General features: G+C 36.7%; 1 protein-coding gene, 1 long non-coding RNA gene and 1 other non-coding gene across 3 annotated transcripts; all 3 read left to right on the top strand.

Moving 5' to 3' along the window:
• Nucleotides 1-266,501: 266,501 nt before the first annotated feature.
• Nucleotides 266,502-266,573, top strand: TRNAR-CCG (transfer RNA arginine (anticodon CCG)). The gene has a single exon. It is a non-coding gene; the product is annotated as a tRNA-Arg (tRNA).
• Nucleotides 266,574-312,907: 46,334 nt separating this feature from the next.
• Nucleotides 312,908-894,893, top strand: LOC145689862 (discoidin domain-containing receptor 2-like). The gene is made up of 18 exons (XM_081764130.1): nucleotides 312,908-313,510; nucleotides 461,629-461,890; nucleotides 570,029-570,131; nucleotides 592,350-592,581; nucleotides 703,831-703,978; nucleotides 726,301-726,480; nucleotides 730,981-731,114; nucleotides 734,326-734,533; nucleotides 743,093-743,191; nucleotides 806,757-806,932; nucleotides 822,477-822,699; nucleotides 834,400-834,611; nucleotides 837,790-837,927; nucleotides 839,177-839,457; nucleotides 845,832-845,924; nucleotides 864,569-864,710; nucleotides 875,191-875,340; nucleotides 890,431-894,893. The coding sequence occupies exons 2-18, from the start codon at nucleotides 461,761-461,763 to the stop codon at nucleotides 890,575-890,577; spliced, it is 2,796 nt and encodes a 931-aa protein (XP_081620256.1). The 5' UTR covers nucleotides 312,908-313,510; nucleotides 461,629-461,760; the 3' UTR covers nucleotides 890,578-894,893.
• A 31,017-nt stretch (nucleotides 894,894-925,910) lies between these two features.
• On the top strand, nucleotides 925,911-926,722 carry LOC145689107 (uncharacterized). Its single transcript, XR_014132098.1, has 2 exons — nucleotides 925,911-926,183; nucleotides 926,530-926,722. It is a non-coding gene; the product is annotated as an uncharacterized LOC145689107 (long non-coding RNA).
• The last annotated feature ends 226,711 nt before the right edge of the window (nucleotides 926,723-1,153,433 follow it).

The raw sequence follows: 1,153,433 nt of genomic DNA, 5'->3' as shown, positions 1-1,153,433 counted from the left end.
TTCTTCAAAAAGCCGCAAAAGCCCGGCTGCTGATCCTGAAGATGTGTTGACAATTCCGTCAGTCTTCATCTTTTCCAATGTAGAGAGAATTTCTTCATAATCCACTCCCTTTATTAGACTAAGTCTACAAATTCACCTAGTGGGACACAAGGATTTAATGTTTACAATGTTTAAGACGAGACCAAAAGCATTAGGCTCGATTAAAGCAGAAAAGTGTGACCTCACTGAAAGTGACTGCGAAAACAGTAGGCCTACTCATAGTTCGTGCACCCACTGCAAAGAGTTTCTCACTATTTCTGACGCACTAGGCACCCTTAATCAGGAGATTAGTACTGTGAGTTACACAATGTATATACAAGGCAAGAAGTTGCTGTTTACATATAATAGATGGAACACTAATTCCAGAGCCATCACTCTTATTTCCAGAGGCATCTTAAACTTGTCCACTGAGTTGAGCAATGGAAAGCTTGAGTCTCACCATCTCATCCAGAATAACTGAAGCTATAAACTCACCACTAGTTTTTTGATATACTGTAGAACACAAGAAAACTTTCATAAATACAGAGATCTGCATCAACTCACCTGGCACAAATACTTAATTGTTCGCCATTCACATCACGAGAACCGTCAGACACGATAGAGAACAGAAGATGGTTTTGAGATTTGATTATGTTACATATATGAAAAGCAATTTCTTGGCCCATGGTTTCGAGATTTCATTCTGGATTTTAACATCCATGAAATTACATCTCTTCATGTTTCCCTTTATTCGGTTCTTCAATTGTGGAAAATCTTCAAAGCAAAGGCTCATTAACTGAAATGAATTCCTGAACCGGGAGTCATGTCCTCTAAATGCGAGTCCTTGTCTTGTAACATAACGTATACTTGAGGTCACATTTTTCCCAGGAATTTCCTAGCTTTCAGTTGTTCATCTAAAAACTTGTCTGTTAGTTGGTTTTCTATTGGATATTTTCTCTGCGTGTAGCGCAGTACATCCAGTTTATGGCATTCTGAAGTTTCGTATATACTTAATTTCTCTTTAGCCTTCTTCCAGTTGCAAAATCCTACAGTAGAGAAAGTTTTAGTAAATTCATGGTTTTAGTAAGAACTTTTTTTTAAAACAAAAAATGTTTTTCAAGATGTCAATACAGTAAAAACAGAAAATGACGTTAATTTTGTTTGGATCGACGTGCAGCCACTGAAGGAACGAAGTTGGCATAAATTTCAATGTTCGACCTTTCAGACTTTTGTGGAAAATTTGTAGGTAACACTAAAGTCTAATTGGGCTTTGAAAGGTTCGAAGATTGTGCAAAATCTGAACCACTTGCTAGACGTGGAGATTGAGAGGTTTCCTTTATAGACACTGATGGTGATGGTGACCGATACAAGATTTGCATTTCCATTGACAGTTTCAGGTTGTAATCCATCAGGTGAACTATGATTTAAATTCATTTTTCTCTTATTTTCTTCAACAATGGCACTGCTTTGGCCCACGTGTTGTCTCCTGTTCTTTTTCTTATGACAAATTGATCCATTTCAAACAACAAAACAACACTAAACAGAAACAATTCATATCAACGTTACATTCACACTAACACACATAAACACAACTGTCTAAATAACGTTACTGTTGGAGAAAACACGCTGCAAAACATGTCTTTTCAAAAACAGTGGCGCATTTGCGCACAGCCCAGTTGACGAATTTCAACAATACATAAGAAAAAACACGCATACCCGCACACGAAGAAAATGGTCTTTTTAGACAGGTTTTGAGTTACATTTCCAAATGCTAAACAGTGTTGTAAGTCTTCCATCGATTGTCCAGGTTGGCATAATAATGGTGGTATTTTTACACGAAGCCGATACAGCAAGAATCGGTATATTAAATTTAAAAAAAAAAAAAATATTCCACGTTTTCTCTTTTCTCTTTGTAATGCTATAAGTGCAGAGGGAAAGAACATTTTTTTCTTGCAGCTATCGCTTTCTTGGAAGACTAAAGATAAAATCTGCAGAAATATTTGAAACTAAGCATGAAACTTTTGATAAGTACTAAGTCAAATTCGAAATATTTTTGCTTTGGAACCAAGTTGTAAATCTTTCACAAAGCGAAGGGAGCGCGGTAGCTCAGCAGTAGAACGTTCACCTCTGGTGTTTTGGGCCCCTGGTTCGATCCCAGTCCGCGCTGTGTGAACTTTGTGGTGGACAAACACCGTGCTCGTGGGTTTTCTCGGAGTTCTCCCGTTTCCTCCCACTTTCATCTTTCCACCATTTCACTCATCTCTCATCATCGCCGTCTCCTTTAGCCCAACCGGCATAAACGTGGGACGTAAAACTTAGAGATTTCATTTTTTTCTTTCACAAAGCGGTAGCTGTTCAAAATCAAAAGACACATTAAGAATTGCGTACTTTCAATTAAAATCTACTATTTTTATAAAGATACTAGCTCACACACACAATTAACTATAATGTCAGTGGTAGGCTATATGGTGTTCATTGGGCCAAACACCCCAAACAATAAAGATTCATCTTACACTGGAGAAATAGTTATGCTTCGTTTTTCATTATCATTTGACCATGAAACAAATGCCGGAGAAATACTTTATACTAACCTCGTATACAAATGTGCGGTTTTAGAATGTATACCTCGTTGAGATATGATGCTTTACTCTTTAAATTTTCAATACTTCCGCGTACTCCTAAAAAATGTAATAAAGAAATAACATCCGTTTAAAAAATATTCAATTATATCTCAACAATCTTAACAAAATTTGCAATCGATCAGTGAAAACAGGATCTTTCCAAAGATTGTAGTTTCCAAGATATCATTGTTAAAAGAATTTGCCACAAACATATAAACTTTTCTTTACCACAAAGATATAAACGTAGCATTTTAATATATAGACATTTCAAAATTTTCTTTTTCTGCAAATGAATATCTGCACGCTTTATGGTAGTTTTCGACGTAGCTAATACAGTGTCGCTTCTTTGTTTCCTTTATTTATATACCCTGGTAATTGTTACAGAATTTTCTTCAAACAAACTGTAATTCCTTTCAATTTCAGGAATTATTAATTGACAATCGACGTTCCCATTCCAGTATTTCATCATTTTTGCCGAGATATTTTGGGAAGAATTCCTGCTATACAATTTTCTGGGGGGACAGTCACCTCCTAGAACATTTCTGGGAGGACGCGTTCCCCTCATCCCTCCGGCTGGCACGCCCATGACTAGACCAATATGTGTATTAAATATCACGTGACATGAACAAATTAAGTAAAATCATTATTTCACACTAGTACGCAAAAGCACAAATAACAAAGGAGATCTCACAGAAGAAATTTACAAGACCTGGATAGAGCTCAAAGAAATTTAATTAATATACAGGGTAAATTTAATTGATATACGAAATGAAACATACATTAGAAATTTGCGCCCTGAAATAAGAGCAGAGTCCTAGAAAAGTCTTCAAGGCCTTCTAGAGGTTGGTTTCTTAAAATTTCGTATTTTATTCGCAATTTTGGGTGAAATTTTGATATCATTGCCCAACTGTAAATCCCAAAACATCCAATTCCGAATATAATAGATGGGTCTTATGACCTGGCGGGTCTGGTAACCTTTCGAGTAGTAAATACGTCAGCTGATTTATGCTGCTTTATTGTATGCATAGCGCTAGCAGATAATTTTTCTTGAGTGTCTACTTCAATTGGATACGGCGGAGGCCGTGGTTTCTTATATACCAATAACATATTATTTTGTAAATCAATTCTGGCCTGTAAACGATTTTGAATATCTTCACCAAATAACGGCAAAAAATCTCCATGCTCTAAAGTTCGAAAATAATGAGAAAACCTTGTTGAGCCAATCCTGAACTTAATCAAAGCTATATAACGTAAGTTTACATCAGAATTCTCAATTCCTAGTAGATTAGTGCTAAAAGGAATCAATTTTGTGTTTGGAGGAAGCCAATTTTTGGGCTATAAACTCAATGAGCTGCCTCTATCAATGATAACAGGATACTTTTCCATGTTAATTGTTACATTAATTAATAATTTATGTTCCTGGTTTAGCATTTTAATGTTCTCCCTTCTATCTGATAACGGAGCCACCGTATAAAGTGAGGTACTTGCAAGTTTCGTTTTTGTTGTTCATTAAGTTCCTGACTTTCGGCCCTCAGAATATGTTGTTGAGAGTGTTTGTCCTGGGGCCCCTCTAGGTGTTCCCTGTTGGTTGTTCTTATATACTGGAAGAATTACCTTTTTTATAGCATGTGCCGCATACTGTAATTGTTTCCGGGCTAGGATTACTATTATTATTTTTATTATTATGTTTAGAATTGTTTTTCTTTCCGTTTTTCTGCTGTTTTTGATTACCATTATTTGTATTTTTCGATCTGTAATTGTTACGGCCACCTCTCCTAAATTGCGAGTTCTTTATAGCATTTTGGGCTACTAGAAGAGATAGTTCAGCCATTTGATTTGCTAATTTATTGAAGTCTAATGAATTGTTTGCACTAGAAGTACTAGATGTGCTAGGCACGGGAGGATCGGAAGGGGGATTTGGATTAGTAGCTTCGGAGGGGGATTAGGAGGTAACTGATTTTGTGATGCACCCTGTAGCTGTGGTGCTAAAGGTGTAGGAAAGACTGGGGCAGGTTGTTGGTAGTGATTCCAATTAGGTGTTGGATTACATAATGGATAAGTCAGCTGTTGATGATGTGTAGGGAAGGAGGCCCCGCTACAGCCGATGAGTTCAAATTGCTGACTGGTGAATTCTGATCGCAGAGCGAATAAATTACCTGTTGTAACTATACGTAATTACGCTTCTTCATTAGGTAATTTGTTTTCTCCAGATTTTGTAAATGTGTTTGCAAGGCCTGAACAGTTGTAAATGTTTCTAACGCAATCTTTTGTAAAACGTTTTTATTTAGCCCTAGTGATAAATAATTTATTTTCTATTCTTCAAAACTTGCCGAATAACTCTCAGTTTCCTAAGAAAATACGCATGTATTGGCTCATTTTCGCCCTGTTGGACCGGAAAAAAATCAAGTTCCGCCTGGTATGCTGGTAATTTTGGTCTACTCAAGTCAACTAATTTATCCTTTAACTGTTCGTAATTAAGTGCATCGAATTGGTTCTGGGTCTTTAATTGTAGCACTAAATCGAGTGCCATGTCTTGTAAATACATTGGTAACAGTTCTTTCTTTTTTCTCAGCATTCCAAGAATGCAATAACGCAAGATGATCGAAAAGCTTAAAAAATTTATCGGGGTCCTCCGTAACATGCCCCGAATATTTAGTGAGGTATGGTATATTGAAAGAAGGGCGCGAACTCTCATCCATATTTGCACCGTCCTTCGGAAAAGTGTTATTTTCTGATCTAGTATGAGGCATGCACTAAGTAAAGTCAAGTACGAGCTACTAATTTCACTAATTCTACACTGAAGAAAATCACATACCTTAAAAAAGAATTCACTTTCAAGTTAATAAAAATGCTGTCCTGTAGGGGAGTATTCAGATCAATGCTTCGCCGGTCAAAGCCTCTACTACGTAAAGTTTTTGTTCCATATAGATATAAGCAGAAGGTTAATAAAAGAGTGTCCGAAATCGATCTCCCACTACCAATTTTATTATAAAACTTCTCCAGTATAAAAGTATTTTTACAAAATACTACACTAATAATTTCACTAATATACAGGGCTAGTTATAGGTTGTCTTTGACCTAAGGTCGCAGACAGGATCTCTACAGAGCCCCGTAGCAGGCTAAGCCAGGAGATAGGATAGGCGTAGTCCCGTAGCAGACTAGAGGCCTGAGGTTAGGATACTCCAAAAGTCCCGTAGCAGACTAAAGCAGGGTCACCAGAAAACTGATACTGAATTGCCTTTGTCAATCCAATTTATAGGGTTCCTTGGGTGGCAGTGGCGCTGCTGCTCCGATGTTGTCCTCTGCTCCGTAGGAGGGGCTAAAACCCGTCGTCTGCAAGTGATTGTAGATCCATCTGGTATGAAGTCTTCTTGCCGAACCACGTGGTGGTGTTTGTAAACACTGACATGTGGAATTGTTTGTTTACAACATCACATGGGATATAACAATATGCTCCAACTGCACACCTTTCTTGGTCTGGCAGTGAGCAATTCCATGACAAAACACAATACTGCATTTCTGATGACTTCCAGTTCTATAAGTGCAACTTCATCGGTAATCCTTTGACGAAGATTATCCAAAGTGATTGGCAATGTTTGATATACTCGGAAGTTTAGATGAACCTAAAAAAGTAGTCTAGTGGCGATAAATCAGGGGAACAGAGAACGAGCGGACCACCCAATCTCACCTCTTCTGCCAATCAGTTATTTAGGAAATTTCGTGTTAAGAAATTGTCGCATATTTGCACGGTTGATCGCTCCTGTACATCATGTTGAAACCATCTGTGGGCACAATTGTGTTCTGCAGTGTCTCTCATAGCTGGGACTACTGATTTCGAAGCATCTCCTCTCATAGTTCAGAAGTCAAAATGTTAATAATAAAAAAGGACCCAATTATTATATATTTAACTTTTGCCGCCCAGTTATTCAATTTTTCAGGATGTGTAAGTAGCTTGTTAAATAAAAGTAAAGCAAGGTCATAATTATGTATTCATAACACGTAGCAAGCTGCTTTACTTTTCTGCATGTTAAAATCAAACTTGACATTGATGAATAGCTTTGAATTACATATTCCGTGGAGATGTTGTACATAATAATTGTTTTTACGGGCGGTCTTTTTTATAGTATGACAGTTTGAAGAATGGATACACCTTTTTTCCGGCGAAAAGAAATGTTAATTGGACAAGCAGAATACAGAAAAAACCTTTCGGAAATAAAATATGCAGATCACACACGTAGAACAAGGTAATTCATTAATATGCAGCACATGTAACGCGACAGCTGCTGGAGAATATTCTAGAAATTTGGATCGTTGAAATGAGTGAAAGAAAGTACTAGAAACTTCCAGATCTTTTTTTAAGCTTATTATTGTTGGAATAGGGGAAAGAACACACTCGAAACTTCTGGAAAGATTGAAGGGTATAAAAAATACTGATGCATTTGCATGATGTGTATATTTAGAAAGAATACAGCAGGAACATCAAGTGTTAACTTTGCGAAGAAGATATTTTACTACTAGGAGAGATTGGAAGATTGGTAAGTAATAACGTTGTAGTTTTTTTTGTATTATACTTGTTTACTTTTATATGGGAAAGAGACATATTGTAATTGTTTGGAGTATAAGGGGGACGGAACTGTTTGGTTTTATCGGGAATTGATTGCGGATTTTCCGGCATTGAAAATGATATGACTCGGTGTACTTTTATGGAATTATAACGTGACTAAGATATAGTATAATGTAATATGGAGGGTAGAGGGAATCATCATTAATGATTGCACCGGGAATCGAACCAGGACTCTTCCACGTGAAAAGCCGTACGACAAAACATTATGCTTAGCAGATGTTGTTACTTATATGTAGCTATGAATTGTGTAATACATAACAGGTATATATAAATTATATTGTACAGAAAGTCAACAGAAAGCGCCCCGGGAATCGAGCCAGGACTCTTCCACGTGAAAAGCCGTACGACAAACATTATGCTTAGCAGACGTTGTTACTTATATGTAGCTATGAATTGTGTAATACATAACAGGTATATATAAATTATATTGTACAGAAAGTCAACAGAATGCGCCCCGGGAATCGAGCCAGGACTCTTCCACGTGAAAAGCCGTACGACAAACATTATGCTTAGCAGATGTTGTTACTTATATGTAGCTATGAATTGTGTAATACATAACAGGTATATATAAATTATATTGTACAGAAAGTCAACAGAATGCGCCCCGGGAATCGAACCAGGACTCTTCCACGTGAAAAGCCGTACGACAAACATTTTGCTTAGCAGATGTTGTTACTTATATGTAGCTACGAATTGTGTAAGACATAACAGGTATATATAAATTATATTGTACAGAAAGTTAGCAGAATGCACCCCCGGGAATCGAGCCAGGACTCTTCCACGTGAAAAGCCGTACGACAAACATTTTGCTTAGCAGATGTTGTTACTTATATGTAGCTATGAATTGTGTAAGATATAATAGTTATATATAAATTATATTGTACAGAAAGTTAGCAGAATGCGCCCCCGGGAATCGAACCAGGGCTATCCTACGTGGAGAACCGCACGCTTGCTTGCACTGTAGACTTTTTTCAGTTATAAATGGTATATTTTTACTGTGTATGAACAAACTTACATTGGATAGGTAGTTAACAAAATCTGCATCGCGAATCGAACCATTGCTCTCTTACATGCAAAGCCAATATGGTTGGGAACGTTATTGTTACGTTGAATATCATATTTTGTAATTTGAAAAGTCGTAATACGGTAACTAATTGCATTTTTTCTTTTCTGTTTTAGGTGCTGAAGCAAATAATAAAGTGATAGGAGCGAGAAAAAGCAGAGAGCACGAAAGGCGTGGATTGTAATTGGATCATCACTTAAACAGAGATAAACTAATATTCTGTAAGTATTATTATTATTATTATTATTACTATTATTGTTATTATTATTATTATTATTATTATTATTATTATTATTATTATTATTATTATTATTATTATTATTATTATTATTATTATTGTAAACTTTTGTGTTTTATTTCATAAACGCTAGTGTAACAATGAGGATATATGGCGACAGAACGTTTAACGTTACCGCAGATTGAACTTAAGAGTTTTTCATGTTGAAAGCTAATGCAATAAAAAGAGACCCGAGATTGTTTGAACATATTACCCAGGACGAAATGTAGTAGTGAAGTTGAAAGGGAACTTATATTTTGTAATTGGAAGTCGTAATACATCAAATAACTAATTCTTAATTTCTTTTATTGTTTTAGGTGGTGAAGGAAATAAAAAATCTTAATAGAAATACTGGAGAACAAACCTTATTTTTCTGAATTGTTTGCTGTTGAAATATAGAGGTGCTTTTAGTGAAAAGGAGTTATAGATTGGTTTTTAAAGCATGGATTCAATGAAACCGTTGGATCTTAGTACAAGAGGTGAAAGTGATCTCGCAGAATCATTATCTTTGCCGGGGACAGAGGTTTTATCCCAACCGCTGGTGATCCCGCACTTTCCGCCATTGGAAACAGAAGTTACCCCGGCCAACTTGGATGTATTACCGGGAACAGAGTTTTCATCCCATCCGGTGGTGAGCCCGCAATCTCCGCCACTGGAAACAGAAGTTACCCCGGCCAACTTGGATGTATTGACGTTTTTATCGGGGACATCCCAACCGGTGGTGAGCCCACAATCTCCGCCACTGGAAACAGAAGTTTTTCCGTTACTTGATGTTGAAAACGAAATAGAAGAATATCCCCCTACACCTTCACCAACAGTGAGTAATTCCCCGGTGCAGAATTGGGAGTTGGAAGAATTTTTGAAGTTACCATGTGAGTGTACTGTACAGCGATACTATAATTAATCTGTACCCATTTTATCAACATTGATCAGAGGCGCAATAATTAAACAGATAACTTAGATATAATTAAAAGAAAGAACGTTGTTATTGACTCGTTGTCATGAGTAAGATTATTGTTTTATGATGGATAGGACATGTTGGTATTATCAAGATCATTACTTGCTATGATTGCTGCTGATATTTTATGTACGTATACTACAGAGGAATAAATCGAAGATTTCTGGATGCAATTCATGTTTATGGTCAGTAAATTAGTAGTTGATATGTTTACTATAATAACGTAATAATTTAAAAGATACGTAAAGCGAATCAGGGCTAAAACGAAGTGATATCGTTTTATCTGGTGCCGAAGACACGGGACTATACTATTTAGTTCCGAAGAATAGTAAGAACTGAGTTTATGTGCATAAGTACATATACCTTTTTATGAGTTTCACTATTTTAAGAAGCGGGAAGAGAATACAAAGAATTGTTAATATGCAGGATTCTGAGATTGAAGAAGTACCCAGTGTTTCAAACGAAACCATATCTGGAAATGCAACAGCTTTGTCTGAACATTCCTATTCTAACCTTATTGATATGTTTAGTCGACTACTTGATGAAAAGCTAGAACAGAAATTTGATCAACAAGATGAAAAACTAGAACAGAAATTTGATCAACAAGATAAAAAGCTAGAACAGAAATTTGATCAACAAGATGAAAAGCTAGAACAGAAATTTGATCAACAAGATGAAAAGCTAGAACAGAAATTTGATCAACAAGATGAAAAGCTAGAACAGAAATTTGATCAACAACAAAAATTGTACGATGAAAAGTTAGAACAGATACTAGCGCAGCATAAATCTCTTGCAGATAAAGTACAAGGTGTGCAAGAAAATTTTGATCGCTTGCAATACAGTTTGAAAGAAAATTTGCAAGTATTAGCTAATGAAGTTACCGTCAAAATTACAAATGATATGACGCGAGAACTTGATACTAGGTTTCAACAATTTAGTAACAAATGGCAAGATAGACAGGATCAACTAGCTCTAGAAACAGAGTCGATAAAGAAAGCCGTTGAAGCGGTGGAATCGACGACAGCCCAACAAAACAATCAGATAGTGAATATTACTGCCCAGGTTAATTCACATAGCATACTGATATCCAACTTACAAGAGGGAATCAGATCGTTACAAGAGAGGGAATGTGGCTACAATGATCTTATGTATAAGGAGGCTTTGGGTACTCCCTATCAACAGGAAATATTGCATCATCAACAGGAAGCATTGCATCACCGCCCGAGAACTCCATTAATAGAAACTGACGGGATATTTTCTTCTAAGAGTTCTGTTGATGATGGTTTAGTTGTGGAAGATCACAGTAGGCGATTCCAAAGTCCAGATCGCAAAAGAAGAAGGCAGATGAATGAGAGCGAAAGGGTTCCAGACCATTATCAACGCCAACAAAATCATAATCATAGTAAAATAAACGTTAAGGTCAGTGAAATTAAGGCCATGACTAAATTCAGCGGTAAGTGTGACGAAACCGCAAGCTCGTTCTTAGAGAAGTTTGAAGCAGAGTGTGAAATTATGGGTGTGGATCAATCTAAATTTATGAAGTTGTTACCACATCTGTTACTTCCCCCTTGCTCCTTGTGGTTTAAAGCTATTCGCGATCATGTCAAATCCTACGAAGAATTTAAACGGGCCCTGTTGGCTAATTACGAAAATGATTTCTTGTTAGCTAACCGTGATGCGATGGTGCGAACCCGACACTATTCACCTCGGGTCGATAAATCTCTTACAGATTTTACGATTAATGCCTATAATGAACTTAAACTTGTCAATCCGTTTCAGCCCGAATCCAGAATAATCGCTTCCGTACGCATTTTATTGCCATATAAATTACAACAGATACTGTTGTCTGCTCAATGCGTAAACTTCAATCATCTGATAATTTTAGTTCAGAACTTCGAGAATCAATTCCCGAACCCTAGCGGAAGTAATCGTAATCCACCCAATCCAATTCCTGTCAGAAACCTGAATATAACTAGTGAAAATATCGAAAACCTTCGCAGCGATGAGAGGTCACGTGATAATACTGGCATTGGAATTAGTGAAAGATCTGTTATACGTACTGGAACTGGAGCTAATGGAAGATTCAATTCTAACGGCAGAAATGGAACGAATTATGGTAATCCGAGGAACAGTTGGACGAACGGAAGAAACTTTCGTGGAAGACGTAATTACAGTAACAATGTCATGCATACCAGTGTGACTCAAAACAGATTCAATTGGAGATCTCGAGATGACAGGAACTGTCGGAATAGGACCGAAGTAATAAATGAAACGGGAAATGGATCAAGAGAGAATAACCAAGATTGTGGTGTTCAATGTACTTTAATTGACTCATTTGTTAATCATAATTTAAACTAAAACCCGCTGATATGGTTGGGGTTAATCCCATATCAGCTGAAGGTTCTCACGATTATTCATCTCAATGTTCATCTAATAGTTTACTTGAGAACGACGGTAATTTATTTAAGGATAACTATGATGATAAATATAAATTTGATGTAGTAAATAGACGTTGTGTATATCAGTATTTACCCATTGCAAATTGTTACTGGGAAACCGATGATGACATTGATGATTCATATAATTATGACAATGATTTTGTATTTTTGAAGTCGTTCTGTACGGCAAGAATTCCTGTGAAAGTTAATGGAATTTCTCTAAATGCTTTACTTGATACGGGAGCTAACGCGTCGTTGTTGTCTTTTTCATTTTGGAGTAAGATTGCTAAAGAATATTCAAATCCCAGATTGGAAAAGTTTGAAAATTTGATACTAGTTGATTATACAGGGAAACATAAAAAGCGAGTTATGGGCAGAACTCATATTGTCTTGTCTGTGCAAGAACGGGATATTAATCTTCCTATTCTAGTAATAAATGAGTTAAATGAAAACCTTTTGATTGGACTCGACTTCATAACACAATTTCGTGTAATTTTAAACTTTGAGAACCAAACATTTACCTTACCTGGGTTAACTGACAGAATAACACAAAAATTAATTTCTCATATGGAAGAAAGCTCACTTCAATGCAATATGGTAAATAATTTAGTTGATGAAGGTGAGGAGACGTATCCGTTCGATCTTTATGTCCAAAAAATTTCACATGATTTGGAAATTAAAGACCCAGATATAACTTCACAATTTGTACAGATTTTGCATAAACACCGAAAGGTATTTTCTAACCGCCCAGGCTGTTGTAAAGATTTCCTATATTCACTTGAGGTACATAACAAAAACCCAATTGTTACTAAACCCTATATAATTCCCTACAGGTTCAGGGAAAATGTAAGGAAACAAATCTCAGAAATGTTGCGTGACGGGATAATTAGTCCGTCCCAAAGTGTTCACTTAAACCCCATTCATGTTGTACCGAAAAAGGATGGACGCCTGAGAATTGTTTTAGATATGCGTAAATTGAACTCGTGTATAAAATTACAACAAGTCAGATACCCACCTGTAGAAGAAATTTTAAGTACATTACAAGGGAACGTTATTTTTGGGAATCTCGATTTGGTCATGGCGTATAACCAAATCCTGCTAGATAAGGAATCACGACCCTACACGGCCTTTTCCTTCGAAGGACATCTATACGAATATAATCGAGTAGTTTTTGGTCTGATCAATGGAAGTGCAGCGTTAGCATCATGCTTAAATCGAGTTCTGGGTCAAGATCTGAGGAGTAATGTAATAGTGTATGCTGACGACATATTAATTATGGGAAAAGATTATCAAAATTATTTGAAATATCTGGATATTGTGTTAAAACGTTTAGAAGTGTCTGGGTTTACTTTAAACCTGGAAAAATCAAAGTTTTTCAAAACGTCAATAGAATTTCTTGGTTATCAGATCGATTCAGAGGGTTTGTGTTTCAGCGAGTCCAAAGTTCAGGCTATTAACGATCTGCCTCCGCCAACCAATGTAAAACAAACTCGTCAAATTCTAGGATTGTTCAATTGGTTTCGAAAATCGATTCCCCGTTTTGCTGAAATTGCACAACCTTTATTCACTATTACCAAAAAGGGAATACCATGGCAGTGGGGTGTGTTGCAGGAACGAAGTTTCAACCAACTGAAGGACTGTGTAATGCGAAATATTCGTTTAAATCATCCGAATTATGATATGCCTTTTTTTGTGCAGTGTGATGGTTCTCTAGCGGGAGTATCTGGAATTCTTTGGCAACCTAATCCTTCAATGGAAAGTCCCGCTGTCATACATTGTGTGAGTCGGACACTCAAGAAAGCAGAAAAGGGGTATACTACTACTGAAATCGAACTGTTAGCAATACGTTTTTCGGTCCAAAAGTTTGCTCCATATATTAGTGGGTGCCATTTTACGATAATCACCGATCACAGTTCGTTACGATATCTTCGCAGTATACGAGGGTACAACAATAGATTATTAAGATGGTCGCTAGAACTCCAGTCCTTCGATTTCGAAGTACAGCATATAAAAGGGATAAATAATGGTCCCGTGGATGCATTGTCAAGAATATTCCCTGGTGAAGAACAGCACATCCTAAGTATCAACGTCTTTAAGATTCTTCAGGATGAAATTGTTCATGTAGATTTAGAAGACTTGATAAAGAATCAAAGAGATCACGAGGATTATATGAAAATTATAAACCATCTGTCGTCATGTGCCCCAGGTTGTAATTGCCCTAAAGGGTGGAATACCACGTTCGTGCTTTCGAATGATGTGTTGTTGATTAAAGACTTTAAATTTAAAAATCGCAAGAAAATCTGCGTTCCTCCTGCATTAATTCCTAAGATACTGAAGGCGTATCACGACGATTTTGGGCATTTTGGTTATCGAAAGGTTTTTGACCTAATCAATAAATCCTTTTATTGGAAATCTCTCAGACGTACTATTAAAACATATATTAGTGATTGTGAAGAGTGTATGCGTATTAAACATAATAACCGTGCTGTCAATAAGCCGATGCTTTCAATACTACCTGATAGACCTCACTACTTCCTGTCGATAGATTTATATGGTCCTTTACCAAGGGCATCTTCTGGAGAATCTTACTTGCTTACAGTGATGGATATATTTTCCCGTTATGTTGTGGCTTATCCTTTGAGAAAAGCGACGTCTTCAGCCATTATATACCGTATATTGAACGTATACATACCTCATTGTGGAACAGTAGAACATATTTTATGCGACAATGGTCCTCAGTTTCGTAGCGACTCGTTTATAAGATCAATGGCTAATGCGGGTATCAAAGTCCATTTTGTTACCCCATACCATCCGAGCAGTTCCGTGGTGGAGAATATCCATCGCCATTTTGGCACACTTTTCAGACACTTGTGTAAAGACAAACATTCGGATTGGGTAAAATATGTTACTCAAATTACTTATTTCTTAAATTATTCTATCTCTGATTCGCTCGGAGTGGCACCGGCAAATATACATAACGGAACAGATATAATATACTCCATTGAACATCATTTTGATATAAAGTTAAGAGATTCGGAGGATTTGGAACCCTCACATTTGATAAGTATGGTACAAACTCGTCGATCTCGAAAATTCCAACGACGCAATGAAAAAGTAAAGGAAGAACAGGAGAATAAGTACCAGATCAGAACTGGCGACATGGTGTTTCTGAAGCTCCATCCGCAAAGCAATGCTAGTTTAAAGCGAATTTATAAGTTTTGTGATGTCTATGCTGGTCCTTACCTATGTGTTAAGGAAATCAATCCTAAAGTGTTTGAATTAGTTGATGCTAAAACAGGCAAATCTATAGGGTTGCGCAATATTGACGAACTAAAGGTATGGCAACCTTCGAAAATCACGAAAAACAAATGGTTGAAACTAGTTGAAGCTTTAGTTAAACCTGATATGTTAACTAAATTAAACTTAGATAACAATTCTTAATTTATTATCTCAGATATTACGAGTTGTGTTGTGAATACTTCATTTAAACTTTATGTTTGTGCGACATGTTATCATGTGATTAATTTATCTTATCTATCTTTGTGTTAATTCTGAATGTTATGTTTCTTTATTTTATTTTGCATGTTCAAAAGAGATTCGATTGTATTAACTTGAAATCCATGACAGTGAATTTAAATTGAAGCTTTTAAACGTAATTATTGCCTTCTGATCTTGTTGTTGTTTTGATAAGATGACAATCTTAATTATAAATAATATTGTTTGTAAATGGATGTTATTGCTCAATGTAAAAGAGGAACAGTTAAGTAGTAACTCTGCGTAAGTCATCAATTACCTATAATTTTGGATAGACCCATAAATGATATTTGTAATGAATCGACGTTTATGATATGTAATTAGTAATAAAAGAAAAATATTGTTATAAATGAATTGATATATATATATGGAGAAAGAAGAGAAAAGAAAAATATTTATATTGATGTAATAATAATAATTAATACGAGGATTGATGTAATAATGATTAGTACGAGGGCTATTCAAAAAGTAAGTGTTTTGAAAATATCCAGGGTTCTTTCCTTCTCTGTGAATACTGTTACGGAATTCCCGTTCTGGGCGACATTTACAGCGATACTATAATTAATCTGTACCCATTTTATCAACATTGATCAGAGGCGCAATAATTAAACAGATAACTTAGATATAATTAAAAGAAAGAACGTTGTTATTGACTCGTTGTCATGAGTAAGATTATTGTTTTATGATGGATAGGACATGTTGGTATTATCAAGATCATTACTTGCTATGATTGCTGCTGATATTTTATGTACGTATACTACAGAGGAATAAATCGAAGATTTCTGGATGCAATTCATGTTTATGGTCAGTAAATTAGTAGTTGATATGTTTACTATAATAACGTAATAATTTAAAAGATACGTAAAGCGAATCAGGGCTAAAACGAAGTGATATCGTTTTAACTGTGAAACGTACATCATTGGATTGTATAAAAGAGTGTATAATATATTGGAAACCAGACGATATTTGTATTTGTATTGCATGCGATTTTTTGGAAGGTGGACAGTTAAAGCATGATTGTTTGATGTTGGATACGGAATGTCTTGAACGGAAAGCTATAGAAACCATAACAAAAGTTGAGGTTCGTAAAGAATTATTATCAACTTACAGAAAAAAGCATGGACATTTGCTTTTGATTACATGGAACTTTATTGAACGTTTCCGAGATCTTGTGTGTGACTTTGAATACAGGCCCACTCTATTAAAAATTTTACTAGAAAAAGATTTTGGGAAATATAGTGACATGGTGTAAAAATGTACAAGAAGAATGTACGAAAGTACGTTAAAAGTAAGCTTAGTGTGAGTAAAAGATTTTTATATTGAAGCAGAGTGTAGAATATATTGCCAATAACAATAAGACAAATATATATTTTGCATTTATGTATTTTATTATAATGGAATATAAGTTTATGGAGTATATTTGGAAAATAATAGAACACACATCATGATGTTATATTAACGAATTGTTTCTTGGAAAAGATTTATTTTATATTGCCTTGAAACATATTATTAAACAGAGAATTCGAATAAAATATTATTTGATTGTAATATAAGACACAGAATGCATAGAACACTTTACTAAATGTAAGGAAAAAAATGTGTTTTACACATGCGCAGAAGTTTTTATTGTAGGTATATAAATAGATGTATCACACTTGAAAAAAGTATTTATGTGTTTTGTTTTTGCTGAAGAGCAGAAAAAAAGAGTAACATGGAGACTGTTTATGTTTTACCTAGAGAAAAAGAAATTCAGCGTGAAAACGAAAAACCTATACTGTTAATTCACTCGTCTGACCCCGATTTGCCAGATGAATTACGTGATAAAGTGAGAATCATATATCCATCACAAGAAATAGAAGAAGTGTATTATTTTAGACGCTATAATAGATATAATGATGAAATACTCCCGGAAAGTGATGATGACAGTGTTTTAAATATTAACTGTTTTGAACTGGAAGCTAATGACTGCGAGTGTACTAGTGAAACTATTAGTGATACATGTGTTATACAATTATTTAATGAGTACACACCAAATTCAGTATTATTATGTGAAGCATGTGTTGAACATAATGAAAATGAAAAAGATCAAAACTGTTTGCTGCAGTATGATTACGAATTATTACAAAAGGTGTGGACGATCTTAATTAAACGTGAAATGAGAGAGAAAATTTATAAACTTTATTTAAAGAAGCATTTTAAAGGTTATAATATTAAGAATACTTATACTTTGGAGAAAAAATTTAATCTGGTATATGAATACATTACAGAGTGTGATTGTTATATCAAAGAAATAGTAGAAATGTTTTTAGAGAAAGATAAACAATTATTTAATTTTGTAAATGAACACTGAGACACTGTAGCATATGCATTTGATTGTGTATGAATAGAAGAACATATTTAACCTCATATATATATATATATATATATATATATATATATATATATATATATATATATATATATATATATATATTAGGGCTAAATACTTTGATGTAAGTTGAGAAATTACAAATTGTTACAGAGAATTGAACTGTTATCTATATTATTTTATAAATGGATCAATTTGTAGTATTGTAATATTAAGAATGTAATAGATTACAAACATTGGACTAACACATGTAAATAATAGTTAGAGCTAAAATACTGAATTACTGGCAACTGAATTGTCAGTGAGAGTAATGTATTTTCTAATATCAGAGAAATAAACTGATATTAGAAAAAATAATCTTAGTTGTTTGTATGCTATATGAAGAAACTAGTGTTTAAGAAGAATATGGTAGGAAACTGAAACTATTTAATACTTTATTTTAGATTTTTAGAGACATTATTAACGTAAGTAAATGACGAACTATTGTCGATTGAACGGGAATCACTGAGGTTGATACCTTGTGCTTAGTTTATGATATGAAGACTTTAACATTCTTGTTTACACAGTTACTTTTAAATGAATACTACATATAATCTTGTATGCAGAATGGATTGAATTAAGGGCATACTTACGCGAGGGATTCATTGGATGCGGACCACATTTAAAACTTTATAACCCAACAAACATTTCAACACTTTCTTAAGAGAATTATGGTTGCAGTAGGAGAGAAATGTGTGATATACTGTAGAAAACTTGATGTTACAGTATTCTTGTACTCTTTATGTCTTATAAAGAGAAGTTAGTGTACTCTTTTGCTGAGAATATAGATGACAATATTGTAAAATTACGTGTCGTTTTATTGCAACTAGAATAATGATACTTCAATAATGCTTAAACGCAGTTACTGTTAGTGCAGAATACACCCTCCAACAATTTTCAGGATGTGCAGACCCTTACTTGGTATATGATTTTAAAAAGAATAAACATTGTACGGTAACCTCTTGAAACTTGTAGACCCACAGTGAAGTATAGTCGGATATGGAGGAGGGCACGGTGACTCAGTGGTAGAAGAGATTTTGATGTTTGTGATTTAAAAACCGAGCAAGTGAACTTTGTGGTGGACAACATCTCTTTTCTCCTGGTACTTCCATTTCCTACATTTATTTATTGGCTTAAATAGCTTATCCGATCTTTCTCTTTTGTAATAGAATCATTGCAAGGCTATGATCATACCTTATAATTATTATTAAATAATCCTTATTGAAGGTTTAATTTACCTCATGATTTCTTTGAAACAATAAAAATTTTTTGCTTGAGATGGATTGTTTTCTCAGGGAGGAAATGTTAGAATCATGAGAACTTGCTTACATGCTGTGTGCCAAACATAATAAGCCCTTGGCGGGCTAAGATCGAACCATGGACCCATCACGCGCCAGAGGTGAACGATTTGAAGGCGATGAAGAATATTTTATAATCCCACAGTAGTATTAATAATTGTTTGAGATTCTTAGTATACTATGTGATACACAGGTTACACGAATTTTATTTTGTTCTTTTTGAACTAATGTTTAAGAGGACCAGAAGGATAGATTTCAAGAACCACCTATGGTTCAAGGATTACAGTTTTAAATTTTACAGCTTTATACACATGCATTCAAAATTATATGGCCATTAGATGGTTGTATAAGATTCTTGTTGGACTTGATTTGATTTGAGTTTAACGTTTCTTTTCATCAGCGAAGCTATATGAGACGTGGACCTACTGATTAACGTGGAATCCGAACCACATGAGCTCCCGCCGGGAATCGAACCTGGGTAGACTTTTGTTGGAATAAATGTTTTCGCTGGAACCTTTTTTAAAATTTAATGTAAAACTTTAAACATAATGAAGAAAATAAGAACATACTGAGGTGAAATAAACTTGAAAACTCCCACCGTGCAAAAGAATTAAGGAAAACACCCTCTGTTTTCAAGCTGAGACTATCCATGGTTGAGATTGACCACCAAATATAACGATTATTTTTCTCAGATGATGAGTTTGTATGCTTATGCCAGTAGCTAAAACTGGAAAAGTGAACCAGGTAGTGTTTGCAAAATGTATCTCCTCACGTCCAAGTCTATCAATTCGCTGACGACACAGCATTTCTAACAACGGCTCGTACTATCCAACGTATCAACAGACTAATGCAGCCAGCCATCAACACATTTGTCCACTGGTGTGACTTAATCTCAGAACATGTGCAATTGTGATGGACAAAAATTCCATGGGTAGTGGGGCTGGTGGACAACAACAACTTCACGAAACATCTGTTGGTATTAAAATTAACGATACATGAACTTTCAAAAGACGAAATGTTTCTTTATCTGGACTGTTAATACTTTTTTGAAATTTCATCGGAACAAGCATTCAACTTAAACTATAATAAACGAACGAACTATCTAGTTGCATTATAGGAGGGCAATACAGGTGTAGATGAAAAGTTTATGTATTGATTTTTGAATACGAGTTGTGTGCGAGTAATTCAATTTTATTTAACTTTTAATATTAGAGATTATTTTATACGACCATTTAATATTTTATTATTTCTTATACATATTCGCTTTCATCATTTGTCCATTGTGATGTTAGTAGAAAAATGTTTTATTTAACAACATGAGCACGAAAACCTACAAGAAAATTATTAGACAACATTCATAATTATCACTGTACGGAATACTTCTTTAAATGGAAACAGTTTGATCCATTGGTAGAGTGCACCCATCTGACACGAAGATCCCTAGTTCAATCCCAAGACCGTGACAATTTGTGATGGACAACACTCTGTGGATATTCTCGGGGTTCTCCATTTCCTACCACTTTCTTCATATTCAACATTTTTACAATCATTAACCATTCAACGTTGCCTACTTGTAAAATATCTCGAGTAGATGAGTATATAAGACTCATGCCAGAACAAAATGTTTTCTCTTTGCTCTCAAGCCAGAAAAAAAGCAGAAACTCATATCTACTTGCCAGAATAAGTGTTTTCGCTTTGCTCTCAAGCCAGAAAAGAAGAAACTCGTATCCACGAAACTTGTGAAATTTGGCGAGTAGCAACTCGAGAAATTTCAACATCTCCACGGAATATGTAATTCATCCGTGGTATCATCGAGAGCGTTAGAACTACTTTGAGAGCTCTAATATAAACCAGTTGAAATATAGTTAAAATACAAGTTTAGTGTTCAGAGGTTCTTGCTACCAATATCTAATGGCTTCTATTTTGCTGGACTGTAATTTACAACCAACGATAAATATTTACAGAACATGACATAGGGGTGGCACATATATGTCTTCTGGTCAAATTTATTTGATCCACTAAATTTATAAGAGCACATTTGCTCTTTTAGATCTACCGATCAACTTTACGTGTTCATACTCACTTTCACTTAGATGGAATTATACGCAGTTACAAATCACTTCATAAATATGCACATCTACATAACCTTAACAATAAACTGGTGATATCCATTTAAACTTTAATAGATCCACCGATCAACCTTAAGTGTTCACTTTCAATTTTACCTCTCAGGTAAAATCACATGGCCTATACTCAAATTAAGGATTTTAGGATTTAGATTTCTGGGCTTTCGGCATCTAAGGCCATTTAGCCCTTCACGTTTCTGAGGGATGACGTCCCTCGGCGAGCACACAATCCGGGGAAAGGGAAGGAAGAAAGGATGGGGGAAGGAAGGAAGCGTCCTGGGACCTATAAATTAGGTACCACCCCGGCATTCGCCTGGTGTGAATGAGGAAAACCCAGCAAAAAACTCATTCAGGGTGGCTGGCCTGAAAAAACGTTTTTACACTTTTTCGACCGAGTGCCCCCACCGGGAATCGAGCCCGGGATATATTCAAATCAAATCGCCACTATACGTATCTACATAAACATAACAAAAATTAATAACTTATTTCTCTTTTGACACTATGTCCGATTATTAATTCAAACTTAATGTCCCAACGGAGAGCTAATCAACTTTAATAGTGTCCACAAGATCACAGAAAAAAATCTCAGTTCTTAAAGAATATTATTATTACAAAACTAACTAACTAACTAACTCTATGGCCTATGGAACCCGGAGGTTCAGTGCCGCGTTCACAAAAGCCCTCCACTGACTTCTATCCTTAGCTAATTGGATCCAGTTTCTACTTTGTATTCCTATCTCTGCGAGATCCATCTTAATATTGTCCTCCCATCTGCGCCTAGGTCTTCCTAATGGTCGTTTTCCTATGGGTCTACCAGTCAAGACTTTGAAAGCGTTTCTACTTTCTTCCATTCTAGCTACATGACCTGCCCACCTAAGCCTCCTAGACTTGACGACCCTAACAATGTTGGGTAAACCGTATAAACTATGTAGTTCCTCGTTATGAAGTTTCCGCCATTCCCCATTCTCGTTCCTTTTGGGTCCGAATATTCTTCTCAGGATCCTGTTCTCAAATACTTTCAGTCTATGTTCTTCCCTCAGAGTAAGCGACCATGTTTCACAACCATACAGAACAACAGGCATGATTATCGTTTTATATATTTTAAGCTTCAAATTCTTCGACAGAATTCGCGACGACAAGAGATTTTGAACCGAATAGTAACACGAATTCCCTGCTTTTAGTCGACATTTAATTTCTTCGTGAATATGATTTTCGTCTGTTAATATTGATCCTAAATATTTGAAAGTATCCACTTTATCAAAAGTATTATTTAATATATTAAGGCCTCCACAATTTGCCGTATTACGGTCCCGACGCACTTCCATGTATTTAGTTTTCTCTGCATTTACTTCTAAACCCATGTCCCTGCAAGCATTTAATAAGATCTCTGCATTTATTTCTACTGTTCTCCTATCATCCCCTATTAAATTTACATCAGCATATGCCATAACCTGGTCAATACCGTTCAACTCTAGGCCCTGGTTGCTATCTTTGATTTTCCTTATGGTGTATTCCAGCACTAAGTTAAATAATAATGGCGACAACGCATCTCCTTGTTTCAGGCCATTTTCGACGTGAAAGCTCGTGGACAAAAATTTTCCTACCCGGACTTTACTTTGGGATTCACTTAGACATATCTTAATTAACCTAATTAGTTTTCTCGGTATTCCAAGTTCTGTAAGAACGTTGTATAATGTTTCTCTCCTAACCGAGTCGTAAGCCTTTCTAAAATCAATAAATAGTTGGTGTACCGGGGTATTGTATTCCCACTTTTTTTCGAGTATTTGGCGAATGGTAAATATTTGGTCGATAGTTGATCGATTTCGTCTAAATCCGCACTGATAATCTCCAATAATTTCGTCTGCGTATGGGGTCAATCTTGCTAATAGAATATTTGAAAGGATTTTATAGGATGTTGACAGAAGAGAAATGCCTCTATAATTATTACAGTCAGTTTTGTCTCCTTTCTTGTGAATTGGAACAATGATTGATTCTTTCCACTCTTGTGGCAATTCTTCCTTGTTCCAGATAAGGAGAATGAGTTTGTGTATCTTGTTCCACAATTTTTCACCTCCAGCTAAAATTAACTCAGCCGGAATTTCATCCACACCCGGAGATTTGTGTTCCTTTAATTTCCTTATAGCAGCTTCTACTTCTATTCGATTGGGTTCTGGAATATACGGTTCTGCGGTGTGTATCTCCTTTTCTCCACGCACATTAGTTTTTGGCTGCGTGTTCAGCAAGTCGTCAAAGAAATCTTTCCATCTATTTAAGAGGCTATAAGTATCAGTGAGAACTGTTCCGTCAGCTTTCTTTAATATATAAGCACGAGGTTGAATTATTATTACAAACGTGTTCTAACTTTATTTGTTTGCAAGTCTTAGTTAGCTCCATCACACAGCATGTCCAGTTCTTGAACCAGGTTCAATGATATTATTATTAACCTCAGGTACAATGATATTATTATTATCGCGAATTAAGGGTTATGTAGGAGGACAACGAAAAAATATTTAAAATAAAGTTGCGTATTTTCGGTCGCTGTATCCAAATCTGCATTAATGTAGAGGATTTCTATTTGGAAATTTAGGAATATAAAGGCAACTTCATTTTATGTTAGTTGAATACATATTGTAAAATGATTGGACAAGTACTTAAATTGCAAATGTATTTCTCGAGGTATTTAGTTTATCATCAGCCTTAGGTGACGCACATGCGTACGATGATGTTATTTATTTATTTATTGCTATTACAGGTCCATCTAGTAGAATAACGAAAATGTGTTTCAAGTAAAAGTTGTTCATTTTCGATCTCAGAATCAGAATTTGCAATAAAAAATAGGAGGTTTTCGTTTGAAATTTTCAAGTTGGAACCTCGGGTCCTATGATATTACCCCTGGGGCACTTGTTTACAGAATTTTATAGACCCTTGACATGTATACCTTCTTATGTAAATAGATTTGTCACATTTTTTGTTATTTCGGAAATATTTGAGGTCGCAAAGTTAGGGGACGTACGTACGATGATATTTATTTTTTTGCAATTACAGCGCCATCTATTAGAATAACGAAAAAGTGCTTTAAGTAAAAGATACTTAGTTTTGATCTCAGAATCGGAATATGCAATAAAAATATGAGGTTTTCATTTGAAATTTCCAGTTGGCCCCTGGGTTGGAACCTGGCACATACACTCAAGTTATTTATTTGCTGAAAGCTGATTCATCATTTCAGGGCTCGGACCGGGGCAATTTTACCCCGAGTATTAAATATATTTATTAATCCATTGACTACTAAGTACTAACAAAAAACGTACAATATTTATGTAGATGGGGTGCTTTCTTCCCAAGCTAAATACCAAAAGACACTACTGGCTGATTGTATTTCTTTTCTCTCATCACCATAATTCATTGTTCCGAGTTTGTTTTAAGCCAACAAGGGTGTTCATTGCCAAATAAAGTGACAAATATCAACAGTTTCATTTCGGCCCAAAATTGGGATTGGGACGCTACAGGGCATCAAATGGGCCTCAGTGAGTTTGAGGCTTTTCAGGTGTGATTTCTCACTCATTCACATAGCAAATATGCAAAAGCTACATCAATAAAGCAGAAAATGAGGGAGAGGAAGATGTGGAAACAGGTTGATACAGAAGAGGGCAAAAAGATGTACAGAAAGTTAAATAATGAATTACGAACAGAAACAGACAGAACGAGGGAAGAGTTTTACAAAAGAAAATGCGAGGACAATAGAAAAATTAGAAAGAGTTGGGAAATATGAGGAAATGTACAAGGAGGTGAAATCTATGGAATTTCGGAGGAAACAAGAGGGTATTATGATGGCAGTAGAAAATAAGAATGGAGAGGTAGTCAGCGAGAGAAATGAGGTCATAGGAAGGTGGAAAGAATACGTTGAAGACTTATATGAGAGTAGGGATAGACCGTGTAGCCTAAATGTTGAAGTAGAAAAGGAAGTAGGCGAGGATGATAAAGGTTTTAGTATTCTTAGGGATGAGTTTGAAAAGGCTATATCCGAGATTAGGAATGGAAAGGCAATCGGAATAGATAACATACCAATCGAATTCATTAAAAATATAGGAGACAAGAGAAAGAAAGAATTGTTCCAACTATGCAATGAAATACATGAAACAGGAGAATAGCCAAAAGACTTTCTGAAAATGATCATGATACCGATGGCTAAGGAATCGAACCCAAAGAGATATGAGGATTATAGAACTATTAGTCTCATATCTCATGTAGCTAAAATGCTGCTCCGAATACTGAACAGAAAGTTATATGAAAGAACAAATAAAGAAGTTGAGGAGGAGCAGTTCGGGTTCAGAAGAGGCAAGGGCACAAGAGATGCAATTGGATTATTAAGGGCGATCGGTGAAAGATTTATAGAAAAAGGGAAAGAGGTGTATGTTATATTTATTGATTTAGAAAAGGCTTTTGACCGCGTGAATTGTGAATTGTTGTTGGGAGTTCTAACGAAGATAGGGTTGGAATGGAAAGATAGGAGACTCCTAAGAAACTTATACATGAACCAACAAGTAAGTGTTAGGATAGGGGAAGAACTGACGGAAGAGAGTGCAATTGGAAACGGAGTTCGACAAGGATGCTGCCTCTCGACAACACTATTTAACGTCTATTTAGAAGAGATAGTGAAAAAGAGCCTACATGGTGATGATGGCATTTCGGTAGGAGGTAGAATGATTAGATGCATAAGATTTGCAGACGATATGGCGCTTGTTGCAGAATCTGAAAAGAAAATCAATAAAATGTTAGAAAAAATGAGAAAGGGCTTTGAAGAATATGGGATGAAAATAAATGGTAGAAAGACAAAAGCCATAGTGATTGGAACGAAACGGTCTCTGTCAAATATAAAAGTAGGAGGGGAAAAATAGAACAAGTGAGTAGTTTTCGATATCTGGGTAGTAATAACATGAAGTGCGAACGTGAAATAAAAGCAAGCAAGGATAGGAATGGCGAAAGAAGCCTTTAGGAGGAAGAAAAGTCTGTTTTGTGGGACCTTGAATAGAGAGTTGAGAAAAGACTCATAAAATGCTTCGTGTGGAGTGTTGTACTGTATGGGGCGGAAACGTGGACATTGCGTAAAGGTGATGAAAATCGACTGGAAGCCTTCGAAATGTGGGTGTGGAGAAGAATGGAAAGAATTAGTTGGGTCGAGCGGAAAACGAATGAGAGAGTATTAGAAATGGTGGGTGAGAAAAGAACATTTTTAGATATTATTAGGATGAGGAAGAGAATCTGGTTGGGACATTGCCTAAGAAGAAATTGTATCATGAGGGACGTCCTAGGGAATATGGTGGCGGGAAAGAGAGGGAGGGGGCGAAGGAGACTACAATTAATGGATGATATAAAAACAGAAAGATCATACGCGAAGACGAAGAAGTTAGCGGAGGACCGTGAAGCATGGAAGCTTCTCAGCTGCTTCAAGTGACCTGCAAGTAAGGGCAGAATACCTATGATGATGATGTCAATAGCTGTTATTTTTGCAATTTCCCCTTTGAGGTTTGGTATGGTTGGTTTTGGACAATTTTGACCATAGCGTATCCATGATACAATTTTGGGGGAAAAAATGTTATTTTATGGTTAAAGCGACATCTAAAACATTTTGTTTTTCATATTTGTGCTTGCAGACCATTATAGGTAAAGAAAAGGAGCTCAAAATATTGAATCAAATTTTTAGAGTTGAAATGGTGAGCGGATTGTTATTTATTTTCGAAGAAGCTCTTGTATACATCTATCCACACAGCCAACTCTGAACAAAATCGATCGAGACATTCTTGAGAAATAAGTTAATGCCACTTTTCTGATTATGCGCCATTCCTCATGAACCAATCAGATTTGAAACGTGAGGGATTAATGAATGTATCTTGAAGGTACCTACATACCACTCACTTGTCCCAAGATTCATCTGAGGCCATTTCATTATACATATCCACCTACACCCTTTCTCACAAAATAGAGTTATTAAAACGGTCTGGTCTTAGGTGTGTTTGCTGCACTACAATTAAAATAATAATAAAAAAAAACACGTCAAAGATGTTTACCAAGTGGCTTCACCAAGATGGCAACATGCTATGTAATGATATATTAAACGTGTCCTACGTATAATTTGTATTCAGGAAGTGACAACGCAAGTATACGTTTGTAACATCCCACAATACATAAGGAACATGTCCGATCAGTGGCAAATTTAAATATTATAAAACAAAGGAGAAATTTAATAATAATAATAATAATAATAATAATAATCATCATCATCATCATCATAAATGTAAGTATTCCATGAATATGAAAATGAAATATTCTTGACCAAGCACATAAGAAATTAAATCTTGCATTTTTACCATTTAGCACTATTTTGACGCTCACAATTATTCATATTCATATAGTGAATATTTTATAACTCTTATAATTTAAAATCAATTGCCAGAGCTCTGGTTCCTTTCTTAAGAAATAAATCTTTGGTTTTGTCGACCCTACGCAGTGCCGATGATCGTGCGTCGTTTCGGTCGTATACTGTTTCGGTTCTATGCCTTTTCAATCTTACGCATTGTACGCATATAAACCGCACAGGCATAGGATCGATAAGGAGATTACAATTTATAGCAGCAAAAATTAAACAAATAATAAAAATATTACTTTTTAGGCGCATGATTAAAACAGACCAGCGGCGTAGGAGCAAAACGGCACAGGACTGAAACAGGTTTTTAAATTGAAAAAGTAAATGAAATGAAATCTTTGAGTTTTACGTCCCACGGTTATGCCGGTTAGGCTAAAGGAGACGGTGATGATGAGTAATGAATGAAATGGTGGAATGAAGAAAGTGGGAGGAAACGGGAGAACCCCGAGAAAACCCACGGTTATGCCGGTTAGGCTAAAGGAGACGGTGATGATGAGTAATGAATGAAATGGTGGAATGAAGAAAGTGGGAGGAAACGGGAGAACCCCGAGAAAACCCACGCACACGGTGTTTGTCCACCACAAAGTTCACTTGGCGGGGGCTGGGATCGAACCCGGGACCCCAAGCACCAGAGGTGAACGCTCTACCACTGAGCCACCGCGGCCCGGTTTTTAAATTGAATTTTCGGTCCTGTGCCCCATCCCCCTCTCTTGGAGGTAGGTACAAGCAGTGGCGGTTCTACCCAGGGCTGGGGCCACTGTGTTTTGAGTAACAAAATATAATTGAAGCTATTTGGTATATTTTTTCAAAGTTTATAGTAAGCTCGTGATGTGTCTCTCATAGTCTCGGTCCTGACTGGCCCCCCAGATTTACCTTCTATATCCACCATTGAATACTAGAAATAGATTACGATATATATTATAAGAGATTACGATATATATCGCAAACAGTGGCGTATATACAATTTTGTTTCAGAGGGGACTTTGCTAACTTTCGGGGGGCTTTGCTTGGGAGGCTTAGCCCGGAATTCCCCCTTAAATACGCCACTGTGTATATATTAACTTAAGTTTCTAAGAACATATTTCAACTCTGTCCTTATCATTATCACTTCTGCATTCAATATTAGATTGTTGGATAGTCAGTTGTATCTTGAAAATGGAAATGAAACTCACTTGTAATTTATTTATTTATTTATTTATTTTTTTTTTTGATTGAGTGCACCTTTTAGCAGCGAGACTACATATGACTTGGATCTACATTTGAACATGGGATCTGAATGCCATGAGCTACCGCCGAGAATCGTACTTGAGTATTCCGATTTCAACAGCTAGGCCCTATACGCTATGCGTATACCGTGCTTACGAAATAGCTCTATATTTCAATTGATGTATATGCACATTTAATGCTTATAGCTACCTATTAGCAGTAACGGTTTATTCAACAACCACTAATGCCAATAAACATTTTCAATACTTCAACATCAGTAAGTTCTTCTGCGCAATTGAAGACAGAACTTTTGGGAAACTGATTAACTTCCTACAGTATGGCGCTAAATTCGTTGTACAAAAGCAGAGGACTGATTCCTGAGAGTAAAACAAGCAAAAAAGTTCCAATAAACATAGGGCGGCGAAAACCCCATCGTTTACGTGTTATGGGCTGCCGAAATCATGAAAAAATAAATTTTAAAGGTTCATAGCTCCAAAGCTATGGGACCTAACTTGGTCGGGTCAAGACTTCACTTAGGAACTAGTATGTGCCCTATCCAAAAATGCGTGTTTCAGAATCCTGAGGTGCTTCCACAACAATTTTTATATAGGGAGTTTGACTACGGGCCTATGATATAAAGTACTCTCCAACTACCTCCATAAAAATTGTTGCAAGAGTACCTTACGATTGTAAAACATGTATTTTTGGATATAGCACATACTAGTTCCTAAGTGAAGTCTTGACCCGACTACAGTAGGTCCCATAGTTTTGGAGCTATGGACCTTTAGAATTCATTTTTTCATTTTTTTCGGCAGCCTATAACACATAAATGATGGGGTTTTCGCCCTATGTTTATAGGAACTTTTTTGTTTGTTTTACTCTCAGGAATCACTCCTCTGCTCTTGTACAACGAATTTAGCGCCATACTGTATATTGCTGTTCTTCATCATAACTTTACTACTTTCAATGCAACGACTATTCTTAATGAGCATCGAATTTAACTTAATATAGTTCATTGAAAGTCTCAGAGATGGCTGCAGTAGTTACGAAAGCCTCTCCTGCCATCTGTAGACGGAAAGTAGAATTTACTGTCCGAATACCTTTGTTTCTTAGGTTGCACCAGATGGCTTAAACCCAACACTACGTCTCTGTTTTATCTTGAAGTGGTTGGACAAACAGCGTGCTAATTTTGTAAAGTAGATCTTATGGTTACAGCTTAAATAGATCTAAATTTATTAACACACAAAAGAGAAATCTTATGCTGTTAAATATGTTGTCAATAAAGTCATTAATATGCTCAGGGGTAAAAGTGGATCTGAAAAGGTAGGGGAACGCGTGACGTCACGCCGTCCCCCGTGCCTATCTTTGCCCATTGTAATTTTTTTTTTTTAGAAATTGGGGGGACGCCACAGATATTTTCTGGAAGTGGGGAGACGACGTTCCCCCGCATTCTCCCTCACTCTTACCCCTGAATATGCTCAGGGATTATGCTAAGAAAATTCATATTTCCTATTCGTCATTTTTGTAAACTTAAAACTTAATTCTTAATTTATATCGATATCTATCTATCTATACATATATACAGCGTGTCTCTAAAGTAAGTACCACTTTAAACGCATTGCAACCAGAAAACTATTGCATTGCATTTCATGGAGTAAGATGCATATAATAAACTAGGTATTATTTCATGTCATTTCAGGTTTGTGTAGTTACCAATTTGGCCATTAGAGACGCTGGTCGTCAAAGCTTGATAAATGCATTTGTTGGTGCGAAGTCATTCTGCTTGTTGAACTTTGAAACACGCCAGCAGTAACGTAGCATGACGTTTTGAAATGGTTAGGCTGAAATTAGATTCGTAACTAGAGGGTGCTAGGAGGGGCCCAATCTCCTGAAACTTGCAATTTTTGTTGTATGTATATATGAGTGTAAAGTGAATTTAAGTTACCCTCCCCCCCCCAAAAAAAAACATCCCGCCCTTATTTATACGATCAGGTCTTAGTGTTCTGACTACGCTGTAATGCTTGGTAGAAAAATGCTAATTCATGCAATATATTTTTCATACAATGCAAGAAAAAGTTTAAGAGTGGTTCTGCTTCATATTTCCCTTACACATACGGTTTCCTTACACATGCGATACTCGCATATCACACATACACTGTATTACTGTTTCGAAGAAACAAATAAAAACGGATAGCTATAGGACGATCTTATGTGTAACTTCCCCAAATCATAGACAAATTTAAGCTCTTCACCCACAACAACACATATCAGCATGCTAATGGAAAGCAGTGGAGCAGTAGCTCACATTCAATTGATGATTTTTACAGAAAAAGCTATTTTTAAATGGAAATTATGAAAAAAAAAACTATACTTCATCTGTCTCCTCCTTCAGTATCGATCTTCGAAAAACTTGCGGATAGCAACGCAGCGCAAAAATTTACAAGAATTATAACTGCTATGACAATTATCGAAAACTAAAATGTAAATTTTACGCTACGCAAACATGTACGCAATAAGGTCCCTGATGTATTAATACTATTCATAATAACATAACATTTTTATTCTCTCTGTCTCTCTTTTTTCTTGGTCAAAATCGTTACAGAATGTGAGCTTCTAAATTTTTCATAGTCTCTGTTCTATACTTTCTTCCAAGACCGCATCGTGTCGCTCTTGTTTCGCCAAACACCTAAAAGGCTAGCCTTTCGTCAACATTCGTTCACTTTCGTTGCATCATGTTGAATTTGTTAGCTCAAGAAGTTTTCGTCTGCAGAGGATGGCGGGAAAGTGATTCTCACCGCCCCGTTCTCCTAATTCCATAAGAGAAGCGGAAGGCTAGCCGCCGATAGCCTTCAATGCGTTTTTGCAGAAGCTTCGCTTCAACTCGCTTGATGTTTAAACAGCGTATTATAAAATAAATTCATTTTAATAAAATTAATTATCAATATCCAAAAGCAACATTTGAGGCTGATGTATAAATAAATGGATAGGCTAAGCCTTATAGCCTTAATGGACACTACGTCCCTGCACGCCAGTGTTCTGGGCAAGTGCAACGTTAGTTTACGTAAAAGACCGTCTTTACATGCCTCTTCTTCTACAGAACCCATGTGATCTACGTAGTCAAGAAACAATTACATTGGTCACACCAGACATGCTAACCAAACAAAGCCTAGCATTAGTTAGATTGCCGTATAGATGTTTGTGGCGTTACACACGGCGCCCACATTGAATTCATAATGTCTTTATTGCTGTAATGACCTCTTTCCGCATAGGAAAAATAGGTGTATGAAAGGACCTATTTCATCATTTCATTTTGACAAAACCGCGTAGGCGACTAAAGGAGGTTTATTTGTTTACTTATTTTTAGAAAGAAAATAACGATAGCACTGTTTGATACGAATTTCTCAATATACTTAGGAATTGGGTGGGGTTGTGTGTTAATTATTTCATTATGATGAATACATATCCTAAACAGTTAAAGGAGCCTCAGATATATCTATTTGAAATATACAGGGTATTTCAAAACAACACTGACAACGTTTGGGAAGTGATTCCTCACACCAAGATAAGACAAAAAGTATAGACCAACCTGGATGCACAAATGCTTCCTTTCAGAGTTATAGGCTGCCGAAAACAGGAAAAAATGAACTTTAAAGGTCCATTACTATAGGACCTACCATAGTCGGGTAAATACTTCACTTAGGAACTAATATGTGCCCTATCCAAATATCTATCTTTCGGAATCCTATGGAAATTCATAAGATGTGTTATGTCCCGAAAACGAAATTCCTTTGAGATAACTGTGGGACATTTCTGGACTATTTCTAGAACAGCCATAGGGCAACTTTTGGACATATTGGTAATATCACTCCTTGACAGGTACGTTGCTTTGAAATCTAAGGTAAATCGCGTAGATATTCCCATCATTCTCGAAGTTTGCGTTTCCAACCTGAATGTCTCGAAACGTTAAGAGAACAGTGAGATGTTCAAAGAATATATTACGATTTTTAAGAATGCATTATACATGCATATACAGGATCTTCCAAAAGTCCATCATGTTCAACGGTGCAAACATCATTTCACAAAACTCACTTCTTATGTCACAGTCTTCTTCCGTCAATTCCTGTACAAGTTTCAATTTGTAAGGCTTTGCCTTTATTTTCTTACGAACGATATTGTGTCGCGTTGTCATTGGCACTCGCAGCTCCAAGGATCTGCGTTTCAACGATTTCTCTGGACTTCGCAACACGCTTTCCTGCACGGACTGAATCACATCAACACTGGTTGTTGGCCTTCCGCTACGAGGGAAACCCTAAGACACTTCCGGTAGCTCGGAACTTATCGTGCCATCTCTTGATACTTGAACCTGCAGGTGGTTATTTCTGATATTTTTGTCGGAATTTTCGTCTCACCAAAACACGATTTTAACTCACAAAACCACACCACACACTGCGCTTTCTCTTGAGTAGACGCCATATTTGTCACGTGGTTTGCGGTTATGACGTCAACGTTTACATCCGCTCATTGTTGCCAACAAAAATTTTAACATTTCCACTAAACATTACAAATAAAATACAAAATTATAAGTAGTACTTTCAAAGTTGCAGCTTTTTACCTTTTTGCAGGACTTTTGGAAGACTCTGTATAACATTTAGGAAGCATTTGCATACGTTTCCCTAAAGTAAACTGTACCAAGTGGACGTAATATAAATTTCACAATGTAAGAGGCAATGGAAGAGAAACTATATAAAAATGCATTTGAGATAATTATAATTTCTCATGGAGGTCCAAACAGTTGAGAACATGGCAACATAAATAATAATAATAATAATAATAATAATAATAATAATAATAATAATAATAATAATAATAATAATAATAGTTTAGAAAATACAGAATATCCTGTTCTAAAAATTTAACCGAGATAAATAGAGGCTAAGGGAAAGAGTGACAAACTAAAAGGCAGAGAGAGAAAGAGAGATTGAGAAAGAGAAAGAGCAAACGAAACGAGAAAGAAAATGAACCCAATTCTCGTACCAAGTTTGACTCTAGTCAGAGTGACGTCACTGTATACTTTCCCTGTCATTTGTCATTTTGGATAGGAAACGGAAAACGCAACCTCACGTGTTTCACTAAAGAAAAGGTGTGGGGAGTTTGGAGAAGGCAAAGAGAAAGATAGACAAAGAAGAGAATACCAGAGAGAAAATTAGAAAAGGTAGACGAAGAGAGAGAGAGGTGGGGAGAGGTATAACCATGGTATGAGGTTCAAGCAACCTGTACACTGATGTAATTAAAACGGGCAAACGGCTGGCTCACATTTCAATGTAAAACATAGCACATGTCACAGTAATTGTCCGTTTCTTGCAACGAGAGGAAATGTTACCCATTTATCCCAACTTCGCTCTCAAATGGGGTAGAGGTGGGAGAAGGATGTTTTGAGCTACCGGAAGACTGGTCATCAGCCTCTCTAAATATGCGCTTATTTGTTCCCTGTCGTAGGATGTACTTAAGCTTGACGTTGGCACAATTGCACTCAAGCTGGTTGCATGGATATTCATCGTAGTTTATCTAGCTTACTTCACATATGCTTGGGGATCCGCCTCACAAAAAAATGCCTCTTTAATTGATAAGACAGTATAAGAACTATGTTAAATATTGTAACGACTAATTTATAGATGTATATATATGCTTTGAGTTTTGGTTCCTTTAAATTATTAAGTGTGCTAGGGTTGACAGGTTGCCTAATAAACTTCGATTGTTGGGGTCGTAGTGGCTCAGTGATACAACGCTAATTTCAGGTATTTAGGGTCCCTCGGTCGATCCACCTCTCACGAAGCGGACTTGGTGGTGGACAATTACCGTGTGCATAGGTTTTCTCAGGGTTTTTCACTTCATTCCCACTTTCTTCATTACATAATATTATTCATAATCAAATTATCATCATCACTGTTTTCCTTAGATTCCGTGTTTAGTTTCTAGTGGCAAGAATGATAGTCTAGGAGTGTCTCTAGCTCAGTAAAGCACTCAACTATAATGGGAAGGATCCATACTTTTATCCCAGGCCAAGTGAAATTGTGGTGGACGATATCGTGCCCGTGGGTTTCTCGGTGTTCTCCAGTTATCGTTCCACTTTCTTATTTCGCCAAATTCTTTCATGCCATATCTGTTGGTCTAGTGGATAGCGCATGCGCCTTCGGTATACGCAGTCCCAAATTTGACTCTCAGTGGGAGAGTAATGAAATTTCAATACTTAGAAATGTTCGAATTCCACCTGAAACTGTAAATCCACATCTCATATATCCTCGCCACTGAAAAGAAAAACTAAACTCAAAGAACAGAGCTCAGTTATAATATTTTACTTTGATACAGATAGTCAAGAGCTCGGTCTCAATCCAGACATGATCACACCTGATTTGCAATTCTGAACTTAGTTCAGTTCTAGAACATGATTTCATGCTCCGTTCCCTTAAGAGATTAACAGGTTAGTATAACAATATGTTGATGCTAATTCCAACTGAATGACCTGTGAAGTTATTGTTTATATTTCCCATTTTAAGAAAACAAGACGAACATACATTCATAGCAAAGTGAGCAACCTATTGTTTACATTTCCCATTAAAAACTAAGAGGAACATACATTAATAGCAAAGCGAGCAACCTATTGTTTACATTTCCCATTAAAAAAAACAAAAAAAAACGAATATACATTAATAGCAAAGTGAGCAATCTATTGTTTACATTTCCCATTTTAAGAAAACAAGACGAATATGCATTAATAGCAAAGCGAGCAACCTATTGTTAACATTTCCTATTTTAAGAAAACAAGACGAACGTGCATTAATAGCAAAGCGAGCAACCTGATAGTAGTAGCAGGAAATAAAAGATGTCGATAACATACCTCGTCAAAGATAACAGGACACTGCCAACTCTGCACCTTTCTTCCAACTTGCTTTGAAATCTGTTTTGGTAGATACTTCACGAGAAGGCTATATTAAAAATCTCCTTAATGTAGATCACCACCCGGAAGTCAGTGCATATTTTAGCTCATTCCCTTAACTACTGCGCAATGAAACGTTACATATTATAAATATTGTACTATAAGATAGAGTTATGTTTCAGCTACAACACAAGACACGGATTCATTTGGTTTTGTCTCTTGATATCGAAAAATGTAACAAATAAAAGAAAATATTTGACTCGTTTTACAACGGGCACACAAGGTGGCACTTCCTGTTAGATCTTATTAGAACTGCTCAGTTTTATGAAATGTTTATTTGTGTGTGTAAAGTATTTTAAAGTAACAATCTTATCATGAAATAGATATATTGTTTGACCGTTTTTCGTGTTATGTTTCACATTTTATTCAAATATTAATTTACATTTAAGGAAATAGATTTTGAGACGAAACCTGTGCAGAATGCCATAATGTGTCGTTGCCAAATTTGTACATTTACTGTAGTAGTCAGAATAAGAAAATTCCTGGATTCTAGCGTTGCAGTTCGAGAAGAGGAATCGCGGTAAGGGTCGAAAAGTAATTTCTCCAGTAAGTATCTAAGCAGAATTCCATAATTACTCCCTTTATTATCTGGCATCAGTAAACACTCGTCACTTTCTGGCAACGCCGTACTATTCAAGAAGCGTTTAACATAGCACCGAAAACACCTAGTGATCCACCTTAAAAAGAAAACACTATCCATCACCTTAATGCTCAAATTTCGTAGATAATTTCAGTATATCTTTCTCTAGATAACTTTGGTATACGTTCCTCTTAAGGTAACTTCACAGGAAAACAAAAAACACCGTGAGGGGTGAACAGAACTTGGATACCATGACATGTTACGTATTTGCAAAATTACTCGGTGGCTAAACAATTTTTGCAGAACAGCAATGTACTTGCTAGCAGGGCCTGCCTTATTGACTCTTCGAGCCATTCCGTGGAAACTGCTTTATTTCTCGCTCAGGAAGCGCTTAGATACCATACCAACAAAATTGTAAACTTAAAGTTTTCATATGATTCTCCATATAATATTTAGAAGCTTCTTCTTATCTTCCCAAAATAAGGGTGCACAGTGTGGCAGTCTCAAATCGGGGCTGTAGCTATAGAAGAAAGGAGAATGAAGGTTTCTTATGTTGAATCATTCAAAGTACAATCCTCCTGCATTGCACCCTGACCGTCAGTGTACAGTAGAATTCAGGGACGTACGCAGGGGGGGAGACCTGGGGGTCCGGACCCCCCCCCCGAAATTTCGACTTTTTCAAAACTTTAGCCTAATTTTAGGGGCAATTTTAGGAATTTTAATATAAAATACCTTCATATTTAGTTTGGACCCACCCGAAATAAATTCCTGGGTACGCTACTGGTAGAATTGCTGGAAGTCTTTTCGTGGAATACTGTTGAAAACCCTCATTGTAGACAATGACTGATCTAGTCCAGGGCCGGGGGTCTAGGATCCTCAGTTTATTGAGCAGCAAAAATAATTTAAGCTATTATTTATACATTTTTCAATGTTTAGAATAAACTCATGATATACCTATCATAGTCTGAGTTCTGACTGCTCCTCTCCTAATTTTTACTTTCTAGACCCACCTCTAGTTGTAGACCTCATAATGGATGTTACCTCATTAAATTAGAATTCTTTGAGTGCAGACTTGAGTTCAGGAAATAAAAAATAATCGCATGGAGCCAGATCTGATGAATAAGAAGGGTGGGACAGCACACCGTGTCTCTTTTTGTGACAAAAAGTATTGCACAATCGCAGCCCTGTGACTTGGAACATTATAATGGAGCAGATGCCACAGAACATCGACCCGATGTTCTAGCCTCATACGTCTGATACATTTAAGTAACCGCTTCAATACCTGAAGGTAAAATGAGACATTAATTGTTAGTCCTGCAGACACAATTCCTTATCCACAGTGCCCTTACTATCGTATAAAAACAATGAGAAAAAGCATGGTTTTGGATATTGACTACCGCAATTCTTTGGCTCGTGGAGAATTAGCAAATTTCTATTGTGCACTCTGACATTTTGTCGACGAGTCATATTGAAAAACCCAGTAACGATATTCAGGAGGATGTTAGAGTAAATATGGGCACTAGCAATAAGTTCTTTGCAGTAATCAACCATGTACCTTTTTTTTTTTTTTTTTTTTTTTTTTTTTTTTGTCATTTGTTAAGGAATGAGGTACGAAACGGGCGCAGATCTTTGTCTTGTTGAGATTGTGGGTTATTGGTTGGCACACCATTTTTTTCATTCTCGTGCAACTTCTCTGCAAACATCATCAGTGTCGCATTTCGGTCTTTCGTAATCAGTGTCCTCACTTTCTTCTCCAATAACTGTGTTCTTACTATACTTCCTTCACCAGGATGTTCATAGTCTATAATTGACTCTCGTCTCTCCCTCATGAAAATATAAGCGCACAAGACAATCAAGTGGCCCCATACACTTGTTGCAACATTTGATAAGTTTCTATGGTAGTTTTAACCAGGCGTACATAAAGCTTGATGTTAGCTCTTTGTTCTATGTTGAACTCACGACGCAGCTTAGCAACACCAGTCTATACTCACCACGCCCACACCCGTAACTGTCAATCAAAATAAATGCACTTAATATCGGTTACTCATAACACATTCCTCTTTTGTTCGGCCCACAACGCACTTGCATAGTTGAGCCACATGCCAGTCTCGATTTCAAAATATCGCACTGTGCAGTTTATTGAAGAATGAGTTCTTTAAAAAAAAATTGTGAATTTCTCGTAAACGTCTCTATCAAATTTCTCCCTATTCCATAAATCAATATTTATTTAACTACCCTATAAAATAAGCAATGATGCTTGCCCAAAGTTCCAGTAAACGCAAAATCAAAATATTAGTGTGAGAATGAAGTCAAATGAGCGGAATAATGTTAGTGAATGTAGGTGAGTGTTATATAAGACTGGTAATGTGAGTGTGAGGTTGAGTGATAGTGACGTCGAAATCGTTTTGTGATCGAGATTTCGACTGCGCATAATGTCACACTGGTGATGTAGATGTGAGGTCGAGTGAGTGTAGTGTGGAAATGATATTGAACGTATAATATTGAAATGATGTGAGCGTGATGTCCAAATGATATTGAGCGCGTAATATTGAAATGATGTGAGCGTGATGCACAAATGATATTGAGAGCTTAATATAGAAATGATGTGAAGGTGATGTATAAATGATATTGAGACCGTAATATTGAAATGATGTAAGCGTGATGCACAAATAATATTGAGAGCGTAATATTGAAATGATGTGAGCGTGATGCAGAAATGATATTGAGAGCGTAATATTGAAATGATGTGAGCGTGATGCACAAATAATATTGAGAGCGTAATATTGAAATGATGTGAGCGTGATGCACAAATAATATTGAGAGCGTAATATTGAAATGATGGCACAAATGATATTGAGAGCGTAATACTGAAATGATGTGAATGTGGTGCCCAAATAATATTGAGCGCGTAATATTTAAATGATGTGAGCGTGATGCACAAATGATATTGAGAGATTAATATAGAAATGATGTGAGGGTGATGCACAAATGATATTGAGAGCGTAATATTGAAATGATGTGAGCGTGATGCACAAATGATATTGCGTCCATAATATTGAAATGATATGAGTATGATGTGGAAATGATATTTCTTAGTTGGAGTGAGTGCGATATGAAACAGACGGTATGGATGTCAGTCCAAGTGAGCGTGATGTCAAAATGATGTGAGGGTGTGGTAGTATGAGCGTCATGTCGAAATGTGATCGTGGGTTGAGTGATTGTGATGTCGAAATGTTGTTAGGTTGAGTCAGCATTATTTCAGAATTGTCCCCTAAATGTAGGATCTATTGAGAGTGAGTCGGATTGCTGGGGTAAGCGTAAAATTGAGTGAGGTCATGTCAATGTGGACAACCATGTATATCATTGACACTGTTTTTGTGGTCAGTGACGCATTACTTTCAGATTTTCAACACTTACATTTTACGTTTAACATCCCGCCCATTACCATTAACCAACCATGGCGGTATTAATCTTTCTCGGCTTCAATGCATTTTCTTGTTTTCACGGAACACAAGTAAACGGAGTTATACAACTCAATTTTACGTTTCATGACAAAGTACAATAACACATATTATTAATGTCAACTTTTCTTTCTCTTGGAAGCAAGCCACGAAAAAATGTAATAAGTTCCTTTCTTTTATTGTTTTTTTTTCTTTCTTTGCAGATGAAAAATTGCTGATTCAAACAAGGACAGACAATTCTTTAAACTGCAGGCGGCAATTTTTCTTCCTTTTTCCGCTAATTTAATTTCATGGCCCAACACCACCTCCTACAGCTTTGGAAAGATGAGTCGCCTTGCTTAGAAAGAGAAAAAGGGGGCACAATCGATAACCAATCGGCGTTGTATACAAGTCACGAATTCAACCAACCAAGCATTCTCTTAAGTTGGTTAACCCGTCCTTACTGCTAGTACAAATTAATGCTCAAACATAACATTTATATGAGAAAAAAAATAGTTAATGAAAAGCGCTTGTTTTGTAAAATGTTTCAGTGGCGTAAGTAGAGATATTCTTGGAGGGGAATAATACTTCATTTTTAAGGAGTTCCATTCGTCCGTTCCGGAGACAAAGAAATCTCAAGTACTACCTGTCCATCATCATAGGTATTCTGCCACTGTTGGCAGATCACTTGCTGTAACTGAGAAGCTTTCATAGTTTACGGCCTTCCACTAACCTCTTCGTTTTCTCGTACGATTTCTTTGTTTTGATATCGTCCATTAATTGTAGTCTCCTTTGTCCCCTCCCTATCTTCCCTGCCACCATACCCTCTAGCACGTTCTTCATGAAACAGTTTCTTCTTAGCCACTGTCCCAACTGGTTTCTCTTCTTCTTAATAATATCAAAAATCTTTCTTTTCCCCCACCATTTCTATTTGTAATACCCTCTTGTTCGTTTTCGGCTCGACCTACCTAATTTTCTTTATTTTTCTCCCCAAACCGATTTTGAAAGCTCTCAGACGTTTTCCATCATTTTTACGATATGTCCATGTTTCTGACCCATTCAGAACAATACTCCACACAAAGCATTTATAAGTCCTTTCCTCAAGTTTTTATTCAAGGTCCCACAAACTAGTATTTTCTTCCTCGTAAAGGCATCTTTCGCCATTCCTATCCTTGCATTTTATTTCATGTTCACATTTCATATAAACACTAATAATATTACTCAGGTATCGGAAAGTGATCCCTCGTGGCGTAGTCGCTGACGCTCTCGACTTTGGTGCGAGTGGTCCCAGGTTTGGTTCCCGGTGAGGCCATTCGCTCGAAAAAAAAATGTAACAGCTTTTTTGCAGACCAGCCATGTTGAGAGAAGTTTTTTCCTGGGTTTCCGTCACTGAGACCAGGAAAATGCCTGGATGGTACCAAACTATTTCCGTCCTTCCCTTTCATCGGATAGTGTGCTCGCCGAGGGACGTCATTCCTCATAAACGTGACCGTTTAAATGGCCTTAGATGCCGACAGCCCAGAAATCTTAATTCCTAATCCTAACCCTAAGGTATCGGAAACTAGTTACGTGTTCTATTTTCTCCCCTTTGACACCGATCCCTTTGAGTCAATCACCATGGTTTTGTCTTTCTAACATTTATTTTCATCCCACGTTCTTCACAGTCCTTCCTCAAGTTTTCTATCATCTTATTGACTTTCTTTTGGGATTACACAACAAGCAGCATATCGTCTGGAAACTGTATACGGTAAACAATGGTTGTGTTACTTCAACTCAATTTTAACGCAGGGCAGTGGTTTCAGCGTGACTACCACTATGCGGTGTTAATTCAACACATGCCCCGCGGTGTTGGCGTTTAACACAGGGGGTGTCTTTAACCCACAACCGGTGTTGAGACGTGCCGTAACCCTTAATGAACCACAAAATTACTCCCTCAAAATATGCTAAATCGCCTATATGCGTAACGTGTTTACATTATGCTGAGTCTTAAAAAAATACTTTAAACAACAAAAAAAAAAATACTATAGTGGCGGGGGAAGGGCACGAATCACCAACCTTTCGATTATTAGCCGTGTGCTCTTCCGACTTGAATACGGAGGCGATGAAGATAACGTCGCTTGTAGAGAGAGAAATTGTTGAGGTCTTTTGAATTTAGCTAATCAGAGTGCTCCTTTAAGCCGCGTATATTCGACGATAAGCGATCGGGAAAAGATAAAATCTGCTCGCCATGTAATTTTATAACAAAATGATGACTGTCTATTTATTTTATTTTATAGTTCTTCCGTATTCAATTTCAAATGATCGGCGACAGTTGCCATCTAATAAAGTTGATGCGTTTGTTGCTTCTAGTACACAATCGCTTAGAAAAAGAAGCAATAAATGCATCAAATGTGGGAGATGAAATTTTGCGTATACCTGGATTTGTTTAAGTATTTCTTTCTACTGTGTTTGTCTGTAACTTCAATTCATAAGCCTTTATAATTAGATGCCCAACATATTTGGCAATCACGCAGAAAACAACACCTAAGATTCTACACTTGTGTTAACACACAGGTTCTGTGTCATTTCAACTACCGGCATTTGACACAAAACTCCAAATGGAGAGTGAGTTGTTCTCGCCACTTGTTTGTGTTATATTTTAACACAATCGTGTTAACACATAGGCATGTCGTGAAATAACACAATGATTTTTTACAGTGTATACACCTAATTCTACCTCCTACGGAAATGCCGTCTTCCTTAAGTAGACTCTTTTTCACTATCTCTTTTAGATAGATATTAAATCATGTGGGCGAGAGGCAGCATCCTTGTAGAACTCTCCTTCCAATGCACTCCCTTCTGTCATTTCCTGTCCTATTCTGACAGTTATTTGTTGGTTCATAACGTACATACGTAGAGTGTCAACAGTTAGGAATTACGTTCCCTTTTGTGAAGTAATGCTCAAGTAATACTCAAACCACTCAAACCATACGCTGTAAAAATAACCATTTTTGGTTTAACTCTCAATCGCTATAAAGCAACAGCAGGCTCTAGGGCGAAATAAAAAAAAAATAATAAACTTTATGAATTAATCGCAATTTTAGGCGGCGAATAAAACTACTGTTATGTCGTCTTGCTTGTACTCCAGTGACTAGCCCAATAAAAGTATAGTCAATATCAGATCCAACTAAGGTAACGTGATTAGCATATAATCAAAATGTAAGGCATGTTTATTTTTCATGTTCTTAATATTTATGTATGGGAACTTACAGGTATTCAACTACAGCGATAATTTTAGATTTTCTCCAAGAGAGATTGAATAAACGGCCATGAACATAGTACTGCTAAAATACTAGTAACTCAAGTTAAACCCAAACGGAAAAGAGCCGAGGAATTTCGTAACTCTTGGTGTATTTTTCTCCAGAACCAATTCCTGAAACAATCCATACAGTATCTCCATCCCGTGAGAAATTTCCCAATTTTGTGGGATTGTTAGAGATTAGTTTCTCGAATAAAGATAAATGAATTTTCGTAGAAATTGGCAGCATCAGGCCCGAAACCAGCCACAATGGTTTAGGGGGCCATGAATATGTTAGGGGGTGCCAGGCCCCCTAGTCTCCCTCTGGTTGCGGGCCTGGGCAGCACATATGGATTTTTTTTTCGTATATTTACTTCATCAATGACAACAAAATTCTTTCTGGGCAGGAAACAAACTAGTGATTCTTCAGTTAACATGAAATCAGTGCTAATTGTCAAATTTTGTTGGTGGGAAGAATTTTAGGATTTTAGAATTCTGGGCTTTCGGCATCTATGACCATGTTAGACTTGGCGATCACACTATCTGGGGAAAGGGAGGGAAGAAAGAATTGGAAAAGGAAGAAAGCGGAATGGGGGCTATATGTGAGGTACCATGCCGGCATCTGCCTGGTGATAATGAGGAAAACTCAGTAAACCTCACTCAAGATGTCTGACCTATAAAAAAATCTTTTACACTTTTTCGACCGATTGTCCCCACCAGGAATCGAACCCAGGACAACTCTTGTTTGTGGAAAATGCATGCTAATGTATACCATAACTTGTAAATCTAAAAGAAAATAACAAATAACTTCTAAAACGTTCCACTTGAAATAAATGGAAGCTGAAGCTTGTTTAGTTTCCTTATGTTCACTAGAAGATTACAGCGCAAAACTATGATTAAAAAAAAAAAAAAAAAACAATTCTTACGTTAAAATGTACTTTCTTCGCCAATATTTTCAATTATCTCTTTGAAATAAGGTATATAGGCCTACTTTTTTTTTTTATAAACTGCTTGATAAGCGTAGAAGATCTTAATTTACGAATAATTTACTCATACATTGAAGAAGTAAGGCTAAGTGACATAACTTAGAAGTTTTGGTAATTAATATAGCTTGGGAAATTCAAGAATAAAATGGAAAATTCTGCCTCTCGAGATGGAATTTTATAAAGTTTCAGGTTGGCGTCACTGCACCCATGCCATTTTGTTCAGTTCGATTAGATGTATCGGTTGGTGAATGTCGTCTGTGAATGTCTTTTTTTTTTTTTTCTCAAATGGTAATAATATTGTAACATTTTTAACTATTACATGCTTTGAACCAGCCTCCTCTCTTAATTTTTTTTTTCTGCCCCTCCTAAAATTTTCACGGTAGGCTTGCAAATGAACTACGTATAATATGGTCGGGTCGCCCCCTCTAACTTCCGTCCGAACCATCCTACATTTTTGGACTACAGTCGACGAGAACTATCTTGGCAGTGACGTCAACGCTTTCAGTTGCAAGGCTACCAACTTACGATATTCACAAATAGTGCTTAGATGGCACACTGAACGCTTCGCACGTCACGTTCGTAACTACAGTTTAAAATAATGCTGGTAGCGAACTAGAGAGAATTTAGATAACAATGTATTTGAATAATACTAGCATATATATGTGCATTGTTACGACAAAGAAAGAAAAAATAAGATTTGACCCTATATTTATGTCGTCAAAAGACAATATATTTCCTTTCAAAAAGCAGTTTTCTATTTCCAATAGATTTTTTTTTAAACTAAATCCCAACTTGTGCAGTATATGTTATAATGCCCAGTCAGAACCTTTGAAGTCAATGCTTTTTTTAAAGTTCGCACAATAATTTATTTAAGGTGGCGACAATGCCTTCAGCATAGAGATTGTGAATTGTTCTACGAACTACTACTTCATCGAAAGAATCTAAATTTATTTGACTTTTCTGTGTATTTGCCCTTGCTTTACAGGGTGTTACGACGGGTTGTCCAGACTTTACTCCTTCTCTTTCACAATTCGCCACACGGATCTCTCACTGACACGTGTTGCTCGGGGTTTCTTTAAAATGAATTTTGGACTTCCCTTCCCATTTCGTCCACTGCATATTTGTGTCTATCTTCAATAGAACGAAAGTTTGTAGCATGTTGAAATCTGAATGTTGTTAGAACAGAATAAACATAAATGGCTATCATTTAAAATTATTTTCCACATCTTTATAATATAAAATTCAAATATAAAATAACCATATTCTTCATGGAAGTTATATAAATATAACAGCAAAAAAATGTAGCATTTATGTCTCCTCGAACTCCAGTTATCGTTATACAAAGAGGACAAGTAGCCTATATTTATCCAAAACGAATCTCCCATTTCAGTTCATTTCCTTTCGCTTTCCTGTTGTAGAGAACGGAGCGTGCTTTTAAGTTGGTATTTATGTTCGCGCATTTTCTCTTTCCTGGGATTGGACAATGAATTGAACGAGGCGTCTGCTATAACCAGTGGGATGGCATTTGAGCAAGAGCGAACTCTACGTCACTGCCAGGATAATTCTCGGGCACTGTAGCAACGAGCCTGCCACGAACGGATCTACGTGATTTTTATTGCACCCTGTATATTAAACAAATATTGTTGAGATATACATCTATAATACTTGATTTTGAGGACAAATATTCCTGCCGCCAATTTGCTCTTTGTGTCCTCATAGAAGTGGAATATTCAAATCGAACGGTAAGGTCTTTTATGTTCCTTTTTCTTCTTCTTCTTCTTTCTATAGACAGTTCCTTTTGTTCCTTCTTCCGAAGCACGTTTTGCAGGTCACCAGGCATCCAACTGAAAGGGGTGTGAGAACAAAGGAAAAGAGCGCGAACTCCACAAGAATAAGGAAAGTGGCATTTGCACAGTCGTTCAATCAGGAGAAATTGACCTTTCGAGTCCCATCTGCTGACTGTAAGGAGAAGCGGTTACAAAGCGTAAAAAAAGAATGTTTGCTGTTCTTTCCTTGGTTTATTTTTTCTTTCTTCTTGAAGAATAAAAATGTTTACTTTCGCCAACGTTACATTTCTTTTTGTACCTTTTAAAGGTCGTATTGAATGTTCTTTTTTCTTAATATTATATATTTTATACGAGTTATTGGAAGCAAATTAGAGATAGAAACAGGTGAGTTTTGCATGGCATTGTGAAATTACAGTAGACCCCCGAAATACGCGAATACTGAAACGTAAAGTTTTAGATCCACAATTTCTGGTCGCTAGAGAAGGATATGGTTTGTAATGGAACCTGCTCTTCGGACAATAAGTTCATAGGAAAAAATATTAATGTTACATGATGAGAGATATGATCCCTGAAGTCCGCCGTTCGATTCTTGTGGATGTCACTTACATTTATTTTTTTTCCTTCCAAGAAGATTTGAACTTATGTAGTCTCAAGCTGCTTTGAAGCAATTTGTAATACTTTTTTTGGTTCATTAAACTAGATACAATGGCAGAAGTCCTTTACCTTGCACATGTCTACACCTTATTCCTTGTCCTGTCCTTTTTCCCCTTACTTGCTACTTTTTCACACTTCACATCGTGTCATATGTCAGCTATATTTTGTTTTGTCACTTTGTTGAGTCAATATTATCAAATTGACTAACATGCCAGGTAATGCTCTTTTTACTGACTGAAGGTAGGGGTGCCCACAAGGGGGGGCTATGACGCAAACTGCGTCATTGAAATATTTGGGGGGTTAAAAATCTATATAAATATGTTTGAGGGGGTGTAAAAATTAATCGAAAAGTTTTTTTTTCATGGAAGAATACCTACGGATAGACAATTGAGGGGGGTGCGTCATGGGCATGAGGGGGGGCACCACTGTTGAAGGGATTTATATCCACAAACACAAACATTATTTTATTGTGGAAATACTTATTTTCTATGTTATCAGCTATATTGGTGAGTTCACGTTGGACGATGTCACCTCCTGTGAGGTTGATTGAGGGTAATGTTTGTGGTACTGAACTTTGGAGGTTTTTGTCCTAAACCTTCTGGAGCTTTCGATTTTACGTCAAGAGAACGTGATTGTGGGTGTTCCCGAACATTTGAAGTTTTGTTACCTTTTATGGACAGAAGAAGAAAAAATGTTGGGTTTTGTAAAACCAGCCTTTGAATAAAACCACGTACACCGAGTTTGTCGAGAAAGTGTGAATAAGATTTTGACGGAGAAAACATCGTTAAACGACAGGTCATGGAGCTACTTCGATACTTGAAAGTATTGTAATCAGCTGACATATTGAAGGAACTTTACATTTCAAACCATTGCAATTCTACAGACCTAACATTCTAGTTTACCTACCCAAATTCTGCTGCATCTTTTGAAATATGTATTTTGTGTATTTCATTTATTATTACAATATTAATCCTGTTAAAGCTACATCCCGAATTTAGTGTCTTTTGCATTACATGAAAGAATTACACAATTTAATTATTCATGTTTCCAGGTTTTCATAAAAGCTGGTGGTGGAGACAACATCCCCAATCTGTTGGACAACGATTTTCTTACTATATTATGTTGCCTTCAGTGCAATGCGGACTCTATGTACGGTAATGCAACATGGTGGAATTGATGCTGTGTTTTTTTTCTTTCTCTGTAGTACCTTGCAGCTCTACGTAATTGAATTTTAGCAGAAATTGGTCTGGTGGTTTGGTGTAAAGTAATTTTAATATGCTATATTTAATTTGTGCTTATAATTAGTATATTTTTTATGTTGCGTCATTTTGCAGAAGGCTATAACATTAGTAATGAATTAGATATAACTGAATTTTTTGAACCTATTGTATCCTCTTCTCCTGGACGTGTTCATTTTACAAGAAAGTGTTTAGATAAACTTAAAGAAAATTTACGGTTTTCCCACTCGCTATCTAGTATAGAAGATCCCTCTGTTTCGGTTTTTCAAAATAGTGACAGTTTGTTTCAATCAGACATGGCTGAAGGTGGACAGACGGATAACATAGGAGTTTTGTCACATATTCTCAGGCCAGAACTATTTTATGGACGGATAGGCGATGACGTAGAGAGATATGTTAATCATTTTGAAATATTAAGTAGTTGCAGACAAACTATTCTACGGGTACCGTTATGTACTATAATTAATATAGAAAGTCATGGGCTGTGTTGGCAGCCTGTTGTGTTAGGTCATTAGGGTTTGATGACATGGTTACGTGTGTTTGGAAAGTTGTTATATTTCTTTTTTTAGTTGTGCTGACATGGAAAGGTGATGTGGTCTTTTTCAAGTTTGTATGCGTGTCTGTAGAGACTTTATACTGTCTATTTTTAAAAATAATAATGGAAATTTGAATTGGTTTGATTTGAATTAAATCTGTTGATACGTCATTTTGTATCACGTACTTCCGTAGTAGTGATTAAATTAATATTTATATTCTTCTTATAAATTAGTCGGAACAAATAAGATGATCGAACAATATGTGAGAGAATAAAAAAGATATTCTCCTAATATATTTAACGGTTCGGTTTTTATTAATTTAACCTCTCGTAATAAATTTACTAGAGCAATATGTGGAGAGAGAATAAAAGATGTGTAAAAGTTTATGCGATACGCACTGGGATCGAACCCGGGACCCTTAACACTATTGGTGAACGTTGCATTGTACGGGGGACTGAACTTGGGATTTCCAAGCACAAGAGGTGAATGCTGTATTGTACGGGGATTGAATATGGGACCCTTAGCACCGGTGGTGTATACTGTATTGTACTGTGAATAAACCCGAGACCCTTAGCACAAGAGGTGAATGCTGTATTGTACGGGGATTGAATATGGGACCCTTAGCACCGGTGGTGTATACTGTATTGCTGTGAATAAACCCGGGACCCTTAGCACAAGAGGTGAATGCTGTATTGTACGGGGATTGAATATGGGACCCTTAGCACCGGTGGTGTATACTGTATTGTACTGTGAATAAACCCGGGATCCTTAGCACCAGAGATGAATGATGCATTGTACGGGGATTGAATATGGGACTTTTAGCACAAGAGGTGAATGCTGTATTGTACGGGGATTGAATATGGGACCCTTAGTACCAGAGATGAATGATGTATTGTACTGAAAATGAGCCTGGTACGGGGATTGAATATGGGACCCCCAAGCACTAGAGGTGAACGTTGTATTGTACGGAGACTGAACTTGGGACCCCCAAGCACTAGAGGTGAACGTTGTATTGTACGGAGACTGAACTTGGGACCCCCAAGCACTACAGGTGAACGCTGTATTGTGCTGAGAATTATTGCAATCCTTACATGTAAATTGGCGAGAAAAAAAACATATGGGAAATACGAAATGTGTGTGGTGTGTGTGTGTGTGTGTGTGTGTGTGTATGATTTGAATGGATTATTTATTTATCGTTTTATTGATTTGTTTATTCATTATAGTTAACTTCGTGTTTACAGCCAAGTTTGAAATACGGAGCGACTGAATGTTGTTTCGTCTCTGAGAGAAGACTAGCTTAGAATGAACAGAGGTTTATTTTTGTAAATGCCATTACTTCCGGGTTGTTGCCTTACACGCTTTCCCCTTGCTTACGTTAGAACTATGAGTTGTGACACGCATGTATAGAGTGTCAATGCACTTTCTACTTTTATTTCCGCTTGTACTGGAATAACCTTAGACACTTTCTCCCTTGGCCATGAGAAAACTGTCTGGCAACATACTGAAATATTTTTCCATTAACTATGATTGTCACTGCGATACTTATCGGCAGTGATGAAGAAGACAGATAGAAATTTTATGTTTCTTCCCTCTTTAGAAGATGTATTTTTGTGGCAATATCTGATTTTGGCAGAATATCTAATATCTGATGAAAGTTTAACATGTAAGCATTTTCCTTAATTAGATAAGAACCGTACATAGCTGCAAGCCACAAATGTTGATACCCTGTCTGAATGAGATTTCTCCAACGGTTGACGAACTTGTAAATAAGAAATTTTTAGATGTCTTGCCGTAACACTGAATAAACGATGTTAGCGGACATGATGACTTTATTTATTTATAATTAATGAAATCGGGTTGAAAACCCGCTGAAAACATGATGCTTGGGGAGGGACATAATGAAATCCTTATATATATATATAGTATTGAAATAAAGTTTGTTATTATTGTTTTTACACAGTTCCATAGTGTGTGTGTGTTGATCTTTTGTGTGTTGAACTTCTTTTTCGTCAGTGATTTTAACAGAGCGAACTCTGATTTTTTAAGGTGAGAACTTTTTAAATGCCATGTATTATTCACTTAATTATAATGAAAGTTTTTTTTTGAATAATTATTGGAAAACTACACGATTTGCTTCTGAGAAACATTATCGGGGGGGAATAAACCTACGACCATTTGTAATCATGCAAGAGGGACATTATTATTATTATTATTATTATTATTATTATTATTATTATTATTATTATTATTATTATTATTATTAGAAGCTCATACTTATTTGCATTTTTCATGCTTGGTACACAAGCTAATAGCAGCTACGCTGCGAACTATTAAAATATTTTATTCGTTTGTGTTATTTTATTTTATTGTTTCGATTTCTATTTTTATTGCTTTGTTTGCTAAGCAAACTCAGAACACTTGTAGTGTAAACCTACAAATAATTTCGAAAATACTAACTAAGCTCGTTTTTAAAATAAGAAGCTCAGAACACTTGCAGTGTGAACCTACAAATAAAAGGTCTAAAGACGGGCCATTTACTTGTAGAGTTTTATTTGCTTAATTATAGGATGCTTAATTACAATATGCTTGATTCATTTGTTACGATTTTTTAACTGTTATACCGATCACTTTAAAATCAGTTATACCTAATATATATATATATATATATATATATATATATATGTACGTTGTACAGATGGGACTTGAACTGTTTAAGTAAGCTCATTTGCCAATAGATGGCATAAAAGTACGCTTTGGCAACACAACTGATAAACTTTTAGGAAGGCAAATGTTTGAACTAAGACTAGTATTTGCAGAAAGAAATGTTTTGATCTTGGGGGAGCGCTTTTTTCCCAACATTATCGTGTTTTAATAGTAAATATTACTGAATGTTAGTTATTTGCGTTGGTGGTAGTCACATAACACATACATTAGCTTTAATGTTAAGAAAGAAAATTTTACGGAACCCCTAAATACATTAGTTATTGAACACTGTCTTTTGATTTGAAAACTTGTTGTGTATCCTCGAAGCAAAATGAAATTATATAGTCCTATTTGTACTATATTCCTCCAACTAACTGGCTTTTGCATCTTAGACAGATTGCCTAGATTTTAGCAATATTATAGCAAAAGAGAATTACGTACGAGTATTATAGCAAAAAGAGAATTACGTACGACTATTGTAACACATAGCTATAACTGGCGGGTCCCTTCCCCATTAGTCACAGGCTTACTTAGAAAAAAAACATATGGGAAATGAAATTTTTGAGTTTTACGTCCCACGGTTATGCCAGTTAGGCTAAAGGAGACGGTGAAGATGTGAGATGAATAAAATGGTGGAATGAAGAAAGTGGGAGAAAACGGAAGAACCCCGAGAAAACCCACGCACACGGTGTTTGTTCACCACAATTTATAAAAAAATAAATCCAAACAATGTTTGTCATGAAAATGTTGAAATATTTGGTGCGAGCTGGTATTGAACCCGAAACCCCCCTAGCACCAGAGGTGAACGCTCTACCACCGAGCCACCGCGGCCCCCAGGTTTACTTAGATTTTAACAGTATTATATTACAGCAAAAGGAAAATCACGTACGACTATTGTAGCACCTAGGTATAACTGGCGGGGCCCATTAGTTACAGGTGACCCGAGATTTTAGCAGTATTATATTATAGCAAAAAGAGAATTATGTGGGGGCTGTTTTTTACCGGTTGAGGGCATTAGTTAATTCCCCATTAGTTAATTCCTACAATTGTGGGTTTTTCTGAATAGGTAATAACATGATGATGATAATTATGTTCAACTGAAGGTCCATATGTGTTGGTGGGTCCCCCTTAGGGATTTGTAATATAATGAACGTTTGGTGGTTTACTGATAGAAGAATTAACTATGCCCTCACAAATTATGTTTTATTAATAGAACACAACTGCGAGAAGGGTTTTTGGTACTTATTTAATGCTATCCGTAGTATTTAATGGATAAAAAGAAATATATAATACTTTACCTTTAAAATATAAATATATATTCAGGACTAATAATAAATACGTCAACACAGCACACGGTAGTAAACTAAACTAAAGTTAATTTAAAAGTTCTCCGACAGATGTCACTGTTAGTGGTGGGAGGGGGAGAACACTTGACAGAACATGATATAACATGTATTTGATGTGTACGCTTATCATTTTTCTCACGTCGGCGTGCGTTAAAGATCACAGAGAAAGCTTTCCTGATTATTAAACCTATTTTAATAGTATTAAATAAAGTATACAGAATTATCACTATATTTATTGAAGCCTGTTTTATTACAGACATTGAAGCTGTGCTAAGCGTTGTGGTGCTAGCAATTATATATATTAAAAGTACCGACTATCCCAGTTGAGATTTCTTCTTTTTCTTTTTGTGGATTGTGAACGGAGAACTAAGCCTTGAAAGGTATGTATTTCTTATGGTTATTATGATTTTTTTTAAAAAAAGAAAGAAATTATATAGTTTTTAATTGTACTTGACTTGTATTTAACCAATATTAATGAACAAAGAGAGACTCTCTCTCTTTCTCTCTCTCTCTCTCTGTGTGTGTGTGTGTGTGGATATTTTTAATAGAATAGTTTATAATTCAATATAAGTGAATATATTTACTGATTTTTCATAAAGTAACTTGATTGATTTCTATTTACATATGAATAATTAACTAAAGGTGATTATTTTTTCTTTTATATGATATTATTATGTGAGCGTTGCTTAAAAGAAGTATTTATTTGATCTTTTTTTATTAAAGTGGTGTTGATTACTCAAAATAGTTTTTTTTGTTTTATTTTTTAGATGGATTTCTTCTGCCCGACTGAAGAAATAAACCTTATTGATGAAATCTACCTGCAAGAGGTCTTGCGTGGTCTCAACGAGTACCCTAGGGTTTTTAGTACGTGGAAAGCCATTATGGAATTAAGCAGACTTGGCCATAGGGGAGCGGTGAGATGCGAAGCCATATTGCGGACCCTTCGTGTCTTTGAAGGTAATGATACACTACTTCTCCAGCACTGTGTAAGCAGTGCTGACGTACTGGATTTGTTTGTGTACGGTTTTTTCCGTAGTAAAGAATCATATGAATTGGCTTTAGATAAAGTTATGTATTTATTAGCTTGTGGGAAAGGTCAGGTAGATAGGATAAATGATACAGAGTTATCTGAGTTTTTTGATTTTGGCTCGCGATTTGTTTTGGAACCATGCTTAATCCCATCTGAAAATAATAATGCCATAGTCATGACCCCTCAAGAAACTCGTAACTTGAGTCCTAATAATTTATATTTGTTATCAAATGAAGATTTAGCTTTCCTAAATGATAAGGCAGATGGGATTGGCAATCTAAATTCCCTTGAATTACCAATTGAAGAAGAAATGAGGAGATTGGTTGAAAATGCGGACAATGCTGTGGTTATACCCACGCAACAGGTCCAGGGAGAAAATCCTGTATACAACCCAGCTCAATATTGTGTACAGGATAATCATGACTGTGGGAACCAATTGATTTTTTCTTCTCAGCCTGGACCGTCATCTGCTAGTGTCCCACCAATGGTAGGACATGGCAACATAAATAAGAATAGTACAAGTAGTACTACTGGTAGTCATAATAGTGGTAGTACAAGTGGTAGTAGTAGTGATAATAGTCATGGCGGGGATAATCAAAGAAATAGTAATTTCGAAGTTGTAAGACAAAGCAGACAAAGGTTTCGTAAGTTTCATCTTACGGGCCATGAAATTGTCGTCAGACCTGTGGGTGATGAAAGGAATATTAATAACCCAGAGGCCTATATCGAAAGTTTAATCGATTTTGCGTTGGAACATGTGATTTCCAATGCACGCCCCATGGACTACATTGGTTTATACGTTGAAAGTAATAATAGTACTAATAACAAACCAGTGTATGTGCCGTTTAGAAGAAAGGACAATTTCACTGCTAGAACAGTCCTCACTTCAATCGAACGAGTACTAAATTCGAATGAAGTGTTCCTTTTAGGGGAAGAAGTATTGTTTCGATTCCATATAGCAGAGAATTTGCACGGACAAGGAAGACCTAATGCAATGAGTGCTGTCCAAAAATACTGCAAATACCAAGATTACTTGGAAAAGCGATTAATTTGCATTGAAAATAAGAATATGTACTGCCTCCCCATGGCCATAATATATGGAATAACAAAACATACCGCAAGTAGTAAAGTTTTGTATAATTTAAAAACAAGAGATTATAATAAGTGGCTTTTTAAAGCAGAAGTTCTCTGCGAAATGGCAGGAGTTAACGTTCAAAGTAAGCAAGGTTGTGACATCTCTGATTTGGACCTCTTTCAAGCATATTTGAAAGGGGAATATCAAATCGTTGTTTATGAGGAGGTTGGAAAGAATAATCGGGAATATATAGTACTTTACCCGGGAGAACACGCAGAAAATAAGATTTTTATCCTATATCAAAGAGGTAACACTATTGGTCATTTCGAACCCATTCGTAATATTACAAGTTTTCTCAAGGCACGGAAGTATTGTTATTATTGTTTGGAAGCTTATGATGAAAGATATCATGCACACAAGTGTAAAACTCGTTGTACTTTTTGCGAACATACTCACGAACGGGACTATACTGCAAACAGAATTAAATGTAATGCATGCAATAGAGAGTTTGCTGAGGGTATTTGTTTTGACAGCCATCTGACACATAATAAAGCGGCTAAATCCGTATGTGATAATGTAAAGCTCTGCATCGATTGTGGTATCATCTTTGATAAGAGGGGGCGAAAATCTGAACACATGTGTGGTGAACATTTTTGTTCAACATGCCGCACGTATGTTGATACAAATCATACATGTTTTGTTCAGAGACAGTAGCCTGTTCATACGAAAAGGTTTATGTACATCACCTATGATGTAGAGACGATGTTGAAGGCGCCGAATGAGCGCGGTGAAAGGGAACATGAAGTTGTACTGGTGTGTTGTCATCATGTATGTCACGTCTATATAAGGAAAGGTATCGATGAGCCTTGTAAAACGTGCGGTGACAATATTGGAAATCGTTCGTTTTCTTTTAAGACAATGACGGATTTTATTAACCACGTGTTAGTAGAACGTCCTGTCTTTCAGAAGATCCTGGTGATCGCTCATAATGCATCCAGATACGATGGTCTCTTCTGTCTTAGAACTCTAATAGAAGACCAGCATATTGTACCTAGTGTTCTTATTCAGGGTCAAAAGGTTTTTAATATTAACATAGGTAACCGTATCTTTTTTCGCGACTTTTTCCTCTATATTGGTGCTAAATTATCCAAATTACCGAAAACGTTAGGCCTTAATCAAAATTTAAAGAAGGGAGATTTCCCATATTTGTTTAATACTGAAGAGAATCAAAATTATGTCGGTCCCTACCCTCCGCTTAAGTACTATGACCCTGAGGGACGAAGCACAGAAGAAAGAAAACAACTGGAGGCCTGGCACCAAGAACGTGCGGAAAGTGGCGAGGAGTTTAACCTGCAGAAGGATATGGTGGCTTATTGTAAAAATGATGTTAGAATTCTAACAGAAGCGGTCATCAAATTTAGCGATATTATTGAAGAGAAAACGGAGGGTTTGCAATGTTTCATAACATCATCAACCATTGCAAGTCTTGCAATGCGTACATATCGTACCTTGCACTTACCGGAAAATACTATTCCTATCATTCCCGCGTTGGGATTTCATCATAAGACCAAGTATAGTACAAAAGCTATGCAATGGCTTATGTATATGGAAGACCAATTAGGGATAGAAATCCAGCATGCTAGGAGAGGTGGGGAAAAGTATATTGGTAGGTACAAGGTCGATGGATGGCACGAAGGACTCAACGCTGCCTTCGAGTATTACGGATGTTTTTTCCATGCCTGCCGCCATTGTTTTCCCTTTAATCGTGACGCGGTTTTGCACGATGCACAAGACTCGTACAATACGATGGAAAAACGATATGAGCAAACCATGCGCCGCCGTAAGTACCTGAAAAGTATAGGTGTAAACCTATATGAAATATGGGAATGTTCTTGGGATAATAAGGTAAAGACGGACAAGGAAGTGCAAAAGTTTGTTCAAGAACGTTGTACTAATCTACCTGATTTTCTTATTCCTAAGAACTGTTACAACGGTGGTCGCACGGAGGTCTTTCGTTCTTACGTCAATTGTACGAGTGATGAGCGTATTTATTATGCCGATGTAACTAGCCTTTACCCATGGGTAATGGCGCGTAAACCTATGCCGGTTAAATCACCTAAGATTCACACGGGACCGGACTTTCCAGATGTGGAAAGTATTCACGGTGTAGTCAAATGCACAATTGTCCCTGCAAAGGACCTCTATTTTCCGATCTTACCATACGTTGCGGGAGGTCGATTACTTTTCGGCCTTTGCCGGACATGTATGGAAGAAGAAAACACTAATGAATGTACTCATAGTGATGCTGAGTGTGCTCTCACAGGTACATTTTGTACTCCAGAGTTACACCTTGCTCTTAAAAAAGGTTACAAAATAATCGATATACATGAGATATGGGAATTTGAACTCTTAGATCCTGAAGAGGGGAATTCAGGTGGACTGTTCGGGAGCTATGTGAATTCCTTCCTTCAGATGAAGCAGGAAGCCTCTGGCTTTCCTGCTTACTGTACCACTGAAGAAGACAAACATAAATATATCGAAGAATATTATGCCCATGAAGGCATACGATTAAATTATGATAATATTAGGACGAACCCTGGATTGAGACAATGTGCGAAACTATACCTCAATTCATTGTATGGAAAGTGGGGGCAACGCACAGATATGTCACAGAGTATAATCGTTAGTGATGAGGTCACATTTCTTAGGTATTTAACTACGGCAAGGTATGAAATTCAAAGTGTGATACCAATTGACGATGACCATCTCATTGTCACATACAGAGACATTGAAAACGAAAACGTTCCGTTAGCGTTTTCTAATGTGATACTAGCCGCATTTATTACTTCGTGGGCTAGACTTAGACTTTACGAACTACTGACGACTGTAGGACCTGACAGAGCAATTTACTGTGACACTGACAGTATCATGTATCTACAGAAAAAAGATGAGGAACCCTTGTTACCGCTCGGAAACTATTTGGGTGATCTTACAAATGAAATTCCTGAAGGTTGGGAGTTTACAACCTTTATTGGTCTTGGCTGTAAAAATTACGCAATGCGGCTAACAAATGGCCAAGGGGATGTTCGCGATATATTCAAAATTAGGGGGATAACACTAAACGATAGAACCTCTCAAAAAATTAACTTTGAGAGTTTCTACAAATTAGTGTCTGGACAATTAGAGTCCACAGTAATAGAAAACCCAAACAGTATCGTTCGTAGACCGGGGTTCCGTATCTTTAGCTATAGAGAGACAAAGACACACCGTGAGGTCAACAAAAAACGAAAACGTATTGACGAACCTGATGTAACTGACGATGAACCAGTACAAAAACGTGCAAGTGTACCTTACGGTTATAGACCCACGAATGAATGAATGTGAGTTGTATGAATGTCTCTTTTTTTAAAAAAAAACCAGCTCGTATGCACATCATACCCGTTCTTAAAATATTTATTTTTAATTTATTCCTAATTTATTTTAATTTATTCATAATTTATTTTATATTTTTTTCATTTCAAGCTTTAATTTCATATACCAGTGATTTTTTTATTTTTTCGTATGCCAGAGCAGCTACGCTGTAAACTTGTAAATAATTCGTTTGCTGTGCAATTTTAGTTGGTACGCTTCTTGTAGAAGCTCATTTTATTTAAATTTTCGTTTCGAAATTCAAGCTTTAATTTTATCTTTTTTATTTCCTCACATGTTCGAAAATATGTGAATGTATGAGTGTGAGTGTGTATATAAAGCAGAGTCTCTATTGTATGCATTCATTTGATTACAAGATGTTAAAGTTTCAACATCCCTCTACTATTTTAATTGCTGGTCCTTCAAGGGCTGGTAAAACTTGTTTTGTAAATCGTTTACTTAATGAATGTGATCAAATGTTTAGTATAAAATTTAATGATATTGTTTGGTGTTATGGTGCAGTAATACCAAAATTAGATGCAAATGCAAAAATACGTTTTGTAGAGGGAATACCTGACATGAATAATTTTGAAATTAAAGAAAATTCATTATTAATACTTGATGATTTAATGTCGGAAACTAATGGCGATGTTGCTAATTTATTTACAAAGTATGCACATCATAAAAAGTTAACTGTAATATTTATTATTCAAAATTTATTTCCAAAAGGAAAACATGCACGTGATATTAGTTTAAATGCACATTATATTATAGTATTTAAAAATCCACGTGATAAATTACAAATACAATATTTAGCAAGGCAAATTATGCCTCGGTATAGTAAAGAAGTCGTGAGTGTGTTCGAAGAAGTAACACGGGAGCCTCACTTATTTATTATTTGACTTGACACAAAAAACAAACGATGCATTGCGAATACGTACAAATATTTTTCCGAATGAAATCATGCATGTGTACGCTAACGTAAAAGACATGCATACAGAAATTTTTGTTTAGTCAGCATCAAGATGTTGAAGGTGAAACAACACTACAGCACGCTCCGTGCTCTGTGCAAATGCAAAAATGCAAAACGAAAACAAATTTTACAAAATGCTTCAGGGGATTTAATAAGAACAATATCTCAAGTAGCTAAAAACACAATAAAAGGAAACATTCCTTTAAATTCTCGTCAGAAGCAACGTTTACGTAGACATAAAAAGATCTTACGTGCTCTATCTCAGCATTGAATAAAAAGAAGAAGTTGTTACTACAAAAAGGTGGTGCGCTTTTACCGTTAATCTTGGGACCACTTCTTGCAGCAGTAGGAAGTAGTATTTTCAGTCTTTAAATATGTCAGAGTTACGTAAAATGATTTTAGTTCCTGAAAATGCTGTACATGAAATTCAATCAAATCTTAAATCCATAGATTCACATCAGTCACGTTTAGATGAAGAAATGAATAATATCTTAAAACGCCGTGATCTTAGTGTACAACAAAAGTGGAAATTATATCAACAAGCTTTGCATCGTTATTTACAGTATACATCTTCTTCTTCACATAAGCCTATTACTTTACCTATCATTCAAGAAGAAGAAAAAGAAGAAAAATTATCAAGTTCCAAACAAGATAGCAATACTTCTATTTTACCATTTGTATCAGACATTTTACAATCAGTACCGAAAACACTTCTATTATTAAGGAAAACAGGAAAACAGATCTATTATTAAAACAGCTGACAAGTTCTGATAAAATTCAGTGGGATAAGTCTGGCATTGTACGTATTCAAGGAAAAACAATACCAGGTTCAAATATTATAGATTTAGTAAATGATGTTGTTCGTACAAGAAAATATTCAAGAAATCCTTTAGGTATTCATGAATTTAAAAATTTATTAGAAGATCTTAATGTTCCTAAAGAATTTATTGGTACACCTATTAGCACACCAGCATCAAAAGTGAATAGTAGTAGTAGTAGTAGTAGTATTAGTAGTAGTAGACAACGTATTCGTAAAGTAAGAAAATCTACTAGTCCTGCAGTAGTTGCTAATTTATTTAAACAGTGGAAAGAATATAGTATGTAAAAATGACAAAATTATCAAAAATATATTATGATTATTCAAATCCTGATTCTTTATCAAGTATAAAAACATTACAACGCAAAACAGTTATCTAAAAAGAAAATTAAAAATTGGTTAGCTTCTCAAGATGCTTATACATTACATGCACCAGCTCGTAAAGTTTTTGAACGTAAAAAGTATTATGTTAGTGCACCAAATGAAACATTACAAATGGATTTAGCAGATATGCAAAATATTGCAAAGTATAATAATAATTATAAATATATATTATGTTGTATTGATATTTTTTCACGTTACGCATATTGTGTTCCGTTAAAAACAAAGAAAGGTCCTGAAATGGTAAAAGCAATAACAAAAATTTTTAAAAATTTTCAAGTTACCCGTGTTTAACGTACAAACAGATTTAGGCGGTGAATTTTATAATCGTTATGTAAAACAATTGTTTAAAGAATATGAAATTAATCATTATAGTGTTCATTCTGAAATTAAATGCGCGTTAGCAGAACGTTTTATACGTACATTAAAAGAAAGATTGTATCGTTATTTTACTGCAAAGAATACTTATCGTTATATTAATGTATTAGATCAAATTGTAAAAAATTATAATCATTCATACCATTCAAGTATTAAAATGGCACCTGCACAAGTAAATGATTCCAATGTAAATCAAGTGTGGGAAACATTATACGGAAATAAAAATAATAAAAAGAATATAACATGTAAATTTAATGAGGGTGATTATGTACGTGTTAGTAAGTATAAACATGTATTAGAAAAAGGATATTTACCTAAATGGTCACAAGAAATATTTATTGTTGACAAATGTATTAAGTCAGATCCTGTCACTTACAAATTAAAAGATTGGAACGGTGAAGAAATTAAAGGAATATTTTATGCACAAGAATTACAAAAAGTAATTATAAATTCAAAGAAAACATATCTCATTGAAAAAGTATTAAAACGTAAAAAAGGGTGGATGTATGTAAAATGGTTAGGATATCCATCAAGTATGAATTCGTGGATTAGATCAGATTCTATTCAGTCTGCAAAATGAATTCGAACTTTACACACGACGTTTACGTTACTCTTCCTTCAAATGCAAGTAGCAATCTTTTTGATAATAATACCACATCATCATTTCGAGTTAAATTGGCACAACCTATTGATTTAAGTGATGGGGAATGGGGTGTTGCATTAACACAAATTAATATTCCGTGGAGTTTTTACAATGTTGGTGAAAATGAAGAAATTATAATTACTAGTGTTATCGATGATAAAGTTGAACGCTACCATGTTCGAATAACACCTGGATATTATTCATCATTTGAATCAATTCTACAATTAATTCCTGAAAATGTTCGTATGTTACACTATTTACAAAATAAAAATCAAGTTGTTATAAACATTCTTTAAAATTAGAAGATCAATGTATGATTGGTGTTACACCAGGTTTACAACAGATTTTTGGATTTATTAATGAAAATACGCTTGATGTTAAAAATGTTATATACACAAAAGTTAAAAATGTTGATTTAATATTAGCACGTGGAAAATTTCCATGTGATTTAGATTATAGTATTCCCAATACAATTAATGTTTGCATTGATATTGTAAAACAACAACAAAATATAGGTCCATTAGTTCGAAAACTTAGTGTATATAATGTACAACACGGTCATGTAAAATCTTTTGTATTTCACACACCACATTATGTTAAAGTTGAAAAGAAATATTTTGATACAATAGAAGTAAACTTAAAAGATGAACACGGGTTAAAATTACCATTTCGTAATTTGGAACTTCAAACCTAACACTTCACTTTAAACGAAAATGATTTCTGAAAGTATTGATGATAGTTTTTACATTACATTAGTTTCAAATGCTTGTGCTGATGTATATCCTACAAATACTCCAACACATTTTATTAATCAATTAAAAAATAATATTCGTTTATCAAAATCCGATTGGTATGTAGGATTAAGTGAAGTACATATTCCATTAACATGTTATAATGTTACCGCGGGTGAAAACGTTATATGGTACAAATTTAAAAATGCAGAACCTATGAAAAGTAAAATTCTTGTTGGATATTATCCATCCATTCATCATTTACTAGAAGAATTAAACGCAATATCGAGTTTTATAAGATTTAGTTTTTCAAATGTTGTACATGTTGAATGTGATGAACATGTAGAATCAGTTACATTGTCGCCTACATTAGCTTTACAATTAGGTTTTTCTGAAAAATCAGATCTTGTAAAAGAATCTCATGGATTCAAACAACTATACATAGACATCGGATATCCACATCAAATTTTTATTTATACAGATATTATACAATATCAATTTTTAGGTGATACAAAAGCACCATTATTACGTATAGCAACAATCTCTGATATTAAATATGGAAAAGTTCAAACAATTACATTTGAAGATATTCATTATATGCCACTTGCAAAATTTTGTTTTAATACAATTGAAATACTATTAAAAGATCATGCAGGGCGAAATTTGCCATTTCGTTCTGGGACACTGACCGTAACACTACATTTTAAACGCTCTCCGGCATCTTCTAAATAATAATAATAATAATAATAATAATAATAATAATAATAATGAGAGCAAGACGTGTTACTTATCATCGTGGGCGCGGAATTCCATATTTTTCAGGACCTGTATATCAAAGGGGACATGGTATAGGTAGTTTCTTTAAAGGATTATTTCGTTTTACTTTACCATTTCTTAAACAAGGTGCAAAAAACTGTAGGACGTCAAGCATTACAAACCGGTATGCAAGTTGCGGGTGATGTATTAGAAAATCGACCATTTAAAGAATCGGTTCGTGCACGTGTAAAAGAAGCTGGTAATAGTTTAAAGACAAAAGCAATTAATAAAGTTGGGCAGTTGCTAACTGGTAACGGCAAGAGACGGTCACGCAAGAGGAAAGCTCCTGCAATTGTAAAGTTTGGACCACCAACAAAACGTAAACATATACAGGACATCTTTTCATAATGGCGTTCCTAAATTCAAATAGTTTTGAATGTTGTACCAATGAATTTGATTTCTTTTCTATACCAATGACACAAACAGCTATTGAAGCAACTACAAATGCTGAATATCGTCCTATTTCCACATTAACCTCAGAAGGACCTATTGAATTTGTTATTCCAGGAGAAACAGGTGAATTTATTCATCCAGCATATCTATATCTTTATGTACGTTGTAAAATTACTAAAGCTGATGGTACAATTTTAGCTGACGATGATGATGTCGCACCCGTAAATAATTTCTTACATTCTTTATTTAGTCAAATTGATATTTCGTTAAATGATAAATTAATTAGTTCTTCATCAGGATCTTATCCTTATCGTGCATACATTGAAACATTATTAAATTATTCTCATGATGCTTCTCAAACACATTTAGCATGTGCCATGTGGCATAAAGATACTGCAAAAAATTTTAATAAATTAGATAATATAAATGCTGGTTTCCAAAAACGTGCTAATATGGTGAAAAATAGTAAATCTTTTGAAATGTATGGACGTCTTCATACGGATATTGTAAGTTTAGATCGTATGCTTCCTAACAAAGTAAGTTTGCGTGTAAAACTACATCGTAGTAAAGATAATTTTTGCTTAATGTCTGCTGAAAATACAAGTTATAAAGTTGCACTTGAGGAAATTATTCTTCATGTACGTCGTATTGATGTAGCTGCAGATTTAGCTATGCAATTAAATACACGAATGGGTTCGGAAACAGCCAAGTTACCTCTGACGAGAGTGGAAACAAGATCTTATACTATACCTGCACAAGTAAAGTCTTACAGCCTTGATAATCTTTTCCTGGGTAATGTTCCTAAAGGCCTGATTATTGGTTTCATCTCCAACACAGCCTTCAATGGGAAATCACATCTTAATCCTTTTGAATTTCGAAACTTTAACGTTAACAAACTGCAATTACAAGTCGGTTCAAAATCATTTCCTCCCAACCCCCTCACTCCTGATTTTAATAATAATTTATACCTTCTAAGTTACTATACTTTGATTTCAGGTACTGGTATATATTATCAAAATTATTCACATACTGTTACTCTTGATGAGTATCCAAATGGATATGCTCTGTATGCATTTATTCTATCTCCAACAGGAACTTTAGATGATAATACGTGGGATGTAGTACGCGATTCCCCTGTAAATTTAAAAGTATCATTTTCAGAAACTTTAACTGAACCTGTTACATGCATTGTGTACGCACAATTCGATTCTTTAGCACAAATAGGCAAAGATAGAAATATTTATACTGATAACACCTTCTAATTTATTTAGTTGAGTACAATGCGGGTTGTTGTTCACTTCTCGGCGTATCATGATAACGAAGATGAGTTTATTATAAAAGAGCTAGCCATTGTAAATCCTGACGTTCCCTTTTTTCAAAATTGGGTTTTTAAACCACCATTTCCTTTAAATAACTTATCTGAGCCAATCATAAGCACAAACAAATATCTAGGTGAAAATGTGTATGGCATTACCTAGCACGAAGGGGATGTAGAATATTCACATCTTAAGGAAATACTTCAATCATATTGTTCAAATACTACAACCATATACACATACGGAATAAATAGAAAGTGTTTTCTTCAAGAAATTCTTCAAAGAGAAGTTACAAATTTGGAAGAAATAAACTGTCCAAAGTATACTGCATTAAGTTTTCACGTTCATCGGTGTGCACATAATAAGCATCGTTTCGGACAATATAGATGTACTGTTCATGAAGCATTACTGTATAGTGAATATGTGAAAGTGTATGATTATGTGTTACATGTGAATAACTGTGATAATTACATACCTACTACAATTAAAAAAAATAATCTTCATCATGTATAGTGATGAATTATTAAAAGTGTTAGTAACTGATAAAGTGACTGGTGCAAGTGTTACTGGAATTTACCCTATTGACAAACTTCCTGTAACGGTAAAACCTCCTGCAGCACTTGTGATTAATCTTGATACATCTGATTCTGCTGGTTCCCACTGGGTTGCAGTGTACATCAATAAGAAAAAACATGGGTACTACTTTGATAGTCTTGCTATGGACATTCCCAAGGAAATAAAAAACTTTTTGTCGAAAAATACTAAAATGTACTTTACAAATATTCAACAATATCAACATGATAATTCTGTGTTATGTGGTTATTTTGTCCTATATTTTCTGCATCATATTATTCGCACTCAATCATTTGAAAAGTGTTTAAAATTGTTTAACAAGAAAATTTTGAAAAAGAATGATGCCATTGTTTATAAACATGTAAACAAATTTTTAAAAAGAAAACACAAATAATTTTTTTTAATTTTTTTTATTTTTTTTAAATTTACATTTTTAATTTACAATATTTTTTTTAAACTTACACCCATGCATTTTATTTACAATTCCTCATTACAATCTTGATAATGCATTAGTTAATGCTGTTGATCTTTCATATTTCCACCAATAATTCAACTGTTGTGCATTACGATATGCACATCCTGATTTCTTTACAATACTTGTGTGAAAAGAACAATATTCATTAAATGTATTTCCACATAATTCATTTAATGAAGGACAATGTTTTGTTTCTAAATCAATGACATTATCTAATGCAAATATTCTTTTAATCCAAAGAGATTTCTCTAAACCTTTACAATAAAAGGTTGAATTCTTTGCGCATAATTGATATACAAGGTTTCGTATGCATGATACAGTATATCCAGTTTTGCTATTCCATTTCAATCCATGCAAATTTAATGTTAACCAGTCAATTTGTTTTTGACATCCTAGTGATAATAAATTATATACAACTGGTGATTTTACCAAGCAATGGAAATTTACTGTATCATCGCATGCAGTTACACAAAACTCACGAATAATAAATTCGTTATCAGACATTTTAAAACCTTGAATATCAATAATATACTGATTTACACATGGTGAAATTTCATTCGTATGAAAAATAAAAAACGGAATTATCTGTCCAACAAATTCTGTATTTCGTAAAAGATCACAAGTTTTATGCATAAAGCATCGAAATGAGATTTCACTATGTTCTTGTTCAAACACTTCAAAGAGTTCACTAAGAGTTTTGTCAAGAGATAAATAGTTCACTGCAAATGATCCAGTATTATGAAAATGTCTACATTCATGAGGAAGATGTAACTTGCATTCCACGCATTCCATTGGATTATTGTTGTGTAAGTATACTTTTATAGTTTTTAATACACAGTTCACATTAATGTTTTCACCATTACATAACACACATGAAACACTAGAACTATTCGAATACATTTTTTCAATCTGAAATATTCGCTTTCCGTTTGTCTTTTCTTATGAAGATCTCTAGTAATTCCGGTAAATAGTCTGTATCACTTAATAATTCCACATAGGCGTCATAAAATTTTTCTCTTGTTAATAGTCCGATAATATGCGTGTTTGCGTACAAATAAAACACATCATCTTCAACACTAGGACTTGCTATAATACTCCAAGCGCGGGTTTCCAATAATTCTGGACGCGTCGTCATACAGTCATGATCAAAATCATGATTAGATCCTGTCGTACATCCCTCACATATTAGTGTTTCATTAAAATTCCATTTTTCAATAGCCTTCTTTATACATTCGCGATCCACTTTTTCACTATTACAACAACAATCTAAAGCCCAAAATCGTGATGTTCTTGATAATACAATTGGAGATGATGGCGGTGTTGGTGAAACTGTTAGCACTGGTGAATCTATTGCATCAAAATCAAATTCTTCATCTGACGATGATTCGTATATTTCTGTTTCAGCATCAGATATTGCTTCAATATTGCTATTGCAAAGATCCTTCTTCTCATACGACTGCATGATGTATCTTTATATATTTTGTCTCTTATAACCTGTATTTAAAGTATTTTCATAACCGCAAGGTAATCACGTGTTCGGCATTCCCAACATTAAAGTTATTTTTATTAGTTTGTCCCCCAATTTGTGATGCTTATCTCCCACGACCGCAATCTTCCTTTTGTTCACCTACCGCGGCGCCAAAGTTATTTCTATCAGTCTGGCGGAATTATGTAATGTTTACCAAACGTGTCAACGGTCTTCCTTTGTATTTAAATTCAAGTTTTAGCAACGCCCTGCAAGCACACATCATCACTCCTACCCAACCGGTTTTCCAAAAGCGCGCGAAAAGTTCAGTTCATGTCTTAAGTTCATCAGCAACAAACATACGAAAACCACGCTCTGTATATGTACAGGCATTACATATCATACCAAAGTATACATATTTTATACACGACGTCTTTCACATGGAGAATCCACAATGTGTCCCGCATGAATAAATATTTCCCTCCCATCATACAGTGTTCACCAATAGTGTTAAGGGTCCCGGGTTCAATCCCAGTACGTATCACACACATTATAAGTGTTTTGAGCTTCTTATTTTTAACAAATAAAATAATCACCATCTCCTTTAGCCTAACAGGTGGGACTCAAATATTTCATTTTTCCAAGTTATATATATTTCTCAATGTAAGATTCTATTAGTCAAATCCATTTGTATAATATATTTTTTTATTCTATCACATATCGCTCGAGTAAATTTATTACGAGAGGTTAAATTAATAAAAACCGAACCGTTAAATATATTAGGAGAATATCTTTTTTATTCTCTCACATATTGTTCGATCATCTTATTTGTTCCGACTAATTTATTAGAAGAATATAAATATTAATTTAATCACTACTACGGAAGTACGTGATACAAAATGACGTATCAACAGATTTAATTCAAATCAAACCAATTCAAATTTCCATTATTATTTTTAAAAATAGACAGTATAAAGTCTCTACAGACACGCATACAAACTCGAAAAAGACCACATCACCTTTCCATGTCAGCACAACTAAAAAAAGAAATATAACAACTTTCCAAACACACGTAACCATGTCATCAAACCCTAATGACCTAACACAACAGGCTGCCAACACAGCCCATGACTTTCTATATTAATTATAGTACATAACGGTACCCGTAGAATAGTTTGTCTGCAACTACTATATTAGCCCAGGTGAATGATTGGTCGGATTTAAAGAAGAAATGGATTTTAGGTTCCTTGATGAAAGGTCCTGCGGGTTATTGGTTTGACACACTTTCGAAACAGTCAGACTTTCCCGATATGACATACGCGCAATTTAAACAGAGGTTTCTTGATGCGTTTAAGAATTCTTTGTTACCTCAGTTAACGGAACAGGAAATGAGGGCACGTGAGCAGAATGAGACTGAATCTGTAGTTTCGTACGTATATGCTAAGAGAACCTTATACTTCGTAATGACAAAGATGCTCCGGTTACGAAACAAATTCAGCTTATTATAGACGGACTTCCGGGACCATATCTCTCATCATGTAACACCAGTCTTCACAGTCATTACAGCTTTTCTCACATAAGAGGCTAATGTCCAAACCAGAAATAATACCAGGCCCACAAAGCATATATCACTTCGTGCCAGGGCCGGCCTCAGACCGTAATTTTTTAAATAGACAACCATATTTCTCGGGCCTTTTTGGGCCTAACTTATAAACAGTAAATATACTGTACAAGGATATCTGTTGGACCGTTCTTTCTGGAGAAATTTTAAAGCACAACTGCAAAATTAAACTTCTAATCGCTGTAAATAGAAATAAAATTTTGCATTAATTATTAAGTTTATGTAATTCGTGCTTATTTCAGGCTCATTTGATTATCACAAAAGCTCGAGCCAGGTTCGAGCCTAAATGCTAAATATATATTTCGGATTCGAGTCGGGCCTCACATTATAAATTGACGGGCCGGCCAGAGCCGGACTAAAGATTCCGGTCCGTGCAGACCTCTAGTGTGTGATAAAGCCATATGTTCAGTTAGTTGACAAAAATGTTACACATTTGTTATTTTTAAATAAACGTCACTGTGCTCGACAATTTGTATTTTTAGTTTAAGTTATTTTAGATAGCAAAGCTAGTATGTAGGGATGCGTACGAGATGAGTCGAGACAGAATTTTCCTGACAAAATTCGAATCGGGACACAGCTCTTCCAATAGAGAAGAATACAGTTTTCGAGTCGAGATATCACTTGTACAGCACATTTTCGAGACGAGACAGCCTCAAATCTTGTCTCGTGCGCATCCCTACTAGTATGAACTAGACCTGCACGGGTCGGGCTTGACCCAAGGCTGGGCTTGGGCGGGCCGACACTGATTGAAATTCTTTAATAATTATTGACTTTCGTTAAACGATAATTAGAACAAAAGCAAACGTTGAAGAAGTGTGCCCGTGAACAATTTTACAAAATGGAACTTTTAAAATTTATCGGGCACGGGCCGGGTTTGGACTGAGAATTCTAAAAAAACTTATCGGGCCGGGCTCGGGTCGAAAATCTCCAAAACTTTTCGGACCCAGGCTGGGCCGGGCCTAGGTACATTCGAGCTGGATTGGGCTCGGGCCGAAAAATTGGGCCCATGCAGGTCTTTAATATGAACCAGTTTGTCAGGCCCGTATCCAGGGGGGTCTAGGGGGCCGGACCCTCCTAAATTTTTGCTGGCCCCTAAAAGTTTTACAGTAGGCTTGCAAAAGAACTATAATATGGTGATGAACTATCATTTGGTTGGATCGCCCCATCGCTAACTTCAGCCCCCCCCCTAAGTTTTTGGGCTGGCCACGGGCCTACAGTTAGTACTAAATGTATACCACTTACTGTTTAACTGTAGTGATATGAATGAAGATGGAGCCTATTCTTGAGATATATATATATATAGAATCAATTAGGGAAAACAATATTTTGCTATATATATATATTACTACTTTCTTTCACTATGGCGATCAATCATCTGATCGAAATTCGTTAGTTGCTACCAATTCCGGTTTTAATAACGGAGGAAATAGAACATAATAATATCGCTAAATCGATTCTAAGAAATCGGTTATCGCTATCTCTTATCACTTCACTTTAAAGATCTTAATATTCCAACCGGAAATGAGAGTCGATTTCTACTACAGACAGTTTGATTAGAGGGATAAATATACTCCATACATAAAATGAAATACTATATGATGTCAGGTTTGAATAAAGGCTTTTAATAAATAGAAGTATAAGCGATTTCAAGAGATCCTTACAAAAGCACAAAATAATTTTTAAAGCACTCAAACGTTATTGTTATGAACAAAAACTTATTTCAACCTCCGCCAAGTCAAATATATTATTGATGGATAGTTTATAAGTTAATGGAAATTTACTAGGCATTAATTTGCTTCACTTCCGACATATTTTACATTTTTTTATGATACTAACGTTTTAGTGCTTTTAAAAATTTTCTTTTTAAGCTCTGTTTTAATTTTCGCTGCTTGTTTCTCACCAGGTAGCCGACGTACTGCCGGAAGAGGGTTACACCCTCTGTAAAGGAAAAAATGTTAGAATATTAAGCTATTCAGGAAGCAGTGGTTGAGATATGGGTAGATACAGAAAACTTCATTGTTCAAACTCTCTTTTTTAAATTATTTATCTCCTTTTAGTGATTTCTTCAACTGCTGCTGATTGAATTTAACGCACCGTTCAGCAGCGAGGCTATATGAGATGACCTACTTATTAACGTGCAATCCGAACCACACGAGCTCCCGCCAAGAATTGAACCCGGGTCTCCCACTCCAAAGGCACATACGCTAAACACTTAGAAGTCGGAATATAAACAAACTTTTACTCTCTCGCTTAAGAGTTTAAACTTTTCCTCACTTTCTTTTATTTTTCCACTTTTTGTTACGCTAGTAGTTTAGTTATATAGCTACCCACGCTAAATTTAGGATACTGGTTTCCTTTAAAACGGGTTGCTCTACGAAATAGGAGTGAAGGGGGTACGGTGGCTTACTGGTAGATTGCTTCCTTCTGGTACGTAGGGTTCCTGGTTGAATTCCCGGCCAAGCAAGTTTTGGGTGAATGGCATCGTGTCCGTGGGTTTTCTTGGGGCATTCTCTTTTCCTCCCACATTTCCATTCGAGCAATTCTTCCAACATCACTCTCATCCTTTAATCGCCCGTTTGTGTTACCCTAAAGGTCAAAATCATGCGACGTTAAGAGGCTTCATCCCGGCGAAATTAAAATACCGCTAATTTTAAAGTAATTATGTGATATCTTCAAATAGATAAAAGATAATTGAAATGTGGAACAAGAGCGCCCTAGACAATATTATTTTGCGTGAAGTACCGTTATCACAAGCCACCTAGTGGCTTTCCGTTTTCAGCCGTTTCGAAACGCGAAAATAAATGCCGATTTTCAAAATGGCTCGAAATTTAAAGCAGATAAGTGAGTCAAACCGTGATAACATTTGTAGTAATTTTCTTGTGGCACGTTTAAAATAAATCTGAACTTAAAGTATATCATAAAGAAATCAAGAAGAATTTTCATATGACATTTAGGCATTTTCGTATGGTAATACTTCTCCTAAATGCTTTTTTTTTCTAATTCTGTGAGTGAGAGAGCATGTAGTTTGAAATTTGTTCGTTGTCAATAGCTCCAGGGTTGAAAGCTGGATTATATGCATATAAAAAAATATATATGCAATTTTTCGATGGAAAAGAAGATTTTGATTATCTATCTGCTCTGGGCTTCAACGATATTTCCTTCTCTCCATATACACGCGCATTTCAACACAGTCATTTGTGTTCAGAAAACATATATCTCTATGTTGTTATTTTTGTGTTGAGTTTCAGCACAAATGTTGGAAAGAGTATGCAAAAGAAAAGCGGGAAATTAAAGATAGAACGATAAGATGGATGGCGGTAGATGTTACTAAATTACGGAAGAAAATGACGATTTGAACTCGAGTCAAGTACGGTTAAAAAAATGAAAATAAAGAGTAAATACTTGGAATACAAAGTAATAAAAGTGTTAGTAAGCAGGAAATAAAAGGAGAATTAAATGTTTATTTGGTTTAAAAATGGAACGTGTTGTGTACTAAGAAGCAACGATCAGAAAATAAGTTTTAAGGCTTGTGTTGTGAAGACTGAAGTACAGAATTTAGTAGCAAATAAAGTGATGCGGTATAAGCATTACTAAAGATTAAAAAAGTGTTCACTTAGTAACTAAATTATGTCCTGATTTTAAATATTCCTGTATTCAAATGAGCAATGAAGTATTTTCATAGATCTTTCTAAGGATATGATCATTGTAAGCTATATCAGTAGTTTCTTCCCTTCAAGTACATTAATATTGAAATGACATGTTCGAGTCCCATGATTATGCCTATTTGGACCCCTTGAAAAAATGGTTTGGTCTTTCCTGCAAAATTTGAAAATACGCCCCATCCTTCCATCTTTTCCTTACTCCTTGTGGGCCCCTAGGAGCCTGTGGGCCCTTCCGCACGTGTCTGGGCCTGTTCCATACATAACAACTTGTTGTTACTGAGACCCATATTAAATAAATAAAATGTATTTTGTGGCCCACTTACTTTTATTCAAATACACGTTGACATTCTACGTAATGGTGGTGTATTTCAAAGCAATTAAATTTCTAAATCATTAAACTTCTTGCGACCCACCAAAAATGAAGCCCGCTACCCAACAATGGGTCCCGACCCACACACTGAGAAAAATCCATTATCCGGACAGCGGTATATTGTACAAATACAATGATTCGTTATGTTTACTAAGGAAATCTGTACGGAGCGTACTTTATCCATATGCTACACAGGTATTGCCTTTTACCCGCTTAGATATTACATCATGTCGCTGCAGGATGTCTGATATCTAACAATCTTCTGTATTTTACATACGTATACGTATGTTAAATACTTCAGCTATATGTTATATACGTCCATCTGTGTGTGAGGTCCTGCCCGCCTATAGACACCTCTTTCTTGCACCATAGATGACGTCATGAAAGAACAGTCGTTTGCTTGCGAGTTGGTTTATAAACGAGGTTGTTTACAAACGGAAAAGAAGAGCGGAAGGAAACAAAAGCCTGGGTAAGTGCAATAGTAAACTATCACTTTAGTTAAATATTCCATTAATTATATATTCCTTTAGTATAACTTGCTTTAATATAGTACTAAAAAAGTAATGTGATTTATGACTACAATTCTTACTATTGTAACTCGTTAATGGTTGAGGAGAAAGGAATGGGTTAATCTGAATTTTGAGAAATGTTTGAATATTAATGTTTTGTAACTTTTTACATTTCAATGTACGCAAAATGAATGTTATGTGTATATTCATTCCTTTTTATATGTGACGGTTTATTACTTGATGAAGATTTACTACAGGACTGCTTAACATAATTGCTAAGAAACCGTTTTCAGCGCGAACATTTTCTTGTGTAGTGAAGATTTAGGATTTAGATTTCTGGGCTTTCGGCATCAATGACCTTGTTAGCCCGTCACATGTGAGTTATGAGGTCCCTCGGTGAGCACACTATCCGGGGAAAGGGAAGGAAGCAAACGGCCTCGGACCTATATGTTGGGTAACACCCGGCATTTGCCTGGTGTGAAATGAAGAAAACCCAAGAAAGCCTCATTCAGGATGGCTGGACTTAAAAGCTTTTGATACTTTTTCGACCGAGTGCCCCTACCGGAATCGAACCTGGGTCCGCTCGTACCGAAGGCGAGAGCGTTAGCAACTACGCTACGCGGAGCCACTTATGTCTAGAAAAGCTATTTTTACTAGGATATTTGCAACAAAATTTATTTCATTTCTTTCTTTATTTTTCTTCTTCTTTTTGTTTTTTAACAATAAAACAAAACATATTTGATAGCCTCACTGAAATTTAAAAACAGCAGTCAGGGAGAGCTCACCTTTAAGGTTCTTTTTGTTTTGTTTTGTTTTGTTTTGCTTGTTATGTTCTCTAGTTAACTAATGTTTGAGTTACTGAGAATTAAAACATTATTATTGTTTCATAATTTTGGAACCAAAAATAAGATGTTTTTCTTTTTTTTCCTTGTGTTGACGTCATTGTGGCAAGTTGGGGTGTTTGTATCGTACCTTGGCATTAATTTGGTTATTAGCACTTAGTTTCAAGGTCATAAGTTGCTGGCCGCTTGAAACAGCTACAGCTTGAAGAGTTAGGAGTGTCAGTTTGACTTGCAGCTATCGTTACAGCGTCTAAATTGCAGTATTGGATTGCGTCCAGCTTCTATCGCTGGTAAAAAAGTTATATCGCTTTCGTAATATGGTAAGAAATACAATGTAACAGTTAGGTATAGTATATATGACTAGTTTAATCAGTCGGAAATTACTCTGTTTCCTTGTCTTATTCTTTCGATTATCTTTAAGTACTGTGACTTCATAGTATTGTTTCACTATTTCTAGAAGGAATTAAGTATTAACGAAGTAAAGCATAAGAAGAAGCCCACTTTGATTGACGTTTACTATTTCTCATACTTCATTGAGAATGTTTTGATCCCCAATTGCGCAAACTTCTAGTATATGTATGTATGTATGTATGTATGTATGTATATATGTATGTATGTATGTATGTATATATGTATGTATGTATGTATGTGTGTGTGTGTTTCTTTTTGTTATTGTTGTTGTTGCTTACACTGCTTTAGAGATGAGCTCCTTCATGTCTAAGCGGTTAGCGTACGCGCCTTTGGTGTGGGAGACCCGCGTTCGATTCCCGGCGGGAGTGGTTCGGAGTCCATGTTAATCAGTAAGTCCACGTCTCATACAGCCTCGTTGAGGATATTAAAATCAACTCAGCGCTGCTTTACAGATGGAGTTGTTTGATTCAGGGTTCGAATGAAGCTTTTTACGGGAAGCAGGCACGTAGCCAAGGGGTGGGTCCAGACCCCCCTTCGGATCCAGAAATGAAAAATATTAAGGAAAGATGAAACAGATGAATCAGCCTCAAAAATATAAAGCTATAATAAGCGTTTGGTTACTCTTTCTTACGAGGAGCTTTGTGTGAAGGAAACGGGGGGGGGGGGGGATCAAGTTGAAATTGGATATTATTGTAACGGAACATTCCGAATTCCATCTAGCTCCATGTTAACCCTATGCAGCGGCGCAAATCTGTCTCCAACATTGGGAGGGACGCGTAAGACAGTTCTCATAATTTTTTTAAGGATGTTCAAAATATTTATGAAGTTGAAAAACAATGCTGCGGAGGATCAGGGGAGCAGAGTTGTCTTCAAAATTGTGAGGCGGGCAGATTGAAGGCTTATTCTGGGGTGGGGACATCATTTCATCTTACTTTCCTTTGTCGCAATCGGACACAAATCATCACATTTCTCCCCAAAAAACGCATTTCAAATCGGATTATTGAGGGGAAAGTCCCCCCCCCCCAGTTCTAAGATTGGAGGGGACATGTCCTCATCCCCCCGGGATTTGCGCCAGTAACCCTACGAACTAAAATGACGATCGATAAACCGGTTCTTTCAGATAGCCTGTCAGTTAGAACTTAAGCAATGCCCAGAATTACCAATAATATGAACCATTTTGAATTTCGCGGCAACACTAATCCATTTTATAGGATGTCTTTACTCCCGAAAGAGATCTCGTTGCTATCCTTGACGGCATTAAACTAAGATAAGAGAAATAGAAAGAAGACGAGAAGAACCGAGTTCGAATGACCTCGGAAGACTGTCTTTGTTAATACTTTTTTCTATTCTTTTACGCAAGATTTCTTCATAATTCTTTAATTAAAATACTTACTAACATATCCTCATTTTATTGTCCTAACAAATCAATATGGTTATGTTGTCAGTAAAATAGTTTAGATTGATCGATCCCTTGGTGTTGTAACCACAGTATTTCAAGTCACGCACCCCCCTTCCATTACGAAATCCTGCCTAAACGAACGAATATATGCTACCAGTAAAATAGTTTAGAATGATCGAACCCAAACGAAGCAGGTAATTAACACTAGTACTAGGTATGTGTAGACTAAATGAGGTGATTTGCTTCGAACAATGTACGAAGCGGATGCAAGCAGTTAGTACATGGAGTTAGCTTACCTAAATTTAGATTTCGCTTTCCGAAATCTTAATGGATGTATTAAGTGATTTCGTTACTTACATTCTCAATCTCTAAATACAAGGATTCAAAACACATTTTCGATTCCAAACTATGACTCTGCTAGACAAAGAAAGCATAGGCCAGTGTATGTTTTACTTCATTTTCATATACGTGCTTGTAGGTTTTCTCGGGGACTTGGTTTCCTCCCACTTTCTCATTCCACCAAATATTCCATAATCATTAACTTGCTTTAATCACCGTCTCCCTTAGCCTAACAGCATAATCGTGGGACATTAAACTCAAAGACTTTATTTTTATTTTCAAGTAATTACTTTTCTCTCTCTTATTTATTTTTAATTTAATTTCTCTTTCAATTTCCCTCTTTTAGGAACATTAACATAATTTGCAATTCTTTCTCATTATAATAACACTATTAAAAGTCCCATATGCAGCTCACCACGTTGTAACCCAGCGGAAACAGATGAACAACGAATATTGTCGAAAATATGTATCGCTTACAGCGGCGTAGCGAGCATTACAAGATTGGGAGGGGGATGAAACTTGAAATTGCCAAGTCTTGATTTTTTTTAAAAAAAATGTCAAGTCTTGATAAAAAAAAAATTGCCAAGTGTTTCGAAAATCTTACAAACCCTGTGGAAAACTATTACAGCAACCTTATTTTCATATTCGTTCCATTCCATGCCCCGTCTGAGACACTAATAAGATCAGCCCTTGTTCCGCTCTCGAGTCCAATTTAACATCTAACCTCAGGATCATTATCATCACCTACGATGTACAACTGTTAATTTGATAACTCATGGCTATGTTAGGTAACCTCCGCCAGCTAATCTTCACGAGAACCTTTAAAGTTACAATCAGTTGTAGAAATGTATTTAAAAACGTAGGGTAGGTTATGTTTACTGTTTGTGATGTAGGAGTGCATAATTTACATATTAAACATTCAATTGAGGGGTTCAGTGAGAGACCAGGCTAACCTACATCCAGGTCAAGATTGAGATTTTGACGGAACAGCATACGAATGTCATTAATTGACCTTTGCCTCAACCACTTGTCGGTGTGGCTTGTCCTGAGTCAGGGGCGGATCCAGGGAGGGTCTATCGCCCCCAAGAAGAGGAAACTTTGTGTAACTTTGTGTAAACTCTGTGAGCTATATAAGTAAAATGCAATGCGCGCGCATATGTAAACTTGGTGCCAGCTTTGATTCTCGCTGAGAGAGTATACATATAATGTTGGTTCGAATTCCATCAAAACCATAGGCTCATTTTTGTGTAACCTTGGTACTGAATAAGACAGTAGACTTCAACAAATATTCCTGTCGGGCCTCGATCGCTCAGTGGTAGAGCGTTCACCTCTGGTGTTTGGGGTCTTTGGTTTGATCCCAGCTCGCGCCAAGTAAACTTTGTGGTGGACAAACACCGTGTGAGTGAGTTTTCTCGGGGTTCTCCCGTTTCCTCCCACTTTCTTCATTCCACCATTTCATTCATTATATCATCATCAGCGTCTCCTTTAGCCTAGCCGGTATACCCGTCGCACGTAAAACTCAGATTTCAACAAATATTCCCTTTTCAGCAAGATATTAGGTTAAATTGGAAACAACGAACTAGATCACATATTTCCAACTTCATTATTGATACAACTATTATATACAGGGTGCATAAGAAGTCCCTTGTCATCCTTTCTGAAAACTACAGGGATGTAGTTTCATTGAATGCGAGATAAGAGATACACATTAGGCCCAGAGGGATACTTTCGGATTACATCACGCGGACGGTCGCCATTTTAGATTCGAAATTGTAATACGGATGATAAGTGGGTAGTGTGATACATGGCCATGCACTAAAATGTTCTGAGGATGTCAAATATGCAATCAGTATCATGTAACTTATTCTGGTGAAATGTTATTGGCAGTGAACCAAGTGAGACTATATGTAGTGGTATGTCATACCCTTCTGTTGTTTTTTTTTCAGTGATAGAGACATACCGTTTCTGGTTTTTTAGTGATCAAGGTATACCTTCACGGAAGAATAAATGCTAAATGCCTTTAATAAATCCATTTTTATACGTATTGACAAAGATTTTATTTCTTACGTAGAAGTAACTTCTAAGTTGACAATACTGACATTTTTTACCTTTTTCTACCTTTTGTTTGTAAAATGAGGTGTTTTCAAAGAAGTTCATTAGTTTATATTTTGATGTGCCATATTGAATTGTTTCTTTCGTATGTTGGTATGTGTCGTCTTGTCTGAAGTCTTATAAGTGTCGTGTTTTGAGCATGGGCGGATTTAGGGGATTGCAGTGGGGGCGGATCTTATGGGAGTTTGAAATACCCCTCATTCGAGTGTGTGGTCCAGGAGTTTTCCCTCTGGAAATTGTTAATATTAAAAGTCGGCTTTTGAGCACTTTTGTGTATAATTCTCTGATACAAGGTAAGGGGCTATTTTTATTTATTTTTTTTTCAGAAAGTTGTTCACGATAAATGGATCAGTCTCTCCATTTTTTCTTCGTAACTAAAGAAGCTTTCCAGTGGTTTTTCAGACATTATGTAAATAGAAATGCAATCTTGTAGGCTTCACACTTCACTGCATTTGAACATTTAGATAGCCGATATGTCGAGTCAAAATCGTAATAAAACGCACCGCCTCTGATTGTTCCCACTTCGAACACATTTCCCTGTTATAGTCAGGGGTAAAAGCGAGGGGGAACGCGGGGGACGCAGTTCCTCACTTCGAAAAACATGTACGGCGTCTCCCAGATCCTAAAATGGTACAATGGGCAAAGATAGGCAGGAGGAACGGCGTGGAGTGATGCCGCTACCTACCGTCCCCCCACCTTTTCAGGTCCACTTTTACCCCTGGTTGTAGTATGTTCCACATGTTCCTACTGAGCAATAAACATTTGCAGAAGCTTCTTCCAATTAATGTGGACACAAAGTAGGATATAGGGTCAAATTCGTGCACAGACGATGACGATACTTTGTTCTAGATGATAAAAATTATGAATATTTACTGCACAAACCATAGGCTTAACATGTCCACAAAGCTAGAAATTGAACAGCGTTAGGTCCGGTGATCGGGCAGCCATTCAACTGCCTCTCGTCGATCAACCCATGTTTTAGGGAATTGTTCAAGTAGTGACGCACCACGAATCCATAATGAAGAAAGCGCCATGGTGTTGAAAAAACTGCGAGAATGTACCATCCTCGGACATCGCAGCTCGCAATATCTATCCCTGTACGAGCGTGAGGTATTATTCCGCAGTTAATTTTATGGAATGAAAAAGTGACTGATTAGACGTATTCCTCATTTGTCTACCAACACCATAATTAATTTCCTTTGCGCTGGTCATGTTGGAGGGGTCTTGCACGCGGGATTGTCAGGTGACCAATTGTGCATGTTCTGCCTATTAACCTTCCCATTTACGTAGAGGTCAGCTTCATCTGAAAAGAGTATTTGCATAAAAATGTTAGAGTTTAACCATAATTACTCGATAACTCGGTCACAAAACTGCACTTGGCGATCAAGATCGTTCTCGTGGAGATGTTGCTTCATTTGCACCTTGTACGGATGCACTTATACACGCGCAGACCCTATGACTCAACCCACATTGCATTAATAAATGACGTGTGCTCCTTTGGGGCCACATCGAGAAGGAAGTCAGCACTGCCGTAGGCGTTGCTTCACCTGTAGCTGTCTACGATCGTCCGCTACGACGTATGTCCACGAATGTGCCCGTCTCCTCAAATTTAGTTAATTACTGTGACACTGCAACATGTAACACAGTCACATTGTGGATGATTCTGTTTGCAATCGGTAACCACTGCACAGGCACTCCTCCCGCCCCACAGTTTGAATATTTCGATACATTCCTCACGTGCTAACGGTATGGCTCTACATCTAGAAGAAAGAGGTAAATACAACGTTCAATTGGCAATAACTTTTCACCAAATTAAGCTCCATGGAATCTGATTGCATATTTGACATACTGAGAAAATTCTAGCCCGTGGCCATATATATATATCACATTACCCACCAATTTATAACAAACAAATTTAATCCAAAATGGCGGCCATCTGTGTGAATATTCCCAAACGGCCTAATGTATCATCCATCTCACATTCAATTAAACTACACCCGTGTAGAATTTAAAAAGGAACTTCGTATGATGTATACAGGGTGTTTCGAAAGTCCCCTGACACAGGGTAACTCTGTTATCAGAGTTACAACAAAATGTAAGAGGAAAAACCATTTCTAAATATGTTGTTTTCAATCTAAAGTGAACACTTTTTAAATCGGAGGAGCCGTTTGAGCTGTACTCTTTATGCGCCCAATGTGGAATGAAAATGCAATGTTACCATTTACCTGGACCCACAACATATGTGAATGAAGTTACTGTTTGAAATGGGCCATCGACATGTTAGCGTAAAAGACAGTAACTTCATTCACTTATGTTGTGGGTCCAGGTAAATGGCAACGTTGCATTTTCATTTAACATTGGACGCATAAAGAGTGTACAGCCAAACGACTCATCCGATTTCGAAAATTCCTTCAACTTACATTGGAAACATCATATTTGAAGACGGTTTCCCAATTACATTTTGTTGTAACTCTGATAATAACCGAGTTACTTTATGTCAGGGGACTTTTGAGACACCCTATATATCTTATGGAATATATGTTTGATGTCCCTATAACTGTAGTATAATTTTGTTTAAATTTACAAGTTATTACAAGTAAATTCTGACTTACATGCGTAAGAGTTTGTATGTAACTAACTAATGAATTCTATTTCATGAAATTTACAGTGAAATATTTAACACAAAATCTTTTATATTCATGCTTAGTGACTTGGCTTTGGACTGCAACTGATTATTGTACCCCATTATTGCTTGAGAAGAAAACCAATGTCCGAATCTTCATTTGGAGAAACCAAAGTTCTATTGGAATGCTGAGGATTGCAATTATTAATTTCTAGACTTCAAGGTGCGTAAATTATATCTAGATATATTCTGTGTTTATTGTTATAATTACTATTACTATTATTGGGTTTAGAATCAATCAAGTACTTCATGATATTTTAGAGGGATCAAGATGGCTGCCAGATAGATAAATATTTGAGCGTCAGGCCCTTATTTCTTTTCAATTTTATATTTAATCAATGTCTATTTTTCCCCCTCATTATTCCACCAAATCGTATTCCAAGATCATCAATTTTCAATACTCATTTGTGACTGTCAGCATACATAGCATAACCGTAGGACGTAAAACAAAGATTTATTTTTATTTTTCGTTTTCATGTCTTTTCTCCATAGCTGTAAAAAATAACGCCTTCAACATCATAAATTTGTATGCTACTTGCCTGCATTCGAGCACAGTAATCAACTATTTGGACATTACGAAGCAAAGCAGGTCTACTTTGCAGTTAGCATAGTTTTGAAAGGATGTGACATAATGATATTGGTGTTGCGATGTTCAGCACCGTAGATAATTAAACAGTGCTAGTAAATAAATCTGTAACAATTGTATTGGTGTTTAGCTTACATGACCTCCAGACGGGCCATTTTTTTTTACAACATATTGTTACTTGTACTCTATTTGAGGGGCCGCGGTGGCTCAGTGGTAGAGCGTTTACCTCTGGTGCTTGGGGTCCCGGGTTCGATCCCAGTCCCCGCCAAGTGAACTTTGTGGTGGACAAACACCGTGTGCGTGGGTTTTCTCGAGGTTGTCCCGTTTCCTCCCACTTTCTTCATTCCACCATTTCATTCATTACTCATCATCACGGTCTCCTTTAGCATACCCGGCAAAAGCGTGGGACGTAAAACTCAAAGATTTCATTTCATATAAACTTTGGTGCAAAGTAACCCCATAGATGAAGATATTTTGCACCACATACAAAAAAGTAGGTTCAACATACTAACATAATGTTTGTCTGCAATGTTTTCTCTCCTGTATTTATACATTTCACTTTTTACACAAAACTGCATGCAGTCTACAAATATTGACGTTGGAATTATGGTACCGGTATCAGTACTTAGTATGAATTATCGATATTTGTAAAGAAAATTATGTATTTTTTGGTACCGAAATAGGAGGCACATTCTGATAGTTTAGCATGACCCACAAAAATGGCAACTGAAAAACAGAAAAAATCTCCGTGAACTGATTTGCCTTGGTTACTCTTTATATCCAAGAATATCATCTCAACCGTAATCAGTGGAAGATTTACGGGATTTGGGGCTTTCAGGCTGAAGCCCACCCAAATTGCAGGATTTCTTTTTTAAAAAATCTAATTTAGTCATGCGTATACCCGTCAAGCCCTTCAAAAAGTCTAGTGATTTCTAAATAAACGAAGTATTTCTGTGTGAAGTCCCTCTCAAACTATTCTTCTGAATCCGCCGCTGTTCGTAATTTATTTTCCAACAAGAAATCCATTCCGACATCTACCTAAAGAGGAAATTTTCCTAAAGTTAGACGGCAGGAGGTGCCAGTAGTAAGAATTTCCCATTTAAGGGGTTATGTTGACCCGGTGCAAAGTAACCACGATTTGAGGCTCAAAACAGCCTTCTCCCAGTGTTATTTTTTCTATGACTTGTTTCACTCTTCAGTTTCAACTATTGCTTGGAAGTCCCATCATACACAGTAGAATTCTACGAAACCGACTTAACTTTGACGGAAATTCTTGTAGGTGATATCTTCCAAATTTTGTCTGCATTTACAGTGAGTGCTTTCCATACCCTTACAGCAACAAACCCTTCAGGTAATTAGAACTGATGTTAACCGCCAACATTATAGCCAAAATCCAGTTAGATGTTCTATCTTACGGTGGCAGTTGAAACTTTCTCTTTACATTTCATGGGTTTACCGACGGAAGACTGTGTAACTTTTTTCGTATTTTGTGCGAAGTTAACCCTGAAGTGCAAAGTAACCCCGTCTTAAGGTACTTACAGATTACCTAGGTAGTTAGCAATTTTCACATTCTTTTTTAAGGTGGTAACAGTTGGAGCCAAGGGATGTGCGATATTTCGATCGAACGATTAATATTTTCAAATATCAAACTATCGATATCGAAATTTTTGACCGATATATCGATGTTTTTGATCTTTATCATATTTCTATATTTTCGATTTTTGATATTGCTTATATTTTGATATTGCTGTATTTTTTTGATATTTCGAACAAGTTTCAATAGTATGTTAATATCGATTATCTATTTCAAAATTTGAATATCACAAAGCCCTATCGAAACCCCTCCGAAATGAAGTTTTTGTCTATGGCCTGATTAGGGTTGCGCACGGCACGAGACAAGACAGAATTTTTGTTACGAAATTCGAGACGAGACATAGCTCTTCCAATAGAAACAGATACAGTTTTCGAGAGGAGACAACTTTCGCGACATCTTTGCGAGAGGTGACAGTCTCAAATCATTTCTCGTGCGCACCCCTAGGCCATATCGTGCGTTATCAAAAAGCATGTTAATGAGAAATAACAACATGTAAGTACAATATAGGTAGTTAAAAACATTTTTGTTTTCATTCTTCAGTAATGCATTATTATTAACCTCAGTATTTTATAGTCCATTCTTAATCTTAAGGTGATGTATAATTAAGTTTTGAATTCGGTTAACTTATTTTGTTTCTCAAATTGTTTTAAAAATGTATGTACAAACATGTTTATTTTCATTCTTGAGTGCTTAAAGTCACTATAGTTATTAAACATAGTATTTAATATTGTACTCTTAACGTTAAACTACCGTAATATACAGTTAACTTTTGAATTCAGTTAACATTTTTATTACTGAAATTGCTTTAAAAAGTATGTAAAAACGTTTTTATTTTCTTTCTTGAGTGCCAAAAGTGATGCACAGTTATTAAGATTAGTACTTTATACTCTATTCTTAATTTTAAACTGATAAACAGTGCGTTTCTGAATAAATTATGTCAAGTTATTTGAGTGACGAACAGTGGTAGAAAATTCTGACTACTACTGGAACATTTTGATTTTAAGGTGACGACTACTGTTGCAAGGATTTTAAAATATTGTTTTTCCTTCAACGGCTGCTCCTTTTTGAATTCTGACTACATGGTCATTATAGGAAGGATGAGTGAGTCTTTCCAACTATGGTACAGCTCCGACAGATTCACGATGCTGAGAGAAGAGACAAAATAGTATGTTTTCAACCTTAAAGTGAGAACCACTGGCGTTTTTACCCTGTTATGCAAAACTAAGTGGGTACTCCAATGGGGTTCCAATGCGGTACCTAATTTCTGCATTTTAGATATATGGAAATGCATGTGTCTAAAATGTAAAGAACTGATATTTGTTTACTGAAAACTGCAACTCGGTAAGCCTTACGGATACCGAGATATGGGAAAATAAAGAGCGACACGATATGTATGTGGGGCCTGCCAGGCCCGTATCCAGGGGGGTCTAGGGGGGCCCGGCCCCCCTAAATTTTTGCTGGCCCCCTAAAAGTTTTAGAGTAGGCTTGCAAAAGAACTATAATATGGTGATGAACTATCATATGGTTGGATCCCCCCCCTAACTTCAGCCGGGCCCCCCGTACATTTTTGGGCTGGCTATGGGCCTGGGGCTTGCATACTTGAAGGTACAATTTGGAAAATGAATTAAAATATGACTAACGGCTATCAAGATATTGTCAAATAAAGGGAGGACCACTACAGGTATGGGATTTTCGTGTTAGATGAGAAAATTTCCGGAACCGGTCATGGAAAGTTAATAAGCACCAGTAGCAATTCCATCTTCAAGTAATTAGATATTTCCATGGGGTGTTAGAAAATCTTACAGTCTACTAAGATTAAATTTTAAAAGCTTTTGAAAATATAACTTGACATTTGTAAAGAGTATTAGAAATATGTAAGTATAAATATGTTTACCTAAAACTTCCAGCCAGTACATCTAACATATAGAGAAACACCGTGAAATAAAAGAGTATGAAATGTTGAAACTTCGGAAAAATTATTGGTCCCAACAAAATTAAATAAGATGGTATTTCTATGGGTTAAGTGAGTACCTCATTACAATTTCGATGGAAAGATTAGTTCTAGGTTTTCTTCAGGCAGTTCCAAAGGTTCATCGAGCTGTCTAAAAGAGTGAAAATTCCCTGTGAATATCTAATATAGTAACCAAAATATAACGAGTCATATGTTTTATGACGTAAAAATAGAGATCTTGAAGGATTTGTACTTCTGGGTCTTTGCTATAAGAAAGAAATTCAAAACCTACTGTATATACCTTAATAGACAATTAAATCAGTGAGGACACAGTAACTTCGTGGTGGGGTGTTTACCTAGTATATTTTGCAGAAACTACACTGGAGTATTCTCTTAATCCACAGAGATATGATCACACTTAACTGCCCATTTAATTTTGAAATGAAATTAAGGCAAATGAATGTTGATGATAGAATTGATGAAGTGCAAAGGTGGGAGGAAACGGGAGTACCCCGAGAATACCCACGAATACGATGTCGACTACAAACTGACTTGGCCGCGGATCAAACCAGGGATCCAATACACCAAAGGTACGCACTCTACCACTAAGCCACTGTGCCTGCACCATTTAATTGTCTATTAAGGTATATACGGTAGTTTTCTGAAATTTCTTCTTCTTACAGCAAAGATTCAACAGTACAAATCCATGTGGGTCTCCATTTTTACGACGTCATAAATACATAATTACTTATATCTCGGTTGCTATATTAGATATTGACAAAGAATTTTCATTCTTTTTGTACGCTAGGAATTATCACGCTTGGATTTACCCGAAAAAAAATTCGAGCTGAATTAATCTTTCGATCGGAATTGCCCTGACGAGTGTGAGGTACTGACTTCACCCATATAAGTACCATCTTATTTAACTTTTATTAAGATCAAAAGTTGTTTTATGAAATTTCAAGATCTAATACTCTTTTATTTCACGGTGTCTCTCTAGCTGTAAGATGTACTGGCTGGAAGTTTTGGGTAACTCTATTCTCTTTTCTAATACTCTTTACAAATGTCAAATTATATTTTCCAAAGCTTTTAAAACTTAATCTTTTTAGACCCATGATGTTCTAAAACCCCACGGAAATACCCAGTTACTTTAGGATGAAATTGCTACTGGTGCTTATTCAGATTTCATGACCGGTTTCGGAAATTTTACCACCTAACACCAAAACCCCATAACTGTGTGGGTCCTCCCTTTATTTGACAATATCTTGATAGCCATTAGTCATATTTTCATTAATTTTCTAAACTGTACTGTCAAGTATGGAAGCCCCACATACCTATGGTGTTCCTATTTATTTCACCATATTTCGGTAACTGTTAAACGTACCGACTTGCGGTTTCGGTAAACACACACCTGTAACGTTCTTTATGAGTTTATTGAGATATATTTTAGAATGTTTAGAAATGGGAGGTCTGTGAATGCCATAGTACCCGAAAAACCCCATAAGAACGTGTGTGTGGTGTATTGAATTGAAACAACTTTTGAGGTTGTTGTTAGCCCTCAGTAATTACGTTTTCGAAACTGCACAATCTAGTACGCAAACCTCACACTTCTATGGTGTTGTTCTTTATTTTCCCATACCTCGGTATCCATAAGGCTTACCGAGTTGCGGTTTTCTGTACTAAACAGATATCAGTTCTTTACATTTTAGAGACATATATTTCCACATATCTAAAAATGCAGACATTAGGTACCCCATGGTACCTCGAACGCCATTGGGTACCCACTTACTTTTGCATAGTAATACATTTCGAGTTGTTCAGCATCAATAAACACTTTTATTTTTAATTAATCGTTTTTCTACCAGAAACCCAAAAGTCCATACCTGACCGAACAGATTTTGTCCATTTAATTTAAAAAATGTTAAATATTTTAAAATATAGCATTTTAAATATATTTTGGATTTTTGTTTCAGGTATTTCATGCATCAAAACAAAACCAGGATTCTGCATGAAAGACAGCGAAAAGAAGCAGTGTAATTTGTGGCTAAAAGCACGTCCTTTCTGAAGACAGACCCGATTGTATTTACATTCTTTTGTACGAATATGTAACCTTAATAAATATACTGCTCCACAAATTATTTCTTTCTTCCATAAATTAGAATAAATGTATGTCTGTTTAAAGAAAATGTTTGTTAGCATTAAGTCCTCTCAACTCTTTTTCTCTGTAAATAAGAACATTATACCTTGCAACATTTTTTTTTATCATTGTGCAATTCCGATTGGATAAAGTAAATCTGCACGAAGCATTATTATTTCAGACATACATTAATAACTAATGTATTGTTCTGTGAATAAGGCAATGGTATAGTGAACATGTTTTAACATAAAATCTGTAACTCAGCTTTTCAGTAGTCAACTTTATTGAGAATCCGAAGAAAGAAAGAAAAAATGTTGGACTTAATAACGAATTTCAAAATTATTTTTGTTCGAATTCTGGACTAATCCAAATTATCCAGAGAAATCATTTATGTTGCTCTCTACAGATGTATCCTTTATCCAAATCGTATGATAAGGAGACTTCATACATCGCTATATTTTGTATGAACTATGTTTCGTATTTATTTAATCACTTTGTACCTTTCTCTAGTGTTGACAAGGCCGCAAGTGTCAATCGAATAATTTAGTGTTTCACTCATGTAACCTTGTGACTAACGTACGTCCTGTCGGTATGTATATGTTACTGGGTTCGATTAGCGACAAACAATTTTTAGCGTTAAACAAATACAAAAATCTACACGCAATGAGATGCGATTATCTTTGCCTCATAGACAATACCAAGCAACTAACGGTACTGAGTGTGGTTGAGTTTACTAGTGGTATTATCTGGCTATAATCAGTGTTCCGAGAGCTATACTTCTTTTTGTGCTCTGAATTGCAAACTTTGATATAACCGTTTTAAATTATTGTATATCTATCTATCTATATATCTATATCTATATCATATAAAATTGTAAACTAGAAACTTCCGAGTAATTCTGAGAATCATCGCTCTTTCTTTAAATAATGTATGAGACTATTACACTGCTCGTTACTTAAAATGTTGAACTAAGAAGGATACATCCAGGAAAGTCCAAATTTGCAGAATGTATAGAGCAGGGAAGGATAAATATGTTTGGTCGATGGCTGCACAGCTTCTCATACCTGTGAACTCCGCCAGCTACAGTTGATGAGCTGTGGCATTGGATCGTAAGACGCATGGCTTACCATACCAGAAGAGAACATCCTCTCGATGTCTCGCTGTGTTACAGTCGTTCTGGTTGTCAGTGTTGGGTCAGTTCTGCTCCTTTGTCACCACGTTGTCACACAGCGAATACAGCGGTAAGTTTAACCTTTAACGTACCAAGTCTAAGTCGTCAAAGTTGTTTACCAAGCTGGAGTCTTCTGGAGACCCCAAGTATTATTTTAATTTCTCAACATAGTATTGCAGAGGATTATTCCAACTATTATTTTTTGGATATCTAGAAGCATACTTAAGTTAAATGAACATTGTTGACATCAAATATTATGTATATTTGAGCACTATTCAGTTCTTCATACAATTTTATACTTTTGTGTTCGTAAATCTGAAACACAGGTTTAACAATGGAGTTTTTACATTTTCAAGTGTGTTTTTATTTTTTGCATTTTTTAAAGGAACGTTGATCTAATCATGTAATTAATATCTCAAAGGGTTGCAGGATACATATAAAAATTGAGAATAAATTGATTCTTATAATTGCGGCAGTATCACTAAATATCACTCTCTGAGGTCCCTAGAGTATCCCGCTTGGTATGTTAAGGGTTAAGCATATTCGACACTTACTATTAGATATCGGCTTGGGAACTTTGGCGTAGCTACCCTGTCTCCTTGAAGTTGCATTTTTAATGGCGAGTAGTGTGTAGGAATCTTGTGAGGGAATACGTTTTCAGCTGACACCATGTTTTTAATTATAGCGTAATTTAAAAAATAACTTATCTGTTAATTAAAATGTGCAGAGAAGTTATTTCTGGAAAATCCTATTCACGCCTCTTGTGGTAATAACTTCTGCATTTTAGAAGAGGATATTATTAAGGGAAAGAATGAGGTAAAGTCGTCTTTATATAGTACACACGGAAAAGAAAGTATTTGACAGTTGACAAATTTTCTTTTGCCAATAGCTCGGGAACAAATGAATTAATTTGGATCTTTTTGTTGTTATTCTTCGAATAGTTATAACTTGACAACCTGCCAAAGTCGATACTCTAATAGGTTAATTTATTGTTGAGTTTTTAGGAAAACAAATTTTGTCAACTGAAGAATATTTAATTTCGTGACTGTACAAGCAATGGATGATAACGGCTTAATAAATGACTGTACGTAAGTCTTGTTTGAGTTTGAACATAGGATTGTACATGGCTGTGTATTTTGCATTATTATTGAAGTGCTGCAACTAAGTTATTGCAAAAGGTATGATAAATTCTTACAGTAATATTGTCACATATTGATTTACTCTGTATGAAAACTAAAATAGTTTAACATATGGTTAACCTCCTTTGTGCCAATAATTTTAAAATTAACGCTTGTGCCACTTTTCAACCTTGGCTTTGCAGTAGCTTTCCAACGAATTAGCAGGAAGCCCAAACTTATAGGACACCCTGCAGGTAAATACATTTCTCTGGACAGTTTCACTGCTCCAAACTAAGATTGAAAAGTGTAGTATTTTTAATTTTATTATTATTGGCACAAAGGAGATCAACCATATTTTAAGCTATTTTTGTTTCCATACAGAGAAAAACAATATGTGATAACATTACAGTAAGAATGTATCATGCATTTCTCAGTATGTTGCAGCACTTCAATAATGGTGCACTATACGTACAATCTAGATCCTGAATATGTCCAATCCATATATTACAACAAGGTAATACGTATGCGATACAGGTAAAATCCGTATATTTCATATGGACAATCTATAAGCTACATACATCCAATTCATACATTACATATGGCCAGCCTGTACGCGACATACGTATAATCTATATGCTGCATATGTGCACTCTGTATGGTGCATACGGATATTCTGTATGCTGTATCGGGACAAGCTGTGTGCGACATAAGGAAAATCTGTATAATACATACGTACATGACGCATACTGTATCTAGTCGTACGTACGGGGCACAAGTACAATATAGATGCTGTCTCGGGGTTGAACGCAAGAAACACACGTACAGAACGTATATTGCATACTTCTTGAAATTATGCTCCGTTCTGATAGTCAGTGAGTGTCGTCATTATTAACCCACATGCTACATACAATCCTGACGTCACAAAGCTAGATATTACCTCCGTATATACTTGTTACTGCAGATGACGTCACACGAATGACGTCATTGCACTTATGCAGACAGTACGTATAATACATACTTTTTCAGCTATACGTTTGCTGCAGGATGTTATATACGGTTGTACGTTAAGTCCGGAAACTACAGGAATTACGAATGTAACCTACGTTTTTAAGGATGTCACCTACATTTTTTTTTCTCAGTGCACTTTGAGAAGCACTGCAGTATATTGTTATTCATGTCATCTCACTAAGAATCAGGCCGGTAGCGAGCCCAAAAATGTAGGGGGGAGGCTGCCGAAGTTAGAGGACTCCGATGCAACCATATTATAGTTCATTTGCAAGCCTACTGTGAAAATTTAGGGGGAGCAGCAAAAATTTAGGGGGCCGCCCCCCTAGACACCCCTGGAATAGGGACCTGCTAAGAACGTTCTACATCCCACAGCGTAAGCACTGGCGCTGTACGTGGATTGGTAGATATGTGAGTAGCACTCATAATCAAATGTCAATTTGTCTGCTGCACACGATAGCTTCCCCTTTATTATCTTAACTCGTTACGATTAGACACCAAGTTAAGGGATGAAGATGATGAGATGGGGAAAGTGGCAGAAGGACGAAAGTGGGAGGAAACTGCAGAACTCCGAGAAAATACACATCCACGGTGTTTGTCTACAAACAAATTCCAATTGCCTGGAGTTTTAGGTTGAACTAGGGACTCCACACATTAGAAGTGAGTGCTCTTTCATTCAGATTAAAATTCGTATTAGTTCGAATATTCAGCTTTTTTTTTCTTCTTGTTTAAGAAATACTACTCACTAAATTTTTCTTAATATTCTACAAGTCATATTTTAAAATTAAGAGACCTAAGCACTGCGAAATTAAAATACTGCAAATTTTACAGTAATTATGTGATATCTTCAAATGGATAAAAGATAATCGAAATGTGGAATAAGAGCGCACTACACAATATTATTTTGCATGGGGTATCGTTTTTACGAGTTGCCTAGTAGATTTAAGTTTGCAGCCATTTTTAGAAACGCGAAAATAAATCCTCATTTTACTAAATGGCTAGAAATCGAAACCAGATAAATAAGTCCTGATAACAGTATCTCATGTAAAATAATATTGTCTAGCGCGCTCTTGTTTCATATTTCGATTATCTTTTATCCATTTGAAGATATCACATAATAACTGTAAAATTAGCGGTATTTTAATTTGGCCGTGGTTAAGTCTCTTAAGTATCATCAATTCGGGTCTTGATTTAAAATGATCTAATTCGAGTTTGTAGTTTTTGTTCACCATTTAGTTAAGAAAAGATTTCTTTCCTTGCAGGAGTCCTTATAGTCAAGATGACAAATAATAATAATAATAAAGAGAACGGAAAGTTTTCAGACAGAGAAATTAAGAAAAGCGTGAATGAGAGAAAATTTCCCCATGAATGGTGAATTAAACACAAGTAAAATCCCCTCTTTCCACCCCCCCATCCCTGGACGATTCCGGATGTCAAGATGCATAGCAGAAAAAGAAACTTGATGCACCTGAGAAAACTGGCGTGATTTATTACCAGTTGAGAAGGAGACAGCAGGCCTTATAAAGATAAAAGAAACGACTGGATCTGCGGGATTTTCTTTTTTTTACCACAAAAGAAAGAAGCGAGATATTTAAATAAGAAAAGAGGTGTGTCTTTTTCCATCCATTACGGTTGATCGTTTTCCTCTTTACAATCTTATTTTACTGTCATATCTTTGCATTTGCGTTTTCTTTTATTCTTTCGTTTCTAGAATCTTCCTGGCGTGTATGCTTTCTTTTCTGATCCTTGGGTGAGTGCATCAGGTCTTTACTTACTTGTATGCGGGAACTGGGGAATTTTCAGACTGAGACTGTAAAATATTCTAAATCTTAAAAAATAAAGAAATAAAGAAAGAAAGAAATTTATGTATGACACCTCTGCATGTTCTCAAGAAGAGATTTACTGAAAATGCAATATAAAAACACACTGTAATAATAATTTGATTTATTAGAAATTTTAATGCTAGAACAGCCTAAATCTTATTGTACCAGTCTGTAGTTCAGAGTATACACTGCGATATGCGGCAAATCATATACAGTGAAACCTCTGAATAACGGACACCATTGGCACATGAATTTTTCTCCGTTACAGACAGGTTACAGAAATTTCTCACAACAGTAATTATATGCAGCAATATACAGTAAATACGTTATATATGAGAGTAAATATATACGTAAAATGCAATATGAAAATACTCTATTTAGTACGTATTTGAATTACTGGGAGGGATGAAGGAGAAATTCATTTCTGTTAGATAATACGTACAACACGTCACTCTCTTTTGCACTGTATCAACTGATTAAGAATAATATGCAAAAAATGTTTGAAAAAATGAAAACTTACGTCCCACGATTATGTCGGTTAGGCTAAAGGAGACGGTGATGATGAGTAATGAATGCAATGGTGGAATGAAGAAAGTGGGAGGAAACGGGAGAATCCCGGGAAAACCCACAAGCACGGTGTTTGTCCACCACAAAGTAAACAGACGCGAGCTGGGATCGAACCCAGGATCCCAACCAACGGAGGTGAACGCTCTACCACTTAGCCACTCCGCCCCTCAAAAGATGTTTGAATATTTTCCTAGGCTACATGGGAGGGGAAAGCGGGAGGAAAAGCGTTTTTCATTTATTTTAAACTTTCAGAATCTTCTCAAAAGATGCTTTAGAAACCAACTATTCGGCTAAACTCTTTTGTTTAGTGAAAAAGGCTTGCTTTTTCCTCTGCAAGGGTAATAGATCTCATTAGTAAGTGTCCTCTGAGAATTCTCAGTACGACTGGGGAAGAAATATGTGTGTGTGTGTGAAGTGGCGAGGCTTCTTCGTTGGCGGAATGGATAAAAACAAGGCAAGTTATTGGGAGTGCGTATGTTTATTGCTCCAATCACAAAGAAGATCTTCTTCGACAAAGTGAAAAAGGAAGCCGGGTAAACTCCAACCCAGACTTGTTCCAGTATCATAAGTAAAATAAAATGATTTTCCAAAATAAATAAATAAATAAATAATTAAATAAATAAAACTAAATAAAATAAAAATAAAATAAAATAAAAATGAGAGAAAATAATGCTCGTTCAAAATGTTGTTGTAAAACAATGTTTGTTTTGTTATCTATGAAATTCTCGTTAAAGATGCAAGGCCCAGGAAAAAGACAACTAAATTTGTTAGGGAAGGGAAGATCTTTCGCATAGAATTCTTGGCCTTATGACTGACATTGCATGAGAGTTATTGCTTATTGAAGATTTTCTAGAATTTCCACCAGAAAGCAGTTTATTGTGGGCAGATAAAAAGAAGAATTTAAAGTCCAGTTAAAGCTGTTGTGTTTGATGGTTTACCAGATCTAGATTCATGATAGATACACTTGTGGGAGGAAAGAAACTTTTCTGTCTACTGTAATAGATCTAAATCGCAGAACCGAGAATAATTCCTGTCCGCTATGAAGTGGTTATTGATACCTTTGGGGGGTAAGAAGGACTGTCCGCATCCGTATCTTATAGTGTCCGTAAAAGGGAAGGTTTTTGTTCCATAAAAGAACATATATTTTCGCGGGAACAAAAAAGCTGTCCTATTATAGACGTGTCCGTTAAGGGAGGTTTCACTTTAGTGTTTTTTGTTTTTTTTTAAATTTATAATCATTTTTTAAATATTTATTCAATTGGGTCTTCACTCCGGTGTAAAAATGACTACATCATTTTGTTTTCTATCATATTCTTAGTTGCGGTAGAGTATTGTAATATCCCCTACATGATTCTATTTGTAAACATGTGCTCATATTTACAAACAATACCACGTGTACTTATTATAAGCCTCTATGGGAAGCAGACGACAGAACATCAGAGCCACCACTCGCCACGTGATGGAGGAGAAACATCAGTGCCACCGTCACACTAGAGCAGTGGCCAAATCCTCTCTCTTAGGTGCTGTGGAGCTTTGATAGATTCATTACCACGAAATTACCCAGTGTGCAGCGGGGCTTCATGGTTCCGCTTTTAGTGCTTAGTTTACTCTGGAACTCTGTAGAGCTCTAACCTCCCTTTGCTTGCAGCGCAGCACTGAGAATCCTACTCTACCTCACTCAGCTTGTAGCGGTGTTTTGTGAAGAATCCTTCCCTTGGGACTCCTACTTATTCTAATTAATAGATTTGATGCGTGGTGGCTCAGTGGTAGAGCGTTCACCTCCGGTGCTTGGGGTCCCTGGTTCGATTACAGCTCGCACCGTGCAGACTTTCTGGTGGACAAACACCGTGCTCGTGAGTTTTCCCGGGGTTCTCCCGTTTCCTCCCACTTTCTTCATTCCACCATTTCATTCATCTCTCATTATCACCGTCTCCTTTAGCCTAACTAACATAAGCGTGGGGCTTAAAACTTCAAGATTTCATTTCATTTCTAATCAATAGAGAACTTAGTGAAATTGTACCATACTGTATTATACCTGGTAGTTTTGTAATAAAATTAGTGGTGGCAGAAAACGAATTCCGTGTGTAATTGCAATAATTGCTATCAGAACAAAATAATTTTACAATAGAGATCATGCGAAAAAAAAAATCTATAATGTCTGACTTCTCTGCGATCACAAAAGTGAGGGCGAGGGGGAAGGAGAAAAAGAAAGAAAAATAAAAGAAAAAAGACTTCAGCTTTGTTTCTGTCCAAGTTCCTGTTATTTTTGATCAGTGAATATCAGCACACAATCTGTGCCGACCAATTAACTCTTTAAAACACATTGGTACTAATATTATACCACCTTTTATATACCACCGTCCTTCAAAGAGTTAACTGTTTAACTTCGTTAAACTGTGATATTCGTATTTCCATCCCACTCCTTACCACAATTTTCTTAATTCCTTCTGGCATATCTGGCACAACTGTCTCTATTCCTTCTTACAGTGAATTGGTTTCTTCTGTGTACCTATACCTATTTATGTTATTAATGGAGTAATTTATGTATCTAATTAGTACAGTCAAGAAAATAGCATTATATGTTTTAATATTGAATAGCAGTAAAGTAGCGTTGATACTTTAATGGGTTTATAATACAAGTTAATGCGTTTTACATTGTGCATTTCTAGAAACACCTTCTCTTTTATAATATATGTATTTGTTCCGCCCACCAAAGGACCAAAAATTCCATTTGTTCCGAACGTCTTTTCTTAGTATTCGCCCGCTTCCCTGGACCAAGGACATCAAACGTCTTGTCGCTTCAACTTCGATCATGTGCATTTCGTTTACGCTAACCTTTGTCAACCCTTAACTGTGGTCATTAAATCGAAACACTACGCGGAAACACTCCTCAAAGACATTATTTTCTACTGCGGTAGACATTACTTTCTGCTAATGCCACCCAATCCATAAGCAACACGTGCCACCCAATCCATAAGTTGATTTTGTTTTGTTCGCTAATCCATTTCTATTTTAAAGACATATTTGGCAATTATATTCCCAAGCAAGGTCGCGGAAGGATTGTTGGTAGAGGAATAAAGACTCTGTTATAATTATATTTTGTGCATATGGTAGGATTGTAGAAAGAGTGTCGCTGTCTTTAGTCGTATTACCGTATGGTAGTGCTCAATATAACATGTATTGAAAAGTTAAATTTCCCCACATTTTATTTCATGTTCGTAAAATCTCCCTTTTACCCTCTTTAAAAATATTTCCTTAATTCCTCGCGCCCTGGGAAATTTTCCTAAAACTAACATCACTTGTGAGTGCGACATTGACGCCAATCGATGTACGAGTCTGTTTCAATTGTAAAAGGGTGTTAACAGCCAACCACACAAAAATCCAACTTTATTGTCCTTTTGATGTATTTTATTTGCATCTCAGTCTGTACAAAAATTTATTTGAAGCTATTTGAGAAATTTTTTGATCATAACATTTTCTCTAATAAATATTAACATTTGAAACGAAAAAAATATTTTTCAGTTTGGCCCCTCCTGCGAACGCGTATTTGGCAGTATTATAGATCCAGCGCTCTGCATTTGACGTCAGCGCAAAACCGGATAGCGCAACGAAAGATACTTTCCCCATTCGTAAATATTTGGTGCAATTAGTCAGGCAATAAATACTTACTCTAGTTATTGCTGCAATGTTTCTTGGTTTAATATTTTTTGTTAATTACTGTTGACAGATAATCATATAAGTACACGTCCACACATTTTTATCGTAGTGAAATGAAATGAAATCTTTGTTTTACGTCCCAGGGTTATGCCGGTTAGGCTAAAGGAGACGGTGATGATGAATAATGAATGAAATGGTGGAATGAAGAAAGTGGGAGGAAACGGGAGAACTCCGAGAAAACCCACGCACACGGTGTTTGTCCACCACAAAGTTCACTTTGCGGGGGCTGGGATCAAACCCGGGACCCCTAGCACCAGAGGTGAACGCTCTACCACTGAACCACCGCGGCCCACTTTCCTTATCCTAGTGACATGGTGTAGCGAGGGGCTGGTAAATTAAGCCGTCACCAGTTATCAATATTTAATATTGGGGCTCTCTTCCAGGGATATTTCCTTTGGTTTTTACGTCGTAAATTCCATATAGTTGTCGCTTAGGCAACTTAAAGTATGTATATATAAAAAAAATCAATCCAAGATGTAAAAGTCAAACTAAAGTGCCCACGTAGCAGAAATCCTGTTGATGACATACGGAGCGAATTGTATTTCATTTTGAAAAGCAGATCAAGGGAGCATTTCTCTCTCTCTCTCTCTCTCTCTCTCTCTAAGTCCTTCGTTGGCACTCATCGTTGTAGCCTGGAAGCTTCCTATTCACAGAGGCAGTAGAAGGAAAGAAGAAAAGAATGCCTTTGAGCGTTTGAATGGAACAATGGAGATCTCAAATCGATAAAACACATTAAGACTTAATAATGGCGAATACGAAAAAGTACCAAAAGAAAAGAAAGAGAAGAAAAAAGTTCGAAGAAGGCGGAATTAAAAGTATTGGGAGGAATAGCGACGAATAAGAATGCATTAAAAAAAAGCGTGATACAGGGCTTGTTAGTGGAGATATAAAAAAAAAAAGAAAAAAGTGCGTTGAAATTGTACTCCATTGTTATTGAGTCGGATAGTTCCTTCGGGTCATATACCCTTAATGGAGAATGTGGTGGTAATACTTAGACATTGCTTTTTTATACAGTAAGTGCTCATGTTACATTCAGAGAAAAATCCATATGTATACCTATTCTAAGAAACTCATACAGCTTTGTTAGAAACTCAAAAAGCAATGAATTTTAAAATTTAAAAACTTCTTTTCGCTTTGAGTATCAAGTAGTATTTTATATGTAAAGTAAGGTTGATTTAGATAAAAGATCTAATTTACATACCACTTCTGCTACTAGGTACAAATATGCACTGTAACTGTAAACCCTATAATAATAATAATAATAATAATAATAATAATAATAATAATAATAATAATAATAATAATAATAATAATAATAATAATAATAATAATAATAATAATTCAGCCACACACAAAAATTCTGTGCAACGGCCTCAGGATATGAAAACTATGTATTCTGTTACACAAAATACAAATTTCTAAACCCCGCGACGATCGATCTGTCATTTTTGTGTTATGGGCAGTAGCGAGGCTTGAGGGGAGGCAGGATTACTAACTTAAAATTTTGTAATTTAAAGATTCTGAACTAAAAATTTCCTATAATTTATTCTGAGTTTTTTTTTTCTTATGCTTCCATATGAAAGACAGAAAACAAAGCGTCTCGCGAAACCTTGAACATTATTCCTCTGCTGCATCCATTTAACTTGCATCAACCTATAGAAGCGTAGAAGAAACAGCCACATGAGAAGTTAAAGTCCAAAGACTCATGATGTGTAGTTAGTACTTGCGAAAAGACATTTGCTGTCCTGTCTACGTTTACAGGACTGCCAATCTTATGTTGGAGCTGGATTTGTAAGTGACAGAAGCAGACCGCTATTTCTTCTTATTTGTTTTCATTTTAAACCATCTTTTTAAGCTCCCTCTATAAAATATTAAATTGTTATAACGTACCCTTGAAGAACATTACTATTTAGATATTTTGTCCCTATGTGTCTCCAACATCAGAATAATAAAAATAGACCTCTGTAGTTGAGATATACTGGCAATTTTATCACTTTTATGTTTTCCGCGAGAGTGACAAGTACTTTTACATGTCTCGGTAAACTTCCTTCCCCTGAGCCCCCCCCCCCTGGTTCGAATTTTTAAAAAAAAGCGCTTCTTCTTGATCTGGGGCCTAGACCAAGGTACCCATGACCAAATTTTGGTAACTCGGTCCACTCATCTGATTCCCAGGCCGTACACAGGCACAAAGACAGACAAACACACAAACATACTCTTTTTTATTTATATTAGATTCTTTGCTCAATAATTGTGCAGATGAAAGATTTGAAAAATACAAAAATCTGGTTATTGTAGAACTAGTAAATTATAGAAAATTTAGTATGTATCAACGAATTCTTTCATACGACAAACTGAATGATTTGATATTCACCTTTCCTAATACTTTTTGCTCAGATCAGCTTAAGAATGAACTTATGAACATATGTTCCGATAGAACAAACACATTTCTCTTCCCGAATACTTTAAATATATTCCCAGTAATGAATTTCAAAGTGTATATCAGGAAACAACAAAGCTGCTAAATATGGTATTGAGCATTCCATTAACTTCAGTTCTTCGAAAACATTTAATGAGTGTCCTGAAAAGAGTTAAAACTTACTTAACGAACAGATGACAAATTACGGACACTTCCTGAATTACAAACATCCTTTTTGAATAAGGGACACTTACAATAAAGAACTTGGTTTGGAGGCTTTCTAGGATACTTGAATCCAAAGAAAGAGCTATTAATATTTTCGCCGAAATGAAGAACAGGGTATAGAGCTCATTTACAGACTGTAAGGTATTTGGTATTAGGTATTAGGTTAGGTGTTGTAAGGTGTTTTACTTCTATCGTTTTTTTTTTTACTTTTCAGCTCATTTTTAAGGAATTTAGACATGACTATCCGTAAAGAGGGTATGGAGAAGTAATACCCCCATTTCTAGTGCATGTGGTACAATTCAGAAATCTACACGTTAGGAAAAAAATACTATACACCAAATTTCATTAATTATAGAATTTATACTTAAAGGGACAAAGTAAACTCGATGCATTACGGCCACTGAACAGGTTTCAGTTGATCGTCCCTTATATATATATATATATATATATATATATATATATATATATATATATATATATATACAGGGGTGGGACAAAAAAAATCTGAAACGTTTGCAAAAGTGTGAAAATCATACCTAGTATGGTGTGGGGCTTTCTTTTGCGTCCAAACCAGCTTGGATCCGACGTGGAATGGACGTATACAGCTCCTGAATCTTGGTGTGTGGAATTTTATACCATTGTTCCTCCAAAACATGCTCCATTTCCTTAAGGGATGCTAGTGGAGGGTAAAGAGGCCGAACACGCCTTTCTAACTCAGACCACAATGGCTCAATCATGTCCAGATCTGGTGATTGTGTGACCAATGGAAGGTGTGATAGCTCGTGGTCATGCTCCTTAAACCATGATTTCACCGTTTTTGCAGCGTGACAGGGTGCCAAATGATCTTAGTAGATGCCATCACCATCAGGGAACAATATTTGGGCCGTGGGTAGGACCTGGTTCCCCAAAATGGCCTCACACGCGTTAGCGTTCATCATTTCATGCAGAGCTATGGGACCTGCAGAAAACCACGATATCACTGCCCATACTCTAACAAAACCATCCCCATGCTTTACAGTTGGGAGCATACAGTCTGTATCATAGGCCCGCGACGGTGTTCTCCATACGTAAACACGACCGGTTGTTCGAAACAAGGTGAAGGTCGATTCATCGGACCACATTACGTGTTTCCACTGCTTATGAATCCACGCCTTGTGATCCTTGCACCACTGGATACGCCTCTTCGCATTTACTGCTGTGACCAGGGGTTTGGCGATAGCGGCCCTGCCATGAAGTTTCTTTTTATGAAGTTCCCGTCGCACTGTTTTCGATGAAACCGGGTTCTGTAGGCCGGAATTGAGTTCAGACGTAACTTTCATTGCAGTGGTCTTCTTTTTAGCTGCTACAATCCGTTTTAATGCCCTCCGGTCCCTATCTGACAGGATTGCCTATCGCCCACTGTTGTGCTTTGCAGACGTCGTTTGCCCATGAATTGTGTATGCCCTCGTGACATTGGACACAGTGCCTTTCGATACCCTCACAATGTTCGCCACTGTTGCCACTGAAGCTCCAACCAGACGGGCACCAACGATCATGCCTCTTTGAAAGTCTGTCAGGTCGCCCATTTTACCACACCACGACACTCACCGATGAACCGATTACTGCTAATGGAAGAGGAAGGTGCACATGACACATTGAAAACATAGAAACAATCGGCAACCGCAACACGTGTTGTACAGTGGAGGGCCAAACTTACGTGTCCTGTATTAAGTGTTTTTAGATTTTTGTCTTCTCCCTGTATATATATATATATATATATATATATATATATATATATATATATATGTGTGTGTGTGTGTGTGTGTGTCTGTCTGTCTGTCTGTCTACCCAGGTGTTTACAGCACGCTTCGCCACTGGTTATGGGCGGAAAACGTGAGCGATTTTGTTTAGGGAAGATACACATAAGACAGCTGTACAAAAAAAGCAAAAGTTCTGTGTAGCGGACCCCAGAGGTATGGATTTCATGTATTTGGTTACACAGCATACAAATTTGGAAACTCTATGACGATTGACTGTGTCACTTTTGTTTTAAGGGCGAAAAACGTTTGTCCTCCCTGTTTTGTGCCCATAAAAGAAAAACTGATACGCTCAATCGTCCTGAAGTTTCGAAATTTGGATTCTGTGTAATAAAATTCATGGAATCCATATCCTTGGATGCGCGTGCACAGAACTCTTAGCTTTTTTTGTGTGTGTTTGTGTAATCTAATTCAATTAATACAACACAAAACAGCATTACCCAAGTATAGCGCTATAATATACAAGATTATAAAATACATTTCTACCCAATACCAGTATAAAGTATGAAATTGAAGGTTAACCTTTCACAAGGCGCGCTTGAAAGGTCCCACACGATCTTTAGAACGATGTTGCTAAAACTAAAGTTAAATCAAAATATTTTATTGAAAGGATAACTATTCATATTGTTTTAATATTAGCTTTCAACATATTTCAAGTTTATTCAATGCTTTACTTTACTTCCATACAAAAAAAAAAAAAAATAATACGTTATTTACTTCGCAAATATACCTGATAAGAACCGTCAGCATTTAACCCACAAAAACCCAAACATAGTTCAAGTAAGAATTTTTTAACAAAACTTTCATGGTTCACTAAGTGAAGGCCTTAGATGACAGAAATGTCGAAAAAAAATGTTTTCGAATAAATTGGAAACCGAGTGTGACACCTGTAACTCAGCGAGAAACAAACGTAGTTTATACCCTTAATTTATTACATGAACAATTACTATTTTACGAGAGTAATTGCTGATCCTTCAAGATACAGGAGAAATAAATTATTAGGCATTTAAAAAATTACTTATCATAAGAATAAATAAAATATATCCGGAAGCTGAAAGGCGCTCGAGAACTCCACGAGCCACATGCACCTACTGACAAGAAAGTTGAATAAAATTGCTAAAACCTGAAGAAAAGGAGCGAAACAAAGCCTGCTACAAAGGTTTATGTGTGACTTGTAAAGTGCAATGGGCATTTGTGTAAAACGTTTGAAACTAACTTTATAAATTCAACGGGAAATCAATGTAACACCTGTGATACACTGGGGATTTCTGGGTTAAAGTATGGAGTACAGAAATGAAATCCAGTACTTACGAAACGATCGTATGCAAATATTGGATGATTTTGTATTAGCTTGTTGAACACTTGCCCAACGTTATCATTAATAAGAATGCACTTTAAAATGCACGCACTTAAATTTGTTCAAGTTACTTGAAAGTAAGTGAATGGTGTAACGGTTGATTGTTACTATTGTTTCATTAAGCAATCAACAATTATAAGGAAATGATACGTGGCAGTGGCTTAGTGGTTGAGTACTTATTTCTGGTACGTAGGACCTCTGCTTCAATCCCAGCCTTTGTCAAATGGGCTTTGTAGTGGACAAACACTGTGCGAATGAGTTTTCTCAGGGTTCTCCCATTCCCTCCTACCTTCATAATTCTCATCATCACCGTCTCCCGTCTTCGGGGACAGGCTTAGGAGGCTGTAGTCACAAGCCTCTAGCTGGACAGGGGCCTCTACTCTGATCAAAATCTCAACTGGCTATCTAAAAAGAATCATCAAGATACGATCATCATCATAATATAAAATATGACCAAAAATATGAAACATATTCCCTTAACTTTTCGACTGTCCCTTCAGAAAAAAGTATTAGAGTAATCAGTAGGGCCCACATATTTTTCTAGTACCGGGAATCCAGATGGGTTAATCCGGCCCTGGGGATGCGTAATCGTAAAACGTTAAACTCAGAAGAATAAATAAATAAATAAATAAATAAATAATAGAAGATGATGCATGTACCGAAAACGGTTAATAGTACTTTGACTAGTAGTAACAACACTACATTTTGATCAGAACTTAACACGTTGTATTTGGTTTTTATTTCACTAGTCAGTTTCAATTTCAGAATCATGATTAGCAAACCTTATACACGTTTGAATAATGAATCCAGATTGTGTACCGGCCATAAAATCCTCCAGACCTACGAAATTCGCCCGGGATATTTCTCACATCGGACTCAACGTGACACTTTCGCAGTGCTACTTTTACCCCCGGTTTATTCAAAGTCTACGCCGAGCGAAATTTTTTTGAAATCAAACTGCATAGGAGGTTATGTGCTCTCTACAGGTAAAGTAGTTACGCTCATGAAACATTGTCTTCGAGTTTCCGTTTTTCTTTTACTCAGAGTGGTAATACCTTTCGGAAGAATTTCTGTTATTGGTGGGTGCAAGGGCGCCGATTTTTCTGTAATTTTTTTGGGGGGGGGGCATTCAGATGCAGAAGGCATATATATGAGGATTTTTATGACAAATTGAACTCAAATTATACCTAATATTGTATATTCATAAATACAATGCGGGGGCTCACATGAGATCGGCGCCCTTGGGTGGGTGGTGGAGCAGTGTTAATTTCTAAACTTCCTGTTATTTTCGTATAGCTTGTTTTTACATTCAGAGGAAATAGTCTCTTTCAGAAGACATCCTTTCAAATATTCGCAAGTTTCTTTTTAAGTCTTTTAAAGTCCCTCGTGGCTAAGCGGTTAATGTACGTGCCTTTGGCGTGGGAGACCCGGGTTCAATTCATGGCGGGTGCTCATGTAGTTTGAATCCTACGTGTTAAACTGTAGGCTTCGCTGCTGAAATCTACGCGAAACCCAAATAAAATAAAATCAAGTTAAATCTTTTCAGAAACTGTTTATATTCCGTTCACTATACTATGGTACAACAATTAAGCTATTCAGTCTGACAGTGTTTAGTAGACGAAAAAAAAAAATAGTTATTGAGCATATATTGGATGTCGTATTTACTGAATAACGTCCTTTGATCTCTTTATAATGCCTATTGTCCTATTGATAGAATTATGAAATATAAACACACAAAGTTTTCTACGTTCTCCTGATTGTGGGTAGATGTCATCCATACATAACAGCAATACTATTTTAGAAATCATTTGATTAGAGTAAATGTAGACACATGTAGAGAGACACATGTAGTAAATGTAGAGAGGCACATGTCAAAATTTAAACTATACTTCATTTTTCGTTAAACATTACGTAAATTCAAGGTGTGCTTGTAATAAGCATGTACTAAATGGGTAGCAGCAAGGGAGTTCAAATATACCTGTCATACATTTCTCATAGACATATTCATCCCGTGTAAGGCACGAGTATTTCAGCTTAGTGAACAGATAAAAATAAATTGTGATGCGTTCCATGTTGACTTTATATATTTTACGATCTTATATCTGTAAATGTAGAGCCCTATTGCTTCTTATGTGTGTATATATAGGCTATATATATGGAGCTGCAGTTCTTTCTCTTCCTCCAAACCAATACCATAGCCGAGTTCGAACCTTCTTTATCTCATTGATCCCTCGACGCCCCATTTATCTTAATACCTCAGACTTTGGATGGCGAGGAAAGAAGAATTGGGCTGAAACAAACAAACGAAACAAAAAGTCGAAAGGGAAGTGGAAACATATATAAAGATGGAAGACAGAAGAAGAAAATGAAAAACAAACGGTTCAAAAGAAAAGAGAACTTTTCGACAAGTTGTGGTATTTTATCAGCCATTTACCTTCTCTTGTATTTACTCGTTTATTATATTTTGTACGTTCTCTTTCATTACCTCTATTTCACAAAATAGTAATTTAAATAGAGCAAAGTAACAGCTTTCAATCAATATAAAGTAAAAGCTGAAAATTGTTTGCTTCTGCTTAACACAATGAGGTGATTTGTGGTTTAGTCCCTTTAAAAGCTAAAACAGTTGATTTTACTATTCATAGGCATATTGACGGACAGGAATCTTCAGTACAACGGCGTATGGTCAACACATCATCACTTGTTTTGTAGATCGAAGTTCATTACCACGTAATTGAAACTTCTATGTATCATACAAACATACCAAATTCCTTAGGTAACGTATTGAGACGTATGAATCATCCACTTATACCTAACATTCATTTATGTAGGGTACCTTGTCATAGAAATATGGGGTAAACTATACAATACACGCTCCAGCTGCGAATCGACAAGTAGGGCCACTTTAAAAGAGTATAATAGAGTAAGAGAGTAAGGTAAGATAAAGTAGAAACGGGTTAGCTTAAGGTTAGGGAAATTTTAAGCCATTTTCATAAAATTATTAGAGTATAATTTCACGTTTTTGAATGAGTATACCAGGTGGACTGGGCATTGTCAAGTTAAGTCGAAATATGAATAGACTTTTCTTGCGCTAAGTAAAAGCTACCGAATCTACAAATTGGACTAAGTGAAACATTAAAATATATATTTCTTTCTATCGTATCATACTTTCTGATTAAAAAGAATACAAACTTCTGTCCATAGAATAGGCATAAAATATTGTCATTAATTGATTAATACCTTTAAGATGAACTGTCTGCCATCTAGTGGCGACTTACTTAGCATGAACACATGTTACATCCTCAACATTTGTACGAAATGTTGAAAGAAAGTGATGGAAGTTACCGTGTTTCGGTTTTTAGCACTGAAGATGAAACTGATTGATTTTAAACAGTGGCGTAACCAGAGAGAGAGAGACAGGGAAGCTGAAAACATTCAACAGCGCATCTGTTTTATATATTATTGAAAAATCATTATGATAATATACAGTATGTTCCGTTTGTGATAGGTTCACCGTATGTACCAAAGTAATCGGGAGTGTCCCATTTTAAGAACATAAAATATTATCTGGGCTGAATCTCCACTGGACTCGGAGTAATAATAATAATAATAATAATAATAATAATAATAATAATAATAATAATAATAATAATAATAATAAATACGAAAGAACATTCTAGAGCGTTGGCTTCACATTTGGGAGGTCGTGGGTTCGAATCCCGCTGTCGACCATCCTGACTGTTGTTTTCCAGGGTTTCCCTCAGTTCTACCAGGCAAATGCCGGGATGGAACCTACTAAAACAGGCCCTGGCCGATACCTTCCCAAATCCTTTCCATTGCTGTTGTTGTTGTTGTTGTTGGATATCCAGTGTAAAATGGCCTCTGAGCTGTATCTGGTGATTGTGAACGGAACAGTGAACCATTTAACTCCCACTTTAAAGCCCCGTTTAACTCACCTCGAGTGATGCACAAGACGAGAAATAGGTGCAGAAAACTTTAAAAAAAAAGGCACTAAACGATGCGAAAGTAACGATCTAGAAATTCGATAGTGTCGGAACAGTGGGTCATTTTCGTCACACCTTGGAGGCTCATCTTGACACACTTCTGGTGACGAACAAAACGTGGAAATAGGGGCACAAAACGTAACAAAACAGGCACTAGTCAATGCGAAAGGAAGAATCTCGAAATTCGGTAGTGGCGGAGGAGTGAGTCATTTTCGTCACACTTTGGAGGCCCATTTTGGCACACTTCTGGTGATGCACAAAACGTACAAAACAGGCACTAAACGATGCGAAAGAACCGACCCCGAAATTCGATAGTGGCGGAACAGTGAGCCATTTAACTCCCACTTTAAAGCCCCGTTTAACTCACTTCCGGTGACGCACAAGACGAGGAAGTAGGTACAGAAAACTTTTTTAAAAAATAGGCACTAAACGATGCGAAAGAAACGACCTAGAAATTCGATAGTGTCGGAACAATGGGTCATTTTGGTCACACTTTGGAGGCCCATTTTGACACACTTCTGGTGACGCGCAAAACGTGGAAATAAGTGCACGAAACGGCACGAAACATTCACTAGTCGATGCGAAAGGAAGGACCACGAAATTTGGTAGTGGCGGAGCAGTGGGTCATTTTCGTCCCACTTTCGAGGCTCATTTTGACCGTCTTCCAGTGACGCACAAAACGTCGAAATACGCGCACAAAAGGGTACGCGATGTGAAATTAACGACCTCGAAATTCGATAGTGGCGGAACATTGGGTCATTTTCGTCCCATCTTGGAAGCCCATTTTGACCCACTTCCGGTGACGCACAAAACGTGGAAATAAGGGCACGAAACGGCACGAAACATTCACTAGTCGATGCGAAAGGAATGACCACGAAATTCGGTAGTGACGGAGAAGTGGGTCATTTTGGTCACACTTTGGAAGCCCATTTTGACACACTTCTGGTGATGCACAAAACGTACAAAACAGGCACTAAACGATGCGAAAGAACCGACCCCGAAATTCGATAGTGGCGGAACAGTGAGCCATTTAACTCCCACTTTAAAGCCCCGTTTAACTCACTTCCGGTGACGCACAAGACGAGGAAGTAGGTACAGAAAACTTTTTTAAAAAATAGGCACTAAACGATGCGAAAGAAACGACCTAGAAATTCGATAGTGTCGGAACAGTGGGTCATTTTGGTCACACTTTGGAGGCCCATTTTGACACACTTCTGGTGACGCGCAAAACGTGGAAATAAGTGCACGAAACGGCACGAAACATTCACTAGTCGATGCGAAAGGAAGGACCACGAAATTTGGTAATGGCGGAGCAGTGGGTCATTTTCGTCCCACTTTCGAGGCTCATTTTGACCGTCTTCCAGTGACGCACAAAACGTCGAAATACGCGCACAAAAGGGTACGCGATGTGAAATTAACGACCTCGAAATTCGATAGTGGCGGAACATTGGGTCATTTTCGTCCCATCTTGGAAGCCCATTTTGACCCACTTCCGGTGACGCACAAAACGTGGAAATAAGGGCACGAAACGGCACGAAACATTCACTAGTCGATGCGAAAGGAAGAACCTCAAAATTCGGTAGTGGCGGAGCAGTGGGTCAATTTCGTCCCACATTTGAGACCCATTTTGACCGTCTTCCAGTGACGCACAAAACGTCGAAATAGACGCGCAAAAGGGTACGCGATGTGAAATTAACGACCTCGAGTTTCAATAATGGCGGAACTCTTGGTCATTTTCGTTCCACCTTGGGGACTCATTTTAACCCACTTCCCATGACGCACAAAACGGAAGTAGACGCACAAAACGGTACAAAACAATGTGAAGAAAACGACCTCGAAATTCATTGGTGGCGGAAGAGCAATAATTTGTTCCGCCATATTTGTAGGCCCATTTTGACCCACTTCCAGTGATGCACAAAATGTGGGAATAGGCGCACAAAGCGACACAAAACACACACAAAAGATGCAAAACAAAGTACCTTGAAATTCGTTGGTGGTGGAACAAGTTAATGACGCCGTGAGCACCAATATACTGTAGTTCTTACCAGGGGGCGCGGTGGGCCAATGGTAGAGCGTTCACCTCCGGTGCTTGAGGTCCCTGGTTCGATCCCAGCTCGCGCAGTTTGGACTTTGTGGTGGACAAACACCGTGCTCGTGGATTTTCTCGGGGTTCTCCCGTTTCCTCCCACTTTCTTTATTTCATTCATTTCCCATCATCATCGTCTCCTTTAGCCTAACCGGCATAAGCGTGGGACGTAAAACTAAAGATTTCATATCATATTTGTAGTTTTTACTATCAAGGCTGAGAACTGCACGGTCCAATTTTTTAGCCAAAGTAGAAGCCCAACCGGAATAGTGATGTCAACCGGCCCGCTCGGTTCAACTGAGCGTACAGCTTGAGCTGGCTTGGTTGGGATTACCCATCGACTGGACTCAATTGAACCAATGGCTTGAACCGGCTTGGTAAAGACGAGTTATCGACTCGGCTCGATTGGAGCTAATGGCTCGAACCAGCTCCGTTGAAACGAGTCCATAGGCTGGGTTCGAGTCAGCTTAACTGAGCCAATGGCTCGAACCGGCTCGGTTGGGGTAAGCAATCAGCTCGGTTAGATGAGCTGTTGGTTCGGCTCACTTCTCGGCTCGGCTCGATAAGTGAATGAGCTGTGAGCGAGCCGCTTGAGTTGTCGACAACCCTAAACCCGGGTCGAGCAGTTTTAAACATGTTTGGCTGGAGTCCCATAACTTCTAACAATTTTTGGCTCGAGCCCGAATATTTGCTCCTCCTGAACTCAAACCAAGAACCTCGTGACCGATGTCCTTGCCTCCTGAAGATTTCTTGACTACCGAGATCGACAGTCAACTAATTTTTAGTATTCCGATACAAACCGCCTATATTCCATGCTTATACGGTACACGGTGTTATAATAGTAATTAGTTATAGCAGTAGTAGTAGTATCATTGATAATTATATTGTCTATGTAGGATACTTGAAGGTAGTAGTACTTAGAACTACACAAAGGATTTAGCTCGAATTGGCTTGACTCGACTGGAAACTCGATCCGAATTCGAGTCGAGTTGGGGGAAATTTTTCGAGCCGAGATCTCGAGTCGAACTCAAAACGTCTGCTTCGAGTCGAGTCGAGTTTTAAAGAAAACTCGCTCGAACTCGCTCGTGCTCATTCCTATTGTATGTATGACGGGCGTATAGAGTTCTTTCGAGGGGGATAGAACCATAAACATAATATATTTAAAAAAATACTTAGTTTCACGGCTTTCTTCCCAGAGGGGAAAGGGATGGTAGGTATCCAGCATTTCTTATAAGTACCTTATTTGAAATATGTAAAACAGTAACAAGTGGACAATACAATATACACACATCTTCTTATCTTCAGTTTTAATTGCTAATTTCAATTGCAATTAACAATTACAATTAACAATTACAAGTTTCAATTGTCAATTGCAATTAACAATTGAATGTTTTAATTGCACCCTTTGCAATTGACAATTAACAATTAAAAGTTTCAATTGCCTTTTGACCAATTAACAATTAACAATTGACGAAAATTTAATTGCAAATTTTATGATTGAATTTAATTGCAATTGAAATTAATTGTCAATTACAAATTGAAATCAATTGCAATTGATTTTCAGAGCAATTACTTTCAATTGATTGATCAATTGCAATTGATTTTAATTGATTTTGCCCAACACTGGCAGATTGGAAATGAAATTACAGGGACCGCTCTGGCTCAGTGGTACAGCGTTCACTTCTGGTGCATGAGGTCCTTGCTTTGAACCTATTTCGCGCCAAGTGAGCTTTGTGGTGAACAAACACCATGTGGGTGGGTTTTCTCGAGGTTCTCCCGTTTCTTCCCATTTTCTTCATTTCTCCATTTCATACATTTCTTATCATTACCGTTTCCTTTAGCCGAGCCTGCTTAATCGTGGGACGTAAAACTTAAAAGATTTCGTTTCTTTTGGAAATGAAAATGCATTAAAATGTAAACCAAAGCTTTGAAACAAAAGCTTGGAAATTATAATTTTATTATTTTTTAAGTTTCTATTTTATTAAAATTTTATATGTCGAAATGATGGGTGACAGATATCTTTGATCTAGGGGCAGCAAAACATTAAATCCGAATCTAAATATTGTCCCGGTTTTATTTTTAAGAAAATTAAGAAGACGTTATGTTTTTCTGATTTGAATCATCATTATACTGTTATTATACAGGAGAACGCCTTATTAAGTTTAATTAAACGTGCATATACAGTAAATTGCTACAACGAAATTAAAGAAAAATCTCCAGGTCTAGCAGAAATTCCTCCTGCTTATGTTTTAGCATGAGAGGGGAAAACTAAAAAAAAAAAAAAAACAATATGCAGAAACTCATTCTCCCAATCTGGAACAAGGAGGAATTATCACGAAAGCGGACAGAAATAACCGTTGTTCCAATTTACAAAAGCAAAGCGATTAAATTGATTGCAACAATTATCGAGACATTTTTCTTAGGTCAATATCCTATTAAATTCTCTAACATACACTGTTAGCAAGATGTGTATATTACGTCTTTGTTCGCGCAAAGTTCAAGAGAGTTCTACTGATTTTAGTGAATGTTTTTTGCAAGAGCATTCTTTTCTGATGGTACCATATAAACCTCCAAAGGATTTAATGATATTCTTCGGAGCTAGATCATATAACTTTTCAATGGTTGAAACTGTTTATAGCACAATTCAAGGCTCGCTGTAGATAACAATGTAAGTGCCACCATGAAATTGTTCACTTATTTTATTTTTTCAAATGCCTTAGATTTTCATACTTCGTCGTATGGTAGATTGTATTTCTAAGCAACAGTATTTTCTATTTTGACACTTTGGCACAATTTACTGTCTTTTTTCTCTACTGTTACAGTAACTTTTGTGTTTGACACTTACATTGGTTTCTATAGCGAGTCTTCAATTGTGTATTTGATAACGCTTAATTCGACAAAGTTGCTCGGAATATAACGTTTCGTCTTTTGTTTGAAAGACCATACAATCATGAAAGTTTCGCACAAATTTAATTAAAATTTCATAATAGTCGTTGGACCTAGATCATGAAAATTTTCAACGATTTACAATGTTAATATCATAATTCGCCCCTTCCGTTCCAGGTGCCATTTTCCTATGTGTGTGCTGTAATACTAGGTTTTCATAAAAGCCTGTCTAGACCGTTATATACGACATAGTTATTGTGCCGCGTTAGGAGAACATTCATATTAATGATAAAAAAAAAGTTACATTGTAGGACATTGGACTGAGGAAGGGAAATCTTGATGTTCTGAAGGGATTTTATGCTGCTTCAGGTTGGCAACACTGACCGAAGATCGAAGACAAAGGTTTTTTTCGGTCTCGAAATACGATCTCAAAGTTGCTAATTGTTTATCGTCAAAACAAAGACATGTGTGTTGTAATTGAATGCTCCCTTAGGCCTGCCCTCTACTGAGACAAAGCTGCTGTCACCTAAGGAGAAATAGTAGAACTAAGTCTTGTGTTCCACTTACTAACAAATTTCATCATCTCCAGGATTAATACAACACTGAATAAAGGATATATTTTCATGACATCCCCGTGGAGTATTTTATGAAACCTACATAGATGTCACTGGTATTTTGCAACGGAATATTTTATGAGACCTACATGGCTGTTACTGGTATTTTTCAACGGAGTATTTTATGACATACTCATGAATGTCACTGGTATTTTTCAACGGAATATTTTATGACACTACATGGAAGTCACTGGTATGTTGCAACGGAACACTTTATGACACCTACATGCATGTCACTGGTATTTTGCAACGGAGTATTTTATGACACCTACATAGATGTCACTGGTATTTTGCAACGGAGTATTTTATGACATTCCCATGGATGTCACTGGTACTTTTCAACGGAATATTTTGTGACACCTACATGGAAGTCACTGGTATTTTGCAACGGAATATTTTATGACACCTACATGAAAGTCACTGGTATTTTGCAACGGAGTATTTTGTGACACCTACATGTGTGTCACTGGTATTTTGAAACGGAGTATTTTATGACATCTACATGGATGTCACTGGTATTTTGCAACGGAACACTTTATGATACCTACATGTATGTCACTGGTATTTTGCAACGGAGTATTTTATGACACGTACATAGATGTCACTGGTATTTTTCAACGGAATATTTTATGACACCTACATGGATGTTACTGGTATTTTTCAACGGAGTATTTTAAGACATCCTCATGAATGTCACTGGCATTTTTCAACGGAATATTTTATGACACTACATGGGAGTCACTGGTATTTTGCAACGGAACACTTTATGACACCTACATGTATGTCGCTGGTATTTTGCAACGGAGTATTTTATGACATGTACATAGATGTCACTGGTATTTTTCAAGGGAATATTTTATGACACCTACATGGATGTTACTGGTATTTTTCAACGGAGTTTTTTAAGACATCCTCATGAATGTCACTGGCATTTTTCAACGGAATATTTTATGACACTACATGGGAGTCACTGGTATTTTGCAACGGAACACTTTATGACACCTACATGTATGTCGCTGGTATTTTGCAACGGAGTATTTTATGACACCTACATAGATGTCACTGGTATTCTGCAACGGAATATTTTATGACACCTACATGAATGTTACTGGTATTTTACAACGGAGTATTTTATGACATCCTCATGAATGTCACTGGTATTTTTCAACGGAATATTTTATGACACTACATGGAAGTTACTAGTATTTTGCAACGGAACACTTTATGACACCTACATGTATGTCACTGGTATTTTGCAACGGAGTATTTTATGACACCTACATATATGTCACTGGTATTTTGCAACGGAGTATTTTATGACATCCCCATGGATGTCACTGGTATTTTTCAACGGATTATTTTATGACACCTACATGGAAGTCACTGGTATTTTGCAACGGAGTATTTCATGGCACCTACATGTGTGTCACTGGTATTTTGAAACGGAGTATTTTATGACATCTACATGGATGTCACTGGTATTTTGCAACGGAACACTTTATGACACCTACATTAATGTCACTGGTATTTTGCAATGGAGTATTTTATGACACCTACATGGATGTTACTGATATTTTGCAACGGAGTATTTTATGACATCCTCATGAATGTCACTGGTATTTTTCAACGGAATATTTTATGACACTACATGGAAGTCACTAGTATTTTGCAACGGAACACTTTATGACACCTACATGTATGTCACTGGTATTTTGCAACGGAGTATTTCATGACACCTACATGGATGTCACTGGTATTTTTCAACGGAATATTTTATGACGTCCACATGGGTGTCACTGGAACTCAAGGTGTTAACTCACTTCATCGTGTGTATCCTCACTCTTAACTCCAACATACACTGAAAAAACAACTAATTTCAGATTTAAGGAAAAAACGAGGATAATATGCTTTCTGTTGGGAACATCATGACAAGACGATGGTTTCAATCGTAATACCGAGTGAAACACCCTTATTTCCTGTGGCATTGTATGCAGTGGTCGAAGTGAGACGGTATGCGGTGATATGTCATACCACCTCTGGTTTCTCACTGATGAAGGCATACATCCTCTGTTTTTTTAATGATCAAGACATACTGTCACGGGAGAGTAGATGCTAAATACCTTCAATAAATTCATTTTTATACACAATAATTGACGAATAACTTTACACGTAAAAAGATTTTATGTCTTACGTAGAAATAATTTCTAAATTGACAACACCGACATTTTTGTTATCTTTTTCCTCTTTTTTTCTTTGTTTTCAAAATGAGGTGTCTTCAAAGAAGTTCATTGAGTTCATATTTTTATGTGTCATATTGATTTTTTTTCGTATATGTGTGTAAGTATGTCTTCTTGTCTTAGTTAATATAAATGTCGTGTTTTGATCATGAGCAGATTTAGGGGTTCTCTGCTCTATGGGACGGATCTTCCGGAGATTTGGTATACTTCGGGGTTCGGAAATCGAGTGGGAGTTCGGAAGTTTTCCCGCAGGAAAGTGTTAATCGGTTTTTGAGAATTTTCGTGTATAACTCTCTATAATACAATATAAAGGGGAATTTTATATATTTTTTCAGAAAGTTGGCGAGGGATCAAAATCTCTCCATATCCTCTTCCCCCAGTTATTACAGAGAATCTCTCCAGTGGTTTTCAATCATTATATGAATAGAAAAGCATTCTTTTAGGCAATACACCCTCACTGTATTTCAATATTTAGATAGCCGGTATGTCGAGTCACAATCGTAATAAAACATACCGTCTCGGCTTTTCTTTTCCACTTCCAACACTCGACGTACATCAGTAAGTGAAAGCATCAATTACTCCTGTGAAAATAGTAGGCACCACTCACACTCACTGACGTATGTCGTCACACGAAATAAAGGCGTTTTACCCAGTATTACGATTGACACCACCGTCTTGTCATGGTGTTCACAACAGAAAGCATATTATCCTGGTTTTTCTCCCTAAATCTGGACTTTGTTTTTGTCAGTGTAGAGGTACCGATTTTGTTTATTCTCTTTTACATACAAAGAGTTACTTTGCTCGCGGATTCTGTACAAATGGTATCAAGTTCTAATGAAAGTCTTTGAGATTAGACAGTGAAATTCAACAATATATGTTAGTGTTAATACCGTGCATATCTTTACGTATAATTTTGTAAAGCGTAGATTGATTTATACTTGGTCATCCATGTTGCGTAAGCCGACGCATTTTATAGAAAGTTAGTCTTACCTTTATTTTATGTATCTGAGGTGACAAAAAACTGGAAAAATTAAATATGCAACAGTTGAGTGCCATGAGCATCATATGTGGTGTTCACCTGATTTTTCTGTGAGGCCATGAGCACCATATATGATGCTCATGCTTGATATCACAAATTACTAACCTATCCAGATTCTTGAGCATCATATATTGTGCTCATTGTTACAGATTACTGTGAGACCATGAGCATGACATATGGTGCTCGGCTCCCATTTTCAAAAGAGAAAATATCGCGACAAAAATGTGATATAACTATCCATAATCGAGCCAAAGGTAGGAAGAAATTTATGGCCTCCTGGGACCAGTACCCTCAAATCACCTTGGCAGTCGACCTGTTAACCGAATTCAAGAATACACTGAAAAACAGAAAATTAAAAATAACAACTTAAAAAGCATTAACCAATCTCAACAAAAGCACTAAAGTCTAGAAAATATTAAAAATGCTGAAACGCATAAAATAATAAAGCATTTAAATGCTCAAAACAATTTATTCCCATTATCTATTTAGAAGTCCGTGCCAAGCAAACAATTTAACGCCCCATAAAATTACCGCCCAAACCAATTTTATATTAGGTATTAATTTGTATGTGTTTGCAAAGCAGAGATGGCGTAATTCAATGAAATCTTGACCCACCACGTAATTTTGACTGACAGCTGCATATGTAATATAAATACAGTACTCTTGAATATTGTTCACAAGGGAAGTTCGAGAGAAAGCACTCGTCTGAAGAGAAACTAAACATGCCACTTGAAAGACCAATTCATGCTGACTACAACAAGCTAATAAAATTCCTGTACAGTTGATAACTGTTCGAGAGATTCAATTTGGAAGTTCATGTGAAAAATTGAGTAGACCTACATACACATTTAAACGCGTTAAGTACAATATTAACAAAGAATATTGATATACGAATTGAAATCTATCTGAGGTAACAGAAAAAAACTGTTTTGCAATAACTAAGGGGTTTGTTAGTTAAAATTAGTCATTATACTGTTCACAATAATGATAGGTTAGAGATGAAAATTGATCCCTGTTGTTCTTCTGTTCTATGAGAAAATGACGCAGGCAAAAGACTGCCTTGCACCATGAACATTTTACTTGTGCAATTGCGTTGCATCCGTCAAAGGAACAGTTTGCATAACAAAAGCGAAAAGCGAATTCGACGAGTGATTCAAAAGGTATAGAATATAAGTAATTTGTTCGGTAACCTGCCTTGTGAAAAACAGAAACAATCTAATGTATCTCGGTAATTGGAACTGATTCATTAGAATGGACAGGAAATTTGATTGTTCCTTTGGTACGTCATAACGTCCGGAACAACAAGTAATTCATACTATGTAGAAATCTCCTGCCATAATCTTTGATTGGACGGAATCCAAATACACCAAATGGTTGTACAAATTGTGCATTTAACGTTGAATGTCTCGGAAAGTTCTCAATCGTTAAGGAATGTTATTAGCTTGTTATAATGAGTATGAATTAGTCTTTCAAACGGCATGCTCTCTGTAGACGAGTGCTTTCTTTCGAATTTCCCTTGTAAAAGCACGCCACGTTACGATATATAGTTAATATGTATTATATTTTACACATAATATGATATTTGAATGTAGGATACGTGATACTGTCCCAATTATCATTACTGTTAAAACCAACGGCAATGAAATCAAAATGGCTCTTTTGCTAGTTTCTTTACTTTCCATCGATGAGAGAAATGAAAGTAAACATCACAGGAGTACTCCAGTTAGTAAAATGTACTTTCAGTAAAGTGTCGAGTTTCTAGCAGCATAAATATGGTCGGTTTTCATCTTAAGTATAAGCAATAGTAATAAACATTCAATAATTAAACTGTTTGATCAGAAAGTACCGCCCTATTGCGATAAATTTTCCAATGTACATGATTGTTAAAAAAAAAAACTGAAGAGCTTAAAGAAATATTTTGAATTATTGAACTTTCTAACATAACTCTACGGAACTTTCAGCGACAACCCACACATGATATTCCATTCCGGTCCGCCGAATCCCATGTTTGTAATTCTCAACTATGCATTTAAAAGAGCTTTTCCCACACACACACGATTTTGCTTATGTCACTCTCTTTTTCCCCTCTTCAAGTTCCCCTTTACGTGTGTGTGTGTGTGTGTGTGTGTGTTTGTGGGGTAAAACGTACGAACTGTCAAGTTGAGATAAAAGCTGTCCTCGTAGTTGACAGGGTATTTTACTCTCCACCATTTAGAAATGTGATGCTGTAGCATAGTAACACAATTGGTCTAAAGCGAGTAGGAGGTACAATGAGGTTTTAGTAACAGAGGAGTCACACCAAGTGAGCATTTTAAAAAAATAAACGTTCTATCCGCTACATGAACAGGAAATTGATAATCCTTTGAATAAATAAAAGAAAATGCCACTAAAAATAGTTTACTTTGGGGAAAGGGCAGTATTTTGACGAAAGAGGAAGTTTTGGTGTGATAATCAATTAAAGATCCACCCACTAAGCGTTCGTCATTTGTTTAAAAGTTAAATAATTGCATAAGAGAACTATTTTCCTTCAGCAATCGAAATTTGTCAATATTGAACTAAAATTATTTGCAATTAAAGATAATTTATCATTTATTGAAAAGTGTGTAAATAAAATCTGATATGCTACAATATTACAGAATATATAAGTATTTACCCTAGTAGCAGACACAACTTGCAAATCACTTGCTGGAAGCTTGAATTGGAAGTCCATCAAGTCTGCATTCAGCTTGACTGGAAAACGTGCAAGCATGCCGCAAGCTGGATTCCAGTAACGAAGTTACAGTACATGGGGGCAACCTTATATTTAGTGTTGCATTCAAGCTTGACGCAAGCGTGTAACAAGTCAAGTCAAGTCAAGAGCCAATGAACGACCAGTGATGCTATGACGCTCTGCGAGTGGTCTAAAGCATCGCTTGCAAGTACAACGAATGGCAGATTGTATGAAAGCATGCGTTTCAAGTGCAAGCGTAAAATGCCAAAAGCCAAGCAAACGCCGACTGGTCGAAAGCTTTTGTGCTACTAGGGTATTCTTTCTGAGTTTACTGATCCACGATTTCGCTTCCAGGTTAAGAAGAATGGCCATTATTATTATTATTATTATTATTATTATTATTATTATTATTATTATTATTATTATTATTATTATTATTATTATTATTATTATTATTATTATGTAATCCGCTAGCCTATTTTCAATCTACAGTTTCATGTCTTAATCCACACGACTTTTCTACCTATTATATAGATCTTGATTGATAATATTGTGACCTTTTATAAATTCGGGCTGTTTCCATTAAGGTTCTTCGCTTACGAACCAACATTCCACTATGTAATTATTCTGACTGTCCGTATGTCTGTTTTGCACGACACAAAACGATATCTGTCCATTCGTCCAGGACACAAAATACGTCAAGAATTAACTTTGGCCAAGACATAAACGTTCACAAGTTGGGAATCAATTTTTTTTGTTGGACGTGATTCTTCCACAGGAAGAGGTAAAACTATTCCTGGATTTAACGTTGATCATTATAGAACAAAAATGGTAATAGATAGTGAGAAGCAATTTCCTACAGTCGCTAAAGTGACCTAAGAAAACATTACAACTCCGTTCTTAACTCTCTTCTACAACCGGAAGTGATGGAATTTCATTACAGCTTCCGGTTCTAGTATTCATTTACATAGAATAAAGTAACAATATTTTAGAATCAGGTAATTGTCCTAGCGATAGGCACCATATTCTACTTTAACTATTTATTAAAGTCAGAAATTGGACCGCGGATGGCTCAGTGGTAGAACGTTCACCTCTGGTGCATGGGGTCCAGCTTCAAACCCTGCTTCGCCAAGTGAACTTGTGGGGGACAAATATCGTGTGCGTGGGTTTCCTCGGGGTTCTTCCGTTTCCTTCCACTTCCTTCATTCCACCACTTCATTCATTTCTAATCATCACCGTCTCCTTTAGCCTAGCCGGCATAACCGCAAAACTCAAATAGTTCATTTGATTTTTTTCAAGTCAGAAGTAGCAGAACGCAACCATTTTCGGTTTTAATGCTGATTGCTGTAAAGTAGAAACTGTCATAAACAGTGAGAAAGTGTTTTCTGCAATCAATTAGATGCCCGAAGAATATATTTCAGCTATTTCTTTCACTGTATACTGGAGCCGGAAAAAAATAGAAAATCACAACAACTTTTGCTTTGAGTATTGATCTACGTAGAAGAACAACTCTAAGAGATAGCGATTTCTTTACAATCGATTTAGTGTTCTAGTAATAGCCACCTTATTCTCGTAATACTTCATTCAAAACTAAAAATGTCAGGAATTAACTAATTTCTCTTTTAACGTTGTATCGAGAATTTTTTGTTTCTAGATTAATTAAACATACCTAAACTTTTCTCTATCTATACTCTAATATCTCTACTGAAACGCAAAGTGGTAAAACCGCCTTTTATATCACTAGTGAAAATATCACGATGTACAAACAAAATTATTTCTTATTTAAAATTTCGTAGAGTAATTTATTCAAATTTTCCGAGTCGAGCTAGAGACACGAGACGTGAATGTTTAAAGTTAAGTTATTGAAGAAAATCCTTGAATGATATTTGAAATTCTACAACGTTAGCATCTATAATGTAAAATCATCTGAGTCATGGTAACTCAATTTATGAAAACGAAATGAAATATTGAAATTTAACATCCGAAGATTATCACTTTTTGGCTAAAGGAGACAATGATTACGACAAGTGAATGATGATGGAAGATTTGGTGGAATGAGAAAGTGGGAACAAACAGGAGTACCTCCGAGAACATTCGCAGGCAGGGTGTTGTCCACCAAAAATTTACTTTGTCGAGGATCGAACTAGGGACCCCACAGACGAAAGGTTAGCACTCTAACATTGAGACATTGTGACCCCTTAAAACACAATGTATGCAATATAGGCCAACCTAAAATTTGTGTTACTTCCAATCAGTTTGTCAACTATCGTCATTCTTGGCAATATTGAACATAACATGAAAGTGCATTTAAAAAAAAAAAGTGTGCAATCCAGTCGTTGGTGATCAATCAGAACAGAAAGGAAAACAGTAGTTTGACAGAAACATATAACCAAACGTTATAGTTGGATTATCACGACGAAAGTCATCTCAGTAGATTCCAAGTCTGAGTCAGAAATTTCCATTCAAATTTATATTCAAAATACATTCAAGTTTAATATCTCAGCTAAGTGAGTGATCAATTTAGGATTTTACTAACACCAGAGTTTAGAATGAACTATTAATCGGTATGTTCTTCTTTAGACTTTGTATTATTATATCTTACCAGTACCAACCGATTGCAATCCTAATAAATTATTTGTGAATTTCAAAAATGAATGTGAGCTCCATCGTGGCTAAGCGGTTAGCGTACGCGCCTTTGGTGTGGGAAACCCGGGTTCGATTTCTGGCGAGAGTTTATGTGGTTCGAATTCCACGTTCATCAGTAGGTCCCGTCTCATATAGTCTCGCTGCTGAAAGGGACGTTAAACTCCAAATCAACTCAGAAATCAGTCTGAGTTAATTGAATTTACATTTAGATATCTCTAACAGTAAACTTTTTTACCTTTCTAAAATATATGTAAATTTTATATGGTTTACTATGTTTTTACAGTATATAAGAAAATAATACAGGATTTTAGAAACATCTATATATATAAAGTGAAAAAGAAACGTATTTTTGGACCGTATTTTGAGGTTAAAAAGTCTCTAGTTTTCCCCCAATCTTACTTATTCTGTTACTGGAGATTTGGAAGTATGATAAGACGTGAGGGAAACTAAAACCCTAGGGAGAGAGATTTTTATATATATACATACAATCGCATCCATGATGCAGAAGGAAGAAGGGAGATGTTGTAAACGGTCAGGGAAGGTAATGTTTGGGGACTAATTTCTATTCCGAAGCACGGACGCTTTCCTATCATCCCGTGTCCACGCGCACCAGAGATCCGATCTTACACTAAATATTAACACAGCAGTTTTTTGTTCCCTCTTTTTCTTTTTTTTATGTTACATATTTTTTTATCCACTTCCCGAAAATTCCACCCACGTTTCGATGTTTTTCTTTCTTTTTTGTGTGCGTGTGTGTGTATGTTTTTTCTCATCACTTTGTGTGTGTGTGTTAGATTGATGTGGTCGCCGTATTTTTACGTGCGTTCTCAGTATTCTCATGATAGTAATATTTGATGTCAATAAAGGTAGCCATTAGGTTGGAAAATTCCAACATGATTTACCAATTACGACTTTTTCCTTTAAGGGTGGTTATATTGAGGCCTTCCACAATGTGTTTCTCCTTGTATTTATTTTTTTTCCTTTTTTTATGGATTAGCCTATCTAAAATTCAATCTACCCTTTTACATTTTGATACCTTCACCGGCACGTTTCCATACTTAAAAGGAAAGAATCGTAAAGCTAGGGAGACATTTGATCTAACTCGTGATTGGGAATCTCATAATCTGCTAACTTTGTTGCCTGATAAAATCAACTTCAAACATATTTTATTAATTAGTGACAGAAAATGTTGGCACTCATGATAAAAAAAAAAAGCACAAAAAGATTTCCAAGTTGAGAGAGAAAAGAAAACGCACAAATTAAAATACAACAGTATTTCATCAAGGGGAGCAAATGGGTGTATGACTAAAGAAATTGCTTCGTAGTCACAATTCCTGGATTCCTATGTACGGTTTGTCATTCATTTTTCTTGTTCAGAACTGGTGATTGAAATAAAATACTCATTTTTAACTCAGGTGCTTGGGGTCCCAGGTTCAATCCCAGCTCCCGCCAAGTGACCTTTGTGGTGGACAAATACCGTGTGCGTGGGTTTCCTCGGGGTTCTCCCGTTTCCTCTCACTTTCTTCATTCCACCGTTTCATTCATTTCTCATCATCACCGTCTCCTTTAGTCTACCCGACATAACCGTGGGACGTAAAACTCAAAGATTTCATTTCATTTTTCATTTTAACTCATAATAGCATTCCAGACTTTACACAATTGTTACCCAATTTTACAAACTTTTATTTATTTATTTACTCTTATTTTGCATTGCGAAGTCTGTAGACCTGTCATAAGGTGACATTATAAGATTGCAATATTTCCAAGGTTGTTGTTGTAGTAGTTCCAACACTTACTAATTCTTCGGTTGCAAGCTTGCATGTGACCAGGTAATAAAAGGTTAGCCCTCACATTGTTTTAAATTGACACATCTGTCATAAACGTCCATTTAAAGACTAACTAAGTATACACTTACTATTTATTAAGATAACGCTGTTGGCACTTGATAATATTGCAATGTTGATCCGTCTGTCCGTTACTCAACACTATAAATGTGAAAGAAAATCGAATTTCTGAATTCTGTTTCTTGCAATAGGCAGAAAGAGCAATTATCTTGGTTGAGATCGTTAATGGAGTTAATATCTTAATATTTTTACTGGTAACTGTGATTATCCTATATCCTATATCTCTTATTCGCTTTCAACACAACTTCAACAATAAATTAAAAACCAAGAGAAACACGTAATATCAAATGAAGTCATATAGTCGTACACAAACTACCGTCAACCTAAATGGACACTTGAATTTTCAAACGATGGGCGTGGAAGTCATGATAGGACCTAGAATTTCAAATAGATGCCTACACATCTTTTATACATTTTAAATACTTACATCTTATTTAAACGTATAGTGCTTTCGTACTATCTCGAATCATAGCATCTGCATTTGACAAATCTATACACAAAGGGAATTCTAACGTTGAGTCTATTAATGCAACATTAAGGCAAAGAAATGAAGTCTTTAAATTTACGTCCCACGGCTATGCCTGTTAGGCTAAAGGAGACGGTGATGGTGAGAAATTAAGGAAATGGTGGATTAAAAACTGGGAAGAACCCGAGAAAATCCACGCAAACGGTGTTTGTCCACCACAAAGTTTACTTGACGCGAGCTGGAATCGAACCGAGAACCCCATGCACCAGAAGTAAACGCTCTACCACTGAGCCACTGCGGCCCCTAACATTAAGGCAAATTAGAGTTACCGTACATATATATGTTTGCATACAGGAACGTTACAAAGTTGTTAATATCTTCAGACCAAAGGATCTGAATATTTAATTTAAAGCTAAGAATTGTTGAAGAATTAGTGGAATAAAAACTGGTGAGAAACGAGAAAACGCCGACAAAACCGACAGACACGACTTCTCCATCACAAACCGCATTGCCTGCCACTAAACAAGGACATATCCCACAAAGATAAGCACTCTGTCACTCACCCATTGTGCACTCATTCAGAAGTTAACCTATTTCTATAGCACTAAGAATGTAAGACAGCTTCACGTGATAATAAGATATAATTTTTCCCCATAAGAATTAAAACTTGACTTTCTCCTAAAAATGGTGGTACGTACAACTAAGGCCGGATCTACTACTAAGCTCATTAGACCTTGGGCCTAGCAGTGCACATTGGACGAAAATGTAATAAAATGAAATATTTTTACAAAAGTTGAATAATAATAGTAATAATTGTAATCCCAAAACGAGACTCGGAAGGAAGTGAAGTTGTCTGTAATAAGAAAATAACCTCAGGTGGTATTGAAGCTGAATTAGGAGTCTGTAATCCAAACAATAAGCACAGACAGATGGCAGTGAAAATGATGCAGTTGTTTATAATCCCTAGAAAGAGGACATTTCCTCTTTTTTGCTGAACAATCTACTGGGATCACTTTTAAGGGCTGGAAAAGAGGACATCTCCGTGTTAAAGAGAATTAATGATAATCGCACCGAAAATGAGAGGTGGATTATTATCAAGTTATAATAGTACTCTAATATGAAAGTTTAGTTCACATGAGGATACAGCAGTCATAAACCTTGAAACATGCTTTCTCCTAGTAATTGAAAGGAATGTGAATGATGATTGTCAGAAGCTACTTGTCTTTTTTTCAACCAATTATAACAGAAATGAAGTAGATTTTAGTTGCCACCTGTCATCAAATTCGTCGGACCGTTTCAGAAATTACTACCGAAAGAAAAAGTGACAAATCAGGGCCGTAACTTGGGGGCAGGGAGGCAACTGCCCCCAGGAAAGCTCCCCGCCGTTCCAGGGGGCCCAATTTAACACAAAATTTTCTTACTCCATATACGATTCGAACATGAGGTTATAAATGAAGCATCAAACAGGTTCAGGTTTACTACATTACATAAACAAAGCAACACAAAATGTAAATAAAACAAGAATGAGTCGTGGGCCCATTTCAGCAAAAATATCTACTATTATGGGCCCTAGTAATAATATTTATTCGTATGGCTTTGAGATTTGTCAATATTATCTCCTTAATTCATTTGTCATGTATGGAACGGGCCCAGAAGCGTAACTAAGGGTCCCGCAGACCTTATCTTCCGGGAGGGCCCATAAAGAGTAAGAGAAAGATGGTAAAAGGGGGCCCAAAACTTAGAAAAACTTTCTCTAGGGGGGATCAAAAGCGCGTATAATGCTTGCCCCCCTCCAGAAAAAAATCTAAGTTACAACGCTGTGACAAATATTGCAAAAATGAAATACTTAACTAATCTTTCACCAGAATATGAAATCGTGAGGATATTCATACGCATAAAGGTGTATTGTAATTATAATAATATAACAATTAAAATGCACTTCCACATTTCCTGCCCCGTACTATATGTCAGGAATCATTGCACATCATTTCAAATTTTGCTTGATCAACAAAACAAGAAAAGATATTCAATTTGTAAGGAGTGTAAAGATATCGGGAGTTGAGTATGCGGAATTCTACTATAAGGAGAAAAATAAATCACTAAGGGTGAGACTTACACAAATCGATTATATTAGTGAGTTTTCGAGAAAGCCCAGAAGACAGCACTTTCTTTGTAAACTTAAATATTTAAATTGTACGATAAGCGCACCATCTATCTGTCAAAATTAAAATGGAATAGCACAACACTAGAAATATACAGTAGTATAGCGCAGTGGTCGGCAAACTTTTGAAGTTTCTGAGCTACCGTACCGTTTTTAAATCCTACTGTGAGCTACCAACCTAAAGAACTAGGCCTATCAACTTTGTTTTTGAAAATCTTACATTTGTTTATTCCCTACAGACGTACATTTCTAGTAAATATGAAATCAAGCTATTCAATCTCAAGTTAGCAAATGTCTAATATACACACGTAAAACATAGCAAATGTCTAATATACACACGAAAAACATAGCAAATGTCTAATATACACAAGAAAAACATAGCAAATGTCTAGTATACACACGTAAAACATAGCAAATGTCTAATATACACACGAAAAATATAGCAAATGTCTAATATACACAAGAAAAACATAACAAATGTCTAATATACACACGAAAAACATAATATGTACAACCCCATGCCTATATAATCAACTACGAGGTGAGGCTGACAAGGCCAGTTGCGCGAAAGAAACAAGCATTTGTTGTCGTCAGCGGTCCCTTTCGTTAGCATCAACTAAGTGGAACAATCAAGCTTACGTTAGCCAACTGGAAAGTTAACGTGATCTACCGATAATGTCTCCGGGAGCAACTATTAGGCCTAGCTCGCGATCGACGGTTTGCGATCACTGGTATACAGTATGATTAATGACATTATAGCACGAAATGATGATTCGACCTGAGTGTTAAACTGCAACTTTTGTTTGACAATAATATTATCCGAAGGTAAAACATATGCTTAACTCTTTCGCTGGCACCTTGATTTCAGAACCCCAACCCAATGTGCCACCTGCGCTTTCGCAACATTTTGCCTTTTGCAACTAACTAACTGCATCTAGTGGAAACCAAGCAGACTACAGAAAATGATTAGGCCAACACCTGTGTGCTAGCAGAGTATAAAAGCTCTATAACTGCGTGCCACTTTATATAGAATGTCTACAATGAGAAATAGGCCTACCTTTTGATGCCAAATGGCGTCAATAGTACACAGCAATATAACGCTATACATCGTCAAATGGCAGCGAACGAGTTAAGAGTCAGTAAGTTACAAGATGCAGAGCATATATATATATATATATATATATATATATATATATATATATATATATATATATATATATATATATATATATATATATATATGCTTTCTAAAATTACTGGAGAGGTTTGAGAAAAGCCTTCGGGTCTCATCCTAGGTGAAGGGAAAATCCCAACCTACACCTCCTCGCGGGAGTAAGCGGGCAACGTCTTTGGCGGCTAACGTAGGTGGGGACCGACCGACTCCCGGGATAAGGAGTCAGCTTCTATCAAGTGCCAACGACCCTCTCAGATTGCGGATGAGCGGATGGAGATCAGGGCACCTTCGTATCCTTAGGAGAGGGAACTGTCCTAAAAGGCGGATGAACCACTAGATGGTCAACGGTATGGAGATGTGGAAACGAAATGGGAATACTACCACATTATCTTTTTACCAGAAGGGACGAAGGAGGAGAATAAATAAATATGATGATTCTTCCTGAGGTAAAAAAAAAAAAAACTCCGGAGGTAAAATAGTCCTCCGTTCGGATCTCCGGGTGGGGACTGTTCCGGGAAGAATCATCAGAGGAGAAAATAATAATAACTTTAATTTCAGCATAGGAACCTGGAACGTACGGACTCTACGACGTGAGGGAAAACTTGAAAATTTAAAAGTGGAAATGGACAAATGTAAAGTGGACATAGTGGGCTTGTGTGAAGTGTGATGGCCAGGGAAAGATGAGATAATATCGGGGAATTACAGAATGTAGTATTTGGGTGGAGATAAGGCCGAGAATTGTGTCGCGAATAGCAATGAAGAACGAAGTAACAAGAAGTGTAACCAAAGTGGAATGCTGCAGTGATCGCTTGATGTTTGTAAAACTACATGCAAAACCAGTGGATATTGTGATAATACAAGTATATATGCCAACAACCGGCCATGATGATAATGAAGTAGAAGTAATGTATGATCAGATTAGTGAGATATTGCATCAGAAAGGAAGAGGTAAGGTCAACGCCGTAGTAATGGGAAACTTCAACAGGGTAATAGGAGAAGGAGCTGAGAATAAGGTAGTGGAACCACATGGACTAACTAACTAACTAACTCTATGGCCTATGAAACCCGGAGGTTCACTACCACATGGACTAGGTAGAAAAAACGAACGAGGTCAAATACTTATCGATTTCTGTAGGTACCATGATCTGGTTGTCATGAACACGTGGTTTAAGAAAAGAAAAACCAAGCTGTACACGTGGAATAGTCCAGGAGATACGAAGCGCTACCAAATCGATTACATTATTGTGAAGCAACGTTTCAGGAACAGTGTACGAGACGTGAAGATACTGCCAGGAGCGGACATTGAATCGGATCACAATATCCTGGTGGCGGAAGTGCAAACCTGGTTAAAGTCGATAAAGAAAAATGGGAAGAGAAATCGAAAATTGAACTTGGAGCGACTAAGAAATATCGACCATGATGTGAAAGAAGAAATTGAAGAAAAAAATCTGTGCATTGGGCGATGTGGTTGACAATATAGTGAATAGTTGGGGAAAAGTTAGACAGATTCTACTTGACACACTCCACAATAACATTGGCAGAATGGAAAGAGCCCCGAGAAAACCATGGATAACTGAAGCAATGCTTAAGAAGATGGAAGAACGCAGAAGGGCAGAAAACAAGGACATCAAGGAATACAGAAGGCTGAATAATGAATTGAGAAGAGAGACAGACAAAGACAAAGAAAAGTACATGGAACAGATATGTGAAGAAATAATGGAACTTCAACGGCGCGTCAGATATGATCTGATGTACCAGAAAGCACAAGAATTAGGAGGGAAAGCTAACAAAAGTATACGAACGTTCGGCATCGAAGATCAAGAAGGTAGTGTAACCACTGACCATCAAAGAATCTTTAGAATTTTTGGAGGAATACATAAAAGATCTGTATGATTAGAAGAACCACCCCAAAGATGTTGCGATCGAAGAAGAGGAAGAGGTGGATGATGATGAAAAAGGACCCAGTATACTGAAAAGTGAAGTAGTACAAGCAACCAAAGACATGCGAATGAGAAAGGCCACTGGAGAAGACGACATACCAGTAGATTTGCTCAAGGGATAAGGACTCAACGTAATGAAAGTACTGTCTTCACTTATTAAAAAGATCTATCTGAGTGGAGAATGGCCAAAGGATTTTCTTGATGTGGCAATGATTGCATTGCTCAAGATAAACCAAGCAAAGAAGTGCAACAATCACAGAATCATTAGTCTGATTTCCCATACTGGAAAGATCATTGCACGCATACTGAACAGGCGGCTGGTAAGTAAGTTAGATGATAGGTTAGGAGATCAATTTGAATTTCGGAAACGAAAAGGCACCAGAGATGCTATTGGAGTTATGAGAATTATATCAGAAAGAATTCTTGATGTAAGGGAAGAATTGTGTTTGTACTTCATCGACTGGCAAAAAGCTTTCGACCGAGTCAATTGGATGAAACTTCTGAAAATACTTAAAGAAATCGGAGTCAACTGGAGAGATCGACGACTCATTCAAAACCTGTACATAGGACAACGAGTAAAACTGAGCTTGAATGAAGGAGAAACCAATAGTGTGGAGATTGGAAGAGGAGTCAGACAAGGATGTAGTTTGTCGTCACAATTATTCAACGTTTACAGTGAATGTTTAATGAAGGAAGCATTAATGGGAATTGGAGATTTCAAGATTGGAGGGCAGATCATTAACAAGATCAGGTATGCAGATGATACGATTATAATAGCTAAAACCGAAGGAGGACTAGAGGAGATGATTGACAAAATAGTTGACACTGGAAAATTGTATGGAATGGAAATTAACATCGAAAAGTCGAAAGTCATTAGAAAATCCCGTGGAAACACGCCCTTATGGATCAGAGTAGAACAAAGAGAACTTAAAGAGGTCGATAATTGCAAGTATCTGGGAAGTATTTTGACGAGAGACGGTTGGTGCAACAAAGAGATCAGGTCAAGGATTGTCATAACTAAAGAAGCATTCAACAAGAAAAGATCACTTTTAACTAGCAGGCTCAATATTGGACTTAAAAAGAAGTTGATCAAGTGCTATATATGGAGCATTGGACTGTATGGTACAGAGACTTGGACATTACGGAAGTTAGAGAAGAAATATTTGGAGAAATGTTGTGTTGGAAAAAGATGGAGAAGATAAAATGGACAGAGAGAGCAAGAAACGAAGATGTTTTAAAACGGATAGGAGAGAAGAGGACACTTCAAGCCACCATCCTTCGTAGAAAGGCCAATTGGACTGGATACATTTTGCGAAGAAATTGTCTTCTTCACACCACCATAGAAAAAAAGGTGGAAGGGAAGCGAGGAATAGGAAGAAGAAGAACTCAACTGATCGATGATTTGAAAGATAGGAGAAAATATTGGGAGTTCAAAGAGGAAGCTGAAGATCGACAAAAGTGGAAGAAACATTTCCAGGCCAAAATCTAAAATTGAAAAAAAAATCTCTTTAGTCCTAGGATCTGCCGAAAGGCAGAATAATAATAATAATAATAATAATAATAATAATATACTGTATATGAAGCACGAGTTGTAACGCGAAAACTGAGAAAAATGAAGTTTTTATATCTCTAAGACATATCTCATTCGTTGATAATAATTTATAGTTTTTTTATCCTGTTAGGACCAGGGGCGTATCCACGCTGGAAGTCTAACGGGTCTGGACTCCGCCCCCCCAAATTCGTAATTCGTTATACATTTTTGTACACTTTATTAATGAAAAATAATACTTGTTTAGCAGAGAAACAGTTATTGATATCAGTAGCGTAGCCAGGATGTGTGTTTGGGGGGGGGCAATTGCTGTTATAGGTACACATAGAAAAATTACAAACAAAAAAATATATAAACTTAAAACTATATAAAAAATTACAAACATCAAAGTACCAAAGTGCATTGTCGGACCTCTTTGGGGGGGACGGCCCCTCTGGGCCCCCCTTCCCTACGCCACTGATTGATATAGCCTGAAGATTTCATCTCTACCGTTCCTTTTCTTATGAAAGGAATCTAGTTGTGATTATAAGTGACAGTACTTAACAATTTACTTATCGTATGTTTGGTTGAGAGAATAACACCGGTTCAATACTACATATACCTAGCCTCATGTAATATTGGACCTCCTTCCCGAATAACTTCCGACCCCTCCCAACAAAATAATCTTAGTGCGCGCCTATCTAGGGCAGGTTGTTTATTTATCGTTTCAAACCATACACTTGTATCTACTCCAGGCCCACACCTATATTTTTGAGAAAGTCCAAGACTGGGGGGGGGAAGGGGGTTGTAATAGTTCCAGACACTATGTTTATGTAGTATAGAACAGATGTTATTGTATAGCCGAAAAATAAACAGATAAGTAATTTTCAAGCAATATTCTTAGGAAAAATGATAAAATTAGATTCCTTTCATCAAAAGATAAAGGTCAAATGTTTTGTGTAGTCAAGTATTTCTTTGCAAAACAAATATGTCGAGTATCGAAGCATTTGGAGGAAAGGGTTCGGTTGCACCCTTATCTATTCTCATGTATTTTCTAACACAAACCCATCAACTATCAATAACCAACGAAATTTAGTCAAACATGATGCCTTAAGTTTGTCACTATATGGTAAATATTTATGATAGTGTATATATTAAATTGCAGAAGAAAGAGGAACTAGAATGTGGGTTTTGCAGGAAGTTTCTTTTAGAACCCTGATTCAATATGCAAAAGAAGCATTCAACAAAGACCCATACATCTTAAGGATATTCCGGACTTACGTTGTAACTGATTTTATCTAGCTGTGACATCTAGCTTTGTTTTCTAGCATGAGCTTTCTCGTGTCTAAGCGTTTAGAGTGCGCATCTTGTTTTTTTTATGGGAGCACTGGCGCAAATCCCGGGGAACGAGAGGAACATGTGTCCCCAATCTTGGAACTGGGTAGACTGTCGCTCCCCCAATAATCCGATTTGAAATGTGTGTTTATTCTGTTTCCTACTTGTAAATAATTCAGTCTCTGCTGTCTCTAAAACTTCTAACGCTATCGTAAAGCATAGATCTAAATAAATAATCCTTCCGATATTTTTATTATTCACTAAAACGGACTTTACGGTATGTACCCACCATTTGTATACTGACTATAAAATTTGTGCTAAGAGCCAGAATGAAAATGTTGAGTAAAAAGCTCGGATTTTACTTCAGAAATGGTGGCACATAGGCCCACTTGTATTCTTCTGACAATTATTTGAACTACTTCCGCAATGAATACTAGATAGCCCGATTTTAACTGAGCAGTATTAGGTACACTCATGTCCAAAATTATTGTCGCATATCTATAAACATGTTGTTGTAGAAATATAATTTGATAACGAATTCGCTCGGTATTTCTTATAACGTTAGTATGTGTATAATCAGCAAAGCCATGTATGTGGCAAATTTCATGTCAAAAGAGCAGTAAATAAGAACAATAAAACGAAAATAAAACTTTCTTGTCCATTTAGCAACATTTTGTTTTACTCATTCTAATTTTCGTATTTATAATGCTTTTCCTATGAAATTTACCACAAATATACATTTCCGGATTATACACATAGTACCCGTGTTAAAAGTACCCTGCAAAATCATCATCAAATTATATTCTTACAAGAAGACAGTTATAGATATGCGACAATCATTTTGGACATGAGTGTACATAGCCCACATTTGACATTGAACCGAACTTTTCCATTTTTGCACCTTGGCACGGATTTCATTTTCAGTCTTCATTACTTTAAGTTGGATGAAAGATTATTAATTAATAAAAATAAAGAAATAGAAAGAGAATCAGTCAGTTCGCATAAACTGCTTTTGCATGAAGCTTTTCAGTACTGTCGACTGCTACAACAGTTTTAACCAGCGCCTGACAACATTGTTGCCGACTCCTATAGAGGACTATTACTAACATGACTACATTGCTGCCATCTGCTGTTAGTACTTCTTAAAACAAAGCGATTGCATTGCTCCCGTTAATTATAGCAGTTATATAACTAATACGTGACTTCCCTGCTGGAAATGGCTTTATTAGTTGTCACAAACATTGCTGCCGACTGATATAACAATTCCCATAAGTACTTGGCTGCGGTGTTACCAAGTACAATATAGTAGAAATTCTCAAAACACGAGACTGCGTTGCTAGGTAGTAATAGCAGTTCTCTCAAATATGTAAATGCACTGCTACCAATAATAGTATTATATCAGACCCCATATGAATTACTATTTCTTAAAATAATGTATGACTATTTTCATTTTTTGTTTGTTTCAGAGGCTACATGGATTAGGCTGTCATTTGCTGCCTTTTTCTTATTTGTAAATGTTGTCTTTTAATGTTGTTTTGACCAGCGGCGCAAATCTGTCTTATATATATATGCGATGCCCAAAATATTTATGAAGTTGAAAAACGAAGTTGTGGAGGATCAGAGTTGTCTTCAACGTTGGGAGGCGGGCAGATTTGAGGTTTATTCTGGGGGACATCAACTTCATCTCACGTTCCTTGGTCGCAATCGGACAAAAATCATCAAATGTCTTCTCAAAAACACATTTCAAATCGGATTTTTAGGGAAGACAGTCCCCCTCAGTTGCAAGATTGGAGGGGACATGTCTCCCTCATCTCCCCGGGATTTGCGCCAGTGGTTTTGACACTAAGCGATAGCCGTATCAGTACAGATTCTGAAGAGAGAAAAAAATTATAAATAAATAAAATAAAAATAATCAGATGAAACCAGTTGAGAACGTTCCAAGAGCTTTCCCAGAACGAACTTAAAAAAAAAAAAAAAAAAAAATTGAAAGATGAAGTAGGAAGAATAACTGTGATAGTTACTACATGTAAAAGTAAATAATTTTATCCGCGAAAAATTCGCAAAATATCATCTCTCTACGACTTATGGTTCCCGGGATATGGCTCTTTAACTCCGGAAATAGGCCATTTTTGGCCTAATATGTCGGGAAGTGTAAGTCATAGACAGATTATGTTGGTATTGATCAATACCTAAGAGGATGATAAACATTTTGGTACCGATATTAACTAGTGGTCACTGGCTACCGGTTACTATTAGGTACCAAGATATTCTCTGTCCTCTTAGGTATTGATCAACACTAATATCATCTCTCTATAGCGTATGGTTCCCGAGATATGGTTCCTTAAATTTTCGGAAATCGACCTTTCTTTCCGCATAATCTCGGGAACGGTAAAAGTGATGCAAAAATTTTCATCTCTTTCTCAGATAGGTTTTGATCTTCTATCGAATGTAGGGGCTGAAAATTGAATAACAGACAGACACACAGACATGGAAAATTCAATAACGAACTTTTAAAGTTCTTTGAAAATAGTTAAGTTGCTACCATTTTAAGATGATACTACTGATAATAGTTAAGATGATACCTGACATTGTTTTAACAAATGCTAATGCACTTGTATAACAAATTCTAATATACAACATTCAACTCCTCTCGCATTGAAATTGCGACCAGTTTTATGTTATCCTGTAATAGTATCCTAAAATTGACAAACACAATAAGCGCTATCTTACACCAACTTGTGCTAACGTCCATATGAATCTCGTAGTCCCGGGTTTACGTTCCGTCAGCCAAAGAATATTCATTAGAAACCTAGTATCATGGAGGCAAACAGTGAGTATTTCAATTAAGAAAAACGTCGAGAACGCGAAATATAAGAGTGATAGTAACCAGTGAATTGAACTCGTATCATACAGCCAGCAGGGCATCTTTTGTTATAAAGTCGTAACTCAGACCACATAGCCAACAGGCACCTTCTTAGTAGTGTAGTAACGCCAAGGACTATATATAGACTGACACTCATAGCTCACTCTTTTCCTATACATCTCCCTACACAGTATATTGATGTAGATAAAAGCCTTTCCAACGTATTTCCTTTCTGAAATTCGAATGTATATGTAAGACAAAAACGGATATTGGATAGCTTATAGGATACACTGCCTTAAGACTAAATGCAAATTTGAAATACAAACAAGGGAGCTTGGTCGGTGAAGCCATATATCCAAACGAAACTAGAACTGATATCAGAATGTTGTAGTCTGATTGGATCAAGGCGATCGTATATCTTTGTTCCTTTCAGGGGGAAAGAGGAAGACAGGGATATTTATTTGTTTTTTCTGGATGTTTGTGGCTCCCAGGTTGTAAATTTCTCAACCCCTCGTGTTGCTTCCTCCCGTATTTCTTCTTAAATCTTCTCTCCATATATTTTGTTTCAGTGCTCTTCTTTACCACACGTACTTCAAATGCATAAAAACATTTTCTTGTGTAAATAAATTAGAAATTAAAGTACATTTAGAAAAAGAAAACATCTTTTCAAAATAAGACACAAACAAATTTCAAAATACTCTAAGTAGTATTATTACTTCTGTATTTCCTTTATTCCGTCATATCTTCTTTATTGATATCCAACTCTTGAAATAGAGCAACAGTCACTGATACAGAACATTGCTTGTCTCTTGAGTTGGATTACAAAGCTCATTATTCACAGACAATTAATTTGTTTCAATAAATGACAATTACTTCTTTTCCCAATTTCGTTAGGTTTGATGACACTTGTTATTTCATCAACATTTCAAACTCAAAATGTCTTTTGGTTAATGGCATAGCTGCATACCTTTTCAGATGTTTGACCAACATAGTGCACATAGGAACAACAGATTGCAGGACATCTGCATATGTTAGTGTTGTCAGAAAATTCCTACACTGAAAAAAACTCGTGAAGAATTACAGAAAATAATATACGTTTCTCATTGCTTGGTATAAATACTAAATATATCGGGTAAAACTTTACTCATAGCAAAAAAATTACAACTAATAAAAGTCTGACTCTCAGTTAGTAGATAGTTCTGATAACCTAGGAAGACTATGGCTGTAGTGGTGAAATAACATACTAACAGTGGTAAGCAACATGAGTGGTGTTAGCACCATCATTTTCTGTTGTATACAGTAGATATGTTATTACCTTGTGACCAAACCGCCAGCCATAAGAGAACACCACTACTACCATGGTATCTTGAGTTTCATACGTTGAAACCAAACGTTCTGGACAGAAGACATTGTCAGCGTGGATAATGAAGTTAAGTCTGAGACGTGGAAATAATTTCCTGAATCTCACCAGTGGCATCCACCGACCAACCTCGAGCCCACTACCGTTACTTGAGACGTGGAGATAATTTCCTGAATCTCACCAGTGGCATCCGCCGACCAACCTCGAGCTTACTACCGTTACTTAAAGCAAACTCCTGCCGCTTAAAGCAGACGCCGGCAGTCGCTAACACCCAAATCACAAGTGGATTAATGAGATATACTCATTGCTCGATACCAAGATCTATCACCCAGTTATGTCATCTGATGGAGGAAACTTCTCTAGTGAGTAGGGCTCTACCGTAATCACGGGATTGGCACCAGAACACGAAAACAAGCTCACATCCACCTTTCCGTATCAGGAAGCGTTCCACCATCGTACTGCTCCGAAATCCACGCTATGACCACACGCATTTAAAGGATCTCCTGGAATTCCAGAGGATCCTAATCCCAGTTCTGTCTACCGGACCCAACATTTTGTAGAGGCCGCCGATTTGGGAATGTCTCCACCTCCAGCAGAGTAAGATATACTTCCTGTGTGCTTCGCTTAGTCTATTTTGGAATTGGGAAGGGACATGGCGCCTCAGTGATAGAACGCTTACCTCTGGTGCGTGGGACCCCTGAATTGATCCTCCGCCAAATAAGTTTGTGGTGGACAACATCGTGTATGGTACTCCCGTTTCCTCCAACATTCTCATTCCGTCAATTTTCCAATCATCACTCACTTACCTTAATCATTCGTATTTCTTAGCTTAAAGTGCATAATCGTGGCTAGTCCAACTGAAATATTTAATTTCACTTTCATTTTATTTTGGCGAGGAAGGTCTGCTCTATTCCGCTTATAACTTTTTTTTCCGTCAAAGGATGGAACCACAACCGACAGTAGAGAGACACGTTCGGACAACATTGTTTCCTAATTCTTCATAATTATCAGTTTAAACGAGAGCTAAAAATATGTACAGTTTTCTTTTATCTGATACCTGTGATGCCAACCTTAGTTGTTCTAATCTCCGAACGTATGATTGCACTTCACTTTTACAGCAGTTGCAGCAAGACAATCACCTACCTACTTGTAAAAACTGCTATAGCAGTCAGCAGCAGAGCAATCACCTACTATTGAGGACTGCTATAACATTAGGTAGCAGTGTGGTCACCTACTTCCTAGAACTGCTATAATTTTAGAAAGCAGCACACCCATACACTTCTGAGAACTACTATAGCAACCGCAACAGTGCAGTCACTTCTGAGAACTGGTAGATCAGACAGCAGCAGTGCAATCACGTGCTTGTGACAGCTCCTGTAACAGTGAACACTCGTCTGTGACAGGCAATCGTGACGCCACACACTTTATCTTCATTCTTATCAAAGTAATGCTGGAATGATACAAAATATTAAAACTGTAAACATTTCCTTTCTCTCTGACCGTCTGAAATACAGACAACTTGTGAATTCTAATTCGTTGGTTGATTTGGAGATAGCGTTTGGCTCAATAGTGAGGCTGTATGATACGTTACTGAATTATAAAGACCTTTACAAAAGTTCTTTTGAAATGAAAAAAATGGAAAAAATAAAATTTAACCTTTAAAATGTTACGTTAGGTTCTCACGTTAGATTGTAATAAGTTTTACAGTCACTTAAAGAGTATTACCCCCAGTTTTAAAATAGTATAGAAAAGAATAAAAAATATTTCGCAGTTAGCATCTAAGTGAATAAATTAAATCCTCTAAAAAAGCAAAAAACATTGTTTGCCCGTAATAAACACAAATGTTGCCCCACACGAAATCCCGAGCGCCTAAGTATTACACTTCTGGACACACGTCTTCCGCTCCACGATACTCTCAAATATCTTGGTGTCACATTTGATAAACATGGAACGCCCATCTTCGTCTCTTGGACGCCAACATCCGCCATCGCCTCAATCTCCTACGACACCTAAAGGGCACAACGTGGGGACTTAACGCCAAACTGTTACTATACACATATAAAGTGTTTGTCCGCCCTGCGCTCACCCATGGTCATCTCCCCTGGCTATCAGCGACATCCAAATTTTACGACCGCATCAAACTCCTTGAACGGCGAGCATTACGAATTGCGTATTCTCTCCCTCAACAGACGCCAACAAGGGAGGTATACCGCCGAACCACCATGCCCACTATCCTCCCACATCTTCGCCGCTTACGCACCCGCTATATCTTTACTCGTATTGCCCATGCACATCCTATTATTGACGAACTGCTGCAACAAACGCCTGTGGTACCCAAATATGCCTATCCACCAATAGACCATCTGTTAGCCATATATGAACAGGACCATTCACCTGCGCAATACAACCCGCATCGTCGTATCTACACCCAAAATGTACATATCCATCGTCCGTGATCACCACCTGGCCTCCTACATCGCTTAATATCTCACTCCTTACTGATCAATAGCTGACTTTCAACTTCAACTCATATTTAGATGACCCTTTCTATTTCACACCATTTCACAACAGCCTGCAACTTTCTAACTTTCTCACCATCAACAGTCGTTATATATCTCTGGCCATAGAGAAGGCATAACCTTCTGCGGCCCGCCCATCCCCGGATGGGAATGAAAGACATGTGAAGGAAGAAAGAGTAGCATCTAAGTGAAGTATTTTGTTAGAGTTAGCATTCTGAGAACGCAGCATAAACTGAATTACAAAATATAGAAACCTAGCGAGGAAGAACTTGGATGAAATTCGAAATACTCTTGCGAGAGTGAACTTTCTCTAAGTAGTTTCCGGAGAAACAAGGTTCTGGGCAACAAGACATTCGTTTCTCCGAAGACAGCCTACTGTCTATGTATGTGATAATAGGATAGTCTCAGCCATTTGGCGTAACATTGATAGATTACACTGGTCTACATCAATTTTGCTGACTGGAAGCTACCAGCTGTTCTTTAATAATTCGAGTGTGCTAAATCCAAAAATGAAATCCATTTTTCTCTATCACGTCAGGTATTTTCACAAAATGAAATTTTATCTAATATTTCATGTATGCTTTAGAACCATTAATCGTAACGTAGTTCTACAAGATGTCACAAAATGGCAGCACATACTCTGTTACGTTTAATTTTATATTTACGAGTTATTACGTAAGAATTAAATAATATATTAAATAAAGTATAGGTAATTCAAAATCATTTTGAATTAAAATTGAATTTTTATGCAGGGTGACAAATCACGCTGCACTCTTTGTTTATGGAAAACACGGCGTTATCAGATTGCGAAAGAAGCAGGATTTTGTGGAAGTTTTGCAAACATTTACTGATCTGGTTATTTCTAGTATTGGTGCACTGTATTGGTGTAGTGATATCTACAGGATTACAACTACTATAGTGTAGATTACACACATTCTGATCAAGTTGGTAGCTGTACCAAGTTTAAATAACTTGACATGTATTCGTAGAAAGTGCAAGAACGATCCAGATATATTTTGCTATATTTGTGGTTCTTTCACAACCCCGAAACAACGAACAAATATTTCGGAATTTATACGAAAAGTGTATCATGCATATTAAATTGGGCGACCAAGATAAACCATGGGCACCACATAATGTATGCAGGACCTGTGTACAATATCTCAGACAATGGAGCAAGGGTCAAAGAACAAGCCTTTGTTTTGGAATCCCAATGGTGTGGCGAGAGCAGCAAGATCATGTAAATGACTGCTATTTCTGTATGGTAAATATATCTGGTATGAGCAGGAAATCTAAACATACTATTCAGTATCCTGATCTTTACTCTGCTAGAAGACCTGTTCCTCACAGTAATGAAATTCCTATCCCTACATGCAGCACGTTTGCAAGTTTCAATGATGATGACGATTGCTCTATCAACACAAATACAGAAAGTAGTGACGAGGATTTTGTGGTGTCCGATGAATGCAATTCATGCAAATCCTTCACTCAATCAGAATTAAATGATTTAATTCGCGACTTTGTTCTACCAAAAGCATCAGCAGAATTGCTGGGTTCAAGACTGAAAGAAAGGAATATGTTGACACCAGGAACAACTACCGTGTATCGGGACAGAGAGAAACATCTATTACAATATTTTCAAAAAGATGAAGAACTTGTGTATTGTTCAGATGAAAAAAGACTAATTGAAGCTATGGGATGTGATTATGATGCGAATGAATGGAGGCTCTTTATTGACTCTTCGAAGAGGAGTTGAAAGTATGTATTGCTGCATAATGACAAGAAGTTGGCATCCATTCCTGTTGGTCACTCCACACATTTGAAGGAAAGCTACCAAACACTGAAAATGCTCCTTGAGAAGATAAATTATGAAACTGATAGATGGCTTGTGTGTGGCGACCTCAAGGTAATTCCAATGTTACTGGGCCAACAAGCAGGTTTTACGAAATATCCTTGCTTTATTTGTTTATGGAACAGCCGTGCAAGGAATGAACACTGGGTATGAAGATTGTGGCCTGCCAGAGTAGATTTTGAAGTGAGAGTGAAAAACGTCCAGAACGAACCGCTTGTTGATCCTAAGAAAGTGTACTCCCTCCACTACACATAAAGCTGGGATTAATGAAACAGTATATAAAAGCTTTGAATCAGAATGTGCTTGATTCAAATACATTTGCTCGAAATTTCCTACATTGACACAGGAGAAAGTGAAAGCTGGTATTTTTGACGGCCCCCAGAAAATGTTGCTAATGAAAGATAGAGTTCTTACAAACCATGAACCGCACAGAAAGAGATGCATGGGATGCTTTGTGTGCCGTTTTTTCAAACTTAATTGGAAGTTTAAAGCGGGCGACTATGAGGAACTTGTTGACAATTTGTTGGCCACATTTCAGAAGTTAGGAGTAAATAGGAGTGTGAAGCTTCACTTCCTACACAGCTATCTAGACTATTTTCCTTCCAATCTTGGTGCCCTTAGTGAAGAACAGGATGAACGATTTCACCAGGATATCAAAACCATGGGGAATCGGCACCACAGAAGGTGGAACGAAAACATGATGGCGGACTATCGCTGGTGCTTGCAGCGTGACGTTCCGGAGGCCACTTACTCCAGAAAATCAAAGAAACGAAGATTTTTGCCTAAATAGGTAGGCAGGTTGTGTTATTTTGTTGTGTGCATTTATCAGCTTGAGGTCATAAATGAAATTAAAAGATGTATTGGATTTGCTTAACTTTCTATCAAGTCTAAATTCATTATGACAAATAGGTTCGTAAAACTATCCGTCTTAGAGAGGTTTCAATATCTTCTTACGTAAATTAGTAAAAGGTATTGTGCAATTAGAAAAATATTTTTGCATGAATCATGTATTTACGAATATTACCAAAATGTTACTGTACCTGCATTATCTTGTGCCATCCAATACTCTATGTTCGAGACACAACATGGAAATAAGTCTCTGCACTTTACACTTATTGCTACTTACTACGTTTTCGGTGTATTGCTTTAATTTGTGAGTTAATTACAGTCCAGTAATGACTTTTGAGACAATATGCGTACCTGCGGGCAAAAAATACCAAACTTGTCGTTTGCTTAGATAGAGATTCCAGCGAACAGTAGAATGACTTATCATCCCAAACGGCGGGCAACTGTCAATCACTTTTGTGTCTAGAACAGGTTGGGTGAGGGTAGAATGCAAGCAAAGAACATGAGGATGTTGTTAAACGGACACCTTTCCTCTTGAGCAGACAGTTGAAGAGGCAAAATGTCACACCCCATGTGCTTCCTTGCTGACACACGTATGAATCACAAAAAATGTATTATTTTTTACTGTAGTTTTCAACTTGTTTCTAGAGGAAGTGTCCGTAATACGGAGGTAAATAATACCTATAAAGACAGGAAAGACTGTCCGTGTCCGTACTAGAGAGTGTCCGCTTTAGAGAGGTTTGCCAATATGTTTTTTCCTATTACAGTGTTTGGGGATTACAAAATATGTCCGTTATGGGAGGTGTCCGCTTTATAGAGGTGTCCGTTAGTAGAGGTTTCACTGTATATATATATATATAGTATAATATGTGTAGGTGGGTGTCAGTAACTGTATCGTAAATTGTTCCGTATTTATATTAATACTAAGGCAATAGTACAATATTTAATGTAAGTTTCTTACTAAGATATATAGAACAAATAAGAAATTCTGTCAGTGTAAGTATGATTAGATTGTGTAAAGTTCTGACGTGATAGGCAAAAACTAACTACACCACTGGAATCAGTGACCTCGATTTATTAAAAAACAAGTCAAATATCTCAGTCAGCAGAAAGAAAGTTTTCATATGTAGACTAGTGTTATCCTTAAAGACCAAAAAGGTTAGAAATGGGGAGAATTTTTATATGAATTCAGCAACATATAAATGGATCTTACATTCACCCTTATTTCTCAATTAAAGTCGGATATGAGGAAGATTTACATTTCCTGTTTTAGTATTGGTTGGGGGCCACAGTGGCTCAGTGGTAGAGAGTTCACCTCTGGTACTTGGGGTTCTGGATTCGATCCAAGCCCACGCCAAGTGAACTTTGTAGTGCGTGGGTTTTCTCTGGATTATCTCGTTTCCTCCCACTTGTTTTATTCCCCCATTACATTCATTCTTCATAATCCTCGTGTCCTTTAGCCTAGCCGGCATAAGCGTGGGACGTAAAACATAAAGATTTCATTTTTTTTCAATATTGGTTATCAATAGAGATAGCAATAAATAGATTGGGTGTGTCTTCAATGTACCAAAAGCAGATTTCATCTCGATTCTTGTCCCTATTCTGAAACCGGAAGTGGTTTCTTAAAATATAGTTTTTGGTTGAAATATTGAATTGCTTCAGAGTGAAAACAGTACGGAATAGCGACTTTTTTTTTTAACTGGTATGAACTCAGTCTCAGAAGGATTCTTCTCTTATCTCTCTTTTCATACTGAAAGAAGTAAAACTCTGACTTCAGTTTTTAATATTGAGTCATTATGGTTTTGAAAGTCTACTGTCGATTCACAAAATGAAACGAAACTCACACTTGTTATAATTTTGCAATACTTTGTCTTTAGTATCAAATATAAGAGGTTACATCATGGCCACTGGAAAAGTCTATTTGAGATGTGTGATGAAGAAATTAGTGCTAATCACCCAATTATACATTGAACGCTCAGAACGCAAGGAAATTAAGTCTAATCACCGAAGTTGTTAGAAAGAGATAGAAAGTGCACGCTTAAGTATATGGAAAAATTAAGCTGAAGTACATGAAAAAATACGCTTATATCCATGGAAACGTTACGCTTAAGTATATGGGAAAGTTACGCTGAAGTATATGGAAAAATTAAGCTGAAGTACATGGAAAAATACGCTTATATCCATAGAAACGTTACGCTTAAGTATATGAAAAAGTTACACTGAAGTATACGGAAAATTTACGCTGAAGTATATCGAAAAATTAAGCTGAAGTACATGGAAAAATACTCTTATACACATGGAAACATTACGCTTAGGTAGACAGAAAAGTTACGTTTTGGGCTAGGATTAGTCTCATATTGATTGGTTATTAATTATGAAAATGTCCGATCTTATAATGCTGGAATCTTAACAGCACTTTCTAATCGAATTGGGGATGTAGTAATTTTATTAGCTATTGTCTGAACGTTGAATTGTGGTAGTTCAAATTATGTTTTTTATTTGTATACAGTTTTAAGTAATAATCAAATGGTAATTATTTCCTGTTTAATTATTTTAGGTGTTATGAGAAAGAGTGCTCAATTTCCTTTTCGTGCATGGTTGCCAGCAGCCATAGCTTCACCAACTCCAGTGTATGCCCATGGAATAAGTTACGCTTAAGTACATGGGAGTGTTAGCACTATTTTTTTTTTTGTTTTTTTTTTTTAAACATTAAACGCAGTTGTTGACAATATCGCTATATACATCTTTTAAGCTGTGAAAGGAACTTCATAAGCAGATTTTACTGACCAAATTTACTAATAATAACCGAAAGTGGACTTGATTACATTGTACATTGAACGCGCCATATTAGAAAGCAATGAGCTTACTGGCAGAATCAGTGAGGAGTCTGGTGCGACGGTACCTGGCTCAATTACAGGCAATCATTTTTAGATGAACATCATCATATTCCTGGGGCTTTCTCTTCTGTTTCCTCCTACATCATCATTCCACCACCTCATTAACATCATTGACCACTCATCATTCTTCTTTAACCTACGAGCAATGTATTTTTGTATAGTACATTTAGAAAAGTTTCAGTGACTAAACTTTGGGGTGTGATTCCTATTACAAAATGAAGTTGTAATAAATATGGATAACACCGCCTTTTTTCAGTTATAAACCACCGACAATACGAAACATAGCATTTAACACCACCCTAGCTTGAACATTATGAACCCATCTCAAACAGTTTCAGGAATTACCTAAGAACTTTTATTCTCCCAACCTAAATGTTAATTTTCAGAATCCTCTCGTTCCGGCGAAACGAATGTCTAATTAGAAACTCCTCGTGCCCCAACTTCCCTTATACAATTCTTTTCTCCTGTATCGGACGATAGTTGAGTTGATTTTATTTTAGCGTCCCTTTCAGTAGCGAGGCTATATGAGACGTGGACCTACTGCTTAATGTGGAATCCGAACCACATGAGCTCCCGCCGGGAATTGAACCCGGGTCTCCGACGCCAAAGGCGCGTACGCTAACCGCTTAGCCATGAGGGAGCTCAGTATCGGAGGATAGTACGACATGCATATTTAGATAGACTGCGTAAGTAGATCCGTGTAATTCGTTGAACTCGCTTGAAATACGATCCATAATTTCCAAATCTTCCAGTTTAATGATCCGTGATTATGCCTGCTAAGCTAAGGGAGACAATCATTAAGGCAAATGAATGATGATGGATGAATTGGTGGTGTGAGAACGTGGGAGGAAACGGGAGTACCCCAAGAAAAGCCACGGACTCAATGTCGTGCACCACAACCTTACTCGGATGCGGATTGAACCAGGGACCCCATGTACCTGAAGTAAGTGCTCTACCTCTGTCACCGAGTTGCACTAATTTTCAAATCAAGGACCTTTTAAAACGTGGTATTTTACTTTTTCGGCGGTTTATAAACTCTAAAGTGGACGTTTTTTGACCAATAATTATTAGAGTTCTGCTCTTTTATATGATAGGGCTTATAAGGAATCACCGTCCTGAGTTTGGTCAACAAATTTCTAAACATATTATGTAAATATGTACAATCCGCAGAAAAAACCTGCAACATGAGCATGTAAGTTTATTGTGAAACTACGCCCAATAGCCCGGAGAATCAACATAACATCTAAGTGGCATGAATCACGTCAAGAGAAACTTCGACGAGCAAAAGACTTCGTCGTTTGACAATAAACTTATTGTACTCATGTTGCAGGTCTTTTGCTGCGGAGTGTACCATGTTCAGTGTTCAGTTTTCACATTCTATAGCTATAATCTCTTCAGCTAAATCCTATCCACCCACCCTCCCCTGAGAGAATTATGCGTATAAATGAACGACCTTACGCAACGTATGTCGAGCACGTAACTTTCACATATAAAACAAATGTCACCACTTATTGACAACTTTTTTATGTGATTTGTTTCTCTTATATTGTCGAAATAACAAACATTGAAGCTGTGTACAATATAATAGATACGTAGATACGTGATGTTACTATAGACGTGAGTGTGTGTAAATTATAAGCGTCATAATAGGTTCATTTGCAACCACGAGGTGACCGCAATACTTAATGAGAAATATTGATGTTATTCTCATAAACTCATTTTTCTTCGGTGGTTAACCACATAAATCACACATGAGAGTCTCAATAACATGTTCGTTGATGGTTAATTTACGCTGTAATCTGAGAGACATTAACGATTGGCGTTTTGAACATTATATTTCCTATATCACAGGCCAAATCAGCATCACTCTGGTGGGTATTTGCAAAAGTGAAAAAGAGCGAGAAAATTTAAAGATGATTTATGGTGAGAAAATTCATGTTACTATTTTAGAAAAACTTACGAGATATGATAAAAAAATACGGTAAACAATTTTACTAGGAAAAAGACGTAATAAGCTTACATAGAATTTAATCTAGCTTCCTCAGAGTATTGTCCTTGAGTAGAAATGCACATATGCCAACGTTGAATGCATGACTGGAATCATTTCTGGAAGGCTTCTTTTAGGAGGGCGTTCAGCTGATCTGTCGTGGCCCTCTCAATGTTAGGAATTGTGTCAAAACTTTTTCCTTTACACATGGTTTTAATTTTGGGGAAGGACTAGAAGTACCTCGTGCTATATCCGGAGAGTACGGTGGATGTGCACAGACAGGGATATTTTGTCGGCTAAAAACTCGCGGAACAAAAGAAGCTGGTTCTCATTTGCAAAATATCAGTTAAAACCCTTTTCACGGACCCGTATGAGATGCTAAGTTTTTCGGTAAGCTCTCGAATTGTTAATTATGTGTTTCAACTAACAATTGTTTGCCACTTTCTATGTGTTTTCTTCTGTTTCTGAGATAAATGGAAGTCCCGAACGTTGCTCGTCTTCTACCGACTCATTTACGCTCTTAAATCGCTCATACCACTTGTAAACAGTGTTCAGCGTTACATCATTATAATCATACACTAATTTCAACATTTCAAGAGTTTCTTTGGCACTTTTTTGCAACTGGAAACAGAACTTAATGTTTATGCGTTGTTGATGCGCGAAAAACACTTTTAGCTAGAGGTCAGCAAGGGGTGGGATTTTTATCCCGAGACCGGCCCGGCCTGTAAATTTATAATTTGAAGCCGGATCCGAGTTCGAAATATGTTTCAGCCTTTAAGCCCTAGTGACAATCAAATGAGCCCGAAAAGAGCGTGAATTACAGAAATTAACATATTAATAATAACGCATAGTTACAGTTTTATTTACAGTAATTAGTAGTTTAATTTTGCAGCTATGCTTTAAAAGTTCTCCAGAAAAAACGGTCTGATAAATATCGTAGTACAATATATTCGCAAAGTTAGGCCCGAAAAGGCCCGAGGTTGTACATTTAAAAATTTACAATCATTGCCCTGAACGAGCCTCCAGTACTATATACTTTGTAGGCCTGAGTTCGGCCCACGGGCTCGGTCCAAGCCTGTGCAGACCCCTACGATAAACAGAACCACACTTTAGCGGCTCTGGCTGGATGCTGACTGACAAGTGAAAACGTGTGGTGCCAATTTAGCCTGTTTTTGGCTAAATCTAGCCTATTTGGAGAGGCATTTAGCCATACAAATTTATGAAATGATTATAGCCTTAAATATAGCTTATTTTGTGAAACTCTTTTGCCATGTTTGGCTTTTTATTAGCCATTAAATTAATTCTAAAAATACTTTTTCTTTGAAAATAAAGTATTTTTTTTAAAAAAAAGCCTATTTGTCGTTATAGGCCTATATTATTGTATTAACTAAGTTCTCTAGAAGAGAGGCTTGTTTATTACGCAACAAACACTTGTTTTGCATTCTTCTTCTCTCTCCCCACCCACAGATTTACAACTACTTAAAAATACTTACCGAGTCAGAAATAATTTTAATGTTGCTCTCGTAACGACCTCGTTTGCTACTATTTAATTATTTTAATTTCCGCATTTCATTGCAAGAGTGAAAGTTTTCTAATACAAATTTACTAAACTGATGGGTTCTTCAAGCCACAGAGGTTGTTTTTGTTTATTAAAGGAAGCAAACATGATATCTAATTAGCTTGAAAACTCTCAATGCAATCATGATAATTCATGTGGATGTACGGAGAAATAAGAAGTGTTTGTAAGGACTACCGGAAGAAGTATTACTAAAACTGAAAATTTTGACAATGGCAGTGTACACAAACACAACCAATCCACAATCCAACGATGGTGCATCCAGTTCCAGCGCCTCGGCTAGCTGCGAGGTCATCGATTATGACTTATTTCAATTTAACTGATAATAATAGTTAAATTGTTGGTGGATTAGTTGTTGGTGGATTTTATTGTAAAGTCATGTGGGCTATGTTGCTTGTTTATCTTCAGCAGTGACGCCATATCTAGAATCTTGGTGCTAGATCTAGCATAATTCACATGCATTTAGCATCTAGCATCTTGACTTTAGCATCTTGGCCAAACCTAGCATAATTTCATTCTTCCCTCTCGTGAACAGAAAAAGAACGAAAATATAGATGGTTCAAGGACCGTCTGGAATTATTCTTCTTTGTTAGTTGAAGCGATGGTTGAAACAATGAAACCAGTCAGTATTTCCGCGGTTGTAATTTGAATTCAGAGAAATGTTCAAAAATAGCAAAACGTGACTCTACAAAACATATTTACTTACCCATAGTTTTATTACTGTCAACTGAAACCTGAATGTCTGGCTATATGGGATGTTTCTGTCCCACTCAATTTCATCAGGGCTGTGTCGGAAGCGGCATGTTGTGAATATGTTTCTTAAACTGCGAACCATTCATAAAAAATAAATTCGATCTTCCTCCCTTATAATGTGCCATTTACCAAATTATTTCATTATCATTCCTCACAGCGTCATATTAGCTTTGTACATGAATACAGTTGAAACACGTCATTAGGAAAGATAATTTAAAAATCTGGCATAATTTTCAAAAATCTAGCATAATTCAGACCCGTGTTTGGCATCATCGCGAGTCTCGAGTGTGGCAACCCTGATCTTCAGCGAATAAAATTCAACATTTCAATTTTTACTGTAACTCACTTATAATCCTACATACAAAAAAAGGGCTTTAAAATCTACAATGTGGGTTATAGGTGAGCAATTCAAAATGTAGCCAATGTTTGCGTTAAAAAAAAAAAAAAAAGTTTATTTCTGAAGGCCATCTAGCCTATTTTGTTCAGAGGTTGTTGGCAACACTGGTTCCAACTTGACCTTGCTTGTCATAACGGATTAGGCTATTGGACAAATTACACAAAGTGGTTGTAGTGTCTGCAGTTACTGTTAAGAAAAAGTTTATTCATCATATTTTCCGACCATATCTTTTATATTGTCTTCATCGTCATCTTTAAAATATGTACTCTATACTAACAATATCAGAGGTATAAACAATAATAGTAAAGTAGTGTTTAAATGCATATTATTATGCGTGTAACTTATCTATCTACACTTCTCTTTCTTCCTTTCTGCGTAGGACTGTTCTTCTTTCTTAATAATCGCACGGATAAGATACAGTAGGCAAGGGCGCCGATTTCTCTGTAAATTTGGGGGGCCCATTCAGATGCGGAAAGGATATATGAGGATTTTAAGACAAATTGCATTCAAATTATGCCAAATATTGTAAATTTTTAAATACAATTAAGGGGCTCACATGAGTTTTGGGGGGCCCGGGCCCCAGGATCAGCGCCCTTGACACTGGGTAATTAAAACATCTGACTCAATTTTAACTAAATTTATCTTTTTTTTTAGATCTTAACAACGTTAGAACTCATACGAGGATATATCAAAAAGCTATCGGCTTGACACTAAAACATCGCGCTATTGAAAAAGTCGCTCATGACATATAGTGCCATCTATGAAGAAAATAATGTATCACTTTCAATGTCTAGCTGTGTCTGTTCGTTGAAAGCAGTCATTTCAATGAGTCGCTGTGCAACGTGCACCATCCTCCACGGTAGTGCTCCAGTCTATACGGCAAGGCTAAGGGGTAAATCTGACCTATAAGGTGGATGCTAAATCTCTTTGAAGCCATACAGTTTTCCGTAAGTCTTGCCCACAGTAGCCGTGTGAAGTGAAGAATTGCCATGTAGTATGTGTGCTTAACGCACAGTAACTAGTCAATATTGAGAAGCGCTTTTTTTTTTTTTTTTTTTTTTTTGCAATCTACGTTATTCAGCTTCTCAGGAATAAATTCCATCTCTCCCTTAAGGCTCTATTTAAATAGCAAGTGATTCAAATTATCGTATTTCCAGTTTCAACATTTATTGTATTAGAGCAAATACTAATGAGCGAGTAGGTCTAACGACATTTCAATATGGATTCAGTGTCCGAGAAAGAGGTTCTATCATTGATCTTATTATTGCAGCCAATAGTTATAGATGTGCCTAGTTACTATTGAATTCGTATACCTTACAAGTCTATCGTAGTTCAAACTTTGAAACGAAACTCACTTGTCTATCGTTAGGAACGTTATTCGGTTTCACCATTTAAAATTATAGACACTAAAATAAGAGTGCCTTACTCTTTTAAATACGCTGAACAAACACAGCTTATTTTCTGGATACAACTCCCACGTACCAGTACATTTACTTAACATTGTATATCCTCTTACATGCATTACAGGTTCTACCACTACGAGTCAGAGGCTTTGAGCATTTGGAGCAAGGGAGTCTCACTCTGTGGGATATCGCTTCCTATAATATATTGTATTCCTAGAAACGGCTTCTCGATATCTCTTACTTTTTTTTTTTTTTTTTTTTTTTGTAATCTGGTTGAGAGACAGAGACGGGGTCGTAAACGTTCTTTGAGGGTGATTCAAAATGTAATGCCTCGAAGGTGATACCTTTATTTCTGTTTGACAGAAAGCTCATATACAGGGGCGAGAGGAAAATTTGCAGTGCCAGTTACAAATGGTGCATCATTTTTCAACATAGTCCCCATTACAGGCAACACACTTGCACCAACGCAGAACAAGGTTTTGTCCGTGCCGTCGGGGACGAATAATGGTGACGACTGGTGACACCATGACCGAACTGCTGCTTCCACCTCCGTGTCACAACTCTAGCGTTTGTTCTTAAGGTGATCCTTAAGTTCGGGGAAGAGCCAAAATTCGCAGGACGCCAGATCCGGACTATAGGATGGATGAGGCAGAATGTCAAGAAAATTTTCCAACAGATGGGAAAACTTTGAATTTTTGGGAGGGGAGGAGAGGACTGTGGCGGAACTCCATCGACTGACTCTTCGTTTCTGGGTTGTAATGGTGTATTCACGACTCGTCGCTGGCGATGAATGTTCCTGGACGCACAACCTTCCGCACTCAATAATTCATTCCAAAGCTTGAGCATCAGTCCATTAATGATAAAAAGTTCAGTATGTTTGCAATACTATTGGTCAAGTAGTGGGTGTGGGGACATCAGTTTGTGACTCACCCTTATGTAAGATTCCTGATACTTATGCATACCACAATTTCGAAGTCTAAATTAAAACATTTACATAACTGTGCACCATAACATGTGCACCCTGTACACCCGGTTTATACAGAATGCGTTGAAAGTTTCCCAAATATTTTATTTAACTCAATATAAATAGATCAGAGTAATATATTGTTTCTGTCCAGAATCGTACTCTTCCGATCTTGGGTGTCGAAACAACCAACTGTCTGATCCGTGGCCCAGAATCCATCGTGTAAAATGTGACCTGCTTATTTATCAACAAACGCCTTACAACGTTTTCTGTAGTACACACAAGAAAATATCGACAGATGAGAAGAGAAAAAAAAGTAAGAAAATACAACATATAAGAGAAGGGAAGGGAAGATCGGTTGTAAGTTAAAAAAAAAAAGTTTTAGAAAAAGTAGAAGACAGTGGAGCAGGAACGTTACAATAGTTTTGTAATAGTCAAGTCACGTAGAAGTTTCCGTTCATTTCTTACTTCGCTTATCCGTCCTTCTCATTCCTCCCCACGTTACAACGTTTCCGCTACAATTTTGTTTTGTTTCCTTCGATCTCTTTTCATTGTTTCTTCTTTCTTTCCCTTTTTTCTGTAATGTCCAAAGAGAATTCCTTTCTACGCCTGTCGCTCTGCAACCCTATTCAATTCTTGTACTACAGTTCCGTGTTTTGTGCATTTTTTTTTTTTTTTTTTTACATGAGAAGCTAAATAACAAAATGTCTACTTCCTCATACTTTTAAAGTTAATTTTCACCCCATTTGTTTCTCTTTTTTCCCCTCTCTCTTACACGAAGGGAGATACATCTTCTCTTCATTCAGCAAGAGAACAAACATATGTGACAGGAGGGGGAAATAGTACTTTTCCTTCAGAGTTACTATTACTAGTTGTTTCCTTTCCTTCTGTTAATTGATTAGATTTTAGGTAATATAAATATATTGTAGAGTTTCCCCAACTATGGTAGTTATTACTTATATGAAGAATAAGAAAGTTGTAACACCAGATATATATATACAGTAGTAAGTCCCTATTTTCGTCGTTCATTGATTTCTACTGAAAAATCTATTACACTATACATCGTACACTACGAGTTCAACCGAAATCAAGGATCAAGCTTGGTACAGTGCTATGTACAGTATTGAAAATTTCTTGAAACTACTATGAAGCTAACCAAACACATGCACTACACTTGCTCAATTGTAAAAACATACCCTTGTCAGCAGTAGTGCGAACCAGGCCCGCATCTAGAGGGGGGGCTGGGGGGCCTGGCACCTCCTAAATTTTTCGTGGCCCCTCCAGACCTCAACACAAAAAACACAATTTAGATATGTGCAAGAGAATTTTTAATGACTTGCCTCACACCTAACACATCCATGCCCCCCCCAAACCTCTGTGCTTGGTTGCAGGCCTGGTGCGAACTCATAGATTACAACACCACTTTATATGGTGAAGGGATGAAAATAGTACTGAGAAGATATTGGTAACACACGTTGTGCGTGGTCGGAGATATGCACCGAGGGTTGTTTCTATTAATGTTTTTCTCGTATAAGCTCTTCCAGAAGCCAAGCGCAAAAAACACGTACATCAAAGACGAGCTTGCTTATTAGCTGAAAGGTAGCAAATGTACTGAGATAAATACACACAAATAGAATATGAGAAATAAGAACAATATGAGAAATTTAGAAGACGCATTTATCTATAAAAAACATAGCAAACTTGTGTGTACCTGAATGCCTCTTGTATATCATCTCAACCGAATGTCATGTCGAGAAACTGTCCTTGTCGACCAACAGTACTATAAACCAATTGTCCTTGACGGCTATAGTCATTCGACCAACTATTTTATCAAGCAATTTACTGTCGACCAGCAGTCCTTGTCTCATTCTATGATCTTTTCAGTTATTCAAGATGAACACCAATCATGAAAGTTAATAATCGTAACAATACCCGTTATTGGACAGACAGTGATTCAGAGTAAAGGTTGAGTATATGTAAAACTAACCGTCAGTTACAGTCTTCTGCGGGTTGAGTTGAGTTGAATGATTTTGAGTTTAACGTCCCGTTCAGCAGCGAGGCTATATGAGACGTGGACCTACTGATTAACGTGGAATCCGAACCACATGAGCTCCCGCCGGGAATCGAACCCGGGCCTCCCACGCCAAAGGCGCGTACGCTAACCGCTTAGCCACGGAGGAGCTCCTTCTGCGGGTTAAGTATTCCGTTTTGTTTGTCCCTATATTTGTTCAGAAACACACTGAACATCCTTGGAAATATTAGCCTACAATTTCCGAATACGATCAGCCACCTGAACTGCTGTTCATGTAATATATTTGTCCCCATAATTTAACCTTATGTATTAGGATCTTGCTGAATGAGCACTTTTCAGAACGTTGGTTAGGCTTGCGGGTTGCCTACAGATTGTCCAGTAAGAAATCCAGACCTGATCTCCTGGAATTTCTTTTTGTGAAGGTGGGGGAAAGGGAGAAGCATATTGCAATGAATCTGAGACTCCTAGCGAATGTGGAAGTACGATCCGTCATATCATAAGCCCTCCCCTCTGCTCAAAATAGGTAGAGTATCTTTGTTGCACATGGTCCAGAGTTCGATTCCCGGCTTGCAGAACGCTAAAATTCGACCACAATACGATGGCTTGAACTTCATCTTAAGCTAGCTCCAAGTTACATTATTTTGTGCTCTACTTGAACAAACAAACTTTAGGTCATAATCGACTGAATTGTTAGCGAAGGTTAAAGAACACATCTTTCCATTTAAGAAAAAGTGTTCCAAACGCTGGAACATGCCTTGAGTTGTGTATTTTACAGCTGACAATTTACCAAAGAAATATGTTTGAAAATGTAAGTTTATCTATTATCAGATTACAAACTATAAATACATCTGACAGGGTGTTAAGCTAACCCATTTAATACACCACACACGCCTAATATTACGTATTTGGCTTATATAATAATACAACATTACTACGATTACTGATTGCGAAAACCAACATAAGATTTGTTACTGAAATTTCTATTTATTTGTACTTCACTTCTTCCTTTCTTTTTTTAAACTACTTTAATATTAATGATTATGATAGTCTTGCTTACTAGATATCTATAATTCTGTTGTTTTCCATAAACAAGAAAAATTGCACAGTCTAATGTCACATTCTCGAAATTACACGATATTAAATTTAAAAATACTGGTCAGGTTTGCAAACTATATGATAATTTACTGTGATGTACGATAATTTAAGCATTAATGGTATATACGATAATATTCTTGCGATAATATGTAAATAATATAGGAAAATTTTACAACACATTTTTCTGGTTTTTGAATGTGGAAATCAGTGGCGTCTCGTGCCATAATTTTTCGGTAGACCACAGCCCTTAGATAAATAAAAAGACTTCAACATAAGTTGAAATGAAATTTTGTTCTGCTTTAACGTAAGTGTCTCTGGGGAAAATTCTGTACGACCTCAGAAAGTCATTTCTTTTTTCTTTTTTTTTTTTTGGTTGCATTAGTTTATTTTCATTATAAGAAATTGAGACAAAAAGAAATACATGTAACTGATTGACAGAATGAGTTCTATACTAGCATTTTCTTTATTTTACTACAGTACAACCCCTCAAATCCGAACCCCGGAAATCCGAACCCTGGAAATCCGAAAACCCGGCAAATCCGAACACGTTCTCGGTGTAGGAGAAAAAAAAAACTACAGCTGGAAAATAAAAAAAAAATAGATTTAATCACACAAATTTAGTTTTTTTTAAGGTTTTAACATTTTTTAGACTTAATGCTTATTCTAAATCATTATCTAATTATATTCTTACAAGAAGACAGCTATAGATATGTGACAATCATTTTGGACATGAGTGTACACCCGCCAGTCAAGGTCATTGCCCTTTCAACCACTGGGCCACCCTGTCTAACCTCAGTCGTTGTTTTACCGCCAATTCAGTGACGAAATAAGCACGTAATATTATTTCCCGAGTAATCCGAACCCCCCCGAAATCCGAACAGGCTTCAGCCCCAATTAGTTCGAATTTGAGGGGTTGTACTGTACTATTAAACACGTTGGCCGCCATGTGCATAATTCTGATGCACAAATAGTGGGGTCCAAAATACCCCCAAAATTTGGCTTGGCGGCTAACGTGTTAATTCTTGATTCTGTTTAAAGCGTAATAATAATTCATCTAAATTAGTCAACAACAGGCAGGCAACACTGCAGATTCAAATCCTGGTTTGAACTTCGGGAGACCGCAGTTCCTCGGCTTCGCTTCACCTCTTACCCTTCTTTACAGCACACAGAGAAGTTTGTCACGCTCGCAGTGCTGCTGTGAATGTGGTGTAATGCTGGAATGCATATATGCAAAGGGGGAAAGCAAGATGTGATTGCAAAGTTACAGAAAAGAAGAAAAAAAAAATGAAACGACACGATAAGATAATATTCTTAATATTATTAAACATATTACACTGAGAAAACAGTATGTGGCGTGCGTAAAAATGTAGATTACATGCGTAAATCCTGTAGGTTTTTGGACGTACAACAAACGTATAACTGAAAAAGTATATCTTATACGTACATTCCGTGTAGGTGTTCCGAATAAACATACCTTAGGTTCGAACGAAAGAACTGTACATAGGTGTCCAGGGTCTCACATAGAGACAGACGTAACATATAGCTGACGTACGTAACATACGTATACGTATGTATTATACGGACGACTGTTAGATGTCATACATCCTGCAACGGCATGATGTAACATCTAAGAGCAGAGCGTATGTAGCATATAGATAATGTATGCTCCGTAATGATTTCTGTAATAAACAGAAGGATTCCATATACTTGTATATACAATATACCGATGTCCGGATAACGGATTTTTCTCATTGTAAGGAACAATGATCAACGCATAATGTTAGGCGGTTCATATGCTTATGTGAACTGCATAAGGGGAAGCCACTGGTAGAAATAAATAGATGTGCATTAAATAATTATAAAATACATACGTATACAGGGTGGTCGTGCATCAATGACGGAAAATTCGGGAGATAGATCTACAGGTAAAAACAAGCAAAAAATGCCATATGAACATTGGGTGAATGCGGCTTCGTTTGGACGCTAGAGGCGTCTGAAATGTCACCTTCCGAGGCGGCAATTTGCAATATCGCAAGAACGGTGAGAAATACGAATGTCGGGTCAAAAGATATCAAAGGAAACCCCATCCGAAAAATCCAATTATGCATAAGTGATGGCGAAACAGTGGTGGCGCTAGAGAGGGGCACAAAGAAAGTGAATGAAACATGGAGAAAAGTGTACAATTTACACTGAAAAGTTGTAGGAGGGAATGTTACTTGGGACATGCAGCAACAAATGTTAATGAACAAAGGCAACAATGGCTACGCTGTAGGGACACTATGGGAGGCGGAATGTAGGAATGAAATATCTTTGTAACGGAGAGAAATAGGTATGTGGGGTCAAAAGATATCAAAGGAAACCTCATCCGAAGAATCCAATTATGCGCACGTACTGCGGAACAGTGGCGGCGCATGGAAGCTACAAAGAAACTGTTAAACACTCTTAGTGATGATACGTGCAAATCGTACAAAACACGTACGGAAGATGAGGCCAAGTGTACTATAAAAACAAGAGGTATTGTACTTACCGTGGTGAACATAATGCTGTCTTAAAGAAAGTGTTCAATATGTCCTCCTTGTTCTTGGAGACAGACAGTTACACGATGGCGTAAGGATTCTCTGACTTCTGGCAATAACGCTGGAACTTGCCGTAGTGTGGCAAATGCAGCTCATACACGCTAGCGAAGATCTTCAATGCCATGCACGGGCCGTGTATACAAGAGGCTCTTCACGTAACCCCACAGGAAAAAGTCTAGGGTATTCAGATCGGGTGAACATGGGGGCCATACTTCTTTGCTTCCACGACCTATCTACCTGCGTGGAATTTTTGTTCAGATATGCACGAATAGTGGGACATGAATGGGAATAGACGACATCATGCATAAACCACAAGCACTGTCGTGTCCTCAGTGGCACGTCTTTAAGTAGAATAGGTAGGCCCTAGGTCAGAAACTGGATGCCGGTTAGACTAAAGGAGAAATGAATGAAATGGTGGAATGAAGAAAGTGGGAGGAAACGGGAGAACCCCCAGAAAACCCACGAGCACGATGTTTGTCTACCACAAAGTCCACACGACGCCAGCTGGGATCGAACCAGGGCCCCCAAGCACCGGAGATGAACGCTCTACCACTGAGCCACCGCACTCCTTGCATCAAGGCAGTGGAGTCTTAACAGCATATGGGCTCGTGGGTAAACCAGTGAGTGCTATGACAAATTTATTCACTCAATATATTTCTAATACTGCTCGTTATGTCCCATATGGTTGTGAGACTCCCAACGAAAGTGAGTATCGCGGCGATGCATTAAGATGGCTCTGCATCAATGTGTATGTAGACCTATTTGTGACTGCGCTTGAGGGGGTTAAGGTTCACCGAAAAGTAAAAATTCTTTCGTCAAGTCGTACCACAGCAGTGCCGTGCCGTGGAAGGGAGACGAGGCCCCGGGCACAGAAGTAAGAGAGTGCAAAATGCGGGAGAAGAAAGATATATATAATGGAAGGATAAAGTAATAAAAAGTGTTGAAAACCAAGGAAAAGCAGGGTTTCTTTTGAAAATTTTCTTACGTTTGCAACAAACATGATAGTGCTTTGCTGATAGTCTGTCGACTTCACTAATATATACGGGGGCGCCTTCGTATCCTCTCGCCCCAGATCCAAGAAGCTCATGTTGAATGATTGAACATCTTCGTTTTCACTCATTGTTAGCTGAAGGTACTTTGAAATCTGATTTATCAGTAGGTGGAGCGTCGTGGTCATTGACCCTAGCATGTTACAACGAAAGCTTGAATTTCTTAGAATTAACAGCCGTTGTGCGAACCAAGAATGTTATAAAATAGAGGATCTGCCCTTACATCAAAATCTTAAAGCCATACGTCACAGTTTTGCCAGCCCTACTCTGCCCAGTCCGCCTAAGAAGATCGCAATGTTTTGAGCCAACAATTATGGCGGAAATGAAAGGAATCAATCAGACGATGGTGGAAACGAGAGTAGCCAATCAGACCTGTCAATGCTCGGTTGTTTTTTGGCTTCATTGATTTAATAGGATGAAGATACATATGGACAGATCCTCTATTTTATAACATTCTTGGTGCGAATGGAATACCTTGATCTATTTGAACATTTTTTAAATCATCATCTTTTAAAGTAAGATTAGTAAGATTAGTAAATATACCATAACAAGAGTTTTAGGAAGACACAAAAATGTATCAGAAGATTGCAATCTTTGGCAATAATTAGATTTTGAATCAGAGGCCACAAAATTTTTGAACGGCCCCTAAATCGAGTTTTCGTATTTTTTTAAAAAAATGGAATAAGCACATCATAGTGAGTTAAGTGATAGTTTGAGTTTGACTACACTATATGTAGTTCTCCAGATATAAGGCCTACAAGAAAAATTTTCATTGAAATATTTGATTTTTTTATGCATTTTTGGATCATGGGCCACAAAATTTTTAAACGGCCCCTAAATCGAGCTTCCTATTTTTTGCGGAATAAGCACATTATAGTGATAGTTTGGGTTTCCTACACTATATGTAGTTCTTCAGATATAAGACGTACAAGAAAGTTTTTGACTAAAATATAATGGATCTTTTGCGAATATTTTTCAAATTTCGGTAAATTTTAGAGCACATGCGCAACCAGAAGATGCACACCGATTTTATTTTTTTAATACTCAATTTTAGTCTCCTCAATTCGCATTTTTTCCGTGGTATTATACCTTTAAAAAATTGACTTATTTTCGATCCACCCTAATATGAGCGTCCTTCGGTGTACGTATTGCACACTGGATAAACGCGCTTATATAACTATGAATGATATTTTTGGTAACTAAACGAAGAGGTATTTTACCGCAAACAATGCAGTAGATGCGTACCCTAGTCACTGAGCAATGTACAGTGTAAATGAATGTCTTACGTGAGGTGAAGGATAAACTGTTAATATACTAATGAAACTATTGAATATGCTACGAATAAGAACTAAATTTTGGCATATATAAACGTATATACGTGTTTCAATTTAAATGTTAATATAATGGGAAACCATTAATCTTATAAATATTAATGTGGTACGACGACATTTCATGTTACCATGTATTAAAGTTCGTAAAGTGTTCGTTCCAGTGTTATAATTTAATGTATTCAATTTCCATTAAGTATGTAGCTGCTCCCTCTGTTGTGATTTGTATATAAATATTGTTTTGCTTGATATTATAGCTACGTCTTTCATATCTAATTATTGTGAATGTTTATTGTGTCTTTGTAATGCATATCTCTCACGCGCCTACGTTATTCAGAAATGGAGACATTGCTTGACATTATAAACAATTATTATAAAAAATGAAATGAAATGAAATCTTTTGGGTTTTATGTTCTACGATTATGCCGTCTAGGCTAATGGAGACGATAATGATAAGAAATGAATGAAATGATGGAATGAGTTGAGTTGAGTTGATTTTGACTTTCTAACGTCCCGTTCAGCAGTGAGGCTACATGAGACGTGGACCTACTGATTAACGTGGAATCCGAACTACTTGAGCTCCCGCTGGGAATCGAACCCGGGTATCCCACGCCTAACGCTAACCGCTTAGCTACGAAGGAGCACGAAAATGATCGAATGGAGGAAGTGCGAAGAAATGGGAAAACCCCGAGAAAACCCCCACACACAGTGTTGGCCCACCACAAAGTTTATTTGGCGTACGCTGGGATAAAACCAGGAACCTCATGCACCAGAGGTGAATACTCTACCACTGAGCCACCGCAACCCAAAAATTGTTAGAAATTAACATTAAACACGAGTCATGTAACTAAAGTGCTTGCTTTTAGGATTAGGATTTAGATTTCTGGGCTTTCGGCGTCTAAGGCCATTCAGCTCATCACGTATATCAGCTATGACGTCCCTCGGCGAGCACACTATCCGATGAAAGCGAAAGATGAAAGGATGGGTGAAGGAAGGAAACGCCCTACGACTATTATGTTAGGTACCATCCCGACATTTGACTGGTATGAATGAAGAAAACCCAGGAAAAACCTTACTAAAGATGGCTGGCCTGAAAAAGCTGTTAAACTTTTGCGACCAAGTGTCCCCACCGGGAATCGAACTGACATGTTATTGAATGTACATTGACAATCATTTCAATATAATTTTCAACATCATCCTACATTGTTACATATGGTAGTATATCCGTGATAGTCGTGCTATGTGAAATTGCTTTTAATGAACTTGATAATGGAACCGCCTGCACTACGGCATGTGCAAAGACTGGATATCTGAAAACCGGGTACCTCGGACGGCTACTTTCTTTCATGGAAACAGAAAAAACGGCAAAGGCACAAGTAGATACTGTGCCGTAGATGATCAGATACTGTGTCTGTTAAGTGACAATGAACGTCAGAATATGGCACATAATTTGATGGCTAGCCCTAAATTCAGGGAATACCTCCCGACAGTCCAGTAACGGTCATTTTGAAGTTAACCTCGCACTAACTGATGACACCTATCGGCTTGCACGAAACGCCTTCAACCAGTGGGCGCATTAGGTTAATAATAGACATCATTCAGAATCCTAAGGTACTCATGTAACAATTTTTATATAGGGAGTTTGGATACGGTCATATAATTTGAAGTACTCACCAACTTCCTCTATAAAAATTGTTGCGAAAGTACCGCAGGATTCTGTAACTTGGATATTTGGATAGGGCAGATAAAGTGAAGCCTTGACCCGACCATGGTACGTCTCGTCTCATAGTATTGGAGCTATGGACCTTTAAATTTCATTTTTTCATGTTTTCCGCAGCCTATAACTCCGAAAATGAGCATCTATGCTCCCAGGTTGGTCTATACATTTTGTTTTATCTTGGTATCAAGAATAACCTCTCAAACGTTGTCGGTGTTGTTTTGAAACATATATATATATATAAAGTATCATGCAGGATTTTACATTAAAAGTATTTCTATATTGGATATATATTCCTATTGCTATAGTGGTTATATAAACTCTGATTGCTTTATTATACTGTTCATCTTTTTAGATATTTCCACTCGGCTTTAACCACTAAAATTACAAGATCGGGGGAAACTCTCGAACATCTCCGTGTTTTGATTATTCTTCCCCTATCGCCGTCTGTTAAAAGCGCATAAAACTCTCAATCATGTAAGGAACTCAAGCGATCAGTCGCCCTTTCTCCGCTTCGCGACTGCTACCTTGGGGATATGAACTCAAATTAAAACTCCCTCTCCCATCCTTGATCCTTCCTATAACAACCTCTCTTCTTAGATCCTCGAATACATCCACCTTATTCCTCACATCCTCCGTGTTATTAATGGCCCTATCCGTGTTATAGGTTATAAATAACACAAGGGAAGACGAACGCCAAACGCAATTGATTTCGTGTTGTAACATTCCAGATTACGGTCTCGTATAGTACTCATATGGCGGTGTTTCAAAGCGTTCGGAAGATGGCAGAGAAGGGCATTTTGTGATAAAATTTAAAAGAAATAATCTCTTACATGGTTAGAGAGAGGAGAATGTTATCCCTCATTTGAAGAGGAGATAAATGCATACAAGTCAGGCTATTTAATTATATATACGAATGTGTCACTCCATGACCAATACTTACTATATTTCACATTTTATACGCTGGCGAGCAATAACATTATGACCACCAGCCTAACATATGGTATGTCCAGCTTTGGCTCGCAGGATAGCACCAACATAGTTTGGCACGGAAGTAATGAATGCTGAAGGCATGTTGCACTACATCTGTACAAAATTTATTTAATTCCTGGAAGTTCCATAATGAGGTCGAGTTTCATTTTCAAAGACACCTCAAAGTGTTCAATTGGGTTAAGGTCGGGTGAGCTTAGAGAACATTGTATGAATTGAAATTCACCGCCGTGCCACGGACGGGAACAACAGCAGTACAACGTTCTCTTGTGACAACGAGCGTTGTATTGTTGAAAGATATCATTGTTAGCTGCACACATGGACAACATGAATAGATGTACATCAGCAATGAATTTCCGATAGCTGTGGTAGTCACCGTACCACCCACACGAGATACTGGGCTCGTGGATGAGCATATGAAGTTTCCCCAAATGAAAATTGAGCCACCAACGGCTTGTCATTCTCCTACTGTGCACGTTTCGAGCATCTGTTCAATGGAAGATGACGGATTCTGATCCTGCTAACGATGGAATGAAGGCAATACCGCGATTCATCGGATCATGCCACGTTGTGCCATTGCAGCGTTTAACGACAATGGCCACGTGCTCATTCCAACCGTATTCGTCCATGCTGGAAGGTTAACATTGCTTAACACGTAGGACGTCGGATGGGGAGTTGCAAATCTCACTGTACTCTTTCACACTCCTGCTTTGTCCACTGTCAAACTCTGCTGTGAAGTATAGCAAAGTTTGCCTCCTATCCTAGTGCAACTTTTCTTACGTTCATGGGCTGCAGTATAATAGGGGTGGCAGTTTGAAATACTTTGCGAACTCTTATCTTTTAGTTCACTTTTTACGTATCGTAGAACAGTAATAATAATATTAATAATAATTACAATAATTATAAATACTAATATGAAACATGAAAAATAACAAAAGCATAATATTAAAAACAATAATAAGGAGAATAGTTACTTGTCATGCTTTACTATTCTTTTTCCAGGTATAGAAAACAGTAGATGTAAACAAACCCAACTGACTACCAGTCGGTCGATGACCAGTGACTGGTTGTTGGTCTCACTGCACTAGTATCCTACCGCAATATAATCCCTACTAAAATAATAATTTCAAATAAAAATATCTGAATTTATCCTACATTTTGTGATAAGAAACTCAATATATATAATATTTAACAAGAGATGTAGATTTATTTCAACCATACCCGTACTTGGACATTTAGTATTTACTGCGCATGCGTATATGTTCCCGCGCCGACCCTGCTCATTTGAAATTATAGAATGCAGAGTTGCATGGCGACGATGAGTCTCGTGTTATAAAACACTAAAGAGGACAACAGGAACAGAGACAATTTCGTAACGATTTGAGAAGCCACATATTTTCAGCATAGCAGTAGTTAGTGTCCGTGCGTTAATTATTTACCAACCCACTTACACTTTGTAAATTATGCGATGATAGTAAGCCAGCAGACGATCTTCCTGTTCACGTCTCTCGCTGCCGAAGCACGTGTAAGCCGCGGAGTAATACATTTCGCTTTGTTTACGTCTACTTTGTTCTAAGGGTGGAAAGACTTTAAGTAAAGAGACTTTGCCCCAGCTGCAGACGTCCAGATGGTTTTAAAATGCTACCACATGTGGCACTGTGGCGATAAAGTAAGGACTACGTAAGTAGATGGCCGCGATATGGGCTATGTTTAATAGATTCTATAGGTGGCAAGAGTGCAGAGTCCATTAAGACTACAGTACTAACACGATCCAAATTATTTATACATCAAACTTGAAATAATTCTCCTGATCATTAATATACTGTATATTATTAATATATGATTTATTTTAGAATTGTACGTATAATCATAACGAAGGAATATTGGCTTTTCAAGTTCAACCTCCAAGAACACTGTGAAGGCTATTCTTTATCGCATGAGATTGGGCAGAAACACTATCACTTTGCCATCGTCCCAGCAGAAGAAACTGCTGGAGTTCATTTGAAGAGAAGGGACAAAAACAGCAAATCTGACTCTGACTAGCCTTTCGTTAACCTTACGTGACTATTTGTGTCAAAGCATATCTATACTATTATATAAAAGAGTAGAAATGGGCACTAATCAACGCTCAGGTTGTACCACTCTGCACAAAAACGAGAAGTTGGATCAGACAACTCATTTTGTCTAGAAAGCAAATAATAAGAAGGAATTCTTTGAAATACGTATCCTAAGAGAGAGAGTTAAAATAGTTTTGGCAAGAATAGGTTATTCTCACGAAGTCTTGCCGTTAGGGCTTTAAACCTTGGTATATCAGTGAAATTCAATGAAAACAAGTTAATATCTTTTTCAGCTTTCTCGAAATTCCTCATAAATTTCTATTTTTTTCCAAATTTACGATTCTTTGTTCAGAAAATGTCCAATGATAGGAAGAACCAGGTTCAATTCTCTGTTAAAGCATATATGCTTCAGATTCCATGTTAAGCTACTGGTCCATGTCTCATATAGTCTCTGTGCTGAACTGGACGCTAAATTTCAAATAACCCAACCAAGCAAAAGTTGATGATTAGTTGATTGTTTAGTTTAACGTCCCGTTCAGAAGTTATGGGACGTGGACCTACTGATTAACGTGCAATCCGAACCACATAAGCTTCCGCCAACTAAGCAAAAGTGTCTCATGAAAACAATAATTTTTTGTATATAATTGTACAGCCTTATTAAGAACAAAAAAGGCTCATTGTAATGCTGTCCAAATAATTTCTCTACGACGCGTCTCATGGATGCAGTCTCCGTCTGAGATATTTTGGGAATCTAATTTCCTCAAACGTAGAAGACGTTAGAAAAATGAAAAGAAATGTATTTCTTAAGAGAATTCAGACTCATTATTTCGCTGAATAATATTATACAATTATAACATTGAATTATTTGATTTCTCGATTAGAATTAGATTTGAATAGTATTCCTAGTGACTGAATACCGCAATTTTGTTTAGTCTTTTGTCGGCGGTTTTGATGATAGCGCTAAGGCACACCATCCACTTGGTGTTTGTCTGTCTTATTTATTAATCATTTTTTTTCTGAAGTTTCACACTCTGAAATAATTAGGGTACATTCGGGAGCGTATAGCTGTGATGCTTGATAGTGGTGCAGTGTAGTGTTGCCAGAGCTACTGAGTTTGCAGGAGATCTCCTGCTTTATTCATGTTCTACTGATCTACTGTGAACGGAAATGAAAAGTTTACCAACTCCTGCTCTTTTCCTTATAGAAGTTAAATAAATATATTATTATTAATATTGAATGTTCATTTTTTCCTTTCAAAAAAGATGAAATTTCTCTATATGCATACACAAAGATCTGTAGAGGATATAGTTATAAAGCTTTGCTGTATATAATATGAATACAAGGATACAACTGTACGTCATCTTCTGTATGGATGATGGTTGGTGATCTTTATGATTTACTGTAAAATTTACGAGTACATGTTCTTTAGAGTGGGACTTGGGTTGGGAAAGTAGCTTAGATCATCTCTCCACGATCGTTAGCGAAAAATCCCTTACGTCATGATCACGTGTGACTGACCAACACCAGTCTGCGAGCGCCACTTGTATACTTCGATTAACCAAACATTGTTTGGGTTTTGTGTGTTTCCACCGCTCCCCACAAGATGATGCTGGCACTATAGTATGTTGGTATTACGAGGTATTGTGCTGCCAAAATGTCTTGAGCCGTGGCAAAAATGCGAACTAAAGCTCACACCCTCACCCACCCACGCGTTGAGCCAATAAGGGTTCAGCTGTTACTAAGCGAAAGAAAGTGAGTGGAATTCCTTCAGGCGATAGCAGCGCTTGCAACGGAAGACTAGGGATCAAGTCAATGTGGTATATCTTTACCTAGGTCTTAGTACTTGGGACTTATTAGTAGAGGTATTAGTTTGACCATCAGGCTAAAAAGTTTGGAGGTCACTGGACTACGGCATCTATGTTGTTGACTCGCCATCACTGTCTCTTACCAACCACAACTTTCCCATCTCCTCTCCGTATGATTTCCAGACAATGGGAACAGCAAGGCGTTACGTCACAGTACAGAGAATTCAGTTGGAACATGAAACTTACAGTTACATTTCAAACTTCAGTTTCCTGTCTTGGAGTTTGTAATGGAAAAGTTCTAAAATATAATTATATCATAATTCGCTGCTTTAATTCGGACAGAAATGTCATAGTCCCAAACCTATTCTGCCATTGAAAGCCTTTTTTAGAACAAATAAAACAATGGGTAAACGTTTTATTGAACTAAAAGGGGTTAACAATAAGAATCAACAATTACTAAGGATTTCGTTGAAACTAAGTAAATAAAATTTTGTAGCAAATCCCATCATGATAAAAAAATGAAAATAATATGAACGGAAATAATGTGTTATATATTACTTTTGTAAATCCTTCAATCTTAATCTGAGCGACAACATGGGAACTGCTTGTGAAGATGTGGATTTTGCGTCACTCTTGAAAATAGATCGCAAACATGGACACAATCGATCGAAGGACTTGGTTTGTGGAATATGTCTTGAAGTCGTATATCAGAAACCAAAGAAAAGGGAACGTAGATTTGGTATCCTGGAAAACTGTAACCACTGTTACTGTGCTACATGTATTCGGAAATGGAGAAGGGTTTCAAGATCGGCTTCTGGTGTTAAATATTCGATCAAGTGTCCTCAGTGTCGTGTAAAATCCGAGTTAATGTGTGTCAGTAAGTACTGGATTGATGACGAATACCAGAAATGTATTTTACTGCTCAGATACGAGCAGTCTTTGGCGAAAAAATTGTGCAAATATGAAAGGTCCAAAGGAGTGTGTCCTCTTGGTTCTTTATGTTTCTGTAAGCATGAACGACCTCAACAAGATGTGTTGGAAGAACGTGAAGAAGAGGAGGCAGATGTAAACATGCGTAATTTCAATATATTTGTGTCATCAACACCTGGAGTTCAAATATCTGTGATTCCGCCTATACCTCAGATCGAAATACCTCGAATTCCACCTATTGAAATACCTCCGATACCTCCTATCGAAATACCTCCGATTCCGCCTATACCTCGAATCGAAATACCTCCAATTCCACCTATCGAAATACCTCCGATACCTCCTATCGAAATACCTCCGATTCCGCGTATACCTCGAATCGAAATACCTCCAATTCCACCTATCGAAATACCTCCGATACCTCCTATCGAAATACCTCCGATTCCGCCTATACCTCGAATCGAAATACCTCCAATTCCACCTATCGAAATACCTCCGATACCTCCTATCGAAATACCTCCGATTCCGCCTATACCTCGAATCGAAATACCTCCAATTCCACCTATCGAAATACCTCGGATTCCACCTATCGAAATACCTCCGATTCCACCTATACCTCCAATAGAAATACCTCAAATCGAAATTCAAATACCTGATTTCAATTTTGAAATATCTGGATTCGTTTCCGAAATAGTTGAAGCGGCACTAGAAAACTTAATACCTGATGAAACGGATTGACGTTAAATGCCTCGTCCGCAGAGGAGAGGAATTCAATACTCTTCTTATCGTCAAATGTTCTTCTAATTCCCGAAAACAAAAAGAAGTTTCCACTTGTGAACTGTTAACATTCAAGAAGGTTTAAATCAAAATTCCAAAGGTATGCGTAGTTTTATCAGAAACTCTTGACATTTTCGAAGATTCATTTTTCTTCTTTTTACAAATACTGCATCAGCTTTCACAATATCAAGTACTATCAGCAAAATGTACGATTTTAGTGTTCTCAGAATAATCATACTTTTAAAAATGTTTAAATATTTTGGCTTAAACTGATGTGTATGTAACGTAAAATAAAAATCGTTCAGGACAAATGCAAATCGTTTTTTATATATGTTTGAGGTGTGGAAAGTTGATGAGATAGGATGCAAGCATATTGGCTAGATTCAATCCCTGGTGGAAGTGGATATATTATCTCGTTCCGGCTTAGTTCTAGTGCGATTCCAAAAAATTTCTCAGCCTCTATGAAGTGGGTAAATGAAGAAACGGAGAGGTTAAGTGCGCTTGGCAGGAGATTCTGAACACATCACCAGTTCGAAGTGCCCATGGCATGGAATTACGATTTATCTCCACATTGGACATGGGACATATATATCTCCCTGCCCCGAAACGAGGACGTATCTGACCTGTTTCTTTGATAAAAATTCCAGATTTACCCTATAGTCATTAAACATGAATATTAATTACATTATGAAAGGACAATGAAGATGTCACAGTACCTACATTTAAAAATACTAGCCTTATATCTACTTCTGGAACTGATTAAAAACCCTGGGAAAGCTACAGTCAGTGTTTTCAGTCAATTTCCGATTGCGAGGAAGAACCTTAACTACCAGATCTGTTTTAGTTTTAGCTGTACAATTAAGCATAGAAAACTTATCAGTTCACTTTACGGCTAATTGCTGTGTGCGGCAACCAACTAGATGCTTGACATTGGTTGCTGCTCTAATGCTCACCAATAAACTTACAGCGACGTTACCAATGTTGTGATATGAAAGTCTGATTCGGCTGATATGTTGTATGTTCTTGGTAAGATGATGACGTTATGAACACCGTTGCATTTGTATTAAGCAACTGAAAAGCAAATTTCTCACCTGGTAATACCCTGTAGCAAGCTCATTTTTTCTCACCAAACGTCAATACGGGTACCGCAAAGCATAAATATTTTGCAAATTGCTTTACTCATTACACTAATTACTTGTTCTCTCTAGTCATTGACTCGTTTATTTGGAATTAATAAACATTCCAAATAGGTATATATATATGCAACCCAGAACTCCTAAATGTTTTGCATTTTGCATAACATTGTAGGCATTAGAGCGACAGACATTGTTAAGTTTCTGCGTTATAGATACATTAACATCTACAATGACATCTCAAGCTAAATAATTACTTTAATATTCGTTTAAAAGATACTGAAGACTATAAGAAAACGTGTAATACATAAATGCAAATAAATAGTTATAAGATTTGATGGAACGAAAATAAAATAAAATATTTAACGTCCCACGATTTCTCCCTTTAGGCTAAGAGAGACGGAAATAAAATATGATGGAATAAAAATGTGGGAGGAAACGGGAGTATCCCGAGAAAAACCCACGACACGACGTTCTTCACCACAAACTTACTTGATCGAGAATCGAACCAGGCACCTCACGAACCTGAGGCAAGCGCTTTACCACTGAGCCACAGTGCCCCCTATTTGGTAGAATGAAAGGAAGCAAATCGATCGTCTGTTTGACATAAATGCGGTTCAAAGATTTGATCAGCCTTTACCAAGTGCTCACCTGAAGAAACCTGCGCTGGTTGTAAATATTGACAAGTTATCTCTTCATCTCGCGTCAAAACATATCTGTTTTACACAACTTTCTTCCACTTTACTCTGGAGAAGTTTTTGATTTAGTACCTTGACGGTCTTTTCTAGGGCTCCTCTTGATACTTAGTATCCAGTCAAGAATTGCTTTTGTCACTCGGTCATTGTTTCTTCTGGCTATATCCCCAGTCCACGCCACTTCAATATTTCATTTTCATGATAATACGTGTATACCTTATTTCCGCCATCTTTCAATCTCCTGTCATTCCTTTCTATTTTTACGGATGATTCCTAGCATCTTGCATTTACATCCTTCGTTGTGTAGTACTTGTAGGGGATAAATATCTGAATTTATTAGTGTCCACGTCTATATGTAAAAACAACTAAAAATACGTTCATTGAAAATTTTACGCTTTAAACAAATTCACATTTTTTTTTCAATATGAAGCTATCTCTTCCGAAGGTTAATACTTCGAAGATTATATGTTTTCTTTGATGGTGCTGTCCATTAATAGCTTATGTCCAGTAGCGTATTTAGGATTTTGTTTTGGGGGGCTATGCACAACACGAGGCAGCAGGGGGCAACTGCTCACCTGAGTTTAAGAATTAAATATATTTCAATTTATGCATCTTAAATTGAAGCTTTAATGGCAATAATTGCAGACTAGTGAATCTTGTGTGATATGATACACACAAAAATTTAGTAGCGAATCTAACCTCTTATTCTATCCATAGAAGAGAAAGGAATCATCCTCTTGGTTTACCTAATATCCTTGGCTACTTATTCCCCCCCCCCTCTCTTGATTTTGTTTAACTCAAACATTTACCTTTTTTTGTAACTAAACGATGTAAATATTCCTTTGCTATAAAAAACTAAAGTCTTGTAACGTTGATGTCCGTGCAAGTTGGTGAGGACCACAGTTTCACTTACTAGCTCCTCTTAGGTTTGGTGTTACTGACGACGGCCGACTTGAATCAGAATTAACAACGGTCCAATGTATGTCAAGAGAAACGAAAGGAAGTAACAACTAAGAAAAAGGAACAGAAGAGTAGAATGAACGAAAGAAAGGAAAAACAGAACAAAGTTGACAAACACAGTATTATTTCTGAACAAAGAGCATAAGAAAATGGAAAGTCAATGAAATTCTTAGAAATGGTAAAAAGGTTTATTGTTATACCTGGAATGCAAAAAACTAACAAATTTATTTCGGGTGGGGGCTTGAGCCCGATAGCCCGCCTAAATATGCTACTGATTCTGTCCTATACTCATAAAAGTATTCACTTATACACAGGCTGCGAAAAAGTAACACCAACAAATTCCGGAAAATTTGAAAGAGAAAGAATCTAATAAATATGTGCGGAAAACACCTCCTTTCAACTATAAACAGCCAAAAATGCGACAAATCACCTTTCGAACGCTTATAAGCTATGAACTCTGCAAGCAGTTCAATACGTAATATTAATAGATGCTATAGTATGCACTTTAAAAATCCATGTTTCAGAATTCATCGATACTAGCGCAACGAATTGTATAGTGAAAATTATGGTACGAGATACTATTTGAAAATTCGCTTCGCCGGTATCGGAAGAAAGTAAAATATGAACATTTAGATACAGCGTATACTACGTTCTTCGCTAATTCCTTGGCCAGCTTGCGATAGGTCCCATATGATAATAGATCCAAATCGTTTTTAAAAAAAAAAATGTCGCATTTTCGTCTGTTTATAACACTTTCGGTTTATTATTCAACTTTGTTATGGAATAAGCTGTAAGGAAATCAGGGCCTAGAGCTGAATGATATTCCCCAGGTTAGGTTAGGTTAGGCTATGAGGTTAATAAAGTAGGGGATGATAGGAAAACAAGAGAAAGAAATGCAGAGGCCTTATTAAATGCTTGCAGGGACATGGGTTTAGAAGTAAATGCACAGAAAACTAAATACATGCAAGTTCTTCGGGATCATAATACTAGAAGTTATGGATCCACCAAAACATCAAATCATATTGGCAACAAAGTGTTTACTTTCACATATCTAGGATCAATATTAACAGACCAGAGTCATATCTACGAAGAAATTAAATGTGGAGCAAAAGCCGGAAATTCGTGTTTATTATTCAGTTCAGAATATCTTGTCGTCGCGAATTCTATTGAGGAATTTGAAGTATAAAATATATAAAATAATAATCATGCCTGTTGTTGTGTATGGTTGTAAAACATGGTTACTTACTCTGAGGGAAAAATGCAGGCTGAAAGTTTTTGAGAATAAAATCCTGAAACAAATATTCGGACTGAAGTGGAAGGGGAATGGGGAATGGTGGAAACTCCATAACGAGGAACTGCATAATTCATACCGTTTAAAAATTCTGCATACTGCATAATTCATACTGTTGTTGGTGTTATTTACCCTAGGAACACCAGCGGGGGGAGGGGGTGCTCTGAGGCCCACACCCATTGTTTTTAATGTAATCCGAAATATCTTGGTGTTCTAGGGTTAAGTCTAGGATGATCTGGTTGGCAGGTTATGTAGTCAGAAGGGAAGAAAATAGGAACACTTTCAAAGTCTTAACTGGGAAACCAATCAGAAAATGTTCATTAGGATGAACTCTTCGCAGATGGGAGGACAATATTAAGATGGATCTGGCAGAAATAGGAATACAAAGTAGAAACTGGATCCAGTTGGTTAAGGATAGAAATCAATGGAAAGCTTTTCGTGAACGCGGCATTTAAGCTGCGGCTTCCATAAGCCATAGAGTTAGTTAGTTATAACTCTGAAAGAAGATGTTTCTCGATCAATGTTTATAAAAAATCATCTCCCAGAGTTTGTCGGTGTTATTATTCCCCAGGATGTATATATCAGGAGTGTAGCGTTCATGGTGGCTATGAGAGTGACACTTTGCTTGAGAAAACATAATAATTCGCTAAAAACAAATCACCTTAATGCAATACTGGTTTAAGAATAATGCATCGTGTTAACAATAATATATTTAAAATAACAGCGTTCCCAGAGGCAACTCGTTAGGAAGTACTACTGGTAAAACGTAGAAGTTTTCTCTTCGCTTCAAACTTCCCTTTCCTCTATATGATTTTACAACGGCCGGTTGAAAAGTAACGAACTTTCGACTGAAGTTTGATCATGACAAGTTAATAAAATGAAATTTTGTAGGTCGAAGCATTGGTTCTTGGGAAATGTCACTCAATATATGATCCACTTTCTTTACTACACAGCAGCGATCTTTCTTTCCGTTACACGAGTTGAGGTTGTTCCTTATACCACTTTTTCACACAACAATGAGCTCGTCATCTCGACACTCATCGATTGTTTTTGCTCTGAGGCTCGAAATGCGCTTCCTTACATATACTTTGAGCACCGCCCAGAGGAAGGATTTATTTCGACATCACTTGGCCGGAATTATTAACGGTTGTTACCCTTGCGGTGGACATCGTGCCTACCAAGAGGACATTATACAGGGTGTTTTAAAACAACACCGACAACGTTTGTTGGGTGATTCCTGACACCAAGATAAGACAAAACGTATAGACCAACCTGGGTGCACAAATGCTTCCTTTCGGAGTTATAGGCTGCCGAAAACATGGAAAAATGAAGTTTAAAGATTCATAACTCCAATACCTTGGGACCTGTCGTAGTCGGGTCAAGACTTTATTTAGGAGCTAGTATCCAAATACCCATGTTACAGAATCCTGCGGTGGTTGGTAAGGTAGTTGGTGAGTACTTCAAATTATATCTCCATATCCAAAGCGCCTCTATAATAGTTGTTGCGTAAGTACCTTAGGATTCTGAAGCATGTATTTTTGGATAGGACACATATTTGTTCCTAAGTAAAGTCTTGACCCGACTATGGTAAGTCTCATAGCTTTGAAGTTATGGAATTTTAAAGTTCATTTTTCCATGTTTTCGGCAGCCTATAACTCCGAAAGGAAGCATTTGTACACCCAGGTTCACTATACTTTTTGTCTTATCTTGGTGTCAGGATTCACCTCCGAAACGTTGTCGGTGTTGTTTTGAAATACCCTGTATATTATTTCAACGTAATTAGCAAAATATCATTCATCATAAAATAATTATTGTAGTTTCAAGCATCAGATGATGCACGATTGTAAAATTAAAAATAAACCGTGAGCGTGAGCGTTCACCTTCTCCCTTACCAATCACACTTTACCTTCTTATACTTGTTAGCCACTTTTCTGTTTATATCTCGTCATGATTTCTTCGTTTTTGTTTCCCGCTAAATGCTCGTATATTCCTGTATGTCAACAGCTTCATTACTTGTGGTTTTCGGTGACGATGTCACAAGACTAAGGACGGCCGTCCTGCTAGTCGATGACCTCCACTGTAGCAGCAATCGTTAGTGGACTTCCAGTACGTCTAATATTGTTCTGCCACCGAGCTGTTTGGATTTCAACAAACACGGCGTCAGAAGACATCCACAATCATACTATTGGATGTTGAAACAATGAATACGAGAAGAGAGTAATTGCCAGTTGCATTCAAAACGAGTCAAATGAAATATAAATTTCGGATTTTCGTTACGTTGGGAGAGTGTCGCAGCACACATTGAACGTGTTTCTGTCATGAGAATAAGACCAATCTTGGTTATAGTGAGCGTTATGCAGAGTCGTTCTGAAGCGTAATTAGTACCATATTAAAGAGTTCGACTAACATATGACGCTAATCATACGTCAAAACGACTCTGCATAAGGCAGAGTATATTTTATCTTTTCTATTACCTAAAACCCTGATCAACCATCATCTCATGATAATCTAATACGCTCTTACCTTTTATATATTTGAAATGGTAAGTTTTAATTTCAGTAACCCCAGCTAATTAAGATAACCATGGTATATAAAATATTGTCAGTAAGCCTGAGTTAAGGTGCATTAACGACATTCAGCCTGTACTTGGTTGTCTTTATTTCAGCCTATTTACTGCTTTCTATATCTTTACATGGTGAAGTATATTTTTGTTAAGATACTCTGTGCTGGTGCCTCTTGTACATTTATGTTAATTTAACGTATGGGAGGCTCCTCCCACGTATATTTCCCCCTACCCACCTATATTTTACTGTTCGTGCACTGTACCTGACAGAAGTCTTAAGAGCAAAATTATATTACAGGTAATCTTCAACATAAAATGAAATAAACAATACCTTCGTAACGTGTATCAATTTGATTTCCCAAGCGAGAAATGAATACGTAGAGCAACACATGAATTTTAATAACTCAATTTGATTCAAAGGTTATTTTGTATATAACTTACTTACATAATTTATGAAGTTTTAATTATGACATATAATTAAGTTGTAAAATAATTAGCATGGTTTAAAACAACCACAATATAACTTGGTTATAGTAGGCCTAACATTGGTCTCTGCGACACCTTGTCTACTGCATCTAATATTCAGTGGGACCAACTAATTCCTAATAATACAAGTGGTTTATGTCATGCTAAGTACAACGTTCTCAAATGCATCAAACTCGTGTATTACTAGGGTTGCCATAATTTTTTGATTCATGGACAAGCCAGAAAATGACAACTCATCAAAAATACAGTGCACAAACACAGAATAAATATTTTTCAAATTTCTTACCTAAAATCACCTTTTTAGGTTATCACACAATTCTTTACTGTAATACTTAAAATACTATTGAAAACCAACTTGTTTTAGAATTTTTTCATTAACACACATATAATAAATTATGCCATTAGATTACGTATATCAAAGCCAACCAAACAAACCCTGGAATGTAAAAATGAGACATTAAAAAAAACATAAAATACTTTATTAATAGTAACTAAAATATAAATTATATGATGAAAACACAGGTCTTTTCGCCCGAGAGTTTAGCGATTCCCGACCTGGAAATTTTCGTTCATCTCCAAAAACTGTCAAATACGAAAATTTCCTATTTCATGCTCTGTACGATACGGACATACACACGGACTCAAAAATACAAACAAACCGTACAAAATACGAACGTATGGCAACCCTATGTATAACGTTATTGTCACAGTGGTTGTTGATGACTTTCCGCAGTAGTGAGTTTTCATGCGCGTTAACAGACTAGCAAATGCGAAGTTAGCAAAAGTTTGCAAAGAGGAATACGATCGTTTTCGAGCTGCTTTCCTTCCAATATGGCTGTTCTCAAATTTCGAACTCTGTGTTTTATATTGAACTCGTTGCTCTTCGAAGTCCGTTACTGGTCCGGTCCGATTTTGCCCAAATGGTCCCACTTTTTTTTATCCCTAATTGGACCTTAAAGCGGTCGGTTCCAGAAATCAAAAGTGGTGCCATTGAACACTGCTCATCGAAATCTACATTTCAAACCCCAAAAAAGGTTTAAAAAATAAGGGGCCACAGTAACTGCCTTTTAACCGAAAGGCACAACCTTGCTATGAACTTTGTTATGCATTAGCAGCTTGTACAACTAAAAATGCCTAGTAGATGGCCCTTACGAGCTTCTACAAGTAGAGGGCATCTTTTGATTATTTCTTATTATTATTTCTTTTCTCCTTACTTGAAAGAATTTAAAACATTGCCTCGCATTCGTTCTGAATTTCTGAAAGTTACTCTCTGTGTATTAACTGATTTACCTCTCGTAAGAGTAGAAATAATCTCGTATGAAAAAGTTGTAGATCGATTGTAAAAGTTGAAGAATAATGTCACGTAGGTATAGAAAGTAAGTGGGTAAAAATACTTTAGAGATACTACATCCTGGCTTTTATCGACGATCTCATTTGCAACATTTTCCTTAGTTTGAAACTTACCAAAGAATTCCAAGAACATTGAGTTGAGTTGATTTTGAGTTTAACGTCCATTCAGCAACAAGGCTATATGAGACGTGGACCTACTGATTAACGTGGAATCCGAACCACATGAGATCCCACCGGGAGTCGAACCCGGGTCTCCCACGCCAAAGGCGCGTGCGCTAAACGCTTAGCCACGGAGGAGCTAATCCCAAGAATGCATTTACCAAATGTGTATCCAATCTAAGCTAGCATGGGAAAATAGCTACCCTTGTCACTTCCGCCAAATTCAAGCAGTCCAAACTGTAGTGGCAAATGTCATTACTGGCTACCTTATGTATACAAGAACTCAACAAATATACATGGTGTCTAAAAAGTCCCCTGATATAGAGAAACGCTTTTATTATCACAGTTGCAACAATATGAAGAGGGGAAGTTGTCTCCAAATATGATATTTTCAATTTAGAGTGAAGGGATTTTTTAAAAATCAGACGAGCCGTTTTTGCTGTACATTCTTTATTCCACCAATGTTGCCATTTACTTGGACCCACAACATAAATGAATGAAGTTATTGTCGTTTACACTAACGTATGGATTTCAAACATGACACCATTCACGGTACTATTACAAAATTTATCCACCTCCCGGTAAATGGCAACGTAGCATTTTCATTTAACATTGAGCGCCTAAAAAGTATACAGCCCAAACGCCTGGTCCGATTTAAAAAAAAATCCTTTACTCTAGATTGAAAACATCATATTTGGAGACAGTTTCCCCTGTTCCATTTTATTGTAGCTCTTATAATAATAGAGTTATCATGTATAAAGGGACTTCTGAGGCATCCTGTATAAACATCTGGACATCTCGCTACTCCGAGAACTTCAGCAACACCGTGATATTAGATTTTAGCGCAACATCCGACCTTCCAGTAGTCCAATAACAGCAGCCATCGAAGCACTGGAAGAGCGGCCCAATGCTTTAAAAGAATTGATCACGCAAAGAAGTACTGTGGCAGTTGCAATCGTTTTAAACCAAATACGCCGAACACCACTGCAAGACGGCCCAATGCTTTAAAAGAATTGATCGCGCGAAGAAGTACTGCGACAGTTGCAATCGTTTTAAACCAAATACGCCGAACACCACTGCAAGACGGCCCAATGCTTTAAAAGAATTGATCGCGCGAAGAAGTACTGCGACAGTTGCAATCGTTTTAAACCAAATACGCCGAACACCACTGCAAGACGGCCCAATGCTTTAAAAGAATTGATCGCGCGAAGAAGTACTGCGACAGTTGCAATCGTTTTAAACCAAATACGCCGAACACCACTGCAAGACGGCCCAATGCTTTAAAAGAATTGATCGCGCGAAGAAGTACTGCGACAGTTGCAATCGTTTTAAACCAAATACGCCGAACACCACTGCAAGACGGCCCAATGCTTTAAAAGAATTGATCGCGCGAAGAAGTACTGCGACAGTTGCAATCGTTTTAAACCAAATACGCCGAACACCACTGCAAGACGGCCCAATGCTTTAAAAGAATTGATCGCGCGAAGAAGTACTGCGACAGTTGCAATCGTTTTAAACCAAATACGCCGAACACCACTGCAAGACGGCCCAATGCTTTAAAAGAATTGATCGCGCGAAGAAGTACTGCGACAGTTGCAATCGTTTTAAACCAAATACGCCGAACACCACTGCAAGACGGCCCAATGCTTTAAAAGAATTGATCGCGCGAAGAAGTACTGAGACAGTTGCAATCGTTTTAAACCAAATACGCCGAACACCACTGCAAGACGGCCCAATGCTTTAAAAGAATTGATCGCGCGAAGAAGTACTGCGACAGTTGCAATCGTTTTAAACCAAATACGCCGAACACCACTGCAAGACGGCCCAATGCTTTAAAAGAATTGATCGCGCGAAGAAGTACTGCGACAGTTGCAATCGTTTTAAACCAAATACGCCGAACACCACTGCAAGACGGCCCAATGCTTTAAAAGAATTGATCGCGCGAAGAAGTACTGCGACAGTTGCAATCGTTTTAAACCAAATACGCCGAACACCACTGCAAGACGGCCCAATGCTTTAAAAGAATTGATCGCGCGAAGAAGTACTGCGACAGTTGCAATCGTTTTAAACCAAATACGCCGAACACCACTGCAAGACGGCCCAATGCTTTAAAAGAATTGATCGCGCGAAGAAGTACTGCGACAGTTGCAATCGTTTTAAACCAAATACGCCGAACACCACTGCAAGACGGCCCAATGCTTTAAAAGAATTGATCGCGCGAAGAAGTACTGCGACAGTTGCAATCGTTTTAAACCAAATACGCCGAACACCACTGCAAGACGGCCCAATGCTTTAAAAGAATTGATTGCGCGAAGAAGTACTGCGACAGTTGCAATCGTTTTAAACCAAATACGCCGAACACCACTGCAAGAAAAAATATTGACATGGAAATATGTCTAAATAGATAAATGTATATAAATGTAGGAAATGCAATGAGGCTTTAAGCTGTATTGTTGTAACTGACTATAAAACTAGGAAATGCCTCCACGAGTTACTGCGAACACTATTTTTCGATTTTCGCTCTGTATCTTTCCTACAGAACTTTCTAAATTCGAAATCACTTTCTAAACTCGAAGACATTCGAGCGCCTCTGATGCGCATCGTAGTGAAGTACAACCATACATTTTTCCACTGCAGTTAAAACATCTAAAAACATAGAAACATTTATTTCATTATTTTAAACTAGCAGAATATCTTTTCTTCCCACGGGCTGAGCTTGGATTTAAACTGCATTGGAAGCATCAGTGTTCGTCCCAGCGACTCCGAAAACTATGGATTCAACACTAATATAGGTCATTTTTAATCCGAGGGGGATCAAAAAGTAATGCCTCCTGTGTCACAAAAAATGTATTAATGAACATAGAACAAGACAAGCTACTGCAGAGTATACCCTGAACAGAATCCTACCTTTCAACATAGTCTCCAGGAATTTGAACACATTTACGCCATCTTTGAACCCAGGCGTCGAAATCTTTCTGGAAAAATTCAGGAGGTTGCTTTTTGACCCATGATTTTACAGCTCCACTGATTATCAACAGTCAATTGCTTAGGTACCCACTTAGCACACACTTTGTGATATCCCAAATCAGCAATTATTCCTTGGGCAGAGCCATACGAGATGTTCAATGCATCAGCAACACTCTGAACTGTAATGCGCCTGTCTCCTCGAATCAATACCTCAGCACGTTCTCGATTTGCATCTATGATCGATGTTGTCGGCCGGCCGCTTCTTGGTTTATCAGCGATTTCTGTTTCTCCGTTGTTAAACTTCTTCCATCAACGCCATACATTGCTAATGTCCATTACCGCATCTCCATAAACATTTTTCAAGCGCATATTGATTTCCTTAGGTGGACAACCTTCTTTCGCCAAAAATTCGATGACGACTCTTTCTTTTGGCTTCAGATCCATGGTTCTAATAACTCAATCTGAAAAAGAAAAGACTGCATTAGTGGAGGAAGACTACCTCTATAACGTCGTGCATAGATAAGTCAGTAGCTGTAATAGAGAAAAAATATAATGAGGGAGGCAACACTTTTTGATCCTTCCTCGTATATAAATCTCCCCTCCCCTTTCTTCAAGTCCTCAATGCCACCCACCCTTTTCCTCCCCCACTTATATTTCAGTTTGAGAAGCTACACTGCCTTACCTGTTCTTACCTGTTGAAAAACGCATAAAAAGTTGACGATCATTCTCATTTACTACCAGTGTTGTACTACCTAACGCTACTCCTAAAATTTATTGGGGTTAAAAACCACTACGTATTATATATTACTCACAGGGATTTAATTTAGTGCCATCAATTCTTTCAGACAAGTTTACTTCCATCTGGTAGCAGCTAGTGCTTTCTGGCAGTTGCATTGCAATTACAACATATTAGTGTAACTTAAGATAGTTAATTACGTCCTATATAATGGGCTCTTATGGAGACTTACGACATTTTACATAGAAGTGTGCCCATCTATTGAACTGCAATAAGGTTCAGTACCTTTTTAATGGTCTGGTCTTCTTTAATGAATCGTTCCCAACCTTGGGTACGTGAAGAGCGAGCAAGGGGTTGCAAGCTACTGTAAGAAATAAACTACATTCGTAATCTAACACATAACAATGAAATTGTTTTTTGTTTGTAACCTAATCATCAGAAGCAGACCAAAACGATTAAAATGATTTCTTGAATATAGTCATTAACAAGCTTTAGCTGGGTTATTATCATGATACTTTAATCTCTGTCGTGGCTAAGCGGTTAGTGTATACGCCTCTGGCATGGGAGACTTGGGTTCGATTTCCGGCGGGAGTTCATGTGACTCGTATCCCACAAGACTGTAGGCTCACGTCTCATACATCCTCGCTGCTGAAACGTAACGTTAAACTGAAAATCAACTGAAATCAAATCAAATCAACATGGTACCTTGATTAAAATGCACATCTTGAGGGGATAGATAGATCATAATTCATGGGAGAAATTGAATATCCCACGAGCAAGTCAACCTAGGAAGATCAAACTCAGTATGTAAACTCTGCATTAAAAGCAAACAAACATGTGTCTCAGCCATTTTGAAGATTCTGGTCTTAAGGAGGCAGACTACCGGTACTAAATATTTTTCAAAAGGTAACAATTTTTCTTTTGCCAGTTTTTCGTAAATGAAAAGAGATGATGAAATGTAACTCACCTCAGTAATAGATAATGTTATTCTACACCCGAAAATGCGAATCGGAAGAATTTTCAGTGTTGCCATTCGTAGAAATTACAGTGTGAACAGAATTTGAATTACCCAAAAATCTAGGTTAAGGCAGTGACTAGAAAAATGTATTCAACGGTAATGGATGACTTATCATGTTGCCTGTGCTTCTTGTTGTAGCACGGCCAACAAGAGATGGTCTCTGACGTTTCTTACCATATGCGGTGGGACATTGCAGCCCCTACTTTGATACCAGTGTTACCAACCACGATCACTCTGTCTTATACCATTAATTAAATTACCATTACAGTTGCACCGAAAAAGACCTTGACACGCGAGTAGTGGCAATGTCACTGCGAGCTGTCAGAGACGTTATCTTACTGGACGCACTTTAACTACTTTTTAAGTAATACTTGTATTTGTTTTATAATAACTTATGTATTTTGTAAGTTACTACAAAATAAATACAAATATTGATGATAGATTATTGTACCGATAGAAACATAACATATAAAGCACCACAGAAAAATATAACTACATACAGCACAAAAGGATACTCACAAGGATCCATATCTGGCCCTACATTGTGGGATATTGTAATAGATCCATGTCTGAAATGTCTTAATCGACTTGAAGAAACAGAAGGAGTAGTTGGTTATGCTGATGATATAGCGATAGTGTTGAAATATGATCATTTAAATGTATATGTTACTAATGTAATCATTTAGCTTTGAACTTGACAATCCTTCATACCGCGAGGACGTAGGTTGTGGCCTCGCACCAAGTCCAAAAGATAAAAAGAGGACTTATAGTGTTAATCATTACACACAGATACCTCGAACACGACCGACCACGTTGCGTATCAACTCTCACTCAAATCATCCCAAGTTTGAGTGACAGTTGGCAAAGCATGTTATGTATCTCGGAGGAGGAAGATGATTGGGAGACTTATAATGCATATTGGTTATTGATTACAAGGATAAATAGAAGCGACCTTCCACACCAGCGATAACAATTTGACGATCATTCTCATCTACTACCAGTGTTGTACTACCTAACGGTATTCCTAAAATTTATTGGGGTTAAAACCCACTACGTATTATATGTGACTCAAAGGGATTTAATTGAGTAGTGCCATCAATTCTTTCAGACAAGTTTACTTCCATCTGGTAGCAGCTAGTGCTTTCTGGCAGTTGCATTGCAATTACAACATATTAATGTAACTTAAGCTAGTTAATTGCGTCATATTTAATGTGGTCTTATGGAGAATTAAGTGTACGACATTTTACATAGAAGTGTGCCCATCTATTGAACTGCAATAAGGTTCATTACCTTTGTAATGGTCTGGTCTTTAATGAATCGTTCTCAACCTTGGGTACGTGAAGAGCGAGCAAGGAGTTGCAAGCTACTGTAATAAACTACATTCGTAATCTAACACATAACAATGAAACTGGTTTTTGTTTGTAACCTAATCATCAGAAGCTGGCTAAACCGATTAAAATGATTTCTTGAATATAGTTATCAACAAGCTTGAACTGTGTTTTCATGATGATACTTTAATCTCTGTCGTGGCTAAGCGGTTAGTGTATGCGCCTCTGGCATGGGAGACTTGGGTTCGATTTAGGCAGGAGTTCATGTGGCTCGTATTCCGCAAGAGCTGTAGGCTCACGTCTCATATATTCTCGCTTCTGAAACGTGACGTTAAACTGAAAACCAACTGGAATCAAATCAAATCAACATAGTACCTTGATTAAAATGCACATCTTGAGGGGATAAATAGATCATAATTTATGGGAAAAATTGAATATCCCACGAGCAAGTCAACCTAGGAAGATCAAATTCAGTATGTAAACCCTGCATTAAAAGCAAACGAACATGTGCCTCAGCCATTTTGAAGATTCTGGTCTTAAGGGGGCAAACTACTAAATATTTTTCAAAAGCTAACAATTTTTCTTTTGCCAGTTTTTCGTAAGTGAAAAGAGATAATGAGATGTAAAATACCTCAGTAATAGATAATAATAGATAATATTATTCTACACCCGAAAATACGGATCGGAATAATTTTCAGTGTTGCCATCCGTAGAAATTACAATGTAACAGAATTTAAATTACCCAAAAATCTAGGTTAAGGCAGCGACTAGAAAAATGTATTCAACGGTAATTGATGACTTATCATGTTGTCTGTGTTCCTTGTTAACTCCTTTTTAAATAATATTTGTATTTATTTTGTAGTAACTTATATACTTTATTACAAAATAAATAAGTTGTTATAGTTTTTCTAGTCGCTGCCTTAATCTAGATTTTTGGGCAATTCAAATTCTGGTCACACTGTAATTTCTACGGATGGGAACACTAAAAATTCTTCCGATTCGTATTTTCGGGTGAAGAATAACATTATCTATTACTGAGGTAAGTTACATTTCATTATCTCTTTTCACTTACGAAAAACTGGTAAAAGAAAGATTGTTAGCGCTTGAAAAATATTTAGTCTGCCCCGAGACATCTGTTGTTTGTGATCTTATATTGCAACAAAAAAGAAAAGAAAGAAAAAAGAGAAAAGAAAGAAAGAAACCGACTGAATATTTTGAAATGAATTCTATATCATATTAGTATTTAGTACCTACCTCGAACTAGGTTCTTATAATATTACTTTGTCTCAAGGGCGTATTCTAAGAGGGATGCAGGATCAAAATTTCAGCCACAAATAGAGTATCTCACCAGTCCTTCTAGTCAGAAGAGACAATATCATACATGAAAATGCTGAAAAGCAAGAAAACCGCAACATCGGACATTATAAAGTCAGAAATATACAAGGATCGAATGGAAAAATGGCCACCATACTTGTCGAGACTGTGCAATTTGTGTCCAAAACAGAGAATGGTACCTAAAAACTAGAAGAAAGCCAATTTAGTCATAATCAAAAAGAATGACGACAAAATGAACGACGATCCAAAAGCGTACAGACCAATATGTCTCCTAAATACAATTGGCAAACTCTTCGAAAGAGTTATCGTACAAAGATTAAACAAATACAGAAATATAGAAAATGATAGACTATAATGTGATTTTCGGAAAGGAAGAAATACTGAGACTGCAATAAGTAGACTTTTGGAACTAATTGAAAAGGGTAAGACGGAGAAATATCAGGCAGTAATATACGTAAATATAAGTGGTGCCTTCGAAAACGTATGGTGGCCATCACTATTTAAGCAATTTAAAGAAATGGGGATACCAAAGTCCCTGTATGTATTGATGATAGGTTATTGTACCGATAGGGGCATAACATATATATAGCAGCAAATAAAAATATAACTACATACAGTACAAATGGATGCCCAGCAGAATCCACATCTAGCCCCACATTCTGGGATATTGTAATACATCCATGTCGGAAATGTCTCCACCGACTTGAAGAAACAGAAGTAATGGTTGGTTATGCTGATGATATAGCGATAGTATTGTCGGCATCTTCAAGACACGAAATAGAAAGAAAGAGAAATATAATACTAGAAAAGCTACCAAAATGGTGTTGAACAAATAATTTAACTCTTTCTGGAACAAAAACGAAGTATACAATTTTTGGACAGAAAATTCAAGGGGGTCCTATTCTAAAGATATCCAACAAAAAGATAGACAGAGTTAAAGAGTTTAAGTACCTGGGAGTATGGATAGATAAAAAATTAAATTATGGAAAACATATAGAGGAGATTACGAATAAGAGCAAAAAAGTAGCACACATATTACTAACAATAGCAAGAAGAGACTACCAAATCCCTAAGAGGGTATTGCAAATTTACAACAAAACAGCGATCATGCCAGTACTTAGCTATTGTGCCTGAGTTTGGTGCCACAGAATTTTTATGTATATAAAACTAAAACAATAGATCGGGCACAAAGAGGGGTACTTATAAGAACCCTAGACGTAATAAAAACCATGTCAAGGGAGGCCCTACAGGTACTGTCTCAGGAAGAACCAATACATTTCCAAGTACTAAGACAGGCTTATAAAATGTGGTCGAAAAATAACGAAATTACAAAAATTTTAGAAATACTAGGACAAATTCCAAACAACGAGACAGAGTTAGATAAAATTATTGAAAGGAAATGGCAACAGGAATGGGAAAGCTCAAGTAAAGAACAGAAGCTAAAAGAATACATACCAACAATACAAGTAAGGAATGAGGTGCTAAGCCTAAATAAGAAGACCATGGAGGCACTTTCTGGCCATGGTCCTTTTAAGTCACATTTAAATAGAATCACAATAGAAGAAAATCAAACATGTATCTGCGGAATGGCCCAGAAATCCGAACATGTAACATAGACTTCTGTGCGCTTCACATCTAGAGAGATAGACGAACTAAAAAAAATGATACATGGGAAAATATCGTACAGGATAAAATAAAGCTACAGAAGTTCTAAGAATTGACAAAACATATAGTGGAAAACATGTGGAATAGAAGAGTTGAAAACAAAAGAAGGAGAGAACAGAACACAAACTAAATTTAGAGAAAAAAAATAAGATACAAAATTCTGTTCACAAATACTAAATAAAATAAAATTCCTGGAATGCAAACCAGAATAGAAAGACGCCACTTTTAGTTTGTGTTTCATGTCAGTGCTAGTGACATGTTGTTATTTGTGTGTCTTAAATGTGAATGTTTGGTGCGATCTCAACAGGTAAACAAAATAATAATAGCATAAAAAGAAATAATAAAAGACAGGAAAACTCAGAAGGAACTTATACTAAACCAATATTTGTTTCGCACTGTCTCTCTTGTCGCTATATAGTTATTAATATATAGTCTTTTGAGTTTACTTTCAGATTTCAGGTAGCGGTAGAGGAAGCAGCCCAAAATAGTGCAATGAAAATTTTAATGAATGACAATTAAAAAATAATTATCTTATGTATATTTGTACCATTCTTTCACAGGGTTGTCCATTTTAGTAAAAAGAAAATAAAAAATTAAAATATAATAAAATAAAAAAACTAAAAGGTACCGGTACATAAAAGAATATAGTTTAAAGTATTAGATGCCCTGCTGGAAAAATATGCTTCACTTCAACCTGCTGAGGAATCATAGCCGAATAGAAGAGAGAGATAAACGAAAATAAAAGTAAAAGAGAGAAAATAAATACAGAGGCAAAGTTGCGACTGTCCTCTAAGAAGTCCGAAAGTAATTGGCAACGGCAGGGGAATGTGGAGGCCTTAAATGTAAAAAATAATAATGATAATAATAATAAACCCTCGTAGTCAGGACGATGAAACTTGGTGAATGAATTCTTCATTAAAACTAACCGGACACATTTTTCACAACATTTAGAAATGTTGGTGTTAACAGGAAAAGAGGGGGAAAATTTCTATAATTAATCTTGTCACATCGAAAACCGAGTGACAAAGATGAAATTTGGTTTATAATCTTCTCATTGAAACTAACCAGACTCGTGCCCGACAATGTTTCCCTAGTTCCGGTTTTAAGTGGGAGAAGGGGCAAATTTCTATAATTGTTTTCGCCATATTGAAATGAACGTAAGTCTATAATTTGTGAACGCATCACGAGAAAACTCCTTAACCGTTTGAAAAAAAAAAAACGAACTTTTAAACATTGTTATGTTAGTATCGTCATGTCTTTTTGACAGACCATGTCATTTGAGAGTTTCTTAAAATTCTCTAAAATTGACTACATGTTATGCAACACACATTACAACAGAAAATATTTGGTTGCCTAAAGGGCCAGGCAGATGAAAACTCTTTTCATTACGTTTTTCATTTTTTTTTTTTTTTTTTTTTTTATTGACACGGTCGCTCAGTGGTAGAACCCTTACCTCTGGGCCCTGGTTTTTGGGGGTCCTTGGTTCGATTCCTCCCAAGTAAGCTTGTGGTGTACAATATCGTGTCCGTAGGTTTTCTCGGATGCCTTCGTTTCCTCCCATATTTTCATTCTACCAATTATTCCATAATCATTGACTTACGTTAATCATCGTCTCCCTTAGCATAAAGGACATAATAGTGAGCGCAAATTTCTTTCCTTCCATTCAATACTTTTTTTTAAAAGTTTTTGGCAGGCTGACTATAATTTAAAATTCTACTTAACGCCTATAAACGTTTAAGTTTTTTAATCTTAGGTAATGCCAGTTACGTTGTAATTTTTTTAATTATTATAATGAAAGATTATCAACGGAACTGCAAACACCTGACTACGAAATAAGGAACAATATTTCTTGTTTATTGTTTTGAAAGATGTAGACAAATAGATCTTTATGTAAAGGGTACATATATTCCGCAAAGTTCTAACTTTCTCTCGGTACATTAGTGACTTCTTCCCGGTACAGTGTTACACGAAACTTCAATCCAGAATTTAAAACATACAAATATCAGCAGAGTATTTCAACAGATTAATACTGTGTATTTTTTTTTAATAAAAAATATAAATTAATGTAAGTTTTACGTATAACATAATCAACTAAATTGTCGGCGCAGCAGTTATTAAGGGTTTGTAGCCGGTTTGTAGCACTAATATTCATGTGTGATGCGAGGTAAACACATATTCTCTCCTCGACGTTAACACTGGCTTTTTAGACCGCAATTCGCTACTTTTTTCTTCAACGTTGCTCCCCAATTGTCCTCATGGCACTGGGTGGATGCTGCAATGACAACACTATTTGATGAGTTCAAACGGTGACCCATCTTTCCTCGGACCAATCCCAACACTGCTTGATTTCGCTGGCCTGAGCAGAAGAAATATTCCAGTTTGATTAGGGCGTTTGATCACTAAAAATGATACAAAAGTTAATCATCTTTCTTTTGTCAATATTTCGTAAGTGAAAAGAGATTATGAAATGTAATTTACAAGAATAATAGATAATGCTATTCTACATCTGAAAATACGAATCGGAAGAACTTTCAGTGTTGCCATCCATAGAAATTACAGTATGACCAGCATGAATTACCCAAAAATCTAGGTTAAGGCAACGACTAGAAAAATTAACTCAATGATAATTGATGACTTATCATGTTATCTTGGTTCCTTGTTAACTACTTTTTAAATAATATTTGTATTTATTTTGTAATAAACAGAAAATATAATTTTAATATCTTCATAACATTAAATTATTTTTGCTATCTCTCTATATTAAATTATTATTGTCATATACTCTGGTCAGAATAGTATTAATTATATACTAGTTTCAGAGTCGAGATGCATGGAGTTACATGTAGCATTTTCCTGTTGCTGAACATTTATCTCTTCATGGTGTTACATTATTTCCTTATTGAGAACATCTAGCATGCATAGTCATCTTTCAGTTTAACGTCCCGCGTTTATGCCCTTTAGACCAAGGAAGACGATAGTAAGGCAAGTGAATGATATTCGAACAATTGGTGGAATAAGAAAGTGGAAGGAAAATGGATACTCGTAGAAAATTCTGTGGCCACGATGTTGTCCACGACAAACGTACTTGGACGATTTTGTCTCGAACCAGGAACCCGACACACCAGCTCCATGGGAGGTAAGCGCTGTTATAGGGGAAAGTCGCATAAAACCGGGTAGGTGGAAAAAACCGGGACTTTTTTTTTTTTTTTTGCTATATTAGTGCCACTATTTGTCGGCCAACGCATGGAGTTAGTTGCAAATAGCCGCCATGTCATTCTTAGATTAAGAGAAAGCTGAGTAAATAGCTCCTTTGTCGTTGGCGATGTGTTGAAGAATTTGTGTAGAAAAGTTTTGATTCGTCTCCCATCAGTAATATACTGCTGTTCATAACCACTGGAAGATTGACTTATGTAAGTATACAACTTATAATAACACCTCTTTCTGCTATTATTTCATACCTTGAATCAGGATTTTTGTGCTCTTTAAGAGATGCTAGGCCTGTAGTTCTGAATAATGACGTAGTAGGATAAAACCGGGACATCAACAGTCGGACAGAACGAGTAGTACAGTATAAATCTGAGAAGGTTAGATACAGTGTCTTAACTGTAAAGGATGGCCCCACGAAGCTTGTAGCAATGTGGGCGAATATGATGAAACTTTTATTTGTGATTTTTGTTCTTAGATTTAACAAAATCGTGACTTAAAGTTATTTTTCTGTTATTGGTCTAATATAGTCTAGCTCTCTATATTTTCCGTACTTTTTAAGCTCACATATTTTTTTTCAGTTGTATTTATTTTTATTGTACTAGTTCTTGGAGTAATTACATATTTTTCTTCTAAAAGAAAAGTTTTTTTAATAATTATTTTATATGTACCCTGTTTTGTCCGACCTGGTCGGACAAAACCAGGTTTTTGCATACCCTTTAAAAAATGTTTTTGCTCTCAAAATTTACCAGCTATTTCCACTGAAGTAAATATTTTTAGGTCAATAACAAATCTATTTAGCATTTGAAAACTAATTCAAGCTATACTATCCCTATAGATGCTGAAGAACAAGCAAAAGCATTTTGGGTTCCGGTTTAGTCCGACTTTCCCCTACTGATCGCCGTGCTACCTATCGAACACCTATACTAATGTTCACTAAAACATAACCCTAAATTAGCTACATTTTTCATTTTATATTCCTAAAAATCTTTCGAGCTAGTTTATAATAGTAATACGTCTAGTGTTGTGAAGCTGGAATATACTACCAAACCAAGCCCCCCCCCCCAAGGAGGAAACTTTCTTACTTTATATATATTAAAACCCAGCTCAGAATTTGCAGCTCTTAAAAGTTGCTCTAAGTAGCATTATTACAACCCACCGCCTACCAAGCCCGTATCTAGGGGGGGCTGGGGGCCGGTCCCCCCTAAATTTTTGCGGGCGTCCCTAAACTTTTCACGGTAGGCTTGCAAATGAACTATAATATGGTGATGAACTATAATATTTTTGGATCGCCCTCCTCCCCTTACTTCAGCCGGGTCCCCCTACATTTTTGGACTGGCTACCGGCCTGCCGCCTGCCCCAGAAGTCCGTCCCGGATCCGCTCCTGTACCAAACTAAAGGTATTCATTATGAAATACAACAACTTACACTTCTGATTTCAAGAGAGATCAGTGTAGAAATGGAACTGAGTGATGAAGGGTGATGAATCTACATGAAAAGCATTTCTCCTCTATCTATGGCCGTTTCAGCTCTAATGTCTTTCAATGACAGAAGAGCATAGTCTTTTGACAACAGTTCGCATACTTGAACATAGAAACTGCTATAAGTGAGTTTCGTCTCAAACTGTGATAGACCATCGGGCCATACAAACACAGCTGAAATCAGTAGAAGCAGACTTAAAACCTATGGTTCCAATATAGGAATAATAATTGAGTTTCACAAACGTAAACTACAATATACTTTCAAAATACGCAAAATCAATATTGAAACTGGACGTATTAGTTTTTTTTTTTTAATTCCAGTTGTAATACAAGGACGAGATCACAGATGGGTCTTACTCTTTAGATGTTGAAATCATATATACACCATTTCTTGTTATACATTATTGCAATAGCTATACGATAATTATTTAACACATTTTTCGTATGCTTTATCAAATGCAAAAATCTGCCTACCGGTATCTCCTACCATTTTTGTTCGATGAAAATCCATAATAAAAATAGGAATATTAATAACTATTTTTATGATTTTTGCTTTTAGTAGATAAATGATCATTATTCTGTTATCCACAGATTTTGTTAAAAATTTAAGAAAAAAATGCTTGTCGCTTTGTATTACCGTTTTTGGTTTAACTCAATCAAAGTTAAAATCGGAAATTGTTAATTTCTAAAACTTTCTATTTGTATAAGAGAATTACGAATGAGATGAAATAAGGCCGGTAGCCAGCCCAAACATGTAGGAGGGAGGGGGGCGATCCAACCATATTATAATATATCACCATATTATAGTTCATTTGCAAGCTTACCGTGAAAATCTTAGGGGGGCTGGGCTCCCTATACCCACCGTGGATACGGGTCTGGATGAAACCTACTCTTTGATACAGAACCGCTTCGAAAATAAACACCTTTCCTGCTATATAGTACCATTTATGCAATATGGAAGGCGATATTGAAATCCTAAATAGTAATAAGTTTCTACCACTTCCTGTTTCAGAAAAATAGATATGTGTGAAAATTATCTTTTCTTCAGGTGCAGAATCAGTTTCAGAAATCCTCTTTGTAGCTTTCACCGTATTTGTTCTACGGTGTTGGACGTTGTAACTGGAAATGATTGATCTCTTCCTTTTCCGGTTTGATTGATTTGAATTTGAATAAAACATTAACGAATGAGATTGTGTCTGTCCTGGAAAATGTGACTCAATTTAAAAAAAAAATTGTTTATTGTTATCTGTAAACAGATTTTTCTCTGAGACATGTAACCTGATAATGAACGGACAGACGTGTTAAATCCTTTCATGTTGTTTTCATAGGACTTGCAATACTTGAACATACTGTATTTTGGAAGTGTTGAATTGAGTTGATTTGAGTTAACGTGTCACTCTGCAGCGAGGCTGTATGAGTCGTGGACCTACTGATTAACGATGAATCCGAACTATATAAGTTCCTACCGGGAATCGAACCTGCATTAACCACACCAAAGGCGCGTACGCTGTTTAACCACGAAGGAGCTCTCGAAAGAGTAATAATAATAATAATAATAATAATAATAATAATAATAATAATAATAATAATAATAATAATAATAATAATAATAATAATAATAATCCCTTCAATCCTTGGAGTAGGTTGGGTTAGGGCCCGAAAAGTTGCTTACGCAGTAATTCTGTACCGAAAAAACAAAAGTCATTGTCTCCTCTATTCATTCTCAGCTCTTGGAATGAAAAGAATTAAAAAAAAAAAATACAACATGCGTACCAAAAGAAATCCATGGATCTAAAGAACTGCAAATGGAAACGTATAAAAGCGTGGGCTATTACCAACAGCAAATACTAGTTAACAATGGTCTCTGAAAGAACTGACAGCATAAAAAAGGCTAAAGCGGGCAGAGACAATGGGGGAAAAATAAAGCTTATGTAGGAGGTGATTTCCTTCTCTGCCTCTACGCATGTCTCAAGTAAGCACAGCATTCCTCCCCTATCAACTTGCTTACTCTATCTTGATGTGCGTGACAAGAGACCTGGCAGTCGAATGGGAGTGTGCTTGTTCACGTAGTCTAAGTGGGTAAGTAAAAGCGGATGATGTCATATCCTTGTCTGATCAACTTTTTTTTTTTTTTTTGAAAAACTCATTTTCCCTTCCATCCCTGAGGGAAGTAAAATTGAATATATTTTCATTTCCCTCCTTAGTCTTATTCCTGTGCCTTCTTTGTTTCCAATATTCTGGCAGTCTTAGTTAAAATGCAAAACAAATCCCTTCAAAAATCCATCTGTATTCTGAGAGTTGTACAGGAGAGACGAGAAGAAAAATGAAGTTTGGGAGATAGAAAAGTACAAGTAAACAGATTGAACAATCTATATAAAATTGATTTTTGTGGATGAATGGGATTAAAGAAAGTGGGAATTACACAGAACCAATTAGAAATATGAGGACAGATATAGACATTTAGACCTCATTCAATTATATACATCGTCATTTTTTGTCCAACTTCATTCAAAACATGCGGGGCATGGTGGCTCAGTGGTAGAGCATTCAAATCTGGTGCGTGAGGTCCCTGGTTCAATCCCAGCTCGCGTCAAGTAGGTTTTGTGGTGGATAAACACCTTCTTCGTGGTTTTCTCAGGGTTATCCTGTTTCCTCCCACTTTCTTCATTCCACCATTCCATTCATTTCTCATCATCACGTCTCCTTTATCCTGACTGGCATAACCGTGGGACGTAAAACTTAAAGATTTCATTTTTTCATTCAACACATTGAACTGAAGTAATTGTAGCTGTAAGTTTAGTTTGTTTCACTGGTAAATCGAAGAGTACGAAAACATATTTAGAATAACTCCAAGTGTTGTTCTAATTTCAAGTGAACTAAACGTATGAAAGTATACTTAAATTAACTCGAAACAGAGTTCTAAACTCCGCTGAGTTGAAAGTACTAAGTATGTTTAGATTAACTCTACGACAAGGGTAAAAATGAGGCTGGTACACTGGAGTATGCCGTCCCCCCACTTCCAGTAAATATCTGTGGTATCCCCCGCTTTCTACTAAAGAAATTACAATGGGTAAAGATAAGCAAGGGGACAGCATGACGTCATGCGTCCCTCTACCTTTTCAGATCCATTTCTACCCGTTCACGAGTAGTTCTTAACCCTGGTGAATTAAGATATAGAGCTTATTTATAGTAGCTGATAGTGTAATTCTTTCAAACACCGGCAAATCTAAAAGTACGAAGTAATGTTTAAAATAACTTCGATCATGGTAATAATAAGACCTAATCAAAATGATCTGTATTAGAATTGAATCCATAGTTTTCGAGATCTTTGAGAGTTAAACTTCTGACGGCGTTTAAGTCGACGTTTAGCCCCATTTAGCGCCCATAGGGCTGGAGAGAGGATGAAATGTAAATATAATCGATAACGAACGATATTATTGCCGAATCAATACTTTTCAGGGTCTCTGAGATAAATCATCCAAAATGACCGAGATTAGTGTCGAATCGATAGTTTTAGTGGTACTGAAAATAGCTGACCATTTTGAAATTAGGAGGCCGCGGTGGCTCAGTGGTAGAGCGTTCACCTCTGGTGCGTGGGGTCCCGGGTTCGATCCCAGTTCCTGCCAAGTGAACTTTGTGGTGGACAAACACCGTGTGCATGGGTTTTCTCGTGGTTCTCCCGTTTCCTCCCACTTTCTTCATTCCACCATTTCATTCATTTCTCACTGTCTTCTTTAGCCTAACCGGCATAATCGTGGGATGTAAAACTTTAAGATTTCATTTCATTTCATTTTGAAATTACTTATGAAACTTAGTTAGTACCCGCCTCAAGCTGTGTTCTTTAAGCATGTCAGTTTGAGTAAAGAGCATATTCTACGGGTATAGGGTGTTTCAAAATTTATGCCAAAAATTGAATATTTCCCATTAACTTATTCTTCCCGTCCCAAGAACAGGCATTTGAGCTAGCAAATAAACACGTAAATGCGATTTACAAGGGAACCGAATAACTTGCCCTTGCTGGATAGTGGGTAAAAAGACAGCATGTTTCGTCCTTACAGCGGCAGAAATTGAAGTATTTTATAAAAAATATATTAACAAAACTAAAGTTATGCTGGGTGGGAAAGTCGTCTGAAAAACTTGTTTTTATTCTTCCTGTGGTAGACCAAATTATTGATATGAACTGATATAATATAATTTAATGAACAACAATTCTTCCTTATAATATTCATTAATCTCCATTAATCGAATCTTAATTCATTATTCAGTTAACAGTAGATGAAAAATAAACACGCGTTTTGCTGAGTCTTGTGTCAAACATACGAAAAATCATGCTTTCTGAATAACGTAATTTCTTCACAAATGGTTTAGTACGGACTAACATTAATAATTTAAACTTAAGGCAGTGTAAACATGCGCATGTTCAATTGGCTTCATAGATGCACCGGTCCTGATATCTGTGGTAGAAGAAGAAATTAGATACTTCTTGCCTCTACACAACCTTCACTAGATAACAGCACGTGTGACTTGATGCTGTTGCTTCCTCAAATTGAACATACTAACACAGGTCGGTAGCCAGCCCAAAAATGTAGGGAGGGCCCGGCTAAATTTAGGGAGGGCCCGATCCAACCATATTATAGTTCAATTCCATATAATACATTATTTGCAAGCCTACCGTGAACTTTTTAGGAGGGGCAAGAAAAATTTAGGGAGGGCCCGGCCCCCTAGACCCCGCTGGATATGGGTCATTACTAACATGAATCTCCTTATCTATTTTCAAACTATTTCTGTATGTATTCCAGTTCAGGACAGATAGAAGTTGGGATATCCGTAGAAAGAGGTAAGATATGTTATCGAGAGTTGGTATTCTCCCAAAAGGAAAGCAAATTCAAAAATCACATGTGTTCTGTAGTCAGTAAGGGCTAGATTTGTGCTTCAACTTCACATGTTATACAGATATCTATAAATTTAAAAAAAAAGATTTATTTTTACCTCAACAGATGACTCACTTGTTTAACAGCCTACATGAGTCAATAGTCACTTCTCTTCCTATGTGAACTAATATATATTATTTGTATTTTTATATATATAAAAAGGGACCCACAATTTTAATCTGCAAGGTTAGTATAAAACATTTGAATTAAAAATAACTTTATAATTTTCTTTTATCATTTACAAAAGTAGTCCTGGAGCAGGATAAAGGTATTTTGATAAGATAAACATTAATCATTCATTTTATAAAACGGGAAAAACTTATTAGAAAAATTATATAGTAAACAGATATCCGTATTTGCTTTATGTTTTAATTACATCCCACATTATAAAAGTACTGTAACATATAAATGTCAAAAAGTGTAAATAAAGTCGTATACGTTCCATGAATTTTGTTCAAGTTATTAATTAAAACAATAGGTTCTTAATTTCGCTTAATGCAGATACAATTCTTTTGTAAAAAAAAATGTTGCCGCAAATAACTGTCAAACATTTTCAATAACGATTAATTTACGCATGGAAATACAAATAAATTTGAATTTAATATTGTGTTAAAACATATATAGTCAAACATAAATTGTAAATCTTATATCTTAGTTCAAAATGTTTTGTTATTTTTCATACAATATTTCCTTTGTGTAAGCTTTAAATTAGGCCGAAATTCATTTTGCGTGGCGTTTACTATTTTGCTTAAGGTACGTATTAAATTGTTGTAGTATTAACAAATCATCCAAACTGTATACCATACACTTAAAAAAAATAAATAGAAAACCAGGCAATATTTTAAAATAATAAAGAGAGATTGGATGGAATTTATCCTCCTTTCAGAAAAAAAAATTAACATCCTCAGTTATATATATTTACAGAAGCAAAACCCTTTTTTTTAAATAGTTGCTTCATTCAACGCCTAAAACTGGCTTATCAGAGACTGCTGCAAATTATTTTCGGTGAACAGATGATACTCGCTCGTTCATTCAGTATTATTTCCCCCACAGTCACTGAGCCCTAGGAATGGTTGCACAAATGATAATAGCCATCAAATGAAAAATTATTAGCGGGAGGGGAAAAAAAAGAGAATCTTCGTTTTGTTTATAGTGCGCATATAAAAAACACGATATGTTGATACAGATATCTCATGACAGGTTTCATAAATTGTCCCACAAGTAAACATGTAAAATAATAAGGGAAAAAGTGGAGGGAAAAAAATCCTAAATGATACGGTGAATTGTTATGGCATATCATTGGCTAGTTTTCACCGTTAAAGTAACCAACCCATTCTTTTGTTACTTTTTGTTAGGTTTAAGTGTTGCCAAATGCAATTGTTTCTTCGAAAAATGTTAATTGTATTATTATTTGAGCCATTTGAAGAAACTAGGCTAGTGACAGCAGTAACGCTTACACAGATCGCACGGTGATGAGAAGGGTGTCTTCTAGGATCCCCCCTCAAGAAGTTGGTTTCATATTACGCTCACTGGGAAATCTTTGTCTATCCTTAATTATTGGATCGAAGGATCCAATAAGTTTCAATAAAAATTTTCTTGTGGGCCTTATATCTGGAGAACTACATACAGTGTAACCAAACCCAAACTATCACTTAACTCAATATGATGTGCTTATTCTGTAGAAAATACGAAAACTCGATTTACGGGCTGTTCAAACATTTTGTGGCCCCTGATCCAAAAAATAATTATTGGTCAAAATCACAATCTTTTGATACATTGTTATCATTCCTAAAATTCTTGGCGAAGATCGCAATCTTTTAAAACATATTTTTTATTATTCCTAAAATTCCTGTTTTAAAAAATATAGTTAGGATTTCAAACTTTCAATGAAATATTATTTAACATTTTATATTCGATACAAAAATACTGTTCATGATGTTCTTGCTGGAAATGAGAAAGAAACAAATATACTTAATAACGAAACACATTGCAACCAGTTGTACAATTAGATTTAATCATCTTAGATATGCATAACGTCATATGTCAAACGATACTTAAAGCATTTTATTTCAAGATTTCCCTTTTTGATTTCATTAAACTAATCTCTGTGTAATTTATACGTTACGCGTGGTAAAAGGGAGTGAATTCGAGCCATCGTTTATGAGTTGAGATGCAATGAAAAATATGTATTGCATCTGTCACAAACCCATTTTTTTCATTCTATAAAAAAGGAAACTAATCTAACAAGAAGTTTCATAGTAATTAATAGAAGCCAGACTGCGCCCATGAGATTTTTTTAGGGGGAAAGGAAAATATTTTTTCATTTAAAATTTCACAATCGAAATTTAGATATGCCACAATGATGCGTTTAAGACCAGCAAGAATTTCCAAAATTGGATAAATCGAAGTATGTTGGTTTTGTCACAAATAGATCTGATCTGCTCTGGTACTTTTTGGGGCGGTGGAGTGGGTAGATATCATTAATGAACTACCAAATTCCGAAGTAATTCTGTAGACTTGATATTCCAGCTGTTTCCGGGTCATTGGGTCACAAGCTCAGAACGGATCTTAGAAGCGGCACCCAGATGTGTTACATTGTATGTAGATCAAGTAATACAAAACTATCATTTCCGATATGTAAGAAATACAGTTTCCTCCTCAAAAATGTATCTTGTCGTCCGTTTGCCACTATATCCACTATACTACTGGTACTTCAAAAGTTAAACCTGCTACCGTCACTGGCGTAAATCATAATACAAAAGCATCCCTCAGAGTATAGACAATTCTACATGACGCTCTGTAGCTTCCAAGAGAGCTGGATTCACAAAACGACGTCAGTGAGCCCACCGAACAAGTCAGTAAATTCAAAGAATATATTTTCCAAGGAATAAATTTTAAGAAAAGAAAGAAAGAAACCAGAAATATCTTCAAACACAGGTTAAAAGTATTTCAGTCAAGAACATAAAACAAGGGAATTGCATTCCACACTTATCAAGGATTTACTAATAAAACCGAAGTGGTGAGACTTTCACATGCCTTTACAAGAAACGAGGAAAGTTAAATACGGAACCAATTCGTGAGTCGCTCAATCCGTATAAAAAATTTAATTTCTTGCTATCTATAATCGTTTTCGCTCTACTGTCATCGGAATTGAGGTTGGAATTTGGAATTTGTGCGGATTTCTATAACTTTCGATTTTTCTCAAAACATGACTGAAATCAGAACGTCTCTGTTATTTCTTCCAGTTCATTATACCAAATATTAAAATCCCAAAATTATTGGAAATATTTACACTTTTCTACATTTATAAAATAATTCAAGACTGACTGAAGTACAAACTTACTGTCTGAATCGAATGAATTAATCGTTTCCAGAATCTAATCCGATTTAGTGAAACAATCCCGAGACATTTTATACTACCTCACATACATGTTGATCTTGCAGAAAAGAAAATATAAAACGCATGCCGATTGCATTCCGCTCTTTTATATAAAAAAGACCATCTATATTTAATTAACACACTTCAAATCTACTCTTAGCTCTAGACATGCCATTTCTGTATAAGTTACGTTAAGTCAAAAAAGAGGCGGAGCCTTCGACTACTACAAGGAATACGTTGCAGGGGCGGATTCAGGACGGACTTCTGGGGGGTAGCTGTGGGTTATAATACTGCTACTTGAGCTACTTTTAAGAGCCCCAAACTCTGAGAGGGTTTTATTTATATACAAAATAAGAAAGTTTCTTCTTCTCTTGGGTGGGGGCGGGGCGATTGCCATCCTGGGTCCGCCCCTGACACCATGTAAGTGCCTTTTAATGTTAACCTTTTATTTCAAATTTCATGCTTCGTATCGCAACCACAGCCTTTATACACATTATAAGAACGAGTAATGAAATTAAAACCTCTTTACCACTCAATTATAATTTCCCTATTCTCTTCAATCTATGTTTCTCTCTATCTCTCGCAAAAATTCTGTGAGAAATCAAGCTAAAATTTAGATAAACCGAGAACCTACAATCAAGGGTTCGATTCTCAGTTGACACTCCAGTATTTAGTATTCCTCACAGAATAACTAATGGTGTTTCGTTTTCCACAAGGAACAACAGTGTTATCAGGTTATTTCGTTTTTGATTTTTTTTCTTACCCTTCGTCATACAAACGCGAACTAGTACAAAATGGGCATTTCTACAGCATTATTATATTATCACTTAACGAAACATATATCCAAACGTGAGACATATTCCATTCCATAGGTCTTACAAAGGGCGATTATAAGTCCTCATGCGTAGTTTTTGACAAAACCAAGAAAAATGTTTTTTGTATTTAAAGGCTGATGCTATACTATAACCACATCACCTATTGAGATTAAACAGATACTATAGTTCATTGGTTCTCAACCTTTTCGAAAATAGCGCCTTGACTAAGAATGTCCTAAGCTCTCCCCGTCAGTTAGCCCAATCTAAAGAATTAATAAACAGTTCTGACCAGGCTATATACACTTGTTTATTAAAAACTAAATTACAGTGTAACTGTGTGTCTGATGAAGACAACGTTAAGTTGTCGAAACCGTTACACTGTAATTTAGTTTTTAATAAACAAGTGTATATACTCTGGTCAGAAGTGTTTATTATTTCTGCAGTGAGTTCCAGGGTCGTGATGGATAGAGTAGCCCAATCTACTCATGCACAAGTGTGAACGTAAGACTTCGGCGAAGTGGTCTAAGAACCAGACAAAAATGAAATGATTTCTTTTTTTTTACTTTAACGTCCTATTATTTTGTCCTTTAGGCTAAGGGAGACTATGATTAATACAAGAGAATGATAATGGAGGAATTGGTGGAACGCGAATGCAGGAGCAAATGGGAGTACCCTCAGACACGATGTTGTCCACTACAATCTTACTTAACCGGGCCTCGAACCATATACCCCATGCACAGAGGGAACGCTCTACCACTGAGCCACCGCGGCCGCAAAGAGTACATTAAATCTATTGTTATTTGATTTCTTTTAACAATAATACACAAACACGGACACAATGCTCCAAACAGTGACACCCCATATAACTTGTAATGGAGTGTTTCTCCCTTACATACTAGAAGTTTCAGTTTGTTTTAATTACCGTAAGTTGGTAACAGTGGCAGTGACAATATGACACTAAGGGATTCTCCCATTGTAAATTATACGATTAAATAGTTGCATACTCACGCGCTTCCTTTTCATACGACCATCAAAACATCAAAAGATAATGGTTCCGTGTATGTTTTTAGTATTACATTTTCCTCTCTTTTCAAGTTTAAGGGGGGTGGAAGGGTGGATGATGAAACCGCTGAACAGTAAATTGACTCACGAACGTATCTCTTGTGTTTGAGAAATATTGACATTGCAAAAAGGCAAAATGCCATTATCACAGAGTAGAATCCATTCAGTCATTCAATAATCACGATGTTATCGTTTCATCGATGGACATTTCTATTGATTTTTGATATTATATGATTTGGCTTTCATAAAAGGAAAGAACAAAAAAAAAAAAAAGTAGGGATTTAAATGATGTGGAAAAATAACGTACAGAAGAGGTTTCATTTTATGCGATGTGCAAGAATAAAGCAGAATGAAAAAATATGGTTTGGGAAATGAAACAAAATATGTGGTTCAGCTTTCACCGTTTTGTTTCATTTGGCGGCCAAACGAAGAAAATGGAATCAGAGTTACGACAGCGAAACATAGTTCCTTTATACCGGGACTACCGTTTGACCTATAAAAAGTAAACACAAAATATACGCTGGCGTTTGACAGACCCTGTAGTACTTGAATGATCTTACAAGACTTTAAAAAGGGGAGCAGGGTGGCTCAATGGTAAACCACTTACTTCTAGTGTGTGGGGTCCGTCGTTCGATTCCCACCGAAGTACGTTTTGAGGTGGACAACATTTTGTCCATGGTTTTCTCAGGATACTTCCGTTTCCTCCCACTTTCATATTCCACCAATTCTTCCATTACTTTTAACTTTCTTTAATCATTGTCTCCCTTAGCCTAAAGGGCATAACTGTAGGACGTAAGCTCAAATGTTTCATTTATTCTAAGACTTTCAAAATAACTAATTCTGCAATATCATTCTCACTTCACGACAAAAAAAAAAAAAAAAAAAAAAAAGTCCAAAAATGAAACACCAACTAAGTCGTAGATCTTGTTCAGCTCAACAAAGTTATATGCAAAAGTGTAAATCCTTAAGTGCGTTTTTCGGTAAAATGGAGGCAAGCATTATTTTATAAAGCTAGTAATTAATGGTGCACGGTAATTATTAATGATGCAATCTATTAGGGCGGCTGCATATTGACCAGAAATAGGCCACTCAATCCGAGCTAGACGGAAGCAGAGAGCAGAGAGGAGAAAAGAGAGACGGAGGTTTGCCTCAGCACAACGCTGGAAAGGTCTTTGCCTATAGCAGGGGTACAAATAACCACTCACCCATTCGCCCGGGGCCAGTGGTTCATCGGTGGGGGCGAGTTTTTAATATCACTATTATTTATTTGAAAGCTGGGTTGATTTTAGTTTAGCGGCCCTCTCAGCAGCGAGGCTATATGAGACGTGGACCTACTGATTAACGTGAAATCCGAATCACATGAACTCCCGCCGGGAATCGAACCCGGGTCTCCCACACCAAAGGCGCGTACGCTAATCGCTTATCCACAAGGGGGCTCTATTTATTTGAAAGGTAAGTAAATGATTTCTATTGTGAGATGTGAGCTAGTAGCTTTTTTCTTGGGCTAGTAAAATTGTGTTGCTTATTTGCATCCCTGGTCTACAGTGGTCGCAACGACTCGTGAAGTCTAGTCTCTACACCAATCAGGACTGCTTTGCTTCACGTGTGATGCATCGGAAGGATTCGACACGAATAGGGATGCGCACGAGACAAGATTTGTGGCTGTCTCGTCTCAAAAATGTGCTGTTAAATTGATATCTCGACTCGAAAAATGTATATTTTTCTATTGGAAGAGCTGTGTCTCGACTCGAATTTTGTCAGAAAAATCCTGTCTCGACTCGTCTCGTGCGCATCCCTAGACACGAATGGTGCTCATAAACTGATTATTTACATTAACTATGCTAAACATTGACTCGTTCTGACATTTCTGTAGTACAGTTTTTACTCTCTATTGTTTACAATTGAAATCGTTCAAGACAAAGAAGAATAATGAAATAATTTCTTCACAATTTGGACATTTCCTCAATATGCTTATTATAATAAGAAAATAATTTACCAATGAAACTTTTGGCAAAAAATATTTTATTTTGTTGCAATAATATGTATATTTTCTCGGTGGCAGAAATTAGTGACAAACGGGATAAGGATGCTTGATCAAAATATTAAAATCAATCACTTACAATTATCGAAAGATTATTTTTTTTAAAAAAAAAAAAGAAAAAATAATTTCATTTTATACCTTCTCTAGACTTCCAAACTAGCATAAATGCAAAGCGGAATGTTGTTCGTACGCTGGTCAAAGCCGGAATAAGTATTGTATAATCCAACACCCTACTTCTTCCGGTTTCAATGGAACAGGAGAAGCATGTATTCCTTACCAATTTAACTCTTTAAAGATGAATATTGTAATATCCTCTACATATGACAACTATCGACGTGCTTAACCACATTAAACAATAATACCGAGCAGACAACGAATGTCATCATTCAACTTGCAACTGAAGAGAACTAACATCATCACCACCAACAAGGATCAACGAAGATTCACGGGGATACGATATAAAAGACGCCGCAGCACCTTCCGAGGCACCAGTCTCAGGAAATTAATTATTCTTGATGTTCTATTGGCTGCAGCTGGGCCTTGACAACTGTCTTATCTTCTTTTGACTGCGTCTGAGCCTTGATAATTACCTTACGTTTTCTTGGCTATGTCTGGGCCTTGAAAATTACCTTACCTTCCCTTGATTGGGTCTGGGCCTTGAAAATAAATTACCTTCTCTTGGCTGCCTCTGAGCCTTGAAAATTACCTTACCTTCTCCTGGCTGCGGCTGAGCCTTGAAAATTATCTTACATTCCTTTGGCTGCCTCTGAATCTTGGAAATTACCTTACTTTCTCTTGGCTGCGCCTGGGGCTTGAAAAGTACCTTACCTTATCTTGCCTGACACTGGACCTTGAAACCTACCTTGTCTCCTCTTGGCTGAGACTGGGACCTGGGACAACCCTAATCAAGTATCACCAAATTAAGGAACTTCATTGGTATTCGGAGCACCTTTAGAGTTCTGTATTATAACAAAGTTTTATAATAAAATGGTTGTAGGGGAAAGTCAAATCCCATAGGTATTATTTGACTCTACCAATCTGCTTTCAGCAGAAGGATACAATATTAAAAGCGAAAATGATAGAAATATATATATCATTTTCTTCTGCGATAAATAAATAAGGGACATGACAAAAAAATTAATATGGAAAGCGCTATGCAACTGAACAAAGATTAACACATTCTTCAACTGTAGTTTAAATTGTCATATCACAATTCAATAATCGATTCGACTTAGTCGAGTAATTTGATCTATACATGCAAACACGCTATTTAGTGTTTTTCTTTGTAAGGATCAATCTAGTAGGACTCAGAAGGTTTTGATGTTATTACTTGGCCTTACTCCACACGGTAACTTGTGAACGAAAGCGATTCTTTGAAATTTGTTTTTTTGTGATAGATAGCTAGAGTGACTTATTGCTCCCGAGTTAATTAATCTAGTTAATCTGTTAACATCTATAGGGGCAGTAGTTCCTTTAATTGTGGCTACCTCTCTCCTATCTCAAAATTTCATGGAAATGTGTGCATTTCCTTGAATCATTACTACAATTTAAATTATTGTTTTTTTTTGTTTTTTTTTTTTTTTTTTTTTTAACAGATAGTTACAGCAGTCTTCCTCGGCCGTGTGCGTTAATGGAGTTAACTTGTTAGTATCTTTCCGGGTACCGATGGCCATCCACATCCCATACATCAAAATAAATACATTTCTTGTAATTTTCTTTACTGTATTTACGGTTTTTTTTTTTTTTGATTATATTTCAAAATATTCCTAAATCAACTGGACGTGGCGTAATCGTGATGTAATCGTATGTTACATTTGTAAATCCTAGTTTTTGGACTTAACGTACAGCAAACGTATTACACAAAACGCATGTTGTATAATACTTTTTGTATAAGTGTTCCATCTATACGTACTTTCGGTATGAAACAATATAGGCGGTCAGTATTTCACATACAAATGGACGTATAGGCCTATAACGTATAGCTGTAATAGCCTATAGGGAAGACGGTTAGATATCTGACATCCTGAAACGGCATGATGCAACATCTAAGAGCAGTGGCTATGTGGCATACAGATAACGTATGCTTGGTACTGATTTCTGTAGTGAGCAAGAGGATTCCGTATATTTGTACAATATACCGGAGAACAGATTTTTCTCAGTGTAGTTAATAATGTATAACTATAATTATGTGATAATAACAAAGAACGCGTTTGAGCAAAACACATCTGATACAAAACTGCATTTTCCAACGTATTCCTGTATACAAAGATCGTTCAATAAGTCCTTCGAGAAAGGTTGAAAGAACATTTGGTAAGATTTTTTTTAAAATTATTTTTCCACATAATCTCCTTTTTGCTCGATATATTTTCCTCAGTGTTTCTCCCACGTCGCTGTGAATCGTTTTTCGCCTACCAGTTTTTAAGTTTGGAAATAGAACAGTCATTGGGGGTCAAATCCGGTGAGTACAGTGGATATTGTAATAATTTGAAGTTTAATTCCAGATTTTTTGCCATCGAAACGTCTTGATAAAAGAGATTTTTTCTTTGCCAAATGAGGACGTTTTGTCTTGATTTCGTCTTTCAACCGATGCATAATACTCTTCAATTATCGTTTGTCGTTTTTTCAAGTAATGGATGTATATGATTCCGCATGCATCCCAAACAACTGTGAACCATCATCTTATCGGCCGATTTCAGCGTCTTCGCCTTCTTCGGAGCTGGATCACTTTTACAAACCAACTGTTTTGACTTTTCCTTTGTTTCTGGACTGTACTAGTGTATCAATATCTCGTCCACGGTTATGTATCCATGCAGAAACTCGTCGGGATTACGGCGAAAAAGCGTCAAACCAGCATCCAAATCGATCACACAATTGTATTTATTCTCCTCTGAGATCTGATCCATCTTGTCGAGATCTTTCTCAAACCCCACTTTTCATGCAAAATTGAAAATACTGTTCGCTGTGATATACTGCTACCTTAGCTATTTCGCGGACTGTGATTTGTCGATGACTCAAAACCATATCGCGTATTTTGTAAATGATTTTGGAGGAAATCACTTCAATTGAACGTCCGTACGATGTTCATCATTCGTGGATGTACGGTCACGTTTAAACTCATTTATCCAATTGTACGGTCACGTTTAAACTCATTTATCCAATTGTACGGTCACATTTAAACACATTTATTCAATTGTACGGTCACGTTTAAACTCATTTATCCAATTGTAGGTCACGTTTAAACTCATTTATCCAATTGTACGGTCACGTTTAAACTCATTTATCCAATTGTACGGTCACATTTAAACACATTTATTCAATTGTACGGTCACGTTTAAACTCATTTATCAAATTGTATGTCACGTTTAAACTCATTTATCCAATTGTACGGTCACGTTTAAACTCATTTATCCAATTGTACGGTCACGTTTAAACTCATTTATCCAATTGTACGGTCACATTTAAACACATTTATTCAATTGTACGGTCACGTTTAAACTCATTTATCCAATTGTAGGTCACGTTTAAACTCATTTATCCAATTGTACGGTCACGTTTAAACTCATTTATCCAATTGTATAAAGTCCCAAACACAAGAACAGATGTGCTGTGAACTTCATCCAATTCGGTTTTGATCTTCGGTGTTTAACCTATTAAATAAAAACGCTTAATAACCGCACGAAACTAATTTCTATCCATATTTCTAGATAAGCAAAAGTTTGTTTTTTCAATCGACTGTGAGAATGAAACCACGTCACCGATATAGCTGAAACTAGAGGGATGAGGTTTACTAAAAGCAAACTTCATTCGATATTACGAGTGACATCTTTCGGATTTTCTAAAGACTTATTGAATGACCCTCGCACATTGAAGTGTAGTATAGTTTAAAAGTCTAAAAATATCATGAAGATCATTCTATTGTTCAATCATTTTGTTATGAAAGTCTTCCTTTACTTACCTTTCGTAAACTGAAGAAAATATTTTTTTTTTTTTTATGAAAGTCAAAGAGAAAGTTGATGGAAAGTATTTCAAGAATGTGTGCTTGGAACGTGACGGTAACTTCAAACGTAAAAGAGAAACTTTCCTTTTTTTGAAACTGAGAGAATAAAGTGTATGAGTTCAAAGGACAATTTTTCCGGTGCTGTAATAAATCCTTCTATTTTTTCATCGTTTTTTCTTATGACATTACGTACTTCAACGGTCAGAAGTCCTGTCTACAACGCCTTTAATGAACCCAAGACTTTGAAGGACATCGGAAATATTAAAAAAAACTTAAAATCAAAAGCAAACTTATTGATTTCTTACAATGAAATAAAAAACAAAAGAAAGAAAGCAAATAGTTATTCCTGGAAATGACTGATTACCTACTAAAAGTGATCATAACCTTTAGTTTAGAGGAATGGTTACGCTTTACTTTTTTTCCTCTATAAAATAATAAATTGTCTTTGAAATGATGAAGAAAAGTCACGAATAGAAACAGTCAGGAGCGGAGGAAATGGAATATAGTAATGCAGAAAGTATCAGAGACACAGTGGCGTATTTACGATTTTGTTTCGGGAGGGGCATTGCTAACTTTCGGGGGGGGGGCTTTGCAAGATATTTCATATATTTTACTATAGTAAGTAAGATTTCGGGGGGGGCTTAAGCCCGGAAGCCCCCCTAAATACGCCACTACAGAGACATGAGGGGGAAGGGGGTTCTCAAACCTAGTGAACCAGTAGAATTTTTAGTACATGTAAGGAACATAATATTGTTCATAGAAACTTTACAAAGAAGAAATTACAGTAGTACATCGATAATCCAAACGTCAAAATTCCGAAACGTCAAAAATTCGAACACGATCCCTAGAAGCTTTTTACATTTTGTATTAGCGCTAGCGATAAACAATCAATAGGGTTGTCCGTCGGCGTTGTGTGAAGTCAGTGTTTTTGAAAAAATCTCATTCATACGCGTATGTAATTCTTTGTCATACATATTATTAGTTTTATTTTCCCTTAGGCCTATACAGTGTAATTTAGTATACGAGCAGGTTCTTCAGAAACATTAAATGTAAGTAGCCTTACGTACGGTATCGTAATTACTATGTGCACTGTATAACCACTGTATTGATAGAAGAGCACACCGTACAGTATGTTTAAGCCTAAATTGCATTTTCTTGGTCATTTTCGAAAATTCGAACTACCTGTGGTCCTAATTAGTTCGGATTTTCGACTTCCTATTGTATTGGAAGAAGTCCCCACAAGCCAATAAACTGATCAACTCCCAGGCCAAACTGCTTAAGATATAGACAAGAAAAAAAAATCCGATAGTACATAACATTTCTGACATAAGGTTCCTCTAAGAAAGGATTTGTGGAAATTCGACGAGGGAGGGGGGAATAGGTAGTATAGTAAAACACAAGGTTCATTCAATACATAACCGAAAAATGCTGTATAAAAAATACAAAACATCGTCAAACTTTATGTTCTTTGTTATTTTCCTAGAACTATTATCAGATGAGCCTGGCACGCCTGCCTCACGAAAGAGAATGCTGGGAACAGTGAAGCCATATCTAGCATCTTGGTGCTAGATCTGGCATGATCCACATGCATTTAGCATCTAGCATCTTGACTTTAGCATCCTGGCCAAATCTAGCATAATTTCATTCTTCCCTCTGTTTAACAGTAAAAGAACGACAATTTAGACGGTTCAAGGACCGTCGGGGATTATTCTTTTTAGTTGAAGCGATGGTTGGAGCAATGAAACCAGTCAGTATTTCTGCGGTTGCAATTTTTTGTTGAATTCAGAGCAAACGCAAATATTTAAAAAAGCAAACGTGACTGTGCAAAACATATTTACTTACCCATAGTTTTATTACTGTCAACTGACACCTGAATGTGTGGTTATCTGCGATGTTTCTATCCCTTTCAATTTAAACTTGAGAGGGGAGAGATTTGAGCGTCAGGAAACAGCTAGTAATACACTAAAAGAAATGCTTCAGTGCTGTGTCGGAAGCGGCATGTTGTGTATATATTTCTTAAAATGTTATCCATTCATAAAACATAAATTCGACCTTCCTCCCCTATAATGTGCAATTTACCAATTTATTTCATTATCATTCCTGACAGCGTCATATTAGCTTTGTACATGAATACAGCTAGAACACTTCATTAAAATAATGAAGATAAGCAGGGGTGGGTCTTTAAAATTAGTTAGGAAAGATAATTTGAAAATCTGGCAAAATTTACGAAAATCTAGCATAATTCACACCCGTGTTTGGCATCATCGCGAGTCTCGAGTGTGGCAACCCTGGCTGGGAATCAGTGAAACAAGATGGCGGCAGACTTGCATGCTTGCATCAACGTGTCATTAGATTTCTGTTAGTTTAAGGGTCGAAACCCACCGAAATCCATTGTTTTCAGTCAAAAACAAGTGTACGAATTGGCAGGTAAGTTGAAATGTGGTGTAACTTGTGTTGATGATTCGCCACGGAGAACTTTTAAGGGAGTTACTGCATCCACTATATACAAGAAATGGATTTTATTGTTACAGAAGTAGATGAATATCGAGAGATCTACGCAATAGGTGGATTAAAAATCCCTCCAAAGCTTACTACAAAGCGAAAGTCACAAGGGGACGCTGGCAAGAGGATATGATCAAATGGGGGTTGTGATAGGAATTAGGTAGAGACCCACTGCCTTATTCAAATCAAGTGACGATATGCCACAGAGTTTGCAGATATTTCGCTTTCAGCAAAAGAAAAGAGGCAATGTCTAATTTTCATCCCGGATACAGTATAATGACGACTTTGAGGTTATCGGTATCGTCATCAAAGGAAAACGAGTAAACCTTTTGAAATGAATTTTTGAACTCAGTTTACACTTAGGCCGAAATATTAAAAAAAAAGAAATCCTTTCACATTCTTATGCTTGAAACGTTTATTCTAAGGGAGAAAAGGGTTTAAATTTTTCGCAAATAACAATGCCACCAACGTATTCTTGCTATGCGAGAAACGGAAGCAAAAACTGAAATATGAGGTGCCGTTCCGTAGGCAGAGTAAATGCGGAATCTGGAGGGCGAAGTCCCAAGCGAGCTAGTTTAACATGTGCATACAACAATATGTTTATGAATGAAAAAATCTGTAAATAATAATTGTCATTCCATAATTTTTTGCTCTCCGAATCGGTATGAAAATTTGTAAATTTACAGATAAATCTTTATTTTTATTATTTTTTAGCGTGTAAAGTTACAAAAAAAACATAAATTGTTAATGATATTTTCATAAATAACATTTTAGCATTACAGTTATAAAGATATACATGGTTTGTTTTAAACAAATGTCACCAATTTCTCTAACGTCTCCAAGCATTGAGTTTGTTGATTTGATTTCAATGTATCTTTTCAGCTCGGAAACTCTATTGAGAGAGAGGGCCGCGGTGGCTCAGTGGGTTTTCTCGGGGTTCTTCCGTTTCTTCCCACTTTCTTCATTCCACCATTTCATTCATTACTCATCATCACCGTCTCCTTTAGCCTAACCGGCATAATCGTGGGACGTAAAACTCAAAGATTTCATTTTTCTATTGAGAGTATTTGTTGCTTAAGCTTCAGAAGTCCAGCTAACTCGAAGTTACTACCATGTAACTTCATTTGAAGCCAAAGTTACTGTATATAGTAATTATTGGTTTAAATATTAGCCGTTTGGTAACACTCGTGTATACATTCTTGTTATAAAACCTACCGCCTGCACCAGTTTGCTGGTCGGGATTTATAAAGATAAAAACATGTAGGATGCCATTTTGTGGCATAAACTTTGAACCCTCTACCACTTTGGATACGTCCTTTAATCAACGTCGAGGGTTTGGTGGCTCAATGATAGATCGCTTACCTCCAGTACGTGGGGTCCATGGTTCGATCCCCGACCAAGTAATTTTGTGGTGAACAACATCGTCTCCATGGGATTTCTCGAAATAATTCCATTTCCACCCACATTACACAAATTCTTGCCTTAACCCTTTTAAATTCCGTCTTTTTAAAGGTAAATTATATAGACTTTCAGTTAAGCGATTACAGCATCATCCCCATTTATCGTAGGATCATGGGTCATACCTCGTTGTTTTCACAATAGAGCAACCTCTTAAATGGTACCATTCACGTTTTCCTATAATGTTCTAGATGTGGGAAAGTTTGGGAGAAATAGGAATTTTTCTCTGATTTTTTTTTTCAAATTTTGAGCCCCTCTGGATCCCCTCCTGTTTTAACGCAGAGATATGAAAATTAGCTGAAAAATACTAAGAGGTGCAATAAATATGTGTACAAAATGTTAAGCTTCTATCTTGAATAGTAAGGCCGAGAAAAATATTTATGAATAATCTCCACAATGCTCCAGATTACGGGGAAAAAATCCTGATCTTAGTTAAAAAATTTCCTGAGATATCCTTATTTATCCTAGGGTCATGTTTTGTACCTCATTCTCTTCAGAATTGAACAGCCTTTCAAACGTTACGATTCACTTGTCTTCATCATGTACCTGAGGTGTTAAAAGTCACGAAGAAAGGGATGTTTTGGTTAAAATATCCCTTTTCTTGACATTTTTGCCTCACAATACCGCAGATTATCGTAAAAAACAAGATCTTAGATATCCTGAGATATCCGTATTTATCCTAGGATCATGGCCTACCCTTCAGAATAGAACTGCCTTTCAAACAGCTCCACTCACATATCTCCATCATGTATCGAGGCGTAAAAATCGTGATAAATGGGATTGTTTGATAAAAAAAATCTATGTTTTATTTTTTTCCCCTCTGGAACCCCCGTGTTTTAACGTAGCAATCCGAAAAAAAATCTGATAAACACAACCCGATAGCCTAAATGTTTGTGCAAAATTTCAATCTTCTAGGTGCAAAAGTAAGCCCGCCAAAAAAATAATAAAAATAGGCCTAACAAAAATATTTTTTAAGTTATGGGGCGTTTACACTTAGTCGATTTGCGTTCGATTCAGTTGAATTGACGTCACTTTCAACTTAATCGACCGTGTAAACCGGACTTCAACTTAATCGCTTGTTGATCGAAGGCGACTAATCGACTGACAACTGAATTGAAAGACGTTCTATTTTCTGTGGTCGATTCGATCACATTGCCTAGCAAATACGACTAGATTGCCTAATGTAAACACCTGGTTCCAAAACATTTTCAGGGGAAAGGAAAACTGTCCGGCATGCGGTTATGCTTATTTTACATTAAATTACTTTTATAGTTATATGAGAAAAATGAATGTTTATGGAATACAAAATATACTCTTTAGAGAAATATTGCTACTAGAGGAACAGCACTAGATTTATTCATCAAAAGAATTTAAAAATCACAACTGCTGATCTACGTAATAAAATTAAAAATATTAAAATGGTTCGAAAAGATCAGGTGCAGGTGTGGAAGATATACCTCAACAAAAGTTAGCTTGGCTCATGAAGCCGATCGCATTTTACGCTAGATTATATAAACTCCATTAGAACGTACAGGTCTACTTTTGCCGCACCACTAGAAAAAATTGTTGAAAAATTATAAATTTTTTACTAATATCCTCCTTATTATAACCTAAAAAGTTTCCACTGGGCACCATGAAAATACTTCACTTGGCATAGATAAAATCCAAAGGAGCCACAAGAAGAAATTGCTGAAAAATTACAATTCTTTTACGATTTGCGTATAAATACGGCTTCCGGGTGCGTAGAATAAAACCCACAGTTAAACGCAAACCAACCTTTGCTAGCTGGCCATTGAAAGAAAAATACTATTTAACGGAGTCAGACAGGACGAAGCTAGTGGGTCCGCGTAGTAGCGCGGGAGAGGGAAGTCCGAAGATACCAGGAGCGCAAGCGATGGTAGGTGTGCGCGCAATCGAAGGTAGTGGAAAAAAGTTGATTTTGGCAATGATACGAGTTTCAATAGCACTTGTTATGGTTTCATACTAGTAAGGCTGCACTTGTAAACATAAAATAAAGGTCCTGTACACTGTGCAGAAATATGCCACAGGTGGAAAATAGCATCTAATAGAGCCATCTTTCATACGCACTCACTTATTTTATCCATCGTAAACCACTTGTAATTATTTTACACTAGTAACCTTACACTTGTAAACCTAAAATATAGGTGTATTACTTTGTATTTAATTCTGATGCCTGCAGAAATTCGCTCCTTATAAACATTTTTTTTTCATGCAAGGTATTGAATTTTGTCTGTAAATCTTCCAAAATAGAATGCACCAAAACAAAACCTGCACCCGTTAGTAAAGTGGTAAGTGTTATGATTTGACCTGTTAAAAATAATATATTATTTTGTGCTAAGCAAAGGTTTTGCTGCTCCTAGTCTGTGCGCTTTAAATACCATTCTTGCTTTACCTTCAATGTGAACGGTCTCGGGTTCGATTCCCGGTGGGGACACTCGATCGAAAAACTACAAAAAGCTTTTTACTGTGAACCATCCTGAATGAGGTTTCGTTATTCACACTAGGCTAACGCCGGGGTGGTACCTAACATAGATCCTAGGCCTCTTCCTTCCTTCCTCAATTCTTTCTTTCTACCCTTTCAGTGCGCTCGCCGAGGGACGTCATCCCTCAAAACGTGAAGGGCTAACATGCCCTTTGATGCCGAAAGCCCAGAAATCTATATCCTAAATCTTAAATCTAAATTCTCGCTTTTAGTAGCTACTTAAAACAAGTTGGTTAGTGCTTTTTGTAGCTATTTGCTGTCAGCTTTTATGACACTTCTCTATACTTGCACCGATAACAGCAAAGCCTTTTTAAAGTCAATCTGCATCCAGTAATGAAAGTCCGCCCTTCTGCAAGAGTAAAACTGCCATTGAAAGACATGGATATATTACTAATAAGACTCCAACAGTATATATTTTTTAAAATTATATATTTGTGTTATAGTTTCGGCTATGTAACATAGCCTTCCTCATTATAATGGATACTTAGATAATATAGGTAATGGTTACATTATGATTCTAAGTATGTGTACCTAAACTGGGACTGCACGGTTTCCACTTACTAATGACTATCCTACTAAAGAACTTGTCAATTTTACGTTAAGTAAAAAATCATATCATTTTTTCATTATTTAATGATTTTTAATACATTGTATAGTGCAAGTTTATAATAGACCGTCATAAAAATGGCAATTTTATGGTAAAAAAGAGTTGGCTATAGATGAAAGTAGATTAATATGATATTGATTTCCACTGGTGGAACATTTTTTCTAAATGAAGGTAAGCAGTATTATATGTTAACAAGTGGTATACTGCGGTTATGATGAGTGACTCCATATGAAAGACAACTGTGTAATATATTAATTTCACCAACGGAGTCTTTCTCTATAATATAGGAAAGTAGGCCTATATTTATGTTTACAAGTTTAGAGTTATTACTGTGGAACCATGACAAGTGTTTAAACCTATACAAAGATTCTCTAGTGAAAATTCTTTCATCAAAGTACACGTATACTATGCTACTTAATACTGTTTTCTTAATACATGTATAAATTCCCTTATCCAACACCATTTTCTTTTCTTTTTCCTTGTCACTGCTATTTAATTTCGTCCCTTAATTCTTCTGCTATAACACCGCAAATTGTACCAATTACTTTTTGCTTGGACATCTTTAAAATTGCTAGTCGATTTCGAATCGACCAGAGAAGAACGAGTCGACAAGCAGCATTCAATTTCGGTTGAAACAATTGAACACATCCATCGATCTGATTCGGCCTAGTTGCTTCGATTTAGTCGCAAATGCAGCGAGTCGATTTAGCCGTGCGACTAAATCGACCAAGTGTAAACGCCCCATTGTGACGTAATCACCTCCTATGTTTCGACGCAGAAGTGCGTGAAACCATACGTAACGTCTTCTACAATGCCTCTAGACTTGTAAAGAAACGAAGTAAAAAGCTTTATTGTTTTCTTTTTTAATCTAATATTAAAGACACTATTTTAGTGCCTAAAAATATGTAGTAGAACTCCAAATCCGTCTCCGTTAGCCTAAAGGGTGTAATCGTCGGACATTAAATCGAAAAAAATATTTCCATTTTAATGAAAGCAACACGATAAAATCCTACCTTCAGGAACGTAGGCCTATTGTTTCAAGATTCACCTAAAACTGTTAAAGCCATTTTCCGTACTGCGATCAAAAATAAGTCAAAATCACTTTCAATGTGGAGCAAAAATATGGAAATGCCCTCTCTCTCTGATCTTGAAATGAAGAAAGAGGAAGGAAACGGGAGAACCCCGAGATGAGCCCCACGCACGGTGTTGTCCACCACAAAATTCACTTGGTGTGAGCGGGGATCCAACCAGGGACCCCGCACACTAGAACTGAACCCTCAACCACTGACCCAGATTTCGCATGATGTGATCCTACACAAGATCTTTTCCATCGTATATACTCTATTAGATGGAAGCTATTGAAAAATATCGAATTTTTTTTTTTAAATATCAAAATTTTGAAATATCGATCAGAAAACTTTTCCGATATTTGAAAATATCGATATCTCGAAATATCACACAACCCTTTGCGAGACCCAAGGCACGCACTCTGGTCACTACTTTACGGAAGATTGTTCTAAAAAAATTTTATTATTATTATTATTATTATTATTATTATTATTATTATTATTATTATTATTATTATTATTATTATTATTATTATTATTATTATTATTATTATTATTATTATTTAAAGATCAATCTCAATTCTGTATTAAATTAGAACGCTGACAATTAAAATTAAATGTAGTGCAAACGTTTCCAAAACAAAGAAGGGAAGCCAATGAAGAATGTAAGTTGTCTTAATTACAATATATTTCTGAAACAACACCTACAGGTAAACAACCGAAGATTATCACGGACCGCATATGTCTGTAAAAACAGACTACGACAAAACATATTAGACGTCAATAACAGAGCACAAAGAAAGGAACACCTTTTACACGTTCAATGGGATAAAAATATCAGACTTGTAAGAGTACAAAAGTGTTATACATAACATGTAAATTGTATAGAAAATAAGTAATTTACTTCCTCGATAAAATTAGGGCGGGAGTGGGTGGGGTTTGCATGTCATGACAAGTGAGTGTTCGAATGGATCTAAGTGGGAAGGGGGGAGAAAGAAAAATATAGGGCAAAATCTACTCAGTAAGTCCTTGTATGTATAGCATATACATTTAGTAACAATTTTTTTTATTTATATACCGTACATATAATTCCTATGTTGTATGCATAGCACCGCAGTATAGTTGCGTAGCGTTTTTCGACCAGTTTATTCGTGCTGCATGGAACAGTAGAAAACAACACGCTTAGAAAAAGAACGATTCCGTGCTAGGAGATTGACTGTTGTGATATATATATATATATATATATATATATATATATATATATATATATATATATATATATATATATGTATGTATGTATGTATTCTACTCATATACAGAAAGACACACCACGAACATGGGATCACGACACAAAATGACACGATATTTGGTGACCCGCTGCTGCAGAGGTTGTATGAACACTGCGGGTGACCTCGCCTGAGTTCGATTACCGCTCGTGGTAGAAATGTCACGATACATTTTATAGAAACTTACTTCCTTCTTGTAGAGGTAATATTCAACTTCGTATTTAGTCGTCTGTTTTGACTAAAAAACACAAAAGCGTTTCCCGCAGGGATAAAATACTAGCGCGCGCTTCTTAGGGTATATTGTCTCGGGTTTGACTCCTGGTGGGAGAGCCCTGAAATTTGAATACATTGTCATGGCTTGGATTCCATCTTAGACTGTAGGTCTACTTTACATACAATCTCGGTTCTGAAAAGTGACGCTAAAATTCATGAAATGAAAAAAAAACTGATTATCTGGGGTCATAGTGGCTCAATTGTAGAGTTCTCACCTTTGGTGCTAGGAAACTCTGGTTCGATCCCAAAACAAATGAGTTTTTGGTGGAAAGCATCGTGTCTATGGGTTTTCCTCGGGTTTTGTCTGTTTCCTTCCAAGTTCTCATTTCACCAATATTTTCATAATCAGTATTTGTCCTAAAGGGCATATAATCGTAGGGCGTAAAATTGGAAATATTACTTTCATTTCGAAAATGGTTATCGAATCTTCAAATGCCTAAATATTTCGTTTCTTTATTTACGTCATTAGACTGATCGGTTACTATGTTCGAATTTAACATCGCTTCACGCCAAAACTGTATAAGACATGGATATACTTGTATACGTGGCTTAAGGTGGAAATCCCGAACCATATGAGCTCTTATGAGAAATCGAACCCGCTCTCACGCTCCCAGGGTGCATATTGTCAGCATCTGCAGAAAAAAGTAATCCTGTGGCTTATATTTTATTTGCCACGGGAGTGCAAGGATCCACGTATTTCTACACCATCTGCTTGCTGTAAACACTCTTCAGACGACAACCACAAAAAAATATGTAGTCCACCATCGCCAACGATCGACAAGTGAGAAAATTCACGGAGTCAGCAACATATCTGCATAAAAGGAAACAGGACACCACAGAAGACATTAATCTCGCCCGGTTGATCACAACACCAAGTCTTTAACACGCTGTCATTAAAAAGCGCCTTAACCTCTTCTCTAACAAGTGAAGCATCCAAATGGATAAAATGAATTGTGGGATGAGACATAGTCTGCCTTATACAGCATGTGAAAATATGTGTATGTGAAAAGTTATAGCGGCTGAGCGTCATAAGAAACGGAGGGAGAGGGGATCAAAGTTGGTGGGAGAAGGGCTATACTATCTTATAGAATAATATCAATTAACCTGTTGAATCGAAAAAAGTAGTGAAAGATAGACAATGCAAACAGTGGTAGTTTCACATATTGGCAAAGAACAATGCGCAAATTAAATTTTTGAGTTTTACGTCCCACGGTTATGCCGGTTAGGCTAAAGGAGACGGTGATGATGAGTGATGAATGAAATGGTGGAATGAAGAAAGTGGGAGGAAACGGGAGAACCCCGAGAAAACCCACGCACACGGTGTAACAATGGGCAAAGTAGATCATGAAACTCCGCCGCCATTTTGAAATATGATATTTTTTGTAATGTCATGTGATGTATCTATTAATGCCAGCATGTTCTCAAACAGTCAATTATGAACTTTAGTTACCGTTATCTGTACTTATTTGGAAGATTTGGGATCATCTTTATAGTTATTTACGAAAATCTAGAAGACTGATACTCGTATGTTGAAAGTTAGGATTATTGCGAAAACACATATCTACAAGCCAATAAAACTAACAGTGAAATTTGATATTCAACTTCTATATTATTACATTATTATTTATGACTACTTCCAATTTGCTTCATATAATGCCGCAGAGAACTGTTCCGGTCTGGAACAACCGATTCCGCATGCTTTTTAAATTTTTTTGCGCTTTTGGTCGAAACCAATGTGGAGTTTATATAGCTACCTTTTGTTAAATGACACTAATATAGACCATAATACAATAAAATCTGTGAATTGAAATGCAGTTATTACGTACTGCATGTAGACTGTTTTTTTCTAACTTGCTATATTTTTCTCTCAACTTTCTTTGTCTATCTTCGTAAGCAAGAGCAACATGAGACGAGCGTAGCATGTGATATCTGGATGGAAAGTGGACTACTGCAGCAGTCGAGCACAGCAATAAATTTGTAGCGGAAAATAAGTTATCAGGTGAGGTGGCTTTCTAGAGTGTCTATCTTGTCGCATTATGTTTGATCGGTTTGAAGTATGAAGCCTTCGATTATTGTGGCCATGTTGGTTCGCGAGTTCGGAATTGCAATGATGATCCATCAATGGAGGAGTACAATGTGTTTGGAAGAATTTAAAAAGTTGTTGGAAGAAAATGAAAGTGTAGTACAAACATTGGTGATCGATGACGACGTGAAACCGGATGAAGACGGCGATGATGTTGATAGTACGCATAACGATTTCGAAGAGCAAGAAGATGCTTCTAAATTAGAATCACCCTTTTACCAATATGTGAAACTACCACCGTTTGCATTGTCTATCTTTCACTACTTTTACGATTCAACAGGTTAATTGATATACTTCTATAAGATAGCATAACCCTTTTCCCACCAACTTTGATCCCCTCTCCCTCCGTTTCTTATGGCGCTCAGCCGCTATAACTTTTCACATACACATATTTTCACATGCTGTATAAGGCAGACTTTGTCTCATCCTGCAACTCAATTTATCCATTTGGAATCTTTACTTGTGAGACGACTGATTATTAAAAAGCACCTTTCTTACACTCTGTAAAACGCCTGGTCATTAAGATTTCTTTAGTACCCTTTCTGAGACTCATGGTCATTGAGAGGCACCTAACCACCATCTCATTAAGACGCTCTGTTACTGAGAGTTCTTTATTCTCCTAAGGTTATTGGGGTCCTATAATTTCACCCACAAACCTCAAAATATATATATTCTTTAAAAAAAAACTTACTGTTATTTTTAATACTTATTGTATACAACAGGAAACTCTTATAATAAAAGACGATGAGAAAGTCCAAAATCCCGTGTACCATCTGTTAGCTCTACCCTAAAAGTCAAAATTCTTTACAATATGCTTCCATAGGGAAACGAAATAGTTCCTTTTATTATGTGAAATAATGATCCAAAAGATATAGGTTCTGTCTGTTCTCTAATTTGTGAATTTGATATTAGTCGCTTCTAAATTTCGATATTGGCTGTACACATATAGAACAACACCATAATGCTTGTTTATTTATTTCTATTAATTTATATATATTTCTGGGCATTATCGTTATCCCTGGCCTTAAGGCTGTCGTGTAAGAAGCATGATGTTCCTCGGCGAGCACACTACCAGGAGAAAAGACAAGCAGGGAAGGAATGAGAAAAAAGAGATTGGTCTGGGATCTGTATGCTAGGTTTTATCTAAGTATTTGACTGGTGTGAATGAAGAAAACTAAGAAAAAATGTCCACACCACAATTTCTAAGAGATGTTCCTCAAGGTTCATTGTTAAAGTAACCAGTCACTGAAGTAATAATGCTTTAGGGAACAACATACTGTGTTAAAATACTTTCTTAAGTCTGAGAAACTGTTATCTGTGCACCGAGAAAAATCTTTTCTTAGATACTAAGAATTTTAAACTCTTATTAGTGAGAAAAGAAGTAAAGCGAAACGAGAAAATGTACTCTGTTACTTTCCTTATGAATGAGAATTGCCAAATCTGTTTTCTAAGAAAATGTTGTCTCGATGCACAGACAATCATCAAAGGAGCTCGCACCAATGGGAAGAACTCATTTATCACAAATTTGATGAAGATCATATACATTTTAATTTTACTTATCTAGGATTTCCCTAATGATAACCTAATACAACGAGGACCAAATCAATACCTTGGAGGCTCGCGCTATTTTAATATGTTCAAAATGAAATGAAATGAAATCTTTGAGTTTTACGTCCTACGGTTATACCGGCTAGACTAAAGGAGACGGTGATGATGAGTAATGGATGAAATGGTGGAATGAAGAAAGTGGGAGGTACCGGGAGAGCCCCGAGGAAACCCACGAGCACGGTGTTTGTCCACCACAAAGTTCACTTGGTGGGGGCTGGGATCGAAACCGGGACCCCAAGCACCAGAGGTGATCGTTGTACCACTGAGCCACCGCGGCCCCCTTAATAATGTTAAAATAATAATATGATCATTGATTGTAAGTTCTAAGTAATCCTATTGGTAGATGTGAAGATGTCATTCAAAACGAAATTTTAAAAAAATCATTCTTTTCCTCCCCAAGCTTTCCCACAACCTCAAATGTTGTTGATTAATAGGCTTCGAGCATGTGGTTGTTTAGATTTCAACCGGGAATATTTTCATGGTTGTGAGTGAAAATCGCCCACCATTATTATAGGAATTCTTTATTTACCTGAGTCCATTTTTAGATAATTGTCTAAAAATCTTACCCTTTTGGATACCCCCTCAAAAAGTGACTTGTAACGTATCAAAAGTTGTTAATAGTATATTGGTATGAAATATAGACATAACTGTTAGAGCTGTTGTAGGGAAAATGGCAAATTTTGATTTTCACCCTCCGGTAAACTATCCATAATTTGGGGTATGAATGAAATTTGAAAAATGCCTCTATAATATCTTAAAAAAAAAAAACCTTAAGTTTAAAATTCAGTTTGATTACGTTAGAAATGGATGGCTTCTAGACCAGCTTTTCCCAAACTCTGAGTCGCGACATTTTATGATATTTCTATTGGTAATATTTTTCTCATATTACTGCTTAAGAAGCGTAACTTTCTTTTGTGTTAATATGCAGGCCCGCAACCAGCCACAGAGGTTTTTTTTCGGGGGGGGGGGGCATGAATAAGATAGGCGGTCAAGTCATTAAAATTTTTCTTACAAATATCTAAATTGTAATTTTTGTATTAATAATAGCATTTTGTATTGATGTCTGGATGAGGGATGAAAAGTTTAGGGGGGCAGGCCCTCCTAGCCCCCTCTAGTTGCGGGCCTGTTAATATGTTTGTATTCAAGAGCCTTACGTAATTTGCTTGTGAGATTTTTATCTCATAGTTGTTCCGCAATAAAACAAAAAAGTATGTATTTTGATGTTTGCTTTCTTGTATCTAGAAAGAAAATTACATGCAGGGGTGACGCGAAAGTTTGATACGTACTTTGGTGTGCCCCAAAGGCAAAAAGGTTTAGAAACATTGTATATTGATCGTGAAGAACTAACGGAAGGATAACCATTGAAACATTCCTTTTTCTGCATGTAGGAGGCCATCCGTTGATATCTCGAACTCATTTCACGATCTACACAGAAATAAAATATGGCGTGGGAGTACCGGATTTGATTCTCGGCGTGAGCTCAGGTGATTAGGATTCTACATTAAGCTGTAGCTCCACGTCTCATTATATCCTTGCTGGTCAAAGTGACACTAAGCTGAAATAAACTCAAAACTCAACTGAACACAAATAAAATAACATAAGAAAAAAAAAACAGAATTGGACGAAACTCCACTGATGTTGATTTACAGGTCCGAAACCAGCGACAGAGGTTTGGGGGGGGGGGGGGCATGAATATAGTATGGGGGCCAAGTCATTAAAAATTCTCTTACAAATATCTAAATTGTGTTTTTTATATTAATAATAGCATTTTGTATTGAGGTCTGGAGGGGTTACGAAGAAGAGTTTAGGGGTGCTAGGCCCCCTAGACCCCTCTAGTTGTGGGCCTGTTGATTTATAAAAAGTAGATGGAGCATAGTATTGTATGACCGCTCTGAAGTTATAAATTTTTAGTCATATCATCCTCCAGAACTTCAATGTCGTAGCACTCTTTACTAATGAAGTAAGACATTTACAAATTTCTCTGGATTTTGGATTGTCTGAATTTTAACAATATTGTCTGGATTTGGCAATTGCACCAACTTAGAAATAGCAATTTTCCTATCCACTAACGATAAATAAATAAATGGAAATGAAAACAGGAACTTTTTTTTTTTTTACATCCTTGTTTCTTTTAGTTGCCAATTTCATTCTGTCATTCTAGCTCCTAGATGTCTTCTCAAACACACGCAAAAAGTCCCAACTTCATTTAGAATTTGTGGGTTTCGAAATTTAATACACATCATACTTAACGTTGACCTTTCTTAAGCTTTTGTATATTTCACGCATTCTGCTTACTACAATTACTGTCATTCTACTTGCTACACTTTATCCAAGCAATCACAGAGGAATTAACAGTAAATTTGTATAAAAGAACTCTTGCTCAAATAGTTATCAATATTGTTATTAATGTTACTACAATTTGCTGTCACCAGCATTTTTTTAAGCAATTTTGTATTATCATAAAGAGATTACAAGGCATTACAAATAAATGATATCTCAAAAGTATCTAAATGGTATTTTTTATAAGTACAGTACATACACGCATTCGTGTCGAAGGGGCACGGAAAATTTAAGGGGGCTAGTTCCATAGCAACCTCTTAATTGAAGCCCTGGTCTCAAATTCAAACCGTAACTTCCATCACCAATAACTCACGAACGAGAAACTCCTCTTGATTCGTCTAGTAGCAAACGTGAGTGCCTTTGTTGTGCATAGTCCGTGATTCGATTTACATAAGAAGATCATTATATATATATATATATATATATATATATATATATATATATATATATATATATATATATATAATGAACGCGTTATGATGGTTAAGATTCTACCTTCAACTGTAGGTTTACGTCCCATATTGAAAAGGAAAGCTAAATTTCTACAAACAAATAGTGTCTAAACTCGGAAACAAAAAGTTTTAACAGGTAGACTATATGTTTCCAGTGAAAATGAAATGAAATGAAATCTTTGAGTTTTACGTCCCACGGTTATGCCGGTGAGGCTAAAGAAGACGGTGATGATGAGTAATGAATGAAATGATGGAATGAAGAAAGTGGGAGGAAACGGGAGAACCTCGAGAAAACCCAGGCACAGGGTGTTTGTCCACCACAAAGTTCACTTGGCGGGGCTCGGATCGAACTCGGGACCCCAAGCACCAGAGGTGAACGCTCTACCACTGAGCCACCGCGGCCCCTTTTTCCAAGTGAACATGAAACATCTAAAAGTCTACTGTCATGACAAATTCGTTGAAGAGATAAGGTAACTTCTGTATATCACATTTCGATGTCCCAAACTCAAGAACAGTGTTCGCAGTTTGAGGGAAATTTCCGTAATCTAGGGCAATTTCGTAGGCAAATCTAGCACAAAGGAAAGAAGGGATTTTTTTCGATAAAATGTACAAATATAGGGACAATCTCCCGCTGACTGATTTACCAATGTAAATGCTTAATTTTTACCTTGTTCTTCAGAAATAAACTAACACAATAGCAATATTGTGTATGTGTTTGCTTAAAGTAGCATCATTTGTACCTATTTTTGGCTGGATGTATTTGTTTTTTTTTTTTTTTTTTTGTAGAAAAAAAGATTAAGGCAAAAGTAATAAACAAATGTGGTTGACACTCCCTTTAACATATCACATAATATCAGTCATAGGAATCGGATAATCAACAAACTAAGGACATTTTGATAAGCAAAGGGAAAAATTTTATGTCAGTCGAGGGAAATTTTCTTAAGGAAATCTACAAACACTATTCGAGAGCCAAAGACCTGCAAACAAAAATGATCACATGCGTACTAAGCAATTCAAGATTCATCTCCATGCCTAGTTTAGTTAAGATTGGATAAGCTTAGTGGTAGAGCGTTCACCTCTGGGACATGGGATCCCTGGTTCGATGCCAGCTCGAGCCGAGTGAACTTTAAGTAGGAAAAACACAGCGCGCGTGGGTTTTCTCGGGGTGCTCCCGTTTCCTCCCACTTTTTTATTCCACTGTCATTCATTTCTCATCATCACCGTATTAATTTCAGTATAGAAAAGAGTGTCCGGAAAAGCATCGTTTTGGAGATAGGGGCCGCCGTCAATTTGTCGCAACGGTACAAAAATGGCATAACTCGAAAAGGAAATGTCAGATTAAGGTCCGGTCAAAGGCAGCGTGCATTATTTTTACCTCCAGATTTCATTAATGTTGGACTGGATTGAAAGCAGGAGCGGCGCAAGGGTAGTTCCCAAAGAAATATACGATATTTCGAACATCTGCACCAAACATGCGACGAGAAATTCGTAACTGTGTTCAGTACGGATGTTTCGGATAGTCATGATGTCCCTACCATAATTATGAGCTGACCATGCTGTGAAAAAAAGAGGTACGTACGTGATGGCGACTGTGCAAATGGGAAAGATGGAGAAGAGGGTGACCAATCACAAAACAAGGAATCCGAGGTGAGGAACTACTACTAGCACATGCGACAGTACAATAATTACACGGTAGGAGTGTGGAAGAAAGCCGTAGCAGCACGGCAGTAAATGTACCAAGCAGAGATGAAGTGGGTCAACAAAAACTTGACCCACGACCCACTGACCCACTACACACAATGACCCATGATCCACTCTGACCCACCATACCATATAAATCGATTCACCCAGTCACCCACGAATTTATAGGTAATGTTCTACGAGTGGGTCAGTTGTCCTGGTTGTCATGGGTCATTGTGGGTTGCGTCATTTCTCTGGATAGTGTTTGTCCGTTGTGATTCGTGGGTCATAGAAGAACTTAGGTTCTCGTGGGTCATCAAAATGACTCACAATCCACCGATCTACGCTCAAACATGTCTTACGTGACCCACTCCAGCTCTCCGCGTAGACGAACACAAATGATTCAAGTTAGCTGCATGTTGGTCTACTTGAAATTATGTTAATGTATCACAAAAGTTACAGACGACGTTTATCGCGTGTATCGACAAAAGTAAGGGATGCGGTTAATTTCTTACACGTAATAGCTGTGAACACATTTTCTGTTTGAAACAAGACAAACACAGGGAGAGTAAGTGAAGGGCCTGCCAATCGACACCAACGATAGCACGAATGTAAGTACGTCCTCTCTACTGCCGTTCGAAAGATTCTCGTGTCTACCGCAGCAGCTTTCAGTTGCCTGTAAGATGTTGTATCAAAAGCGGTTGATAAAGCGTGTTTTGAGTTAGTTAGCGTTGAAAGACTGGTGTGGTGTTTGTCCGGTTGTAGTTTGTGTAAATTATCTTTTCAGTGCAATGGAGTTTGTGTTTGACGATCTCGCAGATATGGTTTTTACGTATGGAATGGTGAATGGAAACAACCCTGAAGCGGAGAGGTTATATCGTACACGATTTCCGCAAAGAAGACATCCCACGTGTTCCATGTTCTCTTGCATTTTCCAGCGTTTGCGGGAAATGGAACAGTTGCGACTACTATTTCACGACGGCGGGCGACACAGAAATATCAGGACGCCTGCCTTCGAAGAAGAGGTGCTTGCGTGTGTGGAGGGGCAACCTTCAACAAGCACTCGGGCCATAGCACATGACATGGGTGTGGCACATAGTACTGTGTGGAAGGTACTACATGAACAGGAATTGCATTCCTACCATGCACAAAACGTACAAACACTGAGTGCAGTTGATTTGTGAATGGCTTGTTCAGCGTTGTGTAGCCGATCCTCAGTTTTATGCTTCAGTATTGTCCGATGAAAACTGTTTTACCAAAGACGGTGTGTTTAACAGGCGTAAGAGTCCCGTGTAAGCCGCCAAAAACACTCACGCAAAAATTTCACTTAGCCATGAAGAGAAATTTACAGTGAACATGCTTATCTTGATCAAACGTTCCCAAATCGTTGCATTCGTCGCGGCAAACTGTTGACATGGCCTCCTCGATCTCCAGATCTCACACCCTGTGACTTTTGGTTATGGAGTATGATAAAGGAGCACGAGTATAGTACGAAAGTGCGAGAAATCGAAGAACTCAAGGACAGAATGAAAGGCGTGATATCCAACATTCCCCCCGAAATGTGTGTTCGAGCAGTAAGCTATACTGTTGATCGTTGGTTTATGTACATTAATCGTGCTGGTGGGTAGGTTGAGAGTCTTTATACCTAAATATATATATATATATAGTTAGCATATTTCCTTTTACACCTGCCCAATATCACTTAAGCTTTGTCTTTTCTTTAACTTCTGTATCACCTACTGTTTTGATCCTATTAGCGAATATTGAATTATTTTCCATCATAAATTAATGATGCTTTATAAAGATCATTGTTAAATAAATCCTTCCCTAACTCACGGCTTGGGCTTTTATGACGATGCTTACATCAGCACTTTTTTTAAGAGCGGGGAAAGTCTCTATCCATTTACGTAACGGGGAGTTTATATAGTTTTTATAGCATAGAGAAACGATAAGATAAAAAAAATAATTGGTACGCATATTCCATTAAGCAATGAATATTTTATAGGTAATCTTTCAAAAATTGTGTATATATATATTTGCTGTCATAATGTTTTAAGAGACACACATTAGGGAGAAAATGTTGTATAGTTTTCCTCTCTGTGTGAGGAAATAAATAATCAGATTAGGATGATACGGGAAAAAATCTTCGTTTTCCTTCAGCTATAAAATTTTAGCAATTTTATGCACGAGGTTTATTCCACAAGTCAGCTGTCAGAATTAGTATAGATGAGCGCCTTTGAACTTTATATACCAAAATCGAGGCACGTGGTTTCTTTGTAGTGCCATCTTCTCTACTGTACAGGGCTACTATTTCAATACCGCGCGTATTGGTTGTAGTTTCTTAATTGATGGTATGGGTAATATTTGGATTAATGAATAGTACAATAAATTTGAAGAAATGAAGATCCTGGTTACCACTATATTTGATTTAAATTTTTAAGTTTTTAAATGCCTTTAGGCATCTGTGGTGTGAATGAGGAATTTTACTTTGTTCAGTGAATTCTTTTTCTTCAACCTTTAAATGCCTTTAGGCATCTGTGGTGTGAATGAGGAATTTTACTTTGTTCAGTGAATTCTTTTTCTTCAACCTTTAAATGCCTTTAGGCATCTGTGGTGTGAATGAAGAATATTACTTTGTTCAGTGAATCCTTTTCCTTCAACCTTTAAATGCCTTTACGCATCTGTGGTGTGAATGAGGAATATTACTTTGTTCAGTGAATTCTTTTTCTTCAACCTTTAAATGCCTTTAGGCATCTGTGGTGTGAATGAGAAATATTACTTTGTTCAGTGAATTCTTTTTCTTCAACCTTTAAATGCCTTTAGGCATCTGTGGTGTGAATGAGGAATTTTACTTTGTTCAGTGAATCCTTTTCCTTCAACCTTTAAATGCCTTTACGCATCTGTGGTGTGAATGAGGAATATTACTTTGTTCAGTGAATTCTTTTTCTTCAACCTTTAAATGCCTTTAGGCATCTGTGGTGTGAATGAGGAATATTACTTTGTTCAGTGAATCCTTTAAATGCCTTTAGGCATCTGTGGTGTGAATGAGGAATTTTACTTTGTTCAGTGAATTCTTTTTCTTCAACCTTTAAATGCCTTTAGGCATCTGTGGTGTGAATGAGGAATATTACTTTGTTCAGTGAATCCTTTTCCTTCAACCTTTAAATGCCTTTACGCATCTGTGGTGTGAATGAGGAATATTACTTTGTTCAGTGAATTCATTTTCTTCAACCTTTAAATGCCTTTAGGCATCTGTGGTGTGAATGAGGAATATTACTTTGTTCAGTGAATTCTTTTTCTTCAACCTTTAAATGCCTTTAGGCATCTGTGGTGTGAATGAGGAATATTACTTTGTTCAGTGAATCCTTTTCCTTCAACCTTTAAATGCCTTTACGCATCTGTGGTGTGAATGAGGAATATTACTTTGTTCAGTGAATTCTTTTTCTTCAACCTTTAAATGCCTTTAGGCATCTGTGGTGTGAATGAGGAATTTTACTTTGTTCAGTGAATTCTTTTTCTTCAACCTTTAAATGCCTTTAGGCATCTGTGGTGTGAATGAGGAATTTTACTTTGTTCAGTGAATTCTTTTTCTTCAACCTTTAAATGCCTTTAGGCATCTGTGGTGTGAATGAGGAATATTACTTTGTTCAGTGAATCCTTTTCCTTCAACCTTTAAATGCCTTTACGCATCTGTGGTGTGAATGAGGAATATTACTTTGTTCAGTGAATTCTTTTTCTTCAACCTTTAAATGCCTTTAGGCATCTGTGGTGTGAATGAGGAATATTACTTTGTTCAGTGAATCCTTTAAATGCCTTTAGGCATCTGTGGTGTGAATGAGGAATTTTACTTTGTTCAGTGAATTCTTTTTCTTCAACCTTTAAATGCCTTTAGGCATCTGTGGTGTGAATGAGGAATATTACTTTGTTCAGTGAATCCTTTTCCTTCAACCTTTAAATGCCTTTACGCATCTGTGGTGTGAATGAGGAATATTACTTTGTTCAGTGAATTCTTTTTCTTCAACCTTTAAATGCCTTTAGGCATCTGTGGTGTGAATGAGGAATATTACTTTGTTCAGTGAATCCTTTAAATGCCTTTAGGCATCTGTGGTGTGAATGAGGAATTTTACTTTGTTCAGTGAATTCTTTTTCTTCAACCTTTAAATGCCTTTAGGCATCTGTGGTGTGAATGAGGAATTTTACTTTGTTCAGTGAATTCTTTTCCTTCAACCTTTAAATGCCTTTAGGCATCTGTGGTGTGAATGAGGAATTTTACTTTGTTCAGTGAATCCTTTAAATGCCTTTAGGCATCTGTGGTGTGAATGAGGAATTTTACTTTGTTCAGTGAATTCTTTTTCTTCAACCTTTAAATGCCTTTAGGCATCTGTGGTGTGAATGAGGAATATTACTTTGTTCAGTGAATCCTTTTCCTTGAAGCTTTAAATGCCTTTACGCATCTGTGGTGTGAATGAGGAATATTACTTTGTTCAGTGAATCCTTTTCCTTGAAGCTTTAAATGCCTTTACGCATCTGTGGTGTGAATGAGGAATATTACTTTGTTCAGTGAATTCTTTTTCTTCAACCTTTAAATGCCTTTAGGCATCTGTGGTGTGAATGAGGAATATTACTTTGTTCAGTGAATCTTTTAAATGCCTTTAGGCATCTGTGGTGTGAATGAGGAATTTTACTTTGTTCAGTGAATTCTTTTTCTTCAACCTTTAAATGCCTTTAGGCATCTGTGGTGTGAATGAGGAATATTACTTTGTTCAGTGAATCCTTTAAATGCCTTTAGGCATCTGTGGTGTGAATGAGGAATTTTACTTTGTTCAGTGAATTCTTTTTCTTCAACCTTTAAATGCCTTTAGGCATCTGTGGTGTGAATGAGGAATTTTACTTTGTTCAGTGAATTCTTTTTCTTCAACCTTTAAATGCCTTTAGGCATCTGTGGTGTGAATGAGGAATATTACTTTGTTCAGTGAATCCTTTTCCTTCAACCTTTAAATGCCTTTACGCATCTGTGGTGTGAATGAGGAATATTACTTTGTTCAGTGAATTCTTTTTCTTCAACCTTTAAATGCCTTTAGGCATCTGTGGTGTGAATGAGGAATATTACTTTGTTCAGTGAATCCTTTAAATGCCTTTAGGCATCTGTGGTGTGAATGAGGAATTTTACTTTGTTCAGTGAATTCTTTTTCTTCAACCTTTAAATGCCTTTAGGCATCTGTGGTGTGAATGAGGAATATTACTTTGTTCAGTGAATCCTTTTCCTTCAACCTTTAAATGCCTTTACGCATCTGTGGTGTGAATGAGGAATATTACTTTGTTCAGTGAATTCTTTTTCTTCAACCTTTAAATGCCTTTAGGCATCTGTGGTGTGAATGAGGAATATTACTTTGTTCAGTGAATCCTTTAAATGCCTTTAGGCATCTGTGGTGTGAATGAGGAATTTTACTTTGTTCAGTGAATTCTTTTTCTTCAACCTTTAAATGCCTTTAGGCATCTGTGGTGTGAATGAGGAATATTACTTTGTTCAGTGAATCCTTTAAATGCCTTTAGGCATCTGTGGTGTGAATGAGGAATTTTACTTTGTTCAGTGAATTCTTTTTCTTCAACCTTTAAATGCCTTTAGGCATCTGTGGTGTGAATGAGGAATTTTACTTTGTTCAGTGAATTCTTTTTCTTCAACCTTTAAATGCCTTTAGGCATCTGTGGTGTGAATGAGGAATTTTACTTTGTTCAGTGAATTCTTTTTCTTCAACCTTTAAATGCCTTTAGGCATCTGTGGTGTGAATGAGGAATTTTACTTTGTTCAGTGAATCCTTTTCCTTCAACCTTTAAATGCCTTTACGCATCTGTGGTGTGAATGAGGAATATTACTTTGTTCAGTGAATTCTTTTTCTTCAACCTTTAAATGCCTTTAGGCATCTGTGGTGTGAATGAGGAATATTACTTTGTTCAGTGAATCCTTTAAATGCCTTTAGGCATCTGTGGTGTGAATGAGGAATTTTACTTTGTTCAGTGAATTCTTTTTCTTCAACCTTTAAATGCCTTTAGGCATCTGTGGTGTGAATGAGGAATATTACTTTGTTCAGTGAATCCTTTTCCTTGAAGCTTTAAATGCCTTTACGCATCTGTGGTGTGAATGAGGAATATTAGTTTGTTCAGTGAATTCTTTTCCTTCAACCTTTAAATGCCTTTAGGCATCTGTGGTGTGAATGAGGAATTTTACTTTGTTCAGTGAATCCTTTAAATGCCTTTAGGCATCTGTGGTGTGAATGAGGAATTTTACTTTGTTCAGTGAATTCTTTTTCTTCAACCTTTAAATGCCTTTAGGCATCTGTGGTGTGAATGAGGAATATTACTTTGTTCAGTGAATCCTTTTCCTTGAAGCTTTAAATGCCTTTACGCATCTGTGGTGTGAATGAGGAATATTACTTTGTTCAGTGAATTCTTTTTCTTCAACCTTTAAATGCCTTTAGGCATCTGTGGTGTGAATGAGGAATATTACTTTGTTCAGTGAATCCTTTAAATGCCTTTAGGCATCTGTGGTGTGAATGAGGAATTTTACTTTGTTCAGTGAATTCTTTTTCTTCAACCTTTAAATGCCTTTAGGCATCTGTGGTGTGAATGAGGAATATTACTTTGTTCAGTGAATCCTTTAAATGCCTTTAGGCATCTGTGGTGTGAATGAGGAATTTTACTTTGTTCAGTGAATTCTTTTTCTTCAACCTTTAAATGCCTTTAGGCATCTGTGGTGTGAATGAGGAATTTTACTTTGTTCAGTGAATTCTTTTTCTTCAACCTTTAAATGCCTTTAGGCATCTGTGGTGTGAATGAGGAATTTTACTTTGTTCAGTGAATCCTTTTCCTTCAACCTTTAAATGCCTTTACGCATCTGTGGTGTGAATGAGGAATATTACTTTGTTCAGTGAATTCTTTTTCTTCAACCTTTAAATGCCTTTAGGCATCTGTGGTGTGAATGAGGAATATTACTTTGTTCAGTGAATCCTTTAAATGCCTTTAGGCATCTGTGGTGTGAATGAGGAATTTTACTTTGTTCAGTGAATTCTTTTTCTTCAACCTTTAAATGCCTTTAGGCATCTGTGGTGTGAATGAGGAATATTACTTTGTTCAGTGAATCCTTTTCCTTGAAGCTTTAAATGCCTTTACGCATCTGTGGTGTGAATGAGGAATATTACTTTGTTCAGTGAATTCTTTTTCTTCAACCTTCAGAAAATCGACTTAAACTAAATTGCTTTTGCAAAACTAAGCATTCTTTTAAGCCTCAAACGGACACATGACAGCAAAAAGTTTCGGAAAATGTTGCTTTTTCACTGCTATGTTCTCATTCTAGATAGTGTATATTTACAGTGAAGGGAGGTGCATGTGCTCCGGGACACCCCGCTAAATCCGGCCCTGGGCGTATTTATACCTTAATGTTTACATAAATTCCTCAGAACTCATGGTATTAATCTCCAGATACCCACAATGAATTTCACATATACGGCCAGAAAGTTAGGTATATGGTGACCTGTTTCAGCAGAAAGATAATAAAATCTCTCGTTCTGTTCATAGCGATATATGGAAGAACCATTTAACCTACTTTACAATGAATTGAGTTATGAAGAGCTGCAGTATGCTTACTTTCAACAAAATGGGACAACTGCTCACACTATCCAAATCTAAATGCAAGGAATCGCCAAATTCATTGCTGAGAATTCGTGAGTGTTGATTGGCTCGATCTTCGTATACAAGACTGTCCGGAATGTAATGTCACCAAGTCTACAATGAAAACATTTATGTACATAATAATAATAATAATAATAATAATAATAATAATAATAATAATAATAATAATAATAATAATAATAATAATAATAATAATAATGCAGTAAAGTTCTCCAAAATATTGTCCTCCAGCGTTGATACATCTTTGCTACGGGGATTTTCAATCTGTGAAGTACTGTTCAGGAAATGTGCTTAAATCCATTTCACAAGCTACCGGTATTTTCATGTCGTCAATTATTCGGTAACGATATCCTTTCAGTGGAGATTTCAAACGGGGAAGCAAAAAGAAATCTGTGGGAGCTAAGTTGGAGCTGTAGGGTGGCTGGTGTAGAGTTACCACGTTAAATTTGGCCAAATAGCTGAATCGAGCCTTGAGTAAGGGAGGAAAGAGAGGTTTACGAAATCGCCCGTCCTTCACCTCCGGGAGCTCGGAGACAATTCAGCAAGCGCTCACTCGGTAGTTGACTTACACAACAACCGATCCCGGTAGATAGAGCGCGGTTTAACCTACAGTCGCTGCAGAATAAAATGTATGACATTACCTTCTGGATAGAGTTTGTATGTGACGTTTTTTTTTATAGTGTGTCTTAAAAGGAAAATGTGTGAGAAGAAACCTGAACACAGCTCCCACACGTCACACGGCTATTGTAGGGTTCACGCACAATCAACTGTGTTCAATATATGCCGTTCTCGTTAGCAGGGCAGAAAAGTGTGAGTATGCAGGTAGCCACTTCCATCACTTGTTACACACAAACTGCTTGTCATCAAATGTGAATAACATTAATGATAATATGTTATAACTTTATAATATTTCTTTGTTTATAATATTTCTGAGCTTTCAATCTCTGGACAACATTTATTTGGACCACCCTGTATGTAGCTAGAATTCAAGGGGATAATTATTTCCTTACCCTTACATAATGACTCTCGTGGAAATCACACATTGAAGTGATTCCACTTGATCGAAAACTAAACTAGGTTGTCCTTTGTTACGAAGCTATTAGCTATTTACTTTTCAAGACAAAATTGTGTATATCTTTCAGTGTGAAAGCTTTAGTTAGACTTGCCTTTATATATAAAAAAATACGTATCAAATACGTTACTAAATTATCATATTACGTCAATAATATTAACGGAATGTACAGTATACACATATAGATACAAGTGATTGACAGCGCTAAGACATTTTTGTACATTATGCTTTCCGTGACACAATCATAATGTACGTAAATTCATAATCTTTACCAATTTTCGTATCCTTTGTTTCCTTTCCTCTGAGCGTAATGTAATAAATCACGAAGCTTTAAATGATCATTTTTCACTCGAATTACACGGCAATAAACCATTAACTACCTTTTTTTAATGTCCTAAATAGGCCATTATATTTTGATATATGGATATCAGTCTCATTATCTACTCATCTGTCATTGATGTCCGGCGTATTATTACAATGACAGTTTCAAATATTTATGCTTCTGCGATATATGTGGCTTTTCCTCTTTTTTTTACATTTATTATTCGGTTTCTTTTCACTAATGATTCTTTTTGTTGCGTAGATTGCTATAACTTTTTTTTTCATTTATTGATTTCCATGTAAGTAAACTTAAACTTTTTATAAATTAACTTTCTGTTCACTAGATGTACGTACCAAAATTATTTCTAAATGCTTCAGACTGTAATCCAGTCATAAGATCTGCAAAAATTTAGTTATATGCCGATATGTTGATTCACATTACAAAATTTACTAACATTATACACGTAAGTATAATCATAAGTTGTTTATAAATAACATTTCCGTATATAAAATATATCGTAGAGAATGCTTACGTCTTTACCTTATAAATACACTTGCAGGCTGGTTAGTAATCGTAAAGACATCACTCTGGCCAAAGAGAAGGCATCACCTTCTACGGCCCGCCCATCGCATGATGGAAATGAAAGACCAGTAATTATGCAAATGGCTATAATTTCAGTAACTTTTAATTGTGATACAAGGAAGAATACGGTACACGTTGTGATTAATTATATACATTTTTAAAAGTGTGATTGAGTCTTGAAATTTAACGTATTTTTCTAAGTATAAGACACTTTTTCCTTCTCTATCTGGCAACATTAGATTCAACTGGCAGCAACAGTGCACCGATGTGACGAACATGAGTTCCGGGGATTCACATGCTTGCTAAAACTGTCTTTCTCCCGCCCCGCGATCGCAAACCCAGAACCACAGACTAGAATATACAGACTGTAAAATGGAATGAAATGAAATGAAATTTTTGAGTATTACGTCCCATGGTTATGCTGGCTAGGCTAAAGGAGACAGTGATGATGAGAAATGAATGAAATTGTGGAATGAAGAAAGTGGGAGGAAACGGGAGAACCCCGAGAGAAAACACGCACATGGTGTTTGTCCACAACAAAACTCACTTATTTATTTATTTAACAATCATCAGATACGGCTCAGAGGCCATTTTACACTGGATATCTAACAACAACAATAACAATGGAAAGGATTTGTGAAGGTAACGGCCAGGGCCTGTTTAGTAGGTACCATCCCGGCATTTGCCTGGAAGGACTGAGGAAAACCCTGGAAAACCCCAGTCAGGATGGTAGGCAGCGGGAATCAAACCCTCGACCCCCCGAAAAGGGAAGCCAACGCTCTAGCACTTGAGCAACTTAGTGCGAGTTGGGATCGAATCAAGGATCCTATGCACCAGAGGTGAACGCTCTACCACTGGGGCACCGTGGCCCCAATGACATAATTTGTTCACTGAGTTGCGCATAGGAAGGTTAAAAGAAAGTGGACTTTTTCACACAAAGCATCCTGAAATACCTTCCACGGACAACTGCCAATTCCTATAAGAGTTTGACAACTGCACCTCAAATTTTGATTGCAGTATCCAATCTATCTCATCATGTAAATGGTTCTTCATTAAAATAAAGCAGATGAACTACGAAATACAAACTTGTCTGTACCTTCAATTAAGCATAAAACAGCATGAACTGTGGATTTTGATGATGCAATTGAAACTTTCGTAGCTATTAAAACATTAAATGTTTCATTCTAAATGCTAACGCAAAAAAGGCTAGTGAGTTGGAAATATTATATCATTCAATATTATATACTGAATAGTAATTTTTGCAGATCTTACTGCATATAAGTAAGCCACATAAAAATTCAGAGCGATTAAGCAATAAGAGTAATAATTGTAATTCAAAAAATAAAAATAATACATAACATTAAATGTCTGTCAAAATCATATTTTTAACATGCACGTGGTCGGAGCCGTAGCTAGAGATTTCGGCGCCCGGGGCGAAATAGAATCCGGCGCCCCCTACATTTACCACATAAAACTTTTGGCGCCTGCTTTTTATGCTGAAGTTTTATCAAGCTGCTTCGGTAGACCATTGCAACATCCAAAAACGACCATTATGTATTCTTTTACAAATAAGAACTGTTTTCAAGAGGCTGTTTTGGAATAAAACTTCACAAAATTACCTTTGGTTGTATACAAATCCACTTGGAGAACAGTTATTAAAATTTACAGCTATTTACAACGTTTCATACTATCGATAAGAAATGAACTGTCTATACATTAGACACTATGTGCTTTTAAAATGTCCGAAATAGGCGACAGCATTAATTTCTAAACCCTGTTCGGCCTAACCTCTAAACTGTGATAAACAAAGCCACGTGAAATAAATCTCGCTGATTTGCTGTTGGCCTACCGACGCTTGTGCTTCTCCACAAAATAGTTCATATGATTTGATTATTACTTTTACTATGAAGCTCCATATAAAACTGCTACATTATTATAAATGACAAAAATATAATACGAATTATCTAATAATACTGCAATCGACTGTGGCTAATGAAACAATAGAAATAAACACTAAGCATGCGCAGTAATTATGGCTCCAATTCAACTGTGAAGGCTTGTTATGCTTTTAAGTCTGAAAGATGGCTGTCATGAATCCCGGTTCAACGAGTTTTGTGGTGAAACACCAAGGTAAACCTTTACTCAGTAAGCAACAATTGTATACCAGCGAAATTCAAATATTATCTTTTAATCTTTCGAGTTTTTTTTCCTTCTTTTCCGCTGCTGCTGTAAGTATCTGGACAACACGAGACAGTATTGTCAAAATTCACTTGTATAATTTGCTCCTCCCCTGGGGAGTGGGAGTGATACATCACTAGCCAATCGTACTTGTGATAAGCGGAAGGATACAAATATTTTGTTTATCGGAGTTTAGAGCTTACGCTGAACAGAAAATAGTAATAATTGTAAATGTTTGTAATTTTATTCTGTATATGACCACACAAATAGCATTTAATTTAGATTCGTTTAATACCAGCAATTAAACGGGTTGAATTTCTTAATAATAGACTTTCTTTTATTACACTTAAGGCTCGGTGGTGTAATATTATTGTTTTAAATGTGCAAGCCGCAACAGAAGATAAGGATGACGATATAAAGGACAGTGTTTACAAAGAAGTAATAGAACGGGTATTTGTCCAACCCCGTGATGTCATATGAAAATTCTATTAGGAGATTTCAATGCGATAGGGGAAGAAAGTCTGCGTAACGAAAGTAGTAACAACGGCGTTAAAATCGTGACCTTAGCAAGATCAAAAACCTTATCGTACAAAATTCCCACATCGCGATGTCCATAAATACACATGAATCTCGCCAGATGAAGAACACACAATCAAATTGATCACGTTTTAGTAGATAGAAAAAGACAGTCTAACATAATTGATGTTTGGTCGTTCAGGGGACCTGACTGCGACACTGATCACTAACTCGTAACAGCGATAATAAAGGAGAGATTATTGTTAAATAAAGGAAATATTCAACATATAGAAACGAAGAGATTTAGCTTAAAGAAATTAGAGGAGGACCAGGCTAGAGAGGAACACCAGATTGAAAAGTGTCGAATAGATAGTGTTCGAAGTGGGGAAAAAGTAGAAACAGTACGTTTTATTACGATTTTCATTCGACATACCACCTACCTAATGTTGAAATCTGTGAGTTTTACGTCCCACGGTTATGCCGGTTAGGCTAAAGGAGATGGTGATTATGAGAAATGAATGAAATGGTGGAATGAAGAAAGTGGGAGGAAACGGGAGAACCCCGAGAAAACCCACGCACACGGTGTTTGTCCACCACAAAGTTCACTTGGCGGGAGCAGGGTTTGAACCCACGACCCCATGCACCAGAGGTGAAAGCTCTACCACTGAGCCACCGCGGCCCCTACCTAATGTTGAAATACAGTGAGGGTATGTTGTCTAAAAGATTGCATTTCTATTTAGATAAAGACTGAAAACCATTGGAGATCTTCTCTTTAGTTATAGGGGGAGGGGAAGGAAGCACAGAGGGACTTTGATCCCCCGCCAACAACTTTCTTAAAAAAAAAAAATTAAAATATCCCTTATGTTGTACTATAGAAAATTATACACGAAAATGCTCAAAAATGGAGTTTTTATATAACCATTTCCTGCGGGAAAACTCCCGGACACCCCGCTCGACTGAGGAGTATTCTAAACCCCTAGAAGATCCGTCCCCCACAGTAGACAACTTCTAAATCTGCCCATGCTTAAAACACGATATTTATATGCATTAAGGGAAGAAGACACACACACACATATAAGAAAGAAACAATTCAATATCGCGCATCAAAATATAAACTAGATTAACAAACTTTGAAGACACCTCATTCGGAAAACAGATGGTAGGGAAAAAATAACAAAAATGTCGTTGTTGTGAACTTGGAAATTATTTCTACACAAAAAATAAAATATTTTTACTTGCATAGCTATTCGTCTTATACTGTGTATAAAAATGGATTTATTATAGCATCCACTCACCCATGACGGTATGTCTTGATTACTCAAAAACCAGAGGTAGTATGCCTTCATCACTGAAAAACCAGAGGTAGTATGCCTTCATCACTGAAAAACCAGAGGTAGTATGCCTTCATCACTGAAAAACCAGAGGTAGTATGCCTTCATCACTGAAAGACCAGAGGTGGTATGCCTTCATCACTGAAAGACCAGAGGTGGTATGCCTTCATCAGTGAAAAACCAGAGGTAGTATGCCTTCATCACTGAAAAACCAGAGGTAGTATGCCTTCATCAGTGAAAAACCAGAGGTAGTATGCCTTCATCACTGAAAAACCAGAGGTAGTATGCCTTCATCACTGAAAAACCAGAGGTAGTATGCCTTCATCACTGAAAAACCAGAGGTAGTATGCCTTCATCACTGAAAGACCAGAGGTGGTATGCCTTCATCACTGAAAGACCAGAGGTGGTATGCCTTCATCAGTGAAAAACCAGAGGTGGCATGCCTTCATCACTGAAAAACCAGAGGTAGTATGCCTTCATCACTGAAAAACCAGAGGTAGTATGCCTTCATCACTGAAAGACCAGAGGTGGTATGCCTTCATCACTGAAAAACCAGAGGTAGTATGCCTTCATCACTGAAAAACCAGAGGTAGTATGCCTTCATCACTGAAAAACCAGAGGTAGTATGCCTTCATCACTGAAAAACCAGAGGCGGTGAGGCACACCACTGCATACCGTCTCACTTCGACCATCTCAGATACTTGGTTTTAGAAGGTTTTGAGAGCACTAGTGTTGAGGATACTTGAGTTCAAATTAGTAAAATTTCAGCAAGAGAAAAAAATGGGGCACTTGCATACTTAGTTAAAAGTACACTAACATACACAGCATACATACAATTACATTGTGTGTATGTAGATAGATAAAACAAAACACAACTGGGGAATAGCCCCTTCCCCTCCAGCCCCATACTAGATCCGCTTCTGCACAAAATTTTGAATTACCAAAACTTGAACTGTCGGACAAACTGTCAACGAAACGGGTTGACACTTCAAAACCATTTGTTCGATTTGAAGTGGTTATGAAACCCGCAAATCATTTGTAATATACGATATATTAACCTTATATTACTACATTATACCTTATACCGTATACCTTATATTATTACTACTATATTACCTTGGAAACATATAATGCAATTCATTAGTAGAATGAGATTACTTTCTCCACTCATCTTGTGATTTGAAGTGAAAAAATAAAAATAAATATCACATTTCATAAGCGATGAAGTTTTATTTTCAAAAAAAATATGGAGAGAGAAATGGAGATTATAATTCAGCTGAAAAATAAACATTGATACTTTACTTTTCTCGTTAGGATAAAATGAAAAAAAAAAAGTACATTTACGTTAGCAACTACGGAAATTGAGAATACGATGTGTAAACATTCCCTTTCTCTTGTTATCACATTATCCCAACAACGCTCATTCCATGGTTGGAGATCCACTCTCTGCGAGGCGCTTTACAACCCGGTTAGAATAAAGATTAATAAAGGAAAAAAATAATGTGTACTTTGTATCCTGCACGAAGAAATTGAAGTAGCGTGCTGCTATGAACACGAACGTTTATTCTTTCTACTGGGAACATATTAAAGTATTTGTTTCTGCGTTTCAAATTATATTAAAGATAAATTTTAATACAAGACATAAGAATGCTTCGTAACTTAAAAATCAGAGGCGGGTCTAGTACGGGGACTTGGGTTCTAGCCCCTTCACCCCAGTTTTTCGAGTGACAAAAGTAATTGAAGTTATTACCACTGGCACAAATCCCGAGGAGATGAGGGGGACATGTCCTCTCCAATCTTGGAACTCCCCCCAATAATCCGATTTCAAATGTGCTTTTTAGGGGAGAGACATGTGATGATTTGTGTTCGACTGCCACAAAAGAAAGTGAGATGAAATTGGTTTCCCCCAGAATAAGCCCCAAATCTGCCCGCCTCCCAATGTTGAAGACAACTCTGCTCCCCTGATCCTCCACAGCATTGTTTTTCAGCTTCATAAATCTTTTGAGCATCGCTGAAACATGTATATATATATATATATATATATATATATATATATATATATATATATATATATATATATATATATATATATATATGTGTGTGTGTGTGTGTGTGTGTGTGTGTGTAAACGGTTTTTACCGATTCCCCCACCCCAATGTTGAAGACAGATTTGCGCTATTGGTTATTACTTATAGACCCATATTTTTCAAATTTTATATTAACCTCAAATGTCTGGGTTCTAGTTGTCCCCCCAGATTTTGTCTTCTACAACCGCCTCTGTTAAAAACCAAGTTAGTTTCGTTATACATTGGAAAATTACGGAGGACTTACGCAACATAATAGTCCAAAATTTAAATTACAACTATAAGTTTCGATTTCAGTTAGCGGATAAACAAAGAGATGAGCCTACTTGTTTGTTCGTTGTTACATAGCTTCCTTTTACACCACCGAGGCTATATAGGACATTGACTTACATGTTAGAGTGGAATATACAGGGTGTTTCAGAACAACACTCACAACGCTCGGGAGGTGATTTCTGACACCAAGATAAGACAAAAAAGTGTAGACCAGCCTGGGTGCATAAATGCTTCCTTTCGGAGTTACAGGCTGTTGAAAACATGAAAAAATGAACTTCAAAGGCCCATAACTTTCAAACTATGGGATCTACCGTTGTCGTATCAAGACTTCACTTAAGAACTAGTATGTCGTCTATCCAGAAATCCATGTTTCAGAATCCTAAGGTACTTACGGAACAATTTTTACAGAGGGAGTTTTGCTACGGGCATATAATTTGAAGTACTCATCAACTACATCTATAGAAATTGTTGCGGAAGTACCGCAGGATTCTGAAACATGAATATTTGGATAGGGCATATACTAGTTCCTAAGTGAAGTCTTAACCCGACTACAGTAGGTCCCATAGTTTTGGAGCTACGGATCTTTACATTTTTTCATGTTTTCGGCAGCCTATATCTTCTTCAGATTTATGAATTCAACAGATGAAGATAACATCTGAAGAAGATCCGAAAACCCAAGCAGGAAGAAGAAACCACATTGTAGCAGATGACATAACTGGAACAGTATCTTGGTCCCGAAAGACGAAAAAAACACAACAGTGACGAAGCAGCACAGTCAGATACACAACACAGTGAACAATAGCACAGAAAGAAGAAACTTATTTCATAATCGGAGGGAGCGGCACTCCCACGCAACAAAAGCCACCTGACTTACACCTGCGTCATCAAAGGAGTGAACACACAAATAAGCTTAAACTACATACGCACTGACCTAAGAGCATAAACATTGATCACACGAATGTAACGCGCATACAATCCAACGAAGGGCCGCTTCCTCTGATTCGATTCTTATCCAAGGACACCGACACTATCAGTGACCTTATCAAACGAGATGTATACATCCAAGAAAAAAAGACATCGGGTTGAAGCTTCCCGCAACAGTCTCCGACCTCAAACCTACTGGAACTACTACTCCTACGGACACACTAAATTCCAATGCACCGCACGCAGGATATGGTACAGATGTGCAGGAAGCCACACAAACAACTGCAACAAGCTCATGGATTGTTCCACTCTGTGCTACATACAGGCTGCAGGAACATTGTACTGAAAGTAGGCCTAGTAGCTGTCACAAAGACCAAGGAAGCAAACCAAGAAGAAAATGCCAAACATCATAGTTCAGAGAACAACCACCAATCCTGGAAACTCCGGCCCTTTAAAGAGCCAAATCTCCGACCCCTCACCCCTAAACACCGTAGAAAAACACCAAACTTCCAAAACAAGTGATATTATAGACAGCAAAATAAACTCAACAAGTCACAACATCATGATCTGGGTCACCACCATTCACACCGTAATGACAGAGCCGAAACACCAGAAGATCCTTTCGAAAACCATTGAGAAAGTATTCAAAACCGTATTGAAATCCCACCCCAGAGCCATCGTAACCACAACATGAGATACATATCTCTATCATAGACCATGAGAAAGAATAAAAACACAAAACAACCTTCAAACACATAAACATTCAATCGATGAAAAAAAAAAACACGAAAAGCAAATACACACAAATCAATCAGAAAACGCATAACAACAGTTTTTCTATTAAATTCTGCGTGTGCACTATTCATGAATGATAACGCATCTCCGCAAGGAGTCGAGTTCAGTTTATTTTGATTTTAATGACTCTTCCAGCAGCGAAGCTATATGAGACGACGTGGACATACTAATTAACATGGAATCCGAACGACATGAGCTCCCTTAACATGAATCCAAACGGAATCGAACACGCATTTTCGCAAAAGAAGAAGAACTTCAATATTATATGTAAAAAACGATGGACGACACAATCTCTACCGCAGAAAGCAGAGCCACAAGACTTGGCCAACACATTACTTCGGCATCGCACACAGACAGCAAAACTTCACAACTACGCCAATTTCTTTCCAACACGTAATGCACCGAACTATGTTTTCCCCATGGACAAAATAGCACTATATGCTAGACCACTCTCTCTGCATATAAGAATAGTAAATCTTTTGTTTGTTGTTGTTTGTTCTTGTTGTTGTTGTTGTTCTCTCATACTTTACCCTCAAGACGAGATTAATGTTGTCGGTTCTTGAAACGTAGAACAACGTAGAACTCATCTGGCGGATTGCCCTAGAACAACCATATTCGATTAGTATTGTTTCTATAACAATTTTTCCACTGAGAGCCTAATCAGTCTTGTAGAATTGCAGGTTTATTATCATCAAAAGCGACTGCGCTTAAGAATAGCGAGTCTTAATTAAGGTTACTCACACTCGGACCCGCATTTGCTAGAGCTTGTATGCGCTATCTTCAGTGAGACTCACACTACCTCTGTTTCTTTCTAATTAACCTAATTGGACTTACGCTCACCAAGGGCTCGGGCATGCTATCTATAATAGGGCTTGCACACTGGCTTGCTACTCAATTATAAGGGCTGAGTTTATTTATTGAATAGAAGTCAATTAGGCTATAAAACTTAATTCGTGAATTTGAAGGGGCCGCGGAGGCTCAGTGGTAGAGCGTTCACATCTGGTGAACCCTGCTCCCACCAAGTGAACTTTGTGGTGGACAAACACCGTGTGCGTGGGTTTTCTCGGGGTTCTCCCGTTTCCTCCCACTTTCTTCATTCCACCATTTCATTCATCTCTCATCATCACCGTCTCCTTTAGCCTACCCGGCATAACCGTGGGACGTAAAACTCAAAAATTTCATTTCATTTCATTCGTGAATTTGAACATTTTTACTATCTATCTGGAGTCCGTACCAACATTTTTGTGTATATGGTTACAAAAACACAAAAATACGTCATTTTCTCAAATCCACTGGCTGAAAATACATCTCAATCAAGAAAAATTTGAATTTCAGAATAAGAACATATTTCATATGTTCTTTTTTTTTATCGCAATCCTTCGGATAAAAATGAAAAATAAGTTTCCAACCCTGCATGATTGGTTATGGGGATAAAAAGGTGACAGAAAGGAACAAATGATGGTTGTAAAAAAGAAGACGAAAACCAACATGAAGAATAAAAGACTAAAGTAAAGAAAGAGACGAAAAATAAAATAAGAAAGAGAAACGGGAATTTTTATCTGTTTCCTTTTCTCTTTGCGCCATCTGCATTGGAATTCAGTGACCACGAAATTGCCTGTTCGCCGTTGGTTCGATCCGATCCTCTCCTGTCCGTGACAAATCCTTTTTCATTTCCAAAAAGGAACCAAAAGTCTTTTTGAGTGTCAAATGCAATAGATCGGTGGGAAAAGAGCGCGACGATTTATTCGTAGTACTACCACTACCATTACTATTGCTTCTAGTGTCTCGATGGTGGCCTACTTTTACGGTAGAACAACTACAAAGGCTAGACATGACAAAGTTTTTTTTTTCTTGCTTAAAAAAATTCTTTTCTGGAAGGGATGAAAAAGTGCTGGCATGTATTGCCATACGTGTGTGTATGTTTGAAATAAATCACCAAACGCGTAAATAGACACGGTGAAAGATGTTAAATTTGTAGCAACTATTATATATATATATATATATATATATATATATATATATATATATATATACGAGGAGTGATCAGAAAGTGAGGTTAGAAAGCCTACAGTCAATCGTGTGTAGAATATTTCATTCAACCAATACAGCCGACACTAAAGCCTGTGACAAACATCTTGGCATTTCAGCTAAACGAATAAAACGCAAGCTCTGGCGCGGCGTTGCCAAGAGGTAAAGGGGTGTGTCTATAGCTAAGAAGACAAACTACAGCGCGATCAAGTGACAGGGAATAGACGTGGATGTGTTCAAAATAAGCGTGACAACATCGCTGGCCGCTTATTTGCTAACAGCATTTAAAGGGAACTTGGAGCGCTGCCTTCAAATGCCAAAATGTTTGTCACGCTGTTTAATACATACATTATGTTATTTTTCGACACAGTCTCCATATCAACTGAGGCTGGTAAAAATCCTGTCCTTGTTGTTCAGCTACGAACGCATCAGGAACAAATTTCCCAGTACTGAAGAACATCGCTCACAATGTGACGAACGCTTCCGAACGACATTCCCAATTCTGCCTCCTTTGTTTTGTCGTGAATCAGCTCCTTCGCGCGAGCTGAGTTTAAATCTGTTGATGTGTTGGGTCAGCCACTGGTCGTGGGTCACGTTTTCTCTAACAGCCGCAAATTTTCGTCACCATTCTGCGTCATGCTGGCGAGACATAGTAGTCTCTCCGTAAACCTAGAATTTCAGCCGCGGTTACATGTTTTGTTCATAGATATTGAAGAGCTGAGCGAGGTTCTTCGTTAGACCGGTTTTCCAAACGAGTCGCCATTTTGTGTTTACATACAACTAGCGCCGTAGGTGGCAGGCGACTGAAACTCTGCACAGTTGCCAACTCCAAGCAGTAAAATTACCGCACATTCCTCATTGTTCAATAACAGATGAAACTCCAAAAATATCTACCTTGTAACCTCAGTTTCTGATCCTTTCTCGTATATACAGAAAAAAAAATGAAATTATATTAAGTGATTCATCATTGTATCGTCGAATTTGCTTGATCAAGTCAGATAAAATTTTGTATGATTCTTGTTAAAATCCCTCATGTGTCCCCTTAAGAAAGCATGTTAATAACATATCTGAAAACACACCGGATGTTTTCAGATAAAATTGATCTGTTTCTGTATCACAAACGGCCAAACGCAATAATAATGCAGCAAACACTGAAAATATCAGGCAGCGAATCGTATGAAGTATTCTGCTTGCCTTACAGGGTCAATGAAAAACTTGAAATGGTAAGTGAGGTATGTCATCTAATCATGGAAAAAGCTTTTGCAGAAAAATGTTTACTTCTTGTGGAGTACTACATATTTATAGTATTGTTTCAATCAGCGGCGCAAATCTGTCCTCAACATGGAAGGGGGGGTGGGCGGGTAAGACCGTAGCCATAATATTTTTTTACTGATGATAAAAATATTTACGTAGTTGAAAAGCAACGCTATGATTAAGGGATCAGAGTTGTTTTCAATATTGGAATCAGGTTACTTGAGGCTTATTAGGGGGGACATCAATTTCATCTCACTTTCCTTTCGGGCAATCGGGCCCAAATCATCACATTTCTTTAAAAGACATTTCAAATCGGATTATTGGGAGAGATAGATCCCCCAGTTTCAAGATTGGAGGGGACTTGCCCCTTTCAACCCCGGGATTTGCACCAGTCCCAGTGGTTACAATTTTACTGTGTTACTATGCCAATGTAGACTACTATCTCCAGGATCTGTGTATGTTGACCCACGGCAACAACTGTCCCTACAAAAGTCTTCGTTTTCAAGATAAAATACTCCTTGGGACGTCAACGGACACCATGATACGTTATTCTGTTAACAAGTAGAACACTCCACTCGATGTATTTTTCCTTTCTCATTTTAGTTTCATCATATTATCTACAGGTGTTTGTGATTAATAAGAATTGGACATTTTACCTTAAATATATAGAGGCATATTTAGAGACGATTTTACGTGTGATTAGCATCGTACTAAGTGTTTGACTAACACGAGATTATAATTTTCGTATTGAAGAACACTGATTATGGTATGCATGATTTATATTGAAACAAACATGCAACGACTTTTCCATAGGGTTGTCCAAACACAATACGGGAAATGAAAAGACAATGGTAAACACCATTTTAGAACTTTCTTAATGTATTTGGACATCTTCGGAAAAGTTGTAAATAATACAGCGAATGTGCTTCTAGGTACGTAAGTTTGAATCATGTATTGTTCAAAAACTTATCACTTAGTGTGACGCTAACCAACCTTATAAGCGTCTCTGAATAAGGTTAATCATGAATCTAAGAAAGCGTTCAAGTTGAATTTGCTTCCTTGAACAACTACGAGTTCCCCCCCCACCCAAAAAGATAATAATAAACAACGCGGAAAAATAATATTTAAAACGTAATATTGCATAAACTATTGCAATATATCTCAACTCGCATGTTCTTGTCATAAGCTTCTAAATTTATGTATCCAAAAATCCACATTTCAGAATCATAACAACCCTTTAGGGGAAGTCAGTTTAATATGAGCAATCCGAAAATATGAGCAGCACGAAGCTTAAACTCACACAGCATACATATACCTTGCGTAAGAGTAAAATAACGAAGTTCATAGCATTGTTTGGAGTTTCATGAATTTGCAGAGGGTACCCAAGTTCGTTCGCTGCAGTTGTTGTGAAATAATAGACAAGTTTACACGTACGGAGAATAAAAAAGTGTAGCTTTTTAGATCAGGGTAATGGATAATAAGCTAAAACTTGGTTTCCATGCGTTGTATATAATTTGTGACTGAATTTATAGTCAGTTCTGTCCAGGAACATAACGCCAGACTTTTGTTCACTTCTTTCCTATAAACAGGGTTGTCAACCACAACACATTAAAATATCATTAACAGTCGGTGAAATATGAGCTTTTGAATTCAGTTTAATATGGGCATACATTTTTTTGAAAGTAATGAGAGAAATGGACGTGAGGAGCTTTTGCAGATATTAACTAATGTAGACATTCCGTAATAACATAATTTATAATATCATGGATTATATAAATTCTACAATCTTCAAGTCCATAATCAGCTTGGATACATTTCGTCGATTTCCAGTCTATCACCCAAGCCCTGTGTGGGATGGGTGTTGTCACAGTCTATATGTGCGGAGAAGGTGAACAAGCAGACATCTATAAATAAATCTAAAGCTGGCAAATACCCATAAATAAATCTAAAGCTCGCAGACATCCATAAATAAATCTAAAACTCAAGTGGATTATAATAATTTCATTGAAGAAAACGTCAGAAATGCTGCGCCTAGAAAGAGCACAGCCACATTCACATAATGTGAGAATAATGAAAATCTTTGCCATATTTGTGAATTGAATTTTACTAGAGACTCCAAAAGGTAAGAATGGATCAAGTGTGATATGCGCCAAGACTGGTATCATGTTTTTTGTGTGAACGTTCAGTGCCCTGAATCCTTTGTTTGTGATTATTGCAGCAGATTTAATGCCTAGATATTTACGTCAAACCAGTAGACAGGACTCTTGAAATGAACTGTGTTTTACGTGTACGTGCAACTATCTTTTGCTCGTTATTAAAATCATTTACGTTTTATTTCTTCTTTGGTACATTTTTTTTGGTATCTGCTTTGCACTTTATGTGAAAATATTAAAAAAGAAATGCTGCTCATATTTGTCCTACGAAGTGCTCATATTACCCTTGTACTACGGAAAATATGAGCACTGCACACCTACCTTACTAACCTGTTTATTATTCACGAACAAAAGTATGTATAACCTTGTACTTTTCAGCGTTTGTAGACAAAAGATCGATCAGGCCTTCTTTTGGTGAGACTTTTTTTCTTTCTGTAATACATCATTTTTAGAGATATATTGGTATTTTCATTAACTATGCTTATATTCAACTGACTTCCCCTATAGATTATTTTGCCCAACACCTTTTGCTATGTAGTAACTCACAGCATATTTTACTCTGCTTCACGGGTTATGTGTATAGTTTGGACTAATTAGCAAGCGCTCACGAATAATATCCTTCTTTGCCACTCCATATTTCACATCAGAAGAGCGTCTGACACAAGTCTTAAAATGGCCGTTAATGGATACAAATGAGGGGAAGGTTTGTTGTCTACATTTGCGTATGGTCGCTATGTTCCTCTTAACTACTAATATTTCCAAAGATGTTGAAAGTCCATATTCTGACAGGAGGAAAACTTATGGGACACCTTAGTAAAAGCCAAAGTATAATAATACAAACTTACGAAAGAGAGAAGGATACGTCAATATTTCAGTGGTAGATAGCTTATGTCTTGTGTGTAAGCCTACGGATAGATTAAGCTAGATCGTGCCACGTGAATGTTATGGTAAACAAATGATTCCGTGCCAGATGCAGACTTTCCAATTGCGGATGTTAATATCCCACACGTTGTCTACCTTTGTAAACACCAATACGTATTTCTTGTTTGTAAACAAAACCAGGTACTCTCTTATGACAATTCTACAAGCAAGCAGACGACAAGCATCCTCATCATCATCGGGTCATGTGAGAGGAGGAACACTAGAGCCACTGCTGTCCAGAAGAAGTCATAAAACATCATGCAAGGTCTTAATCGACATCAGTTTCGACTGGCTGCTCTCTTAGCTTGACTGGAGATCTGAGAGGTCTTTGCAGTAACCACCTAGCTTGTCTGAAGCTCTGTGGTTTCCCCGTCCGCTAAGTTTGATTATAACTCTGCGCGACATTAACCATTCTTTGTTTGCCTGGAGCACTGGGAATTCCTGAATCACTTACGTTTTCTTTTTTTGCCTGGAGTTCTGTGGTATCTTTTCTTGGCTGCCTCAGCTTTGAAACACCTATTTACTTAAACTACAGAGATAACTTTGTATTGGTCTTTCGGCCAAACTTAGTGACTTTGTGTGTTATATTTGTATATCACAGGAATCTAATGTAATATAAATAAAATAAAAGTTTGTTGGTGTGTTTATCTGTCTGTGTGTGGCCTGGGGACCTGACGAGTGGACCCAGAAATTTTGGTCATGGATACCTTGGTCCAGGCCCGAGACCAAGACGAAGAGTTTTTTTTTTTTTTTTTAATTCGATCTAGGGGATTCTCAGAGAAGGCGTTTATCGGGATATGTAAAAGTAGTAGAAAATGACCAATATTAGAGTCAAATTCATAGTTCTCGCAGTCGCTGAGATCAATAGTGAAACTCCGATCGCATTAACTTCCAAATTAAGCCCATTCGGCTACGGGCTGGGGGTCAGCTGGAAGGGGTATTCCGAGACATGTAAAAATAATCCAAAATGACGGATATTAGTGTCAAATCCTAGTTTTCATTCCAGAGTAATGGAGAAATCCATGCAATCGAGTAGTGACGTCCGGTTGGAACAAGTGCGATCATTGGATTTCTTACTGTGTTCTCAAGGGAAGATGGCGCTCCCAGAAACATTAATTGCCGGTGAAGAGTTGTGGATACACTATTACGACCCGGAAACGAAGCGTCAGTCGATGGAGTACCGCCACATGTCCTCTCCTCTGCGAAAAATATCAAAGTTGTTCCCTCTCCTGGCAAATTGTTGTTGACACTCTGTCTCATCCTGCCTATAGTCCGGATCTTGCGCCTGGCGACTTTTGGCTCTTCCCCAAACCTGCGGAAGTGGAAGTAGTTATCAGCAGTCACCACAATTCTTTGCCGGAGAGTATGAAAAACCTGGTTTCGAGTTCGCTGAAGTGTGTTGCCGGTAATGGAGAGTGTGTTGAAAAATGATGGCACCATTTGTAGATGACACTGCAAGATTAGGGCACCCATCCGGGGAGGCAAGGTGGGGTGCTTACCCCCCCTAGAGGAAATTGTACTTCAGAATATCGAAAATCCAATAGAATTTTTACCTTAGTTACAGCAAAATTTGAAACTATATTTAAAACGTCGCTTATATTTGCCCCCCTTGGAAACCACATGGGCGCCCTTGGTCAGTATGTGCGTTGAAGAGACAAAACTATCTCAAGATTTACTTGATGGATGTCAACCAAATATCCACTCCACACGCTGACAGATAACGTTCACCGGGCATTCGCCATACTCACAGCCTGCCATCGGATCGCCACATTGTGTACCGTGATTTGTCACTCCAGACAACGTTTTTCCACTGTTCAATCGTCCAATGTTTACGCTCCTTACACCAAGCAAGGCATCGTTTGGCATTTGCCTGCGTGATGTGTGGCGTATGAGCAGCTGCTCGACCATGAGATCCAAGTTTTCTCACCTCACGCCTAACTGTCATAGTACTTGGAGTGGATCCTGATGCAGTTTGGAATTCCTGTGTGATGGTGTGGATAGATGTCTGCCTATTACACTTTACGACAATCTTCAACTGTCGGCGGTCTCTGTCAGTCAACAGACGAGGTCAGCCTGTACGCTTTTGTGCTGTACGTGTACCTTCACGTTTTCACTTCATTATCACATCAGAGACAGTGGACCTAGGGATGTTTAGGAGTGTGGAAACCTCGCGTACAGACTTCTGACACAAGTGACACTCAATCACCTGACCACGTTCGAAGTTCGTGAGTTCCGCAGAGTGCCCCATTCTGCTTTCTCACGATGTCTAATGACTTCTGAGGTAGCTGATAATGAATACCTATCAACAGGTGGCAGCACAATGCACCTAATATGAAAAACGTATGTTTTTGGGGTATCCGGATAGTTTTGATCACATAGTGTGTAATGCGCCGCTATTCTTAACCTTTGCCGTCGCATTACATATTTCGAAGTGTGGTGATAAGCTTTCTGGTCTGTAACATATGATCTAAATTTAAAGAATGAAAACTTTTTCGAAGCGAAATATAAATAAATGAAAAAAGATAGTTTGTTGATTTTAAAAATGTCGATTTGATGTTGAAAGTTTTCTAATTCCAGCAGAATATAAGCTACTATATGTTTATTTAAAGATAACCGTAACAGGTAATATGCATATACTATTTAATTGCTACAGGCATTACCTTCACACACCCTAGGACTGCACCTTCCAAACGAAAGTTTTCTTATTGCAGTTGCACTTCGCCTAGGAGTAGACATCTGTGAATCACACAACTGCTCTAAATGTGGTGCATCAGTCAAGCAGAATGGTCTACACGGTCTGTCTTGTATAAGTAGCTCCGGAAGACATGTGAGGCATTCGAACGTGAATGACATTATCTGGAGAGCACTATTATCGGCGGAAGTTCCATCTGTTCGTGAACCTGTGGGGTGTGACAGATCTGATGGCAAAAGACCAGATGGCATGGCGCTGGTACCATGGAAGAGGGGAAATATTCTTCTCTGGGATTTCACCTGCTCTGACACTTTCGCGTCATCTAATCTCACTCTTTCTTCATCTCGAGAAGGAGCTATTGCAGCCCGCAGAGAATGCGAGAAAAGAAGAAAATAAAAAGATCTGCTCGATAGATACATGTTCGTGCCTGTAGCCATTGAATCGAGCGGCATTTGGGGTCTCGAAGGGCTCAATTTTATCAAAGAAGTAGGCCAACGTATAGCACACCTTACTGGTGACAATCGGGCTACTACTTTTCTGATACAACGTATCAGCATAGCAATTCAGCGAGGAAATGTGGCTTCCATTTTAGGTACATTACCTCCTGGAAAATTATTAGAATAAGTTTTTCTTTTATAACTAACTGTTCAGAATTTGCTGTTTATCAGTCTGTGAAAAAAATGTCAAATATGTTCCAATTTATAGTTTAAAAAATATTCTATTTAAATTGTTAATGTTCTAAGAAAAAAAAATAAATCTATATGTTTAAATAAAAAAAATTAATTGTTATTTTGTGGAAGAAATGTGGCAATACACTATGAAATACTAACTGAAAAGTTAGGTCGGGAGACACTTTCTTCCTCTCCCAATATTCTCTGCCACCATAAATATGGAATTTGAAATATAAAATATACAGATATAATTAAACTGTTCAAAATTTCGTGTGTGTGTATCAAACTCTTCAATTTTGGATCATAGAAATGATAAATATACATTATAACGACAATAAATTTACGGAAAATTAAAGTGGACGTTACAATCGGGAAATTACAGTCGGAAGTTTTGCTATATAAGTTATCAATTCAGTAACAAATTGAAGTAATCCATTTAATAATTTTGTAAAAAAAAAAAAAATAAAAATAAAAAAAATACGTAATACCATGATCTTCTAAACTAATTAATATACATATAAGGTTCATTATCCACGTACGTTGTTTTGTTTCTGGAGATGCTCATTTACCAAATATAGTGGGAGTCGACTGACCTGGAAAATAATATAAATAAAATATTAGTTAATGTAAATGGGTGAAATATATATAGATTAAATGATATATACATATATATAAAGAGTGAAAATAGAGTAATGTGAATATAAATGAGAAATATAAAATGTGGTTATAATTGATGAAAGTACAGGAAGTCGTGTACTTACCACGTATGTAACGACATCTTCAAAGGACACGTCGTGCGAAATCTAGGCTGAACCTGAAAGAAAGAAGAAATAATGGATTTGTTAATAAATGAAGATATGTTAGAATTGATACTTACCGTAAACTGTAAATTATACATTTCCTTCATATGTTACCTCACAACACATGAAGAATCGTGTTTCTTCTGATTGATTTATATTTCCTACTTTATAGAAATAGTGGGTGGCGACTCCGATGCGCAGGGCCAAAGCATTAACTAACATCTCAATTAGAATAATATTGTTTAAGAGGACTACCCTTTTTCTTTTCTATCGACAGTTTCAACTATAAATACTTTTAAGAATTTTCTGTGTATAAACAGGTAGAAAATAATAATCATACCATAAACTTTGAAGAGAAGACTAACTGTAAATAATAATTAGAACAATAATAAATTAGTACTGAAGACTATGTGGATTATCTTATGCTACTACAAGTATATGCTACGTAAAATATTGTACTGTATTATTAGGCGATATTCTGATAATGAACAATGAGTAAACGGAAAGTACTAAGTATAAATGTATTTATTTCTTAATTAAAGTTGTTTAATATAATATTTTTCTTCATTGCACCATACATCTAATGTTTTGCTTGTAATATACTATTGTTATTCCTACAAGTAATTGAAAAAAACATTAAATGCATTATTTATGCCCACCTCAGCCATCTAGTAAGTAAAAGTCATGTCAACCGTTAACCGTAGTGATAACTAGAGAATGTTACATGTAGTATACAGTATAATTGTTAGGCGTATATGTATCATCAATACAAGGCAAATTATAATAAATTTTTGTAATCATGCAAGAGCGACGATCCTGGGGGGGCCGGGCCCCCCAAACGCTCATGTGGGCCCCCTTATTGTATTTATGAACATACAATATTTGGCATAATTTGAATGCAATTTGTCTTAAAATCTTCATATATATATACCTTATTCATCTGAATGCCCCCTTCCAAATTTACAGAGAAATCGGCGCCCTTGTAATCATGTAATTTATTTTTTAACGTATGAACGTTTTTACACGCGGAGTGCTAAAACAAATTAAGAATCTATTCCAGCCAGTAACAGCATATACTTTAAGTTCCAAATCTTTGGGAAAAAATTAAATCTTTGAGTTTTATGCCGGCTAAGCTAAAGTAGAGAGTGATGGTGAGAAATAAATGAAATAGCGGGATGAAGGAAATTAGAGGAAACGGGAAAATCCAGAGAAAACCCACGCACACGGTGTTTGTCCACCACAAATCTCTTTTGGCGTAAGCTGGTATCGAATCAAGAACCCCATGCACCATAGGTGTACGCTCTACAACTGAGCCACCGCGGCCCCAATTCCCTGAGGGAGACGAACTGGAAACTGAGATAAAATTTTTGAGGGGTCACCTATTTTTCGAATACCAGAAATAATAGTTTTATATTGGGTGACGTACTTTACAAGACACACCATGCTCGCCAGGAAAGTGCCCGCCCCATAACCTTCTTTAGCGTCGTCACTGGCTCCACTATTATAAATCATTATTGGAAACGAATGATATATCTTATAGAGACATCCAAAGTATTTTCTCGCAACTTTCTCAATAACTATGCATCAGAATTCGTGTTCAGTTTGATGTTATCCATCCGTTGTTGCATGCCTCATTTTTACGCAATATTATAGTTAATTGAAGCTTAAGAATTTATCATAATTTTATAACATTAACCATACCATTTCCTGTTTTAAGTTAGTGACTATAGACAGGGCCGGATTTAGCATTTTGGCGCCCCTATGCCCAATAATTTTTTCCGCCCCCTAGTCTGGTTAAAGTTACTTTCCTAAAAACCTTTATTAACATGTTGACTGCCATGTGTATGAAATTTCATACATACGGCTCTTCCGTGCAGCGCCGCGTGTTTGATTTTCCATTCACAAACAAATATTGTACTTTAGTCGTGATTATTTTATAGTTGTATATGCAATTACAAACATACGACATACAAATCAAAATGTAATGTCCACGCCGCGTATATGCAAAACCATGCACAAAGAAAATAATACATTTATGCGACTAAACAAAAGCGAAAACAAAATATTACTGGCGAACTGATGCCAGTGGCGCACAGGTAATAACGATCAATAGATATGGTGGCAGTCAATGTGTTAAAAAATTACAGCCAGTTCTCCCGTCTTTGAGATCAATGTTGTAACGAAGTTGATGCATAATGTTGAAAAATAGTTAAACTTTACCAATTATTTGTTCCAATGAACTTCAAAATCAAAATGCTTTATTAGCCTGATTTTTTTAATCAATTCAAAAAATATGTTAAGTTATGGATATTTATTTTTATTTCTAGATATTTTTTATTTTTTTTCTCTCGGCCGTGCGCCCCCTGGGAGCTTGCGCCCATAGGCCCGGGCCTACCGGGCCTATTGGGAAATCCGGCCCTGACTATAGATAGTGAGAAGCACTTTAGTGCTGTCTATTAAGCGTCCCAAAAATACATTTCTACGTCCATCCTTAACTCTCAACCAGTTGTAGCCTATAGACGTAACACAGCTCCTGGCATGGATTCTATTATATATTGTGGAAGAACTCGATTTTCGAGAATAGTAATTTGTATATTTTAGATTTATTGTTATGTTTATGTCTCGAAATCGTTAAGTAAGGTTATGGGAATTTAATGTTGAATATGTAAAGTTAATGCAAGCTGCACAATCTCGCTAATAGTTGTGTCAGCAATTCATTGTAAACAGTTGTGTATAAGAATGTCATCGTAACGTGTCTGGCAATGTAGGAAGGAAATGTTGACAATGTGTCTTTCCTCACATTAGCCAGATTCTAGAAATTGTACAAAACGTGAATTTGTGGGATTTTATGAATTTCATGAGATTACGGATGTACGGAGGATTGCTTAGAATCGGGAAGTCAGAACGTGTCGAGGGTTGCAGTTTTGAGTTTTGACACATGGAAGGAATTTGTCTCTCCATGTGAAAACGGTGTCGCACGTGCCACAGCAGACGGAAAAGCAGACGATGGTAGTTGGACCCGGCCAAACAAAACCACAGGACGAGAAGGTTTTTGGAAGGAGTTCCGGAGATTTCCTAGAGAGTTCGAGAGGATCAGTTCCTGAGTTCTTGATGATTAGTTCTGAGAGTTCCAAGATTGTTCATCGACTTTGAAGATACTTGGGATCGAGTCTGGAGAACCAAGTCACATTTAATTATCCACCAGATGATAGGAGAAAACAGTACGTTGTACTTCAACATATTCTAACGACGCAGAACTTCGAGGGAGATTTACATTGAGAGGCCCATTCCTCAATGCCCACTTTCATCGTCCAACAACAAGGAGTGTCAGCTTAAGGAGCAGAGTTCAACACCAGAACGACGTGGGACAGCAACAGATTTATCCAGGTATGTGTGACTCCGAGTCAGAATTCAAAGCTCAATACTTGATCGTACTATACCTTACTGGCAAATGACTCCGAATATCCGTTATAGCAAACATTCAGAAATCTCACAGTTCATTCATCAGATTACAGAAATACAGTGTTTTATGTTAAATGAAGTGGACGTATATTTATTTGTTTAATCCCCATATGAAAACCTCTTGCAAGTTAAGTTATAATTTACCCACTCATTCTAGATGGTGAGTGGAAGGCGCCTAGTAGCACTCATCTTTGCATCCCCAAGTAGGCACTGAGTGGCTAGGTTGTCAATATAGACAGATTAAAGAAAGTCCATACGTGGTCTTATATTTGCTTTGCTTGATCTTTATTTTATTTTTCGTACTGTCTTTGTTCCTGCTTACTAGAAGAATTCTAAATTTTTTGTTTCTCAAGCCACACAAACCTATTGTTTCTGTTAGTTCATACCGTCCTATTAGACTAACGTCAACATTTAGCAAAATATTGGAACGCATAATTGTTAAATGCTTTCATTCCTATCTGGCGCTTCACATCATCCCAGTCGATAAGCTGCTTTGCGACTTTCCTTCAAAATTAATGACCAACTGCTTCTCCTTCCTAATTTCATGTTCCATCCTGCTTGGTCCTGTTTGACTTCGAAGAGGCATCCGATTCTCATGTATAAACTCAACTGTTCCACTTGCCTATTGTGTATCTTAGATTCATTTTTAATTTCCTCACTTGTCGACTGGCTTAGGTCTGTATGAACTCCAGTTTTTCATTTCCCATTTTCCTTTATTATGGTGTTCCCCAAGGATCGGCATTGTCGCTCTTACTATATAGTCTCTTCGTTTCCGACTTCCCTCTGGTTCTAGCCATTGTTAAACTCTTTCAGTATGCCAATGATATTGCACTTTTTGCGACGGGTAAAATCATTCATATAATCAATCTGTCTCTACAGAATGATATGAATGCCTATGTAGGATGTTTCCTTGGAGACTAAACCCAGCAGAAGGTCAATTGGTTATATTTCTTGCTTTAAAGCATCGTTTCCGTGTGCAACGCAACTCAACATTCTTGATCCTAAGAGTGCAAGACGTGTTATTAAAACCTATTCGTATCGTCAAATACCTTGGCGTAACTTTCGATCACCATCTAACTTGGACTGTATATCTGAAAGACATCTTCAGGAAGGTCTGCTCTCATCACAATCTGTTGAAAACTCTTGCTGGAATCATTTGGAGACTCAATGCTAATACAATTCTAAACGAATACTAGGTTGTTCTCCACCCTATCCTCAAATACGGTTTTATATCTACTATGAGAAATTAAGTATGGTGGAATGTCATGCTTTACTCATAGCTTTTAGTATCGAATTACTTAAGTCTGACTCACGATCTCTATAATCGACTTACATTTCTGCACACTTTATATCATTTAGAAACACTCCGTGCAAAGTATATTAATCAGTTACTACAAACCAACCACCACTTCTCCAGCAAATTTCTGAAGATCGCAAATTTCTGAAGTACCTCCCCTTCTACTCCTGTTTTTTTCCGGTGTCTTTACTGGTTATTCTATATCGTTACATGCTATCTCCAGACAACCCTGGCACCGTCGAGTACGAATCATAGTCTACAGACACTCATCTGCTCTACGTGTGGTCATCAGATAAACACTAACACTTATTGTTCTAACAGATCAATGTTCTGTGAGAATCAATATAGCGATGAGTTTTGTTGTGCGTGTTGCATAACTACAAAATGAAATGATTATAGTTGATAAGACAAAAATTAAATAAAATCTCGAAAAATTAAATGAAATTAAATCTTCCATTTTTACATCCCACAGTTATGCCGTATGGGCTAAAGGAGACGGTGATGATGAGAAGTGAGTGAAAATGGTGGAATGAAGAAAGCGTGAGGAAACGGAAAAACCCTGAGAAAATCCACGAACATTGTGATTGCCCATCACAAAGCCCACTTGGCCCGAGCTGGGATCGAACCAGGAACCCTACGAACCAGATGTGAACGCTCTACCACTGAGTTAACCCGGCCCCGACAAAGCTGTTAGTATAACAAAAAGTTGGAAAGGGTGTGTTAAGGAGGTGAAGAAGACCTTGACAAGCGTTTGTAAATGAACTTTCCAGAAGCCAAATAGCAAGGATGTCAATAGTGAAAAATTGCACTGACGAGTGACTTAAAAATCATTTAAACACGTAATATGTTTAAATCAATAAACAAGAAGCACAAATTTGAGCATATGCACATATCTGCATGAATAAAGTGATATTTCGTTTGAAGTTCTGATAATGGCTACTATATATGTTTAAAGCAATCTTGATTGCATTCTTTGACAAAGAAAATTCTGTGTACTCAGGCAATAATTTTCGTAAAGTTATTCATCTTGCCTACCTTTGCAGGATATACTTTTTATGTTGGATATTTTATGAAGTGATAAGCGAATAACTTTGAATTGAGTATGATACATACACGCGAGAGCGTAATATACTTCAGCTGATTCAGAGAGGGCATATCAGGAATGTAGGTCAACACTTTTGGCTATAAATTTCTTTTTAGAAAAGTAGTGGTGGAAGGAGAAGAATAGTCAGAAAGAGAGAGAGAGAGAGAGAGAGAGATAGAAATGAGAGAGAGAGAGAGAGAGAGAAACAGAGCAACGCGAAAAGGTAGAGAAGGAGCTTGTTATATTTATTTCTTTTCTATTCTTGTTTACTTGAATGCAATATTAAGAGATATGTCTCCATATAACTTAGTCTCTCCTCTAAACACCTCGGGATAGAATTGTATTGACTTTCGTTCATTGCAGAAACCTTTCATGTGCATTTTTTTAAAAGTGAGAATCTATTTTATAAGCCGCTATTTAGGCAATATACCGTATATTTCCGAATCGAAGACGAGAGCCTTTTGTCGCAATTTTGTGCCGAAAAGTATATGGGGTCGATTTGCTTTCGTCACATATCATTAGAGGGTTTCTTTACTGAACGGAATCATGACTTCTATTCAGCTCTAGTTACAACCTCGCAGGGCACAAGATCCGGAAAACAGGCAAGATGAGGCAAAATGTGAACAACACTTTGCCAGCAGATGAGACAACTTTAATTTTTTGGAGATTACGTGTGGAGTTAATCCATCGATTAAAGCTTCGTTTCCCGATCGTAATGGTGTATCTAGAACTCGTTGCCGGTGTTCCGAAGTATGAGCATCTTATAAAGATTGAAATTCCCATTTCACCCCTTTTCATGTGGGCAGATGCGAGTTGTAATTCTAATAGCTTAGATATTGACTTACAACTTATTCATAAATTATTACATATTCCTTAAACAGACGGAGGTAAATAGGGATTAGAGTTAACAACTGACACGTAACTATTATTATAAAAGATCATGTTTTAAAGCATAAATAAAACTAAACAATTTGAAATCATAAAATAGTGATTAGATTGAGTGGAAGGTAAAAAAGGGACAAAAGGGGCGGATTTAACTATTAAGATAGGAAATGAGCACTTGATTTAATAATCCTTCATTTTAAATGACGACATTGCTGTTGGAATTTATGAAATTGCTCTCTGATATTACTGCAAAGCTTCCTGGCTTCTGGACGATGAAACAAAATTGTGTTAACGATTGGATCTCTATATTCCGTCAAATCTGCCAGGGTGGTTCAGTGGTAGAGCGTTACACTCTGGTGCATGGGGTCTCGGGTTCAGTCCCAGCTTTCGTGAACTTTGTAGCGGATAAACATCGTGTGCGTGGGTTTTCTCAGGGTTCTCCTGTTTGCTCCCACTTTCTTCATTCCACCATTTCATTCATTTTTCATCACCAGCTTCTACTTTAGTCTAGCCGGCGTATCCGTGGGACGTAAAGCTTAAAGATTTCATTTTCATTTTCATCTTCTACACCACAAAATGTTTAGGCACTTCCAGCAGGGCTAAAATGATGAAATTTGGCATGATTATAGCCTTCCGGGACTAACCTACAGAAAAATTGCCAAAAGTGAATATTTTCAGTTTTTAGGGTCTAAAGGTAAAATGAATAATCTCAATGTTATTTTAAAAAGGATGTTTTCTTGGGATACAAAATCTTATCTTTTAGGTAGTTGAAATACGGAACGAAACTTGAAATTCGGTAGAATTGTGGAATTAAGAGGTGGGAGGCTTTAGACCGTGCAAGCGGTTGAATCTGGGGGCGCAGCCCCCAGCTAGGCAAAGGCTAATCGTCATATAAAACAACACATTGGAAATGACTGACTATAAATGGTCACATTAAGTTGGGAGCATCATTTAATTTTTCTCCAATATAGCACCAACATTAAATAAAATGAATTTGAAATTCATTGAGGCAAACCTTACAGTACATTATCTATATATGACAAAAGCAATGGAGACTAATATTGCATTTATTGTTTAAAAAAAGACTTAAAAAAGACTTCAGAAAGAGAATATACTGTATATTTCATGAAAGCTGTTTCTTTCTAGAGTATTTTAAAGCACAATGTAATTGCAAATATCTTGAGTTGAAGCTTTTACACTTGTGTGCACTAAACACTGTAAGTATAATGTAAGTTAGGGAGTAATTTTATACGTTATTGTGGAAAAGTTTATTAAAGACGAACATTTTTCTCGTCAAGCTGAGTCTTATGATGAAGTGAAAAACCGTTTGTCAACTGCAACATGAAAGGACATCTAATGTGACCGAAATAGAATTATCCTGTAACTATTTCAAGAGCTTTAATGATCTGAGTACAAGCACAGGTGGCGATGAAAATAAAAAACAAGTCAAACGATTCTCAAACGCACGCGTCCTCTTACTAGAGACCTGCACGGGCCGGGCTCGGCCCGAAGCCCGGCCCGCAGGCCAGGCTTAGGCGGGTCGACTCTGTTATTTCTTTGGGCCGGGCCGGGTTTAGGCGGGCCGACATTGATTTCTCTTCAGGTCGGGCCGGGCTGGGGCCGATTAATGGCAATTCTTTAATAATTATTGACTTTCGTTAAACGATAATTGGAATAAAGCCAAACATTGAAGAAGTGTGCCCTTGAAAAATGTTACAAAATTAAACTTTTAAAATTTATCGGGCCCGGGTCGGGCTTGGGCTAAGAATTTTTTAAAAAAACTTATCGGGCCGGGCTAGGCTCGGGCCGAAAAACTCCAAAACTTTTCGGGCCCGGGTTGGACCGGGCCTAGGTACATTCGGGCTGGATTGGGCTCGGGACGAATTATTCGGCCCTTTCAGGTCTCTCCCTCCTAGAACTGAAGTGATTTGGGTGAAGGGCTTCGAAATCAATCTTAATTAAGCAACCACTCCAGTGCTACATTTGAAAAGAGAAAAATGTTCTTTCCAGAAGAACTGGTTCTTGCAGATACGAGGGTTGAAAAAAAATGAAATGAAATCTTTCAGTTTAACGTCCCACGATTATGCCCTTTAGGCTAAGGGAAAGAGATGATTAAGGCAAGTGATTAATGATGGAAGAATTGGTGGACTAAGAATGTGGGAGAAAACCGAGAAAACCCAGGGATTCGATGTTCCCACTACAAACTTATCAAACCAAGAAGCCCACGCACCAGATGTAAGCACTCTACCACTGAGCTACCCTGATTCCACGGTGATTCAAATAAAGCCTTAAAGCAATATCCTTTTTTGTTTTATATTCCGAAAGTTTGGGACAAATACTTCGTACACAGTACCCAAATTTGGGAAGACCGGATTGATAAATGGAAGAAAGCTTGTAAAAAATTTCAAGAGTATGGGTAATTTCAGTACCGCTTAAGGTATATGAAGATCTGGGTGAATTCTAAAGTAAGTAGAACATGCTTTCGCAACGTTATTATGTTATCTGGTTTATTGTCTGCCCGCAGGAAAAGCATGTTACTTTTCATCTAGCCAATATTTATACTTTGTCATTTTTGCGTGTGAACCACAAAATAAACCGCCATATAAGTAATTTCCAGAAATTGAAAAATGAAATGAAATCTTTGAGTTTTACGTTCCACGATTATGCCGGTTAGGCTAAAGGAGACGGTGATAATGAGAGATGAGTGAAATGGTGGAATGAAGAAACTAGAAACAAACGGGTAAACCCAAGAAAACCCACACTGTATTTGTCCACAAAGAAACCTCATATGGCGCAAGCTAGGATGGAACTAGGGACCTCATTTACCACAGGTAAACGCTTTACTATTGAGCCGGTACATGTGCAAGAGTCTTGGTCTTGGTCTTAGTCTTTCACCGGGATTCCTGGTCTTGATCTTGCATGCAAGACTATTGCACAAACTGCAATACAAGATTATTGCGCTCATCACTAATTGCACATGTTTCGTAACATTCAATCAGGGATTTTGCCAAGATTTGAAAATTAGGTTGGCGCAGCAATTGTATTGACTGAATCTAGGAGAAGAGCAAGGCCATTTTTCGTGTTATTCCTTGTTTCCTATAGTGCGTCCAGTAACAGAACGTCTCTGACAGCTCGCAGTAACATTGCCACTACTCGCCTGTCAAGGTTTTTTTTTTTCGGTGCAACTGTAGTGGCAGTTTAATTAACGGTATAAGACAGAGTGATCGTGGTTGGTAACACTGGTATCAAAGTAGGGGCAGCAATGTCCCACCTCATGTGGGAAGAAACGTCAGAGACCATCTCTTGTTGGCCGGGCTATAACATATTGGGTTCTTCATCAAAGGGAATGTGGATAAAACTCTGGAGGTGTGCAAACGGGAGTGTACAGTTGGATGTGGAATGCTAGCAAAATCTCTGGATTCATATTTCGTTAGCAACAATTGGAAACTTGTTTGAGGAGAAGACAGATAAACTTGTTCATAGTATTTGTATTGACTCACTTAAATATTTTTCGAAGAAGGTACACTTGATCAATTTTGGGTGGCGCGTTTATTGAGTAGAAGATAATAGGCAAAAAGGAATTGAAATACCCAGTTCCATTCTGTACCCCATCAGGAAGTCGCGGTCGGAAAGAGGCATTGCCGCCGTCGACGGTGGCGGGCCGCCGGAGGAAGCTGGCACGACGATCTACTTGTTCAAAGTTGCCGACCGTTTGCCAAGGCGGCAAGCGGTCGAAAATCGTAAAATAAAATTGCCCTTTGCCGATTCTTTGCTGACTGTTGCCAACCGTCAGAGTCGGCAAAACAGTCGGAAAGGCCTCTTTCCGACCCTGTGCCGATTCCTTATGCCGGCTTCTTTTCGACGGCGGCGCCGGCGCATTCAATGCTCATTTCCGGCTGTTTGCCGACTGCTTGACAAGGCAACTATTCGTCGCGGTCGCAAATCGCGCGGAAAGGCGCCGGCAATCCGACCGCGGCATCTGCTGGGCCTGGACAAATTCTCCGACTGTTGGCGGCAGGATCCTGATGGATTAGCACATACATTTGTGGACAAACATTTTCAATTATTTGTGTCTTGAAAATTGAACAAACAAGTCTTCGCGATCCTCATTCTGACGTACGGCTAAATATATAGATGTATTAGATTGCATAAAAAAGTATACGGTGTATACTCACCTAATAATTTTTAGCCCAGCATCTACCTACCTTAAACTCACGAACAAACAAGCTCATATGAGGTTGCGTATGCGCTATTTTAATAAAAACTAGCTGAACCAGCGCTCTCTACATAGCGCATTATTCACATATGAGCATGAATCTCCTTGTCATTCCTCACATCTGTACATGTCCTTTTACAAGTGAAGGACGTCTTGATAAAAATCGGCAAGGGGTAGCATAAAGTGGAGATCTTTTTCGATATCTCGCATCGTTTGCAAGATTTGAGCCTACTTCCGGTTGGAGTTTCTCATTCATCTTTGATAAGTGTTTTCTTTCTTCTTGCATACTGTATGTAATAATCAAATACATTGCATACACAATTAATTATAATGTCACTGACATATGATGTTCATTGGACAAAACACTCCAAACAATAAAGATTCATATTAGAGGCTGTCCACATATTACGTAACGCTATTTTTGACCAATTGTTACCCCCTCCTTCCCCATTGTCACACTTTGTAACGCAAGGCTGAATCCCTCCTCCCTTTGTTACGTAACAGTTTTTGATTTTTTTAAACCAATTTTGCTTATTTTGGGGGTTATTACAATAAAAAACTGTTTTAATAGTAGACATTTTTATTGCAAAATGTGTGTATTCAGATACATTTCTAGTCTATTTTCGCCAATAAATCTAAGTATTTAAAAAATGGTAGTATGGTAAAAATATTTTAACATCTATAAGATTGTTTAATTAACCAGTCTTAAATAATCGAAATTGCACACTGTCGTTTTCTTAAGGAGATCGATCCATCTTTTGACTTAAACTCGAAATACCAATCATTCAGCAAAGTAACGTTTGTTTTTATTTTAAAATAATAACTGTGTTACAGTTTTGCCAACTAACTGAATGTTTTGCCTTCATATTGTCTGATGAATCAATATGTTCAGTTAATTGGCGGAACTGTATACAGTCATTATTTTAAAATAAACATTGCTCAGTGTTTTGTATTTTAATTATTGAAGATAGCAAAGCCAATATGAATCAGTTAATTATGGATTCCATCAGTTTAGGTCATGGATGATTTGCATCGAAGAAATATTATCGGAAGATGCAGATGAAACAGCATCTAAAACTGGCATAGCCTCCTGAGACCCTGAGTATTGCATACAATACGTTTTTCGAACGCCCATCATGGAGTCGTGTACATATAAATATATTTTAGCTCTTTTTCCCGTATTCACGATGCTTCGTGTATTTGAAGTTCGCCAGTGTCGACGATGCAAAGTTCTCTTTCTCGTCGACAGCAGATTCGAAGTGGTTGCACACAAGGGCGTTAATTTCTCTGTAAATTTGGGGGGAGCACATTCAGATGCAGAAGGCATATATGAAGATTTTAAGACAAATTGCACACAAATTCTGCCAAATATTGTATATTCATAAATAAAATGCAGGGGCCCACATGAGTTTTTTGGGGGGGCCTGGCTCAATGGGCCCCCCAGGATTGGCGCCCTTGGCTGCACAAGCAAAGGAGCAGGGACATCTCGTTTGTGAACAAGCCTTCTAGCATCTTCCTTGGACTTCAGTTTACCTCTTTACAAACTCTTCTTGTCCTAACCCAGCACCAGAATGCGAATAAACTAGATTTCTCCAGAAATATTCGAATCCAATTTTTAAAAAAATCAGTACGAGATGAATATCCGACGAATTAGCTTTCAAATATCTTATTTTGCTCTGCGGATTGTGAATTGTTCCGTAGCGGAAAATGTTATTTTACGGAAAAGAGTTTCTTCTGTTTCACATAGAAACCCCTTAGATGACTAGAATGGGCAATGGTTTATATCAAAAGTTTTAAATAATATTCTCAGAAATAGCGATACGAGTGGAAACGCCAGGGCATTTTCAAGCGGTGGTTACGTTCACTAACAACTAACTCCAGAAAAGCATGTGCGGTAAATGCAATGCTACGGTAGCCAAAAAAGAACGAAGTTTTACTATATTGTATATCACTATATTTTACTATATTGCATACAGGATTCGTCATCAGTTATACTGCCATCTAGTAGCGTCTTCGAATCTCTTCTGCATGAGGGACCTCATGTGGTTTGGATTCCACGTTAATCAGCAGGTCCACGTCTCATATAGCCTCGCTGCTGAACGGGACGTTAAAGTCAAAATCAACTCAACTCTTCTGCATGATTCAATTTATATAGGATATATGTTTGCAATCTCGCAAAACAGTAGAAATATATATTGACTTTTATAAAAAAAAAGAGCAGAACTTATTTTATTTTTTAAAATTATTTGTTTAAAAGATTGCATATAAATCCGAGAATAGAAATAAAAATTATAGCAAGATTATACATGCGTTACGTAACGAAAACGTAAAAACTCTCCTCCCCCCTTGTCACATATCATAACGCAAGGTTTAATCCCCTCCCCCTTTGCCACGTTACGTAATATGTGGACGACCCCTTAGCCTGGAAAAAATGTTTGTACTTCGTTTTTCATTATCATTTGGTCATGAAACAAACGCCTGAGAGATATACAGCCCTTATATACAACTATGATGTTGGAATGTATAACTCGTAGGATATGATGCTTTACTTTTTTTTAAATGGCAACACTTCCAGTGTAGTCCTAAAAAAATGCAATAAAGAAATAACGGCCATGCGTTTTAAATATTCAATTAGAACTGCGCAATCTACATAAGATTTGGAATCGACCAGCGAAAACGGCACGTTTCTAGCACTTGTGGTTTTCGAGATCTCATTGTCGAAAAAAATTGGAGACAAACATATACATTTTTGTGTGGGCGGAAAGAATTGCCGGAAACATAAAGATGTATGATTTTTCCCGTAACATCTGGTATACATTGTAGGTCATATCTTGTAACATAAATATAGATTGATGATAATTGGGTAGTTTATACTGTTGTGTACCTCTTAATTACCTACTTTCTTAATACTGATTCAGCGCAGATACCAATATTTATATGTTTGGAGTTCGTAGCATGTCTTAGAAAGTAGGTAAGAAGCCCAACATACTAAAGTATTTAGAAACCACTATTATAGACTAAAAAGACATGTGATTAATGTATATTAATGATTACGAAAGGATTTCACGGAATGAGAATAAGCAGGAAAAGAGGAAAACCCAGAGAAAACGCACAGATACTATGCTATCTACCACAAAGTTACATAGCGTGGAATTAAAGCACAGACCCTGCTCATCAGGAGCGAGTTCTCTACCTTTTTTTTCCTATAAAGAAAAGTATTTTGTTCCTTCTTACATTATTGAACTTCTACCAGATTCGATACGGATACGAACATGGAACGATCGATTCCCATGCCCTTCAAAAGGACTGTGCTAGAGTAAGGGAAAAGTATAGTCAGTGACAAAAATTCTTTCCGTTTGGTAAAATTTATTTTGGAAATATCGATGGTATGGCTGGAACCCCGTACAGAAAATTGCATTCTTTTTTAATTGACTAAAAACTGTACTCAAATTTTCCTTCCATTCTGAAGTTAGTTACGAAACTAATTTCAAACTTTTGTCCCTGAACTTTTGTTCCTGACTGTATATTCAGTAGTCATTAGTCTAATGAAGAGGGACAGTGCAGAATATAATACAACTATGAGAATGTGGTGCTATGTTGGCTTAGTGGTAGAATTCTCACCTATTGCGTGCGAAGTCCTTGTATCGATTCCAGCTCTAGCCAAGTAGACTTTATGGTTGACAAACACGGGTAGATTATGTGTGTTTTTTCGGGGTTTTCTCGTTTCCGCCTACTTTCGTCATTCCTCCATTATCATTCATCTCATTATCACCGTCTCCTTTAGTCTTGGTGAATAAGGGTGTTAAAATACAATTTATAAAAAAACATACACACACACAGTTGAGAATGCTCGAAAAACATTGCGAGAACGAACTTAAAAACAATTATTTTTTTCGAAACTTGGGGGGCGCGGTGGCTCAGTGGTAGAGCGTTAACCTCCGGTGCTTGGGGTCCCTGGTTCGAACCCAGCTCGCGCCGTGTGGACTTTGTGGCGGACAAACACCGTGCTCGTGGGTTTTCTCGGGGTTCTCCCACTTTCTTCATTCCACCATTTCATTCATTTCTCATCATCACCGTCTCCTTTAGCCTAACCGGCATAAGCGTGGGACGTAAAACTCAAAGATTTCATTTCATTTTTTTTCGAAACTTCGATATGGCTCCTTAAACCTCCCAGAATCGGAACTTTTTGGGCCAATATCTCGGAAACGGTAAGAGTGACATGAAAAATTCCATCGTTTTTTTTTTCAGATAGTTTTTGATACTCCATCGAATGAAGGGCTCAAAATTGATAAATTTACAAATAACAGATAGATGCGTCCACACATTGACATAGAGAATTCATGACGAATTTTTTAAAGTTCGCTGAAAGAAATTGCAGTAGTGAATTTTTGTAACTATTTTCTTGAGCAGTAGAATAAGTACACTTTAATTGATGATTTGTAGATTTATCTTGATTTGCTGATTCGATATTTATATACATCTCTTCAAGGAATACCGTGGGGCTTTTCTGTTTACTTGTAGCTATCCAATTATGCCGCATTACGTTAGCATCATGTTTACAAAGTCTCTCGACAAATATTTATTAATTCAATACTGCAGCAGCTCATAATGAAACATTGTGGTAACTGAGACTCTATTCTATCCAGATTGTGTGCTTTCCCTGGTTTCTATTTGCTAATAAATCTATATGCATGGTCTTTTGCTATAACTGTTTCTGACGAAGCTTTTTGCTAAGGAAACGCAGTACTAAGCATTGTAATTTACTCAATTGAATGATCCTAATTCAAATTAGTTTGGGTTGATAATACCAATAATAATAATAATAATAATAATAGAAGCATGCAACAGCTAGATGTTCTGTGGGAAAGGGGAAAGACGTTTGCACGAGATAGACAGAAGGAGGGTGCAGAAACCACGATACAAAAATGCTAGCTGGGACAATCGATCGTCTTTTTTTTCTTAGTGGTTTCGCATGCCAATGGTTTTATCGAGCGTGACAGGACGGTGTATGATATAGGTTGTAGAACAGGGAGAGGAAAAAATGGTTTGGTCGCTATGACAAAGGACAAAACTCCTGAACATGTAAGATATGGCTCTCGTGATTGGTAACTTCCCTCTAACCACTTCACACAGCGAACTGTTGATTCGCTTGTCGACATTATTAGTGAGGATTATATTTCTGTTTATAACACTAATATACAAGGTTTTGTTGTTTTGAAGTAAAGAGATGTAACGGAATGGATTTTGCCCGCAGAAATGATATTCAAAATATTGTTTTACGTCGGATTTCTTCACAAATCACGAAAATGTGAAAATTGAAAAATGTGTAGCCCTATTTTTTAAATGATTTTGATTTGTGGCAACGTTTGTTACATGTTCAATAATATTCTAGATGGATGGAATAGTTGTGTAAGGGCATAAATACATATTTCAAAGTATACATACCTAACATTCACCCCTGGTCTCCACCTGAAACTTCCTCTTTTTGCATTTTCTTCGGTGATCTTCCGTATTACAGTCTTTTTTAAACACCAAACAATAGTCGGTCATCATATGGATAGTCCATCTTCCCTGGTATCTCTTTTCCATCACTTTAATGTCCTAATGGAAACGCTCGCCGTGTTCTTCCGTAAAATCACAAAGATCGTCAGGAAAGGATTTGTGGGCCTGTAAAAATGCTACCTTTGGTTGTTTTCAGACGTGATTGATGAAAGCTTAATGATAGAACGTAGAACGTCCTTCCGACAGGACGTAAAGTCATAAAAGTCCTACCATGTTTATCTACAAATTAGAGTACTTTGAGTACTTCAGCAGGACAGAAAGTTTTCCTGGTGGAAAGAGCACGAACTCTAGTTTTAGCGCAAGCAAAATCATGTCGGTACGACTGGCAGAACGGCGGCTGTGTACAAAATTCCTTCCGAAAAAGCCTTCCCGAAGAACGGAGGCTTACACTTTCTATCAATAATAGAAAGCATTCACTGTCTCTGCTTAAAGATGTCACTAATTGCTCCATTAAACCTAGCTTTATGTGTAACGGTGACAGAGAGATCAACAAGTGAAACTGAAACATTATTATTTTCTCCAGATATAAAGGTACGTCTCACTGGCCACTTTTTCCGAACACAATGTTCAGTTCTAACTCTGGAGTTCCATTCACACAGAAAGCAAGGGCATTTTGTGTACCCTGCTTGTTCGCTGAGCAGTATTCCAATCACCTTGAAATCCCCAGACCAGTCGTAATGTTTGTACTCCACCTTCACCAGCAGAAATTTAAGATTTTCGTACATCTGTTTCATGGTCACGGAATTTCAACACAACCAATAATCTCTTCATACAGAGCATATTAACACGCTATAAATGTCATATATATTAATGCCATTAAAATGCGTGTTTAATTTTCACATTGTCGTGATTTGTGAAAAAAACCTGACGTTATACATGACTTTGAAGCTTATGTATGATTACACTATGTATATCAGTGTAATCAGGATTAGTGGCGTATGCAGCATTTTATCAGGCTGAGGGAGTTCAGACACTCAATTTCATATGCTTCCAATCTTACTATATATATATATATATATATATATATATATATATATATATATATATATATATATATATATATATATATATATATATATATATATATATATATATAATATATATATATATAATTTACTAGCGAAAGGTATGCATTAAATATCGAATTTCCTTTAGTATCTTCCTTAATTAGGAGGTTGAAACTGCGAAATCCTCTTGCGTATGCTACAGATGAGGATTCTGTAAATACTTCAAATTTATACGATACATATAAAATGGAGAGACATATTATGTGAGTGTTATATTCAAGAGTTTATCCACCAGAAGTATATCTGTAATTAACGCGTTAGTTTCATTGTTTATTCCATGTTCGGAGAGCAAGTTAAATTCTAACTAACTCCATGGTCTATGGAACTTGGAGTTTGAATGCTGTGTTCACAAAAGCTCTCCATTGACTTCTATCCGTAGCCAACTGTATCCAGTTTTTACTTTGGATTCCTATTTCTTCGAGATCCATCTTAATATCCTCCCATCTGTACCTAGGTCTTCCTAATGACCGTTTTCCGATTGGGCTTCCAGTCAAAACTTTGAAAGAGTTCCTACTTTCTTTCATTCTGGCTACATGATCTGCTCACCTGAGTCTCCTAGACCTGATGGCCCTAACATATTTGGTAAAGGTTTAAATTATGCAGTTCTTCGTTATGAAGTATTCGTCAATTCCAAATCAAGTTCCTCTTCGGTTCGAATATTCGTTTCAGAACTTTATTCCCAAATATTTTTAATCTACGTTCTTCTCTCAGAATAAACGCCCATGTATCGCAATCATACAGCACAGCAGGCGTGAATATCGTTTTATATATTTTAAGCTTCAAATTCCTCGACAGAATTCACGACGACAAGAGGTTTTGAACTGAATAATAACACGATTTTTTTGCTATTAGTCGACATTTAATTTCTTCCTGAATATGGATTTCGCCTGTTAATATTGATCCTAGATATTTGAAAGTATCCACTTTATCTAAAGCATTATTTGATATTTTAACTCATCCATAATTTGCCGTATTACAATCCCGACGAACTTCCATGTACTTATTTTTTTCTGCATTTACTTATAAACCCATGTCCTTGCAAGCGTTTAATAAAGCATCTGCATTTGTTTCTGTTGTTCCTTTATCATATTTATATCATAACATACGCCCTAACCTGTTGAATACGATTCAGCACTAAGCTCTAGTTGCTACTTTTTCTCTATCTCCTAATGTAACAAATAATAGCCGACAGCTTCTATTCTTTCGGAGAAGGTTGTGAATTTGTTGTTTACTGTATTTACTTATATAAAAATTGCAGTGAAAGTTTGAGATTCTAACTGTTATAATCCTGTCGAAATGATGGCACAGTACCCCTAACAGTTTAACAGTAATGCACATAGCATTTTTTTTAAAACTATGGCACACTGCACTAATTTTTCTTGCTCCTATTTCTCAAATGAAATAATGTCATGCTCCAGTTATTACAGGAATATTAACCAAGAGTATGTGTGTAGAGACTCTGTCACTGATAGAAAAGTACGAAAAAATTATATACTAATTTAATCCTTTAACTGGCTCAGTTTTCTGGAAATATATACTCTCAGATGAATGCCATGTCCTTGCAAGCGTTTAATAAAGCATCTGCATTTGTTTCTGTTGTTCCTTTATCATATTTATATCATAACATACGCCCTAACCTGTTGAATACGATTCAGCACTAAGCTCTAGTTGCTACTTTTTCTCTATCTCCTAATGTAACAAATAATAGCCGACAGCTTCTATTCTTTCGGAGAAGGTTGTGAATTTGTTGTTTACTGTATTTACTTATATAAAAATTGCAGTGAAAGTTTGAGATTCTAACTGTTATAATCCTGTCGAAATGATGGCACAGTACCCCTAACAGTTTAACAGTAATGCACATAGCATTTTTTTTAAAACTATGGCACACTGCACTAATTTTTCTTGCTCCTATTTCTCAAATGAAATAATGTCATGCTCCAGTTATTACAGGAATATTAACCAAGAGTATGTGTGTAGAGACTCTGTCACTGATAGAAAAGTACGAAAAAATTATATACTAATTTAATCCTTTAACTGGCTCAGTTTTCTGGAAATATATACTCTCAGATGAATGCCATGTCGTAGTACCACGTCATAACCAGTTAAATGGTTAAAGCATATTTTGTTACATACAAACTACACAAATTAATAGAATATATGTCCAGCAAAGTAAAAGGAACGAACAGTTACTATTGGTAATAGACGGCATAATTTTTAGCATCGCAAAAGTTCGTTCTTTTTGATTTTCTCGAGAACTGCACATGAGAATTGACCCGCATCTTGTTCAGCTACCTGTGCAGTGCAAATTTACCTATTGACTGATGTATGCCTTGTATATTCAGACATGGTTTTAATTATATACAAATTAAATTTTAGGGGTTATTGACAACTATTATATATATTGACAATTATTATATATATTAACCATATTATGTACTGTCGTCTTCTTAGTATTATAATACACTAGATGAATGCAACACATAAATGCTACAGATGAATGTTGTAGGTGAATACTACACGTGAATGCTGAAGATGAATGCTACAGATGAATACTGCAGATGAATTGTACTCGTACAGGTGAATGCTATAGATGAATGCTGCAGATGAATTTTACAAATGAATGCTACAGCTGAATCCTGCTTTCTTTTCAATGTTAAATTAGATACATTTTCAACAACATAATAGCTGTTTCGAACAAAGGTAAATATTTAAGTTGTCCACAAATGTAAATGCTACAGATGAATGCTGCAAATGAATGTTGCAGGTGAATACTACACGTGAATGCTGAAGATGAATGCTACAGATGAATACTGCAGATGAATTGTACTCGTACAGGTGAATGCTGCAGATGAATTTTACAAATGAATGCTACAGCTGAATCCTGCTTTCTTTTCAATGTTAAATTAGATACATTTTCAACAACATAATAGCTGTTTCGAACAAAGGTAAATATTTAAGTTGTCCACAAATGTAAATGCTACAGATGAATGCTGCAAATGAATGTTGCAGGTGAATACTACACGTGAATGCTGAAGATGAATGCTACAGATGAATACTGCAGATGAATTGTACTCGTACAGGTGAATGCTATAGATGAATGCTGCAGATGAATTTTAGAAATGAATCCTGCAGCTGAATCCTGCTTTCTTTTCAATGTTAAATTAGATACATTTTCAACAACATAATATTTGTTTCGAACAAAGGTGAATATTTAAGTTGTCCACAAATGTAAATTTCTGAATAAAGCTTCTTCTTACCTATGATTCTTACTACTCCTTCGTATTGTTATTATGACGGCTTACTTCTCCTTTATTTACTTTTTTTGTAACGTTGTCCAAAATAAGGATAACTTTGACTTACTATACTCCGAACGAAATTGCCGATATGCTACTTATTTTGGGGCGTATGTAGCAAATAAAGTGTCATCAAGCTCGATATCGAGATCGACAGCCACCGAGTCATACAGTTATTCGAAATATTGAATTAAGAGTTAGTAAGGATCGTTTGACATATGAACTACGGCGATAATATACGACTGATAATTGTAGCAACCATTCACACCGATCTACATTAATAGTAGAAAGATTAAGAGGGAAATAGGAATACGTAGAACAACTCCTCTTAAGCTCTTCAAAGGAATAGAAAAATATTGTGCCTATCATATAACTTTAGTTGAAATCCCCACTGTAAACATGTTAAGACATTTAAAGTTTTGTCCATGGACATAAAAATGTTTCCAAATACTTTTTTTTTTCTTAGATTTTTTTTCTTGGCGAAGATACATTTTGAAATACTGGCGAACTTAATAGGATGATAGCTACTACTGGTCACATGTTAGTCCTCTAGTGATGCGCACGGGAGAAGATTTGAGGCTGTCTCGTTTCGAAAATGTGCTGTAAAAGTGATGTCTCGACTCGAAAAATGTATATTTTTCTATTGGAAGAGCTGTGTCTCGACTCGAATTTTCTCAGGAAAATTCTGTCTCGACTCGACTCATGCGCATCCCTACAATCCTCGCTGGAATGCTCAACATCCTTGGAGTGTTAGTGTGTGCTGTGGCGTTTTCAATGGTTATCTAATTTGTTCACACTTTTTCGATGCAAATGTGACTAGGATTTTTTTTTCTGAAATTCTTCAGACGTCAATTCCTACTTCTACTTGATGAGATGATTGATAAAATAGTTGACACTGGGAAAGTATATGGAATGGAAATCTATATCTATATCTATCTATATCTATATCTATATCTATATCTATATCTATATCTATATCTATATCTATATCTATATCTATATCTATATCTATATCCATATCTATATCTATATCTATATCTATATCTATATCTAAATCTATATCTATATCTATATCTATCTATATCTATATCTATATCTATATCTATATCTATATCTATATCTATATCTATAAAACCGAAAGTCATAAGAATATCCTGAGGAAACGATCCTTACGGCTCAGAATAGAAGGAAGAAAACTTGAAGAGGTTGATCATTTCAAATATCTGGGAAATATTTTGACGAGAAACACTTACTACAACAAAGAGAGAACTGGCATAGACAAAGAAGCATTCAACAAGAAAAGGTCACCCTTAACTAGCAGGCTCAATATTGGTCTAAGAAAGAATTTGGTCAAGTCCTATGTATGGAGTTGTGCTGTATGGTTAAGAAACCTGGACATTACGAAAGATACCTAGAGAGCTTCGAAATGTGGTGTTGGAGGCAGGGCTGTAAGTTGTGGGGGAAGGGGACAAGTGCCCCTCAGGGAAGCTCCCCGCCGTTCGACTATGGCCCATTTTAAGACAAAATTTTCTTACTCCATATATGATACGAACATGAAACTATAAATGAAGCATCAAAAAGGTTCATTATATTGCATTAAAAAACAGCACTTAATATAAATAAAACAAAAATGAGTCGTAGGTCCATTTCAGTAAAAAATGTCTACTATTAGGGGCCCTAGAAATAATATTTATTGGTATATTAGTTTTGAGATATGTCAATAGTGTCCCCTTAATTAATTTGTGCTGTATGGAACGGGCCCAGAAGCGTAATTAACGGCCTCACGGATCTGGTAGTTCGGGAGGGCCCACAGACTCCGGCGGCCATAAACAGTAAGAAAAAGATGGAAATAGCGGACCCAAGAATTAGAAAACCAATTTTTTCTAGGGGGCCCAAATACGCGTATTAATGCTTGCCCCCTAGAAAAATATCTAAATTACGGCACTGGTTGGAGGAAGATGTTGAACATAAAATGGACGGAGAGAGTAACAAACCAAGATGTTTTAAAACAGATAGGAGAGAAGAAGACACTTTTAGCTATCATCCTTCGTAGGAAGGCCAATTGGATTATGCACATCTTGCGAATAAATTGGCTTTTTCATACCACCATTGAAGGAACGACGAAACGGAAGAGAGGAGTAGGAAGAAGACAAATGATCGAGGATTTGAGAAATATAAGAAAATATTGGAAATTAAAAGAAAGAAGCAGAAAATCAAGAAACACGGAAGAAACATTTTCAGGCCAAAACTAAAATTGAAAAAAAGAAAAAGAAAGAAACCTCATTAGTCCTAGGATCTGCCAAAATACAGAATATTTAATAACAATAGTATTTGAGAATGTTGACTTATAGACAAGACAAATGAAGTGGATTCAGTTAGATGGAGTGGAACCTCATTAAGAACGAATACTGTCGCAGTAATCGAAGCATTTCAATTAAAAATGAATTGGAAAAAAATTTACCCATACTATGGTCTGCACAATTCCCAAACTTCACCTCATGATATTTGCATCTGTGGGAATATTTGAAACAAATATTTTACGTATGAATGCGAATTAACAACCAAAAAATATATATTGGAGAAAACTCGTTTGGCTTGTGCACAAATCTCACGGAACGTCTTGTTGAAAACTGTATCACATTTTCGCGGAAAGTTTAATTTATGCCTTCAGACAAGTGAAAATGATGTTGATCAAAATGTATGTACAATAAATTTGGTTCATTTTGCTGGTGCGCAAGAGGTAAGGGAACTCACGAAGGAAAAGCATAATGGTGTAACCTAATAGGCGAAGTGACACACGAGATAAAAGCGGTTAATAATATCAGAGGCGAAACTTACGAAGAAAACGCATCAAAAGTGTTTGATGTTTATAGGAACACCATCGCTCGTAAACTTTCTTCGCATGAAAGTATGTTTTCAAAAGATATCCTTATTCTCAGATACAGAACTCCATTATGTAATATATTGTCTCATTTTCTGATATTGAATCACACTCTGCTATAAACATATGTGTTACTATTTAAAATAACTTTCCTTTACTTTTACTAATTACAGCGCTGTCTGTCAGTTGTAGATCAAAATGTTTAAGGCAAATCATGCACATTTTTTGGCGTTGAAACGACATCTGCACCAAAAGTTGAAGTTTTCATCTGAAATGTGAAAGTTATTCCTCGCTCTACCCATTTTAGTGGAGCCTCGGAAGAGAAAGCTTAACGAAATTAGATTTGAAATATGAAAGATTTCCTTCATATATATTCACTATGCTGTGTCATTCTCGAGATATTTGGGTGGGAAAATTAAAATGGGTCATCTCTATAGATAGATAGACAGATAGATAGATAGAATAGATCGTACACCTACATCAGCCGTCACTACAGAAAATAAAGAATACATCTTTTGTACCTAACAACATTTAGCACTTCGGTTGTTAAACGTATGTTTCTATATTACGGTAAAATACCTTTGCAGGTGCTAAAACTTCATTCTATAGGTACATCCACAAAGAACAGTAAGAGAAATTTTACATTAACTCTGAATGGCAACTCCGTAGATGTGGCAAATTTCACAACTTAGGGCTGTGGTTTCTTTGAGGGCAACAATTTGATTCTAGGCATTCAGTTGAACTTTCTTCTGGGTGAGATGAACTAGTTCGCAATATTGTATTCATTACTAATAAGCTCGCACACCTTATGATACGAGTGTGTCAAACGTGTAGGAACATAGGTTTTAGGTTTTAGTTGCTTAAGTATATACACCATGTACGAAGTGGCTGGCTCGTAGTTATCAAGACACTTTTAAAAGGATAACTTTGTATTACAAGATTCATTAATATTGAAATGAAGGCCACCTTACACAACATAAGCTTCATTTTGTCACCCGCAAGAGGGAAACATCAAAACACTCGTAACGTATCTGTCTAATTGTGTCTGTGGTTGCATCTAGCGTGATTCCTAAATTTTTCGCAAGGTTTCGTGGCTCAATACAGTGTTTCTTTAAACTAATTGTATTGATACTAACATTTGTGTGCTTTTTAAAGAGATTACTTGAAATTACGCTGGGCGGTTAGCGGACATACAAATCGGTATTACATTCTTATAAATTTCATCCTCAAAAATGATTATTAAAGACAATTCATAATAGAGGTTATAGGATTCTTTTCTTGAAATGTTTACAATGTAGAGGGTAAAGAGAGAAAAAAGGGGGAATAGGGGGGGAGATTAAAGAGAAATTGTTCAAAATGGATGAAGAGAATAAAGGATCCAAAAAGGAAGAAAAGGTGTTAAACAATTATCCTTATTCTCACCCAAAGGCAAATTTGATACAATAGGCTTTATAAGAATGCATTTTTGCTTCAAAAGAAAAGAGTGCAAACCTAAATATCCAAACTCTGATGAGGACACTAGCAAGAGGACAGGACACAGTATGGTTAGTAAGATATATATCTTAACTTTATCATTAACTTTTAAATATTAATTTTCTGTTTAATTTAAATATTGTGAAAATATAAGAATATGTAGCTTATCACTCGACAGATCACATTGAACTCAACAATATAACATACTTGAATTCTCATGTGTACTTTTCGAGAAAATCAAAAAAAAAATAAATAAATAAATAAATAAATAAACTTTTATGGACTCTGAAAGGCATGTTATTTATTCCCACTAATAATTGCCAGTTTTTATTTTGCTGCAACCCATTGTACTGTATGTTTTTGCAAAACACACTCTTGACTATCGGGTTCCAACTGTATGTTTCTCTTTTTCTACCAGTGGCCTACATTCCTTCTTTACGCACATACTATGTGTGCAGTTGCATACCCAGAAATTTTTATTGGGTGGAGTCCATTACTTCAGGTCACTACATATATGTAGTATTGAACAAATATTATTTTGCGCCCAAAAAGACTATATATAATTGTAAAACCCTTCCACTTATACAGTAAAACCACGATTATCCGCTACTGCAGCGAAAAAGAATAAATAACCCTGCTGCAGTTGCGTTCAATAATTTTTCATAAGTAGTCGCTGCGGACTGATACTTCGTATGTAAATAAGCAGGGACGTACGCAGGGGGTGGGTCCTGGGGGTCCGGACCCCCCGAAATTTCGACTTTTTTGTAAATTTAGCCTAGTTTAGGGGTAATTTTAGAAATTCTAATATAAAATACCGTTATATAATATTGAGTTTGGACCCCTCCCGAAATAAATTCCTGCGTACGCTACTGCAAATAAGTACTGTATATTCTAAAACAAGTTTTAAAACATCCAAGCCAACAAGCAGGAAAATACAATAGGCCCTAAAATATGAAGGTCGAAAATTACTGAAAGGTTTATTGTTTATCATAATCCTATAGGTCTCGGAATTTGTAGATGAGTGGCAGGCTTTTGCTTTTTTGTTTTGGTCATGGCTTTCACATTCTCTGATCACTGGCCTTGACGACCGGAGCAATACGAACAATAATTTTCATGCTGAAATACTGTAATTTTTTGTGTTTTTACCTTATTTTTTAGTTTTTTCTGGGTTATCCGTGATTTTCGCTGTACGCGGTGCCCTTGTTACACAATTCCGCAGATAAACGCAGCTTTACTGTATTTTCAGAAAAGAGCGAAAGAACTAAATATTGTTGCCACGAGACGAGACGAGACGAGACTTCAGGCTGTCTCGTCTCGTCTTGTGAAAAGCGTGTCTCGTGTCTCGTCTCGAAAAAATGTGCTCGTCCCGTCTCGTGTCTCGTCTCGAGAGGTTCTGTCCCGTCTCGTCTCGTCTCGTTTGTCTCGTCTTGTCTCGTAAAAATATAGCAGCATACCATGGGAACGAAAGTAAAATGTAGCAGGCTGCACCATGCTAATCAAGATACAACTAACAAGGGAAGAGAGGGAGATTATATATCGAAGTGGAAGATGGTTTATACACCAATCGAAAGCACTAATGAAGCCTATTACAAAACTGTAATAAAAATTTTCCGAATGCATATACTATGCGAGTTATATGAATATACAGGGTGTCCTGAAAATCCATTTTCACCCCTTGAAATCGCAAACGATGAGACAGATGCCAAAACTGGAAAACACGTTTTTGATCATTATAAAAGTACAATGTATCAAAGCAAAAATTGTTGTCCCAGGGCCACCCGCAGAGTCCCAGGCGGGATCCAACTCAAAAATTACAAAAGGTAAGGGGGTCAAGTAGTATATCGTTCGAAACTTCTTGGGAAATGAAAGAAGACGAACAAGTCCCAACTCTCTAAAATTACCCTGTGCAAAATGGCGGCCGGTCAAACTGTCACCAAAAACGTCATTGTAGAGTCTATGGCCACCCTCCAAAGAAAGAAAAAAAAACTGAAACGGTAAGACAGATGTCAAAAAAGAAAAGGATGTGTGTCATCTTTTCAAAAGTACAATGATTGAAAGTAAAAATGTTTGTCCCAGGGTCCTCCACAAGGTTCCAGATGGGGTCCTACTCAAAATTTTCAAATGGCAAATATGGTCAAATAAGGCTGTTGAGAAATAAAAAAAAACACGGAACAAGTCTCGATCCTCTAAAATTACCCTGTGTAAAATGGCGGCCGGTCAAAATGTACATCTTCATTTCGATTTTCTTAGCACGTTCACTTTCCATTTTGCAATCGGCACTTGTTTTCATTCTGAGACATTTGTACGTATTTACTCTTCCTGGTGCAAGGAATTCTTTCGTTTGAATCATTTTAAAATTGATAAACCAGATAACGAGCATAAGTACCACTGTTGTGCAGTCATAAACATAAATAAGTAGAGGTAAGAGTCTTTACTTCTGATGGCTCCAACCTCTACTTATTTATGTTCGTGGAAGTACATTATATGTTAACTAGTCAGTTCTATACTCAAAGATGTCAAATGTTGTCGTTTCTTTTCTTTATGTCTTAATTTGCTTTTATTTTATTATTTTTTCTTTATTTAGATATTATTGGGCTCAAAGAGCAGAATCTCACAGTAGGGGCAGTTCTTATCTTTCCGTTGAGTACAAAAATTAAAGTGAAAATAAACTAAAACCCGGTTACAGAAAGAACAGCTAAAATGCAAGATGTTTCCACAGTATTATCGTATAGCGTCCATACTTGTTCTTTCTGCTTTCATTTAATAACAGCTTTAAACGATGTGCTACTTGACCTCCCTTGCAATTTGAACAATTTGAACATAACCCCCCCCTGGGACATTATGGAGGACCCTGAGACAAATATTTTTACTTCCAATCATTGTACTTTTGAAATGATGACACACATGTTTTCCTGTTTTGACATCTGCCTCACCGTTTCAGGATTTTTTTGGGGGTGGCCATCGACTTTACAATGACGTTTTTGATGACAGTTTGACCGGCCACCATTTTGCACAAGGTAATTTTAGAGTATTGAGACTTGTTCCGTCTTCTTTCATTTCCCAAGAAGTTTCGAACGATATGCTACTTGACCCCCTTACCTTTTGTAATTTTTGAGTTGGACCCCGCCCAGTACACTGCGGGTGGCCTTGTGACAAGAATTTTTGCTTTGATACGTTGTACTTTTAAAATGATCAAACACATGTTTTCGAGTTTTGGCATCTGTCTTATCGTTTGCGATTTCAAGGGGTGGTAACGGATTATCTGGACACTCTATATATCCATATAACTCGCATAGTATATGCATTCGGAAAATTTTTATTACAGTTTTGTGATAGGTGTCATTAGTGCTTTCGATTGGTATATAAACCATCTTCCACTTCGATATATAATCTCCCTCTCTTCCCTTGTAAGTTACAAGTATTACCCAGAACACACAAGACAAGAAATGTCACGGTAGCTACACCGTGAAGCCTTCACCTCTGGTGTATGTGGTAGTCGGTTCGATCTCGGTTAGTGCCATGTGAGCTTTGTGGTGGACAAACATTGAATGTGTGTGGGGGCCGCGGTGGCTCAGTGGTAGAGCGTTCACCTCTGGTGCATGGGGTCTCGGGTTCGATCCCAGCCCCGCTAAGTGAACTTTCTGGTGGACAAACACCGTGTGCGTGGGTTTTCTCGGGGTTCTCCCGTTTCCTCCCCCTTTCTTCATTCCACCATTTCATTCATTACTCATCATCACTGTCTCCTTTAGCCTAACCGGCATAACCGTGGGACGTAAAACTCAAAGATTTCATTTCATTTCGTTTCATTTTTCGAATGTGTGTGTTTTCTCGAAGTTGTCTAATATCCTACCACTTTATTCATTCCATTAATTTTTCCATCATCATCCATTCGGCCAAAGTTGCCTAAAGGTCTTAAAAATAAATTCAAATAAGCTCACAAGGCAAGGACAAATAGTTTACAAGATAATATATCTCTGCTGTTAGTTGTCTGAGGCTTCTCGACCCTGACTTTTTTTTTTTTTTTTTTTATTCTAAAACATTGAAATTTGTTTCACCAGTTTCAATACACGAATATACAGTAAATTGCTCATAGGTACGTCGAAGATGAAGACACTAATGTTAAATAATGTTTACACGACAAGCAAAGTTCGATGTAAAGGTGTCATCATCCCCGACACTATCGTATACTATCAGCCCACTTGCTTTATAGTGTCTGTATATATATATATATATATATATATATATATATATATATATATATATATATATATATATATATATATATACAGAGAGAGAGAGAGAGATGGAAAGATATATAGATAAATAGAGAGATAGATATGTATGTACACTTTGATTTCATATATTCCAGCCTTTAGGTTTCACAGTGTTAACCCATAATAATCCAAAAACTACTTTCCATTTTAGCATATATAGATTTGTTGCAATTATTATTATTTTTTTAAAAGCTCGGAACCAAATAATTTTATTGAGTAATGGAAAGTATTTGATTGAAATTTTATATGTTACTGCACACTAAGCTCTACTTAAAGTGCCATAGTAATGGGAGCTGAACGACACATCGGACGAAAGAATGCTTGGGGTCAGTCTTCACCTCCATGGTTCAAATCTGTTCCCATAACCGCGGGGTGTGTGCTACTACGTGGTGCTTGCCCCGTTTGTGTAACAAACTCATGACAGTACACCCAGATTAGCTAATGGCTAAAAAAAAAAAAAAAAAAAAAGTTGATTTTTGGGTGGCCATTTTGGATTAAAGTTCCTTATATTGTCGGGATCTATTCGCAATCATACAACGTACATCTTCATACCAAGCCGAGCGGTCTGCGGCGATAAACCATCGGCTTGAAGGTCCCGGGTTGAGTCCCGGAAGGGTCATGTGTATTTATTTTAACAACATTTGTTTTTTCGTACTGTGTCAGGGGGGGAAATCGTACGGGATAAAAGGATTTCAGTCTGAAAAAAATTGAGAGAATATCCTCCCCAGGATACTTTCATGGGAGTAAGGAATTAGTAAAAATATAGGATATACATTTTATAGCAAGTTTAAAAAAATGATTTGGGTATCCTATTTCTTTTCTGTTAATTATATTCTTCAATGTTCGAATTTTGATCATTCTCATGATATTTTCTGCTTTCAACGGAGTTCCATGAATATTATACCAAATGTTCTTTACACTTATCAAGCTCGAGAGGTTTAGTGCGCCTGTAAGAAGCAATTTCTGAAGATAATTCAGGTCCTAATGAATATTATTCACTAGGAAAGGGAAGTATTCCCCTCCTCTCGAAGCAGAGGGCAATTTCGCACTCCTGTCAGATCAAACATTTCCGCGTAACAAAACGAAGGTCCCCCTGTAAAACCTCTTCACCTAAAGTGTTATTGTTAGTATCATAAATTTGCTGAAAGCAAACAATTTGAAGGGTTCGTCGATAATATCTTTGCTTCTTTTGTCGTCCGCCCGCCTTCCAAACGAAGAGGTGAATTTTACAACATGACTGCGACAATAAGCGAGCGATTGGTAAAATGGTAAAAATGTGTTTTTATGTGAGTGTGTATGTGTGTGTGTGAGAGAGAGAGAAAGGGGGAGAGAGAGAGAGAGAAAGAAGACAAAATTTTAGTTGCAAGATGACATACTTCAATTGCCGTTTTCGGTTCATATAGCAAAAAGAATACCGCCACCAGAGAATAAAGACAAGTGTAGGTCTTACCCAGTTTTCAAATTGAATAGATGGTGGTGGTAGTTCGGTTTCTTGACCTTGTAAAAATCTTCCCTGTCTTTGATTGTGTTTGTCATCATTCCAGCCAGAAATAAAAAAAAATGAGAATTCCTCAGTTTACAGCAAGGGGAATTGGGGACAGGACATTAAGGATGATATTCCTGGAAGCTCATGTATCACGATTGTTTCATTCAATAGACAGACGACACTTTTCTATGAAGGCTTTTCAACATGTTTTCTCACAAAGGGGATTTTCCTTTTGCAATCTATATGACCACTGGCAATTTCAATCTTGGCCATTCCCGCCAGCGTTTTCATTTTCGAGACGGGACAAGTAGTCTGTCTCGTCTCGTGTCTCGTCTAAGAGGGTTCTGTTCCGTCTCGTGTCTCGTCTCGTTTACGAGACGAGACGAGACGAGACACGAGAAATGTCTCGTCTCGTGGCAACACTAGAACTAAACTGCTTTTATAAGAGAAAGAGTACACATGAAGTAGTGTACGATCAAATTTTCATACTACATCAATCATTTCCCTGTTAGACAAATATAGTTGTGCATAAATGCATGATGAGTTAAAAAGTTCTATTTTTTTAAAGGGTGAGTCCGGATCCGGAGGACTTAAGTGAGTGCACCCCTGTATGCATAAGATTAGTGTTGTTTTCGAAACAATCACAAGCTTCAAATTTTCCCTCCACCTACCACTATTTTAGAGCGTAAGAATGAACATTTAAAGACAAAAAAATGCTTTAAAAAACCTAAAGTTTAAAATTTGGCCGGTGCAACGACATTGCGCAAATTTTTCTAAAGATTAGATCGTTGATAATCTAAGTAATTTATGTCTTATTAACGAGGAGCAGAAAGTGCTGAAATTGCGCAAATTTCCGCCGCGACGTTGCCAACAACAGGATTTAAGGAATTGTGTGAAATTTTGCATCGAAATGAAATGTATAAAGCTATTCCTTTATGAGATATATTTTATTGCATTCTAATATTTACAAAGCAACATACTTATTTACAGAAAATTTCATTTTACAGTTTGAATGCTTGAAATTTAAATCCTACAGCTTTTAAAAATGTCATACGTGCCTTCTCATAGTTTCTCTGCGAATTCCTGAACTCAGCATACTTCCTCATGACAAACTCGCTCCTTTTGACTTCTGCTGGTCTTTGGGCCTTTGAAATTCCTTTTAATATGGACGTTATTTTCATGGCAGTTTCCGTTTGGATCTCTAACAAAGCAGAAATCACCGTATGAATATCAGGAGCAGGGAAGTAAAATTGACTATTATAATGTCTGTGAAAAGCTTCTGGTCCATTTGTCGTCCGACGCATCGTGGATGGTATAGACGCCCACATGACAGGTGGATACCTAAAATTAATAAAATAAAAAGATCCTTAGTTCATGCACACAATTATTGACAATTTATATAAAACACTAAAACATTTATAACACTAGATTCAAGAAATATTTATAGTCTTGGTCCGTAATTTGTTTACAACTATCAAAACCTGCATTTTAATCTACGTCTTACATGAAGACAGAAGAAAATTTCACTATAATTAAGTTGCATTGAGAGAAAATACCATATCAGCACAACCATTAATGTTGTGTTCAAACTAGGACAACAGTTTTTGCAGTATTAAGAGTTATTGAAGCATGTGCTACTATAGATGAAATTCAAAAGGAAGCTACTTACTTGCAACCGTCTTCTATGTAGTTTTCTAGGACGTAATCGGAAAATTTATGCCCTGTATCATCCGGCGTCATTGATATTAGTTGAGTAAAGGCATCTGATACTTCTGTTGGATGTAAATATGGCAACCCAAAAAATGCCTTTATCCATGAACCTGTAAGAAAAGCAATAATAATAATAATAATAATAATAATAATAATAATAATAATAATAATAATAATAATAATAATAATAATAATAATAATAATAATAATTTGTTAGAATAAGCAAGCATTGGGAAAGTAGTGAAATTGATGGATCTTACTGTTGGCTTTATAATTTCTTCATTTCGTACATTATTAGAACAGCAGTTTATTTGCTTTTAAGAATGGTGACTGAATTAAGATTCTTCAGTCAAACAGAATAAGATTCTATTTTCAACTGTATTCTGTATTAATATATAACAAAACAAAGTCCACATGGTATTATTAAATTAATAATAAAGAATAATAGACCATAATAATATCAATAATACCTAGTTCAGATTTTGGATCCATATATGCTTGTCGCAGATCATTGTCGGCTTGAATCCTCCGCCACCATGTTTGTCCCAAATGGAATCTGCAGCCACGAATGTCACAATTTGGAAACACATTCTTGATGGCTTCGTGAGCAGCTGTTTCAAAATCAACGTAAATGATTTTCAAGTCGAATCTACTGTCTAAGTTTCTTATCATCTTCCACATGGCCACATACGTATTCTTGTCTTTCTTCGGCAAAAATGCAAAACATAGAGGTAGATAATATCCATTTTTATATGCATGTATTGTATATAACTGTGTGAAATGCTTAGGAGCATAAGTGAAAGTTCCATCTGCAAATACTTCTAACCCGCTGAACTCACACAGAAAACTGAAAAGAAAATAAGATTAGTGTCAGAAAAGAAAATAGTAAACAAGACTGTAGTGTCATATCGTTAGGTGAAATGCTATGTTACGATATATTTTGTGAGAATCAAAAAAAAAAAAAAAAAACTATTTTACTATAATTTGGAAATAAGACGGAAAAAGGAACTTTTCTGTTCAAGCAACTACTTCCTATTCTACTTCTTGATGCTGTAAATGAAACTCATTTCAAAGTTAATGGTTATAAATGAAATTATACTTACTCGATATTTTTCTTACACGTGAAAAGAATTATATTAGCTTCATCATCAACAAAGATGAATCTTTCTCCGTCAATTGCTATATCATCCTGCTTCTGAACCATTTGCTGTATAGCCTCTACGGTGTTTCTGGGTAGACGAGGAGTCACCTTTCTTCGATTTTTATAAATAACGTCTCGGCATCTTTTAATTTCTTTATGATCAAGTGTGTCATGATGTTCCAATTTTGAAACTTCCTGCCTTATAATTTTATTTGGCTTCTCGTTCAATTGTTCAGTGGCTCGTCGCTTACATGCCGTTGAACACCATCTTCATCTTCACAATGATTATGAATATCTTTCCTTTCTAAAACTTCACTTGTATTTTCATCCATTGTTATACTAGCATTACAGCTTTTCTTAGTACATCTGAAAGAAAGGAAATAATAATTAAATCGTATCACGTGTTCTAAACTTACTATTTAAAGAAAAATGTATTCACTATTTCACTGGCAAAAATGTTATATCTTCCATCACCTTTTAACAAAGTATAGGTCCAATTGACTGACATAAATACTAATGCAGGCTTACTTATTCACTTACGAAAGTATAGGACAAATTGCCTGGCATAAATATTAAAATAGGGACTAGACACATATTTTAACAAAATATAGACCCAACTGACTGACATGGATATTAATGTAACTTTCCATTACTTAACAAAGTATAGAAGCAACTGAATGGCATAAATATTAATATAGGTTACATCACTTAACAAAATATAGGTCCAACTTCCCGACATTAATACTAATAGTGTGTTACATCTTTTAACAAAGTATATATGGATCCTATTGACTAGCATAAATACTAATATAGGCTTACAGAACTTACTAAAATATAGGTCAAGCTGACTACTGAAAATACTAATGTAGGCTTTGCATAACTTAGCAAGCTATAGGCTTATATACATGCAAAAATTATGTACTACATTAACTTACCTCCAATTTGAGCCTTTTTTTCCTTGGCGAAAGAAACGATACTTAAAGCCTCCCATTAATACACAAGGTACACCTTTTTCTGTTTTCGTCAATGTAAACTCCATTCTGAAAGTTTCACTTATGTTTCTCCAGTTTATTGCTTCCTGTTTATATTACCCTCCTCACTAAAACTTGCGATTAATTCTCGATCCTGATTGGCTCGTTGTGATTCTCGTTCCTCATTGGCTTGTTCTATTATTGGTTTATTATATCCGCAATTCGTTCGGGGTTTTAACAGAACCTGAGGAGGTCTGACATACAGTTGCTGGTGACATTTGGGAGAGTGCACAACGGAGAAGAATAAGCTTTGCAGAGAAGAATTGCTGAGATGCATTGCTTTCCTGAAGAAGGTGTTCCAACCACAACCAACATAGATAACATCAGAGATGCATTAAAACAGCAAAACGTACAGTTCACGAACCTCATTCGTGTCCAAACAAAGGAGGGACCAGCACCCATCTTGAGAATGTTTTCAACATTTGCTCTGGCCATATACGTTGAACACGCTTTGCCGACAGTCGGCTAACGGAAACGCTTTGTTATCTCTCTGGGAGTGAAGCAAATACACAGTAATTAAAGAACTGAGGCCCTTTTCAGGCCCACAAACCAATTTCAGGTCCAAAACCTTTTGGCCAATATCATGGGAACGGTAATTCATAGAGAGACGATATTGGTCTTAATCAATACCTAAGAGGATGGTAAACACTTTGGTAGCAATATTAATTGGTGGCCATTGGCCAAACCAGAACTCTTTAAGTTCGTTGAAAACCGCGGCGAGACACAACATTCGACATGCTGCTTTAGAATTCTAACTGCATGTAGGAGGTACACGTAGATATAAGTTGCTGCATCACTCAAGGGGGCGAGCTTTCTTGCCAAGGGGCCCTATTTATCTCTAATACACTGACCACTCATTCTTGTAACAATTTATACGATAATACCTAGGTAATATATAACAAATGTTTCTCACAGCACCTAAGAACAACTAAGACGCAAATGCAAATCTAAGTATCATTTATAGAAAGGTGAAAGGATAGTTATTAAGATATGTGGTAGACACACCTGAAATATGTATACAAGTGCTTGTTTCTGATTGGCCAAAACTGGAAGATATAGACAAATCTTTATTTCTGATTGGTCGAACGTCTGTTCACGATATTTCAAGAGAACTTCTAGAAATATTTATATATATTGTTTATTTTATATATGTTTGTTTTCCTTACAGTATTTCAAAACTATTTGCTTTCAATAACTATATTCTTACAGTTTTAATCTTACAGTTAGATATGATACGGAAAATGAATGACTGGGACACATTCCCCAGTCACCCTCTCTAACGACGCCATTGCACACATATAATATAGATGACTGAAAATGCTATTGTTATCCATTACTTTGTATTTTTTTTTTTTTGTTAAAACGACTTGCATTTTGGTGACTGTTTTTATTAGTCGATATACTTATGGTAATGATGGCAACGTTGCACAAGATTTTTTTCGCAATTTCCAATTTTGTTGCCTGCTCATTAAGGCTTTATCTGTGTCAACAGATAAGCGTGGGAAAATTTGCGCAATGTCGGTGCACCCAATTTGGCGTGATTACGTTGGATTTTGTAGCTTCTAGGCGTGTGTACATGTATCGGGATAGACAGATAGACATACATCTAAAACTTGGGCATTTATTCCGAAGTTGGGAGTCCGCTTTCGCCACGTTTTTTGCTCTTATATCCTTTCCAAATTTTCTGCAATTTGTTATTAGGTTCATTAATCTATGCTCTTCACAAACTTTTAAAAGAATTTGCTAGTTATCAACGTATTACGGTACTTCACAAATGTTAAAACTGTTAGATCATTGCCTTTGTACATTCACCATGTTGATAACATAAATGCTCGTTACTTTCCCACAATGCAACTGTTTGGTTACCTTGCGCCAAGTAGTTCCCTCCGCTCGGCGTATAGTCCCATGTTCATAACCGCTTATATATAACAAATAAACAGATTTTTCGAGACCCTTATATATTATCAAGCACACAAACGATCAAATTATCCATATCTTCCTGTAACTTTTAAAAATTTTGCAGGAAACGGACGCTCAACTTTGGAACTTAACCCAAAACTTGGTTTGTAAGGACTATGAATTGTGTAAATCCATTGAATTCTCGAGTTAAAATTATTTCTCTTCTATTGTCGTCCAAAGACTAGAAATATAATACCTCAAACATCAATAGATTGTCCCATTGTATTCTAAACGTGTAGCCACTTAAAACACAACTGAAAACAAAATGTTGTGTGCTTTAGTGTATCAACAAATTGATAATTAAAACAAGCGTTTGAAATAAAGTTTATTTTGGGTCTCTTCAAATTATCGTGGATTCTTCTTCAACATTAACCTTCTTAAAATGAAAGGATTTTGATGAATATTTAGCCTTTTATTTAGAAAACTACTGATGGACTCTAAATGCTTTAAGTATCAATATGGATGCTGTCTGGTCACGGTACATAATTCATAATGTTCAATCAGTGAGAAAACCAGTAACATCGGAGGAACTAGGACAGAACATCGTTTCCCACGCACAAAGAAAAAAAGCTGCATTCTCACTTAACCCTCCCGAGAAATTAAGTCTGGTGTCGTGGTTAGTTCAAATGATGCAAGAGATATATTTCCCAGATGTAAAATTGAGGCATTTTCCGGGAAATTTTAAGAAAATGAAAATCCAGTAACCTTTCTGGACACCCCTGGCGGAACCCAGACTGCAATAATTACTACAAATTTTTCAAATACGAGTTATCGGTATGGGGAAAAATTGAAATAAAAAAAATGTGCAAAATTCATACAAAACAAAAGTAACAAATATTTTTCAGAAGACTATTTCTAGAATCCTAATTACATCAGGTCCGCACGTTATTGCCTTTAAAATGAATAAGTTTTTTGAATGATATCACGTCAAAGATTTTATCATTTTAATTAACATTTACTCTTTAATAAACGACAAAACTAGTTTAGATCAATATGGATCATTTATCTGTAAGATATGCATCTTCTTTAGCCTAAAAGTAATAAGCGTGAGTAATAATAATAATAATAATAATAATAATAATAATAATAATAATAATAATAATAATAATAATAATAATAATAATAATAATAATAATAATAATAATAAAAATTATTTTAAAGAAAATAAATATTTTTCTTACTCTTTACCTATTTAAATATTCTTGAACCTTCAAACGCCTACTGACGCAACTTCTGCGTCCAGGCTTTAATCCTCAACAGTTCAATCCCTAGTTAAGCTAGAAAGATCATTTTGGTATCAGTGTGTTCTCCAAGAATGAAGGTTTCCCCTTATGCATTTTATGTGTCTGGGTGTACCATAGCGGAGGGGTAAGGTAAAGTTCGTGTTTTCTTGTTTTTTTGCATCAGGTTTCTGAGCGACATTCCCTCCTTGTGGGTACACTCACAAAAAGTGGTATGTGAAGCAATAAGTAGTCTATTACATGGAGGAGGGGGAGCAAAGTTGGCCAAATTTTCGAGTCTCAGTTTTTCGACGTAAATTACATTTATTTTCAGGGTGGTTCCATATAAGACTTCAACGAATAGGGCGGGAATTGCACATATTAACCTCGTTGGAATCTATGTTCTATAAGCTTTCCAACGAAGTATCAATCACGACTGTATTATATTTACGGGGGGCTATCAGCGCTGCCAACGCAAGGGTCTGCAACAGTCTTCGAAAATGATATACAGGGCGTTTTATAGGAATTTCGTTCTGAATTTTTATCTCCCTTTCCATTGTAGCAATGACTACCATATTTTTTATATTATTGCCACAAGTGTGTTGTTTACCCATTAGCATAATTTTGTCAGCTTGGATTTTCTCCTACGAATAGGGTGTGAATCGCACTAATGTTATCTCGGTAAAATCTGTGCTTCATAAGCTTTTCAACGATGTATCAATCATGACTCTGTGTAATTAGGGGAGTCACCAGGGCTCCCGACGTGAGAGTCTATGATCTCGTTCAAATCCCATGGCGGGCGATTAAAGATTAATATATGAAAATCACTATACCCAGACCAGAAATGATATATTTATACAGTGGCGGATCTAGGATATGATCAAGGGAGGGTCTAAAGCATAGTTCGCAGCTTCATCCAGTGTAAAACAGGACTGAAGCCCATTTTGTCCAGTGTATACCTGAGCGTCAAGGGGGAGCTATAGCCCCTATAGCCCCACTTGGATCCGGCCCTCTATGTATATATATGTAAGATGGGGCAGTTACATTGTACCAGACATTTAACCATGCTTCTATTGCACATAAATCCTTGAGCCAAGAGCACGACACATCAAGCTAGAGTTGCCAATGGTCTTGATTTTAGATAAAATGTCCCGCATCCCGATGGGCCATGTCGGGTCTTAAAACGTCCCGACTTTCATATTTATTGATGAAGTTGAAAACTATTATTATTATTATTAATATTAATATTATTATTATTATTATTATTAATATTATTATTATTATTATTATTATTATTATTATTATTATTATTATTATTATTATTATTATTATTATTATTATTATTATTATTATTGAACTTGGTTTAGATGTGATTACGCAGAGCTTTTATAATAAGAGGAAACCTTAAAACACAGGCACAGACGTAGCAATATGCCTAGAAACAGAAAATCTAAGTTCACTTTGTAAGTGGTGCAAATCGACCTCTTAAAGTGGCACCAAAGTAAAATAATAATAATAATAATAATAATAATAATAAATAAACATGTAAATCTAAACAGTACTACTAGACAGGGAGTGGCAGTATCTTAAGCGATAAAACTAAACGTTACAGTTCCTACGACAAAACAATATAGTGTGTTAAAAAAAAAACTCGCGGATTTCTTTTGCGTCTAGAATTTCTGACTGAAATCCGATTTTAATGCGTTCTGTAGCAAATGATCAAGGAAGGATTGGAGATTTATGGGACTATGTTTACTGGTTTAAATTCATCCGGGGTAATATCATCCAAGCCTCAAGAAAAGCAGTTTATGGTAAATGATCAAGGAAGGATTGGAGATTTATGGGACTATGTTTACTGGTTTAAATTCATCCGCGGTAATATCATCCAAGCCTCAAGAAAAGCAGTTTATGGTAAATGATCAAGGAAGGATTGGAGATTTATGGGACTATGTTTACTGGTTTAAATTCATCCGCGGTAATATCATCCAAGCCTCAAGAAAAGCAGTTTATGGTAAATGATCAAGGAAGGATTGGAGATTTATGGGACTATGTTTACTGATTTAAATTCATCCGCGGTAATATCATCCAAGCCTCAAGAAAAGCAGTTTATGATAAATGATCAAGGAAGGATTGGAGATTTATGGGACTATGTTTACTGGTTTAAATTCATCCGCGGTAATATAATCCAAGCCTCAAGAAAAGCAGTTTATGGTAAATGATCAAGGAAGGATTGGAGATTTATGGGACTATGTTTACTGGTTTAAATTCATCCGCGGTAATATCATCCAAGCCTCAAGAAAAGCAGTTTATGGTAAATGATCAAGGAAGGATTGGAGATTTATGGGACTATGTTTACTGGTTTAAATTCATCCGCGGTAATATCATCCAAGCCTCAAGAAAAGCAGTTTATGATAAATGATCAAGGAAGGATTGGAGATTTATGGGACTATGTTTACTGGTTTAAATTCATCCGCGGTAATATAATCCAAGCCTCAAGAAAAGCAGTTTATGGTAAATGATCAAGGAAGGATTGGAGATTTATGGGACTATGTTTACTGGTTTAAATTCATCCGGGGTAATATCATCCACGCCTCTAGAAAAACGGCAAATATTCGCCAGTGTACCTTACAATTGGAATGAGGAGCTACTACGTGGCTAAGCGGTTAGAGTACGCGCCTTTGGCGTGGGAGGCCCGGGTTCGATTCCCGGCGGGAGCTCATGTGGTTCGGCTTCCACGCTAATCAGTAGGTCCATGTCTCATATTGCCTCGCTGCTGAACGGGACGTTAAACTCAAAATCAACTCAATTGGAATAAGATGCGATGCGGTGTGAAGATTTGAGTTGTCTGCGTTAGATGGCAACCTAACAAAGGTCAAAAAGAAACAGTAAACTGGGCCGTTGTATTGCGAATTGTGGTGTACAGTTCTGTGCTACTGTGCCACTATGATCAGGACACAGTGAGAATAGTGTTTTCTTTGGAGCAACATAAGTTTATCGTTAAAGGTTTTTGGAGAACGTAATCTGTTGTTGCTACACAAACGATATTTGGGAACATACTTGTCTTACATTTTGCCCTAGATAGAAACATAATATGGTCGCTGGTGAATAAATTGGAAGAAACAGGATTGCTTCTGAGTGAGACACGGAAACATCGGACCCCGCAGGTAGGTATTGTGGAAGATGTAAGATATCGTCTTGTTAGGTTGCCCAAGAAATCTCTCCGTCGTTTCTAACAGAACCGACTATAGGTAATCAACATGTGATTTATAGGTGTTACCACTAACACTTAATTTGTATTCTCACTAAAACTTAATTTGTATTCTGCAATTTCGCTTCACAAATCCAAAATGTCATTCCAATTGTAAGGTACACTGGTGAATATTTGTCGTTTTTCTCGAGGCATGGCTGATATTACCTCGGATGAATTTAAATCAGTAAACATAGTCCTATAAATCTCCCATTCTTCCTTGATCGTTACGATAAACTGCATGAAAATCGGACTTCAGTTAGAAATTCTAGACCCAAATGAAATCCGCGAGTCTTAAGAAAGTCACTCTAAAAGTATTGGGATAGTTAACTATTTCGTTGCGGGGGAAGAAAAAAGGGCCCGCGAGATTTTAACTGATTCTTGTAGTACTCGACGAGAGAAATCGATTAGTGAAGGAATTTTCAAAATCGGCGCAGGCAAACATGAAGAAAATCGCATTTTCATGTACCGGTTCAAAATGGGGAAGGAAAAAGGGCCCGCGAGTTTTTTTTTCTCCATTTTGAACCGGTACATGAAAATGCGATTTTCTCCATGTTTGCCTGCGCCGATTTTGAAAATTCCTTTACTAATCGATTTCTCTTGCCGAGTACTACAAGAATCAGTTAAAATCTCGCGGGCCCTTTTTTCTTCCCCCCAACCAATTATGTCTAATTCTTGCTTTACATATATTCATATCTCGTATATAACATATAGTCCTATACATAGACTACATACTATTCAACTTGGTTATATTTTTATTGTTCATTTCATACAGCCTATATGATTTAAACTACATGATACTTCGTTCATTAATTAGATAAATACGATTCCTTCTTCACTAGAAAGACTTCTGTTACATTACTGCACTGCAGACATGTAGTATTGTATAATAGTAAAACTATTCTTTTCGGCATACAAAAAAATATAGTTTGTGCCCAAACTTTCTTTGCCCCTCAGCTTGCACCCTGAAGAAATTATAGCCAGTGTCATCAGTGCTATGAATTAGTAGACTTGTATTAGCAATTTCCATCATAATGAGTGACTCTACTCTTTTTAACTGTAATACAGAAATTTTGTCAGATCCTGTCCCTTAACGAAAAAATTCATTTAACTGAGACTTTTTAAGAACTGTTTTGCGAAAAGCTAATGAAGTCGTCAATTTAAATGGGATGCTGTTGTAAATTTCTCCTTTGTGATACTAGATGAATCTGACTAGATTTTTGAGCATTGCAACTGCAATTTAGAAGTGTGTTTTTGGAAAATCAATAAGATTTATAAAATTAATCAAAACTATGTATTTTAAATGAGGTCCCTGTTTTCCAGCCCCGCTTGTAACGGGGCCACTGTTTCAGAGCCCCACTTGTAATGGGGGCCCTGTTTTCAAGTTCCGCTTATAATGAGGACTCGTTTCCCAATCCTGCTCATAATGGAGCCCCGCTTCCCAGTCCAGCATGTAATAGGGCATATGTTTCCAAGCTCTGCATGTAATGGGCCCCTATTTCCCATCCCCACTTATAATGGGACTCATGTTTCAGAGCACCGTTTGTAATGGGTACCCTGTTTTGAAGCCATTACATTTAGCTACTTTAATAAAATTCCACAGTATAAGTGTTACGCAACCTTGTACTTGTATGCTGATAGAACTCGAGTGCTACTATTTCACGTATTTTTTGAAATACGACAAGAAATCGGGGCTGGCAAGATTGTATTCATTAAGAAGAAGAAGAAGAAGACATGAAACGACAATCTGGCGAAATAACAAGAAATTACAGCCCTAAGCAGCAATAGACTACTTTTTATATCGCGAAATTATTGATATTTCGCTGTACGTATTTGAAGTAGTGTCATGAAGTATTTTCATAATATTCAGATTTACTATCCTTGTCACTCATTTTCATAGTAGTCTATAGAGTGTCAACAATGATTCGCTAAAGAAAGAAGAAGAGCATGAATCATTCGTTTTAGGCATCTGAGTCGTACGTTTCTATATTAACAGCGCACTGTATTTTTTTTAAATGTATTGCTGTGTTCAGAACTGCATAAGTGAATTTATCTTGTGTAAATTAATATGCAGCAATCGGAATGCGTTGGACGTACCAGCACTAATTACTACACTGCATGGTAAAGTACTTAAATCTTTTCTTGTTGTAAAAAGAAGCAACATATAGTATTTATATCTTATAATCATTTTAGTCTCACAGTGACGTTTTTCAACGATATTTTGATGAGTTTCAGCGATTTTACGTCGTACTACACCTTGTGTAATCTCCGAGAGTTGCATTCCATTTTGGCCTGAGTTATTCTAGTAAATTGACCTGAAAAAACTCACGTGATTGGTGGTTGAAAGTGGAGTTGAGCTTCAGGCAATACTTACTAACTCTAGGTGATATCTCAGACTGCATTTATCTATATTGGATCTCTGGAAACATTTGAAACTTTACCAAAAAAACCTGAATAGAAATAACTTGAAATTAGAAATGTCACCTCCGTGTACAAAAGCATAGAGTAGAGCATTGATCATAATCGGAGCTAAAGGAAGCAGAGATCTACAAGAGGTTTAATTGGAACGAAATTAAACTGCAGCTAATTTTACAGTTTTTCTCTGTAATATCTTTAAAATAGACAAAAGTAATCGAAAAGTGAGAACGCAGTTTGCTAACAGTATTATTTTACATGAGATACTGCTACTATGACATACCAATCTGCTTTTGCTTTGCAACTGTTTATAGATGCGATATTTATTAGCGGTTCTATGAAAGTCTGCTGTCCCAATAATAGTGTGCACTACTATGATTATGTTGATATTATATAAATACATTATATTAAACACAATTGTATTGAGTGTAGATTATAGCATAATGTCATATTAATAATGCCATAAAGGTAACCAAGGAAGGTCACTGCTTTTTGTGGAGGTCTGTGTTCCAAAGGCCCTCACATCGTGAGTTGAATGTGAATGGAAATAAGGCGAAGGTTAATTGTTAGTATGGGTGTATCCAAAATACTACCATCTTCTGGCAGTTCAGTTACACCGTGAACTTGCGTAAGGACAGAGTGAAGATGGAACCTCCACAGAGCGTCATAAATTCGTGTATGCTGCACAAGTTCAAACTGTGATCAAACAACACTGCAGCGTGGCGAAAGATATGCCAGGCCTTTGGTGAGGGTGTCGTGACTACGCGGACAGTGCAGTGGTGGTTTGACAAGTTTAAGGACAGTAACGAAACACTCGAAGACGTGCCATCTACCGGAAGACCAACACATGTACAAAATGAAGATCTTCAAGCAGCAATTGAGGCGAACAGTGAACAGACATGTGAGAAACTGGGACTACAACTCAGTGCGAGTGCAGAAACCATTCGGCAGCACCTCCAACTTGGGAAGCACTACAAGTTGGGTCGATGGGTCCCACATGACTTGACTCTGAGCCAGAAGGCAACGAGAGCAGACACCTGTGTTTCTTTGCTGTCTCGTGTGAGGAAGAAGTCATTTCTGGACAGGTGTTGACATGTGATGAGAAGCGAAACCTGAACTAAGCTCCACGACGCCGTCATCAAATGTTAGCATCCAATTAACCGGTTCCAAAACAACCGAAATCAGCACTGCACCAGAAGAAGGTCCTCCTGTGTGTTTGATGGACTGCTCTCGGGATCGGAACTGCTAGCAGCTGGTCAGAGCATCAATACAAATGTGTATTGTTAGCAGTTGAGCCGTGTTCAAGAAAAACTCAAAACTCTAGAGTCAGCACTTCTGAATCGCAAAGGGGCACTCCTGTTACAGAACAACACTAACTCCCACGTGGCTAGGATGACCCGGGACACCATTCTACGCCTTGGATGGAAAACACTATTGCATCCGCCATACTCTTCAGATATTGCACCGTCCGATTATCTCCTGTTCCAGTCCTTGGACTATCACTTTAGACCACGTCATTTCAAATCCATAGTGTAGGGGCAAAATGCACTTGATACCTTTATCGCGTCACACCTCACCAAGCTCTACCGCGATGGAATCCATTGCCTTCCAGAACGTTGGTAGAAGGTAGTCGATGCTGATGGGGAGTATTTTCGATCTTTGACGTACGTTTCAGGTGACGTATCCATGTTGGATGATGGTGGATGAAAAAGAGACACAACTTTCTTGATTACCTTTATATATACTAGGAAAGTCAATATCATGGACCTGATTTCAGAATTTATTGGATGAAATCTAACAAACGGGTCTAGGTCAAAACCCCCACAGCCAAAACCCCCACACTCAAGAAATGTCAAAACGCCCACACGATCGGTCATAACCCCCACACAAATGGACAAATCCCCCAAACGCACGAATGGTCAAAACCCCCACAGCCAAAACCCCCACACTCAAGAAATGTCAAAACGCCCACACGATCGGTCATAACCCCCACATAAATGGACAAATCCCCCAAACGCACGAACGGTCAAAACCCCCACAGCCAAAACCCCCACACTGAAGAAATGTCAAAACGCCCACACGATCGGTCAAAACCCCCACACAAATGGACAAAACTCCCACACATAGCAACGGTCACAATCTCCACATAAATGGACAAAACCCCCACACAAATGGACAAAACCCCCACACAATCGGACAAATCCCCCACACTCTGAAAATACCGTGATTGCACGTCTTTGTTGCGGCTCTTTACGACGCCCACCTTAGTGTTTCTGTCATTACAAAACAGTGCAAAAAGAATAGTTGCAACATCGGTTTAAGTGGAATAAAAAATGTTATTAAAAAGTACAAGGGCAAGTCATACAACCAGGATCATTTCAGAGTGTGGGAGATTTGACCGATTGTGTGGGAGTTTTGTCCATTTGTGTGGGGGTTTTGTCCATTTATGTGGGGATTGTGACCGTTGCTATGTGTGGCTGTTTTGTCCATTTGTGTGGGGGTTTTGACCGATCGTGTGGGCGTTTTGACATTTCTTGAGTGTGGGGGTTTTGGCTGTGGGGGTTTTGACCGTTCGTGCGTTTGGGGGATTTGTCCATTTGTGTGGGGGTTATGACCGATCGTGTGGGCGTTTTGACATTTCTTGAGTGTGGGGGTTTTGGCTGTGGGGGTTTTGACCGTTCGTGCGTTTGGGGAATTTGTCCATTTGTGTGGGGGTTATGACCGATCGTGTGGGCGTTTTGACATTTCTTGAGTGTGGGGGTTTTGGCTGTGGGGGTTTTGACCGGTTCCCTAACAAACAAGTGTTATTATGAAACATGTGCTAAGGAAGGCAAACTGTCGAAGTTTTCTTGAAATATATTCACAATTGCTCCATGTGAGCACCTCGCGTTACACGGCACACATCAAGCCTATGATCTATCTCCTGCCAAACCTTTACCGGCATGTAGCGGTCGATATCAGCTATGACTGCTGTGATGCTGGCACTCAGATCAATAAATATTGTTACAGGTAGGGTACGTAAACATGATCCTTTATAAAACTCCACATGAAGAAATCACATTTAGTCAAGTCATGTGTACACTAACCTAAGACTTATTTACATGATATTGAAGAACAGAGAAAAATTACTGCCGTCCATTCGACGCCATTTTCCTTAAACTGCTCGCTGCTGACTCCTAGAGGCAGAAAGTGGAAAGATTGTGTGAAAACTAAACTTGGCAAGTTAAACTTTCGGATCGCATGTCTCTCAATAATATATGTTTATCAGATTTCACAGAATGAATTTCTGTCATTTTGAGTCGGGTCTATCATTTTGACTTGCCCTGTATAATTTAGTAGTTTGCGTAATATATTTATATCTCTTATTATTTCACGTTATAGCAAGCCTTCAGATGAGTCTGTAAGTTGTGTTTCTAATGAATTTTGCAATGTGTTGTAAATATTGTAAGATTATAAAATGTTGTAAATTGATCAATATTTACGTTAATAAAATACATATTTTATATGTAAACCTACGTATTTAGATATCTATTAGGTCAATAAATTACTATATAGTATATATTCAAACCAAAAAAGCGGCGACATTTTGTTGCTCAAAAAGAAAGCTAGACATAAAAAGGGCCCCATTATTTTCAATAGCTTAGGACCCCATCAAACCTAAGTTCAGCACTGCATAGGTTTGATACTTGGGCATCTTCCTGTCACTGATTTGCTCCCAGTGGCTACCCCAGTAGTAATCTGCATGGTAACCAAGAACCCATGGTGTTGAGTATCAGTCAATGTAATTCTGGATTATTTACTTACTACATACTACAGCTGAGTACTTACGTATCCGAACTATCCAGTAGATCTGTGTGATGAATCGTGCTGTAAACACAGCACACGTCTCCTTACTTCCACCTGTCTCTGAAAGGGGCAATTCGCCCTATCAAGCAAGATTGCTTGACGAAATGGATCCTTGGCAAATATATATATATAAAAGCGCAGTCGTTAGCTATATTATTGCTTGTCCTGTGTGTAGTCCTTCGTCCAGCCAGACGCATGCCACTAAATTCAGTCGTAAGCCATGTCGTTACTTGCTGTGCATGTAGCCCTCCCTTCAGCCAGACATATGCCATTAAACCCAGTCCTTACCTTTATTATTGCTTACCCCGTGTTTAGTCGTTCGTGCGAGCACACAACTGCAACTAACCGTTCTTCAACTGTGTAACTGCTACTACTCACTTCAGCCATGGCTTAACAACTGAATAATTACACGTGACCTTGAACTCAGGGATACCAGACAATACCTTAAAGCAGGGACACTGGCCAGGGCTGTCTGTGACTATGAAAGCAGTGTTATCAATACCACAACAAATTACGCTTTCCTTATTCTCTGTGTGATGCTCGCACCTAGTGGTAGGGGACAGAAACTCTGTACGTAATTAAGATATCAACGACATGTGCGCTATCCAAAAATACATTTTTCAGAATCCTAAGGTACCCACGCAAATATTTTCATAGAGGAAGCTGAGCCACGGGCATGAAATTTGAAGTACTCACCAACTACCTCTATAAATATTGTTGCATGGGTACTACAGGATTCTGAAACATGGATTTTGGGACAGGGCACATAGTAGTTCTTCAGTGAAGTCTTGACCCGACTACGGTAGGTCCCATGGTATTGGAGGTATGGCCTTTTAAATTTCATTTGTTCATGTTTTCGGCAGCCTATAATTCCCAAATGACAGATTTCTGTACCCAAGTTGGTCTATACTCTTTATCTTATCTTGGTATCAGGAATAAAACCTCACATGTTATCGCTGTTGTTATGAAACACCCTGTATATGTGTATGTATGTGTATATCATTTTGTGAGTCTTTTTAAACTTTAACCAAAATAGACATTTCCTCTTCCTCAATTATCTTCTTTCGCCATTGCTATTCTTACTTTTGTTTCTGCTAACGAGAAATTTATCCCGGGACTAAGGGTGCCAAATATGTATATACTATTCACGCAAGAAAGCATTTTATTTATTTTTTCTAAAAACACCAGCTTAAATCGCTAGTGTTCACACAATGAGAAGTTTTACGATACGAAAAATATTTGAACCCCCATGAGAATTCGCATCTTAATAAAAGTTTAACGATAAAAACCCAGGTCAATCCAACCACTGACTATTACGAAGCTATTTTAAGATGTCCAAATGTTTCTCTTTTCTTTCTCTTTCTTTCTTTGCACTTAATATATACAAAATTGAAAAATAAAATACAAGAATTGACCCTCTTTTTTCCACTCCCCTTAGAAACGAAATTTTCGAAAACACTAAGACAAGTTTCTTATTTACTTTTTTTAAATAAGAAGTTTATATACCAAGTTTTATCTCGTTAACTTAAGAGACCTAATCATTGAGAAATTAAAATACCTCTAATTTTATAGTAATTATGCGATATCTTCAAATAGAAAAAAAGATAATAATCTAAATGTGGAACAAGTGCGCCTAGGCAATATTATTTTGCATGAGGTTCCGTTATCACGAGTCACCTAGTAGCTTTCCATTTGCAAGCATTTATAAACGTGAAAATAAATGCCGATTTTCTAAATGGCTGGAAATCGAAAGCAGATAAGTGAGTCGTGATAACGGTATTTCATGTAAAATAATATTATCTAGTGCGCTCTTGTTCCACTTTTCGATTATCTTTTATCTATTTGAAGATATCAGATAGTTACTGTAAAATAAGTGGTATGTTAATTTTGCTGTGGCGGAGTCACTTAAAGAGTCCTGGGATATTCTACTATTGGCATACATTTTTCAACCCTTCTCTTTCTTTAGAGTAGCTACTCAGGTTTAGAAATCTCTCCTATTTCTATCCGTGTGAGATGCGGGTTCGATTCCCGGCTAAAGCTCATGTAGTTCGGATTTTACGTTAATGAGTAGGTCCACGTCTCATATATCCTCGCTACTGAACGGGACGGTAAACTCAAATCCAACCAAATAACTCTTTCCTATACCTTCCTCGAAGTAAGCCTCCCCACTAGTGTAGGTTTGTATATGGGACAAAGAAACATTCAGCTCTACACGTATGATTACCTAAATGCAGGTGTGAAAGGAGAGGATCTAGAAAGAGAGCAAACGAAAGATTGAAGAAAGGAAAGAAGAAGAAAGTACGTGTAGTTACGCACGAAAAAGTCGTGCCTACCTTCAGAAAGCAATAAATTACTTATAGGCATTGGTGTAACTAAGGTTGCCAGACGTTCCGGTTTTCCGGGACAGTCCCGGTTCTCAATGAAAGAAGTAACTGTTCCGAAATAGGCTTTCGGAACGTCTGTTTGTCCCGGCTTTCGTTCTTCAGATTGAAAGAAAAACAACCTGAAAGAACTAATGTCTTATCCAACGGCGCCGACTTTCCAAAATCTATGTGGGTGCAAATGAATGGCCGGACGTATTAGCCTATCTGTTTTCAGGGAAGTCTCAATACATTGATAGATTTGTTTTTAGTTAAAATCTTTTATGAACACTGTTAAAAAAGGGCTGTGCTGTGATAAAGTAAAATATGCCGCTACCATAAGGATAAGTTGGAGCTTCCCTAGCTGAGTCTGTAACACGGCTGACTTAAACGCAAGAGAAACGTGTTCAAACCAGGGTCCAAACTAAGAATCTCGTGGGTCCGCCGCACCCACAAGATTATGTGTGTGGGTGCCGGAGCCCCGGAGCACCCACGTGGTCGGCGCGCATGGTCTAAAGTAAAAACAGAAAGTTTTTGGAAGATTTGTGTAGTTAATTAATTTTACTAAACAAACAAGGAGTTTGAAAATCGAATCCATTCTTTCGTCCTATGAGTTCTTTAACTTTCTACGGGGGCCAAGGGGAAAATTTAAAAAATATTCAAGAGGTTGCATATGTTATGGCAAAATTTCGTGAATATCACTTTCAATGGAAAACATTTATTTTCTTTCTGATGACGTGCTTTAACTACTTCTGAGTTCACACTTCAATCGGCAGCGCAGAACTGCTTTATTGTCGAAATTTTAATCACCAATGATAGTACTGCTCTCAGTCACTGCATATCCGCATTTAAACTGTCTATTTCGTCTTGTTTGTGGTCTCCTGACGAAAAATTTTCCAATCAAGCGTTTAACCAGTCCAGTGTCTGTAGAGTAGAGACCTGCACGTGCCCAATCCAGCCCAAATGTAGCTAGGCCCGGCCCAGCCCGGGACCGAAAAGTTTTGGAGATTTTCAGCCCGACCCGAGCGAGATAAATTTTAAAAGTTTCATTTTGTAACATTTTTCACGGGCACACTTCTTCAATGTCTGCCTTTATTCTAATTATCGTTTAACGGAAGTCAGTAATTATTAAAGAATTGCAATTAATCGGCTCCATCCCAGCCCAATCTAAAGAGAAATCAGTGTCGGCTCGCCCAAGCCCTGCCCGTGCAGGCAGTGGCGGCGATTGGACGTTAAAAGTGGGGGAGCAAGACATGGTCTGAATATTTGTATATCAATGTTAATATACGAATTTCCCTGGTTGAAACTATATACATTAATAGGCCATTTCAGAAAAGTGGGGGGGGGCAACTGCCCCCCTTTGCCCCCCCTAATCGCCGCCCATGCGTGCAGGTCTCTAATGTAGAGTAAAGTCAAATTTTCACGTTAAACTTCCGTAACAACTTAGTCTGGCACAAGAAGTGGCAGTTAAACACCTAAAGGTATATCTCTTGTTTAATTTTTGATGTGTACACACAGAACTGCAAGTGCATCATAGGAAATCTGAAACATTTACGTGCATCAAATGGCGCGTTAATATGTATAAATTTCGTTTTTGTCACTGATGCGCAGCATTTTCAACCCGAGAGAACGATCGAAAACAAAAAACGGCTCATTTGAAACATTTAAATGCATTCTGGTTTAAGATTACTCGATTTATGCAGATATTTGCATCTGGTCTGATGCATTTCTTCTTGATGACAGCGTCACCTGTCGTGTTTTGTTTGAAGCTAGTCCCTAGCACTTGCTGCGCATGCTCGGCTGGCTTTCGTGTTGTTATGGAGCGGATTCTGACTTGTTATTGTGTGTGTTCGTTTGTTTAGTGCTAAATTCCAAGTAAAACGGAGGTAAGTGTATATTAAAATACGATATTACTGTGTTAGGTTATGTAGTTATTAAGAAAAGTACCGTTAGCAAAACAAAAATAGCAACAAGAAAACAGACAAAGCCATAAGGGATTATCAGAAGGAACCCGTTTCCTGCACAAATCCACAAAGGAGTGAACAAATATTTAGGTTAACTACAGTACATACTGTATGTTCGGAAACTCACTTGCTTGTGATTCATTTCCAATAAGCGAAAAAAAAAATCACTTGACGAAAATCATCGTATAAACACACCTGTAATTCGTGACGGGTGCATGCAAGTGACTCTTGCTACCAATTTACATAAAAGTACGTATGCTTTCGAAAATAATTTGAGATTTAAAACAAAAATGGTGCTGGCTCCTAAGTTCTCATTAAAAATATCCAATGCATGCGTGAACTCCAAAGCGCTATTATTATTATTAATAATAATAATAATAATAATAATAATAATAATAATAATAATAATAATAATAATAATAATAATAATAATAATAATAATAATACTTAATATTCTTATTAGGTGAAGGTTAGTTATTTAGAAAAAACTTCATTTAGCTCGCATAAGTTGGTAGTCCTGCACCAGGGGCGCCAATCCTGGGGGTTTAGTGGCCTGGGACTCCCAAAGTTGAAATAGTCCTCTAATGAGGGGGCCCAAATTGCTAAGATAAAGCAGGTTCTCCTATTTCTATAGTACATGGTCATTCGTTTTTCCCTTCTACTAGTGCATATCTTTCATAGAACCCCCAAAGTTACACAGAAAACGGCCCCCTTGTCCTACACGTACCAATAGTAGAGTAATAAGGTCACACATGGTCACGTAATTGTGATGTTTTGGTTAGAGTATCGGACCAAAAGCCCCGATTTCGTGATATTTAAGTAAATATTGACAAAACACGGGTATGCCTACTATTGAGCAGGAAACAAATTGAAGGTTAAAACAGTAGCACGGCATTAACCCTTATATATATCGTATTTGTTTATACATTACGATAGTGTTTTTAATATTCGATTCAAAAAGTACTAATAAAGCTCTTTTTTTTTTTTTTTTTTTTCCTAGCGTGGAAGCATTGTAGAACACGTTATGTATGGTTTCACGCCTTTCTGGGTCGAGACATAGGGTGTGATGGCGTCATAACTTAAAACAAAAGAAATTTTTGTTTGGCCTATTTTTACTATTTTTTTTGGGTGACTTACTTTTGCACCTATTAAGATTGAAAATTTGCACACATTCAGTGCACCCCTAATTTTTTTCAGATCTCCACATTAATACAGGGGCAGTTCAGAGGTGAAAGAATGTAATAATAATAATAATAATAATAATAATAATAATAATAATAATAATAATAATAATAATAATAATTATTATTATTATTATTATTATTATTATTATTATTATTATTATTATTATTATTATTATTATTATTATTATTATTATTATAACAAAAATTCCCTTTTTTTCGATTTTCCCGCTCAGATTCTTGATTCCTGCTCAGAGACATGCGAATTGTACCGTTTCAAAGGTTGTTTTATTCTGAAGAGAATGAGGTACGAACCATAATCCTAGTATAAATAAGGATGTCTCAGGAAATTTTTACCTGATATCTTGTTTTAAACGGGAATTTATGGTACTGTGGGTATATTATTTTTTGGCGGGCTTACTTTTGCACCTAGAAGATTGATAATTTGCACATACATTCAGTGTACTCCTTAGTATTTTGCAGATATATTCGAGATCTCTGCTTTTCCACAAGTTGTGCAAAAAGGTTTTAAAAAAGGGATATTTTAATAAATCCCTTTTTCGAGATTTTCCCGCTTCAGATATATGATGAAGACATGTGAATGGTAACGTTAGAAAATACTTTCCATTCTGAAGAGAATGAGGTACGGACCATGATCCTAGAGTAAATAGGGATGTCTTAGAAAATTTCCCGTTTTATGCGGGAATTTGGGGTATTGTGGGGATATTCTTAGCACATATGTTAATATTTTTTTTACCTTACTTTTCTAAATACAAGCTTAAAATTTTGTAGACATATTCACTATGGCCTTAACATTTTTCAGTTGATTTTGAGATCTGAGATAAGAATAAAAGGGATTTTTTAACAAAAAATCCCATTTTTTGCGATTTTTCCAGCCTCATACATGACGGAAACATATGAATGGTACCGTTTGAAAGACTGTTCTATTCTGAAGAGAATGAAGTATAAAACATGCCATAGGATGTCTCAGAAAATTTTTATATTAAATCCGAATCTTTTTGAGTCATCTGAGCCACTGTGGGGATGTTCTTAGCTGATTGGTAATTTTTTCTCCCATCCTTACTATTCAAGATAGAAGCTTGAAATTTTGTACACACGTTTCGTACACCATTTAGTATTTTTCAGTTGATTTTGAGATCTGTGTGTTAACACAGAGTGTTCCAGAGGGTCCCAAAATAGTAAAAAGGGATTTTTTCTACCAAAAACCTTATTTTTCTTCAAACTTTGCGGTTCAGGGATACGATAGGGAAATGTGAATGGTACCGTTTGAACACAGCGTATAATAAGAAAAGGAAATTTCAAATATAATTTCTGGCAACACTATCAGGTTAACTTTTCTTAGATTAACATGATTTTCCACCAGTGTTATGTTCTTCCAATGAATTAAATTTGATTATGAGATTTAAACTGACTGTTACTTCTTTTTAATTAAAATTCAGAGTTTCATGGATGGGGAATGAAAGAAACATGACTTAGCATGTCAGAAGGCTACTGATGGTGTGTCAGTAGAGACAAGAAACACACCCACTACAGAACATGCTACAGGCTAAACCAGTAACGTCTTAGTACTGTTCCATTCTGTTTTTTTTTTTTTTTTTTTCTTTCTTCAGAACATGCGTCGTGTACTTACCTAACATCCTATATTACTGAGAAAGTAACCCTGATAGCGAAATTCTGATTTCAGATTTGAATTTAACATGGTAAATTACTATAGACCTACACACTTTTATCCCAGAAATATAACTTTTTTTTTTTTTTTTTTTTTTTTTTTAGAACATTGTAATTATACATCACAAAAACAGTTTTCATATTTTTGTACCTAATTCGAAAGGTCTATATATTTGTCCGTTTGCAAAATATATCTTTAATAATTAAACACAGGAAAATGTAAGTGAACAATTCTTTCAGATGATTTTAACTCTTATCCGGGCAACCGGGGCCTCCCAGGCCCAGTAGCTTCATTTTTCTAAAATTTCTCAATAACCATACATATTTCGAAGACATAAAATGCTGAATTCTTCTATCTTTCGTCGAAGTTAAAATCATGAACATATCGAGTTGGTAAAGCTTTTTTTTTTTTTTTTTTTAAATTTGAAAATCTTTTCCTGACGTAACCGGGCAACCGGGGCCTAGGAGGCCCCGTATAACTTTAGTGAAATTCCTGTCAAATATTAGATCAAATTGTCAGATAATTATATATTGAACACGTGACTATTGTAACCTTTAGTCGGAACAGTATGCGGCAACAGACATTGAATTTTGTGTGTTCTGCACTTAAAATATATACTGGGCCTGACAGGCCCCGGTTGCCCGTTTACGTTACAAAAATGTCTGGACCGGATTTGCTATTCTGCTTGGTCAGCTTACAAAAGCGTGACATGAAGTTTCGCTACTTGACAAAAATATATACCGGTACATTTTAGACTAGTCTGAACAGTAAGTGACAATAGGCATTGATTTTGTGTATTGTGCACTTAAAATAAATACTGGGCCTCACAGGCCCCGGTTGCCCGTTTACGTTACAAAAATGCCTTGCCCGGATAATGATACTTTGGGTGTCTTCCCGTTTGGCCTTTTCCCGTTTCACCTTGTGCTTGTTTTCATTACTTCAGGCTATGATGGTAAGATAGTATATGCTAATTTGATTGTAAGGCGAAACAGGAATTCCTGTTTGCCCTTTCCATTTCGCCTTACACCAACGAAAGGAATTTTCAAATTATTATAGGGAAATTTAGTGTCATTTTGGAAAACATTTGGAAGGCTAGTAGTATTTACGTTTGAACGGAGAGAACCTTTATTTGTACCTCACACATGAAGACGAGAGCGGCGGAAGAACGAATATCAACAATTACTAAGACATATAGGTAAGTATATATAATAGTTGTAATAAGTTATAAGTAATTTTGACACTGAATCTTCTCTGCATGTTTCTAATATTTATTCTTGCAACTTCTCCAAAAGTTATTTTAGAACCTTAGATATGGAACTTTTCTTAAATGGCATTCTAGCTAGTACACAAATACATAGTCCATTTTTTTTTAAATTTATAGTGTAACACAATTAACCGGTCGTAGTTAAGCAATATTCCGTCTGTCTTTACTTTCTCGAGGGAAAGTATGACATTTTTTTTTCTGTTGATGTTTAAAATTAATTTATTTTCTTCTCTCCAGGAAGGAGATTGCTAAGGGACATTACTGTAGTGAAACTGCATCTATTGTCCCTATTTTTGGTGCCGTCAAACACTCTCTATATAACGTACGAGCATGAACCGGGCACCACTATCGCAAAGATTGAGTAAATTGAATGTGGCAGATCGTTGAGTGAAACGCACGATGGCAAAACATTTTATTGGTGGATGAAGGCGTTGACACCAGTAGAATTCTTGTGAGTTATATTTTAGTAATCAAGAAAGTAGTTTATCGTTTCCTACTTTCTTCTTGCGTTTTTTTTTTTTTTTTAATCGTGAAAATCTGATATGACAATAGTAATAGAAGTAAGAATATCAATATTAAAGCATTTTCTTTAGAATGTATGTGTTATTTCTATCTTCAATAGGGTTTCGGCACTGTTGGAACTTTGGAGATTCTTTGTCAGTGCGACAGGATTGTAATGGATGGGGCACTTAAGACTGTACCTCGCCTTTTCTCCCAAATGTACACCCTGCACGGAAAATATTTCGGCCAGGTATTTGTTCTCCTCTTCTGTATATTTCCCAGTAAAAAGCAAGACACATGCAAGATTACAGGAGGTAATCAGGGAAGAAGCTAAGAAATTTGGACTGCGTTTCAAATTGAAAGAAGTTTCTATTGATCCTGAGAAAGTAGCAATCAATGCTGTAAATAAAGTATTTCCTGGTTAAAATCAGAGGATGTTCCTTCCACTTCTCTCAGTCTGTTGGAGGAAGGTTCAGCCGTTAGGACTTTCTCAATTGTACAAAGAAAGCACTGAAGTGAAAAGATGGATTTGACATGCAGCAGCACTACCTCTGGTACCAACTTCCCATTTAGATGTAGTGTTTTTACGTTTGCAAGAACATGCGCCTGACGTTCTATGTAAGAAGGAGTTCCATGATTATCTGGTAGACCATTGGCTGGATGATGGTGATACGTTATTTTCTCTGTAAGTATGTTTTCTTTTCTACATAAATAGATGGCGTTTAGTGCAAGTTTTTTCTTTTTTTTAAACATTAAATCATTAATTAAGCTATTCCGAGCACTCTACAGTATAGCATTTTCCCCATTAACACCTCATGTAAAGTGTAATATAGATTTTCTTGTGACGTGCATGTATTGAAGATTCTGCATACACTGATTTGTAAATTATCAAAAGAACACATTCTTTTGATTTACAAAAGAAATAAATTAGGTTCACCCAAAATTTTGCTTCGACTTTCTAACGTAGATTCTTTTGCAATCCTTTGAATTTTTAATGTGCTAATGATGTATTTTTACCTATTTGTAGTGACTTGAGGAATCACTTGGAAAACGATCGAGAACGAACGACTAACAATGCAGGACAGTGGCACGTCAAATTAAGAAGAAAGGCATCAAGGGCTCGCTTAGATATACATTCTTTCATTGAATTAATGAAGGACAAGCAACGTGAAAATGAAAGATTGCGAGTACTTCTTCAAGTGGGTTAACAGGAAACACTTCAGAAAGCTAAAGTACAGACGGTTTGACGACAGGATTCACCGCCTAAAAGATAGACTTAAGAACAGTGAAATTGATGTAATTTCAAATACTGATGCTGTTTCATATTATATCCACATAGACACTTGATATGCTATTTCGGGTGTGATAATAAAATTTATATTCTTCTAAGATATTTGAGTTTAATTTGTCTCGAATAGAAGAGACGTTGCAGTTGAGAATAAGATAAATCCCTCTTTGTTACAGAAACAGAGTGAAAATTCCCTTCTATGTTATAAGATCAAGCAGGAAAAGGCCAAACGGGAATTCTCTTTCCGCCTTAAGATAACATCCTTATCGGTTATATGGCAAAATGTTTTGAGGGCATAAGGCGAAACGGAAAAAAGCCTAAACGGGCATAAATTAGTATACTAAAATATATTATAAAAAACGATAGAAAGATTCAGAGAACATAGATAGGGATGCGCACGAGACGAGTCGAGACAGGATTTTCCTGACAAAATTCGAGTCGAGACACGGCTCTTCCAATAGAAAAATATATATTTTTCGAGTCGAGACATCACTTTTACAGTACACTTTAGAGTCGAGACAGCCACAAATCTTGTCTCGTGCGCATTCCTAAACATAGACATACAAAGTTTGATTTATAATCTGAGTTGGTAGTTTCCACTCTTTTTTTTTTTTTTTTTTTTTTTTTTTAACTCTGTAAAGTTTCGTGTTTCCCATCGCTAGATTTGCTATCGGTACGATTTTTCTAACATTGACTCATGTTCTTTTATTTTACCAAAGATAATTTGGGGTTTTAGCTTTAGTGAAAATGGCAAAACTGCTCTTGTAGAGCAACCTGTAAAAAAAAAAAAAAAAAAAAAAAAAAAAAAAAAAAAAAAAAAAGCTATGTACCTAGGTATAATTAATTGAGTTCTTTTCCTTTTTTGACTTGTAAGATATACTATTTCAAGGCCTTATGTTTGTAACTATTTTCTCATAATGGTTGTGACATAGTTTAGATGGGTCTCATAAATTGAGTGGCCTAAATTGTATATTGCACATCTGATATACAGGGTTGTCAAGGGTGTGAAAACGATGGAATAAATTTAGAACACTACCAAAACTATGAAATCGAGGTTTATTGGTGTGATGCATGACAGAGTGAAAATATTCCACTTTACATGAGAGCCTCTGCGACCATTTTGGAAGGTATCATACTGGATTTTAATTAATTCAGTGAAATGGGTACTATACGTTCCGATACTATTGTTGAAATAAGGTGTGATTTCGTAACGATAGTATAGTAATTTCCTCTCTGCTTGTTTGCACCCTGAACAAAATTATGATCATAAATTTACAAGGACAAGTTTTTGTATATGTTCTAGACCTATGTGATCAGAATTTCGTTAACAAAGAATATAGAAAACAATTTTGTTAATGTCTTTAAAAATCACACTTTATTTCAAAAATAGTAGTGTATCGAAAAGTCTATATTTCACTAATTAACTCAAATCCAGTATGACTACTTCCAAAATGGCCGTAGAGGCTCTCATGTAATATGGAATATTTGCATTCTGTCCTGCATCACCCAAAAAGCCTCGATTACATATTTTTAGTAGTGTTCTAAATTTATTTAATCGTTTCCACACCCTTGGAAATCCTGTATATTTAGGGAATATGCAACCAGCGATACAAACCACTGTTTCAATTAATGCATGTAAATACTTCAGTAGGAAACAAAAAAATGCATAACATTTTGTGATTTCAGCAAAACGTTTACCTGCATAATGAATTTTATGCACACAAGTGCATCAATTAACATAGTTTTCATTATGCATTTAGTTGCATCCTTAAAAATTATGCATCTAAACGTTTTGCTGGAGTCACAAAAGTTATGCATTTTTTTGTGTCAACTAACGCGTCTGTGGTTCTGTGTGTACTGGATTTCTTTCCTGTCAAACTTTTGTAGAGTCCGCATAAGTCTTTAAAGAGATTTACTTTTTATTTATTTTTTTTTATCGTACTGAATTTATCGTAAATATATTTTATCTTGCTAAATTTGTATTTCTTTTAGGATAGTGTTTCTGACTCAGGTGATGACGCAACAAAGAAAAAAGTATCTGTTAAATCATAAGTGGGAGAGTGTCGTAATTCGCGAAATATTTAGGACCCGTTAAACAGAACAAATTGCAGTTCGGAATAAGGACTCCAGGTAGCTCTTTCTACGTTACCTTCTCACATTCTTTACACAACACTTATGAGCAGTGGCGTATTTAGGGTGTGCCTTCCGGGCTTAAGCCCCCCCCCCGAAATCTTACTTAGTATAGTAAAGTAAATGAAATATCTTGCAGAATTTTCACATTTCCAGGCAAAGCCCTCCCCGAAAGTTAGCAAAGCCCCTCCCGAAACAAAATCGTAAATACGCCACTGCTTATGAGTTACATTTGAGTTAACTGTGTGTACAGTGAACTGGAAAACTGTGATTGGTAACCTGTGAAACATAGGTACCGTGATTGATTCTGACCAAAAAGTAGGAACCCTGACCTTATGTATAGCTTGAGATTAATGTCTTGGTTTTCCATTTACTAAATCTGGCAACCAGTGGCGGATCCAGGATATAATCAAGGGAGGGGCTAAACCATAGTTTGCCGTTTTATCCAGTGTAAAACAGGATTGAAGCCCATTTTATCCAGTGTAAACCTGAGCGTCCCCCTTGGATCCGCCCCTGCTGGAAACCATACACGGTGTAACAAAGATATTTGGCTAGGGAGACCTGACGCTTAGTTACGCTTATGCTTATAGACCAAATTCAGACACAAAATATGACATTTTAAGGCCAGGTATAATATTTTCATTCCAAGTTGGAATGCTAATTACTTGTATGCATTATTGTAAGCAGGGGCGGATCCAGGACTGACTTCCTGGGGGGGGTTGTCATACTGCTACTTAGAGCTACTTTTAATAGCTTCAAACTCTGGGATGGGTTTTATTTATATATAGACTATAAAATAAGAAAGTTTCCACTTCGTGGGGTTGGGGGGTGGAATTGCCCCGATCGCCCTCTGGATCCGCCACAGGTTGTAAGAGTTTGATGACAGGTGATTCCAGAAGTTCTTTCGAACAATCTTGTTCAGGAAAACTTGATCACCTAAATTTCCTTGAAAGGCCATACACTGTTATCTATAGTTGGAATTAAAGGAAACAACTATATTTTTTTTGGGGGGGGGGAGATCGACTGAAACAATTACTTTGAGCCAAAGTATTGGAATTTCTTACGCATGATTACCAGAATATATCCCCCGTTTAAAGCAATAGTCGGTGATCAACAGTATTTTCGAACCAGACTGTACATACTGAGACCAGTGACCGTAGCACACTTAACAATTGTGGAATCAGGAAAGAGGAGCGAACATGGCCCGTGTACGCAGAAGCAGAAAAGGACGTTTCGTTTGGTCGTCGTCGAAGTGCGAGCGGAGCGGGAAGAAAATTCGATAGGTTTGGAAAGCATGTAATTCTCCATTCCGCTAGTAGTCGCGTCGCGGTGGTGGGTGCGAGAACCCAAGTTTCGCGGAGTTTTCAACGCTGTATTTCGAGAGCAGTACTTCGTTTGTCGTGTGAAACGATAATTAAACATTGTGTTGTATCAGCCAACATTTCGAGTTTATGAACAGTAATAAAGTTACCACTCATTTCTTTCAGTGCCAGAATATGTACTTTAGAGTTGCTTTAAAAATTACTTATTAAATACACTCAAAAACTTATAACGCCACTTTCTGCAATTAACTTACGTCAGCATTGTCACAAAGAACACAACTAACTGCGCATCAATAAAATTCAAGTGTTAAATCTATAAAATAATTTTGTCTGACATCTAGTGTCATAAAAGTAAAAATTACTAGAATCACGGATATACTGTAATATAAATATACTGTATATGGGATCTTAATAGGTACATACCAAAATAACTAAATATAGAATATTAGTAGTGATTTTTTTTTAAGTGTTGCCTCTCAATGTTGTGACAATAATGTGCTAGATCTGTTTAGTATATACTGGAAAAGTGAGTGTGCAACATATAAAATTACATTTATATTTACTTAACCATCCACAACTTTGGTGTAAAGAAGATATTTATTGAAAGCAGGTAGGCGTTCTTAACTTCATATCGCTCTAACTTCATATATTTTCTTACTAAATCGACTAGCATGTTACTTTATATATCCAATTAAGAGCACTGTGTTATTTTTTATTCTATTGTAATTTTTTAGATTCGATGTTTTACATTAAGTTTAAACAAAACGTAAAATCGTAGTTTAACTGACATCTAATGTTAAATAAATAAATGAATAAAAAACTCGCAGGGAATAAAGCTTTGATCATCTGACACTACCCCGAAAGAAGAACCAAGGTAAACAGAAATCCTAACTTTTCTACTTCTGTAGATTATGCTCACAGGCGAAGAAAATACGTAAACCAAGCTGAGGGGAGGGGGCCCAATACACATACAAACATATTAAACATTGGCGTGGGAGACCCGAGTTCGATTTCCGTAATGTTTTTATTCCACGTTAATCAGTAGATCCCGTCTCATATAGCCTCGCTGCTGAAAGGGACGTTAAACTCAAAATCTACTCAAACACACACACACACACACACACAGAGTTCGTCTCCGCTTTTTATGTAGACTGATTGCTACAGGCTCGTATCCAAGAGAGGACCGCCTCTCCCTCTAAATTTTTACTGACCTCTAAAATTTTCACGGTAGGTTTGCAAATGGATTATAGTATGGTTGGATCGGGCTCCCCTATATTTTGGGGCTGGCTACGGGCGTGGTTCACTACCTGACACATCCTAGAACAATGACTAGAATCCAGTACCTCTTAATTCAACAACATACAGGGTGTCTCGAAGGTCCCCTGACAGGGTAACTCTTGTTATTATGAGAAAATGAAATGAAATCTGTGAGTTTTACGTGCTACGCTTATGCCGCTTAGGCTAAAGGAGACGATGATGATGAGTAATGAATGAAATGGTGAAATGAAGAAAGTGAGAGGAAACGGGAGAACTCCGAGAAAACGCACGCACACGGTGTTTGTCCACCACAAAGTTCACTTGGCAGGAGCTGGGATCGAACCCGGGACCCCCAGCAGCAGAGGTGAACGTTCTACCATTGAGCCACAGCGGCCCCTATTGTTATTATGAGAGTTACAACAAAATGTAAGAGGAGAAACCGTCTCCAAGTGTGGTATTTTCAATCCAAACTGAAGGAAGTATTTTAAATCGGACGAACCCTTTGGCCTGTACTCTCTTTATGCGCCCAATGTTAAATGAAAATGCAACGTTGCCATTTACCTGGACCCACAGCGTAAAGTGAATGTGGACATGTTTGAAATGGGGGCTGACCATAAACACATTGGCATAAAAGACAGTAACTTCATTCACTTACCTTGTGTTGTGTTGCGTCACAGTACTTTTAGAGACAATTGCTGTAGCTGAAATAATAATTGGTCTTACTGTATATCATTATTATTAAGTATTCTTCCTTTTGGCAGGTCCTGAGATTAGTGAAGTTTTTTCTTGTTTCTTTTCTTTCTAATTTTCAGTTTGGACCCGGAAAAGTTTCTTCCATGTAACTTTCTGACATTTTCGTAACTCTTTGATTTCTTCTGCCAGGTCTTTATACAGTATTTGCTTATTTTCGTACTGAATTTTGTACGTATGTTATGAGTTAATAGTTCTGCTACATCTATGAGGGTTACTTCTTGGTCGATTCTATTGATAACAGTGATATCGACATCTGTTCTGATTTCTCGATCTGAGTAGAGTTTATATTTATTATTTTCAAGTGTTGCTATTATTAAATTCACTGTGGAACGTCAGTTTCCGCTTTCGTTATTAGACAGAGACTTATAAAACAGAATAATTAGAACAAGTGAAGAAACGAAATAACTAAAAATAGGGATTTTGTTTTATCCAGGGGTAAAATTAGGGGGAACGCGGGGGACGCCGTCACCTCACCTCGAAAAAATATGTGCGGTGTCCCCTCAGTTCCTAAAAGATTACAATGGGCAAAGATAGGCAGGGGGCAAGGCGTGACGTCATGTCAGTACCTGCCGTCCCCCTACGTTTATCTATTTAACTATTTACACCATTAATATATGCTAGAAATTCTTGTTTCATTCGAATACTGTCAACATTATCAAGTTACATACGAAATAAAAGATCATCGAACTTAGGTTATATAATTTTGTAATTTTTATACAGATAAAGTGTTCTATACAACTATAGTATTTACTTGGATGAAATATGAACCTTATCATTTTCAGATATAACACGTTAAGTAGCTAATATAATTAACAATTTTTAATACAAGTTTCATAGCTAATCAGGACTAATATTGAATGTTGGTTAGAATATTATGTAGGCTACGTTTGTTTATACCTATTTTACTGTTTCACATATCAACATATTTTATTATTTCTTAGACTGGCGTTGAACCATAATGGGTTTTAGGAATGTGATTCCGTACTTTAGTAATAATAGAAAAAGCGATAGGCATTTATTGTACCAAAATGCGTGCATTTTGGGGAACAAAGCCGTACAAATTATTACTATGCATCAGGAAGCACTGTCCCTCACACCGTCTGTATCTTTAACTATGATTCAGTAGTGGATCTAGTAGGTAAAACTGGGGGACAGTCAGAACCGAGACTATGATACGTATGTCGTGAGTTTAAGCAAATCATTTTAACCCTTAACGCACCAAGCCTAAATCGTCAACGTTGTTTACCAAACTGGGGTCTTCTAGGGACCCCAACCCCAAGTATTATTTTAATTTCTTATCGTATGTAATTTTTTTTTGTATCTTTTAACGAAAGTATCGTTGATCTAATTATGTAACACATGCCCGAAAAGGATGCTGGGCACACACAAAAAAAAAAAAAAAAAAAAAAAAAATCGAGAATAATTTGTTCTTATAGTTGCAGCAGTATCACCAAATATCACCCTCTGTGATCCCTACAGGATCTCGCTTGGTGTGTTATGGGTTAATTTGGAATCCGTTTACGCACTTCGTTAACAGGAGCTAGGAATATCTTATGTTTCGAAAATTTTCCAATAAAGAATAAAACGCAAATCTTATTATAAACTTTCAAAAATATATAAACAATATTTGAATTATTTTTTGTCACAAAAAAGTGGGAGGACTTCTAGCACCCCGTCTTTGCGCTACATCCACGACTGCTTTGACTATGCCAAGCAATTGTTTAATAGCTGAATGACGATGGTGTGCTTTCATGCTCTCTTTTCGCAACTTCAGGTCGATCACTAGGTGTTCTCGGTGCTATGCTAAACGCTGCTTGAAAACTGAGGCATTGCCAGAAGTGTCGAGTGTTTACTTGTGCCAGATAATAAAGGAAGTAATCATGGAATTCTGCTTGGATACTCACTGGGGAAATTAGTTTTCGACCCTTACCGCAATTCACAGCTAACTTTCGCGTCTTGAGCTGCAACGCTAGAATCCACGAATTTTCTTATTGTAACTAACACAGTAAACGTTCAAATTTGGTAACAACGCATTATGGCGTTCTGCGCAAGTTTCTTCTCAAAATCTATTTCCTTAAATGTAAATTAATATGTAATGTCAAACATAACACGAAAAACGGCCAAACAATATATCTATTTCGTAATAAGATCGTCACTTTAAAATACTTTACACATACAAAAAAAAATTCATAAAACTGAGCACTTCCAGTAAGATCTAACAGCAAGTGTCATCTTATGTGCACATTGTAAAACATATAAAATATTTTCTTTTATTTCTTACCTTTTACGATATCAGAAGACACAATCAACTGAATTAGTATATTGTGTTGTAGCTGAAACATAACTCTATCTTATTGTACAGCGGGGGACACTTCTAAATGGCACAGCCATATGGAGATTTACGGCTAAGGTGTACCATTTAGAAGTGTCCCCCGCTGTACAATATTTATAATGTGTAGAGTTTCATCGTACAGTAATTAAGAGAATGAGCTAAAATACGTACTGACTTCCGTGGTGATCAGGCCCGTATCCAGGGGGTTCTAGGGGGGCGGGACCTCCCTAAATGTTTGCTGGAAGTTTTACAGTAGGCTCGCAAAAGAACTATAATATGGTGATGAACTATCATATGGTTGGATCGGGCCCCCCTAACTTCAGAACCCCCCCCCCCCTAAGTTTTTGGGCTGGCTACGGGCCTGGTTGTGATCCATCTTAAAGTTTCCTTTTCAGCCTCCTAGGTGAAGTGACATTATATATAAAAATATGTGGCATGCAGTGGCGTATTTACGATTTTGCTTCGGAAGGGGGGGCTTTGCAACTTTATTTCTGAAAACTCTGCAATATATTTCATTTACTTTTATATAGTAAATAAAATTTCGGGCAGGGGAATTAAGCCAGATACGTCACTGGTGCCATGTTAAGTTATGTCATGTGTTCTTTGATCGGTGATATGGCAGTCCTCTTTTTAAAACTGATAATCTCCTGGAGACTTAAGAATTATTTCTTGAGACAGTTTGCGTTAAGTATTCTAAGAATTGTAATTAACTTCATTCATAAGAGTTGCGAGTTTGAAAATTTGTGTTTAATAATTCAATGCTATAATTGGGTTTATTGATAAAACAGACAATCAAATTGCTGAAAACTTCCTTGGGATATCAAATTAATAAAAAAAAAAAAAACCTGTTTCCACTTTACCACTATTTGACCTTGCAAGTTTGTTACTGAAGAGTCTGGTTTACCAATCAAAGGTTCTTTATATATTTACCCTCATTGTTTATATGTTCGTCTGTCCAGGAGACCAGTCGTTATTTCAGAAAAAGTGTTCCGGGGCGCACACGTAGTATTCCAGGGAAGGCACTGCTTTTACTATTTTATTTATTATTATATTTTAGATGTATTATATTGGTCTCGTCCGGGAGGCACTCTCAGAGCTCCAGGGGGCAGTGCTTCCCCAAAAACATGTCTGAAAGAAACACTGCAGGAGACGAAAAATAACTGTCCGTGTGTACATCGGTTTGGCAGGCCAAATATCACAAGAACTACTTGATTGATTGTCATTTTTGTCCATGATGTAAAAGGTCAAAATACGGTCAAGGGAAGGTACGGTCAAAATACGGTAGAAGGTCAAAGTACGATGGTAAGGGTAATCTATACACCGGATGTGGAAGAAAGCAACCATTTCCGGTTTCAACAAAAACTGAAATACATAGTAAGAAGCGATTTCTTGTAATCGATTAAGTGTCCCATGATTACTTTTATTTTCATCCATAAACCCGGATGAAAATTAAAACCGGAAATAATAACGGGAGGTCCATAATAACTTCCGGTTTCAATATTGACTTCCGGGGAGCAAAAGCGATCTAGGAAGAAGTTTTTTTTTTTTTTTTTTTTTTTTTTTTTTTTTTTTGAGGGGATCGATTTAGCCTCTAAGAATAGATCCAATGTTCTCTCTTAACCGTCTGTTAAGAGAAATCAACCACTTTCGGTTCTAACGTTGATGCCTAATTAAAAGAGTAAAAATGGAAACAGACAGAGAGAAGCTGTTTTCTGCATTGAATTAAGCGCTCCAATTGCTTCTCCACTCTAATCTCTCTATTAAAAACAGGAAGGGGTAAAAATCTACCACCACTTCTGCTTGAGAAAAAATTATGCCATACAAACCAAACTCCACGTGTTGTACACATGGCATTGATTTTTTTTTTTTTTTTTTTTTTTTTGCATGAACTTAATATCATAGTGAACAAGGTACAAAAACTTGAATTAAATATTATACACTTTATCTTTTCGACATAATAGCACCATCTTCTTCGGACACCCCACATACTACTCCGACATCCTTTTCACGTCTAAGTGACGTCTGTCCGGTGATTAAATTTTCCCAATTATGTTCCGTAAGCGGAACATCCTGTAGGACACTTCTGGGCTCTATCCAGAATTATCTTATGAACAACTTTTAAACATCAAAATATTATCCTGTTTAGGTTTGCTTATCAAACAAAAGCTCAGTCTGTCTCGTCTCGAAAAGGTGTGAAAATTACGATTCATCTTTATTGTTGCCCGTTCGTCTCGTCTCGTTCTAAACACAAGAAAGACGAGACGAAAAGTATATTTTTAAATACAAAAAGAGAGGGGAATGATGATTTTGATTTGATTTGCTTTTGGCTTTACAGTCCTTTTTACCAGTAATGCTATTTTAAAACGTGGATCTAGAGCTTAATGTGGAATCCGAACAACACGAGGTATCACCGGGAATCGAACTCGCATCTCCCTTGACAAATGTACGTACGCTAACCGCTTAGCCACGAAAGACCTCGACGAGAAATTTCGTGGACAACAGTTTGCTCAAGTCTTAAATGTCAAGCATTGTTTTTTAGTGTTACATGTGTAGTGTTACATGTGTTAAGAGTAGAAAAAAACTATAAATTGAAGAAGTTATTGTACGAACACAATGAAAGGAATTTATCAAAATTGAAAGATGTGCAAATAATTACATAATATACCGGTACTTCAATATACATTCCAAATTGTCAAATCACTCCGTATAGGGGAATTGAGACGAGAAATTCTTATTTTGTAGATGTCTCGTCTCGATTCTCAAAGAATTTTTTCTTGTCTCGTCTCATTTTGCACATTTATGCACTTTACCTTTGGAAATGGTCTTGGTAGAACTTTGCACGTGGTAATAGAAGATCCAAATACTACATAGGAATGATTTTTGAATAATTAGCATTCATTTAAAAAGTACTTTTTACCCACGTTCTTTAATCAATGTTCAAACCCAAACAGATATAAGGCATCACCAGGGCCGGATTTAGCATTTTGGCGCCCCTAGGCCCAATAATTTTTTCCGCCCCCTAGTCTGATTAAAGTTACTTTCCTAAAAACCTTTATTAAAAAATTATATCAGGCCTATATGTTAATTGCTTAAACAAGACTCCACGATGCAATTTTATCTTTATCTTTACCAACAATTATTTGTTCCAATGAACTTCAAAATCAGAATGCTTTATTACCCTGATTTTTTAAAATCAATTCAAAAAGTATGTTAAGTTATGGCTATTTATTTTTATTTCTAGATTTTTTTATTTTTTTCTCTCTCGGCCTTGCGCCCCTGGGAGCTTGCGCCCATAGGCCCGGGCCTACCGGGCCTATTGGGAAATCCGGCCCTGGGCATCAGTAAAAGTCAGCAGCAAGCGTGACTAAAATAAATCACATAATTTTTTTATAAAGTATAAAGAAAAACGAACAGATAAATGGTCGTAAGGAAAGACATACTCACGCACGAATCCTTCACAAGTACATACGATTATGCTCAGTGGCGTATTTAGAATTTTTTTTCGGGGGATATGCACAACATGTGAATAAACACTTTCGTGCCGTGTGGACTACGGACTTTGTGGTGGACAAACATCGTGCTCGTAGGTTTTCTCGGGGTTCTCCCGTTTCCTTCCACTTTCTTCATTCCACCATTTCACTCATCTCTCATCATCACCGTCTCCTTTAGCCTAACCGGTATAACCGTGGGACGTAAAACTTAAAGATTTCATTTCATTTTCAAAGATTTCCTTTGGGTACCGACAAATTTTAATGAAGTTGTGCATATAACAAATTCATTTCGGGCAGGGCTTGAGCCCGATAGCCACCTCCCTAAATACGCCACTGATTATAGTACATCATATGATGAACCATTGATTGTTGTGAGTTGCATAAGGTAAGTATGTTGAAACTGGGCAATACATGTTTCTTTCTTAGGTTGAGCAAATTCACTTTTTGTTTCCAATTTGAACCAGTAGCAATAATTCTGCTTGTGATAACTCTATTTCTTTGTCAAGTAAGTTTAGTAACAACATGTAGAGTTTCCGAAAGTTGGTTTAAGATTTTCGATACCGATAACTACACAGAGTTTCCCTTTTCTTATCATGTGAAATTTTATTAAAATCCTGTCATTGTTAAATACAAATCTAGAAACTGAATCTGTACAATAAACACGGATCAATTAACTTTTTTTTACCAAGTTAAATTAACATATGTTTCACGAACATTTCCACAGAAGTTTTCTAGAAGACATGTATCTTACGATGACTTACTCACATGTTTCCTAGAAGACAATTTGTTTCAAAATAACTTAAACAAAAGTTTCCTAGAAGAGATATATATCTCACGATAACTTACAGAAACGTTTTCTAAAAGAAACTTCTTTTTATAATAACTTTTGTAAAAGTTTTCTAAAAGAAATATGTTTGGACAATAACTTCTGAGAAAAAAGAAAGTATTTTAGAAGAAAGTTTGTTTCATGGTAACTTCCAGAAAACTTCGATGCTTGCTTGGTTAGAGCTTAGTGTCGCTTTCAGCAGCGAGACTATATGAGATGTAGACCTATTGCTTAATGTGGGGCTCCAAACCGCATGAATGTTCTTTAAAAAAGAAAAAAAATGTTCTACAAAATATGTACTTCACGTTATTGTTTAGACAAGTTTTTTTTTACGAAGCATGGCTTTTTTTTTCTTTGGTTGATAAGAATCCGTGGTATACCTTAGAGTTAAAGCTATTCAATGTCAAGAAACTGAATCCTCACTTTAATTAAAACAAAATATTCTTTTGTTTGCTTTTGCTGTATTTAATGAATGTAAATGTGAAGGGTGTTTCCATATGCGAGAAGTCCAAATCTCAGGAGTACATGTGATAGATTCTGGGATGAACCTTTGAACAGAGCTTTACAACGAATGTAGAACGGAAAAGAAATTTTTTCCTAGCCGGGATTGAACTCGGACAGCCCGATTCTATGTAGACACCTCATCGATTAAAACCAACGCAACTTCTCAACTACTGCTGCTGCTGTAAAGGTCATCTTGGTTTCGGGACAGGGAATGAAGACTTAATACCGGTGTATGTTGGTACAGGCATCAGACTTTCTTGGCTTCGACACTCATGGAGGTATTGCAGTCAGTATCATGTTACAGCCTGATCTAATTACTCAGGGTGCCCCGGGTACTAATTTTAAAAAAGACAGATGCACCTTAGAGTGGTTGGAACGATGGTAGAAAAAGAAAAAATCATCATTCTCATCGAATATCGAACCCGGACCGCCCTGATGGCAAGTACATGCTTTACGACTACACTATGTAACCTAGAGATACAAAATAACCACTAGCATTACAATTAATAATAATATCATTGTTATTATCATGACTAATCATTGTTAGGTCATTAAGTCTAGCAGGCTCAGGTAGGCAGGTCATGTAGCCAGAATGGAAGAAAGTAGGAACGCTTTCAAAGTCTTGCCAAGAAAATCAATCAGAAAACGACCATTAGGAAGACCTGGGCGCAGATGGGAGGGCAATCTTAAGACGGATCTCTCAGAAAGAGGAACACAAAGTAGAAACTGGACCTAGTTGCCTAAGGATAGAAATCAGTGGACAGCTTTTGTGAACGCGGTATTGAACCTCCGGGTTCCATAGGCGATAAAGTTAGTTAGTTAGTTAGTTAATTTAGTTAGTCATTAATATTGGGAATACGATACGAATTACTACATTGTATTAAAGTTTAGGCTATCATTGTATCTTTCTCACTTGGAATTATCCTTACAAACAATGCCTTGTATCCTAAAACGGAAATTCACTTTCCCTTTTAAGTCTCTAATCCCGTTGTTTACTTGATATCACTGAACAGACATTTACATAACCATTACCTCTCTGTAAAATGTTCAAAAGACTAATATGATTATAGGTCTGCGTATATACGTATATGCAGACACAACAATACACGGTTATATTAGTTACTGAAACTGAGTGTAGGAAATAGCTTCGTTGCTTGTTTTATTTTTTTTGGGGGGGGGGAGGAGGGTTTGAAAAAAAGACCGTATATCGTTACCATTATTGAATTATATTGCTAATTCAGTAGGTGAATGGAACTTCGCTGGTTGAGTTTGGTGTTGTTCCGTCCGTGTTTAACCTGACTGTAATTTATTTCCGGAACAAGTTGGCATGCGTTATGACTGTAACACGAGTCCGTAACGTTCAACCAAGTTCAGTGAGTGAATGAGTGAATGAAGGAGACAGGAGAAAGAGTTATATGCCCTGGAGAATTATATAGACTGGTTCAAATATTTGCTCGTGCATATATACAATGTATGTATATAGGCCTGTGTATGTGTGTACTCTGGAACAACTCATAAACAGCAATATGAATTTGGAATACGTGAAGCAGCAGTGGAACATGTAATACACAGTGGACATTGGGACGAAAAAAAAAACCCATGAGAGAGAAAGAGAGAGGGTAGGGAATGTGATGTGATTGATTGTGTAAATTCACTCGTATACACATGCATTTTATGTGTTTCATATATAAAACTGTCTTAACTTTACCACATTTTCTGTATTGCCAAAAGAGTAGGCCAATACACAACCATTGTGTACAGCTTAACATTTTTTTTTCAATTAAATCAAACAAAATTATTGATCAACTTCAGTTATGCAACTAAACAAACTTTCTATTTTACTACAAATAAAGTTTTCTATATCCAATTTCACTAATATTGTTATATGTTGTTGAGATTTTACAGATTGCAATTATATTTACTTTGCTGTCTGTCAAACTGATGCTTTCATACAATCCCTGTTCTACATTACAGATTGTACAGATTGTTTTTTTCTATTCATTCTTAAGAATCTTCATCCCGGCGAAATTAAAATACCGCTAATTTTACAGTAATTATGTGATATCTTCAAATATATAAAAGATAATCGAAATGTGGATCAAGAGCGCCCTAGACAATATTATTTTACATGACAAACCGTTATCACGACTCACTTATCTGCTTTCGATTTCGAGCCATTTTGAAAATCGGCATTTATTTTCGCGTTTCTAAACAGCTTAAAACGGATAGCCACTAGGTGACTTGTGATAACGGTACCTCACGCAAAATAATATTGTCTAGGGCGCTCTTGTTTCATATTTCCATTATCTTTTATCTATTTGAAGACAATCACATAATTACTGTAAAATTAGCGGTATTTTAATTTCGCCGAGATGAAGACTCTTAAACGTTTCTTCATATAATCTTCGGTTACACAATTTTGACACAAAGAAACAATTGGGTATGATGGAATGGTACTGATATTTTGTTTCCTCCAATTCGATGTCAAAAGCAGTGTTCCTAGGTTTCTTTAAGAAAATTTCCCTTGACGGACACAAAATTTTCCCTTTTCTTATCAAATTTCAGCTGTGTTCGCTGAGTGTCCAATTCTTATCCGATAAGTTATGTGATAAGATTGTTTAGGTACATTAAGGGGGCAGACTACTAAATATTTTTCAAAAGCTAACACTTTTTCTTTTGCCAGTTTTTCGTAAGTGAAAAAGAGATAATGAAATGTAACTTACCTCAGTAATAGATAATGTTATTCTACACCCGAAAATACGAATCGGAAAAATTTTCAGTGTTGCCATCCATACAAATTACAGTGTGATCAGAATTTGAATTGCCCAAAAATCTAGGTTATGGCTGCGACTAGAAAAATTAACTCAACGGCAATTGATGATTTATCATGCTGTCTGTGTTCCTTGTTAATTACTTTTTAAATAATATTTGTATTTTAATTCTACTGATAATTAAAAATTATTTATTTTGTACTCATTATTACAAAATAAATACAAATATTATTTAAAAAGTAGTTAACAAGGAACGCAGACAGCATGGTAAGGCATCAATTGCGGTTGAGTTAATTTTTCTAGTCGCAGTTATACCTAGATTTTTTAGGTAATTCAAATTCTGGTCACAACGTAATTTATATATAGATAGCGACGCTGAAAATTCTTCCGATTCATATTTTCGGGTGTAGAATAACATTATCTATTACTGAGGTAAGTTACATTTCATTATCTCTTTTCACTTATGAAAAACTAGCAAAAGAAAACTTGTTAACTTTTGAAAAAATATGTAGTAATCTGCCCCCTTAAAGGAAGCGCCATTTATTATATTTATTTGGGTTTTGCTATCTCCTTCACTTATTTTTAACAAGAGGCCGCGGTGGCTTGGTGGTAGAGCGTTCACTTCTGGTGCGTGAGGTCCCCTGGTTCCATCCCATCTTCCGCCAAGTGAACTTTGTGGTGGACAAACACCGTGTGCGTGGGTTTTCTCGGGATTCTCTCATTTCCTCCCACTTTTTTTTTCATTCCACCATTGCATTAATTTCTCATCATCACCGTCTCGTGCATAAGCATGAGCATGGAACGTAAAACAAAGATTTTTATTTTTAACAAATACACCCAGCCAACAATTTGTACGAATTATGCTACTTTGAACACACACAAACTTACACAAACTATTGCTGTTCCATTGGTTTATTTCTGAAGAACAAAGAAAAATTTAAGCATTTACTGTATATTGATAAATCAGTCAACACCAGAATTTCCCTGGATTTTTCACGTTTTATCGAAAAGATCCCTTTTTTCTCTTTTTGCTAAATTTACCTACGAAATTTCCCTAGATTAGAGATATTTCCCTTAAACTATAAACACTGGTCAATAGTGAATTCGCACACATTTGGAGATGGAGCAGAACGAAAATAGCTAATTCCGGATTTCCACATCACATCATGCCTACCTGAAATATATTTGGGTAAATAAATGAAATTATTTTACAATTTTGTACTTTTTTTTTCTAGAACTTCCCAGATATTCTTGTGATTAAGAAACAACAGAAACGAATTCGAGATTTCAAAGAATTTACATGTTTCATGGCCTCTATATATAGGAGTTATTTTCGGGTTCCGATTGCCTATGCTAGTCGATGAATATGCACATGCCTTGAGGCAGGCACGTAGACAGGATTTCTCAATAAGGGGGTTCCGTGACGAAATACTGTGGTTATCACACCAGGGACTCGATCATTCTAAAATGTTCCATTGGCAACATATATTGGTCTGTTTAGCTAGGATTTCGTAATGGAGGAGAGGCGTGACATGAAATACTGTGGTTACACAGCAGGGACTCGGTCAATCTAAACTCATCTACTGGCAACATGTCCATATTGGTTTTTAAGGACAATAAAATGAGGATATGTTAGTAAGTATTTTAGTAACAAATTATGAAGAAATCTCGAGTAAAAGAATATAAAAAAAAGTATTGAAAAAAATATAGTCTTCCGAGATCATTCGAACTCGATTCTTCTTGTCTTCTTTCTTCTTATTTCTCTTATCTTCGTTTAAGGTCATCAAGGATAGCAACGAGATCTCTTTCGGGACTAAAGACATCCTATAAAATGGATTAATGTTGCCGCAATTAACAATTCTAATTGGAATGTTATGTCGCCAGGTTCATATTATTGGTGATCGTGGGTATTTCTTAAGTTGTACCTGAGAATCTATCTGATCAAACCGGTTTATCTATCGTCATTTGTGGTCCATAGAATTAGCATGGAGCTAGATTGAATTCGGGATGCTCCGTTACAATAATATCCATTTTAAACTTGCCCCCCCCCCCATATTTCATCCACACACACACACACAAAAAAAACTCCTCAGAAGAAAGAGTAACCAAACGCATTCTGTAGCTTTATATTTTTAACGCTGATTCTTCTATATCTCGTTTCTTTTTGATTTATCCTTCCTTAATTTTTAATTTCTGGTTTCTAATGGGGGGTCCGGACCCTCTGAATTCACTTCTTGGCTACGTACCTGCTGCAGGGAATATTTTTTAACGTGTTCAAATAAAATCTTAAACCCGATGTTTATATAAAATTATCCGAGGATGGGGATCGAATTATTTCATACCTAAAAATATAGTTTATTGAAGTATAAGTATTGAAAATTGTTTGTCAAAACCAGCCCAATTTTTTTTTTCAGTTCCGTAAATCAATATTTCTATAACAACAATTCTTATGACATAAGAAACTTCTGTTGGAAAAATCGTGAAGGAGTTGTTTACTCTTGGGTGTGAGTTTTTCGATACTATGTTCTGAAAATTAATTCAGGTGATTTTGTTCATATATCATTAATGACCCTATAGCATGGTATAAGCTCTCTTTATTTTTTTTAAACTCACGAAACAGTTTACTTTCGGTGATAATATTATTTGGGTGATTTTCGCAAAACAAAATGTGCTCAAACAAATTTGTCAATAGTAAGAAAGTATATAATTAAAAAGAGTAGAGTATTGCATAAGCCTTAGTACTTTTAGGATCAACAGATCCAATATAATTCAGACAAAAATTTTCTTGTATGCCTTACATCTGCAGAACTACATACAGTGTATCCGAACCTAAACTATCACTTAACTCAGTATCATGTGCTTATTCCATAAAAAATACCAAAATTCGATTTAGAGCACGTTCAAAAGTATGAAATGAAATGAAATCTTTCAGTTTTACGTCCCACGGTTATGCCGGTTAGGCTAAAGGAGACGGTGATGATGAGTAATAAATGAAATGGTGGAATGAAGAAAGTGGGAGGAAACGGAAGAACCCCGAGAAAACCCACGAAGACGGTGTTTGTCCACTACAGAGTTCACTTGGTGAGGGCGGGGATCGAACCCGGGACCCCAAGCACCAGAAGTGAACGCTCTACCACTGAGCTACCGCGGCCCAACGTTTAAAAGTGTTGTGGCCCCTGATCCAATATATTTCAACACAGATTTTGTAGTAGGCCTTATATCTGGCGAGTGTAGCTATACCCAAACTATCAGTTAACTCAGTATGATTTGCCTATTCCGTACAACATAGAAAATTCGATTTATGGGTTGTTAAAAAATATTGTTGCCCCTGATCCGAAAACTAATTATTGACCAAGATCGCAATCTTTTGATGCATTTTTAGTTTCCTAAAGTTCTTGTTTAAAAGCGAATCAAAACGGACGTTTATTGTTGATTATTAGTTTCTTTGGAGAAAAGTTTCTGAAAACACATTTCCATTATAATCTTGTTCACAATTTACTAAACAATATTTCTGTAGTAAATAAGTCATGACGATTTATTTTAAATGGAACCAACAAAGATGATTGAAAAACCCCAACTTTACAACAGGATTAAAAATAATTTGTCGTACGTGTTTAAAAATAATATGTATATACGTGGGTCAGTCAGAAAGTTAGTTGCACTCCGTAAATATTTTCGGTCAAAGGCAATTTTGATTAAACTGTGTGGCAACACTGCAGACATGCAGTTGTATTGTATGACTCAGCGGCTTTGACGAGGCACGTGTAGGTGTTCTGATAATCAATCGTAAACATGCCTCGACAAGTACAAGTGACGTCCAAATTGGAAATGCGTGCAGTGATTCGCTTTTTGTGGGCGAAAAAGTGGAACTGCACTGAAATTTATCGGCAGTTGCATGAAGTATATGGTGAAAATGGAATATCACGTCAAGTTATCGCGAAGTGTTGCAACATGTTTGAGAACGTATGTAGAGGTATTGATGATGTTGAGCGTGCGGGAAGACTATCAGCCTCCTTATAGCCCAGATCTTTCACCGTGTGTTTGGTTCCATGAAAGACGAACTTTCAAAGTAACGATACTACTCGGATGGCGAGATGAAAGTTTGCAGCCAAAGAATAGTTATCGGTTATTGGGCCGGATTTCTTTGCAGATGGCATAGAAAAAAACGTGTACCATCCCTCGATAGATGCTCAACTAGCTTAGGTAATTACGTTGAAAAGTAGATTGTGAATAGAACTTTGCAATACAAATAAACGTATTGTAAAATTGCTACCCTGTTTTATTTTCTTAAGCAGTGCAAGTAACTTCTTGATTGATCCTCAAAAGAAAAGCTAACTCTATTAAATAGGGTTATCATAGGCTGAGATAAAGTATCATAGTTTGTTCAACGTGACTTCTACGACGAATAGCCTTCAGGATTCCTAAAACTTTACACTAGTTACTTAAAGACAGAGGACAGAAAAGAACAAGAGGTGGAAAAAAGAAAGTAATTAATGAAATCTAACAGAATGGAGACATTTTGTTATAAAAGTTTGAAAACGATTTGAAACGAAAAGTTCACAAAAGCGCCATTCCGCGCTGAGACTAGAACTTTGAATAAATTGTTGATTCCGCATACAACTTGAAAAAGAAAAGGACAGTTATTGTCTAAGCTTAAAACAAATAGACGAGACAGAGCGAGCACAGGAAATCGGAAGAAGATGAAAAAAAAGAGAAGTTAGTAGGTAGTTGTGTGCCATCTTTGTACGAAAGTAAAGAGTTACCGTTTCCTTTTTACTCGCCGAGTCCTTTAACATTCGATTTTATTTTCTACAATATAACACGGTGCATTTTTTTTAAGTGATAAAAAGGTAGGAATAGTTTGTAGGTTTGTGAGTGTGTTCCTGTGCCGTATCGAAAATCGAAACTATAACAGCTTCCGGATTAGAGCTTATGCGGAAACAAAAGAGGGAAAGAAAAAGAGAAATAGCGAGAGAGAGAGAGAAAAAGAGAGATTCTGTGGCAGGAAGTCAAAGCGGGAAACAGAGGATGAATCACATTGGAGGAGCTGATAGTTGCAGGTATCTACTTTTGCACTCGCTATTGCTTTTTTTCTTTTTCTATATAAAAAAAAATATGTATCATTCTCTGCAGCCTAAAGAACTTATCGAAATTTTCCATTATTTCTGTGTTTAAATTTTAAATGTTTCTTCCTCTTTCGTGATCCACCTACATTAACTATTACATTCATATTCAAAACTTCAAACTATAAGTAAAAATCACGTCTTATATCCACGGTACAAAAATCCATAAATTCCCACCTACCTTCAGTGTTTTTAAAATTACATTGATAACATTTTTCTTATAAGGGATCTTTCTGATTTGATGAATTCAATTGCCGAAAAAGATTGCTAGCAGTGCACTCAGCACCAAAAGAAACAGACAAAAAGAGGGTGTTTAGTGGCAGACCGTATAAACAGGGGTGCCCACAAGGGGGGGCTATGACGCAAGGTGCGTCATTGAAATATTAGGGGGGGTAAAAATCTGTATAAATAAGTTTGAGGGGGTGTAAAAATGGCATTTATTCCGAAGTTGGGCGTCCGCTTTCGTCAAGTTTTTTCGCTGTTATCTCCTTTCCACACTTTCTGCAATTTGTTACTAGGTTCATTAATCCGTGCCCTCCACAAACTTTTAAAAGATTCTGCTCGTTATCAACGTATTGCTTCACAAATGTTAAAACTGTTAGTTCATTGCCCTTGTACATTCGCCATGTTGATAACATAAATGCTCGTTTCTCCCACAATGCAACTGTTCGGTTACCTTGCGCCAAGTAGTTCCCTCCGCTTGCCGTATAGTCCCATGTTTATAACCGCTTATATATAACAAATAAACAGATTTTTCGAGACTCTTATATATTATCAAGCACACAAACGATCAAATTATCCATATCTTTCCTGTAAATTTTAAAAATTTCACTGGAAACGGACGCCCAACTTTGGAATTTAACCCGTGAAAATTAATCAAAAAGATGATTTTTTTCATGGAAGAACACCTACGGGTAGACAATTGGGGGGGTGCGTCATGGACATAAGGGGGGGGGGTGAACACCACTGGTATAAAGGGTGGAAGATAAATGAGGACAAAGTGCGATGATAGAATGTAGAAAATGTCTAGAAATGCCATGTTCATTTTGAAACGAATAGAGGAATTGAGGTCAAATGTTGGATATAAAGAGTGCACATAAAACTTTACTAAATACGAGTAATGCGAACAGTATTTTAACTGTCAGTTGTATGTAATTGATTGTGAGAGGAGTCAACACCGGCGCGATTTGTTGGAGGGGTCATTCATATATCAGAACGCTAAACGAGAAGATGTCTTTGTGCAAGGTACTACGCCAGCATTCATCTAGTGGAACTACTTCTCATCCCGTTACACAATACAAACTTCTTGATGTTCCAGGATTCGATTCTATCTCTTTCTACCCCTCGTGCATACATCGTGCTCATAGACCGTACTAGAAAGGCCCTAGTTTCTCATTCACATCACCTTTAAGATAGTATTCATACATTGCCATAACGTGGAACGCCTCTTGTTACAGAGATCTCAAGCTTGATTGGACACTATTGATTTCAATAAACGATGCGCGTCAAGAGCCATATGCGACATGAACTCTTTCCTGTATATTCTTCTTGCGCTAAGTCCAAGATGGCGGCTTTTCAAATGTCCCCCATGATTCACACTAGCTTATTGAGTGATGCTCTACATGCATTCCTCATATCCAACGTTCGACCTCATTCTTTTTAGTTGTTTTAAAATTAATATGCCATTTCAATACATTTTCTACTATCTATCCTCACACTTTGCCGTCATTTATCTCCTATCCTGTACATGGTGTGCAATTAAACACCATCTTTTTCTTTGTTAGTTTTGGTGCTAAATTCAGAGCTAGCAATTATTTTCAGCAATTGAATTCACCAAATCGGAATGGTCCCTTGTTAGCTTTGTCATCTGAATGCAAACGTTCCTCTTTATTCCCCATCGATATCATTTGTCAACTATATTTTCTTAATTGTACTTAGCACAACATATATTATCCCACGATTTGAAATAAGTGATGGCTTGTTTTCAATTGCAGATACGTACAGTCAGCAACAAAAGTTATTTCCATTTTGTAAAATTGATTTTGGGAATAACGGTGGTATAGCTGGAATGTATAGAAAATTCTGTTCTTTTTAATTTACTGAAAACTGTACCCAAATTGTCCTTCCATTCTGAAGTTATTTTTTTGAAAGCTAATTTCATCAAACGAAAATAACTCTTGTCTCTGACTATACAATACGTTTGTTTCTTAAATACTAGAATGAAACCACCGTAAAGCTAAATATGATCTGACAAAATATATGTAAAACCATAATTCTTTACACAATATTCAGTTAGAACGAACTTAGTAATACACTGCAGCACATTAGTAAGACAACCTAACGAGTTTGCGTAGCATCAAGTTCTTTTTTTTTTTAAGTAATTTGGTATGTAGCAAGCTAACTTAACTTGGTTTGTAAAAAATTAAGCATTCTTTGGTCTAATATTTGACTTTTAACAAACACACACAAAAAAAACCTAGCATTCAAGTACTCTTCTTAAAATCCACTAATTACACCACAGATGTAGGATGCGCCGTGTCTCAGTGGTAGAGCGTTCACCTCAGGTGCTTGGGGTCCCTAGTTCGATCCCAGCTCGCGCCGTGTGGACTTTGTGGTGGACAAACACCGTGCTCCTGGGTTTTCTCGGGGTTCTCCCGTTTCCTCCCACTTTCTTCATTCCACCATTTCACTCATCTCTCATCATCACTGTCGCCTTTAGCCTAACCGGCATAACTGTGAGACGTAAAACTTAAAGATTGCATTTCATTTACCACAGATGCAAGTTCTGAAGATGATGAGAATAGTGTCTTGAAACAAATCGCTCAGGTTTTCAAAGCAAAAATAGCCTGGAACAATGAGATGCGTTGTGACCATTATTATTCAACTTTGTTCTAAAAGCAGGAAAGTCGTTCACAGTATAGTTCGTTCAGTTCAGTTCAAAATATTGTGTTGTAGCAAATTCTATCGACCAATTTGAGCCTTTAAACATATAAAACGATAATCATGCCTGTTATACTGTGTGGTTGCGAAACATGGTCGCTTAATCTGAGGGAAGAACATAGACTGAAAGTATTTGAGAATAACATCTTGAGACAAATATTCAGACTCAAGAAGAAGTGGAATGAGGAATGGCGGAAACTTCATAAAGAGGAACTGGCATAGTTTATACTGTTTACCAAACATTGTTTGGGTCATGTAGGAACGCAAGTCAATAGGAATGCTTGCAAAGTTTTAACAGGAAATGTAATCGGAAAACGACTATTAGGAAGACCTAGGCTCAGATGGGAATGCCATAATATAAAATTAAACATAAGTATAGCATGATATACTTGGAAATCATATAGAGAAGCATGTTTATATGATTATAGTTAGCTATGACCAGGCAATAGTGTTAACAAAATGTAAGTAATGAAGGCAGATTGGTAGGAGCTGGAATGATTAGGAGTATACGGTTTTGCAGGTGTTCTGATGTTTGTTGTTGCGGAACCTGAAAAGAATATCAACAAGATGTTAGAAGACAAATGGAAGGAACGTGAGGAATAGGGGATGAAAATAAATGTTAGAAAAACAAAACCCATGGTGGTTGGAACGAAGCGTAGGATTCGGAGAGAAGAAAATAGAACGAGTGTCTAGTTTTCGATACGTGGGTAGTATTATTAGTGGTTACATCAGGGGCGGATCCAGGACCAACTTCTGGGGGGAGGCGGTGGGTTGTCATACTGCCTCTTTTAAGGACTCCAAACTTTGCGATGGGTTTTATTTATATATATAAAAAAAGAAAGTTCCCTCTTCGGGGGGGAAATCGCCCCCTGGATCCGCACCTGGGTTACATGAAGTGTGAACATGAAGTAAATGCAAGGATAGGAATGGCGAAAGAAGCCATTATGAGGAAGAAAATACTATTTGTGGAATTTTGAATAAAGAGTTGATAAAAAAGACTCATAAAATGCTTCGTATGCAATATTGTACTGTATGGAGCAGAAACATGAACAATATGTCAAAAATCATGAAAAACGACTTGAAGGATTCGGAATGTGGGTGTGGAGAATAATTGAGAGAATTAGCTTGGTCGAGCGGAAAACGATTGAGATATTAACAGAAATGGTGGAGGTAAAGATAACATTTTAGATATTATTAAATTGGCTAAGAAGAAACTGTATCATGAATGATGTGCTAGAGGGTATAATAACATGAAAGAGAATGAGGCTATGATAGCACAAAACTATGATAACTAACTAAATGAAACAGGTGTTCGCTACTGTTCGAGAATTGAGTTCTAGTATTTGACAACAACCAAGCAATTCATGCTGGGATTTGTTTGACCATTTGCTTTAGCACTGTCTCTGTGACGTTAAACTAATGCGACCTAAACATGATTTATGAATGCAGCATTCAAACAGAAGGACAGCTTAGTAAATTTAACTATTATCATAAAATCTATTTCCAACAAGAAATATTTATTTTAAACGATATGGCTATGATAAATTTTGAAATGAAAAAATGAAATGAAATCTTTGAGTTTTACGTCCCACGGTTATGCCGGTTAGGCTAAAGGAGACGGTGATTATAAGAAATGAATGAAATGAAGAAAGTGGGAGGAAACGAGAGAGCCCCGAGAAAACCCACGCACACGGTGTTTGTCCACCACAAAGTTCACTTGGCGGGGCTGGGATCGAACGCGGGACCCCAAGCACAAGAGGTGAACGCTCTACCACTGAACCAGCGCGGCCCTTTAGGCTTTGTCGCCCCTCGAAACTTGCATCCCCGTGCAAACGCACGTGCTGCACATATGGTAGAGCCTGTCCAAATGCGCAATACAAATCTACTGTAGAGACCACAGTACTACAGGGATCATCTCTCGTGAGGGGAATCACTGGTTCGACCTTATGCAATCTTAAGTTTGTGTTAGGTAACATCATTTTACGTTGAATTTGAAGGGGTTCCCTCATTTTCACTCCACCAACTATTTCATAAGCATTTACTTCATAAATCATTATTTTCCCGTGGGAATTAAGTCTTCATCCCGGCGAAATTAAAATACCGCTAATTTTACAGTACTTATGTCATATCTTCAAATAGATAAAAGAAAATCGAAATATGGAACAAGAACACCCAAGATAGTATCATTTTACATGAGAAACATTTTACATCACGACTCACTTATCTGCTTTCGATTTCGAGCCATTTTGAAAATCGGCATTTATTTTCGCGTTTCTAAACAGCTGAAGACGGAAAGCCACTAGGTGACTTGTGATAACGGTACCTCACGCAAAATAATATTGTCTAGGGCGCTCTTGTTCCATATTTCAATTATCTTTTATCTACTTGTAGATATCACATAATTACTGTAAAATTAGTGGTATTTTAATTTTGCCGGGATGAAGACTCTTAATCATCTATCGTATTTAGTCTAAAAAACATGGTCATAAGACGATAAAACCAAGGGTTTAACTCAAACTCACTGTATATCATATTCACTTGTATAAAAAAGTATTCCATATATGCATTACAAGCAGTATAAGATGGACTATTGTATAAAATAAATTCTCCGTGTGCGTATTGTAAATACCGATACCAGGAAACTTTTTCCTTTTTTCGTTTGAAAATGGTGCATATTAAAATTTGCGGTATATGATATCCGAGTAAATACGATACATATTCAAATAATTGCATAAATATATTTTGTTTGCAATATTAGCTACTTAAATTCAGAATGAATACGTGATACTACTGTCAAAATGCATTAGATCATATGACAATGTCCATTTCCTCCAATTTTGTTTTAATAATTCACGTGCAACCTCAGTCAAATCAATATATCCTGACAGCTTATGCATCCCAAATACACACATCCTATCGTTCTTGGATATATTCTGGACAGGTTTTGCGAAAATAGCCTCAGCGATGAAGTGGGGAGGGGGAAGGGGGAAATATAACCACCGTTGAAACCTGATTGACGACAATCCGCTTTAAGCCACGTGATTGATGAAGAGTAAACTGGGCACACTGTTTCACAGTAACTTGTGTAAGAGGACGTTACGTGAATCCACAAGTGAACGAATCTGCGAGTGAGGGAACAGTTTAGTGACAATTTATGAACCGAATCACGAATAACCTTTCAGCAATAATTGCTACGGTTTTCGATCTTTTTTTTTTTCTCCATAGAACTATCTAAAATTTGAGCTCATTCAGTAAATGTAGCTACATATAGGAAGCAGAGAGCGGACAGATGTTGAATATAAATATTTATAAAGTTCTTATAGAATTTTAAACGGCCTTATTACAACAAAACCTTTCCTTGGCCTGTATTATTCAAACATTCCTTCAAGGCTATATGAGATGTGCACCCAGTGGCGTGTTTGCGATTTTGTTTCGGGGGGCTTTGCTAATTTTAGTTCTGGAAATGTGAAAATTCTGCAAGTTATTTCATTTACTTTAATATAGTAAATAAAATTTCGAGGAAGCTTAAGTCCCTTAAATACGCCACTGTGTGCACCTACTGTTTAACGTGTGATTCGAACTATATGAGAGAGAGCTCCTTCGTGGCTAAGCGATTAGCGTACGCGTCTTTGGCGTAGGTGACCAAGATTTGATTCGCGGCAGGAGCTCATGTTGTTTGGATTCCATGTTAATCAGTAAGTCCTTTCTTACCTAGCCTCCCTGCTGAAAGGGACGTTAAATTCAAAATCAACTTAACTCGAACCATATGAGTTTCATAACGACAATCAGTTCCTCCTCGAAGAGGAATGGTTAATATTTGTGTTTTCTTAGCGCATGGTCCGGGGTTCTAACCAATTGAGTTGAGTTGATTTTAGTTTAGCGTCCCTTTCAGCAACGAGGCTATATGAGACGTGGACCTACTGATTAACGTGGAATCCGAACCACATGAGCTCCCGCCGGGAATCGAACCGCTTAGCCACGGAGGAGCTCTCTAACCAATTGAAATTTGTATCGAATACGAACCAAAGTAGTGGTTTCGTCTCAAAGAATATTGGTGTTATATAAAAGGACTTTAATTCTAAACAATCGTAATACGACTGCGAGTCGAACCAATATTTCCCGAGCAAAAATAACACAGACATACACAAAAATTAGAAGTTATGTTCAGTGGACCCATGGGTATGATTCGACGTATTTTCTTATACAAAATCGAAATTTCGAAACCCCAGGACGACTGATCACCTCAGTTTTTTATGGGCGAAAAAATGAGAGTTTTTGGATAGGGAAGACACATGTTTTTCGGTCATAAATCAAAACTGACACGGTCAACCGTTCCGGGGTTTAAAAATTTGGATTCTGTGTACGAAAATTCATTGAATCTTTATCCCGGGATCCACTACACAGAACTATTTTATATGACTGTGTTAGGTGTATCCTTTATATCCGAAATCTCTCATATCTTTCGCCCATTAAGAAACTGACAAGGTTAATCGTCCTGAGGTTTCGAAATTTGGATTTGTGTATCAAAAAGTCATCGAATCCATACCTTGAGGTCCACCGTATGGAACAATTATTTTTAGTGTGTGGTTGTGTAATGTTTATTTTCTATGAGTTTATATTGCTTGAAAGAAAAATAAATACATTTCAATTACCTGTCGTTTAGTGCTATAACTAGGTCAGCGTTTCCCAACCGGTGTGCCGCCAGGAAATCGAAACAAATTATTAATTCTATAGGAACCAAATTGCGAGACATAGGGAAAATGTATATTTGTATTTTACATTACTATGAACCTCTACTATAAATCTACAATTTTAAGTTTCATACTGTGTTACTTTTTTGTACATTTTTAATGTTGAAAAACGTATTTATCATTGTCTTGACCATTATTGCTCCTTTATTGTTGCAGACTATTTCGTAACTTGAAATTTTAACATATCATCCAATAAATTCAACAAAACAAACATGCATATGGGTGTGCCGCGAGAATTCGAGTTACACCTCTAGTGTGCCGCAAGTGGAAAAAGATTGGGAAACGCTGGACTAGGTGAACAAAAACGGACTATCCAATTTGAAACATTCTATCAGAAAAGAACACGAATGAAAGATCCTCGGAGCATCCCAAAATCTTGGACTTAAAATCTTAAATTTCTCGAATGACATGTCACCGACCAGAAGTAAGCATGAACCCAGATAGGACTAAAGAGTACGAGCCCAATTAAAAGAATTGAGCTCGAACGTGAGTGGGCAGGAGTCAAATTAATAATAATGAGCACGAGAGTGTGTGAATTACAAACTAATATACAGGGTGGCCCAAAAGTAGGTATACACCGCTGCATTGATCAAGTATAACATTCTATCATATAGGTTTATTTGCTTCGGCTGGTCAGGGCTTAACATATAAGTAAACAAACAATAAAGAATCAAAGTGTCTACTTGATGGATAACAATATCAAATAATATAAAAATCATTGAGTTGATCAGTACGGAACTTTTGGGCCACCCTGTTGCGGTATCTCCGCCGTTTGCTTCGTTTGATTTTCGTTTTTGGGTCAGAGTAGGGTAAACGATGAATGAAAAAAATATCAAAACTTAAGATTTCTTTAACAGGTAGATTATTTTTCTATTTGTTTACGAGGGGCAGTCAGCCAGAAAGCTCTTGGAACTCGGTCTTAGCTCTTTATTACCACAATATAAGTACATATTTACTTAATTGCCTACAAAGTTAGCATCTTCGAAACACACACACACATTTTTTACCGCTCCTGCGATTGGCGGAAGCACCGACGAAAGGCCTCTTTAGGTATCTTAGGAAGTCCAGCCGTCGCATTGCTTTTGGTCTCTTCTACGTTGGCGAAACGGAAAAGGTCCATTTTTAGCTTTGGACACATACAAACATCCAATGGTGCTGAACTGTTTTTAAGGCTATCAAACTCTCTAAATCAGATTTTCTCCAATTTGCACATGAACTTGGTGCTTGCACCTTGCTCGCTCTGTGAAATTGCACCGACTAGTCACTCCCTCGTTAACCTACACTACTCGTACACTGCCCGTTATGACCTGTTCACACTTGTCAAATTTACAGTTAGGCAACATAAGGACTGTACTGCACAAAATTAAATATAATTGTATTGCAAATGCCAAAATTACAACAGCATTCCGGGAACTTTTTCAGTGCCCCCCGTATAATCAATAATTGAATATACTCGAATATTTAAAGGTCAAGATTATAGTGTACTAATTTGCAAGATTATATAACAGCGATGGATATATTCGTCATTTGGTTGATTCTTCATCTCAGCCTCTATTTCTATTTGCCGATTTCTAAGCCAATATTGCCGAACCGATCAGGTGAATATATTCTAAGGTACTGACCGGTCACTGTAACATTATTAATAAAATTTGGATATTCAATTTCACAGTCTCTTTGTCGCTGTTATGAAGATACCCCTTTGACGTAATGGAAAGCTTTTCCTGGCCTCAATAATCGTGTGGCGTGAAATTTCTGCGTTTCCAAGAAATGTGTTCAATTCCAAGGATTCTAACCGAAGATTGCCGTAGATACAAGATTGCCGATTACGAACCGATTTCTTAAACCGAAGATTGCCGTAGAACCGATTTCTTGAACCGAAGATTGCCGTAGACCATGTTATAAGTTAGACTTATATACCCAAATATCCCAGTAACTAAATAGGATTTCTACGGCAATCTTCGGTTCATAGTCTAAGATTCAAGAAATCACTTAATTCATTACATCACACACACACGCGCACCAACGTGGATGGATATTCTACATTGTGTTCGTATAATTACTTTATCAACTTACAGTTTTTACACTATGAATCATATAACATTTAAATTATGTTTAAGATGTAATAGATGAATAGATGTTATATACAGTCCTGGAGCTAGTAACACTTCTGTATGCAAGCCATTGCAGGGAGGAAATTATTGTTGGATTCGTTAACTGGATGCATAAGAATGATTAAAATCTTGGGTGGACATTCCTCATCCTCCACACTTTTTCAGGAATGACGCCATTCAAAATGTCTACCTGAGAATCCTCATATGCCTTGAAGTATCCAAATGGAACGTCCTAGAGACCTCAAAGTGAAGTAAATCTACCAGAACTCTTATGTATCCTAGTCCCATGAACAAAGATTATTAATGTTGAAGGGACATTAGAATCAAAAATCACCGCTATTTTGGAAAATGGCATGCAGAATGACACACCTTGCGTCTCGAGTATGAGGAGACTATAGTAACAATATTGATGTCTAAAGAGTATGTTTTTCATTTCGATAAATTTAATAAACATAACATAAGAATATAATTTGCTCCGTGCCATGACTTGCATGCCGAAGTGTTATTTGCCAATTAGATATAAGTAAACGTAAATGGCAGTATTTTTTTTTTTTTTTAGCTATAATATTTTTCAAAAAGAAGATACATTTCTATTATTCACTCATCATAGGGATTTCTGCAGTGTTTTTTTTTTTTTTTTTTTTTTTTTTTTGAGTATACACTTTGACATTTGCAGTACATACCTAGGTACAACACGAAATTTCAGATTTTACACTCAAATACCCAAACGTGGCGCAATTTTAAACACATACATTCACTAGCAAATTCGTTTGGAAATGGAGCCATGTATTGGGATGGCATAAGAACACTATCAGCTCCTGAATCGTGGTGTGTGGAATTTTGTACCATTGTTCCTCCAAAACATGCTCCAGTTCCTTAAGGGATGCTGATGGAGGGTAATGAGACCGAACACGTCTTTCTAACTCAGACCACAATGGCTCAATGCTGTTCAGATCTGGTGATTGTGGGACCCAGGGGAGGTGTGATAGTTCCTGGTCATGCTTCTCAAACCATAATTTTACTGTTTTTGCAGCGTGACAGGGTATCAAACCATCTTGGTAGATGCCATCACCATCAGGGAACAATATTTGGGCCATGGGTAGAGCCTGGTCTCCCAAAATGGCCTCATACGCCTTAGCATTCATCATTTCAAGCAAGGTTATGATGGGACCTGCAGAAAACCACGATATTATTGCCCATACTGTAACAGAACCACCCCCATGCTTTACAATTGGGAGCAGACAGTCTGTATCATAAGCCTGCGACGGTGTTCTCCATACGTAAACACGACCGGTTGTTGGAAACAAGGTGAAGGTCGATTCATCGGACTACATTACGTGTTTCCACTGCTCATGAGTCCACGTCTTGTGGTCCTTTACCACTAGATACGCCTCTTCGCATTTACTGATGTGACCAGGGGTTTGGCGATAGAGGCCCTGCCATGAATTTTCATTTTATGAAGTTCCCGTCGCACTGTTTTCGATGAAACCGATTTCTGTAGGCCGGAATTGAGTTCAGATGTAATTTTCATTGCAGTGATCTTCTATTTTAGCTGCTACAATCCGTTTTAATGCTTTCCGGTCTCTATCTGACAGGATTGTCTTTCGACCACTATTGTGCTTTACAGACGTCGTTTGTCCATGAATCGTGTATGCCCTCGTGACATCGGACACAGTGCCTTTCGATACCCTCACAATGTTCGCCACTGTTGGCAGTGAGGCTCCAACCAGACGGGCACAAACGATCATGCCTCTTTGGAAGTCTGTCAGGTCGCCCATTTTACCGCACCACTTTCACATCCCGACACTCACAGGTGAACTGGTTACTGCTGACGGAAGAGGAAGGCCCACATGACACATTGAAAACAAAAGAGCGATCGGCAAACGCAATACGTGTTGTACAGTGGAGGCCAAACCTACGTGTCCTGTATGAAGTGTTTTTAGATTTTTTGTCTACTTCCTGTATATATATATATATATATATATATATATATATATATATATATATATATATATATATATATATATATATATATATATATATATATATATATATATTGTTGCTTTCCTGTGACCGGTCAAAAGTGCACCGTGATTTTATGGACACACTGTATTAATCTATATATACTATACTAATTTACATATGTACATGAATCCCAAGTCATGGCAGGGAGCAAATTCTGTTAAATAGGTCCCTAAGACGTTCCATTTGGATATTTTAAGCCATAGCAGGGTTATCAGGTAACCATTCTGAATGATGTCATTCCTGAAAAAGTTTCGGGGGTGAGGAGTGTCCAATCAAGATTTATATCCTTCGTATGCATCCAATTAACCAATTCAACAATAATTTCCTACCTGTGCTCATTTGCATACAAAAGTATTAATGGCAGCTGAACTAAGATAATACGAAAAACTAACAAAACAATAAAATTGAACTCGAAATTATCCAAAGGTGATTGGGAGAATTGTGATACCTTTATATTTTGTATTTCGGTTTGATTTTTAAATTTTTCAGTTTATTCTGTCTTCGTTTATTCTTTATTTATGTAATTGCTCTTTTTGTTACTAGTGCGCTAGTGCCTTTAGAAAATTTACTTTGAGAGGCAAGATGACTAAAATGAAAGAGCGCCATGTAGTATGTAATATGTAAATTGCCAACTTTATTATTTTATTGGAAATCTTAAGATGGGATATGATTTCGATATCTATGTATACAAATTTTATCAAATCAACTCTCGTTACCCCTCTGAGCATTTGAGATTAAGAAATAAATGCTTATATTTTGTTCTGAAAGATCTTATGTTTAACCCTGTAGATGTGTGAATTTCTAAAAAAACAAAGATAGTTAAACTAAAATTTAATGTTGCTGGGTATAAGTGGGTGAAATTTACTGTTCTGTGTGGGTATAACGAACGGTTCTGTAAACTCCAAATATTTTAAAACTCGGTTCTAGTGAACCGGTGCGAACCGGCTGAATAACACCATAGTACATAGGCGTACTAGTTTGTAGTATTGGACGGGACCCCTCCCAAACCTTCGACCTAACAAAATATTCTGAGTGAGGAACGGAATTCCATTATCCGTCAGTCTCTGTTAACCTAAAGAACATCAGTTAGAGTGTTAAATCAAAGAGGTTCTTTTCATTTTCCAAACAAGCTAGTGCATTTAGGCTATTATTTAAGGCCTATGTTTAGCAGAAAGGGTCCAGCTCTTTTCTCTAAAAAAAATGTTACAATTTTGTTAATTTCTGTTCACATTCGGTTAGTTTAGTTTAGTTTAGGTTAAATTAGTGTAGGGGTCCCGCATACTTTTCCAAAAAATGATAGAATTTCACTTATTTCTACTAATATTAGGTTAGTTTACATTAGTTAAGTTTAGCTTAGGTTAGTTTATGTTAGGTTAGGTTAGATTTGGTTCCGTTATGTTAGGTCTAAGTACTTGCATCATTCATTTCTCCTCTAAATTTTGTGTCTTTTACGTGCTTCTGGACTCCTTGTACTAAACATACTCTTTATTTAAGCCTTTTCAGCTAAGGAATTTTAAGGAATCTTCGTAGTCTTAAAAATCAATATATGGGCGAGGAGGAGGCTAATCTTTGAATAGGCTAGTTTATTGAATATTCGTAGTACTGTAATAAGCACAGTAAGCACATTGAAATTGCAGTTATCTTTTCTGTGTAAAGTACAGTTATTCTTATCTTCTAACAATTTTCATGCTACCAAACTCTTTTACTTTTTTTTGTATTTATTATTATTTGCTTGTGGAGAATGCACAGTAGCGTGCAAGTGATTTTTTTTTATTTCTTTATTGTCTTCCGACTCCATGTGAATGTGGCGTGTACATATGTATATATGAATGCGTATGACCTCTGTTGCATGTCGTTCTCGACCCAAGGTCAATGTTTTCGTGAGCTGATTTTCCATGTCTTTTTTGTTTAATATCGTTCTGCTGTCAGAGCGTTTGGCTCGTAAATTTTTGCAATAAAATATTGTATTTCATGGCTAAACAGAATACCAAAAAAGGTGTGACGTGTAGCGTATTTTTCGATTGAGCTATAGCACCCATTGTATAATAAAGTACAATCCCTGGCGATAAGACAGTATTTATAAAAGAGAAAATTGCGCCGTAGACACTTATAATAGTACTAAATAGTAACTCTAGATAGCGCTAGACTACGACTCTTCAAATATAATTAAGATTTACCAAAATACACAAATTTATACTGCATCGTTGAACATACAGTCACACTCGAAATAGCTGTCCATTTGTCTTTAAAAAGGCATGTGTTGTTATTGAGAAGCGAAATTTTAAAAAAAAGTATAAATAAAATTCCTCTTTAGTAACTGGGATATTTGGGTATATAAGTCTAACTTGTAAGATGGTTTTAAATCTTGACAGCATCTTGCACAATCCAAAGCCTATTACAAGTTTACCCAAGTAAAAAAACTGCTACGTATCACGGTTGCTAACCATACGATAATTTATCGTCATATACAATAATTTAAGCCTTAGTACAATATGTGATAACACCCTTGCGATAATAACCGAATATACGATAATTTTACAACGTACACTTTTTTTTTTTTTTTTTTTTTTTGCAATTTTTGAATGTGTAAATAAATTGAAGGTTTGTATTAAAGAATTATAAAGCACACAGACTGAGATTTTTAAATCAATTAAATAAGTGAATAAGATGAAAAAAACTATAGAAAAACCCAAAATAACATATTTCTAAAATAACATAAAAAACAATATAATTTTGATAATACTGTTTTGCGAAGTTTGCTAACACCTGAAGCAGCATTATGAAAAAGTGCTGCAAGGTAACCAACATTTTTTCCACAAACGAGAGCTGTACAGAGAGATACCCCGAAAAACAATCATGGTATACAAGTGATAGATGATCAGTGAAGAACACTAACTTTCTGCAGTGCTTTCGAAAGATCTGTCATCTAAGGAAGTGGTCGAATTTTTGACTTCTGTCAAAAATTATAAAGACTCCTTTGGAAATCACGAATTTTTAAATTGCGAAGGGTTGAATTAGATACATTAGGTTTGCCACATATTAGTGCTGGTTTGTGAGCGTGTATTTTCAAAAATAAACTTAATAAAAACATCGTTAAGAAACAAATTAAAGTCAAGTTACTGTTACTGATATAATGCTCGCTACCCAGTGTGTGGGGGACTGTGTCGAGTTTGAACCCAATGAATTCAGGATCGGGTCAGTGAATAAGTCAAACATATAAAGTGGTACAAATATGGGTAAAAAAGATAAGGATAATGACACTGATTTGGGGTTACTGAAGATTACTAAGTAAATTTATTATATTTTGTTCCTATTATTTATAGTATTATATTTGTTTCTAATATTATCATGCTCATAAAGAATGTACGATAATTTTTAAAGACGAGAATCGATAATTTTGTTCTTGGGGGCTGGCAACACTGCTACATATCTTGCTATAATAAGCTAATACATGATAACAAACTACTGTCCGGCTCAAAACTCTTGACGTTTGGAGAAAACCAATGATGCGTAAGAGCGACGTTGTCAAATTTCATTTCCTTTTGTGAACAAGTATAACGTAAAATACAGATGGGAGAACAAAGCAAATGCTTCGAACCGAGAACGTGAAAGAATAAAGACTAGTTTAGATCGAGCTGTATATAAAAAAACAATCTTACAATGAAATAATGAACCAACGTACATACAATCATGATTTTCACCCGTAATTATTTAGAAACGATTTTAATTATTTTTTTCATAAACATACAATAACATTCTACTAACAAAGGCATTTTTGAGTGTAAATAATATTTCTCATAAGCATCGGATACTAGACAAACTCGCGTAACTTTCATTGAGTATTTCAAACACGAGAGCACGCCTTGAACGTCAAGAGATTTAAGGCAGACTATAGATCTAAAATAACGTATACGGATTTAAAGGTTTACAATACATAGAATCATTGAATTGGTAACGCAAATTATAAATAATCCAAACACAATTTAAGAATTAAATGTTGAGAAAAATGAATGTGCAAAATTGGTATACTAGTGAACTCGAAAGTGGACAAATTTCTAATTTTCCTTTTTTTTTCCATGACGCAATGGATGGAAGTATTTAATGATAGTTCTATTGAAATCAATATCATCAAATTAGTAAAAAAATCGCAATTTAAAATTGTTACAAGCGTAGACACCTTTTTGGTAGCAGAACAATCGTTTAGTTCCTTGACTTGCTGTTATTACGAGGGTCGTTCAAGTTAATCCGGGACTTATTTAAGAAACAAATAGAAGAACAAATTTCAAAGTGTGGAAAGTGGATTTATTTTTCCAGATAACCTCCAGCTACAGTTATACACTTATGCCAGTGTTTAACTAATGCCTGGAATGATCCACGCGATGAATGTTCTCAGGAATGACTACCATGGGCTGTGATCTACAACGACCGTGATAGAGATACTGAGATAGATCGTCATTAATAGAGATACGGCCATCTTTGAAGCGCTTACACCATTCAAATGTCTTACTGCGACTGAGTGTGTCATCACCGTACTGAGTCTGAAGTCTTCTGTACATTTCAGCAGGTTTTTATGCCCTCGTTCACAGAATACTTCATCACAATACGCTCTTCACTTAGACGCTCACACTGTTGTCTGCCATCTTCAATAACGGTCTATCCAAAAGCGCGGGAAATGAGCGCGGTCTACCAATAACAGGACACAGCTGACAGTTTCTACTGTATACAAAACCTCCAACCTAGTCGTCCATTTAAAATTGGAAAGAAAAAAGTCCTGGATTGAGTTGAACGACCCTAGTAAAACCAGAAACGAGTATTCGGAACGAAGAGGAACTTGAATGGGAATTGACGAAAAACTTCATAATGAGCAACTATACCTTAACCGAACATTGTTAGGGAAATCAGGTCTAGGAGGCTGAAGTAGGCAGGTCATGTAGCCAGAATGGAAAAATGTAGGACGCTTTCAAAGCTTTAACTGGAAACGCAATCGGAAAACTACCATTAGGAATACCTAGGTGCAGATGGGAGGACAATATTAACCGATTTAAGTCCCCTAGGTCGAAAACGAACCACTTATGTATCTTGTTATTGGTAAAGTATATGTATTTGCCCTTCCCCCGGGTTGTTTTCGACCCAGTATCATAATTAGCCGATGGAAGATCAACAAAAAAGAAATGACACTAAATTCACCAAGTATATGTCAAACACTATGACACTAAATTCACCAAGAATAGGTCGAAAACTATCTACTTTACAAAGTAAATCAGAAAAGATAAGGCCATATATGAGTTAAGATGGATCTCGTAGAAATAGGAATACAAAGTAGAAACTGAATCCAGTTGGCTAAGGATAGAAGTCAATGGAGAGCTTTTGTGAACGCGGCATTGAACCTCCGGATTCCTTAGGTCATAGACATAGTTAGTTTTTACTGTTCACCGCTCTCCACAAACGACAAAAGACAGCTTCAAACGACAGAAAGATTTTGGCTCAAAATTACAAGCGTCAGCAAAAACATTACAAAACAAAACAAAAAACTATACAGAAGAAACAAACACTCTGTAATACTTCATTGGGGCATGGAATCATAAGCTTAAACACATGATCCACCAGATCCCACTTTCTATTTAGATCAGTGGTGGATTAGCGTTTCTAGAAATGGGCTTAAGAAGAAAGGAAAGAACTTAGGTAAATAAATATCATTTATTAAAAACATAATTCTACATTTTACAAATTTTGTACAATACTAAGCTCCATTTACGACTGAAAATACATGAATAATGTAATGAAGGAAATTGTAAAAACATATTTTATTTTGGTTTGAACTGGGATGCATTGATTTTTGGAAGTAAACTTAAAAACCCATAAATATAGCTGTTTCAAAGTTTCATTGTAGTAAAGACCTCTTAATACACATAGGTTGAAGCAAACACAGTAGTAATTTTCTGTGAATGGAATGTCAGATTTGGGAAACTGGATTTCGACAAGAACTATTAAAAAAAACAATTTTGAGACATTGGGAAATAGTTGAATATCAAAATTTTGTAATATGTAACATAAATAATCCAGCAGGCAGTGTCACACTCTCAAATGATAACATAGTGTTGAAACGTTGTGGATAAATAAGTAAATCAACCTGTGATCATTAAGCTAAATATAAAGATAACCAAGAAAGTTCTGTCGCATTTTGTGGAGGCTTATGTTCAATTGGCCCTCACACCGTGAGTTGAATGCGAATAGAGATAAGGCGAAGGTCAGTTATTGGTGTGGGTATATTCAATATATTGCCTGGTTATGGCAGTTCAATTAAACCGTAAACTTGCGTAAGGCTAGAGTGAACATGGGACCTCCACAGAGCGTCAGAAGGGCGTGTACGCTGCAGGAGTTCAAACTGGGGTTCTGAAGAAGACCCTCCAGTGTGTTTGGTGCACTGCTCACAGCATCGTGCATCGGGAACTACTATCAGCTGGTCAGAGCATCAATGCAACTGTGTACTGTCAGCAGTTCAGCAGTGTTCAAGAAAAACTCAAAATTCTGGAGCCAGCACTTCTGCATATCAAAGGGGTCCTCCTGTTACAGGACAATGATAACCCCCACGTGACTAGGATGACCCGGGACACCGTTCTACGCCTTGGGTGGGAAACAGTATTGCATCCACCATACTCCCTTGACATTGCACCATCAGATTATCACCTTTTCCATTCTTTGGACAATCACTTTAGAGGACGCCAGTTCAAATCTCTAGTAGAGGTGCGAAATGCACCTGATACCGTCTTCGCTTCACGGCCCACCAAGTTCTACCCCGATGGAATCTATGCCCTTTTAGAACGTTGGCAGAAGGTCGTAGATGCTGATGGGGACTAATTTTGATCTTCCAGGTACGTCTTAGATGACATATCGATGTTTGAAGATGGTGGGTGAAAAAGCGACAGAACTTTCTTAGTTACCTTTATATAAGAGTGGAAGGGAGAGAAGAAAATTTTATGTATTATTTTTTTCTAAATTCTTCTTTCGTTCATCAGATTAGGATTCAAGTCATTCGGCAGATAGAAATTTTGAGTGTGCTCGCAGCCTGTAGTTTGCCCATCACTAATTTGGATTATCAAGTCTACGTTATGGATAGACTAAATACCATCATGCAGGCTTTAACAAGCCTAGTTAGAGAACCTACACTAAAAGACTCTAACGAATTATTTATTATTATTATTATTATTATTATTATTATTATTATTATTATTATTATTATTATTATTATTATTATTATTATTATTATTATTATTATTATTATACGTCCCAGGATAGCAGTGTCTGTGTTCTCCATGTGTAAATGGCCAAGGGAAATGCACAAACAAAATCGAGTGAATAAATTGGAAATAAAGATCTGCTGAAAAAATGTTCATATCTTCTTTCATAGGTCTTTAAAAATATTCAATTCTAAAACATATCTAAGTGTTATAATTTATATCCTACCACAGCATACCATTTGGATCATTCATATTCAAATAGCTATAGATAATATAGACACTCTGGAAAAAGTAACCAAGATCTGCTAAACGTTCTTTCCTCTTTTAGAAAGCATCGAATTGTTAATCATTAATTAATTAATTCATTCATTTATTTATTTTTGCTTAAAGTAGTAACTCTACCTATCTATCCATTTCCTAAATAGATAAGGACATATATGCATTCTCCTGTCCTTAAATGTCTCCAGGTATGTAGGGGTCTACCTAGTTACTTTTAGGTGATCCTAAGGCAGTTAGGTCCGTACATACCTAGACCCCTTTCTATATCTCTCTAGATAGGTAAAGGTCTATCTATCGCTATTCTTAAGTATAGCTAGGCGCGTAGGGATCTGCCTACTTATTCCAGACTTGTATTCAGTTCATATTCCATCTTGAAGTGTACATGAACGTCTCATATGGACTGGGCTTGCCTACGTGTTACAGTCCTTACTGTGGTTCGTTTTCCATCTTGAACTATACATCCAGGTCTCATATGGACTGGGCTCGGTGTCGGCTCAACAACAAACAAATTTTACCGCCGTTAATTGTCTCTGGTAGGAAAAGGTCTTAGGGTAGGAATAGGTAGGTAGGAACATTAACCTACTGTCCTACTACAATGAACAAAATGCAACATGTCCTAAAACGTCATTGGTGATACAGGACGAAATCAGTGACGTACGAGAGGGTGGCTGGGCTTTTAACACTCCTTAAGCAAGACGATGTACAAAAATAAACATTTATCATATAATATATAATCTACATTAAATATAAATGTTTGAAACTATTATATGAACTTGAAAGCTGAACCCCCCTTGATGAACCTCCACGTACGCCACTGTATTTAATCATTTGATTATTTTAAAACAACACTTTTATTGTGTGGACTAACATGCAGCTACCTACACTGAGGAATATCTGTTATCTGGACAACGGTATATTGTACAGATATACGGAATCCATATCTTTACTACGGAAATCTGTAGGGAACATATATTATCCACATGTTACATACGTAGTGTCTCTTTCCCGCTAGATATTACATCATGCATCTGCAAGATGTTACATATAGTAGTACCTTAAGTCCAAAAACTATAGGATTTACGCATGTAACCTACGTTTTTACGTAAGCCAGAGACGTTTTTTTTCTCTGTGTATAAACGCATTTTACTAACTTTTAGAAACTTGATTGAAGTTTCTCTTCAAGAGAACAGAACACTCCATATACGTTTTACTCAATGTGTGTGTATGTATGTGACGGAGACAGAGAGAATAGTTATAAATATTTATATGCAAATATGACAAAAAATAACGAGGAAACTGATATTTTTACTTTAAGCAAAAATATTCCTTTAATAAAATAATATTAGAATACAGTTGTCCGGGAAACTTAGTACAAATTGGAGTTGGAAACTCAATAGCTTCAAAAACAAGAATGTTATTCCCCCTCTTTTCTCCCCCTGAAGCCATTATTTAACCCTTTTTCCTTGGAAATTTGCTTCTTTTCTTCTTCTTCTTCTTCTTCTTCTTCTTCCTTTCCATAAGCAAGAAGAAATACCCGAATCATTTCATTCCTAAGGATATAAAAACAAAATGGCAGCAGTTTCGTAACTTGGGAAACAAAGGAAATATATACCCTTTTTTTCGTAAACGACCCTTTCTCTGAATGGGATTTTTTTTTTTTTTTGTATATTATTGCTCTGTTTTAAGGAAGGATTATTTACGACTTCATTAGGACTTCTAATAAAGTAAAAAAAATGTATGTAAAGAAAATAATACAGAAATAATGCTTTTCAGTTTGCTGCATAGAAATTATATTAATAGGAAAAAAAAAAAGAAAATGTGTTCCAGATCCTTAAAATTCAAGAACATACTTTCTTCCCTTCCGGTCTCTCCCCTTAAAATTTGAGTGCGTTTGTTATATATATATATATATATATATATATATATATATATATATATATATATATATATATATATATATATATATATGTTCGTGTGTATGTGTTTGGGAAAGGTCTAAAGCGGGTTGAGAGTACCCCTTGTGATTACTGAAGTTTCCACCGAGGATTAAGTTATCGACTGTAACCCTCAAAGCTCCACCCCTTCATCCCTCAACATAATTTCTTTTTCCGCTATCGAGCTTTACGTAAATCCCACAACTGTGCTTGATCAATTAGTGAACGTTCGTAAAAGGAGGTGGGGTGAAGATTGGAGGTGGAAGGCTCGATGTAAACTCGCTCGCCTGCAAGCGGAAATGAGAATAGAAGCTACTGCTGAAACGTTCTTTTACTTGTTTTTTTTTCTTTCTGCAGGTAAATTAACAAACCTTACCTTACATCCTGCGCTTCCTACTGTCTCCCAGATTTATATTCCCGATACATGTAGAATAGTGCATGGTTGGTAATAGAAGAGATAAGATGCTAGGCGTGTAACATTGGGTTTCACAATACGTGCACATTGTAAAAAAAAAAAAAAATAAAAAATAAAAAATAAAAAAGGAGGGGGTACTTTTGATTAAAATCTGCTATTTTAGTACATCTGACAGCGGAAGCAAAAAAGACTAATTTTGAGTTGTTTACTTAAGACCAATAACTTTGTACAAGGGGCGTAGGTATTAACCCTTATCCGGGCAACCGGGGCCTCCCAGGCCCAGTAGCTTCATTTTTCTAAAATTTCTCAATAACCATACATATTTTGAAGACATAAAATACTGAATTCTTCTATCTTTCGTCGAAGTTAAAATCATGAACATATCGAGTTGTTAAAGCTAATGTTTTTTTTTTTTTTTAAATTTGAAAATCTTTTCCTGACGTAACCGGGCAACCGGGACCTAGGAGGCCCCGTATAACTTTAGTGAAATTCCTGTCAAATATTAGATCAAATTGTCACATAATTATATATTGAACACGTGACTATTGTAACCTTTAGTCGGAACAGTATGCGGTAATAGACATTGAATTTTGAGTGTTCTGCACTTAAAATATATACTGGGCCTCACAGGCCCCGGTTGCCCGTTTACGTTAGAAAAATGTCTTGCCCGGATAAGGGTTAATAAAACATCATTTTCATATGATACGAATTAGGAATTAGGAACTAGATTTGTGGATTTTCGGCATGTATGGCCATGTTAGGTCGGCATGTACGACGGATGAGGTTCGCCGGTGAACACGCTATCCGAGGAAAGGATTGGGGAAGGAAGAAACCGGGCTGAACTCTATATGTTAGGAACCATCCCGGCATTCGCCTAGTGTATATGAGGAAAACCGAGGAAAACTTTACTTTGGATATGCTCTTACACTTTTTTTCGATCGAGTATCCCACCCACCAGGAATTGAACCCTGGACCATTCGCACCGTATGAGACGAGTAACTACTTGGTTTCCGTCTTTCAAGAACTACAGAGCGTTCAAAAAGTCTCTATACACCTGAATTGTCACATATTCAAAGCAAGGAAGAAAATTATTTTACTCAAAATTTATTATATTTTATGGCATAAAAGCACTATGTACAGGGCGTAGCATATACACACACATTTTCACAGCAAATGTTGGAAATGTCCCCCATGAGCCTCCAAACATGCTTGCACACGTTTCTTCTTGTTCTCAAATACTCTCACAAGTTGTTCATGTGGAATGCTATGAGCAAAATCTCGAATAGCTGTTTCAAGTTCTTGTAGCATGTGGGGGTTCCCTTTATAAACAGAATTCTTTGCATAACCCCAGAAGGAAAAATTCGGAGGAGACAAGTCAGGAGACCGAGGTGGCCACAATCCCTTTGAAATTATTCGATCTCCAAAAACCTCTTGCAGTAATCTCATGGATTGGCGAGCTGTATGTGCTGTAGCGCTATCTTGTTGTATCCAAGCATTATGAATTTCGTCTTCCGTTAGTTCTCCCATGAACCGGTGAATAATTTCACAATAACGAGTTGAATCTATTGTTTGTCTGAAAAATATGGGTCCGACTATTCTTCTTCTGGATATTGCAATCCACACCCCTACCTTCTAATCATGCAGAGGAACTTCACGTATGACATGTGGGTTCTCTGCACACCATAAATGTGAGTTCTGGGCATCGACGTAACCTGATAAATGGAACCAGACCTCATCAGTAAGAAAAGAAAAAAAAAACATTATCCAAAACATCGTCACACTTGTCCATAACAAACAGTGTAAACCATTCACAATACTGCACTCGTTTTACACTGTCGGGAGAAAGTAACTGCTGCACCGCTCTCACCTTATACGGGATAAGACGCAGTTTCTTACGAACCGCCTTTTGTGCCGCACCAACACTTATTGCTTCTTTCTGGGCAAGTTTTCGAAGTGATTTATGGGGGCTACGTTGCATTGCGTCCAATATATGTAGCATTTTTTCTTCATCGAGCACTGACGGTCTACCACTTCGATCATAGTCCATTACCGTTCCAATGTCTCTAGATTTATTGATCAGTGCCCTTACAGTGTGACGATTCGGAACAGGTGTATCCGGAAACCTAGCTGCAAACTTATCTGACTGTTTGTTTGTACTCACCTTGTTCTCGGAACACATGTTCAACCAGGAATATTCGTTGTTCCAAAGTTAACACCATTGTTTCAGAGACCGCTAACTAGATGCAACAATCACTTCAACGTCACTTTGCCGACTGAAATCTAAGAAAGGAACTTCACGCAAGGCAATAATATAGCAGTTTTGCAAACCTTCGCATAAAATTTTATTTCATGTGACTTTGAATGCGACGTTGACTTGCCACGATTCAGGTGTATAGAGAATTTTTGAACGCTCTGTATATTTCCTTGCTCGCGTTTCGAAGTCTTAACAAAATAATCTTGCATTTTTTCTCTTCCAGTCGACAATAGTAGAGACGAAGGTATTGTGATTATAAAGGCAAATGGTAAATTCGAGAATTCAAAGGATTTACACAGTTTATGGTTCCTACATACTGGAAGACAGCCTTTTAGATGCCTAACCCTTTATTGAAACCAAAAATGAAAGAAATGAACCGTTTCCCATTCAACGTTAGCGACAAACTTTTTTAAAACCGATTCAGCGTGGTATATACCATCTCAATCTGTATCAGTACTGCAATGATGGTAGAAATTTACTGCAATTTTCGATTTAAATATTGACCTCGATAGAGTGAAACCGAGGTAAGAGATATCAAAAAGCGGCCATCAATTGAGGACGATGATGATATCAATTGAATGTCACAAGGAAAGTAAAAAATATTTCTATCTTTACCCCTGTATACAAACTAAAAGTGCTGCAAGTATACACAGTAAAAATGGTTGTGTTAATCCTACTCAAACTTAACACAGGGCAGTGATTCCAGTGTGACTACCACTATGCAGTGTTATTCAACAGAGAGCCCGCGGTGTTAGCGTTTAACACAGGCGGTGTGTTACGTTCTTAATACACAACTGGTGTTGAACGGTGTTAAATTCGGATCTGTGTTAGTATTTTCGGTGTTGATTCGACATCATGTCAGGGTCGGCAATGTAGGGAAAAGTGTTGAGTGTTACTTGAGGCGATGTTGCACCAACACGAAGAAAGTAACACAGTGTTAATTATTTTGTATTAATATTACACCATGTCAAGCATTAATATAACATAGTCCCTGTGTTATTTCAACATTATTTTCTTATTTATTCAACACACAATCTGTGTCATAATTGAAAGTCAAAGCCGTGTAAGTAGCACCGTTTTGGTGTTAGTTCAACATTCGCTGTGTTAAAATTCAAGGTCAGACCACAAGATTAACACCGTTTTTGGTGTTATTTCGACTCCAATTCTGTGTTACTACGACATCTATTTCGGTGTTGCAATAACTTCGTGTGCGGTGTTGATGGAACCATTTTTCTGTGTTGGAAAACCATGTGGTGTGCATGCTTAAACTTACCGAAGATTCTAATTTTAAAATAAGAATAGTAAATTACAGAACACTTTATTTAGAAAATCTTCATAAAAATTTTTGTCGTCCTCCCCAACACTTATTGAGAAATATTTCTTGATGGTTCGAAACACAACCTTCACCAACAACTTGTTCAAAAATGTTAGGAAACTCTTACCTATATCCTTATAATATATTTGCCTCTTAATCGTGTTTCTACTGGTTTTCCGCCATTTTTGAAACAGTCCTCAGCGTTGACTGGTGAGCTCTAGTGCAGTGTAGAAGTCACATAGTAATACGGTGTTGTTTCTCGCTGTTGACATATTTCTTCAGAAACATTATATAAAACAATTGAGAACACATCGCACGATTTGCACATTGTAATTTTGCTAATACGTGGATTTGTTTAAGTATTTCATTCTACTGTATTTGTCTGTAGCTTCAGTACATAAGCCTTTATAATTAGATATGCAACATATTTGGCAATCACGCAGAAAACAACACCGAAGATTCTACACTTGTGTTAATTTAACATACAGGCTGTGTATAATTTCAACTACCGGCATTTGACACAAAACTTCAAATGGAGAGTGATTGTTCTAACCACCTGTTTGTGTTCTTTTAACACAATTGTGTTAACACATAGGCATGTCATTGAAATAACACAACGATTTTTTTTACAGTGTACGCACCTTTTTCCCGTTTCAGCACTGATCACAATAGTGCAAAATGGTGATAGATATCGAAACTCAAATATATTGTTTAATAAACGGAGGCAGAGGGAGACAAGGAGAAAATAAGATGAAAGAACCCCTGTCCCAACCACACCATGCTTGAGAAGCAGTTTTCTACGCTGTAAAAAAAAAAAAAAAAAAAAAAAAAAAAAAAAAAAAAAAACGTTGTGTTATTTCAACGACATGCCTATGTGTTATTTCAACAGAGCTAGGACCACTGCCCTGTGTTAAAATTGAGTTGAATTAACACAACAATATTTTACTGTATACTACGTGCTCGAGTAAATATTCAGTACGAGGGTATGTTGCATTCTTCACTCGTACTGTACTCTGGGGTAAAAGTGAGGAGGAACACGGGAACGTCGTACTCCCACTTCCAAACAATGGCGTCCCCGCACTTCCTAAAAAGTTACAATCTGCAAAGATAGGCATGAGGGAGGAACAGCGTGATGCCATGCGTCCTTCTACCTTTTCAAATCAGCTTTTACCCTTGACTGTACCTCGGCACGGCTATCCTAAAGTTAATGTGCGGCCGTCCTTAGGAATACCAACTCTTTTTCTCCGATCATATTTTTGAGATTATTGAGCTACAGAGCTGTTGTCTCTTGCTCCCACTGTAGTTTCAAAACGTCAAACGAAACTCATTTCTTCGTTATTTGAACGTTTATTCGAATAACGCGTTTTATTTGAGTATTAGAACAAGGGATATAAAAATAATCCATCATTCGAGCAATGAATTCCTTGAACTTTAGCAGCGCAAGATACAGTCTAAACTAGCTGTTTGAAAGGAGTAAGAAACTCTACGGTTAAGTACACATTGTTTTCTCAGGAAGTGTATAAAGATTATTGGTATTTTAAAAGGAATCTTTTTTTAATGAAGCATGACTTTATTTTTTAAATAGGATTTCTAATATTTTTGAGGTTGAGTTCAAATAAGAATAAGGAAGGTAATTTACCCCATGTTTTTCAAATAATTTTTGGAGTGAGTTCAGAAAAAAATAGTAGAGCGCTTACCTCCGGCGCATGGAGTCCGTGGTTCGATCCCAACTCGAGCCAAGTGAGCTTTCTGGTGGACAAATACCGTGTGCGTGGGTTTTATCGGGGTTGCCCCGTTTCCTCTCACTTTCTTCATTCCACCATTTTCATTCATTTCTCCTCATCAGCGTCTCCTTTAGCCTAACCGGAAAAAGCATCGCAGATAAAACATAAAAGATTTTATTTCATTTTTTCCAACTTTAACAGTGCTATAGTGCGTCCAGTAAGAGAACGTCTCTGACAGCTCGCAGTGACATTGTCACTACCCGCGTGTCAAGGTTTTTTTCGGTGCAACTGTAGTGGCAATTTAATTAATGGTTTAAGACAGAGTGATCGTGGTTGGTAACACTGGTATGAAAGTAGGGGCTGCAATGTCCCACCGCATGTGGTAAGAAACGTCAGAGACCATCTCTTGTTGGCCGTGCTATAGATACAGCCGAGACTGTACTATGAAACTAGCTGTTTGAAAGGAATAAGAAATTCTACTGGTAAATATACACCGTTTTTTTTTTCAGAAAGTGTATAAAGGATACTAGTATTTTAAAAGAAATATATTTTTTTAATGAGGAATGACGTAATTTTCTTATAAGGTTTCCAGTATTTTTGGAGTTCAGACAAGAAAAAGGGAGGTAATTTACCCCATATATTTTTAAAAAGTTTTTGGAGTCACTTCAGAAATTAAGTAGTTTCTCTGAAGAAAAAAAAAATCTTTCTTTTGGGCCATTAAATCTACCATTTTTCGGATTGAAACTAGTCTGCGGAAATGATAATTTGCTACCACCAAAGGAAATTAATATCTACTGTTTTTTTTTTTTTTTTTTTCTATTGTACTAAGAGTTTCACATCAAAATGTTTGACTACGACGTACTAAGAAAGTAACGTCAACTTGCTCCAACCCAGGGAAATGGAAAAGGGCGTCTTGCCTGCAGGCTATTTTACCCACAGAAGCAACAGTAAAAGGATAATGCGAGAATAATACGGAAGAGCATGGCCATGTGGGTGTTCTCCTGTTCTGCCTAATGACCCTTCAGCACTTTATACAATAAATTTTTAATATTATTTTATCTTTAGGCAAAAGAGTAAGTCCTTGTTCTGTCAAATTTCCTCAAAAATGAATATTAAGATTTAAGACAAATGTTATAGTAATTATTTTCGCATCAAAGGCAGTTGCTTTTAGGATCTTTAATTTCAGTCTATCCGTTCAGCGTCCCTAAAATTAAATTAGCAATTATAGACCATCATTAGCTTAGTACGAGTACAATTATGTGATGTCTATTGACCCAATACAACTTCACCGATGTTTTTTTTTTTCGCTATATAAAAAAGCTTCAATGATTGTGCTTGATAGTAGGTTCCTGTATAAAAACAATCTAGGAATAAATGTGATGGATTTATGAAAATAAACGATAAATAATTGTAAGGTTATGTATATGAAAAAAGTGCGTTAGATATAACAATATAGTTTATTTATTAACTTTAACGCACTCCATACTAAAGGGTATCCCATAAGGAAGGCAACTTTTGAAATATCCGCCATTGCAGTTGTAGTAAGTTGGTAGCACTGAACGATTTTGATCTGTTGTCTTTCGGAATTCGTTGCATGCTGGTTTAGGAAATATTCAATTGTTGTGAACGTCGGCGAATAGATTTCATTCACAGAACTTACAGCAACATTATCACTGACGATGTTTTCCGCAGAACGACTAACATGAGGACGTCTAAAGGCTTTAATGTCCGCAACCAAACCGGTTTCTTCAACTTTAGGAATCAGTCTCATCATAGTCGACTTCTTCGTATATTGAGTTGATCAAACATTCCTAGGAATTTGCGAAAGTTTCTGCACAATATTTGCCATATTTGTAATACATTTATACTACGACAACACTCTGTTCCATCATGAAGCGCTCCGCTTCTACCCGCGATGGCTCAGTGGTGGAGCGTTCACCTTCGGTGCTTGGGGTACCTGGTTCGATCCCAGTTCGCGCCGTATGGCTTTGTGGTGGACAAACGTAGTGCTCGTGGGTTTCCTCGGGGTTCTCCCGTTTCCTCCCACTTTCTTCATTCCACCATTTCATTCATTTCTCATAATCACCATCTCCTTTAGCCTAACCGGCATAAGCGTGGGGCGTAAAACTCAAATATTTAATTTCATTTCATTTTCATGTTGAATTTGGACCAACCGAAAAGCTTTTGACAACCACCACAGAAATAGATTCGTTCGTACGTGCCTGATTATTACAATAAGATTTATGATTCACAAATTCCTTGCCTCCGTAGCTTATTGCACTCCTTCATTAAAAACGATGAGCTTTCATAAATTATGTATTTTTAAAGTTATATACCTAAGTATGTATATATTATAACTGCGTTACTTGTCACACTTTTCAGGGCCCGCAGTAAATGGACACGCACCGTTTTGTCTCGTTTCTGTAAATTTGATTTCCAGCAGGAACACCATACGTGTTAATTTATTTTGTATTTACATCCTCCATAAAATTGAAACGGAAGGTGAAGCACTGTGTTCCGTTTCATGTTCTCCCACCGAGAGTCGTGTAGGGAAATTATGGTAAGTGCAACAGAAAATCCTACATGCATATTAAGAAGAAAAACAAGAAGAAGAATTCAATGTTTTGTATAATATAAGTTGAGGTTTTGCTTCATGTCTTGATATTAGTCGCGGGTAACTTGGAAACATGGGCTGATGCTAGTCGATACATTATTAATACTATTATTATATAGCATAATAACAGCGAGTAACATTGCATAAAGCCGAACAGATTAAAAATTTAGGTATAGTGCTTGACAGAAGCATGAAATTTACCTATCATATAAATGATATAATCCAAGCAACTAGAAGAATACGTAATAGGGTTTATTTTCAAACAATGGCCTGAGTTTGGAAATGCCAGTTCGTATGTATATTTATACAAGATGCTAGCAAGATCAAAATTAGAGTTCGGTGTAGTTATTTGGAATAGTATAGGTATAACATTGGGAAACAAAATTGAATCTGTACAAAAATGTTTTATTAGGTTACTCTGCTATAAAATGAATAGAGATTACTACTCACGTAGTTATGAATACTGGTGTCAGGATTGCAGGCATTGAGCGACAGGAGAAAAGTTATTGAAAGAGATTTTATTAAGAAACTACTAGACAATAGCTATCATAGTGAATATTGCTTGCATAATATAGGTATAGGGGTACCAATGTATAATACAAGAAATATATGAACATTAGTTCCGTTGAATCCGAAATCTGTAATTTTAAGAAGATTGACCAATTCTTTTAATTTAGTTTAATTTATTTTTATCAGTATAAAAGCAGGAATTTTAGAGCTTGACAAATATTATTTTTAGTATTTATGACGACTATTTGAGACTAAAAAAAATGTTGTTAATTTGACAAGGAATTATTAATCCGATATTATTTTACTTTATTTTATCATTATGTTTTATTGTTTCAGTATATAGCTTACATTGTATGTAATATGTGTTTATATTGTCTGATAAAATGCTGTATTTTTGCCGTTAGGCTGTTCATGGCACACAAATAAATATTATTATTATTATTATTATTATTATTATTATTATTATTATTATTATTATTATTATTATTATTATTATTATTATATTGCAATAAATCGGTAAATAAGCGAAAGATTTAGATATTTAAGTACATATTTGAATACCAGGAGTTGGTAATAAAGGGAACAGAAAACCAAATATGCTAATAAGCGTTGTTACTACTGTTCAAATGTAACTGATATGTAATTGAACAAGCCCGACCTATTCTCTGATTAAATATTTACAATTAGGCAACAATTGATACAGTCTTTTGGTCCAGCGGTGTCATTTCAGATTTTGCTTGGGGAAGGACCCCTTTGGAGCCCCAAATGACGCCACTGTTTTGGTGAATAGTAAATTTTGCTATAAATACAGTACAAAAATGAAAATAAAAAATATTTCTATTACCAAAAAAAAAAAAAAAAAAACGTAAATTGTTATTTTATTAGCGCAGTTTCATTCTCATCAATAGATGGGCGGCTACAGAAGGTAAGTCCTTCTCTTGGGCCAGTGACGTCAATTTTAGAGTAGTAAAAAGGTATTAGGAATACGTATCAGGATCTATTTATTTATTTCCATAATACATAAGAACGCGGTGAGAGATGAGGTGATGGTAGCAATGAAGTGTTCTTCACATATCATATGGACATATGATGTTATCTGAGACAAGGATGTGAACCTTCTGTTCTGGGGACACTAAGAGCGGGTTGACACAATGGGTTACCCTGTTACTGAGAGCAATGGAGTGCAAGATGAAATTATGCGCAATAGATATGTGGAGGGTGATAGTAAATGGGACGATATTCGTTGTAGAGAGGAGTGGATTCATCACGTTCATGGAGTGCCAGTGCCGTGCCTTGAGGGGGGCGAGCGGGGTGACGGCCCCGGGCGTCGATGTGAGGGGGCGCAAAGTTCGGAAGGAAAAAACACAAGAATGAGAAAAAAGAGAGTAAAAATTACTTGGAAAATTTTAGATCAATAACAGTACTTTTCAGTCTAATACGTAAGTTACAACGACTTACTAAGAGTAGTCGTTAACCTGGTTCGGCTAAGTAAGATATACAAATCCTAAGTGGTAGTGTTTCTTTGCATGTAAAAATTAGCTTCAATAATTATATACGATTATTCTCACCTTTACTATTAGAATCATAAAGTCGGTGAACGGTGTTAAGAATGGTTTATTAGTTGATATACTTTATAATATATTTTCCTTTAAACTGTCAAGCACACAAACTTGCTGACTAGGTATCCATAAACATGTACATAGCAACAACTATCCCATAATAATACTTTACATATCTTAAAAACATTCTTCTTCTGTTATTATTAAATTAACATTCTATGAAGTATAGTGCACATGTATGAGCACTTTCTGCCCAAGGTACAGGTAATTATTAACCTAACCAAAGTATTTCGTTATATAAAAATGTCGCCCGACAAATGGACTGAATATAAAAGTCATGAGTAAGCTTGGCTTTTATCTTCAAGAACCACTGGTCCGTTTACAATAGTGTTCTTACATTGCATATGTCCATCACATTTTGATCGCACCTCGTATATCTCTTCATTACATTTCATATATATATATATATTTTTAACAAATCTTACACTTCATCAATACTTATCTTTTATTACATTAATTATATTTATTTTATTATTATTCATTACATTATTATTATATTTTCTTATTAAAAATATCGTCGCTCATTTATTTAATCGTTGAAGGTTGCGAATTCAAAAATCGTAAAGGACAAACATGAGTTACAAATAGTCAGGGCGCATTATATAATAAATAAGTTAGATGTTGCATTTTAATTTATACATCGTAGCACTAAGATGTCATAATAAAGAAGAATCTCATTCAAGATAGTCGTCGAATAATTAGTTTTATAGAATGGATCTTATTCTTAACATAATCTTTGACAGTTAAGTTTTCAACACAAATCAATCTAATATAAATAATCTTTGCTTTTAATCATTTATGAATTAAATTATAATTCTTACATATATTAAAAACATTTGAGAATTATCATTGATTAATGAGAATTAAAGAAAATTAAATTGAATAAAAATAAAATAAATGTTCATGAAAATCTATAGCTGATATGGGTTTAATCAAATTTCAAAATCTGGTTACATTCGTACTTGCATACGATTCTAATAAAGTACATTGTACTGCGCAATCATGATTAGGTTCTACAATATGTTGTACATGTATTTCATCGTGATTCTGATTTTGATATGAAATGCCATCTCTTGTTCTCCAATTACGTCTATCTACGTAGTTCGTTGTATTCCTGTAATTTCGCTCAGTACTTCGATTGTTTTTATATCTACTGCTGTTGGGTGATCTGACATCATGATTACCATGATTAGTTAGGTTAGGCGGATTCCCTACATAACTTTGTCTATTTTGCTCATTTTGATTGCTAGAATATACTCGGCTTAGGTTAGGTTTCGTATTATTCACACTTCGGATATTTAAATTCCGAACTGGCACAAAATGATCTGAATTATTCTTATTTTTACTCATTCCTGCTTGTTGATTCATAGCATGGTATTGAGTTTCATAGCATTGGACAAGCATTAATAAATGGTTGAAACTCATACACTGGGTGGAAAATAAGATCTGTTGTAACTTAAATGGAAGCAAATTTCGAATCGATGCTATTATTCTCGATTCCGATTGCAATGGATTAACGACCTTTAATTCGTTGTATGTATTTACAACAAACTCTACAACAGATTTATGCAATCGAGGATTGAAGTGTTGATTTCTAATGGTGGCATCTCTATTTGCAAGCAAAAAGTCATTTTCATAATTCGCGATCAATGCCGCTTTGAATTCCTCGTATGTATTGATGTGATCACGTACTGCTTTAAACCATAATGAACAAGGTGGGAGTAATACATGAGGGATTAATTTCATATATTGTGATTTATCTATACACATAATATTGCACTCGTCCTGGAATTTTTCTAAGAAAGAAGTAGCATTCTCGTTACACTTACCACTGAATTTACTCATAGCTCGTATTTCACTCATCTTAACACTTAATTTTACCTTCCTTTTATCATTTCGTGTACTTGTTGGGTGATAGTTCCTATCCATGACGTGATGTGTCGTTACACCATCTATGTTTCGCCCATCTGTACCCTTCGGATAACTTTCTTCCAATATAATATCCTCATCAGACCCCGGCGAAGGTGAGTTCATCACTGGTGAGTGGGGAAACTCCAAGCGATCACTACCCAAGTTATTACGGTATGTGCTGTCCTTAACCTGTAGCGTTCTAATCTCTTCCTGTATAGTAGCTAACAATTGCGTATTTACACGTATGTTGTTAGAATTGTTGATGACCTGGATCTTTTGCTGTTGAACGGAAGATTCTATTACTTCTAAATCTTTTTTTACAGCACTGATTTCTTGGTTTTGGTGATTGTGCTTATCCTGACAATCCTCGGATATTCTTTTTAACTTTTCCTCGAACTGTGAGGAGATGTCATTCACCACCTGGACAATTGTCTGTCTCGTTTCATCTGACTTCTGTTCTATCCGTCTACTTAATTCTTCATATTGCTTGTTAGATTCGTCAAACTTCTGTTCCATTCGTCTACTTAACTCTTCATATTGTTTGTTAGATTCATCAGACTTCTGTTCTATTCGTCTACTTAATTCTTCAGAGTTATGTTCTATCGTCTGCTTTAATTCTTCGTATTGCTTATTGGATTTTTCGGAGTTCTGTTCTATGGTCTGTTTTATCTCGGTAGACATCTGAATCAATTGTCGCTGTAAAGCTAACAAGATTCGGTCTTCCGATGTCAATCCTGGTGTTACACTAGTTTCACCGTTGTCACTATTATTTGATTCATGCTCCATTGTTTCATTGTCCATTTTTCTTACAATTATTCTACCACTTCTCAGTATGGTCAAATTTGTATTCATTAACTTAATTATAAAAGTAAATTCACCCTTACTTTTGCTTCGGGACGTGAATTTACAGTATTTCCCGGGTGAGGTAAACCAAAATTTTTACAACGACTTACTAAGAGTAGTCGTTAACCTGGTTTGGCTAAGTAAGATATACAAATCCTAAGTGGTAGTGTTTCTTTGCATGTAAAAATTAGCTTCAATAATTATATACGATTATTCTCACCTTTACTATTAGAATCATAAAGTCGGTGAACGGTGTTAAGAATGGTTTATTAGCTGATATACTTTATAATATATTTTCCTTCAAATTGTCAAGCACACAAACTTGCTGACTAGGTATCCATAAACATGTACATAGCAACAACTATCCCATAATAATACTTTACATATCTTAAAAACATTCTTCTTCTGTTATTATTAAATTAACATTCTATGAAGTATAGTGCACATGTATGAGCACTTTCTGCCCAAGGTACAGGTAATTATTAACCTAACCAAAGTATTTCGTTATAAAGTTGACCAGGGTCAGATTTATACTTTATGGGTTCCTAGACAAATGCTAAAAGAGCCCAACCTGTATATAAAATGGAAGGGAAAAAGTAATAAAAAGTGCTCAAAATCAAGGAAAAGTAGGATTTATTTCTGAAAATTTTCTTACGCTTCTAGCGAACCATTGCGGCGCTTCGCTGCTGGTCTGTCGACCTCACTCATTTGTACGGGGGCGTCGTCATATACTCTCGCCCCGCGCTGATTTTCCACTGTAGAGTGCAAGAAGATGATCGAGAGTCTGATGAAGTATCGGGTGAACAGCGTTGTTTCCGTGTTAAATGTAGTAGATCCCTTTTACAACCAGTCAAATTCAATTAAAAAAAAAGTCTCGAAAACTACATACGAGAACTTATCCATATGCATGTTATTGTGTTCAGTTAATTGTGTTCGATTCACTGATATATGTCTTATAATTGAACAATATTTTATTTCAACATAAACTAAGATTTTAAGACTTAGTGGTAACTTTGCGCTATATCTTATTAACCCCTTCCGTATTATCATGACTGTGCCATAATGATCTTTTAAAATCTATTTTAAAATTCGGTTTCAACTCAATAGGTGACAGGGGTGTAATACTACATATTTTTTTTTAAGATTTACAAATTAGTTTTTTTCTCGATTTTGCCGTAAGCTGCCCTTGAAATTTCGAAATTATGCATGTCATTTAATTTCCATAACCTAATCATTGATTTTGGAATATTTTATCTTACCTTTGGACATATTTCTGATACACGCTACTAAAATTGTATAGTTATTAATAAACAAAATCTTGTCACTCACAACACCATAACAATCATGATGTGATTATTGATGACGAGTGACGTGATTTGGTTTATTACGCACAATCAAAGGTCAAGGTGCATTACACACATGCTTCTGTGTTCAAATAATGCCATACACTCTCTTGTTCATAAATATCACCACATGGATTTAGTATATACCACGTGAGATTACTACGAGTGGCGAACTACGAACCTCCAGCAACTACGAATCATATGATGACACGACAATAGCAGTGTCACAACCTCTCTGGACGCCTATACATTGGAGAGCAACCAGCGGACAAGTACTAGTTCTCTGGTGTCCCTCCTACTGCTTGCTTTGGAGCATTAGGATATCTAACCCCAAAGCCTGTAGTCTGCTTCGGGACTCTTAGCTATTCTTTTCCTGCTGGCTTAGCCTGCTTCGGGTCTCTGTGACTTTTACAACCCTCACTGCTTGCTTCGGAGCATTGGGGTTTCCTACGCTACTCTGCTTATCCTGTTCCAGGGATCTGTGGAGATCCTGTCCTCGGCCACACGTACAAGGACTACATAATTTCAACCTGATATATCAGAGGAAAAGCATTTTTGTAGTATTCTCTGTAAATATTGTTATTATAGAGAACTTTATAAAATGAACTTATAGTGGGAATTGATTTCGGACTTTGATTTTATTAACCCAGCTCTACCTACCAAGAATTTTTACAATATAGAAGCCATGGAAATACCAAGCCAAGATACTTGTTACATTAAATATTAAAATATATATATACTCGTCAAGAAATGTCTATCTGTCCATATCATTCACGCGTATTGCTATTACTGATGCAAACCCGTGGGAAGAATCCCATTTCACAGGATCTTTGAGCTTTTATTTTAAAGAATGGGATAAAGAGAATTTCTTTTAAATGAAATTGGCTACATATGGGATTTTTCCTTCACCCACAACACATTGCTTAAGTCATGGAAACATAAATGCAATTGCTCCTTGTATTGTCCTGTTTTTTCATAGCAGCATTGACTACCTGTTGCAACCACACGCTGTCGCAATTCGCCGGCATGAGAACATCCACAGGTAATAATGCATTTGTTCCATAGCAAAATACACAGTTAACTGATTAGGAATGAAAGATCAAGGGAGGTAATATTACGTTCATGTGCGTCAGATAAAAAAGTGCACTTTCACCTAGGAGAGCGCATCCACGAACTCTTGACAGCTGAATTTATGTTTAATCTGTTACTACTACAGAAGAATTGGAATTTTTTTGAACACTTAGGCTTACATTGAAAAAGGTAAGTGTTATATTTTGGGCTCTTAAATGCCAATTTCGTGATTAGTGCAACACGGGAATTTTCGGTATAGAATGGGAATTTTTGCCTCACGATATGGAATTTTGTAACATTTCAGGTTGCCATCACTGATTGCAATTAATATGAATGGATATTTATCGTATACTCTGTTATGATCATTAATTTCTTTAATTACATTTTTCTGTAGGATTATTTTTCCTTATCTTTGTGTTTATAACTCTATCTAATGTTAAGGATTAACGTCCTTTAAATCTTCATAATCATATGAAATTATTTATGTACACTCATGTCCAAAATTGTTGTCGCATATCTATAACAGTCTTCTTGTAAGAATATAATTTGATAATGATTTTGAAGGATACTTTTAATATTGATACTATGTGTATAATCTGGAAATGAATATTTGTGGTACATTTCATAGAAAAAGAATTATAAATACGAAAATTAGAAAGCGTGAAAAAAAATGTTGCTAAATGGACAAGAAAGTTTTATTTTCGTTTTATTGTTCTTATTTACTGCTCTTTAGGCATAAAATTTGCCACATACATGTCTTTGCCGATTATACACATACTAATATTATAAGAAATACCGGGCAAATTCGTTATCAAATAATATTTCTAGAACAACATATTTATAGACATGCGACAATAATTTTGGACGTGAGTGTACATGTATATTGTTGCTAATAAAATTTAAGACATTTAGCCCACCTACCATAACCTTTCCTTAAGCATCTGCCAAATCTCGTTCCTAAAAGAGGGCGTAACCCTCTTAAAGCTGGATAGCTTCTTTAGCTAGCTTCTAAAATAATACTGTTAATTTAACTTAATAGCATATTTAAAGTGCTAAAAACAGCGTTAGACAAGTATAACACTCTACAAGGTAATTGAATATTTTGTGCGTAATACAATTGAAGGCTTAAAATTCAATGTTAGTACCATATAAGAGTACTATTGTAATATTTCATAGTTTAAAACTGAGTCATATAATGTGAAAATATAACAAAGTAAAACATTCTAACCTCAGTCTTAATGGTTAGATTGTCTAATAATAAAATATAGCTATTTATAAAGGAAATTCATGTGTGAAATATTATAACAGGATAAAACGTTATAAAAGTACGAAAATCCTAACACAACCCTAATTTCTAAGAGTCCAGTCTTCTGTTATTAAACATAGTAAGTAAGGTACGTAATACAGAGTTTTTTTGTATCGTTCTTAGACAATAAATTTGCTTTCCTTACTCTGTGGTTTGGTACTCCGTATGAGATATTATTTACAAGATACGGACTGTATAATTTATTTTCTAGAATGGACTCTTAAAACTCATAACACTTGTTGTGTCTTCTTTATAATAAAAGGTCTAGATTAAAAACCTCTAATAATCTCCCGTAGTCACAATAGTATTGGTATAAATGTAAATGGAAATATTTTATACATATTTTATAAACCGTTTTTGGACCCTTTGTATTTTACCATTATTTGTTTTGCTAATGCTTGACCAAATTGCACTTGCGAATTCAAGTTTAAGTCTCATAAGAGTTTTATATAGTCTTATATATGTGAGTGTGGTTCTTGAAATTCAACCAGATTCTAATTTAAGTTACATACCTGTTGCGATACTTGCATATTTGATAATATCATTCATGTGAAGGTTGAATGTATCAGAAATTACTCCAAGGTATTTGAAAGATTCTACCATTTTTTTTATAGTTTCATCATTTATACTATATTTTGTTACCAAGTACTGAAATTTCTTTGTGTACGTACAATAATAATAATAATAATAATAATAATAATAATAATAATAATAATAATAATAATAATAATAATAATAATAATAATAATTATTATTATTATTATTATTATTATTATTATTATTATTATTATTATTATTATCAGTGGCGTATTTACGATTTTGTTTCGGGAGGGGCTTTGCTAACTTTCGGGGGGGGGGGGAGCTTTGCCTGAAAATGTGAAAATTCTGCAAGATATGCTATATACTTTACTATAGTAAGTAAGATTTCGGGGGGGGGCTTAAGCCCGGAAGCCCCCCCTAAATACGCCACTAATTATTATTATTATTATAAGTAAGAGAATTCAAAAATCAATGTAGTGTGAAAAATAGTTTAATTCATTTTTAGAAATAGAACAAATTGCAGTTCTAACAAATCTCGTGCACCGAATACATGCGCATTTACTATACCCAAAGTTTAGTTCCGTGGTTAAGTTATATAACTGTGTCTTATATAGCTTTATTGTCACGGGATTTTCAAGTACAAGTTCAAGGTACAGTCCGCAGCAAAAAAAAAAAAAAAAAAAAAAAACTGCAACGTGAGCATGTATGCAGGGAATCAACATAATGTCTAAGTGGCATGAATCATGCCAGGAGAAACCTCGGTGTTCTCCCCTGCACATTTACGTATTTTGGAACAAGAGACTTTGTCATTTCACAATAAACTTAAACAGACAATAAACTTAAACTCATGTTGCAGGTTTTTTTTGCTGCGGACTGTACAAGTTGAAATGCAGTTCTCCGCATGGAAAGAATAAGTGTATGGAAAATATTTGAAACCTGTTCCTCCTTAAAATACGCCTTTCTATGATACTGTACTGTTAATAATCCATAAGATACTCTACTTTTAATATACATTTTAAAACACTCTACCACCATAGAATACAAACTGTAATCGATCTGACATGATAAGAAAAAACACACTTTGAGGTAGATACTATGTTGCGAAAGTTATTTCAAACGGGTCAGTCTTTTTCCTGACCCCGAAAACTATGGATGCGACGCTATTCTCGGCCATTTTGAATATTTTATCTGTTTCCCTTTTTAACCTACCATGGCGATGGGGACTAAATCTGGACTTTAATGGTACTAGGATGTGATTATTCATCCCAGTGACCCGGTAAACTATCATCCACTAGCCATCGAACTTATAAAGCTTTTGAGCTACCGTCTCTTTTTTTTAAAAAATTACCACCTTCTTTTAACCCGTCACAACACACGCCAGAATTTTTGACATAACAACACAAGCCCGTCTGTAAGACTCCCTTCGGAATTTATAGTCGTTATTTACCGATGTTTGTATTGAACAATGAAAATTGTGCATTTTTATTATCTGTCAATGTTTACTTAACAAAACAAATGCAAATAGCCGTTACAAAATTCGTTACATGATAACAATTACAAATACAAAAAAAAAAAAAAAAAAAAAAAAACATTGACGAAAACTTTTGCCTATTTTGATAGTACTGTATTACTATTGAAAAAACACTTTTACTATAGTCCGCAGAAACAATATGATCCACTTGAAACAAATTCAAAGGATCCTTTTTATAAAAAATACACAAACTTGTAAAAAGGCAAACATTTTAAGTAAAAATACAGGGTGTCTATAAAGTCGTGGTTTTAAATGGAAAATTAAATTCTGTTATGAATTTCTATATTTGAGTTATTATCTTTTCCATTTCCATTGTGATTAGTTAATGTTCTTAAAACAAAAACACCAGGTTGTTTCGCTTGTTTTTACTTTTTACTTTGTACAATGGCGGCGTATCTTAACAGAACACTCATGGTCTGATTCATGGTACGACCATAGTATTTGCATCATAGTCCGATTCTAAATTAAAGTTTCCATCAACTGTCAAATCTTCATCACTTCCTTCTTCTTTCTCAAACCACTGCGTAACAACATTCCGAAAAGATGGACCGTTTAAGCTCACAGCAAGCGAAGGACCAGGGACAACATGCAATACGTTACAACACACGCTCGTCTCTCAGACGGCAAGCGGGAATCATGTGACCCCTATAAGAGCTAAAAACACACTACAGACGGAGGTTGTGACGGCAGCAGCATAAGGAATGATCAGGTGGTAGCGCCATCTAATTTTACAACAAGAGAAAAGAAAAAAACTAGTGATTGGTACCTTGAGCAGTCTCACAGACGGACGTGTGTTGTTACGGGTTAAAAAAATCTTACATTTCTTTATTATCTATAAACTTACATTTCTAGTAAATATGAAATCAAACTATCCAAGCTAGCAAATGTCTAATAAGCACCCAAAAAACATAGCAAATGTCTAATATACACACGAAAAACATAGCAAATGTCTAATATACACTCGAAAAACATAGCAAATGTCTAATATACACATGAAAAACATAGCAAATGTCTAATATACACACGAAAAACATAGCAAATGTCTAATATGCTCACGAAAAACATAACGTGCACAACCTCACGCGTATACAATCAACTGTGAGATGAGGCTGGCAATAGAGGTTGTGCGGGAGAAACAAGCATTGTTGTCGTCAGCGTATCCCTGTTGTTAGCGTCAGCTCAGTGGGGGAATCAAGGTTAGCCAACCGGAGAGTTAACGCGATCTACCGAGAATATCCCCGCGAGTTACTAGTAGCTCGCGATCGACGGTTTGGCTACCACTGAATTAGACAGTAATATAAGTTGCTTTGGATTATTTTTTTACATTTAACTTCTTTCCACACTTCTAGGAGCACTAATGGGGGCTGAAACTGGATTTAAGCAGCATCAGAATTATTACCACTCATCCTAGCGATCCCAAAATCCGTGGATTCTAACATACACCATTCAGTGGACACAAACATACACCGTGTTTAAGATATTTTTACACTTTTCCCATTCCAAAAACCCGTTAGGAACGCTAGAAGGGCTTACCCTTAACTAGGAGCTGAATTTGGATTTGCATGGTATCGGGACTCCCAGCAATTAACTTAGTGACCTCGAAAATTGTTGATTCGACACTAATATTGGTCGGTTTTGATTATTTTATATGTTACCCTTTCCGTAGGGACACTCATACGAGCTAAACTTGAACTAAATGGCATCAGGATTGTCATGATTCGTTTCACTGATCCTGAAATTTATGGATTCGATACTAATATCTGTCATTTTTCGATCATTTTTATACGTCACCCTCTTCCCTTTCAAGTAGGTGTGTCTTACCCCCCAGTATTTTTTCTCACTTTTAAATAATGTCAACCAAGTTTAGTTGAAATTGCTGCAGACGTTTCAAAGTTATGCTGGGACATACACTTATACACACATTCATTTTTATATATTAAGGACTTTGGAAGAAAGCATGGTAAGTGACCAATTCAAGTTTAATGGTAATGAATGTTTCTCTCTCTCTCTCTCTCTCTCTCTGTGTGTGTGTATGTGTGTGTAAGAAAAACTCATATTAGGCCTAATTTTTAATAGCAAATATAATTAATCTAAGTGCTTACTATTATAATAAAACTTCATTCTACACGATGTATCTTTCTCTGGCAATGCGGCAAAGTATCTAATTCAAAAATAGCACAATTATCAGTTGCCATATTTTCCTCCCGATTCCTACACACATGCGTAGCAGTTATAGCGCATGGGTCCTAAATCTGAAGTATGCAACAGCTGCTTATACGGTATGAAAAGGTATGATAAAAGGTATGATAAAAGCTAGATGTTAAAGCACACTGTACTTACATCATTGCTGAATGTTTAACCTCTTACGCGAGGAATTTTCAATCGTAGGTTTATCACGTGTTGTGTACTTTTGTTTTATAAAATCAAGTAAGTAATGTTTCACTTATATTATAATTGGTACAAGTATTATTCACAGGTAATTCCACAAGAGAATTATATGTAACAAAGTTGGGTACATATTATGTAAAAAGATACATATATCATTATTATTATTATTATGATCATCATTATTATGAATGTATACCTTCTATCCTAATCGTCCTTTCCAAAGAAGTAGACTTTCATCCACACGGATATTCCTTTCTGGTGTGTAAGTTGATTTCCAGCAGTGGCGTAGGGAAGGAGGGGCCAGAGGGGTCGCCCCCCAAAGAGGTCCGACAATGTAGTTTGGTACTTTGACGTTTGTATTTTTTAATATATTTTTATGTTTATATATTTCTTTGTTTGTAATGTTTATATATGTACCTATAACAGCACTTGCCCCCCCCCCCCCAACACACATCCTGGCTACGCTACTGATTTCCACTTTGACACAATATCATCGAGAACAGGTCTGATCTTATAAAGCTTAAGATTTGGCTCCCCTGTCTGGATTATATTCGTGGTTGCTATTGAAGTGCAAGTACTTAAGCAGAAAATGGAATCACTGCTAAGTTATTACGTCACAGAAGAAATGAGTGTTTATTATCTTCTTACTTTAAAAAAATGGCTGAAGATGGCTTCAGTACAATACCTTGCAATATTAGAAGACCAACCAGTAGCTTTATTTCACAAGGATTTATTTTCAAGGGCACCGATCCTTGGGAAACCGAGAGGGACCGGCCCCCCAAAGCTCATGTGGGCGCCCTTATTGTATTTAAGAATATACAATATTAGGCATAATTTGAATTCAAATTGTCTTAAATTCCTCACATATGCCTTCTACATCTGAATGCCCCCTTCCCCCAATTTACAGAGAAATCGACGCCCTTGCTTATCTCAAGTCCTCTTTATTCATCCAAAGTCTATCCACAGAATTGGTAACGGAGCTTCACTAACAGTACAATTATCATTAAACTCATTATCACTATAATTTTCACTGGACTATTATTCTTCAGAATTATCAAAATTTTCACTTATTTACAGTCAAATTGCTCAACTAATTTACAATATCCTCCTTAAGGACACGTTTCTTTGGAATAGCACACGTAGCAGAACTTGTGATGGCAGTAATTTTCTAACAAATGGGAAATACAATACACGATACAATATAGTGTGCAAAAAGGAACCCCCATCATATGGTAAACAACTATTAATGTTACCAGTAGGTGGCTGAAAGGAAAATGAGCTTCAAAATCGCTTAAAAGCGGTTTACTCTGTTAACGTTATATCTGCCGTGACGCTTATAAGCGGTTAATATTATGTTTACAAAAATCTGGTCCAAACTGCAAGACGCAAATGAATTACTTATATAAGATACAGACAACACAAAACCATCAAGTTAAAAGACAGCTTATAATAATTACTTACTTCTGTTTTCGATTTTTGTTCATAAAAATACATTGTCCAATTTCATGTAATTGTTCTTATTTACTGTTAGGCTAAAATGCAAATCTTTCTTTTTGTGCAAAATCATTTACTACCACCGTCAGATTCTTTAAGCTGATAAGATTAAGGTATCAGATACGTTTAAGAAATTAACATAATCAGAATAATTGTAAAACTGGTTTTAATTCGCTTTGTGCGCCATTTAGTGGCAATTTTTGTATTGGAATCATAGTTAGAAAAATTCTAACATAAGAAAAAAAAATGCTAAATAAAAAATGAAATTTTCCATCAACGTAAATATATATTACTTGTATATCATATGTGTAACACACTAGTTTTATAATATATTCGCAGTTTTAATTTAATTTTCGTCTGAGGAAATACAGAGGCTAAGTGGCAGAAGGCATATTCTCCTGCGTTGAATTTCCGGTTCGATCCCCGAACAAGTAAGTTTATGGTAGATAGTATCGTGTCCATTAGACTTTTCGGGGTACTCCTGTTCCCTCCTGCATTCTCATTCCACCAGATTTTCAGTCATCATTCAAGGGCGCAGATCTTCCTGTAACTTTGGGGAGGCCGATTCATGAAAAAAATACATGTAACAATACTTATAACAATAAAAATTACCTAGGAATATATAAATATTATATTCATAAAAATACATGGGGACCCACATGAACTTTGGAGGGGCCCGGTCGCCCCTCGGCCCCCCAGGATCGGCGCCCTTGTCATCATTCATTTATCTTAATCATCTCTCTTAGCTATAAACGTGGGACGTTAAACTGAAGAATTTCATTTCATTTTCGTCAAATGTAAAAATACTGGTTTTTATGGGTATTTTACCTCACTAGTCAGAATTTTGACATGTTGCAAAGAAAATTAGAAGCAAAGGTTCGAATCCGTAACGCCATATTTAAAATTTATACACAGACGTGTTTGATCACTTCGAAATAATACGTATCCTTTTTATTTTGTGTTTTTTTTTACGCAGAGTCTCGTGTTACATGTGTTTTTAGAGGAAAGAAACTGTGATTCACTTTCATCATATTCTGCCCTTATTTTGCCAGTACCATCTCTGCCAACATAGATATCAACGGTCCTATTTGTTCAGATACAGTGGTCCAGATTAATGTTAACCACGAGATTTAAAAAAAAAAAAAAAAAATCTCGTCTTGATTCATGAAGAATTGTTTCTCGTCTTGTCTCTAGTGTGTTTCGTCTCTTTTTTTCCAAATTTGTGCACAAATATATGCCTGATTTTTTTTAAAAAAAAATTAACCCTGCAGTGCATAGTGAGACAGATATGGGTCATAGCGGTAAATAATCTGTGCTTTCTTACATAACGGTATCTGGTTGCTAATGCATGTTGAACTAGCTTGGGAACTTTCGAAGCTAGTTGTAATTCCACAGTTTCTGCATAGATGGCACTATTAAGCATACCGGTACTTCCATTGCTCCTTTTTGTTTTCTCGCATAAAACCATTTTTTCACAGATTTTTTTTTTTTTTATAAAATCATGCATTGTAAGGTTAACTTCATGCAGAAGAGATGCAAATCCTTTCGAGTCACGAGAGGTTCTCAAAAGGTGTGATATGACCAAGGGCGCCGATCCTGGGAGGGCGGAGGCCCGGGCTCCCCAAAGCTCATGTCGGCTCCCCTATTGTATTTATGAATATCCAATATTTGGCATAATTTGAATGAAATTTGTCTTAAAATCCTCATATATGTATACCTTCTGCATCTGATTTGTCCCCCCCCCAAATTTACAGAGAAATCGGCGCCCTTGGATATGACATACATTTCAAACACATTTATTATTAAAGTATATTCTGAAGTGTCTTGCGCATCCTTAAACATTAATAAATTTTCTTCACTGTGTTCGTAGAATCATTTTATCAATCTATACTGTTATACAGTAATATTATGTTTGAGGTAGTCAGTGATTGGCTGAACTAGTCAGTGGCGCCCAGGATTGATCGATTTATTCACACCTGCCCTGTGCTCCACGCATGTCACATTAACATTAATTCCATTTGATCGTATTATTCCTGTAGTATTGAACATTTCCATTCACTTTCCCATAGTAAGCCATTGGAGGGACTCGACATTTGAAGAAGCTGTATCTCGAAAACGAAGCGGCATCGGACCCATGAATGCCGGTGGGGCTAAAAGAGTCGGTGAAGATGAAAAATGAAAGAAATGGTGGAATGAAGAAAGTGGAAGGAAACAGAAGAACCCCCAGAAAACCCATGAGCACGGTGTTTGTCCACCACAAAGTCCACATGGCTCGAGCTGGGATCGAACCAGGGACGCCAAGCACCGGACTAACAGTATACGCGCTGATTGCCATGAATCATTATGCAAAACTTTCACTAGGTAGCAAGCTAGACAGACATTGCAGTGAGGATTGTCCGGGTATATCCCAGTGGGGATTAGAAAGGTGGCGGGGGACTCTCGCTCCCCTCCCTGAAGAGTATAATATATAAAGTTGTCAATAATGAAGCGCTTGTTCAAAGGCTGTGGAAAAAGAAGTTTTAAAATTTCTCTCTCAAAAAAAAAAAAATCTGAATGCGTTCTCCATTCATTGCAGGTAATGTATGGGTTTCCAGTAGTGATGTGAGGTGGAGAATTTTCCGCGGAAAATTTTCCAGTTAGGAAAATTTTTCGTTATATTTTTCCGGAAAATTTTCCGTTCTAAAAAATATCAGTAATCAAGTAACAATTCCTCAGCAATCATAAAATTGGTTGAATTCATGTACAGAAATGTACAAATTGAAAGATCGTTTAAAGAAGCTGAAAATTTTGATGGCTCACACAATTTTCAGTAGTATGTAGGAACAAGTTAAACAATTTTTCATGAATCGAAATATTTTCTCTTACATGGAAAAATTGAAGAACTTTTTATGAGTCGGAAAATTTTCATCATTTTGAAGCAAAAAGTAAAACAACTTTTTATGAATCAGAAAGTTTTATTGCTCTGTAGAAACAAGTGAAAGGAATTTTCGTGGAATTTTCATCACGATGTAGAAACAAGTGGAAAAAACTTTTCATAAGCCGGACAATTTTGGATATTATGTATAGTGGTGTTAGGTGGAAAATTTTCCACTATATTTATCTCACATTCAGCTACAAAATTGAATTTCTGTAGAGGAAAAAGTTAGTCAGCAACAAATTATAATTTTCCAATTAGATTTTGGGAACCGGAAAATTTTCTAATATTTCAAGCTGGGAAGTAAAATTTTACACAGTGTTTCTCTCTCTCTTGATCAGTGAGCTCCTCCGTTGCTAAGCGGTTAGCAAGTTAATTCTTAGCTTATATTGATAATGAAGGCTTCTTCTACAGTAATTTGTGAATCAAATATTAATAAGTCTGTATGTAGAATCGCTCCCCTCCTCCCCTCTGTGGATAGTATTTTAGTATAAACATATTTCTTTTATAAGATAAGTATATTTTGTACTCTTGATAATTTCCACATAAAACTGTATGATGGGGAACGCCACATTGAATTTGGGACTAGTTAGCAATGCTCAGGGGCGTATCCACGACGGGGGTCCACCGGGTCCGGACCTCCCAAAAATTTCGAAACTTGACTAACATTTGTAGACTTTCTTAACGAACTATACTTGTTTAACAGAGAAACGATTGATGCAGGCTAAATATTTTATTTTACGCCTCATCATGTACTCTTTCTTTTCTTATAGAAATAATCGTTCTATCATATTTTTTAGAAAAAACATAGGTGACAGTAAGTAAGAATTACTTATCGTCTTTTCGGGTGCAGAATAAGACAAGTTCCATATTATGTAGGCGTATTGGGCCTCTCTCAAATACTTTGGACACCTCCCAGTTAACATTTCTGGGTGTAGAACTGGCAGTGCTGTTTGTTTTGATGTTCTTTGATTTTTTTGGCTTCTGTTACATGCTGATCCTTCATCTGGCGGGATTCGAGGTTAGGGATGCGCACGAGACGAGTCGAGACAGGATTTTCCTGACAAAATTCGAGTCGAGACACGGCTCTTCCAATAGAGAAATATACATTTTTCGAGTCGAGACATCACTTTAAGAGCACATTTTCGAGACGAGACAGCCACAAATCTTGCCTCGTGCGCATCTCTATTCGAGGTTTCCTTTCCAGAACATATCACTTTGGTAAGCATTGTTTCGCCTCATGTGGAAGTATATTGTGTTCATCGTGCATTGCGTAACAACCAAGACGAATGATTTGGAATGTAGTTTTTTTTCTTTTACGCACATGTGTGTGTGTTGATGTATGAATATATGATATTCGGAATTCATATACCAGTACCTATTTTGTATCAGATGGTTTGGTTTTTAATTATTAGGTTTAATTTTATTGTGTGTGCTTTAATGCTGTAAATAACCTACAAATTCTGAATGAATTGTATACCATGACTTCTGTAAATAACTTACGAAAAAACATTGACCAGCTTTCAACTGAGGAAAAATTTGCAATTAAGCCTTAGACAAAACAAACAAAGGGCAATTCAGGAGAGTGTTCGAAAAAAAAATCCAGTTTAAATTTACAGGGTATCTTATGCAGTAGTGTTGTTTGCACCAGATTCATTTCCTCAATTTATTTTAAATTTTCCTGGATAAACTGTGAATAAAGTGTGTTCAATGTACATTTTTTATAACACTAATCTCTGCTACGAACTCTCTTCAGTCAACGCTGAAGAGGAATTCGGATCACTGTCAGGGACTGAGTTTTCTAGAATGAATCGTTCGCAATAATCTAGAAAAAATATTTAGTAAATCTACAAAACTTTGAAATTAATATTAACAGTATCTATGGCGTCAACAAAAGACGAAAAGTTTTTTCCACATGAGAAAGAATTGACACTTTCAAGGAATTGAATGTCCCAAGAAAGGTTATTACCATTGGTTATGCTTTCCATCGAAAAAGACCTGACAATAAGAATACCAAAGTTCAACCAGCATGTATTAAACAGATTTGCTCCAATCAAAGAGAGGAGAATGAACTCACTAATTAATTAAGGTGATTAATTGGATAAAATGTTCTGCATTTTTTATTTTTTAAAAACAGAATTTTATTTAATTTAACATGTCACATAGCATTTGCATCTAAAGTTATGTTGATTAGTCAATGAGTCAACTTTATATCTTCTGTCTCTTATCGTTCGTACTGCAACACCTGAAACCACAATCCACCGGCCGCCACTGGACTACAGATGAAGTGAGAGATCAAATTTCGATACTACATCAATCATTTTTATGTTAAACAAGTGTAATTTTATTGAGAAAATGAGGGACCCGGACCCAGTGGACCCTCGTCAGCCCCCCTCCCCCCGTGTAGATAATATATTCAGGGAGCTCTTAAGTTTAAACGATTTTTAGAACAGAAATCCTGGGATGGCGTTCAATCGTTATCCTGATATTGTGATATTTCATTTTTGCATGAATTTTTGTAATGTTTGAACCGGTACTATATCGGAGGCAATCAAACCAGTTTTTGTCTTATTTAATACAAATATGATACAATTTGATTTACAAATCATATATTACATATAAGCATGCATGTTCTTATAGGGCATAACAACTTTACAGAGATCATATTTAATAATACCAATCCTGATTATTATAAATTATTATGTTGCATACCCATTAAGATAAATAATTGTAAGGAATTGGTATCTGTTTCTTGTAAAATTTCACCCAAAAACTACAGCTATTTAATATCTACAAAAACAATATCAATCAAAGAACTTTGTAAGGAATTGATTGAACAAGGTGTTTCTCTTCACATAATAAAATCAGTTTGAACCTCAATATACGCGAAAGTTTTCATTTATAATCAGACTGAAAAGTTATTTCGTATTCTTGTGTAACATGTTGTAGACACTTCGTTTACTTGTTGGAACGAAGAAAATAAGGAAACCAGAAGCAACTATTAAATATTCCTACTTAGCATCGTTTTACAAATAATATCAATGCCCCATGCGCGCTACGTACCGGACATAGTTGATATTAAGTTCAAACTTTTATGGATTTTTTTCTTTCAGAAATACAGGGTGATTTTTTTTTTAAACTCGCGAATTTCATTTGGGTCTAGAATTTCTAACTGAAGTCCGATTTTCATGCGGTTTGTGTCAAATGATGAAGGAAGAATGGGAGATATTTATGAATCTATGTTTACTGGTTAAAATTCATCCGGGGTAATATCGGCCATTCCTCGATTAAAAACAGCAAATATTCGTCAGTATAACTTACAATTGGAATGAGGTACGGTGCGGTGTGGAGATTTGAGATTTTTCCGTTAGATGGCGACCTCGTCAAGGTTAACAAGAAACAGGAAACTGGACCGTTGTATTGGGAATTGTGCTGTACAGTTCTATGCGCTATGAGCAATGTAGATACATAGCTGTGTGAGCATAATCAGGACACAGTGAGAATAGTGTAGGCCTATTCTTTGGAGCAACATGAATTTATTGTTAAAAGTTTTTGGAGAACGTACTACACAAACGGCATTTAGAAACAAATTCGCCTCACTTTTTGTCCCAGAGTAGAACACAATAAGGTCGCCAGTGAATAAATTGGAAGAAACAGGATCGCTTCTGAGTGAGAAACGGAAGCATTGGAACCCGAAGGCGGTCGACTCCTTAGGTCACCCAAGAAATTTGTCCATCGTTTGTCGCAAGAAACTGGATATTGCTTTTCAGCATGTAATTTATGGTTGTTACAACTAATACTTAATTTATATTCTCACGAACACTTAATTTGTATTCTGCAATTTCGCTTCAAAAATCCAAAACCTGATTCCAATTGTAAGGTACACAGACGAATATTTGCTATTTTTTAAGACGTGATTGAAATTATCGGTACACAGACGAATTTAAACGGATAATCATAATCCCATAAATCTCCCATCCTTCCTTGATCATTTGTCACAAACGGCATGAGCTCGGACTTGAGCTAGAAATTCTAGACCCAAATGAAATCCGTTAAGTTTTAAAAAAATCACTCTGTCTGTACATACGAAATTTGTTTTTGTCCGGTGAGTGGACTTTGGATCCCTACAGTTGGAGGGTTCCTCATTATTACTCCCGGTCAATTTTCAATGATCCAGCCGTAGCAAACCTTTATATTAAGTAAGTGAACGAAACCGGACGTAACTTAAATTAAATTAACCTAACCCAATCTAACGTAAACGAGCCTAATTTAACGTAACCTGATATATTAATAAGTTACTATTGTCATGTGCAAAAAAGCTGACAGCGGATAACGCAATAAATGCCGTTATTTGTGCTGCTATCATTTCATTTTCGTTCATGACATGTTGAAAACACAGATAGCCTAAATAAGATAAACTTCTGATAAAGACAGTGGAAGGGATCACACGAAATATAAGTATTGATTATGGATAGTCAGCATTACTGGTTAAGATGTCTACGAATTGACTCATTAACTAACTCGATCGAAATACTTGTTCTAGCTATCTGTAGCAAAGAACAGAATTAAAAAATTTGCTATCACGTATGTTATGTGGGATATGTAGCCGTCGTTAAAATGGCCGTTATCCATTAAGTTGTTAACGGATTCACTCCGTTATGGAACCCGGTGTAGGTAAATTACCTTAGGTATGAATCGCATTTAGCATTATTGTGCCAACCACAAATTAGTAGAAATTTATACTCACCTTTATGACAAATTATCTGCTATAAAACATTGTATTCTTTAGCTTTTGTTTTTGATATAAATGTTGAAATTATGCAGTGTTGCCAACAACCTCTGAAGAAAATAGGCTAGATGGCCTTCAGAAATTGCTTTTTTAAGCAAAATATGGTTAGATTTTGAACTGCTAACCTATAACTCACATTGTAGATATTAAACCCCTTTTTTGTGTGTAGGATTATAAGTGAGTTATAGTAAAATTTGAAATGTTGAATTTTATTCGCTGAAGATTAACAACCAACATGACTTTAAATTTCAATAAAATCCATCAACAACTCCTCTGATTTGTGAAAGTCAACAGCCATATTATTAATTGAATTCAAAGACGTAAGTCATCATCGATGACGTCGCAGCTAGCCGAGGCACTGGAACTGAATGCACCATCGTTGGATCCTGGATTGGTTGTGTTTGTATAAACTGCCATTATTTCAATTTTCTGTAATACTTCTTTCGGTAGGTCATAGTCCTTACAAATATTTCTTATTTCTGCGTACACCAACATGAATCATCATGATTGCATTGAGAGTTTTCAAGCTAATTAAATATCCTATTTGTTTCCTTTAAGAAACAGAAACTATCTCTGTGGCTTGAATAACCGAACATTTACTAAATTTGTATTACAAAACTCATTCTTGTAATGAAATGAGAATATTAAAATAATTAAAAAGTAGCAAACGGGGCCGTTACGAGAACGACATTAAAATTCTGAGTCGATACGTATTGTTAAGTATTTTAAACCTGTGGGTGGAGAGAGAGAAGAAAAATGAAAAACAAGTGTTTGTTACGTAATAAAACACCCTCTGTCTACAGAAATCAATTAATACGATAATATATAATAACAAATAGGGTAGGTTTTAAAAATTACACAGTACTTTTCAAAGAGAAAGCATTATTAGAATTAATTTAACAGCTAATATAAAAGTCAAAAATGGCAAAAGAGTTCCATAAAATAATCTATATTTAAGGCTATAAGCATTTCGTAGATTTTATATGGCTAAATACCTCTCCAAATAGGCTAAGAGTATATTTAGCCAAAAACAGGCTAAACTGGTATCACTGAATTTATGCCTCTTAAGTAAAGCAATGTGGCCTGATTCAAGTTCCTTCTTGTAATCAATTTCATTCAGGTAAGTCCAATTTAAGTTTCGCCATCTTGGTTATAATGTGCTGTAACTACTGGAATGGTTTCTGTATTTTGATACCATTGAATTTTATATAATTTAAAAACATTTGACTGTCAACATACATTCGCTCTTTGTACGTGTTTTGTACAATGGAACAAAAGTACCTAATTATTAATAGCTCTACCACCCTAGCATTTTTTAAGTACTTCGGAAATATGGAGGCTTATGCAAAATTAAAGATTTTATACTTTCTAACATGTTAAAATGGACGTGAAACGTGTAATTAGAGGAAAACAGTACCACTAATTTTTACCCATAAAATATCAGATAAGCACTGCTTTTATTAAGATGGGTTATACATGAATGGAACACTATACATATTGACTACACTGTAGACATTGCCCTCTATGAAAAATTATGCCAAATCTAATAAAATAATGAGTTAGAACCTGGCATTAACTGATCAGTATAGCAGCGCTGATTTTGGCTGAAGGCGCTCGAATTGTGTTTACTACTATACACAGTGGCGTATTTAGGGGGGCTAACTGGAGATTTAAGCCCCCCCGAAATCTTATTTACTATAGTCAAGTACATGAAATATCTTGCAGAATTTTCACATTTTCAGGCAAAGCCCCTCCCGAAACAATATCGTAAATACGCCACTGACAATACAGTGGGTGAGCGCGGAAGGACAGGGAAGCAGAGAATTTCAGTGTTGCAGTACATCCAATGATTAAGTTCCGGTTTAGATGTTATCCTGATCTGTTTGCACTTAACGAAGAACGCCATAAATCGTATAGTGGTTATTGAATGTAGGAATGCTTCTCCCAGGGGTGTAGTTAGCAGGTTTAGGTAGAAGGGGCCGTCGTTTTTGAAGCGGGGGTGGGGGCAGCTACAATGTAGGAATACAAGACCAAAAAAAAGTTGGAGCTAGCGATTTTGAGACCTGAAAAACCGGAAAATTTTTGTTCCCTTCCGAAAAACTAATAACACTGTTTTTAGCTTATCTTCTTCTTCTTATTATTATTATTATTAGGCCTATTATTTATTTTTATTTATGTTTTTTTGCCTTTTCTCCATACATTTTTTTCCAGGTAGTTTTTATTATGTTTAACCAAGAGCTACTGCCCCGAACCAAAAATTATACCTATGTGCATAACTATTTCAATTTAAGCCCTTGTACACAGAACCTATCTATTGAAATATCCCACGTGGCATTGTGTATAAACAATACTTTACGCTTGTATTTACAAACACCACTATATGCCTTTACGCCAGGATACTACGGACTACGTGGCTTCACTATAACCAGCAGACGACGGACTCCTGACTCTTCCTACGAAGCAGACCACGACATCGGAGCATCAGCGCGACCGACGCCTGGAGACCTATAAATTTGGCAGCCACCAGAGGACCAGTAGCATTCCTCTGGTGTCCTCCTACTGCTTGCTACGGAACATTAGGAGTAACCTAATCCCAAGCCTCTAGTCTGCTACGGGAGTCTTGACTTTTCCTTTCTCCTGGCTTAGCCTGCTACGGGGCTCTGTCGGGAATCCTACCCCCAGTTGCTCAGTCCGCTACGGGGATCTGTGACTACTAACCTCGTCACTGCTTGCCACGGAGCTTTGGAAACTCCTTTCGCCACTGTTAGCGTACGCGCCTTTGCCGTGGAAGACCCGGGTTCGATTCCCGGCGGGAGCTCATGTGGTTCGAACTCCACGTTAATCAGTAGGTCCACGTCTCATGTAGCCTCGTTGCTGAAAGGGATGCTAAACTAAAATCAACTCAACTCAACTCCTTTCGCCACTGTGCTTAGTCTGCCTCGGGGCTCTGTGGAGATCCTGTCCGCGACCTCACAGTCAAGGACTATATATTTCTAACCTAACAAATCTAGATAAGAATAACTTTGTAGTATGTCTGTAAATACTGATATTTAGTGAATTTTATATATATAAAAAAAAGCCGGTAGCGGGAATCAATTCCTGACACTCATTTTATTACCATGCTCTACCTATAACTTCCTTCCGTAGTTGCCACATTTATTTTTTCACCAATGCATTGGGGTTGTGTAAGTTAATCATACCCAAATCAACGTTTTAGTTGTACTCAAAGTAGACTCTGAATACCAAAAAAGTGCAAGTTCTTTAGTAAAAATCTAGTATGTCATTAACTAGTCCGAGACTAACCCACGATTAACTCATTCTCTCTGAATACCGCCCAAAGAGTTTATATATAAGACTATCATATCTTATCACTCTTTTGAAGTTACAAAAAGCATAGACTAGCCCCAAATTAGCAAGCAGTAATACAAAGTCTGTACAAATGTGGGAACTCTTTGCATCGTCTCTAGGGTTGCAATTAATTTCATAACAAAACCAGTTACGTTTATGTCGTATTTGCAAAATTTACAACTAAACAAATTTACGGAAATGAACCTGCTTTTAGAATATGTTGCGAAATTTCCCTCCTATCGAATGTTCTGAGGGATCTGGGGATAAAACAATCTTGGAGTTTAACTCCTGACGTTTGAGAACCACATGACTTTCAAGCATTGTTTTGAACTTCCCTGGTGGCCGCTGTTGTTCTGCGAAACATTCCAACAAAATCTTCGGAGATTATAAACGGCAGATTATCTCCATTCTTTCCTGAAGGTCAGATATGTAGCGTCCACAATATTGGGCAAAAAGGGCACAGAGCTATTACTTCAAAATCAGTTTTAGTTTATCAGATAATTTTATAAGCGAGAATGGTACATATATATATATATCTTTGTCCGTTTTCTACTATTCAACTCAAATAAGAAATTCGTTAATGGAAGAAACTATATTTGTCAATATATACTGTAAGACCATTTTCAGGTAATTTACATAAGACCAACTTCAAAGTCCTTTTGTGGCTAGCAATGTCGGGACTGCCTATTACCAAATCGTCGATATACCTACTGACACCTTAATCTTTTATTAGATATAAGATATCAGTGATCAATCTGCTCAAGAGAAGAAACACAAACACTGTTCCAAATGGTAACTAATGAAAGTCTAAAAGTCCTCGATAGATTAAAAAGGCTGTAAAGCGATAATTGTCTTTGCCAAGGGCGCCGATCCTGGGGGGTCGAGGGGACCCGGCCCCCACCCCAAACTTCATGTAAGCCCCCTCATATTCATGAATATACGATATTTGGTATAATTTTAATGCAATTTGTCTTAAAATCCTCATATATCACTTCTGCATCTGGATGCCCTTCCCCCTCCCAAATTTAGAGAGAAATCGGCGCCCTTGGTCTTTGTTAACTTTTATTGAATGACAAACCTTCATCAAAGTAAGATGAGTAAAAACTCTGCGGGGGTGTCTTCGATTCTCGGAGTAAATTTGGAATTAACAGTATGTTGTCAGTTCAGATCAATGCAATTTACGACTATTCGCCTGTATCCCTCTCTATTCCCTACAAGGAAGCAAGAAAATGAGTATTCACTTGAACTCAACTAAATAATGTGCTGTTAAAGCAAAAAGTCGAATACTTTGTCCAACTTGTGTTATGACATAGAAAGTCCGTTTCAACATGTTCTTTGATATTAGAAATTGCCCTTTTGTATCATGTCATTATCATTACATTTCCGTTTAAACGTAGTGCCTGTCTGAGTTTTTCTTCCAAACATGGAGACCCATTCCTTTGATGTATAAGCTCACTCAGTGCTCTAATTCGGAATTATACACCTAATTAGCATCGATCTAGAGGCACGCTGCCATAACTATTCTATCTTTTTCGTAAAATACTTTTTTATAAAGAATTTTTCTGCCAATAAACGCTATACCTTGGTTATATCTCTGATGATGAAATTGGTACGTGATCTGCAAATAATATCAGTAAATGCATAGTTTCTTTGGTTGATTAGGTATTTCACGTTTCTTATTAATACGAAGGGTATATGGAGTCTTAAAGACCTCAACCTAACGTGAAAATCGAGCTAGCTATGTTCCTCTGGGAACCAAATAGGATTACTCGTGTCGAAGAAACTTATAATAAAAATGTCGACAGAAGGATACTCATTTTATGTATTCTTAACACTGGTATATTAAACGTTCGAAATCATAAGGGAAACTCTGTTACCAGTAAAGAGTCGAAGAAATCGAAAGAAAGGAAAGTGTTTGAAAATAGGTGAAATTTTTCCAGTGACACCAGTTATTTGGGCACTACACTGGTAAGGCACCTATGATAAATGACACAGAAAGATTTCCGGTTCAGCAAGTAATTCAAACGGAATGTCAGAGCACGCAAAGTAAAACGAGAAGATGCTTATCTTTTGAGTGAACCTACACCTATAGTCCTTTTTCGAACAGTACTGTATTATCAATTTACTACGGGCCCAACTAAACCCGCTGATGAACCCACGGGCCGGAATCCGGCCTACAAAGCATTTATCACTTCGGGCCCGGGCCGGTCTTGGGACGTAAACTTTTAAATGTGCAACAATATTTCTCGGGCCTAACTTCATAAATACTGTACAATGTTATTTATTAGATTGTTCTTTCTGGATAATTTTTAAAGCACAACCGCAAAATTAAACGTCTAGTTGCTGTAAATAAAAATACAATTTTGCGATAGTTATTAACTTTCGGTAATTCGGGCTTATTTGATTATCACGCAAGCTCGGGTCGAGCCAGGCTAAAAATTCCGGCCCGTACAGACTTCTACCAGGGTAAAGCCTAAGCGGATAGTACAATTGGAAATATTCCACCATTTTAGATTGGAAACAACTCAATTCCATCAAATTTCCTCTCTTGTTATCTTTCCGTATCTTTACCCTTACAGACTTAGTCTCTAGCCCCAGACTTTTGAAACATCCAGTAGAAATAGATGCTTCGTAAATGTCACAACAATCTCACTTAGCTCTTACCTTGGGCACAGTTTTCCTAGGTTTCCTTAAGAAAATTTCCCTCGACTGGCATTTCTTAACAAATTTTCCCTAGTTTGTTGAGTGCCCAATTCCTTTGACAGGGTTATGTGATAAGATTAATTTCGCTATATTAAAGGAACCACATTTGTTTTATTCATTCGATTTTTCTTCTATTTTCTTTTTCACTGTCTCGTTCACTTAAGGTAGATCACTACCCTGAAGTCAGTACATGTTTCAGCTCGTTCCCTTAACTACTGCGCAATGAAACGTTACATATTTTAAGTAGTGAGCTATAGGATAAAGTTATATTTCAGCTACAACACAAGTCACTGATTCATTTGGTTGTGTCTTCTGATATCGAAAAAGATCACAAATAAAAGAAAAATATTTGATTCGTTTAACAATGAGCACACAAGATGGCACTTGATGTTAGATCTTACATAAAAGTGCTCAACTTTATGAAAATATTTATTTGAATGTGTAAAGTACTTTAAAGTAACGATCTTATTACAAAATAGATATATTATTTGACCGTTTTTCATGTTATGTTTCACATTTTATTTAAATATTAATTTACATTTAAGGAAATAAATTTTGAGAAGAATCTTGCACAGAACACCATAATGCGTTGTTGCCAAATTTGTACGTTTACTGTAGTAGTAACAATAAGAAAATTCCTGGATTCTGACGTTGCAGCTCGAAAAGCGAGATTGCGATAAGGGTCGAAAACTAATTTCTCTAGTAAGTATCCAAGCACAATTCCATGATTACTCCCTTTATTATCTGACACCAGTAAACACTCGACACTACCGCGCTATTCAAGCCGTTTTTATCATAGCACCGAGAACACCTAGTGATCCACCTTTAAAAAAATCGAGCACAAATGCACCTACCCAACAATGGATGCAAATCATCGGCGCAAACCTGTCTTCAACATTGGGGCTACGGATAAGACCGTTCCTACATTTTTTATTTTATTTATTTATTTTTTAGCGATGTTATGAGGTTGGAAAACAATGCTGTGGAGGATCTGTAGACCAGAGTTGTCTTCAACATAGGGAGTCGAGCAGATTTGAGGGTTATTCTGGGAGGAGGGAGGGAGATGAGACTCATATTGCGGCAGATGAATCTGATTTCTGAGGTGAACCTGTTTATATTATATATATCGGGTGATGTAGATAATGCTACATAGCAGTATTACAAATCAATGCCGTGAACATATTCTGAAATCTGAATACATGGATATTTCTAATTGGTATGTTTCTACTTAGGTGAAAACACATTTCAAATCGGATTATTGGGGGAACAGTCTTCCCAGTTTCAAGATTACGAGGACATGTCTCCCTCATTCCCCGGGATTTGCGCCAATGGTGCAAATTATGATACTTTGAACACATTCACACACTTACCTACTGTCTATCTATTGCTATTGTGTTGGCTCATTTCTGAAGAACAAAGAAAAATGTAAGCATTTATATTGATCAATCATTCAGAGTGAAAAACTCCCTTTATTACTTTTCAAACTACGAGCACTGTTTGGGGAACTACACGTTAAAAGTTCTTCATTCTCTAACTGAACAAAAAATAACTTCTTTAATAGTGATGGTTGCATACGTTCCTTGAGATATTTGATTACCGCACTTATGTATATACGATTGTTCACAATTAAAACTAAGCTGGAAATTTATTGTACGCGTTTGGATATAATATTCCTACAATCGCTTCACTTTATTGGAGGCTTTATAAAATCTGATATCACACTAAACCATTAAATAACCTTATTTATTATAACTCTGTAATGCATTTTAGTACAGTATACAGCGGCATATAACGGGAATAATTTATATTAAACTTAAACTTAGTTTTTCAGTTTCTTTTTATATAATAATATATTCTAAATAAAATACTTTTTTTTTCAAATCTAGCACAAAATATATTTTTATCAAATGGCTAAATTAGGCTTCTGTACTTAACATCTTTTTATTGTTTTTATATTTCTTTTTTTTCAATTTCATCAAAATTAATAAATAATATGAACGTTTTGCATTAAAAGTCCTTCTTCTCTTGGCCAATCGCTTTCTTTTCATTGTTGTTTTCTTCTTTCGTTATTGCTAGGAGAATTACTTTACTCATTAGGGGCCGTTCACATATTAAGTAACGCTATTTTCACTAGGTTTTACCCCCTCCCTCCCCATTGTCAAACTTCATAATGCCAGGTCGAACTTCTGCCCCCTTTGTTACGTAACACGTTTCATTTTTGTTTTCTCATGTATTTTATTCTTATTTTATGTTTATTTTTATGGTTATTACAATAAAAAAATATTTTTAAAGGTAGGATTTTTTAGTTACAAACTGCTTGTATTCTGAATATATTTGTAATGTTTTTCGCCAACAAATCATATTAGAAATTGGTAGTACTGTAATAAAGTCCGGGTAGGGAAATTGTTGTCCACGAGCTTTCACGTCGAAAATGGCCTGAAAAATGGAGATGCGTTGTCGCCATTATTATTTAACTTTGTGCTTTAATACGTCATAAGGAAAATCAAAGATAGCAACCAGGGCCCAGAGGTGAACGGTATTCACCAGGCTGATGTAAATTTAATAGGGGATGATAGGAGAACAATAGAAAGAAATGCAGAGATCGTATTAAACGCTTGCAGGGACATGGGTTTAGAAGTAAATGCAGAGAAAACTAATTACATGGAAGTAAGTCGGGTTCGTAATACGGCAAATTCTGGATGCGTTAAAATATTAAATAATACTTTAGATAAAGTGGATATTTTCAAATATTTAGTATCAATTAACAGACGAAAATCATATTCACGAAGAAATTAAATGTCGAAAAAAGCAGGGAATTCCTGTTACTATTCGGTTCAAAATCTCTTGTTGCCGCGAATACTGTCGAGGAATTTGAAGCTTAAAATATATAAAACGATAATCATGCCTGTTGTTCTATATGGTTGCGAAACATGATCGTTTACTCTGAGGGAAGAACATAGAGTGAAAGTATTTGAGAGCAAGATCCTGAGAAGAATATTCGAACTCAAGAGGAAGGGGAATGGGGAATAGCGGAAACTTCATAACGAGGAACTACACAATTTATACGGTTTACCCAACATTGTTAGGGTCGTCAAGTCTAGAAGGCTTAGGTGGGCAGTTCATGTAGCTAGAATGAAAGAAAGTAGAAACGATTTCAAAGTCTTGACTAAAAGACCAATCGAAAAACGACCATTAGGAAGACCTAGACACAGATGGAAGGACAATATTAAGATGGATCTCGCAGAGATAGGAATACAAAGTAGAAACTGGATCCAATTAGCTAAGGATAGAAGTCAGTGGAGAGCTTTTGTGAACGGGGTTCCATAGGCCATAGAATTAGTTAGTTAGTTAGTACTGTAATAATATTTTAACCCCTTCATGTTGTTTAATTAACCAATTTTAAGTCTTGAAATTGCATACTGTCGTTTTCTCAAGGAGATCGCAGCAATTCTTTTAGGTCACCGATGATCGACAAGAAGAAAATACTCCAGGTGAAACAGGATCTGAAGAACTGACATCGATCTCTTTCGGAATCAGGATGTTTTGTGTATTTGAAGGTCGCCAGAATGCAAACAAGTTCTTTTCCTCGCCGACCACAGATTCGAAGTGGCTGCTACACGTGAACGAGCATGGACACAGACTAAGAACCCCGAATATGAAACCCTAAAAGTTAGGATGCTATATACTGGTTAATTATAACATAAACAAACACTATTATTACTTTAATATATTCTGTGGAATGTCTAATTTATGATACAGGCTATTGGAAGAAAAATAATAAAAAAAATATATTGAAAATTGTGACCAAAGTTGGTACACTTCCATTTTCATGAGGGGTACCTAATAAGAGACCCCGGTTGTTTGTGTAATCTTAAAAGAGTTATTTTGTTAATTAAGCATTCAACACTGTCTTTAAGCCAAATCACGTGATGGCACAAAAATATGAAACGATACACTTTCAATTTGCACGTCCAAAACAAAAACGTTACACGTCCAAACCGGTCGTTAAATGCGTCTAGGTCACTCCGTCTTCAACGGTCTCCCGTCCATTCTTGAAGTCACTGAACCACCTGAAAACCTTCTCATGGCGTTGGTTTTGTAAGCCTCCTCGACGGAGGATGCACCAGTAACTACCAGTACACTTGAATTATTTAGAAAAAAAATACCTTTAGGCATCTGTGATGTTAATGAGGAATTGCCCTGGGAAATGCTCAGTGTCTGGCCTCGGGAATGGAACCCATGACATTCCGAATGCAAAGCCAACGCTTTACTAAGTGAGTCACGGCTGCTTTGTATCGGTATAATTTTTAGTATATAATTAGGTTGCTACTTTATATCAGGAATTTTTTAAATCATACACCATTGAAATATGATGGATACTTGCTTCGTACAGAATCCTTATGAAGATCTTTCTGCTTCGAACTCTAGCTGCTCATTTTAGATAGTGTACATTTACAACGAAGGGGATGTGAGTAGATGCGCACCTGTGCACCCCCTAAATCCGGCCCTCTTTCCATTCCTAATCTAGAATATAGGCTTTTCAAACTTATCCCGAAGAATATTAAGCTCTTTATCATCCTCGCGTACTTCATTTTCCACTTCAACATCTGGGCCACAGGTCTAGCAATATTCTGATAAAAGTCCTAAACATATTCTTTCCACTTTGCTAAGATTTTATTTCTCTCGCTGACTACTGCTGTTGTAATATCCCATTGCTTCCTCCAGAGTTCTATACATTTGACCTTCTTGTACATTTTCTCATATTCTCCAATTCTTTCTAATTCTTCTATGTTATTACATTTTCCTTTGTAAAACTCCTTCCTTGCTCTGTTTCTTTGCCTTCTTAACTAGTAGTTTAACTTCATGTAATCCCAGTGTCCCCTTCTGTACCAACCAGTTTCCATGTGATGAGCTAACATGGACATAGATGCCGAAAACCCCGGAAATTTAAATCCTAAATCTTAAATCACAACAGGTTTATAAGGCATTAATGGTTTCTGTTTGCACAGGTTTTGTAGTTTCTGTTGACTTCGTTACACTGTGTTCTGATGTATTTAGACATTAAATTTTTTTTCAAGTTGAACGAAATTTCCACTAAAATCCACCGAATACTCAAAGCTTCGGTTAGCAAAGCTTTAACATTTGCCTGATTCAAGTGTTTCGAACTTGGTCGGGAGTCAGCGGAGGATGACAAATATGCGGTTCAACTATTATGCACAACACTAGAAACAATCGCGAATATGCGTGAAATGATTCTTTTGTCAAGATGATATTGATCCATGTTTGTAATGGAGTTGGAAAGCCATAAGAGATACTTCAACGTATTCTAGCGACGAACTAAACACGAGAGACAAGACAATCAGTTTCAGGAACAAAAACATGATCACTATCCTCTATCCACCCTACTCGTCAGACCTAGCTTATTGTGATCAATACCTTTTCCAGAAAATTATATTGCAGGTAAAAGGACAGGGTTTTAACTTCATCGAAGAGATTGAAGCACTATAATTCCTAAATACACTTGAGGCAGAGACTGTCTTTATACAGCTGGTAAAATTGCTGGAATAGTTCTGTGCAAATCTAAAGTATAAAGGTAACCAAGAAAGTTCTGTCCCTCTCTGTGGACGTTTGCGTTCAACTGGCCCTCACACCGTGAGTATAATGCGAATGGAGATAAGGCGAAGGTCAGTTGTTGGTGTCGATACATTCAACATACTACCTGGTTGTAGTAGTTCAGTTACACCGTGAACTTGCGTAAGCACAGAGTGAACATGGGATCTCCATAGAGCGTCATAAAGGCGGTATGCTCTACAAAATCAAACTGGGGGTTAAACGCCACTGAAGCTGGGCGGAAGATATGCCAGGCCTTTGGTCAGGGTGTCGGCACTACGCAGACAGTGCAATGCAGTGGTTTAATAAATTTAAGGACGGTGATGACATACCCGAAGACGTACCACGTGCCGAAAGATCAACACATGTACAAAATAAAAATTTTCAGGCCGCAATTGAGGCGAACAGTGACCAGGCATGTGAGGAACTGGGACTACAATTCAGTGTGGGTGGAGAAACCATTTGGCAGCATCTCCATCAACTTGGGAAGAACTACAATTTGGGTCGCTGAGCCCCACATGATTTGACTCCGGGTCAGAAGGCAACGCGAGCTATTACCTGAGTTTCTTTGCTGTCTCGTCTGACAATGGAGCCATTTCTGGACAGAGTGTTGACATGTGATGAGAAGTAGGTTCTATACAAAACTCCACGGCGCCGTCGTCATTGGTTACCATCTCATGAACCGGTTCCAAAACAGCCGAAACCAGCACTGCATCAGAATGTCCTCTTGTGTATTTGGTGTACTTCTCGCTGCATCACCGTGCATCGGGAACTGCTACCAGCTGGTTAGAGCATCAATGCCGCTGTGTACTGTCAGCAGTTGAACCGTATTCAAGAAAAACTAAAAACTCTGGAGCCAGCAGTTCTGAATCGCGAAGGGGTCCTCCTGTTACAGGACAACGCGTCACGTGGATAGGGTGACCCGGTAGACCAATCTATTGCTTGGATGGGATAACCTGTTCCATTTCTTGGACAATTACCTTAGAGGATGCCAGTTCAAATCACCAGTAAAGGTACACTTAATACCTTCTTCACTTCACGGCCCACCAAGTTCTACCGCGATAGGATCCATGGCCTTGTAGAACGTTGACAGAAGGTATTCGTTGCTGAGGGTGACTATTTTTTTTATCTTCCAGGTACGTCTTTGGGGACATATCGATGTTCGAAGGTTGTGGATGAGAAAGCGACAGAACTTTCTTCGTTACTTTTATAGCTTGAATGGTTGCCTTTCTGCTATTACGACTATCCAACGTTAAACGCACAAATCGTGTTTCACTCCAAGTTTTTTTTACAATTAAATTATATTTCATAAATACAAGAAAATAATAATGAAATGTGCAAAATTATTTATATTTTTAGCAACACACATATGAAAATAACGTAAAGAAATATTGTACATATAAAGTGTAATTTTATGTAATTTTGGCCTGTAAGATATTTAACATGTTGCATTTGTTGACAATATTAAACTCATAGCGTAATATCGTTTTTGATGGAAATTGCCCTCTATGATAAAATTAAGGTGAACAAAAAGTGATACAGAAGAAGGAACCACATTAAAGTAAGACATATTTCATACAATACAAGAATAAAGTAAGAATTCAAATTAAAGAAAGAAAGGCAGGTAACTGAGTGATAATATTGGAAAGAGGCAAGTGATCCCCTGGTGTCCAATCGATTTCCTTCTGACACATATCGTATTGCAATGTAGGTCAAGTAATATTAATTTATTCTTTTCGATTCACAATATATAGGCCTATACCTGATCTCCACAAGTTTCTTTATCTCTCTATCTGAATCCTAAAATACAAAGCAATTTAAGCTAGCGTCGTCACTAATGCCAGTACTCCGAATAGTTTTCTGAGCAATACTAATTTAGAAGCATTAGTAACAATACATGCTTAAATTTATAATTCTGCCTATGGTAGAATACAAATGTTAACGCTTGACAATATACTCGAAGAGAACAATTGTAAAATGTTTGGGATCCAAAGTTTACCATAAGTGTTGGCAAGACACATCAAACCAAAAACGCCAAATAATTTACAGATAAAAAAGAAGACAAGAAAAGAAACATTTCATGTGCTATATGTTTAAATTGTCAATATAAAATATTAATAGCACAATTGTACATACAAATAATCACAGTGTTGTACTATTACGGAATTCAACTAGGTAAACGATAAACATCTTTTCAAAATTAACGAAAATGTTTGTGTTATTCGATATCGCTAATTGACAAATATATTTAACATATTGCATTTGTTCACGTATTTATAGGCAGGGAAATACAACTTTACAATTGCATATTATAATCGTAAAATTTAATGATATGATTATCAGGGTACTTTTGGTAAGCCCAAAGACTTAGTAGAATACTCATTTATGATGAAGCTGACATAATTATTACCAATATGCATGAAATAAATCAAATCCAAGATATAATACAGACCTTCGAGCAGAATATAATTGCTACAATAAGGGAACTCCGAGATATAATGCAAATTTTCAAAGAGCATAACATAACTGATCGAACCAAAGATCTTGGACTCATATTAGAAGTATTCAAGGAGGACCATTTTATTGACCGTGTAGAGGAATTTACTGATATATTTCAAGATTGTGAGGCGTGTGACGTTAGGGATGTATTAGAAGAACTTACTTGTAAATCTGAGGACTGCGACGCGGATGACACTATTGAACGAATAGAGGGACTCACTTGTAAGCTTCAAGATTATAAGGAGAACGACTTTATTGACCGTGTAGAGGAATGTACTGATATATTTAAAGATTGTGAGACGTGTTACGTTAGTAATCTATTAGAACTTACTTGTAAATCTGAAGACTGCGACGCGGATGACACTATTGAACGAATAGAGGGACTCACTTGTAAGCTTCAAGATTCCAAGGAGAACGACTTTATTGACCGTGTAGAGGAATGTACTGATATATTTCAAGATTGTGAGGCGTGTGACAGTGATCTATTAGATGAACTTACTTGTAATTCTGAAGATTTCGACGCGGATAAGATTACTGATCGATTAAAGAGGCTCACTTATAATCTTCAAAAATCCAATGAGGACGACGATTTTATTGGCCGTGTTGAGGAATTTACTGAAATATTTCAAGATTGTGATGGGTACGACATTAGAAATCAGGTAGAGGAATTTACTGATATGTTTCAGGATTGCGAGAAGAATGACCCTATGGATCGTGTAGAGGAACTCGCTTGTAAATTTCGAAATTGTGAAGAAGATTCCGTTACTAATCGAGTAGAGGAATTTACTGATATATTTCAAGATTGTGAGGCGTGTGACGTTAGGGATGTATTAGAAGAACTTACTTGTAAATCTGAGGACTGCGACGCGGATGACACTATTGAACGAATAGAGGGACTCACTTGTAAGCTTCAAGATTATAAGGAGAACGACTTTATTGACCGTGTAGAGGAATGTACTGATATATTTAAAGATTGTGAGACGTGTTACGTTAGTAATCTATTAGAACTTACTTGTAAATCTGAAGACTGCGACGCGGATGACACTATTGAACGAATAGAGGGACTCACTTGTAAGCTTCAAGATTCCAAGGAGAACGACTTTATTGACCGTGTAGAGGAATGTACTGATATATTTCAAGATTGTGAGGCGTGTGACAGTGATCTATTAGATGAACTTACTTGTAATTCTGAAGATTTCGACGCGGATAAGATTACTGATCGATTAAAGAGGCTCACTTATAATCTTCAAAAATCCAATGAGGACGACGATTTTATTGGCCGTGTTGAGGAATTTACTGAAATATTTCATGATTGTGATGGGTACGACATTAGAAATCAGGTAGAGGAATTTACTGATATGTTTCAGGATTGCGAGAAGAATGACCCTATGGATCGTGTAGAGGAACTCGCTTGTAAATTTCGAAATTGTGAAGAAGATTCCGTTACTAATCGAGTAGAGGAATTTACTGATATATTTCAAGATTGTGAGGCGTGTGACGTTAGGGATGTATTAGAAGAACTTACTTGTAAATCTGAGGACTGCGACGCGGATGACACTATTGAACGAATAGAGGGACTCACTTGTAAGCTTCAAGATTATAAGGAGAACGACTTTATTGACCGTGTAGAGGAATGTACTGATATATTTAAAGATTGTGAGACGTGTTACGTTAGTAATCTATTAGAACTTATTTGTAAATCTGAAGAGTGCGACGCGGATGACACTACCGGTACTGAACGAATAGAGGGACTCACTTGTAAGCTTCAAGATTCCAAGGAGGACGACTTTATTGGCCGTGTAGAGGAATGTACTGATATATTTCAAGATTGTGAGGTGTGTGACAGTGATCTATTAGATGAACTTACTTGTAATTCTGAAGATTTCGACACGGATGAGATTACTAATCGATTAAAGGGGCTCACTTACAATCTTCAAAAATCCAATGAGGACGACGATTTTAATGGCCGTGTTGAGGAATTTACTGAAATATTTCAAGATTGTGAGGGGTACGACATTAGAAATCAGGTACAGGAATTTACTGATATGTTTCAGGATTGCGAGAAGAATGACCCTATGGATCATGTAGAGGAACTCGCTTGTAAATTTCGAAATTGTGAAGAAGATTCCGTTACTAATCGAGTAGAGGAATTTACTGATATATTTCAAGATTGTGAGGCGTGTGACGTTAGGGATGTATTAGAAGAACTTACTTGTAAATCTAAGGACTGCGACGCGGATGCCACTACTGATCGAATAGAGGGACTCACTTGTAAGCTTCAAGATTCCAAGGACGTCCACTTTATTAACCGTGTAAAAGAATTTATCTTACACTGGCTACTTTACTTTCACGGGCTACTTAACGTTCACTGGCTACTTATTGACCGTGTAGAGGAATTTACTGATATATGTCAAGATTGTGAGGCGTGTGACGTTAGTGATCTATTAGAGGAACTTACTTGTACATCTGAGGACTGCGACGCGGATGCCACTACTGATCGAATAGAGGGACTCACTTGTAAGCTTCAAGATTCCAAGGACGTCCACTTTATTAACCGTGTAAAAGAATTTATCTTACACTGGCTACTTTACTTTCACGGGCTACTTAACGTTCACTGGCTACTTATTGACCGTGTAGAGGAATTTACTGATATATGTCAAGATTGTGAGGCGTGTGACGTTAGTGATCTATTAGAGGAACTTACTTGTACATCTGAGGACTGCAACGCGGATGCCACTACTGATCGAATAGAGGGACTCACTTGTAAGCTTCAAGATTCCAAGGACGTCCACTTTATTAACCGTGTAAAAGAATTTATCTTACACTGGCTACTTTACTTTCACGGGCTACTTAACGTTCACTGGCTACTTATTGACCGTGTAGAGGAATTTACTGATATATGTCAAGATTGTGAGGCGTGTGACGTTAGTGATCTATTAGAGGAACTTACTTGTACATCTGAGGACTGCGACGCGGATGCCACTACTGATCGAATAGAGGGACTCACTTGTAAGCTTCAAGATTCCAAGGACGTCCACTTTATTAACCGTGTAAAAGAATTTATCTTACACTGGCTACTTTACTTTCACGGGCTACTTAACGTTCACTGGCTACTTATTGACCGTGTAGAGGAATTTACTGATATATGTCAAGATTGTGAGGCGTGTGACGTTAGTGATCTATTAGAGGAACTTACTTGTACATCTGAGGACTGCGACGCGGATGCCACTACTGATCGAATAGAGGGACTCACTTGTAAGCTTCAAGATTCCAAGGACGTCCACTTTATTAACCGTGTAGAAGAATTATTCTTACACGGGCTACTTTACTTTCAGGGGCTACATAACGTTCACGGGCTACGTATTGACCGTGTAGAGGAATTTACTGATATATTTCAAGATTGGGAGGAGAATTAAGTTACTGATAGTGTAGAAGAATTTACTGATAAATTTCAAGATTGCGAGGGGTAGTACGTTAGTGACCAAGTAGAGAGACTAACTGATAAATTTGAAGATTTCAAGGATGGTGACTGGGTACAGGAAATAAATTGTAAATTTCATAATTCCGATAATCCTGATGTTACTAATCGATTAGAGGAATTTAGTAATGCAATTCAACATTGCGAGCAGAATGACGTTGTATATCGAATAGAGGAATCCACTTACAAATTTCGAGGTTACGAAGAGTGTAAATTTACTGATGAATTAGAGAACTTTTCTAATGATAAATTTCAATATTTTGAGTGGGAGGACGTTACTGATCGATTAGATGAGCTTACTTGTAAATTGGAAAACTGTGAGTGGGATGAGGTTACTGATCGAGTTGAGAAACGTACTTCAAAATTTCAAGAATGTGTGAATGATGATGTTACTCACTTAGTAGAGGAACTCATTTGTAAATTTGAAGGTTTCGAGAAAGATGATGTTACTGGGTGAGTAGGGGAATTTATTGGTAAACTACAAAGTTCCGAGAAGGAAAATACTGTTGATCGACTAATGGAAGTAGCCAATGCATTTGGGGAGTTTTATGAGGTTGAGTAATTAGACTTTCTGTCAATTTTGAAGCTTTTGGGAAAAATGTTACAGATTGAGGGAAGCAACTTGATGATAAGTTTCACGATTTCCAGAAATTGTGGTTACCGATCGAGTATCAGAATTTATTGACCAATTTCCAAATTCTGGAGTATGGCGTGACTGAATTAATGAAGGAAGTTACTGATACATTACAGCTTATCGAGGGGGTTATGTTAATGCTTACGGAAAATAACTTGAAAAGTTTGTAATATTTGATTAATTTTATGCTAATTTCTTTTGTTACATTCGTTATACTTGCTTGTAGTCAGATATAAAGTCTTTGTCTTTGCATTTCATATATCAAGGTTAGATGGCTCACATTTTTAAAAAATGAGTGTTTAAGTTCCATGATACCCTTACACTTATTTGTTAGACAGGGGTAAAAGTGGATCTAAAAAGGTAGGGGGACGGATGACGTCACGAAGTTCCCCGTGCCTATCTTTGCCTGTTGTATTCTTTTAGGAAGTGGGGCGACGCCATAGATATTTTCTGGAAGTGCGATAACGAAGACCTTCTGCGTTCTCCCTCACTTTTACCCTTGCCCTTACAATAAAAACACCTGATTAATGTGGCAAATACGTAATAGCGTCTAATACGTGTGCTACGGGTGACATGACGCACTTATAAGGGTGATATGCCACATGTGGAAGAAAACGTACTATAATAATAATTCTCTAGGTAGCCTATGGTCCAAGCGATTTTATTATATACGACTTCGCAATTATAAAATTGGGAGGAAGTGAAGCTATGTAAACTGTATTTGTTATGTATTTTTATTAATCTAATGCAGAAAATCTACAACGGAAAAAAAAGAGAAATGGTCAGCTACTAATTAAATTGAAAAATATGTTATTAGCCTAAGTTTAGGACAGTTTCATTCAAGGGCGTCCATCATGGGGGCAAAGTGGGGCGATCTCCTCCCCTAGAGGAAATTTACTTCGGAATATCGAAAACCCAATAGGATTTTTAAAATAGTTACAGCAAAATTTGAAAGTATATTTGAAATATCGCTTTTTCTTGTCCCCCCTTGGAAACCACAACATGGGCGCCCTTGGTTTCATTGGAATTAAAGAAGTACAGAACGGAAACAAAGCAAGTCAATGAACTTAGGCTGCTCATTTAAAAACTGGTGAAATTTTACAAGTAGCAAAGTATAATCATGGCCTATATAGGCCTACAAAGCGCTATGCCCTACGGTAAAAACCTAAATACAAAACTTATTTTCCCTGTATTTAGGACCAGAATCGATAAACAAATGCATCAAAAATTGTGTAAACATCATGTAGCCATAATCACTATAAAGCACCTAATAACCAATCACATGTTTTCTAGATTTCCTAGTATATGTTGTCACTTAGGTGCAGCTTCTTTGTCACCTTCACTCTTCGTGATTTTACAGGAATTCTTTTTCAACTTGAGCTTGGTCAATCATTGTGGCTATGAGAAATAAATTCATCTTCAATATAAGATAGACCTATAGAATTGACTTTATGACTGATTTTACGAACTAAATGTTATCCAACCCGGAATGTAGTGGACAAACACCGTGTGAGTGGGTTTTCTTAGGTTCTCCCGTTTCCTCCTAGTTTCTTCATTGCACCATTTCATTTACTTCTCATCACCGTCTCCTTTAGCCTAGCCGGCATAACCGTGGGACGTGAAACTTAAAGATTTCATTTTTCTCCTGAGCCGAAGATATGTACGCATATCATACAGCTACGACGTTAATCTCTGCTCTAGAGAATCTGACAGAAATCCTAAATTTGAAATGTAGTAATTAATTATTGATTGGATTTTGTTGAGCTGAGCGAAGCGAAGCTCTTATACTCGGGTTAGCCGTTTGGTTGTCCGCGAACTCCTCCTAGACCGTTTGGCCGATCTCAACCAAACTTAGCACGCTGATAGAGTATGTCGTGCTGAGTGACAACATAGGTCGAAATCAAAAATCCGATGTACCATCGAGGAATAATCACCGAAAAACGCTTCCTCCTAGACCGTTTGGCCGATCTCAACCAAACTTAGCACGCTGATAGAGTATGTCGTGCTGAGTGACAACATAGGTCGAAATCAAAAATCCGATGTACCATCGAGGAATAATCACCGAAAAACGCTTCCTCCTAGACCGTTTGGCCGATCTCAACCAAACTTAGCACGATGATAGAGTATGTCGTGCTGAGTGACAACATAAGTCGAAATCAAAACTCCGATGTACCATCGAGGAATAATCACCGAAAAACGCTTACTCCTAGACCGTTTGGCCGATCTCAACCAAACTTAGCACGCTAATAGAGTATGTCGTGCTGAGTGACAACATAGGTCGAAATCAAAACTCCGATGTACCATCGAGGAATAATCACCGAAAAACGCTTCCTGATTACGTAGTTTAAGCTCGCTCAGCTCATTTCATTGCAATCGGGTATATACATTGCATTCCTAGTTATAAGTTATCATGAAGAACAGATTTTGAAACACGTGATATTTTTAGATTACTTCGTCAAAACAGACTATACATCACCATTTGATTTCGTCTTCATTTATAAAGTATATAATAATGTCTATGATAGAGCTTTCACATTCCTGCACATTGAACAAACGAATATTGAAAAATATATTATTCTTTCTTTTGGTCTTTGACATGCAGTGGTCGGTCTGTTTTGTAGTTGTTGAAATTTCAGTGTACTACCTCTTCAGGCCCGTATCCACGTGGGGTCTAGGTGGGCAACCCCCTCTAAATTTTTGCTGCCCCCCTAAAAGTTTCACGGTAGGCTTGTAAATGAGCTATAATATCGTGATGAACTATAATATGTTAGGATCGCTCTCCCCCTAACTTCTACCGGGCCCGCTCTACATTTTTGGGCTGGCTACCGGCCTGTCCCTCTTCAGCGCCGAGGAAGTACAGGATGTAGATCAATAGTTTAATGTGGAATCCGGACTATGAAAATGCGTTTAATCTTCTCTTACCGGAAATTGAACGATAATTCACCTTCACCAAAGTCTGTACGCTATCCTCTAGACTATGTAGATCTTAAAATATAGCTCGGTTGAAATTCCAAGTTCGATTTTTTCACGCTTACAAGGATTTTCTCCATTCTGTCATAGCTTGAATAATAATAATAATAATAATAATAATAATAATAATAATAATAATAATAATAATAATAATAATAATAATAATAATAATAATAATAATAATAATAATAGGTTAATATGGAGCTTAGCATTGCTTGTAGCAACGATGCTAACGTGGGGCCTACATCTTAACTTGGGATCCGAACCACATGAACTCCCATCGTGAACCGAATCCGGGTGGAAGACGGAGAAGATGCATACGCTAAGCATTAAGCCATGATAGAGATCAAATGAAATGTAATCTTTCAGTTTTACGTCCCACACGTATGCTGGCTAGGCTAAAGGAAACGATAATAGTGGGAAATGAATACAATTATGCAATAAATAAAATGGAAGAAACAGACGAACCCCAAGAAAACCCACGAACACGGTGTTTGTTGTCCACAAAGCCCAATTTTCGCTAGCTGGGATTGAGCCAAAGACCCCAAGCATCAGAGGTGAACGCTGTACTACTGAGCCCCCGCGGCCCCATAAGTCACGATGGAGTTTTATGATTATTAATAATGCTGTGGAAGACCGGAATTCGATCCCCGTTGGGTGTTCATGTGGTTTGGATCCCATGTCAAAGTGTAGATCATGGACTCATATAGCCTCGCTGCAGAAAGAAACGCTAGTCTCCAATGCCAGCAACCATCCAATAATAATAATAATAATAAATCTATTTTGATTTAGTGTGACCTTCCCGATAGGTAATGTGTATGATGAGATAGACTATTTTCATAACCCTACGCTTTAAAATTCGTAATTGATTCTGTAAGGAAATATGCACGGATGAAAAATATATATATCTCAGCGCTGAAGGTACTTGGTTTATCTGAAGAATGAAATAGAAGTATTGGTAACAAGTATTATAACAGAATTACAGCGGACTCATTGATCTGATGTGGAAGATTGAATTTTAATCTTCAGGCAAAACAATCTCATGTGAAAAGAAAGAAAATAAGCCTCTATCTATAAAATAATACTTTTTAAAAAAATTTTTTCTCAACAATTTCGTGAGATTACATTTTCTTTTATTTATCTCACTGTATTCCAATAAATGATTTTCTTCCAAAGTCCAGTGTTGAAAATCCACATTCTTCATTAGTTTCTTTTAAAAGACATATAATATTGTTCACGTTAAATGGGAGAGGAGGAGTCCAAAGAAGAGACATATTTCAAAAGAATTTCAAGTTCGACAATATTATATGTATGGATGTACCTTCTTTTGCGTAAGGTTTGAGAAAAAAAAATATTTGTTTCGTATACCTGAAAGTTGATGCTATAGTACAAGCACATCGTCTATTAACTTCGCACTGATACTAAAGTATAGGCCTACATTAAGGTGGATCACCACCCTGAAGTCAGTACATATTTCAGCTCGTTTCCTTAACTAGTGCACAAGGAAACGTTACATATTTTAAATATTGTACTATAAGATAAAGTTATGTTTCAGCTACAACACAAGTCACTGATTCATTTGCTTGTGTCTTCTGATATCGAAAAAGATAACAAATAAAAGAAAAATATTTGATTCGTTTTACAATGAGTACACAAGATGGCACTTGTTGTTAGATCTTACTAGAAGTGTCCAATGTTATGAAATGTTTATTTAAATGTGTAAAGTACTTTAAAGTAACGATCTTATTACAAAATAGATATATTGTTTGACCGTTTCTCGTGTTATGTTTCACATTTTATTTAAATATTAAGGTGGATCACTAGGCGTTCTCGGTGCTATGCTAAACGCTGCTTGAATAGTGCTGCGTTGCCAGGCAGTGTCGAGTGCTTACTGGTGCCAGATAATGAAAGAAGTAATCATGGAATTCTGCTTGGATACTTACTGGAGAAAATAGTTTTTGATCCTTACAGCAATTCACAGCTAAGTTCTGCTTCTGGAACTGCAACGCTAGAATCCAGGGATTAAACGTACAAACTTGGCAACAACGCATTATGGGTTCTGCGCAAGTTTCTTCTCAAAATCTATTTCCTTAAATGTAAATTAATATTCAAATACCATGTGAAACATAACACGAAAAACGGTCAAACAATATATCTATTTCGTAATAAGAACATTACTTTAAAATACTTTACACATACAACTAAACATTTCATAAAATTGAGCACTTCTAGTAAGATCTAACAGCAAGTGCCATCTTGCGTGCTCATTTTAAAACGAATAAAATATTTTCTTTTAATTGTTCCCTTTTTCGATATCACAAGACACAACGAAATGAATCAGTGTCTTGTATTGTACCTGAAACATGACTTTATCTTATAGTACAATATTTATATGTAACGTTTCATTGCCCAGTAATTTAGTGAATGTGCTAAAATATGTACTGACTTCCGGGTGGTGATCCACCTTAATTTACATTTAAGGAAATACATTTTCAGATGAAACTTGAGCAGAACACCATAATGCGTTGTTGCCAAATTTGTATGTTTACTGTAGTATTCACAATAAGAAAATTCCTGGATTCTAGCGTTGCAGTTCGCGAAGCGAGCTTGCGGTAAGGGACGAAAACTAATTTCTCTAGTAAGTATCCAAGCAGAATTCCATGATTACTCCCTTTATTATCTGGCATCAGTAATCACTCGACACTACCTGGCAACGCCGCACTATTCAAGCAATTTTTATCATAGCACCGAGAACACCTAGTGATCCACCTTATGTTGGTGTTCCCTCGTGGCTAAGCAATTAGAGCACGCGTCTTTCGCGTAGGAGACTCGGGTTCCATTCCCGGCGGGAGCTCATGTAGTTGGGATTCCACGTTAAGCTATAGGTCCACGTCTCATATTGCCTCACTGCTGAAAAGAACACTAAACTGAAATGACTTGAGTTAATTAAACTTTCCATTATACCACTACCAAGTCTTCCATATTCATACAATTTAGTTAATCAGATCAAGCCCAAATCTATGATTAAGGCTTAAATGTTAATTATTTTTAATTACGTACGGTATTTACAAAAGATACAATATACAATGGTGGCTCATAGAAAACAGAACTTTTGATATGCCCGCCATTTCTGTTGTAGTAAATTGGTAGCACTGAACATTACACGATTTTCGTCTGTTGTGGTTAGTAGCAGTGTTGGGCAAATTTCAATTGAATTAATCTGTAAATTTAATTGTTAATTGCAATTAACAATTGAAGTAAGTAATGGTTAATTGTTAATTGCAGTTGACCATTAATAATGGAGAATCGATTGCAATTAACCAATCGATTGAAAGTAATTGTAGTGGAAAGTATTTGCAATTGAATTCAGTCGTTCAATTGCAATTGAAATTAATTGGCAATTTAATTCAATTGCAATTGATTTCCACAGCAATTACTTTCAATTGATTGATCAATTGCAATTGATTTCAATTGATTTTGCCCAACGCTGGTTAGTAGTCATGTAACAGCGTGTTTTCACAGTGAAAACTTAGTACAAATTTAGCGAATGTTGTGCAGGGACTAGTCACAAACTCAGATTAATTGTTCGAGATTAGCGTGCCCGGCTTGCACGTGATACAGTGAATGCGTGCACGTGAATCAGAAACTGTTGGAAAATGATTATTTGTCGCAACTATCAGAAGTTGCAGTGAAATAGTTAAGCTTCCCAACTAAATATCGTACCCGTAAGATCACCTATTAAAATGACATTAATCCTGAAGTATATTGTTAACAAAGTTTGTTTTTAATGTGACATTATTAAGACAATTGACCTTAAAACTTTGTTGTTTTTTATTTATCTGTAAACTGTTCAACGTTAACAGTGATACATTATAGTCAACTGAAGACGATGCAATTATTCATTTTCAATTTGTATCCATACTCTTCTAGAAAACCGTTAAATACGAAGTTTGAAGGTGCTAAAGAAATGTGTTGTTCATTACGAATATATTTTTACTTATATAAATAGCACTAATCAAAATAATGCCTTCCAGGCATCAGAGTTCAGCTGAATTGGATATTCTTTCTATATAGACACAGTGGCTCAAATCTGTCTTCAACATTGAGAGGGGAGACGGGTAAGACCATTACCATATTTTTTAAAGCAATATTCGAAATATTTATGGAGTTCAAAAACGATGCTGTGGAGGAACACAGGAGCAGAGTTGTCTTCAACATTTGGAAGCGGGCAGATCTGAAGCTTATGTTTTGAAGTGGATAAGCCTCATAATACGGTTAATGAATCTGATTTCTAAGGTGAGCCTGTTATATGTTATATATATATCAGACAATGTAGATGAAGTGGCAGTCAGACTCAAGTAATCATATTTCTCCCCGAAAGACACATTTCAAATCGGCTTATTGGGGGAAGGATATATAGTCCATCCAGTTCTAAGATTAGGGGACATGTCCCCATCATCCCCGTGGGATTTGCTCCAGTGTATTGATGAACTCAAAGGCATCCCTTGGCGTCAAGTAAGCAATGCAACTAGCGACTTTCAGTAACCTGCCTGTGAACTAGAGACCTGCACGGGGCGAATGTTTCGGCCCGAGTCCAATCCAGCCCGAATGTACATAGGCCCGGCCCGATAAGTTTTTTTTTTTTTTAATTCTTGGTTCAAGCTCGGCCCCGGCCCAATAAATTTTAAATGTTTCATTTTGTAACATTTTTCACAGGCACACTTCTTCAACGTTTGGCTTTATTCCAATTATCGTTTAACGAAAGTCAATAATTATTAAAGAATTGTAATTAATCGGCCGCAGCCCGGCCCGACCTGAAGAGAAATCAGTGTCGGCCTGCCCAAGCCCAGCCCGGCCTAAAGAAATAACAGAGTTGGCCCGTGCAGATCACCACTGTGAACTATTAGAAGCGTGACTGGTAGACTTGAAGTGTGTTGTTTTTATACTACGATCAGGGGTAAAGTCTGTGTTGCCAAAATGTTGACACAAAAGGTCGCTAAACGAGAGGTGAAATGAGTCCAATTCTGGGTTTTAAAAAAAATCGTTTAAAAAATTTATTCGTAAAATCCATTGTCTATAAGCATTGTTTTAAAGTTTTAGATATAAAATATACATGTTCTACTGACATCTTTGTCAACAGAGCACAACCAATCCTTGAATTCAGGGATCTTTCACATTGTTTCGGATACTTATGTTCATATTTTGGAGTCAAAGCAGTTCCGAAATAATTAACAATTATACAGTTCTTACGTTATGCAATTTTGTAAAAAGAAAAAGTGCAGAATAAATAAAAGATCCCAAAGGACAAAATAACAAACACCCATTTCGTCTTTATTCATGCATCTATAGCTAATCTTGTTGCTATCGGTAATGTATTACGTGTGCAGGCCGGTAGCCAGCTCAAAAAAGTAGGGGGGGCCCGGCCGAAGTTAGGGGGGCCCGATATAACTATATTATAGTTCATCACCATATTATAGTTCATTTGCAAGCCTAACGTAAAAATTTTAGGGGGAGGCAACGAAAATTTAGGGAGGGCCCAGACCCCTAGACCCCCCTGGATACGGGCCTGTACATGTGTCTCTTAACGGAAGCTCTGCGAAATAAAGGACATCAAGTTTGTAATTGTTCTTCGTTAGAGGGCAAGGATAACAGATAATGCAGGATTGTGGGGGAGTGGGTACGCTGTATTCCCAAACTCTTCATCACTTACACTGATTAAAAGAAGCAAAAAGAAAAAAGACAACATAAAAACTGTTTTGAACTAATAATGCTTCTCTACAGATTAACAGGTTGTTTGCAGCAAAAGGTCGCTAAATTTGTACGTAAGTAGCTCAATCGTTATTTATAAATCACCAAAAAAGTTGCCAATCGGAAAAAAAAAAAATACTTTTTGTCGCTATCGTGGAGGTCGAACCCCCAATTTAGTGACTTTTGACCCAAATTAGCAACACTGGGTAAAGTTGGATTTGGAAAAGTAGGCGAGGGGTGACGTCACGCCATTCCCCGTGTAATTTTTTTTAGAAAGTAGAGGGATGCCGTATTTTTTTTAGCAAGTGGAGGAATGGCGTCTTCCCACGTTCCCCCTCACTTTTACCCCTGCTACGGATTGTTCAACATACAGGTGATAGAGGATAGAACTTAATCCACAGTCGCAGCTTAGACCCAGTACAGTTTCGGGAGCACATTTACTGACGAAGAAATTTATATATGACCAAATAAGTAAATGTTACAATAGGAGAGGAAATTACACAGGAGAGTTCGACAGGGATACTATCTCTTGCCTATATTATTTTAATATCGATCTAGAAGAGATAATGAACAAGAATTTTAGGAATTAATTTTTAAAAAAAACTATCAAAAGATTGCAATCTTGGCCAAGAATTTTAGGACTGATAATAAAAGCATTAAAAGTTTGCGATTTTGGCCGGTAATTAGGTTTTGGATCAGGTCTCACAAAATTTTTGAACAGCCCCTAAATTGAGTTTTCGTATTTTTTACGGAATAAGCACATCATGTTAAATTTAAGTGATGGTTTGGGTTTGGCTACACTAGTTATATCTAATTCTCCAGATAAAAGGTGTATAAGAAATTTTTTGATTATATGAAATATATTGGATTTTTTGGATCACGGGCCAGAAAATTTTTGAACGGACCCTAAATCGAGTTTTCGTATTTTTTACGGAATAAGCTCATCATACTGAGTTAATTGATACCGTAGTTTGGGTTTGGCTACAATACATGTAGTTCTCCAGATATAAGGCCTACAAGATTTTTGCCTAAAATATATTGGATCTCTTGATCCAAAAAGAGCCTACGTTATGAAGACGGCATTTCACTAGGAGGTGAAATAATTAGGTATATACGGTTTGCCGATGATATGGAGCTAGTTGTGGAATCTAAAGAGAAAATCAACAAGATGTTAGAAGACATAAGGAAGAACCGTGAGGAATAGGGGATGAAAATAAATGTTAGAAACACAAAAGCCATGGTGACTGAAACGAAGGTGGTCGGTGTTAAATATAGAAGTAGGAGGGAAGAAAATAGAATAGCTGACTAGTTTTCGATAACTGGGTAGAATTATTAACGATAGTGTGAAGTGTGAACGTGAAATAAAAGCAAGAACAGGAATGGGGAAATAAACTTTAAGAAGGAAGAAAATACTATTTTGTGGAACCTTGAATAAAGAGCTGAGAGAAACACTTATATAATGCTTCGTGTGAAGTATTGTTCTGTATGGGTTGGAAACGTGGATATTACACAAAAATGATTTAAAAAGCGACTAGAAGCTTTCTACATGTGAGTGTGGAGAAGATTGAAGAGAATAAGCTGGGTCGAGCGGAAAAACGAATAAGAGGGTCTTAGAAATGGGGGGGGGGGAGAAAAGAACAATTTTAGATATTATTAAGAAGAGGAAGAAAAACTGGTTGGGAGATTGGCTAAGAAGGAACTGTAACATTAAGGATTTGCTGGTGGTTATGGTGGCAGTAAACAGGGAGAGGGCGAAGGTGACTACAATTAATGAACGGTATGTGGAAACGAAGAGATTAGCGGAAGACCATGGAGCATGGAAATTTCATAGTTGCGGCAAGTGACCTCACTATAATGACAGAATACCTATGATGAGGAAATATTCACGCAGTTGCAAATCTTACCCGGAGCTGGGGGGTCCTAGGCCACCAGCTTTTGAGGTAACAAAAATTATTGAAAGTATTATTTATACATTTTCAAAAGTTTATAGTAAATTCATGATATAACTATCTCAGCCTGAGTTTAGCTGCCCCCAGCTTTTACTTTCTAAATCCGCCACTATATTCACGCAAGACAAATGCTCACAATGTACATTTCAAAATGATTGTCGCATATCTAGAACTGTCTTCTTGTAAGAAAATATTTTGATAATGATTTTGCAGGGTACTTTTAATACTGATAATCGGGTAATATATATTTGGACTAAATTTCATAGGAAAAGAATTATAAATACGAAAACTAGAATGAGTAAAACAAAATGTTGCTAAATAGACAAGAAAGATTTATTCTCGGTTTATTGTTTTATTTACTGCTCTTTTGTTATGAAATTTACCACAGACATGTCTTTGCCGATTATACACATACTAACATTATAAGAAATACCGGGGGAATTCGTTAACAAATTTTATTCCTACAACAACCTATTTATAGACATGCGACAGTAATTTTGGACATGAGTATACATCATTTCCTACGTAGCCTCGAAGAGAAATTGATCACTTGACCTGGAGATTGTAAGTTTGTCGTTTTGAGGGTCATAAACCTACAAGATTTTTACGCTGTAAAATTAAGTAGCTATATTATTAATTACAGGCAAAAGATCAATAATGTGAGGGGTATAAAATAGAAAATGTCAAGGCCATTTGAACTAGAATATGTGATAACTAACTGTTTTGTTGATTAGCTTGTAAAATAAGCTGGTTTATACATACCATCATTACTATAATGGGTGTTAATTTAATTATAATTTCTGTCAAATTAACACCTATTCGAAACCTTATTTTCAGACATGCATTATTTGCTACGTCAATTTCCCCCTCAGAGTCGAGCGAAACATCCATAATCGAGTTGATCTAATTATCGGAATGACATGTCACCGTCCCACTTGCCAATTAACTGCCTTATGCATTTCAGAGTGTCAAAGCCAATTTTGGGAATTATTAACGACTTCAATCAACAAGAGACCCAAAGACCGCACAAACATATACACAATTATTAAAAGGATGGATCCAACTTCATTACCAGCGGAAATGATGTTTGTTTCTAGTAATATTTCAGAATTGTATTTGCTGGTTGCTTTACCCGTAATAAGTATGGAATAACACAAATTCGTTTCAGGAGACAAAAACGAAAATTCAGACTTTTAATTGGAAATAATTTTTAAATGAAAGACACGGGCTACGTCATGAAAAGTTGTCGCTCACATTTTAAAATATAATTTTGACGTTATGACGTAACTAAAACATATTTGTATATGATGAACAGATAGGTGATTTCGACGAACAGATAGGCGAATAGGCGTTTTCGGAAAGCTGCATCCTTTAAAGATCACTGTTAAGAGTAAATTTTACCTATTGCGGCTTTTTTGTTATAAGAAATAACGTATATTGTAGGTCTATTGCATGTTTGCTAATGATATTTTGCTTGTCAAATATGAATACATCTCCTTAGTCGTTCTTGAGAAAATAGTTACCAAAGAGCCAATCGCCAATAACCAGCGACACAACTAGGCTAGTTGTCGCCTGGGGCAAGAACTCTCCTTAGCGCCCCCCCTCCCCACGAGCAACCAAACCAAAACGCTCCCCGACTACACCTCATATTGGCATCACAAAGTAATACTCCTATTCCATTTTTTTTTCTTCAAATGGTAAAGCTTGATTTCAAAATTGCAGTACATAATTTAATTTTTAGTACAAGATACAACACCAAACTAATTAGTATTTAATTGCCAAATAATCTGAGAGTAGTGTGCTTGACATATTCTTATAGTCTTATCATAATAGCTGCAAATAACAATGTTTTTGTAATTATATCGGTATGTGCATATGTATAGAATGAATCAACAGTCTGTTGCTTTAAATTGAATATTTAATTATAACAAACAGTCAAGTTGTTGTCTCGAGTATTATACTCGGACATTTTTCAAATCTCTTAAATCAATGTAAGTTAAATGAAAACACAAAAAACTGGAACTAAAATTTGTTTGTGGGCTTTTTTTTTTTTTTTTTTTTTTTTTTTTTGGCTACAAAGGTTTTTTACAATGTCTTCGAAACATAGCTTTGAAGCTAAGTTATGCTCTATGGATCTGATCCTAAGGTTGGTGAGTCGTTGTTGTCCTGTTAAGTTTCTGAGGTAATTTTCTATGATCTTTGGTTTGCTAAAACTCATTTTCTTGCCTTATACTCAACATAAATATTTACCCAGTCTTGCGCTCCCCCAATCCGGTGCCAGGAGCACAAGCCCCGTTTGCCTCCCCTTTAGTTACGTCACTGCCAATAACTAACGATTAAACTACCTCTTGTGTATTCTTACATAACTATGTAATGGACCAATTTGGTCTTGTTCCATTTCTGACAAGGTTGCCAACCATACGATAACTTATCGTGATATACTATAATTTAAACCTTAACCCTTTAATTGGCAAGCATTAATACCATTAGCATTAAAATATTTAGCATGCTCTTATGCTTGAACCATTCTTCCTGATCACAATTTCGTTATTTTTAAGGTAATTTTGTACTTTGGTTACAAAATACAGGGTGTTTATTTCAAAGCAACATTGTCATAAAATATGTTTTATAGCCTATGTAGTTACTGAGCAGCATTGCGATATTATGGTAAAATATCATAAGAATGCTCTCAGTAATTACCAACAGTTTCGTTGAAATATTTTCCTACAGAGCAGAGAAACCACAAATAAAAAGAGAACTTTCGCGGAACGTAGGAGATAAAGCTTCTGCAATACTAAATTTGACTGTTCCCTGTTGACGAAGATTAGAAGTATCTAAAGAAGCGACCCGTAAATCATGTATATGAATATTGTATGAAAGCAATAATGCCAATTAAATGATCACTAAAGTTATAATTCATGTGGATAACGTAATAGAATGCGATGTTGCTTGGGAGCAACACTCCCCAATGAAGGGTTAATGTTCTATTCAATAATGCCCTTGCAATAATAGGTGAAAAAAAAAAACGACAATTTTCGTACGCACAGTTTTTGCAGTTTTTGAATGTGCCAATAAATTGTAGATGTGCATTACATAATTACAAAATACGCAAACTGAGGATTTTAACAGTCATTCCCGCTACAGTAAATCAATAACGATTTGAGAATTGGCAAATGGCAACCCTGCATTCATTATTTAAATTCAGTTAAGTTTTCAACGCTTTGGGAATATTGTTTTTATTCAGAGTTCTGATAGTAAGAATTAAAAAAAAAAAAAAAAATGATGATGGCAGTGATACCAACTTCGAGCTCAAAACTAAAGATCACTTGATAAGTTTATTATATATTACTAGCAGCGTTCACCCCGCTTCGCTGCGGTCACCCCGGAACGCAATAAACTTTGTTACTTAGATAATTTTTACTTTTTCGCTTTCAAGTGATATGATAAAAACCATAGAAGATTGCAGTAAATGTTAACATTATATCGCCTGTCATTTATGTTAACCCGCCCCGCTTCGCTGCGGTCACCCCGGAACGCAATAAACTTTGTTACTTAGATAATTTTTACTTTTTCGCTTTCAAGTGATATGATAAAAACCATAGTAGATTGCAGTAAATGTTAACATTATATCGCCTGTCATTTATGTTAACCCGCCGAGTGACACGGTCATGCGGGTTGCATATAAATACGTTTATTTTTATACCTATGATGAACTAACAAAGGATTTGTACGTTATGGACACTTGAATGGTCAATTATCTCAAGACACTGGTAATTAAAAATTAAAGTGATATGATAAAAACCATCTAGGGTCCAAATCCTAATAACCCCCCAAAAATAAAAGAAATTGGTTCAGCCGTATTAGCGTGATGAGGGAACAAAGGATTTGTGCGTTCTCTTTTATATAATAGACTAGCAGTGTTCACCCCGCTTCGCTGCGGTCACCCCGGAACGCAATAAACGTTGTTACTTAGATAATTTTTACTTTTTCGCTTTCAAGTGATATGATAAAAACCATAGAAGATTGCATTAAATGTTAACATTATATCGCCTGTCATTTATGTTAACCCGCCCCGCTTCGCTGCGGTCACCCCGGAACGCAATAAACTTTGTTACTTAGATAATTTTTACTTTTTCGCTTTCAAGTGATTGCAGTAAATGTTAACATTATAGCGCCTGTCATTTATGTTAACCCGCCGAGTGACACGGTCATGCGGGTTGCATATAAATACGTTTATTTTTACCTATGATGATCTAACAAAGGATTTGTACGTTATGGACACTTGAATGGTCAATTATCTCAAGACACTGGTAATTAAAAATTAAAGTGATATGATAAAAACCATCTAGGGTCCAAATCCTAATAACCCCCCAAAAATAAAAGAAATTGGTTCAGCCGTATTAGCGTGATGAGGGAACAAAGGATTTTGTACGTTCTCTTTTATATATAAGATTGCTATTATTATTGCTATTATAGTAGTATTATACTTATTTCTACACTTGTGATGTGTATAATTAATATACAATAAACTCTGACATCTCTTTTAGTAGCTGAAAGAAACACTGGTTGTTAAGAGCTGTCAGAGGTTATTTTGTACTAAGAAAAAACATAAGATGGGATCATGGGGGCAGACTACTAAATATTTTTCAAAAGCTAACAATTTTTCTTTTGACCATTTTTCGTAAGTGAAAAGAGATAATGAAATGTAACTTACTACAATAATAGATAATGTTATTCAACACCCGAAAATACCAATCCGAAGAATATTTAGTATTGCCATCCATAGGAATCACAGTATGACCAGAATTTGAATTACTATGCGTTTTTCCGAGTACGAGACACTGTGCTGTTGACGATCCTTAACACTTCCAACAATGCGCCAAATAATTCCGTGTTCACTGCTATCAAAACTTGTCATTTGCCTGCTTTGGACCAATCATAAAAGCAGAGCATTTCTCAAAATTCGGTTGATGACATGTCTGGGAATTTCAACCTACAGGGAACATTCTATATACCCATTGAACATTAATGAAATATGCATTTTTGGATTGCGTGTGCGTAATTTACTTTACGCTCATAAGGACCACCAACCACAGTTTCTCGAACTCGAAGTAGGGCCTCTTGAAATGTGTTTTTTTTTTCGCGATTTTGGACAGCCCTAGCTCCGAAACTTTGCACTTTTCCCCACGGGTCGATATGAACTTTTTTCTCTTTGATATAAGGAATCACATCTTACAGTTTGTCGGTATAGTTCATTAACATCTATATATAATACAGTATATCCTCATCTTCGCTGATGCGGCTGCTTCCTACAAGCAATAGGGTTTCCTGCTGCGCTCCTGCCCTGACTCGGTTAGAAAGCATTCATGCTTTTTAATGGTTATTTAGTACACGTTGTTTAATGTCTTTAGCACAATAATTCTTGTGTACATACACTGAAACCCCTATAAAGCACATCTATACGAAGGAATATAAATCCATACCCCAAAAATGATTGTTTCAGATACAAAAGTTGATTTACTGGAAAAGAAGTATATACGCACTGAATTTATACGTGGATCCGTACAATAAATCTGCAGCGATTATTGTACTTGAATATGTGTAATGCATTGAATGCTTTAGTATTCCCCTAGTTGAGAGTTGGCGTGGGTCAATGAAAACTTGACCCACGACCCACTGACCCACAACCCACCGTGACCCACTTTGACCCACCATCCACCATGAACCATTCTCATTTACTGTGACCCACTCTGACTCACCAAAATTCATTGTCATCAACTCTGAACACGATCCACGGCTTCTTCTGTACTGACTAAGGAGTTTACACTTGTAATAAAACAAGACTGTGAAATTGTCACTAATCGGACTTTGAATTTCTAGTCGATCGCTCAAGCACCACTTTGTTACAATAACGGTGGATCTCACGTTTACAATATCAAATGGTAAAGTGTTTGTGAGTGAGGAAATTGAAACTGTCCGAGGTAGGGGGAAATTAGTGTGTGCCTAAAATATACTTGTACTAAGAGAGTATTCTTGCAAGTTTAATTTCTCAACGCATTCCAAAAGAAACTTCTATTCATAGGAGAATACCCCTGTACAATAAGGAAAAGGTTATGGTTTCTCAGTTCACAGTATTTTACTCACAAAAGACTTAAAAAATCAGTTTTTCATAGTGTATAAAGGTGCTCGGGTATCCTCTGTGAGAACATCTCCATAAAGCATGCTCATAATTGTAATTTGTGTAATCACTAAAACACCATGTTAAATTTAAGTTACAAATATGCATAATTGCAATTATTATGAATATTTATTCAAAGTAGTTTACTTAAAGGAAAGAAGAGACTTATTAAAAATTAGGTACAAAGTTGAATAATAAAAATAAGCCATTAGTAATACAAGTATACATTTTCCATAACTCGTAGTTTGCTACCTTAAAACAAATCTGAAATCGGGTTTATTTCCTGTTGGCCTCCGGAACTTTTTCGTGGTAAATCATCCGCAGCGGAATGGTATCCATCCTTCAGCCAAGAAATAACTAGCTCGTCTACTTTGAGCTTGTCTAGTGGTGGGCCATTAACATTGATGAACAACAAGTTAGACAATGTTTGAGCACTTAGTCTATTTCTAATATCAGTCATCTGTAAATTCATAAGGGGAAATCCCCGTTCGCACTCTGTTGTAGAAATTGATAATACTTCTACCCGATTCTGCAACTTCTCATCGACAATCTACTTGTTAGACTTAAGTCTGATAACGATTTTTCTCGGTCAGTTTTGAAATACTCAGCAAGAAGTATCATCTCTCTATCACCATACATCTTACCCATATCGACCATGTCAGTTGGCAATGCCGACTCATGGAGAACGGAAGCTTCATCTACCACACCTTCGATAGGGAATCTTGTGTATAAATTATCAATTAAAGCCTGATAAACTGATTATTTCTTTTTTATTTATCAATTTAATTTTTGTAATTACACATGAAGGTTTGATGCCATTACAAGTTTCCTCCCCCCTCTAGAAAGCGAAAGGAAATGAGGTTCCTGGAGAGTGTTCAGAGGTTAATGGGAATTTCCCTCCTTCTTCTCCTTCAATTACCACACTGGTGCTTGCCATGGGCCAAATTACGACGAATTTCAATTAAATTATCATAGTATAATTTTTTTCTTGATGAATTATCGATAATTTTCAGTGGAAAAAAGGATGAAATTTGAAAGTCCCAAATCAAGATAAGTAGACCAACGTAAAGGAAAAAAAGAGTAAAATTTTCCATAAAATTATGCGTAGGTACAGTCCGCGGCATAAAATTTGTTACAAAAATTCTAAGTCCAAATGAATAACAAACTCTTGCCCAGTTTTCTTATGCATTCCCGCAATACATGTATCAATCGATTAGGTGTTTCTAGTATTTATTCCAACTCCTCCCCGTCCTCCACCTCTCCTTGTCTAAAGCAGTGTGTGTGACGTAGTACACTCTTTCCATTCAGCTGAAAAAGAAACAGGAATCAAGTTTACAACGTTATAGCTTTAAAGCGTCTTTTTCATTCTTTGTTCTGAAATATTTTTAAGAGCCTAAATTAAAGGAAAGTCACACAATCTTCCCAGAGCTTCATAAATATCTTTAGTTTCATTCTTTTCTTTCTTTAAAGAGTGCAAGTCAGTAAGATGCTCCCTAAGAAATCTATGGAAATTGCCAAGAGCTCTAAAATATCTACGGACAGAAACGAGATTTGTTCAATGATTCATTGAATTTCTTTTCAGTAAGTGCAAGCAAATGTTTCAGGGTCATCATTTGGGCAGGACAGGAGGGTGTAATTCCCCCTCTCATGAGCTTCATAAATACGTATTTTTTGATCAAATGTATAGTAATACACTAATAAAAAGTGAAAATCTTATGTCGCCGGAGAATCTCTTCCTCCCCCCCCCCCTTCGGACAAAGTCAAAAAGACACTGGTTTTAACAACAAACCTATAGAGTTACGATAGCACATTGCTAAAGAGCTTACATTTGGTTTCAAGAGTCGATATGACTTCCTGGGTGACATTGAGAGAGAGAGAGGGAGAGAGAGAGAGAGAGAGAGGGATTCAAGTATGGAGACAGAGTGATGATTTCTATACACAGATTTAGAATTGGGGAAAAAATGATCGGACAGCATTCGTATTATGACGAAAATTCTGATTTTGTGAAAGATAAGAAGGGAAGTTTTCGAACTGCGAGGATCACATTAGGCAGTTGTCGAATTAATGTGGAGAACTCTTTTTAGAGCATCAGATGATTACGAAAGGAGAGAAAGATCTTCAGAACTGAAGAATTAAGATTTTAAAAAATCTGGTTTCGGCGACGGGTTCCGAACCATGAATCTTGTGGTTATCGAACCATGACTTTATCCATTCTGCTACGGAGAATTGTATTACTGGTTAACATACGTTTCCCTTAGCTGCGTTGAAAGCTATCTTAACGGGATATTCCAAAAGTTGACTCGGTGGATGCGCCGTTCAGATAGGACGTAAACCTCATGTAACTTAGTTACAATGTGCAAAATGAACTTCCTCTTCTTCAGAACACTTTTTAAAGCTTTAAAATTTGTTACTATTGTTTTAATTAAGTTACATTTGATAGAACCATCTGATAAAGTAGTGCCAAGCCCTGTGCGTCATTGTCTGTTAAGTGAATGGTTAATGAAAGTTACTTTTACGTGCATGGTCCGAGCTTCCAATCAAGACCATCCTTATTGATTATTTGATTTGAGCTACGCTCATACTGTATATTCCACAAGTTCAAGTTTGAAGTAATGTAGTCACAGCTAGTTTAATTCGAAATAATTTTCCAATATTATATTTGTTACTAAATTTACATGGCACTCCTCACTTGTTTGTAGCCCTGCATAAATGCAAAATTGTTTTAAAAGTACATTTTACTTTCAAGTATTATTGATTTTTTTTAAAAATTGTCCTTCAAATTTATTTTATAATTATTTTCTATTTCTTAATTATAACATATTTTCTATTTATATTGTATTCTATGTTACACGTTTATTATTTACATTTTATGTCACCTTTGAAGAGGAGCTTTTGCCAATTCAGAGCAGCAGGGACATACACAGGATGCAGGCCTTGGCAATCCACAGCTTTTGCCCCCACGAAATCACTACTTATTTGTTTGTATATATATAATTTTATAGATGATGATAGCAGGGGCGGATCCAGGGGAGTGTGTTTGGGGTGATCGCATCCCCCAGAATAGGGAACTTTTTATACTTTTTATTTTAAAAATAAAACATATCCTAAGTATTTTTCATCAATGTATTATAAACGTAAATTAAAACCTAAAGTAGATAGGCCTTACTTTCTTAAGAAAGTTAATTCTACAGAAGAGCTCTTTCTCATTTTCTATTTTTTCTTTTCTTTCCTTTCTTTTCTTTCTTTCTTTCTCTTTTCTTTTCTTTTTTTGCAATCCGCTCTACCTTGATTTGACTTCGAACGACCGCCCCTCCCAAACAATCATCCTGGATCCGCCCCTGGATGATAGACATTTTAGTAAAATATGCCCTCAATCGCTGAAATAAACTCCTGTCAAGCTTTCGATCGCTGAAATAAATTTCTGTCTACGGCCCTGCAAAACAGTGACGATTTTAGGGAGTGATCAGTTAGTAATGCCTCCCTGGAGCAACGACATTTCCCCAGAAGTCATATCTCCGATAATTCAGAATGTGATTTGTGCATTATCACTTTTCACTCTCAGTGTCTTGAAACGCACCAAAAGGGAACTGTTCTAAAGTATTTACTGGTTCTCCCTATGACCCCATTTCAATATGGCCAACCTTGGACATATACACATCTGAAATATAACCTTTTATGTCAGTGATCCCGAAAACTATCCATTCGACACAAATATAGGATATTTTCGATTCTTTATTCCTGTCACCCTCCCATTGTCAACTCGAAGCCAACCAAGGCTTATTTTGGACTTACGCAGCATCCACAGTGTCACTTTTCATCTTTGCACATGAATTCGACACTAATTTCGTTCGTATTTGACCACTTTCACATGTCACCTTCACCTCTTGGTAGGGAGTTTTTCAGTATCTCGCCCCCACAACTATGGAGAAATTTAAACCAACTAAGTATAATTATAAATTATCATCTGAAACACAACAGTACGGGTGATCTTTTTCGCAGAGGAATTCGTTAACTACTGTTTCAATATCAGTGTATTGGCTTTTTTTGCTGTCCATGCTGAAGATTGCCAAAGGGCTAAACTTCATCTGCACTATTGTGCAATGAATATAGGTTTTAGTGGTTTAATTTATTGAATACTCGCTTAGATGTTGCTCTCGTCACAGGAAAAGTGATATACAGTTATAAAAGAAAAATGAAATGAAATATCTAATTTTTACGTCCCACGATTATGCCGACTATGCTAATGGAGAGAGTAATGGTGGGAAATAAATGAAATTGTTTAATGAAGAAAGTGGTAGGAAACGGAAGAAACCCTAGGACACTCATGCACACGGTGTTTGTCCATAATAAAATTCATTCGGCGTGAGCTGGGATCGAACCAAGGACCCCATGCACCATAGGTAAAGTTATAAAAGAATAGACGTATAAACAAATACGGAACACTACTATCAATGAGAGTTATATAAGATTAGATTTTTAGTTATTTCATTCTAAGATAAATTTCAATCAATCTTGTTCTTCATTACTGTTCGAAAACTTAAAGTTGTTGCTCCAAGGACGTGATAAATCTTTTCAGTAGACTTCGCAGTCCCCTCCACAGATTCTTTTTCATGTAAGGCTAAAGTAGTCTTATTTTAGACATAGAGGAAAAATAGTGGAATTACGAATTTTCAATGGGCCCCGTTTTACTCTGGGCTCCCTCAACGCACTGCCGTTAGTTACGTCACTGTTCAGGATGCATGATGCTGCTTCTGGTTTTAGGAATACTTTCTAAGGAAGTACGAGTTTTTTTTTGTTAACTGCTGTGTGAATTAAGTTGTATTTGCTATAAGTGTCGGTTAAAGGAAACTAAAGATCCTACACTCAAACACAAATAATCTCTTTCGAAACTCTAATGGAAAACGAAACAAATCGTCCTAAACATGTTACGCTTTTGAAGAGAAAAAGAGCAAAGCAGTAGTTGCACATACGCTTAATGGTGTTTCTTGGATACAAATTTATAACTTACAAAAGTCATGTTCACGTCATGGTTTGATAGATGAAGGGTTAATTAAAATAATTCTTACGCTGGTGGTCGTGGGTTCGAATCTCTGCTCTTCTTGTTACTTTTTCCTCTTAGCTACACTTAGTTTGTGCATTCCAAACCTCGAAGTTTGGTTTGGATTATTTATGAAAGCAGGTAGAGAATTAATTGTAGTCGAAATTAGTTTCAAATATGAGATTATAATTACATATTTTGTCCTTAACTTATTACGTATCATTTTTATATCAAATTTTAAAGTCTTTATTTAATTCATCTTCCGATGTAATACAATGAACATTTGCAGAGCGACGTCAGTCGGACGAAAGTACGATATTCCATTGTTACTCTAATATACCTAGGTATTTGTTCATATATTTATAAATTGTTTACTAAGTAAAAACTTATGGCGGTCCACATTATGTGTCATATAATAGACCGTATGAAGGCGGACATAGCAGAAGGTGTATTGCAAATATCCCTGGTGATAAAAAGTAGGGGTCTTCTTCACTAGATTCGAACCACTGTTACAGGCGGTTTTGGTTTACATAGCAAGCATAATACCACTCGGCCACCAAGTCTCGCATGTTAGCCTCTTTGTTAATGCAGAACATACTGAGACACTTACATTCATGGTGTCGCGTAATGTATTTCATAAAATTTTGTTAATAAGTGGGTCGAATTAGGTAGCCCTCGAGAGGGCTGATGGTGTTGTGGGCGAGCATTTATTAATAGTGTGTATAGTCCCCTTGGTACTCGATTACAGCTGCCATACGCCGTGGCATTGAATCCACCAGGCGAGAGATATAGCGTTGGGTGCAACAGATCGACCACGCATCTTCAACACGCTCCCAAAGATCATTAAATGTTCGTGGAAGATTGTTCGACCAGGTTTCCCGCAATGTTCTTGCAACAGAGGCCCACATATTTTCAATAGGGTTCAGATCTGCTCCATGAGGAACCCAGTCAACTATTTCGACATCAGGTTGCCTCTGCAACCATGTCTGAACCACATTTGAATTATGTATCGAGCTATTGTCCTGTTGCAAATATAATATGCCGTCACCTACATGAGCTTTTATTTCCGGAAGCGTTTCATCCAGATGTTCCACATACTTGTGGGCGTTTAGGCGACCAGGAATCCTGTAGATTCTTCCGAAATTTGCAGTCTTGCATATCCATGCCCAACAGTGGACAGTTACATGTCCCATTCGACTAGAACGGGAAACGTATTCAGAGGCATACCTTTTTCCAGGGGGGCGGTAAACACGCTTCGGCCCGAAGTTTGCACTGGAAAATATTTTTCAGTCTGTGAAAATGACCTCGTCCCACACACGTGAAATATTTAACTGTGCAAACGCCAGACGGTCAACCATGTGGTCTTCTGTTAGTCGCTCCTTAACAGCTGCCCTGTATGATCTCAAACCAAAGGATTTGAGTCTACGACGGACAGTCGTAACATCGCCTGGGAAATTGGTTTCCTCTCGTAACTGTCGGGCAGACATGAAAGGGTGCTCACCGCATTGGGCAATTACACTCTGGTCTTCTTCGGCAGAGGAAACTCTTTGTCGCCCACTTCCTCTTTTACGTCTTACATCTCCTGTTTCCTCATATCTCCTCCACCACCTCCGTGCTGTAGCACGGTTAACACCATATCTCGCGCCTGCCTCGCTATAGTTCATGCACGCATGCTCAATTAAAGCAATCACGTTGCTTTTAACAGAAGCTTCGTAGTGAGCCATTTTCACACCAGAAGCAAAATGATAGCTTTGCTTAGGTGTTTGAACGGAACGTGCTTCATGTGACGTCACGTAACAAGGCGGAGTTTCCTCTCATTGCTGTAGACGATATCGTACGCCCTCTGCTGGGTGTTTCGTGACGGAAAAATTGCTTTTAAGCAGTTCATGGCAACCGCTTTGAAATCAAATGTAAAGTATGAGAATTAAATTTGTCATATCTGTAGTTTGGTGTAGAGACAAAACAAAATTGGAAACCAAAGGTTTAAGAACAACTCAGATTATTAATATAAAACAAGTCAAAGACTATTAACTTGTATTATCATACAAGAAATGCGAGAATTTTGAAACAAAGAAAAATAACTTAGAAATTTGAAACTGAAGACAAAAAAAGCTAACTTAAACACACTAAAGGGTATGAGTAGGGGGATTAATGGGGACGTCAGCAATGAGGCTATATGTCCCCGTCTCGATTAACGCGAGGGATGGATTTTACCATTTCACTTTGACGGAATAAGGTAGAGGATGGAGAGGAGGGGGAAGATATATAACAGCTATAAATATAAAAATAAAAGTGACAATGTTCGTTGGTGAATAACTCTTGAACTACCCGATCGTTCTCAATCACATTTTGGACATAGATGAAATTCGAACCTGGGAAGCTTTCTGTTATTTCATTTTGATATTAGAACTTGCGGAAGAGGAGGAGAGGGTAAATATATGAAAATGAATAAAACTTAATAACTCTTGAACAATCCGACTGATCCCAATTAATCAAACATTTAATATAGATAAAGTTCGGACCTGGGATGTTTTCATTTTTTGCCTTGACGGCACAATGTAGGGGAGGGGAAGTGGGGACTATGTAAAAAAAATTAAAATAAAAATGCTGTCTTGGTGACTTCATCACGCTTAAACCACCGAACTGATCTTAATCAAATTGTCAACATAGATGAGGTTCGGACCTGTGGTGGTTTTTATCATATCCCTTAGATGGTAGAACGTAGGGTAGGAGGAGGGGAGGGGAGATATCTATAAAAATGAATAAAACTTAACAACTCTTGAACCACCTGACCGATCTTGATTAAATTTTCAACATAGACGACGTTCAGGCCTAGAAACTTTTGTTTTAATATTTTCACTTTGACGGTAGAACATAGGAGAGGATAAGAGAAGGGGAGATTAATATATAGTGATAAATAGAACAACTCTTGAACCATCCAACAGATTTCGATCAAATTTTCAACGTACATGACATTCGGGCCTGGGATAATTTTTGTCATACCGTGCCCGCAACATGGAGAGGGGAGAGGAATACATAAAATCATCGAAAATGACCAATATCAAAGAGTGCTTTAGTAATAGTCAAACCATAACATATTACTATTTTTCTTTAATTTAGCCCAGCGAAATCGGGGTGCGACTTAGATTCGAGGACGTCTTAAGTTCGAGTAGTTATCGAGAAATAATTAAAGATATTAACGTGTTATTGAATTACTTTGCTAATAATAATAATAATAATAATAATAATAATAATAATAATAATAATAATAATAATAATAATAACTATTGTTATTATTATTATTAGTATTAGTATTAGTATTGAAGATTTGATCATTCAAATATTGAAAGATCAAAATATTCAAATACCTTAAGACAATTAAACGTGTGTCATCGCCGACTAATGATCACCAAAAATTCTAAATTTAAACAAAATATTCACACATAGTTCCGACTTAAGAACCTCCAGATTATTAGCTAGCGCCTTGAGCACAGATCCACGCTCTATATGCGCTAAATGGTATGTTTTAGTATGTTTAAATTAGATTTCCTTGCCTCCAGTTACAAAATTCTAAGTTAGTATTATTCGTTCTTTCAAAATTTCTTTCGATTTTTTTAATCATATAAGTCAATAATCTTTGGCATAGTTTATATTAATAACGTGGTTGTTCTTAAACCTTTCGTTCGCTATTTCGCTCCACACCAAACTACAGATATGATATGTTTAATTCTCATACTTGTCATTTGGTTTCAAAGCAGTCACCATTATCTGGTAAAGCAATTTTGTTCGCCACGATTCATGAGTTTTGCAACAAAACACGTCAAGAAATGAGTTAAATGAAGGCTGCAAGAGCTTATATCAAAGTTGAGGATTGTGAGCTAGTGACAAGCATGTAATAACGTCTCGTATTTGAAAATAATGTTAGCTACTTTTAATTCACTAACTGGTATTAGATTTAATTCAAGCTTAAAGAATTGGAATGAACAAACTCAGTGTAGCTTAAAGAAACAAAACGTGAGAAGAACGGACGAGGTTCGAACCCTGGACCACCAGTACAAAAATCCTGTTCACTAAGCCCTCACCTAACAAGCCATCAACTTCTACAAGTTTTAAATTTGCAAGCAAATAATACCATTATACGTTAGTGCAATCAATGTTTTGCTGTTTTCCTCTTCAAGAACGTAACATGTTTACGACGATTCGTTTCGTTTTCCATTAGAGCTTCTAGAGAGATGATTTGTGTTTGAGTATAGGATCGTTTCTTTCCTTTAACCGACAGTTCTAGCAAATACAACTCAATTGAAACAGCTGTAAAAAAAAAAAAAAAAAAAAAAAAAAAAAAAAAAAAAAAAAACTGGAAAGTATTCCTAAAAGGGAGAAACTCCATCGTGCACCCTGAACAGTGACGGGAGTGCGTTGAGCGAGGCCAACAGGAAAATGGGGTCCATTGAAGATTCGTAACTCCACTTTGAAGGGTTTTAATTAATTTCACACTTTTTCCTCAATGTCTCAAATGTAACTACTTAGCCTTAGATGAAAAGGAAGTTGTGAAGGAGCTATAAACTGTGAAGTCTACCGAAAAGATTTATCACGTCCTTGCAGCAACTATTTGCATCAACTATTTCCAGCAAAAGCGAATAAGTACATCAGACCTAAGTTTTCAGAAACGCTAAAAAACCTTCCCGAGGCGTATTTGTATTTGTTTCAACACGTGTATAACTGATTAATTGTAGCAAAAGAACTAACAAACTCTAAGACAAGAGGAAGAATCTTGTATTGTAGCACTGCAATTGGTGAGAAAAGCTTAAAAGTGGAAAAAAATATTTTCTTCCCTTTTTCCACTATATGTACTTATTCCCTTTTTCCAATCAGTGGTTCAATTATGAGCCTATATTTTTGAGGTGTTAAAAATAATAATAAGAAGAAGAAAACTTATTAACTGGTAGGTTACGCTGTACTCTTAATTGTGTATATGGAAAAATGGAACGTGGGGTTATACAGAGGATTTTGGATTTCTGTTGGCGATCAATTAATCTTTACATTAGTAGGGAATACTGGTTGGTACGGATTTCGAACAGTAATGAAGATCAAGATTGATTGAAATTTCAACTTAGAATGAAATAAATACAAATCTAATCTTATACAACTCTCATTGATAGTAGTGTTCCGTATTTGTTTAGACGCCTATTCTTTTATAACTTTACCTATGGTGCATGGAGTTGTTGGTTAGATCCCAGCTCGCGCTGAATGAACTTTATTATGGACAAACACCGTGTGCATGAGTTTTCTCGGGTTTCTCCAGTTTCCTCCAACTTTCTTCATTAAAAGATTTCATTCGTTTCTCACCATCACTGTCTCCATTAGCGTAGTCGGTATAACGTGGGACGTAAAACTTAAATATTTCGTTTCGTTTTTCTTTTATAACTGTATATCACTTTTCCTGTGACGAGAGCATCATCTCAGTGAGTATTCAGTGAATTAAACCACTATATTCATAGCACAATAGTACAGAATGATGTTTAGCTCTTTGGCAATGTCCAGCATGCAGAGCGAAAAAAAGCCAATACATTGATATTGAAACAGTAGTTAACGAATTCCTCTGCGAAAAAGATCACCCGTACTGTTGTGTTTCAGATGATAATTTATAATTATACTTAGTTGGTTGAAATTTCTCCATAGTTGTGAGGGCGAGATACTGAAAAAATCCCTACCAAGGGGTGAAGGTGACATGTAAAAGTAGTCAAATACGAACGAAATTAGTGTCGAATTCATATGCAAAGATGAAAAGTGACACTGCGGATGCTGCGTAAGTCCAAAATAAGCCTTGGTTGGCTTCGAGTTGACAATGGGAGGGTGACAGGAATAAAGAATCGAAAATATCCTATATTTGTGTCGAATGGATAGTTTTCGGGATCACTGACATAAAAGGTTATATTTCAGATGTGTATATGTCCAAGGTTGGCCATATTGAAATGGGGTCATAGGGAGAACCAGTAAATACTTTAGAACAGTTCCTTTTTGGTGCGTTTCAAGACACTGAGAGTGAAAAGTGATAATGCACAAATCACATTCTGAATTATCGGAGATATGACTTCTGGGGAAATGTCGTTGCTCCAGGGAGGCATTACTAACTGATCACTCCCTAAAATCGTCACTGTTTTGCAGGGCCGTAGACAGAAATTTATTTCAGCGATCGAAAACTTGACAGGAGTTTATTTCAGCGATTGAGGGCATATTTTACTAAAATGTCTATCATCCAGGGGCGGATCCAGGATGATTGTTTGGGAGGGGCGGTCGTTCGAAGTCAAATCAAGGTAGAGCGGATTGCAAAAAAAGAAAAGAAAAGAGAAAGAAAGAAAGAAAAGAAAAGAAAGAAAAGAAAAAATAGAAAATGAGAAAGAGCTCTTCTGTAGAATTAACTTTCTTAAGAAAGTAAGGCCTATCTACTTTAGGTTTTAATTTACGTTTCTAATACATTGATGAAAAATACTTAGGATATGTTTTATTTTTAAAATAAAAAGTATAAAAAGTTCCCTATTCTGGGGGATGCGATCACCCCAAACACACTCCCCTGGATCCGCCCCTGCTATCATCATCTATAAAATTATATATATACAAACAAATAAGTAGTGATTTCGTGGGAGCAAAAGCTGTGGATTGCCAAGGCCTGCATCCTGTGTATGTCCCTGCTGCTCTGAATTGGCAAAAGCTCCTCTTCAAAGGTAAGACATAAAATGTAAATAATAAACGTGTAACATAGAATACAATATAAATAGAAAATATGTTATAATTAAGAAATAGAAAATAATTATAAAATAAATTTGAAGGACAATTTTTTTAAAAAAATCAATAATACTTGAAAGTAAAATGTACTTTTAAAACAATTTTGCATTTATGCAGGGCTACAAACAAGTGAGGAGTGCCATGTAAATTTAGTAACAAATATAATATTGGAAAATTATTTCGAATTAAACTAGCTGTGACTACATTACTTCAAACTTGAACTTGTGGAATATACAGTATGAGCGTAGCTCAAATCAAATAATCAATAAGGATGGTCTGGATTGGAAGCTCGGACCATCCACGTAAAAGTAACTTACATTAACCATTCACTTAACAGACAATGACGCACAGGGCTTGGCACTACTTTATCAGATGGTTCTATCAAATGTAACTTAATTAAAACAATAGTAACAAATTTTGAAGCTTTAAAAAGTGTTCTGAAGAAGAGGAGGTTCATTTTGCACATTGTAACTAAGTTACAAGAGGTTTACGTCCTATCTGAACGGCGCATCCACCGAGTCAACTTTTGGAATATCCCCTTAAGGTAGCTTTCAACGCAGCTAAGGGAAACGTATGTTAACCAGTAATACAATTCTCCGTAGCAGAATGGATAAAGTCATGGTTCGATAACCACAAGATTCGTGGTTCGAAACCCGTCGCCGAAATCAGATTTTTTCAAATCTTAATTCCTCAGTTCTGAAGATCTTTCTCTCCTTTCGTAATCATCTGATGCTCTAAAAAGAGTTCTCCACATTAATTCGACAACTGCCTAATGTGATCCTCGCAGTTCGAAAACTTCCCTTCTTATCTTTCACAAAATCAGAATTTTCGTCATAATACGAATGCTGTCCGATCATTTTTTCCCCAATTCTAAATCTGTGTATACAAATCATCCCTCTCTGGGGGGGAAGGAAGAGATTCTCCGGCGACATAAGATTTTCACTTTTTATAAGTGTATTACTATACATTTGATCAAAAAATACGTATTTATAAAGCTGAAGAGAGGGGGAATTACACCCTCCTGTTCTGCCCAAATGACGCCCCTGAAACATTTGCTTGCACTTACTGAAAAGAAATTCAATGAATCATTGAATAAAACTCGTTTCTGTCCGTAGATATTTTAGAGCTCTTGGCAATTTCCATAGATTTCTTAGGAAGCATCTTACTGACTTGCACTCTTTAAAGAAAGAAAAGAATGAAACGAAAGATATTTATGAAGCTCTGGGAAGATTGTGTGACTTTCCTTTAATTTAGGCTCTTAAAAATATTTCAGAACAAACGAATGGAAAAGACTGTTTTAAAGCTATAACGTTATAAACTTGATTCCTGTTTCTTTTTCAGCTGAATGGAAAGAGTGTACTACGTCACACACACTGCTTTAGGCAAGGAGAGGTGGAGGACGGGGAGGAGTTGGAATAAATACTAGGAGCAACTAATCGATTGATACATGTATTGCGGGAATGCATAAGAAAACTGGGCAAGAGTTTGTTATTCATTTGGACTTAGAATTTTTGTAACAAATTTTATGCCGCGGACTGTACAATCGAAACTGAAAATTTCCGTGTAATTAAGCTTAAAGTACAAATTTTATGCCTATTTTTCTCACAACTTTATGAGTTGATTGTCCTGTGCTGTAAGCGCTCCATATAATAAACATAAGCTTCAGCAATTATTATAGTAGAAAGCAATGGATATATGAAGCAAAGCACTGTATTTTTTGTTTCTGATTTTTTTCTTAACTAATATTGATCATTTTCGATCATTTTTACAAATCAATTAACTATCAATTCTCCATATATAGAAAGTGCCCCCCTATATAAAGGAGAATTTAAAAAAAATGCTAGGACACATTCTGTTTATTTTCAATAGAGTTAATACACTGAATTTCAGCTCCCTAAGTTTAACGGCTTGCGAGATTCTCATTTGTTTTTTGCAAAAATTCGGATCCTCACTACCTCCTTAGGATATTATGTATTATAATGAAAGCAATATAACATTCCAGTTTGGATTAAGGCCTAACTATATACCAAAAGTAATTTCTTTTGACTTTGCAATTTGACCGTGATGATCAGGCACACACGGTTACATTCAACTTTTTATATAATAATTTATATATTACAGCGATTCAAAAATGTATTTTTTCCAGTAGTTAGCTCCTCTAAAAACTCACAGGTCTCGAAAGCCAAGTAGTAGTATAAGCCCTATTGCTATTATTACAATTACGAATATCAATATTCAAAAGTGCGTGAAGTTATTTTTTTCACTTGGTTAGATATACTCATCTCAGGTAATTAGACAAAAATACGTGGAAAAGGAAGGAAAATAAAGATCTTGAAAGTAAAATGAAGACAAATTTACCAGTTTCCATTGTTACTGTCTACAATGCAGTGAGCAGAGTGGGTTGGTAGATCAGACTGAGTCGGTGGGTCGCAGTGGGTCACGGTAGGTGGTGGGTTGCAGTGGATCATGGTGGGTGGTGGGTCGCAATGAGTCACATGCTGTCGACCCACGACCCACTGACCCACTCAGAAAACTTGACCCACTTGACCCACTGACCCACTCTGTTAGGTAGTCAAAAAAAAAAGAATTGTGCCTATGAAGTTTTGTGTTGTGTTAGACATAACAAGCACTACTTAATTAACTATGTAAAATTATCTTAAATATAATGTTGAAGCAGTATATAATATATATAAAACATTACGTATACTTGTCACAATATATTTCTCGTATTTTAAAAGTTAAAATCATATACAAATAAACGAATACATAGAAATTATACAAAAGCTCATTGTAGCCCAAGATGTAGCCACAGCGTCCTTTTTTTTTACTTCTTCCAATCTTAACAATCATAGACATAGTCCTTATTTATGAAACATTTCTGATTAACCAACTACTTATATTTTTCATCCTAACACACTCCATCTCTGCATAATACATTTTATAAAAAAAAATGGGATTTAATAAGTATAGAAAAAGAAGAAAAGTGTTAAAAGTTACAATCAAATACATGGAAGAAAATGTATAAGTAAACGTAAACTCTGTGTAAACGATTCACCGTATGATATTATCAAAAGTGTGTTCTAGCTATTTTCTGTATTTAAAAGTTGATATCGTTAGAGAATATGGTATATAGTCTAATTTACGGGTTGCAGAAGATAGTAATTAATATTTTTTATATCTATTAAGAGTAGCACTTTGCTATAAGCTCTGAAATATTTTGCACGATGACAAGCATGTACGAACAAGTCGTTAAGGATCCCTCAGCTACTGAAAACTCATCATAACTTGTCCATTATCCTCTGAGTTGAGAAATTTGTTGGACACAAAATCTATGGGAGTGTTAATTTCACTCCCCTAAATATCTATGCTTGATGACGTCATTGGATCTTAATTCATTAACTGTATTTATCAATCCTGAAGAGTAGGGTGTCTGATATTCCTCGGGTCGATGCAGTTTTGGTATTGCTTACAAAGCAACAGGAGATCCACGCTGATATTGTTGCTCCTTTAGGTGATAGTGCCCCTTCGTATGTCACAATGAAGAATGTGCAGCTGAATTTAAGAGACCATTGAAAATGACACTCGATCAAGAACGACCGTAGAAGCACTAACTAAAGATAACATTGACGAAGTACATGAAATCATTATGAATGATCGGTGAATGATCATTATAAGATTGCTGAGACAGTCGACTTATCGATTGCAAGCGTGAACTGAATTATCACTCAGCATCTGGGAATGAGCAAGTTTTCAGCGAGATGGGTGCCAAACTTTTGAAACTGATCAAAAGCACACTAGACGCAATATTTCAAGGGACAATCTTCATCTCTTCCGTACAAATCCAAATTCCTTTCGCGCTCTATTCATAACAGTAGATGAGACCTAGGTTCACTTATACCAACAAAGTTCCAAACAGTGAAAACACCTCTCATCTTCTTACCAAAGAAGGGTAAGTCAGTGCCCTCAGCTGGAAAAATGATGCTTACAGTTTTCTGGGATTCGTAAGAGATACTGATGGTTGATTATCTTCCAAAGGGGCGAACAGTGACTGAGGAGTACTATCCAGGTATTTTACGACAGCTGCGTGATAATGTTCGGCAGAAGCATCATGGGAAACTGACAGCAGTTATGCTTCTCCATAAAGGCAATGCCCCTAGTCATAAGTCAGCCATTCCAATGGCAGCAATTCACGATTGCGGATACGCATTGGGCTCCCACTCACCTTACTCGCCTGATTTGCCCCTTCTCATTTTCATCTCTTTTCAGAGCTCACAAAGAAGTTGGAAGGTACTCATGTTGGCCTGATGATGACGTCATGCATGCCGTAGATGAAATTTTACACGACTTAGACAAATCATTATTTACCAGCTACATTAACGCACTTCGATGGGCAAACCGTATTGACTTATCCGGGCACTATGTTGGAAAGTAACAGCAAGCATCTATAAGCTCTAAACTGCTCCGTTCATAGGTAAACTTAGAACTTTTATAACAACCCTTAGTTAATAATGTTAGGTAAACATCATAAATTACGCAGTTCATCATTAATATATTTGTCCTATTCTTCATTCCCGTCCATCTTGAGTACAAATATTCTCCTCAGAATTTTATGTTCAAATAAGCACCTATATATATATATATATATATATATATATATATATATATATATAGGGTGTTTCAAAACAACACCGACAACGTTTGGGAGATGATTCCTGACACCAAAATAAGACGAAAAGTATAGACCAACCTGGGTGCACAAATGCTTCCTTTCGGAGTTGCACAGAACATGAAAAAATAAACTTCAAAGGTCAACAGCTCCAAAACTGTGGGATCTATCATAGTCGGGTCAAGACTTCACTTAAGAACTTATATGTGCCCTATACAAAAATTCATGTTTCTGAATCCTAAGGTACTCACGCAACGATCTTTGTAGAGGGTGTTTGGCTACGGGGATATAATTTGAAGTACTCACCAACTACCTCTATAAAAATTGTTATGAAACTCCCGCAGGTTTCTGAAACTTGTATTTTTGGATAGAGCAGACACTAGTTCTTAAGTGAAGTCCTCACCCAACTACGATAGGTCCTATAGTTTTGGAGTTATGGAAATTTAAACTTTATTTTTTCATATTTTCGGCGGCCTATAACTCCGAAAGGAAGCATTTGTGCATCCAGGTTGGTCTATACTTTTTATCTTATCTTGGTATCTCCCAAACGTTGTCGGTGTTGTTTTGAAACACCCTATATATATATATATATATATATATATATATATATATATATATATATATATATATATATATATATATATATACTATAGTGTTCCGTCAGCAAATCTAATATGATAATTGGCATGTATTTCGATGTACTGAACTTCCTTCGAAAAGCCAATAGTGGGCAATTTACTCACGTTCCCCTTCTTCCATCGTTTTACTTTGTGTTGGGCCATGATTACCCACTGTACAAAAGGTAACAGAATTTAAAACAAAGAAATCAAAAGCTAAACATCCACAAACATATAACCGTTTACATTTTGTGATAGAAAGAATCTCTGTGGTTCAAAACATCACTAATTTATCGAAACACGATCCAATGTCGGAAATAAATGAAACTACGTGATGCGTGTAGTCGGATGGTAGCTAGTTTATCATCATCCGAATGTAAACGCCTTCATTATACCATTGGAAGTGATACTTTAATTAGTGTATTTTATAGGTTATTAACCTCTGCTGAACAAGAAGAAAAAGAGAAATTGAAAAGAGAGAGAGAGAGAGATGAAAAAGAGAGACTAACAAACTGAAACAAGGACATCAAAAACAAGCGGATTTTGTAGATACGTGTAAAATGAAAAAAAAAAAAAAATCAGGAGAAAAGCTTGTACCTACAAAGTAATCAAAGGTTTTTGAGGCAAAACGCCTATCACGTGACCAGTAAATCGATAGAATTAATGGGTTTGTGGTTTGAAAACTGGCCACGAAACGATCCAATTAATGGACGTTGTTGGAAGCGTCCCTTCGTCCGTAATTGCTGGTGGCTTTAGTTTTTTTTTTCCAATAATAGAAAAAAAGATAGAAGGATTCAGCTTCCTCACATATACATTTTTTTCTTTTGTGAGTTTATTTTTTCCGTTAGAATGTTACACAAGCAATACGTGGCAAAGAACGTAATGGACGTATCATGTGTACAAATAGAAAATAGATATAGATAGAGGAAATGGCTGTAGTATGCGTTTTAACCGATCTAAAAAAAATGGGAGAAATTTTCCATCCCACTCTTTCGCCGCTACTTCTAAGTGAGACTAGGGCCGGCCCTAGGCAATTTGACGCCCCGTGCAATGGTATCATTTACCCTACCCCCCGCTATTTGCCCATAAAGAACAAATCTTAAATGCTACGATTTTAAATGTGCTAATCCATCATGAATAACGAAGGAAAGGGAAAGAGTACTCACACTCAGAAAGGCCGAAACACTACAAATATAATCTGTTTGCGTGTGTTTTTTCTTTAAATAATAATCTATTATGTTAGTGACATATAAAGCAAACACACCTACAGAGGAAAGATGGTAATCCTTTTAATAGAATTAAATAACGACCTTGAATCCCAATATATCAGTTTGCAATTCCAGAGCAACTAGTTCCTTTATCTTTATTTCTTGATTGTCCTTCTACATCTATTAATAAAATTTAAAAAAAAAACTTGCTTTGGCCTACAATGATAAAAAACTTGTTTGTGACAAAGAAAAGACTAGTTTTCATATCAAAACTGTGATGACTAACTAAATGGAACAGGTGTTTGTTACTGTTCAAGAATTGAGTTCTTGTATTTGACAACCATCAAGCAATTCATACTGGAATTTGACCATTGGCTTTAGCGTTGTCTATATTACCGTAAGCTAATGCGACCTAAACATAATTTGAGTATAGTATTCAAATAGGTCAGCTTAGTAAAGTTAACCACTATCATCGTGAAGTCTGTTTGCAACAAGAAATATTTATTTTAAATAAATATGACAGATTTTGCCCTCGTAACTTGCCACCATGTGCAAACGCACGTGTTGCACATATGGTAGAGCCTTACCTGAGTAATACCAAACTAAACAATGAAGCTGCCAAATTGGTTTCTTGCGTGTGGTAATTTGTTGTTTGATATATTTCTCACCTAGCATTCTCATTTGAATCTTTCTCGGTGGGAGCTCATGTAGTTCGGATTCCACGTTAATCAGTAGGTCCCGCCTTATATAGCCTCTCTGCTGAAACGGACGTTAAACTCTAACTCAACACAACTTATTTGAAGCTTAACTTTCGATTGATCATAGGAGAGTACAAAGTGTGGTTATCGATTGGAAAAAAAAAATCGAATTTGGGATTTGAATAAATTTACACATTTCATGGCTCCTACATGCGGAGAAAGGTATTTTTGGTTGTCTGTCTATTCATCCGGCAGTTTATTCGGAAATAAGTAGCTATTTTTAATTAGAGTCCATATCAATATCAAATGTTAAATTTAAAAATTACATAAGGTTCTGTTTCTTTTTCAAAATTCTGCCTACCCTAGCAAAAATAAGGGTAGTTTACTAGAGGGTAAAATAATCAAGATATTTGCGGTTTTCACAAAAATTGTTCAATTAGTTTTGTTCGTGTTTCAGTAACAAACATTTTGGTAAAACTCTATATATGGTGTAAGCTATTACTCTGAAAGAACACACAAGCAATAAATCACTTTTAGGGTAATTTTTGGTGTGGTGGTTTTACCATAAGTTGCCTTATAGACCTGCATGCTATTCCCATATTATTTCGTTCCGTTATCAACCCATTTTACGTGATGTAAGAAGTTTTTTTTTTTTTTTTTTTTTTGCAATATATTCAAAAATTAATTTATTTTTCTTGATGATCAGTTTTCTCAGGTGGTTTTCTGAAAAACTGTCCAGACAATTTTGTACATGTGACGTAAATCGTTTTCTTCTACAGATATCCACAAGAAGTAGTTATTTTCGAGATGGGACAGCAGGTCCGGATTACGGAAGGGGCTTAAGAAGGTTATAGCCTCGGGCCTTCAGAAGGACAGGGGGCTCCACTCTGACCAAAATCCCAACTGGTTATCTAAAAAGAACCATGAAGATACAATCATCATCATAAAATAAAATATGACCAAAAATATGAAACATATTTCATTAACTTTTCTACTGTAATTTTACAGAAATGTATTAGGTGAAGTCAGCATGGGCCACATAGTTTTTTTTTCTAGCCCCGGGTTTCCAAATGGGTTAATCCAGTTCTGTTGGGGAGAGTGGCTCAGTGGTAAAGTGCTCACTTCTAGTGGTCCATGGTTCAATCCCCCGCGAAGTAAGCGTGTGGTGCACAACATCGTATCCGTAGGGTATTTTCGTTCCACATATTCTTGCTTGAATCATCGTCTCCCTTAGTCTAACGCGCACTTTCAACTGAATAATTTCATTTGAATTTCCGAAATTTCAGATTTATAAAACCATTTGTTTCTTTCAAACAAAAATGAGTCAATTTCGTTCATATTTTATAAATACACATTTCAATAGCAATCTTACTATATGGCAATGCTGTTTCAAATGTTGAAATTCATATGAAATAGTTAACTCTGAAGTACGCTGTCTTCGAAGTTCTAGGAAAATGCCTATTATACAATAATTTTACTCATATTTCAGAAATAACTGTAGCTATATTTAATTTATTTTGATAAATGACAAGCAGGAAGTTTAGTGCAGTGGTACTTACTTTCTATTTTCTTAGTTGTAGCGGAGGCCTGGGTCCATTGGCGACTGAACGTAATTTCAAGTATCGCATCTTGACCGTGCAGCTCTTTTGTGACAGCCAGAGGTGGCTCATGGATGAATCACACTGGAATTTTACACACTGGAAATAGAATAAAATTTTACCTATTGAAACCCCCCCCCCAAAAAAAAACAGAGTAACGTTATCGATTGCATATTACGAGGGTTGATGAGAAAGTAAAGTTACAAAGCCTGCAATGAAACGTGTATACAGGGTGTTTCAAAAAAACACTGACAATATTTGGGAGGTGATTCCTGACACTAAGATAAGACAAAAAGTATAGACTAACCTGGGTGCACAAATGCTTCCATTCGGAGTTATAGGCTGCCGAAAACAGGAAGGTTAATAGTTCCAATACTATGGGACCTACCGTAGTCAGGTCAAGATTTCACTTAGGAAATATTATATGGTCTACCTAAAGATCTATGTTTCAGAATCCTAAGTTATTTCCGCAACAATTTTTATAGAGGTAATTAGTGAGTACTTCAAGTTATATTCCTAGAGCTAAACTGCCTCTACAAAAACTGCAGCGTGAGTACCTTAGGATTCTGAAACGTGGATTTTTGGATATAGTACATATTGGTTCCTAAGTGAAGTATTGACCCGACTACGGTAGAACCCATAGTTTTGGAGCTATGGACCTCTAAAATTTATTTTTTCATGTTTTCGGCAGCCTATAACGCCGAAAGGAAGCATTTGTGCACCCAGGTTAGTCTATACCTTTTGTCATATCATGGTGTCAGGAATCATCTCCCAAACGTTGTCGGTAGGGGCCGCGGTGGCTCAGTGGTTAGAAGGTTCGCCTCTGGGGTTTGGGTTCGATCACAGCCCCCGCCAAGTGAACTTTGTGCTGGACAAACACCGTGTGCGTGGGTTTTCTCGGGGTTCTCCCGTTTCCTCCCACTTTCTTCATTCCGCCGTTTCATTCATTACTCATCATCACCGTCTCCTTTAGTCTAACCGGCATAACCGTGGGACGTAAAACTCAAAAAATTCGTTTCATTTATCCAAACGTTGTCGGTGTTGTTTTGAAACACCTTGTATATTATTTCATACAACCAATACAGCCAACAGTTAGTACATACATTAGGTTATTTTTCGACAAGGTCTCCATATCGGTTCAGGCATTTGTCACATCGTGGAATGAGTTTGAAAATTCCCTTCGGGTAAAAATCCTGTTCTTGCGTGTTCAGACACGTTCTCACAAAGTCTTTCATCTCCTCGTTTGAAGCGAAGCGACAGTCTCCTATGTGATCCTTCAAGTGCGGGAACAGGTGAAAGTCGCTTGGAACGAGGACTTTGCTGTAAGGAGGGTGGTCGATGATGTCCCGCAGCAGGCCCGTTGCGTGAGGGGGCGACCAGGTGAACGCCGGGACGACAAATCAACAAAATTCATGAAATTCTGATTATGTTGGTAAATGATTTTTTTTTTAAATTAATGTTAATTCAGATATTTTAATAATGATCAAGCTACGGCTAATCAGTGATGTAAAAGAACATCTAGGATTATTCAACTGTCACTCTCTCCAGCCCTCTGTGAGAAGAGTTTTTATCTTGGAAAACTGACCGAGATCTGCTAATACTTACTTTTTATCCGTCTGGCAGTTTGGTACAAACTGAAGAAACTTCAGTAGAATTCAATAATATTTTTTAATTATTATTCCGTCCAAGTAGGAGTGGATCCAGGGGGCGATCGCTCCCCCTAGAAGAGGTAACCTTCTTCTTTTTTATATATAAATAAAACCCAGGCCAGAGTTTGGATCTTTTAAAAGTAGCTCTAAGTAGCAGTATTACAAGCCACCCACAACCTCAGAAGTCCGTCCTGGATTCGCCCCTGAGTCCAAGAAATGCTCAAGTAATACCACAATAACTGCAATATTACAATTATCTGCTTATTTTGATACCAATTGATAATAACCACATCACAAATACAACTAAGCACGTACTTTCCAATCAATAACAGAATAAATCTTTTCAGTCATTTAATTCTGTACTAACCTTGATGGCGTGATGGCTCAGTGGTAGAGCGTTCACCTCCGGTACTTGGGGTCCCTGGTTAGATCCCATCTCGCGACGTGTTGACTATGTGGTGGACAAAAACTGTGCTCATGGGTTTTCTCGGGGTTCTCCCGTTTCCTCTCACTTTCTTTATTCCGCCATGTCATTTATTTCTCATAATCACCGTCTCCTTTAGCCTAACCGGCATATCCGTGAGACGTAAAACTTAAAGATTTCATTTTCATTTTTTTCTTTACTAACCTCATACAACAACTGTGTTTATTGACTATCAGAGACGTCGTAGTTATGGAGGCGGCTCAAGGGTCCCCCCGACTAAAATGGAAAAAGAAATATAATAACATTCAAATTTAGGCTATTCTATATTGATTTAAACTGAAAACAGTTATTAAAAAGGGATTATAGTGCAATTTTAAAGCTTAAGTTTTACAAAAAAAGTTTCGAAGAGTACTGTCGGACCTCGTGTACTCGGGAGGCGTGGAGTATTCCCACACACCCATTCCCGGTGTCCCCGAATCGAAATCCTGGCTGGGTCCTTGTCAACTATTACAATGTCAACAACACAAATCGTTGTCGTGTACAACAAACATATACTTTTTTAAAAAAAATAATTTTCTATTTTTTTATATTTATGTAAGAATGATTGTCCCACTGACAATTTAGCAAGTTAAAGCTGATAAAGACGTATTTAGGCTCAACAATGGTCCAAGAAAACTTAATTCATTGGCCATAGTAGCTATTGAAAATGATGAAGCCAGAAAGTTAGTTTTCAGATATTGTCCAAATTTGCTCACAGTAAAATCAGGAGAATGTCATTTAGTGTTTGAATAAAGTATGTATACCCTATATGTCATTATGCAGTTAATTTTGATTATCTATTTTAATATTATTAGTATTTTTATGTTATCATTATAGCCTATGATCTTTACGCTACATGTTTTGCAACAACGTATTGCTAACATCGTCTTGCAGAACAAACACAAACCGTTCCTTTAGGTTTTAAAAAATTATAACTGTAGGATTCAATTGAAGCAGTGGCGGATCCAGAGGGGTGATTGGGGCGTTTAGTTCCCCAGAAGAGGATATTTTTTAAAATTTTATCCATAAATAAAATCCATTCCCGAGTTTGGAGCTCTTAAAAGTAGCTCTAAGTATAAGTATTACAACCCACCGTCCCCGCCCAGAAGTCCGTCCTGGATCCGCCTCTGAATTGAAGCAAAACACAAATAATTACAGACGTGGCCTGAAAAAGTTACTTTAGTATTCCAACGCTGTGATGAATTTAGTGAACAAATTGTGTTAATCGCAAGGAAAGAAAGTTTTTTTTTTTTTTTTTTTTTTTTTGCAAAAGTCAGAAAACAACAAAGTGTTTGTTATCATTTACACATTGGGCTTTTTAACATTTGTATTATTATTTCTATATTCTATGCTATTACTATGTTGATGTATGTGTATTAAGCTCAAAATCCGATTTCAAAAATTCAAAACCATGTTTTCATTACCTTTTATGTTTCAACTACAAAGGCCATTCACTTTTAAAAATTGACATAATAGCAATTTCTTTTATTTGCAGTATGACCTTATATTCCATATTTAAATCTAGGAGTACAGAATAAACTCTAATTGTTTTTCGGGCCGCGGTAGCTCAGTGGTAGAGCGTTCACCTCTGGTGCTTCGGGTCCCGGGTTCAAACCCTGCTCCCGTCAAGTGAACTTTGTGGTGGACAAACACCGTGTGCGTGGGTTTCCTCGGGGTCCTCCCGTTTCCTCCCACTTTCTTCATTCCACCATTTCATTCATTTCTCATGATCACTGTCTCCTTTAGCCTAACCGGCATAACCGTGGGACGTAAAACTCAAAAAATTCATTTCATTCTAATTGTTTTTCATAACACGTTGAGAATGGGAATCCTCGCCCCGTGCATTTATAATCCACGCGACGGCCCTGTCCCGCAGTAGTAAAATCGGTTGATGCCGTGCTGTGTTGGCCACAGCGTTCTTTGTCGGTGACGTTTTCTCTACCAGTACCATTTTCCAGGCCCATATTTATATATTTTGCGCCCCTGTGCAGCACCCCTACATAAACTTATGTCTCAAACAAGGAAACAAGCCATGATTTTGCAAACATATCACCTTTTGTAGGTATTACAAGTTACAACGTAATTTTAAATGGCCTAATTCTGACAGTAATGATTATGATGTGGTGTTCTGTCTGAAGATAGGTGTTTGATCCGAAGGTCCCTGGACAACGTGAACCAATGGTAGTTTCCCATTACCTTCCATGGGGTGATGATGACGTACTAATGACGGGACCTACAGCTTAATTGAACCCGGGAATCGAACCCGGGACCCCATGATTACAAGGCAATAAACGTAACCACTCACCCATTGAGGACACATTCTTTCAATACTGGTATGTAATTTATTAATACGTTTTAATATACTGACCGTAGAAAATGCATTCTATTAACTCTTTATCAACCGTTAAATCATTTTTATATTTCATAATTTCACTTGAATTATGATTGAATTTCTTAAATATTTACTCTTATCATTGTATACTGAGAAAAATGCGTTCTCCGGACAGCGGTATATTGTACAAATATACGGAACTCTCTTGCCTACTGCAGAAATCAGTATGAACCATACGTTATCCATATACTACAGACGCACTGCCCTTAGATGTTACATCATACTGTTGCAAGATGTCTGACATCTAACAGTTTTCCGTATATCACGTGCATTTACTTATCTTACATTCCTCAGCTACATGTTATATACGTCCATTTCTATATTAGATCCTGACTGCCTATATTGTTTCATACGGAAAGTACGTACAAATGGAACACTTATACAGAAAGTATTATAAAACATGCGTTTTCAGTTATACGTTTGCTGTAAATTAAGTCCGAAACTACATGATTTACAAATGTAACATACGATTTTACGTACGCCAGACAATTTTTTCTCCGTGTAGTAGAAAAATATGGAATTAAAAACTAGGCAGTGTTTTTGACATTGTTCATTTTGAGCATGTAACATAATTAAAGATCATAGCGAGTTTATCATGAGTAATGGTTTAATAGCATCTAAACATATATTAATAATACAATAAGCTCTCATTTTCTGTCTGTCTGTAGCGCTTTTCAACTCGAGAACCATAATAGGTAGAAACACGAAATTTAATATGCTTAAAGCTCTCAGAGAAATGATCAAAAGGCCACGCCTGAACTGAGATATGGGGGGTGCGAAGTCTCGATAAGAATAATATGGGGGCATTTTAAAAATAATTAAAACTGATCAATATAAGAATCGAATTAATAGTTATTGGTGTCGCTGAGATGAATAGTGACAGTTTTAATGCAATTCAACTTCAAGGTCGTACTCCACTCGTCAGATTTTAAAAGTAATCGAAACCGACAGATATTAGTGTTGAATTGAAAGTTTTCGAGGTCGTTGAGTTTAACGGTATCAGTTTTCATTATGTTCAAGTTCATCCTCACCCCTTGGAGTGGGGGTAGGAGATGATCAAGGATCTTATAAAATAGAGGATGTGCCCTTACAACAAAATTTTGAAGCCATACGTCACAGTTTCGCTACCCCTACTCTGCCCATTTCTCCCAATTGGATCGCAATGTTTTGAGCCAACAATCATGGCGGAAACGAAAGTAGCTAATCGACGATGGTAGAAATAAGAGTAGCCAATCAGACGTGCCGATGCTCGGTTGCTTTTTGGCTTCACCGATTTAATAGGATGAAGATATATATGGGCAGATCCTCTATTTATAACATCCTTAGAGATGATGACTTTTTGAAAATATTCAGATAAACTAGCTGATTAGTAACTACTGTAATTAGAGCGAATTAAACACATGAACATATTTTATTGAGCTTGTACGGGACTCTGCGGGTTGCTAGTTTTATTGTGAATCTTAAAAAAAATCCAAAATTTTGCCGCTCCCTAAATTCTGCCGCCATCGTACTCGAGCACAGAATAGCACTTACGTAAATACGGGCCTGCCATTTTGCAACATTCTGAAGAAGCGTTATTGTATCTCTGTAAACCTCTACCGGCTGCCGGTGAAATTCAGCCACAGTTACATTTTTCGCCCACAGAAATTGAGCAACTGACCGGACTTCTTCGTGAGACCAGTTTTACAAATGAGTCGCCATTTGTGTTTACCTACAACTATTACCGCAGGTGGCGGGTGGTTGAAATTCTGCACAGTTGCCAACTCCACGTATTAAAATTTCTCCTTCCCCTCTAACAGAGGAAACTCCCGAAATATCTGTCTTGTTATCTTAGTTACTGATACTCTCTCGTAATTATTTTATTTTATTTTAGTTTCAGCTGGGAAAACTAACTGTTTTACAGGTGGGGCTTCCTTCATGAGCTTCCTCGGATAACAGTCGATCAGAATCGTTCTACAGGGTGGCCCAAAAATAGGGATACAGTACCGTACTGATCAGCTCATTGCATTTTATATCATTTCTTATTGTTATCCATCAGGTAGAATTAGTTTCTTTATTATTTGTTCTTGATGTGTTTTTACTTATATCTTAAGCTCGGAAGAGCCGAAGCAAATAAACCCACAAACTAGAATGTTATACTTGATCAATGCAGGGGTCCTACTTTTGGGATACCCTATATAACTCTCTCTCCGTCGCGTATATGTGGCAGGTATTTTCATATTCTGCGTGAAACATCCTACGTCAATTCACAGTGAAAACTTCTATGGTTCGGGTCCTATGGTTAAGCTGTAAGTGCATGTATTAATTATGTAGCCTCGTTACTCAAAACGAGAAGCAAAAAAAAAAAAAAAAAAAAAAGAAAAAGAAAAAGAAAAAGAAAAAAAAGAAAAAGAAAGAAAAAAACTAAAATCAAACTAACATTGACATTCATATTCATATACAATTAAATGAAACCAAATCAAAAGTACTACGGTAATTAAATTACTTGTATTCGAAACAGCCCGAAGCCAACAGGAATCGACGTTACTTCGTCAAAAGCAGTTACAGAGTGTGGACTTCTCGCTTCTGGCGCATCTTAAAAATGAATATGGAAGCGATAATTGTGCGCATGTTTGTATGCGTTAGATGGAAATGGGGGCGGGGGACGAGAAGAGGGACAATGAAAATATAGCATGGAACTCTACCTCAAAAGAGATGCAAAATTAAAAATATATAAATAAAGAGAGAAAGGGAGACAGAAGCTGGACAGAGAATTAGCAGTAAGCCACGGAATTCATGAAGACATACAGAAAACACAGAAAAAAATGCCTACAGAAGCAGAAATGGATGTCAAAAGTTATAGTTCAAGCTGAATACCTTTTCTAGCATTGCTACTGTGGTTTTAGCCCTCCATTTGTGAAATGAGAACACATCTAAATTAGTAAAACAGTCTTTTGTGCATAATTCATACCCACACAGGCACATTACCAATGTCCACAATAAGGACGTACAGAAAGTTCAAAACTGTCCAGCCAATGAGATTAACCTTTTGCCTTTTCTGAGGGCCAAAGCAGGCCAGGAGAGGTCACGGTGTCCTTGAGGGACTATTATGTTCTATTTCCTTTCTTGTTATTGCTCAAGGAAGAAAAGGCGAACGTAAAAGCGACTTTCAGAATCAATAAAGATAATTACTTCCATATGATTAGGAAGTTGAACACCTGTATTCTTCAGGTGGCCGTTTTGATAAATTTGTTGACATCTTCTTGAAGATGTTTTACAGAAGTGGTAACCTCATTTACCTAACCTCTTCCCCAGAACCAATTTTACCAATAAACAAATAAATAAATTTATATGCACAGTATTAAAATGCTAGGTTTATACTGTATGTTTGTCCGCAATCCTTTCGAGAGATCTCGAGATCCACAAGTGCTAGAAACGTACCGTTTTCACTGGTCAATTCCAAATTTTGTATAGATTGTCCAGTTCTCATTCAAATTTTTCAAAAACCGTGTCGTTATTGTTCTATTCAACATTTTAGGGGCCGTTTTGAGCCAATAAGATTAACATTGTTGCATGATGAAACTACAGTGTTAGGCAACCAGTAGATAAGTTACGTATGGCGTGTTGACGGACATTGCAGGCGCTTTGCTTAAATCTAAATGGCAAAACCTATTGCATGCTGGCAACTTCAAAGGTCTAAAGCAGCGTTTCCTAACCTTTTTCAACTTGCGGCACACTACAGGTGTAACTTGAATTCTCGCGGCACACTAATATAGATATTATTATTATTATTTGTAAATATAGAATATAGTGGTACTTTTTTCTTTGATTTCTGATCTCCTTCTCACAGAGAAGAAAGCTCGATCAGTGATTTCCCCCCGTGGTAAATCATTATGCTTATTTTTTCATTCTAATTTAAAAATAGAAAACAACTTCAATAAGATATGGAACAAAGCAAGGGCGCCCATGTTGTGGTTTCCAAGGGGGGCAAGTGTAAGCGATGTTTCAAGAATAGTTTCAAATTTTGCTGTAACTAATGTAAAAATTCTATTGGATTTTCGATATTCTGAAGTACAATTTCCTCTAGGGGGCAAGCACCCCATCTCCCCCCTGATGGGCGCCCTTGGGGCCCAGGCTTTTAAAAATACACTTTTTCTTGAAAACTGTATCCAACCTTTCACTAAGAAGGAAGATCACTAAATAACGAATGAACAAACAAATCTCTTTTACTTTTAAAACACAAATGTAGGTAATTTGTATGCATGTTTGTTTTGTCGAAAGGACTGAATGTATTTTAAAATTTCAAGTTACGAAATAGTCTGCAACAATAAAGAAGCAATAATGGTCATAACAATGATAACATATACTATTTTCAACATTAAAAATGTACAGAAAAGTAACAGTGTGAAACTCAAAATTGTAGATTCATAGTAGAGGTTCATGTTAATGTTAAATACAAATATACATTTTTTCCTATGCCTTGCTATTTGATTGCCATAGAATTAATAATTTAGTTTCGATTTCCTCGCGGCACACCGGTTGAGAAACGCTGGTCTAAAGAGACGCAATGAAGCGTACTCGGACGATATGGATTTATTAGAAGAAAATTCCACGTGATATCGTGCTACTTCTACAAATTTGTTAGTAACTTTCTCCAACATCTATACATAGCAATTCACTTTCTTTGTGAGTATCCTATGCTTTACTTGTGTAAGTAAGGAGATATACATAGAGGGAAGGAGATTCATGGTCATAACAGAACGATGCGCTGAGTAGACAGTGTAGGTTCAGCTAGTAAAATAAAAAAATAAAAAAAAAAGCATTTGTCATTAAACTCGTTAGTCTTGTTGGAGATGAAATCTTTGAAATGGAGGTGATTTTTAACCCACAAACGCTCCTTGTGCCACCAGTGACTCACTTTATGTTTCACTACGTTACATGGGCTATATCATTCATTTAGTCAAAACCCCGTTGTTCCCATTCAGGCACACTACCCGTTCTCTTGTTCTAAGAGTTTCGTTCAGTTTTCTTCTCAGGTTTTCGATGTAACACGGTATTGTTCAGGCAGTTGCTAGTGAAATGAAATGAAATGAAATCTTTAAGTTTTACGTCCCACAGTTATGTCGGTTAGGCTAAAGGAGACGGTGATGATGAGAGATGAGTGAAATGGTGGAATGAAGAAAGTGGGAGGAAACGGGAGAACCCCGAGAAAACCCACGAGCACGGTGTTTGTCCACCACGAAGTCCACACGGCGCGAGCTGGGATCGAACCAGGGACCTCAAGCACCGGAGGTGAACGCTCTACCGCTGAGCCACCGCGCCCCCAAAGGCAGTTGCTAGTGTATGCAAATTTTTGTGACCTAACTGGTCTTGGGCGTTTGTGGGTTAACTGAGGGAAACAAAGTTCCGCTTTCGTACTTTATTGATTTTTACCGCACAAATGAACAGAGTATGAATTGAATCAAAGTAATGCAATCTGGATTAAATTTGTCATGGTGGTAAACAGGGGCGGATCCAAGGGGGGCGGATCCAGAAGAGGAAACTTTCTTATTTTATATATATAAATAAAACCCATCCCAAAGTTTGGAGCCCTTAAAAGTAGCAGTATCCACCGCCCCCCACAGAAGCCGGTCCTGGATCCGCCCCTGGTGGTAGAACTTGACATGCCGTACAAGCTTGTGAAATAATTGACACTGGCAGATTCAAGGGTTAGTGCGGCAGAGGCAACACTCCGCTCCCCCTAAAAGTTTACCTTTTTTATAGGCATAGGCACACACGGTCTAAAAAATTGAGTACTTCATCCTGCTTTGGTGTAAAACTCATTAATTTAAGCCTACGTTAAAAATAGTGTATAGGAGGCGATTCTTCGCCCTCGAAATGACCCTTCTGGATCGACTATTGTGTGCACGCTTTTAATTCCGTTCGAAATAAATAAATGAAAATCAATCGTACTCATCCGGTGTGAATCAAATTTGACACCGTATTAGATGATATACTGCTGTAAACCAGCACATTTGTAATAAGTTTACACTACGACAACACGCTGTCCCGTCCTAAAGCCGTACAGAAAACTGAAGACGAGCATGCGCTTTTCTGGTGCTCCATCCACAAAGACAACAGATGAAAATCATGTGACGTTTAATACCGCTAACTTAGTAAAACAAAAATGACGGGCACCCTTTATAACGAAGTATTTAAATAATTGTATAAAACGTATAGTATAGAGTTTGGAGCGCTTGGATGGCAAACTGATAACAAAGAATGTTAAAAGTAAGCAATTAGGCCTACCGCTCACTGGCGACAAAACAGTTGCGCAACTATCTCGTCGCTGTCGCCTGCAGTCAGCAACTTCACGGAGACAAAACAGTTTTGTTGCCATACCCTCGCTCACTGGCGAGGGCAACAGAAAAGTTGCCGAGCATTTCATATCACAATTTACATAATCGGCAATCGGAACAGTTCACATAATCGCTGGTTTCGGACATTAAAAAAACTACCGCCCATTCCAATGGTTAAATAAATAAATTTAAATAAACTTTCGAAGGTAGCGTCAACAGGGACGTTATTTCAGACTTCACTTGAGGGGGGCAAGAGCACCACCGACATAAGACTTTCACGTTTTGTACTAGTATATTAGTAGACAATTGATTAAAGTATATGTATTCCTCAAACTCTTGTGGAGCAATTGCACCTCCTGCCCCCCCCCCTAAATGACGTCCCTGAACGTCAATGAGTGACAAAAATAACAGCATTATGTAAGCTAATACGAACGGGAACAATTATTCGAATCAAAAGATAACAAGAATAACGAAAATATAAAATGACTGGACATAACTAACAGAACGAAACTAACAAAAGCGGCAATCCGACAACACTGTACCGTAACTGTACTGTCAATGTTCTACGTATAGCCATAAAACAAAAATTAGCCTTCTTCGTTCTTCCCGCGTATTCTTCACGTTTTAAAATCGGCTATTTTTATACAGTACAGTTTTTTTTTTTTATTTTTTATATTTGAAAATGATAATTTTATCTGTATTTTTTTCTAGTTGTGGGAAATTAATGAAAGTAGTAGTGTGTAGTATGACAGCGATATGTCATTATCGAAAGATGTAGCTACCTGTGTTGTTTTTTCTTGGCTGGAAAGCTCATTCTAGTTTCTTATAACAGCGAAACACTCTTCCTTCCATAATTTCTTCTTTATATATATATATTTCTTCTTTAACGCTGAGCGTTTCTTTATATCCTCAATTAAGTTTTCATAGTCTTTATCACTAAAGACATGCTAGTCACTAATCAAAGAATGTATTAGTTTCCATTGCGAACACTTCTTTACACGCGCTACACGCGGAACGAACTGTTACGTGAAAAAAACTTGTAGAAAACATTTATTTTTTACCTTTCTATTTGGAGGTACCTCGGCAACTTTTCTGTCGCCGTCGCCTCAGTGAGCGGACTCCCATAAGACTCAATGCATTTTTAAATGTTGCGCAACTGTTCCGTCGCCGAGCTGTTGCCCTGCTGTCGCCCTGCTTGGCGACACCTCGGCAACTTTTCTGTCGCTGTCGCCTCAGTGAGCGGACTCCCATAAGACTCAATGCATTTAGCCAGAGCAACAAGATAGTTGCCCGACAAAATGTTGCCAGTGAGCGGTAGGCCTTAGAGCTTTCATTAAACTTTTTTTCATCTTACAGTGTATAGCGAGTTGATGGTTTGTTGGAAACCACTACCAGTACTACTACTCTACTAATATAATAATAATAATAATAATAATAATAATAATAATAATAATAATAATAATAATAATAATAATAATAATAATAATAATAATAATATGATGATGATGATGATGGTGGTGGTGGTCTTACCACATGAGGGGATCTGACTGACCTAACAGTACACCTGCCAGTTCATGACACATGATAAAAAAGAACAAAAACAGGTTTCAACGTCGTTATATCTACCTTCCTTGGCTCCCACGTCGCTACTTCTCATTTCAAGTACCTCCACATCCACTTCACGAAGCTGGGTATATTATAAATCTAACAGAACTAAAGAAAAAAAAACTTATATCCTTTATTCAAATTTGTCATGCTTGGTAGAAGAAGGAATATTATGTTTGTGTGTGTGTCTCTCTTACGTATTTTACCTTCAGGGCTAGGTCCTTCTTTTGCGTACCTAAAAAGAAGGACCACTCATAGAGAAAGAAAGCAAAGCAAGCAAGAAAGAAAGAAGAAAGAAAGAAAGAAAAAAACTTTGTAATGGTTCACCAAGCAAATGTTTTTCCCGTAGATTTATTTGCCTTTCTTTGTACGGTGCGCAGTAAAATATAAATCACGTACGCAGTCACCACTTGCCGAATCAGGTTCCAGAAATCGGAAAGAGCGAATAAAGAGGAGAAAAATGAAAGTGAAAGGAAAATGAAAGAGAAAGAGAGAGAGAGAGAGAGAGAGAGAGAAAAAGAAACAGAAGTAAGGCATGTAGGTCAACTGTAAAGCTGAATACGGTACTCAAACTTGGTAGCATAACTTTTATCAAACATTTTATGCAGAAGTACAACGGAGAAGAATGTAGTAATCATTTATTTTGTTCTTTCTAAGTTAATGTAATGAATAAAGACATGTAATAAATATAGGAATATAAGGGGTGAGGCTGAAACCTTATCGTGTAACTCATTTATGACACCTTCTTTCTACTTTTCATAGTATCACAGGTACTCTCATGTCCAAAATTATTGTCGCATATCTATACATTTGTTGTAGGAATATAATTTGATGATGAATTCGCCAGGTATTTCTTATAATGTTAGATTGTGTATAATCGCAAAGACATGTATGTAGCAAATTTCAGGTCAAAGGAGCAGTAAATAAGAACAATAAAACGAAAATAAAACTTTCTTGTCCATTTAGCAACATTTTCTTTTATTCTTTCTAACTTTTGTATTTATAATTCTTTTCCTATGTAATTTACCACAAATATGTATTTCCCGATTATATACATAGTATCAGTATTAAAAGTACCTGCAAAATCATTATCAAATTATATTCTTACAAGAAGACAGTTATAGATATGCGACAATCATTTTGGACGTGAGTGTACATACATTTTTTCCCTCATTTTTGTAGTTTAATATTACATGATTATTCATCGCGGCTAAAGAATGAAGAAAGTCAGAGTAAACGGAAAAATAAAATGAAATCTTTATGTTTTGCATTCCACGGTTATGCCGACTAGGCTAAAGGAGACGGTGATGATGAGAAATGAATGAAATGGTGGAATGGAGAAAGTGGGAGGAAACGGAACTATCCCGAGAAAAAGCACGCTGCGGTGTTTGTCTACCTCAAAGCTCATTTGGCGGAAGCTGGGATCGAACCAAAGACCCCATGTACCAGGGGTGAACGCTCTACCACTGAGCCACCGTGGCCCCAAGAGAGTAAAGGGAAAACCCCCAGAATCTCAAGCACCCAGTATGTACTAAACCACACAGTCCATTTGGCGACAGTTCGAATTGAACCAGCTACACCAGCACATCGGAGGTGAGTACCCAAATACTAACCTTTATGCCTCATCTTTCCTTCCATATGTAATATGTCCAATGTTGAAAAAATGGATCTGAGTTAGACTGGAAGATGTGATCAAATATCAACAGATTTAACATCAGAAGTTTAGAACCAGTTTCTCAATTGACAATTCAAATTTGTATATACCTTTAGTCTTTTATTTGTTCTCTGCTTCTTGAACCAGGAACAAGAGCTACATGGTTTTAAAAAATGTCTGGTGGATTCCCAGGAATGTAATGTTCTTTTCAGTCTTCTTCGTTCTACCTGCTTCATGTGCTTATGAGTTCGATTTCTGTCATAATTAGAACCGACATGAAGTAAGGTTTTTCATAGAATATGAACAAGAACTTCTACCGTCTGGGAAAGATATTGATTTTGTTGAAAGTACGAACAAAGAAACTTTAGTTTCCACTTGACTAATAATTTACGGAAGCTCAATAAGAATTTCATAGGAGCTGATTATTTTACAATAAAGATTTCCTTTTCAGATTATGCATCACGAGGGTCATTTAAAAATGTTCTTTGAGATGGAAATATGAAAAAGATTTTCTGTATTAATTAGATTTTCGTGATGGGATCAGGGTGGTTCAGTGAAATATCGTTAAATTTGGTGCATTCGATCTCAGCTCGCGCCATAAACACTGTGTGTGTAGGATTTTCTCGGGGTTCTGCAGTTTCCTTCCACTTTATTCATTTTACTACTATGTCTGATGTAATCATGAAGCATTATTTAAAAATCTGCCTAGTCACTCATGCGGATCGCGACGATCCATCCATCTCTCTGTCAAGTACGTATTCGGCCCTTTAGGGAATATATGCATTGAGAAAAAAATGTAGGTGGCATACTTAAAGAGATAGGTTACATGCGTAATTCCTGTAGTTTTTGGCCTTAACGTACAGCAGACGTATAACTGAAAATGCATGTTTTATAATACTTTCTGTATAAGTGTTCCATCTATACGTACTTTCCGTATGAAACAATATAGGCGGTCAGGATCTCACATGCAAATGGACGTATATAACATATAGCTGACGAAGGTAACATAAGTATATGCATGTGATATACGGAAAACTGTTAGATGTCAGACATCCTGCAACGGCATGATGTAACATCTAAGGGCAGTGTGTACATAGCATATGGATAACGTATGATCCTTACTGATTTCTATAGTAAGCAAGAGGATACCGTATATTTGTACAATATACCGCTGTCCGGAGAACGGATTTTTCTCTGTGTGTCCAGCCAAACATCCTGACCTAAGATTCTGCGACTTTTGTTTCTTTGGAATTTGATCAAGGACGAGTCTGCTGTACAAAACCAAAGACTTTAGAAGAATTTGAAGGGTGGATAGGGAACCTTCGTTTCACAAGAGACCCTGCTGAAATCAATTGTTGCGGTTCTCGAGCAGCTTCAGAAGTTTGTGACGAGTGCTGGTCTCATACGAAACTCTATGCTTCACAGTGTTGCCACAGTCCTAGCTCCGGAGTGGGCTGAAAAATAGTACCAAATTGAAGCAAAAACGGCTGAATTCATTATCTTATACCAGTGTAGTACATGGCTCTATAACACGAAACTAAAAGAGGTAAAGTTCTAGAACACTCGCCCCCCTTTTCCAAGAGTTCAAATAAAAGAAAGTGTTCTTTTCAAAAAATATCCAAGATAATCCCGAAGAACTGTGGAAGTAGATGAAACTTTTCCCGCACGTAGGAAAGTATAACAGAGACCGCAATTTAAAGGAGGAAACAATTATCAACTTCGGTATGTATTGTAAGGAAACCAAACGCACCTCTATTTTAAAGTGATCAATACACCAAAATCGTGTTATGGCCATATATGAAAAAATACATAAAAGTAGGAACAAATCAATCATCTCCGAGTTCGTGTGTAAACAGTACATTATAATAAAATATTAAAATATAAATTATTGCACCTTATTCTCGCTTATTTCACAACCGAAGGAGGATAATAGAATGTAAGAAGAATAGAAGGTAAGTAAACTGACATTTGTAAAAAAATGTAAAACCGGTCCAGGGTCTTAGAACCTTCCCTGAAGGACATCACAAGAAAGAGATACAAAAAGAGTCTTACTGACATTTTTGAAAGTGTGACAAGTATTTGTTAAATGGTGCAGAACGGGGTAGAATTGTACCAACTTTTTCACAAAAGGGGATGAAAATGCCAGCATGGTACCAACGGGCCGTTGAATGACAAAAACGACTGAATTTGGTACACTCATATCAGGTGTCTTTAAAATGATACTTCAGTTTCGTATTAATTTTTTGCAAACATTTTAGTTAAGAAATAAATTGTAATAAATTTAAGGTGGCAATTACTTTTCAATCGCACTGTATACACGATTATGGAAAATGGTTGTCCAGATTTCATAAATTCACTGTAGTTTTAGTATTGCACATACTGTCACAAAACTGTGCAGACGTATTAAATAACTGAAGTAAAATATCTGGTGACACATTACAAGTGCTCTGTATGTGCCACCTAGCAATCTTCCCGCTCTCGGTGCAGCATGTTTCTATCAATCCGTTCGAAAGCAATGTTGATTCGAGTTTTCAGTTCTGTTAGGTTTATTGGTAGAGAAGGCGAAAACAGTGTACCTTTCACATAACCTCACACAAAAAAATTGCGTGGAGTTAGCTCCGGAAAGTGTGGAGGCCATGACAGGAATTGCTGATCATAATCCTCACTACGACCGTGTTTTCAGTCAATGTAGCCAGACCAGTGGTGTATTTAGGATTTTGTTTCGGGGGAGGGGGATATGCACAACACGTGAATAAGCACTTATATTTTTCCTTTTGGCTGCCGATCAGTGGCGTATTTATGATTTTGTTTCGGGAGGGGCTTTGCTAACTTTCGGAGGGGGGGCTTTACCTGAAAATGTGAAAATTCTGCAAGATATTTAATATACTTTACTATAGTAAGATTTGAAGGGGGCTTAAGCCCGGAAGCCCCCCTAAATACGCCACTGCTGCGGATAAATTTTAATGAAGTTGTGCATATAACAAATTTATTTTGGGGGGGGGGGTTTAAGGCCGATAACCATCCCTAAATACGCTACTGAACCAGAGCACTTGATTTCCCCTTACAGATTCATCCTGAAGCTGTAAACTGTGCATACCATCGCCTAATAGACTTGGCAGTTGGTGGATCTGTCTTGAACTTCGTTCGGAAGTGTCGTTGCACTGTTAGAACAGATTGATATGAATGAAACTCGAGTATAACGGAAGTCTTCTTTGGGCCTGTCGCCATCTTGAATAAATGCTGTATGCAGCGTTCTCGATGGCAGAAATCAGAAAGGAACATGGAACACAAAAAATCTATTTGAGTTTTTCAATATGTCTGCAAAGTTTTGTAACAATATAAATCCCTTAATAAAGCTAGAGTGCGTTTATGAATTCGGATCAATAATTTATAATAACCCGTTATAAAATTGATGTACATTTATACAGGCTGTTACAAAGTGTTTCACAATATTTTAGAAACAGTTTCCTCAAATCGAAATAAGAAAAAAAAAAGTTCATATCAACTTGTCCTCAGAAATGAATAGTTTCCGAGTTATAGAGTACCGAAAACGTGAAAAAAGTTAACTTTAAAGGTCCATAGCTCCACTACTATGGAACCTATCACAGCCTCGAGTCAAGACATCACTGAGGAACTGCTATGTAAACTATTCAAATATCCATGTTTAGGAATGCTCAAGTGCTTGCACACCAATTTTTAGAGAGGTAGGTGAAGATTGATCAAGTACTCCCAAATAGCCTCTCTAAAAATGATTGTGCAAGCACAATCCGCGGCAAAATACCTGCAACATGAGCATATAAGTTTATTGTGAAATGACGAAGTCTTTTGCTCCAAAATAAATGTGCACGGGAGGAGGCCGAGGTTTGTCCTGGCGTGATTCATTCCACTTAGAGGTTATGTTCATTCCCTGTTATAAGGACATATGCTTATAAACATAATACGACAAGTCAATACGTATGGATAACTAGTAATCAGAAGAATAATTATACTAGCAGATTAACACAATCCTTTTCGAGGATAACTAGATTTTTACCTTTTTTATTTCCAAAAGAAGTCTCACCACATTACATTTCAATAATCGTTACTTCATACATATCTATTTATTATTTCTACCTAGCAACCTCAAGACATTTCTTTTTTTTATCTTCCTATTCGCATAGCTGCTCAACTATGACGCCTCTGATCCTATACATAAAACAGGTACAGATTGACAATGACAGGGGCGTACAGACAACGACAGTACAACGATAAACCGTTGTACTGTGCTGTTAGGCGTAATTTCACAATAAACTTACATCCTTATGTTGCAGGTTTTTTTTTTGCCGCGGATTGTATCAGAGACTCTGAAAGATGAATATTTGGATATTTCACAAACTAGTTCATCAGTGATGTGTTTACCCGACTACAATCGGTCCTATAGTAGCGGAACTATGGACATTTAAAGTTCATTTTCACGCTTTCGGCACCTTATAACTACGAAGCTATGCATTTCCGACCACAGGTCCACATGAACTTTTTTTTTCCTTATTTTGATATGACGAACCTATTCCCAAAATAATGTGAGAAACTTTTGTAACACCCTGTATACTCGTTCCAAAATTTGACTGAAGAAGGAAAAATTTACCGTGTAAACAAATGCTACATCATGAGGTAGCCAATTGAAGTAGGGAGGAACATGTGAAGCAAATCAAGGACAGATGAAGGAGAGAAATATGTAAAGAAAACTTGTCAGTATGTAAGTACTCATGGATACACGAGTGGCTCCGCGTAGCGTAGCCGCTAATGCTCTCGACTTCGGTGCGAGCAGCCCCGGGTTCGATTTCCGCCCGATTACACTCGGTCGAAAAAGTGTTAAAAAAAACATTTAGAGGCCAGCCCTTCTGAATGACGTTTTCCTGTGTTTTCCTCATTCATACCAAGCAAATACTGGCATGGTACCTAACTTATAGATCCCACGCCGCATCCTTCCTTCTCCGATCCTTGCTTTGTTCCCTTTCCCTGGATACTGTGATCGCCAGGAGATGTCATCCCTCATACGTGACGGGATAATATGGTCTTAGAAGCTGAAAGCCCAGAAATCTAAATCCTAAATCCTAAATCATGGATCCGCGAGTGGTGAATGCAAATTAGCATTTAAGGGACTTGTGGGGTTACAGAAAATACTCTATTCGAAGTAGTCGTTGATTGTATTTCGATTTGAAGCTTTTTCTTATCCTGTTATTTCAGTCTGTTTCTGATTGATGTAAAGACGTTTTATCTCAAACACTCTGTATATGAATATTGTTTATAAACACAACTATTTTTCCTTAGAGTTTCTGGTTTTTTCTTCTATCTACAAATTAATACATATTTCAATTTTATGTGGAAGCATGTGTCAGGTACACACTGACACATAATTCGCTTTTTCTTCTCCTCCCCTTAGCCCTTTCAACTCTCTCACTCATCCTGTCATTCCCTCAAAGAAAAGAAAATATATTGTGTTCAAAGAGAAAAATCTATCTTCTTGTATAGTAGACAAAGATATAAAAGAACGTAGTGTCTTCAAAAGGACAGGTCACAATAAAAGCAATCCAGCAAGGAACTGATAGATACAGGAAAGAAACATTTACAAAAAGTTCTTGAATTGAAAAACAGAAAGATGTTTCTGACTATATTTCTTTAGTATTAGATTCTATGTCGTAAACAAACTCAAAAATGAATTGTAAGATGAAAGTCATAACTGAAGAAGGAAAAGTAGTCTACAAATGTGTATGCTAGGCTCAGTTAAAGATTATTCTATTGTTTGTTTAACAACATGGCCGTATATAAAGAGGGGTTTCTAGAAAGAAACATTATACCATGGACACGTTTTGGGTAGAGTAACCTGTGGAATATTGCTTTAGTGATAGACTTCCAACTGGAAAAATCTCAGTTCAATTTCTTACCAAATAGTGTCGTTTTCACATAAAATGATGGCTGCAAACAGTCATTGGCGGTTGGAGAATTTACAAGGCATCACTGGCGAGAATCAGAGTTAACAGTGTGCGCGTTCTTTATGATACAGTGTATTTATATTCGTCTCTGTCTGTATGCCTGTCTGTCTGTCTTTCTTGACATTTCCTTATCATGTTTCTGCATTTTTCTCTTTTTCTTCTTCTTCTTCTTCTTCTTCTTCTTACCGTGTGCGTGGGTATCCCTGGGGTTCTCCCGTTTCCTCCCACTTTCTTCATTCCACCATTTCATTCATTTGTCATCATCACCGTCTCCTTTAGCCTAAGCGTCATAACTATGGGACGTAAAACTCAAAGATTTCATTTTTCTTCTTCTTCTCTCTCGTCATCTTTATCTTCGTGCCTTACTTATTGCTTTACTGTCTCTCTCTCTCTCTCTCTCTCTCTCTCTCTCTCAAACATACACACACAGAGAGAGAAAAATGAAATGAAATGAAAAGTTTAAGTTTTACGTTCCACGGTTATGTCGGTTAGGCTAAAGGAGACGGTGATGATGAGAGATGACTGAAATGGTGGAATGAAGAAAGTGGGAGGAAACGGGAGAACTCCGAGAAAACCCGGGAGCACGGTGTTTGTCCACCACAAAGTACACACGGCGCCAGCTGAGATCGAACCAGGGACCACAAACACAGGAGGTGAACGCTCTACCACTGAGCCACCGCGTCCCCCCCCCCACACACAGAGTTAAACCGACCCACTTTTGATGGCCTGGTAACTAGTTCTAACACAAACAGCAGCGTTCCAGGCCAAAACTTGCCTCTCTCGAATTACCCGATAGACTTGGTCTGGAAAATCTAATTAAATGGGAATTTCGGCGTTGTACTTTTTCGTGCTTTGGGGTAATAACTCGAGTCCTCGTCACCTCTGACTGAAATACTGCTTAAATGCAAGGAATTAAGTAAAAAATCTTGTTTGTCTTCCGGATTACCGAGTTTCCATCGAATCACCGGGTCAGTACGGGTTCGAAGCCTTACCCAGTGGCAGTCTATAATCTAACACACATCAAACGTCTGACCCGATATCCCCTTTCAGCTCTGGCGTGTTCATTCTATCTGTGCAAACTAGAACCTAATATTCGAAATGAGTGAAATCGAGAGTGAATGTTCAGAACAGATAAATCTTAGGACATAACTAAAAAATAGACCCTTATTTGGTTACTTCAAGAAAGATTTTATTTACATTAGTTTGACATACACTTCGTTTCCATCCTACATTTTTATCTCAACATCCTATAATTCAATGTGTTTTATTCGGGTGTAAAATGTGATACATGCAAGGCCCTCCACTTCTTTAAGAAACATCAAATTTTGCTTTTGAACACTTGTAACTTTTAATTTTGATACAGTATGCACATCTAATATTGGGTTTTTCCGATAGGAATTTAGTGTAAAAATACTACTGATTCATTTTATTTGTTAAATTTGCATTAATAGTCTGGAATGGAAGACATGACGTACACTGTATTTTTGACGTTCAACGAACTCCACTGAATTTACAACCAAGCCAAGCGCAAACAAAAGCATGTATGTTCAAATTTTTACACTGTGTGTCTCAGAAGTCTACAGTTCCATTCAAATTATGAGAGGTTAATCTGACGGCCAACATACATGCCGTCAATTCATTTTGAAAGTGACTTAATGACTTTTCAAGAAACTTTTCAGCTCTATATATTCGAATAGACCTGAAAAAATATATAATCAAAATATCATGTCTATATTGCTGTTAGCTTTCTTAAAGAAAAACTTTATAATGTTAGGTTCTTTATTTCACCACGTTTAAATTCCATATTTTTCTTTGTGCTCCTGTTTCTTCTTTTTCTTCTACTCCCCTCTTCTCTCTCTCTCTCTCCCTCTCTCTCTCTCTCTCTGTCGCACTTCTGAACCTCTCTGTAATAGACATCCATTGGTTTCAATTTTTCATTGTATGCGTTTAAATTTCCCCCTCCATCAACTTTTGAATCTTGTTCCATCTCGCTTTTATTCTTTCATTTTATCGATACTAATACATGTTTGTTAGAAATTAAAATTGTCCTCATGTTGTTTGTTGATTTTAGTATAGAAAATAGGAAGGGAAGGGAGGTAGGTGATATCTTTACCAGACATAGATATGAGATAAAAGGTGTAGCCTAGCTTCAAGGCATTTACTGTTTTTTTTAAATACGAAGTGTACACAGATATTCCACGGGAAATATCATTTCTTGGATATAATCGAACATCTGATTTCCACACGATATCGACGGGATATTCATTGAAAAAGTAGAACATCCCGATTTGCCCGGGACAAGTGTTCCTTGGACGTCCAAGATACATCTTTGTGGAGTTATGCCTGATAAATTGACAATTTCTGTATGTTGGCCTTTTTCCTGTAGGAAATGCATTACTTGTTACTCTATCTTGGAACTTGCCCGCTTCGAACTAACTTTACTCATATGCTTATATTATTCTATTTACGTTTGTATGTTGGACACCCAGCTAGTCTTTATTTTCTAAAATCCTTTTCAGAACACATTTTACTCTTGTATGATCCAAGAGGTAAGTAAATCGAAGGCAGAAAAGGCAAAATCTTTCCAATTGAAGGCAACTTCTTCGATAGTACAGTAAGCGGTGGTAATCTTTTATTGATTCAATGACTATTGTCGGTAAGTGTATCAATAGATTAGCACCGGTTAGCCTTCCGATTCGAATTCTTTACTGCAAGACCATTTCGTAGTTCAGTTGAGATGGATTCAGATGTGTTTTCGATTTTATGAAGTCTTCGAATGAACTATGGGAAGCGTACAGGAAAGTTCGAACAAATGAAGATTAAATACATGTTGCAAAGTGCTAAAAGAACCAAGTAATAAAAAAGATGCATAAGATAATAGTCTTTCTCTTTGTTGTTAGTTGGTCAACAGCTCTTTTCCTAATGCACGAGCCGGTCACTTTTGGTATTTTACTGCTGAGAGAAGTGAGCAAAAGTCTGGATGTTTTGAGTACTTCCTAAAACTGACATTTTACCTGATCTATCGTTGTAGGTGATGAAGAGAAAACAAAATTGAGATAGATACTTATTTCATATAATATTTTCATATAGCACAAATAATATTTACAATATATTATTAATAATATGCAAACTAATGCTGAAATAAAATTCATTATTATTATTTTCTCCTCTGATGATTCTTCCCGGAGCAGTCCCTACCCGGAGATCCGAACGGAGGACTATTTTACCTCTGCAATGTTTTGCCTCAGGAAGAACCGTCATTATATTTATTCTCCTCCTTCGACACTCCTGGGAAAAAATATAATGAGATAGTATTCCCATTTCCTTTCCACCCTCCATTCCGTTGACAACCTTGGTTCATTTGTCTTTTAGAACAGTTTCCCCTCCTAAGGACAAGTAGATGGCCTGACCTCCACCCGCCCTCCGAGAAAGCCGTTAGCTCTTGGTAGAGGCTGACTCCTTATCTCGGGACTCAGCTTTTCCCCATTATGAACAATGAGCTCTCTCATGGCTAAGCGGTTAGCATGCGCGCCTTTGGCGTGGGAGACCTGGGTTCGATTCCCGGCGGGAACTAATGTGGTTCGGATTCCACGTTAACCAGTAGGTCCACGTCTCATATAGCCTCGCTGCTGAACGGGTCGTTAAACTCAAAACCAATTCAACCCATTATTTACAGATAATAATTAAGAAGTGTATTAGAAGTGCTTGTTACAACAAATGTTAATTTTTGTTTCAGAAATTGCTTATTTTCTGTAAGTTGGCAACCTGTATAAGTTGGCCACTTTCCATTGAAACCGATAGTACCAACATTAACATATATTGACCGTATAAACGCAAGCAAGCAACGATATTGACGAACTGATACGTATGAAGCATGCACTTCTGATCAAAGATGTACTAAACGTTTAATATAAACCATATATTAAAGACTTTACTTTCATTTTAATAAATTTGGTAAAACTGTTTTGTACTTACTATTCGCAGTGTTTATGCAATTTATTTCTTCTTATTTTTCGTTTATATCTTTCTTTACAGATTTTCTTTGTGATGTACAGATGAAGCTGAACCGTCAAAGGAAACAGTCTCTGATGATTCACCGACGGGATCGTATATCTTCTTAGCTGAATCTCGACTCTCCCGGTTGATTTACATAAACGTATAGCAACTATGTTTTATAAATGGAGAATATATTCCTTTCTGAGCCTCACAGAGGTACTCCATCTTCTTTTCTTGGTACTTGTGATGGAATCTGCGATTCCTAGACTGTCAACAACCACCGTCCAAGGGCTGGATATTCGTAAGTACACTTTGAATTATGTTGTATACCAATACGGTTATTAGTTTTTAATTGCTTCAGGGAAGATGGAAGATATTAACTTTAATATATTTTTTCTAATGTATATACTTTTTCATTTGATACTACTTTTCTGTGGAAAATCTGCATGTCTCCTCTAGACTATATAAATGATCATGGATTTCAGTATCTAAAGAGGGAATAAAACATAATGACTTTCTTTGGTCCAGAGAGAAAAACTCCTATTAATCCATCTCCTTAAGAAATTTCTAATAACTTTTTGCATTAAAATATGGTGTATTACACACTGAAAAATTATCTTGATATTGTAATAGGTACAACAATTTATCACACAGGGTCGCTTTTCTCCCAAGCCCTTTTATTATAAAAGTATTGTTATATACAAATATAAGATCCCTCTAAATGTGAACGAGGGACCAATACAATATTCTCCGTGTGGTTTGGGTAAATATCTGTCCCAAGACCGAGGCAGCAAAGGGAAGGATACTATAGAGCTCCAGGCAAGCTATTTGCCAAATGGTTTAGGAATGGTCAGAGCTCCTGACGAGCTAAGAGAGGGAGAGGGGTGTGACCAGCCGAAACTGACGTCGACGAAAGCCTTTTGAGTGTTTTAGACCTTCTTGTAGACAGCGATGGCACAAGTGTTCCTCTCCAGTCACTTGACTCTATGATGTTGACTGTGCCTGTGGTTTGCTTGCTTGTAGTAGTTGCAGTAAGAGGGCATGCGGTTTTGTTTACAAATAAGAAGCACGAGCTGTTGTTTTCAAATATAGACCTGGTGTAGGATATTACACTATTATATATAATTACATATTAATATGTAGAACCATTGGTGTCTTCCTGGATCTGATAACTTAAATATACATAATTTTTTTGAAACATTTAACTGTTCTATTGGTCAGAAGCATTTAGGATGATTGAAATATCTAGACCAAACTCGTAACAAACTTAGAACGTATTATGTATGAAGAATTTGTGTGTTTGAATTGCCTTGTTAGCAAGGTCACGTATAACCCAGTACCAGTGAAAGATAAGGATTGCTTATAGAATTCAATATGGAATAAAAAGAATTTACAACTGAACTGAAATACTACAATGAATAAACAATAATAAGTGATTGTTTTGTTTTTCTGACATGTTACAATATGGATACTTCGCATTTTATTGCGCAACTCAAATTGATGATAGAATTTCGGAGCAGCAGTGACTAAATAATCCCCCGAGTAAATATTTATTGAGAATTATTTCTTACTAAATCTTGGAACTATATTCCAGAAAGTGTTTCGAGAAGGAATATATTGCCATTACTAAATTATATCCTGGTTACTTTTTTTTTCGGGAGAAATGAGTTGCGGGGTATAACATGATAGTCAAATAGACCCTATTTGATTATGAATTATAAACAAAACCCATAAAAAATCTGACCCTAGTACTGAAATTACCTTCTCTGGACTTTTTCCCTTAAGAAATGATTAAGATGTGGTATACAATTGTAAGTTTAAATGAAACATATTGAGGAAATTTCATCTTACTAGTAATCAGCCTGTTCTAGGTCTTTTGGAAAGCAATGGTTACGAACTGTTCCAAGACTTACTAACAAAACCCTGGTTATGACGTACCAACAAAACTGTTCGATAGGTACTAAGCCCACTAGTAAACTTTGTTTTTTAGGTTTTTCCGAAAGAAGTAACTGCCTTCACATTGCAAAGTTGTTACTGCAATATTTGTTGTGAAAGGGGAACAAAATCGTTAGAGTACCCTTTCCAAGAAAAACATCCGACAAAATGCACCTCACAAATAATTTACCCTTTGTATCAATTCTACCAAGATAAAATAAATCTTGTTGTGGAAATATTTGTTTGGAAATATAAACCAGATCTGTAGAACAGTTTCTTCAGAAAGGTACTATCATACATTGTTTTACACATATTGGAGGATAACACAAAGTCCTCTAATAAAAGCACAAAATTCTCGACTTTTTACATGATGGATATCGTAGGAGAAACATTTTTTCTGCGATTAGGACTCACTTAAATTGGAACTTCATTTGAAAAATGGAATTCGATTGTTTCTACACTACAAGTATTTCTTTCTGAACGTTTACTGTTCTACCTCAGGGATGCAAATAACCACTTGTCCGAGGAGAGTTTTTAATATCATTAGTAAAATATCCAAGGTAAGTAAATTGTTTCTATTGTGGTATGTCGACTAGGAGCTTTTTTTTTAGGAAGAGTAGTAAAATTTTGTATCTTAAATGCATCCCTGTCTTACTGTATCATAGTATACAATTCCAAGTGATTATACAACCCAAGAAACAAGGGGTTTGTGAGGGTTGCATAGTCACAAGGCGTTTAACATAAGGATAGATAGCTCTGAAGTGGAAAAAAAAAAAATCCGGGCTACTTTAGAATCATCGAACAACATTCTCAGATGCGTGCTATGTGGTCCATGGACTAGAAGACGAATATCCATCTAAATGCTCTATAACGTTCCATTCAGAATAAACTGTACACAAAGAACAAGGAGCAATCATCAAAGCCTGTAGAGTTTAGAACTGAAGTGGAGACAAATAAACAAATCGTAGTCGATGCATTTACAAACACTATTGTTGGTTTCACGATTTATTCGTACACCTAGACTTCCAAACTATGTTATGCATAAGTATCGGATGTCTTATATTACGGATATGTCCTTTCTATGTCTGTTTGTCTCTGCCAACAGATGTCAGAGTGAAAACGGTATATCAAGAAGCGATTTTCTGGAATCGACTCAGCATGGAAAGAACAGATCCATTAGCCGACTATGCAAAAGGGAGTTAAGGAAATAAACCATATTAAGTTTCAATGTTGCTCGCCGTAAAATGAAAACTAAGAAATATCCACAATCCTTTATTTCTTCGATTCGATTCAGCGTACCAAGTAAAGATACCTTCTTAATAAAAACGGAAGTAGTAAACTTTATTAGTACTTCCGGTTTCAATCCGCATAGTTTGAGAGTCTACCGTAGTTTCATATTGTGAAACAAAACCAGCTTTTTTATATTTCATTACTCTACCTCAATCCTTCCTCCCCTTAGCGCCACTTACTTCCCACAATCCTTTCTCCAATTGTGGTACCCTCATACATCCTATAAACGAAAATGACTACTAGAGCGAGACTATATAGCAGAGAATCATCTTCAAGGTGCTATAATTATAAGAGTCGTGTTCTTTCCATATCTTCAGTTCCGGGAAATTGTCGAAATACATATAAGGCTTTGCATTCTTCGAATACTAGAAATGATTCTAGTTTAAGATTTTTTAAAAAGGAAATGCTAGGAAATATTCTCATTACTGCATAATTTACAAGTGGTACGTTCAACACTAATAGGATTGCGTGTGTCACGGTTACAGTTATTTGCGTACGTTAGGGGTATGTGTATTGCTTTCAGAGGCATACATGTCACTGTTAGAGGTATGTGTGTCACTCTTAATGGTATATGTGTCCTGTTAGAAACACGTGTGTCACTACTAGGGGTATGTGTGTCACTTTTAGAAGTATGTGCATCTGTTACAAGCATGTGTTTCACTGTTAAGATGGTGTGTGTCACTGTTAGAGGTTTATGTGTCACTATTAGAGGTATATGTGTCACTTTCAGGGGTATGTGTGTCGCGGTTAAAGGTGTGTGTGTCACTGTTAAATGCATGTGTCACTGTTAGAAGTATGTGTGTCACTCTTAGTGCTATATATGTTACTATTAGAGCACGTGTGTAACTTTTAGGGGTATGTGCGTCACTGTTAGAAGCATGTGTGTCACTGTTAGGGTGTGTTACTGTTAGAAGCAAGTGTGTCATATTACAGGTATGTGTACCACTGTTAGGGATTTATGTGTCGCTGTTAGCGTGTCAATGTGTGTCTTTTAAAATTAAATTTCGAGCGATCGTTTTTTGCTCTCAATGTTTATTAGGCATCAATGCTTAACCGATAGGAACGGTTATTCTTTATCATTGCATGTTGGCCTAATATTTAACGAACTCTAGGGTGCTGCTTTACATTTGACATACCACATTTTGGGAGATTTACAGGTAAAATCCAATATTGCGACTGAAAAGACGTATTTATAAAGAACAATTTTCTACAGGCGACAGAATGAAATACAAAGAAATACACCTGTATTTTAAGTTTACAAGTGCAGGGTTACAAGTATAAAATCATTACAAGTGATTTATGATGGACAAACTAACTTAGCTCTTATAAAAGATAACTTATTACATACTATTTTCCACCGGCGGTGTATTTCTACACAGTCTACAGAAACTCTATTTTCTGTTTACAAGTGCAGCGCTACTAGTATGAAACCATGACAAGTGCTATTGAAACTCGTATCATTGCCAAAATCCACTTGTTTTCTCCATTCTCACTTACATGTATACTCTCATACGCACTGTCGTTGACGTGTATACGCGCCCAGAGCTCAGCCCTGTCTTTACTCGGTTACATAGCATTCATGTTCTTAATGGCCACCTAGCACAGGTTAGTTTAAGCTTTTTGCACTGTAGCTTTTACACCATATAAATGGACGCCATATATATGCGCAAATCGTAAAAGAATTGTAATTTTTCAATAATTACTTCTCATGACCCCTTTGAATTTTATCTGTGCCAAGTGAGATATTTTCATGTTACCCAGTGGAAATCATTTACGAGACAAGAAGGAAATTAATGAAAGAATTATAATTTTTCAACAATTATTTCGAATTTTGTATGAAAAGTAAACCTGCACGAATTCTAGTATTTCATAAAAAAGTAAGTGCAGAGATATGGTTATGGTCTACATTTTCATTGGATGCCCGTTTTTTTAATCTGAAAATTTGAGTCCTCTACCCCTGAATTTTTGATAAACTGAAAGTTTCAGTATTGTTATGTGGCTCACTCGAGCTGCTCTTTGAGGACGCATCTCCTCGCTTCGGGTTGGGTCATCCTGCTGCGTTCCTGCTCTAACGCTGTTAGATAGCATTCGTACTTTCTAGTGGCCACCTAGCACAAGTTGGTTTGTTTTATGCATTGTAGCTTTTATGCCATACATCCATACTGTACTTACACTGGACCCTCCTGAAGTCAATCTGTTAGTAGTAATGGAGCTCCTCATTTAGTATATGCTCTGCTAAAAGAAATACTAAACTCTAACGTAAGCTGAACATTTAAGAAATGTGTCAAAATATAGTAGAGCCATCCGCTCGAGTAATGCCTTATTATGATCCTAAATGCACAAAATCTGGTAGAAGAATATAATACTGTACTCTCTTTAAATTTGAGTTAAATAAAATTACCAAGTATGGAAAAGTTTGAACGATATACATATAAAAACTGAGGTAAAACAGTCTTCCCATTACTGAAGTAGTTGTATGGAATTCCTAGATGGCAGAAAAAGACAAAATATAACGATTCGAGTCATTTTTGAACAGTCTTATTTGCAGAAGTAACAATAAAATAGAAAATATATGCAAAAAAATATTAGTAATAGACACAGGGACTAGTACGTATAAAGTCATCTTTTCTCATAAATAAATGGGAAATAATATAAAACCAATTATGCTTGTTTTATCTAAAATGCTAGTTTAATTACAGTCAGTGTTTTGCATAAACAAATCTTGTAGCTATTTCTCATCTTGCATAATGGTTGGTTTCTAGTAGCTATGGATTCTGTATTATAACTAAAATTTTCTTCAATTCCGTTTATTAGGAAATCGGGTGTCATTTTGTATTAGTTATTTAAATCTTCTCTAATCCGAGAAGATTTAGTCAATGTATTTTTAGGTATTCGTGCTTAAAAGGTTATGGACTGATGTTATACAGGCTGGTCCATAATTTTCTTGACTTATCTTTAAATGCATTTAAAGGATAATTTGTATCAAGAAACGATATAAAAACGTAAAACATCTCAAGGAACGTATCACCAACGACGTTACAAGAATAATAAAGCTGTGCTTAATCAATATCTTTAGCAGTGCAGCACACGCTTTCAAATATGTTTTCAAAACAATAGTAGCCATATAGAACATATTACATAAGTAAATCTGGTTTCCTTTTTATAAAAAAAGTTTACTTTTATTATATGTTGAAATTTGGGAGCCACCTTGTATGCTACAAGATAACTAAAAAGTTCATGCCTTTCTAGAGTAGCGATAAGAAAAAGAGTAATACAGTGAACGGCATGTACCTTTAGGTTTCGAAATAATCTCCCTCGGCATGTAACACCTTTGGCCAATATTCCTGCAACTGCACAATACCTTGCTGATATAACTGGGCGGTCGTGGATGCAAACAAGTCCGTGAGTTCATTCCGCAATTTTCCCACGCGACGGCCCTGGTTCCAAACTTCCCTGCCCGTTGCAGCTGGTTCTAGAGGAACTTCTTACCCGATGCAGCACAAACGTAAGGTAATATCTCCTGTTCCCATTAGCTGAGGATACCAGAGGTAATGTAAGAGAAGTCTCTCTCGCCCAATGCAGCTTGGAGAGATAAGTAGGATATGATCAGTTGATAACTATTGTCTTCCGCCTCTAGGAGTCTCTTTTCATAGCCACTCATTGGAGGCGGAGCCTTTAGAGGAATTGAAGGGGTCCTCTTCGTATCTCTTCGTGTTCCTTCGGAGACGGTGTCCGTCGACTGCTTGGTGTTGCTTGTGCAAAAGCATGTGATGTTCTTTTTAAATATGAGGGAATAGTGTAATATTCTATCTACACTCTAATCTTTCTACTAAAAGCGGAAATGGTAGAAATCTTTCGTTTTTAATATTAATTGAGAAATATATCACATCAAAGAAACCAAATTCTTTCACGTAGTGTACACGTGACACAGCTTCTTGTTTTATAAGTTTTCATTTAATTTTAATGGTCTTATTTGATATCCTAAATTTTGTGCTTTTCACATTTTTTAAAAAAAAATTCTAAATGTTTCATGCTACTTACTTTCTAAGTGCAAAGTGATGGTATTTGCTTACTATACAAGCATAAATAAATTGAAAATAAAAATGTGAATAATGCACTAAAAACAATACTAAGTAATTAAGTTACGTCATGATTTGATGATAGTGCAAGATTTATTTTTTTAACAAATTAATTCTTTTGAACTTGAGATGTGACGTGACTTACTGTAGCAGACAAGTACTAGGCCATGCAAACGACACGTATCTTACAAAACAAGAAAACTGTGCGGTTTCTTGTCTCAAAAAACCTCTGAGGAAGTTTTCTCTTGCTTTTAAAGTGTTAGTTTCTGTGTGCGCGCCTGGATATGGGGCGGGGTTAGGGTGGGGACGGACAGATTTCTTGTAGCACAGATCTCTGTGGTTTTGAAAACAAAGACATCAGTTGCTCTGAGACTAACGAACCCGAAAGCTGAACTGAACGAAAAAAAGTAAGAGAAAAACAAGATTAGAGTGAAAAAACAAACAAAAACAAAAACAAGGAAAAAGTACTTTAATGAAGGAAGGCAGCTGAACGAAGACAACAAAGTAAGTGGGAAAAAACGCTCGACAAGAATTTGTTTGTGGTTTATTTGGGAAATCCAGCATTAGTGGCTCTACAAACAGATGGGGACATGGACAAAAGGCAGGCATTATTTAGAGAAATTGCACCACGCGAAAACACCAAAACCGATATAAAGCATTCTTTGTTTGTTGTAACTAATGAATGAAAGTGATCTTAAAGCAGCAGCGTTAATTAAAGTTTTGGTGAGAGTTAGGGGAAGAGAAATGCAAGATTGTTCACCCATATGAGTAAAAATTTATCTTTTTTAACTTGTATATTAAATAGAATTCTACTGATTTATACAGTACATACAGAATGATGAAGGAACATTTGAAACGTCTGAAATTTAAATGCAATAAAAATAAGCTGTAATTTGGCGATTAGCGATACACAAACACGATCTAAAGTTTTTGCAAACACTATTGGCCAGCCTATTGCTAGACGTGGTGAAGTAAATGTGTCCTTTCCTGCCGTTATCTGGCAGTCAGTGACAAGCCATAGCTGATCAAGGTTGTTTGTTTGCAGTACAGCACCCTAATTTTCCATGAAACTAGAAATAAGTATACGTATTCAACGGAAATTTTGAGCTTATTTTAAAACTCTGTGTGTGTTCCAGTAAGAAACACTATACATAGGTTCGTACCACACTTTTGTGGTTTCCAATCGAATCTGATCTGAAGCAATGTATGTTTCGTTTGGTTACCTTTAAGCCCACAATTAAATCCATGCGACTTTTTTCTCCAAGGTCATTTAAAGGAAAAAAACTTTTTTCCCGTTGAAATCGAGAAATGTTATGGAAAAGCGAGGTAGTACGGTTTATTTATGTGGTGTCGCACAATATTTCATGTGCTGCAAGAAAATAAAACATGTTGTTCGGCCAAGTGGGGTAATATTAAATAGGTGATACGCTAAGAAAACTTTCCGTAGGTAAAATAATAAGAGAATTTATCCACACTCATTTTTATCACCAAAAGGAGAAACCCGTGATTCTCCAGTGTTGCTCAGTTCTCAGCCTTTGTTGGTCGATCGGTCCACTATCGAGTAGGGCCCACGATCATATGCGGTAATGGCACCCGAGCGTTATAAGGCAAGCTCAGTGGTAGAGCTTAGCTTCTAGGAAAAATAACCCCAAGTTACCGAATCCCACGTTACCGAGCGTTATAACGCAAGCTCAGTGGCAGAGCTCAGCTTGTAGGGAAAATAGCCCCAAGTTACCGAATCTCACGTTACCGAGCGTTATAAGACAAGCTCAGTGGCAGAGCTCAGCTTCTAGGGATACATAGTCCCATGTTACCGAATCCCACGTTACCGAGCTTTGTAAGGCAAGCTCAGTGGCAGAGCTCAAATTCTAGGAAAACATAGTCCCAAATTACCGAATTCCACACTATGATAACAGTCCAGTAGAGTTCAGCCCAAACCAAGAACGACAGGATTCGCAGGATTAATCGTACATAATTAATTTTCAAGTACTAGGTGTGTTGAATAAGACTATCAACATTATGCATGAACGGACAACGCTGTTGCTTCCAAATTTCTCGGCAGTTAAGTGCACTCTTGCCGTTGACCTAGCACAAGTTTGAACCTTCTCCAGGACCTTCTCCAGTTGTTGGTGATTTACGAAAAGGGCGGCAAAAGTTAGAAACAACGTTTCCCATCACATTTTGTGTAAAGCTTGGCCGAATCCCCTACTGTGTTTTAAGAAAACTTATTGATACAGAGGGCTTTTGGTTAAGAGGATTTGTTCCCTATACAAGGGACAAATCCTTTTTAAAAAGGTTGAATAAGAATGGAAGGCTAACCTCATATGGAAAGCACGTTCAAACCCAAAAACAGATAAAAGTGTAGAAAGAGTGAAGTCCCTTGTGAGCTTACATCGTTAAGTGACGGTCAGAATAGCCGGTAGTAAGTTAAATGTGAACGTGTTTACCGTCTTCAAATTTAAACATGGAATATATATGTGAGAAAAGTGTGTGCGAAGATGGTTCCAAACAATCTTACAGCTGAGCAGAAGGTCAGTGGGAAGGGTGTTTGTTTTGGTCTTCTGAATCTTCTTGAAGGAAACAGAGAGACACAATTCATTAGTCGCGTTATCACAGGTGACGAATCGTATAATTTTGGGTACGATTCCGAGACAAAACGTCAAAAATCAGGAGTGGCAAACTGCAACCTCTCCCCGTGTAAGTAAGCAAGAATGATCCCATCAAAAATCAAATTGATGTTCAATTGTTTCTTGACATTCGGATTACCGTACTCAAAATTCACGATATAAGGTATTTTTTCCACTAGGGAAAACTATCAATCAAACCTTTTTTTATGGGGTAGTCCTTGAAACACTCAGGAAAAGGGTTGCAGATGTGAGACCAGACATTGCACGCACCTGGATGATGCACCAGGACGACATACTATGTCATACGCCAGGCCCCGACAATGATTTTTGTTTTGGGGAGAGAAGGCACGGTGGCTGATTGCTCGGGTTCGATTCCCGATGGGAGAGCCTTTGGAATTTTAACTGTCCTCTATGTTTCTGTGTTCGTACCCCTATTGTTATAGGTTACTGGAAAAACGGGAAAAGGTAAGTTAAAAGCTAGTAATAAGTATTTAAGAAAGTTTATGAGGCACGTTCGGTGAATCCGTTAATTAAAAAAAAAGGTAGAGGGCTTTTGCTTTTTGTATGAGGTCCCTGTTTCGATCCCTGGCTAAGTACGTTTATGGTGGACATGTGGTACGTTTATTGTATTATTGGGTTTCTTCGGGGTACTCCCGTTTCCTCCCACGTTTTTATTCCACTAATTATTTATAATCATTGACTTCCGTTAATCATCCATCTGTGTTTGTCTAACGGACAGAAACACGTGTTACGTTAAGGTTGGTTTAAAGGGACAAGTTTTGCCGATAGATGACATTACAGTCTTCGTATCTCCCCCATGTATTTTTTATCTTTCACGAAAATTCACGATTTCTCTTACAAATTTCAACCTACAGACTTCAAATTTTTAGAAAAGGAACTTCATAATTTATCGAAAGCAATAATCCTTGCCAATATTTTATTTAGAATATTCTTCATTGTTGAAATGCCTTGATTGTTGAAATGGATATCTAAACCTTTAACAATCGAACTATTTCAACAATGAACAAAATTCTAAATAAAAAATCGGCACGGATTGTTCTCTTTAATAGGTTATGAAGTTCCTTCTATAAAAATTTGAAGTCTGTAGGTTGAAATTTATAAAAGAAATTGTAAATTTTCGTGAACGGTAAAAAATACATGGGAGAGATACGAAGACTGTAGTGACATCTATCGGTAAAACTTGTCCCTTTACACTAACCTTAAACTGAAAAATTCTATTTCAATGAATTTTTGCCAGGAAAAACATTCCTGTATTGCTTCATCCAACCTATTTGTCGGATCTCATCCCCTGTAACTATCTTTTATTCCTCTTGCTGAAAAGTCATTTGAAATGGCGCTATTTTGGTACTTTGGATAATATCCAGAAGAGCGTAAGTGACGAATTGAAAGGCATTCCAGTAGAAGCCTTCCAGCACTGCTATGAAGACTGGAGACAACACGTCCATTACTGTGTAGCTACCCAAAAGGATTAATTTTAAGGGAATAACCTTGACTTAAATGAACAAAATTCATCGTCAATAGAAAATGAGTCTTGTTACTTTTCTAATGCATCCCGTTTATGTTGTTTGATACCCGGCATGGCTAATTACCTCGATTTGAATTTTTGGTTACTTTTTATACTTTAAAAAATGTTTCGTTTATCGGCAACACTCAGGCGATGATGAAGTGAACAGCATTTAACGTAATTCCAAATCACAACTACTGCATTATCTCTCTGCATAATTTATTATGAATAACCATTTGTTAGTATTCTTTTTTCCATCTTGTCAACTCAGCAAAGTTGACCTAAGAATCGACAATACCACACCAAACTATATTGATATACAATGTAACATAAAGTACGCTACCAAACAGATTGCGTGTGGAAACAGAAATACTGTACATTCTTTTTGTAAAACATTCAGCTCGACCAAGTATTGACCTAAAACGAAAATCAAACACCGTATATGGCCTATATTTAACAGTATACACAAATGCATAAAACATAGCAAATACTCTATCACATTAAATGAAACAGCCCCAAAATCATGACATTTCTACATTGATTAAATGCCTTTCGTTCTTTCTCTCACCCATCCCATCCAGCATACAATCCCGACCACAGTTCCTACAGGGGTTTTTGCATTTTTTGTTTTTGTTATCACCACCGAGGGGGGATTTTCAAAGCACCTTTCGGTTTTCTGGTCTAAATCTGTACAAGCTATGGATTATATGGAAGATTTACGACGTGCTCGCGAGAAATTCCTTCGACACGATGGGTTTAAGCTATGCCATAAATCTATACAAACACCTTGTAACGTAGGATGGGCGTTGACTTTGGAACAAAGAGCTTAAAGTTCAGGAAATTCACTACTTTTGTACAAAAATCACTTTTTTAAAAAAATACTATTATTCACATGCACTATGTGTGGCATTATTATTACGTGCATATGTATTAAGAGCATGCATATGAATATTTGGAGTATGTATGTCACTGTTCGAAGGTGTATGCCAAAAAAAAAAAAAATAAAATGAAACAACATTTTATGTATGCCAAGGTAATACAAAATCCAATTTAGCAAATTTCTAAACCTTCAAAAAATTATGTGAAGTTTCAACTTTAGGCAAGAAATAACGTTAATCACCAATTCTTACCAATTCTTAACCTTTTTAAATCTAACACTACTTTTCTTTTCGCCATTTCGATCCAAGACAAACGGGCATAACTAAAATCTCTTTTTTTTTTTTTTTTTTTTTTTTTTTTTTTTTTTGGCTAATGCTATCAAATAAGTTCAACCCATCAATAGAGCTTGAAACAGCTAGGAAGAAAGAGGACACAAAACGGGACATCGAGCTCCTTCGTGGCTAAGTGGTTAGCATACGCACTTTTAGCGTGGGAGACACGGGTTCGATTCCCTTCGGAAGGTTATGTGGTTCGGATTCCACGTTAATCAGTAGGTGCACGTCTCGTACAGCCTTGTTGCTGAAAGGGACACTAAACCTAAAGCCAAAAAGAAACAAAAAATAGAAAATGAATATAAAAAAATCCAATTCCTTTCCTAGTAATCAAGCGTAAGTTCTTGCATCTAAAATTACATTTAAGTTATTGTCATGAAATGGCTGAGGATCAAGAGGACATGATGTCTTTATTGCCCAGTCTCCAGTAATATGCTGTGAGCTCATAGTATATTGATCTGTTTCTGGAAACCAAACAGTCACATAAGGATCTGTGTTCAAAGAGTATGAATGTCATCATTACGAGAAAACAGACATTTCCATAATCTGCTAGTTCACCGTGCACTTTTATGTACCAAAAGGACAAAAACTGCAAAGTATTATTAGTACACACGACATACATTTTTTGGCTATAATAATTTGTTTTTATCAATTTTCTTGAGAATTACACTCTGAAGCTTTTTTATTTTGTTCATCTTGATTTGATCGTATAAAAAAGTAAATTCTGGTAGACGGTGAAAGGGATCACGTGGTAGAATTTTCAATTCCATCCAGTTCAGTTATTATGAGTTTCAATCCATGTTGAACTTTGTGAAATCACGATACTTGACCAACCAGCAGAAGGCTGGAACAACAGTGAATAAGCTCGTTTTCTCTCCGGATAAGGCATGGTATCGACGTCTGGCAGAAAGATAGCTGCAGACAGCCCAACGCGATGACCTTTATTTTGAATGTTAATATGCTTTTATTGTATTGTAAAAGCTACAGGTATATGCTTTTATTGTATTGTAAAAGCTACAGGTATATGCTTTTATTGTATTGTAAAAGCTACAGATATATGCTTTTATTGTATTGTAAAAGCTACAGGTATATGCTTTTATTGTATTGTAAAAGCTACAGATATATGCTTTTATTGTATTGTAAAAGCTACAGATATATGCTTTTATTGTATTGTAAAAGCTACAGGTATATGCTTTTATTGTATTGTAAAACCTACAGGTATATGCTTTTATTGTATTGTAAAAGCTACAGGTATATGCTTTTAATGTATTGTAAAAGCTACAGGTATATATGCTTTTATTGTATTGTAAAAGCTACAGGTATATATGCTTTTATTGTATTGTAAAAGCTACAGATATATGCTTTTATTGTATTGTAAAAGCTACAGGTATATGCTTTTATTGTATTGTAAAAGCTACAGGTATATGCTTTTATTGTAATGTAAAAGCTACAGGTATATGCTTTTATTGTATTGTAAAAGCTACAGGTATATTCTTTTAATGTATTGTAAAAGCTACAGGTATATTCTTCTATTGTATTGTAAAAGCTACAGATATATGCTTTTATTGTATTGTAAAAGCTACAGGTATATGCTTTTATTGTATTGTAAAAGCTACAGGTATATGTAGTGTACCAGAATTTTGTAACACTTACGACTAAGCCTTGTAAAAATGTTTTTGTTGCATTTTCATCAAAATTCAGAAGTGTTGTAATTGACATGTATTTGTTATTTCAAAATATATACAGGGTGGTAGGTAACTCCACCGATAAACATTGGGAGGCGATTTCTTATACGAATTGAAAGAAAAAAAGTTCTAATAAACATGGGCCGAAAAATGCCTCCTTTCAGAGTTATGTCTATTGAAAATTCGAAAAATCATTTTCCAAACTCCCTAACTTAGAAACTATAGGACCTATCCCAAGCGGTTTAAGGAATTACACAGGAACTAGTATATTTTCTATCTAAATATCCATGTTTTACCATCTTCCGTTATCGGTGAAAGGAACTGTGAAAAGGAAGTTGAAGTATAGGGATACTCCTTTAAGTACTAATGGTGCGTTCGTTTCGCAGGTACCAGTGAATTCTGAAACATGGATATTTAGATAGAACGTAAACCAATCCCTAGCAGTTTCTAAGTTAGGGAGTTTTGAAAAATGATTTTTCGAATTTTCAATGATCATAACTCTGAAAGGAGGCATTTTTCGGCCCATGTTTATTAAAACTTTTTTCTTTCATTTAGTATAAGGAATCGACTCCCAAAGTTTGTCGGTGGAGTTGCCTACCATCCTGTATATATATATATATTTCAACATATCGTATTTTCCTAAATGAAAACTTTTCATTGGTGCTACTTCTTATGAAGCACAATGAACAGGTAGATGGTGAATAATCAAGACGCTAACATATGCTTGTTTGTTTGTTTTTTCTAACGGGATAATTTGTAGTTTTCTAGATCGTATTTAGCTGTATTTAATTCAGTCGTTTGGTTGGTTGGATTAGAGTTTAATTTTCTTCCAACACCGAGGCTATATGAAACGTTGACCTATACCTTAACGTGTGATTCACATCACATGAACTCCTACCGGGAATTCAACCCAGGATACCCATCATAAAGGTCCGTACGCTAACCATATATTAACAAATTAGGTCTTGATCTTAATTCAGTTAGTTCTTGCAATGTCCTTACGATGTAACGTTATCATCTGAGGTTCAGCATCCTTAGAAACCATTATCACGCTATCACATTATTCATTTCTACTTAGAAAAAGAAATGATTCTATAATATATGAACATACACGAAGTTTTTGTGACCTTACAATGTGTTTTAGTTTTCTCTATCAAATATAATCTTTCTTTAACATTTCACAATCTTACACTTATAGGTAGAAAGGGACTTGTGAAAGGTTAAAACTAGGAAATAAAGTTAAAAGAACTATGAAAAAAGAAATCTTTAAGTTTTACGTCCCATAGTTATGCCGGTTACGCTAAAGGAGACGGTGATGATGAGAAATGTAAGAAATGGTGGAATGAAGAAAGTGGGAGGAAACGGGAGAACCCGGAGAAAACCCACGCACATGGTCTTTGTCCATCACAAAGTTCACTTGGCGCGAGCTGGGATCGATTAGGACCCTATGCACCAGAGGTGAACACTCTATCACTGAGCTACCTCGACCCAGAAAAGAACTATCGGAATCAGGAAAGTGCACTATGAACGGGAATATCTTACAGATTCTACGGGTATATTGTATGCCCCAAAATTCAGCTGACTTGCCATCAAAACTAAAGTTTTTTTGTGTCATACATGTTTTGTTGTTTGCGTAACATCTTGGTATATAAAATGAATATGGAGCTGATACATAGAAATAGCGGCCATTCATGCTTTTTAGGATAAAGCAGACGGTTGATTAATAAAAATGAATGAATGTATGGTATGATAGTCCCTCAGAATATACACGAGAACTCGCTGAAGGCCCACTGATACGACAAACTTTGAATTTATTATGATAAAATTTTAACTTACATGCACCCGGCAACACTGATATTCATTTCAATGGGGCTATTTAAATCAAGAGGTATACAAGAACAACTCTCGTACTATTCTAGACCTGGAAACGAACATTCGCACTGCCATTGAGAACATAAACACGTCTAATCTTCGTAAAGTTGTTGCCAACCTGGTGAAACGTGTGAACCACTGTTTGAATGAAACTCCACTCCCAGCATCCGCTATAGAGCTAGTAACTCATTTCTGATAGTAGCAGCGTTGCCGGGTGCATGTAAGTAAACGTTTTATCATGAGAATTTCAAAGTTTGTTTTTCATTGTTCTCAGGAATTGCATAATGTAGACAGATCCTTAACACACCTATTGATTCACTGAAACATCAGCAAAGTTGCCAATTCAGAGTGTTAATTTATGAAAACTACGATTTCCTTAGTTCCCCCTTACAGAGGCTTCATCCGATTAGTTATCGGTGGAAATGAAATTTTTTTTTCCATTGCATAGTTTCCAAGCTACTCCAATTACACAAACTGAAAATTAACGACAGACAGAACACCCATACGTATGAGTTATGAGTCGATTTACATGTTTTGCAAAAATATTGATTTACACCTTCGGTTACATCTGATAACACTGTGTGGTTCCTAGTGTACCTCAATCGTTGCTTCCTAGTTTAAAAATATATATGCATGAACAAGGCTTCACTTTGGTATAACCATTATTTGTGTATCACTTAAGGTTCAAAAGTTCTACTATCCCAAACTCCGGGTTGCGTTGTATATTGGATACCCTGTACAAACTCAAATGGATGGTATCAAATATCAGTAACCTGTAAAATATGAAGTGGAAGATATTTCACTACTTCTTTTATCTCAGCGAGACTGAAGTAGAGTTTATACTCTACGAGTCGTCTCTCTTGGTTTTTTAACAATAGTTGTCTGGAAACTATATTTTGGCATCCGACATTTCTTTTGAAATGGAACGGAACGAGAGTTGGTTCTACGCAATGGTATTTTAAGTTTAGATTGACCATCACTTTCGAAGGGTGGAGGACCTCATAATGGTTCATATCTGGTGCAAGATTTCCTTAGTTTGAAACCAGAAAATGGGAGTTAGTGATTGACATCATAATGTTTGCAGGTTTTCTTCAGGTCTTCTGGTTTTCTCCTACATTCTTATTCCATCAATTTGTTTAATCGTGACTCATTTTAATTACTGAACTTTCCCCTTTACTCTACAGGGTTCAACTATTGGACGTAAAAGTGAAACAAGTCACTTTTTATTTAGACTTCGGTGTCAAACCAATTTTCTCTGTTATGAAAGTTTTGATCCATGATTTCGGAATGATCATTAGCAAGGTTTTTTTTTTTTTTTTTTTTTTTTTTAGCTCTTCTTGACTGTTCCTCCTGTTTCAAATTAAATAAATATTCTCTTCCGCGTGTGTTTGGCTCACGTATCTTGTTTCAACTATTTAGTTGCATGCAATAGTACGAAGTTCTAGTCCTTCCGTGAATTGATTCAGCGGTAGAGATAAAAGCTTCTTAATGTAAAAACAGGAATAAGGAAGAACGTGTATAAGCATAAATGAAGAAAGTCGAAAATGTAAAAAATGAAAGTCTGGACCTTTTTCTTTTTTTTTTTTTTACATTTAAACATTCCAATTGCATTCATCATCAAACTTTTTCTCACACACGAGAAGATTCACTAAAAGTGGCAAATTCTATGAGATGTTTATTACATAGGCAAACGCATTAAATTGATGAATGTTAAAGGTTGATAACCACAAATTGAAGCTTGTCTTCACTATACACAAGAGGGCTAAATAAATAATTATGCTTTTATATATGTAGTAAGATAAAACAATGGAGATTGCTCAAGTGTATGAAATCATGCAACTATTATTATTATTATTATTATTATTATTATTATTATTATTATTATTATTATTATTATTATTATTATTATTATTATTAAAGTATTCTACCTTTGGCAGGTCCTGGGACTAATGAGGTTTTTCTTTTATCTTTTGTTCTTAATAGTCAGTTTGTGCTTATATAAACGTTTCTTCCATGTTTCTCGAGTTTTAGCTTCCTCTTTTATCCCCCAATATTTTCTTCTATTTATAAAATCATCGATCACTTAGGTTCTTCTTCTTCCTATTCCTCGCTTTCCTTCCATCTTTCCATCTATGACGGAATGAAGAAGACAATTTCTTCGCAAGATGTGTCTAATCCAATTGGCCTTCCTACGAAGGATACTGACTAGAAGCGTCCTCCTCTCTCCTATCCATTTTAAAACATATTCATTTGTTACTCTCTCTGTCCATTTTATCTTATCAATTTTCCTCGAAGAAGCTCTCTAAATATTTCTTCTCTAACTTCCGAAATGTCCAAGTCACTGAACCATAAAGTCCAATACTTCATATATAGCACTTGACCAATTTCTTCTTTAGTCCAATATAAAGCCTGCTAGTTAAGAGTAACATTTTTTTGTTGAATGCTTCTTTGGTATGGAAATTCTTGACCTGATCTCTCTAGTGCAGTACGCTTCTTTCGTCAAAATACTTCCCAGATATTTGAAATGATCAACCTCTTCAAGTTCTCTTTGTTCTACTCTGACCCGTAAGGGCACATTTGCACGGGATATTCTCATAACTTTCGATTTTTCGATGTTGATTTCCATTTGGTATATTTTTCCAGTCCCAACTATTGTGTCACTCATCTTCTGTAGTCTTTCGTCGTTTCTACCTATAATAACCAATCATAATATGTTGCTAAAAGCTTTAGAGGTACTTACAAGAGATGTATGCGAACCATGACAGCTAGATATTTATGAAACTTGGTACCCTGAGTAATTGTGAATCGCTAATCATTGTGGCGATAGTCATTCGGTGCGGAAATGCCTTGTTTACGCGCTATGTACAATACCTATACCAAGCAGTGATGGGGTGAGGCCGTGCCGAGTTATACCCCCAAAACGCCAGGAAAACGCAGAAAATGAAAAATGGGTACAGGTAACCTGATACTAAGTAGTGTTGCCATCCCAATACAAACTTACAGTTTTTTCAAATAGAATGTATACCATTTTATGACATTAAAGTAATTTGCATTAAACGTGAGGTGTGCTATCAGTGTTGCCAAATAAGGTAGATATTAGGCTGTAAAGTTGAGAAATCATGGGGTCCGTACAATGAAAAGAACAAATGTACACCCTCCATTCCGAAAGAAACCGAACTTTTGAAAACAAATAGTACCACTAGTGCCATCTGTTGTAATATTTTACCGGTAGATGGCGTAGTCCCTCATTGACAACTGGTATACATGTCATGACAATTGGATGCACGGCAACAAAGTTATTGCGTTTCAACTGTCAGTGTGTTGTGTACATCGGTCGGAAAATGAGTTTCAAACAACGAGCTGCAATTGAGTTTTGTGTTAAACTGGGTAAAACTTTTAGTGAAACGCACCAAATGCTACAAAATGTATATGGTGATGAGTGTCTATCCCGTACGCAAGTTTACGAGTGGTTCAGGCGATTCAAATCGGGTAGAGAGACGCTGGATGATGACGAAAGATCAGGCCGTCCCAGAACCGGATTATCGGAAGAAAACATCGAAAAAGTGCGTGAATTCATCAAACATAACAAAAAATCGTCGGTGAAAGTTATTGAAATGGAATTAGGCATTCCTCAAACAACCGCATACCGCATTTTGACCGAAGTTTTGGGCCTTAAGAAGGTTAATTCGCGGTTTGTACCACACAAACTCACCGAAGACCAAAAAGTTGATCGAATTGCGCATTGCAAAGACATCGTTAAAAGTGCTCGGCAAGATCAAAACTTCTTGAAATCGATTGTAACTGGTGACGAGACGTGGTGTTTTGAATATGAGCCCGAAACAAAGCGGCAAAGTGCTGAATGGAGAGCGCCGGATGAAGGAACACCCAAAAAAAGTCGCTTGGTGAAGTCAAAAGTTAAGGTGATGCTGATTAGTTTTTACGATTCAAAAGGAATTATCTACAAAGAATTTGTTCCGCCCGGCCAGACAGTCACTGGAGAGTTTTACTTGGGCGTCATGAAGCGTTTGCTTGCAAGAATTCGTCGTATTCGGCCCGAATATCGCGAAATCGGCAGTTGGACTCTTTTGGACGATAATGCACCATCACATCGTTCGCGACTTGTAACTGAATTTTTGGTCAAAAATCACATTATTCGGTTGCATCATCCACCCTATTCACCAGATCTCGCTCCGTGCGATTTCTATCTGTTCCCGAAACTGCATTTGGCGATGAAAGGAAAGTGGCACGCATCGATTGATGCCATTGAGAAGGCGACGACCGCCGTCCTAAAGACCATTCCAATAAAGGACATGGATAAGTCGTTTGACAACTTGTTGGAGAGTGCAAATGTGTGTATCGATGCAGAAGGGGAATACATTGATTAATAAAAATGATTTGTTCCAAAATGTACATTGTTTTTTGTTTTTTTAAAACGTTCGGTTTCTTTTGGAATGGAGGGTGTACAACAAAGACTGCAGAAGGAACAAATGAATAGCAACGAGTAAACCACACCATGCACAGCATGCAGTGACTAGCGGGCTTGATGCATCAATATGCCATATCGAATGTGCGGCTTGGGCGAGGAATCTATGTATTTTGCCATACTATCTATTTGCGTTTCTGTTGTATGTATTGGTGTATTATGTTAAAATATTTTGCGTATATATATTACTAGTATTCTGAATGCAGTGTATTATGTATTCATCGTTGTCTCACTAATGTTTCCTATACTCTTGACTGACACCTATCACAGGTCGTTAATCTTTGCGAATCGATTCTGACGTAGTTTCTTTTCACATATTTGTTGCCTTTCGTGCACAGCTTTTCCGTATTCTTTTCAGGCGCTACGCCGTCATTTCTGTGGTATGGAAGGTATGAAGGATTTTATGCAGTTTTGCATCCCCATGACAGTTCGTTTTTTAGCTCTCTAAAACAGTTCGAGTTATCGATTTCACACAAACTCCATTGGAATTGGTGTGCCACAAGAAGACTTGCTGTTTACATTTCCCCATTGTGTCACATGGGACTTTTTCCTTGTATGGCTAATCTAACAACAGTTATGCCCCTTTTTGGAGGGGAGTGAATCCTATATCAAACCCATTAGTCACCGAATGCTGTGTATGCTGTAGTTTAGTCCGTACTGTACATTTATTCCTTCGCGAGTCTTGTTGTTATTATACATTCGTTCATTTCTCTGTACGGACTCCATAATTTTTCAACTTTACAACCTCATATTTCCCTTATCTGGCAACACTGATATACTTCCTTTTGCTTGTTTTCTTTCACATTTCATGCCAATTGTTTTAACGTTATAAAATGGTATACATTCTACTTGAAAAATTATAAGTTTGTATACGGACATATGTTACCTTCGACAGATATATGTTATATACATCCATTTGTATGTGAGATCTTGATAGCCTATATTGTTTCATATGGAAAGTACGTATAGTTGGAACACTTATACGGAAATATTATAAAATATTGGTTTTCAGTTATACGTCTGCTGTACGTTAAGTCCAAAAACTACAAGAATTACGCATGTAACCTATCTTTTTAAGTACGCCACCTACATTTTTTTCTCAGTCTGTCCTTAGTTCTTAAGAGAATATTTTGTCGTGCTTGTTCAGGGGGCTATATCCCCCCGAAAAAATATAACCGCTACCAGGTTATAGAAGATTTTTTTGTGGACACTCTGTATATTTCGTAAAGACAGTGACTATTGTTTCGATTTATACTTTATTCTCCGACGCAAGTTCTTTCTTTGGTGGGAATTGCTTCTTTCCTACACAATTGGACAAAGAAGTCTTTCATCGTTTTCTCATATATATATATTTAAAACATTGCTTTTAGTGAGAACATTTCAGTTAGTGACGAACCATTTCAGTGTTTCTCCCTGACTCATTATATGCACAGTATATATTCTATAGTTATTTGGAACTGAATTAAGTGTTTTCTTTAATCGCTTATGGAAATATTGCAGTAGTTTAGAGAAATACGGGCTGACCAGATGTTCCAGTGATCAAAGTGGCACCAACTGCGTTGTTTCGTAGCTCGTTATCTGTACTTTCTCACTCCAGAGTTATCGCCGTGTCTAGTGCATTGCAGGCAGTTGACTAAAATTAACATTTTTTTTTTCGATATTCTGTTTGTATGTGCATACAGGTGAGTTAACTGATTGATTTTTGAAATGAACTGCCAACCTTCTTTAATTGATCACTGCAGCCCGTACCTTGAGCTTTGGTGCTCAGGGAGTTTGACTCCGATGTTGTACGCAGCCACCACGCACGTTGCGTCGGGAACCAAGTACGATTGTGTGTTAAGGGGTACAAGCTATTAGCCGGCGAAGGACGTTTTCTTATGGCTAGCCCCCAACTAGTGAAGTCTCAGGTCCGCAGACCTTGTGCGTTTAAAAAGTTATATACTCGCCCTCCAACATTAGCAATCTACTTTTTTTTAAATTTTGCTGAAGACTCATCTTTTCGCTTTAGGATTGTTCGGCGCCGCAACTGGGTTCATCGTGGGACGATGCAGACAACTTTTCCCCAGTGCTAATCCCCCAAGTGCGTCAATGGTGTGAGGGAAGCATTTGTCGTGAAATCTGAATTATAATCTCATATATATATAAAGGGCTATATTGCCTTAAAAGGGCAAAGTGTGATTTCAGTGACGAAAATTATTATACATATTCAGTGTTCAGTGTTGTGTTCATTCCTCTTCGCTATTTTTTATATATATAATAGTGTTCTAATAAATAAGTATAGTGTTATTTAATCCAGTGTGTCTTCGTTGTTTGTATGAGTGATATTTGTGTGCGTTATGGTCTGGATGACCATCTGATCGTCCGTGAGGTTTTCGAGACAAGACGCCCGAACCTCTCGGCGCCTAATGCTCATCTCATCATTGAGATCGACGAGCGATTTGGGAACAGTTTGTAACTCTTCTTGGAGAGGTCCTTCATCGTCCTGTCCAGGTAAGTTCAAGTATCAGGAGAATACTTATTTGTAGGACCACGAACCACGAATAGCGACCAGATTACCCGGAGTGGTTACAAATAAATGTTCACCCAAATAGAAATATCGAATTCAATTGGTTACAAATAAATGCCAGCCCGAACAGCGACCCGAATCAATCGGTTACAAAAAATATTTCGAACTACGTGAAGGGGGAGCTGTTTTATAGCTCATCGTATCCCTTGTCCACGAATACTGAAACCGCTAGTGATAACTAAATTAATTTGTCAATAGTTCTTTATCAAGAAATTGCAAATCTCACCCATCTCAATGCGAGATGAAAAAAAAATGTGCTAATGATTACTGTCTGTGTTCTTCTCATAAATTTTGTTACATAATATATACCCTGATTCTATATTATGATATTTATGGTATAATGTTAGGTATGGCTACGAAAGAAATGTGTGCTTTATCTAAGATAATAGTGTGATTTTATTGTAGAAAAACACTGGGCAATTGGAATAGTGATGGTTGTGGGGATTGAGAATTCGGAGCCAACACATTTAAGCCGCCGGGGCCAACTAGTAGCCAGTCCGGCCCTGACTGAAAGGGTTCATTTCACATAAAATTGAGAGATTCGGAGTTGGAATTTAATAACTTTGGTTATTTTGAAGCATTTATTAGAGTTACTCCATTTTTGGTTGATTCGGCACATGTAATTTTTGGTGTAGTCTACCATCAATAATATATCGTATTTAAAACAGAAAAAGCCAATATAATTGGCAATATAATTACGGCATGCACAAAATATACTTGAAAAATAAGTCCTGTATTATAGGGAGCTAGTTTGTTTACCAGCGGGGGCTGAGGCAGAGGGAGAAAAATTTAGACATTTTTTCTGCTTCACTCTTGCGACACTCCCTTACCCTCCTTCTATATGTCAGCATTGCCAGGGGTAGAAAATTGTCACGTGAATGTCATTCTGAAGAGTTGAGTTGATTTTGAGTTTAACGTCCCTTTTCAGCAGCGAGGCTATATGAGACGTGGACTTACTGATTAACGTGGAATCCGTACCACATGAGCTCCCGCCGGGAATCGAACCCGGGTCTCCCACGCCAAAGGCGTCATTCTGAAGAGTTAGTGTGAGTTGGTTATTTGTTGAGTGCTGTTGTGGTTGCGGTTTTGTTGCTTATTATTCATTTGGGAATGGCTTCACAGTATAAGAGAGTGGAAATTATACACAGCGAAGCTAGAAAAGTAATGCTAGACCGCTCCGCCACGCGTGTGGTTATAAAATATAGAAGGTGAGTACTATGGAAAATGTACCCAAATACGGTAACTGCTTATGGAAATTTGTAAATGACGAGTTTTTTTTTTTTTTTTTAAAAAAAAAGATCTTTCGATAGGGATTGCATAATTTGCATAAACTCTTTGAATTATGTGAGTATTAGGTGAGTGTTTTGACAACACATTGGCAACCCTGCCCAGAACCGTCGAGTGACCGTTTCTTGGTGACGGGGGTGGGGCACCTGTCAATCAAATCTAAATTTCTCAGCCTCGCATTAAAGCCAGCTCCCTATAATAGTATCTCTGGGGCTGGTAATGTCTCATAATGCCTCATACCTTTACTGGCTCTGGGTGCATTATTTAATTGGAAGATGTAGCTGAGGATGAAGCACTGCTAACTGTGCTCTTGAACATCAACTTTTGTTGAAGTTAGCAGTTTTGATAAGTTCAGTAAATTTTCCTGTCTTCAACTCTTCAGCAAATTCCGTGCACGACAGGTCGATATCGAAGCGAATTCTGCTTTAACCATGTTCATCGACAAACGATTAATTTCGTCACTCCAAAATAATCTGAATAGAACAGAGAAAAGGAGAAGTAAAAGGAACGCCGAACAAGGAGGTCAAAACCTGAACTGTCCCTTAAAATACCGGACGGTTGGCAACTCTACTCTCCACTAGTGCTTACAGAAGTACAATTAAAATAATAGTGATGACTGTAACTCTGATATAATTGGTAACCTTTGATTGGGGTCTGATCTTGTTTTCGAGGTTGTATACGTAAGAGTATTAGATCGAAAAAATTGAACTTCAAATTGCCATTGTTCGATGAAATAATTAGAAAAGAAATGGATTCTTCTTCCTCCGAAAATCTTAATTTTGCTACAAAGCTTAGGACGTTGTAGGGACCAATATTTTGTTACAACATTCCTGCTATAAAGAGCATAAATTACAGCATTGACTAAGTTAGGAAAAATACAAGTTTAACTGTTTGACACAATCTTAAAGTATAGTCTATGAATTTTGAAATTGCTTGCCATCTTCTGTACACTATGGAGAGCGTAGCTTTGTGAGTAAGAATTCCTTAGCACGAAGTGTATACAATTTTACGTATTAAGGTTTCGGAACGAAAAGAAAACGAATAAACGGTTGTTTATTTTTTTAATTATTATCGTGTTAATGGCTTTCTAATACGAAGAAAGTTTTGATGACCGATGACCGACCGCTCCCCCCCACAGAAGAGGCAACTTCCTTATTTTATATATAAATAAAACCCATCACAGAGTTTGGAGTTCTTAAAAATAGCTCTAAGTAGCTGTATTACAACCCAGCGCCTCCCCCAGAAGTCCGTACTGGATCCGCCCCTGGCACACTTACGTAATAGGTCATCAGACCTGGTTTATAGCTATACTGTATGTTTAGCCTGGTATATGTTTCTGATACATTATACCCAGCTTTTCAATTCTGGACATGAGTTCACGTGATTTTAATTCCATGTTTTACATTCAACATAGCGTCGCTGATGGAAGGGTCCTCGACGGTTGGTCTAGTTGGTAGCGCGCACGCCTTTGGTGGTGCACGGAGTCCTGGGTTAAAGAAAATTGAAGTTTAAACGTATTACGATGATTCAAATTCCGAATTCCATAGATTTCAAGGGGGCAGGGTGATTCAGTAGTAGGGTTCACTAGTTCGATCTGAGAGCAAGTAAGTTTATGGTGGACAAGAACGTGTCCGTAGGTTTCCTCGGGGTATTCCCATTTCCTTCCATTTTCTCATTCCACCAATTCTTCCATCATCGTTCAGTTGTCTTAATCATTGCCTCCCTTAGCTAAAGGGCATAATCGTGTGACGTTAAACGGAAGTATTTTATTTTATTTTTCCCATGGATTTCAGGTTACTTGAGTCTCGAATTTTATCCGGGTCATTCGTGTCTGGCTATTCCTTCTTGGACTCGACCTGAGCCGGTGATTCACACAGATCTGGTAACCCAGATAGGGATGCGCACGAGACAAGATTTGTGGCTGTCTCGTCTCGAAAATGTGCTGTAAAAGTGACGTCTCGACTCGAAAAATGTATATTTCTCTATTGGAAGAGCAGTATCTCGACTCGAATTTTGTCAGGAAACACCTGTCTCGACTCGTCTCGTGCGCATCCCTAAATCCAGACAAACCCGGAATCAACCCATACATACTTTTCATTATGTGATGATGTTTCGTTATCTCCGGGGCACAAAGGGTCATAGTTCTGTCCGGAACTAACAGGATCATGAACCATAAAGTTTGTGATCTACTCTACTACTGGTAGGTCCACGTCTGACATAGATTTAACGCTGTAAAAGTACGCTAAATTTCAGTCTTTCGGTAATGAAAGGAATATTAAGTTCCAACTTAGTTAACTAATAAGTGAGTTGAATTACCAAGTGAATACCAAACATTTATACAGTTCTGAAATTGTAACCGTTTCGGTATAGACATGTAAGGAATCTTTTATAAATTTGATCCTCTGTAGCGTATAGTGTAGTTTGAAATGAGCTAAATTGGAAAACTTGTAGGTAATGGAGTGTACTGTCTGGCTCAAACCTCTTGATGTTTAAGGCGTGGCCTTTTTTTACAATATCCAATGAAATTTACGCGAGGTTGTCTAATAGTCGATGCTTAAGATAAACATTATTTGCACTCAAAAACGTCTTTGTTCATATAATGTTAGTGTATGTTTAGGAAAAAAGAAAATCATTTCTAAATAATTAGGGGAGAAAAGCATGATTCTATGCACAGTGGTTCGTTATTTTATTATAAGATTGTTTCTCCGTACACAAATCAATCTATATCAGTGTTTGTTCTTTCACCTTCTCGGTCTGAAGGTTTACTTCGTTCTCCCATCAGTGTTTCACGAAAGAAACGTTTCACATCATTCTTGTATACGAAAAGAAATGAAATATGACAACGTTGCTCTTAGGCGCCATTGGCTTTAGCCAAACGTCAAGAGATTTGAGCCGGACGGTAGTAATATATTTAAATCCTCTGAAAGGAATATCGGAGAGAAATTTCGTTTTCCAAAACTTCTGACCATATAAAGTAATTGAGAATATGGAAAGTTATTATTATTTTCAAAACTAGGTGATACAACTCTTTTCAACATTGAGAATCTAATTCACAACTAATCTTTAATGCATGGTTTCCGAACGACATTAAAACGTTATAATGATTTGATTTATTGTTAACTAGAAGAATATCCGTTCTTCGCACGGGAAGAATACGTTTCATTTTGGACATCAGCACTACTATCAGTCATTTTCGATCATTTATATATACAGGGTGTTATTGAACTATACCAACAAACTGTAAGAGGTGATTCCTCATATCAAAATAAGTCAAAAAGTTCCTTTGGACCTATGGAGAAACGTGCACAGTTTCACAGCTAGGCCTGTCCAAAATCGCGAAAAAGCAAAATTTCAATAGGCTCTATTTCGAATTCCAGAAATAATCTCTGTATGCTTTTTTTTTTTACTGCACACTGTCGTTCTAATGTTCCTCAGTAAAACTTCCTATTACGTGCACTAACACTCCACTATTAACAGTCTGTGGTTCTGCCTGACCGTTCCCTACTAAGACGTCTGACTTGTATCTCACACTAGGTATTTCTAATATTTTGATATTCGTCTGTATATTATGTAATACTTCTTCTAATAAAGAGATAGAGAATGAGATGGACACTGGTCTTATTTTTAGGACAGTGAAAGCAGATCGGATGCCTCTCTCTAATTGTACTGATACCTAGCTAAGATTAGCAATTAGATTTCTGGGCTATCGGCATCTATGGCCATGTTAGCCCTTCACGTCTGAGGGATGACGTCCATCGGCTATCACACTATCCAAAGAAAAGGAAGGTAGAAAGAACTGGGGAAGAGAGGAAGCGGCCTGAGTCCTGTGTGTTAGGTACCGTCCCGACATTTGATCTGTGTGAAGGAGGAAAAAATCACGAAAACCTAACTCAGGATTGCTGGTCTTAAAAAGATTTTACACTTTTTTTGACAGACTTTCCCCACCTGAAATCAAACACAGGACCGCTCGCACCAAAGACGACAGCGTTAACGACTACGCTATACGTTGCTACTTCTGATACCTGGTGACGGATCCAGGTATTTTATAAATCCGTACTTATGTATAGAAAATTTGAAGGTTAAAATAATAATATGGATAAACCATAAGCCCATATTTATACAGGCCGCGGCTTTCGGACCTATATCCTCAAATTTTCAGACGCAGCATATTAAAAATTAAGATTTATGGATGGTAGGTGTAAGTAGGAAAAAACAAAAGATGCTGCCCACGAGAAAGAAATGTAAAGCAAGATCTATATTGAGAACAAATACCAAAGGATCATTGCGACGTCATAACGCTAACGATGCTACAAGGAGCTCAGGTTATTTCTTATTAATTGTTAGCTAATACGAGGAAATTAGGGAGAGGGGCGAATAATTTTCATGGTACCAAGAAAGTTAAATCAGTGTTTTTTCCAGACATATTAGTGCAAAAGCTCTGTATGTTAACGAAACATGGCCATTTACTCTGATCAAGAACGTAGACTGAAAGTATTTGTGATCAAGATTCTTAGACAAATATTCGGACCCACAAGGAATGGGGGATGACGGAAACTTTATAACAAGGAACTGTAAAATGTATACCGTTTACTAAACATTGTTAGAGTCATCAAATCTAGGAGGCTCAGGTGGGTAATTCGTGTAGCCAGTATGGAAGAAAGTAGGAACGCTTTCAAAGTTTTAACTGGAAGTCCAACCGAAAAACGTCCATTAGGAAAACCTAGACGCGGATAGGAGGACAATATTAAGATGGATCTCGCAGAAATAGGAATACAAAGCAGAAACTTGATCTAGTTTGCTAAGGATAGAAGTCAGTGAAGAGCTTTTGGCATTGAACCTCCGGATTCCACAAGCAATACAGTTAGTTAGTTAGGTATTATTGCAAAATCCCCTCCAAATTCTAGAATCCCTTCCTAAATTTTTAAATGTAAAATGAATGAAATCTCAGTTTTAGGTTCCACGTTATGTTGGCTAGGTTAAATGGTAATGGTGAGAAATGAATAGGACGGTGGAATGAACAAAGTGAGAAAACTTTAGAAAACCCGTGCATACAGTGTTTGTTAACCACAAAGCCTACTTAGGGAGAGCTGGAATTGAACCAGAGACTTCGCACGCCATAGGTGAACATTCGGCGTCTTCCTCCCTCAATTACTGAAAATCTAAATGTAGCACCTAGATTATAAATATCATGTCTTCCCTATAGGGGTTTAAAGGGTGTGGGTGGATAAGTATAGTAAAATGGTCCCAGATGAGTCTTGGGACGACAAGTGGGTGATGTGTAGGTAACCCCAAGATACATTAATCCCTCACGTTTCAAACCTCAACTCCCATTGGTTCATGAGAAATGGCGCAAAATCGGAAAACTGGAATTACGGTAATTTATTTCTCAAGAATGGCTCGATCGATTTTGTTCAAACTTGGATGTATGTATAGGTGTATACAAGGGCTTTGTCTGAAAAAATTAACAGCTCCCCCTGACTATTTTGCCCCCCTCCCTCAAAAATTCAATTGAATACTTTGAGCCCTTTTTGACCTATGATGGTCTGCGAGCACAATTATGAAAAAATTAATTTTAAATGTCGCTTTAACCCTACAATCACATATATTTTTTTCGAAAATTGTATCACGGATACGCCATGGACAAAATTGGCCAAAACCAACCATACAACACGTATAAAGGGGCAATTGGAAAACGAACATCTATTGATGTAGCTTTAGCATATTTGCTTCGTGAATGAATGAGAAATCACACTTGAAAAGCGCCAAATTCACTGAGGCCCCATTTGATGGGCTGTGGCGTCCCCATCCCCATTTTGAGCCGATGTGAAACTATTGATATTGGCGTTTATTTCATATTAATCAATCAGCCTGAACAAGGATATGAGGTCAAAATTGCCATTACAACCCCGTTAGTTTCCCATTTGAGGATGCCTGAAGCTTCAGTGTGAGTGTCCATATAAAACATGAATGTTACTCATACCTACAGTGTCCAAAGTAAAATAATCTCAGCTGGAAAGAGAATAACCATCAACACCTATAATGTAATGCAGTGTTTGTTGTAGTGTCTCCTATAGGTCCTGAGTGGGGAGGGGGGTTGCGGATAAGAAGTAGAGTGGTGGAAAACTGCAACATTTGAATAAATAAAAGGTACACTCATGCCCAAAATTATTGTCACATATCTATAACTGTCTTCTTGTAAGAATATAATTTACTAGTGACTTTGCAGGGCACTTTTAATACTGATACTATGTGTATAATCGGGAAATGTATATTTGTGGTAAATTTCATAGGAAAAGAATTATAAATACGAAAATTATAATGAGTAAAATAAAATGTTGCTAAATGGAGAAGAAAGTTTTATTTTCTATTTATTGTTCTTATTTACTGCTCTTTTGACATGAAATTTGCCACATACATATCTTTGCCGATTATAAACACTAACATTATAAGAAATACCAGGCGAATTTGTTACTAAATTACATTCTTAGAACAAAATATTTATAGACATGCGACAATAATATTGGACATGAGTGTACATTCCATCCAAAAATAGAAGAAAATATAATGCAAACAGAAAGTAAGTTACATGTCAGAAGTGCAAGTGCTTCAATTTGTGAAACAAATAAGGATGAAAGGAACATTGTAGTACGTACTTCAGTCCTTGTCACTGTTTTCATTTATGACCACAGAAATGTTGTGGTGATCGAATATTTTCCCCAATATTTGTGCTGGTTTTGGGATCCTCTACAAATATCTTCCTTAACTTAGGTAATAAATAATGGCTGCAACATGGGAGCAGAGCCAAATGTTCCCAATCCATTTGCACAGTCGCAACAATAGCTAATAACACTTTTATAACCTTCTGTATTTGGTTTTAGATTAAGCATTTCTATGTCTTGCTTTGCGTATGTGTTGAATGCACTGTCGTTTTCAGTATATTGTTGTTGTCTTTAACATACTGTATATTAATATTACCTATTTCATCCAAAATTTCAGTGAAATAACATATTGCCTGTTTATATTGAAAGGATCCACTAAGCAATCGTATCAAATATTTTCCGGTCATTGGAGGAAAATCCTCATGATCTTGTCAAGATATATATGTAAACGAAAGTTCTCTTGTTCGCAATTTCTTCTGCTCAACAAAGGTGTTTTTGTTTCCTAAAGTTTTCGCAGATTTCATGATTGCGGTGATTGCGGAGTAGTTTGCATCTGGTTTCACACGAATGAAATATTTATTGGGTAGAGAACTAGCAATTTAATACTTCGGGCCGATAATAGTTATCATTTTATTGTCAAATATTTCATCAAACAAGCGATACTTTTCTTTCAGTATTTCATGTGTAGCTTCAACTACGCAACGAAATCTTATAACAAACCTGTGTCATTTGCTTCTTCAGTGGACAATTGTGAATTGCAGAAACAGAACTCCATAACCTTTGTCCTCAATATAAGATTAACAGGGTCTATATTTTAATCCATTGACTACTAATTTACTAATATAAAACGTACAATTCTTATGTAGATGGGAGGGGGTATTACCCCTCCAAAGAAAATCGCAACAGGCGCTTCTGGCTGTCAGTATTCCTTTTTTTCGCGACAAATTCACACAATCACAAAGATTCATTGTTTCGTGTTTGTTTTAAAGTGATAAGCGTGTTCAATCCCAAATAAACTGTTAAATATCAACAGTTTTACTATCTTCCAAATTAAGAATGGGAACGTCACAAGCCATCAGATTGGGCCTCAGTGATTTTGCTGCTTTTCAGGTGTGATTTCTCACTCATTGACGTAGCAAATGTGCTAAAGCTACATCAATAGATGTTCGTTTTTCAATTGCCCCCTTATACGTGTAGTGTGGTTGGTTTTAGCTAATTTTGACCATAGCATACCCGTCATAAAATTTTGAAAAAAAAAATATATATGTGATTGTAGGGTTAAAACGACATTTAAAATTATTTTTTTCATAATTGTGCTCGTAGACCATCATAGGTCAAAAGGGACTCAAAATATTGAATCGAATTTTTTGAGGGGCAAAATGGTCGGGGGAAGCTGTTAAATTTTAAAAGACAAAGCCTTTTTATACAGCTATACATAGTCCAGGTTTGAACAAAATCGACCGAGCCATTCTTGAGAAATAAATTAATTCCACTTTTCCGATTTTGCGTCATTTCTAATGAACCAATGGGAGTTGAGATTTGAAGCGTGAGGGATTAATGTATATTGGGGGTATATACATACCACCCACTTGTCGTCTCAAGATTCATCTGGGGCCTTTTCACTATACTTATCCACCCATGGTCTTTCCCCTCGAAATCGATATGATTGGATAAAGCGTTGAGTAAGAATAGGTAAGTCCTTTTCTGATCAATACATATTTACAATTCAAAGAATGATGATGTATTAATCCGATATTTGTAGCATAAAAACTATTATATGAATCAACAACTAATATACTGTACAGTATTATGGTCTGTGTGTATTAAAACACAGGTTTAAAACTACATTCTTTGACAGAGAAGAATTTCATATTTGTTGGAAACTCACAAAATATATAAAAAACAGAATAGCATTTAGGTACTTAAACCTTTATGTATGATCACATAAGCGTAAAACATAATCTCATAGCTTTTATTCAAAGAGACCGCATTAACATTTATTATTTTTTGCTGTAATTAAGCTAAGCAAGAAATTTGGATCCTATTATATATATATATATATATATATATATAATCTCTCTGTGTGTATGTGCACGTATTCATTGATGTCAGATCACAGTAGAGCATGATGCAGAACGAAATATATTTCAACCCAGTGGAAAAATGTTCCGGAACGGAAGCATTCCTACAAAATGTATATAGAGGACAGTCGTTATTACGTCAGCGGGTTATCAATTTGTCATCTTTAATTTAAAAGCAAACGGTTCACTGAAGCTTATTCGTATTCATATTTGATTTTTACAAACTTTTTTTAGTTTTTTTCCTTTTTTCTTCTTCCATTCCCCATCTCCCTTCCTCTCTCCAGCGGAATTTAAAAGTGGTTTAGGATTCGTTATTTTCGTAAAAACAAATATCAACATTATTCTCGATTTTGCATTTTGTTTTTACAATACAAATATATGTTACTCTTCTCTTTATGTTTTGGATACGCAATTGATTCTCTCACTACATTATTTCTTTTCCTTTCCAATATTGTCCAGCAGTAGCCATCCATCATTTTTATGGCGCAGTACACTTTTTAACGTTCTAAAATTAACGAGAATGGTACCTATTTTTGCGCAATGAACTGGTACAACATGCAAATGATTCTCTGTTGGATTGAATAATTCATTAATATTTGCTTTTAGAGTAGAAATTGTGTGATATTCAATACTTGCCAATTCACGTTTCACTACTGGATTCTTTGCAACTTTTCCCCACAACCAATTATCACAAGCATTTCTTGTCTATGTGACTTCACAGTGCTTTTTTCATTTCGTCACCTTGTGTGTGAACGGACATTTACTTAAGTTTTTGTAGTGTTGCTGTTGTCCATCAATTATTTTGTCTTACGACTGTCTACTCGCCTTTGGCGCAGGAGACCCGGATTCGATTCCCGGCGAGAGCTCATGTGGTTTAGTTTCCATGTTAATCAGTAGGTCCACGTCGCATGTAACCAAGCTGCTGAACGGAACGTTAAACTCAAACTCCACTCAACTCTTACGACTGTCCGATTCACTGCATTTCACTTACACTATCTCCTTGCTAATATCCTTTAACATAATATCTTTTCGATCCACGTGATGTTTTGGTATAATTGAAAGTAAATCCTAGCATACATTGCTCAATGTTTCTTGTGTAGTTTACAAATGGTGTAGGTCTTGTTGTATTAGTGTCCAATCTTCCGATCCATATGTCAAGACTTGTAGAGTAGATTCATAAAAAAAAAAAATAAGTTTTAGAAAAATTGGCACTATATACGTAGGTCATTCAATAAGCTGGCATGTGTCACGCAGCCACCAGAAAACTACGTCAACGGGAATCTACGTATATGCGTTTGAAGGCTACAAGAAGGTATATTTCAATGCAATAGATATATGCCGTTTGTATGCAGGAGGAAACCGCTTTAATCAACGGACAGATACATGCGGACGAATTTATTGCTCAATCAGGTTTCAATGCAAAGTAACACGAAGTCCGAGAAAGAGCACGGTACGCACTAGGAGAGAGCAAACACACTTCAAATAATTCACATTTCTTTGCGAAGGTAGGGATGACATTGACAAGTTGACAAGTGGTGCAGATTTACGATTCAAAAACAGTCTTCAGTATTCAACGTCTTCGCTGTCCTGAAACAATATCGAGGTGAAAGATATATATCAAATAAGCTCTTATGTTAAATTACAAGGAAGGGGAGACAAGAGGCATGAAAGAGTAAAATTAAAGCAATCAGGTGAGGATGTCGGTAGGAACCTGAAGAAGATGCAATGACAAAGAAAAATGCAGAACCAAAGAAAAGAAAATGCGGATAAAAGTTTATCTTAAACAGCAGAGCTGAATACTACTGAGCTGATATCTGAGGGTTTAGCGTCCCTTTTCACCAGCGATGTTATATCAGACGCTGACCTACAGCTTAACGTGGAATATGAATTATATGAGTTCCCACTGGAAATCGAACCCAGATCTCTTCCCCCGAAGATGCATACGCTAACCACATAGCATCGAGGAAACTTTCTTGTGAAGAGAGACTATGAATATGATTTGAAGATTGAGTGTGAGAAACGCAAAATGCCAAGAGAACCTATGAAATGTTTGTTAGTATATAATACAGTAAATTATTTCCCTTTAAAAAAATACTCATAAAAAAATCTTTTGTTTGAAGAATTGTAGTACTTGATACAGGATAATGGACGTTTGAAATGATACGAGGCTTTCGAAATATGGATGTGGAGAAGAATAGTAATGTAGAGCGCAAAACAAACGAGAAAGTGTTAGAATAATTAGAAAGAAAATATCAATATTGCATATAATTTAAAAAAGGTGAAGTGAAGTTGTTTGGTTTATTGGCTAAGTAGGAACTCAACTTAAGAGACAATATATAATGTCCGATGGAAGGAAAAAGAGGGAAGATTGAAAGAGATTACACTTCACTTATTGTTTCAGAACAGAAAATTATTACGTAATCATGAGTAAGTTCTCTGAGAACAGTAACTATAAAACACGTATTTTGGTTATGATTATTATGATATAATAAAATTGAATTTGTAACATCTATTTTGTCCTAATTTCTTTATATTATAATTTCTGGAACTAATTAAAATATAGTTTACTCACTAAATGTTCAATTATAATACTCAAGATAGAATATAAACTCGTGTATTTCCCGAAGATTTTCTGCATTTATTTTTTTTTTAATTTTTCACAAAATTCCTTCTTTATAATTGAAAATACATCCGCTATTAATAGCTTCTTTCGTATTATATCGGAAGTGTCTAGAAAAACATGTTTATACACGTCTGGCCACAAACCTTAACAACCTAAATGTGCAGCTCTGGCCATAAAGAAAAATTATATCGGACTCTTGTCCATATGAACATATACATATTTATAAATGTTACCGTTATATAAATTGCGGGAATTGGAAAAGCTATTAGATTATTAAATAACGGAACTTCTCTAGCCATGTATCCTTTGTCAAAATAATCAATCTGAGTTTCCAAAGTGCTGCTGCATTGAAATGAAATGAGTCGTCTAAATGTTTCACACAACCCGTTTAAAACAACGACACTGAATTAATAACTTTACACACAAAGCTCTTGGTTCATATCGCCATTCTGAGCAAAACTTCATCGGAAGCAAGAAAGCCTATGGAACAACTTGAGTTTCAGTTTCATGTTTTATTTATAGGTTTCCGTGCGAGAGAGGATGATAAATAACTCACACGAAAAAGGTCCCACGAGACCTGATCCTGTTTATGGCTCAAACGAACGAAATCTCTTTTTACCCAATGATAGAAACAATTTCTTTTCTTCATTTTTTAATGACGTTTATGTACAAATTGTGACTTGTTTTGCCTGACCATAATTTATGTTTAATAACTTAAGAGTTCATACAGTGAGAGATTAAAAAACGAAACTCATATTAGTAATTTAATTACCCTTCTATGGATACAGATTATAGTTCTAATTGCATTAATAGGGTGATTTGTTATCTTAATTACATTTAAATCCTTATTTTGTTTACATTAAACACAGTGTTCGAAGTGAAAAAAAGCACAGGCGGTATGTTTTATTACCATTTTGACTCGACATACCGTCCATCTAAATGTTGAAAGACAATGAGGGTATGTTGTCCACAAGATTGCATTTCTATTTACACATTAACTCAAAACCATGAAAAAGTTTCTTCGTAGTTACGGGTGGGGCATGAAGAGGCTTTACCCCCGCCCCAGCTTTCTGAGAAAAATAAAAATAAAATATCTCCTTATGTTGTAATATGGAGAATTATACATGAAAATGAACAAAAACCGAGTTTTTATATCAATATTCTTAAAATTATTTCCCACGAGAGAACTCGCGGACCGTTCACTACACTGAGGGGTATTTCAGACTCCCCGGACACAAAAAGAATCCCCGAGAACTTACAACAGTACTTTCAGATTTCAGTTTAAACGAGTCGCATTTTCAATGCACTGCTTTTTGTTTGAGTTGGGCTCATGACACATAATGTAGCTGTTATGTAGCCCTTATCTGCAACCAACACAACCAACAAGATTTCTTGCATAGGAGCAAGGAGTGAACTTTTTTTTGCAGATACCTTACTTTGAAAGGCGAGAGATAGGAAAAGACAACAAAAATGTCGGTGTTGCCAACTTAAAATCTTTGACGTGCAAAGCTATTCGTCAATAACACTGTATAAAAATGGCCTTAAAGGCACATTAGCACCCATTTTCCAGTAACAGTATGTCTTGATCACCAAAAACTAGAGGCAATATATCTTCATCATTGAAAAACCAGAGGCGGTATGGCATACCACCGCATACCGTCTCACTTCGACCACTGATTAAACATGAAAAGAAAAATCTAATACATTATCCTAACTATTCCAGGACAATTCTCCATTCATTTTTTCTTCAATTCTAGAGCGTGAACAAGAAATTGGTAGACTGGAAAGCCGTATGTACACACTGAAACAGGCATGCCATTTGACCAAACTATAAACACGAGTAGATGCTAGGGATGGCCACAAAGTTCCGGTTCCGTCGGAACTGGTTCCTCCTCGGAGATCCGGTTTTCAGAACCAGTTCTGCAACCGGTTCCGGACCTGCATCCGAAAACTCGGTTCCAGAACCGAATCTTAGGAACCGGTTCCAGACCTGGATCAGAAAACCCGGTTCCATAACCGGATCTAAGGAACCGGTTCCAGATCTAGATCTGAAACCCCGGTTCCAGAACCGGATCTTGGGAACCGGTTCCACATCAGGATCTGAAAACCCGGTTCCAGAACCGGATCTTAGGAACCGGTTCCAGACGTTGATCCGAAAGCCCCCAAAGACCCGTAAAGGAGGCACAGAGTTCACCTTCAAAACACTGCAAAGAGAACGATGCGCTTGTGCCCTCCCCGCCCAGACCCGCTTGTGCCCCCACCAAAAAAATTTGGTCCACCAGTGGGTGTTTAGTCAAATGAGTTGGCCAGTTTGCCTGTTTAGCCAATGAGTTTGCCAGCTACCCAGTTTATTTAGGCAAATAAAACAAACGTCCGCCGCCTGGGCGCCTGCCTGTCGAAAAAAAAAATGAAATGAAATCTTTGTGTTTTACGTACGACGATTATGCCGGTTAGGCTAAAGAAGACGGTGATGATGAGTAATGAATGAAATGGTGCAATGAAGAAAGTAGGAGGAAACGGGAGAACCCCAAGGAAACCACGCACACGGTGTTTGTCCACCACAAAGTTCCCTGCCTGTCGATTCCACCATTTCATCTAGCACACTGTTCACAGCCTGCCAGCAGCTCGGGTTTAGAGTAGGGATGGGTTCCAGCGGAACCGGTTCTTGAAGATCCGATTTTCAGAACCGGTTCCAGACCTGGATCCGAAAACCCGGTTTCAGAACCGGATCTTGGGGACCGGTTCCAGACCTAGATCCGAAGAACCGGTTCCAGGCCTGGATCCGAAAAACCAGTTCCGGAACCGGATCTTCTAAAACCGGATCCGTTCAGACCCGAAAACCGGTTCCACTAGGAACCGGTTCTGGCCATCCCTAGTAGATGCTCGGTGTTTCTGACTACCTCTAGGAAATAATTGTACGTTTGAAACTTCAGTATTCATGATGTCACGAAAGGAGAAAGAAGTGGTGGCAAAACGCATCATTTCACACTACGAAAATGAAGCAGGTAAAAGTAAGTTCAAAACACTGCTTCATTTTCGTGACGAATGTGTTCCAAAAAGTACGATATATCGAGTGATCTCCAGGTACGAGGCTACCCAGTGGAGAAGTTACCGCAAACAAACTGGCCGTCCAGCAGTGAAATCAGGACAGAAGATGATGACGAAAGTACAGAAGTTGTTTCAAAGGGATCCGTCGATGTCGACTCGCCGTGCTGCACACAAGTTGAAGCTGAGGTAGTCAACTCTGCAGTTTATAAAGGAAAATAAGGGATTTAGGGCTTAGGTAAAGAAAACTGCACCCAAGTCTACTAACGATCAGGAGGAGCGTGCGAAGTCAGGATGTCTTTACGTTTAAAAAAATCCCTAGGCAAAGTCCTCGTAGTGAACGACGAGACCTATGTGCCTTGGGAGACAGATGAAGTTCCAAGAAAGAGGTATTTCAATGCCTCGGATCCAGTTGCGCTACGATAGGCGAAAAAAAGAAGAGGCGGAGCAAGTTCCTCAAGAAAATACTGATGTGGCAAGCACTAGAGGGGATAGTTTCGGAGCCTTTTGTTCTGAAGGCACCATTAACGCCAACATGTACCTCTCGGAATGTTTGAAAATGAGATTGATTCCTTTCTTATCCGGACGTCGAAGAGACAACGTTTTGTTTTGGGCGGACCTTGCTACGCCGCACTAAGCCAAGATTGTCGAGTTTCTTCGTAGTGAAGGCATCCCCTTCGTTGATAAAACAAAGAAACCGAATAATGTACCCCAAGCGTAGGCCATAGAGGCATTTGGGCCTTATGTAAACATAAGTATGCTGAACGTCCCCACAGAGCCAAAAATCTTCGTGGCTTTACACAGATTTAGAAATCTCTCAGCCAAGAAGCTGTACGAACTACAGAACTCGACCTGATGCTGAGAAGAATACATAATCTGGGGAAAATTGGGTACAATGGCATCCAGAACGTCATTTCTAAGGATTCTCATGTATTATCCCAGTTCCGAGATAAATTTCAAAAATACATCTCAATTCTTACAGTTTTTCTAGTCTACCAATTGTTTGCTCACACTTTAACGTCTCTACTTCGTTAATATTTGAACTTCTCTGTGACAATGACATGTGACAATAATTTTGGACATGAATGTACATTTCCGATATTAAACTACCCACATACTCTTCTGTGGTTCGATCTTAAGCCATTCTAACTAAATTTCATAGGAAGTGGTGCTTATCATTATGCTGTACCAAGCCGTTAATATAATGTACTGTCAGTGACAAAAGTTCTTTACGTTTGAGGAAATTAGTTTCGTAAATAACCTCAGAATAGAAGGATAATTTGAGTACAGTTTTCACTTTAAAAAATTGTAATTTTCTGTACATTCCAGCTATACCAACATTGAACATTTCAGCCATAGCTCCATTATTCTCAAAATAAATTTTACCAAACGGAGAGAACTTTTGTCCCTGACTGTACACGTAGTACAGTAGGTAAAGAATTCCCTGATAAGGTAAAATGTAGTTGCATTTCTAGGTCATTAATAGACGTGGAAATTTGTAAACCGTGACCTGGTAAATCTGGTAAAAATCAGTGAATTCTTGCTCGGCAAATAAGTGAGAACCCTGACTCTAATAATCTGTGCGGTATATTTTTTTTATCTTCGTATAATTTTCTTATGGACATAGCATAAAAGATTATATCTGATTGCACATTTGAAAATGATATCTTGCTAAACGTAGAGCTTATTCTCCCTCCAATAGTTATTACCTGACAGCATGTGTTGTATCTCATTCCATCATGTGGTTAACCAAAACAGAACGTATAATTTAGTTAACGGTCTTTCGTCAGTTAGTTAACCATGTTAACGGCTTTGTTTGTGGCAATGTTTCTGTCAGTTCTCTATTACGAAATGCGTGTATTCACTGGCATGATAATCACATTCGTTGCTGCAACTTACCACATACTCACATATGTTCGTTTATATGTACGATTGTGTCAGTACATAGGGTCTCTTTTTCATAAAAGATGTGTGTAACCACCAATTTCTCATCAAGAACGGGGCAATGTTTCATTTCGGTTGTAACAATTCTGGGGTTGTCTGTGTTAGTATTCACAGGTGGATCACATAGAAACTGTAGTACACTTATTGCTAATCCATACTGTATATGTGCAAATATTTGCTTTAACTCAAATCGTATACAGCAAAAACTGTTAACTTTTACAGTAACTTTTCCATTTCTCTTACTTGCTGTCATTTTTGAAATTTTCCCATTTTCATTTGTATTAAACACAAGTATGACTATGAATAGTCTGTAGCATTATTAGGAAAAGAAAAACTTCCTAATAGTGTCCACTATTTACTAATTTATTTGGTTACGTACACAATACTGCAATATTCTGTAGAATAACAGTACACCGGTCGTTTTTCTCACCTTTTTATTATAAAAGATGTTTATACTGTTTATATAAAATATTACAAGTACAAAAGATTGTATCTAAAAGTTCTTTCCTTCAACTTAAGTACAATTGGACGTTCTGCTCGTTGCATCAGGAATGTTTTTGAGGTTTCCTCGTTGATAATGACCCTGCCTCTCTTGGTCTAATGCAAAAGTTTGCTCATTGGAACACAGAGGTAGGATTAATACCTGCCTGTTGCAGCTCGGAGATAAGTGAGGATATCTCTTGCCCCTTGCAGCTTAAAGGTAGGATGAAGATCTTCTGCCCGTTGCAGCTCTTAAATTGATGAGGATATCTCATGTCCGTTGCAGCTCAGAGATAGGGTTAATACCTTCTGCCCGTTGCAGCTCTGAAATTGATGAGGATATCTCTTGCCCATTGCAACTCAAAGGTAGCGTTAATAACTTCTGCCCATTGCAGCCCAGAAACTGATGAGGATATCTCTTGCCCGTTCCAGCACAGAGGTATTGTTAAGATCTGCCCATTGCAGCTAAGAAATTGATGAGGATATCTCTTGCCCATTGCAACTCAAAGGTAGCGTTAATAACTTCTGCCCGTTGCAGCTCAGAAATTGATGAGGATATCTCTTGCCCGTTCCAGCACAGAGGTATTGTTAAGATCTTCTGCCCATTGCAGCTAAGAAATTGATGAGGATATCTCTTGCCCCTTGCAGATTAAAGGTAGGGTTAATATCTTCTGCCCGTTGTAGCTCTTAAATTGACGAGGATATCTCTTGCCCGTTGTAGCTCAGATGTAGGATTAGAGGAGTTTCTCCCGCCCGTTCGAGCTTGGAGGGAAGAGAGGGTTTCTTGCCCATTGCAGTTAGAGATAGATGGAGGATGGCCAGTTAACAAACAGAATGACCTCTACTTCGAGGTGTCCCTATATGTAGAGGATCTTCGAAGGCGCAGCCTCTCTCGTATCCTTTTCATGTTCTATCGGTGGTGATGGCATCAGTCATCTAGTTACTAGTGCTTGCGCCGAAGCAAATGTCTTTTTTAAAATCATTATTATAGGATGCTTCCAATGTAAGGATAAATTGCAATGCTTATATGAATAACAATTTCTTCCACCAAAATAAAACAAAAATGTCAATTAATATTGGCCATGAACGATACACGTTTTAGCTCCACAAATTTTCGAAAACTATACCTGAGAGCCTACCAATTGATATATTGTGATGAATCTTCGTTACCATTACGTGTATAACAAGAACAATATGAAACAATTATTAATTTTTTTTATTAAAAAGTTCAAAAACAGCGAAAATATCGTTTGGTAAATACAGTTTATTTTTGTGTGTGTATACCAAATAGGAAGAGAAACTAGGATTCAGCATTCTCTTTCAGATTTCAGTAGCTAAATTTGAAATAGAAATCCGTTTGCTGGAAAGGTCATTTCCGCAAACAGCTAAGCTAAGAGACTTGTCTTAAAAGGCCGAATATCACCCATTCAGTCTGTAAGTGTGGATAGTCAGTGCCGTGCCATGGTGAATTAGCGCCCGGGGCGAGAGTTCACGACGGCGCCCCGTACATATATTCCTAGTAATTTTTCCTCTCTTTGTTCCTTTTTTCTCTCCCGAATTTTGCACTCCCCTTACTTCGGCACTCGGGGCCGTCGCTCCGCTCTCTCCTCTCACGGCTCGGTACTGTGGATGCTGTGCGACAATGCTTCGATTTATAATAGTTCTTTAGAGTTAGACACTGTTTAACTAACTAGCCACAACTTATTATTTGCAAACAAATGTGTCAGTCAGGACTTAAACCACTCAAAGATTGTCGTATACACTAAGTCTAGTGAACTACAGAAATAACTTTATTCTGAGAGGTTAGACGAGGAAACCGATTCAAGTGTGGCACGAAATTGTGAACAAGTTTATGTACACGAACTGTTTTTGTGTACAATTGAACCCATTAGATGGAGAAACGCTCGATCTCAACCATTCCGGAGATATAGAGGTATAAGGAGAAGGCTGGTGCTCCGATATTTTGCGAACTTTTGAATATTTAGCGATAGTACAAGTAAAAGAGATTTAAAAATGAAGAATCCCTTCATCCACGAAACTTTAGTAATACGTCGATTTAGACATGTGGTTTACAAAACTGAAGAGTCCATAAAAATTCTAGGGAAAGATTGTTTTGGAGGGTGAAGGCGAAAATAAGGGAGTTTCATTGTTGCCTGAAATAGGCGTAGGTTTCTTGGTACGCTGACATCAAATAAAAGCATCGTCACGTCAAATAGGATGAAAAATGTAAAGAAAAAAATGGTGGCTGTCCAAACTTTCGAAACATTTATAACTTCTACAATTATTAATCGATCGGAACGAAAAGTGGCCCAAAAGTACGTTTTACTATGTAATAGTCGAGGGTGAAAATCGGAACGATCCATGGAAAAAAAGTGAAGTTTGCAACGATATGTGTTTATGTTTCATATTATTTGATTTGCTTTTCTATAGACTTTTTGCACGGAATATTTTGTATTTTTTGTTCACATAATGATGTCTCTGTTCCTTTGGCAATATAATTAATCCATTTTCATATATTCTTTTTTGGTTTTATACAAAGTAAAGACAACATATATTTGAATACAATTTTGTTCTTCGTGTCAATGGCGTTTGCTTTACTCACAGCATCTATTTTTTTTTTTTTTTCAGGAGCCGGGTAAAAGTACGCCACTCACCCCAACATTCAACACCATTTTTATTCGCTCTGGTGCATCTTTCGTAACGTTTAAATGTAATTTTTAAACATATTCTCTCAGAACATAGCCGAAAATAAAAAAAATATATCAGAGCACCAGCTTTTCTTTTACCCCTCTATATCTCCGGAAGGGTTGAGAACAAGAGTTTTCCTCTCTAATGGAATTCATTATTCACAAAACAATTTCAATTGCGAATAAACTCGTCCATAATTTCGTGTCACACTTGAATCGGTTTTCTTGTGAGTTCATTTACGAACTTCAGCCACTTAACCACTCGCAGTTTCGAACGGCAAAGGAACGAGAAAATAATAGTATTTAGTACAGATAATAGAGAAGGAATCTTCGCTTTAATGCAGAATAATGGAATCAATCGAATAGTCTATGAAAAACAATTATGGTCAAAATCACTAAAAGGAATAGTTGACATTAATTTAGCACAAAATAACTTATTGTGAATTCAGTGCGTGAATATAATTTTTTCGTACGCGTGTGCTGAAAGAAGCTGGAACTAAATTAGGTAGTCTGCCGTCTATGTAAGTACTCTTAGCAATACAGTTTTTTGAATTCATAAAGGATACTATCTGAAAGAAGTTTTTCTCAAAAATTACCGGTTGATGGCCTGTGTATTTTGTTTCATCATCATTAATTCAGATCAGAAAGGTGTCATTTATTGTATAAATTCTAAGGATTGTGATATAAAATATATTGAAGAGATGAAGAAATTATTGAAAGAAAGAATTAAACAACATAAAAGTGATGTGAAATATGGCAGAGAAACTAATACAATCTTTAAACACGTAAAAGAAACAGGGCATGATGTGAACTGGGAAGAAGTTATTGTGCTGGAAAGGGAAAAAAGATTGTGGCCGAGAAAGTGGAAAGAGGTTTGGTGGATAGAAAAGGAAGGGGATGTAAATTTAATGAATTGGACCAAAGGTATCAGCATTAATAAAGAATGGAGAATTATTATTGATAAATACAGAAAAATGTATGTGAATTAATGTATTCAATGGTTGTTTGCTCCTTGTTGTTTAGGGATGGTATCGAGACGAGACTTTGTACAGTCTCGGTCTCGTCTCGGTTTAAAAATAGCTGTCTCGGTCTCGGTCTAGTCTCGAGTCAAAAATCGCCGTCTCGGTCTCGGTCTCGTCTCGGTCAACAAATGCTTGTCTCGATCTCGGTCTCGGTCTCGAGGGCCAAATCTCGGTCTCGTCTCGAAAGTCTCGAAATAAATAGGTGAAATTAAAATTGTAAAAGTATTATTATTGTAAAGTCTGTCGTTTCTGCTTCTTATTTTTGGCCTTATTCTTGACTTAGAATTATAGTATGGTGTACTTCTTCAGAGCTAATTTGCTAGCGCTGATGCCTTCCATGCGTGTGTTCCAGTTTCAATCATCAGTGGGTATATCATATCTGGGATAAAATTCTAATAGTAACCCTTATTTCACTTTCAGCAAAAGACTTTCTGATATGGCCTCAGTACTGCCTATACAATTTAACTCTATTAAATTAACTTCAGTACTATACAGTAGTTTATTTTCTTCTTAGAATAAGAATTGTTCAATACATTCTAACGGATAACGCAACACATAGCAGCATGAATGTATTTAATCGTACCGAAATTGAAATTTTACAATTTCTCATTTATTATCCAATACATTCTGTTTTGACTGTCATTTTAAAAACATAATATAACGTTCATTATCTGAACAATTAGGGTAAATTATTACTACAATATATTTTGTTTAAAATTTATCAAATGCTTTAATACCGTTTCACACACGAAATTCCTGAATTTTGTGATGGGAGCTACGACACTCATCTTTGCCATGTGTGGCCTCGGGTTGCATCACGCAACAAGTTAGAGTCAAAGTCAGATGTTTCGCATAGTTCGCGTCTAAATTTAAGTACATTCTGTTTCTTATACAAGTTCCTAAAGTTGTAATGCATCACATACGCATACGTATATCCACTGCTGTAACATAGATTAAGCTTATTCCTGAGCTCTTAGCGGTGCATGTGATCTTTATTCGAGAAAACCAATCGTGCGTTCATTACGTTGAAATTTTATATTGATTAAAAATTACTTGCGAAACATGAACATACATATTATATAAGTATATAGGTAATTCGAGCTAGCTGTATCTATTTTCTCTCTCTCGCCAAAACAAGTGATTCTTAACTTTCTAGTTTTCTTTTGTATTAATTTCCGTAGTTTTGCAGCAACATGAAGTATTAAATAGTCAAAAATATATTTATTTTTCGCTGTATGACTTTCGTTAAATTTTGGATCCAATTTTACCCCACCTTACCTAGTAAATTTATACAGTATATATATATATATATATATATATATATATATATATATATATATATATATATATATATATATATATATATATAAGTATTCTAATTCAATTTGACCAAAAAGTGACTTAACATAGTCTACCACTAATGTTCATATATATATATATATATATATATATGTATACTGTGTTCTTTCTAGTGGTGTAATAATGTAAGTCTAAAGCCATCTTACTACGTTGTAACTACTTAGTATAGTTTGAAAAACAGTATTATAGATCTTAGTTAAGGAGCCGGTTTTTCGCTTCTTCTGTAAAATTACGAAATTATGACTTGGTTTAGTTTACCTCTGAGGTCTCGATATAAAATCATCACCATCATCATAATCAAGCATTACCAATCCACTGCTGGATGAAGTCTTCCCAAGTTTTCTCTATAAGTATATATCTTAGGTAATTCTTTTCCAGGTTACTCCTCAGTGGTTCCTGATTTTGTGACAATTTCTTGTATGCGGACATTTCCTAGGCTGTTTTTGTCACGTGGTATCCAATCTAAAATTGTTTTCGTCTTTCAATATGTCCATCACATTTTCCGGTCTATTTTAAACATTATTTCATTAGTACCAATCATTAGTTGCCAAATAATTCATTTCTATATATTTGGGCTACAAATAGTTCATATCCTCTACTTTTGGAGCACAGACACGCTACTTTTTTATCTTCGGATCTGGCAACACTGACTCAATTATTTAAATCAACACAATGTAAGAGCCCCCATTTGCTGTAATGGCTAGTACGCTTGATTTTGGTTCGCATGGTCCCGAATCGATTCCCGGTGGCGGTAATGTTCAACGACCGAAGTTTTTCGGATTTCACTATGATCAGTAACTCCACGTATCCTTTAGCCGCCCTAGCATAATCGTGAGACGTTAAACTAAAACAAAACAAACCATTACTAACTGTAAGTCTTTGAATAATTGCATATAGCTATATGGTATGGATCGAGTTTGAGGTGGTCGGTGGTCAAACTATAACAAATGAAATGCAGTTAGGGTGTAATTAAAATTTTAATAAAGCAGTGTTTTAATCTAAAAAATACACCAGACCTAAGGCTTAGGGAGAACAACTAGTGCTACTGAAAAGTTGTCAGTTACGTTTAATTTCAGTTACAATTTGCTTTTACATGTATTGCTGGAACGAAAAATTTGACATTAACATTATAAGTAGCCCAAAGACTATGAAAAACATCGTGTTTTGAAAACATTCTTGCACTATAAAACAAATTACGAGTAATTTTAAAATATTTTGCACTTTAGCTACGTTATTTGCACTATATTTATAATAATATTTAGCAATTTATTTAAGTTCGCAACACTGCTTAAAATAATGTAACTGCGACTTGTTGTAATTAAAACTACTGAACACTAATGTTATAATGTTCCTGCCATTTGAGTTATTAGATATATCCAAAATGTTGATGTTAGTGATATGTATTGTCCTTTGTTACACTGAATAGTATATGTGCTTTTGTGGTTTAATTTAATATCTAAATTAGAAGTATGTAGAGCTCTTTCGTGGCTAAGCAGTTAGCCTATGGCGTGAGAGACCCGGGTTAGATTCCCGGCGGGAGCTCATATGGTTTAGATTCAACGTAAATCAGTAGGTTCAGTCTCATGTAACCTCGCTGCTGAAAGAGGCGTTAAACTCAATTAAAAAATGAAATGAAATTTTTGAGTTTTACGTCCCACGATTACGGCGGTTAGGCTAAAACAGACTGTGATGATGAGAAATGAATGAAATGGTGGAATGAAGAAAGTGGGAGGAAACGGGAGAACCCCGAGAAAACCCACACACTAAACTAAATTAACTGAACAGAAATATGTAATATCAAACGTAGTGCAATTTGAGAAATTACAACTTCATGTTGCGTTGGCAACATTGCTTGTTTATCTAGTGGTATTGCAGAGTATCTAGAAGAATTTCCCCTTCCATATTTCACACAGCATGTTAAAAAAATTCAGCATTTTTAATATATTGACTATTATATATAACTAGATGAAATACCCATTTTTCGCATGGGACCAGTATTTGGAAGTCAAGGCCTGTGGGAGTATCACTATCTCAGCAACCGCGAAAACTATGTATTTGACACTAATATCGGTCATTTTGTATTATTTTTACATGTCTCGGTACCCCCTCCCCAGCAGGTCAACCCCAACCCGCATGCACTGGTAGCTGAATTTGAAAGTCATCGCTAATGGAAGTGACACCACTGATCTCAACGACCGCAAAAACTATACATTTGACACTAATATCGGCCATTTTGTTTACTTTTACATGTCTCGGTATCCCTCCTGTGAACTCTGGCCCGCAGCTGAATGGGGTGAATTTGGAGGTTAATGCGATCGGAGTTTCACCATTGATCTCAGAAAACGCGAAAACTATTTGACACTAATATCAGTCATTTTGTATTATTTTTACGTCTCGGTACTCCCCTCCCCCGCAAGTGAACCACAGCCTGCATGCACTGGTAGCTGACTTTGAAAGCCATCGCTAATGGAAGTATCATCATTGATCTCAGCGACTGCGAACACTATGTATTCGACACTAATATCGGTCATTTTCTACTACTTTTACATGTCCCGGTAAACGCCCCTCGTGATTCAAACTTTAAAAAAAAAAAAAAAAAACGCTTCTTCTTGGTCTGAGGCCTGGGACATGATAGTTGTCACCCAAATTGCATAATTCTTGAACTCTCGTCTGGTCCCCAGGCCGCACACAGGCAATCAGAAAGACAGACACACAGACACACAAACTCTTACTTATATTCGATATGATATAGAGGAGGGTTACCAAAGAGTACGCACGCCCTAAGAGCGCGCAGTGCCAATTACGCTGAAGTGGTAACACATAGAATTGTTGTTGCTACGCTGTTTGATGCGTCTTTGTGTGAGAGTTGATACGAAGTAAAGGGAAGTTAACGGATCACTGCAAACAGAAAATACAGCTAAAAATAACTTTTTTGAATTCTTGATGTAATATTTTAATACTCTTAGTTAAGAAATCATTCTGATATAGCAGCTAACTACAGTGCTCTTGTTGCATGGTAGGAAACATGAATGCAGATAGAATTGTTTACCATGGCTTTGTTTCGGGGGTCTTGCATATGCAGCCACATGGATGAATTTTACTCGAGTTGACTGCTGTTTCCCAAAGAGTGCGCGTTAGTGAGTTACCAAAGAACGCGCACGTACTCTTTGGGAAAATTTCTTTGATAGCGTGTGTGGGTAGCGGCATTCATATTACAGACTATGGTTATTCTCATCAGTTACTCTCGGAGTGTAATATGATGTTTGAATGGATTGTAGAATTATTTGCAATTGTTTGTCTTCGATTCAAGCACCAACTGTAAATCACATATAAGAAGTATTTTAAATTCACAAAATTTCTTAAATTACAATGATGATGTGGTGTTCTGCCCGAAGGTAGGCCTTTGGTCCATGGTAGTTTGCCATTGCCTTTCATGGTATGATGATGTCGTCCTAAGTAGTGAGGAAATGATCAAAATAAAGATTCTGGAAGTGTTCTGGAGGAAGATGCTGAGTGAAATATGGATTCGATTACGATTGTAATGAAACCACAAACTAAGAATTGAAAAAGACATACACTAAAGGTGTTGTTCAGGATTTTTTTCCAGTTGGTGGAATAATGTAATGAAACCACGAACTAAGAATTTAAAAAATCATCATTAATTTTACTCATAAAAATCATAATTTGTGGGTGAAACTAAACGAAGATTTTCTCTAATGTTTTAAATTTCTTGTACGTTCATAATAAATTCTTTAAAACCACATGGACGTGTAATGAAGGAATTGTTGGAAGCAAAATAGTTTAGAATTGCCTGTATACGAACAATTGGAAGCAAACCTTAGGGTAAATTAAAGTTTACGAAGGGGTTTAGGTTTCAAGTATGATAGGTGTTGAGTGCGCCCTCTTAGGGACCGCAAAACGCACTCTTTGGAACACTGGTCCTTAAGAGTACGCATTTGAGTTTTTTAACTTTTTAACGTATATCTCCATTTCTACATCTAGTAGTAAACTTTTCTATTTCTTACAATGTAGCCTAAACTTCAATTAAAATTTTGTATAATTTTATATAATTTTTGCTTCATTACTTTCGGAGCTATTTGAAAATGAATATTAAGTGCGTGCTCTTTGGTAACCTTCCTCTACAGGCGAGGATCCAAGGGGAGTGTTAAAGGGGTTATACCTCCCCTTGACGCTCAGCTACACTGTATAAAATGGGCTTCAATCCTACTTCTTTCTTTACACTGGATAAAATGTCAAACTATGGTTTAGCCCCTCCCTCGATCATATCCTGGATCCGCTGGTGTATATATATATATATATATATATATATATATATATATATATATATATGTTGAGAGAGGGAGAGAGAGAGACAGAGATGACTATACACATCAGCAGTGGATTTTGTTTCGGGAGAGGCTTGAGAACGAGTAAGAAATATTTGTGCTGTACAGTACGTGCAATGCGAAAAAATGATCACAAATCTATTTCGGGAGGGGCTTCAGTCCGATAGCCATCCCCTAAATACGCCACTGAACATTAGTCAACCGTTCCCATATTACCTAATGCAGCAACGAAAGAAATTTTGAGTAAAGGTCAATCTTAGTAGTTGTCTATATCAATATTCGAGACTAGACCGAGACTTTCGAGACTGACCTAAGTCTCGTCTCGGTCTCGTCTCGATTTATAGAGCTCCGTCTCGGTCTCGGTCTCGTCTCGGTAGATAAAAGGCCGTCTCGGTCTCGGTCTCGTCTCGGTATATAAAAGGCTGTCTCGGTCTCGGTCTCGTCTCGATAATTCGGGACGATACCGAGACGAGACCGAGACTAGTCTCGGTCTCGGTACCATCCCTATTGTTGTTTCTTTTTGGTAGAATGTTGTTTTCCCATTGGTCAGTTCAGATAGATTTCCACGCTTCTGATTGGCTGTTTGAACGGGCAATGAGAAAGCAGATAGTGGGATGGATTGTGCATATATTCCTGAGTAGTTTTTTTTGTATCATTCACATCTTTTTCGATGGCTGCTGAGAGAGTTTTCTTCTGTTTGGGTTCTACAGTGATGGTCAGAATGGAGGCCACCCGAGTCATGATTTCCTGTGTAGCTGCTTCCATTGCTGTGTTTATTTTTTCATCTATTAAGTTATTTCTAATGGGATCCTGTTCCACATTTTTTTCTTCTTCTGTTGGAGTTATGAAAAAATAAACACAGCAATGGAAGCAGCTACACAGGAAATCATGAATCGGGTTGCCTCCATTCTGACCATCACTGTAGAACCCAAACAGAAGAAAACTCTCTCAGCAGCCATCGAAAAAGATTCAAGAACTATTTTTCAATCTCACCTCAGAGCCATAACAACAACACAGGCGACATTTATATCCACCACCAGCAAACTTCATCGAAGAACTCTGCACGCAAGAATAATCTCCAGTTCGAGAAACCAAAATAATTGAAGAACATCATCCACCGAGTGTTTTTGGACTGAATACCACAACTTCTTGAATTAACTGCAATTTTCCACGAATGCAAGTACAACTCCGAAGAAGACCTCACCACCCAGCCATATACAGGACCACTTCCCATGCAAGAGCTATATATTATCGGCAACACACAACATCGGGACCACACCAAGAACATCAACCAGAACCAGACCTGCGACAATGGCTTGTTTCATCACCTCATCTTGCCAAAACTTTATACCACTGCACTGGGCAAAATAGCATGAATTGCTAGAAGCTCGTCTCTGCCAGTTAGGCTGAGAAAAGTTATTATTATTGATTGATTGATTGATTGTATCATTCAGTGTACGTCTGATGAGGATCTTGGCTAGAAGATCGAAACGTCCCGTGTAAATGTGGATTTTATATTAAATAAGTACAGTGTTGTTCAGCAGTATGTTTATTTTTCTGATTTATTTGCAAGACGTATGACTATAATTGAGTGTCACTTCATTAATTATTTAACTATATTTCTAAACAAAACGTAACACCTTTTGTATAACTTTGGCATAAAGATACTACAATACTCTTTGCGAGAACGTAATATAAGGAAATCAACAAGCCTAGTTTACCAACTTATGTCCATAAACATTCATTATCACAAAATTATTTTGGATATCGGGTGTTACTTAAGACAATCACCTAAATGTTGAAGGAAGGTAGAAGTCAATCAGTAATGTACAATTACGAAAGAGCTTTCATTCTTAGAACATTATTTCCTTTGTTATGTGTGCTTTGTCGGTGACCAATAGCTCAGTCACCTTGAAAGAAGGATTCATATACAAGTTTACTCAGCATTGCAGGTTACATATCATAAAGGAGTTGATCCGAACAGGCTAGTTAAATATTTTACCCGGGTTTCTTCAAGAGTACTGCTTTCAGTAGTACCAAATTGAAATAGAAAAATTTCAATTTGTCTTGTACTTAGATATATTTTTCTTAAACAGAAAATAACATTTAAAGCTTAATCACATTTTTAGATCATATCTTATTAACCATCCTAAGTAATTATTGTCATCTTATTTCAGGAGCGGATCCAGGACGGACTTCTGAAGGGGGGACTGTGGGTTGTAATACTGCTACTTAGAGCAACTTTAAGAGCTCCAAACTCTGGGATGGGTTTTAAGAAAGTTTCCTCTTCTGGTTGACTAATCGCTCCCCCCCCCCTGAATCCGCCTCTGTCTTATTAACGACTTAATGAAGAAGTTAATGAGGATTTCTTTCAGTATGAGATTCCCTTTACTAAGTAACATAGATCTTGCCAGGGTCACATCCGCATGGGGTCCTACCAGACCCTGAATCCCTTAAAAAAAATTCCTAACTCAACATAACATCCCTAACTCAAAACTTTCTAAACTAGCCTATTTGTTTAACAGGAAAATGATTGGTGTAGCTTACAAAAAATTATCTTACCCTTCATCTGTACTCTTTCTCCTATATAATAAAAAAAACAATCTACTTCTATTATTAACCACAAAATATAGGCGGAAACAGTGGCGTATTTACGATTTGTTTCGGGAGGGGCTTTGCTAACTTTCGGGGGGGGGGGGGGGCTTTGCCTGAAAATGTGAAAATTTTACAAGGTATTTCATATATTTGAGTAGTAAGTAAGATTTCGGGGGAGGCTTAAGCCCGGAAGCCCCCTAAATACGTCACTGGGCGGAAGTATTTTACTATTATTTATAATCTTTTCGGGTGCAGAATAATATCCGTTCAATATTACATAGATGCGGGGCGGATCCAGGACCGACTTCTGGGGGAAGGGGGCGTGGGTTGTCATACTGCTACTTTTAAGGACTCCAAACTCTGGGATGGGTTTTATTTATATATAAATAATAAGAAAGTTTCCTCTTCTGGGGGGGGGCGATTGCAGCGATCGCCCCCTCTGGATCCGCCCCTGCATAGATGTAGTGGTTTGTAGTATTGAACCTCTCTCTCAAGGCTTTAACACTTCCCAACAAATATTTCTGGTCCCCGCCTGCACCATGTTCAATCTAATCTTTAAAGTTTTCAAATTAATTAGTTTTTTTTTTTTTACATTTTTTCGAAAACGACGCATGAATTTTTACACTATATCATATCGTTTGGCCAAATAAGATTGGAATAAATATATATCTCCTCTTAGGACACGATTCTTCCTTAAAGTTAATAACATTGTAGAGTAGAAATAATAATATTAAATAGCGACGCTGCTCAAAGTAGAATTATGAGAAGATTTCTTTGTTGCAAATTATTATTGTCTTACATGCTCCATAGAAATAGACGAATGTTTACAATGTTTTTGGAGCGTATTATTGAAGGGAACAAGATGGCGACGGACATCTTTACACCTGGAGTGTCATGCTCTTACAATTGTGCAATTCTGAATTTATTGATAATTTTAAATTTTGACAAAATTTAATTTATTTACAATTTTTATATATTATTACATGTTTTTTATATGTCCTGAGCCTTTAACCCCGAAGTAATTTTACAAATAGTGTAAAGACAAATCTACTTAGAACAGGCGAATTCGTCCACGTTGGAACTCTACATTTTATACAAATCTATGTTTTCAAAAGAAATTAAAACAAATTTAGTGAAGCAGTCCACTGGTCTATAAGGCCGGGACTTTCTTTATAAATCTCCCGAAAGGGAAATGAGCGTATTATTATTGGGAGAGGATTAAATTCATTCTCTTATTATCGACTAATCTCAACATCAAGCTGCAGGGATTGTGAGAAAATCGAAAGTCAAAACTACAGAACTTAAAATGTGGCACGGTGGGCCAGCGGTATAACGCTTACCTCTGGTGCGTGGGATTTGCACAATATTTGTGTCCGTGGATTTTCTCGTGATAACCCATATTTTCCTCTCACATTTTCATTCCACTATATTATTTCATCATTCATTCATTTGACTTAATGAGCCGTCTCCCTTAGCTTAAAGGATATTAACGTCGAATGTTAAACTGAAACATTTCAATCTCACACAACTTAAAATAATCACTTCAAGGAAAACACTCCTCGAAAAAAAGGTATAAATTAAGCTTCGTGTTTAATGTCTATAGTATTGTTGAAAGGAAAACTGGAATAAACTCAGGAATTCAATTGAAGTGTATTGAAACTACTACGGGAGATCCTTCGTAGCTAAGCGGTTAGCGTACCAGCCTTTGGCGTGAGAGACCCAGGTTCGATTCCCGGCGGGATCTCATGTGGTTTGGATTTTACGTTAATCAGTAGCTCCACGTCTCATATAGCCTCGCTGCTGAAAGAGACTTTAAATTCAAACTCAACTCAAGTCAAACTACTACCAAAAATTGCAGGAAATGAATTTAAGACTAGTTACATTTGAGTTCACTTAGACTGTCTTTATTAGAATTGCTGTCCTGGCTTCCAATCTTCGTATTGCTTTAATGCATGTAACTCATTGAACAAAATATTCAACTTAATTCTTAGTTTATATCTGGTTTCCTAAATGCTATTTTGAATAACGATCTAACAAAAAGTATACAGCAACATTACAAGTGAACAATGTACAATGTTCTTTATACGGTACTTTGAGAGTTCTCTTTCTGTGGATGAATTGACAGTTGTAGATTCTGAAGGCCTGACCGTAGAGCTACTGACCCTTGAATGCTTAGGTGGGTGATCTGTCAATTGGTAATTCTGAATGTTTAAACATTTCGCCTTTCTACCATCTGGATATTTCTGCTGTTGGTGGCTCTGACCGTTTTGGTCAATCTGGGAGAATCCCACCAAAGGTGGGAGAAATCTACCACACAACTTTCAGTTTCTATATTGATCCAATAGAGCAAAAAGCGACAAAAAAAACTGTGAGATACACTTTCTTTTAACACGGAATCACACATCTAAAAACAGGTTGTATCTTCGCTATCTTTATCCTTCTATTGCAGCGTTGAAAACTTTCTAGGTTTCAGGGTTATTTTTTTAATGTTAGAAATCTCTGGCAGCCCACTTATGGTACGTTCTCTAGAAAATAACTGAATAATAAAACAATAACAGTGATCGACAGTAGTTCATCGCGGGTTACCTTCGCAATTTGCCTGTCAAATAGTACAGCTTAACTATCTCTGCTCTATTGAGATCAGGGGGCGCGGTGGATAAGTGGTAGAGTGTTCACCTCTGGTGCATAGGGTCCCGGGTTCAAACCCTGCTTCCGCCAAGTAAACTTTGTGGTAGAGGAACACCGTGTGCGTGGCTTTTCTCGGGGTTCTCCCGTTTCCTCCTACTTTCTTCATTCCACCACTTTATTCATTTCTCATAATTACCGTCTCCTTTAGACTAACAGGCATAACCGTGGGACGTAAAACTCAAAGATTTCATTTCTTCTTCTATTGAGATCAGAAATAGAAGAAATATACCACTATTGTTTTCTATATGGATCGCACATATCGACAGTGTAGAGACAGCGAGAACGGGGAAACATCTCGTCCTTTTTCAGGCTCTATTGAAACGTAAAGAGAGAGAGAAATCCGCTACAACTCCTAGCTTAATACGTACACGGTACATTGATCCCAGAAAGCAAAAACAATAACCAGCAGTGAAGAAATACTTCTATATGGATTCACATAGCCAAACATAGCTTTTATCTACGTTTTATGCCTCTATTGACACCTAAAGTGGAACAAATTTATTACTATAACTTTCAATATTATACTGCATATAATGGAAACGTACGGGATAGTAAGAACAAGAGTTGAAAAAAATCTCTCTTCTTTCTTCTTTATCTATTGAAACAAGATGTGCAAGTAATACACTGCAAACTCCCAATTTCTATAGAGCAAAGAAGATAAGAAAGTCCATAAAATGTTTCTTTAAATGGATTTTGAGAGTATATATTATTTTTGTCCTTATTCACATTATAAAACCAGAACTTCTAGAGTGTTGGATCCACATGGAGCACAGAATACAAGGAATACTTGTAATTTCTTATGCACCAATTCAATGAAAAAAATTTGAAGTTGTAAATAGTTCAAACGTCTGGGAAGACAATAATCAAGTGGAGAGCAGCGCCGAGCTGCTGGTGGTGGTGTCTCAGGACAAAACTTTGTACTGCATGAGGAGCAATATAAAATCAAGTGCAATGAACTAAAGAGACGCCCATAGAATAAAATGAGTACCCTCTCTGATTTGCAAAGAGGAAGAGTTGTTCAAGCAAGGTTATGTGGTGGGAAAGTGGCTGGACCGTGCCGAAAGTGGCATGTGTGTATTGTTGCGTCGCAAAGGAAAAGTCTTAAATGTGATGAGATAGGAAACTTAACTCAAAACCACATCGTTTAAGAGGAACAGTGGACAGAAAAGGACCTTCTGTGACAGGTCCTGGAGAACATTAAAGTGAGTAGTCACTCAGAACTGCCGTGTGACTCGAGAAGTTCAGGCGGAGCTCAAGAAGTACCTCTTACAGTCTGTGTCGACAAACAGTCCGCCTCGAGTTACATGATATGGGCATAGGGATTGAATTGCATGGGCGAAACCACTGATACGCGAACATGTCACATGGACCACTGTCTGTCTGATGTCTGGAAGTTGGGATGGGATAGAACCATTATTCATCGTTCAACTTATTACATACCACGGGATGTGTTTGTGTGTGGTGTACGCCGAAAGAGGCATATGATTCGCAAGTATTCCCCCAACCGTGAAACATGGCAGCGGTCTGTAATGTTGCGCGGCACAATATCCTCGTTTTGAGTGGGTCATGTGCTGGAGCTTATCGAAAATGTCATTTCCAGTAATTTTGTAGCCATTCTAGGAGACTATGTAAATCCTAGGTCCACATGATGTTTCCGGGCTATGACGCTACGACCCACAATGATAATGAGCCGATTCATTCAGATCCAGATGCTGGAGCATGGTTTGAGAAACATTGCAATGAAATTCAACACCTTCTCTGGCCCGTTCAGTTCCCGGATATGAACATAATTGCATATGTGTAACTCTATTTTTCGCAGACACGAATCCGGCTCAGATTCGACTGTATATTGTATATTCTCTCACTCCGAAGTGAATGACGCACAGCACGCATAATGGTGTAATATTCTCCTTGCTACCATTCACGACCTGTGTCACATCAAAGCTTTTTGCAGAGAGAAACTTGGTCCAACTACACATCAATCTGATAAGTTGCATTTTTATGGATGTTTCACTTAAATTGACAAGTATCTACACTTTTGGTTTTCATTTAACATTCCAGCAATTGATTCCATTCTTTGCTCCATATTCCTCTACCGAAAATGAAAATAGGAGATGCAATATTCTCGATCCTTGGTTTGATCTTCGGCAAAGTAAATTCGTGGTGGACAACATTGTCATTAGTCATTAGTCATTTTTATCACTAATTATTATTTAGGGTTTATTTTCGAAATAACTTCATATTGTGCCATTAATGGATGTCAGAGTTGATATGGTTTACATGTGCAATCAAATGTTTGTTTATTCAAAAGGTAACAAAATTAAGCTCAGTGAAACAAATAGTATTGTTTATTTAGCAATATTTTGAATAAATTATAAATGTGTTGAGATGTTTATTATTGTGAGTGTGCGGAAGGATTTGCTGTAAATAAATAAATATCAATTTGGTAAATTGTGATTCTTTCCCAATGTTCCAAACAACTGCGTTTGCATTTTACGTTTTATTTATATTTATTTTTGTGTGCGTTTCAAAATCATTTTACAAAAAAAATTGCCTGACGAAATATCCATTCAGTGTTACTCTCAAATTCATTTACATATGGTTAATTAATGTGTTTCCATTTATTTGCGACCGTAAGAAAATAACATGAAATTAAATGTAGGCGTGCTATATGTATCATATATTGTTGTCGTGGTTATTGTTGGTATCAAGCTGACAGTAGCAAGTTCATCTACTATTACCTCACCAGCGAACGAGTGCGGGCGGCCGGTTTTGGAACTAAAATGCAAGCAGCAGTGTTTCTAACCGGATTACTTGTAATTAATCTATCACAGTTCTTAAGTTAAGTAACAAGCCCCCCCCAAAAAAAAAAAACATACATCCTCCATATTAACTTGCGAATAAACTAACCTATGTATTGTACAAAGGATCAGATACTCTCTGTGGCAAAGAAAACGATTTCTTACACTAAAATTTTCAATAGTCAAAGAAAACGAGTTAAAATTGGTCGATTCGACTCGTTCCGAAGTTTTTGACGAGAGGATATGTAGGATGTGTACTCATTATTTTCTGGTGACTGTCTCTAGTATTTTTAACTCTATAAAATATGCGTAGGAACAAATTCAAGGGAAGCTCGGGGCAAAAAATCATCGGATGAAACAAATTGTAGAGTACTCACAAGAAACACTAGAACTTTCGATAGACATACGATCTCAGGTTTTCAAAAATATAGGGTATGCTTATACACGGTAGAAGCTCACTGAATTGTCAATTGTGCTATGTTGTTCTTAAATTTGTAATTTCCATTCTTATATCACTATTCATAATATATTTGCATTACTGCAGCAATGGTTCACTACAACTATATAACTTATGGCTTTCTTTATTAAGCGTAAACAGATTAGTCTATATATAACATCTAAACTGCAGCTTTTAAAAACTGTTGGATACACTGCAGGGTGAAACACTCCCCTCTCCTGTCCCACCGCGCTTGCTCTGGAACTGATGTAAACACAACAGCAGCGCCATCCCTCCTAAACCGCACTGCTATCCTGGTCAGGTATTACCAGTTAAATACTTTCTGTAAAATACTGTTTCCAGATAAGCAGTTCATCTTTTTTTTTTTAATATTGTAACTGGAATATTGAAATTCAGAGATGTCAGCATCCAATTATGTGAAATTGAATGATACGAAATGAAATCTTTCAGTTTAACGTACCACAATTATACCCTTTAAAGGATACGGGAGACAATGATTAAGGCAAGTGAATGATGATGGAAGAATTGGTGGAATGAGAAGTGGGAAGATACGGGAGTACCCTGATAAAACATACTGACACGATGCTGTGGGCATCGAACCAGGGACGCCACGCATCAGAAATAAGCGCTCTGCCAATGGGCCACCGTAGCCCTTTAAGAGGTTACAGAAAACCATAACGTAATCTACACCAACGTGTAAATTATTGTACTTTTTATTTTTTATTTTTATTTATATTTTACAAAAGTTACAAAGGAATTTCGAGATAAATGCTCCCTCTTCTATAAATTTAAGATGATTTCATTAAATGGGATTTATTAAATATTAAAACTAAGCAGACAGCTTTTATTTCCAATTTCCATTAAGCTACTACACGAGATAGCGAAATATGCAAATAAGTCAAATCTGTTCATTAGTGGTCGCACATACTCCATACCGAAAAAAACAGATTCTGCTGTGCGATCATCGCCGACTATCAGTGTGAAATCGTATCAAACGCAACGGAAGCATCCGCTAAGTGTGAACTACATGATGTAATCCAATTTCTTCAGGCGTCTGAAATTTCAAGATTAGATCGTTCAGAAACCATATTTTACTTCTTTCACGGACGACAAGGCGTTCATCAAGGTCGTCTTTTACCACATATATCCACTTTGGCTTCTCTATTGGTGTTTGACGGTAAGTCTTTCTTTGAACTCTGTGTAGCACTTGTGCACACAGCAGTCACTTATCAAATTCCGGTCAAATCTTTAATCCTTCTACAATGAATGGCGACTGTATTATTCCCTTTTCGTCTGGGAAATCCCAATACATCATGTACTTCACACTTGGCGCGTGCTTCCATTGCGCCGCGTTACGATTTCACCCTCACTAGTCCACAATGATTGAACACCAGATTCTGCCTTTTGATATGGAGGGTGTAGGATTTACAATAAACGACACTTGTATATATAACGAAATTTGAAGCAACAAACGTACACATAAATATTCTTGAACAAATAAGTAAAATCAAATAATTGAAATTGGAGTTTATTTTAAAGAAAACGGAATTATATATAATATTCCATATAAATGATTGGGCTAAAAACAAACATGACATATTCAACATTGTTAATACGGTCAGTTTGGTTTCTAGGACTTGGGATTATAGATTTCTGGGCTTTCGGCATCTATGGCCATGTTAGAGCGTCACGTATGAGGGATACCTCGGCAATCACATTATTCGAGAAAAGGGAAGGAATGAAGCGGCCTGTATATTAGGTATCATCCCGGCATTTGCCTGGTGGGAATGAAGAAAACCTCATTCAGGATGGCTGGCGTAAAAAAGCTTTTTTACAATTTTTCGACTGAGTACCTCCACCGGGAATCGAACCCGGGACCGCTCGCACCGAAGGCGAGAAAGTTCGTGAGTACGCTACGCGCCAGGGACGTACGCAGAGGGGGACCTGGGGGTCCGGACCCCCCCCCCCCCGAAATTTCGACTTTTTAAAAATTTAGACTAATTTTAGGGGCAATTTTAGGAATTTTAATATAAAATACATTCATATTTAGTTTGGACCCCCCCCCCCCGAAATAAATTCCTGGGTACGCTACTGCTACGAAGGGTCACTGTTTCTGTCTAGGTGCGTAATAATGTGTAAGTTGCTATAATATTTATTTTCTTTAAAGAATCTTTTCAATCCCAGAAGAAAATTAAAGAAAATCTTTAGAAAATATATGTTTCCCATATACAATCACAAGTCAGCCACCCTTTTAAGCGTGACTACCACGTTTTCTTCCAGTTCTTGAATACGCTTCGTATCGACGAAGTGCAGCCCAAAGTATGCATTACCATTGCAGTAGAAACAAGAAATTTCCCTGACAAACGTAATCTATCCTATCTGAGTTCGTTATTAAAGGAGATGATCCATTAACAGAAAGTGATAGAAATAAACCACTCCCGGCTTTAATGTCGATCACTATAGAACAAAAACGGTAATAAAATGTAAGAAGGGGCTTTTTACAATTGATTAAGCACCCCAAGAACACATTTAATCTTCACCATTAACTCTTTATTAAAACCGAAATTAACCTTTCGGTTTCATTGTTGATCTACATAGAGTAATATGATCGATTTAGTGGTGTAAGAATAAGTAACATCTTTTGTCTTATTTCTCTTTTTAAACTGGAATTGCAAACAGTACTATTTCCAGTTTCAACATTAGATTGTTATAGAAAAGACGGTTATAGATAGCGAGAAGTAGGGGCAAATCCAGGGAGGGCGATCGTCCCCCAGAAGAGGAAACTTCCTTATTTTATATATAAATAAAACCCATCCTAGAGTTTGGAGCTCTTAAAAGTAGCTCTAAGTAGCAGTATTACAACCCACCGCCTCCCTCACAAGAAGTCCGTCCTGGATCCGCCCCTGGCGCGAAGTAAGCGTACCGATAATATAATCTTCCTTCACTCTAATCTCTCAACTAAAACCGAAAATGGAAGAAATCTGCTGCTGCTTTTGACTTCAATATTAGTTAAAAATAATATCTCGCCATACAAACCAAAATTCTGCACGAGGTATACATGTGGCAATGCAATTTGTTAATTGATACATCTTTATTCTTTTCTCCACATTACTCATTTCATCGTTATTTGACTTTATTCTACTTGCTTGTTCATAACTAATTCTCTTCATGTGAGGAATACACCTAGATACGTGGTTAGATGCTATTATTACACGAAATCATGCTTGATCCGATTATATAGTTAACATGTCAGCTTCAAAAGTGATTATTATAGATAGCTATTCCGACCTCAGAGGAAATGCGGACAGTTCTGAAACACAAGCATTATTTAAGAAGAGTAAGATCATAAATAAATTTTATGTATTATAATGAAAGACATTAAATATAAGACATAAACAAAAACTTCTGGATTAAAGTAATTTATAAAATTGTTAAAAAATATAATCAAATAATAAATTAAAGGAGAACACGTACATCTTTTGTGAAAGAGTCGAATTAAGCAAATTACTTCCCTTTCTTAGTGTAACAACTTGTGTATCGCGTTAAGACCAAATATCACACGAGTGTGTACTTAGCAGGATCACTTTTGAAAATTATAAATATTTGCACACCATACTTTTGTACTGCGTTTGTACCGGTTTGTACCGGTTTGTACCGTAAAAATTTTCGATTGTACCGGTCTCAAATTCGAAAAAATCGAAAAATAAAGTGGTCCTGCTAACGAGGAAACGGTCTTAAGTGTAAACAACCGATTTGGCGGGTCCGGATATGTGTTACGGGAGACCAAAGTAAGAGACACGTATTTTGTCATTTGGGCCCATACGCGGAAATTTCCGAAATACGGGGCCCCAAAGTGGCCCTACATGCTATAACTAGGAAGCGAATGACGTTACTTGCACACAACCGATTTGGCTGGGGTCCGGATATGTGTTACAGGAGACCAAAGTAGGAGACACGTATTTTGTCGTTTGGCCCCATACGCAGAAATTTCCGAAATACGGGGCAAGCTCTTTTTGCACTGCCGCTCTGACTTTATCTTCTAATGTTCTGGCCTGTCTGCGTTGTAGACGATTTTTGTTTAGTTCAATTTGAGTGAGAACCTCCAAAAGCTCGTCTGGGTCGTCGAAGGCATGAAAACCAATCCTGTCCAAATAGTAAGGCGAAAGGCCGTTTTAATGAATGAACATTGTTCTTCATTAGACAAATTATCGCATTTATCCAAAAGAATCATTTTCTCGTAAACATAGTTGCGGACTGATTCGGTTTCACTTTGTACTCTGTCATGTAGTTGTTCAAAGATTGAAAGTTTGTCCTTAGCGCGTTTGAAAGCTTCTATGACAGCATCCTTGAATTCAGTATAGGTAGCGTTTCCCAAGTTATTGCGCTTAAGGAGAACGCGAAGTTGACGTCTACCTTTACCTGTAAAACATGACACTACTACATGTTTCGCCTGGTTAGGGGGAATGTTATTGAGTAAAATAAAATCGTCCATTTCTTTAAAAAAATCCTGAATATCATCTTTATCCGCATCAAAAGTCGGATAGCGAAAAGCTGCATTGTGAACATGTACGACCGGTGGGGGTGGGATTGAAGCTGGGTTTGGTGGGGTTTGTTTATTACTTGGGGGAACCACATTCTGGTTCAATACGTTCCCAGTATTTACACCATTATTTTGGTCTGCCATGTCGGATGACGATGAGGAAGAAAAAGGCTGCCTACAAATTGTTCTAGTGCGCAAACGAAGAGCAAATGCCTCTCTAAGCTCCTTGGCGGTTTTCTTTAGTTGCTTACGATTTCTTATCGCTAGCAAGTAGATATCATCCAGTAAACCACCGAGGGATTGCCTGGAGTCTGCTGACATGCGGACAATGACCCATCAAGAGACTAGCATACGATGCTTATCTTCGGAGTAAGTAAGCCGATTACAGTGTATGAGGTGAGTAGGTCAGTAAGATCTCTTTCAGTAATCACAATGTGATTACAAAACACATCTACAATGAGCTAAACATTAAGCGACAACATGAAGAGATAATATTAGGTTGAGTACACTACCAAAAGGAGTAAGGGTACCGCGTGATAAAATCTTAGAACGTCAACAGAGTGTGTATTCATGGACACCATCACAAATACTGCGCCTAAGGGTCCGTGTTCGATTCCTGTCGAAAGAATCGGGTTGTAACATCAAGTGTGGAGGGCCACTGGTACGAGTCGGTACGACGTTTTCGACATCACGTGATATATGGTCCTGGGGAGGGGGGTTCGGTATCACGTTATGTGTCCTCAGGATCACTAGGGTGAGTGCGGGGTTCGACACCACGTTGTGTGTCCTCAGGACCACTAGGGTAAGAGCGGGTTTCGGCACCACGTTGTGTGTCCTCAGGACCACTAGGGTGAGAGCGGGTTTCGGCACCACGTTGTGTGTCTATGCTACTGAGGCTTACCTGGGCTCAGAGGCACAGCGCACACTAAACGCTCTTTTCCAGATGAGATTTCCATACCTACAAATCTAGAACGTATCCTCATGTTTATTTTACGACGGAGATTATTAGAGTAAATGAAAGATACACAAATTTCGTGGAGGAAATTGTGAGCAAAAGGAAACATTCATTAATAGCAAAGGTAGTGTGTGAGGCTCAATGCGAGTACCTTTGTTCTCTAAAATGAATCTAATTTGGAATTTAGTTTCTACGAAAATTTTGATTAGTGTCGGACTGAAAACAACACTTAGCCTAAAAAACAGACATTCAGACGGGAGAGCAGAGTTATAGGCATTTGTAAACAAACTACAATAGATTCAGATTTATGTCAATGAATGCTCACTACTTACGGACTAAAAGTTTTCCATTCCAGTTCATCGTAATTGGCACCAACACTCACACAAACACTTCACTACTGCACAGTGTGTAGAAGTTGTTCGGTGGCACTTGTTTAGTCCATAAAGATGAATGGAAAGTCCTCTAATTCATTGGACATCAAAATTGCTAGAAGTTCAATCCCGTGCGGTGACCAATGAGGAGTCGGGGTCCCAGCTTCATAGGTGGCTAGCAATCGTCTTTTCCCTTCTCTTCTATGAGGGCGATGTTTTCGGGTGACTTCCCTCTTTTTGGGCAGATGTCGAGGGTATCTTCTAAATACTCTGAAGTATCCAAAGAATTGTAAAACAGTCTTTTTACGTATTGGATGTCTTCTTCCTCATATTAAATTTGATTTTCGGTGCTGTAGTTAAGAAAATAAGATGAGCTCTCACACGGAGATCTTGCGCGATTGAGTTTTGGAGGCTGAAGTCATCATGTTACAAATCGTTGGTCTTATTTGTAGCTTCGTATGGCGTTGTTCGAGAGATGAAGGGTCCATATCTCAACAAATTGATTTCCTGGCGATGGGAACGGTCTCTTCAATGCATTCTTATCTTATGTTTGCAGTTTCGTTGATTTTTTTCAATCTTATGTTTTGTCTGGATGTCTGTTTCCCGGCTAATATTGAAGGCCGATTTAATGAAGTAAGAAAAGTAATCCTTTCTATCCAATGAAACTTAATTTGGAATAGCTGAGTTTTTCTCCGATTATTTCCTTTTACTCGTTCTTATTTATTTTTGCTTTCTTTCTATAAATTACAAATTAGATGAGTTTTACGATATGATTGAAACTTGATTTTTTTAAATTAGTGATCAGTAGAGCTAGGAAGTTGAAGACGTAAAAATTGCCAGAAAAGGACCTATAGAACACCTAAGAATATCTTTTAAAAGACCTAAAAACTGGAAAAAAAGGACGGAAAAATAAGACCCAATTTAATTAGAATTACGTATTTAATGAATATAATCCTCAAGAAATACAAGCTTGTGGTAGGTTAACAGTATCTCTTCTTCCACAAACTGAAGTGCAACTTGCTGGCAGTGGCGGATTTAGGTCAGGGCCGGGGAAGCCTAGCCCCCACCACCCAGTTTTTTAGTGACAAAATAATTTAAGCTATTATTTACATTTTTTGAAAGTTTATATATATATCTTTATCATAGTCTGAGTACTGGCTGCCCCCCCAGTTTCTACTTACTAGATCCGCCACTGCCTGTTGGAGCACATTGTTACGCCTCGTTATCTGACTTGTGATTGTTTCAGCTCTGGTCTTATCAGTCCAGTCATTGAAGACTGTCCTCTCTTTTGAATTTTCTTTACTAAAGAGTAGTTGTTTAAGAGGTGGTGATGATTCGACTTAATGACCAGTGAATTTATTGTCGAAAGATTAAGTGCAAAAAAGGACGTTAAGATCTAGGAAAAGCTTTAGAAAAAAGACCAATAAACAAAAAAAAAAAAAAAAAAAAACACCGAAAAAGGCAGAAAAAGAACAAACAAAATCCACCATTTTCTGGCCTACAATAACCCAAAATGAATTATCTATTATGTTAAGCCTTGTTTTAAGGCACTTGTGAAAAAGAGGATTTTTTCCTCAATTTCCGGGCCCTAGTGATCAGATATTCGGAGCAATGGTGTACAACGCTAGAATATCCGATACATTTTAAAACATACAGTTAAGAATATTTGATCTCAAAAACTCTGTTCGTGGAAATAGTTTCCTAATTTATTCTTCATTCTTTTTTTTAGCAGGTGTTCATTCCCAGCTTGGCATTGGTAAAGTTGAAAGACGTCACTCTAATGTCCTAATGTTATCTGAATTATTTTTAGTTTGCGTCTGCCAGGAACGGTGTACGGATTTGTAACATGCCAGCATACACATGTATTAAAACTCATAAGGAAAACACGTACCAACTTAGGCTGGGTGGTCACTTCACGTAACACTACATCTATGATTATTTAGGGCAGCTTAAAACTCAAGCGACCGTAAGGTTGCATCTGTAGAGAGCAGGCGGATCAGTGAAGTTGGGTATGCGTGTAAAGAAAGACAGGTACGAAGAGCATACACCAAAATGGGCTAGTAATCACTATAAGTGGATTTGCATTTCAATTTCTTACTAACCATTACACTTTTTTAAACACTGTTTCTGTGTTCTTCTACATAAATAATTTTCTTGCATAGAACTATTTTCGTAGATTAGACGTAAATTTTCGAAAAATGATCCTGTATTTTTTATGCGCACTTAGCGTAGACCGATAGAACGGAACAATTATAGTTTTTTTTTTGTCAAACGAAATGAGACAAATTAACAAGTCCGGTTTAAAGTTTACTACATTGCCTTCACTATACACTTACTAACGTTCATATGCGGTAAAGGTATGATTAGCTTTAGCTTGTACTTACTTAAATGTGGTTGTCTTCCATATATATGCAACGCCAGTTTACCAATTTTAAAATTCATTGGCTGCAAATCTCAATTGTTTCAAGCGTGATACTCTCAAGAGTTTAAAATTTTTACATATATACTTTACCACAAGGGTAAAATTGTTATCGAACTTGCGCTGATGAGGCTCGGAAAGAGCGGAGGCAGGAGAGTATCACACTCCATGCTGGGGCTGGCACTTTTCGAAGCTTATAGTACGTCTTTAAACGTATGATTTAGTTATCAGTTTCCTAAGAAACGATATCACAATGTTCTGAGTATTAATATATATTAAACAGTAAGCGACATTAGGCTATCCTAAAAATGTCACAAACAAACAAACAAACGAAAAAGAGAAAACAAGAGTGCTTTTGGTAAAATTATGTGTATTTTGATTTCTTTCTGGCAGAATATGCAAGGAGAGAAAGTGTCCTTCAAACATATTGAGATATATTTGTTCGCCCAACAAATCATGATACCGCTTGTTGTACAGTGTGGTTTTGTTATTGTTTCTCTTACTATATTATATAGTACAATATTTCTAATTTCATTCTTGGGTAAGCGAAAAAAATATATATCTCGTGAACTGTTATGGTTATATTCGAAAGCGAAACAAATCATTTTTAGAGGCGAGTACCACGTAAACTTATTTATATAACCAGCTCAAAGCTGGTTTGTTTGTAACCAGCTAGCTAAACAGTAAGCGGAAATTACGTTTCCTTCACCAGCGTATAAGAGCGGATATGTGGAATGCTGAATCGATTTTTTTCTTTGAAAAAAAAAACGCTTCTTGGCAGGGACGTACACAGGAACTAATTCGGAAGGTTTACAAGGATAATTTATATTAAAATTTGTAAAATAACCCTAAACAGACTAAATTTGCAGAATTGTCGGGATATTGGGGGTTAGAACTCCCGGAACTACCCCTTATATACGTCCCTGCCGTTGCTACCTTTTACAATTTTTGCTCTACTTGTCTATAAATATGGCACCTGTTGCAGAATCTGAAAAGAAAGTCAATAAGGTATTAGAAAACTTGAGAAAGGTCTGTGAAGAATATGGGTTGAAAGTATAAAAGTAACCAAGAAAGTTCTATGGTTTTTTCGCCCACCACCTTCGAACAGCGATATGTCACCTAAGACGTATCTGGAACATCAAAATTAATCCCCATCAGCATCGACGACCTCCTGCCAACTTTCTGGAAGGCCATGGATTCCATCGCAGTAGAACGTGGTGGGTCGTGAAGTGAAGAAGATATTAAGTGCATTTTGCATCTCTACCAGGGATTTGAACTGATGTCCTCTAAGGTTATTTGTTAAGTAATAGTACAGCTGATAAACGGACGGTGCAGTATCCGGGGAGTATGGCGAATGCAATACTGTTTCGCATCCAAGGCGTAGAATGGTGTCCCGGGTCATCCTAGGCATGTGAGGCTTAAAGTTGTCCTGTAACAGGAGAACCCCTTTGAGAATCAGGAATGCAGAGTTTTTCTTGAACACGGCTCAACTGCTGACAGTACACAGTTCCATTGATACTCTGACCAGCTAGTAGCAGTTTCTGATGCACGATATCCCAAGCAGTCTATCAAACACACAGAAGTACCTTCTTTTGGTGCAGGGCTGGTTTCGGCTGTTTTGGAATCTGTTGATGGAATGTTAACCACTGATGACGGCACCGTGGAACTTCGTACAAGACCCACTTCTCATCACCTGTTAACAACCTGTCCAGAAATGGATCCTTCCTCGGACAAGACAGCAAAGAAATACAGGCATCTGCTCGGGTTGCCTTCTGGTCCAGAGTCAAATCATGTGGGACACCATCGACCCAAGTTGTAGTGATTCCCAAGTTGACGTAGCTGCTTCCGAATGGTTTCTCCACTCACACTGAATTGTAGTCCCAGTTTCCTCACATGGCTTGCCACTGTTCGCTTCAATTGCTGCCTGAAGATCTTCATTTTGTACATGTGTTGGTCTTCCGGCACGTGGTGCGTCTTCAAGTGTTTCGTCACCATCCTTAAACTTGTTAAACCACCGCTGCACTGTCCGCGTAGTCACGATACTCTCACCAAAGGCCTGGCATATCTTTCGCTCCGCTGCAGCGGTGTTTGACCCCAGTTTGAACTCGTACAGCATATACGCCTTTTGGACGTTCTGTGGAGTTTCCACGTTCACTCTGTTTTACGCAAGTTTACGGTGTAATTGAACTGCTACAACTCGTAACTGAACTGGTATATGATATACCCACACCACCGACAACTGACATTCGCTTTATCTCCATTCGCATTCAACTCACAGTTTGAGGGCCAATGAAACACAGACCTCCACAAAAAACAACAAAACTTGCTTGGTTACATTAATAATGTTAGAAAGACAAAAGCAATGGTGATGGGAACGAAGGGGTCTGTGTCAAATATAAAAGTAGGAGGGAAGAAATGGAACAAGTGACTTTTTTCGATACCCGGGTTAGCGATGATATGAAGTGTGAACATGAAATAGAAGCAAGGATAAGAATGGCGGAAGAAACCTTTAGGTTGACTAAAATACTTTTTTTGCGGGACCTTGAATAAGGAATTAAGGAAATTTCATTCCTAGCAAGTAGCCTGCTGCGACGGCAGAATTTTTCATTAACGTTAGTTGGCAACTATGTCTTATTAATTCTCTCTGTATACACATACAGACACCATATCTCTTCTTTCTCTGACACTTTTTCTCTTAATCCCTCTTTCCTACTTCCGTTTCCTTCTCTGCCCATGTAACCATCTGGTTTGTCCCCTTATATAATCAGTTCTATGTTAGTTCGCTCTTTCGTGTCTAAAGACCCTCCCTAAATGTGTAAGTACTTCCCGTGGGGATAGGGAGAGGTTGCATGGCGTTGCAGTAAAAAAAAAAAAAAAAAGCTTTTACTGTGACTGAGATACCACAAGGGTGACAATACTAAAGAAAGAATAAATAGAAGAAACATGAAGTATTTGTATGGATGACAGCGTAGTACAGGGATTTTCTCCCCATTATAGCCATTAATTTCTGTTTTATACCTGTTAACGACACGTAAACATTTCAGTAACAAAACCATACGGAATACTATTGTTAACGCGATCTAAGAGGTATTCGATTCTTTAATATATATACATATAGATCCGGCGGGAGGTCATGTGGTTCGGATTCCACGTTAATCACTAGGTCCCGTCTCATATAGGCTCGCTGCTGAAAGGGACGTTAAACTCAAAATCAACTCAAGTCAGCTCTCCTAGCTGTTAAAGACGTACATAAAATCTCTTTCACAGTTGGTGAATAAAACTTAGCCTTATTTAATGAAGTATTATTTTGATTGATTGATTGATTTCTACGTCCCGTTCAGCAGCGAGTCTATATGAGACGTGGACCTACTGATTAACGTGGAATCCGAACCACATGAGCTCCCGCCGGGAATCGAACCCGGGTCTCCTGTGCCAAAGGCGCGTTCGCTAACCACTTAGTCACGGAGGAGCTCAATATTATTTTGAGCGTAATATTAATGTTGATATTCATTTTCCTCAGTCACTTGGACAGACTCAAACTATAAGGATTCAGTACTGCAGTTGGAAAATGAAATGAAATGTCTTAGTTTAGCGTTCAACGATTATGCCTTTTGTGCTAAGGGAGATGATGATTAAGGAAGCAAGTGAATGATGATGGAAGAATTGGTGGAATGAGAATGTGGAAGGAAACGGGAGTACCCCGAGAAAACCTATGGATAGCTTGTTGTCCACTACAAACTTAATTTACCGGGGATCGAACCAGGGTCCCTACGTACCAGAGATAAACGATATATCACTGAACCATCCTGCCCCCTTACTGTGATAAGAAACTTATTCTCGGAAACGCTAAATCCATATTAAAAGAAGAAGTTTTTACGTGTACACCACGTCTTGAAGTTTGGTTTTCTAAGGCGTGATATTTTCTGAATTATTATTGATAGTGGCGTATTTAAGATTTTGTTTCGGGGGGGCTTTGCCTGAAAATGTGAAAATTCTGCAAGATATTTCATCTACTTTAATATAGTAAGAAAGATTTTTGGGGGGCTTAAGCCCGGAAGCCCCCTAAATACGCCACTGATTATTGAGACCGGAAATGGTAGTAGGTTTGTAACATTTCCGATTTTGTTAGAGGCTTTAAAACAGAAGTTTTTTCTTCCTGTACTTAATTGATTCCAGAAAAGACTATATGTTGCCGTTTATACTCTATAGCGATCAATGTTAAAACCGGATGCGGTTGATTTCTGTCACTTCTGGTTTGAATTAAGAGTTACGAGAGAAGATACCGGTACTATGTAATCTTTGAACCCAAAATCGATTCCAGCAACGTCTTCCAGCTATCTCTTATGTTTTCTGTTGTGTGTAGATCATTTCAAACCAGGCCGGTAGCCAGCCCAAAAATTTATTGAGGGCCCGGCTGAAGTTAGGGGGGGGGCTGATCCAACAATATTATAGTTCATCACCATATTATATTTCATTTGCAAGCCTACCGTGAAAATTTTAGAGGGGGCCAGCAAAAATTTAGAGGGGGCCCGGCCCCCTAGATCCCTCCTGGATAGAGCCTGTTTCAAACCAGAAGTTGTCGTGTTTTTCTATGAGTTTCGGCTTTAGTAGAAAGTTAAGAATATAGATTTCTCCGCAATGAGCATCTATACTTTATAGGCATGTTAGCCCGTCACATATGAGGGATAACGTCGCTTGGCGATCACACTCTCCGAAGCAAGGGAGGAAGAAAGGATTGGGACCTGTATGTTATGTACCACCCCAGCATTTGCCTGGTATATATGTAGAAAACCCAGAGGACCTCACTCAAAATGGCTGGCCTGAAAATGGTTTTACACTTTTTCGACCGAGTCTCTCCATCGGGAATCGTACCTGGGACCGCTCGTAGCAAAGACGAGAACGTTAGCTACTACGCTAAGCGTGGCCATTTAGTATAGAATTAAATTTTGAGATGAAACGTATTGTTTGGATCACTTAATTTGATTTCAGAAAACAGCTATCCTCTATCTGTTACTGTTTTTGCTCTTTAGAAATAAATGTTGAAACCGGAAATTGTTTACTTCTACCACTTCCGGTGTGCACATCAATCTCATCCACATACACTGTTCCTAATTTGTGATTCTGTTCAACTTTTCCAAAACTCATCCTGATCTATAGAACGGTTCTGGAAATTGTTGTCTCCCGGACGAAAAGACGGACTTATATGGCAGAGTATATATCTTCGTATAAATAAGTTTAGGTAACCCAAACTCATTAAAAAATATATTTGCGTTCTCTATAACTCTTTTCGGCTCTATTAAGGATCTCAATAATTGAAACCTGAAATTACAATTGATTTCAACCATTTCTGCTTTTAGTGGCGTAGGACGAAGATGCGATGTATTCTTCAGCCACTGATTCCCCTAAGCCAGGCGCGCAACCAGACTTTAGGGGATCCAATACTGTAAGTCGGGGCGCGGTGGCTCAGTGCTAGAGCGTTCACCTCCGGTGCTTGGGGTCCATGGTTCGATCCCAGCTTGCGCCGTGTGGACTTTGTGGTGGACAAACACCGTGCTCGTGGGTTTTCTCGGGGTTCTCCCGTTTCATCCTACTTTCTTCATTTCACTCATCTCTCATCATTACCGTCCCCTTTAGCCTAACCGGCATAACCGTGGGACGTAAAACTTAAAGATTTCGTTTATTTTTTCATTTCCAATAATATAAGTCATTACATAGTATTGAACGGGTATTCAGTGGTGTACTTCTACTATATATTCAGAAAAAAAAATATAGACGTAGTTTGTTTTTCTCAGAGAAAGAGTACAGATAAAATGTTAAAATAATTGTATGTGCTGCGTCAATGATTTCCCTGTTAAACAAGTGTGGTTTAATTAAGAGAATATGCAAATGTATTTTGAGTTATGAACAGGGCCATAACTTGTGGGGAGCAGGAGGCAACTACCCTCCAGGGAAGCTTCCCGCCGTTCGAGGAGGGCCCATTTTAAGACAAAATTTTCTTACTCCATATACGATAGAACGTGAAATTATAAATGAAGCATCAAACAGTTTCACTACATTACATAAACAAAACAGCTCACAGAAGGTAAATAAAACAAAAATGAGTCGTGCACTCATTTCCCTACAAAAAAAAAAAAAAAAAAAAAAAAAAAAAAAAAAAAAGAAAGTCAACTATTAGGAGCCCTAGAAATAATACTTATTGGTATGTCTGAAATTTGTCAATATTGTCCCCTTGATTAATTTGTCACGTGCGGAACGGACACAGGGGCGTAACTAACGGCCCAGCAGACCTTGCTGAGTTGGAGAGTCCAAAGGGTCCGGGAGCCCGTAAAGAGTAAGAGAAAGATTGAAAGAGGGAGGCCAAAAATTAGAAAAACAACTTTTTCTAGGGGGCCTAAATACATGTATTAATGCTTGCCCCCCACAAAAAATCTGTTACGGCGCTAGTTATGAAGCTTTTTTTAGTCCGAACTCTGTGGGCTGCCCGTCAGTGGGCCTCTGCTCTACAAACATCAAAATGAAATGAATAAATCTAAATTATCATGCTTAATTTTTGAGAAAATCTTCCTTAATGATATTTTTCTATACTAAAAATAAAACTACGATAATCCCGCCATCTATTAACATAAAAGTGAAGTACTAGCTCCTGAAGCTTTTTCTTAATACATTGGGATGTTGACAGTAGCCCAAAACTATAATTAAATCTTAATGGTCAATTGTTGTGTCAATTATAATATTATTCAACTATGACATACTTAGGATCAGTCATTTGACTGTGTCGAGTTGAAAAACACGAGATCTTTGAAAATGAATTCTCATGCACGGATTTTGAGGAAAATAGAGAAAAATCACAGTTTTATGGCCCTAAAATATATTACCAATAATAAATAGGTATAGGTCTACCTTTTTTCTAAAAATAAAAATCGAAAAACGATATTTCTGTTTTCTCCAAAACCGGTTCAATTTTCCACTGTAATTGTTTTCTGATTTTTGAAAAAAAAAAAAGAACCGTTTAGAAAAAAAAATCTCGAAAGTTTTCAAATCCGATTTCGTTATTTTTGTACAAACTAAAAATAAAACAAACAAAAATAACACAATTCTTGTCCCCATCTCTATTAACAAATTATTTTTGTACTGGAGCAGATTGCTTATTTATTTATGCATTATATAAAGGTAACCAAGAAAGTTCTGTCAGCACCCTGTTCAGAAATGTCTCTTTCTTGAGACGAGACAGAAAAGAAACACAGGTGTCTGCTCGCGGATTCCATGTCAGAAGGGCCCGGACAAAAGGGCGAGGACAGAAAGGCCCGAGTCAAAACGGCCCCGCGTCAAAAGGGCCCCGGTCAAAAGGGCCCTGCGTCAAAAGGGCCCCGGTCAAAACGGCCCCACGTCAAAAGGGCCCGAGTCAAAAGGGCCCCGCGTCAAAAGGGCCCGGGTCAAAAGGGCCCCGCGTCAAAAGGGCCCGAGTCAAAAGGGCCCAGCGTCAAAAGGGCCCGGGTCAAAAGGGCCCCACGTCAAAAGGGCCCCGGTCAAAAGGGCCCCGCGTCAAAAGGGCCCGAGTCAAAAGGGCCCGGGTCAAAAGGGCCCCGGTCAAAAGGGCCCCGCGTCACAAGGGCCCGGGTCAAAAGGGCCCCGCGTCAAAAGGGCCCCGCGACAAAAGGGCCCCGCGACAAAAGGGCCCGGGTCAAAAGGGCATGAGTCTAAAGGGCCTGAGTCTAAAAGGCCCTGCTTCAAAACGGCCCCGCGAGAAAAGGGCCCGAGTCAAAAGAGCCTCACATCAAAAGGGCCCCGCGAGAAAGAGCTTGAGTCGAAAGAGCCCCGGTAGAAATAGTCCCACGGCCAGAAAGCCTGAAATCAAAACAGAAGTGGAAATCAAAGATGCACGAGGGGATAGTGCCACCTTAATAAGAAGAAGTGATTGTCCAATAGAAGGAAGAATATCAGTTTTTATTACAGACAAAAAGGAAACTTGAATGGTGTTCTTAATTTTGTTTGGTTGCTGTTTGTTCTGCAACAATCCCTATTACTTAAGTCGGTTCTCGATGAAAGTTTGCTTTCAACCGCGTCTCTCTGAGTTTGTAGACGTGGAAGACCCGTGTTCGATTCCCGGCGGGATCTCATGTGGTTCGAATTCCACGTAATCAGTAGGTCCACATCTCATAAGCCTCGCTGCTGAAAGGGATGCTAAAGTGAAAATCATATCATATCATATTTCTGAGTTTGTATTCTCGAGACCTAGCCTAATCCGACTATCTATTAATGACTGTTTCCTTAGTTCTAAAATTAAATTTCTGCCCCTGAATCAAAGTAGAAAAATACGTATTATATGAATAATATTATCTTGAAAACGTTTCTTTAATTTTGGTGTAAGAACATACATGTGGATCTCCATACAGGGTTAGTCAAAAGTATTGGGACAGAACAATAATAACGACACGCGTGGACGGAGGAAAATCAAATGTTGCAATTGGTGTTATTGCAAAAATTGCATTGGCTTGGAGTGTGGTTACCGTGGAAGCCATTTTGAATTACACTATATTGCGGATCGTACATTTTTTAATGGAAAAGGATATGATCTTACACTTCAGTTTAGGCTTATATTTCCACAAATGCGAATGTGAACTCATTTTTGACACATTACCATTTGTTTATGAGACAGGGTGTTTGACATATGTATCTAATAGAGAAAAGTATCATGACAGGGCAGTAACAAAGAGACAAATGGACAAAGGAAAAGCAAATGTTTATAACAAAATACTTTGGTTTGTGTAATATTTACCTGTACCTTGGGCAGAAAGTACTCATACATATGCACTATACTTAGTAGAATGTTCATTTCATATTAACAAAAGAAGAATGTTTTTAATATATGTAAGTGATTATTATGGGATAGTTGTTGATATGGACATGTTTTATGGTTACCTAGTCAGTGAGTTTGTGTACTTAACAGTTTAAAGAAAAGGATATTTAAGTTATATCAAATAATAAACCAGTTTAACACCATTTATAGACGTTGTCATATTTATTAAAAAAGGTGAGATTAATGGTATTTACATATCGAAGCTAATTTTTACATGAGGAAGAAATACTACCACTTCGAATTTTTATCTCAGCAAACGAACCAGGTTTACGACTATCTTTTTGATAAGTCGTTGTAAAAATTTTGGTTTACCTCACCCGGGACTTTGTAAATTCAGTTCCCGAAGAAGAAGAGTAAGGTTGAATTTACTTTTATGAATACGAACTTAACCATATTGCGAAGTGGTAAAGTAATCATTAGAAAAATGGACAACGAAACAATGCAGCAGGAATCAAATACTAGTGACAGTGATGAGACTAGTGTAACACCAGGATTGACATCGGAAGATATCTTGTTAGCTTTACAGCGACAATTAATGCAGATGTCTACCGAGATAAAGAAGCAAAATGAAGAATTAAAGCAGACCATGGAACAGAAGATAGAACTGAAGTTTGACGAAGCTAACAAGCAAAATGAAGAATTAAGCAGACGATTGGAACAGAAGTTTGACGAAATGGAACAGAAGTTTGACCAAGCTAACAAGCAGAATGAAGAATTAAGTAGACGAATGGACCAGAAGTTCGACGAATCTAATAAGCAATATGAAGAATTAAGTAGACGGATAGAACAGAAATCAGATGAAACGAAACAAACAATTGTCCAGGTGGTGAACGACATATCCTCACAGTTCGAGGAAAAGTTAAAAAAGATATCCGATGATTGTCAAGAAAGGCACAATCACCAAAACCAAGAACTTAGTGCAGTAAAAAAAGATTTAGAAGTAATAGAATCTTCCATTAAACAGCAAAAGATCCAGGTTAGCAACAATTCTAATAACTTACGTGTAAATACACAGTTGTTAGCTACTATTCAGGAAGAGATTAGAACGTTACAGGCTAAAGACAACATTTACCGTAATAACTTGGGTAGTGATCGCTTTGAGTTTCCCAACTCACCAGAGATGAACTCGCCTTCGCCGGGGTCTGATGAAGATATTATACTAGAAGAAAGTTGTCCGAAGAGTACTGATGAGCGAAACATAGATGGTTTGACGACACAGCATGTCACGGATAGGAACTATCACTCAACAAGAACAAGGAATGAGAAAAAGAAGGTAAAATTAAGTGTTAAGATGAGTGAAATCCGAGCTATGAGCAAATTCAGTGGTAAGTGTAATGAGAATGCTACTTCTTTCTTAGAGAAATTCCAAGACGAATGCAATATAATGGGTATCGATCGATCACAATATATGAAATTAATACCCCATGTATTACTCCCACCTTGTTCCTTATGGTTTAAAGCAATACGTGATCACATTAGTTCATATGAGGAATTCAAAGCGGCATTGATCGCAAATTATGAAAATGACTTTTTGCTGGCAAATAGAGATGCCACCCTTAGAAATCAACACTTCAATCCTCGATTGCACAAATCTGTTGTAGAATTTGTTGTAAATGTCTACAACGAATTAAAGGTCGTTAATCCTTTGCAATCGGAATCGAGAATAATAGCATCGATTCGAAATTTGCTTCCATTTAAATTGCAACAGATTTTATTTTCCACACAGTGTATGAGTTTCTTATTGATGCTTGTCCAATGCTACGAAACTCAATACCATGCTATGAATCCACAATCCATGAATCCACGATCAGGAATAGGTAAAAATAAGAATAATTCAGATCATTTGGTGCCTGTTCGGAATTTAGATATTCGAAGTGTGAATAATACGAAACCTAACCTAACCCGAGTATACTCTAGCAATCCAAATGAACAAAATAGACAAGGTTATGTAGGGAATCCGCCTAACCTAGCTAATCATGGTAATTATGATGTCAGATCACTCAACAGCAGTAGATATAAAAATAATCGAAGTACTGAGCGAAATTCCAGAAATGCAGCGAACTACGTGGATAGACGTAATTGGAGATCAAGAGATGGGACTTCATACCAAAGTCAGAATCACGATGAAAGACATGTACAAAACAATGTAGAACCTAATCATGATAGCGCAGTACAGTGTACATTATTAGAACCGTATGCAAGTTCGAATGTAACCTGATTACCGTTACTGAAATTAGGTTAAATTCATGTTAGTTGTAGATTCTTGTAAATTTTCATTTTCAAGTTTATGTGTTAATATCAATAATGAAAACGATTCTTAAAAATACTTGAAATGCTTAAATAGAGTTTTAAGTAGACTGGAAAATTGATTTTCAAATGATTTTTATTCAATTTAATTCTCTTTAATTCTCATTAATCAATGATAATTTTCAAATGTTTTTAATATATGAGGAATTATAATTCGATTTATAATTAATTAAAAGCAAAGATTATTTATATTAGATTGATTTGTGTTGAAAATTTAATTGTCAAAGATTATGTTAAAAAGAAGCTCTATTCTATAAAACTAATTATTCAACGACTAACTTGAACAAGATTCTTCTTTATTATAACATCTTAGTGCTACTATGTATACCTTTAAATGCAACATCTGACTTGTTTGTTATTTAATGCGCCCGTAAAGATTAATATTATTTGTAACCCACGTTTGTCCTTTACATTTTTTGAAATCGCACTCTTCGACGACTAATTAAATAAGCGACGATATTTTTAATAAGAAAATGTAATAATAATATAATGAAATAAATATAATTAATGTAATTAAAGATAAATATTGATGAAATGAAAGAATTGTTATGAATGTATTTATTTATATATGTAATTGTAAAATGTAATGAATTGATATACAAGGCGCGATTAAAATATGATGGACATAAGCAATGTAAAGAACACTAATGTAAACGGACCAGTGGTTCTTGAAGATAAAAGCCAAGCCTACTCATGACTTTTATATTCAGTCCCTTTGTCGAGCGACATTTTATATAACAAAATACTTTGGTTTGTGTAATATTTACCTGTACCTTGGGCAGAAAGTACTCATACATATGCACTATACTTAGTAGAATGTTCATTTCATATTAACAAAAGAAGAATGTTTTTAATATATGTAAGTGATTATTATGGGATAGTTGTTGATATGGACATGTTTTATGGTTACCTAGTCAGTGAGTTTGTGTACTTAACAGTTTAAAGAAAAGGATATTTAAGTTATATCAAATAATAAACCAGTTTAACACCATTTATAGACGTTGTCATATTTATTAAAAAAGGTGAGATTAATGGTATTTACATATCGAAGCTAATTTTTACATGAGGAAGAAATACTACCACTTCGAATTTTTATCTCAGCAAACGAACCAGGTTTACGACTATCTTTTTGATAAGTCGTTGTATGTTACAGGTTGGTGTTGGTGTTAAAATTGCGTTAAATGATCATGGCACCCAACTTGAATTCCGCATATTATATACCATAAAATATTTTCAAATAGACAGGGGTACTTACGTCACATAAATTTAGGCTAGAATCTTGCTACAAACGATAATCTGAATTAGGGATGCGCACGAAACAAGATTTGAGGCTGTCTCGTCTCAAAAATGTACTGTAAATGTGATGTCTCGACTCGAAAAATGTGCATTTTTCTATTGGAAGAGCTGTGTCTCGACTCGAGTATTATCAAGAAAGTTCTGTCTCGACTCGTCTCGTGCGCATCCCTTACTGAGTCGACTTTTGACCGATCTCTATTCATTTACGCGATAATGTGTGCTAAGTTTGACATTTGTTTCTAGTAGAAGAAAGTATTTAGACAGGTAACTAATAAATAGTACTTCATTGTGTTCTTAACGTTTCTGTTCGTTTGCTTGCGTTTTTAAAATATTCAAAAGTTACCACATATGTATAACATATTTTAATAGTAAGTATATTTGTGATTAATTGTTACTTTACGACTATAAAGCAATAGAATGCTTTTAATGTGCAGTTTCGAATATTTGGCAGAGCTCAACAACGTCGTTCAAATAGTAGTGGATGATAACGATGTTTCTTCTGGTCAGTGTATTGTACCATGTAGAGTTAATACGGGAAGGATATAATGGTAGAATTGCTAGAAAGAAACCATGTATTACCCCAATTAAGAAATATAAGATACTTAAATTTTCTAGAGATTTTGAAAATAAACCCAAAAACTGGTGGGAATGTTTTTTATCGACGAATTTAAGTTAAAGCTGCATGAATATGATGGTAGAATAATAGTGTTTCGACAAGTAAATACAGAAATAAATGTCAGGAACTTCCAGCCTACTTTAAAATACAGAAGAAATATATCTTAACGTTCTTAGAAGGATTTCTAATTTTATCAAGATATTGATCCCAAACAAAGTATATGTTGTAAAGAAAAGATTGCTTTAAAACTGTCCAAAATTGCGCTAAACTCCACCACACAGTACCGGCTTTAATCCCATTGAGAATCTTTGGAAAGAATTGCAACGTAAGGTCAATATATACGAGTTATGGTGAAAGAAGGTTTGAGAAAAGCATTACGTACAGATTGGAACAATATTTCCCCACACTACACCAGGAAAATTGTAACAACGATGCCGAAATGCTTAAAGAAAGTTATAAATCGTTGTGTGTTTGCTATTAAATACTAACTGTATTAACTTGGAGGGATAAAATAATTTTGGAGGACATTTTATAGTAGTTTGTTTAATAATATCTGAATATTTATGTGATCAACAGTGCCCACATTCCCATTCAATGTAGTTTTTGCAACAACACACACTTGCAACATTTGCTTTTCCTCCGCCACATTATTATTTTATTGTCCTGATACTTTTGTGTACTACACACTAATGTCAAACATACCCCATTTTCCTCGTAAAAGGATGAGGATTGGTAAAGAATGAATCATATTCTCGTTTGTAGGTAAATTCAATCCTAAATTGATGTGCTAAACATACTCCTTTCCATTTAAAAATATTATGCAATATCCAATATGGCGGAATCTAGGATGGCTGTCATTATGTCCACGCCCTCACTCAGTGCAGTTTTCGCATCAACACATCTGCAACCTTTTACTTTTCTACGTCTACGTGTCTCTTTGCCTGCCCAGATACTTTGGTCTACTAGATACAAATGTCAAACGTAGCACCCTATCTCGCAAACGAATGAAGATAGATTTTTTTTAAAAAAATGAGTTCTTCTTCTCATCTGTGGGAACATTCTAGCCTAAATTGATGTGTCAAACCAACTTCTTTCAATTCAAAACATATTGTGTGATATCAAGTATCGCAGAATCCACCATCTGCAATATTTACTTTACCTCCGTCTAAGCGTATCGTTATTACTGCTCTGTCGTAACATTTTTACTAACTCTATATTTTTCCACATGTATGTTCTTTCAACACAAATAAACACGTATGTCCACGTAATATTTTTCATCTAATAAGTATTTTTATACTTCTGAAGTTTTGCAGGCTATATCTCAGATTTCTTGACGTGGGGCCTTTTTGTCAGGGGGCCCTTTTGATCGGGGCCCTTCTGACCACGGTCCTTTTGACTCAGGCCCTTATGACTGGGGCCCTATTGACTAAGGCCTTTCTGTCCTCGCCCTTTTGTTCGGGCCCTTCTGACGTGACACCGGTTATAGGATAAAAAGAGATCATATACAGAGGTACAACAGTTATTTAATGCTACATTATCCGAACGTAACCCAATTTCGAAGTAAACTGCCTAAGAGACCATTGAATGGTTTGCAGAAAGGTACCGCATGCGATCACGAAGGCCGAAACAATGTAGCAATTTGGCAGTTTCTTTGAATTTACAATCTTTTGTGGAAATTCCGCATTCATTGATAACCAGTTGCTAACAAGCTAGGTGTTTCCCAGAGTTCAGCGCAATAAATTTTTGTACGCTATGCTCTTTATGTAAAGTCATTCTGAAGTATGATTAATACCATACTAAAGAGTTCGATTAACATATGTTAATTGCAGTAGTGAAACCTTTATTCACTAATTGTACGTCAATTATACGCTAATCTTACGTCAAAACGACTCTGCATAAGGCGGTATAAGTTTAAACCCTATGAGAATGCGTTTAGTGCATGAAATAACGGAAGACGACTTTGATCACCGCATTGAGTTTTGCGAAGTAATGATATGAAATATCGATGACAGCAATATTGTCGTAAATGACATGGTATTCTCTAGTAACTTTCAGACTGTCAGTTTAACGTCCCACATTATGCCCTTTAGGATGACGATGATTAAAGCAAGTGAATGATTATGAAAGAACGGGTGAAATCAAAAGGAAACGAGGGTACCCCGGGAAAACTCACGTATACAATATTGTCCACCACAACCTTACTTGGCCGGGAATCGAACCAGTAGTCCTACACACCAGAGCTAAGCGTTCTACCACTGAATCACCGTGCCCCTCTCTCTGGTATTCTTTGATGAAGTGATATTTACCTTATATGATCTGGTGAACCGAAAACATTATCACTATTGGAGTGATGAAAACCCACATTGATGGGATGTTATTTCCAAGAACAAAAGTGCAGAAGCTACTGACAGAAATAAACTACATTCTTAATTGGAAATATTACAAATGATATAAGAGAGATGTTAAATTAAAAGTAGGAATGCAAAATATTTTTTGAATACGAACTGTGGTTTAATTAGGAATACAGCTGGTAAATAATAATATTGGACTACAAAGAAAGGTATTCAGAAGTCTTGCTAGAGGAAATATAAATATATTGAGATTATTATTATTATTATTATAATTATAATTATTATTATTATTATCGAATTGAAAATTCAATGGTGCATCTGAAATCAGGTAAAAGATCAGAAAAAAGTACGTGTAGCCAACAAGCGGTAAGAAATGTGTGAAGTATTAAGGGCTTGCATTGAGGGTGCCAGGTAAACATGATTGGGAGCCACTGATATACGATATTGCATTGAGGACAACCCCTTCGGTACACGTCGTTCTTTGTCCAGGCCTTACTGGCATGGAATCAAATAAAAAATAATGAAACAAGAAGTATATTATAAACAAAAAATTTTTACTAAAAACTATTATATATATTTTCTCCACTAAATCTCATCAAATTATATATATATATATATATATATATATATATATATATATATATATATATATATATATATAATATTAACAACTTGACTTCGGTGAACATTACATTATTCTTATTATATATTAACGGTGCTAACCTAACACGAAGCCTTATAATAAGGATTTAAAACGGTTGAAAGACAAATGACAAACATTACAAACAAATAGCATTTGTTTGTATTTTCTGTTGCATCTGATCAGATTTTATACGTATATATTTATTTTACATTACAGTATATTTTTTGAACAACTTGACATTGGTTAACATTACATTATGATCATTATATTTTAGAAGTACCAATGTTGCATAAAGTCTTAATAAGATAAAAAGAGTGAAAGAAAAAGACATTACTAACAAAAAGTATTTTTGAGACAAACATATTACATTTATTATATTTGAAAAGTACTTACTTAACATGAATCCTTACAAACAAAGAAAAATCTTCATATCTTGTCGATTAAATTATATATATAATATGTGATTCGGGTGTAAAAGGGAGAGTGTCACTTTTTGGCGAAAAATGAGATGTTCGTCAAATTTTAACGCCTATAAATGGATATTTTCTTTTGCAAGAAAAGCAAATGATAATATGAATAGTATATATACTCCAAACTACTTCGTGTTGACATTAGACCTTTTAGTCCCAAGTCGCAGATATATAAAGTATGTGAACTTACATTGAAAAATTCTGGCTACTTTAATCTGTTTTGAAATTCTTCCAACTTATATTGGAATAAGTTTATTATCATTTTTCCTTAACTTTACAAATGCCAAATACGATTGACATTTGTCTCAAACTGCTTACGTGGATTGCAAATTAAAATTGTGAGCCAAGCCACGAAGATACAGATGGTGATCAGAAAAATGGAAACAACTGAACGAAATTGCAACTTACCAGATTAATATGGTGTCGGGCCACATTTCGCCTTCAGAACAGCCTTGATGCGACGTGGGATGGAGGCATAGAGGTCGTGAATGGTAGCAAGTGGAATTTTACATCATTCCTCGTGCAGGGCATCGGCCAGTTCTGTGAGAGAGGATGGAGGTGGAAATCGTCGCCGGAGTCGGGTTTCCAAGACGGACCACAGATGTTCAATTGTGTTGAGATCTGGGGATTGGGAGGGCCAAGGGAGGTGTTGAACTTCATCCCGATGTTCCTCAAACCACACTGCAACAACGCCAGCTGTATGAATGGGTGTTTTATCATCCTGGAAGATGGTGTCATTGTCCGGGAACAACATCCGGACCATAGGATGCAAGTGGTCTCCTAAATTGCGACAAAAACCGTTGGCAGTGATTCGTCCGCTAAGTGTGACCACAGGACCCAATGAAAACCATGATATTGCGGCCCACAGCATCACCGAGCCGCCGCCATGTTTCACAGTTGGGCGGAGACACTGCAGATCATAAGCTTCTTTGGGCGTTCTCCACACATAAACACGGTCCGTGGTTGGGAATAGGGTGAAGGATGACTCACGACCATATCACACGTTTCCAGTCCTCAACGGTCCAAATTGCATGGTCGCGGCACCATTTGCGGCATGCGAAAGCGTTATGGTCCCTGATGACCGTTTTGGCCCCTGCAACACGACCCCGTAAGTTCATGTTATGTAACTCGCGGCGGACTGTGATTGTCGAAAAAGGATGGGGGAGGTGCTGATTGAGCTCCTCCGTCACTTACTCCGCAGTGGCACGATGGTTCTGCGTGCCAATGCGCTTTAATACCCGGCGTGACCTGTCACTCATGATTTTCTTCCGCCCACTGTTCCGCTTCCCCGATGTGGTTTTCCCGTGTGTTGTGTAGGCCGTTATCACCTTCAACCTATCACCTCACACTGTCCCACGCGACACACTTAACACTGTAGCCACTGCCGTCACACTCACTCTACATAACTGCGCACCAACAATTTGCCCTCTTTGAAAATCTGAGGGGTCTCCATTTTACACTACCTCCGTCTGCTGCAGCCACTGGACATTGCTATTCCACTGCGCCTGACGTAGTATGGAGACCGACCTAACACACCACTACCAGCGGTCCGGCTCTGCGGGCGCCACGACACCACTGCCAACCCATAGAACTGACGTGTTGCCAACTACAGGTGTTTCCATTTTTCTGATCACCATCTGTAGTTCTCTAAAGGTCTTTGAGCATATTCCTGTACAATAGTACGTACTCGACTTCCAGTTACTCTGTATTTTTTTCTGCCGGTGGCCAATACTTGTCTAGCAACTTCTATTAATTTGATCAACAGAGTGCTCGTTTAACCGTGTATATTCGACGATAACCGTTTGCGATAAGATAAAATTCGTTGCGCCATATAATTTTATGATAAAATTGCGCGCATCTCTTTACTTTATTTCATAGTTCTACCATATTCACTTTTTAATATTCGGCGATAGTTGCCATCGAAATTCATACAGTTATACGCATAATAATAATAATAATAATAATAATAATAATAATAATAATAATAATAATAATAATAATAATAATAATAATAATAATAATAATAATAATAATATCAATTACGTGAACAATACCTTCGAATAAAGAAAAAAAAACTGTCACGCTGGGATTCGAACCCGGGTCACTGAAATGGCAGTTCTCTGCTTTCACTTGATACAAAGATAAGAAAATAAACTAGTAGTTATGTTACATAAACATAGCACACACTATTTTTACACGTGTTGATGCAATTCAAAGAATGCGAAAATAATCTCTGCCGGCTTTTCTTCTTTAGAAATTAGAAGTTACGGTCAGGAAGAATTGCAGTAATATAAATCGGGACCAGTTAAAAACAATGAGGTAGCCTCATTTTCCTCATTGACGAAGGTCTATATCACTTGTTTTTGAGTTAAAGAAGGAAACCTCGAGTAAGTCATTGTGATACTTATAAGGAACGTCTCCTTATACGAGTTTTAGTACGAGTATTTTGTGTATAGTCTTACATGCAATGCTTTTAACTAGCTAATAGTTTAGGCGGAAGATGAAGTGACGAGGTGGGTAAGTGTTTAGCGCATTGAACTTATATTCGGCAGACCCGCGTTCAAATCACGGTCAGGTTCTAACTTTTTCAAATGTTTCAATTTCAATTTCAATACATACCCCCTTGGGGATCCTGGCTTTTTGGGCTATTTTTTAGACTTTCAGTCAAGCAGCTACTGCATCGTCACTGTTTATCCTAGGATCATGGTTCATATCTCATTCTCTTCAGAATAGAGATGGCTTTCAAATGGTATCACTTGCATGCTTATACCATATACCAGAAGACGGAAAAGTGATGTCAAAAGGAAAATTTCAGGGGGGAATTTTTTCAAATTTTGGGCCTCTCTGGAGCGGCCCTGTGTGAACATAGAGATCTCAAAAAAAATCTGATAAATAGTACTAGATAGACTAAATGTGTGTACCAAATTTCAAGTTTCTATCTTGAATAGTAAGGGCCGGAGAAATTTTATCAAGAATCCCCACAATGCCCCAAATTACCGCAAAACACCATGATCTCAGGGAAAAATTTTCCTGAGACATCCCTAATTACCCAAGGGTAATAATTCGACCGTCATTCTCTTCAGAATAGAACTGCCTTTCGGACGGTATGACTCACGTGTCTCCATCATGTATCTAAGGCGGGAAAATCACGAATTACGGAATTTTTTGGGTCTAAATTTCCCTTTTTTAAATTCTCCCCCCCTGAACCCCCCGTTTTAACGCAGAAATCGGGGGGAAAATCTGGTAAATACTACTCGGTGGAGTGAATATTTGTGCAAAATGTCAATCTTCTACGTGCAAAAATAAGCCCGCAAAAAATATACCGACAATACCCCATATTCCCCTATACAGAAGTATATTTTGATAAAAATTCCCTGAGACATCCCTAATTACCCTAGGATAATAATCCGACCGTCATTCTCTTCAAAATGGAACTGCCTTTCAGACGGTATGACTCGCTTGTCTCCATCATGTATGTGAGGCGGGAAAATCACGAATGACGGGAATTTTTTGGTCTAAATATCCCTTTTTTCAAGTTTTCCCCTCTGGACCCCCCTGTTTTAACGTAGAGATCTGAAAAAAAATCTGATAAATACTACTATGTAGGCTGAATGTTTGTGCACAATTTTAATCTTCTAGGAACAAAAGTAAGCCCGCCAAAAATATATATACCGACAATGTACCATATTCCCGTATACAGAGGGATATTTTGTAAAAATTCCCTGAGACATCCCTAATTATCCTAGGATCATGGTTTGCACATCATTTTCTTCAGAATAGAACAGCCTTTCAGACGTTATGACTCACCTGTCTCGATCATTATCTAAGGCGGGAAAATGACGAAAAACGGGATTTTGGGAGTAAAAATATCCTTTTTTCAACACTTTGCCCCTCTGGATCCCCCCTGTTTTAACGCAGAAATCTGAGAAAAATCTGGTAAATACTACTTGGTGGATTGAATGTTTGTGCAAAATTTCAATCTTCTACGCTCAAAAATAAGCCCGCTAAAAAATAATGAACATAGGCTTCATAAGAGAAAATATATATTTCAAAATTGTGACGTCATCACCTCCTACATCTGGACGCAGGACGGTCTGAAACCGTACGTAATGTCTTCTACAATGCCTCTGTACTTGATAAACAACAAAACGGACGAAAAAGCTCAAATAGATGAGAAATAACGCAATGTACCATGAAACACCCGTATGGTACAAATTATACTATAAGGAGCCCAAAGGGATACTCAGTGTGACAAGCAAGATTTTCTCTCCTCCAGAAAGAAAAAATGTTGGAATGAGGAGAATTGGAGAAGGTCTCTCAATGAAGGCAATCATTTACTAACTTATTTCCAGCAGTTGTTCTAGATTTGATATTTTCGTCTACTTTCAAGCATTTTCTGATTCATGTGTGATCAGTGTTTTTATTTCTTTGAATATACGGTATATAGTGAAATAATACATTACATACACAACAATATTGAGATGTTCATTGGAAAACACGCTCTGAACCAGAGAGGTTCATCTCAGAATGGAGAAATGTTTCTTGCATCATCTACTCACAATTTCACTTGCAAAAAGACTGGATTCAGTGCTACCAACTGTTGTCAGTGCCGAGAAAAGTTACGTGTAAATTGGGTTGCATCTGTCCAGGCGTTCTCACAACTGCAAATTACCTGGACCCCAAGATATGGAATTAGAGTACTTAGGGGGGAGAGACTTTTGTGGTTGGGTGTACATAGATTTTCCTAACACGAGTAACACTATCTGCTGTTGATCTAAAATATTCCAAGTAATTTTTCCTCTTTCTTTTTCTTTCCTTCTTTCCTTTTATTTCATACTCCCGAATTTTGCGCCACCTTACTTCGGCAGCCAGGGCCGTTGCCCCACTCACCCGCACCATGACACGGCACTGATCAATACCTACCTGCAACACTTTTCTCTGTTCACATGAATCGTAACTGGGCTGTCGTAATAACTTTGATTAACACTGTATACAGATATACATGTACGTTCTTTCAACACAAATCAGGTGGTGTCCACTGAATACTTTTAATCTAATAAGCATTTTTATATTTCTCATGCTTTTCAGGCTATATCTCAGGCTTTCTTGACGTGAGGCCCTTTCATCGCGGGGTCCTTTTGACTCGGGCCCCTTTTGGCGCAGGGCCTTTTTGAGTCACGCCCTTTTGCCGAGGGCCCTTTTGACTCGGCATCTTTTGACGCGGGGCCCATTTGACTCGGGCCCTTATGACCGGGGCCCTTTTGACGTGGGGCCCTTTTGATTCGGGCTTTTTGTCGCGGGGCCCTTTTGACGCGGGGCCCTTTTGACGCGGGCCTTTTTGTCGCAGGGCCCTTTTGACCCGGGCCCTTTTGACGCGGGGCCCTTTTGACGTGGGGCCCTTATGACCGGGGCCCTTTTGACGCGGGGCCCTTTTGACTCGGGCCTTTTTGTCGCGGGGCCCTTTTGACCCGGGCCCTTTTGACGCGGGGCCCTTTTGACGCGGGGCCCTTTTGACTCGGGCCCTTATGACCGGGGCCCTTTTGACGCGGGGCCCTTTTGACTCGGGCCTTTTTGTCGCAGGGCCCTTTTGACCCGGGCCCTTTTGACGCGGGGCCCTTTTGACGTGAGGCCCTTTTGACTCGGGCCCTTATGACCGGGGCCCTTTTGACGCGGGGCCGTTTTGACTCGGGCCTTTTTGTCCTCGCCCTTTTGTCCGGGCCCTTCTGACGTGACACCCTGCTCGCGTTGCCTTCTGATCCGGAGTGAAATCATGTGGGGACCCATCGACCTAACTTGTACTGTTTCCAAAGTTGATGGAGGTGCTGCCGAATGGTTTCTCCAGAATGTTTCGGTAACTGATATTAATTTCTTGCGATCAAAAATTAAATCTGACGATGCACTAACTGGCTGCCAGTAAATCTCCTTTACTTGCGGCAAGTACTTATCCCATACTTGCGGGAAAGTTAGGGAGTGGCCAGTACTTGCAGCCAGTTCTGGTTGCCACTACTTGCCCCGTTTATAAAGTACTTTAATCTACAATTGGCAGGTTACATGCTGCAAATGACAAGCTTCCATACTCCACCAGCTTTAGCTAACCTCTTTGTCTTCACGTACGATCCTTCTGTTTTGATACCATCCATCAATTGTAGCCTACTTAGTTCCCTTCCTCTTTTTCCTGCTACCACACTCTCTAGCTACTCTCTAGTCCTTCATAATACACTTTCTTCTCAGCCTATGTCTAAAGCAGCTTTTCTTCCTGTTCTAAATTATATCTAAACTTGTTCTAATCTCCCGTATCATTTCTAATACTGCAAGGTATATTGGTAATAATTAAAACTTCTCCCTTACTTCAACGGAAAGAGTCTTTACAGCTAATGCTTTGAAGTACTATTTGCTAAGGGGTTGTTTTCCTAGTTTTATTGTAATATTTATATACTAGTAACTTTAAGTGGTATTTTAAGTCATCCTTGACAAGCAGCATGATACAATAAAAGTCAGATGTCCTCAGAACCCCTTCGTTTCTCATTCTCACGAACAAAAAAGAAAAGAATTGCTTAGAGAAAACAGGGTTGCAAGTAAACGCCAAAGAAGAGAGAAAACTCACTGTTTACACAAGTCTGTAATAAACTACGTCCTCCGCAATTTTGGTGCAAAACCCAGAAGTATTTCGTTCCGTTTAAACAGAGAAGACCCGCCCTTTTTCCTTTAACTTAGTAATGTGTGTTTGTGAAGGGAGAGAAACAGGAAGGAAATACCACGTTGAATTTCATGCTTGCAAGAAGTATAAGCAACTCTGTCATGTAATTTTTGCTTCCGGGCTCTCTTATATGAACAGATGCTTTAGGGCGCGATGGAAAGGGCTCAAAGAGGAGAGAGAGAGAGAAGAGATGTGTTAGTGACATACTGAACATCGAAATGTAGTTTGCGAACTACTAAGTTAAAGAGAAGAGGAGACGTAAGGAGAGTTTGCAGAGAACAAGTGGGCAGCATTTGAATTCCGTCTCCCTCCAGTCATTTCAACTGCAATACTATGTTTTGTCGCTCCTAAATTGTGAAGTGTTTTTCGTCTTCCAAGAGTTTTATGTTTTTTGTCCAAGAGTAGGGTCTTGCAACATAAAAGCGTTCTTGCTTTTTTTACATATCACATCGTATTTTATTACTATAAACAATGTAAGTTGGATGTATAATAAATAGAAGCGCTAAACAAATGAGTATCGTTTCACATTGAAAAACCATGGTAGATTTCCATACAATGCAAGCTCAATACTCAATCAGAAATAATAGATTAATAAGATTCAATTCAGTTGATGGATAAAAGAGAGTTAATCCTACTCTTGAGATTTTGAATTATAAATACAGTGTGTTAGAAAGAGGATTATTTAAAAGTAATCCCTTATACGAGTGCTATTCAGAAAGTGCCAGATGTTTTGGGCTATCGCTGCAGTGGGTGGGGCTAGAGTCGTCATCTTGGAGTCAGAACGTTCAGGTGTGGTAGCATGAGAATTGTGACGCTCTTACTGTGCTTTCTGTAACGTGTTACAATGTGCGCTGCGATAGGAAATCCCACCTCTTGCGAGGCACGTTCTGTGATTAGGTTTTTGTTGGCTAAAAAGAATCACAAGCTAAAATTGAAATCCATCGCCAATTGTGTGAAGTGTACGGACATGGAATGATGAGCGGAGGCCGAGTGTGGGTGTGACAACGCAGGTGCACACACGATCAAGCGTACCCGAGAGTTATTGGATGATTTTGGATGGGAGGTGTTCGATCACTCACCTTACAGCCCGGATTTGGCACTGAGCAACTACCACCTCTTCCGAGAGATGAAGACATGGATCGCTACACAATACGTTGATACTGACGCCGAACTTCATGCCGGTGTAAGCCAGTGTTTGAAATCACAGACTCAGATTTCTACAACGACAGTATTGAAAAACTTGTGCCACGGTATGACAAGTGCCTTAATTTGCATGACGGTTATGTGAAAAAATAGCTTAAGAGTGTACCTTTCAGATATATATAATACAATTTCGTTTCTTCATTCTATTACTTTCTGGACAGCTCTCCCTTCTAGTTACAGGAAAAATCCATAAAGCATACGAGGGTCATACAAAGCATGAGAGCGTCTGCTTGCATGCAATAAGAATAATTGTCACTCTAAGGGCCAAACAGTACGTTGGTTTCTACACCAACAGCGAGTGCCCTCATCATATGACTAGTGGCTAGCGCTGATGCACGAGGTTCCATGTTTCCTGACGGAAGAGCATCGAACACGCTACAATAATTCAGATCCCAACAAAAGGTCGGTGGTTCGAATCCAACTTAAAAACGTAATTGTATCTGGTGTGATGAGTTCAGATGTGCAGAGATTAGGCTGATGATCGTGAGGCAAATCTCATAGTGGCTCGAATATCACTGAAGAGTATCAACTTTCTAAACTACCATTGATGTTTCTACGTTTTTCTCTCTTTTGAGTCTGGTAAAGAAAAATACAAAGGTAGAAACCTTCCCGCTGGTCTAGTAGCTAGCGCATGTTACTTTTGCTCGACTTCGATTTCCAGTGGGAGAAGTTTGAATATGAGACGCATGACGGTGATTCGGAATCCGTGTGAAGTTCTAGGTTCATGTTTCATATAGCCCCCGTGTTGAAAGAGGCGCTAAACTCCAATACAACGAATCAGAGCACAAGAAAGAAACAAATAGAAAAGTTAAGTATTTTCGATTAAATAAAGAAATGAGGCTAATAGCTTTCCGTTGGTACGCGGTATTCTTGGTGCAATCGCAGGCCATACGAGTTTGTAGTAGGCAACATTGTGCTTGTGTTTTTTCTCGGAGTTCTTTCGTTTCCTCCCATCCTATATTTTCACTCATTTTTGTAATATTTTATCAATTCTGGAGGAAGAAAAGTCTGTTTTGTAGGACCTTGAATAAAGAATTGAGAAAAAGACTCATAAAATGCTTCGTGTGGAGTGTTGTACTGTATGGCGTGGAAACATGGACATTACGTAAAGGTGACGAAAATCGACTGGAAACCTTCGAAATGTGGGCGTGGAGAAGAATGGAAAGAATTAGTTGGGTCGAGCGGAAAACGAATGAGAGAGTGTTAGAAATGGTGGCTGAGAAAAGAACACTTTTAGATAGTATTAGGAAGAGGAAGAGAAACTGGTTGGGACATTGCCTAAGAAGAGATTTTATCATGAGGGACGTCCTAGAGGGTATGGTGGCGGGAAAGAGAGGGAGGGGGCGAAGGAAACTATTACAATTAATGGATGGTATTAAAACAGAAAGAACATACGTGAAGACGAAGAGGTTAGCGGAGAACCGTGGAGCATGTAAGCTTCTTAGCTGCGGCAAGTGACCTGCCAATAAAGGCAGAATACCTATGATGATGATCATCATCAATTCCATAAATCATTTGTTTCGTTTACGAAACACATACTCATGAGAAATTCAATTAAATATTTCATTTCGTTTCATTTTATTTCAGTAAACTGCAGTCCTTGATCTATATAGTTTTACAGCCGACTAGTGGTATCCAGAAGAATAGACGAGGCCATAAATAAAGTCTTTCATATAGTCTCGTATTGATTCTAGAAGAACTTCTTTCGTCTCGAATTTCGCCTCGAATCATTTTGTAAGTTTAAGTACAAATTTTATTCCGTTTTTCTCTTAATTTCGTCTAGCAGTTATAACAAATTATCCGCGTCATCACAGGTACGTCAAGGGTGTGATATTACAACACTTAAATCATCTTTATCATTAAAATATATTGAATAGTGACTGCATATCTTTACGTTGATAACTACTCTTTACTGTGTTTGTAGAATCACTATATCAATTTAGACTGTGTATACTACGAATCATACCACTAGAACAATATCAGAGATCTAAGGCTTGGGTGAACCAGTGTTGACCAGGAGACTCAAGAAATTCCTCATCTTAGCTCGATGCTCTTATCGATAACAACAGGAGACTTGCCATTTCTACTTCTTTGCTCGATTTTCTTCTCGTGAACGACACGAGACTTACCATATTTTCACCTTGGCTCGATTCTATTCTCGTGAACGACACAAGACTTAACATTTTTTCATCTTGGCTAGATTTTATTCTTGTGAATGACACGAGATATACTATTTTCTCATCTTGGTTAGATTCTCTTCTCGATAACGAGATGAGACTTACCATATTTTTATCTTGGCTCGATTCTATTCTCGTGAACGACACGAGACTTAACATTTTCTCATCTTGGCTTGATTGTATTCTTGTGAACGACACGGGACTTACTATTTTCTCATCTTGGCTAGATTCTCTTCTCGATAACGAGATGAGACTTACCATATTTTTATCTTGGCTCGATTCTATTCTCGTGAACGACAGCAGACTTAACATTTTCTCATCTTGGCTTGATTGTATTCTTGTGAACGACACGAGACTTACCATTTTCTCATCTTGGCTCGATTCTCTTTTCGATAACGAGATGAGACTTACCATATTTTTATCTTGGCTCGATTCTATTCTCGTGAACAACAGGAGACTTAACATTTTCTCATCTTGGCTCGATTCTATTCTCGTGAACGACAGGAGACTTAACATTTTCTCATCTTGGCTCAATTCTCTTCTCGTGAACGACAAAGGACTTACTATTTTCTCATCTTGGCTCGATTCTCTTCTCGTGAACGACAGAAGACAACATTTTCTCATCTTGGCTCGATTCTCTTCTCGTGAACGACAGGAGACTTAACATTTTCTCATCTTGGCTTGATTGTATTCTTGTGAACGACAGGAGACTTAACATTTTCTCATCTTGGCTTGATTGTATTCTTGTGAACGACAGGAGACTTAACATTTTCTCATCTTGGCTTGATTGTATTCTTGTGAACGACACGCAACTTACCATTTTCTCATCTTGACTCGATTCTCTTTTCGTGAACCACCATGTTTCTCGTCTCGTCTCTGGTTTTAAAATCTAGTTCTCGTCTCGTTTCCTAGAAAAAAACTGAGACGACAGGAGACATTTTTTGATTCTTCGACAACACTATTGCTGACGAAGTCTACAAACGCAAATAAATCATTGAAGGTAAGAACAAATAAATACCACGTTCTTCCTCCTTGGTTGGTTTTTTTCGTCGCCGACATTTTTTACGATACTGTAATGCCCCAAATTGTGCTGTCATCTGTCGGTCATTCTTCAAATTATGCAGATAAGTGTTGCAATCTTCGAGGATAATTATTAGCATTTTTCTAAAGATTGTTGTTCTATTTGCCTTTGCCACGTGTTATAATAGCTGTAAATCAAGTTCTTAACTGGGAAGAAAGTATAATTAATAAAAAAATGTTTAAAACACATATAAAACCTGTTTCTAGTTAAAAAAAAATGTCTAATGCTACTTACAAACCATTTATCTTAATGTTTGCGGCAGCGGTTGTTCAACCGTCGCCTTTTCTCCCATTCAGAGATGGTCATTTTTCCTAATCCTCCCTCACCCTCACCCTCAATTGACGCCCCTCACCCTCACCTCCCGTACACTCACCCTCAACTGACACACTCACACTCACCCTCCATTGACGCCATCAAACTCACCCTCCCTCACACTTATCCTCAATTACTTTATCGCCCTCACCCTGCAACGCCCACACCCTCAACTACTAAAATGAGGGTGAGGTGAGGGTGAGGGCGACCTTCATGATGGCAAAATGAGGGAGGATGACCATCTCTGCTCCCATTACATTGATTCCGCAAGATACAAACAGCTGTGTATAACAGGTCCTATGCCTAACAATATTCTACTCGATATAGGCTTTTACATTCAGCGACAAAAGTAGTTAAATATCTGACGGCTATAACTTTATTAAGTCGGGTCCGATACTCTTCCTTCTATCACAAACACTTGGGTGGATACGAAGAACTTTCTAAGCAGTAGCTAAGCGTGTACAGCACTGAAGCAGACTTTTGCTATCCAATTGATGAACAAAAAAAAATCCTCATTAACATTGATCTCTATTGTTTGGAACTTTTTGTCCAATGAGTGTCATATATCGAAGACCTTATAACTCGTTGTGTATATAGCAAATTATTTCATGAGAGCCGTAGCTAGGAGACGGACGGGACGGTCGCCAAGGGAGCGGATAGCAAAACGTCGCCGAACGAGCAAGAAGGAAGAAAAATTGTTGGAAATGAGTAAATGACGCGTCGCCCCGAAAATGTATTGGCGACCTATTAAATCAATGTTGTCGGTTTGCAAAAACGTTTCTTCCAAGATCTGCTCTCAACACAAACGTTTCAATAACAGTCAGAACAAGTTTTCAGTTATTACCTTAAAAAAGTTATTGCATACGAATTATTAATGACGCAGGGATATCATCTCAGACTTTACTTGAGGGGGGCAAGATCACCACCGATGTAAGACTTACACGTTCTGTGCTAGTATATTAATAGAAAATCGATTAAGGTATGTGTATTCCTCAAACTCTTAGGGGGGCAATCGCCCTCTCCTGCCCCCTAAATGACGCCCCTGTAATGACGATGTAATATACAAGGTACAGAATAATGACTTATAGTCTACGCAGGAGAATTTTTAAAATTAGAAACGGTCAAAGTCTTAAATATGTGTTCGGAGTTTCGATAGTGATGACTTTGCTTATATATAATCACTCTTCTCTACCCAATCGGATTAATCATGGCGGTGTGAATGAAGGCTTTGAGAAATTCGCAAAGAATTTTCTGCTAAATTTCCGTTACATTTTGCAAAATACTTTTAACATAAAAGAATAGAAATTTAAATGCTATTTGTGTGGTCACGTACAGAATAAAATTACAGATATCCTAACTATATATAAAACTACATGAGCTGACATAAATTATTGAGCACTTCCTGTAGGGCTACAATGAATAAATTTGGCATGATTGTAGCTTTCCGGAACTAACCCACAGGAAAATTGTCAAAAGTGAATATTTTTAATTTTTAGGGGGTCTAAAGAGGGGATGAAAAATTTCCCCATGTTATTTAAATGGACCTTTTTCTGGACTTATAATCTCATGTTTTAGGTACTTAGAATTGGAATAGAAACTTGAAATTCGGTATGCTTACACATTTTTGTTAGCACTACCTAAGTAAATCAGTACAAGTAAAAAATTCCGACCTTAGAGTGGTTTTATAGGGAACTGAAAAATCTTTTCCATGTTATTTATATGGGACACCTTTTACACCCTCAAATTATTGAGCACTTCCTGCAGGGCTACAATGATTAAATTTGACATGATTATAGCTTTTCGGGACAAACCCACAGGAAAATTGCCAAATGTGAATATTTTTAATTTTTAGTGGGTCTAAAGAGGGGATGAAGAATTTCCCCATGTTATTTAAATGAGACTTTTCTGGACCTATAATCTCACATTTTAGGTACTTAGAATTGGAATAAAAACTTCAAATTCGGTATGCTTGTACGTTTTCGTTAGCTTTACCTAAGTGAATCATCAGAAATGAAAATTTCTAACCGTAAAGTGGTTTTATGGAGAACTGAAAAATCTTTATATGGGACGTCTTCTATACCCCAAAATGTTTAGGCACTTCCGGCAAGATTAGAATGATGAAATTTGGCATGATTGTAGCCTTCCAGGACTAACCGACAGAAAAATTACCATAAGTAAAAAATTCCAACTTTAGAGTGGTTTTATAGGGAACTGAAAAATCTTTCCAATGTTATTTATATGGGACGTCTTCTATACCCCAAAATTTTTAGGCACTTCCGGCAAGATTAGAATGATGAAATTTGGCATGATTGTAGCCTTCCAGGACTAACCGACAGAAAAATTGCCAAAAGTAAAAAATTCCAACTTTAGAGTGGTTTTATAGGAAAATGAAAAATCTTTTCCATGTTATTTATATGAGACATCCTTTACACCCTCAAATTATTGAGCACTTCCTGTAGGGCTACAATGATTAAATTTGATATGATTGTGGCTTTTCGGAACAAACCCACAGAAAAATGCCAGAAGTGAATATTTTTAATATTTAGGGATTCTAAGGAGGGAATGAAGAATTTCCCCATGTTATTTAAATGGACTTTTTTTTGACGTATAATATCATGTTTTAGGTACTTTGAATTGGAATAAAAGCTTGAAATTCGGTATGCTTGTACGTTTTCGTTAGCTTTACCTAAGTGAATCATCAGAAATGAAAATTTGCAACCGTAGATTGATTTTATGGAGAACTGAAAAAATCTTTCGCGTGTTATTTATGTGGGACGTCTTCTACACCCTAAAATGTTTAGGCACTTCCGGTATGATTAGAATGATGAAATTTGGCATGATTGTAGCCTTTGAGAACTAACCGTGAAAAAATTGCCAAAAGTGATTTTTTATAAAAATTTTTGAGGGGTCGAAAGGGGATGAAGAAATTCCTATGCTATTTAAATGTGCGTTTTCTTGGGATACAAAATCTCGAGTATCGTCTGAACGTGTGTCGTGTCAACTAAGGGGCACATATTGAACATTTGTGAAGGGTGTATAAACTTGGTGAGTTCGTGGTTCTTTCATGTGTGTATGTGTAATCAGAGGTAAAAGTGAGGGCGAACACGGGGAACAACATTCCCCCACTTCCCAAAAATATCAATGGCGTCCTTCCACTTCCTAAAAAAATACAATGGCAAAGATAGGCACGAGGGACAGCGTCACGTCATGGGCCCCCTTGCCTTTTCAGATCCACTTTTAACCCTGCTTGTAATACTTTTGAAAATATAGCCTTTTCAAAATGAATGAATAATTTATGCCAACCCTGTACAAAAAAATCCTATTTATGATATAATGATAAAAGATTTATTATATTAGCAGCACGTTTCATGATCACAGATGGCAACAATGAGTTTATGCGCACTCTCAATAAAATTATATACAGTCTACTCCTGAATACTACGCCTATTCTATGTTTCTTATTTATCTTATTACTTTATTTTAAAATCTAATTATATTATGACGAATGCTGGAACAAAATTATCTTTTAGATTTAAGATATTGTTAACATTCATCGTAATTTGCATCTTCAGTTGGATGAGAAAAACTTTCGCTTATTACTGCATGATAGCAATTTATACCAGTATATAGTAACTTTTGAGCTTCATGTTCATCATTTCTGCATTTAATCTATTTGATACAATCTTGTAATCAATATACAGTAGAGCGTCGATTATCCGACCGTCGGTCAACCGAACGACCGCTTAACCGAACTGTGTACTCGCTCGCATCTGTTACTCTCCCACCCTACCGTCCATCATACCCCTCACTCCCAAACCAAGTTTCCCACAGTAGTCGCCGCACTGAGCCACCGCTGGCGGAACATTGCTTCTAATGGGGCCTTCATAAGGCGCTGCTGACCGGCCAAGCCGCCAGTCGCTGTTTCAACAATCAGCACACTTCTGTCGGTTTGGCACCGGCTGTAGAAGTAGCGGCAGTGTCAAAGCTGTTCACAGCAATAGCTGCGCCAGCTTAGGGTTGAGTCGTGCCGCTCCGCGCATGGCAAAAAAACATGTACAGTTCGATTATCCGAACAAACCAGTTTTCCGAACACCCATGTCCCCTAATTACTTCGGATAATCGACGGTCTACTGTAAATACTTTAAACTCTATGCCGCAGTAGGGGCGTAACCTAAGGGCTGCTAGTAGGTATCCCCCATTGTTTCACATCAAAAATAAAGTGACGAATAAAGATTTTAAAAGTTCATCCTATATTCGTACCCCCTCCCCAAAAGAAAAAACGCTCTGCACACATCTGGATAAAACCCATCCTTTCTATTGTACAGTCGAAGATGAAGTATAGCACACGTACTTCCCAGAACGGTACAAATATGCACTTTTGATGATTGGCGAAAGGATTTACGCCTTTTGGAAGACGTTTCTTTCCTGGTCTATATTTTTGGTAGACAGACGAAAGATTCTACCTTTCTGAAGTCACGGATAACAACCAATGAATCGTAGACAGGATTTCACATCTTCCGCTAAGGGGAAACATCAAAAGTTATCATCAACTTTCATGGAACCACTAAGAGAATCTCAACGAGAAACAAGCCCTCCGATTCTTCTAAAAAATCTGACGCTTCTCCTTCTCGAGATTAACGCCTTGAGTTCCAGGTATCATTTCCCTATGTGCGTGCTGTAATATCGGTTTCATTTACTGTTAAAAGATAGTCTAGACCGTTATACAGAGCAATATTTTGTGTGCGCGTAAGGAGAACACTCACATTACACAAAACTAACAATTTTCTGCATTGTGGAACATTTGGACTGGAAAAGGGAAATTCTCATGTTATGAAGGGATTTTATGCTGCTTCGGGTTGTCAACACTGACCAGAGATCAAACACAAAAGTTTTCCTTTTTCGATCTAGAAGTTGATCTCTGAAGTTGTTAATTGTTTATTGCCAAAACAAACACCTGTATGTTGTAATAGAATGCTCCCTTAGGCCTGTCATCTACTGAAACAACACATTTTTTGTCTTTTCTGTTAGTAAGGTGCTGTCACCTAAGGAGAAATAGTAGAACTAAGTCTTGCCTTGCATCCACTAACAAATTTCATCACCTCCAGGATAAATACGACCCTTGATAAAGGATACATTTTCGTGACAACTACATGGATGTCACTTATACGCAAAGGATTATGATCGTTCACGGTCATCTGCTCGTCCATCTTATACAATAGCTCTAAAACAAAACTCCATCTAGAGCAACAGTCCGCACCATTTGAGTGAATAGTATATCTTCATCAGCTCTCCTGTGGACATTTCATCATCTTTCAACTCTGGTATCATTTTCATCTTGCTCACTCAATTTGATCTTTCATTACATAACGTGATATCGTTTCACTTAAAGCTCATGAGATATTGTACTCGATTAAATTTTACACAAATCAGTAAAAATGCAAAACGGCATCATTCTCAAATCAACTAATTCAAATCTCTACCAGCATATTACATAATGTCAGTCCAGCAATATTCGATTGCACAAATGTCAAAGTTCGATTGTTGAAGTCTCCTGGTCAGTAAACACCACCACTCCCTAAGTGTGCACCATCACTGTCAGCTTACAGCAATTGATATTATTTGTCCTTTCTAACAGCTCGCTGCGTACACGTAGTGCTCAATGCTGTGTCACCAGTTTTTGTGTGCGGTATTGAAACATGAAATTATTCACTGTAAATAAATCTCAGTTTTATAAAATTAAATCACACAAACGAGAACCAAAAAGAATGCTCTCAATAACAAGCAGGCCTGCTACTCAAGTTGACATTCGACAAAAACGATCTGCATTTGTTTACACTCAAATTGGCAACGTGTGGAAGGAGTAGAATGTTTACCATTGCAGAGCGAGAAAAATGAGGCATTATAATTGGCTGAACGTGCTGTTGCCATATTCTTGTCTGATTATCATAACTATGTGCAGGAAGGAAAAACAGAGGAAAACAACTGTCAGAAGGGACAAGTTGTGTCAAATAGAGTTTAGTGATCCGTGGCGTTGATCCTACAATTACGGTAGAAGAAATATTAGATGATTTTAAGCTGATAGTATACATGCTAATCATGTTCTTCGGATTAGAAAATGCGATTGTCCCTACCTACACAGTTAGATTGCTTACTGATGATAAAACTCTGATCATTGTCTTCTTTCAAAATGGAGTATATATCTATCGCTGTGTTCTTTACTTTGAGGAATGAGCTCTTTGTTATCATTGTGTTTAGTTTACTTGTGATGACCTGTGAGTTATTTTTAAAGCCTAAAAAAGCTATAAAAATAAGCGATGCGCGAAACAGTAATTGAGGGATTGTAATCTTTACATTTTACATGTAATTTCAGCATATTACAACTTAGCGTTTTCTACCTGCATTTATTTTGAAAATAAATGATCAAGGAAGAAAATCATACCTAAATATTCTCCTATTTCCCTTAGTATTTCAATGTGTAGGTCATACTTTCCTACTTATCTAGTACTTATAGCATATGTATGGAAATATATAAGATGGTCGAAAATTGAGGAAATAAACGAACGAAATTTGTAACGGTATATGAAATAAAAGTCTGTGGGAGTTATATCATATAAGAAGCACGCCTGACAGTGCACGTGGGAACTTTAATACCATATTAGAAGTCGACATGTTGAATTTCGCTTTTTTTTTCAGAACCATAGAATGATGATACTATTTTGTATCAATGCAGCGACAATAATAAACCTTTGCTTTGTCACAATGGCACAATATGCTACAATTTTTGTCATAAGCATCATGGAATATTACAAATGGCTGATGACAAATTTATATGTTGTATCATGACTGACATACAGGCTTTGATTCCATATTTTTCATACCATTCCAACTTCATTTCGTTGTCTTCAAATTGCTTTATTAAAAAAAAAACACTAACAAAACTTGACTAACCACAGTCCCTCACAAAATCACTAACCACAAACGAAACAATTATAATTATTTGGTAATGAATAATCATTGAATAAAAATAAGACAGTAAAAAGTATCACCTTTAGGAGCTTAGGTAACAGAACGTATCACATTTAAAAGCTTAGACAATAAAGAGTATAACGTTTGGAAGCTTAGGTAAACAAATTTATGTCTAGGGCATTTATTCCGAAGTTGGGCGTCCGGTTTCGCCACGTCTTTTCGCTGTTATCTCCTTTCCACATTTTCTGCAATTTGTTATTAGGCTCATTAATCCGTACTCTTCACAAACTTTTTAAAAGATTTTTCTTGTTATCAACGTATTGCTTCACAAATGTTAAAATTTTTACTTCATTGCCCTTGTACATTCGCCATGTTGATAACATAATGCTCGTTACTTTCCCACAATGCAACTGTTGGTTACCTTGCGCCAAGTAGTTACCTCCGCTCGCCGTATAGTCCCATGTTTATAACCGCTTATATATAACAAATAAACAGATTTTTCGAGACCCTTATATATTATCAAGCACACAAATGATCAAATTATCCATATCTTTCCTGTAAATTTTTAAAATTTTCATGGAAACGGACGCCCAACTTTGGAACTTAACCCTATGTCTAGAAGCTCAGAGATATAGAGTATCACGTTTGGAAGCTTCAATATCATTCACTAGTGTCAACCGTTCGAAGTTGCTTCCTGCCATCTCACAGCGCGATATATAACAATTACACTAGATAAAATTTTAACCTTTTTCATGCTTCGGAAATGAAAAATACATTTTCATATGCAAATAAGAATGCTGAATACGAAAATGAAAATAAAAATGCTGAAATGGTTCGAGTTTAATCGATTGAAATATGTGTTATGTAGTGTTGACACTTAGATTCATGCATTTTCTATTTGGAACTTCACTTAACTAGCTATTGCTTCAAGATAAAATTGGAAATTTCCCGTCCAAAAATCCCCTTTTTTAAAATATAGCACCCCTGGTATAATACCCCTAAAGGTACCCGAATATAATATACCTTTAAAACTAATGTAGTTTTTACATAATACATGTGCCAAGTTTCATTGTAATATCTACAATAGTTGTGAGGGAAAAATATTTCTCAGTTCTGCTCGACAATACCAAATTTCATATAGGGAAAAGTAAGATATAAAATAAAAAGAATCCAAACAGTACTATTTATTTGAGTATCATTAGGGCCTACTTATACGTAATTCTCTTCAGAGTAAAACAGGCTTTCAAATGGTATCATGAGAATGTGTGTGTGTGATATACGAGAAAAGGAGAAGTTTGGGTAAAATTGGGAATTTTCCTTCCAAAAAATCTTTTTTTTTTTTATTTAGTGCCCCCTGGTGCGGCCCCAGCTACAGGTACCAAATTACAATCACCTTGAAACTGCTGTGGTTCATAAGCAATGTATGTGCCAAGTTATATTGCAATATCTACCTAGGTACAATAATTATGAGGGAAAAAGTATTTCTGAATCATGTTTGACAATACCAAATTTTATAAAGGGAAAAATGATATGCCATATAAAAATATATAAAGTGATGCTTGTACGTAAAGAGAGGAAAATGCGTTTTGTTATAACGTTAGACCCTCTACACATGAGACAAAAAATCACTTGGCATATAGGTTATAGGGTATGATAATTAATTATGTATGTGCTTGGCACAACGTTCGTTTCAAAGAATATAAAAATGTCAATAAGAAGTTAAAACTATATAAAATGTAAGTGATTAAACATAACTTACATGGATGTTACAAATGGCCGCCTCTTTGCCTGTCTCTTGTATTGTGGTTCTGGAACATCTCTAGCGATTGTCCAGCAACAATTGACAAGCGCAGATTTGCTCCAGTGGTCCTGCTATCGTTTCTCTTTCCATGCTTATCAATGACTGCTTCCTCAATTTTCTGAAAAGAAATTTATTTGGGAGTGCAACATATGCATTTTAGTGACATTTTACACCCCATTGTTTGGTAAAAGATATTAGGTGCTCCATTACTTCCTTATAGTTCTGAGACTGCTCGTTTCTCAAAACATTCATTACCACTTTTCGGAAAGAATCTCATGCAATCGTCTCCTTATTTTCTAACACTGCATCAAATTCAGGATCATTAAGAAATTAGCGAATTTGAGAGCCAATAAGGATTCCCTATCTGATTTTAGTTTCAGAAATCTGTGGAAGCTTACCCAGAATATATTTGAAGAATAGTTTTGATGCATCTATGAATACCCGCCATTCATCAGGATTATCTTCTGTTACGTTGACTCGCAAGACCAGTTACATTGTAACAACATACTACTTCACTTTCTACTGAAACTACTGTTCTAGTGGATTTTGACATGTTCAAAACACGGACACTTTTGGATCTTTAGAATAAGCTCCCTACTTCTTGAGTCTTTATGCCACTGCGCCACTTTCTGATAACCCCAGGTAATTTAATTCAGGTTGAGTATCATGTGGCGAATAGATAATGATATGTTGATCTTGTGAAGTCAAGATCGGTGGAAGATGATGAATCTGCAACAGAATTTAGCAACCTGGGTCGACTTTGTCCGCCCTTTGCTCTTCATCGGGTGAAACACTAGAGTAAGGTATGGGAGGATGTGGAACCTTTAGTTCTTCAGAATGTGGCACAGTGACGAACATTTCAAGGAATATTTGAATAAGTAGCAGTCCACTTTTTTCTTTTTTTGGATAGACCTTTAATAGGAGGAACTATGCAAATATAGCAGTTTGAAGTATGATCTGTTGTTTCTATCCATATCATTGGAACTGAAAATGGCATGCATGGCCTATTTCCATGTAGCCAATCACGCAGATTTGTAGAACAACTATTACAAGAAATATGTGATGCCCACCTCTTGTCCATATCTCCCACTTTACAGCCAAAGTATAAGTGATAGGAGTGATATTCTCGCTTCGTTAAAAAGAACAATTCGTCTGCACTATAATAATAATAATAATAATAATAATAATAATAATAATAATAATAATAATAATATTCTTCAATCTTCACACAAGATTAGTTGTCTCCGGGCCACCCGCAGGGTCCCAGGAGGGGTCCAACTCAAAAATTGCCAAATGTAAGGAAGTCAAGTAGGATATCGTTGGAAACTTGTTGGGAAATGAAAGAAGACGGAACAAGACTCGACTCACTAAAATAACCCTGTGCAAAATGGCCTCCGTTCAAAATGTCGGCGAAAACATTGTAAAGTCTTTGGCCACCCACAAAAAATCTGAAACGTTGAGATAAATGTCAAAACAAGAGAACATGTGTGTCATCATTTCAAAAGCACAATAGTAGAAAACAAACATATTTGTCCCAAGGTCCTCCACAGGGTTCCAGATGCGGTCCTGGGACAATATGTTTTTGCTTTGATACGTTGTACTTTTAAAATGATCAAACACGTATTTTCCTGTTTTGGCATCTGTCTCATTGTTTGTGATTTCTAGGGGTGGGAACGGGGTTTCTTGACACCCTGTATATTCATGTAACTCGCACAGTATATGTATTCGGAAAATTTTTATTACAGTTTCGTAATATGCGTCATTAGTGCTTTTGATTGGTATATAAACCATCTTCCACTTCGATATATAATCTCCCTCTCTTCCCTTGTGAGTTGTATGAACCTGTCACGATGCTAAATATTTACGTCACTTCCTGTTATTGCTGCATCAGTGATGGAACGAACAAAGGCTTTGTATAGACAGAAGAAGTGAACATCCAGAGGCTGAATTACCCCACTAGATCCACCAAGTATCAGTCGTTTGATTTATGCAAAGCCTTCTGGCACACACTGTGACAAAAGACTGTCGTCTTTGTTTGCAGACTATGAATCAAATGACACAATGCGATTGTCCCTACCTGGAATGCTTGTCCACATAACCACCGAATAGAAAGTCTTAAGATCCTGCTTGTTCATTTTGTTGTTTTAACAGCAATTGAGATTATTATTTGGTTTTACTGCAGGATCGGCTGGTTTTACTGCAGGGAACCTACCGTTTGGTTCACCACCAGAACATACATGGGACGCACAATTTCTCCGTCCATGGGTACAACCGGCATTATCATACAGGAATGAGATGTTGAACTTATATATCCCACTGTTGTTCTGATCTTCAGTGATCCTTTCTCCCTCAACGTCCGGTACAAATGCAATTTCTTCTCGGAGATACTTTGATCCGAATTAAAGACACTGGCAACTGGAATGTCATCAGTGATCAAAAGATCACGTACTGAAATAAACTATAACGTGTACCTCGCTGCAAGGGCGCCCATTAGGGGGGCAAGCTGGGGCGCTTGACCCATCCCCAGGAGGAATTCGTACTTCGGAATATTGAAAACCCAATAGAATTTTTACATTAGTCGCATCAAAATTTGAAAGTATACTTGAAATATCGCTTATATCTGCCCCCCCCTTGGAAACCACAACATGGGCGCCCTTGCCTCCATTTGACCTTCTAGTGGCTGTATCTCCTAAACCCTTTGAGATTTGCACCTGAAACTTCCCTGACATATTGAGCACAATTAGTACTAATCTATCACATATGTCTCGGGCAGCTACTCGATTCACCCAAACGTGACGTTTACTTGTCAGTCAAGATAATTGATCTAGCCATATATTAAAAAAGCAAGAAAGCGCAACGGAGGTACTATAATTAGAATATAGTAACTTCTATTTGCATGCTCCTAATAAATACGTAGAGTGACGTCTCTTTGAGAGCATGCGCTACCAGAAAATAGCCTCAAATCTTATTATTTCCATTTAGAAAGCTTGACCCAAAACCAACTTACCAGCCTTCAAGATGGCCATCGAGATTTTATTTTGTTCTACTCATATTTATCTTATTTCCTGTCTTCGGCTGATACTGTTTCGATTTTCATGTTTCTGTTAGGAAAAAAATGAAATGAAATCTTTGAGTTTTACGTCCCACGGTTATGCCGGTTAGGCTAAAGGAGACGGTGATGATGAGTAATGAATGAAATGGTGGAATGAAGAAAGTGGGAGGAAAGGGGAGAACCCAGAGAAAACCCACGCACACAGTGTTTGTTCACCACAAAGTTCACTTGGCGAGGGCTGGGATCGAAATGCTTCTGTTAGGATATTTGTATATGTATAGTTATTTGTTATAATAAAACGATACATGCTCGAAAGGAGACTTTATATCAATTTCCTGGTTCGAGCAATACCTTACTACCGAAACTGATTAATCTAACCACAAGTTCTCTAGTGCTGTGTGTACCTACGAGAGACCCTGTTACAATACCCAAGTACAATACGAATTTTATTTGGATGTTTCCACATAATTGGACCCAGGGGCACACCCACGCGGGGGAATCCACCAAGTTCGGACCCAACCAAAAAATTTTGTAACACCACATACATTTGTACAATTTCTTAATAAAACTATACCTGGTTATCAAAGATATGATTGATGTGGGGTGGACTAAAAATTTTGATCTTGCAGTTCATTTGAACTGCTTCTTTTCTTGTGAAAACAATGTGGTTCTATTACTTTTCCTGAGAATACAGATGGCAGCACTTTACAATTACTTATTGTCTTTTAGGCTGTAGAATAATACCAGTTCAATACTGTATTGACGTAGTGTATTATACTATTGGATACCAAGGACATTGAACCTCTCCAAACTAAAGCTGGTTGCGCATCTGATTGGACCACCCTTTATTGTATACAATAAATAATCCAAAACAGGTATTTACGAAATATATTCATTAAAAAATTTTAGTTTACCGATTAATTTATTAAAACTACATTCCTTCATTTCATTTAAACAAATTCTATCTTCTTTTCCTAGGTTACTGTGACGCTGCATTAGGTATGCAGTCTGGAGCGATACCAGATTCTGCCATAACAGCCAGTTCTTCGTATGTTCCTAATGTTGGACCTCAAAATGGCAGGTAAGGAATTAAAATGTTTGAAAATATTTAGCTTTTGTAAGTTTCAGGACACGTATGATTAGTGAATGTGAATTGAAGACTATAGGGGGAAAAGGAGGTAAGTCAGGTTTTTATAATTTTATACAATTGGCTTGTTTTCCACAGACTTACTTCTTCTGCTGTATTCAAACTCTTTAGCATTAAATTTCTCAGTGATCAACTTTCTTCTTACTGTGGGATTTAGTCCTTGCATACTACACCTTTCAGGCTACCTTATGCTGCTATTAACTCATTTTCGAGCATTTATTAACTTATCTCCTTTTTCTACTGTGGTCTTCAATTATGATGAACCTATTCGTGGAATGAGAATGTGGGATAGAGTAGAAAAATCCCGTTGGAACAAACACATAGAAAATGGTGTTATCCACCAGGCTGTTCATAGCCAAATTGCATATGCGTGCTTCCTTTGTGCATAGTAACGGTATTAACTTAGGATACAAATGACATGTTCAGAACACAAGGGAACCAAGTTTACTTCTGGTTATTTAGACAAGTTTCATCTTTAAGAACTCTATCAGAAGCTCCTATCAGAGCTTAATATAGTTATCTCCAGATATTGTTAATAATTCTTACGTATAATTAATGTCGTCATTTGGGACACGAGATGAAATTTCTCCTCTTGAGTTTAAGAAGTCCTTACATTTTAATATATTGTGTATTAATGTAGTAATAAAACAACTTGAAAATCTTAAATCCTGAGAAAATCTTAAATGACGCATTTACTTATAATGAAAAAGAATCAGTGGTAAGTTTTTTATGTTCATAAACGTACTGTACAAACATTTGTCTCTATTTGGGCCACGGTGGATCAGTGGTAGAGCGTTAACACCTTACGTGTGGGGTCCCTGGTACGATCCCAGCTTGCACTATGTGGACTTTTGTTGTGGACAACCACCAAGTACGTGGATTTCCTCGGAGTTCTCCCTTTTCCTCTCACTTTCTTCACTAGACCAATTTATTCATTTTTCACCATTACCAACTGCTTTAGCCCACACGATATAACCGTGGGACATAAAACTCAAAGATTTCAATTCATTTTATTTCTATTTTTCATAACTTTGGTACTTAGGATGCATTCGCTCCCATTGTGAGCATCTCAAATCTGAATGTTGGTCGTGATACAACATTAAACAATAAGTGAAAGTCAAGAAGGAAAGCCCCTCCTTTCTGACCAACCACTCCATTCAGGATCAGGCCATAACTTCGACATTCATAGAGGTGATATAGTTATCATCTTTCCTCGTCTCCTTTACTTAACCTCAAAGGACAAAAACCTTCATGCTATTTACAGAAATATTATTGGACAGGGTCATTTAACTCAAAGTGGCAACATAGTAGTGAAATGGAATGTAGTGAATCACTCACCTTAAGAAACTTACAGTCCTTAGATGTAGTCTCCGCCAGCCTGTTGAACCCTTCGCCAGATGTCTGGTAACCTTTGAATACCTGTCAAGGCCCCACTTTGTAGAGGGTGTTGACAGTGCGCCATTAGGCACAAACAATGCTGGAACTGTCTCTGAAACGTTTTTCCCTCGGAGGTTCTTTCATTTTTGGAAAAATTTCAAGATAACAGAGGTTCATATTCGGGGAGTATGGCGGGCGATCCAGTACCTCCCAACCCCATCGACGTAACAGAGTCTGTACTGGATTGGCTCTATGGCATCTGGCATTGTCGTGTAGGAGAAGTGGTCCAGACTCCAGGAGGTGTGGACGTTTGCGCCGCAATGCTGGTCACAAATGGTGATTGAGGTATGAAACATAGTATGCAGCATTGACGATAACGCCCAGTGGAATTTGATGTGACAGGATAATGCCTTCGTGGTTGTATGACATTATCATAATCACCTTCACGTTTTCTGGCTCTTGCCTAAGCTTTTTCGATCCTGGAGATTCTGGGTAGCACGATTCACTCGACTGACGTTTCAATTCAGGCTCGTAGGATTTTCCCCACGTTTCGTCACTTGCAATAGTGCGGTGCAAGAAGTCATCAACTTCTTCATTGTAACGTTTAAAGTATAGGCCCACACATTCACACCTATGCACTTTTGAACCTCGGTCAAAGCATGGGGTACTCATCTGGCTGCAATTTTCCTTATGCCAAGATCTTGTGTTAGCATGCGGAATATTGATCCGGAAGAAATTTACAGCTCCTGCTCCAATTCGCTACAAATCTAGTGCCGATCACCGTCAAGCAGTGTCCGTAGTCTTGCAAGATGAATTTCGTCCGTAACCGTTATGCTCTCCATCGTGCATTTTGTCTGTTGACTGTCGTCTCGCCTGAAATCCTGCAACCCATCTTGTCATTGTCCGATACGGTGGCACAGCTTCACCACAGACCTCTACTAATCCTCAGTGAATCGTCCTAGCATTTCGCTCTTGTGTCACCTGGAATTTTATAAACATAGGCTGTTCTGCACGCGTGAACATTGCGTTAGGGCGGTATTTCACACAACAATTACTTTAACAAGCAACACATGCACAAAATGACCACCCTGCGCACAAAAAAAGCTAACTATTCTTCCAGATCGGAATAGCTTTCTTCCACAGTATATGAAGTAAATTGGAAGTAATGTCATCAATAATAATATAATAATATACAAATTAGATATCAAATTTTACTCTTAATTTTGTTGGCCTGTAGTTATATTTAACTTAGGTCTACATGCGTTCCCGTAATAATCCAAACTTTCAACATACGAGAACACGTTTCGTAAATAACTTTAAAGATGATCATACATCTTCAAAATAAGTACAGATAACGATTACTAAAGTACATAATTGACTTTTTGAGAACATTTTGTCCCTAATTGATATATCACATGACTACCTTTCTATTTCAAAAAAAAATATATATATATATATATCACAAATGTAAAAATGGCGGATTTCAAGATGGCGGCGGATGTTCGTGGTCTACTCTGCCCATTCTCCTTTTGCCAATATATGAAACTACAACCGCATTATCTAACTTTCACTATTTTTACGATTTAACAGTTTATTTGATGTATTTCTATAACAGTATAGCCCTTCTTCCACCAACTTTGACATTCTCTCCCTCCGTTTCTTATAGTGCTCAGCCGCTATAACCTTGCACATATACATATTTTCACATCCTCTATCAGGTGCACTAAGTCTCGTTCCGCAACTCGATTCATCCATTTGGACCCTTTACTTATGATGGTTAATGTCACACCACCAATATACCCTGATAATAATAATAACTATTAAAAAGAGTTTAGGTGAGTAACAAAAGTGTTTTTTTTTTAATTTATGTCATTTTAACACAAATTCATGAAGTAAAAACTATACAGATCTCCACGTAAAATTGGTATAGAGAAAAATCAGCAAGGGTTAAAGAGCAGATTCGTTAAAATGAAAATTTAAAAATAATAGAGGAGTTGTAACTCTAGACAAGAGAAACATAAGTTTAGACATATATCTAATTCTTCCATGTTATTGGAGAATTTTCAGTTACGTCACGAGTTATAGCGAAAGCACACTGTATATTGTTCATAGGAAAATTTGTAGCTTGTGAAATGTAATAGTGTTGTCTGTCAACGGCTCGAGAGATGACTGGCAAATGATTGACAGAAATAGGAATTGTGTCATCCAACAGAGGCAGAGTTAAATGAACATTTCAGAAATGAGATATTGTTATTTTCCATCATTTCGCAAACTAGATACCGTTTTCACGTCACTGTTCACTTTTTCAACTGACTGTCACTTGAGAAGAAAAAATCATTGAAAAAAGAAAATCACACGAACGTTTACCTTTATTTAAGGTTTTATTTTCATTTCTTTGTTTTCAGAGAACGTAACAATTAATTCGAATCCTGAAATTTAATTTCGTTTTTACAATGTATTTTGCAAAATCAAAACTGATGAGTATGTGTGTGTGTGTGTGTGTGTGTATGCGTGCGTGTGTGTGTGTATGGTGTTAATGAACGATACCAACAAAGTGTAAGAGGTGATTCCTCACATGAAAATAAAAGAAAAAGTTCATATGGACCTATGGCGAAAAGTGCACAGTTTCAGAGCTTGGGCAGTCCAAAATCGCGTTAAAGCTAAATTTCAACAGGCTAAATTTCGAATTCCAGAAACTGTGGAAGCTGGTCCTTATCATAAAGGAAGCCAGGCATAGACAATCCAAAAGTGCATATTTCATTAATTTTAAATAGGTGTGCAGGGTATTCCCTACACAATGTAATTCTCAGATATGCTCTCTATAGAATTTTCAGATATACCCTGATTTCATGGAGAGTCCAAAGTAGGCAGGAGGTAAGCAGTCACAACTATGGACATCTAATGCTTCAGAAGGAAGTCGGAAGTGTTAGGAACAGGCAGCTCGATGTTTTTTGTGTTCGGAATAACGTGTGATGCGATGTATTTCGTCATGGTATATTTCACGTTTTCTTCACTTATAAGCGTGAAAGAAAGCATCGCAGCATGCGATTTCCTGAGTACAAGAGACCGCACTGCTGACGATCCTAAACACTTCCGACATTGCGCCAAATGATTCCATGTTCACTGCTATCAAGGCTTATCGTTTGCCTACTTTGAGCCAATCATAAAATCAGAGCATATCTCAAAATTCTGTTGATGGCATTTCTGGAAATTTGAACCCTACAGGTAATACTCTGTATACCAATTGAACATTAATGAAATATGCATTTTGGATTGCGTATGCGTGACTTCCTCTACGCTGATAAGAACCACCACCCACAGTCTCTCAAATTCGAAATAGGACCTCTCGAAATGTGGCTTTTTTCTCTATTTTGGACAGCCCTAGCTCTGAAACTATGCACTTTTTCCCACAGGTCCATATGAACTTTTTCTCTTATTTTGATGTAAGGAGTCATCTCTTAGAGTTTGTGGGTATAGTTCACTAACACCTTTATATATCGACTGGAAGCCTTCGAAATGTGGGTGTGGAGAATAATGGAAAGAATTAGTTGGGTCGAGCGGAAAACGAATGAGAGAGTGTTAGAAATGGTGGGTGAGAAAAGAACACTTTTACATAGTATTAGGAAGAGGAAAAGAAACTGGTTGGGACATTGCCTAAGAAAAGATTGTATCATGAGGGACGTTCTAGAGGGTATGGCGGCGAGAAAGAGAGGGAGGGGGCGAAGAAGACTACAATTAATGGATGATATTAAAACAGAAAGATTATACGTGAAGACGAAGAGGTTAGCGGGGGACCGTGGAGCATGGAAGCTTCTCAGCTGCGGCAAGTGACCTGCCAATAAAGGCAGAATACTTATGATGATGATGATGATTATATATATATATATATATATATATATATATATATATATATATATATATATATATATATATATATATATATATAGAGAGAGAGAGAGAGAGAGAGAGAGAGAGAGAGAGAGAGAGATAGATAGATAGATAGATATAAAGTTATCATGCAAGAATACATCTATCTATCTATCTAGATACATAGATGGTAGATGAAGTCTTGAAAGATCCCTTTATTTCTAAATAAATTATATAGAGAGGATAATGTTTTTTCATGTGTATTCAGTACACCAGCAATGTTTGTTGGAAGAAGTCTAATACTACCAGCCACTTGGTATATGTAGTATTGAACGAGCATAATTTTTAACCGGAAAGGACGATGCTTATTGTAAAATGCTTCCATCTATATTTTCAGAAAAAAAAGCGATAGAACTAGATTGCTTTTACAAGAGAAAGAGTACAGATGAAATGTAAGATCAAATGTTCATGCTGCATCAAACATTTTCCTGTCAAACTAGTATAGTTTTATTGAAGAAGTGTACAAATGGATGTTGCGTTACGAAGTTTCCCGGGGGGGGGGGGGGAGGGAGTCCGGATCCGGCGGGATAATATTTATTACTTTTATGTGTACAAGTTATGTGTGCGATTTTCAGTTCCATATATACATCATAAATGAAGATTATGTAACGTTTTTTGTGTATTTTCAATATTCCTACATCTGTGGTTAGCAAATCCAAAAGATCGCATTTAGTTTATGGTACCCAATTTGGTATGCATACCATTAAAAGAAACGCCACTAGCTGCTGTGCTCTATGTGCAAATTCTGACTATTAGAAACTGCCCTACATCTCTATTTCTGCTAGAGGAACGACCCGCTCGGGAGAGTAATACTCCCGGAAGTATGTTTTTTTTTAAGCGCTACGCTAACCAGCTGTTTTAAGTTGCTCACAAAATTTATATCATGGGGGTCAAGGTGCAACAAAACAAGCCATGTGGGGCTTCTACTACTACTGCTTATCTGCACAAAAGTAAGTAAATTACATTTTTGAGTATTATTTTCATCCTATTTAATGAAAAAGTGTTATGAAAATTAAAAAAAAATATATTTGGGCTGGGTTTGAACCCACACCGAAAGCGAGTTCTCTTATTACCACGTAGCGCTAGCATGCACTGCCACGAGGGCCGCCACCCTGCCCTGTTTATTTTCTGCTTTACGCATGCTAAGTGGCAAGACAGGGATAACGCCAAGAAATCAGAGCCGTGTACTTAGTTCCTACCACAGGGAGTATTACTCTCCCGAGCTATAGTACTCGCGCCGAGTCGTAAAGCTTGGGCTCTAAACCAATCATTACTTTAGCTCTGATACATCGGAAAACTTCGGTACAATTCGTGGAGCCGCTTTCCGAGCGCACACTTCGGGAAACGTCAAACAGCTGAAATTCGCCAACAATGTTGCCAAATTTTGAAGACAGTATAAAAGAGTATTTTAAAAAAAATAAAGATTACCAATAATAACGCTGCACATCAATAACCACAGTGACAATTATTCTAAAACGGTAACAAAAACACGAATAGTAACAATGAGAATATAATGCAACAAAAAACAATTAACAAAACGGGACTTGACGCCAAATCGACAACACTGCACTCTCGGGAGAGGTTTTTCGTGTAGCGCGAGAGACGCCACTGACAAAATGTGATGGGTGGGGGTTGACGACCCGAACACCCCTCGCGTTCTATTGGGTGGTGAAATCGGTAGATCTAGGTCAAGCATCACGACTCGCCGCGAATACTATAGTCCTCTAGAGGAGACTGTGTTGACCAAGGGCCTCATTCCGTAGGTGCTGGCGTCTACGAAACGCAAATTTTGTGTTTTAGATTGTGATAGTTGACATAATAGCTCTACGTACTAACTGCAGCTCTAGTTTAATCATTTATAAATTTAGGTTGTGTAGTAAGAAACTTTACGTACGATTTGCTGTCAATATATGCGAAGTAATATGGTATCTTGAGTTACTTGGGAGTGGAACATTATATACGTTTAAACATTGCAGTTTTTGTAATATACATGTTTTCCTGAAGAATAAAGCTCTTATAAGCCTCTTTATAGCCCACTAATCTCGGTTAACATATGCATGGAACGGTATGCAGACACAAACGTATACATTTATTTCGAAAGGGGTTCTAAGCTTTCGTTGGTTGTAAATTTAATAGAATAACATACATAAGGGTGTTTCTTTCAGAGGCGGAGAACTTTTAACTGGCAACGCTGTTTTCTATGACAGCTGATATTACAGCTCTCGATTGTTTAGAGATTAGGTTTGTTTGGCCACTCAAGCCGGAGCAAAGTTCGGAAATTCTGAAAATTTATTTTGAAAATCATGGTTCAATTCGTCAAACTCATCTGGCATTACTCAAACGCATCAAACTGGCCATTTCGTTTGTTCAATTCAGCGCCATCAGATTATTTTCTCTGGGAATATGTAAAGTCGCATATCTACGCCGAGAATCCAGAAACAATTGAACACTTTGAAGTCAACATTTGACGCGTTATGCCGAAATATAACCTGATTTCCTACGAAAAGTATGTGAAAATTGGACCACCAGATTACGCCATGTACGCGCCAGCAACATGCCCGCACGGTTCACATGCCCGTAATCAAATCATATTCAAACACCAATGCGATAAAGTGATTTGGCAAATAAAGCCAATATCATATATATTAAAAACATTTTTTATATTTTATTTCAACATAAAGTTCTCCACCTCTAAAAGCATTTTTTATATAACTCCTAAAATTATACTAAATTTGTAACGTATATAGGAACCACCGTTTAAAATGAAGCAATTATAACCTATTATTTTTCACGTTACATTCGAGCCCACAATTCGTATAATTTTTAGATACGTCAACACGGTCAAAATACAAAAAATAAGACACGTCACCTTGTGTGAATATTGCCTTTTTATTCCTTTTCATTTAACTTTATTAATTATACTTTTCTTTTTCGATTGTCATAGCAACCTTTAGATAAACAACTATGTGCTGTTATAGTAACTAAGAGTAACGATTATATACATAAAATCAACATAGATCTTTAGCTACTACGATTAACTCTTATTTCTTTATATTTAGAATCCACAACATATTATCTCTTTTCTTCTTCTTCTTCTACTCAATAGATTGTGAACTTTTACGCACCGTTGCCCAAAATCAAGATACGAAAATGGAAGTAATTTATCGCATAGATATACAATATCGTTGTAAATTTATAAAAAAGTCAGGATATTGTGGTGGGAAGTCTGGATCACCAGGACCTACTCTTTTCGTACGGGGTTTCTGATGATATAATATATCTTTGCACTTTCATTGATATCAAGCTGGTTTCAGTTAAAATGCCTTTTCAGTATAGTGAGAATTTGGCTAATAATATCATTAGTATAAGTTCTAAAACTAGGAATGCAATGTATATACCCGATTGCAATGAAATGAGCTGAGCGAGCTTAAACTAAGTAATCAGGAAGCGTTTTTCGGTGATTATTCCTCGATGGTACATCGGATTTTTGATTTCGACCTATGTTCTCACTCAGCACGACATACTCTATCAGCGTGCTAAGTTTGGTTCAGATCGGCCAAACGGTCTAGGAGGAAGCGTTTTTCGGTGATTATTCCTCGATGGTACATCGGATTTTTGATTTCGACCTATGTTGTCACTCAGCACGACATACTCTATCAGCGTGCTAAGTTTGGTTGAGATCGGCCAAACGGTCTAGGAGGAAGCGTTTTTCGGTGATTATTCCTCCATGGTACATCGGATTTTTGATTTCGACCTATGTTGTCACTCAGCACGACATACTCTATCAGCGTGCTAAGTTTGGTTGAGATCGCCCAAACGGTCTAGGAGAAGTTCGCGGACAACCAAACGGCTAACCCGAGTATAAGAGCTTCGCTTCGCTCAGCTCAATAATAGAAGAAACTTTAATATTTAGAGGCCGTATTGCAATCGAACTGCCAAGAACATAGTGATTTCCTAAATCGTAAAATTCTAAAAAAAAAAAAAAAAAAAAAAAAAAGTATCCTAGTCGTTAAAAGATGCTAGTTAAAAGACTCCAGTGGTAAAAGACAAAACATAAAAGTTCTTTAAAATACGCAGTGGCCCTAAATTGCATGAGTACGAAACTGGCCTATCTGCACACCTTTAAATAATCAAGAAAGAAAGAAAAAAACACACAGAAGCTCTAGTCTGCAATATTAAATTCATATTACTGCTCAAGTAATAAAAGACGAGATGCCGAGTTTTGAAAATATGTACAAGTTCTAAACTACAGAAAAAAGTAAAATAACCTAGGCGCTCTAGTTCTCAAGTGCAAATACTAAAAAAACAGAAGTTCAATCCAGAAAAACATGCAGAAATCTAAACATCTTTTAGCTACAGACGCTCAATTCCTAAGTGTATTAAGAAACTCCAATTTGTACAAGCTCTACAATCGCCTAGCCCCAAGTCCTAAACAATAAACAAAGCGATTCTTAAGAACATGTGGAATTCCAAAACTGCAGAAATACTAAAAATAATCTGATTAGACAAGTTAAATAGTCAAAAACGAGGAATTCCTAAATAGTACTTAAAATAATGTACATCTTTACAAGTAGTGAAGTACACAAGTCTGAAAAGACAAGCAGCCAGTTCCTATCAACATACAGAAATCTCACACTACAGGGATCCTGAAAATTTTCTAGCTGCTAAATTTCTACAAGAAAAGCACCCTTTTTCTAAGAGTCTACAAAAATCCTAAACAGCAGAAATAATCTTGTTTCTCAATTCCTAAAACAGGAAACTAGTTCTTGAGACTGTCTGTAAGTTCTGAATTACACAAGCATTAAAAATAATCCAGTGGCACAAGTATTAAGTATTAAATTCTGAAAGATATGAAGTCAATTCTTAAGAACACGGGAAATTTCTTGAACATCTTGGCTCCATCGAATCATTGAGGAATGACAGTGGCTTATTTAGGATTTTGTTTCGGAGGGTGCTATGGAAAACACGGAAGCTGAGGGGGACAATTTCGCACCTGAGTTTGAGAATTAAATATATTTTAATTTACGCATAAATTGAAATTTTACTGACCAGAATTGCAGACTAGTGAATTTATGACATATGATACATACAAAAATTTAGCAGTGAATCGAACCTTTTATTCTATTCATAGAAGAAACCATCCTCTTGGTCTACCTAATTTCCCGGGCTACTTATTCTCCCCTCTTGATTGTCTTTAATTCAAACATCTACCTTTGTTTATAACTAAACGGTGTAAATATTCCTTTGTTATAATAACTAAAGTCCAGTTATATTGGTATCCGTGCAACTTGGTTTGGAACACCAGTTTCGCATACAGCTCCTCTTAGTTTTTTAGTTCCTGACAACGTCCAACTTGAATCACAACTAAAAACGGTCGAAAGAATGATAGGAGAAACGAAAGAAAGTAACAACAAAGAAAAAGAAACAGAAGAGTAGAATGGACAAAAGAAAGGGAAAAAAAGGACGTAGTTCTTACATGGAATAAAATTTGACAAATACAATATTATTTCTGAAGAAAGAACATAAGAAAATGGAAAGTCAATGACATTCTTAGAAATGGTAAGAAGGATTATTGTTGTACGTGGAATGCGAAAAAGCAACAAATTCATTTCGGGAGGGCAGCTTAAGCCCGATATTTCCTGGATATACGACACTGGACCCCGAACACCATACTTGAGTTTACGACATTTCCCTCTCCTCGAACCTGAATTAACTGTCATCACGAATTTCGAAACTGTTAAGGAGAAAAAAAATGGTAATTTTAGAAAATTTTGTTAGATTCTGTTATATTACAAAATTAAACATTGATTACATTTCCGTACAATTTCCGTTTTATATTCAAGCTTCATATTCTGACAAAAAAAAAAAAATAAAAAGTTTTTGTAACACATACGTATATACTGTATATAAATGTTATTTCAACATTCAAATTAACGCTAAACTATTTGACATGAGTCGCTAACAGGATTAAAACATCAAAAATGTTAGTAAGAGATAACAGGTGTCACTTCTGCACTAATCCAACAGGGATCATCCCGTTATTATATTTCTGTTGGAATTTTTAAAAAAAAGAGAAAATTGCAGAAGATATGCATACAAATTGGATTGTGTCTGCAGTTTTCCGGGAAATAAAAGAGCTGTGAAGGGATTAATTTTAAAACGTGTTTTGGTTCTTTTTGTTTCTTTTTTTTTTTTAATCTCGTGTTCCAATTACATGTTGATCGTATCACTATACATATGTAATTGAGATGAACAAATGTAAATTTCTGGTCGTTCTATTTGGAAAGATTTTGTCAGGGTTATTTAGGATAATTAACCAATATGCGCTGTCATATACTTTTTTTCGGAAGCAAATCCTATGGAGAAATTTGAGTTCCATTCTATTTAATTTGATGTTAATTAAAGGTGTTCATACATTGTTCTGAAACCGAATTTGTATCCTACTTACGAGGGCTATTCGGAAAGTAACAGACGTTTTGAAGCAAAAAAAGTAACAGAATGAAAAAAACAAATTGCATTACATAATTTGAAAGGTATATTCTTAAGCTATTTTTCCAAACAACCAGCATGAAAATTAACCCGGGAACGGTCGAGTGTTGATTTGTGGCGCGAGCGGTCGACAGGTGAGCGCGGCGCTCACTTACAATATAATCATTGCTATAGCTGCTTATGACTTTATATGGGACTAGCAGCGTTCACCCCGCTTCGCTGGGGTCACCCCGGAACGCAATAAACTTTGTTACTTAGATAATTTTTACTTTTTCGCTTTCAAGTGATATGATAAAAACCATAGAAGATTGCAGTAAATGTTAACATTATATCGCCTGTCATTTATGTTAACCCGCCGAGTGACACGGTCATGTGGGTTGCATATAAATACGGTTAGATTTAGCTATGATGAGCTAACAAAGGATTTCTACGTTATGGACACTTGAATGGTCAGTTATCTCAAGACACTGGTAATTGAAAATTAAAGTGATATGATAAAAACCATCTAGGGTCCAAATCTTAATAACCCCCCAAAAATGAAAGAAATTGGTTCAGCCGTATTAGCGTGATGAGCTAACAAAGGATTTGTACGTTCTCTTTTGTATATATAGATTTATATGGGATTTATTTTGCACACATTTCTATATGTTGACATTTTGTGATTTATTATTATTATTATTATTATTATTATTATTATTATTATTATTATTATTATTATTATTATTATTATTATTATTAAAATAAAATAAAAAATAAAATTATTATGGGTTTGTATAAAACCATTTCTTATTATAAGTTATATCTATTTTTATTTTTAATTTTTTTTTTATGAAATCAATTTCTGTTATCTCATAAACTATACAATTACTTGATTATCATTGTCTCATAAAATTACATCTTTATTATCATTATCACATGGTCGATCGGCTCCAAATCCAAGCTGAATGGTGGGTGATCGAACACCTCCCACCCATAACCATCCAAGAGCTCTTGGGTACGGTTGGCGGTGTGTGGGCGTGCGTTGTCACACCTACACTCGGTCTTCACTCATTATTAAATGTCCGTACACTTCACACAGTTGGTGATGGATTTCAACTGGCTTGTTTTGTTTGTTTTTTTATATTTGCCAACGAAAACCTAATCACAGAACGTACCTCACAAGAGGCAGGATTTGTTATTGCAGCGCACACTTAACACGTCACAGAAAGTATAGTAGGAGCGTTACAGTCCTCACACTACCACAGCTGAATGCAGCAACGTAGCAAATGTTCTGACACCAAGATGGCAACTCTATCCCCGCCCACTGCCGCAATTAGGGATGCACACGAGTCGAGTCGAGACACAGCTCTTCCAATAGAAAAATATACGTTTTTCGAGTCGAGACATCAGTTTTACTGCACATTTTCGAGACGAGACAGCCTCAAATCTTGTCTCGTGCGCATCCCTAGCCGCGATAGGCCAAGGCGTCTGGCACTTTCCGGACGGTTTTTGTAATAACAGTGAATTCCATATAGATGAATGATGAAAGTGACCCTGACCGGAAGACCCTGAAGCAGTTAGATCAGTAACCCACCAGATTGTGAACCGGACAGCCCCCTGAACCCCAGTACACCCGAGGTGACTAAGACAACGAAACATCGCAGTGAATATTAAAGGTATGTGTGATGCTGGTAATGTGATTAGAACACTTAGTTCTGTATTGTATCTTTTCCCACTAAATACTCCTAATTCATATTTACTATTAGGTAAGACCGATAGGTTGAAGATCATCTTCGAATTAAGAGTCGAAGTTCATCTCATCTCATTTAAGGAATAAGTTGAGCTTGTTTAAGATTCATTTCGAATATCGAGACTATAAAACTGGAACATATTGTGTAAAGTAGGAACCAAACCACTAGTGCGGTTTGTACCCGAATCAAGTGCCCTTTACGAGAATTGAACCCAAGGTCTCAAAGACATAAATCACGCATGTTAACTATCTGACTACCAAGGAGAACTTAAAGATAAGTTTTACAGTACCTAAGCTTTCAGTATATACAGGATTTCCCAAAAAAGTAACTAGTTTTAAGAAAACATTAGTACAACTGAGCAATTTGTATATCATTTCAAAATATTTAATGAACTATTGAAATTACAAACACAACTATTATTGGTAGTGGACATTTAGTAGTGTTATATGTAATCAGTTATCTACTCTTCAGCATGTGCTCCAGGCCCGTATCCAGGGGGGCTCTAGAGGGCCGGACACCACCTAAATTTTCCCTGGCCCCCTAAAATTTTCACGGTAAGCTTGCAAATGAACTATAATACGATGATAAACTATAGTATGGTTGGATCGGCCCCCCTAACTTCAGACGTCCCCCCCCCTTCTATAATTTGGGCTGCCTACCGGCCTGATGTGCTCTATCAATCTGCAAAATTCCTTCTATCCACGCTTGCAGTGAATGTATGGAGGATTAATGACAGTACATCTCCACAAAGTATCGTTACATCTCCACTTATTTCAAGTTCCATTATCATGTGGAACTGTGCTGCTTGCAATTCCGAGTTCTGCATAACGCTTTCTGGCTGACTTACAGGGTGAACACATCACTGACGCACTTAACGTTTGCAAGGGGTCGCGATGGCACAGTAGAGAGCGCTTACCTCTGGTGTGGAGTGTTTGGTTCAATACCAGCTTGCGCCAAGTCAACTTCGTGGCGGGCAAACGCCATACCTGGAGGTTTTCTTGGGGTTCTCCCGTTTCTTCCATCAATTACCTGCGACATATTTTCATTCTTGTGCTTCCGTTTATGGATCCACACACTTGCCACTAAGCGGTCCAGCAAAGTGAAGTTACTGCTATCCGCCATTGCCTAACTCGGAAATGTGATACAATGAACTCGTCAACGCACAGACTCATTTTCGTTCCTCCGAGGGCAGTCACACGGCAGTTAAGCAACAATCACGTGAGAAGCATTGTTGCCATATCAATGATCAGGATGGGAGATTCGAAACGTAAATATCTTATATGGTAATCTTATATAGTTACACGCATTTAGTACCGGGGTAAAGGAACTTTCTGGCTATCTTGTGCATGTCGAAAATGAAACTTTGAGTTGTTCATGTCATCAATATAAGATATATTGTAGACAAGATGTTTTTCTTAACAAATCGTTCACCTCCCCATCCATACACACAGAGATATAGTGATAGAGTCTATTGTGTTACGATGGTCTATTGCCTATGATCTATTAGAAACATGTAACGTAAATGGTTATTTTTTCATTAAGAAATAACTCAAATATCGCCATAAGATGAACCTCCTTTAATTTATCTTTTGTCGATAAAGAAGGATTTTATTTTATTGTATTTATTCGAGATACGAAACGTGATGTTAAGTACTACAAGCCGAATCTTAGATGATAACTTTCAAGGAATGATATATCTTCTGTTCAATTTATTTCTGTAAACAGTTTTGGATACTTTTTCAAATATCAACGAATTACTATCAGTTCAAATCAGTGATTCCTAACCTTGCTTAGCTGACATTCGTTCGTGAACCTTCATACTTTACGCTCCAAACCCCAACGCTCGTTGATTTGACTCCTAGTGTGACTCAAGTGAGCACATATTTATGAGAACATGAGCATATGTTTATATTGGAGAAATCTTGCCCTCCTTCCCACTCACCCCAATCAGCTCCAGCAAATAATGTTATGACGCTACTGCTTCAACAATAATTATTATTATGTTAATTTCCAGGAAAACATCTTCATAACATTATGTTGCAATATTATTTTTTGTGTGCTCTTATTTTAATAGAACCACAGTTATTATTCGATAGATATTATGTTTGTACTAGATATTTAATTTAATGCTTCTGTATTAGAACACTCGTAATATTTGTATGTATGGAGTGTATTTCTGTCACTACCTTGAAGCCCGAAGTTGGAAACCATTGGTTTAAGTTGTTATCCATAAGTAGGAAGCATAAAGGTCCCCGACGTTTCCTTAGAGCACGCCCGATGATATCAGAGTATAAGCAGTTTTACACAAGATACTGATTTACGTATAGGGAGACTTAAGAAACCTATAAAGAGCAAAACACATCAGGTGTAAGTTTTTCTGATATTAACTCAAAGAATCTTGAACCTTGTCCTGACCGTTTTTGTGTTATTCTTAGCAGTATCGGGCTAAAAATCCCTTGTCTTCCATGCTTTGGCGTGAAGGTTATATACTTAAGTATTGTTTCGGGGTCGGCTCTGTATTCCATGATTTTTTAAACATTTGGTTATATCTTTTTTTTTATTTTTGGTTCTCACGGGAGAAGAGGCATGCTGTATAACCTGCGTCTAGGGTTTAACTTTGCTGTGGCTGTTATTGATGGGTTTTGGGAGTGATTGATTTTCCCTCATAAATTAGTTGCTCTTTTCCTTTACACTTCTTCCAAGATGAGAAGATTCAGGTTTTAGCGAATTTCTGCTATTCGCATGTAACTGGAGTAGCTCGTGATGGCCCTGTCTGCCTTGTTCTGGTTTACTGGCAGAGGTCACGGGTGGTTTTTGCTTGTGCGCTGTCACGCGTTGTGAGCATACGGTAATATCGGTTTTAAACATATTGTATAGATGTATATCTTTGTTTTCAAAGGACAATGAAGCAGCGAGGAGCATGAGAAACAGCGCTGAGAAGCGCCGAAATGCCTTCTTTGTTGTGTTTTGCACGTGAGTTACGAACGTTTGTCTAGTTGGATTCCTAGGTACTTCGCCATGGCGGTGGTTGCAAGTACCGCTCCTCCCGGGGTGAGATTGATCTCCCTTCTCTTGTCGTTTTCTGAATTTGACACTTGCTGCTTTCAAGGCATTGCTCTTGATACGTCAATTGGCGGCCTATTTTTCTAGGAGACGGATGTGGCATTAGAGGTCCACAGTCGCATAGCGGAGGTTCGAGTGGTTGGCAAAAGCTGCTGTGTTGGCGGCAAACTTTGTAGTGGTGGTGTTGGGTGTAGTGGTTGTGTCTGCAGTATATAGTGCGTACAGAAGTAGGGAGATGCAGGAGTATTGTGAAACTCCAAGACACCATGTCCTTAGAACTGTGGTGCATTCTTTGTGTGAGACTGAATGTTCGTTCTTCCAGATAGAATTTTATTAGTCTCATAGTGTAGGAAGATATGGAGCAGAAAGTTATGGACGAGCTGTTTGCGTGAAACCTTGTCAAATACCTTTTTAGTGTCCACGAATAGTCTAATGTGTGGCCCCAGCCGTTGAATATGGCGCTGATAATCTCGGCTACTCTGATGAGCTGATGTTCCACACTGTTGCGCTCCGTGAACCCTAAACGGTTGTCCGGGATCAATTGGTGTGCGTGTGGGTGGAGGCGTCGCTGAAGTATTCTTTTGAATGTTTTGCTAATATTCGACAGAAGACTAGATGGGTAGTAGCTGGTTGGGATAGTATTGATGGTTCCGAGCTTCGGTAATGTTACTATCTTTGCATCCTTCCTAGTTTTAGGAAAGTGCCCTGTATGCATTATAGTGTTGTATAAGCGGCAAAGTATTACCAGTGTTTTGCGTAGATTACTTTGCATGCACAGCGCTATTGGTGAAATGCGGGCTAGTCCAGGCGCCTTGTCAGGATGGATCATCTTAAGAACGGCTTTTATGTCAGGTGGGGCTGTGAATGCCTCCGGTGATAACGGTTCACCAAATGGTTTAAAGACGTGCTTCGTTGAACAGCTTGGAGAATGTGGCCTTCTGACAGCGTGTTGTTCTTCTGTAGTGTTGCTTGCAGCAGTCAATGAAAGACTATGGTTTTGTGAAGATTCACTTCCATCCTACAACCCAGATTTAGCATCATATTCCATAGACGGCGCGATACGTTATGAAGGGATCCAGAGGTTTAAATCCACGTAGATCCACAAGTAGCGATGCAAGTTATTTTCAAAAAAGTTTCCGGTTTGACTACTATAACTACAAGTATGCTGACAATACTTGTGTATTTCTTTTCCTTACATCAGTTCCTTCTCTTTAATTGATCAAACCATTCTCTGTGGTTTCATTGGTTGATTTTAGAAGCATGCTTGTGCGTCATACATAAATAGAAATGACTAATCTGGACCTTCTCAATGTTGATGACGTGGCAGATAACGTCAACTGGCCAAAGCACACCGAGACGCAGTGCTGAGAGAGTAACAATAGCATTCGAAGGAAGAATCAATGGCAGGATTATGTATCTAAAAAAAACTATGAAATCTTTTAGTTTAACATCCCATGATTATGCCTTTTAGGCTAAGAGAGACTATGATTAAATCAAGTGAATGATGATGGAAAAATTGGTGAGATGAGAAAGTAGAAGGAAACGAGAGTACCTGGAGAAAATCCCTACGCACCAGAAGTACATGCTCTACCACTGATCCTCCGTGACTCCGCATCGTACGTTGAAAAAAATATACTTCAGACCAGGCCCGTAGCCAGGGGGGTCTAGGGAGGGCCGCCCCCCTAAATTTTTGCTGGCCCCCTAAAATTTTAATGGTAGGCTTACAAATAAACTATAATATGGTTGGATCGGCCCCCTAACTTCAGTCGTCCCTTTACATTTTTGGGCTAGCTACGGGCCTGCTTCAGACCACTCTCCCTTTTCCAAATCTACTCATAATTAACAGTTTGAATTTCATTCCATGCACAAAATTATTCATAAAGCAGGTGTCTTAAAGAAAAGAGAAAGAAGCGTAGAGTAACCAATTCAGATATTGAATTGGACTTGAATTATTATAACAACAGTTTTCTAGAACGTTAATAAGAGAATGGTATGTGATTGAAAATAGACACTTTCTTGCAATTTGAAATGCAATCGTTCCACCAGTATGCCTCTTTGGTTAAGGTTTGTGTAAAGGGACAAGTTTTGCTGATAGATGTCGTTACAGTATTCGAATCTCTTTTATGTATGTTTTAACTTTCACGAAAATTCACGATTTCTCTTACAAATTTCAATGAAGAGACTTCAAATTTTTAGAGAAGTAACTTCACAACCTATCGAAGGCAACAATCCGTGTCGACTTTTAATTTAGAATTTTCTTGATTGTTGAAATGGCTTGATTGTAGAAATGGATATGCAAACCTTTAACAATATAACTGTTTCAACAATGAAGAAAATTCTGAATAAAAAACTCGGCACAGATTGTTGCCTTCGATAGGTTATGAAGTTTCTTCTCTAAAAAATTGAAGTCTCTACGTTGAAATTTGTAAGAGAAATCGTGAATTTTCGTGAAAGCTAAAAAATACATAAGAGAGATACGAAGACTGTAGTGACATCTATCGGCAAACCTTGTCCCTTTACACCAACCTTAAAGGAGACGGATGGTTAATGACGATGAAAGAGTTAGTGGAATGAGAATGGGAGAAAACGCAACAACTCCGAGAAAACTCTCGGACACGATTTTGTTCACCACAAACTCAGAAGCCTTCATCAATACAAGGTTCCCTCGTACAAGAAATGATCGCTTTACCGAGACTTCCCGTGTCCAAACAGTTGATGTTTACACCTCTGCCGTGGGATACCTGGATTCAATTCCCGGTGGAAACTCATCTTGTTCAGATCCTACATTAAACTGTAGGTCCACATTTCATATAGCCTCGCTGCTGAAAGCTACGCTAAATTGAAATAAAAAAAATCATTCAAATGATCCTCCTATCTAGTCACACCTAATCATTTCCTGCTATTTGTAATAATGTAGGGAGATGGTAAAGATGAATAATTAGAATCACATATTTAATTACTTTTCATGAAACAGTTTTATTAAAATTTTAAGCTAATATTTTTCTCATTTCTAAATTAAATCGAAATAAAGCGACAAGGTATTTATCCAATATTCCTAAACTCATTGCGTGTGCGTAACGTATCTTTCGGGCACAGTAGATTAGCAATTTGATGTGGCTGGCTCCCAGACATTCTTCCCTCTATCAGAAGATCGGTAGGGCTATGCCTGGACGGATGTCCTTCCGTTGTACTTTCTACAAACAAGGCGGGAATGAATGGGAGTCAACTGCCAGGGGTGTCTATAGATAGTAGCACATTTGGTAAGAGTGAAGATAGGTTCTTCTCCACACCACATCTAAGCTTGCTTCTGTGGCGAACAACTTCCTTGATGTCTAACATACAAGAGTGAAGACCCATCTGTCTAGTCTATAGATTAAATCCTCTGGTCGATTTGCTTGGCTCCCCGGACCACCTCACTTCACACCATTCTGTCTAATATCCCTCAAGAACCATCTTCCTTCTTGTTTTTGTTCCCGTTCCCAGGTAAATGTCTTGCCGTTCATTTATACTTGTTGACATTCGATATTGAACAAGAATGATACGTCACACACGTATATAAGTTCTGGAATGTCTAAAATAGATAAATAACCTGCAGATTCATTCCCATTCAATTTATAAATGATAAAGAGAGTGATTTTACATTTTAATAAAATTCCTTCATTTCTCGTTGTACGATTACTGGATGTAATACAAGTAACGAAATTCAAATTGTTCAACTATACCATATCTTCTCAATGATAACCTCCGCCTAGGTAATTTTATTGCCAGATCAGCACCTACTAACTAGGTTCAGATAACCAGCATTACAACCAGACCTGCCTCTTGTGTATATTAAATTATTTTACAATAGGGTTTCCATGCGTTTCATTTAACCGGGATTTATCAAAAACTAGAGTAACTTATTTCTAGCATTTGAATGAAACAAGAATCAAGAATTTTAGGAATGGCCCAAGAAATGGATCAAAAGATTCCAATCTTGGCCAAAAAGTTTAGGAATGATCAAAAAATGCATAAAAATATTGTGATCTTGCCCAAAAATTACTCTTTGGAACAGGAGCTACAAAATTTTTGAACTGCCCCTAAATCGTTTTTTTTTTTTTTTTTTTTTTTTTTTTTTTTTTTTACGGAATAAGCACATCATACTGAGTAGGTAATATTTTGAATTTCGGTACAGGATAATATTAATTTCTTCAGATATAAAGCATACTATTTTTTTATTCATATATATGTAACGTTATATTTATATTTTGACTTGTTACATTTATTGTCCCACAGTTGGAATCACAAAAATTGGTAAATACGATTAAACACCTTAATAGTTACCTGTATTTGCAATATTTATTAAATGTCTTGAAAATCAAACACATTAAATGTTCAACACAACTGACTTTTATTCCTCTTATTTCATGAATGAATTATTCTGTTGCCATAGTAAAAACGAAGGGGTCTGTGTCAAATATAAAAGTAGGAGGGGGAGAAAATAGAACAAGTGAATAGTTTTCGATACCTGGGTAGTATTCTTAGTAATGACATGAAATGCAAAAGTGAAATAAAAGCAAGTATAGGAATGGCGAAAGAAGCCTTTAAAAGAAAGAAAAGTCTGTTTTGTGGGACCTTGAATAAAGAGTTGAGGAAAAGACTCATAAAATGCTTCGTGTGGAGTGTTGTACTGTATGGGGCGGAAACATGGACCTTACGTAAAGGTGACGAAAATTGACTGGAAGCCTTCGAAATGTGGGTGTGGAGAAGAATGGAAAGAATTAGTTGGGTCGAGCGTAAAACGAATGAAAGAGTGTAAGAAATGGTGGGTGAGAAAAGAACACATTTAGATATTATTAGGAAGAGGAAGAGAAACTGGTTGGGACATTGCCTAAGAAGAGATTGTATCATGAGGGACGTCCTAGAGGGTATGGTGGCGGGAAAGAGAGAGAGGGGGCGAAGGAGACTACAATTAATGGATGATATTAAAAGAGAAAGATCATACGCGAAGACGAAAAGGTTAGCGGAGGACCGTGGAGCATGGAAGCTTCTCAGCTGCGACAAGTGACCTGCCAATAAAGGCAGAATACCTATGATGATGATGATAGCAAAAACACACAAATACCTATATTCTTTTTAACAGCTGACATTACAGGATTATCTATATAAAATTAACATATATTCTACATGTCTTCTTCTTCTTCTTCTTATCCACAAATTGTGCACTTTTAAGCGTCGTTGCCCAAAATAACTACAAGAAAATGGAAATAATTTTTGATTAGATATATACAATCTCTTGTATATATTGAGTCTTTCGATGCATTTTTGAATCAGGGACCACAAAATTTTTGAACGGTCCCTAAATGGAATTTTCTTTCTTTCTTATTTTTTTTCCGGAATATGCACATCAAACTGAGTTAAGTGATAGTTTTGGTTTGGCCTACAAGACCTATAAGAAAAATTTTGCCTGAAATATATTCTATCTTTTGATCCAAAAAAGAGCTAAAGCATAAACCTACGGTTATCATTTTATGTAATATACAACACGATGGATATAACAGAAGGTCTATATTTATGTTTTTTATAGATTGAAGACAGAAAGAAATGGAGGCGGTTGGTGCCCTAAGCATCCAATAGAACGTGGCATCCGAGAGTTTCTTCAGGTAGATTTTGGTGAGGTCCATGTCGTTACCGGGATTCAAACCCAAGGTCGCTATGACAATGGAAGAGGACAAGAATATACTGAAGAATATTTACTGGAATACTCCCGGCCTGGAATTTCTGGATGGCAAGTCTACAGCCGATGGGATGGAGCTCAGGTAAGTAATGTGTCACGTAAAAGTAGTTATTAATTTCATGTGAGTTTTTATTTCACAGGAAAAAGTAGATGGCAAAATTCTAATATTTCAAAGTTCGTTATTGAAGATTTCAGTTTAATGCGGTAGTTCTCAATCTAATTCCTATCACGAGCCCCATTTTATCATATCTTCTTGCCAGCGACCCCGTTATAATTTCTGGTTTGCAGTAAGCTTCTGTGGGATTTTTAATATACCTATTACGGACATCTCAAGATACCCATCCATTTCTATAATAGTAGAATCCATTTATTGTATATATAGTGGATACAGTAACAGTAATATATTCCCTACGATGAAAGTGCTGGTTCAAGATGGATATTAAACCCTTTTATTGAAGAGGCCATCAAAGTAGATCTAAGCGCACAACTTCTTGTTCAACTAGTAGAATTATCGTGCGCCAAGTCCTTGCAACTGGTTTTCTGTAACGAAGACTTGGACAAGGTATGGCTGAAGAGGAGAGAAGAATATCTTGGTCTGGTATCTGCTGCTTGAAAAGTAATAATTTCATTTACTACATTGTACTTGTGCAAAAGTGTTTTTTCTTCCATGGTAAGCATTAAAACAAAGACTAGAAATCGCTTATCAGTTGAAAATGACTTGATAATGTGTGCCACGAAGATTGAACCGGACATTACCGCACTAGTGAAATCACACCATACTCATTTATCTCATTAGGTTTCCATTTTAATTGTATTTCAATATGGAGGTTTTGTTGCATTTGTATTTTTCTCTTATTTCAATATGCAGTTCTCATTAGTTTCATATCGTAGCTCTTTCGTTTAAATTGATTTTTAAACAACTCTGCACCTGTTGATAATGTTTAGTACACCTACTTTCTGTTATTCTTAACAGTATGTATAAAAATGAAAATATGCCTATTAGAACAAAATTCAAGATAATATTTTAAAATTTTCGGTATTAGATTTTAATTATATTTATCTATTCCGCTTATCTTCGCAACCCCCATGATATCCTTTTTGCCGACATCCTCAGGGATCGCGACTCCCCGGTTGAGAAACCCTGGGTTAATGTGTCACTAACCCAGTGTCTTTTAGGGTAAGATAGACGGGTAATTAAGGCAAATGAATGATGAAGGAATAATTAGTAGAATGAGAATGAGGGAGAACTTTGAGAAATCCCATGGATGCGAACGTTACTTACAAGTAACACCTTCAAAGTGTAACACTCCGATTATGATAAAATTTGGCAGGTACTACATGAAATAAACGAATATGTGTTTTTTTTATTTTCTGCGGAAAAACGGTTTTAGAGGCAAAAGCCCCAACCTAAAATTTTGAAAATTCTCCGCCAGAAAGGCAAAAACAAGCAGACCAAAGTGAACGAAATTGTGCACAGATATTGTAGACGTAAAATGAGGCAATTTGGGTTTCGTATTTTCCTTTAAAAAAACGGTTGGGTGGGGCACGGAGCCCTCCAAAACTTTGATCACGAAATATCAAAAGTGCTAATAACAGTATGTCAGATGTGTGTAAAGGTCATGAAGAAGTGGAACAAAACTTTGTGTAGGGGCAATAGGCAAAAAATAAACGAATATGGATTTTTTATTTTCTACGGAAAACGGTTTAGGGGGGCAAAAGCCACACCCAAAGTTTGGAATTTGACGCCCGAAAGGCCCGAAGAAGTAAACCGAAGTGAATGAAATTCTGCACAGATATTGTAGACATAAAATGAGGTACTATGGGTTTCGTATTATTCTGGAAAAATGGTTAGGCGGGACACGGTCCCCTTCAAAGCTTTCATCATGAAATATCAAAAGTTATAATAACAGTTGTTAGATGTGCGCAAAGGACTGCAACGAAACTTTGTGTAGGAACAATAAGCAAAAAATAAACGAATACGATTTTTTTTATTTTTTGCGGAAAAACGGTTTTAGGAGCCAAAAGCCTCCACACAAGATTTTAAAAATTGTTGTCCGAAAGGCAAGAAGAAGTGGACCGAAGTGAATGAAATTCTGCACAAGCATTGTAGAGTTAAGATGAGGGAATATGTGTTTCGTATTTTCCGAAGAAAAAAACTGTTTGGTGGACTGAGGCTTTGGGTGGCGGAAGGAGTGGACCGGAGCGAATGAAATTGTGTGTAGCTATTCGATATGTGAAATAAGGCCTTTCGTGATTCACAAGTGTCTCCATCCGATGTCTTCAAATTTATCAGATCAACAATAAGCACAAACTGTGTAGTGTATTTTATAGTATTTTAGGAGGCGCCTTTAACCTTTAAGATGTTTCTCCGCATAAACAAAGACAGGTGTTGATTTATTTCCAGTTTACTGTTGATGTGGTAAATTTGAAACAAATCGGATAGGGACACTTGAGAAAACGAAAGGCCTTATTTTACATATACAATATCTACACACAATTTCATTTGCTTTGCTCTCCATCCTGCACTCTCGAAGTGAGCCTAAGCCCCGACAATGTTTTTCTGCACAAATTAAAACACGTTTCGTTTAGTGTTTTGCAAATTGTCCTTATACGAAGTTTCGTTGCAATTCTTCATATCCTTTGCACTTTTGATATTTCGTAATCAACGAAGGTCCGTGCCCTACTCAACCGCTTTTATCAAGGAAAATACGAAACCCAATTACTTCATTTTACGTCTACAATATCTGTGCACAATTTCATTGTCTTCGGTGCACTTCTTCCTGCCTTTCGAGCGTCAACTCTCAAAATTTTGGGTGGGGACTTTTCCCCCCTAAAAACGTTTTTCCGCAGAAAATTAAAAAAAAACATATACGTTTATTTTTTTGCGTATTTTCACTCCAAAAAGTTTTGTTCCAATTCTTCATGTCCTTTAAGCACTTCTGATGTACTGTTATTAGCACCTTTGAAGTTTCTTGATCAGAGTTTGGAAGAGTCTGTGCCCAACCTAAAAGTTTTTTCCAGGAAAATACGAAACCCATATTACCTCATTTTCTGTCTACAATATCTGTGAACAATTTCATTCACTTCGGTGCATTTCTTCCGGCCTTTAGGGCGTCAACTATCAAAATTTTGATTGGGGTCTTTTGCCTTCTAAAACATTTTTTTTCGCAGAAAATAAAATAAAAACTATTCGTTTATTTTTGCATGATGTCGCTGCACAAAGGTTTGTTGCAATTCTTCATGTCATTTACATACATCTCACATACTGTTATTAGTACTTTTGATATTTCGTGATCAAAGTGTTGGAGGGGTCAGTGCCCCACCTAACAGTTCTTTCCAGGAAAATATAAACCCGTATTACCTCATTTTACGTCTACAATATCTGTGCGAAATTTCATTCAATTCGGTATGCTTGTTTTGTCCTTACGGGCTTCAAATTCTTAAATTTTGATTGGGGTCTTTCCCTCTAAAACCGCTTTCTTGCAGAAAATAAAAAAAACTGTATTCGTTTATTTTTTGCATGTTGTCCCTGCAGAAAGTTTTGTTGCAATTCTTCATGTCCATTACATACATCTGACATACTGTTATTAACACTTTTGATATTTGGTGATCAAAGTTTTGGAGGATCTGTGCCCCTCCTAACCGTTTTTTCGAGGAAAATACAAAACCCGTATTCCCTCATTTTACGTCTATAATATCTGTGCACAATTTTCTTCACTTCCGTCCAGTTGTTTTGTCCTTTTGGGAGTGAAATTCCAAATTTTTAGGTGGGGGTTTGCCCTCCAAAACCGTTTTTCCGCAGAAAATAAGAGCACGTATTTCTTTATTTTTTGCGTATTGTCACTCCACAAAATTTCGTGACAATTCTTCATGTCTTTTAGGAATTTCTAATATACTGTTATATCAAAGTTTTGGAGGGGTACGTGCCCTACCCAACCATTTTATCTAGGAAAATACGAAACACGTATTACCTTATTTTACGTCTGTAATATATTTGCACAATTTCATTCACTTCAGTCCACTTTTTCTTGCCTTTCGGACGTCAAATCTCAAAACTTTGGGTGGGGGCTTTTGCTCCCTAAACTCGATTTTCCGCAGAAAAAAAACCGTATTCGTTTATTTTTTGCGTATTGTCACTGCACAAAGTTTCGTGCCAATTCTTCATGTCCTTTAAGCACTTCTGATATACTGCTATTAGCACCTTTGAAGTTTCATGATCAGAGTTTGGAGGGGTCCCCACCAAAAAGTATTTTCCAGGAAAATACGAAATCCATATTACCTCATTTTATGTCTATAATATATGTGAACAATTTAATTCACTTCGGTGCATTTCTTCCGGCATTTCGGGCGATAACTATCAAAATTTTGGATAGGGTCTTTTGCCTTCTAAAACAGTTTTATCGCAGAAAATAAAAAAAAAAAAACGTGTTCGTTTATTTTTTGCATGTTGTCACTGCACAAAGTTTCGTTGCAATTTTTCATGTCTTTTACACACATCTGACATACTGTTATTAGTACTTTTGATATTTCGTGATCAAAGTTTTGGAGGGCTCCGTGCCCCACCTAACCGTTTCTTCCAGGAATATACGAAACACGTATGAATCTTGAATTGTTAGCCAAATAAATTAAGTTTCAGGTTTAGTTGAAAACAGATTACTAATCACTATTTCGAACCAGAATTATGAAGATTCGTAAAAATCAATAAATGACAAATGTTCTTTGCCGTTGGGAAAATCACTTCTATTGAGTACAGATGTCTATGTCCTTTCTTCTTTTAAATTACACAATAGTGTGAAAGTATTACGAATATTTCTAATGCAAGAAACAAAAGTTAAATTGTAATTAAAAAAGGATGCTTACAATCAGAGCCGGATTCTGGTTTGATTGGGTCCTGAGCTATTGAAGGTAATGGGGCCCTTTATGTGTCCAGACGAACGTAGGCATCTATATACAGAAATGAAGAGACTAGTGACATTTCATGAAGCAGAGTAGTAGTATGAATATTCCCCATTCTTTACACTATAAGAGTCCACACAACATGGAGCATTGTTACTATGTTTATATTTTATTTTATAGCTATATTGTTTTCCTTGTACATTGGAAATGTAAATCCAGTTTCTTCTTTAATTTTTTGGGCCCCTCAAGAGAGTGGGGTTTTAAGCTATAGCTTGTTTAGCTTATACGTAAATCCGGCGCTGATTACAAATACTTTCTATGTACAGAACAATTTACAGTAGGTACTCTAAAATGAATGTTGAAAAACTAACGTCACTAAAAATAACGTTCATTTCGGTTTTTTTTTTTTTTTTTGAAAGATTGACAGTAAAACGTACGTAATACAGAAATGTACGCACATTTGATAAATGGTGTGAAACATTAAGATTTACAAAAAAAAAAAAAAAAAAAAATCCAATTTTTATTCAGACAAACAAATAAAAAAAAAGACGTGAAGAATTAGTTATTACTAAAAATTACATTTTTCTAAAGAAATGAGTTTCATGTATAGTGTCAAGTGGCTTTAGAATAAAAGCAAAGTCAATCAACAAAGACGAACAGAAATAATGGTAAATGAAGAGAAAGAAAGTCTCCGAGTGTCTAAAGAAGCCATCCCAGCATTCGCCTAGAGGAACTGAGGGAAATTCCTGGAAAATTGCAGTGTAGTATAGAGACCTGCACGGGCCGGGCCTGGCCCGAGGCCCGAAGCCCGGGCCGGGCTTGGGCGGGCCGACTCTGTTATTTCTTTGGGCCGGGCCCGGCTTGGGCTGGCCGACACTGATTTCTCTTCAGGTCGGGCTGGGCTGGGGCCGATCAATTGCAATTCTTTAATAATTATTGAGTTTCGTTAAACGATAATTGAAATAAAGCCAAACGTTGAAGAAGTGTGTCCGTGAAAAATGTTACAAAGAATGCAATAGCTATTTACAGTTTGTGTTGCTTAGCAGCTCCACTTTCACTATAGAGGATTGCAGGCATTATGCGGTAATTTGAGCTCTGACCTTGACCTTCACTGAACTCAAAATATAACAAGAAAGAGTGGGAATGTTTTGCCTGTCGTTAAACAATATTGCCATCTTCACTTTATGCTAAAAATCAATTAAGTTAGATTTTTGTTACAAGGAATGGAGTTTTTGTTCTCTCGATGACAGGCAAAGTCCTAGGAGGCAATGGTACCATTCGGGAGGCAAGAGTCAGGTTGTAAACCAGAGTTTAGAAAAGGTTTCTGAGGTTAGGTCAAATTTAGTACTAAATTTTGAAAAAGATTGGAGCTCGAGCTAATTTTTTTAAAAAAATTATCGGGCCGGGGTCGAGCCAAAAACTTTTAAAATTTATCGGGCCCGGGCCGGGCTTGGGCCAAGAATTTTAAAAAACTTATCGGGCCGGGCCGGGCTCGGGCCGAAAATCTCCTAAACTTTTCGGGCCGGGGCTGGGCCGGGCCTAGGTACGTTCGGGCTGGATTGGGCTCGGGCCGAAAAATTCGGCCCGTGCAGGTCTCTAGTAGTATAACGGCTCCTAGTTCATAAACTTCTTGATTGTGTACTAAGAAAGCCACCGTAAGGTTATGCTCAACGTTTCCAACTCTTCGGTAAAGATTAATGAGTTTTGCATCTCAATTATTGCCCCCAACATCAGATGTAGCCATTCGCAATGCAACGTGAATTCCTCTAGAGCACCGATATTTCCTGTGGATACTCTTAGCTCTGAAAGATATTACTCTCCATTGAGTTGGCGACATACATTGCGTTTCAAAAGTCGAATTACAGTATAAGAATTCCCAGATATTTATACAGAATCAATAGTGAATATAAATAATACACTAGTTTGTATATTAGTGTATTATTGCTTTTCAAAGCACTAATGCACATTACTTTAGTTGTACTACGCTATTATTCAGAGCCCACGTTAATAATATATAAAGTAAAATATTTCAGTTTAATGTCCATGTTTATGCCTATTAAGCTAACGAAGACAATGATTAAAGCAAGTGAATGATGATGAAACAATTGGTGGAATGAAAAAGTAGGAGGAGTACCCCGAGAAAACTCACGGACACGGTGCTGTTTACCGGAAACGTAATTGGCCGGGCATGGAATCAGGAACCGCAGGCACCAGAGATAAGCGCACTGAGCCACGTGTTCATCTACGTTAATAATAGATCGTCCGTTCTTTTACACCCTTGGTTCATTGGTTAATTTGAAGTTTAATGTCCTGTTCAGCACCGCTGCTATATGAGACATTGACCTACAGCAAAACGTAGAATCTGAACTAAACGAGCTCCCAGTGGGAATCGAATCTGGGACTAAGGCACCGAAGGCAGTTACGGTAGCCATCGAACCACGAAGAAGTTGATATTTCCGGTTGTTCCATAAGGACTCAAAACACGAAAATCTAGACTGAAATTCCATGTCATAAAGTCAAGGGTGCCGATTTCTCTGTAAATTTGGAAGGAGCCCAATCAGATGCAGAAGGTATATTTATATGAGAATTTTAAGACAAATTGCATTCAAATTATGCCACATATTGTATATTCATAAATACAATAGGTGGGCCCACATGAGCTATGGGGGGCCCGGGCCCCTCCGCCCCCCAGGATCGGCACCCTTGCATAGAGTTCTCTTTTCTAAAGGAATAACCAAAGCAAGGGTCAAAAATCACTTGTAGACATTCTATACATGATGTTAATGAATAAACTGCCATAAAAGATAGTTACGTGTAATTCTGCGTACAAAAAAAAAGAAAGAAAGAAAAAGAAAAAGAAAAAAAGAAAAAGATAGTTTGTATCAACATATCAGAATTCACACATTTTCTGAACAACAGGGTGCCGAAAACGAGAGAAAATCAACTTTTGATCTATCTTAAACAAGCAATCCACATCCACGTAACGCAGGGCGTCCACGAATTCGTTACAGAAAACAATCGTGTTTTACCCAAAACTATACATGGTAAACATGTGTTATGATTGCACAAGGGATTCCCAGAGAGGATGAGGGATTCTTAAATGTGTAAAAGATTTCTCAAAACAGCCATCCTGAGTGAGATTTTCCTGGGTTTTCCCCATTCACACCAGGCAAAAGCTGGGATGTTACAAGATACGTATACAGGATATCGTTCCCTTTTCTGGATTGCGTGATCGCCGGGGAACGTTATGTCTCATACATGAGTGGCTAACATAGATATATAGATGCCGAAAGCCCAGAAATCTAATTCCTAATCCTAATGTCGTTTCTTCCCGCATTCTCATTCCACCAATTCTTCCCTCGTCACTCACTTCCCTTAAGAGTCTTTATTCCGGCGAAATTAAAATACCGCTAATTTTACAGTAATTATGTGATATCTTCAAATAGATAAAAGATAATCGAATGTGGAACAAGAGCGCCGTAGACAATATTATTTTACATGAGAAACCGTTATCACGACTCACTTATCTGCTTTCGATTTCGAGCCATTTTGAAAATCGGCATTTATTTTCGCGTTTCTAAACAGCTGAAAACGAAAAGCCACTAGGTGACTTGTGATAACGGTACCTCACGCAAAATAATATTGTCTAGGGTGCTCTTGTTCCATATTTCGATTATCTTTTATCTATTTGAAGATATCACATAATTTCTGTAAAATTACCGGTATTTTAATTTCGCAGGGATGAAGACTCTTAATCATCGCCTTCCTTCACCTAAAGAGCATAATCGCAGAACGTTAAACTGTCTCGTAAGAGATTCGCGATCGGACGAGAAAAGTATCGTCGCTTGGAAAATACGATTTATGGTCCCATGGGTAAGTCTTTATGATAAAGGGGATGAATGGTTAATTAAAGTCAAGGATTGTGTGAAATAATTGGTCAAACTAAAATATAGAAGGAAACGGTGAAACTTTGAAAAAAAAAAAAAAAAACACGGTCGCAATTTTATGCGTCAGAAACTCGCATTACTTCGTCTCGAAGCCGGGATCTCATGTGGTTCTTACTCAACGTTAAACTGTAGGTATATGTCTCAGACAGCGTCACTGCTGAAAAGGACGCTGAACTAAAACCGGGATATTCAGAAAATAAAGTATATTCTCTATTGCTATCCTAAAGTATCACTATAACACTCAGACAACTGTTGAAATTTCAGAGTACTTTGCATTACTACTAAATACTACTTTTCAACGAAAAAAGTTCGTTACTGAACTGTGTGTGTGTGTGTGTGTGTCTGTTATTTGCGATTTTTTTTTTTTTTTTTTTTTTAATTTTGAGCTCTCCATTCGATAGACCATCAAAAACTATCTGGAAGAATCTGATGGAATATTTCACATCAGTCTTACTGTTCCCGAGATATTGGCCAAAAAACTTCCGATTTCGGGAAATTTAAGGAACCATATCTCGGGAAACATAACTTATACAGAGATGATATTTTGCGAATTTTTCAATTTTGAGCATGTGTCTTCGTAAAACAACATTTCGTAGAACGTTTTAACAGAACTCTTAAACAAAACATGTGGAAAAAATTTAATACTCAAGGAAATTATAAATGGATAGATATATTATAAGAATTGTTTAATGAGTATAATAATAAAGTACATTGAACAATTGGTATAAATAAAGCCTGCAGAAATTATTAAGAAAAATCAATCCTTTTTAAGTTCGTTCTGACAATGCTCTTGGAGCATTCTCAACTGCTGTTTTCTAAGCCAGCAAGCTTTGATCTAAACATCAACATAAATTTGTTAAAGATCATAACTTGATTTAATTTTTTAATGATGTTTCATTCCTATGAATCAGTGATGGGTATATTTTTGTTCTACTGACAGTCATCACATTTTATATTACCTTTAAATGAACACTGACGTGGATAATTGAATTGTAATAACGTTCCATTATGGTAGACTTGGCTTTTTTTCTTTTTATTACTATTCACAAACGTAAAATACCGTACTGAATGTCCTCACATACCAACAAGATCACTGAAATACCACCTTTCTGGTCTCTCCACACATATATTTCATTTAACCTACGTTCCGACCCATTCATTCAATATAGTCTCTCCAACGTTGTGTGGTTTCTCTTTACATTCACTGCAATTTTCATTCTCCACTACTCAATTAGACACTAGGGAATTCGCCCCTTACCAAGTCCCCTTCCCTAGACAGAGCGCGGTTGGGGGGAATAGAAGGAACAGACCCCCTCCCTCTCTTTAGCTGCACACGCACAATCTCACTATCAGCATTATCAATCGCTCGTGGTAATTAGTAAGGGAGCTCGTCGTGATAAGAGAGCAGCCATACTACACCCTAGTGTCACAAGAGCTGTGAGTTTAGGAGGACCTTTGAAAAAATCTAAAAGATAAAAAATAAAAAGGCAAGAGGAAATGGATAATGGTCCCCTGTGAGTTTCAACAGTCCAATGAACCCCTAAACGATGTACTTGGTAAATCTAAGTCATTAAGGGCGATTCTTCTGTGCGCTCATTTTAGAAGCTACGACCATTATGTTCCTACCCGCAGAGCTATTAGATTTCCAACCAGCATGGGTTGACCGAAGAAAAGTGACTCTTAAGATCGTTCTTTTTCTTTTACCCGTGTCTCACCAGGTTCTTTCACATACCTCTACCACTTTACTCATTTTCGTTTTTTTTTCTTTTTTTAAAAAATAATAATTATTCAGCACACCCTTGCTTGCCTTCTTGTGCAAAGACTTCTTCACGTCTTAATTAAAGGACACCAAACGACGTTGTATCCCACAGTTCTTCTGTAGTGAATGAGTGTGTTCTGTGTGTGTTGAGGACGGGAGGGGGGTTATCATGTGAGTTACGCTCTTCTACACTTTGAAGAGTCCAAACATTTTCTTCCTCAAATGAATCTCGTCGTCTTTTTCTTATTCTTCGTTTCCTCACTCGTCCAAGTCTTTTAATGGAACTTCAAAATTTAATTAGTGGTACCCCTAGATCGATGATTCTCTGAACTTACTGTGTCTTTCATGAAGCTGGTTAGAGGCTTCCTTATCGAAATTAAATTTACGAAATACGTACAAAGGGATAATGTATGTCTCAATTCATGGAATGGATTTCCAATTTCAGGATATGCGGGCGTGGTGGTTTAGTGGCGAAGCGTTCATCTATGGTGCAAAGGGTCCAAGGTTTGATCCCCGGCCACATAAGTTTGTGGTAGAAAATATTGTGCTAGGGGCCGCGGTGGCTCAGTGGCAGAGCTTTCACCTCTGGTGCTTGGGGTCCCGGGTTCGATCCCAGCCCCCGCCAAGTGAACTTTGTGGTGGACAAACACCGTGTGCGTGGGTTTTCTCTCGGTTCTCCCGTTTCCTCCCAATTTCTTCATTCCACCATTTCATTCATTACTCATCATCACCGTCTCTTTTAGCCTAACTGGCATAACCGTAGGACATAAAACTCAAAGATTTCATTTCATTTTCATTTCAATATCGTGCTGGTGGATTTTCTCCCGGTTTTCTCATTTCTCCCCACAATGTGATTTTATCAAATAACTTTTATCATTCGCATACATTGATCATCCGTCTTCCGTCTTAACAGGCATAACCCTGGAACGTAGTCGTGGTGGCTCCTCTTCTTTCATATAGTAGCTACAATTCGATTCTTCAATAAGTAAGGAGCTCCTTTGTGGCTAAGCGGTTAACGTACGCGTCTATTGCGTGGGAGGTCCGGCTTTGATTCCCGACAGGATCTCATGTGATTCGGGATCCCACGTTAAATTTTCAGTACACGTCTCATATAGCCTCGCTGCTGACAGGGATTCTAATATCAAAATGAACTAACTAAACTAACTAACTAACTCTATGGCCTATGGAACCCGCCGCGTTCACAAAAGCTCTCCACTGACTTCTATCCTTAGCCAACTGGATTCACTTTCTACTTTGTACTCCTATTTCTGCGAGATCCATCTTAATATTGTCCTCCCATCTGCGCCTAGATCTTCCTAACAGTCGTTTTCCTATGGGTCTTCCAGTCAAGACTTTGAAAGAGTTTCTACTTTCTTCCATTCTAGCTACATGACCTGCCCACCTAAGCCTCCTAGACTTGACGACCCTAACAATGTTGGGTAAACCGTATAAACTATGTAGTTCCTCGTTATGAAGTTTACGCCATTCCCCATTCTCGTTCCTCTTGGGTCGGAATATTCTTCTCAGGATCCTGTTCTCAAATACTTTCAGTCTAAGTTCTTCCCTCAGAGTAAGCGACCATGTTTCCCAACCATAGAGAACAACAGGCATGATTATCGTTTTATATATTTTAAGCTTCAAATTCTTCGACAGAATTCGCGACAACAAGAGATTTTGCACCGAATAGTAACACGAATTCCCTGCTTTTAGTCGACATTTAATTTCTTCTTGTATATGATTTTCCTGTGTTAATATTGATCCTAGATATTACAAAGTATCCACTTTATCAAAAGTATTATTTAATATTTTAACGCCCCCACAATTTGCCGTATTACGGTCCCGACGCACTTCCATGTATTTAGTTTTCTCTGCATTTACTTCTAAACCCATGTCCCTGCAAGCATTAAATAAGATCTCTGCATTTATTTCTACTGTTCTCCTATCATCCCCTATTAAATTTACATCATCAGCATATGCCATCACCTGGTGAATGAAATGAAATTCAATAAGCGAGTTCCTGGCTTTGATTCATAGCAGGAAACGCTCTCGCCTTCGGTGCGAGAGGTCCCGGGTTCGATTCCCGGTGGAGTCACTAGGTAGAAAAGTGTAACACGATTTTTCAGTTCAGCCACCCTCAGTGAGGTTTTCTTGGGTTTTCCTCATTCAAAGCAGGCAAATGACGAGATGGTACCTTACTTATAGGTCCCAGGCCGCTTCCTTCCTTCCATTTCCCCGGATAGTGTGCTCGCCGAGGGACGTCATCCCTCAAAGATTGAAGGACTGAATGGCCTTAGATGGCCGAAGGCCCAGAAATCTAAAATCCCTAAATCCCTTCATAGCAGGAGAGTATTGCGCGCGTTACTATACTGAGTCAGACCCGCAGGTGAAGGATATTGGGTATGTGCTTATCTTTGGTGCAAAATGTTACATATTTTATCCAAGGCCATACGAGTTTATGATAGGGAGCAGAGGCGAATCCAAGAGGAGGGTTATAGGGGCTATAGCCCCCCTTGACGCTCAAGTGTACACTGGATAAAATGGGCTTCAATCCTGCTTTACACTGGATAAAAGTGCAAACTATGGTTTAGACCCTCCCTTGATCATATCCTGGATCCGCCACTGATAGGGAGTCCGTGGGTTTTCTCAAGGTACTCAAGTTTGCTCCCACATTCTTATTCCACAGTACACTTCACAATCATTTTCCATTTCACAAGCTTTGCTTTTGTAGACTTAAATCCAATTAAAACTACTCGCTTTGCAAAACAATACCTTTATTATTAACGTGTAACAATTTTGCCAATTGTCCACTTGGAATTCATCTAACACTATTCAGAAAGCGTTGACGACGTCCAATTTACTAACTCGGTGGAAACCAGTAACGATGTTGTATCCTATCTCCTTTCTTCAGATGGGGCGCGGTGGCTCAGTGCTAGAGCGTCCACTTCCGGTGCTTGGATTCCCTGGTTCGATCCCAGCTTGCGCCGTGTGGACTTTGTAGTGGACAAACACCGTGCACAGAGAAAAATCCTTTATCCGGACAGCGCTATATTGTACAAATATACGTTATTCTTTTGCTTACTACAAAAATCAGTACGGAACATACGTTATCCGTATGCTACATAGGCACTGCCCTTAGATGTTACATCATGCCGTTGCAGGATGTCTGACATCTAACAGTTTTCCGTATATCACATGCATATACTTACGTTACATTCCTCAGCTATATGTTATATATATCCACTTGTATGTGAGATCCTGACCGATTATATTTTTTCATATGGGAAATACGTATAAATGGAGCACTTATACGGAAAGTATTATAAAACATGCGTTTTCAGTTATACATCTTCTGTACGTTAAGTACAAAAACTACAGGAATTACGCGTGTAACCTACCTTTTTAAGTACGCCACCTACATTTTTTTCTCAGTGTGCTCGTGGGTTTTCTCGGGGTACTCACGTTTCTTCCCACTTTCTTCATTCCACCATATCATTCATTTCTCGACATCACCGCCTCCTTTAGCCTCACCGGCCTAACCATGGGGCGTAAAACTAAAGATTTTCGTTTCATTTCATTCCTTTGTTAAGATCTTAAGGTGAAGCGTCAAGTTCAAGAACGATTCCATTTCGAACTCTATTTTTGCTTTATAAAATTCCTTGTCATAGATCCACAAAGATACTGTGCTCGATCCTCCCTTCTCTTTCGTTTCCTACGTTGTGTATTAGTGTCACGATCACGGGAAAACATTTTCTAAAGTCATAGAAATACTGCATAAACTTTGAATTTTATCAAATAACAATGCAGATCTCGAACCACAATCTTTTAGTTAACACAAATGATGGATGACTGGATGAACAGTACTTCTTGTGTAAGCAATTTTACTGATGAACAAATACCACTAGTGTTCTTTAGCATGTTAACTTCTTTACACATCGACCTTCTTATAGTACAAGACTACAGGATAAATTGAAGGGCAACGTAAATCACAAATGTACTGACCATTTATATGGAGGGAACAATAGGAATTCCTTTATTTATAGTGCTTGTGTTTTTGTCCTGCAGATGGGCTACTTATACGACTGTAATCGCCTTGACTATCTTGAGATTTCGTAAATTTCAAAAAGTTACTTAACGATGCATACTTATTGCACGTAAATATATTTTTTTTAAAAATTGAGCACAATTATCAAGCACAAGACCACGGTCGGTTGTCTGATTTGTCCTATATAAAGGCAGCTACTGGTTATTTGAATAGAAGAATTTTACACCTCATGTCGGTCTTGGAGCTAAATTAATTTCGTAAACTGTTTCGCCACAATGTGGTCTGATATAATGTATAGGGTTATACAAATGGTGATCAGAAAAATGGAAACACTTGAACGAAATTACAACTTACCAGATTAATATGGTGTCGGGCCACCTTTCGCCTTCAGAACAGCCTTGATGCGACGTGTTCTGTGAGAGAGGATGGAGGTGGAAATCGTCGCCGGAGTCGTGTTTCCAAGACGGACCACAGATGTTCAATTATGTTGAGATCTGAGGATTGGGCGAGCCAGGGGAGGTGTTGAACTTCATCCCGATGTTCCTCAAACCACGCTGCAACAACGCCAGCTGTGTGAATGGGTGCATTATCATCCTGGAAGATGGCGTCATTGTCCGGGAACAACATCCGGACCATAGGATGCAAGTGGTCTCTTAAAATTGCGACATAATCGTTGGCAGTGATTCGTCCACTAAGTGTGACTACAGGACCCAATGAAAACTATGATATGGCGGCCCACAGCATCACCGAGCCGCCGCCATGTTTCGCAGTTGGGCGGAGACACTGCAGATCATAAGCTTCTTTGGGCGTTCTCCACACATAAACATGGCCCGTGGTTGAGAATAGGGTCAAGAATGACTCATCCGACCATATCACACGTTTCCAGTCCTCAACGGTCCAAGTTGCATGGTCGCGGCACCATTTGTGGCGTGCGAAAGCGTTATGGTCTCTGATGAGCGGTTTGGCCCGTGCAAGACGACCCTGTAAGTTCATGTCATGTAATCCGCGGTGGATTGTGATTGTCGAAACAGGGTGGCGGAGGTGCTGATTGAGTTCCTCCGTCACTTGCTCCGCAGTGGGACTACGGTTCTGTGTGACAATGCGCTTTAATACCCGGCGTGACCTGTCACTCATGATTTTCTTCCGCCCACTTTTCCGCTTCCCGGATGTGGTTTCCTCATGTGTTGTATAGGCCGTCATCACCTTCGACACTGTCCTACGCGACACACCTAACACAGTAGCCACTGCCGTCACACTCACTCCACATAACCGCGCACCAACAATTTGCCCTCTTTGAAAATCTGAGAGGTCTCCCATTTTACACTACCTCCGTCTGCTGCAGCCAGTGGACACTGCTGTTCCACTGCGCCTGACGTAGTATGGAGACCGACCTAACACACCACTACCAGCGGTCCGGCGCTGCGGGCGCCACGACACCACTGCCAACCCATACATCTGACGTGTTGCCAACTACAGGTGTTTCCATTTTTCTGATTACCATCTGTATAACAAACATTAGAGCACAATTGACAGCAAACGCGTTGCATCTTCAACCATACCAGTGTGTGGCACACTGTTGCCACACATGGTACAATTGTACCAAATTCAGCCCTTTTAGTCATTCATCGGCCCGTTGGTACCACGCTGGCATTTTCAGCCCCTTTTGTGAAAAAGTTGGTACAATTCTACCCAATTCAGCATCATAGATACCACTGTGACTTAAAATTATTAATAGCGTGTTGTGATGTCTTTCAGGGAAGGTTCTAGGACGCTGGATCAGTTTTACATTTCTTTTTACAAATGTCAGTTTACTTACCTCATATTCTTCTTACAGTCTATTATCCGCCTTCGGTCGTGAAATAAGCGAGAACACGGTGTAATAATTTATATTTTAATGTCCTATTATAACATATTGTTTACAGACGAACTCCGAGATGATTGATTTATTGCTTGTTTTATTTATTTTTTTCTTATATGACCATAATACTGGTTTGGTTTATTGGTCGCTTTGAAATAGAGGCGCGTTTGGTTTCTCTACAATACACACCGAAGATGATAACTGTTTTTCCTTTTAATTTGCGGCCTCTGTTATACTTCCTACGTGAAAAAAAAAAAAAAAAAAAAAAAACATCTACTTCCACGGTTGTTCGGGGTCGTGCTATTTGGACGTTTTTAAAAAGAGCACTTTTTTGATTTGGAGTCTTGGAAAAGGGAGGGGGGAGAATGTTCTAGAACTTTACCTCTTTCAGCTTCATGTTATTGAGTCATGTGTTACACTGGTATAAAGTAATGAATTCAGCCCTTTTTGTTTCAATTTGGTACTATGTGGCAAAAGCGTGCTTGCGTGACATTATGTGTTATGAATGACGTTTACTTCGAGAAAGGAAGTCTATTTCTTGTACGGCTTATCGCTATATAGAGAAATTTAAAATCATACATCCTTTCACGCTTAAATTACACGTATCTTTAGATATCGGAAAATTGCACATTTGCAAAAGTATTTTAATGTGTGAAATTAGGTGTATTGCCATAGTCCACTTACTGATTACTCGAAATGCAGCGACTTTGCTCAACTGCCTTAAAAACTGAACTTCGTATTATTTTGATTATTTGTGAGAGGAAGTTTATAATCCTCTAGAAACCTTCAAAACAATTATTAACTTATGTACTGAAGATTAGTGACAGGCAGGGACGTACGCAAGGGTGGATCCTGTGGTTTGGGCTTCTTGAAATCTTGACTTTTTCTTTTAATGTGGCCTAATTTCAGAGATAATTTTACAAATTTTAATATAATTTGCCTCATATCACATTTGGAACTCAACAAAAGCTTTGAATCTCCTGAAATAAATTATTGTGTACGTCCCTGGTGATAGTAGCCATATTAAACTGACAGATAGTGCAAGGAAGGCCACAAGTTGGATATATGGTTGCAGAAAGTACCGTAATAAATATGTTTAATACAGCAATCATAGTTTACTTGTTAGTTAAAGCATTTAGTGTATTTTTAATATTCGCACATCAGAAAGTGATTGAAACTATAATATAACATATCAATGTACTACAGTTTAACCGTTGCTGTCATTTTCTATTTTACTCCAGTTGATCTAGTAATACCAATTCTTTATTAAACTGTAATATATAGGTAAAATATGTATGTGCATATTTTGTTTTCAAAATACCCTGTTTCTTGTACGATTTCCAAATAATACTACAATAACTTTTGTAACACTTTTTATTTCATGTGTCTTCGATAAATGGGAGTGAAGAAATGGACTTCTTTGTAAACCCTTATGAAAATGCTTTAAATGTAGCTTAAAGGTTAAATGTAAATTACCTCCGTAGTCCGCGGTGGCTCAGTGGTAGAGCATTCACCTCTGGTGCTTCGGGTCCCGGGTTCGATCCCAGCCCCCGCCAAGTGAACTTTGTGGTGGACAAACACCGTGTGCGTTGGTTTTCTCGGGGTTTTCCCGTTTCCTCCCACTTTCTTCATTCCACCATTTCATTCATTACTCATCATCGCCGTCTCCTTTAGCCTAACCGTGGGACGTAAAACTCAAAGATTTCATTTCATTTTTTTACCTCCGTAGTTTAAAGGTTAAAGAATTTACCTCCGTAGTTTAAAGGTTAATCGTGCTGCATGAAATAATATGCACTAAAAATATACATCAAATACTGTCTTTGATATATGTATTTTCAATTGATTGATTGATTGGACTTGAACCTTTTTCCCAGCTCCGAGGCTATAAGAGACGGATCTACTTGTTATAGTGGAATCTGAACCACTTTTCGGGTTTGTATTGGAGGTAAACATTTCACAATGGATCAAAGTCATAACCAAAATTAAGGTCCCTTGTGACTCGTAAAGTTAGTATATGCGTATTTTGCACAGGAGACCCGGGTTCGATACCTGGTAATAGCTCATGTGGTTGGGATCCCACGTTAAGCTGTAGGTCTACATCACATATACCCTTGCTACTGACACGGACCGTAAACTCAAATCCAATAGGAGTCGCGATGGCTCAGTGGTGGAGCTTTCAACTCTGCAACGTGAGGTCCTTGGTTCGATCTCAGCTCGCGCCAAGTAAACTGTGGGTGGACAAACACCGTGTACCTGGGTTTTCTCGGAGTTCTTCAGCTTCTTCCCACTTTCTTCATTCCACCATTTCATTCGCTTCTCATCATCACCGTCTCCTTTATCCTAGCCGGCATAACCGTTGGACATAAAACTCAAAGATTTCATTTCATTTCATTTTCAAATGCAATAGTAAGCAAATGCCTTAGCCAGTTAACTCCAGAGTTGAATATATCCAAGTGGCATGAGTGGTTTAATAAATCATTGTATTTTGTCAAACTTTTCACTAGATTAATTCTTGATTTTAGGAAAGTAATCTGTCAGTGGATTAAACAGCATATCTGTAGATTGATTTGATTTCTGCTAACAATAATGATCTTGACATTAATTTCTTTCAAGTGAAAATGTAACCTTGGAACTTAATGTACAATTACGATTCTCCAATTTATTTAAACTATATATCGTGTAAGAAATAATCCTAAACAGTTACGATTTCAGGTGGTAGCCGTGGAAGGAAATCCTCCGGGCTATTTCTCAGTTCCGACTCAAGCATGGTCACCGGCATTTTCGCAGTACTAATTTCATCCACTGTTTATACTCGTGTTCCCCTCTAGTTGAAACATCCTGAAATCATCAGGGATTCTATGCGCTAACGAAAGAAAGAAGAAACAACGAAATTATTTCATAATTTTCTTCCGATCAAGAATTTGAACACGAAATGTCAAATTAATGTTTTGAGAAACATCAGCAATTCCATTTTTGTACTCTTAATGATAATACACTTGATAGAGGCCTGATAATCATGTACACTGTAAAAAAAATCGTTATGTTATTTCAACGACATGCCTATGTGTTAACACGATTGTGTTAAAATATAACACAAACAGGTGGTTAGAACAACTCACTCTCCATTTGGAGTTGTGTGTCAAATGCCGGTAGTTGAAATGACACACAGCCTGTGTGTTAAATTAACACAAGTGTAGAATCTTCGGTGTTGTTTTCTACGTGATTGCTAAATATGTTGGGCATCTAATTATAAAGACTTATGAATTGAAGCTACAAACAAACACAGTAGAAAGAATACTTAAACAAATCCAGGTATACGTAAAATTTCAATGTGCAAACCACGCGATGTGTTTTCAATTGGTTTACATAATGTTTCTGAAGAAATATGTCAACAGGTGGAAACAATATCGTGTTACTGTGTCACTTCTACAATGCACTACAGCTCACCAGTCAGCACCAGGACGTGTCTAAAGTTAGCCCCGCCCACATTTCAAATGCTACTCAAACTTTTCACATGGTTAGTGCTTCGTTAGTGCACATTAGTGCACTAAACATTGACGTTAGTGCTATCATAATTAAGGAGTTATTGGCGAATAACTCGGGCGGGGATAACTTTAGATTTTTCAATTTTTACACAATTTTACACTAATTCTCAGACAGAAATGAGATAAACACCAGCGGTTAGTGCATCGTTAGTGCTTCCAGAAAAACCAAGTACTAACGTTAGTGCTATCATACTTTAGGAGTTATTAGTGAATAACTTCCGTAGGGCAAAATTTAAATTTATCGAATTTTTAAAAAATTGACACACAAAAGTAGGACAAACGTCAAACGTTAGTGCATCGTTAGTGCTTCCAGAAACACCAAGTACTAACGTTAGTGGTATCATAGTTTAGGAGTTATTAATGAATAACTCACGGGGCTAGCCCCGCCCACATTTCAAATGCTAGTGGGATATACGTCAAAAGTTAGTGCATCGTTAGTGCTTCCAGAAACACCAAGAACTAACGTTAGTGCTATCATAGTTTAGGAGTTATTAATGAATAACTCACGCGGCTAGCCCCGCCCACATTTCAAATGCTACTCAAACTTTCACATGGTCAGTGCTTCGTTAGTGCACATTAGTGCACTAAACATTGACGTTAGTGCTATCATAATTAAGGAGTTATTGGCGAATAACTCGGGCGGGGCTAACTTTAGATTTTTCAATTTTTACACAATTTTGCACTAATTGTCAGACAGAAATGAGATAAACACCAGCGGTTAGTGCATCGTTAGTGCTTCCAGAAACACCAAGTACTAACGTCAGTGCTATCATAGCTAAGGAGTTATTAATGAATAACTTCCGTAGGGCAAAATTTAAATTTATCGAATTTTTAAAAAATTGACAAACAAAAGTGGGATAAACGTCAAAAGTTAGTGCATCGTTAGTGCTTCCAGAAACACCAACTACTAACGTTAGTGCTATCATAGTTTAGGAGTTATTAATGAATAACTCACGGGGCTAGCCCCGCCCACATTTCAAATGCTAGTGGGATATACGTCAAACGTTAGTGCATCGTAAGTGCTTCCAGAAACACCAAGAACTAACGTTAGTGCTATCATAGTTTAGGAGTTATTAATGAATAACTCACGCGGCTTGCCCCGCCCACATTCCAAATGCTACTAAAACTTTCCACATGGTCAGTGCTTCGTTAGTGCACATTAGTGCACTAAACATTGACGTTAGTGGTATCATAATTAAGGAGTTATTGGTGAATAACTCAGGCAAAGCTAACTTTAGATTTTTCAATTTTTACACAATTTTGCACTAATTGTCAGACGGAAAAAAGATAAAGACCAGCGGTTAGTGCTTCCACAAACACCAAGTACTAACGTTAGTGCTATCATAGCTAAGGAGTTATTAATGAACAAAATCCGTAGGGCAAAATTTAAATTTATCGAATTTTTAAAAAATTGACACACAAAAGTGGGATAAACGTCAAACGTTAGTGCATCGTTAGTGCTTCCAGAAACACCAACTACTAACGTTAGTGCTATCATAGTTTAGGAGTTATTAATGAATAACTCAAGCGGCTAACCCCGCCGACATTTCAAATGCTACTCAAACTTTCCACATGGTTAGTGCTTCGTTAGTGCACATTAGTCCACTAATTATTGACGTTAGTGCTATCATAATTAAGAAGTTATTGGCGAATAACTCGGGCGGGGCTAACTTTAGATTTTTCAATTTTTACACAATTTTGCACTAATTGTCAGACAGAAAAGAGATAAAGACCAGCGGTTAATGCATCGTTAGTGCTTCCAGAAACACCAAGTACTAACGTCAGTGCTATGATAGCTAAGGAGTTATTAATGAATAACTTCCGTAGGGCAAAATTTAAATTTATCGAATTTTTAAAAAATTGACACACAAAAGTGGGATAAACGTCAAACGTTAGTGCATCGTTAGTGCTTCCAGAAACACCAACTACTAACGTTAGTGCTATCATAGTTTAGGAATTATTAATGAATAACTCACGGGGCTAGCCTCCCATATTTCAAATGCTAGTGGGATAAACGTCAAACGTTAGTGCATCGTTAGTGCTTCCAGAAACATCAAGAACTAACGTTAGTGCTATCATAGTTTAGGAGTTATTAATGAATAACTCACGCGGCTTGCCCCGCCCACATTTCAAATGCTACTAAAACTTTCCACATAGTCAGTGCTTCGTTAGTGCACATTAGTGCACTAAACATTGACGTTAGTGCTATCATAATTAAGGAGTTATTGGCGAATAACTCAGGCGGGGCTAACTTTAAATTTTTCAATTTTTACACAATTTTGCACTAATTGTCAGACAGACAAAAGATAAAGACCAGCGGTTAGTGCTTCCACAAACACCAAGTACTAACGTTAGTGCTATCATAGCTATGGAGTTATTGATGAATAACATCCGTAAAGCAAAATTTAAATTTATCGAATTTTTAAAAAATTGACACACAAAAGTGGGATAAACGTCAAACGTTAGTGCATCGTTAGTGCTTCCAGAAACAACAACTACTAACGTTAGTGCTATCATAGCTTAGGAGTTATTAATGAATAACTCACGCGGCTAACCCCGCCGACATTTCAAATGCTACTCAAACTTTCCACATGGTTAGTGCTTCGTTAGTGCACATTAGTCCACTAATTATTGACGTTAGTGCTATCATTATTAAGGAGTTATTGGCGAATAACTCGGGCGGGGCTAACTTTAGATTTTTCAATTTTAACACAATTTTACACTAATTGTAAGACGGAAATGATGTAAACACCAGCGGTTAGTGCATCGTTAGTGCTTCCAGAAACACCAAGTACTAACGTTAGTGCTATCATAGTTTAGGAGTTATTAGTGAATAAATTCCGTAGGGCAAAATTAAAATTTATGGAAATTTCAAAAAATTGACACACAAAAGTGGGATAAACGTCAAACGTTAGTGCATCGTTAGTGCTTCCAGAAACACCAACTACTAACGGTAGTGCTATCATAGTTTAGGAGTTATTAATGAATAACTTCCGTAGGGCAAAATTGAAATTTATGGAAATTTCAAAAAATTGACACACAAAAGTGGGATAAACGTCAAACGTTAGTGCATCGTTAGTGCTTCCAGAAACACCAACTACTAACGTTAGTACTATCATAGTTTAGGAGTTATTAACGAATAACTCATGGGGCTAGCCCCCCATATTTCAAATGCTAGTGGGATATACGTCAAACGTTATTGCATCGTTAGTGCTTCCAGAAACACCAAGAACTAACGTTAGTGCTATCATAGTTTAGGAGTTATTAATGAATAACTCACGCGGCTAGCCCCGCCCTCATTTCAAATGCTACTCAAACTTTGCACATGGTTAGTGCTTCGTTAGTGCACATTAGTGCACTAAACATTGACGTTAGTGCTATCATAATTAAGGAGTTATTGGCGAATAACTCGGGCGGGGCTAACTTTAGATTTTTCAATTTTTACACAATTTTGCACTAATTGTCAGACAGAAAAGAGATAAAGACCAGCGGTTAGTGCATCGTCAGTGCTTCCAGAAACACCAAGTACTAACGTCAGTGCTATCATAGCTAAGGAGTTATTAATGAATAACTTCCGTAGGGCAAAATTTAAATTTATCGAATTTTTAAAAAATTGACACACGAAAGTGGGATGAACGTCAAACGTTAGTGCATCGTTAGTACTTCCAGAAACACCAACTACTAACGTTAGTGCTATCATAGTTTAGGAGTTATTAATGAATAACTCACGGGGCTAGCCCCCCATATTTCAAATGCTAGTGGGATAAACGTCAAACGTTAGTGCATCGTTACTGCTTCCAGAAACACCAAGAACTAACGTTAGTGCTATCATAGTTTAGGAGTTATTAATGAATAACTCACGCGGCTTGCCCCGCCCACATTTCAAATGCTACTAAAACTTTCCACATGGTCAGTGCTTCGTTAGTGCACATTAGTGCACTAAACATTGACGTTAGTGCTATCATAATTAAGGAGTTATTGGCGAATAACTCAGGCGGGGCTAACTTTAGATTTTTCAATTTTTACACAATTTTGCACTAATTGTCAGACGGAAAAAAGATAAAGGCCAGCGGTTAGTGCTTCCACAAACACCAAGTACTAACGTTAGTGCTATCATAGCTAAGGAGTTATTAAGGAATAACATCCGTAGAGCAAAATTTAAATTTATCGAATTTTTAAAAAATTGCCACACAAAAGTGGGATAAACGTCAAACGTTAGTGCATCGTTAGTGCTTCCAGAAACAACAACTACTAACGTTAGTGCTATCATAGCTTAGGAGTTATTAATGAATAACTCACGCGGCTAACCCAGCCGACATTTCAAATGCTACTCAAACTTTCCACATGGTTAGTGTTTCGTTAGTGCACATTAGTCCATTAACTATTGACGTTAGTGCTATCATAATTAAGGAGTTATTGGCGAATAACTGGGGCGGGGCTAACTTTAGATTTTTCAACTTTAACACAATTTTACACTAATTGTAAGACGGAAGTGATATAAACAGCAGCTGTTAGTGCATCGTTAGTGATTCCAGAAACACCAAGTACTAACGTTAGTGCTATCATAGTTTAGAAGTTATTAGTGAATAAATTCCGTTGGGCAAAATTTAAATTTATCGAATTTTTAAAAAATTGACACACAAAAGTGGAATGAACGTCAAACGTTAGTGCATCGTTAGTGCTTCCAGAAACACCAACTACTAACGTTAGTGCTATCATACTTTAGGAGTTATTAATGAATAATTCACGGGGCTAGCCCCGCCTACATTTCAAATGCTAGTGGGATAAGCGTCACACGTTATTGTATCGTAAGTGCTTCCAGAAACACCAAGTACTAACGTTAGTGCTATCATAGTATAGGAGTTATTAATGAATAACTTCCGTAGGGGAAAATTTAAATTTATCCAATTTTTAAAAAATTGACACAGAAAAGTGGGATAAACGTCAAAAGTTAGTGCATCGTTTGTGCTTCCAGAAACACCAACTACTAACGTTAGAGCTATCATAGTTTATGAGTTATTAATGAATAATTCGCGGGGCTAGCCCAGCCCACATTTCAAATGCTAGTGGGATATACGTCAAACGTTAGTGCATCGTAAGTGCTTCCAGAAACACCAAGAACTAATGTTAGTGCTATCATAGTTTAGGAGTTAATAATGAATAACTCACGCGGCTAGCCCCGCCCACATTTCAAATGCTACTCAAACTTTCCACATGGTTAGTGCTGCGTTAGTGCACATTAGTGCACTAAATACTGACGTTAGTGCTATCATAATTAAGGAGTTATTGGCGAATAACTCGGGCGGGGCTAACTTTAGATTTTTCACTTTTTAAACAATTTTACACTAATTCTCAGACAGAAAAGAGATAAACACCGGCGGTTAGTGCATCGTTAGTGCTTCCAGAAACACCAAGTACTAACATTAGTGCCATCATACTTTAGGAGTTATTAGTGAATAACTTCCGTAGGGCAAAATTTAAATTTATCGAATTTTTAAAAAATTGACACACAAAAGTGGGACAAACGTCAAACGTTAGTGCATCGTTAGTGCTTCCAGAAACACCAACTACTAACGTTAGTGCTATCGTATTTTAGGAGTTATTAATGAATAACTCACGGGGCTAGCCCCGCCCACATTTCAAATGCTAGTGGGATATACGTCAAAAGTTAGTGCATCGTTAGTGCTTCCAGAAACACCAAGAACTAACGTTAGTGCTATCATAGTTTAGGAGTTATTAATGAATAACTCACGCGGCTAGCCCCGCCCACATTTCAAATGCTACTCAAACTTTCACATGGTCAGTGCTTCGTTAGTGCACATTAGTGCACTAAACATTGACGTTAGTGCTATCATAATTAAGGAGTTATTGGCGAATAACTCGGGCGGGGCTAACTTTAGGTTTTTCAATTTTTACACAATTTTGCACTAATTGTCAGACAGAAATGAGATAAACACCAGCGGTTAGTGCATCGTTAGTGCTTCCAGAAACACCAAGTACTAACGTCAGTGCTATCATAGCTAAGGAGTTATTAATGAATAACTTCCGTAGGGCAAAATTTAAATTTATCGAATTTTTAAAAAATTGACACACAAAAGTGGGATAAACGTCAAACGTTAGTGCATCGTTAGTGCTTCCAGAAACACCAACTACTAACGTTAGTGCTATCATAGTTTAGGAGTTATTAATGAATAACTCACGGGGCTAGCCCCGCCCACATTTCAAATGCTAGTGGGATATACGTCAAACGTTAGTGCATCGTAAGTGCTTCCAGAAACACCAAGAACTAACGTTAGTGCTATCATAGTTTAGGAGTTATTAATGAATAACTCACGCGGCTTGCCCCGCCCACATTCCAAATGCTACTAAAACTTTCCACATGGTCAGTGCTTCGTTAGTGCACATTAGTGCACTAAACATTGACGTTAGTGGTATCATAATTAAGGAGTTATTGGTGAATAACTCAGGCAAAGCTAACTTTAGATTTTTCAATTTTTACACAATTTTGCACTAATTGTCAGACGGAAAAAAGATAAAGACCAGCGGTTAGTGCTTCCACAAACACCAAGTACTAACGTTAGTGCTATCATAGCTAAGGAGTTATTAATGAACAAAATCCGTAGGGCAAAATTTAAATTTATCGAATTTTTAAAAAATTGACACACAAAAGTGGGATAAACGTCAAACGTTAGTGCATCGTTAGTGCTTCCAGAAACACCAACTACTAACGTTAGTGCTATCATAGTTTAGGAGTTATTAATGAATAACTCACGCGGCTAACCCCGCCGACATTTCAAATGCTACTCAAACTTTCCACATGGTTAGTGCTTCGTTAGTGCACATTAGTCCACTAATTATTGACGTTAGTGCTATCATAATTAAGAAGTTATTGGCGAATAACTCGGGCGGGGCTAACTTTAGATTTTTCAATTTTTACACAATTTTGCACTAATTGTCAGACAGAAAAGAGATAAAGACCAGCGGTTAATGCATCGTTAGTGCTTCCAGAAACACCAAGTACTAACGTCAGTGCTATGATAGCTAAGGAGTTATTAATGAATAACTTCCGTAGGGCAAAATTTAAATTTATCGAATTTTTAAAAAATTGACACACAAAAGTGGGATAAACGTCAAACGTTAGTGCATCGTTAGTGCTTCCAGAAACACCAACTACTAACGTTAGTGCTATCATAGTTTAGGAATTATTAATGAATAACTCACGGGGCTAGCCTCCCATATTTCAAATGCTAGTGGGATAAACGTCAAACGTTAGTGCATCGTTAGTGCTTCCAGAAACATCAAGAACTAACGTTAGTGCTATCATAGTTTAGGAGTTATTAATGAATAACTCACGCGGCCTGCCCCGCCCACATTTCAAATGCTACTAAAACTTTCCACATAGTCAGTGCTTCGTTAGTGCACATTAGTGCACTAAACATTGACGTTAGTGCTATCATAATTAAGGAGTTATTGGCGAATAACTCAGGCGGGGCTAACTTTAAATTTTTCAATTTTTACACAATTTTGCACTAATTGTCAGACAGACAAAAGATAAAGACCAGCGGTTAGTGCTTCCACAAACACCAAGTACTAACGTTAGTGCTATCATAGCTATGGAGTTATTGATGAATAATATCCGTAAAGCAAAATTTAAATTTATCGAATTTTTAAAAAATTGACACACAAAAGTGGGATAAACGTCAAACGTTAGTGCATCGTTAGTGCTTCCAGAAACAACAACTACTAACGTTAGTGCTATCATAGCTTAGGAGTTATTAATGAATAACTCACGCGGCTAACCCCGCCGACATTTCAAATGCTACTCAAACTTTCCACATGGTTAGTGCTTCGTTAGTGCACATTAGTCCACTAATTATTGACGTTAGTGCTATCATTATTAAGGAGTTATTGGCGAATAACTCGGGCGGGGCTAACTTTAGATTTTTCAATTTTAACACAATTTTACACTAATTGTAAGACGGAAATGATGTAAACACCAGCGGTTAGTGCATCGTTAGTGCTTCCAGAAACACCAAGTACTAACGTTAGTGCTATCATAGTTTAGGAGTTATTAGTGAATAAATTCCGTAGGGCAAAATTAAAATTTATGGAAATTTCAAAAAATTGACACACAAAAGTGGGATAAAAGTCAAACGTTAGTGCATCGTTAGTGCTTCCAGAAACACCAACTACTAACGGTAGTGCTATCATAGTTTAGGAGTTATTAATGAATAACTTCCGTAGGGCAAAATTGAAATTTATGGAAATTTCAAAAAATTGACACACAAAAGTGGGATAAACGTCAAACGTTAGTGCATCGTTAGTGCTTCCAGAAACACCAACTACTAACGTTAGTACTATCATAGTTTAGGAGTTATTAACGAATAACTCATGGGGCTAGCCCCCCATATTTCAAATGCTAGTGGGATATACGTCAAACGTTATTGCATCGTTAGTGCTTCCAGAAACACCAAGAACTAACGTTAGTGCTATCATAGTTTAGGAGTTATTAATGAATAACTCACGCGGCTAGCCCCGCCCTCATTTCAAATGCTACTCAAACTTTCCACATGGTTAGTGCTTCGTTAGTGCACATTAGTGCACTAAACATTGACGTTAGTGCTATCATAATTAAGGAGTTATTGGCGAATAACTCGGGCGGGGCTAACTTTAGATTTTTCAATTTTTACACAATTTTGCACTAATTGTCAGACAGAAAAGAGATAAAGACCAGCGGTTAGTGCATCGTTAGTGCTTCCAGAAACACCAAGTACTAACGTCAGTGCTATCATAGCTAAGGAGTTATTAATGAATAACTTCCGTAGGGCAAAATTTAAATTTATCGAATTTTTAAAAAATTGACACACAAAAGTGGGATGAACGTCAAACGTTAGTGCATCGTTAGTGCTTCCAGAAACACCAACTACTAACGTTAGTGCTATCATAGTTTAGGAGTTATTAATGAATAACTCACGGGGCTAGCCCCCCATATTTCAAATGCTAGTGGGATAAACGTCAAACGTTAGTGCATCGTTACTGCTTCCAGAAACACCAAGAACTAACGTTAGTGCTATCATAGTTTAGGAGTTATTAATGAATAACTCACGCGGCTTGCCCCGCCCACATTTCAAATGCTACTAAAACTTTCCACATGGTCAGTGCTTCGTTAGTGCACATTAGTGCACTAAACATCGACGTTAGTGCTATCATAATTAAGGAGTTATTGGCGAATAACTCAGGCGGGGCTAACTTTAGATTTTTCAATTTTTACACAATTTTGCACTAATTGTCAGACGGAAAAAAGATAAAGGCCAGCGGTTAGTGCTTCCACAAACACCAAGTACTAACGTTAGTGCTATCATAGCTAAGGAGTTATTAAGGAATAACATCCGTAGAGCAAAATTTAAATTTATCGAATTTTTAAAAAATTGCCACACAAAAGTGGGATAAACGTCAAACGTTAGTGCATCGTTAGTGCTTCCAGAAACAACAACTACTAACGTTAGTGCTATCATAGCTTAGGAGTTATTAATGAATAACTCACGCGGCTAACCCCGCCGACATTTCAAATGCTACTCAAACTTTCCACATGGTTAGTGTTTCGTTAGTGCACATTAGTCCATTAACTATTGACGTTAGTGCTATCATAATTAAGGAGTTATTGGCGAATAACTGGGGCGGGGCTAACTTTAGATTTTTCAATTTTAACACAATTTTACACTAATTGTAAGACGGAAGTGATATAAACAGCAGCTGTTAGTGCATCGTTAGTGATTCCAGAAACACCAAGTACTAACGTTAGTGCTATCATAGTTTAGAAGTTATTAGTGAATAAATTCCGTTGGGCAAAATTTAAATTTATCGAATTTTTAAAAAATTGACACACAAAAGTGGAATGAACGTCAAACGTTAGTGCATCGTTAGTGCTTCCAGAAACACCAACTACTAACGTTAGTGCTATCATACTTTAGGAGTTATTAATGAATAATTCACGGGGCTAGCCCCGCCTACATTTCAAATGCTAGTGGGATAAGCGTCACACGTTATTGTATCGTAAGTGCTTCCAGAAACACCAAGTACTAACGTTAGTGCTATCATAGTATAGGAGTTATTAATGAATAACTTCCGTAGGGCAAAATTTAAATTTATCCAATTTTTAAAAAATTGACACAGAAAAGTGGGATAAACGTCAAAAGATAGTGCATCGTTTGTGCTTCCAGAAACACCAACTACTAACGTTAGAGCTATCATAGTTTATGAGTTATTAATGAATAATTCGCGGGGCTAGCCCAGCCCACATTTCAAATGCTAGTGGGATATACGTCAAACGTTAGTGCATCGTAAGTGCTTCCAGAAACACCAAGAACTAATGTTAGTGCTATCATAGTTTAGGAGTTAATAATGAATAACTCACGCGGCTAGCCCCGCCCACATTTCAAATGCTACTCAAACTTTCCACATGGTTAGTGCTGCGTTAGTGCACATTAGTGCACTAAATACTGACGTTAGTGCTATCATAATTAAGGAGTTATTGGCGAATAACTCGGGCGGGGCTAACTTTAGATTTTTCACTTTTTAAACAATTTTACACTAATTCTCAGACAGAAAAGAGATAAACACCGGCGGTTAGTGCATCGTTAGTGCTTCCAGAAACACCAAGTACTAACATTAGTGCCATCATACTTTAGGAGTTATTAGTGAATAACTTCCGTAGGGCAAAATTTAAATTTATCGAATTTTTAAAAAATTGACACACAAAAGTGGGACAAACGTCAAACGTTAGTGCATCGTTAGTGCTTCCAGAAACACCAACTACTAACGTTAGTGCTATCGTATTTTAGGAGTTATTAATGAATAACTCACGGGGCTAGCCCCGCCCACATTTCAAATGCTAGTGGGATATACGTCAAAAGTTAGTGCATCGTTAGTGCTTCCAGAAACACCAAGAACTAACGTTAGTGCTATCATAGTTTAGGAGTTATTAATGAATAACTCACGCGGCTAGCCCCGCCCACATTTCAAATGCTACTCAAACTTTCACATGGTCAGTGCTTCGTTAGTGCACATTAGTGCACTAAACATTGACGTTAGTGCTATCATAATTAAGGAGTTATTGGCGAATAACTCGGGCGGGGCTAACTTTAGATTTTTCAATTTTTACACAATTTTGCACTAATTGTCAGACAGAAATGAGATAAACACCAGCGGTTAGTGCATCGTTAGTGCTTCCAGAAACACCAAGTACTAACGTCAGTGCTATCATAGCTAAGGAGTTATTAATGAATAACTTCCGTAGGGCAAAATTTAAATTTATCGAATTTTTAAAAAATTGACACACAAAAGTGGGATAAACGTCAAACGTTAGTGCATCGTTAGTGCTTCCAGAAACACCAACTACTAACGTTAGTGCTATCATAGTTTAGGAGTTATTAATGAATAACTCACGGGGCTAGCCCCGCCCACATTTCAAATGCTAGTGGGATATACGTCAAACGTTAGTGCATCGTAAGTGCTTCCAGAAACACCAAGAACTAACGTTAGTGCTATCATAGTTTAGGAGTTATTAATGAATAACTCACGCGGCTTGCCCCGCCCACATTCCAAATGCTACTAAAACTTTCCACATGGTCAGTGCTTCGTTAGTGCACATTAGTGCACTAAACATTGACGTTAGTGGTATCATAATTAAGGAGTTATTGGTGAATAACTCAGGCAAAGCTAACTTTAGATTTTTCAATTTTTACACAATTTTGCACTAATTGTCAGACGGAAAAAAGATAAAGACCAGCGGTTAGTGCTTCCACAAACACCAAGTACTAACGTTAGTGCTATCATAGCTAAGGAGTTATTAATGAACAAAATCCGTAGGGCAAAATTTAAATTTATCGAATTTTTAAAAAATTGACACACAAAAGTGGGATAAACGTCAAACGTTAGTGCATCGTTAGTGCTTCCAGAAACACCAACTACTAACGTTAGTGCTATCATAGTTTAGGAGTTATTAATGAATAACTCACGCGGCTAACCCCGCCGACATTTCAAATGCTACTCAAACTTTCCACATGGTTAGTGCTTCGTTAGTGCACATTAGTCCACTAATTATTGACGTTAGTGCCATCATTATTAAGGAGTTATTGGCGAATAACTCGGGCGGGGCTAACTTTAGATTTTTCAATTTTTACACAATTTTGCACTAATTGTCAGACAGAAAAGAGATAAAGACCAGCGGTTAGTGTATCGTTAGTGCTTCCAGAAACACCAAGTACTAACGTCAGTGCTATCATAGCTAAGGAGTTATTAATGAATAACTTCCGTAGGGCAAAATTTAAATTTATCGAATTTTTAAAAAATTGACACACAAAAGTGGGATAAACGTAAAACGTTAGTGCATCGTTAGTGCTTCCAGAAACACCAACTACTAACGTTAGTGCTATCATAGTTTAGGAGTTATTAATGAATAACTCACGGGGCTAGCCTCCCATATTTCAAATGCTAGTGGGATAAACGTCAAACGTTAGTGCATCGTTAGTGCTTCCAGAAACATCAAGAACTAACGTTAGTGCTATCATAGTTTAGGAGTTGTTAATGAATAACTCACGCGGCTTGCCCCGCCCACATTTCAAATGCTACTAAAACTTTCCACATGGTCAGTGCTTCGTTAGTGCACATTAGTGCACTAAACATTGACGTTAGTGCTATCATAATTAAGGAGTTATTGGCGAAAAACTCAGGCGGGGCTAACTTTAAATTTTTCAATTTTTACACAATTTTGCACTAATTGTCAGACAGACAAAAGATAAAGACCAGCGGTTAGTGCTTCCACAAACACCAAGTACTAACGTTAGTGCTATCATAGCTATGGAGTTATTGATGAATAACATCCGTAAAGCAAAATTTAAATTTATCGAATTTTTAAAAAATTGACACACAAAAGTGGGATAAACGTCAAACGTTAGTGCATCGTTAGTGCTTCCAGAAACAACAACTACTAACGTTAGTGCTATCATAGCTTAGGAGTTATTAATGAATAACTCACGCGGCTAACCCCGCCGACATTTCAAATGCTACTCAAACTTTCCACATGGTTAGTGCTTCGTTAGTGCACATTAGTCCACTAATTATTGACGTTAGTGCTATCATTATTAAGGAGTTATTGGCGAATAACTCGGGCGGGGCTAACTTTAGATTTTTCAATTTTAACACAATTTTACACTAATTGTAAGACGGAAATGATGTAAACACCAGCGGTTAGTGCATCGTTAGTGCTTCCAGAAACACCAAGTACTAACGTTAGTGCTATCATAGTTTAGGAGTTATTAGTGAATAAATTCCGTAGGGCAAAATTAAAATTTATGGAAATTTCAAAAAATTGACACACAAAAGTGGGATAAAAGTCAAACGTTAGTGCATCGTTAGTGCTTCCAGAAACACCAACTACTAACGGTAGTGCTATCATAGTTTAGGAGTTATTAATGAATAACTTCCGTAGGGCAAAATTGAAATTTATGGAAATTTCAAAAAATTGACACACAAAAGTGGGATAAACGTCAAACGTTAGTGCATCGTTAGTGCTTCCAGAAACACCAACTACTAACGTTAGTACTATCATAGTTTAGGAGTTATTAACGAATAACTCATGGGGCTAGCCCCCCATATTTCAAATGCTAGTGGGATATACGTCAAACGTTATTGCATCGTTAGTGCTTCCAGAAACACCAAGAACTAACGTTAGTGCTATCATAGTTTAGGAGTTATTAATGAATAACTCACGCGGCTAGCCCCGCCCTCATTTCAAATGCTACTCAAACTTTCCACATGGTTAGTGCTTCGTTAGTGCACATTAGTGCACTAAACATTGACGTTAGTGCTATCATAATTAAGGAGTTATTGGCGAATAACTCGGGCGGGGCTAACTTTAGATTTTTCAATTTTTACACAATTTTGCACTAATTGTCAGACAGAAAAGAGATAAAGACCAGCGGTTAGTGCATCGTTAGTGCTTCCAGAAACACCAAGTACTAACGTCAGTGCTATCATAGCTAAGGAGTTATTAATGAATAACTTCCGTAGGGCAAAATTTAAATTTATCGAATTTTTAAAAAATTGACACACAAAAGTGGGATGAACGTCAAACGTTAGTGCATCGTTAGTGCTTCCAGAAACACCAACTACTAACGTTAGTGCTATCATAGTTTAGGAGTTATTAATGAATAACTCACGGGGCTAGCCCCCCATATTTCAAATGCTAGTGGGATAAACGTCAAACGTTAGTGCATCGTTACTGCTTCCAGAAACACCAAGAACTAACGTTAGTGCTATCATAGTTTAGGAGTTATTAATGAATAACTCACGCGGCTTGCCCCGCCCACATTTCAAATGCTACTAAAACTTTCCACATGGTCAGTGCTTCGTTAGTGCACATTAGTGCACTAAACATCGACGTTAGTGCTATCATAATTAAGGAGTTATTGGCGAATAACTCAGGCGGGGCTAACTTTAGATTTTTCAATTTTTACACAATTTTGCACTAATTGTCAGACGGAAAAAAGATAAAGGCCAGCGGTTAGTGCTTCCACAAACACCAAGTACTAACGTTAGTGCTATCATAGCTAAGGAGTTATTAAGGAATAACATCCGTAGAGCAAAATTTAAATTTATCGAATTTTTAAAAAATTGCCACACAAAAGTGGGATAAACGTCAAACGTTAGTGCATCGTTAGTGCTTCCAGAAACAACAACTACTAACGTTAGTGCTATCATAGCTTAGGAGTTATTAATGAATAACTCACGCGGCTAACCCCGCCGACATTTCAAATGCTACTCAAACTTTCCACATGGTTAGTGTTTCGTTAGTGCACATTAGTCCATTAACTATTGACGTTAGTGCTATCATAATTAAGGAGTTATTGGCGAATAACTGGGGCGGGGCTAACTTTAGATTTTTCAATTTTAACACAATTTTACACTAATTGTAAGACGGAAGTGATATAAACAGCAGCTGTTAGTGCATCGTTAGTGATTCCAGAAACACCAAGTACTAACGTTAGTGCTATCATAGTTTAGAAGTTATTAGTGAATAAATTCCGTTGGGCAAAATTTAAATTTATCGAATTTTTAAAAAATTGACACACAAAAGTGGAATGAACGTCAAACGTTAGTGCATCGTTAGTGCTTCCAGAAACACCAACTACTAACGTTAGTGCTATCATACTTTAGGAGTTATTAATGAATAATTCACGGGGCTAGCCCCGCCTACATTTCAAATGCTAGTGGGATAAGCGTCACACGTTATTGTATCGTAAGTGCTTCCAGAAACACCAAGTACTAACGTTAGTGCTATCATAGTATAGGAGTTATTAATGAATAACTTCCGTAGGGCAAAATTTAAATTTATCCAATTTTTAAAAAATTGACACAGAAAAGTGGGATAAACGTCAAAAGATAGTGCATCGTTTGTGCTTCCAGAAACACCAACTACTAACGTTAGAGCTATCATAGTTTATGAGTTATTAATGAATAATTCGCGGGGCTAGCCCAGCCCACATTTCAAATGCTAGTGGGATATACGTCAAACGTTAGTGCATCGTAAGTGCTTCCAGAAACACCAAGAACTAATGTTAGTGCTATCATAGTTTAGGAGTTAATAATGAATAACTCACGCGGCTAGCCCCGCCCACATTTCAAATGCTACTCAAACTTTCCACATGGTTAGTGCTGCGTTAGTGCACATTAGTGCACTAAATACTGACGTTAGTGCTATCATAATTAAGGAGTTATTGGCGAATAACTCGGGCGGGGCTAACTTTAGATTTTTCACTTTTTAAACAATTTTACACTAATTCTCAGACAGAAAAGAGATAAACACCGGCGGTTAGTGCATCGTTAGTGCTTCCAGAAACACCAAGTACTAACATTAGTGCCATCATACTTTAGGAGTTATTAGTGAATAACTTCCGTAGGGCAAAATTTAAATTTATCGAATTTTTAAAAAATTGACACACAAAAGTGGGACAAACGTCAAACGTTAGTGCATCGTTAGTGCTTCCAGAAACACCAACTACTAACGTTAGTGCTATCGTATTTTAGGAGTTATTAATGAATAACTCACGGGGCTAGCCCCGCCCACATTTCAAATGCTAGTGGGATATACGTCAAAAGTTAGTGCATCGTTAGTGCTTCCAGAAACACCAAGAACTAACGTTAGTGCTATCATAGTTTAGGAGTTATTAATGAATAACTCACGCGGCTAGCCCCGCCCACATTTCAAATGCTACTCAAACTTTCACATGGTCAGTGCTTCGTTAGTGCACATTAGTGCACTAAACATTGACGTTAGTGCTATCATAATTAAGGAGTTATTGGCGAATAACTCGGGCGGGGCTAACTTTAGATTTTTCAATTTTTACACAATTTTGCACTAATTGTCAGACAGAAATGAGATAAACACCAGCGGTTAGTGCATCGTTAGTGCTTCCAGAAACACCAAGTACTAACGTCAGTGCTATCATAGCTAAGGAGTTATTAATGAATAACTTCCGTAGGGCAAAATTTAAATTTATCGAATTTTTAAAAAATTGACACACAAAAGTGGGATAAACGTCAAACGTTAGTGCATCGTTAGTGCTTCCAGAAACACCAACTACTAACGTTAGTGCTATCATAGTTTAGGAGTTATTAATGAATAACTCACGGGGCTAGCCCCGCCCACATTTCAAATGCTAGTGGGATATACGTCAAACGTTAGTGCATCGTAAGTGCTTCCAGAAACACCAAGAACTAACGTTAGTGCTATCATAGTTTAGGAGTTATTAATGAATAACTCACGCGGCTTGCCCCGCCCACATTCCAAATGCTACTAAAACTTTCCACATGGTCAGTGCTTCGTTAGTGCACATTAGTGCACTAAACATTGACGTTAGTGGTATCATAATTAAGGAGTTATTGGTGAATAACTCAGGCAAAGCTAACTTTAGATTTTTCAATTTTTACACAATTTTGCACTAATTGTCAGACGGAAAAAAGATAAAGACCAGCGGTTAGTGCTTCCACAAACACCAAGTACTAACGTTAGTGCTATCATAGCTAAGGAGTTATTAATGAACAAAATCCGTAGGGCAAAATTTAAATTTATCGAATTTTTAAAAAATTGACACACAAAAGTGGGATAAACGTCAAACGTTAGTGCATCGTTAGTGCTTCCAGAAACACCAACTACTAACGTTAGTGCTATCATAGTTTAGGAGTTATTAATGAATAACTCACGCGGCTAACCCCGCCGACATTTCAAATGCTACTCAAACTTTCCACATGGTTAGTGCTTCGTTAGTGCACATTAGTCCACTAATTATTGACGTTAGTGCTATCATTATTAAGGAGTTATTGGCGAATAACTCGGGCGGGGCTAACTTTAGATTTTTCAATTTTTACACAATTTTGCACTAATTGTCAGACAGAAAAGAGATAAAGACCAGCGGTTAGTGTATCGTTAGTGCTTCCAGAAACACCAAGTACTAACGTCAGTGCTATCATAGCTAAGGAGTTATTAATGAATAACTTCCGTAGGGCAAAATTTAAATTTATCGAATTTTTAAAAAATTGACACACAAAAGTGGGATAAACGTAAAACGTTAGTGCATCGTTAGTGCTTCCAGAAACACCAACTACTAACGTTAGTGCTATCATAGTTTAGGAGTTATTAATGAATAACTCACGGGGCTAGCCTCCCATATTTCAAATGCTAGTGGGATAAACGTCAAACGTTAGTGCATCGTTAGTGCTTCCAGAAACATCAAGAACTAACGTTAGTGCTATCATAGTTTAGGAGTTGTTAATGAATAACTCACGCGGCTTGCCCCGCCCACATTTCAAATGCTACTAAAACTTTCCACATGGTCAGTGCTTCGTTAGTGCACATTAGTGCACTAAACATTGACGTTAGTGCTATCATAATTAAGGAGTTATTGGCGAAAAACTCAGGCGGGGCTAACTTTAAATTTTTCAATTTTTACACAATTTTGCACTAATTGTCAGACAGACAAAAGATAAAGACCAGCGGTTAGTGCTTCCACAAACACCAAGTACTAACGTTAGTGCTATCATAGCTATGGAGTTATTGATGAATAACATCCGTAAAGCAAAATTTAAATTTATCGAATTTTTAAAAAATTGACACACAAAAGTGGGATAAACGTCAAACGTTAGTGCATCGTTAGTGCTTCCAGAAACATCAAGAACTAACGTTAGTGCTATCATAGTTTAGGAGTTGTTAATGAATAACTCAGGCGGCTTGCCCCGCCCACATTTCAAATGCTACTCAAACTTTCCACATGGTTAGTGCTTCGTTAGTGCACATTAGTCCACTAATTATTGACGTTAGTGCTATCATTATTAAGGAGTTATTGGCGAATAACTCGGGCGGGGCTAACTTTAGATTTTTCAATTTTAACACAATTTTACACTAATTGTAAGACGGAAATGATGTAAACACCAGCGGTTAGTGCATCGTTAGTGCTTCCAGAAACACCAAGTACTAACGTTAGTGCTATCATAGTTTAGGAGTTATTAGTGAATAAATTCCGTAGGGCAAAATTAAAATTTATGGAAATTTCAAAAAATTGACACACAAAAGTGGGATAAACGTCAAACGTTAGTGCATCGTTAGTGCTTCCAGAAACACCAACTACTAACGGTAGTGCTATCATAGTTTAGGAGTTATTAATGAATAACTTCCGTAGGGCAAAATTGAAATTTATGGAAATTTCAGAAAATTGACACACAAAAGTGGGATAAACGTCAAACGTTAGTGCATCGTTAGTGCTTCCAGAAACACCAACTACTAATGTTAGTACTATCATAGTTTAGGAGTTATTAACGAATAACTCATGGGGCTAGCCCCCCATATTTCAAATGCTAGTGGGATATACGTCAAACGTTATTGCATCGTTAGTGCTTCCAGAAACACCAAGAACTAACGTTAGTGCTATCATAGTTTAGGAGTTATTAATGAATAACTCACGCGGCTAGCCCCGCCCTCATTTCAAATGTTACTCAAACTTTCCACATGGTTAGTGCTTCGTTAGTGCACATTAGTGCACTAAACATTGACGTTAGTGCTATCATAATTAAGGAGTTATTGGCGAATAACTCGGGCGGGGCTAACTTTAGATTTTTCAATTTTTACACAATTTTGCACTAATTGTCAGACAGAAAAGAGAGATAAAGACCAGCGGTTAGTGCATCGTTAGTGCTTCCAGAAACACCAAGTACTAACGTCAGTGCTATCATAGCTAAGGAGTTATTAATGAATAACTTCCGTAGAGCAAAATTTAAATTTATCGAATTTTTAAAAAATTGACACACAAAAGTGGGATAAACGTCAAACGTTAGTGCATCGTTAGTGCTTCCAGAAACACCAACTACTAACGTTAGTGCTATCATAGTTTAGGAGTTATTAATGAATAACTCACGGGGCTAGCCCCCCCTATTTCAAATGCTAGTGGGATAAACGTCAAACGTTAGTGCATCGTTAGTGCTTCCAGAAACACCAAGAACGAACGTTAATGCTATCATAGTTTAGGAGTTATTAATGAATAACTCACGCGGCTTGCCCCGCCCACATTTCAAATGCTACTAAAACTTTCCACATGGTCAGTGCTTCGTTAGTGCACATTAGTGCACTAAACATTGACGTTAGTGCTATCATAATTAAGGAGTTATTGGCGAATAACTCAGGCGGGGCTAACTTTAGATTTTTCAATTTTTACACAATTTTGCACTAATTGTCAGACGGAAAAAAGATAAAGGCCAGCGGTTAGTGCTTCCACAAACACCAAGTACTAACGTTAGTGCTATCATAGCTAAGGAGTTATTAATGAATAACATCCGTAGAGCAAAATTTAAATTTATCGAATTTTTAAAAAATTGCCACACAAAAGTGGGATAAACGTCAAACGTTAGTGCATCGTTAGTGCTTCCAGAAACAACAACTACTAACGTTAGTGCTATCATAGCTTAGGAGTTATTAATGAATAACTCACGCGGCTAACCCCGCCGACATTTCAAATGCTACTCAAACTTTCCACATGGTTAGTGTTTCGTTAGTGCACATTAGTCCATTAACTATTGACGTTAGTGCTATCATAATTAAGCAGTTATTGGCGAATAACTGGGGCGGGGCTAACTTTAGATTTTTCAATTTTAACACAATTTTACACTAATTGTAAGACGGAAGTGATATAAACAGCAGCTGTTAGTGCATCGTTAGTGCTTCCAGAAACACCAAGTACTAACGTTAGTGCTATCATAGTTTAGAAGTTATTAGTGAATAAATTCCGTTGGGCAAAATTTAAATTTATCGAATTTTTAAAAAATTGACACACAAAAGTGGAATGAACGTCAAACGTTAGTGCATCGTTAGTGCTTCCAGAAACACCAACTACTAACGTTAGTGCTATCATACTTTAGGAGTTATTAATGAATAATTCACGGGGCTAGCCCCGCCTACATTTCAAATGCTAGTGGGATAATCGTCACACGTTATTGTATCGTAAGTGCTTCCAGAAACACCAAGTACTAACGTTAGTGCTATCATAGTATAGGAGTTATTAATGAATAACTTAAATTTATCCAATTTTTAAAAAATTGACACAGAAAAGTGGGATAAACGTCAAAAGTTAGTGCATCGTTTGTGCTTCCAGAAACACCAACTACTAACGTTAGAGCTATCATAGTTTATGAGTTATTAATGAATAATTCGCGGGGCTAGCCCAGCCCACATTTCAAATGCTAGTGGGATATACGTCAAACGTTAGTGCATCGTAAGTGCTTCCAGAAACACCAAGAACTAATGTTAGTGCTATCATAGTTTAGGAGTTAATAATGAATAACTCACGCGGCTAGCCCCGCCCACATTTCAAATGCTACTCAAACTTTCCACATGGTTAGTGCTGCGTTAGTGCATATTAGTGCACTAAATACTGACGTTAGTGCTATCATAATTAAGGAGTTATTGGCGAATAACTCGGGCGGGGCTAACTTTAGATTTTTCAATTTTTAAACAATTTTACACTAATTCTCAGACAGAAAAGAGATAAACACCAGCGGTTAGTGCATCGTTAGTGCTTCCAGAAACACCAAGTACTAACGTTAGTGCCATCATACTTTAGGAGTTATTAGTGAATAACTTCCGTAGGGCAAAATTTAAATTTATCGAATTTTTAAGAAATTGACACACAAAAGTGGGACAAACGTCACACGTTAGTGCATCGTTAGTGCTTCCAGAAACACCAACTACTAACGTTAGTGCTATCGTATTTTAGGAGTTATTAATGAATAGCTCACGGGGCTAGCTCCGCCCACATTTCAAATGCTAGTAGGATATACGTCAAACGTTAGTGCATCGTTAGTGCTTCCAGAAACACCAAGTTCTAACGTTAGTGCTATCATAGTTTAGGAGTTATTAATGAATAACTCACGCGGCTTGCCCCGCCCACATTTCAAATGCTACTCAAACTTTCCACATGGTTAGTGCTTCGTTAGTGCACATTAGTGCACTAAACATTGACGTTAGTGCTCTAATAATTAAGGAGTTATTGGCGAATAACCTAGGCGGGGCTAACTTTAGATTTTTCAATTTTTACACAATTTTGCACTAATTGTCAGACGCAAAAAAGATAAAGACCAGCGGTTAGTGCATCGTTAGTGCTTCCAGAAACACCAAGTACTAACGTCAGTGCTATCATAGTTTAGGAGTTATTAATGAATAACTCACGCGTCTCCCCGCCAACATTTCAAATGCTACTCAAACCTTCCACATGGTCAGTGCTTCGTTAGTGCACATTAGTGCACTAAACATTGACGTTAGTGCTATCATAATTAAGGAGTTATTGGCGAATAACTCAGGCGGGGCTAACTAGATTTTTCAATTTTTACACAATTTTGCACTAACTGTCAGACGGAGAAAAGATAAAGACCAGCGGTTAGTGCATCGTTAGTGCTTCCACAAACACCAAGTACTGACGTTAGTGCTATCATAGCTAAGGAGTTATTAATGAATAACATCCGTAGGGCAAATTTTAAATTTATCGAATTTTTAAAGAATTGACACACAAAAGTGGGACAAACGTCAAACGTTAGTGCATCGTTAGTGCTTCCAGAAACACCAACTACTAACGTTAGTGCTATCATAGTTTAGGAGTTATTAATGAATAACTCACGGGACTATCCCCGCCTACATTTCAAATGCTAGTGGGATAAGCGTCAAACGTTAGTGCATCGTAAGTGCTTCCAGAAACAGCAAGAACTAACGTTAGTGCTATCATAGTTTAGGAGTTATTAATGAATAACTCACGCGGCTTGCCCCGCCCACATTTCAAATGCTACACAAACTTTCCACATGGTTAGTGCTTCGTTAGTGCACATTAGTGCACTAAACATTGACGTTAGTGCTATCATAATTAAGGAGTTATTGGCGAATAACTCTGCCGGGGCTAACTTTAGATTTTTCAATATTTACAGAAATTTGCACTAATTGTCAGACAGAAATGAGATAAAGACCAGCGGTTAGTGCATCGTTAGTGCTTCCAGAAACACCACGTACTAACGTTAGTGCTATCATTGTTTAGGAGTTATTAATGAATAACTCACGGTGCTAGCCCCGCCCACATTTCAAATGCTACTCAAACTTTCCACATGGTTAGTGCTTCGTTAGTGCGCATTAGTGCACTGAACATTAATGTTAGTGCTATCGTAGTTTAAGTGTTATTAATGAAGTTCACGCTGGGTCCCTACTTCAAGCAATAACGATAAAATTAGTACCATTCGTTAGTGCATCGTTAGTGCTTCTAGAAAATACTGATAATTTCGTTAGTCCTTCAATATTAGTGTAGATATAGCCAATTATGTCGCGAAACTTCCGTAAAAATGCATGCAGAATTTTTCATTGCGTCAAATTACCGCCAAATACAAAAGCACTAATGACCTCTCCTAGTGCAATGTTAGTGCATCGATTCCTATTGCATCAACCGCGAACGTTAGTGCTTCGTTAGCGTAGGTGCTATAAGTAAAAAACATGTAGAGGGGCCAAGTTCACGTTGCTCCCCTACTTCAAGCACTAACGATAAAATTAGTATCATTCGTTAGTGTATCGTTGGTGCTTCTATAAAACACTTATAGTTTCGTTAGTGCTTTAATATTAGTGTGGTTATGGCTAATTACGTGTCACGAAACTCCCATAAGAAATGCATGGGGAATTTTTCTTTGCGTCGAATTACCGCGAAATTCAAAAATACTAATGATATCTTTCAATGCAATGGTTAGTGCATCGCTAGTGTTTCTTATTGCAGCAACCGTAACGTTAGTGCTTCATTAGTATAGGGACTAGAAGTGAAAAAAACTCTTTGGGCCTAGCATGGACTTGGTCCCCCCACTTAAACACTAACAAAGTGATTAATGCCGTTCGTTAGTGCATCGTTAGTGCTTCTAGAAAATACTAAGTTTCCTTAGTGTTTCACTATTAGTGTAGATATAGCCTATTGTAAGTCACGAAACTCCCATTAGAAATGCATGAGGAAGTTTTCTTTGCGTTAAATTTCCGCCAAATTCAAAAGCACTAATGACTTTTTCTAGTGCAATTGTTAGTGTATCGTTTGTTCCTCTTAGCGAACCAACCCTAACGTTAGTGCTTCATTAGTTTAGGAACTACAAGTAAAAAAAACTTTGTGCCTAGCATGAACTAGCCCCCCCGACTTTGAGCACTAACGAAAAGATTAGTGTCATTCGTTATTGCAGCGTTAGTGCTTCTTGAAAATGCTAATAGTTTCGTTAGTGCTTAAATATCAGTGTGGATATCGCCAATTATAAGTCACGAAACTCCCACAAGAAATGCATGGGAAATTTTTCATTGCGTCGAATTACCGCGAAATTCAAAAGCTCTAATGATCTTTTTTAGTGCACGCGTTAGTGCATTGTTAGTGTTTCTTAATGCAGCAACCCTATTGTTAGTGCTTCATTAGTGTAGGAACTACAAGTAAAAAAACCCTTTGTACATATCGTGAAGTTGCTCCCCCACTTTGAGTACTAACGAAAAGATTAGTGCCATTCGTTAGTGTATCGTTAGTGTTTCTAGAAAATACTAATAGTTTCGTTAGTGTCCTCTATAAGTGTAGATATAGAAAGTTGTAAGTCACGAAGCTCCCAAAAGAAATGCATGAGTATTTTTCATTGCGTTAAATTCTCGTACGTAATAGTAACCATTACACTAATATATGATTATTAGTGCTTTTAAATTTGGGGGAAGAATTTTAAAAAATGGAAAGTGCTACGTGTCTAAAGTTAGCCCCGCACGCATCTCAAATACTAAAAAAAAAAAAAAAAATTTCACATGGTTAGTGCTTCGTTATTGCCCATTAGTGAATATCATTTGCGAGACTAAATTGAAATTTTTCTAATTTTACAATTATTGTCCTACAAAGGTGAGATAGACGTCAAAAGTTAGTGCATCGTTGTTGCTTCCCGAAGCACGAAGCATTACTGTTAATTTCTATTATAGTTTAAGAGTTATAAGTGAATAAGTCAATCTGTGCTAAATTTAATTTTAGCGAATTTTACAATAATTGTCCGACAAAGGTGGAATAAACGTCAAAGATTAGTGCATCGTTAGTGCTCCGAAAGACACTAAGCTTTAACGTTACTGCTATCGTAGTTTAGGAGTTAAAAATGAATAACTCGGGGTGGGGGGTACTTTAGATCTTTAAATTTTATACAATTTTACGCTAATTGTGTGACAGAAATTGGACAAAACCAACGTTTAGTCCTCCGCTGACTGAGCACTAATGTTAATGTTATTTTAATTTAAGTGTTATTAACATCGGGCTAAATTTAAATTTATCGAATTTTACACTAATTGTCCATCAAAAGATAGGATAATTGCTAAAAGTTCGTGCTTTTTAGTGCTTCAAAAATACTAAGCATAACGATAGCGCTATCATAGTTAAAGAGTTATCAGTGAATAACTCGGACGGAACTCAATTAAAATTTATCAAATTTTACACAAATTGTGTAAAAATTGAAAAACCTTAAGTTAGCCCCGCTCGAGTTATTTGCTAAAACTCCTAAACTGTGACGGCACTGAAGTTAAGTGATTAATGTTTCATGGAGCACTAACAGTGAACTAATCTTCGATGGTTATCTTTCCTTTATGGGACAATTAGTGTGAAGTTCGATAAATTTAAATTCAATCCTATTCGGATTATTCATGAAAGCACTAACGACAATGCTTAGTGTTTTATAGAACTCTAGCAATGCAGTAAGCGCTTGTGTTTGTCCCACTTTAGTGGGACAATTAGTGTAAAATTGTTTAAGTTGAAAAATCTAAAGTTAGACAGGGTTGAGTTATTCATTAATAAGTACTAAAATATGATAGCACTAACGTTAGTACTTATTATTTTTTGAAGATTTAAGGATGCACTAACATTTAGCGTTTGTCCTACCATTGTGAGAAAATTAGTGTTAATTCGATACTTTTAAATTCAGTTTCGTCCGAGTTATTCATTAATAATTTCCAAACTACGATTTCACTAACGTTAGAGCTAAGGTAGCATTAACGTTAGAGCTTTTTGGAGTATTAACGCTGTACTAACCTTTGACGTTTATTAAACCTTTGAGACACAATTATTTTAAACTTCGATAAATTTAAATTTAGCCCCGAGTGTGTTATTCACTTAGAACTCATAAACTATGACAGCAATCAGTGTTTTATAGAGCTCTATTAATGTACTAATCACTGGTGTTAGACCCACATCTGTGGCACAATAACTAAAAAATTGTGTAAAAGTTGAAAAATCTAAAGTTAGCCCCGCCCGAGCTATTCATTATTAACTTCTAAGTATGATAGTACTAACGTTAGAGTTTAGTAACGTTTGGCGTTTATCCGACTTTTGTGTGTCAATTTTTTAAAAATTCGATAAATTTAAATTTTGCCCTACGGAAGTTATTCACTGATAACTCCTAAACTGTGATAGCACTAACGTTAGTTCTTGGTGTTTAAGGAAGCACTTACGATGCACTAACGTTTGACGTATATCCCACTAGCATTTGAAATGTGGGCGGGGCTAGCCCCGTGAATTATTCATTAATAACTCCTAAACTATGATAGATCTAACGTTAGTAGTTGGTGTTTCTGGAAGCACTAACGACGCACTAACTTTTGACGTTTATCCCACTTTTGTTTGTCAATTTTTTAAAAATTCGATAAATTTAAATTTTGCCTTACGGAAGTTATTCATTAATAACTCCTATACTATGATAGCACTAACGTTAGTTCTTGGTGTTTCTGGAAGCACTTACATTGCAATAACGTTTGACGCTTATCCCACTAGCATTTGAAATGTAGGCGGAGCTAGCCCCGTGAGTTAATCATTAATAACTCCTAAAGTATGATAGCACTAACGTTAGTACGAGGTGTTTCTGGAAGCACTAACGATGCACTAACGTTTGACGTTTATCCCACTTTTGTGTGTCAATTTTTTAAAAATTCGATAAATTTAAATTTTGCCCTACGGATGTTATTCATTAATAACTCCTTAGCTATGATAGCACTAACGTTAGTACTTGGTGTTTGTGGAAGCACTAACCGCTGGTCTTTATCTTTTTTCCGTCTGACAATTAGTGCAAAATTGTGTAAAAATTGAAAAATCTAAAGTTAGCCCCGCCTGAGTTATTCGCCAATAACTCCTTAATTATGATAGCACTAACGTCAATGTTTAGTGCACTAATGTGCACTAACGAAGCACTGACCATGTGGAAAGTTTTAGTAGCATTTGAAATGTGGGCGGGGCAAGCTGCGTGAGTTATTCATTAATAACTCCTAAACTATGATAGCACTAACGTTAGTTCTTGATGTTTCTGGAAGCACTAACGATGCACTAACGTTTGACGTTTATCCCACTAGCATTTGAAATATGGGGGGGCTAGCCCCGTGATTTATTCATTAATAACTCCTAAACTATGATAGCACTAACGTTAGTAGTTGGTGTTTCTGGAAGCACTAACGATGCACTAACGTTTGACGTTTATCCCACTTTTGTGTGTCAATTTTTTAAAAATTCGATAAATTTAAATTTTGCCCTACGGAAGTTATTCATTAATAACTCTTTAGCTATGATAGCACTGACGTTAGTACTTGGTGTTTCTGGAAGCACTAACGATGCACTAACCGCTGCTGTTTATCTCATTTCTGTCTGTCAATTAGTGCAAAATTGTGTAAAAATTGAAAAATCTAAAGTTAGCCCCGCCCGAGTTATTCGCCAATAACTCCTTAATTATGATAGCACTAACGTCAATGTTTAGTGCACTAATGTGCACTAACGAAGCACTGACCATGTGAAAGGTTGAGTAGCATTTGAAATGTGGGCGGGGCAAGCTGCGTGAGTTATTCATTAATAACTCCTAAACTATGATAGCACTAACGTTACTTCTTGATGTTTCTGGAAGCACTAACGATGCACTAACGTTTGACGTTTATCCCACTAGCATTTGAAATATGGGGGGCTAGCCCCGTGATTTATTCATTAATAACTCCTAAACTATGATAGCACTAACGTTAGTAGTTGGTGTTTCTGGAAGCACTAACGATGCACTAACGTTTGACGTTTATCCCACTTTTGTGTGTCAATTTTTTAAAAATTCGATAAATTTAAATTTTGCCCTACGGAAATTATTCATTAATAACTCTTTAGCTATGATAGCACTGACGTTAGTACTTGGTGTTTCTGGAAGCACTAACGATGCACTAACCGCTGGTGTTTGTATCATTTCCGTCTTACAATTAGTGTAAAATTGTGTTAAAATTGAAAAATCTAAAGTTAGCCCCGCCCGAGTTATTCGCCAATAACTCCTTAATTATGATAGCACTAACGTCAATAATTAGTGGACTAATGTGCACTAACGAAGCACTAACCATGTGGAAAGTTTGAGTAGCATTTGAAATGTGGGCGGGGTTAGCCGCGTGAGTTATTCATTAATAACTCCTAAACTATGATAGCACTAACGTTAGTTCTTGGTGTTTCTGGAAGCACTAACGATGCACTAACGTTTGACGTTTATCCCACTTTTGTGTGTCAATTTTTTAAAAATTCGATAAATTTAAATTTTGCCCTACGGATGTTATTCTTTAATAACTCCTTAGCTATGATAGCACTAACGTTAGTACTTGGTGTTTGTGGAAGCACTAACGATGCACTAACCGCTGGTCTTTATCCTTTTTCCGTCTGACAATTAGTGCAAAATTGTGTAAAAATTGAAAAATCTAAAGTTAGCCCCGCCTGAGTTATTCGCCAATAACTCCTTAATTATGATAGCACTAACGTCAATGTTTAGTGCACTAATGTGCACTAACGAAGCACTGACCATGTGGAAAGTTTTAGTAGCATTTGAAATGTGGGCGGGGCAAGCTGCGTGAGTTATTCATTAATAACTCCTAAACTATGATAGCACTAACGTTAGTTCTTGATGTTTCTGGAAGCACTAACGATGCACTAACGTTTGACGTTTATCCCACTAGCATTTGAAATATGGGGGGGCTAGCCCCGTGATTTATTCATTAATAACTCCTAAACTATGATAGCACTAACGTTAGTAGTTGGTGTTTCTGGAAGCACTAACGATGCACTAACGTTTGACGTTTATCCCACTTTTGTGTGTCAATTTTTTAAAAATTCGATAAATTTAAATTTTGCCCTACGGAAGTTATTCATTAATAACTCTTTAGCTATGATAGCACTGACGTTAGTACTTGGTGTTTCTGGAAGCACTAACGATGCACTAACCGCTGCTGTTTATCTCATTTCTGTCTGTCAATTAGTGCAAAATTGTGTAAAAATTGAAAAATCTAAAGTTAGCCCCGCCCGAGTTATTCGCCAATAACTCCTTAATTATGATAGCACTAACGTCAATGTTTAGTGCACTAATGTGCACTAACGAAGCACTGACCATGTGAAAGGTTGAGTAGCATTTGAAATGTGGGCGGGGCAAGCTGCGTGAGTTATTCATTAATAACTCCTAAACTATGATAGCACTAACGTTAGTTCTTGATGTTTCTGGAAGCACTAACGATGCACTAACGTTTGACGTTTATCCCACTAGCATTTGAAATATGGGGGGCTAGCCCCGTGATTTATTCATTAATAACTCCTAAACTATGATAGCACTAACGTTAGTAGTTGGTGTTTCTGGAAGCACTAACGATGCACTAACGTTTGACGTTTATCCCACTTTTGTGTGTCAATTTTTTAAAAATTCGATAAATTTAAATTTTGCCCTACGGAAGTTATTCATTAATAACTCTTTAGCTATGATAGCACTGACGTTAGTACTTGGTGTTTCTGGAAGCACTAACGATGCACTAACCGCTGGTGTTTGTATCATTTCCGTCTTACAATTAGTGTAAAATTGTGTTAAAATTGAAAAATCTAAAGTTAGCCCCGCCCGAGTTATTCGCCAATAACTCCTTAATTATGATAGCACTAACGTCAATAATTAGTGGACTAATGTGCACTAACGAAGCACTAACCATGTGGAAAGTTTGAGTAGCATTTGAAATGTGGGCGGGGTTAGCCGCGTGAGTTATTCATTAATAACTCCTAAACTATGATAGCACTAACGTTAGTTCTTGGTGTTTCTGGAAGCACTAACGATGCACTAACGTTTGACGTTTATCCCACTTTTGTGTGTCAATTTTTTAAAAATTCGATAAATTTAAATTTTGCCCTACGGATGTTATTCTTTAATAACTCCTTAGCTATGATAGCACTAACGTTAGTACTTGGTGTTTGTGGAAGCACTAACGATGCACTAACCGCTGGTCTTTATCCTTTTTCCGTCTGACAATTAGTGCAAAATTGTGTAAAAATTGAAAAATCTAAAGTTAGCCCCGCCTGAGTTATTCGCCAATAACTCCTTAATTATGATAGCACTAACATCAATGTTTAGTGCACTAATGTGCACTAACGAAGCACTGACCATGTGAAAGTTTGAGTAGCATTTGAAATGTGGGCGGGGCAAGCTGCGTGAGTTATTCATTAATAACTCCTAAACTATGATAGCACTAACGTTAGTTCTTGATGTTTCTGGAAGCACTAACGATGCACTAACGTTTGACGTTTATCCCACTAGCATTTGAAATATGGGGGGCTAGCCCCGTGATTTATTCATTAATAACTCCTAAACTATGATAGCACTAACGTTAGTAGTTGGTGTTTTTGGAAGCACTAACGATGCACTAACGTTTGACGTTTATCCCACTTTTGTGTGTCATTTTTTTAAAAATTCGATAAATTTAAATTTTGCTCTACGGAAGTTATTCATTAATAACTCCTTAGCTATGATAGCACTGACGTTAGTACTTGGTGTTTCTGGAAGCACTATGATGCACTAACCGCTGGTGTTTATCTCATTTCTGTCTGTCAATTAGTGCAAAATTGTGTAAAAATTGAAAAATCTAAAGTTAGCCCCGCCCGAGTTATTCGCCAATAACTCCTTAATTATGATAGCACTAACGTCAATGTTTAGTGCACTAATGTGAACTAACGAAGCACTGACCATGTGAAAGTTTGAGTAGCATTTGAAATGTGGGCGGGGCTAGCCGCGTGAGTTATTCATTAATAACTCCTAAAGTATGATAGCACTAACGTTAGTTCTTGGTGTTTCTGGAAGCACTAACGATGCACTAACGTTTGCCGTATATCCCACTGGCATTTGAAATGTGGGCGGGGCTAGCCGCGTGAGTTATTCATTAATAACTCCTAAACTATGATAGCACTAACGTTAGTAGTTGGTGTTTCTGGAAGCACTAACGATGCACTAACTTTTGACGTTTGTCCCACTTTTGTGTGTCAATTTTTTAAAAATTCGATAAATTTAAATTTTGCCCTACGGAAGTTATTCACTAATAACTCCTAAGCTATGATAGCACTAACGTTAGTACTTGGTGTTTCTGGAAGCACTAACGATGCACTAACCCCTGGTGTTTATCTCATTTCTGTCTGAGAATTAGTGTAAAATTGTGTAAAAATTGAAAAATCTAAAGTTATCCCCGCCCGAGTTATTCGCCAATAACTCCTTAATTATGATAGCACTAACGTCAATGTTTAGTGCACTAATGTGCACTAACGAAGCACTAACCATGTGAAAAGTTTGAGTAGCATTTGAAATGTGGGCGGGGCTAACTTTAGACACGTAGCACCAGGGACTGTGCTTCAAAAATGGCGGAAAACATGTGGAATCACGATTAAGAGGCAAACAAATTATAAGGATACAGGTAAGAGTTTCCTATCATTCTTGAACAAGATATTGGTGAAGGTTGTGTTTCGCACCATCAAGAAATACTTCACAATAAATGTTGGGGAGGACGACAAAAATTTTTATGCAGATTTGCTATATAGAGTGTTCTGTAGTTTACTATTCTTATTTTAAAATTAGAATTTTTGGCAAAGCGTAAGCATGCACACCACATGGTTTTCCAACACAGAAAAGTGGTTACATCAACACCACACACTGAGTTATTTCAACACCGAAATAGGTGTCGTAGTAACACAGAAGTGGAGTCGAACTAACACCAAAAACGGTGTTAATCTGATGGTCTGTGTTATATTGATACTTGACATGGTGTAATATTAACACAAAATAATTAACACACTACACTCTGTGTTACTTTCTTTGTGTTGGTGCAACACCGCCACAAGTAACACTCAACACTTTTCTCCACACTATCGACCCTGATATGGTGTCGAATCAACACCGCAAATTCTAACACATCCGAATTTAACACCGCTCAACACCGGTTGTGTGTTAAAGACGTAACACACACCCTTGTGTTAAGCGCCAACAGCGCGGGGTCTGTGTTGTACGAACACCGCATAGTGGTAGTTACGCTGGAACCACTGCCCTGTGTTAAAATTGAGTTGAATCAATACAACAATTTTTTACTGTGTATATTCATTAATCACACTTCTAGTTAAGGACCGTTCATGTTTCCTAATGAAACTTGTCATTAATCCTTCATATCAATCAAAGCGGAAGAGTCCTTCCTGCATGAACTCCCGTCCAAACTTTTTCTGACGACAATCGAAATGATAAAATACTGATTTGGTTTGGTTAACATGCTTATATCTTTTAGGTATCTTTTCCCGGTATTTGTAATAATTAAATTGCGAGTAAGTAGATTAAAATTTTGATGTGTTACTTGAACTTTTTCAATGTTGTAATTCATTTTCTGAGCAACATATACGAGCGTAATTACTATTTAGGAACGAAACATTGTTAATTTGTAGAACTTTTTAATAGAAATCGTTATTATTAATTATAAATGAAGATTACCCCTCATCCTCCAGGTAATTTACATATTAAGCCTAGAATATTCATGATAATTAAAACATACTTTAAATTATGGTCTTTTAATGTATATTAGTTTTACTAATAGAAGTTCGAGATTAATATACGTATTTCGCATAGACATAACATAACAATTTATTTCACTTAGGCACAATTACATTATTTGGCAATTTCTTCGTTTTATCGAGATTAACGAAGCAACTGAAATTAAATTTGAATACATTTTAATATATAGGTACCAACGTGTATCGCGTGAAATGTGCAGAAGCCTGAAGTACTTATTATGTCTTTATATTACTAGTACTCGGTAGTTTTCAGACAGCTGTTCAAGTGAATTTACAAAAAAAAAAAAAAACCACTGAATGGTTTCACGCTCCGAAAAAATGATACTCTTTCAATTGATTAGTAATATTGTGTGTTTAGGTAATTAGTATGTTGTAAGGAAGTTTTAGTCATGAATTTTATTTGGATCCTCACTTGATAATATCGATTACTAGGGATGCGCACGAGACAAGATTTGTGACTGTCTCGTCTCGAAAATATGCTGTAAAAGTGATGTCCCGACTCGAAAAATGTATATTTCTCGATTGGAAGAGCCATGTCTCGACTCGAATTTTGTCAGGAAAATCCTGTCTCAACTCGACTCGTGCGCATACCTATCGATTACACATTGAAACAAATAGCAAGCGACTGATTTTTGCTATACACGTAGAAAATATATAACTGTTGGAATTGGCAACGCGCTAGTAGCTGGAATCACATATATAGTACCTCCAGTTCTGTCTTTAAAGCATTGGTCGTCGAACTTATGAAGCTTCTGACGTACCGCACCGTTTTAAAATCCTATTGTGGGCAACCAATCAAAACAACTACCAACCCTTTTTTTTAATGTTATATTTGTTTATTACCTATAAACTTACATTTCTAGTAAATATGAAATCAAACGATTCAAGCTAGCAACTATCTAATATACACATGAAAAACATAGAAAATGTCTAATATACACATGAAAAACATAGCAAATATCTAATATACACACACGAAACACAGCAAATGTCTAATATACACACGAAAAACTTAGCAAATGTCTAATATACACATGAGAAACATAGCAAATGTCTAATATACAAACGAAAAACATAGCAAATGTCTAATATTCACATGAAAAACATAGCAAATATCTAATATACATACGAAAAACATAACGTGCACAACCCCACGCGTATACAATCAACTGCGAGGTGAGGCTGATAATGACAGTTGTGCAGGGGAAACAAACAAATATTGTCGTCAGCACCCTCTGTCGTAGCGTCAGCTCAGTGGAGAAATCAAAGTTTGCCAACCAGAGGCGTTAAGGCAATGTACCGAAAATGTCCCTGTGAGCTGTTAGTAGCTCGCGATCTACGGTTTGGCGATCACTACTCTAGTTTTATAACTCTATGGTATATTGTGATACTCACTTTCTAAGCATTGTTTTGTTTGGATGTATTAATTGTAAATAAACCAGAAACATTCAAACTCTTATCGTCACATCTTACGTCGTAGGGCTTAAGGAACGTTTGGTACATTTTGTTCTAAGCACACATTTTTGTTGTAAACAGCACAACACACATTTGACCTAATCTATATTCAGAAGAACTGATTTTTTTTTGTCCTAACAGACTGAACATGAACTTTTATGGTAAGGCCAACAAGATCACATGCAACAAAAATACATATCTAAAACATCCACTGAATTATACGAACGAAAACCGTTGTATTTTTCTTTTATGTCTCCTGGAAAAGTGAGAAATGTGGCTTATGCCACTTTGTACTTTCACTGGCAATATGATTCATAAATGTAAGAATCATAAATTGATAAAGTTATTATACGATCACAATGAAGATCCTTTATCAACGTTTAAAGACATACAAGTAATTAAACAGTATCCTTGAATAATAAATATTGCTTAAACTTTAAATGTTGCTATATTACAGTCTTCGTGAACTTCTCGTGACGAAAAAAGGATTCTGATTACTTTTAGATGAAATTATGGATGAAATCAGGGTATTGTGTACATCAATGTACAGAACGAGACGAAATAAGAAACAATTTAGGGAAATCGAGACGAGATGAGAATGCAGTGTTCAAGAACGGAGACGTAGTTTCTACAGACTTTATGAGACGAGACGAAACACCTACAGTACTTCTCGTCTCGTGGACAACACTGCCCAGTAGGTATGAATTCATAGTTTGTGATACATGGGCGTAAGTTGATGGAACCGAAGGTCATAACTTCTTCTAGCACATTATCCTAATTATGCCAATCGTTCTACGCGCAAGACATACTTTTTCTCAATGTTTCTGTTCACTTTTCAACAGAGCTTCCAGAGAGCCATTATTTTGCTCTGTTCTTCTTTTGTCCTTCATGCGGAGTATATTTGCACGGTGTACATTCCTGCAGCTTCCACTTTCTAAACAGCATAGGTATGAAGGACTACAATTGTGTCGCGCGAGGAGATACGAATGGCAAGACATAATCTTTTCTGAACGAATCCCGTTTCTGTTTGCAGTATTATGATGGCCACATTCCTATTTGGCGCAACCGTGGCACTATGTTGAGCGATGCCTATATTTGACATCGTTATATCGGTTCAGCATCGGGAATTATGGTGTGGGGTGTCATTGGATTCGATGCCCATTCAGGTCGCTCACGTTGACGTTATTTGACTAGCCAAAGGTACATTGACGAGATGTTGGAACCAATTGTGCCCTCTCTAATGCAGTTCCTGCCGAGAACTACATTTCAGCAGGATAACGGACGTCCTCTTGCTGCACGTAATCTTCTACACTTCTTGGACGGACGCAATGCCCCTCTGCTTCCTTTTCCGACGCGTCTCCCGTTCTCTCGTTGACTGAACACGTCTGATCGATAGTTCAACAACGTTTTTATACCTGCGAACTCCGCGGGCTACAGTTGATAAGCTGTGGAATCAAAGACGCGTGGCTTCCTATACGTACGAAGACAAGCAAGTGTTTATCCTCTCGATGCTTCGACGTGTTGCAGTCGTTCTGACCGTTCTTGGTTGGCCCACACCCAAGTGTCTGTCACTAGTTCTGCTCCGCTGAAGGCTTACTTTGCCACCCATCACACATAAATTTTATTGTTCCTATTTGTACCCAGGGACGGCTTTAGGATTTTAATTTTGGGTAGGCCCGCTCCTTCGCTTATGGATACATATAAACATTTGACTGATTAATGACACTATGAAATTACTTTTACAGTAGCGGTTGATCCTATTTGCAAAATAATTATCTAGCTGTAAGATAAATAGTGGAAAATCTATTTACTCTTTACTGTATCTTTTAGTGTTTATACATTTTTCAAAAGTTTTGGATAGACCCGTGCCTACCCGATCTACCCGCTAAAGTCGCTATTGTTTGTACCATCAGGTGTCCGCTTGCCAATTTTTGCGCTGATTTCTTATGTCTTTCTTGGCGTTCATCAATTCTAGTTGTATTCCCAAGAAATTATGTGTCCTATTTAAGGAACCGTAAACCAAAGCTTCAAAACATTCCGAAAAGTCACACTTGCCTGCCCCAGAAAGGAGGAAATATCAGTTTCTCTGGAGATAGCTATGCCGTTTACTTTTCTTTTAATAAAAAACTCGCATGCATCTACTTCAGGGGTTTTGTATTATTATTATTATTATTATTATTATTATTATTATTATTATTATTATTATTATTATTATTATTATTATTATTATTATTATTATTATTATTATTATGGCTCCTAGTCTGCACATCTCATCCCAGTGACGATGCTTTTGTCCCCTTCAGCCTCGTACTGGTCCACACGTCCAAGCTCTGAGTTTCGTGGTCTTTAATAAGTATCCTCAGGATCCATCGCTCACAAACTTTATTTATTTATTTATTTATTTATTTATTCAACCCAACAGACCTTAAGTTCAGTTACACTGTTATTCCTTAATAAAAACATTTATTCACAGTCATAACCTTTAACAAAATTATACATTTATACATTTTCCGTATCACATACATTTGAAAGGCTATTCTTACATACTGTCTCCGACATTACAAAAACATCTATAGTAGATTGTATTGTAGGAAGCACTCGTCCTGCATATAGGAGACTTAGCGAGAACATGCGTTCTCGCTGTTTTGTAATAAAATGCACTGTTATTTCCTACGCGGGTTTTATCTGACGGGACATGCAATTGAACCTTTGAATTGGGGGCGCGGTGGGTCAGAGGTAGAGCGTTCACCTCCGGTGTTTGGGGTCCTTGGTTCGATCCCAGCTCGCGCCGTGTGAACTTTGTGGTGGACAAACACCGTGCTCGTGGGTTTTCCCGGGGTTCTCCCGTTTCCTCCAACTTCCTTCATTCCACCATTTCACTCCAACTCTCATCATCACCGTCTCCTTTAACCTAACCGGCAAAAGGATGGGACGTAAAACTTAAAGATTTCATTTCATTTTGAACCTTCGAATTAAGATAGGGACAGTCAATTTTACCATGTACTACCTTGCGTAAAAAGAAAAGATTCGTATGTTTTCTCGTCTGTTTCAAAGTGTGCATATTGAAGTTTTGCACTATTTGTGAATATAAGTCGTATTTGGAATAATTACATGCCAGTTTTCCTATAAATAAGTAATTTCAAGAATTTTGATTGTATGATTTCAATCATATCAATGTGTTTCAGTGTTTTGATGACCAAGAGAGAGTCATATGTTCTAATTGCGATCTCACAAAACAGAAATAAATTTCCGTTACGTAACATCGTTTTGAAACTCTTTGCCTATTCTCATAATAAAGCCAAGACTTCTATTTGAATTATATGATAAGTAAAAGTTAATTTAAGACCGTTTAACATGCCATATGATGTTAAATTACAGATGACGCTTGAGATGCGAAGAAATGTAGGAATGCAGATCGAGGAATAGAGACACGAGAGAGATTACAAGAGGCAAATGTATATTGATAAATAGATTGCCTAACTTTTTTTTTTTTTTAAATGAACGAATGAAAGACAAAACATGCTACTCTTGTTGATATTAGACATTTTAAATGTAGATGGTTATGTTTCATCATAACATAAAAAAATAACTTGTGTTGCATGTCGCAAAAATTATTTGATAGAATCTTACTAGTACTTGCCACGATCATTAAGAGCCTATCTTATAGAGAAACAATAGCATACAAAATTTACCAATTTTTTCTTTTGCTTGTTTTTCATAGGTAAAAGGAGATAATGAAATACAACTTATTGCAATCATAGATAATGTTATTCTACAACAGAAAATATGAACTTGAAGGATTTTCAGGGTTGCTATTCATAGAAATTACAGTGTTGCCAGAAAAACATCGCCCCTAAAATCTAAGTTAAGGAAACGAGTAGATGAACGAACTCAACTGCATTTGATTACGTATCATGTTGTTTTGGTTTCCTCTTAACTACTTTTTAAATAAAAACTTGTATTTAGTTTGTAATAAACAAAATAGTTTTAACATACAGTTGTTAAAAGTAAATAATAATGTTAATTTAAAAGTAGTTCACAAGAAATCTAAACAACATGATACTAAACCAAATGCAGTTGAGATCGTTCCTCTAGTCGATGTCTTAACTTAGATTTTAGAGGCGTAATTTTTTTCTGGCAACACTGTATTTTCTATGGATGACAACAGTGAAAATCCTTCAGGTTCATATTTTCTGTTGTAGAATAACATTATCTATGATTGTAATAAGTTGTATTTCATTATCTCCTTTCATTCATGAATAAACAAGCAAAAGAAAAATGGTAAATTTGGCATTGTTTTTAGTAAGGCACGCTATTAATTAAAAAATTCATAATTCAGTTTGATCTTTATATTAAAACTCTTCAGCTACTTTTAGATCTCTAGATGATGCTGTACATAAGTATTGGAAGTATTAAAGTAAAACGGCTACGTCTATCTGTCTGTCTTTCGTCATGTGCTAGAGCAGCCATGTCCAAAAGCCAGCCCACTCAACTCTTTCATCCAGCCTGCCTGACCCCTAATTGAAAATATTTTTCTTACATAATCTTCAACTGAATTGAAAATATTTCCAGGATAATTGAGGACCACCTTGGAAAATAGCATCCGTGTTGGATCCAGTGTGCTAGTTCAGAATATGAAGAATCAAATTTCCTAGTAAAATGACAAATCAATACACTTATTTGCCTCTCTGCCTACCAACCAGAATAGGTTGAATTCTGTCATTGCAAGTTTCAAGGTTAACCGTAATCATTGGCGTATTATACGATTTTGCTTCTGGGAGGGCTTTGCTAACTTCGGAGGGGGGATTTGATTGAAAATGTGAAAATTCTGCAAGATATTTCATATACTTTACTATAGTAAGTAAGATTTCGGGGGGGGGGGGGTAAGCCCGGAAGCTTCCCCCCCAAATACGCCACTGGCCGTAATATATAATAGCGGTAAACGATATCGATTCTCTTAGAGTAAAAGACGGTAATAAATAACGAGACGTTGTATATTTGGTGTTCCGAGATTAGATTTAATTTTGGCTTCAATTCCTCTGTTGAAACTGAAACTTGAAGAATTCTTTCACTTCTGGTGTCATGTAAAATTGGGTTATCACAGTCAGTTTAATGTCCCACAATAATGTCCATTAGGCTAAGGGAGAATAATGAAAGGCTTGTGAATGATAATGGAAGAGTTTATGGAATGAGGATATTGGAGGAAACGGGAGTACCTTGATAAAACCCATGAACACGATATCGTCCGCCACACACTTAATTGGTCGGGTATCGAACAGGGACCCAACACATCAGAGAGAAGTGCGCTACCACTGAGTCACCGTGCTCTATTTTATAGAAAAAAAGTAGTTAGAGAAAGAATTGTTTTTGATATAGTTTCAGAGAAATTAATTATTTTAATATAGACAGTGTGTCTGAGAATCTAAAGTACACTTGGGTTTCAGATTGTGCTATACACACACATGTATGCGTTTCTATGTCCTCTTCGACATATTGACAAGAATCTTAGGGCAGTGGCGGCGATTGGACGTTAAAAGTGGGGGGGGGGGGCAAGACATGATCTGAATATTTGTATATCAATGTTAGTTTTCCTGGCTGTTTCTAACACTTTGGTGAAAGGTCGTATAAGTAATAGGGTGCTATCTTTTTCAGTTAAAATACCGTATATCGTGTTTCATATTTAATTAAGTAAATTGACAAGAGCAAAGCAAGTAGGTACTAGTCTTTTGTAATCTTAAACAACGAAAGATAAGAAGATATTTGGTTCCTTGCTCATGAACATCTTAAAATTCTGTCTGGTAAATTGTGTGATCAGATTATTTAATATCAAATTTACAAAACAAATAAATAGAAACGATAATATTAATCAAAGTAATGAACAACGAGGCTTGTTTTGTAGAAGTTATGTTGACACTGGGATTAATGAACAACTTATATTTTTAATTCCACATATGCCATTAAATGATGTAATTACTGTTAGGAAATGAAAGACAGCAAACACTACAAGCACTGTATGTGCTACGACCTTTAAAGAAATACGCAATTGCTTATTAATTGCTTTGAATTGTTATTAAACGCAATTCCTGTAGCTTTCGTAACTCCACAATAAGTCAAATAACCAATACGTACTCATGCAACGGCAAATATTATATGACACCATTTTTTTCTATTATGAACCAGTAATACATACAAAAACTTTACATTTCAAAATGAAACTATATACTCTAAGGGGTCACTTCAAAAAGTGGGGGACAACTGCCCCTCTTTTTCCCCCTAATCGCCACCCATGTCTGAGAGGTTATCTTTCCAAAGGCTTCCTTTACATATTTGCCCAGTTCTTCGTCTGTTCTGTACCGACGATGAGAAACATATCACTCTAATCTCAATCACTATCAATGTTATTGTTTCCCCTTTATGTAGTCATTTGTGCACCCACGCAACCGTTTCTCAAGTGTCACTTCAACCACTTTTCTTCTTTCAAGCGCCACAAATGCGACGCAAGTAGGGATGCGCACGAGACAAGTCGAGACAGGATTTTCCTGACAAAATTCGAGTCGAGACACGGCTCTTCCAATAGAGAAATATACATTTTTCGGGTCAAGACATCACTTTTACAGCACATTTTCGAGACGAAACAGCCACAAATCTTATCTCGTGCGCATCCTTAGACGCAAGAAACGTCGTCACTGTCTTGAACAAGACAGGTCAGCAATTTACAAAGGTAATGAAAAGTGTTTAATATAGATTTGATCAGTAAAATAATAATAATAATAATAATAATAATAATAATAATAGTAATAATAATAATAATAATAATAATAATAATAATAATAATAATAATAATAATAATAATAATAATAATAATAATAATAATAATAATAATAATAATAGGTATTCTGCCCGTATTGGCAGGCCACTTGCCGCAGCTGAGAAGTTTCCATGCTTCACGGTCATCCGCTAACCTCTTCGTCTTCACGTATGATCTTTCTGTTTTTATATCATCCATCAATTGTAGTCTCCTTCGCCCCCTCTCTCTCTTTCCCGCCACCATACCCTCTAGGACGTCCCTCATGATATAATTTCATCTGAGGCAATGTCCCAACCACTTTCTCTTCCTCTTCTTAGTAACATCTAAAAGTGTTCTTTTCTCACCCACCATTTCTAACACTCTCTCATTCGTTTTCCGCTCGGCCAAACTAATTCTTTCCATTCTTCTCCACACCCACATTTCGAATTCTTCCAGTCGATTTTCATCACTTTTATGTAATGTCCACGTTTCCGCCTCATACAGTACAACACTCCACACGAAGCATTTAATGAGTCCTTTTCTTAACTTTTTATTCAAGGTCCCACAAAACAGACTTTTCTTCCTCCTAAAGGCTTCTTTCGCCATTCGTATCCTTGCTTTTATTTCATGTTCGCACTTCATGTCATTACTAAGAATACTACCTAGATATCGAAAACTATTCACTTGTTCTATTTTCTCTCCTCCCACTTTGATATTTGACACAGACCCCTTCGTTCCAGTCACCATGGGTTTTGTCTTTCTAACATTTATTTTCATAAAAATAATAAAAACTAAAAAAAAATAGGAAAAGTAACAGAAAAAGACGGGAAATGTAAGTGTAAAGAAAGGAAATGGATGTAAGAACGAGGAAATGTACAAAGAAAGTACATGTAAGTATAGTGTACATGTGAAGAAAGCACCACTTCACCTCCTTCCTGTACACAGTACCACAGGAACAGGATGTAAACTCGAAGACTGCCACTGGCACTCCATGCGATCTTGAACGCAGAGATATCAGACCATGAAAGTAGTGTTACCAATACAACAGCTAAAATTACATTAATTGTTCTTTGTGATATTCAAACCTAGCGACACGGGAAATTCTCGGGCACGCTGTAAATTCAAGCATGCCAACCTCTTATTCACTCGTTAAAATGGGAACTGATAAATATATCAGTTCTGATTAGCATATTGGCTCCCTCTAGTTTCTCAAAGTGAAACAAAACTCACTTGATTATTTAGATTCCAACTTTAAAAACCCTTTTGTTCTTCAGTTCATCTATTGTAGCTGTGTTGTTAAGAAGTTGTGTTGAAGAAACATGAAAGGGAATATCATATATAAGGATTTCAACGCGGACGACGTTTGAGATGCAGAGAAACATAGAAATGAAAATTGAGAAATAGAAACAAAAGAGAGGGAGAAGAGCCAATGTTATGAAGATGACAAAAGAAGAAAATTTAGTTGATAAAAGGGAAACATCTTGAAATGAGTGTTAATTTTTAAAACGAAACAAAACGAGGATTAAAAAAAAACAACAACGAAATACTGTATTGAAGTAGGAATTCCATTAGCTGAGCAAAATCTCATAGTCTGAAAAATTAAATGAATTCTACTTGTCTCTTCCGAAGAAGAGTCAACTGGTAGGTGGAAGAACAGGGTGGTCCCAGTGGCGGATCTAGAATATAAAAATTAGGGGGGGGAGCCAGTACCCAGACTATGATAGGTATATATAAAATTTCAAAAAAATATATAAATAGTAGCTTAAATTATTTTGTCACTGAAAAAATTGGAGAGGGAGCTAAGCCCCCCGTCCCTGGCTTAGATCCGCCACTGGGTCGCCCATAATTAGTAATATGATGTTTCAAAGACTGGATAAGGAACTAGCAACATTAATTGAACATAAATTTGAACATAAACATATTGTTCTCATACCTTTCCTTACAAGAATTTTACTGTGTTCTCCATGACATGGTGAACATACATCATCCAAATCGATACATATCTGGAACAAAGAGCAACGTTGTCACAAGAAGATTGACTGACCCGTATTGGTACCCTGTGGAACTCTTCTCTGGTAGCTTCCCGTAGTTCGGCCAAATAACAAATGCAATGTTAGGAACACTTTGTCCTTTTTAAAAACTCATAAGAAAAGGTCAGGTGGTTTAAACCGGAAGATCGAGCTGGCCACTCTACAGACCGACGTCGACCGATTCAACAGTTCGGGAATGTTTTGTTCAGCCCTTACTGAAAGAGCAAGCTAGTATATCATGTATCTAGCAAACTCTCCTTAAAAACTGAGTACATAAGCATTTCTGTTGAACATTTGCTAAGGTCTTATTGTAATTTCTTCATGTCTGACAATAACTGCGTTTACGGTAGCAAAAAGTTGAGTAACTTTGTGTTTTTGTTTCAATTGGCAAGCCTATTTTTTTTAAATAATATTTTCTATCTTTAATTCATTTATTTTCTTCTGCCTGATCAGAATTTGTACTTTGTCAACTATCTTTAAATGGAGAGTGATAAAATCTTAAAGATTCTTATAATAGAGAATTTGTTTAGAGTCTTGTAGTTTAAGTTGCAGTACAGTTGAACCTAAAGCCTGTGACAAACATCTTGGCATTTCAGCTAAACGAATAAAACGTAAGCTCTGACGTGACGTTGCCGAGTAAGAAAGGGGTGTGGCTATGGCTTGGCTAAGCAGACCAACTACAGTGCGATCAGGTGACAGAGGGTGAATGTGTACAAAATAAACGTGACAATACCGCTACACACTCATTTGCTAGCAGCATTTAAAGGAAACTGGGAGTGCCTCCTTCAAATGCCAAGATGTTTGTCACAACGTCCCAATTTAATCCACGTTTCTTTTGAAACATCTCATTGACAAGAGCGGCCAAAAAGTAACATATTAGTGTAGTTTTTAAGTTCCGTTTCTTTGCGTTAAACCTCCAGATGCCTTAATCAAATCCACTAAACTTTCCTCAATCACCATATCAGTCGATACACCCTACACACTTTATCAACCCTGTATACTTTCTTTATTTATCGTAAGCTTTATAAAATCTTCAGGGCTCGTCTACCATATATTGCATCAGTTGAATATATATAGAAGTGTCTATGAAAGAATTCTTTCTTAAAAACGAGGAAGGTTTAAAAATAAATGGGCCAGGTTTTCAGCACAATAAGGTTTGCTGATAACATAGCACTGATAGCGGAGAACGAAGAGGATTTGCAGGAAATACTTTCAAACTTGAACTACAAACTGAAATAAAAGGCAAAATGAAGATAAATAAGAAGAAACCCAACGTGATAAAGTGCACAAGAGCAGAACAGGAAGGGGCAAAGGTATGGCTAGAGGGAGAAAAAATCGAAGACGTTAAGACCTGTCTCTATTTATAAAGTCTAATATCCTCGGAAGAAGTGGAAAAGACATAAGAGTACTAGAATACCGCAGGCTAAACAAGGACTCAATAGGAAAAGATTACAGCTAACATCAAGAAATGTGTCGTTGGACGCTCGAAAACGATTTATTAAGACCCTGGTATTGAGCGTGACGCATTACGGATCAGAGACGTGGATATGGAGAAAAGCTGAAATATCCAAGCTGGAAGCATTTGAAATGTGGTGTTGGCGCAGAATGATGCCCATATCATGGGCCGAAAGGAAAAGGAATGAGGACGTACTAACGGAAAATAATGAAGGACGACAGATCATGAAGATAATAGGAAAAAAAGAAACAGAATGCTTGGCCATCTTATTCGGCACTCCGATTGGATCACCGTGTTGATAGAGGGAAAATCAGAAGGAAAAACCAAGAAGAGGAAGACCAAGGATAGAATGTCTAGATGCAGTTACGAAGAAGGGGCCTTACCAAAATATAAAACAGCTCTCCTAAGCGAGAGAATTTTTTTCTATGCTGCCTATTAACCTAAGTTGAGTAGAACAAGATGACGGCATAGTTTAAATCAGTCGATTCCTGATGATAAGGAAGCTTTGTTAATAATCAGAATGTAACTGAAGAGTTCGATTTCTCATTCTTTGATCCCTCATGAACAGCAAAATTGATTACACTTGTGTCCACGCATCTTCTATGCCACTTCTTGATATCATATGTTCAATCATTTCTAAGAAAGGCATTAGTAAATAAAATCCACTTAAACTCACTACTTAAATTAAATTATTAATTAATTCTTGATACAAATGCTATATCTATTGGTTTATACAGTAAAGTCTGATCAAAGTTATAATGCATGGTTTCCGGCCATCTATACTCATCAACACCAGATAACGAAGGAGTGTATATGATGTTCATACGTTGGAAGTGTTGAGATTTATGAAAGGCAGTGTTTACGGTTGCTTATCGTACTATGCAATATAAACTGAGAAAATGTTCAAAGCAAAGTAGAGAGTTGGAGAAAATCTTTGAAAGATAGAGGCCTGAAATCAATAGAAAGAAAAAACTGAATATCTCGAGATTAATGGAGAACGAAATGGGAAAGTAAGGTTAAAAACAAAAGATTGAATGAAGTGAATAATATTACATATTTAGGCTCATTTGGTGCCTAGAATGGTAGATTGGAAGTCAAACTAACACACAAAAGGCAAAAGGTATCGTAAAGTAAGAAGGAAGTATTTGGTGTTCTGTGTGACCGCAAAATCACGGTAAAAAATAAAGAGATTATTTACAAGATAGTGTTAGACTAGAATAATTATTTACGAAGCAAAAATATGATCAATGAAGACGCATGAAGAAAGGTTGAATGTTTACCGAAATGAAAATGCTAAGCTAGATGTGTGAGATAACAAGTGGAGATAGCGTAAGGAATGAGTGAGTAAAAGGGGGAAAACAATATTGTCGATATATCTAAGAAGACACAAGAAAGAAAACTGCAGAGGTATGGTTAACGAATAAAGAGAACAAACAACTATGTGGTCACAACAGTGATGGAATCGAATTGGAGAAGAGCTAGAAGGAGACCAAGAAGGAAATAAATGGACATGGTTAATAAAGACTTAAGGAACAAAAGGGAAAAAATCCGAGGCAGGTCTTCATGGACAAGATACATCACAAGCGTCGATCCCGCATAAGTGGGAAAAGACGGAGATAAAGAACAAAGATATTAACCTTTATATACCGGGCAGGGATTTGAACGATATCGTAGACTCTCACGTTGGGGGTCTGGTGAACCCCCTAGTTATCACAGGGTAATCATTGATACCTCATTGGAAATCTAACGGAACACTGATTCCAACGAGATATAACTGGTGGAAGTCTCGCCCCATTCGTAGAAAAAGAAAAAACAAAAAAATCTTAAAATATGAAAAACCCTGGAAACCTTTATTGTCACCCTAGGATGACAAAAAGAAACTTATGTGTAGGCAAATTGCATTAAATTTCTGACAATAATATACAAGTGGTCGTCATTGCTGCAACGGAAAGTGAGATAACAATTAAGAACAAAATTCCTATAAAAAGCCCTATCATTTTCGAAGGTTTGTTGCAGACCTTCACGTTGTCACCTAGCCCTCCCACCATAGTACCACGTTATATGCACCTATTTATTCATTATTGTCCAGAGAACATACAGAATCAAGAATTATGCTTCTAGACCAATTCAGTGAAAATATATCTCGTCTTATGTGGAACCGTCCAGAAAATAAATGTAATTTACGTCAAAAAAAATTGAGACAAAAAAGGGCCAAATTTGCCCCCTCCCTTACTCCCCTCATACAAGAAACAAATACTTTTTCAGGGTATAAGCGTATAATGGACTACTTCACTGCTTCACATATCAAGTTTTATGCTGTATCCCAAGGGGGGAATGCTACCCATAAAACCTGATGCAAAAAAAAAACACGAAATCTGCCCTCCCCCTTGCCGTCGTGGTACACCCCAAATACAAAAAGTGCATTATCGGAGCCAAGCTCCATTCTTCAGGAATACATTGATACCAAAATTTTCTTTCTAGCTTAAATAGGGGCTGAGCTATTAAGTTTCAAGCCTTGACGCAATAGTTGCGTCTTTTGGACTTTAAAGGTTAACTTGACTGTTATCACCAAGAGACAAGTTTGCTGTCAAGATATGCGCGAAACCACTATGCAAACGCAAGGGCGCCCATGTTGTGGTTTCCAAGGGGGTACAAGAATAAGCAAAGGGATTGGAGACAATCATACAGTGAACATTTAATCATTCATTATCGAGAAATACTTGTTCCTACTCAGGATTGATATAGTTATTGCAAGCTCACTACACTGTTATCATATAACAGCGATCAAACGCAAAGAGGAACTCAGTTCATTCTTGTGGCTATATTTAAAACACAGAGACGGAAAGATTAACGGTCTGGTTAACAGAATGTAATCAACGAAACAAATAAAACTTACATGTACCAAATTTGATAGTTTTTATGCATGCTGGTTTTTATTCATATCTCATAAACGAACTGGTCAAGTTTGATGTTTCAAAAATAGTTTGAAAATAAGATATTTGTTTCAGAAAATCTTTTCAACATGTATTCGAAATGAGGAAACCAACAGGGTTTTTAGAGATCAAAATTCATTCTTAAACGTAATATAATTTTAATTAATAACAAGTCCACTTCCTTCCTTGCAATATGCTCACATAGAATATAGACGCCCACTGTAGTCCGAAACTGATCCCGCAATGGACAATGGGATATCCCGGAATCATGTGAATTTTCTCCCGGGACATCCACTGGACCTCCGCAGGAGATCCAGAAGTCAGCTAATATCCCGGAAAACCGGGATAGATAACTGAACCTCAAACGGATGTCAAATGGTAAATTGTGGAATAACAATGAGATGTCCATAAACTATTATAGGATGACATGGCGTTTACAAAATAAAAATTCATAATCTTTTTATTGTTATTGCTGACGTTGTGAGAACAAAAATACGAGCACATTGAATTTCCTTGTTGCCAACTTGAGACACCATTTTGAAATCGAAACTGGCGTGGAATCACTGGGTATTTCTAGTACGTTGTAAAGAATGGTCTGAAATTCAGATTCTGGAAAAAAAAATCAACTTTCATTTAATTAGTTGAATACTACCGCTACTTTTTGCACGTCTTTCCTTACTTTCTAATTCAAATCGGAAATAAAAGACCATAAATGAAATTATTAGTCTGGTCGCAATTTCAATTATAAAAGTGTCAGATTTCTCTGCTTGACCTTCAGTGATACTATATTACTTACATTTGTAAACTCAGATAACGTACATCTAGATCCCACTTGTACGAGAAAGGTTCAGAAACTAAGGTAACACGGCCGATATTTCTGGAGTTTTGTCTGTTATAGAGAACTGAGGAGTGTGCGGTAATTTTAGTACATGGAGTTGGCAACTGTGCAGAGTTTCAGCCATCCACCACTTATGGTGCTAGTTGTATGTAAACACAAAATGGCGACTTGTTAGGAAAACTGGTCTCGGGAAGAAGTACGCTCAGTTATTCGATTTCTGTGGACGAACGTGTAACCTCGGCTGAAATTCACGGGCAGCTAATAGGGGTTTAAGGGGAACCTGTAATGTATTGTCAGCATGTTGCAGAATGGTGTCGAAATTTTGCGGCTGGTAGAGAGAATGCCACTGACGAGGACCATAATGGCCGACCCAACACAATCAGTTTTCTTTCAGAAACAATGTTCCAGGGGCACTCTCAGAGCTCCGGGGGAGCAATGCCCCCCACAAACAGGTCTGGAAGAAACACAACACGATATCAACAGATTTGAACCCAGCTCGCGTGGAGCAGCTGATGCAATATAACAGAAGTATCACGTTACGGCACCTGATGGCATTTTTGCTTGTTCCAGTATCTTGAAAGAGCATCTTCTTTTGTTAATAGGAAACTAACATTCTACTAAGTATAGTGCATATGTATGAGTACTTTCTGCCCAAGGTACAGGTAAATATTACTCAAGCCAAAGTATTTTGTTATACATGTGACTAGTTTTCGATGGGTAGCATTATAAGGCATGATGTGAAGTGCAAACTTGAAATAAAAGCAAACATAGGAATGGCGAAAAATGCCTTTAGGAGAAAGAGATTACTATTTTGTGGGACGTTAAATAAAGAGTTGACAAAAGGACTCATAAAATATTTCGTGTGGAGTATTGTACTGCATGCGTTAGAAACATGGACATTACGTAAAAATGATTTTAAAAAATTACGACTAGAATGTTGCGTAATGTGGATGTGGAGAAGAATGGAGGGAATTAGCTCGAAAACGAATGAAAGGGTGTTAGAAATAATGGGGGGAGACAAAAGAAGAATTTTGAATATTAGTGAGAAAAGGTAGAGAAAGTACATTGGTACATTGTCCAAGAAGGCTGGCTGGTACATTGGCTAAGAAGGTATTGTATCATGAGGGATGTACTAGAGGATATGGCGGCAGGAAAGAAAGGGAGAGGGCGAAGAAGCCTACAATTGATGGACGATATCTAAACAGGAAAGTCGTGTGTGAAGACGAAAAGGTTAGTGGAAACAGCGTGGAGGAAGGAAGTTTCCAACATGCAGGAAGTGACGTGCCAATAATATCAGAATGCCTATAATGATGATGATAGCATATCTACTCGGCCCAGAAGTGTTAGAAACCCAATACAGTTCCGATTTTAATATTGATCTAAATAGCGTGAAACCGATGAGAAATTGCGAGAAACGTTTTTTTTTTTTTTTGTAATTGTTTTAGCGTTCTAAGAGTAGGTACAATTTTCTATCTTAATCGAAAGTGACAAACATCAACCACATCCGGTTTTTACTTCGATCGCTCTATAGTAAAAACGTAAAAAAAAATATATAGAAAAGCTGTTTTCTTGAATCAATTAAATGTCTCAAGAATACATTTCAACCCCACTCTAATCTCTTTACTAAAAATAGAAGTAGTAGAAATTCACTATTACAACCGTTTTCATTGTTAATTACCAAAGTATACCAAAGAAAACCAACGAATCCTACGCACCACAGTATTCGTCCATCGCAAAACCCGTTTGGCGAGAACTGGGATCGATACAGGAACCCCATATACCAAAGGTGAGGACTTTATTATTCAACCATCGCGACCCCGCATCAAATTTCTTTTTGCAGCCCTAAACTTCCGCACAACTCAGCACCATATAGTCCTAGTTCAATCTTTAATTTTTCTAAATATTTTAAACAGTATATAATGGAAACATTAAGTCTAAACGGCCTTACATAATTGATTGGCTTTGTTAAAAATGTCAGCTGAGCTTCGTCGACACACTTCTCTTGGAGTCTTGGTTAACATTGGGAGTTTTGAGCCCAAGGAGTCGAACCCGGATCCACTTACACTAATTGTTTTTAGTTTCTACACACAAGAAACACGTTTCACAAGCATATGTGTTTATTGCCTAGGAGAAATTCTTCTTTAATGCATTCATTTTGGAAGAAGTCTTTCACATAGTAAATATCAGTTACAAGAAGAATTATCATGGGAAATATTTGATAATGGATAACACCATCCCATAAAATATTATGGTTGGTCGTTAAGTGTGATTTCCCCCATCGTCAAAGTATGGGAAGGTGGTGTGGGGGCAAGTAATTATGACGTCGGTGCTCATCGGTCTCCTTAATTCGTTTTCTCATTTTCCGTCGGAGGAGCTATCTCCCTTTGGAGCCATCCCACCTCGTCACGCGCCGAGGACAACAAAATTGCAAAATCTATTCTCCTTCTTTGTCCCCTGCGTTTACACTGCAAATTACGTTTCTGGTAGTTCTGAGGCTCGAAAGAAAATCTCCGAGAAAGACAAACAAACATTGTGCTACCCTATGTATTGCGTTGAAGTTCCTATTTGTTGTTGGATGGTTTTCCTTTTTGAACAGAAGATTCTGAATTATCTAACACTAAGTAAAAACGAAATCTACCAAAGTGAAAAATTATGAGAGTTCTTTAAATGTAGATATAATGTAATGGGGAACGAGCACAACAGCTTAGATATAGATAGAAGTAACATCTATAATGCATTACTGTTAATGGTATCAAGTAAAAGAAAAAACTTTTACCGCAATCTTACCGGTTACGAACGTACATACATCTTGGGAAAAGTCATTCGCTCAATCATCAATAGAAACTAGCGTATTAATAACATTTGAATAGACTGGACTATATACAGGGTGTTTCAAAATAACACCGACAATGTTCGGGAGGTGATTCTGACACCAAGATGAGGCAAAAAGTATAAACCCCTCAGCCAAAACCCCCACACTCAAGAAATGTCAAAACGCCCACACGATCGGTCATAACTCCCACACAAGTGGACAAATCTCCCAAACGCACGAACGGTCAAAACTCCCACAGCCAAAACTCCCACACTCAAGAAATGTCAAAACGCCCACACGATCGGTCATAACTCCCACACAAATGGACAAATCTCCCAAACGCACGAACGGTCAAAACCTCCACAGCCAAAACTCCCACACTCAAGAAATGTCAAAACGCCCACACAATCGGTCATAACTCCCACACAAATGGACAAAACTCCCACACACAGCAACGGTCACAATCCCCACATAAATGGACAAAACCCCCACACAAATGGACAAAACTCCCACATGCAGAAATTGTCACAACTGCCACACAAATGGACAAAAAACCCACACAATTGGACAAATCCCCCACACTCTGAAATGATCGTGATTGCACGTCTTTGTTGCGGCTCTTTATGACGCCCAATTTAGTGTTTCTGTCATTAGAAAACAGAGCAAGAAGAATAGTTGCAACATCAGTTTAAGTGGAATAAAAAATGTTATTAAAAAGTTCAAGGGCAAGACATGCAACCAGGATCATTTCAGAGTGTGGGAGATTTGTCCGATTGTGTGGGGTTTTTGTCCATTTGTGTGGCAGTTGTGACAATTTCTGCATGTGGGAGTTTTGTCCATTTGTGTGGGAGTTATGACCGTTGGAGGTTATGACCGATTACCAGTTTAGAGGTTTTGGCTGTGGGAGTTATGACCATTCGTGCGTTTGGGAGATTTGTCCGTTTGTGTGGGAGTTATGACCGATTGTGTGGGCGTTTTGACATTTCTTGAGTGTTTAAGTTTTGGCTGTGGGGGTTATGACCGTTCATGTATTTGGGAGATTTGTCCATTTGTGTGGGGTTTATGACCGTTTGTGTGGGCGTTTTGACATTTCTTGAGTGTGGGGGTTTTAGCTGTGGGAGTTTTGACCTGTTCCCGTCTTATCTTGGCGTCAGGAACCAGCCCCAAACGTTGTCGGCGTTGTTTCGAAACACCCTGTATAATATATTTTGCGTAATAGTCTTCTCGGCAAAGGCATTTTATTCAAAGTTATTGTTAGAATAACCGGTTATTCTAATAATCTACGTAGAGGAACATCCTCGTATGAAAACACGAGGAACGTAACTCCTTTTCCGTAGATTTACAGGAGAGAGGGGGAAAAAGTTATTTTTTTTCAAAGAAATGTTGTTTTAATAAGATGGTAAAGACATTATTGTATAGCAGACAAATCAATGACAAAGTCAACTTTAATAACACTCAAATAACACCAAATGGGGCTTTCAGAATTATGTTCATAACACAAGCAAACAAAATTTCCATTCCTGGAGTTATGTTCCTTTGGTTCTCATACGACGACGTCTATTTGAAGTCATGGCATATAGAATAAGCATTACACTTCAACATTTACAAAAAATACTCCCTGACCTTTTGAATGTAATGATATTTCATACAGTCTTTCCCTAAAACATTATTGCTAGATCCACAGGTTACTAATGAACCTGGAGAAACATATATGTTAAAAATCAGGGAGAATCATTGTTTCAAACGATATTTCAATATTTCTATACTTTAAATAGAAACATAGTCTAATACAAGGAGTGATTAAAAATACGGTGAATAATTTTATTAGGAACATGGTAATAAGCTTACATGGAATTTGATTTATTCTCCTTCAAAGTACTGTCCTTGGCTAGCAATGCACTTATCCCAACGTTGAATTCATGATTGGAAGTATTCTTTTAAAAGGGCGCTCGGCTGCTATGTCGTCGTCCTCTCAATGTCATGTATGGTGTCAAATCGTTTTCCTTTAAGCACGGTTTTAACTTTTGGGAAAAGCCAGACGTCATCAAAACGTTTTCCTTTAAGCATGGTTTTAACATTTGGGAAAAGCCAGAAGTCGTCAAGACGTTTTCCTTTAAGCACGGTTTTAACTTTTGGGAAGCGCCACAAGTCGTCAAAACGTTTTCCTTTAAGCACGGTTTTAACTTTTAGGAAGAGTCAGAAGTCGTCAAGACGTTTTCCTTTAAGCACGGTTTTAACTTTTGGGAAGCGCCAGAAGTCGTAGAAACGTTTTCATTTAAGCATGGTTTTAACTTTTGGGAAGAGCCAGAGTCGTCAAGACGTTTTCCTTTAAGCACGGTTTTAACTTTTAGGAAGAGCCAGAAGTCGTCAAGACGTTTTCCTTTAAGCACGGTTTTAACTTTTAGGAAGAGCCAGAAGTCGTCAAGACGTTTTCCTTTAAGCACGGTTTTAACTTTTGGGAAGCGCCAGAAGTCGTCAAAACGTTTTCCTTTAAGCACGGTTTTAACTTTTAGGAAGAGCCAGAAGTCATCAAGACGTTTTCCTTTAAGCACGGTTTTAACTTTTAGGAAGAGCCAGAAGTCGTCAAGACGTTTTCCTTTAAGCACGGTTTTAACTTTTGGGAAGCGCCAGAAGTCGTTAAAACGTTTTCCTTTAAGCACGGTTTTAACTTTTAGGAAGAGTCAGAAGTCGTCAAGACGTTTTCCTTTAAGCACGGTTTTAACTTTTAGGAAGAGCCAGAAGTCGTCAAGACGTTTTCCTTTAAGCACGGTTTTAACTTTTAGGAAGAGCCAGAAGTCGTCAAGACGTTTTCCTTTAAGCACGGTTTTAACTTTTGGGAAGCGCCAGAAGTCGTCAAAACGTTTTCCTTTAAGCACGGTTTTAACTTTTAGGAAGAGCCAGAAGTTGTCAAGACGTTTTCCTTTAAGCACGGTTTTAACTTTTGGGAAGCGCCAGAAGTCGTCAAAACGTTTTCCTTTAAGCATGGTTTTAACTTTTGGGAAGAGCGAGAAGTCGTCAAGACGTTTTCCTTTAAGCACGGTTTTAACTTTTGGGAAGAGCCAGAGTCGTCAAGACGTTTTCCTTTAAGCACGGTTTTAACTTTTAGGAAGAGCCAGAAGTCGTCAAGACGTTTTCCTTTAAGCACGGTTTTAACTTTTGGGAAGAGCCAGAAATCGTATGATGCTAAATGTAGTGAGTAAGGTGGATGTGTAGAGAGAGAAACATTTTTTCAGACCAAAAACACGCGGATCAAAAGCAATGTGTTTCACGGCGCGTTTTCGTGGTAAAGGAAACCATTTGCGAATTTAGTCGGACCTTTTCGCGGACCCATAGATTTTCGAAAAGCTCTCGAATTGTCATTCATCACCTGTTTGAGCAAATCATTTGTCTGACATTTTGCACTTTTAATCTGTTTTTCACGCCGAATGACGTCTCGACCGTTGCTTGTTTTCAACCAACTCTTTCCATCGCTCATATCACTTGCAAACAGTCTTCAATGCCACTGCTTCATCGCCATACACTAATTTTGACTTTTCCTGAGCTTCCTTGACACTTTTTTTTTCAGCTTAGAACAAAACTTAATATTGGCGCTCGATAGATACTCTTAACACGTCCTCACTCTTCTTTCTCTGTAATCCAACTAACGTCAACGTGTCACAACTTGTTCAAACTCTACACTGACTGTACCAGTGGTTTAGGCTACAGGCAGCGTTGTCAGATCTAGCATAATGATGCTAGATCCAGCATAATTTGCATGTTTTTACTATCTAGCATCTTGCTTTTAGCATCCTGCGCAAATCTAACATAATTTCAGCAAATTTATCAAAAAGCCGTAAAACCTGGAGATGAGAAAGAAGTTGGTTGTGGGAAGAAAAAGAATGGCAGAAATGTTTCCTGTTCCATTGATTCATACAGTCGGTAAACCATACAGCCAGTCTTATTTTCCGAAGTAAGTTAGAGACGGCTTTGGGATTTTTTGTGGCTCCACCCAGGGTTTTCTAATTCTTTAACTGCGAGGTGTGGGTAGAGCTATGGGGACCATTCTCCCCCCCAACCTTTTGACAACTTCACTATCTTTATTTCTGACTTCATGACCATCTTTATTCCTGAAATGAAAGGTCCGAGACCGACCAAAAATCTGCCCCTTTCCCCCAAGCAGACAATTCCCAACTTCGCTTATGCTGCGAGGTAATTTTCTTTCAAAATATGTAAACAAACACTTTGCATTCATTTATATGATATATACGCCATTGAGTCTGGCAATGACTGCACTAGTTTAGTTGAGTTAAAGCTTTGGTGCGTGAAGTATTGAGTTCTATCCACGCATTCTTGCGCTCTGCGTATTTTAAGTTACGTTATCGTATCTCAACTTCGTTTTTTTTTCTTTTAAAACTCCTGAATTAGTAATTATGAGGATCTAGCATAATTTGACCGAATCTAGCATAATTTCGATCTGGTTTTGGAATAATTCCGAGCTGTGAGTCTGTCAACGCTGGCTACCGGGCTTACTAGTTGAAATGGATACATCATCGATAGATGGCACTGTTCAACTACATTGACCATTTCCTTGACCATTGACCATTACATTGACCAGAAAGTGTCCCTTACTGTACATATTGTAAATAACTATGTTCAAAACACTAGGTCCCAATTTTGGTAGTTTGAGGGAAATTTCCCTAATCTAGTGAAATTTCTTAGGTAGATTTAACAAAAACGGAAAAGGGAATTTTTCGATAAAAATCCAGGGAAATTCTCTTGCTGACAGATTGGCCAATGAAAATGTTTAAATTTTTATTTTTTCTTCAGAAATAAAGAAAAACAATAGCAATAATTTGTGTATGTTTCGTTTGTGTGTTCAAAGTATCATAACGTGAGCCAATTATGAAAATTATTGTTGGCTGGGTGTATTTGTGTGTATTTTTTTTTTTGGTTAGAAAAGTGAAGGGAAAAGGTAAAAACATATAAGCAGAAAGCAAATAAATAAAACAAATGCGGTTGAGACTTCCTTTAGTATAGTTAAATTAATCTTATCACATAATTTCTGCCATGAGAATTGGACTTCCATAAAACTAGGGAAAAAATTATTAGAAAAGGAAAAATTTTCTGTCAATTGAGGGAAATTTTCTTAAGAAAACCTACAAACATAGCTACGTTCTTCCCTAAAGCTTTATTGCTTGAGAATGAAAATAAAAATGAAACTTGAGTTTTGCGTCCCACGGTTATGCCGGTTAGGCTAAAGGAGACGATGATGAGGAGTGATGAATGAAATGGTGGAATGAATAAAGTGGGAGGAAACGGGAGAACCCCGAGGAAACCGATGCACACGGTGTTTGTCCACCACAAAGCTTACTTGATCGGGGCTGGGATTGAACTCGGGACCCCAAGCACCGGAGGTGAACGCTCTGCCACTGAGCCACCGCGGCCCCGCATTATTGCTTGAGTCATGTGACGTCATCAGTACTGTAATATGTAATAATCAGTCTGGTGGAATATACGAAGCATGAAAAATCATCAATACATACGGTACTCCAACATTTGCATACGAAAATAATTGAAGAGCTCCTTTCCAAATACCACTTAAGTCAGTTTTTCTCAATTTTAAACTTTTTATGTTATTATGATATTGTGGGCGAGATGCACATATTAATCTTGAATAAACTGCAAAACTCACTCAAGTCTCACTGGTGTAATGGCTCAAAAACTACGTTTTTTTGCAAAGTCCACTTTAGTCATTGAATATATAATTTCCAGAACCCAACTAAGTCATAGTTTATGCTTTTATTTTGAAACGTAATATGTTGTCCATTTTTGCGCAGTTATTTTTACGACAACAATGGATCTAAATTTAGGTTCTGTTAGTTTAGGGAGCTTTATTATATGGTCAGTTAGTTTGAAACCAGTAAGTAAGAAAGACTGTTGTCAAGATGGAGAAGAAAGGGATCCAGGCAGAAAGCAGCAAAGTGAAGAAGCGATCAAACCAGCCGGAACATTGGGTAAGAAGAAAAAAACAAATAGCTAGAAACAGCAAAGAAGCACGACATCCTCCAAAATTAAACTGTCAACATGATCATGATGTAACCAGTAATGATGTGAAATACTTCTTTGAACAGTTACATGAAAATAGAACGAAGATTGAGCAGGACAACTTTTTGTTGCGTTTCATTAACTTAAAGAAGAAGAAACAGCTACGACCAAGAGTGGAGAATCCAAGAGATCGAGCTGTCATTGAATATAGCATACTGAAAGAAAATGGAGAGCAAGTTCCTGTGTGTGTAAAATCATTTTTATCAGTAGCAAGCATAACCATTGACAGACTAAAGGGTTTACGAAAGTTCATGAAAACCAGTATTGATGTCATTCGCAAGGAAAACAGAGGAGGCTCAAGAGTCAAACAGGATCAGATTAGTGTCACAAGAAGCATAATAAGCCATATCAGTAAGTTCAAAACAGTGGAATCTCATTATGGAAGAGGAAAATCTGAACGTTCATACTTACCTCCTACATTGAATGTAAGGAAAATGTATCTTATGTGGAAAAAAGAATTTGCTGTACGCGGAGGGAAACCTTGTTCATACCAGAAATACTACAACATATTTACATGTAAGTTTAATCTAGGATTTGGTTCCCCTAAAACTGACATCTGCTCATTTTGTGCAGCGAAGAAAGCTGAAATTAACAAGACCAGTAACGTGAATGAGAAACAAAAACTCAAAACAGAGTATAGGCTCCATAACTTGAGAGCAAAAAAGTTCTATGAAATTATGAAGTTAGATGAACCCTCAGTTCTTAAAGTTGTCTTTGACATGCAACAAAATAAACCCCTGCCAAAACTCAACGTGAGTGAAGCGTACTATTCCCGTCAAATCTGGTTCTACAACCTAGCTATTTTGATCCATGACGGGACACTTAATAAGAACAACGTGTGGTTTTACACTTGGACGGAAAAAGACCTGCCAAGAGGATCAAATGAAGTTGTATCTTGTCTGGCCAATTTTTTGCTGGAGCTGGAAAGCAAAATTCAATCTGGGCAGTACTCCACTTTGAGATTGTTTGCAGACTCTTGTAGCGGCCAGAATAAGAATAAGACAATGATGGCATTCCTACTGTCTTACATACAGAACAGTCCTTTGTTTGATGTGATTGAAGTTGTATTTCCCATTCGGGGACATTCATATTTGCCTGCGGATAGGATCTTTGGGCATGTAGAGAAGGAGTACAGGCGCCATGAAGTGTTGAAAAGTCCTACAGATTACCAAAATATTCTAAGTAAATATGGTCAAGTGAAAAAATATGGATTTAATTGGATTTGTAAGGATTTTAAGAGATTTTCAAAGGACATATTCAAATCTCTTATGCCAATAAAATTAACAGAAGTAAGGGTTCTGCGTTTCTGCAAGGACTATAAGTCCATTGGTCACAGGAATACCTTCACTGGACCGAATTCCTATTCTGCAGTGTTAAAGAGAAACTTGAAGCAAGTTCCAAGCTTCAGAAATGCTGTTAATGTTCAGTGTGTTAACAACATCAGCCGTGAGAAAGTACAAGATGTCAAAAAGTTGCTGAAATTTGTTGAGTTGAACAACGAAGAGCAAGAATTCTACGAAGAAGCACTAAATAGTGCATCGTTTGGTGAAACACAGCCTGTACTGTGTTTATGTGATGAGGAGCCTTTTTTGTAATAAGCCTATTATTGGGTAGTACAGTGAAGAAATGAAAAACGTTTTGAGAAATGTTTTCATAACTTGAACTTATTATTATTGTTCTTATTATGTTAAGACTACTTCACAACTTCTAAAATAAATAGTGCATCGAGTGGTGAAACACAGCCTGTGCTGTATTTAAGTGACGAAGAGTCTTTTCTGTAATAGGCCTAATGTTTTCGAGACCGTTTTCATATTTTGAACTTTTTATTACTCTTCATATTATGTTAAGACTACTTCATAATCTCTAATATGCCATTTATTCATGATAGGTGGTAAAAAGCAGTTATTCAGCGATTACTTTAAAGTATTTTGCATTTGAAGGGTAAGGGGAAAAAAGAAGGAATGTCACAAAACTGTATTTTCGAGAAAACGGCGATTTAATATTGAAAACCGCGTAAGAAGAATAGGGTTAGTTACATCTTTTGCCCCATTTACATGGACATTTTTATATCTACGTATGCATGGCATATACAGTCAAATAGTACCAAGAATCACCAACAGATAGAACAAAGCACCCGAAAAAGCACATACATGGACATTCCTTGTTTTTTCCCCTTACCCTTCATTTTATTTCTGTGACTTAGGTGGATTTTGAAAATACTTTATTTTTTGTGCAGCATTTGCATTCAAATCCAAAACCAAATTTTGTAATGCCCATAGTATGTTGTTCTGTACCAATATACCAATCAAATGCCATTTTAATATATTACATTATCATTAAAACAAAGGCAGTATAAGTTTTTGGTGTTTCCTGTAAATTTTAAAAATATGACTTAAGTGGTATTTGGAAAGGAGCTCTTCAATTTTGGATGTATTATGCGTAATGATATTTTATACACTACAGGCCTTATGCAGAGTCGTTGTGACGAATGATTAGTGCCATACTAAAGAGTTCTACTAACATATGTTTCCTGCAGTAGTCAGGCTTTTAGTATGACGCTAATAATATCAAAAAACGATTCTGCATAAGGACCTACATCTTTAGCTTCCATTCAGTACTACCAGACTTATCTGTTACTGTAACAATCACCCTTATGAAACATACGTAAGTGGACTAAAAATTATCACAACACACAAAGTAGTTAAACATTGTGATGCAGGTTTGATCGAACATAATATAAAGACCCTAATAACGTTATTTCTAGAATTATCAGTCATTATAGTTTTATGTTTTAGATATCTTTATTAGATGATTGGTCTTTCATGTACCGAGGCTATATCCCATGTGAGTTTCCTGAACTACTACTTGTGTTTGTATCTGCGGCAAATATCCCCGTCAAGAATCGAACACGGAACCATGGGGACGGGAAATCACGCATGAGCAATTCAGACACAATTGATAACATAGGAATCATGGGTTGGTAAATAATTGTGACATACAGTACTCCAACAGTATTGTAGTTCATTAGTTACACTAGGAAATACCAAACTCTATATAATAGTATTCTTGGCAAAGGCATTTTATATATCATCGTGAAGTATGTATCTCACAGCGAGGTGCTGCAACTGTAGAGTTAACAGTGCTATGTATTGCATGAAATTTTATTAAAGACACCACTTTCTTCCTTGCCCCATTATTGCTAAACCCATGTTTTTTACTCTAATAGTCTATATGATGTAACATTTTTTTTTCAAATCATGTCATAGTGAATAGTCATACTGTACTCTTCCAATTTTTGCATAGGAATAAATTCCGCAACACATTGATTTTAATTATATACTATATCAAGTACTATGTTTTTCTTTGCCGCATTCAGTAAACTGTTATTCTGACAATCAATCTGGAGGTACAGAAATTGTTACATAGCAAATATCAATACGTACCCATGATGTAATGAGAAAATGATTGACTTATGCTGTCATTATTAATGTTATGCAAATATCATACAGGAGAATTTCTCAAATCCCAAGGTCTGCGTAGCACACAAAAATTATGACATATTTTCTTCACTAACTTATCACAGGAAAACTGTGAAACTTGTGTCATTTGTTGACATATCTTCCTGTGCGAATGCTTCTTTAGAAGTCTGTTTGGACCACTGGAAAGTTATTGATGCAATAGCTGCACGGGTATTGTTCTTCGTTTTAGGATAAATACAATTGGTATCGATGAAAAGAAAGTTTCATTCCTGTCGTCATCACGCGTCAACATTGCCTGTCAACATACCATGCGCACAACCTTGTGGTCGTAAGATCGTTATGAAAAAGAGTCATCATTCTCAACGCTGTCATTCAGTGTTGCCAACAAGTTGATACAAAAAGTCGCTAAATAGGAGATGAAATTTTGGGTGAAAAGTCGCTAAAAATATTTTTCGTGGAATTTTGCCTTTTTCGTGTATATATATATATATATATATATATATATATATATATGTGTGTGTGTGTATAAGATACGTGATCAATACAAGGCATAGTACTATATACGCTAAAAGAACGTGTATGAAAGACTTATATATAACTAACAATAATTTCATTTTTATATATTTTAAACTTTATGGTCAATTTTGCTTCAACGAAATCAGAAGTAAGTTTATAGAAACGAACAAAATTAAAGGTATAGAAAAAATCTTACACACTTTACTTCTACTCACGCTTCTACAGATAATCTGTTTGCTATCGTTAATGAATTATTTGTGCCTCTAAGCGGAAGCTCTGTAAACTAAAGGACATTAAAATCTGGAGTTGGTCCCCATTAGAAGGTAAGAGATAACACCAATCAAAGCGGGAATATAAAGATAAATGTTATGTTTATGTACTTTCCCAGCTCGTCAACACTTGCACTTATTCAAATAAGCAAAAGGAAAATAAATATATATCTGAACTCATTCGAGCTAATAGTACTTATTTTATGATAAGTTGTTCGCAGCACAAATGTCGTTAGATTTGTAAGTAAGTCGCCAAATTGTCATTCCAAAATCAGCAAAAAAGTCGCTAATCGGAAAAATTATTTTTTGTTGCTATCCTGGAATGCGAATCCCTAGATTTAGCGACTTTTCCCCCAAATTGGCAACACTGCTGCCACTAGACTGTGTGTGTGTGTGTGTGTGTGTGCGGTGTTGCCATCTGTATCAAGCATTGACAACGAATCTTCGCGTATTTTAAAACCACATTTTTATCTGTTACCAGTCCTAAGGTAAAAAAATGGAAGTATTATTCCTAAAATGCACCTCGTATGAAAAACGGTACCCTAAATTAACCTGACAAGTCTTCCCTAGTGTGCGTGGGTTTTCTTGGGGTTCTCAAGTTTCCTCTAACTTTCTTCATTCCACTGTTTCCTTCATTTCTCATGATCACCGTCTCCTTTAGTCTAGCCGGCACAATCGTGGGACGTAAAACTAAAAGATTTCATTTAATTTCAAGTCGTTAAGAAAAGCCAATCTTACTTTGAAGTTTCTAAATGGCTTTGAAATTGAATAATCTTTGCATGAGGTATGTTATTAAGTAAAAAGTGTTGCGCTTGTATAAAAATTATACAATATTTGTAAACTTTGTAAGGTTCTTCCTGATTGAGATCTTAATATTTTTGCACCCTCTTTAAAATATCAGTGAGCACTTCGGGCGGTGAGATAGGTAAAGCAGTAGTTCTCAAAGAGCCACGGGACCTAGCCAGAGGATCCGCGACGCCTAAATGTTGGAATGTGTTGCACTAAAATGGTACTCACACCTGTTTTGCAAGACATTTTTTTTCAGTTACTAAAAAGAAAGCAAATAGAAGTCAATTAGAAATTATACCTACGTTTTTAAATTTTAATATATATATATATATATATATATATTTTTTTTACTAAATATCTGTCCTGTGAATAAGAAGAGTTGTCTAAAAAGGCATTGCAACATTTGATGCCTTTCTCTACCATTTACTTATGTGAGCAGACCTTTTCGGCTCTTTGCAATATTAAAACCTTAAAACGAAATTATCTTAATGTGGAATCGGACTTAAGATTGATGCTGACAAAAGTTATCCGAGATTTCAATGCAATTATAGGAAAACAGAAAGAATTTCATTCTTCCTATTAGTGATCCCACACTTGAGAACATTCTGTATCAAGTGGATTTTCTTGTTTTTTCTTTCTTTTTTCTTTTTTTTTTAAAGACATTGATTTTCATTCTTGAAAGTTACTGTAGTTTCAATTGAAATTTTGTTCACTTAGGGAACAATTGTGTGTCTTTACAATAAATTACTTATTCCATTATTTTTATTGATCTTTTTCTTGCCAGTGGTAACTCTATTAAGTATATTTTTTAATAAGATGTGAAATTTCAGATAGCATTACAAAGGGGTCTGCAAATCACTTTCCGAATGAACAGGGGTACCCGCTATCGGAAAGTTTGAGAACCACTGAGGTAAAGGATATGTAAAATACTACGGTTCATTTATAGATATTGTTGAAAATAATGGAGGCAACAAGAAGAAACTCTGGAAGTCTTAATACTATAGAAGCAGGGTCGTCTCAATCATATGTGCAACACATGCATTTCCACAGAGCTGCAAGTTTCGAGGGGCAACAAAATTTATCATAACAACATTATTTAAAATGAATATTTGTTGTTGAAAACAGACTTTATGATGATGATAGCTAAATTTACTAAGCTGGTCTTCTATTTGAATATTACATTCATAAATCATGTTTAGATCGCACTAGATTAAGGCCACATTGACAATGCTAAAGCAAATGGTCAAACAAATCCCAGCGTAAACTGCTTTATTGTCGTCAAATGCAAGAATTCAATTGTCGAACAGTAGCGTACACCTGTTCCATTTAGTTAGTTATCACAGCTTTGATTTGAAAACAAATCTTGCCCTTGCCACAAACAAGTTCCTTATCATTGAAAATGGAACCATTTTTTAAAATTTTTTTAACAGATGTAGAAGGAAAATTAAGTAATAAAGACAAAAGAGCTAGTTGCACTAGAATTCCAAACTGATATATTGATATTGAAGCTCGATGTTCAATTGTATAAAAAGGATTACCATGTTTTCTCTACAAGTGTATTTGCTTTATCTTTCACTAATATATTATTATTTAAAGAGAAAACGGACACAACGAGATTGTGTCTGTGGTGTTTAGGTCTTTCTGAGTTCGAGTGCCATTTCCCTTCCCTTCATTCTTCATGGTGGGGTATCATACTTTAAATCGTGGTTCCTAAGATTTGTTCCTTTTGGAGAAAAAGGGAACAACAAATGATTCCATTGTAGGGGGCGATAAAATAACCTAGGGCCGGCCGGCACTGTATACAAGAAAAAAACACTTGAAAAATCTTGAAACAATATTATAGTGTATATTTTAAGAGATATAACGTTTCACAATTAATGCGTTAGTTTCCATAGCATGTTGTACTTAGACTAAATAATCTTGAAGATTTTAACAAAGGCTTGATGGAGTGCAAGTAATTAATCTGAATAGCTACTAAGGTTTTCTACACTTTCCCAAAGTTAGTACAGATTACTTGATAAACATCTTCAACTGTGATAGCAGCAATCTACACCAACTCTTTACAACGTATCGAAATGGTCCCATTTCGAGAAGAGAGAAAGCAATCACTGGGAGGCAAAGTACGCACCCACAAAAAAAGCATAATTTTCTTCTCTGCTTTCCCCCACTTCACCATAACAAAGTATTTTATATTCCTCTACGACTCCACAAATGCCATGATCGTAAAATCGTTGAGAGAGAAATCTTTGGTTGCGCTTCCATTGTATGTGTTGCCTTATCTGTAAGACGCTGAGTGAGATAAATTGTGAATACATTTCCGAACTTCTGAGATGGAAATCTGTTTCTCAAGCAAAACCTTCCCCAGCATCTTGCGTCCCCATCTAGCTACAAACATAAAAAAAAAAATATAAACATTCAACACACTTCGAACAACATATAAACGCTGAATAAGGCACGAATACTAAGTAACTTTGACTTTCACAAATAGTGTTGCTTTCCAGGGTATAAAATTAGCTATTGGTCTTTATGCGCTACTCTGTTATGTCCTCCAAATATGTCTTACAATCACTCAAATAATATAGATGATGGAATTTGATCTAAGTCCATTTGCAGTTTGTGCAAGTTTTACCTTATATATATATATTTTGTGAATATGAATTTCGTTTCTTTAATACTAACAGCATGCGTTAACTCCTTATGGGAAAGTGAGCTTCTGCTATCACACGTATTTTGGAACTTTATCTATCATAAACAGGAACGGATTTTACTTTTCCCCAACATACGTAAACGTGGTTGTATTGACTTGCTTCCATTACTATTAAATATGGAAAGGAAGTATGCATTAAATATGTTATAGCTTGCACATTAAGTACTTAGGGGTGGATTCTTGTATTCTATTAAAAGTGATGAAATGCTGGATCCTTTTTTTTTTTTATGGATATGCACTAGATCAATTTCAAAGTAAAGCGTATGCCTACTCGTATTCATTAGCTTTTCCATAAATTTAGGATGGGTATATAAGAGTATTATGCGACCATATCCTTATATATTACCATTATTAAGTATTGTGCCTTTTGGGAGGTCCTGGGACTTGATATTTTGTTTTTTTCCGTTTTTGAATTTTAGATTTGGGTTTGGAAATGCTTCTTCCACGTTTCTCGATCTTCAGCTTCCTCTTTTGATTCCCAATATTATCTTCTGTTTTTCAAATCATTAATCAATTGTGTTCTTCTTCTTCCTATTCCTCGCTTCCTTCCATCTTTCCTTCTATGACGGTATAAAGAAGACAATTTCTTCGCAAGATGTATCTAATCCAATTGGCCTTTCTACGAAGGATTGTGCTAGAAGCGTTCTCTTCTCTCCTATCCGTTTTAAAACATCTTCAGTTATTATTCTCTCTGTCCATTTTATCTTCTCCATCTTCCTCCAACACCATACATTTTAAATCTCTCTTAATACTTCTTCTCTAACTTCCGTAATGTCCAAGTCTTTGAAACATATAGTCCAATACTCCATATATAGCACTTGACTAACTTCTTCTTAAGTCTAATACTGAGAATACTAAACGGCGTGACAAATATCTTGGCATTTGAAGGTGGCGCTCCAAGTTCCCTTTAAAAGCTGCTAGCAAATGAGAGGCCAGCGGTATTGCCACGTTTATTTTGTACACATTTACGTCTATCCCCTGTCACCTGATCATGCTATAGTTCGTCTGCTTAGCCATAGCCACACCCCTTTACCACATGGCAACGTCACGTCAGAGCTTGCGTTTTATTCGTTTAGCTGAAATGCCAAGATGTTTGTCACAGGCCTTAGTTAAGAGTGATTGTTTCTTGTTGAATACTTCTTTTGCTATGGCAATTCTTGGCCTGATCTCTTTGGTATTAATTATATACTCTCTTTATCTCTCTCTCTCTCTCTGTATATATATATATATATATATATATATATATATATATATATATATATATATATATATATATATATATATATATATATATATATATATATATATATATATATGGTGTAGTAGAAAGTAATCCATTATTTTGGCATGACATTGAAGGCTTGACTTACCATAGTTAGAATGATCTGATTTAGGTCACATATGCGCCGTTTTGCTCGATAACGTGTTGCCATTTGGAGGGTAATATCATGATGCCTCTATCATAGTAGCCCTTGTCTCTAGTAGCAAAAAATTGAGACAGTCGATTTTCACAAGCCACTCTTGAAGCGACTTTTTCACCAGCAAACGTGTTCGCCATGGACAGGAACAGATGGTAATCATTCGATGCCAGGTCCGGACTATAAGGTGGATGCATAATAACCTCCAAACCAAGCTCCCGGAGCTTCTGGCGAGTCACTATCGATGTGTTTGGCCTGGCGTTGTCCTGGTGGAACACAATGCCTCTCCTATTGGCCAAAGCTCGCCGCTTCTGGGCGATTGCTGCCTTCAGACGGTCCAATTGTTGACAGTACAGTTCCGAGTTAAGGGTTTGGCCGTAGGGGAGCAGCTCATAGTAGATAATTCCCTGCCAACCCCACTAAACACACAGCAAAACCTCAACTGTCTTGTAATTTACATTAATGAATTTTACATATTTAAAAATATAGAACAACAACATCAAATACCAAGTTTTTTAAAGAAATAATTGTACGAAATTACGTTCGCTTGTGAATTCGGATTATTACATTTGTTGTAATGTTCTATCGCTTGATTGTATGTAAATGTGGGGATTCTCAGTAGGCAAATGTTGGAGTACCACATGCAGAATTGTACCATGGAATGCAATATGTACTGATGTCACCATGATTCACATAAATCAAGGTATCTTCATTGTAAATTTCGTAAAATATTTATCAAGAGTTTGATTTTCATAAGTAAAAACATGATGGGTCCTGACTCTTGAGTCACTGAAATACCCTTTACTAACAACCATAGTAGCAAGAAAGCTTTCGGTCAATTGACGCGTGTTTGGCTTTTGGCTTGCACTTGGGACGCATGCTTTCATACAATCTTCCTTTTGTTGTACTTGTAAGCGATACTTTAGACCCTTCGTCATTGTCTGGTCATTGGCTATTAACTAGACTTGACTTGTAAAACGCTTGTGTAAGCATGAATGTAACACTGAATGCCAGGATGCACCCATGGAACTTCGTTACTGGAATTCAGCTTGAGGCATGCTTGCACGTTTTCTAATCAAGCTGGATGCAAGCTTGGCCAATTTGGAATTCAAGCTTACAGCAAGCGTTTTGCATGTTGTCTCTGCTACTAGGGAGTGTTACGATAGGAAGTTGAATATTGTAATGTCCTCCACGTGGTCTATAGTTGGAAACACCAACACGCTTCTTATTTCTAAACAAAACAACGTGCCTTCTTACTACAACTACTACAACAAGACGGACGAGAGGCATGCTAGTTGACATCATTTCATATGACAAAAGAGGAACACTGTCCAGAAGAGGATATAAAACAGCATGTAAGGTCTTCATCGACATCAATTTTGTCTGGTCATCCCTGTTCAGATAGCTTGCCTGGAGCTCTGAGAAATCTAACCTAACCCTAGTCTCTTAACTTGTCTGGAGCTCTGAGGTCTCTTGCCCACTTAGCAAAACTGGAGCTCTGTGGGAATTCAATTCCTTGTCTTAGCTCACTTCGAGCTCTGAGAAATCTAACCTAACCCTAGCCTCTTAACTTGCCTGAAGCTCTGAGGTCTCTTGCCCACTTAGCATAACTGGAGCTCTGTGGAAATTCAATTCCTTGCCTTAGCTTGCCTGGAGCTCTGAGAAATCTAACCTAACCCTAGCCTCTTAATTTGCCTAGAGCTCTGAGGTTTCTTGCCCACTTAGCATAACTGGAGCTCTGTGGGAATTCAACTCTTTCTATTAGCTTCCCTGGAGCTCTGAGAAATCTAACCTAACCCTAGCCTCTTAACTTGCCTGGAGCTCTGAGGACTCTTGCCCACTTAGCATAAATGGAGCTCTGTGGGAATTTAACTCCTTGTCTTAGCTCACTTGGAGCTCTGAGAAATCTAACCTAACCCTAGCTTCTTAACTTGCCTGGAGCTCTGAGTTCTATTGCCCACTTAGTGTAACTAAAGCTCTTTGGGAATTCAACTTCTTGTCTTAGCTTCCCTGGAGCTCTGAGAAATCTAACCTAACCCTAGACTCGTAACTTGCCTGGAGCACTGAGGTTTCTTGCCCACTTAGCATAACTAGAGCTCTGTGGGAATTCAGCTCCTTGTCTTAGCTCACCTGGAGCTTTGAGAAATGTAACCTAACCCAAGCCTCTTAGTTTCCCTGGAGCTCTGACGTGCTCTGCGAACTTAGCTTCTCTAGAGGTCTGTGGCAACTCAACTAGTCTCTCAGCTTGCCTGGAGCTATGTGTATCCTTCCCTTGGCCGCCTTGTCTTAAGACACCTACTTACCCAAACTATATAGAGAACTTAGAAACACATTTATATTGACTTTGCATGTTAAACGAGATAAAAGGAAGGTTATAAAAAAATGTGTGATAGAACAAAATCTAATGTAATGAATTCCTTTGCCCGCGGAACCTGTTTATTTTTGCTTTATCAAGAATTAACACAAAATAATTGTTAGAAGATAGTCTAGATTTTTGTTCTTTGGAGTACACACTTTACGTATGTTGTTCCACAAAATTAAAATCTGAAAGTTGTAAGAAAAGATGATAGATCCTTGAGGTATGCATTGTTCTTCAACTTCACTTCTTTTATTTTGCGGTTAGATGTTTCACTTCACGTTGTTAGAGCCATCTCTTGTTAAAGGGATTCAGTAGCTCTTTCAGATTGTTTTCTGTGGCGTACAGAAGCTTGTTAAACATAAGAAAGACTACGAAGTCAAAAGAAGGTTTCAAAACCAGTTAGATAAACAAAACAAAACAAAACAAAAAACACATTGCTTAAGCTCCTTAACTAACGTAGTACATTCCGTGTTTCTCTTTCAATTTTGTTCAAGAAACAACATTTTCCTAAACAGCAAAAAAACAACGCTTTTCTAATGGATGCGAACGACCAAGACAAAAAGCCTAACTTATATTGATCAAGCCCTCTTACAAACTTTGCTACAGACTTAGGTTAGTTAACAAGAATTTTGAGTTTTAGTACAAGTTTTGATGAGGATCTTCACAGGAAAGATGAGAAATATGTACACAAAGTTAGTTTGCATACAAAAACCAAGTTTGTGTTACAACAGAGGTCTCTTAAATTTAATACATGATGTTCCTAAATTAAGAATCGTTTCCAGAAAATTTGTCTCTATTCACTTTTCTTAGTTTTTTATTTTAACTTCTACTTTAACACAATTATTTTGAGTAACTTTATAAAAGGAGAGAAAAGATAATGGTGAGGTATTTACTATAAATTCTCTACTTCTTGCACTTAACGAATCGTTTTAATATCTTCTAACAACAGCAAAATCCCTTTTCAACATTGGGGAGGACTAGTAAGACCGTTCCCGATTTTTTTTTTTTTTTTTTTTTTTTTTTGTGATGTGCAAAATATTTATGAAGTTGAAAAGCAATGTTGTGGAGGATGAGGAGAGCAGAATTGCCTTCAACATTGGGAGGCGGGCAAATTTGAGTCTTATTTTGGGGAAACATATCAATTTCATCCCACGTTTCTTTATGGCAATCGGACAAAAATCATCAAATTTCTCCCCGAAAGCCATTTCAAATCGGATTATTTGGGGGACAGTCCCCCTCTGTTCCAAGATTGGAGGGTGCATGTCCCCCTCATCGCCCCGGATTTGCTCCAGTGTTTTCTATGAAAGTGTAAACGTACTTACGCAATTTTATCGACTTTCTTATGTTAGATTGTATCCAATCTATCTCTTTTATTTATTTATTTATTTTAAGAGCTAGAGATTTCTGCGCCCTGTATACTCGTCAAGTTTTTATTTCCTTTTTTTAACCTATGAGAGAAGCAATTTGGTTGTTATGCTACTCTGAATTTTTATCCAGTTGCTTCGACAGACCATTGCAATAGCCAAAAGCGATCATTATGTATTCTTTTACAAACAATTGCTATTTTCAAGAGGTTTATTTTGAACCTTTTTTTATTAAACTTGACAAAACTACCTCGGATTGTATGCATATCCACTTGGAGAATAGTTATGGAAATTTACAACTATTTACAACGTTTCGTACTATCGACAAATTTTAATGCATAAGAAATTATGCATTTAGAAATGTTCGAAATGAACAACAGCATTAATTTCGTAATAATTTCATTTTTAATTAATTTCATTTTTAATAATTGTATACTTCTGTAATTTTATTATGTATGTGGTCACACAAATAGTCCTTTTAATTTCGATTCTTTTATGATAAAAACATTTTGTGAAATATAACGGAAATTCAGAAGGAGCCTTCTTTGCGAATTCCTCAAAACTCTCGCTTTCACCGTCGTGATTAATTCGATTTTGTAAAAAATCATGATTGACTAAGGAAACTCATCTCCATCAGAACGCCGAACAGTTATTTCAAACTTTGACTTTCTGATTTTGAAAACGCTCCTGCGTATACTATAAGTGATTACTCACCACCTTGTAGGACGATATCATTTAAAAGAATCATATATAATAACTTCCTTTAAGTAATAAGTCAAAACTTGTTGTGACTCTTATTGAAACGTTTGGGTTGCGAGCGAAGCGAGCAAGAACAGTTTTAACATTTCTATTTCTTTGTAAACTGGCAACAGTATTAATTTAACGGGATGCCAATACTTTATCCGAACGACGCGTCGTTAACTGATTTCTAACATTTCTTCTTTCCTTTTCCTCGTTCGGCGCCCTCCTGCTATTAGCGCCCGAGACCATGGCTCCACTCGTCCACCCTAGGTTCTGTAATTCTCATGATTTGTCTAGATAGAACTATTTTAGTTTTAAAACGAAAACCTCTGTTTTTCTAAAAAAAAAAAAAAAAAAAAAAAAAAAAAAAAAAAAAAAAAAAAAAATTAGAAGGGCTTTTTTTGGTCAATGTCTGATGCACAATGCTCTCTCATTACTAGAGCAACCGAAAAGCATAAAAAGTATAATAGCGATTTACACATATGGTTGGTACCTTAAACATGGTTATGGTTGTCTAAGTGTTCAGAAGAAACTAATTTTAAAAGCATAATTTTAGAAAATAAAGCATAAAGCGTAATTTAAAATATATAGCAACAATTTAAAAAAAAAATCTGTTTAACTGCAAGTTTAACATACTATGTTAATATGCTTTAAAACCAATATTTACAACGCAAAATCATTGAGAACATAACAATGCAACAAGAAAAAGCTTATTTTTATTCCTGTAAACTTCTTTTCGGTGTAATCCTTTCATGTGGAGAAAAAAGGTAAAAGCAGAAGAAAACTTTCCGCCAACAATGAATAGTATACAACAACTCCACGCTGTATTGTTATGTGTTCCTCTTGAACTTGAGCACTTTCTCTACTTTTTGGTGGCATCTTTTACTTTCCCTTTCTGTATATACGCACCTCCAAGGTGCACCCAAGTGATAAGAAAAACTGACTCGAGTAAAGCATATCTCTTTACAGTGCATTAAGTAGAAAGTTCATTAAATATGAAAGAAATTGGTTGCATTAAATATTAATAAATAGATCAAGATATCTAGAATATTTAATATATAGTAAATATTATTCATTATACACGATTAATCTAAAACAATGATTGAAATTAACAATAAAGCATAATGTGGAAAAAATAAAGCATAATTAAACAAAAACTAAAGCATACTGTGGGTTGCTCTACTCATTACAATATGAATTTTCAACAAAATGACACACACACACACACACACACACACAAAAAAAAAAAAAAAAAGTTCGAAATAGGTAATAACTATAGCTTAAAATTCTTTCCGAATGGGTTCAGCCGTTTTCCAGTGATTCAATCAAAAATATATTCAGTCTCATTTTTATACATATATCAGAGTACACTTTTTTCTCCATCGTTGAATATACTTTGAAGCAGTGGTTCTCAACCTAATTCCTAACACGACCCCCATTTTATGACATCCCTTTTTCCAGCGAGCCCCTTATAATATCTGGTTTGCAATAACGTTGTGTGGAATTTTTAATATACCTATTGCAGAGATCTTACAATATCTATCTATTTCTATAATAGTAGAATCCATTTCTTGTATATAGTTGGTCAGTAACTTTCATAAAAGAGAATGAATTAAAACCGAATTTTGTCAGTTCATTCATATTACAAATATCGAATGTGATTCGTCATACTGTTTCAAAATGGAGGCCCTTTGGAAATTTTGAAAGTTCATAACTCCCTTAATTTTCGGTTGTATGATAATAAAAAAATTAAGTGATTTCTAATTTTGATTTTTTTAAAAAAAAAAACTTGAACAGTCTTTAAAAATGTTATTGAGTATTTTAAATTACTTGATAATGCATATCACGAAGATTGAACCGGGCATTGCCGCACTAGTGAAATCACACTAGCTTCCGAACGTATCTCATTAGCTTTAAATTTTAATTGTATTTGAATATGCAGGTTTTGTTGCATTTGTATTCTTCTGGTATTTCAATATGCAGTTCTCATTAGTTTCATATCGTACCTCTTTCATTTAAATTGATTTTTAAAGAACTCTGCACCTGATGAAAATGTTTAGTATTAGTAGACTTATTGTTTGTTGTTCCCAACAGAAAAATAAAAATATGCCTATCAGAACCAAATTCAAAATAATATTTAAAAATATGTTCCGGTATTAGATTCTAGTTACATTTATCTCTACTGCTTATCTTCTCTACCCCATGAACCTCTCGTGACCCCGAAACCTCTTGCGATCCCCAGGTTGAGAAACCATGCTTTGAAGTATCAGTTTTTTTTTTATTTTTATACGTACTTTCAAAAAGAATGCTACATTAAGACGAGTACAGAGAACTAACAATCACATAAGGGACACGGAAAGAGAAGTTAAAATATACATATATACTCATGTATGTAGGTCATTTTATGTTTTGTCCGCTTCAATTAATGTAGTTTCTCTGTTAGATGTCTCATTACTTTCGTCCAAGACATCTTTATTTGGCGTTTACCTCTTTTAATTTTGCCCGAAAGGCTTCAACACACTCTGGCGCGAAAACTGCAACAGCTCACAATACCATCGAGTGTAAAATGTATAAAGTTGTCGCATAAATTAATTTTCCCTTGGCGCTCTTTGGCCAGAATAACACACTCAACCACTAACACACTCACATACTTCAGTGAAGTTGGAACTTGTATTTATTTACTTTTTTCATCCTCATTCAATGTTTAATGAACCTTTTTTCTCTCTCCCTTTAGCCCGTTACGTAAAGTAACATGAGAGAAGTAAATTCAGTGTTGGCATAACCTTAGTGGAATAATTTACCAAATTTAGTTATTTTTCTTGACTTCCAATCATTGCTATGCTAAAGTACGGAAAGTCTTCTATTACAGCTGTCTGGTTGTCGTTCTGTTTGCCACAGGTATTACAGCAACATTCTAAGAGGGATCATTGTTTTTTTTTTTTTTTTTTTTTTTTTTTTTTAATCAAAAGATCCAATATATTTAAACGAAAAATGTTCTTGTAGGCCTTCTATCTGCAGAACTACATGTAACCAAACCCAAACTATCTTAACCCAGTATGATATCGATGGTGTGAAGGTAAAACATCGTAACTTACTACGATACTTGTATTTTTTTTAACATCTTTATTTTTATTTATGGTCAAAATGTACTTTTAAAATCTGCACAAGCTGTTTAAGAAAGGAAGAAGAAGAATACGAAAAGAGAAATAAATGTAATTTCTTTTCTGTTGTTATGCGATGATATTTTGTTACGATAGTGTTTTGACCAAGGATGTTATGAAATAGAGGATCTGCCTATATGTACACATCTTCATCGTATTAAATTAATGAATCCAAATAACAACCGAGCATCGGCAAGTCTGATTGGCTATTCTCACTTTCGCCATCGTCTGATTCGCTACTTTCGTTTCCGCCATGATTGTTGGCTCAAAACATTGTGGTCTTATTGGACGGAGTGGACAGAGTAAGGGTGGCAAAACTGTGACGTATGGCTTCAAGATTTTGTTGTAAGAGCAGATCCTCTATTTTATAAAATCCTTGGTTTTGACGATGTGAGTTTAGTTGTCATAGCAACGAAAAGATATTAATAATATAAACGAAGGATCCATCTCGTGAAAACTGTATATACAATTTTTAAAAGTGTGTAAATGTTTAACTGTTTACGTACTACAATAAAAAAGGTAATATCATAATGCAGTGTTTACATGTATTTTGATAAAAATCAGTAACCTTGGTTATATAAATATACAAACTGCGGACCTTACGTTACAAATTGGCGTTATATGTACCAGGATATCGTCATAAACTCTCCAAAAAAAATGAAAATGTGGATTCTTTTTATCTTATTCAGCCAAGTATAGGTCAGGCCAAAGGTGGGAAATATATTGTAAGCTTGTGTGTATTACTAAGGCAAATAAACCACTTTTTGTACGTGTGTCTTGCAAGGATATAAGTGAAAGCTAAAGGTTGTTTTTTTGCTTTCCTGAAAAAAAAAGTTGGAAATCAGACTTATGATGTTTAACCTTAACACCACCCTGTGCTTATTCCGTAGAAAAATACGAAAACTCGATTTAGAGGCCGCTCAAAAATTTTGTGATCCCTGATCCAAAAACTAATCATTGACCAAGATCGTAATATTTCTATGGATTTTTGGGATTATTTCTAAAATTCTTTGCCAAAATCGCAATCTTTGGATCCATGTTTTGGACCATTCCTAAACTTCTTGTTGAATGTGAGTTCAGTTTCGCAGGAAATGATTTCATATTTTTCTTCAACCCGTCTATCCAAAACGAAAGCGGTACAAATATATCATTTCCGATTGGTTGGTTGACAGCGACGGGTCTAGAAAGTAAAAATTCGGGAGGGCGGCCAGGACCCATACTATGATTGGTATATTATGACTTTACGCAAATCATTTTAATTTGAAATCCTATTAACCACTTCAAAAAACAGGAATTAGGAATGAAATAGTTAATCATTCCTTTAGCCAGTTAGCTAGACATGAATTTCAAATTAGCAATTAATATGATATAGTCATTTATAGGTACGGTAACTAAACAGTTATAAGGCAAAAAATCGTAATTCATTCAAGTTAGAAATTGTCAGAGAAAATAAATGTTGAATATACGTAAATACGAGTAACAACTCACCACTATTAACTTATCCTTGAAGTCCAATAAAGAATAAAAGGCAAGGCTTACAGTGTATGTATTAAAATGTTAGGTTTATATGTTTCTTTCCAAAGAAAATTTTATATGTTTGTCTCCAATTCTTTCGACAATGAGATCTCGGAAACCACGAGTACTAGAAACGCGCCGTTTTCGCTAGTCGATTCCAAATCTTATGTAGATTGCGCAGTTCTAATTGAATATTTAAAACGCATGGCCCTTATTTCTTTATTATATTTTTTAGGACTACACTGGAAGTGTTGCCATTCTAAAAAAAAAAAAAAAAGTAAAGCATCATTAAAGGAGTATCCCTATACCTCAACTTCCTTTTTACAGTTCGTTTCGCCGATAACGGACCACGGCAGAACATGGATATTTAGATAGAGCGCATACTAGTTCCTTTGTAATTCCTTAAACCGCTTAGGATCGGTCCTGTAGTTTCTAAGTCAGAGCGTTTCGAAACGTGAATTTTCGAATTTTCGGCGGCTCATAACTCTGAAAGGAGACGTTTTTCGTCCCATGTTTATTAGAACTTTTTTCTTTCATTTCATATAAGGAATCACCTCCCAAAGTTTGTCGGTGGAGTTACCTACCACCCTGTGTATATATGTATATATAAAGCGTTCTAAAATTTCTCCCAGAAACTACAGAGCACTAACTTATACTACAAGTCAAAAGAAACAAAAGACATACGAGCCATCGTATATAATTTTGTATTTTTTGGGTCCACGTCTATAGACACAAATTGGACTATGTGGCAACGTCGCAGATAAAAATACATAAATAAATCTTCCAATTCATCAAATATGTACATCGATTCTTTTCAGATAGCAGTTAGTTTGAACATAAGTTTACTTATTAGTATAACAATCAATGTAATTGTTTGATGGGTTCGTAGAGTAATGATAATGGTTCTGAGTTAATATGAAACGTTGCTATATAGTGAAATATTTGATTCCTTACAATTGCTGCAGCTGAAGAACTCCCCGAAGGGTATACCAGTGTTGTGCGCGGGAGCCATTTGCAGAACACCTGATATAGAGAGAGAGATAGCGGAAAGTTGTTGGAAGCCTGGTTTATAATGTAAAATAACAGAATTTTCAAATCGCACCAGTTTGCACTTCACACTGGAAAAGCGTCTTATGTTATATTACAAAGTAATGTTTCCAGTTCTACAGACTGTTCGAACGGATGTAAGAACACACAAAAAATATAGTAAAATATTGCACATTTTTATCCGAGTTAACTAGGACGCCCAGAATCTGTTTCTGAATAATGCAGTATTTTTTATATGGAGATAGTCCAGGGAACAGCCTGACAAACTGGGAAATCTTGCATTTTTATTTACATTGGGCGCCTTACCAGTGTGGAGCGGTTGTGTAATTAAAAAAATTCACAATTTTAGATTGAAAACTCATCATTTTAGGAAGAGAGAAGAGATTTCAGTATGCGAGGATGTGTGGAAAGGACGTTCCTAGAACTGTCCTGCTTCTATAAAAACATTTATTTCCATTCCACCAGCTTTCCTCCTTTTCCACTTATTCATATCTTTATTCACGTTGTCCTATAGCCTCGGACTTTTGATGCACCTGATTTAAAAAGGAACGATAACTGACTTGGATGAAAAGGTAAGATATAGGAAACCAAAGGAGAAAACGCGCAGATTGAGAATAGGTCATCATTTTTTTTTTAAAAAAAAGAAAATATTTTTCTTTCACTTTTATGGCTTTAAATGATTCATTAAGACGTTGTGTGCTAAAATTATTTGGCGAATGCAAACGATATGGGTGCAAACGGATGTGTCTTGAAGACGATTATTGGTGAAAAACACGTACCAACATGTGGTACGTGTACTGAAGTAGAGTAGATTAGAGTAAAGTAAGGTAGGGTAGGGTAGATTAGATTATAATACCTATGTTAATAGGGCAGGTCATATTAAGTTAGTAGGACACGGTAGGATAGATTGAGTTAGTAGGGTAGGTTATGTTAGTAGGATAGATTAGGTTAGGTTAGAAGGGTGGAGTAGGATAGGTTAGAATAGATTATGTTGGGTCAGTAGCGTATATTAGATTGTTAGGTTAGGTTAGATAAAAGTAGAGCAGGTTATGTTAGGTTAGTGTTTAATGGATTTCACAGTGACATGAGTTCCAATACCACTTGTAAGTTTTATCACTAGTAACACTACACTTATAAACATGTAATACAGCTTTTCTACACTGTGCAGAAATAATCTACCGGCAGAAAATAATACCTAATACATTCCTCTTTCATATTTACCTCCTCATTTGTAGCATGCTTTGTTGTAGATTGACACAAGATACCCAATACTTACAAACATAAAATACCGCTTAACAGTATTGTACTGAAACACTCCCCAGGCGGAGATGAATATCTAAGATAGTCCTTTTTCATATACAATTCCTCATTTCAACCGTAAAAATAACATTTGCATGACGACCTATTCTCAATCTACACCAAAAATACATTAAAATATGTAAAAGAATGGAAAATAAAACCAGTTGAGAATGCTCCAAGAGCGTCAGAACGAATTTAAAAAGAATGGAGAGATGAAGCTGGAAGGATAACTGTCCTTGTTCCTAGATGTAGAAGTAATTTCCGCACCTTCTCTTTCTCGCAAAAATTAACAAAATATGATCTCTCTATGACTTACAGTTCTCGAGATATTGTTGCTTAAATATTTAGAAATTCGAAAAGTTTGGCCAATATCTGGGGAACGGTGACCAGTTGACCAATATACAGTTAATCAGCGGCTACCGGTTACTATTTGGTACCAAAATGTTCACCATTATCTTAGATATTGATCAACTCTATAATGATCTTTCTGTGACTTTCGTTTCCCGAGATTTGGCTCCTTAAATCTTCTGAAATCGGAACTATCTTTTGGCCAATCATAGGGAGATAATATCAGGAAAACGGTAAGTCATACAGAGATAATATTGGTGTCAATCAATCCCTAATAGAATATTAAAAATTTTTGTACCGATATTAACTGATGGCCACTATCCAACTAGCCACTGGCCAAACTAATGGCCAGTTAGACAATGGCCACTAGTTAATATTTGGAACCAAAATATTTACCATCCTCTTAGATATTGATCAACATCAATATAATCTCTCTAGAACCTAGGGTTTCTGAGCTATGGCTCCTTAAATATCTAGAAATTGGTCATTTTTTACCAATATCACGGGAACGGTATGTCATAGAGAGATGATATGGGTGTTAATCAATCCCTAAGAGTTTGGTAAACATTTTGGTACCGATATTAATGGGTGGCCACTGTTCAACTGGCCATTGGCCAAACCAATGGCCATTTGGGCAGTGGCCACCGGTTACTATTTGATACCAAAATATTTACCATTCTCTTAGGTATTGATTAATACCAATATGATCTCTTTATGACTTACGGTTCCCGAGATGTGGCTTCTTAAATCTCTGGAAGTCGGCCAATTTTATTTCCAATATCTCGTGGAACGGTAACAGTGACGCGAAAAATTTAATCACTTTCTCTGATAGTTTTTGATGCTCTATCGAATGCAGGGTTCAAAATTTAAAAAAAAAATCGCAAATAACAGACAGACAGACAGACATAGAGAATTCAGTAACAAAGTTTTCAAGTTCGTTGATTAGATCGAAATATCTGGACAAGGAGTGTGTGAATAAATAGACATGTATGGAGGAAACATATGAAGAGCAAAGACATTCTTTGAAAAATAGGAAGACGGAATTGCAGCAGATAGGTTGTATTCATGGAATTATAGGACGTTAACTTCGTCAGTTAAAAGGAGTAATCGGAAAGTAAGGTTGCAAAACCTGCAGTGAAGCATGTATATGTTATTTCATGCAACCAATACAACCAACAGGCAGTACATAGACTCCATAGCGCTTGAGGCAGTTTTCACATCGTGAGAAGCATTTCAAGATTTCCTCCTGGTTAAAAATCTTCTCCTTGCGTGTTCAGCCACGTTGTCACGAATCGTTTCAACTCCTCGTCTGAAGCGAATGGACGGTCGCTTAGGTGCTTTTCCGGTCTGTAGGAAGAATGGTCGATATCCCAGCGAAACTGTTTCAACAGCGTGATGGAGTTTTGGGCTGTATGTGGCCGCGTGTCGTCATGTATTTCATCCGAGGTTACATGTTTCGCCCCACAGAAATCGAATAAATGAGCGGGCTACTTCGCGAGACCAGTTTTCCAAACGAGTCGTTTTTGTGCTTACCTACAACTAGCACCGTAGGTTGCGGATGGCTGAAACTCTGCACAGTTGGTAACTTCATCCGTTTATAACACGAAACTCTGAAATATCACCCTTCTAACTTTGGTTTCTGATCCTTCCTCGTATTTAATATCAGAAAATGGATATGTAGAACTACTGTGTAATGTACGTACTGAATCACCTAATCGTGTATAGGCCTAATGAATTAAGTATAATCGCTGAGGTCTATATGCTATGGTATTAATGAGTACATGGAAATGCCTTTTACTGTAGCAAATTAATGTTGGCAAGAATGAAAGTACTCAAAAGGCACAAACAATTTAATTGCCACATACAGTTGTGCTGTGCAGTTATTATCATTCATTTGGGAGAACAAAATTGTCGTGTCGTGTTAGTGATTGATTGTAAAATAGTTTCCAAATACATTAAGATTGCTGTGACATCTATTAAATTCTTTCTGTCGTATTTGCTACCGGATTCACCATCTCTGTAATAATTTTGACACGTATGAAGGTAGCCCAAGGAAATTTTTGAGCTTGGTTACTTCATTTGATACGAAGAGTGATAATAATTATTTCACGCGGACACTATTAACGTCGAGATACCACTGAACCCGGTCACATAATATTTGTATTTTAATTGTAATGCTATTTTGTACTGTTTATTACAAAATAAATACAAATATTATTTAAAAAGTAGTTAACAAGGAACACAGACAGCATGATAAGTCATCAATTGCAGTTCAGTTCATTTTTCCAGTCGCTGCCATAACCTAGATTTTTGGGTAATTCAAATTCTGGTCACACTGTAATTTCTATGGATGGCAACACTGAAAATTCTTCTGATTGGTATTTTCGGGTGTAGAATAACGTTATCTATTATTCTTGTAAGTTACTTTTCATTATCTCTTTTCACTTACGAAAAACGGACAAAAGAAAAATGTTGGCTTTTGAAAAATATTTAGTAGTCTGCCCCCATAACGTCAAACAATAATGTCGTTTAAGCTAAAGAAGACGAAAAGTGAATGGAAGTGAATGATTATGTGAATTGGTACAATGAGAATTTTATAAAAAACGGCAAACCTAAAAAAACAAAAAAAAACACGTAGATGGTATAGTTCACCTTAAACTCATATGGTCTGGTATCGAACCAAAGAAACATGGCACAGAAAGTGAGAGACCTATTACTGACTCACCGTACTCCTGGTGTTAACGCATTATCTATTAGACGCTTCGCACTTAAATGTTTTTGTAATTAAGTGCTATGATATCTTTTGTGAACATTAGCCATTTCGTTTGCGATTTATCTAATTATGGTTTTATAATTTGACCTTTGGGTGACTTAGCAAATTAATATTTGGTCTATTGGGCGTTCTGATCAGTTATGTAGAATTCTGGCCATTCTCAGGTTGATTTGTCAGTTGCATATTCTGACCGTTTTGACTGTTTGTTCTTCTTGTCTTCGCCACGGGAGATCCAGGTTTGATTCCAGGCTGAAATATGTCTGGTTTAGATCCCACGTTAACTTGTAGTCCTATGTCTCATATAGCATCACTGCTGAGATGGATGCTAAATGTGTTATTGTTCATCCAATCTTTGTTTTTCTGTCCGTTTTATGGGAGTTTTAGCGCTATTTATCGTAGACTTGTCTGTTTTGATTTTCGGAATTCTGATCATTCGGCTATCTATGATCTAGGTATGTCTACTATTGACTACTTTCAACGTTTCTGTTTGTATTCTGACCGTTTGGTGGTGGATAGTGTTTACATTCGATCGTCCTGATTGTTTCAGCTTTTCAATCATCACACCATTTTCATAAGCGTTTTGGTCCTGGTTGTGAGTAATTTGTCTGTTTTGATTTTTGTGAAATTCTGGCCATTCATTGGAGAATCTGCATATAGTTGCTTCTCTTATTGATGATTCCAATCGTTTATGCAGGTCTTGTGGTCATGTCTTTGTATCCGTTACAAAATTTGACTCTGTTAGTGGGAATGTCTGGTTATTAATGTTTGACTTGTTCGGATCGATTCTAACACTTACATTATTTTACACGGCAAAGAAATTATAGCGTTTTTTGTCTTTTTTTACCACTTCAAATTATGTTCTGCGTACAATGATCCGACAAATACCTCCAGTTGAGAACAGCTGGTCTGGAGGATTTTGATACGCAAAAGTCTTCGTGTTTAACGTCCCACGATAATTTCCATTAGGTTAAGGGAGATGCTTACTAAGGCAAGTGAGTGATGATGGAAGAATTAGTGGAATGAGAGTGTTGAAGGAAACGGAAGTACGCTGGAAAAACCCAAGAACACGATTATGTGCACTAGAAACTTACGTGGCCGGGAATGGAACCAAGGACCCCAGGCACCAGAGATAACCGTTCTACCACTGAACCGGCATGGCACCTAAAGGCGAAAACCTTTAAAATAGTACGTGTTTGTCTAAAATACCTCGTTTCCCTTAGGTGACCCTTCTAAAAGATATGTCTTGGGAAGCCCTTCTGATACCTCTTGCTGTAAGTTTCTTAACAAAGTTCTTTCTTTGGTATTAAACAAAAAGCAGAAAACTATGAGGGCAACACATACCTAACAGTTAAAGCTCTCCAACAAGGGGTAAACTTTAAACATTGAACACTAGGTAATATGTCAAGCCGTCAACTGCGGCTGCCGAACAAATCGATTTGTTTCATTAATCATTCACCTTGCTTGTTAATGACGTCACACGGGGTGTAGAGTAGCAAACAAACAAGATACTCCAACGAAGGGGGGAAGTGTGCGTAATTTATGATGGCATGAAGAGTATACAAGAAAACCAATTAATTTTGGAATAATAATTAATGAACAACTTTTTCCATGCATAGATACAACAAATAATGTACATTGGCTGATCATAATTAATTAATTAATTTAGTCTTTCTTTTTTAAAATTTTGTTAGATTATTTTATAATTAAGTTATTAAACTCATTATATTAATTTAAATAATTAGAATTTATTTTTAGACTAAAATATTATTTCTTAATAATATTTAATTTTATTAAAGAACAATCTGTTCCCTTATTATTTAAATTTCAAGTTTCATGTTTCATAATTTTTTGTAATTATTTTCTGTTGGAGTAATTGATTAGCGTTTCGATACAGAAATCATTATTTGATTCATTTACAGTAGATCTCTACGTTTTTAAATTTTTTTCATCACGATTGTTTACGCGTCTCTATCTCGCACCGTAATTCACGAAGAGTGGGAATTTATTCTCCGCTATATTTGTAATGAAACGTAATTTACGGTATCATACTATGTTTACTTTTAATTTTTATTCTAACGTAATTTACGGTATCATACTATGTTTACTTTTACTTTTTATTCTATGTCCCTAGGTGGCAAAGTGTATGGTTGTTTTGGCATAATTTGACGGATCATTAAATAAAGAAATAGAAGAATTAATTATTCTTGTATACTATTCTGGGACATCATAGTATAGTGGTTAAGGCATAGGATTCACGTCCAAGTGGTCCCGTGTTCGATTCCAGCCCGGTGCTTCTGAATAACCTGGCGTGAGGCAAACTGGAGAGCCACGTGAAGACCACTAGTACCAGAAAGGAGCCTAGGTCAAAACTCCCACACTCAAGAAATGTCAAAACGCCCACACAATCGGTCATAACTCCCCAACAAACGGACAAATCTCCCAAATGCACGAACGGTCGAAACCCCAACGGGCAAAACTCCCACACTCAAGAAATGTCAAAGCGCTCACACGATCGGTCTTAAGTCCCACACAAATGGAAAAAGACACCCACACATGACAACGGTCACAATCCCCACATAAATGGACAAAACTCCCACACAATCGGACAAATCTCCTACACTTTGAACTGATCCTGGTTGCACGTCTTGTAAGTTTCACATGCTGAAAATAATAAAAAGAAGTACAAGGGTGTTTTGATCCTTCGTGCATTTTGGAGATTTGTCCATCTGTGTGGGAATTGTGACCGTGAATGTGGTCGTTTTGACATTTCTTGAGTGTGGGAGTTTTGGCTGTGGGAGTTTTGTCCATTTGTCTGGCGGTTGCGACAATTTCTGCGTGTGAGAGTTTTGTCCATTTGTGTGGGAGTTATGACCGTTGGGGGTTATGACCGCTTACCTGTGTGGGAGCTTTGGCTGTGGGAGTTATGACCGTTCGTGCATTTGGGAGATTTGTCAATTTGTGTGGGAGTTATGACCGTTTGTGTGGGCGTTTTGACATTTTCTGAGTGTGGGAGTTTTGGCTGTGAGAGTTTTGACCTGCTCCCCCAGAAAGCTCCTGGAACTCCTGTTAGAAATAAGGTGACGCGACGCAGCACACTGCCGATGTTTGTCGCTAGGCACGACGTAGTTCATCCGGTTGCTAACAGATGGCCTTGGTGTTGCTCAGGCCCAAAAACGGCTGTAACAACTAGTGTTTTTTTTAAGTAAATAATATCCAATTAAGTAGTAATTTCAAAGATTTTAAAATATCAATATGCAGAAAATTGAGAAAATTAGGTGGTTGGAGATGAAACACCAGGCCCGCAACCAACCACATAGGTTTCGGGGGGGGGGGGGCACGAATATGTTTGGAGGGAGCAAGTCATAAAACGTTCTCTTACCAATACCTAAATTGTGCTTTTTGTATTAATAATAGCATTTTGTGTTAAGGCTTGGGGGGCCACGAAAATGAAAAAAATGAAATCTTTGAGTTTTACGTCCCACGGTTATGCCGGTTAGGCTAAAGGAGACGGTGATGATGAGTGATGAATAAAATGGTGGAATGAAGAAAGTGGGAGGAAACGGGAGAACTCCGAGGAAACCCACGCACACGGAGTTTGTCCACCACAAACTTCACTTGGCGGGGGCTGGGATCGAACCCGTGACCCCAAGCACCAGAGGTGAACGCTCTACCACTTTTTTTTAAAAGACTTTATTCACAATTGATTTACAGTTACATTAGGCAGTTACAAAAATAATCCAGAAACAATGTGCCGGAAAAAAACTATATAGAAATGTAAATTGGAATAAATTAAAAGAAAAAAATAAAATTAAAAAAAATTAAAAAAATAAAAAATAATAAAGAAGGAACAATGGACAATTATGAACAGTAAACATAAGTGTTATGAAAGTAAGACTACCAAATTATTGCAAAGAGTTTATAGTCATCACATTGGGCTGTTATTCAGGCGAGACAAAACATGTTGATTAAAAGATAGGTAACAATTTACAGGTAAGAAAAGTACATACTAGGTTATGAAACTAAGACAACCAAATAATTGGCAAAATATTTTCGTTTATATTGCACAGGAAGTTTCTGCAAATGGTGTCGCAGATAAGACGAATACACATCGACATGATACGGTCGATGTGTGGTAAGCACATATAGAAGAGTATATGCAGCGAGCCAAATTACACTGTTATTTTTTGCATTAGGGAAATAATGAAAATCAGGATAAATAAGAATATTGTTAGCCGTAATGTAGTGGGGAGACGAGCGACAAATCTTACTTATAAGTAGGCTAAAATGGTGCCAGATATTTTGAATCTCTGTACAAAATTGTAAGCGATGTTCAAGAGTATCTTTGTTATTGCAGTGAAAACACATATTGTGATCCACCATTCCTAAGTTAAAGAGGCGGTCTAGCGTTTCGTATTTTTTTTTGTTGACAATGAAATACCAGAGCGATTTTTGCTGAGTAGTCAAGAAAGGAGCGTTGATATTTCGCCAAATATAAGGCCAGTGAAGTTGTGGCTCTTTCAATTGAATAGGAGGCGTGACGAAGTGTTGTGTCTGCACATAACGGCGATAAATTGCTCTAACAGGCATGAGGTCTAAGTTGCTTCGGGCAATCAGCCCATAGGCTATATCAAGAACTGGTTCTCGCAGGTGTGGGAATTTATGGCCCCAAGGAAAAATATTAATAGGTGTTTGAAGGTCGACACAAGCTAAACAAGCAGAGATAACGTTACTAGATACACTGTTCTTATCATTCGTGAACACGTCGATGGTTCGTTTCAATAGTAGTGCCTGACCTTGGAGCAATATGTTTTGAAATCCTATGCCACCTTGTGCCGGAGGTAACACGAGTTGCTCACGTGAAACGCGAAGCACTCTATTATGCCACAGAAAGAACAAAGCTTGACTCGTGAGGAATTTGTATGTTTGTAGGGGGAGAGGAAAAATAGAGCAAACAAACCACAGAAGGCTGAACGTTTTTTGTTTGAGAAAGAAATTTCTACTGATCATGTCCATATTGCGGGGTTTATGTCGTATTAGAAGACCACGTATTTTGTGTGCTATGATATCATAATTGAAAGTAATGGTTTGTTTGATGGTATTGAACCACTCAATACCCAGGATTTTGACGGAATTAACTGCCGTGTAGTACGCACTATATTGATCCTGATATTTTGGATGAATACAGAGGAGCTTTGTTTTTTGTTTATTTAAGCTTGCTCCTGAAATGCTTTGATACGCGTCTATAAGATTCTGAATATTGTCGAGGGTGGAAATACTGTTCACATAGAAGTGTACATCATCTAAGTAACTCGCGACTGAAATAGAGGCGTGATAAATTTTGATGCCATTGACTTTGGTCTGCGCCGCGTATATTAGAGGTGCGATTGAGAGACTAAATAGAATACTGGACATTGTGTCACCTTGAAGAATTCCAGTACACACAGGGATAGCGGAGCTTAAACCACCATTAAGTTTCAATTTCGTAATTCTGTTGTGATACACTCCCTGAAGCATGGACAGAAACATGCCATTAAATCCAAATTTGTGTAGGACTTTAAAGAGATAGTCGTGTGATACCCTATCAAAAGCTTGTGAAAAATCAGTGGATAGAATGGCCACAGGAGTGGGGGCGGCAGTCTCATGATAGGCTATAAAATCTCTTATGTTAGCTAAAGCTTCATAAAGTAACGCATGGTGTCCATGACCGTATTGACAGGAACTAAGCAACTCTCCTATATAATGGTTCATACGAAGCGCTAGACATCGTGTTAAGATTTTTAAATCGGCACATAAAAGACTGATCGGGCGGTAATGATCAATAGACGTAGAGTTAGACTTTTTAGGTATTAAAACAGTGATACCTGTAGAGAGAGATTCTCCTAAAGTAAAATTTTCTCGATATTCATTGAAGAGATCCGTGAGAAAGGGGGCAAGAATATCAATGAAACTAAGATAAAATTCTAAAGGAAGAGAGTCAATTCCAGTAGATTTGCCACGTTTTCCTAATCTAATGGAGGTCTCAACTTCATCGATGGTAAAGGGACTGTTTAGATACTCTTGAGCATTAACATCTAGGATTGAAGGGATATAGTCCAAAAGAGATTCATCTTCATTATTTACCTTAGGTTTTGCATACAATTGTTTATAATACTGAACAAATTGGGGAAGTACCTGCAAACCTTCATAAATTTGGCCATCCGTGCCCCTAATGGATGAAATCAACTTTTGTTTGCCTCTGTGTCGTTCTTTTTGAATTTGTACAATACTAGCCTGTTCAATGTCAGCGGCCGGGGCAATTTTGCTGCGAACAAAAAAACCACGCATTCGTTGGTTATGCAATGACAATAGATGGGCTTTGATTTCTTGTATTTGAGGCCTGACCAGGCGGCCTCGCAATTGTTCTTGCATGTATTCCTTGAGTAGGCGCGAGTAATAGTTATATTGAGTATTATATGCTTGGTTCCTTTGGATACAATATTGCTTACTTATGGATCGAAATCTAGGTTTAACTCGCTTATCCCAAAAATACATAAGTTTGCCCTGATAGCGTGATATTAATGGAGACAAGATTCTCCATTCCTCTCGAATTAAATGCTGATATTCAGGGTCCATAAGTATAGAAGTGTTAAAATACCAAAGAGGACTACTTCTCAAAAATTTTGACACTGGTAGGGTTATTCTCATAACAAGAGCATAATGATCGCTAAAACAGACAGGTTTGAGGGTAACATCTCGTACTTGTGCTACTAGTGAGCGACTTACGTAAAAACGGTCCAAGCGACTGGATGATTTTGAAGTATGAAATGAGTGGCCTGGGTCAGTGGGTCGAAAGTGACGCCACACATCAACTAGATTATATGTGTCTACTATTCGCTGGAGTTCAGGAGAGAAGTTAAAGTTGGGAGTCTGGTCAATAGGTTGTAAAACGGAATTAAAATCTCCACCTAAAATACAAGGGTTGGCACCATTAAATAAAGCCTGCGCAAGATCAGTGTTGAAGAAATCCTATCTCTCTCGCCTTTTGTGAGACCCAGATGGCACGTAAGTATTGCATAATTTGATGCGGTCAAGCATTCCAATGGAGATTCGTTCATTTGGGTGATCATTAACGGCCTTAAATTCTAGATCATTACGGTAGATGGTAGCTGTACCTAGCCCATTCTCCGGAAAATGAGAATAGCATGTATGATGTGAAAGATAACTATACTCTTGAAGGGCTACTTCTTGAGCGAACAACACATCAATGTCTGCTTTGTAGATAAAGTCTCTTAATGCTTCTTGTTTAACAGGAGAAGTAAATCCATTTAAGTTAATGGTGGCAAAACTAAAACTATACATAAAGATAATCATAAACAAAAATAGAGTGAAGCGAAATGTTAAACACTGCATAAAAGGCTGTAATATAGACCACAATAGAACAAGGAAAATAATTATAAGTCTTCCCCAACGGGGATACCAGCTTTCAACTTTTTCAAAGTGGCCCGGGTTCGGGCACCTGAAACTTGGGTAACATCGGAAGTTCCACTGAGCCACCGCGGCCCCAGGGCCACGAAAAGTTTAGGGGGTCAGGCACCCCTAAACCCCCTATGGTTGCGAGCCTGTGAAACACTAATGTTTGAGTTGCCATAAGGAGAGAAAAAGAATATTTATTATAAATGGAAAAATACAATAAAGTCGATTACAAATCAAATTAGGAGAATCATTGGCAAAATCTTTGAATGTATAATGAAATCTTTGACTAATGGATACCGAAACATCGTGATTCTCTTACCATAAATAAGACGAATAAAGGTTATGATTATATAGAGGTTACGTAAATATAAATTATAACGCACGCGGCAATTACATGCAGTATACAGTACATATATCAATTAAATAAATTCCTGCGTACATGCCTGATATTAGAACAAAATATGTTTCGAGATTGGACATAGTTCCGTTACATGACATCCTTCTGAAAATATCTTTAATCCTGCCAGTGCCTATACTAAAAAATAAAATTTTAAGAACATGGAATTTCAAGATGAAGTTTCGACTGTCTTACATGGTAGTTCACCACGTCATTGATATATGGCAAGGATATTGTGTGGACAAGGAAGTTTCAGACAGATTTATCTTTAAGTTACAGAAAAATATTTTCTGTGCTAATTACATATAAACTAACAATAATTCTTGTTTGTTATGAAGATGTTCTTAAGATGGCGAAAAAATATATAGTGTGTATTAGTGTCATAGAGTGTACATAAAACGGAGGGCTTTGTCCTCTAATAATACCGGTACATACATACACACATATCTATCTATCTATCTATCTATCTATCTATATATCTATCTATCTATCTATCTATATATATGCTGAAAAAATTATTCGTATTGTGAATGTGATCATAAAGAAAGGTTTCACTGTACAGTAATTTATATAAAAACTGGCATACCAGTGTATTTAATTTACCTTTAACATAATAATATTCGGACTCGAACAATTTCAATCTGCGACTCAAAACAATTATAATATATATACATACAAAGTGAAGGACGAAACTAAGTTTCTCATGCTGTGTCACTCATAAGTGGCAGAAATCTATGAAACTTGAACCATACATAGAAATTAGTGCTAAAGTATGATACACGAAACAATAGAAAAAATGTGATTAGAACAAAAATGTTACTTCTAGGCAGAAACAATAAATTATATGAAGTTATTGTGACTCATGAAGGATATTACAGAAGGAGTGAAATTATTCTTAGAAAGATATATAACCAGAAATACATGCTCTGCAACGTGCACCCATGCTGCTCAGAAGATTGGTAGTACGCCTAAGTTGTTGTAATATAGAGGGCTCTGCTCTCTCTCTCCTTTATGTAGAGCAACCCTCCACCAGCGTTATTGCCAACTGCTGGATGGGCCCTTGATATATCTGGAGGTGCTGCAGGAAGTCTTCCTATAGCATCCTATAGCTTGCTCCATGGGATTGAAGTCAGACATACGGTCAGCCCAGTCAATTCGCCGAATATCTTCCCGTTCCAGGAGCTCCGATACATTGGCTATTTGATGCGGTCACTTAAGATAAAGTCGAGGCCGACTCCACTTTTGGAAAGACGCACGTGGAGAAGGAACACAGTGTCACAATAACGTTCATCAGTGAGCGTACCGTATTGAAAACTTGGGGGTCGAGATGCCATGTATATTATGCTGGATAATGTTTCTAGGTTCCAGGTGCGGATCCAGGGGGGCGATCAGGACGATCGCTCCCACAGAAGAGGAAACTTTCTTATTTTTTTATATATAAATAAAACCCATCCCAAAGTTTGGAGTCCTTAAAAGTAGCAGTGTGGCAACCCACCACCTCTCCCAGAAGTCGGTCCTGGATCTGCCCCTGCTAGGTTCATTGCGTGGGTTTCCTCTTATGGGATGATTCACTAGTAAGAGTGAAAATGGTCTAATTTCGAGAGAAGAACACGATCCCAGTCCTCCTTGGTCCATTCGTGATGTTATTGGCACGACTACAATTGGTACTGCCTACGTGCAGATATAAACAACACAACGTAATGGCAACCTGGCAAAGAGAAGAGCCCCACATTGATAGGGCGCCTTACAGTCCTGTGAAATATGTTTGAAATTACACCCGCTGCTTGACGTTGTCCCTTCTTATTAGTTTCACAATGTAGCAGAGGCCAGCTGCTGTAATTGATTGTGCTCGGTCCCCACCTCTTCTTTGCATAGCATTGCCTGTGGTTCGAAATGCTCCGAATGCACGTGAATCTATTCTGTAACCTAACTATACCAAACTCGTCTGCTCCAAGTTTTCCGATTATTCTTCCCTGCGTGAGGTCCTCCTAATGTTGGCACCAGGCAATGTTGTTCTGTGTAGCACGACCATATTGCATTTTAATAGCTCTCTGACACACCCTGTTTCGTCCCTGTCATTCAACTGCTACACGTTGGGCTGAAAACCCATACGGCGCTGCTGTCATGCTTACGTCATGCCATGCATCTCACTCTGTGTATGTTTAGAAGACCTCTCTGGTAACATGCTGCTGGGCTTCCATTTATCTCCACTAACTACGCAGTAATTTATGTTACTTTGTCTATCTTGTCCTTAACGTTTGCACACCACTATAGTTCCTTGATTTAATGCAAGATGTGTGGCTAATAGGTAAAGTACATACTTCACGAACTTGTGGCTTCTGCACGTACAGGAGAAAGTATACGCCCGCCTTTGCACTCCATGTATCAATTTTGCAGAGTCAAGGAGACTCCCTGATACGATTTTTAGAACAGGTCAGAACAGGAAATAAATCCTGCTTCCCCTGAGGTCACACCCGGCCCTTTCAGTTGATAGGTAGATAGCTAACCTGTTGTGTTATCCCGATATTATTATGACAAATGTAATAAGGCATATAGTTCAAGAAGAATACGGTCAAGAAGAATAATAATGAAGACGAGGGATCGACAGTAAAGAGGATAATGCATGAAAACAAATAGATAGAACATGACAAATTGTTCTAAAATTTCTTGCCAGTATTTGTAAAGTACTTCTGACGGTAATATTTATCTCTCGCATATTTTTACTTCTCTTGTCTTATGTAGAAATGCACATTACTTTCATTAGAAAAACATTAATAATGTGATCTCTTTATTATTTCTTCACAGATTCTAAAAGGCAACAGTGATACTTCAACAGTGGTCAGTCATAACCTGATTCCGCCAGTATTTGCAAGTCAAATAAGGATTTTACCCTATAGCATACACCAACGTACCGTATGCCTCAGGTTGGAAGTGTTAGGATGCCTTTATGAAGGTTTGTATGACATTTTACAATTAGTTTCTCGTTACTAAACGCTTATCTGAAACTTTTCTGTTGATACAAGATTGATGTTACTTTCAGCAATCCTACCGTATAGGCCAATGATCAAACATTTCAAACTTATATGCTAATGATCCTTTGAATTTACCTTATAAAAGCATGATGCAACGTTCCATCTTATAGCCTAAGGATCCAACAAATGATGCAATCATTCTACTTTATAGGCCAAAACAGCTAATGATAAAATGATTGTACCTTATAAACCACTGATTCCACGACTCTACCAGATAAGCCAATGACCCAACGATTCCACCCTATAAATTGAGGACCCAGTGATTCTACTTTATTGGTCAATGATCTTACGCATCTACTTATAGGCCAATGACTCAACGGTCCTACCTTGAAAGTTGCTTTTATTCTCAGAGCAACAGTACATGGCAACAGGTAAAGCAACACATCGTTGGTGGAGAGGACAGAAATGGAGTACAGATATGCCGTTCAATAGTACTGCTATGCAAGGAAGTTCAGTACACTTGGTTTAAAACGAAATTACAGGATATGGCAGAAGGAAGCGGGGCATAACTTCGGAAGTGAAGAGCGTATAATGGTGGGGAGTACATATCATCGCGTGGTCCGGAGAGTATCATGTCTTTGTTGCTGAGAACTTTTTAAAATAATTGCGGGTCAGCAGTAGCAATGCAGCGAGTATCTAGCATCAACATAATGCTTTGCAATAAGTAATTGGAGCCACTGGAGTGATGTTTTGTTGAAAAATCCGTTGGATTTAAAATGCATTCTGTGTACTTTCCAGAAATTTTGAAAAAAAAAAAATGTCTTATCTTGTTTAATTTGGAATTTTCTCTAAAGTTCAGTAGGAGAATTGTCTCTGCCACATCCTGCACACTTAATCTTTTGTCAATATCCGTGGCCCGGTCAAACTAGTAACACAACCAAATGCAATAATTTGTAAGTCATCATTAGACTGTTGCTTGAAGTTTAGGAACAAAACAATGCATTTAGAAGTGAAATGCTTAGATATCTCTCAAAATCAGTGTAGGATTCAATTAATCTAGTTTGGTCTTTGTAATTGTATTATTTATTGTAGCTTAACTATTGCAACTATCCCAACATAGCAAAGCCCGTGTAAGGTATTTATTTATATTATCAGTACTGGTAATTGTCAGTTTTGATTTTCGATTGCCTTAATTACGTAACATATCCCAACTCCTTAAGCTGGCTTTTAGTTTCTACAAAGTTACCTCCTTTACCGGAATTTTTAACATCCTTCTTACTACGTACTGATTATTTAATTTCTTATTATAAAAAACTTACGTTGCATATTACTGTGTAGAACAGTTGATTGAGTTGAACAATACTTGCGGCTTGATATCTGTATTTCTATTTTATATTTCATCTGAGACATCTAATAAAAGAAGTTGTTTACGTCTTAACTCATTGTACATCATCAGAATAAATTTTCAAAGAATATAGTTTAGAATATTATATATTAGATACGTTGATGTGTATGAGTGATCATGAATTTAAGAATTGATGCAACTTCAAAGCCAGTGACATAACGTTAGAAGTTTTGGTAGGTATACCCTCGATCATTTACGAAAAGATAGAACATAGTTATCCTTGTGTACGATTTCTTCCGTACATTTAAGGATATGCGCTAAATTATAAAAATAATCTGTAGGTATATGTCGTGAATACTCCCTCTTACATTTCTGCTAAAATCAGTGAAGGACAAAGAATGTCATTAAAAGAGAAGATAGAAGATATAGTACAACAAAATTGATGGAGAAAGAAAAGAAAATAGTTGAGGAAATTGATAATACGAGAAAAGATTATAAGACTGTTCGAGAACAAAATATTCTATGGTTCACGATAGAAGATGTAATAGACGGAAAACGAGGTGGCGAGAAGAACGTTCTAGATAATTTAAAAGAGGAAAAATTGTTTGAAACACTATGTAAGAACAAATTTTGTACTAAAATACATGATGGAAGTTGCGCAGACGGAAAGCGAGGAAGAGAATGAAATGAAAATTGGAGATAATTAAAAAATAGTAAATGAAATAGAACGGTTAAGACACTGTGTGAGTAGAAATTATATTCAGAGGGAAACGACGGAAATTATTCTTGAAGCAAAGAGAGACAAGGAGAAAGGAATGATATTGGAGGTTATTAAGAAGAGAAAGAAAAATAAGTTTCGATAATGTTTCAGGATAAACATTATTCCCAGCAAGATTGAAGGAAAAATGGTAGAAGGCAAAAAGAGCACTGAAATTGATGGATGCTGTTGAAACTCTTACGTACAGGGTATTTCAAAACCACATTGACAACGTTTGGGAGATGATTCCTGATACGAAGATAAGACGAAAGTATAGACCAACTTGGGTACAAAAATACATCATTTCGGAGTTAGAGGTTTCCGAAAACATGAAAAAATGAACTTTAAAGGTCCATAGCTCCAGTACTATGGAATCTACTGTAGACGGGTCTAGATTTCACTTCGAAGCTGATATGTGCACTATTCAAAAATACATGCTTGAGAATCCTGCGATACTTACGTAATATCTTTTATAGGGGGAGTTTGTCCAAGGACATAATTTGAAGTACTCACCGACTATCTCTATAAAAAATTGTTGCGGAAGTACCGTAGGATTCTCAAACATGGATATTTATATAACGCACATATTAGTTCCTAAGTGAAGTCTTGACCCAAAGTAGATCCCACCGGAAATGACTTATTTAGGTTGGTCTAGATTTTTTGCCTTATCTTGGTGTCAGGAATCAACTCCAAAACGTTGTCGGCGTTGTTTTGAAATACCCTGCATATGTCTACCAAGAATTTAGATTTAAGACCAGAATACAAAGCGGCTTTCAATTTGCAGCAATTAATTTGCCAATAAATACAAAATACTTATCCTAACGTATAAAATAGGAGTAAGTAAGTCAAGAATTCAAACATGGAAAAGTCGCAGCGTTATAAGAAAAATCTTGAACTACAATAAATCTACTTTGAAGCTCAATACTAGTTGATTTAATCAAATCTATCTTTTCTATGAGGAAAATTCTATATCCAGTCATGATCTTCAAACTTGAACACTTGTATTTCTGAAGAGGTATTTCATATTATAAGCGAAAAAAGGTTTGCGACTAGGTGGTAGAGCATATATCGACATCTTTTTTTTCTTTCCTTCTGGCTTCGAACGAAAAGACAGATTAGAATCTGTCGATATCTTTGGTGTTATTTCTTCTGCATTTTTCTTCCCCTGTCAGCTTCTTTCTTATTTTCTTTTTCCTCTTTTCTTATCTATATGCAACGTTAACACATTCTTTTTTTTTCGTTCTCTTTTTTCTTCTTTCTTGGTTTGTCTAAGGGAAAACTAGAGAGATTTCCGTTCCGAGAACAGCTCTTGCCCTAAAGGATAAGATCATCTATCACCAAAGAACAAGAAAATGAAATTTTGTTTTAAGATATTCTCTTCCTGTTGCTACTGGGCACAAAATGTTAGGATCCTTTCTCTTCCTTAATACTCACACACACACTCACACACATAAAGGAAAGAATAAAAGACCTTTTTTACTTCTTTCTTGTCTTTGTAAACAACAACCAAAGAAGGACAGTATAATAAAAATATAGTGATCCGAAAACATAATAAGAGAGTTTCGTTGCGAAAGTACGGTAAACTTCCAAACCTTGTGAATTTAATACTGGAAACGGAAGTAGTAGTTTTTAATTTCTGGTTGCAGTACAGGATTAAAGTTGCAGATGGAACTTTTTTTACTGTATTGAACTCATATCAAAAAACTATTTCTTGGTCTGCATTAGTGCAGGTTTGAAGACTTCGGGTTTTGACCATGTATACCCGAGAAGTGGACATTAAAAATGATGACGCGTCTGGAAAATTTGTCAAAAGTAGAGGTGAGGTCATTGCTGCGGTTTCTTGGGCCCAAAAACACCATACCTGTTGACATTGAAAGATCGATTGTCGAGGTCTATAGGGAGGGCTCAAATTCAAGGCAACATGTAGGGAAGCGGTGTCATGCCTTCAAAGAAAGACGGACTAATATTGTTAGTCATAACTCTGGACACAGCGATGGACCCAGTACTTTAACCACTGGCCTTACGCTTGGAAAGACTGAAGCCCGCTTCCACAGCCCTTACCTAGAACCGTTGACTTTCATGTTTTCCCTGTTCTGAAGCAATAAATAAATAAATAAATAAATAAATAAAATAAAAAGTAAAAATAAACAAAATAAATAAAAATAAAGGCTTTTCACCATTATCTGTCATGTGATTATTGCAAAACCCCTGCCTCATGGTATCTGGGAACAACTTAACGCGGATTTCTTTGCAAATGCTATAGAGAATTTTATAAACGGTTGAACAAAAACTGTGATTACATCGAGAACTAGTGTTGAGGGCCCTCTCTCATTAGATGTGTTGATCTTCGAGATGTGTTTCAAACATAAGCCATAAAAGGCTTTGTAACCTTGTTTAGATCATCCTCATATTCATATAACCGTGTTCGAAAAACATTGTACCCCTTTCGCTATTTTTATTTTTTAGGTGTCCGGTGTGTGAAGAGACGTGTCAGTGACTGTGATTACTATCATATACTCCAAGTCTTGATTGAAATACTCGCCGTTTCTAAAGCCACAATTTTTCAAGATGGCGCCCACACAACAACAGAAGTCATTTAGTGCTATGGAATACGCAACGAGAACGCCTGTTATCAACAGTCCAAACCAACTTTCAGTGACATTTTGAGATCGATCCACGTGACAAGATCTCCATTAAGCTTTGGTGAACACAATTCATGCAGACAGATTGTTTATGGAAAGGAAAAAGCACCGCCTGTTCTTTGTTTCAGAGCAGACAGTAGAGTTAGGCAACCCTTTCTTCGCTGCCCCATGAAGTCAGTTCGATAAGTGGGTTGATGTTTCAAGATATGACATCATGCAAATTCTTCTCATGGGGCTTTCTCAAAGACTGCGTCTTTGTACTACTATTGCCTTGAGATCTGACGAAGCTGCGAGAGCGGATCACAGAAGCCTTTGCTGCCGTTACAAGACATGTTGATTCAATCAATTAAAGGAAATGAACTATCGACTAGATATCTGCCGTGTCACGAAGGGCGCCCATATTGAATCTTTGAAAGATAGATAAAAGACTTGAGCTCCTTCTTGGCTAAGACGTTAGCGTACGCACCTTTGATGTGAGAAACCCGGGTTCAATTCCCGTCTGGAGCTATCTACTTTGTTTGGATTCCACATTAATCAGTAGGTCCCGTCTCATACAGCCTCGCCGCTGAAAGGGAAGCTAAACTCAAAATCAACTCATCAGATAAAAGACTTTGATGTGTTATCTTGTATTTGCTATATAAAGGACTCTAATATCACACCAGGTGGACCGAGAATGTTTTATGAGAAGGGTACCTTCTTTTTCAGACAGCCTGTGTTTCCACTTGTCTATAATAGCGATATTTAAAGTGCAAATAGTAGAGTTTCACCATTATAGTTCGAATAGAGTGAAACAAATCAAGTTGAAACATTTTCCTGAGATGTTGAACTCATAGACCTACCAAAAAATCCTTTCTTGCTATCTGTGATCACATTTGCTGCATGGAGATCAATAGTTAAACCGAAAGTAGTAATTAATTTCTACATTGCATTCGCGAACTCTGTCGAAGAATTTGAAGATTAAAATATATAAAACAATAATCATGTCTGTTGTCATGTAAGGTTGCGAAACATGGTTGCTTACTGAAAGGGAAGAACGTAGACTGAAAGTATTTGAGAACAAGGTCCTTAGACGAACAGGAATGGGAAATGGCGGAAGCTTCATAACGAAGAACTATATAATTTATACGGTTTACCAAACATTGTTAGGGTCATCAAATCTATGAGGATCAGGTGGGGTATAGCAAGAATAAAATAATGTAGGAACACTTTTACAGCTTCAACTGAAACTCCAATAGGAAGACCCAGACACATATAGAAGGACAATATTAAGACGAATCTGATAGAAAAAGGAAGACGAAGTAGAAATTGGATGCAGTTCACTAAGGACAGGAGTAAGTGGAGAGCTTTTGTGAACGTGGCACTGAACCTCCAGGTTCCATAGGTCATAGGGTTAGTTACGATAGTTTTAATTTGGGAACCTTTGTTTGATTGAGTTGTTGGTTAATCATTCCGTTCAGCAGCGAGGCAATGTGACACATGAACATACATTATGAAATAGAATCCGAACCACGTAAACTTCTGCCGGGAATCATACTCGTGTCTCCAACGCCAAAGGTGGGGCCGCGGTGGCTCAGTGATTGAGTGTTCACCCTTGGTAGGTGGGGTCGCTGGTTCGATCGCACCAAGTGAGCTTTGTGGTGGACAAACACCGTGTGTGTAGGTTTTCTCGGGGTTTTCCCGTTTCTTCCTACTTTTTTTATTCCACCATTTCATTCATTTCTCATCATCACCGTCTCTGTTAGTCTAGCCGGCATAGCGTGGAACGTAAAACTCAAGTTTCACTTCCCGCGTATGGTAACCGCTTAGCCATGGACGATGTTAAAGAACTAGCAGGACATAACTATACAAGAGACAATAAATTTATTAATATGGAGAACTGTGAAGCTATTTTTGCAAAAAAAAAAAAAAAAAAAAAAATCCCTCTCAGAGGAGAAACAATTCTTCAGAATGTAGGTGTAAAGGTGCAATCACAAACATTATTAAATATAGCACAATTTGAAAAAAAAAAAACATAACCAGTATCATTAAATTAATCAAATGTAATTGTCAGTCTTGCATTTGCTTTCAGTAGAAGTTAACTTTATACATGTTTATTTAGCAATCAGGAATATAATTAATACATTGTTTTTCATCTTGGTTTTCATCTTGCATTGGAGGTCTTCTATTTCTTCTAGTTGATGAGAAAAAACTAAAAAAATTAATCAACTTGTATTGTATTATTTAAAAGTGGTAATGTTTTCTTTGCATTTAATACGCCCCTTTAAGAAAGTACGTTTCATTAGGATGCCAATCGCTTCACAAAATTTCTTTGATGGTTATCAGTTAATAGTTTCTTAAGTTTCTTAGATATAGTATATAAACAGTATATGTATATCGTTCGTTTTATGTTTTTTTTCGTCAGAAAATGTAAAAGGAGTGATCTATGGCAATGTTTAGTTGAGTCTGTTGATTGATTTTTGAAGAGGTGTTGTATTACTCTTTTTTTTTCTTTTCAACTGTCTCTCTCCTCATTTAATATCTGCTTGCTTTTCTTTCTTTATCCTGTGTGATAGTCTTTCAAAATGAGATATTGTCCCTTTTCCCCCCAAAACAAACAAACAAAACAGTGTGAAGACATTCTTTTGTCCTTGGAAAGGAGAAAATCTTTAAGTAACTTGTTAAGTTTTCTGTCTTCGCTTACGTGACCTTTTCTGAAGCTATTTCTTCTCTGTTCTGGTTACAATTCAAGAAATTTCACACCCTTGTTGGTGAAATATTTATGTAGTTAGATTTTGATTCCTGATACAAGATTTTTTTTAAAAAAAAAAGTTATTTGCTTTTGGAACAGTAGAATAATTCAATTGAATTTGTGAAAGAGAAAGAATCTTCTATCTTTTTATTATAACATGAGATCGTATCCATATGTGTCAGCTCCACGACTAACTTATGTAAAGAACTAACTAAGTATCGTGCAACTGGTAAAAAATTACTCACGCCCAAATACATTTCAAATTATGCTTTTTATACTAAGTTAAGGACGAATATAAAAGAACTTCTTTTTGAACATAGTCATTCGTGTATCATGAGACCAACTGCCTAAATTAATATCGAAAGCGCACCTTGTAGAAATTCTTATTGTAAAGTTCTGCTTGTGCAGGAGTAGATATAGCATAAGTAGAGACAATTACAGTCGGTGATCTTTCCCCACTACCGGTTATTATTATAAAATCCTCTATAAATAGTATTTTACAGAAAAAGTACAATAATGTAACTTCTCTAATATAAGGGAGAGAAAAGTGACCAGAGTAGCCTATAGCAGGATCTACACAGAGATCCAGAGCAAGCTACTTGTAGTTAATTGGAATCCATAATACTCGAAGCAAGCAGAGATAGGGTTAAGAGCCACAGAGCTCCGAAAAAAGTCAAGCGGGAAGGAGGAATACCTAGAGTTCCGATGCAAACTTAGGTTTTGTGTTAAGTATCTCCTACAGCTCTGATGATAACTAAAGGATTTGGGTTAGATATCTCCTAGAGCTCCAGAGCAAGCTAGAGGAAGAATAGACCAATCGCGAGTGGTAGCTGTTTTTGAAAACCTCTCGGTTATATAAGCACTCCAGGTGAGGCGATCAAACTGCTGTTCCCTCGTCGTTGTAGATCTGGTGTTGCCGTTGTTGTCCTCGTCGTCTGCAGCTGTAGTACTCCATAGTAAGGTGCACGCAGTTGTTGTTTATAAATAGGAACACATATTAAGTGTTTGTAACACAATCCCGTGGTACATTACAATATTCAAACAATAACACTTTTGATATTGGATTTATGGATATTAGAGACAGTTCTGGATTGGCAACACTTTCAGGCGATAGGTTTTTACACACACACACACAGAGAATATACGGAAACTTGTTTTACACCACCAGAAAGTGGTTCAAAATGATTGTATCAAAAAAAAAAAAAATCCAAGGTATATACTTGTGTATCAATTCCAATAAATTTCTTCTGACTTTATTTCCTTCATTTTTAAAAATGTATAGGCTTTCATTTACAGAAACCTCTTTTTAATGGCTGGGTGGCCATGAATGAAAACCTTACTTCCAGTGTTTCTTCCAGACATGTTTTTTTGGGGGGCACTGCCCCCCTTAGCTCTGAGAGTGCCCCCCAGGACGAAAACAAAATATACGTATATAATATAATAATAAATAAAATGGTAGCAGCAGTGCCCTCCCAGAATACTAGGAGTGCCCCCCCGGAACACTTTGTCTGAAAGAACGAGAGCTTACTTCAGTATCTTCTTTCTAATTCTTCAGCTGATGGTAATTTGCGAAACACCTATTGATCCTTACACTTCTACCTATTATCTTCACTGAAAACCAGTGGCGTATTTACGATTTTGTTTCGGGGAGGGCTGTGCTAACTTTCGGGGGGGGGCTTAAGCCCGGAAGCCCCTCCCTAAATACGCCACTGCTGAAAACTATTTACTACGCTCAACGTAGCTTTCCGCGAAAGCTAAAATAATATTGGCATCTTAAGAAATTTCTGTAATCGAAACGAGTTTTAAGAAACGGAAATTTCAAATACATTTGGAGTTACAAGAAACCAATTTTGTTGAAACTCTTTGATTTATCTCTCCGTTGTTGTCTCATTCGTTAAATTCAAATAGAATCCCTTCAATGTTAGGCAACCCACATTTCTTCTCTGACATGTTGGTTGCAATATTTACGTTTACGAACAATTTAAGTTATTTCAATACCTGTCAAATCGTGAAGAGATGAACAGGAGAACAATACAAACAAATGCAAAAGCTTTGTTAAACGTTTCCAGCGAAATTGGTTTAGAAGTAAATACACAGAAATCTAAATACATTGAAGTAGCCGACATCGTAATACGGCAAAAAAGTTGATGCGTCAAAATATAAAATAATACTTTCGATAAAATTCACACTTTCAAACATCTAGGATCAATGTTAACATACCAAAACCATATCTACGAAAAAAATAATAAATATTGACTGAAAGCAGGAAATTCGTGTTACAATTCAATTCAAAATCTTGCCTGATGTTCCCAATGGTTGCGAAACATGGTCGCTTACTTTAAGGGAAGGATGCAAACTGAAAGTATTCAAGAATAAAAATAAGATGAATATCCGGATCCAAATGGGACGGGAATGGGAAGTTGGGGGGGAAAGTTCGTAATGAGAAATTTTGTAATTTATACCCCTTACCAAACAATTATTAGAGTTATCAAGTATAGTAGGTTCAGGTGGCATGTCATGAAGTTAGAATGAAAGAAGATAGGAACGGTTTGAAAGTTTTGACTGCAAATCTAATCGGAAAATGTCCATTAGGAGAACCTAGAAACAAATGGGAGGACAATATTAAAATGGATCTCGTAGATATAGGAATACAAAGTAGAAACTGGCTCCAGTTGGCTAAGGATAGAAGTCAATGGAAAGATTTCGAGAACACGGCATTGAATTTCCGGGTTCCATAGGTCATAGAGTTAGCTAGTTAGTTCATGTCTAGTGTCCATAAACAAATAAATAAATAGCAGCTCTGTATTCATATGGAAATTCTATAGTTCGATAGAAATTAAAGAATGAAATGTCCATGCGAGATGAACGTACAACCAGGAATGATATCGAGCGTACCGTGTACATATATTGATTGACAGTGAACCGTGTACCATGTATTGGCAATTTATACTTTTGTAGATATGGTTATGCATAAGCATGGATAGGTAACTTTGTCTTGATGTGAACTTGAATGCTCCATATATAGATGTACATGACGAAATAAATTTATTTGTATATATTTGCCTCTGTACGTTTCTTCTCCCACATCTTCTCTAAAACATACTAAAACCGTTTACTTCAGGGAACTTACATACAGAAAATGTGAGGCCAATTTGCTATTGAATTATTTACTATAAACAAGACAAGAATAATATTGGAAAGGAAATAGAGGAATGTCTTCCACGGTCTACATTCGAAGGCCCAGGAAAAACCAGGAAAATCTTCAGTTAGGGCAGATAACAACTGTAATCGAATCTAGGATCTCACTACTATCACACACAAGAGTACTAATCATTGTGGTATGCCCATTCGGCGGTAAAACGTGACAATTATTTTAGTTGAAGAATCATAATTGTTGTAATTGCTTCTAGTTCAATTTGGTCATGGTTAAAAGGGTTAGAAAATAAAAGTTGAACCAACTACACATGATACATTTTTACATCTTCGTAAACTGAAAAATGTCTATAGGACAAGATTTACAGATTTAATTGCTATTTGTACCTCTGTGGTGCGTTCGAACTCTCTTCTAGTGAAGTGGCCCCGCGTAGTGTAGTCGCTAACACTCTCGCCTTCGGTGCGAGCGGTCCCGGGTTCGATTCCCGGTGGGGTCACTCGGTCGAAAAAGTGTAACACGCTTTTACAGGCCAGCCACCCTGAATGAGGTTTTCCTGGGTTTTTCTCATTCACAGCAGGCAAATGCCTTCCCCAATCCTTTCTTCCTTCCCTTTCCCCGGATAGTGTGCTCGCCGAAGGATGTCATCCCTCAAAACGTGACGGGCTAAATGGCCTTAGATGCCGAGAGCCCAGAAATCTAAAATCCTAATCCTAATCTCTTCTAGTGAAAATTTAACCCGGATTTTGTGTATTTAAGTCTTAAGCTACACACTAGACCAGTAATGATGGATTACTGTAATGACAAAATGAATCTTTAATTTATTAGAGGTATGTTAAATTCAAAAATATACGAGAGCAGTCCAAAAGTTTCCATAATTTAGTAACTATTACCACAATATAGGTACAAATTCACTTAATCGCCTTCCAAATAGACTCTTGAGAATACACATAATTATTCACCATTGCTGGAAACAACGTTGAAAGCCCTATTTTGGTATGATCTGATATTTAGCCGTTGCGTTAATTTGGATGTCTGCTACGGTGGCAAAACGGTTACCTTTGAGGATTTCCTTCCTTGGGCGTTTCAAAACTTGCACGTAGAAAGTACTGTTGAACAGTTTACTCAGTTGATAGACATTCATGGTGCATCACACCTACGTCGTCGAAAAACGCCATCCGGAGCAAAAAAAAAAAAAAAAAAAAAATGCAGTCATCAGGATGGCACACAACGTCTTCTCCACGAAAAAAAAAAAAAAAGAAAGAAAGAAAGAAAAGCACGCCATGCCAAATCCAATTCCGTTTTTCGACAATGAAGGTGTGGTGCACCATGAATTTGTACCAGGAAGATAAACTGCTAAAGAAACTTTCTAGGTGCAGATTTTGAAACGACCGAGGAAGGAAATCCTTAAAGGTAACCTTAAATGGTACGTACCTTAAAGGTACCTTAAAAGATACCTTAAAGGTTTTGCCACCGTAGAAGTTATCCAAGCCAACGGGTTGGCTTAACTTCGGAACATACCAAAACAGAACTTTGAGCGTTGTTACAGCAATGGCAGCAGCAATGGAATAATTGTGTGTGTTCTCAAGCAGCCTATTTTGAAGTCAATTAAGTTACTGTGTACCTATATTGTGATAATAAATAGTTAGAATGGAATTCCGGGAACATTTTGATTGCTTCTCGTATTTCCACTAAATTTATAGCATGGTTCTCCTGTTGATTGCAAATCTGGGTTATTTTATCCGCACGTAATATTTCTGTAGTTTATTTTTGATATGATTATCTGTAATTTGAAGTAGGGTAACTTAAATGAAGTAGGGTCACTGGCGATACATGCTTAAATGGAAAAGTATCATAAGGAATATATGAAAAATGGTTTAATATCACTTCACAAAAATACTGTTTTTGTTTTCGACAACGAATAAGCTTTAATTATTTTTCATTAAGAAATAAAGATTAGTTTTTTCCGCAAAAGCAGTTTCTCTTTAATAAAAGAAGCAGCGTCTTCTTAAATTAGAACATATTTTTTTCCTTCTTCAGCGTTTGCTAAATGCACACAAAAAATATCAACCTAGTTCCCAAAGCAATATCGTGTTCTTATGAAGTTTTGTATTTTTAATATGGCTCAGAAATTTGTCTCAGGATTCACTAAATCTTCTCTTCCTTACTTTGAAGATAATCTCTTTTCATCCTACGTGAAAGAGAAAGGATAAAAAAGGAACAGATTGACCAAAAAATGAGTAAATAAAAGTAGTAAGTACCTTGGAGACGTTATGAAGAATATATATATATATATATATATATATATATATATATATATATATATATATATATATATATATATATATATATATATATATATACTTTTTTCTTAGCTTTGAATTCTTTAAAAGAATCATTATGCATTCACTCTGTGTATGTATATAGAACAGATTATGCCGTTATATTAATATTGTTATTTTTGCTTCCTTTTCCTAATACTTCCCTTTCCTTGGAACAAGATTTTTAGTCATTATCTTCTTCGTTCATAATTAGCTTCTGAAACTTTACCCTTTACACTAGATTCTATCCGTAATAGAGGCGAAGACATAAGGAAGACTATGTAGGTGTCCTGGAACATACCAGGAAACTTACACTATTAATTTAAAATAAAATGCCTACGTTAGCTCGTACGATGTACAATTTCTGGTACGATATTATATCGTAACAGAGCTTATACTTTCTTTTTCATGGCTTTATGTTTGAAATTCGTTGGATATATATATTTTTTAACGATTTCTTGGTTCTTATTAGGTTATCACATTCAGTGCTTTAAGGTATGAATTTGTAATGGTTTTATGTAAAAAAAAGTTATTGTTATCGGCTATGTAATATCTAAGCCAGAAGATTGGTCTTTCTTTTTAAAACAAAAAAGTACTTTGTTTGATCTGAGCACATCGATTGTTACAAGATTGTTATTAGTTTCCTTTGATGTATATTTATTGCAAATTACTAAAACGCTAGGGTTTAATAACGTGAGATTACAGTCTTTTCTTTTTTATCTTTTACATATTTCCTTTGGGTATCAAAGAAGCGCTGGATTATGCAATATAACGTACAGCATTATTGTAATTGTATTAAAAGGAGGGTACTGAAATATTCTCAGAGAATACAGGTTTTTTTCAAAACAACATCGACAACGTTTGTTCATTGATTTCTCTCACCAAGATAATACAAAATTATATACCAACCTGGATGCATAAATCCGTTATTTCGGAGCTATAGGCTGCCAAAAATATGAAAAAAATGAAATTCAAAGTTTAATAGCTCCAATACTGTGGGACCAACCGTGGTCGGGTCAAGACCCTATTTAGGAACTAGTGTGTGCCCTATTCAAATATCCATGTTTCAGAATGCTGCTGTACTTCCACAACAATTTTTATAGACGTAGTTAGTGAGTACTTCAAATTATACGCCCGTAGCCAAACTCCTTCTATAAACATTAATGTTTGAGTAATGTAAGATTCTGAAACATATACTATTTTTGGATAGCGCACATATTAGCTCCTGACTGAAGCCTTGACTTGACTACGGTAGGTCCCATAGTATTGGACCTATAGACCTTTAAAGTTCAGTTTTGTATGTTTTCAGCAGCCTATAACTCTGAAATGACGTATTTTGAATCCACGGATATACTTTTGTCTTATATTGGTGAGAGGAGTCTCCTCCCAAACATTGTCGATGTAATTTTAAAACAGCATGTATATGTTTATTTTATCACACACACACAAAAAATATATATATACAATAAATATAGGTACGTACACGCATGTCCAAAATGATTGTCACATATCTATAACTGTCTTATTGTAAGAATATAATTTGATAATGCTTTTGCAGGGTACCGGTACTTTTAACACTGATACTATGTGTATAATTGGGAAATGTATATTCGTGGTAAATTTCATAGGAAAATAATTATAAATGCGAAAATTACAATGAGTAAAAGAAAATGTTGCTAAATTGACAAGAAAGTTTTATTTTCGTTTTATTGTTCTTATTTACTGCTCTTTTGACATGAAATTTGCCACATACATTTCTTTGCCGATTATACAGATAGTAACATTATAAGAAATACCAAGCGAATTCGTTATCAAGTTATATTCCTACAACAATATATTTATCGATATGCGACAATAATTTTGGACATGAGTGTACATACTTCTATCATATACTAGAAATGTTATAGGAATAGTCTTGTTAAGCTGCTTACATTGTCGATATGTATACTGGAAGTTGAGGGTAAATTTAATATGAGAATCTAGAGCGTATAATTTCAATGTGTATAGAATAAATGGGAAAAGAAGAAATTAATATGATATTTTAGAAATAAAGAGTAGTCTAAATAGGTGTAATAATCAGTTGACTCACTGAAGCTGTCTCTCGCGAGAGCATTTTATTTACGCGAGTATTTATCTGAAATTCTACATAAATGGAACGAAAGGTGCTTTTGAAGGTAAATCGGATTTGCTTTCCTCCATGCACCACATATTCAGGACATACTATTTTGTACGATGAAGATATTGCCGTAATGTCGAAAGTTATATTACGAACAAGTTTCAGGTCTCTATGTATTTTGTATTTCTTCACAATTACATCAGTATATTACAGTATGTTCATAAGGTCAAATATTGGTTTAATAACATTTCTCATGTTCGATCTCAAAGTCTGGTTTTCTTAGGAACAGTGCGCGGCCACCGAGTTTTGAATAAGATAATTCGTAAGATAAAGTTTGTTTATTTGACTGCTTCCTTAATTTAGATGGAAGTTTGTGTAATAATATAAATACAGCAACGAATTATTATTAGAATAAGTGTGTGTAATTGCGCAGTATATTTAATGTTGTGTTTCGACATATTCGTTTTTTAAATAAGAAGTATTGTTTCGATCAGCGATAGCTTTTATGAAATTTAATGAAATCAAATCTTTGAGTTTTACGTCCCACGGTTATGCCAGTGAGGCTAAAGAAGACAGTGAGGATGAGAAATGTAAGAAATGGTGGAATGAAGAAAGTAGGAGGAAACGGGAGAACCACGAGAAAACCCACGCACACGGTATTTGTCCACTACAAAGTTCACTTGGCGGGGGCTGGGATCGAACCCAGGACCCCAAGCACCAGAGGTGAACTCTCTACTCTGAGCCACCGCGGTCCGTTTTATGAAATTTAAGTCTATATATAAGCAAAGCTAATTAATATCCAAAATATCACATATTACATCTATACTCTATATTAGACTATTCGTGAATGAACATAAACTTCTACTTTTTAAAAAAAAGATTTTTTTAAAGATTTTAGATTTCTGGGTTTTCAGCATTTATGACCATTTAGCCCGCCCCGTTTAAGCGCTGACGTTCCTCGGCGAGCACACGATCTGGGGAAAGGGAAGGAAGTAGCGGCAGGGACCTATATGTTAGGTACCACCTCGCCATTTGCCTGGTGTGAATGAGGAAAACCCAGGCAAACTTCAGTCAGGGTGGCTGGCCTGAAAAAGCGTTTTACACTTTTTCGACCGACTGCCTCCACTGGAAATCGTACCCAGGACTGCTCGCACCGAAGGCGAGAGCGTTAGCCACTACGCCACGCGGAGCCACTATCTTCTACCCTGATAAATGTAATTTTCTACTTTTTTAAAAACATCTGAGAACATATTGTATTTTCGTCAAGTACTATTGGAGCAATGAACACAATATTTTCATATTATCTTTTTAATATAATGAAGTATGGATCAATTCGTTTTTGTTTGGCTCTGAGGTAGTGTTGTCAAGTTATTAGCGAATAAAATAAAAAAAACTGCCATTTTTGTCGAAAATCTTCAGACCTTTGTTATTCTGCAGTGTTTCGGAGAATTTAAACTAAAGCCATACCGTAAGAAAGATTATTTAGTTGCAACTCAAATAGATATATTTCATAGTTATATGTGTGTAGGTGGAATTTTACTATTTTGTTGGAAAAGGAAACTCTTGTGAAATGTAACTGAGTGTATATACTGCATAAAAAAAAGTAAAACATTTTCCTGGTTATTGTCTCACTTTAATTTATGCAGATGGTATACAAGAAATATGTCTGAATAACTACAGACAAAAGTTCATGACTTAATTATTGTATTATAATAGTTGTTCATGAGTTAATTTCCTTTTTTGTAATCTAAGAGAAAATGTCAAATTCTGCAGCATTTCAAACAGATATGTAGAGTCGGCTATAGTTTCGAAAACTTTCGTAATAAAAACATATTTGAACGAAATGAGTAAAATACGGCATTGCTATACTACAATTTTGTAATTGCGTTTGAAAAACGTATTGTGCTTGCTGGAAGCATTTTACGTAAGATACATACCATGTATTTTTTTTTTTTAAAAAAAAAGGAAAAGTGAATACGTATCCAAAATGTAAAATGTTAAGGTAATTTAATTATGGGAAATGCATTTTCTTGTTATTGGATTTTTACAGAAAAATAAATTTTTGAAAAATATACTCAACTATAGTTAGATCGACAAAATAAATTTGGTAAATTCAGTGAGATGAGTGGGTGTATCGAATAAAAAAATGTGCATAAATTAAATTTGAACAAAGACTTGGATGAATAATAGCATACTCATTTCAGAATTGTAAAATTTCCCTGTTCACCTCTCATTCCCTGCCACTTTTCACTAAGGTAGGTTTATCTTGCTATGGTTTTTGTGTTGGACCTACCAAAGTACGAAGTAATACCATTTAATATATGCTACTATGCTTTCGTTACATTAAAAAAAATATTTTAGTGTGAAATGTAAAACATCCATGCGTTCAAATCGATCTGGGACTATCTTTTCAGGATTAAAACCGAATTCGAAGGTGGAGGTAGGGCATGCCGTAGGAGCTGGCAACTATGCCCGGTTACTTGTAAGCGACACTCATTTCGCGTGTCTGGAGGCACGGTGGCTCCGTGGGAAAGCGCTAACCTTTAGTTCGTGCTGTCGTGCTTCGATCCCAGCAAAGTGTGTTTGTAAGTGGACAACATCGTGTCTCTGTGTGTTTTTTTTTTCGGATATTCCTGTTCCCTCCTACATTTTCATTTCACGAATCATTCCATTATCATTCAATTGCCTTAATTATCGTCTCCCTTAGCCCAAGGGAAAAAAATTGTGAGGTTAAACAGAAAGTTTTGATTTGACTTCATTTTATTTTCATTTTGCATGCCAGTCTGGAGACGTTTCTTCAATATAGGGGACAACGGGGCAAACGTATACATAGGTTCTAATGAAAATGTCAGTGAAGAAAGGTATAAAGTCAGCTGAAATTTACTGAATACTTGAATCACAATACGATGATGAGACATTTAACTCAGTAAAACATTTACGTGGTGCTAACGCTTCAAATATTGCCGTCCATCTGTCATAGACAATCCCAGTCGTGGCAGGTCCCAGCCTACAACAATCATTTCTGGGAACATGCTGTGAGTTCAATAAGTTTATCATTGACAATCGTCGCATAACCTGTTGTGAAGTAGTAAAGGCGTGTATTCTTTCATAAGGAACATAACAAAATGATTCATGAGCAGTTTCTGTTCCGAAACATGAGTGGACGCTGGAATCTAAAACAACTGTCCTCTCTTAGCTGGAACTTAAAAGTTCATCTGCACTGAACTTAAGGAGCATCAAGTGATTTCCACTTTTTGGGCTCGTAAAAGAATTCTTCGGAAATCAACATCTTTAAAATAACGATGAAGCATGCTGTCCTGGAAGAGTTAAGGTGTATTGACAAATCTTTTTATGGCAGAGCCTTCCAGGCATTTCTTATACGCTTAGATAAATGCATAACTACAGCAGGCGGTTGTGTGGAGATACTAATGCAGCTTTTACTCCCTACAATGTATTATTATTATTATTATTATATTTTTAAGGTTCTGATTACTTCAATGCTACCCTTATTCTTTTCGTTCTTTGTTAAAAATACATTACATTGTAAAAAATGAGGTGTTGAAATAATACAAAATGACTACCACTTTAGCGTGTTGCTTGTGTATTTCAGCACCAAGCACATCGCCTTCTGAGCATATCGGAAATAATTCGTTACCACCTGAGAGAATTTGCATTGGTATTTATCGTTTAATATGAGCAAAGCTTTGCAAAATATATTTCGCACTTGTGCCAAGTAACGAATAATGTTTTATGTTTCCCATTATCGATCGTAATAATTTGTTGTAAACCTGTAAATCGTCTGACAACAGTTACATAAGGAAGAGCTCTGCCATCTTCTGCTTATACGTGCTAAGACACAAGAATGACAAATAAAGAAAATAAATGGAAGCACTGCTATCTGTGTAATTGTTGCCAGATGATTCATAGGTTTACAAAAATATTATTGTGACCGATTACAGAAAACATAGAATGTTATTAGTCACTTGCCATCAATGCGAAATGTATTTCGCAAAGCTTTACTCATACCAAACAGTAAAAAACTATTCAAATAATCACAGCCAGTAACAAGGTATTTTTGCTATGCTCTAAATGCGATGTATTAGTGTCGAATTGATACACAAGTAACACGCTAAAGTGGTAGTCAAATTGTGTTGTTTCAACACCTCATTTTTTGCTGTGTAGAAACTTAAATATTCAAGAAGATAGAGTGTTTTCCCTGGGTTGAATTTGTGTCAGTTCACAGAACTACTTGCATTGCTTCATCTTCGTGAGAGTATTTGAAGTACTTTTCAACCGCGAGGTTATATGAGACATGGACCCACAGCTTGATGTAGGACAATCGAACCGGGTCTCTAGCGCAGAAGGCACGTAGGGAAACTCTACAGTCACAGGGGAGCTCCTTAACGTAGAAGAAGGTTAAAGTATTGTATGCTTGGCGTGCTAACTCTTTGGTAAAACAGAAACATCTGGCATCGTATACGATAACTATTGACGAAACAGGTTTATCCATGATTATACGCAATAACTATTTGACGAAACAGATTTATCTATGATTATACGCAATAACTATTTGACGAAACAGGTTTATCTATGATTATACGCGATAACTATTTGACGAAACAGGTTTATCTATGATTATACGCGATAACTATTTGACGAAACAGGTTTATCTATGATTATACGCGATAACTATTTGACGAAACAGGTTTATCTATGATTATACGCGATAACTATTTGACGAAACAGGTTTATCTATAATTATGCGCGATAATTATTTGACGAGACAGGTTTATCTATGATTATACACGATAACTATTTGACGAAAAAGGTTTATCTATGATTATACGCAATAACTATTTGACGAAACAGGTTTATCTATGATTATACGCGATAACTATTTGACGAAACAGGTTTATCTATAATTATGCGCGATAATTATTTGACGAGACAGGTTTATCTATGATTATACACGATAACTATTTGACGAAACAGGTTTATGTATGATTATACGCGATAACTATTTGGCGGAACTGAAGCATCTGAGTTTTTTTTTTGTGACTGCTTAGTTATTTATTTATCAACACAACAGACAGATAGCCAATTAGAGTTCAAGTATTACCATATATTTTTACACCAGTTTTTCTATTGTTTTGCAGAACGTTGTGCATATATAAATTTTATGTTTTCCACATAATTCGTTATACATAGAACATATTTTCCAGGCTGGTGACCAGTATTATCTTAGTTTTAGACTTTTTGCGATAGAAAAGACCTATATTATTAGTTTTAGTTCTAGCTGAAGAAACATGGAAGTTTAATCATGATAAAAGTTTGAAAAATCGAATTCACTTTGAAGTATTTTTTGAAGGAATACCAAATCGGCAAAACTAAGCCTTTGTTCTAATGACTAAATATTAAAATTGTCTACCAGTGTATATGGTTTTCAGGTGAGGGATAAATTCCAGTCACTTCATACCTAGGTATGTCAAATACCTAAGAAATGTTGATTGAACATTTTCAATTTATTGTTGATACTTTTCTTGCGAGGGGTTCTAAATTACAAAACAGCATTTTCCAACTTTGAGTCTACATATGAATAATACATTTTCAAGAGTGTTTCAATATTACTGAAGACCTTACCACTTCTTATTATTAATCAATCCTAATAATTTAAAAGCATAATGAGTATAATTTTGATGTATTTAATGAATTTCGGATGTATTAATTTCGGGTCGAATGTAACCAATGTATCGGACCAGATGCATCTGGAATTGAACCCGATAACTATTTAGCCGAATGGAAACATCTAAAACATTTAAGATTGTGCGAGATAACCGTTTGGCAGAACCCAAGCATCTGTGGTTGTACGCATTAACTATTAGGCGGAACAGTAAGCAATAACTATTTGGCGAAACGGAAACATTTTAGGTTGTTGTACTCCTACTTTTTAGCGGACAAGAAGCATCTGGGATTGATGAACACGATTAATATTGGGCCGAATGGAAACATGTACGATTGTACTCGATAACCATTTGGCAGAACGCAAAGATTGTACGGTTAACTATTTGGCACAAAGGAAACATTGGAAACATGGGAAACATGTGTAATTGTAAGGAATAACTTTGGCGAAACGAGAACATCTGAGATCATGCACGGTGACTATGGGACGAAATGAAAGATACAGGTCTACGTGCGCTAACGTTTCGGCTTTACTCGACATATTTAAAATTTGCAGTGATGAGAGTGTGTGTGCTAAAGTAATTAATAATACAAGGTGTGTTCAAAAAGTGTCGAGTCTTTGGTTGGCATTTATTGATATGGAAATCCGAAACACTAATTCCTTTCAAAGTAGTCACCTTAGTAATGCACACACTTTTTGTAGCGCTCCCGCCATTTTTGGAAACACTTCTGGAACGAAGTTTTTTTTTTGTTGGGTGTGGGGAATGGAGAGCAACCGTGCGGTCGCTTTCCGCATGATGTCTTCTCTTGACTCAAATCGGATCCATTTTATTGTCATGGGTAATAACCAAAAATCACACGCAGCCATGTCGGGTGAGTAGGGAGTCTGACGACACACACTAGAATGTTATGTTTGGCGATGAAACCCTGAATCGAATTTCGCGGACACTCTCCTCGTGCTAAAATTCTCGTTCAAAATTGAATGTACAGATCCGATCGAATGATTTCCGCTTACGTATCGTCAAGCGTTTGGCAAAATTTGATGAAATATCGCTGCTCAAGTTTTTCTGTTATTTTATGAAAAACTTAAATCCGAAGACGTCTTAGTACATGTTTTCTCTCGGTGGTCTACTGCTAATGACTGAATCTTTCTGCGGGCGGGAAAAAGTCACGACTACTCATGAGTGTCCCCTCTACATGTACACTGAGAATAGTCTCCCGGGCAGGGGCGGATCCAGGAGAGGGCGATCGGGGCGATTGACCCCCCACAGGAAAAGGAAACTTCCTTATTTTATATATGTAAATAAAACCCATCCCAAAGTTTGGAGCCCTTAAAAGTAGCAGTATGATAACTCCCCTCCCCCCAAGAAGTCGGTCCTGGATCCGCGCGTGCTCCGGGGCTCATTGGTTTACGTGGGAAACAATAAGGTTTGATTCATGTTGAACACATCTCGTCTATCAAATATTGTAAGCCGATAAATATCATTATCAGCGTTAAACTTTTTATTAAGTTGAAACTACGCTGATATTTATCATTATTAACCTGTATTTTTCTTCTTTCCAGACGGTGTTGTTACGTACCAGATTCCCGAAGGATCATATAGAGAGCCTGGAATGGATCTTCGAGACTCTTTCTATGACGGAGAACGGAGAAACGGTTTGCTTTTCGGCGGTTTAGGTAAACTGGTGGATGGAGAAATTGGTGCTGATAATTTTAAGGCAACTGAACTTGGACTTGGAAAAGGTATTTTTATATATTTTGCTAAAGTTAGTCTTTTTCAAAAAAAAATTGTAGTTGTATTCCGATAACACTGAGACACTTTATTCTAGGAAATATTTAGCCTTAGTCAGTGATCGCCAAACCGCGGATCGCGAGTAACTAGTAGCTCGCGGAGACATTTTCGGTAGATCGCTTTAATGCCTGATTTGTTACCCTTGATTACTCTAGTGAGCTGACGCTAACGACATGGAGAGCTGGCTACAATAACTGTTTGTTTCTCCCGCGCAATTGCCGTTATCAGTTTCGTCTCACAGTTGATTGTATACGCCTGGGGTTGTGAATATTATGTTTTTGGTGTGTTTACACTGAAAAAATGTTTGATCAGATTGAACAAAAATTGGTAGTTTGACCATATCATTTGGTCAGTATAGCACAAACCAAATGTTTTTTGTACCAGCAGGAAACAATTTGGTTAAAATTTGTTGGGTTGCAACAATCTAGTGTTTGGTTACCAGTACCGTGTAGGATTTGGTTGGGAATACCAAACTATTTGCTTAAAATGATCCAAGTTTGGTTCTTGGAACTAATTAATTTTGTTGTAAATACTAAACCTGCATTTAGTGAATTCAACCAAATGTCCTATACCAAACTTCATTTGCTAAAACATTTGGTAGCAATTACTAAATATCTTGTTTACAGGAACTAAACTGAAAATAATACATATAGTACTCCAGAAGAAAGACATGATGAAATAAAGTACTATGAATGGAGCTTTCTGGTAGCACTCTGATAGTATTTCCTACCAGGTATAAAAGTGGATATGAAAAGGTAGGGGGCGCATGACGTCACAGGGAGACGTATGACGTCACGCCATCCCCCCCGTGAATATCTTTTCCATTGTAATTTTTAGAAAGTGGGAGGACGCCATATATATTTTCTGCAAGTGGGAGGACGGCGTCCTCCCGCGTTCCCCCTCACTTTTACCCCCTGCTTCCTACAGAATCTTGATCGTACATCAGTATTTCATGCATGGATGCTTTGTCATCAAAATCGATGTCTTGACTCCATTGTTTTGCTATTTGTTGGGAAAAAAGGAGAAATTAATTTTCCAACTTCTCCTCGTATATAGTACCCACTCTCATAACTTACCTAGTCGGATGCTAGTGTTAATAGTTTAAAAAATACTGGTAACATTATGACAAACACTGCACGTAGCACTACTAGAGCATGACAAATGTCAAAAGGAAACAAAGATAGAAGAATCAAGTACCTTTGAAGTGAAGGAAATATAAATATAATATAGATTGCAAACAACTTTCTCATGAACAAAAGGGCACTCCTAAAGAAGAAAGTACAAATTAGAAACCTTCTGAGTTAAGATGCCGTCGGAGTGCTTTGTATAATGACCGTGTTGCCATTTTCTATAATAGCCGCGCCCATAACTCATAACCTTTCCAGTTGACAATCTTTCTTAATAGTTTGAAGTAACAAATGTAGCAACTACGACACATATCACCAAAAATACGAAGTTCTGTTTTGTTACCTGACAAGTCTCAACAAAGAAAAAAAAAATCAAAAGAGCAGATAATTTGAAAAAAAATCAAATGAAATCTCTAAGTTTTACTTCACACGGTTATGCTGGTTAGGCTAAAGGAGACGGTGATTATGAGAAATGAATGAAATGGCGGAATGAAGAAAGTGGGAGAAATTAAATGCAGTATCGCTTCGTGAAATCGAACGCCTCAAAACTTAAATAACTTGAAATCCGAGGAAAATTTTGTCCTGGAATAGAAACGTTGTTTTGGAATCCACACATGAACCACAAAAGAAAAATGCAGATACAAAGACCAGTACTTCTTCATGTTATTACGGAAGGGAACTTGATTCCTAGCATTAATATCTTTCCTCCTTTTCCACTACTTCCAAGTAAGCCAATATTATTCCTTTTAAAAGTAATAAAGGTTTATGTAACTTTAATTTTATTACATTGTAGTTGCGTAATAATTATTACATTATTACATGTAACTTTAATTTAAGTACATTTTTCTTGAAGTTCAGTGTACTTTGAACATTCGTAGGACCGAAGAACGGCATAATCCATTTGCAATTATTTTAGGGCGAAAAATCCTCAATCCAAAGGGATATGAAACAACTTAAGTTTGGATTGTAAAGTGTTATAGTATAATATAAATTTCGAAGAATTTGACACTGAACAAGGTGGCATTCCTGAAACGGTGGCTCTATTTATAGTAGCCTCGCTTTATAACGGTTTCAGTTGGCGAGATTGGATAATACTATGAATAAATAGTGTTGATAATTGTCGTTACTAGTGAACATGACACCACATATAATGTTAAAGTAGTCTAATAAGCTTACAAATTAAGCAGACCAATCTTGAGGACTGACACAGAACAGAGCAGGTAAAATTTAAAGGAACCAACTGATCAGACTGAAAGAGCAAGAATTGTTTTTAGAGTAACGATACTAAAAGAAGGAAAGAAACGAAATCAATGGAGAAGTTAATCGTAGATTGATGGAGCAAAACACATTGTTAGTACAATATATAGAATGGCGCTAAATTCGTTGTACGAACGCAGAGGAGTGATTCCTGAGAGTAAAACAAACAAAAAAGTTCCTATAAACATAGGGCGAAAATCCCATCGTTTACGTGTTATAGGCTACCGAAAACATAAACAAATGAATTCTAAAGGTCCATAGCTCCAAAACTATGCGGACTATTGTAGTCGGGTCAAGACTTTACTTAGGAACTAGTATGTGCCCTATCCAAAAATGCGTGTTTCAGAATCCTGAGGTGCTTCCACAACAATTTTTATAGAGTTTGACTACGGGCCTGTGATATAAAGTACTCTCCAACTACTTCCACAAAAAATGTTGCGTGAGTACATTAGGATTCTAAAACATGTACCTTTGAATTGAGCACATACTAGTTTCTAAGTGAAGTCTTGACCCGACTACAGTAGATCCCATAGTTTTGGAGCTATGTGCCTTTAAAAATCATTTTTGCATGTTTTTGGCAGCCTATAACACGTAAAAGATGGGGTTTTCGCCCTATGTTTATTGTAACTTTTTTGTTTGTTTTACTCTCAGGAATCACTCCTGTGCTTTTGTACAACGAACGAATTTAGCGCCATACTGTATATACACATGCTTTGTCCGAAATGTAATGTCAAACATTTTATTGTAAGGACTGCGAATTGCAGCGCATTAAGTCCGCCGAGATGGGAGCTGTATCAACTACCGAGCTAGTGATTGCTCAGTTGTCTCGGAGCTCTCGGTGCTAAAAGACGGGCGATTTCGTAAACTTCTATTTCGTCTCTTGTACAAGCTGCGATGCAACTAACTGGCTAAATCTACCTCTGCCTCAGCCAATCTACTGTCCCGACTTGGCTTTCGCTAACTTCTTTTTGTTTACCCGTTTGAATCCCCCTGAAGGGAAATCGTTACAGAACAGTTGTCAATATGAAAGAAGCATTAAGCACACTTCCTGAACAGTACTTGGAAATGGCGCTGGCAAAGATATATCCGGTCAGAAAGACAATATTTTAAAGAATTTTAGTGTACAAAGATATTAGTATTCTTATTATTATGTAAATAAATGTTTATGCTTTCATAATTGTAGATTTGGTAACATTAGTTTCCGGACACACTTTATAAATCATTTGTAATGTCGTGACTAGAAGTAAGTTTATTAATGTAGTTTTGCAGTCGTTATATTTTAAGGAAGAAGCAAGTCAAAAGTAAATTTGAAAACTGTATTTAAGAAGTAATTTAATTACAGTAGAGCGTCGATTATCCGAAGTAATTGGGGGACATGGGTGTTCGGAAAACTGGTTTGTTCGGATAATCGAACTGTACTGTACTGTACTGTACTTCTACAGCCAGTGCCAAACCGACAGAAGTGTGCTGATTGTTGAAACACAGCGACTGGCGGCTTGGCCGGTCAGCAGCGCCTTATGAAGGCCGCATTAGAAGCAATGTTCCGCCAGCGGTGGCTCAGTGCGGCGACTACTGTGGGAAACTTGGTTTGGGAGTGAGGGGGATGATGGACGGTAGGGTGGGAGAGTAACAGGTGCGAGCGAGTACACAGTTCGGTTAAGCGGTCGTTCGGTTGACCGACGTTCGGATAATCGACGCTCTACTGTACTTTGTTCTTCGGAATCAACTAATTTTTCAGATCAATGTTTTCGAGATATAATGATTTCGTAATGACTATAGTATCGGTTAAAAAACGTAACACTGAGACCGCGTTGGTTCAGTGATAGAGCGTTCACACCCTGTTATGTGGTGTCCGTAGTTCGATTCCAGTTTGCGCCAAGTGAGTTTTATGGTGGACAAGCACCGCGTGCACGAGTTTTGTCGAGGTTCTCTCGTTTCCTCCCACTTTCTTCATTCCACCATTTCACTCATTTCTCATAATCACAGTCTCCTTTAGTCTAGCCGATATAATCGTGGAACGTGAAACGGAAAACGTAATACTAACATTTAATTATGGTCTCTTTCCAGAAACTGGTTGGGTTGGTTGGAAAAACGAAACACTGATGAAGCATTACGTGGAAATGATTTTCCAATTTGACCAAATTAGGAATTTTACATCTGTCAATCTTCACACAAACAACTATTTTACTAAAGACGTGCAGGTGAGTGGATTACTAACTCATATCTGCATTAAAATTACAGAATTCTAATTATAGTATAGGAATAATTATTCATAGATATATTTCTGAATGTTGGTAGTTATAGGTAGTTATACATGGATAAATTTATTTATTCTTTGCTAACCTGATTGATCAAATTGATGTATGTACAAATAACGAAAGCAGTAGAGGCGATATTCGATACTTTTCAAAATTATATAATAAATTTTAAAACAACCAAAATTCTGCCAGTATTTTGCCTTTAGTCTATAGAGTTTTTATATCAGTCTATCATATGAAGTGTTCAGAGTACAAAGTTACTCGTAACAAAGTTGTGAGAGGAAAAAATTTGAAGTTTGTACAGTATACATAAATACGAGATCTGTTCAAAAATAAACTGCAGTTTAAAAATGGCGAGCCCACCGGCAGAGGGAGTACGCTGTAGCTACTAAGCGCATCTAGCATCAGGTTTAGACAACAAATTAACCGCGTTTCGCTATGACTGTTAGTTGGCGCGTTACAGCCGCGGAAGTGAGAACATGCACAACCTGTTCGATGGATGAATGATGCAGTGGCAATGAAAGTGTTTGAAGAACGACGTATGTATGTCTGAAAATTTACTATAAACTTGACAAAATATTTACAGAGACATATCAATTCATTCAGGGCCTCCTAGTCTAAATATAGTACAAATGAGTTGGTCAAAGATCAAGGTAGTGTTGGTTGTGTGTATTTTTTTTTTTTTTTAATGAAAAGCATTGTCTATCATGCATTTGTATCACGTGGTCAGATGTTAAACAAACAATTGTACCAGGACATTTTAGCTTATATGAGGGATGTAATGCGCAGGAAGAGGCCTGAATTTTGGGAAAACCAGACTCGGATGATGCACCGTGCCAATGTGCACACTCACCCCACCCCCGGAAACTAAATTATTCCCGTCGCAGTTATCTTGGAAACCAGGCGATCCCTGTTGTATCCCATCCACCTTACTCCCCGCTTCTAGCCTTAGCAGACTTTTCCTGTTTTCTAAACTTACAATCATTTTGAAAGGACGACGTTTCCAAACCACAGAGGAGTTTCAGGAAAATGCGACAAGAGAGCTGCATCTAAGGAAGTGTGTTCCAGGAGGCTTATCAAAAACGGAAGAAAATTTGGGAATTATATATTGCCAGTAGATGGGACTACTTTGAGAAGAACAGTGCTTAAAATGTTGTACAATGAGCAATAAAGATGTTACAGCAAAAGTTTGGTACTTATTTTCCAACACACCACGTTTATTATAACAGTATATTATATTATAACAGTAACACCCAGCGGACGACCGAAGGGACGAATGTCATCAACACCCCGAGGTTCAAAGACTCAAAACAATAACTAAAATAACTTCTTTTAACATTTTAAGTTAAACGTACAATATTCTATTATGAATTTTCCAAACTTTAAAAGAAGCTTCAGCTAGGGATTCTAAAGACTAAATTTGCCCCAAAATGACTTAAAGTGGACTTTAGTGAGCACTGAATGTGCGATATGTTGGAAAAGAAGTATTGTGCAAGGCAGCCGAATTGGCACCTGACTTTGAACGAGGATCTGACGTCATACAATCCGTTTATAGCAACATTGAGAGCACTGTGATGTTTGAGTCCGCTTTGGAAAGGAGATATTATCTGCATTATTTTAGTAAATCAAGGACCTTGTGAACATTTAGCAATATTTGACCGATGAAAGCAAGTTTCTTATTGTAAGTTTGCCAATCTCATTTGTTTACGTCTAACATGAGCAGGGTATTATTATTATTATTATTAATATTATTATTATTATTATTAATGTTCATCAGCATCTCAATGAAGTCTTGTAACTAAAAACTCTTAGGCACATACAAATAAAGATACTTTAAAAATGTCTGGTTCTTACATCTTAATTTTATAATACAATAAACGTAATAATAAACAATATTTCTTAGTGATTTGTTATTTTTTTCTTTATGTAAACGGGTGAAAGTAGGCTGTTATTTTGGTTTTAAAAAGCATGAGGAATTCTACAAATACTGAATTTCAATAACAATACACATACAATACACTGTTTATATAATGTTCTTCACAATATTAATCACGCTACCAAAATGTTCTACAAACCTCTACTAAATTCATGGATAAACTTTGAGAGTAAAAATATAGGGGGATATGTTCACTTAATTCTCTTCCTAATAAACAATAAAATCAATTAATTGGATACATTAAAATGGGAACAGAACAATGGCTCCTTTGTACAGAGAATGTACAGAGGTGGAGTCCCAAAACAATTACTGTACTGGCTTTCAGTTTAGTTGAACTTCAACGTCAGACAAATTTGTTGGAATTATTTCGTTCTAAGTGGTCGTTTTTTCAGAAAAAAAAAATAAATCTAGTCGTTTCGGAGCCTTTATAGGGAGGAATAATATAAGGAAGGTGGGTGGACGTGCCAGCGAGCAAGAGACAGAAGGGACTAAATATTTCTAGTCCCTGAATACAATTAATTGACTTCAAGAAGGAACGGAGATTCGCAAATCTTTCTGCAGAAAGAAAAAAGAAAAAGAGTAAGCAATAAATATTCTGAATTTCAATAAAACTATAAATATTTGTTATTTTCGGAAGTCGACACGATAATGATTGAACGATAATGTCTTTTAAATTTTTCTTGTAGTACATAGCTAGATCAATTATCTCCACCAAGCTTGTTAATGGATTCAATCTGTTAAACTATTAAGGAATAACGACGATTTTCTTCCCTCCGTTATTCAATACAGTAAGTCTTAAACGAAGGCGAACTTTTGAGTTCTGTTTTTGGCTGTAGACAGCTAGAGAAATTATCTCCTTCTAGTTCGTTAAGGGGTCAATCCGTTTACTTCTATATAGGAAACGGTGATTTTAACAATGTATATCTATATGCAATTTTGTAGTGTTGCAAGAAAGATGTGAAATTGTAGTTATACATGAGTGGTTAGATAAGAGACAACATCCTGGAATTAACATCTGCTATGTGTGATCCCCTTTACTGTCATTACCAGCATACAATTATGTGTCAACAGATAAGTGAATGAATTACGATAATTTAATGAATTGCTTAAATAAATTGTAGGGCGCATGTTATGCTATAGGGCAAGACATCCAAATATATCCATAATTGAACCTGAGAACATGAATGATATTTATTTATATATTTTATTTGTATACAGGTATTCTCAAAGGCTAAAATATCGTTTAGCATAGGAGGAAAATTCTTCAACGGCAGGCCTATAGTCTACTCTTATATGCCAGATACCGTGATAGAAAAAGCTCGAAATGTATCGATTAAGCTTCACCATGGGGTTGGACGATTCGTCAAAATTCAGTTGTTTTTCGCCTCCAGATGGATTTTGGTTAGCGAAGTCTACTTTGATTCAGGTAAGTGAAAAAGCCAATTATTTATTTTAATTATGATAGAAACTAAATTAATATCACCAAAATAAATGATAGAAACGAAATTAACACCACAAAATAAATGATAGAAACGAAATTAACATCACCAAAATAAATTATAGAAACGAAATTAACATCACAAAAATAAATGATAGAAACGAAATTAACATCACCAAAATAAATTATAGAAACGAAATTAACATCACAAAAATAAATTATAGAAACGAAATTAACATCACAAAAATAAATGATAGTAACGAAATTAATATCACAAAAATAAAGGATAGAAACGAAATTAATATCACAAAAATAAGTGGTAGAAACTAAGTTAATATCACACAAATAAAACATGCGTAGTTCCGTTGTACATTGTGAAGGTACGATATGGTTTCAAACCATGCCAATTCAATATGCTTCAATATGCAACCGGAAGCAGTAGATCCATAACTTCCGGTTGCATTAAAACCGGTATCATTCTCTCGGACGCTTATCCTGTACCGAAAGCAGTATTTCTCTATGTATTGAAATTATTATTGTAGAGGACTAGTTTTTACTATTTCCTGTTTTAATACGTTGAAAGAGAAGAAAGCTGCATTTTAGGCTACAAAATTTGACAAGGCGAAATTTAGCAGAATTATGTACCACACACAAGATTTTCTATACCAGGCTACATACAGTTTTGTTGATTAGCCAGGACCAATCTGTATAGCCGCAAACAAACGGAAATTGTGTGTGTATCCTCCGACAGCATCTGCAGGATACAGAAAATCATGGTTATGTATTTTATAAACCTTATTTGGCTCTATACGGACATAAGTTATCCCTATTTTTGAGTTCGATTTATATTTCTCTTCTGGCTGAAAATAAACACATGGCGAAGATAACTGAGAACGTAGCAGCATGTAAACAAATTGTACGGTACATCCGTACAAAGATTACAAATATGTAGCAGCATCTAGAAACTCTGTACGGAACATACGTACCAGGATTAGAAGTAAGTAGCAGCATCCAACAACAGACGGAATTTACGGATTTCCCTTCTCAATACGGTTAATTTCTCTCTTCGTATAGAAAAGACGAAACGAAAACTATTCTTGGGATCCTAAATTTAAGCAAACATCCATTTTATCACTTTCTATGTATCGCCGTTTGCACTCGAAGAAAACCAATATTGAAACCGGACTTGATAGTCAATTTTGACTATTTCCGGTTCCAATTGAATAGTAAAGTTCAATTTATTCTTGGAACGCTGAATCAATGGCAAAATACACTTCTCGATGTCTTTTACACATTTTGCTTCAATGTCTGTTCATAGACACGAACCTCGCCGTCCTTTAAGACTACCTTTACTTATATATCACGTACTCCTCCCCACGAGGGGGGGAAAGGGGTCCGCTGAGTCAAAACCAGGCCCGTAGCCAGCCCAAAAATTTAGGGGGGGGGGCCGGTAGAAGTTAGGGGGGCCCGACCCAATCATATTATACTTCATCACCATATTATAGTTCATTTGCAAGCCTACCGTGAAATTTTATGGGGGCCAGCCAAAATTTAGGAGGGGCTGGCCCCCCCGTGGATACGGGCCTGGTCAGAACTCCCGAAATTTAATAACTCGATTAAAATTTGTAGACTTTCTTAACAGAACTATACTTGTTTAACAGTACTGATTTGGTATTGATATAAAAATATTGATAAAAAAAGAAACAAACCGGGTTAACTTTCACTGCCAATGTTTATATATTCAGAACGCGAAGAAGTGTGTTGACTCGGATTGAATTACCTATGCAAAGTATACTATTTTGGATAGTGTTAGAGGATCAGGTGCAGTCACGTAATAACGTGAACAAAAAGATACCGAGATCCAATCAAGATAGTAAGTAAACAACAGACAGAGTCAGTACTGGAAGCACATCAATAAAGTAAGAGTTATCTGTCTGATCGTAATTTCTTGTGGCACGAAGAAATTTGACATTCAACTCTAACAACAATTAATTTTCCTTTATGTAGTATATGAATGCAAAAGTTGGTCGCTAACTCATTTGGATAAACATAAACTGATGCGTATTGAAATGACGAAAAATAAACATATAGAAAACAAGGGGTGAAAACGTTCATGAATGGAGAAAGATTTTTGGTTGGAGAGCAATTTGAATGGATCAAGAATGATTTAAGGTGATAAATTTGTGAGATGTGAAGAAAATCTATGAAAGATGTGTTGCTTATACGCGCAATTGACTGAATTCGCTTAGTGCAGAATAGAATCCATTGATGGACTTCCGTTTCTGCGATGCTGAACAGGAACACATGTTTATCTTTATTAATAAATTTATCATTAGAATGTTGAATTCTTTTAATTCGGATGTCTTAGCATGATTTTTTGTTAAATCTACAGGGTGTGTCAAAAAGAACTTTACAATTTTGATTGATTCATTTATCTTACAGACATGGTTTCATTGTCATTTCGTAGCAAAATATATCAAGTTTTGACTCACGTTGTACATTAGTTCAGAAACAAGCCACTAGAAGCGCTAGCGGAGGTTGCAGCAAAAGATGGCTCCTTTTACTGGTCCCGAGCGTGTTAGCTGTGTGTTTTGGTTTGAAGAATCTAAGTCTGCGACAACTGTGCAACATAATTTTCGTACAAAGTATGGTTAAGATCCTCCCAGTAGGCCTACTATTTATCAGTAGCATAAGTGTTTCATTGAAACTGGATGTTCGGTAAGACACAACAAATCTTCAGGTCGTCCCCGCACGTCTGAAACACCGAAACCATGTTTGTAAGCTAAATCAATAAATCAATATGAGTTTTCAAAGCTGTAAAGTTCTTTTTGAAACACCCTGTATTATTCTTACGTAGTATATTGGATATCTGTATTTCGGAAGCCTATCTTAATATGCTTACGCAATGAAACATATATTACTTTAAGGTTGGTTTAAAGGGACAAGTTTTGCCGATAGATGGCACTACAGTCTTCGTATCTCTTCCATGTATTTTTTTATCTTTCACGAAAATTCACAATTTCTCTTACAAATTTCAACCTAGAGACTTAAAATTTTTAGAAAAGGAACTTCATAATCTATCGAAGGCAATAATCCGTGCCGATTTTTTTTATTTAGAATTTTCCTCATTGTTGAAATTGCTTGATTGTTCAAATGGATATCCAAATCTTTAACAATGAAACTGTTTCAACAATGAAGAAAATTCTAAATAAAGAAAATCGGCACGGATTGTTCCCTTTAATAGGTTATGAAGTTCCTTCTCTAAAAATTTGAAGTCTCTAGTTTGAAATTTATAAAAGAAATTGTAAATTTTCGTGAAAGGTAAAAAAAATACATGGGAGAGATAGGAAGACTGTAGTGACATCTATCGGCAAAACTTGTCCCTTTACACTAACCTTAAGTTAGAATATAGGGTCCCGTGTTTTGGATTCTATCTTAGGATGCTTATTTCTAGCTAGAATATGGGTTCTATGTAGTTCGGAATCTATCCTAATTTAACAATATGAAACTCAACTCACTTGTTTATTTAAAAAGAAAATCTTGTTAAATATCTGGGCTATCTCTTATAATCTACTTCCCTTTCAGGTTAAATTTTGAACAAAAAGCGAAAGATAGAAGATAATCCATCACACTTAACGCAGGGTTTTCAACAACCGACAAAAAAAAAAAAAAAAAAAAAAAAATAATGGCGTTTTAATTTCGTTGGTAGCGGAGAAAGAAATCTATATTCTTTTATGTTCTCCTGCATTGTTTTCTCTCTTTTTATTTTCCATCCTGCAATTAACCTCTTAATCTTTATCTCGTTGTAGCATCTTTCCTTCCGGCTCCTCTTTGCTTTTATCGTGCTTTTATCTACCCTAGTTTATAGCAACGACTCAACGGATTTAGCCGTTATCAGATCATTTTATTAATTACCCTTACAATCTCTTCGGTATTTTCTTTTCCGTCTCTTTACTCTTTGTATCTTCTTCCTTAACACAAGAGGACAAAACAGTACAAAATTTAATCGTAAATACTGCAACGAAGACTTTAAAATAATTTTAAAATAATCTTGTGGGCAACTTGCATATTTTTGTGATAATTGTATACATTTGTAAAATGTCTATGTTATTAAGAGTTCATTCTTCGTTTAACACAAATATGAAAAACTAACTCACTCTATGACTTATGAAACACGTTTCTTTAAGGTCGCATTCACAAAAGCTCTCCATTGACTTCTAGCCTTAGCCAACTGAATCCGTTTTCTACTTTGTATTCCTATTTCTTCTAGGAGACCTATCTTAATGCTGTCCTCCCATCTACGCCTAGGCCTTCCTAATGGTCATTTTCCGAATGGATTTCCACTTAAATCTTTGAAAGCGTTCCTACTTTCGTCCAGTCTGGCTACATGACCTGCCCACCTACGCCTCCTAGATTTCATGACTCTAACAATGTTTGGTAAATCGTATAAATTATCTAGTTCCTCGTTAGGATGTTTCCGCCATTCCCCATTCCCGTTCCTCTTGGGTCCGAATATTCGTCTCAGGATCTTGTTCTCAAATACTTTCAGTCTATGTTCTTCCCTCAGAGTAAGCGACCATGTTTCGCAACCATACAGAAGAAAAGATATGATTATCATTTTATATATTTTAAGCTTCAACTTCCTCGACAAAATTGGCGACGACAGAAGATTTTGAACTGAATAATAACACGAATTCTCAGCTTTATTAGTCGACTTTTAATTTCTTCGTGAATATGGTTTTCATCAGTTAATGTTGATCGATAGATATTTAAAAGTATTTATTTTATGGAAAGTATTATTTGAAATTTGGCGTATTCAGTACTACAATCAGGGGAATTTTCACGTATTTAGTTTTCTCTGCATTTAATTTGAAACCCATGTTCCTCTAAGCGTTTAATAAGACCTTTCAAATCTATGAATAAGTATCAATAAATTAGGCATTCTATAAACTTAAGTTTCAAATTTGAAAAGATTAATAAGAAATGATGTACTAGCGAGTTTTGATAAACATTAACAAAATGACGGAAAGCCTCCAGAATATATGAATCCAGTATTTAAAGCGATAAGGATGGATCTACGACTTCCGGTTTCAATAATAGAAATAACGTCAAAGATTGTGCAAACTCTTGAGAGGGTGTACATTTATCGAAAACAAAAACATAGTTTCTTATTATATCTTACACTTGTTTTCTCTGATTGCTGTCAACTGTTGCGTGTTAACTCTAACAAAACTCAAAGAAAAACTGATATATTTGGATATAAGTGCCATGACTGAGTTTTACAGAGTGAATATTCTACATATATCTATTTTGAAATTCATTTATTATTAAATGTTGGTGTATTGTAGATTGCTGCTATATTCAATTTACTACTACTCAGTGAAGCTGTTTCCTAATCGTTTCGTGGGATCCTTCTTATATACTCATGCATATAGGAACCAACGAAAACCAACGGAATTCAAATGACATAACTATTGTGTTCGCACATTATCGCTTAGGTAGTGATTGGTTGCTATGACGGAGGAGGTAACGAATCCAAGTAGCAGCGTTAATTAAGATATTGTTTCGGGCATTGAGTAGATTCTCCACCGATACCTGACTTTCACGATTTTCTTTAGTATGTTAATATATAAGAAATATAATGTATTATTCAAGCTCAGAGCGGGAGGGGGGACAAGTGCTCCTGTTATCCTCTTCAGAAGACGCCAATGAGTCATATGTGAAGGAGCCCTCAATTATGTAAAATTCTTCCCTGCTGAGAAGTGACCGTGATGTCAGAAGGTGAGAGACAAGTCAGAATAGTGGAAGAATGGTTTTGAGCTGCATCTTGTAGAGAACTTTCACTGACCTTTGGGCAATATGTAGACATGCATTATGGTGGAACATGAGAATTCCAAGTCTGTTGACCATTGTTACATGTTTACGGACAAATTTCAGTTTCGTTTCGTGGACTTCAGCGTAGCAATGTTTCGGAGTAATGTTTTCACCTCGAAATACACAGTCATGATAGATCACCCTCAGAAATAACACTCTGCACATTGAGGTTTTATTTTGGAAACCATGAACATTACTCAAGACGCAACCACTATCCTGACTGGTTATGATTCAGTTACGAAATTCAATTTCCATCGGAAGTTACTAATTTGTGCAGATAATCTTCTTTGTTATTCCATACACTCTGATAACTGTACATCTCAAGACGACGATTATTATTACCTGGTGTGAAATCATGTGGTGTCCATGAGAACAACTTTCTCACCTTATCGATTTAATTGAAGCACTGAACGATAAAGACTTGGTATATGTCTAAGTCATCTGCTATTGCACAAGCACCTTTCTGAGGTTCCACTTCCGTGATGCCCCTCATAATCTAATCAGGTCATGCTATTGGTCGCTGGCTGCAAAACTCATTCCTCAATGTTGTTACCGGCGGAAACTTTTATAAAGCAAAGCATATGATGCTTTCATTCACCAGTTCTAACCCAAAATGCACTTTTCATATTTATCGCGGGTATATGGGTAGAATGTTTCAGTTTAAACTCTTAAGAAAAATCACTCGCAGGGTTAACCTGGGGCACTTTCTCATGCATTGTTCAATAACGCATTACTCCCAAACTGATGTACATCCAACCTTGTTTTCTGAACATGTAAGGAGTTGTAACTTCGTACGCATAACCTCAGTCTCCCCAATGTTTGCCTTACATAAGGTAATTTTTCACCAGACGTAAAAGTGAAAAAATGTTATATTTGCAAAATAAGTTCTGTTAAAGTAATAAGCTTAGAATCTTTATAACCAAGCATGACAAATTATGTTTCTTGATAGATTTATAATTTATAAATTCAGTGACGGCGTAAGTATAAATTCTTAGTGAAGCAAACAGAGAGGCAGATTAATTTTAGGGCAACTATTTTTCTGTATATTGAAAAGAATCGTTTGATGTTACTTGAATTGCATTACAAAATAGTATGTCTACAAAGGTAACCAAAAAAGTACTGCCGCTTTTTGTGAAGGTCTGTGCCCAATTGGCCCTCACACCATGAGGTGAATGCAAATGGAGATAAGGTGAAGGGTAGTTGTTAGTGTGGGGATATCCAACATACTATCTGGTTGTAGCAGTTTAGTTACATCGTGAACTTTCGTAAAGACAGGGTGGGCAAGAGACCTCCACAGAGCGTCATAAGGACGTGTATGTTGTACGAGTTCAAATTGAGGTCAAATGCCACTGCAGTGGGGCGAGAGGTATTCACGCCTTTGGTGAGGGTCTCACGACTACACGAACAGCGCAGCGGCGGTTTAACAAGTTTAAGGATGGTGCCAAAACACTCGAAGATGTACCACGTGTTGGAAGTCCAAAATGAAGCTCTTCAGCCGCAATTAAGGCGAACAGTGGCCAGACATGTGAAGAACTGGGACTACAATTCAGGTTGAGTGGAGAAATGATTCGGCAGCTCCTCCATCAGCTTGAAAGCACTACAAGCTGGGTCGATGGGTGCCACATGGTTTCAATCCGGGCCAGAAGGCAACGCGAGCAGACATCTATGTTTCTTTGCAGTCTAGTCTGAGGGAGGAATCATTTCTGGACAGAATGTTGACATGTGGTGAGAAGTGGGTACTGTACCAAGTTCCACTGCTCTGTCATCATTGGTTAGCATCCCATGAACCTGTCCAAAAACAGTCGAAACCAACACTGCATCAAAAGAAGGTCCTCTTGTGTATTTGGTGGACTGCTCGCCTGAACTGGAACTGCTACCAGCTGGTCAAAGCATCAATGTAACTGTGTACTGTCAGCAGTTGAGCCGTGTTCAAGAAAAACTCAAAACTCTGGAGCCAGCACATCTGAATCATAAAGGGGTCCTCCTGTTATAAGACAACGCTAGGATATCCGGGGTACCATTCTACGCCTTGGATGGGAAACACTATTGCATTCGCTGTACTCCCTAGACATTGCACCGTCCGATTATCACCGTTCTATTCCTTGGACAATCATCTTAGGAGACGCCAGTTCAAATCCCTAGTAGAGGTGCAAAATGCACTTGATACCTTCTTCGGTTCACGGCCCACCAAGTTTACCGCGATAGAACCCATGGCCTTACAGAACGTTGGCAGAAGGTCGTCGATGCTGATGAAGACTATTTTTGATCTTCCAGATACGTCTTAGGTGAGATATCGATGTTCGAAGGTGGTGGGTGAAAAAGCTACAGAACTTTCTTGGTTACTTTTATAGTTTAAGACACGAGGTAGAAGGAAAGCTATAAGTTAGTGCCCGCCTCTTTGCCTGCACTAGATCAGCACTGTGTAGATTTGATTGCCAGCTAATTCTTGAGGTAATTTAATATGTGATTGAGAAATGGCAAATAGATATAAATATCATAGAAAACCTCATGAAAAAGGAATTGCATAGAATCGATAAATATGAAGATTGGGTTCATAATGTATTTTTAACTTTCTTTCTGTTATAAATTGGTAATTATTCTTTGTCAAAAGATAAGAAAACACAAATGTATGGTATAGAATATTTATGGTATGTTGTTCATGTTTCTTTTCAGTGCCAACGGCAGGGAATTTTACTCCAGAGACCGAACCTGATGACATCTTAGACGATCCTGCGTTCGATCTTGAAAGCTCATTTGATTCATATGAAACGAGTAAGTAGAAATGTTATGAGTGTTATTATTATGGCGAAGCATCTTTTGAGTGACTGTTACATATCTTTAAGTAATTGCGAAAGGACAAATGCACAACTACAACAAATATTATAAAATCCTGAGAGTGTACATCAATTACGGGAAGAGGTATGTGGAGATCTTGCTAAGCAGTGTTGCCCACGAGGTAAGACGACACGAAAAATAAAGTTTTCTCGTCTCACCTTGTCTCGATTTCATAGGAATTCTTTCTTGTCTCGGTTATGGGAAAGCTTTGATCCTCATGTTTCGTTTTGCAAACGTGTGTACAAACTTTATGCTCTGACATTTTTTCTTAATTTCATTTAGAAGCTATCAGAATTCTTCCGCGTTACAAGAGGTTTACGAAGTGTGTGATATAACTACATTCAAAGCATATCTACCATTGAAATATCTTGTGTAATAACTTGCATGTTGTTAAAACGTTGATTGATTTAGAGTTCACGGTCCTTGTCAACATCAAGGCTACATGAGATGTGCACTTACAGCTCAAGGGATCCGAACTACATGAGCTTCCAACGGGAATCGAACTCGAGTCTCCGACACCAAAGATGCGTAAACTAAACATATAGTCACAAGAAAGCCCTCATTAAACGTGTGTAAATACTCTTACATGTATTCGTAGAATCATTTTGTACTGCTGTGAATCATGTAACACGAGAACAATTCGTTTTAAGACTTTGGTTAAGTGGGGTTGACCAATACATTCCAGAAATTTCCAGTATCGTCATCTTGTCTCGATTCTCATCTCAAACCAGATGTGGTCCCGCGTAGCGTAGTCACTAACACTCTCGCCTCCGGCGCGAGTGGTCCCGGGTTCGATTTTCGGTGGGAGCATTCGATCGAAAAAGTGTAAAACGCTTTTTCATGCCAGCCACCCTGAATGAGATTTTCCTCATTCAAACCAGGCAAATGCCGGGGTGGTACCTAACTTATAGGTCCCAGGCCGCTTCTTTCCTTCCACAATCCGTTCTTCCTTCCATTTCCCCAGATTGTGTGCACGCCGAGGGACGTCATCCCTCAAAACGTGACGGGCTAAGTGGCCTTAGGTACGGTGAGCCCAGAAATCCTAAATCCTAAATCAAAACCCAGATAAAAATTGTAGTGTTTCTAATCTCGTCTTCAATTTAATGACTAACACAACCCTATGATGATGGTATGTGTGTTTTGTGTCATTAGTATGTGACATGGTATCCTCTGTAGAAGGATAAACATGGTCAACAAAAATATTGGCAAAAACTTAAAATCGCATAGTCATCTTCTTGAAGATGTCCGATGCAGAGTATAAAGAACGTTGTGTAATACTAGCGGTCGGACAAGAATCCCAAGACATGTAAAGAATACATTATAGTCACGTATAAGGTGCAGGAACGAAAATGTTCTAGTATTTATTTGAATAACTTCGAGCAGAATTTTTCCAACCGGGATGTAGCGACCATGGGATAGCGCGTGGTAGCATAAAGAATGTCATGGGATTTATTCATACATTCAGAATATTAAACGACTAAAAAACCAGGCCTGCAACCAGAGGGAGGCTAGAGGGGGCCCCTACATCCCCCCCTAAGTTTTTCGTGGCCCCTCCAGACGTCAACACAAGAAACACAATTTATATATTTGTTAGATGAATTTTAATGCCTTGGGCACTTAACCTATCCATAGCCCTCCCAAACCTCTGTGGCTGTTTTCGGGTCAGTAAAGAACTTGTGATGAATTAACACGACATATCCATCTTTTGGGCATTGCAATACCTACGTGTCCGAGATGTTGGTTCTTACAATTTTGTGACAGTAATACTCAATCATAGTAGCCTTACTACATGTCTCTATTTTAATATTGTAAGAACATGCAAATGAGTCTTAAAATGAAGAATTCCTATAAATGAGTGTCACGTGGTGTATCGATGAAAGGGGTCTTATAGAATATTTGAAATGTGAAGATATACCAGTGAATTAGTGTCGTGTAGAAACGTGGGGCCTTATGCAGAGTCGTTTGACACATGATTACTGCCATACTACAGACTTCGACTAACGTATGTTTCCTGCAGTAGTCAGGCCTTTAATATGACGTAAACCATACGTGAAAACGATTCTGCATACGACCATGAATACTAATAGGATATCGTCATAAGGAAAAGATTAGAAAGCACTGGATTATGGAAACGAAATATACATTTTCTATATACAATGTTAGTTTATTAACTTTACTCAATATATTAATTATACTCTTCTAGTAGCAACTGCAATTGTTCCTTCTAAAGCTGCTAATACCATCCTTTCTTACTTCCCTTCTTGTTACGTCTACAGAAACAGCGACAACAGCGCTGCACTATCTATTCATTTCTCAAATGATAGTGGGTTTCCATCGTTTCTTCTGAAAATATAAGCAAGGGCAGTTCATTCTTAAGGTGAAGTTTTCAGATAATTTTCAAAAATATTACTCAGGTGAATTGGCTTATATTGTATAAATAATGTTAATAACAACTCCACATATGGTACGTGTCATTTCAACTGAAAAAATCAACAACAAGCAATTTGACCTTGGGAGCAGGTTATCTTTGAAGTTTATGGAAAATGGCTATTATAATTTTATTAATATTTCATAGAGAAATGTTTTAGTAATAACTGCCACATTAACCGGTTTACTTTAATAAATGGAAAGGATAAAGTTTACTGCGGTGGTTCCTAACTCTAATTCCATTTGTCTTTAAATATGTTTCGAATAGATCTTTTGGATATCATTAATTAAACTAATAAATTGTTATTCTTGTTAAATTTATTTCCATTTTAAGTCACTGAATTACTAAAAGTACTGTTAAGAGTCCCCATATTTACCTTGTTCAGTTAAAGAATAAAACTATTGATGTTTAGGATGAAAGAAGTTGTTTGGAAAAAAAAGACGCTAATAAAAAAATAATATTTCCATTACGCTACTAAAATCCATAGTTACCTACAACATTCTTCAATAAATATTGTAATGTACCATATACTGGTGTTTGTAAACAATGTCACTTGCTCCTGTTTGTAAACACCAACAACACGTATTAACGTTGGAGTACTACACCTCACGTTGGCTTACTACAATGGAGTATTATACCTCACATTGGATTACTACAATGGAGTACTATACCTCACGTTGGATTACTACAATGGAGTACTACACCTCACGTTGGATTATTACAATAGAGTATTACACCTCACGTTGGATTACTACAATGGAGTACTATACCTCACGTTAAATTATTACAATGGAGTACTACACCTTACGTTGGATTATTACAATAGAGTATTACACCTCACGTTGGATTACTACAATGGAGTACTATACCTCACGTTGGATTACTACAATGGAGTACTATACCTCACGTTGTATTAATACAATGGAGTGCTACACCTCACGTTGGATTACTACAATGGTGTAATATACCTCACGTTGGATTATTACAATGGAGTACTATACCTCATATTGTACTACTACAATGCAGTACTATACCTCACGTTGGTTTACTACAATGGAGAACTATACCTCACGTTGGATTACTACAATGGAGTACTACACCTCACGTTGGATTATTACAATACAGGATTATACCTCACGTTGGATTACTACAATAGAGTACTATACCTCATGTATTAATACAATGGAGTGCTTCACCTCACATTGGATTACTACATCTCACGTTGGATTATTACAATAGTGTATTACGACTCACGTTGGATTACTACAATGGAGTACTATATCTCACGATGTATTACTACAATGGAGTACTATACCTCACTTTGGTTTACTACAATGGAGTACTATACCTTACGTTAAATTACTACAATGGAGTACACACCTCACGTTGGATTGTTACAATACAGGATTATACCTCACGTTGGATTACTACAATGGAGTACTATACCTCACGTTGTATTAATACAATGGAGTGCTTCACCTCACGTTGGATTACTACATCTCACGTTGGATTATTACAATAGAGTATTACGACTCACGTTGGATTACTACAATGGAGTACTATACCTCACGTTGTATTAATAGAATGCAGTGCTACACCTCACGTTGGATTACTACAATGGTGTAGTATACCTCACGTTGGATTACTACAATGGAGTACTATACCTCACGTTAAATTACTACAACGGAGTACTACACCTCACGTTGTATTATTACAATAGAGTATTACACCTCACGTTGGATTACTACAATGGAATACCATACCTCACGTTGTATTAATACAATGGAGTGCTACACCTCACGTTGGATTACTACAATGGAGTACTACATCTCACGTTGGATTAATACAATGGAGTACTATACCTCACGTTGTATTAATACAATGAAGTACTATACCTCACGTTGGATTACTACAATGGAGTACTACACCTCACGTTGGATTATTACAATAGAGTATTACACCTCACGTTGGATTACTACAATGGAGTACTACACCTCACGTTGTATTAATACAATGGAGTACTGTACCTCACGTGGGATTACTACAATGGAGTACTACACCTCACGTTGGATTATTACAATAGAGTATTACACCTCACGTTGGATTACTACAATGGAGTACTATACCTCACGTTGGATTACTGCAATGGAGTATTACACCTCACGTTGGGTTACTATAATGGAGTGCTACACCTCACGTTGTATTACTACAATGGAGTACTACACCTCACGTTGGATTATTACAATAGAGTATTACACCTCACGTTGGATTACTACAATGGAGTACTATACCTCACGTTGGATTACTACAATGGAGTATTACACCTCAGGTTGGATTATTACAATAGAGTATTACACCTCACGTTGGATTATTACAATAGAGTATTACACCTCACGTTGGATTACTACAATGGAGTACTATACCTCACGTTGTATTAATACAATGGAGTACTGTACTAGGGTGCAGCGTTTTACCACTTTTTTTTCGGAACGAAATGTAATACCTGGCAAAAGTGGCCCGTCCACATGGATATTACAGGTATAGATTTTCTTTCAAATTGGATAATATGTTCTGTGAGAACTATTGCCTCAAAGTTACAAAATTTCATTGAAAATTAGAAAAAATATCAAAGTTCTTCATGAATTTTAGTTATGTTAAAGTAAACATTTTTTGGTTAAATACATGTCAGTTGCTTAGAAAACTGACATTCAAGTATAAAAATGCCAGTTATGTGTTCTTGAGGGGGATAGGGATGCCTCCTCTGGGACCAGAAAAGGGGGCAAATTCAGTACATTTAAGCAGTTGTCAGGTCCTCGCTCACCTGGTCATATAGCCTGTCCAAGCGTCCCAGAGTCTACCACGTGGAGGTGGCTGCACCTAAGGCTGCTGCGCCAGCCCTATCCAACCAACTAACCATACATGGGGACGGATGAACTAATCCAATTCGTCACTGTCAGGAAAAATTGTAACAAATTGGGACTTTGATTGAAATTTAGATAAAGCTTGCCTAGAAAGTAAGGTTGACCTGATCACCCCGTCCCTAGCATCACTGCCACATACTTCAGAGGCTGCTTCAGTGATTAATTTCACTATCCGTTCTACTGCCACCGTGTGGTATGGATAGACGGTGGAGGACTATTCTGGCACAGTGTTGTCCGAAAGTGAAAGTTTTGTCCATGAGCTATTTGTTTGATACCGTCCTTAGAACTGGTGGTACAGTTATTGACACATCAGTGCTTTCCCAAAAGATCATTTCAGTGTAATCTTTCCCCTCAAAATTCAGTATGGGAATGATGTTTTATCTAATAGTGTTATGAAGATTTTCTGCTTCGTGTTTTCGAGCACTAAGAATCTTATGTAAATCATCTTGTCGGACAGCAAGTAGACCATCAGTCATCATGGCGAAAAGAACATTCTCTGGGAGTGCGAGAAATACATTCGTCTGAATGGATGAACGGATTACAGCCTGGTATTCATTTGGTAAGTATCTAGACCTATGAATGGTCTCAAAGACGTGACGAGGACCATTAGCAATGGAAGACTTGAAATAAGTATCTCAGGTCATTACTGAGTTATCTGAGTCTTCTGACTATGATGAGGTAAGTCACATTTTATTGGTTTGAATCACATCACTGGAAGCTTTTCACAGTCAGATAGTTTTGAACCTATGGGACCTGTGTAAGAATAGAGGCTTGAGTTAGCGCCAATATGCGTGAAGAGAGCTTGGGAAGGCAGTTCATTAAAATGCAAGAGAAAAATAGCCTGTTAGTTCCTTTAATTTTCGACGAATACCTCCCTTCCAACCAGTGTTAGTGTTTGTTCCATCACACCCAAGAACCTCAAGAACCATAAAACTTCATCAAAGCCACCTTTGATTTGGTTCATGATGTACTGGAAAATAGCCGTGGTCTCGTCATGGCCAGAGCCAGAGGATGGTGTCACGTCACCAACGTATTGAGAGTTAGGTTCAGCCACAAGTGATAAGTGCTCTTCTCTAACGATGCTTGCGTGTGTTTTAGTGTCTTCCCTTTGACCATCAAAGTATAAGCTTTTAGTGGGATCATCATTTCTAGAACCTTTTAAATTCTGAGCAATTTTAATTTTCGCACGCCTTATTTTGCTCCTGTCCACAATTAAAGCAGATTTTATGTCGCTATATTGTTGAGATGTTATAATTCCAGCCTTTAAAGCTGCCTGAAGCACAGTTGATGTTATATGTGCCGCAGCACTTTCGCTTACAATGTATCTCTGAGCAATCATAGCAGTTTCAGTCAAATCTAGCTTCGGTTTAGATGTTCTGTCTTTGGGTTCGATCTCTTCCTCAGAAGAGCTTTCCTCTGCTTTCTCTTCAAGGTCTGCTTCATTGTCACTGAAGTCATTTTTGTGATATAATAAATAATATTGACTTTTTTAAAAAAAGAAATACAGAATTTTCTGTGAAAATAGTGTTTAGCAAACTATTATCTGTAACGGCCAATTCATATAAGCTGAAGGCAACAGTAACCAAATATAGCGCTTGAGAAATGGCGCCCAATTTGAAGCATATCCGACTCGTTCCTGATAATGACGCTGAGTTACGCAAATCGGGACAGGAGAAGGGCGATGCAGTATTGTGAGGTGGAGGGGGAGTGTCATGGTGAAAAATAACAATGCTCTGCTACCACCATGAACCACCAGTAGAAGGAAAAGGCAAGAACGAAAATAGCTGTAGAAAGACTTAATTGTACTAAATTTGTCCCCTTTGCCGGCCCCAGAGGAGGCACCCCTATCCCACCGCAGGGGCATATAACTGACATTTTGAGACTTGAATGTCAGTTTTCATAGCATCTGGCATGTAAAATCCAAAAATATGTTTACTTTAACATAACTAAAAATAATGAACAATTTTGGTATTTTTTGTAATTTTCAGTGAAATTTTGAAACTTTGAAGCAATAGTTCTCACAGAAGATATTATCTGATTTAATATATATATATATATATATATATATATATATATATATATATATATATATATATATATATATATATATACCTGTAATGTCCGCGTACATGGGCCACTTTTGCCATGTATTACATTTCGTTCCGAAAAAAAAGTGGCAAAACGACCCACCCTAGTACTATACCTCACGTTGGATTATTACAATAGAGTATTACACCTCACGTTGGATTACTACAATGGAGTACTATACCTCACGTTGTATTAATACAATGGAGTACTATACCTCACGTTGGATTACTACAAGAAGCAGACGTCGGACCACCATCAACACCTACAAGTCACATGATGACATGGAAGCAGCAGCGCCTATATATTGAAGAGCATCTAGCGAACAGGCATCAGTCGTCGATTGGTCTTTCCTTCTCTTGCTTGGCTGGAGCACTAGGAGAAACCCAACCTCAAAGCCTGCAGTCTGTTGTATTACGTTTGACATCCCTTCTACCTTCTTAGTCAGCTCCGTAGCTCAGTTGGGATCTTAACCTCAGTTGCTTAGTCTGCTTCGGAACTTTGTGACTTTTAACCCCCGCACTGTTTCCCTGGACATTGGGGTTTTCTACGCCACTTTATCTAGCATGCCCGGAGCTCTGTAGATATCCTGTCCTTGGCCGCACGCTCTTAAGCTACCTAATTTTTACCTCACAGTAGAGAAAACTGTACTGAAGCATTTCTTTAAATAATGTTGTTGTTAGAGGATTTTTTTTTACAATAAGCCGGTAGTGGGAATCGATCTCGGACTCTGATTTGCTCAACATAACTCTACCTACTGTGCTCGAGTAGAACTTTTTTAATATAATTTTATAAGAATCTCTCAGCAATATACGCATAGTAGTAGTACACGTTTTTATAAAGGTTAATAAATGCTTCTGAAATATGTATTATTATTATTATTATTATTATTGGAACCATAGTAAGTTTGAGTGAAAATTGTGGTTGCAATGCATACAAAATCACATTCATTGTTTATGTGGAACGGTTTAAAATCTTTAATGATTTGAGCCCCTCAAACATATTTCAGTGGGAGCGAGGGCTCAGTGCTAGCCTCCTCGCTGGTCTAGTGGCTAGCACGTGCCCCTTTGGTGTTCGGGGTCCCGGGTTCTATTTCCCGTGGTAGAACCTTTGGAATTTTAACTATCCACGATGTTTCTATGTTCGTGTCCCTGTCGTTGTAGATTATTGGAAAAAGCGAGTTAAATAAGTACAAAGCTAGTAAAATAATAGAACCCTAGTAATAAGTAGTTAAAGTTAAAATATGGTAGAGCGTTTACATCTGGTGCATGAGGTCCCTGGTTCAATACCAGCACGCGCCAAATGAGGTTTTTGTTGGATAAACAACATGTGAGTGGGTTTATTCCCACTTTCTTTATTCCACCATTTCATTCGTTTCTCATCATCATCGTCTGCTTTAGCGTAGCTGTCATAAACTTGGAACGTAAAACTTAAAAGGTGTCATTCTTTCCTAAAATCTTATGTGACTGGTTGCAGACATGGCGACAACTTGACTATATCTCTCTCGTTTATAGAAAAGAGGGTAGCCTATAGAAGTGAAACGAAGAATTTGATTTTATTCGCTTAAAATATTATTATCTTCCTGCAATTCATATTCCGCTTCCTAGCTGAACTTTGTCTCTTAGAAGTAGTGGGTCCTGTAGTAATAAAACTTTGAACAAGGATTAAACATAATTAAATAACTATAAACGAGTATTTTGAATTTTTTTAATGTTTCATTTGAAATATATTATTTCGAGCGTTCAAATCAATTTTCGTGTTAATCTATAGGAAATAGATGTTCTAGCCTTACTGCGTATCTTGTAAACATACAGGATTATTTTTAAAACGAAGTAACATGGATAATCTCGTTTGAATGCCAGGAGATTCTCAAAGCAGAATATAGGAAATAGTGCGTCTGTGTAATTATCGTCTGTGGGGTAACCATTAGTACGGTGAAGGATCTCGGAACAAGTATTAAAAATAAAAATGTGTGCTAACGGCAATTTGACCTTTTACACAGAACTAAATGTCCAGATATTTTTGAACAAGAAACTACATTAGCTCCATCTTTACAATTCTTTAATAAATAAAAATATATACATTTGCAAAAGATAGTAATAGTAATAATAAAAATAAATAAATAAATAAATAAAATGTAGAAATAATGTTAGAGACAAAAATACAAACCATATCTATTTTTGGTGTACCTAGTATTTATGTCGACAATATGCGTCAAGGCATTACTCGAGCAGACGTTTCTACCAAATTTTCACACGTTTATTGCATTTAGAGGTGTGTTTTTGCAGAACATGAAGTAAATGAGGAGTTAGTGCATAAACCACGAACCAACTTCTGCTAGGTGGCTACTAAAAAGCACGAATGCTATGTAACCGAGTCAGGGCAGGAGCGCAGCAGGGGGACTCGAGCGGAGGGACGGGGTGCGTCCGTAGGAGCAGGCGCGTAAGCGACGGAGAACATACACATAAACGAGGATAGTGGGGAAAATATATAAAATATGCGCAATAATTTTCATCTTCAAAAACACTTAAATAATCGTAATAATTCTTACCTTCAAATTGGCTTCACTGGTTTCCCGGGTACAAATGGCCCGCTGCGAGGAGAAATTCGTCTGGTTTGAATTTGTACTACTTTTCCACACTTCGCACAGTTGATGTTAGGTTTCAACATACCATGGCGCTGTAAAAACTTTATAATATGACGCTCTTTATCACACAATTCTTCGTAATAAAGCTGTATGTTTGCATTGCATCCATCGCAAACATCCAATGCTAACACGTACAGAACATTCCTTCCGTTTATTTCCACCTTCTTCGCATTCTTGTATTCTTCCGCCTTCCGCTTCAGTAAATAGTTGCACTGAGAATACGTTCACTCCCATTCAAAATGTATTTCAATACGATATTTTATGACAGAAATTACTTATATTCACACTCTCCTTCTTTTACGAAAAGTGTTTCACATCATATTTTACCTATAAGTTTTGTTTTCGGTAAAACAGTCTGCTCGAGTGAACCCTGCGTCAATTCTGGAATGGTGGGTTAATGGTAGAATACTCATCTGTGCGAGAGTTCCTGATTTGATCCAAACCATGTAAATATTTACTTATTTATTGATGATATCTTTTACGTGGCGAAATTAAGACTCTGCAGCCTTATCCGAGCTCTTAACCACGTACATATTGCCCTTTTTTTTTTAAAAAAACAACATAAACATGAATGTGCTACTAAAGTATAGTTAAATACTAGAGAACATAAAGTAAGATAAAATACAAGAGAATAAACAAATAAAAAGCATTTTTGTAGAAAGAATACAATCCGCAATAAGAATAACATAGACAAACATGAGCTACATTAATATTGTATATAGTGGTAATAAAAATACTGTATATATACATATAAGGTGTAGAAATTAATAAGAATAACTAATTAAATGTATATCCACTCATAAGTAACCAATAATCTGTTAAGACGTAGATGCCTCATGGCCCACTAATATCTTTATTCTTTCGTAAGAGAATGAAATTCACAGATTTTTTTTTTTTAATTTGGCAACTGTTGAAACATTATGTAATAATTGAGATAAATTGTCCTAGAGGCGTACAGTATCAAGAAATTGGAATATGAACCCAAAGGTATGGAGAACAAGAGATTATCTCATGATGCTATGCTTCTATTGTAAAAATACGTTAAATATAAGATTCTCTGTGCTACGATGGTTCTGACGTAGTAAGCACTTTATACAAGAGGTTAAGCTTATGTAAATTTCTTCTTCCTACTAAAGTCAGCCATGACATTTTTTAAAAATAAAATGGTGTGATGTGTTCACTGTAATTAAATTGAAAATAAATCCAAAACAATAATTTCGCACTCTTTGCAAGCGCTTTGATTGATTATCTTTAAGATCAGAATTCACTGAGTCGCAGTAGTCAAGATGTGAAAACAAATACTTTGACCAGTTTTATGTTTCCCAAATTTTTTTTACAGTTGTGGAGAGCAGAATAACAGTATTGGATAACTTTATATTTGTCAGCTGATAGGTACTAATACAGGAGAGAATTCTTGGAGAGCCAATTAGGATGCATTAGGATTTTGTTGCGTTTAACTTTAACCCGTGAGCCGTAGACCAGTCGCTGATTCATCCTAAATCGGTATTTTTTTCTCAATCGCATTTTTAATATTTTGTTGGGGAGAAGAAACATATATCTAAATATCGTTCGGGTAAATGTGGTATTTACCATACGTGAGCCTTTTAAGGAGATAAGGACATCATTAATGTAAAGGCCAAAGGTGAATGGGTCTCAGTATGCTACCTTGTGGAACTCCACTGTCAATACAACGCCATGTCGATTCACAATCCTGATTGACCAATACTATCTTTGTTTACGTTGGTGAAGGTAAGAGTGAAATCACTTAAATACTAATTCAGGACAATTAAGGAATAATGATCATTTCTATAGTTCAATTAATACAACTTGTCCCTTGTGACAATTGCTTCCTTCCGTTTCTCCCTTTCTGCACGTGATTATAATAATTAAGCAAGAAGAACTGTTTCTATCGCAACAGCACGTTCAGCCAATTATAGTGGCTCATTTTGTACACTCTGCAATGCTAAATATTTCACCCTCTCCGCACGTTGCCAGTTTGAATATAAACAAATGCGCATTGTTTTAGTCAAATGTCAAGTTGAGTAGTAGACCTGCTGGTTATTGAGATCACTCTTTCTAGTTCTCTTTTGTGTCACTTAATTTTATAAAACTGAAATTTACTTGTAGCGAATAATATCGTGTTCCGTGTATACTACTCGTGTAGTTTCAATACCCGACGTAAAAGCTGGCAACGCAGCACTGAGCCCCACGTGCGCGCAGCGAGCTGTTACAAGGGACAAGTAGTATCAATTGCACTGTTAAGCTCGAAATCAATTGTTTCAAGCAGGTATAGTCAAGTACCGCAAGAACCGTCAGTTTTCTGTCATCAATAGCCGCTCTTATAAAATCCAGTGTAAAATGGCCTCGGAGCTGTATCTGGTGATTGTTAAAAAATAATAAATAAATAAATAAATAAATAAATAATTAGTTACGTACAATGTGGTATACAGCATCATGCCGGAAGGTTTTCACGAGTTCTGCCGAAGAAACCCTACCGAAGAGACAGTGAAATATTTCCCAAAGATAAGAGAGAAAAAAATATTGGTTATGGTTTCATCCGAGGATAGTACTTCCATAGGGGATTCATCCATGTAACTTAGCCACAAGAACTTAACAAAAGTCTAAAAGTTTTGTAAACTTATTACAGGTAAAGGGGCTAATAACTGCCTTGTAAAGCAGTGAGAGGTGAACGGTTACCAGATTACATTATGTACCCGATCATATAACACCAGATTAAGGACCTCCTGCCTGTAATGCCAACGTGGAACGTTATAAAATCCCATCTTGAAAGCACAACTTCCCGTTTTACCATTAAATTTCCCACGCGCTATACTAATTACGAAATTTTTCCAATATATATATATATATATAATATGAAAACAAAGTATTGTGTGTCAGTTACTTTTTCCGATTAGCGACTTTTTTGGTGATTTTGGAATGACGAGTTGGCGACTTATTTACAAATCTAGCGACTTTTGTACTGCGAACAACTTATCAAAATAAGTACTATTAGCTCGAATCAGTTCAGACATATGCTTATATTCCTTTTGCTTATTTGAATCGAGCTGTGAAAATACATAACATTTATCTCTATATTCCCGCTTTGATTGCTGTTATCTCTTACCGTTTAACAGGGACCAACTCCAGCTTTTAATGTCCTTTAGTTTATAGGGTTTCTGTTTACAGGCACAAATAATATATTCCCGATAGCAAACAGATTATCTATAGAAGCGTAAGTAGAAGTGAAGTAAGATTTTTTCCTAGACCTTGAATTTTGTTTGTTTTTTTCTAAACTTATTTTTGATTTCGTTTAAGCAAAATTGATCATAAAGTTAAAAATACATGAAAACAAAATTATTGTTAGTTATATATGAGTCTTTCATATACGTTCTATATATATATATATATATATATATATATATATATATATATATATATATATATATATATATATATATATATATATATATATATGAAAGAGGCAAAATTCCACGAAAAATATTTTAGCGACTTTTCACCCAAAATTGGAGTCATTTCATCTTCTACTTAGCGACTTTTTGTAACATCTTGTTGGCAACACTGACCAAGGATATAAGGTGTGAAGCTACACCTTAAGATGCAATTCGAACTGCTATAGTTCAACTTTCAAGGTTCTCTAACCGCAAAATCAACGCGGGACTCCTTGAATCAAAAGAGGTCGCGCTATCAACTACATCTAAAAGACAAACCACCCCACTTGGCGTCACGGCCCGATTTGTGTGCCTGAGCCGCTCCACGCCATCTGTTAGCGACTGGTGGAACTACGACAAGTCTAGTGATTAACGCGTGGCCAGCGCGCGCCGTATCGGGAGCTTTCTAGACCTATTGTGCTGCCAAAATGTCTTGAGCCGTGGCAAAAATGCGAACTAAAGCTCACACTCCGACACACCCACGAGTTGAGCCAATAAGGGTTCAGCAGCTGCTAAGCGAGAGAGCCTTAGCGAAAGAGAGTGGAATTCCTTCAGCCGATAGCAGCGCCTGAAACGGAAGATTGGGTGTCAAGTCAATGTGGTATATTTATAATAGCCGTCGCGTCTTTTATTCACTTGGCTCTCCAGTTTGCCTCACGACACTAGATGGACGTCGAAAATTGGGAAGTACCGGCTGGGAATCGAACCCGGGACCACATGGATATGAATCCGATGCTCTAACTACTAAACTACCGTGTGTCCCTATCAACTAGATCAGCGGGAAAAAATGAAATGAAATCTTTCTAAGTTTTAAGTCCCACGTTCTGACGGCTAGACTAACGGAGAGAGAGATGATGAGAAATGAATGAAATAGTCGAATGAAGAAAAAAAGCAATCTAATTTTATAATTATTTGTGAGAATAAAGTTCGTCAGTACTTACAAATTACTTATCTTGTTTTCGGCTGTAGAATAACACCCGTTCGATACTAGAGTATATAAACATAATTCTTGTGTTATCGGACCCCTCCCAACAAAAATGTCTAGATACGCGCCTCTGAGATACTATATGATATTATTACGTTAGTAGGTCGGTACAGAAATTCTAGTACGCCGTTTATTTTTATAGTACACCATTGTGCAATTTATGATACGCTGCGGGCCAGAATATATTTAAAAAAAAAATACTTTGGAGAACACTCTTCATATTTCGTGTCCCTTTGTTCCACAGGGCGTGATTTTGGCCATTAAACTGAAGATTTAATTTGATTTCAAACAGCTGGCGCCAAGATCGTCTCATGAGCTGGGCCAAAGGAGGCAGGCTTATTTTCCGGGTGGGCGGATAATGAAGATGAGAGCTGAATTAAGTAGACATTTTGGGGGGGAATAATACAGGTATGTACACTCATGTCCAAAATGATAGTGGCATATCTATAACTGTCTTCTTGTAAGAATATAATCTGATAATGATTTTGCAGGGTATTTTTAGTACCGATACTATGTGTATAATCGGGAAATGTATATTTGTGGTAAATTTCATAGGAAAAGAATTATACATACGAAAATTAGAATGAGTAAAACAAAATGTTGCTAAATGGACAAGAAAGTTTTATTTTCGTTTTATTGTTCTTTTTTACTGCTCTTTTGACATGAAACTTTCCATATACATGTCTTTGCCAATTATACACATACTAACATTATATAGAAATACCGGGCGAATTCGTTATTAAATTATATTCGTACAAAAACATATTTATAAACATGCGACAATAATTTTGGACATGAGTATACAAGATGTAGGGGAGGGCATAATTCTTTAAATGACTACTTTTCCTTCTTCCAAGATGTAATTTTATTATAAATATGCACATGGATATCAAATCTTCCACTAAATGTAACGGTGTTTGTTCCTCAACAATCGACCGCTGGAACGATTTTCACAAATTTTGGCACCTGACTTGTCCCTTATGTAGCTTCGGTTTTTTGTTGTATTACTTTGATTAGCAGAACGGAAAGCAGAGAATTTAAAATGTATGCTGAATATTGAGTATCCCAGGATCCTCTTTTCTTAGGGAGATGAAATGTGCTAGGTAATCCTTCTTTTAAAATTTGAGGGCTGATCAATAGAGAATGATCATAAGTGAATAAAACATAATTACATTTAGTAATCCTCGAAATGATTATGTTCTTTTCCGAAATAGTCCCCATTAGATGTAATGCAATTGTTCCAACGTTTATGCCTGTCACCAGAGAAATGTGGAAACCATTTTTCGACAGATTCTTCAAAATCGCCTTCGCAGCTTTCACCACTGGCTCTGAAGATGAGAAATGCTGTCCCTGGAGGTGTTTCTTCAAAGTTGGAAAAAGAAAGAAATCGAAAAGGGCTAAATCAGGTCTATATGGATGATAGGGTACGGAACACGGAATGTTGATCTTTGCAAGGCAGTCCACAGAATTTCTGTATTGTTTTTCGTGTATCACTTCCTTATTCCTTTATGCGAAACTGAAACTACGTATGCTTGAACGGCTGCCAAGGTCACATTCGTGACGTCATGGCCTTCAAACTTGCTCAATGTAGTCGTCACTTCCCCACTACACAGACGTGTTTCGTTTTCTGTGCCTTGCTGTTGTATTCACCTCATCAAACAATGATGATCTGCCTTATTCATCAGCCTACGTAATATACTTCATGTCCCAGCATGTTTCCCACCTTCAGATAAATTCCCACCTTAAGGAGAGACAAAGGAGCGTCTTCAGTGTATACAAAATAAGTTGTTCCCTCACGTTGGACAGTCTGTAACTCTAAAACTAGGCGAATGCGAGGAAATAATTACTTTACTTTCCTTGTTATTTCTATGAGTAGGTTCGCCTCCAAAACGCTGTGAATGACCTTTAGAAACACCCTGCAGTTTGTACTTTTATAACATATTGTACGTTCATTTTGAGGCAAATACCTTGCCAAGGCGTAACATTCACCCTCTGAAAAAAAAAATGGCTGAAATTGGTTAATACTGAACGTCGATTTAGCTTCCGTTATAATAGACCATCTTTAGATATGATTTAGGTAACTTTTAGACGATAATCCTCAGTTCATTCTAACTAGCATGAACAAGTGTTTTTCAGATAGAACTCTTCTACGTTTCAAATACTATAAATAGTTTAACAAATAGCGGCATTTCACTCCAAGAACAATGACTGAAATGAGTTGAAATCTTTCAATAGTATGTCCCACGTTTAAAGTAGATGAGATGTGAGAAATGAATGCAGAAAGTGGGATGAAACGGGAGAACCCCAAGAAAACACATGCATACGGTGTTTGTCTACAACAAAGTTCACTTGGCGTGAGCTGGGATCGACCCAGAACCACATGCAGCAGAGGTGAACGGTCTATCACTGAGCCACCGCGGGCCCAACAATGAATGAGTAGGCCTTCCAAGTTTCCACCTTTTGTCGAACTTGGTAGTTTGAAGGCGTTTGGATATTCTAGAAGAATGCTGTGTAAATAGCTTGCTTAGGTTTACACGAGGGCAAAGCCGTTTCAACCTTCGCAGAAAACAAGTATTTATTACCATGAAGTACATCTTGAATAGATCATCGACTTCAATGACAGTGTTAGGGGTTGCGGTGGCTCAGTGGTAGAGCGTTCACCTCTGGTGCTTGGGGTCCCGGGTTCGATCCCAGCCCCCGCCAAGTGAACTTTGTGGTGGAAAAACACCGTGCTCGTGGGTTTTCTCGGGGTTCTCCCGTTTCCTCCCACTTTCTTCATTCCACCATTTCACTCATCTCTCATAATCACCGTCTCCTTTAGCCTAAGCGGCATAACCATGGGACGTAAAACTCAAAGATTTCATTTCATTTTTTTCAATGACAGTGATGTTAACTTATCACCGTATCAAGGTTAACAGTGAGTATATATATTATAGAATTTGATATCTTAATCTGTGGTTGTGAACTATTTAGGTATCTAATTACATACGCATATAAAAAGTATATCAGGTTTAGTATCCCTGCTATCCTCTTGAAACTACAAATAATTTGAAAAGGTGCTCACTTTTTCTATTCAAAGTATGAATGCGAATTACTACCAATAACAAGTAAATTATTTAGAAGTACCACCTATGAATATGTAAATATTTTAATTATAATAGTGGAAGTCATTCCAGATATATACCTATTACGCTGAGTATTTGTTAAATTTTGTACGAAAAGTGAGACTAAAGTATCTAATAACTAGTCTCTCGTGGCTATATGGTTATTGTACGCATCTTCGATTTCGGGAGACGCAGCTTCGATTCCCAGTGGGACCTCATGCGGTTTAGAGTTCACGTTCAGTTGTAAGTCTACAGTTCATATAGCATCGATGCTGGAAGGAACGAAAAACTTCAAATCAACCTATTATATATTATCTACACGCAACAGGTATAATCCATGTTTTATACTGAAAGCACTCGGTACACAACAGAAACAAAACAAAGATATAATAATCGTTTCAAAACTCATGCTATATATACTTAGACCCTGTTGGAACGATCTAGTGAGAAGATTAAAAGTTAAACATTTCTACATTAGCAGAAATAAGGGTATATGGTTTAGACCAGGCTTTCTCAACCTGGGGTCGCGACCCCCTAGAGGGTCGCGAAGATAAGCAAAAAAGATAAATATAATTAGAATATAATTCCTGAAAATATTTTTAAATATTATTTTGAATTTTCTTCTGATACCCATATTTGTATTTTTATAATGCTGTTAAGAAGAACAAAAAAATAAATCTACTAAACATTTTCAACAGTTGCAGAGTTGTTTAAAAATATATTTAAATTGAACAGGTACAATATGAAACAAATGAAAACTGCATATTGAAATACCAGAAAAGTACAAATGCAATGAAACCTGCATATTGAAATACAATGGAAGAGAAACCACTTTCGCACAGATATGATATAGCAAATGTAATTATTACTTTTAAAGCAGCAAATACCAGACCAGGATATTCTTCTCTCCTCTTTCGCCAAAACTTGTCCAAGTCTTCGTTATAGAAAACCTGTTGCAAGGACTTGTCGATTTTAATCCATTCACTTTCAGGAAAGTTACTCTATCCACTTTATACAAGAAATGGATACTACTGTTAATAGAAATAAATGAATATCGTGAGATCTCCGCAATAGGGATATTAAAAATTCCGCACAAACTTATTACAAACCAGAAATTATAAGAGGGTCACTTTCAAGAGAATGTGATGAAATGGGGGTCGTGATGAAAAAAAATATATATGTTGAGAACCATTGGTTTAGAAAAACTATTAGTTTAATAGCTACAGTTTGGGGTCCTTTTCCGTCACCGATGCCACATGTGACTTCCACAATGCACCAAATCAACATTAGCGAACTGAAGAAAGATGTTTATGCCGTGTTGGTGATATCTTTGACAAGTAATGACCATCGGCTATTAAACTAAAGTATTGAGTTTGTTTCATTTTATCACCTACAGTCATTTCTTATTGTAGTTACGCACAACGCACAACACAGCAAAGATATTTCGACATACTATTTTAGATTGGATATCGGTGTGTCCAGTAAACGACTGGGACATCTCTCCATACGTCGTGTATCAGTCATAGCTCTCCTATCGGAATATTCCTTCCAACACCGCTAAAAAGTATGAATCTTGCATTTGTGGATAGAGCAGGTTACAAATCCAAGAGGATAACATGTCGCTTCAACTGAATGACTAATAATTTTGGAGATATTGGCTTTGAAATTTCATTTTCCTGTCTCGTATAGTTCGGAAAATGTTTCAAACCAAGTGAATCAAGAGAAATATTTACTGGTTTTTCTCATGATTCTATGACCATATTCATCTCCCAAGCGTTTTGAATGATCTTTATAAACACAATGTATTTTATATTGTTATATAATATATGAGAAGTGTTCAAGAATTATTGTCCCTGACATAGAAGATCTGTCATTTTTCCACGTAGTCCCCCTGACTGTAATGCACTTCCCCCACCTATGTTCTAGAGCACGAATACCAGTTTCAAAAATAACTTGATGGCTTCTAAAAGCCGTTCTTCGACAGCCTGCATAACGTGTTCATCGTTGGCAACTTTGTCCCCTTCCCCCCAGATGCTGAGTAAGCGTGGGAAACAATTGAAAGTCACTTAGGGCAAGATGTGAAGAGGAGGGAGGGTGCTCAAGTATTTCAAATCCGGCATCAGCAATAGCGGAGGCGGTAAGGTGTCTTCTGTGAGCATGAGCTTCGTCTTGCAGCAGCAGTATTTTCCTGTAACATCCGTGTAACATCCCTCTGTGTTTCTCCTTGATTGCCTCCCTAACTTTTGTACTGAATTTTGAATATTAGTCACCCCTAATTGTCGTTTAGTCGTGGAAATGATCAATAAACAGTGTGCCCTTACTATCCCCAAAAAATCGTGGCCATAAGCTTGTCAGATGATGGCATTGTCTTGCATTTTTGGAGGGAACGCAGAATCATGGTGTCGCAATGTAGATACAATCTTCACACCAGACAATTATGTACTAAACTGCCTGTATGAATAGCTTAGTCAGATCTACAATAATAATAATTATTATTATTATTAAATATTCTGCCTTTTGCAGGATCGGTGAATAATGAGTTTTTTTATATTTTAAATTTGAGCTTGGAAATGTTTCATCTACGTTTCTCAACCTTCAGCTTCCTCTTTTCTACTCCCAATATTTTCGTCCGTTTCTCAAATCATCCATCAGTTGAATTCTTCTTCTTCCTATTCCTCATTTTTCTTCCATCTTTCCTTGTATAGCGATGTGAAGAAGATAGTTTGTTTGCAAGATGTGTCCAATCCAATTGGCCTACCTACGAAGGATGTTAGTTGGAAGTGTCCTCTTCTCTCCTATCCGTTTTAAAACATATTCGTTTGTTGCTCTCTCGGTTCATTTTATCTTCTTCATTTCATTCCAACACCATATTTCGAAGCTCTCTAGATATTTCTTCTCTAACTTCCGTAATGGGCAAGTCTCTGAACCATACAGTCCAATGCTTTATATATTGCATTTGACAAACTGGTTCCTTATTACAATATTAAGAAAGCTAGCAAAGAGTGATCTTTAGTTGTTAAATGAGTCTTTGGCTCTCTCTATTCTTGACCCAATCTCTTTTTATGCTTTGAGCGTCTCTCGTCAAAATACTCCCCAGATACTTAAAATGGCCGAACTCTTGACGTTCTCTTCGTTCTACTTTGATGCGTTGTAACGTTCCTGTTTGTCCGTTACATAACTTTACAAAGAGAGTTTTCTGGTTCTTGTCCACTTTGAAGGACTCAAAATGGACGACAAACGGGCACGCCTCGCTCAGGCGTCTGTGTAACTATTTCTTCCTTCTGTTGTGCGATGGCGTGCATGTCCTTTCTACGTAAAAGACTTTTATAGTAATATTTTCGTCTTTTGATATATATATAAAGATTGGCATATTATTATTTCAGCTATAATAGTCATTTTTCAATATTGTTTGCCCATAAATTCATAGCGTTTAGTTAATTTTCTTTTATCTATACGTAGTTGTTTGAATCAACCAATCAGAAGTGTAGAAAGATTAGCCGGCGCGGAGGCATACTTCCGGTACGTACTAAAACATGGCCAGCAGCCTGTTGAATCTTGTTAAACGTTGTTGATAATAATACGACTCATCACACTGCAATTAGTAGTATTTACTGTGATTTTCGAAGTTTATCTTTTAAAACGAAATGGTTTATTTTCTGTAAACGTAGTGGACTTGGAGAAACAGAATTATTACAATGTTTATTAACTTCCTAACAGGCCCGTATCCAGGGGGTCTAGGGGGACCGGGTCCCCCCTAAATTTTGGCTGGCCGCATAAAAATTTTCACGGTAGACTGGCAAATGAACTATAATATGGTGATGAACTATAATATGGTTGGATCGGGGCCACTTTAACTTCGGCCATCCTCTCCTGCATTTTTGGGCTGGCTACAGGTCTGCTTCCTAATGATCAACATGGAAATATAGATTCTGTGGTACCCAACCTTGAACTAAAGGAACTTTGTCAAGTAAAATCGTTTACTTTAATTGCTAAGGGAAGGAATCTCCTTCATTGGTGAAATTTATTAATATCTGCACCGAGTTATAAACATCATTGCAAAAGTAGTTGGTCTATGGAAAGCAATATGCACGTTTACACATGTTGTGTTAGTGAAATAGAAATCAGTTTCTTTATGTGAAGAGAAGTTAAGTACAAGTGACTATTTAACGTGAATAGTAACGATAGTCATACACCAACTGAGTGTCGTAAACTTGTAATTATTATATCAGCAATAAAATTATGTCTTGTAATAATTGTCCTTCCTGTGGGTACTTAGAGAGTACCATGTCGTTCTAAAGGTGAATAAGCTCCATTGTGGTTAGGCTCCGTCTCGCACTAGCATGGCAATATGCTACATTGTCTTTCTTATGTTATATATACTCGTATCGAATGATCTCAGTGTACGTCTCAAGTATTATGTCTCATTATAATGAATGTCACCATGAGTAATCATATTCTTGTCTTCATTAGATAAATGCAAACCATGTCCAACAAAGTCTACGGATTCACTTTGTTAATGTTCGTTCATGCTCTTGCACATTACATGTCTTTATGTGAGTTTAAATCTGTAGAATATACGAATAGATTGTAGAATTGTTACTAACGAATACTGCTTAGGTCAGGCACGTCATTGACGGTAGGCATCTCTAGTTGCATATATTATACCTTAATACTTGAGCTTGTTAAATACTATGCTATTGAATATTATATTTAGTTGGCTATATATAGCACCTCCAATGAGTCATTTCACTATCAATGTGATGTTACTGCCGCTACTTAAATAAAATGACAGAGGTCATAGTTTATTAGGAGCTATATAACCTTTTGTCGTACTTGGTTGCAGTTAGGCTTATAAGAGTGGAAATGTTATGCAATTTGGGGAGGCGCTATCAACTCAGCCGGTCATATTGAAGTTTATACTTTTGAAAAGTACCACACTGTCACTGTATTCTTGGTGAAACTATATTATATGCAGTCCATCCGGTATTGGCCTAATGCGTGCCCTAGAAAGATGTATCTGTAGTTCATACATATACGTCTATCAGTGCAAGAAATCATAATCTATCATTTCTATCTCATTGCTATTTGATAACAGTAACGTTTATACATAGAATAAGTGATAATAAACTGTGTTTATTACGCTATTTGTCTTCGTCGAACTAAATAGAATTCTTCAGCCTAGGAAATTGGAATTGGTTACGGTTTGCAGCAATCAACGACGTTATTCATATGTAATTACCTACGAACGAAGTTTACGTCAATTTAAAATTCCTGTTAAACTATCTCTGGTGGCTGTCCTTTACGTCGAACTGTTCGTTGTTATATTATTTGTTACTGTAAGTTGGAAGCAGTAATAAAAGGTAGAAATATATAAAATTTGTCCACTTCTACTAAGATACGATTAGTAATCATATGTGTTCAGATTTTTTTCTAAATGTCACAGGTATTCCAACGCCAGCTTTGTGTCAAGAAGCAGGCGAATTTCCTTATTTTCTTTGTTCGTACCATCTTTCTTAGTGATGTAACTGGTCCATGATTTTTCTTCTTCTTCTCATTCCTTATTCCGTAGCACTAAGAAAGATATGGCAGTAGTCAGGTGTACGACACACCGTAAGTGTGCCTTTCTACGGGATATTTGCATTACTTTCGGTTTTTCGATGTTGATTTCCATTCCATATTGTTTACCAGTATCAATTATTTTGTCAACCATATCCTGTAGTTCTTCTTCGGTTCTAGCTATGATAACAGTATCATCCGCATATCTAATCTTGCTAATGATCTGTCCTCCTATCTTGAATTTCCCAATTAACATGAATGCTTAATTAAACAAATAGGGAGTGTAAATGTTAAAGAATTGTGGCGACATAATATATTGTGGCCAAACCCCTCTTCCAATGTCCACACTATTAATGTTTTCTCCTTCATTCATGAACTACAAAACCACTGATTAATCAACAAAAATATAACGTATGCATTACGTTTTTTTAAAAAAAAAATTAATTAGTGGCATTGTAGATGAAACAATTAAAGAGATCAAAAGATCTTCCATTAGAAAGTTCTTTTACCAACATCCATGATCATCTAATTGAATCAGCACGTTCTAAAAAGAAGTCAGATTTGTAACTACAGTTATTTTACTATTATCAACATATATGTCAGAAGAAGTCTAAGTTTTTTTATCAAATATGATTTTTTAAACAATATGAAGATTTTTTTTTGAAAAGAAAACAATTCAAAATCCCTCTTGTATTTTTGTATTTGATATATTTACCTGTTGAAAATGTTTAGTAGATCTATTTTGCGTTGTTTTTAACGGTATGTATAAAAATAAAAATATGCCTATCAGAACAAAATTCAAATTTATATTTAAAAATATTTTCCGGTATTACATTCTAATTATATATTTATCTCTTCCGCTTATCTTTTCGATCCTTGGGTTGAGAAATCCTGCTCTATCTACGTTGAAGGTTTTTCTAATAGACTTGAATCTTTTCTCGCGTTTTTACACGCAACACAGATAAGTTAACTGTGTTAGTAGTTTCTATTGCTGGTTCTGTAATTGGACTTCGTAAAGTATGAATAATATCTAATCCAGACTGTTTTTCCTTTATTTTTGTCACAGATTTCTTCCAATGTTTCATTCTTCCAATTGTTAAAGCCAATACAGAATGATGTCAAATGAATTCTTTGAATATTAAACCTTTATATGAATAAATAAACCAGAAATTTAAACATAAAGAATTAAAAACTCAATCTTAGCTTTGGATATTTCAAATGCAATGACATTAAATGAAATCTTTGAGTTTAACGTCGCACGATTATGCCCATTAGACTAAGAGAGACGATGATTAAAGCAAGTGACTGATGATGGAAGAATTGGTGGAATGAAAGAGTGGGAGGAAATGGTAGTACCCTAAGAAAACCTACGACCACGATGCCGGGAATCAAACGAGGGACTTCACGCACCAGAAGTAAGTACTTTATCACTGATCCACCGTGCTCCCGCTTCCGATAATTAGAATAACGATTAGAAATATACAAACAAATTAAAGATCATCTAAAAACATACAAAACTACTCTAGACATAGTACAGAACTACTTTAGACATTTTTGACTGTTATGGATAGTTTCCATAAAATTTTAGATGAACATTAACTGCCTTATGCAGAGTCGTTATGAAGTATTATTAGAGTCATACTAAAGACCTCACTACTGCAGGGAGCATATGTTAGTCGAACTCTTTAGTATAGCACTAATCACGTGTGAGAACGACTCTGCATAAGGTCCAACATGTCTACACTTCAGCATACAAACGTTAACATTTAACCTAGAATCGTCAACAACGAACATTCAAATTATAAGAGCTTAACGTTCAACATCCAGAAGTTTAACATTCAACTTTTCAAACATTTAACGTTAAAACATTTTCTTCGTAATAAATGGATGAGAAACACATTGAATAGAATATTAATTTGACATCATTCCGTATTGGTTTTAACAATTGGAAGAATGAACAAAAAGAAATCTATGATAAAAAAAAGGAAGAACAGTCTGGATTAGATGTTATTCATACTTTACGAAGTCCAATAACAGAACTAGCAATAGAAACTACTAATCTAATAAGAGAACTTATTTGTATTGCATGTAAAAACGCGAGAATAGATTCAAGTCTAATAGAAATACCGTCAACATAGATAGAGTAGGATTTCTCAACCTAAGAGTCGCAAAGATAAGCGGAAGAGATAAATATATAATTGGAATGTAATACCGGAAAATATTTTTAAATATTATTTTGAACTTTGTTGTGATAGGCATATTTTTATTTTTATACATACTGTTAAAAACAAAACAAAATTAATCTACTAAACATTTTCAGCAGGTGCAAAGTTATTTGAAAATATATTTAAATAGAACAGATACGATATGAAACTAATGACAACTGCACATTGAAATACTAGAAAAATACAAATCCAACAAAACCTCCATATTGAAATACAAATAAAATTAAAAGCTAATGAGATACTTGAGTATGGTGTGATATCACTAGTGTGGTAATGTCCGGTTCAGTCTTCGTGACACACATTATCAAGTTATTTTTAACCGACAAGCGATTTTTTGTCTTTGTTTTAATGCTTACTATGGAAGAAAAAACACTTGCCCCAGTACATTGTAGCAAATGAAATTATTGCTTTTCAAGCAGCAGATAGCAAACCAGGATATTCTTCTCTCCTCTTCAGTCAGAACTTGTCCAAGTCTTCGTTACAGAAAACCAGTTGCAAGGACTTGTCGTATGATAATTCTATTAATTTGTGAAGAATTTGTGGTCTTAGATCAGGAACTTTGATGGTCTCTTCCATGAAAGGATTTAATATCCATCTTGAGCCAGCACTTTCATCGTAAGGAATATTGTAACTTTTACTGTATCAACTATATACAAGAAATGGATTCTACTATTATAGAAATAGATGGATATCGTGAGATCTTCGCAATAGGTATATTTAGAATTCCACACAAGCTTATTACAAACGAGGAATTATAAGTGGGTCTCTGGCAAGGGGATATGATAAAATTATATTAGCCCTATATTAAGTAACACATTTTAAAACAATTCAGTGGATATATCTGAAAGGATTTGCAAATGAAGGAACACTGAAAACTTTTATAACCCTATTCGTTTGACTTAGATATGGGTGTGAACAAGTTAGGTACCATTTTAATTTAAACACATAAACATAAAATACCAGCTTCGATAACACTACCACTAGCATAACACTGAATAACAAACACTTGTATCATTTCCGCTCAGAGTGTAAAAACTAAGGAATGGTAACAATAAGAACTAAGTTATTTACAAGTGGTATCTATGAACAACCTTTATAAATAAAAGTGGAACTCATTCCCGTCAATCATCATCATAGCCTATTCTGAAATTATGGGCAAGTCATTTGCTGCGACCAGTGGCGTATTTACGGGGGGAGGCTCCCGGGCTTAAGCTCCCCCGAAATCTTACTTACTATAGTAAAATATATTGAATATCTTGCAGAATTTTCACATTTTCAGGAAAAGCTGTCTCCGATAGTTAGCAAAGCCCCCACGAAACAAAATCGTAAATACGCCACTGGCTGCGACTGAGAAGCTTCCATGCAGTGCTTCTTCCAGACATGTTTTTTGGGGAGACACTGGCCCGCGGAGCTCTAAGACTGCCCCCCGGAGAAGACCAAAATAATACGTCTTTAATATAATAATAAATAGAATAGTACCAGCAGTGCCCACCTCCCGGAATAATAAGTTTGCCCCCTGGAACATTTCTTCTGAAAGAACGACTGCTTCCATGCTCTCCGGTCTTCTACTAACTTCTTCGTGTTCATATACGATTTTCCTATTTTGATAGTATACTCTCCCCCTCCCTAATCTTTTTTGCCATCATACCCTCTAACACGTCTCTCATGATATCGTTTGTTCTTAGCCAATGTCCCAACCAGTATCTACTCTTCTCCTTAATAGGATATAAAATTCTTTTTTCTCCTCCACCATTTCTAACATCCCCTCTCATTTGCTTTCCGTTCGACTCAGCTAATGCTCCCCGTTCTTCTCCACACATACATTTCGAAAACTTCCACAAGTGTTTCATCATTTTTGCGTCATGTCCATGTTTCTGTCCCATACGGTACCATACTACACACGAAGTGAGTCTTATTCTGAAATCTTATGAAATTTTATGAGTCTTCTTCTGAAATCTTTATTCAAGGTCCACAAAAATAGCCTTTTCGTCTTTCCTGCTAAATGCTTCTTTCACCATTCATATTCTTACTTTTATTTCACTTTCGCACTTCATATAATCAGTGGTAATAGTGCCTAAGTATCAGTAACTAGCCACCTGTTCTATTTTCTCCCTTTCTACTCCTGTATTTGACACCGACTGCTTAGTTCCAACCCCATATCTTTTGAGCTTTTGACTTTCTAATGTTTATTTTCATCCCATATTCTTCACAGTCTTTTCTCGTTTTCTAACATCTTATTGATTTTCTTTTCTCTTTTGTCTTTTTCTTTTTCTTTCTTTCTTTTTTTTTTTTTTTTTTTTTTTTTTTTTTTTTGCTTCTGCAACAAGTGCGATATCATCTGCAAACCGTATACACCCAATCATTTTACCTCCTACGGATTATGTAGGCTCCTTTTCAGCATGTTTTCTAGATACTATTAAATAATATTAGCGAGATACATTATACTGTCCTTCGAATTCCCTTTCTAATTGCACACTTCTGTATCTTTTCTTTCCCTATTCTAGCACTTCTTGTTGCTTCATATAGAAGTTTTTTTACGAGTCTTTTATGAGTCTTCGATATTTCAATTCGAAGCGAACCTTTTATTTCTAGAACTTTCAACATTATTTCAACCGGTCAAAAGCCCTTTCTAGATCAATAAATATCAAATATACGCCTTTCCCTTTTTCTATAAACAATTCACTGATTACCCTTAATAATCCAATTGCATCTTTTGTACCCTTACCTTTCCTGAAACCGAACAGTTTCTCCTCATCTTTTTAAAAAATTTTTCTTAAATGTAATTATCTGTTCAGAATTCGAAGCAAAATGTTTCCCGCATGAAACTTAAGACTAATAGTTCTATACTCCTCGCAACTCTCTGGGTTCGATTTCTTAGTCACTGATATCGTCATCATCTTCAGGATGTCTTTCGGATACTCCTGTTCCATATATTTCATTGCAGAAAAGGATCGTTTTTTCTTATCCTTGTCTCCCATATAATTAATGAATTCGATTGGTTGTTTGTCTTTCCATTCCAAATCACTAAATAGATTCTTCAAATAATCCTGAAGAATACTAAACCCTTTATCATACTCGCGTACTTCATTTTCTAGTTCAACATTTAGGCCACACAGTTTATCCCTATTCTCATAGAAGTCCACGATATATTCTTTCCATCTCCTTAACACTTCACTTCTCACTCTGACTATCTTGTCATTTTTATTTTCTACTAACATCGTAATACCCTCTTGTTTCCTCTAATGTTCCATAAATTTCACTTCTGTGCACATTTTCTCATATTTTCCCACTCCTTCTATAAAACTAAGCAAGAAAGTTCTGTCGCTCTTTGTGGAGGTCTGTATTCAATTGGGCCTCACACCGTGAGTTGAATGCGAACGGAGATAAGGCGAAGGGCAGTTGTTGATGTGGGTGTATCCAACATACTACCTGGTTCTGGCAGTTCAATTACACCGTGAACTTGCTTAAGGACAGACTGAACATTTGACCTCCACAGAGCGTCATAAGCGCGCGTATGCTGTAGGAGTTCAAACTGTGGTCAAACTTCGCTGCAGCGGGCCGGAAGATATGCCATGCATTTGGCGAGTGTGTCATGACTACACGGACAATGCAGCGCTGGTTTAACCAGTTTAAGGACGGTAACGAAACACTCGAAGACGCACAGCGTGCAGGAAATCCAACACATGTACAAAATTATCTTCAGGTAGAAATTGAGGTGAACACTGGCCAGACATGGAGGAACTGTGACTACAATTCAGTGTGAATCTAGAAGCCATTTGGCAGCATCTCCATCAACTTGGGAAGCACTACAAGTTGGGTCGATATGTTTCCCAGAAGACAACGTGAGCAGAAACCTGTGTTTCTTTACTGTCTCGTCTGAGAAAGGGTCCATATCTGGACAGGGTATTGACATATGATGAGAAAAGAGTCCTGTATGAAGTCCCACGTCCCCGTCATCATTGGTTAGCATTCCATGAACCGGTTCCAAAACAGCCGAAGAAGGTTCTCCTGTGTTTTTGGTGGACTGCTTGCTGCATCGAGCATCGGGAACTGCTACCAGCTGGTCAGATCATCAATACAACTGTGTTCTATCAGCAGTTGAGAAGTGTTCAAGAAAAACTCAAAACTCAGGAGCCAGCACTTCTGAATCGCAAAAGGGTTCTCCTGTTACAGGACAAGGCTAAGCCCCAAGTGGATAGGATGATCGGGGACACCATTTACGCCTTGGATGGGAAATATTGTTGCATCCGCCTTACTACCCGGACATTGCATCGTCCGATTATCACCTGTTCCATTCCTTGGATAATCGCCAGGCATTTGAACTGGCGTCCTCTATGTGTTATTCAAATATATAGAGGATGCTTGAAACTTTCATTAAGTCATTTTCAAAAAATAAAAAAAAAAAAAAAAAATAAAAAAAATAGCATACTCAATGTTTCAATCACTCTCTATATATTCGAATAGTCCTGAAGAATTTTCTATATTACTTTTGGATTTCTGGAATCGGAACTTTACAATGTTAGGTTCTTTCCTTAGTACGTTTAAATTCTACATTTTTATCTGTTCTCCCTTTTTCCTTCTTCCCTCCCCTTCTCTCTCTGTCTCTCTCTCTGTGTGTGTCCCATTTCTGAACGTCTATGTAATAGACATCGGTTGGTTTCAATTTTTCATTGTGAGTGTTTAAGTTTCTCCCTACATCAACTTATGAATCTTGTTTCGTCTGGTTTTATTATTTCGTTTTAACGACACTAATGCATGTGTAGTTTCAAACTAGAATTGCCCTGAGGCTGTTTGCTGATTTTAGTATGGGAGGAGAGAGAATGAGAGGAGTATGGTAGGAAATAAGGAGAGAGAGGGTCTCTTTACCAGACACGATTATGGGATGAGAGGGTGTATATTGGGTAGCCTAGCTGCAAAGAGTTAGCTGTCACATTTTTTTAGATGCAGAGTGTACAAAAGGCGAGAGTAAACTATCGATCTGCACGCGAGAGATGCCCCCTGTATTTTGCACCGAAATCCCACTGGAACCGCAGAAATAGGACCAAAAGCCAACAAATAATAATTTCGCTTACAAACTCCAGTATCCATAGGGGGCGCGGTGGCTCAGTGGTAGAACGTTACCTCTGGTGCTTGGGGTGCCTGGTTCGATCCCAGCTCGCGCCGTGTGGACTTTGTGGCGGACAAATACCGTCCTTGTGGGTTTTCTCGGGGTTGTCCCGTTTCCTCCCACTTTCTTCATTCCACCATTTCACTCATCTCTCATCATCACCGTCTCCTTTAGCCTAACCGGCATAACCGTGGTACGTAAAACTTAAAGATTTCACTTCCAGTATCCATACTTTGATTTCATAAAAACGAAGAAGTTGTTATCACAACATTGCGACAACAATGGAATATAGTTACACGGATTGATTGGTTCTTGTTCGTGGTTTAGGGCCCTTTTTAAGGTCAGTGCTATATAAGACGTTGATATTAAGTTATGATGCGAATCACCATAATACTTTGAAGTTTCAAGTGTCTCCCAACGAGAATTGAACGGGACACTCTTGAATCAAATACGCGCTCGCAATAGGTAACTAGGCCAACGAGGCAGGAAGTAAAAGAATATTTGTGAATTGAAGAAAGAATGTGTGAAGAAACTTTGTTTTATATTTTGTGTTTTGTGTTTCACATCTGAGAAGATGCACGAATTGTAGTTAACGGATTGCGCTGTTTAATTCTATAGCTAAACGACAGCCATGTAATGTGGGCCATAAGAAAATAAGATCTATATTTGGGGAACTGTTGTTCAATATTTCTTGTCCCTTATGATTCGACAACTCGCTGAATCTGATTACATAATAAATTTTCTGAATAGTTGTTCTATGTTTGCGTGTTTTCTTCTTGTTTCATGTGTCTCGACCAATCAGTACCTGGACTATGAACAATTGAAGTGCAGTTAGCGCACGATCATCTGATCCTGAACGATTGTACTTGCTGTACATCAATTATATAGTTCTATCTAGTTATTATACTGTATCTCACGCCTTTGCTACTAGACGTATAGTACAGCAAGGCATTTTGCATAAAATTTGTATTATCAGAGGTCCGATTATCCAGTATTAGGTAGGGGCCATATTAACTCGAAAATCTTAGATCTACTGTAAGTGTATGGATTTGCATTTTTATAACAAAAAAAAAATCCACTTCGTACTATCGACTTGAGCTGCAGAATGGGTCTGGTAACCTAAATAAGTAAATTAAGTAACATATCTTTGTAACTAAATTAACAAAGATATGTTCAAAGTTAATTCAAATTTGATGTCCAACTAAAATTATCTTCTTATACATAGAATTAAAGGAAAATAACAAATCACGTTCATGAAAAAAAATATATTTGCGGGCCAGTTTGACCGAGGGATGGTGTTCAGTGCTGTGAAAATAGCACCGCGATATTAATAAATAACTAGGGGAAAAAGCTAAAGAGCACCGAAGTAAGAACAGTGCCACAGTCTTCTTTCAATACGTACCTAGTATTGTTGGTTGCAGCCCAGCTAGCATGGTAAACGTAGCTGTTGATGTATTAACAACCTGTATTATTTGCCACTAATCACTGGAACATCTTTCCAAAAAACAATTTAGCAAATATATTACCTGTGACTCAAAATCCTGTGTATTAGATATATACATCTACACTAGAGACTTTGAAACGTATGATTACAATTGAAAGTTTAATTTTTTTTTTATTTTGAAATTTAGGATATTGCATACATTATTCTAATTCCGTCAGGATATATGGTTAGGTGGGGAAGGGTGTTTCACAGGAGGGCAATCAACTACAGACGCCATACTTTAGCACCATCTATGATTTCATTGTATCCGCTACACTCATTTCCTGCTGTAATAATACAACTAGGCCTACGCACAACTCACAACAAATCTTTCGCTATCTTGATTCTGGTTGAGATATCGAAATTCAGTCAACGAATTGTTACATTACTTGCTAGGATGTCATTTCATACCTTTTGAATTGAGGAAAGTTTCAGGGAATTTTTCACTTCCTATTTGAAAAATTTCATGTGTAGCCACTAAAAGATTCTGAAATATACATTTTTTAAGATAGAGTATACCTATGGTTCGTCAGGAAAGTTCAAACCTACCAAGTATTTGTATACATAACAATATATTTACAAGTATTTGTAATCATATCGTAATATAGTAAATGTTTACTTTTACAATATAACTTCCTCAAGAGTTTAAACCCCGAAACTCTCTTTCCATATGCCATTAGAGCAATCTACAAGTCTAAGACGATAACATTTCCCGTCAGCTCAGTGTATAATAGTTTGAAATGCTCACTTCCACACTTCTTCCCACCTGCTCGGCAGCTTGTAACTCTGAAACTAGGCGTATGGAACAAGATGATTACTTGACGTTTCCCCTTGTTTCTATGAGTAGATTTACATCTAAACGCTGTAAATAACCTTGAGAAATACACTGCATTTTATACCCTTACTAGCTGAGCCTACACTCTCTACACAGCGTATCATTCGCATATGAGCATAAATATCCTTCTCATTTCTCACATTTGTGCATGTCCCTTTACACACACAAGTGAGAGTCGTCTTGAAAAAAAAATCGGCAAGCGTATCATAAAGGGGGGATTTTATCGATTATTTTTTCTCAATATCTCGCACCGTTTGCAAGATTTGAACCTATTTCCGGTTGGAGTTTTTAATTCATGCATTACCAGTGTTTTCTTTCTTCTTGCATGCAGTATGCAATAAGCAAATACTTGACATACACAATTAATTATAATGACAGTTATATATGGTGTTCATTGGGCAATACATTCCAAAAATAAAGATTCATCTTACTGCTTAAACTGGAGAAATGGTTATCGTTCCTTTTTCATTATTATTTGATCATGAAACAAACGCCTGAGACATATGTAACTCCTATATACAACAGTGTGGTGTTGGAATGTATAACGCGTAGGATATGATGCTTTATTTTTTTTAAATCAACGCTTCCACTGAACCCTAAAAAATGTAATTAAGAAATAATGGCCACGTTTATATATATATATATATATATATATATATATATATATATATATATATATATATATATATATATATATATATATATATATTCTATTAAAACTGGACAATCTACGCAAAATTTCCAATCGATCAGTGAAAACGTCGTCTTTCTAGAGCCTTTAGTTTCCGAGATCTCGTCGTCTAAAGGATTGACCACAAACATATAAAACGTCCACAACATATATTTTAAAAGAACTCAGAAGATGAAAGCACTATTCACGTGCATTGATTTTAGAGAAGGCTCATTAAAATACAAAGGCTTTGAACAATAATTTTATATCATAAACTTTATGAAAAATATCTAGTTAACTCATTTATTTAAAGTACTCGTACTTAAAATGTTTGTCTCTGTTAAACGTGAAATCGCACATAAACGAAATGAAAGATTTGAAAGCCAAAGTTATAGGTTGGAGCTCGGGCGCTTTTAATTGCTATTGTAGCATTTTAATAGATAGATATATTGTACATTCAATTTGGGATAAGAATCTTGTGAAGGCGTAACATTCACCCTTTCAAAAAAATGGCAGGTATTGGCTAACACCGAACGTCGATTTGGCTTCAGTCTATCATAGTTATAATACACCATGGATTTGGGAAAATTTACTTTTGATATGATTTAGGTAACTTTAGAGGATGAAACTACTAATTCTAACTAGCATGAAGAAGTTATCTCAGCCACAACTCTTCTGCATTTCTGAATATTTTAACAAATTGCAGCAAAAGGGTTCATCTTCCATCCAACTAAGAAAATGAAATGAAATTTTTGAGTTTTACGTCCCACTATTATGCCAGCTAGGCTAAAGGAGATGGTGATTATGAGAAATGAATGACATGGTGGAATGAAGAAAGTGGGAGAATCCCGAGAAATCCCACGCACACGGTGTTTGTACACCACAAGACATTTGGATATTATTTAAGCAGAGTACATATAAATGAAAATTGATAGTTTTCCATGATGGCAAAGTCAGTTCATCCTTCACACCAATTATTTTATAAACATGAAACTATATCTTTCGATTACCTAAAGGAACGGAGTATCACCATAACTCTCATTTGAGGCAAGCTTAACTTGGAGTTTACTTATTATCGACTTCGCTTGCTTAATCTGTGCTTGTGAACCATTTACATATCTAATTGCATACGCATATAAATAATATACCAGCTTTAATGGCTCTGCTATCTTCTTGAAACTACAGGTACGTTAAAAATATGTTCATTGTTTCTGCTCAGAGTATCAATGCGAATTACTAACAATAATAAATAAATCATTTAAGCGTACCATCTATGAAACTAAATTTTATTAATTATAGTGGAATTCATTCCATATATACGCCTATTACGGTTAGTAATTCTTAAATATTGTACGAAAAGTGAGACTAAACTATCTGACATCTAGACCTTTCTCGTGGCTTTAATGGTTATTTTACGCATCTTAGATTTCAGAAGAACCGACTGCAATTTCTAGTGGGAGTTCAGAGCTCACTTTAAGCTGTAGTTCACATCTCATATAGTCTCGGTGCCGAAAAGTACGATAAACTTCAAATCAACCTTCTATATATATCCACACGCGACAGGTGTAGTCCATGTTTTACACTGAAAACACCCGATAAACCGTAGAAAGAAAGACAAAAAGACATAATCATCTTTTTTTTTTTTTTTTTTTTTAAAAAAAATGTGCTATACATACTTAGATCCTGTATGAACGGTCAAGCGTAAAATTAAAGATAAATAGGGTCTACTCCTACCTCACCCGAATGAAGGGATATGATTTGGATCAACGATTAATTGGCTGACTATAGTATACGATCTGTTTCCTTCACCGATGCCACATGTGACCGCGGAGGAATCAATGTAAATCTAAGTTAGTGATCTGAAGAAAGATGATGTGCCATGTTAGAAATGAAATCTTTAAGTTTTACGTCCCATGGTTAGGCTGGTTATGCTAAAGGAGACTGTAATGATGAGATGAAGGGTGAAATGAAGAAAGTGGGAGGAAACGGAAGAACCCCGAGAAAATCCACGCTCACGGTGTTTGTCCACCACAAAGTTCACTTGGTGATAGCTGGGATCGAACCATGGATCCCATGCACCAGAGGTGAGCGATCTACCACTGAGAAACCGCGTACCCCAAATGCCATTTAGTGTTTGGTGATATATTTATATGTGTATCTGTGACAATATGATCATCGACCATTAAATTGAAAAATCTTTCTCTCAATTTAACGTCCTATGTTGATGCTCGTTAGACGAAGGGAGTCATATTATTAAAGCAAGGAAATTATGATGAAAGAATTGGTGGAATGAGACTGTGGAAGGAAACAGGAGTACCCCGAGAAAACCCACGGGCACGATGTTGTCAACCACAAAGACTTGGCGGGGATAGAACCATGGACCTTTGCACCAGAGGTAAGCACTGTACCATATATCCACTATGATCCCACCCACTTCAAACTCAAGAATTGATTTCATTTTATTTTATTCATTTCTTGTTGTAGGTACGCAACAATGCACAACACACCAAATTTATTTCGCCACCTTGATTTTGGGTTGGATATCTGTGTTAAGTGAACGATTTTTTTGTACTTACTGCGACGTCGCTCCATACGTCGTGAATCGGACATTGCTCTCGTAACGGAATATCGTTTCTGCCACCACTTAAAGATAACAGATATTTTATTTCTCGATAGAGCAGATAACAAATCGAACATGGTGCATGGGATCCCGGGTTCAAACATTGCTCCGCCAAGTGAACTTTGTGTTGAACAAAACACCATGTGCACGGGTTTGCTCGGGTTTCTCCCGTTTCCTCTCACTTTCTTCATTAGATCATCTCATTCTTTTCTCATCATCACCGTCTCTTTAACCTAGCCAACATAACTGTGGGACGTAAAACTCACAAGATTTCATTTCATTTTCATTTCAAATCTAAGATGCTATTATGTCATTTCAGGTCGATGACTAATATTCTTTTTGGCTATTGACCTTGAAATTTAATGACCTATGTATGGTTCGGCAAACATACTTCTCTGGAACTAAGGGATTCTGGGAATTGTTCACTGGATTGCTTCCTGACTCCATCAATATAGCCTATTCACCTCTCAAGCGTTTCGAATGACCTTCATAAACACAATCTACTTTATATTGTTATATAATACTAGCAGCGTTCACCCCGCTTCGCTGCGGTCATCCCGGAACGCAATAAACTTTGTTACTTAGATAATTTTTACTTTTTCGCTTTCAAGTGATATGATAAAAACCATAGAAGATTGCAGTAAATCTTAACATTATATCGCCTGTCATTTATGTTAACCCGCCCCGCTTCGCTGCGGTCATCCCGGTGCTGGCATATTGTAAAAGTGTCTGTAAAAATAAGCAAATCAATTAAAAAATTTTAAACAGAAGATTCAAGCTATTTTCCGCTGTATATCGCCTGTCATTTATGTTAACCCGCCGAGTGACACGGTCATGCGGGTTGCATATAAATACGTTTATTTTTACCTATGATGAACTAATAACAAAGGATTTGTACGTTATGGACACTTGAATGGTCAATTATCTCAAGACACTGGTAATTAAAAATTAAAGTGATATGATAAAAACCATCTAGGGTCCAAATCCTAATAACCCCCCAAAAATGAAAGAAATTGGTTCAGCCGTATTAGCGTGATGAGCGGACAAAGAATTGTACGTTCTCTTTTATATATATAGATAGTATATATCCTTAGTCAGGAAACTATTTTGTGAATGCGTAACATTCAGCCCCTGAAAACTGGGTTAAATTGATTCAAATCGTCTATCAATTCGGCCGCCACATATTATAGTAATTATAAACCATGAATTTTGGAAAATGTTCTTTAGACACGATTATTTTTTTAATTTGGAAGATTGAGATACGGAACTGTAATTAATATAGGTAAATGTGGTATTATGGTCCATTCATATTTTATGAGCGCTCTGAATCTCTTCTCATATAATATCCTGAACCTATGATGAGAACTTCAATGGCTATTTAAATAATGCATTTATACCTATGAGCGTTATTATTCAGTTGTAGCTAATAGTTTGTAAGTGACCGTATGGTTTTTGTTTTTTTGATCTGAAAAACTTTGTGAGATAGTGTTTTGCCTTTAATTACAATTCTTAATTATTACATTCATCCTAGCATAGGGCTACGATTAAAGCATGCTTAAAAGAATACATTTCTCTATATATACTTGGTACTTTTGCAAGTTACCAAGATTCCCTATAGGTGCTCCAATTGCAATAGAATATGTGGGGACTGTAGTATGAGCTCCACACAATTGGCTGCTGAAAGTAAAGAAAGACTCAGCTAAAGGGAAACGAAATTTCAAGGAAAAAATTGGCAACAGCTCAGTGAGAAAGAAAAGAACAAACTAAAAGAAACTAGACAACAAAAAGATAGCTTTTTGAAGATTCAGACAAGAATCATGTAAATCAGATGTTGGTTCTGAGCAATCTTTCTTAGAAACACCAATCAGAGTGGATAATCTCGATAATGAAGCAGTTTCCTTGTTTTTTGAAGATTTACTTTTCGGCAGATATCCAAGAACTGTGAATACAATGTATTATCTGTGAAATTTGGGCACGCAACGGCTGCGGTGGATGCGGGCATGATGTTTATCCATTTTGATAATAGACATTACTGAGGAAATCTCATAAAAGTATTTAAATGGCTTCTTAGTGAGTCTTTCACTTTACTTTTTGTTGGATTCATAGTTATTTTTTTTCGATGGTTTTCAAATGAATGAATGGACTGTTCATTTTATATTTTCACCTCGTAATATCTCATCTCTTCAGGTTCAAGTTTTGTAATTAATAAAATATTTTTATGAGAAAAATTCGCATTCACTTTTTAAAATCATTTATTTTACCTCATTCTTTCTGTAAGGGGCCCAGATTACCAGTACAAAAACTTTTTTTCTGTACAAGATGACTTCCATTATTCCAATTTTATTTTGCGTATCTTTAAATCGTTCGAAATGATTTATAAATTTAATATTTTATGAACATTTTAGTTAAAGTTTTCATAGGAATTTGAACAAGAAACTTAAAATCAGTGGTTCATAAAATATATACAGGGTTATTACAAATAATTAATCGGGTTTTGTATCAATGTATTTCACAAGTATTACATACAAAATAATGATTGACACGTCATTTGTAAAAGCACATTTTCAAGTTTTTACACATCATTACAGATGTTCTATGTGCACTACTCGTGTTACACGACACACATCTATGCGATAGTCAAGCTCAGCCCATACATGTTCGAGCTCTCCCTGTTTCCGCCGAGACAGATGGTCGCCCGGAGCTTTTTCCTTTACAGAGGCAGCCTGTGTCCTTAAACTGTCGATACCAGCGCAAAATGATTTGGTGGGTTGCTGGTTGTATGTTGTACTGTCTTCTGAACGCACTCTGCACGGCGGTGACGGATTCTGTCTTCACATATTCCATCACGCAAAATGCTTTCTGTTGATTATTCGCCATTTAGCAAACTGTTACCACCCTGCCACCTGGTGAGTCACAACGGAACCTACAATGACATAAACAAAATTTTAAAGTATGCTCTTTCTATTGATTAGTACAAATAGGTGGGTATTAAATATCATATTTGAAGTTATAAGACTTTCAAACCTGATGAATCATTTGTAATAACCCTGTATATACCAAATAGGAATTCGTAAGACTATCTTTAGGGGCAGTGGTGGCTCAGTGGTAGAGCGTTCACCTCTGGTACATTTGGTCCCGGGTTGGATCCCATCTCGCGCAAAGTGAACTTTGTGGTAGACAAACAACGTGTGCATGGTTTGTCTCGGGGTTCTCCCGTTTCCTCCCACTTTCTTCATTCCACCATTTGATTGATTTATTATCATCACGTTCATCATAACCGGCATAACCGTGGACATAAAACTTAAAGATTTCATTTCATATCAATACTATGTTTAGATCCACCAATTTGCATGGGAAAGTTATCCTAGGTTGAACTTATGCGTGTTTTAAATGCTTTGAATAATCTTACAACGCATCTTCGTACTTTATGAGAACACTGCATGGCCACGAGGGATATATGAGAAAATTACTACTTAATCAAGGTTAATGCAATCTTCACAGCACACAAATACGCAATAAGACTGAACGACTGACATAAATGATTGATTTTGTAATACGTGTAATATCAGAGCAGAGCAGAGCAGAGCAGAGATTTCTTGGCGGTTTTTGTGGTTGATTTAAGTACCGGGCTTGGGCCCTTGCCTTCCATTTGTGTTGTTGACTGTCGTTTGTTTTGCGTGCGTATTTGTTGTGAGAGAGGACGCAACTGTCGCGCTCCTCTTTTGCTGTTCCTATGTCAGTTTAGTGGTTGTGCGTTTTAGGGGTGCGGCATCTTGTAAGTTCGTCTTCTTGGGTTGGCCGTTCCTATGGTGGCTATGTGTTGGTGTGGCGAGGCTCTGATTGTCCTCCAGAAGTTGGCTGATCTGTGAATTCTGTAGTCATGTAGAAATGGGAGTTCCAAATCTTCATGTATTTGCTCGAGGCGAGTGTCTCTCGAGTGTCCAGTGATAGCCCTGGCTACTCTGTTCTGGATGACTTGTAGTTGGCTGAGGTGCGTTTGTGCTGCGTGTTGCCATGCAGGGTGGGCATACATCAGGATGGGACGAATGCTCATCTGATATATATGGCGTTTGGTTTTCAGGGTGAGGGATGGGGAGAGGAGTAGCGGTAGCAAGGCTTGATGGCGTTGACTGGCTTTCTTGGCGATGGAATGTATGTGGTGAGCAAATGTAAGTTTCCTGTCCAGTATTATTCCGAGGTATTTGGCATCATCTCGGTTCTGGAGGGGTGTTCCAGCCATGGTGATCCTGACGTGAACCCTTCTTCTGTTTCTTGTGAAGTTTACTACTGAGGTCTTCTGTTCGCTGACTTTGATTTTCCACTCTTCAGACCATCGGTGGAGAAGTTCGGCGTGTCGTCTGAGGTATAGTTCAGCGTATCTGATGTTTCCATGGCTGGCAAAGATTGCCGTGTCGTCTGCGAATGTTGCTACCGCTGTGTTGGGGGTTGTGGGAATGTCAGCCGTGTACATGGCGTAGAGGGTTGGGGATAGGCAGGATCCTTGGGGGACTCCTGCTAGGATAGGTCTGGAGGGTGTTAGGGTGTAATATCACTGTCACTGAAAGTATCTATTACTGAATTCGTTTGGTTCATATATGGTTGTAAACTATTTAAAGTACTATTTTAACAAATAGTGTAAACATAAAATATCAGCTATAATAACATTGCTTCTCACATATAACTTAGTAACTTACGCTTTTATCATTTCCGCTCAAAGTATGAAAACAAGGAATTGTTAACAATAAGAAATAACACATACAAAAGTGGCATCTATCAAGCTAGCTTTACTTAGTTTTCATAAAAACTTAAAAATTGTTACCGCAGCATTGCAACAATAAGCAATTTGGTACATTGGTTCATGGTTGTGCTTAGGATCCATTTTCAACATTGACGCTATTTAGAACTTTGACGTACAATTTGTGATGCGAATCACCATAGTGCGATCAAGTTTCAAGTGGAGAGGGACGCGATTGCTCACTGGTAGATCGTTCACCTCCGGTGCATGGTGCCCTTGCTTGAATCCCAGCTTGCGCCAAGTGAATTTTGTGGCAGACAAATACCATGTGTAGGTTTTTTCCGACGTTCTTCATTACATCATTTCATTTCATTTGTCATTATCACCGTATCCTTTAGCCTAGCTGGCATAGCCGTGGGACATAACACTTAAAGATTTCCTTTCAATTCAAAGATTTTTTAAGTTTCAGGCGCCTCTACCGCGAAATGAACACGGGACCCCTGAATGAAATGCTCGCACGCGCTAATCACTAATGGTCGCGCGCGCGTGGAAGGAGGTAAACAAATATTTGTGAACAGAAGAAGGAATGTGTAACGCTCCACTTTGTCCATCTTCCGGTACATCGATCATCCATTCCATCGACCGTAGGTGACATTATGACAATTGAACCGTTTGGCCCTTGCGTGTAGACTGAGTCGCCACCACGAATGAAAACCGTGGAAATATTTTGTATTTTAGATCCAAGTTCGGTGATGAGGATGTAAATGCAATCATGAAGATTTCTCAATCACACCGCACGGGACTAGATAACTACCGTGACTGACGATATGAATGAATACAGTCATTGGAGGAACATTCAAATTCTCAGAAATTAAATATAAGTAAGAAGGCAAAATCTTGTTTTAACTTGTTTATAAAGATGAGTAATTAGACATCATACATAGAATTAACTGTAGAAAGGAGAATATAGTTGAGTAACGAGTAACAATATTACATATACATGAATTTCCTTATACATATTTTATAGTATGATCAATTGGTAAGTATGTATTTATTTTATGTTTCCATATTAAATCTCAGACCAGATGAATTAACCTACTTGTAGTTTAAACGGCGTAGCATGTATTTTAAATATTATGTCTATGAATAGTGTTTATTTAATGATGCAGCACATATATTGGTCTTGTTCCGATATTTCCTGGTATCTACATATAGATAGATAGATTACCAAGCGGTAGAAATCAGCACCGTGTTATTTATAATGATATTAAAATTCTTCTTTCAGCTTCCGTACATGTTCTGTTTCAGTTAGCATCTCAGGTTACAACATTTCAGCAAAAGACAATATTTCCACACGGGACATATTTATTCACTATAGCATCATTTTATTTATTTTTTAATACATATATACTTAAATTATTATCATAATCTTGTATATTATATCAAGCCTTCTGCATATGTTGTAAATGTCCTTACCTCGTTGCCAAATAGACAAGACATCACTTCAAAATTGCACAGAGAAGAAACGTTCGGGCAGTGTTGCCAGACCAGTCAGTTGCAAAAGCAGGAGATTCGAAGATAAAAAACAGGAGAAAGCAGTAGACACATACAGTGGTGGTTTGTATGTAAATCCGGGGGGGGGGGGATAAAATTTGCCATTATTAAGAGGAGTAGTCAAAACAAGCAATCCAGAATTCATTTCCGATGAACCACGTTGAGCAAATGAAAGTGAAAAGTCCCGATTTATATTAATATTATTTGATACAAACATGTGTGAAGTAAAACGTAGTGAAAGAGCAACGTGGAGTGGAAAAATGTCTTTTCATGCAGGTAGCGATAACGTAGCTATATTGTGCAGTTACACGTGACCGTGGCGTAAGACGATTTCTTGCTGACGATCGCGGAGAAACAATCTAAGCCACTCTTCCAGCCCAAGTCCCAATTTAAAAAACACTTACTTGTAAATCTAACAGAAAGTCATAAAAACGCTAACCATAATGCATATAGAGAATGACGTACAGCTGTATTCTTTGGATTCATATTATATGCAGTAAAGCTCTATAACTATATGCTCTACATAGCTTTGTGTATTATAACAGAGAAATTTCGTCTTTTTATGTGAGGAAACATTGAAAATTCAATATTAATAATAATAATATTTCTTCAACTTCTCAAAGTAAAGAAAAAGCAGGAGATTGTTCACTTTTCATTTTCTTTTGCAGTAGATCAGTAGAACGTAGAAAAAGCAGGAGATCTCCTGCAAAATCAGTAGATCTGGCAACAGTGCGTTCGGGTAGTCTGAATTTACAATATTTAGAAATAAGCAGTGCTGTGTTGCTATGCGCTATGGTTATCATCTCACTAATCAGAAATGTTAGACTGATAAATTGTCATAGGTCTTTCTGACAGTAAATATTAAACCCATGAGTAGATTGAATATCACCCGGACTAGCTTCCATATTTTCCACAAGATTATTGTAAAATACTAGAATTTGGATAATGATTATTTCTTAATTTATGATGTTAAATTTTCATGTATGTGGCGGCATAGCAAAGAGTAGAAGGGCTTAAGCCCCCAGAAGAAAACTCTTTAGTTAGCCATACACGTTATTTTCTCGCCCTCCATTATCAAAAATAATATATTGTGTATTTTAATTAATAATTATCTAGAATAGATGTTATCAGAACTAATTAATTATTTATGGAAATATTACCAGATTAAAATATCGTAGATCCTTAATTTCGTACACCTATAACTCCAAATAACGTATTTGATCAAATATTTTATGAGAATATTAAACTTTTTGGTAATCTCTTATGTTTCTGTTTGAAGTATTATATATTCTTTTCAAATTAATTATCTCCCTTCTTCTTCTTCTTGTTCTGGGAAAGAAAACGATTTCGCCAATTGACACAGTAATTATAAATTAAGCCATATCTTTAACGGCACAGATATATAATATCCGGTATCGCATTTAAAATAAATACTAACAAATTAATTCGTAATATCGCTTGGTGCAGGTCTAGAACAGCTTAATATTTTAATAAAACATATAAATTCCAAATTTGTTGAAAATTGAACTTGTACGGAATGTAATCACAAACAATGCATAACAAAGAACTAAACAAAATATCAACAAAGCTGTTATGGCCAGTTGCGGGGCATAGCAAATGTGTAAGTGAACTTCTTGTAATGTTTAGTGCTTCGTACGAGAGAAGCTGTATGAATTGTAGTGCGCTGTTTAATTGTATAACTCAACAATAAAAAAATTCAAAATGCAATGTGGGCCATAAGAAAATAAGAACTCTATTTGGGGGACTGGTTTTCAACATTCCTTGCCTCCAGGATTCGACAACTCTTTCAAGCTGTGTAAGATAATAAATTTTCTGAATAGTTATTCTATACTTGCGTGTTTTCTTCTTGTTTCATGTGCCTAGACCGATCAGTACGCGTATTTTCGAAATACACTGAACTCTAGCCATAAGGTATTGTGAACAGGTTACGCTTGACAACAATGTAGGAAAAATAAATGACGTCTATATAGTGATCCTGTTGGTGACATCACATCACATACATATAGCACAAAGTAAACGCCAGGTGCTGTCGACCCTCGAGCGAGCAAAAAAAAAAAAAAATCATACTACTAGGGAAAATCGTTGTTGGTGTGGGTTCAAACCCTGTCTAAGGAAAGTTTTTTTATTATTTCTAAAAAATTTTATAACATTTCTTTCGTTAAAATAAGAAAAAAAATTAATATTCAAAATGATTTAACGATTATTTTTTTAAGATATTCATTAAACGTCTTTCATTAAAATAAGTTTGCTCTTGTACTATACAGATACATAACAAAAGTAGTAGTAGTAGTAGTAGTAGTAGTAGTAATATTAATCATAGTAGTAAAAGTAGTAGTAATATTAGCAGTAGTAGTGGTAGTAGTAGTAGTAGTAGTAGTAGTAGTAGTAGTAGTAGTAGTAGTAGTAGTAGTAGTAGTAGTAGTAACGGGTTAGAATGCAATTCAGCATTCATTTGTTTCCATGGGATGTTGCCAAACCTAACCCGCTTACAATGCCTTCTGGCTAGGACTGACGAGGGAACCTATCCAAGTGTAACTCTGACTTCTTTGAGTCGAGACTATGGCCGTTGGATACCTTGTCCCAAAAGAACATAGCACGAAAAGTTATACATCCTCGATCGGAACCGTTGCGGAGATATGAGCGTGAAAGGTTAGAAATTGAGCTCCATACTATACATTACAAAGTCAGATTCCGGGTGAGATTTTTCGGAAACGATCAGGTAAGGAAACTCAGCGAATACATATCAAATTAGTTTAGGGGGCACAGCACCTTTTGAATGAAAAATTTGTGTCCCCGGGTCCCAGGCGGGGTCCAACTCAAAATTTGCAAATGGAACCGGGGGTCAAGTAGTATATTGTATGAAAACTATTGTTAAATAAAAGAAGATAGAACAAATCTCAACTCTCTACAGATATATATAACGCAGCTGGTGAAATGCGTAGGACAAGGGGCGGGTATGAGGAAATCGATAATCCATCGATCCAGGGCGCACTAAATCTAGCTAGGTCACTGAGTCATAGTATCATGATGTTGCATTGTTTTCTGTCCTGTAGCACTGGATGATGAACTCAAAACGAGTAGTAATGTAGCGGATTCTAAGCTGTTCCAAGTATGTGGGTAAATATGGAAAATTAAGAAGACTGAACAGGAGTAAAAATATAGTTTGATTTGAGAAGCTGATTCAATACTCTATTAAGACATACCATTCCATGATAGACATTTTTTTATATTTTTGTCTGATGCGGAAACTGAAGCCGTAAATGGTCGTAAGTTAAGTTACTTCTCATGAAGACTGTTAAGTATGTATAAGGGTAACCAAGGAAATGATGTTGCTTTTTGTGGAGGTATGTATCCAATTGGCCCTCACACCGTGAATTGAATGTGAATGGAGATAAGGCGAAGGTCAGTTGTTCGTGTGGGTATATCCAACATACTACCTGGTTGTGACAGTTCAGTTACACCGTGAACTTGCGTAAGAACAGAGTGAACATGTGACCTCCACAAAGCGTCAAAATATCGTGTACGCTGTGCGAGCTCAAACTGGGGTCAAACGTCGCTGCAGTGGGGCGGGAGATATGCCAGACCTTTGTTGAGGGTGTGGTGGCTGCGCGGACAGTAAAGCGGTGGCATAACAAGTTTATGGACGGTGTCGAAACACTCGAAGACGCACTACGTGCCGGAAGACTAACACATGTACAAAATGAAGATATTCAGGCCGGAAGTAAGGCGAATAGTGGTCAGACATGTGAGAAACTGTGACTACAAATAAGTGTGAGTGGAGGAACCATTCCACAGCTCGTCCATCAGCTTGGGAAGCACTACGAAATGGATCGATGGGTGCCACATGATTTCAATCCAGGCCAGAAGGCAACGCGAGCAGACACCTGTCTTTCTTTGCTGTCTCGTCTGAGGGAGGAGCCGTTTCTGGACAGAGTGTTGACATGTGATGAGAAGTGGGTACTGTACGAAGCTTTACGGTGCCGTTATCATTGGTTAGCATCCCATGAACCGGTTCTAAAACAGCCGAAACCAGCACTACATCAGAAGAAGGTCCTCGTGTGTGTTTGGTAGACTCCTTGCGGACAATTTACCTATTGCGGAGATCTCACGCTATCCATCTATTTCTATAATAGTAGAATCAATTTCTTGTACACAGGGTGTTTCAAAACAACATCGACAAACTATGGGAGATGATTTCTGACACTAAGATAAGACAAAAATTATAGTCCAAGCTTGGTGCACAAACGCTTCCTTTCGAAGTTGTGGGCTGCCGAAAAGATGAAAGAATGAACGCTAAAAGTCTTTAGCTCCAAAACTATGGGACCTATCGTAGTCCGGCCAAGACTTTACTTAGCAACCATGTTTGGAACCATGTTTCAAATTTCCATGTTTCAGAATCCTGTGATACTTCCGCAACATTTTTTATAGAGGTAGTTGATGAGTACTTCAAGTTATATGCCCGTAGCCAAGCTCCCTCTTTAAAAATTGTTGCGTGAATATCTTAGGATTCTGAAACATTAGTTTATGAATAGCGCATATATTAGTTCCTAAGTGGTCTCGACCCAACTACAGTAGGTCCCATAGTTTTGGAGCTATGGAAACTTAAATTTAAGTTTTTCATGTTTTCGGCAGCCTATAACTCCGAAACTAGGCATTTGTGCACTCAGGTCTATACTTATTGTCTTACCTTGGTGTCAGGAATTATCTCCCAAACGCTGTCGGTGTTGATTTGAAACACCCAGCATAGTGGATAGTATACCCTAACTTCCTTGAAAGTTAATGAATTAAAACCAAATTTGATCAGTTCATTCATATTACAAATATCGAATCTGATCCGTCATATTTCAAAATGGAGGCCGTTTGAAAGTTTTAAAACTTGATTACTCTCGTTAATTTAAAATTCATTAAAATTAAAATACATACGATTAAAAAATTTTGGTTGAAAAACTTGGACAGTTCTTTAAACGTTATTGAGTGTTTTAATTTTCGAGGAACTGTAACTTTTAGTTACCTCACATTGTTGTGAATTTGGTATATTGTGTATGTGTTCAGTATGGTCAAAAACTGGTAAAAGCAACTTTATTGCATTTAAAATTTAGGAAACAAATATCATCACATTGCCAAAATCTACCTTCATTGTAGCTGGAAAAAAGACTGTTCGCTCACACACATACGTTTACAATCCTGCAAACTACAAAGGATGCTAAACAAAAGCAATCCCTTTCACTGCCGACAGAATAATTTGTCTATTTAAAAAAAAAAAATTAGTTGATTTAATTTTTGTTGTTCTTAACAGTATGTATAAAATTAAAAATATGCCTATCAGAACAAAATTCAAAATAATATTTAAAAATGTTTTTCGGTATTAGATTCTAATTATATTTATCTTTTCCGTTTATCTTCGCGACCCACATGAAACCCTTTCGCGACACCCTATGGGTCACGACCCCCAGGTCGTGAAACCGTGGTATAGACAATTTGCTAAATATGTGAAAAGGGATTAAAATGGCTAAATACAAAAGTAAATAAGCAGAACAACCATAGAAAAGTATATAAACTTAACTCAAGATGAATAAGCGAGGCATTATTAAACTTAATGTAAAACAGATTATTATAATTAGATTTTAGTAATAATAATAATAATAATAATAATAATAATAATAATAATAATAATAATAATAATAATAATAATAATAATAATAATAATAATAATAATAATAATAAAATTTAGATACCGCCACATTAGAGTTTCTCACTCCAATTTCTTAAACTAAATCACGTTATTCTGCTGTTAATACTGACAAGGGAACATCTTATATTGAAAGTAGCATTGCCCAATCAAATAATGTGCAATCGATAGAGGAGTGAAGAAAAGTGAGAAATCCAAAGTTTTACGGGCCGACACCCAGGAAAACGGGAGATACAGAGGAAAGAAGAATCTAGAATCATGTGAAGATAGCAATGCAAAAGATACACTGACACAGAAAGAACTTCAAAATGATTAAAGTTATCAAAATGGTATTTACACAACAGTATAGTAAGCAAACATTGTACCCACAGACATGCTCAATAACATAATATGTAATGCAATATTTCCAACTTGACACCAAATGAAGTTTTGTTAAAACGGCACGCAACACAAATTATATCATCTAGAAAATCTAATTATGATTAGAACCATACCTGTGAAATCATGATGGGGGGGGGGGTACCGTGTTGCCAACATTTGAATTATTATATGAATTCCTACATGAATTTCGGATGTAGAAGAGTACATAAATTACCAACACACTGCGGAGCGCTTTATCAACAGCAACACTGAAAAATTGACTACCAATAATGTGTGAGATGATACAATATTACGTGCATCACAAAAGTAAGCCTGCTAATCAATTGTCAATCCAAGAGCATGCATCATTTCAGTTTTGTGTGTTGTGTTTGATACTATTCTGACTTTCCACTTGGGCAAATCTGCTTCGACACTGTGCTTCGTCTCTTATTTTCGTGCTTCAGTGATTATATCATTGTTTGTGGTCTCATATTTTGGTTTTAACTAGTTAGAATCGTGTACTGTATGTTCTCTTCTACATCCGATATTCATATAGGAATTCATAAAGGTCTATCTTCAAACTTTGGCAACACTGTACATCACGACTTCACAGGTATGGTTCTACTTCTAATTAGATTTTCTAGAAGTTATAATTTGTGTTCCGTGCCATTTAACAAAACTTCATTTTGTGCTCAGTTGGCAACACTGCATTACATATGATGTTATTGAGTATGTCTGTGGGTACAATGTTTGCTTACTATACTGTTGTGTAAATGTCATTTTGATTGCTTTAATCATTTTGAAGTTCTTTCTGTGTTAGTGTATAGTTTGCATTGCTATCTTCACATCATTATAGATTCTTTCCTCTGTATCTCCTGTGTTTTTGGGTGTCGGCCCGTAAAACTTTGGGTTTCTCACTTTTCTTCACTCCTCTATCGATTGCACATTGTTTGACTTGGCAACCCTACTATCAATATAAGATGTTCCCTTGTGAGACGTTTGTCTGTAACATAGATCAAGATTATAAGATCTTTCCGGGATACTTCGTTCGAGGAAAACTTTCTCATAAAAGTAAACTGCCCTTTATCAATAGTTTCATAACCGATAAAGTTACCTGATAGGGTTATTAATGAAACATCTATTTATGAAATTTGAACAAAATCGCCAGATTTATGAGAAAATCGATCGAGACACACTCACCATCCACGTGGCAGTCAACCGGTTTCGGACCCATCTCTCCTCCCCCCAAAAAAAAAACTTTGCGGTTCGACATGCATGTGTACATTTTCTTAAAGCATTTTTAATTGCTTAGCAGTTTTGATATAATACTTCAATTGTGCTCTTTGTTCTCTTATAAAAAGATCTAGTTCTATCAAAAATAATCTAGTTCTATCAAAAATTATCTAGTTTTATAAAAAAATAATCTAGTTCTATTAAAAATAATCTAGTTTTATAAATTATAATATAGTTCTATCAAAAGTAATCTAGTTCTATCAATAATAATCTAGTTCTATCAAAAATAATCTAGTTCTATAAAAAATAATCTAGTTCTATCTAAAATAATCTAGTTCTATCTAAAATAATCTAGTTCTATCAAAAATAATCTAGTTCTATCAAAAATAATTTAGTTCTAACTAGTTTTATCCTTTTTTCTGAGAATGCAGATGAAATACTCAAAAATTACTTATCGCTTTTCGGGTGTAGAATGACACCAGCTCAATACTATATACATGTAGTATCTTGTAGTATTATAACCCTCGGCAAAAGTGTACCTCACTCAACGATTGTACTATTGGCCTCCCCCCCCCCAAAGAAACTTTGGACCTCTCCCAACAAAAATTTCTGGGTGTGCACCTGACTACTCCTATTAAATGTTCCAAGAAAATGACTTGTATCACAGTATAGAGGTGTTAATAAAACATTGGTGTATGAAATATAAACTAAATCGTTAGGGCCATTTAGTAGATAATCCCTAATTTTGATTTTCATTCATCGAATCTACGCGCAAAGTAAAAGTAAACGTTAGGTAATTTACCCTTTATTTCTTAGTCCCTCCCAACTTTCACCATACTGTATAACTCCAAAATGGCCCGATTGTCTATTCACGTTGGTGTATTGATTTTTTTTTCAATGTTTTCCACGGTGAGAAAGGAAATTGGAAGTGAAATTTGAAAGAGCCGTTTGAATAAGCGTAATTCCTATAAAAGAAAATTGAAACATTTTGGGGTAAAATACAATGGTTACGGCTGTATGTAAGTAGATGCCTTGATCATGGACTTACAACGTGGAAAGATGAACTAAATCTCGAATCTAGTTCGCGAACTTATTTCTGGTTACGTGGTTAGCTTACGCGCTCTGAGAGCGGGAAACCCAAGTTCGATTCTCTACGGGATCTCATGTGGTTAAAGGGGGTCGCATGATGGCTCAGTAGCAAAGCGCTTAATTTTGGTGCGTAAGGTCCCTGATTCGATCCCCGGCCAAGTAAGTATGTGGTGGACGACATCATGTCCGTGGATTCTTTCGGGGTATTCATGTTTCCTCCCACTTTCTCATTCCACCAATAATTCAATCATCTTTTACTTCCCTTAATGATCCGTCTCCATTAGCCTAATTGACATAAGTATGGAATATTAAACAGAAAGATTTTTTTTTTACGTTTTATGTGGCTTAGCTCCCATCTTAAACACTGGCCTCACGTCTCATATAACCTAGGCGCTGAACGGGACGGTAATCTCTAAAGCCGATCAATGTAAATCCATTCACTTTTTGTTTGTGTGTTGAATGTTAGTGTTTTTTTTTAACACCGAGTTTTTATGAGATATGTTGAATCAGAATGCCCAGAGTGTGTTCTTTTTTTATTTTTATTTTTATTTTTATTTTTACTTTATTTATTTATTTTATTTACTTTATTTATTTCTCTTATTTATTTATTTTTATTTTATTTTATTTTTTTAATTTAATTTATTTATTTATTTTTTTGCTTTCCATTGGATATTAACTTAGAACGAAAAGAAACACCAGCTACTATACCAACGATAAGGATTAATCTAGTTTTATTGTCAAACACAGAGCCCATCAAAAATGTCCAGAGTGTACAAGTCAGGCAGAACGGTCATTGCTCTTTTTTTCTGTTATTGCTTACGTTTCTAGTGCTCAAACCTTATTATATATTTTTACACGAATTCTCATCTTGTTATAAGATCTTTCAGTTCAGTAGCAAGTGTAGACACTAAAATTGTTCCCAGGCTGTTTCGCTTTTTTGTTATTTAATTTTTGAAGACATTTCTCCAATACTTGATGTCTGTCTTGTTTCCACCAAGGCTTGGGATACTTCTTAATTAAATATTTTCTGCTTTCTGAGTGGCACCTTCCCTAACAGAACACGGAAAGCGTTTCCTTCACTTTTACCCTGAAACCTGCCATTTTTCCTACTTTTTCCGAAAAGAAAAATTAGGCGAAAGTTAGTTTCAAACCCGAAAGATGATACAATTAATTATACTGTTGAATATGCATGGCAAATTAAAATGGAAGACATGCAATATATATATATGAATTTAATATTGATCAGGTTTAGAAAGTTTGAAATCAGGATACCAGTAAACTGACAAAATTTAGCAATCCAACAACTATGACTTCCGATTATTAACTCCGAAAAGTTATCGAATATCAAAACATGGACTTCAGTGCCTAGCCATCTATAGGCATAATTATTGTTAAGTATTGTTAAGCTTCAAATTCCTCGATAGAATTCACGACGACAAAAGATTTCGAAGTGAATAATAACATAAATTTCCTAGTTTTAGTCGACATTTAATTTTTCAATGGACACACATGGTTTTGGTCTGTTATTATTGAACCTGGATATTTGAAAGTATCTACTTCGCCGAAAGCATTATTTGATATTTTAACGCATCCATGATGTACAGTGTCATGACCCGGACGAACGTCCTGTTTTCTCTGCATTTACTTCCAAATTCGCGCCCCTAAAAGTGTTTAATAAGACCTCTGCATCCGATTTCTATTGTTCTTTATGATTTCCTATTATATTAAATGATCAGCATACGTTGTAAAATGTTGAATGCCATTCAAGGTCTAGGCGCTGGTTGTTGTCTTTTATTTTTATTATAACGTACTTCAGAACAAACGTAACTCTTTGTCTCAGACCATTCTCAACATGAAAGCTCATATACAAGATTTTCCTCTCGGACTTTACTTTGGGATTCATTTAAACACATCTTAAGTAATCAAACTAGCTTTTTCGGTATTCCAAATGTAAAGGTAGTATACTATGTAACTAATAACTGTGAAATAACTGCAAAAAATCAAATAAATCGTATGAGTAGGGTTGCCATATATATATCCAAAATATGGACAAGCCTTAAAACGACGACCCTTCGAAGATACGGTGCTCAAAAAGAGAATAAATATTTTGAAATTTCTTACTTAAAAGTCACCTTTCTAGAATATCGCACAATTGTTTATTGTAATACTTAAAACATCATTGGAAACTAATACGTTTTATATTTTTTCATTAATACGAATATAATAAATCATGCCATTAGATTACGTATAACAAATCTAACCAAAAAAGCAATGGAATGGAAAAATGAGACACTTTTTTTTAAAAAAACATAACCTACTTAATTAATAGTTACTCAAATATATGTTACCATATATGATGAAGACACAACTCTTTTCGCCGGAGATTTTAGCGATTTCCAACTCGGAAATTTTCGGGTAGCTCATAAAAACTGTCAAATACGGAAATTTTCAAGGATCTTATAATATATAAGATCTGCCCTTAAAATAAAATCTTGAAGATATACGTCACAGTTTCTCCGCCCCTACTCTGCCCACTCCGCCCAATAGGACCGCAATGTTTTGAGCCAACAATCATGGCGGAAACGAAAGTAGCCAATCAGTCGATGGCATAAACAAGAGTAGCCAATCAGACATGCCGATGCTCGGTTGTTTTTTGGTTTCATCGATTTAATAGGATGAGGATACATATGGGTAGATCCTCTATTTATAGCATCCTTGGAAATTTTCCTATTTCATGCTTTGTATGATACAGACATTGGCACTGACCCAAAAATACAGAGTCCGTACAAAATACGGACATATAGCAACCCTATATACGAGGCCTTCTTAGTAAATGGGAAATGTCAATGCAATCATTAAAAAGAAAATGGTTCCCCACCTCTATTGTTTTGTATCCGATTCCACAACTAACCTCTGATTCTTATGCCGCCATTTTCCTCACCAGCAAAGCTTGTGAACAATTTCCGAAATGGCGGATTCTTCAGTGTTGTTAAATGAAACTTAATTTATTTTTCATGGAATATCGGGATTCTAACAAAACAATAGTTCTCCCTTTCTTTGTTCAGTTAAATTTTCCCCAGTTTGTAAATTTTGTTTCTGCTTAAGAAAACTACTTATTTCCCCCTTCCCAGGCCCGTAGCCAGCCCAAAAATTTAGGGGGGGGGGCAGCCAAAGTTTAGGGGGGCCCTGCCCTCTAGCCCTCCTGTGGATACGGGCCTGCCCCTTCCCTAAAGTTTTCTGCTCCCATTACAGTATAGGCTAAAATCGTGCCTAATTAAACATTTTAATTATTTTGGATTTAACTTGCTTTTTAGTTTTTTTCACTAACTACTAACTTGTGATTACGTAAATATTATTACTCTAAATATTCTTACATCTAAATATTTTTATTGCCATTATCTTAATCATAAACAGCAAAATATCCTTTAGTTTCAGCATTTTCAATATTCATTCCTAAATAATTAAGTTCACACACAGTCTTCTTATTATACTTTCATAAATCGTCGCTCTATATTACTGTAAAAATACACAAATATTTACGCTGCGATCTAAATATAGTTAAGACTCTTCTTCTATTTTGAAGTAATTAAATTAAAACAAATTGAAATAATGCAATTTTTGACTCGCAATTAAAATAGTCGCAATAAGTTCAAATATCCAAATTGCGTACCCTAGCTCCAACTCGTAGCGTCAGGGAGATATATGAGCAGCGATGGTAGTGACATCCATTAACAAACTGTTTACTATTAAAGATTAGCGTTAATCTCTGAGATATTTCCCTTTTATGACAATGATAGTTTACTTGCCTTATTTCTTGATTAAAACAGAGCATTGAATATGAGCAAGACAGTGGACTTAAGACCTTAGATAACAATATGGGAATGACAATATGGGGCCGGGAGATTTGTCAGAACTTCTAAAATAGAAAACGTTCCAAAGGAACAAGTACCGTATATTGTTATTGTATGAGCCATCTCGGGTTCCTCTTTTTTGGTGAACCTTAGGGATCTCCAATCAGGGATGAATTCAGGGGGTAGCCCGGGGAGGAATATTCCCCCCGAAGAAAATTCATTCCCCCCCCCCCGGAGAAACTCCTAAAATTTCAGTCAGAAAATGTAGAAATTACTTCACAAAATTATTTGTTTTTCTTTCCGTGCACGTGCAGACTAAATCGGATCTCTCAATATACATATAAATAACGCAGACCCATTCTATATAAATATTAAACATGTAACATCTAAGATAGAATACCAAATAGTCAATAAAACCTGTATTTCTTAACGCTATCACCGAGTTTAGCAGAACATGAAATTGTCAACTGTTAAAGAAAGGTTTGTATTTTAGTAGGTACTATACTCTCGCCCTATATTATATATTAGTAGGTAGCACTAGCGCAGATTGAGATAGGAAAGGAAAAATAGGGAAGATCTTTCGATCATTCCATATGATCTCTGATGTCAGCAGACTTCAGTTCTTGAAAATGTACAGTTCTTGCATTATTTGAAATAGTGCTCCAAAATCCCATTTCTCGCATCGGAAGTAACAGATGTAAATGTGTTTAACGATTGTTAAAGTAGACACACCTTTCTTTAACTAAAAATAAGTCAATTAAAGGGTGAGGTTCAGAGGGTGTCATTTATAGGGATCTGAGAGGAACAGTTATCCATCCTGGATTAGAGATTTATATAGAATTTATCAATATAATAGTAGTATATAAGTGAAAGATTTCTATTGATGGTGACGATTATCCTGCTCAGTGCCATGGGGAAGGAGCAAGTGGGGCCGCGGCCCCGGGCGCCAATGTAAGGGGCGCAAAATTCGGGAGGGGAAAAAGAAAAAAGAAGGAAAGAAAAAAGAGAGGAATGAAACACGTGCACATGTGGGTATGTGCATATGTATAAAGTGAAAGGAAAAAGTAATAAAAAGTGCTCAAAATCAAGGAAAAGCAGGGTTTACTTTTTAGAATTTTCTCACCTTTTGCGGCTGGTCTGTGGACCCCACTCATATGTACGGGGGTGCCGTCGTATACTGTCGCGCCAAGTGCTGATTTTCCACGACACGGCACTAATCCTGCTGAAGATTTTGTAAAGTAAACTATTGATGTGTATGCAGTGAAGAAACCAAGGCTAATATGCTTGATTTAGAATCAGAAGTGTGAGAAAGAATGATAACTTTTTGTTAAGATATTCCTATGTATGTTTGTTTTAGGACAAAAAATATTTGAGTTAATTTAAATCTTTTTAAAAACTTCTACATTAGTAACAAACAGTAACTACTGAATATAGGAAACAATAACAAAAATAGCTACTGTAAATAAAAGTTAAAGTTTAGTTCAAATTATTTTTGCCAGTCTTTATTTAATGTTTTTGATAAAATTAAACGATTTTTTAAAAAAATTATAATCTCACATTGAATATTTATCAGCAATTAGTCTCAATATTAGGTAAGATGTACATGTGAATGGAATTGTTAAATATGCTGCTTTCTTGCAAAAATACAGAAAAACAACCCTCCCCCCGAGGAGTTTACATTCCCCCCGGGTGAAAACGTCTGAATTCAACACTGTCTCCAATAGATTCGGTAATCACGCACCACTCTTATCCTTATTGACTAAGTACCTACAAGGTCGCACCAAGAGAGTCGTCTTGGCGGGATTAATTTCTAACCCGCTGCCAGTAACAAACGGAGTAGCGCCGACAGGGTAGTGTACTTAGTTCACTCTTATTCATATTGTATATGGATGACCTGACTAATAGCTTCAAATCAACCTTCAGCAGAATCTTGTTATTTACAGACGACTGTAAAATTTTCAGGTAAGTGAACAGTACAGAAGATTCCGACCTACCTCAAAACGGCATATATAATTTTTCCTTTGAGTGTAAAACATTCCTCTTAAAAGTAAATCCTGATAAGAGTAGATCCATAAAGGCCGGTAGCCAGTCCAAAAATGTAGGGGGGGGGCGACTGAAGTTAGGGGGAGCCGATCCAACCACATTATAGTTCATCACCATATTATAATTCATTTGCAAGCCCTCCGTGAAAATTTTAGGGGGCCTGCAAAAATTTGCAGGGAGGGAGGCTGCCCGTAGACCCCCCTGGATACGAGCCTGGATTCATAACATTTCCTCTAAAGAGAAATATTGTACACACCTCATACAACATAAGTGATTCACCTTTCATGAGAGCCAATAGTCATAAAGATCTTTGAGTTACTTTTGACACAAAACTAACTTTTACAGAGGATATAAACAATCGATGCGCCTTCTAGGTTTTTTGTACAGATTAACAGAGATACGGAACCTCTCTTCCTTAGCAACGTTCTACAGGGCAATAATTTCTCCTAAACTGGAATATTGTTCACCTGTCTGGACAATGGCAACTCCTACAATCCTATTCCGGTTAAACTTAGTTCTAAACTTCTTTCTGGCAATATTGCGTTTGAGAGTACCTCGCATACGTGCTATGATTGAGCACGAACTGTTATGAGCACTAAATATTTCAACCACCTGACACTCGTCATAAAAACAACGATCAGAAATATCTCTACAAACTCACGCAGGCCAGATCAGATTCGAAATGTTACTCTTAGAATTGTATTTCCGAATTCCATTCGGACAAACACGTAACACACATCTTTTTCATTTAGTACGACCTAGACTGTCAATAGTTCAACGCTCTCTGTTCTACAGGCTTTCTAAGTTATACATGAAATGACATATAAACTTAGATTTATTTAATTGTGAAATTGCATGTAACTCTGCACTACGGCGTCATTTTAATGGATAAATTCTAGTCAGCTATTGTCAATCCTTCTTGTTATTAATTAATTAATTATTATTATTATTATTATTATTATTATTATTATTATTATTATTATTATTATTATTATTATTATCTGATATTATCATGGATGTTATAAATAGAGGATCTTCCCTTAGATTTTCCAATGCAAACTGGCGTTCAGCTGTATCTGGAATTATATTTGTAAACAAATAAATTGTAAATAAGTTCGAATTCTATGTTAAATTGTAGATTCATATCTACGAACCAACTAATCAAAGGAATAGAGAGAAATTTTGCTTTATGGATTGTTCTTAGTAGACGATAGAGTGTAAACATGGCCATTAAATTAGATCTGAAACTGAATGCAAGTGGTATCCATCATTTCAAATATTTTCTTTTAACATTCCAGTTTTCATATTGTATAAATTTCTTGCCAAATTTACATTAATCTACATATTGCAGATGAACCTTACAAACACATCATAATTATTTAATATATCCATTGCACAAATACTATGGATATTTTTGTTACGACGATTTAACCGCAATATTTAAAGAAAAGTTTAACCCAAAAAATCATAGTTTTAGTTTTAACTGATTACAAACCACAACAATACTCTAAGTTTTACATATTCTCTTATACCCCAAGTGAGGTATATATATATCCTCTCGTACCCCAGCCCCAAGTTAGGTATATATTCTCGTATATCCCAAGATAGGTACATACCCTATCATGTCCCAAGTAAGATATAGCTATAGCCTCTCATACTCCAAGTAATGTATATACCGTCTTATATAATAAGTAAAGTATATAACTTCTCATACCATAAGCAAGATGTATACCATATCGTGCCCTAGTAAGGTATATATCCTCTCATTCCCCAAGTATGTGAAGTATATATATCATGCCATCTTATACTATCTTCTGTTGGGTTTTAACCTCATCTCTATTTCAGGAGATTTAACCAAATATCTCATGTTTTAGAGTAATCTGATGCAAAACAAGAACAGTACTATTTTATATACGTCTCAAAATTCAGTATTGGTTGAGGTTTAACCAAGAAATGTTTTAACCATACAATCTCATGTTTTAGAGTAATCTGAGGCCAAACAAGAACATTACTCTTTTATATATGTCTCAAAACTCAGTATTTGTTGAGGTTTAACCAAGAAATGTTTTAAGCAAACAATCTCATGTTTTAGAGTAATCTGAGGCCAAACAAAACATTACTCTTTCATATACTTCCCAAAACTCGGTATTTGTTGAGGTTTAACCAATAAATGTTTTAACCAAAAAATCTCATGTTTTAGAGTAATCTGAGGCCAAACAAGAACATTACTCTTTTATATATGTCACAAAACTCAGTATTTGTTGAGGTATAACCAAGAAATGTTTTAACCTCTGGCAAGCACGTACGCGGGAATTTATTTCGACGAGACTACAGTTTTGCGTGAGGTTCGTACTCAATATGAGTATAAATTAGATTTAAATTTATAACATTATCCTAAAGTTAGACTAATTTACATAAGAGTTCGGACCCTAGTGCACTCCAAATATTATATATCTTTCCATATGTCTGAGCTTTTAACCTCAGCAATATTGTTGCGAGTGAGTAAAGAATTTGTTAACCTTAAAAATACTTTCAATCTGATTAAGAAAATATTCTAATTTTTTAAACTAAAAAGAAGAGTTGTAACTTCAGCGTATATTTCCATGGATGAGATATGGACTGTGAATAGCCACCGTTAATACCATTGTGTTACCCGTGGAAATTACTCCATTAAAGACCTAACACCTTATCAATCACTAAAGTTCTATATTTCGGAAACAGAATTCGCTGTGATTCAAGCGTTATCGAGTGAATAACTACAGTAGGACGTTGAGAATCCGAACGTCAAAAATCCTAAAACTCGAAAATCCGAAAGTAGGCCCTAGAAGCTTTTTGCATTTTGCCGCAGCACTAGAGATAATCAAACAATAGGGTTGCCCTTCAGCGTTGTGTGAAGTCAGCGTTTTTACAAAAGCACATTCATATGTAATTTGTCAAACATATTTTTATTTTTATATTCCCTTATGCCTATACAAGTTAAGTGTGAGTTACAAGAACAGTGTAATTTAGCGTATGAGCAGGTTATTCAAAAACATTATATGTAAGTAGCATTACGTACGGTATTGTAGTTACTGTACGTACTGTATAATTACTATATTATTGTGTACCACAATGTAATGAAACAAAATATTTAATTAAAGCACAGGGAATATTGTGTACCACAATGTAATGAAACAAAATATTTAATTGAATTTTAAAATGTGTATAAAACAGGCAATGTATGAAGTGGAGGCAGTTTGAATATTCTTTAGGATTCATAATCCAATGGAAAATTTAGAGTGCCTTGACTTCTACAATGCAAACGACCGGCTATGACTTCTAAAACTAGGAAGACTCAGAAAGAATGTGCAAGAATGTTGACATGACGGAAAAATCATATAAATACTACCGGATTCTCTTCCGGGTAGGAGAAGTTCTATTTTGACGTCGAAACTCTGCGAGTCAAATCATTCATAATTAGTTTTTGTCACTCCGTCATTCTGTCCATCAGAGGTTCTGCTCGTCATCGTTACCAAAAGTAAGTGATTATGCATTGTCTTCTCTAGTCTTTAAGTCATACCAGTCCACATCATGCTCTGTAGTTATTCAGTCATTCAAGATCAGTTCATTAAGTTCTTATTCTAAATTATTTCTGTGTTGTCGAATTTTATCTTTGAAATTCTACTCCCATGTTTCTAATTCTGAGCTACGCTATCTACGCCCCCAAGACTTGCATTAGTTTAAATTACTTCTTGGAGGAACTGGGTGGATGTTAAGGCCATTCAGTAGTTTTCATGTATGAGAATCGTTTGGGGTTTGCAACCCAGACAAGAGGTCTCCGTTCGACATGCCTCCAGAAGTTTCTAACTGCCTTTTACGTCACAAATCCCGTCACGTTTAAGGTAGATTGTGAACCTATTTTTAGCAATATCGATAAAACAGCATTCCGTACCGTATATTTAAGCCTAAATGGCATTTTCTTGGTCATTTTCGAAAATCTGAACAATTTGAAAATGCAAACTATCTATGGTCCCAATTAGTTCGAATTTTCGACTTCCAACTTTATATAGTAACACTACAATCTAAAAGTCGCACTAGTAAACTCCTTATAATTCCGTCTGACCTGTTAGTTGGTTTCTGATGTTAATAGACGAGAAAGCTCTTCTGCTAATGATCATAGATGCTAACAACAGCAACATTATAATATTAATATTATTTTCTAATTAGCATCTATAAAACGTAGTGTTCATTACAAGTAAGAACTTTAGCACTGAAGCAAAACTGCATTATTTCATAGCCTTTTACAACTGGTAAATTCGCAGAATACCGTTAGCTATGTAAGTATCCTGCAATTGCAGCCTAATAAATAAATGCTTCTAGGAATATCGAAGCCAGAATGTAGAGAGCATTCTTTGTAATTTTGATGGTGTAACCTCCGGCGTCTTCTGGAAGTGAGTTGTTCGTAGACAGCTGAATAACTAATTTAGCTTTTTTACTCATTTTCTTTCTTTCTTTCTTTTTTTTTTTTTTTTTTTTTTTTTTTTTTTTTTTTTTTTTTAAGAGAGAATTTCCAGTCTTTGTGAAACTACAGCAAGCACTTTGAGCTAAATATGTATAGTAGAATATCGTATGAAAAGTGTTTAAATAATTATCTGAATCTATATCATTGTAAATTTCTAATAGAACCGCGACCACTCTAGGGTATCGTGTAAAATAATGCTTTGTATTCTTTTATGTGAACACGGTTCAATTTATCGGTATGGAACGAAAGAATATATAGCACCAGAACTTTAGTCTACAGAGCCCAAAAATTATTCTCCCTCGTTAATGCCCTAGCGATGTACACATCGCATCAAAAATTGTGACAGCAAACACCGTACAGCTAGGTTACCCATTTTACACATTTTTATCCCATAATCGTAAAGACACATAAAGACACTCTCTCTTCTCCCTTCGTGTCTCCCATATAGTACAGGAATTTTGCGAAAAAAATTCATACAAGCAAGGAACTCTGCACAGTTATAGCACTTGACCTCCTTATCAACATACTAAAAGTCCCCTAAGATTAACCTTGAGCTTTCGCCGCCATATTGGAAAATGGCCGCTGATTTTAAGTTTTTCGCCGTTAACTCCACAATGAGCAGAAATAGCATAAACCATAAACAATGCTGTTATCTAGAGAATGGAAAAACACACATATTGGTGTATAATACACTCTCTATCTTTATTCATTCAGAATATATGAAGTTTTAAGTTATGGGATTTTTTTTTTTTATTTTGTGCAGATGTTATGGCTTTTCTGGAAAACTTCGACTACTATAGAATGCATACTTACTCAAATTGTGCATTGAAATAGTTTCAGTACTCTGAAACTAAAACGGAAGAACAAAGTTACCCCGTCGGCTTCGATGAATGCAGGAATAAAAATCTAAGACAATAATACACATAGAATTATCTATGTCGTAAAGGAACTGAACAACTGAAAGATTAGTTCCGATATGACTTATTCCCAAAACAACCTTCATTATTTGATAACATCTCAATGAGAAAGGGCATCAAGAAATCTGCAGTTTCAGCTTTTAAATGTGAAGAAAGCAACTTCAAAGTATGAACGAATGATGTTCATGTTTTAAAGATGGAGGCCACGTTTTGCATTCTATTGTATGGCCAAAACTAGCAACACACTGTGATATTTTTGACTGCTGCATGTTGTATATAGTATTCCATTAGAGTGAAAATTGCATCGTTGTTTTTGATGATATCCTGAACAGCCAACGACTAAAGGAATCGAGGAACAAAGAATGGTACGTACAACGTTGGGAACAATTCACTTTCAAGAAAACTCAGTTAAAACCTACATTCAAGCTGAATTTTTAGGTACTCGCATTAATAAAGTTACCTTAAACAATGCCTTGGTAGCTCGTTGTTTGAAGTAAAATATGAAGGTTTGCCAATAAGTTAATGCTGATATTTTAATAGTTAATGCTGATATTCCAATAGTTAATGTACCCTTGGGACATACAAAATGCCAGGTGTCTGTTGTTGTCGGTGACAAAACTGATCTTTTAATTCTGTTAACAGCATTAATTAAGGAAAAGTGTGATTTGTGGTTTCTAAGGTCTACCTCTAGAACTAAGAAACAGAAAACTATATTTAATATTTATCAGCAACAGTTACTATTTGGGGAAGAAATGTGTGATATACTGTTGTTTTTGCATCAACAACATATTGTGATACAATCTCGGCTATATATTGAAAGGGAGGCCACGGTGGCTCAGGTCTCATTAATATCAACATTTATTTTAAGGTAGCAAATTTGAACAGTAAAATATACAAGTTTTGGCAGGCCTAAAGTGAACCTACAGCTCCAAACATAATCGCGGATATTTCTGTCTTCTTAAGAGCTCTCAAGTTTCCTCTTCACAATTTTACAACGGCTCACATTTCTCTTTTTAGAGCCAGGATACAGGTGCGGACATAGTAGATAAAAACTGGGGCGCCAACCAAAACCCAAACTGTAAAAGGTATATCATATATGTACTATATGAACAGCTTAAATTATGTTAGTCACTGAAAAACTGGGGACCTAGGCCCCCACGGTCCCGGGTTAGGTCCGCCACTCCCAGGATATCTTAGTCTATCTTCCAGGAAATAGTGGAATTTGGGAATTTAACTTTTTTCACCGTTATAGTGAGGTATCTTAGTCTATTTTTAATTTAATGTTTCTTTAATACTCTTTTCGAGATGAAAAATTTTGGCATTTGTGAAACTAGAGCAAATACTTTGAATTCAATATGCAGTAAAATTCTAATTATTTGTTCTTTTTTTTTCAGTTTCTGCAAAGGAAGGTAACCAGAGCTATGTAGAGGTGATAATAGGAGTTCTAACTGCATTGGTTCTCATCCTTCTGATAGTATTTATCGTAATACTTATTCTGAGTCGGCGCCAGAAACTACAAGGGTCACCTACTATTCTACGAAACCCATTTGGAGTTACAATCAACATGAAGGTAAGACATTTCTCTAGTCTGCTAGCGATTAAATTATTATAGTAGTTTTTTAAGGTGGAAAATGGTTTGTTTTCTACAAGTCTCTTTAGATTTCATCAGGACAGTCCCGTTCTAAAGGCAAGGAGATACAATTGGTATGAAATATCTAGCTAAGAAATGTCTCCTAACAAATAGAACGTCCTCTTTAATATATACTAGAGTGCATCTTGCCTAGGAAAATTGTATCTTCCAAAAATGCATGTCATTTCATGTAAAAATAGATCAAAACAATTAGCGTGATTGTTTGATGGGTCTCTTGCAACATCGAGAATATATATGATATGGATTTACAGCTTAACGTGGGATCCAAACCACATGAGATCATACCAGGAATTCAACCAGGGTCTCCCGCGCTAAATGCGAGTGTGCTAACCAGGAGCGTCATTTCAGATTTTGCTTGGGGGGGCAAGACCCCTTGATATAAGTAAATTTTCGCGTTTTTCACTGATTTACTATTATTCTATTGATAAAATCTATATACATGTCAAACTCAGGGGGGGGGGCAAATGCCCTTCCCTGCCCCCCCCTAAATGACGCTCCTGGTGCTAACTATAGCCAGTAAGGAGCTCAAGAAGATTGGCGTAAGTAGAAGTACCAGGTTTTCTTGGCTTAACAATATCCTAGAAAGGGCAATAATTTACTAGAGTAGACCTGGCTCCCCTCCAACTACACCAATCATCAGATCTACTAATGCACGGTGTATATGAAGTGTGTGTGTTTTCTTTAAAGGATCTAACATTATTTTCTCCCGCGTAAACCATTGACACGCGGGAGACTTTCATCAGAGTAGATGGAGAGGGAACACTCATGAGCAGTTGTGAATGTTTTCCCGGCCGGAGAATGCGTCAGTTGCCGGCAGTCGGCCAACGAGTGAAGACGTGTAGTGATATATTGGATTTCAGTTTCTGTAGAATGCCAGAAAACTTGAGCAACGATATTGCACTAAAGTTTGCCAAAAAGTTGACAATACCCACAAACGGAAAACATTCAATCGGGCCGCTACATTCAATTTTGAACGAGAATTTGAGCATGAGAAGAGTGTCTGCGAAATTTGATTCAGGCTATCATCGCCCAACACAACATTCATGTGTGTCATCAGGCTCCCTACTCACCCGATATGGCTCCATGTGACTTTTGGTTATTTTCCAAGCTGCAAATGCCACTAAGAGTGACCCGATTTGAATCAAGAAAAGACGTCATGCGGAATATGACGGCACGATTTCTCACCATTGCAAAAACTACGTTCCACAAGTATTTCCAACAATGGCGGGAGCGCTAGAAATGCGTGCATTACCAAGGAGACTGCTTTGATAGGGATTAGTGTTTGGGATTTCCAATTCAATAAATTTCTTTTTGCCAACCAAAGATTCGATATGTTTTGAATTCACCTCATATAATGTTGTAACAGACCATTTCCAATTCTGTAAAATTAGTATGAAATATCAACATAAAATTATGGTAGTTAATTTCTAGTTTCTCCACTATATAATAAATTTTACTTTAGGTGGATCACTAGGTGTTCTCAGTGCTATGCTAAACGCTGCTTAAATAGTGTGACGTTGCCATATAGTGTCGAGTGTTTACTGATGCCAGATAATGAAGGAAGTAATCTACTTGGATACTTACTAGAGAAATTAGTTTTCGACCCTTATCGCAACTCCGTTTCTCGAACTGCAACGCTAGAATCCTGGAATTTTCCTATTCTGACTACTAGAGTAAATGTACAAATTTGGCAACAACGCATTATGGCGTTCTGCGCAAGTTTCGTCTCAAAACCTATTTCCTTAAATATAAATTAATATTAAAAAAAAATATGAAACATAACACAAAAAACGGTCAAACAATATATCTATTTTGTAATAAGATCGTTACTTTAAAATACTTTACACATACAAATAAATATTTCGTAAAAGTAAGCACTTCTAGTAAGATCTTACAGCAAGTGCCATCTTGTGTGCTCATTGTAAAATGAATCAAATATATTATTTTATTTGTTACATTTTTCGATATCAGGAGATATAGCTAAATGAATCAGTTTTTGTGCTGTAGCTGAAACATTACTCAATGTTATAGTACAATATTTATAATATGTAACGTTTCATTGCGCAGTAGTTAAGGCAGTGAGCTAAAATATGTACTGACTTTCGGGTGGTGATCCACCTTAACGAAATGTTTGTAGAAGAAATGTTAGAAGGAAATTGTGATAATATCAGTCTCATCTTTACTAATAGGTACTTAAAACGCCTTTAACAGTTGCTTTTGACCATAAACGAGATACGTAGATATTTCCATGACACAAGTTATATTTTCTTAAAATTGATTTGATTGAACTGGTACTCTTGCGACCAATAACATACGAAAAATATTTGGTTTATTTGTAATGATGTATACAAGGGTTTGATGAAAAATTGTGACTTTATTTTCATAGATAAAAGGAAAAAATAATACAAAGTATACCGTATTGTTTGTAGATACTAGTGGTGGGTACAAAAACCAGTTTTTCGGTTTTAGTAAAACCGAAACCGGTTTTTGAAAATTAAAAAACGGTTCGGTTTTTCACCTAAACCGGTTTCGGATTCCTTCATACCCGATTCGATTTTTCACCGGATCCGGTTTCGGTTTTCTTCAAAACCGGTTCCGTTTTTTTCAAATTTGTTCTATTTCTGGCCAGAATAGTGTTTCGTTGTTCTCCGGAAACCGAATTCGTTTCCAAAGAAATAGTTTTATGTGTTTTCCAAAAGTTTTCACCGAACCGGTTTTTGGAGAAACCGAAACTGGTTTCGGTGAAAACTGAAATATCGGTTTTTCGGGTTTCGGTATTTCTAGAAACCGCTTTCCGGTTTTCATAAAAAAAGGTTTTGCCCATCCCTAGTAGGTATTTGGCATGTGGAAATTTAAAAGTTCAAATCATAGGGAACTGAGTTAGATATTTCTTGCGTTATAAATTTATGTCGCAGAAATAATTTTCACTATGTATGATTTAGTTTGTTGGTTCAGAAGTTAATGCCATTCAAAGCACCACCGCTTTGTTAGACATAAACCTACTACTCATCTTAGAATCAGAACCACATAAGCTTTAAAAAAAAAAATGGTCTCGCGCAATAGCTGCATATTAGCGATAATTTTAAATTTTCTCGGGATGTATTTTGAATAAACGACGTGTTAAAGTTGTGATACGAAAATAGTGGTATCCCAGATTGATACCGATCTGAGAAATGTCCCAGGGCATAATTTCATATCTGTAGTAGAGATTTCTCCCGGATCATCCCCTGAAATCACCACCATTGTGTGCGCTAACCATATAACTAAGAGTGAAATCTGGCAATATTTTAAGGATCCCATCTTTGAGTGTGACCATATGCTATTGAAGTAAGACGTGCTATTGTTTATAATCATCAGTACAGCAGACGATACACATTAAACCAGGAAGATACGAAACCAGCACGACGGGAACCGAAGAGAAACGAGCTGCCCAGAAATGGCCTATAAAAATGGACCCAAAGAGGACATAGGTATCAGTTGAACACTGATCGTATAACCTACACTTGCTCCTGAGGTCGCCCTTGACGAAGGTGTAATACCTTGCCTAAAATCCCTGGAAACTGCCATGAGCTAAGGAGATTCATAACCACAGCTCGAACCTCTAGAGGCTCCATGAGCTTAGGAGGTTACCAAAATGTACCGTATCTTGAAGTCACAGCAAGACGCCCTGGAGGCTGCTATGAGCTAAAGGGTCCCCCGTACAAAACATTTCCTTCCTTCACTTCACTGGCCATAAGAAATATTTAAGATATTTACAATGTAGATATAAAGGGTATTTTGTAATTTTTTTAATAAAATAAATTAGGTGAAGGGATAGAATCCCGGACTGTTGTTGTCTCTACCACATAAACATTACAATTTTTATGACACCTGTTAGTACTGATTCACAGATAATGATTAGTAGTTATTGCATTACAAATAGTATGTTACCATCTATAAAAAATTATTGTTTCAAAATTATGGTTTTGTAAGTTGGTTACTTTTTAATGGAATCAATTATAGTTAACATAGATAGGTTTAACAGTAATCCATTGTGTATTCGAGGTGTAGATGCAAAACATCAAACTTTCGCATGCCATAAAACAATTGTTGATCTCAAGTTGGAGATCTGAAAATGTCAGAAAAATGATGGAATCCATGCGGGCCTATCTCCTCGCCAATTATGTCCATAGTTTTTTTTTCTTTTTTTGTATTTTTCGACTGTTATTAAGTTTATTCACAACTTGTAAGGTTGGCTATATGTTCCTCTAAATGTTGCAAATTTTCTACATGTTATTGTTTTATTACATGCCTCGACATAGTTTTGTCTTATCGAGACGAGATAAAGAGCTCTCGATTCGAAGCACGAGACAAGATAGATACCAACAAACTATTTTCGAGACGAGAAGAGACAATCTTAAATCTCGTCTCATGCTAAACTCTTGAAGATTCGTATACTATTGATTAAAATTTATATATCTAATATTAAAGGACGTATTCCCCTTTCTCCCTAAAGGACGTCCCTCCAATCTAGAAAGATGTTTTTGCTGTAATGAACTATCAGTTATATTAAAAATATTTTATATTGAAGATAATTACTATTGTAAAGCTCTGATTATGCAGCTGTTGGTAGAGCAAATTAGAGTTCGGATTTTTTCCCACTACTACACTGAGAAAAATCCATTCTCAGGACAGCGGTAAATTGTACAAATATACGGTATCCTCTTGCTTACTATAGAAATCAGTACGGAGCATACGCTATCCGTATACTACATAGGCACTGCCCTTAGATGTGACACCATGCCGTTGCAGGATGTTTGACATCTAACAGTTTTCCGTATATTACATGCATATACTTATGTTACCTTCGTCAGCTATATGTTATATACGTCCATTTGTATGTGAGATCCTGACCATCTATATTGTTTTATTACGGAAAGTACGTAAAGATGGAACACTTATACAGAAAGTATTATAAAACATGCGTTTTCAGTTATACGTCTGCTGTACGTTGTCCAAAAACTACAGGAATTACGCATGTAACCTACCCTGTTAAGTACGCCACCTACATTTTTTCTCAGTGCATATTAGGTCTATATTACACAATTATACCATAATACAAAATATATTCAAATTCTCAAATGTTTGGGTAAAAGTAGATGTCTCTTCGATCTAAAAGCTCTCATGGAGGATTCGTCACTAAGCAAGCTAAATAAGGAGAGTCAGACCTGTAGCCAGCCCAAAAATGTAGGGGGGGCTGAAGTTAGGGGGGCCCGATGTAACCATATTATAGTTCATCACCATATTATAGTTCATTTGCCAGTCTATCATGAAAATTTTAGTGGGTAGCCAAAATTTAGGAGGGTCTCCTAGAACCCCCTGGATACGGACCTGAGGAGAGATAGGACACTCAATGCTCTACTGCAAGCTAGAGGGTTTGATGTTAGGTGAGCTACCGGTACTTCCAAGACTCCACTCCAAGCCAAGAAAGGGGATATGACTAGACGAAATTGATATCTGTCATTGAAATCCTCTCAATTATATAGGGGCGCTGTTGTCCCTCCGTCGCCACATGACCAATGGTGTTGCTTTTGTCTCCGTCGTCTACAGCTATAGTACTCGTAGTTAGACATGGTTGACGTTACGAAATAGAAGCACATATCGGGTATTTGTAAACAAAATAACGCAGGATATTACAGTAAATTTATTTGTTATACTCTTCTTTAACAAAGGGGCCACGATGGATCACTGGTAGAGTGATTAGCTCTGGTGCGTGGAGTTCCAGGTTCTATTCCAAGCAAGTAATTTTCTGTTGAAAAGGGCTGTGTTCGTGAGTTTTCTCGGGATACTCCTGTTTCCTCCCATATTATCATTCCACCAATTATTCCATCATCATTCACCTGCCTTCATCATAAAACTCCCTTAGCCTAGAGGCCATACACGTGGGACGTTAAACTGAAAGCTTTTATTTCATTTTCTCCTTTAACAAAATTTAAAATAAGGAAAAAATACGTATATTTAAGCTGGAAAATAAATTTTCTTTTAATTACACTAGTCGACAAAAAACTTTTTCTCTGGCACACGGAAGAAAATACCTGATTCTGAAAAAACTTTCCACGTAGAATTCGAATCTGCAATCAGTTTTTCTCCATCTCCCTCAGTTTTCCCGTGACAGAGGGATTTGCGGGAAACTTCCCCTCAATTTTTTTTTCCTTTTTTTTTTTTTACCATTTTCATACCTGTAGCTCGGGTACCCTTAGGTATATAAACACACACATTATATTGTATGTTAGCTTGATTTATACTTAGTAAGCCCTCTAAGCTTCATAAGAATCGCGTTATTCTTTGTAGAGAAACAAACATATTTATATAAAAGTATGCTATGTGTACTGTTCATTTTACCATATTCATTAGTGCAGATAAAATCACATACAACTTCCACGAAAATTACAACACAAGCACGGTTTAACTAACACTATTTTGATGTTTTCAGAGGTTTCCTTAATATTAGTTGCACAAGCCAAAGGCACTGAAGGAAATTTGTTGCTATTGTACAAAAGGACAGTCTAAAAACTAGTTTTGGAAGAGTCAATAAACAATCTCCACTCTGTACTTATATGTGCATGTCCGAGTGTATCCATCACAGCATAGACATTATTACAATACACTAAATCATTTTCGTAAGAATAGTAGCTTTGAAACTCTGTATGACGGTTTCGAAAAATACACACTTTAGTGTCACGATGGAGCAGATTCCAGCCTTTAAGTCTAGAAGCAAGAAGTTCTGCCTGTATCTTGGAGAGTTTTAAATCCCGTACAATGTCATTTAGTTCACCCTCAGTTATCACAGGGGGATCCAATGTAAATGTGCTTCCTACATAAGTAGGATCATCCTCATTTGGAACTTCAGTAGTTGCCTCAAGTACGTAATCCTCATTTACCGTAAGATGAGCAGGAGGTACTGGTACAGGTAATTCTGCACTGTGTGAAACTGGCCTAATTGCTGATGGCAAATTAGGATACTGTACTGTGTGGTTAGATTTACTGGTTATTTCTTTATCTGTGTCATACAAAAGTAGCAGTCTGAAGGATGATCTTTTGTTTCCCTCCAGATCATCGGTACTGTGAAGTTCATGTTTCGTTCAACATTTGCCCACCCAGTCAGACGTTTCATGCAAGTACAACAAATGTAATGAGGAGACCAATTCTTATCTTGGTCTCCTACACAGCAACCAAAATATAACTGATGACACTTCCTCACAAGTGGAGTAAAACATCGACGTTGCGATTTAAATGTCAGCTCCCCACATACATAACAGAAATTGTCCGGGTAATTTACACACTTCTTCGGCATCTTGTATCATGTAAGGTATCACACACATAAACACACGAATCTACACTCCATCAATCATGAATCAGCACAAACGTAATCTAACTCAGTGCATCACAACACAACACAATCTATTCGAACTCCACAATGCACAAACACTTCAACTTACACGCGGCCACACCTAAAACACGTCCAGCTTGGACCATCACTCAACGCTACTAACAGTCATCAGGCTACGTGAGTCATCAATATTTTATGTATTGTTGCCAGATCAAAATATTAAAAAGTGACTTATTTTCCACAGAAAGCATGCGTGTATTTGTCCTTGTATTTGAGTATCCATCTATGTGCCGACAATAATACGTCAACGTTAGTTTTTGTGTTTGGTAAAAGTCTTGCATAGTATATTTTTTATTACCTATAAATAGACACAATAGTTTATATCTCTAGACAGAATAATGCGATTCAGATGAAATTAACATTATTTATTAAGTAGACATAAAACTATGTTTTAGTGCAGTTCCGTTTTCTGTATCACTATATACAAATAGCTAATTGAGACAAAAAATCTTATAAACTATTTTTTGGAGGGAATTTCCGACAAAATCCCTCTAAAAATTCCCTCATACAAAAATGGCGACATGGTGTACACATAATTAAAGATATGTTTTGTTGGAAGTCCAGTGAGGTATAAACCGTGCTTATATTGTAATTTTCGTGGAAGTTATATGTGATTTTATATGCACTAATGAATATGGTAAAATGAACAGTACACATACACTGAGAAAAAAAGGACTAGGATTTCCGTGTGGATACATCGTATTTACGCGGTTGCGCTCCTTAAGTAATGTAATTTTATGTATAAAAGTACAGCAGGTGGGAACACCATGCCAAGTCTGGAGTTCGGCGTCGAACTTGACTCGCTGTGATTGGATAATTTTATTGACATGATTTCGTGTTAAAAACTATTACTCTCGTAAGGTAGGGAGTCACAGATTTAGAAAAAAACCAAGAGGGGACACTCGTAGGAAGGTAGTAACAACATTATATACGTAAGTTACCACCGTCGGAATGGGTATGGCGTTAATTCTAGATTTGAAATGGTAGTCCCTCAATACAAAATTTTCGCTGGACGATGGTGTAGATCGTACTACTGATGACACAACATTACTTAATGTAATGACGCGCGTAACCTGGTAAAAAAAGCATTTACATGCCGACTGGATTATGCATTTTTCTCCATGTAGCATATTTTTTATATAAATATGTTTATTTCTCTAGAACAGCGTTTCCCAACCGGTGTACCGCGGCACACTGGTGTGCCGCGAATGGGCCGCTGGTGTGCCGCGAGGAAATCGAAACAAATTATTAATTCTATAAGAACCAAATGCAAGATACAGGGGAAAATGTATATTTGTATTTCACATTACTATGAACCTCTACTATAAATCTACAATTTTAAGTTTCATACTGTGTTACTTTTCTGTACATTTTTAATGTTGAAAAACGTATTTATCATTGTCATGACCATTATTGCTTCTTTATTGTTGCAGACTGTTTCGTAACTTGAAATTTTACATACCATTCAATAAATTCAACAGAGCAAACATGCATACAAATTACCTACATTTGTGTTTTCTAAAAGTATAGGAGATTTGTTTATTTATTCGTTATTTAGTGATCTTCCCTTTTAGTTAAAGGTTAGATACAGTTTTCGAAAGAGAAAGTGGATTTTTAAAAACCCGAGTCGTATATTTCATTGCAATTGTTTTCTATATTAAAATTAGAATGAAAAATAAGCATAATGAATTAAAACGGGGGAATATCAGTGATATAGCTTTCTTCTCTGTAAGAAGGAGATCAGTAATCACATAAAAATACCACGGTATTTTATATTTACAAATAATAATAGTAATATATATATATATATATATATATATATATATATATATATATATATATATATATAGATAGATAGATAGATAGATAGATAGATAGATAGATAATATGGGTGTGCCGCGAGAATTCAAGTTACAAATGTAGTGTGCCGCAAGTTGAAAAAGGTTGGGAAACGCTGCTCTAGAAAGAATAATGCGATTCTTATGAAACTTAAAGGCCTACTAAGTATAAATCAAGCTAACATACAATATAATGTGTGTGTTTATATACCTAAGGGTACCCGAACTACAGGTATGAAAATTTTTATTTAAAAAAAGGAAAATTTGAGGGGAAATTTCCCGGAAATCCCTCTGTCACGGGAAAACTGATTGCAGATTCGAATTCTACAGGAAAAGTTCTATTAGAATCAGGTTTTTCATTTCTGTGCCAAAATCTTGTTCACTAGTGTTATTTTTTATTATGATCCTCACTTTAAAAAGATTAAGGGGGAGATTAACCTGAAGATTTTGTTCGGGGTGACCATCCTAGAAATTTAATCTTTGGGCGCTCACGTTTAGTGGCCAGCGGTCGCTTGGCGGAATTTTCACCGCTCTTACGTTGTTAGTAATTATTGCAACTCAATTATCATCATACGTAGGAAGTAATGGGAGCATTGCTCTGCTGGCTATTGTGTTAATAGCTAAAGACAACCTGATGGTACTGCGCAACTGGGCCAGATGCGTATTATTCTGAGAAGACTGTGTAGACGTGGAACATGTCATCATACGAACGTTAACACTGTAAATGACCTATTCTTCATAACCTCGACTTTGCTTCTGGACGTAAGCTAAACTTCAGAAATCTCAATTACTTACTAAAAACGTCGAACCCTGAATATACTCAAGAAGTCCAATTTTCTAATAGTCCTCCTAATTAGAAAAGAGATGTAAGTTTTAACGTTTAGTTTTTATTTACAGTAGAAGGTAATAAATGGTATATTTATATTATCTAAAAGTCAAGTACTAATTTTTAAACGACGTTACAAAACATTATTATAATAAAATTATAAGAAAGTGGATTTTTGAAATGGGATATATTTAAAGAAAAACGGACTCGTAGTGACAGCTGCTGAAAACTAAACTCTTTATTTCATTACAAACATATTGTTGATAAATTACGTTTCATTTACATAATAAGAATTTTAGGAAAGATAAAAAGGTATCATCAAAAGATTGCGATCTTGGCCATTAGTTAGTTTTTGGATCAGGGGCAACAAACTTTTTGAACGGAATCTAAATCTAGTTTTCGCATTTTCTACGGAATAAACACATCATATTGAGATTAAGTGATAGTTTGAATTTGACCACACTATATGTAGTTCTCGATATATATATATATACGGTAAGTCGTAAAAGAAAAGTTTGATTACAACATATACCGGTATATGTGTTTTTGGATCAGGGAAAACAAAATTTTTGATTGGACCCTAAATCGAGTTTTCGTATTTTCTACGGAATAAGCACATCATACTGAGTTAAGTCTTCATCCCGGCGAAGTTAAAATACCGCTAATTTTACAGAAATTATATGATATCTTCAAATAGATAAAAGATAATCGAAATGTGGAACAAGAGCGCCCTAGACAATATTATTTTACATGAGATACCGTTATCACGACTCACTTATCTGCTTTCGATTTCGAGCCATTTTGATATCGGCATTTATTTTCGCGTTTCTAAACAGCTGAAAACGGAAAACCACTAGGTGACTTGTGATAGCGGTTCCTCACGCAAAATAATATTGTCTAAGGCGCTCTTTTTCCATATTTTAATTATCTATTATCTATTTGAAGATATCACATAATTACTGTAAAATTAGCGGTATTTTAATTTCGCCGGGATGAAGACTCTTAAAGCAGGCCGGTTTGAGTTTGGCTACACTATAGTTTGTAGTTCTCCGGATATAAGGCCTACAAAAAATGATTGAAATGTATTGGATCTCTTGATCCAATGATTCAATAACTATGTGTAGTAAGTTGCCAAGATTAACTACTCATAAAACAGATTTAAAGCTTACAAAATAACAACAGATGTCATAAATTGTTTATGTCATAAATTTTCATTGATTTTTTGGAATTTGTATGCGTTAAAATTGCTTGTTTAGGTCTTGTTAGGAGTAGATACTGGTGTCAGAAACTTGCAATTTTTTTTTTTTAAATACGTTGGTTTTTTTAAACTTTTAAACCATGAAGTTTCTTATGTCCTAGTCTTTGTTATAAATTTTTATTAACCAACCTCATCAAAAGTCTTAAAAAGCAAAATATAACACTGGAAATAAATGGAATGAACAGTGGCGTATTTACGATTTTGTTTCGGGGAGGGCTTTGCTAACTTTCGGGGGGGGCTTTGCCTTAAAATGTTAAAATTCTGCAAGAAATTTCATATAATTTACTATAGTAAGTAAGATTTCGGGGAGGGCTTAAGCCCGGAAGCCCTCCCTAAATACGCCACTGGGAATGAATAAATGAAATCTTTTAGTTTAACGTTTCATAATTGTATCCTTTAGGCTAAGAGAGAGGGATAATTAAGGTAAGTGGAAAAGTTGGTGGAATGAGCTTGTGGGAGGAAACGTGAGTACAACGATAAAACTCACGAACAAAAATAATAATAATGCTTTTAAAAGCAGAGTGTAATACCTATTATCTATTTAAAAAAAATATTTGAAGAGTGTGCAAAGATAACAAATGAACGACTTATAAAAATTATTTTATTTAGACATTAATTTGTTTGACTTTACGTTTTACTCCTGTCCTTAAGACCCGAGCATGCTGGTTTTGTTCAGGTACTTACAACAGTGTTAAGATAACACTGTTGCTACTTAGGATCGGAACAGTCTGAAAGGTGTGATCTGAATCGTAAATACCACTTTCAATTAAAGGTTTTGTTACCACTAAAAATTATTGCTTTTACAATGAAGTTAAAAATGAACCGTTACAAGTTCTTTTCCTTCTGTTTATTTATCCATTTAACTAACTTTCAGACATAATGAACAGTCGTTAGTCATTAGTGTAAGCAACAATTGAGAGAAAAACAAAGTAGGCTATGAATTCTATGACTTTTAGCTGATAGAAGTGATGAAACCCCTGCAAAGCCTCATTCAAAATATCACGTGCGGGATGGAATCCAAGGTGATTTTAACTGGAAAGCAAGACCGTCAATACGTAGTGGTTTTTGTATAATTGACTTATTTTGTGAGAATAAAATAAAAGCATTTGCGAGCTTTCTCTTGGTTATATGATATATTATGTTCATTCCATATGGATAACATCAGTTCGATTACTATTGAGAGGTCATATATATCCTTCATATTCGATTATAGTCCCTTATAGTCTTGTTGATGAAAAAGATGTTAAGGTAGCCTTCACACTAGGATCCTGTGAGCCGCTTGCGTGAGCTGCAGCTCTTAGGTTTACATTATGTTAAATGTGCGCCTTCACACACGTGCTTCGGTTCAAATTAGTTGCTGCTCTGAGCTGCTATGAAGATCACTCCTTCAGTAACTGGTTCGAGCGGGCTGCTGGCAGGGAAGAAAATAACACGCAGTCTTATGAGAGTCCTTCACATATGAGTTTGATCTCAGCTGGAATTGTGTAAAGTGTACATATATTTCATGTTGAAACTTTTCTCATTTTGGTGTAACTCTAACGAAATACACACTTAACACTATTATACAGTTCGTCAAACAAAGACATAAATATCATGAAGGAATTGAAAAAAAAATTCTTTCCTCTTCTCTCAGTTTATAAAATAGACTGTAAAATAAATCCGGCTTCCAGTCTTGATCGATTTATAGGATGAATCCGCACAGGGCCGAATTTAGGGGGCGTGCACCGGAGCACATGCACCCGGCACTCCGTTCTGAATAAACACTATCTTAAGTGAGAAACTGGTAGTGGAAATAACAATACTTTCCTAAAATTTCATATGATGTTTCTGTTTCGGGCTTAAAAGAAAGCGCTTTTGCTGAACACAATAGTTTAAGTCAGTTCCTCATACACATCACAGATGCCTAAAGGCATTTTAAAAGAATTTAATTTGATTCAGATATACTGATAATTATTGGTGCACCCCCTCAGAAAATCATGGATCCGGTTCTGAATCCACATGTTCTATGTCTCCTTTTTCTTTTCCCTTGCAATTTTGCTCTAGCATGACTGCCAGTTTGGTATCCCGATCTTTGGAGCGGCTTAGAAGTTTTCAATGCCTTCACACTGTATATGAGCGGCACACGCGAGTGGCTCACAAGATCCTAGTGTGAAGGCAGCCTAAATTTCAAATCAACCAAAATAAACAGAAAATAAGTTAAGTTTTGTTATACGTTGTCAAAATATGGAAATTAAATATCGACCTATCAATTATGGTTTCGATACAGGTATAGGGAGACGAAGAGGGTATAAATAATTGGGATTCTGAAAAACAGTTTGTTCCTATCTATTATTGTTTTTGTTATTTCTGTTATTTTAAGAAGTTCGGGTTAATAATAATAATAATAATAATAATAATAATAATAATAATAATAATAATAATAATAATAATAATAATAATAATAATAATAATAATAATAATAAAAGACTTTGCATGCAGACACAATCAGATCATCAACTTACCAAAAAGAAACCTTTACGTGTAGACACTTTCTGATTATCAAGAACTTCTTAATGGATCCTCATCAACTTGTGGACGGTCAAAGTTAGAAAAAGTATTCGTTCATGGGCATGATCCATTAACCTGATTACAAGATATAAGTGTTAAAATAACGATTCCCCATGTATTCATATGAGATAGTGTTCTAATACGTATAGCAATTTCGTCTTTGTTATGCAACACACACATCTAAACTGTTAATCCGGTAGCCTATGAGCGAGATTACCACGTTCAATTTTCAGCGAACTTAAGAAAGTTCGTTACTGAATTCTCTATAAGTGTGTGTCTATCTGTTTGACTGACTGTCTATCTGTGATTTGCGATTTTTTTTTTTTTTTAATTTTGAATAATCCATTCGATACAGCATTAAAAGCTATCTGAGAAAGTGATTGAGATTTTCGCGTCACTCTTACCGTTCCCGAAATGGCCGATTTCCTTAGATTTAAGGAGCTAATATCTCGGGAACCGTAAGTTACAGGGAGTTCATATTGGTGTTGATTAATACTTAAGAGGATAGTGAACATTTTGGTACCAAAAAGTAACCGATGGCCACTGGCCAACTGGGCACTGTTTTGGCCACTGTACACCAGTTAATATCGGTACCGAAATGTTTACCATTCTCTTAGGTATTTATTAACACCAATACCATTTCTCTATGACTTATCGTTCCCGAGATATTGGCAAAAAAAGTTCCGATTTCGGGAGATTTAAGGAGCCATGTTTCGTGAACCATAAGCCATAGAGAGATGATATTGGTGTTGATTAATATCTAAGAGTATGATGAAGAATTTGGTACCAAATAGTAACCGGTATACACTGGCTAACTGGCTACCGTTCCCCAGATATTGGCCAAAAGAATTCGAATTTCGTGAGATTTAAGGAGTCATATCCCGAGAACCGTAAGTCATAGAGAGATGATATTTTGCGATTTTTTTGTGAGAAAGAGAAGGCACGGTTAAAAAGATTTACTTTTAAATGTAGGAGCAATCGTAGTTATTCTTCGCGCTCCATCTCTCCATTTTTTTAAAGTTCGTTCGGGCAGTGCTCGTGGAGCATTCTCAACTGGTAAATTCCTGGCTTAAACATAGGGTGTCTTGTAGCTTTACGCCAGTGTGTTTCGCACTTTCGCACTTTATTTGTGGTTAACTAGTGTCTGAATCTGAACGAAATTTGGTGGGTAAATAGCCAATCGTCCAAGAAATAACGATCGCCATACTTGTGGTCCAGCTCGTTCAGGGACGGGCTCGGCTCACCTTGTATATGGTATTTACTTCTCACTATGACAATTAATTAATGTTTAAAGCATTATAGGAGACAACAAAGGCTGTGATCCATAGCTTTGCACGCTAAGACTAACCGATTTCCAGTCAGTAACTGTGTTTCGCTTAAATTCTTTGGTTCTTCTATAGTTCCTTACCAAAAAAGTCTATTATATATTTTTCAATTTTCGCGTTGGAAACACTATGAACCAAACTCATTCACGTGGTGTACAGTATAATACTGCTACCTGTTAATATAACAAAAGTAGAATGCTAATTTCAAATTTACTTACTATTATTACTATTATTTTCCAGGATCTTCTTATGAATCTGGCTCCAGTGAATAATGGGATAGTACATGTGAACAACCATCCAACGCCTGTGGTACCTCCACAACCTCCATCCAATGATCCACAACCCATATATTATGAGCAGTATTCATCATCGCTGGTTAGTTCCTGTTATGGAACCATCAAGTACGCTGGATCTCCCCTCATAACAAGCCCCAGCATCCGAAGCGGCAGCGTTAAAACATCAGGTAAGTGATAAATCGAACAGTCTTGATGAGTGATGATCTCAGGAGAACGATGTGAATGGGGGGGGGGGGGGAATACGTACTTATTGGAGCTATGAGATAGTTTTCGGGGTATAGCTCTGATCATGCTCAAGGTGGGTTACCAATATTGTTGAAAAAAGTTAATTTTCTTCCCGGGTAAATAATAAGAAATCACTGGAAATAAGAGTATGGTTAATGGGTACCACTTCCCTGGCGAATTAAATTAAACACACATGTAGTCGAAAATAGAAAAGCAAGGTACATTTTATTGCTGTTTTGCTAGTGAAGAGAAGCAACGAGAAAGAGGGAAAGAATTTGCAGTAAAATATTCTGAAAATAACTAACTAAATAAATAAAATGTTTAATTTGAGTCATGCTTATAACCTTTAAACTAAACGGCTAATAGATAAAAGCTTAATGCAGACGAATGCCTAATGAAAGTAATCTATCAACAAATTTCTTGAACAAAAGCGTTGGAGCAAACTGGAGAACTCAGAGAAGACACAGGAATACAATTGTACCGTGTTACGCAAAAATGAACTAAGCGCTAAACTTTGAAAATCCACGCAAATGCGACGATTGGTTCCTGATACGCATTAGAACGTTTTGCACAATCGAAAAGAGAGGAAAACCAACACCTTTCCAAAAAAGGAAACATAATTTCACTTTTGATTACGGGTACATTAATGTTGGACATCAACCTTTATACGTAATTTTCTTAAAAGTACGAAAGTGGCGCTTCGTTCGTTTTCGCAGGACACGGTACAATTTTGGCCAACACAAGACCATAACTCTGGAATTGAACGAGGAACAAATTTTCCCACAGGTAAGTACTGTATCATTGTGTCGCTGTGCCCCAGGTTGTATCATTTTGGCTAATGGATAAATGACGTATTGGTGGAATGAAAATATGGTAAGAACCTTTTAAAAACAATTTTGTATAAGATATTATCTACCACTTGACCTAAGATCAAACCAGTGTTTCTTCACAGGTTAATATATAGACTACCAATTACTTTTCAAATTAAAAATAACATTTGTCCAAAGCTAACATTTTAATATTAGTAATTGCTCTATATTTTCCCAGCATATAATTGTCTTTATCATCACACAGTTCCCTTCATCACACTTTCTAATACACAGACATACATACACACACACAAACACACACACACACACACACAGCTTCCGCAATGTGCCATTACCTTCATGATACACAGCATTTAACACACATTAACATTTCCGATGTACACAAATAATGTCTGACATTTGCATAACTTTTCCGGAAACTATGTACTTGACGATCACTTAAATCTTGATCATTATGTAAAGGATGAAAAGCTAAGAAAAAGTTCACTGATGAAGTCATATTTTAGCCGGAAGTGATAGAAATCAATCATTTCCGGTTTTAATACTGATAGAGCAAATACGGTTATGTAGCTGTATGATACTGGTGTGAAGGCAGCCTTAATGTTAGCCTGTTACTGCTGGGTCTTATCAACGTCTAGTTACTTATCAGCTCCTTCTCCTCTCATTGGAGAAGGCGAGAAGCAAAACCGTGACGTCGCAGAAGCATTCCGTTAAAAATGACTGAATTCTATGGAGAAATAATCTCTTTCTTCCCTTTTTCCCAAAAGAAGAAACTGAATTGATAATGGTTTTATTAATTTAATCTTCAAACTCTGCTTAAACTTGCCTTGGTTTGAAAAAAAAAAAAAAAAAAAAGCACTTCATATATACTTGCCTTTGCATCGAAGAGGTTGGTCGACGTACATCATACATTATTGTATTTTAAAATACAATGAAACGATGCAGTTCTAAAGTTGCAATTAAATCGTCACCATTGCTCATAATTATAAATTGCCTGGAAAGGAGCTAGCTACATAATATTGTTATCACACAGAAAGTGCATATAGTGGTATCTATTGGAAATTAAGCTATGCTCTGACTGGCATCTTTTGCAATTATGAAAAAGATTTTAAAATTACTTAAACTAAATTTAATGTACGATAAATGCCAAAATTATATAACAAGAAAAAAGTCAGAAAGCTAAGAACATTGAAAAAGATCTTAAGAAGAAATCTCTAAAATTAAAACAACAAAATCTGCTGGAATTCACCACGTTTAACAAAGAAACGTTTTAAAATTAAATATTAACTATGCAATTACACGAAAAGAAATACACATCCCCTGCAATTTAAGGGGGCGCATATAAATCGTATAACTTCCGGACCAATACTGCTAAATATAGAAAACCTCATAGAGAGAACGTAGGACGTTATCTGAAGAAAATATACGTACTCAAGGCTGTAGGAAGTAGGCTGAGATTTGTAAAGTTCGTATACCGGTACTGCACGGTGTGTAAAATGTACGGAAAGCGGAACGCTACGTATTTTTAAAAAAGGTGGTGGATGCTAGGATTGAACCAAGGATCCTATACGCAAGAGGTACGCTCTCTGCCACAGACTCACTGCAAATCATATTGAAGATAGTAATGAAGCGAGTACTTTTAAATGCTAATATATTTGTGAAAAGAGATAATTAGTAACACTTTTCAAGAGCATGTCTACTGTAAAATGTACTTAATCTCATCTAAAACGCCAGTAGCATGCGATATAAAAGAGATCCCAAAAGCTCACCTCTGGGCCAACGTCATTTTCACAATCACAGCCAGAAATGTGGAATATTCCAGGTCAGTAAAAGCGAGAGGTTGTACGGGGTAAAGAAAGCTGTCTGTGGGCTACTGACGTCACAAATCGCACTTATCACTTAACGTCCAGTGCGATTGGTTTCTCCTGTTTTCCTGTTCAATCACGCTTCCTCTTCCCCTGTCAATCTGTACGTATATTGCCATTTTTTCTGTTCTCGTTTCGTATACATTCTCTCTGTACGTTTCCCATCTGTATCAAAAAATATTCTGTAGGAAACGCATATATACTGCACCTTCACCGGCAGACTGTTTTGGCATATATATCCAATGTCTCAAACAGAGAGATTTCCGCACAATTTTTTCGGTATCCGTGTATACTTGTTCCATATAGTCAGTACGTATATAATATTTTTTTTCCTCTGAGTAAGAGTTCTAAAGTGCGCAGCCAAATTTCTGGTCAATAAGAAAAAGGTTTAGAAATGGTTTCCGGTGTACTTAATACAATATTACAGTTGTATCTAGCTTGTTTTCTTACTGGCGCTGAGATTAGCAAAGAGCACCACTAAAGTTTGTATGTAAACATACGTATCCTAACGTTTGTCGTTTGAAAAAAGATATCTCATTATTTCTCTGACTGCAATTTGTCGTCATCCCCTTGTTGTCGTGTTTGTATCTTTTTTAAATATGTATCGACACATGAAAAACACACACACACACAGATGCACAAAATCGTTTTCTAAAAATTGAAGTTTCGCCCCATTCCACTTTAATCTCACAGTCTATCCTCTATCTTTGTTTGTCTATTTCCTTCCTCTTCTGTATTGCATTGAAAATGAAAATTTTATTAATCTTTTAAAAGAAAGTTTAATATTTGTGTATCTTCTTTCTTTCTCAAAGAAGATGTATAATATAAGGAATATTAAAAAGAATATACTAACAATGTTGAATAGTCGTAACATTACAGATGATAGACACAAGATTTTAATATACCGTACTATCTTTACAAGATAAAAGGGAAGAAATAAACACCAAACGATGCTCTATTATTCAGGATATCATTTTATTAAAATCTTCATCATAGCAACGTTATTATTATTATTATTATTATTATTATTATTATTATTATTATTATTATTATTATTATTATTATTATTATTATTATTATTATTATTATTAATCCTTAAGAGGATGGTACGCATTTTGGTACCGATATTAATTGGTGGCCACTATACAACTGGCCATTGACAAATTGACCAGTGGCCATTGACAAATTGGCCAGTGGCCGTCGATTACTATTTGGTACCAAAATATTCACCTTCCTCTTAGGTAATGAACAACACCAATATGATCTATCTATGACTTACGGTTCCCGAAATATGGCTCCTTAAATCTCTGTAAGTCGCTAATATTTTAGCCAATATCGTGGGAACGGTAAGAGTGACGCGAAAAATTTAATCACTTTCCCTGATAGTTTCTGAAGCTCTATCAAATGAACGGTTCAAAATTGAAAAAAATCGCAAATAACAGACAAACAGATAGACACACAGAAATTCAGTAACGAACTTTTTAAGAAATCAGTATAAAATAAAAAAAAATAAATGATTGCAAATTTATTGAAATAAAATATTTAAAATTAATCATACAAACATATTACGAGATATTCTTATACTGTACTTGTATTATAATAGGAAATCACTAATGAAATAAAATAAAAATTACCTGGATTATTATGACCACTCAACCATACATATTTTCCCTTCAACACAAAAATATAATAATAATGTTTATAATAATATTAGTGTTTCTTTTTCTGTGTCATGAACAGCCTAACCTCAAATATACAGTATGTTATCAAACAAAAATAAACATATATTGCATACAATATAACCTACATACTGAAACATAAAACATAATGATAAAATAAAATAGAGTAGGGTTAAATAAAATATATCGGATTAATAATTCCTTGTCAAATTAATACCAAATAGTTTGTCTTAAAAAAAAAGATACATCGTCAAAAATATTAAAAAATAATATTTGTCAAACTAGAATTCATGCTTCTGTACTGATAAAAATAAATTAAACTAAATTAAAAGAATGTGGTTATTCTTCTTAAAATTACACATTTTGTATTCAAAGGAACTAATGTTGATCCATTTCTCATATCCATTGGTACCCTTCTACCTATATTATGTAAGCAGTATTCACTATGATATCTTTTGTCTAGTATTTTCTGAATAAAATCTCTTTCAATTAGTTTTCTCCTGTCACTTTATGCCTCTAATCCCAAAATTGATTCCAGTATTCATAACCACGTGAGTAGTAATCTCTATTCATTTGATGGCATAGTAGCCTAAGAAAACATTTTTGGACTGAATCAATATTGTTTGCCACTGTTATACCTATATTATTCCAAACAGCTACACCAAACTCTAGTCTTGATCTTGCAAGCATCTTGTGTAAATATACATATGAATTGGCATTTTTAAACTCAGGGTATTGTCTGAAAGTAAACTCCATTATTCTTCGCGTCCCTTGGAACATATAATTAGTGCATAATCATTATGCAATATTATTAATATGCAATATGCCTTTAAATTTCCAGCTCTAATTGCAACAGAATAATTGCTATGTTATCGTAACAAATAGCCAAGGCTCTTTGGTGCTTAATAACAATAGTATGGAAGTTTGATAGTATTTTTTGCACGAGGGTGCTTATTACGTCATTCCAATTTACTAAATGTCTTTTCACCTGACACAACTATTACACGGGAAGTTAGAAACACCTTTAAGAGGCCTCATCCCGGCGAAATTAAAATACCGCTAATTTTACAGTAATTATGTGATATCTTCAAATAGATAAAAGATAATTAAAAAATGAAACAAAAGCGCCCTAGACACTATTATTTTGTGTAAGATACCGTTATCACAAGTTACCTAGTGGCTTTTCCGTTTTCAGACGTTTAGAAACGCGAAAATAAATGCCGATTTTCAAAATGGCTCGAAATCGAAACCACATAAGTGAGTCGTGATAACGGTATGTCATGTAAAATGATAGCCCTACTGTCTTGGGTGTTCTTGTTCCACATTTCGATTATCTTTGATCTATTTGAAGATATCACATAATTACTGTAAATTTAGCTGTATTATAATTTCGCCGGGATGAGGCCTCTTAAAGCAGGCCGGTAGCCAGCCCAAAATTGTAGGGAGGACTGGTAGAAGTTAGGCGGGGCACGACCGAGCCATATTATAGGTCATCACCATATTATAGTTCATTTGCAAGCCTACCGTGAACATTTTAAGGGGGTGCATTGATAATTTAGGGGGGCCCGGCCCACCTTAGCCCCCTTGGATACGGGCCTGTTTTAAAGCTAGGCCTATTGTCATGTTTGGCTAATTCCCTTCCAGTCAGGTCCATATCCAGGGGGTCTAGGGGGCCCGGCCCCCCTAAATTTTTACTGGCCGCTCCTAAAATTTTCACGGTAGGTTTAAAAGGGATGTATATGACGATGAACTATAATGTGGTTGGATCGGGCTCCCCCAAACTTCGATCGCCCCCCTCCTTAAATATTTGGACTGGCTACGGGCCTGCTTCCAGTCAATGTTTGTAAATGGAATTCAAGAGTGTTTTTTGGGTGTTGTTCTCATGTTAACTTCTACTACTAATTCGTGGTATTTCAAACCTTCAATTCCTTAAAAGAATTCATCTTTATTTGCATCGTCCTTGTAAGTGTTTGATAACTTTTCCTTGCAATTTGTAAGTCACTGACATTCAATTTGATTATGGTATTATCATTTAGAAAGTTAAATTTTTCACTAATTTCTTACAGACATTGAAAGTGGATTTTTAATTGATTCAGTATTTTGTCAATGATCTCAAATAAAGTAATTTTAAGATAATTCTGCTGCAGATAAATCAGAACTTCTACCTGCCTCTTCCTTTTTTTCTTCCATCTACGCGCAAGGGGTATTTGTCTAGCTTGCACCATCTACTTGCGACCCTGCCATTTGTATCTTCTATTCTGTCGAATAGAAAGTTTACACTTATAACAACAGTCGAAATTATTACGCATTTATCTCTCCTTAAATTTCCAGACACTTTTTAAAAGATCTCTGAACTTCTTCTAAGCTTGGCCTCTTTTCCTCACTTAGTTTAGAAGATGTAATGTCTTTGTCACTTTTTCACAAGCAATTTAGCCCATTTATTTATTTTAGGGAAATTTCCAGCACTCCCTGAGTCGAATATTATCTCGTGATGACGTCCAATGGGACGGGAGGAGCTGTTGGAGTACCCGTTGTTTTTCAAACATTTTGAAACCAATATTTCAAGTGTTCAGATCTTTTGAACAATTTTTGGAGAGTTTCCAAATTATCTCCACAGAATTCTTTTCTTCTACGTTCAGTTCACTATACTCCGAACCAATGCCGATATCATTCGGCATTCTAATTGAATTTACATCTGGTTTCTTACTCTAAAAGGTTCAAAGTTTTCTTCAAATCTTGTGCCACGAAGTTCAGAACATGAGCCATGAATCTAAAATAGTGAATTTCACTGTCAAAGCTGGGAAGCAGGAATTTTAACTTTTAGACAAAACTAGAGTTTGCAGCTGCATTGTCCACAATAGTCCACTGAACATTGGAGTCTATTGAACAAAAAAAAAAAAAAAAAAAAAAAAAAAAAAAAAAACTTTGCTGTGTCGTTTCTGGTGTGTTGTTAAAATGATGGAACAAATTTGGTAGCAAGAATAAGAAGATTCCAATTTTCTTCAATGAAATACTATGTCATGCTGTAACAGATCTATTAGTGACATTCTTCAACCGAGGATAACTGATCTGTTAGATGTCTTGCTTTGTAATATTTTGTTACTCCTTTCTGCTGGCTGCTGCAGTGAGATATTAAAAAAATGTCTACAAAAATTTTTGTTCTGGCATCTTGGTTGATACATTCAAATTCTAAAAAAAAAATGTTCGTGTAGCATCGCCATCAAGAAAATTAAAATACATATTTTTTTGGAGCACAGTCAACTATCAATTCATTTGTCTCTTCTGTTGTTTTTTTATGGAACTACAATTTTGCGAGAACGCGAGATGTCTTGCCGCGCGAGACTACACTTTAATCTCGCCTCATAAAATATCTTGCTTCTCATCTCGCAAAACTCTCTGAGTTTTCAGATACATCTCACTGATATACTCAGAGAAAGGTGAGCCACCGCGATCCTATTTATTAATACTTTTATAAGCATTACTCGAGCCCTGTATGGTTCTACCCAAGTTTGACACATTTCTTACATTTTTCAGGACAGCTTAGAGCTTTGTATTTCCTTTAACAGAGCATGTACTAAATGAGGAGCTCCATTACTACCTGCAGATTAACTTCAGGAGGGCTCTGTATAAATGCAATGTGGACGTATGTCATAAAAATTACAATGCATAAAACACGAACCAACTTGCGCTAGGTGGTCACTAAAAAAACACGGACGCTATCTAGCTGAGTAAGAGCAGGAGCACATTAGTGGAACCCGAGCGGTAACAAGGAAATGCGTTCGTAGGGGTCAGGCGTATCAGCGACGGATGGTATATACATAAACAAGGATAGTGGAACACCATACTTACCCCTACAAAACTTTCACTATGACTCAAAAATTTATTTCAATATGCTGTGCACTGACAGTAATTACTTATATTTACACACTCTCACTGCTTCACGTGAAATGTTCCGCATCATATTTTACCTATAAATTTTTCAATTTGGTTGTACCAGCTGCTCGAGTCAACCCTTATTATATTTCCCTACAATTTTGAGTTTGTATGTGAATTAAAGGTGACAGTAATAGATCTAGGATTAACAAGTAACAAAATAAGAACCTAAGATGCCAGTTAATCTCCTTACTATGAGTTAGTGATATTTAATATCTTATGGTACTGTCGTCATAAGGAACTAGGCATGGTAATGACAAAGATTACGACGATTTTCCGAGAATTTCTAAATATTTCGCTGGTGAAGCATGTATTAAAGTGTCGAAGTACAGCAGTGTCCAATTTAAGTCGAACTGAGTTAAATCTGTATTTTCTCTTCTTCAATATTAGATATGTTTTAACCACTTTGAATAATACCATAACTGCAGGTATATACATCAGTGCAGCTATATACGCCAAGTGTTCCGTGCTGGGACGTTTTTGACGAAATTCGCTAGTATCCACCTGCAGTATGTGCCATGGTCTTGAACGAGTCCAATTTGACGAATACTCCTGGAGACAGCGCTGAGATCCCCGTACCGTGGAATGTTGTTTGCTTAGGAAGGTTCCGTGGAAGGACATTATTATTTCAATAGATGAAAGAATCCGTTATTAGTACCGTGCTAACTCAAAACATTACCGATTGTTTACAGCAATGTACGTCTTATTTCGCGTCCGTCTAGGAGCACTTTGTTTTGTAACTTTAACTTCAGCTTGTGATTCCATGCCTATTAAATCAATACCAAGCATGGTCCAGCGAAATGCACCAGGGCTTGTGCAGGACTGACTGCAGAAGACGGAGATGTTTACATTTGGCCCACATGTTCCAAGTAATATAGGTGTAGTTTTTTTTTTAAGTCACATTACAGTGACACTGTTTGTTTATCTTAACCAGAGTGGACTAAAACCTTTCAGTTTGGAACTTCATTTCAAATTTGGAGATTATCTTTTTTACATTTTATCTTTTTATCTTCATCTTGCACATTGGTTATTCTTTTCTTTTTGTTTTAGTTATACTATGTAGTAATATTAGAGTTTGTATAATATAGACAATGTAAGCAGTTGCAAGATTTATTACAGGTTTCTAGTAGTATCTTAGACTTGGGGTAATTACCTGCACGTGTTCGTAAATACACCACTTTGTAATTCTTCTTTCTTTTACCTTGGGTACAAACAGGGATAAAAGTGGATCTGGAAAGGTAGGAGGAGGGATGATGTCACGCGATCCCGCGTGCCTATCTTTGCCCATTGTATTTTTTTTTAGGAAGTGAGGGGACGCCATAGATATTTTTTGGATGTGGGGTGACGTCGTCCTCCCGCGATTCCCCTCACTTTTACCCCTGGCTACAAAGCAGAAGTGAATCTCATCATTACAACATGTTTTTCGGCACGCGGAAAAAGCTACTCTACTATGTTGTTCTTTGTGTTTCATGAAGAGTAAGGCCATAAAAAAACCAACACCCTTACCCGGCTATTTAAAGCGATCGCAAAGCGTATTTATTGCTCATGCGTACGCTTGGAATAGGCTGACCATGTATTTAAATGTAGAGGGCTAATCACAAATTTGGTACAAATTTGGCGAGCATATTTGGTGCATTTCGGTACAATAGACTGCCTGCTGTTTAAAAGATTTCAAAAGGAAGGGGAAAAAAGGAAAGACGTATTGCCAGACAAAGGGATTGTAGCAAGAAACAGCTGCTTGGAAGATGGTTTGTGCAGAGTATTGGAACTCTGCTATTACACACCTCGATCTGCCAAAAGACCCGAAAACCCTGACTGGCTCACAGTATGATTTACAACTCTGGTGAAAGTAAAATTACTGAATAGCCACCTTGGCCGCGTTCGCTACAGGGGTAACGCTTTCTGAAACAGCATAAGTCTTAACATGGCTTATTTAACTGCATCTACCTTATGATATTTTAGCTTATTCTGACATGGTAACAGGTTAAAGAGTGTTGTCTACCAAAACTCCTTTTATATACTCCAAATGTTCCGGAAGACAAACAAGTCCAAGAACTAGCTTGATAAATCACCATGAAATTTACAAAGAATGTAGAAAGTCAAATATCAGGAACGAAGTGTGTTTATTGAGGCAATATCGAAACTGCAAATGGTAGGAATTAATCTGTTCTGGTTTCTATGTTTGATCACTAAAGATCGAAAAACGGTAACGGGTAGGATGAAACTGTATTCTACAATATATCAAGCGTCAAGCGGAATGTATTTCACTTCCATTTTTAACTTCCTGTATAAAGCAGACGTGGTAGAAATAAACCATTTTTGGTTTCTACGTTGCTCCTCATAGAGCACAAACGGCAATAGATACTAGTCGCGGTAATAGATACATGATCCGGACCCCTCAGAAATTCCTACTTCTCTATAAATCTAGTCTAAGTTTAGAGGTGATTTTAGAAACTTTTAATGTAATTTATTCTCATATTCAATTTGGACCCCTCCCGAAATACATTCCTACGTACGTGGCTAATGTGTGTTTATTTGGGTATAAAGAGAAATGGATTTTGATGTGGTTAATCACCAAAAAAAAGTGACAAACATACATACAAAATCTACATATATAAAAATGTAAATCCTGACTCACCCGTCAACAGATGTCCACAACTGTTAGACCTAGAACCTTGAAAATTTGAACAAATGTTCTCCTTGCATCTAAGACTGCAACTAAGACTGGGTTTCACGAAATGCAATCCCTGAAGAGAATAGTGTTGCTTGATTTTTTTTTTTTTTTTGTTTTTTTGCCATTCGCCAAATTTTAGAAATTGTTAGATGTGGAAAACCGGAAAGTTTGTATAAATATTTTACTTGCGTAAGGCTCTGAAAAAGATGGTATTTTGCGAGATTCCATCTCTAAGAGTGTTTTCATTCTCACCTAGTCTCAGTGCAGAACCAAGAAATTGTGTGTTATTCACGTGCACTGTCGAAGCTTAACGGTATGCAGCGAGAGAAAGGGGTGCAAAATATAATCTGCAGCAATATGCCGGTTGAGAGGCATTTCTGTGCTAGTGTGTTTATATATTATTTCATAACTGTATATTGTATTCAATTTAATTTTTGCATACTAATTAAATAACTTAGATTACGCCTAACAAATCTATGACATAGATGCAGTCAGTTTATGGATTTGGTATATCTAAGTAAACCTACCAGCAAAAGGCATAAATACCGTTCATGGCATGCATCGAATCCTCTCATCAATTAAATCGTTTTTCAGATATGTATCTCAAGTCGATATATCTTTTCATTCACTTAAATAGTTTTCCTATCTGTATTCTTTTCAGTATCTGATACTTCTCCGCCGCCGTCAGCTCAAGACTTGGACTTACCTCTGGAAACGACAGCTAATCAATTTTCTCACGTTCAATTTAGAAGCCTTCAGAACACACCTGTTGTGGGCAGCGAATCCAAAATCATTAACACATATTTTCAGGCTGTTGCCCCGGATCCACCACCAAGGAAGAAATACCATACTGCACCGCGGCAGAAGCAAGAGGTACTGTGTTCTTAAACTAATAGTATTTGTCTATTTTTTGTGTCATTTGTCCTTTGCTAAATTTTCTGATCTAGCCTCAGAAGCCAATTTACGATTAAATCTTTAACATTTAATAAGAAAGGTAATTGTTTCGCATTGTGAAATAACGGTAGAGTTGCAAATTATGAGAACTTCAAACTGAAACGACATGTAGTAGATTCCAGTTGTAATAGCGGAAGATGGTCAGAGATTGTGCTTATTATTGAAACGCTGAAACCAAATCGGTAAGCGTTTTCTTTCTTTCTCTTATCGATTTTGCTGTATGAAGATTAATATTCAAGCAGGAAATGGTAGAAGATTTGTACAACAATCGTTTGGACAAAAGGTTTTGTATTAATTAATGTATTTAGTTGGGATTCAAACGATCTATATTCACTCACTAGAGTTTTGTCCTACAATCTTCATTTTTAATTAATTCATTTTTTATATATATTTACAAGTAGTGTGGGGGTGTCAGTGTTGTGAATCAGTTGGCAGAAATCAAACTACAATAGATATTGGCGCTTAACATTGTTTATTTCTCGCATACAGTACGTAAATAAAAGGTTTAGGATTAGATATTAGGAATTAGACTTCTGAGCTTCCGGCATGTATAGTTATGTTAGCCCGTCACGGGTGAAGAATGACGTGGATCGGCGATCACACTATCCGAGAAAAGGGGAGGAAGGAAGCAACCTGGGTCCCATATGTTAGGTACCATCCCAGCATTTACCTGCTGGGAAGGAGGGAAACCCAGGAAGAAAACCTCACTCAAAATGGCTAGCCTGTAAAAGCTTTTACATCTTTGGACTGAGTGTCCTAACCGGGAAACGAACCTGGGACCGCTAGCACCAAAGACAAGAGCTTTAGCGAGTATGCTACGTGGGGCCACTAAATGGTCTGTTCGAGCAGAATAATAGCAAGGAATTGGAATAAATTGACGACAAAGAACACAATTTTTAACATCATAAGAATTTGTTTTCTCGAAAACCACGCATGAGAATTGACTCTCTAGAATGTCATTTTGTTCACAAGTATGTGAAAAATCAAAAGTTTATCACTAATATTGCTATGATTATGCAATAATAGTAATAATATTATTTTTTACTTAAATTTGTTAAATAACTAATATTTTGACTTTTTAAATGGTCGCAACTGTCACACAGACAAAGAGTCTCAAGATTAAGTTAAACTACTTCCATGTTTATCGCAATTGTCGCAGATCGTAAGTAGTCCTCGGTCGTAGTTGTCGCTTCATCATTCAGTTACTAATAGACAGCATCTTGCAGCTATCAGAGTCTCTCTGCTTTTTCTCTCTACCCTACTCCAACCCCCCCAATGTCCTCAAATCAGTTATCTTTGGAAATAGTTGTTTGTTTCACTGTTTTCGTTTCACGAAGATTAGCATTCCTAGTATCTAGACAATATTTTAGGGCAAGCTTGTGTTTCACATACAGTTCTTATCTAGTACTTCTTAAGTTCCCAAATCATGGTGGCCAAACCAGCGTTTATAATATAGTACTAGCAGAAACGTTTTTCTATTGATACCTATAAATACAACTTACGAAGCCTAAATCAAGCTTTCAGATTTGTACAAAAAAGATAACAGATCAAAGTACCACATAGCTATGAATAAATTTCTAACTGTTTATACGAGGGACATACTGAAAGTCGTAAGCAACATGTTTTCACAACCGCAATCTTTAGCTGTAAGTGAAACCAAGTATATCATCTCAATTTACAGACCTTTCTCTCTTTCGTTCTAGATTTGACGCTCTAGCACGTGATTACAGTCAAAATTTCCAAAATGGCGGACAGCGATGTTTCGTTTCAACAGCGTGCTGTGATTGAATTCCTTGTTAAAGAGGGCCAATCTGCTTCTGAAATTCACCGCAGAATGCAGCATGCCTATGCAGATGTTTGCAAGAGTGTCAACAGTGTTAGGAGGTGGATGAAAAATTTTAAGGATGGAAACACGAGTATCGAAGAGGAGCCTCGAACTGCGGGCACCCTCGAACTGCCTCCACGGAACACAACAAGGCAAGTTTTGACGAGCTGATTAAAGGAGATAGGCATATTACTGTGAATGAGATCATTGCAAAACTTGGTGTTGGACATAGTACTCTGTAAGAAACGATTCACATGTTATCGGGAGGCTTGTGCTATTGGATCCCACGTTTATTAACCGAGGAGCACAAACGTCACAAACTAATCATTGCCGACACCTTTCTTCAGAGATTTCGACATGAAGGTGATGCATTTTTACTAGTATTGTGACTGGAGATGAAAGGTGATTCCATCATTATGAATCTGAAACAAAACGACAGAGTTGAGTTATTTTGGGATTAACGTCCCGTTCAGCAGCGAGGCTATATGAGACGTGAACCTACTGATTAATGTGGATTCCGAACCACTGGAGCTCCCGCCGGGAATCGAACCTGTGTCTTCCACGCCAAAGGAGCGTTCGCTAACCGCTTAGCCACGGATGAGCTCAACGAAACGACAGAGTATGAAATAACATCACTTGAATTCGCCACCGAAAAAGTAAGCGAAGGCAGTGTAATCAGTAGGGAAGGTTATGGGGAGCGTCTTCTGGGTTGCACAGGGTTGGATTCTGCTCGACTTTCTTGAGCCTGGACAAACCATAAATTCTGCCCGCTACATCCAGACACTTGCGAAGCTCCGTCGTGGCTTGTGATAAACTTCCTGGAAAGATCATCCTTCAACAGAGTAATGCAAGTTCGCATACTGCACGTGCCACTATGGAGCAAATCAGATTTCATTGGGAAACACTTCCACATCCTTCCTACATCTCGACAAGGTATCCTCTGAAAACCATCTTTTCGGTTTTGTGATGGAATATATGCGAGGCCATCTCTACGAGACACTGGAGGATATTCGGCAAACAGTGTGTCAGTATCTACGGGCAGCTGGAACGTAATTCTATGGCAAAGGTATTTTCAAACTTGCAGAAAGATGGGGAAAATGTGTGCAAAAACGGGGACTATGTGGAGAAGTGAAAGAAAGGTCTGTAGATTGAGATAATATATTTGCTTTCACTTACAAATAAATATTACGGTTGTCAAAATGTTGCACACGACTTTCAGTATGCCGTTTGTATTTATATTATACCTTCATTAATCTTATATATTAATTCCAGGTATCACCTCCTGTCGTGAGATGGAACATTGCTCCTAGTATGGGACATCCGTACAAATGCAGGGAGTCAAAAGTCATACAGATTCCTCGTTGCTGTCTTAATATTGTGGAGAGAGTTGGAAGTTGTCATGCAGGAGAGGTGAGTTAGATTACATAATTAAATATATTTTAATTATGAAATGTCGATAAGTTTCGTAGTCACAAAGTTTTACAATTTCCTAGGTATGCATCAACGTTTCTGTCTCGAGAAAGAAACTCTTCTCTTAAAGAAACTATGGCAAGGTTACCAATTTAAAGTTTCTTGTTAAGATTTTGTAAGTTTAACATCTAGCTATAAATTACACAGGAATTAGCACTCTATGTGTCTTCCTTCAGCATGCAACAAAGAAATGGTAACTTTTACCGTTGAACAGTGTTGCCAGTTCTACAGATTTCGCAGGAGATCTGCTTTTCCTACGTTCTACTGATCTACTGCGTAAGAAAATGAAAAGTGAACAATCTCCTGCTTTTTCCTTACTTCGAGAAGTTGAAGAAATATATTATTATTAATATTGAATTTTCAATGTTTCCTCACATAAAAAGACGAAATTTCTCTGTTATAATAACACAAAACTCAGTAGAGCATATAGTTATAGAGCTTTACTGTATAATAAGAATCCAAAGAATACAACTGTACGTCATCTTCTATATGCATTATGGTTAGCGTTTTTATGACTTTCTGTAAGATTTACAAGTAAGTGTTGTTTAGATTGGGACTTCGGTTGGAAGAGTGGCTTAGACCATTTCTTCACGATCGTCAGCAAGAAATCGTCTTACGCCACGATCATGTGTGACTGTACCATATAGCTACGTTATCGCTTCGTGCATGAAAAGACATTTTCCCACTCCACTTTGCTCTTTCACTACGATTTACTTCACACACGTATCAAATAATATTAATATAAATCGGGACTTTTCCCTTTCATTTGCTCAACGTAGTTCATCGGAAATGAATTCCGGACTACTTGTTATGACTACTGCGCCCGTAATGATGGTAAATTTTATTGCCCCAATCCGGATTTACATTCAAACGCCACCACTGTATGAGTCTACTGCTTTCTCCTGTTTTTTGACTTCGAATCTCCTGCTTTTCCAACTAACTGGTCTGGCAACACTGCCGTTGACGCTTCTCTTAAAGGCCACTACTGTTTCAAATTGAGTTTCACTTTTGAGTGGTGAATGTAGTGGCACGTGCATAGGCTTGAAATAAATGGTTGTATTTTATTTCAATAACTGGCTTTCCTCGTAATGTTGTGGAACTACGATTGCCACTAGTTAGCTGTAGTCTCATTGTAATGTTATTGTTTCAATGGTTATAAACATTATAGTATTTATTTTCATGTTTACAGATTATTTTATGTGAAACAGAAGGCCTGGAAGAACTGGACATAGGAAGAATGGTTGCTGTAAAAACTTCCGAAGAAGTTCAAAGTCCGGAGAGTCTGAGGGAAGCAAGGTTTTTAGCCAGCCTTTCCGATATCAATGTGGTGAAAGTTCTAGGTATTTGCATAGGACAAGAACCTTGGTGGTTGGTACTGGAATACCCAGAATTAGGGGACCTAATACAGTTTTTACAAAATAGAATACCTAAAAATCCAACTATAAGGCCTTCTAATATCAAGCCATTAAGGTAAGTATATGCCTTTCTTTCTTGTGAGCTAAGATAGAGGATACGAATATATAGAAACTGAGTTGGGCATTCCTCAATGGGGACAATTGAGGGTTAAATTTGGTTAAGGGCATAACTAGCAATTCTTAAATTTTTCAGGACAGCAGAAAAACAAACGCCCTTATCCAATTAACCAACGTATTCACACACTATTTTTGGAGACAGGCGTTCGCTACGTAGCAGTGATATTACTTTAACACCACCTAGACACATACGGACATGCTCAAACTTGCAGAAAATATGTATATCTCATTTTACCGGAAATAGGCCGATACGCCGTTATCCAAATTACCCATTCATGGATTTATTCTTTCAAATTGTACACGGTCATGTAAATACTTCTATGTTATTATCACTCAAAAATCAGTTATATATGGAGGTAAGTAAAATAAAAAGGTCATAGACGGCTTCATCCTTCATGGATTTATTTTATTGTTATGGTATTTTATTGTTATGGTATTTTATTGTTATGGTATTTTATTGTTATGGTATTTTGGTCATATTATAAAAGTTTGATTCTAATTCCTCCATTTGTCTTCATTTTGTTGCAAATAGATCCATTAGAAGTTTGCACAAAAAAAGAAGCAACGAGCCAGTTCCTTTGGTTGGAAGGTGTATCAGGGGCGGCAATCCATCAAAGACTTTCGGGAAAAAGTAGTGTCTACGAATGGATTGAAAAATGTGTTAAAAAATCGTCGTACAAGTGTTACGCACGAGGAAAGAGCCGGGCGACCATGTACGGTCACAAATGTTGACAACATTGAGCGTAAGCATGACATGGTTCTGTTAGACAAACGAGTGGCTCTTGATGAACTGACACATCGTCTAGAAATTAGTCATGGTTCCTGATACTGCTCTCGACCAGAAAAAAAAAAAAAAAAAAAAACGGAACACTGCTTGTTGTTCCTTTTTGGCGCAAACCTCAAATGAAATCTATAATCTATCAGCAACAAAAACAAGACAAATTGTTGAATTGGGATCAAACTTTAAACAGCATGCTCACAACAGCATAATAATAAAATAAACGAAGTCAGAAGTCGGTATGAATAAACTAAGGAGAGTCAGGGACGTACGCAGGAATTTATTTCGGGAGGGGTCTAAAGGCTTTCGGGGGGTCCAAATACAATGTGAGACTAAATTATATGAAAATTTCTAAAATTTCCCCTAAAACTAGACTACATTTACAAAAAGATCGGGATTTCTGGGGGTCCGGACCTCCAGGACCCACCCGCTGCCTACGCCCCTGAGGAGAGTTATGTCAAAATTGCGGATATTTTGACTCTCTCTCGTATCTTGCTAACTTCACTATCGGTTATTATTTATTGTTTTAAAATGTGTATTCATAATCATCAGTATACTGATATAATAACAAGATAATAATAACAAAAGTGTAATTATTTATGTGAATTGGGCAGCCATTTTTTAGCAGCTGTTAGGAATATCCCTATAAATGGTAGAAACGAAATTTTACTTAAAATAAAATATATTTATTACCCTTTGCCAACGGTAACCTAAGTTACCATTAACCTGTCAAAATTATAATTCAGGAGATATATATATATTATGTTGGTATTTGAATGGTTGAGAACCCTATTGCTATTGCTAATTAAAAAATAGATAATTTATTATAATTGCAAATGCACTGATAAATTCTTACGAAATAATATTCAAAATGCAAATAAATTATCTAGTTAACTACTGAAACAGGCGTATGTATTAATAAGCCTAATCTTTAGTCACAGCTATTTGTATATGGATATTTTAAAACTACAAAATATGTAATAAATATCTCATTGTAGCTGATCTGAATGAATTAACAATTTTCTTCATAGTCATCCCTATAATCTTTTTTTAATAGCTATAAAATCATTAAATTTTAAATTAAATACATTTGACATGTAATTTCAAGTTTGTCTTTAGGTGTTTACTTACATAGTTTATGAAATGCAAAATAAAAATTTTACATGATGTAATATTAAGATACATATCAAATAGATGACTGCGTGAAACTTGAACAGGATCTACAGAGAGTTCAGATATGATGTGATAAGAAGAAATTAGACCTGAATATGTCCAAATGTAAATCTGTATCTTTCACGAGGAAAGAAAATCCAATTAACTTTACCTATACAGTAAGTGGCGTTTCCTTGTCTACCCCAAATACTACCAAAGATCTAGGAGTTATAATCAATAGCAAATTAAACTTTGCTCAACACATTGAAGTAATAACGAGTAGTTCATATAGAAACTTAGTTTAAATTTATAGAATAGGATAGGATTTTTACAAAGAATCAACATTTATAAGGTTATATTTTTCGAATGTGAGATCAAAATTAGAATGTTGTACTGTTTGGACATCAAGGTAAGTACTCTGATGTATGGGTGGATCCAGGACGGACTTCTGGGAGGACGGTCAGTTGTAATACTGCTACTTAGAGCTAATTTTAAGAGTTACAAGCTCTGGGATGGGTTTTAATTATATATATAAAAAAAATCTCTTCTGAGGGGGTGGCAATGGCCCCGATCGCCTCCCTCTCGATCCGCCGTTGCTCTGATGCAATAGAAAATATACAGTTTAAATTCTTAAAAATGCTTGCATACAAAAAAAAAAAAAAAAAAAAGGTTTCTGCCCAGAGTATGTCCTCTATGAAGAATTTTAGTTTTCAAACGTAAAAAAAGCAGACGGATTTTTGATTTGTTGTTATTACATAAATTATTAAACGGTAAAACTGATCATCCAGAATTAGTTTCAGAAGTATTATTATGTGTCCCTACAGGTAAGACTAGAACACCAAACACTGCGATATTCTATTGTAGACTAGACAACCAAGAACTAACATATTGCATATTAAGTCTCTTCTGTGGAAAATGTGTGATTCATATAACGAAATGATTTCATGTAGTAGATGTATTTAGTATGTCGGAAACCAAGTTCAAAACAATTGTGAAGCAATAACTTCTGCATAATTAAACGACGTATGTTTGTGTTTGTATAATAGTGTATAATAGATAATTATGTACACAACCCTGCAAGTGGGCATTGAGCCTGTTGTGTTGTCCTTATGAAATAAATAAATAAATAAATCTAAATTATGATAACTTGCATGCTTTCTACACATTTTATAACACACATCATTAACTTATTCTAATATTGATCTTTCCATAAAGAGAAATTTTGTATTTTATTCGTATTCTACAATATAATTCACATTTCATTATTTATAATTAAACTCAAATATTATTAAAACATTATTTTATCTTTTTTTGTGAGCCACTGAGCATTTATCTGTACCAGAATTAAAATAAAAAGTTAAACAGCTCTAACAATTTGTGATAATTAATTGTATAAGCAAAAGCAAAGAATCATTTTAAATAAGAGTTTATTCCATTTACTCTTATGGAAAGCTAAAGTAACTTTTTTCAGGTGACGTTTGTAATTATTTTGCTTCAATTCAATCCTACAATTATAATTTATGTTGAAAATCAAAATGTACGGTTTGTTAATATTTGTTCTGCAAGACGATGTTATCGATACGTTCTTCCAAAACATGTAGTGTAGAGATCATAACTTCAATTTTGTTGATTTGTCATCCCAGCGCCCCCTGGTCGCGGTGGGGTTGTATCTATGCATCTCTTAGATTTATCGACCATTTCCCCAAACTGATAACACTGTATAGAGGAAGGTTACGAAAGAGATGCACTTAATATTCATCTTGAAAAAGCTCCAAAAATAATGAAGCAAAAATGATATAAACTAAATATAATTTTAATTGAAGGTTAAGCTCCATTGTAAGAAATGGAAAACTTTACTACTAAATGTAGAAATGGAGATATACGTTAAAAAGTAAAAAAAGAGAGAAATAAAAAGAAAAGAAAAAAGAAACCGAATTCGTACTCTTAAGAACCACTGTCCCAAAGAGTGCGTTTCGTGGTCCCTAAGAGGGCGCACTCAACACCTATCATACTTGAAACCCAAGTCCCCTTCGTAAGACGAACACTGATCATGTCACCATCGTTCACAATTAATGCAGTGAATCCAGTCCTCGTCAATTCATACAATTCGTGACATATTGGGCTTGAAATTTGGTTGATCTCAGCTGCAGTTTTCTCTGTTGAAGTGGATGGTTCATTGAGATGATGAAAAATTTTCTCTTTGACTTAACATTTCCTTTAATTTGTTTGCTCTGAAGGACCTTGTGAAATGGAGCACTAGTAAAAATTTCAGATCGACGTTTGGTACGTGCAGTTTGTCGTATTTCTTTTATTTCGGAAGAGGAATGATGTATCTCGGATGAACAGAGTGTTTGAAGTTGCTGCTTCTGTACATGCAAGACGTTTCCCTTTTCTCTATGGTAATCGGAGCAATGTTTCGCTCAACATCTTCCTTCGAAACACTTCCAGGCTTTTCATTTTGATAATTTTCTTCGTTCATTTCCTCACTACTTAGGACGTCGTCGCCATACCATGAAAGGCAATAACAAACTACCATGAATTCAACATGCCTGGGGATGTTCGGACAGAACAGAAGATCATCATCATTATCATTGTATTTTAAGAAATTCTGTAAATTCAAAATACTTCTTATAGAAGATTTACAGTTGGTGCTTGAATCGAAGGCAAACAATTGCAAATAATTCTACAATCCATTATAATATTCTGTTACATTCCGCTTTCTTAAACTAACTAACTACAGAGAATAACCATATACTCTGAATAATGAATGCTGTTACCCACACAACCTCTTAATGAAATTATCTCAAGAAGTACGCGCGCGTTATTTGGTAACTCATTAACGCGCACTCTTTGGGAAACAGCAGTCAATTCAAGTGAAATTTATCCAGGTGACTGCACATGCAAGACCTCTGAAACTAAGCCATGGTAAACAATTCTATCTACATTCATGTTTTGTACCATGCAACAAAGGTACTGTAGTTAGCTATTATATCAGAAAAATTTCTTAACTAAGAGTATTAAAATATTACATCAAGAATTCAAAAAAGTTATTTTTATCTGTATTTTCTGTTTGGAGCTGTACGTTAACCTCTGTTTTCGTCGTATCAACACTCACAAAAGACGCATCAACTAGCGTAGCAATAATAATTCTGTGTGTTACCACTTCAGCGTAATTGGCGCTGCGCGCTATTAGGGCGTGCGTACTCTTTGGTAACTCTCCTCTATCTTCGATATACCAAATAATAATAATAATAAAACTCTTAAAATCCACCATTTTACCAATGAAGTTTAAGTGAGTGACAAGGATAAGTACACGATCCACAGCCAACCAAAAGCCTTCTTCAGTGATATTAACCAGAATTTTGTGACACTTTGAGATGCTTGCTTTAAGCAGGAAAAACAATTATAGCACCTAATTGTGTAACCTTTCATCTCGTTTAAGTTCACAATATAAGGTTAAGTTACTGTAATTTCACAACATAACAAGAAAAAGTTTTATAAAAATAAACTAAGTTCTCGCTTTAATTTAGGCCTGAGCTTCCTTGTGACTAAGGGATTAGAATACGCGTTTTTGTAGTGGGAGTTCCGCGTTCGATTCCCAGCGGGGCTCATATAATTCGAATTCTTCATTAAGCTGTGGGTTCACGTCCTCTATACCCTTGCTCTTAATAGAGACGCCAAACTCACGTCAAATAAAAATATAGAATATATAGAGTGTATTTCAAAACAACACCGACAACGTTTTGGGAAGTGATTCCTGACACCAAGATAACACGAAAAGTATAGGCCAATCTGGGTGCAAAAATCCATCATTTGGGTGTTATAGGCTGCCGAAAACATGAAAAATTAACTTTAAAGGTTCCTTGCTCCAATTCTATTGGACCTACCATGGTCGGATCAAGATTTCACTTAGGTACTTGTGTGTACACTATCCAAAAATACATGCTTCAGAATGCATCGGTATTTCCACAACAATTTTTATATACGTAGTTGGTGAGTAGTTCAAATTATATTCCCGTAGCCAAACTCCCACTATAAAAATTGTTGCGTGAGTATCGCAGGATTCTGAAACGTGTATTTTTTTTTTTTTTTTTTTTTGGATAGCGCACATATTAATTCTTAAGTGAAGTCTTGACCCTACTTATGTAGGTCAAATAGTATTGGAGCTATGGTCATTTAAAGTTCATTTTTCATCTGTTAGGCAGCCTATAACTCCCAAATGACGGATTTTTGCATCCAGATTGGGCCTATGCTTTTTGTCTTATCATGGTATCTGGAGAGATCTCTTCCCAAACGTTGTCGGCTTTGTCTCGAAACTGTTTCTCTCTCTCTTTGTATATATAATTTTTAATATAGTGTTTATCATATTGGTTTTCTTCCAGTTATGGGTGTCTTATTGACATGGCTGCACAAATTGCGTCTGGAATGAAATATTTGGAGTCTAGAAATCTCGTACACAAGGACTTAGCAGCAAGGTAAGTCTATCATTTATAAAATATACCCAAATATGCAAATGAAAATGTATAAAAGAGTCAATGACTGTACAGTCTAACACAGTTCTCTTCAGAAAATAGGTGAAAGAAATGATAATTAGGGTTAAAATTTTTAGGTAAACGTTCTTTTTTTCGTTTTGAGCAGAAAGAAGATCTCCTAAATACATGATGTGTCAAATATTACTTCCAGTAGCGAATAAAGATAATTTTCCAGGATTTGTTTTCTCATTTTTGTTCTACTTACCTCTTTATACCTTTAATCTTCTCCCAAACCATTTTTCTCGTCTTTTACTCAGACATTTTATAACATTATACCAATTTTCTGGTCTTTAGAAATGAATATGCTGTTTCTTGTTTGAGAATTTTGACAAGATGAAACAATTTATGGGTTTTTCGATCTAAATGACGAGGATGCAATTTCCAAGGCTTAACAAAGTGTTCAGTTAGAGAAGATTCTTTTTTCTTTTCAACCCATCTTTCGGGTTTTAATATACAGGGTGTCCCAAAAGTAATGGCGAAAAATGAAACCACAGATCCCTGGCAGTAAAACAAGAGAAACGTTTATATGCCATATAGTCCGGAAATGGACAATAGCGGAGCTAGAGAGCTTTGAATGAGGAGGGAAAGCAACTTCACGCTTAGAGAGCGGAAATTGACGACTTACAAAACCGCATTGAAGATACGTGTGAACAGTTAAGCAACACAGTGGCAATGATGAAATGCATTGGAAATTCATGATTAACATATTCCATGGATGTGAGGGGACAATACTTTGAACATCTTCTATAGGTATGTTTATTGTTAGCTCGTATGGCCTAGTAGTTTGTAGTGCTACTTTGGGTAAGATACTATGTTACAAACACAGTACGCCGTTGCGTATTTTGCCTGTTATTTTATTACATTACACGAGTAGTTATACTTGTTCTTATTTCTACCCTTTGTTTGCAAGTTTCCGTCTGGTATATCACTTTCCATTTTTCCCCTGCGATTATGCAACCGTGGTTAGCGGTACTTGCTTTAACTCCCATTGCACATATGCAAGCAATCGTGTCATGGATAACAACCTCGTTCTGTATGGTTTTTAATTCTTACTGCACAGTTTCATTACCCCTACTGTTCAGACATTCAATTGATCACTAAATGACGTACGCAGAATCTCTGGTTCAGTTACGTAACATACATTTAACATGTCAAGCCGATATGCGTTTAATGTCTTGCTTAACCCTCCCCCTGCTAGCTCTTATCATTATTCCGCTGGCAAGCATCCCCCCCCACATTCGAACTTGTCTACCTCCGCCCCTGTTCACTTCCGGACTGTATGTCATATACCGTAAACTTTTTTTCTCGTTCGGTGCCAAAAATCTGTAGTTTTATTTTTTAGCCATTACTTTTGGGACACCCTGTATTGAGAAGTAGCAACTTGAGCTAATTGCTCTTCTCCATTGATTATGATTATGAAAGTAAAATTAGTGTAATACACGTATATTGGTATTACCATACAATATTCTTGAATGTCCGAAGAAAGTTATTGAGCATTGTACGACCTGCTTTCCTAACTTATGATAGTGCGATTCAGATTATACTACTGTTATGTTATTATGCTTGCTGTTTTAGGTGTTTAAAGAAAATTCTTAATTACTTTCATATTTGGGCCTGCTACAAATATTAAAACAGGGTATTATAATTCTTTCATAAGACAATGCTAGTTCTTCTCTTCTATCTTAATATACACTTTCGCTAAACCGTTTATCTAGTGTAAACATTGCAATCCGCTTATTGATGGATTTTTCTTTCTCTTTTTATAACCCACTACGTATCTTCTAATAGTTAAGTGTCATTTATCCAGGGGCGGATCCAGGACCGACTTCTGGCGGGGGCGGTGGGTTGTCATATTGCTACTTTTAAGGGCTCCAAACTTTAAGATGGGTTTTATTTATATATATATATATATATATATATATATATATATATATATATATATATAAAATAGAGAAAGTTTCCTCTTCTGGGGGGGCAATCGTCCCCATCGCCCCCCTGGATCCGCCCCTGCATTTATCTGTATAAATTCAATGATTACAAATATTAAATTTCAATTCTTCATGGCCAAAATATGTTTAACTGCATATGGTTCATATCCCACATGTCTATAAACTTTTTCCAAACATGTATGATTTGTCATTTTTCTCTTCTCACTCTCAAAAGTAATATGATCTAAAGAACCAAATTGTTTTTTCCACACTAATACGTATTTGTACAATTTGTAAATAAAGATGTTTATATTTTGTATGTTGATGAAAATGTAAGCCTGCTACTAAAAATCTTGCGATAACAATGGTTGCAAACGGCTACATACTTCAATGATAGTAGAAAAGCTAGTAGAAAATTATAGAGCTAGTAGAAGATAGTAGAAAATTATATTCTAGAGAAAAGCATGAGGTTTCTTTAGAATGGAATTCAAGCGTTATCGAATTTTCAACATCTATAGACTTATCACTCTGAGTGAATACGAAATTTTGCCCCATTCCTTTCTGTGGATGTGGAGAGAAGTTTAAAGCGACGTTTTATGTAAAAATTAGATCATGTTTACATGTAACAACTTAGATAACTTTAGTGTTTGTTAAACATATGTTATAGATATCTTCGTAAGTTATACATATTGTTTTCAATCATCTAAAAGTGAAGTTCTCAAAGTAGTTGATGGAAATAAGAAATCATACGAAATGAAAACTAACCCTAAAATTCTTAACATAGTTAAAGGTCAATTTATTTCGCAACGCTGTTCTAGATCTCAGATTTTAGGATAAAATTGTCAAGAAAAAAAGAGTGGAAAAAAGATTGCCACTTTGCTTATCATGACCCAACCATATCATCTTTTAAAAATGTCTTTAAAAGTAAACCACTTCTTACGGAAGAATGCTCATTCTTTTCCAACAAGACGCATCCCACAAAATTATCTACAAAATAGTGTTTATCAAGTCTCCTTTCTTACATTAAAGGCTTAAATAAATTATTCTTGTATCAATTATACACAACTTAGAGAAATTTGTAATCACAACTTGTTCGACTTAGCAGATATCGTATGAGTAAGTATGTTTTAACTGGTACAGTACGTAATGTGTGTCCGCCTCCCTGACTGTCAACGGGTAACAGAGCAAAAACGGTAAAGGAGTGGTTCATGCAGTCGATTCAACGTCCAAATAATACGTTTCATCCCATTCTGTAACTCGCCATTAAAATCGAAAGGGGAAGAAATTTAAGATTTCCGATTTCAAAGTTGATTACCATAGAGAAAAAATGGTAAAATAATGAGACGGGTTTCCTTGTAGTCGATGCAGAGTCCCAAGAACAGAGTCTGTTCATATCTGTTTTCCCCGACCTTCCTTATCTGGCGTCCTCCTTTTTGCAACTCTTGTTGCGATTTCAGACTGAGTCTTGAATTATCACAAATTTATATTTATTTTCAGCAAAACTTGTACATACCATTATAGTGTAGTGTTTTATTTGTTACCAGGTTCGATCTTAACGGATCTGCAGTTCTTACACAATAACTTTCTACAATGTTTAATGTAATGTATTATTTGATATAACATTGCAATATTAGTAATTAGGAATGAATCTTATTTCTATCAGTAGTTTGGGTCCTTCAGGTTGGGAACCAACCTTATACTGATATACATCTCTATTAAAACCAAAGGATTAGAAATCCACTATCATTTCCCGTTTCATTATTAATCTTCACAAAAGAGAAACGAAGGATATGTCGGGAAAAATGTTTTTGATATGTTTCTATGCCGCCAAAAGTAAACTTTATCTAAGATTTTACCCTTCTATTCCAGCTAGAAATGGAGCTCCCGCGTGGATAAGCGGTTAACGTAGGCACCTTTGGCGTTGGGGACCCGGGTTCGATTCTCGGCGAGAACTCATGGGGTTCGGATTCCACGTTAGTCAGTAGGTTCCGTCTCATATAACCTCGCTGCTGAAAGGGACGTTCAGCTTAAAATCAACTCAACTCAACTCAACTCAAATTAGAAATGCTGAAAATCTACTATTTATGGTTAAAGCACTGGTTAAAATAGGATATGAAATGAAATCTTTGAGTTTTACGTCCCACGGTTATGCAGGTTAGGCTAAAGAAGACGGTGATTATGAGAAATGAATGAAATGGTGGAATGAAGAAAGTGGGAGGAAACGGGAGAATCCCGAGAAAACCCACGCACACGGTGTTTGTCCACCACAAAGTTCACTTGGCGGGAGCAGGGTTTGAACCCGGGACCCCATGCACCAGAGGTGAACGCTCTACCACTGAGCCACCGCGGCCCCTAAAATAGGATAAATTATATGGTAATAATTAGCAAGATGAAGTATTTCATTTGGATGCAGTACCACAAGAATAGGTCCCATCTTTGAGTTTATTTATCTATTCTAAACAGTTGTGTTAGTATTGACTTCCCACATAGAAAGAAATTGTAAAAGTTGCTTAGAAATAATTCGAAAGTAGATTATCACACATTCTGGGAATAGATCCCTTCTCCACCTACTTAAGACTTCGAAAGAAGAAGGAGGTGTTCAATTATTAATGTGTTCTTAATATATTCACCATAACTTAGACATTGGTTTACAAATTTTGATTAATCTATTTGATCATTCTTTGAAAGAGTATATCTTTCTTAGTGTCTCATATCAATTTAATTGGGATCTGGTGGTAATCCATGTAACTAAAACTGTGAAACATACGAATGAATACCGGGTTATTAAGAAAAGTTTCATGCTTATAGACAACCATACATTCTTCTGCGTGATTATGGCTGCATAACAGCACAGGGGTTGCGCTGCAAAATTTCAGAACAATGTAACACTTTAAACAGTGAAAAACACATAGTTTCATAATTATCATTTCTGCCGTTAGTGTATCCAAAATTTTGACACAACAAGTAACAAGTCGCCAAATGACAAATAAAATGACTCTAACCTTAAGTGGAAAGTCGCTTAAGCTGTACTCATACATAACTCTACATACACAGAAATTCAACACAATTAACGGTATAAAGTGCTTACATTTTACGATTTAAAATAAGTACATAAAAATTAAAACCCACACAGAACTAACACTCAATTCACTTTGAGTTACGCATCTACAGATAATCTAATGTTGTATTACTTGTGCCTCTTTACGTAAGCTGTGTAAGTTTATGAATATGTGACTTTTCAAAATTGTTCTCCATTATATTGTATAGAGTAACATGAAACACAATAGAATTGTGAATATTTGGTTACGCAGTATACTTGTTCAACTCATGCTGATCAGGTCCGCAACCTGCCACAGAGATTTGGGAGGCCATAAATATGTTAGGCAGGCCCGTATCCAGGGGTCTAGGAGGGGCTGGCCCCACATAAATTTTATCTGGCCCCTTAAAAGTTTTACAGTAGGCTTGCAAAAGAATTATAATATGGTGATGAACTATCATATGGTTGGATCGGGCCCCCCTAACTTCAGCCACCCCCCTAAGTTTTGCGCTGGCTACGGGCCTGATGTTAGGGGATGCCAAGTCATTAAACATTATCTTACCAATAGCTAAATTGTGTTGTTTGTATTAATAATAGCATTTTGTGTTAAGGTTTGGAGGGCCCATGAAAAGTTTAGGGGGAACCAGGTCCCCTAACATCCCTCTGTTTGCGGGTCTGATGCTGATTAAAACAAATGAAAAGAAAGAAAAGAAATAAATTTAACAACAAAAGCAATACCAAAATTTCTTCGAACTAATAATGCTTCATTACACAAGGACGAGTTGTTAAAACCACAAAAGTCGCTAAATTTGTAAGAGCGAAATTCTCATTCAAAAATCACCAGAACAAAAATTTTAAAATTTTACAATTCAACCGCTATCTGCTAAAGAGAAAAACCAACTTAAATTCCATTAATACTACATCGTAAAAAGAAAGGAAGGAAGACTGGGAATAATAACACAGGGCCGCATAGGTTCTGTTGTTTTCATAATGTTGGGTCTTTTATATGTATTTGAACATGCTGAAACCGAAAGTGGCACTAGTTTTCCCATATCACGTAAGAATTTCTTACAATTCACGATTTATATATGTTGATAGCGCTATGCATGTTTAAGCGTAATTCAACTGATTGACGCTAGATGTCACCAGTACATGATGAAATTATCCAGGCGGTTATAAAGATGAATGTGTATTAAATGTAAGGAAGTTTAATTTAATTAAATTAACTAAAATGTTGCCTGCATGTTTATTTGTTATCTCATTTCAAATAAATCTCATATTTAATTATCGCAAATCTTAGATGTGCTTCAATGGTATGAAATGTTAATCTCTTAGGCTAGTTTTAGTGATTCGTCGAATACTGTGTTGCCATGGCATCTCGTGGTTGTAAGAATAGACCAGATTTATTTTGTTACATCTGTGGTGAATTTGTTCCATACAAACAGAGACAGAAAATTACAGAATTTGTAAGAAGAGCATATTTCGCATACTTCCATATGGAACTTGGAAATCAAGATAAATCGTGGACTCCACACAATGTGTGTAGATCTTGTGTGGAATTATTACGGAACTGGAGCACTGGAAAGCGGTCATCTATGCCATTCGCAATTCCAATGGTGTAGAGAGAACCCAAAAACCACAGCGACGATTGCTACTTCTGTTCCTGTGAAATTGTAGGACACAATCCTCGAAACAAGACAAACATAGTGTGTTCCAATATTCCCTCTGCAATGATACCTGTGCTGCATGGCCTAGACTTGCCTGTTCCGACACCTCCATCAAGTCTTGAGTTTGTAAGTGATCCTAAATCGTACAGTGATTCAGTGGAAAATAGTGAAATAGAAGATGAAGTTTACAACCCCCCTAGCGGATCTCGTGACCCTATCCCACTCACTCAACGCCAGCTCAATGATATAGTTAGAGACCTAAATCTGTCTAAAGTATCTGGTGAACTTCTTGGTTCCAAACTTAATGAAAATAACTTGCTGGCTGTGGAACATTTTCCTTTTACAGACATCGGGAAAAATAATTTTTGCAGTATTTCTCGAAAGAAGGTTCTGTCGTGTTTTGTTATGATGTGTCTGGTTTTTTGACCAAGTTAAATTTCCCTTGCCTTTCTAGTGATTGGAGGTTATTCATTGACTCGAATAAAACAAGTTTAAAATTTGTTCTGTTACATAATGGAAATAAGTTCCCCTCAGTTCCTATTGCTCATTCTGAGCCACTGAAAGAAACATACCGGTATGAGAATGTGCAATTTATTCTTAATAAAATTAAATACGAGGTACATGGTTGAGTGGTGTGTGGAGATTTGAAGATTTTGAGCATTGTACTTTGGCAACAAGGTGGGTATACAAAAATGCCATGTTACATCTGAGAGTGGGATAGCAGGGCACGAAAGGGCCACTGGGGAAGGAAACAGTGGCCATTACGGAAAACGCTGGACGCAGGATTAAAAAAAAAAATCATTCAACAAAATTTAATCAGTCCTGAGAAAGTTATACTTCCTCCCCTTCACATAAAATTAGGATTGATGAAACAATTTGTTCAGTTTGTTAAGGCACTCGACAAGGAAGGCGAATGTTTCAAGTTGATATGCAACAAATTTCCTTCACTTTTATGTGCCAAAGTGAAAGAAGGTGTCTTCGTTGGCCCAGACATTAGGAAGTTAATGAAGGATAAAAACTTCGAGTCAACAATGACTAATGCTGAAAGGAATGCTTGGATAGCATTTAAAAGCGTGGTGGTGAACTTCCTGGGGAACCACAAAAGTGCTGATTACAGAGAAGTTGTTGAGAATATGTTAGTTAAATTTCAAGAACTGGGTTGCAACATGAATCTCAAGTTGTATCTTTTACATTCTCATCTTGATTAGTAGTTTTCACTAAATCTCGGAGAATTAAATGAGGAACAAGGCGAACGGTTCCAACAAGACATGAGGGATATGGAGAAAAGGTATCAGGGACTTTGGAGTGTTAGCATGATGGCTGATTACTATTGGACATTGCACAGAGAAACTTCAGAAGAAAATCACAAGAAAATTAGGAAAGCTTATAGGAGAAAGCGTGCTAAAAAGATGTAAAAAATAAGTATGTTATATGATTGTGTTGATTTCCATTTTACAACCTATATATATCCATATTATATGTATATATGTAGTAATCTGTATGTGTAGAGGATCTTATATTCTTTTCTTTTCCTGTCTGCATTCACATTAAACAAAACATGTTCAGTTATCTAGCATAATAAGCTCTTTAGTCTGATTGAAGATAAGAAATAAGGTATAATAAAGCAGTATTGAATACGGAAGAAGGCCCAAATTTTGACATTGATTTGTAAGAAAACCTTACGTGACAGGGAAAAACGAATTCAGTATTCGTAATCAGCTAGGAACAAAGAATAAAGTTCACCTATTAAACAAAGAACAACATGAACTTTTTTTCAATTTGCAGCCCTGTGTAATTGCAACAGTATTGCTTCATGTCCTATACATCACTTCACGTTGTATAGAATTCCTGTGTGTTGTGTAAATATACTTCTTTTATAAGTAATCGAAATAATTCACAATTAATATTATAGAAATACAGCTAGGAGATAATATTAATAATAAAAATAAGCTTACAATTGTTCGTGTATGAAACGTTATATTCTTTTCCATGTAAGTTTCTTATGTTTTTAATGTATCATTGCCCTCTATTTATAATAAAGAACATTATTGATTTTTGAGTAATTATAGCGGAAAACAAATGGGGATAACGTCTAATGGCTAGAGTGTTAGATTCATATCCGCGTGTTCCTGGGTTCGATTCCTGACCGGCGCGTCCCCAATTTTTGGCCTCCACCCAGCGTTGTCAGGTAAACTGGGGAGTCACGTCAATAAAACACGCGACGGCCATTAGGTTTAGAGAACGCCTGGTATGCTGGTTAGCGATAGGGCCATGCGTTCATCACTAGGCTTGTCGTAGTTCCACCAGTCGCTAACAGATGGCGTGGACCGGCTCAGGCGCACAAATCTGGCCATTACGCGAAGTGATTTGCTTTTTAGATGGGAAAACAAACAATACTCGCAAGGAGAAAAAATAAAGTCATAGTTACATGGATTATATATATATATATATATATATATATATATATATATATATATATAATATATATATATAGGGTGTGTCAAAAGTAATCTGACAAAGGGTAACTCAGTTATTATCAGAGTTACAACAACACGTAATATGGGAAATTCTCCCCAAATATGATGTTTTCAATCTAATATGAAGTCATTTTTTAGAACAGACGAGCCGTTTGAGCTGTACGCTCTTTAAGCTCCCAATGTTAAATAAAAATGCAACTTTGCCATTTACCTGAACCCACAACATAAGTTAATGAAGTTAATGTTCGACATGTGGGCCAGCCATCGACACGTTAACGCGGGGATGCAAATAAGCAAAAATATTTTACTCGACCAAGGAAAATGCTACTAGCCCACTTCTTACAATATAAATCATTTACTTACATTCGGTATGATATTAATTACTCTCCCGCACCGATGAACCAGTCGCCCCGGGCGAGTTGGAGAGTAATTACTGGCATCCCTGCGTTAACGTGAAAGACAGTAATTTCATTCATATTTGGAGACAGTTTCCCCTGTTACGTTTTGTTGTAACTCTGATAATAACAGTTACCGTATGTCAGGGAATTTTTGAGACACCCTGTATATACAGTATGGACAGAGTCACTTTCCCCAAAATATGTATCTCTTAACATATTAGTGAAAATGATTTTGTGCCCATCTTATATACATAAGGACATACCAAGTAGTTTGTTTCGTGGATTTTGAAAGCTTTATGTGGGTGTTCAAAATCAATTTGAGAATAAGTCATTGCAAAATTAGGTACAACTTCGTTATGTGAAAGAAATCGTCAAAAATAAATATGAATTTGTGAAATTACCCCTATTATTAGACTAAATTTACAGAAAAGTTGCAATTTCGCGTTATTTCAGACCGCAGGACTAATTCCCTGTATAGTTTCCTGCATAAGGTTGAATTCAAATAACGGAAAGTTCTCCTGATTTACCAAAAGGAGGTTAATGTAGTTTACCATACTTCAAAGATGAAAATTCGGGACGCTACTAAATTACGAGAATCTTTGAAATGCTTAAAATGAAAAGAAGTGTTATATACTAATTTACTTTCTTCGATTAGATAGACGTAATCATATTTTTAGTCATTTTAGTAGACCTTCCTCTTGCTAGTTAAGCAAATGTACACAGATGATTTACCTTATGTCCCTGGTAACCAATTTTTGTCTTTAATTTCTCAGAATCTGTTACGTTTCGTGGCTTTCACAGTCTGTTTTATACAATTACCTCCACACTCCAACATTTTTCTATTTTGTCTTTTTTTTTTCTTGAATGGTCTAGCGGATAATTACAAAAAAAAAAAAAAAAAAATGTCCGGGATTAAAATATTTCAGAAGCAAGATGCAGATTGTAACAGAGTACTAAAGATAACAATAAGATGGAGCAATAAAACCTTTTGTCCCTGTCTCAATGAAACGAATGCTTCGTTCAATGCCAAAATAGTTAAATCGTGAACTTAATTAAATCCATGTTTTATATATTAAAGTTTTTTTTTTTTTCAAACTTTTGAATTTCCATACTCAGACGTTGAAGAGGATAATTATCTACCTAATCCTATGAATCCTATAATATTCCGTTCCTTTCTTTTTCACTGAAATCCGGGACATTTAATCGTCCCGAGGAATATTTTCGGGACGCCGGAACGCAGATATCGATTCTGTGACAATCCTGGATTTTCCGGGACGAATGGCAACCCTACTCTAATATACAAAAATGAAAAATAACCTTGTGGCTAATTACATTACAAGAAACCGGTTAGATTTTTTGAAATGAATTTTTCGACATAATTGCTATCCAACTCGAACTTTTGCTTCTAGGATTTAAATTTGAGGCATTTATTCCGAAGTTGGGCGTCCGCTTTCGCCACGTTTTTTCGCTGTTTTCTCCTTTGCACACTTTCTGCAATTGTTATTAGGTTCATTAATCCGTGCTCTTCACAAACTTTTAAAAGATTTTGCTCGTTTTCAACGTATTGCTTCACAAATTTTAAACCTGTTAGTTCATTGCCCTTATACATTCGCCATGTTGATAACATAAATGCTAGTTTCTTTCCCACAATGCAACTGTTCGATTACCTTGCGCCAAGTAGTTCCCTCCGCTCGCCGTATAGTCCCATGTTTATAACCGCTTATAACAAATAAACAGATTTTTCGAGACTCTTATGTATTATCAAGAACACAAACGATTAAATTATCCATATCTATCCTGTAAATTTTTAAAATTTTGTTGCAAACGGACGCCCAACTTTGGAACTTAACCCAAATTTGATTATAAATCGTATCCTAACGGGGAGAGGAGCATAATTTGCACGAACATTTTAGCATTTCATAAGCGCGCCAAGTTACGAAGATAAAACTTGCTACATAAACTCCTCGTTACACAGAGACGGATACACTTTTCACCAGTATTTAAAAAGTCCGATTGAAGATGGCATACTAAGTTTGTTTTTTTTTCAACTCATTTAAAACAGATATTGTCTGATCTTAGTGATCGCGTCACGACATAGCGGCTAACCTTTTACAAATGCATTCGGAAACATAGTATTTACCTCAATATGGAATTATTACTTTGATCATATTACTTTGTTTAAAGAGAAACCCGTGTAGGGAGCGTGTTCAAAATTATTTATATCAAAAATGCCTTCTCAGTTATTATAAATGTTACTTTAATTTAAATGTGTGATTCAAAGGGAGAACGAGTTTTAACCATTTTTCATAAATCGATTCTTCTTGTGTAAACAACGAGCATTTTCAATTCTTACTTTATAAAGATTTTAAGCAAATATAGTATAACACACAAGAAAAAAATTGCAATCGATCAAAACTAAAAATGTTCTGAAGATGTCCTCATCAAATTCCCTGAAGATGAATACAATGTCTGTATTCGAAACGTCGGATTTCAATATCTTCACCTGGCTGATAGCCCGAAAAGACTTACTAAAAATCTTAAAATGTAATTTCTAACTAGCGAATGGTCAGAACCGTAACTTGTAAGCAGGGCAGGAGGGCAACGAGTCCCCAGGTAAGTTTCCCGCCTTTCGAGCGGGGCCCATTTTAAGACTAAATATTCATACTCCATATAGCCTACGTTACGAACATGAAATTATAAATGAAGCATCAAATAGGTTCACTACGTTACATAAACAAAACAGCACGAAAAAGGCCAGTAAAACAAAAATGAGTCGCGGGCGCATTTCAGTAAAAAAAAGTCTACTATTAGGGGTCCTAGAAATAGTATTTATTCGTATGGCTTTGGGGTTTATCAATATTGTCCCCTTAATTAATTTGTCCTGTATGAAACGGGCCCAGGAGCATAACTAACGGCACCGCAAACCTTGCCGTGTGGGAGAGCCCTCATTCTCCGGGGGCCCATAAAAAGTAAGAGAAAGTTGGAAAGAGGGGGCCCATGAATTAGAAAACAACTTTTCTAGGGGGCCCATATACGCGTATTAATGCTTGCTCCCCAGAAAAAAATCTAAGTTACGGCGCTGCGAATGGTTGACATAGGTGAGTAGTATTCTAATCTACAAGAAAAGTAAAGTGAAAGTAGGAAGGGGATGACCTATGAGAGGAAGTATTGGCAGTGTTCGCCTAGTCATAGATGTATGAGTACTAGATGCCCAGAAGCACAGATGCTATACATCTGCAATGTTGTTGCTTGATTATCACCGATCTTTAGCTCTTCAGTAAGTCATTGACAACAGAGAGCATTCTCTTGGAACAGACAGCACCTTATGAAATTATAAAATATTACTAGAGCTAAGACATTCTTTGCAGCTCTCATGGTACGGTATCCTCATCGTCTAATCCTAGCTTGAACTCTGATAATATTGTTTGCTGCTAAATGGATCTAATCATGCCCCAGTATGTGCAACTTTTCTTTCTTCTTCTTTTTTTTTTTTTTTTCTTGAAGTACATTTATAGAGAACAATGAAGTCTTTCGAATGATGCTCTGGAGGGAGTGAATCAAGACCAAATCTAAGAACCAATAGTAACAGTTTTCCCGTAAAATCAATTGTTCTATGTATGCTTCGTACCTGGAAACACTCACTCTACCAATCCATGATGACAGAGTGTAGCAAGAGTTCCTTCTGTTTGGCTTTTGCTCAAATGAAGTGTTGTGTCTCTTTTCAGTACCTAGATTATATGAGACCTGGAACTACTACAAGTTAAGGTAGAAATCTATCCAACTGCTATGCGTTAAAATGCTTTCCTTCAAGTAAATGAACGCAAAAGCCTGTGCACCAAAGATGAGAGCCCTAGCGATTACGTCATCATGGAAGGCTATCCGTTTTAATAGGCTATATGAGTTAGCTAATTTTGATTAGTTTTTAGAGATTAAAGTTCATAAACATGTTGAAGATGACCGAACTGACTTTTAATGTTTCTTTGATTTCCCCCTGATTAATAAATGACAAGAGTACCATCTATCATTCAATTTCTACGACACCAATGCAAGATGGATCAAGCTTGTATGACTGTAGAGTTTGGCCTGCATGAGCATGTGAAGTATTACAGTGTGCAGATCGTTGGTCCCTATGTTATTCATAGAATACAATTCAAATGATCGACAATATTTCTAACGTCTGTGCGTAAATTTTAACCAGTTAACATTTAATCAACAAAGTTGTCATTATTACGTTCACTTAAGTATTGAATACCACCTTTGAAAATTCGTTTAGGTTCTGTATGTTTAAAAATATAACTTTACTGTTCATATGTTATTGTATCCACTCACAAGGGAACATCTTATATCAATAGTAGCATTGCTCAATCAAACAATGCGCAATCAATATAGGATTGAAGAAAAGTGACAAATCCAAAGTTTTACAGGCCGACACCCAGAAACACAGGAGATAGAATCCTGTGAAGATAGCAATGGACAAGATACATTGACACAGAAAGAACTTCAAAATTATTAAAGTAATCAATATGATATTTACATAACAGCAAACATTATACCCACAAACATGCTCAATAACATAATATGTAACGCAGTGTTGCCAACTGAGCACAAAATGAAGGTTTGTTAAATGACATGATGGAACACAAATTATAACAGCTAGAAAACCTAATTATGAATAGAACCATACCTATGAAGTCGTGATGTACAGTGTTGCCAACATTTGAAGATAGGCCTATATAATTGGCCGATGCAATTTTTTGACATTTTTGAACACCCTGTATGGAGGCAGTTTCAGGGGGGGAAGTAATATTTGGTATTTTTTCATTTCCCACTGTAATAAAGCTGTACAGCAATTTTTACACAAATCTGAGATAGTCAAGTCTAATTACTTGTCGATTTGCGGAATATCCCAGCATATAACGAATTCGATTCAACAAGAAAATAAGGTAATTTTTATTATTTCCATATTCCTTCTTGCGCAACTGCTGAAAATTTAATACCATCCAGAAGACTTGGCATTTGTCTAAGATTGTGATTATCGCTTTGCATTTGGGTATATATCGTTTTCTAAATAAGATATTAGAAGTAAATGTAAACTGAACACGTAAGACATATTAATAAGTAAGTATTTTATACAACGAATAGCGACATCTAGTGGATAACCGTTAAATTAAAAAGATGTAATTGGTAATAACTTTCCTGATTGCGGAAAGAAAATATGTTTCGTATCGTTATGAACGCTCGTTAGACCTCCAATTTATGCCAGTTCAATATTGAAATTTCGATACAGAATTGATGCAAGTGAGAGATAAGATGAAAGATAGAACGTGTCTCTCGATAAGTGGATCTATATCAAATAGCTAGTTTAAGGTTACTATTTGTATTATTGATTTTGGCGTTACCTGCTGCTGCGTTATAGGAACGTATTCAGATACGAAATACATTCTTAAACTTACTGAATCCGTTTCACAAGCCTGTTCATCACTGCCTACTTTATTTTCTTCAATACGGTGATCAGAGCTAACACAGGAAATCATAAATGTCCATAAATTCCGATTTGAAGAGATATAAAAATCGAAACAAAATTCGATCTTGAGCTTTGAATTCGCGTCGAAAACGCATATCTCACTGTCTCGTTCCCTTTTTTACTTTGTGCCGATCGACTTTTAAACGGGACGAATTAATATCTACCACTTCCGGTATGAGTAGGGATTAGCAAAGTAGATAGAAGCGATTATTTTGACGGTAAATCGACCCAACCTCCCAGTGGCGTATTTAGGGGCCCTTCCGGGATTAAGTACTCCCCGAAATTTTATTAATTATATTAAAGTAAATTAAATATCTTGCAAAATTTTCACATTTCCAGGACCAAAGTTAGCAAAGCCTCCTGAAAACAAAATCGTAAATACGTCACTGCCACCTCCATAAAAAAAACTTACCAGCTACGTTTTCTCGTTTTTGCTCTATCGAGATCAATATTGAAGCAGGAAGTTTTTAGATTTAGTAATACATTTCTAACACTACTGATTTCAAGAGAAACATACAGCTGATTATACCGTATAATTCTTTCAGACGCTAAATCTATTTTAAAGAACTGTTTGCCGCTATATGTTACCGCTTCGTTTCATGTTGATCAACATTGAAACCGGAAATGATTAATTTCTACAACTTCCTGTTTGGTAGAGGGTTAACGTAGAGATTGAATCTATTCTGGGACGCTGAAGCAATAGAAAAAAGCTTAAATAACTTGCTATGTTGCTGATTTAAATTAACTCTTTTAATCTTGACTGTCTTGAAACCTAAAGCAGTTAGGATGATTCAAAGTCTCAGATATGTAGGAGCCATATCTGCGGAATACGCCGGATATGGAACAACCTCGAAATGAAACTGCTGAATGACAACGGTTGTTATGTGTGCCGCAAGTGGTCTAGGATTGTCCACGCCATGTCGTTTTCCTTTCTCTTTTCTTAACGTGTACGATTACAGTTTTGTTTTTGGATAATCGTTTTCATGTCCCAGGAGACACATACCAGTGTCCTCTTGGATTGCAAACACGGTGTGGCACGTGATGTTGCCTTTCCGTTTCGGTTGACCCATTCTTTCCTCTGCTTGAAGTTCACGTATAGTCACAATTTCCCATCTCCCGTAACAAAATGTGACAGAAAAGGCTGATAGGATTACCAATGACAGGTAAACAAAACTACATACGACATTGCAACACTGGTTCTTGTTGTCTGCAGAGTGAATGAGGTATCCATAAATCTTTGAATCTTTAACGTACATAACAGAGATGATGCACAACAGTTGCATGTCTATTGCACATTCCCTGGCCAATTCTCTTGTATTTTGACGTGGATCATAGTGCTATCAAGTTGTTCAAATTTTCCTCATTACAATCGATGGGTGACCTTAAAGAAAGTCCAAATTTCCTCTTGAAATCCATGAAATCATTTCTGAGTGGTCATTTCAGCTGTTTGGTCCTGTCTATGCAGTTCGGAGATTTGTCTGGATGTCTCTCCGGCACAACAACCTTTGCCGAACTAGTACAGTAGCATATTCTCTCTTTTTTTCATCTTGACACTCCATACTTTAGAAGTTGAAAATAAAAAGAAAAAAATTAAAAATTATAGCCCCAACAAACCTTCAAATAGTGCTACACATTATTGATAACATAACATCACTGCTGTCCCCAAGTATCCCTGGAAATGAATGGCACGAATTAATGAATCGATCCAATAACAGAGACAGTTTGTATCGGTACCTACACCATGTTTAATATTACAGTATGTATGTGTACAGATGTGTGCTTGTGGATCTGATGCTGTATTTCAAACGTTTGCTTTTTTTTCTGAGCGTTTTAGGTATCAAACCTCAAACAAATGTATTTTTCCGTCCCTTTAACTGATTTATTATGTTAAATTTCAAATTATTGATTGGTAAGTGAATATATTTCTTCCGGTGTTCAAGTCAGTAATTGATAATTAAATGTTCTGCGTTTTAAACGGAGCCACGTTCACTCTTCCTTGATGAAATTCATCCTTTGTATGTTTGATATACGAGGGTCACCCTAAAATAACCGGAGATTTCTGACACAAAACATGATTTTAATACAACTATTTTCAAATAAAACCTTAATAATCCTCAAAGTACTCTACCTTAGTACTAATGCACTTGTCCAAATGTTCATTTCATTGCTGGAAACACCGTGATACTTCATAGCGTAGTCGTCACTTTGCGTTTGACTTCGTTGACGTCGGCAAAATGGTTGCCTTTCATACACTTTTCATCCGACGGAACTTGAAGTTTATGCGGGAGCCATTTTTTTTTTTTTTTTTTTTTTTTCGAAAAAGACATATGGATCAAAGTAGTCGTCTGTGTTGACAAACCGGCGAATACTGAGAGCCGTGTGCTCGGGAGCATGGTCATGATGCTAGAACCACTCGCCGAAATTCCACAAGGCCGGACTTAATGTGCCACATTTCTGAGCACCCGTTTCAGCATTTCCTAATAGAATTATTGGTTTACTGTCTGGTTTTGAGGGACGAATTCTGAGGGTATGATACTCTTGATTTCAATTAAAGAAAAAGAAACAAGTCTTAAAATTCGATTCGAGGTTTTAATTTTATACCTGACTAATTTGTGTTTGGATAAGGCGAACGAGGTGACTTCCATTGACTTGACCGTTGTTTACTTTCGAGATCGTACCTCGTCGCCTGTGATGATTTTGTGGAAAAACACTCTGCATCGTTTCTGACTGCGTCATTCATTGCACGACAAGTTTCCACGCAACCTCTTTGAAAATCAGAGGTATCATCCTGTCGTCTACTTAGTTAACCTCACACTGTCCTTCTACTGTTCCTCACGTAGTACTGTTCTCTAACAAAGTTTTCCTTATACTACTACCAAAATCCTGCGCTGCGGAAGTCGCCTGACCGTTACTAATCTAGAAGTCTAACTTGTTTCCAACTACAGTTCCTTACATTATTTTGGAGACAAACAAACGAACACACACACATAGACACACACACACAAATGCATATATATACAGGGTGATCGGAAATAACATACACATAGACCAACGTAAAGGACCAATGAAATACACAAACCTTGCTGGCCAGAAAATTAATCAGAATGATATACAAGGGGCATGCTTAGACTACGAAATGTCGGATCAAGGTCGACTAAAAATAAATGCTAAATGTTTTGAGCCATAGGTTCTACTAGATCACCAGTGGATAACAAATATGCACAACTTTGCATTTTGTGATTTATTATCTTTTTTCGTCTTATTTTCCTCCTACGTTTTGAGGCTAATCCTGTCATCAGGTGTGCTTTACATCTTCTAATATAGCCTACTAATGGAATATATTATGAAACACCCTATATAAATATATATGAAATAAATGAGTTCACTTTCTGTATACTTCAAGAAACAATGAATCTAGTGGTTACTATTCTGGCATCAGAAGTAACTTCATTTACTGTTTTATATATATATCTTCTTTATCGTGCTACAAGAACTGTCTTCTAATCACTCTCAACCTGTTTATAGTAACCGATGCAATTTTCTTATCTTATTTCAGAAATTGTCTTGTAGCCAGGGGCAACGTAGTGAAAGTAGCAGACGTCGCAATGTGCAATGATCGATATACAGAAGACTACAGTGAGATAGGAGGACGTCCCCCAGCGCCCATTCGATGGCTCTCCTGGGAAAGTATTCTACTGGTAAGATAGACTGAAAGTCGAAAAATTGAAAAGGAACACATCACTTCACACTGAAAAAAAAAAAAAAATGAAGAAAATATTCAGATAATAAAATATACCGTATGTTTGGTGCACAAGATGATTCTTTGTATAGAACACACTCCAAAATTTTATCAAACCCTGCGAAAAGTTTTAAACAGTGCACTGTCGTTTTAAAAAATCTGAAAAATCCATGAAACTATCATCTCAATCTTGTGCCTCATGTCTTTGTCAATGTCGATGTATTTTTTCTTCCTCTTCAAAGTCGTTGTCCTTATATAAAATGATAGCATTATCGAGAGCATTATCTACCCCATGCTTAAGGAAATATATAATGACACTTCGTTCGTTTACTTTCCGCCAAGACGTCTTAACTCACTGGTAAACCTGTGTGATTAGAAGCCAGCATCTCTTGGGGCAACAACACTCTGCACGTTCATTGTATAATATGAACTCGAGTTTAAGGTAGTAAGTGCATCCTATACACATGGAAAATGGTAGGTAATAACGGAGCGTGAGAGTGGGTTCAAGTCCTTAATGAAGTAGTAGAGTACCACAAATCGGAAATCACATATGATAATAGAAATTGATGAGTTGTGTAGATGATGACAAAAATACATTAGGAGAAGGGTTTACGATACTTTGGGACGAGTTTTGAATACGTTATCGGAGATGAGGAATGAATGTATTCGTGATATATAATATAAGAATCGTGTTCCTAAAAATGTAGTGGAAATGAACAGGGGAGAAGCACGTCGACTGTGTAATGAAAGATATTAAATAATTAAATTACCAAAAGGCTTGCTGGAATCGGCAATATTATCATTAGCGCAAAAATCTCAAAACAAAATCACGTAAAGACTGTACAACTATCAGTATCTGAAACTACAGGAAATTTGCTTCGAATGCTGGATAGGAGACTGTACGGAAGAAATGAGGAAATTGGGGAGGAAATAACGATACGTAAGAACAAGCAGAGATATTGCCTTGTTAAGAGTACTTTAATTGATTAAAAGTTTATAGAAGAAATGTGTGCTGCGTTTATTGATTTAGAGAATGATTTTATCAGGGGAGTCATCTAAGGGAGGCAGGAGGAAGCAACCCCCAAGAGTTTGAGGAATACGTATACTTTAATCGATTCTCTACTAATATACTAATACAAAACATGAAAGTCTTAAGTCGGTGGTGCTTTTGCCCCCCTCAAGCGAAGTCTGAAATGACACCCTTTGCTTTGGTCCGGCTGAATTGAAATTTATTGGTCGGAATTCAACAGAGATATGTTGGAATGAAAGGTCCAAAACTCATAAGATCACTAAACAGCTTACAGCTTTATACGCAAACAAGAAATGAAATATATTTTAGTTTAACGCCCCACGTTTATGTCTTTAGGCTAAAAGGGGCTATCATTAAAGCAAGTGAAAGACGATGGAAGAACAGTGAAACGAGAAAGTGGGAGGAAACGAGAATATCCCAGCAGAACCCACAGATATGATGTTGTCAATTACAATCTAACTTGGACAGGGATCGAACCAGAGACCACATACGCCAGAGATAAGCGATCTACCATTGAGCCACCTTACCCACCTTTATGTGTAATCCAACAAATAAGTGTTAGAATAGTAAAAAAAAAATGTACAGTTCGAAGAGGAGTGTGACAAATATGTTAACAGAAATACTATTATTGATATCTATGTGAAACAAATATTGAATATGATATTTGGGTAGGAGCTAGAAGAATTAAGTATAGTGTGTGGCTTTCATATGATATGGGGCTTTATGTTGAATCCCATAGGATAATTAACGAGATATTAGAAAATTAGAGTGAAAGTTAGAAAGATGAAAGGAATGATGATTGGAACGAAACGGTTGGGTACCAAATATAGGAAGCGGATCCGAAAAATAAAGTTACAATGACGACTTTTCATTAAAAACATGTGTACTTATCAAGACGTCAACTACAACGTATTTAGTGATAGAAGGGTTATGCTTTACGACGTACGGTAATTGCAGTTTTTGTAAGAACTCTTGTTAAAACGGGTTACTACATTCTGTATCCTATAGTCTTAGAATACTAGCGCCTGCTCCCAAGGGCGCCCATGTTGTAGTTTCCAAGGGAAGGGGAAGTATAAGCGACATTTCAAATATAGTTTCAAATTTACTGTAACTATTCTAAAAATTCAATTCTGTTTTCGATATTCCGAAGTACAATTTCTTCAAGTGGGGAGCAAGCGTCCCACCTTGCCCCCCCCCCTAATGGCGCGCTTGCCTGCTCCTGGAACCACATTTCAGCTTCTTGATCTTCTCATTGTCGTGGAAGAGTTGTCCAGCAAAGGTGTTTTATCACGTGTTTCTATAAATGGGAACAAGTACTTTCTGAATATCAGTTAAGCAGTTACCTTGTGTTTGGAGAAAATATATTAGAGAGCACACTTCACACTTGGCAGCATTCTAAATCCGAAAAGCCGTTGTAAACATGTGTTACTCTTACTTGCACTAGACTCCACGTGCTGTGAGGAAGTACCGCGGATGGAGTCCAGGCCCGTATCCACGGGGGTCTAGGGAAGGCGGGCCCCCTAACGTTTTCCCGGTAGGCTTGCAAATGAACTATAATATGGTTGGCTCCTCTAGCTTCTACCGTTCCCTCTACATTTTTGGGCTGGCTACCGGTCTGATGGTGCCGCCTACTTACTAAGAAAAATATTTTTTACTTACCTACAGCGGTTATAACTTTACTTTTGCAGATACATTTCATAGAAATAGAACAGAACATAGACAGGATCGATAAGGTATCGATACCTATTATTATTGTTAAGGAAGGTATGCAGTTTGCAACCAAAATGAAAGTAAAGATGGGAATACTAAGAAAAATGCATGTAGAAAGGAACGTTTATTTTTATGGGTCTTTAAATACAGCACTAGGAAAACACACAAAATGTTGGATGCAGAGTAGAGAATGGTATGAACAGGAACTAAAGACTACGGAATGGCGATAAGAAAATATTTAAAACCTTCTGAAAATATGAGTGTGGAGAGGAATTGACGAAATTAGCTGCGTTGAAAGAAAAATCAATGAAGAGATGTTGATAGTAAGTAATAATAGTAAGAAAATAACAAATAACTTTAATTGTAGTTGAAAGCAAGATGAAACGCCAATCTGCACATTGTGTGAGAAAGAAGTATATCATGAGGTAAGTGGGAAGGATTGAGAGTGGTAGGGTGAAAAATGTTACTGTTGATTGAAGGGATTGAAACAAACAAACAAACAAAAAAAAAAAAAATGGTTACATCAAGACGAAGAGAATAACTGAGGACTGTGGGACAAATAAGGTTTGAGTTTTCTGGAGGTTTAGGTACCCATATTTCCCATGAGATCCAATGACCAGAACAGTAGTGTGATCCTGAGTGGTCCTGACAAACCGATAACTTAGAATGATCTGTTGATCTGGACAGACCCGGTGTGACGAAGAGAGACTGGTAATGGAATTCTAACAAACAGATTCCCTTCTCTCACTCTCTATGTCTCCTCATTACATTTGTAATTTTAATTCTTGCTTATTGTGTGCGTTCTTGTGTGTTAAAATATTGCACTGAAAGATAACTACAAGATTTAACAATATAAGCTCATCCGAATCACAGAAAGTATAAGCTACATCTCTTATTTTTCTTATTTTATAAATTTATTCGAGCGCACCTCTTTAGAATATAAAACATGTCGCTGAACTGAATCTGTGTTATGCTAATTTTTTGTATAGTCTATGTTGAAAATCCACTGGATTACTTTCAGTTTGGAAAGACTAATGAAGATGAAATTATATTTGAAATATTTAAGAGATTGTGCCTTGTTAAGAAATGTAATTCTGGGAGTCAAAAACAATAATTTTTGATCTCGAATAAGTAAAGATTGACCCCTCTTAATATGTTTCAAAAGTCACTGCTTCAGAATGACGGAACAACAGTGCTTGTCTATCGGTGTGTGTTTGTGGGTAAAGGGGAAATAAGCGACGTTATCTGACGTCGTTGTCGCCTAGTGGCTTTGCAGGCATTGAAAATAATAGTCCTCGTGTAAACATATATTATAATACTTTATTTTAGTGTCATGCTTAAAAAAGTGCCAATGTATTAACGTCCCTCACTATTTAAATTATCTCTTGTTATGTATGCAGCTAAGATATTTAGTACTTAACTAAACAAAAAAATGAAACATTTATACCCAGTGTCAGGGGCGTCTTTTCAGACTTCGCTTGGGCGGGGGGGCAAGAGCACCACCGACATAAGACTTTCATGTTTTGTACTAGTATATTAGTATACAATTACTTAAAGTATATGTGTTCCTCAAAGTCTTGGGGGGGGGGCAATTGCCCCCTCCTTCCCCCTAAATGACGCCCCTGCAGTAAGTAAGTACGTCTACGGTAAGTTTAAGTTTACCTTTAATTCTCCTTGATGGACTTGACTTTAGAAATTGTATATGTGTGTATAGCTTTGCTTAGTGTAAAGTTCAAGTCATGTTTCAAGTCCAGATAGGCTTGACTTATAAACCTGCATAATCTTAGACTAGGTGTAAAAGGGAAGGCTGATCAAAAAACATGCATGTTAGATTTAGCCTTGTCTCTGTCTATGGCTTTCCTAAGGGTAAATGTTAACTCATCCTGGGCAAGTGTGTCAATTTAAAGGAATTTTAAGGTTATCCTTATATTACGAATTAATGACAAGTCTGGAGCAAGCATGCAATCAAGGAACAAGCAAGTTGGCTATTTCCTTGGGTTAAGCTGTAGTTATGTAAATGCAAGATTGTGCAAGCCTACAGACTTAAGCTTGAGTAAGGTTATCTTTGAACGTGTTACGTTGAAATTCAGTTTTTATGTTTATTTTATTATTAAGATTTATAAATATTACATGGGATATTAATATTTTGGGGACTTTCTAAGTTAGAGATGTTGTAATTATTGTTATTATTATTGAAATGTTTATATTAACAAATGTTTAAAGTGAGTACATTTGCCGTTATTAAATTGTTCTTAAACGTTCAAGTAGATATTCATTGCATTTGTTTCCTGTTCATAAATATTTTTTGGCGTTAAAGGAGACACCTAAGAAGCTTCTGCGAAAAAACAGATATTAATATAAACCATACTTACACTGGTAATTGCTTAGATGTAGGCAAAACCTGGGTGTTATCCAAGGGCGCCGATTTCTCTGTAAATTTCGAGGCGGGGGAGGCATTCAGGTGCAGATATGAGGATTTCAAGGCAAATTGCATTCAGATTATACTAAATATTGTATATTCATAAATATAATAGGGGGTCCATATGAGCTTTGGGGGGGCCCGGGCTCCCCAGGATCGGCGTCCTTGGTGATATCGAATTCACTTAGCACGATAAGGAAAGAAATTTGAGCAATCTTCTCTTAATAATCTGTGACAAAAGAAGTAAATGCACAACATGGAAAACGAAGAATGTTTTTACTCCATAAATTTTGTCCAATATATTACGAATGGAGATGAAAAACATCCCCCACAATTCTCATTCTTTAGGAGCACACAACTAGTGATGGGTAAATTCCCGGGAACATTCCCAAAATGGGAATTTATCCGGGAATTTATGTACAATCAGAAAGAAAATTGCATTCTATTACTATATTATGATTTCAAAGTTGAATTAATTTTTATATCACAGCATATTATTACTGTTGTCCCCTGAGGATTCTTTAAAATGTATATTCTGAACGGTACTATGTTACTTTATTAACACTTTATTTATTTAGAAACTACGCATAAATGTATATTTATTTACAATATGTTCTATCATTTAAATATGTGTGAAAAAAGTATATAGTAAATTATATAGTAACAGTTTAAATTTATATGTAAGTGGATTTCCTCAACTTGACTCTATTACTGATATTATAAACACATTAAATTTATAAATGTTATAAACCAATTAGATTGGGTAAATGCTAGAAGATACATGTCACCAATTTATCAACATTTGCGCATACATATTTATGTTCACAAAATTTGCAAGATACTTACTTATCTTTATATTTTAGCACGTAACATTGCCATACACGACCTTTCATTCTACATATTTCTCGAAATTCCATACGTTAATTCACATGTAAAAGAAGTCCGAGTACCTCTTGAGAAATTCGAGTCAGAGAGAGGTGACAGACCGACGTCTATTACTAATGGTGGTTCAGGGTTTATTAATAGTACTTCATCTCTATTTCTACATAATTCTAAATTACTTTACAAAATGGTTCCTTTTCATCATTTGTAAATTAGTACTTTGCTAATTTTGGCTGTTCTTTAGCATTGGGGGCCAGCTTTTGCCCCTACTTTTTTTTGCGATATTCTATTCCGATGCGGTTGTTTTATGGTTTCATACGTTAAATTACGTTACCAACATTAAATTCAGACAGCATTGTAGAGCGAGCGTTAGCGAATGAAGGCGGGTTAGAACCCCGCATGGCACGTTGTTTTCTATCTTCGTTACCAACAATTCACTTCCTTTTCTCACATAAATCGTCCTACTTTTTGCTAGTTTTGGCCTCCAATACTAAACAATTACCCTACTCTTTTAGTACAAATGGAAATGGAACTTAAAAAATCATATTATTAGTTATATAAAGTACCGTCAAATAATTTTAAATTTTTTAACCTCCAAATTCTTTAAAACGTAGAAGTAAATTATAATATATTAAAATAAAGTAACTAGTCATATGGTTCTTATAATCTGGAAGATAAAGTAAAGAAACGGAAATAAATTCCTTCCCGAGAATTGATAGGTCAGGGAAATACCCGGGAATATTCCCATTTTTTAAATTCCTCCCCACCGGGAATATTCCCACTGGCCATCACTACACACAACCAAACGAAACAATGTTTACTCTTGCGGGACCCACACGAACACGATACAAATCACTGCAGTTCATAATCAACAAAGACGGCTTAAGAGGCAGCGTTACTAAAAATAATACAAAATTTATTATTTTCTTCTGCTTGTTTTTCATAAATGAAAGTAGATAATAAAATTTTACTTACTACAATCATAGATAATGTTATTCTACAACAGAAAATATGAAGTTTTCAGTCTTGCCATCCAGCATAATAATTCCCCTAAGATCTTAATTAAAACAGCGACTAGAGGAACGAACAACTTAAGTATCATATTCTCTTGGTATCTTGTGAACTATATACTCTTTAAATAGCTATATTTAGTTTATAATAAACGAAATACATTAACATACAGTTATTTAAATTAAATTATAATGTTATTTAAAAAGTAGTTCACAGGATACCAAGACAATATGATACGTAATCAAATACTGTTGAGTTCGTTCCTCTAAACGCTGCTTTAAATTAGATTTTGAGTTAATTGTTATTCTGGCAACAGTGTGAGTTATATGGATGGCAACACTGAAAATTCTTTAGATTCATATTTTCTGCTGTACAATAACATTATCTATGGTTTTGGTAAGTTGCATTTTATTATCTCCTTTCACTTATAAAAAGCAAGCAGAACAAAAATGATAAATATTGCATTATTTTTAGTATGGCAGGCTCTTAACAATTTCAATATTGTTTAATTCAACACTTGAACGATTTAACATTAATGTGTGGATGCAAATAGTTGTTTTAATTCAAAGGAAATTGTACAGTTGTTGATTACACTGTTCTACAAATTTTAACTTTTTTTTTCTTTCCAAAACGAAAGTAGGTGTTCTTTATGGTTTCTGACCTGCTGATCACGAATCTGAAGTCAGATATGCTGTATCAGGTCTACCTTTTGAGAAATGTTTAAATGAAAGTTAGAATCAAACTCTATATTTGGTGAATTTATGCATTTTAATAATATTATTACTTTTATGTACAATAGAAACCATTTTTTAAAAAAAATGTAAGCATGGCATATCTGGATATCACAAAGATAAAAGAATGCTTATACATTAGTATTTCATGGAGTTTTTCATTAACAATAAACTAAAATAAAGTTTAAAAAACACTAAAATTCCACATTTGGATTTGAAATGCCTTTATACATTGCCACCCAAACAAAAGTCATCTTTTGATTAAAACGTAGAGATAGATTGAGACATCGTAAGAAACGAAATACCTACGAAGATTTCCTCTTGTGTGATGTGGGGACAGTATCACGGGCCAATGTCCAGCAGTAGTCTGCGAGCATTGAAACACCAGATTTCCCTTTGTATCGCTGCTCCAGGATCTGAATTGATTGATGAAACCTCTCACCATGCTCATCAGACACATCTCCTAGGTTTTCGGGAAAGAAAGACAGGTGACTATGTAGAAAATGCACTTTCAGCGACATATTGCACCCCATAGTGTGTAAGTTTGACAACAACTCCTCAACTAGTTGCGCATAGTTCGCACTTTTGTTGTTTCCTAAAAAGTTTTCTGAAACACTCTTAAGAGAATTCCAGGTTTTCCTCTCCACTTCAGTTAGTTTTCCATCGAATACGTCATCTTTCATCAATTGGCGTATCTGGGGACCAATGAACACACCTTCTTTTAGTTTAGCATCTGAGATGTTTGGGAACTTTGTCTGAATATACTTAAATCCTTGTCCTTCCTTTTCCAACCCTTTAACAAATACCTTCATAAGCCCTAATTTAATGTGGAGGGGAGGCAAAAAAATCTTCTTGGGGTCTACAAGAGGTTTCTCTTTCACATTCTTAACTCCAGGAGTGAGGGATGCACGGGTAGGCCATTCTCGTTGTATGTAGTGCATTTCCCTGGCTCTACTGTCCCACTCACAAAGAAAACAGCAGTACTTTGTGTAGCCTAACTGTAACCCTAACACCAAACCAATCACCTTCAGGTCCCCACATATGTTCCACTTATGCTCATCATACCTCACTTTTTGCAAAAGGAGTTTCAAATTTTGGTAAGTTTCCTTCAGGTTTACGGAATATCCAATTGGAATCGAAGGGTAAGTATTACCGTTGTGGAGGAGAACACACTTCATGCTTGCTTTCGACGAGTCCAAGAATAACCGCCACTCATCAATTTTATACGGTATTTGTAATGCCTGCATCAGTCCTACAACGTCAGTACAATATATGCAGTCATCACTACTGCTGTAAAATTTAAGAAAGTCATGTTGTCTTTCACGGTAGAATGTAACTTTGGTTCCTTTTTGAAGAAGGTTCCAACCTTGCAGTCTTGAAGCTAGAAGCTCAGCTTTTTGTTTGGGTAAGTTCAAGTCTCTAACAAGGTCGTTCAGTTCCTCTTGAGTTATCAAATGTGGTTCTGTGACACGTTCACTGTATGTAGGATCTTCATTCTCACTACTCACACAACATTCATTCTCATCATCACTACTGTCTACTGTCCATACTGCTGGCGGCACAGGCACAGGAAAACCTTCGCCATGTGGGATGGGTCTTCTAGCTGATTGTAGATTTGGGTATTGAACCGACTTTTTACCTTTGGACGTTATTCCCTTTACATTTGAAAGACAAAAGTAACAGTCATGTAAGTGATCATGTGATTCAAACCATAACATTGGTGTAGCAAATGGCATACACTTATGAGAACCACGTAACCACCCCCTTAGATTCACAGCACAGGATTTACAACAAAATTTCGGTGCCCAGGGCTTCCCTACGTCGACCTTTGATGAGAAATACAGTTCGTATGCTTTCTTAACAATAGGCGTTATCTTGGTGAGTTTCTGTTTTGGAGTTATTCGCCCACACACATAACAGAAATTGTCACGATGATTCTTACATTTCCTAGGCATTTTCAAAATTGTAACACTTAATTTCACAATACCAAACGTTTCCAAATGTTAACTACTTTACAATGAAACATCTACCCGTTACGGGTCACAAAAACACACCTTTCAATGTTCTTTGTCTGCTATAGCATTCAAGAGGAAATAAAGCTCACCACACCAACAAGCAAAAAGTAAATATTGATAGTCAGTTGTTTCACCGTCATCCGGTGTTGCCAGGTCTATGTGGGGAAATTTCTTTCCGACGTCCAATTTTCCACTTTTTCCGCCAAATTTCTTTACCTTTTGTGTGTGAGAAGGGGTAGTCATGCGTTTTATATTAATAAAGGCTTGCATTTTATACATCAAGATGTATGAATAATGTATAGTGTCTGAAATATATACATATAAAACATTATTATAATAAAGTTTTTAAAATATATATTTCCCCGAAATAGTTCCACAAAATAGAAAATTTTAACTACATTTCCCCATTTTTCCAGTAACTGAGACCTGATACGCAAAAATGGATATTATTTTCAGATTCAGCAGAAAAAAATCTTTAAGAATCACCTATTAGTTTACAGGAAAGAAATTCAGTGTTGAACAGTGTTACCAAAGCTTATGATTTTTGGCCTAAAATGAACACGTCTTATACTTAACATTTTATAAGTAATCTTCATGGTTTTTAGTCACTTTAAAGTTATCAACTTTTGGTTACTTTTCAGGATCGATACACGTGCCCCAGTAGTGTTTGGTCTTTTGCGGTGACAGTTTGGGAAATACTGACGTTAGGACGAGAAAAGCCATATGCTAATTTGACTAATGATCAAGTTATACAAAATGCTGAACATATGTACTACGGAGGAGAAATACAGGTTTGTACTACTATTACTACTACTACTCTTAATATTACTGTTAATAACAAGTGAGCCAAAAGTAACGAAGGGATTATAATTGTAAATACAAGTAGAATCTCTCTCGTCCGTCCTCGGCTGGTTCCGCCACTCCGCTTGATCCGACCGTGCTCGAGCCAACCTTGTCCCGACTCGTCGGTGAAACACGAGGCCCATTGTTGTTTACTGCGTTGCGGCATTGTTGTTTACTTGTTGCTACCGCGTATCTGCTTTTGTGCTCCGTCATCTCTTATTTATCATTTCTTTCCTTGTGCGTGTTTTCTGTATTGTACTTTGCATTTTACTTTGTTACTGTTCGCTTACTGTTCGTATGGTATTACTGTAGAGAACAATACTGTCATTTTGAGTTCAGAGAGTGTTTATTTTCCTGTAAATCCGTATTTCTCTACATTTTCTGATAATACGACCTTTTTTGCATTCCGACCATACTCCTAGTCCCAAAGGTGATGGATTAGAGGGTTTTTACTGTAATTGTGAATAACGTTCTTCTTTATAATTAGTTTCCTTTGATATTTCAGATCAAGAACGGGAAATTCTTTATATTTATGTATGCATCTCAGGTAAGTGTTTGCCCTAAAGAACCTCACAGATTCGGCCATAGCGTAATCTGGAGAAACACTGACATAAATTGGCCCTTCCATTTGCCTGATCTCACTCCTTTTGATTAGTTTCTTTTTGGCTAACAAAAGAACAAAATGTATGTGTACAAGCCACAAACAATACAGCAGCTTAAAGACAGTATACGAGCATTCGTACATGCAATAATACGGGCACTCGGACCAGAAGTATGGGCCCTTGTCATGAATCATGTGCTACACACAGGGCCTGTATCTGTGAGGTAAATAATGACGGCCATCTACCTGAGATTATATTCCACATCAGGGCCGAATCCAGGATTCTTTTGCAAAACAACTCTGCATTATTTTAAGCTCCAAACGAAAATATGATGTCAGAAAATTTCGGAAAGTGTTGCTATTTTCACTGCTAGCTTCTCACTTTATATCGTGTATATTTTCAACGAAGGGGGGGGGGGTGCATGTGCACCGGGACACCACCTAAATCCGGCCCTGTTCCGCACGTAAATATAAACAATTGTCCATTCTTTGTCTTTAAGTCTGCGAAATGTCAATGGAAAATAACGATAAATGAAAAAGTTAGTCACAATTATAACCACTCTGTGACTTTTGGCCCATCCTAAGTCTTCCATATAATTTTCAGGGAAATTTTTGATATTCAATAAATAAAACGCTCCATATTTCAGTTTATTTTATTACAGGTAAGGTTTCATAGGCATGTGACTCATTTTATCACTTTTTTTTTTTAAATTTAGAGAGAAATAAAGATCTATCCATCTTGATAATACTAAACTTAAGATAGTTTGAAGGTCTTCTTATTTTTCTTCTGAGAATGTTGCGGATTATTGCAATGTTGCGTCAAAATCATCTACACTAGTGTTTCGCAATCTTTTGTGAATGGCGACACAGTTTACTTAACCGTTGACATCGTTACAGACTTATTTTATTTTTATTAATAACTACACTGTAAAAAAAACAAAAAGATACTTTTAAACACATTAGGACATTGTACACATTACCGACACTCTTCGAATACCTTCAGATGGCACATATTCACCCCTTGTAGATACTGTGTTGTCCAAGTTATGTTCCAGATGTATTTGCAGAATGTTTCGTCACTTTGTTTTTGCGCTGTTTGCCGCGAAGTGTTATAAGTATGCCTTACTATATACTGTTTGTGAGAAGTAACGCTTTTGGACAAGCTGAGCACACTTTATAAACACACGTGTTGTATATTTCAACCTCAACATCTAAACTAAAAATGTTTAAGTATAGTTAAGTGTACTAAAAGCGTTTAAATGCTATTTGATGGTTTACTGTGTAGCAGAATTGACTTTCTTCACATTAACTGGAAAATATGCAATGTGCAATAGAGTTGATTTCGGTTTGTCTAATTTGAGGGACATCTATGATACGTGTTGAACATCCATACATCTGATCCTCCCAGTCACACTTTGAGTTCAAAATCGAAAATTTAAAAAAAAAAAAATGCTGCTTCAAAGTTCATTAAGTCTGGTGAAGATATATCTGTATACAAGTGCGCCCATCAGGGGAGGCAAGGCGGGGCGCTCGCCCCCCTAAAGGAAATTGTACTCCGGAATATCGTAAACCCTATAGAATGTTTAGAATAGTTACAGCAAAATTTGAAACTACATTTTAAATGTCGCTTTTTCTTGCCTCCCCTTGGAAACCACAACATGGGCAACCTTGTCTGTGTACAAATTTGTTGGCTGTAGATGGCTACTTTCAAATGAAAAAATGATGAAAACACACCAATACACACATACGTTTTCTGTATATTGGAAAGAATAATACAACTTACGTATAATAGTGTAATATCCCCAATGTTACTAAACAAAATCACATGCTTCGGTACAAGCCTTAACAAGTGGATATCGACAATAGAACACGAAGAAATACGGAAAGATACGAAGAGAACCCCTTCGCGTCTTTCACAGGCTCCGCCTCCACCGATTGGGTATATAAACGGATACCTCGAAGCAGAAGGATATATAAACGGATACCTGATCATATCCTACCCGCCTCTGCAAGCTGCATCGGGCGGGAGAGTTTCCTCTAACTCTATCTCTGAACTGCAACGGGCTATACTTTAGACTTAGCTGGTACGATCAGCGTCATCTTAAGAGAACTGATCACAGCAAAATTAAAATACTGCCAATTTTACAGTAATTATGTGATATCTTCAAATAGACAGGAGATAATCGAAATGTGGGAGAAGAGCGCACTAGAAAATATTATTTTGCTTGAGATAATGTTATCACGAGTCACGTACTAGCTTTCTGTTTGCAGCCATTTAAGAAACGCGAAAACAAATGCCGATTATCTAAATGGCTGGAAATCCAAAGCAGATAAGTGAGTCGTGATAACGGTATCTCATGTAAAATAACATTGTCTAGTGAGCACTTGTTCCAACTTTCGATTCTTTTATTTATTTGAAGATATCACATAATTACCGTAAAATTAGCGGTATTTTAATTTCGCCGTGATGGGGCCTCTTAACAAGCAACACACGAACATCCGACCTGCAACTGAAATTATAGAAAAATGAGCTTTTTAGACACTTAATTGTAATCTTGTGTACAAACTATATAGAAATCTTCATAATAAAGAAAAATGAGAGAAAACTCGTGTATCGTTACCCTACCGAATATACTATACTACACTATAAGGTTTCATAAATAGTATGTATGCTGTGTAATAATGAGCATTGTTTCTGCCCCTGGGGGCGTTGAATGCTGCAGTCTGTCTCAAAATAGATTTTGACTAATTACACAGCCACACATACACACACACAAACACACACAAATAAAAGTTGTGTCACTGGATCACAGGGTATAGGTTCGGTGTATTGTTATACAGAATCCAAACTGGAAAACTACAGGAAGATCGGTCGTTTTAATTTTCTGTTCTTGGTGAGAAACTTGAGCGATTTTGGATACGGAGGACAGACGGAACACAGAAATACAAAAAAAAAAAAAAAAAAAAAAAAAAAAAAAAAAAAATGTTCAGAGGACTCCAGGGTAGGGATGGCCGGATCCGGATCTGGCCGGATCCGAAGATCCGGATCTGATTGGGTCCGGATCCTTTGGATCCGGATCTCGGATCTGGATCCGGATTTCGGATCTGGATCCGGATCTCGGATTTCGGATCTGGATCCGGATCTCGGATCTGGATCCGGATTTCGGATCTGGATCCGGATCTCGGATTTCGGATCTGGATCCGGATCTCGGATCTGGATCCGGATCTTGGATTTCGGATCTGGATCCGGATCTTGGATTTCGGATCTGGATCCGGATCTCGGATCTGGGTCCGGATCTCGAATCTCGGATCTGGATCCGGATCTCTAATCTCGAATCTGGATTCGGATCTCGGATCTGGGTTTGAAATTCGGATCTGGATCCGAAATCCGAATCTCAGATTTTGATTCTTATACAAACCCACATCCCACCAAAATTTATGATAAACTTGAATATCTAAAATTCGCCGAAAGTAATTTCACGAAGTCCTCATAGTGAAGAAGAGAATAGAACATTAAGACGAATATTGGCAAGTCTATTTGTTTCCTTCATTCTACTCTAAAGATCAAATGCTTGGCTTACTTAAAAAAAAAAAAATGATCCGGATGAAAGTTCCAATGTCGAATCTAGGTCCACTCGGTTGCAGGACCGAGATGAAATACATGCATATATATATATATATATATATATATATATATATATATATATATATATATATATATATATATATATATTTGAAACCGGAGTACAAAACTCGAATATTTAAAATTCCTCAATACGCCTATTTCATTGACAGTTAAGAAAATATAAACAGTTAAGACAAGTATTGACTAGTTTTTACGTATATTTATCTTGCTTACTCTGCTCAAAATATCAAATGTATATTTTACAATTAGATTTAATAATTATTTAATAAATCACAATATGAGCACCGAGAATAAACTATGAATTTTGGTGCCCCTTATCTAGATTTGAAATTTCGGATTCATAGAATCAGGCTGAAATATAAATATTTGAGATCTGGAAACCGAAACATATGCTAGTACCAAGATCGTAGCTGTTTGTACCCAGGTAATGCGAGCGGAAGGCACATGCACTAATTCCACATGTAGTTTGGGGAACACGAGAAACTAAAAACAGATAAATATTCTTTTTCAGGGGTAAGTCGCGCTTTAACATGACTTTTCATGAGTGTTGTGTTCAAATATGAAAACTCTAATGGCGACTTGTTTGAAATAAAGGCCTTTTCATTTTTAACAATAAAGTTAGGTACTTTCACATTGGGGAAAAATTAGCAAGACACCTTCCACTGATTAGGGTGCTGATTCTTATGGAAGCTTTCACTTGAACCGGAAGATTTCCTCATGTGGGTATCGGATTGCCGCAATTCACCTTGCTGAAACACGTGGTTTATCAGGAGGTCGGCCAAGATTCATTTCAACTTAGCCTGTAGACTGCTTCTGGTCTCAATTATTCCCATATAACAAGACTAACCATATACTGTATAAAGTTGGTTCGACATGATTTAGAATATCACTAATTGACCTTAAGGGGATAATTCGTAAATCAGAAGAGATGTGAAAGTTAAGCGTTAAAATAAATCCGATAATTTCGGAATGAAGAGATTTATATGCAACCTAAAGATAGCAATAAAACTCTTTATGTAACATTTTCAAAGCTAAGATTAACAGTTATCTTCTTGAGGAGGGTTTACGACAGCATAGAAAATTATAAATCCAATTATTATAAGTAGTACCTCTGACAGCCCCGCATTTCACATCATCATCGCCCTTCATCCTGACAACTGGGCAATTCACTTACCCACAATGACTTTTCAGCCGTACCAGCAGCATCAATATCTCAGTTTGGCTTTGGGAATCATGCTTCGGTGAGCTTTGACTATCACCATCAGCAGCTATCAGAGAATCAGAACTTATTTCTGTACTAAATAATATGGATAACTATAGCTTTTCGTCTATAGAAGACGGAGAGTGTATGGTATTATCGCAGGAAATATTTGATACATAAGACTTAGATTGTCAGTATTTAGGAGCAACTTTTAAAATAATCAGTTACTTTAAATATACTACAGATTAGCCGATAAAACCCGACAGCCATAGTCGAGTGGTCTGCGGCATTAGGCTGTGGATCATTTACTGTGAATGTCTTGGATTCAAATCCCACTTCGGGCATAGGTGTTTTTAACTGTCCTAGTTTACTTCTATGTCTGTGTGGTGTCGTAATGGTTACAGTGTAATCCGTGCAAAGCGTTCAACAGGTTAAATAATCTGATAAAAAGCTGTTACCTTTTTATATATAAAAAACAGTGGTTAGCGCGTGCCTTCAGTGCCCGTGGTCATGGGTTCAATTTCCGGAGAGGCACTCAACAATTTCGATGTTGACCCAGCATCGTGAGGACAATTGGGGAGTTATCTTAAGTAAGAGGTAGCGGACTCCAGTCTAGAAAGCCGGCATTAGGGACTTCGGGTGTCGATGCGTTGACTACACCTTCCCACATTGAACGTAAGTCCGCTGGTAGGAACCAAGGGACTGGGTGCCAAGAATTTAGTTTGTTTTAATTATCATAAATGCCTTCTTTATTATTAAATTTTTCCAATATTTTCTTTTCAACCAGTTTGCGAAATTCAGAGCTAGCTACTTGTTTTCTTTTTAATTCATGTTCATAGTTAGCACAACTAATCACAAGGAAAAACAATCTTTTCGATAAAATTCGCCTCGCGTCTTTCGTAGCTCTAAGTTTAGTTATTTTTAGCTTTTTTCTTTAAAGCTGAATGGCGTTTTATCACCTTCCCCTTGCTTTCCCTATTTTTTTCTGGTTTTACCTATGCTTCTTTTGCACGGACATTGCGCCTATATGCACATGCTTAGTGTGTTCGTTTACAAGAGCGGGCCATTTTCCTGCCACTATAGAAAGTAAGAGTGCCCTGTATCAGAGAAATATTAATTGACGTAAGTGAATATATCTGTGATGAAGTCATAATTTATCAGTTTTTGCATCGTACATAGTTTCCTCATCCTCATTAGTCTCTTAACCCCCGCTTCCTGAATTCCAGTTTTAGTATTCTTTCTTGATGGGGAACTGATGTCTCATGTAGACTTATTAACTATAACATCAGCAATAAAGAAAGTGGGGTTTAATTTGCACTAATTTTAGAACATCACGTTAATTAAATAATAATAATAATAATACGGAGCGAGCTCAGGCTACTTGTTAGGATTCTTGCTTCGCAATTGGATAATACCGGGTTTGATTTCGGAGACCAGCCATCCTGATTGAGGATTTTCCAGGGTTGTTCCTCAGTTATACTGGGCAAATGCTAGGTTAGTACCTTGATCTAAGGCTCTGGAGACTTTCCTTCCATTCCTTTTCCAATGTTTTCATCTGTTGATTACTACAGTGTAAAGTGGCCTCTGAGGATGTATCTGGTAGCTTATAGTAAATAAACAATAACGACGTAATATATCTTCACGAAACGTGTGGGTTAATTTAACTACAGCCTTACAGTCCCAATAGATAGCTAAAGTTTTAATATCAATTTCCTGACTTTTAAATACTATTTTCATATTTTTTCAGCTTTCAATTTTCTCATGTATGTTCCACCGAGAATTAAACCTGAGATCACATGAACAAATGCGAATATGTTAAATATTTTTGAACACTTTAATATACAAAACACAAAACGCTTCAATGATACGATGCATGGATATGTTTTGGTTACGTCCTGCAATGTATGATTAAAGAAACCTGGAGGGTGAAGAAAAAATAACAGAAATCTCTTTTATATTTACTCCTTCAACAAACTCCTGACCTCACAAGGGCAAGCCATAAGTTAGGTAATAAAGTCATACAACGAACACTTTTATTAATACTAATAATACTACACAACCATATCGCTCTTCTGAAATTCTCGTGTGTATGTTTAAAAATCTACTGTTGTTCCACGCTAACCAGTCTATATTTTTTGCTGTACCTTCGAAGTGAAAGATATTCATTATTACATTTGTTGATGGTTGGACTCTAGTAAGTCAGAAACTACTATTAATAAAGAGTTTGTTTTGTCCAGTATTCCTGCGATTAGAAGGGTCTATCTAAAAGATATTTCATTTGTATATGGGAAAATAAGAAAGTTTATTTTCTAAGAATAAAATAAATATTTTCAATGTGAAGTTAACATTAAGTTTCGAAGAGGAGCTAAACAGAAGAATTTGTTACCATTTACATCAGTTTTCAGGCAATTCAGTATACTCTGAAATGGGAAGAAGGCAAACTTGGAAATATTTTACTAAAGAGGCTTCGATGAAAATATTGCAAGGTTAAAATAAAATAAAGAACAAAGGTAGCACAAACGTGTTATGGAAACATTTAAAAGCACAGCAACCTACTATATTAGTGAATCTGAAAAAAAGTTTTGACGAATTTTAGATATTCAATTTTATCATCACTATCTCAGATGCAGGTTTGGATACGAATCAAGATCTGAGATTCGAATTTCGGATCCAGATCCGAGATCCGAGTTTCGGATCCAGATCCGAGATCCGAGTTTCGGATCCAGATCCGAGATCCGGACCCAGATCCGAGATCCGAATTTCGGATCCGGATCCGAGATCCGGATCTGAGGTTCGGATCCGGGATCCGGATCTGAGATTCGGATCCGAGATCCGGATCTAGGTCCGGATCCGGCAAGATCCGGATCCGGATCTCACTGGATCCGGGATATCCGGATCCGAAAAATTTTGGCCATCCCTACTCCAGGGTACAGATTCACTATATTTTGTTACTCAGAATACAAATTGCAAAACCCCATTACGATTGACAGTGTCAATTCCTTTTTATGGACCAACTTTAGCGATTTTGGATAGGGAATATATAGCTATACAAAAAGCGAAAGTTTTGTTCAGTGGACTCCAAGGTATAAATCTGATGCATTTTATTACAGAGAATCCAAATTTTGAAACCCTAGGACGATTAACCTTGTCAATTATATTTTAGGGGCGAAAAAAAGTGTTCTCCATATCTAAAATCGCTCACGTTTTTCGCACATTACAAAAAAATCGATACGGTCCATCGCCCTGGGGTTTAAAATTCTGGATTCTATATAACAAAATGCACCGAATCAGCATCATGGTGTCTGCTGATCAGAACATTTTTTGCACAGATGTATTACGTGTATCTTTCCTAAGCAAAATTACTCAAGTTTTTCGCCGATGACAAGGAATTTGTACGGTCAATAGTTCTGGGCTTTCACAATTTGGATTCTCTGTAACACAATACATCGAATCAACCGTATACCGTGGGGCTTGGTGCACAGATTTTTGTATGTGTGTCGCTGTATGTTATATGATTTATAAATTCTAAAATTTCGCTTACACTAATATTACACTACCTTTTGCTTACACATATAATTGCATAATATGTTCTATCTCTACTTTAATCTTTACTAAAATTGGAAATGGTAGAAATCTGCAAACACTTTCCGTTTCATTATTATTTGAGAACTTATCACGCCCTATACAAACCAAACACATTTATATTGCTACACGTTTTATTTATCATTTAACATATTTCTAGATGCAATCCAGCAATGTTTTATACTGCAAAAAAATTGACAATCTTTATTATTAACAACTGTAAGAACATGAATACTAATAGAAAACGATATGTATGTATGGTTTGTATTTAATTTTCCAACCCTATTATCAAGGGCCCCAATCCTAGGGGGCCTGGGGCCCCCAAAGCTGATGTGGTTCCCTATTGTATTTATGAATTCACAATATTTGGCATAATTTGAATGCAATTTGTCCTTAAATCCTCATATATAAACACCTTCAGCATCTGAATGGGCTCCCAAATTTACAGATAAATCGGCTCCCTTGCCTATTATATTTGGTTAGTGAAACCGTGTAGAAACTGAAAAAAAAAATGCTAGAAAGACCACCTAATGTATTCGAAACCGAATCTTCCATTCTGGATGACTAGCCTACTTTCATCCTGTAAAAAGAAATAAACACGAACTTTAAACTTGTAAAATTAGATTATCATATCAACTTTACAGTTCTGTCCTTATTACGCATTGAATACGACTAGATGGAATCGTTAAAGCAATATATTAAAGATGATTAGTCTCTTTTCTTTGAGCTATTAAAGAGTATATAACACACTAAAGATTAGAGACATGATAGGATATATTAAACCCAAAGCAATAATATTAGGGCTAGAATTTAAAGAAGAATTGTGCTTTTAAGTTCAAATTAAATTTCTCCAAATTATTTATTTGCTCTCTGTTATAAAGATTATCTACGTTTTTCATACTATTGTGGACAATATTCTACAGAATCAGGTGAGCTATTATTAACTTTTGTGCATTATCTTGTATGAATTCAAATGCACATAATTTCTACGACGTGTTTTATCGAGTAAGATTTATCATTATGAAGCCATGTTTAGTACGTGGACCCTGTAGCGCCCTCAGTAGGATATCGGAATACTTCTTGCAAGAGGGACATTTATACACCATTCACATGATTAAGCCTGCAGAATGAACAAAAATCATATCATCAAAGTATTACTATGCAGGGCCGTCACGTGAGTTGAAAGCGCCAAGGGCAAAAATTTCCAGGCGCCCCCTCCTTCGCCAGTGTGCTATGAAAAACAACCAGAGTGTATTTATTCTGTACCTCTAGATTTAAATACGGAATGTAAGATCATGATGAATTATAAAATTTGTTGGTATTATGTCATTTCTTTTAAAGCGAATGGCTTTTATAGTTAACACATAAAAGTTAATAAAACATAGTTTTCAATCATTGTAATCGAGTGCTACTCTTGTTTATTTTGAACTTTATACACATCAACATAGTAATAGCATAGAATACACAAATAGAAATACAAATGTTAAAGTTCAATGCGTAAATGATAAAACAAGCAGTAATTTTCTGACTTTCGCTAAAACCCAACAAATTAAACTTTTCTTTCCTTGTGATTAACATAAATTTTTGAGTAAATTTATCATAGCGTCGGAATACTAAAGTAACTTTTTCGGGTGACGTTTGTAATTATTTGTGAGTATTTGGTTCAATTCAATTCCATAATTATAATTTATGTTCGAAATGAAAATGTACGGTTTGTTAGTGTTTGTGTCTGCAGGACGATGTTAACGATACGTTCTTCGAAAACATGTAGTGTAAAGATCATAACTTGAATTTTGTTGACTTGTCGTTCTGGTGCCCCCTCTGGTCGCGGCACCCGGGTCGTTCGGTCGCGGCTCCCCACGCGACGGCACTGTTACTATGCTTCCTCAATAGCAGACAACTGCGTAAAAACATGATCTGTTTACGGAAAGGCAGTTTCCTTTGCAGCGAAACTGGTTCGTACTTGAGATGGCCGGAACCGGTTCCTGGTAGAACCAGTTTTCGACTCTTAACGGATCCGGTTCCAGAACCAGGTTTTCGAATCCAGATATGGAACCGGTTCCGGAACCGAGTTTTCGGATCCAGGTATGGAACCGGTTTCTAAGATTTGGTTCTGGAACCGGGTTTTCAGATCCAGGTCTGGAACTGGTTCTGAAAACCGCATCTCCAAGAAAAAAAACTGGTTCCACCGGAACCAGAACTTTGTGGCCATCTCTGGTTCGTACGCCGCTACAGCAGTAGGATATAAAAATGAAGAGATAATGTCAGTACGGAAGAACGATCGTGCTTTGCTCTACTCAATATGGTCAACCACGTGATCAGAGACATTTTATACACATCGCCATGTCGAGTCATACAAAGCCGTTCAGAGTGATAACTCAACTCTGTAGCACAGTAACAGGTGTGGAGTCGTGTATGTCGGCCGATTCGATCCGTCTGTTGAAAACTACACTCACGGCGAGAATTGCGTCCCCTTCCAATGTGGCACAATCGCTTGAGACTACATTGGTCGCATGAATAACATATCTGAGGCGTCATTCGAGGAGGACAGAGGGGGCAATTGCCCCTCTGAGTTTCAGAAACATATGATTTTTTTCTTTTTAGACTACTAATATACTAATTGTATACTAATATACTAATAAAAAGCGTGAAACTTTTATTTTGGTGGGCAATTTTGCCTCCCTCTTGTAATATCTGAAATGACGCTACAGTTTCTGGTGTGTTGAGTTCATAGCAGTCGTATTTCAGTTCAGTCTATTTCTACCTCTCTTATAGTGTTAGTTAAATATGCGTTAGACGTAATCGTTGAGTGCGATCTGTCAGCATACACTAATAAACATAAGAATGGTGAAGCGGAGTTCACCAATGGATACAACAGACGATATTTGCTACTACGCATTGAAAACAACCTCACCACGCACTACCACATTTAGGATCCTAGGTCACACTCCCTTTCTTGAGGAAACCTTGGACGCCATATTTTATCGGGAAAATGCTGTTCCTCGTGCAACTAGGAATGTACAAGCTTTTAAGAGAAACAAGGGATGTCAGTGTTTTCTTGGCTGTCACGATCAGCTTACAGTACTGGAACCGGTCACAGCACAGACCCGGAGATCAACATTGTCCCTCATATTGGAAATATGTATGGCGATATTAATGCAATTCGAGAAAACACTGCTCTCTCTTCTCCGTTTTCTCACCAAACTTATAATTTCCTCCCTTGTTTGTTGTGTGCATCTGAATGTTCAAAGCATTGCACTGTAGAACTACTACAATATTTAACAGAGTATATACGCGTGAAAACTACAGAATTCTATCAAGCGTCAAATCTGTGAAAGTTCTGTCGAGCGAATCTGTAAACTTTGTCATTTAGAATATGACGGATGTCTCTGGGGTCAAACATTTTTTTGTTAAACCATTCTTATAATGTATGGTCGAAAACCACTGTATTATTATTCTAGCATCTTGATAGAGATATGTCACACCAGGAATAGCGGAGATCACTAGTCTACTATAAAATCCTGCAGTAACTCTTCATACTAGATAGTTTGGCTACTTTAGGTTCTTTGGGTCTGCCTGGGATATCAGGTCTGTATGGATCATTCGGTGTGGGAAGCCAGAACCAGACCCGTATGACCTGCTAACTTAAGAATCATTTCATTACTGATATCATCCGTCAAACGCGTGAGAAGTGGTTTCTCTGTACCGTGTTTGAAATGGTTCTTCAGCAGTTAGTTTGTATGTCTTTTCGACTCGCATACAAGCATTTTTTTCAGGCTATGTCCGAACTATATAACGAATTTATATTTGCTTTGATGTATAGAGGTTCTGATTCCAACACATAATCACTTTGCACTATATTGAGCAATCAAGATTAAAATTATTGTACATTTACGGAATTGTAATAATTTCCCTACATCTGCGTAATGAGTCTGTGGCATAAATTCCGTTTCACTCATACACATTCTACTTGCTGTTGCATATTTCACAAAAAGAACATTACATTTCATGAATCAAATAGAACGCGCAAAGCGAAGTCTAGTAGTAGTAAGTAGTTCAGTAAGTCCCTTGAAAACTAATCACCTATATATAACAAGACTAAATCGTGACTATAAAACTTGCTTTTCACAGGGCAAAATGTTGCAAACCTAAATAGTGAATTTAGTATCACTAGCTTTAAGATTACCTTACTCTGAGGGAAGAACATAGACTGAAAGTATTTGAGAACAGGATCCTGAGAAGAATATTCGGACCCAAGAGGAACGAGAATGGGGAATGGCGGAAACTTCATAACGAGGAACTACATAGTTTATACGGTTTACCCAACATTGTTAGGGTCGTCAAGTCTAGGAGGCTTAGGTGGGCAGGTCATGTAGCTAGAAAGGAAAAGAGTAGAAACGCTTTCAAAGTCTTGACTGGTAGACCCATAGGAAAACGACCATTAGGAAGACCTAGGCGCAGATGGGAGGACAATATTAAGATGGATCTCGCAGAGATAGGAATACAAAGTAGAAACTGGATGCAATTAGCTAAGGATAGAAGTCAGTGGAGAGCTTTTGTGAACGCGACACTGAACCTCCGGGTTCCATTGGCCATAGAGAGAGTTAGTTAGCTTTAAGATTACATGTATAAGATTACAGCATACAAAAGTATTGAATGACACAACTAGTGTGGAGTATGCATCCAGGAACCCAAGGTCCAATCCACCATGTAACGATACGACTTGAGGTTCGGGATCCTAGCGAGGAGCCCACCAATAGTGCGGGAAAACTTTGACAATGTGATTGAAATGAAACGTATGATTCTAACAATAACGATTGGTATCAATAATGGTGTATAAAGGGGAAAGATGGTAGAGTAAAGGTAGCAACTAATTTCAAACAGTCTCACTCAAAATGATGAAGTTCCATACTCCTCCCTCTTTGATAGGCGATCATGAGTGATGTCCCCAAAGTTCAGCAGACTCACAGTTTGGAGCGCCTCGTAGATACCCATTGGTGCAGACTTTATCCGTCAATCGACTCTGGCATCGAATGACAGAAAGATTCCAGGACAACTAGAAGTTACCAGCGACAAATATGACCAACAAATGATCAAGATCGGGCTTTCTCAATTCATTTTGATCCGACTGTCCCTCTAACATGATGGGAGAGCAGATGGTAGTGACACCCATAAGACTACATGAATATGATAAATTAAAAAAAATTAACAACTACAATGTTTGTATTTCCACATGTCGATGATTAAACACAAAGAAGCCACACTTCCCACTGAGCTTACTAATTGACAGGAAGAACATACCGAAAGCAGTAGCAAAGAGACTCGCCAGAGGCAAAGTACTTACTTTCCAAAGCCAATAGTTCCTTATTGAGGTGATGACCAACAGGTAGATGAACATTGAGGACAATGTCTCGAAGTAGCATGACTTTGAGGACCAATAAGATCAAATCCTCGAGAAATCAACTAATCTTACCAAAAGCACACTTAAGGCGTCGCGTGTGACTCCATGATGAAACAAGGGCTAAAGGTACTAGAGGTCGCTACCACTGTTTATTACAAATGTTTCTTACATATATAAAGACTTCCTAGTTGAAACCAAACTTCCTTGAAGTAAATTTGTTTCCTTGAAGTAAAATTTTGATGTTAGATGGCGACGTCAAACGAAAGTTCTGGGTAAAAGACCATCAGGCAATCAACTCAAACTTCCAAGGCTTGTCGGCTCGTAATAGATGAATGATTAATTTTCCCACGTGGATAAAGACGTCTTTGGTCGGTTCTTATTTTATATACCGTCGGTTCTTGACAGACAGGAAATAAACCCACATACTGAAATGTTTTGTAACACTTTCTACATTTGTGAATAGCATAGTTAGGAAACAAAACTGAAGTTCTTTAATATCATCTTTAGACTATGAGTTGAGAAAATTTTTTCCTCTTGTTCTTTTATCCATTAACACTTACCTCTCTTGTAAAGTTTATCATTGTAATTTCTCTCTTTCTTTTTTCAGATAATGCTACCAAAGCCTACACTATGTGCAACAGAAATGTATGAACTGATGACAGAATGTTGGAAAAGAGACGAAAATGCTCGACCTACTTTTAAAGAAGTTCATACTTTCTTTAAACGGAAGAACGTAGGTTATCAACCAGGTTGAAAACATTCTTTTAAACAGAAGAACCTGGGTTACCAAGTAAGCTTTGAACTTTCTGCACTTTAAATATACGGACTACATCCAGAACATATTTAAGAAAGATCTTCCGCCTGAACTGTGAACATTACAGTCTGTACTACGTTGATCATTCTAATACTAAATTTGTTTGGTACTTTATGTTCTTCGAACTTTCTCCAAAAAAAAAAAAAAAACATATTGTAAAACAGTGAATGAATTAACTTGGATGTTTGTAAATGAAGTAAAATTGTGAAATGACTTTTGTTGAAGTGTGTACGAAACAAATTCAGAAGCTATTTACTAATATATCGTATATGAAACAATTTATATTTTAGTGCAGAATCTTGAGACATTTGTATTCTATTTTTCACACGCTAACAAAGGTTTCTTGTACCATCTGTAAATATTTATCTCAAATATTGTTGAAATTTTGTACAGTTATCAAGAGACTGAATAGTGGAGTGCAGTGTGTAATTCTGTCTTTAGACATGTTGAAAAACAAGCATACTTTTGATAATTTCAGCACATATGTAAATCACGTGTGTGTTAAATTCTTATCAGATAAATTGAAAATGAAATGCTGATAGATACAAATGTGTTGTTAAATGTAATGTTTTCCTTTTGAGTCCTTGCTTACTTTCACAATTCTATCAGGATGAAACATTGAATCATGAAAAATGATCTCTTCTAAACACTGACCATGTTTCGTGTTTATTACATGAATACGACAATTCATGTTACTTACTGAATTGAACGTCAAATCGCACCTACTCGAGAATTGGTGTTTTCAACTTGTATATACAGACACTCATGATAAGTAAGCAACAAATTGAAAGTAAGATATACATTGTATATAGTTCAATGTATGTTTCATTGTGTAGTTTAACAGCATATGCAGTGACGTATTTAAACGGGGGGTTCTGGGCTTAAGCCTTCCCGAAATTTTATTTAGTATTTTAAAGTAAATGAAATATCTTGCAGAATTTTCACATTTCCAGGAGAAGTTAGCAACGCACCCCCGAAACAAAATCGTTAATACGCCACTGACCATATGATATGTAGTCCCGTCTAATTTCACTTTAGATGAGGATACTTACTAACCTTTTCTTTAAAAAAACATACTTTTGATAACATTTATTTTCTTTAGTGTTCCCAAATTTTTTTCTAGAAGTGAAAGATAATAGATAATATTTTAATATTCTCGTAACAACAGAAAAGTGAAACTTTCATTCCTTTACCAAGCAAAATATCTTCGCTTATAAAAATCATCTTAACCATTTATTAAATCTGAATATGAGGTTAGTTTAGGTTAAGTTCGTTATAAATCGTTCACTTTCTCTGTTTCTTTAAGTAATTAGGCGATGATGAGTCGTGTCGAAATTGGCCACAGTAGGTTACGTTCGTTATAATCTGATTCACTTTCTCTGTTTCTTTAAGTAATTCGGCGATAATGAGTCGTGTCGAAATTGGCCACAGTAGGTTAAGTTCGTTATAAATGGTTCACTTTCTCTGTTTCTTTAAGTAATTAGGCAATGATGAGTCGTGTCGAAATTCGCCACAGCCATTGGGTCCTCATAAGCTTCTGCAGGAATTTCCTAACGGATTCACGGAGAACGTTTATTCCTAATGAAACATATTCAAATATACATGCAAGTACGATTATTTCAAACTAAATAACATATCATGTACGTGAGGTTATTTGTGAGTGATTATCTTGAATGCAACGTAAGTTGTTTTATAATTTTCAAGAATTAATTTTTAATCTTCATTTTTTTAATTCCCAAAACATGAAAGAATATGAGGGTAAATATTGATTTTGTTAGCCAATACAGAGTACTGTAACGTCATTTTGTAAAGTCGCTGTTTTTCCACATACAAGTTGAAACGTTGTACTTTGACAAACGTTTGTTACAATAAGATTTAAAATTATTTTTTGTACTCTACATTGTAAATGTTTTTTGTGTTTTGTTCTATCGTTTGTTGTCCACAAAATAGGATGTATTATTGGACTAAAATTATTTTTATATACTTCCTAGGCATCCTGGGGAAGTAAGTGTCCAGGCATCTTAAAGATATTTGAACATTCAGAAATCTAGTACTTTTCAGCATAAAGGATGGGAGAGAGGAAGTCCATTGCTCTATAGAAAAAAATGATAAAGTACAAGAATATGGAGGTTGATGGGTTTAAGGTAAAACCTAGAAGCAAAACGGCAGCAATTCAACATTTCCAGTCAACGAACACTCGTTTCGGAGAAATTGTTAAGTTCTCGTTGGAACCAACAATGCACAGCAGTTGTTCTTTAGAATGTTGCAATCGATATCTGTTCCTGCTGATAGACCACTGGAAATTACTTGCTGATAGTACGCTATGTATGAAACAGTAATGTTACTATACGAGCAGGAGTAAAAGTGGATCTGAAAAAGTATGGGGATGTATGACGCCACGCCGTCCCCCGTGCCAACCTTTGACCATTGTAATTTTTTAAGAAGTGGAGGACGCCATAGATATTTTTGTAAGTGGGGCAACGGCGTAACTTCGCGTTCCCTCTGACTTTTAATCCTGTATACGAGCAGAGATAATCATAAGTAGTAAGCGTTATAAAATATAGAAATATGTTCATCACACGAACTTTAGCTTATTTTCATTTTAACTCGTTATCGGAGGTATTCCTCACTTCTGATTTGTGCAAATACTTTCAAGAAAAATATACTGTAATGTGAGAGAAGAATAAGAGGCAGTGACGTCTTTACCTTTAATTTGTTGGATTTGGCATGAAGAGGACTGTGCAAAGAAACTTTTGGAAACATTTTTTTATACCGGTAAGGATAGTTAATGTTACTTGCTCTACATTAAAATATTGCATATCTGGAATGCAGTCGGAAGGCACTTGGGAGTTTACCCTACATATTCGTGATTGATTATTGATTAAACAGAAGCCTTCATTTCGCAGAAAAAGATTCAATCTGCAAGAGGTGTAAATGATTGAGAAGAAATATACGGGTTATTAAAAGATTGAACCATTTGGGTTAATATAGGAGATGTATTCCATTCCGATTAGAAATCATGTCAAAGATGACAAGCACCAACATCTATATTAGAAAGCAAACCTTCAGGGATTGAGATTGATTATTTGATTTGATTTTAGTGCACCTTTTGCTTAACTAATCAATATCAAATGATTTTAGTAGAGGTGGTTTCAGGGACTGGCCCCGAAAAAGGAAAGTCTCCTCGAAGTCGCCGCATCTTTTCTTGATCACACTCCACCTAGGTGACCAGCATTTTCGCAGTACTAGTTTCATATCTTGCTAGCTATTTCGTATCTTATTCAAAGCCTCCCCCCTCTCCGAGAAAACCTGAAATCATCACTGGATCCTAGTTCTTAAAGAGGAATTGGAACCACTACTTGGGGTTGCATCCGAGCGAGTAGCAGGTGCTCGTACCGAAAACAACACTGCAACCACTGTCACATAATATATAAATGTTAAAAAAACTTAAGTATGAGAGGGATGTACCAGATGTAATCATAGGCTAGCTAGAAACAGACAAGCCACCCGAAGACTTTCGGAATCCTAGAATACTTTCGAACAACTGATAAGATTCTTCCAATCGTCAGAAGTAAGGGATCTTAGCTTTCTTAGCAATAAAAATCTAGTTAGCTTTAATGGAGGTCACAGTCTTTGATGTCTGGAGGACAATATAACTCAGTACTAGAGTAAACACCTTTGGTGCAAGGGGTTCTTTGTTCACCCCGTGCCATGTGAGTGTTTGGTGAACAATATTAATAAGTATACTTTCATTGGTGATCTGTCTCTTTGAGTCTACAAGGTATCAACGTGGGACATACAGTAAAAATTACACTTTATTACCATTTCGTTTCGATGACAATTGAAAGGGTTGAGGTTACGCTTGTAATAGAATTTGTGAGCCAATAGTTGAAAGTTTAACATATCTTCTGAGCCGAATTTCCATGAATCATGGGTCAACAACTTTACTTAAGATATGAATCATACCAAGTACTAGAACTAAAGCAAAAAGGCAATGATTTAACTCCGAAAGGGTTATCTTCAAACTTTGAAAGCAACAAAAGGTATTGCATTAAATTAGTTTTAAGAATGTACTATATCTTAGTGATTTTGGACTGTAAGTTACACAATGTACAAAGATACAAATAAATAGAAGATTATAAATATAAATATAGTAATAATTTTAAGAAATGGAAGATAAAAGAGTAATAACATCGAAATTCATTGTGATAAATCTTTTATAAAGAGTTGATTTCAATAAAAATAAGCTAATAAAAGTTTTATTTTTATTTTTATTACCATTTCTTTCTCCTTAATATCTATTAAAAAGTGCTTCAGTTCACTTAAGATTCTTCAAAATGGTTGTGGTCTCCGCATAAACACACATTTTGATGTTTGAATTCAACAGACATTTTTTTTGTTTGTTTCTTGGAAACGAGTATACCATGCTAACATGTCGAAAAATTTACTACACTACACTAGTGGAAATCTTACCGCATGAGAGTATTGATCCACTTGAATTAGAAGCAGCTTTTAATCCTTCAGAATATACTGCAAAACATTTTCCTTCTTTTGATTTGGATAAGAGAGCTTAATAACGCTTCTCCATTACTAAATGGAAACTTTATATTTCAGTAAAACTGAGAATTTTTTCTTAAATCAACGCATGAAAACTATGAAAGGACTTTATTTAGAATATGGGTACATACTGAAATACATTGATTAATATATTCGTTAATGTGATTTCCGATATATCATGGTTTATAATTTGATACAAATATTCCAATTATTCGATTTCAATTCAAATTATTGCGGAAGCAAGATGAGCCCACTTTCCGTACAACCAGAACACATTTTAGTTCGAGTAACCACTCTTAAGGTAGTTTTTCGATTATACTTGATGCCGCCTCCTCACCAGCAGAAACTGCCCATCTCTCCCTAAGGTACAGGAGAATATTTATTTCTTCTTATGGGATCGTTATATATAAGTAAAGATTGAAAAACAATCTTGTTTCTTTCTAAATGAACCATCTGGCACATCTTGAAAATCAATACATGTTAACCGCCATCATGATTCGATCTGTTTCGAATGTATCACGATTGCGGGAAATCGTTCAACGTGTTGGTGGTAATATTCCAAACTGTCTGCCAATGCCGATGTACCTCGTGAATGTCCTCTTACTGGAAGTACCTTTCAACAAACGATTAGTGAATCTCACCCATTGTTGCTACTCGACTGTCTTCTGTCGTACTGGCTACTATGACTGACTTGTTCCATCACCAACCACCACGTATGCGCGGTTCAAATTGCCAGCTCTATCTACCACGACGAATTTAATGCCTTGCAGTGCACTACGCATTTGATTAGTAAGTGTAAATCTTTTTGTTTAGAAACTATTTAATTACAAATAATGAGTACATTTTTTAACCACTCGGAAGTTGTCCTTGCCGCTTCGTTCGGACTCAACTATGCTAGCACCACCACACGCTGGAATTAGGAACTACGAATTCCAGAATTTCGAGTTTAAAGCTTTATGCCGCAATGTATAAATTATAACACGTTAAAAATAGAAATGTATACTTTTTACGTATTTTGTACCAGATATACTCCTGGTATGAGGGTACCTGGCTAGTTCTCGGTTATATAAACTTGTGGTGGACAATATCGTGTTCATGGGGTTTCCTGAGGTTCTCCAGTTTCCTCCCACATTATCACTCAAAGTGAATTAAAATTATTTCATTATTTCAATAATTCATTTTAATTATTTTTCGTGTCTTTTAGCCCCCAAAGGGCATGAGCAATGGACGTTAAACTATAAAAAATCAATATGATCTTGACGATTTCCTGGCGTCTACTATTAATCCAATGTTCTCGGGATTGCTGCCAGAGTGATTGTTGCTGTGCTGAGCTTTTGTTACCATACAGCGACAACATCTTCAGGGTTATGTGTTGGAGTGTGCTGGTCGTACAATTTATATTGTTACTTCCTAAAGACTACAATATAAATTGTACGACCAGCACACTCCAACACATAGCTCTGAAGATGTTGCCGCTGTATGGTAACAAAAGCTCAGCACAGCAACACTCACTCTGGCAGCAATCCCGAGAACATTGGATTAATTATAAAAAATCATTCCATTTTATTTTTAAAAAAATGTATACATAAGAAACAAAATATTCCACCACTTTCAGAGAAAAGTGCGCCCCTGCGCGAGGAAGCTAGTTACGCTAGCCGAATCAAACCTATCAGAGAGATCATCCAAATATTCCGAGTCCTCAAACTTTAGACAGTCTTTAGGTGCTCTTAATAAAATGAAGATGACAAGACTTCGTTATTCGCAAGATACTTTCAGCAAATGCCCAATTGTAATTGCAATTCTAGTTGACTTTAAGTAAACTGAAAAGTCTAGCTAAGTTCTCTCTGGTTATGTCTCGGATTGGGTGCAGTGTGACTACCCAGTAAAAATATTTCGTACTAACCTATGCTGAAAAAAAAGTGCTAGATCTGGGGGAAAAGGTACTAAAATTTTATCTGCTTCCATTTCCTCCTATTTATGACATTTTCCGATATTAATATCTTATTAGAAGGTTTCCGGCAGTTCCCCCTCCCCTGTGGGTAGAGGAGGACCTCTCCCATTCTAGAAAGAATCCTCAACTTTAATTTTTTTTACAGTCAAAATTCGATACAAATCGTTCAAACCATTTGCGCCCTCCCAATTTTGACTTTACACCCCCAAAACTAAAAATCCTGGCGGAATCCCTGCTTAATTGTCGTATTAGAACTCACTGTAAAACCACGTATGTAATACAAGTATGACAAATATAGAGGATGTCGGGAGAAAACAAGAAATATCATAAAATGGGCTTATTGAGGAAATCGAGTTTTAATTCCTTAATAGTCTACTGTTTAAACGGAGTACCAAATGCGTAATATTGTTTACTGTGGTCATTTATTAGTTGGAGGCGACCAGACGGCACCTATGTCCCACTTCCGCTCTTGTAAATACCACTGTTTAAAAAAATGGCAGAAAAAAGTTACCCGGAACACTGAAATGTTCGAACGTTGCCAAATTTTCTGCAAGGAGCTGCCAAATGTATTTATGACAAAAGAAGATGAAGAGAAAAGTAATAGATTTGTTTGTGAAGGTACTAGAATACCAAAATATTATAAAATGTACTAGATCTAGTACGAAAGTACTAGTGGTGGTCATACTGATTGGGTGACTACTCATTGGTTCTGATGAACAAGAAATCTAATAACTGTCAACTTAACCCTACGTGCATCAAGGGGTTGCGCGTAACATCGTGCACCAAGGGGTTGCGCGTAACATCGTGCACCAAGGGATGATTCAAAAATGTCCACCACATAAACTGTAATTATTTTTCCCAGAAAATGTAATTTTCTACTGTATTTTGTACTAAACGTAAATTAAGACAACTAAATGCCACGAACAGAACAGTTATTATGATGTTAACAATTTTATTTGTTATTCTCACAATATATTTTGAAAGCAAAGAAATGCTACTAGCACATTTTCCTAATTACAAGAATAATGATATGGTAGTACAAACAAGTTATTTTCATTAGCGAGAGCTACAGAGTAAACATTATTTTATTATAGCCTATTACCTGCCAAAAGTCATTTATCGGTTACTCTGAATCAATAATATTGCATTTACAAGCGAGGCATACGTTGGTTGTTTCACTATGTTTTCCACAAACAAACGCTTCACACTTTGCGCATGCAATTGTTGATTTTGAAAGTTTCTTCAATTGAATATTTTTTGATTTGGCTTCTTTGCAACAAAGAACTCACCTTTCTCTTGCTGTTTTTGATTCTTTCACTTCCGTAACACTTTTGGTGACTGTGTGTCCAAAACATTTTCTATTGCTGTGACAACGTGATTCTGGAGACCATTTGGATCATTAGCTCTTTCCTACACATTTTCTTTGATAAGTTCCATGCCGAGTTGTTGGAGGAAACTATACCGTTTGTTAGATCTTTTTTTATGCCACTCTGGATTATTCAATACATAAATAGTATATGAATTGATACAAATGATATCCAAGAACGAAAAAAACACATAGTGGCAATCATCGGATGTTCCTTATGATGGTATACTTCCTGGCCATTTGGTCAATGGAGTCGACTCTGTCTTTGGTCGAGTTATAAAACAGTATAATATCGGACTTATTTTTATTACTTTAATCGCATTTTGTATCCGCATGCTGGGTCGAGAGCATGACTAGTACTTTCTTTGGTTTTCCCGAACAATGTACGACACAAGTGTGACTGATGGATTACCAGTAGCAGGATCCGTTAACGCAAATATGGTAGAGTGTAATTCTCTGCTTTAGTGGACTTCAGTTCTTCTGTAATGTGCTTCCTATTGCACTGCATCGTTCCAACTACAGTAAGATTATAGTCCCTGTGCAATTCTTCGGCAAGCTCTAAAGATGTATAATACCTGTCAGTTATCACATTGCGTCCTGTATTTACAATAGGAGCAACAAGTCGTTTTACTATTTTTTAGGGCTCCTCGATTGGGGGGGGGGGGTAGATCCTTCTACTTCGCCGGCATAAACTTCCGTATTGTGGACATAACGCTGTTCACAGTCTGCTAACATTCTTATGAATGTCCCGTACTTTTTAGGCTTATCTTTCATGAACACCTTGAACGGGCATCTTCCCCTGAAAGACGAAAGCATTTCATTGACAACAGTGTTTTGGCCAGCTTTGTAGTGCTTGGTAAACATTTCATTTGTAAGCTGGAATATTTCACGTAAAGCATAAAATTCGTCTGTAGCTCTTCTTGTAACACTTGTACTTTTATAATCAAATCTGAGAACACTAAGAAGTGAAGTGAATCGATTTCGACTCATGCTTGCTATATATGATGACCTACCATGTTCTTTTGACCATAGATCATAATAGTTCAAATTGTTGTCGTTATTTACACCCATCAAAATCAAAATTCCGATCAAAGCTAGCATTGCAGTCTCATTGGTTTCAGCAACATTTCTTCTTTGCGCCTCTTCATTAGTGTATTTAACAATTAGTGACAAAATGTCTTTCGTAAAAAAAATTTAGAAAATGACTGTTATACTGCTTACTTTTCCTGATGGTCGCAAGCCGGATTTTTGACGAATAATTTTCTGTTGCGTTCTGCGTGCAAGACGGGGAGTTTCTTTAGTATACACTCTGCCACATTTAGCAATATACGCCATACCCGATGAAGGGGAAAATCCCTCTTCATCGTCACTAATGCTATCACTATTATTCATTTCTTTGAATTCTTGATCATAATTCGCATTGTCTACATCGCTGAAGTGATCTTCGCTTTCACTTAGAATTTCATCAACGCCAGATACAGAGTCACTGTCATCTGTGTTCACTTGCCACTTCGCGCTCAATGTCACTATCAGAAACAAAATATGCCATATTTGCTTTCAAAAGAAAGCAAAAACGTGTGATGTTTATTTCACTCACAGTTTCCACCGAAGGATCGCGATTCTCAACTGTTTATCACAAATACGTGATACTAGATATAGTGCGGAGACGTGGTTTCGAAGCTGCGATTGGCACACCGCCATTGGTGAATGAAATTTTGTACCAGCTGTGCCCGCAGCAACGCCTAGCGTAAGAATTTTAAACTTTAACTTGATATAACTTCTTGTGCATTATGATGACACCCTGCACCAAAGTTGGGTACTTTATGTCCACCACGAAAACGTTATTAAAAAATGGGTTAATTTTCATAAATTGAAAACACTGAAAAGCAGAAAGTACAATTTACATTATTTTTTACACAAAACCTGAGTTATGGTGTGATACTAACGCAATATCCATAAAAATTCATTTTTGGAAAGGGTGAACACTTTTAACCCCCCTTCGTGCACGTAGGGTTTAAGATTCCCAACACTCCACTACCATTTTACATGCATTATGTTAGTATCTATTACTGCTCACGCAGGTGATTGCCCTTATTTTAACTTCCAGTTCAGCAATAAATCTGCGATAGTTGTGTCACTCCAAATTTCAGATGCTATTTAATTCACATGCTTAACATTGGGTGATATCAATAAAACGGAGAAGTTACTCATTACGCCCAATTTTGAAGTAGTTACTCGCATTGGTATCAATAAAAAGAGAACTGAGCACTAGTCGTCTTGGCTGACCTCGAAGAAGCCCCGCCCTTTTGAAATAACCACACCTCTATTCTCGAGCCGAATAACTACTACGCGTTTGATATCAATAAAAATCAAAGACTCTTCTAACTTCTCCAAATTTGTGGAGCAAGCTAAATAGGTGACTCCGTGCGAAATATGGCAGAGTATATGATTGTTTTGCTATGCAGCAAAATTTATAAATTGCATAGAAATGTTGCAAATGGAGATTACAAAAAACATAGGTTCATGAAAGAAAATGTAGAGTAGTTAGCACAACATTTTTTAGGAGAATAAACGGAAATTTGGGGTGATGCGCTACGTAATGATGAAAAGATGCGTTTTTTTCTTTACGTGAATGATCCGGGATTCCAGGTCTGAATGTCAGGAGATTCTGTTGTGGCTCAAAGTACTGTGTCTTACAAGTGTAATGGATGCGATTATTGCGAAATCTGAAAATTGTTTGTTTCCGGAGGTGTGTGTAATATTCAAACAGCAAAGACAGAGTGACAAGAACAATATACATTTCCGGGTGCTATCGGAGCACTTGACTATACTCACGTGCCAATAAAGAAACGTAGTATTTTGGAGACGAATACGCTAATAGGAAGAGCTCCTTCGTGGCTAAGCGGATAGCGTACATTGTAAATCTCCCGCGCTTAAAAGTGAAAAACCATCTAGTTCGTCCAACGATCCCACAAAAAAATTCGGTAATAAGAATTACAAGCAAGGACGATTCGGCAAATCACAATACAGTGGGGTGCTTTAAGAATCACAGCCGTGCTCCTGAAAAATTGTCAGTCTCTGTATATATAAATATATATCCCTTAAGTAAATTACCTAAAGTCAAGAATTAACAATTAAAGAATTAAGTTCTTAAATAATTACACTAGCAATATATTAATTCAAAATCAACGAAATTCAATTTAACAATTTATTTTCTTTAACAGTTTGCATTAAAACCAGAAGAAAATATTACAGCAAATATTACTTTTTAATCACCCTATATATGATTCAGATCTCATTCAATCCGTAGTATAACAACAATTCCAAAAATTAATAAATATTGAAAGCACAACTCTATTATAAATTCTTATATTAAATAGAATGATTTAATTTGGTCACACCGTCAATCACAGACTTCTACAACTAATCAAATTATAAATTGATAGAATTATTTATAAGTAAGCCAATAGTCAACCGACCAAATTAGATTATAAATAAAATTATTTTAAAGCTCAACAAAAGTTAATTAAATGAACCAACAGATTTGAATCAAATAATTAATTGCTATAATTCGGAGACTAGATTGTTACAGTTAATCAACAAGGTTTTTTTTTTTTTTTTTTTTTTTTTAGTGAGTGGTGTTCAAACCTAAATATTTAGTTTGGGACGCTATTTCTAAATCGAGAACTTTCAGAAGAAACGTTATCAATAACAGATTAATCAAACAATAATATGCGAAAGACCCTAAACAGAACCTAAAGCAATATAATTAAGTTTCAAAAAAAAACTCCAGAAAAAAAAGGAATCCGACAATTTCAGAACTGAGCTAACTCCCAATAAATAGTTTCAGAGAACAATGATAATCCAAGAAAACTATTAGATCTGGCCGAAGATTTTACGGAACTAAGCTAAACTTCGAATCAAAAAACTCACGTGAACTGGGAATAAAATTTGCTACTCTAACGCCAATCGGAAAATTAATTGCAAACAAACGATAAATTATAAGTTCAAAGAATATATATTAGGACTAAAAATTGTAACAAACAATTTTTAATGAACCAATTCAGACGGTTGATTTAACAATTAAATAAAACCAAATTGAATACGAAATAAACCCCAACAACAAGAAATGTCGTTAAAGCACTGAATCGAATTTATTCTTCCGTAATTTTAATTTGAAAGCTAGCTTCATTCAACTAGATCAAATAACCAAGAGTACCGAACTTTAATAATAATCCAATGTACCAACTATGAAAGAAACCTTCAAACAATAAGGCTGACGTCGCAAAAGTACTAGCAACTAAAATCCGAATGGGACACTAAATAAAGAAACTATCCACAAACTAAATTACTACGACAAAATTACTCAAAACTGAAAGAACTAAAAAGGACGCTAAATATAAATAAAATTTTTTACAGAATTGACTATTAACGGAAGATTACTCAAAATCGAAAAGAATTAATTGTGACACTAAATTAAACTAACCGAACTTCAAACCTAATTGATCACAAAAACCCTGAAACTGAAATAAATTAAATAAGACGAGAAACTAGAGCAACTAACCTCCCAATTAATTATGCAAAAATAGTCGAAATTGAAGCAACTAAATGGGTACGCTAAATTAAATCAACCTTGAGACCAATTAACCAAGAATACTAGAAATTGAAGCAATTCAATGGGAACGCTAAATTAAATTAACTTTCAGACCAATTAAGCAAAAAATATTAGCAATTGAAGCAACTCAGTGGTGACGCTAAATTAAATCAATCTAAAGATCAATTAACCAAGAATACTAGAAATTGAAGCAACTCAATGGGAACACTAAATTAAAACGACCTTCAGACCAATTAACCAAAAATACTAGTAATTGAAGCAACTCAATGGTGACGCTAAATTAAATCAATCTTTAAGCCAGTTAACCAAGAATACTAGAAATTGAAGCAACTCAATGGGAACGCTAAATTAAAACGACCTTCAGACCTATTAACCAAAAATACTAGTAATTGAAGCAACTCAATGGTCACGCTAAATTAAATCCATCTTAAACCAATTAACCAAAAATAACAGTAATTGAAGCAACTCAATGGGGACGCTAAATTAAAACGACCTTCAGACCTATTAACCAAAAATACTAGTAATTGAAGCAACTCAATGGTCACGCTAAATTAAATCAATCTTAAACCAATTAACCAAAAATAACAGTAATTGAAGCAACTCAATGGGGACGCTAAATTAAAACGACCTTCAGACCTATTAACCAAAAATACTAGTAATTGAAGCAACTCAATGGTCACGCTAAATTAAATCCATCTTAAACCAATTAACGAAAAATAACAGTAATTGAAGCAACTCAATGGGGACGCTAAATTAAAACGACCTTCAGACCTATTAACCAAAAACACTAGTAATTGAAGCAACTCAATGGTCACGCTAAATTAAATCAATCTTAAACCAATTAACCAAAAATAACAGTAATTGAAGCAACTCAATGGGGACGCTAAATTAACTCAATCTTTAAACCAATTAACCAAAAATAACAGTAATTGAAGCAACTCAATGGGGACGCTAAATTGAATCAATCTTTAAACCAATTAACCAAAAATAACAGTAATTGAAGCAACTAAATGGAGACGCTAAATTAACTCAACTAACTAAACCAAAGTCAATAGTACCTCAAACAGAATATTGAACACAAACTATGAAAAATCCACTCCTTAAAAGCAGAGAACTTAACAACCCAAAAGAAAAACAGAGAGAAAGAAATACAAAAATAATATTTCTTCACTTACCGCAATTACGTTAACTGCTGGGCTTTCTTTTCCTTTCTTCTCAATAGAAATTACAGCAAACAATCTTTCTCAATCGGAAATAAATCCAAACGATGAATAATCAAAATGATTCAAAAAGTCCAAAGATTTCGATAACATTAACAAGCGATGTAAAAGCAAAAACCACAAAAACAGCAATGAATTCAATTAGAATAAGTCCCTCTTAGATTTCAAACACACCCACTCAAACATGCATACAGCAACTCGTTGACGTGGCAGTACAGAAAGCACGGTTGGGATTCCTTCGGTGCTGCGAGATAGCACCTCAGGCAAAGTTCAATTCTTCCTAGCTTCTGGCGCGAGGAAAGCAAGGCACCAGCCACGAGGAAGAGCGCAATGGTACAAAGTTGACTATTGACGTATAAATACATAAAACTCTATACAAAACATCTCTATTACTTTTCAAAGTGATTTATTTTCAGTTTTTCTTCACAATTAATGTCTCTTCTTTATTCTTTTATTTCTTTTTTTTAAAAAAGACAGAAAGTTCTTTATTTTCGTATTATTTTCGCATAAAAATAGTCCATATCACACCCATAGCAGAACGTTTTTCCTTAAATCCAATAATGCCCGTTGGTTTTAGTCCAAACAACAGGGTACCTCAAAAGTTCAGATACAAAAATTGAAATTGACAGAAAATATTGTGACGATGAGTCCAAGCTGTCACAATTCTTTCTGGCCGAATTAAAGAAAAATTCGAATAGAATTTTTCTTGTACTAGGATCCAAATACAGTTTCTCTGAAAAACTCACAACAAAAATATAAAATAAAAATGTATTAAAATATATTTTTTTATATAAATTATTCACATGAGACAAATAATAACCACGTGGAATATTTCTTTGTCTAGCCAATATACAATCTTTTCATTTAACTTAATTTCAACATAGTAATTGAAGAAGTCTCAATATTTGCAACAATAAAACCTAGGAAACACCTTAAAATTTATCAACTTTAAAAATTACTTAAAAACTTACTTTGAATTGTCTTGCTACCTCACCTTACAATTTTAAAATTTATATCACAAAACAAATATTTCTTTCAAACTGTAACATTCTCAAAAAATTCTAATTATTACAAAGTTTCCAATTATAACAAGAAACTTAAAGTATTACTAAAATTTCTAAGAATTACGGAAGGTTTATAATTACATTTAGATTTCTTTGTTGAAGATTTTTTTAAATCAACATTTCTACGTGGAAAATACTTTTCAACTTCTGATACGTGCACTCGTTTGTAAGAATCTTTACTATCATCCAGGTTCGAAATTAGTACTGTATTTGGGGTCAAAAATCGTCTAATAACAAACGGACCTTCCCACTTGTCACTTAGAGACTTCGAAATTTTATCAGCCAGAGAGGATTTAATATGTGTTCTAATCAATATTTGATCTCCAACCTTAACAACTACAGGTCCTCTGATTTTAGATAGCAATTTTTTATTTCGATTCCAAGCCTTCTCCATATTTTGAAGGGCGTAATCCCAGGTTTTAGATTTATTAAAAGTAGTGAAATCAGGACTATTAATCTTCCAACGAATTTCTAAAGGAGTTGATACAGGACGTCCATAAAACAATTCCGCAGGAATAGATTTAAGCGCAGAATGTTCACATATATTTAAAGAAAATTGAATCTCCGGAATCAATTGAGCCCATTCTGTTTGTTTGCTGGAGCAATATGCTCTTAAGGAATACTTAAGGGTTTAATGAATCTTTCAGAAATGTTAGCTTCAGCATGATAAGGAGCTATTTTAATATGTTGTATTCCATGAGAAAACAGAAAAGACTTAAATTGCTGAGAAATAAAGACGGAAGCAATATCAGTAGAAATTGTTTCCGGAAAGCCAATTTTACTGAATGTTTCCAATAATTTATTACAGATTACCCCTGAGTTTAAGGTTCTCATTTTCTCTAAAAAGACAAACCTAGAAGCATTGTCGACACCTATAAGAATGAACTTAAACCCGTTAGAAACAGGAATAGGCCCAACAACGTCTATCATATAATTTTCTCCAACTCTGGTCGAATATTTCGATGACAATAGACCCATTTTCTTTTTGTTATTATCCTTTATCCTCTGACAAAGTGGACAAGTTCTCACATAATTTTTAACATCATCTACGATAGTGTCCCACGTATATCTTTTCATTATTTTAGATAATGTTCTATAAGCCCCTGTATGACCACCGGACAAAGCATGATAGTGAAAGCATTCGATTATTACTTTTTGTAGGTCTTTGGGAATCATAATTTTGTAAGGATAATTAAATGCCTTACTCTTCTTCATTAAAATTCCGTTATTCAGAACAAAGTTTCTCATACCTTCTCCATACTCTAATCTTTCGATAAGATTTCTTAATTCTGGGTCTTGTCGTTGTAAAATATCTATGGGCTCTTTAACAAGTGGTAGAGACCATGAATTAGCAACTCGCAAATTCTTTTTCATTATCGCGAGTCCAACAGGACCATCCACTTGAATAAACTCATAAGGGTCATACATACGGGTTAAGAAATCTGCAACCAAATTGTCTTAGGATCTTATATGCTTAACAGTAAATGAGAACTGACACAATGTTTCTACCAATGGTCCGTATTTTAATAGACGTTTTGAATTCCCTAATATCCAAGTCAATGATTTGTTATCAGTAAAGACTTCAAACTCATTGACTAGATAGTGCCTGAACCTATTGATAGCTTTTACGAGACTTATAAATTCTATCTCGTAGATACTACGATGTTTGTCAGCTTCTGTTATTTTTTTGGAAAAAAGGCAACTGGGAGAAGACGATTATTTTCGTCATACTGAGAAATACAGGCTCCAATGGCTTTCCCTGACCCGTCGCAGTGCACAAAAAATTTCTTATTCAAATCAGGAGTTTTTAAAACCACATTATCTATCAACATTTTCTTCAAATTATTCAAAGTTTTTTGATGCTCTACTGTCCATTCGAAAGGTTTCCGAATGGAACGTAATTCACTAATGGGAGCCATTAATTCTTGCATACCACTAACAAATTTGGAAAAATAATTAAATAGTCCACAAATCTTCATTACTCTTCTTCTATTCCTAGGAGGGGGTATATTCTGAATAGCAGCTATTCTGGAAGGATCGATTTCTATGTTGTTGCCATCTGCCACAAAGCCAAGGTATTTGATTTTCTTACAAAAAAACAAACTTTTATCTGGCGAGATAGTAACACCATTTTCACTAAGTCTCTCAAGAACTAATTTTAAAGTTTTCTTATGGTCCTCAACATTGTCTGACGCCACTAAAACGTCATGAAAATATACTCTTACACCTTGATTTTTCATATCCCCCAGAATTTTCTCCATGGCTCGTGCCAAAAGACAACTTCCAGTCTTAATTCCCACTGGGACCCTCGTATATTGGTAGCTGCCTTTAGGAGTGACAATAGTCGTAATTTCTCGGGAGTCTTTGTGTAAGAGAATTTGGTTATAAGCCTTTTTCCAGTCTAAAGAACTGAACACACGCTTACCAGCTAGACTGGTAAGACACTCCTCTAAATTAGGAGACGGATAAACGTCATCAATAATTAAGTTGTTTGCTTTACAGAAATTTCCGACTATTCTATACGTATTGTTTTTATTTTTAACCAAAAAGCAGCTACTACCAAAATTCGAGTGGTCCACTTCTACAAGTATCCCTTGAGAAACCAATTCATCAATGCAATTATCAAATATTTTTTCCTTACCCTTGGGTATGGGAAACGGATTTTCTTTAAAAGGTTTAATTTCTTTCAAGTATAATTTTCCTTCAAAATTTTTTAAACACCCAATTTCATTAGAAATAACATCTTGAAATTCCTCACGAAGCTCGTCCACAAATTCCGGAACGCCTTTATCCGCGTATCGATTTTCATCCGAAAATTTTTCACACGCTGAAGGGATTAAATTACGTTTCAAATCTCCACTATTATGTTGGCAATTTTGGGGGAAAAGTTTGCTATTTTTCCTAACGAGTTCATAAAATTTGTTAGATTGTTCAATGTCTAAGTCTGAAACTTCTGAGTCACTTTCAATATTATTATTCTTGTTCTTCATATTATCGGAAGGACACAAGATATCATCTGTAGTTACTCCTGCTGGATGGACTGCCTTCCCCCTTTCAGATTTGCAGTGCCTCTTCTTGTTTACACTATTCTCAGAAGAACACAAGATATCTTTAGCCGCTCCTCCAGCTTGGACTGCATTCACATTTCCAAACTTACAAACACTATTCCGATATGTAGAAAATCCTGATTTATTCTTCTTCCTTCTATTCTTCTTGCGCCTAGGTTTGATGCAGGTACTTCCATCCAAACAATCTAACTCCAATTTAATTTCTTCCGTACGGCAACCATCAAACACTTCACTACAAATCCGTCCTAGATCCACTCGACAAGAACTCGGTAAATTTGGTACATCTCCAAGATCTATAAGTTTACTTTCAACAAAAGATGACAATATAGGATCAGAATCGACACACACCTCCAAACCTCGGTCAATAGAAATAACTTTCCCGTCATATTCAATTCGTTCTGCATCATTAACTATCCCGGAAGTGGAATGAGTTTTATCAAATATTTCTCGAAGCTGATTTAATTGTTTATCAGTAGGAACCGTTATTTCAAGTAACTGTTTTTCTATAGTGAATAGATCAATATCGCACTGCACTCCACAATCGTTACGAAGTACTGGAGTTGTAACCATGCTAAAAACAACGAAGACATTCTCTTATTTTCCTTCCTTCAGTATTCGGAAAATTCAAACATTGGTCAGAACGAGTTCCAAACCTGCCTCGAGATTGCACTTGACCAGAAGTATCAGTTAACGAGGCCTCTTCCAATCCATAATGCAAAACTAATGTTTTTCTATTATTACGTAATATTAATTTATTTTTTGAATAATCAACTACTGACGATGTTGTTCGCAAGAAGGGTATACCAACCAAGCAATCACAAGGAAGTTCTGGCACCACTCTGAAATTCACATTTTCGAACCAACCGGATAAGTTCAATGTTAAACTAATCTCCATATTGCTTAAATATTCAGTTCCCAAAGGAGCTCTAATATTTTCAGGCTCAGTCTCTACCAAATAGTTCTCCAGAGAACACTTCTTAACAAAATTTTCCGTTGTTAAATTATACGAGGAGCCACTGTCCACACAAACCCGAGTTTTAACATTATTAATAATTGCATCAACAAAAGAAGCAATCAATTCATCAGACTGCGAGGGAATAGCCCGATACTCAAAACGATGTTCAGGACCCGTAGACGAAATTCGTTTAGAAGCCAAGACATTATTTCCGACCAAATCCTTTTGATTAAATTTAGATTTACTAAAGTTTCTTTCCGAATTATTTCTAAAAGAAAGCTGACCTTTATTAACAGCTGCTACTGATGCCCCCGATTTAGCACCCATCTTTTTCATATATTCAAGTTGTTCTCTAAATTGCTTAGAATAATCACTACAAATTTCTCTTAATTCAGACAGTGATTTTGGCACATGCCTCAGAAGCATTCTATATCGAACTGATGGATTCATTCCATCTAACAATATACTAATCAATTGGGATTCACTACAATTAAATCTCAAAACAAGAGATGAGTAATAAACATCTTCCACAAACTGATCTACCGCTTCATTTAACTTTTGTTTTCTGAATAATCTTTCAGATACTAAAGAATGTTTTACAGTATTTGACACAAATCTATCAAGTATTTTACATTTAAATAACTCCCATGAAGAATTATTATTTATGGCATTTTGTACTTCCACTTGAAAATCTCCTTCACTACTTGTTAACAAAGCACTATAGATCACTGTCATTGGGCAAGAAAATTGCTCCAATATTTTTTCAACTACCAGTAATATATCAAAAACTATAAAACTATTTCTACCATCAATAACTTTAAACCCTTTTATTTTCGATTCAAAACATTCAATAGATTTCTGAAAGGAATATTTATTTATGTATGCGTAGTGGTACTAACAACTGCATTATTACTCTGAACATGATTATCATAATTAGAAAAATTATTCGGCAATCTATCTAAACATCTATGATCATGAGGCAATGTCCTACCCGTCCGAAACATGCCTATAGGAGTCGAATTTTTAATTAAGGACACCCTCTTATAGTAATCAGAAAGACGCTGATAATTATTAGTTGGTCTATCACGATTTGGCAACTCTGAACTGTTCTCAGAAAATTGAAACCCCACTTGCCTAGGCATAACAGGACTAAATGATAAATTTTGACTAACACCTGTAGGAAAACCTAAGTTCTCTCTTGTAACTTGATTAGTCTCCGCAGGCATTGGTGTAGGAGGTTGAGCAAGACAACTAAAGTTCCGAGGAAAAGGTTCCTCTAAACTATAAATTCTCGAATTATCTCTGTCACGATCATATAACTGGAAAAATTGACTTCGAGGGGGTGTCAGACTCATTGTAGCCCTACCTAAACTATCATTTGACATATTTGTCAAGTGCCCAGTCTGATCTATAGTAACCAATCGTAGATCATCTTCTGAATTATCAATACGAGCTGACTCTTCTCGCGAAAACATTTTCAATTTTAATTCAAGACAAAATTTGATCAAATGTTATAAAAAGGTAGTAATTATTGACACAAAAATTCAATTCAATAATCAAAAATCAAATAATAACACATAAATGACATCAGTATTTAATATACAGGCTACTACTCACTACACTTACTACTAATTATACTAAAGAAGAAATAGATCTACCCTCAACTATAAGCTGCTTTCAGAAATATACTACTTTATATGCATTCAAACTTCCGTTCATCCAAATATAATATATTTATTTATTTATTATTATTATTATTTTTTTAACATACTATCTTAAATGGATGTGGTCCTCAAAATAGAAACAATTCTCAATATTCATATACATAAACAATTTATTACCTAACAACAGAATGAGAAACTAACTGAACCAATCCAACCTCAATTCCAATACCAAATACGGTGAGGTGCAAGACAAATATAATATGGTGAGATGCAAGACAAAACTAGTGAGATGCTAATCAAAAATAATATGGTGAGAAGCAAGACAAATAGTGAGATGCTAGACAAAAATAATATGGTGAGAAGCTAGGAAGAATCTTTGTAACGCTCCCGCGCTTAAAAGTGAAAAACCATCTAGTTCGTCCAACGATCCCACAAAAAAATTCGGTAATAAGAATTACAAGCAAGGACGATTCTGCAAATTACAATACAGTGGGGTGCTTTAAGAATCACAGCCGTGCTCCTGAAAAATTGTCAGTCTCTGTATATATAAATATATATCCCTTAAGTAAATTACCTAAAGTCAAGAATTAACAATTAAAGAATTAAGTTCTTAAATAATTACACTAGCAATATATTAATTCAAAATCAACGAAATTCAATTTAACAATTTATTTTCTTTAACAGTTTGCATTAAAACCAGAAGAAAATATTACAGCAAATATTACTTTTTAATCACCCTATATATGATTCAGATCTCATTCAATCCGTAGTATAACAACAATTCCAAAAATTAATAAATATTGAAAGCACAACTCTATTATAAATTCTTATATTAAATAGAATGATTTAATTTGGTCACACCGTCAATCACAGACTTCTACAACTAATCAAATTATAAATTGATAGAATTATTTATAAGTAAACCAATAGTCAACCGACCAAATTAGATTATAAATAAAATTATTTTAAAGCTCAACAAAAGTTAATTAAATGAACCAACAGATTTGAATCAAATAATTAATTGCTATAATTCGGAGACTAGATTGTTACAGTTAATCAACGAGGTTTTTCTTTTAGTGAGTGGTGTTCAAACCTAAATATTTAGTTTGGGACGCTATTTCTAAATCGAGAACTTTCAGAAGAAACGTTATCAATAACAGATTAATCAAACAATAATATGCGAAAGAACCTAAAGCAATATAATTAAGTTACAAAAAAAATTCCAGAAAAAAAAGAAATCCGACAATTTCAGAACTGAGCTAACTCCCAATAAATAGTTTCAGAGAACAATGATAATCCAAGAAAACTATTAGATCTGGCCGAAGATTTTACGGAACTAAGCTAAACTTCGAATCAAAAAACTCACGTGAACTGGGAATAAAATTTGCTACTCTAACGCCAATCGGAAAATTAATTGCAAACAAACGATAAATTATAAGTTCATAGAATATATATTAGGACTAAAAATTGTAACAAACAATTTTTAATGAACCAATTCAGACGGTTGATTTAACAATTAAATAAAACCAAATTGAATACGAAATAAACCCCAACAACAAGAAATGTCGTTAAAGCACTGAATCGAATTTATTCTTCCGTAATTTTAATTTGAAAGCTAGCTTCATTCAACTAGATCAAATAACCAAGAGTACCGAACTTTAATAATAATCCAATGTACCAACTATGAAAGAAACCTTCAAACAATAAGGCTGACGTCGCAAAAGTACTAGCAACTAAAATCCGAATGGGACACTAAATAAAGAAACTATCCACAAACTAAATTACTACGACAAAATTACTCAAAACTGAAAGAACTAAAAAGGACGCTAAATATAAATAAATTTTTTTTACAGAATTGACTATTAACGGAAGATTACTCAAAATCGAAAAGAATTAATTGTGACACTAAATTAAACTAACCGAACTTCAAACCTAATTGATCACAAAAACCCTGAAACTGAAACAAATTAAATGAGACGAGAAACTAGAGCAACTAACCTCCCAATTAATTATGCAAAAATAGTCGAAATTGAAGCAACTAAATGGGTACGCTAAATTAAATCAACCTTGAGACCAATTAACCAAGAATACTAGAAATTGAAGCAATTCAATGGGAACGCTAAATTATATTAACTTTCAGACCAATTAAGCAAAAAATATTAGCAATTGAAGCAACTCAGTGGTGACGCTAAATTAAATCAATCTAAAGATCAATTAACCAAGAATACAAGAAATTGAAGCAACTCAATGGGAACACTAAATTAAAACGACCTTCAGACCAATTAACCAAAAATACTAGTAATTGAAGCAACTCAATGGTGACGCCAAACTAAATCAATCTTTAAGCCAGTTAACCAAGAATACTAGAAATTGAAGCAACTCAATGGGAACGCTAAATTAAAACGACCTTCAGACCTATTAACCAAAAATACTAGTAATTGAAGCAACTCAATGATCACGCTAAATTAAATCCATCTTAAACCAATTAACCAAAAATAACAGTAATTGAAGCAACTCAATGGGGACGCTAAATTAAAACGACCTTCAGACCTATTAACCAAAAATACTAGTAATTGAAGCAACTCAATGGTCACGCTAAATTAAATCAATCTTAAACCAATTAACCAAAAATAACAGTAATTGAAGCAACTCAATGGGGACGCTAAATTAACTCAATCTTTAAACCAATTAACCAAAAATAACAGTAATTGAAGCAACTCAATGGGGACGCTAAATTGAATCAATCTTTAAACCAATTAACCAAAAATAACAGTAATTGAAGCAACTAAATGGAGACGCTAAATTAACTCAACTAACTAAACCAAAGTCAATAGTACCTCAAACAGAATATTGAACACAAACTATGAAAAATCCACTCCTTAAAAGCAGAGAACTTAACAACCCAAAAGAAAAACAGAGAGAAAGAAATACAAAAATAATATTTCTTCACTTACCGCAATTACGTTAACTGCTGGGCTTTCTTTTCCTTTCTTCTCAATAGAAATTACAGCAAACAATCTTTCTCAATCGGAAATAAATCCAAACGATGAATAATCAAAATGATTCAAAAAGTCCAAAGATTTCGATAACATTAACAAGCGATGTAAAAGCAAAAACCACAAAAACAGCAATGAATTCAATTAGAATAAGTCCCTCTTAGATTTCAAACACACCCACTCAAACATGCATACAGCAACTCGTTGACGTGGCAGTACAGAAAGCACGGTTGGGATTCCTTCGGTGCTGCGAGATAGCACCTCAGGCAAAGTTCAATTCTTCCTAGCTTCTGGCGCGAGGAAAGCAAGGCACCAGCCACGAGGAAGAGCGCAATGGTACAAAGTTGACTATTGACGTATAAATACATAAAACTCTATACAAAACATCTCTATTACTTTTCAAAGTGATTTATTTTCAGTTTTTCTTCACAATTAATGTCTCTTCTTTATTCTTTTATTTCTTCTTTTTTTTCTTAAAAAAAGAAAGACAGAAAGTTCTTTATTTTTGTATTATTTTCGCATAAAAATAGTCCATATCACACCCATAGCAGAACGTTTTTCCTTAAATCCAATAATGCCCGTTGGTTTTAGTCCAAACAACAGGGTACCTCAAAAGTTCAGATACAAAAATTGAAATTGACAGAAAATATTGTGACGATGAGTCCAAGCTGTCACAACATGCCTTTGGCATGAGAGACCCGCGTTCGATTCCCGGCTGGAGCTCATATGGTTCGGATTCCAAGTTAATCAGTGGGTCCCGTCTCATATAGCCTCGCTACTGAAAAAGACATTAAACTCAAAATCAACGCAACTCAACGCTGATAGGAAGGGTGTATACATGAGAATGTATATTTTTTATGCCAAGGTGAAAGGGGACACGTATGGTGTGGAAAACGCAATCAGATGGACGTGCTTTAGGACGTGACTAGCTGAACTATTTAAAAAAGGAAACAAAGGGATCAAGTGTCTGATTTCGTTCTTAAAGCCAAACAATCTTGGACAAGACCTTGGACAACACGTGATATGCACTTGTCGTGCTAATCTTGATATTGCTGGATTCCAACCAGCATCCACCAGTTCCAAGAGGTTCGTTCCCGTGGTTTCAGTATTACTTTCTTGTTTCCCGTTTTCTTTTTCATTTTTTTTTTAATGTTCGCTCGGATATTAAAGATTCTCTTTTGGATTTGTGTCTCATCTGTAGATGTATTTGATATTTCGTTGCATTTCAGTGTACTTGCCTTCAAAGCTTCGGCTTTCCTTCGTTTACTTTCTGGTAACTGACTTTGAAAGTACCACTGGAACTTTTATAATATCCACAAATGCACTTTAATTGAAACTGTCGTTGCTACTTGTCCCTTCCATGGCGTTTAGGATACTGCCGCCAGAAGTTACCCACAACGAAATGACCGCCCAACAGATGGGAGAAATGAGTAACTACTTCTTTTATTGATACGACTCAGTGCTACGTGCAGAGAAAGCGCGAGTAAACGTTCATAAATCTGGAGCAGACTACATCTGAGTAGTGGCTTGTTTTATTGATACGAAATTGAGGGAGGAGATTACTCCAGGTGTAGTTACTCCGATTCTCGAGAAGGACTTCTCAGGAGTAGTTACTTATTTTTATTGATATCACTCATTATGTTCAAGACTGGAGCTTCAAACCAAATTGGTACTCAATTAGGGAGACAATAGTCGAGATACAATATTAGATTAGATTAGAAATCTAAAACTTTGTGGTGTGCGATAGCTGCACCATCTATTAAGATAAAATTGATACTAATGCATATCATCACGAAGCTTATCCTTATGACATTACCAAGATAAAAATATACAATTTGGATCTTTTGATGTAGCCTAAAGTAAACGCCTAACTCCCTTAGATTTTAAATTTTGTTTCTGTATAATGTTGTCGAATAATGAGACCTGAGAGAATAATCAGCCAGATAGATAACATCAAATTGAAAAACTGAAATGAAATCTTTAAGTTTTGAGTCCCACGGATACGCCAGTTAGGCTAAAGGAGACGGTGATGATGAGAAATGAATGAAATGGTGGAATGAAGAAAGTGGGAGGAAACGGGAGAACCCAGAGAAAACCAATGAACACGGTGTTTGTCCACCACAAAATCCACACGGCACGGGCTGGGATCGAGCCAGGGACCCCAAGAACCGGAGATGAAGTCTCTACTACTGAACCACCGCGTCCCCAACATCGAATTGAATAAAATGAAATGATTGAAGATATATTCGGAAGCGTAGTTTACGAGAAAATTGATAAAGAAGAAGTATTTTTATGGGAGAGAAAGGTGTCTAATCCAATCGAGAGTTTTTACTTTGTAAAATTATTTATTTATCTATCTAATGCATATGAAAAATATTCGGTTAAGTAGTAGATTATCAGGGGCAGATTTAGAAGGTAAAAACTAGGAAAAGGGAAGGGGGGAACTCGAACCCAGACTAGGATAATTGGGCGGTGTTATGCAATAATCAGTCAACCCAGAAAATTTAAAACAAATGAGTTAACCCTGCTGGAGGCTTCGAGCATACTGTTTCAGAAACTCAAAGGCATAGTACCTTTTCCCCCAAAACCACAAAAAAAGAAAAAAGAAAAGAAAAGAAAAAAGAAAGAAAAAGAAAAAAAATACTCAAATAATGCCAACCGACAACCCTCCCGCTGGAGAAAGCCATCCGTCAATGCTTCTACGACTTGCCTTATGTCTTTCCAAATTGTCATGAAAGGGATTCTGATGGTCAGTGACTATTTTTCCTTTTTTTTCTTATTTTTGTCAATTTTTAAAAAATAATTTTCACAACGCACTTTTCTTTTACTTTTCCCTAACTCAGATAAAGTAATCATTTTGCTGTGAAAGTAGAGCAATGCAATACAACAGGGATAAACGTCTGCCTTGAACACTGATTAAATACTATAGCAATAGTGTAATAAGCGCTATATAAATAGTAACAATTAACTGTAGTAAAACAAAAAAAATGTACTGTAATAGACGTACTCTCCAATTTCGATAAACACTGAAGTCTATTGTGTAACACAAATCGAATACTATTACCAATATAATAACAAATTCGTCTGATATAGTCTTGCTCACGAGACAAGTCGAGAAATAAGGTTTGCTTGTCTCACCTCGTAAATTTTGTAAGTCACATCTTGTCTCGCTTTCGAAGATTTTTTCTCTAGTTTCGATTATTGAAAAAGATGTCCTCGTCTAGTTTCATTTTGTAAATTCACATACAAAATTTATGATCCGATTTTTTTTTTTTTTTTTTTTTTTAGATTTCCGAACTGTTATACGTAAGTGTTGGAAATCTTACAGAATTGTTTGTTCGTCTGTCGTCATGTATCCAGATATCGAGATGCGGATTTTGCAATCGATTCAGCACCTCAGAAACAGGACCTGTGTTCTCCATTAACTCTCTATTCAAACCAGAAGTAATTAAAATTAATCATTTCGGATTTCAATATTTATCGCCTCATGGTCTGAAGAGTTATATATATATATATATATATATATATATATATATATATATATATATATATACGGGGTGCGGCACGTAAAACCGGCCCGTAAAGTGAACACATAAAATGAAATGTAATGTATTGAATATGACTACTCACCTTCACAGCAGGTGCTGAAAGTGTCCTCCGCCCACTTCAATACACATGTGAGCACGATTGAGAAGATTCATATATACCCTTGTCAGTTCTTGTGTTGTAATGCTATTGGTCACATCCTGGATCCTGGTCTTGAGTTCTTCAATTGTGTGCGGATTTGTTTCGTATACTCTTCCCTTTAACAGTCCCCATAAGTAAAAGTCACACGTGGACAAGTCTGGTGACGAGGAGGCCACAAGCCTTTGCTGATTGTCCTCTCTGGTGTAAACATCTCATGCACAAGGGACAATGATGCAGCTGAAGTGTGGCATGTTGCACCGTCCTGCTGAAAGTAACATAACTGACGCTCCTCTTCGGTCAAGTGTGTATAAAACTCCTCCAGGATTCCCATATACACGTCACTGTTCACTGTCGTCTCAAAGAATATGGGCCCAATAACGCGTGTGGCGGAAATGGCACACCAAACACCAATCTTCTCATCATGCAAGGGTACCTGCTGGATTGCGTGTGGATTTTCTGTCGACCAATACCGGTTGGTTTGGGAATTTACGTACCCAGACAGGTGGAACCACGCCTCGTCTCTCATGATGAGCATTAGTGGATCCAAGAAACCACTGGCAACATTGCTCAACAGCCATGAACAGAAATGCACCCTCTTCTGCAGGTCAGGCTCCTTCAGTTCTTGCACAACACTTATCCGGTACGGTTTTAACTTCAGTCCCCTTAAAACACGTCTGCAACTTCTCTCACTCGCATGAACCTGTTGACTCAATCTCCTGGTTGACTTTCGAGGACTTCTTGTCATTATCTCCTCCACCTGCATCTTTAATTCAGGTGTGCAGACAGATGGTCGTCTGTTCCTGGGAGCATTATGAACCGATCCTGTACGCCGCCATTTTTCAATCAATTCCTGAATGGTGCTTTTTGCAGGCATAGAACGTCCTCGAAATTTCTCCCGAAACAAATTCTTTGTTTTCACAAAAGATCCAGTAAGAATGAACCCTTCAACAATGGCAACACGCTCGGGTATCGAATAGGACATTATCACACACTGACACTCACCCGGCTTAACACAACGAGGCCTTTTTCTCAACTGGTTTCGACAAGTTTCACTGGCTGCGGCTGCACGTGACTGCTGCAGGTCACGTAAGTCGACCCGATCTCGACACGCCATCTCTTGGTAGGAAGGTAGATTATTTAAGTGTTGCCAAAAACACAATATACCAGAATATTACGACGGGCCGGTTTTACGTGCCGCACCCTGTATATATGATCACAACCTTCAACACACTATCGAAATCGGAAGTGGTTCAGTACTTCTCATTTCAATACTGATTTTCATGGGGCAAGAACTGTAAAAGATATGGAGAAACCTTTTTTGCAACTGATTCAGCGTCCCAAAACTAGATTCTACACCCTCCCTTAACCCTCTATTCAAACTGAAAGTGGTTCAAGTTAACGATCTTTGGTTTCAACATTTAACGCCATGGAACGAAAACAGTAAGGAATAACAAGAAATGTTATACACACACACACACACATATATATACATACATATATATATATATATATATATATATATATATATATATATATATATATATATAGAGAGAGAGAGAGAGAGAGAGAGAGAGAGGGCGGAGGGTGCACGAGAAAACCCACGGACATGATGTTGTCCACCACAAGCATATTTGTCCGGGGTTCGAACCAGGGACCCCACGCACCAGAAATAAGCTTTCCACCACCAAACCACCGTGTCCCCATTAAAATAAAAAAGAACGATTTCACGAAGCAAAACAGTATTTGTCATTCACACCACAAAACCCTAAAGGCATTAACACAGAATTGAAATTTACTTCAAATGTTCAATAAAGACTATATGTACCGTGTCATGCGAAAACGAACTAAGCGCCACTTTCGTACTTTTGAGAAAATTACGTTTAAAGGTTGATGTCCAGCATTAGTGTAGCCGTAATCAAAAGTGAAATTATGTTTCTTTTTTGGAAAGGTGTTGGTTTCCCTCTCTTTTCGATTGTGCAAAACGTTCTAATGCTTATCAGGAACCAATCGTCGCATTTACGTGGATTTTCAAAATTTGGCTCTTAGTTCACTTTTGCATAACACGGTACATATGGACTCAGGAACAGGTTCTTTCCTTAATATTATTCCTCTATTACATCCAGTAGTTATAGATGTAACCGACTACTTCGAAGTTTGAGTATTGTATCCAGATGCTTTGGAAGTCTTCAATATTCACTTGTCTTAATTCCATCTAGAAGTTATCAGAAAAGATCAACGTAACAAGAGGTTCACATTGGGAATGATAAAACATTCAAACCATTTGTGTACTGGCTTGAGTATGGTGAAAAAAATTAAACTAGAGTTAATTTATCGTCTCGTCTCGATTCTAGTCTCGAAAATGAGACGATAATTGTCATATTTCTAATCTCATCTTGAATTTACAAAATACTTTTCGTCTCCGGGCAACACTGGTCTAATACTATATATATATCCTAACAATAAATTACGCTTAATTAGCCGTGTAGGAAATATGTAGAATCAAAGCAACACTAGGAAAAACTCTAGGGACTAGTGAAAAAAAAATATAAAATAATAATGTTTCAGTATCACCTGGCTGAAAAATAATTAGAAATGAACATCTGCGTTTATTCATGTTATTGTGTTTTTGTCATAGTTATGAAGGTTTATTTTCTGATCTGTACAAGAACTTCTTCATGGCTAAGTGGTTAGCATACGCGCCTTTAACGTGGAAGACCCGAGTTCGATTCTCGGCGGGAGCTCATGTGGTTCGGATTCCACATTAATCAGTAGGTCCACGTCTCATATAGCCTTGCTGCTGAAAGGGACGCTAAACTAAAATCAACTCAACTCAACTGATCTGCACAATTCCAATTGCTTGTTTCTTAAAGTCATTACAGTTTGAGTAGTTAATAACAAATCATATGTGCTCATTTAAAACCTACTTAGGCAGTCTGTAGGAGAAAGGTAATACTTAAATAACGATAATAATAATTATTATCCCTTGCTAACCACTTTTATATATACTACGGTTTCGCAAGCGTTTCCTAGTATACAAAATTCTTAGCAGCTGTATACGGGGATAGCAACGCGACAAAACGATCGGTCTACGAAGAGAGAAAAGACAATCCACATACGGTAACTGTTCTATCAGGTCTTGTTTCCATTTTGTACTAAAACACAATACACTGAACAAGGCTATGTGATAATATGAAACAAAAGACACAATCACGTAACAGTTTCGACACAATAACTGTGTCTCCATCAGTCTTCCACTCATTCTGACTGTTTGACAGTTGGTCACCTCTTATATACTCTCCGGAGATCAACTTTTAATTAGGCTCCGCCCCTTCATTCAAAAGTAACACTTGTGTGGTTTTCACTTTCACCTTTTAGCTGCACACGTGTCCAAATAAAAAGTTTACTTTTTTATCTGGATACATTCTGTCTTTAATTATTCTTATTTTTCTTATTAGTTTGTTCTCTTTCTTTCTTCTTGCTTTTCATTTTTCTTCTTTAAGCAGAAACTTCTCCCACTTTTTATTTATCGAGAATCCTGCATTCCAATTCATCACCTTGTCTCCAGCCTTCATAATCTCCCTGGCTTCTTTCCATTTTCTCACCAAAGTTCTCTTCTCTACTTCTATTACCTCTGCTCCTTCCACCCTATAACATTTTATTAGAATGTGTAATGTACACACAGAACTACAAGTGCATCATAGGAAATTTGAAACATTTACGTGCATCAAATGGCGCGTTAATATGTATAAATTTCCTTTTTGTCACTGATGCGCAGCATTTTCAACCCTAGAGAACGATCGAAAATAAAAAATGGGTCATTTGAGACATATAAATGCATTGTGGTTTAAGATTACTCAATTGATGCAGATCTTTGCATCGGTACTGATGCATTTCTTCTTGATGTGAGCGTCACCTGTCGTGTTTTGTTTGAAGCTAGTCTCCAGCACTTACTGCGCATGCTCGACTGGTTTTCGTGTTGTTGTGGAGCGAATTCTGACTTGTTATTGTGTGTGTTCTTTTGTCTAGTGCTGGACAGAACTGCTACGAAAAACGAAGATAAGTGTATATTAAAATACGATATTATTGTATTAGGTAGTGCAAGTATGTAGTTATTAAGAAAAGTACCGTTAGCAAAACAAAAATAGCAACAAGAATAGAGACAAAGCCATAAGGGATTCACAGAAGGAACTCGTTTCCTACAAAAATCCACAAAGGAGTGAAGAAATATTTAGGTTAACTACAGTACATACTGTATGTTGAAGTGACTCATGCTAGTGGCTGCTTGATTCTCATTAAATATATCCGATGCATGCGTGAACTCCGAACCGCTGTTGTTATTATTATTATTAATAATAATAATAATATTAATATTAATATTAATAATAATAATAATAATAATCATACTTAATATTCTTATTAGGTGAAGGTTGATTATTTAGAAAAACTTCATTTAACTCGCATAAGTTGTTACTCCTGCACCAAGGGCGCCGATCCTGGGGGGTTTAGTGGTCTGGGACCCCCAAAGTTGAAATGGTCCTCTAACGAGGGGGGCCAAATTGCTAAGTTGAAGCAGGTTCTCCTATTTCTACAGTACATGGTCGTTCATTTTTCCTTTCTACTAATGCATATCTTTCATAGGGACCTCCAAAGTTACACAGAAAACGGCGCCCTTGTCCTGCACATACCAATAGTTGAGTATCTACTAAAAGTCACACATGGTCACGTAATTGTGATGTTTTGGTTAGAGTATCGGGCCAAAAGCCCCGATTTCGTGATATTGAAGTAAATATTGACAAAACACGGGTATGCCTACTATTGAGCAGGAAATAAATTGAAGGTTAAAAACAGTAGCACGGCATTAACCCTTACATATATCGTATATGTTTATACGTTAGGGTTGTATTTTCATTATTCGATTTAAAAAGTACTAATAAAGCTTTTTTCTAGAGTGGAAGCGTTCTAGAACACGTTACGTATGATTTTACGCCTTTCTGGGTCGAAACATAGGGTGTGATACGTCATAACTTAAAACTAAAGAATTTTTTGTTAGGCCAATTTTTACTATTTTTTTGAGTTACTTACTTTTGCACCTATAACAAAAATTCCCTTTTTCTCGATTTTCCCGCTCAGATACTCGACGGAGACATGCAAATGGAAAACGTTTCAAAGGCTGTTCTATTCTGAAGAGAATGAGGTACGAACCATAATGCTAATGTAAATAAGGATGTCTCAGGAAATTTTTACCTGAGATCTTGTTTTAAACGGGAATTTATGGTACTGTGGGCATATTATTTTTTGGCGGGCTTACTTTTACACCTAGAAGATCGATATTTTGCACATACATTCAGTGTACTCCTTAGTATTCTACAGATATATTTCAGATTTCTGCGGTGCCCCAAGTTGTGTTCAAACGGGTAAAAAGGTTTTAAAAAGGAATATTTTAATAAATCTCTTTATCGAGATTTTCCCGCCTCAGATACATGATGAAAACATGTGATTGGTAACGTTAGAAAGTACTTTCCATTCTGAAGAAAATGAGGTACGAACCATGATCCTAGGGTAAATAGGGATGTCTTAGAAAATTTCCCGTTTTTGCGGGAATTTGGGGTATTGTGGGGATATTCTTAGCACATGTGTTAATATATATATATTTACCTTACTGTTCTAAATAGAAGCTTGAAATTTTGTAGACATATTCACTATGCCCTTAACATTTTTTAGTTGATTTTGAGATCTGTGTGTTAACACAGGGGGGGAGGGGTCCAGAAATGCTAAAAAAGGGATATTTTAACAAAAATCCCATTTTTTGCAATTTTTCCCGCCTCAGATACATGACGGAAACATATGAATGGTACCGTTTGAAAGACTGTTCTATTCTGATGAGAATGAAGTGTAAAACATGACCCTAGGATGTCTCAGAAAATTTTTATATTACATCCGAATCTTTTTGAGTCATCTGGGCCACTGTGGGGATGTTCTTAGCTGATTGGTAATTTGTTTCTCCCATCCTTACTATTCAAGATAGAAGCTTGAAATTTTGTACACACGTTTCGTACACCATTTAGTATTTTTCAGTTTATTTTGAGATCTGTGTGTTAACACAGGGTGTTCCGGAGGGACCCAAAATTTCTGGTATCATTATCAGGTTAACTTTTCAGAGGTTAACAGGATTTTCCACTAGTGTTATGTTCTTCCAATGAATTCAATTTGATTATGAGATTTAAACTGACTGTTACTTCATTTTTAATTAAAATTCGTAGTTTCATGAATGGGAAATGAAAGAAACATAACTCAGCATGTCAGAAGGCTACTGATGATGTGTTAGTAGAGACAAGAGACACACGTACTAGAAAACATGCTACAGGCTAAACCAGTAACGTCTTAGTTACTGTTCCATTTTCAGTTTTTTTTTTTTTTTTTTTTTTTTGTAGAACATGCGTCGTGTACTTACGTAACATCCTATATTACTGAGAAAGTAAACCTGATAGCGAAATTCTGATTTCAGATTTGAATTTAACATGGTAAATTACTATAGACCTACAGACTTTTATCCCAGAAATATAACTTTTCTAGAATATTGTAATTATACATCACAAGAACAGTTTTCATATTTTTGTACCTAATTCGAAACGTCCACGTATTTGTCCGTTTGCAAAATATATCTTTAATAATTAAAAACAGGGAAATGTAAGTGAACAATTCTTTCAGATGATTTTAAAATGAAACTTTGGATGTCTTCCCGTTTGGCCTTTTCCCGTTTCGCCTTGTGCCTGTTTTCATTACTTCAGGCTATGATGCTAAGATAGTATATGCTAATTTGATTGTAAGGCGAAACAGGAATTCCCCTTTGCCCTTTCCATTTCGCCTTACGCCAGCGAAGGGGATTTTCAAGTTATGATAGGGAAATTTAGTGTCATTTTGGAAAACATTTGTAATGCTAGTAGTATTTACGTTTGAACGAACAGAATAGCGTATAATCAAAGCAAGTATTCAGAACTTTGTGTTATCTGCGTCACTGTTTAAAAAATTGCTCATGTAGCCTTGTATTTGTACCTCACATATGAAGAAGAGAGCGGCGGAAAAACGAACATCAACAATTACTAAGACATATAGGTAAGTATATATAATAGTTGTAATAAGGTATAAGTAATTTTGATACTGAAGCTTCTCTGCATGTTTCTAATATTTACTCGTGCAACTTTTCCAAAAGTTATTTTAGAACTTTAGATGTGGAACTTTTCTTAAAAGGCATCCTAGCTAGCACACAAATACATAGTCCATTTTTTTTTTATTTATAGTGTAACACAATTAACCGGTCGTAGTTAATCAATATTCCGTCTGTCTTTACTTTCTAGAGGGAAAGTACGACTTTTTATTTATTTATTTATTTTTTTTTGCTGTTGATGTTTAAAATGAATTTATTTTCTTCTCTCCAGGAAGAAGATTGCTAAGGGAAATTACTGTCGTGAAACTGTATCTGTTGTCCCTATTTTTGGTGCCGTTAAACACTCTCTATATAACGTACGAGCATGAACCGGGCACCACTATCGCAAACGCAGGACGGCAAAAACTTTTATTGGGGGATGAAGGCTATGACACCAGTAGAATTCTTGTAAGTTATATTTTAGTAATCAAGAAAATAGTTTATCATTTCTTACGTTCTTCTTGTTTATTTTCTTTTTTTTCTTTCTTTCTTTCTTTCTTTTTCTTTCTTTCTTTTTTTTTTTTTGAAATCGTGAAAATCTGTTATGACAATAGTAATAGGAGTAAGAATATTAATATTAAAGCATTTTCTTTAGAATGTCTGTGTTGTTTATTCTAGTCTTTCTATCTTCAACAGGTTTTCGGCACTATTGGAACTTTGAAAATTATGTGTCAGTGCGACAGGATTGCAATGGAGGGACACTTAAGACTGTACCTCTCCTTTTCTCCCAAATGTACATCCTGCACGGAAAATATTTCGGCCAGGTATTTGTTCTCCTCTTCTGCATATTGCCCAGTAAAAAGCAAGAGACATGTAAGATTACTGGAGATAATCATGGAAGAATCTGAGAAATTTGGACTGCGTTTCAAATTGAAAGAAGTTTCTATTGATCTTAAGAAAGTAGTAATCAATGCTATAAATAAAGTATTTCCTGGTTAAAATCACAGGATGTTCCTTCCACTTCTCTCAGTCTGTTTGGAGGAAGGTTCAGCAGTTAGAACTTTCTCAATTGTACAAAGAGAACACTGAAGTAAAAAGATGGATTCGACATGCAGCAGCACAGCCTCTGGTACCAACTTCCCATTTAGATGTAGTGTTTGTACGTTTGCAAGAAGATGCGCCTGACGTTCTATGAAGGAGGAGTTCCATGATTATCTTATAGACACTTGGCTGGATGATGGTGACACGTTATTTTCTCTGTAAGTATGTTTTCTTTCCTACATAAATAGATGGCGCTTAGTGCAAAAAATTAATGATTGTTTTTTATTATTAAATCATTAATTAAGCTATCCCGAGCACTCTACAGTATAGCATTTTTTCCATTAACACCTAATGTAAAGTGTAATATAGATTTTCTTGCGACGTGCATGTATTGAAGATTCTACATTCACTGATTTGTAAATTATCAAAAGAACACATTCTTTTGCTTTGCAAAAGAAATAAATTAGGTTCACCCAAAATTTTGCCATCGACTTTCCAACGTAGATTCTCCTGCAATCCTTTGAATTTTTAATGTGCTAATGATGTATTTTTACCTATTTGCAGTGACTTGTGGAATCACTTTGAAAACGATCAAGAACAAATGACTAACAATGCAAGACAGTGGCACGTCAAATTACGAAGAAAGGCATCAAGGGATCACTTAGACATACATTCTTTCATTGAATTAATGAAAGACAGGCAACGTGAAAATGAAAAGTTGCGAGTACTTCAAGTGGTTATTAGAAAACACACTTAGAAAGCTAAGGTAGAGACGGTTTGACGACAGGATTCACCGCCTAAAAGATAGACTTAAGAACAGTGAAATTGATGTAAGTTCATATACTGATGCTGTTTCGTATTATATCCACATAGAAACTTGATATGCTATTTCGGGTGTGATAATAAAATTTATGTTCTAAGATATTTGAGTTTAATTTGTCTGAAATAGAAGAGACGTTGCACTTGAGAATAAGATAAATCCCTCTTTGTTACAGAAACAGAGTGAAAATTCCCTTGTATGTTATAAGGTCAAGCAGGAAAAGGCCAAACTGGAATTCCCCTTCCGCCTTAAGATAACATCCTTATCTTATGGCAAAATGTTTTGAGGGCATGGCAAAATGTTTTCAGGCAAAATGTTGTATGGCAAAATGTTTTGAGGGCATAAGGCGAAATGGAAAAAGGCCAAACGGGCATAAATTAGTATACTAAAATATAAAAAAGCGATAGAAAGATTCAGAGAACATAGACATACAAAGTTTGATTTATAATCTGAGTTGGTAGTTTCCACTTTTTTTTTTTTTTTTTTTTTTTTTTTTTTTTTTTTTTTTTTTTACTCTGTAAAGTTTTGTGTTTCCCATCGCTAGATATGCTATCGGTACGATTTTTCTAACATTGACCCATGTTCTTTTATTTCACCAAAGATTGGGATTTTAGCTTTAGTGAAAATGGCAAAACTGCTCTTGTAGAGCAACCTGTAAAAAAAGCTATGTACCTAGGTATAATAAATTGAGTTCTTTTCCTTTTTTGACTTGTAAGATATACTATTTGAAGGCCTTATTTTTGTAACTATTTTCTCATAATGGTTGTGACATAGTTTAGATGGATCTCATAAATTGAGTGGCCTAAATTCTATATTGCACATCTGATATACAGGGTTGTCAAGGGTGTGAAAACGATGGAATAAATTTACAACACTACCAAAACTATGAAATCGAGGTTTATTAGTGTGATGCATGACAGAGTGAAAATATTCCACTTTACATGAGAGCCTCTGCGACCATTTTGGAAGGTATCATACTGGATTTTAATTAATTCAGTGAAATGGGAACTTTACGATCCGATACTATTGTTGAAATAAGGTGTGATTTCGTAACGATATTATGGTAGTTTCCTCTCTGCTTGTTTGCATCCTGAACAAAATTATGATACAAAGTTTTTGTATCTAGACCTATATGATCAAAATTTCGTTAACAAAGAATATAGAAAACAATCTTGTTAATGTCTTTAAAAATCACACTTTATTTCAAAAATAGTAGTGTATCGTAAAGTCTATATTTCACTTAATTAACTCAAATCCAGTATGACTACTTCCAAAATGGCCGTAGAGGCTCTCATGTAATATGGAATATCTGTACTCTGTCCTGCATTACCCAAAAAGCCTCGATTACATATTTTTAGTAGTGTTCTAAATTTTTAATTGTTCCAATCCACAAGAAAGGCGACAAAACTGACTGTAATAATTATCGAGGCATTTCTCTTCTGTCAACATCCTATAAAATCCTTTCAAATATTCTGTTAGCAAGACTGACCCCATATGCAGATGAAATTATTGGAGATTATCAGTGCGGATTTAGACGAAATCGATCAACTATCGACCAAATATTTACCATTCGCCAAATACTCGAAAAAAAGTGGGAATACAATACCCCGGTACATCAACTATTTATTGATTTTAGAAAGGCGTACGACTCGGTTAGGAGAGAAACATTATACAACGTTCTTGCAGAACTTGGAATACCGAGAAAGCTAATTAGATTAATTAAGATATGTTTAAATGAATCCCAAAATAAAGTCCGGGTAGGAAATTTTTTGTCCACGAGCTTTCACGTCGAAAATGGCCTGAAACAAGGAGATGCGTTGTCGCCATTATTATTTAACTTCGTTTTGGAATACGCTATAAGGAAAATCAAAGATAGCAACCAGGGCTTACAGTTGAACGGTATTCACCAGGTTATGGCATATGCTGATGATGTAAATTTAATAGGAGATGATAGGAGAACAATAGAAAGAAATGCAGAGATCTTATTAAACGCTTGCAGGGACATGGGTTTAGAAGTAAATGCAGAGAAAACTAAATACATGGAAGTGCGTCGGAACCGGAATACAGCAAATTATGGATGCGTTAAAATACTAAATAATACTTTTGATAAAGTGGATACTTTCAAATATCTAGGATCAATATTAACAGAGGAAAATCATATTCACGGAGAAATTAAATGTCGACTAAAAGCAGGGAATTCGTGTTACTATTCGGTTCAAAATCTCTTGTCGTCGCGAATTCTGTCGAGGAATTTGAAACTTAAAATATACAAAACGATAATCATGCCTGTTGTTCTGTATGGCTGCGAAACATGGTCACTTACTCTGAGGGAAGAACATAGACTGAAAGTATTTGAGAACAAGATCCTGAGACGAATATTCGGACCCAAGAGGAACGGGAATGGGGAATGGCGGAAACTTCATAACGAGGAACTACATAATTTATATGGTTTACCCAACATTGTTAGGGTCGTCAAATCTAGGAGGCTTAGATGGGCGGGTCATGTAGCTAGAATGGAAGAAAGTAGAGACGCTTTCAAAGTTTTGATTGGAAGACCAATCGGAAAACGACCATTAGGAAGACCTAGGCGCAGATGGGAGGACAATATTAAGATGGATCTCGCAGAGATTGGAATACAGAGTAGAAACTGGATGCAGTTAGCTAAGGATAGAAGTCAGTGGAGAGCTTTTGTGAACGCGGCATTGAACCTCCGGGTTCCATAGGCCATAGAGTTAGTTAGTTAGTTAGTTAGTGTTCTAAATTTATTTAATCGTTTTCACACCCTTGGAAATCCTGTATATTTAGGGAATATGCAACCAGCGATACCAACCATTGTTTCAATTAATGCATGTAAATGCTTCAGTAGGAGACAAAAAATGCATAACATTTTGAGATTTCAGCAAAACGTTTACCTGCATAATGAATTTTATGCACACAAGTGCATCAATTAACACAGTTTTTATTATGCATTTAGTTTCATCCTTAAAAATTATGCATCTAACGTTTTGCTGGAGTCACAAAAGTTATGCATTTTTTTGTATCAACTAACGCGTCTGTGGTTCTGTGTGTAGTTTTGTATTTACTTAATAAATTCTAAAATTTTGACAATTTTTGATTTCTCATTGTTTTAACGGAGACCACATTGTCTTTCTATATGCATTTTAGATTTAATTATTATTTATGGATTTTCTGCATTACATAGGGGATGATAGAAAAAAATAGAAAGAAATGCAGAAGTCTTATTAAACGCTTGCAGAGACATGGGTTTAGAAGTAAATGCATAGAAAACTAAATACAAGGAAGTGCGTCGGGACCGTAATATGACACATTATGGATACGTTAAAATATTAATTAATACTTTTGATAAAGCGGATAGTTTCAAATATCTAGTATCAATATTAACAGACGAAAATCATAAAGAAATTAAATGTCGACTAAAATCAGGGAATTCGTGTTACTATTCGGTTCAAAATCTTTTGTCGTCGCGAATTCTATACAGGAATTTGAAGCTTAAAATATATAGAACGATAAACATACCTGTGATTATGTATGGTAGGGAAACATGGTCGCTTACTCTGAGGGAAGAACATAGACTGAAAGTATTTGAGAACAAGATCCAGAGACGAATGTTCGGACTAAATAGGAATGGGAATGGGGAATGGCGGAAACTTCATAACGAGAAGTTACAAAATTTATACGGTTTACCAAACATTGTTAGGGTCATCAAGTCTAGGAGATTTAAGTGGGTAGGTCATGTAGCTAGAATTGAAGAAAGTAGAAACGCTTTCGAAGTCTTGACTGGAAGAACAATCGGAAAATGACTATTAAGAAGACCTAGGCGCAGATGGGAGGACAATATTAAGATGGATCTCGCAGAGATTAGAATACAAAGTAGAAACTGGATCCAATTGGCTAAGGATAGAAGTCAGTGGAGAGCTTTTGCTAACGCGGCATTGAACCTCCGGGTTCCATAGGCCATAGAGAGAGAGAGAGAGAGAGAGAGAGAGAGAGAGAGAGAGAGGAAGGGGGATTTTCTGCATTACAGGGTTTCAATAACGCTGAACTATACTTGACCAACATGGGAAGAAAAAGGCATTATATCAGATCATTTACCTACAGCAAATATAAAAAGGGGTTGAAAAATATGTCTTACTTCTTTTAAAAGGACAAGACTAAATACTAAACTTCATGTCTTGAAATATAATGAATTCCAAGATATATACATTTTATTACAGTAGGACATCGATAATCCGAACGTCAAAAATCCGAAACTTAAAAAAAAAAAAAAAAAAAAAACATACAGCATATCGTACAGTTTAAGCCTAAATGGCATTTGCTTGGTCATTTTCGAAAATCCGAACAATTTGAAAATCCGAACTATCTTTGGTTCCAATTAGTTCGGATTTTCGACTTCCTATTGTATTAGAAACTTTACTTCCAGGGATTGAATTGAGGTTTTCGATTATTAAGAGTCAGTTATCTATATGTATGAGAGAGAATTTAAATAAAGTATTAATCAAAATGTTTTTCATTTTGTGCGAAAGTCAGGCGTATTTCTGCCAATAGCAAATTAATTACATATGTAAGCCGTTAGGTGTCTCGCTGAGAGAATGATTATTTTAAAGTGCCCGTTTTAAAGAGAGGAACTTGCTGCAACGCGCAATGAAATGAAAACTTATAGGCGTTTCCAATTTGGTGTATTGTCTGCCCTATTATATTATAACACTAACTTAATGGCCTCTTCTTTACACGGTGAAAACAGATTCTCGGAATGTCTTTGGACAGTATTCAGCTCTTATGACATACATTTCAGTGAGAATGTACACTACTAATATAAAAGATGGTCCTATTTTTAAAAATTCGCAGTAATTGAAGTACAAATTCAAAATGAACAATCTTTATACCAATGGAAAAAGGAAGGTTGAAAGTTTCGGTGGGCAATGATGGTTCCCGAAGCGGCCGGTAGAGTTCGCGCGACAATAGGTCGCTATTCGTTTCCCTATCAGTTTTGAGTGATATGGCTACCGTGGAGCACAAGTTTTTCTGCGTTCTTGAGTTCGCAAGAAGTGAGCCACAAATTGTAGTGCAGCGGGCATTTCGTACAAAATTCGGTATTGGACCACCAACTAGAAAAAGCATTAAGCATTGGTTTACGCAATTTCAGTCACAGCTGCCGTGCACTCAGTAACACTACGCAGATACACTTGCTCGTGTGTGGGACGGGTTCAGCTACAGCATAGATGTTTGCCGTGCAGCAGACGGTGGACACATTGAACATTTATAATGTATTGAAAAAAAAAAAAACAACTAAAACTTCACTATCCATTGGTTTAAATATTGTTCATTTTGGATTTGTACTTTAATAAATACACATCTTTAAAAATGGGTCCATCATTTATAATAACCCTGTATTTTTGTTGTCTATTAAAACACGTTTTTCAATGAAGGTAACGTGGTAGAAACCTCACTTATGGTCATCATCATAATACGTTTTCTGGCATTATTGGCAGGTCACTTGCCGCAGCTGAGAAGCTATCATGTTCCACGGTCATCCGCTAACCTCTTTATCTTCACGTTATGATCTTTCTGTTTTTATATGGTCCATTAATTGTACCCTCCTTCTCCCTCTCCCTCTCTTTCCTGACAACATACCATCTAACACGTCCTTAATGATACTGTTTCTTCTTAGCCAATGTCTCAACCATTTTCTCTTCCTCTTCTCTATAATGTCTAAAAGGGTTCTTTTCTCCCCCGTTTCTAACACCTACTCATTGATTTTCCGCTAGACACACTAAATCTTTCCATTCTTCTCCACACCCACATTTCGAAGTCTTCCAATCATTTTGCATCACTTTTCGCTCTATACAGTACAACACTACACGAAGCATTTTATAAGTGTTTCCCTCTACACTTTATTCAAGGTCCCGTAAAACAGGCTTTGCTTCTTACTAAATGCTTCTTTCGAGAATATTCTCCTTCCTTTTATTTCACGTTCGCAATTCAGGTCATTACTAAGAATACTACACTCCTCGATTCCTCAACTTTTCTAATATCCTACTGATTATCTTTTAAGATTCTGCAACATGGGCCATATCATCTTCAAATTTTATACATCATTCTACCTCCTACTGAAATGATATTTCATCATGTAATCTCTTTTTCATTATCTCTTCTAGATAGATATTAAATAATATTGACGACGGATAGCATCCTGGACAACACCCCCTTCCAATTGCACTCTGCTCTCTCAGTTTCTTCCCTATCCTAACACTTACTTGTTGATTCATATATAAGTTTCTTATGAGTCTTTGATCTTTACGTTTTAACCCAGTATTCTTTAGAACTCTCAACAACAATTCCCAATTCACGCGGTGAAAAGCCTTTTCCAGATCAAAAAATTCAACATACACCTCTTTCCCCTTTTTCTATAAATCTTTCACTGATCATTCTTAATAATCCAATTGCATCTGTTGTGCCCTTACCTCTCCTGAACCCGAACTGTTTATCCTCAACTTCTTCATTTGTTCTTCCATACAACTTTCTATACAAAATTCGAAGCAAAAACTTTTGCTTCATGAGATACGAGACTAATAGTTCTATAATCCTCACATCTCTTTGGGTTCGATTTCTTAGTCCTTGGTATCATGATCGTCTTCAGCAAAGCTTTGGTCACTCTCGTTTTTCATATATTTCAAAGCAGAGTGGGACAACAGTTTCTTTCCCTTGTCTCCCATAGTTTTAATGAATTCGATAGGTATATTATTTACCGCGGCTGCCTTTCTATTCCTTATCTCGGATATTACCTTTTCTAACTCATCCCAAAGAATAGTAAACCCTTTTTTGATCCTCACCTATTTCATTGTCTACTTCAACGTTTAGGCTACACGGTCTATCCCTTCTCTCATATAGGATTGTGCTAATTGTGATTCAAAATTAATTCAAACTACTCAGTAGTTTTTCCACAATGCAATTACAAACACCAGACAATGTTCATTTCAATGTGGCAAAAATAATCATAGAAATTACCCCTTTCCTTCTCTTAAAACCGGACATTTGGAAACCCTGGGACACGTGTCCTTATTTTGAATGAATAGATTATATAATGAGTTTCATGTTCCTAGCGAGACAAGTTCGCGCGGTACTCAGATTTTCATATAAAGTTTCACCCCGATGCCCATTATGATAAATCCTTGAATCGAATTGGCATGGTAAAAACATATAGATCGTGGTAGGTACTATATATGATCCAAAATCAATTTCAAATTGTTCAGCTGTTTTTGCGTGTTGCGATGAAACAAAATAGCACAAGGCCGCTGTCAGTATAGCCGCTTCCCCCCTTAAAACGAGAATTTTGAAGAGTGCTGGGCACGTGCCTGACTTTTTAATAATTAGTTTATGTACCGACTTCCATGTTCAAATTTTTTGATGGGCTCGTGAAATATTCAAGTTTCGCATAAATTATGATCGCTGTCTCTCTTAAAATACACAATTCAATTGAAGAAACATGATTAAAAGCCAGTTCGAAGTAGTTAATAGCTATATCTAAAAACCCATTTCAATCAGTTCAGTTGTTTACTTGTAAACTGATCCTACACAAGACCTGGACCACTTTAAATTCTGTAAGTTAGATAAAGAAACATTACTCTGTCATGAAGGTGCTATATTTGACATTGCGACTAAATGTAAGTTTGCTTGGTTGTTTCTTGAACACTTTTGAAAAAAAAAAAAAATCAATTACATCTACGTCATGGGGGGCGCGGTGGCTCAGTGGTAGAGCGTTCACCCCTGGTGCTTGGGGTCCCGGGTTCGATCCCAGCCCCCGCCAAGTGAACTTTGTGGTGGACAAACACCGTGCTCGTGGGTTTTCTCGGGGTTCTCCCGTTTCCTCCCACTTTCTTCATTCCATCATTTCACTCATCTCTCATCATCACCGTCTCCTTTAGCCTAACCGGCATAACCGTGGGACGTAAAACTTAAAGATTTCATTTCATTTTCATCTACGTCATATGTAAAATATAGATATGTTAAGTCTTATGTTACTAGAAGACAGCAGAATGATGTGAAGTATGTTAGCTAGAATCCTGCTGATTTCGGTGAATTTTTTTTTACCCTTTATTTCTTGATTCTGGTTGCAACGCAAACCATTGAAATTGACCATTCGTCACAACATTTGAATCGGCAGTGGAAGAATAAATAACACACGCACAATAATGAAATGAAATGAAATACTTGAGTCTTACGTCCCACTGTTATGCCGGTTAGGCTAAAGGAGACGGTGATTATGAGAAATGAGTGAAATGAAGAAAGTGGGAGAACCCCGAGAAAACCCACGAACATGGTGTTTGTCTACCACAAAGTCCAAACGGTGCGAGGTGAGATCGAACCAGGGACCCCAAGCACCGAAGGCGAACGCTCTACCACTGAGCCACCGCGCTCCCAATAATTGTTAGTAGCCAAAGCATCTATATATGGTATCGTACTAATGTACAGCCCTTTTTATCTAAAAAAAAAAAAACTATTTCATACTTGAAATTTGATCATTTATCAAAACGACTTCACGATTATGGCATTTTCCAAAATAATACACTGTCTAACAAATGCTAAGGAACAGTGTCATTCATCGGCTAGAATAGACAGAATATACATTGAGGGAAGAAATGAATGCAGTACATATGCAGTAGAGACAGTGTACAGTTATTCTTTGGAAAACCTTACAAATTGCGCACATGGAAAAGGAAGAAAACGAAAAAAGAAAAAATGATGCTCTTTGGAGTAAATCCAAACAGCCATGCAAAATGGATCTTCCTGCCTTAGGGACACAAATATAAGTACCTCAGTAAGATGTGTGACCTCCTCAGACACTAATGCACATTGAGCATCTGTTATTCATACTGTCCAATAAATTTAGTGAGGAGTCCTTGGGGGATATTGTCCCACTCCTCTCACAAGGCGTTTGTCAGTTCTTCCACGGTTCGGAGAGGGGGAGTTTGTTGAGAAACACATTTACCAAGGACATTCGAGGCATGCTCAATCGGATTAAGTTCCGGAGAGTAAGCAGACTGTTGCATACGTGTAGTATTTTCACGTTCGAGTGAGTCTGATACTGCATCCGTCCTATGTGTGCGCTCATTGTCGTCCATAAACAGAAAGTTCGGACCTACCGCACCCCGAAAACGACAAATATGATTCAGAAGAATCTTTCTGCAATACCGCTCCGATGTCATGCCACTTCATTCAAAGATATGAAGTGGGATTCTGCTATTGTGCATAATGTCTGCCAAGACCATTACAACGTGGCCACAGCGATCACGTTTATGAAGATTTGTTTTGTGTTTAACGTGTTCCCCACTCTCTTCACCGTGACTGGTGGCCAGAATCACTTGTCACAATGAAACGGAATTCATCGGAGAACATCACTCAGGATCACTGTTGCTGATCCCAACCAACATGTTCCTGACGCCACTGTAATCATTCGCGACGATTGCGTGGTTGAAGCAACGTGGTTGAATTAACCCTACAATGCATAAAGGGACAGATGTGAGTCGTAGTGGTAAATGTATTCTGTGCTTTCCTACATAACGATATGTAACATTTTATAACAGTTGCTAATGCATTTTGAACCAGATTGGGAATATTCGAAGCTAGTTGTAGTTCCATAGTTTCCGCTTAGATGGCACTTTAAGCGTACCGGTACTTCCGTCATTCATTTTTCTTTTCTCTTGCAAAACTATTTTTCTTTCACAGAAAATAAAATGATGCACTGTAGGATTAACAGGCTTTCGTGTGTACAAATCAACCTAATTTAAATGCCGCGAAATGGTTCTGGTAGATACATGTGTAACCATAGCGATTGCAAGGACTGCAGCCATTTGACGTGGACTGCGCTGTCTGTTCGTTTTCGTCACTAACGATACATATCAATCGTATTGATGTATTGTCTTCCTTCGACAACTACCGACACGATTTTGCATAGCATTTCCACCTTCCGCAGCCTTTAATCAATCGCGAAATGATACTTTTTTTTTTTTTTGACACACATTGTTGTCACCAGAGTAGTAATATTTTGATCACCTTCCAGTCGTCCAACAGCGCGTCCACGATCCTATGCAATCAAATGCTGTCTTGAAGCAATTTTGCATTTAATTATTGCTCTACCACCCTGAAATTCACAGAACGTCAAACACCTCACTCCATGCACTTTCGACTAAATACAGAGCTTTTGTGCAATGCCTTTTATGCAGATAACAGGACCTGTTCAATTACGCACTCTGCATTGTATTTGACTGTAATTGGTCGGCTGCTGGGAATGCTAAGTGGCGCAAATCAGTTATTCCTTAGCAATTGTTAAGCAGTAAACATCGAACTACCACCGACTTATTTACAGAAATGAATAGGGCCTAAATAAAGGAAGACGTACTACGTGTTCCATCATAAGTTTATGAAATAAATATCCTGTCTAGAATATAAAATTGACCGGAACGGCCTAACTACTTTATGCGCTTAAAATAAATCATAATCATAAAATAATTTTTCCTAACTTCAAACAAAGCAATTTTATTGGTTATTTACACACATAACAAAATGAAACTGGTTATACTTTAATGCAGATTTTTGATATATTTACGTTTTAAATTTTATGTTTTTGAAGAAGGTTACCCGCACCATCTCAGAATTTTAATTTTAAGTATAGTTTACATTTTGTACTGATCAAAGCTTAAAATGACTATCTAATCTAATTGTATAAAAGTAAACTTTTTAATGATGGAAACATGGGAAAGCATCTGAACCGATAGAAATGATTTTTTTTCAGACAGTTATCACCAATCTCGAATTGTGTTTTTTTAAACATCTTACTTTGATTAAAATGCATCGGAAAGCGATGGACATCATTTGTACTAAAAATGATACCTCAGGGACCTATCAACGTATGAAACTGAAATTCCTTATAGCAACTTTTTATTGAAAGCAAGTACACACATGTCAGATCATTTTCAAAGATTTACATTTTAAGGATGGGATATTTTTAATGGAATTAAAAATAAAATATAAGAATTTTCTATGGTCAACTCCTCTTAGATCTGAGGTGAGAAGAGATGAGACGTGTGGATCAGAAGAGGGTTTCACGTAAAACAAAATGTCGGAAAACATCCAATATTAGTGTGGAATCCATAGTTTTCAGGGTCGCTGGGAAGAATAGTGACACTATCGGTGTTGTTTAATTTCCAATTAGTCCCCAGGCAGTAATGTCTAATCAATAGTTTTTGGAGTCACTGAAATGAACAGCGACACTCCCGATACCATTTAATTTAAAATTATATTTTCCACTGGAATCGAGGCAGGCCCGTATCCAGGGGAGTCTAGGGGGACCGCCCCCATAATTTTTGCTGGCCCCCCTAAAATTTTCACGGTAGGTTTGCAATTGAACTATAATATGGTGATGAACTATGTTATGGTTGGATCGGGCCTACCCTAACTTCAGCCGCCCCACCCCCCTACATTTTTGGGCTGGCTACCGGCCTGAATCGAGGGTAGCGTCTGCGGGTGGGAAGGGGTGGTATAACGGATTTTTATCTCGATATTTTCGTTAAACATTTCCTCTGCTATAGCTGCTCAGGTAATTTTTAATTCTATTTGCAATTCTGGCAAACGTAGTACCGTTCAACAAATGGTTAGGAATTTATTTATGAAATAACCACTATTGGATCACGAATTGGATCATGTGATGCAGTTGTGCTTGCTTTGTTTGAGAGCAGATGTTCTTCACAGGAGCTGACATACACTTGTAAAAACAACAGAAAACATATTTAAGTTTCATTCAAGATAAATAATTTTCATGCCCTTAAAATTTCAAATTCTGATACAATGGTGTCGTAGCATATTATGTAATATGATCAAATGTAATATGTGTATCAGGGTGATACATGGTGTTTCAAAACAACACCGACAACTTGTGGGAGGTCATTACTGACACCAAGATGAGATAAAAAAGTATAGACCAAGCTGGGTGCCCATATGCTTCTTTTCGGAGTTATAGACTCCAGAAAACATGAAACAATGAACTGTAAAGGTCCATAGCTCCAATACTATGGAACCTACCGTAGTCGAGTCAAAATTTCACTTAAGTACTATGTGCCCAATCAGAATATTCAAGTTTCACAATCCTGCGGTACTTCCGCAACACTTTTTTAAGAGGTAGTTTGTGAATACTTCAAATTATATGCCAGTAGGAAAACTTCCTCAATAAAAATTGTTGAGTGAGTATCTTAGGATTCTGAAACATGTATTTTTAGAGAGTCCAAATATTAGTTCCTAAGTGAAGTCTTGACCCGACTACAGTAGGTCCCACAGTTTTAGAGCTATAGACCTTTCAAGTTTTTTTTTTTTTGTTTTTTTTTTTTTGTTTTTTTTTTTTTTGTCTTCGGCAGTCTATAACTTCGAGAGGAAGCATTTGGGTACCCAGTTTGGTCTATACTTTTTGTCTTATCTTAGTGTCAGGAATCACCTCCAAAATGTTGTCGGTGTTGTTTTGAAACTCTCTCTCTCTCTCTCTAAAAGGTAGTTGTTACGCCGTCACTAACTGCAAGGGGAGGCTCGAGGTTGTAAACCATTAAATTTCGTACACGGCCAAGCCAAATATTCTGGTCATGGGTTTGGAAACATCAGGGTTCGACTTCGATATTTCTGTTTTGTGTGATATTGTGCGGTAGCTTTGAGTTGATTTTAAGTTCAGCGTCTCTTTCAGCAGCGAGGCTATTGGAGACATGGACCTACATTTTAACTTGGGAACCGAACCACATGAGTTCCTGCCGAGAATCGAATATGAAAAATAAATAATTAACTAGTAATGAGCATAACTGTCGCTGTTTGCCCCAAAGTGTGGGACAACAAGTGCCAATTGCAAACCTGCATTTCCTATCATTTTTGAAAAAAAAAAAAAAAAATACTAAGACTTTTTGTAAGTTAATGGTTTTAGTTTGTTACCAAAGGTATGCATAAGTATAACGTGTCAGTTCAATGTGTCTAAGGGATTTTTTTATCAGTTTTTCTAAATTCTTAAGCGTCACCAGTGGCGTATTTACGATTTTGTTTCGGGGGTGGACTTTGCTAACTTTCGGAGGGGCTTTGCCTGAAAATGTGAAAATTCTGCAAGATATTTCATATACTTTACTATATAGTAAGTAATATTTGGGGGGGGGGCTTAAGCCCGGAAGCCCCCCTAAATACGCCACTGAGCGTCACCCATTGCCCCACATCACCCTACTCGCTTTTTTTTTCATTGACTCGCTATTCTCTCCTTGTCTCTTATATTCCAAATAAAATCTCTAGCTCTAATCAGACATTACGTTTTTCTGTTAGTATTTACATTTTTAGTATTTCTTAGTTTACTAATTGACCGTCAATCATCGTATAATCAAATGCTTTTATGCAGATTTTCGATGAAGTAATTCATGAGTTTTACAGTAATTCATGAGACTCTCAATTTACATTTTTAAAAAATCACTGAAATTTGCGACATTTCAAACGCCTTTTTAACAAAACAAACATGACTAATATGGCAAATTATCATTATAATGACCACTCAGTTAAAAGTTGCGTAACATGATGGTGACTACTTAGAATATACCATGTGTAAGATTACGTTTTTGTTTTAAATTCTCTAAGGTAAGGAATGGACCAGTCATTTGAAATGACCTAAATAATCACGAAATGCAAAAAAAAAAAAAAAAAAGGACAATTACACTTAATCTTTTTGCATTTGCTGTTTCATTTTGAAGTGAATTACAAAATAGGTTAAATGACAAATCTTTTAGAAATGGAAATGAATTGAAATCTGTTCGTTTAACTTCCCACGCAATGCAATTTTAGAATAAGGTAGACAGTGGTTAAAGTAAGCAAATAATGACGGAATAATAAGTGGAATTAGAATGTGGGAGGAGACGGGAGTATTCCGAGAAAATCAATGAACAATCAATAATGTTCTCCACCACAAATTTAGTTGGCCGGGAATTGAGCCAGAGACCTTATGCACCAGCAAATAAATCGTTTTTTGCGTTTGTGTTGAACAAATTTACGCAGAGTTCATACAGAAATGATCAAATTAAGTTGGCATTTTGGCAATGACTCCCATTTTAACAAAAAAAAAAAGCACTTTAAATTCTAAGTGTTCAGTTTAATATGAAAGACCAAACTCAGTTATTGAAACTACTTGATATAAAAGATAAAAATAGACTAAAATAAATTGCAAAATGAATACTTTGTCCTAAAAGTATTTTAAAGAATATTAAGGTTAGTGTAAAGGGACAAGTTTTGCCGATATATGTCACTACTGTCTTCGTATCCGTCCAATGTATTTTTTTAATTTCACGAAAATTTACAATTTCTTTTATAAATTTCAACCTAGAGATTTCAAATTTCTAGAGATGGAACTTCATAACATATTAAAGGGAACAATCCGTGCCGATTTTTTATCTAGAATTTTCTTCATTGTTGAAACAGTTCCATTGTTAAAGGTTTGGATATCCATTTCAACAATCAAGCTATTTCAACAATGAAGAAAATTCTAAATAAAAAACCGGCACGGACTGTTGCCTTCGATAGATTATGAAGTTCCTTTTCAAAATATTTGAAGTCAGTAGGTTGAAATTTGTAAGAGAAATCGAGAATTTTCGTGAAAGACAAAAAATACATGGGAGAGATACGAAGACTGTGGTGTCATCTATCGGCAGAAATTGTCCCTTTAAACCAACCTTAATGGTAGAAAGGTTGATAATCTTTGGGTGAGTTTTGTTTCGAAAAGTGAATACCACATTTACTATTGAATGTTTAAGGAGCTCTTTCTGTCCCAGTAAGCAATACTCATGACGAAAGGATTTTGTCATTAATGAAAGAAACCGCCTCAAATCTGAGGTGTTCAAGGTTCAGTTGTCAATTGCAATATCAGTTTTTTTTTTTTTTTTTTGTACAGTCCGAATTTACTATATCGAAAGATCACATTTATATCAAAATCCCAATTTAGATGTAGCAAGTCACAGGAAAAATAAATGGTGTCACGTAAAGAAGGCAACTTTTGAAATGTCCGCAATTTCTGTTCAAGTAGGTTGGCAGCACTGAATGTTACACGATGTTCATCTGTTGTCCTTGTCACCTAGCACCAAATAATGCATGATCGTCATTTGTTTTCTGTACGGGTCGGAATGAAACGCTTCACGAGGGAACAGTGTGGTGATATAGTGAAAATTTAAATATTACGAATGTGGATCTGTCGTGAAGCCCTCCATATCTGCCTCCTATACACAAAACAGATAATGATCATATGCTATTTGATGCTTCGTGACAACTAACTACAAAGGCAACAGATGTAACATTCAATGCTGCCAATTAACTAGAACAGAAATAGCGAACACTTCAAAAGTTGCGTTATTTATGAAACACCCTCTACTTCAAGGTAAAAAAAAAGTAAAAATAACTAGTTGTGTTCCATTTTTATCTCTTCAATTCAGTTGATTTGACATAGAGTTTAACGTCCCGTTCAGCAGCAAGGCTACATGAGACGTGGATCAACTTATTAACGTGGAATCCGAACCACATAAGCTTCCACCAGGAATCGAACACTAAGGAGCTCTTTTACCTCTTCAAATTTTGTTTGTTGCATTGTTGTGTACATGTTGAAAACGGCACAAGAGCTCCAAACTTTGTGTTCTAAATTCAATTACAATTCAATATGTTTGGAAATTTAATCATATGTAGAGACCCCCCCCCAAAAAAAAAACTCCAAAGTAAAAATATGAGAGTAACTATTTGTATTCTACCTTTAAATGTACACAATATCATTAAACTTTACTGTCTTATAAATTTGTTTATCATATTGTGCCATATATGTCAAATAGTTCCTGTGTTCCGTTTAATCTTTCTCCGATTCTCCATTGTGCGGTTCATAACCAAGTTGATTGACTATGGTTTCCTAAAGAAACCTACTTTACTGTCAGTGGTAATCCTAGGCTGCAGAATGATGTTATCTTTCTTATCTTGATAGCTATAATATCTCTACGCAATAAAATTCATTCTTAAATCTTCAATACTAAAGAAAGAGTCTACAATACTTTAATTCACGGACAGGAAAAGATAATAAAAACTAAAGTAAACGTAATAATTTCATTAAGTGTTTTAAAAAACGGTAGTCCGGACAGAAACTTTTATGAATTCAGAGCAAAATTAATTCAACTTCTAGTTAGCTATTTCAATTATATAAATCGGCGTTCATACACAAAGAAGATAATTACAGTTTGATGTTTCAATTTGCAAGAACAAATAGCACAATAGTCACCTACCATCTGTAAATATTTATTTTAACTATTATGTTACTAAAAATTTGCAAAAGTATCGGGTTCACTCGAGCAGACGGTACTGCCAAATAGAAAATTTATAGGTAAAATACGATGTCAAACATTTTGTAAATGAATGAGGGTGTAAATAAGTAATTACTGTCATTCCACAGAATATTAATGTGCATTTTGAGTGAAAGTGATAGTATTTTAAATGAAAAGGTGCTCTTCCACTATTCTGTTTTATGCGTATACCCCCCTTCGTTGACGCGCCTGCACCCTACGGACGCACCCCCTCACTACCGCTCGGACCTCCCCTGTTGAACTCCTGCCTGATTCGGTTATATAGCATACGTGGTTTTTAGTGGGTACCTAGCACAAATTGGTTCGTATTTCATGCACTGGAGTTTTCATTCCTTACGCCCATACTGTATTTATACTGAGCTCTCCTGAACTAATGGAGCTCTTTATTTAGTGCATACTCTACTAAAAGAAATACAAAGTTCTAACCTAACCTGTAAATGTAGGAAATGTGAAAAAAATGGTAGAACCGTCTGCTCTAGTCAGTGCCGTGCCGTGCCGTGCCATATATTCCAAGTAAATTTCCCTCTCTTTCCTTTTTTTCTCTCTCGAATTTTGCACCCCCTCTCCTCGGCGCCCGGGGCCGTTGCAACGCTCGCCCCCTCGCGGCACGGTACTGGCTGGAGAAATGCCGAAGTATCAAACTGACTGATAAATGGATTGTGGTGGGTAATATTTGAGTACCAACAAAATCAAGTGCAATTTTACTTATTTAGGCAATTATTTCAATTCTGTAAATTTAAGTTTTTCTATTTAAGTTTGGACGTGAACATTAAAGCAAATGTCTGGCTGGCTAGACTTCCGAACTATACTCTTTCCCAAGCTAAGCTAATGCGAATCCGATAGAACGTCTAAATACAATCTTCCGTTGACATGAGAGCTAAAACGGAATAAGAGCGACTAGTTGTTTCATATAGGTTCAGTGTTCAAAGAATAGATCCATCTCATTCCTTAACCCTCTATTCAACCTGAAATGGTAGAAATCAATAAAGTCCGGCTTTAAAGTTAATTACCACAGAAAAATAGATAAAAATAAGAATTTTTTAAAAGAAATGAATTCGTCGTCTTTATGACTTAATTGCAAGTCGATCCCCTTCCCCCTACTAAAACCTGACGACGTGGAACAAATCATCTATTCTGTCCGGGTTCAATGTAGATTCCCATAGATCAAAAACCGTGGAGATAGGGAAATACGGTTTTCATATGTCTATTCGGTCTGAGGAGAATAAGATATATATCTTGTCACTTAACTTTTATTGAAACCTGAAGTAACAGAAATCAATCATTTCAGGTCAACCTTGCTCACTTCAGGTCAAAACAGTAATGAATAGTAAGAAACGTCCTAAAGATACGTTTGAATTCCACTCTTTATTCTGTACTAAAGCCGGAAGTTAATGATGTAAAATTAATGGTTTCAATTCTCATCTCTTTGAAACAAGAACAGAAATCGATAGCGACAAACTATTTTTTAAATGCAAATTGAGTGTCTCTGAAATATGTTATATTTCCGACCTAAAACCTTATCGAATATATGCTATAGACCTTACTACGCACACATATTCAATCAATTACCATCCCCTGAAAAATACAGTATATGTTCAAAGTAATTTTTGGCTCATCTCTAAGGCATATAACACTTTGACAATTGCATTCGCATGGTTATACGCCACTTGAATTTTGGCATTGAAGGAATGCTTATTGTTGTACGATAGATTTTTTTAAGTAGCAACGGTGAAAGAAAAGAAAGCTTTATTAATACTTCTTACTGTTACTTTAGGTTCTCAGTTCTTGGACATTACTCGCAAATGAATCATAAGAGTTTCCAACCCCCTTACCATTCTTTATCTTACTCCATAGAGCGTAAAAGTTTCCAAAAATCATCTTTTGCAGGGACATTTTAATACTTATCGAACTTTTCCTTTTTATGTATACATTATGAACACATGCACATAGTATTATTTAAAAGGTGGTATAATTTTGAAGCGAATAACTCGGGTGAATAATATTTTTTTGGGATTTTTTTATATCTTTTTCCCTATTTATATGTGAAATGTGGTATTTTCAAACAGGAGTAGAAGTACTTTTCCGTCGGATTGTAGATATCGCAATGAAACTAGGCACATTCATTTTGTATGTACAATGATATGTTATGAGATTGATTGATATCTGTAGCTAGGGCCACTCCAGACGGTGCCAAACGTTCATAAAGGGATTTTTTGGGGGTGGGATTCCCAATGTTACTCCAAATTTCTTTTTCTCGTGTACATAAGCATCTGCATTCTACCATTTATTCGGAAGAGACGGATGCACCAACCATAATACTTTGATGGATAGTACAGAAGCAGTATCTACTTGTCACCGTTGCATTTGCGCTCAAGAAAATGTGAGTGTGCATTTTGTCTGAGTTGTGCAGATTGCGCGTGGAGTGATCAGGGTGGTTTTGTTTCTGTGAAATGATAACCAAAATTTTACACGTTATATATTTACAAAATTATATACAAATGACAAGGGTTCTGACAGTACAGCTAAAAAAGAAAGGGGTTGGATACTTAACGTAAGTCCATCCACTGGTCGCACTTCTTCACACATGTGGCTCAAATCAAAAACTGTATGACGTAATAAAAGTCTTGGGGCACTATCTTCGATGAGTTGTCTCTGCCTATCCAAATCTGGCTTTCGGTGCCGGTCCCGCTGCTGCTGCTGCTGTATGGGTGATTGCCAATGCCAACGAAAAGACGGAAACTCCTTTCTGTTGAAAGTATATAGCCCCTTGGCCGTTCCCTGTCCTGCCACCTGCCGGGAAAACTGAGAAACTATCCAAAGATATGCAAGAAGAAACAAGGCGATATAGTGGCGCTGCCTACCACATACTTAACTAGAAGTCGGTATTTTCCTTATAAATAAACGCACAGGTTTAAATGTTTCTTCTACCAAAACCCGAAGAGAAAACAATGTATAACTTTCAGTTTCAATGTTGATCCCTTTAGAACAAGAGCGTAAATAGGTAGCAGAAAATGACTTTTCGTGTATATTACCTGTCTAGAACAAATTATATCTCCGACTTTATCTCTGGATTCCAACCTGACATGACAGATCAATTTCCAGTTTCCGGTTTTGGATTTGGGTACCTTGTAATTTTTTTGTAGTTTCACAGTGCGAAACGGAACTCTGTTAAGTGAAATGGAACATTTTAAGTTTTACTTCCCACGACTATGCCGGCTAGGCTAAAGGAGACAGTGATGATGAAAAAAAAATTGAAATGGTGGAATGAAGAAAGTGGGAGAAAACAGTAGAACCACGAGAAATGCACGCACACGATGGTTTTGGCCATAAAACACTTGGGCGAGCTTCGAACATCCTACCACTGAGCCTCCGCGGCGATTGCTCTCCCCGATTATCATCTGTTCCAATCTTTGGACAATCACCTTAGAGGATGCCAGTTCAAATCCCTAGTAGAGGTGCAAAATGCACTTGATACCGGTACCTTCTTCGCTTCCGGCCCACCACATTCTACCGCGATGGAATCCATAGAAATAAAGAAAGTAAGCAGAAGGTTGTCGATGCTGTTGGGGACTATTTTTGATCTTCCAGATGACATATCAATGTTCGAAGGTGGTGGTTGAAAAAGGGACATAACCTTCTTGGTTAGCTTATATATTATGTTGAAATTTTTAGAGTAATGCGGAATCATAGATTATGAATCGACAGTTTTATGATTTGTGCACAAGAGATACTATTTATGTTTGCGTGGGATTTGTCCGAAGTGGAGTTTGGCCATCGTGGGTTTTGCCAGAAATGATTTTCTACTCGTGTTTTTCCTGAAAGTCACAAGCACGATTCTGAAGTTGGATCTATTTGATTGGAAATAATACATACTAAGCGACTGATTGTTCTGTCAAATCACTCCTCTGTCAAGTTGCTCTATGATTAATTCTAGGATCCTCAATTGCAAAATGTCTCAATGTGTTAATAATAATAATAACAAAAACTCATTATTCCATGTCCTTATTTTCATTTTAATTATTCATCTAAACTTTGAAAATATATCGAAATTTTATCGGAAAACTCCCCTTTCTATCTTACTAGCAATAATGAATATGTAACTCCACTAATTTCTCTTTTACCCAAAAGTTATTGGTAATACTGTATAACTCTAATATCAAAAACCAAATGCTTGGTTTCATTTGCCAAAACTGAAAAAAATATATAAACAAATTCTTATATCTGATTGATATTTCCCACGTTTCCTTATAACAGTTTTCCAGTAAATAATTCCCAATGCTTACATAGATTTTAAATATATCTATCTATGTAAGCATTGGGAATTATTTACTGGAAAACTGTTATAAGGAAACGTGGGAAATATCCCAAAAAAGGGAACAAGGTTTTGAAATTACCTTTAAATTCCGTGGACAGGCGTTCGACCAATCGGATATAAGAATTTGTTTATATATTTTTTTCAGTTTTGGCAAATGAAACCAAGCATTTGGTTTTTGATATTAGAGTTATACAGTATTACCAATAACTTTTGGGTAAAAGAGAAATTAGAGAAATTAGTGGAGTTACATATTCATTATTGCTGGTAAGATAGAAAGGGGAGTTTTCCGATAAAATTTCGATATATTTTCAAAGTTTAGATGAATAATTAAAATGAAAATAAGGACATGGAATAATGAGTTTTTGTTATTTACTTTTTTTTAGTTTCGAAGGCATTTTATATAGCCTCGCTGCTGAAATGGAAGCAGGGGTGTAGTCACGGGGAGTCCGTCGGGACCAGGCCCTCCTAAATGATTTCGTGCTCCCCCCCCCAAATGACCAGCTTTTAAAACATCATCGTAAGTTTAACTCACTTCAGTCATTTAAAATTAACGGAGTTTGCATATAATTAACAATTTACAGTAAAACAGTATGGAAAATACTATTTTACAATACGGATCCAAAATAGCATGGTAACTTTTCCATATACCGATCGGAAAATAGTATGGTATATTTTTTGTGACAGCAGATTATACAATTTACTGTGATTTATATTTGACAATTTGAAGACAAATGTTTTAACAATATACTATAATACTACCATAAAACAATGGTATTAAACTAATTAGTAAATAAATTATTTTTTATGTGCTGTAACTAGTAATCAGATGGAAAATTTGGTGAAAAACGTTTTTATTCAGATTTTCTAACTGACATACAATCATAGTCATAAGTCTTGCAAATAAAATCAGAAAAATAAACACACTGCTGAACAAGACTGCACTTATTTAATATAAAAACACATTTACACGTGACGTTATGGGGAAGAATGTGTTAAAGGCTGGACATGGGAGAAAGTTAGTAAAGCCCTCAACTTAATATGGGAGTTTGGTTTCTGCAAAGTTAAGAATGACATATATAGGATTAAGGATGGTTTAAGTATAGGATCTAAGATAAGTCCGGTATTGTCTGATATCATTATGAATGTATGGGAGAAGGATGTGGTAGATCAGGGGAAAGAAAAGATTCGATTTTTATGTAGATACGTTGATTATTGCTTTGGGAAAAGGGAAGGATAAAAAGAAGAGTTGATAGAGTTCGTTGGTAGTATTGAAGATAAGGAGAAGGGAATAGAATTAGAACTAGAGATAGAGCAGGGAGTGCATTATGTTATCTTGGCATTTTAATGAGTAAGGAAGGGAAGAGCATTAAGACTCAATGGTATCAAAAAGAATGAAGTGCTGGTATTTATTGTAATAAGAAAAGTAATGTAGATAGAAGCACAAAAGTTAATTTCATAAGAAATATGTTAGAAAGAATTACCAAAATTTGTTACAAGAATGTAGAAGAGAATGCGAAAATCTTTAAAGAACAGCTGTATGAGAATTGTTATAGTAAAAGGGATATCGTTAAAGCATCTGTGGTCTCGGGGAAAGGTAAAAGTGGGGAGGACAATGAGGGGGTATGGAAAGGCATTAGATTGTTAGGAGAAGATACCGAGATTTTAAAGAAAGATGTGAAGAAAGCAAAGGGTCAAAATGTATAGGAAAGGTAGCATAACGTTGTTGGGCATGGTAAAAAGCAAAGGGAGGAAAAAAGAAAAAAAGATATCAGAAAGGTGTCGTTTATTGTATAAATTGTAAGAATTGTGATATGAAAAATATTGGGGTGACGAGGAAATTATTGAAAGAAAGAATTAAACAACATAAAAGTGATGTGAAATATGGCAGAGAAACTAACGCAATCTTTAAACACGTAAAAGAAAAGAAAAGGACATGATGTGAACTGGAAAGAAGTTATTGTACTGCAAAGGGAAAAAAGATTGTGGCAGAGAAAGTGGAAAGAGGCCTCGTGGATAGACAAGGAAGGGGATGTAAACTTAATGAATTGGACCAAAGGTATCAGCATTAATAAAAAATGGAGAAATATTATTGATAAATACAGAAAAATGTATATGAATTAATGTATTCAATGATTGTTTGCTCCTTGTTGTTCCTTTATGGTAGAATGTTATGTTTTCCCATTGGGCAGTTTAGATATATTTTTCTACGCATCTGATTGGCTGTTTGAACGGGCCAATGAGAGAACAGATAGGGAGAGTAATTGTGTATATACACTTGAGTAGTTTTTTGTATAACTCAGGACGTCTGATGAGGATCTTAGCTAGAAGGTCGAAACGTCACGTGTAAATGTGTTTTTATATTAAATAAGTGCAGTCTTGTTCAGCAGTGTGTTTATTTTTCAGATTTTCAGTTTGGATTTTTTTTTACTCTTTTCCGCAGACGATAACGTCGTCTCTTCGGGAGGGATCTAAGTTGTATGTGAGTGATAAGTAAACATATGTATTGGCTATGAAGTTTTCCAACAACAATAATAAAAAAGCTCACTTTATTCATACAGATAGGTGAATTATTATCGTTGTTGTAACCATAGCAGGAGACATAAGGATAAATACACATAGCATGAGTAACATCAATATGAGACAGTAATAATGATGAGTTTTACATAAAGAATGAAAACAAATCAACAAGGAAGAATGTTATGAGATATGAGTAGTCGTAAGGTTATGATGATGAGGTGAAGTGCAATGACGCCACAGTGAAGTGCATGGCAGTGTTAGTAGTCACAAATGAGGTGAAGTGCATGGCAGTGTTAGTAGTCACAAATGAGGTGAAGTGCATGGCAGAGTTAGTAGTCACAAATGAGGTGAAGTGCATGACAGTGTTAGTGGTCACAAATGAGGATATATTCTGTGTTGGGGCTACTCAACACTGATGTTCGACATGGTGAAGCCCTTGTTAGAATGACAGTTACTGTTCAAGCGATGGATAAATGTCATGATTTAATTCTGGTGGATGATATGATTGAAAGAAATGTCGATCCGGATGCTCTGGATGTTTCTGACTATAGATTGTAAGCAAATGCTGTAAAGGTGTATAAGCATACTTAGGAGAAGTGGTAAAACTTGCATCAATGTGCATGGTTTCCAGGAGGGTGTGATGCTGAGTTGTCCACTTTTTATCTATGTACCTGCAGCGAAAATCTTCAAGATGTCGAATGATGTGCGGAAAGGTCAGCTTATCGTGCAAACGGCGAGTAGGGCTAGACAAGGTGATACGGTAGGCTAGACGTAATACATGACGTTCGATTAAAAGAAGCCGCTTATAAAACTCATCTCCAGCGCTAACCCAGGCAGTGTGGCTATGTGTTAGACAGGGACGCAAAAACGCTTTATACGTATTTAGCAGTGTGTCAGCATGTAAGCCTCAGGTGCTGCCGACAAGGCGCTTGAAATTTAAGCGGGTTTGGGCTTTCTCTTTGATAGAAAGAAGGTGAGGTTTCCAGGATAATTTAGCATCAAAGAACACTCCCAGATATTTAGCGGTCGTACCTGCACGGATGGGTACACTTTCGACTTGAATATTAAGCAGAGATGGATTACGTCTCACTCGACTACGTTTCTTACGCGGAAGGATCACTCACGCCTGTATTTTGTCACAGTTTAATTTTAATTGTCACCGACTACACCAGTAGCTGAAAGCATCAGTGGTCCGTTGTAAATGGGTATTGATTTGATGCATGGTTTTACAGCAAGCGAGTAGCGCTGTATCATCCGCAAAGGTGAAAGTGTAAATCGGTTCTGGCATAACAGGCAGATCGCTAACAAATAGAATATATAATAAAGGCGATAAAGCTGAACCTTGTGGGACGCCAGTGCATGGAAAGATTGGAAATTATAGACTGTTATTTATTGAAATATAAGCAAGACGGTTGGTGAGGAAATGATAAACCATCCGAAGATAGGCCGCGGAAAGACGAGAAAATATAATTCATAGATAAGAACCTTGTGCCATACTCAGTTAAACGCCTTTTCTAGGTCGAAGAGAAGTAAGCAGGAAGATGCTGGTTTATTATAATGATTCGTGAGAATAGTAACTAGACGTACGAGATTATCGAGGAGGCTGTGATTAGGTCGAAAACCGACTTGGTGTGTAGGCAGAAGATCATGGGTTAACAAGTGGTGATGAAGTCTGCGAAGGATTATTCGTTCAAATTTTTTGCCTAACGTTGACGTCAGTTTAATTGACCTGTATGGTGTTGGGTCTGACTTTTCTTTATGTGGCTTAACATGAGGACCTTGGAAACCTTCCAATTGGGTGGGTAATAGCCGGTTCGGAGACGAAAGTATACAGCGACGCCAAAATGTGGAATAAAACCGCTGGACCTTCCTTAATGTGACAGTAAGTGATACGATCGAAGCCAGGCACAGTGTTCTTTTTGTGACGTAGAACCTCAGTAATGTCTAGTGGAGTTATAGGTGCTGTCAAAGGATTCTGATCGTCCAGAGTACAATCCATATTTATTCTTAGGTCCCCATTATGAGGGTTGCTGTACTTCGGAACACGTTGACAGAGATCGGACCAGTCTCGAAGCTTGATTTCTGGTGTAAAGGTGGTTTGAAGAGTACGGGAAAAAGCATAGCGGATAGTGATATGCACTGGTTTTTCCAACAAGACGATTAAAATGTTTCCAGTAACGTGTTTTATGACTTTCTGTAGCTAAAATGTTGACAGTTCTCATCCAGTTACGTTTCTTATACGCTCGGATGTAATTTTGCACTATACGAAGATATTGGCGATGGACACCTAGGGTGACAGCATCTCTAGTGCGTAGGTACTCTTTGTATGCAGTCCAGGCTAAGGAAATGAATGAGATGTACTGAGGGGGTAATTTCGGCCTGTAGAGATTTCTGGTGGTAACAGGAATGGAGAGTTCACTGGCGGTTTGAATGCTGGTAGTGAGTTGGCGTAGCGTAGGGATATCGTTTGGAAGTGGAACATCAGCTATCATATCCGTTACTTCCCTTCGATACTCTATCCAATTAGCTCGGTCAAAATTTAGCAGGGTACAAAGAGCTTCCGGTTGTGGTTTCTTGGTGGTAGGAAAGTGTAAGTCCACTTTCATAGGATCATGGTAACTACCTATTGAATCAAGAACAGTGATCTCGTGATACGGCATGATACTATTAAATGCAATGACCACACCAGGAGTGGTATTCGAAGATGGAAGAGTTGTTCTAGGTATAGCGCAGATTTCACTGTTCGTATGCGAGTTGATAAAATTAGAAAATGCACGTTTCTCAGCATTGCTTCTGCTGTGGTAGTTGATATCAGCCATGATAATATAGTAGCGGAACGTAGTATCCAGATAACTGAAGAAGGAAGCTGGTATGCGAAGATGTGGACCAATATACGAGGGTAAGTCATTGAAAACCATAAAAGTAGAAATAAAAATCTGCATATGGCGCCAGTGAGCTGTAAGTTGGCATGCCTGTTTACGATAGTATGTCGGATGTCTCCTAGGTGGCAGCAGCCGGCAGATGCACAAACACCGGCGCAACAACAGTTCCAAAATGGCAGCTCCACTAGCCACATGCACCAGCGAGGAACAGCGTTCCGTGATTCGGTTTTTGCGAAGTGAAGGTGTGAAACCGATTGACATTTTTAGGCGAATGAAGGTTCAGTATGGAGATGCGTGTTTGTCACAGCCACAAATTTATGAATGGTGCCGGAAATTTGCAAATGGTGTTACGTCTGTGGCCGATGCTCCACGCCCCGGCCAGGCTCGGCGCGTAGTGACTCCAGAGACCATTGCGGCCGTTGAAGCCAGCGTTTTGGAAAACCGCCGTGTGACAATAGACGAAATTGCAGCATGTGTACACATGACTCATGGATCGGCACATCATAATGTGAATGATGTTCTACAGTTTCATAAGGTGTCTGCAAGATGGGTGCCCCGACAACTGACGCCTGAACTGAAACAGCGACGTGTTGATGCGTGCGAAGACCTTTTGTGGCGTGCTGAACGTGACGGTAATACCTTCCTGTCACGAATCGTCACTGGTGACGAAACATGGGTGCATTACCATCAGCAACGCGGTGCACGAGTGGTTGCGCTGTCGCCCAAAATACTTTTTTCTGCAGGTATTCAGGCTCTTCCGAAGCGCTGGCGGACTTGCATTCAACGAGGAGGGGACTATGTTGAAAAGTGATTTACTTCTGTACCCTGTGTGACCAATAAATAATATTTTAAAAAATAATTATGGTTTTCATTTGACTCCCCCTCGTATATGGTAGCTACAGTGATTGGTCTAGCTTTAAAGTAAATAGTAACAATATTATGTTCCGGAAGAGATTCAGAATAGTTATAAGTAATAATTCGACTGGGTAGTTTATGTTGAGTCCCTATAGCCGTTCCGCCGTTTGCTCGTTGCCCTAGAGGGCCATCCTGGCGGTTGAAATCATACCCGGGAAAGTAGACACAATGCTTCGGTGTCAGTCCCATTCAATAGAAAACTATGTATCTGGTGTTCACGTAAAAGAGCAGTAAAAAGTTCTTTCCTGGTACATAACGATTGGATATTTAGGTAGAATAACGTTATAATAAGGCTCCTATCCATGATGAAAAGCGATTAAACTTGGGTTGTGACGGAATTGATTTGAAAATGGACAGTGTGACCGGAATAAGTCGCCTTGACATCGAGATGATAGAGCACTGGTCGTATGGATAACTTGACTGAAAATGTGGGCTCGCAAGAACGGATGGATATTTTGAAGCGTGAGACTGAAAAAACGAATCATATCCTCAACAGTGACTGGTTCACGCAGAGAGTTATGTGGGGGCACTGGAGCGTCGGGAGTGCGTAAAAGCACAACCAGTTCCGGTTTCGTAGGCTCCGCTGGAGGTGTGGCCTTGCACTTATAGCTGTAAATAGGGTGCTTTTGGTTATAAGTATTACATTGAGGCGGTGCTGCTTCATTAGGACAATCTTTAGTGAGGTGAGTTTGACCACAGTAACCGCACTTAGAATTGTTAGGACAGTTAGCTGTCAGGCATTGATTATAAACCTGGCACTTTTCACAACGGATCGGGGAGGCAGAGGTGTACAAAAAGGCTCTATCTTATGGCCGCGTTTGAAAATATAAGCTCCATGCTGTAACAAGTGATCAATGGCCTGTTGTTCGCTTATCAGTACACGAACTAAGTAAGCAGCGCCTGTATTGTTGCGGATTTGAATGCATTTTTGAATGCTGACTCCTTCGGCTGTAAACTCCTCTTCGACCTCAGTGTCAGTTATCTCGGGATCGACACCCTTAATGACCACAGATAATACTGATGGTTTCCTTGGTGGTGGAGCTTGGACCAGAGGTTTTGGTTGCAGGACAGAAATGTTACGGACATGACGATGAAAATCCAGATTTTTTGATTTCAGTATGACACCCGAATTTCCGCTATTTCCAGGCGTGGAACATATTTGACAAGTTGTTGGAAAATATACTTCGAGGTTTTGAAATTGGTGTCAAAATTAGTTAGGAGAAAATTGTAGATCGGAGTAGTCGAAAGCTGAGGAGAAGCGGTTGGGTTGCTATACCCTGGCCGGCGAACGATTATTTCTGACAGCTCAGCTGGCGAGGACGACTGAGAACTGCGGTATTGCCATGTGCTTCTCGCGCAAGGGGAGAATCGTCTGCTTCCTCGTTGAGGGTGGGAGGGGGTGAATGAAAGTTTGGCAATGTGCAGTGGTTACCATAGATATGCGACAGGTTCTGAGCCTTAGGTTGGTTGACCTGCTGTCTTCTGCTCGCTCGCCGTGGTCTTGTGCGAAGCTGTCAGAAATCATCGCTCACCGGCCAGGGTATAACAGAGGGTTGCGTGTCCATAATCAGATCCTGTTCGTCATCGGCATTGGCAAGATTGGCCGCCTCAGGAGCAGACCCAGAACGGAGGTGTTTGTCAATAGATTGATCGGAGTTGTGAGATTCTCGCCTAGTGCGCCTACGCTGATCCCTAGGCTGGGGTACCACAGGTGGTAGCCGGTGCATCGGACCAACGTCCGAACAAAGGAGATGGACACGAAGGCAAAGGTACAGGTGAGGCTAGGAACCAGCTACCAAGAAATAAAATGAAATGAGTAGAGATGAGATAAAATGAAAAGAAAAATACAGTTTTTAACCCTCGAAAAGGCGTATAATCCTCTTGTCGACCCTGTAAAAAGCGTATTTGTACCGATCTCAGAAATATGTGTTGTAATACTTCTTCATCGGAAGGTGCAATAACTGGTTTAAGACAGGTTAGGCTTAACCCAAAGTAAATATTTCAGTTTGGATTTCATTCGCTCTTTTTAATGCTACTTAGTGTAAAACAGGAAGAGAGATATAGCTGTTAATAAAATAATTATGATTTTTGTCACGAATAATAAATAAATATTTTTATCGGGAAATCTTGAAGAAATTAAGTGCAATTTTAAAGAGAATCAGTCTTATGTTTAAAGCTAAGTAAGTTGTGTCGCTTTTTGTGGGGGTATTTGTTCAATTGGTACTCTCACTGTTAGTTGAATGTGAATGTAGATAAGGCGAGGGTCAGTTGTTGGTGAGGGTATATCCAATATACTACCTGGTTGTGGCAGTTCAGTTACACCGTGAACTTGAGTAAGGACAAAGTGAACATGGAGCCTCCACAGAGTGTCATAACGGCGTGTATGCTGTACGAGTTCTAACTGGAGTCAAACGTCGCTGAAGCCGGGCGAAAGATGTTCCAGATCTTTAGTGGGGGTGTCCTGACTACGTGGACAGTGCAGCGGTGGTTTAACAAGTTTAAGAACTGACGAAACACTCAAAGACAAACCATTTGCCGGAAGACCAACACATGTACAGAATGAAGATCTTCAGGCAGCAATTGAGGTGAACAGTGGCTTGACATGTGAGGAACTGGAGAAACCATTTGCCAGCACCTTCATCAACTGAGGAAACACTACAAGTTGAGTCGCTGGGTCCTACATGATTTGACTCCGGGCCAGAAGGCAACGCGGGCAGACACCTGTGTTTCTTTGCTGTCTCGCCTGAGAAAGGAACCATTTCTGGACAAGGTGTTGATATGGGATGAGGAGCTCCACGGCGCGGTCATGATTGGTTAGCATGCCATAAACCGAATCCAAAACAGCCGAAACCAGTATTGCATCAGATGAAGGTCCTCCTGTGTTTCGTGGGCTACTCGCGACATCGTACATTAGGAGTTGCTACCAGCTGGTCAGAGTATCAATGAAACTGTGTACTGTCAGCAGTTGAGCCATGTTCAAGACAAACCCAAAAATTGGGATCACCACTTGTGAATCGCAAAGGAGTCCTCCTGTTACAGGACAACGCTAAGCCTCACGTAGCCAGGGTGACCCGGGTCACTATTCTACGCCTTGCATGGGAAACACTATTGCATCCGCCATACTCCCCGCACATTGCACAGTCCGATTATCACCTGTTCCATTCCTAGGACAATCACGTTAGAGGACGCCAGTTCAAATATTTATAGTAGATGTGGAAAAGGACTTGATACCTTCGCTTCACAGCTCACCAAGTTCTTCCGCGATGGAGTCCATGGCCTTCCAAAATGTTGATAGAAGGTCGTAGATGCTGATGGGAACTATTTTTGATCTTCCAGGTACGTCTTAGCCCCAGGCGACATATCGATGTTGGAAGGTGGTGGGTGAGAAAGCGAAGGAACTTTTTTGGTTTCCTTTATAGATACGTTCTGTGTACAACCGCTTAAACTGAAATAGTTATGTACAAAGCTATAGTGTTTTGTCCGGAGCGGTAGTTCTTGGTTAAACATAATAAAAACTACCTGGAATATAATTTATGGAGAAAAAGCAAAAAGTAAATAAATATAATAATAATAATAATAATAATAATAATAATAATAATAATAATAATAATAATAATAATAATAATAATAATAAGTTAAAATAACAGTGTTTTTATTTTTCCGGAAGAAAACAAATATTTTCCGGTTTTTTCCGGCCTCAAAACAATAGCTGTATGTTTTTTTACATTGTAGCTGGCTCCCCTTCAAAAACGACGGGCCCTCCTACATAAACCTGCTGGACACATCCCTGAATGTAAGTTAACCTGAATTCAAACTGTTAAGTCGCTTTTGTGTGATGCGATCAAACATAACAGAGAACGTTGCTGCAAGATATATATGTTCCCTGAAAATATATATTTCTCTCCCCCCTTCAAAACGAGAATTTTGAAGAATATGTGCGATTTTTAATGATTACTTTACATACTTAGTTTCATGTTTATAACATTGGTCGGTCTCGTAACATACTCACATTTTCGCATAAATTATGGTCCCTGCATTCCTTAAAATATACATTTTAACCAAAGAAAAGCATTCAAAAGCCAGTTTGAGATAGTTGATAACTATCACTAAAAGTTCGTTTTAGTCAGTTCAGACGTTTTCTCTCGAAATGACCACACATAAGACCAGTTAGATAAAGGTACATTACTCTATTACGAAAGTGGTGTTTTCACATTGTCATTAAATCTAAACTTACTTAGTTGTTAACTGAACCCTTTTCAAACAAAAAGAGGAAAGATAAAAAGAAAAAGAAAAAAAAAGAATTAGCTTTCCTTCACCTCCCATCAAAATGTGAATATGTTAAGTCTCATTGTACTAAGAAAACAGCAGAATGTTTACTAGTATGCTGCCAAGTGCTCTGCTGATTTCTGAGATTTTTCTGACCCATTTACACTTTGATCATGCTTCAAATTGCACCATCGAAGTTGGGCATGTCCTTAGAATACTCGAATCGGCAGTGGAACAGTAAGACACGTAAAATAAACGGTTAATCATTATAGGATATCTAGATGCTACCAGTATATTATCCTCACTTCCAGCTCTTTTTATTTTTTTTTTTTTAAAAAAAAAGTCACTTCAGACTTAAAACTAGTTCATTTATCAAAACGACTTTGTTATTACTTCATTTTTCTGTGTACTAATTTTTGTTAGAAAATTCATCATACTCCCAACGACTTACTCTGGAAAACGAATAAATAAGAAGGGGGTATGTTTAGTACAAGTGGTCCAGGGGCACGTAAAAAACACAACATTTACAGGAGAAATGAGTGATGCAAGCACTTAGACGTAACATAACGTAACCAAATTTAACCTAACCTAACATAAACTAACGTAAGCTAACCTGAATTTACCTAAACTAACGTAATATTAATAGAAATAAGCGAAATTCTATCATTTTTTGGAAAATTATGCGGGACTCCTACACTAATATGACATAAACTAAACTAACCAAACATAACCTAAACTAGCCTAACCTAACTTAAACTAATCAACCCTACCTTAAACTAACCGAATGTGAACAGAAATGTCCAAAATTGTAACATTTTTTAGGGAAAAGAGCTGGACTTTCTGCTAAACATAGGTCATTAGAAGTTACGATTCCTTTGTATCAACTAAATCTGAAATAAATGTTTTCTTTACAGTTTAAATTAATCAGAACCAATTTAATGATGCAACATTGCAGTAGGACCTTATTATTTACCGATGATAATTCAGTGGTACTGATAATACAGTAACCTAAGCAATGAAAGAATCTTACTTTAGGTGCTGTCAAATAAATTATAATACTGAAATAATTTTAAATAAACTTCAAAATAAACACATTTATTGATTATCTAGTGACATAATTGACTGAAACTAATTATACTTTAATGCAAAATTCAAAGATATTTACCTTTCAAATTTCATAACCTGTTTCAGCACTACCATCTCTGTGTCTTAATTTTAACTATTGTTTACATTACTGATATTACAACAGTACGTTGTATATTTTACTACTTGTTATTCCTTATTTTATTGTAATTTTAGGGCGTAAGATATTTTAAAATATGTACTAGGCTGATTATGTAATTCGAAGAAGAAAAAGAAATATGTTAATTATAATATCGATATAAAAAGATATTCGCGTGCGTAGTCCTGGCCCCCCCACCATCGCGTAATTCTTCGAAAACAATTTCAATCGTTTGTACTTCGTTTGCTCCCATTTGCTCCACAGAAGCTCCGTTTGCTCCCTTACCGTTCCCGAGAAAATTGAACCTTAAAGTGGGGGGGCCAGAACAACGTCGCCCCAGGCCCCCCACCCAACGAAAAATGATCGCTGAGGGGAACTGATGGTGGCATTTGTTTGTACTTCGTTTGCTCCCATTTGCTCCGCAGTTTCTACGTTTACTCTATTACCGTTCCAAAAAAAAAAAAAAAAAAAAAAAATAGAAATTTAAAGTGGGGAGGAAGAAAAACATGGTCCCAGCCCCCCCCCCACCTAATAGCAGAGAGGAACAGATGGTGGCATTCGTTTGTACTTCGTTTGCTCCCATTTGCTCCGCAGTTTCTACGTTTGCTCCCCTACCGTTCTCGAGAAAATAGAAATTAAACTGAGAGGCCAGAAAAAGGTGGTCCTAGACCCTCGAATTGAAAACAGTCAAGGACAGGAACAGATGGTGGCATTCGTTTGTACTTCGTTTGCTCCCATTTGCTCCACAGTAGCTCCGTTTGATCCCTTACCGTTCCCGAGAAAATGGAACCTTAAAGTGGAGGGGGGGCAGAACTATGTCGTCCCAGCCCCCCACCCAACGAAAAATAATCGCTGAGGGGAACTCATGGTGGCATTCGTTTGTACTTCGTTTGCTCCCATTTGCTCAGCAGTTTCTACGTTGCTCCCCTACCGTTCCCGAAAAAATAGAAATTTAAAGTGGGGGGCCAGAACAACATGGTCCCAGTCCCCCACCCAATAGCAGAGAGGAACGGATGGTGGTATTCGTTTGTACTTCGTTTGCTCCCATTTACTCCGCAATTTGTGCGTTTTCTCCCATTTACTCCGCAATTTGTGCGTTTGCTCCCCTACCGTTCTCGAGAAAATAGAAATTAAACTGAGAGGCCAGAAAAAGGTGGTCCTAGACCCTCGAATTGAAAACAGTCAAGAGACAGGAACAGATGGTCGCATTCGTTTGTACTTCGTTTGCTCCCATTTGCTCCGCAGTTTCTACGTTTGCTCCCCTACCGTTCCCGAAAAAATAGAAATTTAAAGTGGGGAGCCAGAACAACATGGTCCTGCCCCCCACCCAATAGCAGAGAGATACGGAGTACTTCGTTTGCTCCCATTTGCCCCACAGTTTCTCCGTTTACTCCCCTACCGTTCGAGAGAAAAGAGAATTTTAAAGTGGAGGAGCAAGAACAACATGGTTTTAGCCCCCCATCCAATGGTACAGAGGAACGGATGGTGGCATTCGCTTCTACTTCATTTGCTCCGCAGTTTCTCAATTTGCTCCCCTGCTGTTTCCAAGAAAATGGAGCATTAAACTAGTGGTTTAGGAAAACGTAGTCCCAGCACCTCGAATTGAAAATAATTTCAAAGAGGAATGGATGGCGACATTCATTTGTACTTGGTTTGCTTCGCGGTAGCTACGTTTACTCCCTTACCATTCCCGAGGAAATGGAACTTTAAAATGGAGACTGGAACAAAATTGTCTCAGCATCCCACTCAAATAATCATAATGTCATAGGGAAGCGGATGGTGGCATTATTTTGTACTTCGTGAACTTCGATTCGCTTCTCAGTCGCCTGGGTTGCTCTCCTAGGGTTCTCGAGTAAACAGAACTTAAACACGTGATCTCAGCCACCCTCCCAACTTATATAACACTACAGTACTCGCATGAAATTGTTGAAACATGAGTGCTCCCGCGGATTACGATTGTAGTCCATTTGATAAATACATATATCTTAGTGGTTATTCAATTAGTATCTTTTACATTATTTTTGTGGGTTTTCACAAGCAATAAAGAACACATTTCAGTGCAAACATTTTGTTTTTAATGCACAAAAAGATTTAGAAGCCTAAACTTTAGAATGTGTATACAATTTACTATATATTTGTAAATGTTCATTTATTTTCTTGCTATTTGATTAAAAATTGAAATAAACGAGGAAATTTGCATTTAAAGTGGTAAAAACTGTTATAAAAAATAAAAAAGAAGTTGTTAAATTGTTTGCAAGTTTAACTTTTACACTTGAAAACAAGGTCAAAAGTAAGCAAAATTTTGGGTGTTTCAGTCATAAGAGTCAGTGCCAAGAGTGTACTTGTGGTCAGAGCAGATTCACTTACTGCACCTGAAACATTTTTTTCGGGTACTCTTGTTTCTTCATCTTCCACAAAGAGGTTCTATAAGTCCCATAGCCACATATTGCAGGAAGTCTCTACGGTTGATCATAGCATCATTGCTATTATTTTCATTATTATTTTGAAAACAATGAGAGCGTTTACTCCAGCAACATTTAACACGTGGAAGAAGAGAGTGAGTGGCCATCTTTGAAAATTCCTGGCTGTATCACACTGGCGACACAATTTGTCCAATATTTCCACTCCAAATTTAGTGTTGTTCTATGGAGTGATAACTATGTTATGACGCTGTGTTCTCGTATTTCTTGGGTGCACTGGATCAATATACCATCTGGTAATTCTGCCCTTTCCTATGTAAAATTCCCCGTAAAACCTGTCTTCCTGGATAACACCTTTCCTTACTTCACCTTCTATTTCTTCCAAATCGTCACTACCACTTTCTTCAGAGTCACTATTCGACAACATCATCCTCTATTTCATCTTAGTGTTCTATACTCAAAACGCTTTCGTCGTCACTTTCAGTTTCTCTTAGCCACTGTCGTATCTGTTCTTGCTCTGACATTTTAAACTAACATATATATCACATATATTTGAGAGAGTAATGTGTAATAATACATTCAAAACGAGAACAGTTAAAACGTTAGCCAGAAAACAAACTATCACGTCAGTACTCGCACGGATTACAATAGTAGCCCATGCGAAAATAACAATCCGTATAACACCAGTGCGTTGACTTTGGGTGCTATCACTCGACTAATGGTGTTCTAGAAATGGGGGAGGAAGGTAGATGACCGCTCAAGGTCACAAGTGTTGCCAATTCTCAGATACTAGAAAACTGAAACCCACTGGACTACAATAGTAATCCGCGCGAGCAGTGTAGTGATAATCGCAGATGGCAGTGGATGTTGGCTATATCTCGTTTGCTCATATTTGCTCCACGATTGCTCTGAGTACTCGTCTACTCCGATTGTTGTTAAGAAAGAGGAATTTTCAAGCGGTGGGTCTGTTAATGTGATCCCAGTCCTCATGCTCCTGAAAATTGTAGTAAGAAATAATTGTTTGCCCCGAATCGCTCTGGAATTGTTTCACTTTCTTCCTTACTGTTCCCTGTAAAATGCTCTTTCAAAGTGGGAGGGGGAACAACATTGACCCAAGCCCTCGTTACTAAAATTAATCGCAGATGAGAATAGAAAGTGGCGTTTCTTTGTACTGCCTTCGCTTCGATTTAGAGTACATTTCCTCTTTTTTCTGCCTTATAGTACTCCAAAAAATGCAATTTTAAATTTCTTCTAGAATAAGATATTCTGAGCCCTGCCCCTATCTCACTACATGTAGGTCAGAAATAATGGAAGCTGGTGTTTGTTTTTGCTGCGTATCCTCCGATTTGCTCCGAAGTTGTTTGTGTGTTCCTTTAGTGTTCCCAAGAAAATGCAATTTTATGTTACTACTCTATATGCAAAGCAACTGGCAACTATTGATCTTGTGTTTATTTTGTTTTTGTAGGCGGCCGCGGTGTAGTTCAGTGGTAGAGAGTTCAACTCTGGTGCTTGAGGTTCCGGGTTCGATCCCAGCCCCGCCAAGTGAACTTTGTGGTGGACAAACACCGTGTATGTGTTTTTCCTCGGGGTTCTCCCGTTTACTTCCACTTCCTTCATTCCACCATTTCATTCATTACTCATAAGACATTCCTCATTTTGAGGTTTAAAAATAATAATATAGAAGTACACAGTTAACGGATCAACTCTAAGTTTCTAGAACAATATAGCAGAGTGAAAACATTTTTAAATAGAACTAACAACACGTTTGTAGGTAACGCGGACGAATTTAGAAAAGTGAAAACAAAAACAATTCCAGTTCCGTGAAATGAAAGTATTATAAAAACCGTAGACAATTCAGTCTAGGTGTGCAGATAAACTATCAACCTCCTAGTTACCACTCTTGCTTCGTAGAAAAGTGACATTGGGAAGGAGTAGTTCTGTTACTGATGGCAATGGACGTAAAGACATTGTAAGTACGCTCGCATAGAGCTCTGTTAGTGACTCTGGTGAAAAATACACATAGACAGTCCTGACATGTAAGACGAGAATGTGAACCCTTCAATTATCTTGTAAATATCATTCATTTAATATGCTCTTTTGGTAATGGTTTATCTTATATGCACTTTGTTATATATTGTTGCAATAAATTAGTTTTCTTCATGTAAAGCCTATAAAAGTGAATTTCTAACTCTATACTACCTGCCCTATGGCATTCAATCAATCAATCAATTATATTTTTTTAAGATTTGTTATGGCTCCCCGGCGGGGAATCGAACCCCGGTCTCCCGCGTGACAGGCGGGGATACTAACCACTATACTACCTCTCTCAATCTTAGTCAATCATTCAATCAATCATATTATTTTTTAAAGATTTGTTATGGCTCCCCCCGAGGAATTTAAGCTCTCGTTGTTAAGACTGTCTTGTGTACATTTCACATACTTGTAAGGCAAGACTTTTATTTTCATATTTCATTATACTTATATTTTCTGTTATGATATGCCTATAACTCGTAGACAAGCATCTTTCATACCTCTCACCATGAATTCCACTTCAGACAACAATATCAATAATACTTCTGGAACAGTTTCTATCATTCCCGACATATATGATCCAAGTACGCACCCATCCGCGGAATTATTCTTAAAGAATTTTCTCAAAATCGCATTAGTGAATAATTGGTCAGACTCAAAATGTGTGCAGATTTTTGAGAAATCCTTAGTTGGACCCGCTCATTTCTGGTTTTCCACCCAGAACCTCTCATCCCAACCTTGGGCAACCATACAATCAAAATTCTTACGTCAGTTTGGTCAAGATCAGGTCCCCCGTTCCCGTATTCACCAATACCGCTCACGCGTTCAGCTCCCCAACGAACCTCTCTCTCATTATGTCTTTTCCAAAAAGCATTTAGCAGACCAAGCTTATACCCAGCTAGACTTTCAGGAATTTTTGTTAGAATGTGTTTCTAATATGTTACCTGAATATATTCGTTGGTTTGGAACGCGCACAATTTCAGATTATCCCACCCTCTTAGATGAAGTAACCTTACTGGAACGGACCAACCACCTTGTTCACAAACGGGAAAACGAAACAAAGACACATTCCATAACCGCGACCGATACCACAGCGCAGGCTATTTCCGAACTAACAGATCAAATATCTCAACTCCGTCTCCATGTTAATACTCTTTCAAATTCCCAATCCGCTTCTGTCCATTTTGCTCCCTCCCGTTCCCGTTCTCCAAGTCCTCATAACCGCTTCTACTCCTCCAAACCATCCCGACCTTCTTCCCCGAACCCAACTCACTCACCTTCCTCTTCCTTCCTCCCACATTCCCATTCCACCAATTCTCTCACAACCTATCAACACCATTCTTCGCCGACTCCTCCACCTTTTCATTCCACTGCTTCCACCTCTACCTCATGTGCACCTTGCACTACGCACTCCGCTCCCCTCCCACATTCCCATCCCACCAATTCTCTCACAACCTCCTATCAACACTGCTCTTCACTGACTCCTCCACATTTTCATTCCACTGCTTCCACCTCTACCTCATGTGCAGCTTGCGCTATGCACTCCATTTCCCTCCCACATTCCCATACCACCAATCCTAGTACACCCGCCTGCACTAACTGTATCACACAGCAACATCAATGTTGCCAACACGTTTCTTCAACCCCTTCCCATCCTTCTCATAACTCCACAAACGAACCTTCATCTACAAACAATACCAAACGGAAGAACCCCAAGAAACAGTGGCGCTCTAGTCAGAACAAACAACCTCCATCCCAGAATGTTTTTTCCACACAATCTACCCAAATACCCATTCCTCCCTACCCGTTTTATCATCCTTTTTTCCAGTATCCCCCACCTCCGTTCCCTCCTTCTGTCCCTGGGACCACACTAAACACACCTCACCATTCAAAAAACGGCCAAAATTAGCGCGGGAGTCACCTCACCGCGCGTTAACCACCCAATCTTTGCTCCCCCCTTCCTCTTCATCTCCCACAGCGACTAGCCAGGACTACCATACCCTTCCCTTGCAATTTAAAGGAAATTCTCCGTATATACAGGGCACGTACGCAAACAAAGAATTACTTTTCTGCCTCGATAGTGGTGCAGACGTAGGATTATTTCCATTTGAATTATTGGAACCGAATGCGCATACTTTCCATCTTCCGTCCCTTCTTCACGGTTTGTCAGACAAACCCGTCCAATTAAATCGCGCTACCATTCTCAAAATTAACTTTAATGGTCGTAATTACTCCATTCTTTTTCGGTTAGTTCCCTTCAAAAATTTCCCACCCCTTCTTTCATCACGTTTTTTGCAAGATCACCAATCAATTTTGGATTACTCACAAGGCACTTTGTCCTTGAAACATTTTGGAAAAATGCCACATACTGTAAAGGATAAAAACGCAGTTAGTATTAACATCTCGCATTTCTTTCAAAAACACTCCAAACCTCAGGTTGTATTTTTTGCGCGGCGCACTACCGTTATTCCCCCTCATTCTGTTAGATTCATACCACTGGCTACTAATGGTTATTTCCCTGATGCACAGTTTCGCCTACATACACCGATTTCTCGGAATTTAAGTAAATGTTATATGGCACATACTGTAGTCTCCACACAAAACCTTGTTCTCCCGTTAGCTAATCTCACATACAAAAAGCAAACGATTCAGGCTCATAATCCGGTAGTCATAGGTTCTCTCTTTTCCCAACAAGACAATGACCACAATATCCTGACTGTTAGGCAAATATATTTTCCTACAGACGAAGATGCGGCACGCAACAAAGAAAAGCGTCTTAAAGAAATTGGTCATCTCATAGATATTAGTAAATTTAAGCTGTCTCCAGACATGAATGAGGAACAACAAGCTCAAATGCGGGAATTACTCTCCGAATATGCCTTTTTATTTCAGTGGGCAAGTGACCATTTCACCAAGATAGATTCTTTTGTGGCAACATTAGATTTAGAAGACAAAACTCCATTTCAGTGTAACTCTTTTGTCATTCCGCACAAATTACGTCCCAAAGCGAGAGAGTTAGTTATACAACTTTTGAACCAAGGGATTTTTGAAAAGTCGGATTCCCCCTATAAAAACAACATCCTATTTGTTTTAAAACCGAATTCTGAATCTCTTAGAGCCGTATTTGATTTGAGGGTTTTAAATGGGAAATGCCGGACTTTAGCTTCTCCATTAGAGGACATACAGGACGTTATAGATTCGCTTAGTGATTCCACTTTTTTTTCGAGTTTCGATCTCCATTCCTCTTTTCATCAGTTATCCCTTCATCCTGATGATCGCCCTGCAACAGCCTTTAGTTTAAAGGGCCTCTCTTTGCCCTTCAATCATATGCAACTCACTTCAATTCCACAGGGTTTCAAAAATCCATCTATTTTATTACAACAGGTACTGCAAACTATCTTTCGGGATTTATATACCAATAACATCACTTCGTTCGTAGATGACATGTATATTCATGCTGATTCTTTTGATCACATGATGACAGTTTTACGCGCATTTTTTCATACAGCTGCAAAACATTCTTTGCTGTTCAATATCAACAAATCAGTATTTGGCGCTAGACGGATTAAATGCTTAGGTCATATTGTGGAAAATCATACAGTCAAACTTGATCCCGAGAAAACCGCTGCCCTCGCCAATGCACCCAAACCAACCACCATCAAAGGGTTAAAAAGTTGGTTGGCTTCGGCTAATTACTTTAGGAAATTTTTCCATCACATTTCTCTCATATTAGCCCCACTTTATGAAGCTATTTCGAATGGAAATCGCAAATTGATATGGACACCTGAAAGAGACCGTGCCTTCGACCAGATGAAGCACCTCCTCACTTCCCCACCAGTGCTTGCTTTGTACTCAACAAAGAACACAGAACATATTTTAATGTGCGATTCCTCAGACCTAGGCGTTGGCGCCGTATTGTTACAAAAAGACCTTAGCTCTAATGTCATTCAGCCCGTCTGTTATGTTTCTTCCAGGCATCCAAAAACTGTCAACCCACTCCCGATTTTTCATCAGGAATTATATGCAATTTTCTTTTCGCTTAAGAAATTAGAAAAATACCTTCTGGGAAAACATTTTACTTTGATCACTGATAACATTTCCCTTCTCGCTATTAGGAAAACTGTTATCCCAAACGCAAAAATTCTCCGGTGGATCACTTATATCAACACTTTCACTTTTACAATCAAACACGTAAAAAGTCAGTCTAACGCAGTCGCCGACCTACTTAGCCGTTTTCCTCTGGACGTCTCACCAGACGCCATTGCCTTAGAACAGGATGACACTCCCGATGCCGTCCTCTTTTCCAACACGACTGATACTGACCAGACCCACCCATCCTTGGAGGACACTCCTCCTACTGTTCTAACTACAATAGGTGACAACACTGACCTACCAAATCTCCAGCTTCAGGACCGTTTTTTTTTTGGCAAAATTATTATGACTCTAAATACCAAAAATGAATCAGACCCGGCCTTTCAACGTCTCACGAAACAGTACGTTCTTAAGAACAACATCTTGTACAGAAAAATGTATCGTGCCTCGCGAACCCGTTTGCTTGTCTGTATTCCGGACGCGCTAAAACCTGCTTTATTTCAGGAATACCACGGTGAACTTACTCATGTAGGCTTTAACAAACTTTACTGGATGATACGTTATAAATATTACGTACCACGCTTGAAATCTTGGTTAGCGAGTGAACTCAAATCTTGCAAACAGTGTGCAATTTTCAAACGCAATTATTTGCCCAACAACCCTAACATACAACGTTTTCCCCAAGCTCCCCTATTTTCGGTTTATAGCTTGGACTTAGCAGGGAAATTCATAGCCAGTGACCCAGAGAAATACCAATATTTCTATGCCGCAACCGAACATTGCACAGGCTTTACCATTACACAACCCATCACTACCCCAAATACTGACAATTTCATTTCCTTCATTACTAATCAAATAATCATTCCCTTTGGTGTTCCTTCCTGTATTTATACTGACCGTCAGTCAAGCCACACTTCCACTTTATCCCTGAGCTTTCTCAAATCACTCAACATTACAGTTAAGTATGGATTACCATATCAGCATTTCACACTAGGAAAAGTTGAACAACGTCTGGGCACATTGCAAACCAGTCTTAAATTTCTGTGTCAATCTAACCAAAAACTCTGGCCAAAATATTTGCCTCACGCCACTTCCGCACTTAACAAGACTCCATTAACATCTTTAGGTGTCTCATCTCATGAATTGTTATATGGAGTACCTCCTCGCCTACCCATAGATAACTTGCTGCATGTTGAGAAAGAACATCTAGATTTACAGGACCGCCTTTTGGCACTAAAAGACATGAGGGATTTAGTTGAATATAGGAAGCATCAAGCATTTCTTGACTTCAAGAAAAAAGTCGAATCAAGCAAACCGCCCATGAGTTCCTACCGGACTCTCAAGTTATGATTTTGGACACATCTTCTCAGCCTGGTACTTGTAAACCACTGTCCAGAATTTATAAAGGACCTTATAGGCTCATATCAACTGTTTCTCCAAACGAAGTCCTCGTTGACATAGAGGGTAAACCCACCCTTATAGGAAAGACTCGTTTGAAACATTACGTACCACCAACAACACCTAATTCAGAGTTCGAAATGAAATATAAGCGTTTTTTGAAATCACCTAATTAAAGTTTAAGCTGGCAAAACTTCCGACTTTGTCTCTCGTTCTGCCATGACTCATATTTCAAAAGGAACTTTATTTTCAAATTCCCTGTTAGGTAGGCAACACACTTCACACAAATCTTTCTCCCGTGCAATTATTTTCGGCCATACAATGCATTCATATCTCACCTCCCAAATCCTGATTTCATATTGAGGCATTGGTTCATTTCCCGATACACCTTAACCTCTTATCCCTTTTCCCCTTCCTTCCCTTCACGTACGTAACACGCCACTTAAACAATAGCGACACTGAATGTTCTCAACACACCTTTTCCTAAGCATGCAAGGAAAAGTACTTGTTTATATTCACGTATTTCCTTCCTGTATCTTAATCTTGAACAGCTGGTTCTGTTCAAAAACTTGAGCGCTCTAAGGATACATGAACGAAATCTGTTGAATACTTCATACAACTCACGCTCAATAGACATTGTTTATATCAGAATAGACACACCCACCCTTTACCATTTTCATAGCATCTTAATACAAAGCGACTAAAATCCGTTTCTTTCGATTCAAATATACGGTTACGTCGTGACCCACCCCCACGAAATACTACTCCGCCACTATGTCCTTTCCTTTCCTACGACCCCTTTGCCTTCGATACATCTGATCACTCACTAATTCAGCGTAACATACTGTTTATCTTTAAACTTAGGTGTTTACTTTATTTCCACAACAACAACAACAAAATAAATAAATAAAAATAAAAAGAGAATTTCTAGGTAATACGTACCAAATTTCTTCTTCCGGACGGTCATAATAACATCCTGTTTATGTCCTACTCACATACACATTAAACTTTCACCCTTGAACCTTCCTTCTACTCGCACAAAATTACGGTATAAATCACCAAGAAAACACTTTCGCACAGGTCATTTACCCTGAATTCTCTATGATGCAGTATGACCTACTTATGCTAGTGGACAAAACCGCCTCTCCATACCGTTACTCTTCTACCAAAATATTTTGTTTCTGTTGAGGACCACAACGAAAGAACTACACCAGATTATAGGGACTACCATAATAATAATAATAATAATAATAATAATAATAATAATAATAATAATAATAATAATAATAATAATAATAATAATAATAATTCACTCCTACTTCCATCCCTTTTCCTCCTTGCAGTTTATTGTGTTGTCCCTCGTTCCACAAATTCCTGCCTTCGACTCCCGATTAGCTCCAATACTTGCAATAATTATTGCCTCCTACAAACATCTTGCACTATTTTCTGTCTGTCGCCGGTTACATTTTTTTCACCCGTGACCTTTGTCAACAGTAATTTTGTGGTGCATACATGGTATCAGACATGTCTTCTCATTATTTTTCTTTTCACCTTTCTTTCCATTTTTTTCTTCTTTTCATATACTGAAATTTGATTATAAACAGCCTTGCCTACAATCTAACAGAGATACTCGTACACAGGCGTACTTTCATTTTTTTGATCCACGTCCTTTTTTGAGTTCCTTTCATTTACGTCCTACTTCCTGGACCCGTGCTCCACCCGCCCTGGGACAGCCATTTCCAGAACCCAGAGGGATGCAGCCAGCAATGTCTCCAGAGATTTCCTGTTCCTGCGAGATGCAAACAGCCCTGTTCCTGAGAGATGCAAACAGTCTTGTTCTTGAGAAATGCAGCCAGCAATGTCTCCAGAGATTTCCTGTTCCTGAGAGATGCAAACAGCCCTGTTCCTGAGAGATGCAAACAGTCTTGTTCTTGAGAAATGCAGCCAGCAATGTCTCCAGAGATTTCCTGTTCCTGAGAGATACAAACAGCCCTGTTCCTGAGAAATGCAGCCAGCAATGTCTCCAGAGATTTCCTGTTCCTGAGAGATGTGAACAGCCCTGTTCCTGAGAAATGCAGCCAGAAATGTCTCCAGAGATTTCCTGCTCCTGGGTATGCAAACAGCTCTGTTCTTGAGAAATGCAGCCAGCATGCCTCCAGAGAATACCTGTTCCTGAGAGATGCAAACAGTCTTGTTCCTGAGAAATGAAGCCAGCAATGTCTCCAGAGATTTCCTGTTCTTGAGAGATCCAAACAGCCCTGTCTCCAGAGACTTCTAGCTTCAGAGCGACGCAGCCAGCCCTGCTCCTAGTGCTCCGGTACGATATGCAACCAGCACTTCTCCACGGCATTCCAGTTTGCAGCCTTCTGCATTTTCACATGGACCTTCTTCGCATGTCAGTGTTTTTTTTCATCCCATGTGTTCACACCCTTTAGTGTATTATTTTGAGGTTTAAAAGTCACTAGTTCATAAGAACAGATGACAGACATTTTTTTGAGCCGAGGATTAAGACATTCCTCATTTTGAGGTTTAAAAATAATAATATAGAAGTACACAGTTAACGGATCAACTCTAAGTTTCTAGAACAATATAGCAGAGTGAAAACATTTTTAAATAGAACTAACAGCACGTTTGTAGGTAACGCGGACGAATTTAGAAAAGTGAAAACAAAAACAATTCCAGTTCCGTGAAATGAAAGTATTATAAAAACCGTAGACAATTCAGTCTAGGGGTGCAGATAATCTATCAACCTCCTAGTTACCACTCTTGCTTCGTAGAAAAGTGACATTGGGAAGGAGTAGTTCTGTTACTGATTTCAATGGACGTAAAGACACTGTAAGTACGCTCGCATAGAGCTCTGTTAGTGACTCTGGTGAAAAATACACATGGACAGTCCTGACATGTAAGACGAGAATGTGAACCCTTCAATTATCTTGTAAATATCATTCATTTAATAAGCTCTTTTGGTAATGGTTTATCTTATATGCACTTTGTTATATATTGTTGTAATAAATTAGTTTTCTTCATGTAAAGCCTATAAAAGTGAATTTCTAACTCTATACTACCTGCCCTATGGCATTCAATCAATCATATTATTTTTTAAAGATTTGTTATAATGTATATTGATTTGTCATTTCGAAATGACTTGGGCAATGCGGATCAATTGTCGACTGGAACGAAATGGATGTTAATCGATTCCTATTGACAAGTACGATGAATAATTGAGTATAGTTTACCCATAAATTCAATTTTAACCAGGTAAATTAAAATAAAAATCTGGAATTTTGAGCAATGCGGATCAGTTATAGCTGGAGTGAAATGTGTGTTATTCATATTTCATTGACAGATAGATCAAGAATAGATATAAAATTTTCCTGTAAAACCCTTTTAAATCCGTTTAATGAAATCTGGCATTTTAAACATTGCAGCATTCCTGAGTTTTCAGAACGTTTTCGAGTCAAAAATGAGTTTTCAGTAAGTTTTTCGAGTTAAAACTGAGTTTTCGGTGAAAAGTTCTATCAATTCTTCATCTACTTGTCAGCACAAATACAATAACATCCATTTTGTCTTAGTGGCAACTTGATTTAATTTTCTGGGTAAAAATTGAACTTTCTGGAACATATTGATTCTTGCATAGTTGTGAATACAAATCGCACGGCATTAAATTCGTAACTACTCCACGTTGCCCAAGTAGTTCATCGTGTTAAATGTGAATATTGCTGCTAGCTATAATCTACTGTGAACAGACTCAAGAAACAAATATAATACTTATCAACAAACAATTCACAACTTTCTGTTTAAAAAAAAATTGCTAAATTGATGTGAAAGAAACTATTTCCAGGCCGACAGGCTTAATACAACTGTTATTATTCTTGAAATATATTACAGCCTCAAACGAAAGTTAACACATTTTATATTCCACATATTTTGACATATGTATATATTTACCTAAAGAATATGTTCTCCAGCGAGAATGATGTAATATAATAGGCTATTATTTGAAATTGTTCCTTTTTAAGAGAAGCTATTTAAAATGGATATAAAATTTAAGTCTACAAGTTAGATAAACTAACATCTTCCGGTAGCAATCGTGCAAGTGGTAAGAGATTCAAGAGTGTGATTGGTCGTGCCATCTTCTGTTAATCGTAAAATTGTATTCTCGGTGAAGTTGGGTTCCAGAATTAAATCATATATTTCCTTATTACTCTGTAGTAATTAGTATATAAAGAAACAATGTGCCTGATCAGTATTTAAAAAGCAAGTTATATTTAAACAAACCTAAGGTATGTACTGTCCACAGTTGAGGAATTTTATACACTTCGACACAGGCATGTACCCAGAAATTTTTAATAGGGGCTGAAAATTTTGGTTCAAAACTGATTACAACATAGGCCTATTTTGTGTTGAACATGTATAAAAATATGCAAGTACCGTATGGCTATTACACAGACACACACACACACACACACACACACACACATATATATATATATATATATATATATATATATATATATATATATATATATATATATATAGTGTTTCAATACACAACACCGACAACGTTTGGGAGGTGATTCCTGACACCAAGATAAGACAAAAAGTATGGACCAACCTGGATGCACAAATGCTTCCTTTCGGAGTTATAGGCTGCCGAAGACATGAAAAATTGAACTTCAATGGTCCATAGCTCCAAAACTACAGGACCTAGTGTCATCGGTTCAATACTTCACTTAGGAACTAATATGTGCTCTATCAAACAATCCATGTCTCAGAATCCTAAGGTACTTGTGCAACAATTTTTATGGAGGAAGTTTCTCTGAAGGCACATAATTTGAACTACTCACGAACTAGCTCTGTAGAAATTGTTGCGTGAGCATTGCAAGGTTCTGAAAATTGTATCTTTGGATAAGGCGAAGTCTTGACCCAACTACGGTAGGTCCAATAGGTTTGGAACTATGAACCTTCGAAGTTCAATTTTGCATGTTTTCGGCAGCCTATAACTCCGAAAGGAAGCATTTGTGCATCCAGGTTGGTCTATACTTTTTGTCTTATCTTGGTGTCAGGAATCACCTCCAAACGTTGTCGGTGTTGTTTTGAAATACTCTGTATATATAGTGTATTTATACATTAAGAAACAGGTGAAAAGTGGCAAGAACAGAGAGAGTCGAATTGGAGTGGGCCTTATAGCGTTCTACTGCAATAACATTTTCGCTTGTTAAATATGTTCGTTGGTGTGTGTTTGGGGATGGAGATGAAGAGGGATGGGTCATTCTGTTGCAGATATGCTGCTTTTTGTTCTGCATTTCGACAAGAGACGTTAGGTGACAATTTCTTGAATTTTTCTCTTATCGTTGCAAGTACTTTAAAAAAACCTTTTTGAATGCAGGGTGAGCCACCATAAATACGCCACTGCTTCGACGTGAGATAAAATTTATTATTGAAGGCTGGCACGGATTAAACATTTTTGTTGTTACGGTGTGTGTAGGGGGGGATCTTTCCTGGAAATCCGGATCCAAGGGAATCTTGCATAAATGCACCCCTGGTGTTGAGAAAACTTAAGTATAATAAATACGGATGTGACCGTCAGCATGGCCACAAAGTTACACTTTTGGACAGACAGTATATTTCTTTGTAATTTTTATTCATTTTACAAAATCATTATTTTACGCACGAAAAAGAAAAGTTATTTTTGTTGCTTGTTTCTGAACGCTTCCAAGCTGGTGAGAAACTCAGTTCTTTCTTTATTCGCAGGTGTTCCTCAGTTTTTATCGCGTCTGACAACAAAACAAAGAACTCGTTGTTCCTCAACTCAACTCTTATCTTCTTAACAGAGTGCTTTGAAACAGCAAACTTTTTTTTTTCCTTTGGCGAGGAGTTGGCGCTCATCACTGGGAGAAGAAGGAATGAAAAGTCTCTTGCGGAGAAACGTACCTACGTATTAATATAGAATAACTCTGCCACGTTATTAAGTATGTGGTAGAATTATAATTGCCGTACCAACCGGAAAAGCGAACGAAGTGGTGTTCCAATAATTCTTCTGAAGTACATCATTTTCTGAGTTGCGAAGCTTCATCAGGAGTTAGTGTTACCTCCATTCCAACATTCATTGCCCCAACTACGCAGTGAAAGTCTAATGTACGTGTGAATAGCGATTCAGAGCAAGTGATTACAATATAACTAAAGGGCTATGTTCTTAGTGTTTTCAACTATCAGTACATATCTACATATATTTTGTGATATCAGGCGTTTTATTTTCCTCAATTTCATTAGTTCAGTTTGTGTGTGTGATTTCCTCTGTTCAAGTATTCATGCTATGTGAAGTGAAAATTTTGTGTATCATTAATATCTTTCCATTTCCCCCGTACACACATATCTCTATTCAATAAATAAGAGTTCCTCTAAGGTGATACTTTCTTCTTTACTTATGTGTGTGCGAGTCCTTATGAATAGTCGGTTTGCCAGTCACGCATATATAAATGTGTGTGCAAAAGTAAGTATAACTAAACCTAAATCTCTAAATCACTGAAACTACTCATGTCAAATCACTTGTTTTATTTTACTACCATCAATTGGCGCTTAAACAGGACATGAGCTCTGACCTGAATTGTTATCAGCTGTTTCTTTAGGTAATACTCCAGAAGCCAGTACCCGAGGGAGACGGTAGGTAGCACGGTTAGCAAATGCTTAAATATATTCATACCTAATATTACTTATTATTGTTTGTACGCATATGGTTTCAGCATATCAGCAATTTGTTATCGCAATTTATCACTGTTTCTCCAAGAGGATCTATATTAAAACCAAAAATTACACTGATTTTTAATCATTTTCTGGTTTAAGTACAGAGATAAGAGTGGAAATAGCATCTTTCCTCTGGGACTAAATTCATAAATATTTTTAAAGGTTTCTCACTGTCTTGTTTGTAGCTTTTACTCTGATATATGCCTACAAACCGATAGTCGTATCTCGTTTATAAGAATTAACGCCTCCTCCAGTGCAACAAGGCCAACGAAGACAGCATTCTTACTTCGTACCCTTATAAGCGAGAATTGGAGCAAGAAGAAGCAGAAAAAGCCACGAAACAAGAAGACAAAAAGCAAAAGTGTAAATGTTTATGAACCTTGACTCAAAACCTATCGAAACCAAGACGAAAAGGAAGCCAGCAACAGAAAATGAAATGAAATCTTTAAGTTTAACGTCCCACGGTTATGCCGGTTAGGCTAAAGCAGACGGTAATAATGAGAAATGAGTGAAATGGTGGAATGAAGAAAGTGGGAGGAAACGGGAGAACCCGAGAAAACCCACGAGCACGGTGTTTGTCCACCACAAAGTCCACGCGGTGCGAGCTGGGATCGAACCAGGGACCCGAAGCACCGGAGGTGAACGCTCTACCACTGAGCCACCGCGCCCCCTAGTCAGCAATAGAATTCAAAAGTTCAACATCAGATGAAGATGACAAGGAAACTGACGAATCATGTATCTTTTGTAATGAATTGTATGCCCAACCAAAATCTAGAGAAGGCTGGATACAATGTCTTAACTGTAAAGGATGGACACAGGACGCTTGTAGCAATGCGGAGAGACATAATGAAACTTTTATTTGTTATGTTTGTTCTTAGACTTAACAAAGTCGTGACCTAAAGTTTTCTTCTATGTTATTGGCCTAATATAGTCTAGCCCTCTATATTTCCCGCACTATTTAATCTCACATAAATTTTCAATTGTATTCAGTGTTACTGTGCTAGTTCTTGGAGTAATTACATACTTTTCTTGTAAAAGAAAATATTTTGAATTACTTTTATGTGCCTGGTTTTGTCTGACCTGGTCGGACAAAACCGTCTTTTCTTTTCTTTTCTTTTCTTTTCTTTTCTTTTCTTTTCTTTTCTTTTCTTTTCTTTTCTTTCTTTTTCTTGCATACGCTTTGAAAAAGTATATTTGCGCTCCTATTTATGAGCCTTTTCCACTGAAATGAACATTGTAGTGTCAATAACAATTCTATTTAGCATTTGAAAAGTACATAGTTCAAGCTATACCGTCGATAATGATGCTGAGGAACAAGTAAAAAGTTTGGGGCTCGGTTTTGTCTGATTTTCCTCTACAGATTGATAACATGCATTCAAACGGTTTTGCCATGAAAATGCTTTTTGTTGCAAAAAATACTAAAAAAATAAATAAAAACACACACACAAAAACACAAACGTGTTCCACAGCACAATGGAGGAGACTAGAGCAAAGAAAAATACGGTAAGTTAGGTTAAGTTAGTAGAGTAATTAGGTTAGGTTAGCAGAGTAGAATACGTTATGGTATTGTTGTGTGTTCTATTTTCAAATACCTTAATCTGATAATTGAAATAATGTTAGTTTCTGTAGCACTTGTAATGTTTTCACACTAGTAATGCTACAGTTGTGAATATAAATATGCAGATTCACCATACTGTAAAGAAATACCCTATAAATATGCAGATTCACCATACTGTAAAGAAATACCCTGCGGGCAAATAATAATATCTAGTACAGTCCTCTTTCATATGCAGTCACTCATTTTAACCTTAATATTTACAATTTCTATGAAAACCTATTGCCAATCTGCACCTCATGTTGTGTACAACCTCAAAGAATCAAAACACAATTCTGCACTGTATTTGGATATTTTTCAAATGATATGCGATATCGTTTACCCAACACTCCGATGTCGTTTTAAAGTGCAATCTCATTTCCACCCTAAACTAAGCGGACCGCAGAAGGTAATGCCTTTTCTGGGGGAAATCAGCATTCATTAATTGTAATTTCATTGGAAGAAGGGTATCAGTATTTATTTATTTATCTCATTGGACATACAGAGGAAGCTGACCTAAGCAAGTTGTGTTTTATATATGTTGAAATCTAGTGTAGGTAACAGAACACAAGGATATATTATGTTAATTGCAATGATGGTGTTCATCTTTTGCTCTGAGGCTATTCACAACAGGTTTGGACACCAGTGTTGTCAACAAGTTGATACAAAAAGTCGCTAAATAGGAGATGAAATGACTCCAATTTTGGGTGAAAAGTCGCTAAAAAAATGTTCGTAGAATTTTGACTTTTTCATCCCTGTTCAGAGAACTCTGGAGACGTAACCACTCGACAGAATGCAACCAAACTCCGTAGGAGCATATTTGGGAACATACAGAAGCGATTGGTATTGAAAACAAAATTAGTTCCAATTTTCGTCACCAGAGGTAATTGTGGCGCTGTACAACACCATGTAAGTGCAGCATGGAAGAGAAACGACACTAGTGATGCTAAATGATAAGAAAGACCTCTCCAGGTTCTTAGTCATGCCTGCATGTGTTTCGGTGATACGGATTTGAGGGCCACTATGTGCCAGAAGTGAATTGATGGTGATCCGATGTTTGCTTCTTTTTTCTTCCCACTCTCTTTGTCTTGTGTTCGAGGGATCCCTGGTTTGATTTTCGGTAAAGACACATGAGAGGCGAATCCCATGTTACCCTGTAGGTCCCGTCTTTAGAACGTCATCATCATCTTATACGGTATTAGTCATTATGCATTCTCCTTGTTCAGGGACTTCCACACCATCATCATCGCTCATAACACATCACTACACCACGGGCTTATTAATAGGAGTACAAATCAATGTCACGCGTCGCACGGGGGCATAATTACGGCCTTTCTTTCATTGCATATCAATAGCATTTGTCTTCCATACCACACTCACCGTACTTAACACTAAAGAGAAACACGATAGCCTCTAAAAATGGCTAGTTTTGTTGTTACAATAATTTTATTGGAGAAAGTTTGATTAATAGGGGAGGCGAGATTTAACACTAACCTTCTCCTGGAATTTTTGAGGGAGCTTGCATTTTAGGGACCAAGGAAAAGACTAACATTTAACTTCGTTTTTGTAAGACATCCAAGAATTTTAAGGAGACGCTTCAGTTAAAAAGGCCCCTTCCCAAATCCGCCAGTGATCACAGGTATTAATAACATTAGTAGTCAATGCCACGAAACACACAATAAGGGTAATTACAGCCTTTCTTATCATTTAGCGTTACTAGTGTCGTTTTCTTCCACGCTGCACTTACTTGGTGTTGTACAGCGCTACAATTACATCTGGTGGCGAAAATTAGAACCAATTTTGTTTTGTAAGCCAATCGCTTCTGCATATTCACAAATGTACTCCTACCAGGTTTGGTTGCATTCTGTCAAGTGGTTACGTCTCCAGATTCTCTGAACAGCGATACTTATTTTATGATAACCTGGTATATAAGACTCATATATAACTAACAATAATTTCACTTTTATATATTTTTAACTTTGTGACCAATTCTGCTCCAACGAAATCAAAAATGAGTTTAGAAAAGCGAACAAAAGGTCTTGAAAAATCTTACTTCACTTCTACTCACGCTTCTACAGATAATCTGTTTGCTATCGTTAATGAAGTATTTGCGCCTAAACGGAAGCTCTGTAAACTAAAGGACATTAAAAGCTGGAGTTGATCCCCGTTAAAAGGTAAGAAATAACATCATTCATAGCGGGAATGCAGAGATAAATGTTATGCATTTTCCCAGCTCGTCAGCACATGCATTGATTCAAATAAGCAAAAGGAAAATAAACATATATCTGAACTGATTCGAGCTAGCAGTACTTATTTTATGATAAGTTGTTCGGGATACGGACAAAATCTCGCGGCCGAAACATCGCCGCCCAAAATCTCGTCGGCCAAAACCTCGCGGGACGAAATCTCGCCGGGCCAAAAGCTCGCGTGGCCAAAACCTTGCCGCCCAAAACCTCGCGGGACAAAATCTCGTCGGGACAAAATCTCGTCGGGCCAAAACCTCGCGTTGAAAAAACTTCGCCGCCCAAAATCTCGCCGGGCCAAAACCTCGCCACCCAAAACATCGCGTGGCCAAAACCTCGCTGCGAATGAAACTTTTCTTTAAAATTTACCCAATGAGTTTCTTAATATGCAATTCCACATTACAAATAATAATAATAATAATAATAATAATAATAATAATAATAATAATAATAATAATAATAATAATAATAATAATAATAATAATAATAATAATAATAAGATACAAAACATCGTGTGCGTGGGCTTTCTCGGGTTATTCCCGTTTCCTCCCACTTTCTTTATTCGATCATTTCCTTCATCCTGGTCATCTACGTCTCCTTTAACTTTCAGGATATAATCAAGAGACGTCGTAAAAATTCATATATTATTTCATACTTTCATAAATATTATTAGATTTTTGCTAAAATGTTAAGTTTTTGGATGTTCTAAAGTTCACAAAACTAATCCCGTTAGTTGTTATTACATTCCTTATGTAGATTTTCTTTCCCTATAACCAGTTTAAAAACATCCTGTCGCCCTACATTCACATTGAAATCCTCTAATACAGAAATAGAATTTTCATATGGTACCGCGGGACTTGATCAAATACCCGTGATACTTCTTCTGAAACAGCGTCTTTTATACCGTCATCCTTATCATCTGTTGGAAAATTTACATTTTGGTCAGGCGAGATTTTGGGTATGGCGATATTTTGGGGCGCGAGGTTTTGGAAGACGAGGTTTTGGCTCGGCGAGATTTTGTTCCGCGAGGTTTTGGCCAGGCGGAGTTTTGGCCAGGCGAGATTTTGTTACGCGAGGTTTTGGGCGGCGAGGTTTGGCCAGGTGAGGTTTCGACCCGACGAGATTTTGGGCCGCGAGGTTTTGTACCCACAAGCAGCACAAAAGTCGCTAGATTTGTAAGTAAGTCGCCAAAAAGTCATTCCAAAATCACCAAAAAAGGCACTAATCGGAAAAATTATATTTTGTCGCTATCCTAGAATGCGAATCCCCTAGATATAGTGACTTTTTCCCCAAATTGGCAACACTGTTAGACACCTAGAGCCTAGTCGGCTAGAAAACAAAGGAGTGCATTCATGATATTATGTGAAATGGACGAATAGATTGTACCAATACATACCAGGACAGGGGTTATAGTCAGCAGTGGCTTGATCATGTTCATGAATAGCACGAAACTGATCTAACGTTGAATATGCGTAACGCGGTAGAGCTGGAATCTAATCTAAGAATTCACGGAGAATCGGATGAGTGTCCGGTATGCAGCGTAGAATGTAAATACTTACCACGAATGTACAGATGTGGTAAGACTTTTGATATAGATGTGCGACGGTAGGCCTCTTGTGTTGGCGTACGTAGTGGTAAGGTGTAAGATATGGCGTTCCAAGGCATGTACTATATCATAAAGCTTCTGTGGAGCCGATAACCAGGCGGCATGTCCATGGTTATGAGCAGAATGAACAAAACCTTTATATTTATAAAGAATAGTTTCGGTGTTTAGACTCCAGTTATTGCCTTTCAAGCTGCGTATCAAGATAATCCGACGTCGAATATTAACTTTTGTAAGTTGGAAAGGTGGGTGTTCCAAGAGATGTGTTTGTCGAAAGTGACACCAAGATTCTTCACGCGATTTTATAATGGTAATGGCAACCCTAATAATGTAAGATGCAAACAGTCTAGATTTCGTTCCTAGGCAGTATTTGTTTAAGTACAAATAATTTAAGTTGATTTTTCGTTGGATTTCATTTAAATTTCCATTTGAGACACCAACCGACGAGTTTATCAATTGCTGGTTGTAAAGTTACGTTTATTCGATCGGCTGAGAAACATAAAATGAGATATGCCGTATTATCAACAAACTAAAGTGCATAAATTGGTGGTTCTGGCATTCGTATATCAGCAACATATAGGATGTATAATAGTAGTGGCAAAACAGAACCTTGAGGAACTCCAGCCTGTAGGATAAAGTGATGGGATTGTGGCTGATTTATTTGTAGTAAAGCTGAGCGCTTATGAACAAAGTTGATTATAAACCTAACGTACGATAATGTTAGAATTTGGAAAGAAGTCCTTGGTGCCAGACTATGTCAAATGCTCGCTTAATATAGAACGAAATAAGGACAGATGGTAACCGTTTATTGAAATGCTTAACAAGATAGTTCGACAATTTCGAAAGTAGTGCTGAACGACAGCCTAAAGCCTGTTTGTGTTGAATGTAGAGTAGAGTTAACAAGGAGGTAAGAATCGAGTCACTTTACCAAAAATTCGTTCCAATGTTTTGCAGAACACATTTGGTAAGGCTGATTTCGATAAGAGCCAATATTAGTAGGGTCTTTATTGGGTGTTAAGGAAACGACGACTTTGGTAAGATTCAAGAATTCAGAAATAAAGTCTGTAGTGAGTAATTATGGCCGTATATAAAAGGGTAACACAAAAAAACTGTCGGTGCTCGGCGAAGTTGCTTACAAATGATAGAATCAGCCCTAGGAGCTGTATTTTGGCGATTACGGAGAGATTCAACGATATCAGTACTAATGATAGGAGCAGTGACTGTTTGGGCCCAATCAAGGTTATGATCTATGGGTGGTGTGAATAATTGTGGTCCAGGATTACCAATTTTGCTAATAAGTCGATGAGATGTATATATAAATAGCGGAGTGGAATGAGTTGTGAAGACATCCTCAAAATCATTAACGAAAACTGTTGCTTTCTCTGTATCGGTGAAACGTACAGTGCCAACATGAATTGGGTAGTAGGAGCCGCACTTCTGAAATTTCGTAGGGTTTGTTCCATTACGTAACTGGTTGCAAGGAATTCTTCAATCCAACAGTTTTCGTGCGATGATATAATGGTTGATTATTCGTTGGACTTGTTTATGAAGCTTTAGGAAATGTCCTGCTGCATTCTTCTTGATAGTTGTGAGAGCGGTGATGAAACGTGAAGGCGGTGGAGGTAAAATAGACCCAGTAGAGTGGAAGTTCCTTTTTGGACTTGTATATCCGGTTGCATCGATGATTATGTTACTTAAAGACGTAGATACATTGTCTATGCCATCTAAGAAGGTAATACTAGTGTTTTAAGATTAAAGCTGCTCGGAGATGTAGAGACAATATTTTTTCCAGACAACTTTAGCGAAATTATATTTCACGCTAGAAACATGTGGTTCTGTTGTATGAGTTCTAAACGGAATGTTTATAAGAAGGATAGGGAAGTGATTGCTGCCCACAGAGACGAATGCCTCTACGTTAGTTTTAGTTAGAAGATTATTACTCACTGTGACAACATCAAATGTGGTGTTACACTCAGGTCGATTGTGATTTGGAAGAGGTGTGTAAGAGCTTTGAGCGATTAAGTCGTGTAAATGCTGTTATTGTGTTGCTGTTCTAGAATGGTAGCTTATGTAGGCTAGAATAATGTAAGTTTTTAAATTGAAATCGAGGTAAATTGAAAACAGTATGGTAAAAGTTGAGTGCAACGAACATAAATAGTTGTCAAAGTGAAAGTACCGGAAAATAAACTGTTGTGATCACATGTCCAGAGTATTGATTAGGATATGGTGGTATGATGTGACGACGAGGTGACGTGTGTTTGATAGCAATAGCGGCTCCACCACGAGCAATATTTTGAGAAAGATCAAAAACGAAAAATGGTATTGTAGAAAATAAAAGCGATCTGATGCTTTTAGGAGGGTTTCTTTGAGTGGAGTGCAATCGACTTGGTATATTGATGTCACGATTTCGAGCAAAACTCTATTACTCTTAAGCGATCTGATATCAGTATATAGCAGATTGACGATTCTTCTATTCTTGATGCTGTCTATTCTGTTCACCACTAGCAGATTCTGAATGAAAATGGAAATTTGAATAAAGGCCTGAATAGGTGGCTGCCATGTGAAAGTGGAAAAAATCTCATATGTTGCTTTTGTGGCATGTGTAAGAGTAACTTCACGTTGAAACGGAAATACATTCTGGACTACTAATGTATAAATTACATGAGAAAGAAAAAAATGCTCATCTTTGTTGATTGCATTTGGAAAAAGTATATAAGTAAAATATGTAATCTAATTGTTCTAAATGTTTTGTGTCTGGTCAACTTAGTTAAATATTTTGTACTTAATTGTGTAAAATATATCAGTTCCTAGTTTAAATTCCTAATTAAGCTTAAAAAAGTGTAAATTCTCAAATTTATAACAGCAGTAATTCGGAAAACTTGTCTTACAAATTTTAAAAACTCAGTAGAAAAGTTTGGACTGTCATCTTAAAATATTTTCCTCTACTATTGTTGAAATTTTGGATCAAACATGGCACCATAATTCGAACGGAGTGTTACAATAATGTTGACTAGTAATTTTGAATTCAATACGTAAAACAGTATTATTTACATTAAATAATATGGAATAAAGTAATATACATTTTAGCAAGCTAAAATATAAAATATAGAATGTACAAATTTAAAGATAAGTAAAGAACAATAAACTTACTGTAAATAAAACGAAGAATTAATATATATATATATATATATATATATATATATACTAGTATCTGCGATGTAAGGTATTTTCAATCGTGTGGGTTGCTGAGGCAATATATAATTAATGTAGCTATTGGGGATTAAATTAATTTAATAATTAAATAAACTTGGAGTTTATCGTTTATTATGATTGCCAGATAGTCATTCTATATTTGCTCGGGTAGAGGGTTGGAGAAAGAGTCATTTTCTCTTGTTAGATTACAACGTCGTCATACGTCTGTGTTCTGTTGGGTCTTATGTTTTCCCTCTCATTTACAATAACTTTATTCGTAACTTGAAGAAACATAGATGGTAAGAGATCGAGGAAATAACGAACATAGTGTAAGTGTAAACTAACGAGAACAAATTGAAGAGAATGGTATGTGTATATAGAAAACCATTGGAGATGGTCACGCAAAGCACTACATTCACAAAATGCTGAAACCGAAATAAAAAGTAACTGCGATCCCGATGTTCGACATACAAATATTTAGATATATATTAAGTATTGTAAGAAACTAAATATGCATATCTATCGTCCATAATCTCTCCTGCCCTACACTTCTTCTACCGCATCTAAATATATACTAATGATCGTACATCAACACCATCGATAGCTTCCTGTATCCCATCTATAAACAGCCGCATCTAACACTTTTGTTTTTCCCCTGGCTCCGGAGAAGGCGTTACCTTCTGTGGCCCGCCCAGTTTCGACTGGGAATGAAATTGCAGTTAAAAAAAAACTAAATATATAACATACTAACATGATTCAAACCATAAAAATATTTTTTAAAAATTTAAATTCAAAAGATATAAAAAAAGGTAAATATATTACGTTAAAATTTGTAAAGAAGATTACGCGAATTCTCGTATAAATAAATGAGCTTTCACACCGGTGGTTTTAGAGTTCGTGAACAAGAGATACGAAATTTGCGTGGATTTTGCCCGAAGTGGAGTTTCCCGGTCGTGGGTTTTGCCCAAAATGATTTTCTACTCATGCTTTTTTCCCCGAAAGTCACGAGTACCATTCTAAAGTTAGATCTATCTGAATTGAAAACAAAACAAGTGACTGAAATTGTTTTGTCAAATCACTCGGCTGTCAAGTTGCTCGTTGATTGATAATCCATAATTACAAATATCTTGATGTGTTACTAACAAAGAAAACTGATATTATATTTTAAATCTATGTAACCATTGACAATTAATTATTGGCAAAGTGTTTAAGAAAACGAAGAAAATATCCCATATTGGAAAAGGAACGAGGTATTGAAGTTAGCTTGAAATTCCGTGGACATTGATTCGAAGATTCAGAGATAAGGATTTGTTTATATTACTTCAGTTTTGTCGAATGAGAAACAAGCATTTGGTTTCATATTAGTGTTCTTAGGTATATAGTATTACCAATAGTGTAGTTGGTGGAGTTTATGGTTGAAATTGTGATATAGTTTGAATGTTTAAAGGAATAATTAAAATGAAAAGAAAGACAAGAAGTAATGGTCTCTTTTTATCTATTATTTCAGTTTTGAGAGCATTTTATATTTCCTCGCTGCTGAAAAGGACATTAAACTAAAATGAAACTTTTCAGTCGTCTTTCTATGATGCGATCAAGCAAAACAGACAACGTTCCTTTCAGTATACCTGCAAGATATTACAACTTTTTATTTTATATGTTTCAAAAGAAGTAAGGATCTGCACATTACAGCATGAGCACATGTTTACAAACGATAGGTGCTGTTGTTTATAAACAGGAGACAATACACAAACCAGGAAAACATGAAGATCAACACAATAGGAACCGAAAGAGGACGAAAAACCTGAAGGGGGCCTATAAAAGTGGAGCCAAAGAAGAAGGAGGCACCTGTTGACCACTGATCGCTATCCCATAACAGCTCTGGATGTCGTACTGGACAACCTAAAATTCCTGAAGGCTGCCTTCAAGGAAAGGGGATTCCTCACAAAAAAAAAAAAAAAAAAAAAAAAAAACATACCACACGAGGCTGCCATGAGCCGAGGGGCTACCTAAGGACCATAACCTGAAGACGCTACAAGAGACCCCAGTGGTGCAGCCATGTGCGAAGGAATTCCCGTATGAAATATTCCTTCCTTCATCTCTAGTCATAAGGAAGATTGACATTTTTGTAAAATAAATAGGTGAAGGGAATAGAATCCCAGAATATCATTTAACTCTACCCACAAAAGTTATTGCAATATATATAATACCTCTCTTCCTCCGTCAAAACGAGACTTTTGAAGAATGTGTCTGATTTCTAATGATTTCTTTACATACCGAGTTTCGTGTTTATAACTTTTGTCGGGCTCGTGAGTTACTCAAATTTTCGCATAAATTATGATCCCATAAAATGCGAATTTTATTCAAATAAACATGTTCAAAAGACAGTTTGAGGTAATTGATGACTATTCCTAAAATTTCATTTCAGTGAGTTCAGAAGTTTTCTCGTGAACTTATCACGCAGAAGACCAGTTAGATAAAGAAACATAACTTTATCATGAAAGTGGTATTTTCACCTTATGAATAAATATAAATTTCCTTAGTAGTTTCCGGAGCCATTTTGGGAGAAAAGAATCAGTTTTTTTGTAAATCCTATTCTGATTTCTCTGAGCTTCGTTTGATCCATTTACTCCCTGATTCTGCTTTAAGGTGTACCATCGAATTTGGGTATCCAATTAGAATATTCGAATCGGGAGTGGAACAGTAAGTAAGACACGTAAAACAGATGGTTAATCATGAGAGCAGAACTAGATATGATGTTGTTCTGATTTCCAACACTTATTATTTTTTTTAAGTCGTTACAGACTTAAAACTAGATCATTTATCAAAAGGACTTTGCAGTTTTCTGTATAGCAATTCTGCTTACATAGTACATCGTATTTCCAAAAACTTATTCTGTTATACGAATGCATTAGATTAGTGCTATTTAACCTTTTATTCTCGCGTACTCCTAGAAACAGTTCGCCCTCCAATTGTGTGCCCCTGAAGCTGTTTGAAAGATATTAAATTGAAATTGACTTATGAAACTTAATACACATGTTCTGTTGATTAAAAAGGGGGACAAATGGAGACCCAATAAAAGGACAATCAGTGTGCCAATCAAAATACTGTTTACAGAGGAATAAAGTACACATCCGAAAAAAAATACCATGGAAAATTTCAAGATTTTCTTCAACTATGATCAATCAATAAATATTGGAAATATGCTTATTTTAGGATTACGTACCGCCAGAAACATCTTCGAGTACCCCGGTTGAATAGCGCGGCATTAGATGTTATTTCTGTTCTATCAAGTCATTCTGAAATAAATATCTTGTTTACAATACAAATTTAATGATAACAAATAAAATAGCTTAAGTGCTGTCAAGCGCTGTTGCCCCAATCCTAGCTCTGAAGTGGGCTGAAAAATTGAAACAAAAAGGGCTGAATTCATTATTTTATACCAGTGTAATATATGGCTCTTATAGCACGAAACTAAAAGAGATAAAGTTCTAGAACACTCCCCCTTCTCTTCCAAGAGTCCAAATCAAGAAAGTGCTCTTTTTAAAAATTATATTTTTAAAAACATCCAAATGGGAGGACCCAGTGGCGTAACAATGGTCTTTGGTGCCCCTAGGCAAAATCCCTAATGGTGCTCCCTCACACATTTAATTAGGGATGCACGCGAGACGCGAGAAGTCTCGTCTCGTCTCGCGTCTCGTCTCGCATTTGCGAGACGAAACACGAGACGAGACTGAAAATTTTATGCGAGACGCGAGACGAGACTAAACCATGCGAGACGAGACGCGAGACGAGACTCAGTTAAGTCTCGCACGAGAAGTCTCGCGAGACTTCTCGCAGTCTCGCAACATTCATGAATTACATGTAATTATATATTTAGTGATTTTACATTTATTGAATTTTCTAAGTTGAGCGTTAATGCCTCCAGGAACAAAAAAGTGATTGGGGCAAGAGACATTTTATGAGATTTATTATTATTCAAGGTTGATTTTCAGAATTAAAGCCTTCTTTAGTTTCTAAACATCATTAAAAAAGAAAAGCTTTGTAAATTGGAAATTTATTACAACATCGATTTAGGACTTTATTTTGCGACACAAACACATATGCGCGGGCGCGCACGAATACATGAACTTCTGTTTTTGGTCTGAAAAGCGAATAAGACTCCCTATTGCTGCAAAATGTGGTATTTCTGTTGTTTCTGTCTTCTTCACATTACTACTAGCGATTTATGTTGGGGGATGGCGGGGAAATCCCCTCTCGTCAAAGTTTATCCCGGGTCCGGCTCGCAGAAATAACATAATATTTTTACATGGAATAAGTATTTTCTTTCTATATATTTATCAAAAAAATCCCCCTCTAGTTCGGAAGTTTAATTCAAACACTGGTTTGGTAGGATGGCCCTATAGGTTTGATGCGAGATGGTAGGAATGGCCCTATATCTGTCAGTAATTTTATTTTCTAGATCTGGCAACACTATATAAATTGAAAGCGAAAGTTGATAAAATGCGATAATGCAACATTGCTACAAGCGCGAACGAACCAAAAGAATTGGGTCGTATTGTGTTGTGAGGAGTTCTTTTGTTGTCTACAAGCGCTTTTGGTGGTATAAAAACATCTTTATAATGAAAAATCACCCTTCAAGGAAACGACCAAAACGTGTAAATGTTGGTAGTGGCGACGATATTTTAGAAGAGCCAAATATTGCTGGAGACCTCTAAGCTGGAAAACAATGTTGGATCCAGCAACAATTTATGCTGGTTTTGCTGTAAATTATGCTATTAACCCTTTGGGGATTCCATGGTACAATTTGTACCATATGGGGTGTTTCATGGTACATTGCGTTATAACTCTCCTATTTGAGCTTTTTCGTCCGGTTTTTTTTCAAGTCCAGACGCATTGTAGAAGACCTTACGTATGGTTTCGCACCTTCCTGCGTCGAGACATAGGAGGTGATGACGTCATAATTCTAAAATATATATTTTCTTTTAATATTGCGGGGCCGGTCTATGTTCATTATTTTTTGACGGGCTTATTTTTACACGTAGAAGATTGAAATTGTGCACAAACATTCAGTCCACCGAGTAGTATTTACCAGATTTTTTTCAGATTTCTGCATTAAAACAGGGGGGATCCAGAGGGGCAAAAAGTTGAAAATAGGGATATTTTACCAAAAAATCACTTTCTTCGCGATTTTCCCGCCTTAAATACATAATGGAGACAAATGAATGGCACCGCCTGAAAGACAGTTCTATTCTGAAGAGAATGATGTGCGACACATGACCCTAGGGTAATTAGGGAAGTGTCAGGGAATTTTTATGAAAATATACTTCTGTATAGGGGAATTTTGGACATTTTCGGTATTTTTTGCGGGCTTATTTTTGCAACTAGAAAATTGAAATTGTGCACAAACATTCAGTCCACCGAGGAATATTTACGAGATTTTTTCGTACTTCTGTGTTATAACATGGGGGTACAAAGGGGCTAAACGTTGAAAAAGGGAAATTTTTACCAAAATATCCCTTTCACGGGATTTTCTCGCCTTAAATACATGATGGAGACAAGTGAATGGTACCGCCTGAAAGGCAGTTCTATTCTGAATGATCCTAGGGTAATTAGGGATGTCTCAGGGGATGTTTAAAAATTTTCCTCTGTATACGGGAATATGGGACATTGTCAGTATATATTTTTTTGGCGGACTTACTTTTGCACCTGGAAAATTGGAAATCTGCATAAACATTCAGCCCACCTAGTCGTATTTATCAGATTTTTTCAGATCTCTGCGTTAAAACAGGGGGGGTCCAGAGGAGCTAAAAATTTTAAAGAAGGATATTTAGACCCAAAAATCCCTTTTTTCGGGATTTTCCCGCCTTAGATACATGATGGAGACACGTGAGTCATACCGCCTGAAAGGCAGTTCTAAGCTGAAGAGAATGATGGGCGAAACATGACTCTAGGGTAATTAAGGATGTCTCAGGAAATTTTTTACCTGAGATCATGGTGTTTTACGGTAATTTGGGGCATCGTGGGAATTCCTGGTAAAATTTCTCCCGCCCTTACTATTCAAGATAGAAACTTAAAATTTGGCACACACATTTAGTATACCAAGTACTATTTATCAGATTTTTTTAGATGGCTACGTTCACACAGGGCCGCTCCAGAGGGGCCCAAAGTGCGAGAAAAAATTCCCTTCGTAATTTCCCTTTGACATCAGTTTTCCCTCTCTTGGTAAATGGTATGAGCATGCAAGTGGTACCGTTTGACATCCAGCTTCATTCTGAAGAGAATGGGGTATGAACCATGATCCTAGGATAAATAGTGACGATGCAGTAGCTGCTTGACTGAAAGTCTAAAAAATAGCCCAAAAAGCCGGGGACCTGAAAGGGTTAATTTGACGAAAATTAATGGTCCAGGAATCAAATTCCAGCACAACTTTTCTTTTAATTTGGAGCGGAGGGGACACAAGTTCGGATACCATGTTGAACTCTAGGTTCCGTCTCCTTAGGATGTTATGAACATTCATACCATGGAAAGCAATGGGAAATCACCAAGGATTCAGCTTGCCAAGAGACTTTTAGGTCAAATACCTGCCTTCGGACAGAATATCACATCATCATTCATTAACAGCCATAGAATAACACATTGCAAAATTTTGACCAGAATATATGCGAGACTGCGAGACCAGGCGAGAAAGTCTCGCGCGAGACGCGAGACGATACTCAAAATTTTATGCGAGACGCGAGACGAGACTTCACATTTGCGATACGAGACGAGACGCGAGACGAGACCAACATTTGAGGCTGCGAGACGAGACGAGACTTTTCCATTTCTCGTCTCGTCTCGTCTCGCGTGCATCCCTACATTTAATAGGCCAATGTATGACCATCTGTAACTTACGCGTACGCGCCACATCCCACATTTGGCTAGCTTTGGGCAGTGTTGCCAACACGAGATTTTTCTTTCCGCTTAAACCGGACTAAAAATTCGCTAACTGCCAAAAAAAAGTTATCACGTCTACAAAAATATTGCAATCGGTATTTAAGAAGATCAGCTAATTATTACTCTCCAATAATGTTGAGATTAGAGCCTAAATAGGTCAGTATCGCCCTCATCCATTTAACACTACGTCATCTTAGTCAACGTCAGCAGCGGACGAAGGCAAAATGTTCACCCTGGCAATGAGTCTTTACCCCCTCACCTAGTCCTAGTCTATACTTTACATTTTATTACAGAGATGTTAGAAAATACGTTCGAAAATTTATTTTGGAGTGCTCGTTTGGGCGCCCCCTGACGTTAGCGTCCCGGGCAGTTGCCCGGTGTGCCCAACCTTTGGTGTTTGTGCTTGGTTCTGTGTAGCCACAGTACGTGGCAATTATGATGTGCCTCATGATAACATTTTTTAACTCGTTTTACTCCAGATCTTATAGGTCATAGAATTTGTCGTTATTGTTGAAAGCCTGTTGCGCAGGGGAATTTTATTTGTAGTTAGTAAGCTTAGTATATGTAATATGGGACTGGTATCGTATTAATACAGGAGGATTAATTTCTTAATCGTACAGTGCTATAACCTCGACGAGTTAACAGTAATAACAATAATTTGATACGCAAATGCAATAAAATGCGAGGAAGTGAGCAGGAATTTTTATTATCATGTTTGGAAATGAAGACCACGAAAACTTGGGTCTCCATTTATATAATTTGCTTCTCTTTTACTAAAAGCTGCTCGTAAAAGCTGCAATGCCTACCCTCTCTACCCTATTGCTACGTTACTGGGAGGACCCCAAACATCCATGGAAGTATATGAAACTTTTCTCGCACGTAGGAAGTATGACAAAGGCGCAAATTAAAAGAGAAAACAGTTATCGTCTTCGGTATGTATTGTAAGGAAGCCAAACGCGCCTCTATTTCAAAGTGACCAATAAACCAAAACGGTATTATGGCCATATATGAAAAATAAATATATATATATATATATATATATATATATATATATATATATATATATATATATAACGAGAAACGAATCAATCATCTCCGAGTTCGCTCCTCATGACATCACACAGTATGAGTAACGTGAGATGTAGGAAAAGTCTTACTGACACTTTTCAAAATGTGACAAGTATTTGTTAAATGGTGCTGAATTGGGTAGAATTGTACCAACTTTTCCACAAAAGAGGCTGAAAATGCCAGCGTGGTACCAACGGGCCAATGAATGACAAAAAGGGCTGAATTTGGTACAATTTTACCAAGTGTGCTGTCAATTAAATGTAATACTGAAAGAAAGCATAAGGATATCTATAGATTACTTATTGACATAAATGAGTGAAACTGATAACACATTACTTTAATGAAGAAATCTTACTTTAGAGGCTGTCAAATAAATTATGATCGCGAAATAATTTTTACCAAATTTCAAGCCAAACGCAGTTACTGATTATTTGCTGACATATTTGAATGAAACTCATTATACTTTAATGCAGAAATCCAAGATATTTACCTTTTAAATCTTATAAGATGTTTACAAAAGTCGGGCGCACCATCTCCGGTCCCTAGTTTTAAGTAATCTTTACATTTCGGACTGACATCAAGCGTGGTACGACTACCTAATCAATTATATAAAAATGAAACTTTTTAATGATAGAATCATGTGACCGATAGAAATGACTTTTTTGTTATTGGCACACCCACAGAGAGTTCAGAGCCCCCACCCCCCAAATGTTGTAACTAGACTAAATCTCTTAACAGAACTACATTTGCTTAACAGAGAAATGGTTTATGTGGTATAAAGATTTAATTTTACGCCTTATATTTATACTCTTAATTTTCTTATAAAAACAATCTAATTCTTTCTCTAAAAATATTAGCTGGTAGTGATTAATAATTACTAAACTATTTCCGTGTGCAGAACAAGACAGATTCAATATTACATAGACATATTGAAGGACCTAAAATCCTTTGGACTTCTCCCTGCAAACATCTCAGGATACAACCGCGTCAAGCTACTATGATTAACATGTATATACTATCGCGCAAAGCGGAGGGGTCATAATTAAAACAAAATATTACTAGAGGCTTTCTATTTGATCTGTGCTCCTTCTGGTGCTGCTGTCGATGTGTGTTTTCATGTACCTCCCTCGTAACAGAAAGGTTAAATTTCTGCGGCCGAGATCTTTCAATTGTTGGATGCGAAAGCGTTGCCACAATCAATTGTTTCAAGGACTTCGCTGTGCTCTGTCTCGCTAGTCATTCTAAGCAGCCTACGATCTTCACTTGTCAAGACCAAACGACTGAGTGGAAAATTGACAACACAGCTGAGGTTCATTCACTTCATTTCCCTAAGCAAAGGAAGGGTTTCCTCCGTCATAGGGTTTTGAGGTGGAGCCGAAGTATGTTTCGCATATTTTCCGAGGGCACACCTGATATAGACAGGCTCTACCTTAGAAAACACTCAACCTACAAAAATGAAATTCAATATAGAAACTCCTCATTAAAAACAAGGTTACAATGCCCCAGCGTTTCTTTTTCTCAATGTAAGAATGTTCAATGGTAAACTCTTTCTAGACCACACCACCAAATTTCATGATTTTGTTACACAAGTGGATCATGGCCTACATTACATTTGCATCACACTATCGGCCAGGGAGATGAAGAGTTGAGAGTCGGGGCTGAAAGAGGGTGGCATGTAGAAAAGCTACCGAAAACTAGTGATGAGCGCAAGTCTTGGTCTTGCAGTTTTTGCAAGTTTTGCATACAAGACCAAGACCAAGACCAGGAATCCTGATGCAAGACAAAGACTAACAAGGAACCCTAGGTATCTATCAGAGGCCGATTTTCACGAAACTTTGTATATAGAGAGAGTATCTCGGGAAGCTCGCACAGCCAAAATTGTAGCTGTAGAGTCCAAGACGTTGGGACACTAGGGCCCGAAAAAGATCAAATGTGCAACGTCAGTACATTAAGGATATGGTGAGAAAATGCACGTTTTTATTTAAAACTAATCATTGTAGCTACACGAAATGAGCATACATGGATACGAGATGGTCAATATGATCTGCTAAAAGTTATAAAAGGAATATCCGCCATCTTGAAAGAGGCCATGTTGAAACTGGTGTGATTGCTATAAATGAGAAGAGGGTCAACCAAAGCATTAATTTTAACGTAAATAGTCACAAAATCTGTTGGTGAAGTCTGTTGTGGGATTATGTTATTCCTGTGCTTCTGGTTTAGGTACAAGATAAGCAAAGTGTATCTCATGGCACTCGAGCAGATGCAGGGTGTGGAGCGCTATAGGTGGACTGATATGACATTCTGATTTCTGTTCGAATTAAGTCAAATCTAATAAAATTTACAAGTTAATGTCAACCATGACATTATTATGAAGATTGAACCCGTCATATCACAACATCCACAACAATTACATGGTGACTGTGACATAAATGATGTAGTGCTAAAATTATATTTCTATCGGTTTTCTAGTTCCACTGATCCCACTCATAGCGCTCCATAATCTGCATCTGCTTGAGTGTCATAAGATACACTTTGCTCATCTTGTACCTAAAGCACAGAAATAATGTAATACCACAATAGACTTCACCAACAGACCAGAAGCACAAGAATATTGTAATCCAACAACATACTTCACCAACAGGTTTTTGTGGCTATTTACGTTAAAATTAATGCATCGGATGACCCTCTTCTCATTTACACCAATAACACCAGTTTCAACATGGTTTCTTTCAAGATGGCGGATATTCTTTTTATAACTTTTAGCAGATCATATTGACCATCTCGTATCCATGTATGCTGATTTCGCGTTGCTACAATAGTTAGTTTTAAAGAAAAACGTGCATTTTCTCACCATGTCCTTAATGTACTGAGGTTCCACTTTTGATCTTTCTCGGGCCCTAGTGTCCCACCCTCTTGGACTCTGTAGCTACAATTTTGGCTGTGCGAGTTTCCTGAGGTACTCTCTCTATATACAAAGTTTCGTGAAAATCGGGCTCTGATAGATACCTAGGGTTCCTTGTAAGACCATGGGGTGCAAGACGAAGACCAAGACCAAGAGCCTTGCGCAAGAGTCTTGTATATACAAATATTGGTACTACTTGAATATTTACAGAATGTAAAAAGAAAGGAGAAAAAATCACTACATTTTTCACTTGAACGTTTTGGCTTCCGTAAAAATACCGCTGGAGTAAATGTGTTCCCACTAGTTTATGCAATCCTTGTGAGTCCATCTGCCCCTATCGCATCTAGCTACAGTATGTCGTTTTCTGAATCGGTTGTTCGCGAGACGACCGAGAGCATAGTTCCATGAACTGTTACAAGGCATAAAAGCTCCAGTGACTGATTTAGTTTGGTCATCATTTGATTCATTTACGACTGCCAATGATTGGATTTTGGGAAATCATACGAATAGTTGTGTTCATAAGAAGCGGATAAGCGAAAAGTATACTAGAACATGTTATGCCCACGGTGGCTGCGTGGTAGAGCGTTCACCTCTAATACATGGAGATCCTGGTTCTATCGCAGCTTGCACCATGTGAGCTTTTTTGGTGGACAAACATCATGTGAGTGGGTTTTCTTAAGATTTTTCCGTTTCCCCCTGCTTCCTTCATTCCACCATTTCTCATCATCAGCGTCTCCCTTAGCCTCGGTGCAACAACCGTGGGACTTTAAATTAGATATTTCATTTCATTTCAAAACATATTAGTGATGTTCTTCTTCCAAAACTAAAGAGAAATGTAGTATTGAAAATCAGTAATTCCGTACACCACAGGTGACGACTAGATGGGTATGGCCTTGGCTCCGAGACTCAAGCATCCGTCGCAAATTTTTAATGTGTGCTTATAGAATTAATATTAAAATAACATTTTCATGACATTGACAAAACCTTAGTGCATGTGACCGCAAGTTTGATTTCATGGATGGATACTTATACCTTGAATAATTGAATTTACTCTTCTTGGATATACGACACATCGAGGATTGAGCGATATAACGTTATACAACAATAAATAGTCCATATTCACAAGTGAGAGTGATTTTGTACAGTTATTTCAAATAACTTGGAATTTGATGCTGTTATTTTGTATTTCTGTTGTAGGTCAAAAGTATTTCTATAAATTGAATTTACACAAAAGACATAGACAGTTTAATCGTTTTCAGTTTTAGCTCAAATTATTCTAAAATATTAAGAGGTTTGACTATTATTACTTTATTTTTCTCTTTTTTGGCCAATACTGCTAAATACATTATCGTCATCAACATAGCTATTCTGCCATTATTGGCAGGTCACTTGCTGCACATGAAAAGCTTCGATGTACTGTTATTCTCAGCTGGTCCCTTCGTCTTGACGTAAATTTTCAGCTTTAATATCTTTCTTCAACCACAGTCTCCTTCGCCTCCTCCCTCCATTTCCTTCCACCATACCCTCTAGCATATCCCTCATAATACAATTCCTCCTCAGCCAATGATCAGACCAGTTTCTTTTCCTCCTCTTAATTACATCTAAAATTCTTTTCTTCCCTATTGCTACTACTTCTAACACCTTCTTATTCGTTTCTTGTTCAACCCAGCTAATTCTCTTCCTTTTCTCCATCCCTACGTTTCGAAAGTCTCCATTTTTTTATCGCTTTTGTGTAATGTCTATGTTTTTGTCCCATAGGGTACATACTAGAATCAGTAAAATGAAATCTCAATATTTAATTGGAAATTTGTTCAATACAAAGATGAGCTAGTCGCGATTGAAAAGAAAAAAATCTTACGCCTTTAGATTGTAAAAATAATTTTGCAATTCATGGTATTTCAGTACAGTGTGCCGTCTTAATTTTCTTTTATGCCTCAGGGTAGCCTCCTCAGTTTGGAAACCAGTGGAGAATTGGATCTTTGAAAAAATATATAAAAAGTTACGAAACATTGTGACTTATTTTGTATGTAATGAAGCATGAGTACCCACTGACAAAAAAATAAAGGTCATCACCTATGTTGTACACTATCATCATACTTACACGAAGGTAAACTATATTACATTTATAAACGTACATTGTATTTCCGTTACTATTGGCGCGTTGTAGTATTTATTATCCCTTATATCCGGAGTAAAATTTACCTATGAAAAAAATAAGATTTCTTAAAAGCCAGACTTGATAGACTCTTGCAAGCAAGATCAAGACCAAGAGTGGGTGCGCAAAACCAAGACCAAGGGTTGCAGTGCAGGCCCGTATCCACGGGGAGGGGGGGCAAGAGGGGGCCGTGTCCCCCTAAATTTTGGCTGGCCCTCCATAAAATTTCACGGTAGGCTTGCAAATGAACTATAATATGGTGATGAAGTATAATATGATTGAGTCGGGCCCCCCTAACTTCTACCGTGCCCTCCTAAATTTTGGGTCTGGCTACGGGCCTGTTGCAGTGTAAGACCAGGACCAAGACCAAGACCACCTGGGTCTTGGTCTTGGTCTTGCATTTGATTATCACTGCCGAAAATGTCCAATATTAGGCCGCAAACCATAGTTTTCGTGATCCCCGTGACTAATAGTCACACTATCCATGCTGTTTAAGTTCAAATGAGTCACCGCTCGGTGTGAGAGATGAGACAGAGTGGCATATAAAAATAATCGAATACCAGAGATGTTAGTGTCCAACATACAGTTTTTTTTCTATTCACTGAAATGAACTGCGATAATCCAGATGCCGTTTAATTTCAAATTATATTTCGCACCTTAATCGAGAGTGGTGGTTGCGGGCGGAAGGGGTGACATTACAGATTCTTATCCCCAACGTTTTACTAAATTTTAGTATCCTAAGGTGGAAGAGGAATGAAATACTGTCTACAAATCTATTTCCCCATAAGAAGAAGAGGCATTTCAGTTATTCTATAACGTAAAAGATAATTTGATCTAGTTAGAGGTCGAATTACGGGGAAACAGAAAACGTTTGAAATGATTTTTCGGGGAATGATCCTATATTTAGTAACTTTCTCTAAGTGAGTTTTTATAGTATTACTTTGATTAAAATGCATCCCAGGGGGGGAGGGAGGCAGGGCAGTGAGGACGCATAGGCTACGCTAACCGCTTAGCCACGGAGGAGCTCTCAATAGATAACACAGCCACACACCCACAGAAAAAGAAGGTTTTGTGCGCTTGACCCCAGGGTATGGATTTGATATATTTTGTTACGCAGAATCCAAATTTTGAAACCCCAATACAATCGAACGAGTCTATTTTATGGGCGAAAAACTAGCAATTTTGGATAGGGAGGACACACGTTTTTTGTACCGTAGAATTAAATTTCCATCTCCTTTCAAGTACTTGATGAATAGTTAATATCTGTTAGATAGTTGATCAATTTTACGTTGATTCACACGAACAATCTCCAATAGATTCATCTTTATATGGGATAAAGAAGGAGACTAAAAATGTATGACAAAAGCAGTATATCTTGTGGGTTTCTATCACTACTCTGCATTGGAATGTGTACCCAAATAAACAAGGAGCAAAAATGTTGATAGGTTTATTTTCCTCTATTAAACTAGGTACTTTAGTGTGCCAAACAAGAGGCGGAAGTAATTCAATCAATATTATTTTTTGAAGTTTAATTGAAAGTACCTGAAAAGCAGGTGTGAGAATTTGGTACTTATAGTTAGTTGATGATTATGACAATTGACAATTAGAAGTGGCTTAAGATGAGTTAGCTACTGTATTATGCAGATTTTATAAATCACTACTAACATAAGGAATACGGCGTGCTTGTCTGTTGGCCACCAGCCTTTTGCATTGAAAGGAATCTCCTAACAGAGCCATCAAAGTTCGTACACATGCAGATCTTCAACAGAAGTAAATGTGCAAGAAGCAGTTTTTTTTAATTTTATATTTTCGCTCTAGAAGGGATAGTGGGATCAAACAATATAGATTATCTGAGAAAACCCTCGAGTTAGATAACAGAAACTGCTCTTGTTTGTTGTGGGTTCCATCCTAAGTACGTGTTAAGAACGGACACTTCTACTAGTATATGTTATATGAGTGTGTTTAAGAACAGATTTTGAATAATGGCATTACATTATGCCTAAAAACACGTACATTAGCTAGTATAGAGAAAGGAGAGGTTGGGATTTATAACGACTCACCAAGGGTAGTCGTCAACCTGGTTCGGCTTAGTAAGATATATAAACTTAAGTGGTAGTATTTGTTTGCATGTAAAAATTATCTTTAATAATTATATACCATTATTCTCACCTTTTCTATTAGAATGATAACGTCGATGAACGTTGCTAAAATGGTTTATTAGCTGATATACTTTATAATATATTTTCCTTCAAACTGTCAAGCACACAAACTTGCTGACTAGGTATCCATAAACATTTACATAGCAACAACTATCCCATAATAATAATTTTACATATATTAAAAACATTCTTCTTTTGTTATTATTAAATTAACATTCTATTAAGTATAGTGCACATGTATTAGCACTTTCTGCCCAAGGTACAGGTAATTATTAATCTATCCAAAGTATTTTGTTATATAAAAATGTCGCCCGACAAATGGACTGAATATAAAAGTCATGAGTGAGCTTGGCTTTTATCTTCAAGAACCACTGGTCCGTTTACAATAGTATTCTTACATTACATATGTTCTTTATATTTTGATCACACCTCGTATATATCTTCATTACATTTCATATATATATATACATTTATAACAAATATTACACTTCATCAATACTTATCTTTAATTACATTCATTATATTATTATTATATTTTCTTATTAAAAAATATCGTCGCTCATTTACTTAATCGTTGAAGGGTGCGAATTCAAAAATCGTAAGGGACAAACATGAGTTACAAATAGTCAGGGCGCATTATATGATAATCATTTTAGGTAATATTTTAAAATAAACATTAGATTAATAAGGCATCACAACATAGAAGAATCTCATTCAAGATAGTTGTCGAATATTTAGTTTTATAGAATAGATCTTCTTCTTAACATAATCTTTGACAGTTAAGTTTTTTTTTACACAAATCAATCTAATATAAATAACCTTTGCTTTTAATCATTTATGAAGCGAATTATAATTCTTACATATATTAAAAACATTTGGGAATTATCATTGATTAATGAGAATTAAAGAAAATTAAATTGAATAAAAATAAAATAAATGTTCATGAAAATCTATAGCTGATATGAATTTAACCTAATTTCATTAACGGTAATCAGGTTACGTTCGTACTTGCATACGATTCTAATAAAGTACATTGCACAGCACAATCATGATTATGTCCCGTATTATTGTTCTGTACAGAAATTACTTCAATACCTGGATCTTGATGCGAAGTGCCATCTCTTGTCCTCCCATTACGTCTATCCACGTAGTTCGCTGTATTTCTGGAATTTCGCCATACATTTCGTCTAGTTTTAAACCTATTTTGATTGTATGGTCTAACATATGGATTGCTACGATTAATTAGGTTAGGCGGATTCCCTACATAACTTTGCCTATTTTGCTCATTTTGATTGCTAGAGTATACTCGGCCTAGGTTATGTTCCGTATTATTCACACTTCGGATATTTAAATTCCGAAGAGGCACAAAATGATATGAATTATTCTTTTTTTTACCCATTCCTGCTTGTTGATTCATAGCATGGTATTGAGTTTCATAGCATTGGACAAGCATTAATAAATGGTTGAAATTCATACACTGTGTGGAAAATAAGATCTGTTGCAATTTAAATGGAAGCAAATTTCGAATCGATGCTATTATTCTCGATTCCGATTACAATAGATTAACGACCTTTAATTCGTTGTATGTATTTACAACAAACTCTACAATAGATTTATGCAATCGAGGATTGAAGTGTTGATTTCTAATGGTGGCATCTCTATTCGCAAGCAAAAAGTCATTTTCATAATTGGCGATCAGTGCCGCTTTGAATTCTTCATATGTACTGATGTGATCACGTACTGCTTTAAACCATAATGAACAAGGTGGGAGTAATACATGAGGGATTAATTTCATATATTGTGATCTATCTATACACATAATATTGCATTCGTCCTGGAATTTCTCTAAGAAAGAAGTAGCATTCTCGTTACACTTACCACTGAATTTGCTCATAGCTCGAATTTCACTCATCTTAACACTTAATTTTACCTTCCTTTTATCATTCCGTGTACTTATTGGGTGATAGTTCCTATCCATGACGTGATGTGTCGTTACACCATCTATGTTTCGCCCATCTGTACTCTTCGGATGTATTTCTTCCAATATAATATCATCATCAGACACCGGCGAAGGCGAGTTCATCTCTGGTGAGTGGGGAAACTCCAAGCGATCACTACACATGTTATTACAGTATGTGTTGTCCTTAACCTGTAGCATTCTAATTTCTTCCTGTAACGTAGCTATCGACTGCGTATTTGCTCGTATGTTGTTAGCATTATTGATGACCTGGATCTTTTGTTGTTGAACAGAAGATTAGGTTACTTCTAAATCTTTTTTTATATCACTGATTTCTTGGCTCAGGTGGTTGTGATTACCCTGGCATTCCTCCGATATTCCTTTTAACTTTTCCTCGAATTGCGAGGTGATATCGCTCATCGTCTGGATAATTAATTGTTTCGTTTCATCCGACTTCTGTTCCATCTTCTGTTCTATCGTCTGCTTCAATTCTTCGTATTGCTTGTTAGATTCATCAGACTTCTGTTCCATCTTCTGTTCTATCGTCTGCTTCAATTCTTCGTATTGCTTGTTAGATTCATTAGACTTCTGTTCCATTCGTCTACTTAATTCTTCAGAGTTATGCTTCATCGTCTGCTTTAACTCGGTAGACATTTGCATCAATTGCCGCTGTAAGACTAGCAAGATTCGGTCTTCTGATGTCAATCCTGATGTTACACTAGGTTCACCGTTGTCACTATTAGTGGATTCATTCTCCATTATTTCAGTGTCGATTTTCCTTATAATTATTCTACCACTTCTCAATATGGTGAAATTTGTACTCATTAACTTTATGACAAAAGTCAATTCAACCTTACTCTGCTTCGGGATATGAATTTACAACAAATCCCGGGTGAGGTAAACCAAAATTTTTAGCTAATCCCGGGTTTCGGCACCAAAATTTTTATAACGACTCACCAAGGGTAGTCGTCAACCTGGTTCGGCTTAGTAAGATATATAATCTTAAGTGGTAGTATTTGTTTGCATGTAAAAATTATCTTTAATAATTATATACCATTATTCTCACCTTTTCTATTAGAATGATAACGTCGATGAACGTTGCTAAAATGGTTTATTAGCTGATATACTTTATAATATATTTTCCTTCAAACTGTCAAGCACACAAACTTGCTGACTAGGTATCCATAAACATTTACATAGCAACAACTATCCCATAATAATAATTTTACATATATTAAAAACATTCTTCTTTTGTTATTATTAAATTAACATTCTATTAAGTATAGTGCACATGTATTAGCACTTTCTGCCCAAGGTACAGGTAATTATTAATCTATCCAAAGTATTTTGTTATAGATTTTATAGACGTAGTTTTTAATTTGTGTGTTTTACCTGTAGGAAATGTATGCCAGTTCCTACAGATAACAAATAGTTCAGAATAAAGTACAACGATATTGTATATCTATGCGATAAATTATTTCCATTTTCGTGTAGTCATTTTGGACAATGGTGCTTAAAAGTGCACAATTTGTTGAGAAGAAGAAGAAGAAGAAGGAAGGAAGGAAGGTGAAATATGTTGATTTTATATTGATAATCAGGTAATGTGAGTTGTTAAAAAGAAGATAGCTATTTTGTTTGGTTGTTATGTCAACATAAAAATAAAGGTTTGGAGAATAAAAAGTTAATGCTCTGCATTTGATGTGTCTAATTCTCAACGCATGCAATCAGTAGTTTTTCATAAATAAAGTTAAATAATATTAAGGTTTTTAGCCGTATTGATTCATATTGCAATTCGGACTGTGGGCATATATAACGAAATATAAAATATAAATGTCATTTATCGTTATAAAAGATCAAATGATTGATGTACAAGCATTTTGGAAATCTTCTTTACTATAAATTAGTAATTACTAACACGGGATATAATTAAAAATAAAACAAATCGTAAGAATATTAATTTGAAACGGTTTACACTATGGCTACTTTCTTCGTGAATGTTTATAAGTGCCGTCTTTGAAAAATTCGACTCCGAACAAGAAGCTAAGTGGCATTTAAGGGCATAATTTATTCAGTTGAACAATGCATATATTGTTTATGAACGGTGAAACAAATAACGAGGTAAGGGGATTACCTCACTTTAAATGTTGATGGTATTCCACAGTGCTAAGTACCCAATAAGTACATAAGGAGATTACCTCACTTTAAAATGAAAAATGAAATCTTTAGTTTTACGTCCCACTCATATGCCGGTTAGGCTAAAGGAGACGGTGATGTGAGATGAGTGAAATGGTGGAATGAAGAAAGTGGGAGGAAACGGGAGAACCCCGAGAAAACCCACGACTACGATGTTTGTCCACACGGCACGAGCTGGGATCGAGCCAGTACCTCACTTTAAATGTTGATGGTATTCCACAATAATAAGTAATCAAACATTTCATAATGTTTAACATATTACGATTCAGAACAGCAATAAAACTAATCTAGATTCCATAATTTCAATCACAATAGTCATAATTCTGTAAAACAAATTTTCAAGAACCTTTAATGATAAGCCCAGAATTGGTAATCTTATCACAGAGGATATTAAATTGATCATCTTCAGCAACTCAAATAGTAATCATGTTACAGAAATTATCTATAAAAATAGCGTATTTAAAGGGAGTTTCCGGGCTTAAGCCCCCACCCCCGAAATTTTATTTACTAAATTGAAATATAACACTGGTATAAAAACTTTGATCAAGGTCGTGCTTATGTTGGTTTTTCATCGGTTTCTTAATTATTTGCACCCGCTGAACACGAGTATGGCAGTTATTTTTCCGTAATGTCAAAATTTGTGATGATATTAGCATATCAGATTTTATTGAAACAGTAACATATACAATCGTATCTTATAGGAACATTGAACTACAAACATAACACACACATTTTAGACATCAACTTTCTGGGTAACAAAAATCTACATAACAATACAGAAATACAGAAATATATGAATATTACATTTCTTATAAAAAATATACAAAGTACTTGAGATTGGAGGAAAGTGTTCATTAAGTACTGGATTTCCGTAATCAAAAGTGAATGTTAGTGGTTCTTTTTCTTTTGTGTTAAACGTTCACTTCATCACGGACTAACCCCCAAATATAATGACCCATCATTGCACAGTCCCACCTTCCTTGGTATCTGCGTTCCATTTCCTGAATGTCTTTATGGAAACGTTCCCCCGTGCTCTTCGCTAACATCTCCTAAATTCTCCCTAAAAAAATTCAAATGTGAATGAAACATGTAATTTTAAAGACATTCTACATCCCAATGCTCGATATTGATCAATGAGTGTCTTAACTTGGTGATCAAATGCTTCACTTCGGTTATGCACAAGAAATCCCGTCACAAACTTATGAAAGACCTCTCCAGCGTTTCTTTCCAACTCCGTTATTTTTTGTTTAAGTGTAGCACTATTAAGCATGACACGATTCTCAGGCCCTGTGAAAATGCCAGTCAGAACTTTTGCCTCTGATAAAGCTGGAAACATTTGTATGATACATTGTAGGGCAGGTGAATTGCGATCCAGAGCTTTAACAAATTATTTTGCCAATCCCAGCTTAATATGTAATGTTGGCATGAGAATCTTCTCCCTGGGCACTAATGCTTCATATATCACATTATGTGTTCCTGGAATAAGTTACGTTCTTTCAGGCCACACGGTTTGATCATAATGCTGGTTAGTTGCCCGACTGTCCCACAGACACAGCAGAAATATTTAGTATAACCACTTGGAACCCAAGAAGAAAACCAATAATTTTGAAATCCCCACACACGTCCCATTGATGTTCCTCATATTTAATGTTCTCCAACATCAGCTTCACACTTGAATAACGTTCTTACATGTGGATGTGAATGTGGAATATCAGGAATTGAAGGATACTGGTTTCCGTTGTGCAAAGTAACAACCTTGAGACTAGCACTTGAACTGTTCATGAACAGTCGCCATTGCTTTGGTTCATATTGAAAGCCAGTTGCCCTAAAAAGACCACCGATATCTGTACAATAGCACAATGAATCCTCAGCAGCAAAGTAAACGGAAAAACGTTGGTGTCTGCTTCTCTACTTAGATATTTTGCATGAAGGAAGTAGACAGTTCCAGTCTTTGAGTCGTGATGCTAGCAATTCGGACTTACTTTTGAGCCCACACATATAGCCAAAGGAATCCGCACGTAACTAGCACTTCCAACCCGACGACATGTTGCTCAAATACATTAACTACACACTGACATTTAACTACACGTTTTTTTTAGAGGGTAGTGATTGTAGCTAACACTGTATTTCTGAAAACGGAAGTATGAGGTCATCTTATTATGAGTGGAACAATCTTTATTTTTATTGGTAATTGGAATAAACATTAGTTGTATATAATCTGCCACTAGAGGGTTTCGCCCTCTCTCTTGGCCTGGGGTTTGAGACCATCAATTATTCTTTATTCATATTATGGTCGATCAGGGAGCTGTGAAACAAATATTTATTTTAGTCATTAACAAAATCAAAATACAAAGATTATACCAAAATAAAAGATTAATTTTATATATCAACATCATAAATAAAACGAAATATGAAAACAGAAAGTTATTAAACAAAACAGTATTAAACAAAGTATTAAACTAGTAAACAAAGGTGCGTGTATAGAAAAATAACATATGTGCAAAAAAGTGATAATAGAAGTAGAGCAAATAACATTTTGTGAGATGTATACAAGGTACTGTTGAAAGAAATTATAGTACAAATTTATGACATATGAATAATGATGAGTGAGGTGCTCTGGACGTCACAACACAGTAGATGGATGTTAGAACTGACAAATGCATATTAAACTTCTGTCCTGGGCTGGCTCAGGACTGACGAAAGACATATGGATAGCCCTTATTAGTGATGTGGAGAAACAGTGCTATCATGGTAAAAGATGAGGAAGGTGCTGCAGTATAAGTTGGTGACGAAAGAATGCTGTGTGATGATGATCTGCTGGAATATTACTGAGATATATTGTAACCAGGACGCTGAGTGGTGTATAACAGTATTTATATGCGGATTCTTGCTGTAAATCTGTAACTATTGTGTCAAGAAATATATCCTTACGATTCTGGAGATTCGTGGCTATAAATTTCTCACGCAAGTTGGCAATATGATGAACGAGCGGAGGAAAGTCAATTTTATCATATAGGTCAGTATTGTGATAAGGAAGTTTGATCCGATATGCTAAACGAATGGCGTGTCGCTCTAGAATCTCAAGTCTGTTGTAAGAATTTTTGTGGGGCTGAACACCAAGCTACGTGACCAAAAGTAAGGACACTCCTCATGAATGCTTTGTAGGTGTTAGGTAGTAATTTAGAGTTCCGTCCCCAGTTCTGACCAACAAGGCGACGAAGAAGATGTAATCTGTTTTTCGTAACAATTTTTTGTAACTGAGGTGTCCATCGCAACTTATCATCGTATATGACACCTAAGTATGTAACAGTTTTAGAGGGGTGAAGAAGATGATGGCCTACTCGTATCTGTAACAAATTTGGATTACACCTAACTTTACTACGACACTTTGTTGGTAGAATAACTAGTGTCTGAGTTTTGTCTTTGTTTACTGATAGTCGCCATTTACGACACCATTGCAGAAAAGCCGTAATCATAGTCTGCAAATGTATGTTAATATGTTGTGTTGTTTTTCCTAGTGTTAGAAAGGCTGTATCGCCAGCATACTGGAACAGATAAGTATTCGGCGCTGGAGATGGCAAATCTGAAGCATACAAGTTGTACAAAAGAGGCGATAAGCTAGAACCTTGCGGTACCCCCGTGTGTGGAAATACTGGATGGGATAGTGAGTTATTGACGCTGACATAGGCAATATGGTTAAGTATGAACGAATAAATAAATCTGAGATATGAGAGAGGAAGATTCAATTTAAGCAGTTTAAAAAATAATCCGTAGTGCCAAATCCGATCGAATGCCTTTTCAAGATCCATCAGTATGAGAAAAGATGGAGGAGATTTATTGTAGTGGTTGGTTATGATAGTGGCTAGGCGAAGTAACTGATCATTTATACTGTAATAGGGTCTAAATCCAGCCTGATGAAGTGATAAAAGTTGATGATCAGTGATATAGGGGTGTAAACGTAAGACCAGTATTTTTTCACAAACTTTCCAAAGTGTGGACGTTAGCTGGATTGGACGATATGATTGCGCATAATGTGCTGGTGTGTTCGGCATCAAAAGCATACAGACTTTGGATACCTTCCAATCGGAAGGATAGTAACCTGTTCGAAGTATAAATGTGTATATTGTAGCCAGAAAAATGAAAAAGTTGGTCGAACATTCTTTCAGAAGTCTGTACGGTATTTGGTCAAAGCCGGGGGCAGGGCTATTTTTTCCGTTCAATGACGGAGAGAATATCTCCAGAAGTGATTTCCTGAGTTAAAGGATTATTGTTGTCTAACCTGTGATTGATGGAAGGCTGTAATAGCTGGTTTATTGTTTCTTCGGAAACTTTGGGACTGCTGCGGTGAATACAGGTAGGAGGTGTAAAGACAGATTGGAGATGGCCGGCGAAAGCATCTGCTTTCTGATTGTCCGTATGTAAAGGTTGATCATTCTGTATAAGAGGATAAGATGAATTTACTTTTTGCCCAGTTAGAAGGTGAAACTTTTTCCAATATTTCGTTGGATGTGACTGTGTTCAGTTGATTATAGGTTTTGCTCCAGATAATCCGCTTGTGAGCAACAATATAATTATGCACCGTCCTTTGCCACCTACGAGCTTGCGTTAGGTACTCTGGGTTTCGTGTTTTCTCGTATTCTCGAAAGCAATAGCGAGATTTGCGTACGAGAGCCAAATATTGAGGAGGTAACATTGGATGATGTGTTTTACCTCGATACTGAGGTATATACTTGTCAACGCTATATCTTATAGCCTCTACAATGCTATGTACGGTACCTTCAAGCTCGGATTCAGTAGTAGAGGGTGCTAAAGGAGCAAGAGCGACATCTATATCAGAGCGATATTGATCCCAGTTCGCTTTGTCGTACAGCTTGATAGTTCTTAAAACTGGTTCAGATTGTTGTCTTTTATGCTTAACAATCACTTTTATTTTAAGGTGGTCACTGCCAATACAATCCAGAATTTGTATGATGCATTTATCGACAATTGAAACAGTAATAATAACAACGTCAGGTGTCGTCTGACTGCTTGGTCGCGTATGTTTAGGTAGTTGATAAACATGTCCATGCAAATTAAGTGATATATGATCGTGAAACTGTTCTTGATCTTGTACAGAGCAACTATGAATATTGATGTCGGCTAATATTATTTATTTATTTTTATTTATTTATTTAACAATCACCAGATACAGCTCAGAGGCCATTTTACACTGGATATCCAACAACAACAACAACAATGGAAAGGATTTGGGAAGGTATCGGCCAGGGCCTGTTTAGTAGGTACCATCCCGGCATTTGCCTGGTAGGACTGAGGGAAACCCTGGAAAACCTCAGTCAGGATGGTCGGCAGCGGGGATCGAACCCACGACCTCCCGAATGCGAAGTCAACGCTCTACCACTTGAGCTACTTTGCTCGGTTATGAGATGACTTATGAGAAAACTTATGAGATGACGACATTGATTAAACAAGTAAGTGAAGAATGCAAGAGGAATGACGTTACCGGGACGAACGTAGATTGTAGCCACTGTTAGTGCAAGGTTTGGAAGGTAAACTGTTGCCACTAGGTGCTCTGGTAACTGATAACGCAGTGCAATATAGTGGTTTCTATGAGTGATTTTATTACGTATGCCGACTGCAGCGCCGCCTTGAGCTCGTGCATTGTGGTCTGGGTAATCACAGAGAAGAAAGTTATATAAAGGAAAAAGAATATATGTAGTTAGTTTGAGCGCTGTTTCATTCAGAACAAAGATGTCTATATTCTCCTCGAGTAGTAATTGCTCAAACAGTATGCGATGTGACGGTAGGGAGCGGATGTTCATGAAAAGAAGTGCAAGAGCCATAATCGCATAAAACATTATGAACTTAGACTGTGGTGTCTCTAGGTACAATGTGGAAATGAACATAGGGCCCAGAATATGTAGCATACAGATTAACTTGAAAGATAGCTGAGGCTGCTGCAATAACGTGATCCAGAATAAGTTGGCGTTGGAAAGGAAATATATTTTGAAGAATAAGCGTAATGTAACGGAGAAAGTTTTCAACAATTAATGGAGTTGTAATAGATTGTGACAATGGTACTGTTGAGTCTGTAGTCCGTAGTGGGACAGTCATCTCAGGATGTTTTGGGTTTGCTGCTGGTTTAGCTTTACATTTATAGCTATAGGTCATATGAGTGTCACTGGAACAAGTGCGGGGCCTTTCCCGTATTTGGACAATCATTAGTTTCGTGAGTGCCAGTACAATACCCGCATTTCGCAACATTCGGAAATTTTGCAGTTATATGTTGATTATAAACTTGGCACCGCTAACACCGAATTGGCAGAGGGTGATTGGTACGAGATGGTTCTACCCTATGACGTTTTTTTTGTATATAAATGCGCCCTCTTGCAACAGAATATCAATGGCTGATTGAGAAGTGGTCAATACTCGTACCATATATGTTGCACCGTTATTATTTTTAATTCGGATACATTTTTAAACGTCAATTCCCTCAGCTTTTAATTATACAAGCACTTCCTCATCATTAACTAGACGCATGCACACTCAGATAGACTCAAAAATAATATAAAATAACTGTGGAAAATGTGGAAGCAGCACTTTGCGACCATGTCATTACTACCAGAATTGGCTACAGCTTAATTATTGCTTAGGCTCTATTTAATCAATTTACAATTCTGCTATGAATCTTTAAAATCTATATTCTCTGTTTGCTACTCCGAACAATTATCTTTAGTAACAAATGCGCTATTATCTAGCGAGTATTGAAATAAATGCACGCAAATTGTTCTGCATAAACCAGTATACGTAGAAAAATAAAACATGCTTATATCACTGAAAATATTAACACTGCATAAAAATAAGTGCCGGATTCGTGTTCAGGGGGTCAAAATACATAAGAATTCATCAAGAAATAATAATAAGCAAAATTTTGTATACCAGTGGTCCCACATGATGTGTATAAACAATTCCACACGCCAGTGTTTACAAATACCACTACGTGGTTTGGAAAGGGGATTACACACCAGATGGACTCTACACTCACGTGCAGACGACAGACTTCTGGCCCCTCCCATGAAACAGAAGACGACAACGGAGCAGCAGCGCCACCGCAACCCAAGGAACCCTATAAACTGGCTAAACGACGGCAATTCTATACCAGTTTTCTGGTGACCCTCCAGTGTTTGCCACGGAACATTAGGATTAACCTAACCCCAGGCCTCTACTCTGCTACGTGACTACGCCTATCCTATCTCCTGGCTTAGCCTGCTACGGAGCTCTTTCTGAGAATCCTAAACACAGCCGCTTAGCCTTCTACGGGGCTCTGTTCGCCACTTAACCCTCCTCTGCTTGCTACGGAGACTTGCATCCGTATCTCCCCTCTGCTTAGCCTGCTACGGGGTTCTGTAGAGATCCTGTCTGCGACCTTACGGTCAAAGACTACCTATAACTAACCTTGTATACTAGAGAAATTATTGCACAGTATTTTGTAAAAATACTTTTATAGTGGAAACTTAGATAATAAAAGCCGGTAGTGGGAGTCGATTCCGGACACTCTTTTTATTAACGCACTACCTTTACCTATATGGGACAAAGTTTTAGAATATTAAATATCTCGCAGAATTTTCACATTTCCAAGACTAAAGTTAGCAAAGTATCCCCGAAACAAAATCGTAAATTCACCATTGTCTATAACCCATATTATCACTGATTGAACTGGTAATAAAATCACAGAGGAGATTCAAAATATCTCTTTCTATCCAAGCATCTCCAAATATCTTCAGCTACTAAAATTGTAATATTGTTACAGAAGTTACCTGCATCACGTATATTCACTGATTGAATTAATAACACTATGATCCACATCCTGTGTTCTAAATCGTACTAGTGGTTGTCTTCTTACAAATGACAATTATATTTTTAGACATGGTAGTTTTATTACAGAAGTAGTTTAGATCCTGTGATGTCTATTATTGCAGTGACAATTCTTCCTCAGAGATCATTTAAATATCGTAATGTTACCATTGAAATAATACGTGTGTCATGCAGGTGATTCAAAAAATGCCATTTCAGTCCTTCAGTTGTAGCTCTATACGTACTTTCCAGGTACTTTCAAGTTCCATATGCTGAAATGGAAGTTGTTATTATAGTTATTTTCTCCTCTGATGATTCTTCCTGGAGTAGTCCCTACCCGGAGATCCGACAGGAGACAATTTAACCTCCGGAATTTTTTTTAACTCAGGAACAACCATCATCATATTTTTTCTCCTCCTTTGTCCCTCCTGGAAAAAAAAGATAATGCGATAATATTCCAATTCCCTTTCTACATCTCCTTGCCGTTGACCACCTTGAGGTTTGTTAACGTTTTAGGATAGTTTCTCCTCCTAAAAACAAGAAGGTAGCCAAACCTTCACCCGCTCATTCACCTTCCGAGAAAGCTGTTGGTATCTGGTAGAGATTGACTTCATAATATCTCGGAAGCCAGTTGTTCCTCATCTAATTCAACTACTTTACCCACTTTCTGCCGCGAAGAAGTGTAGGTTGGGATTTTCCCTTCACTTAGGATGAGACTCGAAAGAATTACTGAAACCTCTCCAGGACATTATAGTGGTAAATTTCCTGCAGAGGCGAGCCAGGTTCCGTAATTTCACAGCACACATATCCTCTAATTTGAAAATTCGATGAATGTAAATTTAATGGGATAGAATTGGTGTAAGGTGTTCCAGAATAAAGGAATAATGCTTTTCATTCAATGACGCACCTTTTTCTAAATTTATTTATTTATTTAAGGATTGACAAGACAGGCACGTAGCCAGGATTTCATAATAGGGGGGGGTCCGTGACGAAATACTGCGGTTATCACACCAGGAGTTCGATCATTCTAAACTATTTTACTGTAAACATATATTGGTTCATTTAGCCAAGATATCGTAATAGGGGGGCATGACATGAAATATCTGATTACACACCAGGCGCTCGATCAATCTAAACTATTTTACTGGCATCATACCCATATTGGTTTGTTAGGACAATAAAATGAGGATATGTTTTAAGGGCAATAAAATTAGAAGTAAGTATTTTAATAACGAAATATTAAGTATGAGTAAAAGAATATAAAAAATGTATTGAAAAAGATATAATCTTCAGAGTTTCTTAAGTTCTTCAGAGAGTCTATCTGATCGAACCGGTTTCTCTATCGTCAATTGTATTCCATAGGATTAGCATGGAGATAAATGGAATTCGGAATGCTCGGTTACAATAATATCAATTTTTAACTTTACTCCCTCCTGTTTCTTCCACAGAAAGCTTCTCATAAGAAAGAGTAACCAAACGCTTCCTGTAGCTTTATATTTTTACCGCTGATTCTTCTTTTTCTCGTTTCTTATTATTTCATCCTTCCTTAATTTTTTTTACATTTCTGGTTCTGAATGGGGGGTCCGGACCCCCCGGACCCACCCCTTGGCTACGTGCCTGGACAAGACCTGTTCTTTTTTATTGAAATTTCAGTTTTCTAGAATCCTGTTTCGGTCTTTTACCGAAGCTAGTACGAAAGAAAACCGAAACCGATTTAGATACCGAACAAAATCGGTTTGCGTCGAATTTCTTTTAGAACCGAAATCTGCCGTTTACATAGAAGACTGAAATAGTTTTTAAAAGAAATATTAAAATGGAGTTTCGCTCTTGTTCTCCTTGAATGCCGACTTGACATGTCTGGCAGTGATTCGATTCTAATTTCAAGAATTAGGAAAGTTATTTATTGGTATGGAGGAAAAAAAAAGTAAAATGGAAATGGTAGCCTTAATATGATTCATGCGATAAGGAATGCAAATTTTTCGGTAAAGAACAGAATTATATAAATTAGAATGAATATCATTATTTCATTTTAATTTAATTAAGAAAATTGGGTTTACCAAAACTCGTTTATATGTTTACATTATCGATGTTTCTGTCCGTCTGGAGGACAAAAAATAGTTAAAGGACCAGCAACAATTTTAGCAGTGATGTAGAGTGTCAAGGTGATATTGATACCGGAAGTGCTAGAAATCAAACATTTCCGGTTTATAATTTGGTCACTATGGATCAAAAACACAAGAGATTGCGTAAACCGGTATTATGTAAACCAATGAGTAGTTGAGTTGATTTTGAGTTTAACTTCCCGTTCAGCAGCAAGGCTATATAAGACGTGGACCTACTGATTAACGTGGAATAATCCGAACCACATGAGCTCCCGCCGGAAATCAAACCCGGGTCTCCCATGACAAAGGCGCGTACGCTAACCGCTTATCCAAGAAGGATTATGCAACCAAATAAGCGTTGGAACAGTATATTCAGTCTCCATTCTAATCTCTCTACCAAAACTGGAAATGGTAGAAATCTAGACATTTATCCCTAAGTTAATCGCCTGCCTGGTTTTCGGCAAAAATTGTAACAACAGTTACGAAAATTTAGAAAACATTTATTTTAAGGACCACTCTAAAAGGATAAGATTGAGTAAGGTAGGGTAGAATATAGTAATGTAAGGATAAGTAGGATAGGGTACGGTCTGGTTAACTCAGGATTATTGAACGTTTCACCCAATTTGTTGAAATTGGTAGAATGTAATTTATCGTATCTATATCATGCAACGAGACGATAAACTTCGCTGAGAGCGGACGTACTTTTGGTGATCGTACAAACTTTTCTTATGCAATGGCTAATCTTGATAATACTAAATACGTGTATCTTCAAGACACCTCGGGAATACGCGCGTTATATAACGTGACTATCCCAGATGATCCACGACTATTGGAAACTACGCATATTGTGCCTGGAGGTCACTGCTCCTGGTGTAAAGGACCACATATTTCTTCTCACGATAGTGACCTATCTGGTACACCTCAAACTTCAGACTCTGCTACAGAAGATAATCATACTCCAAGGCGAGCTGTTCAAGGCTCGATATCAGATCAATTCCCACCACCTTCCCTAACCAGTGATACAGAGCGCCCATTTAAGAAGGCTAAACGTACAGTTAAACAAAGATAACCACTCACAGTTTCTATATCTACATCTAATAGTTATTATCCTTTACCAGATGAAAATGATTCATTTGATGACCATGAATAAATGATGGATCTTCCTACCAGTGAGACCACTCCACTAATTCCCCCTGAAGCTGTTCATTACAACCTTCGGGCTGATAGTTACATGAAGTCCCCCTCAATTTACGACTACCCGGGAGGAAAAGGATACCAATTGACTCATAGTGCAGCTAACAAGAAAAGAGAGGGATATTACATATCGAAGTGGAAGATGGTTTATATACCAATCGAAAGAACTAATGACACCTATCACGAAACTGTAATAAAATTTTTCAAAGTGCATATACTGTGAGAGTTATATGAATATACATGGTGTCCAGAAAATCCGTTTCCACCCTTAGAATCGCAAACGGTGGGACAGATGCCAAAACAGGAAAACACGTGTTTGATCATTTTAAAAGTACAACACATCAAAGCAAAAAGTGTTGTCCCAGGGGCACTCGCAGGGTCCGAGGCGAGGTCTAACTCAAAAATTGTAAATGGTAAGGGAGTCAAAGTAACACGTTGTTGGGAAATGAAAGAAGCAGTGCCGAAGCGTGCCGTAAAAAACTGGGTAGACAGACACAAACACAAACAAACACATACACACATACACCCTCCATTCCAAAAGAAACCAAACTTTTGAAAACAAATAGTACCACTAGTGCCATCTGTTGTAATATTTTACCTGTAGATGGCGTAGTCCCTCATTGACAACTGGTATAAATGTCATGACATTTGGATGCACGGCAACAAAGTTATTGCGTTTCAACTGTCAGTGTGTTGTGTACATCGGTCGGAAAATGAGTTTCAAACAACGAGCTGCAATTGAGTTTTGTGTTAAACTGGGTAAAACTTTTAGTGAAACGCACCAAATGCTACAAAATGCATATGGTGATGAGTGTCTATCCCGTTCGCAAGTTTACGAGTGGTTCAGGCGATTCAAATCGGGTAGAGAGACGCTGGATGATGACGAAAGATCAGGCCGTTCCAGAACCGGATTATCGGAAGAAAACATCGAAAAAGTGCGTGAATTCATCAAACATAACAAAAAATCGTCGGTGAAAGTTATTGAAATGGAATTAGGCATTCCTCAAACAACCGCATACCGCATTTTGACCGAAGGTTTGGGCCTTAAGAAGGTTAATTCGCGGTTTGTACCACACAAACTCACCGAAGACCAAAAAGTTGATCGAATTGCGCATTGCAAAGACGTCGTTAAAAGTGCTCGGCAGGATCGAAACTTCTTGAAATCGATTGTAACTGGTGACGAGACGTGGTGTTTTGAATATGAGCCCGAAACAAAGCGGCAAAGTGCTGAATGGAGAGTGCCGGATGAAGGAACACCCAAAAAAAAGTCGCTTGGTGAAGTCAAAAGTTAAGGTGATGCTGATTTGTTTTTACGATTCAAAAGGAATTATCCACAAAAAATTTGTTCAGCCCGACCAGACAGTCACTGGAGAGTTTTACTTGGGCGTCATGAAGCGTTTGCTGGCAAGAATTCGTCGTATTGGGCCCGAATATCGCGAAATCGGCAGTTGGACTCTTTTGGCCGATAATGCACCATCACATCGTTCGCGACTTGTAACTGAATTTTTGGTCAAAAATCACATTATTCGGTTGCATCATCCGCCCTTTTCACCAGATCTCGCTCCGTGCGATTTCTATCTGTTCCCGAAACTGCATTTGGCGATGAAAGGAAAGTGGCACGCATCGATTGATGCCATTGAGAAGGCGACGACCGCCGTCCTAAAGACCATTCCAATAAAGGACATGGAGAAGTCGTTTGACAACTTGTTGGAGCGTGCAGAAGGGGAATACATTGATTAATAAAAATGATTTGTTCCAAAATGTACATTGCTTTTTTCTTTTTTAAAACGTTTGGTTTCTTTTGGTATGGAGGGTGTATACAACTTCTATTTTTAGTTCTGATATTTCGTACTGCATAAAGGATGCTGGCATACACTAATCACTATTCCAAGTAAGATGATCCCTGATAATTCATAAATGTAGTATTAATGCTTAAGTTTTCAATATTTTTTGCAATATATGTTTACTCTGTTCCTTTAAGTATAAAATTTTATAATTAATGAAATTTGGTGTATAGTATTTCTTTTCCGAAGTATAGATTTGTGAATGGTTCCACATTAGCTTGAAATGGGGGTATTACTTCCCTATACCCTCTTTAGGGATAGTCATGACTACATACCTTAGAAATGAGCTGTGAAGTGAAAAAAAAACGATAGAAGTAAAACACCTTATAACATCTAACCTAATACCGGTACCTAATACCAAATACCTTACCTAATATCTTACAGTCTTGTAAATGAGCTCCATACCCTGTTCCTCATTTCGGCGAAAATATCAATAACTGTTTCTTGGATTCAGGTATCCTACAAAGCTTCCATACCAAGTTCTTTATTGTAAGTGTCCGTAATTCAGAAAGAAGTCCGTGATTTGTCATGTTGTTCGTTAAGTAAGTTTTCACTCTTTTCAGGGCACTCATTGAATGTTTTCGAAAAACTGAAGTTGATGGAATGCTCAATATCATATTTAACAGTTTTGTTGTTACCTGATATACGCTTTGAAGTTCGTTACTGAGAATATATTTCATGTATTCGGGAAGAGAAATGTATTCGTTACTATCGGAACATAAGTTGAGAAGTTCATTCTTAAGCTGATCTGAGCAAAAAGTATTAGGAAAGGTGGATATCAAGTCATTCAGTCTTGCCCTATGGAAGAATTTGTTGATACATACTAAAGTTTCTATAATTTATTAGTTCTACAATGAGCAGATTTTTGTATTTTTCAAATCTTTCCTCTGCACAATTATTGAGCGAAGAATCTAATATAAATAAAGTAGAGTTTGTTTGTGTGATTGTCTATCTTTGTGTCTGTGTGCGGCCTGGGCCAAGGGCGCCGATTACTCTGTACCTTTGGGAGGGCCCATTCCTAAAAAAATACATATAACAATACATATAACAAGAAAAATACATATGCATAAAAATACAGGGGAGCCCACATGAGCGTTGCAGGGCCCGGGACCCGGACCCCCAGGATCGGCGCCCTTGGCCTGAGGATGAGACGAGTGGACCGAGTTACCAAAAATTGGCCACAGGTACCGTGGTCTAGGCTCCAGACCAAGACGAAACGTTTTTTTTTTAATTAGAACTAGGGGTTCTCCGGGGGGAGGCGTTTATTGGGACATGTAAAAGTACTTGTCATTCGCTCGTAAAACATAAAAGTGATAGAATTGCCAATACATCTCAACTTTTCGTTAGGGGGTCTTTTTTATTCTGATGTTGGAGACACATAGGAATAATATATGCAGTACATATTAATGTTCTTCAAGGGTACGTTATAAAAATTTAACATTTTATAGAGGGATCTCGAAAGATGGTTTAAAATAAAGACAAATAAGAAGAAATAGCGGTCTGTTTCTGTCACTTACAAATTCAGCTTAAATAAACAAGATAGGCAGCCCTGTAAATGTAGTCAGAACAGCAAATGTCTTTTCGCAGGTAATACTACACAGCGTGAGTCTTTGGACTTTAACTTCTCATGTGGCTGTTTCTTCTACGCTTCTATAGGTTGATGCAAGTTAAATGGATGCAGCAGAGGAATAATGTTCAAGGTTTTGCGAGACACTTTGCTTTCTGTCTTTCATATGGAAGCATTAAAGAAAAAGCTCAGAATACATTATACTAAATTTTAGGTTCAGAATCTTTAAATTACAAACTTTTAAGTTAGTAATGGGCTTAGTGGCTTAATACATATAAAATTCTAAACAGTAGACGCTGTCTACCCTGCCTCCCCTCAAGTCTCGACACTGGAAAGAAGACGGAACAGGTCTGGACTCTCTAAAATTACGCTGTGGAAAATGACGGCCGGTCAAAATGTCAGCAGAAACGTCATTGTAAAATTTATGGCACCCCCCCCCAAAAAAAAAAAAGAAACAGTGAGACAGATATCAAAACAGGAAAACTCATGTGTCATCTATTCAAAAGTACAATGATTGAAAGTAAAAATATTTATCCCAGGGTCCTCCACTGCGTCCCAGACGGGGTCCTACTCAAACTTTTCCAATGACAAGGGAGATCAAGTAGCATATCATTGGAAATCTGTTGTTAAATGAAAGTATACGAAATAAATCTGGATGCTCTACGATAACACTGTGCAAACATCGTTCTTTTTAGTTCTTCTTTCTGTAGTCAGGTTTTAGTTTGTTTTTCCTTTAATTCTTGTACTCAACGGAAAGAAAGGAAATGCCACTATTGTGAGATTCTCCTCTTTGGGATCTGTAATGCCTAAATAAATAAATAAATATAATAACATTAAATTAAGAAATAAAGAAAAGAAAAGAAATGACATTTGGCATCATTGAGCATAGAACTGACTAGGTAGGATATAGTGTACAGTAGTAGTAGTTATTCTCTTTGTCCGGATTATCAGGTATAAAATAATTAAAACAATAAAAGCTTTATTGCGCCTGGAACAGCGAATACGTGCAAATGTCTCACAATGACAACAAGTGTCGATTGCAAAATGGAAAGCGAATGCGCTCGGAGAATCGAAATGAGGATGTACATTTTAACAGGCCGCTATTTTCCACAGCGTAATTTTAGAGAGTCGAGATTTGTTCCGTCTTCTTTCATTTCCCAACACGTTTCCAGCGATATGCTACTTGACTTCCTTACCATTTGCAATTTCGAGATGGGACACTGCGGGTGGCCCTGGGACGCCACTTTTTGCTTTGATACGTTGTATTTTTAAAATGATCAAATACGTGTTTTCTTGTTTTGGCATATGTTTCACCGTTTGCGATTCTAGGGGTGGAAACTAATTTTCTGGACACCATGCATAATTATTCATATAACTCGCACAGTATATGCATTCGGAAAATTTTTATTACAGTTTCGTAATAGGCGACATTAGTTCTTTCGATTAGTGTATAAGCCATCTTCCACTTCGATATATAATCTCCCTCTCTTTCCTTGTAAGATCTGCAAAGAAATCCCCTAGTGTGCGATGTATCGTACACATTTTAAGTTTAAGTGTCACTCCCAAGATGTTTATACAGCAGTCATACAGTTTTGTAAGGATTTCAAGCTACAGTATGCATTGGAAATGGCTAAACGCGAAGGCATAGTCAAGATAGTAATCAGGCAACTTCCAATTGATACTCAAATAGATAACATCAAAACAGTTTACTCAACCGAGGTTATCTTGTCCTCCAAGAACATCAGATGAAAGCAAAGGAGGTTGTCCAATGACCCTTTTTCTTGTCACCTTAAAGAAGACATCATCCATACATGATCTAAGCTATCTGGAATTCCACAAAGTCAAGATTGAGCCTTGCCTTAGTAAACCCTATAGCCAATGCTATAATTGTCAAAGAATTAGCTACACGAAATCTTCATGTCAAGCAGACCCCAGATGTGTAAAATGTGCAGGATCTTACGTCTCTTATCACTTATCAGTGCTCACGTAAGATTCAGGATACAAAGTGAAGTGTGTTAATTGTGGAGAGAATCATCCCGAAAATTTTGCAGGCTGCCCCGCCATCCATAAAATGATCAGTCGACAAGGCCCACATCAAAAACTTGCACGCAAAGAAGACTTTCTATCTTTAAACAAGAATTCACCACCAGAACCAAGTACAATTTCAAGACAACCTACTTCACAAGCCGCATATGCCCAGAAGACCAGTGCTCACTTTCAGGACTCATCAAACGATGTTATCACTGATCCAGGAACCACCATCAAAGATATTGTACACTTATTCAAGGAGTTGAAATTGACAACATTTCTTCAAGCAATCAAGAAAACGATGCCAGATCTTCACAGTGCTCCAGCAAACGTTTGATATTACTTGAAATCTTCGCAGATCTCAACTAACTATACCGTGCCAAATCCTTTTCAGAGCCACTGTGCTGGCTAACTTCATTGGCCCTCATTAACTCACCTATCCCAGGCCGCCCTTCCTCCAAACTAACCAATCACTTACTTCCTCTGGAAACTTTCCTTTCTATAATATTTCAGACTCTTCGCATTCAAGACTTCAATGCGCCGTCCCCGGCCATTCTTCGGTTCTACGTTGTTCTTCAATTCTTCTTCCCCACCCTAGATGTATGGGACTTTATCCCGGTACTCAGTGACTCAACCAAAACCGTCAATTATTGCCTCTGCCTCTATCGCATCTACGTAAAGATACCAAATGGATGGTATCTGTACAACTGCAGAAATATTCCAAATACAAAAGCTTGTTACTTTCTTACAATCCATGCGGTAAAATTGCACGAAGTAGTTCCTTCCGCTTTCAAAATAGTGCATTGTTTATAACAACTTATATAGAACAATATAAACACAATGTCCGTTCTCCTTAACATATCATCAAGCACACAAACAAGTAAATTATTCATTTCGTCTCGGTAAATTTTCAAATCTTGCTAGAAGCGGACGACCAACGAAACTACTTCTCGTGATGTTGCGTGATGCTTCTGCTTTTTCTTATTTGTTTATTTAACATATTTCTAAATGCGATCTGGCAAGCTGTTTTAAACTGGAAAAATTAACAATCTTCTTCATTATCAACGACAACAAAATCAATACTATAGTTTATTCAAGGAACGTTCAGTACCTTATGTAAACAGATACACGTGGTACTTGTTTCACTTTATTGGTTAAAGAGCCTTGGAACATCCATGCGGCAGAAGAAAATAGTCCATTGTCAAATAAGCTGTTTTTCAATGTTTTTGTTGCTTGTAAAGCTCATTACCAGAAATGCAATTTCCTTACAGTTATATAACAGAAACAACACGGTGTCTAAGAACTAAATTGAATTAATGCAATAAAAGAGAATACGCATGCGCAGAAAGTGGCTTTGACCCACCTTACGCGCGAATCACGGTTTACAGTATGGCTGCGTACGAGGAATATGTAAAACACCTACAAGGTACAAGCACGTGCTTCTCGAAAGAAGCGCTGACCGATAGCCAATCATCCGATGACTGGCGGAGTAATACCATTCTGTAATATTTACATCAGGATCAGAAGGTTCGTTGAATGAACTTTAGTTGAAAATATGAAAATCTGTTTTATACTTGAGGTACCATCCCTATATTTAGCCACGGGTAAAAGTGAGAGGGAACGCAAGGGATGCCGTTCTCCTACCTCGAGAAAATAGTACGTCATCCCCCAGTTCCTAAAAATATTACAATTTTCAAAGATAGGCAGGGGGAACGGCGTGGCGTCATGCCGCCACTTACCCTCCCCCATCTTTTCAGATCAGCTTTTACCCCTGTATTTAGCTGGTAAAACAGTACAAAAACGAAAAAATGTAAAGAGGACCGCCCAACGTAATCGAACCAGATTATCCCATTCCCAATGACTAACCAACTGTCATCCAGTTAAAAGGGCAAATGCGACAAACATTTAGACTTCTCAAATTAGGTTATCAAATTATTAATATATGTAAAAATCATTTATTTAAACACTCGGAGATGGGGCTATTAATTTATTATATTTAAAGATGTTCAATTTCTTTCCATTGAGCTTCTAAAGAGCATTTAAGACAATAAAGATTAGGAACCTGCTAGGGAACGTTAAGTTGAAAATTGATATTATGAATTCACTGTAAAGAAAAATTGTGTTATTAGAGTTAAGTTAAACTTCTCCAAATTATCCAGTATCTCTCCAATCTAAAGATTCTCTGCGTTTTCATATCATTGAGAAAAAGAAATGATTTGCTATTTAGCGAATGACAGAAATGTTATTTGAGTTCGTAACAGCTATTTGGTTGTATTTTATAAATTCAAATGCTCACAAACACTACGCTATTTTTTGTAAATGAACCCTTATCATTATAGAGAGGTCTTCAGTACGGGTGATTTATACGGTGTTCAGTTAATTAAGCGCACACGATGAACCAAAATAATATGGTCACAGTGTTACTATGCCTCATCAATGTTAAAGGGCGCAAGACAGACAACTGCGTAAAAGCATGATCGCTTTACGCAAAGGCATATAGGAATTGGTGCGTACACCGCTACAACAGAGATATAGAAAAGTGAAGAAAAATTGACCGTACAGAGCAAAAGTCGTGCGTTGATCTTTGCAATATGATCAATCAACCACAAGAGCAAAAATAACTTATACAGATGACTGTGTCGAAGTCATTCAGAGTGATATCTCAACCCTGTAGCGAACATTGTCAATCATACAGGAAATGCATGTGAAACTATTAATGTAATTGGAAGGAACACCATTCTCTGCTCTCCGTTTTCTCACTTTATTTCTAATTTTTTCCCTTGTTTGTTCTGTGCATCTGAATGCGTCAAAAGGTTGCAATGTAAGATAACTACAATGTTTGTCAGAGTATAAACGTGTGAGAATTACAAAATCATCTACACAGCCTATATCCCTGATGAGCGATCATCAAATTTCTATCGAAAGAATCTGTAAAATTTGTCGTTTAAATGATGACAAATAACGCTGGATTCAATCAGTTATTTGTCAAACCATTCTGTACTGAATATAATCGAAAATCCTCCTGTTATTTCACTTCTATCTTGGTAGAGATATGTCACACGGGGAATAGTGTACACCACCAATCTAATATAAAATCTACAGTATATACAGTAATTCTCCAGACCAGATATTTTGGCTACTTTCGGTTCTTCGGGTCTGAATGGAACATCAGGTGTATTCGGATTACTGGGTCTGGGAAATCAAACCCAAATCCTCATGACCCGCTAACCAATAAATCACTCAATCACTGATACCATTAATCGAGCATGTGTCAGAAATAGTTTTTCGATACCCTGTTTGTCATGGTTCTTCATCAGTTAGTATCAATGTCTTTTAGGCTCTCATATAAGCATTTTACAGGCTATTCCTTAGTGATATAACGATATGTTTGAATTGACGTATAGAGGCTCTGATTGCAACACATAATCACTTTACACTATATTGAGCTATCAAGGGTAAAGAATATTGTACAGAATTGTCCGGAAGTAGGCGTACCATCTTTAGTTTCAACATTATAATGTTGTCATGTTAGAACGTTTGTACACAGTTACCTTGAAGTCTTAAGAGTATTAAGAGTCATAAACATCGGTATGATCACCATCCATGTTGTAACACAGCTGAATTCTGCGCCAAGTTCTCGCAGATGTTTTGCGGAGATACTCTGGAGTCACGAGGGTGAAGGCTTGTTCCACAGCTGCTCGTAATTCCTGTGTTGTGTAATATCGAGTGTTTCTTGTTGCTTTATGAAACCCCAGAGAGCATTGTCTGATGTCGCAGATCGGAACTTCTTGGAGGCCAGGTGAAAATGTACAACCGCTTTCAATTCACAAGCCAGGAAACGTCTGATTAGTCCAACTTCACTCCAAATAACTGTTACCAAGCAGAAAATAGCAGAAAACAAATGAATATTGTAGCGGTGTACGGTTTTAAGAATTTATTTTTTGTGATGGAAAACTAACCAGGGATGATATCGAAACTGCACCTTGAATTGGAAGACATTCTATTTATTTCCTGATAGGACATCTCGAGCAAGTTCCAAAACAGGTATTCGTTTCTTGCCGGAAGTGACCCCGCCTTTGCAGGGGCTAAAATATATAGAACATTTTGACCTATTTTCTATAGCAGGTCTACATAAAGTACGTTGCTACCCCTAAAAGTTGAAACCTATGCTAAAACGCCGAAACACCTGTTTCATCATTGTAAAAGCATAATTTAACGAAGTGAAAACATTTGCCCCAGGGTCTGCGCAGGGTCCCAGGTGGGGTCCAACTCAAAATTGGCAATTGAAAAGAGGGGCAATTAGCATATCGTTTGGAAGCTAGTGTTAAAAGAAAAACGATAACAGCAGTTTCACAGCTCAATGCAAACTCTGTATGAAATGGCGGAAGATTCAAAATTTGAAACCAGTCTGCAGCTAACAGTGCATGGCCTCCACTAGAATTCCAAAACTGTGATACAGGTGTCAAAATTCTAAAACATGTATTACAGTATTTAAAACGTGCAATTTATCTAAATGAAAATGTTTGCCCCAGGGCCCTCGTAGAGCCCCACACGGAGTCTACCTCGAAGTTTTCATTTGGAAAATCTTCAAAAAGTATATCGTTTATAAGCCATCGTTCTTCAACTTTGCAACGACCTGTCTGGTAGAAGCAGTCTAGAAGACACGGCTCCGTCGAATGTTGTTTGCTGAAGCTTGGCTTTTGTTCTGGTCTATGTGTGAGAGTCACGTAAGTCACACGCCATGGTCGTAGCAACGTAGTAGCTCCCAGGACTGTGTCTTTGTTATGCAGGTATGAGGTCCATATGCATGACGATCACTCTACGGCGTGATAGTGAGGCTTGAGTGTCTCGTGGAGGAGTGCGGCCATGCTATTGTTCATGAAGAAGTGATAAAAACACAGTGGTTGGAGACACCAACTGCACTGAATAAGACTCTTCTCCATGCTGTGTTCGTCGTCCGAAATTGAACATGTCGAGAAAGCTGGATCCTTTGTGTGGAAACTGAAAGACAAGTCTCTCACTGACTGGTTACTAAAATCATCAGGAAGGTCGATGTATCCACATTTTCCGAAAGCGAACTTGATCATATCTTGGAATCTGGGTGATTCCAACAGATATCGTGTTACTCCAATCCAGTGAGCACTGGAATACCGATTTGTCACGTCTAGCTTGTCTCCAAGTCCTTCATTCCGAACATGCTTGTGGGCACGGTTCACCATCATTTTTCTGTAAAGAATATATCTCACATCGAATGGCTGTCCATAGGAAGTACAGCCTGGAGTGATTGTTCCTGGATGTAAGTCAGGACACTCTTGATACAAGTCCGGATCTCTCATGATGGCTGCGTCGTCCTTCAACAAAAGACACGGAGTTCCAACGTCTCGAACAAGATGTGGCAGATATTCTTTGAATATTGCCTTTGTCATCATTCCTGACTTGTTGGCTCTGATTATGACTGCAGGAATCTGAGGGATTTTACATTGGACCCTTGATCCAAATTTCCCGGATGGTTCGCGGAGCACAATGACAGTCGGGCCCGCGAGCTTTCCTGATGCCGAAATCGCTTCCTGGACTGTGTAAGAATGTCACTTTTGATTCGCATCTTACTTTCGACATCTTTTACTCCACGCTGAGTTAGAGTTCGTGGTGTTAGTAATTCATAATTGAATCCACTTTGATCAAGATTCACAATTTGATCAAGGTTGTAGTTATCCTCTTCAATCTCCCACCTGATTTGTTGAATATAGCTGTCGAATTTGTTTGAACGTTCCAGTGCTTTTGTTCTGGCTGCCAATGTCATGATTTTTGTGATTTTCCTGAAACCCCAGTTCATTTCTCTGAATAGTCGGCGGATCCAGAATCGGGATGCCTTGAAACCAGTAACCCCTAGCTTCCACGATTGTTACAAGGCTTCCACGGCAATGCCTTCTTCAGTGATCCTGAAAAAAAATTCGGAGCAGCGCGTTTATTTTTGTACCATGCTTTGACAGATTCTCGGAGTTCTGCTAGCTTGGTCCGCTAGGATGCCTTGTCCAGGAATAATTTCATCCGAATGATGTCACTTGTACAGATGTCAACTCTTGCTACACGTTTCGCATCCTTGAGTTTGCAACCACTGGATGCGTTGTTATAAGCTGCTACAGGTCTCAATTTCGTTTCACTTCATAATCTCCAAAATGCGGTTTCCTGAGAAGGATTTGGGTCCAGGTAGTCGTAATCAGGATCGCCTTCGGTACCCGAAGCAGTTCCTTGTTGACTTGATGTCGTGAGTATTATCTTGAATATATATCGGAATTGAGTATTATCTTCGAACTAACATAATCGTCTACGGTCATTGTAATGTCCTGGAGAACAGAGTTTGTCACCATCAACTTGATGAGCTTGTGAACCTTCTTTGCAATCTAGAGAATCAATTTTCTAGGTGTAAGTCAACGTTATTGCAAATTGACTAACACAACTTTTCATTCAAGCTAATCACAGGCTATAAGTCAGGGTTGCTGGCTTTCTAAATTCGTCATTGCAAACGTTCAATGTATAGAAATGAAAACGTATGTCCTGGAGTCCCTATATGCTGGCAGCGGTCAAACTACACATTTTCAAATGGGTTAAGTAGTATTTTCTTTCAAAGTTTCTCAAAACAAACAGCGTAAGGAACCAAACTTTCGTCTCTACGCCAATCCTGTGCAAAATGGTGGGGTGTTTACACTACGTCTACATGCTGAATCTTAAAGTTCATGACCACATCTTACACCTAAAGCTTTGAAACAAATGTCGAACTATGTGGTACTTCACATCAAAACGACACTTGTAAATGCAAAACAGCCACGTGGTCTAGAGGTTTCTATATCGCTTCTACCAGACGGGCTGTCGGGAAGTTGTAGCTGGATAGCTTTCAAACGATATGCTACTTGCCCCTCTTTTCAATTTCCAATTTTGAGTTGGACCCCACCTGGGACCTTGCGGGGACTACGGGGTAAACATCATTTCGATAAATAGCACTTTTCAAATAATGAAACACGTGTTTTAGAATTTTGACACCTGTTTCACCGTTTCGGAATTCTAGTGGTGGCCATGCACTGTTAGTTGCAGACTGGTTTCAAATTTTGAATCTTCCGCCATTTCGCACAGAGTTTGATTAGAGCTGTGAGACTTCTGTTGTCGTTTTTCTTTTAACACTAGCTTTCAAACGATATGTTACTTGTCCCTCTTTTCAATTGGAAATTTTGAGTTGGACCCCACCTGGGACCCTGCGGGGACCCTGGGGCAAATATTTTCACTTCGTTAAATTATGCTTTTACAATGATGAAACAGGTGTTTCGGCGTTTTAGCATAGGTTTCAACTTTTAGGGGTAGCAACGTACTTTATGTAGACCTGCTATAGAAAATAGGTCAAAATGTTCTATATATTTTAGCCCCTGCAAAGGCGGGGTCACTTCCGGGCAAGAAACGAATACCTGTTTTGGAACTTGCTCGAGATGTCCTATCAGGAAATATATAGAATGTCTTCCAATTCAAGGTGCAGTTTCGATATCATCCCTGGTAAGATTTTTTGGAATTAAAATTAAAGAGATTAAATTGAAGCAATTATGTAATATTATGTCATAGAAACACGTGTATTTGTTTGTTTTCGTAAATGGTTGTATTCATGTTGTGTTGTCACTGAAATTAATGGCGAGACGCTAAGTCGTCAGTTTATTTGCTTTGTTTTGACTTGTAAAGTTGTAAACGAAATATGTAATGTCATCAATGTGAAATATAGTCTGTTAACATTGACACAATTTGAATGTAGCACAACTTTCAGATATGCAACGATTGTTAGTATGGGAATTTGGTCACGATGTAATACGGGTTGAAACAAATGTTTCTCCAATAGCTGAGGTAAACACAAATGATCAACGAAGCGAATTCCAGTGTCTGGAATCATGAACAGAAACCTCTTGTTAGAGAGGATTGGGATCAGAAGTGGATCAGAGGAATCAGAGACACTTGAGAAAAGAATAGCAGCCTAGCAGTGAGCTGCGTTCCATTACGACCACAAGTAGATCAGAGGTGATCTACTCTACGTTCAACGTCCAACCATAGTCCAATTGTTATGGTTGGCTTCTAGTTGGCATTACTTTGGAGACTACATACAACCAACTATCCAGTCCAGGCGATCCAGAGCTGAGGAGTACCATCATCAGTGCAGACACTCATCGTTTAAGCAGGTATATGTACCTCAGCTATGTGCGTGTTGATCGTGATACAATTTCTAGACGTTTGCGATCTGTGATCTGAGTTGTTATGCTACATTCACACTGAAACATACACACAGACATCATGACATTGCTTAGACCAATACATTTATTAAACGAAGCATAGAGTTGTCATTATTCCTCTTACATAACGTTAACCTACTCATTTTGGATAATGAGTAGTAGCAATCTCTGAACGTCATACTTTGTTCATCCCCATGCGTTTAAGGCACGGCGTTAGGAGCTTGCTAATATGAATGTCAGACAATTCCAAGCAATGGTACCAAACAAATTTGGGTAAAACCTAAAACCCTTTTAAAACACCAATTACGGGTACACCCACTTCCGGACCACGGTATACATTTACGGAATTGTAATAATTTCTCTACACCCGCAAAACGAACCTGTGATATAACATTCCACCCATACACGTTCTCTTTGTTATTCAATATATTTCACAAACAGCATTACATTAAATGAGTCAAATAGAACATGGAAAGCCAAGTCTAATAATTAATTAGTACTTAAGTCGTTCTGCTGAAAATTAGTCACCTACATACAACAAGGCTAAATGGTGGCTATAAAAGTTGCTTTTCACAGCGCAAAATGCTGCAACAAGAAATTGTATTTAATTTACCATTAGCATTAAGATTACATGTATATGATTACAACATGTAAGATAGTATTATTGTGTTCTAAAAAGACCATTCTCTAGCATGATAAAACTTCTCATCTTTAACGTCTTGCTTTTGCTGACAGTTTGTCAACATTTTGGTGAAAAGTTACCCATCGTATTATCCGGATAAAGTTCTTTCCAGGCGTACTTGCTTTTGTTGCATTGTGTTATAAATCTGATAACGTTTCGTAGCCACAACAGTCATGTACAGACCTGAATTCTCCTCTTTTTTTATTGTTCTCATATTACATGTATTTTAGCTGTGTTAGTGAATCGATCAATATGTTTACCGTGTTATATACATTTCATAGGTCTAATACTCAAAAGTTCCCTACACTGCAACATAATCACACAATAAACATTCAATAAGCACACACAGACTACATAGACGTCCCGTGTGTGTACTTAAGTATAAGAGATCGGAATGCCATTGGAACGTCCCAATTTTTTTTATTGGACATCCTGTGGAAATTAATATTTCCTTTTACCTATGTCACGGAAAAGGTAGTTCCTATGTGATTCGTTCGGAACACTTTCCAGCTCTCTTTCGGTGTAAAATCAGGATACGTTTTACACATGACGTATTATATTGTGCAATGATGGCAAGGATTACGGGTTACTTTGGTAATTTCAGTCATGTTTTCTTCCCGGTCATCTGGGTTTGGGCATAGCTTCTCAACCCCATTTGAGCAACTCAGACCCAGACTCAAGCATTTGGATGCAGCTCAACAATCAATCTGCAGCATTATTTCAGAATTTTTTAGTGTGCAAAAATGGTCACGTGATTGATTCCCGATGTGACATTTCTTAAACAAGGAACTATGACATAATGCTTTCAAATATAATTTCATGTTGTTTTGGTCTTCACACTCTGAAAAAATATACAATGAGTTTGAACACACTACACAAAAGTGTTTCACAATCTCTCAATAGAAAATTGGAGCTTTCTTTTCATTTCTATGATACTCGCGCGTTTATATTCTGATAGACATTGTAGTTGTCAGAGACATGGTTTGACACACACACATACACAGACGCACCGTCTTTCCTCGTCTCCGGGTTACGAATCTGTTCAAACTAACAAACTACAGAGTCGTACCGACTCACTCCGAGTTACTGGTTCAGGAAACTACCAAACTTCAGGGTCGTTTCAAGCACCACGTCTGCTGAGTCATTTATCACGAACTCCGCTTCCCGTTTCATCACTGGTCCTATGATAGGAATATTTTATTATAATCTAAGATAAATCCTGTGGATAATTTGGGTATCCTTAAAGTTCCTCCTGTGAGTCTTAATGTCCTAGCATAAGCATGGGATCACATAGGCACGTACTATGTGGGTAAGGATATGGTGTTGAAACCAGAACTGTTAGCTTTCCACTTTTGATTATGATTAAGAGTAAACCAATCCCACCAGTTCCAGTTTTAAATTTTTCGACAGACAGAAAACAAACCTACATATTGAAACGTTCCATAGGACTTCTCATGTTTGTGGTTAGTGCAGTCAGGAACAGGCCCGTATCCACGGGAGGCAAGGGGGCCGGGCCCCCCTAACCTTTGGCTGGCCCCCATAAAATTTCACGGTAGGCTTGCAAATGAACTATAATATGGTGATGAAGTATAATATGATTGGGTCGGGCCCCCTAACTTCTACCAGCCCTCCCTAAATTTTCGGGCTGGCTACGGGCCTGGTCAGGAAACCAAAGCGAAGTTCTGTAGACTCATATCTACACCATGTGTTGAAAAATTCTTCTCTACTTGTTTTGTTATCCATTAATACTTAAATCTTCTAGAGTGTTTATCATTACATTTTATTCCTTTCTTTTTAGATAATGCTACCAAAGCCTGTGCAACAAAAACGTACGAACTGATGACAGAATGTTGGAAAAGAGACGAAAATGCTCGACCTACTTTTAAAGAAGTTCATACTCTCTTTAAACGGAAGAACGTAGGTTATCAACCAGGTTGAGAACATCCTTTAAACGGAAGAACGTAGGTTATCAACCAGGTTGAGAACATCCTTTAAACGGAAGAACGTAGGTTATCAACCAGGTTGAGAACATCCTTTAAACGGAAGAACGTAGGTTATCAACCAGGTTGAGAACATCCTTTAAGGCCTCTAACATCGCGCCAATTTCGTGTGTAATATTTGCATCATTGCTCTCAAAGTTTTTTGGTTGTTGGGGATACTTCTTTGAGGCAAATTAACGATTTAGCAGATACCCAAAACTTCAAAATCATCCCCATGTTTTACCAGCAACACATTCTCACATCAATTTATATAGAAGATCTAAACCATTTACATGGAAATGTAGTAAATCAAGTCCATGTTCATATATCTTATGCAGCATCAAATACATTTCATTGTACACAGAGGTTTCTGCAACATATGGCGGCACCGGCATGCCGGGTATATCACTCCAGGACATACCAGTGGAGTCAATTGTGGATTATTATTATTATTATTATTATTTTTTTTTTTTTTACAGTTTTACCTACTAAAATGAGTACTTATTTCGCTACCTTTGGAAAGGGGAGTGGTTAAAGATTTCCTTTCCTATACTCAGAGCCGTAGCCAAGAGGGGTGGGGCGAGCGGGGTGGTTGCCCCGGGTGCTGATAGGAAGGGGGCTCCGAACGAGCAAGTAGAAAGAAAAAGTTGGAAAAGAGCAAACAACTGACACTCCGTATGAATATTGGCACCCTATTAAATCAATATTGTTGTCAGTTTGCAAAAAAATAAATTTGTTAAAAATGTTCATGCTCACTCCGCTTGCAATTCACACGTTTCAGTAAGAGTCAACAAGTTTTTACTTATTCGTTGATAACAAGGGGGCGCCGAAGGAGCAAGAAGAAACAAAAAGTGTTGGAAAATAGCAAACGACGCGGCGTCCCGTATAAATATTGGCGCCCTATTAAAGCAATATTGTTGTCAGTTTGCAAAGAAATAAATTTGTTAAAAAGTTTCTTGGTCGCTGCGCTCGCAATTCACACCTTTCAATTAGAGTCACAACAAATTTTTACTTATTACTTTGATTTGTTAATTACAATGTAATATACAAAGTACCGAGTAATGACTTATAGTGTACGCAGGAACAATTTCAAAATTGGAAACGGTCAAATTCTGAAATAGTGTTCGGCGACGTGATGGTGATGACTTTGCTTAGTTATTCATACTTTTCTATTCAATCGGATTAATCACGATGGTGAGAATGAAGGTATGAAAATGAGATGAGTGTAGGGACACACGCAAACTGCTTTTTGCGCAGCAATATTATATGCAACATTTCTTAATTTTACGAAGCAAACAGAAATAACATTTTCGAACTTGGAGAATAAGGTCTTAATGAGTCAGAGCTTAACCCAAATAAATTCCCCCTTTTCAAAGACTGATAACTACGAGTGATTTTTCTTTATTCCATTGACATATAAATTCTTCCGATTTGAAGGAATTTATTGGGACCATTCCTTTCTCCATCAACTACTTGCATACCAGGATAATTTTTCTGTGCATACGTATCTAGTTGTGTTTTGTTTTATCTATCTACATACATACAATATACATGGATGTATGTTAGTGTACTTTTAATATGTTAATTAATAATAAGTAATTTTAAATTCAGGACTTTCATTCATTAAGGAATTAAGTAAGTACTATAATTTCAAAAAATATCTAGTAGCCAAACTATATTTTGGATTTTAAATACAAACATCAAACATATACACCGCCATCGAAGTTCACAAAGAATTATCCTTTTGAATTTCAGTTCAGTGTTCACATTATTTTTTTACCATAAAAGAACTAACTCACTCTACGGCCTATGGAACCCGGAAGTTCAATGCCGCGTTTATAAAGCCTCTACAGTAACTTCTATCCTTACCTAACTGGATCCAGTTTCTACTTTGTATTGTTCGCGAGATCCATCTTAATATTGTCCTACCATCTGGGCCTAGGCTTTCCTAGTGGAAGTTTTCTATTAGATTTCCAGTCAAAACTTTGAAAGCGTTCCCACGTTCTTCGATTTTCGCTACAAGACCTGTCCTCCTGAGCCTCTTAGATTTGATGACTAACAAGGTTTGGTAAAGGGTATAAATTATGCAATTCCTCGTTGTGAAGTTTCCGCCATTCCCCATTCCCTTTCCTTTTGGGTCCGAATATTCGTCTCAGGGTTTTATTCTCAAATACTTTCAGTCTGTATTCTTCCCTTAAAGTAAGTGATCATGTTTCGCAACCATACAGAAAGACAGGCATGATTATCATTTTATACATTTTAAGCTTTCTAATTCTTCGACAGAATTTGCGATGACAAAAGATTTTGAACTGAATAATACCATGAATTTCGTGCTTTCAGCCAACATTTAATTTCTTCGTGGATATGATTTTTATCCTAGATTCTTGAAAGTATCCACTATATTGAAAGCATTATTTGATACTTTGACGCATCCATAATTTGCAGTATTACAATCCCAGCAAACTTCCAAGATTTAGTTTATTTTGCATTTACTTCTAAACCAGCAAGCGTTTAATAAGGCCTCTGCATTTCTTTCTATTCTTCTCCTATCATCTCCTATCAGATTCATATCATCAGCATACGCCATAACGTGATGAATATCATTTAGCTCTAAGCACTGGTTGCTTTGATTTTCCTTATAAAATAAAGTTGAATAATAATGCCGGCAACACATATCCTTGTTTCATACCATTCTCGTGGACAAGAAATTTTCTACTCGAATTTTACTTTGGGATTAATTTAAATATATCTTAATTATTCTAACTAGTTTTTTTCGATATTTCAAATTTTGCAAAACTGTTGAACAATATTTCTTTCCTAACCTTTCAAAAATCAATAAATAATTGATGTACCGGGGTATTGTATTCGCATTACCTTTAGAGTATTCTTCGAATGGTAAATATTTGGCCGATAGTTGATTGATTTCGTGTTAATCCGCACTGATAATCTTCAATAATTTCATCCGTGTATGGGTGTCCGAGAAGTCCTTCCCTGATTACAGAAATTGATAACTCAGGCTAGAAATAAGATAGAAATATGAAACTGGTGTTGAATTGTTTACAAACTATAAAAGTTTTGGTCACATCAGTACACTTCCACATGAGCACCCTTGGTAGCACGTAGCACATCTAGGCGATATTCAATTTCCATCCACACATTAGCCAATATCACTGGAGGGATTGATGCAACGACTGTGGTTATTCGTTGCTGCAGGGTTTCAAGATCTGGTACACGTGTTCGGTAGACCTCATCCTTGACATAACCCCATAAAAAGAATTCTAATGGGGTTATGTCAGGAGAGCGTGGAGGCCAAGCTGTTGGTCCATCACGACCAATCCATCGCCCAGGAAATGTCCTATCCAATGAGGTGGTGCTGAAAAACGACATCGGGGCGATACTGAAGCAGCTGAGGAACATCATACAGCTGCAACATATCCAGGTACACTGCAGATGTGATGGTATCCTCAGCGAAGAAGAATGGCCCGATAATTCGATCGTGCAATAACGCGCACCAAACATTCACCTTTGGACTGCCTCTGGTGAACTCCCTGACCTCCCTGGGGGGTTCTGAACCCCAAATGCGTACATTATGGCGATTCACTACTCCACTGACAAAGAATGTCGCTTCGTCGGAAAAGGCAATTCGTCTGAGATAACCATTATCGTCCGCAATACGTGATAGCATTTCGACCGCAAAGTCATATCGACGTGTACCGTCGTCGGGCAACAAGGCCTGAACGAGTTGCACTTTGTAAGCACGAAACAATAAACGTTTGTGTAAAATGTCATGGATAGAGCTTTTTGGCATCTGTAATTCACGTAGGCCCTGCGCACCGATTTCTTAGCACTTCTCAGAAAAGACTGCCGCACAGCCTCCACCGTGTCTGCTGAGGTTCTTGGTCGACCAGACCTCGGAAGGTCAGCAACCGACCCTGTGTTCTTGAACTTCTCATACCAGGCTTTAATGCTCTTGACATCAGGTGGAGTCCTCCCAAATGTTGTCTGGAACTGTCTCTGCACCGTGGTTAGTGATCGTGTCTCATGGTACCACAGGACACACTGTGCCTTCTCCTGGTTGGTTGGCATGGCTTCTTGGGCTTCTTACTTACGTACTACAAACCAAAAATAAACAAAATTGAGACTTGGTAAAACAGAACAAACCTAACACAGACAAAAACTTTTATAGTTTGTAAACAATTCAACACTAGTTTCATATTTCTATCTTATTTCTAGCCTGAGTTATCAATTTCTGTAATCAGGGAAGGACTTCTCGGACACCCTGTATAATGTTTGAGAAGACTTTATAGGATATTGACAGAAGAGAAATGCCTCGATAATTATTACAATCTGCTTTGTTGCCTTTCTTGTGAATTGAAACAAAGATTCATTCTTTCCACTCTTGTGGTAATTCTTCCTTGTTCCAGATAAGGAGAGTGCGTTTATGTATCTTGTTGCATAATTTTTCGCCTCCAGCTAAAATTAACTCAACCGGAATTTCATCTATACCAGGAGATTTGTGTTTCTTTAATTTCTTTATAGCATTGGTTCTGCTGTGTGCATTTCCCTTTCTCCACGATCATTAGCTTTTGGCTGCGCGTTTAGCAAACTCGTCAAAGCAATCTGTCCATCTATTCAAGATGCCTATCTGAATCAGTGAGACTTTGTCCGTCATCTTTCTTTAAATTATACACTTGAGGTTGATACCCTTTCTTAAATTTGTTAATGCCCTTATTCATGTCTCGGTTTTTTTACTATTATCTTCAAGTTCATTAATTTTAGCCTTCAGAAAATAACGTTCCTTTATTCTATACCTTTTGGAAGTTTCCCATTTGATGTCAACGAAATGTTGTGTAGTTACATCGTTCGAATTTTGTACCCAACGCAGTTTAGCCTGTTTTCCTTCGCTAGTTTTAATACATTCCTGGTCGAACCATGGTTTGTTCCTACGTATTTCTGTGTGCCACATTTTTTCTCTTGCGGAAATTTTACTGCTATCCCTAATTTGAATCCATGTGTCCTCAACACTAGTGCTCTCAAAACCTTCTAAAACCGATAATCTATTCAACACTTCAATCTGGTATTCCGCTCCAGCCTGGTTCTCGTCTAATTTCTTTAAACTAAACCTCTTCGTTGTAGATGTTGAATATTTCCTTTATTCAACGATAAACTCTGTCTTATTATCGCTGCGACCAGATAATGATCAGCGACACAGTCAGGTCCTCTGAACGACCAAACATCAATTATGCTAGACTATCATTTTCTATCTACTAAAACGTGATGAATTTGATTGTGTGTTCTTCCATCTAACGAGATCCATGTGTATTTATGAACATCGTGATGTGGAAATTCTGTACTCCTCACGATTGGGTTTTTGAATGTTGCTGAGGTCACGATTCTAACGCCGTTGTAATTACTTCCGTTATGCAGACTTTCTTTCCCTTTCGCAATGAAATCCCCTAATAGAATTTTCATATGGTATTGCAGGAGTTGGATAAATACTCGTTCTATTATTTTTCGTAAACGCTGTCCTTTATATCATCATCCTTCTGTTGGTTCATGCATATTTAAAACAATAATACCACACCACCGAGCCTTAAGTGTAATAAAAGAAAGTATATTATTAGGAAATTCAAGCTGTTTAATTGCTGGTATTAAACGAATCGAAATTAAAATGCTATCTGTGTGGTCATATACAGAATAAAATTACAAACGTTTACAATTATTACAAGAAATTAATGCTGTCACCGAATTTCGAACATTTTAAAACCACATAGTTTCTAATGCATTGACACAACCAAAGGTAATATTGTGAAGTTTTAGTCCAAAACAGCCTCTTGAAAACAGTTCTTATTTCTAAAAGAATACATTATGATCGTTTTTGGATGTTGCAATGGTCTACTCAAGCAGCTTGATAAAAATTCAGCATAACATAACAACAAAAGCTGTTTCTCTTACATTAAAAAAACAGAGGCTGCAAAAGTTTGGTATGGTAAATGTAGGGGGCCTCGAATTCTACTTCGCCCCGTGCGCCGAAATCTCTAGCTACCGCTCTGCCTATACTTCAACGGATCCTCCTCTAACGGGAGTTATGGTGTAGGACTATTGCCAAGATGTTCTCAACTAGGGCAACCTTTTGTCCCATGGCTTTTCCTAAGATATGTGAGATGTTAAAATCTGGCACGCATAGGCGTATCGTATTTCTGTAGAAAGGAGCAAGAGTTTGGTACATTTATTATAGGCAGGGTTCCGAAATTATTATAGGCAGGGTAAATTAAATAAATGCATTAATTTATCAAACCAACTATCCATAAAATATTATTATTTAGAATCAAAATTATGTTTTCCAATTACTGTGATTACTTAAAAGTAATATATAAAATATATGTCAATATTGAAATGTTTTCGTATAAACAACAGTACACCTTCATCTGCGAGTGTCTTAGTAGGTGCGATCAAATAGCGAATGTAGAGCTGTCCGAACTCGCTTGTAAATAATCATTCGTTGATGTTGACTAACTAATCATAAATAATTTACTTAATAAGATAGTTAATAATTTAGTTAATAAGTAGAATAAGTTAATAAAACATTCTGAAATGACTAAAAAAATAAAGTTTTGATTTTCCTTTAAGTACGAGGGCTAGTCAAGAAAGACTTGGACTGATTGTTTTTTCTCGGCAATTTATTATTACTCAGCAACAGGCACATGATCCTTTTCAAAGTAGTCCCCGCCCATTTGAATGCACTTTTTCATTCGAGTCTTCCAGTCCTCAAACACGTGTCGCAGGCCATTCTTTGAGAGGTCCTTCAAAACCGCCTCCGATGCCTTCAGAACCTCGGAATTATCGGAGAAGCGGCGTCCACGCAGTCTGGATTTTAGGGCAGGGAATAGAAAAAAGTCGCACGGTGCGGTAGGCGTCTCCACCATCCTCAAACCTTTGCAACAGCTCCCTGCAAGTCTCCACTCGAACGGCCTTCTGCTCTGGTGTCAGGAGTCGCGGAATCCATCGCGCACACACTCGGCTCATGTGGAGGTAGTCATGCAAAAGTTTGAAGGCACTGCCATGAGATATGCGTAGTGCGGCTGCCAGATCGTCGATACTGATGCGGCGATCTTCTCTAACAATGACTGCTGCCGTGTTAATGTTCACCTCAGTAACAGCTGACGCTGATACACCTGGTCCACCAGCTTTCGTGATTGTCATTCGGCCCTCTTTAAACTCTTTGAACCACCAGAACACGGTACTTCGTGGCAGAGCGTCATCTTTGTAGGCTGCTCTCAACATTCCTAGAGTTTCTGTTGCACTTTTCCCCAGGCGATAGCAGAACCGTATAGCTGCAAATTGTTCATCTCGTAATGACTCCATTTCTTCTACAGGCGACTTCTAGAGGCGGCGCAGAACATCACCTGCAATAAAAAGTCGTGGTTACCAAACATGCAATGATTCCTTAACAATATTTTATATATATGCACAGCAAGACCCACCCTACTTGTATGCCAAACTATGAAGCTCCAGCGTTAACAGAACTGCCGGGAAAAAAATCAGCCCAAGTCTTTCTTGACTTGCCCTCGTAAACTGTGTGTCAGGATAATTCTACCATAAATTATAAACTTTAATACGATAAATTAGAATACTACATATTCATAAGAGGAAAGGAACTGTTGTTCAGTGGTAAAGGAGTCACTCCTGATAGCGAGATTTCCCTGGTTCGATGAAAGGTCATGTGGGTTTGCGGTGAACAATATCGTGCCCATGAGTGTTCCGTTCTTATATATCAAATAGGAACTGTCACCAAGATGACTCGATCATTAAGCAGAATAGCTGTTTGCACACAAAAAATGTGATAAATATAATTTCTTAATGCTTTAAGATATATATGAGTTGTTCTAAGCAACTTGAGGATAATTTCAAAACAAAAAATGACTAAAAGTATCGTTGATAAAAAAAAAGATGAATATTGAAAAAAGGTAAACTTGTACACTCATCTGGCAGTCATTTTATGAACCATCCACTAAATTGATGTTCTGTATTAATTATTTTGTATCACTAATTTCTAAACTTGTTTTTAATTTGAAATTCGTGATGAACAAAAGAGTTTTAAAAAGAAAAACATTGTAAAAAGACTTGCAAAAGTTTGTATTTGCAAAGTGCGGACTTATTTGCAACCAACAAACAACGTTTTTGTAATCTGTTCTTGGACTTCAGAAAACCATGCTCTCCTAGAAGAACAGATGGCAGAATAGAGAACACTGAAACAAGACTTATTAAAAAAGAAAGTATAGTATAGATGGAAAGCTCTGCGGTAAGAGTTAGAACCGAAAGCACAACAATTCAGCAGTTTAAGGTAGGAAATTGAATATTGAGAATAATCAGTAAACTCTTGCTTCAAGCAAGAATAAGCAAAAGTTTTGTAAATACAAACTATAATATTTCTAAGTCTTCACATACTAGTCTGCTGTCTGCAGTAATTAATGTTATATCTACAGATAAAATCGTAAGTGTTAAAGCCCAGTGTAGAGGATAATTTCAATTCAACGTAATACATCAATTCAATTTTTAAATTTTTAACATAATATCGATATTCTGCAGAAACAATTCATTGTGAATATAGTCGAAACTTTTAGAGTTGGTAATTTTTAGGTGAAACCACCGCAGTGTTGCCACACTTGGTACAATTGTACCAAATTCAGCCCTATTTGTTATTCATCAGCCCGTTGGTACCACGCTGGCATTTTCAGCCCCTTTTGTGAAAAAGTTGGTACAATTCTACCCAATTCAGCACCATTTAACAATTACTTGTCATATTTTCTAAAGTGTTAGTAAGATTTTCCTACATCTTACGTTACTTATACTGTGTGTTGGACTCTTAAAAAATGCTGTTGAACTTGCATTCTGTGGCGTTGCACCGCTTAACACTAAGAACTTTGTGTGGAAAATTGGTAATTCGAACTATACTGGGAAGAAATGATGCTAGATGGGCACTTCCGCACCGCGCATGAAGAAGACGAGAAGGAAGCAGTGTGGTGGAAATATTATCTTCAAATCTAAAAAACACAAACACGTTGAATTAAGTGTTGAATATTCTGGAGAAGACCAGCGTGTACTCAAGTAAATCTATAATTTATGCCATTGCAAAGATTCTACACCAAAGGATAATAACACGAAAAATACATTGACATAATTGGTGGCTTAGCGGGCTAAGTTGTTTACTAGTGACGCCATACTCACGAATGTAAAGATATCCAAACATTTCTGCGTTTTATAGATATATACCGACACTTTGATTTGTACTCTTGGAAGAGGGGGGAGTTGTTCTAGAACATTATCAGTTTCATGTTATAGAGCCGTGTATTACTTTGATAAAAAATTAGCCCTTTTTGTTTCAATTTGGTACTATTTTTCAGCCCATTTTAGAGCTAGGACTGTGGCAACCCTGAACCACCGTTAATCAGGAAGATGGCAATGAGATTCCAATAATATCTGTGTCTTGATTCAGATATCGTCCCTTTCCGGCATTAACGCAGTAAGCGACATTTTTTTCGAAATTGACTTTTTTGCAGTTTTTGGCTCAGAATTTTAAGGCGCATCGACTGGTCTAACCGCCATGTTTCTACCTTTAACCGTTGCCGAGATAGCTATGTCGGTTACACGGATGTAATTAGACTTGCTGGAGGCAAAAATGTCGTATGTAACACTCAGTCGTTTGTATTTACTGCATAAATGTTTCCGATGAAACGAAGAAACTAGCTTGTAGACTAGATTGTTTCAAACACCAAATTATTTTCGTGCTTGGAGCAAATAAATGTAGTATGAGCATGATTGTTACAATATTTCATGGCAAAAGTGTAGTAAGCGACAGATTGAAGTTGGTTCTGAGTCGCTTGAAACAATTTTGATGTAATGATATCAATGATTTCCAGTATTTGTTGCAGTTCTATTTACCTGCTAAGAACAAATACTTTTCCTTACAGCAATTTTGCTATCTTAAAAATATACGTAAGAGGCTCTCAGCCTCACTTCTGAAGTAAACGGTAATAATGTTATAACTACTTACTGCTATTTTACTTGCAATAATAGTGTGTAACGTCGTATAATACATTTTAAGGTTTCATATTTCGGTGCAGAAGTTCTTCGGCGAAAACTTTCAAAGCTGCACAAGCGTCCAATTTACACGACTTCAGAGCGCCTATTGGGAAAAAATAGTGTGTTGCGAGCAAGTAAGGGGGAAGGAGCAAAGAGGTTCTACGCTTGGCGTTTAATGCATTTTTCCCAGTAGACTGAAAGTGACAATTGTATTGACCATGCAAGGGGAAAACAATGGTAAGGTTTGAAGCAACTTTTAGCAAGTTTTGACAATGATTGTTTCCGTTCCATTTACTGTATGGTTTCAGATATCAATTTTTTATCACCATTTCACTAAATAGTAGGCTAAAATCAATAATTTCGTTTACATTTATAATAAATATAATAAATTCAAAACTTGTCAACAAAATAGGAACACAAATTCCATAGTGGTGTGTATTAAATAGTCAGTGTTATTTTAATGGTTTCAGGGAGAATGGTAAAATTATTGTACATATGCGTCCTTTTCAACAATAGGTGGGGGAAAGCAAATTTATGTTTACTTAACCTTAGCACAACAACGCCTCTGCGAGTAGAATTAAAATCCTAAACAACAAACTATTCCCAGACAGTACATGGAACGGCATTGTACGAATATAAGCCTAACAATGGTAATTGTTGTCGGGCAGAAAAGAAAACTCAGGTGTAAATAGGTGTAGCTTAGGTGTAAATAGGTGTAGCTTAGGTGTAAATAGCGGGCCTAGGGGGCATAATACTTACCTAAACCAAAGTCTAGAAAATCCCTACAAAATTCAAAATTCGTGAAAATAATTATGATTTGTTGACATTAATTTCTACCAGTTGCATCCACTTCCACAAATATTTTCATTGAAGTCAGAAATATACATTTAAACTGATATTTTGTTTTTCCTATTGAGTAAGTTTATATTAAGAACTATTAGAAATTATTTATTCATTGTTTTACAGTTTAATTTAGTATGTCAATTACACAAGGACCCCTTTGATGGAGCATTCCATAACCCCACATGACCGTATCCATCCCAGACTTTGCTGTTAGGATCGATACGCCTATGACCTCGGGGAACTACTATCAAGATACATGGGTTGATATTCACCGTAATGGACTGAAGATTTTTCTAAGAATATCAATGGGTCTTAGAAGTTTAAAACTTTGCCTTTAAAACGTTTAAAATATCGTTGAAAAGCCTGACATTTTTCTGCTTAATGAACGATTATCAAAGTTTCGTGAACATGTTTTTCCGTGTTTAATAAACTTCCTGTGTACAACTGGATAAAGGTCAAGGTAAAATATGAACAATTACAAAAAGTGTATTCTAAACATCCTATCACTTAAATGGAAATGTGCAGAACAATATCCCGGTTTCACACACTGAAAATAACGTAGGACTTCAATAATTCATTTTTTTAGGATTCCTCTATGTGTGCATGTAGGCCTATTTTATGTTTGTCCACTAATATCTTCGAAAATTCTTATTTCAGCGCAGCTTTTTGCATTAGGTAACACTCTTCAGCTTACGGAATGGTGAAAGAGTCGTTAAAATTCAGTAAACATGTTATATAAAATATTCCTATTGTTGACAAATTATTAGGAATGATTATTTTATACACTAAGACTAAACGATCCCTACATTAGGGACACTTATCTAATAGTGTGTTCATTCTGGGTAATCAAAGCATTCAAAGGCTTATGAATAGATTCCTCAAGGTATACTCCTTGTATTCTGCAGGTTCAGTCCAAGCAATCTATGCTGCAGCAGTTCCTACAAGTGGTGCACATTTGGACGATGTGCAGTACATTGCACAGAACATCACAGCATGTTCCATACATGCTTAATAGGGTTAAGTCTGGCAATTTTGGATATCAGGGTAGTATTGAAAACTCATTTTCATGTTCCTCCAACCATTATGTAAAAAACGCAACCCGATGACACCTTCCGTTCTCCTGCTAGAATATGACGCTGCTCTCTTGGACTTGGAGGTATGGGCCATGAAAGGTTTAATCGAGTAAGAAATACTTGTGCGTCACTTCCCAGACCCAGACAATAAACAGCACTGTCATCGTCCTACGGATTTACCATGCTGCAACCCGGAGACGTATACTCATGTTGTTTCGAACAATATCATCGACATGGTTCAGTGAAAAGCGGGACTTACCACTGCAGATAACCTTCTTTCATTGATCCATAGTCCAATGATCCCTTTGCTTTTGTTCATGTCAGCCTTATGTTATTTCTGTGATGTTGTAATAATGTTGGACTTCGGCTGTTACCCTAACCGATGTAAGGTATGTCACATGGTCATGGTTGAAATTTGTTGTAGGATTTATTGGCCCACATTGTACTGGTGCGTCAATTCCTCCATTGACATACGCCTGTGGTGAGATACCATAGTGCTATTCGTTGTTCATTTTCTGCCCACCGCACGTACCTGATCCAAGTGTGATCGCTTGGCGGATGACTGACCGTCATGAGCACTGTTGGTAAAATCTTGACACTGTAGCGTTTGAACATCCCACAAGTACGACTGTCTCAGGTGTACTGGCAGCAGTCATTTGTGCCCCAACAGTTTGCGCTAGTCAAAATTTACTCACATAATTTTGTTTGCCCATAACGGGCATCAGCTGCATTCTATTATGTTCGGTAGCCGTGCGCGTCCTCTATGTTACCTGCTCATGACGTGGACGTTACGTGTTATCGATATTTGATGGCGGTTATTCCTATTGTAATGATGGTTCTGTTCATATAAAATCTAGCTGTTAACAAAGGTTGCCTTTAGTAACTAATTAGCAATGTCAATTAGTTGTGGCCTTTAGGAAACTAAGGGTCAGGCCGGAGAAGAGTAGAGGTCAAGGATGTGGAAAGCCAGCGACTCTGGCCTTACACAAGTGCCATCCCGGCATTCGCCTGTTACGACTGAAGAATATCACGGAAATCCCCAGTTTGGATGACCGTCTAGAACAAGGTTCGTGCTCACGTTCGACCTATCCAATGCTGTTTGGCAGGCAGGCAAGTTGCCCCTACCCGTCCGGCCAGGTAACAAATTGTCAATGTTAATTATGTAAAAATTAAACCGATTTCAAAAAGCGTGATAAAAATAGCCGAGTAATATTTTCCCAAAGCTTCGACTTACACTATAAGGTGCTAATATTTATAGCTGACCTTTTAGGTCAATGGAAATCAAAGCTACCTAATTTATTTAATAGATGTAAGATTTCTGCCAACTTCAAAAGTCACCTTTATTTAGTAGACAGGAGGTACTATTAGTCAAAGCTTTTAAAACTACTACTTTGCACTCCACTTACAAAAAATATTACTTTTACCACATTTTAGATCGGTTCATTTTTTTTTGCTATTTTCTGCTTTTAGTTCTCCCGTGGGAGGAAAATTTTAATCTAACCAAACAGCAAGTTGAAAAACAAGTCATGGAGCCTAGGGTACCAAACGGGTCATATTCCAATATAGTTAATTGTTTGAAGGGTGAGATCATGAAAATTGGGGCTGAAGAAAGGAAGGAAAACCCAAACAAGCATCAGAAGAGAGCAGCAGTGGAAGATACCCTAAGCCCGGATGAGAGCAAGCCTGAAGAAGGGAAGGAAAACCCAAACAAGCATCAGAAGAAAGTAGCTGTAGAACATACCCTGGAAACCGGATGTTAACAAGTCTGAAGAAGGAAAGGAAAATCCAATCAAGCATAAGTAGAAAGTAACAGTGGAAGATACCCTAAGGTCGGACGAGAAGAAGGCTGAAGAAGAGAAGAAAAACCCAAACCAGCTTCAGAAGGGAGTAGCAGTGGAAGATACCCTATACCCGGATGATAAAAAGGCTGAAGAGGGGAAGAAAAACCCAAACAAATATCAGGAGACAGTAGCAGTAGAGGAGACTTTAAACCACAATGAGGAAAAGAATGAAGAAGGGAAGAAAACCCAAACAAGCTTCAGGAGACAGTATCAGTGGAAGAGACACTAAACCAGGATGAGGAGAAGACTGAAGAAGGAAAGAAAAACCCAAACATCGGGAGACAGCAGTAGAGGAAGAGACCCTAAACTCGAAGGAAGAGGGAACTTTAGAAAAGAATCGAGAAAGAGATGAACATTATTTCGCTGAGAAACAGAACTTGAGAAAAAGAACTAATTTGGGACTGAGCTATTTAGACTATTTCTCTGACGATGATATATTTAACCAGGCTTGTCCTTCCGAAAACTCAATAGATTGGTTGGACAAAACACCAACCTCAGATGAATATACCTAGGTATATTATATGTTAAGAGAAAAAGGGTTTCAGGAAATTCAGCTGGATAGTCGAATTTAGGTGATTGTTGCAATGAGTCAAGCGGTGCTAGGAAACGGAGGAAAATTGTAAGTAGAAAGATTACTTTTACACCAGAAAAGAACATCGTAGGGGAAAAGAGATTGAGAATTAAAAAGGAAACTATTCAAAAAGAGAAAACAAGATTAAAGCAAAGTGGCCAAGCTTACAACAGAAACAAGCAAGAAAGAATGGAGAAAAAACAAATACTGTACAACCAAACAAATGCAAGTCTTGCCCAATTGTGTAATCAGAATATTCTACCAAAGCATCTACACGGGTTCTACCAGCAGTTGCCACACACGGGAGAAGCACAAGATACCCTCCCTGAGACAGATGAAGATGAAGAAGAAATTCAAGATTGAAACACGTTGTCATCATTTTTTATTTTTTCTTGCAAAGTTAAAAATTGTTAAAGTTACAGTTTTGTAAAGTTTCGACAATTTGCATTTATTTAGTAAATGAATGATGTAAATTTTCATTGTATCAGTAAGCTTAACAAATCAGTAATAATTTGCAATATTCTAAGCTTTAATATTTAAAAAAACGCTAAAAATAAATGAGAAAACTAAATAATGGTGTCAGTTATTATTAATTTAACTATTCAGAAGATTAGATTATTTTTTACGTATAAAGGAGAGGTAAGCCAAAGTATTTTTCTTGCCAAATTTATTTTAAGCAGCATTATTTCAAGAAGCGTTCAGTATTTTACCGATCTGTATACAACTAACATTCTTCAATTAATGAATCAGCAATTTATTACCATTTATTTTTCCCCCCTAAATGTCGCTTAACGCAATCTCACTATGACACCGTGTGCCTTAATGCATTAGTACATTTGAATGAATGTCGTTTGAAGCATTGATTTGTTAAAAATTTTGTAAGCAAAAATGAATTAAGCGCCAAAATAAGTGAATATTTTTAAGCTATTATATACGTCACTGCCCTATTTGACGGAGCTTGTTTAATTATATTAGCTGTATTTTTCTTACGAAAATAGTCCAGAAAACAAAAAAGTTATTCAAGAAAAATCATCAAAATTTCAGTTTTTCGGCTCTCCTGTAAAATTTTCAAAATGTCGCTTACTGCATTAATGCCGGAAAGGGACGATATGTTTAAGTCTAGCTCTGCACTGGAAGTTTCTGACACATCAAACGAAGTGCAATGCCAACATAGCAGTAAATATCTTCTTAATCAAAGGGGTTTGCCGTTCATAATGGCAAGTGCCATCGCGATATATTCAAAAATAAACGAACCAAAGCAAAATCAAACCATTTCGTCAATTATTTATCAAATTTATTATCACACGAAGTTCTGGATATCAATTCGCAAGAATCATCAGCTAAACTAGGCGATCTTCTTTGTCATTTAAGGTCAATATTCCGATCCTTCGTCGAGTTCCACGAGGCGCTCGTTCATCTGTGGCAGATTTTCTATGTGAAATAATTAAAAATATCATAAATAATAACGATTTTGAATCTTGGATCTCTTTCCATATGTGGTTCTATGCATCCCACCACTTTCTGAAAAAAAAAGTCTCAAATCTTACCACTTGGATGAAACAAAGAGACAGAAACTGGTCTCAAAATCATGGGGAAGCACCATTAGACCAGACCTGGCTTACTATAAACCTCGCAAAGTAGCAAAAGCAAAGCCCTTCAATTCCAAGATCATCGAACAGAAATTATCAGACGGAGATATTAGTTGTGCAGTCAGATTATTGATTTCTGAAGGCATAATGACCACACCAGATGCGTCAGTGTTGAAAGCTCTGAGAGAAAAGAATCCTGCTCACTCCCACTCATTCGCTATTGCAGAACCTCCTGAAGCCTTTAATTCTGTACCCAGAATATCATCTGCAGAATTCTTAAGAGCACTAAAATCCTTTCCGCCTGAATCGGCTGTTCAAATGGATAATCTAAAACATTTGATACTAAGTCAAGACTTCGAGTCAAAAGAGCGTTTGATCACTTATACATGTGAACTACTACATTTAATCATATTTGGAAATGTACCTGTCATTCTTAGACCTATTTTCGTTGGTGTGTCACTTATAGCCCTCAAGAAGAGAAGGGGTGGTATCAGACCAATAGCTGTGAGAAATGTATGGAGATGCTTGTTTGCTAAAGTTGTTTGTTTCCGAATGCCGTCCATACAGCACGAACGTATTATTCATATCCTCACACTCAAGTGAAATCATTTTTGAAAATTGATTTTCGCAATGCTTTTAACGAAATCAACCACGATTCTATGCTCCTTTCCGTCAAAAATAATTTTCCAACCTTCTATCCATACATTTACCAATGTTACTCTCAAGCAAGTAAATTTTATAGGAGAAAATATCATTTTGTCACAACGCGGAGTGCAACAGAGCGATCCACTAGGTCCGGCTCTGTTACTTTGATCCAATGTAAGTGATATTAATACAGAGCTGAACATTTGGTATTTGGACGAATGAACCATAACAGGAAATACGGATTTAGTGTTAAGTACATTAAACAATATTCGAACTAATGTATCAACCATTGGCTTATTTTTAAATTACTCCAAATGGAAAGTGAACCTTCTGGGCGCCACAGATGATCAAATTGAGAAACTCCATCAGAGTTTTAACGAATCAGCACCTGGAATTTAGCTTTTAACATAATCTAATGTTGAATTGTTAGGCGCTGCCATTTCGACCGATGCACGGAGTAAAATATTATCAGGAAAGATCTCCAAATTAGATTTACTATTTTCCAGATTATCCAAAATTTCAGCCCATTCTGTATATTATATATTACAAGCATCACTTTCAATACTAAGGTTATTGTACTTTCTCCGATGTTGTCCTTGTTGGCGAGAAGGTGACTTACTAGAGAAAAATTCGATGAAAAATTGAAAATGGTATTAGAATCAATTCTCAACTCTTCCTTAGACGACAAATCATGACTACAAGCTTCTATACCAGTTGGAAATGGAGGTCTTGGCATACGTCGCGCCGTAGATATTGCTATTCCATCTTTTCTAGCTTCAGTCTATGGCTCTCGACAATTACTAGGATCTCTTCTATAGCGGGAAGTCAATATAAACACGAATCAAGATGTGTAGTACTGCATGGCCAAATGGACTGATTTAGTAAGATTAGATCCCCCAGCGGTCGGAAGAAGAAATATCCAGTCAGCCTGGGATGAACCTATAATAAAGCATCATATAGCTTCACTACTAAGCTCAGCTGATAACCTCAAAGATAAAGCGAGGCTTCTTGCTGTTTCATCACCTGAAAACGGAGCATGATTTTACCTTCACCTTCTCTGGTATTATATCTATCTAACGAGAGTTCTTGAGTAGCCATTGCTCTATGTTTAAGAGTAGGCATCTGCGAGCCACACCGTTGTTCCGCATGTAACGACCATGTAGATAGAAAAGGATTGCATGGCTTGTCATGTATAAACATTGTTGGCTGGATTTCACGACATACCAGTGTAAATGACATTATTCTAAGAGCTGTCATTTTAGCAGGCGTTCCATCAGTGAGAGAGCCAAATGGATGCAGTCGCAATGACGATAAAGGGCACGATAGAATGACTTTAGTGCCATGGAAAAAAGGCAAGGCCATTGTTTGGAATTTCACCTGTGCGGATACTTATGCTCCCTCAAATGTTGCAGATACTCGAGCAGGACTCGTAGCAGCACGAAGAGAGGTCGCCAAAAGCAACAAATATATCAATAATCTATTGGACAAATATTGGTTTGTGACAATAGCAATTGAATCAAGTGGTTCATGGGGACAAGAAGGGCTAAATTTCATGAATGAAGTTGGCCAACGAAAATCTCTAAAATCAGGATATACCGAAGCAAGAGCATTCCTAATACAACATTTAGTATAGCCATTCCACGGGGGAATGTGTCAGCTATTTTAGGAACTTTGCCAACCGGCAAAGAATTAGAAGAGATATTCATTTTGTAGGTGGTTTATGAACTCATATTATGTTATGCGAATTTGTAATAAAATACTTTGATTCAAAATAACTATTTTCTGTGTGTATATTTAAACAAAAACATGAATATTTAAAGTTTTGGCTAAGGTTTCGCTGCTAGCTCACCGTGCTCGGAGAAAAATAGTTTAGTAAAAATACATTGTTTTCCTAATTATTTATGGTTCTGTTAATATATCTTAGTAAGATTTACTCTTTTTTCGTTTCAATTCTACAATTCTAAATGCATTTCTCAAATGTTTATTAATATTCACCTTTCTTTTATCTTCATTAACTATGTATAAACCCATATTGTGTTACTGCACATGGTATTCGTAGGAGCTGGTCGCTTTTACAAATGGTTGAGAAGAAGAAGGCAATGCTAATTTAATCTCTGAAAATGCCTCACCTTCGAAAGCTTTGAGAGGAAAGAGAGAACACGTACATCCTGTCCCACTTACGAAATTCAGTTCTTTGTTTAGAGTATTGTCCATTGAAGGTAGTACGGTACCCACACAATTCTCCATGATCTGATCACAAGACACATCACATTTACTGTCTAAAAAATCTAAGAGGCAATGTCCCTGCCCCTTAAAGTAGAGATTTTCTAAAACGCTGTTGATCTTATCCATTTCTTTTAATAAATAGTTTATACCAGTGCCGTATTTAGGGGGTGCTTCCGGGCCTAAGCCCCCCCCCCGAAATCTTACTTACTATAGTAAAGTATATGAAATATCATGCAGAATTTTCACATTTTCGGGCAAAGCCCCCCCCCCCGAAAGTTAGCAAAGCCCCTCCCGAAACAAAATTGTAAATACCCCACTGGTTTATACCTATCTACTGGAAACTTGACGGTTCGTGAAATATTATTTTCTTTTCGCATAAATTAAGACCCATACCACCCTTTAGGATACTCATTTAAATCCAAGTAATATAATAAAAGCCTAGTTTGTTGTAGTTCATAACTATTTTCAGAAACTGGTTGTGGTTAATAAGTATTTTCAGAAACTGCATTTTAAACGATTCAACCCTTTTCCGTCACTCGATCACTAATACAATCACTTCCATTTTTATTGTATAGTTATGTTTCCTTTTTAGCTCTATAGTAAAAACATTATCTATTGATATATATTGATATAGATAGTATATCTATTGATCACTTACATTTCTACAAACGTTTAGTATTTTTCCTTAAGCAAGGACTTTTGCTTCGCTGTAGAATTTTGAGTGACAATCGCAACGTATTATGCCATTTATTCGAATTCAACAAACCATATGTTAAAGGATTATAAATGCAGGAATGTTCCAAGAAACTTACTATTATCAAAATAAAACGCTGAGACCTCTTCGAATTGAAATAATCTTTCGAGTTTGCAACCTACATTGTAACAATACTTTTTTTTTTCATTTATCGGAATGACTGTGACTGCGTCTTTGGTTGCTATTTCTAAGTTAACATATGAAACATACTACGAAAACAAGGTACCAATAAATTTCCTGAATTCATCACGTCAAGAGAATTTTCGATGAGACAAATGCGATTGAAGTATAGGGAAATCATACTATTTTGGTTCAGGTAACAAAAGAAAATCAGAAAGAGGAAAGAACTTTTTTTTTTTTTATCAATACGTCTTTCTACATTATTTTCACTTTCAATCATCTGCTTCTGAGAAAGTGAATCTGAATCAACGAAAATAACAAACAACATTATGAACAAACTATTCAGGAAGATTTTTCTCTGCAATTCGTTTTTCCTACAAACAATTCACCAATATTTTTTTTAAAAACAAATACTGGTCACCACATTAAGCTTTTTTGCTGTTTTATTTTTAAAGTCGTTTCGTTCTTTAAATATACAGGGTGTCCGAGAATTATCTATACAACTTTACGACGTTATATTTAAAGAAGTTAATGTGATATTTACATGCGGTTTATTGCATTCAATGCAGAAAGTCTTAAAGTTTTTTCAACACGATGGAGCTCTGCCACACTAGTCTTTAGAAGTTCGAGAATACCTGGATGAAGTGTTTCCCAATAGGTGGACTGGTCGCGACGGTCCGATATCATGGCCTCCGCGGTCGCCGGATCGGACACCACTGGACTTCTTCCTGTGGGGGTACCTTAAGGACATCGTCTTCGCTACGAAGGTAGCAAACCGTGAACAGCTGAAGCAGCGTATCCTTGCTGCTTTTCACACAGTAACTGATGATTTGCTGCAGCGCACATGGGCTGAAATTGATTTTCGTCTGGATGTGTTTCGTATCACACATGGTGTCCGCATAGAGGTGTACTGAACAGGTAAAAAACTTTAATACTTTCTGTATTAAATGCAAAACACCGCATGTAAATATCACATTAACTTCTTTCAATATAACGTCGTAAAGTTGTATAGATAATTCTCGGACACCCTGTATATTAACGAAACCTGAGCAAACGTACCTTAGCTATTTTAGAGAAAAAAAAACATCCAAGGAATCTTATCATCCAAAGTAAACTATATCTTACGTATTTTCTTTAAAATAAATCAGCGGTATCTTCTATTGCACGATTTTTAATAAAAAATACTAAGTGCTCGAGTGGGGGTCTCATGGACCCCCAGCAAGTTTCCTTAGTGATTTTCTTGAAAATGGAGTTGGTTATACTGCTGCCACTTACAGTACCTTCCTAACATAGAACAAACATTCTATTAAGGCCCGAAAAGAAAGGTTATAAGGAATGTCTCTAGCAATTCTCACCGCAATATTTTAATTAACAGCTAAAAAAACAACAAAAAAACATGGGGGTCTGTGGCACCCCCACAAGAGTACTTACGTTACCAAAAATGGCGCGACTACTTACGGGTTAACAGAAAAGAGTATTCTCAGAAATAAGTAAACGAACTTAGAGTAAGTAACTCATTTTAGATGTTATATTTTCCTACTGTGTTATACTGAAATACTGAAAGTCGTGTGTAACTGCTATGTTCAATGTCTGAATGGCGACATAAATATCAGTTCAAAATAGTAAAGAAATAGCAAGAAACGGATTCTTTGATTAAGATTTGGTTACATCTCATCCATTAACATTGTGAAAGTGGAATAAATCACCAATGTACTATTATTGTGAGAAACAATATTTCATATCCACGCACAGAAATTCTGATTACGGAAATCAAGTGTTACTGCAATGTATCTTGCAAACTGGAAAGGCCCTCTCACATCTAACGGCAATCATAGAGTTTCACTTTGATTATATTGTGAGTGTCTTGGAACATTCATTATATTGTGAGTGTCTTGGAATATTCATTATATTGTGAGTGTCTTGGAACATTCATTATATTGTGAGTGTCTTGGAACATTCATTATATTGTGAGTGTCTTGGAACATTCATTATATTGTGAGTGTCTTGGAACATTCATTATATTGTGAGTGTCTTGGAACATTCATTATATTGTGAGTGTCTTGGAACATTCATTATATTATGACTGTCTTGGAACGTTCATTGTATTGTGAGTGTCTTGGAACATTCATTATATTGTGTGTGTCTTGGAACATTCATTATATTATGACTGTCTTGGAACATTCATTATATTGTGAGTGTCTTGGAACATTCATTATATTGTGAGTGTCTTGGAACTTTCATTATATTATGAGTGTCTTGGAACATTCATTATATTGTGAGTGTCTTGGTACATTATAATTCTTTTAAGCAAATGATCTGTTGAATTCGAATTATTGACGTGATCCATTGCACAAATCTACGATTGTGCTTCAAAAGTTTACTGCTACAAAATTGTTAACAATAAACCTCGCTCGAGAAAATAACAGAAACGCTTATAGAGATATAAATGATCAATAGAGACATTTTACTATAGAGTAAAAATGAAACATGACTATACAATTCAAATGAAAATAATTTTGTTTATGATCTAATCGTGGTAAAACGCTTTAACCGTTTAATTGATTGATTGATTGACACATTAAAATTTAATTCTGACGTCAACATCGAGGATATTTGTCCCCGTCACGATTAACATAACTGTTCAAAAACATTGAATGCCCTAAATATTGGGAGCATCAGAAGGTAATATCGGCTTTTGACAGCAAATACTAACAGATAAATTATGAGAAATTGTTTTTAAAAATTTTAATCAACGATGCAATCACCCTCGTTATCATCAACTTTTTAACATCTAACTCAATTGATTTATGATCAAAATATCTGAACAGAGCATTTTGGACGTCGTCTACAGTTTCAAAGTTTTTGCCACTGAGAAAATGTTATAGCGATCGGAATAAGTGAAACTTCGAGGGCGCTATGATGGTTGATGCAATATCTCTTACACTAAATCATTAACTTTTTCCAGAGGTCGTCTTGCGCAGGGCGATCTTGCATTTTCGTGTTGCAGAATAATGTATTTTCTTTTGACAATTGCTGGGCACTTTTCAATTATAAATTGCTGTACACGGTTCAATTGTTCGAAATAAAGATCTCCATTTACACTTTGTTTAGGTTGTAGCATTTTAAAATGAACGACCCCGCGAATACTCCACTAAACACATAAAAACACCTTTGTGGGATGCAACCAGGGATTAGCTGTTCTGCGTTGCAATTCATTTGGAGAGAGCCAATGCCTTTTCCGTTTTGGATTATCATATATGGCCCATTTTTCATTTCCGGTGACCAAGTGATCAAACAATGGTTCTGTATTTTGCCGCTGAAGCAATAAGTTACATGTGTTGGACTGGGTAGCTTTGTTTTCTTCTGACAGATTATGCGGGGCCGAAACACCAGCTCTGCTTAACTTTAAAATCTGCTGGAAATGTTCTTGAATGGTCGACCAAGGTTGGTTAAGAGTATGTGACAGTTGTCAACTGTCTGACGTGGATTTGGTTCCATTTCCGTTCTTCACACGTTATTGTTCAACGTTGTTGGTCTTTCTCATCGAAACTAGTCACAGAGATCAAAATTACCGGATTTGAACCTCGCAAACCACCGTTGGCATTTACGTACGTCTAATGCACTTGGTTACACAGCGCAAATGTTCTTGATAGTAACTGTTGCGTTAATATCCTTGTGAAACACACAGCATACAATGCCGATTAGGGAAACCTTCTGGTATTTGTCTGGCCATTTCACCATCAACTACAAAACAAATAAGATTGTGTTATTTAATAGCAAACAAGTCCCTCTAACCTACAAACGTATTTGGAACGACTTTTGAACTACACAATGTGCTGCTAAATGACCAACGAATATCGACATGCGACAAAAATGTCATTACTTTCAGGTCTCCTCAATAAAATATAACACAAAAATTGCTAATAAAAAAGAGAAAGTAATATATATGATAATAACAAATATATGATAATAATAATAAATATCAATAACAGTAATAAGAGAGAAAAATACATAACAGTAACAATAAATAATAACAATAACAGAAGAAAAAATATTTAACAATATCTATATTTAAAAACAATAAAATATCAAAACTCTCCGTTTAAGGCAAACCTTTTCACGTGGGTCTACTATCACCCACTCAATATCCATCAGATCGTCTTCCACCTTGCCAGATTTTAAAGAAACTGCAGGTGGCTTACGAACAGTTGAGGAGTTTGCGCGTTGGGGGAAAGAACCAGACCATTGAAGTGGCGTTTATTCTGGCTAAATTTTAGGCCGGCTATATATCATGAGTTGTAATTAGCTGCTGTCCGTCGAAGACATGCGGGATTTGCGGGGTTCGGTAGTAAGTGCGACTGCGTTCAAAATTTATGAACTTTGATCGGGAACAAGATCTATTTGGGTAGAAACGGGAGACTTTGTATTGCCACAGATTTACAAGAAATATCTTCAACAGTAGAAAAGGACACAGAAAGCGAGAAAGGGATGCTTTCCTTTAAGCGATGCTTAGCATCACGAGCAGAAATCCTCTTCACAATCATACATTTCTCCCGTTGAAAGGCTGGGAAGTCCCGAGACCAAGTAAGATGCTCGCCCTTGCAGTTGACATAAAAAAAAAAAAAATGGTTAGTCGCTATCGAAGGCTCCACACCATGAAATCCTGGCTACAATTCGCACAAAGAGCACAACTTCCATTACGAATTTTCAGAACGCACGAAGAGCAGAACTTCCAAAACGATGTGCACCAGTTTTTATCGTATATATGGCCTGTGAAACTCTTCTTCCTAACGTGTTTGCCCCTTATAATGGATATTTATCCCTTTCCGGATCCTGGGTTTTTGGGGTATTTTTTAGACTTTCAGTCAAGCAGCTACTGCATCGTCACTATTTATCCTAGGATCATGGTTCATACCTCATTCTCTTCATAATGGAGCTAGCTTTCAAATGGTACTACTTGCATGCTCATACCATATACCAGGAGAGGGAAAAGAGATGTCAAGAGGAAAATTTCGAGGAATTTTTTTTTTTTTTTACATTTTGGGCCCCTCTGGAACGACCCTGTTTGAACGTAGAGATCTCAAGAAAATCTGATAAATAGTACTTGGTATAATGAATGTGTGTGCCAAATTTCAAGTATTTATCTTGAATACTAAGGGCGGGAGAAATTTTATCAAGAATCCCCACATTGCCCCAAATTACCGTAAAACACCATGATCTCAGGTAAAAAATTTCCTGAGAGATCTCTATTTACCTTAGTACTATAATCCGCCAATCATTCTCTTCAGAATAGAACTGCCTTTCAGGCGGTACCATTCACGTGTCTCCATCATGTATCTAAGTGGGGAAAATCAGAAAAAAAGGATTTTTTGGGTCTAAATATCCTTTTTTCAACTTTTAGCCCCTCTGGACCCCCACTGTTTTAACGCAGAGATCTGAAAAAATCTGATAAATACTATTGGGTGGACTGAATGTTTATGCACAATTCCAATTTTCCAGGTGCAAAAGTAAGCTCGCCAAAAAAAAATATATATATATCGACAATGTCCCATATTCCCGTATACGGAGGGATATTTTGTAAACATTCTCTGAGACATCCCTAATTACCCTAGGATCATGGTTTGCACATCATTCTTTTCAGATTAGAACTTCCTTTCGAGCGGTACCATTCACTTGTCTTCATCATGGATCTAAGGCGGGAAAATTCCATGAAAGAGATTTTCTGGTAAAAATTTCCCTTTTTCAACTTTTAGCCCCTCTGTACCTTGTTTTAACGCAGAAATACGAAAAAAATATGTTAAATACTCCTGGGTGGACTGAATGTTTGTGCACAATTTCAATCTTCTAGGTGCAAAAATAAGCCCGCAAAAATAACGAAAATATCCAAAATTCCCCTATACAGAAGTATATTTTGATAAAATCCCTTTTTTCAACTTTTTGCATCTCTGGATCCCCCCCCCTGTTTTAACGCAGAAATCTGAAAAAAAAATCTGGTAAATACTACTCGGTGGACTGGATGTTTGCAAAATTTCAATCTTCTACGTGCAAAAATAAGCCCGCCAAAAAATAATGAACATAGACCCGCCAAAAAATAATAAAAGAAAATATATATTTTAGAATTTTGACGTCATCATCTCCTATGTCTCGACGCAGGAAGGTGTGAAACCATACGTAAGGTCTTCTAAAATGCCCCTGGACTTAAAAAAAACGGACAAAAAGCTCAAATAGGAGAGTTGTAACGCAATGTACCATGAAACACCCGTATGGTACAAAATGTACCATGGGATCCCCAAAGGGATCATTTTGGGACGACTTAGGCAACGCGAACCAGTTGATGATGGAACGAAATGGGTGTGCCACTGGATGCATATTGACAAATAGGTGAATAGTAAGGTTTCCCGAAAATTCAATTTTAACTCACGAAATTAATAAAAATCAGGAATTTTAGGCAACCCGGACAAGTTGTGGCTGGAGTGAAATTGGTGTCATTCATAATCCATTGGCAAATAAATCAAGAAATATTATGACATTTTCCTGAAAAATCAATTTAATAAAAATATGGCATTGTGAACATCGCAACAATTCTTAAATTTTCATTGATTATCCGAGTTGCAATTGAGTTGTTAGGAATTGAGCTATCAATTCTTGATCAATCTACTTATCAATACAATTCGAGTGATTCTGAATTCGCTGCAGTTGGCCACTGGTCCACATTGCCTAACTCGTTCATCATTTTAAGTGAGCATTTTCTAAGGATTGCTTATAATCGATTTAATCTATGTCCCTGGAGCTTCTATACATTAATCGTAACGGATTTAACCTATGGCCTGGAGCTTCTATGCATTACTCATAACGGGCTTAACCTGTCTCTGGAGCTTCTACACATTACTCATAAGGGATTAACCTGTGACTCTGGAGCTTCTGTACATTACTTATAACGGGCTTAACCTGTCTCTGGAGCTTCTACATATTACCCATAACGGATTAACCTGTGTCTCTGGAGCTTCTATACATTATTCATAACGGACTTAACAAATGGCTCTCTAGCTTCTATACATTACTCATAACGGACTTAACCTGTGGTTCTGGAGCTTCTATACATTACTCAAAACGGGCTTAACCTGTCTCTGGAGCTTTTATACATTACTCATAATGGGTTTATCCTATCTCTGGAGCTTCTACACATTTCTCATAACGGACTTAACCTATGGCTGTGGAGCTTCTATATATTACTCATTACGGATTTAACCTATGGCCCTGGAGCTTCTATGCATTACTCATAACGGATTTAACCTAGGGCATTAATCACTTTCCTCAATCCGCTTTGAACACCACAAAGTAATACAAAACTTATCATATGAGAACACAGAGCGTTGACAAACAATTCGCAACTTTTTTTATAATAATACTAAATCAAATAATATGAAAACGATTTCCATCCCGAATGTGTTATAGAACACCGGGTTAATACTGTAAAGGAATCAATGTGTCTTTGCTTTGATTCACAAAGACTGTTATTAATAGAGACCGGATGTTAGGCAAAATGCCTATTCTTTAATATTAAAGATATGATCAAAAATATCTTTTTAAAGTTTATATAGGGGGTGATAGTTTCGATTTAAGCCAATTTTATTTTGCCTATTTCGATCTTTACTGCCTAAATAATTGCTTTCGTGCCTAATATTGCCTATTCTATGCATTTTCTTCAAAACAAGCCTTCATTGGGAAATTATATAATTTATGTAACATAATTCACACATATTTACTTATATTATGTGTTTGTAAACAGACGCTCATGGTTTGTTACATATATATACAGGATGAACTTCAAAGATGTTCACATACTTCGGGAGGTAATTCGTGACATGAAAAGAAGATAAAAGTCCTCTTGAATGTCCCGAATTATCTCCTGAAGTATGTGCGCACCTTTATGTCCCGTTCCAATTGTCAGGATTCGATTTTCGATTCCAATTTGGCACCGCTGTCACTGTCACTCGAACACGACGCAGAATTCGACAACATGCAACAGCACTTTTTGTCTTCTTTTCATGTCACGAATCACCTCCCGAAGTATGTGCACATCTTTCAGGTTCACCCAGTATGTGCAATGCATAACATGCCTCGCTTTTGTATATACAGTAGAAGATGATATTATTTAACAAACAAGTATATTTCTATATTCTTTGAACATTATCTATGACTTGAATCTATTTTTTAATGGTATTGAGTACTTATCTTTATTATTTCGAGTTACATTTTAGTGCCTATTTTATTGCCTATTTTTTAAATTTTAAGTGCCTATTTACCTGCCTATTTTCCATGTTTTTAGTGCCTAAACATCCGGTCTCTAGTTATTAATAATGCATTGAGTTATGCAGACAATGATGTTGGTGACAGGTTTCTATTAATTTTATTTGTTTTGTGGAGTTTCTGTGTAGAGTGCTTGCATCCTGAACTGTCAACAGCCAACTGGTTGTTGTTTTGCTACATCAGCAATTTATGAATGTTATGTATTTATTGTAATAAAGTTACGAGAGACACCTTCCTGACTCCTCCCAACACCTAAAAACCACACCTCCTATGACGTCTGGGACTCGCTTTTGATATCAACGAGAATAGTCGCCGAGCCTGGGGGCTCTCCTTAAATAGCCCTGGTTGCTTCCGCCTCGAGGGGTAGCGATACAGATTTGGAGCCCAGAGTGAGCGAGACACCAGGAGACCAGAGAGCAGCCAACGCACGCCCGGACGTCATAATGAAGGTACACCTTTCCTAACTGATAATCCTATCCCAAACCCTGTCTCTCTTCTTTTCATAGAAATTACTCTGATATCCCCAATGATCTTTTTCTTCAAAGGACAGCCGTCCGAATCCAGTACCTGTATTACGAGCTAAATCCCCCACTTTAGTTCTTCTGACGGCTTGTGTGTTGGTGGAGTTTCCTTTAATTTTTCCTCCCCCACACACCCTTTATAATACAACTATGTTGTTATTCTTCAATAATGGTATTGAAAGTGATTAAACGGAACACATTTATCATGAGAGATATTTTGCAATATATCTACATAAAACTTCGTCCTTGCCAATGAATAAGGAGCATAATATTATACAATAAGCTGTTGTTTAAAATTATTCCTTTTATGATAAGTGATTTACTGATTGAAATTTATATACAATTCCGCTCTATAACGTTGATAATGTAATATCTTCTGCAAACAATCCTGCAAATTTTAAGATTCAATATCGCTGTTTGTTATCATCGCTAGGGTGATTCTGAAATTAAGGGGAATTTTCAGTCCCTCTGATTTTTCAGCTTCTAGATATGCAATATTAAAGTAACAAAGTTATTATTACATAAAAAATAATTAGTACTTTGTGTTCTCCGAGTTTATTTTAACATTTATTTTATTTTTCTGCTTTTAAAAAAGCGAAAAATATGTGAAATGTAACCTCCGTGGAGTGTCCCCACCAGCATTTTTCAACATTAACAGAAGAGAAAAACATGTTTTCACTAGAAAATTCGTGAAAACTCCGCATAAGTTGCTACTGTAAGACATAAATAATGAAAATACTTAGCAAGAGATTAAATTTTAAGGCCATTTTCATGGCCCATTTAATGCGAAAATATTGTCCCTGGGTTGTGAGGTAACCTCCATGGAGCACTTTTAAAATTACCGGAAACTCTACTAGGAAGCAACACTGTCCAGTCTCTAGATCTGAAAGTGAAGCTCAGAGCAGCCATTTTGTGAGTGATATGTTGATAAGTGTGTGTGCAGTATTGTGTTCGTGAAAAATCTTCACATCTTGTGGAAAATAGGTGCGTACTCTTTCATCTTGTAACCTCCATGTATTTGCTAGTTTTATTATTAAAAATGTTGAAAATGTTTTTTCAATTGATTATTGTTAAAATAGCGGTTTTCCTACTAAAAACGAAGTCATTGCATATATAGTCTTCTAGCTTTGAGTATCAGGCTGTCTGAAGTGCACTTTTGTAACCTCCATGGAAGTAACCTCCATGATTTCTATCTAGCATGGAGGTTACACATGATCCATGGAGGTTACCATAATGAGCATTTCATGATATTATTATAAAAAATAGTTATATATTTGAGTTACTATCAGCTTCTTGTTGAAATGCTACCTATTAGAGCTACCCGGAGGAAAAATTCAAAAAATTTCATCATATGTTTGCTAAACATGCTACTATAATATAAATTACATGTAGTCTTCAATAATATATGATTTGGTTGATGAACATTAAATTAAAATTTAATTAAATGTTATACATGAGTAAAATTTCGAAATAGAACATCTGTACCATTTGTTGTTGCTTATCTCTTTGAACAAAAGCACTAAATGTTTGAAGTTAGGTGTTAGGATGTGCACTTTGTAGAGTCCAAGCTAATAAAAACAAGTTTGTTGCTGATTAAACCTGGATTATTAAAATTATTGATTTACTTTTTAATTTTATAGAGAGAATGGCACCAAGAAAAAAAGAATGGTAGTGAAAAAGTAACAATGGAATCAAATAAAAGCGTTAATTGTGAAGAGAAAAAGCCAAGTAAGGTATCAGAAGTAGGAAAATGAAAAGAGAATCAGAAAGTCGAAGAAGAGAAAGAATAAAAGCAGATCCTGTATTATACGAAGAATTCAAAATAAAAGAGAGATAGATACAAAGCCAGAACTACAAGGGGAATGATTTAAAAAAAATAGCAGACATGAGTAAACGAGAGAAAAGGGCCAAGAGAAAAAATACGTGAAAAAGTTAGAAGGCATAAAGAAAAGAAGAAACGAAGAAAAGAAGGAAGCAGGAAATAAAATGATGGAAGAGGCAACTCCTCCTGACAGTGATAATGGTGGTAACAATCGAAATGTCGTAAGGAATGATATTGTTGTGCCTAATTTTGACCGGGTGGAAACCAGCCGAAAGAAAAGTGGTAAGAAAATTGCAAAACGAAATAAAACTAACAAGGAGAAAGCAGACTTTAGTAAATGAGCTTCGGGGTCATTTTTCGCGAAGTGCTAGTGCATAGTTAAAGTTTTAATATTACAAACTGGGAAAGCGCAACAGCCAAAAATAACGGAGAAAAAGCGTCTTGAAGTTTCCGACTCGCCGCATATATCGTACGACGCATGAAGTTATCAAGTGACGGCGTGTCAGATTGAGGAACATCTACGACTCACGTGCAAAGGGTGCCGGGTTTGGTTTCCGCCCGAGTCAACTTTACTTTTTTTCTTCAACCAATAAAGTAGCCATTTCTAGCTACAAGTAAACTATTAATTCTCCATATGTTTATTATGAATAAAACAATAGATATGTTGAAATCAGTTGTACAATCCTTCAATGTTCCATGTTAACTATCAACAAAATGCAATCTATTCCATAAATATATTGATATCACGAGTTATATTATGGTTGCCCCAGTCATTGTGTAAAAAATGTTATTCACGCTTCGTGTTTACATCTGTTGACAGTGCACGAATTATAACTGAAATGAGGGGAGCAATCTCCTTTGGTTATATCTACCAAAGGGGATGGAAGTGCCGTCAAGTGGCATGGAGAAGAAACACATTGGTATTAAATATGCGCAGACTAAGCTGCTTTCAATGTAATCCTGACACTAAATGCAGTCATTTTCATGAGGGACAATACAACTCTGTGGCTGCTGCACAGAGAAAAATCCGTTCTCCGGACAGCGGTAAAAAATACACGGTATCCTCTTGCTTACTATAGAAATCAGTACGGAGCATACGTTATTCGCATGCTGCATAGGCACTGCCCTTAGATGTTACATCATGCCGTTGCAGGATGTTTGACATCTAACAGTTTTCCGTATATCACATGTATATACTACTGTTACCTTCGTCAGCTATGTTATGTACGTCCATTTGTATGTGAGATCCCGACCGCCGACGTAGTTTCATACGGAAAGTACGTATAGATGGAACCTTACACAGAAAGTATTATAAAACGTGCGTTTTCAGTTATACGTCTGCTGTACGTTAAGTCAAATAACTACAGGAATTACGCATGTGACCTATCTTTTTAAGTACGCCACCCACATTTTTTTCTCAGTGTGTTTCAACCATAAAGTGTATTATTTTATGTAACAGCATTTATGAACTGCTACAACTTGTTTTCAGATCTTCGTACTCTTACTCTAACCTAACGATGTTCAGAAGTTTCATTATAGTTACGTGTTAAAAGTTCCGTATTTTTACTTAACTACTGCACCCAGTACCAAATAAATCTCAACAAACGTTGTGTTATCAAAATGTGTAATACGCCAGTGACAACGAAAACGATGCCAAATTTTTTGGGATATCGAGAGAACTTACACAGCAAACTCTTTTGTTATGTTGAAATTATGTACTCCAGAAACACCATCAGACATTACGTGGCCTTAAAATGTCTACTGACATCTCCGAATAAAGTCGAGTTTTTTACAGAATAGAGGCAGGACTAATAATTGTGTTTCCCTGAAAAGCAAATAGAGCCACTGTGGATACTAAAGTGATTGTTGCGGGATTGGAACAACTTTTCTCGGAAAATAAAACATTCCGGTTTACGTTTACTGCAATTTTAGCTGTGTGCACAAATCTATATTAAGCATTCAATTCAAAATATTACATTGTCTTACATTTTACCAGTGAATAAAACTTAAAATATATTCACTGAGTATGTTTTGTAACCTCCGTGGATACTAATGTAACCACCGTGTTTGTCAAAATAATAAATTACCATTTTTTTAAAAAAATATATTTTCTTGACCTCATCCACTGTAATGATTCTATTTGTTTAGCCCTTAGGTGTGTAAAACATAAATTATACATTATTTCTCCGATTTTTAATTTTAAGATTTTTCCAATGCCAAAATTCCCCTTAATTTCAGAATCACCCATATATATATATATCGCTATCATCTTCTGTTAATCTGTTAAAATTGCATTCTGTGTGAAGTTGGTTCCTCAATAAAATAAAATATTTCACCTTTACTCTGTAGTAATTAGGTAATTAGTACATCTTTTAGGCGTAAGAATCTTATACACTTCTATGTGAGATAACATTTATTAACTGCACCCTGGTCACAAAAATATCACAACTTTTTGTTGTGTGTGTGAGAGGGGGAGGGGAGTATCCAACTCGAAAGATCTTACCAAGTGAATTTAGCGTGAGTGCACTCCTAGTGATGTCAAAACGTAAGCATATCAGCTAGGGAAGGTGGACAATACAGGAATAGAAAATAACAATACAGAATTAGAATAAAAGTCTGCATTTACAGTCAACGTTTGAGATAGTTTCGGAATAATAGCATTTCAAGACTAGAGACGAGAATCACACAGCGAAAAATTTCTCGTCTTGTAAATACAGTTTAAAAATCGAGATAACACGAGATGTTTCACGAGTGTCGTGTGCAATGTTAGTTCATCCGAATATTAGAGCGCAAAGATTATTAGGGTAGCATGTTTCTTAGCATAAAACTATAAATTAATATAGAGATTGTACGAACAAAATCAAGAGGATTTATCAATGTTTACAGGTAAGGAAATCAGTAAACAATATATTCCAATAATAGATATGGTTTAAATGACGCAATACAGTAGGGCTATAATCAGGGTTGCCACACTCGAGACTCGCGATGATGCCACACACGGGTCTGAATTATGCTAGATTTTTGTAAATTATGCCAGATTTTCAAATTACCATTCCTAACTAATTTTAAAGACCCACCCCTATTTATCTTCATTATTTTAATGAAGTGTATTAACTGTGTTCATGTACAGCTAACATGATGCTGTCAGGAATGATAGTAGATGGCACGTTATAAAGAAGGATGGTCGAATTTATATTTTATGAATGGATAACATTTTAAGAAATATATATACAACATGCTGTTTCCGACATAGCCCTGAAGCATTTCTTTTAGTGTATTACTAACTGTCCCCTGACCGTCATATCCCTCCCCTCTCAAGTTTTAAATTGAAATGGACAGAAACATCCCAGATAACCACACATTCCGGTTTCAGTTGACAGTAATAAAGCTATGGGTAAGTAAATGTGTTTTGCAGAGTCACTTTTGCTATTTTTGAACATTTGCGTTTGCTCTAAATTCAACAAAAAATTAGAACCGCAGAAATACTGACAGGTTTCATTGCTCCAACCATCGCTTCACCTAAAAGAAATAATTCCCGTCAGTCCTTGAACCATCTAAATTTTCGTTCTTTTTCTGTTCACCAGAGAGAAGAATATGCTAGATTTGGCCAGGATGCTAAAGTCAAGATGCTAGATGCTAAATGCATGTGGATTATGCTAGATCTAGCACCAAGATGCTAGATATGGCTTCACTGGCTATAACACACTTTGTTGATCTCTTGTGCCGTGGAAGGATTATGATTGTTTCCAGATTACGTAAGTTTCGTACATAAATTCACAAAAATCAGACGAAAAAGTAATTCGAGAATTGAGACGAGACATTACTTACAAAGTTTGTGAGACGAGGCAGCAAAACTTTCATTTTCTCGTCTGATGAACAATACCATTCAGAATTTATGTATTAGCATTAAGAGCAGGGTTCCTCAACCTGGGGGTCACGAAGATAAGTGGAAAAGATAAATATAATTAGAATCGAATACCTGAAAAATATTTTTAAATTATATTTTGAATTTTGTTCTGATAGGCATATTCTTTATTCTTATACATACTGCTAAGAACAACAAAAAAATTGGTCTGCTATCATTTTCATATGCAGAGTTGTTTAAAAATCAATTAAAATGAAAGAAGTACAATATGAGACCAATGAGAACTGCATATTGAAATACCAGCAAAATACAAATGCAAGAAAACCTGCATATAGAAATACAATTAAAATTGAAAAATAATGAGATACCTGAGAAAGTTGTGATTGTCTTTCTCTTGTCTGTGTTTTAATGTTTACCATGGAAGAAAAACTACTTTCGCACAGATATGATGTAGCAAATGGAATTACTACTTTTCAAGCAATAGATGTCAGACGAGGATATTCTTTTCTTCTCTTCAGCCAGAACTCTTCCAAGTATTCGTTACAGAAAACCAGTTGCAAGGACTTATCGGTTTTAATCCTTTCGCTTTTAGCTACCCTTATATACAAGAAATGGATTCTACTGTTATAGAAATAGATGGATATCGTAAGATCTCCGCAATACGTATATTAAAGATCCCACATAACATTATTACAAACCAGAAATTATAAGTGGGTCACTGGCAAGAGGATGTGATAAAATGGGGGTCGTGAAAGGAATTAGATTGAATACCACCAAAGATTAGAGCAATATAGACATGCACTGATAACAGAGGGTATGCACGACATACCGGTACATTAAAGAAAATTCACGTATTTACTATCATCAGATTTTTAGTAGGTGTATGAGTAGATATTGGTTGGAGTAAGGATACTCACAGTATGGAGTCAAGGTAGGTGTGAAAGAATCTGAAGCACTTTCACTGCTACATTGACTGGCTTCGATTCACTTAATTGAGATGCTCCACGTAGCGCACAGATAAAAATTATATTCATATAATTGATAATAATACAGTTTCCACCTAGTATTGATAATAATACAGTTTCTTCATCCTTTAGACACAGCCACAAATATACCATAGAAATGTTCAAGAGCATGGAAGTTTATGGATAGTAAACATTTAGTTAAAACTATATGATATTAATTAATGTTGAAGCTTGGAATTAATACTTGAATTTCTTTTTTGGAAAACAACATTCATATTTAGAAAACGTTTCTCGGCATTATTTACCGTTTTTTCAATGAGGAGCAAGATTCGAACTGGTAGTTTGCATTAGAATTGAATCACTTCCGGTTTTAGTAATGTGAAAATGCAGTAACGAAATCTTTTCTGAGGATTCTGAGTCCATTTCGAAAATAACATTTATCGCTTTTATTGGCTTTAGTATATCGTAAAGAAGATTAGAATCTGAAATTGTAAACATTTATCATTTTCAGTTGGAAAGAGAGAAGTAAGAACAGAAATGGTACCTATCGTTCGGACCTATGCTCTTATATTCATTTCAAAGAAACGTTACTAGTTATCATTGCTGCTCTAGTGGGATAAGGGTTGCCAACTTTCGAACATGGAAATACCGGACACTCTCGTGGAGTAAATGATCTTAAAATTGTGACATCATAGCTCGTCAAAAATTTGAAGAACCTTAAAGCGATAACTTCACACAAAAGTGAGCGATTCGGAGTTCGAATTTAATAGATTTGGTTACTCTGGAAGCATTTATTAGACTCACATATTCCAGTATTGGTTGAGCCGGCAGATGCAATTTTTGTAGTCTACCATGAATAATACATTATATTTAAAACAGACAGGCAAGTGTAATTGGCAATGTAATTATTGCATGCACAAAATATACATGAAAAATAAGTTTTACCATCTTCGCTGGGGGTGATAATGTCTCATAATCCCTGCATACTTTTACTGAATCTGGATGCATTATTTAATTGGAAGATGTAGCTGAGGATGAAGCAATGCTAGCGGAGCTCTTAAAAAATGCACTTTTGTTAAACTTTAGCAGTTTTGATAAGTGGTTCTTTAACCATGTTCATCGACAAACGATTCCTTTCGCCACTCGAAAATAGTCTGAATGAGAACAGAGAAAGAATAGGGCTAGTAAGAGGAAACATTACCGGACATACTAACGTATCGAACATATTAACGTATTTTTTGAGGTCGTACCGGACACCGGACAAGGAGGTCAGAAACTAAACTGTCCATTAAAATACCGGACGATTGGCAACCCTAATTGGGATCAGTATTGAAACCGAACGTTGCAGTGATTTTGAACCATTTCCGGTTTGAATACACCGCTAAGAGTCGAAATAGCATCTTTCCTTTCGGACACTAACTTCATAAATAATTCTTTAAAGGTTTCTTATTATCTTATTTATAGCTCTGATATATATCTATAGACGGTCAGTCAGAGCTCCTTTATAACAATTCCATTTGTTTATGCATAGCATAGTTTAGAAAGCTTACAACAATCCAGTTTAACTATGAATATTAGGCTGAAGTTACATTATGACTGTCAATAGATCATCAAATTTTGTAAATAGTTTTTTCTTTCACTTTACTGGATATATATAATTAGCTGAGGTATTCTCCACTGTCATTTGTTTGACACATATGTAAATAACTAGCAGCGTTCACCCCGCTTCGCTGCGGTCACCCCGGAACGCAATAAACTTTGTTACTTAGATAATTTTTACTTTTTCGCTTTCAAGTGATATGATAAAAACCATAGAAGATTGCACTAATGTTAACATTATATCGCCTGTCATTTATGTTAACCCGCCCCGCTTCGCTGCGGTCACCCCAACCCGCCCCGCTTCGCTGCGGTCATCCCGGAACGCAATAAACTTTGTTACTTAAATAATTTTTACTTTTTCGCTTTCAAGTGATTTATAGCGCCTGTCATTTATGTTAACCCGCCGAGTCACAGGGTCATGCGGGTTGCATATAAGTACGTTTATTTTTATATGATGAACTAATAACAAAGGATTTGTACGTATGGACACCTGAATGGTCAATTATCTCAAGACACTGGTAATTGAAAATTAAAGTGATATGATAAAAACCATCTAGGGTCCAAATCCTAACAACCCCCCAAAAATGAAAGAAATCGGTTCAACCGTATTAGCGTGATGAGCGGACAAAGGATTTTTTCTACGTATGAACACCTGATTGGTCAATTATCTCAAGACACTGCTAATTGAAAATTAAAGTGATATGATAAAAACCATCTAGGGTCCAAATCCTAACAACCCCCCAAAAATGAAAGAAATCGGTTCAGCCGTATTAGCGTGATGAGCGGACAAAGGATTTTGTGCGTTCTCTTTTATATATATAGATTATGTATAGATTGACAACATTTGTGTATACTGATGTGCCATGAAAAACGATTATTGATACATAAATAAATAAATAAATAACACACATACATAAACGTGTTCTATAGCACAATGAAATAGGCAAGAGAAGAGTAATATAAATTATGGTAAGTTAGATTAGGTTAGTAGAGTAACTAGGTTAGGTTAGTGTAGGTCACACGATTCAGAAAAATTAGCTTAGCTTATTGTAGGCTTGTATGATGTTTTTTTCAATTACTTCAATGTGATTTTTGCAGTAATGCGAGTTCCCATAGCATTTGTAATGATTTCACACTAGTAAAGCTACACTTCTAAACATAAAATACAGCTTTACTATACTGTACAGAAATACTCCGCGGGCGGATAGTAATATCTAATACAGTTCTATGTCATATGTAGTCACTCATTATAACATTAAAATGAAGAGTTTAACATATGTTCTCAGGACCTAAATTACATATTACACAGACGTACAATTCTGCTCACGCTCTGATCTTTATATGTATTAAAAATAAAAGACGTTGATACTTTTGATTCTTTGAAACAGCATGGGATATGATCTTTATCTGTTTAAGGGCAATATTCTAGTTGTTAGTAATTTCCACAGTGTAAAAAGTTACATTTAAACTAAGAGATTAGAAACAATATGTGTAATTTAAAAAATAAAATTTATTTTGATAAATATTGTATGAAATATAATTAATAAAATCAAACAAATCAGGAATATTTCTTTTATTATTTCACATTACTTCTTTGTTTTCTACAGGGTTAAAAAATGTATTTAATTAAACAGTATTCTCCAAATGCTTCTCTTACATTTGTCGATCGCAACAGATTTTTGATATTACGGAATTTAGTGGTATAACAATACAGTAATGATTAACTAGGAAGGCATTACTAGTTACTCATAACTAGGATTCGGAAGTTAAAGACCTAAAACTTACCTAAAAAGGACCTATAAAAAGACCTAAAAATATTTAAAAAAATGACCTAAAAACTGGAAAAAAGGCCGTAAAAATAAGTTCCAATTTAATTAGAATTACATATTTAATGAGTATAATGCTCAAGAATATTCTACAAGCTTCTGGTAGGTTAACGGTCTGTCCTTCCACAAACTGAAATACAACTTGCTGGCAGTGGCGGATTTATGTCAGGGTCGGGGAGTCCACCCCCCAGTTTTTCAGTGACAAAATAATTTAAGCTATTATTTATATATTTTTGAAAGTTTACATATATATACCTATCATAGTCTGGGTACAGGCTGCCTCCCCCAGTTTCTATTTTCTTGATCCGCCACTGCTTGCTGGAGGACATTGTTACTCCTCCTTATTTGACTTGTAATTGTTGCTGATCTGATCTTATCAGTCCAGTCGTTGAAAAATGTCTTATTGAATTTTCTTTACTAAAGAAAAGATTTTTAAGAGGTGGTGGTAATTCGAGTTAATGGCCAGTAAATTTATACTCGAAAGATGAAGTGGTAAAAAAGATGTTAAGACCTATGAAAAGCTTGAAAAAAAGACCAATAAACAAAAAAAAAATCCGAAAAAGGCAAAAAGAGACAAATAAAATCCACCATTTTTTGGCCTACCCATAATCAACATATATTATGTTAAGCCTCGTATTCGGGCAATAGTAGAAAAAGAGGATTTTTTCCTCAACTTCCGGGCTCTACTTATAACCAATTGTGTCATTTATTTCAGTTTAGCACGCAAAATATTTCCTTTTTTTAAATTTTTGTAGTTCCAGTTTAGTATTACTAATATACTACAGGAAACGTCACTACAGTCGCATTCTGAGTACTGTTAAGGAGCTGAATACAGTTTGAGTTTCAGATTCCTTCCCTTAATCACTTATCAACTTTATCCCTTGTCGTTTAGCAGTAATGAAAGAAATATTCAAGAAATATTCGACATTAAAATAAACCAAATAATTGATTGAACCAGATCTAGTTAACTTTAAAATGAACATTTTGTAAACTAAAGTATGTACCGTACATTTGTACTGCTTTTAGGGGCTGATCTTCAACATTAGGAGGGGGCGTTATAATGATTTTTGTTTTCAAGTGATGTTCAAAATATTTATGAATTTGAAAAACAATGCTGTGGAGGATCAGGGAAGCAGAGTTGTCTTCAACATTGGGAGACGGGCACATTTCAGGCTTATTCTGTGGGCACAACAATTTCATCTCACTGGGGGCAATCGGATACAAATCATCACATTTCTCCCCACCCCCAAAAAAACACATTTCAAATCGAAATATTGGGGGAGATAGTGTCCCCCTAGTTCCAAAATTGGAGAGGAGATGTCCCCCTCATCCCCTCCAGGGATTTGCGCCAGTGACTGCTTTAGTTCATTTGTTGCTTTGTATATCAATTTATGACATACTTTGAAATATAAGTTAAACATTTATTTTTGAAGCATGAATCTTAGAGAAAAAAAAAATCAAGGAAAACAGTCACATCAAAGGGTAAACTATTGCTTGTTAAAACTTTTCATCAGGAATTGTTGATGCCGTTTTCTAATGTTTAGTGCCTTTGTTAATGAAATAATTCCTTATAAAACAGAAGCAATTTCAAGAGATTTCGATCTGGAGTTCTTATGCTATTAATAAAGATTTGTAATAATAAATTTACAAGTAACATAAGGATAAAGAATGGTTTTGTGAGTCTTAAGGAAAAGACAAACCACCATCTTGGCAGATTGCAGTTTGTTTTGTTACAAATATAATAAATCAATAGAAAATTATTCGAGCTCAATAAAATTATTCGAATACTATTGTCAACAAATAAAATACTTTTCAATACTACAATCATTCATGTTTTTGATTTCCCGACACCTATAGGTTTGCATTTACCCTCACGAAGGTTATTTCGATCATATCAATTATACAAGGATGGATTGGGAAGTCCATGGCCTGACTAGGAACAAATCAATTATTTTACGTTTTGATACATTAGCGAACTGTTCGATGACTTGAAAATTTGAAAGAAAATGTTGGGAGTTAAAAGAGGAAGCTAAAAATCAAGAAACATGGAAGAAACATTTCAGGGCCCAAACTAAAATTAAGAAGAAGAAGAGAAAAACTCATTAGTTACAGAACTGCCGATAGGCAAAATAGTTAATAATAATAATAATAATAATAATAATAATAATAATAATAATAATAATAATAATAATAATAATAATAATAATTTAGCTATATCCATTGATAGTCACTGTGTAAAATTTCTTTTCTATATTGCTTCAGGTGAGGAGTTTATAAGGCGCTAATTCGGCGGACGCGGAAGTGACAGTAAGTCGTAACATGGAGAAAATCGAGCATCGACTTGTCATCAAATACCAGCATACAAAGAGCTTAACACTACACAAAATTGACATGGGCATGCTAGAAGCAGAAGGAAATAAAACACTGCGCTACTGTGAGCACCCAGCAAAAATATTTCGTATTAAACTATGCAGAAAAAAAGTACTAGATCTTGGGGGAAAATACTAAAATTTTATCTGTTCCCGTTTCAACCTACTTATGACATTTTATGATATTAATATCTTATTAGAGGGTTTCCGGTAGCTTCCCCTCCCTCTGGGTGGAGGAGTAATCGCTACTTTCTTGAAAGAGCCCCAACTTTAATTTTTTTTTACAGTCAAAATTCGATATAAACCTTGCAAACTACTTATATCCTCCCAATCTTGACTTTACACCCTCAAATCTAAAACTCCTGGCGGAATACAGTATCTGCTTAATGGCCGTATTTGAACTCACTGTAAAACCACTGAAGTAGCATAAGTATGACAAATATAGAGGATGTCGGGAGCAAATATGAAATATCATAAAATGGGCTTATTGAGAAAATCGAGTTTTAATTCGTTAATAGCCTACGGTTTAAACGGATCACCAAATATGTAATGTTGTTTACTGTGGTCATTTATTAGTTAGAGGAAGTGCCTATGTCTCACTTCCGCTTTTCTAAATACTACTGTTGAAAAAACACAGAAAAAATTTACCAGGAGCAGTGAAATTTTCGTACATTGCCAAATTTTCACGAGATTCCTTTTCCTCTCCCAAATGTATTTATGAGAAGAGAAGAGGAAGAGAAAAGTATTAGATTTGTTGGTGAACGTACTAGAACACTAAAATATTATAAAAGGTACTAGATCTAGTACGAAAGTACTAACGGTGGTCACACTGCTCTGCGCCCTCGTATTCCATGGCACAAAAGTGGGTGGCAGAATTTATGCGTGGCAGAAACAAATTTGAAGATAACTTTCGCAGTGGCACGCCTTCAACGTCAACCACCACAGAAACTGTGAATAAAATTTGTACCCTGATTTTTAATGACAAAAAATCAGGATCCAAGAGATAGCTGAGACTGTGAGTATTCCCTATGAGCGAGCATAAATCATTATCGTAAACGAATTTGGATTTTGCCTGGTGTCCGCGCAGTTGCTTTCAGTTGAAGACAAACGCAATCAAGGCACCCTTTCCCGTGATTGTTTAGAACTGTTTGAAAGTGATCCACAGGACTTTAATGACCGATTTGTAGCTATAGGCGAGACATGGATATACCATTATATACTGGAATCAAAACAAAAATCGAAGCAATTAAAACGACCTGGATGATCTCCTGTCCCAAACAAAGCCAAGCAGGTTTTCACCGCAAAAACAAGGTTGACATGAAAGTTTAGGATGCTAGGGTCATTATCCTGATTGATCTCTTGGAATGGAGAAATACTGTCAATTCTGAATAGTACTGCGCCCTTCTGCGATGTTTCCGTGAGGAAATCAGTATTAAAAGGCCAGGAATGCTGGGAAGAAAGCTGTTGTTTCACCAGGACAATGCGCTCGTTCACACGTCCCTTTCGTCCATGGCAGAAATTCATTAATGTGGGTTCGAACTGTTGCCGCGCCCATCCTACTCACCAGCTCTCACCCTCTTGTACTTACGCTTGTTTAGAAACCTTAAACAGCTTTTAGAAGTCAGCGATTTTCTTCGAATGCACAGGTAAAAAGTTCCAATACACGCGTGTTATGAGACTATGGCCTTAGTGAGAGGATCACGACATGTCTTTAAATTTTTTAACAAAGCTGTAGTTTCAGATGTTTTTTAAACCTTTTATTATTGTATTTCTGTTGTTTGTTAGTGAGGATCAAATATTGCATTTTACATTTCATATGTTTTCATTCTATCTAGAACCCTTAACGTTTTAGCATGTGCGTAAAATCTCGAGGTCAATACAATATTTTAAGGATAATTTTCGCTGTAGCTAGTACATTTATTTTAATATTATGAAAACGAATTACAGAGTTTAGAAATCAAACACTTGTAGCTTATGCAATCACATATTCACAGAAGTTTTATTGGCTTGCAGACAAATAAACATTTTGCTGACTCCATATCAAAAAATTTGCAAACATTTCCTTTCTTATTATAAAGAGTAAAGAGACCATGAATTTCTGTAGCACAGCTAAAAATGTTAAGTAAAAAGTAAAAACGTTTTAATAAAACTATCGTGAAAAAGGACTATTAAAAAGCATTTTTGTAAAATAAAATTTAGTAAAAAGAATAAAACATTGCTTTCTAGGGGGTTGTGGTGGTGGTTTCCTATTCATGTTTTATTTAAAATAAATATTAAAATTAAGTGTACACTATGTGAATGAGTTTGGTTGATATGGCGTGATTCTCTCCGGTTAATATTGAAACCGGAAGTGGTGCTCGATTTCAACCACTTCCTGGTTCGTAAAATGTTCAAAGAGGACGTTTAATTGATTGCAGAAAACATGCTTTCAATACCTATTACCGTTTCCATTGTATATAGTGATCAACTTTTAAATGATAACGCGTTTTCGTTTTCTTCCAATTTGAATTTGAATTGAAGGTTAAAAGATAAGATATTACACATCCTTAAAATGCTCAATAGATTGCAGGAAAATAGGTTCTAGCTATCTATTATTGTTTTTGGTATATGTAGATCAATAATGAAAACGGAAGTTGCAGTAGATTTCTATGATTTCCTGTTTTAATAAGAGAGTTAAGTATGTTGGGAGAATGTTCACTTGGGACACTCAATCAATTACAGGAAATCGGTTCTCGTTGTGTACTATTGTTTTGGCTCAATAGTGATCAACGCTCAAAATAGAGAAGGTCACTTAGAACGGTTATTCATATGTACAGATAGCGTAGTAGTTCTGGTGAACTAGGCACCTTCAAAATGAGGGATTTTTTTGTGTGGGCAGAATGAAGAAATTGGACTAACCGTAAGACTAAAAACAATTTTCCCTGATTGAACCACATCAACAATATTAATGAAACTTTTAGTTCTCAATCTTATATGCAAAACGCCCAATGCTTTGAGTCAATCTCATTATTTTATTTAGCACCTCCATCAAGTTTCATGTTCGGTTTATTTTTTAAACTTTTGTTACTAACATACTTGTACTTAATTACAACACCAATATTCATTTTCTCCTTTCTAGTATACGTTAGAAGAGGATTGTTATTAAAAGTTTTTTTTATATAATTATTATTTTGAGTCCATTTCACTTCACTTGTACCGTGACAAGTTATGAACCCTAGGTCGAGGATTCTGTAATTTTATTCTTCTTCTTATTATTATTTTATTGTACAAAAAAGGTTGTTAGCTTCATGCCAAGAAACACAAATCTCCGTGTGTAGAGGGAAATTTCTGCTGAATTAATTTTAGCTTGATGGCAAAAGCAGTTCCTCATTTGGTACAAGGAGGAACTACCACAAGAGTGGAGACAATCAATCACTGTCCTAATTCTCAAGAAAGGCGACCAAACTGATTGTGATAATTATTGAGACATCTCTCTGCCAATATCCTACAATGCCGGATCAAGCCCAGGGACTGAGGGATCTAGGCCCCCCACTTTCTTGAGTGCCAAAAATTATTTAAGCTATTATTTATATATTTTTGAAAGTTTATAATAAACTCATATATACTTTTCATAATGTGGGGCTGGCTGCACCCCGCCCAGTTTTTGCCTTCAAGATCCGCCACTGAAATCCTATAACATTATTTTGAATGCACTTTTTACAAAATTGACCACATATGCACATAAAAGTTATTGGACATTATCAGTGCTGATCTGATCGATCAACTATTGACCAAATATTTACCTTTCGTCAAATAGTTGAAAGAAAATTGGAATACAATACTCTGATGCATTCGCTATTTGTCAATTTCAGAAAGGCCTACGACTCCAGTGAAGCCATATCTAGCATCTTGGTGCTAGATCTAGCATAATTCACATGCATTTAGCATCTAGCATCTTGGCCAAATCAAGCATAATTTCATTCTTACCTCTGATGAACAGAAAAAGAACAAAAATTTAGATATTTCAAGGACCATCGGAAATTATTCTTCTTAGTTGAAGCGATAGTTGGAACAATGAGACCAGTCAGTATTTCCGCGGTTGTAATTTATTGTTGAATTCAGAGATATGTTCAAAAATAGCAAAACGTGACTCTACAAAACATATTTACTTGCCCATAGTTTTATTACTCAACTGAAACCTGAATATTTGGTTATCTGGGATGTCTCTGTTCCTTTCAATTTACAACTTGAGAGGGGAGGGATATGAGCATCTGGAGACAGCTAGTAATACACTAAAATAAATGCTTCAGGCCTGTGTCGGAAGCGGCATGATGTGTATATATTTCTTAAAATGTTATCCATTCATAAAACGTAAATTCGACATTCCTCTCCCATAATGTGCCATTTACCAATTTATTCCATTATCATTCCTGACAGCGTCATATTATCTTTGAACATGAATACAGTTGAAACACTTCATTAAAATAATGAAGATAGGTTGGGGCGGGTCTTTAAAATTAGTTAGGATAGGTAATTTGAAAATCTGGCATAATTTACAAAAATCTAGCATAATTCAGACCCGTGTTTGGTATCATCGCGAATCTCGAGTGTGGCAACCCTGTACGACTCTCTTAGGTGGGAAACAATGTATAACATTCTTACAGAATTTGGATTACCGAAAAAGCTAATTAGATTAATTAAGATATATTTAAATGACTCCCCAAGTAAAGTTTTCGAGTAGGAAAATATTCATCCATTAATTTTCACGTCGAGAAAAGTCCGAGGCGAGGATATGCATTATAACCATTATTATTCTACTTTGTTTTAGAATACGCTGCGAAGATAAACAGAGGTAGGAACCACGACCTAGAGTTGAAAGGCACTCATCAAGTTATCACTTACACTGATATTGTAGTTCTGATAGGGGATTAAATGAGCATACAACAATGAAATTAAGAGATTCTATTAAACGCCTGTAGAAACATGCGTTTGAAAATAAATGAAGGGAAAACTAAACACATATAATTATGCCATGACCTTATTTTTGTATATTAGATTATTATATCAAGTAATACTTTAGGCAAAGTGGATGCTTTCAGACAACTATGTTCAACATTAAGAGACCAAAACCATATGTATGAAGAAATTAAATGTTGATTGAAAACGGGAAATTTTGTTAGTATGTATTCAGTCCAGAATCTATTGTCTTCGTGAATTCTGTGAATTATGAAATTAAAATATAGAAAACGGTAATTACGCCTGTTGTACTGTAGGGCTGTGAAACAAGATCACTTAGTTTAGGGAAGGAACGCAGACTGAAAATATTTGGAAATAAAACCCTCTGGTTAATATTCGGACCTAAGATGGACAGGAATGAGGAATGGCAGAAATTTCATAATGACGAACTGCATAATTATAGGGTTTACCTAATCATCTGTTAGGGTGATTAGGTCCAGGAGACCCAAGGGGACAGGTACTGCAGCCAGAATGGAAGAAAATTGAAACGCGTTCAATGTTTTAACTGAAAACTCAAATCGTTAAAATATCATCATAAAGACCTATACGCTATCTCAGACTAGTTGATAGGAAAACAAGAACACTCCCCTACTCTCCTCCTCTTTCTCGCCGCAAGAGGGGAAAGCAGGAATACCACCCCTGACAGGGAAGGAAACGTTTGAGACATTCATATCAGTATATTGTTTAAAATCTAAATTTTCCACTCCACTACGAAGGAGTTTGCTGTGAAGGAGTTTGCTGTTCCTTTTAGCTACTCTTAACCCACCCATCATTCACAACTTCAATTAATATGTTATTTTAAGAAAAGGATATAGCATTGTTTATGTATTTTATAGGACTAATAAATATTGATTTGACCATAACAGTTATTTATAAACCAAATTTATGCTGATTCTTTTATTTGACATATGTTCCCACTGTAAAGAAAGAAACAAAAATAGTTGTATATTCGATTGGACATCGAATACGTGGAATATCGCTGTGAAGATTGTATGAATTTAGCGTGTGTGAACTCTATAGTGTGTGAAAATACTGTTGTGCTTGTATATAGTAGGGATTGTATTAGTGGATGTATGTGTAATACATACAAAAATATATTTATTTATTTGTAACGTGTTTTTAGTGTGCGTGTTCAGCAAGATTCTAGAATCTCTTCCAGTTCTGTGATAAAACATAAACGCGGAAAAGCTTTGAGAAGTGGTGAGAGGCCTGCGTTTTGAATGTGTTTAATTCTTTGAGAGAACAACATCATCATTTAAAGGTAGAACAATTGGCCGACATGACTGCAAAACAGACAGGGGTGGGACAAGCAACTGTGTACAGAATCCGACGGGAGGCTAAATTTAATGAAAATAAACTGAAAAGTCAAAAAAAAGACGCGCAAAAGCACTTCCCTACTTGAAAAATACGACGATTTTACGAAGTCGGCTATTCGATCGAAGGTACATCAGTTCTTTTTCCGAAATGAGTTGCCAACGTTAGATAAAATTCTGTCAGCAATAAACACCGATGATGACCTTCCATTTTTCTCTCGTGCAACTTTGCACAGACTATTAAAAGTTATGAAATTTAAATACGCGTTGCGCAACAGGAAAGGTTTCATAGTTGATAGGGATGATATTGTGATCTGGAGGAGAAAGTATCTCCGCTATCTTCATGGAAAACTGCAGGCCAGTAGCCAGTCCAAAAATGTAAAGGGGGTCCGGTAGAATTTAGGGGGGATCCAATCACATTATAGTTCATCAACATATTATTGTTCATTTTCAAGTCTACAGTGAAAATTTTAGCGAAGCCAGTAAAAATTTACGGGGGCCGGCCCCTAGACCCCCTTTGATACGGGCCTGAAAAGGAGTCGACACACTTTTTAGTTTTCTTGTCATATGTTGTTATATTATTGTTGCCATATGTTACGGAGGAATGGGGGCTCAGTGGTACATTATTTACTTCCGGTCCGGTCCTTGGTCATGTAAATTCGTGGCTAATGGCATCGTGTCAGTGAGTTTTCTCGGGGTTCTCCCTTTGCTGCCACTTTCCTCTTCCATCAATACTTCCTTATCATTCATTTTCCATTATCATAGTCTCCTTTAATCTATATGGCATACGTGCGAGACGTTAACTAAATATGTCCTTTCATTTTTTTCATGCATATGTTGGTGTATTAACAAAAAAGAAACCTGATAAAATCATCGTACTGATACAATAAATTGTGTACAAGGTCCAACCCTGCCATCAGTTGTAATGCGCACTCGAGTAGCAGACATAGTCCGCTATTCCAACGCTTCTGCACACCCCCCGCTTTTTAAATTAATGAGCATACTTAAATTGAGTTGACAGTTACTTGTTAACCTGTTTTGGTTACTCTGTTTAATGTGTTAAGAACGAAGAAGTACGTACACGTTTACCTGAGAGTTTCAATCCGTTATTTACACACTGTTTTTTTTAAGTATCTACATAGCAGCGAATGGGGGTTTGTATTGCTAAAGAGAACAGCAACACAACCCCCGTCTCAAACTGTAGGCAGCTAGCAGGTGGGTGGTGGGGATAGAAGTTCCTATCAACTTGTCTGAGATAGATTGTAGGCGCAGACGAGAGGACAATATTAAGATGTATCTCGCAGAAATAGAAATACAAAGTAGAAACTGGATCTATTTGGATGAGAACAGAAATCGGTGGAGAGATTCCGTGAATGCAGTGTTGAACCTCGTGATTCCATAGGACATACTCCTAGTTACTTATTATTTTCAGTCATATTAGTAAGAAACACTAACCAGAGCCATCACTCCTAAAAGCGAACTAACTAACTTTATGGCCTATGGAACCCAGAGGTTCAGTGCCGCGTTCACAAAAGCTCTCCACTGATTTCTATCCTTCAGGGGGGCGCGGTGGCTCAGTGGTAGTTAGCTACGAGTCATCATACCGCGAGGACGTGCTTTGTCGCTGGTGCGGTTTTTGTGGTGTGAGTGTTTGAACTACGCAGTACTGGTTATTGATATACTATTAGTGCCTTTCATTATCTGTATATATATATAGATAGACAAATAGAAGTGATATATATAAATTTGTTTCTGTGTTGATACTGCATATACTGCATTGATATCAGTATGTCCCAGAATATTCGTACGAATACTGTGAAATTCGAATTCGATAAGAGTACAAGATCCAGGCGGCCATTAGCACTGGAGATACATAAATGGCTAAGTGAGAACTTCGCACCCTTATTAACTGAGGCAACGGCCATACAACTGCATAATGAGGAATATTGTATATATGTGAAAATAGGTGATGTGCATAAGTTTAATGTATTTATGTCGAATAACCCAGGAACAGTGAATTTCCGCCACAGTGATGGACTGATAAGTGAAGTACGAATTACTGACGCCGCCTCTGCTTTGACTCGCGTACGCATTTTGGATTTGCCTATGGAATTGCCGGATGAGATTGTAGTGAATGTATTAAATGAATATGGAACTGTACATAACGTTACTCATGAAAAATGGCCTGCATATCTCCCATACCCTATTTATAATGGAGTACGTATTATTTCCATGGAACTGAAAAAACCCATTCCATCCAAAGTGTTTTTTTGCCAACCAGAAAGCCACGGTGATGTACCAGGGGCAACAAACAACGTGTTGGATATGTGCCTCCCCCGGACACGTCCAGTCCTTTTGCCCAAAGAAGAGAAATGTAAAACCACCCGCATCGCAACATGCTGAGGAACTCCGGATGACGGAAATATTTAAAGGGACACTTCCATCTACCAGGCGATATGCGAATGCGCAAGTTGCTGAGACTCTACCGCCAATGAGAACCCCGCCAAATGAACTGCCGAAAAGTGATAATAGTGTGCCTCCTCTTAATGATGAAGTTGCATTTCCGGCTTTATTCAAACCCGTTGATGCATCTCATTCGTCTCTAACTTCTCCAGCGATAGCGAGTGAAGTGACGCCTTCTGCCATCTCTGGGCCTACTCAAGAACTACCTTCGCCAGTGCGCGCTTCTGAAACAAGTGAAATGTGTGAGTCGTCTTCCCTGAGAGTAAACATAGTAAATAGTAAAACCCCCGAACAGCAATTAAGTGCCACGCATATATTGGACGAGGAAGCTGATTCGCTGCCTTTAGGTAAGAAACGAAAGCCAAATCTTGCTGATTCCCCCCATTCGAGTGATGTGTGTGAAACTTTAACCGAAACTTTTAGTTATGATTTAGATACTTCCTCCATAACATCTAATGACCAAGTAGAAACAGTATCATCAGTGGAAAAAGTAGAAAAACATGATAATCAGTTGTCTGTTGAATATATCTACTCGACAAAATAGTCTGGGTCCAGAGTCAGTTCCATAGCATATTTCTACGTATTGTGCATCGATATGTTGATTGGCCTTGTACTTTCTTTCCCTCAGACATTTGTCTGCCTTTATTTTTTTTCTGCAGTTGTAGTATTATTGTTTCCAACAGTAATATGCCTCTGCCTAATGCGCGGTCATTTTGTACACTCAATTTAAATGCTATATCAAACTTCTCTAATCAATGCTTACTGCAACAATTTGTAACGCAAATTGATGCCGATTTTCTTCTGTTTCAAGAAGTGGCATTCTCCTCATTTTCCTTTTTACCGGCATATACTGCTATTATTAGTCAAGGTGAACATCAACGGGGAACCGCTATTTTGTAGAAGAAAGGTATACAAGTGGACGATGTAAGATGTTTACCTTCCGGGCGGGCAATTCGTTGCCGCTCAGAGGGGTTCACAATTATTAACATTTATTCACCATCGGGGACGCAAAACCGCTTACGCAGGGAACAGTTTTATAATGAAGACATAGTGCCGTTGTTACCAGTAGTACCAGACAAACTTATCATGGCAGGAGACTGGAATGCGGTGGAATCACCATTAGACACGTCAGGACATTATATACCATGTAAGGCTATGCAAACTCTTATCTCACAGCTTCACCTACGCGACGTTTGGTTATTATGTCATGCAGAACGACAAATGACGTACCGCTCCGCCCGAGTACAATCACGTTTAGATAGGATCTATATATCAGACGTATGCCGGCTACATATTACAGAAGCGGCCTTGCGCATCCCCTCTTTTTCTGATCATGTAGCCGTCTACATTACCTGCAAGTTCCAATAAGCTGTGAGTCGATCTGTTGGTCGCTCATATTGGAAATTGCCATCTCGACTTTTAAACCGAGCTGATATTAAAAACTTGTTCCTTCGTAAGTGGCAGTATTGGTGTAAACAACAGCGCTGTTACCACAGCCTTAATCAGTGGTGGGTAGATTACGCAAAACATAAAATTCGTTCGTTCTTTCAATGGCAAGCTCGCGAAATAAAGACCGATCTTCTCCATACCCAGGAATATTATTACAAAATTCTGCATGACATATGGTCACAACCGAGCACACCGGAAAATTTTACTCTCATGAACCACATTAAAGCCAAATTACGTCAAGTGGAACATCAACTTTTTTCTCAGTTGTACAGCCGCACACATCTTGGTGAACAACTGGAAAATGAAAAGACCACCTTCTATCATTATATGCGCAATGTGTACCGTAATACCTCCAAATATATAGATTGTCTTAATGTAGGTGGGGAACAAACCCTCTACAATTTTGATGATATTCAAAATGAGTTTGTTCGTTATTATCAGCAAATGTATGACACACCTCAGGATACGTTGATGGACATACAAGACTTTATAGATTTTCCTTTACCGCATGCCCCTCCTGACGCCTTGGATTCCCTCATGAACCCTTTTTCGATCGAGGAATTGATGAGTGTTTTGAAGAAATCTCATAATATCTCCAGCCCTGGGCCTGATGGACTCCCGTACCTATTCTATAAGCAATATTGGGATATTGTGGGTCAGACAGTACTTGAAATAATGAATGAATTATTGCACGCCTCTAATATTCCACAGAATGATGGTATCTTGATACTCCTTCCTAAAAAATCCGGACGATTTTCTCTTGACGACTTTCGTCCCATTACGCTTCTGAATACCGATCTTAAAATATTGACCAAAATGATTTCTAGCCGCTTAAAACCCATCTGTAGCCAGCGCATCAGCCCCTATCAAGCTGCACTCAATCCTACGTATAATATGCAAGCAGCACTATCCAAACTGCGAGATATTATTTCATATTACCAGTTCAAACGTCTCCCAGCCTGTGTAGTCTCACTTGACTTCCGGAAAGCGTTTGACAGTATGACCCATCAATATATCTACGCGGTACTTAAGGCATATGCATTTCCTCCATCCTTCATCAGCCTCATTACTACGTTATATAACAATGCATCCTCCAAAATTCATTTAAATGGTCATTTGTCACCTGCTATAGACCTTAAACGTGGTATCAGACAAGGCTGCGCACTTTCGGTATATTTATTCAGTCTCGGACTTGACCCTCTACTACAAAAAATTGCGAGGGACCAAGATCCACTATTACATGATTTTCACAAGCTTAATATCCAAGCATACGCAGATGATGTTACACTACTCTGTACTGAATTTTCTCATCTTCAGAGCGCAATGCAACATATTGAGCGGTATTCTTTGCTCAGTGGACAAATGCTCAATACACATAAATCGAAGCAATTATTGTTTCATAACTGGCAATGTCCGGATTCCACGCCGAACCCTTGGAACGTGCAGTCGGTCTCCGTTCTTAAAATTCTTGGTATTACATTCACTAATGATGCCAAAAATCAACAGCAGCATATATGGAACCCGATCATAACCCAAATGCGTATACAAAGTCAAGCAGATAAACCACGCGCACTTCCCTTGTATCAACGGGTATGGTATGCTAACGCCTACCTTTGCTCCAAAATTTGGTATGTGGCACAAATTTTTCCTTTAACAGAAATGTATGCCAAGAAAATAGACTCCCTCATTGGGTGGTTTCTATGGAAAGGATGCCTTTTCCGAGTACGACGGTCGGTTCTGTCCCTCCCGTATGCTCACGGTGGTCTCAATTTGATTAATATTCGACAGAAAGCTAAAGCACTACTGTTAAAAAACATACATGTACAGTCTTTAAATGCACATTCACACACTGCACAGTGGTTAATGTGCTGGACAGCCAGCCTTCACGGAAATAACCCTCCTCACTTACGCCATGATAATCTTTGTCCATCCTATCTACGTGACCTCATCTTAAACTGGGCATATCTACCCACCTTGTCCCCAGAACAGGCCGGTAATACACGCATTTTATACACCATACTTCAACAACAGCACGACAATTCTGAAACTGCTTCTATAATCATGCACCATCCACACCACAACTGGTCCGCGATTTGGCAGAATTTGAATCATCATCTCCTCACCAGTGAAGTGAAAAGTCTGTGGTACCAAGCAATTCATAATCTGATTCCCACCAATGAACGCTTGTACGCTATTCATCGCAGTCATACTGACTTATGCCTTATTTGTGAACACAGAGATACCTTACACCATCGCCTTTCGGAATGTTTAGATGCTAGACCAATTTGGAACCAACTTATTACTTGGCTGGCACTCATCTGCCGTAAACCTAAACAGTATTTTACGGCGAACATTTTTCTTTTCCCTGACTATCACTGGTTTCCGCCAACTCGGAACACAACCGTTACCTGGCTCCTCGGTACTACTCTTTATTACTTGCTTCACAATAGACCTCACTGTACAGCAATTGAATATTTTGATTATTTGCAACGTTCCCGGTGGAAACTACGGCGTCGGGTGGAGGAAAACAAATACTTCGCCAATTTTTTACATGTCATATTTGATTAGTCGATTTTTTTTCCTAGTAGTGTGAACTTATGAGTACAACGTCTTGACTCTTTGTATTTATATATATTTCTCATGTATAGATTCCAGTTTTATAATTATGTACTGTTTTAACACCCATGGTTCTTATGTAGTGTTGTAACCTGGACTTTGTATTTCAGAACATCATGAATAAAAAAAATAAAAAAAGTGGTAGAGCGTTCACCTCTGGCGCTTGGGGTCCCGGGTTCGATCCCAGCCCCCGCCAAGTGAACTTTGTGGTGGACAAACACCGTGCTCGTGGGTTTTCTCGGGGTTCTCCCGTTTCTTCCCACTTTCTTCATTTCACCATTTTCATTCATCTCTCATTATCACCGTCTCCTTTAGCCTCAGCGGCATAACCGTGGGACGTAAAACTTAAAGATTTCATTTCATTTTTGATTTCTATCCTTAGAAAACTGGATCAAGTTTTTAATTTGTATTCCTAATGGTCGTTTTGCGATTCGTCTTCCAGTCAACACTTTCAACTTTCTTCCATCCTAGCTACATGACCCGTCCACCTATGCCTCCTAGACTTGATGACCCTAACAATGTTGGGTAAACCGTACTAACTATGTAGCTCCTCGTTAGGAAGTTTCCGCCATTTCCCATTCCCGTTTCTCTTGGGTCCGAATATTCGTCTCAGGATCTTGTTTTCAAACACTTTCAGTCTGCGTTCTTACCTCAGAGTAAGCGACCATGTTTCGCAACCACACAGAACATAATTCGGGATCATAGCTAAACGCGAACACAATTTAAAACATGCTGAATCGAACTAATCGTGATCTGCAACCACTTACCTTTAATAAGGATTTAGCGAACTATTGTGCTCCGAGGGGAAATAAATCTGGCCTCTACATTGCGAAGACGTTGACAATCGCACGATGCACCGACCAGTTACTATGAACTGTCACCTCTCCAAAGTAGCATTTGAGATGGCGGTAGAGATGGTAGTCAGTGGAATACACAAGTATTTGATTATCTGCAGAGGGTAAGTTGCTTTATTAAACAGCTTCTGATGTACTAGTAAAAAATAGTAACGTAACACTTAAGTTCAGGTAAAGCTCTTTCATTTGCCTCCTTAAGTGCAGATAAAGCTCTTTCGTTTCGTGATATAAAGGTATATCTAGTAGTTTATATAGAATAAAAGCGCCTGTTTTATAAGCATTAAATAATGACTTAAGTGTTCATTTGCCCTCAGAACTTGAACAATTCACTTTAAGATTCAGTTTCGACCACACTTATGGTATCGTCGTTTGAATTTTGTTCAATCGTCCAAGCGATTTCCATGACACGGACACAAGATCAAATGTTAATACCCAACTTGCAATTCCTTTTCATAGATCTACTTATTTCTTGAAGTCATACATAATTTCCACGCGTCGTGATTATAATGCTTTGCCAACCTCGATACGTGAGTCAAACTCTCTACCATGTTTCCAAAGACCAGTTTACAATTTATTGTTATCGAAGAAGTGTTGAATGAACACAGAGACAGAAGAGCCAATAGAGAACTCGTCATAAGGAAATAAAATTTAACATTTATCATATATTGTAACACTATGTATTCTAATGTAGTACTATGAAATTTGTGATATGTGTCTGTCTCTCTCTGTGTGTGTGTGTGTAAGTGACCGTCTGTTTCTTGTATATTTTTGTTACTTTCTAACTTTTTTGCTATTGGAAACGATATTCTCTGAATTTTGAATTTTGTATCATGTTTATGTGATAGATAAGCCTTCTTATAATCTTAAGCCTCGACATGTCAAAAAAGCCGAAATAAATAAATAAATAAGTAGTCAGTGTGGATATGTTCTTTGAATTACGCGTAAAGACTTATCTTTCTCAACAATTATTACAGCACTTAAATCCTCCTTTCTTCATTACGATCTTCAATCAGTACTATTAATAACTTCGATTTTCTCATTTGTTTAACTAAGCTGGTTTTCACTGATAGCAAAGTTAAAGCTATACAATTCCTGATTTTCTTGTTAAAGTAAATCTGATGCTCGTACATTTCATTCGTTTATATTGAACCAGTGCGATACGAAGGCAAAAGTCTCAACAAGACGTAATTGATAAAAGAAAATCCTTTTTAATCGTACTTAACAACACTATTTTTCTTCGTGTAAACGATCTTCGTTTCAGTTTTACTCGACGTTATAACGTTAGCAATTAATAAACCGTAAAGAAATAGAGAGATGAAAAATTATGCCCTGCGTTCGTAACATCTTAACAACAAAATCGGAAGCATCATTTCAACTTTTTCTAGGGGGAGGGGTATAAGATTGTTCTCTGGTATAAATGTTTCATTTTTATTAGCATATTAGTAGTATATATAATTTATTTAAAATAAAATACATTTCTTTTCCAAACTCAAGGGGGCAATTATCCATTCTCTTCTCCAATGACGCTTTTGAACTAAATACATTTCCGAAAACATAAAACAAAGGTGACCTCTATCAAATAGAGCAGAGGCTACATTTGCTGACACTCAAGTTGACATCCATAGTCAACTTTAAGTCAATATGCAATTGAGATTTAAATAACATAATATATTGGAAACAACTGTTTCATGACTATTTATCTTTAAGAAACGAAATAGAGGGCGGGGTGAAAAGTTGTCGGGCTGACCCATAGATGGCATTCCGATCAGCAATATTTTATTGTTCTTGCCTGGGGGTGCTTTTCAGTTGTAGGTATAACAAGTGTCAACTTGTCTCTCAAGTAGTTTGTGTGCAGACATTGTTGCAGTTAGATGTCTTGCGTGTTAGTTGTAAAAACGGAGAAACTCGAATATCGTGCGGTAATCAGGTAATCAAATTTTTCGTTTTGGATGGATTCACCTCTACGGAAATTCATCTGAAGTTGAGAAAAGTTTACGAGGACTCTGCTTCTTCCATGTCAACCGCTAAAAAGTGTGCAGCTGAATTTAAACGTGGTCGCACATCCCTCGAAAATGATCCACGTGAAGGAAGGCCGACAACCGCAACCCCACCGGAAAGAATCGAAAAAGTGCATGATATTGTGTTGAACGACAGGCGAGTGAAGGTTAGTGAGATAGCTGAGAGTGTGAGGATATCGGAGGAAAGGGTGCGAAAAATCTTGCACAAAGAACTAGAGATGCGAAAGTTCTGCGCAAGATGGGTGTCGTATTTGCTGACTGCCAACCAAAACCAAATACGAAAACGATTTTCGCATAAATCTTTGGATAGATTCAAAAGAGATCCGGCCGATTTTTGCGGCGATTTGTGACAATGGATGAGACATGGGTTCACCACTATACGTCAGAAATGAAACAGCAGTCCAAGCAGTGGGTGAAAGCCGGTGATGCAGGGCCAAAGAACGCGTAGACGATCGTATCGGCCGGAAAGGTCATGGCCAGTGTGTTTTGGGATGCGAAAGAGATCCTGTTAATTGATTACCTTGCAAAAGGGAGAACAATTACAAGTGAATATTACTCCAACCTTCTTGACTAGCTGGATGTCAAAATTCGCGAGAAAAGGCCTATCTTGAAGAAGAAGAAAATCCCTTTTCACCTTGCCTATATTAATGCACATATTACAAACATTCTACCTAGATCTTGTTTACGTCAATCTGCAAAAAATGGTAACACTGGATCATATACCTAAAAATTTAAATTTAAACTGTATGACTTAATTATATCGATTAATATCAACAAAACAATAGTCCTGAATTTAATATTTATTGAACTACGCACTAATGAGTTTAATTAGCATTTGCTTATTTAATTATATGCAATGTTATGTATTTCTTACTACAAGTTTTTTACGATTGTCTTTTAAAACTCATAAGCGAACAGCAAGAATCTTCCATAACATCTGTTATTGTTTATCGCTACTAATATTAAAATATTGTGTCAGACACTGGTGAATGATATATAATGCATAGATACCGTTCACTTCAACCGCCTGGAACCACGCTCACTCAACGTACACCTACAATGTCCTTTGGACATCACGCTCACTCAAACTCCTCTCGCAGAATCCAAAATCGCTCATTCCAACTTACAACGACTTCATTCGCTTCTGCTTAACTTTATGGTTATATATCATTGCAAATCGAAGTTCCCAAAGTCATGATCACATCTTCAATTTCAGCATATACGGCAGCCGCGAGTGTTAAGGGAAATTTCAGGGAATATTCTGTAGTTCATATTCTGGGAATATTTTGTAGTTTCAATACTGATCGTTATAGTATAAAACAGTAATGGATGGCGGCGGTATATATAGGTATATATAGGTATTATCCATTCAGTGTTCCAAGAATGGATTCCATCTCCAAATTTATTTCTCTGGCAAATATTCAAATGGAATTATAAACCGAAGTATAAGTTATATCTTGAGGATTACTCGTGTTAGTAGAAGTAGTAGGGCGAATGGCTAGTAGAGCCAGGAAATTTTTTTAGGTGGTCAGGGGTAATGGCCCAGAGTCAATGGCCTACAATATTCTTTTCTAAATGTTGACAGGGGTATCTTAGCCCAAACTTAAAATTTGGGAGGATACGTAGGACCACCTCTCCTTAAATTTTGGAAACTACCAAATTTTTAAAAAATTATATAGTAGTATAAGACCAAGGTGTGAAACTCTGCTAGTTTTAGAGGTCCATCTTGTTCCATGTTATGGATATAATATTGCACAAAATTTAATATTTGGAAGGTTTGGACCTAATTTATCCTTTTTGATGATGGTGTTTGACGTTATATGGGTATATAATTGAGAATATGTGACCCTTCCCTCTTATAAAACAGCTACATTGATGAACCCGTTTCATATTTTAGGAGGGTACATTGGCCTACTCCTTAAATTTGAGAATTGCAAATAAATAAATTAATATTTAGTGATTGTTCTTTACTACCTGAATATATACCGAGATAAATTTATGTAGTCCACCTTATCCTCTTCTGTGGATAAAACATTGTCCAATATTAGTATGGTCAAGTGTTTGCCACGTAGTTGGTTATTAACTAGGGATGGCCAGAACCGGTTCCTGGTGGAACCGGTTTTCGGGTCTGAACGGATCCGGTTCTACAAGATTCGGTTCCAGAACCGGTTTTTCGGATCCAGGTCTGGAATCGGTTCTTCAGATCCAGGGCTGGAACCGGTTCCCAACATCCGGTTCTGGAACCGGTTTTGAAAATCAGATATCCAAGAACAGGTTCCTCGCGGAATCGGTTCTGCTGGAACCGAAACTTTGTGAACTTCCCTACGCTAAACCCGAGCTGCTGGCAGGCTGTGAACAGTGTGCTAGATGAAATGGTGGAAGCGATAGGCAGACGCCCAGGCGGCGGCCGCTTGTCTCATTTGGCTAAACAAACTGGGTAACTGGCAAACTCATTGGCTAAACAGGCAAACTGGCCAACTCATTTGGCTAAACACCCACTGGTGGACCAACATTTTTTTCTGGGGCATAAGCGGGTCTGGACTGGGAGGACACAAGCGCATGGTCCTTTTTGCAGTGTTTTGAAGGTGAATTTTGTACCTCCTTTACAGGTCTTTGGGGGCTTTCGGATCCAGGTCTGGAACCGGTTATTAAGATCCGGTTCTGGAACCAGGTTTTCGGATCCAGGTCCGGAACCGGTTCCAGAACCGGTTCTGAAAATCGGATCTCCGAGAACTGGTTCCTCGTGGAACCGGTTCCACCGGAACCGGAACTTTCTGGCCATCCCCATTATTAACCTTTTTTTCAAGAGCCTTTAACACGTTGAAGAGACTAAAGAAATGCTGAGTATAAACAATTAGAGCTTTTGATTTTAACCTATAGCTTACAGCGGGCAGATAGTCACAATTACGCAACATATTCTAACGATAACATAAGTCACACAGCTATCTCTCCTTCAGAATTATGTATCCACATACAACTTTACATTCACATGAATCCAACATCACACCAAGGCCGTGTTGTATATCATCCATAACATCGCGTTCTTGAATTTCCTCGGGGTTTGCGTGTTTTTTATCAATTCCTACCATAATTGTTGACTTCCATTGATCATCTTTCTCCGTGAGTCTTCTCGGCAAAAAGTAATTCTGGAAATTTCACCTTCATCTAGTTTATTTAATCGTGTAATTAGCCTAAATTTGTAAATAAAATTGTTGAATCTTTGGTATGGACAGCATACTTTTAGTGTCGTGCTATACAATAGTATAAACGAAATCCAGTCAACATTTCAGTAAAAACAAGGTAAGAGAAAATAATTCAAATGTTATTGTAAATATTTAGGTATGTGTTAAGAATGATACATTTTAATTCAGAATTCTAGGAAGAATATTTCAGTATGTTGTAGCTACACACACGGGTGCCGATTTCTCTGTAAATTTTAGCGGGGGGGTGATTCAGATGGAGAAGGCATATATGAGGATTTTAAGGCGAATTCAAATTATGCCAAATAATGTATATTCACAAAATACAATGAGGAAGCCCACTTGAGCTTTGGGGAGGCCCGGGTCGGCGCCCTTGGCTACATACTCAATCTGCGTTCGTGTTTTCTTCACTTTTTCTTAAATTCTGTTAGCTAGAAATTTAGCAGTATTCTCAAGAGTTTAGCTATTTTTAGGTATAATCTTCGCGCAAGGGCGCCCATCAGGGGGAGGCAAGGTGGGGAGCTCGCCCCCTCCTAGAGGAAATTGTACTTGGGAATATCGAAAACCCAATAGAATTTTTACATTAGTTACAGCAAAATTTGAAACTATATTTGAAACGTCGCTTATCCTTGCTTCCCCCCCCTCTAGAAACCACTACATGGGCGCCCTTGTCTGCGCGTCATTTAGCAATTTTCTGAAGGCTTTTGTGAGGAACACGCATGAAAAGGTTCCATTACATCGGCTAATCCTCATCGCTCTTATTAGCCGACGTAGACGTACAATTGCGATATACATAGGAAAGCAGTTAGCCTTCCGCAGTTCGTTAATTTAGCGTCCTGATCTCTTTGCATACTGAAACGCTTCATAAAAAGAGTACTTACTTCTCCGACTTAATAGGTGGCAGATAGATCGTTGGTCTATATAAAGGTATACAGAAGTACTTGTGTAGATGGGAATCATAAGCTCAATAGTAGAACTGAAACAATTACCTAGGTACAATTCAACGCTCTAATTAGCAAACTATTGTTTTGAAACAAACAGCAGACGAAGACATCAAATAGGGATTTTCACAAGTTCTATATTATTTATATTGTTTTAAAATTGTTACTCATTACATCATCACTTCAGTCTGTGTACATGGTATTCGAATAACAAAAAGAGTTTAAAACAATAAAAGCAGTGGGCAATATGTCAATTAGTTCCAGAATTTCAGAATTAGGAACTTCAAAACAAATAAACAAAATAACTTCAGTTTTCTCTACTTGTTTCTAGTAAAAATATGTTTGATTTGAATAATTAAGACAAAATGTAATTAGAATTTTGACATATGCGAGTATTGGCGTTTCGTAATGTAGACACAATTACTTAGAAGTGTTAGCTTTTGCTGTAGGACGACACAAATTCACATGCTAATGCTAATAAAGCCGAATATATGCCTAACAAAATTTTAATAGCACGAAATCCAGTTAAATTCCTTATTCTTTGCGGACAAAACTTTGCTCTATAATCTTGATCAGATGTCACAGTAAAGAACTAAAACAAGAGCATAATTAGTAAAATAAATGTAGGTGTAAACAGATAAAAATAATGTTTAATATAGTTTAACATAGATTCTGAGTAGCAGCAGTGAAGCCAGCTCCGGGTCTCTGGCAGAAATATAAACCATATGCTAATCAAGCATCCTAACTGGAAGATGTTCCCTAAAGTCCACAAGTCCTCCCCACTGCGTAGAACAGGGTCTGTGGTGCAGTTATCAGAGAAACTGGTTGTCAGTCAAACATGGACATCAGCTTTATCAAGAACCTTACACTGTAACTCAGTGGCGTATTTACGATTTTGTTTGGGGGGACGCTTTGCTAACTTTCGGGGGTGGCTTTGCCTGAAAATGTTAAAATTCTGCAAGATATTTCATATACTTTACTATAGTAAGTAAGATTTCGGGGGGCTTAATCCCGGAATATTCCCCCCTAAATACGCCATTGCTGTAACTACTCCAACCGCGAAAGTGAGGCTCTTACATTTTGGCTATGAAGAGATTATTCTCTGATCTTTGAAAACAGAAAATCTACTGCATTAAATTGGAAAAGAACTCATATAATTTTTGTTAACTGTTTAACAGCATAACTTACACAGATAAAGTTACACAGTAACTTACACAGATTATATATCTTACATAAAGTTAGATATATAATAAAAGCAAAGATCTTTAGAAATAATGAGATTAAACTTCGAAATTATTTATGAGAAATATTGTATAATTAGTTGTAATTAACAAAAGTAAAAAACTGTTTTCTCTCAATCCATTTTTTGTCATAAATACCTTTTTCTTTTCCTACGATATTAGAAATTGTTTGTCGGTGAGATAGAATTTTTATGCTTTTCCGTCATTTACAATTTTCAGGGCAAATCCGTGTTACACTTTGTCTTCATTAATTAGAGTTATGTTAAGTGCTTCTACTATCTCAATAGGCCAGGAAATTCTCTGTCTCACCAAAAAGACAAATGTGAAAAATAGAGCCAACTTATCCTACATTTACCACTCTCGTTGGCCAGAAAAACAAAACAAAATGAAATGAAATCTTTAAGTTTTACTTCCGCTTATGCCGGTTAGGCTAAAGGAGCCGTGATGATGAGAGATGAATGAAATGGTGGAATGAAGAAGGTAGGAGAATCCCGGGAAAACCCACAACCACGGTGTTTGTCCAACACAAAGTCCACACGGCGCGAGCTAGGATCGAACTAGGGACCCCAAGCACCGGAGGTGAACGCTCCGCCACTGAGGCAACGCGCCCCCTTGGCAAGGTCTACTGTAATTGACAAATCAGAATATGAAATTTGCAACTTTAGTGCTGTGGAGAACTTGCCAGTCGAAAGCATTTCGAGTCAATGCTGTATGGCAGTTGTTTTCAGCAATAAGGTTGCAAATGTGACATTTTGACTTTCGGATTTCCACAGAGCTTGGCGTTGTTTCAGAATTTTTCTTTGATATTTACAAATTCAAATTGAAACTTACCGTATTCTAAACTCTTCCTTTTATTATATTTGACAAAATTGAAAGTTTTTGAGTATTCTGAAACAATGTAACTATCTTCTTTTCATTATGCTTATTAGAAATCATGTCTCGGGCCGGTGAGAACCTTTCAAGAAGCCGCGTCTTGCACATAGGCCGTAGTTTACCCTTCACTGGCGTAGCTGATCCAAATTATGACGTAGAAAATGTAACTGCTCCAAACTGCCACACAAAATAAAACTTAATATACTTAACGACGCCAGAAATGTATTTTGTCAAGTTAGTTTTGTTCACATATCCTGTAGGCCTCAAAGCAATCGAGGGAGTGGCCGTTGAGCCTTTAAAACGAACTAGGAATGTCATTCACTGCAATGCTCCTCAGCATGATAGTTCATATTTGCTTGAATGAGTGACACAAAGCATAAGGAAGTCATCCACTAGAATGCTGTTCAGCACCGTCGTTTATGTTCGCTCAAATGGGTGATATTATATTAAAATGCTACCTCTTTTGATGACAGATTTGAGTTTATAAGAGCCATGAAGACTGTTGGAGCCAAATCAGTTTAAAACAGGGTGTTTAAAGTTTGCGACTCATCTTTTGGCCAAAACTTGACGCACAATAAAACTTGACGCATTTTTGTGCAGAAGACACCATTCACTGTACTCGTTAAGTTTGGGTTGCAATGACGAATTCTGATGCTCAGATGTTTGTGGTCTTTCGCATTGAGTGCTCGTGTTACAATCCGGTCAGGGTGTAGAATTCCGGTTAAAAATTCCTCGAGAATTAGAAACATCCGACGAGTATGGTTTTCACGTTTGATTTTCACGTGTTCATTTCGTCAAATGGGCATGTTAAAGAACCGCCACTGTGTCAACTATTTCTTCATCGACGGAGTATACTAGAGACACAATGTTTCATCAAATCTGGTGGTGTTCACAAACAATTTCGTCCTTGTCGGCCGCATTACGAAGTTCTGGAACAGATGCACACGATGTTCTTTCTGTTTAAGTGTCAACGAATGGTGAGAAACTTTGCACATTTCTTCCGCATGTGTAAAGTCTCATACACATATGAAAACAGTTCAAACAGGAATGCCGAGTTCACCTACTATGTTATGGATGATCCTTTATCGGTTAGCATGATGTAGCTTGCGCACATGATTCAATTTTTTTTTCTAATTTCGGCTGCTCATAGGTCAAGTATCGGCAAGAGGATCACTCTTGAAACAATTCAGAAACCACTCGAATAGTTAGCTTCGATTAACACAATCGTGTCCGTATAACTGTTGCATTATTCTGCACTATAACTCAAATAATTAAATGTGCATCTGTTTGTAAGCCTGCACTACTAGATCCACATGGAATCAAATCTATTACCACGTGCACTAATTATGTCGTGCAAAAGCGAGTTATAACATTGATTTGGAGTTGAATTCGTTTTAGCATCCTTTTCAGTAGCGAGGCTGTATGAGACGTGGACCTGCAGCTTAATATGGGATCCAAACCACATTAGCTCAGGCTGGGAATCATACCCAAGTCTCCCAGGTCAAAATTACGTACGTTAATTGCTTAGTTCAGTTACAACTTATATATATAAATGTAACCAAGAAAGTTTTGTTGCTTTTATGAAAGTCTGTGTTACAATTGGCTCTCGCACCATGAGTTGAATGTGCATGGAGATAATGCGAAGGTCAGTTGTTGGTGTGGGTATATCCAACATACTACCTGGCTGTAGCACTTCAGTCACACCTTGAACTTCTTTAACTACATTGTGAACATGTGACCTCCACAGAGCGTCATAAGAGCGTGTATGTTGTACCAGTTCAAAATGGGGTCAAACGCAGCTGCAATGGGGCGAAAGATATGTCAAGCCTTTGGTGAGGGTGTCGTGACTACGCGGACAGTACGGCGGTGGTTTAACAAGTTTAAGGACGGTGACCAAAGACTCGAAGCGGCACCACATACCGGAAGACCGACACATGAAAATGATGATCTTCAGGCAGCAGCGGATTCGAACACTTTCTAAACATGTGAGGAACACGCAAGCAGACACCTGTGTTTCTTTGCTGTATCGTGTGAGGAAGGAACCATTTCTGGACAGGGTGTTGACACGTGATGAGAAACGGGTCCTGTAGGAAGCTCCATGGCGCCGTCATCATTGGTTAGCATCCCATAAACCGGTTCCAAAAGACCAGAAACCAGCACTGCATCAGAAGAAGGTCCTCCTGTGTGTTTGGCGTTCTGCTTGCCGGGAACTGCTACCACCTGGTTAGAGCATCAATGCAATTGTGTACTATCAGCAGTTGAACGTGTTCAAGAAAAACTCAAAACTCTGGAGCCAGCACTTTTGAATCGCAAAAGGGTGCTCCTGTTACAGGAACGCTAAACCCCACTCGGCTAGGATGACCCGCGACACTATTCTACGCCATCGATGGGAAACACTATTGCATCCGCCATACTTCCCGCATATTGCATCGTCCGATTATCATCTGCTCCATTCCTTAGACTTGAAGGATGCCAGTTCAATTTCCTATTAAAGATGTAAAATGCACTTAGTACCTTTTTCGCTTCATGGCCCACCAAGTTCTACCTCGGTGGAATCGATGGTACTTCAGAACTTTGGCAGATGGTCATCGATGCTAACGAGACCATTTTTGATATTCTAGGCACATATTAGGTGACATATCGATGCTCGAAGGTGGTGGGTGAAAAAGCGACCGAATTTTGCTGGTTAGCTTTATAGATTTATTTTGTGATAGCAACTTTACATAATCTTAATAACAGGCAAGTGCTTCTTCTGTAAATAAGATTTAACACTTTAAAATATTATCATTTATAACTGATCATACCATTTACATTATACCTATGAGGTTTGTTTTGTTAAAAATAAGAAATGTTCTAGGTTTAAGTATCACAAGCTCAAAACATTAATATCTTTGCAATGTACTCGGATGACATAAAGGTATCCTTTCCGTAGTTTTTACGTGATTAAACTTTCAGGTTCCTTCTCTCATAACTGATTGCGTAGTAAACCTATATAAAACATTGTATGTTAAAACATTTGAGGAGTTACACCACATCCATATGACGGATAATTAAAACTCTATCGTGACTGAGACAAATGGTCACGTTGTCGACGTATCAATTTTCTCCCCCCACCCACTAAATCAATCAATCAAAACTAAAATTGTAAGATTACCACATTTTGTTATGAGAGTTATTTCTTTTAAACATAATGAAAAACGAAGGAGTTACAACTTCGTTTGAAAACGAAGAATCAGACTAGTACGTTTTGTAGCAGGGTTTTTTCTATCTGTCCTAGAGGGTGTAGTAACAGAGCAGCAAAGCTGCTTAGAAACACATCAACTTCTCAGCAAAACTATATAAAGAACTGATCCCAAACTCTGATCAATCAATCCAGTTGACAATGTGTTTTTAGTTCTATAGAGGTTTACCTTGTATGTAAAATGAAATAAATTTGCAAAGAAAAAATCTTATCACAAGAGACTATCTGCAGAAGTTGTATAAACAAATTCTACTTTTCTTAAGCTTGAAAGGAATAGGGAAAAACAAGTACTTAGGATTGAAAATATAAGATAGACAAATAGAAACGTAACATGATTTCATCTTCGTAACATCACCATTTATTTAAAACATTCATAAAATAAAATAATAGAAGAAAGCAAAGAGGGAAAAGTAACATTACAGTAGAATAGAACCTTCTATCGTCTTGATCAGTGATCTCTAATCTTTGTGTACTCGCGGCACGGTATAGGTTATATATGACTCAACACGGCACACCAATAATTTAATCCCTCAAAAACGTGTATGATAACGCTATTGACATAAATATATATTGCAATTATTATATTATAATAATGATATTAAACTAAAATCGAATCGTGTATTCTTAAAAGTTGTGGTGCAAGATAAGTACAATGTATATAAGCTCCGTGTGTGAAGTTATTCCACTGTAACAAAAATACATTATTCTATTATTATTAAAGTAAAACATTTCACTCATATTTTCAATATGGTACTTGTGCTTGCTAAACTGCATACAGGTGGCTAATAAATGGAGGGAACGTTGACAATGCACTCCGCATACTGGTTTGAATTGTTCCCTCCTTTGATGTTTAAATTTCAGTCAACACCAAGAAGCCCAATTCCCACAAATATGTATTTGATAATTGAACAACTCAGTGACCAGCAGAGAGAGGTAATTTTGAAATTTAACTTGCACCTTCTTAACACTGGACTAGTTTCACTATTATTTTACAAACCTTCAATAACCACGTTTCACCTATTGTGTGTAGTTTTGTTTTGAATTTATGATAAATTCGACTATTTTATATTTAACTTTATGTGCTATTGATTTTCCGAAAAACGTACTATAGCAATCACTAATAGCCTTCATTTTTTTATTTTCTCCTGATGATAATATCGCAGAGAAAAAAAAATATGGGACATTAATACTATTAGAATAAATACATAAACGACAACGGTTGCGGAACACTGATATAAATAATAAACCAACGCTGTAACCACTTACACCACAGACACAAACACTCTACTTTTAATTTTATTTGATTATGCACGATGAAAAATATATATTGTTCTTTTTGGGTATGCACTTTGCAAAGGGTTGCGAGAAACGAACCTGCGAAGTTTCATACCATTTAAGACAAGAACAAACGTATATGCTTTTATAAAGTAGCATATATGCTTGAATTCAATATGTTCCAAACTAGTGCCATGTTTCATAATTTACCTACTCCTAGTAATGCGTTTTCAATACCAATAAAACTCAGGGTCTTTACAATAGTAATTATCGGTAGATGGGTTTGTTACATACGATAAAAAGAGGATCTTATAACTATAAATTTGGCATGTTTTCTCTTGAACCACAGTAGAAATCCAATTATCCGAACTTCGACTATCCGAATCGCTGGTCATCCGAATCACTTCCAGATTTTTTTTTAAAGATAGAAACGTACTACGATTCGCCGCGCTATTGTCTTTCCTTCCGCGAAGCTAGTGTAGGCGAAGCGCGAATATGTACTGTACAGTACAGTACATAGCGTACTAATGCACAGCACTTATAACTACGCTTAGCATGTAAAAGTGTTGCGTTTTCAATTAATTAAAAGCTCATTTTTTAATAAAAAATAGGTTTTCTCCCATTTTCAATATATAATGTAACATACTGTACATACGGTAATAACTTAAAATAGACCTTTCTTGGAAAAAAATAATATTATCCGAATTTTTGATTATCCGAATGGGGCCCGGTCCCAATTTATTCGGATAATTGGAGTTTTGCTGTAGCTAGTCAGTACGAAAAGCTTCCTGTCTCGTACTATCTTGATATAGGGAGTGATATAAGATAATTTCTGGGGTATATATGTTAGCCTGCAGAAATGAATGTTCCAAATGAATATCAGTCATATGATACAAAGAATTCAAAATATGGAGAATAAAGAATAAATGATTTAGACATGTTGAGCATTGATTATTTGAAAAATGCAATGCAAAATTAGGAATAAACTCAAACCCACGCAGTAGCATGGTAAATAAACAGTGATCAGTAAAACTAACGACCACCACACATTATCACTTCTTTCTCTGCAAGAAATGAATATAATCTAAAAATAAAATGTCATTTTTTACAGTGTAACGGAACCTTTTCGTTGACACATCAAGCGTTTTTGTTCTGATAATTACGTAATTGAAAAATGAAGCCCTACAGACTATCATACAACGAAAACTATCAGCAATCCTTTAACTTAATGTCCCACAGTTATTAAAATTAAGGCTAAAGAAAACGATGATAAATCCGAGCGACTGATGATCGATTGAAGTGGAGAAACGGGAAAACCACGAAAAAAACCCTTTGTCGCAATACTGGACAATGGGTTGAACGATGGGTCCCTGCTGATGATCATGTCAATAGAGATGCAGAAAACGAAACTTGTTATTAAAATTACGAGTAATCACCATGTTCAGCAATTACAGCACACAGTTGCTCCTATATGTTCGCAATAGGTGCACAACAATGACAAAGGTTAATACGAAAGTATTGACATATTTGTAGAACATGAGCTTCTATGACCGGCTCTTTTGTATCGTCTCCCATTCTTGTACTATCAAGACCCATAGACATTATGCTTCTCTGCTGTCCCCGTCCTCTATACCACGCGAAGCTCTGTAAGAAATACCGTGAAATATAATTTCGACATTTAAGAGTATGTCCTACATATCCCTCATGCCTAACAGAATAACAAGTGGTACTAAATCCTTGTTATTCATTGCATTGGTTCGAGATAAAGAGACCGTGGAGGCCAGTCTACGGAGATGAGTTTTGGAGGTTCTTGTAGCCATACCGGGTTTGTTAAGACCGAACAGCCATAGCAGTGTTGTCCTGTGTAAATACAAACTCTTCTTGGTTTGAGAATCACTCGCTTTTCTATACCCTGGCCGGCGAACGATGCTTTCTAACAGCTCAGCTCGCGAGGACGACTGAGGAATGCGGTGTTGCCATGTGCTTCTCGCGCAAGGGGAGGATCCTCTGCTTCCTCGTTGAGGATAAGAGGGGGTCAGTGAAAGTTTGGCAATGTGCGGTGGTTACCATGAAGACGCGACAGGTTCTGAGCCTAAGGTTGGTTGATCTGCTGTCTTCTGCTCGCTTGCCGTGGCCTTGTGCAAAGCTCTCAGAAATCATCGTTCACTGGCCAAGGAATAGTGCAATGTATATTAATATCCTAATAATAAACTTGTATCCTAATAATAATCTGTTATGTTGGTGGACAATCTTAACCCTTTACCCGGCAAAATCTGGAACTACACTTGTGATCTGAAATAATAGGAATTTAACTTTCTACAACCCAAAGATAGTATCTTGAAATAGTCAACATGTTCTGACTTTTTTAAGCAAGAATTTGTATCCAATAAGGACATGCTATCAGGGGTAAAAGTGGATCTGAAAAGGTAAGGGGACGGCAGATAGTGGCATGATGTAACGCCGTCCCCTGCCTATTTTTGCTCATTGTAATTTTTTTACGATCCAGGGGACGCCCTACATATATTTGGAGGTGAGGGGACGGCGTGCACTCTCGTCCCCCGTCACTTGTACCTTTGCATACTATTCATGACGTTGTAAAGGCAGTACATATTATAGCATAAACTAATTCTGATAATAGTGTGGCCATGTTAACCCGTCACGTTTTTTTTTTTTTTTTTTTTTTTTTTGAGGGATGACATCCCGACATTTGCCTGGTGTGAATAAGGAAAACCCAGGAAAACCTCATTCAGGGTGGCTGTCCTGAGAAATCTTTTTATACTTTTTCGATCGAGTGCCCCCATCGGGAATCAAACCCGAGATTGATGCAGAGATTGGTGCTAACCGAAGGCAGAAGCGTTACTAAATATTTTTTTCGTCCACAGATATACTTGTATCATGTATGTATCAAATTGGTCTATTCCGTATGAATTTATTTCACATCTCTGTCATGTAAGAAAATTTATCAATTTACAATTGTTCTCATGTTACAGACTTAAAATCAATTCTGAAAACTTAATGATCTATCGTAACCTATAAAACAACATGTCTTGTAAAACAATTATTTACTTAATTGTTTAAGTTAATTAATTGTTAGTTTAAATTAGTTAAGATCGTCATTTTGTGTTATTAGCAACAATAGAATGCATCTATATAGAAATTTTCAAACAAGTATAATTGAAAGGGATTTGCTGCTGCCAGTAGCCAATCAGAAGAAAGATATCTTAGCTGTTGTATGTATATACGATTGTACAGTTATCTTGTATCCTCACTTACATTCAAGATCACAAGATAGATATTATCATAATCAATGAGACTCACCTAACCAAAAACTTCGAGATCCATTTACAAGGATACAACATCATTCGACAGGACCGCATCACCCCTTCTGGAGGTACGGCAATCATCCTCAAAAAAGAAATAAAATACTCCGAGAGCTCCATCCCTACTAATCTACAGGATACCACAACCACTCCGTTACTCATTAAAATTCATCTTCAGACGCCTATCCATATTGCTACCTTCTATAATAATCCTAGTACCGATGTAAGTAACTCCTTCCCCTTACTCAACTACTTAGCAACTATTCCTAATCTCCTACTCGCACTAGACATCAACTCCCAGCACGAACTCCTTGGAGACCCAACAACCAATACCAATGGTAGAAAATTACTACAATACCTTATCAACAGCTCTCTAATACAGCTTAAAATTCCAGGACCAACACGGCTCGCTCAACGCTTAGAAGAAATTGATACCAGCCCAGACAAAATCTTTTGCACCAATGGAATACTAAAATTCAGGCCAACCATACATACAGAACAAGGATTGCCATCGGACCATCTAGCTGCACACATCAATCTTTCAAATCCTAAACTTCCACCTGAATTTCTCACCATCTAAAATTTCAAGCAAGCTTACTGGGAAGACTATAAAGATAGCATAATTACGGATCTCCAGAAAATAGATATCCTACCAACTCCGCATTCAATAGAAGAAGCCGCAAATGCAATCTCCACCGCCATTCAACAAGCAGATCGCAACTATATACCCACAAAAACCATCATCCCAGGTCTAGATCGATTACCTCAAGACATCATTAACCTCATACGCCACAAGAGATATCTTCAACGAACCTACAATCAGCACCGCTCACCAATCACTAAACTTGAACATAATAATTTAAATCGCACAATTAAACTTAAGATAAGAACATTTCGAGAAGAAAAATTTAACTCCTTTTGTGAAAAACTCAATCAATTATATAAGGAGAACATCTCTAAATTTTGGTTTGAAATTAGAAAACAAAGGAATACCAAGACAAAGCTAAAACTACCAACCACCATCGACAACGTTCACTTGCCGACCGATGAAGATAAACTCCAACACCTAGCCAATGCCTTCTCATTAAAGTTCCAGGAACCTCCGCCCAATACACCGGAACAACATTCCATCGTGGGATTAGCTCATACAATTAAGACAATCATCGCCAACCATGAAGACTTGACTGCTGCTGATCTTGCTGTTGACTATCCACCTGCTATCGTCGACCTACTAGATCCTATCCACTCAATTGAAGTTGAAGATGCTATCAAAAGCAGGAAGAATTCAGCTCCAGGACCTGATAAAATCACCACACAGCATTTAAAAGCTGCCCCACAATTACTTCATACCAAGCTCGCTGAATTATAAACTGCTAGTCTTACTACTGGTTATGTACCTTCTACTTGGAAGATATCACATACCATCCTCCTATCCAAACCAGGAAAACCGGCTAACCTTACCTCCAACCTTCGCCCAATAGCACTTACTAATATATTCTCCAAAATCATGGAAAAAATCCTAGTCAGAAGGCTCCATATATATTTGAACAGCATCAATCTCATAATACCACAGCAAGCAGGCTTTAGACCTCAACATAGCACTACCGACCAACTGATGAGAATATGCCATGACATTCAGATCGCCTTCTCTAAAGGACATATCACTGGTGCAGCGTTCCTGGACCTCACAGGCGCATTCGATTCCGTCTGGCATGACGGCCTTCTATGCAAACTTACTCATTATAATTTACCCACAACTATCATTAGATGGATACATAACTTTTTATCAGACAGAACCACTCGGATCAAACTAAACAATCAATATTCCCACAATATCCCTATTCAACGAGGAGTTCCACAAGGGTCGACAATTGCACCACTCATTTACTTACTTTATGTCAACGATACGCCTACAAACTTGAAGTTTACCACAAAACTTGGACTCTTTGCAGACGATACAGCGTACTGGACATCCACATTACTTACGCACAATGTTCTCAGTCGATTAAGACAGCAAATAAATGAATTTGCAATATGGTGCTCTAAATGGAAACTACAGCTGAACCCCAAGAAAACTCAGCTCATCCCATTCATTCCACCTCGACGACTTCGACACTCCATTAAGGACACATGAAATAAAATTAAAATACAAAACCAAGAGGTCCCAGTCACAACAACAGCCAAATATCTCGGAGTACTCCTTGATAAACGACTAACTTTCAATTCACATATACAGGAGGCAAGGAAGCGCGCTATTCGCACCATAATAGCGATTAACAGACTAGGCATAAACCATACATTGAGCCTCAAAAATAAGCTCTACCTATATAAAATGATTATTCGACCCACGCTCATCTACGGACATCCTCTCTTCACCAGACATAATATAGCAGATGTATCGAGAGCAGAACGATACTGGATGAGGAAGATTACAAACAATTTCCAGGACGAAGATATCAAGCCATACTACAAACAATTTCGTTTACTACCAATAAAAGAGGTCATTATGAAGCTTAACAGAAAATACAAAGAACGAATCTTGGACAAACAGTTCTTCAAAGACAACTTCACTGAACTAGAAAGAACTCCAACAAACCCACCCAAAACTACCCTTCACGCTATTTTAGCCATGTAAAAAAAAAGCCATTCCAATTACCTAAATTCCAAACTCTTAAGCACGTTCCTCACCTCCCGTCTCCCAAACCTAACCAACGAAACCATCCACTCCTCAACTCAACTATACACATCAATACTATAAAACTCTCAAAACCAAATAAACACACTATCTATTTCACCTCATACAACACAACTCGGAGACACAGTTACAGAGCCACCAAATTAACAATACAATATATAAGTCGCAAACACACAACATCGGAACAACAGAACATACAAGAAAACCAACCTAGCGACTTGTTCAAAAATAACATCCTACCATACCATTACTTAGTCTACACTGGGCAAAATAGCACAACTGCTAGAAGCCCATCTCTGGCTGCTTGTCAGAGAAAAGTAAATGATTTGATGATGGTGATTATCTTGTATCATATAATGTCTGATGAAGCCAAAGAGTTGGTTGAAACTGTAACACGTATTGAATTTTAATGAAAATATAGTTTTGCTCAGCAAATAATTAGTTTACTTACTTGTAAAACAGTATTCCCCGTTTGTCTGATTACTGCCAAGTTTTAACTCCTACACATTGCCTTTAGATTCTAATTCATCAATGCCATTAAGAGATTCAAGGATTTATAGCGTCTTTAAATACTTCTTCCTTACACTAATGATACATTCAAACAAACGCAACAATATTGCGGCTAAGAGAAGACACTTTTAAGTGTCACAGACGCAGTGACATAGCCAAGGCTATAGATATTGTGAACATTGAACTCCAACGAGGAAATTGACTCGATATTATGAGGTTAAGATTTAATTAATCCAGTCGTAGGTGGAAAACAGTGCTTAAGGAATAGTTCCAAGAGGAACTGTATGTAAACTGTCCAACTAGAAATAAGATAGAGTTTAACTTGCATTATGTCTTGGGTCAAAATTACTCGTCCGCGGTTCTGTATAATCATGAATTATTTTCAACACTAACGGACAAAATAATTTTAAAAAAGATTCTGACCTTCCATCCAAAGTGGATAAAAGTCGTACAATTCCATCGTGGTATTGATCAAGTGTCAGCTATGAGAAAGAAGAGAAAATCGAATTGGTTCAAAAATGGCCCATCCGTGGCTCTAGTGTTTAAGTATTATACCCATTAAGTGTTACGTTGAATATATCCATTCTTCGCATGCGCGTTCTATTTGGAAATCAACGTCTTGGGAGTTTCACAATTTATATTAGCGACCGCGAAAACTGTGAATTTGACACTAATATCGGTCATTTTCCATTTTTACTTGTGCCGATATACGCCCCCTAGAGACCCCTCTGGTTAGAATTATGAAAAAAAGAGCTTCGTCTCAGTCTGGGGCCTGGACCAAGGTACCCATGACCAACATTTGGTAAGTCTCGGTCCACTCGTCTGGTCCCCAGGCCGTACACAGACAGACAGATAGACACACACACACACACTCACACAAACAAACAATCTTTTTTATTTATATTAGATTAATTCAACACGACATTCACTTTAGTCGAAATGAAGGCATCATTGAGACACTGAGTTCTGTTTGATTTTTTTTAAAAATCGTTCGATTTTATAATTTTAATTGAACCAACACTTTTCTTTTCTGTATCGAAATAACAAGATATGAAATCGCTTCGCTGTTATTAACTTATCACATCACACGAAAAGAAACAATTGTTAAGAAACTAAATTTCAAACATCAAGAAAACCTATGGTGATAGAATTGAGACTAAAGAATAGGGAAACAAAACTATTGTAGTTCCGGGCGTTTTGGCAGAACAATAGAATGCAAAAGATCGTAGTTTATTAATGCTTACTTTTCTTTATTCTACTTACATTTACAACAACCTTCTTCTGAGGGGGAACCGTCCACGAGTAAACTATTTGCAGCAAATATTCTACATGTCAAACCTTCAAAATTAAGAATGACATGTGCATGTCACATCGCTTAGGATTTCACTCCAATTTATTAAACTAAGTCATATCATATTGTAGAATTATTACTGAAATATGTATTTCTGAAATATGAACAAACACCCTTACTTCAAGAATGTATCTAACAATTCGCGTTTCAATATAGGGAGACGACAGAGATGAAACGAATTCTGAGACGGTGACTACATATTAAAATGCCTTCTCTGGTTTCTCCTTCCGGACTTTCAATATCGAAACTGGATTTAGTACCACTTGTTATTCTGTTAGCCATGAGGGATATGTAGGACATATTCTTAAATGTCGAAATTATATTTGTAGGTACTTCTTACGGAGTTTCGTCTGGTATAGAGGACGGAGTGGGGGGGGGGAAGCAAAGAAGTAGGATGTTGTTGAAATTTATAGTACTCAGCCTGCAGGGAGAAGAGATCATTCAAAGAATTTCATTTTCAGTCGACAGTGAGTTAATGATTGTACGATATATGAGCGATGCAGATTACATCTAACGATTGACTTTTGCTCCGACAACGTACAGATCAATAGATGTTTATCCACTGCTGTTTCTCATGCGTTTCGTATCCAGATTTGTTGATGTTGTTTGACCCCCGACGATTCGAAGATTTCTCAGTGTTAGATGTCTTTTATGGTCATATCTCAAGCCACGCATTTATTAATTATCAAGAAACTATCGATGAATAGAACGAAACACAATGGATTTAGAATGAACCCCCACGTTGGTGAGAAAAAAAATCCTGATATATTGACACGTTTTGCAGAAAAACAGGACACACGGACACTTGCACATTCTGCAATAGATGGATACAGTATATGAGGAAGGACCCAAAAAAACCGGACTTTCGTTCTAAAAAAATTTATTACATTTTTTTAAAAAAAGGTGTTTTAGTTTCCTTCAAAGTACTCTTCATTAAATGCGATTCATTTCGCCCATCTTCTTTCCCACTGTTTGAAGCACCTCTGGAACTCTGGAACTTTTATATCGTCCAATGCGCTCTGTGAAGTTCATTTTACAGCCTCTACACCAGCAAAACATTTTCCTTTTAGATTTTTTCTTTTAATTCTCGGAAAATGTCATCATGTTGGTCAAAAAGTTTGGATCACTTCCAATCTGATTTTTCAAGTCGTGGCTCAAACTCAGACGAATGATTTGATCCTGTGTAAGCAGGCGAGAAACAAACTTAGCGGAAACAGGTCTCATTTGGAAAACCTCACGCTGGCACGAGCTCCAACTCACTCCTGCCTGTTTTGAAATATCATCTATCATGAAACGACGATCCTCGCTGATTTTCGGGCATATTTGTTCGATATTTTCGTCGTTTAGAAATGATGAAGAGCGCCCAGAACGAGCATGATCTTCAACACTCATCTCACCACACTTAAAGTGCCCAAAACGCTCAAAAATTGTGTGCTGTTCAGAGTATCCTACTTGAAAGCCTATTGAAGCATTTGGTAAGTTTTCTTTCCGATTTTTCAAGTACGAAGCAAACACGCTCCTTGTTCCTTTGAATCTGCCATAACGATTTCGCAGGCGTCAAACGAGAACAGTTTAGGAAAACAATAATACGATCAAACGTTAACCTCCAACCCAGACACCGCTTTGCCAACTGATCTGGGAAGGTCTCTACTAGAGCCAGCTAGCAGGAGAACTCTCTACTACGCCTAGGAACGGCAGCGCTCTTTCAATCCGGTTTCTTTTGGGTCCCCCCTCGTACACTGTCCTTTTCTCCCCTCTTGCACAATCTAGTCAATAATCTTTCTCCCATTTTTCTGCTGAACTTGTTTATTATTCCTTTTTAAGAAATTGGATCTACCGATATACTCGTCTTTATCTTATTTGACTGTATGTATATCTGTCTGTCTGGAAGACAAAAACCATTTGATAAATCACATCAATTTTGGTTAGAACGTAAAGGGTCAGAAGTTAGAAATGTAGCTCGTTGGTGCTGCTGAAATTCGAATCAAAAGTGGTACAAATCAATACTTTGCAGATTTAGCCGTTGATTACTATAGAGTACAAACGGTAATACTGTGAAGATATGTGTATTTGGACATATAATGGAACATTTAAACTTATTTCGGACTTTGGAACATTTTATTTTAGAATTTTATGCAGTGAAAAGCATCATCGTTTATTTAATGTTGAATCACTTTTTTTCTAAGTTCATTTACTTTTCCTATAAGGAAGTTTTCTTGCTGTCTGTTAATTCCTTCAACACATGTAATGTCTTAATCAATAAAAACGACAGATTGTTTCCCTGTCAGCATTTCTATCATCACCTCACCTTTGGTTAATCTATGAGTTCACACTTTTCATCGAAATTGAAGAAATAGTAGACGACCCAGGATATTAACCCAGAGGGACATCGAACAAAAACGATTGAGAGATTTTTGGAAGAGGTCGTCCGGATTAAATTGGAGACTAGTCAACATGTAGAAACACGAGCTACAATTCCGAGTTTACGAGAAGTTTACCTTGCTCTAGCCTAGAGAGCACTTTGTCTTAGCTAACGTCATAGCTGTCGACTACAATGGACACTTCGTTAAAGAGTAATTTAGATTTTGATTGAATTTACCATCTTCGCAACGCTAGTTTCCCTGTCCGGGTTTCGCTGACCCTTAATTCACTACTTGGACGCCCTGTAGACCAGAGAGAAAGGATGAACGGACATCAACCCACTGAAAGAATCGTCGAGAAGGAAACACCAAGATTTGCAAGTAAGAGGGAGTAGATTAACCAATCCTAAAAGTCATTCCCTCCTCACCCTCTTCAATCCCTTTGACATCACAATCTGTTTCTTTTGTACATACTCGATTTTATTTGAATGCAACTCAGGTCAGATTCTGTACTTTATGCTCTACCAAATTCAATGTCTACAAAATCCTGAGCGCAACTTGTCAGTTCTGACATCCCCAATTACACAATTAATTAGCACATTATTTGAGCTTTCAGACTGACAAGAGGCGACCACACATGACGGAGATATGGTTTTAATCCTTAATTTTGTGGGCTGTACATGGTAGTGATGCTCTGAGGCTTACGCCTTATGTATAACAATTAATCTTGTGTGGGTGCACACATATGTATAACCCTCGATCTTTCTCATCTAGTTGAACATAATTAGGATTCATTTTTGCATTAGTTTGTTTTGAATACTGAAAAAAGCGGTAACCAGCAATCGATTGAGTGTCCCAAAAATGTGTGCAATGTCCACTCTAATATCTACAGGGTGTCCCAAAAGTAATGGTAAAAAGTGAAACTACAGATTCCTTGCAACAAACCAAGCAGAAACGTTTATATGACTTATATTCCGGAAGTGCACAGGGTCGGAGCTAAGCTCCGAAAGTGTGGGGAAAGGAATTTCGCACCTACCTATCGAAATAATGAAAGAGGCTAGGAGGGTGTTGAGAAATAGATAAAAATCATATCGGCTTAACCTGTTAGAAGCGTTTACATAACTGCACCAGAGACTCTCCATACGTCATGTAAGGATTCACCGAATGTTTGTACGGCAGAGGTAAAGAAACGGTGCAGTAAAGATGTAAGCTACACAGAAAGAAGATGTTTTCCATGTCACAATTGCACGTACGTGTACAATGGGAATCAAAGCTTTGGCAACTGATCGTGGTTGCATAATCTCAGGGGCAATGGAAAGTGGTATACCGGATAGAACCTTGCAGAAAGAAGGTACAAATAACAAGTGTAACTATTCGTGTAATGTAATGAAATAACAAACAGAATACTTACAAAACGACGTATTGTACTTGTAACATAGTATCTTAAACAGAGTAGCACTACAAAGTACTGAGTCATACGGACTAACAATAAACATACCTACTGATGTTCAAAGTGCTGTCTACATCTATGCAACGTGATAATTGTCGCTGCAGTGAATTTCGAATGCATTTCGTCACTCCCAGTGTCTTGCGTAACTGATCATTTTCATGATTTTTATGTATTTTAGACCCGCCTTCCTAGCTCTTATCATTATCCCGGTAGGCAAATGTCAAGTTCCTTTTCCCCCACTTTCTGAGATGTCTAGCTCCGTCCCTGTCCACTTCCGGAGTATATGTCATATAAGTTTTTCTGCTTGTTTTGTTGCCAGGAATCTGTGGTTTGATTTTTTACCATTACTTTTGGGACACCCTGTATATTAAAATAGGAACTGGTAGAAATCTACTGCCACATCCAGCTTTAATATTGAGAAAATGTTACACCAAACTCCTTCGGCGATGCTGCTACTTGTTTTTCTTTTATGTCAAGATTAAGACCTACTGGTAACGTGTTCTGCTAGACGTCCCGTTTCGTTACGAGAGTACACTTGCAATTTCAGTTGAGTTCAGTAGCCATCCACGGATTCAATCCTGAGAAATTTGGCTGTATGATGCGGTAGGGGCGGATCCAGGACGGACTTCTGGGGGGAGGCTTGTAATACTGCTACTTAGAGCTACTTTTAAGAGCTCCAAATTCTGTTTTATTTATATATAAAATTTGAAATTTTCCTCTTCTGGGGGGGGGGAGCGATTGCCCCGATCGCCCCCTGGATCCGTCACTGTGATGTGGAGTATATTGGTTTCTACGTGTATATGCATTCCTAAAACGGGCACTGCTTTAACGCAGTATCTGTAAAGGAAGAAATAAATCATTTTGTTCACTTAGGACTATAAATAAATAGCCTTATAGATGGAGAAGTTAATATAAAAAGAACATTTGAGGCACTAGCAATACAATGTATTTCACCAGCAAACAATTGTTACGGAGTAAATAGGAAATTAATTTCAGATAGAAAGTTTTATTTTTCTATGCACATTGGGTATGTGATTTAAAAGATGATGTCTACATTACATCAGCATTTACATCTGCTAATATAATATTTACTTATTCGTAAGGAATTGTCCAAAAGCAGGATTAGAGATACATATATTTTACTGGTTGTTCCCGTATACAAAATAAAGAACATGGGAATTCTGAAGCTTGTGAACAGATCTAACAAATATTTAAATGAAGGTGCCAATTATGTTGAGAAACGTGGGAAGCGTCAGGTATGTAACAGAATTGGTTTTTACCAATAAGTATTTCTTTTTTTAATTTTGTATAACTAAACGGTCTTTATTTTCTAAATAACCGTCAAATAAAACTACACAGACCATAAAGTGTACTGCTTGGGGTAGCATAAGAGGATTATTGCCTCCTGGTTTCTGCAAATGTTTTACTCTGTGGAAGTGTTCTACTCTGTGAATGCATTTTCAAATACCCAAACGTTGATTTTAAACGCACTAGTGAACGTAGGAACAACAGCAGTAGATACTACCTGAAAAATTTAACTAAAATTCTTCTAAATGTGATACAAAGCAAATACCAACTCATCTACTTATCTTTTAAAAATTATTTTTGATTTGAATGTTTCAATAATATAAGAATAATTGAATACGAAGAAAAAAAACAGCGTGTTTCTCAACCAACACTTTGGAGTTAGAATGGTGTCTTTATGTTTTTATTTGATAAATAATGACATTATTCTTAGTCTTGAACAGGGGTGATCTAGCCCAGGGCCGAGGGAGCCTAGATCCCGCCCAGTTTTCTGAGTAACAAAAATTATTTAAGCTATTATTTATATATTTTTTGAAGTTTACAGTAAACTCTTGATATACCTATCATAATTTGGGTTCTGACTGGCCCCCCAGTTTTAACATTCTATATTCGCCTCTGGTCTTGAGCTAAACCCTCTGTTCAGACGTGAAAGACGAGTAGGGATGCGCACGAGACAAGATTTGTGGCTGACTCGTCTCGAAAATGTGCTGTAAAAGTGATATCTCGACTCGAAAAATGTATATTTTTCTATTGGAAGAACCGTGTCTCGACTGGAATTTTGTTAGGAAAATCGTGTCTCGACTCGTCTCGTGCGCATCCCTAAAAACGAGTAAGGAATGCGAAGAGTGCTGACATCTTCTGTCAATTGCTCTAATGAAAATAAGGGTAGGCCTATATAAAGTTTCAATTTATGCAAAATGATTTTAGAAATCAAGTCAAAGAACTACCAACTACCAACTCACAATAACTATCAACATATATGTTACAAGGGGAATGCGTTTGTATCTAAAGAAAGCTCAGTTACCGTGAACAGCACATGCTACCATTCTCAAATAAAGCATGAACATTATTCATTTATCCTCAAACACTTGAATTGGGGGGGGGGCTCAGTGGTAGAGCGTTCACCTCCGGTGTTTGGGGTCTCTGGTTCGATCCCAGTTCGCGCTGTGTGCACTTTGTGGTGGGCAAACATCGTGCTCGTGGGTTTTCTCGGGGTTCTCCCGTTTCCTCCCACTTTCTTCATTCCACCATTTCAGTCATCTCTCATCATCACCGTCTCCTTTAGCCTAACCGGCATAAGCATGGGACGTAAAACTTAAAGATTTCATTTCATTTTATTTTTGCACTTGAATTTCTAATGCAAAGACCTCAAATAAGAGTTTAAAATGTTATAAATTTATTTTTGCACTCTTAGTACAAAACATATTCGCTTCGTTTTACTTTGTTTACGGAGAATAGAATCATGACAATTTCTTAAAACTCTAAACTCTCAACATGGGATTGCAGAAGAGTCTGTAATTCCATTACTTGCTTGGAGTGCAGCTAAGAGCGAATGCAGTAACTCTTTTTCGGATATGTCCTGAGACAGAGTATATCTTCTATTATATTAACGTTTAAGGTACATTAACTTATATTCATGTTTATTAATGTTTGAAGTGATATATGTTTCAATATTGTTACAGTCTTTTGTTTTTTTCGGATATATGACGACTATAAAGAACTTGTGGGTTACATATGTGGGTCATATGTGGGTCATATATGGGTTACACACTGCATTGAATAATTCGCGGTACAGTATCAAATACCGGTAATATATTTAACGATGTTAGAAGACAATATCACCAACTTAGTTTATATTTACATGCATTCCCGTGCTATACATACATTTGACAGGCGAAACAAATACCGTTCTAAAAGACTTCTGACCAGTGGCGTATTTAAGCGGGCTTCCGGACTTAAGCCTCTTCCCCGAAATTCAATAAACTATTTTAAAGTAAATTAAGTATCTTGCCGAATTTCCACATTTGCAGGAATAAAGTTAGCAAAGCCCCCTCGATAGAAAATTGTAAATACGCCACTGTTTCTGACACTTAACCGTAGCATAGTTTGGAAGTTTATGAAATGAAAACTTGAAGACTATGGTAACTAACAATTTAAAATTGCCTCTATACTTCCATGAAGCTTAAATAGATTTGAACAACCCATAAATTAATACTACTAATATTTGTATTCGTCTTGCTTTGCACTGTACGCAATCGTGCGATCATAATGCTCACTATCTACGAAGGGTTTTTACAGGGTGTTTCAAAACAACACCGACAACGTTCGGGAGGTGATACTCGACACCAAGATAAGACAAACAGTATAAACCAACCAGGGTGCACAAATGCTTCTTTTCGGAGGTATAGGCTGCCGAAAATATGAAAAAAAAAAATGAAATATAAAAGCCCATAGCAGAAATGCTATGCGACCTACAGTAGTCGGGGGAAGACTTCACTTAGGAAGTAGTACGTGCCCTATCCAAATATCCAAGTTTCAGAATCCTGCGGTACTTCCACAACAATTTTAATAGAGGTAGTTGGTGAGTACTTAAAATTAATTTTCTGTAGCCGAACTCCCTCTATAAAAGTTGTTGCGTGAATACCTTAGAATTATGAAACATGTATTTTTGGATAGTGCACTTATTAGTTCCTAAATGAAGTGTTCACCTGACTATGGTAGGTACCATAGTTTTGGAGCTATAAACTTATAAAGTTCTTTCTTTTTATGTTTTCGGCAGCTTATAACTCCGAAAGGAAGCATTTGTGTACCCTGGTTGTTCTATACTTTTTATCTTATCTTGGTGTCAAGAATCACCTCCGAAACGCTGTCGGTGTTGTTTTCAAACACCCTATATATCTCTGTCATCTGAGATGCACAAAAGTTTGTTTTATCATTCATTGGAATAAGATTCTGACGAACTCCAAGTTACAAGGACTCAAAACTAAGCTAAATGAGTACTATTATTTGACATAACAATAATTGTGGTCGACGTTGTACGCACTGGGGCTATTGAGATTCGTACTATTTTTGAGTGGCTATAGCTCTGTCATCCGAAACGTATAAAACTCGAGAAGACGTGAACACAAATGCACAAAATGAATCATAAGGACCTCTATATAAGGGTTATGCAAATTTTACTATCAATCAAACACACTATTTTCAAGTGTTTATATCTCGGTCATCTGCGGTACAGAACTATGAATGTGGCGCACAAAATTGCCAGAAACGAATACCAACGATTAAAGTAACTATGCTGTTAATGGCGTTATACGAACACTGGTGCCTTGAGTACATACTATTTTCAAATGGTTAATGGTTATATTTCTGTTATCTGAGTAGCACAAAAAGTGGAAGTGTTGCACATAAATCTATAAAATTAGTGCTAATATTTGTTATAAGAATCACTATTCTCGGCATTGTACGGACTTAGTTAATTGTTACACGAAGTTGTTTTAAAGTGGCTTTAATTCGCTTACCTGAGCACCCCAGAATCCAGAAAATTGTAGACAAAAAAAAAAAAAAAAAAAAAAAAAAAAAAAAAGAGAGAGAGAGATTTCTAATATTTGACACAACATTCGTCTTTGCTGGTAAGCATTCGGGTGACTGGGATACTCACTATTATGAATTTAGCTGTCTAATGTGCATAAAACACGGTATGTTCTCCTAACAACACTAGTCAAGAAGATTTTGGCACAGAAATGAAAATGCCAGATTCTAATAGAACTTTTCACAAAGAATTCGAATCTGCAATCAGTTTTTCTCCATCACCCTCAGTTTTCCCGTGACAGAGGGATTTTCGGGAAATTTCCTCTCAAATTTCCCTTTTTCTTTCTTTCTAGAGAAATAAACATATTTAAAAAAAATATGCTATGTGTACTGTTCATTTTACCATATTCATTAGTGCAGATAAAATCACATATAACTTCCACGAAAATTACAATATAAGCACGGTTTATACATCATTGGACTTCCAATAAAACATACTTTTAATGATGTCTACACCATGTCGCCATTTTTGTATGAGGGAATTTCTAGAGGGATTTTGTTGGTAATTCCCTCCAAAAAGTAGTTTATAAGATTTTTGTCTCAACTTGCTATTTGTATATAGTGATACAGAAAGAGGAAGTGCACTAAAATATAGTTTTATGTCTACTTAATAAATAATGTTAATTTCATGTGAATCGCATTATTCTGTCTAGAGATATAAACTATTGTGTCTATTTATAGGTAATAAAGGATATACTATGCAAGACTTTTACCAAACACAAAAACCTAATGTTGACGTATTATTGTCGGCACATAAACAAATACAAGCACAAATACACGCATGCTTTCTGTGGAAAATAAGTCACTTTTTAATATTTTGACTATAAACTACTTTTTCTAGGGAATTTCCCACAAAATCCCTCTGGAAATTCCCTCATACAAAACATGGTGACACGGTGTATACATCATTGAAACTATGTTTTATTTCAAATCAAATGAGGTATAAACCGTGCTTATATTATAATTTTCGTGGAAGTTATATGTGATTTTATCTGCACTAATGAATATAGTAAAATGAACAGTACACATAGCATATTTTTATATAAATATGTTTATTTCTCTATGAAGAATAATGCGATTCTTATGAAAAGTACTTTTTTTTTTGTCGACTAATGTAATTGCACAAAACCTGTCCTAAAAAGGATTTTTTTTTCGATTTTTCCGTTTGGCGAACACAGGCCTATTATAAAATAGAAAAGATTTTTTTAAGAGGCACATAACATCAGATATGCTGCACAAAATTGCACATCATTTACTTTAAATTTTGTTAAGGTCGGTTTCTGACGAATTCCAAGTTAATGGACCTCTCCTGTTGGAGGTTGGTGGCGTACAGACTCGTGGACTGAAATGTCTAGAATATAATTCACTGACGTTTCTGGACAAGTATCTGCTGGGACAACTGATTTACATGAAAAGAATATTTTTCATTCGAAATGCGGTCTTTGCTTAGGGAATTTTCCTCCGAGTTTTGTATTCTAATTTTAATGGATATTGAAACATTTAGAAAGCAGATCTCTTTTGAATATTATAGATGTCAGAAACGAGATCGTTTGGTCTACATTCAACTATGAGAAAATAGCACAATAGATGGCAAAATAATTAAAATGTTAAACGAAGCTGTAGAAGTTCAACATGTTCCATCAGTATACTGGTGTTCTGAAATAGTAAGAACACTTTTTTTTTATTAAACAATATTTAGTATTAGCTTTTGCATGTTACATTTGCAGTTTCGAAAGTAGTATTTACATAAATCTACCACCCCCATTTACTATAAGTATATTTGCACATAAAGTCAAAGTACCTAATACGGCGTTCAGAAGGGAGAAATTAAACGTGGAATAACAAAGTTGAACAAGAGACATATGTTTCTGGTGTACATAAACCGATCAAAATTAATAGTTGCTTTGCGAAATTTATGAATAGTTATTTAATCAGTGATGCCAATTTAGCCTGTTTTTGGCTAAATCTAGCCTATTTGGGGAGGCATTTAGCCACACAAATCTAGGAAATGCTTATAGCCTTAGATATATCTTATTTTATGAAGCTCTTTTGCAATTTTTGTTCTTTTAATTAACTCTTCAATTAATTTTAAAAATACCTTTCCACTGAAAATAAAGTGTAATTTTTAAAAATTAGCCTGTCATTATATATTATCTTATTAATTGATTTCTCTAGACTGAGGGTGTTTATTACGTAACAAATACTTGGTTTTTTCATTCTTCTTCCCTCTCCCCACCAGGCCCGTATCCAGAGGGAGTCTAGGGGGGCCGGACCCCCCTAAAGTTTAGCTGGCCCCCTAAAATTTTCGCGGTAGGCTTGCAAATGAACTATAATATGGTTGGATCGGGCCCCCCTGACTTCAGCCGGATCTCCCTACATTTTTGGGCTGGCTACGGGCCTGCTCCCCACCCACAGATTTACAACTACTTAACAATACTTATCGACTCAAAAAGGATTTTAATGTTGCTCCCGTAACGTCCCCGTTTTTTTCTTTTTAATTACTTTAATTTTTGCATTTTATTGCAAGAGTGAAACTTTTCTAATACCAATTTAGTAAACTATTCGGTTCTTCAAGCCACAGATGTTGTTTTTGTTTATTGAAGAAAAGAAATAAAATATCTAATTAGCTTGAAAATTCTCAATGCAATCCTGATGATTCATATGGGTGTACGGAGAAATAAGAAGTGTTTATAAGGACTATGACCTGCGGAAAGAAATACCACTGAAAATTGGGACAATTGTAGTCTATACAAACACAACCAATCCACAATCCAACGATGGTGTATATAGTTTCAGCGCCTCGGCTAGCTGCGACGTCATCAATGATGGGCTATTTCAATCCAACTGATGATATGGCTGTTGACTTTCACACTTACTTATAAGTTGTTGATGGATTTTATTGAAATTTGAAGTCATGTATGTTGCTTGTTATTCTTAAGCGAATAAAATTCAACATTTCAAATTTTACTATAACTTACTTATAATTCTACACACAAAAAAGGGGTTTAAAATCTATAATGTGGGCTATAGCTTAGAAAATTCAAAATCTAGCCATTTTTACTGTAAAAAAGCTTATTCCTGAAAGTTACCTAGCCTATTTTCTTCAGAGGTTGTTGGAAACACTGCATTTGATGTCTGTAGAGAAACTCGGAAATTCTCTTAAACGGAAAACAAATAGTTTAAGCTTCCAGGTACTCACTTTGTAGTTTGGAAACTTTAATACTACAGAAGAACTTGAAATCGGAAGATCCTTGGTTGTCAAACAACACTACAGAGTTAAGAAAGTGTTCCCTACAGGGTGTCTCCAACCAAGAACGTCTGCCTTCAAGAGCTGTCTGATTAATACGTTCTTTACCCAAGGGGAAGGATTGGAGGGTGGTATCCATACGCAGGAGCGTTTGTTTGTTGAGCATGATTCGCGCCGGGAGTGAGAAGTTGTGGTAGGCCTATAAGCAGGAATCAAGCTATCAGACGAGTTTTAGATGGGGAAAATCTGATCCGAATTGATTCCAAAGATTTTGTTCCGACAGCAGAAGAGAAATGAGAACTGTTGGAACGTGTGAACATGATTTTTTGGATAGTGTAGTAACGAATGATGAGTTTCTGGCGAAGCACAACATGGCAACACTACCTCAATATCCCTATAATCCAATCCACACCTCGCCCCGCCCGAGTTCTTACTCTTTCTCCGCATGAAATGGAGTCTGAAAGGACAGCACTATGGAACGGTGGAAGGATTCCAAGCGACTTCGAAATAGGCTAGTCTGCAGACTCACAGAGAGCGTAATAAACGTGACAGATGCTGGCAATGCTGTAGGGACTCAACACAAGTGTTATTTTGAAGAATTTCGTTCCTTGTACACTCATGTCCAAAATTATTATTGCATGTCTATAAATATGTTGTTGTAAGAATATAATTTGATAACGAATTCGCCCGGTATTTCTTATAATGTTAGTATGTATATAAACAGCAAAGACATATATGTGGTAAATTCCAGGTCAAAAGATCAGTAAATAAGAACAATAAAACGAAAATAAAACTTTCTTGTCCATTTAGCAACATTTTGTGTTACTCATTCTAATTTTCGTATATATAATTCTTTTGCTATGAAATTTACCACAATATACATTTCCCGATTATACACATGGTGCCAGTATTAAAAGTACTCTGGAAAATCATTATCGAAGAGAGTTATAGATATGCAAGAATTACTGTATTTTGGACAAGACTTCACATGTATCGGCAGTATTTTGTTTGAATATAGTCCCGATATCTTTCAGAAAGATAAATTTCTTGTTTATTGAAATTCAAATCTGTTGAGTCTATATATGATTCATAGACCTACAGTTTAATCGGTCGTAAACATAAATGACTTCCTACCGGGAGTCGATCCAGAGACATAGTACACCTAAAGCAAGCACGCTAGCAGCTAGACTAGAGCGGAGGACTCCTTATATTCTAGTTTATTTACTCATAAAGAAATTACTTTTAATCTGGATGTGACAATTAATGGAATATGATTCAAGTGAAATATTGTGTCAATTACGGTACAAACGGGATAAGAATATTAGAACTTAAATTTATTGAGAAAAAGAGAAAAAAGTACAATAAGCGTAGTACCAATTACAACAACATATTGGAAATTCGAAATGTACAGAAATATGTACAAAGTTAGAGAGAATAGTTCAATTAGAAATAAATGTATAATAATACGAGAACAATATTTACAAAATACAACAGAAAAGAAAAGAAAGAAAAGAGCTAAGTTCACGGGCTCCCAGTACGTGGGTGTTCCGGGGCTCCGGCACTCACACAAATAATCTTCTGTGTGCACCGCACCCACAAGATTTTTAGTTAGGACCCGAGTGTGAACCCATTTTTCCTGCGTTTAAGTCGACTGTATTACGGACTGAGCCAAGGCAGCTCCAAATTATCCTCATAGTACCGACAATATTTTACTTTACCATAGCACAGTCCTTTATGACAGTGTTCATAAAAGATTTTAACTAAAAATAAATCAGTCAAATATCGAAGTTTCCCTGAAAATATATAGGTGAATACGTCCCGTCATTGATATGCACCTACATAAATTTTGAAAAGACGGCGTCGTTGGCTAAGGTTACTCAACGGAAATTGCTTACATACAAATCTCTTGCATTAAAATGTTGTACTTGTCCTTGTCTAAAGGAAATCGCAGTTCCAAGTTCCCTAAAAAAAAATATAGTTAAACATATCCTGTATTTCAAGAATGAAAAGAATTTGGAAATTTAGAAGACGTATGTTCCGGTCCCGAGCATTGTTACTCGTTGTATATTATCATATTTTAACATTTGCCTTCTGTATTGATATAAAGATTCACATAAGCAGCTGTTGGTGCGTTAGCCAGTAACTATAAGTCAGCTGATTAATGTGATAATTTATGATAGATGGTACTTCTGTAATATTTCTTCAATTTGCTCATTTGTCATAATTTCTATCCATTGTGAAATTAAACGTTTGTATTTTTTTCTATTGCTTTTAGTATAATTTGTTACAAATTTTGTTGCTACATAATGAGTCTGATATTGAGTTGAGTTGATTTTCAGTTTAACGTCCTTTTCAGCAGCGAGGCTGTATGAGACGGGACTTACTAATTAACGTGGAATCCAAACCATATGAGCTCCCGCCGGGAATCGAACCCGTGTCTCCCACGCCAAAGGCGCGTACGCTAACCGCTTAGCCACGAAGGAGCTCTAGTCTGATATTGCGTTTTAGATCTAGTTGTTCTTATTGTGAATAGATGTTTTTCTATTACTGACTGCCTGACTAACTAACTAACTCTATGGCCTATGGAACCCGGAGGTTCAATGCCGTGTTCATGAAAGTTCTCCACTGACTTCTATCCTTAGCTAACTGCATCTAGTTTCTACTTTGTGTTCCAATATCCCATCTGTGCCTAGGTCTTCCTAATGGTCGTTTTCCGATTGGTCTTCCAGGCAAGACTTTAAAAGCGTTTCTACTTTCTTCCATTCTAGCTACATGACCCGCCCACCTAAGCCTCCTAGACTTGACGACCCTAACAATGTTGAGTAAAACGTATAAATTATGTAGTTCCTCTTTATAAAGTTTTCGCCATTCCTGATTCCCGTTCCTCTTCGGTCCGAATATTCGTCTCAAGGTCTTGTACTCAAATACTGTCAGTCTATGTTCTTCCCTCAGATTAAGTGACCATGTTTCGCAACCATAGAGAACAACAGGCATGATTATCGTTTTATATATTTTAAGCTTCAATTCCTCGACAGAATTCGCGACTACAAGAGATTTTGAACCGAATAGTAACACGAATACCCTGCTTTTAGTCGACATTTAATTTCTCCCTGAATAAGATTTTCCTCTGTTAATATTGATCCAGATATTTGAAACTATCCACTTTATCAAAAGTATTATTTAATATTTTAACGCATCCATAATTTGCTGTATTCCGGTCCCGACGTACTTCCATGTATTTAGTTTTCTCTGCATTTACTTCTAAACCCATGTCCCTGCAAGCGTTTAATAAGATCTCTGCATTTCTTTCGATTGTTCACCTATCATCCCTTATTAAATTGTCATCATCAGCATATGCCATAACCTGGTGAATACCGTTCAACTCTAGACACAGGTTGCTATCTTTGGTTTTCCTTATAGCGTATCCCAGCGCAAAGTTAAATAATAATGGCGGCAACGCACCGCCTTGTTCCAGGCCATTTTCGACGTGAAAGCTCGTGAACAAAAATTTTCCTACCCGGACTTTACTTTGGGATTGATTTAAACATGTCTTAATTAATCTAATTAGCTTTTCTCGGTATTCTAAGTTCTGTAAGAAAGTTGTACACTTCTACTTTCATATACAGCCCTGTATAAGACTCATTTTCTTGCCATTCACTTATTTTATTATTCAGGTTAGTGAAAACAGATCTCATATACAATTTTTTAATATATTAAAGTTGTTTCTAAATTTGATCTTTTCTCCTACTCATTTATTTATTTACCGATATAACAGGCATCAATTACTTCTAAACTACAGTGTCTGCGTATGCGTCTTGAATACATAATGTTAGATTATAACGTAAAACTAGAATACACAAATTAAATTATAATAATATTGATGCTTGAATATAGAATAATAAATTAAAATAATACAGTTTCCTTAAAATTAGTTTTACAAGACCCTCTATATTAAGTTTTTAAAAATATATTTTCTGCTCAATTAAATATGTCTACATCTTTATAACCCTTGTTGATTTTTATTGTTTGTAGCACAAATTCTCTGATATAGGTCACATATGCAATGCATTTGTACATGCCTTCTTGCTGTAGAATAGCCACTATTTCACTTGCGTGTTTTGAGGAATAAAACCTGAATTATTGAATTTGTAATTATATGTACAGTGTATTTTTGTGCAAAAGTCTGTGTCAGAAAAAGAGGTCGTTCAATTTCCATTGGCGGTCTCTAACCCTTGGAGCGCGCTGAGATTCTCCCTATCTAAAAGCATGTAAAATTTGGTCATGATTATTTCAGGAACTACTGTACTTAGAACATTGTAATTTTGGATAAGTGTTTCAATGACCAATCTCTAGAAATTGACTGAGCAATTTTATAGATATCCCGTTTCATTTTGCAGTGGACTTTGATCATTTAAATTTGACAACCGCGCAATAAGACTGGCTGCTGCTCGCATGGAAAACAACAAGCGACTTGTTTTTCTCTTTCCTCTTCCTCGCGTTGACCTGTCTCCCTACATGAAATGCTTATAAGAAGTTTCATTTTCTTTACATCTTAATGGAGTACTATTATTATTGTCATTTTCTCCCTCGAATCTGAAAATAGTTTGAGGCACAGATAATGTAACTTTCTTACAGCAGAAGCATAACAGTCAAGTGATTGGAAAATAGAACAAAACTGTCTCCGTACTAATTTTCACATATCTTTTTAAAATACAAAACGTAAAATATTTTTAATATTCAGAATTATAGTGAATAAGAAAGTACTAAACCTCACTCCTTTTCCAAACTTTATATATATATATATATATATATATATATATATATATATATATATTCAAGTTTGAGGCTAAGTCCGTTCACAGTAAAAGGAAGTGAAGAATGTGTTCAATCTAAGCACAGCAGGACACAATATTATTGAGCCTGAATTAATTTGTTCCATCACTAATTTCGTCTTATACAGTCTGGTTCAAAAAATGTCTGTTCACTCTCCTAACTCTTTGACATCCATCGATTTTATTCATCATGGAGTAACACAAGAACATCTCATTTGGACAATTAAGATGTTTCTTCAAGCTGTCGCATCATAATTTCATGCATACGATTCGATTGATTAAATATGGCTTTTGAACGACTAGTGGGTGGCCAGTCTTTTCAAGTGACAATAAGAAGAGAAAAATCCGTTATCCGGACATCGGTATATTGTACAAATATACGGAATCCATATGTTTACTACGTAAATCTTTACGAAGCACACATTATCCATATGCTACATACGTACTGCCTTTTTTTCCGCTTAGATATCACATCATGTCGCTGCAGGATGTCTTATATCTGTAGCGTTCCCATCCGCTGTCAAAGTCAGGAAAACTGCCAAGTGTCCAACACACATGGATTAGCAAAAGGTCGCAAGATATGTTGATCAATTAGCAACACCCCCAACCAACTACAGAGGGATCTACACGAGCTAATGTCCTTCTTGGTATCCAAAGCAGGAGTAGGCAATAATAGATAATTCAGCATTCAGCAACAAGTCAGAAAAATACCACAGATATCAAAGTAACTTAAATCTATAAATAACAACAGACACAATTCAACTTAACAAATATTTATTAACAATTTTATTTACAGGGTGATATCTGATCGTTCAGATATCCAAAAACAACAATAAATTCGTCGTTGAAATACTATGTCGTAGATTCTATTTTTCAGCTCCAAATTAATTGCGTTCAATATTAGATTAAGTCGATAATGAGTCAATTAGTCAATTCTCAAAAGTTATAAATAATATTCAAATCGTAAGGTATTTATTATATTTAATATTCTAATAAGGAGAGAGGTTAAGATTCATAATGCCTCAGTATTATCAATATCATGCTATTCATAACGTACTTCGAAACAGTCTGAATCTGGGGGGGGGGGATGAATACCAAATGCAATTTCAATAATTATACTTCTAATATATTTAAAGTTTCAGCAAGGGTGTCATTAGCAAAACTCAACGTCAAACATGATAACGTCGTATCTCACCCCGTAATCTTTCCAATTAAATCTCAATCTAATCAAGGAATTAATCCAAACCTAATTATACTATAAAAGCAATATTTTAGGAAACGAATTATACCTAAGCAATAACAATACTCTCACAATTACGAAAACAATGATATCGGCTCGCAGCCAAAAAATGTTAAATGCTGAATTATCAATCTCTTGGTAACTATAAACGTATGGGTGACGAACTATAACGACCAACAATGGATGCGAATCGACAACCAACCAACATAAAACACACACAACGGACAAGCCAAAGAAATAATAAATAGTTCAACACTCACCTCACACTTCCTTTGGGTTTATAATTACCTCCTTATACATTGGACCTGGGACTGCATGTCGTCTTGCAAGTGAAAAGGAGGAATCGAGAATAATTTGGTCGTTGCTGTATAATCTGGACTGGAAATATTAAAGTTTTGACTATCCTTAGTCAATTTGATTGAAAACACAGCTTTTCAGTCAGCATACAAGTTGCTGCACTTTGCAACACTCCCTTGTAAGAAATTACAATTGAGTGGCAAATATTTAATATTCAAAAGAATACTTTAATTGGGCCCAATGAGGATATTTCCAATATATACTCCTCTTTCTGATCAATTCACTAAGTTTCTGCCTCGAGACTTCCCACATTCGCATTCCACCGTTTGCAAAAATGTCAAATTCATGAAAAAGGTGAAAGTACTTTCTCGAGATGGTGGGAATAAACCTTATTAATACAAACTGAAGGTTAAATTGCAATGCGGACTTACGTCTCCCACATCCCCATTTCACCATTCAAAAATGAATCCACTGTATCTCACTGAAAAATAGCATTAAGTGAGCTGCATTCAACAAATAACTCTTTGGAATGCTTAAGCAGACAAAAGTGGGATCTTTCTGCCAATTCATGTGCAAGTTACCCACGTTCTCATTTCACTAAAATTAGAGAACTGAAAAATAACATTCAGCGAGGAATTTCCTCGAACAAGGTAACTCGGCGGTTTGACCAGACTTAGTTAAATATATATATTTTCTTTTGCATTCTTCCTGAACACGGCAGAAAAGCGAGGAACAAAAATAATGAAAATAACTGAAAGAGTGGAAAAGAAAGAAACTCCACTCGAATGGAAAACACAATTGGGCACAAGCAGCACTTAACCACATTCACAAAGTAACCCTCTTCTTTCACTTCTTTCGCTGCACTTCTTTTAATGAAAATTTCGTAAAACCAAATCACAGCAACAACTCACTATTCTCATTCCTGTTACTTTACACACAACGATGAAATCCAACAAGGACTTTAGTTAGAATCAAATGATGAATCAAGTGTCCTATTAACAGTAGTCCGCTTCTACCATATCGAACGCTAACAGAATAGACGTTCTCCTTCCCTCGAACAATCAAACCCAAGACACCTGCATGCCTCAGAAACCAAAACCAAGACATCTGCACGTCTCCGACACTACATAGTTAGTTCGTCGTCACTACGGACGAACGAACCCACCATGGTTCCTGGCGCCACAATCGCGTCACGAGATAAATTTAAACATTCTCTTTCATGAGGAAAGCATGATTGACATAGACAAGATTTATTATTATTATTATTATTATTATTATTATTATTAAATCATTTTCTTCCTATTTCGTCCTCCCTTCATAGCTCATCGTAACGAGATCGTTACAGGCTGGCCGCCGATGGAAAAGAAAAATTCTTCTTCCAGGAATTTTTCGTCATGACAGAACAGCGAGGCTACGAAATATACAAACATCATAAGTACAAACAAAATAAATACATACATACAAATACTATATAAAACCATAAATTATACACAATATTATATATATATATATACAATTACTCTAATAATAAATTACTATAATATATAATAAGTTTAATAATTCATATATATATATTTTTTGTTCATCATGATGGTAATCTACCATAATATATATAAATCCAATAATCCATATGTATAGAATTTTTGTTCATCATGGCCATGATGAAATAACAATGAAATAAAACTTTATGACACACTAACAAATAACAACCATAGCCTCATATTCATATACATACTTACAAAATCCTATTTATGTCTGACAAACGGTCCAAACTACCATTATTAATTACGTCTGGTTCGATATACCTTGATCTCAGAAACATGCGAACGTCTATAAGAATCTTCAGTATCGTTTTCATCCGACACTAAAACTGTATTCGGAGTGAGAAACTTCCTGATGACAAATGGTCCATACCATTTGTCACTCAGAGACTTAGCTATCTTGTCCTTAATCGACGATTTATCATGCGCCTTCAAAAGTACCTTTTGCCCAACGTCTAGATTAACGGGATTTCTCCTCTGCAGCATTAACTTACGTCTAGATGCCCAGCTTTTCTCCATATTACTTATCGCCTTCTTCCACAGTTCTGCTGAAGATTTACCTCCGAAATCGGTATCGTTGATGCACCATCGATTCTCGAGCGGTGTGTTATAAGGACGTCCATAAAAGACCTCGATTGGTGACATCTTCAATCCCGAATGTTCGCTGATGTTTAAGGTAAATTGTAGCTCTGGGATAAGGGATGACCATAGATGTTGTTTGGTAGAAATATAAGCCCTGAGAGAAGCTTTCATCGTCTTGATAAATCTTTCCGCTGCGTTGCCACCAGGAGAGTACGGACTAAGCCTAATGTGTTTAATGCCTAGGCCAAACAAGAACTTCTTAAAATAGTCAGAAACAAATTTAGAGGCATTATCAGTAGACAGGGCCTCCGGAAAGCCTAATCTACTAAAAATTTCCATCATTTTGCTAGCCACCACATTAGAACTCAAACTACGAAGACGTTCAAGCACTACAAATCTGCTTGCATTGTCCACCCCGATGAGAATATACTTATAACCGCTGGAATTAGGTAATGCTCCAACGATGCCATACATCCAGTGTGCGTTAATCCTTCGGCTGAAATTTGAAGCTAAGTGTCCTATCTTCTTCCGACTTGATTCTTTTACATTCTGACGTATATCGCACGTACTGACGTAATTTTTAATGCATCCAACCCTTTTTGAAATTACATTAGAATACTTAAGTTTCATCGAGCTGATAAATTCAGAAATCTCAGGGGTTTCGTACTTCCAAGAAGCCTGACCCATGGTGTGATCTTTCACCTGTGTATTTAAATGGTTAAACACCTGTGTGTTATTCTGAGCACCATTTGATGAACCCAAGCAATGGTCAGTAGGCTGGAACTTCATATCACGTTGTATGAGCTTATGAAAGTTCTCAGACTGTTCAGAATCCACGTCTGACGCTTCTGATCCACTGCTACACAGACCCGGTGAAACCCTCATACGATTTGCATCATCCACCTTATCACTCTTATCTGGATCACTATCACCACAAGGCCCTTCGAACCCATCTTCTAATTTAGAAGATACTGTGACTTCTTTATTCTTTCTTTCCTTCCTTCTTCTACGACGTTCACGTCTTTTCTTGCTGTAGTTCTCGGACTGTCCAGTTTTCGAAACGTTTCCAGTCGTTGAATCTAAATTGTGAACAATATTCACATTATCCAAAGGTTGAGCACCATCTGATGTAGGATTACCACCAGACACAGATTCTAAAGTTCTTCGAACATCATCCTGTGTTTCGGTATTCAAAACCCAATTCGATGGTTCACTATCAGCAAAGGTTCGATGGCTATTGGACATTCCTCTCGCACCAACTCCATTATCGGAACGCGAAACTTCAATATTACAAGATCTCCCAGTAGAATTCACAGGCGTCACTATTCCTGCAGCTGAAGATCCTTGGTAGGACATTTCACTTGCACCACTAAGTCCATCCGAAATTCCAGAAAACCAACAATTCGGATGTCCCATGTTGGAATCCTCATGCACACCAACCTGCATCCTTTTTGAAAGAGTACTATTTTCAAAGTTCCATTCAGAGTTAACTGAACCTAAACTTTCAGCACCACGATGACGAGATCTGGATGTACCCTCAACACCATCTGTACTTCCAAATCCTCCTGCTGCAAATGTAGTACGACTAACCGCTGGTCTGTAGTTCTGTACATTAGTGCTCAATGGTCTCCTCCTACATGTCATTCCACTAACACCAATTCGCTCCAACGAACTCCTTGATGTAGTACTAGGATTTCCTGAAGTTCTTGTAGTTGAATTCTCTAATGGTGAAAACTGGAATTCGGACACATCATTCACTCCACCTGATCCACTGGTCGATGATTCCATGCGACAAGCATCTGCCATACAAGCCAAAGTATCTTCTATAGGACTCCCTAAGTCCACTTCGGAGTCAATCATGGCTCTAATCTGTCCCAATTGGATGTCATCTGGGATTCGAATCTCCAACAGTCTCGATTCAGTCTCTGAGGAATCCAGATTACATTGGATTCCCTCATCATGTAATCCATAGTTGAAAATATCCTCGTAAATGAAAATCGAAAGCATATTATCATTGGTTTCAATTTGATTTCTTCTTCGATGCTCCTTAGTATCGTCCGAACTCGACTGGCCATCTCGAGATACTGATTTAAATCCCTTGGGATGAAATTCAGGTTGACGAACCGTCTTCTTAAAGTTCAATAATGTACGTCGTTTCCCATTGCGGAGCACTAAAACATTCTTCGAATAATCTATAATGGAGCATGTAGTACGCAAAAACGGAGTTCCGAGTAAACATTTGCATGGTAATTGATCAACAACCTTGAACACTACTCTTTCGAAGTGACCCGAAAGATTCAAAGTCAAAATAATTTCTTGGTTCGTAGTAAAATGCAAACCCGAAGGAGCATTTACATGCTTTTCTTGCGTAAACACTATCTTCTTCTCTAAACCGCAGGCGCGAACCAAGTCCATCCGAACTACGTTGAAACTCGAACCGCCATCTATGCATATGTCCGTCACTTGATTATGAACTTTCCCCACAATGAATGAAGCAACTGTATTGTTCATCTCAGAAGGAACTTGCGTTTGACCTAGTCTCTCGTCTCGTCTAGGCTCAGATTTGTAAAAATGACCTTTGGAATTCCGAAAATTCCCTGAGTTTCTATTTATTCTACCCGATCTATTTTCATTAAGGGTGGATTTACCTTTATTTTCAGACAAAGATTCATTTTCCTTTAATTTATTCTGATATATACCTTTAGACTGATAACTGGATACAAATGTATTCACCCTTCTTTTATTAGTACCCATCTCCTTATTATAATCAAATTGTTCTCGGAAATTCAACACGTGTCTATCGGCTATATCTAATAACTCCAAACGAGTTGCTGGAATATAGTTATTAAGCATTCGAAACCTTTGATTTGGGTTTATACCACAAATTATAATATTTATTAATTCCGACTCTGGACCTGAAAAACCTAAGACATTCATTGCAACAATAACCGATCTTACATAATCATTTATTTGTTCGGACAAATTTTGTCTTCTATAAATAAAATCCGAAACAAATGCATGACGACTAACAGGAGTAACAAAATTATTTAATAATTTCTCTCTCAAATTCTGCCAACCTATGTTGTTATTAATAGCAAATAGTATTTCCCTCAATAAGGCCCCTGTACATTTGGGAACAATCACAGTTAATATCATACTAAGGGAATAACTAGTCTCTAAGAGAGTATCTTCGATCTTAAGTAATAATTCAAAAACCAAATTACTATTGCTCCCATCAGTCACAACTAAGTTCTTGAATCGTAATTCAAGAGATTCACTATTTCTTTTAAATACATACTTAATCATCAGATTATGTTCGACATCATTCAAAACAGGCCGGTTACTATCACTAGAAGCACCAGGTTCTAAGTTATATATCTCTTTAGACTTACCAATAAGCTGAAAAATAGGATAACTCACAGGAGCTTTAGGAGTCGAATTCCGAACTTGAGAAACTCTTCGATAATAATTCCTAAGATTTAGATATCTATTTGAACCGTTACCTTGACTATTACCAATAGCATTCTCACTCGAAGAAATTCTATTTCCCAAACCCATTTGCATGGGTTGATTCATCGGAGCTTCAAAAGCAACCTGTCTCATACCCCTCTGTGGTTCTCGAGAACTAGATGCATTTGCTAACCTACTGAAACCATAACTTATTGAATTTGAGTTCTCATTCACTCTCCCAAAATTACTATTATTTCCTAAAGAAACTCGCCTAGCATATAGGCTTCCTTGCATAGTCGGAGTAAGAGACATATTTATAATTCCAAAATCCGAATGCGTATCCGCTTCACAATAACCCGTTCTGTCACGTGTGACCAATTCCGAGTATCCTTCAGGTATATCAATGCTAATATATTCAGATCGATTATTCATAGTAACTAGATACACAGTCAAAAATTCAACAAACAATAAGATAATGACACAAGAAATATTACAGAATATTAATAAATAATCTTAATATTAAACTATCTACGGACACTACACAAACCAGGAGAACCAGAATGGATCCGACCGAACAAACAACCTTTAACCTTAATTCCTCAAATTAATATATATATATATTTTTGTTTTATTAATTATTTTTTTCAATCGATGGCAGCCTCACAAAAATACTAAACAATTTGTAATAATTGACTAACATCAACCAACTCGACCGTTCAAATTTAATTGTAATTAGAAATTACCAATATTAATACAACAATTTTTTTTCCAATTTTTATCAAATCATTTATTAAATTTCGAACTAATTAAATACTTCTTACAAAAATTCGGAAGCAATAACACCTTTCACAAATATTGGTAAAGAGAGGAACTCCTTCGGAACTGATTCAAAGAAAAAACAAAAAATTTTTGTAACCATAAACTCTTAAATAAGTGGAACTAATTTCAAAAAAATTTTTTTTTAACCATAAACAAAAAGGAGCGGAACTAACTATGTAGCAAATTTTGTAGCGTTCCCATCCGCTGTCAAAGTCAGGAAAACTGCCAAGTGTCCAACACATATGGATTAGCAAAAGGTCGCAAGATATGTTGATCATTTAGCAACACCCCCAACCAACTACAGAGGGATCTACACGAGCTGATGTCCTTCTTGGTATCCAAAGCAGGAGTAGGCAATAATAGATAATTCAGCATTCAGCAACAAGTCAGAAAAATACCACAGATATCAAAGTAACTTAAATCTATAAATAACAACAGACACAATTCAACTTAACAAATATTTATTAACAATTTTATTTACAGGGTGATATCTGATCGTTCAGATATCCAAAAACAACAATAAATTCGTCGTCGAAATACTATGTCGTAGATTCTATTTTTCAGCTCCAAATTAATTGCGTTCAATATTAGATTAAGTCGATAATGAGTCAATTAGTCAATTCTCAAAAGTTATAAATAATATTCAAATCGTAAGGTATTTATTATATTTAATATTCTAATAAGGAGAGAGGTTAAGATTCATAATGCCTCAGTATTATCAATATCATGCTATTCATAACGTACTTCGAAATAGTCTGAATCTGGGGGGGGGGGATGAATACCAAATGCAATTTCAATAATTATACTTCTAATATATTTAAAGTTTCAGCAAGGGTGTCATTAGCAAAACTCAACGTCAAACATGATAGCGTCGTATCTCACCCCGTAATCTTTCCAATTAAATCTCAATCTAATCAAGGAATTAATCCAAACCTAATTATACTATAAAAGCAATATTTTAGGAAACGAATTATACCTAAGCAATAACAATACTCTCACAATTACGAAAACAATGATATCGGCTCGCAGCCAAAAAATGTTAAATGCTGAATTATCAATCTCTCGGTAACTATAAAGGTATGGGTGACGAACTATAACGACCAACAATGGATGCGAATCGACAACCAACCAACATAAAACACACACAACGGACAAGCCAAAGAAATAATAAATAGTTCAACACTCACCTCACACTTCCTTTGGGTTTATAATTACCTCCTTATACATTGGACCTGGGACTGCATGTCGTCTTGCAAGTGAAAAGGAGGAATCGAGAATAATTTGGTCGTTGCTGTATAATCTGGACTGGAAATATTAAAGTTTTGACTATCCTTAGTCAATTTGATTGAAAACACAGCTTTTCAGTCAGCATACAAGTTGCTGCACTTTGCAACACTCCCTTGTAAGAAATTACAATTGAGTGGCAAATATTTAATATTCAAAAGAATACTTTAATTGGGCCCAATGAGGATATTTCCAATATATACTCCTCTTTCTGATCAATTCACTAAGTTTCTGCCTCGAGACTTCCCACATTCGCATTCCACCGTTTGCAAAAACGTCAAATTCATGAAAAAGGTGAAAGTACTTTCTCGAGATGGTGGGAATAAACCTTATTAATACAAACTGAAGGTTAAATTGCAATGCGCACTTACGTCTCCCACATCCCCATTTCACCATTCAAAAATGAATCCACTGTATCTCACTGAAAAATAGCATTAAGTGAGCTGCATTCAACAAATAACTCTTTGGAATGCTTAAGCAGACAAAAGTGGGATCTTTCTGCCAATTCATGTGCAAGTTACCCACGTTCTCATTTCACTAAAATTAGAGAACTGAAAAATAACATTCAGCGAGGAATTTCCTCGAACAAGGTAACTCGGCGGTTTGACCAGACTTAGTTAAATATATATATTTTCTTTTGCATTCTTCCTGAACACGGCAGAAAAGCGAGGAACAAAAATAATGAAAATAACTGAAAGAGTGGAAAAGAAAGAAACTCCACTCGAATGGAAAACACAATTGGGCACAAGCAGCACTTAACCACATTCACAAAGTAACCCTCTACTTTCACTTCTTTCGCTGCACTTCTTTTAATGAAAATTTCGTAAAACCAAATCACAGCAACAACTCACTATTCTCATTTCTGTTACTTTACACACAACGATGAAATCCAACAAGGACTTTAGTTAGAATCAAATGATGAATCAAGTGTCCTATTAACAGTAGTCCGCTTCTACCATATCGAACGCTAACAGAATAGACGTTCTCCTTCCCTCGAACAATCAAACCCAAGACACCTGCATGCCTCAGAAACCAAAACCAAGACATCTGCACGTCTCCGACACTACATAGTTAGTTCGTCGTCACTACGGACGAACGAACCCACCATGGTTCCTGGCGCCACAATCGCGTCACGAGATACACACGTAACGACCACGGCCTTGAGGCAGTATGATGGAATACCTCCCCTCTCTCTCCTTAACTACAACTCAAGCTGATAAACAGCTCGCAATTTACAAACTCTTTCATCCTTTCTCCTCTCTTACTTTTTTTAAAGAATCAAGACAAAAAGATAGATAAATTTAAACATTCTCTTTCATGAGGAAAGCATGATTGACATAGACAAGATGTATTATTATTATTATTATTATTATTATTATTATTATTATTATTATTATTATTATTATTTTTAAATCCTTTTCTTCCTATTTCGTCCTCCCTCCATAGCTCATCGTAACGAGATCGTTACATATCTAACAGTGTTCCGTATATTACATATGTATACGTATGTTACATAGTTCATGTTGATGTTGACATTTTAATGTTGATCACTGTAGACAAAAGACTGTAATAGATAATTATTAAGATAGAAACGGTTTTCTGTAGTCAAGAAAAAATATATTGTCCACTCTATCTCTCTCTACTAAAACCGGAAGCGGCATAAATCTAATATCACTTCCGGTTTCAACATTAATTTAGAAAATATCACTTGATACTCTATACTGTCGTTTCCAGAGTTTATTTCATTAGTAAATCTAGAATATAGCATAATTTCTGTCAAAATAGAATCAGCGGAATTTGAGTGACTTTTCTAGTGATGGAATGGTTCTTATAATTTTGTGAATAAATGCTATAGAAATTCAATCTTTAGAATAAAAATAGATTTCATAATTGACCCTGTAATATGGTACAATGTTTTTCTTTTTTTGTGAAAGACCCAGAAAGGATATTACATTGGTGAGGTAAGTAGTGTTGTCACGAGACGAGATGTCTCGTCTCGTCTCGGAATCGAGGCAACACGTAATTTTAAATTCGAGACAAGACGAGAAACATGACAATTCTTACCTTGTTTTCCACACGACAATCTAGATGAAACGAAAAATTTCTCGAGTCATGTGGGAAACAGTATTTTATCCAAATATTAAATTTCAATGATGCATAATATAATCCTATAAGTTGACAAAGTTATTGTACGAACAAAATGAAGAGCACTTATTAACGTTTAAAGATGTTCAAGTCATTATACAGAAAAAAAGGAAATTTTCGAGACGAGATGGGGAAAATGGAATCGAGACGAGAAATAATCTTTCGACAATTTCGGCCACACTAGATGTAAACTTTTTAATTAGTCAGACTATTTGAATCTCAGTAAATAAAATATTGAAGTCCTAAGTGACTGGTTGACACTAAGCAAAGGCTAAACCACAACCAGAAATTTGAAATTTGGACAATACATAGGATTTGTGAAACATGGAGTTTGGTATTTGAACTCATATTAGATACGTATTTTCAGCTTCCCCCCGCCCCATAGTATGGTCTTGAAGGGAAGAAAAGGAGCGGAAAGAAAAATGAGTGGGAATTACAATCATTATTACAAACCCTTAGAGACTTCAAGAAACTTGGTATTTGGACTTCACATTTAAAATAATTTCACACGTATTTCAGCATTTTCAGTATTTTAATAAAAAGGATAAGAAAAGAGATAGAAAGGAAACTGAGGGGCGAGGATTGCAATTATTATAAAGTTGTCGTTATCTCAGAATCTCTGAAAATTAGAAACATGTAATTTACTATTTCGACTTCTCAATAAGCGGTATTTTTATATATAAGGTAAGAAAAAGGATTGGAAGAAATATGGATGGGGATTACAATGATTATATGTTCATATCTCGGGGTTCTGAAGAGTTAGAGACATATATGGCTTACACATATATTTTTCTTGTGGACAACTCAAAACTACTGATATTTTTCTAGTGGTACTTTAGGGTTATCAGAAATTTGTATTGCATTTGAATGTTTGTTAGCAAAAAGTATTTACCCGACCTGTACAAGTTTTCCAATATTTTAGTAAGCAATAATATGGTTGCTACTGAGAAGGGAGGCCTGATCTCCCTACGTTTCCGCCAGGCAGGTAGCCAGCCCACAAATGTAGGGGGGACGGTAGAAATTAGGAGGGGCGATCCAACCATATTATAGTTCATCATCATATTATAGTTCATTTGCAAACATACCGTGAAAATTTTAGGAGGGTCAGTGAAAATTTGGGGGGGCAGGTCCCCCAGACTCCACGTTTATACGGGCATGATTTCCGCCACTGCAGATATCAGAGTTTTTCTTGATGGAATCTAATTGTTGGCAGAGAACGCAAAGTATGTGGCTGCAACCGCAAACTAATTTGAATAACTAATTAGTAATTATACTTACTATTTTGTTTTATTGTCATTGAAAGTGACCAAAGACATTTCAATCGCACCAATCCAATACTTGAAAGAAGCAGACATTCGTTTTGCTTACCTGTCCATTTCAGATTCTCGTCGATTTTCCCAGTACTTCTTCAGAAAATATCCCTGACGGGATCGTTTTTTCGGAAGACGAGAGCAGCATCTCCGTCTTCTTACTTTCGAATCTTCTGTATCGCTCATCTTGCCAAATATGGGTTAGTATTTACGTAAATATGCACAAAAGTCAATACTAGGTACGTTGTTTTCTTTACTCCGAAACTCAGAGACTTACAAAAGCAATATGGGTGTAACAATGAAAACTTGTCCACGCACTCTAAAAACAACCAGTACAATCGCTCAGAATTATACATAATAATGAAAAGAAAAAAGAAGAAAATATCACCGCAGCACAAAAGGCGACAGAATGTCTCAAAGACTCAATGTTAGTATTTCAACTCATACCTCCTCACAACACACAGCAAAACTAAACAAAATTCAGTTGAGCTGTTTTATGAAAGAAATACTTTTTTTTTCAGTCGATTGTTTTAGGAACCGCATTTGTGAAACCAAAACCTACAGCTATAACTGGCGTGGGTGAATTCTACAGCATAAAAGCATGGAACAAAAGCGTTGAGAAGCATATATAGAAATAACACGAAACGGAAACAATAGATCTGTTACCCTCACCAACTTTCCGTCGACCAGCCATAAATAGGTCCTCATACTGAGTTTGGTGACATCCTCAACCACCTGTGGTGTGTCGGCATCGCACAGTAACTGTATACCAGGAAAGCGGACGTATAGCGCAGAGCGTTGAAATGTTTCTTGAGTTACAATGAACGTGACCAAAGACAAAAAAAATGTGTCTGCTCGGGCTAGCAGCGACGAGTCTCATTGCATGATTGTCAAATTTAATCGATGAAAATCAACTGCAAAACAAAACGAGATATCTATAAAATTGCTCAGTCATTTTCTTGAGATTGGTCATTAAAACACTTATCCAAAATTACAATGTTCTAAGTACAGTAGTTCCTGAAATAATCATGACCAAATTTTACATGCTTTTAGATAGGGAGAATCTCAGCGCGTTCCAAGGGTTAGAGACCTCCTTAAGTGTAAAGTTATCAAGTAAATTATCATATGGTCTCAATATTGTTTTGTTGTACAGTTATTAGTTTTAAGCAGGAGTAAAAGTGAGGAGAAACGCGGGGGACGCCGTCCTCCCACCTTCCAAAAAATATGTACGGTGTCCCCCCCAGTTCATAAAAAATTACGGTGGGCAAAAATAGGCAGGGGACGGCGTGACGTCATGCCACTACCTACCGTCCACCTACCTTTTCAGACCCACTTTTACTCCTGGTTTAAAGTGAGTGATGCAAGCAGCCCCCTAACATAACGTACAGTAATTTAATATGTTCTATACATATATGTATTACATCTAACGCAATATTTCCAAGTTACCATTTCTCAGTTGAACAAATTTGTATGTCAACTTTTGTTCGGTATTGAATATGATAATTCCATTTTAAATGTTTATAAATGTTTATTCTCAAACATCTTATATCTTCTTCACTAGGATTATGTTTACATTTACACTTGATTGTCCTGTCAGAATTATACAATTTTAGTGATTTATTCGTCGGATGTCCAACAGAGGTAGATGAGAACATCAAGTACTCAGTTTTTTCAGTACTTACTATTAACAGATTAGTACTGAACTAACATCTCTTAGTGCTAGTTCGCTTTTCTAGATGGTTTCATCTTATGTCTTGTCAGCATCAATAATAGAAGTATAATTAGTAAAAAAATGAATAAGCCCATCTACTTCCAGGTTAACGTAAGCCATTAATATATATTAAAATTGGATTAATGTCGTACCTTAGCGTTCTAAATTCACTTCAAAAATTTCCGATTTGTTCCGTATCTTTTCAGTTATTTAACAAGCAACTAAACTAAGAAAACTACTAGTATTTATATGGTAATTAATCATTGCATCGTAACAAGATGTGAATTTACACTTGCTAACAATGAACAAGCTACGGACTTGTGCAGTGGATCCAGGCCATTGGGACAGGACAGCGTATTCTAGCAGATCAATAGTGTAGAGCAAGGAGCAAAATTTCCGGTCGCCAGATCGCCATTGGCGACAAGAAATTTAGAGCTGGCGAGTAGTCTTTAGTAGGAATGATTTCTGTCTAAACTCACAGGGCTGCACAGTTTCTGTTTCGCAGGAAAATAATTGCCACTGAGTGAGAGAGAACTCGGAATCTAAAGTCTTCAAAACTTTTGTTTTCTTAGTTGACGCTGAATCAGACACTGAAAAAGATTTACAATGAAAACTTCATTACGAGATCCCCAAATTTCCTTTCAGTTGTTACATTTTGTGCAGTTTTACTGTGAGTACTGCTTCATGTGCGAGTAGAGTTAAGACTGCCTACAGGAATTCACTGATGACTGAGACACTGGGTGATTTGCTGACAATTTCCCTCAATGGCCCTACACTTAAGAACTTTGATCCGAAAACTGCAATCGACAACTACTTCAGTGCAGAGAGAGAAAGAAAGTATGTGTTACACAAACGTGAAGTCTTAAGCTAAGATTTATTTGACATGTACATGAAATTACAATTCAAAATTGATTACCCTGAATCTAATTGTCTGTTTTTGAAATTTTATGCCCTGATGCAGTCTCTTTCTTTGTCGAACTAAAGGCCATGGGATAAGGGAGACCTTTTATAATTTGTACGTGAGAGATTCAAATCTACAAGTATTCTTGTAGCTCCGAAGGAGAAGGAACGTTCACCTAAGCTGTCCCAAGAAAATACTCAAGTAACTGGCGAAACTAATTGCATTTTAATCGGTGAGTGGAAAAACAGTACGAGTCCAAAAAACGAATATTTGCAGAAATTACATTTGTTTACAAATGTCATAAATATAGTCGATATTATGAATGTCCGTATTTACCTAACTGTCTTTTTAAAATGTGCCAAACTTTTAAAATACAATATTAATTATTGTGTGACATGTACTGTTTTTCCACTCAACATAACTTAATGCACTTTTCACTGTTTATAACACAACTACAATTTTGAAACAATATTCAATGAAAATAAATTAAACATTCTTGATATTAAACAAAGCAAAAGAAACACTATTTAAGAAAAGATGAATATCGTGGCACACAAACACTTGAAAAATGTGAAATATTCAAGAAACACAAAATGTTACAAAATTAGACTTCGTCATTTTCCTTCCTCGGTGTTTATCCAAATAGATATTCCATTGTAGAATAATAATGTTCCTTTAGGCACATTATACATCATCAACTTGACGATGTCTCGAAGTTTCTTGTCGTTCATTGCAACAGGTTCTGTATAAGGTTCATTTACCGGTAAAGTTTCGTTGCCACTGTTCTTGACCATTTTGAATGTTCTAGTGTTAAACCCATCAATGAAATCATATCTTTGAACATAACCTAACATGACACTGTCATGCACAGACATGCTGTATGCAAACACAGTAAATATTTTTTTATAGTCCTTATTTATTGATTTAGTCGTTTTCTTGCAAACGGTAGCCCACCAATCCTCAAAGTTTACTATATCTTCAAGCGTCGCTGTTTTCATCGTAAAAGTTATTTTTTTTTCTTTTACTGGCAGTGATCATGTCTGCATATCAGTGAGCGAGATACATTTGATCATGTTTCCTTATGTTCCTTTTAATAGTTCCAAACTTTCTATCACAAGGTAGGTAGGAATGTCCTTGAACAGGAATTAATTATATATAATGTTCAACCATTTGCTCGACTGGAAAGCCATTAAAAGTCGCGTAACTGTGCGATTGTGGTTTTGTCCAGGGCAAACAACTGAAAATAGGTGTAATTCTTGGATGTAATCGGGTATTTTCGTTGTAAACCGGATTATACGTGAGAGGAACAACAGGACAAGTCCAGGACAGATACCAACTTACCACCATGGCTATTTTTCATAGCTGCTATAATGTGTAAGATCTTGCTAATGGTACTGTTCTTCATTGCAAAGTGTATTCTGTGTTTTTGGTGTTACTTTTTGCAGTTATCTCCAAATAGTTGATTTTGGACTAGTATTGTTTTTCCACTCACCGATTCAATTGTAAAGGACGAATTGTCCCAGCCAAAGGAAAGATAGTTGATAAATAACGAGAAAAATCGGAATGAAGAGACGAAAGGAGCAAGACAACTAGATGATGGAACTACAATTGTAGATCATAACTACGGACAGAATGCATAATGAGAAATCAAGTGATAGAAGGAAACGAATGCTGGGAAAGCACACCAAAGAGAAATTACGTGATAACAGAAGGTGTTGAACAATTCATTGAAAGAAAAAGAAAAGAAAATTCTACGAGATTGAGAGAAAAAGTAGGAAAATGTGTTTCTGAAGAAGTATGGACTTGAGGAAGTCATAAGAATGACTCTTGTAGAAGAAATGATGAAGGACAGTGATTGGAGATAGGAATATAGAAAACAAATGCGCAAAAGGAAAAAAAAAAAGACAGTGTAATGAATAAAGACATGGAAGAAAGTCGAACCTTGAATCAAAATGTACGGTAGAAAAGGAAAACAGTGATAATAACACCAGAATTTGCATGCATGAGGAAATCTTTGGACGTGATCATTGGCGCCGATGTTGGGGTTTCCAAGGGGGGGGGGCAATTATATGCGACATTTCAAATGTAGTCTCAAATTTTGCGGTAGCTATTCTACAATATCTATTGGGTTTTCGATCTTCCGAAGCACAATTTCTTCTAAAGGGGTTCAAGCGCCCCACCTTGCCCCCCTGATGGCCGATCTTGGACGTGATAAATATGATGAATCGAAAATTTAGAGAAAAAGTAACTGGAGTTTTAGTCTTGTTCTAAACTGTTATTGGGTGATCGTTTAATTTTGTTGAACATGTTGTGCTTTGAAATGTAATTGTTTATTTCCGTTCATACCAAAGACCAAGTAATGTTTGTAAACACATTAAGGATTGTTATAAAATTGTGTGGTACTAAGAGCTCGGAAATCTTAATTGTAACCTTTAATTTGTAAAGTTTAAGTTGTTCTCCGAACTAGAGTAAAGTGATTAAGAAAAAATATTCAAAGTGCCTATTTATATATACCGGTATATTATTTTCCAAGCACAGAGCAACCTGTAAAACACAAATTTAGATCCGTTACAGTTCTTCATCTCTTCTCTGTGCTCCATTGATGTCGCTGATGGTATTGCAGTGTCGGCGCGTTTCATGTATGTGCCAAATGACAATTATTGGTCACAATGGTTAGGTATTTATTGCCGTTCTTGGTATTTTCTTTCCTCTAGATTCTCTTAATTGTAAAACAAACTAGGTTGTATTGTTGCGTGAATATAAAAATAGTGATTACAAGTTATAGGTATTCTTTTTTAATATTAGTTATTAGTCGATACTGTCAAGATTGAGAAATTATTCTAATCAGATCTAATTCCTGATTGAATATACGGTATTAATATTTTGGCAGAAAAAAAGAGAAAAATTAATATGTACTAGTAGCTCATTTGGATTTCGTTCCAAGTTTCCTTCGAAATTAGACAGACCAACTCATCTTTCTGTCAGTAATTACATCAGTCCAATAACCATGAGAAGGCTGTTGGCAGAAGCGGATTTTGGAAGTGGCCAACGGGGCAACTGCCCCAGGTTAAGCATGTTTCGTCCAAGAAGTATATACAAAAGCACATCGCACACACTCACACATACAGGGTGTCTCAAAAGTTCCCTGACAGGGTAACTATTATTATCAGAGTTACAACAGAATGTAAGACGGGAAACCGTCGCCAAATATGATATTTTCAATCTAAACTGAAGGATTAAAAAAAAAAAAAAAACAATCGGGTGAGCCGTTTGTACTGTGCACTCTTTATATGCCCAACGTCAAGTGAAAATGCAACTTTGCCATTTACCAAGAGGTCGATACATTTTCTAAGAGTATGGTGAATGGTGGTATGTTTGAAAAGTGGGCTGGTCATCGACACGTTAGCGTAAAAGACAGTAACTTCATTCACTGATGTTGTTGGTCCCGGTAAATGGCAACGTTGCATTTTCATTTCATATAGGGCGCGTAAAGAGTGTATAACTCAAACGGGTCCTCCGATTTAAAAAAATCCTTTACTTTACTTGAAAGCATCGTATTAGGAGACGGCTTCCCCTCTTACATTTTGTTGTAACTCTGATAATAACAGAGTTACCCTACGTCAAGGGACTTTTGAGGCACATCTTTACCCCGCAAGTCTTATGAGACAATAATCTATGTCGATATGCTACGATATTCGTATTATATAATAAATAGTACTTAAGCCTTAATGTAAGACAAATAAAACAGTAACAATTCAACCTATTTTAAATATATGATGGAATATGAGAACTAATGTTCGAAGTAATACGTTTGATGTATTAAGCGACAGTTGCTCTACAGAATTTGATTGATGCGTCGGTTTTGCTCATCCTGATCTTCTCAATTGATGGAACTACTGAATTTCGCATATATTATACAGTAAAGTATAGGTGTAGATGCTTTGTTACAAAAAAGCTATTTCTTGGCATACTATGCAGACTTGCATACCTCAAAGAAAAATGATCATGATGGATATACTCAATTCCTTCGAGTTAAAGTTTGCATTCGAATAGTTCCTGACGTGCCTAGATATTTTTTTCCGATGGGATTTACTCATTGAGGTTCGTACCTGCATACACAACTCAGCTGCTAGTCATCGAACGTGTAACTGTCCTCAATACATTCACCTTATATCTAAAAAGAAAAGCACTTAAGGCGCATCCCACAAGCCAGGCTAGACGTATGGGAAAGGCGATGATAAGTTAATATTTTTTCACGCATGCGGTTATGAAACTTGTTTTAATCCGAACAGAGTATATCGTAAGGATTCACACATCACAACATGAGCACATGTCTGTGAACGACACATGCTAACCTTTACAAACAAGCAGACGATACTCTGAACAAGAAGACACGAAGGGAACCAAAAGAAGACGAGCCACCCGAAGAGGGCCTATAAAAGAAGAACCATATAAGAAGGAGACATCAGTTAACCACTGATCGCCAACCCACTACAGCTCTGGAGGTCTGTACTAAGGACTAAGGGACTCTACCTGCCCTAACATCCCTGGAGGCTGCTCTGAAACGAAAGGGATTCCTCAAAACGAACCATACCTCACGAGACTGTCATAAGACGTGGAGGTTTCCTAGGACTTCAACCTGGTATCGCTACAAGACACCCCGGTGGCTACGATGAGCGAAGGGGTTCCCATATGAAACATCATTCCCTTCAACCTTGGTCATAAAGGAGATTCTGATATATTAACTTTGTAAAACACAAATACTATTTTGTATTTTTATAATAAATAGGTGAAGGGGCTAGATCCCTGGTTCATTATTGACTCTACCTACAAATCATTTCAATATACACCGTGAAAAACACCCGGTACCACTCTCACATAAAGCAAGAATATTAACCATTAATCAGAAAGGTTCGAATAGAACGGACATTTATTGTATGTTCTTGTGAAAATGCACTCCGTTCAAGATTTCCATAAAGGTAATTAAAAAAAATATTATATTATCTTTATCGTGAAAAGATGCAAGAAATATTAAGAGATGCAAGAAAAGAAGACGATGAAATCTGAGACGTATCGGTGAATGTGAATCTTCTACGGACACCTCATTTCAGAAAACACATACTTTAACCATCTCTTCATCGCTTGTGAAAACACGTAAAAAGAACTAGGCATTATTGTGTACCTGAGAAAGCAACGAAACACAGATCGCGACTCGCTCCTCGAAGCTGATGGGATACCTAATGGTCAAACTATGTGGTGAAGTCAAAACTTTAAACTGCCTTTCGACAACTATCCAGTGGAAGGTGTTCGCTAATTTCGATACAGTTGGCTTTAGGTTGTTGGTTATAACTTGGTTAAGATCCGTTTCGAGAATCAATGTTGGATGTACACTCATGTCCAAAATTATTGTCACATGTCTTTAAATATGTTGTTGTAGGAATATAATTTGATAACAAATTCGCCCGGTATTTCTTATAATGTTAGTATATGTATAATCAGCAAAGACATGTATGTGGGAAACTTCATGTCAAAAGAGCAGTAAATAAGAACAATAAAACGAAAATAAATTTTTCTTGTCCATTTACCAACATTTTGTTTTACTCATTCTAATTTTCGTATTTGTAATTCTTTTCCTATGAAATTTACTACAAATATACATTACCGATTATACACACAGTATCAGTATTAAAAGTACCCTACAAAATCATTATCAAATTATATTCTTACAAGATAGATATGCGACAATCATTTTGAACATGAGTGTACATACCTTAATTGAACATGGCAGCTTCTGCCACTGTTCCTAAACTTGCGAAACTAGCGACGACAAATTCTATGTACACTTGAATCGGTCATCTTTAACAATGATAAATTTAATTGCGTCTACCAGATACTCTTGCGAATGTGGCGCCAGGCTGAAGTAATAGTGCATAACTTAAAAGGTGTGTGTGTCGCATGTATTGATGTTGATTTCACCCACATGTTACACTTGGTTGCCCCTAGTGGTTGCGTGGCCTTAGTGCATTAGGTTCTGCATTCGATTCCAGGTTGAAAGCATTTAACATGCTGGGACAATATTGAAGGGGGGAAGGACAAGGGATTACTCCCACTGAATTTGACAATAAAGATACGTAAGCTTTTCAATAAATTGTATATTAATATACAAATAAATACGAGAGGTTCGGGACAATTTTGACTCCCGGCCCTCGTAAAATCTCAAATGATACTACCATAAAAACAGTTAAATCTTGAAACTGTAGTTTCATGTCTCATATAATCTCGAGCTCAAAAGGGGCACTAAATTTCAACAAACAATCAGAACATCAACACACTTCACTCTGTCTCCTAAGAACTTTCCGTCTTTCTTCAATGCGTCTTGGTATCTTAAGGGGGCAGAGTACTAGAAATGATAAAAAAGCTAACCTTTGTCATTTTCCCGTTTTTCGTAAGTGAAAAGAGATAATTAAATGTAAGTTAAACAATAATAGATAACGTTATTCTACACGCAAAAATACGAATCGGAAGAATTTTCAATATTGCCATCCACAGAAATTACAGTGTGGCCAGAATATGAATTACCCAAAAATTTAGGTTTAGACAGCGACTAGAAAAATTAACTCGACTTTAATTGGGGACTTATCATGTGATCTTTGTTGCTGGTTAACTACTTTTTAAATAATATTTGTATTTAGTTTGTAATAAACGATAAAAAAAGAAATAATTCTGCAATAAACACTACAAAGTAAATACAAATATTATTTAAAAAGTAGTTGACCAGCAACAAAGACGACATGATAAGTCATCAATTACTGTTCAGTTTATTTTTCTAGTCGCTGCCTTAACCTAGATTTTTGGGTAGTTCATTCTGGCCACACTGTAATTTCTATGGATGGCAACACTGAAACTTCTTCCGATTCGTATTTTCGCGTGTAGTATAACATTATCTATTATTGTGGTAAGTTACATTTCACTGTCTCTTTTCACTTACGAAAAACGGACAAAAGAAAAATGGTTAGGTTTTGTATTATGTTTAGTAGTCTGCCCCTTTAAGCTTCCAGAACATTAATCCGTGAAATGGATAGGATCGGAGTGATCGTAAATGTTTTCTAGCTTACTAGCTTACGCAAAAACCAGTGTTGTATCCTCGTCGCCAAAAGTGCCTTTACATCGCCGTGACAGGTATGTGACACCTCAGTACTCTAAGGAAGAGATGGTTGCATAAGAAATTTTCATTAATTTTGAAGAGTTTTTATTTTGACTAGGGAAATAACGTAGGTATAGGCAGTAAGGGCATAGATTTAAAGCATCAATGCACTGTCATCTCTGAAAAGATTTGTATTCTCAGTTTTTAAAATTATTGTCTTATGTTAAGTTAAAAACGGCTAACAACTGCTACTAGCGCTTTTCACTCTTCAGGAATTTACTACGACATGTTCGGTCTTGAAATATTTCATTCGCCTCACTGTAATTATTTTAAAATGGAAACTGATTACGCTGAACATGAATATGTTTAGTTGTCGTAAAGCAAGGGCCGTAATAAATGTAGATAAGGTTCTTATTATTACATAAAACACATAAATATTTATTCCGTGTATAGAATAATATAATACAGTAACTAAGCAACATCATAATCACTAACGCCCGCAGGATTTTTTCTAACGGGGGGGGGGGAGACCGATATAGAGTTTTTCGTTTTATTCCCTATATACCAGTCATAACATTGATAACGTATATCGTCTTTCGCCGCTGTAGCCTATTAGTCAGAACACTGATCTCCACATATGATGTCGAAAGAAAAAATAAATTGATATGAACAGTGATGTGATTAATTTTACTGCGCCCTGGTTCGATCTATCTTCGATTTACTCATACTCCTCCAGGCCCCCTGCCCCAGGTATTTCAGGTGCTGCGTTATATGTACGGTTCCATGTCAAAAGTGCCTGACAAAAGGGGAAAGACCGAAAGGCCAGAGTCAATATGGCCCGCAACAAAAGGACCCGAGTCAAAACGGCCCTGCTTCAAACGGACCCGGGTTGAAAGGGGCCCCGCTACAAAGAAGCCCGAGTCAAAATGGCCCATGTGAAAAGGACCCAGTTCGAAACGTCTCCGCAACAAAAGGGCCCAAGTCAATAAGGCCCGAGTCAAAAGGGACCACGCTACAAAAGAGCCAGACCACAATGACCCCGCGACAAAAGTGCTCGTGTCAAAAGGTTTCCGCAACAAAAGGGCAGGAGTCAAAAGTGCCCGAATTAAAACGACCCTCATCAAAAGGGTCCATGACAAAAGGGCCCGAGTAAAAAGGGACTTGCCTGAAACGAGCCCGGCTGAAAAAGAGCCCTGCTACAAAAGAACCCGAGTCAAACGGCCCGGGCTAAAAGGCCTCCGCAACAAAAGGGCCCCAGTCAAAAGGGGCCGAATCAAAACGGCCCTCATAAAAAGAGCCCGGGTCAAAAGAGACCCACGACAAAATAACCCGAGTCAAAAGGCCCCGGGTCAAAAAGGGGCATCGCTGCAAAATGGCCCGAGTCAAACGGCTCGGCGTCAAAAGGGCCCGGTTCAAAAGGTCTCCGCAAAAATGGGCACGAGTCAAAACGCCTTTCAGAAAAAGGACCCGAGTCAAAAGGGTCCCATGACAAAAGGGCTGGAGTCCCAAGGGACCTGCGTCAAATGGGCCCAGTTCAAAAGGTCTCCGCAATAAAAGGGCGCGAGTCAAAAAGTGCCGAAACGAAACGCTCCTCATGAAAATGGCCAGGATCAAAAGAGTCCAACTATAAAAGAGCCCGAGTCAAAACTTTCCCACGTCAAATGGGCCCGGGTCAAAAGGTCTCCACAACAAAAGAGCAGAAGTCAAAAGTGGCCCCTCTACAAAGGGCACGAGTCAAAACGGACCCGCGAAAAAAGGACTTGGGTCAAACTTCTCCGCAAGAAAAGGGCAGGTGTCAAAAAAGCAAGAATCAAAAGGGCCGCGTCAAAAGGGTCCCACGACAAAAGAGCCCGAGTCAAAAGAGACCTGCCTGAAACGAACCCGGGTCAAAAGGTGCCGCGCTACAAGAGGGCCCGAGTCAAAATGGCCCTCGACAAAATTGCCCGGGTCAAAACCTCTCCGCAACAATAGAGTTTCAGTCATATAGACCCGAATCAAAACGCCCTTCATTTAATGAGCCCTTGTCAAAAGGGTCCCACGACAAAATGACCCGAGTCAGAATGCCCCGCGTCAAACGGGCCCGAATCAAAACACCCCTCATCAATAGGGCCCGAGTCAAAGGTTCCCAGTACAAAGGGGCTCGAGTCGCAAGGGCTCTGCGTCGGACGGGCCCGAGTGAAAAGGAGCCCCGCTACAAAAGGACCCGAGTCAAATGCCCCCCTATCAAAAGCGCCTGGGTCAAAAGGTCTACGCAACAAAAGGACCCGAGTCAAAAGGGGCCGAATCAAAACGCTCCTCATGAAAAGGGCCTGGGTCAAAAGAGTACCACGACAAAAGGGTCCGAGTGAAAAGGGCCCTGCGTCAAACAGACCCGAGTCAAAAGGGGGCCCGCTACAAAATGCCCGAGTCAAAACAGCCCCTCGTCGAAAGGGCCTAGGTAAAACGGTCTCCGCGACAAAATGGCCCTGCGTTAAAAGGGCCCGGGTCAAAAGGGATCTAGTACGCGCCTTTGGCGTGGGTAGCCCGGGTTCGATTCCCGGCGGGAGCTCATGTGGTTCGGATTCCACGTTAATCAGTAGGTCCACGTCTCACATAGCCTCGCTGCTGAACGGGACGTTAAACTTAAAATCAACTCAACTCAACTCAAAAGGGATCTGCAACAAAAGAAGCCGAGTTATGAGGACGCTGCGTTAAAAGGGTCCGGGTCCAAAGGGTTCTGCGACAAAAGGGCCAGAGTCAGCAAGAAACTTCGTCAAACGGGCCCTGATCAAAAGGGGCACCACTACAATAGGACACGGGTCAAAACGGCCAGGCGTCAACTGGGTGCGAGTCAAAAGGGTCCTGCGTCAAAAAGGCACAAGTCAGAAAGACCCCGTGTCCAAAGGGCCCGGTAAATACGGTTCCACGTGTAAAAAGCTTGAGATCAAAGCAAGAGGGGAGATCAGGCATGCAAAAGAGGATTGTGTCCCCTTAGTAAGTTGAAGTGTTTATGCAAATGAAGGAAATATATATCTGTGGTTATTAATAACAAATAGGAAATTTGAATGATAATATTAGTTTCGTTTGCTTGTTGATTATTTTGGAACAATCGCTATCGCTTAAGTCGTTCTCCATGAAAGTTTGCTTGCACTCCAGTCATAGGCGGACTGGGTGTATTAGGCCCTAGGCCGCGGTTACTATGGAGGGAGCTCAAACTATAACACCAATTTCTAAAATAACGTACAATCAGTGGCGCAACGAGCTATGAACTCGGGGGCCCATGCCCTCTAAGAAGCAAACCTGGTCTATCTTATACAGCAACGTTGCAGACAAATTTTGGTGAAATTTCAAAATAGATCAAAGCATAAATGAATATTGAATTAAGTCAAAGCACTGTACGAAAGGAGAAATACCCAGTGAAAACCCCTACATTAATTTCTTAGAGTAATAAATGTTAGTAAAGATTGCGTCATTTTATGCAAAAATAAAGATGTTCAAAATATTTACTATACCGCAAATTTTAAAACTTGTAACCGTTAATAATAGGGAATTTGTGAATTGGAATTTTCATTTTAAGGTTTTTTAGCATGTTAATAATAAGGATAATTAAATTGCTTGTGATAAGGAGAATTCAAAATTTCAATTTTGTTCACATCAAATGGTGCAGCACGTCGTTTGCAGACTACTGTACTGGATATTCTTGGCCCCTCTCGAAATAAAATCCTGGTTGCGCCACTGCGTACAATGAACATCTGCGATGAGCCATCGCGTTGTGCAGTTGTAAATTCGTTGTTACTTGATAGTTTTTGCAAGCTATAATTTATCATTGGTCGTTGAAAATTTGATGTCACAGCAAGCACAGGATTTCCAGAAACAAACTTTCAAGAGCATATTTTATAATTATTATTGCATTGCCACACGGGGTGTCTAAAAAGTCCCCTGACATGGATAACTCTGTTGTTATCAGAGTTACAACAAAATGTAAGAGGGGAAACCGCCTACAAATATAATGTTTTTAATAGACAGTAACTTCATTCATTTATGTTGTGGGTCCGGGTAAATTGTAACGTTGCATTTTCATGTAACATTAGGCGCATATAGAGTGTACAGCCCAAACGGCTTGTCCGATTTGAAAAATTCTTTCACTTTAGATCGAAAACATCATATTTGGAGACCGTTTCCCCGCCTATATTTTGTTGTAACTCTGATAATAAGAGAGTTACCGTATGTCACGGGACTTTTGAGACACTCTGTATAGTAGCTGAAACACTAAAAAAATAATAGCGAATAACTTTTACTATGGAATGAACAGGACAGCTTACTAAAAATTGTAACACTAAACAACTAATAATGACTTTTGACTGTGGAATGAACACGACAGTTTTACTGAAAATGATAAACACTGCTAAACCACTAAACAACTAATAATTTTAAAAAGTTAATATTCTTTGCAGTTCAGCTTATGAATCGCGGACTTCCTGAATAACTTCGTTCACAGACACTAAATTTAACATGTCTTTTTCCATATTCATTAGCAAAAATGTGTCCAAGTGTCTTCACACAAACTAGCTCTGAGATTTGTTTGCTCTAACTTTAACTTTGAGAAGCACCTTCCACATGTCACTTGTGTGCATGGGAGAGACAACGCATGTTTGTATACAATGTATAAATTATTAAAGCAACTAGACTGACGGAAATTGGTACAAAATTTTCCCTGCACATGACAAACAATTTTTATACAAGGTATTTGCAGCATCATTATCACTCTTACCGTGAATCCCGTCCAAAGATGTTCCATCTTCCATAGCATGCTCAGATGCATAATAATCATCATCTTCTACGGATTCAGGGGCATCATTCTCTTCAGGATCATCAAAACTAGAACGTTTTGTGACAGTGAAATACACGACAGAGAACTGCTGTAGCTCTTTGTATATTTTCTCCTGTTTTACATTTAGTTTTCTTTTTCGGAAGAACTCTGAAAGCTCTTGCAGATACACCATTCTTCTTGATTTCTGAAAAGTGCTTAGGTTCTAGTATTTGGAGTTCTTTCGGCTGCTGAAATCTATCACTGACACATGTAACAGCTGTATTCAGAATTTTCGTTGAAGTTTTTTATTCTGAATAAATCATTTTCATTTATATTTAAGTTCTTTTCCAGTTCATCTGCTCTCCTGGCATTTTCTTCTTCTTTAAGATTCTTCTGTGCAAAAAGTATTTTTCCATTGCTATCTCTACACCAGATTGCGCAAGCTGTTGATTTATTTTCACACAAAATATTTTTGTGTTTTCGTAAAGCATTAAACAGACATCTTTTGCCTCTATTTTCTTCTGAAGCTGCTGCTGCAAATTGTCTAAAAGTCTCCAGGTGGTAAGATAGTCCAATCCGTGAGACTGCAGGTATTTTGAAACAGGCTCCGTTTCCGTAAATAAGTCCTGAAACATAGAAGTCCTCATTACAGTGTTAAATTCTGTCCATTTATTCAGCAAAGTTTAGCTTAAAATTTTCATTTTGCATTAAAACCCCTGTTCTGTACATCATCACTGAGGAACAATAAAAATGAAAGAAATCTCGATGATAGACAGTCGTCCTCGTCTTGGTTTCATGTTTCGTAGCGAAACTCATTAGTGTCCACTACTGCATTCAGTGCCTTGTTTCTGCTCCATCATCGTGTTGTACCAACTTGTTGAACTTTTCGTAGTCTGTCATGTCCCTCGTGGCTTGCATCAATCATTTTCTTACAAACATCCTTTCTTTTGTAGTATTCAGACAGAACATGGCACTGGTTTCAAATAAATTTGCAGCTTCAGGGATCTACTCAGTCGAATTTGTCATAACGAAATTAAGAGCATAAGCCATGCATTGCGTGTAAATGATTTCAGGATTATCCTTCTCCAGTAATGTTTTAACTCCTTAATAGCATCCACTGAAGTTAGCAGCTCCATCAAAAAAGCAACTTACAATATCATCACAAGCATCAAAACATTTTTGTCACAAAGTACTCTTTTGATTTCATTATAAGTTACTTGTCTTGTAGTGTCACTGTTTACCACTGGCGTCTCTGGTATATACAATTTGGGGAGGACATCAAAGAAAGTTATTTAAATGGTACTATCTAGCCCAACCTGTTTATTATCTTTAATTCCATTTGTTACATTTCTGCTTACCTTCACGGACCCCGTGAGGCATATCAAGAACTCTGTTACAAAGCCTGAATATTATATGACAAATAAATATTATTATTATTATTTATATAATATTCTGTCGTTAGTAAATAAATTAAATTAGAACAAAATATTGAATATTTTGTACTTCAAAATATTGGGGGGACGCGTCCCCCTCGTCCCCCCGCAAGAGACGCCCAAGCTGTTTACGACAACTACTAACAGCCGCTCAAATACTTGACCGTTTATAACGCAGAGAATAACTATAGCCAGCTGATTAAGCCCTGAAACATCTTGGATAGAATCAACCATTATGTTAAAAATGCCCGTTTTCTTGGCGTCTTCCACTGTTTTCTCCTGTTATTTTGTAAACTTTTTGATAGAAAATAAATTTTTAAAAATGCGCTGTTTTCCCATTTTTGAATTATCAAATATAGACCTATAAGGTGTATTAACATCCATAAAGAACCAATCAGCCTGTGGTTAAATATGAACCCAGCTACAAACCAGGCACCAGTCTTCAACCTTGAAAGGGCCGCAACTACCCAACATTATGAAAAAAGGTCCCAGGTCCCAACAGCTCAACATGATGAAAAACATGCCTAGGACCGCAACCGCTCAATGAAATGAAAGAAGGGCCCCAACTGCCCAATATAATGAATAAAGGGCCTAGGGCCCCAACTTCTCAATGTAATGAAAGAAGGACCCAACTGTCCAATATATTGAAAGAAGAGCCCAAGGCCCCAGGTACAAACTAAATCACAGTTTCTGATAATAAAAAAACCATAGTAAAAGATGGACCTAGCCACAAATCTAGTAACGAAAGGACCCTATTAAAAAAGATAACTTACTGATTGATGGAAGGGTGGAAGAGGAGTGTGTGTTGGTAGCATAATAACACTGAGCTACCGAATTATTTAGCTCTCTTTTGTTTTAGCTTTTCTTTCTCTTTCTTTCTTTATTCTTTCATCATTGTCTTCTTAGAAGGCCTAGGCCGCGATTGCGACCTAAGGGCCCTGGCCAGTCCGCCCCTAACTACCGTCTTTCTGAGTTTGTATTCTCGTGACATAGCCCAATCAAACTTTATCTATTGCTGACTTTTTCCTTACTTCTAAAATTCCATTTCTACTCCTGGATCAAAGTATAAAAATACATATTAGTATGAAAAATATTCTGTGGAAAACATTAGTTTAATTTTGCTGTGAGAAG

The sequence above is a fragment of the Thermobia domestica genome, chromosome 7 (genome assembly GCF_964235325.1).
Source record: "Thermobia domestica chromosome 7, izTheDome1.hap1.1, whole genome shotgun sequence".
Classification (NCBI taxonomy): Eukaryota; Metazoa; Arthropoda; class Insecta; order Zygentoma; family Lepismatidae; genus Thermobia; species Thermobia domestica.
The sequence above is the reverse complement of the archived record's forward strand: the minus strand, read 5'-3'. Positions and strand labels throughout refer to the sequence as shown.

Bases quoted from the DNA above. Each gene is read 5' to 3' on its own strand.
- LOC145689862 (XM_081764130.1), top strand. From the start codon at position 461,761: ATGTTTTATAAATGGAGAATATATTCCTTTCTGAGCCTCACAGAGGTA. The intron at 592,582-703,830 runs GTAAGTAATGTG...ATTTCTTCACAG, and splicing joins GCCGATGGGATGGAGCTCAG to ATTCTAAAAGGCAACAGTGA. The intron at 875,341-890,430 runs GTTTGTACTACT...TTCTTTTTTCAG, and splicing joins ACTACGGAGGAGAAATACAG to ATAATGCTACCAAAGCCTAC.